The sequence below is a fragment of the Accipiter gentilis genome, chromosome 25 (genome assembly GCF_929443795.1).
Source record: "Accipiter gentilis chromosome 25, bAccGen1.1, whole genome shotgun sequence".
NCBI classification, from domain to species: domain Eukaryota; kingdom Metazoa; phylum Chordata; class Aves; order Accipitriformes; family Accipitridae; genus Astur; species Astur gentilis.
In genome coordinates, this window is record NC_064904.1 from 9,857,013 (window position 1) to 10,970,150 (window position 1,113,138).

Genomic DNA, 1,113,138 nt, shown 5'->3' on the forward strand with positions numbered 1-1,113,138 from the left:
GGGAACTATAGAAAGGTCACCCACCATAGAGGAGAAGGACAATAGTCAGATTGAGGAAGGCAGCATAATCTTTATTATGGTTTTGATATTAACTTGCTAAGTTGGCCAGGAGAGTTGAGGAACAGCTTGCTAAGGACACGGGAAGTTGAGTATGAGATTGTGGAGTGCCAGCAGCACTGAAGTAAATTATCAAAAAAATGAAGCTCGCTGACATGAGCACTGATAGAAGGAAGTTAATGGAGTTTCCCACACCAAAGCTCTTCCTTTGGGAGACCTTAAGTATGTTCTTCACTGAAGAACCAGCGAAGTCTGAAATGTCAGAATAATTCTCATTCCTCTTCTTTTCCAGAAGCACAACCCACATACCGAAATAGTATCTGTGAATAAACTGGTATTCAGCCCCTGCATCACAAAGGATCTCGCATTGCTGAGCAAACCTGGGTATTTACACAACTGCCAAAATCAGATGAGAAAAATGGAGGAAGGGGAAATGGAGGAGGAGGAACCCAAGTTGCAGCAGGCTAGCTCAGCTACCTGGTGTGCCAGGCTAGCAAATGGACAGACTGACTGACTGGTTCCAGTGCTGTAGGAAGAAGGAATGAAACTGTGTTTGTTGAGGAAATCAGGCTTCCAAGGTCTAATAACACATTGGAGGGACCAGTGAAAATGTGCAATAATCCTTTTCTTTGTTACAGACATGGATTTCCAGAAGAAAACAAAAAAGTTGAACTGTCAGAGGGTTAGAGTATAACAGGACCTTTATAGATCTCTCTATTAACCACTTAGTAAGGACAGATGTAAGTTGTCAGCTTTCCAGGGTGCAGGGAAGTTATTAGATGGCATCTGAACTCCTGACTCCCAAAATACCGTTCTGCTTGGAGAAAGGCATGGTGATGAAGTTTTTTGATGATACAGAATTATTGAGGATAGCCAGAAGTTTATAGGTGGAGAGGACAGGCAGGAAGATTTAACTGTTCCAGCGGGTAGAAATGACAGATGAAAGTTAATGTCAATAGCACAAAGTAAGACACATAGGGAGTGAAGCAACCCCAGATCCATGTTCCAGGTATATCCCCTTAATGCCATCAGTGGCAACTTCTATATAGCTGGAGTATCATGTGCTTCCCAAATGTCAAGTTGGTGCCCCTTGAATGACAGAGGAAAAAAGTTACAATTTTTCTGAAAGTGGTTAGGAACAAATATCACTATAAGGTCTCCATGTCTTCACTGACGCATACTCCCAACTCCTATTCACAGAAAGGGGTATAATATAGAGAAGACCAAGAAAAGTGATCAGGAATATTAACAACCTTGGCAAGCAGCAATTAAAATTCTGTAATTTTAATGTAATTCCCTGAAGAACTTACAGTGAGGAAAAGGATGAGAAACATGAATACTGTTGAAAAGGTGAGTGAGAAAGGACCTCCCAGTTCCTCCAGGAGCACATCCACGCTGCCGATCAGGCAGCGAGCAGAAGACTAAAGGAAGGGTTTCTCCATGCCACAGTTCAGCTCTGCCAGTTAGCTACACTGAGTATTAGATCCTAAGAATAGAAATGCATTCAGAAAAGGTTTAGACGAAGCCCTTGAATAAAGGTCAAACAGCAGCTGCTAAAACAATGATACAAATGTACAAAAATATACACATATTCTGTTGCATATATAAAACCTCTGCTACCGGCAATTATCAGAAGGTATTAGATAAGACATTGAGCTAAAGGCACCCTTGTTGTGTTCTCCAGAAAGTATCATTTACTACTGCGTGCCAGTCCTCCCTGCTTCTACAGTCCTGTGCACGCGGAGCATCTACACCTAATCTGGCATGAAGAGAAACCAGTCCTGAACTACACACATGCATGCTCACACATACACGCACCAAGCATTCTCCGTTGCAGACGTAGGCACACGTGGCCCAGGAAGTTAATTCTAAGCCTAGACCAAAGGTTCATATAATCATAGCTCGCTCTAATCTAGTTTCTCAGGGTTACATACACAAATATCCTTTATTAAAAAGTATCAATAGTCTAAAATAGTGCATCCAATTGCTTCATTTTCACATTCATCCTCTTGGTCTAAGGAGCATGCACCAACGCTAATTCAGCACACACAAACATCCTTCTACTTCTGCAGAAAACTCCAGTCGTTCAAATGAACAAACAAAACATCAATGCAGCAGGCGGAGCTAGTCCGTTAGCTTTCTTTTGCCAGCTTGCATAGTCTCTTAACCCTTGAATAAGGACCAATAGCGTCATCAAACACAAAGTCCCACAGAACTCGAATCCAGGACTGGTGATGTGGGAGGTTATCGTAATATTCTGCTGCAATCTTTTTCACCTGGAAGAAGAAGAGAGAGAACGAGCTGTTTAGCTGCACAGAGTCAGGTGTGTTTCAGTCTTCACATTCAGATCTGATAGCACAGCCATAACCTGAAGTTACTTGTTATTGCTTGTGAGCTTCTGAAGTTCAGCCAAATGAGATGTACTTAAATACGTTTAGATACTTCTTAGCAGATTTCTGATGTAAGTTTTGCCTCACAATGTCAGAATTTGAAAAACGATGGATCGCTGCCTTCAGTCAGAACTATTTTCTCTCATTTCAGAGGTGGGGGGATCTCCACAATGAGATGACTAATCCACCTTATACATTGCCAAGACTCCAACACGCTGTATTTAAAGCCCTGTTTGCTACTCGTAATACTCATCTGCTGAGGGTTCCGTGTAGGAGAGAAATACCAATTGAGAAAATGCCAGACACAGCCTTGCCTACACTTCGTTTTCTTTCCTCCATTCTGCTACTGTGATACAAATCTGCGAGACGGCTTCCTCCAGCAGGCAGAGGAAATTGCAGGGGTGGCCCGTTCTCCTCAGTCTGCTGTTAAAAATGCTGCAAGATTCATTATTAGATCACAAGTCTAATAAAATTTCATCCCTGTTACAGATCCCCAAGTCTTAAGACTGTTGCCATCAGAGAAGCATTGTGCATCATTGCGGGTAGTGCTTGTAGTGGGAGTAAGGCCAGAACCAGAGGACAAAGAGGTTTCAGATCTGGCAGGTTCAGGGGACTATGGGGATTCCCAGGATTCCCAGGTTATCAGTAGTCCCTGCTCCAGCTAGATGCTCTGCTTTTTGAACACACCTATGAAGCAGCAGAGTCTGTTAACTATTGTTCCGTTGCACATAAACTGCTTGGGCATGGTTTTATTACAGCCCCACCTCCTAGACAAACAAAGCTCTATTCTAGAGTAGGTTGTCTTGCTGGACAGCGTGACTTCTCTCTTTAAAATCCCTGCAGAATTTTAAAGCCAGCCATGCTGAGCACAGCACGGACTTCCAGTGAAGAGCAAAAGGGTTACACAGAAATTGCCATCTGGGAGGAGGATCTCATCAGCATCCAAGGTGTAATGGTGGAAACTTAACACAGCATTTTGACTGTGAAAAGGTAAGAATCCCAGCAAAAGTTACATTATAAACCAGTACAGCTCCCTGCTAGTTTCCTTGTGAATTCAGCTTCCTTACAGATACTTCCCTGTGAGGTAAGTTGGGTAATGTACAAGTTTCATTAAGATCTTTTACCTCTGTACCTCAGCCCCTACGCGTTCTTTGTGCTCATGGCATGGTAGTGCTGCGTTGGAGGTGGAAGATTCAGTTCAGGTCTGATTGTATTCTGCCTTTCACTGAATACCTCTGACTTCCTAATAATTCCCTATATCCTGCTTTGAAGTGTTGGTCTGTACTTCAAATGTTGTTCATTTTCAATGGGATTCAGACAATATCAGCATTTCCCCTTAGAGGTATTTGTTAACGACTGGAAGAAGAGTGATTTCCAGGCACGGGGTAAGATCTCTGGAGAAGCAAATTTAGTTCACTGTGCTCCTTCTGTAACCACCACAGTCAGAAATAATCTAATCTGGGTTTTGTATCCTCCCTTTTCCCAGCTGGGTGAACTGAAATAGCCAGAGGATGAGAGGGAGGACTATTTAGATAGTAAGCTCCTTTGACTCCCTTGAATGAAAGCCACTAATGAGGCCTTATGCAAACACAAAGAAGGTCTCAGATAGCCAGCCCCAAAAGCTTCACTCCAGCTCCGATTTGGTCATTCCCTAGCACAGTGCTGCTTACAGACCTTCCTTCCTACCTCCGTTTTAGAAGTTCTGCCTGAATTTTGACTTGGAACAGTAATTCAGTCCTCATCTATACTAGCAAAGTTCATACAGCAAGCCTACCATTCCCCTCTTCTCCAGAACCCCCATATATTTCTTGCCCATAGAAACAATGGACTGAACCAGACATGTTTTCTCAGCTAGTCACATTATTCTGCAGAGCTCTTGATCATGTTAGATTCTGACCACTGAGGGCTTCAGAAAGTCTTTCTGTATTGCCCCTTGCACATGGAAGTAGAGGGCTGGAGATGCACAGAAACCAATTCAGCTCCTAGGAACGTCTCAGGCAGCGGCTGTGCCCTCTGGCACCAAAGGCTAACTAAAAAGGACCCCAGTGATGAAGTAGGAAAAAATGGTCTAGAGAAGAGGCCAATAAACAGTCTGTCTACGTTCAACCCGATAGTTTCCGCACTTTCAGCAAACAAGAGCAGCAATGTAACCTGGGCATAGTGCTGAAGAGCTCAGGTGGACAGAACATACAGGTCTGGAAACTTGCACTTAAATATATTCCATACGCATATTCTGTGGTTGTATTACAGATCTAAAATAGGCACCCAGAATACAAGTATTATTTGATAATTAAGATGATTTCTCAAAATAGCCAGCAGTGAATTCTGAAGAAGATCATACACACCATATTCTGGAAGCAGGCAGCCCAGTCATGGCTGGCAAGCTGCTGGCCAGCATCAGGTGGTGGAGGAGTTGCTTGTTCACCAAGCGTATCCATCTAGCACGTTCCTGCAGATTACGGTGGCAGCTCACTCTGAATGAGAAGGTCGGTATGGAAACCACAAGAGATGACAAGGGGCTCGCACTGGAGTGTGTTACCCTAGATCAGCTGCAGGACAGTGACTCACACCTACACAGAGCAGGTCTTTGCTCTGCTTGGCTTTGAGCCCAGCAGCACCTCGCGCAGGAAGGCAGGCAGCACTTGTCCCACTGGCAAGTTCCCCGTGCTCGGGGCAGGACAACTGTATGAGATGTAGAGAAACAACGGGGAGGAGAAGGTGAACTGCAATAAAATATTTGTGACAAAGGAATGGGGAAAAGGGAAAATTCAATGAATGCAGTTAGAGGGAGGGCTTCCGAACAGTTTTCTTATGGAAAAGACAAGGAGGTTTCTTAGGTGCATGTTCCCATTTTGCTATCACATGGCAGGCAAGAATATGAAAAGTGTCTTCTCTTTTACAATGGATCTACGCAAAAGATTCCCCAACAAAACCAGCTCATCTATTGTAATTTCTTTCAGCCTGTCCATATGTAAAACAAAATTATCTCCTCCTACCAGAAAATCGGGGCGGGGAAGGGAGGGCAGAAAGTAATGGGGGTTTAATGCAGATTCCCTTTTAAATGCAACATTAAACTACATGTTAAGTATGTTTGAGGCTGGAAGAGTCATCCTCCATGTTGCATGCTGGGTGCAGTACAAAACCTGCGGATGGCAGTTCCCAGGTAGCAAGTTTTGCAGCCAGATCATAGATCGTCTCAAAGAGGATGGCGCTGTGATGAAGTATTCCTAAATCCTGTGCCCGATTTCCCCCTCAAGCTCTCCATATTGCATTGGAGATTGTCCATTTGCTTCAATTTCTCCCTCCCTTCCTCCTTACAGACCTCAAGTGTCTTATCTCATTGCTAGTTTGTGAATAGAAGTTATCATGGAAAGATAACAAGAGATTGCAAAGTCTGCAAGAAGCTTATTAGGCACTTGGCACCTGGTATATTGAGGCTTTTCTTCAAGTACCTCAAGGTGGTAGGTAAGAAATCACATCTTTTAGACTGAAACTTTGCTTCTGGTTTTGTGCTTGTAGAGCACAGCAACAGGACCCCAATCCTACTCCACTGTATTTGATAGGCACAAGAGTAAAATGCAACCTAATATTTCACCATGGCTGTTTTAGACCCTTTGTCCTAGGGCTATACAGAAGCTAGAGATCCTTATGATAAGAAGCTGGAAAATTATGTTTAGAATGCTGGAAGGCATATTATGGAAGTTCCCTCCATAGTCCTTGACTGGGGGGAGCACTCAAGCTAGTCCTCCTAGCCATCACAGGGTTAATGAAATCTGCAATTCAACACCAGCACATCTACCATGTTTTCCAGTCTTGTCTGTCTAATAAATCTGGTTTCATACCATGTCTTTTCCTTTTCCCACAAGCTTAATGAGTAACTAGTTTGCCTCTGGTAATGCTGCAGTTCTTATTGCAGTTTGTAGGAAGAGTACTGGGTTCCTCCTCCCGTCCCCTCTCTCCATAAGTATATTCAATCCTTCAGATAATGAAGGATGGATCTTTTTACTCATTTGGGAAACAATTTTATAGTTCTAAGGCTTCATGCAAAGACAAATCTAGTCCTAAGTCTATAGGGGTTTTTTTTAGAGCAGGTCCTTCATTATGATGTTAAATTTCATGGTCTCTTGTGTAATCTCTCATTATACTAGTGGGACAAATTCTTACTGCACACTCATGTCACTCATCTGTAGTACCTATAAGCTTACAGCACAGCCTGATTCTTCCTCTTTCAAATCTGTCACACTTCTAGGGTAAAGGTCTTTCCAGTGGCAAACACATTACTCGGAACATTCTGAATGACACACCTGTAACAAAGGACAAAGCTGAATTCACTTTTCTGATAAGCAAGTGGAAGAGCCAGCTACTTTTCAAGATTAAGATCCAGTTATTCTCTGATCCTATTTCTCCCCTGCTCTCCCCTGCTCTCAATCATGCAGAAACCAAAAAAGATCTATATTCCACTTTCTACTTGCCAATAATTAAAAATAAAAATAGCTATACCGAGAGGGCATCCATATTACACAATTCAACTATTAAAAGTTCAAGTGCCCGAGAGACTAGATCTGAAAAACCTAGACCTTTGCCAAGTGAAGAATTTGCTGGGAGGTTAAGCAGAGGAGAGTGAGGGGAGGTTTCTATCGCTACCTGTCATGAAGTTCAATCTTTAAAGCCATCCAGAGAGGATCTGTCCCTTTATCTCCTTCCGCCAAAGAGGCAGAGAATTTTTCTTCTCAATTTGCAGAAAAGAATAACCAACTTGTTTTAATGGACAAGGGATTTTCTACAGTAATGGTTTTGCCAAAGGATTTTCACTTCCTAATAGATTTTCACTTGTAATTGATCACTCGTCAAAGACTCAAAGTTTTCCATAGAGTTCTGTCAGGCAACAACAATTGACAAGCCTCGTATCTCCTCCACCAGCAGTGCAAGTCTCAGTTACCCAAGAGCTAGAAACACATGAACACAAGCCCATGAAATTCAACTAATAACTCTATCCTCTTTACACAGGAGGGCAGACACTTCCAGCTGCTGCGCTGCCTCGAGGAATTAGGCTGAACTATTTGTGGTGTGGGTGGGGAAGAGCTTTTCAGGTCTCAATCAGGTCTGGAGCAACAGTCCCAGCAAGTTCAATTAGTCACTCACCTCCCTTGTGTAAGATACAGAGCTAACCTCCTTCTCTTCTTCTATTTACATTTCAGTAATCTAAGTATCTAAGCCTATCTAACAAGTTTGAACATTTGAAACTAAAACTAAACTCATGCACTTCCCAGCTGAGCTATCGGGTGTATCGGCAATGGGAGTGCCTGACAGGAGAACTTCACCTGCGAACGTGGGCTGCTCTACCAGCGGCTCTGAGCCCACCAGGAGCGGCCAGCTTCTCCAGGACAGAACTTCAGCAGTAAAGGAGGTGCGTTAAAACACAGCTGCAGGCTAGGTAGAGGCTCTCCACGCTCTTCTACACCGCAAGAAACTCTCCTCTCGTTTTGAGCCTCCTCTCAGACAGCGTTTCTGTGATGAACATTAACTCATAAAGCAGGCTTTGCCTGGATGTACCACTGTAAGAGTTGTGCGTGTTATGCAGTAGTGGGGAGGTCACAGCTCCTGAACCTCAGATTCCTCAGCTCTACCTCCGCCTCATGAGGATGTTGCAGTAGTAGCCACCAACTTTGCATCAGACCAGAGACAGAAGATGTTTCCTTCCTACTACGCCAGAGGATTTGTATGTAAGAGTAAGTACTCCGAAGTCACGTACCCCTAACGCTGTGAGCACCTGCTGAGGAACCCTTGTATTAAAACCCAGGAGAGCAGCTACATACCTGGAGGGAAATTGAAAACCATTCCTAGACACCTGGGCTTTGCAAATTTGATTCCCACAACTGATAAAACGTAAACAAAAAGGAGCTTGACTTTCAAAAGAGGAAAGCCACAGCACTTTCCCAATGACAGATCAGGTATCCTCAGTTTCTGTGGGTGGGGCAGCAGAGCTAAAACAAGTCATGTAGAGTGGGGCTTTATTTTCCAGTGCTATTTGTGTCAGGCTGGAACATGCCCCAATACTTAAGTCACCTCAAAAATAGAAAGACTTTTGTTTGATGTTAATCAAGCAATATAGTTAGCAGATTGATCATTAAACAAATTCCAAGTAGTAACTGCCACCTGCCTCACTTTAGATGGGCCTTTAAACTTTCAAAGAGACAAAACCTGGTGGCTGAGGGAAGGAAACGGAGAAATTTAGAGCATTGTTGGAGGATTTTATCATGCAAAAAAGTATTCCTCAAGGCCTCTGAGGATCAGATGTTCTTGTTTCCATCAAATAAACTAAATATTACAGCAGCTTGGCAGCCATTTCTCTCAATCTTCTGCTTAAAATGAAAGAATTCAAAACAAATCCAAAAAGCTTTCTTTTTTTTTTTTTTTTCTTTTTAAAATTGATCCATTGCTATGATTTGGAGTGATTTCTTTGAGACAGTTTAGCAGCTTTTATAAAAATGCAATTCACTCATGCTCATGCCATACTTACCATTGGCAATCTGCATCCAGGAATGCTGGGGAAGTCGTGATGCTCCATGTGGTAGCCTACATTAAAGGTGAGCCAGTTCAGAGGTCCATAATAAGAGTATGTCTCATACCCTTTTAAGAACATGTAGTGTTCTGCTATGAAGTGCCCAGAAATGGGATGTACACCCATGCAAAGAATCGTACCTGCTATTAAGTAAATAATAGGTTTGAGCCCCCAAAGGTAGTAAATTATAAGGTCTATAGAAAACTGGACGAGAGCATTAAAAATTTCCATCCGTGTAATTGCTTTGGGGTTCACATACAGTGGTCTCAGACTATAGAACAGCGGTTGGAGGAAAAGCCAAAGCAGTTTCCGAAGTGGTGTACAGAAAAACCAACCCTCAAAGTCTGTGGGAATGTCCACATCCAGGCTATCCCCACCAAGGTACCGATGATGGTCAATGTGGTATTTCTTGAAGGAGGCAGAATAAGGGATGCCAATCGGCAAGTTGGCAAAGACTGCAAACCATCGGTTCCACTTGGCCTGCTTATTCCCAAAGGCGACGTTGTGTGAAATATCATGGATGGCTAGGGTCAGTGAATGGTTGATGCAACCCCCAAAACCATAAGCCCAGAAGAAAATCCATTTCCAAGATAAGTCTTTCACCAGGTAGCATGCTAGAAACTGCATGAAAACCATTCCAGATACAATCCACTTTAAATGTGGATCTGGTCCCATCAGAGTCTTGATCTCTGGATATTTTGCTAAAGAGAAAAATGCAGAGAAAAATCTCATTAGATCACAGTTAAGTAAACATAATCACCACTGGGACTCTATTTTTATCACCCTATGTTTGAGGCCCTACTTTTAGAAAATGGCAATTCCAAAGTATAGTTGCCACTACAGTAAGAGCTTTACTAATGTACAGGTTCCATTCTCACTTCCAGCAACATGTCCAATTGTGATTGACATAGAGAGAGATATATAGACATATAAAAAAAAAAATTACCCTGATGGTCAATATGTGGCATCATGTGCCTTCACAACGATGAGTACTGCTTCACAATGATGAGCATTAGTATGCCAAAACCCACCAGATGTAAGCTCTAAGAAGCACCTTCTCTTGAGTTTTTAATTTCCGTTTTTATTTTGCTGAGTCCAGATGCTATTTTCCACGAAAGGGATGCAGCTGCCTTCTTTGTAGCCCTTTTCACACTATTGCTTCAGACATACTAGCAGAGGAAAGAGGGCTGAGCAACAGGCTTGCCAGGTTTTGCTCTGTGGTTAGATGACAAATGTAGCATTAAAAAAAATTCCTAAGTATTTCAGTGTTCACCAGTGCTTACAACATGTACAACTCTTTGCACATGGTAACATTACAAGAAAGTCAGCAATATTATCAGGAATTTGTAAGTCACAGAAACTTTTTCTCTATTCCCATTAATTAGCCTGTTTCCAAGTCACATACCAAAACCAGGCATGAAAGTCACATAGATAATCACACAACAGCTTCATGCAGCCTCACAAATACCGCAATACAGCATCAGAGAAACATGGGCTAAGCTTGCCAAGTCTGACTTTTGTTAGGCCAGGACCAGCTTGCTGATCTTTGGTTCTACTGGCCATTCATTTGTCCTTTTAAGAAAAAGAAAATACACAGAAGTACAGCTTATCTTCTAGGTGCTGTTCATTGCTTCAGGTCTCTTCTTTACAAACTCACACTCGTCACTTCCAGTATTAACTTGCACATGAATTTTTTCACTGTTTTATGGCTTTTACCCACCTACTGGCCTCCCTCCTTTAACTCATACTCTGCATTTCTCAATAATTACAGCTTACACAGATAAGACTGTAGGACAAGTCACTCATACTGAACCCTGAGGTTACACAGCATGTCCCTGTAAGTTTAATAGGCCCATTTTATGAATATAAAAGTAAATATCATCTGACTGTCACAGTATAATACCAATGCAATAAAATCAGATTATAATGGTTTGCAATCGTGCAGCTGTATATACTATAAACAAATGCTGGAGACAATACACGTAACTTCATGTGACCTTGCAAGCAGTGGCAGGTACTGAGTGCAGGACGCAGAGAAGGTTTTTATAGAAGTGAACCCTGAGAAGTTTGCAGAAGCTTAGAGAGATGAAGCACTACTTAAAGAAGCAGGTTGATGTGGTCATGCCCTGCAACCCTTCCAACAATTTTTGAGCCTGTTGGCCGACTTCAGCCCAGCTTGAGAGAGGTTAGACAATAAAGATTAGACAAGTGCTGTGAAAGATGACGAGAAAAGAGATATTCTCAATTCTTCCTCTTGTGAGGACGAAGGGGCAAAAATCACCACGAGGAGATGTTGTGGTTTAACCCCAGCTGGCAACTAAGCACCACACAGCTGCTCACTCACTCCCCCCCACCCAGTAGGATGGGGGAGAGAAGGGGGGGGGGGGGGGGGAGGTAGTAAAATTCATGGGTTGACATAAAGACAGTTTGATAGGACAGAAAAAGAAGGGAAAATACTACTACTACTAGAATATACAAAACAAGTGACGCACAATACAATTGCTCACCACTTGCTGATGGATGCCCAGCCAATCCCTGAGCTGCAGTGCTCCCCCAGCCAACTCCCCCCAGTTTATATACTGGGCATGACATCCCATGGTATGGAATACCCCTTTGGCCAGTTTGGGTCAGCTGTCCTTGCTGCATTCCCTCCCAGTTTCTTGTGCACTCCCAGCCTCTGCTGGCAGGGCAGTTTGAAACACTGAAAAGTCCTTGACTTAGTATAAACAGTGCTTAGCAACAACTAAAACACCACTGTGTTATCAACATTATTCGCATCCTAAATCCAAAACACAGCACTATATCAGCTACTAAGAAGAAAATTAGCTTTATTCCAGCTGAAACCAGGACAGGAGTATTCAGACAACTGAGAGATTTTCGAAGTGGTGGGGAAGTTCTAGTAAAAGCTTGCGTCTTTCTGAAGTCAGCCAAACTTTTTGATAAAGAACTCTGGAAAGCCTAGGGGGGGCTGTTCTGCTGTTTTGGTTTTGTCCTTGTTTTCACAGGTTTTGAAATTATGGTTTTCACACTAGAAATGCTAACGTGCTCGAAATCGTTCTCTGGTACCTAGACAGGTACCAAAATTTTTTTACACAAAGCGCTGGGATATCCACTCTAAAGAATAACTTGATATAATGACCTGGTCAGAAAATCTGTTACAGAAATACAATTTTATGTAGCTTAATGTCCTGCTTAGGGGCATCTGTCCAAAACCCAGAAAACCCTTTAATAAATCAAGCCACTTCACTTCAAATTTTCAGTCATGCAGTTGGTAGAGATAAGTTACTGCAGTCAACAGAAGAGATGAAGAAATGTAAAACAACCAAATCTGTTCCTCAGTCTGGTCAAATTGAGGCCACTTTGACAAAAAAAAAAAAAAGTTTTAATGGGATGGGAAAATGACTAAGAGATGCTTTATATTGCAGTTTGAGAACAATGAAAGTTTTCAACCTATTTCTTTTTGTGGCAGCTAACAAGGATTGCAGATTACATTTGAGAGGTTTCAGAGTAGTAACTGCCAACTGGCAGCAACAGTGTCTGCAAGCAGCAATGCAGGTAGATGGCATTTGTTGCAGGTGACGGCCATTAAGTAACTTGCTAGGGTTTAATATTAAATGCAACACATGATTAACTCCTCTCCACCAGGAAATCTTTGCATACTAGTTAAACCGCAATACTGTGTCTGTTTATCATTAATACTGATAAACCCTTCCCATTTCCATGGCATGTAGAAACCTCGGGGAGGCTGGCAGGTGGGACTGCTAGGCTCACTGGACGCCAAAAGCCTCGCTGGCACAGTAGCCTGTCAGAGACCATTTGGTTCAGGAGCGCTTCCCATGCAAAAGGTTGAATGCTGACCCTTTCAAAACTTGAGGCCAAGCACTTTTCAGTGAGACACACTTAATCTCAGATTAAGCGATCCTGATGACAGAAGTTTATATATAACGTGCTGATGCAAAGATGGAACAACATAAACATGTATCTCATTTTTCCCTCGTGTTCATGCCTTGCAGTTAGCTGAAGGAATACTAGTAAGGCAAGATAGAGCACTTACAGCTGAAAAACCTGGACAACCCTGTAAGGCTGCTGTGACAAGTGTCCGTAGGCGCTGCGCAAACCAGACATCAGCCATCTGCACGTCCCAAAGGCAACAGAGAATCAGAGACAGGGCTACTGTGCAGTGCTGAACCAGGAGCCATAAAGGACTATCAGACCTGTGGCAACCACACAATAAAGACACCTACTCTCTACTCTTGAGACTGCTAGAGTTTCACACTATGAGGCATCTGAGAGGAGATTTTCATCATGCTGGTCTTTCTTGATTTGCTTCCATTTTGGTCTTCCTGAGCACTTTTCCATTATAAAAATGATGAGCTTCTATATGGCCAGAGTCCACTGCTTCCCAACAAGCACTGGGTCAGGGCTAATACATGGCAATGGGCATAAAATGTAATCTATACTGAGCTCTTTGTTATGCACAATCATGGCATGGAGGGGGCACAGGAACAGAAGAAAAAAAACCCAAACCATCATTCAGCCCTTCTAGATAATGTCTTGTCCACCCCTCCCTTATGTGACCACATGGGACCAGGATTTGCCCTTTAGAGTACAACGGGACCAGGATGGTTCCAGCTACTCTGATGTCTCCACAGCACATTCTCCAGCCTCCAGGTTATTGAGAAAGTCTGTTAGCTCAGCCCAGCAGACAGCTTATCCACATGCACTGCTTCTAGTTGTCCAGACTGAGCCAATGTACTGGCGTTTGGAGTGTGGGGATACTGGTGTAGATGTACAGCAGTCCAGAGGCATGACTTTTCTGTCTCCAAGGTCAGCACACTGCAAAAGCAGTGCAGGCACTTTAGTACAGTTGGTAGATGTAGTTAATAATTCTGCCCAGCCAGCTCCATGGTCTCTATACCACTACCTCAGAGCAGCTGAAATCTGTACCACGACGATGAAAGACAGCATTTCCCACTTGTACAACAGTGTGGATGAAAGAACAGCAGTCAAGAGAGAACAAATGCTGCAAAGTATATTTTCTGAAGCGTTCACGATTCTGAAACAACTCATTTACGGAATTAATGTTTCACGGAGATCACTCCACTGGTGTGTGCAAGCATCAGTCACCTTTCTAGAGGCATGCCTCACTCTGAAACGCTACTGGCAAAGTACTCTGACTACACTTTTTTTGCCCTGATGTTCTTCTCTGGAGATCCAGGAGCACTCTCCATAGCCCTACAGTGATCCTCAGTTAGGGTTGGAGTAATTGTCCCTGGAGAAGCCGTCAGGCGCTAGGTCCTGGTATTCCTCCTCCTCAGGAGACAGCAAATATCTTGTTCTAAACCCTCATTCATCCTCTATTCCCACTGACAATGTTCCTGAGATGACTCAGGAGAGACCCAGTTAGACCTCAGTGATGGCACCAGACGCAATTTCTCATTGATGTGACACCACATACTTAGCACTTGGACATTTTGACAGACATGGGATTTGGATGCGGGCAAGAGCAGGAGCTGTCCACAAACACAGAGGTGATAGAGGTTTGAAGGAGCAGCAGCCCTGCCCACATCCATGAGAAGCTAGTAGTAACAAAAGAAGAAATTTAATTTCTTCATCTTCTTTTATTTTGACCACAAGTGCAGCATACAGGTATAGTCAAGGTGGAGATAATATCAGTATAAGACTTTCAGAAGGCCTGTTAAAGAGAAAGGGGGGGGGGGGGGGGGGGGGCGGGAAATCTCTGGGATGCTGCTGTCCTGGACTATGTTCTATCAACTATGAGTCCCTGCCAGAACAAATAAGAGACACCAGGCACAGGATGTTAGCTTCAGTACCCCGTGCCCTATGCTGGAGCTGTATTTGTACTAAAAAAAATTAAAAAAAAAAAAACACAAAAGAAGTCTGTTTGCTGACATGATAGTGTTTTGCCTTTTAGCAGCTCAGCTCATGAACATGCTCATAAACAGCACAGCGCACTTGAGCCCTCAGCACAGGAAAGACACGGACCTGCTGCAGCAGGTCCAGAGGAGGGACTCAAAAATGATCAGAGGGATGGAACACCTCTCCTATGAGGAAAGGCTGAGAGAGTTGGGGTTGTTCAGCCTGGAGAAGAGAAGGCTCCAGGGACACCATATTGTGGCCTTTCAGTACTTAAAGGGAGCTTATAAGAAAGATGGGAACAGACTTTTTAGTAGGGTCTGTTGCGATAGGACAAGGGGTAATGCTTTTAAACTAAAAGAGGGTAGGTTCAGGCTAGATATAAGGAATAAATATAAGGGTGGTGAAACACTGGCACAGGTCACCTGGAGAGGTGGTAGATGCCCCATCCCTGGAAACATTCAAGGTCAGGTTGGACGGGGTCTGAGCAACCTGATCTAGTTGAAGATGTCCCTGCTCATTGCAGGGGGGTTGGACTAGATGACCTTTAAAGGTCCCTTCCAACCCAAACCATTCTGTGATTAATTCAAACCATACATGAGCCAGGACACAAGTAGGACACACACAGAGGGCAACATACATGACAAAAGCTTCTGGCTTTGCACAGCCTCCTGCCCCCTCCAGTATGCAAACTAATAAGAAGCCTTTATGGCCCAACTAACTACACTGAAGTTTTATGTATCCATTGTGCAAAGACAAGGGTCTTAATGTTGTGTTTGCCACCCACAAGCTCCTAAATTGGTTTGTGCTAGCTGGTCCAAGGGAGCCGGGTCACCCAGAAGCGGCCACCAGAGGCAAAGCACCACAGTAGTGGCACATTGCCGGTGTGGACAGACATGGATGATGTCAGCACATCACTACGACAGCAGCTATGACCTGTTTATTTATGCTTGTTTATTAGCTGGTTCAGAGGAAAGGGATGTAGGAATGCTAGAAAGAGGGCTGCCGACTCCCTCTGAAAAAAACCTGCAACATGGAGTAAACTGAAGCCTTCAGCTGCACTTAATACATTTTCAGCACAAGTTCCTAAACCAGTGACTTTCTGCTCATGTGATTTATTTTATAGGTGATCCCCACAGGGAATTGGCGTGAGCACTGAGATCGCAGCTATTCTGAATGCGCTCATCAGAGAACATGCACATCAGTGGCAGCACTGTGCCCACGTACCGCAGCATAAAGGGGAAACAAACTCATAGCTTCTTTGCCAGAAGCATGTGTAATTCAGAGCTTTGATTTAAGCTAAGGAGATACACATCTTGCACATTTCAGCAAGTACAATTTATCAGAATTTTCATAAATGTGAGGTTTAAATAGGCAACAGAAGAGTCAGCTGGAAGAAATAGCAGACTAATCTCTAAATAAGCGAGCAGAGCTGGAAGCTATTATACTCAAATAGGCTAAATGCTAAAATAAAATGGATTTTGGCTTTTTTATTTTGTTCTACCTTCACCCTGCCCCCGCCCCCTCCCTCCCCCCCAGGCTAACGTCTCAGTCTTTCTATAGGATAAACACTTGCACCATCTCCACTCCAAAATAACTTGCCAAAGAACCAACTATATTATTATTAATTATTCTTGGATGTTAGATCATATTCAGACACTCCTAGCCTACCCTGAGCAACACTGATTCAGCCCTCATCTTCAGCAGCAAACAAGTGCTTCCCTAAGGATCCTGTGAGCCAAGATGTTTTCTCACAAACCTACTGTAATTTTACAAAGTTAGATCCGACCCACAGCACAAATAAGATCTCATTCTTTCCATCCCACAACAAATTTCTCATTACTTGCGTTTGGAAAACTGTTTGCAGGTGAAATGACCATTCGTTGTGTGCTTACGGTGTTACCAGCAATTGAGCAATGATTTTTTCATTTTCTCTCAAGAATGAAAAAACCACCAACACTTCCCACTGTGCAAGACCATAGCTCTCCAAGGGTTTCAATCCAATAGACCCTTACTGCCACTGAAGTAGAAATCTTATTTCTACTAGAAGTAGATATCCCCTTTACATTACACCCTACATTATTTCTCCCTCTAATAGCATTTGTATAACTATACAGCAAGGCTAAGCAGATCCAGATGAAAAAACTGTCCCATCAGGCTAGTTTTTAGCCAGGTCTTTCCCTAACACAGCTCACTGCAGCATTACACAAATCTCAGTCCTGACATGAGGCAGTAACAAGCTTTTCATAAACAAGAGGGTGAGAGAACAGCAATGAAACAATTCAATTTCATAAACCGAAGGGCGTGAATAACGTGTTCAGGAACACAAATAATGTGATCAGGGTCGAAGTGCCAGCTTGGCTTAGAAGCAGTTGGCACCTAGGCAGTACCAAGCACAAGCTACATTTTAATACCTGGAGTCTGAGAGCAAGATACTACAAAGAAGTAAGAGAGAAAGTATCATCCCTCCCTTGCACAAAATGTCGATCTATTTGCTGGTATAATTATAGCCATTAGGAATCACATCCCTAGTAGGTTCATCTAGTGCAACAGTGTCCTGCCATAAGCCAGCTTCCAGTCAGCCCAGTTGATACACGCAGCTCATAGCTCTGCTGCTCAACTGGAACGGGTTGCCCAGAGAAGTTGTGGGTGCCCCATCCCTGGAAGTGTTCAAGGTCAGGTTAGACAGGGCTTTGAGCAACCTGAGCTAGTGAAATAGGTCCCTGCTCATGGTAGGGGGATTGGACTCACAGAGTTATCATTCAGACATATTGTCACTGACTACAAAAGTCTTATAGACACCTGGGCTACTAACCCTCAAGTCAGGACATACAACTTTGTGACAGTTGCTCTATAGGAACATATTGGGGCAACAGCCCAGGAAACACCATTTACGTAGAAAGAAACTGCTTATGTGCTTGACAGTTTGCCCATTTTTTTTTTTTCCTAATGGATAATTTCAATTTGCACTTAAATCCAAGTAGTCGTGCCTGAGAGAGACCAACATTTCAAAAAGCTGCAGCCTAAGCAGAAAACAATCAAGTTCCAGTGCTTAGCAACTAAATCATTAACCTATTGGGAGGAAAACGCTCCCTTTACCAGTATGGAATGCTGTCCCCAAGGCGTTGCTATATACAAAAATGTAAAATACATGGATATTTACAGATATTTCTTCAAACCTATGTGAGATTCTTACAGTGCACTCCAGCTCAATAGACACTAGACACTTTGGTAAGTACATACTCTAGATACCAGGGGTTTGCTGACCCTCAGGCTTTGAATAATACAGTGGTGATCATTATAATAATATCATCTGGGATACCATGATAGTTTCAATAACTCCTGGTAATATTTTGGTATTCATGACACTAGTTTCGTGATCCGTTCTGCCTTGTCAGACACGGACACAGATTGTTGTGCCCACATCTTCCATGTCTCCCTTTCCATGTTGTATTTCTCTATGCCCTTCCTTCTGCTCCCACAGCTGGGGCAGGGCGAGCTGCGAGGAAGGAGATGGACCTTGATTCCAATTGCTTGTTCTGAACCCAAAGAGAGTGGGGGCAAAACCTCTGCAAGTATGAAGCTGAAAGGTCCTAAAAAGAGTTCGCTGCAGCAAGGGTAAGGCAGTCCAGCCACTCCAGTACCTCCTTAGAATACAACTTCCATCATGGTTTGCAGTCCCCACTCTACAGCAAGGTCAGGAAAGCAAGAGATTAGCAAGAGGAGAGACCCACCATACACACTCCCACCCGTAGCTCACCAAAACATAGTCCCCTTGACTGAAAGGGTGAGTAGTAGCATGACACTAAGAAGCATCATTTTATATAATGACATCATTTGACTCTCTATCATGATTACATAGCAAAATAATTATTATTTTCCTGGATATAATTCAGACCCGGACCAGGATATTCCACCACCACAGCTATACCAGAAATGTTTTTGTAATTTAGATTCATCCTGGATTAATCTGTTAGTTTGTGGAGGAGTTAAGAAACTACGCCCCAATATCAGAGACCCCGTGCAGCACCTCAGCCACAAGCTCCAGCGCCTTCCTTCATAAAAGACCTTTAACAACTTTATCCTACTCATTAGAGGGAAGAAAAAAACGCAACCGAACAACCCAAAGAAAAACAGAAAAAAGAAAAAAAAGAAATCTTCTTTATTAATAAACTGTTGAAAATATACTCTCAGGAGATACGCAACAATATTCCGCAACGACTCTGAATTTTTAAGTTCTTCTCGGAAACTGCCTTCAGAAAAACCCAACCCCCCAAACCAAAAGCAAAAACCTCCCAACCCAAGACACTCGTGCACGCAGGTAAACGCCGGCTGTACAGTACGAGACCGTACCCGGTCCCTGACAAGCAGCGGGGACTTTCTGTGGTTCTCTCGCAAACCCTCACCCGCATCCGCATTTATTTTACTGCACTACCGAGACGCTGGGAAAACGTGCCTGCAGGCGGACTCCCAGCCACCCCCCGCGCCGTGCAGACCCGGGAGCGCGGCCGCCCCCCGCCCGTCCCGCCCGGTCGCCCCCCGCCGCTGCCGCCAGCCCGGGGCGCGGGGCGGGGCGGACGTTGGACGCTGCCCCGGCCGCCGGTGCGGTGGATCGGCCCGCAATGTCACCTCGCCTGGGACCCAGCTGGGTTGCAGCAGGGCTCCGTTCGGCGGCCGGCGGCCCCGCCGAGCCTCTCCGCTGCCTCCGAGAAGGCTGAGCCTGCGCCGGGAGGCTCGGGGGGGGGGGGGGGGAGCGGCAACCCCCCGGGGAAGACACCCCGCCGAGCCCGCCGGGCCGCAGCCCCCGCTCTCCGCGGCCCGGCCGGTGCCCCGAGCCGCTCTCGGCACCGACATCGGCGGACCCGGCGCGGAAGCCCCGCTCCGCCCGCCCCTCCCCGTGCAGGCGAGCGCTCCAAGCCCGGCCGCCCGCCCGCCCCGACGGCGGCCGCTTCTTTCCGAGCGCCTCGACGTACCCAGGATCTCCTTCCTGCGCTGCGTGTGGGGCTGCTCCGTGTAGACCCACTCGAAGTCCTCGCGGGTGACACGGTTCCCCATGGCTCCCGCCGCGCTCCGCGCCCCGCGCTCCGCGCTGCCCTTATAGCTCCGCGCCCGGCGGAGGGGCGGCCCCGCCCGCCTCCTGCCTCCGCCCGCCTCTCGCCGCCGGCGGGCACCGGCGCTGCGCCCCGGCGGGGCGGCCGCGGGGGGAGCCTCGGGTGTGCGTGGGACGGGGGCAGCTGCGCGGCTGCGCTCGGGCGTGCGGGGAGCTGGGGGAGCTGCGCGGCCCCTCTGGGGTGCGCCAGGAGGGGCCGGGGGAGAGGGGGGGCCCGGGGGCAGGAGACCGAGGGCCGCCTTGCTGTAGGGGTCCCGAAGGCAGCCTGGCGAGGGGCGCGGGGCGGGCCGCGGTTCGCAGGGCAGCAGGACCGCCGTCGAGCTGCTGCCAGCACCCTGGGGCCCGCTGGGGCTCAGCGCAGCCACTACCGCCATCCATCCCCCTCCTGGGACGGCCTCAGAGCGCAGGGGGGTCACCGGCGCTGCTGGCTGGTTCCCGGGCGCTTCCAGACAGGGCTTTTGGAAAGCAAGGGTAGTCCGAACGCCGTAAGTCCAGCGCCACAGCCCTAAGCAGAATGTGACTTAGGGCAAAGCCCAGTGACGTGAGCTCTTCCCAGGGGTGGAAGACCTGGGACGGCAGTGAAGGTGACCAACGCCTGACGCACGTTTCCTTGGCGCTCCGACAAACCTGTGTGAGCTGGCCCGGTAGCATCCCGCCCCTGGCTGGGTCACGCTTCACTCCTGAGATTCGGCGGAACCATTTCCCAGGTCCGGTACCGTCTCCGCTGAAGTAGCAGGAAATCACGCTGCTCCCTCGGTAACAAAGCCAGGCCAAGGACTTGCTAACCTTAAAACTAAGGTAACCTTGCTAACCTCTCTGATTCACAGGGAGAGGAGTTACACATGCTACACAGTGATGTTTCTCCACACACACAACCCAAAATTAAAGTGCTGCTCTTGTTCCCACTGTGCTCTTTTGCAAGCCCGTACCTGACCCACTGTCTGTCCTCAGTGTTCACTATCCCTATCATTAGTCCTTCCGCTGACAATATCCCATTTGGGTCAGCTCCACAGTTGGAAGACAATTTTGTTTCATTCTGTTTCAATAGGAATCTCTCTAGCTCCCTCCACACTCTCTTACCCTTAAAAACGCCTAGCACAGTTGGAAGTTAAAAGGGGCAAAAAAGCAGCCTTGGAAATGTGAATTGTAAATATTTTTCAGCACTAATTTTTGCCTCCAAACCGTGGCAATACTATCACCTCTTACTTCAGTCTAGTTTAACTATTTAAGATTTCTTGGTAGCACAAGAGTGAATGATTTGATGTGAAATGATACAAATGATATGAATTATATGAAATGATACAAGTTAAAAACCACCAACCCTCAAAACCCAAACCCTGCCATTTGCCTGCTAGAAAGCTCTAGGAGGCTTCTTTGATTTTTTTTTTTTTTTTTTTTTCCCCCTGAAGTGGTCGAAAAGTAAACCCTTGAATGCTTAAAGGTCCAAAGCAGGTTGAGTGGGAAGAATATGGTATAAAGGTAAGCAGCTTTCCCCAGAGCAGGAGTTTAACGACTTTTTGCTTTTATAGGTCAGCTCTCTGCGAGTACAAGGGTTTCTTCACCATTGCTCCAGCACGAGGTTGGTGTTGTCCCATAAAGTTGCAGGGCCCAACCCAGTTAATGGACTGTTAATCCAAGTTAAGGTTATTACATATTTGTAAAAGGAATGAATTGTTCAGAGAGCAGATGCATCAGTATCTCAGCCTAAACCTTTAATTGGCTCAAACGTTTTGGCTTGTTGACAGTATCGGTGGAGAAGCCGAAGACGACATGAACATGGTGACACCCTTCTGTCACTTCCTGCTCAGGTGTGCTCAAGGTGACTAAAAAAGCAAATTAGTCGGGCAGTCCATGCAGTTGCAAAGAAAACAAATATGACTTCATCCCCAAAAGTTTATCCAATAGGCTAGTACTATTGCATGTGGTAAATTAGGCATGGAAAGTTAAGTATCTCCTTTGCAGGCAATGGCATTGTCTTCACGTAGCCTAATACTGTAAGTTCAACCCGACCACATGAGAAGAACAAAACGCTTTTCTGTCTCCAGTGAGTTGGCACCTCTTTTTGAGGATAGAATTTCATGCTTTATATTTCTGTAATAAGCCAAACAAATTATACTAATTTAAGAGTAATTGTGGATGCCAGACAAACAAGAAACACCAGCTTTAGACCATTTTACAGAATTGGCAGAAGTATTATCCAGTTCTGACCATTTGACACCCTTGGTTTTACAGCACCCCAGTAAAGCGCAAGCAGGCTTACAATCATTCACAAAGGAAAAGGAGGGAGGGGTTTAACGTCACCTGGCAATAATAGCCCTTTTAATGAATACTATAATGACTGTGAACTCTACAGATTCACATACTCACTACACTTTATGGCAAGTCAGACATGCTTCATACGGTCAGGTTCTCTCAGCTGTAGCCTTCCTTTCTTCAGCAATTTCCTATACTTGTTCAGGATTTCTAACTATTGAGAAGCCTAGTTGAGAGAAATTCCTAACACGCTCAACAGGAAGAGCACAATTGCTGACTCTGTGCAGGGCGCTGTCAAATATCTCATTTACATAGTTTTAAGTACACACCACACTCACCTCCAGCATCCCAGCTGGCAATTTCCAGGGTAAAAAAAGACAAAAATCCTTTGCTCCGCTGAGGACACGACCTACAATATGCAGCTTTAAAACAAGATATACTGCTCCTCTCTTCCACATGACCAGGCAGACTCACATTTCCCCACCCAGAGATACCTTTCCACCAGCTGGCTTCCTAGCACGGACGTATTTCTGCTACACAACCTGGCTACTTCCTCCTTCCACTTATTAAAACAAGAGGTGACACAGTAAATGCGGCAGGAACACCCGCACAAGTTTCCCAGTGGCTATTGCCAGCCTGAAGAGCACCCTTGGTGTTTGAGGTATCTTAATTCTGCCCTGGTGTGCAGGCCTTAACTCCTCTTCTTCTGGTTTCCAGAGACTAATCCTTGTTAAAGTTGATGTTCTGGAAGTAAAATAAAGTTGTCTGGCGATTTTATCGCTAAATAAGGTGATTTCTCCCCTGAATAAAGAGTTCCCCGTCCCATGACAGATTTGTATTTTCTACTTTCTTCTCTGTCTGTATAAATTGGGCTTTCCTTCACAGTTATTTTGATTACCTGAAGGAAACAAAGCTCTATATTCACTTGTTTAGAAAATATTTTGCAGCCGTTTTGAACGGGGTGTCATGCTCTGACTTGGCGTAACTAGTGACAAGGTTTGCACTGTGACGTACTCTATTGAACAAGGTCAAATTTTCATAGGTAGCATAGATCGTAGACGAGCCATGTCATGAACACCCCCCCCACCCCCACCCCCCCCGGAGTTAGCTCAGGGGAAACAGTTTGCCAACAAGCCCCAATTTCTGTTTTCCCCTCTTGTCTGTGCTGACCCTTCCCTGGTTCGTTCTGGCTTTCTCCTTCCACTGGGTTAACTCTACGCCAGGGCTGCGAGTTGAATTGACCGAGAAAGGGTGCTGAGGAGCTGGTGCGACACGATCTGCCGGGGAGCTCCCGAACCGAAAAGTGAGGTTCAGAGAAACGAAGAGCTCCCTAGGGGGTCAGCTCACTTCAGCCCAAGCTGGTCGCTCCTCACCTGCCGTCAGCTTTCCCACTAGCCCGGCTCCGCGCCGGGGGGGCGCATGGGTGCCCGCCTTCCGCAGCCCGCCCTGCCGGGGACCGCTCAGCGCGGTGCCCCTCACGGCCGGGCGAATAACCCCTTCTCGGGCCAGGAGCGGGGGAGAAGCAGCACAATCCGGCACCGGCATCTCACGCGGTTTGGGCACCCGCGCTCGCCGCCCGTGCGGACGCCGGGGACGCGGCTGAAGGGCTCCACGGCAGAACGCCGTCGTAGCCAGCTCTCGGATAACCCTCCTCCTCCTCCGGCAGCGCACCTCCCGGGGGAGCGGGGCCAGACCCGACCCCCCCCCCACCCCCCACCCCCCGCAGCCGCCGGCGGTGCCCAACGCGGCGGCTCCAGCGGCCCCGCGCCCCGCTCCCGCCGCCGCCGCGAGCGCAGGCCGCCCCCTGCCGGCGCCGCGCCCACACCGCAGCGCCCCCGCGGGAACCCGCCGCCGCGGGGGGAACCCCGAGGAGCGGCCCGCCCCCCCCCCCCCCCCCCCGCTCCCCTCTCCCGCAGCTGGCCGAAGAGCGTTTTTCACGCTTCCCGTGAGCGTAGCAGCGCCCCGCGATCGCTCCGCGGCGCTGCGCGGGCGGAGCTCTTGGGGTAAAACGTTGCGAGAGCCGCGGCGACTGCCCGTGGGCTCTGCCTTTCCCAGAAACGGCTTTAGGGCCGCGACCGGTAACTCTGCGCTGCTTTCGCCTCATCCAGGTGCGCGTTTTCTGTTCCTGCAGCAAGTCTAGCTGTCCCACGGGTCTAACGGAACTCGACAAGTGGAAGACTCTGACTTAGGAAGGGGTAACTTCACGGGAGAGACAGACTTGATTTGGCAGCACCCAAATGTTCTCGCCTCCTTTAGAAATACGCGCTTGAGGATCTGTAAAATGCTTCGATCTGCTCATTAGCTAGAAGCTTAACAAACGCAGGCCTACTGTAATTAATGACACTGCTCTGGGATCAAGTACAGAATGTATTCAGAAAGACTGCTTCTGCAGAATTCCAACGAAAACAATTTCCTCTTCTACATAAATATTTCTTTTCATGTTACATTTTCACCCTTCTGCTTCTTAGTTTTTTCAAAGAATCACAATTTGCCGGGAAAGTAATTTATTCCACACGGTGGTTTATATTGTTCAGAGGATTTGCAATCGCTTTCTGTCATGAGACGTATTTGCTGTTACACACCGTAAGTACATATCCCATGAACAGCTTGTGCTACCCTCCCGGCAATCTTGGCATTTCAGGAACGGTTTTACTAGCATCCTGGTACAAATACCTGAAAGGAGCGTATTAACTAGCCTTCCCTTGCACAGCAAAAATGTTATATAGGCAAAAAGTAGCAACATTTGTAATCGCTTATCCAAATGTGAGAACCTAAGGGGTTCCCTTTTGACAAAGAGCGTCAGGATTACGAGAGAATGTGGGTCCTGTGAAGAAAGGCATGGGATTAAACTGGGATTTCTCTCCTCCCCCTCTAAGCATGGATGTATCTTTTCTCTAAAGCCCTACCCTACTGCACATCACTGGTATGGCAATGCTTTCTAGACCACAGCTAACCCCAGCAGATCTGCTCTTTCAAACCTATTTCCCGATACTCAGGTTTCAACCCGATATACTTAAAACCCGCTTTGTTTCAGTGCCGCTGCGCTCACTTCCGACAACAGGAGTGACACAGGCTTACGAGGGGTACTTTGTTCAGCCCCTTGAAGTCAGAGACTGAGCTTTGAGTAGAGGGAGAAAAAAAAGCCACTTGAAAATGGCTAACTGTGTATATGTGTATGTATGTGTGGAGTGCCTGCAGGAAGAATTAACGCTGCAGGGAACAGTTGGAGAACAACTTTGAGAACAAACTATGCTAAATTCCGAAGATTATGTCATACAGTCTCTGGTTTTGCTTTGCAGAAATAGTTTTAGTCAGTATACATACTGTAGCAACATACACAGTCCCTCCAAAATGGCCTAGGATTTGACAATAAAACCACAAAGTAAAATTACAGTCTTTCCTCCAGTGAGTTTGAGTTACAAATCCTTCTAATATAAGCACACCAGAAAAAGTATTGATCAGCTTTACTTATGCCTAAGGAGTATGAGTATTCACACTCATATTTTAGCAAACTGTCAGAGAAAATCAACTCACAATACCTATTGCCCTGTAGAAACCCAGCTAAGTAGGTTTAAGAAGAAAATAGCTGCCCTTGGGCTTTCATTGAGACCGCAGCAATTTATACATCTTATTTATTTTTAATTAATTAGCCTCATTAATTTCAATCTGAGATTTTATTTTTTTTTTCTCTTTTAAAATGTAATATTAATTCTAGGGGTACTTCTTTCTTAGTGCTACTGGGATCTATCAATACCTGGTGACTGTAATGGAAGCGGAGAGCTCAGCACTTTCCAGCATCGGGTCTGGCGTCTGTAACCCAAGCAAACGCATATGCAGGCGGAGGCCTAACAAGTCCTGCTATTTGTAAGACAATAGGCATGAGCAGGAGCTGCAGGTTTGCTTCCCGGTCCCAGGGTGCAGTATGAGCAGTTAAGACACATTCACATATACTGCCTGTGCTGGCGGGTGTGAAATCATTGCATGCTGGCTCAACTAATACGTTATTATTTCCCAGAAGTTTCTGTTCCTTGTGTTGTCTATAATTTGCAAGATACGGCCTATTCAGATGTCTACACACATCCTATGTTGATAGGTTTAATATGACTGCTTTGTAAAGGCTGAGGATTTTTGGAAGGATAGTTTCATACCCTCAGCCATGAAATCAAGGATAGAGGAGAAAACCTTTATTTTTGATCATCAGCTTTACAACTCAATAATAATTATTTCTATTTTCCATGCACAATTAAAGGGTTAAATGTTTCTCAAGCAAGGATTAGGCCCCCTGATTCACATATCCTTTCATACAGTAAGAAAAAACAAATTATATGATCTTGTCCTTACAACAAAGCCTGTTTAATGAGACTGGGATGATTAGTGACCATAACATAGAAATTAGCTTGGAATGGTGGCGGTGCAAACTCTGTCTCCCTCCCTCTGCAAGATAATAGCTGAGAGAAAATCCTTCCTTGCTGTGGTCAGTCTCAAAGACATAAGCAGATGACAAATGGAGGAGAGCACTATAAATCTCAGCAAATTAATTGGTGTAGCTTTGTTAGCTGCTTGGTTTGTTTTTAAGAGGGGAATCCGAAGTAGGATGCAGTATAGCAAAGAAAACAATAATTATTTTAAAAGTACCAGAAAAAGAAACAGAGAAAAGAGGTGCACACAGAGTTCATTGCTTGTTCCCAGTCACAGTCAGCAAGCAGAACCTTATGCTCATAATGAACCTTTAAATGTGTTTTGTAGGAGTCCATACACAAATGGGGATCAGGGATTTCCCTCATGTTTAATTAGCAATAGGAGGAGAGAGGACAACATTTGTAGCAGAAGCTACTGGGCCATAAAACCCAGACATAGCGGTAGCCGTATTAGATCAGCTGGAGGTAAGGAGGCTAAATTATGAAGGACTATAAAGGTAAAGTTAAAACCACATTTCCAGCAGAGCTGCAAAGAGCTAGGACAAGGATTCTGGGAAAGGATGGCACAGCTAATTAGCATTTTTCTTAGTGAATTACTTTAATGGCATTGTAAATCCCAGTTTAGATTTCTTCCTGAGGTTTTTTTTTTTTCCTTCAAGACGTCTTCTGTTTTAATTGATTAATAAGCCATTCTAGATGAATATAGCAAGGAAAACCTGATATCTTGAATTGGCCTTATTCATTAGTGTTAAATAAGTCTTTAACAGGTATTAACAAAAGAACCTTGTATTATCAACTACTGATTTTCTTCTCCTCCAGTAAATGACTCTATATCTGGTCTTGTTTATACAAGAGCAATAATATCTTAAAAGGTGTTCATGTCACATATTGAACTAGATATGTAAGTATTACCAGTTTAGTGATGGGTGTTGATTTACAATGGGAGAGTTAATCTTCTCAAACATTAGATAAATAGTTTGTGTGAGAATGAGTTAAAAATAGGATATCAGAAGTTTCCAAATCAGTGAATTTGAAAGGCTGGGTGAAACAAACTGGGGAAAGGGTGTGTTGACCCCACTAGAGGCAAGAGAGAAGGCTGTAGATGATGGCTGTGAAAAGCTCATGTTTCACAAGTTTGACACTTCAAATTTCTTCCTCTTTATCTCACTTAAATGTAAGCTGAAGGGGGCAGGAATAGGGTTAAAAGGAAAAAAACAAGATTTAGAAAACAAGTGTTGATCTTTTTGTTCATTCTTTCTTTGTGAAAGATTAATTTATTTTGTGTGACCTTCCTTTTCTTAAAATATAACAGACTTTTGTATTGACCACGTAATTCTTGTTTAAAAGAACAGTTACCTAGTTTTCGCTTGATGCAGCTGAGATAAGGGCCAGAACAATTAGTTGTATAGTATGAAATGAGAAACAGCTCTTTATATAAATATCATGCAACTGGATATTATACACAAAGTTGGATTGGTACAGCAATGACAACTATGGTTTCTGGAAGCTGTGAACTACTAGTTCACCACAAGAAAACAAAAAACACGTGAGAGGAAAAAGCATAATATTGATTGAGTGGCTAATGATGTTGAGTGCTGACCATCATCTGCTGATGGTATACTGAGCACACCTGAGAGACGGACTGCAAGAGTTCTCCCAAACCAGGGTCCTGCAATGCCTCAAGCATCCCATATCTTCTTGTACTATAAGCAGCACTGCTGATTTCACTGCAGGTAGTCTGCATTTAACAAAGGCTTTAAGTCTAATCAGAACACTGAGCATCCCAGGAATAGAAAAAAAAAAAAAAAAAAAAAAATGGAGCCATACTCTTCTAGTAGCACCCAGTGAAAGAACACAAGGCAATAGGCACAAATTGCAATCCAGGAAATTTTACTTAAACACAAGGAAAGAAATTCTTTACTCTGAGGGTGGTCAAACATGGGAACAGGTTGCCAAGAGAGGCTGTGGAGTCGCCATCCTTGGAGATATTCAAAGCCCAACTGAACACGGCCCTGAGCAACCTGCTCTATTTGACCCCACTTTTGAGCAGGGATTTGGACTAGACAATCTCTAGAGATCCCTTATAGCCTCAGGTCTTCCATGATCCTCTGAAATGGAAAAGATCAATTACTCTTGTTAGTTAAAGCCTAAGCTTAAGTATCCTTTGGGGTAAATTGAAACAAAATGTGATTTTTCAAATTACTCATGTTATGTCATCTATGCATACTAAATGGCGGCAGTAACCTGTCTTCAGAATACTTAATGCTGATGAAACTCTTTGCCCTAAAACAAGAACCCAGCATATACAAACGACATATACAAAATCTAAAAGCTGAAGGAGGTTCAGAGGAGTAAGAAATATCTTTCAGAGCATGCATCTTGTCTTTTCCTTTCCCTCCCTCCCTCTCTCTTTCCTTTCTTTTCCTTGTTTCTATCTGTCTGTCTTTGTCTTTCTTGTGCATGTTACCGGTAGCTCAGGTATATGTGGATGGCACTATTTGTTTATGAGACTCTATACCAAAATTAAAAGAGGTCAGCTCTCCGTAACCCATAGCTTTCTAACTTCTCCAAAGAACCACTGTACAGAGCAACTAATACTGTTTTGTGCTGGCTTTGTAGCTGTCATTTCTTTGAATCTTGAGGTTTTCCCCTGCCCACCCAGCTGCTAAAGAAAGGCAAACACGTGAGCCAGTTAAGCCCAAAAGAAAGAAAGGCTACGAGGATGGTAGAAGCTGGGTTTCTCAAGAGAAAACACATGCAGTTTTGCTCTTTCAGTTAGATATGCTCAGGACTTGAAACGACTACCAGGATTTTTGCAGTGCCAAGAAAGGAGAGTGAAGAAAAAACAATGCTGAGGGGTGTGTGTGTGTGTGTGTGTGTGTGTGTGAAAAGTTAAAAACTGGTTTCTGCAGACTGAAGGTGGACTACAATTTACTACAGAAGATTTTAAGGAAGGAAAAAAACACCCCACAAACCCAAACCAGCTAAATCTGAGGCATCTAGAGCTAGTAAGGCTTGTAAAGAATATATATTCTTAAAAACTTATTTGTTATGGAAGCTCAAAAATAACTTTTCTTTCCAATGAAAGGTTTTACATTTTTTAAAATTAAGGTTTTCTTCCCCCCTCACTGTTTAAATGAGGCTAAGAAACAAGCTGGAATTCTGAGGATGGGGAGCAAAATGGGGTGCGTAGGGCAGGAAGGTAAGAGATTATCAAGCGAGCAACTTCTGCTGCTATTTGGACAGAGGACAAAGTTTTCTTTTAAACACCTTTTCACTGGGCAGCTTTCACATCTTTATTTTTGCTTGTTGCTGTATTTTTTTCTCATCAAGCATTTGGAAAAATTATGTATGTCTAATCCTTGCAGTTAATAACAAATAATCATATGCTAGTTAAGCAAATCATTTTGTTCAGGATGAAGAGAACTGTATAATGGATAAAACACAGAGCTGGTGAAGAATATTTGTATCATGTAACGTTTTCTCACTGAAAAATAATGAAATGTGAATGTTGCAGTGAAACAACATTTGCTTTAAGCCAAAGTATGGGAAAAAGTAGAAAACACTTGCAATATTCAAAATAAGGTGGTTCTGATGCTTACAAACTTAGAAGTGCCTTTTCTGTCCAAACTTATATACTTGTTCAGAGTAAAAACACAAAAATGATGTTGTACAGAATTGTTAAACTATTATCATTGACCTGGACCAAAAAATTTATCCTGATAAAAAAGAGAGACTTGTGACTTTGTTCCTATATTTGACAAAGCTCATTTACACAAACACAAAAAACCCCTTGACCCAAAATAATCAGTTCAGGGCCCAATCCCACTTTCTCTGAAGTTAATGTCAGCTCTGGTGGGAATTCAAGAGCAGGACTAAGTGCATGCCTAACATGTAGGTGACATTAATATTTTGTCTACGCAAGCTTAGAGTAAAAAGTATACGTGCGTTGTGCATCTTTCCTAAAAAAAGAAATGAATGAACTCCACAATGACTCACCATTTTTTATTACATTTAACTTTTACTGTGGGACAAGGAAGAGTTCATCCTACTTTTGAAATAGTCTTATTTTTCAAAGTTACAGGCACTATTTTTCCCATACTGTTACATTTGCCCTTCCAACTATAGACAGAGGGGCAGAATTTATATGTAACAGTCTGGAAATCTCTCTCCAGGATCTAAAAATAGCCTTTCAGTTTATGAGAATTTTGCAATGATGAACTACATCTTGTAGTTTGTTAAAATGGGAGTGCTGAGTGTGACTGGAGGGAAGGAATTCCCAGATCTCCACACATTAAGTAAATTTGTTGCTATTTCTGATACTTAATAGGAAATTATTTCCTAATCTCATCATTAGCCCAAAGCTCAGCATTGCTGTCTTGAGACCTGGACTAGACTAACTTCAAGAACACTTCAGCTGAGGCAGAAGAAGAAAGTATTTCTTAGCAGGAATCTTTTATCAGTTTTTATATCACAGCAATTTGAGATATGAGCAACCAAAGCAGTGGTGTAGTGAGAAATGAAGGTGAAAATAGAATGTATACTTGCAGCAGCCTCGGAAATACTTAAGAGACACATCTGTACTTGTAGTTAATAGCAGCTTAACATATAAAGGAAAGGAAAGGTGCTGTTAACTGCATTAAAAAGAAGGAATGAGGAACAGTAGATGATCTTGTCACGAATACAGAAGGCATACAAGGTTTTAACTTGTTTTAAAACCCTCACATTCAGTAGCATTTAATTTATTTCATATAAACCAAACACCTTTTTTTTTTTTTTTTTAGATTTAAATACTCGCAGAGCTACCAGTACATTAATCTTAGACTGAAGATAACATACAGTCCTTTTGAAGGACTGTTCATCACTACCTTTCGAGAACATTTTACAATAAGATCTTAGGAAACCCAGTCCACGGCCCTCTATCTCCTTCTTGTAAACACTTTCACATCTGCGTCTTCATATCAAGATAGACAGCTGTTTCTTTGCAAATACTGGTCCTGATTTAAATGCACACAGGCCTAACCCCTGACAAAGTTAATAATCAAACCAGTGCAAAATACAAACGAGTGGTATTTCCCCCCCAGCACGGGGCAGTTCCTTGGCGGGGTGAGGAAGGGATGTCCTGTGGCAGAAGGGGAAGTAAGCAGAGTGTGACTGGAGCACAAAGCAAAGCACATGTAGTGTTTTGCTGTTGTTTGAGGGGTTTTGGTGAGTTCAGGGATGGATACATGTGTTAATAATTAAGGCAAATGAGTACACTTGATAATTATAGTTTAAGTGAGGGGATCACTTCAGGTACTGGAATTTTGTGCAGTGATTGAATTACAATGTATCGCTTATTTTAAACTCTGCTTCTGGGTAACCGAGTTCATGAACTTGGCTACTGATCTCCGCCACCGGCTGTGAATTCAGACCGCGTTCCCGCTGTCAGCCATGTGGGAACGGCAGCCAGCGCTCCTACAAGCCAACAACTTGCCTGCGCGCAATTTTGAGCTAAAGTCTGCGGGAAAGCGCTGTGCTATACACAATGCTGACGCCCCCGCCCCCAAAGAACCCCCAAACAAACCAAAGCCAAAAATAAAACCCTAAAAACACCGAGGGAGGAGAGAGAAAAGATCCCGGTTCTGCTGTAGTACGCAAACAAGCCGTTCCTGCCGGACGGCCTCCCGAGGCTTCTCCGGCGACCTCGCTGGCCGAGACCGACGCTCCGCCGGGGCCCGGCGCCCGCCCGTCCCGCAGCGGGTACCCGCCGACCGCCCTCCGCCGCAGGGCAGGGCAGGGCTGGGCCCCGGGCCGGCTGCTCAGCCAGCCGCCGCGGGGCGAGCTCACCCGGCCGCCCGGGAAACGCCCGGGACGCGGCCGGAGCTCCCGGTCGATGTTTTAGGCGCGGAGCCCCCTCCGCCTCCGGCCCAGCCGCTCCGTGCGGGGGACCCGCCACGGGCAGGGTCCAGCGCGGCGCCCCTCTCCCCCCCCCACCCCCCGCCCCCTCACCGGGAGACGGCCCGCGCCCCGCTCGAGCTGGCGGCCGGTCCGCCCGCGCCGACCGTTAACGGCCGGGCCGCTCGCGCGCCACCTGCCGGCGCCTCGTGGAGCGAACCCGTCCGCCCGCCGGCGGCAGCGGCGCGCGGCGAGGGCAGGGCCTGCCCCCGGCGGAGGGGAGGACGGGGCAGCGGGGCCGGGGCGGTGCTTGAGCGCGGGGAAGGACGAAGAGGGAGGGGAAGGGCGGGCGGCGGCGGGGGGGGGGGGGGGGGGGTGACACCGCGGCGGAGCGATTGGCTGCTCCGCGCCGGGAGGAGCTGCTCCGCGTTCGCAGCGCTCTTTGATAGGCCGGCGGTGGTAAATGGAGGCGGTCCGCTGCGGCACGGCGCGCCCCCGTAGGCTACTCCGCTCGCCTGGGTGAGCTGTGGGCGCGGCGGGCGGTGCGATTGGCCGCCTGGCGGCGGGGGGGCGGGTCCCGGCGGCAGCGGCCTCCCGGGGCTGGGGTCCGTCTCGGCGGCAGCAGCGGAAGTCTCGCGAGGGAGCGTAGCCGGGATTTGGCGGCTGGCTGCCTCCCTCTCGCTGGCTGCGAGGAGCTGGTGTTTGTGTGGAAGGGGGAGGAGGAGGAGGAGAAGAAGGAGGGGAAGCGAGAGGAGCCCGAGCCCCACCATCCGCCGAGGGGAGCGGACCGGAGCCCCCTCGCCGCCCGCGGAGCTCTCTTTCCCCCCCCCCCCCTCGCCCCGCCATGGCCTCGGGAGACACCCTGTACATCGCCACGGATGGCTCGGAGATGCCGGCCGAGATCGTGGAGCTGCACGAGATCGAGGTGGAGACCATCCCGGTGGAGACCATCGAGACCACCGTGGTGGGCGGCGAGGAGGACGAGGAGGAGGAGGAGGAGGACGAGTGCTGCGAGGAGTGCGGCCCGCACCACCCGCCCCATCACTACCACCACCACCAGCCCATGATCGCGCTGCAGCCGCTGGTCTCGGACGGGGACCCCAGCGGGGCGGGCGGCGGCGCGGCCGGCGGCGGCGGGGGACAGCTCCACCTGCACCACCACCACCAGGAGGTGATCCTGGTGCAGACTCGCGAGGAGGTGGTAGGGGGAGACGACTCGGACGGACTGCGGGCCGACGACGGCTTCGAGGACCAGATCCTCATCCCGGTGCCGGCCCCCGCCGGGGAGGACGAGTACATCGAGCAGACCCTGGTCACCGTGGCCGCCGCCGGCAGCAAGAGCGGAGGCGGCGGCTCCTCCTCGGCCGGCGGAGGGGGCCGCGTTAAGAAGGGCGGCAGCGGCAAGAAGAGCAGCAAGAAGAGTTACCTGAGCGGGGGAGGCGGCGGCGGGGCCGAGGGCGGCGGCGGCAGGAAATGGGAGCAGAAGCAGGTGCAGATCAAGACCCTGGAGGGGGAGTTCTCGGTCACCATGTGGGCCTCGGGTAAGTGCGCGCCGGACCCCTCCCTCCCCGGGCCCCGGGCCCCGCCGGCGGCTGCCCGGTTCGCCTCGGACAGTTTTGTTTTGAAGGGAGGCCATGTTTTGATGTGTGTGATGGGCGCCGCCATGTTCATCGCCAGGGCAAGTATGGCGGCTCCCCCGAAAAGATGGCGGGGTCTGCGCTGCTGCCGCCGCTGCTCCTGCCCGGCTCCGGCGGGGGGAAGGAAAGATGGCGGCGGCCGTCCAAGATGGCGGCGGCTGAGGGGGGGTGCGAGAGGGAGGGAGGCAGCGCGCCGCTGGCTCCAGGACTAGGCCGCAATGGCGTAGTTTCTGCAGCAGGGGGAGGCGGGGTGTGCGGGCGGGCACAGGGTGCGGGGCGAACCCAGCCTCCTCGCTTCTCCCCCCCCGTCCCCGCCCCGCCGCTGCCGCCGCCGCCGCCGCTCCCCGCGGCGCCCCGCCGCTCGCTCCACGCCTGCCCCTCGCCCTTCCCTCCCGCGGCCGCCGCCCCCCGCGCCTCCCGGCGCCCTCTGTCCTCCTTCTCCCCCCGTTTCCCGGCCCGCCGCCGGCCCGCCTCGCCTCCCCTCCCCTCCCCGGCCGCCGCTGCCGCCTTGCCGGCTCCCCGCCTGCCGCTCCTCTCCCTCCCGCCCTGCGCTGCCGCCGCCGCGCACCCGCGGCCCCATTGGGCCGCATTTTAATGCCGAGCGCGGGCGGCGGCCCCGGATGAGGCGTCTGCTGCGGGCCGTGACCGTTATGTGGGGAGGGGAGGAGAACCGCCCGCCCCAGCGCCGCCCGCCCCGCCGGCTCTCCCCGGCCCGGGGACGGCGATCTGCCCGAAATACCGTTTTACTGCTCGCCCGGCGGGGGTGGGCCTGGGGGCCGCCCGGTACCGGCCCGCTGCGGTAGCCGGGCGGGGTGTGGGTGGGGCCTCCCCGGCCGAAGGCAGCGGTGCCGGCGAGGGGGAAGCACCTCTTGGCCCCCGCGGGGGCCGCCCGCGCCGCTCGCCGGCTTCGGAGGGGGCGGCCACGAACAACCGGCCCTTCAGAAATCCCCTTGTCAGGAGCCAGGGGCTGACAGCCGGGAGGGGTGGCTCCGCGCTCCGGAGGCAGACCCCCGTCCCTGGGAGCCGCGGGGAGGAAAGCACCAATTTCTGGTTGAGGCTCGGAGACCGCTCAGTTTTTTCCTCGGCGAGGTCTAAAGCTTTAAATAGGCTTTTTACATAGGCGCAGGGAGTCCGTCTTGTGTGAGGTTGCCTATGTTTTTTGGAGGACTTGTTTTTTTTTTTTGTGGGAGTGTCTCTTAAAGGGAATAAAATCTTGTGAAGGTGTTCAGTATCTGTGGGGCTTGGAATAAGCCTGACACGCGCCTGCCCTGCTCGCTTCTTTTACCTGCCACGATTTTCTGATCCCTTCCTTTAAAATATGGGTGGGGGGAGGGGGAGAGTCCTTTTAGTCAGCAGAAAAGTGTTACTAGTGGCTAATTGGGTTTGGGTTTTTTTGTTTGTTTGTTTGTTTTACAGAAAATGTATTGCTGGCAGCTAGGCTCTGTAGTGAAAGGTCTGTGCTAAAGTTATGTAAATGTGAAAAAAGCGGTCAAATAGTATCAGTTCATGTAATGTATTTTAAATGAATTTGAATAGTAGGTTGGTAATTATTTTGCATGTCATATTTTTTTGTCCTCTTTTGAATTTTTCAAGAGTCTAGTAAGATAGAGATAACTCTTTATGCTTCTGATGTAGCCCAAAATGTTTGCTCTGTGATGCTTGTGAATGACCAGTAGTTGTTAGAGGGCAATGTTGAAGGAAAAGTGTATTATTGGATGGCTGAATTGTCTAAAGAGATGAAAAGCATGGTGATTCTGATTTTTACTCCCTTTTTAAATGTAGGGGATTACTTAGCAAGTATATTCTGGTATATAGTTAGTTGACAGCCCAGTGTTCCCTGCTTCTTGATGAAAAGAAAAGAACTTTCATTTAAGAGTTCCCCAAATACTGTTTAGTAGAATGGGTTCTGTATGCTTCTGTCTATCATTGTATGAAACCTGAATAACTCCATTTGCTGGGGTTTATTTCTTAGAATTGACCGCCCAATAAAGAAAAAAGATAATAGAAACTAATACAGTCTTCTGGTTTGTGGAAGCTACCTAAGATAGCTGAATGCGAGTGGATGTATGACTCATGAGCTGGCAGGATACAGGACCTCACTGAGATCAATTGACAATTTCTAGCATGCATTTGCACTCTGAAATTCGTAGTGCCTGATAGGATGCTTCCTTAGAGCTTCTGCATGCTGATTATTACTTGACTGAAGTGAACCGTGTGTATGATCAATACACTTGATTCTCCTCCCGCGTACACAACTATTACATCAGGGTAGCCCTATTGATTTCTGTGGTTTTGTTCTTTATGAGCATGACCATGCAAGCTCAGTGGGAATGATACCCGCTTGTAATTTAGTGGAGATTGAATTGCATTGCTACATTCAACTCAGTTATATCCATGATGCAGAAGGATGCAGAATACCTATTCTCGCTTGACTTCTAATGCCAAAAAAGCCCCCCAAAGGCAAAATCACAAAATACATAGGGGAAATAAAAGTATTAAGTTTGACCTCCCCTCCTTGTGTGCATACACCCCCAGCTTCAAACAACCTTTGGCAATAACCTGCTCAGTTAAGAGTGTTGTGGAGTTTTACTGAGCCTATTGGATAGGCTTTTATGCCTCCTACACAGCTTACTGAATGTTATAGAAGTGGTCAAATGCTGAGGTTTGTCTGTTCTCTGAAATTTTAGAGGGGAATGAATGGTTGCCAGAAAAATTCCAAAAGAAGCAAAACTGGGGGGGGGAAGACCCAGAACAAACTACTGGCTTGCAAAAGGGTAGCTATACTGAAGTTTCCCTGCAGAATCAGGCATACTTTATTTTGAACAAGGTTAGTAGTTTTGCCTCTGTATTTTGACATAATTAAAGACTTGCTTGCACACTGATGTAATTGACTGGTTTAAATGCTTAGAAAAAATTTATCAAAAGATGAATAGTAAATAAGCCCATGCATCAAGATAAAACAATGAGCCCTATATTGCTGTTCTTGGGTATTTGAATTGGGGACAAGGGCACTTTGCTCACCAGAGTGTGGGAAGACAATGTGAATTAATAACTTGTTACTGTTTTCTAGTGCTGCTATATTAGCTTGTACATGTACCAAATTTAGCCAATCATAAATCTTTGTCCATAAATGAGCATAACGTGTCTGGTGGCATCTCTTGAAATGTATAGAAATAAGCTGTGAAATATACAGGAGTGTGATTAAAGGGGACTACTCAATCCTTGTCTTGTTACATGGTTACCTGGAAGTTGCAGTACTGTTGTTGGCAACGGTTTATACTTAACCATAACTTCTCTTATCACCTTGGTATCTATGGTGATATCAAACTTGTGACCCATGATTACTTTAATTAAAGTGTTGAGCTTGAAACAGGAATGCTTTGTTCTAGTTCAGATTAGCTTTCCAGATCTTCAGAAGGGAATTATTTGTCTTTTTTTCACATGTGAAAATAGGAACTGAACAAAGGCGTTCTATTTTCTGAAAGGGTTGAAGAGGTGTGTATGGTAGATACATTAATGTTCCTTTAATGTGTTTTCTCTATACTGTCTAATACCCACCCTCATTACTTTCTTTGGGGTATGTTGTAATGGATTTAGAAAATTGTACATAGTTAATGGGACTCTCTAAGTGAGACACCCCAATTTGTACTAGGAAAATTTGTTTTTATGAAGTGGAATTTATTTGTGCCTTTGCTAGATTCAACTTGAATCATCCTCTTTAGTGACTGTCTCCAGGTTGGGTACACAATAGTGGTGGGGGAGGGGAAAGATCATTAGAAATTGTTTTGTCAGATTGTGCTTGCAAAAATCATTCTTAGATGCAGGAGCATTTGGGAAGGGGATGCTGAAATGTAGGCTCCACCAAATGCTGGCATTTCAAGCAGCTGGAGCTTAATTTTGAGGGGGGGGAATCTATTGCTGTAACTACATCTGCTTGTAGGTATTGACTTTTGACTCTGTCAAGCTTTCAAACCTGAAATAGGTGTTGGCTTAAATTATTATTGTTAGCATAGCTAGCCTGCAAGCTTAGGGCTGAAATACCACAACCAAACTTAACATTGCCCGCAGATGTTAAACTGCTCAAGTACCCTATTCCTTGATGGGAAAGACAAAGACGCAGAAGTTATGTGTATGGTTTGGAAATGATTCTTGATAATCCAGGAAGCCTATGCTGTGCACCCATATTTGGAAACTTGAGGGGTTCATGTTGGGTTTCTAGAAGGTTCTTCAAAACCTTTTAAATTATAATGCCTTAAAAAAAAAAAAGGAAGCATTTTCATTTGACTTTATCAGATTGCAGGGGTGAGAAAAATAATCACCTGCTTTCTCACCAGTTGTCTTGCATAGTATAAATGATAGACAAGTCATTAGGTTTGGTTGTGGGCCTGTATCAAGGATGGCCAAAATTCTTTGTGATGACAGGTAAAGAGCTTATTACATGAAAATTTTTCATAGTGGAGGCAGAAAGTGATTGTCTGGTTCCTTTAAAATATTAAGATGATAATCTATTTTTGACTCTGATTAAGACAACAGTATTGGGTTTTGGTATCCATAAGCATTGAGTCTGCCCTGATGTTTTTACGAGTGAACCTTAGAGGATAAGGTAGATATTTTCCTGCAGCTGTTTTAAATATCTTTTCGGCTTTGAAAGTCAAATACATGAATGTGGTTCATCACTTAGAATGTCTAAGTTAAGTTGCCTCTTAGCCCACCTTCAAACTAGAATCCTCTAACTTGCTATTGGATCCTTCCCTGAAAGGTCAACGTCACTTGTATGCTGGTGATTCAGAAGGTCATAGTGCTTTGGCACAGTGTCTCACAAATGTTGAAGTCAGATGATGACTATTGATATATGCAGTGTTCTTGTCAGTCCGTGTCTCAGTGTGAAATAAAGAGATGGGTGGCATGGGGAAAGAAGAACCTGTTCTCCATCTGTGTGCAAGGCACATCAGAGGGAAAGTAACCTAGCAGCTGATTAGTTTAAAAAATTACATACTGTGCAAAATGGAATTTAACATTCAGAAGTGTCTGCTTAATAACTGTATTATTTAACAAGCTAATTATGGTTCTTTGCTTCCAAACATGACCAATGAACTAACTCGCCTGAGGAGATTGCAATGTGGTAGCAATAACGAAGCTGTTATTACAGTGCCTCGGTGTGCTGCACAGTTGTGGATACATCCTTTATCATGTAATTGCATTTCAACTGTTCCTAAAGACAAATATGTTTAACCGATCATAAAAAGAAAATTAAGCTTAAATGTTGTTCATCCTTTTAGTTGGTAAGCAGAATGTGTTTTAACTTGGTACCTTGGGGAGGAGACTGTAGGATTAGGTCTCATTGCTTTGCTACCAAGTGTACCTTCTGAGTTCCCTTTTGCACTCCTTGTTTTACACAGGGGAATACTGTTTGAATAACAATGTGTTCTCCCTGCTCTGTAATAGAGGATGAGGGTGGCTTAGAGAATTAGGCATCTAGAATTGGAGTACAATGGCTAAAATCAAGAATAACTGAGGCAGAAATACTGTCAACACTTCTTGGGTTGAGAGTTAAGGGGGTCATCTTATAAAGCTTGGGAGTTCCAAAGATGTCAGCTGGAGCTAGCTACTGTTCTAGAAATGCATGCAATAATGTGGTTCAGAGGTGGATGGATTTTTCTGTGCAACAGAAGGGCTGCAGAGATGGAGAGACTGTGGTAATAAGAGCAAAAGGTAATCAATAAAGTCTTGGGAAACAGATTCTTCCATGATTTGTCATTGATCTGTTACTTGGAGTCTGCGGTTACTAGTTTTATCCCAGTAATCTGGCTTCTTCCTACATCAGTTGGTACTTGGGCTTGGTACTCTTAAAACTTCTGGTTTATTTCACCAGTACAAATGTGTTTTAAGTGGTAGTCAAAAGATATGGGTGGCTAAAATGCTGAACTTTCACTGATCTTAGTAAAAGAAAAAGGTTGTTTGACATACTTGCTTTGAAGTGCATGAGTGAATCCAGTTCAAGATGTGTATTGCCCCTATATAGGGTGTGAGAGAAGTGCAGATGGAAGGACACTGAACGTCGAGATTTGTTTGGGCATGTCCTAAACAGGTACATAGAACAACCCAATTTAGACTAAGTATCTATCCTAATGTAATTGGGCATAGTAGGATGTTGGGAGGTATCTGTGGTATCTCTAACAAATCAGTACTTTACAGCTTTATAAGATAGATTAATACTGGACATAGCTATTGCAGTGACTGGTAGTGCATGTTTTTGTGAAGATGAAGCGATTAATAGATTGACCTGCATTCAGATCTTCAATACCTTTCAGAAGACAGGACTAAAATCCTATTCCAAGTTCCTTACAGAAAGCTGCATTAGATCTGTAAGAATAGTGCTAAATACACACGTAAGCAAAATGCCTTATATTTGAGTCTGCTGTACTCTCAGGTGGTTTTAAAGGACAAACCAAAGCAGATTAGATAGCATATAGCAGTTAATTTCCTGACTGGCTCCATGGTTCTGCCTGTGTTTAGCTTGTACGGGTGGCATCACATGAGTTTGACGTGGGCATAAACTGCATGGAGTTACTATGCCTTATTTGTACTGTACTTCTCCAGAGGTGTCACTACAATTTCAGGGTTGCGTCTCTGTGTTTTGCTTTGCTTTGGATATAGTATATTTGATCCTCTGATGCTTCATGAGAGGAAAAGGGGGAAGTAATTTGGATGTAGTGGGCATCAGGACTTGCTTGAAGGCAGAAAACATCAAGCAGTCAACTTGCCCTGTTTGCAATGAGGATACTGGTTAACTTATCAGCCTTAGTTAAAAGTTTGCTTGGACTTTAGCCTCCAAACTTTGAGCTGTCTAGTCGAGGTTGGTAGGGGATACCAAATAAACTTGTGATAAATTTGGGCATAGAGAACACCAGTAAAGTTCTTCCAAACATCTTCTGAAGAAGTGTGTGGGAGTTTTGTGTGGTGTTTTTGTTTTGTTTTTCCAATGAGTTAATAATGTCATAGGAAGGTCTGTAACTAGGATGATCTGGATACTAAAGAGTTACTGAAGTCTGCTGCTACTTTTGAAAAAGTATGTGACTTTTGGTGTGAACCAGGTATTCTGTCTTGAAGGACGTTAGCCTGACATAACACTTTAAGGTAACTGTTTTGTATGTTGTTCTGGTTTAAATTAGCTTTTTAAACTGCAGGTTTGTGCTGCTGTAGAGATACTTTTTTTTTTTTTTTTTTTGGTATAGGAAGATTTGATTGCTTTTTATTTTCACATAATTGCCAATATATTAAGTGATACTTTCTCTTTTTTTGTACTGTATCAAAGCAACATGTTCATAGTTTTTCATGTTTTACTCCAATAGCCTGTGGAATTGAATAGCTGTGGAATCGATTTCTGTTGGTGGGCTTTTGGGAAGTAAAGGCACTGAAGGCTGACTTTCTTTCAGTTTGGCCCTCAAATGGCAAGAAAGCATTGTATAATAGCAAGCCTTTATGCTAGGGAAGGAAAGATGATCTTAAGGAATGTATACAAAATTTCCCTGTTGACTCATGCATCTGATCTGAGGCAGGAAATGAAAACTTACTTCTGTTATGAATGTCATCAAACAGTCAAAGTGGAAGTTCTGGGTAGCTGTTGAAATTGCTACATTGAAGGCAGCTGATCTCATTCTAGTCTACAGCATGGAGAAGGTGTCACTTTTAGCTTCCCAGAAGTTTTGTGCTCTTCTGAGCTTCATAATGTCTTTTCTGCCTGTGTAGGCATTGCGAAATACCTTTTCTCAAGCTTCTGTTTTTAAGAACAAATTGTTGCCACATTGGAGATTTATTGACTGGAATTTGTAACTCCTGCAGGTGCTGTGAAACTTAACATATAATCCTTGCTTAAGGAAGATCTAGTTGCTTTCTTTAAAGCACTGGTAAAGACTGAAAGGTACTGTGGTGAGTGGAAAACTAGATTAGAATACAAAAAAATTGTCACAATAGTCAATTTTGTAGTTTATTTCCAATTTAATGCTGCAGATAGTATTTTCTTATTAACACTTTTGTCTTTGCGGCTTTGGAGTCTATTTTCCTCTTTCACCATGGAACATATACATGAACTGCTATTTGATCTGGTAGATCAGATTAAACCCCAAACTAGCAGTAACATTTCTAGAAATAGCTCAGTGGCAAACATTAAAAGCAGGCATTACAAATTGAATAGAAATTTGTCCTTAGTATATTTCTTTTATTTGCAGATGTCTTGTCCTCTCCTTCCTAACCAAAGTTACTGAGTAATGAATAATGTTATTTCCTATGTTTCTATTTAGGAAAAAAAGAAAAAAACGTTGCTTCATTTGTTTTGTGCCTTATGTTTTCCTTTTTTTTTTTTTTTTTTTTTAAATTGTGGGAATACTATTTCTGTCCTACCATCTTATATTTCCATTCCTTAAACACTACCTGTAAAATAAAACTTCCTGTTGTTTTTGTAAAGCCTCTTGTGTATAAAGTGATCTGCAGAATCTGCTCCCCATACACAGAGTAGGAGAAGTAGTGCGGTGGCAAGTTTATTAACGTTTAGCTGAGTAGTTAACAACCATATACACATCTGTTGTTCTAGGTGTATTTGAGGGTGGAAAACAGGAGAGGTGCTGTGTCTTTCTTCCTGCTGGCGTGAGCACTGCATTGAGGAACATAGGTGGATGTTAACATTCTCTGTCTTTGTGCATCTCTGGTTTCTGTTGTAAAATAGCAAGAGGAGAGAAAACGTTATGTCTTGGCATGTTCCAAGGTCTGGATGTGAGTAGACAGCAACAGGAGGTCTTCCACCTGATTTCAGTGCAGTCCTTGAGCCCAAATGCATAGGAGGAGCTCTAGAGCAGATAAAATAGCAGTATCTTAACTGGTGTGCAGATCAAAGCTCTGAATGATCCCTATCTGCTGTTCTAGAGTGGGAAAGAGCTTATGCTGGCCTCTGACACGGAAGGAAGAAGGCCCCTTGGGAGGCAGACATGCTATTTAGGTTTTTGCTTTCTTTCAGTCCTGTCTGCAAGTGTTGAAAACCATTAATTTTATGGGCAAGTGCTGAAGCCCACTAGCAGTTATTTTTAAATTTCTTGTCCCTCCGTGACACTTCTGTTGGAGGTCAAGGGAGTCTGAAGACTGAAGTAAAGATCAGTAGTCTTAACGTCTTAGGGTAAGTATCTGCCCCTCCTCTGATGGCCTGGCTTTTTTACTGACTGCTGTTGAGATCCAAAGTGGGTATGGTGAAGGTTAGTCTTGGAGAGGTTAAGGGAATTAAATTTAGGCATTGTTTCAGGAAGAGAGCATTATCTTTCAAATGCAGCCAACATTCATAGGATTGTTCTACTTGTTTCCTTATTTGTTTGTGTTTAAGTAGATATGTGACTTCTGTGCTTTTTTTGTCACCCCTTGTGTTCTTTCTGTGTTCTTCATGATGTAACTGTATGGGTGTCTTTTTGCTCTATACAATTAGGGTGGAAAACTGGAAGTATTCTTCTAAGTATGCAGCAATAGCGAATTTGTATTGAGATGCAGCCTAATAACTTACATGTTGTTTTGATCTTTAGTATGTATTGAATTCAGTATTTTGTGTATTTCAGATGATAAAAAAGATATTGACCATGAAACAGTGGTGGAAGAGCAGATCATTGGAGAGAATTCTCCTCCAGATTACTCAGAGTACATGACAGGGAAGAAACTTCCTCCTGGTGGAATACCTGGCATTGACCTCTCAGACCCCAAACAACTGGCTGAATTTGCTAGGTAAGTAGGAAGAAATTATTTTAAAACTAAAATGGTTTTATTTTCACTGGTTTAATTATGAAACTGTTAGGCAAAATAAATAGTAGTTTTAGTTTGGCTTATTACTGCATTTAATCATCTTCTAAAACAAGGGACTTAGAGCAGAGTAGCTGATGCTGTGTTAAAATAACTCGGTTTTATATTCAGCAGTGACTTCTTAAATGATTTCTGGTCTTTGTTCTGTTGGGTAAGACAGTACCTAAATACATTGATAGACTGCATCTTTAACATGACAGAATGTGTCTTTCATGTGAGTAGCCTTTGATTCTTCAGCACCAAAAGGATCTGATAAGTGGAATGCTGCATTTGGGTTGTTCAATAAAAGAAGGCTAGACTACAGCATTTAGTTTGCCACTACTGTTCTTTTTCACCTGCTTCTGAAGCTCTAGGTTTTAAACTTCTTTTTACTGAGTCACATGTGTCTTGCACTTTCAAGTGCCACTGGTAATTCCAGTTTCACAATTGGTAACTACTGCTTGGATTTCCTCTAGTGAATCAGAATTGTCCTCGTTTACGTGTCAATAGATTGACCTGAGTTACAAGGTGACTTTTACTTTCAAATAGAGGTGAAGTGAGGGAAGCTCTGTTCTACGGCGGAGTACCGAAAGTGTCATGTGTCTCTTCCCCGCCCCCCTCCAATCCCCGAGCCCCTGGCTCTGGTACCTAGTGCTTAGGGCAGCCGGTGGCCACCAGAGGGCAACCGTGAGGTCACCGGAGAAGTCTGCTTTGGCACAGGGAAGCTGCGACGTTAGGGTCGCCTTTGCAGCGTTGACTTGGTCCCCTGCTTTGTCTGCTTGTAATGACCAAAGGCGTACTCCTCCAGCCAGTGCATGGGCAGCGTTCATGCTGCTGTGTCCAAATAATGAGCACAACTGTTAGCTTCCTGCAGCTGCTGTTAGGAGTTTTTGCATTTTGAAAGCAAAACGTATGCATGAAGCTACGCTCGTGTTCATTTTGTTACCAGCTGGCTATTCTTCAGAGCTCTGTTGCACAATTCTGAAACTTAGAGCAGGTGGATGGTCAGATGCTGTTACTCTTACTTCCTGGGTCAACTAGTAGAGGAAGAAGTGTGCGTGCTTTTTTTTTTTTTTTTTTTTTTTTACCACTGGGTTTTTCAGCTAGTTGCTAGAGAGCAGGGACTGTTGAGAGAAGTTCTGGTCTGGTTTCTTGGTTAAGTGGATCTTGGTGTCCAGTGGGTGCATCTGCTCTTGTTCCACCTCTTGGATCCTGCTGCTTTTTACAAGCTTGTTCTGTTACTCTTCAGTGTGTTTGTGCCAGAGTATTGCCAGCACAGCCTTTTCCCACAATTAGTTTCAGCAGAGCCATAGAACTATGGATTTTGAAGGCTCCTAGTAAGATAGTTTTGCAGGGCTTGCTCCCTGCTTCAGGCTATCTGATCTGAAAATGTATAAAAACACATCACAAACAACTGAACACAGGGGTTTATCTAAAGTGGTGGGTGGTTCTAGCTATTGATACTGTGATTACTTGTTTTACTATTGTTGATCAAAGTGGTTATGTGTTCCTCTGAGACCTGCTGAAACATTAATACAATTTTTTGTGAAAGAAATGTTTAAGTGATACTCTGAGTGTACATAGTGTTCTAATTCTAAAATGTTACTTACGCATTTCTGCTCATCATGTGCTTAGAATGGTATTCCCAGTTATTTCAAAATATACTGAAACCTTTGGTTCTATTAAACATTTAGGTATTGAATAGCTATCTTCTGTTAGGAAGATTAAATAGTTTCTCATAGGGTATTCTCCATGCAAATACTGATTATTTTTCTCCAGATTGGTTTGAATACTTGAAATGGTTGCCAGGATTTGGGCTTTTTGAAATAACCAGATTGTTTCTATTGGATCTGTTTTATATTTCTTAATACTGTAAAATGTACTGCATCTTTGGGTTTTAGTTAAGTTTTCTGTTGAGAAATTAGTGGCAGCTGGCACTAATTTAAAATTGCCACTTTTTTTAATTCATGGTAGAATGTTCTAGGGAGTTCTAGAGCTAGAATTTGTAGCAGATGATGGAAAGATTGAGTTCTATGTCTACAGTCACTTTTCTGTTAATATATTTCTGTACAGCAGATAAAATGTAATCTATGTCAGTCATAAGACAAATGTATGTTGGTAGAGTAAGCAGCTTGGGGGGACATGACCTTTAGCAATATCCCCAAGTTGCTCAAAACCTATGAAGAATTGTTCTGATAGCTTAATTGTAGATACGTGAAAACTTCAAGCATCTTTTAAGAAAGGTTTTTTGATTTCTTGGTCAGAATTGATGACTGTCAAACTTTTGCTCTTGCCTTAAAAAAAAAAAAGGAAAATGAAAAAGAAAACTGTGTTAGTTTTATGTTAGATCTTAAATGATTGTGTATAGCTGAGGCTGAAGAAGATGGGTGTATTGGAATTTGAGTATTGCTTGTTAAGGTTTTGGTCCTCTTGCAGTGAAGCGTATTGAAGGGACTCCTTTTAGCTAATAACATGAATTCAAGCACTGATATCTATAAGCCTATTTTTATACTGATCATTTGCCTTGTTGATCTAGATTGCTGTGTTTGCAATATTGTTAGAAACCTTGCCTGGCAAACTGGAAGAAAAAACTGGGTTTACATGTACTGGAATTGGGTTTAGAGGTCCTAGGAATGCAGTTGTTCGTGCTAAAAGAATGTGTTTATTTAGTGTAAAGTTCTCTCTGAAAGTTTCAAGCATTGCTGGTTGCTTTACAATCCAGAATTTTGAAATTCTCAGTAGCTGTATTCTGAAAACTTTGAGCAGCATGTGAAGTTGAAATTGTTACTTTTAAGCTTAGTAAGTAGCTTCATGTGCTGTAAGTAAGGTTTAGAGTAACAAATTCGTATTTTGATGACTTTGAAAAAGAATTGTGCACAGTCCACATTTAAGGAGACGTGAACTGGCTAGTAAAATTGTATGCTGAGTGTATTTTGTGCATTTGAGAGCAAATTATTTTGGGTTGCTTTCCTGTTTTCATTAAGGCAGTTGGAAGAATCTCACTACACATCTGTAGGAATCAGCTACTCAAAACCAGGCTAGATTCACTGTTTATAACCATGCAGCTTACTTTGATCAAGGGTAAATTGACTGAGGAGTTTGCATCGATTCTTAGGAACAAAGTTCTGAGGTTAAGTTTAAGCGGGCAAAGCGTGAATTTGAGTGGTAACAGATTTCAGGCAAGGTTTTGGAGTTGTGATCACGGTCTGGTTAGTGAGAGGTAAGGCAGGAGTGGACTTGATGCTTGCAAGTCCTCTGTAGCTCTGCAGCCCTCTAATTGTTTGTGGTTTTGTTTTGTTTTTTTTTTAAACTGCAGTATCTGCAAGGGATACCACTGCTGCTCAGCAGCTAGGTGGCACTAGCAGCGTGAGCAGTTACAGTCTCTTGTGATACAATTGTCTTTCGCTGCTTTTTTTAGTGCATTTGTCATTGAGTCATGTAGCAGGAATCCGGATCCTTTAACGGGAACTCTTATATTTTTTCCTGGAAAGGCTTTTGTACATTCTAAAACTACTGAAAACACTGTGAACAAACAAGCTGTGTCAGAACATTAAGATGTGTTCAGTTACACATGAGAAATGACCATAAAATATACCTGGTTAGGCAATTTATCACCTTTTACAAATTATTTGGTTCTATTGTAGGACTCATGCATTTTCTCTAGTATGCTTTAAAAGTGAAATTAAAAAAAATTGTGGATTTCTTTTAGGCAGTCATATCAGAATGTGAAATACTAGGTGTGAATGATCTGCTCAGAAAGAAATAAAACCTAGTAAATTACCATTTTACGATTTTTATACCTTTGACGGGCACACTGGAAGTCCCTTGAAGTGAAAGAAATGTTTCATCCAAGTCTAAATTGATTACAAGTAATTCTGTAGTTAGCTGTGAAGAAGTCATAACTGCTTGGCAATAAAAGCTTGGGGAAGTAGCAGACATTCTAGTTGGTGCATATGGCAACCTCCCTCAAACAAAGCCGCTAAAAAGGATATCCCTGATAATTTCTCCCTCCCTCTTACCCTCCAGACAGATACATGACTGAACTGGCTAAAGCAAGCAGAATAGAGGCATCAGTAAAACTAAGAAATAAGAGGGGGGTATGCTATAGCTAGGAAATTGGCACAGTAATGGGTCCTAGTGGTAAAAACTTTACTCTCCATGGCTTTATCTTCTGTTCTTAGTACCTTTTCTGAAGGAGAGCCACTGTGAGGACTGCCCTTCCTTTCTATCCACTTTCCAAAATGGACAGAAAACAAAGAAGAGGAAGCTGCATGAGAGTTTGAAATTTGACACCTTTCTTAAAAGTGACAAAGCGTTATAGTCACCTAGATTTATGATTTAGGCCTCTTTATAAGATGTATGCTTTTCTACTAGTTTTGCTCTTGTTACAGAGAAGCTTAAAGTGCAGTAAATTGACAATTGCTTTACACAAAGTGTTCTTCTAGGGGAGGGGAAGTCTCTTGCTCTGTACCACACTGCAAAGGTCACTCTCTCTGTTTACACATGTAATATTCTTCATAACTGGGACAACACTAGTAATTATTTTTGCCAGAATCTTGGACTGGAAGAGAACTTTTTCCTTTTAAGACATTTTCCTACCTAACTGTGACCAAAGCATGGTAAGACACTGGCTGTGGGCTCTTTGGTTGCAGATAGTTCCTAGGACGCCTTGTGCCACTCCCCTTTTGTCCATTTATCCAAAAGCCAGTCTAGCCAGTTTCAGGAGTTCTTCAGCACAAATGAATTCTTGCAGCAGCATAGGGCCATGACGCTCATGTTGTTTGCCTCAGCAGGGCAGTATTAGGGAAATGGCAGAGTGAGGGAGCAGATCAGAAGTGGCAGTGATGCTGATGATACAGACTAATTTTCTCCTAACTGTTCTTAACGATGCACTCATCGGCACAGGTGAATACCACTGCTGGTCATCAGAGACCTCTAGAATATGTCGAAGGAGTTGTCTGAGAGAGGGTAATGAATGCTTTTTAGGTCAGATTTATGTATAGAGGGAGAAGAAAGGATGTGAGAGCACAAAAATTTAAGAGGCAAAAAAAGTGAGATGATGGAACAAAGGGGAAGTTCTATGCTGTTATTTGTTTTTTGACTTATGGATTTTCTTTATTCCTAGCCCTAACACTGTTTCTGTGGCTAACTTTTAAAACTGGATCTATCTACAAGACAACAGGTTGTGGAGATTGACAGAAGTTTGGGGTGGGGATTGGTTCTCTCAAGGTACCATTCTTTCAGTTCAGCTGGGCAGATGAAAGGAGGTAGTTAGCTGTTACTTCCTGATATTGCACAGTTACAGAGTTGGTTGCTTTATTTTGAGGTACTGAGTGGTTTAATACCTGGTATTTCACTCAATCTTTATGCATGGATAAGAGTGTGCTTTTATGGAGCTCATTCTGTGAAGCTATTGGGTTGCACACCTTCCTGCTGCAGTCCCCTATTCCGTCCCTTCATGCCCCCACCCCCCAATACAAGTTAAAAGACTTGGACTTTAATCACAGTGTCTCACTGCCTTGATCCAAAAGGTACACTTGCTGGTTTTTCACAGTTAGCTAGTCTGCAGTTGCTACTACTGGGCATGGCCCATATGAACTCACTGCAGAAATGAAAATTCTGGTCTTGTCATGTAAATTGACTTTCTGCAAAGGCAGCTGTTGCAAAAGTTCCACCCAGGTATTAATGTATGTGTCTATAGTTGTTTTAAATAGTGGTATGTGTTAGAGTTCTGTTTTTGGTTAATGTTTCAGGCTAAGAAAACTTGGACGGAGCTGTAGAGATGCTCTACTGGGTGGGAGCCAAAAGTCTATAACCACCAGCAAGAGCTACCTTCAACAGTGTAATTTAAGATCAACAGCCCAGGTTCTAGTCTGGTCTCCTTTTGCAGAAAGTTAATTTTAAAGTAAGACCAAAATCTTTTTTCTAATACATTTGAATATGTAAGTCTTTAAATTCTTCTTTGAGTGATTGTTTATATGGATTCCACAGCCTTGTGAGCAACATGACATTTTTGACAAAATGATCTGTTATAGCTGTGCCTGTGGTGTACGTGCCCTCATGCCTTCAATCCAAGTGTATGAAAGGCCCAGCAGCTTCTTGCTGCCTGTGGCACTGAGATACAACCTGGACACTGTTTGCCACCTCTTCCTGTTGAAGTGTCTGCTTCTGTTTTGTTCAATAGCCTGGTTGCCTGTGAACCCTGTGCTTCTACACAGTCTTCTTCCTCATTTTAAGCTTAAGTTGCCCACTTTCCATACTTCCAGGAGAAATGAAAAGATTTAAGATCTGCCCCTTTATCAGCTAAACTTTATTGTCATTTTGTAGTCAATAGGGACTAAATGTTTGTACGTTGAAGTACACTGCTGGGCTGATAACTCCTCCCTTTAGAAACAAAGCTTGAAAATGAAAAAGTCAGCTTATTCCAGAATGGACACTCATAATGTTACATGCCTGCTCAGACACTGAACTGAAAAACGTACGGCTTATGTCCAAGCTCCAGTCTGTCCCATGTCTAACCATCCAGTTCAGCTGTGATTAGTTCCTCAAACTTCCCGACTACACTGATGTAGAAGTTTTCTGACTACACTGGCCCGGATGTTTACCTTCTCACTCTACTTCAGCAGCCTGTCACAGATGACACTGTTGTAGCATTTCTTTCTTAAAGATTGACTTAATACCAGAGGCAAGACACAAGAGTTACAAATAGGATTTAACACAGTGATCAGTGGGATCTTATGCCAAGTGTAAAAAATGCAGGCGCTGCCCACTAAAGCTATTTACCACATCTCTTGTGTCTAGTCTCTCCCTTTACAGGTGGTCAGTTAAGACTTCAGAGCAATAGTGATTTTACTCATTCTGATGATGTCACTGACACAGATCTTGAGCCTAGGAGTTTTTTGCTCTGTGTATTTTTTTTGCTGGGGGAATGACTCAGCCAACATTTAACAAGTTGATAGAGTTAGAAGTAAAGGAGGTGTTTTTTGGCACCAGCTTTGTCCCCTAAGGGTGTTGATCTCTAATGGCATTAAACCGTGGCACTATGTTCTCTCATGTCCCGTCTTGTCAGAGCATTCTTCTCTGTGTGTCCATTTTGGCATAACAGTCACTCATCTCTGTGCCTTTTCCTTTTGTAAAAATTGTAGAGACTAGTAAGGAGAATCCCATGCAAAGGCTAGTTGAATGCTTTCTGTAGGGGTACTGTGAGAAAGTTTTTGTGTGTGTGTTTTCCTATAGCCTCAGTACCTGTAGGACTATCAGTCCAGAACCCCACTGAGAGTGTAGTTGGTTAATCCCAAACACTTGTTTGGATTTAGGTATTTAATACTTTACTCAAAGAGGCTGTGTAAACTAAACAGCACAACCATTCTGTATTCCAATTGGATTATATAAATTAAATCTAATCAATAAGGTCATCTAAATTGGTCTGTAATCGTGAAAAAAGAAAAGTTATCAGGAAGATTAAGATAATAAAGAGGCTGGTCTACAGGAACAGATAGAGTTCAGGATGTTTCTGCCTTTAAATTGATGAAATGTTTAGGTATGCTGCTGGTGATGGTGCAAGAGGAGCTTTGTCTACACAAATACCTCACACCTGTCCTCTAGGAGCTGTTAGTATCTGTAAATGAGGAGATTGTTGGATATGATACTTTCCAGCTTCCATATTTTTTGTCACATCTGTATTTTTAACCCTGCAGGAGACTGCAGTGTTCTTCAGTTAGCACTGTACATATTCAGTGTAGTCTGGAGATGCTGAGCCAGAAGGAGTTTCCTAAGTGTCCATTTAGAGAAAAGAGCAAACGCAGCCTCTAAATCCTTGGGGTTTAATGTTGTGTCTGTGAAGTGGCTAACTGTCAAGTGCTTTAGTCCGTATGTGATCACTTGAACTGTGCTATGTCTGCAATACTGAGAGGAGTCAGATTGTTCAAGGGACAAATGATAGCCCACAGAGCCAAAGGAGACTTCTCCATCACATAAGATTCCACTGGCAGTTATAAGGAGATTTTCCTGGATCCAGTCCTCAGGACCTCTCTGAGAGGTTTTTTACTGCTCTTGCCTTAATTCAGCCTCACAAGGCCTTCTGTTGCTGTCCTCTCTCACCTGTCCACATGAAGGAGGCAGGTGAAACAGCAGATTTCAGCCATATGCATAGGAATGTGACAGTACTAAAGAAGACTGGACCCTGCCTGCAAAGACACAAACGCTTATGCAGTCAAATTGGAAGAATTTTAGCTTATTTTCCCTACAGTTCTTGGGAATTGTTTTGAATGTTTCGAAGTTGCTGTTTAGCCAGTCTCAGATCAATTATTAAAAATGCATGTAAAAAACCCCAAAACATGTGTGCACTACTTGGAAATCTCTTGCCCCGGCCCTGTTCTTCCATATCTGTTTCCAGGAACTGAACTCACGGGGATTAAAACTGTCTTGGATAGCAACAGATTCCTCTGCTTCTTAATGTTAAGAATAATGATCCTGAAATTCTAATTCTTTTGTTAAATTCAAGCCACTCATCTCTGTTTAATTAAGATAGAGAGTACATCAGAAAACCTTCCATTTTTAACTTGCAGATATGATACATAGCTATCTTGTCATACAGACCTATCTTGTACTGTATTACCAGGAAAGTTGTTGAGGAAGTCACATAAACAGACTAGCTCCCCTTCTACAGCAAGGTTTTGGCATGCGCAAAATCTCATCACTTATTTAAGTGAATTCTCAGTGGTATGAGGTGCATTTATTTACAGGTACCTACCTCCACCATGAGGTGGAGATAAGCTTTTTTTTTAATTTTATTTTTTAGAAGACAGCACTACAGGTTTGAGAAATAAATGTAGGTGGAAGTGCAGTGCACTTCGCTGGAATAGTGTCCACACAGCTGACTCTTCTCTGACATTCAGACAGGTGGTTGTTACAGCAGGACTGTTCTAACATTATTTTCTACAGGGAGTCTCACTGTATTTGAAACACCTAACGCATGCAAGTAATAGTTTGCTGGGCTCCTTATGTAGTCAATGGAGACTAATGGCGCCTATAATGTAGTGATGAAGATCCCTGTCAGTGACCAAGAGTAAATAGATGATTGCTTGTCAGTTGCCAAGAGTGGAATCCATGTGTACAGTAGCTTAAAGTAAGAATAATTGCAGTTTCTGTTGTTCTAACAGATGTCTACATTGTCTACTTAGATTCTACAACTTGCCTGCCTTCCCTGCATCTGTAGGGTTTTCTTCTGAAGTCTTGTGTGGTGAAAATGATTGAGGCTACTCTGTCATTCATGTCCTGGTGCAGGGATAGAGAGGAAGTGAAGATAAATAGGCCACATGGGTACTGGCACAACAAAAATTGAGTTTTCAGACAAAACCTCCTAATTATAATTAGTGTAAGTCAGGAAAAAACCTTCTATTTCCACATACTCAAAGGACTAGGAAGGTAGTATTAAATGTCTTATTCTGTATTTGAGAGGTCCTTCTGGAAAAGCTGAAATTTCCAAATGCCAAATTACACTGTTAATGTTATGAAGGTTTTGAAAATATTAAACTGAGTGCTATTGATGCACGTAATACTATTGAATAAATGTGTGCATTATGTAGGCAGTTACAGGAAGAGAGCTATCCACCAATGTTTTTCTACTAATTTTTTTTGTTTTTTATCTTTAAGAATGAAACCAAGAAAAATTAAAGAAGATGATGCTCCACGAACGATAGCTTGTCCTCACAAAGTAAGTGAAGTGCTCAGCTTCTGAGTAGGTAGTAATTTGTAGACCAGAATTTTGTATTGATGTTTTCTCTTGAGAATGAATAACTAAAGTATCTTACTGTTAATAGACTACGCTCAGTTAACTGTATTTTAGTTATTATTCTTTAGAGGCTTCCTTAAAAACCTTTCACTGAATAATATATTATTCCCATTCCTTGTCTTAAGGTTAGTGCATCCCTAATCTTCTGGTAACCATGATGCACAGTCCCTAACATGCTGGTTTTACTGTTGTGATTTCCTGCCACCCAAGAATACATACTTGAAAGAATGTTCTGAAAGCTGTTCAAAGTACGTTCCTAAGATCTATATATCCTTGCTTGGAAACTATGACAGATTTGGAGTCTAGATCAGGAATCAGCAATTTATGGTGCAGATGCCAAAGTCAGCATTGTTGGAAGACTTTGAATTACATTCCACAGAGCTGGAAGGTGCATTGTCTTGGAAAAAGAGAGAGAGGCATCTTGGAGATGTGATTCTGACCCACTGGGAGTGGGGAGGCCTCTGTCTTGAATAAATGTTGCCAGTCACCTAGATTGGTAGCATCTAGCTTTACTGCATTATCCAGCTTTTGTAGAGCTTCTGTTAGCTGACTTAGTCTGTAACAAAAAAAGACAAATACAATCTTGCTGACTTCTGGTCTAGATAAGTGTGAGCCTAGCAAATAATCAGGGCAGATAGCTAATAGTACACATTAGAGAGCATGAATAGAAGCCTTCTTTCTGACAGGCATAGTCTAAGGAATTTGCTGGATTCCTCTTTGTGCTTATATTGATTTCCAATTCTTCACATTCTACAAGTGTCATGTTTTTATTGTAGTGTAGTATAGTATGTGGAGATACAGGAACAGTTACTTCTTATAATACTGAGGAATGCTGCCTTCATTTCTTTGATTTACTTTCTCATAGCTTCAACTTCATCTGAACAAGGGAAAAAAAAAGAATATTCTGTCCTTCCATTTTCTCTCTTCTAGTGTTTCTAGGCTTTGTTCATTTATTACTTCAGTTTAAAGAAGAAAAAATATTGTAGAATATGTAACTGCTCCTCTCAGAGGCAAGCAGGGACTTTGAAATAAATGCAAAAAAAATTGATAGTATGTTTATTTTGGTGCTGCTTTGCCCCACCCAGTTCTGTTATGTGCAATGAATGATGGCACAACAGTTATTAAATTAGCCAAAGAAATTCTAGTGCCTGGAGAGAACTCTTCCTGAAAGTGGCATTTCCCCCCTTTTTTAAGAAATAAGGCATATTTAAATATGGTTATTAGTTTTGAAAAAAATAATTTCCAAAGAGGAAGCCTGCAGAACTTAAGATTAGCAGTTTAATGTTCTGTTGTTGAATTTTATAGCTCATAACATAGTGATGTTGGTAGACTAGTTTAATGTAAGTTTAAACAGCATCATTTGGGAGTACAGATAGAATTTATGGTTGTTAACAGGATTTTATGAGGGATTTTGAGCCTTGAGGAAGACATTTATAAAACATACGATAGATGTCTATTGATTGTCACTAAAAGGTGAAAAAAAGGTATAGAAAGATAAGGGAAAGAGAGCCCCGGGTCACTTCTGGCTTAAGTGTACTCTGGAATCAAAAGTAGTAATTCTGTGTCGATGCAGCATGAACCCCAGATTAAGACTTCCAATGGCTGTACCTGAGTTAATGTGAGTATCTTTTGCTTTTAGGTTGAGTTGGCACTAACTCAGAGATTCTCTTATCTTGTTCAGTTGCCCACTATCACTTTGTAGGTTTAAACTGTAGAAGCAGTGGCAACCTCCTTATATCTCAAGGTAGTAGTGATCAATCTGCTGCTGCCAGTTTGGACAAGGTAGTTTCTGTAAGCTGTTATGTGCTGGAAACCCTCTTGCTCCATTTCTTCTCAGGAATGAGAAGGGCAGAGAAGGAAGAGGACAGAATGTTGGGAGATGGAGTGGTGCACATACAAATTGGTACTAGAGAATAATCTGTGGTATATTAGAGACTATATTGCATATTGTAGTACTCAGAATATAGCACATTCAAGTGTATATACCATAGGTATCCATGAACTATCATTCTGTCTTTTGTTTGTTTTGTCTCTTTTTTTCCCTGAAACTGTAAGTGCTTTTGTTTGGTTTATTCATTTGCTTCTTTCAGAGCTGCATCTTCTCCATGAGACTGTCCTATTATTCATTTGACTGTACATGGTTAATAATACTAAGTGAAGAGAGGGGTTTGGGGTTTTTTTTGTTTGGGATTGTGGGTTTTTTTGGTCAGCTTTTCAAATGATTAGTTTTCTTGGTATTGCTTTTTTAAAATAAATGTAAGGGGTCTCCTTTTCAGGGCCAACTTTTAAGAAAGTATTCAGGATATAAAAGCATTTTCAAAAGCCTGTACTTTAGCAGATAAAACCTTTTTTTATCAGAACTAGCTTATCTACTAATTGAGTTTCACTGTTCTTTTTAAGGGCTGCACAAAGATGTTCAGGGACAACTCTGCCATGAGGAAGCATCTGCACACTCATGGCCCTCGAGTACACGTATGTGCAGAATGTGGCAAGGCCTTTGTGGAGAGCTCAAAACTAAAGCGACATCAGCTAGTTCATACCGGAGAGAAACCCTTTCAGGTACTGTTAACCTCCAGTCTTAAGTACCACAATTTATTTGGTGAAAATGTGTAAACTGTAACTGTAACCTAGCTTCCATATGATTTTGGGAATACTATGTTTTTTCTAAAATCAGACGAGGCACTGAACCATCACCTTAAAAATGGGAAGTGCCCTTAAGCTAATTAGGCTATCGTTTAACTATTTCCCTGGGCTTTTGTTAGAAATTACCAAATTGTATGTACATGGGACATACCTTCCAAAATATGATGTAAAGTTACCCACTTTAAAAATGAAGTCTGCAGTTACTACTGATTAAGGAAAATGTCTCTTTCTCCTCATCATCTTTTCAACTTAGCACTTGTGGGTAACTGAGACTTGCAGCTGTTTGCTCAGTTGACTCATGACGCTAATTTTCAGTAGCGGGTATTAATCAATTTTAAGCAAAATGATGGTAGTCACTGAATCTCTTTCCATTCATATCAAGTCACATGAGCTTCTGCCACCAGAGGTCCCCTGCCTACTTCATATGATACTGGCTTATAAATCTTCTTTACAGGTATTCATAGTTAAGATACGTTAGTTTTTGTTGATTTTATTTACTTATTTATGGTTAAGTAAGTTATTTCAGAAACTTGATTTGCAGTCCTTAGGCGTTCACTTAGATGTGTGTGCTGGGTCTGCCGTGTGGTAAATATTACCGCTAAACATGTATTCCAAGCCCATCTTAAAAGTAAAGCTGGTAAAATGAGCAAATCGTTGCAGTTGTCACTGAAAGGGGGAAATTCTGATGTGAAACACTGTTTCTGTTTTCTACTAGGGTATAGCAAAATACTGTTTCAGATGCAGAGAAGGTGGTTTTAGTGAAAGCATTCGAAAATAGATAGACTGCTGTGGTAAAACACTGTGAAGTATTAATTTTAATTTTTAATGCAGTTTACAAGTGATGCCCACAGCTTCACCTATAATAATCTTCAGCATCTAGCTTCATGTTTGTGCAGTCTAGTGATTTAAAGAGGAATATGGTTCTAGTCAATGACTGAAATGAGTACTGTTTTGTTAACTAATGAAGTATGTCTTTTCCTTTCAACAGTGTACGTTTGAAGGATGTGGAAAGCGTTTTTCACTGGACTTCAATTTACGCACACATGTGCGAATTCATACTGGCGACAGGCCCTATGTTTGCCCATTTGATGGCTGCAATAAGAAGTTTGCGCAATCAACTAACCTGAAATCTCACATCTTAACACATGCTAAGGCCAAAAACAACCAGTGAAAGTTGGAGGAGAAAGTTCTTGAACTCAAAGCATCTTACAGGAGTATGAATTGGAAATAAATATGCCTCCCCTTTGTATATTGTTTCTAGGAAAGAATTTTAAAAAAAGAACCCTACAAACCTAAAGGACGTGTTTTGATAAGTAGTAAATAAAAAGCAAAAAAAAACCCCACAAAAAAAAAACTTTAAGGTGACATTGCTAAGATGCTCTACCTTGCTCTGTAATCCCGTTTCAAGAACACGGTGTTTTGTAAAGTGGCCTCAACCGGAGGGGTCAGTTCATGGACTTGCATCAAAAAAGACAATTCTTTATACAACAGTGCTAAAATTGGACTTCTTTTCACGTTCTTATAAATATGAAGCTCACCTGTTGCTTACAATTTTTTTAATTTTGTATTTTCCAAGTGTGCATATTGTACACTTTTTGGGGATATGCGTAGTAATGCTATGTGTGATTTTTCTGGAGGTTGATAACTTTGCTTGCGGTAGATTTTCTTTAAAAGAATGGGCAGTTACATGCATACTTCAAAAGTATTTTCCTGTAAAGAAAAAAAGTTATATAGGTTTTGTTTGCTATCTTAATTTTGGTTGTATTCTTTGATGTTAACACATTTTGTATAATTGTATCGTATAGCTGTAATGAAATCATGTAGTATCAAATATTAGATGTGATTTAATAGTGTTAATCAATTTAAACCCATTTTAGTCACTTTTTTTGGAGAAATACTGCCAGATGCTGATGTTCAGTGTAATTTCTTTGCCTGTTCAGTTACGGAAAGTGGTGCTCAGTTGTAGAATGTATTGTACAGGCACTGACCTTTTATTAACACCTGATAATATGTACATCCCATGTAATAGAAAGGGCAACAATAAAACAGTGGTCCTAAAGAAAGAATATGGCAGAAAATGATCTGTAAGCACAGTCTATTTTCTTTTGTTGTCCAGAGCAGTCCTAGTTCCTCTTGACCTCCCAGAAATTGGAAGCTAAATAAACTCAAGTTTCCTTTACTTTGCATTCAGTTACAACGATTTGTGATGAAATTACATAATGCCACATCAGGTGGTATACCTAAACAGAATTGCTGATTGTAATTCTGTTTTTTTCAGTGACCTAGACTTCCAATAACTGGAGTGGTGGATTTGGAGACCTGGCAGTGTAGTGCGGAGTTTTCAGTGTGCCTGGACAGCAACTAGGTAAAACAGTACAGTAAATAACTAAATGGGCACCTTTGTTTAGTCAAGGTAAGGAATCTTGGAGGTTTAAATGCAATAACAATAGAAAGTGGGGGAACAGTAGGGTTTGAGTGATCGTACCAGAAAAAAAGAAAATTGTCTTTTTCTTTTGGCTAACTTGTTTGACCGAGTATAATGATGACAATTCTTGGAACCTCGTTGGACACTTTTTACTTCAAAACAGGAACTCGGAGTTCTCAGAGAACTTCATGGAATTTTGATGGTCTAACTAAAAGTGGTTACTACTCATTTGTTCAAGTGTTCAAATTAAGAAATTTGCAGATACTATAGTAAAATGTGACAGATTAATAAACATAAGAATATGCACAGAAATGCATAAGTATTATTTTTTAGAACGATGTGACATTTTAATATAGTAAAAACTGTTGTTAATCTTTTTCTGAATTCTGTTCTTGCAAGGTTCGTCAAATTTTTCATTGCTAATACCATGAAACTTACTTTTGAGTCCAGTTTTGGTGGTAGTGGAAAAAACATGGGTAATAATGAAACTACACTTAAGACCAAGGGAATTTTCATCCGTACATAAGTTAATCTGAACACTGTAGCTCTAGTCTGAGGTTATTAGGCGTAGAAAGAAAGATGGAACATTTAATTGTAAAGTATGCATTAGAATTTTGGCAGTATTTTTTTTTTTTTTAATATAGGCAGTTCTTGAACAGGACAATATAATGAAACTTGTATAGTTATAGTTAAATTAAATTCTGTATACAGTTGAATTAGTGTCTATTCTTTTTGGAAGGAAATAAAATCAGTTCAGTCTAGTTCTAATTGACCTTACATTTTTTCTTAAACAGTATATATGATGGTGTTAGGCTTGCGCAGAAGTTTGCTTTCCTGTGTCATAAAGTGGTACCTATCTTATTGAATTGCAAGGTAAAGAGATTCCTTGATGGTGTCAGTACTTCATCTTTGAACAACATTTGAGACTAAACTATTTTTATTAAATATTGATTAGAGGATTAACTGGTAACTGAAACTTGTATTGCCCCTAGTTATATTGCATCTGATTACAGAGAGATATCTGAAAAATTTTCATCTAGGCCTCAAATCAGTAGCATTCAATACACACCTGAGTGTAAGTAGCAACGCTTAGCAGCGTGAAAGATCTTGCTTTGTAACTAGTTAATTCCATATTGCATGTGAATAAATAATTGCATTGAGCAGCTTCTGTAAGTTATTTAAGCTTTGGAAGTATAATTGGTACATCTTGTTCTTAAAACATCATGCTTAGTTGATTCCACAGTTCTCCTTATGGATTTTCAGTGAAGAAATTACAGGCTTTGAGAATAGCAACAGATTTGACTTTGAAAACCACCATTGCCAGCCTACTATCGACAAGTTCCTGCGTTATACCACCAGTTTGTGAGCAAGTTCAGGTAAGGGGAGGAGAGTGGCGGGGGTAAATGTAGCCAGTGGTTTTAAAGCTGGCAAAAGATTTAAGTGCTTACTTGTCATGCCTGTTCTACTGCTCATTTGATCTTACATTTCATATTACCATATCTGGTTCTCCTGCTGTCGAAATGGAAGGGGACAAATTCTGTAGCTGTGTATCTGTTGGACTCAGACCATTTTTTAAAAGGTAGCACTGACTATAGACTTTTCTAGCTGTGTCTATTTGTGGTCTGCTGGTAGCAGTAGGTCCTGCTTTAAATACAAGACAAACTGAACTTAAATACCTTTTACTTCTGGAGGTTGTTTTTCTTGAAAAGTTTGGAAGAGGAGCCCAGGTACAGATTTGACATGTGGAGTGAATAAATTCTTAGTGAAATGGAATGCCAGGACTTCAGCTGAACTTGTACTTGATTTTAGTTACCTTCTTTTTGAAGAGGTTCACTGTTTAATTGAGGTAGTGCAATTTGACATTCCAACCCCCAGTGGCCACAAATTGTCAATCAGCAAAGCCAAATGCTAAACACATCCTAACAACATAGCTTGTCAGCAGTAATGTCATTTTAATGGCAGACGGAGATCCTTTCCCTCTGCTAATTCCACAGTAAGAAAAAAGCAAAAGAAGCAATAGTTAACAGAAATGGCAAAATTATTGAGGCTTTAAAATGTTTAAAGAAAGCTAATCCTTTCAAAGTGCTTGATGAAGAGGAACAGCAGTGGTGGCAAAAGGTGTTTCTACTTGGCCATCACCTGCCTTAAGGTGCTCACAGGGTATTTTATTAGTGCACGCCTTGGAAGAACTGGGACTGATTAGTCTTTGTACTCAGATAAGATGGACAAACTTGAGGACAGTGTGTGCTGAATCGCGTTCTTCAAAACACGGTTCCTTAATGCCTTGAAGAAATGGAGAAAAGTCAGAATTTTTGTCAAGGCTGCTAGATAAATTGGTCTAGGAAGTCTAATCAGTCAAGTGGTAGCTGTTACTGGCATTGATTGATCCAGTTGTTCTATAATGATGGCACTTTGGAATAGTAAGTTTTGCATCTGTATGGCACCTTTAAGTCTGTGTTATGCTGGCTTGAGAAAAGCTGACACAAACACTGTTTAGTCGTCTCCATTAAGCTTTGACTTCTTAGTAACTGCACTAATGTTCCTGTATTGCTTAAAGCTGTGGAGAAATCAAAGGTCCTTCAAAAGCTTAAGAACTTGGGGTGGATTTCAAAACTGAATGTCAGGTGTTAATTTTACAGGCAGGAATAAAAATCAAAGTTGCACTTCGGACCAGTGCGCTAATTCATAGCTGTGTAAATGGAATAGTTCAAAAGTAGCCCTTCTCTTGGGAAGAGTGAAAAGGTTTCTTACATCAGCCTGATTTGGCAGTCCCAGGGCAAAAGAATGGGAGAGTGACATGAGGAAGAGGGTTTGAGACCGCACCGTAGAACAGAACAAGCAGAAACATCTACATAGTGATCCATAAAGGTACAAACAAATTAGAGAAGGAATGTATGTGCTTGTATTATCATGAGACTCAGTATTCATTTTGATCATATGAATTGATCCAGTACCAAGTTGCAAAAGGCAAACAGTATGAAGATGGCTTTACAGCAATGCTTAAATGCCACCTGGATGGTTACCAGCTTCATTTTGTAAGGTAATTTAATCAGAGGTCCTTTACTCAATTTCATCCTCTCTGCCTAAAATAAACCAGCTTAGGCAAGTTTATGTGTACTCACAATCATCCTATATTATTAAGGCAGTTTTGCTTAGAATTTTTTTCAGTCACTTTGTTTTTGTTTCTCTGGAAGTAATCTGGAGAATATTGAATTTCCTTTTGGAGAAAGCACATCAGACTCAGTATAAGAGTTCATGTGAATTTTTCAGGTGCTGGCTTCCCCTAAGTAGCAGAAAAACAGTGTTTTGCTGCAGGCAAATGAGTAAGATGTCTAAAAAAAGTTGCTATAAGCTAACTGTGGTTTCAGGGTTTTCTTAAGTCTTCTGTTATTTTTTTCTAACAGAAAAGCTTTAAGATTGGATGCTAATTGGATATTATTCCTCCTATTTTGTGTTACGGTGTGGACATAATAGCCCTCTCATGAACTGCTGTTCTCATGAGATTTCTGTGTAAACTGGAAGCTCGCTTCAGGCGCAAGCCTGAAGTTCTCTAGAAATGTTGGTTAATTTTGGGAGGCAAGGAAAGGGATGGAGAGTCTGTGGGTTCCTTGCAGGACTTTTGGATGCTGCTTTTGCCACCACTTTTATATTAAGTGCTCTTGTAGTTTTAAATGTGATTTCTCTCTAATCAGGCTGATTTTAGGTCCCATCTGTGTCAATGCTTTATTTCAGTCTGTACGGATACTCTTGAATAGTAGTTTGCCAGGAGATGGCAGTGAATTACCAGTTTGTACAGTGTGACCAGCAGACAGAATAGCTAAGTGTCAGGGTGCCCCTATGAGGTCAAGTGTCTGTAGGGTGTCCTGTGGTGTTTAGTAGACCTTGACAGACTTGGAACGTGCCAGTGTCAAAGAGCAAGTTTCCCACACACTAGTGCAGAAGAATAAGCAGCACAACTCTGTGCCGATTTCTGAGAGTCCCAAGTGTACTTACGCATTCGCAAAAAGCACCAGCAAGGCAATGAAAATAAAGACTTTAAAAAAAAAAAAACACAACAAAACAACTGTTGAGTGTGACATGGATCATATAGTTTTAGTCACCCATCCAATTTTAATAGAAAATATCTTTAAAGGGAAATATGAAAATCTAATGACATGTAGTGTTAATGAATGTGCTTTCAACATGGCTATTTTGGTTAGCTGATAGATGTGTAAAGCACCAATGCTTCATTCTAACAGTGGCTTCCTAAAAAGTCTAAGCTCACCTGAGGCAGTTAGGGCCTCGCCATTTGACTTTACTTCAGTGTGTTGCTGCTTGTAATGTTTGCAAGGCCACTGCAGAGACTGCAGGACAGATGTTGCATCGGAGAGTCCTTCAATGCTGCTTTTTAGGGAATCAAAGATCTCAAATAAACTGGTTCTCTCTCTGGAGCAGGCCCACAGTAAAGGTGTATTTCAGAAGAATGTTGTTTCTGGATAACAGGTATATTTTTGAGGTAAATTATAGAGCAGATAAAGACTGACGCATAAGATGGACTCCTTGTTAAATAGAGGAAAATCCATCCACAAAAAAGATTGGTGACTGGGTATGTCTTAATGTACTTAAGCTGAAGCTCATCATCAATCAGCTGCAAGACAAATCTGTAGAAAACTCTTACTAGTTACTGTTTTGATTTAAGGGCTCATAAAGTCAGGTGTCCTTCAGAGCTGCAGGATGTTTGCCAAGGACCTCAATAATGTTGCCAGTTGTGAATTTGGCTTGCAAACTTTTTGACTGCCTCACATGTGGGGCATCATGCAGCATAGGTTTTGACTTATTTTTCAATGCATTTCTTTTCTCTCAGCAAAACAGAAGATCTGGCCTTTGGAGACAGAATCCTTCAGTCTTCAGTCTTAACTGGTGCTTTGACTGAACCGCCAATGGATTTGTATGAATCCAATGACTCCCATAGCTTGAAAGGGCATACAAATGTTCATGGTTTGGAAATGGATTGTAAGGAATAGTACTGTGGCTGGTGTTCAGGTTTTCCTCTTACGTGGGTGTTTGTTTTTATTCTTTCCTCTTGCATAGGTTAGAGATAGGGGATTTCATCTCAATTTTTCCCAGAGTGTAAAATGAAAGTGTACAGTCTCTCAGTTATGAACTGAGAGGGAAGCAGGTATCTGCCTGGGGGAAGTTAAGGGCAAGAGAGTTATTTTTACTTTTACCTCCTTTAATTGTAGTTAAAAAGCTTGAACTTTTTTACTAGCCTGTTTGAAAATTACCTGTTGTAGATTCTTCCTTAAGTGAAAATACATCAGTGCACAAGGAAGAACATCTGTGGCCTGGTTGGTTGCAACACTTGAGTATATCTGATTGAGGATAAATCTCTGCTGAAGACAACTAGATTAGGTCCTAGAAAACGAATACTAATTTTCTTTCATACTAACTTTAGTCTAGTGAAGTCAAATTACTCTAGCAACAATTCTTCCTATTTTGATATATTTAGAAAACAGTGCAGACCATGAGGTCAAATTTCATTATGATTTTAGTATTTTATTGATAGACACATGGATGTGGTTGAAGTGGTAGAACTCTATTTTACTGTTAATAAAAAACATGGAGGGTTTCTTTCAGTAAGAAAAAGCAGTCATAATAAAGTATAACAGTGAATGATACCAAGAAGCAATTTAACTGTGTTAGATGTAAAGTTTTATAGACCTGAAGAATGTTTTGTGAACGTTAAGAACTTGCCTTTCTTCCATATATATCAATGTATAGGGTATTATTTTTCACTGCAGAGCTTGCCTTGCTTGCTTTCAATTTATTTATTGACGAAACTGTATAGCTTGAAATCGCATTCTAGGTCAAATCAGTTAAAGCTGATAATAAACTATAAGTAGACACGGTTTTACTGTATATCATATGTATTATTGTGCATATTATGTCACTTTTTTTCTGTTAGTGATAACCATTTTTGTAATTAGTGAGGACAACACTACTACAAAAATTGCAAAACAGTTGCATTGGGAGGATGAAAATGGCTTATTTTCCTCTGCTTTCCTCCCCCACTGCCCATAAATTCCTGCACATTGAAAGAAGCAGTTTTCTTCCTCATGACTTGAAAGCCTATCTCCAACTAGGTTTGGCCCAGCAAGTTCTCTGCTTCCCTACTCTGTTGCTGTGCCTACTGGAGTCATACAGTCCCTTAGATCCTTCATCTGTCTCCATGGCTGTGGTGTTTGATATGGCATGCTGCCCTGGGCAAGCTGCTATTTTCTCTGGCTGTTTTTCTGGCAGAAGAGGGGTTTAATAGCACCTTCTGCTAATCTAATGGTGTTTGACATACTTCTAGGCTTTAAGTTGTTCTTTAACTATTCACAGATCAAAAGTCTGGCTAATAACAGGTGTTAACATGTGTTTTCCAGCATAATAGTGAATATATTTAACTTCAAAGAACACACACATCTCTTCTCTGCAAGGTCGACTTTTTATACTTGCATCTTCGTAACTTTCCCGGTAGGCTACCTGTCCTGCACCTGCCATGTACTGGTTTTCATTCCTTGAATGTATTGCTGCTTTTTCATGTGAACTGTAAAAAAGCTATATGCAGAGGAAGGCAAGGAAGAGAGAACAAAGAAAAAAAAATTTGAATACTGTCATGTTATGGTTGCAGACATGATACATGAACTGAATTTCTCCCCAGTAGTTTTACTATAATAACTTCTTTAAAACCTGGAAGGGTTGTACCTGGGTGCTTTTTTTCCTAATCGAGCATATTTGTGGCTGTGACTTGTAACACTGGTATGACCCATCCACTAGCAGCGTGGGTCAGAAGAAAGTAGAGCACGGGCACTTGGTAGTAGGTGACAGTCAGTTTTACCCCAACAACTGAAGGGAATAAGAAGGTATTAAGAGTATCTCCTACCCAGGATCATGATGCTTGTGGGAAGGAGAGTCTGCAGAGGCACAGTACAGTTCTGTTTGACTTGGCTAAATTGGCTGACATTTGAAAAAATCTAGCAGGAAGGAACTGAATCGTGTTTGAAAAGGCTGAGGCTATTGTCTAGCTTGATTTATTAGTTAGGAGTCACACAGATTTCAAGCAACTGACATCGGACTAGGTTGAAAGCTGACTTTTACCCTCCTCTTAGGCTTGTTGAGTAACCTCCAGTGTCTGCTACTGATTATTTAAGTTCAGATGGATGACTTTCTGGAGAGAATGTTTTAGGTAAATACAAGTAAAACATTGTGTAGCCCTTTCTGTTTTAATGATGTTCCTGTCTTTTAGGGAGACACTATTTGTTTATTCCAAGTATTTGTTTCTGTGCCGTAGTTCAACATCGTTGCTCCTGCTGAGAGAACACAAGGTACTTGAGTGCAACTGCTCCTGGTCACAGTTAGTTGGCCTTTCCCTTTTCTGATCTAGCAAGCTTGACAGGGTCTCTTTAGGTCATGTATATCTACCCTTTAAGAACACAAATTAGCAGAGCCAGTACCTGAAATAACCTCTCATCAGCAATGAGAGGTCTTTTTCATAGGTCATAACACACATCATCCCGCTTTTCCTGCATGGCTTTATATTTGGAATACTGGTGTTCTTTGTGGGCTAGTTGTACTGTCTAAAAACAAAACTACAACCTACAAAGCTTTTTGCTAAGCTTGTGCATCTTAGAGCCAAGCATTCTTCTGATTCAGGTATGAACAGTGTTGCTGGCAGACCTGGTACTTGATTCTGATGTGACTCTGCAAGGACTCTAGACTTGTCTTCTGCAGTTGTGCAGCCTTGGTGCAGATCAGCATTGCTTAAACCAAATAAATGCAGAATATGAAGGGTCCAACCATGCTGCCAGCTCTTTGCCTCTAAAAGCAGGATTGTTCTCTTAGTAGCTATAATATCTTCAAGTCAGTTTGAAGAAGCAAGCTCAGGCAGCTTCCTTTCTTTGCTTTAATGAGCTGATACACTCTAAGCCAGAGCAAGGCACTGCCCTTCCTGGTGGCACATGGAAGGCAGATGGGGAACAAGTTTCTTCAGGCAAAAGCCAGAAACCCCACCCTCTTGCAAGGTAGGTTTAACACAAGCATCTAAGTAAAACATAAGAAACTTTAAAGAACCAAAGACAAAATTTTTAAAAAATTTATTCCCTCCATTTTTATATACAATAATTAGACTACTGTACAAAGGTGTAAATGGTCTCTGCTGTGAGTTGTGCATATGCAGCTTAGTAGATTTAACATTCAATTTGAATCTCAGTGCGAGTAGGCACTAAAACATCCAACATACCTCCAAGGTATAAAAAGACATACCAGTTTTACAGGTTTCTCCAGCATATTTTGTTACAGTGCAAAATGCTATGAAATAAGGTTTCTTTAGCAAATTCATATAAATTAAACACATATTGCACTTGTCCCAACCAAAAGTGTAACAAGTTGTACTTAGTGAACTAGTCTGATACATTTTAGAACATTCTTCATACACATGTACTCCTTCCTCCTAGCTATTGGTGCCAAATATGTGTAGTTCTTACTCCAAATCTTAAATAACTGTTTATAGCTCTTTGACTAATGCAGTCCCTCTTGAACAGACTGCTAAAAAAAAAAAAAAAAAAAAATCACAGTGGATTAACGTAACAAGAAAATTCTCCAAAACCCTTTTCAGTCTTCTTTCCAGTAGCACTGTAACTAAATACATAAAAATCAGTATTGTTTAAATTCATAATGCAAGTGTATTGAACACCAACTGTTTCAGACACACCCCTATTTTCTGGAAAGGTATGAAACCTCCAGTTCTAAACATGTACGTATTTCTACAGTACTTTAAGCTGCTAAGCTAACATTGCACCCACAAACATTTTGTGCAATACCACAAGTAGGACTTTGACTTCTGTACATCACTGGCTGCTATGGGGCACACTGGGAGAAGTGGCGCAAAGTTGCAGTAATTTCAGAGAACAAAAGTCTGTTTGGTCTGAATGTAGTCAATACAATCTGTGCACCCACCAAATGAGAAGTAGAGTTGAAGGCAAATAACATCAATCTTACTAAATTTGAGTTTCCCTAAATCCTTACAAGCGTTGAGATTTAAAGGAACAAGTGCGTTTGAGTGCAGATGGTAACTTTGTGCTTAAGATATTTATTCAAAGCTGAAAGGTGAGGGAGTAGTTTAGGAACAAATCTTTCTTCCTTTTTTTTTTTTTTTGCAAACCAGTATGAACAAAGTTGCTACTAAAACCACAGATGTATAAAAGCAGAGGAAAAGTAAAACGCATGGCTAGCTGAATGCTAGTCCATGTCTTAAAACAGTTCAGGGTTACCTGCAGAATGCTTCCAACATTTAATTTCATCCCCCTACTTCACCTCAGAGGACTATACTTACTGCTGTTACATACAAAAAGAGCATTTCTTTTCTGAAGACGCTTCTGCATTCAACTCGGCTCAGTCTTTCAGAAAATGAGTGGAAGAAAACCTGATTTCTGGTACTATGACATTCTCCAGGTCCTCTTCTGGAGCTGCAGCAGTAACTGTACAGTACTTTCTAAAGGCAGGTCCCCATCTTACTTGGATACTACTAGATATGAAGTCCTTAATAAGGCAATATGCTGTTTATACAAGTAATGAGATGAAATCCTAATTTGACACATTAAAGAATTCTTTACACAGATAGCATATGTTTACACCACTTGTGCGGGTCAAGTGTTTACATTTTTTAAAAAAAAAAAACAAAAACAAAAAACAAACAAACCCAACCAGCCGGGCTTTGGATTAGGAGAACAAACAGGTAAGGTTCACAAACTGGAAGGCTGCTGGATTACTGGACCTGGTTCACATTCACGAAGGTTGTCTTCTGACCTCATATACATTAGGAACACAGTGACAGTAGCAAAGGTTGCTGCGTTGACAGGAAAAGCACGGAGAAGCGTGGAAGTAAGACCTCTTGTGAACACCCTCCAGCCTTCTTCGTGGTAACTCTTTCTGACGCAGTCTAAAATGCCATTGTATTGTGTAATGCCTCCGACTCCATCAGCCTGAAGCCGGGATTTGATCACATCCACGGGATAGGTTGAGAGCCAGGACACGATTCCTGACATCCCACCAGAAAACAGCAGCTTGGGAATAACGTAACTGTCTTCAGCTTCACAGCCTAAATACCTGGTCATGCAGTCATAGGTCAGGAAGTAAAAGCCAAAGCTTGGGGTCTCTCTTATGAATGTAGAGACCATGCCCCTGTTGATACCCCTCAGCCCTTCCTTTCGATAGATTTTGATCAAACAATCCAGAGAATTTTTGTAGTTCTTCATTTTTAGTTTGTATTCACCTGTTCCTTGAAGCTGCATTCTTGTCTTTGCCAGCTCCATGGGACAGCAGATGATGCACTGGATAGCCCCTGCCGCTGACCCTGCAAGGAACTGGTTTAGAGGAGTGTCTTTTCCAAGAGCACGAAGTGTGTTTCCTTGTACACCGAACACGAGTGCGTTAATGAAGGTAAGTCCCATCATTGGTGACCCAATACCTTTATAGAGTCCAAAAGCCTAGTGGAAGAAGGAGGGAAAAACCCTTTTTAAACAGTGGTGTTGATAACCTCCTGAAACTATGCAGAACCTGGCCTTTCTGGCTCTCCCATGTGCCCCTAACTTTCTAACAGTGGCCAGAAGATTGGTATCATCTTGCTTTGTAGTAATAATTTCATCACTGCCTAGGACATAAACATCTAAACATTTTTAGCAGTACAAATACATAGTTGAACACATCCAGAAAATAATCTTAGTCCATCCAGAGAAAAGTTTTCTGCTAAATTTTATGCTTTATTTTTTATGTAGCTAATATGCTTTATTTTTTTATGTAGCTAAAAGCCTAAAGCCACCCTTTTAGTTATGGTCGCCACCCTTTTAGTTATGGTCTTGAAGCTTCAGCAGAAAAAAAAGCTCACCAATTTCTTCATTCATTGCTTGAATTCTCAGAAAATTAGCTATTCAAATACTCATTATCTTACTTAAAAAGTTAACTTTAAAATATCAACTTCCAACTTAGTGATCATGAAGTTTCTGGCAAACTTCTGACTACGCTATCTGCCCTATGGTCAGGTGATGTTCAGAGTATGCTTTTCTCTTGATCTTCAATATTTGCAGTGTTTTTGTACAGCTTTCCCACCCTTCTGATACAAAATAGGCAAAGCATTAATTTTGTACTTACAGATTCTTGCTTTATGATGGTCTGAAAGCAATGGAAGGTCCCACGGTAGAGAGGTTTCTCTACATTTTGAACTTGTAGACGAACCTATAAAAAGTTGTGAGATACTGATCTGTATGTCAAGAGCAGCCTAATTGGTAAACTACTGTCTTGTACATATATGGAGATTTGCTATAGCAATGTTTATACACTGAAATGCCATATGTGGCAAAATAATTTAAAAATATTCTGTGTTTTGAATTAATTTGGGGGGTGAAAACATGAAAGCAGGAGGATTATTAACTGCTTGTAAATATTAGAAAAACAGTATGTGAAAATACAACAGGGTACACTTATCTAGAATTTCAGATTGGTGTTTTCTAGTACATGCTACAATAAGTACTTTCTTTAACTGCCAAGAATACGTCTGTTCACATTAAGGACTATCTGTACAAACCTGATAGAATTTCATAAAAATGTATTTACAAGTCAAGCATAAAATAAGGATAATTGTAAAAGCGCGGAAACTCTCAACACCCCCCTCCCCCAGTGTTTTTGGCTACCAGACCTGGGACCCTTCACTGACATCTGATTTTTTTCAGAGGGTACCTAGGAAGAGACTCTTAAGATGTCTTTCTTTGCATAAGGAGAGAATAAAAAGCCACTTGTCCTTTTAAATTTCAGTCTGTTTTTTTTTTTTTTCTTTTAAGCTTGCTAAATGCAAACAGTTTGTGAGGGTGTGGCTGTTTCAAACCTTTAATGTTGGTAATCAGTTGCCATTTCAGTTTTGGAAAAGTTATGTTCTGCTGGACAGATAGAAGCTACTGCAACTGGTGACATTAGGAGACAGGCCAATTACCCAGATTTTTTTAACATTTAATGGAAAAGTCCAATTCAGTTTTTCCTGCTAATTTGTCCTCAACACATTTCAAACAAAACAAAAAAGCCTCAAAGCTACCTTGTTTGTGCAAGACCCTACACTGCAATAAACTCAATAAATTGGTTTCACTGGATTGGGGAAGTTAGAAATCTGTCTTTGTTCTCTAGCATGGAAGGCTGCAATGTTCCTCAGAAAAGATTTTTTTCAACCATTTAATGCTGCTGCAACTCTATCTAGGGCAGAAAATTTCAAGACTCTTACTCTGAACAAAAGAAAAGATTATCAGGTCTACATGAAAGATTCCCAACTGTAAAATCTTTTTATCCCTGTTTGCCTAAAGTAGTAGTAAACACCCCCACAACAATGAAAGACCCGTAAGATGATGTGGGTCTAGAAAAGGGTTTGGGGACATGGTTTGTCAAAATTCTGTGTTCAGATTAGCTTTCTCTGAGGCAAAAAATAATTATTTACAATTTCAGTATTTTTTTTTATATTCTTACAACATGTCACTGTTTTGTAAATCAAAGCTTTAGTTTTCAGTGTCCTTTTAGTATACATGTTAGTGTGTGCTAGCCAGACTGGGAGGCTGAGATCACCTCAGGTCTTCCAAGATAGAACAGGGTTTTAAAACTTCTTAGAGCTAAAAGTAGGCTTATAGCAGGATTCATTGAAAATAAATCCTTCGTCACTCAAAGTGACATTTGGGGAGGCAGGCAGATTGTTAAAACTGCTCAAGAAGCAGACCCACAAGCAAAGTCATAAGTCTTAACAAGCTGTCAGAATTGCACAAAACAAAGGTTTTACTCCATTAATAACTTACTGCTATTGTTTCAAACCCTGTCTGTGAAGTCAGGGGACTTCCACATGTATGGGCTTTGGGAGAATTGCATGCAGCTTAGGAACCTTCTTACTTTAACTTTTCTATACACTTGTCTTTAGTAGTTCAGAATTAGTCATATTCTGTATATAGGTTGAATTTCCTAGTGGCATACAGCTCCCACTATTTTTGTCTAAATAATTTGTGAAATATTGACCTATTAAGCATTGTTGTAGGATAAAATATTTAGAGAGCACTGATGCTCCACATCTAAGAATGAAAACCAGCTCTTCCATTTGAGCACGGCGATGACAACACAGGGATACCCGCATTAGCAAACTGCCAGGTAAGGCAATGAATGCATATGAAACTTTATTTCATCAGTATTAATGCCATATTCAACAAGGTCTTTAGTGTGCACAACTATAGGAAGGATGAATCATGTGCAAATTTTAACCCTCTGTTCTCTTCATTGTCCAATATTCTTGCTTTCTTGTTATTTGAAACCACTGTTAGTAAGGTTTTAGGTCTAATACTAACATGCTAATTTCACATCACTAAAGACTTGCATAAAGGTACTCAAAACTAAGAAAAAAACCCAAACAACCCAAACCCCACCACACCCCAAAACAGTCCAAACATTTAATAATGTGCCAAATAAGTGATTTAGAAGTGTTTGAGCAATGAAAATGTCTTCTAAGGATATGTAGTGGATAAGACCTCAACAACAGTGTGCCTGAGATTCAATTTTAGAACCATTGTGTGTGCAAGTATATATAGCCAGAAATGCATACCAGAAAGAAGGTTCAGAATAAGACTTTACATAAAAAAAAAAAGGGATATTTAAACCCCACTCCCTCCATGCCATAGCTGTAGAAGAGGGACACATCAGTTTAAAACTAAAAAGGGAAAAAGCTTCATAAGTCTTTTAGATCTTTATTTGAACTAATACATTTGGGAATAAATTAAGACTGAGAGAAACAGAAGTGTTCACCTGGGCTATACTTACTAGGTAACTCTCCCGTGATGAGGCTTATCTGTCATCTACAACAAAGTAACACTTTTGCTGTTAATGAAGACAGCCCCTAGCTCAGAAAGTAAAGGCAGTTAAAAGCAAAAAAGCAATTTTATACATTACATCAACAAACCAGGGATAAGGAGTTTGCCAGTTCTGAGATCAGCTCAGTTGTGGGTTTTGCAGGGTGACTTCACCGGCTTAATCTCTCCCTGTGTGTCCCACCATCCCCCTCCCCGCTTTGGGAAACATGATCACCGGTCAAAAAAGGAGTTTAAAAGCCAAGACAGAAGTAAAATTCTGGCTTATCTAAGCAGCTTTCCCATTGTTCAGTTATATTAAAAACTTACAGTCTAAGGTGACTACCAGCTAGCCCTTTAAACACTGCAGAACTATAAAAAGGGTTAATTCTTAACACATATACATACACAACAAGTTATGCAATGTCTTGTTTTTTTAGAGACTGGTTATAGTGTTAGTTTTCCCACATACAGTGGTGACTATGCCAGCTAATAACACAAACATTAGTATTTTCTCTGAAAAATAAAGGAAATGCTTATAATACCTTCTAATGGGCATGAAAATACAGTGTGCCATACTGGATTTCATAGAACAGTTGAAGTCATCCAGAAACAAACTATTTGCTCTATTGTAAAGCAAGATGCTTTTTCTAAAGCCAACACATCTATTTTGCAATAATACATCTGCTGGAACTAGCATGGGAGCCCCAGTTTTGCAGACACTTAAATGTTTAGTTTCATGCACTAGAAGCTGTTCCACTTTAAAAAACAAAAAACCCCATACATGCTTAACCTTAGCCTGAGCATAGAATTTTAGCAGTTTTGCTGGCTTCAGTGAAATGACCCATCACCTTAAGTTAAGCATGTAAAACTTGGCAGGGTGGGAGGGAGAGAAAAAGACAGCCGGCCCTGTACCACTGTAAAAAAAAAAAAGTGCAAGTCTGGATAACACCATTCCTGAAAATATATACTAGAATTCAACCCAATTACTTAACAGTCAAATTTACCCTACTCTGAGAAACACACATACAGTTTTTACTATTTGAGCAGCTTGCACTTGACTGGCAAGGACTAATATCCAATAGCTAGGAAAATCTGTGTTGAATTAACCATGTGCTAGAATACAGAATATGGTGATGACCTCGTTAACTGTCAGCCTTTTGCATATCTAAATACAGCAAGGTAGAGGTATTCCAAATATAGATCTAGCGGGTGGCATGCTCTCTGCTGCAGTCAAGTGATCTGGTATATTAATTTAGCAGGGAATATATTTGCACCCCTTCTTCTATTCTTCCAGTGCAATACTTTGGACAAGGCTGCTGAAGAGTGACTTAAGTTGTCATCCCATTCTGAAAAATGGGCTTGGACCCTGGGAGTCCTGGCTGAAGGGCCCTCCAGGAGATTTAAAATCTTATCTTTGAACAGGTCTTAGCTACCCTGAGTATGCATAATACATACAGCTAACAGACCATCAGAAAAATCAATCTTAACTTGGAAAGTTATAAAAATATATAGTCATACTTAAAGGGAGGAAAAAGCCCCCAGGCAAGCTTCATGCTGTGGATTTTTATCCACTTACACCCTGTGGCTAGTGTAACAAATTCATGCTTGAGGAGAAAGTAGCAGAGCTTGAAGGGGAAACAACAGAGATTTCAACCTAGTAACGAAGTAGGTTTGAGTTACAAACGCAGGGAGAGGCAGTTTGAGCAGTTAGTGATGAACAGCTGCAGAGAAGCAAGCTTAGAACAAAATTAAGTTAAAGGTAAGATTGTATTTTCAAATACAATATTGTTACTGCACTGATGAACTTGTAGTTCAGGCCAATGTTTGTGGTGTTACTGGGTTGAATGACACATACAAAGAATTTTTTCACTTCTGAAGAGCTGGAGACTGCAAATCTATAACGAGTGGTTGAGGAGGCTCGCTCCAAGCTTTCCAGCACAGATTTACGCTCCTACAGTGCCTGGGGATTTTTTTCCTCCCCCACTTCTTGGAAAAACTTTCAAGTTCTCTACGTAGAGACAAAGGTATTTCATAATCAACCCACCTTAACAGTGTCAAATGGGTGTCCTACCAGCACTCCGGCAGCACCTGAAAGAAAACAACCACCACGGTTACGCCTCCAGTTTTCTTCCTGGGTCTGGGGCTCCAGTAGCCCAAGCATGACCACCAGCCTGAGGTGTAAGTGCACAGTGTTATCGGCAGGCCAGGTAAAGAGCATCCTATCAAGTCAGAAGATGAGAGATCTACAGTTCAGTCCTTCAGGCCTGTACTAGATGCCTATACGCTCCCATCAAGCTTCTGAGCCGCAGTCCGGGTTTAAGTGTGTGACTACAGAGCCTGCCACACATGGGGTGCTCAGTGGTGACTCCTGGCCGCAGCCTAAGGCGAGTCCAGTGGGCAGAAATGGCAGATTTCCTCCAAAGCACAATATTTCATGCATGTGCCACTGTGTGGAAGCCTAGAAAACCATGAAGCTTCTCTAGAAGAAGCAGAAAACTCCTGCTCTCTGCCCACAGCCTTTCCAGATGTGATGGTACCACCTGCAGAAGGACCATGCATTACCAAAAAGCTTTGCTTTATTCTAGCATCAAAGGACTTTTTAGAAGTTACATGCAGGCCTATGAGTTAATACTGCCTAATCCGAATACATGCATTTTGCACTGAAAAACTGGGCTGAAGGAAGGGATCCTCTAGCTCCCTAATTCTGTGAACCAAAACTGGAAGTTCAATTCACTTATGACCTTCTCACATTTGCAGAAAGATAACATCCCTCCCTCTTCCTGAGAGGATGCGGCAGAAATACAAAGCCTGCTGTAGGATGGAGTAATCCAGGTTGGTCAAGGCCAGCACAGTGCCAACATAGTCCAAGTCACAAAAAAAGCAGTGTGTGCTGTGTTTGCCATGAAAAGACCACACAGGATCCCTGGCAAGGCAAGGATCACTAGGATGAAGTCAGAGGGAAGCTGTAAAAAAAAAAAATATTTTTAAAAAAAATCTCTTTGCCAGATTGGCAAGGAGAACAGCAAACGCAAATAACTGAAAAGCCAGACTAAATCTCCTGAACACGGTGTAACAACCGCTAAAAATGGAAGAAGGAAGGCCATAAGCAGATGCAGAGGGAAGAGCAAGATGAGCATACGCCTTCTCTCCTCCTCTTCGTGTTCAAGCTCCCCGCTATAAATATTTTCAGGTCAGAGGGGTCCCCGAGCCTGCTGCTGCTGCCCGTTCGCTAACCCCGGGAGAGCTCCCTCCCCACCACCACCCTTTCCAACCCCTTTCGGGCAAACCCCGGCGCTGCGGCACCGCCACGGGGAGGGACAGCCCGCTCCCCCCCCGCCGCCACTTCAGGAAATCCCCGAGACCTCCCTCCCTCCCTCCCTCCCGCCGCACCGGCGCTGCCCGCTGCATCTCCCGCCGCCCTCGGCCCCCACCTGCAGCGGGGCGGCCCGGTGCCCGACGCAATTCTCCGCTGACAAAATAAAAGCGCCGCGCCCAGCCCTCCCCTCCACACCCCCCCCTTCTCGAAAAAAAAAAAAAATCTTCTGTTTTTCCTCCCTTGTCCCCTCCGCTCCCCCCCCCCCCCCCCCGCCTTCCCTTCTTCGCCCCCCCCCCCGGCCCTCACCGCCGACGCATCCCGCGAGGAAATCCAGAGCCATGCTGGCACCCTCGGTCCCCGGCGGGGCCCGGCCCTTGCGCGATACCGCTCCGCGCACTGCCGCCGCCCGCCCCGCCGCCCGCCTTTCTACCGCCCGCCCCCGCCGGAGCGGGGCCGAGCCGCGCCCCCTCAGGGGCGGGCAGCGGGACAACTCCCCCCCGTCCCCCGCAGCCACTGGCGGCTGCGCCGGGGCGGCTCCGGGCAAAGGGCGGGACAGGGATGGGACTACCGGGGGGGGAGGCGGGCTGGGCCGGGCCGGAGCCTTCCCCCTTCTTCTTTACAGCTGCAGCTGGAGAATTAACCAGAAAGGCAGAAAGAAACCTCGGAGGCTGGGGGGGGGGGGGGGGGGGGGGGGGGGGGGGGGGGGGCAGAGCAACCCTCCCGCGGAGCATCGGCCGCCGCAGAGCTGTTTTGGGTGGTGCGGGGAGGCTGCCCGGGGGGTGCCGGCTTTCCGGGTGAGGCGTTCCGAGGCGCTGGTGGTCGGAAAGGCTGCGGAGCTGGTCCGTGAGGACTTTGGAGGGGTTGCCTCCTTCTCACAGGGGTGAAAGGCCTGTAACGCCTCTTCTGTGAAGAAAGGCAGAGAGAGTTGGGGTTGTTCAGCCTGGAGAAGAGAAGGCTCCGGGGAGACCTTGTTGTGGCCTTCCAGTACTTAAAGGGGGCTTATAAAGATGGAGAGAGACTTGTTACCAGGGCCTGTAGCGACAGAACAGGGGCTGACCATTTAAACTAGAAGGTGGTAGGTTTAGATTTCCATAATAATAAGGAAGAAACTCTTCACAATCTGCAGCGGCGAGATGCTGGAACAGGTTGGCCAGAGAAGTTGTGGATGCCCCATCCCTGGAAGTGTTCAAAGCTGGGTTGGACAAGAGCTTTGGGTGACCTGGTCTAGTGGAAGGTGTCCCTGCCCAGGGCAGGGGGGTTGGACTAGACGATCTTTGAAGGTCCCTTCCAACCCAAACCATTCTGTGATTCTATAACCAGATTCCCCCACCCAATGTTGTTCCGGAGAGGGGAGAAAGGGTTGCACCAGCAGACGTGGGCTCTGTGCTAACTGCTGCCCCCATGGCACAACTGAAAGTGCGGGGATGAGACCCTACCTCTGATGGCCAAGGACACAAATCGGTAGCCTGCTGTCTGTGGGACTGAGCAGAGCCCTGGATCTCAGTCCTCCATATTGCTGCAGTGCCTCGCCCTGCAGAAGAGGCTTCTCCCTTCCCTGCAGGCTCTTGTTTTGTATTGAACTCTGCTTTCCTACTAACATTACCTGGCCTCAAGGTGCTCTGATGCCAGAACCTTTAAATGGGAAACTCAAGCTGTTGACAGCTTCAAAAGGGAGCCCTGTTTAAGCTGCTTATTTCTGTGGGCAGTGTCTGAGCAAGGGGAATACCAGTGGCATAGAACAGTAAGTACCCTATTCAAGCTTTGCTTAGAGTAACACAATCTTCTTCTGGGCCTGCAAAGTCAGCTTTTAGAGAGTAAGTTCCAGAAGCAGAATGGAAAAGCAGCTGGATTTTTTCTCTTTTTTTTTTCTTTTTGGTTTTCTTTTCCTTTCTTTCCCTCTTTTTTTTTTTTTTTTTTTAATTGCTTTCCATGGCATGGCAGTCCTTTTCTAGGTGTAGCAGCTCAATACAAAGCCGATTAAATCTTGCAGTGGTATAGCATACTAAAAATCAAGCCAGCTTTTACCTTCTGTGCAAAGAAAACACACAAACAAATGAATAAAGACAGAGATGCTTCCAAGGGGGTCTGAAGCTACTACTACAGAACAAAACCTGAGAACCTGTTCCAGATTTAGCAGCACTTGGACCATCAATAAGCAGATAAGATGGAAATGCAAAGCACCCAATGAATCCCTGACCTTCCACCTATCTTCTTCCAACCCAACACTCATTTGGGTTCCTTCTCATCTCTGAACACTCAAATCAAATCAAGAAGTCGGGCATCTCCAGGATGCTTTTGATTCCCTGATGCACATACCTGTCCTACCTGGGGACAACCAGTTGGTATCAGAGAGCAGGTTAGGTGGGCTGGCCCTGCCCTTTGCTGCAGCACCGATAGCTTTGGGAGCTGCCCGCTCCTGCTGTACCACACACCGTCCTACCTCCTAACGGGGACCTTGCCAAACCCATACACCTGCAGCCAGTACTTGAAATCAGAGAGAAAGCCCCGATCAGTCCTTTTTCCCTAAACACTTTCTCCAAGTAGAGGTCGAATTGACTTTCTGGGAATCTTGCATCCACGAGAGGAATTGCAATCATGCGCACAGCTCTGCAGGTGAAAGTCCGGATGTTATATGCATCTGCCTTGTACCACAAGCCCTGGAAAGATCATCTTGGCCTAAAACATTCCTGGCCAGAGAGTTTTAATCTGTTATTCAAATCCTCTGATCTCCCAAGCGGTCTGCCTCAGAGAAATTACCTTCTCCACCAGAGGTGTTTTGTAATTTTAATGTTGGCCCACAATGGATGGGGAAAATACTTCCTCTCTCTTTGCAGGCACTTCTTAGGTTATCTGAAGACAATTTCAATCTTAGTCTTTTCTTCTCTGAATTATATTGATTTTTATCTTTGACCTTTGATTCTTCTTACCCCCTGCTTCCTTTGGTTGATCTGGAGTTCCTTGAACTGACCCCTGAGGCCTTGCTGAGTGAGTAATGGGAGATTACCTTGGGTATTTGCAGACAACACTCTTGTTCATATATCTGAATATGAGAGCAGCTATTTGCAAGAGTTTTCTCATAACATAACAACATAGCCTAACATAACATAACATAACATAGCATAACATAACATAACATTGTTCATTCATGGGCAGCCTGTGACACATGATGTGCCCCAGACGCTTTTTAGTACATCAGTGTCATGCCAGCATGTTCCCTACCTTGTACTTGCCGTTTCTTTCTACATAGTCATTCCTAGCTGTCCGTACTAAATTGCTTTTTCCAGATTGTTTTTCCAGTTTGTCAAGAACACTTGAATTCTAATCATGCTGTCGATGTTTGTGCAGCCCCTCCCAGGTTGCTGCAATCTCTGAAGGCCTGTCTTGTTCCTGCATGCTTGAGCTGTTCCTAATAAGCTTTATTCCATGCTACTGAATGTTTTATTCAATGCTACTGAACCCCACTGGAGCAGGCATGTACTTCAAAGGGGGCGTGGGGGGTGCTTTATAAATTAGTACAGAGAACATCAAGGGCTCATTGGTGTAAAGTTTGGCATGTCAAGGGTTGGTTCACTAAGAATGAGCATGGCTTTAGTCCCACTGGGGAGTTTCCCTTTTGTTCATTTTTTCTTGGTTGGGGTTTTGTTTTGTTTTCGGTTCGAGTTACACTTGTGAGGCAATGTTGTATGAATGTAGAGGAGTTTATTAAGCTTGTATGGGGTGGGGGACAGTGAGTCAGTATAGGTGCTTATATTTGTGTGTGGCTTCCATACGAGCTTTGCCGTAAAGGGAAGGAAGTCGTATAGCTCTTGCAATTTGTTAGTATGACTTAGGCCAGATGTTTTGCCTATTGATCCAGGGCCTTACGTGTGCAGGACAGATACAGCTTTGTAGAGGAGAGCTAACCTAACACTCAAGGAAACCCAGATTTATATGGTTCTCCTCAGTCAGGCTGTTATTCTAGATAGTTCCAAAGCTATGTCTGATCTTGTGTCGGCTTTGTTGATGTGTGATGCCTCCAGCTCAGAGCGTGACTCAGACATCCATTGGGAGCTCTTGTGCCCTTCAGGCTCCATAGATTCGGCTCAGCTGTGACTGCCTTTTCTTTTTATTCTGCTAAGGCAGATTCAAACATAACTTACAACTCGCTGGGATGCATCCCCTAGAGAGCTGGAGTGAGGGGTTGTGCTTTCCCTGCTTTCTTCTTCTTTGGGAGCATTTGGCTTCCCTGCTGGATGGTGAAATGTGGGCTCATCAAATAGAGAAAGCAGAAAAGAAAGATCTAATGGTGGCTTGGGAAACATATAGAGTCTACTAGCACGTACAGCAGCTGTGCTGCCACATGTCTGAGAGAAAAGGTTAAAGCTGTAATTTAATGTTATCCTTTAAAGATCTTCTTCCCTTTGTCTCATTGCCTTTTAGGTCGGAATGGTGGCAATTCAGGTGGAAGAGGCTTTGCAGGTGGTGCTGGAGGGGTGAGATAGCAGAGAAGGTTTCCCTTCATTCTTGTGCCAAGAAGTGACCCTGTCAACTGCCTGCTGCCTTTGATGGCATCCAGGGGAGATCTGGGAGAAGGTGAGCCTGGACAGAAACCTGGGAAAACGAATTGGGAGAGTAGGGAGGGGAACAGAATAAGGTGGAGAGTAGAGTTAGCAGAGCAGAATTAACACTGCAGGTAAATGAAACACGAAGAGAAAGGGCAAAAGCAGAGTGAAGTAGGATAGGAACAGAATTGTCGAGTTGTGATAAACTTGTACAAATTCTGGTGGCAATGGCATGCAATAAAATACATATTGTTGACTCAGGTGTTTCAAAATCTTTCTGTTTGCTTGTGAATTTGGCATCAACAATTGGCCCTGTCCCAGTAGACATGTCCCACAGGAATGTAGAGGGTGATGGACAGGGGGGTCTCCCCTTTGCTCCTCAGAGCTTCACTGGGGCTTGGCCAGCTCTGGCACTACCTGGCAGGAGAATTTCCTTTCATATAGCCTTCTGCCTCAGCCTTTGCCTTATCTTCTAAGGTAATGCACTGCTGCATCTTCGCGATTTAAGTACTTATCACGTTACCCAGAAAAATACATCAGTTTCTCTTTTTATTTTGAGCTGGGACTGGATTTCGAGCTGCTTCTTCCTAGCGCCTACTTGGGCTTCCTGAATCACTCTTCAAAGACTCTTCGGGGCAGCAGCTCTCTCTCTGTGCCCTGATTATGATGTGAACCTAAGTGGCATTTAGACCGTTTGTGAATGTTGCATTTACACTAGCAAACCGCTTGCAAGGAAAACCTTGCGTTTTCCAGAGACTGCAGTCCAGCACAACTGGGCTTGAAGATCAGCTAATGCTTCACCAAACAGCTGACCATCTAATGCAGCAACAAATAAATGCAAATGGTGAAATGAGAGAAATATTGGGACACAATGTTAAGTATATAAGAAAAACTTAGAAGCTGGGCTGCTCTGTGGAAACACTCAGTGTCTGAAAAAGAATCTTCTCCAGGTGAATTCACCGAGTACCTTTATGTGGTTTCGAGTCCATTTTCTTTGTTTTCCTAAACACTGTTGTATTCATTGCCTCACTTGTACTCATTGCCCCACTCAATGTTATGTTGTGGGTCAGGTCATTAGGATACTCCAGATCCTCAGGATCCAGCTGTCTTTGAAGACAGAGCAGCTAAGGCATTATTCGTAGGGTACTAGATGCCTCTATTATCCATTAACTTTATGACCTTGGGTGGCTTTAGGGTATTCTCTGTTGTTATTATCCCAGTGGCTTCAAAGGTACTGTATATCAAATGTTGAAACTTCCCAGCCTGATAAAATCCTTTGATAAGACTGGTGTTTCAAAGCATGAGATGTAACTGATGCATTTGTACAAGAGTCAAGTGCCACTGAAACAGAGCTGCCTTGCTTAGAGATCTGCTGATGGGTAGGAGCTTTGTGATCCCCCAAAGTGTCCTGGTCAGGATCGCAGCATGTGAGACCCCTTCTGTTCCAAAGGAAATCACGGCAGGTGAACAACTGTCTAAGCTAATATCTGAGGTCTGAGCTTGCAAGAGGCAGAGACTGAGAAGTGCTGCAGGAATGGAGTGGCTTAGTATGCTCTAAATTGTAAAGCACCCTGAAAAGTTTGGTGTAGCTCTAATTTTCCATGCTTTATCCCTGTGAAATGGAAACATTTTTATTACTGGGCACAGATATCTTCTGGAAATCCCGACTGTTGCCATTTTAAGCAGAAGTGGCCAAGTTCTGACATGCACCTTCTGTTTGCCTCAGCCTCTGCTCCATGTGATACTGTGTATGTGGAGGAGCATTTTAGTTTGGGTTACTGGCTTTAAATATACTGGTCTGTGGGAGAAGGCAAGAGGAAGAAGCATAACATGCCCTTAAAACAGTCAACAACATTTATGATCACTCTGAGGAAGAATCCATCCCTGTTCATAGTCAGTTGTCTTGTGCTTTGTTTGAAATAAAAATCGGTAGCCAACTCCTGGGTGCTTCCCTGGAAGCAGATGAGAAATGAACAGACCAAAAAATCAGAAAAAGCTGCTTACAGGCATCAGACCGAAGTCCTTTCCTTGGCATTATCTTTGATTTCAAAGATACTTTGAGTTCTGGTAACTAAACTGCTGAGCCTTTTCCTCTTCTGGTATGTTTCTTTCAAGCAGCTAGCAAGTAGGCTAGAGAGGGCAGACCTATGCAATCACACCCCCGTGCTGGGTCTTTTCTTCTCTCTTCATGGGTCCCATCTTTATTCTCTGGCTTGTGCTGGCACTATGATGGCTAAGACACGGTGATTATTGTTTTCATGTATATTTGGGGAAGAACCTGAGTCCAAAGTACCTGAAATATTATGAGGACTATATCCTTTTATGTTTGCTGCAGGTGGAGCGAGTTTCTTCGCTGCTGGCCTTCCCTGGAGAAGACCAGAAGACTTTGCATGCACATGCAGTCCTCGATACGGAGAGGAGGTCTCCAGCAGAACCATATGCTAAACTATTTAGCAGCACAATTTTAAGATGGCAGAGACCACAAAGAGGCATGCTGAGATAAGAAGGTGGGCAGTGACTCCAGTTACCTGAATTAGTAACTATCTATCGGCCTAGCAGCTTTACCCATCTCTCCCTCTGCACATTACTCAGTCACTCAACAAATATACTTGTGACTGGTGACAGTGAGCAAAAACTTCTTGGAAATCGTTCAGAAAAGGAAGATAAAAACTCAGTAGCTGGCATCTTTATAGCATTTTTCCAGTCTGGATTTGCAGACAATATAACGTAAGCCTCAGGCTGTTTTTGTGAAGTAAAAATGTGCACTTATGCCCATTTTCTAGATAAGGAAGCTGGTAAAACTGATTTGTCCTAAGGGAACAGGAGACAGAGCTAGGTGGACGGCCTCCTCTGCCTGCCCCCTGTCTTTTTTTTTAAGCCACCCTGTTCTTACAGGAACATTTCTGTGAGGCAAATGGTTTTTCATTGCCAACAGCTATACAAACATACTTTCAACACCCCGTACTTGAAATCCTCTGGCACAGTTTGTATCCACATGCAAAGTCAATGACTGGGAGACCAGGTCTCCAGCTGAATCTAAATGCTAAGTTATTCAACATTCTAGACACACAGTAACAACACCAGTCAGTAATGAATGAGGAGAGATAGCCAAAAAAAGTGGGAATATGGTGTAAGGCAGTGCCACTAAGCTTTATATACAGACATATTTTTAATATCTTGGCCTGTCTTCAAGGCAGCTTCCTGCTGAGTTGTGTGTGGGCTTCCAGCTGTCATGTGGAATATGTTTGTTGCATTAGTCATGCAGAGGAGGCACCTATTTCTTAGAAACTGAACGAACAGGCTTAGCAGAATGACTAATCTGCCTTTGCAGAAACTTCCCAAATACTCTGTGAGATGGGCACCCATGCGGCTCTTGAACTAACGCCAGGGAAAGGACAAGAGTGATAAGTGAGGCTGTGAACTTCATATGATATTCAGAGACCGGTACTGTTAGTACCGGTGTCTGGGTATTCTTTGCTAATGCTGGGGGTGCTCCTGAAAAACCTACAGAAACTTCGGGCTTAGACCTCAATTTTTCTCCAGCTTGAGGCAATGGAAAATGTCAGGTTAGTGTTGGAGGCACAGAGTTGAACACCTGCTGATGAAATGGGTCTATATTTCCACTAGGACAGTGCACACTGCTTACAAAGTTTTATGCCAGAGATCCCTGAATTAGTATTCATCAAGGTAGCATGGGTATCAGTAGCTCTTTGCCCCCCAGCAATATGGGGGTCTTCTCTGGCATTAAACTTGCTTTGTAGCAGAATTTTTAAGGTAGATGCTTTGGTTTTGCTTGAATGCATTAATTAATTCAGTGTAATTTCACTTGTTTTCCACTTCTGCAAAACAAAAAGTCTTAAAATCTTTTGTATATATCCCCTCTTAACATAAGCTCATAGTAATGCTGGTATTTAGAAAAAGTTCTCTTTTCTGAATTCATTGGTGCCAGGTTTGCCAGTTAAGTATATTCATAACAATCTTTCCCACATGATTTAAGCAGCTGATAGCAAAGTCCTAAATAACAATAATAATGCTTTATAGTGCTAGAGCTGGGTTTTCCTCCAGATTTGCAAGTAGCTCTGAGGTTGTTAAATCACTTCAAATCAGATAGTTCCAAAGGGAAGAAAGACTGTCAGCTAGTCAAAGTAATGTAGCATCTCATATTTTTCACTGGTATACAGCAGAGATCTGAGGGATGCATCGTTTGAGAATATTGGAGAAAAAGAGAGAGAGAGACATAGACTCTGGAGTCATCACTGATACTGCAACAGCATCATCAATGGATTTGGGGCTTGTCACTGTTCCTACCATGACAGCTGTGTTTTACTGCCTAATGCCTGAACTATCCTGCTGAAAAGGTTGAGCGTTGCACATGAATATCATCATGACAAATGAAGAGTACATTATCTCTTGGTGGGGAAGAGGAGGCTGGGAAGGTGAGTGCCTTCCTCCGCTCCTGGCTCTCCAAGCCTGCTGCCAAGTCACTGACTACATCTTCTGTTCATTAAAGTGCAGAAAATATGCAAGAGGCTGCAAAGAGGCTCAAAGTGCAATTGGAAAGTCAATAACAGTCCTGACATCCTCTCCCTCCATCAGTCAGGAGTCCTTCCAAAGTGCTAGCAATGTCGGCTGGCATAAAATCTTTTCCCAGAGCTGACTGCGGTGGTGCACCGTTACATTTCCTCTTTCTTTTGTAAAGATCAGTATTTGGGTGCAAGATTCACATAACACTTTAAAAGAACGGTGAGAGCAATGCCATTTTTAATATAGACATATTTTCACATGGGTGTTTTTGTAGGATAGGTGCTAATGTTGTTATTTCCACCTTTTCCCATGATTTACTTCTGAACACAGACTTGTGGCTTTCTGAGAAGAGCCTGAATCCTTGCAGTGACTTCTTGGCAGTGGACATACAGCACACCGATTGTGCTGAAGAGAAGATTATGTATAGGGAGATTGAGTGACTTCCCCAAAGCCAGAAAATCTGTGTCACTTCTTAAATTACTGCAATCATCTTCAGTCCTCTTGGAAATGTGTTATTTTCCCTTCCCTTGGAAATTCGTGTAGAAGCAGTACAACCTTATATCAGCTTTCCAGAGGTGAAATCACCGATCACTTATATCAGGCTAAAAGTGATGCACTTGCCAATGGTCAGAGTGGTTTCCTTACCAGTTTTGTTTGTTTTGCTGTGAAATTCCTGCTGCGAATGTTTGTGTCCTTGGAATTATTGGTTTTTCTTTACTACCTGAGATAAAGGACAATGAGACACTTTGATTTGAAAATCCATAACACAGCTGGAGCCAGGAGGTTCCACCCCCCTTTCCACCCACCGCCACGCAAGCCAAGCACCAGGCTCTGCCAGCTCAGCAGAGCTGGTGTCACTCTTTCCAGTTCCGCAATGTGCAAACAGCCTGGTGACGTAGCGGGGTAACGCTGTTTGAACAGTCTCTTCAGTCAAGGATTTTTCCAAAATAAATTGGACAGGAATTAATGGATATGCATGTGAGTGTGATATCACATAGCATGAGGGGAATAGAAAATGCAGCATGTTTTGGCAGGAAATGAGGCAGGAACATTTTCTCCACAAATCTGGCTTGACGAGCTAGCAGGTGGTTGCAGAGGCAAAAGAGGACAGGCTTCTCTTTCACTTTGCAGGATGGATGGAGCTGGTCCTGTCCTGGGAGTGAGCTGTGGAAGGAGAGGGGTAAAGGGATGCCCCTGCTTTTTTGCCTCACCTAAAAGATGTTATTTAACATTTATTACCTACTTAAAGTCTCCCTCTCCACCTTTCCTTTTGCTCCATACACTTGTACGAGTCCTCTAACCCTGCTGCTGCCTTAGCCGTGAAGCAGTTCTCTCTGCCTGGGTGGGCAGACAGCTGCCTCCTCCTGTGAAGCAAATGGAGTGTTTCATCCATCCGGCACTGTGCAAAATTAAGGCCTTCCTCGCTTTTCTGCCACTTAGTTTCATAATTTCCTGCAGATTGCTTCATGTCGTCAGATCTGTCTCTTCATCTGACAGCACCTTCCGTGCCCTGCTTTTTCAAAATCCCCTGTGAAATTCACCCATTTTAAACAAATCGCTCTTAAACAGTTTGATACCGGAGGAAAGGACGTGTGAGTTATTTCTAGTAGAGTACTATCCCTTGTGGAGGCTCAAAGTGTGCGTTTCGTGTGTCATTTCCTAGGGCAGGCTTTGAGAAGACCACCTGGGTTGTGGCCAGGCCCTTTCACTCATCCCTGCATAGATGTGGACCATGGTGTTTCTTTGCAAGCTGGACTAGCAGTGATCTCTGACAGTCCTTGGACATTGTGTCAAAGGGTGACAGGAATGACTCGTAGGTGATCTTGAAGATCTTCCTATTAATTCAAGGTTTCTTTGGGCTGTCTCTGTTGACCTGGGCCATTGGGGGGCTGGATTCTGGTAAGTCTTTCTAATGAGGCTGGTATATGAGAGCTAGTGTATCTCTGAAACCTGGGGAAGAAGGGATGAAGGAGGAAGCTTCTTCAGCAAGGTGTGAAAGACTGTGAGATCTCAAGGACTCTACATCTCTAGGAGGATTCCTGGTAAGGGAGGCTGAATCGCTGCCTTGACGATAACTCTCTTTAGCAGGGAGTTGGTCTGTACTGTTTGGGGTGTGCCAGCAAGTAACAGCAAACACAGTAAGACAGGTTTCATTTCTCCGATGGGGTTTCCTTCACACTGAATTACACCTTCCTACATACTTGCTCGTGTGTGAATACTTCAACACTCGTGTAGGGCTTCTCTTCCAGAGGGCTCTGCCCTCGCTGCCTTCGCGTGGTGGCTGGGCTGAGCGGGTCACACAGAGCTGACGAGCATGGCAGTGGATGCTATTTGCCTTTAAGTCCTGGCCGGACACTGGGAGCAAAGGACTGGAGACTACAGTAGCAGTGACTGTGTTTGCCTGGGGCTCATGCTAAGCCCCTGTCGAGGCAAACGTCCCCAAAGTAGCTGTGTGCATGCATTCCTCTGGAGCCGGCTGCCCCCAGTGACATCTTCACGGGACAAGGTGAAATGTCTCAAGTCCCAAACTACTCTTCTTTCTGATGGCCACCTTCTGAATGGTCTCTGTTTGCAGAGCCATTCCAGTCAAATGGAAAATGTGACTTCTCCCAGTATACCTCACCAAAGTGACTGAAACCCTTATCAGAAGGTTATCAAAATGCTTGAATCTGGAGTCAGCTTTGTGCTATATAAAGCAAACTAACATTTTGATAGAAGTGTTGGTGGGAATGAGGGTTAAGATAATTTTAAAAGAGTTAATTTTCTGTTGCAAAGGGAAGGTTTGGGGGTTGGTTGGGTTATTTTTTACAATCTCAGAAAGTTTCAGGAGGAAGATTCTCTTTGAGCTGTTCAGCTCAGGTAGAAAAAGTAGAAATTTTGCTTGGTCTTGTGACATTTCATGGGAAATACTTATTAGCTCTGACAATTTTGTCAGTGTGACATGCCAGCCAGTCTCTATTTTCTTGCCAATACTGCACCAATCACTGCAATACGTAGAAAAATGCCCCCCCCCCCCCCCCATGACACCCCTAACCATGTGATGGGAGGGAACGCATGGCAACACTGTCATATAGGGAATATAATGAATTTCTTCACTTTGCCTGGAAGCAGCTCCCAGAAAAGCAATATTAAACAGTGATGTCTAAGGAGTGACCCCAAAGGTGGCGGTGACTGCTGCGGCGCAGGCTGGAGCGGCTCGGCAGGTTGCCTGATCTCCGCAGGAACCAGGAGGCTCCCGGGCTGCCCCACAACAGGGGACCGTGTCCTTGTACCCGTGTGTCACCGACACAGCAGGTCCCACACCGGGTCCCGCTGCTGGAGGGGGCCCACAATGACAGCAACTGGGAATGGCTGGTAGGAGAAGTGGAAACAGCACCTTTCCCCCCACTTGGCACGTACAGATTGTTGATGAACCGTTAATAACTCCTGTATGGTCACCAGGTGTAAAAGGAAGGGCTACTGAATAACCCAGTGTGTTTTAGCGGCTACACTGATATCTCTCTAGATAATATTTTACTTCTTGTTTTAAGCTTTTGCTGTCCTTGCATGATGTTTTACTGGAATAAACTGTTCTCTCCAGCGCAGAAAGTGTTCAGGGAAGGACACATAAGAAATTATGGGAAGCGAGTTACTAAAAATTCTTTAATTTTCACTTCCCAGAAACCCTGAGCCCTCACACTGACCTGTGCTATATGTCACTGATGCGTCAGCCCATCCAAAATATGCACTTCAGACAGAAGTAGGTTCTTGTGAAATGTGTGTGAGACATCACTGAGGACTGAAGTCCTCAGCTCCTCTGTGAAGCCAACCCAGGGGGGGCAGCAGCCGTGAAATTTTCTTTTCCCTTTGCTGCCAATGTGCCTTGGCTCTGACCCAGAGAAACCTCTTCAAAAGGAGTACAATTCAGGTCATGACTTGGCAAGCCCTTCACTGCATCAGGACTTTGGTTTCCAGTTTTACTCTGGGCAAAACTTAACCTTTCTGTGTAGATGTGCAGCCCCCCTGTACAGGGTTGTTGGGCAAAAATAGGCAATATGGCATTTTCTTGAAATCTTGGTTCCCCTTGATGAGCAGATCTCTCTCTCTGGTTTTCTCTTTCCCCTGCTGAGATCATCACCCTGTGCTGGTTGTAAATTAGGAAGAAAAAATTAGGTGCTGGACCAGTCTCCTGGCAAAATCCATCTCCCATCTCCCCTGCAGGACAAAATGCTGGAGTTTGGGCAGCAGCAATAGTGATTCCTGCTCCGCCACTGAACTCAGCAAGAAGCTGACATTGGAAAGGGGTTTGGGAGACTGAGCAAGGCGTGAAGGAACAGAGCTCCTCCAGGGGCTGGGGAAACTACCCTGCGGTCTGAAAGAGTAGCAAACGCTTTGCATGTGGTTGGAGTAATTTCTGGCCTTCACCACAGGTATACACTATGAGCAGGTAATAATCTATGGGGATCTGGGTAGAGGTTTAGGGTGAGCTGTGTCGGCTGGGAAAGCCAAGGAAAATTCCTTGGGAAGGGCACAAGGAATTTTCCTTGATGGGAAAGGGGTCTGCTTCACCAGATGGAGGAAGGGTACGCTGGGCTGGGGGGAGGAGGCAGCTCATACACAGCCACCTCTGCCCCTTCTCCATGGCGCAGGGCAAGAGCGTCCTCTGGCAAACAAGCGTGCAAGGCTGTCTTCTGGGGTTAATAAGTACAACGGGGAATGGCCCCTTCACAGCCAGCGTTACCCTGCAAGGCACCACCCCTTCTGGTTCTCCAAGCACAAAGGCACTGGGAACAGCGGCTCTGGCGCAGCGTTGCAGGGCTTCGCGGGATTACTTATTCACTGTGTTCCTGGAACAGCTCCAGGCTTCCCGTCTCTGCCTCCAGTGTACAAATTCATCAAGTATTCACAAGGCTCACAATCCCCAGAGGCAAGAGGAGACAGTAGGAAGGTGATTCGTATTGCAAATCACACTGTCTTCGAAGGACCTGCGGGGCTCTGGAAAGACCAAAACGATATCCTCCCTTCTTCTACCTCCCTAACGTTTAATCAGGGTAATTGAGGCAGCAGACCAGTCTGGATGGATTTCGTTGCCGGGGCCATTGGAGGTAAATACACAAACTAGTGCTTGTTGATGAAAGCAGATTGCTGTGTTTCCTTCTTGTTCAGCTAACGGGCAGGTCTCAATGGTAAAGCTGAGAGTCTTTCAATGGGGGCTGCTTGTTAAAAGTGCATTCATCTTTATTAAGTGGAAAATGTCATCAGAGCAGGCTCACAGAGTTACTGGAGAGGCAGCACTGCAATTTGGTCAGCTGAGGTCATTGCCCTGCAATCTCCTCCAGTCTAATTGCAGTGCGACAGGGCAAAACTCTGATAGGAAGAGACAAAGTGGAATACGTTGTGTGCAGATACAAACCGGCGAGTAATGCCCGGAGAGCAAAACCTCACAGGTCTGGTGCCTGGGAGTCCCGGCAGGCTATCGGGGTCGTGGCTCTTGGGGGGTTGAGGATGCGGTTTGTGAGACGGGAGGCTGGAGGCATGGCTCTTCACAGTGAAGAAGCTCTGAATGAATGACCTTTGCATTATCTTAGGTTAATATGTACTTGCAGTTGTGACGGTAATTTCAGTGCAGGCGTGCTACGTAGCGGATTTTGATCTGGGAGAAAGTAGGTTAGCCATATATAAAAAAAGTAAAAGGAGAAAAGTGTGATTCCATTCTAGGTAATTTTAGAGCATGTACTGCTCAAATCCAGCTTTGTTTTAAACAACAAAATGTAGCCACCGGTCTTGTTTCTTTTCTGAAATCTTGCCAGGTTTAGTGGAATGTCAAATACCAAGAGAGAGCCTTGGGGTCACAGCTGCCAGAAAAGCCAGGTAAATCTGTCAGATGGCTGAGACGCCCCTCCCAAGCCTGCATGTCAGATCTCACTTTGAGATCTGCCGAAATTTGGCAGTTTCCCTCACCAGGAGCAGCCTGTGGTCCCAGTGCAGGTGTGCATTTCTTGGGAAGGACCATGATGAGTTTTACCCTGCAGCCCTTTATTGCTCATCATCCAAAATGTGCAAATGGGGCAAGGTTTGGCATCTCAACAGCACCCAGCCCCGGAGGTGCCTGTTGCTTGGGTTGTTGGCCTTCCCCAGGGTGCTGGAGGACCCTGCTCAGGAAGGACCCTTCATGGGAGAGGGGGATATAACCAACCCCTCCATGACAGCTTGCCTTTATCCTCTTCTTTCCTTGCCAAAGTTAAAGTACTCAGCTACTTCGGTGGCTGTGCTGAGGCTGGCAACAGGATGCTCATCCCAGAAGGATTCACCAAGCCCCCCGAGACGTCCCATAAATGACTGGGCTCAGCTCAGCAGGGCAGCGATGGTTGCATTCACTGCTTGGACTCCTTTGCTTTTGTTGGCACAGTTGTGGTTGAGCCACTTAAGGATAAACTTCTTTTGCAAGGGAATGTGGATAGCTGAAAACACTAGTTTCAAAGTGGCCATTCACCTCGGCATTCTGCCACCGCTCCTGTGTGAGGCCGTGATTTGTGTGAAGCCTCCCTGTCCGGGCACCAGCATCACGTGCTGCCCGGCCATGCAGCCAGCACCTCCCATGGGTGCCCTGGAAATGGGCTCAGCCTGGGGGGATGCAGGCCGGGGAGCTCCAGCTGGCATCAGAAATGTCTTTGCTTGTTTTAACGCACTTCACTGACCCCAGGATGTCAGAGAGCAAGATTTTCCGTTTTGTCACCTGTGTCCAGCTTGGGGCTTTTCTAAGAGGGATAATACACTGTTTACTGGCGGACAGGAGTGTCTTCTGGCATGCTGTTCCCTGCTGCGAGCTTGCACAGACATGGGCGAGGTACCTGGGCTGGGCTTCAGGGCCACGCTCCCTACCCCGACATGGAACAGCTTCCGGGGATGGGACAGCATTCCTGCAAGAACTGGGATGGTTTTGGTGCTGAACTTATTTCATGGCTTGTGTTTGTTAGGGCTGAAGCAGTTTTCCTATTCGCATGGAGGCTACAAACCCAGCTGAAGTGTATCAAACAACTCAAAAGACAACACAGATAATAACAGAGTTTTTGTTTAGGGAATTACATTCTTGTGACCTTGATCTGTTTTCAGAGTGTTTTGGAGAAAGAATGGCTTAAGCACCTTTGGAAAACAGCAGAGGTGCTGCCCTTTTGAATCCCATGTAACGATCCAGCCTGGCTCAGGCACCTGCACAAATATTGTGCATCTCCTCTGAGCTATTGCTTCTGCGGCCATGGGACAGGCTCAGCATCTTCAGCCCAGAAAACAGTGACCTGCTGTGACTCCAGACAGAAAGAATGTGAGAGAAACATGCTTAGTGACTGTGGAGACTTTCAATAACCACCAAATGGGGCTGAGAGTTGGAGAAAGCTGCTCATCTGTAAGGATGTCCTTCCTGGCCAATAAAGCTGAGCAGGAGGTTGGACTAGAGAGCTCCCAGGGTCCCCTCCAACTTGAATTTTCCTGTGATCCCATATGTGTTTTCTAGCCCTGCTACAGCAGCAGCCTGGGCCATGGCAGGGGATGGGTGTTGATGATCAGGGCTATCGATGACTAGGAGATGACTTGATTCTTATGCCAGGCATAAAGATTTGGGAAGGGGGAGTTGAGGTTCACCCAACAGTGGTAGAGCAGCAGGGTCTGTAGCATGCCCGGGCTTCTCCACATCTTGCTACAAGGTCACACACCAGTCACATGCGGTCCAAGGGTAGATAAAATAGTCCTCCTACGGAGGGAACATGCTGTCTCCTCGTCCTTACAGCTAAAGCAGCTCTTGCTGGTCACTGCCAGGGTCGTGTTACTGGATGGAGTTCAGCTTGTTTAGGGTACGGGGCACTTCTTATGTTCCCAACTCTTCACAAAACAAAGGTCTTTCTTTGGAAGCTGCTGTCTACCCATGCAGCGTAAGGACCATGATGCCTGCTTCTCCCTGGGTTTCTTAGCCAGGGGGTTGCCAACAGCTCAGAGCTGTTGCAGCCTGGTGGGCTCCGTAGGGCTGCTGCTTGCTCTCTGCTGATAGCTGTTGTGGTGGCCACCCTGCCAGGATCCCTCCTCATTTGAATTGCCTGGTCGAAGTGGCCTGACTCATGAAGAGACTGTGCGTAACCCAGTTTTGTCCCTGCGCGATATGTGTGTGGGATGCTGCAACCTCTGAACAATACCTGAGAACATCGCAGATAAAGTAGGCATAAAAAAATGGCTCACTAAACCCAGCAAAGACTATTCACCTGATTTTGCTATTTGTTTTTGTCACAGCTGCTACAGTGTTACTGGGAGGGAGTCCCACATGAACCAACTCCCGTATGCATGCTATGCATTGCTGGCCTTGTTCAATTCTGCTGTGCAAACAGGGCATGTGTGGGTCATGCTATCTTTGTCCCAGGCTATTTATATCGCATGACATTCTGCAAAGCCCTTCTTCCTCAGCCTTCGATAGACTTGGCTGAGCTCTTCAGCTCTGACAACTTAACTGCTCGGAGTGATTTGGCTTTTAAGGAGCGCAGTTCATGGCAGGCTGTGATTGTTTGGAGATTTGGGGGGCTCACATCTCCACTTTGGTGGGAGCAGTGAAAAATTTTCCTTTATGGTCTCCTCCCAAATGGAGATGTTCGGTCCTTGCTGGAACCAGGCTGAGTGGGGAGCCCTTGGGACTGAGAAGCAATGAGAAACAGGCTGGTTTGGGGAAAACCTGCTTTATTTTGTTTATGTTGCTGCTGTCTCTGCATCTTAATGTGTGAACAGGACAATTTCTCCAGAAGGGAGGACACTTCTTGTCAAGCACTGACCCAAATCAGCCTTGGTCCCTGATGTGCATGAGCCAAGGCTCCTACCTTCCTGAGCTGGTGGAGCAAGCCAGGGCTTAGCTGTGCAAGGCACACGGTGCCCCTGCATCGCTGGCGTCTGGCCAGCCCATGGCTGCTTAATCTAAGGTTCAGGAAGTCTGAACCCATGCGATGCCAAATCCTCCCGCCTGGAGCAGGGGTGCTTGGGCCAGGGGACTGCACCTCTGAGGTCAGCAGTGTCGTGCCGACACCGAGTTATGTGCTGCTCTTCCCTGGCTGGCGGGGTTCGTGTTTGCAGTCTGCCTCTGGCCAGCGGTCGGGAATCTGCCACAGCGTAGGTGGCCCCGGGTGACTCTGTGCGTTGTCACTCTGCTCGGACCAGAGGCGTTGCTCCTTCAAGCCATATTACTCTGGTTGTGTTTTCCCCCTCGCTGTCTCACTTCCAGCCTGATCTCATTTTGGTTTCGAAATACAGAAGGTGGTTTCTTGGCCCATTTTTCGTTTTCATTGCTAGTTATCTGGTGGCAGATTTGATAGAGATTTTTGAAGAACAAACCTCATTTTTCTGCAAGCAAGATGCTGTTGGTTGTTTTCTTCAGAGTAAGGCACTTCGGGATTGTCTCCTGGTGACTCACGCCAGCAGCTGCTGCTTTTTTCCAAAACGCCGTAGAGCTTTCCAGAGCTCCCAAGCAGATGTGTAATCACAGGTGAACATGCCTAGTGAAATACCTGCAGCAACTAATACATTTTTAAGTATCTTGGGTTTTATTTTTTTTAAAGAAGGACTCAATGAGAGGCCGTTTCCAACCTGTGAGCCACCAGACATGCACTGTATCTATGACTGCCTGACCCCCTGAAGGGCTCATACAGCACTTTTCTGAACTTGATTTCTATCTAAATAACTCACATGGCTACAGCTCCATCGTCCCCCAGCCTGGTTTCCTCTCAGATGACTTGGCAGTTGATGTACTGGGAGGGAGTTAGCTGGTCAGCGTTGTATCTGCCAACAGATGCATTTAGATCAGAGCTGAGAAATGCAGCGAGGTAAAAGGGCAGGGATGGTGGGTGATCTGTTTGTTACTGCCACCGGGAGAAGTCCATGTTGGAGCTCTTTTGCTCTCCTTATCTGCCACTAAGGCAGTAACTTTGTGTCGTGGCCAAAACATAGCACCGTACCAGCTACTAGGAAGACAGTTAACGCTATCCCAGCTGAAACCAGGACACTTTGTCTCGCAGGATTACGGCATTTCTAACTCCAGTGGCTATTTGAAGGTCTCAAAATGAGCCCGGGTGTCGATAGAGGATTGACAAGCTCCCCAGCAGGCTGGGCGTGCCGTCACTCCCGCAGGCAGGGAGTCGCGGTGAGCCGGTGCGTGGGGTCTGCGGCTGAGCACGCCGCCTTGGCGCACGCCCGGCACTGATCCCTCGCTGCCCCTGAATCCTGCCGAGCCCCGAGCGGCGGAGGGCGGGTGGTCCCACCGCAGAGCAGCGTGCCGGTTGTGCTGCGCCCCGGCGTCGCACCGGCCTGCCGGGGCTCCAGGCAACCTTTGGTTTTGCTTCTGGCTCTGCTTTTGCAGCAGTGTTCGGTGCATGTAGGAGATGCGCTTCAGAGGCTGAGTCCAGCATGGTGCCACGGACCCTAATGCGCAACAAATTCCTCACCCAGGGCGTTAGATGTGCTCTGTAAGGTGCAGCACGTGTCCAGTCCCTGGTGTGCAGGAGGCGGCAGCAGGACCTCTCCTGCCTTCAAGAAGGAAGACAGACTGCTGAGGACCACCCCTCTTTTATAGACATCTTCATGACTGCTGCTTTTTTTCCTTAATATCTCCAAGAGTGGAGAACCAAAATTGCTCCAGAGACCCCCTCGTGTGAGTGGGGATGCTTTGCACTTCATGCGAGGGTGCTTGGTCATAGTCCAAAGACGCTTTACCGTCTAAGGTGAGAGGGGGAACAGAAACAGTCCAATATCATACAAGTCATCTCTCCAACCTTCCTGCAGCAGTGCTTTCTGTGTTTCCCCCAGTCTCGGTTTGCACTGTGGTGTTATTCCTCCTGATGAGCTTCCTGTGATGCTCAGATTCCTCTTCTGAGCGTGCCTTGGTCACACAGAGAAGTCTGTGCGTTTTGCTCTGTTATTCTTGGCTCAAACTTTCTCTCTGGAGCTCAAGAGAGGTCTGGTGCCAAGCACAGCAGTGCTCTGAAGCTGCATTTTTCTGCCTTCCTGCCATGGGGGAAAATGGTCTGTTGTGACGTGCATTGTTAACCATCTCCAATACACTCTCTGTTTCAGGTGGTCTAAGCACAGCAGTGGGTTATCCGCTGGAGACAGTGAAGGTACCTACCTGTTGGACCTTTATTTCTTGACTACAGGCTGAAAACAAACAGGCCCTTTTGCTTTCCTCCTCCCTTTTAGAAAACTAGTCCCATGGCAATGCTTTCAGCTTTGTTACATCAACATATTTCACTTTATTTGGCTGTGTTGTTTTTCTCTATTTTTTTTAAAAAAAGTAAATTGTTTGGTGATGCTATTTAATGGCTAATTATCTGGTTTGCTGCTATGGCATTTGTTGATTTTTAAAATTTTTTTAAAAATCTGATATCTGCATTTCAAAGTTGCCCCTGTATTCCTAGGTGAGAATTCAGACTGAGAGGCATTACAGTGGGATTTGGCACTGCATTCAGGAAACATACAGGACAGAAAAAGTAAGTACCTCTCATCAGAATTGCTGATACCAGGTACGGATGACTTGTTTCAGAGAAGCAGAGCTTCCTCTGCCAGTTTGGGGAGGACAGGCAGCAGTTACGTACAACCATTTGTTGGGAGAAGGGTCAGGATGAAATTTAGCTTTGCCGATGAGCTGTAAGATGGGAGTAAGTTTTGGCTCAGCAATGTATGGCCAGGGTTTTTGGGCAGATGCTTTCGCATGCCATTCTCTCTTAAAAGTGTTCTTTTTCCTGTTTCCGACTAGGTTTGGGGATTTTACAAAGGTGTGTCTGCATCGGCTCTCACAGTATCGGTGATTTCTTCTGTTTCATTTGGCACGTACAAAAACTTCCTTTGTACGATCTGCAAGCTGCGATATGGGGCTGCAGATGCGAAGCCGTCCAAGCTGGATGTTTCTCTTGCCGGAGGTGCTGCCGGTGCTGTCCGGGTAGGTAAACAGCCGAAAGGGAAAGCAAAACAAGAGATCTTGTTCACAAACTTAGGAGGCTGGAAAAGCAGTGAATGTTTTCTGTCCGGGAGGCCACAGGGGAGCCTGCAACGAGCCCGGTGGGTTTGTTTTTCGCAGGGGGTCACGCTCTGCCCACGCTGGCCCCTCGCTGGCTGGCCCCGTGCTGTGGCCGAGTCCTGCTGGGCAGCTCATGCCGGATTTGGTTTAGAGTGCCAAAACACTTAAGAACACGCTATTAAGAATGACATGGACCTTGGCAGCAAACGCAGAAAAAGGAAGAAAAACACCCTGGGCAGCAAACTTTCCAAGTGACTCTGATGGTATGTTTATGTAAGAAAGATGTAACTCAGCATGTTAAAGCACAGGCCGGTGTTTTGACAGTGGCTGCACAAGCCCGGCACAGTATCGCTGTAAAAACGGGCAGGAGACTGCTGCATTGCCTTGTCAGGATGCAAAACTCAATGGGGCATCAATGAGAAGTGATGCTGCCTGGCAAACATGCATGATCCCAGGGCAGGGAGGCGAGGCTGAATCCAGGAGCAGCTTCCCACAAACAGATGGATTTCTGCGAGCGTCTGCAGGAGCTGTGAACACGGCGGAGCTCACCCCGGCACCCCGATGGCGTGCTGGGCAGAAATGCATGCCGGGTCACAGGAAATCCTCTTACAGAGCAGTCCAGATGGTCGGGTTTCTAGGTGTTCCCTCGCAGGCAACGACTCTACTTAACACAGGCTAATTTTTTTAAAGTGTTTATGGCCTTGGTTCCAAATACAGATACACACAAGAGCCCTGATGTATGCTACCCTATAGCTGAGGACATCCCCCTTTCATGCCCGTCTGGTTTATCAGGTTGTTACAGCTGTTTCATATCCTCTGATTTCTGCCTCAACTTCCACTCTGCACAGCGCAGCCTGCACGCGTGTCCTGCTGCTGCTGGGCGGGATTTAGCACAGACAGAGGGGAGGAGGCTGGAACTTGCTGGTTTCAGATAATATTGTTGCCTGAAGAGGTGGGAGACAAGGAATTTGCGGGAGAGGGATCAAAACACTGTTTAAATATGAAGGGTTAAAATACCATCCTCTGATGTTACAGGTCGTGTTGATGACCCCTAGCGAAGTGGCTAAGGTTCGCATGCAGACTCAGAGGAACCCACATCCTTCCGTCGCATCTCCCCAGCCTGTTTCCAAGCCAAAGTACCGAGGGTCTCTGCACTGTCTGAAGGTGATCGCCAAGGCAGAAGGTTTTGGGGGTCTCTACAAGGGCTGCTCTGCATTACTTTGCAGAGATTGCTCTTCTTCTGCAATTTATTTCCTTACCTATTCTGCTCTGTGTGACTGGCTCACACCAGCCGGGCAAAATAAACCAGGTAGGTATCGGAAAGCATCTGACATTACCTGCAAAACCAGCTTATTTAGTGACACGCTAAGAGGGGAATCAGGCTCTCAGCAAACATCGCCCAGTACCTATAAAACCTCACCCAGATTCAGTCCTCGCGTGGGGTTGCTGTTCGTTTCCTTCCTGGCACCACGGGGCCATTTGTGCCTTCCCGGCGCGGGTGCCAACAGCCTGTGTGCGAGGGCTTCGGCAGCACGACCTTGTCTTGTCCCTCAGCAGCTACTCCTCTCCCTGTGCGAGGGGCATTTACGGCACGCTCCGGTGCCTACTGTGTGGGTATGAACTCCTCTTCATGCAGAAGTAGGTTGTGTAGCTAGAAATGGAACATGGACAAACCTCCCAGGAGCCATCATGGAGCACAGATCAGGGTCAGTCCGGAGCTTTGAAAATGAAGTCCAGGTGCAGAATGTAAAGACCCCGAAGTTTCCTGGTTATGATTTGGCTCCCAAAACCGAGTATTCACTTCGAGAAAAGATCAAAGAGATGACATTCAGCAAAGAGCATCTTCCTGAGAATTGCAAAGATAAGTAGGGTATGAGTGCTCTCAGGATGCATCACATCTAGTTTGTGCGGTGTTAAAATAGAGGCTGTCCCTCCACGAGCCAGTCTCATGTATTCAAAAATTGAGTATGCTGTGAAACTGAGAGGCCACACAGTTTGTGCGAGATCACTGGAAACATACAACTGCAAGAGCTGGACAAAATAACTGCTGAAAAAACACGGAAGATAACAACGTTAGCTGAGAAATCGGAGATGCTTGTGGCTGTATGAGTGCAAGGCTCAGGTTAACTGCTCCTCCCTTCACTCTCTCCGGCAGGTTTCCTCGTTGTGCTGCTTTCTGGTGGTTTCGCTGGAGTCCTGGCCTGGGGATTAGCTACTCCCATGGATGTCATCAAATCACGGATGCAAACAGATGAATCAGACCAGCGCAAGTACAAAGGCCTTGTCCACTGTGCTAGGGAAAGTGTGAGAAAGGAGGGTGCAAAAGTGCTTTTCAAAGGACTGGGTTTAAACTGCATTCGTGCCTTTCCTGTGAACATGGTTGTGTTTGTAACGTATGAAGCTGTACTGAGATTTACAGATCATTATACAAACAAAAAATAGCTTGTGCCATTCTATTCAGAGGCATATTTTGTTTCATTTGGTTTTTTTTGTAACACCACATCCACAAACAACTGCTGAACACTCCTTTGCTGGACAGAGTAAGAAGCATGGACATTTCAGCACAAAGCTGGATGACTGACAGCTTTGTTTTATTCTTATAGGATTACAAACTCATCAGGGAGTCTTGGACTTACATACAACTCCCTTTTATCTTGTTAATGTATTTAGACTGTAGCCACTGCTTAGGCCCTTGAAACATTTGCAAATAATTATGTTCTAAAAAGCTGGTAGTCTGATCGGAGATTTTGGTAAAGGATTCATTTTGTTTTCTACTGGCATAGAAAGCGATCTTCACAATGAAGGCAAGAGCTTGGGGGGGAGTTTGTGTAAGATCTAACACTATCCAGTGCGTGCTCTTTACATGTAACGCTCGTATTGCATTCACTGAGTAACTTACATATTTGTGCTTCAGGCTGCAACTTTTCCTTCCCTGCTGTCATTTTCCCCAAGTAGTCTACAATTACATCCCTTTGGTAGCAGCTTTTCCTGTCCTTACTTAATAAGTGGCAGACATGGTCTGTTTATATAATCGTGCTAATGGCCCCATTGAAAGTGAAACCAGGCAGAGGTTCCTGTAAACCATGTGATTTTCTCCCTGTGCAGCTCTGAGCATTACAGCATCAGTCCCTTGCTGGAGGCTGACAGCACCGCGGCTCTCCGGAGCTTGGCACAGCTTTGCAGGCAATCTGTTCTCATCCTGGAATGAGGGTAGAAATAGATGCAAACCCTCTTTGCTTCTCAAATGAAAGGCTGCCATAAAATCTGTGCACTGGCAGGGGGGGGGTGGGGGTGGGGGACGCGGATCCGGCAAGTTAAAGGAGCATTGCAGACTTGTAGAGTATAATAAAGAATTACAGCTTTTTAAAAGCGTATACTCTTCTCCCTTTAAACTACGCTGTTAGGAGCAGCTAAATGTTTTATTGTCAAAGGTACCTTCTGAAAGAATTTCTGACTTTCCTAACAATTATTTCTTTTTCACAATGGTAAAGTTTCATCAACACGTCGGTTGAAAAAAACCAACACCCACACTATTGCTTCTGAAGGAAAACCCCTAAGCCCAGAAATACTTTAATTTGCTCATCCCACTTCAGGAGCGGTGTTATTTGTCTTCTGTCTCTGTTTTAACCCCTGGATGATGACATCTGGAGCAGACTGCATCCAACACGTCAGATTCTGCTGAAAGTGCATTTTTGGAGGGAAAGAGGAAGACTCCATTTTTTCAAGTAGGGTTATGCCCTTCTGGTCCACAGCCAATTTTAGCAGTTGATAGCATGGCTTTGACTACACTGACAGTAATTTTGCAGCAGACAGGACTTGTCAGCTACCCTGGACATAGAAAAAAGGATCTTGTACTAGAATGACAAGTTAAAAAATTTCAGGTGCTACTAGAAAAGAATAAAGGGGACTTCTTCCACTCCAGACAGAGACCAGTAAAAAGCTCCAGAACTGTCCTCTGGAAATCTAAGCCTTCAACTGTTTTTTTTTTTTAAACATGTTCACAGCCATGCTATCAAACAAAAATCATAATTCTTCTCTCAAGAGTCTAAGCAGCTCTTGCAGCTGATGCAAGGGCTGGGTTAAAAGACCAGGCAGGTGCAGAGTATGTCACCTTAGAGGGGAGCGAAATGAAAGACCCAACACTGAACCGGATTCTCACCCAAAGCGCTTATGGCCTCAGCAACCTACCACCCCCAGTTACATCTTGGGCCATCAGCACCAAACTTCCTTTAGTCAGAAAGTCCTTACAACAGAAGATTTAATTAATTTAATTCCAAGATTTGGAATTCCTCTTAAGATGGCTCTTAAGAGTCTACTACCCTCACCTCTTTCTACAAGGGATGCATTTAACTGAGTGCTGTCCCAGCCCAGTAGTGATTTATCCCAGCTCTGCCTGCATGTTTTCTGGAATCAAACTCCTTCATGCTGTATTGTTCTCAGCTGACCTTGTTCTTGGGCATTACCTCCTCTGAACAGAGACAGTAAGAAACTGCCCGCAAATCAGACTAAACAACCAACCGTTTATTGTTAGGCAGTGTTGATACCATCCATGGTCAGCCCAAGGTTTGAAAATAAAGTAGCTCAGCTTTCCTAATAGGCCTATGCGTTCAGATGACTACAACTGTCTCCTCCTGTGGATGTAACTGAAATACAGCTGGTTTCAAGAAACAGGAATTACAGATGAATTGTAAAAATGAGTGGGACAACTGTGGAAGCCAGTGTGAGGGGCTGAAAACTGTAAGCCTCAGGGTGTTAAGCATCATATAAAAGCAGGTTCTCATGTGACCTGAACAAATGCTACACAAGAGACCAAGTTGCATCTTCAGGCAGCTTATTTCAGGAAGGTAACTGCTTTGCAATCCATCCTGTTCACAGGCCTTTACTGGAAAAAAATATAGACAGCGTATGACAACCTGCCTTAGAGCAAGAACTCGCAGCTAATTTGCACTGATGCAAACTACCAACAGGAACAGGAATTGACTGTGTTAAACACAGGCACATAAATATGAACCAGTTTTTGTTTAATGACATGATACATCGTACATATCATGTACTTCACTACATATACACCAAACTGAGTGTTTGGCTTCAGGATTTTAGAACTTGACTGCTTTATTTTCTGATTTCTTTATATTACCTTGACCTTCAGCTACTCGCAGAACTACTTAATCTGATAAATCAGCTAGCAGAAGGCCAACTATTTAATTTGATAAATTAGCTAACAGAATGAAGACACCACATTTGCTGTACTGATATTGGGTTTATGCTGCTACAGGGACTGCAGCTTGTTGTACAGATGACTTCTTTCAGTAACAAAGTTGGTGGCCTTGAAAAAAAGAAAATTTTCTTTGGAAGGCACATTCTGCTTCATGTTTTCACGTTGCTGATAATACTGTTTTTCTCTGACAATGTTTATGAATATCCAATTAGGTTTCAGCATGCCATTTCATGGTGACTTGACAAGAGTCACTTGGTGACTGTGGAAGAGCTATGCGAAGCTATTCAGAATCTGTGCTTTTCAGACAGCAGCAATTGTGGAGTATCATGTTTCCACTTAAGTACCAGTCTTTACGACAAACCTACTGAAGCGTTATTGTAAATGGGTCACATCGACCTTTCCCTCTTTCTGAGCTGGCTGCTGTACATAGGGAAATGCAATATCCAGTCTTGCTTGTGACCAGTTAATCTTTGGACAACTGACCCTTATTAGCTTTCTCTGGGAGCAATCTGAAGTCCACGTGGTAGGACTGGATAGAGGGGGTTATAAGGCAGCCTATTTCACTAGTTGAAAGGCACTGGACATCAAAACAAGGACCAGATCCATCAGATGACTAAATCAACACCTAAAAGGGTAGGAAGAGACGTCAAAAACAGAGTAAGTATAAATTAAGCCTTTTAAAAATTAAAAAAAAAAAAAAAAAAAAGGAAAGAGTAAAAGCAAAGAAGTTTGATACGGACTTTTATCTACATTTTTATTACAGTGAGATGAACAAAAATACGAGCAAATTGAGGAAAATGTAATGAACATTGCCTGATAACATTCTTAGACAATTCATGCATGCTTTTGAAGACTGCCTTGTCTTGACTTTTAAATACCTCTGGGACATGAATTGTAATTACAACAGTTTTAGGAATTTGCCAAGACTCCTCTGAGAAACTGTGTCATTTGAGAAACATGTTTGTAAGAATTCATCAGAGTACTTGAACAAGGTGCTTGCTCAGTAAACAAATACTAAATAATTTTGCTATCACTTTCCTTTCTAGAACTTTCAAAACAGATTTTAATTATTGTGTTATAAAATTAATCCATATGCTTAGTTAGAATAGAACACACTACTATTTCTCCTACAGCATATTTCCCTTTCCTGAATAATAAATTAATCCTTAATGAAACAAATCTTGCAGGACAAATCTGCATATAATATTTTAAAGAAGAAATGTGCATTATGAGTTTGTAAAAGCTCTTTAAAAGTCAATTTAAGTCTTATATTTTATGTATAGCTTAAAGATGACAAAGAGTAGACTGCAAAAATAGGAAGGTCATCATTAAAATCTAAAGTAACCAAGAATTAGTATCTTTAGTACTGGATATAAGAAGCTATTTTTTTTCCTAAGAATTGCTCCACCACTTAAAAAAAAAAAAAAAAGCTTTTCTACTGATTGTTAAACGCTTGTTAGCACTGAGATACTACGTCTGTGGGTTATAAAGAGACAGTTGCTGGTAAACATTTACTTTAATACATTAAAGTCAATGGCATTAGATAAGTGATGCCAGCTCACATAAACTGTAAAGAAAAAGACAAAAGCTTAGCATTGCTATTTTCAGCACAAGTTTGAAACGCATGCAATAGGACTAAACTTGCCTTGCATTCCAGTCTTTCCTTGGTACCTTGCACAAACACAAACGAACAGGGGCCCTTCATATACAACTTGGCACACTGGCATTTCCATCTCAGAAATGCAAGGTCATTGCTGGAGAGGACATGTATGCTGTCACAGAACCACTACTGGTGGGAAGACAGCGGCACCAGCTTCAGGCAGCACAAATAGCCCAGAACATTCTCATCTACTAACAGGCTAATCCAAGGTTGACTGAAGTCAGTGAGGAGTCTCACCCTTGAAACTTCTCCCTCAACCCAAGTGTAATCAGCTGACTTCAAAGGTTTACAGTCAAATTAAAAGTATGCTTTTTTGGTTTTTTATTCTAGTTTTTTTTTCTTTTTTAAAAAAGAATGCTACAGTTGATATATGTCCACTAGGCCCCACAGTACAGAAACTGTTAAAGTTTAAATCTTTCACACCTCATTCAAGTGCCTGCCTTATAATTTTAAATGATTTGCAAATACCACACTTCAATACCCACCTGTGTTATCAAAGGTATTTTTATTTGATTTAGATAAGACTATGTCTGGGCTAGTAACTTTCTATTCTATATAAATACAAGGCAGATCTAACAGTTTGGATTCAGCACTGTACATATTAAAACAAATTAGCTAATAATTTGAATTTTTCTTCCATAAATCATAGCAAAGACATTGAAGTTCTTTTTAAAAAAGGAGATAATTAAATATTACATGAGGTATTTTAACAAAGTATATTTTCTCACTGGAATACATCTTAAAATAAGTACCCCTAGTTCGAATGACTTGGCGCAGTAAAACAGAACAGACAGTACTACAAATATCCCTGTGACCAGCAGCAACTTCATTTTCACAGCATGATTTAACACTTGGTATTTTTTTATAACTAGAAACTAAAATTTGCATTCCATACTATCTTCCACCTGAGCATATGAAGGAACTTTATAACCTTGTGATAACCTCCTCCCTCCAGACACAGTCAGACCAGTTAAATAGCTGCAGAAACAAAAGTACAGCGAGTTTTCTGTGATTTGCCCCAGGTCAAGGAGGAAGACAGTAGCAAAACCAGCCTGATATTCTTTTTCCTGTGTTCGTCACAGATCTTCATTTTTTCTGTACTGATCCCAGGCCTAAGTTACTGTGTAATCTACTTTGTAACATTCACTATCTTTTTGTGTGCAGCGTGTTCCCAGTAGCCCAAAAGGGCATGCAGTCTAGTAAACCAAGATATACAGGACAAAAGAAAATGGAGCTACTAGTTATTAGTTTGAGATATGACCTCTTATCAACATATCTAAAACAATTTACAAGTTAGGCTTTATCATCAAAATGGAAGTTTTATTTATATTTTCAACATGAAATACAACCAAATAGTGTTGTGCTGACAGACATGCTTTTCTGCAAGATTGGGCAATTCTGTCTTGCATATTCTCATTTTAAATAGATGCGAGTCCTGTTTTAAACTTTTCCTGTACTCTGATGTTCATTGGAATTAACTCATTAAAAGCTGTATTTATAAAGCACTGATTCTGATTGCAGGCTGTATATAACCAGGGAGTGATGACATATGACAGAAGACAACTATTACTCAGTTTTGGTTTATCCAGTAATAAGTTACATAGGCATTTCTTCAAAATTCAAAAGCTAGCTTCCGTGGAGTCATGAACTGCTTCACCATTTCATCTGTGACCTGCTTCCGTCTCTCTTGATGAGCTGCTATCAAGGGCTGCAATGTTTCAATAAGAACCTTCTTCAGCTCCCCCGTGAGCAATTCCCCGCTTGTGTATGCCTGTCAAGAAAATGTTGATTGCTAAAAACAGTGCTATATGGAAAAAGACTCAGTGACATATATTTCTTTAAAAGCCTGGCCCTAGCAAATACAGATTTGGATGTCTTAAAAATAAGCACATGACTTAGAAGATCATGTGGTACCACTCTGAAAATGTAACTTGCAAAATTGCTTGTTGCCTTTTAAAAGATTAAGGCAGCTGGGCAATTTCATATGTGACAAGTTATATGGACTGAATAAGATACATTCTCAAGAATTTAACTAAGAAATCCTGTAATTATTTGCAGGAAACTTCATATTTTTCTCCCCAGAATCCCAGTTCAAATAAACAGTCACCCTAAGCTGTTTTTTTGCAGTAAGAAGTACAAATTCTCATATCTTTCTCTCATTGCATTTGTGTAAGAGATTAGATGTGATTAAAGTATCGTTTTTATAGCAAGGACAGTCAGAATCTATGTTCACACTAGTAGTCATATTCACAGTTGGTAATTTGTTCGATTGCTCCGATACTGAAAATGCTTTAGCTAGAAGCACAGGCTAACAGCTGACTTGTTCAACCCTGGTTAGAAACCATAGGTGGGGCCATTCAACTATGATTTGAAATAGCAATAAACATGATAATCTTACCTCCCCTTGTCATCAAGTCATTCATAACACCAATTCAAGGTGCAACTGTTACTGATTGAAATAGCAATAAATGTGATAATCTTACCTCCCCTTGTCATCAAGTCATTCATAACACCAATTCATGGTGCAACTGTTACTGATGCTCACTCAGCAACAGCAAAACATGCTAACAAGAATAAACTGAATTGTTGTAATTTCAGTGGTGTTTTTTGGGGGATAATTTTGTTTGTTTGTTTATTATAAAAACAATGATAATGCTTTCTCTTGAGTATCAACTTCTAAAAGTTTCTCCTTCTGGCACCATAACTGAAACAGCTCCACTAATGCCGCTATAAGCAGCGACTTCATGTTCTCTAATCTGGTTCTGAGGCAGCACTGCACCAAGCTGCTGGCTGTGGTCTACGATTTGAGCTCTGTAGCAGAGTTATGCTGGTGTTGTTGGAGTGGTTGGAGACTAATGGAAAACTGCTCAATACGTCAAATGTGCTCCAGATTTCTGTAAAGAATTTACAACAGTTTGCATGGGAATTAGTAGCTATTGAACTCTGCTCTTGTGTGGGAAAGAGTAGAGGGTTGGAGAAAAAACTGCAGCCCTTGATGTTCTCGCAGCTGTTCCCAGCAGGAGAAAGCTGATAAATCGATGTGACATCGGTACTATCAACCGCAGATACTGCCTTCCAGAGAACGCTTACTGCTTAGTATTGATAATGATCATAGAGCTGAAGGAAGCAAAATGTCTTGGTACTGCCCCAGGGACAGAAGTCAGCCAGACAGGTTTAAGGAAAATGCAACTTGCATGAAGCAGTTTTTGCTTGTCATCAGTGAATCAATTCCTCATAGCTATGACATTTCTTGTAAGAAACCACAAAAAACCAGCAAGCTTTAGACATGAGTCTTTGTAATTTTGCAGAGTATTTAGGTACCTTACACATTATGAACAGGCAGAGTGTACTACACAGTTAAAACAACATTAACACTAAGGTGGCCTCATTTGAAGGGTAGGGGAGATACTGTCCTACTTGGTGTCGGAGATCCTTATGAAAATACTAAGGATTTTTTTTTTTTTTTTTTAAAAGAAGAGCTAGATTGACCTGGGAGAAAGAAGAATATTGCAAACAAATAGAGAGATCTTAATATTGAAACTTGCAAGGGATGGAGAGTGCACACAATTAGCTTCCTGGAGAAGGTTCATTGGAGGACTTAGTTACAGCTTTGTCTTCACAATAAGGAATTAATAGTATTATCTTCAACTTGGCTACTTACCTGCTTCAGTTGTTCAAGTCTGTCATCATCTTCTAGGAAGAAAGTCAGGTACATAAAAGATACATCAACATCACAGTTACCCCCGTACTTCCTGTGTTCTTCAATAGTATCTCTGCCTCCCGAGAAGGCATGCTTGTTGATCTGAAACAGCATAATGATTTTATGATATAATTTCTACTAAATTCTGGATTACTATATTGTAAACAGAGGTGTATCATGATCCTCCAAATTCTATACTAAGGACTAGCTGACGGGTGAGTGGGGCAAGTTAATGTAGAGCCTCAGGACTGAAGCTGGGAGGCAAAAGGAGTTCATCAGAAGCTAGCAGGGAAAAATGGCTATAAACATACAACCCAGACAGAATAATCGGACCAAAAATAAAGCAAAAATGAAAAGTAATACACCCAAGATTCAGTCAAATAGGTTTTACGTCCCTTTTGCTGAAGCAGTTGCCTGTTGGCTAGAATTTGTGCTTACAGGAAATGTACTTTATGTAAGAAAAAATAAGATATTCACTTCAACAAGAAATTAATTTTGAAGGAGATGAATCATAGAATCATTTAGGTTGGAAAAGACCTTCAAGATCCTCGAGTCCAACCATCAACCATGCCCACTAAACCATGTTCTGAAGTGCCTTGTCTATATGCTTTTTGAATACCTCCAGGGATGGTGACTCAACGACTTCCCTGGGCAGCCTGTTCCAATGTCTGACAACCCTTTCAGGAAAGAAATTTTTCCTAATATCCAACCTAAACCTCTCTTGCCGCAACTTGAGGCCATTTCCTCTCGTCCTATCTCCAGCCACCCGACAGGAGAGACCAACACCCACCTCACTACAACCCCCTTTCAAGCAGTTGTAGAGAGCGATAAGATCTCCCCCCAGCCTCCTTTTCTGCAGACTAAACAGCCCCAGCTCAGTCAGCTGCTCCTCACAAGACTTGTGCTCCAGGCCCTTCACCAGCTTCATTGCCCTTCTCTGGACACGCTCCAGCACCTCAACGTCTTTCTTGTAGTGAGGGGCCCAACACCGAACACAGGACTCAAGGTGCGGCCTCACCAGTGCCCAGTATAGGGGGACGATCACCTCCCTGCTCCTGCTGGCCACACTATTTCTGATACAGACCAGGGTGCCGTTGGCCTTCTTGGCCACCTGGGCACACTGCTGGCTCATATTCAGCCGGCTGTCAACCAGCACCCCCAGGTCCTTTTCTGTCAGGCAGCTTTCCAGCCACTCTTCCCCAAGCCTGTAGCGCTGCGTGGGGCTGTTGGGACCCAAGTGCAGGACCTGGCACTTGGCCTTGTTGAACCTCATACCATTGTCCTCAGCCCATCGATCCAGCCTGTCCTTTGTAGAACCTTCCTACCCTCGAGCAGATCAATGCTCCCACCCAACTTGTTGTTGTCTGAAAACTTGGTGAGGGTGCACTCCATACACTCATCCAGATCATTGATGAAGGTATTAAACAGAACCAGCCCCAATACTGAGCCCTGGGGAACACCACTTGTGACCCGCTGCCAACTGGATTTAACTCCATTCACTACAACCCTTTGGGCTCACCCATGCAGCCAGTTTTTCACCCAGCATGAAGAAAGCATGGAGAATTTTTGAAGAAATCCTAGAGAGAACCTAGTCTCCTCATTTTCTCAGGGAAAAGGAAAACAAGAGAAAGCAAAGATAAAGATTACAAATGCCTGGCTAGAATGGCTAAAATTAGACAAATGCCCTGTTGTTCAGTCTAAAAATGGAATACTTGCTGACTGTCCCCCTCTCTTCTTAAGCGTAGCTTCCTATGGGGAGATGAACTCCACTGTTGAATAGATCTATCTGCTAATCCCATTCCCTGTAAATTCAGAAACCACTGGCCAATTTGAAAAAATTTATACATGTGTAGAACTCTCAGAGGATGCTAATCTTCCTACAAATTAAAAGAAAATAAATTGCCAGGAAGAAAAAAGCATTTCTCAACCATAAGCTGAGCTTTCATTTGGCTCTTGTATCTTTTCAGATATCATCATCAACCAGCCAAGAGACACACATGCATATGAAGTAGATATTTTTTTATTTTAGTTCTGGTACCTAGGAACTGATATACATTTACAATTTTGGAACATTTTTATCACCTGTATGACTGTCTACTGCTTTTTTGAATCTTTCTAACCACCACATTACAGATGATGTCTTGTGACAACGAATTACATACAAAAATGATGCACTGATAAATATCTAAAGAAAATAAACTGCCATCTGTCACATTACATCTATTCTTATATTGTAGGACAGCCTGAATAGTTTTACAGATACTGAGGCAGCTACGTTTTTACATATTGTTTTGCACTTCTCCTAACCTGTCTCCTTACTAGATTTTGAAAGTCTTTGTACGAAATTTTTTCTATGTCCCTCCTCTCTACAGTCTGCCTTCTTACTAAGAGAGGGATTAAATACAATATGCCAGGTGAAAACACATTACTGTTTTACACAAAATGTTGCCTATATTAATCTCAAGTTCACTTTTTACATATTCTGGCACCTGTTCATTGACTGAGGGTTTCAATGATTTATCTATAGTGATGCACTGATCTTTTCCCTGAATTAGAATCTCAATAACAGTTTCTAGGAAAACAAGCAAATAATTGAGCTGTAATTTGGTGCTGATAGGTGAAATAAGACTAGTTTATTGTAATGCTGCCATTTACCTCCTTAGATTTCCGAGATGCTTCTCAGCCTTTCCCAATATCTAGTATTTTTTCATCTTCTATTACCTGTAAGTTTTGAACCTCATTACTTAGCAACATACTAGCAATCTGAAAAATGCTGTAAGCAGTAATTTTTTTTTTGTGCAGCAGTGGCACTCTCTTTTTAACATCCATCCATCACCAGAAGACGCCTTTACTACTCTAATTTTTTATTTATTGGCCATAACAATATTTGGTCTTTCACTCAAGTTCTAGTTCCATAAAGACTTCTTTCTGATGGGCTTCAGAAGCTGAAATAAACCTCAGTTTGCCCTCCATTACTTAGTACTTTATATTATGTTCAGAATTTTCTCTTTATAGCTTTTATATTCCAAGTAGCTATAATTATTTTGTTATTTTTCCAACTAGTTTAAGGATAGCAGAAACAGGACTTACTAACTGCACATAAGGCATCTTGGATTTCTTTGCAGGTTACTAACTACTTGCCAGGAAAAAATGGAAGAATATTACCAGCATTACCACTAAACATATATCCTCTATTCTGAAATTATAGGCGTTTTTAAAAAACAACTGTGTAACTGTGCATATAAACTGGAATTATTATAATCCAAACACATGAAGAATTCCAATTCTTCAAAACAGTACTGTTTAATCAGTTTCTACAGAAGATAATGAATCATTATGAGGTTACTGCAGAAAAACCTGACCTGTACATGGGTTTGTTAACCATTAGAGAATTAATGAAGCCCACCCAGCAGAAATAACATATACATCTTTTTTTCTTGTTTTGATGGATAGTTATTTCATGTCTGGTTATCATACCTATAAATCTTTTTCCAAAGACTGATTTTTATTTATTTTTTTAAAATACCACAACACAAGTCAACTTTTGCTAAACTAAAATAATCTCAAACTGGATAAGAGGGATTCTCCTCTGAGCTAGAAGGGGCACTAGGAATATAGTCAGATAGGAGAAAAAGACCCTTCTAAAACTTAGGTGAAATTCAACATAATGTTTAATTGTGATTTGGAGGGAGGAGTGTATGGCAGCAGCAGATCCCCAAGCAGCAGGAAAAGTCTGACCTGTGTTGTAACTGTCATTGTGCAATACTTGGTGCTCCCAGCAAGGAGAGGCAGGCAAGAGAAAGAGCTATTTGGTTTACATCATGAACTGTCAGATTTCAAAACTATGGCAACATAATATTTATTTTTTAGAGTATGAGCCTCCACAGCTCTTATTCTTACACCGCTGCTCTGCAGATATCAGATAAACAAACATGACATTTTGTACATTATTCTAACTAGTATTTGTACTGTTAGACTTGTTGGCAAGGCAAAAGATTATATTTGACAGTCTAGGTAAATTTGCATAACTTGGTCAATTCCTGAAGATGCTTTGCAATGAAGCGTATGGGAAAAGAGATGCAGATATGTTCAAAGAAAACACTAAAAAATTGCCATTGTAAATGTGAGGGCCACCACTTCTCTTTGTTAAAAAGTTCTGCGCTCTCAAGTTTTGCAGGTCCTTACCTTTGTCTTTATTTGTTTGGGTGTATCAGTGAGGAAGATGGAGGAGTTTGGGTCACTAGCGCTCATTTTTGTCTGTGCTCCTTGCAAAGCTGGGAAGAAGACTGAGTGCATTAAGGCTGGTTTAGGCTGTCCAATTCTAGGTGCTACATCTCGGGTCATTCTAAAATAAGGATCCTAGAACAACCATCAATAAAAGCAAAGAATAAGTTGAAAAATGTGATTTAAAAGCTGATTAATGCTGACTCGTTCATCCCTTAACAGGTGGTCTCAAAAAAACCCCAAACCCCACAAAACATTCTAGAACCTACTTCCAATCCAGTTCATCCAGAAGAACAAACAAAATTCCTTTTTTTCATTTCCATAGTTTTGCTGTACACTCCAATTCCCTCAATTAATAGGCATATTTACAAAGATGTACATTAATTCAAATAACTGTGAAAACTATGCTTAGTACACCTGGAGGTGGATGTAGACTAAGATGCAAGCTTCCTCTCAAAGCATTTAACCACCAGCACAGAATTTGAATTAAAACTGTGATCAAGCTGGCAGTGCTGTGCTGATGATATGACTTAAATCAACTGCAATAATATTACTACATAATATTGTGGCTGATGAATGTAAGTACATCATCCTCCGGTGACTGTCCCTGTGACTAAAATAGCTAAAGATTCAGACAGTACAGGATTTGATTCCTAGAAACAATACTTAGTCAAAGTAATGACGCTACCACTGTCATTTGTAGCTGATGCCCTTCCATCCTCCCTATAGATCTGAATTGTTAAGGTTCTGCAACATTTCTGGCAAACTATTTCAATGCTTCTTTATTCTTACCGATAGAAGGTTTTTTCCCTATGGTTCAACATAAATCTCTTGTGCTGCAAGTTAAGGTCATTACATCTTGACCTAGTTACCATGGAGATGGCCAAAAGTTTCTTCCTACCCCCATGTCAGTATAATTTTGCGTAGATTTTACTGTCTTTGCTTTCATAGATGTCAGCTCACTGTGAACTGGGTTGAGATCAAGACAGATCCAAAACTGGCAAGAATGAGTAATGCATGAATACATGATTGTTGGGTTAAGCCTTCATCTTTGTCAGGACACAGCACAAAATCCCTTTCTCTCTTCGAGCTTATGCCCCAGAGAGGTGCTTGCAGGAATGTTTTACAGATGTTTCGATATACCGCCACGAAGCTTGAATGGTACATTACAAAACCATATCCATGAAAACCAAATTAAGTAATATGATTTTCTTACCTGATCGATAGCACATGGGATAAGACACTGAATGTTCTCCTTGCCATTGAAGATCTGTGGAAATGATGAACTGAAGGATGGAGCAGCTTGAATTGCAGGAAAGCTGATCTTTCCTAGAAAACAACATGTTTGGAAAAGCTGAGAAGCCAATATAAGCAATGATAAATAGAACTTTTTGAAATATGTAAAATGCACAAGTGAATCATTCAGATACTCATTTGAAGACCAACATCTATCTTTAACAAGCAGTGTTGCCTTATCTGAGGAAACTTTTTCATCTTTACCTTCTATGATGTCAACAAACCTCCAACTAACATAGAAACTAATGAAAAAAGGCAGGCTGTGATCACAAAGGTTCCAGAAAAGGTTCATCAGTGCATACTCCCTTCATCATTGAACTATCTACCCTTCTCAGAAATGCAATTGTTTATATCCTCACTCTGAGCTGCTCATTTTTTTCTCTTTGTGAGGGAATGAGTATAGAGCTACTAATCAGGCAAGTTCCCCTCTAAGACCTTAGAATCATTGCCATATGCATGCTGTACTCGTGAAGCATCTCAGATGTGCCTAGCTTTCTTTTTTATAAAGTGCTTAATCACAGAGCGACCAACCTGCTTCCCTGACAAAATCCTCTCAGAACAGAAAGCAAATAGCAGATTTTTCCAAACAGTAATGACGTAATTATCATAATACCAACTTTTATTAGAGCACTGTTCAGACAGAAGTAGGAATCTGTTCCTTGGCTACACTGAAGGCTGAAAAGCTGTCACTGGCCCAATTACTGGTCAAATAATTATGTTAGTGCTCAGGAACACCAAGGTTTTAATGCCATTTTTGACACAGAATCTTTTTTTGGCCAATGTGACAGAAACCTGCAATCACACTGAAGCAAATGGAAGGTAGAGTTAACCAACACCTTGATAATTAGGCTTTTGAGCGCTCCTTAACTTTTTTCATATATGTTTATGTGTGTGTGTTTGTATTAATGTAACCTTTTCTGAAGCGAAAAGCTTCTATATAAATTTGGTATAGAAATTTCTAGGAGGCGTAATTGGCTATAGCTTAAAAAAAAAAAAAAAAAAAAAGAAAAAGAAAAAAAAAGGAATAGTTCTCTATCCTGGGCACTTCAACGTTGGTGTTTTGTACTTTGATGTTACTAAGGCCAAATAGGTAGATATCATGCTAGAAATTTCACTGTACAGTGTTTTCTGTACTGAAGGAACCACAATAACACCCTTTTAGAATCAGCCTAGAAACATGCATCTTCTTGCTTTTTCTATCGTTTCCTGAGTGGCAGATACTAATCTCTTTAAATTATTACTTAAACAGTGCCATAGAGTGAAAGCAAGCATCACTTCTAGTAACTCATATTACTTCCTACCAATGCAATCACTGTCTGTAAAGCCAAAGATTCCTTTCACTTGGTTAAATGTAACATGCTTCTGAACTTTGACGATGTTTTTGTAGAATCCGGTACTTGTCCTGTGAGAAAGAAAGCGGAAAAATAAAACAAGAAGTAAGAGCAGAAAACTGTAGGTAGAAACTTTCACTCCAAAAGCTGAGAATGTCAAAAAACCTGCAGGATTAAATCTCACTGTTTTGGACTTTTTGTGGCCCACTGAGATGATAATTAGAGAATTATTTACAAACAATAATTTTATGCCTTGAAAGTTTAATTTATTCTTCCCTCCTCCCAACATTTACTGTAAATTTTTTTTGGTCACAATTAACTGTCTAAACCCAGAAATATTTTGATTTGGAAATGGTGTCAAAATGTCTCATGGAGCCTGAAGTTTACTTATCCTTATGCCTCCCTGTGAACTCAGGCAACCTGAATAGATCATGTCTTCTCTGCTGCTTGGTATCCCCAGTGTATCCCATACAGGACACAGCAGTTCACCAAAGGAATAGTAGCTCAAATCCTCCAAAGTGTGATCTTCTACAGCTAAGTTCCCCGGTTGGACTTTCTTTGTCACCAAATACAGCAGCAACATTTCCAAATAAAAAATAGGTTAGCAATTTCTTCCTTTTTTATTTCTGGTGGGGAGCTGAAGCAAAAGAAAGTGCAGTTCTGACCTGCCCTCATTCAGCCAGAGGGCAGATCTGTGTTAACACAACTTTTCTAAGGCAAGAAAGTCAGGAGAGTGAAAGGAAAAACTGCTTTGCAGGCTCTACGTTCTGGGGGCTGTACGTTATACAGTTTGTCTCTAAAACATATATTCTTTCATCCAAATCTTTAAGGAATCTCATCACCCCACATGGAAGAAAAAAGCCAACAGCTTCAGTCCTGAACTCTGCCATAAAATTTCTTCCTTCTGAGAAGGCAGTTCCAGCAGCAGTTTCTTTTTCTTTAATCTTCTTTAAACTTTATTCGAAGTTCAAATAATAATCTTTCATGTTGCATTATTAAATTAACTGACCACAACAAGTTGCTGAAATGCCTTTTGTTAGCACAGATGAAGTGCAAACACATCTCAAAGATTTTGATACCATCTTAAACAAATACATCTGGAGGTTTCTTGGTGGTTTAGGTATTTTTAAAATTTAGCTGGTTTAATATATTTTTCATAATATAACTTTAAGTATTATTTCATATGTTATACAGGACAATGACAATAATATATATAAAATGTTAGAGAGCAGAAAAATTAATATGTTTCTATTTTAAGTGATGTAAATTGAAGCTTTCAAATTTAGATACATTTATTAAAACATTGCTGGCTGTCAAAGTTGGACAGAAAATACAGACACATTTTTTCATTACAATGCCCTAAAGAAATTTTTACTTACCCCAAGTAGTCTAAATCAGAAAATATAAAGGTTTTATTGATGTCAAAACCACATGCAATGATGTCTTTTGCATTTTCTCTAGCATACTCATATGCCTTCTCAGTTGTCAGGTCCTTCCAAAGGTATTTCTCATCATCGGTTAACTGTATAACTAAGGGAACATCAAATACTTCTTGCAGCCACCTAATAAAAGCAGAAAGATTTTATTGCTAAGTTAAAATGAAGATGTAAGTCATGCAGTTAAAGTATTTTTATACATTTAAACAAAAGTATAAAAAGAGGTCTGCTTCTCTTTTCTTTGTATGCATATGCAGTTATGTTTATGTGTGTGAACATAATAAGCATTTTATACAGATTATAATGACAATTTAAATGGAAAAAACCTCACACTTATTGTTTCCTGTACATATGATAGTCACCATTTGCAATAGAAACAGAATTCAAAGAGACTTCTAACAATTTGAGTCCAATGTTTCTCTGTCCTGTTGCCACAGGCACTGCATTATGGAGTAATGTTACTGAGTCTCATCACAAACTCATTTTTAAGAACAACAAAAATTTTAAGGAGTGCCACAGGGCTAAGGGTGCAAGGAAGAGGGGTTTATGGTGATGCAGGGATTATGATAATTTTAGTGAAAAGGTAAGATTGCATTGTTTAGGTTCATTAATATTCACTTCACTTAAACACAACTCCTTGCAATGTATCATTTTGGCACTTCCATAAACCACCTTCAACACTTCCTTAGAAAAAAATGTTTTGATTAATACAAATGGTAGAAATAACTTACTTTGTGAATATGAATGGGATAAGATGACCAACATGCATTGCCTGAGAGGACGGCCCTCTGCCTGTATAAAGGTAAAAGGACTTCTTATTTTCATAAGCATCGAGGATTTGGTCCATATCTCTAAAAAAAAAACCAACAGAGAAAACATGATGCAACTCTTTAGGAAGAAGCATCCACAGCAAAAAGCTTCTATTCAAAATCATAGTGCTTTTAAAGCCAAATGTATTGATAAATAAAATATAGTATGTTAAGTGTCCTAGAAATGAAAATGTTTTGTTTGTTCATTTTTTTAATTTAAGAAAAGTATTGTCTCCTTCAGCCTCCATGAAAACAAAAACCTCAAAGAAAAATAATTAAAATTTTTTAAAAGTGCAACTTTTAAAATTACTTAATTGGATAATAATTTCTAAGACCTAGTGAAACAGAGCTGGGAATCATTTCCTAAATAGGTTCAAACAACCAGTTTGGAATGCTCTCTGGTGGAGGTTATGCCCTGAATCATGCTCAGACACTTATGTGAAACGTGCTAGCTGCCATAGGCCAAACGCCCATGCATGCTAACAGTTAAACAATGTAGACTGGCAGGCTTGTGCTTAAGATTATTCCCTGAGCCTTTTTTTATGTAATACGGATGCATAGGTCCACAGGCCATGTGAACCCTTGTTGTAATCAGCAGTGACACCATATAAGCCCTGGAGTTCTTTGCTAGGCCAATACCTTTGTCTGGCTGCTAACAGAGAGTCAAAATGGAATCTGTACAAAGCAAAGATTCTGTGCACATTTCTTCAATTTGGGATTAGTGGGGACATACCAGAAACTGATGCAACCAAGGGTTTCAAATCTTGCCAGGGGAAATCTGCAGTAGCTGCTAATTTCAAATGACACGGTTGGTTTACCTTGTTATAGAAGAACATGGTCGTTTGCTAGTCATAGGTTTCTCCCAATAATGTTCACAGAAAGTCTACTTAATTTAATAGGATCTTTTTGAATTTTAAACCAAGAAAAACTCACCTGTGAGAAAAAAAGATTCCTCTACGTAGAAAGCGGTGAGGTTTTTGCCCAGTAGCTCTTTCTATTCGATTGATCAGATCTGTGTCAATTTTACTGCTGCCAAACCGAACTATAATAATAAAATGTAAAAAAAAAAAGAAAAAAGCATAGCATAGCTAGAACCAGATTTTGGATTACCAAGAACATACCAATGTGGCCTAGATCAAAAAGGACATCTCCTCCTTCAAGTCTCAGGTAAAATGGCTAGATTTTCCTGATTCTTGCCTGAAGTCCTAGCAGTCATCTCCAGTACTAACTCTACACTAGGAGGCCAAGACTAACATGTAGTATTGGTCCATCCAAGACTGATTATAATTGCAGTCTCCTTATAGCAGAAATATTGATATTCAGAACAAAAAACATTCCAAAGAAACATATTTAGGTCAATAAATTGGCCTCTGTAAGACTAGGATAAAAAAAGGCCCTGAGGCTCTTAATGTTCCTCTCTTGATGTCTAAATTTCTGCCCCCATATCACATGGTTTTTTACTTTCCAATCCCAATACTCTTATGCAAACTGAATTCCTCCTTTATATGGATATGATTACAGACACTGCTCCCCTCAAGAGGCTTGAAAAGGTAATGCATAATAGTCTTCATGGCAATCAAGTAGGACTTACTACTTGGCGGTTTAGGAAATCAGCTTATTAATAAACAACATTTTCAGATGTAGTCATTTCATTCAAAAAAAGGTTTTGACAGAGTGAAATAGCAGTGTTTTTCCCTATTCCCCCCAAAACTGGACTGGGGAAGTTTTATTTCTTCAATAAAGCTTCCTATACTCCAGCCCCAATTCTTGGACCCTAATGAGCAGGTCAATGCTCTGTGATTTGGACTTGATTGAAAAAATCCAGACAAGAATCTATTCTTTGCTACTATTCTGCTCTGTTCAACATTAGAACAACTTGCACTATTAATTATTGGAAATGCCAAAGTATTCAAGAGAACAAAACAGAGATTCTGGATGTAAAGATACATTTTATATGTACAAAATATCTAGATCCATCTATTCCAACTGTCTTATTAAAGAGAGACTACACTGGCAAATTCCACGGTTATAAGACACATGTCCACATGGGAGAAGCACTTTGGCTCTTCCTAGCTGTTACGAGAAATAATTATTCCACAGGAACATATCACCGACACTTGATAAATTTCAGATGTCTTGACAGTTTCCTAAAGAAACTAGAAACAAAGAAATTAATTCTAAACCATTCATTATGCAGCTAGTAAACTATGACTTACATGACTACTATACTTCTGCCCTGTGGAAAACACAACAATCACTTTGAATGCCCCACATAAAATCAGGTTTACTTTGAATTCCCTCCTTAAGCATGTTCCTGCTTCCAAATTTTCTTTTTTAAGACAAAAGCAAGTAATATTAAAAGTCTTCCTGCAGGAATATTGTAATTAACCAAAATGTCCTTCCAAAGACTACAACTTTCCACCAGAGCAGGTAGGCTTCTAAAGTTACATCCTAGCACATGGTAACCATCCTTATCTGGACAGCGTTAACAGTTTACACCACTGGACAACAGAGAGACTGATTCCAGCTGGAGGCAGAGCTCTCTATCTGTGCTGGTTACCCACTGTACTACCTTGGGTATGCAACTCATTTACAAAGAAAATTAATATTCTTTGCTGCCTCTGCAGATTAAGCACACAATATTTGACAAGTCAAATATTCAGACACTCTGGGCTTATTATACTAGACTAGACTAATGTCTTCCCCAGAAAAGGGAAAGAGGTCTTCCATCCCTTTACAGCACAGGTTCTCAAAGCACAGCATGGAGGCTATTTTTAGTCCATCAAGGCTTTGCATACATCTCAAAAAAGACTATTTAAAACCATGGCCATCCTAATCATTGAGACTGCAGTGCTCTCAAGGGATTTACAAGGGGTGGGACAGAAGAGTCAGACCAACGTGTACCCTGGAGCACCAGAATGCTGAGAAGTTCTGACTGAGTACAAGGAATTCCTCTCCTACACACTGACTGAAAATGGGGATGTGTGTTTAAGTTTGTTATGTGAACTGATTTTTCACTTTGTTATATGAACGATTCACTGAACAGCCTCTCACAAACAAAAATCAGGAACCCCCACTGAAAGAAAGACTCAATCTTGACAGGAACAAAGAGTGGTAACGTACCCAATTTGAGCATCAACTTGGAGGTAAGCATTTCTGCTGTTCCAGACCCTGTATGCCCATTTCATTTTGTTCTAGAATTACTAGTATGCACAGCATTACTACAAGGCTTTGTATATAGTCATTAAACTTGAAGTTAGTAGGAATTAATTACTAAATGGGAGGGAAAACTAGGCATATTATCATAGAATGGTTTGGGTTGTAAGGGACCTTTAAAGGTCATCTAGTCCAGCCCCCCTGCAATAAGCAGGGACATCTTCAACTAGATCAGGTTGCTCAGAGCCCCGTCCAACCTGACCTTGAATGTTTCCAGGGATGGGGCATCTACCACCTCTCTGGGCAACCTGTGCCAGTGTTTCACCATCCTCATCATAAAAAAATTCTTCCTTGTATCTAGTCTAAATCTACCCTCGTTTAGTTTAAAACCATTACCCCTTGTCCTATCGCAACAGACCCTGCTAAAAAGTCTGTCCGCATCTTTCTTATAAGCTCCCTTTAAGTACTGGGAGGCTGCAATAAGGTCTCCCTGGAGCCTTCTCTTCTCCAGGCTGAACAACCCCAACTCTCTCAGCCTTTCCTCATAGGAAAGGTGTTCCATCCCTCTGATCATTTTCGTGTCCCTCCTCTGGACCTGCTGCAGCAGGTCCATGTCTTTCCTGTGCTGAGGACTCCAGAGGTGAACGCAGAACTCCAGGTGGGGTCTCACCAGAGCGGAGTAGAGGGGCAGAATCGCATCCCTCGACCTGCTGGCCATGCTTCTTTTTGATGCAGCCCAGGATACCGTTGGCCTTCTGGGCTGTGAGTGCACATTGCTGGCTCACGTCCAGCTTTTCATGCACCAGCACCCCCAAGTCCTCCGCAAGGTTGCTCTCAATCCCTTCATCCCACAGCCAGTATTGATTCCAGGGGTTGCCCTGACCCAGGTGCAGAACCTTGCACTTGGCCTTGTTGAACCTCATGAGGTTCACATGAGCCCATTTCTTGAGCTTGTCCAGGTCCATCTGAATGGTATCCCATGCCTCAGGCATGTCAACTGCAGCACTCAGCTTGGTGTCTACACCATTATCCAATGGGAAACAAGTTCCTGCTTACAATTGTTCATTTACTCCAGGTGAATCAAGCAATACATCATACAAGGGAAGCACTGGGCCCATCCACTGACCTATTAAAATAAATGTCACTGAAAAAGACAAATGCTGGTACATGATTCAGCAACCACCACTTTAATCCATATGTTTTCCGAGTGTTCTCTCATCTGCTTGTCCCAAGCTAACCTTAATTACTGAATGAATTTCCTCCTAGCAAATAAAATGCCTTACAAAATGGCAAAGTAATTATAATCTGGATGAATGCTAAAAAGAGACCAAATGAACATGAAAATGTTTGATTCAGCAGAACAACAGCAACTGGTAAGAGGTTAATCTTACAGAAACAGAAAACATGAGAATGCCCCAGATTAATTGGGGCTAGCCACCCTAGAAATATTTTTATACTGTCACAGCAAGTGATTAAAAGCTCTCTGATACATAGAACACTTCACTGGAAATGCCTAAATATCTTTATTAAACATTCACAGACTGCACAGCTCCCTTTTCTTTGCCCATCTTCGTCTTTCCTGTTAAAAAAATTGGATAAATTTTTCCATACCTATTTCCTCTTATTCTTCTTATGAGGACATTCAAAACATTTTAGAATCTGTCCACAAAGAATCTGTCTTCCTAAACAGCTTCTGACAAGGACACAGTCTCCACTCTTTAACAAGCTTTTAAAAAATTCGTACCGTGCTTTTGATGTCTAGCGTTCTAGCTTTTACCAAGACAGCTTTCAACTCGCTGTACATAAGAAGTCCTGAGAGCTGCCATTTGCAAAAGCATATCTGCACTTGCTGAAAATTTGTTGTGTACTTTTCCTCTTTGCCATTGCCATGTTGTATTGCATACCGAAAATGTAGGGATTGGCGCTCGGAAGATCTCGCGATGTACGGAAAGAGAAGGGTTAAGGGAGGCGGGATGACCGACAGGCAGTATATAAGGGCGTGACGCAGTTGAATAAACGCCATTTGCAGCATCCTCATATTGGTGTCAGTGCTCTGTGGCCCAGGGTATGGTGGACCCTGTGCCGAGTCCCACGGGGTGATCAGACGAATGTCTACAGAAAACTAATAACCTACTATTAGTTATACAGTAACTTGACTGACCAGGCCAGTTTCAATGATCCGTGAACAGTCATGGCAACTGGGAGAAGTTCCTTGGGGCTGGAAGAAAGCCAATGACACTCCTACCTTGAAGAAAGGCAAGAAGGAGGAACTGTGGAACTACAGGCTGGCCAGCCTCACCTCAATCTCTGGACATCTCTGGATGGAGCAAATAATCCTGGAAACCATTCCCAAACATTACTAAAGACATGAAGGTGACTGGGAGTAGTCAGGATGGATCTATGAATAGGAAATCATGCCAGACCAACTCAATAGCCTTCTATGATGATACGACTAGCCTAGTAGATGAGGCAAGAACAGTGGATGTTCTTTTTCTCAGCTTTAGTAAGGCTTTTGACACCATCTCCCATCTCATTCTCATAGATAACTGATGAAGTCTGGACTAGATAAGTGGACAGTAAGGTGAACTGAAGGACAGTAAGGTGAACTGAAAACTGGCTGAACTGCCAAGCTCAAAGGGTTGTGAGCAGCAGCACAAAGTCCAGCTAAACATTATTTGTGTAACCCCAGGAGGTTGATACTAGGGCCAATACTGTTTAACATCTTCATTAATGATGTGGATGATGGGACAGAGGACGCTGTCAGCAAGTTCGCAGATGAAACAATACTGGGAGGGGTAGCTGATAAAACAAGTGGTTGTGTTGCCATTCAGAGGCAGAGGGACTTCAGCAGGCTGGAGAAATGGGCTGAGAAGACTCTCATGAAGTTCAACAGAAGGGAATGCAAAGTCCTGAATCTGGGGAGGAATAACTCCGTACACTGGTACAGGCAGGGGCTGACTGGCTGGACAGCTGCTTGGCAGAGAAGGACCTTGGGGTCCTAGGGTCCTGGTAGACAAGGAATTGAACATAAGCCAGCAATGTGCTTCCGTGGCATTGGGAGGTCAAAGGCCTCATGGGGTGCGTTAGGAACAGTGCTGCCAGAATGTCAAGGGAGGTGATCCTTCCCCTCTACTCAGCACTGATGAGACACATCTGGAGCATTGGGTCCAGTTCTGGGCTCCAGCACAGGAAGGACACAGACATACTAAAGTGAATCCAACAAAGGGCCATGAAGATGAAGGGCTTAGGGCATCTGTCATATGATAAGAGTTGAGAGCTGGGATTGCTGAGCCTGGGGAAGAGAAGGCTCAGGAGGGATCTTATCAATGTGCATAAATATGTGCTTAGGGGAGGTGGGGGGGGGGGAGTAAAGAAGACAGCATCAGCCTTTTCTCAGTGATGCCCAGTGAAAGGACAAGAAGCAACAGGCACAATCTGAAATAAAGGAAATTCCACTTACACATATGAAAAACTTTCATATTGTGCATATGGTCAAATATTGGAACAGGTTGCCCAGGAAAGTCATGGGGTCTCCATCCTTGGAGATAAAAAAAATCCTACTGGACAAGGTCCTGAGCAACCTGGTCTAGTTGACTCTGCTTTGAGGACAGGAGTTGACTAGATGACCTGCAAAAATTCCCACCAACTTCAACCATTTTGTATCATTTGCAATATTCAGCTCACTGAATTATCAGCACGGTTAGCATAAAAAGCTCTTACTCATCCCTCTGCTCTTTGCTCATGCTCAAACAAACAAACAAAAATTTTCTAGGAATGTTCATGTCTAGTACATGGCTAACAGAACCTTTCTTCCCAGAATATCTTTAGGCTGTTTTGTTGTGCAACCATACACTTAACGTGCATGTCTAGAACAACCATTTGAGAAGAACATCCCTTTAGATTACATAGTGCTTTTAGCACTTTCATTTCTTCTGAGTAAACACAAACACAGTGGCAACTTTCTCTGGTACCACTAGTAAATAAAGAGATTACAAGTGGCACAAAAAATTTCCTTTATAGTAAGAGATATCAGATGGCAAGTTCTTGGACAATACTTTTTGTTATTATTTTTAAGAGGGAGGAAGAGGAGGAAGTTTATCAATAACAAGCAGTAACTGTTTCACTTCCTGAAGTGGCTAGGCTAGCATTTGTCTCTGAAAAATTTCCAACACATTACTTAGAACAAGCAAAATGACTCATCCGCCAAATTCCCCAATCTGCTAGTAGTGTAAGTAAGTAAAAATCCTTTAGGCTAACCCACCACTCTAGGGTAGATCAAAAGGTCATACATACACAAGCAGTAGCTGGAAAAAAGGGCATTGCTGTCAGGCTTTAACACGGCTTTAGAGAATTGATTTACAGTGAAGTCACGCAAGTCATTCTCAGAAAGACCTTGAGATTGTGCCAACACAAGTATTCTACTCTTACCACTCTTCTGCAAGAGTTAGAACCCCTCCCAAGAAAATATAAGAACCTACCTTCTCCATACCTCCTACACAAGTAACAAGATGAGAGATCTTGTCCACTTTTAGATTCTAACAATTATCTTTTTTCCTTCTCCCCCACCAAGATATATTTTTCTTGGCACACTTCTCCCTTTCCAACTGTTTCTTTCTCCTATTACCTTCTGCAGACTAAGCCAATATGTACATACATTTGACATGATCTTACAATAACATCACACAGAGTTAAAAGAATGCTGACACTAGCAACTGAGGTCCCCAAAGCAAATATATGGTTACTGCCACACAAGGGTATATGCTCTATTGTGAGAAAAAAGCTACTGAGCAGACACCAGCAATGTACAACTGACGTACTAAATAGGAATTGAAGATAGACAATAATGAGAAAAACCCCAAACCCAAAGATAGCAAAAATTAATGAATAGTTCTCTCACTGGTTTCTATGCTAGACTCAGACAAGATATTAAAATAGTGGACTGTAAAACAAATAAAGAAATTAACTAAACCCCTGTTTCCTAAATTAAAAAACTTTGCGGGTGTTGTAACACCCCTGTCTAAAATGTTTTCCATTACATACATGTTTTTTGAGTGAGCTGCATCTTCTTCATCCCAGCCAGCACTTGGCTGCTTGATAATGTGTCTTCTGAAGAAGTCATTACACTTACAGATTTTTGCATTAGTTTTGGATCATCCCTGCCCTACCTGATTTGGAAGTCCAGGCAGATATGGAAAGATGGTAGGAAGTATCCTATAGCCTGGCCAGAATGCTCTAGGCTCTAGCTGTTCTGCATCACAGTCGCTAAAGATGCAGATATTCAGTCACAGTACCCTCATTAACACAACTTCTAATAACAGTCCTTGTGCTGAAAAACAAACTGCGAGTAAAAGTTTTATTTTTAACTGAAAAGTTCTTTGAAAATATTTAAGTCTTCCATAGCAAATCTCTGCCTGGGACATTTTCAGCACCTACAGCAGGTTCTTTAGACATGTAAATGCTAAGATTAGATGTAAATTAAGCGTTACCTATGACGGTTTTGATCAGGATTTGTTATGATTTCTTGCTGGTTTTGTAGTCATTAGGATCATTTTACATAAATTCCTTAGTAGCAGTGAAGAAAGAGTTATACCTATGAGTTTGTCATAATCCACGCCTTTAGCATTTGATGTCTGCACAGTCCAGGGGTCCACAAAATCCTCATCCTCTTCTTTAGTTGTACCATTGTTTATTGACATAAGATCTCTTGGAGGCAAGCCTGCCTGATAATCTTGTCCTGTTGTTGTTTTATATGACAGTTTTAATGATAATAGCATTCTCACTGCTGCATCAATTTCATCCTGAATAAAGGAAAAAAACCTGTTTGACTTAACATACTTAAGATAGACAATTACATTAATGTCCTAACCTTTCAAAATTCTGCATCCATGCTTTGACTTGAGTTGCATTATTCATAAACTCTGAGCCTTTATTTATATGTTTGCAGCATCACTGCCAAAGGTAAAAGAAAAGCAAATAGCAGGTAACCATCTCCTAACTGGCAGAATTTAGAGCATCACCATTGCCAAGGTATTTGAAGCATCTGTCTTACTTTTCAATTTCTGTCTGAGGGAAAAAAAAATGCTTGCTTGCTTTTCAGAGGTAAACAAACTTAACATTTTAAGCACAAATTTCTATATATATATAAAATATAAATTATCTAATTTACTTTACAATGCTTTTAGTGGCTCACCTTAATTTATTCATTACAATTCATTGACAGACTTGAAGACAAACTAGAACAAAAAGTTCTTTACAATTTTCATGGTTGTGACCTTTTTAATACAAAGCTATTGTAACATCTCATGCAAGGAACAAATAGATTATCACTTTATTCAACTCCCAGTTTTCAAGGCTTACTCCTACAGGCAATACACTAAGAGAGCCCATATTAAAACCGAGCTCTCTTTGCTGACATAGTGATGCCAGAATAGGGAACCTGAAACTAATGGCAAATTACTGAATTAAGGGACATTAAGCAGGGACTGTCAGTACAGTTACAGGAAGACATATTTGCTAATGTGTACAACAATGCATGGAGAAAAAGAGAAACCAGGGAAGAACGCAAGTGATATAAATTTTACTTGAAACCCAAATACCTTGGATCCTGTCACATAGCATGGCAAGTGGCTGAAGCAGACTTCTAAGCCTATGACTCTCTGTTCTTACTTCAGGTGTAAAATCTTTGCTCTTGCTAGTGACTATCTTGTTCCAGGTACATTCACAGTTCACAAAATGGACATAAATATTTTTTAACAAGATTTTTTTCTTATTGCAATACAAAATAGATCTCAGAACAATCATATTCTCTAGCACTTAAAGACAGACCTAACTTGAAAAAGCATGGGTTCAAAACATGAAATTGAAATACCTTTGGTGCTTTTCCTGCTTTCAGTGCTCTGACTTTCTCTCCTTGTTCAGTTACTCTTTCAAACAGCTGAAGCGGACTCAGAGATTCCAAATCACAGTTCGGACTATCAGCCATTTTGCCAGACTGCAAAAGATCTGTTTATTTACAATTCAACTAAATTTAACGTCTCTAATTTTTTGGCTTGTAGATTCAAAACAGCAGCAACAATAAGAAGAACTGTAGGGCAAAAAATAGTGGTTTATTCTTTCATTTACATCTTGAAGGTTAGATGAACAGAATAAGAATATAAAAACTACTGACCCCATACCTAATTCTATTCATATCAGATTGATAAATGTGGATACATTAACACAATGAGCTTCAGTTTCATACAGAAATGGACTGAGACTGACAAGAGTACCAAATAAACTTAGAGATCACTTTTAATGTTGTTTGTCTACATATTTAACACCAGAACACCTTTTCAAAGTCAAACTCCTGACAAAAGTAAAAATAATGAAATATACGTATGATTCAGAGCATCTCGGAAGAGTTGGTAGAGGTTATCCAATTCCTGATTAGTTAATGTTTTTGCACTACTTGATACCCTGTCAAATTCTGAATGATAATGAGATTTTTATAACGATGATATGGAACTTTGTCTTAATATATGTGATATAGTACTTCAGCCCAAAGAAAGATATAAAAAAGAAAAGGTTAGTCATCTTCTTTACTGCTTTCCTCCAGAGGTTATAAAATACACTGATGATTAGTGAGAAATGCTGCTTTCTAAAGAACAATCAATCTTTGAGTAAGCAATAGGCTGTGAATTAAAATGTACTGTTTCTCAGCAGTACATACAAAAAATAACCCGATGAGATGGCTGAGAATAACATTGCAGTCTTCCTATGTCCAACATGTACCTTGATCACTGGAACTTCCTAGCACAGAGTATGCTCATGCTTCCACAAATGGGCTTCTCTCTCAGGCTAACATCTATTATGTTGTATACACTAACAATAACATCATCTGAAACTTTCTTAGCAGTATATTAATTAACAGCAACTGAGACTTTGGAAAACTACAACTGCATAGTTTACAGTACATTAACACAGAAAGTACAGAAAGTTAAATAATGCTGTTAAAATGTTAAGTAAGCATATAGTTTATGTTATCAAATGCATTAAAATAATTTTCACTCCACATCAGAAATATCTTGATCTTTGTCCCATCAGTTATAGTCTAAAATGTTATAAATAAGCTCTGCTGTACTTAATTTTAATGAATACACCAAACACCTTTTAGTAATTTCCAAGACAGGAGACCCTTATAACATGGATTGCATTGAATTAACTCATACTTTACTACATATGCCTCCCATAAAGGAGGCACAGCAATTCATGGTATTCCAGCAATTTCTCCCTCTAATTTTTCTAAAATTACCTGATAAATTGTCTTAAGATAATCTCTAACTGAAAAATGGAGTTTTATTTATGTCTAAGAAATCTGGTGAATCTGTTACCAATCTGCCATGAGTGAAAACTCATTTTAACTGCAAAGGCAGAATTTCTTATTTTAAGAAATTCTTATTTTAAAAAATTATTCATGCTCAGCAGCTCTCTGTACAAAATGATGAGATCTTTAGAAGTACATATGCTCTGAATAATTTTTTTGGTAAAAATTCAAGCATCATGCTGTTTAAATATTCAGAACAGAGGATAAACAAGCATTAACTTGATATGGGAAGAGAGTTTTAAAAGCATTATGGTTCTGATTATAGTGAGCTTGCCATATTTACATAGAATAAGTGCTAAAAATGGGAAAGGAGGACACCATCTGTCAGAAAAACAATATTGTAAGTGAAACTGCAACTACCTCAAATGAATGCATTTGGGATGAACATACCATAATAACAAGGTACACAGCATACAGAGAATTATTTATAAAAGAATTTCAGAAAATCCAAGGCTGTTAAAATGAGATAACAGAGCAGATCCTAATGACAAAAGTGAACTGAAGGAAAAGTAAATTTTCCATGAAAACTACCATTGCAACTTGGCCAGGGTTGTGAATTGCTGCCTCACAATCCAATGTGGTCAATTTATGCAATCACCCAAGCTATTGTATAGCTTTTTTACTTGAGGAAAGTGATGTCATCTTAATTCATAAGCTGATGCTTATTTTACATGCACTGTATTCAGATGTGACAGTGACAAATGCAATGCAAATTCATTTACAAATGAATGTAAATTAACTTCATGCTGAGGTGCAAATGGTGGTCTGTTGGAAACAGAGCATTTGCCCTAAGGATCCTCTGTCATGCCGTGCCCATGCCCATGAAGGAAGAACTCTGTGCCCATGTCAAGTCCTACTGACTTGTAAAGGATTATGCCTCTTTGGAGAGATTTCCTAGCATATTATTGATCCATTGCTATGCATGAGGCATGAATACATATAGTTTACAAGATACATGTGTAACTGAAGTGAATCATAAAAGCTGTTAATAAAAATACATGTTCATTTGGCTTCCTCTTCCCAGAATTAAAAAAGAAGAAACAAAAGCATATAATATTTGCATTAGCTGTTCAGCAGTATTTCAAAGCCTTCCTTCTACAAAATAATCAGCCTAATCACAACCTTGGTTATATTTACACCGTATATATTTAAACTGCCACTGTAAAAAGCCTTCACCTGCCTAGAAAACCTAAGAATGTTGATTTGGTAACTTGCTGGTTACCAAAACATATCTATCATTAAGGCTTTGTTTGTCAGACAGCTGCCATATTCCCAGATTTCAGCTTCAGCTGAATACCTTGAGAAAGCTGAGACGTATATACATCCACCTGCTAATTTAATTTGCTTAGTCTATTAACAGATACCATACTTAGATTATATAATTGACTAAAATATGACTGACTAATGTGTTATCAGTAATACTTAAGTTTTTAACCTAATCTCGAACCCTGCAAGCTTGATTATTTGCAGTTTGACAGTGTTTTTTAAAGAGGTAATTTAAAGCATATCAAAGAATTCTCTGATGTATTCCTATAATTTAATTACATTATTTTATTTGGATACTCGTGTTTTCCTCTTTTTCATGGTGGCATGGTTTCAGCTGGAATAGAGTTAATTTTCTTTCTGGTAGCTGGTATAGTGTTATGTCTTGGATGCAGCATGAGAACAACGTTGATAACACACTGAAGTTTTCAGCCATTGCTAAGTAGTGTTTATACCAAGTCAAGGATTTTTCAGCTTCTCATGCCCAGCCAGCAAGAAGGCTGGAGGGGCACAAGAGTTGGGAGCCAGGACAGCTGACCCAAACTGGCCAAAGGGGTACTCCATACCATGTGATGTCATGTCCAGTATATAAACTGGGGGGGGCTGACCAGGGGGGATGGCTGCTGGGGAAGTAACTGGGCATCAGTTGGCAACTGATGAGCAACTGCATTGTGCATCACTTGTTTTGTATATTCCAATCCTTTTAATTATTATTTTTATATTACTATTAATATTTTATTTTTATTATTGTTATTATTATCATTATTAATTTCTTCCTTTCTGTTCTATTAAACTGTTCTTATCTCAACCCATGAGTTTTACTTGTTTTTTTTCCAATTCTCTCCCCCTCGGTGGGTGGGAAGTAAGCAGTTGTGTGGTGCTTAGTTACCAGCTGGGGTTAAACCAAGACACAGGGGCACAAGATATTTCACTGGAAAAGAAAGTATGCAGAGTAAATTCACATTAGAAAATGTTTATGAAGGTTAACACACACTCTTTCTGTAGGAATATACCAGTTATATTTACTGGCTTCAAATTCTACAAAATAGAAAAAGGTAAACAATAATTATTCCTTGGTGTAGAAAAACTTTTGACTTGGTGTTTTCACTTGATTCCTGAATGTACATTATTACTGATAGATTGCCTCGATTCATAAAGGCTGAAATGTCACAGCTGGGGCTGAGCACACATTCTGGAGAGCAGTGAAAGACTCTTTAAAAAGTTTGTAATATTATGGATTTAAGCCAAGCATAGAATCCCAAATGAAGGTGCACTTTCATTAAGAAGTAGCAACAGTAGCCTAGTCACTGCAACAAGAGATGAGAATATTACAATTATAGAACACAAAAGATATTGACTGCTACCTAAAACTTATCTCTATTTACCTCAGTACTGTCCTAATTTGCTGGTGGAATTCAAGCTAGGAATTCAGCAATATGGAACATAGGTCTTTATCTTTCGAAATTCATAAATGCAATTATGAACTGTTTGAAAGAAACATCTAGATATTCTACATTTTATCATGACTTTTTTTTTCTTGCTTTCTTATTGATATTATGAAAACTAACAGTCCCACGCACATTAGATACTGTACGCAAACAGATTTGGAGGAAAAAAATGATACGTGGGAACTTGAGAATGGACTACCAGGATATTTAGGACCAGAGTCTAAGATGAACTTAAAAGCCTGTTTCACAGTGTGAACCTGAAAGCCAAGAACTGTGTATGTTTTCTATCTATGCAATGCATGGTAACTTTTAATGGGTACTGTGCTTGTCACTGTTTCAGAATATTGAATCGTCATGAGACAAGGCTCAAAAATAATCCTTGGCATTGGTATCAGAAAACTATTGTATTCTCCTCTCTATCCAACTGGATGACAGTCACAGATCTATGATCACTTTCCCTGGTTTGCTATCTGATTTGGTAAGTTAGAGACCTGAGGATCAAAGAACGGGGTTTCACATTACGTTAAGAAGAGACCTTTCATGACAAACATTGCATGAAGGTATATCAAGACTTTCAAAGACAACGGCAATACAAAATTCCTGAAAAAATTTTCATGAACGAATGAAAGAATGCGAGTGTAAGTTTGACAGCACTGATGTTCCTGAAAACTGTTTTGCCTCCTGGAAATAAACCAAAAAATGACCAGTGAAATTAAAGCAGGCAATACGCACTCAGATGCTGTGTTAAACATGCCTTGAGAGGTGCTCCAACATAGGCTCCAACATAGTTGACCTACCTTCCCAGTCACAGTAATCATCAATTTTTGTATGAAAATACAATAGAAGTATGCAAGATGATTCCCGGAGATAATATATGACCACCCAACCACTCTCATCTGAAGAAAGTCCAATATGACTCTTCACTATACTACAGCCGTTAAGAGCTAAACTCTTGTGCGGGAACGGCCACGCATAAAATTAACCAGCAAACTAATGTTTCTAGCCCTGCAACGCTTCCCCACCGCACGCCTGCCCGGGCAAGGCAAAGGCACTCACCACCTTTGCCCTCCCGGGGCTGGGCCGCATCTTCCAGCGACCAGGACGGCCCCCCCCTTCCCAGGGAAAAGGACTTTTTCTGTTGACGCGTTGGCGACGGAGCCACGGGGGCTGCGGCCCCGCAGGGAGTGGAGGAAAAAGCCCTCAAGCGCCCCGTCTCACAGAGGGAGAGGGAGGGAACGCGCCCAGCAGAGACCCCCACCCCACCTCCCAGCGCCGGCCACGAGGGCCACAACAATCGCCCAGCAAGCCCCTCTCCCACCCGCCGGGGTCTCTTCACCGAGGCCGGATCCCCGGCCCGGCCGTGACCGACCTACCCGGCCCGGCTCGGCTCTCCCTACCGCTCCTCAGTCACTGCCATTGCATCACCTTCCAACCGGCACGTCACTCACGACTCCCGGCTGGGAAACGCAAACCCCCGGAACCACTGCTTCCCACTGTCCTCCCGCCCCATACAGTCACCAGCCCAACCAACCGCCCTCCGCATCGCCCGCAGCGGCGGGAGAAGGGCTCGTACGCGTCCAGCGAGCCGCGGCCTGACCCCTGCCCTTCCCAACACGCCGCCCCTGCTGAAGGGCGGTGATACGCGGAACGGCTTGAGCGGGTCACCTTGTTTCCACCCGGCGCGCTTTTAAAACCGGAGCTGCCGCGGGTCGGCGAGTGAGTTCCGGGCCGCGCTGCAGTCGGCGGCTGTGGGGCGCAGGTACCGGCGGTGCGGGGCGGGCTCCGGGGCCGGGGGGGAGGAGATGGACACGGCGACGGCCTGGGTGCTCCGGCGGCGGGTTGGGGGTCGTTCTTCCCCCCCCCCTCCCCGGGGCTGCTGGGCGTTAGGAGCGAGGAAGCGGCCCTGGGGAGGCGGCTGCGCCTCTCGTCCGACGGCGGCCGGGTCCGGGCCCCCAGCGGCCGGCAGCGCTGGTCTCGGCTTCCACGTCGTACCTCGGTGGGCGTTTGCGGTCCCTTAGCGGGCCTGGGGCCTTGTGCGTGCCGACCCGAAGGCTCTTCGGTTTAGTGCGTTCGGATAAATCGGTCGTGTGAAAATGAAAAGAAACCCCAAAACTCTATGAGCTTCCCTCTTAGCTCAGTACGTTGTAAGTCATGCTGTTAATAAATTCACAGTCTAGTTGCAGTATGCTTCCGATGAGGGACGTTGTGGTTTTTCCCCCGCGTTTTTCTTTAGTTAGGTCAGCATAAGAAACTTCGGGGTGCTGTTTCTTTAAAAACAGCAGTGGAATGGAAAGTCTTAAGGCGAGTGAGATGCTTTGCTTTTACAAAAATACTAACACTTACGGGTGGTGTGTGTGATGGGTTGGATTTATGGTGACCAAATGTAATGGGACAGTTTCTTTCCAACATCCCACAGGAAGCTTTTTTAACCTGGTGTGTGCAAGCTACCATGTTGCACTTACCTCTGAATCTCAGCCTAAATTTTTTTGTGTTAAAATAGAGTAACTTTGAAGGTCTGTCCCAATCCACTTGTGTATCTTCTTTTATAGCTTTCAGCTAGAGGTCAGCTTCGTACTGTATTTGTTCTTTGAACATGATGCATTTTGGGTGGGTCCTGTTTTCAGCCCTGCAAATACAAACACTAACCACTTGTTGCAATTATTGAAGTGCAGTTCTTCAAAGTTACTATTTGTTTGATAAGAGGTTTCAATTTACAGCTAAAACCTTCAATTTACTGTTTTTGAATTGAATTGTTAGTTAAGTTTTCCTGAAACACTACTTGATTTTTTTCCTTGACACCGTTTATGCTGTTTTAATAAATGAGGCTGTATTATTAAGAAGAACTTTTTCTTGCTCTCGGTTGCTGTCACTTACAGCTGTCATAAACTTCAGATAAAGACAAAATGTCCTCTAGAGGGAGATCTTGATGCTTTTATGTGCCAAAATGTTGGTCACCTTGTTCCAGTTGGACATCTTGATCACTTTTCTTGGAAAGGATCTATGATGATGAATGTATATGTCTTAATAGGAACCTGTCTTCTGGATCTGTGTTTGGAAATTTCGTTACAGACTACAGACTGTAGCCTGTAATGTAACACTTCTGTAGGTTAAAGGAAACATGCTTGTTTTAATTCAAATAGATCTACTTCTGAAGTTAAATGAGTAATCTTTACAAGTTCCAGAGTACTGCTCCTGCAGTACTATTTGTAGGACCTACATTTCTGGCATCAATTCTGCAAAGGTTTGGGTAGATACTGAGTTCTGTACAGCTTTCTCATTTTAATCAAGATGCTTTTGAGAGCGGTTTACTCACTGACCTAAACCAAGAATTTCAGCAGCTGATCTGAAAGTGTTGTGGGTTAAATCACTTTAGCATAATGAGTGCTAACAGCTGGACAAGGAAACAAAAAAAAAAAGTCCCATTTAATCAATCTTAGCAATTGAAGGGTAGCAGTACTTTTCTACTATAAACAGCAGAGGTTGAAAGATTATTTTTGCAGACACATCAGTTGTTTGAATGTAAACCCTATACTCCACATGCTCCATCCAAATTGTTGGAAGAAGCTTGGTGGGATTGTTATGGTGATGAGTTATTCAGCATGTTACATATGCAGTCTCAGTGTGAGATTTCTTTCTCACAGACACTTTGAAAAAGTTTATTCCACAGCAAACAAGGCATCTGTGCTTTTATTTTTCTGTAAGTAAGTGCAAATAATGAATTCAGTATAGCTTCTGGCCTAAGTCTGTTCTGCAGAACTAAAGGCTGCACGGAACTTGCTCTGTGGATATAGTTGGAAGATTTCCTCATACTGCAAGACTGCTGAATGGGTCAAAAATGCATTTACTTTTTTAGTTGCCAGTTGAACCCCTTCATACTTCTTTCAAGTCATCTGTACTGTTAAGAAATAGATACTGTTAGACTGACTCCAAAATAGTTGGTTTTGTATTCTTATAAATGTACGTACCAAACCGCTACATAATTAATTACCCTCGGGGGGGGGGGGGGGGGGGGGGAAGTGCTACTGCAAGTAAGGTTAAAGTAATTTGCAGTACTTATGTTGCAAGTTTGTTTTCCTTTTCATACTCATTTTCATTGTTTTCTGGTATGCAAATGCATCTCTGCAGTACATTAAAAATGTATGCGAAGTGCTTGGAGGCAAATGGTGTTGCGTAATTGAATGTACAGATGTGTTATAATAGAGGAATAAGTTCCATTAATAAACAGGAATAAAAGTTACGGGTTTTTTGTTAAGAATAGCTTATTTATATCCTTAAGTTACTCAAATTGTAGATTCTGTAATAAATTGTGCTCTGAATAATCAATTCTTTATTCTAGATCATAATTTTGGAGGATTCCAGCACTGAGATTTCTGGAGTCTGCTGTGTCTAGCCTTAATGAGTTCGTCACTGGTTGCTTATGATGATTCAGACTCTGAGACAGAAACTGAAAAGGCTGAAGTTCCCAATACTTCTAGCAGACAAACAAACCGTCCAAGTTCATCTGTGAATCATGTTCAGTACTCTGCACCTGGTAGTTTGGGTACAAAATCTACATATGAAATGCAGCCCACTGAGAACACTGACAGTTCTGGCACAAGCACTGTTTGTGAAGATCCCCCTAAGCACTATGCACAGAATAATAACCCTGATTCGATATCTCCTCATTGTAGGAGAGCATACTCTGGCCATACTGCATTATGTATGTCCTACAAAAACTATGAACAGACATCAAGCTCTTCAACAAACTCTGGAAATGGCATTTCCCAGAAGAGAATACATAAAGACAGTACTACTGCCATAAAAGGAATTAGACCATATATCCCTAAAAGATTGCGTCAAGAAAATTCCAGTATGCCTGAAAAAAAAGAATCTGATCAGAGAGATAGCTCAGATTGTGATGTTAAGCTGGGCACATCAGGAGAGCAGACTTCGAGAAAGGTCTCTGAATTAATTAAGCCATATTTGGGATCCAAATATAAATTAACTGAAGTCCCCAAAAGCTTAGTATTTTACATGTTTAAACACAGTGGCCCTGTTAATGAAATCCAGTGGTGTCCTGTACGAGAACAAAGTCACATGCTTCTCTCGGCTTCTATGGATAAAACAGTAAAGGTAATGTAAAACAAGATGTTTTGCAGACCAGTCATCAAACTTAAAAATACTGTATTAAATAATGATCTTCTGGGAATAACATCCTTGCTTGTGTGTGTTTAATGGTTCCAGTGTATTCAGAATTCGAGGAGATGCTTTGCAGTACAAGACCCTATTATGGACTTGCAGCCTAAGCCTTCACTAGACCTATAGTCAGTTCTGTTATTTTGGAATGTTGTTTTGGTGGTTTTGTTTTTTTTTTTTTTTTTTTTTTTTATATTGGACATTGCAGTGTTTTAGATCTTAAGAAGTTAGATTTCTAGTAGGTAATTTCTTGTAATCTGTATTAATGTTAGGTTTTCTTTATGGCCATTGTGACATTAAAAAGTAGGAAATAAGCACTATGGTCTGGGTACAGATTCTGCCTTAAGTCATTAAGCAACTGACTGCCAACTGGAATAATATTTTCATGAACTTTACCTTTCTGATAGGCCTAAGTGACTACTGGTGGAGGAGGTATGTCAGGTCAGATTGATTTTTCATCTGAACTAATGTGGCAGGTCTTGTATCCCTGAAAGGTGTCCTGTCGTGATCTAAGGAGTCTTTCCACTTCAATTTGGTTTCAAGGGTTATTTGCTCAATATTTAAAGTGTATTTTCCTTCTAGCTTTAGTGAATTTGGCTTCAGTTCTTTGTTTGTTATTTTAGTCAGTCCGATGAGTCATGCTTTTATTTTATCAATGGTTAATAAAAATATTTTATGTGTATGCTTTTCCAGATGTAGGGCTAATGCTCCCTGTGGGTTCAAATAATAGTCTTCCAAAGTGGATTTACACAGGAACATAGTTTTGATAAGAGAGCATAGAAAGTGTCCTTTTTGGTGGAAAGCATGCTTTATTGTATCTAACATGTATTTAACATAGTAGGTACAATTATTTTAAAACTTGTTCTAAAATTTAGGGTTTTTAAGTAAATCGTAGCAAGTAGAGAGGCATCCGCATCTGTATCAGCATACTTCTAAAACCAAAGGAGAGGAGGGAACTTTAAAAATGAATTTGTGTTTTGATTTCATGTAGGAAAAAATAATCTTAAATGCTCTTATTAAAATTAGTTGGTTTTGTTTTTTTTCTCTTGCTGTTTTAATTTGTAGTGGAGAACTGAGTTTCATTTAGTTTGGCTTTTGTATGATTTTTCTTATCTTAGAATTTCTTTTTTTCTTTTCTTTCCTCTTTCCCCATTTTTGCCATAGGGTCCTGTGAAATATGTGCTGTCTTTGTGTCTTTGAAGCAGTGATGTTCTTGAATCTTGGACAGAGTTTCTGCTTTTTTCTCTTTTATGTCTGTTAAAGCACTGGTGCTCACAGAAGAGAAAACCTCAGATCTATAGCATAAATAAAATTTACTCCTCTCAATTGCTTATCTTTTATTCTCTTAAGTTATAATAACTTCACTGGTTCTGTAGTCAACATAACCTATCACACCATCAAAATCTGAATACTTTGAACTGTGAGTGATTCCTCCTTTATTTTCTTTCCCATGCTTTTTTTACATCTTTGTCTTAAAGATTAAATGGAGGAAAAAAGTACCTTGGTTTTTCTTTGCAAGTGTCCTTTAATATATTTAATAAGTTAAATCTTGGCTGCTACTTGAAGAACAGACTTAGAAGGAAAAGACTAAAATAGCCAAAAAATGCTGGTGGATCTCTGTGGTAAGCAGCAATTTAAATTTGGATTGTACAAAACTATATGCACCTCTGACTTCAGTGTGTCTGAATTTGACTTTTTGTCTTAAGCTGTCATACCATATGCTTAATGTTTGTTTACTATCCCAGAGCCTCATTTTACTGATAAGTGAAATTATGTATGTGTTAAATTTGGTAAAACAATCTAAAATCAAAGTTGTCATTGCAATGTAAAATTATTAAAAAGTGGAAATAATACCCTGTCTGTTTTGTCTTCTAAGCAGAAAGGAAGATTACTGTATTTTTCTAAGGTAGTGTTACCACTCCTGATTGGAAGCAGTCTTTAACAGTAAAGCTGGTTTTTTAATACATCTAATTGCTTTAGGTGCCCCAAACCATGGAAATTCATATAGAGTATGTTAAAGTTGGCAACACTTCAGAGCATGCAAGTCTATAACACTAATAAAGTAATAATGTGACTGTTACAAAGTGTATTAAAACACACTTCTGTATTTTGGAAGGTAGCCTGTAGAGAAAAACCTATGAATGCTTCTTGCTGTTATTTCTTAATGGATTTGAAGACTAACGGTATGAACAGCAGCATCTTTAAAGTTTGCACCTTTACAGAAGTACCCTTCAGGCCAGTAGAGGGCACAGTTAGATTAAGTATTGACTTGATGTTATAAACTAATTTCACTAACTTTCTAGGGTCATGAGCCCATAAATCTCTAATGACTATCACAGCAGTAGTTTATCTTCTGGGGATTTTTTGGCTGTCTACCATTGCTTGAAGTTCTCCATTTTCTGGTAGAAATATAAAACAACTGATTGAAAATGCAGATGCAGTTGTAGATGTACTATTTTTTTCCTATCCTGTACCTTCGCACAGCTTACCTTTTTTGTTGTTTTCTTTCAAAAACAGCTGCTTGGAATTGCTAGTTTAAATCCGAGCAGTGGAAGTGTGTCCTCTCTCCCTTTAATGGGAATATGCAGACACTCAGGATATTTGCAGTATTTATTTTCAACATCCGATTCAGATAAAACTCAAAGCACAGTTAGAAGCCTAAAATCCTTGTATGATCAGAGAGAGTAGGCAATCCAGAGCTTCAAAACTCTGTAATTTCAGTTAGTCATTTGAATAACTGTGACTGAATATTTTTATGTGTAAATATCTTGGATTCAGTCCTTGCATTCAGCCTGTGCATTAAGACATTTATCTTTTGAAGAGTCCAATATTAGGGGAGATAGAGTAAGAGTTCTGTATACGCAGATTTAACTGATTGTGGTAGTTTGTTGTGCTTAAATCAAAAGATCTATAGTTGTATGCAATTTTTGTACCATTTAGCCAAACAGTTTTGCATCTTTTATCTGTTCTTATGTGCTTAAATATTTTTCTCTTAAATTTTTCATGAGAAACTAAGAATTTTCCTTTCTGGGAAACTTTTTGCATGGAGAAGGAAGAAATACTTGGTTTAGTTATCTTAATTTAGTGATCTTAATTTCTTTATTGCCATCTAAATTACTATGACCAAATCATCCATATCACACAGGGATATATCTAAAATATATATATATATATATAAAACTGATTATGTAGTTTCTTACTCTTTAAGTGTGCATATGTATCCTGTTTAAATCAGGGGAAAAGAACAGTCTTCCATAAGTTCTCCCAGATTAACCAATGTGCACTTTACCATTTCCTTTATGAATCAGTGTAAGTCATACTAAAGTGTTTGCAATCAATGAGTTGATGTTTTCAGTTTGTGTTGACTGAAGAATAGCCTAGTGTCAGGAAAGATCATCTGAAGCAGTTTGTATAAATATCTTGCGTATTAAGGAAGGAATGCACTGTTTTAGAGGATATTATGTTTTTCATTAAAAGTATTTGCTATTAATTTTTTGTGTATGGCTGCATTTGAAAAAACCAAACAAACCCCAAACAGTTGTCAAGTGGTACAGTTGAAAAAAATCAGATATCGGCTCAGGGGTGTAATTCTCTAGAGTAACACTTCTACCAGCAGATGGGGCTCCTCAGCATCTTCGAAAGGAATGGTAACTAAACTGTGGCTGCGAAGACTGGAAGACTGTAATGTTTGCCTCCATGTTGTACGTTGAAAGACCAAAATTAAAAGTTTATGCATATGTTGCAAAATGTATAAGAAAACTTCAGAGAGACCTGGAAGTAAGATAGAACTTCATATGGGAAGTGATACGTTTTGCAGATTAATTACCCGCAGTTCTTCAAATCTGGAGCATTACTCGAAGAATATTTCATGCTAAATTTTAAATTGTGAGGACTGGGGGGCAGGGGGGAAGCTTAGATTTAGGCTTTGGCAAGTCTTTTGCCCTCTATTTTCTTAGAATTTTGAGCTTCCCCTTCGGAAGGGGAAACTGATAGTACTTCCAGCCTAGGTAGCTGGAAAAAGGGGCAGGAAACCTGATTCAAGTTAGGGAAAGTACTGGTGGGAGCTCTTACTGTGGCAGTGCTCTTCTTCACTACACATTCTACCTGTATTATCAGTGGCTTGTGTTTCTAGTTTAAGTATGTATTTTAAGGATTGTGAAACATGATTGAATTGATTAAATTTGTTTTCTTTGGATACACTTCTTCTCTACCTTCTCTTTGAATAGCTGCTGTAAATGAAATTTAGGCTACTACTGCCATTTTGGTTTTGCCTACTTAAACACTGAAATAGTGTTTGTGATTTTTAATATCTTGTCTAGTGGTTTTTGCAACATTTTGCGACTCAACACTGTTATTAAAGGTGCCTAGTTTCCATAGTATGGATATTCACCACTTTCTGAACATCAGACCTTGTTTAGGTATTTCTGGTTTAGAACCTCAAATACAGAATCCAAAATCACAGGTTACCACTGCATACAGCTGTTTGCCTTGGGTAGCAGGGTAGAAAAAATGTCTCTTGAAAGACATGTTTACCAACTGCAGAAACCACTATACTGCATTCGCTTTGTTAGTCTCTTTTGTTTGGAGGACCTTGTAATTACATAGATCAGAGATGTAAACATTTTCACTAGTTACTGATGCTGGACTTAGCTTTGTAACAATTGTTCATAACTTCAGGCCTCCCATACCATTATTCTGTATTTCCTGTTTTGTCTTAAAATTAACTCAAGGTAACATCTTTATATAATCATCTGTAAACTTTTAATTCTCTGTTCCTGGTTTTCTATTTAGAGCATCACAGCAGGTATTCCATTTGTTGCAAAGTATTTCTTCATTTTCAGCACTTTCACCCTCCATTGATGGAACAGGATCAAGGAAAGAAAGTGCTGTGATTCTTCGGTATGCAAGAAATATATTTATAGCACTTTGATGGGATGACTTGTAACACGTTGTTGGAAGTTTTTCTTACGCATTTTGTTCTCTACTTGCCTAGTTGAACTGTATATCCATGTAGTCGCAGCTGAATCTACACGAGGAAAGTAAAAGTTTTTAAAATTAGTTTAATAATGTCAGCCCATTGAACAGAGACGTTGCCTACTTCTCATGATTAAGAACACAAAAACAGCCTTACTTGTTCAGACCAAGGCTCTGTCTAGCCCAGTGGTCAGTCTCTAGTAGGGTTCGTAAGTAAATGCCTAGAGAAAAAGAACAAGTCAGAAGTTTATGGTGCCTTTTATGACCTCTTCTGGTCTCTGCTTGTTTTCAAGTCGGGATTTCTGAGCTCCAAAGTAGTTCATCTTTGTAACTTGCTACCTCAAGAGATCTCCTCCAGATACTTCTCTAGTCTTAGGAGATTGTCTTGTGATCATTAGATCTAGAGTGGTATATTACTCATACTGGTCAAATTTAATGTAAGGATTTTGCTTCCTGGAGTGTTTCAAGTACTACAAGAAATACCATTTTTGTTCATATTTTCAAAACCTTTAATTCTTTTGTAGTTGTGTGTTAGGAGAAAGATAGCATAGTAGTATATTCCAGAAATTTGTTATTCTTGATCCTGTTGTATTGGACTGAAAGTGCTGGAACATTATAGCCTCCATTCATCCATATAATGTGTGTAGCACTGATGGTAGCAATACAGATGTCCTAGATACTGCCGTTACCCTGCCTCAGAGTAACAAACTCTAACGTTTCTGTTTTCAACCATTCTGCACAAAATTCACTTGAGCTAGGCAGTGTTTCTTGTTCTGTCACATGCATGCCTGTTTATGAAGGAATGAATTTAAGCTGCCAGCATATTTCCTATAAACTCACATGTAGCTGTCAGATGGCTATAGCCCTGTCACTGCTGAGCTAGATTCAAATTGTTCACTAAGCGGTATTGGGTATCGTGCTGCTAGGACCCCAAGTACTGCAATTCTTAGATTCATTTTAAAAATCTAATTGTGGCAATGCTCCTTTAACTGTAGCTGATGCGCAAGATGAAAATTTGGGGAATCGTCCTATTTCAAACATATATTCCAGTTTAACTGAAATGTTTTAAAAAAGATATCTCTGATGTTTGTACACTTTTAATACTGTGTTTTAAAAATAAGAAGTTCTCCCCATTACCTTGGAAGTGGCAAGGAAATGCTCATATTCTGGAGATTGTGTGCTGCTTACCTAGCTGTGTGAAAACATTGTCATTTTCTTGTTGGAGAGGCTACTAAATAGGCTATTCTGAAATGCTGAAGCTGACTTTTCTTTATGATGCCTTGTTCTGACCTTCTTCCTTTATCTGTTTAGAACTATGTATATTTTTTCCAAGGACTTTAAGCTTGCTGATTATTAAGATGGAAGTACACTTATTTGACAGATATATGCATAGTAATGCCACTTTCCTGAGTGCTGAAAGGGCTTCTTTATAAACCTTGATCTTTTTCTAACAAAATTATTTCATACACTTCAATGAGAAGTATTCTCCATAATGCTTATTTTGTAAGAAAAGGAACATCATGCAGGAAGGAATGTGTTTGACCATCAATGAAAGCTTCTGACTGTGCTTATGCCTAGATGATAATACAGGTCAGGATCTAATAGCTCTCTCTCACACAATTGTTCTGCAAAAGCTGTTAACACAAGTCAGCAAAGAAGAGTTCATGAATGCAGTCGATTTTGGTCTCTTCATCCCAAAGGTATGTGTGGGTAAGGGTTGTTCCACATTTGGTATGTTAATACCTAGCACTGTTACATAGAGATGTATTTTTTTAATTATTTTCTTGTTTCCAGCAATGCTGTTGTCAAGGAAACAGAAATCCTTGTAATGCCTTTGTTCACATTCTCAAATCCGCAGCTGGAGATGGCTTGTATAGTTTTTATTATGTTCTTAGTAGTTGACACACTCTTGTGCCTCAAAGGGTTTTTTCAAAGAAGTATGTTTCTTTGAGTATAAATAGCACCATCCTGATGTCTACGCTGTTTGATAGGCCATTGTTTTCTTTGCTTCCTCACTAACAAGAACTAAATTCAGTGCTGCTTTGGATTAGAATTTATCTTAACACTTGTGTGAAAACTGACATTTTAAAAAAAGGGGGCAAAAATGCAGTGAACCTCTTGGCTTCTGGGTTCGGTTTTCAGCTCTGTAGGGGCATTAGTTTTTCTTTACACTTGGAAATGTCTCCTGAATTAGGATCTCCTTAAATAATACTAGAGTAGTACCCCACGTGGTCTTGCAAAGCATTTTTGACTGCGTTATGGCCATGTTAGAGGATGTGGCAATGGGGGAGAAGAGCAGGAGAAGATGGGTATTTTGTGCATGGCACAGCTAATATGCCTGTGTTTCCCCCCAGAATGGGCAATTAGTTAAAGAAAAATACAGAAAATAAAGTTCTTCCAAGAGCAGTAGCGTTAATGCAGCCTGGCTGTGTCTTGAGACTAGCTGGCTGTAGATCCTTTTCAACTTCTCTTTCCTTTGGGGCTTCTGCAGTGTCTTTCCCTTTTATTCAGCTGCTTAGATTGATTGAGTCTTGAGGGGAAAATACTGAGACCTCTGTGAAATTTGGTTGATGTTGACCAGTAGGTGCAAAGTGGCCACGGGCGAGATGCACGGGGGACATGGCTGTTGTGGCAGTGTTATTTCACAAACCTTTCTGCAGAAATCCAAAAGGATGGATGGTGACTTTTGGATGTCCTTAACAATGATGTGGAAGAAAGGATTCTGTTTTTTCATGTTACCTAAAAAAAGTTTTGGTTACTTGTGTCATTACTTAGAGAAATATCAAGAATATTAAGTGTTTATCTGACTTTTTTCATAAAAACCCATCTGTCCTAAATGGCTCAGTTCTGCACTTCCTTTATACTGAGAACTCTTCAGCTGTTTGCTAAGTGCCTCTGAAGTAGCCTGTAGTAGAGAAATAAGCAACCTTGTCCTCCTGCAAGCACAGCCAGCCTACTAGGGAAGAAAAAGTCAGGGCTAGGGATGTCAATGAAGTAGTGTCTCTAATGAAGCTTAACTGATAATATCATAAATTAAGCCCTCCAATTATGAGTAGGATCTGTGTGGGCAGCTGCTGTGCAGTCTAATGTCAGAATATCACCTGAGGTGGGAGAAATGTATGGTGGTGTCATCCCCCTTCTGGATGCTTCAGTAAGATTGCTGGTGAAAAAGTCAAGATTTTGGTGCTTGAAAAAAATTGAGCTAGAGTAGTTTTAAGTTCTTAAATGACTGTAATATGTTATGGGAGTATCTCATTTTTTTTTAACAGTTGAGAAATTCTGAATATTTTTGCTGTTTAAACATATAAATAACACCAGTCTAACTTTGCTTCTTCTCTAGAAATCTAGCTTTATAGATGCATCTCGCATACTGCTATATATTTTTTTAAAAAAGAAATCTGCTAACAAAGCTACAAGGCATCGATTGTGACTTCGATTCTTTACCTCTCTTGGTCTGTTGATGTTGTCAAGGAAACAAATTTTTGAGAAACTTTGCTCTACTTTTTCAGGTTCTATAGAGAGGTTACTTGTGTAGGACTTATCCAGCATCAGGAGTAGAAACAATTTGCCTGAAGTTTCTATTCTTTTCAGTATGTTCATGTCCTTGCTTTTTTAAAGCAGATTTTATTTTTAACATGGGTGAAATAGCTGCGTCTTTAAGGTCATAATATCAGTGAATGTGTTGACACTTGATCTTTAGATAAGTCTGATAGAAAGAACATCAATGACATTTTGCTATATATTTATGCTATAAAGACAACTGTTAGTTATAGATTCCTTTTAAATTAAAGGGCAAGGAAACATGAAAAAAACCCTTGTTCTTTAGAGAAGTTGCTTCACTGCTATGGAACTAATGACTTACTCTCCTGTATCATACATATCATGTTTCATTGCAGTAAACATCCCTCTTCAAATAAAAAAGTATTTTGTGGCTAGTCTGGAATGGTTTGATTTGTCTTCCAGTATGTACCTGCTGGCTGACTGGCTGGTGAGGATATTAAGACTGAGCTTTACCTTCAATGTGCTTGTGGAGGCTTTTTATTTATTTATTTAATTTAAATTAAACCTGCTGATTTTCTTCTAGGGCACATCTAAAAATGTAGTTACAGAAACTTCAACCTTTCTCAAATGTTTCAGTTGGTTAATGGATTAAAGATATTGTGCATGACAGATAGTAAAGACTGCATGTGCTTGTATGTTGTGCATGTGCCAGCTGTGTAACACCTTGCTTTCTGAAGTCAGATTTTGGAATTTGTCCTGTTCTCTAGTCTTCTTGTCTTTTTCCAGATTATACTTTACTCATTAAAAGAATTTTTCTCATTCTGAACATTGTGACTAGTGGCTGGAATTGTATATTGTTATATAATGAGGAAGAGACACAGCTGGTTCTCTATGGAAAGGATGGCTGTTAGGGATGCAGGTGGTTAGGGATGACATAGTCATTACAAACATGTTAAAGCTTGGCAAATATGTTAAAGCTAGCACTATGTTAATGCAGAAGAAATGAAAATTAATTAGATAGTTCAATCTTACTCTGCTTGCTAGTATTGAAAAAGCAGTAGTTATGAATGTCCTCATTACCAGCAAAACACATAGCTGCTTGACATAATAGTTTATTTTCATAATTAAATACTTAGTTCTGCTCATCTTTAAGACTGGGTTATATCACTGACATCAGTGGGTTTAAGATTGCATCTATATTTTCCATAGCCTAGGGTTTTTCATCTTTTGGGGTTATTTTGCAGTTATGAACATTCTCAATAGCCTTGGGAATAATAAACAATTTATTTTTTAGTTGAAAGAATGAAGGATTGTGAAGAAAATGTTACTCAGCCAGGCTTACTGATAAATGAATGCAAGATTCATTAAAGCTCAGCTTTTCAGATAGCTGTTCTGAATCACTAACTGTATACTGCCCCTTAAGTTAGATATTATTTCAAATCAGTGTGGGCAATAAGGCTGCAATAACTACTTCTTAAAATAAGAAAGCCACCTGGTCATTGTTGGGAATGGGACAGAATTTGCTCATAAATTTGGATTAGGTTATTTCTTACAGATAGAAATTTGTCCTGAAGTCCAACTGTTTACCATTATTTTTAGAACTGTGGTAGCAATGTGTTACTCTGTGCTAATGCACAAATACTGCACAAATACTGCCAATCCTGCACCTGCTTACAGTGTATCTGGCTGTGTTGTGTTGTAGAACAGCTGCTGCTCATCTGATGGTGGGGTTGGCAGAGGTTGTCCATAGCTGTTGTCCCTCCTGTGTCAAGTTCTCCCAGTGGATAATGTGCAAGAATGGGACAGCTTAAATTGCTCCTCTTAATTTCTTGTGTTTGTACTTATTTGTTTTATTGACCGTATTAATAGAAGAGATGGTTATCTGATTTTATATATGTACATATATCAACATAAAGCTGTAGAGCATGAATGGCCTTAGCTGATTAACGATTTTATGTTAAAAAAGTATTGTAATATTGAAGTACAGTATGAATAGATATGTTCTGAATTTTGATAGCCACTGTTTAACTGAAGCTTAAGGGAAAAAAACCCAAACATGTTAAAAGATTTGGTCGGTGTTTGTTTTCTCCCTCCTGCTTTCAGAAATAAGTCATAGGTCAACAGCAAATAGATATACAGTGTTTCAGAAGCTGGGGAGTACAGTTGCTAAGACTGTACTTATGTTCTGAATAGAACAGTGTTTCTTACTGTAGTAGTGGATGTTCAAAATCTGTAGGATGCAAATATCTGTGGGATACGTTTTCGTGAACATATCTATCCAGTCCTCAGTTACCTGTAGGAATTGAGGACAATTAAGACAATTTGCCTTCGAAGTGCTATAAGTCTGAAATTGAGGTGTTTAACACTTATGAGGAATCCCCACTTTTAATACAGCATAAATATACGTGACTTGGAGAAATTATTGTTGCAAATGAGTATGATACATGTAGGTGAAGGGAAAATCAGATTATTCAATAAATGGCTGTAGAAATTTAGCTAATTATCTACTGGGGATTTGTAATACATTTGAAGTTCTTCTCCTTTGCCTGCTGGTAAAATATTGATTGCTTAACTGTTTTTTGGGCACAAATAGTAACTACTAGTAACCACTAATGTGATTGTGCTTTTAGGTGTTCTGAACACATTTATATCATTCTTAACACACTACTGTTACACTGCGAATTTGATGAGAAACTGCCAAATTTATGTCATGTTATTCTACTCCCATATAGGTTCAGCAATAGAAAATTTAGTGGTTTTAAAGTAATTCCATCATTATATGTTGGTTTCTCTGGAATTACTTGAATACGTGCATCAGACTTCTCTGTTTTAACCATGTCATCCCAAATATGCCTAATACAGTGTATGAAGTAGATAATCTATCTGAAGTAAATTTTTGTGTATTCTTAAGCCAAAATTTTAGTATATGTAGTATACAACTGGGGTGGGGATTTAAGTATCTTTGCCATATTTGGCTTCACCTTCTGCTAAAGTAATTCTGGTTTTTCATATTGCATAACAAACCATAGCTTAAATCACTAACTGATTTATAATTATATCATAACTTCTTTTCATTTCTTCATTTTCCAGGAGCTTACCATTTGAGGTACATCCACAGCCATATTAGCTGTATTACAATGATTAGTCACAAAACACTTAAAGGTTAACTGCAAAATAGCTGGGAATTCTTCCCTTTATTTTGGTGTGTGTGGGAAGTTACTTCTCCTGCACTATCTGCCCAGCATGAATGTACAATTGTTATTTTGTAGGTTCAGAAAAACTAGTCATGCTCCTAACTTTTAGCTGGCTGAAAATGTGATCTGTGTGAGCATCTTCCTTAGAGTCAGTGGTTTATGGAGAATTTGTGATTTGCTTCAGGTGTGATTATCTCAGAATCCTTTTGTAAAGTAAAGAACATACTACATTGAAAGATGGCAATTGATGACAGAAACACTTTGCTATTGAGAAGAATAGAGTTACTGGTTCGCAATGATTTTAAGTATCCTTTACTATATATATATACACACACACTTACAAATTGCCTTTTTTGTGAACTTTACTTGTAATGTAAGGGTTGCCTGTCTTCAGAGTGAAAAATAATTTTTTTTTATTTATAGGTGGTTCTCTTATTTTTTTTCTTTCTTTCCCCCCCCCTTTTTTAATTCCTTTGGCAGCTTGCCTTATTATTCAGTGTTTGGAAAGCATACCTCTTTTGCAAATAGTGGGAATTGGCTAAAAAAAAGATTGATTGGTACAGATGACTAAAATATCAGATGAAGTCTCTGATAGTATGAATCTTACTGTTTGGTCTGCTTTGCCTCAACTATTCTTGTAAGTCTGATATTTTGGCTGAGAGTTTCTGATGTTTCATTTGGATTGCCTAATACATAGGGTGTTAAATTGTAGGTTCCTTTAGTACAAATCTCTGCAGTAATTCAGAGAATACTTTGGATTTTAAAATGGTTCGAGAAAGTAGCATGCATAATCTACATGTTGGGTTATGATGTATATGGTCTAATACCATCTATCTCTGTAGAGCAGATGAATTCAGTTGAAAAACATGTTTTAAATTGTTGCTTCCCTCTTAATTTGCTGTAAATTCAGTGATGAGCATCAGAAACATACACATTTATTCCCCTGAAGTATCAAAAGGCATTATTTTGTCATACTTCCACAGAAATAGGAGAACAATCCTAACAACATAGTTTTGCTTCTTATTAATTCCTTCTATTCCCTGGTTGTACTGTTCTAAAAGGGGTGTGTGTGTGTGTGGTAAAATCTGTAGTAGCTTTGAGGGCACATGGACCATAGCAGTTGGTCTTCAATTAATGCCTGTTTGGCAACGTGGCTTGCTTTAGGGTTAACCTTTTAAATTCGATAATGTTAGTGTAATGTAACTGCCGGTTTTATTCTGCTGACCATTTAATATGGGAACAGAAGTAGTTCTCATGAAACTTTCCAAAAGTGACCATTATTGAATTTTGACTGTAAGAAAGCATTTCAACAGTATTTTTGGTGTTCTTACACAGAATAGAGGGACAAGAAAGATCTATATACTAAGTTTTACTCCTACACTGTATTTCTTTTTTTGGATAAGCCTGAGTAGGTTGTGTTTTTCTGAAACGTGCCTTGAGCACTTGTTGGAGAACTACAGTTGTGATTTTATTGACTAGTTTGGTTGAAGATCACTTTTATATGAACTTATGTCTTTCATAGGAGTGCAGGAACATGGTCTTAATTCTCACTGTTGTTCATCTCCAGAGTTTTTAAACATTTTTTTTCTTGCTTTCTCAGTCCATTTAGAGCTTAAGAAAACAGATATTGGGGAAGGTGGGTAACATGTAGATCTCTCGAGGAAGTTCTTCCCAAATCTGGAATTGGGAGTCTTAGATGTATGCGCTGTTTGGGGTCAGGTATTGTCCTTTCAGTGATGAGAAAAGGATCAATGCTTTCTTGGAGGATGACATCCTCCTGAGCAAAGTCCAGCTAGGTGCTGTTATAAGCAGGGTACAGACTCGGGGGTTAATGACCTGCAGCGTGGAGTGTCTCATACCCTTCTCTGGGCGGCCGGTGTTGCCAGTGCTTGCAACGCACCTTTGAAGCAGAACACTAAATGTGCACTTAGGCAGCTAGGCAGCAGCAGGAACTGTCTTTTAGACAAGGTCAGGAGTTTCTTGGCACTATGCAATTTCAGAACATTTGATTTTCCTTTTTTTAGAAATATTTCACCTTGTTTTTCTCTCCAACCATAATTCTTGACAAAACTTTTCATCAGGAGAGACTTTTCAGGTATAGAATAAAACTGCTAGTCAAACCGGGTAGAGAGATACACACCAGTAGGACATCCTTATAGCATATAATTATTCACATTGTTATTTTGACTGATTAAAAATCCTCTGTGTCAAATAATTGGAAAGCAATGGAGTAAACTTAATCTGTTGTACTTTAGAATGCTGCCTAAATGTTCTTCTCCATCTTGGAGCACATTATTCATTAATCTCTTTTCTAGTGGAAAGAAGCTTTCTTTACTCTTAAAAGAATAAAGCATAAAATACCAAGGCATGACTGTTTTGACACCCTGTTCTTGGGATCAGTTTTCTCCTATTTCAGGGTTTATTTCTGCAAGTCTTGATCAAGACCAGGATCAGTGTTGATGATCAAAACCTTTTTCCTTCTCTGAAGTCAGTAGTGGTTATAACTTCCCCCAACAGAATCATGTCAACACATTTTCTGATTTTTCACATTTTTACATGATACATTGTATTTCAGCCCTGTAATTTGGTTGAATTTTTCTTTTTGTAATGAACTTGACTCAGCTGTAAACAAGATGGAAGAAAGTATACAACCTAATGTGGATAGTATCCTTAGTATGCACAGTAGTGGTACCCATGGCTTGGTGATGAATACTTTCAAACAAATATCCCTCATGTTGGTCTTGTGATCTTGAGTTCAGTTAAGGAAGTTCAGTCATTTTTGTTTTTTGTTTACATCTGATGGTGTGAGGAATTTATTTTTAACTGTCTCTTCTGAGAAAACAATCAGAATTAGTGGGGGTTTTTTTCTCAGCTTTTGCCTGAAGGAGAGTTTCTTAACAAAAGCCGTGTACTTGGATTTGAACTCATATCCCTATATTAGCAGGTAAGCAAAGGTACCCAATTTTCCTGAGCAACAAAATACTTGATTACAGGTCTAATGATAGTTTAAGAGGTGTTTTCAGATGTGCTGAAATCAAGGACTTGAAGCAGATGAACTTAATTATCTTTGTGAATATTCACAATCACATTATGTGCTTTAAATGTCACATTTGGAAGTAGTGCCTCATTGCTAGTTAATTAACAATAATTACTCAAGGTAGTACTTATGTTTCTGGAATTTCTTACCCACTGTGAAAAATGTACTTTGCTTCTAAAGGTTTAGCAGTATAAAAACCAGATTTTACTTAACTCATTCTTAAAGTGTAACTGTTGCTTAGACCCTCTGTACATTTTATCTCTACCTGTGCTGCATGGAGAATCAGTTACTCCATTCCATTTGCTCTGCTATATCTGGGCAGTGTTTTTAACATCTGAACCATGCTGTGTATGATATTTTTTTTTTCTTTTTAAAGAAAGCAAGCAGTTGATTTTTATTTTTTTTTAAGCAGAATACGAAGAGACAAGCAGTAGCAAATTAGGCTGGCAGTCTAGATCTATCATGAGGTGTTACGAAGGTGTGTTGACATCTTCAGCTAAAGAAATATGGCTTATGATAATACCAGAAGGGTTTTTTCTGTCATAGCACCTATGCTCAGTATGTTTTTCTTTCTGTAAGGATGGGTTTTCTTGGCAAAGAGCATTATACAACCTAAGATAGCTTACAGTGCAACCAAAAAAACCCTCATATATCCTAGAAGATCCTCCCTGTGTTCTAGTTTCCAGCTTCCGTCTTCCATCTTTCTTCTCTGCCTTTCATGTAGAAACTTAATTGAAATTTCAAAGGATTCTTTTCAAGTTTTTTCCCTTAACAAATAAATCTTTCTTCAACAATGATAGTCTCCTTGTTTGCAGCAGCACACTTTACATGTGCTTGTGTGTGTATGTATATTAAAATACATATATTTATATAGAGAGAGCTTTTATATATAAAGAGCTTTAAATTAACAGAAAACCTCTATTGTCAATTACTCATACTTAAAAAATGGATACTCTCTTTGCCTGCACACTTCATTCACCTGTGTGAATGAGGTGTCCACTGAAATCCTGGTAATAGTATATAACTTATATTTCGTAATAATCTTTTTCTGTGAAGTATAAATGCTTTACAACAAAGTTTTTGTGACAGCGCTTACAACATGCTAAACAAGTTTGAATTCTCAGACATCAATTTAAAGCTAATTCAGAGAACAGCAAGAAAAGCTACTGAATTTTAGAAATAGTCATGAAGATTAATTAAACTAATGATCTGTGCTTTGTGCAGTGAGAGTGGAGATAACTGCAGGTACATGAAGGCATAACCAAGCAAGTGATGAATACCGTTTGGAGTGGTAAAAGTATTTTACTGATGGCAACATAAATGGGGAAGAAGCTGAATGATAGGAAGCTGAAATAACATGAATCTGACTGTGGAAGGGTCTTCAAAGTGTTATGTGAAAATCACATTGGATGTGGTAAGCACTTCATTGAGGAAACTTCCCAATAATAATTTTTCAGTTGTAGAATGACTTGGAGAAAACAAGCTTTTCACAACTAACAGGTTTTGATTTTAATTATTTGGAGAAGATCATAGACCCATTCTAACTGAATGGTAATGTTCTGAATGTCAAAAAACTTTCACCCATATGTCTGCTATGTCAAATGGGTTGCAAAAAAAATAACACTTACTGCTTTATTTTTTTTCTGCCATTACACATGAAGGACTCTCTTCTTTGTAAGGACTGATGAGAAATCTGCTTTTGGGTGTCTTGGTATAGAGCCTGGTTTATCAAAAAACTTGATATACAACTGTTGACATTATGATTGTTTATTTTAGAAATTGTTCAGTTTTATGTGCTTTTATAGGAATTAAATACTCCTGAAAAATATGTTCAAAACTGGTCACTAATCTCCTTAAATTTTTTCTAATATACAGAAGCCTGTAGCGCTACTAGAATTTTCAAGTAACCCAAACCCAAAATATTTACATTAACTTTTAATTTTTAAATTATTCATTCTGTAGTTCTATAGTGATAGTGAAGTAAATGCAATGAAGTACTTCTAGTAGTGAAGTAACACTTTCTCTAGGCATGTCATACTGCAGTGAGAAATGCTGAACCATTCTACCTGACCTGTGGTTGTATTGCTTAAATGTTTATGTTGTGGGAGTGACAAGGAGTCGAGCAGTCTGGGACCTATGGTGGAAGTTACTTTGGGTTTATGTGCATGTTTCAGTGCTGCACTGCATAGAGCAGTGAAGCCAGCTTGGGTGCTAGAAGCTGCAGGGGGGGGGGTTGGTGTGATGCCCTCCCAAGCTAGGTAGGTGTTCCTCTGGGATGAGTTAACAGTGGGATGTCTCATGGTACCACTGCACTGATGTGATGATGGAGTAGGTTTGCACTATGTGAATGGAACCAGAGGCATCCCCTAATGATAGAACAGAATAATTATGCATTAATGCTTGCTAAAATGAAATGTTTTTATCAAACTTTAGGAAAAAAAGTGTGTGGGAGGGGCAGTGCTGTGTAATTTTACAAATATCTAAACATTACATTTGCTTATACAGTTAAAAATAATTAATTGGGTCCTATGTAAGTGCCAGGCAATGTTTGTAAGGGTCAGTATGTTCATATCTGCTCCTTGATAATTCTACGTTGTCATTGATTCATGGTTTCATGTCAACATCCAAATAGGAGAAAGCTAGTTTTTAACCTGGTTCTAGATTTTTAGCATGGAGTATTGTTATTTTCATTTCCAGCTTCAAAGCTATGCTTTTATAACAGCTGTAACATGAAAGTTAGTAATACTGTCTCCCTAATATGACAAACCCACAATAATTATGCAAGCTTTTTACTTAATTTCTAAACTATTACTATAGAGTAAAATAGTAGATACTTTTTAACTTGTGCAATTCTGAATATTTATAGATGCTTTCAGCCACACTTCTCACTTGAGCTGTACTACTAGTTTAAATTAAAAAAATTAGTTACTGCTGGCAAATAGCTTTGAAACATTTGAACTTCAGTAATAATAATCCCTCTTTAAGGCACAACTTATTGTATCTTAAATTGCTGTCATTTTTCTCACCATGTGATAGCCAGATAAAGTAAATACACAGTTTTTAGATGCTTATCAGCTTTAAGAAAAAAAAAAATGTTTCTTAAAAATGAATATTGAAGCTCTGTTTAATGTTGTTGAATCTATTATTAAAGTAAACAGCCCCCTGATATATTAATAAAGAAAAGGCTATTTACCAAAGGAGTATGTTAAAGAAATAGCTAGCTGTTCTTTCAAGGTTATTTTTCAAATCTTATAATTTGATGCGAACTGTTCTGCTTTGTATTGATGAAATATATAATCAAAGATCTGTTGTTCAACTTCAGCTGTATGATTGTACTACATTATAGGAATGTAAACAAACATAGAAAACCCTCTCTGTTGACTAGATGTACATTAGGTTTGCAAATTACCTACCAACGCCCTTTGGGATAAAGGCCTTCATGAAATCATTGTCAATAACTTACTGTTGGGTTGACTTATGTTATAGGTTGTTCTTCAAGATTTCGCAAGAGAGAGATTAAATGTTATAAAGCACAAAGTACAGAAGCTCCATAGGGCAATCTAAATGATGTTATAGGAACTGAACTATATTACAAAGAGGAATATTAAACATATTTGTAATGTTCTGTTGTCATATGAGTGCCAGGCCCCTTTCTGTCTAATGGATTGCATAGATATGCAAAGGAGTAATAATAAAAGCTAATCAGTTTTGTTTTATGTAAAGCTGTTAATATGTAGATACTTGAGTTCCCTCAAAAAAAAAAAAAAAAATCTGAGTATTCTAATGAGGCATGTTGACGTTGTGTAAATTGCTTGGAGAAGAGGAGCTGCTGTAATCACTTCACTTGAAAAGTGAATATACTTAAAAAGAAAATAGGATGACACAGCCGATGTTGTACATCTGTGCTAAAATTACTGTGAATTAGACCAGTCTCAGTTAACCTGAGACACTTGATGTAATGCTGGTGGGGGCTTTACCAACTGGGGAAACAAACCAAAACTGTACCCCTCTCTTTAGTGTAGAGGCACATGGATGTGAAGAGTGGGAATCAGTGCGATGGCCCCAGCGTGCTGGAGATAAATGTGGAAGTGAAATATTTTTGTCTGTAACATGGGGGAAGCTGGAAGGGAAGGTGACACTTCTGTTGGTCACAGTAATTTCCTGGCATGCTTACCAGCCCTGCAGCTGTGCAGTGGCCCACCAGCGGGCCAAGGAATAGTTATGGTGACGGCTGCACCGAGTGAAGAAAACTGAGTTGTGGTGTGTGTTTGGAGGGAAACTGCAAAAAAAATCTAAAAAGTGGGCAAGTTGTAAAGCAACTGGCTTCTTTCCTAGATAGCTACTGCAGAGCAGGATTGTCTCCACTACACTTAAACGTCAGGAATATGCTGAGGGAATACCTTTTGTGTGCACTGCTGCACACATTAAAGAAAACCTGGGCTCTGTGGAAGACAGCCCTCCCCATCTGCGGTGCAGACTATTTTCTTTGAGTCAGCAGGTCTTATAGGAAGCACTGAATATCCTGGGAGCCAAATGTGAACAGCTGAAAAATCCCAAGGTCTTTGGGTCATCTGCCTCCTACGCTTCCAAATACTGGAGACACTCCCCGTTAGTGGCCAGGAAATGCAAACATCCATAATGTAATAATCACTTTTACCTCACCATGTTATTCATTCTGTGATGCTCTTCAGCTTCCAGGATTTAACCTGGAAGTATTTTTCCAGTATTTTCCAGTATTTTTCACAGACTTCATTCTGGATAAAATCTGCCTTCAGCCATCCAGTGGAGACCCACCTGAGCATGAGTTCCTGTGTCAGAGAGATTTGGACCTTGTGCTGATCTCCCTAAGAGGAATCGTAAGTGAGGATTATGGAAGGCAGCTTTGTGCTTGGAGTTGTTGTCTGGAGGCTCTTTAATTTACGTAGGAATTACACACTTCCAGTTCACATGCAGCAATTCAATATGTGTGTTAGAAGGCATAATATTCACAACATACGTAGCAGCTTGTTCTAGGGGAAGAAGGAGACTAAACCTTGTTCCCAGAGACCCTTGTCACTTGGACCATAAACTTCCTGTATGTTTTTCCCCATTACTTTCCCCAGTTCTTAGAGACATGTAAAAATCATAATAGCTTAGTAATGGTACAAACGGTTGTTATAAAGCACGATGTTTTCCACAAGAAAAACAGGAAAGATTCTCAGTCTGGGTGACCTTGGTAGAACTTGAGCAAGTGGAGGCTCCTATATTGTACATCCATCCTGCTGAATAACATCTTATGGGGAAAAATCTTGAAAAGACCTTAACCAAAGTTTATCCCTGTAGCCTTCAGGCTAGGTGAATTCCTCAGAGCACTTAAAAAATATCCAGTATAATTTTAAATAAACTATAAAAATAAATTACCTTCTTCAGTGCTCTCTTGTTGTCCTGGCTAAACTGATTGTAGTTCAAAGTTATCTCTGCTACAACTAAAGTTTAGTCTTATCCTCAGTGTCACTTAAATAATCAAACTGCTCATTGTATTTCTCAAACTGTATTCCACTCTGGGAAATGCAAAAAAATCTGCTCTTGCTTCAAGACCTTTACTGCAAGAACTTAATCAAACAGTGGGCTTGCATCCATCTTTTCACCCCTGTTTCTGAACTCCTGCAGGATGAGGCTATTTGTGTGGAAATGAATCAAGCTGTTAAAGTTGCTCAGCTGCCAGAGGTGACTCTGATACTTCTTCCTCTGAAGGTAAAGATCACTCCAGCTTGTTTCTAATTGTGTAATACAGCTTCAGTAAAATGCTACTATAAGCTGTGGTAGACAGTCCTGAATTAATTATTCATCTGGATATTAAAAAACGTAGGCAAAATCAAATATCTTCAAATCCATGATAACATGGATCCTACACCTTAATATACGTTTAATTTTTTGCAGTTCCCAGCATGTCTAGATTAGTATAGTTTTCAGAGATTGCAGCTTCACTGCCTTTTGGAGAGACGAGCAAGTGCTGTGTGTAACGTGACTGATACTTGCCTTCGCTTGACGTCTTGGTACTGCAGAGTTTATGCTGAAACCAGCAGTGGAGGGAGCTACGTAGTACAGAGGATGCTGAACTGGTCTGAGGAGCTGGCATCTCTGTCCAAGGGTATTTGCTGCCAGCTGTTGCACTGCTGTCCCACAAGTGCCTTGCTGGCCTTTAAAGGGCTCTTAGCCAACAGGGCTGTGTTTGGAGTGGTCTGATATCAATGAAAAGCAAAGTATTTTCCCAAATCTTGGGAAAGGGGAAAGAATGCTGCTCTTACCTCTGTTGCATCTCCATTCTTTTGGAATATCTCCTTTTTAAGAACAAAGAACTGGGGAAACTCTAGCTGTCTGCCAAAATAAAAGTCAAAAGAAGAATCACTGTATTTGGAGATCTTGATCTCATTACCTGAAGAATTTATGCTGCAAATGGCTGCCGTCTTCTAGTGTCTTTTAAAATGATACATGCGATAGAAAACATTTTAACAACAAATACGTGCTTCTGCAGAAGGAATCAATGTGTTTTGAAAGTCTATCAGTGTAATTTCCCTGAAGTTTTTAAATGAGCAGGCAAGATAAAATGGTTTCAGGAGAATTTTGTTAATAGCGATGTTTTGGTTTCAAGGAAAGAAACTAGAACTGTGAAGATTTCACTTGCCAATGTAGAAAAAATACATAAAAGTAACAAAAATAAACATGTCAGTTTTCTCTCAATTTTAATGCTGTAAAGAAATATAACCAATAAAAAATGGCAGCAACTGTACAATGATTGTGTTTTGAACAGATTTATACCACAGGTTCTAACCAACGTATGAGTTAAAGCTCTAATACATATTACAAGAAACTAAGCTGCTTTTTCACGCCACACTGTGCACCTGCCCGCCTTGATTATAGTTTAAATAGATTATAAGATTTGATAGTTCTCTGGCTGTTCAACATGTATCCTCAATTTTTAGTTTATTTCCCCACCCTGCCTTGGATAGCAGTCATTCCTGTAGAGAAATTCAGATGATGTCTAAGGAACACTGAATTGTGTTAGTGCTTCTCTTCATTGCCCACTTCCCTGGAAGTATTTTTAAACAGCAAGATCATCTTACTGACCTTGGTTTAATATTTTTTTATTTTAGTGGGGGTGGAACATGTGCTGCTAGTACTGTTCAATAAACAAGTAAGATATATAGCTCCTACTGTATTTAATTTGTTGAAACTGATTTTGTCACTTTTTAAATGTGCCTTGTATTCCACTGTGATACTAAAAATAAATGCGTATTTGAAACCTGTAGCCCTCAGCCCTGTTTAAAAAACAAACTTCTCTGCCACACACACTGTACATGAAACTTTGTGCCCCTAAAACTCAAAGCTTGGTGCCATATCTTAACTAGATGTTCACTGAAAATGCTACAAAACAATGAACTGAGGTCAGATGGTCTATGATTGTGTTATGAAACCCATTTTAAAAAAACAAAACACCCCAAACCCCCTCAAACAAGGAATTGTAGATTGGTTTTAATTTCAAGTGAATATAAGAGTACTCCAGCATTTAAAAATGCTCTGAAGTTTCATTTTAGAAACATGGCTTCAAAAAGACTACTTCAAATTTAAAAGCCTTTTGTTTAAATAATGATCAAAGATGTTAAAATTAAAGCAGATATTGATTCTTAAAAGTATTATGACACTTAAAAAATAAAATGCTGCTTTATCTTGCCCTTTAATGTGGTATTTAACATGAGACATGTGCAACACTTTATGGGATACTCCTTTATTTGTAGAATCTAGATCTGTCTATGCTATTTTAGAATACTGTTGTCACTATTCAAACTCATAATTGATTTTAAGTGCCTAAGTGGTTCTAGTTATTCCAGGTATTGTTTAAACAGTGTGTATATATAGATGTTTAGTACTTTGACTCTGAAACATGTATTTTGGGTTGGCTGGGGAAAAAAATTTTACTTCTAAATGGTGTGGAATAATTTATTTATTCCTCAAGGAAGATGCACTGGTTCTAAGTCGTCCACCCCCCCCCCACTCCCCACCCCCCCCCCCCCCCGCCTTCAGCCTGTAATTATCAGAGTTGAAAAATCAACTACTGTTGAACTTAATAAATTTTCATTTATTTTGGGTGAAAAGTTCAAAGCTGAAGTGCCTTTATAACAAATGATAGACCAAAGCTTGCACAGTAGCGATCGTACTTCGATAATGTAATGATACTCTAAAAATATCGTTTAATAGGTAGTAGTAATGTCTTGGGTCTGTGATTACTGGATCCTTGGGAACACAGATTACTTCTAAGGGATCCATAAAAAATGATTAAGAAAAGTGTGTTACTTGACAGTCGGTTTAAGGGAGCTGCATAGCCTGTGTTCCCACTGGGGGTTTCTTTCAGTTCTGGAAGCTGAAGCAGATTGAATATTCTGAATTCTTCAGTATTGCTTTTTTTTGGCGATGCTGTTGATTATCACCACTTAATAGCACGTTCTCTAACAGTACCCTTTTAAGACTGTATCTGGTAACAGCGTGTCTGGTTATTGTTCCCCTGAACCCCTCTCCGGAGCGGTGCCTGTGTCTGATCCTGCCCTGCTCAGCCGCAGCAGGACGTGCCCGGCCGCATTCAGCAGCAAGTCGCCTGTGCTGTGATGTGGCCGTGCTGGTGCACGGAGGGAGGATGCCGCGCGGTAAGCGCTGCGTGTGTTGCGGTGTCACAACACGCTGAGGCCCAGACAGCTCACCGACGTGTCTCCTGTCTTTGAAACTATTAATCAGTCACTTCACTGTGGCAGAGCCACGTCAGAATGACTGCTAGATTAGCCTTGTAAGTGCGTCTGAAATAACCCAAACTTTCTGCAGGGATGAGTTATTCTGATTTTGAGGGAAGTGATCTTTCTGGTGGAAAGTGAAGCAAAGATTAGAGAATCTCTAGACTGAAGAAGGAAGCTAGCTTCACTGCCTAAAAGTGAAGAATCACTATGTATTTAATGAATGTAAAAGTAATTTTGCAATATTTTTTCAGACCCAGATGCTTATCAGGTGGTCATAAATATATTGTCTAATTGTTCTTAACTGCATAGTTATGCAGTGTATGTATGAAACTGCTAATTTCTTAACCAGAAATTAATAGCCGTGTTAATGTTCTCTCAGCTAGGAGGGTAAATTATAGTAGATGATACAACATTGAGAGATTAAAATCCAAATTTTCAAACTCAATCTAAAGCTTAAAGTTTATTAAGCCCCCACCCTCAACTTCCATTGGCATTAACGACTCTTGTAAGTACCAACACATATGGAGATTGGACTACTTGGATCTTAATTCTTACATAAGCAAGCAGAAGGTTAACAAACTTTAAAATTGCAAATGAAAGAGCCAAAATGAGGATGAAGTAGTTATTGTGAATTAGAATACCTCTTTCTGGTGAGAACTGCCTTCCTCTCTAAAATGATGGCATGACTTGTAATGAAGTAGCTTTACTGTTGAAGTTAAACATTATAATGGTTTTTTAATGGCACCTTAATGGCCTCTCTGAGGACTTGCACTGAAATAATTTTACCTTCTCATAATTGCACTTCATAATGGACTATAGCAGCACAATTTAAGGTCTCAGTAATTTTTTCATTGGTTTGTTAAGTATAAAAAACCCTCTAAGTTACCCTCTATTTGTCAAATACAAAAAGTATTAGATTTTTTTTTTTTTTTGATTGTTGTATTGGGTATGTCTTCCACACCTAAATGTTTTGTCTGTCTCAGCAATAAGGTAGTAATTGATTTTAATAAAATTTTATCTGCATTGTGTAATAACAATAATGTGTATATTGAATTGATTTGCCATCCAAGAGGAGAATTTCTTATGATACACTATTTCACGTGTATGTGTGACTCAAGCTAGATGTCATGAAGTAGATTTTTACATATCCAATGCTTACATTATTCTGTGCAAATAGCCTGAAAGAAAGTGCCTGTTCAGCTTTGTTATTTTTGTGAAGCCCAGGTGTTGAATGGAAATAGTTCACTATAAATCTGGCATGACTTCAGCTCAACAGGCACAGCTACAGATATGCCATAATAAAAAGAAACTTTTACAATGAGTTGCTGTGTCATGAAAGCACTTACATGTAACTGCTACTGAATAACTTTGAAACTTTTAACTGTGTTTTTATGTAAATGACCTGGCAGGCCAAGATTTCACCCTGAGCTTGTTCATACTTTCACAGTTTATTTCAGTTCTCATCACAGAGATGTTAATTGTAGGTAAACATCCTTTATAAACAAACTAATTCTAATCTTCAGTTTATAAAGGCAGTAGGGCCTATTTCTGAATAATTACGTAATACTGTAGCATTTATATACTTTAATCGAGCATTTAAATATGTTATTAGTATTCTGATATTTCATGTTGCAACATTCATGCATGTATTACTTGTCAATGTTTAGCAACATTTCATCTGGGGTAAAACTTTAGCTTTTGATACAATGGCAATATATAATTTACAAATTCTCTAATAGAAATGTCTATGAAATGTTTATATCAGTCTTGCTCAGTCTCTTATCATTACCTTTTTTTAAATAATTTACATCTTTCTTAAGAGTTCTGTTTGCCAGTTTTGACTTGACAGGCTCTCATGGAGGCTACACTATTTATTTATACTAGCAAAAACCCAGCCAATATGTATATTTCAAAATTATTTATGTTTTCAGTTTTGATTGGCTGATTAGATTTTCCTTGTGCTACAAGTTAGCTTTTGAAATATGGAATCGTTAGGTGGATGTCCAAGAGTAGATGGCCATCAAGCAAGCTTACATTGAATGTAGTAGCTCTCATTATTAATGCTTTACCAAGAACATTCCCTTATTGTATATAGTTGGATAGATAGCTCTTGACATAGTGGTGTGGGGGTTTTGTTTTCTTTTACAGAATTCTGTTTTACTTCTCTTGTCTTTCCCTTTGCCAGCTGAAAATGTCAATGTTTTATCTTAGTCTACTAGCGTTTCCTTAAAATAATTTTGTAGGATGCTGTCAGCAAAAAGTACACTTTTGATTAGGTTGTTATTTTCCTGTTAATGGCAAAACCACCCGATTGAAGCTTCACAATTAACAGTTATGGAGCCTTCCTTGGGGAAAGGGCTGCTGAGTTCCTGTGGGAGGGAAGATTAAAATAAAACACACCAAGTAATTGGAAATGTATTTCATAGGCATGCTTAGTATGTTAGTGCTGCCTCCTGAAGCTAAATGTAGTGCTTGTACTTAACACAGCCTTTGCTGGATTCACCATGTTTAAAGCTTGTTGGCATGTTTGCAAATCCGTTTTCATACCACCAACTAGTTTCTAGTAGTACTGATAACTTGGTTAGCAGTGCACTACTAGAATAACTTAAAATGCCTCTGCCTGGATAAAGCCTCCTACAAAATAAGAGCTACCTTAAGATCTAATGCACTGTTGGGTTTTTTTTGGGTTTTTTTTTTGTAAAAGAGAAGATTTTCCACCTCATTTGTTTGATAAATGTACTTGAAACATTTTAATATTAACATTTTTTTGGGGAAAAAAAAATAATGAAGTGATACCTTATGCTGTCTGTCTCAGCTAATTGAATTTATTGTATTTTGCTACTTTCCTTTTTTGTTGTTTCTCCAGTAGTGAGAGTAGTCTAGTAATAAACTATCCAAATACAAACTCTTATTCAGATATTAAAGCAATAATAAAGTTGGCTCTTTTTTACCATTCATAGTCCTGTGCTTTGGACTAGTAAGATAATCATGTTTTGAGTTATGTCTGCTTGCAAGAAGAAAGCTAGTGGAAATCTGTGTTTGCTCAAATGACAGCATTGATATATACTTCTTACACCGCATCTAGATTAGGAAGATGGATGTCGTTTAAAATATGTTCCCTAGCACACTTCAAAACATTTCTGGAGCAAGTGATCAACACATCTGAAAATGTGTTAGCTTTATCTAGCTTTACAGAATCCTGCTGAAAAACTCGTTTTTGGGGCACTTGGTTTACAAATTAAGTTGGTATGCCCAAAATGTCATCAATCGTAGTCTATATGGCAATCTGAACATCTATTTATGTCCTTCATAATTGTATGAAAATAAGTTTATTAACACTTAAACAGGTTGTACACTGAGCTAGACCTTAGCTCAGTTTTTCCTGGACCTTAGCTCTTAGTTTTTACATAGTTTAAGTATATATTTAGGCAAAAGAGTGCAAAGACAGTGATCCGTTTTGTAATTTTCCTTTCAACAAATTTTACCTTCTCCTAAAATGATAATATTTAGCTCATTATTTTAAGAAGACAGGAATTGAAACAGCAATGAAACATTCTAAATCTTCCTGTAGTTACTCTAGGAATTTATACATATTACATTACATGCTGATTCAAGATCATATTTTTTTCAATCACGCAGAGGCTGGAAAGGCTTAGGCATACCTGCCAATTGTAATGCTTGGCTATTTATTGCTTTTCAGCTATTTGTTGCTTTTTCCCGGCTTTCTCTTGCCTCAGTTCTATGAACAGCAGAATGTACCTGTTTATGTGAATGACTTCTTATCTTTACTGCTGTTGGTTAGAAATACCCAAGGAGCACTTTTAACTCTTGCAATCCTGCCCAAAGCTGCACTTCATCCAAGTGAGGAATCTGAAGAGGCAACAGCAGCAGCAAATACTTTTTTGTAATTTTTCCATGGGACTACTCTTGCGCTCTGGTCCATTGACTTTCGAAGAACCTTTTAAACTACAGTTCTGAGCCTGCTTTGCAAACTAGATAAGACATGATTTTCTGTAGATAGTGTGGGACTTTCTTCTTTACAGTATTTACAGAAATTACAGTATTTAGATATTGATGAGATCAGAAAAGCAGTATAGTTCAGGGAGTACCATTCTCTAGAATCTATGCCTGTTAGCAGATACGATGTTCAAGTTTCAGTCACTAATTCAGCTTTCCAGTCAAAAAGAAAGAAAAAAAATAATCAGTTTTTTCTCCTTGAGACACACCAGGGAGCAATGTTATTCCAAAAAGGGAATGGAGAGGGTCACGGGCCTTCAGCTTCACAAGTCTGTAGAGCAACCTGAGCATGCATTGGAAGGGAGCAGCATATGTTCTAGTCAAAGCATAGTAATTCTTCATGCTTCCTGTAACTCAGTACTATCCCACATCATCCTTGAACATGGCTGTTTCTCAAATGCCTTCTTTGTGTTTAGATTAATTGAGAAATTGGAAACAACTTCTTGCTGTCATTTATGTAGTAGGAGACATTGACAGAGGAAGTTGGTAGTTACAGAAGAATGGCACAGCTTGGTTAAATTAAGGGGGAAGAGTTCTGTTATTTTAGTATGGATGTTACGTTGAAATTAACCTGAATTGATCAGTTAAAAAAGTTTTTAATTTTGTTATGTATGCTCCAGAAATAAATTTCTTGTTTAGTATTCTTGATTGGCTTTGCTGTAGTTCCTTTATGCATGGAAATTCAAAATGCGTACAACTTAATTCCCAATACTTGCTTCCAACCTCTAATTTATCACAATTGAGTCATTGTTCTTGGGTTCACTGTGCAATTAGTGACTGCCAGTTTGAATAGATGCACCTTTCTCTTTCTAAAAGTAAGGCTGCTGTGTTTTCTTTTCTGCAATCTAATTGGCTTGGAGGCAAGCGCGTTGTAGGTAATCATAGAATGACAATGGAAGAGACATGCTCAGTTCCTAATTTATCAGTCTTCATCTGCTTGATGAGTTCTCACATTACTTTGGTTACTCTGCTTATGTTGCTGTGACTTTTTTTTTCTAGCAATGAATGCCTAGTTTGGATGGTCAGTAAGAGAAAAGCCTTTATTTTGTGTCCTATGAGCTGGTTGATAGTATAGCAGACCCCTGAACATTCTTCTGGGGCTGCTACTTACTTGAATATCAAGTGCTGGCCCTCTCCTGCTTTCTTTTGTGACTTACCAAGAGAATTTTTATTATCTGCAACCCAAAGTACTTTATTTTCAGGGGCTGTTTTCCTGAAACCTTTCAGTCAGAAAATAGGATCTGGAAACGTATAATCTGTAATAAATGTCATCCGTTATATTGTTTAGTTGCTTACGTGATTTTTAAACTTTTGATCTTGAGGCTAAGGAGGTCTGGTTGTGTTACCTAAAATGCTGGCTGCAGTATTTTCACAATGTTCCTAAGCTCTACAGGAAAGCAAGCAACTTCTAAAGCCTTTATTTCCAAATATTACGAAGAATGTGAAAGAGCAATTGAATTACAACATGCCTCAGAGAAAGTGAAAAGAAAATTGCTTTTGTAAAGAAATCTCTACTATAATTTTGTCACTTGGCTGTTTGTACCTGCCATTTTGGCTCCATATATTAATCCTAGCAGATAACTATGTAATCACCATACTTGCTGTAATATGAGAGGAAATGAAATGAAAGTGGTTGATGGAAAAGAAATGGAAAGGCAATGTTATAAATAATGAAGTACAGAAGAGTAAGAACTAGTAGTGAAATATGAACTAGCTTGATACATTAAAGCCAATTTTAATAAAATTGGAAAAAATGCAATTAAAGTGTTCATGGTATCTTAATGCCAGAAAGGCACTGGAGAAAATCTTTGAAAATAACTAGCTAATTTCAAAGCTTCAAGTCTTGGCTGTTTATTTCTTTCAAATATTGGAGAATGCATTAGTTTATAATTGTAGATTTAGGGGAGGTAATACAGTAATATGTGCCTTTTTCGTAATAACATTTGCATATTTCATTGTTTTGGGGATTCTTTGTAAGGGGAAAAGATGGACTGGTTATTGTTTATAATATAAAACTGCTTGAATGTGTGGCAATAAGCAGTATTTTCAGAGTAGCAGGCTGAAATGTATGCTTTTAACTTTTTAGCTCAGCAATTAAAATCACATCTGACATCATAAGATAAAAGAACAATGTCAGGTTTAATAAGAATTTAGTATTTAATCTAGAAATAATACTGAGTTTCTGTAAGAGCTGAGTTTTGAAGTCAAGCAACAACACTTGAAACAGTTGATCTCTTGGTAAAAATAATTGAATATAAATCTTTCTTCCTTTGACAGATGCATGATAGCATTTAGTCCTATACTACTTGATACACATGTTTAAATGCCGATGAAGGAAGATATATATTTCAGCCTGTGTATTTTTTAATGAACTGTTCCCTCTGCCTGAGTAATTTGTTATGTACTAAATATGTAAGCCTTTATTCCATGTAAATCTATGAGTTTATTTTATAAACTTTTATTTTAAAGGTATTCATTACCAGGTATGACTAAAGTTCAGCAGCCTTTGGTATTTAAAATACGACTTTCTAAATAGTTCTAAGACACTTAATTTCCTAAAAACACTTTGAAATTAAAGCTGTAGTTGTTACAACCATGACTTTTTAAATTACAGTGTTGCGGCCTTTGCCTTCAGCCTTAGACTGTTCTTGGATACCTATCCTTTTTCTGACCTCATATGTAGATGCCACTCAGAAGAATGAGTTTGGGATCCTTTTCTGGTAAAGAGTCTGTAATTCGTGTTCCTTTCTGGCAGAGAAGGCATGATCAACAACTTCACTCATTTGAAATTGGAAGTTTTTTATGGCCCTAATTCCTAGGGGACTTTCTTATCCCCTGTTTTGTACCAGGCCCTGAAAAAACTTTCTTTTGATACTGAAGTCCAGTGGCTATATTGTAACCTGGTTCTATATTTCTTGCAGAATTGCCTGTTCTAAACCAGTTGATTAGTGTCTGTTTGTTTATTACTTCCCTTGGTAGTTTAGAGAACACGTTTCTGGGTTCAGGCATCATGTTGGATGCTCTTTGGGGATGTGGGTCATTTCAACCTTGCTGGTTACGCCCATGCAGTCTTTCAGGCTTATTGTTCCATCCTGGTTTCAGCCAGCGTATCCAGCATATGGAAAAAGTGAAGAAAGACGGACTAGAAAAAAGTGGCTTCCACACAAGTTATTGTTGAAGCACTTGACTATCTCAGTTGAAAGAAAAACCCTGAAATGCCTTTCATCCTGTAGAATCTGTTAATCTGACATCTGAGTGTTTGGCAGAGAGGCAAACTCACATGCAAAGGACTCAGCCCTTTGCAGCTTCTCTCCTTTTTTTAATGGCTGGCTGCCTGTAGAGAGTAAGCACCAGCTACTGAGTAGACATTCATCTCAAGCTTTGGATAGAGTATGTTGGAACTCTCCCTCTAGCTACTTTTCCCTTATTATGATTAAGCAGTAGAAATACACAGGAATAGGGAACTACTTAAGAGACTCTCTAAGAAAATGCAGACTTGATGGTGGCTTTGCGATGATCCTCTGATGGGATTTGAAGCATCTTTCCCTGATATCAATTTATAGTAGATTCTCCATTTGTGGGCATAACACGGTTAACATCTCTGTCAATTCTAGGTATACAGAATGGTGTTTGTAATCTGGGGTCGACACATTGTTACAGGTGAGCATTCACAGCTCCCACCTTTTTGTAATTTCATATTTGTATAGAAGGTGCATAGCTTGTCCTTTAATTGCCTTGTTTTCAGTTCTGCACACCCATTTTTGTTTCTTGATATGCAATGGCTCACCTTTATATGACTTTCTGTGGGCATGCGCGCATCTTTTAAGTGATTGCTGATAACTGTAAATATCAAATACCACTTCCTGCAACTAGCAAGTAGAGCTTCCCTTTTCCTCTGGAAGATGAATATTGAAAGTTAAAACTCTGAAATTGTTCTTCTGGGGATGCACTGCACAGTATCCTCCTTGCCGTAGGGCACACACAAATGTATCAAAGTTACACTGAGCTAAATTCACCAGATATGAGGCTTGAAGGAAAATCCCAGGCAGGTCATACAGAACCATACCTAGGATCGAATGCACCCAGACGAAGCTTGCAGAGCATTGCCACTGCACAGCAGGACAGGGTCTGCCATCCTCTTCTGCCTTCTCTTTCCATTAAGCTGTGAAGCCACAGCAGATGTGGCACCTCTCAGCATTATTTGAAAGCACACTTGCGGGCTCCGGTGAATTTGCATCAGACCGTATCTTGAAGGAAGTCTGTCCTAACTCTTCTGTCTGAACTGACGGCTCGTATTGGGCATTAACTGTGTGGGGGGTTTGGTAGCAGGGGCTGCAGGGCTGGCCTGTGTGGGAGGAGGTCATGAACTGCCCTGTGCTGCTACAGCTGGTTCCAGCTTGCTCTGAAATGGATGAAAACAGCTCGCTGTGGGCCAGAACTTCAGAGGAGCATGTGGTGCCTCCGTTCACACGTACTGAAGAAAAGGGGCAGCCACAAGGACACATGTGAGGAAACCTGAGGACGCACATGAGGACACACAGAAGGTGGTGGGAGGAGACGAGGAAGAGATGTGCGTTTGGAGAGAGGGAGCAGAGGAGCAGCAAGAAGCAAAGAGCAGGGAGTGAAAAGAGTAAGGTGCAAGGAGAGGCAGCAAGAAACCTCTAGGCCCTGACTCCAGCCTCCTGCGATGGCCGCTGTCTCACTGAAGGGAGTGGAAGGGACTGAGTGAAAACGGGTGGAGCTGGGCGAGGAGTAGGGGGGAGAAGCGCCGGACTGAAATGGGGCCTGGGAAGGGAAGGTGCTCCACTCAGTGCTCGTTTAACTCTTGGTCTTTTTTCCTCAATACCTCAATCTGCAATTAAAAGTTTACGTTACTTGTCAAGAAATGAAGTGAATTTCCTCAGTCGAGGCTGCCTTGTCCGAGCGGCTCTAATTCCAGAAGGCATTGCAACACTGCCATTACCTGAGCAGAAAGAGCTGATGGAAAGCGTAACAGTGAAGAGAAATGTGGTATTCAGTAACTTGTCCCTTGTGTGTGGTCGGTGGTCTCATCCACGAGAGTGGATCGTTTGTTCGGCTTCACGTAATGGAGAGAAATGCGCAGCTTTAGGGGTGCACTTTTTCCATTTATACAGCTTTTTTTTTTAATCAAGCGGGAACTCAGAAGTGCTGTTGAACTTGCTTTACTTCATCCTTCTTGTGAAAATTGAATTTTCATACTTAATCACTAAAACAGGACAGAAAAATATCTGAAGCATGTACCACCTGTTTTTCCTTTCATCTTGATTCATTCGTTAGCTTCCTCATATTAAAAGCCCTCCAAGATACAATTAACCCTTTTTTAATACTGTGACGCTTGAAATGATCATTAAAGCTCATTAAAGCAGAGAAACTTACTTTCAAAAGCAGTTTAATATGAAAATTATCCTGATTTCTTTTCTTGTGGGTAGGGTGGAATACTTAGAGTATGGCCATCACGGTTTCTGTCTTAACTGACTATTCAAGTAATTAATGATAATTGGTTGCTTTGCATTGCAGAACTGCACTCCGTGGTAGAAGATACTTTGATGAAATAATTTTCTATAATGGAATGTTGTCTTCTGAGTATGGACTATATAATAATGATATTGTCAGCGAGTTCTTTTTGTCCAGTAAGAAGAAAACATAATTGAAGATAAAAATACATTACCAAAAGTCTTGGTTTTTTCTTCCCCTTTACATTCTTCTGTGTTGTGAATTGTGATGTTGCCACAAGAAAGCAAACCTCTACTTACGTTTGCTGATTTACCAAATTGTTTTTGTTTTTAACGTCCTTTAAAATGCACAAACATGCAGCCGATTTTATTTTGGTACTAACTTCAGTGCTCCTACATCGACGTACATGAAGGTTGAATTTCATCTCACTTTAAAAAAAGTCATTTTTTTTGTATTCTGTTAATTGCCAAGTCTGTTCCCTGCATTACGTAAACAATCTTAGAATTGAGAAATTGATTAGAATAGACAAAATTCAGAATAACCTTCTAAACTCGTAGGCAGTATTGTTTTCATCCTGCAAGTTTTTTAAGGATGAAGATGACTAATTGCAAAGAGAAGTACCATGAAGTAAAATGGTGACTTTAAAGCAATAAGCTGCCTTGGGTTTACTGAAACTGCAATAAAACTATCATGAAGCGTTCTCAAAGTGTTGATTTATTGGTACTACTAATATTAGAATTAATAAAATGTAGGATTTAGTGGTATGGTTATAGCATTTGTTATCCATTTTATTAGACAACTCAACAGGTATTGTACTGTACAATCATAAGATATTTTATAATCTAGCTTTTACTGAAGCAGAATATTCATAGGGAAAATAGTTTTGATATTTAGCCTTCTTTCACAGAAGTGAGGATACTGCATCTTTATATGGGTCATTTGTTGCTAAACTTTTAATTTTATCTTAAAACTATGACAAAAAGAGCACCATGAAAAGGTTGTGGTTTTGATTATTGTGAACTAGATTTGGTAACTGAAATTGTAATTCAGACTAATTCTATTTTCTAAAATATTTGGAAACAATTGTCTTTCTCTTTAAAAATTATTTTAAAAATATGAGCAGGATTGTTTATGTTCTGAAAATATTGGTTGTTATATACTTAGAAAAAATTGGATAACTAGTGGAATAGGATTTCAGAAGTGCTCAGCATCAACCTAATTCTGTCCAGAAGAGACTGAAAAATACAAGGACTTAGACCAGTCCTTAGAAATCTCCATGTAGCACATGATGATACTCTTATCTGCCCTCTCAGTGAAGTTAAGGTAAAATTCTACTTAAAATTACAAACTGATAATAGCCTATCTATAGGCAGATGTGAAATCTGTAATCTGCTAGGATTCTTCTTACTTGATGGAAAGCAAGATATGATAGAGACAAAAATTCGGAAGAAAAATTATTTAAAGGGAAAATGTATTTGGATACATGCCTGCATAGAGGTAGGGCAGCGTTAGGAATGGGAAAGTATAACATGAATTGCCATTGAGAGCATAGTAGACATTTCAAGAAATAATACAAGTCATAAAAATGTATTACTGATTTGTGTCTTGTTAATAAAATGCTCTAATTCTAATCAACTGTGCAATTATTTCAAACAGACTTTTACAGCTTAGCAGATATGACTTCAGAATGCAAAGCCTTCTCAGCCATGACGATTTGCTGTAGCTACTTATCAGTAACGTTGAAAAAAATACTGTGATTCTTTATAAAGTTGTCCTTATCCTTCTTTTTAAGGTATGGGATGCTGTAGATACAGGCTGGTGTTTAAAAACATACTCCTGTCATTCCTGTGCTGTTCGAGCTGCTCGGTGGTCATCTTGTGGAAGAAGGATCCTCAGTGGGGGCTTTGATTCCATGCTGCATTTAACAGATGTAGAAACAGGTAAAAGTCACATAAGGGTGCATTATAGCCCTATCTTTATTGAGTACAGATAACTTTGGATCTTCTTAGCCTTATTCGTTCTTCTAAAAAAATAGATAAAATCTATAGATCAAAGTTAGAATTTTTGAAACGTGTCCCACAAAAAAAATAATCTCTCAGCAATTAAGGGTAGTTGGAGATATTTAAACACTGAAACGTCATGATCTTAACGTCTATCTTTAACGTCATGATCACATGTAATTTCAGTTGTCAGATACTGCACAGATGAATAGAATGAAACGTGTGGTTTTTTTAATGCTCTGTCATGAACATTAGTTAAAGTGTTTGAAGAGCCTCTTAAGGCTGACTTCAGTAACATTTATACATATAGTTAATTTAAACATAGGCTTGTACCTCATTCTCAATTGGGCTGGTTTTAAGTTTGTGCTTAAAGTTAATTAGGTGATTTTTTTTTTTTTCTTCCCCTGAATTGGACCTTAATTAGGAGCATAGAAACTTAAATTCTGGCAGGAAACTTTGAGACTGAATGTCACAGAAGCACTAGGCTGACAGCGATATGTTTCAAAAGTCGATTTTCTTTAATGATATCAAAATGCAACAGTCAAATTGAACAGGAATGTTATGTGGTATTGAGATATAAATACCAGATTGAACAGGAATATTAGGTTGTAAACACTGCGACAAACACAGTTTATGTACAGGTTCCGGATGTCAGCTGGGAACTATCGCTACATGAACCGTAACCAAGTCTAAGCTTAGAATGATGAGGTCAAATGCGCATATTGCTCACCGATAAGGCGAGGCACTCCATCCCAGGAAGTTTCCTTAGATGGCGTCCCAACCTAAGAGGAGAGTCCCTGCCTGCAGACCCGCTGCTCTGAGGAAGACTGGCTCAAAGGGGTCGTGGTCGTATCTGGTCGGAGGTCCAAAAACTTCTCTTAACGGTGGTGTTCTGTTGGATGGGGCGTTTCTGGTGGGCTCAGGTAGCTGAGGTATGTGACTTGGAGCACTCTGTGTACGTGACTCCCATCACCACACGGGCCAGGTAGCTCAACCCCCAAACCATTGGCTTCTAGTTTTAACTCTTCTCTCAGCAGTCAAGAAGTTTTGGTCTTTATTGGGGTGGGTGCACCTGCCACGCAGAACCTGGATTGCTTTGATGCAGTTGTGAATTTGATCTGGGATTTGATTGTTGTGACCTTAACAACTAATTTCCTGGATGCTGCCTCTCGTCATGTCTCCTTCACAAACTAAAGCACTTCTATCAGCTATATTTCTTCTCTCCTTTATGTATGTTATCAGTATTCATACAGCATCATTCATTGGAGCTGTACATAATGGGACACCTCTGTGTATGTGTAAATGAAAGATTAGGCCTAAAATAGTACCTGAAGAGATGCAATTTTATTTTTTCCACTTAATTTATTTTAAATGTTTAACTCCTGCAAAGGTGCAGTATTTTTTTGTAAGACTGCAAAAGAAATCCCTACAAAAATTAGAAGCAGTTCTTGTCTAGGAGGGTTTTCTCTTATGTAAAAGTAAGAAGCCCATTATATGTGTATATCTGAAGAGCAGAAGTCCTATTCAGATGAACTGGGAAAGTGGCCAAGGAAATTTGCGAATATTGTTCACATGAAAAGAAGATTCTTTTCCATGCTCTAATAATTTATTTTTCTCAACATTTGTCATACCAAAACTATTTAAATTCAATGATGGCAGGAAAGGAGCTGTTGTAGTTTGGGAATGTAAAACATGTGACACAATTACGGAATATTGATGTTTTGAGAATATTCAGGTTTTGTAATGAGGAAAAGCTCTTAATATATCTGATGTAGTAGTAGTAGTACATGAGGTTAATAAACTAAGCCATTAATTTGCCAGACTTGTCTTTTTTTTATTTTCAGTTTCATTGCAGCAACCTCATTTCTAGTCTCATATATAACTGAATTTACTAATCCAAGTGGATTTAATTTTGACTTTTGTGCTTACAAATTCTAAACAGAATGGCTACCTTCTTAATAGGGTTTAAAGCAGTAGAATAGATTTTATTTGTCTGAGTCATTTGAAGGGACTACTGTGGGAAAAATATAATTTTGTAAAATCATAGAACAAATTCCAAAGACACATGATTTTAATCATATACTTTAATTTCTAATGTCTCTTTGAGTTAACTATCCAGTAATGGGATAGTAGTCTGGATTAAGTTGATTGTATTTGGTACCTTTGAAAGAAGGTATTTCTAGTGTTTTAGGCAATGACAACAATAATGAATTATATTTACCAAGTTTCAAAACAGATAAGCTTATAAATGGTTCTTTCCTTACTGACTTGTAAGTTATGTAGTATTTCAAACTACTTTAATAAACTGTATGTGTAAAGGCAAAATGAATGCTTATAGTCCTTGAAAATACCAGATATTCATTATTGCCTTATTTCGAAGACACGGGATTCCTTGTAGCTCCTTTGAACTGCAGTTGTAATGTTGATGTCTGGACCTGACTTTCAGTGATACACACCTCATTTGGAAAAGTATGATATGAGTGATTGGAATTTTATTCTGATTTCATACATGTGCAGGCCAGTTTCTGATTTCCTTCCCTGTTGCAAAGTTACTCTTTTTTTTTCATACATTTCAGTCAATTATTTTCAGAGAAACAGGGCAAGCAGTTTGCCTCTGGAATCCAAATCAATTTGATATAAAAAGCCTCATTTCCATTTGAAAAACACTAAGGCAGCTATAAGATTTTGATTTACATTAGTTCACTGAATCATTCATTCCTCCTCGCTCTTCATCAGTGCTGAGATGATTTCTTCTTTGATTAACTTCAGATAGATGTTAGAACTGTTCCTTCACAGAGGACTTCTAGATACTTTTTTGGACTGGGGTCTTAATTGTTTTCCATTGCTAGGCTGAACTAACTACCACTGTGTTTAAATGCAGTAAATGCATGCCAGTGGGATTTTATAAATAATAATGCTGTCTTTAAGGCTTTATGCTCTTGTCTCTTGTGTATGTTGTTCTCGTTCAGCATTTTTCTAGTCATGTTTGCTAATGTCTAATCTTTCTTGTCTTTGTTTTCAGTATAGATTTTATATATTACATCTGTGTTATAAAAACTTCTATGTCCTTCACCAAAAGAAACCTAACAGTCTGAAGACAATTACTTCTAAAAGTTTAGGAAAGGTTGCTTTGTACATGCGTGGCATTGAGCTGCTCAGTTGGTTTTTTTTTTTTGTCATTTTGTGTTGTTTTTCTGATAGGAACATAGTTTCTGCCCTGTTAAATCAAAATTGTAGTCTAGCTAATTGTTTGTTCTGGGTCTGATGACTGCTAGTTAAAAGATTCTTCAAAGGAATGTGCCAGCATTGTTGTAACAAACAGTGCTAGGATAAATTCTCCAGGAAACTTTGTTTCTAAGCTTGGACTTAAGTTTGCATATCCCTTGACCTAAGATATTGCATTTTCTGGAGTTATTTCCTTTTTTTTAAATCTTTGTGATATAAATAACATCAGAATAGAAGCAAACACTGGAATCTCATTAATCACAAAGCAGAATTTTTGTTGTTGGCATAGAAATCCTGATGCAAGGATAGAAGACACATCCATGAAATCTTATCCTGCAGTTTTACGCCATCAAACATCTTCCCCTTGTCAAGTGTATTTAATGGAAGTTCTTATATATAAGAAGATCTAAAATGCTGCAAGCAGGAAAAATGGACTGATAGGAACCTCATGAAGTTCAGCAAGGACAAATGCAAAGTCCTGCATCTAGAATGGAGTAATCCTGTGCAACAGAACAGGCTGGTGCTAAATTGGGTAGAAAGCAGCTTTGCAGAAAAATACCTGGGGGTTCTGGTGCTGAGTATTAATCAGCAGCGTTCTCTTGCAGCAAAGAAGGTCAACTTCATCCTGGGCCAGATTAGCAAGTGTTTACCTAGTACATAGAGAAGATGATGCCAGGCTCTTCTCGGCTCTTCTCGGAGATGTGCAGTGAAAGGATGGGAGGCAAAGGACAAATGTAGGAACACAGGAAACTTTTTGGCTCAACTCAGGGGTCATGACACACTAAACCAGAATGTCCAGATAGCCTGTAGAGTCTCTATACTTAGAGATACTCAGAACTTCAGTGGGCAGACCCCAAAGTAACCTGCTGCAGGTGGACCTGCTTTGAGCCGGGGTTTGGACTAGCTGAGCCCTGGAGGTCCAACCTACATGCTTTGTTGATGCTATGATGAAAAACAGGGAAGGAGAAGAATTCAAATCATTGAGGTACAAGGAGTTCACTTGTCCTGGTTTGGTGAAAATAAATGCTGTTGTCCAAGTCTTCTTTTTCTAAATTCTTTTTTATAGATCATCATTTATTATCTTAAATGGTCATCCATTGTCCTAACACCAGGATGTCAAGCTAAGACTCTCCACAAGTTTTCTTGAAAACTGTTGTATGTATTCAGAGTATGGATCTGATCCAAAATAGGCATAAAACGTTTAAGGAACTCAAGGTTATACATGCATCATTTGCGTGAGCAGTTCTGTGGCTACAGTTTGCGTGAGGCAAATTCAGTACTGCAATATGGGGTTTCATCAATGTTAGTAGATCCAAAGCCTGTAGCTGAGCTGCCTGTAAAGATTACTGGTTAATTTTTTTTAATTGTCCTATTTTATTTACATTATTTCTTTATAAAAATAAAGCTTTTTGAAAGGTTTCACAAATGTGATAATAATGCAGCACTCTGAACCAGTGAGACTCCCTGGTTTTGTTCATCTCTGCTAACACCACACTCGTGGTCATTTTCTACTAGTGATAGTTCAGACACTTTGTTATTTACAGAGTAGTAAGTAGTGCTATATTCAGAGAGCACTGAAAAAAAATTGCTTTGAAAACAATTCTGGGTCAAGTACATTTGGCATTTAACTTCTGTTATGTCCAGATGTAATGGAGATGCTCTACCAACTTTAGAAAGGTAATAGTGTTTTTAAAAATTTATTTATAACTATTTTATTTTTGGAATATATGTTTTATTCATCAGTAGATTTTTCATTAGTCACAAATGAATTGGTACAATAGCATAGGCAGAACATTGGCTCGGTTGATACTATTTGCATATTGTAGATACTTTTCATTTCTTTAATATTATGACAGAGGAAATGTTCCAAGAAATTTTGGCACAATTCCTATGTTGCCAAATGCTGCAGTTGTATTTTAGTTCATGGACTGAGCTTAATTTCAAATATAACTTCCTCAGAGTTATAGTGGGTAATTTAAACTCCCCATTATTTTGAAAGTTTTCACATTACCGTGGCCAGGATACTGAAATTAACCTGTTGGTTTTGAAAGAAAGTTCAAATTATAGATAAAGTGGTCACTTAAATCTGGTTTGTGGGTTTTTTTAACTTGTTTTATTTTACATTATTTTGAGAGTTTCTTAATGGAACATTTTGTACCTCCAAGAGGATAGTCCAAATTTGCTTTTCTATATTTTCTTTTATATTCTAATTTGGTAGTCCTATAGATGTAACATTATTATTGTTAATGCAATTGTCTTTGTTCACATAGGAGTTTTAGTGCTCATACATAAATGTCACCTCAGGAGAGCTGTGACTTTCTTCTCCTATTCCTCCCTTTCTCTCCCAGTACTATGTAGATAGTATGTTGTTTTAACATGCATGAAGGTTTTATATGACACCTCAGAAAAAAGCTCAGTTGATTTATTTTTCTTTTTTTTTCTCTTTTTTTTTTTTTTCTTTTGAATGCATACAGACATTTATGATGTGAGGTCAAAAGTTCCCCCTCAAATTCAGCAGTTTTAAGTTGTACGTTGAACACAGTTTAGTGGTCACTCTCCAGCTAGGAGGTAACAGCACTTTACTTTTATACTCAATAATGTAACGTCTTTGCAATAAGAAGAAAGAAAAATGTTGATTTGGGGGACACTTTCAAAGGTAAAAGATAAAATTATTTAATATTTCAAGCACCTTTGCATGCCAGAAACTTGTGACTGTAGGGGAAAAAATCAGGAGAAACATATAGTCAGTATAACTAGCTCTTGGAAAAATAATAAGGCCATCTGTAAGCATGCCTAGGTACAATGGATTTGTTAAGAACAAATTATGTCTGATCAATCTATCGTTCTGCTCACAATTGTGCATGAGAGAGATTGTGACTGTAATGAGATTTTTTTTTAATATATTGTCTCATGTCTTTTTGTAAACACAGTAGGGAAATCCGTTCTGTATAGCAAGATTACTCTCATGTCCTTGTAAGTCTTGGGTTTCACTTTTCTTTACAGATTAGTGTAAGGAGGTGAATGTTTTTGGATTATGCAGGTAGGGGTGTGAACCTGAGGACCCCTAAACACAGTTACAGAAGCATCCTGTGCTCAATAACTGTGTTGATGTTCTGTGAAAAATTCACAATGTTAAATAGCCTTTAAAATATCTGATTTCATAGTTGAGCAGGTTCACAGTAGGCTGCGGCATAAGGGAGCAGAAACATATGTTCAAGATCTTTTTAAAGTTTTTTTTCATACTGTGTATGTTACTGGTGAGCCTTTAATGAATGAAGAATTGAATTAAAGCACTTCAAGAATATAAATCACACTGCAAAGATGTAGTAGATATTGTTACCAAAATTGTGAAAATTAAAGATTGAGAGAAACATTTGCTTTCTGCTTTGGAATAACAGCCTCTCATATGGGGAAATGATATGTGGTATGGATTTTCCCTCAATTAGCCAAATAGATTTTCAGAAGATGTAATTTTCTACAGTCTATAAGTTGCTTGAATCTTTGTTATGCTGCCTTTAGGGACTAAAATGCAATAAATATATACACAATACAGGTTTATACAAGCTTGCTGAATTACACCTGTTGTGTTCTATTATGGATAAAGGAGTCTTCTGCTCAAAGGACATCTTTTGCAATATATAAAATAAGGCCCTAAAAAGTTGAATGTTTAATGTTTAATTCAGTTTATTAACTGAATATTGTAGTGAAAAACATGCATAACTGCAAATACCAACTTCCACAAAAGGTGGAGCAAGGTTTCCAGCAAACACTGAAGCTGGATTTCCCAAGCTATGGGGCTAGGTTCCATCATAGCATGGTTACAGCCTGCAAAGCAGCAAATTCTGCTTGTAGTAGTAAAAAACACTAAATAAAGTTTGTACAGAAATGGGCTAAGAGTTGAAGTCATTGTTTTAAAATACTGAATTGCATGAGCTATTCTGCCACATATCATCTTCCGCAGTGATCTGTTTCATCTCTCAGATGGATATTTTCCCTAAATTTCTGAGGTTCTGAAAGATTTATAGTGATAGAGGTTTCATAACTGTTTAGAGAATGTGCCTCAGCAAAGGGTTTAAGGGATGTATTAATATAAATGTTAGGAAAGTTCATTTTGCTGGGGTCGGGCATATTTGTATGACAAGCAGTCCAACTTAGATTCTGTCTGTTGTGCATAAATTTCAGTTCTAGCAATAGGAGAGTTTCCTTTCTGTAATGTTGTAGTCCTGTTATCTGCTACTGCTGCTTTGGTCTTCTGCGCTCCAGCTTTTTTCTCATGTTATGTGACATGGCAGTAGAATGAAATTCATGTATACGTCTAACTATGCCAAACTCTTCAGAACACTGTTTACTGAATTTCCAGAAAGAGATGTTTGATTGAATTTTACTTTGTGGGGGTGAGAGAATGAGAAAGAGTTGTATTTCAAAGTATTAATTGGAGAGCCTGAGCTTTTAAGATTCATGTATTGTGACTGCTCCTCAGACCAGTCAAAAAGCTAGTATGGTTAATATCTACATCAAACAGTAAGGTAACAGTTTAAAATAGGAAAAAGAAGGATGTTAAAGAGTATGGAGGTGAATAAGATGCTTGGTTTGTTTGTGTTTATTTATTATGCTGTAATGTAGAATTCATAGCACTGAGATCATTACAGTGTAATGTCTGTCACTGAGAGCTTTTGAATAAATAACAGCCTCTAGAAGACAAGAAAAGAGCAAAACCAGTGCCTGCTTCTCCTTAGAACAGGGGGAGATGGAGTAGGGTAATAGACAATTCTAGTTTCTGGAGAAAATATTGAGCAAATGGTTGAATTATTTGGAAGTAGTTAGGGATGAGATTGAAAAATGGACTAATTAATAACAAATCACGTTAAATCAGTCTTTCTGTGGAAAAGGTAACAGATCTTGTAGTTAGTAGATGAAATGCATCTTGAATTTAGTGCACATCTTTTTTGGTTGTGTTTTACCTGACTTTCTCATGTCTTAGGCTAAAGAGCACAATGGCAAGAAAAACGTATGCATTATAGAAGAAGCAGTTTTCAGAAGTCTTGTGGTGGTAAAAACCTAAAAAACCCCTACCTTTAGTAAAACCAGTTAAACAATTAATGTTTGTCAGAAGTTTAGGTGATGAGTTCCACTTGATCAATTATGTATATGTCTAATGCCATTTGGACAACACACTTTATGAATAATGGTGACCTCTTGATGCATCCTTTATAAATCTGTTTGACAGGATTAGTACAGGTAGGCTGCACTTTTGCTAATTTCTGGCTGCAGTACCATTGAAAACTTGTTGATCATACTCCCAGAGTGTTTATTAAAATAGGTGCTAGTAGGAACCAAATTCCTTTGGGAGCGAAGTGCTTTTAAACTGACAAGTGAGCCTCCATGGGGAAATACAGTATCTTCTCAAGTGCTGTAGATAAGAGTAAGGTGCATGTGTATGTGGCTTTTCTAAAGCCCGCAGATGATGATGGTCATGGCATACATGAAAGCAATATCTTGTTGCTCCTATAACTGATGATTTTAATAATTTTTTTCCTTCCCTGTGGAGTCTTTTTTTTTCCTTCTGTAGCTGCTGGATTACTGAAAGCTCCCATGGTGAGAGATGGTCAGTGTTGCATATGACAGTAGAGGGAACCTCTGCTGCCCTTATGACTTTTTTCTCTTTTGGGGGAAGGAACTTAGGGACTAAATTAAGTCCTTCACTCAGTAGTGACAGAGAGACCCTTTAGATCTTGTGTGGGTAATCAGTGGAGAATCTTTTTAAAAAGAACACCCCCCCCCCCGCCCAAAACCCAGTGTTCACATAGAATAACACTCACTCCTCCCTTAATGGTCCCTGCAATCTATTTTCCCTGCCCCTGCTAGCTTGAAGAGCACGTGTGATGAAGTAATATCTCTCTCTTCTCTTCTTTAAAACGAATAAATAAATAATTTGACAAGTCTAAGCCTCTTGACTGTGTAAGTTGACTTCAGCAGATGGGGAAAATGGAACTGATGACAAAATCAAAGAAATTGGCTCCAAATCATGAAATAAGCATTAAAAAAAAATATATATATCTATATGAATGATTTTCAGTATTGTTCACCTAACACCTTCCCTAATATTTTTAGCTTGAAGTGTTTTCAGTTATTTAAGAAAGCCTGTCTTAAGGCAACTCTCACTTGCTGAAAATGTAGATTAATGAATATTTTAAGAAGCTTTTGTCATAGTATTTAAGGGTTGTGTTGTTTTTTTTTACTTCTGCAGTACCTCCTTCACTGGGACTTAAAGCAGTAACTTTATTTAATGTGGATATGTAGAATATAAAGCACAGTTGAAATTGTGAAACTGAGCAAATGTATTTATCTTGGTCCATGCTGCTGTTCCAAAAATTATATTTCAGTGAATATACATTAATATAATGAATTTGTTAGGATGAAAGGAAGCAGTGGACTGTGGAAAACTGCTATAAATTAACCTAGCAGAATTCTGTTGCCTTTAAAAGCGTCAACAATCCAATTGATAGTAACCACAGGATCCTGCAGAGATTAGTGTACGCAATTAAATGTTGGGAACAGTGTATCCATGGGAACAGCTATTGCCTTCATATGATGGTATGCAAATTATTTCCTACTTTCAAGATGAAGTTTCACTCCTACCTTCATAGAAATATAAGTAAACAACTAGAGAGTTGTAGTATAGTTTGGGATGTGGTATTTCTGTACAGTCAGTATTTGGTTCTAGTTATTTTATACCACTGAAAGAAATACTGTGGCTTCTCTGTAGGAAACATTTAACTATTAGATTTGTAGATTTAGTCCTGCATCTCGACTGAACCGGGACCTCGATGGAGCTCCTCTCCTTAGTGTGGGAAAGAACTTGTTCTCCCCTTTCAGTAGGAAGCAGTCAGTGGTTCAGAGGCCCACGAGCAGGAGAAATTTCATGTGGATAGAAATTAGTGAGTTCAGTCTCATAGTTTCAGTAAATCAGAGTAGCCTCAGATACTTGAAATGTGTTAATATAAACATGCTCACCTTTGACAACCTTGATATTTTTGAAACTAGGTTGGAATGAATAATATATTTCATTTTCTGCTCAAATTTTAGTCTCCACTTCTCACTTTATTTTAGGGAAACAGATATTTAGCAGCAAAAATGAATTTAGGATCAGCGCACTGAAGTTCCACCCTACAGAGTCAAATATTTTCATTTGTGGAGGGTTCAGCCCAGAAGTTAAAGCTTGGGATATAAGGACTTCTAAGGTAATGGAAATCTTTCTTCTCTTTCTCTTTTAAAATGTTTCCGAGGTTGGATGTGCTGTGCATTACTAAGCTGATAGATGTACTAGTCTTTTAATGAAGCGTTACTCTGAAGTATTTTGCGTTTGTCATTAATTGTGTTGCCATTTGTTGATATGAACCTCTGTAATGTTTTTGAAACATGAAGAGGAACATTGTACACAAAAAATAGGATTATTTTTTTTTTACTTATGTAAATAGGAGTAACATATAGTTGAATTAAATAAAGCCAGTAGCTCACTTCAGGATTCTGAAAAGCAGTTGTGTAGTAGGAGGCAGTACAGCTAAATTGCTCTTCAAGCTGTTACATGTGGGTCAGGATGTGTGTGCCTGTACCTTTTGTGTAGAAGCCTGGAGTAATTTTTACATTCGTGAAAGGCCACAGAAAGGCATGTACAGCCTCTGCCTTTACCTCATCATGAACCATGAAGAACAGCGTGCTCCCAGCTGGCATTCAGAGCTCAGGTAAGACTAGAGCTGTACTTGGCCAGTGGAAGCATAAGGCAAGCTGACATCCTCATGCACAGAACAGCTCAAAGAGCAGCAGTGACTGTCAAGTGAGTAGTTCTTTGTTTTCCTTTGAATTTCTATGTGGGTAGATCCTACTCATCATAGTTAGCCATCTGTTTGCTCCTGAGGGTGGCAGAAGGGACCTGAAAAAGGTAAGATAGCTTATCCAAACTTTGTCTCTGACTTTGTACTAAGAATAATGGGTGAGAGAGGTGGGGAGATGCATTAGGTGTGAGGGCTCTAACAGTAGAGCTCTGAAATAGTTACAAGAGTTGCTCTATTGAGGAAACACAGTATTCTTGTGCAATTAACAATCTAGTTCCTGTGCTGCAGTTGTTCCTTTGGATTTCTCACTGATGTTTGAGAAAATAATTTAATTGTGTAGGATCTATACCATAGGCTTCCCTCACATGAATAAGTTCTTAAAAGAAAAACATTAGTAAGTATATATTGAGACTGCCAAGTCTGAGGCTACTCTGAAAATGAATTTACTGTTGTTTTCAGAGTTACAGTGTCAGCATGAAAACCTTTGTAAAAAGTGTGATGGAATTTATTCCATCCATCAAGCTTGTATGATGGTTAGTTTTCCTTGATAAGGAAAACAAGACATACTCAAAGCACAGTTCTATGAAGGAAGGTGATTCTAGTTTTAGATTGCAAAAATTGTAAATACTTATGATAAAGGATACCTATGTAACTTTTTTAAAAGTTGTGAGATTTTCCATAGTAACTCTTCCCTCCCTCCCCCTGCATTGCACTGGTATACAGTATTCTCGTGTTGTCAATGAGGGATTTTGGTATACTGTCTTTAGTGTAGCCAACTCACATAACATGAAAATATGTATCACAGAAATGGGAAACCAGTACCAGTTCAAAGGGCACAGGTCCCCCTGTAAATTTACTGTAGAACAAAACCATTATTTTTTGGAAGGGTACTGAAGAAGAAAGACTAATAGAAGTCTTCTCTCCTGAACTGCAGGGTCAGTGGTTTCACAGCATGCAAATGGAGTAGGGAATACAATTGTTCTTTCTTGAGATTCTCATAAAAGTAGACCTTAATTGTGGGGAGGAGGTGCAGTCTGTAATTGTATACTAAGCTGTCCTTTTTAACATAGAGAAGCCATTGTGTGTCATGGTAGGCTGAACTTCCTTTAAAAAGTACTTCAGGAACTAAATGGGCAACATCTTTTTAAGGCTTAAAGACTGCTGACCACAGTGACAAATTTGAGATATTTGATCCTAGTCAAGGAGAAGGTGGCACGTGTACGTGACAAAACATTCTTTCTGAGATTTTCTAACTTGGTGCAGTAATCTTTCCTATAAATGGTATTGTAGTTATACACAAAGTCAAATGATAGTCTAGCTATGTACAAAGGCAGAGACATTCTTTCACCCGCTGTAGTTTATTTATGATGGATTTTACACCTGTGTATATCTTTGAGTGACTATCTCCAAGAATCCTGTAAAGATGACTTTTCTCTAGATTTGAAATCAACTGTGATTAATGAGCATGTTCATGCCAAAAATGGCAATACTTCCAGCTTGCATGTGTCTATAAGGTGCCCAGTGTCTACAGATGGAAGATGATAACTGATTCTGTTCTATGGTAACAAATGACCAAAATGGCATGTTGCAAAAATATGCCTGTCTGGATGGTAGCTCATGTTGAATATGGTTATGGAAGAATACGGTTAGAAATCTTTCACAGATAGTAGGAGACAATCTCAAATTTTGATAATGGAGAAGGCACTTCCATTTCAAGGAAGTAGAAGATTAATTTACAATGAATATTTGCAGTTCAAGGGTTATGCTTGAGTAAGATTCCTTTTTGAGCCATTCTGATACCAGAGAATGTGATGACAAGACCTGAGGACAATGCAAAATTGGCATCGACTCAGGTAGAGCTAAGAGGCTAAATAACAGATGTTAATGCTTGTGCTAGATAAGTTAGTTCTGAGTCATCTCCTGAGTCTGATGCTCTCCTCCTGTCAGTATCTCTGCCACATCTTGAGATGATGTTCTGATATAGTAACTTTTGTGTAAACTAGTCAGGCAAAATTGCAGAGGAAAACTGCAGTTTTCAGTACTTTACCACTGCACAGTTATAAGAAACAATAGTTATGCTTGGCATCACCTTTATGTAGGTTTCAGGGGATGACATACAAGCTGTGTGTGTTTGGATGCTGAGCCAGTGGTGAATGCTTTAGGTGACAACATCTGTGATTCATTTCCAGAGGACTAATAGACACTGTAAAAACCATTTATATCTATGTAGAAGAGGAACATGAATACTTAACATTTTATTAATTTGACTATACATTCAGTCTAAACCAGCACTCATGTTTTCTACTAATTAGGGAGTATATTTATGAGATTCAAACAGTATTTTATTGTATCTTTATGCTTTACTGCCCAACTGTGTTTTTTTGCCTCCTTGCTTACTGATCTGGGTATGGTGCCTTTTTCAAATGGGTACAATGGGGTATTTGTCTTTCCATGGGCCATCCCCTCTCCACTTTCAATACCGTTGCCGAAGCAGACGGTACTCATGATTATTATGTTATGAATTTTTTCTTTTTGATTGAGAGTATTGCTGCTCTGTGCCATATGTCACAACTTTGCATGCTGTGACATCCTTTTACTCCATCTTATGACATGATTTCTCAAAAGGCAGTGTGTTCTGTGGCCAGGATGCTATATACAGCAAAAATGAGACTAGCAGAAAAATGCATTTTTATCTCAATGACTAACCATACGCTCATTTTTGCAGTGCTGAAGCTCCAGCCTCAGAACATGCCTTAAAGAGCTGTTGATCACTGAGTAATGCACACAGTAGCTGTCTCTGTACGTGCAAGACACTCCAATGCTTAGAAAGATTGTGTGTAACTCTATTTCTGTAAGCTGATGCTAATGAAGAGTTAAGGGAAACATCCCACTGTATTACAAGGAAATAATTTACTTTCCAAGAAAATAAATAAGTGAATGAATGTGTATTCTGTCAGGTAAAATAGGAAAGGTTTTAGGCTTTGTAAAACAAAAAAACCAGCCTGTTTCTTTTGTACAGATCCTGTACTGGGTTCTCTCTGAAAGTTTCTAGGAGCTGTTACCTGCTTTGTTCATTAGGAAACAATTATATTCATGTAGAACTTCACTAGCTGGAAAACTAGCCAATTAAGTAGTGCATGAGGAATATTAATTTTAATAATGAGCAGTGTTGGAAAGTGGAAGGCTTGTGTTTACCCTGGTAACAGATATTGATTCTTTTCATTGTTTGTATGTTTCATGTATTTGCTCGTTTGAATACCATAATTTTGTAGGTACTGTGATTGTCTAAAGCAGCAGTGTGGTTTACTCTTTTACTCTGAAACGTTTCTAAAAGGGGGAGAGTGCTTCTATTATCCTTTGATCCCCCCCCAGGTAGCTATAGACACCTACATTTGTATTGATTTTAAAATTTGAAGAACTAAGTGTGTGTACTGAGCGAATGTGGAAGGCGATAGCTGAGTGGAGAAAAGGGGAAAAATATCAAACTCTGATTTGATTGCTTATGGCTTCATCTTGCAGAATGTTGAGTATCACCTATGCATTGTTACTGCAAAATAACGTACTTACATTTCAAACTCTCAGACATAGAACAACATACTGTTGGTTAGGCATGAATCATCAATATCAGTATCTCATGTCTGCTTCTTCCTAGTTTGGGGGATTTCAATGGATTCTTCAGGTATTCCTGCTTTCAGCTTATATTGTTGTCTTTATTCACAAGATAAAAACAGCATGCTTTCTACCTTTTCCATCTTACACATTTTTGATCACATTCAAGACTGGATAAAGTATCCTGGCCAATATTTTGAAATTTATCCTGTTTTAACAAGTGCCATTTGCTCTTAACTGAAATAGATGTCTGAGACCTCTTGCTACTTCATTTCAGTTTTGATGCAAACAACCTTAATATCTTTCAAATGCTTTCATCCTAATTCATTACAAGATTTTCCTGTTTTGCCTGTTCAAGTGTGTTAACCTGTCATTCAGCTTGGAACGATGTGTGGGTGAACTAATGATTCTTTTTGTTCCCATCATCATACTCCTGATAGCCTTTTCAGGCTTTGCAGCATATTTTGTCAATAGAGTGAGCACCCTAAATCAAGAGCTTGAATCTTGTTACTTACTGCACATTGAAAACTCAATTTCAACATTTGCTGGTAATTCAGTTTCTGAGGTCATTCTTTAGGATGTACTCCTGTGTTTTACAGGCTATTCACTTGCACATCTTGAATTTAACCATGTGAGGCAAAATGATAATTGTATATCAGGAAATGAGGGAATTTTTGGTGGAAATTCAGAGCAAAGTATTAAGCATCACAGAGAGAGAGAGAATGACTAATAACAAAAATATTGTCCAATTACACATATATGCCGTGGTTGAAATGGTCTGCTTCATGCCAGTGTGCCACATTGGTGCTTTCTGCTGATGGAAAATGACATAGAATAGCTAATAGTGGTATTTTCCAAATTAGTACTTCTGAAATCTCACTTTGATTTTGATGGGCAACTAATTTTTAACAGGAGTGTAAATTTATGAGCATAAATTACTAATATTTATTCATGTATTGAATGTGGTATAAAAATTGGATTTCTAAGTTCCAGAGAAAATGTATGAAGATAGGTTTGAGGCAGCCTTTCAGCTCCTAAAACATTGAGAAATGTACAGTAGGCTATAAATCAGAAAGGCAGATACCAAAAAAAAAAATAAAGAGGAATATTGAAAGACATTTATTGCTATCCCTGTTCTATTGAGCAAATAGGCAAAATTATTTCAAATGTAGCATTGGGTATTGAGTGAGATAAAGAATGAAAGAACAATAAGGAAGTTAAAATCGTCAAGATAAAGCTAGGCAATATACTTCAGAGAAATGAATGGATGGAACAGCTTGTTAACTGCTCAGTGAAATGTAAAGTATAGGGGTATCTCAAAATCACAGAGACAAGTAATCAAAGCCTGAAAAAAAAAAAAAAAAAGAATAAAAGAGGCAGTTGAATAGCATGGAGAGATTTATTATAGTGGTATTTCTTTCTGTTTGTGTTAAACCAGTTTTGTCTCTCTGGTGAAAATATTCTGGAGATCTTATATTGCTGTATAACAGATTGATTAAATTTATTAAACATTTGGAGAATGTTTATAGACACTTTATGAAAAGACCAGAAAACTTGGAAGTGAGCTGCTATGTTTAAAAAAAAAAAAAAAAAATCTGCAGTGTTGATCAAAGAGGAAAGCATCATATTAAACAGCCCCCATGGGATCTTTGGACCTTAGTGCTGAACCTAGAAAAACCATGTAAAGTGCCCTGTAAAAAGAATTGTGCAATAACATGGAGACTTTAAAGTAGTTATGTATTTTAGAAGTATTTCCTTTCTCTGAGCTGTGGAAGAATTTCTTAAGATGTTCAGCACAAGCCAGCTGAATTACACAGTCACTCTCTGTTTTGGCTGTTCTACATTAGCTTTTCAGACAGGAAACAATATATATTCCAACCACTTATTCTACCTGAAATTTTAATATTCCTTGAAATACCAAAGAGAACAAAGGGTTGACACTTGTATCCTTTAGCTCAACCATAAGGATTTTATTGTGTTCACAGAAGAAAATGTGACTACAGATAATTTTTTTCTTTTTAATTTGGGTTTTTAAGCTTACACAGATGTAATATCAGAACAAAAGTACAAGTGTAACTGTCTTGTACTGATAATACTTTCAAAGGAGCTAAAGTTCTTTGTATCATGAGTGAATCATCAAAATCAATTGAAAAGATATATTTACACATGTCAGCCAGCTTTGCATAGTGTAAAGTAGGGATGCTAGTAGCTCTGTTGAAAGGACATACAGCACTCAAGAACTTGCATCTGAATGTCTGAATTTAGATTTTCTAAATGTATCCATGTAATTATATTTTAGTTTTGCATATTTTACCTTTTATTTACATTCTGCTTTGATTGATGAAACTCTTAATGTTTTGTAAGCATTCAGGAACTCATTCTTTATCATGTGCATACAGAAATGCAAAGAGCTCTAAAGATACGGAGATCACTAACATTTTTTTTTACTCTGTTAAAAATAGAGGAATAATTTATTCAGCTGTTGAATGTACTCTGTTTTTGATCTTGTCCGTTGATGTTCGTGTGTTCCGTCTCATAAATCACTGAGGCCTGTTGGAGCTTTGGCAAGAGCTATCTGCTATAGCTGTCAGAACAGCAAGTCCTGATGAAGCACCATGCAGTAATCTGGAGAGAGAATAAGTGGAAGGCGACAGGGCTGTGGCTCTCATCTTTAAGCAATAATTGAAGCTCTTAGACCTCCAAAAATGCAAATCCACTGCTTATGTTAAACAAGAAGGGAAAGGGAGGAAGGGCACCAGGAGGTATAGATACAGTAGTATGGCCTGACACAGCCACAGAACAGACTTTGAAGGAAAGATTAGTTACAGATATAGGAATAAATGAAATTATAAAAAAGTAAATTATAGGAGTTAAGCAAAGGTTGATTTTGTGAGGCTTACTTGATGTCGCTCTACAATTTTGGACTTTGATAGAGCAAGTAGAGAAGCTGGAGAAGGCAGGGACTAACCTAACTACTGTAAAATGAGAAAACTAGCTAAAGGGGAGATCTCAAGAAAGGAAACTGACTGGGAGGAATTTAGTAAAGTGCTTCAGGCAGGGCTCCAAATGGAGACGACATTTATTATTTTATTTCTGAAAACTGTTTGTTACAGAAAGTGTCATGCTAGCACAACCAGTAAAAAAAAAGGAATAAAATATCATGCAGGAAAAATAGCAATGACTTATTAGAAATGGGAAGAGTACAAATGAATACAAATGTCCAGCCTTTTGGGATTAATAACAAAATTTTGTCAGGACATAAGGAAGGTTTCAAAAAAAGATGAATACAAAGTCAATCTGTTGGAGTGATAGGCAAATTTAAGGAAAACTTAGATTTGAAGATTTAGACAAAATTTCCATTTTTGAAATTGAGGTCTTATAAGCTACAGAAAAAATAAACTAGAAAAATGGTGGAAGCAGTTATTTTGAGGTTTTAAAATTAGTCTAGAAATGCGCTGCAGAATTGTTATTATTAACAGAGGCCAAGGCAGAATAACAACAGGGTTTTTTTCCCCCATCTTGGTTTATTACTCCGGATTGAACATTGTTTAGCTACAAAATTACAACTATCTTCTACAGCTTTACGCTTAAGAGGAAAAAAATGAAAGGGATGCACTTTATGTTGTTAAGCTATTTTTCCATACTTGAGTTTATAAAGAAATAAGCCTAAGTCATTAAAGCACAGTTTAAAAAAATTAATAAATTTAGAGTGCAAGTGCAGTGCATTTGTTTCCTTGGAAACATTCTATTGCAATTTCTTTCGGATGAAATGCAGTCATTTTAAGTAGCTTGTATTTAGGAGACCTAATGAATTTGTCTCTGGATAGCATATAAATATGAAAAAAGGCTGTAGAAATTGGTGGAGCTACTTGCACTTCTGGTTTCTATGGAAACAGCCAATACATTGTCATGTGCTGGTAGTGTTAGGAAGAACAATGTAATTAAAATAAGATGACTTATTCAGTGCTGTAGAAAACTAAAGTTATTCTTCTCACAGTCAGAGAAATCTTTACTGAATCTATGGATAAAAGGTTCAAAGAAATATGGTGGGGGTACATTTGTACTTGTGTAGTGGCATTTGTTTTTAAATGTTAACATTCCCGGGTCCTTTCTGAGTGTGAAGGCACATTTTACATGGCTGTATCACATACATGAGAAGTCCTGCTGGGTTTCTTTGGAAACCTCATACGACGGTATCACAGATGAGAATCGTAGACCTGTCTGTGCATACAATCTCTCCTGGAGCAACTGCTCCTGGAGGGACTGAAATGGGCCAGGAACAAAACATGCCTTCCTCTGGAGCATGGGTGTTTGAGTGAGAAGCTGTTGGGCAATAGCCGTTACAGTTTCAGCCCATTTCTAGACAAATTTTACACCCCAGCAGTGACCAGTGTGCTTTTAAAAAACAAGAATATGAAAGCACAGCAAACTTCTTTATCACAATTCTCAGCAATGGTTACCCAGGCCTTCCTAACTTACGGTTTGGGGACTTCCAGCACCACAGGTAGTGTCTTTGTCTTTCATGGCTCTCTTCGAGTTTTCACACTGTGGAATTGGTTGTTCTTGATTTTTTTTAATGTCTGCAACATCCTGTAGCAAGGAATTAAACTTAAACACGTATTGTGTGAAGAAGCATCTCATTCTGTGTGTTTTGAAGCTGACTTCTGCTAGTTTGGAGTCTAAATTCTTTTAATGGAAGAAACCATTCACCTTCTCCATGCCACTCAGACTTTATTTCCGATTCTTTCAAATTCCTCTCAATCATCTCATTTCTGTACTGAAAAGTCCTTGATTATTGCTCCTCATAGAAAAGCCATTCTATATCTCACTTGTTCCTTGTCTGTTTCCTATATACAGATTTCACCTCTTATCCTATTTGAGATGGGGACATAATTTAAAAAAAAAAAATCTGATGGGAAAATATGTTTTTTTTCTGATAAATGGTTGACACTTTGCATCACAAGGTTTTTGTGCCTTCTGAAGCAATCCGAAAGTGACTCTTAAAAAAAGTGTACATTGTTCATACCTAAAGTCTTATAGATCAATACAAGATTAAGCTCAACCACTTTTTCATTTTAATCAGTCTCCCTTTCCTTTTAATTATTCTCAAGACCCCTTGATAATCTTGAGCTGAAAAGAGAGAAGTTACAAACAGGAAAAAACTTAAATAGAAAAGCAAAATAATTTTTTTTTTCAATTACATAAACAGAAATACAGCAGTCTTATGTTAAAAGACTTTAAAAGAACATAAGACTGTAGCATGCTTTATTGTCTTGTCTGATAGTCATGTGTTTTGATTAAAATTGCCATTATAGTTTTCACATGGAGATCAGAGACATAAAATGGATTTGTCTTGTGCTTCTGGTTTTGTTGTGAACATGTAGCTAAAATGCAAATAGTAGTCATCTGCCTCAACACCTTACTCTCTAGAATAGATCAACACAAATCACTCGCACTGCAGTAGATAAAAAAGCTTCTATTTTGTGGAAAATAAGATTTCTTTTAACTTAAAAATGCACTTTTTATTACTAGTAATGGTGTAGTACTGTTTCACAGAGGAAACTTGAATCAGTCACCCATTGCATTAATTACCCAACATGCCTGTAGGAAGAGGCAGTTCCATGCCAAAGCAGTCAATCTAAAAAGGTAGAACAAGAAGTGGAAGAAAAAGTATGGCCACTTTTACAGGTTGGAAGCCATGGCTGTGAATAATTAAGGGTTTTTTCCATGACTGTCCAGATTGCCTGTAGTCCTATTAGATTTGTTTTGAGACCTTGTCTCCTGATGCTCAGGGCAATGACTATAAAACCACATTTCTTTCTCATCGCTTGAATAAAGCTTGAGGGGATTTTAGGAAAGTGCAGTGCACATAGGTTACAGGTGACCAGCACAGTGCTGGGGCGAGCAGCAGCTTCTGAATCGCTTGTGTGGAGACTTTGAGCTTTCTTGACAAACAAAAAACCAGGCATTGCATGTGCTTTATGAAGAGAAGTATTATAGAACACCCACTGGAATTACATACCTTGAATTCAGCATCATGGCATGCTTTTCAAATCATCAGAACCATAAGAATCTGTTTGATTTAATTTGTTTAAATTACCTTTCTTGTTGAATGCCTGCAGCCATGAACTCTTGCTGTAGTGAAGAAGCTTTATTATTATATTGGATTGTGTCGACACCAGAAACTATTAGGCCTTCCTTTGAAATTATTTCTTTTATGTCCAGAAAATGTAGATTGAAGAAGTTGACTGTGGTTTTCCAGTGCTTATGGCTGATAAATCTGCAAATAGAAAAAGAGCAAAAGCTGTTATTAACAAACTAAAGCCAGCAGGATAGGGAAACTGGTGCTTTCCCCAAGCAAGTTCCTCAGGCATGTCATGAATTAATTGTCTAAGGTAGAACAAAGCAGGTTTAATTATGAGTACTTTTCTGAGCAGTGGTGTTGCAATTAGTTATTTTTTGAAGCTATCTTTATGGGGGAATTTAAATACTAGGTATATCAAGTTTCCAGCTGCTATTCAAAGTGTTAATTTATTCTTCTCTGAGTCAGTTCTTACTATGTGGTTCGAAGATTAAAGAGCATAGTTTTTCTGAGGTATGTATCAAACATATAGAGGAAGATGGTCTCTTGTACTAATTTTTATAAAGACAGTTTCCTGTTGCAGAGCTAAGATACACGGGTAGTTTGGTTAGATATCCTATCAAATAATAGACAAGCAAATATATTTAATGATTAGCAGTGAAAATATTTAAATTGATAGTGGCAGTTTATGTAAGAGCCCAGCAGGATTTCAGCCAAAATTAAAAGTATGTGCACATTACCAACTTCACAATCCTCTACTTTTTCCTTACTGAGAGATGTCTGTTGCTCAAAAAACTGTTAAAAACAAGTTCCAAACCTAAACCTTAACCTCTTAACAGTGCTGGACACAATATATGTATGAATACGTACCTACATATATTTCACAAGGGGTTTTTTTAGAAGACAAAACCCCAAACAGTATGTTTGAGTTTTTCATCTTTAAAATAAGAAAATATTAAAGAATCACTATTGTGAATCACCGTTTGGGACTTTATTTATTGCTCTATATTGTTCTTCTCCATTTCCCAGCACCATTTGGCCTTTGTTTCTGCCTCTGTCCCTGTTGCTACACATTTGTGCTGCTCCATCCTCTGATCTTGCTGCTCTCTGGCACTTTTCTCTCTTGTCACTTCTGTGAAGGTACCTGCTGCTAAGTAGCTGCCTCCTTCAGTCTGTCAGGGTAGTACAGCCTTTTGTGTCCCCTCCTCTCAGTTTAACTTTATTTCAGTTCTCCTGCAGTTCCTACAGCTGTCAGGTTTCTGTATGGTTTTCCATTTCTCATCCCAGGCAGCAATTATATTTTGTGGTAGTTTTTTCAGGGTTTTTTTCTTACTATTATTTTTGCTCCTACAAAATAGCTTAATTTTCTACTTTACTAATGAACTATGGACTTCCTTTTATAAGTCTGAAGAAATAGCTATGCATGGTGATTTCTCCATACAGAAAGTGGAGGTTATAAATATGCAAATATCACTTTTGGCTTTACAAAGTTTAATTGCTTTGTATATTATGCAGAATCCTAGGCTGAAAAATCTGACAAGAGCAAGTAACACATTTGTATATTCACTATCTTAAAAATGCAGGCAGATTATTGAAAAGTGTGCCGTTTTCTTGAGGCTGCAGGTTTACATCTTGTTGATGTTATTACAGGGTGTGTAGGGTGGTTGCATGACTGAGGTTCTTCACTGAATGCAAACATCGCGTTTCTAAACTGTACATTTTGCAGAGCCTGTGAAAAGCAATTGGAGCAGCTGCTGCTGCCATCCCTCTACATGCCAAGATCACAGGAAGCAGAGCTCAAGGGACCTCTGGAGACCATCTAGTATGTTGCTACCCTAAAGCAGGATCAGCTAGTTCTGAACATTTCCAAACAGTCATAGATTTTTGAGCTTGAGGCAAGAAATCAAGAAGTTCTCATGTTGTGTTTGATATCTGAAATGTTTTTTCTTTTATTGGCTAAAGTATAAAACAGAGGTATAATCCAGGATATTTCACTGTGACACCTGAAAATTATTTTTTAAAAAAATGTATGCTCTTAAAGTATCTGCAAAAGGTCCAGGCCCTGAAGTCAGTAGTCACATATTACGTTAGGGGTATAAGGTAGGCACTGAAATGGTCACAAAGTTGGGAACTGTTTCAGTATAATACTTCAAGCACTCTCTCTGCTCTGTTGGTTTTTTTCTAGTGATGTTAGAAGGACTAACCTCTGAACACCCTGTTGGAAGTGCAGGCTGCTATGTTTTAACTATCTTGGAGAGAGAGAGAGATTTAGATATTAATAACTAGGAGTCTTCCAGTGTCCTAGTTTTATCCCCATATTCAGAGAGATGGATTGCTTTGATCTGGCCACTTGCCTTGAAGTTTCTCTTCACTGGAGGCAAATCAGAGAAAAAGAAAGCCAAAGTATTGATTTGCAAAATTCAAAGTAGACAACACAGATGCAGAAGAAAGGTGGAAAGAGAGGAAATTAAATTTGTTCATATATTCCTTAGAATAGTTCAAAATCTCTCTTACTTTTTAAGATCCAACTCACAGGCTGTTAAAATATTCAGAATCTTGTGGCTGAGGACCCATTTCTGCATGGATCCAAGACACTTTGGTGTAAGCCCTGAAAGAAGATCTAGATTTGGGAGCTCTGTTTTTTTTTATTTGGGAAGAAGTTTTGGTAACTTCAGTATTTTCTTTTACGTCACAAACTTCTTTACAGATTGTTCATAAGCATTAATTACGTGACAGGAACTAGTGGACGAGCCACATCATTTGCTCTTGAGCCAAGACGTGGTTTGAAGTATTGATGACTCCCTGCTGCCCTGCAGTTTTAGCAGAGTGACAGAAAAAGCCTTTGCTTCAGCAGAAGCAGCAGAGACTGCCTCTTGCCAGGACAGTTGATAGGCAGATGAGGTGGGAGGTGTGCGATTGAATCCCTGTAGACCAAGGCAGGATCTCGGCTGAGTCCTTAAAGCACAGAACTGTTTGACAGCAGTGCTCCCATCACCTCCATCCCTCCCTCTCTGGCAGCACTTTAAAAGAGCAAACTCTGCTTGGGTTTCTTTCTTCAGGAGAGGGTGTCAGACCGAGTCCTTAATAGGATTGATGTACCTTCTGCAGGATGAATGGTGTACCCTTCTGCTAAGCATGTCCACATTAGCCTCATAGGCAGTTTCTGACTGAACATGCAAGCTTTGCTCCCTTGCCGTACGGTCCTGACACTGGGGTCTCACCACCTGAAAGTTAAGCAATGACACACAGCAGTATGGGACTGGGAGAACCTTGAATCATCAAGTTTACTCATCCCCAGTCATAAACAGTGATTTATAATTAACTCTGGAATGATCAACAAGAATATTTACTTCCTGCAGTGTTCTTTGTATTGAGTTTGTGTGGCCGGGTTTTAGTAGCAGGGGATGGGGCTACAGGGGTGGCTCCTGTAAGAAGCTGCTAGAAGCTTCCCCAGCTCCAAGGTGGACCCGCCTCTGGCCAAGGCCGAGCACATCAGCGACAGTGGTAGCACCTCTGGGAGAACATAGTTAAGAAGGGAAACCTGCAGCAGAGAGTGGAATGTGAGAGAAACAGCTATGCAGACACCCAGGTCAGTAGAGAAGGTGGGGGGGGAGGGGTGCTCCGGAGGAGGTGTTTCCCCTGCAGCCTGTGGTGAGACAGCAGGCTGTCCCCCTGCAGCCCATGGAGGACCCCACGCTGGAGCAGGTGGGTGCCCCAGAAAATGGCCATGACTCTGTGGGAAGGCCCACGCTGGAGCAGCCTGTGCCTGAAGGACTGCAGCCCGTGGAAGGGATCCACGCTCGCGCAGTTCGTGAAGAACTGCAGCCTGTGGGAAAGATTTGCATTGGAGAAGTTTGTGGAGGACTGTCTGCCATGGGAGGGACCCCAGGCTGGAGCAGGGGAAGAGTGTGAGGAGTCGTCCCCCTGAGGAGGAAGGATCGGCAGAGACAACGTGTGACAAACTGACCCCAACCCCCATTCCCTGTCCCCCTGAGCTGCTGGAGGGGAGAAGGTAGAGAAAACCAGGAGTGGAGTTGAGCCCGGGAAGGAGGGAGGGGTGGGGGGAAGGTGTTCTAAGATTTGGTTTTACTTCTCATTATCCTGTTTTGATTTCATTGGTAACAAATTAAATTGATTTTGTGTTTTTTCCCAATTCGAGTCTGTTTTTTTCTTTTCGCTAGCTCCTTTATCCTCGATGGGAGCTTCCCACAGAATCCTTCCCAAATGAGCTCTGAGCGAGCTGAAGTTTGCTCTTCTGAAATCTAAAATATTTGGCTTAGTACTAACCTTCAGTGTGCTCAGCAGGATCCCAAACTCCACAATATTGTGATCACTACAGCCAAGGCTATCGCTAACTGAGATATTACAACACAGGTTTTCTTGATTTGTGAGTAGCAAGTCCAGCAATGCCTCAGCCCTAGTTGGCACGTCTAACATTTGTGTGAAGAAGCAGTTCTTTACGCATTCCAGGAACTTGAGGGATGACATGTGAGCTGCTGTATTGTTCTTCCAACAGATGCGTGGGTAGTTGAAGTCACCTGTAAGAACCAAGCTCTGTTGACCCGAGCCTTATTTAAGTGACCTAAATATTGCTTTGTTTGCCTTATCTGGTCTTGGTTTGGAGGCCGGTAGCAGATGCCTACTGTAAGATCCCCCTGGGAGATGACTGCTCTGATATTGACCCAGAGGCATTCAATAGGGCTTCCGTAATCGCTGTAGTTGTCTTCTATACGTTCAAGGTTCTCCTTAACATAGAGCGCGACTCCTCCTCCTCTTCTTCTCTGCGTGTCTCTGTGAAACAGCCTGTAGCCATCCATTGCGATCTTCCAGACATGTGAGTTGTCCCACCATGTTTCAGTTATTCCTATGTTATAACTTTCTGACTGGGCGCAGAGCTCCAGTTCCTCCTGTTTGTTCCTCAGGCTGTGTGCGTTGGTATACATACGCTTGAGGTGGTTGGTCTTCTGGTTCTCATCTTGGGAAGCAGCTAATGCATTTATCACTGCTTTGGTCGGCGTGGCTTATCCCCCAGTTGGTTGCAATGGCGTAGTGTTGCCACTTTGGACCCTACCCCCTGAGTCCTTCAGTTTAAAGCCGGCCTCACTAAGTTGGCCAGCCTGCTGCCAAAGATTCCCTTGCCTCTTCTAGAGAAAATAGAAGAGTTCATAAAATAGAAGGGAGTTTGTGTAGACCCAGCTCCGCAACACTGTTGTCTAAAGCTCTTTCTGGGTCTAACTCTAACTCCTTGGGAATTTATAACAGGATCTATGTATATATATAAATACAATATATAAATTGTACAAATTGGTGCTTTCTTTTATCTCATTTAATTTTCCTGTGTGTGGACTCTTTACATACATTAACAAGCTATCTAATACACTAGTACTTCAACATTTAAAAATCAGTTACTTTTTCCCATTTTATAATAATATATAGTTTGTTGGAGATAGTTATTAATACAAAGAGAGAAAACATAGGTTATCATGTTCTTCTAATCTGTCAAAATATAATAAACTTTTTTATCCACTAGGTGTTAAGAGTGTACAAAGCTGCAGTACAACAGACATTGGATATACTCTTTCTCCCTGAAGGAAGAGAATTTCTTACAAGCACAGACGCAGTAAGCCGGGACTCAGCTGATCGCACCATTATTGCATGGGACTTCCAAAGTTCTGCAAAAATCTCCAATCAGATTTTTCATGTAAGTTTAACAACTAGTATTTTTTGGGTCATGATTTAGCGTTTCACGTCTGTCAGTGTTGTAAAAACAAGGCTTTTGATTTTCTGTAAGATCATTGTGTGATGTATAAAATGCTCTTAATGTAAGTTGAGGGCTTGCTTTATATTTTAAAAACACTTACTTATTCTTAAAAAATGACCTTGAAGACTGATAGGTCTCCTTGTGTTAAAAATATTTGCATTTCAGTGCTTATTCACTGACATCTAAGCTATATTTAGGCAAGGCCACTGCAGTGTCATTCTAGCTTGCCAATGGTGCATGGCAGCAGTTGCTATAGTGCCACATTTCTGTTCCTACACTTTTTCATACATTTTTCATCAGCTGCAATGAGGGCTATTGACAAATTGAGTTTAATATTTGCATAGAAATAGCAACAGCAACCTGATACCTGCATATAGATAGCTAGTACGGCATAATCACAGAGGCAAAATTTACTTTTATCAGTGCAGGTGCAGTATTTCTCTCAGTAATCTATCCAGGCAATATGTTTAATGGACTAAATGGTCTAGAAAGGCTGACAGCTTCAATGGAGATTCCCAAGGAAGTTAATAGATACTTCCAACTCCCTGGGTCTTTTTTGAAAACCTAAGTCTAATATCTTATGTAATATAATATGATTGTTGGGTCTTTTTTGAAAACCTAAGTCTAATATCTTATGTAATATAATATGATTGGATTGTATGTAGATGCTTTTTGGCTGAAATGAAAAGTTCTCTACTAACAAGGACATGTAGTTGATACTCTAGTGAGTATCATGTTTAGTTTCCACAGTTATGTCTTTGTCCAATATTGGATCTACGAGCATCTTGGATAGGCAATAGGGAAAAAAAAGAAGCTGTGAATATATAAAGTCAGGTTCAGTTTCAAGAAGTAAAAACCAAACAACTTTTTTCTCCTTATCCCCTGCCAAACAAACAAACAAACCCCCACAGCTTACCTTCTCTTGACTGCAGCATCTCTGAAATGGACTGTTTTCCCCCTTTTCTGCACTGTGAATACACAAAACTTGGTGGTAATTTTGGAAACTCTGCTTCACTTTTCTGAATTTCACCTTTGAACCCTTCAAGGTGGGAGGTAACCTCTGAGCTCTCCAAATAGATTAGATCCCAACAGGGCTTGATCTATTGCTTGTCTGCATTAACAAATGAATAGTTCAGAGCTCTAAAATAACCCATTACTACAGTATACCTAGCATAACAGCACAGTGCTCCTGCAGATTGCATTACACTTTCTGATGCCTTTCTGTTAGACCCAGTTTCTCCCCAGAAGCATGCAGTGCTCTGCCACGGAGCACACTGCTAAACAGGCACGCTGCCTAACCCTGTTTTGGTTTCTGTGCGCAGTACCTTACAAAACTCAGAACTTCTGTTTCAGTTCATCACTTCTAAACCAAACAACAAAACCAGTCTGATGTTCTTCCCACTCTGCCACATAGCCCAGGGTGTCCAGTGGTAACTGTCAGCCTGGTGTCCTTCACATGCAGATGCATCCTACAACCAGCGCTCTCTTAATTGGTATTCATGGCATCAAAATTCAGCACTGTGTCTTTAGGTTAGGCTGAAACTAGAAAAGGTTTGGACCTGGTGGAAACCTTGCAAAAGCAGCTGATTTCTGATGTAGTCACCATGCGGAGTTTTGAAAGTAATCTTAATTAAGTCTTAAATAGGAATACTAGGGTAAAGCCACGTGTTATTCATTTTTGCAGATATTTATGAATTTACAGCCAGCAGCAGTCTACATCGCAAATCACTGTCATAAGGAACTTCTGACTTTAGTAGGCTAATAATGATCCCTATTTTTTTTTTTTTTCTGTTTTCTTTTTTAGAAGAGTGGGGTGGGGTAAGGTGTCTCTTTAAATGGGCTGATTTCTGTTCCTGTCAGTGTAGCGAGAGCAGAGAGGATGGAGGATTTGAGAACCATACGAAGTAGCATGTAAGGCACAGTATGGCTATGGAGGAAGGGGTATGGGAGAAAAGGATTCAAACTTTCACATTCAAACTTCAGTTTTCCTTGGGCAGGAAGAGGATGATTGTGTACTGTCAGGTTGGAGTTACCTTTCTGCAGCTGTTCTGCAGTGTAATTATGGTGGAGAGATGGGGTTTTGCTCAGTATCTAGGGAATTGGGATAGAGATTTGATTTAATATTTGTCTTGGTGTAAGACTTTCAGTGGATTCTAATAAGTATCTTTATATAATGTATACTACAGAGGTGACATATGTATGCCTTACCTTTTATGGTCTTTCAAATATGTCAAAAGATAACCTGAATCATTTGAACAAATCTTTTGTTTCATACAACAAAACTTTCTTTAAAATTATTTTCAGGAGCGTTATACTTGCCCAAGTCTAACTCTGCACCCAAAGGAGTCTATGTTTGTTGCTCAGACGAATGGGAACTACATGGCTTTGTTTTCTGCCCAGCGACCTTACCGAATCAACAAAAAGAAAAGATATGAAGGACATAAGGTATCCTTCTTCATCGGGAACTTAGTATCCAAGTCTGGAAGGAAGATAGATAGCAAAGTACCTGTGCTTTTTAATGTGTCTGCTAATCGTGTTTGATTATAAATCAGTGATAGAAATTAATTGGCTTCATTTGCTTTCCTGTGTGCCAGTCTATTTTGAATCATATGCACTCTGAAGAAAATAGTTGTTAGAAGACTTTATGAATACTTAATGGCTTGCTTAAATAAGTTTGTGTTATAGCTGTGTCTTAAACACCTGGAGAAGTCCTTAGTGTATATCTATTTAAAGATACATATTTTTTTTGTACTATATTCTTTTTCAGTATATCACAATGAACTTTTCTAATCAGCATCAGGAGTTACACTGTTATTGATTTTCACAGGTGGAAGGATTTGCAGTGGGCTGTGAATTTTCTCCAGATGGAACGCTTTTGGTGACAGGAAGTTCAGATGGCAAAGTGTTTTTCTACAACTATCATACTGCTAGGATTATTCGCACTTTGTCTGCACATAAAGAAGCTTGTGTGAGTGCAATATTTCACCCAGTCTTGCCATCGCTACTTGCAACATGTGATTGGACTGGAGAAATCAAGATCTGGCAATAACAAGCAGAGTTACTTTTCAGGATGTCTCCTGTTAGTCTGTCAAAGGTGTAGGAAATAAACCATGGTATGCAATGTGAAATTTTGTTGTGATGTGTTGTAGGCAGGAGAGACTGTTGTCTGTTCTTCTATGACCTCTAAGTGTATGCTTTCATAATGCAGTTAAGACGGTCTTATCACTAGCTGCTGAGCAAAGAAGTTGTCTTACTCTCTCCCTTGGACCTGGTGACAAATTTCAGCCCCTTTTGTGTCAATCTTCTGGTGCTCATCTAGCCCTACCCTGATTTGAGTAGCTAAACTTGAGAAAATTACTGCTCTTTTAATGTAGTTTTTCAATGCAGCTTTCCTAAACCAGGTTTTGTCATAGAATCATTTAGATTGGAAAAGACCTTTAAGATCATCAAGTCCGACCATTAACCTAGCACTGCCAAGTCCACCACTAAACCATGTCCCTAAGTACCACATCTACACGTCTTTTAAATACCTCCAGGGATGGTGACTCAACCACTTCCCTGAGCAGCCAGGCCCAGTGCGTGACAACTCTTTTGGTGAAGAAATTTTTCCTAATATTCAATCTAAACCTCCCCTGGTGCAACTTAAGGCCATTTCCTCTTGGCCTCACCAAAAGTTGGTGAGGACATATTATTTAATAGAAGATAGTGTTCAGATCAATTAATGCCTATTTGATTGTCCTGGGATTTTTTTTTTTTTCCAATAGTTTAGCTCTGTGACCTGGTCACTGAAGAGTTAGACAAGCAATAGTGTAGTTCAAGGCTAAACAGCGTCAGCACAAGAAGGGGCCAGATCGTAGGGTATATGGGACTGCTTCTTTTGGTAATGGATAGCTGTTACCAGCTCAACCTATTGTAAAATGCCTTCTGAGAGTTCCAGGGAAAGGAGTGCCAGATAAGGTGAAATTAATTTTGAAGTCAATAAATTTGGGTTCTTGAAATCCCAATGTTTAAACTTGAGTTTTAAACTTACATTTATGAGTCTACATAAATAAAGCAAAACTATGTGTAAATATTTTTAATGAAAAAATAAACTTTTTTTATTGATGGTGTCTGTATTTCACTATTTTACTCCTTTTACTCTTGGCAAGTTAGTACTCGAGATTATCATGGAATTGATACTTGGGAGGGGAAACAATTAATATGCTACCCTGATTTATTGCGAACACACATGCATTTCTCCATACTCTGATGTCACTTAGAAACAGAAAATTGTCATGATGCTATTCAGTGCAGGGGTTGTTCTCTGACATTCAGACAGGAGCTGGGCTATTCTGCAGCGAATAGAAAATTCATTAGGCCATAACTGTATTTACATACATATAGATTTCTTGTAAATGTACTTTAAATTTGCATTCCCTGCACTTGTATTGCTTGGTTCTAGAATTATTATCCATTTTATACATATGTGTGTGTGTGTGTATATATATATGTATCACTGAAAAAATATGTCTATGCATCACATAAACAATATGTATTCCCAACCTTCACTGTATATAAATACGTGCTACCTTGCAGTGAGTGCTATAAGCTTGGCTTTTGTTTGGTCTGATTAGTCTATTGAGGTATTTTAACATACACTGGATAATTGTATTGAGTAAATTGTCTCTGTCATGGAATCCAGAAGTCATGTCTAATAGCAACTTTTCCTCTCTAGCATCTTTTTATTCTTCTGATTTTTTTTTTTTTCTTATTGGCACAAATACAAGGGTTTTTTATCCATTTTTCACATACTCATTTAAAACAGCTTTTTCAGAGAAAAATTTTTAGAACACTCTTGCAAATGGCAGATTTTAATTAAGTAATGGGCAAAATGTACTCCATTGGTTTGTAGTTTGTGTTCCTTATAGCTTGTAGCAAGAAATAAGCCTGTACCAAAACTGTGGTTCCACAGTTATATTATTTGAAATCTGGACCAAGATATTGTGGCTGTGTGGTTTTAATCATTTTATCAACAGTTACAACAGGTTTTAACACAGGGAATTAAATTTTAGTGAACCAGGCAACATAGCGCAAGTTCTTAATTTCTTATTTCCTTGTTAGGCAATTAGCTGTTCGACAGGAGCCTGAATTTTGCACTTCTCTTGACTGTGCCTCTAGCATACAAGCCAGCTGGACCCTTTAAATGACAAGTGATTGAGTGATTTGATGAGTTACTCCTAATTCAAGCTGTGAGATCTTCGTAAGTGTCAGAAAGAGTTTAGTTGAAAGTGAAGTAGTAGTTGGTTGCTTATCACTGGGCAGGCTGAATCACAACTGCATGGCATTTTCTAAGAGGGTGGCTCTGGGTCCTTCCCTGCAGGTATTTTAGTTCAAAATGTGCTATTGCCGCTTTAAAACTTCTTGCAACCAGTTGTGTCTGTATAAAGGACGGGCAGCACTGTAGTTTTGCAGTGCATCCTGTTATCTCCACAAGAGATTATCTGTCTGTTATTTTATCAAATACAGTGTTGAGAAAGGCCTCTGAAATAAGTGTGAGCTCCTGGTAGAAGTGCCTTACTGGATGGAGGCCCCAGCTTACGTGATGACTGCTCTATATTTGAATGAGCTCTCAGCACATTCAGCCTCAGCTAAGAGCACCTCTGGATAGAGTGAAAGAGAAAGCAGTCTTTGGGAATCATTGCACGTACTGCGTAGAAAAGTAACTGCATTTCGTAATATTACTCACGTTGTTGCTTCAGTTTAACTGATGTCCTGAGGCATGATTCTGCTGTCTGGCATTTATCCCTCCTGAAATTATCTTGCAAGTATAAATTGTAGACTATTTATGGGGGTGGGAAGCTTAGATTTGATTAATGGTAGTAGAGAAAAATAAAAGAAGCTTGAAGCTGTATAATCTTAAAGAATATTAAAATCAGAATTGCATTTGTGTCAGATTTCCAAGATGGCTGGAGTTTTAATTACTTATGAGATCCAGCCAAAGGTTTTATAATGCAATGAAGTTATGTTCGTAGCATTATCTTGTTTAAATCTCTTTCTAATATAAAACTGATTAAGAGACAGACTGAAATTTAATCATTGGAAATATTTTAGAATAGTGGTGTCAATTAAGTTTTCATTATGATTCAAAGACAAATTCTTCCTTGTAATCTTATGCAATAAACTGTAATCAAAAAATATCCACATTGCTCCATCATTCTGCAATTACCAAATACTGTTTGGGCTGCAAACAAGGATTATTATGGTCAGATGAAGCTTTTAGAATGTAATGAATTGTTGGTTAATTAATTTTATTCATAAAACGGTAATCTAGCAATTTTTGAATCTTGCTTTAGGAGCAGTTCTTCTAGCTTTATGCAGAGCTCTCTAGGGCATCATATATTAGAGCCAAGGCAGAGATCTTTAGCATTTTGAAATGGTCTAGGCTCTGTAGATAAACAAGCCAGATTCATTTTAATCTATTTTGTACTGTACCAAAAAGTAATAATGCCAGTCTCTACCACTTTATTATTTGCTACTGGAGCGTTATTAATTTGGGGTGTTAAAGGATGCAAGCTATTCAACTGTCTTTATCTCAAAAACCTGCTAATTAGCAGACAGTTATTAGAATCATTGTGTTCACTCAGCTGAAATACTGTTGGTGAGTCACTCTATATTTCAACTATAGCAATAATCATGAAAATAAGGTATGGCATTACAATGGTATGACTTTCTCCACAGGGGACAGGCAAATGTAAAGTTACAAGACTATGGCAGAACAGAACAAAACGGGAAGATCAAAAAATCATGGGATCTCAAATTTCCCATTTTCCTGATACATGGGTTTGGACTGCATTCAACTGAAAATATTTGGTCTGCTCAATCCCAGCTCCTCCTAGCTACTGCTCGCATCCTCACCATTTAATTTTCAGTTTTTCTGTCCTTGTTTCAGCAGCTTGTCTTCTGCATTTAAGTGTATAGTAGTCTATATGCTTCCACTACATTCATCTTCTCTTCAGTAAATTTCATTTTGCTGTGCTCTGACTAGTGGCTTTCAGGCTTTCATTCCAGCTGTCATTAGAAAGGTAGCCAGAAATCCCAGGGCACTTTGCACTCCATTCTTGCCTTTCTGTTTTCCAGTTTTAATGAGGCTTATTACTTTTGGAGATTCTACCCTCTTTCTTACTTGTCTTTCTACCTTTGATTACTGCTTTACTGTCTTGCAGATCCTTTCTATTATAGCTGCTCCTAAAAGGTGTACCTACATCAATGTTGTAGTTTGTCAGGAGTGCACTTTTTGGGAAAAAATTATAATAACAACAAAAAAATCTCCCAATTATTGCCACTTACAATGCTTAGGTTCACAGAGTGTACAAACTGCACTTCTTTCAAATGAGCCTAAATGAGGAGATTTGCTCCAAGACCATATTTAACATGTCCCAGCTAGTGAGACTAGACTGGAGATAGTTCAGAGCATCCCCTACCCACCCAAATGCATGGAGGTTAGATGCTGCATTTTCAGAAGTGAGACAAACTCTACTAATTTACTCTTGTTGGGCCATACTACTTGGTAATGTAAACAGATCCTCAGGAGTTTCAAAGAGCCTTTGGCACTTTCCCCTTTCTTGATAAATCACTCATCTATCTCTTCATGACTTACCACTGTGCTGAGAGGTCTGATGTTTCCACACTTAAAAGAGTGGAAATGCAGGAAACTAAATTAATTTATGAAGGGAAAAGAAAGCGATTTTGGAAGTACTTGATCTCCAGTGGTAGTAAGACAAGGTGGCCCCTGCCCAGAGCTTGATGAATTCTGCCACGTGTGTGGAACAACTCAGTTGGGACAGAGCAGCCTAGTCTATAATGGGAACGGTGGGTCTCTAGGTGAGAGTAGGGCTCCCTTTGCTGACTTTAGGTGGAGGTGTAAAGGAATTAAGCTTATTCACCTCCCTCTCCCAGTCCCTGGAGATCCTTCTACACAATCTTATTTAGAAGCCTACCAGAAAGTACCTAGGTACTGCACAGAAGTGATAAAGCCTCATCCAAATGTAATTCTCACTACGTTTTCACCAGTTTGGGTAAGTGCCTCTTAAAATCAATCTAAAAACTTGCAGGAACTCTTTGGAGAGGGTTGAAGTTCACCAAGGTTGAAAATGCCTGAAGTTACAGTCTAGACAGCTTCAGCTAGATCCATTTGTCTCCAGTTTCCATCCGCAGGGCCGCAAAACTCGGGTATCATTCCTAGTTCTAAGTGAGTTTTATACTAACAAATTGTTTGAAGTGTGTCCTTAGAAGAGCGATTTATATAACAACTTATGCATAAGTGTACCATCCTTGGTACAGACCTGGTTACCTTGAGAAAGCAATTTTCTTGTGTTCAGATTGTTACCACTCTCTTATAAGCAAGTAGCAAAGAACTGCCTCAGAATATCATTTAGATATATCTTCACCCATGAACTATGTTATTTTTCATGTTTTACCGCATAACCACTTCCTTTGTTACCCTCCCATTAAGTGATCAAGTAAATTCCAGAGCCTCCAGATCAAGTAAATTCCACCTCACAGTGCATAGGAAATAATTTCAGCTGAATATTAGGTAAAGAATGTCATACCTTATAAAGCAAATGAGTTTTTTTGATTCCTTCCCTTTCCTTGCTTTGTTTATCTTTGCTAAGCCAAGCTCTTTTTTCCAAAGAGAATTTCTTAGAAGCAGAGGTAAAAGATCCATTAACCCCAGCCAGTCTGGATGGTTAATTTGCACATCTTTGCTATTTGTTTTAATAATTACAATTACTTGAAATGCAGAAACCATTTCAAATCAAGTACTGCTTTTAGTAAAAAACCGAAAATGCTTAGTATGCCATTAATATGAAACATGCAATCTGTGAACTGTAAACATGACATGGACTAATTTTTATTTGTTAAAGCCTCAAACAGAGAGTATTTTGACCAGATAGGTGTCTTCTGAATCTGGGCAAAAGCAGTGAAGTGAAATCTTGAGCCTATCCAAAAACTCATCTACAGATCTTTACTTTTCTCAAACATCAAACATGAGAGATTTAAAAAAAAAAATAAAAAAATTCCTAGGAGATTGTAATACTCCTGAGGGAAAAAGACATGGGGTTCCTTCTACAAATACAAAGGAAGTAACATGTCTCTTCAGTTCACTGGTAGTAATCTCAAACTCTCTTCAGTTTAGGTTCTCTCCTAATTTTTAACACCTATGAAACTAAACGGCTGTTGGTGAGTACTCAGGTGAATCACACCCTAATGTTAAAAGATATCTGAGTCATTGCATACTCTCCATAGGGTATCTGGTGTGCACAGACCTGAACATATACAGAAATTCCTCTTTTTTTTTTTAATCAGGCACCATTTGTTTAAGACGGTATTTTAAATGGTATTAATGGTATTTACACTGTATTACAAAAATTTACGGATAAATATAAATGTTCTGGAGGACTTACGCCCTCAGTAGAAGAATGGTGCTCGCTATGATTCTCACCTGTTCCTAAAGGTAAGATGGCAACTGAGGGCTCTGAGCACACCAGCTTGTGCCTCACCTCCTCCAGTGCACCAAGGACCCAGCCGACGGTGCTGTCCCTTCCGCACACCAGCACTCAGCAGGAGGGGATTTTAGAGAACGTGTGAAACCTCCATTGAGAAACAAAGCAAAGGGGAAAAGAAATGTTACAATGTAGTACAGGAAAAGCGAAGCCTCTTAATATGCTATTTAAGATAACACATTATTATTGGATTCCGCTGCCCGCCCCCCCCCCCCCCCCCCCCAATCAGTTTCAGGATCAACTTCAACAGTGAATGGCAAAATAGGAACTTCTAGATAAAGATGTTTAAAACGAGTGAAAACCACATTCTTCATAAACCACAGATCATAAAACACAGACTAATACCAAGCCCCCAAAATCCCGCGGTCCAAGACTCGATTCTGCAATCCTTTTTTGTAGCACTTCTGCACCTGCTCAAGGTGAGACGCACACCTGGAATGGGAGGCAAGGGTGGCAGCGCCCCGTAAGAAGTGCAATCTGGGAAAGCTTCCTAGAATAGTTGAAGGAAAAGGGCGAATGTGCTCGGACGATAAGCAGCAATGTCGGCTGAAAAACAGCAGAAGAGAAGATGAGAGAAAGGCGAGATGAGAGCAGAGGAGAATGGATGTGGCTAACCACAGGCCATGAGAAGGCGATGGGGAGAGCTCAGCGCTATTCACAGACGTGTACACAGCACAGCTGGATCAGGGAAAGGAACGGGCCCCGGCGGGAAAGCGCGGGCAAATACGAGACATGAATAAGAGAAGCGGGAGGATCTAGTTCTGGGAAGGCCTTTAGATTTCAGAAGCAGCGCCTGCTAGTGAACGGCCTGTCATGCCCTTGGCCAAGAGGGTGGCTGTTGGGAAAGCTCGGGCCGGCTGGAGCTGTGCCGGCTGAAGTCCGCTCGGAGCGCGGAGCAGCCTGAGCAGAGCCTCCAGTCTTGTCCGAATCTCAAGCTACTACAGCTAGGGGCAACTCCACGGTCCTCGTCAGATGGACAAACCTTGCTGCGCTCGTCCTGGGACCCTGCTAGGGCTGCGGGGCTGCAGTAGACTGGTGACGGCCTCGTGCTAATGAATCTGCCTCTGGGCTTGTGTTGCTTGCCCAGGCTGCATTGCCATGCTAGCCAGAGCCGAGAGCTTTTCTTTGGCCCATACTGCACCTCTCTATAAAAGACAACATACGTTTGCCCTGAGTTTGTGGCTGGGCTTGCAGGACAGCTCTGCAGCACTTTAATTTTCTGTTAGCAAACTCTGGCACTGCTACAGCAGTCTGGTCACGGCTACTTCAATGTCAGGTGAATTTTGCAATTCACCTGAGAAGCTGTGTACTTCCTTGGGTAATTGGCATTTTGAGAGCTTTACAGAGAAGGCAGTGGAGGCACTGTATCATTATTAAAATAAAGACAATGCTTTTGGGATTCCAGCATCTGGTATAATTTACATTTGGACCTCTGGTCTTTACTTCAGAAGTGCAATTTTTAATAATCTTTTTTATTAATCATGTATAGAATGTTTTCCTTGTTTTTCAACATACTAGCTGAACTACCACATTAATTATGCACCGTTAGGGATTTTTGCTGTTTGGTGCATTTTGAATGCCCTTCAGAGAGAGGGAAGTTTGCAAGTGCGAAGTCTGACAAGGTTTCTTTGAAGGAATCAGCAAATCCCCCTCTTACTTTTACAATTGCTTATATTAAGTTGAATGCTCTCTTTGGTGCAAATGAACTAAATGCCACTGGAATAACAGAAAATTAGTCCTTTTTTACAAAATAAAAATGTTACTAGGACCTGGGCAAAACACAATCCTTGCCTTAAATGTTTGCATTTTAGCCAATACTAATGGGTCTTTAATACAAATATGCCACGTTCAAAATTGGATGTGCTTATACAAACACTCGACATGCAAAGTGGCCTTAGGAACTGGTGTTCCACCAAATGAAAACTCCTACCTTCCTGTTGCAGTATGACCATTTGGTGGGTCTGGGCCTTGGCACTGGAGAGATTGCTCTTCTGGTCACATTATGTTGGTGCAGGAACAAATAAAAGGTAGCCCTGAGCTTACTCCCCCCCCCCCCCCCCAACCCCTTTTCTCTCCCCCCTCATTTTCCATGCATTTTAAAGGCTGCTGAAACATTCATTCCCTTGGGGACTGCAGTCCTAAAAAAAAAAAAAAAAAGAGGATATTGACCTTTTCAGTGTGTTTTAAACTGCCATTTACTTAGGTGTCTGTCAAGGGAGACCTTTGAGAGAAATCATATTCTTCACAATCTGCACCAAGATCTGATGGTAGCATTTTTATTCAAGTTAGGAAGCCTATCTCTACTTAACTTTCACCAAACTCCTCTAGTTTAATAAATTCCCATTAGTTTTGCATTAATTATTCCTGAACCTGAGATCTTCTTGGGAGGTGGCAATGGTATGAGGGAATACAAAATAGTTTTGTAAGAGAACTTGTCAGAGGAAAAATTTGGCAGTAATTTGAGTAAATTATGGCAAAAATATCAATGGACTCTTCAAATATTTTCCAGAGGGATGTTATTTTTCTTCATAACATAAGGGCTCATCATTTGCTCCTGGAATTAATAGCTCTGTTTTTATTTTTAGCGTTCATAATTAGGGATTAATTTGCTCTCTTAATGCTTACATTTCAAATTCTGCAATCATTCTCTTTTGAGCAAGTACTACTCTAAATCTCTGTGAGAAAAAATCATGACAATTAAGTACATTTGAAGTGTTACTACATTATCTGGGTGATTTATTTTTATGTTCACGCTGGGCACAGTCCCATCCATGCTGAAGTCGCTGTCAGACATAGATGACACAACAGGAATTCCAATAAAGGCTTCCATGCAACGTCACTGTGGAGGTCTAACCCTCACAAGCTCCTACACAAAACTCTTCTTTCTGTTTTCAAATATAACTTCTGCCACATATCTCAAGAATTGTTCTAAATTGCCCCGTGATTTCTTATTATTGTTTCTCTCTGCTTCTATTATTTCTCTGCTTGTTGGTCCTTAAGGGCTCCTCAGGACAAGGACTACTGCATCGTTAAATGCCTGTAACGCACCCTTCCCATCATGGGCACAACCACGAAGAAACCTCATGCTGGAAGACTTTCAGCCATCAGTATTATCTAGCCTGTAAAGAACATGCTAAAGCGTAGTGGTAGTAGCTGTAGCTGGGAAGTTAGTGCATATCAACACAACAGCGGCATCGTTGATCTCTATTTTGAATGCCATCTTTCATCAACCAAATAATATGATGATTTGTGAAAAAGGCATACATGAAACAAATTCTTTTCTGTTCATCTAGGTGTGGTGCCTAGTTTTCCGGAAACTAGCCTTCAGAACAGCTTGTCATCCAGTCAGCTGTCTAGGAACATTTTCTAGTGTTACGGTGTGTCCAACCAGTGACGTGATAAAGCTTGGTTTCTCTTTAATACCTCTTTGACCTATTGATGCATCTAGGACATAGATTATGGTCTTGAGCCACTTCTGCTTTCTCCCTGTAAAGGTAAAAATCATATGTTCTTTTTATGAGATTGGTTATAGAACAGGAGGTCCTGAAGACTTGCTTGCAGAGGACCAATTCACAGGAGAAGACATCAGGGCGAGAAATGCATAATGCACTTGCCACTTCTGTCTGTGATTTCCTAGGAAAGCCCCAGCTCTCTCAGGTCCCTTGTGCTGGAAGGCTGGGTACCGGAGCGGTGTCCTCTTAACAGCAGAGACCCAGCTCTGCCTGAGCAATGTGTCATCCCTGGAACAGGCAGGTCTTGCACGTCTCCTCGCCATCGAGCAGAGCCCTGCGGGGGGAAGGGGGAACCAGGGGAGGCTGGGAGGTGCAGTGGACATGATTTTTGCTCCAGAAAGGCTGACACCTTTGAGTGCTCAGCACTCCCCTGCATCCTCAGGCAGCTGAAACACGCTTGTGGCTGCTACAGGGGAGACAGCCTGCACTGGGGCTGGTTGAAGGTGTTCAATAACTGAAAGTCTCTGCCGTATTTATACAGGATTTCTCAAGCTGTACTTTGGAAATTGCTCTTACAGGTTTTTGGAGGATTTGGTAGCAGACATTTTCAAAGGATGTGCAGGCCCTGGACTAAACATTCCGCACATATTCATGTGCAATTTCGGAGAGAAGTCTTGCTGGCATTGGTAATCCCCACTAGACGTGTGGTCTACAGGGTCCCAAAGCATAGGCCTGCAGAGAGGTATTTACTTACACCACCTTTAACCGAGAGGCTGATCTTTGGCCCGTCTAAGCCTGTGATAAAACTGTCCCTTTGCAGAAATGCTGGGAAACAGAAGAAACCTAGTGTTTGGGGAAGGAAAGCAAACTGCTATGCGCTTTTTGTATTGTAGTACCGTTTTCAGGAAGTGTTTTGAACACTCTAGTGCAATAAATTAAAGAAGTAGAACTAATAGGTTGCCTTGCACCTTTATTATGAAGAGGGAAATAATCAGTAGATCCCATACTCCAGGAAGCTGAACACACCAGATATCCGCCTGACATAATGAAATCTCTGCTGTGGACTGCACAAGAACCACTCCGTGACTGCCAGCCGTCTCAGGTAGGAGTGCCTTCTGCAAGGAGAGCGTTTCCGGGGAACGAGTTCCTCATCTTTCAAGGAATTACACTGTGTAACCGATGCATTTGTTCCTCACCATAATATTATTGTACAGTTTTCCATACTGGTTATTTTCTGTCTTTAAATTAGGCTTTTATTTGTATGTTAGTGGCCTGCATTTAATGTCTTTTCTGTGGCTGGGTAAGAAATGTACTTCTACCTTTCCTAATGCAGCCAATTTGCTTCTCGGGTTTCAGATCAAATGCTCTCGCTGTAGGGCTGAAACTCATCTAAATTATTAATAGAAAGTTTTTACAGTAAGGAAATTGTCATAATTTAAGTATCGGGAATAATACGTGTAAATTTGCAAGCTTTATGGTAGAAAATATCTTCCTCATAATCAGGATGTGGGTATACATGCAAAGATAAGTGAGTGGCCCAGCAAAAATCTGTGCTATTTTTCTAGGCAAACAATACAATACAGCAGTCAAACGGAAATTCATTTGTTAAATAGAATTCAGAGCAGGTTGCTTTAGCTGCTAGGGGGGTTATGCTGACAAGGATCAAGATGGGTAGTTTATCTGCAGTTTGTACTCTAATTTGTCTAAATTCCTGAATAATTCTAATGTGATTCAGACGTGTAAGGCAATTAAATGTGAAGTTCCACAGCCAGATAGCACAGTCTGTGTATCATCAATAGGTTTAAAATGAGCCCTAAAGCCTTTGTAAGATTTGGGTTTTGGAATGTCCCTAGGATGGCTAGAGGCAGGAATTGAATTTACTGTAAATAAACTGTGGCATGAAAACTTCCACTAGTGCCCAGAGAGGACAGAAAATGCTGATGAATGTCGACGTGATAACATTTGAATGCAGTGGGTAACTCCTGCCTGACATGCATAGGGATGGAGCAGAGAAAAATTGATTAATTCAGCCAGCACAGTGAGGGAGAAGCCTGACTGACACCACCATTAATTAGGAAAAATTTTGAGAGGTAAGTCAAGTTATGCTATATGTTTTTTTCATCTTTGTTCTACGTTTCCAAGGAGCTGCTGCCCTGGTGCCTGCTCTGCAAATGTGGGGCTGTGACATGAGGAGACATGATGATTTTCTCAGGTCTGCCCTGTGAGCCTGTGGGAAAACTCAGAACTGATCCTCTCCTGATTTCCAGGCTCTATTGCCTGGACAACAGGCACCAGGCTCAGCAATAATAATGGTAAACCTAACCGTAGCCTGGATCCTGAGGGTCTGGAAGGTCCCCAGGTTTGGTTGCTGTTTTCTCCCTCGTTCTCTGCTATGTCTCACTTCATTCTGTTGTTTGTCGCTGTACAATTCTAGGCTAGGATTGTATACCCCAAGACACGAAATGTAAACATGCCTCTTTCTCTCTTTGCTCTTGCCTTCCCCCCCCCACCCCCCAAGTATTCACAGCTGTGCAGTCCCTTGCAGGATGCATACCACAAATCTCAAAACCTGCCCGCACAGCCCATGGTACCCTTATCACTGATGTAATGAGGAAATGTTGCTGTGTGGAGTACAACAAACGCTACAGCATCTGTATGGCAACCGAGACCCTTAAAGGAATCATCCTACGTTTGTGCTGGTGTAAATGTGATCAAAATCTGACTGTCACCAGCCTCTGAAAGAGCTACTGAAAAAGAGACTTTGCTTGTTGCCATCTGTCAGCAATATTACACTAATGAGGCTTCTTCTAGGCTCTTGCTAGTTAGCCACCTGCTGAAGAGAGTAAGCGTGCTCTGCAGTGAAGTGGGTGCCTCTGGAAAGTCTTTCTCAGATGGTCGGTACTTCCTTGTTGCCTCCTGTCGTGGTTTAACTCCAACCAGCAATCAAGCGCCACGCAGCTGCTCGCTCACTTCTCCCACACCCAGTTAGCTCCAGAGCAGCGATCCCCCTAGGCCAGCTCCCCCCAGTTTATATCCCGGACATGACGTCCCATGGTATGGAATAGCCTTTTGGCCAGTTTGGGTCAGCTGTCCTGGCTGTGTCCTGTGCCAACTTCTTGTGCCCCTCCAGCCTTCTTGCTGGCTGGGCATGAGAGGCTGAAAAATCCTTGACTTAGTCTAAACGCTACTTAGCAACAGCTAAAAACATCAATGTGTTATCAACTTTATTCTCATACTAAATCCGGAACACAACATTATACCAGCTACCAGAAAGAAAATTAACTCTATCCCAGCCAAAACCAGGGCATCTGGTTAATAGCTGTACCAGTCCAAAGAACTCTGAGCAGTACTGCCTCTTTGAAGCCTTCCCTTTTTTTCCCCCCAGGAAGAGCTATTTCTTTCAACAGTTGTGTGAAGCATTATCCACTCAGCAGGAGATTAGGAAAAGATTCAAAGCAATCCCTAAGTATCAAAGTCTAGCTAGTGTGGATGGCACAAACGGAAGATGGTGCAGATATGTCAAGGTATTTTGTGGCAAGGGTGGTGCCTTTTTTTAAATGTTTTGCGTGGATTGGTAAATAGCTTTGGCTTGCAAGCAAGTATAAATATAAACTGAAGAGTGTTAAGAAACGTGATACATGCGATGTCAGTGCCTGTAGAAACATGAGGTGGAGCCCAACTGCTCAGTAGTAGTTTCTGAGTACTGTACGCTGAGACATTTGCTCTGTTTCAGTTTAAGAGAGCTTTGTAAGGAGAAAGGACTGGCAAGAGAAAGGGAGGGCCCGCACCAATGGACTTTCTGCTAATACTGGGGGACAGTCTAAAGTGAATGCCAGATCCCCTGGCTCTGAGGAGCTCTGGCTTTCATCTTCAGCTAAGCCTGGAGGACTGGAAGGATGACGGTTGGGATCACAGGGGCTGGAGAGGTTTCCACAAAGGCTCTCTAGAGGCAGGGAAGTTTCCTGGGGACACTGGAGTGAAGTATAGGCAGCCACATGCATGTCAAAAGAAATCATTCTAACTGAGGTGGGGCACCAAGAGAGGTGAACACACATGTAGCTGAATAACTGCCGTTTTCAGACTTAAACAACGTACTTGGCCTCGGAAAGCTGAAAGCCCACCGTAGTCATTCTTCATTGTAGAGAAATGAAGGGGGCTATTTGAACTTCATCCAACGTGTAAGGTATGCGTAGCTGTGCCATGAGGTATTGTAGCCCAGGGACTGGCCTATGAATAGGAAATTTTAGATTTCACATCCAAAGGGAAAAAAAGCTAAGGATAGGAAAACATGATATTTGGTAAAGCTGGGCAGGTAATGCAATATGCATGGCCTATGCAATTATAATCAAGAGACTATTATATCAAGTACTGTATAATCAAGTAATAAGAGACAATCTATCCTTCATAAGCTTATAGGATAAAAAAGTAGAAGAATCATCCTAACTTTTCATAAGGATAAAATACAAATGTTGGACAAATGAACTGTTTGGCAGGGCTTGGGATCTGTGTGTGTATTTTCATGAATTGCAAGTTAGGTTGTTTGAGTGGAAGCAACGCTTTCTCTCTAAACAAAACACAAATTTAAAACTCAAAAGAGAATAGTCTCAGAAGTGAGAGACAAGTGAAGTTACGAGGAGCTCAAACAAGAAATCAAGTTTAATTGGTGCTGTCTAGAGTGCCAAAAAGTGCATTTCATCTTCATCATCAACAGAGAATGAAAGAAAAGTAAAAGGCAGCCTAAACCTATTTTAAATAAAATACTTGTTCGGGGTCTTTGCGAAGCGTGACTTCACTGGATTTGTTGTGTTTCCACACCTTGGCTTTCTGGGCTCTGAGATCTCAGTAATGAGCTGTTTACTGACATTCTTTTCAATTAGACCATTTCTTCTTGAGTAACAAACGTTCTTCTGTTAAACTGATGTAGTCTCAGGATTGTTTTTCCCTACTGACACAAGTCAGGTCATTGTAGGCAGGACTGACAGCTATAGCAAAAAAACCCATTTCACTGTAGCTTGCAAAACATGATTTTTTTTCTCTTTAAAATGGCGGGGGGGGGGGGGGGGGGGGGGGAGCCAACATGAGAATAAAAGAAAATAGTCTGTGTTGCTAAAAGCCTTTCCCTGGGATTTTTTCATAATGTGCCCTAAAGATCAGGGGAGCACAGTAAATGTTGTGACTACAATGTTTTACTGCATTTTGTGCTGACACAGCCATCATCCTTGCTCTGTCTCCATTCCCTTATCTATCCTGCAGCTGGTCAGGAAAATTCAAGCTGGTCCAAAATAGCAAGATGCAAGTTCTCAGCTCAGTTACATATTTTCTCTGGGCAGCTCTGCTGTGTATATTCTTTGGGCAAAATATGAAAAAAAAAATCTGTTTTATTGTACATGAACAGTAAAGTCTTAGAAATGATTTGGCATTTTAATAGTTTTGATGTACAGATTAATTTTTGAATTTTCTTTCTTCCAGTTTCAAGTCTTCACTTCCTCACCTTCAGGCCATTGTGGATTCTGAAAGAACAGGTAAGTGGGGATGAATCAGAAAATGATGATGATTCAGTTCCTGTGCAAAGACTGGGCTTGAGAACTCAAGCTTTCATTCTTTATCTATTTCTCAAGTTATACATAAACACGAGGCTAAAATCCTTAAAATCTGCTAAAACTAAAATATCTAACTCCTCACTACCTCGCTGGGATTAGGCATCTTATCTTAGTGTAACTCTCTGGGCTTTGGGGATAAGAGCATTTCCCTCACCTGTGGAGGATAAAGACTGTGAGGTGCTGAAGGCCATTGAAATAAATTGTCAAATTACAGTCAAGTGAATCATAAACCTTGATTTATCTCCCTGCCAAAAAATAATCGCACAGAGTCAACACATAATTTCTCAGTTAGAAGTGCTGCTACTGTTGGCCCTACCTCCTCCGGTCGGTGGCAGAGTAGCTTCCTTGAGGTGAGAGGTTGCACGCTGTCTGGAGATTCCTCCTCATACCACCCTAGACAAATGGTGTCCAGACTAAGAGGCTTTCTACTGTAAGAAAAAAGCTAAATGAGGGCTTGACTGGGAGCCCGCTGAAATTCATAACCTTTATGTGCTGACAATACTTTTTACTCCTTGTGATCTGTTTTACGATGTCACGTGAAGAACTGGAATTGGAAAGTATGCTGACTGACATTGACATTACAAATTTAATTAATCTGGGACTTGCTGTTTCTCTTCTTCTAAATCATAGAGCTGTCACTGCGCAGCTAGGTATAGTAAATATTGCTGTGGCTCTGCAGCTCATACGTGTGCCTGCTCCGATTCATAAATTACAAAGAAAAAGTCTAGATGGGTGGATAAATTTAAATATGAATTCATTAGAGCTGACTTCAAAAATAAGAACCTTTGTCTGAATAATCATAGTTAGAGTATTAATGTATACATGTCAGTGATGGGCATGCTGCTGAGAAGGCATTTAACTCTCATCAGGGATCTTTTCCGATGGTTGCATCTTGTATCAATCACAGTTTTGGCCCTGCAGATAAAGACATTCTCTCTACTCTGGGATGTAGTAACTGTCGGCGGGGATGATCCTTGCCCCAGCAAAGGAGGAGAGGGGGTGGGAGGGACCCGGTCACTTGCCGTAGGTGTAAGATGTGGGGCCATCGGCAGCCCTGAGGAGCTGCCACCTGGCAGAAAGCAGAGTGCACTTCTCTGCGGCATGGGTGCTGCAGAAGCCTGGAGAAGAGAAAGCTCAGGGGGCTCTGAACAGCAGCCTTCCGAAACCTGCCAGGGGGTTATCAGGAGGACAGGGCTAAGGTCTTCATGAGTGGTGCCTTAAACAGCAAGCTGGTGTCTAAGCAGATCTGGTGGGGTAAAAAGCTGTCTGGGGACCACTGATGGATGGTCACCAGCTAAGACTTCTGCCCACCTCTGTTGCAGATGGACACTTCTGGATCTCTCTGGGACTCTGACCTGTACAGCTAGCTGCAATTTATGTCACACTTTTCAAGACTTTAGGAAACTTTGACCTAGTGTTATAGGGCAGTAAAGATGACATTAGGATTCTGTTTCCCTTGCGATTCCTAGAAAGGGTGGAATTCTTATCTGCTCTGTCCTACTAATCAGAAGTTTGTGGGGATTTGCCTTTGTGATTATTTGGAGATGTTTCGTAAGATGAGTTACTTTAGAAGGTAAGACTTTATAAGGTAAAATTTTAATAAATTTGTTTGCACTTGGAAATCTAAATCGAAGACCTGTTTGTTAAAATTGCTTTAGTGTGGGGAAATGTCATTTAACTCTTTTGAGGCAGTTAAGAGGTTATGGGCTTTTGTAGTTAAAGCTCAACATCAGCGTAGCTTGGCATGAAAATGGTCAGTAGCTAATAATTAGACAGAATATATATACATTTAACTACTGTTGTAAAGGATTAGAGTATATTGCTCATACTTAGGCAAATTCTCATGGCACAGAGTCTATCCATAGATAATGGTAGATCCTCTCCAGTCACATCGAATAGGACTTCGTTCAGCAGAGCACTTAAGTACACACTCCTGAGGTCAAGTTTCTCCTCAAGCACTTATTACTTCATTTAGAAAGCACGTATGGAGGAATTAAGATAGACTGAGAAGTGATAATTGTGGTTTTGTAAGGAAGACAGCCCTTGGATCCGAGTGTTGTAAAAGATCCTGCACTGGAAGTGGCAAAGAATTGCAATAGAAGCTTTAGGCACGATTTGCTTTAGGCACGATTTGCCCTTAGTGAAGCCATGTTGGCTGTCACCAATCCCCTCCTTATTTTCCATGTGCCCTAGCATAGTTTCCAGTAGGATCTGCTCCATGATCTTGCCAGGCACACAGGTGAGACTGACTGGCCTGCAGTTTCCCAGGTGTCCTGGTTTCAACTTGGATAGAGTTAATTGTCTTCCTGGTAGCTGGTATAGTGCTGCATTTTGGATTTGTTATGAGAAGAATGTTGATAACACACTGATGTTTTCAGCCATTGCTAAGTAGCGTTTATACCAAGTCAAGGATTTTTCAGCTTCCCATGCCCAGCCAGCAAGAAGGCTGGAGGGGCACAAGAAGTTGGGAGGGGACACAGCCAGGGCAGCTGACCCAAACGGGCCAAAGGGGTATTCCATACCATGGGATGTCATGTCCAGTGTATAAACTGGGGGTGTTGGCCTGGGGGGAATCACCGCTCAGGAACAAACTGGGCATCGGTCGGCGGGTAGTGAGTAATTGCATTGTGCATCACTTGTATGTTCCAGTCCTTTTATTATTATTATTGTAATTTTATTATTGTTGTTATTATCATTATTAGTTTCTTCCTTTCTGTTCTATTAAACTGTTTCTATCTCAACCCACGAGTTTTACTTTTTTTCCCGATTCTCTCCCCCATGCCACTGGGTGTGGGGGGTGAGTGAGCACTTTCACGGTGCTTAGCTGCTGGCTGGGATTAACCACGACACCAGGCCTTCCTTTTTTCCCTTTTTAAAAGTGGGGGTTATGTTTCCCCTTTTCCACTCAGTGGGAACTGACTCCCCTTTCCCTGAGTCCCCTCTTTCCTTCTACTGCTTTTTTGCACAGTGGGTTTGAACAACTTAGTGTTCATATTAAAATATTCTGGTGTTCAGCAGTAGAAAGTTGAGGAAGGCGTTCCTTGAAAAGAATTAGAAACTGCTAGAGTCCTGAAGGGAGTGTCTTCCAAGGAAAAACTGAGACGAGTACATCTGTACAATTTAAGCAATATTTAAAGAGAGATATCATAATAGTCTGTAAGGATTACAAGGTTGTAAACATGAATGGGGGATAAGAATTTTATAGGAAAGTCCAAAGGATGTCAATTAGTATTTTAAAGTTAAACAAGGGGAAATTAATCTAAGTGGCTGTATAATCATGGTTTGTGATGGATGTCGGAGTGGAAATTCTTTTTAATTAAAAGCGCTGGAAGGGGAAAGGATTAGTCTGATAAATTTTCTAGGTTGGGAGAAGAAACTAGAAACTGTTGAATTGAAAACTACCTATTTTGTGGCTTGCCATGATTTAAACTTAGAAATTTTATCTATTTCTAGACTTTATAAAAAGCTTAAAAGAAAGTGATATGTGTTATTCAAAATTATTGAGACTTTGCACTTTTTTTTAGGCTTAATTTGGAATGAGAAAACTATTTTCACATGTCAAAAAATGCATTTGCTTTTCATGATTTCATAATACTTAAGCACTGTTGTTCCTAGTGAATTGTGTCCTGTTTCCCTGGTACCTTTTTTCTATTCTTAACTGTTTTAATATGTGATTTGATATGCCTCACTCTGATCTCTTTTAGCCCCCTTTGTTTTTCCCTGATCAGTGTTCTGTGTCATGTACATTTTACTTTCAGTTTTCATTCATTAAAATGACATTTCTCATCTTCTGCTTCACTGCACTGTTGAGGACTTGTCACTTCTTTTTCTCACTCTTTCTGTTCTTACTCATGGCAAATGAAATCACTAATCAAAGCAAAAATCCTGCTATAGGTACCTACAAACTCTGCATACAGAATTTGACTACTGCAGATGTCACTTGGAAAAGTGAGGGTTTCTGGCAACATGGAGACACCTTGGCATTTTTATCATGCTTAAGAGAAAATTGGTTGTTTATGTCCTTGGGAAAAGCTATTTCGAGGCAAATTCTCAGCCACTGGAGTGGAGGGGTCTGCGGCTCTTCTCTTTGGCTGAAGATCTGTTGTTTTGCATTTCTGGAGTCACTTGTCATTAAATGAACTTAAAGAGTACAGTCAAGTTCATCAAACCGCACCTGCTTGAATGAAAAATGGAAGCTAGCTGTTATGAGGACAATGTTTTAGATGCTGCTTTCCAACACAAATGTCCTACAGAAGGTAAGTGCTCTGAGGAGCACTGCAGTAGACAGGTCTACCACAACTTTCACCTGGATCAAAGCCTATCTTCTCCTTCTGAACAAGATATTATTAGTTTGCTCTCGTACCCTCTACTACTTTGTTTATTTTTAACCAGGTTCAATCTCCTAAAAACTCAGTGACTATTAAATCTGTACTTGGGCCAAACAGGTTGTCTGGTGGCACAACAGAGCCCTCCTAAAGTCACAGCACACCACAGTGAGCCTGGAGAGACCAAGTGAAGAAAAGTGGGTAGCTGGTTTTAAATATCTCTGACGACGTACTCCAAAAATCTTCTCCATGATTTTCTCCCAGTGTGAAAACTGAAGGTAAGCAAAAAATTAAGACACCACCACAAAGAAAATTTAAATCTGCTGTGAAAATAGCTAGTATCTTTCTAGTCTGATGCCTCGGGTCCCTGTCTGCGGTTGTCTCAAGAAATCTAACTGAATGCAGCACACACAACCCCCACCCCCCCACACACCCCCCCAAAAAAAAAGGGAGGAAAGCCATTATTGTAATCTTTAACAGTTCTTTTTGTTTGGAAAAAGTAAACCAAACCCATAAATCTAAGAAAATTTAGGTGAATTATTTAAACTTTTTTTCTCATGTTCACAGAATATTTGCAAACTTACTGTTGTTTTTCTGATTAAGGAGAAATTAAAAGCAACACATTAAAGCTGAAGAACTTTTCTAGCCATTTTGATTGATTCAGTTGAAATGTGTTAGAGTTACATATTGTTCCGTAACAGAATTTGTTAGAGAAAAATGTTACAAGTTTATAGGCTATTTTACCAGGAAAAGCCAGTACTAATTGGCTGAAAAGACTGGTTTCAATCTACATATTAGTGCACATAAACTGGGAAAAAGAATCAAGTGAAGCACAGAAGCAGACTTTGAAACTGCAGTAGTATGAAAGAATATAATAGAACAGGATATTAAATAATCAGATATATAATATCTAGCAGAAACTTAATTTTGTGTAATTGCCAAAATAGCAGTTTAGTGTCAAATAATGAACAATATTATAAAAAGATTAGTCTGATACTGTGTTCCAGTTCATAAATGTCACGATTTGTTGTTTCATAGCTTACATATTTTCTTAGGTGACATAGATAACAGTTAATTTTCACCTCTTGCATACAAATCCTTGTATCCATTGACCAGAGAAATGAATGTCTTGCCTTAGAGGCTAAGTTTTATATGCCTGAATGAGTTAACAGTGTGGTTTTTTCACATTTGTTTTCTATCTTAGTATTTCAAAGGGCAAATAACAGCTTTTCTTGATCTTCAAGTCTATTTACTGCAGGTCAGATTCTGCCATGAGAAGCAGTTGGCCTTTGGAAACTTATTCTATGCGGTTTTTATAGACTTCGTGGAATTATCTGTGGCATGACCTGCCACTCACACTCACTGTGAGCAAGTATGGGAGTGTAAAAGCACAAGGTGTGTTACAGCTTTTTTACTGAAATAAGCCTCACTTTAAAGTTATGTTGTGCCTTAACTGTGTGATATTATTAGCTACCATTGTTCTCCACAGTGCTGTTACAGATCTCAGAGGAACTGTAGGGACTTGATGCCAGATCTTCCAAACAGCACAGCAAGTACTTGCACACATCAATAATGGTCAAATTTTTATATTATCCATGAAGAATATGGAGAGCAGTGGGAATTGTCGATGCCAAATCCATTGAATCTGTGGCTTCATGACTTAAGATACTTATGTAGGAAATGAGCAGTTCTGTAGTCCTGGTTCATGGTTACCTGCCAGGTGTCTGCTTTCAGAGAATCAGCAGAAAATATGTATTTTCGTAATAGGTATCAAATCGTAGGTCATTATTTTAGCTTTATAAGAAACTAGTTTAGATTTCCACAGTGATCTCACTGATTACTACTGCATATGGCACTAAGTAAGGTCTTTTCCCATACGTGAGCTGGTAAGAGTCAGTATTTCAAGTATAGGATATGTGTTCCATGAATAGGACTTAAAAGAATTCTCAAATATTTATTGTTGTATTCTGCCTCTTACCAAGCAGCAATACTGAAGCCAGGAAGGAAATCTACAGGATTTCCCTTTCTCCCTTTTTTTTTTTTTCTCCTCTTCTCCTTTTGCTTTTTCCCTTCTGCTGCTGTCCAAGTTGCACACTCATTAACGGTGAAATGGTGAGAAACAGAAAACTTGATGGAGGAAATGCAAAAAGTACAGGTAAAACTAGGCTTTCTCACAGCCAGGGGTGAAATTCCCATAGGCTACAGAAGGCTAGACTTTTAGAAAAATCTCTTTGTTAGAAATATCAAGCTAGACACGAAAAAAGGCAACTGTGGAAGGTAACAGTCCTGAAGACCTAAAAGATTGTGGCAAGTATGTGTATAATGAAGGAGGAGCTCAAGTCACAAGTTTTCAAGTGGTTTTCAATTTTCTTTTCAGTGTGCAGAGCCTCACCTCGTGAAATCAAGCCTGTTGATACACAGTTTGTTTTCCTTGTTTACTTTTCACAGACTGATGGGAAGCTGTCCTTCCACACCCAGGGGTCGGAGACCGAGAACCAGTGCTCTGGAGCTTACAGAGAGACTCCTTTAGAAAGCAATCTAAACCAGGAGCTTTACTCATTAACTGCTGGACTGATGTCACCCAGAGCAATCCCATGTTCTATTGTCTGGGGTATGTTTTAATGAAGGAAAAACCCACCACCCCAAAATATCTCCACTGGTGTCTTTTATTAAGTAATGCAAAATACAGTATTAATTATGACACTGCATGCATTTTAGACAATATAAATGCAAGCCTACAGAAAATGTGACAAAGAAACCCTCAATTACTTTTGAGGTAGTATACAAGGAAAAATAGGAAAGCAGAAACACAGTGGATTAAAAGAACAAAATATTAGTATCACTTTGTGCATACATTAGTCACTCATAAATACATTTGTATGAAACAACTTAAGATACAATTCCATTCTTGTTAAAAAATATACTTCTTCAAATTCACCATTCTTGTTTGCTTTGTTTTCACATGACATTTTATGGTATTTTATCAGGTGGATTTATTTTTTATCACTGCCATCATGATTTTACCCTTTTCCTCCAAGAGTTTAGGCACAGATGGCCTCATGCACAAAAATAAATAAGAAACCTGCTTGAAGGGAAAAGAATTCTGCTCAAATAGCTTAGGATAGTCTAATAAATACCATTTTGTTTATAAAAATATTTCAGGTTTATAAAAGAGGGGAGGGGACGGTCTCCCACGTGGAAAGGATGTTAAGTGAAAAGTGCTGTATAACATTTTTGAAGAGATTTTGTTTTAAACATATAGTACCATTATGAATATATATTTTATAATAATCCTGTTTCTTAGAACCTTACTGTTCACTAGAAGTATCAAATGCTGTTTGCTTCCTTTCGTTTGTTGTCTTATTGCCGTTTTGGAAGATGCCTAGTTCAGAAGGGTTCCGTATAATTGTGCTTTTGTAAGGCTGTCCTTCCGACTCAAACCAGTGCTCCCAGTCCGTTGAAACTGCTGCTGTTTGCTGTGAATACCCGAATGGCTTCCTTGCTCCATGGAAGACTGGTGGATTTCTGAAGCCTCCATTGAACTCTGATTGAGGGACTCCGCTGAGCTGTTGGGGCTCACGTCCACGTATTCTCTTTTCAATACTGGGCTGTTTTCGATGTTTTTGCTACTGCATAACTGGACGGTGATCCTTTCATTTTTTTGGTCTCTTGATTCTTTTGTTTTGTAAGAAGCGGGCAATTTGTCCTGTTTACAGCTAGTGCTGATGTCAATATTCAGGCCACTGTCTGTTCTCAGGAAGCAAGAATCCACGAGCCTGCTTTGGCAGATATCGTCTCCCTCTGAGCAGCTGTCTGCTTTGTAACTAGCATAGATGGGGCTTGTTCGACTGTCTCCCTTCTTAATAGGGCTGCTGTAGTACTGCTCTGAAAAACTACAGGGCGACAGCCTGCCAGCGTTCCTGTAAGAGTACGCACCAATGTCCTCCACGCTCAATTGCCTCCATCGCCCAGGCAAGTCTTCTTCTGAAAGGTGGGTGCTCCTGCACTCGTTCCTCATTTTCTGATTCGCTAAAGCCTGCTGTGGTGTTATGGCTGAGAAATGAAAAGGTTCGTTTGCATACGGAGGCAGAGTCCTAGTAAAACTGGGGGAGTTCTCGTTGTCATCGGCAAGCTCCATGTGCTGCGCAGGTTTGGACTTGGCAAACCTAGGACTTCCCTGATGCTCGTAACCTGCAGGTGACTTTCTTTCAAACAGTTCGTCTCGGTTGCTCATGTAGATCGCTTGCTGAGAGGCTGTCAGAGTGTTGGCTTGGGCGTTCTCCTTCTCCTCGGATGTGACGCTGAAGCTGGAGTAGGAGCTGGAGGTCGGCAGGGAGGTAATGTACTCTGGGAAGGCTTCGTGAGAGAAGCTGGAATGGAAACCGTCTTCTTCGACGGTGCTGTCTGTGGAGTTCTGGGAGCGCAGGAACCCCACGTCTTTCACTTGCGTGTCCACACTCTGCCGCCTCTCCCTCTGCCTCTCCTCAGGGCAGTAAAGGGCAGTGTCGCTGCAGTAGATGTCCGACTTGTACTGGGGCCTTTGCCCAAGTTTTCCGGCAGAGTCCTGGAAATTGAGATCCCTTGTAGACGGGCTTGACAAGTGTGAAGACAAGCTGTTGGGATCTGGTTTTTCCAGTACTTTGGCAATGACACAAGTGGGTATGGTATCAGCATAAGATGTGTGGCACAAGGGGACAGAAAGGCTGCACCCGTGCTTTTCCAGGTGGATGCTGACTCTTTCCTGAAAGTCAGATGGCAACTGTAACATAAAGAGATGGCAAAGGGGAAAGGAGAAAAGGGTACACGTCAGTACTGGTGTCTGCTTGGGCTTATACAGCATGGATAGATGAGTGCTGTTTATGACATTACATAGCTCACTATATGCGGTTCTTTGACCAATGTGATGGCCACGATCTTTGTGCATTTCTGAAAACAAACATAATCAAATGACTTTCATTTATTTACTTAACGTCTGGAAATCTTCATCTGCTTCCCCTCATGGAAAACACTGTGAAACCGAGAGGCTTCCTTCTAAGTTAATCCAGCTTGGAGAGGAATGATGTAAAGAATGTAGTGAACAACAATCTTAAAAAGGCAGGTAGGGAATTACAGCCTACAGCAACACTTCCAGACTGCGTGCATGGGTGCCATTTGCAGTTGGAGTGTGGGGGTGCGGAGGTCTCTGCTGGGGTGAGGAAAGAGGAGGAAGAGATCAGATCTATTCTGTTCTTTTGCCTTTCTTTGAGCTCCCCTTGCCTCCAAGCCGGTGCCAAATTGCCTACGCAGGTACCTCCAAGCATGCTCGCCAGCCAAATTTTCTCTGCCTTGCTCATTTCAGACCTCTATCAATGATCACACAGCAATATGAGAGAGAGCTGCATGATGGCTGTCTCTTAGTATTTCTTGCTGGACATCACAAGAACTCATGTTCGGACTAAGTTTTGAGTTTGATATCCATGTTGATTTATGCCACTTAGGAATTTAGCCCTTAAATGCTTGGCTGAACTCTTATTTACTCAGCACTCTCTTTTTATAACTAGAAATCAAGTTCCTCTTTACCAAATAATCAGTGGTTACCCTTATAGCCCTAAAAATCTCACTCTCTCCTTAACTTTGTCTCTCTAGAGGAGAAAACCCTACAAATGCTGAAGTGGTGTCCCCCTCCTCTATTTTAGGCAAGAGAAATTTCAAGTGCCTGTTCCTTCTTATGATCTCACATCACATAAGATATAAAGCTCCTCTTTTAGCTTCACTGGGAAGGTTTTAAAGTTGGCTTAATCCCCCAAACTCAATGTATTCAAAATATGGCATGTTGTGAAATGACATTCTTGTTAATGTGGAGTAGGATGAGTGTTTTTTCAACCAACAGACCTTCCAGGATATTTTGGATTAATCATTATGTTGTTAATTAGCTCATATGTCTTCCATTGGAAATAAAGAGTACGATATTGCCAATCTGCTGGCAGACAGCAGTATTAGTCATAGCAAGTACGGATACAACAAAGATTGAATAAAAAGGTTGTAAAACAGGGCTGCTGTAAATTGCCACAGAAATGAGGAAAAGAAATACAGTTCATTTAATGTGAAACTGCTGTATGGGGTAGCTATAATTTTAGTATCCTGTTACACCACTGTTTGATCTATTTTATATACATTATTTAGATTATGAAATGCATTAAGTAAAAGAACATTATTTTCTGGGCATTGCCCTGGAAACTGGAATTACTAAAATGATATTGCTATATTGTACCATAGTTCAGGATTCTGGATAACATACAATACCTTGTCAGGCAATATTTGCATTTGTAAGGAAACTATTGGCTGTGACAGCACATTCACACTTGCTAAATTAATAAATACTTGGATTTATGAGTGGAGACTTTGCCTATTTAATTGAGTGTATGACAGTCTGGGAAATGGTGGGGAGATCCCACATTTGTGATAGTTTTCTGCAGGTGAACCACTAACTACGTTTAAGGCCTAATTCTTGCTAACAGGTAGGGTGCTTTCAAGTGCGAGCAGTGTCATGACAATTCCTGGATATGAATTGCTCAGGGAAGTCAGTTACTAGGAAAAAATAACACGACCAAGATAATGGTTAATTTGGAATTTCTATCTCCATTCCAGAAAACCATCACCCATTTGACAGAAAAGTCTTGCTCTGTCTTTATTTACCAGGGTTGTTTAGTGCTCTGAAGCTGTCTACTGGCTTAGAAGCGGTGTATACATTCCACATTCAATTTTGCATTATTCTGTTGCAGAATTGCACAAGAGAGACCATCCGGGGGGACATTAACCTGATGGGACTGATGGAGGGAAGGCTTTTCTCCGTGACCTTCACCTAAGCAATATACATGAGGAAGGTGCTGTTGCTTTGTGTGGGGCCTGCATCACTAAAGACAGTCCTGTTCACTAAGATAATATTTACCTCCCCTTTAAGGCGTCTGTTTCTCAAGCCTAGTTTCCCTGGAGGCGAGGATTATTAATTAAAGTTTACACCTTGGAAATCAATCATTCAGTGCTCTGGTTGCTTTAGAAAAAGATATTTGTTCTGTCAGTCCATTTTAAAATTCAAGTTTAGAAATTAGCTGGACTGGAAAATAGCTTCAGGAGGAGAATTGATTATATCAGAATCTCTGATGCCTGCAGCTTGTCATTTCCCTGCTCTCACCCTCCCCTCTTCCCCGTCCCTGCCCCCTCTCCCCCCCCAGCATTTTGCAGTCTCGGGTTCTCAGCACTTTGGTTTTGCTAAAACCTTTATTTTTCATGGGATCAGTGCAGGCCCATTCTACTGGATAGCAGAGGTTTTGGGGAAGAGAGTACCTCCAAGTTCCATCACCGGCTGTGATTTTGTCAGCAACTCCCTCAGCTGCACAGAATACCAGCAGGTGCACAAGCCCTTGTGTTGCTTAAAGGGGAGGGGGGGGGAACCAAAGCCTTAAGGGCAGACAAGTTCTGGAATTGATACATGTAAAATAACCTGTTTTCCATAAAATATTTATTTCTTTGAATATTCACCAAGTTTGGTCACATTACCTCCGAAAGCTTATGTGCCCTGTCGTAATTCTTGCTGCACTGGAGCAACTGAGCAGCTAAATTGCAGTCCTTCCTATAGAGCTCCTAGAAAAACAAAAAATAGCTTGTTTTTTAAAGTTTGTAAATAGCTTGTGGCTTTCAGCCTTTCTCCCATGCCTGAGCAATCTTTTAAAAATTGACTTTGGGGAAATTTGGAGCATACTTTAACTTTCCAATACATTAAGATTCCGTGTTTCTTGCACGGTCGTGAGATGTTTGCCCCTTTGCTCTGTGAGGGCTGACGAAACTACTAAAAAGAAAATTTTGACAACTGTTACTACAGAAGAGTACTCTGCATTTTAAAAGATGAATACTTACCATTAGGAACTGGACTTTATACTGTTAACATGCATGGCTCTATGAAGGCTAAAATAGACGTGATCTTTTAAGCAAAAAGAAAATTTAAGAACAGACATTTTTACGGACTATTATCCAGATCAGTACTAAGATACTACTTTAGAAAATGCTTACATAATCTTATGAGGCTGTGGGAGAAATTCATTGCAGAAATATACATTGTATTGTTTTTTAAAAGAAGGCCTTTGTCTCCTTATGAAACTTTCTTGCTGCTTCCTGGCTCCTTTCATATCCTGCAGAATGCAGCTATACAAATATATTAAATCTCACTGCAAATATTTGGTGCTGCGGAACAGGGTATTTTTACTGGGTAAGAAGTTACCATGAGATTTCCACACAGGGAAAAAGAGAATTTAAACAAGCCACTTATACTATTTTTGTATTGAATGGCTCCCACAGCCTATTTAATGGGAAAATTCAGTACATAGATTTGCCCTTTGTCTAAATTTAATTTAGCACACATGACCGTAACTGTATCCTTCAGCCAGTATCTCTGGGTCCCTGGAGGTAAGTGTTGTATGTTGCTTTAACTCATCTAGGTGCCATTAAAAACAAAGTTGGCTTCAGAAGTTGACTTTATAGGTGGGCATAGATGAGATAGACAAAGCATATAGGTACTATGGACACTAGGCTGTGTTACTCTGTAAAAATCAGAAAATGTTTATAGAGAAAAGGTGTTGAATATTGAAATGTTTTTACTTTTCTCTAGTGTTAATGTTATAATTTTATTGCATGCAGATTTTTACTGTTCCACTTGTTCTTTTAAAGCTGATAATGAAATTTTCTATGAAAAGGAAAGGTGGAAATTCCCTCTGTTTTGAAAAAACATTTAAAAATTATTCTATAATAAGTACAACAAGATGTTCCTGGGAGTCTGTGAGGCACGGGGGTAGTAAATGTAGTTTTCCTATGATCATTAGCTCATTATATCTTCATATTCAAGGGCCTTTAGATACTCTTGGTTTGTGGGGTTTTTGTGTGTCTGTATGAGGTTTTGGAGATGCCACTTCTGCTTTAAATGTACTGGGGAGATACGGTCATTTATGTACATCTTAAATTTTATATCAGTACACACTATTTTTATTCCTGAAAACAGATGCAAACAGTAGGAATGCAAGAATTCAATTTAGAAGCAAAATCTGTTGCATGTGCATGTGATTCTGACATGTTACATGCACATTAAACACATAATATATTGCTGCACAAAGTATAGAACAGACAAGTACTCCAAGTCCCATATGGCATCACTAAGCACACAAAAATGAAATCACTCCAAAATCCCATCCTTTTTTCAAAAGCTCCGTGCCTCTGTTTCTGTGAAGCGGTTGTCATGGAGAGCACAAAAAGTGTTTCTGACACTTTATTTTTAGCAGCTTTAAAAATTACTACAGAAAAATTACATGTGAGTTAAATGTGCCACGTGTACTTTGTTCTCAACATGCTGAGATATGGCATGTGACCGGAGTGACTTTCTGTCCTTTAATGTTTCTCTGAATGGAAACTAGCCACATCTGTAGCAACTAGAACAATAATTGGCAATCAATACCAAAAGTGTTTCCCATTCTGTAAAACATGTTTTTGCATCAAAAGCATCATTTTACATATCTGTCAGAAGAATAAGGGGAAATATAATTGAAGGACGAAATGCTGGCAAGGGAAAAGTATGTTCTCCCTGTGTCGGATTCTTCAGTTTAACACTGTCTCTACTTATTAGGCATAACATTAATGGTTTGTTTCATATTTCTCTATTTAAAATTTGGAATTTAACCTTTACTTTCATTAGTGATGCTACATAAATAAGGGCAGAATTTTGTCTGTGAATTGACCTCAAGTATGAAGAAGTGGTACTGTTATTTGAGGCTTCTGGACCATACTCTAATGTTCAGAGTAGTTCAGAATAATTCTTGGAAGAAGAGTACTCTGAACTCCAGTCCAGTCTAAGCTGCCTTTTAGAAACTATGAATATTGAAAACAGTTCTTCAAACCTGGGCTCAAACCTGACTCCATGAAGTAGTGTAAATGCATGCATACTTGCTAGGAGAGTTTTATAATTTTTCCCCCTCTATTTTAAATCTGAAATAACTCCACTGATTTCAGCTGAATTAGTCTGGATGTATACCTGTGCTTCTAAAACCTAAATGTAGCCCATTGCATTTACCACACTCAGTTAGTTACAGCTATTAGAGTTATGAAGTAACTGTTGTTTCAACACAATTTCTATAAAAGTAAAGGGGCAGATTGTGAACTCTTTGTTTCCGTTGGAAAGCTGTTAATAGCATAGGTACAATTCACATTAACAGGCATATTAATGGGATCAAATGCTCCCTCCTATGATTAAGAGTTCATATGAAGTATGGGAAGATTGAATGTAAGATGCTGAAAAATAAGTGCTAACAGAAACATGTCTTCTGTAGATGAATTTTTTATTAAGTGTTTAAGGAATGGCACAATAATGAACTAAATGCCTGCAATCTTCCTTTTTTTGCTGTCTTTTTAGGTTTGTCCCTGGAAGGATTTCATGAGCTGATTGCCAGCTGCAGTGAACATGCCAGTTTTCAGCAGTGTTTAATGAGATGCAGGGTGACAATCACCAGAGATGTTCCCTGTTCCCTTCCACACAGAGATAGGTAAATTGTTCCACATGAACCACAGCTGGGGAAAATGTGACTCCCACTCCCTGCAATAATCTGAGCGACCAGGTTGGGTCAATACTAACTTCTGCTGGTAGACCTCACTTGTGCTGGGCATCCCATTTCAGTGAGCAAAGACTGAAAGATCAGAGGAACTGCAGGAAATGTAGGGCTCTGCACTGCCTAAAATCCTTATGATGAATCCTCACTCCATACGTGTGTCCACGCAATAGCTCTGAGCGTGTGCTTCCACCAGTGCACTGTACTAGACCGAAACTGATGGCAAAATCAGTGTGGGAATACTGCCATTTCTTAGAATATTTTTTCAGCAGTTTTAGGTTAGACATAAGGAAAAAAATGTCAATGAAAAGTCTCACCCCAACCCCACAGCATAAGGAGAGCTGAATTCACAAAATGATGGGAACAATCAAACATGAATTTTAACTGTCTTGGTGACAAGTTACATTTTACGTAAATAATAAGAAATTATTCTATAATTTCATGGCAAGTGCATGGCCTAACTTATTTTTGAATATAATCTCAACATGTATCCATAATTAAATACTTACATTGTCTTCTGACAACTTATCTATTGTCACCTTGGCCTCTATTAAGTGATTATTGAGTGCAATTATTTCATGGCTCAAAGCCCGTTTTTCCTCTTCATAATGTTGACCCTGTGTAGAAAATGGAGTAGTCAGTATTTTTTCTACTGTCAGAATAGATCAGAAAAAGGCCCAAAGGTTGATGTCATTCTCAAATCCAGGGAAAAGCACAACAGACCAGGGTTGGTTTTTTTTTTTTCTTTTTCTATTTTTTGCTATTTTCACTCAGCAGATGAAGCAAAGTACTTTGAAAATATGGAAGTCAAACTGAGCTCACATCAGGAACCTTCACAAAAGGCTCTAGCTAGCCTGTGCAAAAGCATTCGATTGAGCATCAGCTGTTCCTTCTTCATCACAAGACAGTGTTTCTAACCTGGAAGGGACTTGGGCAGCTTTTGGCTTTTGCTACGAGAATGTTTCCCTTATGCCATTAGCTCCCATTCTCATCAGGGAGGAAGAACAATATTTAAAAAGGAAAGTAGCTGTGTTTGAGCCAATTTCTTTTTAGCCGTTGACTGTGCTGGCTGCTTTAAAAGCCCTGAATGAGGTTGTTCATTTCTCAAGATGAATGTTTGTCTGATTGTGGGGTTAACACCCATTAGCAGAATGTGATCCACTGTGGGATAACAGGAAAATAGTCTGATTCAAACTTCTTGCTGCCCACTAATTTAAGCTTGTTACCAGTAGCCTGTAACTCTATTATAAATGCAAAGAAATCAGTGGGAAAAATAAAGTGCCACTGGCCCTTCCGATACAGTGTCCCATTTTCATATTGCAGTGTTTATTGCACTGCCTTATATATAAAAAATAATTTTGTAACAATCATTTATAACCCTGCCTCTGGCCTTACGTTAGTATTTAAAAATATGGTAGCTTCTGAATGCTCTAGCTGAGATCAAGGCATCTTCCTTGTGCTCAGAGCTGTACAAGACCAGATAACAAGAGGGTTTGCCAAATATCTGGATGGATCTTTTAGAAAGCAGTGTTGCAGTAAGAACAGAAAGTAGGGTAAACTTTAATGTACATCTGTGTTGTTTAGCGAACTCAATCCAGCGACAAATTTGCAATCTCACTTCCCATTCTAAAATTGTTGGAGTGATTTGTGAAGGACTTTCTCCCGCTGGATGATTGTATTAGCTACTGAAATTTCCTGAATGCCATATTGCCAGGGTCACACAAAAACCTTCCATCAACACACACTCGACATTGTCAGCTAATTGACAGCAACGGGAGTTGTGTGTTTTGAAGTCTGACTGAATATCAAGGTTAATTATCCGGCTGCAAAGCACCAGGCTATATCAAAGAAGGGTGATTAAATTGGAAGTGGCAACTCTCATCCTAAGCTGCTATTTAAAGAATAACACGTTCTCAAACGGTCTAAGCAAACCCACGGCTTGCTTTAAACAGTGTAGATATGATTGAAGTGTCTTTGTGAAGGTCTGGCCTGGCCTGTTTTAGTGTCAGCTTTTCTATGGGCTGTCTGTTCCCTGCTGTTGCAAGACCTCTGTCCTTACAGCCCAGCCGTGCCTGGAGGCTGGTTCAGGCTTGACACCTCTCCCATCCTCGTTCCCATTGATCAGGTGCTCCTGCTGGGTGCCTGAGGACTGTATCATGGAAAGCCAAAGTGTAGCTTTGAGAGCTTGCAAGAGCTTCAACCTTACTGATTTCAACATGACACATGATCTTAGGGGCTATGTTCTTTAATTAGGCAGATCGACATGGTTTTACGTGGGGCCCTTAACTCTCATTGATTTTATTGTGAACCAAACAACTAGGCACTTCGCAAACCTCTTGGACATCTGTGCACCTCTAGAAATCTGTCTCCTTTTAGAGTATGATTGAAGATTACATTTCCAAAGGTATTTAGCTGTGTAATGAGGTAGACAAGTGACTAAAGTACCTGGGGAAAATGTGTCCCCTCAATTTTCCAAGTAATTTCATGCTTCTGAAGGATTCAGGTCCACTGAGTACAGACTTAATCTTCCAGATAACCATTTGTATTGAAGATTTTATCAGTCCTTGTATGACAAGTTTTCACTGCCAGGGCAGCTGATTTGTAGGACCCCCTTTTGCTCTAAGTCTCTCTGATTTCAGTAAGTGTTGCCCTTGCCTAACCAAATTGAACTTGACTCAATATATTTTACAGTTCAGGAAGGATCATCTGATCAAGGATTTATAGTCTTCAGCAGAGAGAAAGTCATATAAGGGCAGCACATTCAGGCTTTGGAAGCAGTACTTTTCGTTGCCTTGAGTAATGCTGAATCTGACTGAATAAAAGTTTCATTTTATTTCAGTTATGATAACTTTTGGGCTGATGTTTTCCAGACTTTGTGTCTGACTATGTGTGACTTCTTTAAAAAATATTTTATATTTGTTGAACTGTAAAATTTGCCTCAGTCCAAATTTATAGTATACAGGTCAGCACATAGACACCAAAGTAATAAACATCTCAACAGTCCTGTGGAGGAGGGGGACTGAGAAAGAAAGATCAGTCCCAGCCTTCTCCACCAGTGTACATTCATATCTTTCTCTTGAACCCAGTGTTGTTGATGTGAGCAAAGATCCTGTCTCACTGTGGCAAAATGAGCCACCCCAAGGGTGACAGGACCCTGAAAGGCTTTGGCATATTGACTACATACAGTGTGTCCATCTTTGAAAGTTCAGGGTTTCAGCCAGATGTTATTGTGGTCCAGTGGTGGCAACAAGAGGACAGGGGCTTAATCCTGACACTACCTTGGGGAAAATGGTGCAGCTGGAAGAGATGGTATGGTAGTGATGGGTCACTGTATTACAAGGATTGCTGGTTACTGGGGACTACAACTTTGAGCTCTCCAGCTGCAGTTGGACAATCATATTTTCAGCATCAGGTATAGATGTCAGAGCGGAATGAAAGGAGGATGGGAATCGTAATATCAATGTTATGGTTGTGAGTTACAAATAGAAATGCTTATTTTACTTATAACCACTTTCGGCAGATCCCTCTATTTCTGGTAGCTTTTACGTGCTTTGTCCTCCTGCTCTTCCATAAGGCTGGTGACCTCTCCTCTTTCCTTTTGGCACCACTTTCTGCTTGGCAGATGCTAACAACCTACCTCTCAAAACTCAGTAACAGATTAAGTTAATGGTGTTATTGATATGCCAATAGCCTGTAGCTGGGCTGAGGGTTCCTGAAGTCCACTCTAAAATCCCATAGCTATAGGCTGCAATGGGCTGCGCTTCTGGTGTACCTTTGTTCAGAAATATTTGTGGAGTCAGCTCAGTGCATCTTGCCCCTGCCTCCTTCCCCGGCACTGAGCCAGCATAAAAGAATACAGCTCCATAGTGTCTGACTAACACAAGAGAACAGCAATCATGTGCCCGTGTCTGAGTCAGATCAAATTCCTACTGCTGGGTGACTCCAGCGGTGCGCAGGCTGATATTGATGCTGGGGGAACCAAGTGCTCGGAGCCCTTGCTCCTAGCCTGGATTTAGCATGAGCCTCACTGCTTCCTTCTCAGATCTGATGAAGGAATTGGGTATCTGCTTTTCACAAAGGGATCAAATGATATAATAAAAGATATCATCTCTGTCTGGAACCTTGTTTTTCTCATAATTTGTATCTATCACCGTGACAACACCCCTCAGATATTTGCAGATCCGTAAAAATATAAGGTGTCACTTTCAAAAGTGTTTGATATCATCTAGCTCCTGCACCTGTTATCTGTGGTATAAGTGGGGTGAAAAGAGTTTCGGTAGGTTGATACAGCATGAAATAATTAATAGGTAAGTGTATTTTGGAAAGTAACAAAAGCTGGATGAAAAGATCTGCTTTTCTTGCGTATTAGTGGATCCACAAAGGTTCCTAGTCTAGTCCTTCAGCAGAAATGGAGCAGCCTAAAAGTTGGCTGTCTCTCTGGTAATGTTTCAGTCTCCCTTCAATGCTTTCCAGGAGCTGGAGAGTGTCTTGCCATAAAGCAGTGTCAGCCTATTAGTCAAGACTAGGCTGCTTACTGTCGTCTCTGCTGTCCTGTGGGAGCTTTGAGATGTGTATAGACCTTTTGAAATCAGTCTCAATTTCGCAAATGAGCAGTGCTGGTCTGTGGAAATGTCAGCCTTTTCAAACATGGCAAAGTAAATCTGTTCTTGATGTTCCTGTACAGAACATTTAAATGGATAGCATTTCAATACTACCGTGAGAATAATATAAAGGTAGTAGTGACCATCAGGGTATTAGTGGCCAGTAGCATTCCATTGGAAATACCTCTTAGTAAGTATGAAGAATGACTGACAGAATGAGAGAGACAGACAGAAAGAGAGAGAGACTTGTTCTGTTACAAATACCACAAAAGTGGCACCGGTATCCCATCCTGAATGCCTGAGCAGAGGTTTACTGCAATGTTTTTGGGTGTGGAATACAGGCAGAACTTTGTTCCCTTTTTTCTTTACTACTGTGCTTGCCCAGGAGGAAGATAGCACTTCACAGGAGAAACTCCCCACCTTTTTGGATCAGTGTAACACTGTTAACTCAGTACTTTTCTCACAGAGCACCAGTTATGATCTTTGCATTGCAGATATTAATAGGTGCTGTAAGGTGTCTGCAATGTATTTATTGTTGCCCTGTGGATCATAGCTGGCGAACAAGTGCTTGTGGGGCTATGCTTTCAAAACAAGGTCTGCGTATTTTAAGGCAAGATTTTATAATCTCATTGAAATCATCTTATGAAGGATAAAACAGAGCAGTTGCAGATGACATAAATCTGGGAGGAGTGGCTGGGTTGTGCTGCAATCCAGAGGGACCTCAGCAGGCTGGAAAAATGGGCTGATAGGAGCCTTATGAAGTTCAACTAGGGGAAATGCAAAGCCTGGCACCTGGGGAGGAAAAACCGCATGCACCAATGTATGCTGGGGGCCACCCAGCTGGAAAGCAGCTTTGCAGAAAAGAACCTGGAGGTCCTGGTGGTCATCAAGTTGAACATGAGCCAGCAACATGTGCCCTTGCTGTGAAAATGGCCAAAGGTAACCAGGGCTCCATTAGGAGAAGTGTTGCCAGCAAGTGGAGGGAGGTGCCCCTTCCCCTCTACTCAGCACTGGTGTGGCCACACCTGGAGCACTGTGTCCAGTTCAGGCTCCTTGGTACAAGATGGATATGGGCATACTGGAGAGAAAGTCCAAGAAATGGCCAGGAATATGATTAAGGGACTGGAGCACCTCTCTTATGAGGAAAGGCTGAGAGAGCTGGGACTGTTTAGCCTGGAGAAGACAAAGCTCAGGTGGGCTCTCACCAATGTGGATAAAAGGGAGGGTGCAAAGAAGACAGAGCTAGGCTCTTTTCAGTGGTGCCCAGTGACAGGACAACAGGCAATGGGCACAAACTGAAACACAAGTGGTGTCGTCTGAAGATCAGGAAACACTTTTACTGTAAAAGTGACCGAGCACTGGAAAAGGTTGCCCAGACATGTTGGGCAGTTTCCATCCTTGGAGCTATTCAAAAGCCATCTGGACACGGTCCTGGGAAACCTGCTTTAGGTGCTCGAGCAGGGGGGTTGGACCTGATGACCTCCAGAGGTCCCTTCAAAAGTCAACCATTCTGTGATTCTGTGAGTTCTGTAGCAAATTATGGCTACCATACCTCACCTGACTGCTGTGGTAACAGGTATGCAGCATCTGGGGTTGCTATGATATACCATATTTTAAAATCCTGTTATTGGCAAATATTGACATCTGCCATAGAAGTAAATGCTTCTATTGTCTCTAGGTCGTAATAAAATAGGGAACAAGTATGCATTGAATGTGGTGTAAGTTCACTTATGTTCCTCCCTGGTCTTCCATCAAGACTTCAAACAGAACTCAGGTTAGACTTGGTGCATGTGAATGCATGTCTTCTGGAGCCAGTGAAGCAGTATCTAATTATTACTGGTAATTACACTAATTATGGAGGATGAGAGTGTGTTATCTATCACAAAGAAAGGGCACCCAGATGCTCCATGCATTCTCAGTGATCGTTCAGTGACAGTACTTCAATGATGAATGAGGATGAATTTGGTTTATAGCACCTGCCAGTGCATATCTCATATCCTGGTGAGAAATAAGTAAAAATTGTCATCCCTTGTGGAACTGAAGGTTGGGAGAGTTTGCAATAGTCTCTCCCATCAGGTGTGGAAACTTTTCACTGTTGAAGAGGATAATAATGTTGCTTAGTTCAAGCTTATGTGCACTATTACTCCCATCCAGGTGTGTTATGGTCTCTGCTGAGGAAGGCACAGTTTTGAAACCATGGTGGTGTGGGGGATGACTAGGCCAGGGGCATATCTGACTATGTAAAGAAAACAAGAATAAGAAAACTCGTGGTGGAAATAAAACCTTTTTTCTATTGTAACAAACTTAACAGCTGTTCTATTTACAGTACTTCCTCATAGACCATATGCATAACATATGTTTTATCAGTTGGCTCATAAAAAAGCAAAATATGGTTTATATTTGCAGATATTACTGGGTATTCTCTGCAGTAATTCATGATTTTAAGTATTACTGCATGTTAGTTTCTGCTCTGCAGATCTTTACGTTATTATGACAGAATATGTGTTTGTGTGCGTGCATGTTTATGGATGCTTTGGAGCTATGTGAGGAGTTTATCTGCCAGTTAAGAGCCTAGCTATGGATATCCCCTACTCACACTGACTTTTACACATGGGCAGAAACTGTAATAAAAACAGTGAACTGGCAAGATGAAAACAGCAAGTAAGAATAATGAAAGACATTTCAATAAATAATGAAACTGTATCAACAGATACCAGTTCATGTAATTATCCCCAGGGTACAGAATTTGGTGCTGATCATTGCTTGAAAGCACCATTTAATACGTATTGCATTTTTCATTTTACTTCTTTGTATAACAATCTTATTTTGGTTTAACAGTAAAATGAGTATCCAAAGGAGTTATTCATTTATAGACTCGCTGAATCCACGAGTCTAGGAATGTGCATCTTTACAAACACCTAGAGTAAAAGAGCCAAACATTCAGCTAATTTATAAGGTAATTCTTTGTCAAGTTACAAACAAAACTGCAGGTATGTGTAGGGATGTATGCAGAGGCTGTGGCAGCATCCTGATTGCACTTCATGACGTACCACTGTCTCACCTTTGCTTCCCACAGCAGTAATCCCCAGGACAACCATCCTTGTCTCAACACCTCTCCATAATGCTAGTAGCGCCTGGCTTTCAGGAATGCCATTACTTTACGGTAAGGAGTAATGACTAATTCATCGTATTTTTTCAATGGCATGTTAGAGATTTATTTAAAGTGATTTTCTGTTTCCAAGCTGCCAAGAGTGCAAGCAAGGCTGCATTCTTTAGAGACAAATGTATGGCATTAAGGATTTTAAAATGCTCATTTTTCTGGGAGGGTCAGAGAAGATACGTTGTTGATGTGTCTTGTGCCTGAGGCCTTACCTAGTACAAAAATGTATGTCATGTTGGAGTGCTTCCATGTCAAGAAGATAGTGGCAAGAACATTATTCCAATGCGACAGGCCTGTCTTATGATGAACACATGGGATAAAAGGAAGTGACAGCTGTATGACCCTTGGGCTGGCTCAGGAAGAGGCTAGATTGCCTGCTCTTGCCATAGCTTAGGGGGGGTTTTTATTTTGTAATTTTACCTAGGAGTGCATCAGAATAACTAAAAAGAATTATATGGTCACAGTGAAATGAAAGGAATAGAGGCTTCAGTTGAGCTACTGGTAAGGACTGAAATATTTTGCAAGAAGAAGAAAGAAGTTATGTGAATGGGGAGAAAAGGAGAAGTACCATTACTGCAGGCCACACAAGGTAGGCTCGCCAAGCTTGCAGCTTGAAGCTGTCACTCTAATGACTGATTGTTTGATGCTCAAGCTTTCTAGCCACACAGGTTCATCTGTGGAAGTGGAGAAATTACTGGAGACAGGATATTGCTTAGACTCTACTTAAATGGACTGGGAAGAAAAAGTTGCATTAATTTCTCTGAGTAAAGAAGTAAAATGGCCTAGGGAGGAAAATGTGGAATTCTGAACTTTGGAACCTTGTATTAATTCATATTAATTGCAGATCATTTTAATATGCAAGTGAATTCTAATTAGAGTTGACTACCTAAGCAAGGGCAATTTCCCAACCAAATAACAAAACTAAGGCTAGACTATTTACAGTACTTTGCTGTTTAATATTTTGTTCTGCTCTGGGAATTTTTAAATTCACATTTCCTGTCACCTTTTGACATTTTTTCTTAATAATTAGTTGGGTAGAAGAAAAATTAAGCTCCCCTCCCCTTCCCCTTGTAATAGCTGTCTTAAAATAACTGTTTAGCTAAATGCTCTCCCTTGGGAATTAAGATACTTTTCTCTCAGAAAAGTTTGGTCTGATTTATCACACTCCTGTGGCAAGGCTGACTTTTCCTCTCTAGGTTTATACTTGCACTCGAGTACATAAGATCCATTCTTGCAGTGAAGAATTGTGCTGAGCCAGATTTGTGTCCAAGCCCTGCTTGGTGGTGCCTGGCCAGCTCAGAGCCAGTCCCAGCAGGTCTTCTCTCCCTACAGCGCTTGTCACGATAGTAATCCTGGTATTATAGTAATCCTGGTATTACTGTTATCCTGTAGGCTTCTGTCTCCTGACTACCCCAGTTCACGACTAGGTCTATTCCTCTTATTGAATTTGATCCTTATATACATGTCCACATCCAATGCATGTATGCCTTTATGTTCTGCTCTTCTCAGCCCTTAAATCTATTTAATATACATTGAAACATCAGCTGGGATATTGATTGGAAAGATTTGGTAAGCTAGCTGGAAAATTGCAAGTGTAGTAGAGGCAATAAGCATAATGCACTTGTGTCTTTTCTGTGTGAACTAGTCTCTCCTTTTTTATTAAAAAATATCTCTTCTATTTACTTTGTAAAATCTCATGTTAGGTAAAGCTATTTAAGGTTTGGTGGGGTTTTTTTTCCCCCTAATCAACCCCAGCTCCTTGAGAACATTGTAAGAAAATCCCTATAAGCTCTTTTCAAGGCAGAGCAGGGGAAATTCAATAAGTGAAATGCTCTGTTCAAATATCTAGCCCCTCAGACCCTGCTAAATAGTATCTTTTTGGCAGCATCCCAATTCAAAGTGCCATAACCGTGTATAATGACTATATTAAATAACTGGTGTGAAAAAAGGCTAAAAAAGAGGAGACATTATGTAAATTGCTTGAACAAAGACAAGTTTGCTTCCAGTCCTGCTAATATGTTACTCAAGTCTCGTCTGCCTCCTAATGCAGTTTTCTGCAGAGCTGTTTTGGTGGTGGTTGTTGTAGTGCTTTTTTATACAGGTTTAACCGTGGCTCTTTGGAATTGCTGAGAAACTCTGGGTGGAGGGACAGGCACAGTGTGCTAGAGAGCTGGAATGATGTTTGCTGCGTGGTTGCGGTTACATAAGGCTTTGCTAGATACAGTCACATTTGATCCTCATATCAGGGCCGCTACTTCTGCTGACTAGTGTTTGAGGAGTAAACTCTCCTGGTATAAGGAAAGGCTGCAGAATGGATCTCTCGATGTACTGATTAAGCTTTACTATAAAGGAAGTGCAACACTTCCTCCCCATCTGACTGCTGGGATCAAATCCAAAGAAAATAAAACACAGATATATTTTTAAGAAAGGATTTGCTCCTACAGGCAGATAGGAAACTCACTGTTGTATGTTCCTTATGTTTCTCTTCAGGGTGGTCACTTGAACCATTGCTTTCAGAGTTTGTGTAAATGAGAGAGACTCTACCTTTTGGTCAAGAGAAATGTCATAACATTCTTCCATGTTGTAAGATCGACTGTCTTACCTGAATCAGTTCTCCTCTCCCCTGTGCCATTTCAGAGCTATGCTGGAATTTCGTTTGCCTCCTTAACTATTCTGCATTATAGTGTAACTCCACAGTCCTTTTTTTCAGTCATGAATCTGGTTTAAAAGGCCTTTGCTGCCTGCCACAAAGCAGTTCATGGCCCCATCAGCTGTGCTGGCACAACTTTGTTGCCATCCTGAAAGCCAGGCTGGTAAAAAATAACCCTTTAAAATAGAAAAACCCCTTTTTAGGGGAAAGAGGTCTTTTAAGCTATCTTTGCCATGAAGGAAAGTGTACATGGATTCAAAACCCTCAGTATTTCTTCATGGCATTCAGAGATCTGGCTCACAGGCTGAATACTGACCTGTACTCTCAAGATTCAGTTTTCTTTCATGCTAGAGCTTTGCAAAAATTTGTACACTGTGATTTCCTGACACCGTTTATCGCAGCTATTCATATATTTCCTAATAATATTAAGTCTCTAAGGTATTATTTTCACAGCAGCTTATAAATATTAATATCCTGAATATCCTCTGCTGAAGCAGAGACTATGGCAGACCTTCCCTTATTTATATGTCTAGAGTGTCGTTGTCCAAGCCTAAGCCAGTCACCTTCCTGCCTTCCTTCAATCAGCATAGAGATTTCTTCAAAGCATGAAATTCCTCATTTTACAGGGGCTTTTTAAAGAATTGTCAGAGGAACAGCTCTCCAATGGTGCCTGCTTCTCTTCACTGGCTGACAGAGGTGCTGAGCATAAAAAAGCTTCAGACATTTACATGCTAAATAGACATTTAGCTTTTAGATATCTAAAACTAGGTAAAATAAAGCTTACTTTAAGTAACTAGCTCAGTGGCATACAAATCATGTTTGGCAGAGGCAAGGACTGAATCCATATCTCCCAAGACATAAATCTTGTAATTCATGGGAAGCTTGCTTTTCTGGGTCTGTAACTGTCCCCAGGGAAGAGCAGCATCAAGGGATTTTGCAACTAATGTGAATCTAGCTGAGGCAGGCTTTCAGTAAGTTGATTGGAAATGACCTGTTGCCAGTTTTGATGGGAAAACATCAAGAAATGGAGAATATGCTACTTCCCTGGGTAACAGGAGCTCTATGCCTCTGCATTTGCACTTTCCCTCATTTGAACAGGTCTGGATCCTGAGTGTAGTCGTTGTTCTTGGTTTGTCTGATTAAAAAGGTGTCTGATATTTAGCATTTTCTCCCTGTGAAGACTTTTATACTAGTCAGTTGTCTTTCTTCGCTACCCTAAACAAGTGAGCTCCTTGAGTCTTTTGCTGAGGCAACTTCTTTACTTCTCAGTCTTATTTTTCAGTTGTCAGGAAGCTTGAGTGATTTTCCACACCCTTTTAAAAAAAATTAAATATCAGAACTTCAGCCACTGTCTTCAAACTGGATTTTTGCTTGTCTGAAACTGTGGCACAATCATCATTCTACTCTATTCACTTTTTCCGTGGTTATACAAATACTACTTTTGTCTTGGCATGCTGCTGGGAGCTTATGCTGAATTGTTCAGCCAGCTTGACTTTCAGAGTCACTGACCTTTCCTGAGTTTCTGCTTTCCAGAGTATGACTCCCTCCCTCCACTACCCCCCTCCCATTTTTTTCAATACGGTCTGCAAAGCACCTTCATAGGTTTTATGCTTCTAGGTGTCCATGGGAAAGCATATTTTGACTGAATGGGCACAGCTTATGAAAGCCACTGGTCATTCTGAATGATTTACTTATCAACATTTAACAATGTTGCTAATCTTTTTTATCTCATTTTATCAGCAATAATTTTATATTTATTTTTAGGACACTGTTGGAAACATTGATTAGTGCTGAGAACTGTATGAATCACTGGGCTTTCCTGATCCAGTCCTCTGAAAAGACTCTTTTATAATGGAAATACCCCAGTACCTGCCACTTTTTGAGGTGGCTTTTAGTAATTTTGCAACCCATCTACTAACTGCTTTTGATACTGTAATTTTGTAATCACAATCCTATGAAGTGGTACTCATCATGTCTTACTATCCAAATATATCTACTCTGTTACCTTTGCTAAAGGAATAGTGGTTTATTTAACAATTTTTCATGAAAATATATCGACTTCCATTATTTATACTCCTGTGATTTAGTTTTCCAGTAGCTGAATATCATAAACAATCACTTTGTGTTTTGTACAACCTCTATTTACCCCATTCTATGCTTGACCTCTTGGATGTTGGTACAGACAAGCATTTTTTTCAGCCTCTCAGAATTGTACCAACATTCAGACACATTTAAAGTAAACATCAGCTTAACACATTAATATGTATTTTTAATTTAGCTTGGAGTAGGAAGCTGGAATCTGCTCAGACACTTCTTTAGGACTCTTAGGTGGAAGCTTGTGTGGGCTGCTGTTTTAAAGAAAAATAGTTTTGCGAGTGTTCCCTAAGACATATTGCTCAACATTCTCTATAGTTTCCATTGAATTTGGGAATTGGATTGAAATCAGTAGCAAAAAAAACATTTTGGCTTAAAGCAGAGTGGGGCCCAAGAGCTCTGCCTCCTGCTAAGAGGGGCTAAGTGAAGAGGGAATGATGCTTATCTGGTTTCTGGCCCATATGGCAAGGCAAGGACTTGAAGTGGCATGAAATGCCCCAGTTAGGTCAGAGGGAGACATTTTCCAGCCCAGGCAGCCTGCCATAGTGGCTTTGCAAAGCTGGTGTAAGAAGCACATGACGGTTACAGTATAGTCAGGAAGGAGCTGCTTCACACTTGGACAACACAGGGCCACAGAGACAAGATGGGGAGACTTTGCCCAGTATTATTGTCCCTGAGTTTTGAGGTACACCAGCAGCAGAAGCATTTACCATACCTCTGGGTGCTACACCTAGTGATTTTGAAAAATTCTTCTGCAAAGCATGAGATGGAAACTCTCTCTGTAATGAGCTTTTCAGCCTAACCTCAACACACTCGATTTCTTTTTTTAACTGTGGTGCTTGTGGAGTGACATTGCTCTGAAAGTTAATTACTGCTTATAACTAATTAATTTACTTGCAGACATAACTCTCTGGGAAAAAAAACCCCAACACCAAAACAAACCACAAAACTTCCTAGCACACAATGTTAAAATTATTTATTTTGATTTGCTCTTTTGGTAATTTGTTTTTTTTCCCTTCTCTAAGGGATGGTCCTTCAGTCACGGGTGCTGAAATCACTTGACAGCTACTTCCTTCCTGCCAAGGGAATATGAAAAGCCCTGGGAGCCTGGTAGGTAAACTATTCTCTGGCATTTAGAAAATGAGGTTTAGATGCCACAACCAAATCATCTCTGACTGTGATGAGTAAGACTTTCTTGGCTTATGGGAAATGTAAGTATTGGGCAGGATGTTAGGCCCCCAAACCTGTCAAAAAAGGAAGGAAAAAGAATAGACGTGTGCTTGAGAACAGTGCTGGTTGAGGCTTATGGCTTTGATCTTAGGAAGGAACTTTAGGGGGACTCTTTTTAATCATAAAGTTTAGGAAGAAAGGGGCAATATTTGTCAGAGAATACCCCCACAAAATTAAAGGTTGGAGGCCAGAACCAAAGTCTCTGCTCTAGAAAAGTCTGTATCCTTCTCCTCCTGTTGCTTGCCTTCTGATTCCTTCCACCCTCCATCTCACTGTTGTTCAATAGTATTTATAGAAACATAGTCTTAAATTCAGAGAAACTTTTCATCTAATTAGCGTGACTTTGTCCTCAACTTTTGGTTTATGACTCCTGTTTATGTTTTGGTTTATCTGCTTTTGTTTTCTTTGTATTTCCACATTGTTCTGTTTGAATGTATCCTCAACACAATGTAGTACATTGCATGTACTAGTTGTCTTCAGAATTGACATCTAATTTGCCGGTCCTTTTCTAAGTCTTCCTGTCATAACATTTTATACTTTAAGAGTAGAGATTTAATTCAATTTTCAGCTACCGAGGTCTGTTTATTGAGAGAAACGTGCTAATGTGGAAGGACACTGAAGAGCTGTGTTGACTCTCATTAGCAGTAAGAAATTTGTGTCAAGGCTTAGGCAAAAGCTCTGATTGTTAAAAGGGTTCTTTTATCCTAATTTTTAGCTCTAGCTTTGAATCCTTACAAACATTCTTTCTGTTCTGCCACTCCAAAATAAGAGAATGAATACTGTCCCCTTGCCTGAATATATTTGAGGCGAGTAAGGGGCTAAACTTCAGGCAACCTGACAGCTAGAAAGTAATGTTGGATGCCTCTGCACTAGTCTCAAGTTTCAGCAGAAGTCATAGGAGTTGTTCTTAGAGGCAAGGAGGTCAAGTAGATTCTGAATCAAAACATTTTAAAATCCCCTTCTGCAGCCTGCTGTGGTAGAAAAAAGTCTTGGTATGCTCCAGAATCTAGCTCCAATAAATGGCTTAAAGTCATCAGCAAAACTACAACTTGGTTCCCTCTCAATTTACCTGTTACAGCTGTAGGAAAAAATAACCTAATATAGATAATTTTAAATATGTTAAAGTGTAATTTAATACAGGTAAGTAGGAGGAAAAAAATACTTTCATTGCAGACAATGGGAGATCTATACTATTTAAACCTCATCACAGCCTGTGCTAACTGCTTGTGGAGATAAAAATAGGCATTATTGGAAGGTACAGAAACACTTCCTACCACTCTGGCATGATTTCAAAGTCCATATTTACCAGCAGATTAGATACAGGAGGCTGATTCTAAGCAATGTCCTAACTGCTATTTGATAGCTAATAAAAATGCAACTTAAGAGCTGGCATGAGGTACCATGTCAGGTTTTAGGTTCTCTGTGTGTCTTGTGTGAAAATCCAGGCATTCATAAGTAATTTAGACAACGCAGTCCAAACAACATGTTTTTTTTAATAGGTTTTCTATGCCAGCAAGAAGACCACTGTGATCAACTCATCCGATCCGTCTAGCGCATGCCATACACATTTCAATCACCAACTCCTGTGTTTGAAGAATCCGTATATTTTTCTATTGGTGAGTAACTGCCTGCAGATCCTGCAGAAAGCTGGCTAGCATTTCATGAGATGCTCGTTGCCTAGTTGAAGAAGGCTGAGTCCGTACATGTCCCCTGCCTGTTCTGGTTCAGTGAGAACCACCCTAGAGGTATCTCACTGCTCCACGTAGCTGAAGGTCATTACCACAGCAGCCTGTCTGCTCCTTGGGTTTGGCATTTTGTGAAAGCTTTATGCTGTGGTGGGCTGCTCTGAATGGCCATATGAGTCTGTCCAGTCTTCACTGGGAAAGCCGTGGTGGGAGTCACCCCACGTCAGCCTCAGTGAGAAGAAAGGCTGCCATTGAATGGGGCCTAGAGTCAGGTCATTGACATGAGGGTGAATGGGAGTGTGAGGACTGTAGGAGAAATGGAAATGAAAAATGAAAGTCAAACAGTGAGATCTTTAAACTGCACAACATGTTAATTGTCACTATTTATCACTGTCAAGTGACCATGGATCTGTTAGAAGTTTAGAATTGAAAACCTTAATGTATTCTTTATGGGAACAAAAGCTCCTGAATTATGCAGCAGCCCAAAATGTTTCTACTACAGGTGACTCAGCTTCTCTATGCATTATTTAGAGTCCTACGATATCAGTCTGCTGCTATGTAACTGCAATCTATACTACCCTTTTTCACTGGTGTGTTTTGGTAAATCCCTAATTCTAATTGCAATCATTGGAAACAGTCCTACTAATGGACTTCTGCAGTATGCATTAATCTTCATCTAGCTTTGTGGCTGTCTCCAGCAGTATTTTAAATATATAGTAGAACCGATGGTGACTCCTTTCTAATTTTGGAGAATGAAAGCTGGAATCATATTTAAATTTCTAGTCTAAGAAAAGACATTTCAAGAACTTCTTAGCTCCACGCTGGGGGATTGTCTGGAAGATGTGGAGCAGCATCAGAACAGCAGGTTAAGATGCTCAAGAGCTCTGTGAATAGGAAGGAAGAGGTGGAAGCAGTACTTTGCAAGTGTTTAAACTATCTGCCAAGACAGAGGCCTATACCCTGATTCAGGCTGGTGTTTTAGCGTTAATGTGATACAGAAAAAAAGCTTGAGTTATGGCTTGTCTTCAAGCTTCAATCAGAAAATCACTGACCAGAAACCACACATCTCGTACCACTTCAACGACTTCTACACGTCTGAAAGATGTGTATTTCTTTTGTTGTTGTTGTAGCATTGCTTGAATTAAGTGGCCTGAACATTTAAAAATATGAAGGGATTCCCTCTAAAATTAATTTTCCATTTTTCATGTGTTGCTAAAAAATTTTCTTCGAATTATCACTGTACAAACTCTCTTCTGTATTTCAAAACACAACAGACAAAACAGAGCTTTAAAATACAATTTGCTTTCCAGGCTTAAAACTGAAAAGCATTATTCTGTGCTTGTAACATGAATGAGATGCACAACATTTCTTTTAGAAGAGGATTAAAATCCAATAATCTCATTGGGAAATGTTATGGTGTCAAAACAGTTGATAAGAGAACCATTTTATTATCATACCACTTGTTGTGAGGATGAACAGGAATTTCCAAATTAAAAAGCCAAGTGTGTATGTGTGTGTGTGTGAGTAAAATCTGTCCAGCCTGACATTTTCATAACACTGATGTTAATTTCTCTCCTTTCCCAAATCTCATTTTTAAAGGCACTTTTCAATTCTCCTGTAAGTGGGGGAAAAAATATGATTGGCTGTTTCTATTGCCATTGCAGAGGCTGCCACCTCCTGACTACTGGGAAGAACTGCTGGTTAAGACTCAACTGAAAATTGAGCCAGAATAGAAAGTGTTCATTTTTCAGGTTCTCAACTACGTGCAACAGTACTTCTCCATGGCATTTACTATCAGGACCCATTCTCAAAGTTACTCTGAGTTACTCTGTATATTAACCTGTGCAGGACTCTGAAAGCCCTGCTGTTCTGGCGTTTCCAACTATGAAAAAACCAAGGGATAACAAGTACTGAATATGCTCCTGCTCCCTCAGGTTGGGCACAAAGGAACTTTAGTGATTAATATGGAAAATGAATGTCCTGAGAGTGCTGAGGAGCTACTTAATGCTCCTACCTTCTCAAATGTCTGCTGAGATCAGGACAAGTAAAATGTATTTTGCCCTTTAGGAAAAAATTAAAAATAATGCCAATTATGACACTAATACTGGAACTAAAAATGCAGGTGCCATATGGTGTTATGGCATATACAAGCACTGCAAGGATGATCGCACTCTGAAATGAATAGAAATTTACTGCTGAGATGTTATTGCATTCCCTAGTATTGCAGTAGTGCCTGGGAGCCTTATTCAGGGACCAGGACCCCATCAAGAAGAAAATGCCATGCAGAGAAGAAAAATGAAGAGATCCCAGCATCAGCGGGGATCATTGTAGGCCTCAGCCACCTAAACATGCTTGAGCCAAATCCTGTGTTCTTGTACAAAGGATCCTGGTTTTGTTTGTTAAGAGAACCCTTTAGGACTCATGCTGTTATATCTGTATCATCCATTTGGATACATCCTTAAAAGGTGACTCTTGCCAAAGACACACAAATCTCAGATCTTTCCAGCTGGTGGAAAATCTGGTGGATTTCTATTATGTCACCTAAGATATACACATTTTCTATAATCAATGCTCAAAGAGCGATGGGTGGGGACTGCTGCCTTGCACAGGAGACGCTGTCACGGAGATGGTGATGCTTACCTAAAAATGTGGTTACATGGTGGTATTCAGAAGAGGAGAAACCATCCTTTATGCTCTATTTTAGGCACTGTTTCTATGTCTTTGTTTAGGTATAATAATTCTGTATCAGAACTGAGTATGTTGGTAACTCACGGTATGTCCTCTTAGCCTTTTGCTTTCTCTCCCCCACACTACCTCCTTTTTGCAAACAACCAGCCTGTGTCGGTTTTGCCTTAGCCAGACTCAGCCTGCAGCCAGCTGGCTTTCAGCTGGCTCCCTGACTTCAGTGAAATATCAAGGAAACAAGGACCTCTTTCCTCTCGCTTAGATTATTTTCATTGTAAGCCCTCTGTATGCCTTTATTTTCATTTCTGGCACAGAACACAGTCCCTGAAAAAGTGTATGATAAGAAAGAAAAGTCATCATCTGCTGAAGAGTCAACACCCTCAGGTAGGTGTATCCAAGGAGAGTACCCTATGACTGCAGACCACTTCTAAAAATTTGGCCTTTGTCTCTGTGAGGCACGAAGGTGTTTGAAAATCTGGCACTACACGTATAAATGCATTGAATACCGACCAATGCTGAGAAAATGCTCAGTTCACAAAGAGAAATGCTTGAGGCCAAAGGTGCATTGGACTAGAAAGGGCCCTGTGAGTTAATGAGTCCCACTCCTTGCTATTGCAGGCAGCTGTGCTGTAAATCCTAACCATAAACTGATCACACTTCAGCATCAATGTAACTAAGCGGTGGAGCTGCCCCTAATAAAAGTTGTTCTAGTCCTCTGGGGGTTTGCAACCTTTGTCTAATGTTCAGGCTAAATTTATTAACGGCTAGTGTCTATCCATTTGTTATTGTAGCAGCAGTGTCTTTTAGTTTAAATAGCTCTTAGCCTCTGCTAAGTTTATAGAAACTTAGACTGATGAGTTTATAGAAAGCAGTCAGAATCCCCACAGCCTTTATTCTCCTAGGCTAAACAAGCCAGCATCTTTTAATCTCATTTCAGAAGATAAATTCTTCATTTCCTTGATTATTATAGTCCTGTTACAGACTGAATTAATCTTCCTTGCATCTGGGTGCTCGGGACTGCATATTGTATTCCAGATGGCCTCATCATGGCCTTGTTCTCCAAAAATGCCTCACAGGGGACATCTGAAACCAAATGACTTTTCCAGCTATGATTGACTAATCAAGCCAGAATTTTCTTCACTTCTGGCACCTCCAGTGGGTGATCCCTAATTTAGAACAGATTTTTTTCATTAGTTCGAGGGCATAGCTTTGTCCTGCCTATGGGTAGGTACATATCCAAGAGAAATGTTGAAGCACGGGGCCCTTGCTGCTCATGCAGCCAGTCAAGTAACACATTGAGTTGCTCCACAAGACTGATTCATGTTCCAACTGATGTTGGAAGTGCCCATCGTTCCTTGTTGACTATAGAAGGAACATGGGAATTTCATGTCCCTAAATTGGGTTACTTGGTTAGGTGTGCCAAAGCCTGGCCAAAGATGTGCAGCACGCACCTTGTAGTGTGTGCTGCAAAATTTCATCTTGTTCCTATGACTTGGGCATCTTGCATGCTTCCAGTTCCCACCGTGGCAGCACAACTGCTGGAATTGATGTAGGACAAGTGATCACTGATTGTCGAAAGGCCTTATATGGGTTTTCTCTGCCCATAAAACGGCATCCTTGGTTCCCCAGAATGTTGATGGTTCAGCTGCCTTTTCTTTTAGCATGATTGTGTCCTGCTTCCACATGGTAATTTTCTATTTTGTATCTTCATTTGTACAAGCGATTCTTTTTGCTTTGTTCCACATGAGTGTCTGCTTCACTTCTTTTTGGGCTATCCTGAACACCAAGTTCTCCACTCTCCTTTTAGATGGCTTCTTTTTTTCTTGTCCTACTATTTACACAAACAAAGTTCCTTTTGCTACGTTTTACTTTCCCTTATGAAGTCTAGCTCACCTTGAGTTTTGGCAATTTTAACTTTATTTCTATGCTTTATGACATACAGCTTTCTCCTTCCAAGCCTTTCAGATGCTCTGTTTATTCAAAACATTACCCACGAGGCCGTTCCTCATTCAGTTAATCCCAGAACTGCTCTATAAAATTTCCCACCCTAATTTGCAGTGCATAATCCTGTATCTTTGATTTCAAGAGCTTTCAGGCCTTTTCCACATTCCAAGTTCTTGAATTCTTTAGTCCAGTTAAAGTCCTCTTAATTCCTCTGAATTCTGTCAGTCCAGATAAATGTTCCTCCTAATTTCTCTGAATTGTGCTGTAAAATCCAAAGTCAGAGCTGCACATATAACTGTGACGTTACATTGACTCTAATACATCTCTAAACAGAGTGGTTTTTGAAACATTAATTTCATTCTTTAATGACAACCATTTGAGGGTTTCTGCAAATTGAGCTTCTACTAGTTGTACTAGTTGAGCTTCTCAAACTACTTTTCCTTAGCGTGGATCGTATCACATTTACAAGTGCGTGAACTTTTCCATGCACTGATCTCATGGTGCTGTTGTAGTGATAAAGCAATTTCCTTTAATTGCACTCCATGCTCTGTGCGGAAAGCATCTTCAATAGATATTCTGATAAAAATCGTAACAAATAAGGAAGAAAAGAAATAAACTTGTGGTCTGTTACACTTCTAACTGCAGCTGTAGCTGTTCCCGTGGCAATCAGTGAACTTGTTCCAACCTTACCAGCACCCTGGTTTAGTAACACCTATTTACTGGACTTTTTTTTTTTTTTTTTTAATTTTATTGGGAGAATTATGGAAGACAACACTTATATCATGGGAATTGTTCTTCCAGGCAATTCACATCACTATGGGATGAACAATTTCTCAGCTCTTCCTCTAAGTTTACAAATACAGTTCAGACAAAGTTATACCTTTTGGCTTGTTGGGCAGGGAATGAAATAAAAAATAAGTACCGTTTACCCAGATCTGTTATCTGACTAGGCAACTTTCAACTAGATTAAACTAATTGCATTGAAATTATGAGGTGTGTAACAGCAAAAGAACTTAGAAAGTTTATGGATTTTCTTATTAGGTTTACAGTGCTATCCACAGCAAACGACTATCCCAGCTCTACTTTTTCTTACCATTTCTTACCTAGTTAGGCCCATTCCTTAGGCACACATGTCTGTCCTAATACACCAGAGACTGAGCAGAGGATCTTTAAAACTTGAGACTTGACCTAAAAATCCTCCTGTACAAGTAAGGCCTGGAGCAGACTGGTGACATACAGCACATAATGACCACTGGGTATTAAGTGCTCATTTAAAATAAAACACGGGTTACGAACTTTGGTTGACAGCTTATTTGGTTGACAGTTTAATTGCTCTGGTGTGCTCACTTGCGTGTTCTTTGTCTCTCTCCTTCTCTTCTCCCTCCTTCCCCTCCTCCTTTCCACCAGCATTAAAGCTAGCACCTTGGAGATCCATATTTGATCACCCAGCCAAATTTCAGTGAGATGTGCTTGATTTTTTTCACAGTTTTTATCTTGGGATGTTTGGCTGAAGGTAATTTTAGCTCCTTGAACTGTGTTAAAGCAGGGCTGGGATTTCAGCTATCCTTGTAGGAGCTAATTAATAGGTCATAAACATGTCACTGGAAGCAAATGTTTACCCTTAATTTTGAAAAGATGGTAAATTTCGAGATTCCATCCTCATAGGAGCAAAAAAAATCTGCTACAGCACCAGTTCTATGTACCTTTTAATTAGGTTATTTAATCAAGATGCTTTTGATCTGAACATTATTGTTCTGTATTGCAGTCCAGAGGGACTGATCAGTCTGAGATTCAACTTCCCGTGGATAACCAGCAGCACTTGGCAGCAAAGCAGGATGTTCTCTTAAACTACATGGGAAATTCTCTTAAGAGCTGCCTCAGAACATGAGGGTTAATCTTGACTGTGTATTTGAGCTCCATTTAAATTCTTTAACTGTTTGCTCACTGGAAAAGAAAATAAAACTTTACTGCCATTCTGAAGGGCTTTGATGCAGGCATCTGTGCATTTCAAGCACATCATAGAAACTTATGTAGAGTACAAGCTGGTGATTTAAATTGGGTTGTGGGAATAGCACTGGGAAAGGCTGAACAAATAAAATGGAACTAGTTCATTCATCATTTTAATAGCGTTTAGCTTGCCTCATAAAGAAAGTGGCAGCTTTTATTGCTCATACAAGGACTTATGCCACTATTAAGGAACAATGCTTCAGCTACTTTTGCTCTAATCTGCAGAGTGTGACAAACCCCAGTGGACTGAATTCTGTTTACTACTTAGCAGATTCAAATCTGTTGACTTTTATGACTTCATGTCGCATTAAAACAGCAAGGTGTAATAGGATTAAAGCCTGATCGAAACACGGCTTCTGCTCTAAAAACCTTAGGTGATGCAACTCTCCGTCACTGTGGAGAAATCTTGCTAGATACACTCCTAACTCTTCCTAGGCCTGCCACTGATTTTCACCCAATCTCTGCATCCAAAGTTTTAAAGAAAAGCCTATCAACACTGACAAATCATTTAGGCTCCCAGAGACTCAGGACTTAAGCTGCAAAAATGAAGGATGAGGGAGAGAGCTGAACTCCCTGGTTTTGGCCAAAAGTGTCATGTCAGAAGTGCTACCTCCAGAGAACTGCAGTGTAGATAGCTCCTGCATGCTTCTGCTTTGTGAAATGGGAATCCTGGGCTGCTGCTGTATTCTGTAGTCTGTTTTTGCTCTGAATCACTGCTGTACCTCATGGGAACTGTTGTTCGTTCAGGGCAGATGGTGCAGAGAAGTCAGCAAGACAAGGACCCAAATGACAAATCCCTGAGACGCTTTGGTGCCATTTCTGACACAGAGTGTTCAGTTGAGTTTGCAGTTACAAACCGAATACCTTTCAATTACTTTCTAAATGAAAAGCTGAAGTTTGCTCTTAAAAATCTGACACTGTCTGAGAAAAAAATCCAGCATCATCATTTTGGAGATCAAGCATCAGACTGGGTAATTTTCCACTGAAAAGGAGTTAAAACAAAACTTTTCTACCAGTCTTATAGAAGGCCTTCTAGGCGTTTATTCTCTGTTTCTGCTAAGTTAAGGTTATCTACTCCTGCAGAAAGCAATGTGGCTGTCTGTCTGTCTTGGATGTTTCTAAATCATATCCGAACTCTGATTAATCTTTACTGATACTTTTACTCACATTTCCCCCTCGCAAATACGTTGGGATAGCTCCTAACTGACTGCTGAGCTCCTCAGTATAAATGGAATAGCAATTTGCTAATGGGCTATGCAGAAAAGGATGGAGCAGGAAAAGCTGTGGGAGGTGGATATAAAAATATCCTGGTAAGGTATCTAACCACGAAGGAATGAAATACAAGTTGTTCCTCTCTCAGATTTATTTTCTTTTCATGGTTTATCCTTCTGGCCTATAGGTTGCATCAGCTTACATTTTCCAAACTAAATATTTTACTGAAACCAATAGAAGGTCTAAAGAACAGAAGAACTCTACTAGTCCGGCCAGAGGTGCATCTAGCTTACTACCTATTTGAGTGCAGAAGTGCCCCGAGTGCTGCACAAGAACAGAGAAAGCACAGTCATAATTTCCCAGAATATCCTCCCAGCCTCTGGTAATTTGCAATTTAAGGACTTCCTTACTTATAGGTGATATTATACCAAAATAGTATCTTCTTATCACTTTCTTAATCCAGATGTGATTTTAGCATCCATAATATCCTGTGGCAGGAAGATCTTTAACTAGGTGCTGTGTGGGTAAGTGCCTCCCCTGTTTTGTTTTGAGTCTGTCACTTGCTCCTGTCATTTGATGCCCTCTGGTTCTTTTATTGGCTGGAACAAGAAATCATTCCTGTTTACTTCTTCCTTGCTTTCCCATGGCTTTTCAGATGTCTTTCCTGGGATCCTCTTCTCTCCGCCATTTCTTTTACAAGCTGAAGAGTCTTGTTTGTGTATTTGCACTTTGCATGGACCATGCTCCATAGTTTTCTCATCCTGTAGCTCTTTGCTGTATTTTTTCTATGTCTCCTATATCTTGTTTGAGATAGAGAAGCCTAAGCTGCATACAAGAGTCAGTTTATGGATGCACCATTGACTTTTACTATGGCATAATGATGTTCCTATTCTGTTCTTCTTGGGAGTACTGGTGGATGAAGAGCTGGACATGAGCCAGCAATGTGCACTCGCAGCCCAGAAGGCCAACCGTATCCTGGGCTGCATCAAAAGAAGCATGGCCAGCAGGTCGAGGGAGGCGATTCTGCCCCTCTACTCCGCTCTGGTGAGACCCCACCTGGAGTTCTGCGTTCACCTCTGGAGTCCTCAGCACAGGAAAGACATGGACCTGCTGCAGCAGGTCCAGAGGAGGGACACGAAAATGATCAGAGGGATGGAACACCTCCCCTATGAGGAAAGGCTGAGAGAGTTGGGGTTGTTCAGCCTGGAGAAGAGAAGGCTCCGGGGAGACCTTATTTCAGTGCTTAAAGGGGGCTTATAAGAAAGATGGGGACAAACATTTTAGTAGGGCCTGTTGCAACAGGACAAGGGGTAGTGGTTTTAAACTAAAAGAGGGTAGATTTAGACTAGATATAAGGAAGAATTTTTTTATGATGAGGATGGTGAAACACTGGCACAGGTTGCCCAGAGAGGTGGTAGATGCCCCATCCCTGGAAACATTCAAGGTCAGGTTGGACGGGGCTCTGAGCAACCTGATCTAGTTGAAGATGTTCCTGCTCATTGCAAGGAGGGTTGGACTAGATGACCTTTAAAGGTCCCTTACAACCCAAACCAGTCTATGATTCTAATACAGAATAGTTGTAAGTTGGTGCTTTATTAGAAGTATCTGTTTTAACTCAAAACCCTGAGTGGTAATAGCTAGTTCCGAATCTCTCAGGGCATGTGTGAGGTTGCAGCTGGGTTTTTGACATGCTGTCAGTCACTGCTCAGAAATCCTTTTGCAGATTGTTGCAATCTCCTTTTACCCCCATGGCCCTGCGTAGCTCACTGCTGTCAGGAAATGCTCTTATTGCACTGGTCATCTGCCTTTTACAGGTCATCTCCAAACACGCACAGGCCTGAGGTCAGATCTGCCCTTCATTTTTCTTCACTGGCAAAATGGACCACTTACATTTCATTTCCTGCCTTTTAACATCTCTTAACAAGAGTAAAATACTAATTTATAACAAGCATTATCAGTTATACCATAATTTAAATTTAACCACTGTCTTCTATACCTTTTCTATGTGGAACATATATTTAAGGTACAGCAAGTTTATAACAATGACAACTTCAATACCTTTGTTCTGCTGCTAGAAAGCACTACAAGAGACATACCGTGACTTCCACATCATGTGTTTCTGGTGCAGACAATTAGAAATAATGAGTATGAAGATATTAATCTGGAGTTAGCCAGTTTGTTTAGACATATAATTGTGTCGTGTCTGTCCACGTGTCATGTCTGTGTCACCCTACCCTACCCCCACCTCCCGTTTTTGGTTTGTTTTTTTTTTTATTTTGGGGGAATTTTTGTCTTTAGCTGGTGAAGACAACTTGCAAAGCAAAGGCTATGACATTGCTCCTGGATCCACCAGTCATCTGCTTGGTATCCCATTTTGATTAAGTACGTGCACTGCCAACTTGGACGCTTTAATTTTCATGTTTTGCTCAGTGTTTGGTGGGAGAAGAAGTAGGAATAATTGGCTATAATAATGGACTGTTCATGCCTACAAAGTAAAATGAACACATTCACGGGCTCACTTCCTTCTGCTGTTGGTGCAGACTGCTTTATTCAAGCTGATTTGCAGTGGAAGCTTATCTCTAGGTTCTGGCTGTGAGACGAAAAGTAAATAAGCCTAAGCAATTAGAGGAATGTTCATGCAGGTGCAAAGCGCCTGCACAAAGCTCTGTTTACTCTTGCCTTCAAGCCCCTTTAATCATCATTGCAGAGCTTAAGTTGTACATGAGGCATTTGTGTGCTGTATATCCCACACAGAGTATTTGAGTGCTTCTATTTCACTATAGAAATCCTCAGCCCTAGAGACATATCTGGTACCAAAATAGCTCTGAGCATCTTCTCGTCCTTGATGGAATGAGCCACTTCAGTAATGAGTGGACAAGCTGCAAAGTCTCCAAGGTCATCAAAGGTTTATAGTACTGCTTAGTAGCACTGTAAAAAATAATAATAATTCTGATCTGTGTAATTCTACAAACAACAGATGAAGGTGGCAAATGTAAAATGATGGGAATCAAAGGCTTCTGAAAGACATCCGCACTACCTTGGTTATTATCTATACATCTAATGAAATGTAACCCCCTATGGAAATCTGTATACCACTGGGATTGTCTTTTCTGTAATTTAATATTTTTTTTAATTCTTTTTTTTTTCTCTGGAATTGCCTTTTGTTTGCTTGCCCTGCTGCTACTTCAAAATTGAGCAGTTAAAACTGTGTTGCAAGGATTTCCCAAAAAAGCTTTATTCATGTTACGGAAATTCACAATAACTGCTTATTTCTTTCTCTCATGGTGCATCCTAAAAAGTAAGCGATTTATCTATTATGTTTACATTAGTGGTGGCCTGAGGGGATAATTTCAGGCAGAAATTGTGTAATATTTTCTGCAGCAAAGCTCTTCCTTTAAGAGCAGAAAAATCACAAGGCTGTTGAACTGATGCTTCTGTTCTCTGGTAAACTACAACAAAAGAACAATTTTAGCCCATTTATTAAGAAAAGCTTTAAGTATAAGCAAATATTTGAAAAATGTGTACTTTATTTTTGGATGAAGGATATGTAAAATTGACTCAGTCATAGATTTTGGGGTTTAAAGATAATGTTAAATCAGCTAATATAATCTCATCTATAAATTGGTTCATTGAATTCCAGTATTGCACTAAGAGAGATAATATGTGTTGGCTGAGGAACATCTATAATGTATGCAAATTTTGTTGTACCTCCTGTGAAAATAATCCTTGAGTTCTTGTTTGTGTTTTGTCTGGGTTTTTGGTTGGTTGGTTGGTTGTTTTTTGTTGTTGTTGTTGTTGTTTGAGTCCCCCCGTCCCCCCCCGTCCCCGTCCCCGTCACCCCCCATGCATGGTTGATCTCAGACAGAACTTAAAGGTAGCTGAAATTTTGGGACATTTGTCTTCATCCCTGGTCAGTTATCAAACTTTGCCCCCATCTGCTATCACAACTCTCATCTGTTTTATTTTCCTGAGAAAGTCTCTGCATATCAGTTTTTCTGTTGGTGTCTTCTCCTCCCAGGCTGACAGGATAACACATTTTTTTCTCCCAGCCAGGATATTACAGGGAGAAGAGAGGAATATACTGTTAAAAAGGAAGCTGGAGAAATAAGAAAGAAAAGCCATCATCACCAGTCTTTTTATTCACCCTTTCCCTTTGGGAATGGGAGGCCAGCCTCCTATCTGAGTGGCAAAACTGGCCCAAGCATCTCACTGAGGTAGGTTGTATTGGGATTTTGGAAGAACTGTAGATGATGGATTAGAAACAGGCAAGGAGGTTTTCAGGGGGGATCCACACAAGAGTCGCAGGCTGCTACCCTCTTTCCCCCATTCCTCGAGTACCTGACAATCCCTACCATTTCCCACAAGAACCACCTCCCTCTCCTCCCTTCCTTTCCCAACTCCTGGGAGAGGATAAGGAAGATGGAGGAGGTGAAGGCCAGGGCGTACCGTCAGTGGAAAGAGATAAAGGCCAGGAAGGGGAGGAGGAAGGAAGCTGTGGAGAGCGCTGGTGAGTGAGGCTTTCTCATCCTGGTACTACAAGGAGTAGCAGGGACATATGGCTACTTGAGAGGTGCATTGACTACTGTCCCATGTCCTCCTGAGGCCATACTATAAATGTATGCCCTACACGTCGTCTTCTGTTTCCTGTGCTTGTGCCCCCCTCCTAAGCCAGCAAACGTCAAACCTTTTCTAGACAGAAAGAATTCAGGTTTGCTAATTTTGCAGTCAGTGATACTAATTTCCAGGAATGATGACCGAACCCTATGCAAATAGTCATTTTGATGATTCATTTTTACTATGTCCATTTTCCTTTTCCTTCTTATTTCAGTAGTACGTATATGTAACTTCCTTCTGTTCCCTGTGCAGAACATATTTGGCACCTTCTCTTTAAGTCAGTTTTAACTTAAATTCTTTGTCTGTCATGCAATCATTTTTTTTTCCAATGACTTTTGTGTCTACCCTTCCAAGTCTATCCAATTCCAAACCTGCCCAAATCTATCCTATTCTGAATCTGAATTCCCCACAAACCCATTCTGTCCACCTTTCCATGGGGAAATGGTGTGCCTGAAATCATATGCCTGAAAGCCATGTGTATCTCAGACACATTTCCGTTGTAATTCTTGCTGTTCTTCACTGAATTAATTGTTATACTTTTCTGCAAATTCACTAATTCTGCTTCTATGGGTAGAGATACTCAGCATTGTCTGGGTTGCTATACGTACATGATAGCAGAATAAAATATATACTTGTGTGTATAGCTGACTGTAACAGGACCAAGGTATAAGGAACACTGGTAGCTGTTTCTACATTCAGGCCATGAGTAATAACTGAAACATTCGATACTTGCTTGAAGAGATACAGAAGGCAACTGCTACCAGAAGTGAAAGATATTAACTACTGGCCTAAGTCAGAAGCCTTTTTGGTAGAGCACTAGTTGGTCTGTACTCAATGTGTTCATGTATTTTCCCAGTTACGTGTTCATATTAACCTGACAACTGAAATATAAGATTTGCCTGCCCTTTATTTTGGCTTTTGTACAAATACGTTTAAATTATCCTCTTTTTCGTAGTGCAAATGTAAGGTGTTTTTTCAATTTTCATGAAGTAATTAATCTTGTAGACACCTGGCTGCTTACTCTTTTGAATTATTTGACTTCTACACTCGTTTGTTAAAAAATCAAAAATTATGTATTAAATCCATCAGCTGTATTTTGAGGGGAGATGTAGTTAAAAAACAAATTTAAGAGTTGGGGGGTTTGCAAATGCAAGAAACTGTCCTTTTCCACCTTGGGCATTTTTCATTCTTCATTATGGCAAAGCAGGTGTCTGAGTTTCAGCCCTAAACCTAGATGATTGCTGCAGACATACAGCCAGTCACTTATGACCAACCACTATTATGCTTAAGGAAAAGGTGCAGGTTTTGTATATAACATATTTAAGAGAGGCTTAAGTACAGCCCTGTGTAGTTGAAAAGTACTGAGTAAATTGTAATTTTTCTTTGTGAGCATACAGCAGCTGGAGAGGTCTGCTCTGGGAAGGAAATCTGATGGACACGGGGGAAGGTGGAAGATGCCTGAGAGAAAAAAGCCTGGCGTCCATGGAGGCAACAGGACAACCACTCATGGGAGCTGGTGAGTGAGGCTGTGGTTCTTCCAATCTAGTTAAGCACTTTGCCATTCAACACCCACACTTTCAAATATCAGGAAGTGCTTTGAAAATTAGCATCCCTATAAGACATATCCCTTCTCTGGAATGCATTCTTTAGCCTTTATTGATAGGAAAAGTGCTGCTGAAGTCACACACAGGATAGCAGACTGGATTTAAGTGAAATAACGCTAAAACCCCCATGAAGAGCAAATTAATTGGAAAGAGTTTAATTGGGATCACCAGTTTATTGGGATATCTCCCAGGGAACTGATTTAGTCTAATGAGAACGGATGGCGGTATCTGCTGATTAATTGGAAGAGTGTTAGTGTATGTTGAGCTGAATGGGGAGGGCTCTGGCAAGTTTAAAAGTGTGTTCAGGGTTTTTCCTAGCTCAGAAGGGTAAGGTCTACTTTTGTGTTACTATTGTCAGAAGAGTTTTTATTTGGGAATGAATCTCATCCAGACTGTTTTGCATACAAAGTCTTCCTTCCACCAACAGATTCCCCAACTGTGATATAATAAGGGAAGTACATATTTTTTGAAAAGTCAGACCATCTGTCTTTGTGCAACAAATATAATTAGAGATGGCTATAAGGTACCTTAGCAGAGAGAGGAAAAGCATTCTGCTGTTGATGGACACAGCAGACAAGACAGGATTGACAGATGCTTGTGGTATTTTAACAGCTATGTTCCTAGGCTTTCTACTCTGTCTGCCTCAGCTGGGTGCTAAAAAATTATTCCTACTCTGATCACTTTGGGGACTTATTATTATATGCTTAGCTTTATAGGATTGTTGAAAACCCAGCTAGATCATGTATAAAAGTTTGCCTTCAACGTTCCTTTAAGTGCCATGTCCAAGCTTGTACTGACATTTCTTACCCTTTCCCTGTGAAACAATCTGTGTTGCTCTAAAATTCTTGGCATCCTAATTTAATATAATTCAGAATCTTTTATGCAGTGTATGCTGTAATAAGCTATGCCTTAATATTTATTGATGTTGCCCTTTGGTTATCCTTAATTGCTTGTATAAAGTCACTTAGGTTAAGAGCTTTTACTTTGAGTTTAAAAACTCTCTCCTGGTACAACAATGTCCTGCTGAGGAGGTTTTGTTTCAAGACCTCCCTCTGTTTAACTTGGCTCATGCTTAAATATTTGTACTGCTGAATTTTAATTCTTTGTACTGTACCCAGGGACTCAGGGCAGAAAAGTTTGAGTGCCACAGTAATACAAATGATTGATACAGTCTCTATCAAAGTTGCCAAACTTGCTAATCTCTATATCTGGAATGTTAATGTTTTCTATAAAATTGTCAGTTAACTTGTCTATTATGGTATTTAATAACCCTGGCTGCCAGACCCAAGCTGTGCAGAACTCAGCTACACAGTTATTAAACACATCAAAATAGAAGATATCAACAAAGAGCATTTTCCCTTCCTCCTGGCACCTTTCATTTGGTGCAGGTGTTTGATTGTATTTCAGGAGTTCTAGTAGAAAATTCATGAAAACAGGTTATTCTCCAGGGTTCCGTTTTACTATAAAGACAGCAGTTTATATCACCATTCTGTTCCTTCTTCATTTCTGCTGTCAATTCCTGTTACTTCTTTCCACTTCACAATCTATTGCGCTCTTCCAGTGTGAGACCAGACCTCCCACTGACAAACTGTGGTCATGAAGAAACGCTTCCTCTTTTCTGTCTAGCCATCATTTTCCAACCACCAGCCTGCTCCCATTAAGGCTGTCAATCATCTGAAGACTTCTTGGATTCAACCCCCCGTGCCTGGACTTAAAGCTTTCTTCCCCATCAGTGATATCCTACTCTCTCCTCAGCCCACTGGAAGCGTGGTTTCTTTATGTTTGTACTCATACCGTCCTCTCTAGGACAGTAGCTTGTCCTGTTCTGTAACAGGGCACCTACAGAGGCCACTTTTCTTGTGCACCTCATGCTCTAGCTTCAGCTTTCTTCTACACAGGTGACTCTTTATGTGTTACCAGGACAAGTATACAGCATACATTTCTAATTTAGGGGGAATGTGAAAATACAGTGTTTCATACTCCATAAGAAGTGATGTAACTTTATAAGGATTTACAGAATTTTTGAGCCTATGGAAACAAACTGTGTTGTGTGTCCCCCCCCCCCCCGGCAAAAAGCAACAACCCCCTGCCAAGAGCCCTCCAACCTACTATTTCCTGCAGCACCTATATGCCAATAAACTCGTTTCGTACTCCAGAATGAGAGGTGTGGGGTGGAGCTTTGTGTTTTGAGTAGAAAATCATGGATCTCATTAAAAGGAAGTATTCATCCAATTACTGAGTCATTTTCAACATGAAAAAGTTGCAGCTAAGAGTTGACTTTGGTACCTATATCTGTCCCCCAGAGTTTTGCTATTGAAATCTATGGATGCAAGGTTATGCTTAAAAATAACTGTTGCATTTATACTATGAAACCTACATTGACACTATTAAACCTGATCTTGTCACTCTTCCTCTCCAGGCGAATACTTGCTTGAAACTCACTTGATAGTGTAATGGCACAAATAGAAAGTTCTGAGACAGTCAGTCATTTAGAAGACAGTCAGGAATCTCGGTCTCTCCTAATTGTGTTAGCAGATTTTGACATCATGAGCATGAACTTCCGATGCGGCAGTATTGGAAATCTCTGCAGAATTACTCTAGGGCATCTGTTGTTGATGCAGGAGGAGGGAACACAGTCTGAGTAGGATGGGGAAAGATGTGTGGACACACTGCGATCTCATCACACAGCATAGGACTACAGCAACTCTCTTCAAAACCCAGTACGCTGCTACAAAGCCGAGCTGGCTTCTGTGTGTTTGGCAGAAGGAAGATTGCAAGCAAAGATGATAGCAGGTGGAGAGGCTCAGAAAATTTGTAGGAGGATCTTTGTAGAAATGGCCTTCCTCCGAGGCTTACTCCAAAAATTGAGACCTTAGAAGAGGATGATCTAAGCCCTAAGAGCTCATCAGATTTTGATTTAAAACCCCACAGACTTTAAGCTACAGACACACCCTTCAGGTTGTGCAAAGCCTTTGTTCACTTCAGGTTAAATCTGCTCTCCTCTTTTTAATGAATCAAAGCTTTTATAACCCTCAGGCCTTGGTAGAGGAACTGTTTTGTTTAAAAAAAGTACTGTTGGAACAACAGTAACAGCTAAGCCAGGAAAGAGCAAAATACGGAATTTTGTACCCTGCTAAACATAGAATGGTATTTAGGGATCCTACTTGTACAGTCATTTATACAAGACCATATCCTCTCACCCCTGCATACTACCAAACAGTTATGGACGTTGAACTTAGAGAATCATACCTGGAATATGAGCATAATGTTTAGATAATGTATGTAAAAAGAAAAGCACCTGAAAGTCTCATCATTAATGCCTAGCACTGGGTAGCTATCTGCTAATTCTGCAGTGCGCTCGGCTTAACAGAGCACTGTAAATATGAAAACCATATTTAGAAAAGGAAGTATGCTTCAGGCCCTTGAGGAAAGCTCTGCATACTTAAGTAATGATTCTTGACTTGGTTTTAATAGTTGTTTTGCTGTTCTTGCCAGTTTGATACATTGTTTTCAAGAAAATCAAATTTCATGGCACAACTTTTTAATAAACAGGACTATCATTTTTCCTGCTCTACTTAAATTTTTGAAGTCTTCAGTCTTTTTTTTCTCCTTAAGAAGGATCATTTTAAGTGTATTTCTCTTTTAGGACACAAAAGAAGAAACACGGATACCCAGGGTGAACATAGGAAGGGATTAATAGCTTTGAATGACAGAGTATTATTGCAGTCACAGGAGCCTGGTATTCATCTCTCATAACTTCACCTCACCTCACCATCTACAAGTAAAGCACTGGATAAAGCTGCTTGTCTAGTCTCTAGTCAGTGGAAGAGATGTGCCCAAAGGGGTTTTATGCCCATGTGCTTGGACACCTGTTTCAAGATGACAGTCACATTGTGGAGATGTTTCTTCCTCTTATTCGACTAGAGAGAAGCCCGGGGACTAGCTGAGCCCTTAGACTTAATTAATAAGCTAGAAGTAGGTGACATGCAGCACACGTTTTGCCTTAAGCTCTGATTAGTGCTTCCCTGTATTAACTTTGTTGAAAATCTAGTAGGTGGCTGAGAGTGAAGCTCTTAGGAAAAAAATTCATAAGACCTCTAGTTCACTGCTCATTGTATTTCCATTTTTTGTATAACGGCATATTAGTTTTCTTTCAATCTTCTAGAAATTCTCCATGGTTCTCAGTTTTCTTACTAATACATGTTAAAACCTCAAATTTATGTTTGATACGGTCATTTCAAAACCTGAAACTGTGTTTATAAAGAGTTGCAAAGTTAAAACCATCCATTTTTAGTTATCTGTGTTTCAGATCTGTGTCAAAATACAAAATATTTTGCCATCTCATGATATAAAAAATCTTATTTTCCTGCACACAAAAAGCTCATTGACCCCTCCATTACAGGACTAAAGCCAATGCACACTCCACCATGCCTAATAGGTAAAATACCAAAGTCATTGTTTACATTTCTTCTAGTTAGATGACCTTCAGCTGCCTTATGATACCTAGTATCTTACAAGTTCTTTTCCTGTATCTTTTTGCTTCCTTTATCTATTGTTTATATTTCAGAGCTTGTAATTGGTATTGACTGCTAACAGTTCTTCTTTCTTGCTACTTGTACAGTTTCCATTTTATATAGCAATTTTTACTGCTTTTCTTAAAGTTTTTTAATCATAGCTTTCTTCTCTTTTATTCCTAAATGTGAGTTCTGTTTTTAGCAAAACAATGTGAATGGTGATTGGTAAGTGTGTAAAATCTTTTCTCCCGGATGGTTTGGCTCAAAATAATTATCAGTTTTGCAAGATTCACTCTTTTTTGCATCAAATACATATATCACTGGTTTGGATTTTATTCTGTGTACAGATATCAAATGTAATAAATTCATGATCTCTTACCCTTAAGCTACAACTCATTTTAGTTCAAAGATGAGTCCCTGTATTTATCATAATGAAGGCTAAGAGAGAATTCTTTCATGTTAATGCAGCATTTTCATAATCAGGAAATTGTTACTATAATTTTTTTTACCCACTACTAAAGAACTCTGTACTGGTTATAAATGACCATCAGCATAGGTCATTAAAGGTAAAGATGACAGAATCCTTTTCACCTGTGTGCTAAAAATAGCTGTTTATAGAGATATTCCACAACTCGTTGCTGTGCTATGGTCTGTAGCAGGCACAGACTAGCATGTGATCTGCCTCTGCCTTCTATTAATAATTGAGGAATATTCAAGACTACTATTTTAGAGTCACCAGGCACAGTTCAGAGTGCCATGCCCAAGCTCTGCAATCCACTTGATCTATCCCAAACAAGCTAATTTTAACATTCTAGTCACACAAGTCTTTTCCATGAGCTTCAGTCATAGTTCAGCACCAATGCACACACATTGCTTCTAATTCTTCTAGTTTATTACTAGATTCTTAGTGCTGGCATATAGGCAGCTAGAGAGTCTCTTTTCATACCCCTTGATGACTGGATTGGTTTTATCCTTGACACCTTGATTTTACAGCAAATGAAAACACTTTTTTTTTCCTTTCAATCCCCTTTTTTTTGTTATTTAGGTTGATAGCCTGACTTGTATACCTCACCAGTTCCACAGCCTGTACTTTCCTATTTGCTTTACCAGAGTACAGCTAAACCAAACAGCTTCTTTTCCTCATAGCAAATGGATCAGGATTCCACAGAGCCCAGATTTGCCACCTAAAGCCACATGCCTAGTTAGCAGCTCTTTTCCTGGGCATCCTGATTTCTATCCTATTTTCCTTGTAGGACAGGGAGGCTCTCTGACCAGGAATTATATTGATGGCTCCTGACTTTCAGCTGTCTGCTGGGAACTCTTCCTTGGAGACAATGAAGCTAGCTGGCATTAGCCCTTGTGCAGAAATTGCCATTAAAATCCCTCATTCTAATCTCTGAGCCTTTAGAATTGTGATAATCAGCTTAAGGAAGAGTATATGTAGTTAAAATACTGGAAGAAGCAGGCAGATCCATGCTCCTTTAGCATTCTCTTCCAAAAGGGCTTCTGGCCTGTATTTCTTCTTCCTCATGGAATGTATTCCCACTCTCACTCTATTTTTCACCTCTGGCTATTTACCCAGAAGAAAAATTCTTGGAAGTTGAGCAATGGAAAGTTGGGCAAGACCATGTAGCGCGGGTTTATCAAAATCTCATTGCAGCAGATAAAGCCAATTACATGTGTCACTGTGGAGTAAAATAAGCCTTGTTCAAATGAATTTTCTCCCCATGATGTTATATTTACTGAGCTCCTGCGTCACTGTAACTGGGAACCCTGAGATGTGGAGACATTAATATAACAGTATGAAAATTCACAGAGGAGCAGAGCAGGTACTGGGGAGGCATCTAACAGGGAGATAATTCTCCAGTCACCCTGGGAAGGGAAGAGGAGACAGCTGCTTTCCTTGGCGCAGAGCTTCGCGCAGGGCTGTTGGCATGTCTCCTGCCTACAGACTATTTCTCTCCCCAGTGCACTCTAGGAAGAAATATATAACTGGAAAAAAAAGAAAAAGAAAAAAAAAAAAAAAAAAAAAAGGAGTGATTAAGCAGGAACATTCAGCCTGAGGCAAAAAAGTTCTATTTTCTGCAACCTGCTGGCAGTACCCAGTGCAGGACTCTCTCCTGTTCTTGGGGTGGGCTTGTCCCAGGACTCCAGCCAAGGGCAGAGGGGTACTGCCACTCCTGGGGTGGCTCCAGGGGAGGGGTTTGCTCACTCAGCTTCCTCCTCATGTCAACCCCATAAAGTCGGATGGCTTGAGCTTTACACGTGGGAAATCATAGCGCAGCAGGTTGACACGGCCATGTTTTGCACTCCTTATGTTTTCTTACTAGGCTGTTTTTGGAGATCTAACAAAACTGAATTCCTCATTGAGACACCTCTCATTAGCATCTTGAGTTGGGTATTGAAAGGCTGCACCCTATTAGAAGGAATTAAATCTATCTTGATAAGATTGATTTAATAATTGCTAACTTAGACAACTCTGCCTTTAATCTGCCTTCCTGGCATCTTGTATAGAAATTAAAGTTTTACTGTATTTGATGTCCTTTGTCTATGTATGCACTGCATTCTTTGATATCTCTCTGTATCCACACTAGAAACCTGAAGGAAAAATTGCTAAAATATTTAAACAGGAAAGTTTAGAAGTTTTGATAGAAACCTGAAAGTATCAGGCAATTTGAGACAAAAACATCCCAATGTATTGTACTGTGCTGTCTTCAATTAGTCCCGCAACACAGAAAACTACATTTTGTGACAAAACAGAATCCATTACTACTTAAACATCACCCAACATTGAAACAAACTTCATTGAGCGTACTACAGCTGATGCATAAAGATTCAGTCAGTAAACTATGCTTTAAAAAAATGCATTGAGAGACTTGGGCTAATTTTATTAGAGGTTTTAATTCTGATTCTCTGTCTAGTAGTTGGCTAACTGCAGAAGAACTATTTATTAATTTAAAGCTCATACAGCTGATTGATGTATGCTAATGTATTTTAGATTTAATAATCACATCTTCCTGAATTGTATTTGCTCAGACAGAGCATATAATTAAATCAAGTCTTTTCTAATCCTTCTCATGCCAGATTATTCTATGGTACATTGGGGAAGAATAGTCAAAAGTATGACTTTACTTAAATTAAGCTCATTGAAAAATTCCATAGTCAGATTGTGAATGTTTGGGATATTCATAATTTTCCAAAATACAGAGATGTATTTTTCCATACATATCTTCTGCAATAATTAAGAAGTGTATAGAGGCAGCAGGACTGAAAATATGTCTAGGAAGGAAACAGTTTTAAGAAAATCCAGCAAATTGATACAGCAGATAGTGAAATCCACATACCACATGACCAGCAAGATACTTCAGGCAATTGCTCTCAAATGCCTTTAGAGATATCAGTGAGAAGAGACAGAAAACAATGCCAAGACATAGCTAAGAAATCACAGAAGAGTGGGAAAAATACTTTACTGAGACATTCTGATGTGCTTGTGTATACCTGGTCAGTTGTTTCCAAGATCCAAGTCCAGGACCAAGGCTATTCCGAGACATAAAGGATTAAAAAAAACTGGCTTGAATGAGGGGGAAAAGTCATCTAGAGTTGGGGATGGATTTCAGGAAGACATACCAAGGGAAAGACTAAGCAAGAAAGGTTTTTGTCAGGAAAGATATTTATTTGTCAGCTGAAATTGTTATAATCTACTTTGCCCCTCTACTAAAAGAGTTGCAAGAGGAGGAGGATAGAGTTTAGGCATAGAGAAATTTACTTTTTTAACCCTTTCTCTGATTCCTGTGGACCTTTTGATAGAAGAAAAATAGAGGCATATGATTCATAGTGGGATGTTCAAGCTTGGCATTTTCTTCTTTTTATGGTAGATCAGAGGAACTTGGTATATAGATGTGCTACCAATGCATCTTCTGTGTCCATAACGCTTTAAAAGATTTATTCTGCAAAACAGAGCTATGAAAATAAGCAGCATTTTTTTCTTTGAGAAATGATGTGTAGCCTCAGGTCTAAATTACTGACCTGATCTAATTTGTCCATCAGAGTTAAATTATAGAATTTATCCTTTATAATAAACAACACTGGTTCCTGATCAAGAAATGACCTGCAGCAGAATCTGATTTCTCTTCCTGATTTCCAAACAGTATAATGTTATTAAAGATAACATTGTGGGGTGGTAGCATTTTGTCTGAGGATTTTGATCTCATGCTCTATGGCATTTCACTTGAAGAATGATTTGCTCTTAAACTCATATTCAACCTTGTACTAGCAAAGGTCTTTTAAAGATTTGTTTCCTTGACTACCCCATGTCACAGGCTTGAAATGTAATTCCATACCAGTAAAAGAAAAAAAAAAAAGTGACACTGGTGTATAATTAATAACGTATCACAGAAAGAAATCTGGGTAGTGAAGTGCTGTCAAGGTGCTGCTTGTGAAGTAAAGGCATGCTTTTCTTTGCAAGTGATTTGTAAAACATATGCAGGATGGTTATTTTTCTTCCCAGTACAAAAGTGTACTAGTGCTGGTCTTTAATGTTTCTTCATGGGGGCAAGCATGCATTGATTGAGGTCAGTAGGAATATTGCCTTTCTGAGTAGGGTATGTCAGTTCATACAACTTAACACTGACGGCTGTAGAGGTTTGCTCCTTATTTGAAATAAGGCCAATCTACACAGCATACACTGAGTTAAAGGACATTGTAATAAAGACTGCTTACATCTGCACCTCCTGCTAAAGGTCTTCTTGTTGCAGTGTCATCTGGAAATATTCTGGAGGTTTTCAGTTCAACAAATACCCTGTGTCTAACATGAGCTGAGGGTAAAGGCACATGTTGCCTTTTATCTAGCTCTTTTGGAATGGAAATCTGAGCAGCAAATTTAAGTTATAAACAGGGATACTTTATCTAAATTCAATTAGTGCAAACAAACCTGGCCTTAGGCTGGGGAAGGGTCCTGTCATTCCTAGTCTGGGTTCTGCTTAGATACACTCTTTGATATAAAATATGGATGAGCAGAGTATCATTGCACATGCTGGTTGCTCCTCTAAGCACGAATTAGCTGGCTGCTCATCTTTTTCAAGTGCTCAGGACTTTACTCCAGGCACTAGATATCTTCTGTGACAAAAAGTTTCTTCCCAGTTTATAACTGTTTTATCCTGCTGACTTGGGACCAGTTCTTTAAGAAACCAGCAGCACTGAGGATCTGCTGTTTATAAATGAGCATAATCAGTTCTTTCCTAACCCCACTGACAGCAGGACCAACTTGTCGGAAGCCAGAGGCATGGTTTTACTTACTTGCCATCACATTCCTTGGTCTCCTCCAGCACTGCAATTATGCTTGAAAAAAATATCTTACCTATCAGCTTATTAAAAGCTTTTCTAAGCCAGCTAGTTAGCTTCACAGCCTATGCTCTTTCTACTAGCAGTTGAGATAAAGTTGACAAAATGTGCTTATAGTCTTTCTGTGTACCTATTGTCTCCTACATTTCACATCAGTGGTATGCCTTGCCAGGGTAGATAATTTTATTATCCTGCTGGATAATAAAAATGCTAAATAAATTATAGCTGGAGGGAATAGAGATGGTGTTGATTGATACTAATTCCCTGAAGTCAATGTAACAGTATCTTCTGAGGCTGTGTTAGTGACAGTGGATTGAAAGAAGAAATGTTTGTTTCTGGAGGAAAAAAGAAAGAGGAAAAGAAAAAAGTACAAGATTACATATTACACTTCTAGTGAGCAAAAAGTACTCTGCTGGAGGTACAGGCCACTTGTGATAATAAAATTGACCCAAGATCTTATGATGTTGATGATCCTACCCAACTGTAGTACTGTTGTGTGAGCATAAGGGATGCAATTAGAACAAAGCAATATACAAATCAGTCTTTCTCCATCCCTCTTTTCATTTTCTCTCCACAAAAGTAATTGTTTTGTTATGTCAATTAATTCCACATTCCCTCCTGTACAGACAGAATGACATGGGTTTGAGTTCTGTAGCTGCTATACTATTTCCAAGAAGTAATTTTCTTTATTTAGAAATAAAAAAGATTATAGAAACAGATGACGGAAACCCCCTATAAGGACCTAGACTAAATGGACAAATACTCTTCTTCTATATGCTTTTTTTTCCCCTTTCTTCTATGATAAACCCTGTCTTTGTCATTTCCTATTTATTTTGTAAACATGAGATAAGTAATTGGCATTGTAAATTTGTTCTAAGAGAAACTAGAAAGTCTTTTGATCTTTTTTGTAGGCAGTGGATTTGGATAGAGAAGGCCTAGAAGTTACATGGAAATTTGCTCCTTGCCTCTTGATGACCTTGGCTAAGACGCTTCCCTCTTCTGTGCCTTGTTTTCGACATTCATAGATGACACGAGTTTTGTGAAGGACTTTGAGATGTGAAGTGCCTGCTACAGACCACCTTTTCAGGCTTATTCTTACTTCTTCTTGCTTTCCCTTTCTTTGTGGTGAATTGGCAGATAATCACAAAGGACCAAGGCACTTACAAGAAATGCAAAGGTCAGAGATACCCATGTCCCAGAAATATTTCTATTATTTTCAGCTACTTTGAAAACAACAGATTTTTTCTGTTTCCAGATGGTCAAGATGGTAGCCCTTGGAGAGACAGAGACCAGCCCATGGAGATCAGGATGAAGAAAATGATCGAAAACCTCAGGTATCAGAAATGCATACTGGGGGCCAAGAGATAAGACACATGTTGAGAAGGAAAGAGTTCTGTCATCATGCAGCAGAGACGATGTTGGAAGTGAGAAGTGTCCATTGTTTTTGGATGGAAGCTGCTGTTACAGTTTCCTTAGGCTTCTCGTACTTGTGGAAGATTTCCTACAAAGAGGGAGAGACACAGCAGAATAGTCTCATGGCTTTGGAAAAAACGGAAAGTAGTTTCCAGAACAGTCTCTCATGATGTTGTATTCATCTACAGCAATTAGGAAGAGGCTGGACTGCCTTACGAGTCCCTTGGGAAGAAGGATCACCCTGCCAGCTGCATAACAATGGGATAACAATGGGAACTGAATCTCTATTGAGAGAGAGAGAAAGGACCGAAGATGTCTGAAAGCCTGCTGCTCTTGCAAGGCAGAGTCATGTTCCCAATTTACCCAGGAGGATTCATTTATTTGACTGCAAAACTAATGGATCTACTTAGTCTGAGCCTGTGTAGTTGCTACAGGTGTTAATGTGTGTAGGTTTAAAAGGGTGGTCCTAGCACCTATTTAGCAATATTTTTTTTACCTGGAAAATGAGTTTGGAAAGAGTTAGTGAGAGATGGAGATCTTTAGCACAAAATGCCTGTAAGCATAAAAAGATGAAACCTGAAGACCTCTTAGAAATGCATTTTTTCAACTGCTATTTTTATAAATGACTAGTTTCTGTGGCATTTACGGTCATTTCCTTCCTTAGAAATGTTATTTTCCAGTTGTTTTAGTCCACAAAGCACGGACTTTCTCTGGCTTCTGCCTTAACTAACCAACCAGTATAAATTTCTCTTGAAACTCACAGCTGTCTTCACTGAATGTGAGCAAATGAGCCTGTCAGGTTGAGCTGACTCTAAACTTTTCTTGTCTTTGGGATGCAAATCCTTTTAAGTATATTTAGGTCATCTCTATTTGATTTTCATGGGACATACAGTGGGGGGTGGGGGGGAGGAGAAACTTAATCTTCATAAAGGAAAGAAAATGAAAAAGATGTGCTTTAAATCACTCCATTCAAAGTCACTGTCAAAGTCGTCATGTTCCATGCAAGAACATAAACACGTTGGGCTCCTGCTTTCCTTAGGTTTGTGTCAGAAATAGGCTTTTTCTCCGTTGCCTTCATCTTTCACTTATGATTTAAACCATATTATGGGGTGATTGGTAGCTGTTATGGGAGACTCAGGTGCAATCTAGTGACTGGTTTAAATTCCAAAGCCAAAGCACTGGGCTGGCCTCGGTAGTTAGACGCTTTTAATGCCTGACTGAAATTGTTCATCAAATTCCTCACTACTTTCCATATTCTTTACCTTCCTGGCCTGGGCACCCAGCAAGCTGCTTCCTTTAAAATAACGTTCCCCTGACACAAAGTCTCAGAGCACCACTTAAAATTGCCCAGCTCATATTTAATTCATCTTTGGATTTCCCCAGCTGGAGATGCTTAGGTGTATATTGTGGCCAGCGACTGGAAAGCCCCAGATATTTGAGTTGGATAAACAACTCTTAATTAAATACTCTTAAAGTATTTGCTGTCCCTGTTAGTCCTCCTCCAGCCCATAGGCAGAGGAAGAAGCAGGATAAAAATCAGTGCAGTGCTCAGACAGTGCAGCATTTCAGACCTGATCTTCCTTAACACAAATCCCTCTTTAGTGCTGGTTTATATAATAATTTCTTCCAAATTTATGGCTGAGCCACACCCCCCAGCCTGCCTTAATGTAAGTGAAAAGTCAGGCATTATTGTGATGTAACAGTTTTTACCTTGATAGACGATAAAAGGTACGATGCACTGTGTGCAGAGGGAGGATGCTGGCTTTGCGGAGGTGAGAACCGAAGCCCCAGTGGCTGGGGCTGCGCCGGGGAGCCTGGCAGGGCTGGCGGAGCTGGTGCCCAGCGCCTCCTCCACCGCGGAGTGTTGGAGTCCAGACACCTCTGGACTGACAGCAGTCTGAACTGATGTCTGACAGCATTCGGTATTGTCTATGCTACTGAAAGGTCCTGAACTGGCACTGAGGCAGAAGCAAGAAATTTCCTTCCTTATCAACAGGAACCAAACCCAACAGGACTGGGGATGACACTGTGAAGAACTGGAGCTTTTGGTTTGGCAGCAGGCCCTCAAGGAGATGGGCTGGCAGACCAAGGGGTATGTGTGAGTAAGGTTTTACAAAGCGGGTGCATTGATTCATCTGCTGGTTCCCCTCAGGAAACTCAGAATTCTAAGTGTAAGGGAAAGTGAAGACTACTGGTGACAACTGGAACTAGATATTATAAAATGTTCTTTAACTGAACACTCCTGTGGTGGAATCACCGTGCAAAATTTGAGGACTATGCTTAGTCTTTTCCCACATCTTAATGGAATAAAAGAGTTATAAATCTTAATTATTTAAGAAGACAGCCTGTATATTCCCCTGCTTAACCAGTGGTTGCAAGACCAAACAAATCTCCAGTTAAAGACCCCGACTGTGGTAAGAACAGGAGTTTTATGAGTAGTGACAGCAGAATTTTCGTTCTGTGCTACATCTGCCTCTACTGTGCCATGTGTTTAGTCTCCTCCAGTTTAATACAGCAAAGTCTCCCCTGATTTCAGGATTGCATTTTTTAGCGCTTAGCCAACATAGACACTGTGGTTTATATTTTACATTTTTATTTCCAGTTCTGATGTGACAGAGGTTTCAGTTGGATACCATTTGCTGTGATCAGAAGTGTGCTTTCAAATATTTTTAAATATTTTATAGATTAGCACTCAAAAGGAAGCAGAGCCTAGAAGAAAAATAACTGCTACTTCAGCTTCTTTTCTGTGACTGCTGATGAATTAATGATTATTTTTTACATCCCTTATACCAATAGAAGGCATGAAAGTCTTTAAAATTCAGTATACCAAAAAACATTAGAAAAGGGAGGCCAAGGTGGAGTCCTAGATGAATTATGAGCTGGGGCCAGCCACTGGAGAGGGGGAGTTGTGGGTCACCTGTAAGGGCAGGGAGAAAGTGGTCTCCTGGGAGCATCCCAGGTCACCTGCAGGCAGGGGGAGTGAGGGACCACTGCGCCGGGAGTCTTCTTTTCCCTACTTGTTGCATTTGGACACATTATATGGTCAAAACTTGCGCAAGAATCTGAGTGTATATATATATAGGTGTGTGTATACATAAATACGTGTGTATATAGAGGGATGGGGTAGGAGACAGAGGGAGAAAGTAAACCGATGGTTTATATATTTGGATTTGTATAAAGGTAGAGAAATCAAAGGCTTTTGATTTTGGAATGGCAAACTGACTAAATTAGACAAAAAAATAAACACAGCTGTTCCTCCTAAGCAGGAAAGGGAGAGAAAGGTATCCAAGAGCCCAGTCTACCATAAGCTGTTGATTAACCAGACCAGCTGTTATTTAATCCAACTTTCTCTGAAGTATTGAAGGTTTTTGGAGTGCCCTGAAAATCAAATGGTTTGGCTGATCTAAATCAAATATGGTACTATTTTCCTCATCTTTTTGCTTTTAATAGAGTTTTCATTTGACATTTGTTTTGGTTTATGTCTTCAGTTTCAATGTTTCAGAAGGCAAAGCAGTCTGGAGTTAGGTGGTGTACAGAGCCTGGCTGATCTTCTTCAAGGCTCTAAAGCTACCTTCAATGACTTTCATATTAGTGGGAGAAAGAAAGGTACGGTGCTCCATAGAACCAGTCCTCCTTCTTTATGTGCTGTTCTCTGAAATAATTTCTCAGGGTTTTAAGTGGATGCCGAAATGCAGTTTTAAAATTCTTTGCTTTGATCTGCAATACCTGATAAAAAAGCATGGATTTTCTGGAGTCCTTCCTTCTATGTTTCTAATCTTTTTATTTCATTTACCAGTCAGAACGCCTCTACTTTATTTATCTTTTGTAGTGCATATGTAATAACTGCTAGGCCACAGATGAAGACAAAATCCCTAAGTGATTTGGGTAAAAGGAAAAAGAATATAACAGGGGAAGAGTGGAGAAAAAAACCAATAACATGAGATCAAATGTTATTTATGCTTGTTCAGTGTTTATACATATACTTATGAACAAATATCAGCTATAACCCAGCTGTAACTCTGCCCTGTTGTTAGCCAGTTACAAAGCATCAGTACTCTATTCATTGTCAGCTATTTAAACAGACGCCTGAGATAAGAACGATGACATTTTCAAAGATTTGTTTCCTCTTTCTGAGTAAAGGCTGGTGTCTCTCCAGTATGTTGCCGTAGTCCCTATTTACTCTCAAAGCACAGTAATCTGTTCCCCTCATTTCAAGCTGCCCACCCATGCAAATGTTACATAGGAGACTTGTGTAAAAGGTGGGCTTATCCTAGCGTCCTTATAGCTGTACGTCAGGACCTATAAACCATGTATTTGTGTGTGTGCACTGTGCTTGCTGGGGCGATGCCGGGTACGGGGCTGGGCAGAAGGGGAGGAGGGAACAACTGATCGTACTGACCCCGGGGAGGAGGAAGCAGCTCAGGCTGTGCTCACCACCTAAAGATCTTTGGAAGCGCAAAACTGTCATTCCTTTCTTCTTTAAACATTACCCTCACATTTCTCTGTAAATTTTCTCCTAACAGTGAGTATGATGTCCCAGCAGCATTAGCAATGAGCCAGGGTGCTAAAGGCATTGCCATTTTTTTTAACATCTTCAAACTATTTTGAATGAGTGGTGCTGTGTCTTGCAATATTAGTCTTAGATGTGGAGCCCATAAATGGTGCAGTGATTTCCTTGCTCAGTTATTAATTGGCCTATGACAGAGACACTGACATTGTAGTTGCAGACACATGCAGATCGGAAATTAATACACTGAGATTGATAGTTATGACAGCATATAAAATTCAGACCATCCAAGCTCTATTAAATCACTTAATAAAAGCTGAGTGAAAGTATCTAAGAAGCATGAGAAAACCTTAGATTACCTTATTTAAATCTGTTACTTAATGAAAACATAAATATTTAAAACCCATGAAGTTATTAACTAAATTAACCAGAATTATTTTAAAGGTACAATTTACTCAGCCAGATCATCAGCCAATGCAATCTCCATTTAAATTGATGGAGCTATGCCATCGTACACAGCTTGAGCTCTAGATCACGATACTGGTAAAGTCATATACCTTTTTTAAGCATACTGCATTTGGAGCGTGAAGGGATTTTTTGTGACAGCTACATATATGTTTGTCCTATGTCTTAAGAACCATAAAACCACATTTAATATAAAAAAAAAAAAAAGTTCACTTATGATAACTTACCATTCTGTAAAGTTTATCCTCCAGATCCTGATTAATTCTTTGTAAGGCTAGGTAATTGTTTTGTATCCTAAAACAAAGATGATATCATGTAATTGAATGCATTGGTTTTCGTGTAGTTTCTTTACCTGTAATTTTCACATCAGTACAAAACATTGGCTTGCGCTACTTGAAATCTATTTTCTTATCACTCCTGTTCCCAGTCAGTGGTTGTCTTTGAAATGCATTTACCACCTACTTCCTAAGCAAACTTCTTTGTCATGTTTGCTTACTATATTTAGCAGCAAATTCCACCAGGAAGTGAAAATATGTTTGCCATTCTGCACTTGTGTGCAGACATGCATTGCAGCATGGGAACTTGCACAAAGAGATTGTAGCTTTACATCAGGCTCAGGAATAACATGCTAGACAGGAAGCTTGAGCTGAATGCTTAGACAGTACAGGAAAAGATTTATGGAGCTCTTAATAAGGAGAATTGCAGCAGAAATCTAATGACTGTAGCAAAAGCGACATGCGGGCATCGCCACATGACTTAGAAGAGACTATTCCTCCTTTTGACAGAAGCTCAAGGAATTGCCTGTTCTCAGGAGCTAAATACATCCTCTTTCCTCAGGAAATACATTTAGATAGCTTAACCTGGAAAAAGGTGGGTATTTATTTTTATCAGCACTGAGGGATTGAATGGACTCACAAAATGAGACTTCCCTGCTTATTCCAGAGCGATACACCAAAGAAAAGTTTAGGTCTGTACATCTTTAGTTTGCTTAGATGGTAACCTCGGTATTGTAATGAACAAGCCGTGCAGCCTGTAGGAAAATATTGCTGTTTTGGTAGTAGCTGTGCCTTTCTCTTCACAGAAGGCAAGGAGGGTAGCTCCTTGTTCTTGTTTGTACATATCACCTCAGCAGGATCTGAGGTGAAAAATCTAAAGCAAATGTTAGAAGTTCTGCTGCGAAGAGTTTGTCTGAATATATCTATATGTCTGTACTGGGAATCAACCTAACTTAGGTCAATAGGTCGAAGTACTTTCAGCAGTGAGTTGATTTTAGGTAATGGGCAAGTGCGTTCACTGTAAGAGTGAACTCAGATGTAATACACAGTCATTCAGCAGAAAGCCACTTTCTCTGAGAAGCCTGGATCTGGACGTAATTTCCATGATGATCAGGAAGGGACTGGGATTAAAGAAGTTGCTTTAGTTTATTGTATGGTTAGGACTGACTGCTGAAATCAGAACAAAGACCTGCATTTGAACCATGCCATGGCTGCGAATCAAGGGGTCCAGCCCAGCCCCTCCTGACAGTGAAGTGTCTCTCCCTGCTTTTGTTGCCATGGAGATTTTCTTTCCAGTTAAATGATTAAACTTCTCCATTCGGGAGCAGGCCAGCATCTTGCGGTGCCCCTCATGAGGCATGCAGAGCTCCTGCTGGGGCTCCCAGTAATACCGTAACATCTGCTGCACAGACCTGGGAGGAGAGGTCTGTGCTGAGGACAGCTGCTCTGTGGGCAGAAATAATGACATCCCCACGGGCGAAACTCCCTGGGGTACCGAGGGTCAGCCCAGACTCAGGGCAGCTGTTTCAAACATGCATTGCGAGTCTGAGGGAAGCTGCAGTGTCGTGTACATTTTACAGAGCCGCTGAGAAGAGATTTCCTCCCTGTAAGGCAGATCTGTGGTAAAGAGTGTTTGCTAAGTTGGTGACTCAAATGGGCTGAAAATCTGCGAGACTTGTACTAACCTGCGGCTTGGTCATTTCTCACCAGTTCTCACAGTGCCATTGTGTAAATGCCCAGGTGACTTAAAGGATTGTCTGAAGCTTACAGATCTCTGCATTGTCCATGCTCCTATTAGATGCAGCATTTGCTCCTAAGCCTCTGTATAGACGATTATTTGTGCAGCTCTAGGTATACTTGGGACTTTCACAGTTATCTAACCAGAGTCCACACAACAGAAAGAAGTCTTAGGGTACCCTGTACCCAGCTTTTCATGGCAAAGGAGAAGGCAGAGATGATCTTGGTAAACCAGTGGAAGCAAGGAGGCTTAAACTGGCTTTGCCTGCAAACACCTACTCAGCACTAACATAGTTATGTTTTGCTGGTAAGGCTGCATGCCGTGGTGCAGGGAACAAGGATTTAGAAAAATAAGATAGGGCCTGCTGGCTGAGACCAGAGGTGCCCCAGTACCTTGTCTGTCATGGTCTGTTGTTTTTCTCTAGTAAGACAAAATAGAATAGGTTAAACATGCTTTGCACCTAGGCAGCTTGCAGCTCAACTAGACATGGTGTAAAACCAATACAAACTTTTAGCACCTGCAACCTCCTAAAAGTTTGCATGGGTTCAAAAGCATCTGCATAAATTCCTGGAAAAAAAAAGCGGAAAAAAATTATTAGTTCAGGACTTTTCTAGCTAAGGCCTCTCTGTACCTTAGCCTCTTCTGCAGTATAGACCTATGTGGAGAGCTCAAGGGAGACATTGAAGGTTCCCTTTCCCTATCTTTAAGATCATGAATTACCAACAGTACCTGTTATTTGGATATCTGGCTTATGACTGTGGCAACACATCACTGGGTTTGCTCCTCAGCTTCTGTTGACACTGTTTTTCTCTTGATATGGATGACTGAAAGACTGGTTACCATTAATGTAATTATTCTTGGCTGGCAACACTTCCATCCATAGATGATAGAGGGGTTTTGCACTAGCTTATTACAATCTGCTTCTCTGCTTGTAACTTTTTTTGTCTTCGCCCAGCAAATTTTCCTCTGTTGTATGTTTAGGTGAAAGTAACCCACAAACCCTAGTTCTCTAACACATTCATTTTGCACTGAAAAAACTGACTTTTTCCCAGTAAAAGAAAATCCAATCTAAACAAAAAAATCTATAGTAAGTAGGAAGCTGAGCTTCAAAAAGTGTTTCTATTGAGAACATTATGAAAAGATAGTCAAAATAAGCACAAACACGTGCACACATACACAAGCACATACACATGCACATATATGCATAAAACCCAAATTGGAAATCCACTGTGCCAAAAGAAGTGTCAGCAAATGTGGGTGGCAAGGAGAGAAACGGACCCAGAAATATAGGGAAGAAAGTGTTAAAGGGATAAAAGAGGAACAGGGTAATCAAATCAATCTTTGGGCAACACTAAATAAAGGAGGAGTAGGGAAAATTATTCCAATTTGAAAATGATCAGATGAGCAAATGGTAACCCTCAAAGAGGGTTACTCTTTGAGGAAAAAATACACCTGAACCTTGTGAAGTATGAAACTTTTTAATGTTGTAAATCTGACTTCTTTGTAAATAAAGTGAAGAATAGGTCAGCTTCACTACCCTGTGAAACTGTTTTAAGAATAAACTCCTGTGAATCAATAACTTATCATTTTTGAAAGCTTTTTGTGTTGTTCATATTATTAGGTGATGCCCATGTGCCTCCAGTGTACATATGTGCATGCATTAAGTGCGTGTTTAGGTTCTCACCTAAATTAGGGCCTGATGGAAAGTATTCTGATCAAACTGAATATTGCATATCGGTGCTTTTAACCCAGCAAGCAACACACTCCTCTCTAAGACTGCAGATCACCACTGAAGAGGAAGTTCGCAAAAGCCTCTGTTTCTTTGCTTCCACTCAGTCTCAAGACCTCTTAAGGCCATGAAATATATCTGAAGTAAAACACAAGCTTGGGCTGACTTTCTCTAAAGAAGAGACTTTCACCCAGAGTGCAGTTTAGCTTTGAAGGGTGACTGTTAAAACAGTAACTTCTTGTTCAAAAGACCTTTTCCCTCTCTGTTATCACAAGTTACACTGACTTCCTTATGAAAACAAGAGAGTTTCCCCCCATTTATTCCAAAGCTAATACAGCTACAGGATTCCTGATCAGAACACCCCTTCAGTCCATGAAATGTCTTGCTTTTGGTGAAACAACTATGTGTGTGGGCTAATCTCAGTGCTATATATATGCTTGTATGGGTTTATTTCTTGTCTCTTAACATAACTCTACTCTCTGGTAAAAGCTGAGATGGGGACCTCTCCATGTTGTTACCTGGGGTAGGGTCTAAAGCAGGAAATGCAGCATGACCTTTGGAGATCAGTTTTGGTTCCAAGACTGGTATTTGAAGATTTTTAAAATTTTACTTAAAAGACCTATGCTGATCATGTCAGATAGGGGATCACTGTGAGGTATAATCTCTTTTCAGTCACTTTTCAAAGCTGAACCTAAGCTTTACAGTTAATATTTTCAAACTCACTCAGTACTGCCCTGATCTTGCTCCCACTGGGCCAAAAGAAAAAGACCACCTCTAACTGTTTGGAGAGAGGTCAAAAACTTGACCATCAAGTCACGTAAATGACCTCCCTGCTTGGGTAAGAGAGGGAAGGCGTAGCAGCAACACAGGTAAGTCTGGATAAATTGACGATAAAGGCTTTCAGAAAGGAGTAGAAAAGGATGGCCATTCAGCCTCTTGGAAAAATTCTGCACTTTAACAGTAATGGAAGTTTAATGACAGAAATAGTCTCTAGTACACAAGTGGGATCTTGTTACACAGAGCTTATTTATTAGGGGGGCTGAATTTCTCTCCCTGTGCAGTGAATAAAGCAAAAGACACATTATTGAAACTAATTCTAGTTCCTTGTTTTTCTCACACCGATGTTCCTCTGTGACATGTTGCTGACATGCTTTTGGATGACAGTTTTGTTTCAGATGTTTTCCTTCTCCAGGTTGAGAAACCTGGTTGTTCAACTTGCAGTATGCCTTGCTATTCTCAATAGAAACATTTTTAAAGCTCACCTCATAAAATATTTTGGGCTTCCAATATGATATGTCTTCAGGGGGAGTAATCACTTGTCTGAAACATAATTTTGAATATAAGTTTTCTTCATAATATGTTACAACATTCCATTAGAATATTGGAAAGTCAGTTTTACTAATCTGATATTTGGTATGAGTGCTAGGCTTTGCCATGAGCAAAAAAAAGACTTTCTGGCCTGAGTTTTGAAAGGTGCTTAACTTATTAGTGCCCAGTGAAGTTGATAAGAGGCTTCCCACTGACTAGGAAGACCCTTTAACAGAAGTGGGATGGTCAGCCCCTCTGCTAAATATAATGCAGGATTTATGGCAGCTGTGCCTGAAATAATGTTTCAGGAGAAAAGAGTACACCAATGTTTGCTGTCCTTATAGCTGAAATATATTGGAACAAAATTATGTCAAGACTGAAGCTAGTTTCAATAGCTCTGCTCCAAGTGAAGTGATAGGAAAAATACTGTTAGCAAGAAAAAAATATGGAGAACCTTCAGACTGCTCTTGATAGATGTGGCTTAGTTTTGGTATGGTTTTTGCCTTCTGCAAAGAACTAAAAATATTTCTTTGGGTATAGCCCTGGAATGATTCATTCTGAATTTTGTTTTGACTCATCTAACAAACTAAATCAAACAGTTCAATTATCTACATCAGTTTAGGAAAGTCCTCACAAGAAACGCAAATACATTCCTGCCTAAAGAGATGTATCGGGTTTGCATGGCAAGGTTTTGGTAGCAGGGAGCCTACAGGGGTGGCTTCTGTGAGAAGGTGCTAGAAGCTTCCCCTGTGTCCGACAGAGCCAAGGCCAGCCGGCTCCGAGATGGACCTGCCACTGGCCAAAGCTGAACCCATCAGTGATGGTGGTAGAGCGTCTGGAATAACAGATTTAAGAAGGGAAAAAAAAGTTGCTGTGGCACAGAAACGGCAGCCGGAGAGAGGAGTGAGAACATGTGAGAGCAACAACCCTGCAGACCCCCAGGTCAATGAAGAAGGAGGGGGAGGAGGTGCTCCAGGCGCCGGAGCAGAGATTCCCCTGCAGCCCACGGGGAAGACCCTGGTGAGGCAGGCTGTCCCCCTGCAGCCCAGGGAGGTCCACGGGGGAGCAGACATCCACCTGCAGCCCCTGGAGGATCCTACGCTGGAGCAGGGAGATGTCCAAAGAAGACTGTGACCCTGTGGGAAACCCGCACTGGAGCAAGCTCCTGGCAGGACCTGTGGCCCCATGGAGAGAGGAGCCCACGCTGGAGCAGGTTTTCTGGCAGGACTTGCGACCCCGCGGGGGACCCACACTGGAGCAGTTTGTGCCTGAAGGACTGCAGCCCGCGGAAAGGACCCACGCTGGAGAAACTCATGGAGACCTGTCTCCCATGGGAGGGACCCCACACTGGAGCAGGAGAAGAGTGTGAGGAGTCCTGCCCCTGAGGAGGAAGGAGCAGCAGAGACAACGTCTGATGAACTGACTGTAACGCCCATTCCCCGTCCCCCTGCACTACTCAGGGGGAGTAATTAGAGAAAATCAGGAGTAAAGTTGTGCCTGAGAAGGAGGGAGGGGTGGGAGGAAAGTGTTTTAAGTTTTGGTTTTATTTCTCATTATCCTACTCTGATTTGATTGGTAATAAATTAAATAATTTCCCCAAGTTGAGTCTGTTTTGCTCGTGACGGTAATTGATTGAGTGATCTCTCCCTGTCCTGATGTCAACCCACGAGCTTTTTGTTATATTTTCTCTCCGCTGCCCAGCTGAGGAGGAGGAGTGATAGAGGGTCTTTGGTGGGCACCTGGTGTCCAGCCAGGGTCAACCCACCACAATGGGTCATTGTAGGTTCAGAAGTTTTGCAAACAAATGAAAAAATGGAGAATAAGAATCACTGATAAATTTAAAGCTAGCTTACAGACCAGTTTAATCAGTGCCATGAATGTCTGGAGTGCATGCTTATTCTAATTTGTCATTAACATTAACTAGGCCCCTGATTTGCAATTGCACCATACCACAGATTCAACATTTTTATATCATAGGTTTTCAGTATCATTCCATTCTGCCTGGGACTTAAAAGTGAATGATTTCCTATACTATAATGTGAAATGTCATAATATTATTTGAATTGAACATAGTCTCTGTTTTGAGTGATGGAGGGCCAAATTCTATTCTCTTCTGTCAGTGCAATGGAGACTAACAACAGAAAATATGCAGCCAAAGTCATTCTAAAACATTTATCTGTCCATATACAGTATAAGTATATATATATGTAGCGTGTTTATAACCTTTGTATGTGTTACACAATGTGGCACTAACCCACATGTATGTTTACACATAAACAATGTAATATATGCACCTGTATAGTTATATTTCTATTTACATATTTACTTTCAGTACAGAGACATCTTACATGTCACATGTAAATAACTTCATGTGGTATGTAATATATATTCAGATAAGTGAAACATATATTCAATGTGAAAACACACTGTGTAATCAATAAATAATAAATGAAGTATGTTTGAGACTATATGTTCATATTTTTACTTACATATGTTTTTAACACAGTCACTTGTAAATTCCTAATACCTCTGTTTATTTCAAAAAGTTAGTTACTAACCTTCTCAGTTTTTCAGTTACTTTTTCAAGTTCCTCCTGAGCACGTCTCAATTCTATTTCAAGATACTGACGTGTAGAATCAAATTCCGTTTCAAGCATTTCCAGCTTATGGGTAGTGTACGATAGACGCTTTCGTAATTCCCCCTTCTGTTCTTGCAAAGTACTAGAAAAACAAAGACCACAGCTGTAGAATTTAGCTGCTCCCAAAAAGCTTTTCATGATCCACTCTTTGACCAATTCCCTAGAGTATAGGTTGGCATTAAGCCAGAGAAGTGTGCTTAATAATTTGTTTACTGCACTTTGAAAATCTTCTGATTTAGATAGTTGACTATCTTCCCATCTGTCCTTTCCAGCACATTCGTTGCTAATATCTCATTAGCCATAATGGAATATTTTGTGAAAGAATCCTGATTAAAATACAAAATACAGTCTAGAGTTTGGTTTCACACAGTACCTCTCATTTAGAGTTATCTTAACATACTATGACTGAAATAGCAGATATCTATAGAGCAGCAACTCTAAATAAACTGTGCAAAAATATTTCCTTGCCAATAATTCAAGTTATAATACATCTATCTTGTGGAGAATGAAAATTTTGTCTTATTTGATTCAATTTCCACCTCATTTCCTGGCCATAGAGCTGCTAGAGATGTTATTGTTCATCATTTTGTCTGGAGAACGGTAATCAATTAATATTACAGTTACTTTAAAGTTATGTCTCTTTCCCCATTTTCCCACTTGTTTGGGAGCAAAGACTTCCCAGACTCAGGTGTGATCCCTAATTTTTCACAGTTCTTTCCCTAACAAAGAACTTATGCCCTGCTTGTAAGCTGGCTTCTGTTACACTCTGACAGAAGAGTGCTGGGCACAGAATTTGGAGAGAGGAGGTTTTTCACTTTTTTGTTTTCTCTTTATTTTAGAGATGACATAAGATAGCATAAAGCCAGGAGATCCAAGCAAAATTTTTATCATGAAGGCCAAAGTGCCATCTGCACCCAAATAGTCCCTCTGGATTTGCAGCGATGAACTGGGCATCCTTCCCTTGCTTTACTGGAGCTCAACTGCGCGACTTCAGGTGAGCCAGTCTGCACTTGTCTCAGTTCTTATCTGCACAATGGAGATCTTTTATCCTCGTCTATTTAGCCTGTTAAGCTCCTCAGTCTTCTAGCACGTTTGCCAGTTGCACAGCAGGATGGGGTCCCAGTCAGAGCTGCTGTCTCTGGAGGTCACTGTAGCTTGATTCAGATACTGCAACCTCAGTATTGAGCTGATGTCTTGGCTTCAGGTGGGACCTCTGAGGCACGCCAGAACTGGAGTCTGCCATCACCTGGAGACAAAAGTGCTACCACGTGATGCACTGTGAATTGCCTTGCTTGTTTTTAATCATACAATAAAAATAATTCTTCATAGAAGAATGGCAAATCTTGATACCCTTTGATGTCAGGTGAGTACTGCCATCAGCTTCAGTAGGATAATGTTTTGGGTCTTTAATTAGACAAGACAGTTGGGAACAACATGCCATTCTTCAAGAAACACTTATTTAAGCAGGCTTCAGTGTGACTGTCTTCTCCTCTACAGTCTGCGACAGGAGTTTCAGTAAGTTAATGCAAAAGCTTTACAATCTCTTCTTACTGGATCCATGCAGCTTAGATCTAGGAAACAGTCTAATGTTTTGCCAACACAGTGCTCTATTTCAATTACACACATTGCGTGGTTACAGTTATACTTAGATTACCACTTGTAGTTATAGTCTCTTAAAATAATATATTCTAATTCAGACATTTAATGCAGTTCCAGTTAATGCAACCATTTAGTTTTTATATTTCAATTGGTGAATAAAAGCCCCGAATTATCTAGGGAAATGACAATCTGCGCCCATGCTACTCATTTCTGCATGTCCTCATTCATAATGTTACCACATCATACCGCCTTTCACTGGCTTTGCTGGTGGCCTGTTGTTCTTGCTACTCATCTGCTCATCCTGGGAAAGAAGAGTGGTCAGTTTTCCTTCCTGTAGCCTGGCAACTTGGATTTTCTTCTGTGAAGTGGGAGTTACAGTGTCAAAACTGTTTAGAGTGAAAAGAGATTTGATCTCAAGTCTTCTGCTGCTTTAAAAAAACCTAACCACTAGGATTTCTACAAAAAGTAGACAGTAGCTCCTCCAGCTATGCTTTTTGATAAAAATGCCCAAGCTGCTGCTCTATGCTGGGCAAGTGCAGTTAATGCAAGTTGTGCCAGATCAAGAGAGCTTGTGACATCCTGCTGCACTCCAGAGTTTTGGCCACTGGCAGAGTTTGACCCCTGGGAGGAAGGGGGGCTGTAAGGGTACAAATATAATGGGAATGCCAGGGGTGTTTAAGTCCATAGTAGCTGGAGACTGCTTAACAAAAGAGGAAAAAGAGGAAAGTTAATGGCCTCCAATAACTTTGTCTTCTGCTTCCTCATGTAGGTATGTTGCTTTGGGTCTCAGTTGTGTGAAGATTAGGTAGGAGCAAAGCACCTGACTCCTCAAATGAAGTTGCTTCTGCATATACCTGTGTGCCTAGACCTCTCTATGTGGGGAAATTTGGGATTCAAAATGCGAGTTCTGGGTAAATCTTGATCCTCAGGTGGAAGGCAGTGCTGGTCTGACCTGCCAAAGTGTGCTTTGGGATTCAGGTCTGGACAGCTTGGCAGGTTTTGGCAGCCTGAATCTTGTGCTAGGGCCCCAGCTGAGCAAAATTTTGAAGGATAAACTTAACTTCAAGCTCAGCCTTTTTTCCCCTTGAAGTTCACTTTGAATTGTTTGTATTCTTGAATTCTTTGCTTTCAGAATAGGATTATTCATGTCATTAAAATCAAGCCTATTCTAATGAGCTTTACTGAAACAGTCTACATACATGCAGTCTTTCGCAAACTCTTTGGGTAGTAAAGCATGGCTGTAACTTTGTAAAAAAAAATAAGAAAAAAAAAAGATGATTAAGGCATAAGTTAGGCAACTTCAAAGATCAAAGTTATTCTCATTCAGCAAACCATGATTCTGAAAAAGCTCTACTCATTTCCATCCAAGCTGAAAGATCCTGAAACTCTCCCAAATGTAATAGAACTCCTGCCCAGTGTGTACTTTGATTCATCTGATACACACAAAACCAGCTGGTCATTTTTAAGAAGACTTATTGTTTTTTGACAGGAACATAACACCTGGTTTATGATGGAATTATTTAAGATGTAGTTTTAGGTACGTAATAGTGAATCATTATTAAAATACAAGATATTAGGCAGAAAAGTAAAGATTTTAGAAACATAGAAATCATGTTCCAACAAGAATATGCTGAATGGCAGAAAACTTATAGCCACTTTTATGGGAGAAAAAAAAAAAGACAAGACTCCAACTGGGAAAGTGTTTAACTGTCTATCTGCTTTAATGTCCTTATTGAGCCAAGGAAGTTCTGAAAAGATAGCTAACTTTAAGCAATGACACAATGAAAATTATGCTTATCATTGGCACAAACAGGGAAATTTTCCTGAATCTGGGACTGAAACCATTGAATGGGTACTAATAGCTGTAACCCTGAGAGCAGTTTTCCCAGGATTCCCAGGATGGTTTCAGTTTCTGCATGATTTGAGCCTTATCTAGATATATTAGTGGTTTACGGTAAAGCCTGTTGTTTTCTCTTTCTTAGTTTTATATGAGCAAACACCTGAAAAGCAAAGGCAAGGCAAGTGAGAAAAACTGTAGAAAGAAGAACACACAATGTGTCAAATCCAGTATCTCTAATAGCAGGGTCAGAAGCTCAATTTTTTTTTAAATACAAATCTAAGGTATTTCATGAGTTGGTTTTTTTTTGCATTTCTCATGAAACAGATATTCTTCCTCTGAAAATCTTCCCCTTACTGTTAGCTTCTAGTGGTATCACATAATGCCATGCCTGAATTCTCTTTCCGTATGCTGTGTTGTGTACTTTCTTGTTCAAGAAGTCTGGGCTTTTCATAAGGATTGCTTAATTTTGTTGTCTATCCCTGTAAACTTGGTAATGGTAATTTAGACAGGGTTGAAAAGAGGGAAAAAATAAGAAGTCAAATTATGGAGACATGAAGTCAAGCATTTAGCATTTTCCCTTTTCTCTAAAATAAGCGACTCCACAAACTAGCAGCATTTTTTTTCTGCTTGTCACATGCCAGTTAATTAAAAAATTTCAGTGCAGAATCTTTTTAATGTTGGTAAATCAATGTATTTAATTTCATAATTTATTTTCTATTGCTAGTTGGCTCTCATGGTTCTTTATTATTTATATAATAAAGAATATACATATTCAGCAAATACATTTTTATATATATATTTATATAGGTTGTTTAGTTAAAAACTAAGAAAATAATTCAATGGAAAAAAGTCCAGCCAGGAGAAAGGAGATGACTTATTTGCGAATAAAAAGTAGTCTTGGGAAGTCTGGTAGTATTATGTCTTAGCAAACTAATCCTATACTCCATGGATTTCCTGAATCTCTGACAGCTGGGGAGAATTACAGGACAGGATCCAAAATCCTGTAGAGTAGGACTTTTTGGGTAAGTGGTTCTCTATTTCTTCTAATGATCTCCAAAGTCCTGCTCCTGTGACAACCAGTGGTTTGCAAGTCATTACCCATTTTGCTTCATTAAAGCATTTCTCTAAAAACAAGGACAGTAAGTACAATATTAAATATTTAGACTGGTGAAAAAAAACCCTCTCAAGGGAAGCCACTTTAAAGGTTATTAAAAACAGGTCTTCAGACTTTCCAAAGTATTATATTCACCAATTAGCTCTGTTTATACTCACTGAAAATATAAAATAGATATGAAAACATATATTGGCACAGAATTTTTTGCCCAGAAACATTGTCATGCTGCCAGTAATTGCCAGGTTTGAATTCTGGAGTTGCTCCTTACTGGGGAACTTGAAGCCCTCTTCCCTCCGGCAGTGCTTCTACAGAGAGATGCCAAGCCTCACTATTGAATCCTGGTGCTGGAATTGATCCTCAGGAACAATTCAGAGGCTGTTCAGGGGAGATATTACCAGGTGGGAGTTAGCACTACCCAGGCTCTACATTTAGTGAAGGGGTCTGTTTTACAGGAGAAAGATGAGAAGGCTATGCAGGCAAATTCAAGTACCACCAAATACTCCTGGTACTTTCTTGGCGTTAAAATTTTGCTATCCCAGCTTGCACAAGAGGTAAAGCAAAGAGATGTTTGCATTTCTAGTGTCACCTCTCTCTCTCCAATAGACTTCTGTCCACAAAGGGTGGCGAGTGGTCAAAATGGGTATTTTTTTTTGCCTCGGCGTTCTTGACAGCCTGTACATTAAGCTGAACATCGGTGGTACTCTGCACACCTTCAGCCCCAGGGAAGGGTGCGCAGGTCGATGAGCAGAATGGAGACAGGCAACGCGTGCCCATCTCAGCCTGCAGCCGTCAGTCAGGATTCATCTGTAGCACTGGCTGCAGAAGCTCCAGGTGAACATATTTCCACTGGAGCATTTCAGGCAAAACTGAGATGCCATGTGGCAATGGCCTATTCTGAGGAAGGTGTGCTGGAAAACCAGCAGGTTTTCATTGTACCTGTCTGACCTTCTGCCAGCTCATCTGCCTGGCAGATGGCAGGATGACAGAGGAGAGCTGGTGTGGAAAGTTGGGGCTGTTCGGCTGCCTGGAGGCCAGAGGATTTCTAGAGCTTGTTACCCTCAGAGAGCCCACAACGAGGGTACTCTGAGAATCAACATCTGTGGGGCTGCCCCATCGGTGGAACATCCTGGAAACCCCACGTCTCCACCTCACTGGTCAATCTGCTTTGGCAGCACTTCTACATCTGCCTGCCACCCCAGGGCTTTGCTTTGTAGATGGTTCTGCCGTGTCATTTAAAACCAGAGCAATCCTGGTTTTTTAACTGTTGAAATTCTCCCTGAACAGGCTGATTACTCTCCTTCACACAGCTCTAGGAATGAGTAAAACAAAATATGATTAATGGTATTAGGAGGGAAATTAGCAGCGAAAGGAATGCAAAACGAGGGCAAGATAGATGCCCATGTCAAATATACTGAAAAAACATATCAAAGGTTCTCATTTCTGGGTAGTGAAAGAAGTTTTAATGCAGCTGTGAAATCCTAAGTCAAACTAATTGTAGTTTGTGGGTAAACATCGTGCTTTGGGAGAAGGAATGTGTAAGTAGGAACTAACCTGGACTAGGGTTTAGGGCTCTGAGTCTTGTACCTGGCTTTGCCAAACGTGCCTAGTGTTATACCAGTCAAATGAGTTAAGGCGAGACTGACCCGACCAGAAGCAAATGTCAATACTGCTGGTCAGCTCTGGCTCCTATTCTTAGCTGGTCCTGACGAGCAGGCACTATCAGGATGAGATTAATCTGACCTGTTTTAGAAGCCTACTTTAAGATGAGGTGACGCAAACCTGAAAGTACCCATTTCCACTAATTACAAAGAGAATCTAGTCAAGTGGCTTAGACATAGACAGCCACATCTCGTCAGGTAACTCCCCCTCTCCCTGACTCAGTACGGTGTGTATCAGATGAGGTAATAGTATTCCCTTTCTTCTTTGCTTAGATTGCATGGAGGCCCACAAAAAAGAACCACTAAATGCTTTTAAAGTGTTTATCACATAGTGTCTGCGATGGGTCACGTTCAGAAAAGGGCTTCACAGGATCAGGAATTTGGGAGCGCTGAGGGAAATTTAAAAAATATATTCTGGAACAGAATTTCAAAAAGCATCTTTGATTCTTCTGCCCTGTGGGTTTTTATTTAGGGAAAAGTTAAAACAGTCAGCCCTGCACAGGTGCTTACTGTGAAGAGTCTAAAGAGTAGGAGAGGGTCTCTGGGAAGGGCCAAGGGACCGTCTGTGAGCCCAGCCATCGCTGATGACAGCCAGGAGCAGCGATGTGGTGGGCAGCCAGAGAGCCTGGGGCCAGGTTTGTGCATTTTGTTTTCTGGAAGCACTTTCCTAACAGTCTGAGGCTGCTGTGGACCTCTGCAAAGAGATGGCCTGTTTGGCTGAAGGAGAGCAAATAGCCACATCCCTGGTTTTGTTCCTGATCTTTGAATGGAGCCTATCCTCATAGAGATGAGGGCAGTCAGCCAGGCAGATGGCGAGGCCCTGGGGGACCTCTTCCTGATACGTACCTCACATCCCAGGGAGCAGCAAGCTGGGGACAGAGAGCTCTGTGGAAGTTTGCAGCTAGCAGAGATGCCGACAGGTCCTCAGTGCCACTGCGTTGCTATTCAATGGAGCTGGACGGCATTGTCACCTTAACCTTGGGATCACCAGGGAATTTTGGCTTCAGCAGGTCCTGCTGATCCGTGGCTGGTGGTCTGGATTACCCAGGACCTTTTATTCCAGCACAGCTCTGCTGCTGGTCACAGGGCATGGCTCTGGCATGGGTCACGCCAGATCCGCATGCTGCCCAGGGTGGGCACGCTGCAAGAAAGGCACCCCAACCTTGGCTTAGGAGGAATAGCTTTGAGACAATAGTTGTGTCATTGAATCTGACCCCTCGACAATGTTTTTTAGATTTGTAGTTGTTGGGAAATGAAGTCCAAGCATTTTGCAAGTGTTTTCTAGATTAATGAAAGATCTATAATGAAGCAGTAATTGGATTTCTATGTTAATCAAGTTTTGATTATGTGTTACATGCTCAGGGTCACTGTTTCAAAAGGGTAATACCAAAACTATCTTCCTTGTCTGCAGTTTTTGTAGCTAACCTTGTGCTTGCTCCATCTCGTTAGAAGGGGGATGGGATCAAATTACAAAGTCTAGATCCAGATTCTGAGAATCCAACTACAGACTTGAAATTAGTTTTGTTGGGGAAATAGATTACATTGTTGCAGCTCAGACCCAGAGCCCAGTCCACAAATCCCAGTGCTCTTGTGGCTCTTTATTCAGCAGCTTCATTTGTACCCAAACAAATGCCTCAGCAACCGTGTATCCAAGTTCTACAATAGGCAGTTTCCTATAAATTCAGGCTCACACATATTTTATTCAGCTCACCTGTTTTTTTGCAAATTTTCACCGAGGTCTGTCAGGTTTTTTTTTCACTACAGAACATCCACCAAATTTCTCCATTATTTTCAAAGAAGTTTGTTACATATTTGAAACTTTGGAGTATAAACAGTTTGCCTGTCAAATTGCATGCAGACCTTTCCTTCCTATAGATATATATACACACAGATACACACACATACATAGGTAGATAGCTTTGGGAGGTGGGTTTTTTTTGCAAGTATTAAACTGTTTCAATTTTCTTTCCAGTACTCATTTTCAAAATAAACAACCTGAAGCTGAGTATGGATTGTTAGAGGGAAGGCCTGTACATATGTTTCAGAGCAAATGTGTGGGTGATCCAAATCTGGAGCTCAGATAGATAGTTTCCAGATGACTGATGGACACATAAGACAAGTAACAGAGTCCTTTTCTTAGGTTCCAGTCTTTCTGGAAGAATTTAAACCAGAGAAGAGGAATGCTTTATCAGAAATATTAGAGAGTGTCATTTGGAAGGGACATGGGGGAAAAAAAAGAGATGTTAACCAGTTGAAGTCCAAAGTTCTGTGGGACAGATCCTTAACATGAGAGCCTATTTCATTGTATGAGGTTCAACAAGGCCAAGTGCCGGGTCCTGCACTTGGGTCCCAACAGCCCCACGCGGCGCTACAGGCTTGGGGAAGAGTGGCTGGAAAGCTGCCCGGCAGAAAAGGACCTGGGGGTGCTGGTTGACAGCCGGCTGAATATGAGCCAGCAGTGTGCCCAGGTGGCCAAGAAGGCCAACGGCATCCTGGCCTGTATCAGAAATAGTGTGGCCAGCAGGAGCAGGGAGGTGATCGTCCCCCTATACTGGGCACTGGTGAGGCCGCACCTTGAGTCCTGTGTTCGGTGTTGGGCCCCTCACTACAAGAAAGACATTGAGGTGCTGGAGCGTGTCCAGAGAAGGGCAATGAAGCTGGTGAAGGGCCTGGAGCACAAGTCTTGTGAGGAGCAGCTGACTGAGCTGGGGCTGTTTAGTCTGCAGAAAAGGAGGCTGGGGGGAGATCTTATCGCTCTCTACAACTGCTTGAAAGGGGGTTGTAGTGAGGTGGGTGTTGGTCTCTCCTGTCGGGTGGCTGGAGATAGGACGAGAGGAAATGGCCTCAAGTTGCAGCAAGAGAGGTTTAGGTTGGATATTAGGACAAATTTCTTTCCTGAAAGGGTGGTCAGGCTGCCCAGGGAAGTGGCGGTGTCATCACCCCTGGAGGTATTAAAAAAGCGCGTAGACATGACTCATCAGGACATGGTTTAGTGGGCATGGTGGTGGTGGGTCGATGGTTGGACTTGATGATCTCAAAGGTCTTTTCCAACCTAAACGATTCTATGATTCTATGATTCTACAGCACCTGGAGAGCTGATATATGTACCTTAAAACAGGAGTATTGCTGGACTTTGCAAGGTAGATTTTCTTCACTTACGATGTGAGTACCCGACTCTTGCATAAGTTGCACAATTAAAAATGCAGACCTGGCAAGAGATATTATATGGTAAATGTGTCTAAACTGTGTTGGGTTTATTCATAAGAGGTAGAAAAGAGAGATCTCTCTCAAAAATAAAACTAAATTATGTTTTGGTTATATTGACCTGAGAGTCTTTCATTGCAGAAGGGGTGACTTCTAGAACAAGTATCAGAAGCCCACAGACACAACTATCCAACAAGAGCATTCATTATTAACCGTAATATGAGGTGATTAAGATATGAAAATTCATTTACATGTTGACATGCAAAAAACCCTTAGAGGACCAGCTGTCAGCACTGAGTTGTCTTAAGTGAATGCCATTATTGTCAGTGGAACGTGGTAAGATTTTTGAAATGTGCCTATAATAAAGACATACAAATTGTCCTTTATTTAAAGGTACTATCCATAACCTAAGGCTCTGAATGGATTGAATAGAAATACCATGAATAAAATTACAGCTTTCAGAAATAGACACTAAAGGTGTTTTGATTATTTTAAATGAAGTTTCTTCAGCAGGCAGTTGTGAATCCCCCAGTGTGCTGAAAACTGCAAAGGGAAAATGAAAATGAACAATGAGAATCCAGACCTGCATCTAGGGAGCATGTTATTGTGCAGAGCACTAAGAAATCAAGGATGCAGAGCAGCTCATGGAGAGGGAAGAATGTGGACTTACAAACCGGGATGTACACTGTCTACCACGAGCCCGTGAGCTGGGTAGCCCAGCACTATGCTTGGTACAGGGCTGCACGGAGACTGAAAAGCTGAGCCAGCTCCCTGAGGACTGATTTAATACTTCTTCTCACTTGATTTGGATCTGGAGTCTTCAAAATATGTTTCTGTTTCCTATTAACGAGATGACCACTTTTGCTTACAAGACACTTTTGACGTTAAATACCTGAGTGTAGTCAGGTTGGCTGTATGTGAGAAATGAATGCAGTGCACAGTGAAAAAGCAGGAGCCTTGTGCCCAAATTCGAAAGTGGCTAAAGCAGAGTGAAACAGTGGAAGCAGCAGAAGCTGTTACAATCTCTGATTTCTTCCAAGCTGCCTCCTAGCCTTTGTTAGGCTCTCCCTAAAGTCTGTGGGGACTGACTAATTTCAGCTCTGGCAAGTAGGCTCTTAAGCGTCAGTGGCTTAAATGCCAACCCTTAGGTTCAATAAATGATCTTACAGAAGTTTGAATAAAGACTGTCCCTCTTCAAGATTTTCCTCTGTGTTGCTAGAAAAGGAAGAGATGAACAGGTGGAAAATAAAGTTGCAAGAGAAGAAAAAAAGCATGCAATTCAAAGAGGAATACAGGTTTTCTGACTCGTCCTCTAGAGGTAGGAAGAGTATGTTTATTTTCTCATTATAACGGAGGACTCTGCTCATGTTCATGCCCTACTCCAAACTGTCTGCTTCGTCCAAATGTTGCTTAGTGCTCTGGACCACATCTGAAATGAGTGAGCTGGAGAAGCTGGGAGAGAAGGCAGTTAAATTCTGGCATGGCAAACTTCAGCCAGCGTTTGTCCAAGAAAGCAGAGACATAATGACCCTGACCATTCCCAAGGATGAAGGGATCTTCACACTGCTTGCTGCCCAGACTCTGCTCTTGACATGACACTGGAAGAAGGTTCATCTCTGTAAGACCTGCTATTTTCTGGCTTTCCAGAGGCTGATATGTTTGCATAAAACACTGGGCTAGAAGAAATGGTGAGTTGCAATGTAAAGTTGCAGGGTATGAATAGATAAGGAAAACAGCAGAAAAGGCTGACTGCAACAAATACTTGCTGTAACAAAGGCTGTTGGGGGGGCTGCCTCACACAGAAAGTGATTTGAAGTTGTTGAACAGATGTTGCCTGCTTTTTAATGTCTGGCAGAGTCCTAGCAGTCTTTACTGCATCTCACTAGGGAATCTAGAATACTAAGCAGTGATGAGAAAGAATAGAAAAAAACACCCCAAAACCAGTGAGGTATTGAGAAATTGAGGTAGCAAAATTAGAGGTAGACTTCAATTTATGATTTGGAAGCCAAAGAGAGGTCTCCAGGCAATTGAGCAAGCTGCCTTCGGTTCCAGCAGCTCTCCTTACAGCTTCAAGTAGCCAGCTTCTAGATTGCTTTGGTTTGTAGTCACGGATAAGCACTCCCTATGGAAATTACTGAAAGCAGCCTGCCACATCAGCTCACAAGCTTATAAAGTTATATTTTAATTGTGTTATTAAACCTTTCTCACTTCTGCTTTTGTCTGTTTACCTTCCTGATTCATCTGGATCAAGCTGTGCTGGAACAGGAATGTGGTTCTTCCTGAATGGTGCTGTTTATTTGTAATAGGACATGTAATGAGAATGGGTGAAACCCACTGCCCAGAAGTAAGCTGAAATTTAACTTACTCTTTCTATTAAAGGACTGAGGTTGGAGGTGCGGTAGGGGAGTACTATAGAAATGTGCTTTAATAGTAGGGAAAGAAATTTGTTCCTGTTTCATTTGGTATAAAGCATCCAGACATAAGTTAATGGACAGATGTTATCATCTCTGGTCTCACCTTAGCTATTTCCCTCCTTTCCCTATCCTTTTCTCTTTCCTCTGATTTGAAATTCATCTTTGTCTGACTCAAGGGACTCATTTTGGTGGGCTGGCTTAGCACTTCCCATCACAAACATTATGCTAAGTGCTTGAAAAAATTAAATATACTCTTATGGCTCCAGGACCAGTCAGACAGAATTACTACTGGGACCGGGACTGGGGGGAGAAGGAACTGCAAATGCCACTGTTTTTTACTTTTATAAGCAGTGTTTATTACCTTTCTTGAGTAAATTACTGAATTTTATTTTTAATTTTATCTGGTCACAGTTGCATTCTGATCCTCTTTTGTGACAGAAGTCCTACAAGACAGAAGCTCCTGTTGTATCTCTAGCTTGAATCTATAGGTGCTTGCCTTTAAAAAAAGCCAATGCTTGCCAGATATGATTATTAAAGACTATAGGAGATAATACTGCTGTTGCTTAGAGTGAGACACAGGACTGACCCCTCAGTCACTTTCAGTAGCCATCAGTGCAGTCAGTTCTACTGCAGTCTCTGTTCTTTATCATTTAGTTCCCCCATCACACACAGCTGTATGACATTACTAAAGCAACATGCCATAGAGGTGAGCTCTAGGGATTTTTTGGAAGGTTTTCTGGCAGGAGAATAGATCACTGGTTTGTTAACACAAGCAAACAATTAAATTAAATAAATTAATAAATTGATTAAATAATACTCCTTAGCCTGGAAACACCCAAATTCTCAGCTGTGTGCATGCAATTCAGATTCTGAGAAAAACTATCACTACACACAGGCTTATGTATAAGGTATTGAACAGGAACAATGAGAGCTACTGGCTGTTATCTGAATGAACTTATTTTGCCTGAATATTTCAAGATATTTTTAGTTTTTCTACAATAACAAATGATCCTCAGCTCTTTGATCAACTTGGTATTACAGCAAAAGAAGAGAAGGAAAAAAAGAGAAAGGAATTGCCATCTGTCATCTTTGGCTAATTATTTCAAGCCCTACCTTGTTTTATACACTGCAGCACACTATTTGGGGACTTGTTAACTGAGAAGTCTTCTACTCTGCAAGAGTATAAATGAGTTCACCTCTAGCAAGTTCCCACCACTCAGCATGTTGTGCTGTCATTTCATACAACCTTCCTCCCAACCTAATGCCATGATTTATTAGTTCAGTCGAGTCTATTTTATCCTGCTCCCTCAGCTGAACTGGCTTTTTAGTGTAAGACTGTTTTGTCGCCTTTTTTGTGGGTGTATGGAGAAGGAGAGGGAACAGGACTGCATTCCTCCAGCACCTTGGCATTAGGTCTTCTGTCATTTTTGGAGTGAGCCAGTAAATGAAGGAGCTCTCTGCAAGTGTGGAGGGACTAAATCAGGCAGCAGGTATTCATCTGTAAAGATGCTCGCACTATTCATGTAAAAAGCAATACACAATGTGCTTCTTCAGAGGGGACCCAGGAGCCCTCTGCTCCCACCTACCCTGCAGACGTAGCACCCCAAAGAACCATGCAGAGTGAGGAAGCAGCTTCTTTACTACAGACTTGCCCCAAAATTCCTCTTGTGCCCTGAGATGTGGATTATCTAAACACAGGTCACTTTTATTTTTTTTGCCTTATAACTGAACTAATTCAGTATTCTGGGTGAATTCAGACTTGGTTTTTTAAACTCTCTTCCTGAAATTTTTTGTTGCTTTCTCATTAGTTTTTTAAAAGTGAAGGTGCATCGGGCTGGATAAAATAGAATCTATCCTCATTTTGTAAGTGCTGACAGTTGTCGCATTCACTATCTTTCATTTTCACAAACAAATGTTGAGATTTTTTTAGTTCCTTCAGCAAGCTGATGTTTTTCAATATAATTGGAAAGCAAGTTTCCAGATAAACTTTTAAAGTCTAGATATGTTGAAACAGTGTGATTAAGATTTGAGTTAATCAACAGGAAAGAAACAAGCAAGCTTTCAGGAAATACTAAAATCTATCTAAAAGTTTAGATCCCTGTGAACTTTTTAAAAACCAGGGAAGGAAATGAAAATTATCTTTCAATGGCTGTTTATTTTTTTTTATGAAATGGCTAAATAGCCTGAGGTCAAATCCCAGATTTGTGCATTTTAAGCTTTGGTATACTTGGAGATAAACTGTGGTATTGTCCTCCATAATGTAAGCTTATTTTATTTTGAAACTAAGAACTACAAGTGGTCAGTGATGGTAAGAAAAGAGATTTGTGGGGTTTTTTTTAGCGACCCCTACAGAAATGCTACTAAATGTCATCCCAAGACTGAACTTCCCCACGGGCATCCATTTAAAAACACCACATAAGATCAAACTCAGTGATGACACTGTGGCTGTGTGAATTTGTTCCGATTTTAAAAGACTTCCAAATATTCAAACAAATTGGAATCAGGGTCAAACATTTTGAAAAACAGTTTTATATGCCCTGATTGTATTTCACTTCACTCATCATCTCCTGATTTTAACAAGGACAAGTAGCAGAGCAAAGCTCTTTTTGCATCAAGCTCATCTAAACCCAGGTACACCACCCATGTGCAGAGCCCCATGGGACTGAAAAGTAGGAATTCAAACCACTTACTTTTCCAAGACTGTTGGTTTTTTCACTCCACAGAGTGTAGACTGTGCCAAAAAAATACCAAAAAATCTCACTTATGTCTTTGCTACACTAACAGCACTCTTAAGATGAAAATTCACACACATCATTCAAAGAAAATCAATAGACTACAAGAAGGCAATCTAAAGCTTAGCCTGTCTTTATTTTTTTATCTAATTAATTTCTTACTTTGATATATATTTCAATATTTCATATGTCATTGAAAACTATAGGATCAGTGTATGACATTTCTTCTACATACCTGCCACTTGAAATAAAGTTAAGCAACAAAGTACAAAGAATATATTCAGGAGAAAAGTAGAAGAGAATCTAAGCAAAATATGGAAAAACGAGTCATTACATAAACTTATAGCATGTGCTGCATAGGAATGTAAACTAGAATCAGTCATAACTCCTCCATCCTTTCAACATCTCTGTACCTATAGCATTGGAAAATTCCTTATTTCAGGAGACCGAAGATTAAAGTAAACCTGATAAAGGAGAGAGAATATATACATACCAGCAATTAAGAAAGGTGGGTGAACTGCCCAGATAACTGTGGCATCAACAATGACATGCAGTGCATCTGTATTATAAGAACTACTCCATCATAAAAAAATATTAACTGGTAGTAGGCAGCTGTGGATTTTGCAGCTTCTTAAACAACTTTCAGTTTTTATACATGTTACTAACAATTATTACAGGCTTGGCTGAGGCAAGCATCTAGACTACTATAATAAACAGATCCGCTGTTATTCCCCTCGTTCAGAAAACATAGCGCAACTGAACAATGAGAGACTACAGACTGATGTGAAGAAATGAAACATTTTTATGGACATCAGAAAATTAGAAAGAAAGCATAACTTCACAAAACAGCACTTATTAGTTACCTGTCCCAGAGAGTAGGTGAAGATTTTGCGAGCCTGCCCTGGAGAATTCTAGGTTGCCATAGGCAGGTTGGCACCCAGGAATTTCGTACCCTGCAGCATGAATAGAGGATAAACCATGGCTAGGTATGGCTCATAAGACATACGAGTGATAACCTAGCTAGATTTGCTGCATATTAGAAGGCTCTGGCATAATTTGGTGCTAATTATTATTCAGGATATCTTACTTTAAAGCAGTATTAAAACTATAAAACAAGGTAATGTTACAGCACACACATTTAGTGATTTTCTTGTATGACTATTGTAGGTCAGAATAAGCATTTATAATTGACCTTATGATGGCTGTAAATGGGTGCTACTCCATCTATTTTACTGGAGAAGCATTTGGTCTTCAGATTTGTGAATCAAGCCCTTGTATTTTTGCATTGTAAAAACATCAGATTAAACAAATTTATGCTTCATTGAAAGAGGGTCAGCAAAATTCCTTCTGAGCACCATAGTGAGAACATGTTTAACAGTGTTAATTAAATCTGGGCTGAGGTTCAAGTTCCACATACCAGGTTCCATGCACATCTACCAGCAGCAGAACAATAGCTGCAAAATATTTACTGGAAATGAAAAGCACAAAGAGAACCAATGTGAGCTAGCAATATAAGCTATGAATAACACACAGCAAAAGCAGATCCAGAGCCCAGGAGAAGACCAACGAGGCAGGCAAATTAGCAATGAGAACTGTTGCCCAACATTAGCATCAAGCAATGCTGGTAAGATTCAAAACACTCTGTTCAGTCCTTAGTCAAGCAAATTCTCACTCAAGTCAAAGGTGGTTTTTCCTGAGTAAAATCTGAGTAAGGACTACAGTATTTGGCCACGCAGAATACCTCATACAGTATTGCTGTGTTCCTTTGCAATATCAGAAATGCAACATAACATGCCTTGAAGGATAAACTCAATAAAAGATCAGGTTTTCCTCACTCAAGCTTATTCATATTTATGAACCAGAATTTTTGCATAAGCTTTCCCTGTGGTCAGTGATTACTACACATACAGAAAATCCTACCTTCCAGTATGCACCATCAATTACTAGTGGGTACTGCAAAGTAGGGACCTTCTGGACTGTGAACACATCCTTATATACAGGACACATTTCAGGAGAAATAACTGTGCTACAGGCAGCAGCAGAGAATCTCAGTGTTTACAGGAAAGGAGAACTCTGCTGAGTCTCCTGTTACTGCTGTAAGTCCACCCTGGGATTGGCTTCATGTCAAGAACTACTGGCAGCAAGATGATGCTCTTTAAGGCACTCTGAGGAAAAGCACTAAGTGAATTCCAGCACGTTACTCTAGTTGTACCACTGAGTTGTTAATTGAATAAGGAAGGAATATTTAAGTATCATCTTTTAACTTTTTCTGTACCAGACTTGGATTAAGTATGTGAAAACACTCAGGGATGACAGAAAAAATGAGATGGCCTGAGGTTTAGGTGTTGTCATCACATGGATTTACAGCATTATTCACTTTAAAATCAAAGTGGGGGTGAGAATAAATCTCTGCAATCTGTAATACCTTGGTATTGTCGGTTCTTCAGTGAACTGTCAGTATTACTTTGGATTATGCATCTCTCTCAGCTTTTCTGACGTTCTCAAGCTGAAAATCTCATAATCAATAGGTGTGTGCTTATTTAATACATACCAATTCTGCAGTACTTCACTATGTATTTTCATTCTTAACTATGGGTGTCAGCAAAGCAGTCCATTGTAGGAATACAGATTTGAAAATGGTCTTTACCTGGCTCTCTGTTTTGTATCTGCATATTTTTAGGCACAAAATTGTAAACTGCTCCTAAAAATCATGTTCTTGAAATCTTAATTTTGAAAAAAATCAGTGAATTCAGCCACAGGTTTTTCCAGAACCAGTGGAGATTTTTCAAACCAGCGCATTTTGCATACTTCTCCGCACTTCACTGAGAAACCCTCCATAGCAGTTTTCTAATGAGATAACAAAACTTGCAAATTCTGTGATGGATGAAATGAAAATATTGGGCTTTTCAAGGCCACAAATTAATTAAATTAGGGCTTTGGGGGCACAGAAGCCATTTGAGCAAGGAGAAATCTCTGCTGTCTTCAGATCCATTACCAGCTCTCTTCCATGTAGTCTTAATCTAACCTATCTCATACCTTTTACTGATATGTAGCAAATAGCTTTGCTATAGATAATTTTAGGGCTGTGAGGTTGTGAGATGTTTTGACAGAGAGGGGAGGGGTATGAATTCTACTTTAGCTGTTTGCTCAGTGTTTTTCCTGACATATTTCAGTAGTAAGTCCCATGTAATTGCTCCATAAATGAGCTAATGCAGAGAACAGCTCTCTGCTCTAAATGTGGTGGGTCTTTCAAAAGCTTCCCAAAAGGATTTAATAACATCCTGTCTCAGATAATCAGTGTCAGTTGTAGTCAGTCTAATCACATTCTCATGTGCAAGGTTGAAAAATAATTAGTAACTGCAAGTTTTATTTATTTGCCTGATATACAAACACAAAAATTAATTTGTTAGCTTCTGCAATTTACATGGGATATTGTTTTATCATTGGCAAATCAGAAATCAGCAAAACACACATACATTTTTGTCTAAAGCAACTGTAAATTTTAAAGGAAATAAATGGAAAAAGCTCCCAGTCCTGTTACTGTTCCTTTCTGAAACAACGGTTGTAAGAAACTTGTAAGTATTGAAAATAATAAACAAGCCTATTTAAAAAGAATCTTGTATAGTCACCATATACAAATAGTAGTTTACTACAGGAAAAATGTCAGTCCCAAAAACCTGATGATAAAGTATTTCAGATTATCAGATTTTAAAATGACTTTTTATTATGCTGTAGCATGATAAAGTAACTCATTTTCCTCTTCTTTCTACAGAGCTTCCTTATCCCTCACTGATGTGATTGAGAGCGACTCCAGTGTCAAATGAGGTTCAAATTTGGGCATACTGTTGTAATAGTCTGTGTTTCCTTGTTTTATCCTGGAATATGCAGTATCTTACTTCATATATTGTCTGTGGCTCATCTGACAATAATCACAGAGGATATTTACAGACCTATAGCCAATTGGAAAAAAAAAAAAAAAAGGTGAATTTCTCAGTGAAACACGATCAACACTTTATTTCACTGTCTAGAGAAGAACAACTAACAATTACTCAGTTTTGGTGGCAGATGGTGATTAATTGGCTGTTGCTGGAGCAGAGTCACACAGACCGCTTTGTCTGTTTAAGAAATACTCTTATGAAAAAATAAACACAATGCCCCTTATGGTCCCCTCTCCATATATCATAGGTGAGTAAAATTTATAGCGTCTGATATGTATAAAGATCCCTGGTTCATGTACTACTCAGAAACACTGCTCTTTATATGGTAGGTGTATTGGGTTTGCATGGCAAGGTTTTGGTAGTGGGGGGGGCTACAGGGGTGGCTTCTGTGAGAAGCTGCTAGAAGCTTCCCCTGTGTCTGACAGAGCCAAGGCCAGACGGCTCCGAGATGGACCCACCGCTGGCCAAGGCCGAGCCCATCAGTGACGGTGGTAGTACCTCTGGATTTAAGAAGGGAAAAACCCCTTGTGCAACAGAAACGGCAGCCAGAGAGAGGAGTGAGAACATGTGAGAGCAACAACCCTGCAGACCCCCAGGTCAGTGAAGAAGGAGGGGGAGGAGGTGCTCCAGGCGCCGGAGCAGAGATTCCCCTGCAGCCCATAGGGAAGACCCTGGTGAGGCAGGCTGTCCCCCTGCAGCCCAGGGAGGTCCACGGGGGAGCAGATCTCCACCTGCAGCCCCTGGAGGACCCCACACCAGAGCAGGTGGGTGCCCGAAGGAGGCTGTGACCCTGTGGGAAGCTCGTGTTGGAGCAGGCTCCTGGCAGGACCTGTGGCCCCATGGAGAGAGGAGCCCACGCTGGAGCAGGTTTTCTGGCAGGACTTGTGATCCCGTGGGGGACCCACGCTGGAGCAGTCTGTGCCTGAAGGACTGCAGCCCGTGGAAGGGATCCGCACTGGAGCAGTTCATGAGGAACTGCAGCCTGTGGGAAGGACCCATATTGGAGAAGCTTATGGAGGACTGTCTCCCATGGGAGGGACCCCACGCTGGAGCAGGGGAAGAGTGAGGAGTCCTACCCCGAGGAGGAAGGAGCAGCAGAGACAACGTGTGATGAACTGACCACAACCCCCATTCCCTGTCCCCCTGCACTGCTGTGGGGGAGGAGGCAGAGAAAATCAGGATTGAAATTGTGCCTGAGAAGAAGGAAGGGGTGGGGGGAAGGTGTTTTAAGTTTTGGGTTTATTTCTCATTATCCTACTCTGATTTGATTGGTAACAAATTAAATAATTTCCCCAAGTTGAGTCTGTTTTGCCCGTGATGGTAATTGATGATTGATCTCCCTGCACTTATCTCAACACAAGAGCATTTCATTGTATTTTCTCTCCCCTGCCCAGCTGAGGAGGGGGAGTGATAGATATGGCTTTGGTGGGCACCTGGCATCCAGCCAGGGTCAACCCACCACAGTAGGACACACATGGTTATTTTACAAATGCCAATGCAAATCTGAATGATTTTTGTGAAATAATGTCTTTTTCAGAAGTTGGGAAATTTAATGGTTCCTCCACTTGCGAGTGGAGGACTTAGTGAATAGACTTTAACAGTCTCTAAGCACAAGCCACCCCAAATCTTGCACCTGTTAAAGAGAGAAGGATTTTCTGTAGAGCAGGAAAGAATGTGTCCTGGTTTGATTTTACCTTAAACTCAGTGCTCTTTAAGACCTGAAGGGGATCTGAAACTCACCCTTAAACTGGGTTGTGCTATTATGGTTTCTATACTTCCCCGATTTAGCCCTATTTTACCCCAGTATGAAGAAGTTAAGCACAAGAACTGCTATTTTTGCCTCTATTAACACCATGCAGCTATTTTAAGGGCATGCTTTTATAAACACTAATAACCCCTCATGAAACATTGACAGAGCAAGCTGCAAGAACCGCAGGGATGCCTTGGAACATACTGTCACGACTCTACCTCCACATCCCGTCCTCACTGAAGAGGCACGTGGCAGTGATGCTGATTTAACATCACAGACTTGCAAGATGCTGTCAGCTGTGCTTGCTACCTACTTTCCTACCAGTCATGCCGATGTAGGTAACTGGCTGTCATCTCCACGGAACAAAGGCTGGAGCTAATAAAAATGTCAAACAATCCATTTTCTGTGAGGGGGTGGCGGTTCTATTCCTGGAGTTACCCAGAACTATCTATGACCACAGGATTAAATAATGTAAAACTGCTGCAAGGACTGCAACAATATATCTTAATAAATATTTTATATATATAATTCCCTAATTGAAAAACAGGGTCCTATGGAACCATGCATCCCCCCCAGATTAGAGTAATCTGTGGGGACTGGACCAGTAGCTTCACAGTGCGGACACAAATGCTAACAGAGTACCTGGGAATATAAGAAGGCTGGGAATGTCCATTGAGCAGAAAAGGGGGGAAGATGAGGACACCCATTATCAGTGAAGTTAATACCCATTTTCTGATAGTATAGAAATACAGAGATGTTGCTCTGTGAACTCAGTTTAACACATTTTAGGAGAGTGTGTTGCACTGGCAAAAGGCCTGCTGGCTTGGGCACCTCTTAGTATCTTTGTGATGATGCACAAAAATCCATCCTTCTTCCTCATCCTATTTCTTGTCTTTTTTTGCCCTACTCTTCTAACGAGGTCCTGCCATGGCTTCTCTTCATCTCCAGCTTTGCCCATCTGTACAATTCCCATCTAATATGTTTCTGATTTGGCCACTGGCTCCTCTTGGTGCATCAGCTTGCTGCAATGTTGAAGGTGAAAGACCACTTCCATGTCACCCCTTGGTGACACTTCCAGGCACTACAGCAAGCTTCATCTGCCTGGAAGAATTAGGAAGGAAGTGTTACTCAGTCCTGAAACTCTGGGATCAAGAACATTAACTGATATTGAACCTATGTGAGATTTAGTTGCCAAACTAATATGTCTCTGTTAAACAGCTACGGTCCTTTCTTTTTTCAGATGCTTTTGAAGTGTGCAACTTTGAATGTTTATAAGAATCATAGAATCATAGAGTGGTTTGGGTTGGAACACCCCTTTAAAGGTCATCTAGTTCCAACCCCCCTGCCAAGGGCAGGGACACCTTCCACTAGATCAGGTTGCTCTAAGCCCCATCCAACCTGGCCTTGGACACTTCCAGGGATGGGGTATCCACAACTTCTCTGGGAAACCTGTTCCAGTGACTCACCACCCTCACAGTGAAGAACTTCTTCCTTACTTCTAATCTAAATCTATCCTCTTTCAGTTTAAAGCCATTACCCCTTGTCCTATCACTACACGTCCTTGTAAAAAGTCCCTCTCCAGCTTTCTTGTAAGCCCCCTTCAGGTACTGGAAGGCTGCTGTAAGGTCTCCCTGCAGCCTTCTCTTCTCCAGGCTGAACAACCCCAACTCTGTCAGCCTTTCTTCACAGGAGAGGTGCTCCAGCCATCTGATGGTCTTTGTGGCCCTCCTCTGGACTGGCTCCAACAGATCCATGTCCTTTAGATGTTGGGGGTCCCAGAGCTACACACAGTACTCCAGGTGGGGTTTTACCAGAGCACAGTAGAGGGGGAGAATCACCTCCCTTGACCTTCTGGTCATGATTCTTTTGATGCAGCCCAGGATACAGTTGGCTTTCTGGGCTACAAGTGCGCATTGCTGGGTCACGTTGAGCTTCTCATCAACCAACGCCCCCAAGTCATTCACCGCAGGGCTGCTCTCAATCCATTCATCACCCAGCCTGTATTTGTACTTGGGACTGCCCCGACCCTTGTGCAGAACCTTGCACTTGGCCTTGTTCAATTCATGAGGTTCGCACAGACCCACCTCTCAAGCCTGTCAAGGTCCCTCTGGATGGCATCCCTTCCCTCCAGTGTGTCAACTGCACCACACAGCTTGGGGTTGTTGGCAAACTTGCCGAGGGTTTGCTCGATCCCACTGTTCATGACGCTGACAAAGATGTTAAACAGCGCTGGTCCCAGTACTGACCCCTGAGGAATGCCACTTGCCACTGCTCTCCACTGGGACATCAAGCCATTGACTGCATCTTTTTTGGGTGTGACCATCCAGCCAATTCCTTATCCACAAAGTGGTCCATCCATCAAATCCATGTCTCTCCAATTTAGAGAAAAGGCTGTGGTGCGGGACAGTGTCAAATGATGTCCATTGCAATTCTCTTATCCACCAGTGCTGTAACCCCATCGTAGAAGGCCACCAGATTTGTCAGGCATGATTTGCCCTTAGTGAAGCCACATTGGCTGTCACTAATCACCTCTTTATTTTCCATGTGCCTTAGCATATTTCCGCGAGGATCTGTTCCATGGTCTTGCTGGGCACACAGGTGAGACTGACTGGCCTGCAGTTCCCATGGCCTTCCTTTTCCCCCCTTTTTAAAAATGGGGGTTATGTTTCCCCTTTTCCAGTTAGTGGGAACTTTACTGGACTGCCATGACTTCTCAAATATGATGGATAGTGGCTTAGCCACTTTAATTGCTAGTTCCCTCAGGACCCACAGATGCATCTCATCAGGTGCCACGGACTTGTGCACCTTCAGGTTCCTTAGATGGTCTCTAACCTGATTTCCTATGGTGGGCAGTTCTTCATTCTCCCAGTCCCTGCCTTTGCCATCTGTGACTCGGGCAGTATGGCTGGAGCACATGTTGGTGAAGACTGAGGCAAAAAAGTCATTGAGTACCTCAGCCTTCTCCATATCCTGGGTAACCAGGTCTCCCATTTCCTTCCAGAGAGGGCCCATATTTTCCCTAGTCTTCCTTTTATCACTGACTTACCTATAGTAGCTTTTCTTGTTGTCCTTGACATCCCTGGCCAGATGTAATTCTATCACAGCTTTAGCTTTCCTAAGTGATCCCTGGCTGCTTGGACGATTTCTCTTTATATTCCTCCCAGGATACCTGTCCTTGCTTCCACCCTCTGTAGGCTTCCTTTTTGTGTCTGAGTTTGTTGGGATGCATTGCTCCTGAGCTTGGAGGAGGTGATCCTTGAATATTAACTGGCTTTTCTGGTTCTCTCTTCCCTCCAGGGCTGTATCCCATGGTACTCTACCAAGTAAATCCCTGAAGAGGCCAAAGTCTGCTCTCCTGAAGTCCAGGTTAGTGAGCTTGCTGTGTGCCCTCCTCACTGCCCTAAGGATCTTGAACTCCACCATTTCATGGTCACTGTAGCCAAGGCTGCCCTTGAGCTTCGCATTCCCCACCAGCCCCTCCTTGCTGGTGAGAACAAGGTCCAGCATAGCGCCTCTCCTCCTTGGCTCCTCCATCACTTGGAGAAGGAAGTTATCGTCAATGGATTCCAGGAACCTCCTGGATTGCTTATACCCTGCTGTGTTGTCCCTCCAACAGATACCAGGGTGGTTGTTAAGTGCCCCCTGAGGATGACCAGGGCTTGTGAAGGTGAGGCTGCTCCTATCTGTCTATAGAGGGCCTCATCAGACCCCTCTTGCTGGTCAGGTGACCTGTAGCAGACCCCCACTATAGTGTCACCTGTCCTTGCCCTCCCTTTAATCCTGACCCATAGGCTCTTGGTCAGCTCCTCATCCATCCCCAGGCAGAGCTCCATGCACTCCAGCTGGTCCCTGACACAGAGGTCGCCAGCCCCTCCTCGTCCCCCCTGCCTGTCCTTCCTAAAGAGCCTGGGTCCTTCCACTCCAACACTCCAGTCGTAGCAGCCATCCCACCATGCCAATACGATTATAGCCCTACAGGCATGTGCATGTCTCTAATTCCTCTTGTTTATTCCCCATGCTACGTGCATCTGCATAGAGGCATTTAAGTTGGGCTCCCGATGAAGCTGACTTACTGGCTGGAGTGGCTAGAATTCCTTTGTGCTGCTCTTCAGGTGCTCTCCTGCTGACCTGTGATCCCTCTCCAGGCTCTGGGCATCTATTGCTGCACTGGCATCGAACTGGTAGGATTGGGATGGATTGGGGTTCCCCTCCACCAGCAACTTTAATTCAAAACCCTCTTTACCAGCTTGGCATTAGAGCACAGATTCTTGACACTCTGGAAGGCTCCTTGGAGTATGTTAGGTCCCAGCTCCAAAGCAGGCAGGTTGAGGGCTTCTTAACAACAACAAAAAATCATTGGCTATGTTTTTGCTATGAGTAACCCCACATTTTTTTCCTTAGTTCTATTTTCAGAAATGTCTAAGGCATTTTAACATAAAAATATGGCATGCAATATTCCAGTTGATATAGTTAAAATTTTGCAAAACATTAAGCAGTCTGACAGTGATTTTGGGTGATCTCAGCAACCAGTAGTGCTACTGGGTTATCATATCTACCTTACCTAGCTGTTTATCTGTCTATATTTATCAAACCATGTGGGCAGCCTTTTGTGGAGTAAACGTGTATGTATATGCACACACACATATATATGTATGTATATACTTTAAATTCACTATTTTCAGAAAATGTATGTGGTAAATAGTATATAAACTCTTCAGAGTTAAACTTCCATGCTCAGAATATAAATATGTGAATGAATAATTATCCCTGTATTAGGCATGTTGACAGAGCAGTTGTGGTAGGATGGAGCTACTTGCAATGTTTGATTTTATTTGTTGATGCCTTCAAATACTTGTGTAGCCAAAACACAAATTACATTTCATTCAGACACAAGGCAGTTGGTTCAATACAGGTGTATCAACAAAACATAAGGATTTATGACTAAATGAATTGACGAACTTTCTGTTCTCAAGATCCTAAGACGCCATAGCCTTTGTGAATAATGGCACAGGAGACAACATGAGTTAATCAGTTTTACATAAATTTCTAATAATTAACAACTGGTTTAAGCTCTCAAAAGGTTTTGTGGAAACAGACCACATTTTTCCAAACTTTTGCTAGCTTTATTGCATTAAGTGGGTGCTCTAGTTTGCATATGAATATCCACCATTGGCTTCAATCTAGTTAGGTATTACAACAAAATCCAAGACTGTGAGAAGCTTTGCAATCTCCTCTCGGTATCACTGTGGCATTTTATTGTGGGTATATGACTTCATATTTTGTCAGTCTTAAATGCATGAAATATACTAACTGATCTGAAATTTAACAGCTGGCTGAGTACAATTTTACTGATTATTAGATTTGGGGGAAGAGAAACAGGTGCAGAAACACTCCCTCCTGCAACTACAGAAAAATATGATAGGAATTAGTCATTCAGTATCTGCATGGAAATAATCACAAATTGTTAATAATATTTCATTTTGAGTCTCCTACTTGGGAAGCTGATCATCTGCATATTGTGAAAAGCATTAGCTAGCTTTACTGTCTTGTAGCTTATAAACTGTTTCTATAGAATAAAACCAGTCACTGTTTTCAGGGTTATAAATCATCTTTGCAATATAATTCAATGACAGCTAATAGTGTGTATACTGCTTAAATGCATTTTGTTATTTCCTGTGGGAAGCAATAGCCATAAATGCCAAAATATACCTGTTGTCTGTAGGCATTTCCCATTGGAACTATACTTGCTTATATGTTTTATATGTCTCATGAACTTTCAGTACTAGTAATGGGTCTCCAATGCTGTCAGTGATAACATCCAACAGCTTATCTTAGGCATTTATTTTGATGATGAGTTTTTGTATAATGGCAAGGCTCAGTTTTCATGCGAATGGTTTTCCACACGCAAGAAAACAAATATCAGACTGACCTAAGGGCTGTCCTTTCCTCCATTTCCCTTGGGTTCTTTTCTTCAACTAGCTGAATAAGTGTTGTTTCTAATGTAATTAGGCCATCGTGAATCATTTCTCCCTACTTTGTCGCTATCATAAATGCTTTGCTCCAGTGTCCCAGCAGCAGATCCATTTTTTGCCCTTTTTTATGGTTTGACTTCAGGCAATCTTTACAAAGCTCCACCTGCCCCCTCTGAGTGCACATAACAAAGCTTTGTTTCAGCATGAACATTATATGGTAGCTGTATCCGGCCAAGAAGACTTCTGTGTCTAGAAGTGAATTTTTATCAATCTTAATGAGACAAATTTGGAAAGATGTTTTGTTTTCCTAATATGGAATATTAGGATGCTTAAGGTATCAGGTGCATAATTTAGTAATACTACGAAAGCTACCTTCTAAATCCTTTATTGCCAGTGTAATTCTCCATTTTTCCCACAGTCTTCCTTGGACTGTCTAAGTTTGGGAGCTTTGGATAATCACTGACTCAGTTTGTCGTTTAGGAATGGACTACGTAAAAGGACTTTTTTAAATATATGGACATATTTACTGCAGACATCAACTGTGCTTGTATTTATATTTCATACCTTTTCCAAAATCTGCTATGACATTTTTAAATAGGCATGTGAATGTGTGAATAAAATCGTACTGAATATAGAGTAGGATTAACTTTACAGAGAATAGCAGCTCTTTTGTGCAAAGACTGGTCTGTGCTTGCACGGTTCCAGCAATCCATGCCTGGTGCCTCCGGAGAATCTGAAAGAACTAATCATTACAAGACATCCCTTTAAAATGGCACGTTTTACATGGTAAGTATAATAAAGCTAACACTTAAGACTGAAATGTACTCCTTTCACACCAAAGAGATATCCTATATTATATCTGATAGCTCGATAACTTTCATTTACTCACTGAATACATAGGCTAAAGATCTGTTTTCTAAGCAGCTCCAGTAAACTACTGTGTGAGGTGTTTCAGCAAGAGAGGGAAGTGCTGGTGTGCCGCGGAAAGGGCAGTGATGTCTTTCTGGGAACGCTATGCAGAATCCCAGTCACCCATTTTCAAGAGAGGGATTCAGTCCTGAAGAGATGCACAGAAAAGGCTTTTTCTGAGACTTAAGAGGCATCTTAGAAAACAAACTCAAAAGCAAAGCTGTTAGAAGATGGAGTATCTGGTTGCCTGTAACTGCAGAGAACTGTTCCAAAATGTCCAGGTTCCTAAATGTCTTTTTTTCCTAAACTGCTTTTTCACAAAAAGGCTATTGTCCATTGATTTGTTCTAACAATGGATTTCAGTGCTTCCAAATCCTACTCCCTTCAGTGTTCAGTGACATTCAAGTAAATTGGTACATGTGGGAGAACAGAACCAGGCACCAGCTCAGTACTGCCAATGATGGGAGTGAGAAATTGAAGAAGTCTCATTGAGAAAGCCAGTTTTACCTTTCAGAAATTGATGCAGCTAATGAATTTGATCTCTGCTAGCAATGCATTTATCAGTCCAACTCTTTCACATGTTTATAATACAAATGCACTGCAACAGAGCAGTTGTATTTTCAATTAAGAATACTATGATTACAGAGGTGATATCTAGAGCAACATTCCCAGGAGATGCTTCCAGGCGGCTTAAAATCAATAGAAATTATGAGTATTTTACATCTCTTCAGATTTGCTTTTGGTTTGTTTATATAACCCTTATCTTGTACCCCTGAAGAGCATGGGTGCTTTCACTGTGGATAGATTTCTACGTTCCTTTTGCTGAGAAAATTAAGCATTGATCTGCTTCAGAAATCTGCTCAGTGGAGAATTGGTAAATATGTGTGTAAATAACTGCCCTAGAGTATAAACTGAGCTATTTTCATGTTGTAGTTTTGTAGGTTAGAAGAAGAAATTAATTAAAAAAAAAGAGAGACTAGATTTCAGGTCAGAAATTGTTTTTCTGTCTGCTCAGAAACCCAGTTGAGTCCTCCTCTCCTGCCTGTCACTCTAGATTTAGATTATTTTTGCTAAATTCTGCTCTTAGTGAAGAAGTTATTCATCACTGACTGTACCTCTGATGAAATAATTCAGTGGAATTGCCTGGGCTGGTTGGCATGGAGTTTATCTCTTGTATATCCATACAGGTTCTCTCAGTCCATCTTGCACTCTGTAGGGCTATTTGAAATTGATTCTTTCTGGTTTTATGTGTCTTCCATTATAAAGAACAGATTTTCTGTTGTCTTAGGGTATACTACATTCATTTTGAAGACACTTATCTATGCCAGGCACTGTTACATTGGACTCTTGGGTATGTCAGATAAACAATATGGCTCCCAATGTACAGAAAATCAGCTCACTTCTCTGTCACTTGACTTGCTCTCCTACCCTTTTCCCTCCTCATCCATTTAAAGTATGAGTTCATTGAGGGAGAGGAAATCTCTTAGGATTTTGGGAGAACAGCTTGCAGTATAATGAATCTTTATTGCAGGATGGGACTTCGAGCAATGTAGTAAATAGAAAATGAGAGGCGGATTCTTGTGGGATCACTTGAGTGGAGGGTCTTTTGAGAAATCAAGAAAAAGGCTAGAAAGAACAATATCTGTGGGATGGCATTCCTTGAGATTTATTAAAAACATCCCAATACTCTCAGACTTGTTTGAGGTTAAATTTCAGATTAGCTAATGGGAAGATTTGAAAATTATTTCATTACTCTAAATACCATTTTAAACCAGACAAGTATCAATGAAAAGGTTGAATCCAGAATAATGCAGGAACCAGAGCAGGCTCAGAGGTAAAGAAAACACAGAATTTCACCACCCTGTGGATGAGCGCTGCCAGGGGATAGGGCAGCGCTGGGATGAAGGAGCAGGCATGGTGCTCCTGCTTGTGCAGGAGCAAGGAGCCATGACTGCTGCTTCTTCAAGTGGGATGAGCAAGAGTTTTTAGCTTACTCACACCATCCTTCCCTTTGGCCGTAGCAGTGGCAGGTCTCTGGCAGAGGCAAAGCAGGCAGCTGCCCCAGCAACTGCAGACTTTGTCTATGTCTAGAGCTGGCTCTGCAAATCCCAGTCCATTTGTTTCAGGGCTTGAATCATATACTATACCTGGCGCAAGGCCCATTCTATGCTTTGAAAGTGCTTTGGGGAAAAAAAAAAAAGTGCTGCAAAACAAAATTGCCAGGTGTGAGCAATCAGAGCACAATTAAATCTATTATGAATGGAATGAATTATCTCCTTAAAAAAAATATTAGCTGTTGTGGAACATGTCTCATTTAGCAATTAAAAAATGCATATGTTCAGGTGAGTCTTATTACTGCTTGGCTAACTCCTGTCATGTGCTTCTTCATATTTTCTTTTGCCAGAACTGGCTGTGTTGCAGAAAACAGTCTTCATCCAGATGTACAGGCACGAGACTGCTTTATTCAGTATAGACAATGTCTAACTATGATAACAGCAAACTAATGGATACTTTTAAAACTAGAGAGATATAAATGCAGAATGTATAATGGTGAGAATTCAATGACATGAAATACACCTCTCAAAGGGAGGGCATTGAGGATTAAAGGTGAGACAGGCTCTGAAGTAGTACTTGGCTGAAGTCCAGATCCTGTTTTCAGGACATGAATACAGAAAGGTTATTCTGTCTAACCAGTCTCACAGACACCTACATTTGGGATTCTGGAGTGCCCTGGGAGGTTGGACAGACACTGAGTTGCCTGGGGCTGAGCGGCTGGGCTCCCCAGCACTGCTGTGATTCCTCTGCCAGGCAAGAGGTACAGGACCATGGGGGATCCTGACCCATGCACCTAACCCACAGGGACAGGCAGTACAGAGTTAGCACAGAGCCCAGCAGCTGTGATCTCTTTTTTTAAGAACCCAGTGGTGACAGTATATATCCCACACTTTTGGTGATTTGAGCACCAAATAAAAATAAAAAAAAAATGGCTCTGTATCTCTTGTTTCCTTGACTGTATGGTATTTCTTCAGCTGTTTAAGGACTCAGGGCTCCTTATTGAGGTGGTCTGAAAGTCCCCTCTGGACCCAGGGATCTCTTCTTGAGGCAATGCAGTGCCTGTTGTATTTTATGCCTGGAATATGCTTTGACTGAGATACCAGAAGTGCAAGCGTGACTTTAGGTGCAGTACACTAATGCTAACTAGGCTGTGCAAATAATTGACATTCCTTTGGATTTGACTGCCAAGTGTAACCGCTGGCTAATTGGGCCTGAGGTTTGTAACACTGTTAACTTGTTACAGTACAAACATGGAAGCCAGAAGGTCTGATCTGGTAGCTGATCCCCCAAACAAAATCAAAACATGTGCCGGAAGCCAGGGAGGCAGAATTTCCAGTATGATAGTGGGGCCAAGACACATGGAAATCTGGTTCCTACTTGTGCAAGCTTTATTGGCCATAAACAATTAGAATCAAATTCCCATCTCAGCCAAAGGATAGCACTGTAATACCTCCCTAATGTATACTGAGGCTCTGGGCCAGTCCTGGAGGAGTTGGAAGAGTATCATGTGGCCCATATAGCCAAATCTTTTAGGGATGCAGAGGTCAAGTGAGCCTAATAGCAGACTGTACTCCCTTCACTCTCATGTAATTCTAGATCCTCTAACTTTCCCACGGTTCCTGCTAGAAGGTATCATCTCCTTTGCCAGAATGTGCTACTGCTTAGTAGCAGAGCAATGGGGTTTGTCTCTTTGCAAAATATCAGCTTCAGGCTCCTGCCAGTTCCAGACCAGAGCTGCAGTCTCTTGGCTCCTACAAGCATAGAAGGTACTGTATTAAACCAGGGTAGATTAAAGGGTTGTCTCTAGGTAAAATAACTACTTTGCTTGACTTTTGAACTGGGGAAAGCATCATGCCTGATAAACAGACACCACAACTCAGCTAATGAAAATGACAGGGATTGAGTAGCACTTGATCAGCAGGTAAGCAGTCCTCCCTGACCCGGATCAAGCTGGGTGGTATTTGCAGAAGTTGGCGACTACTTAATAATGTTATAGTCTGCAAGGGACCCCTGGGAATGCGAGATGAGAGAGGAAGTGTTTGTGGGAGAAAGAAGCACTAAATAAGTTGAATGACTCTAGGGCCATGTTTAAGGTAGCTCAAGTGTGAAAACAGTAAGTCCTCAATTATTAGATAGTTGATTCACAACAGTTTCGGTTTTCTTTTTGCTGTGACATGTTCTCTTTGCTTTATAGAAAGAAAATTTGGGGAGCTGAAGGGCTACATCCCCTCAGCTTCATTGGTCTTGCTTGTACATTGCTCATTCCTAACCTCCCCGTGATTTCCTCTGCATAATAATAACTGAGAGTATAAAATTAAGAGAGGTTTAACTTTCTCATGTCCTTGTATTGCATAGGTACAGCAGAAGATCACAGAAAGAACTGAAATTTCTGTTCTGTCTGAACAGTAGCTATTCTGCAGGAAGGGTGACAACCTTGACTATCACCAGAGGCTGCTGCTCTGACCCACCGCTCACCACTGCACCATTGTACTGGTGAACATCCGAGCTGTTGGTATTAGAATTCAGAATTTTTTTACAACATATTTGTCTCTATTTTTCTTTCTCTGAGCATAGCTCAACAGTGCAACTTGTTAGTTATTTCAGCAGCTACTAGTCACTCTATCCATCCTCTTTTGGAAAGAAGCTGCACTCTTCCACTGTTGCTGGAAGGCTTAGTCTTGATCCTGGCAGCTGTTTTACACCTTTAGATGAGCAATCTTCTTGAATACTCACAGGAGTATCCAGATAAGGTCTTTATAGCTTGTTCTGACAGAATTTTTTCTTCCTGACTCCCTCCTTTGCAAAGTGTATTTCAGCATCACCTCTGAACTTCCTACTGGCAACTACTTCTTTGCTGAGAAGTGACATCCTTTCACGGTCTAACGCCCAGTATCATCTTGTTCCTGTCTTGTTTTCATGTAATCTACTTCTAACAGCTCCAGACATCTTGGCAGGAGGGCCGAAGCATACTCACTATCTGTATTTCTTGGCCTTTTTCTGATAAGACTTTGAGTTCCCCTGCTCCCTATGGACCCTTGAATGAACAGTGAAGGGGAATGCAAAATCCTACTCTCTCCCTTGCTGTGTTCAAGTGCAACAGGAATGGCAGTTCCTGCACTCCTGGGAATACAGACATGCTAAACTGCATAGCAAGAGGGTGGAAGGGTATGGGCCCAGCCCTGTCGTCTGTTGGCATCACTGGCCAACATCTGGGCCAGTGTACATTGTACATTGCTCATTCCTAACATCCACGGGAGTCTAGCAATGAAGCTCCACAATTTCTTTTTCTTAGGATGTGTCTTAAAGACACATTTTGATACTTTAGGATGAATTCCTGCCCTGGCACATTTAATGTTGAAAAAACAGTGGGAATTTGGGGTTGAGTTCCTTTGATTTCTTGTGAGTTCTCTGGCCAGACCTGTGGCCAAAGTTAACGCTTGTATCTCATGATATGACAAGAGCTTTATACTCTTAGGTGATTGTCTACTGATAGATTATGTATTTATACCCTGGCAGAGCCATGAACTGCTACTTTCTGACTCCTGAAGACTAATCCAGGTAGATGAACAGCTCTATCACCTCATAGTAATCAGACCTGAGTTAGCAAAAAGCCCCACATATTGGAATGTTCTGATATTTGGCCCCTTTTCATTTCTTTCTTTCTCAACGTATTTCAGAAACATTTCAACCAAATCATTTGTCTTGGACAATTACACTGAGATAAAGCTACACAAATGGGAAACTGAGGGAGAAAAAGGGAAACTTTAACATTAGCTAGTGATGTGTTCAGTTAGCTGTGCACTTTTCTGGTTTATAGCATGATTGAAAAGAATTAATACATTGACTATCGGTAGTAAGTGTGCGAATAGCTCACTAAAACAAGTGTGGATTTTACACACCTTGTAGAAAGTTGTGTGACCATTTCAACCTTTGCTAAATACTTCATTAAGCGTTATGGAAAATAAAAATTGTATTTTCATTTGTAAGGTTTTTATGTCCTGGTGTTAAAAGGCCTTTCATTTCAGACAAGTCTTGCTCTCTGATTAAATCCTATGGGTCAGGTAAAAGTATTAAAAGATTTTTCTGTCGTCACCTCACTGATATTCAATCTCAGGTTCTTTACAACTCTGCACTTTTTTAGAGGACAGTAACTTGCTGAAGGAATTCTTAGCAAGTTGATTTCAATCTGATTACAATTAACAATATGTTCCATTTCAGTTTCCCTCCTTTAAATGAGGTTGAATGATGGCAGTACAAGTCAGAAAAAGGATGTAAAATAAGCTGAGGTCTCTCTAGATTTCTGTAAACACAAGGTTCATTCATTTATGGTAGGCAGCATTTTTTTTATGTATCCCAACACTTTTCTGTTCATTTGGACCTGACAAGGTAAATGAGTAATAAAAATGAAACAGGAAAGGTAGATGCAAATAAAATGCAGTTGTCTAGATTTATTGAGCCCACTTGATAGTGTTGAAATTATTTTTTCTTATTTTTATAGCCATTCATTCTGTTCTGCTAGTATATGCCAAACACCACATAAATGAATAAAGAAACAAACCTTTCTTATGTGTTAATGGAAATGATGCACTCTAAAATCAGTGTATCTACTGCAACACAGAAAAATAGATACTGATCAACTTGTTATCTTCTCTGTAAATTGCATTTAAATATAAATATGAAATATAACAGCTTTTGGTTAAAATGGACAGTCCCACTAATTCAGAAAGTAGAAACACATGGGTAGCCCCACTAAAGACAAAGAAGGAGCAGGCAGGAGAACCACCACAAATGCTGGGGAGGTAGAGCACAGGCCAAGCCTGCTGGGGTATGCTCCCAGCAGCACACATGGCCACCAAATCTTCAGACTCTGGTGGTAGCAATGGGCCATAGGAGTGCTTTTCTGGGAGGCTTTGTCTTGCAGGTTACCTGGTGCAGGTGGGCTGTGGGGACTGACCCCAAGGAAAGAAGGCTGACTCTCAGCACTGGTTCCCTTTAGCATCTGCTGAGGACTGTCTGAAAAGTTCTTGAGAGTTACCACTAGGATTTGAGAAGGCTGCAGAAAGAGGTGCCTGACACACAGCTCATGAGAGGGCTGTTGCCAGCCTACATCTGTGCTGCTCTGGATGAACTGTGATGGGGAAAGGTCTGAGAAATCCCCATTTGGAGAGCCTGGACTGAAGCAGAAAGGTTAAAGGATGGAAGACAAGATACAGAGACATAAAAGAACATACACTCCTTTCTCCAACAATTTGCTAGGTATTTGTGCCTCCTCATGCACCACAGCTGAGGTGTTTCTTGCCTGGAGCAGCTGTAGCCTCACCTGCCCTCTGTAACCTGGGAAAGGAGAAGTGAGTGAGCTCCATCAGTCACTCCATCCCCCTTAAAGCTGAGATTTCTACCCTTGCGGAGCCTGACACAACCAGCAAAATCTAAAGCCAAGGTCTCCTGCAGAGAAACTTTTGGCTGAACCCTCAACTTGCAGGACCGACATTATTGAACCTACAGTAACTTGTACCAGGTAAGCTTTTGGCTAATGATATTTCATGCTGTCTTAAAAGTAAGGATTATGGTGTGGCTTTAGGTTTTGTTCCTCATCCCATTTATTTAGTGTGACTGGGAGTACTGAGAAAAATCCAAGGTAGAGATATTTTAAGTGTTTTAAGTATTGCAGCCTCGGAACAATAACTCTACAGTGAAACATCATTGGTGTGAAATACTCTGATATGTTAATTTAGATGTAAAGTTGTGTTAGAATTTGGGTGCTTAAGGTTAGGATGATGTGCAGAACCTTGGGTAAAATCTATGCTTTTGATACTGAAGTGTTGATGGCAGATTGAAAATATTTCTCTTGTGGTAAATGTCAGTCAGACACAAAGGTTTTAATCATGTAATGTACTTTGGACCTCCCCTGCCCCCCCCCCATTTATGTGCTTTTTTTCACTCTTTATGGAATCTACGTTTGTGTCATAGAGTTGGCAAGGAAACCTCTGTATTTAACAAGATAGACGCAGCGTTGGTGTTTCTGTCCTGTGGCCCTGAAACACTTTGGGTGTGTGCAAATGCTAAATGAGCTACATGAAACACTTTCAGATATTCATTGTAGTGAACAGGCTGCAACCATGGTCTTTGGGCCAAATTAGCACTGGTGTGTTGGCCCGTGAATGAGTACATTGCTGCTATTAAAAATGAATGCAGTATGGTGTGTTTACCTATTTTTCAACCATAAGAGTATTTTATAAGCACTAAGGGGGAAATTATGGTCATTTCTGTATGATAGTATAGCAGAGTATGCCTCGTTCTTGTACTTCACAAACGAGATACAATATCACAGGCAGTATTTGGAGAATGCAAGAGGGGTGCTTTGTTTTTCCAATCCCCACCATCTTGGTGAACAAAAGGCTTTGAAATTCCAGCACTAATGCAAGGAAGGTAAATATTAGGACCCTAAATTATGAGCACCTTCTGACCTGTTATTTTACAGGAATGAGGTACAGCAATAAATGTGTAATGGACACTCAACAGTGAATTACTTGGGTACTGCTGCCAATGCTGAAGGTAAATGGTTTACGGCCCTAATCTTCCTCCCCCTTATTGTTCAGGGGTAAAGAAAGATCATGCTTGAAGGAATATCAGATCTGCCTTTTATCATGTAGTGTGAATAGACTGTGGGCTATACAGTTTATCTCCCTCTATGCTAGATTATCTGCCCTCCAATGCTGTTTGGCCACTGCACTTTATATCCCTTTTTCTCTTCCTTCAGCTTCTCACCTAATCAAATCTCACAGACAATCTAAACAGAAAACAAGGCACAAAGAATCAGTTAAAGAAGGTACCACAAATTTTACGGTAATGCAAGACTGAAATAGGTACTTTAAGCCATAGGGATGTGCTCCCTACTGTCATGGTCTACAATCCATTTAATCAACTGATCAGGATTTCACTTCAGATTCATTTTAGTTTTAGTCTTTACCACCATTTTTATGGTTACAAATAGTCTTTCAATTGCAAGACTTAATGTATACTTGGTCAGTTCACGCTAATCTGTTTTTATACCTGTGCTGCCCTGTAGCTTAAAGCATTTATCTCCCTCTCTGCTTGTTCATATCTTTTGTCTACTTATAAAGAACAAGGTGGGGGCAGGGGGGAGACAGCCAGAAAAGTTACTTGGGAATGTGAGGTTTAACAAGGAATCTCCAGATACTTGAGGTGTTTGGTGAATTTGGAGAGTGACCTTTTTTTCTCCTTTGTCATCTTGCTAGTGTTGCCTTAAGTCAGTTATATCCACTGATTTGTGAGATTTGGCTCTGTGAAAAAGGAATCGTAGAAATCCAACTGAGGGAAATGTAAGGACAACCTGCAAGAGCAGCCGAACACCTCATGTGGTGAGCTCAGAGGGGACCAAGCAGGTCGGGACGGAGTGCTGGGATGAAGGGGCTGACCAAGGGTTGTGTGAGGTGAAGAGCACTTTTGCTCTGTTTCTAGCTTGAAGACTGATCTCTTCTATTTGAACTCTGGATGTTTGCTGTTGTCACTAAAGCAGTTTCATAATTTCAATAAAGATTGGATAGTTATTTTGGTAGTTTTTTAAGGAGGGCTTGCTGACTGCTGCTGTTGGTACACTCCTCCCCATGTTCTCCAGATGAATGGTGTAAAAGTTTGTTTACTGCTCCCGACTTCAGAGTGCCCCTATCACCACAGTAACAATGCAATGAGATTTTTAAATGCATCATCTCTCCCGGTAAAGATGACAGCAGTGAGCCAAAGAAACCCGGGCTGAAAGCCCGGTGTCAGAGCAAGGGTGGGAGCCAAGATCTTCCTGCCCCTGAATTCTGTGTGCAACACCGATGTGCTCCCTTCCCCAGGTGTCTCTGGTTTTGCCGTGCTTTGCAGGCAGGCCTGGGGATGTGGCAGTGAAATGAAAAAGCTTCATCAGAAATCCTTCCTCTTAAACAGTAACATGCTCCCTGTATAACAAGGCTGCCTGCTCCCCCAGAAGAGAAGAATCCATCCCTTGTCTTACGCTAAGGCACTTCCAAAGAAGAAGCCTGGTCTATGGCAGAAATGCATGTCTTGTAAATGTCAAATCACTGGAAGATTTGTATTTTGCTGTGTCGTTTGTAGCACAGGCAACAACTATTTTTCGTTCAAGTAATACATCTCAGCTGGGGAGCTGATAAGGAGATGAGATTAATTTTTTATTTTTTTTCTACCTTGCAGATTCTTTTTGTGTGATTTAATCCCTTCCAGTCCTAAGGAAAAGCTTTGATCTTCTCATGTATTCTCATGAGCTGCACAAAATAATCTCAAATAAATTTTTGGTGTTGCGACCTTCTTTGTTAGTGTTGAGTTCTCTGCCTTTGCTGGTCAAGTCCTCCGGGGCAGGTTCAAAATTCTGGCAGTGAATGGTTGTACTTGTTTGCTCTGAGTGGTCTCATTGACTGCTGGACTCAGGGACACAACCTCCTTTCCATTGGTGCCTGTGATCTTATGGCTGCTCTCTGATCTTCATTATGGCTTATTTTTAATAGCACGCTTGGTCCTCTTGCAGGTGTTTTTATAGTGCTACAATCAAGTAACCTTCTTACCTCTTGTAGGCTGAATCCAGTACTGAGGTGTTAACAGATGAAAATGTTGTTCAACTTCGCATGCTGGGGAAATAGCATTTTTGTGAAATCACAGAGTGAACAGGAATCTTCATTAAACAAAATTCAAACTAAAACTTGCCTCCTCTAGAGCAGCTTGAAATATGCTGGCTGGGGTTATGGGATCTTGATCAGGGATATTTAAGATTTCCTCTCAATACTAAATCAATATGGGTCACTGTAAGGTCTTTTTAGGAAGAGGTTGAAGCCTCTGGCTTTCCAAATAGATGCTTCTTATAAACTGAAATTCATATGAAAAACTTACAGCGAGAAGAGTGTAAAAAGGCACAGTGATGGACAGTGATTACACTATACTGGAAGACCTATTGATTGGGCAGTGCATCCAGTTCAGTATGTTTAATCATTTTCCACTTTGTGCAGGCTGCTTTATAGCCCTGAGTTGGCATGGTTCTTGCCTGCGCATGTGGGTAATGGAATAAAAGCAAAGGGCTCTGAGGGATTCTTGAAGAAAGATTGTGTACCACAAGTAATAATGTGTGCTGGGTAGGTGTGTACAGCTTGGTAGCGGGTCTTTTTTATCGTTATTTTATTTTTGCAGCATCAGGCACTTAAAAACTGTGCCTGGAACCACACAATTCACATCCCTGTTGTAAAACACGACTGTCATCTGTCTATTAGTACTAATGGCAGTGCCTTAGCAGATCTGCCTCCTGGATTAAGGAGGAGGCATATCTGGAGTGTGCAGTAGATGATCCAGTTTTGTTCTTGTGCTTTAGTATCATCACTGGTGTGACTGCAGGAATGGTCAAGACGACTGTATTTCTCCCAGTTGTGTGCTTTTTAGCCAACTCTTCCCAGTGCAGCTGCAGCATTTATTCATTCTCATTCCAACCTTGTCTCCTTCAATATCTTTTTAATTGGATGCACGACACCTTCTCTGCTAGGGCAAAATGCCACAAGCAGACAAGGTGCTTACTTGTGAGGAAAAGCAGCCTGATCTGCAAATCACTTTCTTCAACCCCACATAGATTTTTTTTTTTTTTTTTTTTTTTTTTTTTCCTTCATTCTCTCAGTTGGAAAGATAAGGCTTACTGCTAGCATTACAGAGCGCAAGCAGCTCTGGCTTAGCATTATTTTTAGGAAGAACTTTTAAAAGTGTATTTTAGAAAGACTCCAGTGGCAGTTAGAAATGGATGTGTGTATAAGCACTTGTACATATTTACGATGTACCCAAGCCTGATGCTTGAATAGATGCAGAGCTGGGACGGTTTCCTTCTTGGAAACCACAAGAAGCTAAGGGTGGCTGTCTGGGAGCCACAGATAAGGAAGGAAAGCGAGTGCCTTAGAAAGCAGAGCTGAAAGCCACACCTACAGAAAGGAGATGTGGAGTGTAGTGTTCCCATCGCTGAACCCTGGGGCCAGATGCTCTCATGGGCTGCCCGATGGCTATGAGCTTGGAACTGTCACCCGTAAGCTCTTAGATGCTGGGCTAGGGGAGCTGCAGTTGCTGAGCTTATTCATGTAAGTGCTGAATGTTTTGTTTTAAATTACATGCTTAAAATGTCCATTTGTTCCCATTTGAATATACTCCATTCAAACTTGCCAAGATTTATATTCTAAAACGGGAACTCGTGTCCCATTCTTTACAATCACTGTATTAGCACTCAAATAGTCTTGCTACCCAGCTGGAGAGTCCTTTGAACAATCAGAGCACCTAAATATGGGAGATCCATATCAAGAATGCTGTTTATAATGCGGAACTTAAAGTCTAAACAGTGCTTCTGAGAATGGGAGCAAAAGATACAAAGATAAAAAAATAAAATGCACTGCTTCTCTCTATGTCAAAGCAAGCATGTAATTTCAAATGTGAAGAACTACACAAAGAACTGCAATACTGTGTTTATCTAATGAAGACTGAAGTAACTCATGAGCTTTTAATGGTGTAGCATCAAATAGCAAATATTAACTCATTATGCAATGACTCTTCTGCAGATCTGAATCTTCCTCTGGTGTAGTACTAATCAAGAAACTCCCATGTCCTACCTGCACCTGCTATATTTGAATTAGATAACCACTTTATGGAGGTGCCTCATAGTTTTCTATATGCTTAATTCATGTTGTCCTTTTAGGCTGGGAAAGAGTTCTCCATCATCCCCATTTTACAGATGAAAACTGAGGCCTGAAAAAGTTAAATGTCAGATCCATACAGTCATTCGAATCTTGAATCCCCTCTGAGATGTTTGCAGTATCTATTTGTGTTTTGGTTGTCTCTGAGAGGTAAAGTAAATTTCTTAAACTTGTCTGTTTCAAGAATTTTCCTGTAAAGATGTTTCCAGCTTGGGTACAAAGCTGCCTCCTCTTGGTTTCTTTAATCTTTGCCTTTCGGCCGGGTGAGGAGGAGTCTGTGTGGTGTACCCTATGGCATCAGCAGCTTTCTGCCAGCAGCCACTGCTGTCCTCCTCCTCCTCCTGCCTGGGTGCAGCCTGTGTTACCGTCAGTGACTGGGCAGCAAAAATGGCTCAGGCTTTCCCACGTGGAAGAAGACTCTTTGCTTTGTTACATCCCTCTAAATGCCTCCTCTAGTGGTCCATGCAAGAAGAAAAGGATCTGAAAGTCTCTTTGATTGATATCTCAATCTGTCTTTTGATTTCTCCTGCTGCCTGTTTCACCTAGCTTCTGTCACTGATAATTTGCTTTTAAATGTAACGGATAAGCTTCTGAACCATCCATCTCCTCCTTTAACCACAACTTCTTTCAGTGCATTAATGACTGAAAAGTTACATTTTCATTTAATGTAAATTTGCAAAGAAACCTTTAGATAATAGGCAGCTCTAATATTCTGACATCGCTGAAGCTATTAGAAGAATAAATCAAAAGGAAATTCTCCTGCTGCTGCCTGCACAAAACGGGGAGAAGGATAGAGCAGAGGTCCCAATACTGTGATGCTACGCAACAGCAATTACCACAAGCTGAAAAGGGCATAGAAATGGTAGTTAGAGTTGGGCTTCTCTCTCTGAAGCTGAGAGATGTCAGGAAGAGAGGGGGGAAAACCCACTATTGAAACTGAAGTCATGTTAATTGCCTTCATCTCGCACAATGTTTTTTTTATTCCTTATTGGCTGACCTTTTTTAATACACAGGAAAACATGAGAATAAATCAATGATATTACCTGTAGAAACTGCAGTAACTGTTTTGGTCTGAATGCAGTTGAGTCCACTCACGCTGGTGGTGGATTTAGCTCTTAAAGCTACTGCTACTTTGCTTGCAAGAGCGTATGCAGTGATGCTTGTCCAGTATCCCTAAGTGCTATTAAGAGCCTGTATCTGGGCAATGAGTTGCACTGATTTTGTGGGGATTATTTATACTTGGGGACAAGTTAAGGACAAGTCTGTGTATCTGGATCCTTCTTCATGAGGGGTCTATGCGACCATGCTGTGGAGAGGCAATAGTGATGGGAGAAAAACAGTCACAAATGAGTTTTGAAGTCATTTGTGAAACAGGGAAGAAGCAAGAAGCACCATGAGTATTTTGATTTGGCCAAGTGATGTTCTGCTTTGGAACGTGTCCCTGCTTCTTGGCTGAATTAAACTACTCATTTCAGAAATGTTTTTTCTGCTCCTGGAGCAAGAACTTCATTCTCTTGCTCTATGTTTCTCTGTCCTCTTTATCTTAAGGCAAATAACTTGCATGTACTCTGTTGGCTTTGACAGAAGCCCCTCAAAGAACTTGGAGAAGTCACTTAACCATTCTTGGCCTTGCCTTTAAGAAGGGAGTAATCTTGCAGGAGCCACAGAGGGTTTCTGAGACACGGCTGACATCTAGAAGTGCAAATGTTCCTTTGTTGGCCAAACAAACCTACACAGTGCAGAGGCAGAAAGTAATGATTTCAGATTTTTCTCTCTGCTATGCTTCTGCACTTTGTTCAAGGAAGGGTAGGCAAAAAAAAAGCATGCTTTATATTTCCTTTACGTTACAACTCCAATACAACATTTACAGTTTTAATGCTGATCTAGTGGTTTTTTTATGTGTGTGATATTCAAGTACTTTAATGATTACTCGCATCACTCATTATGCAGGTAAGAAATGTGACTACCTTCACAGCACAGATAATGCTGTACAGCTGACAAGGCTCCAGAATCATTAGTAACATGACCTTCCTGTCTGATTTGTACTTATGAATCTAATAATAAATAATCACATGTGGAACAGTCAATAGAGAAATAATGTAACACACTTCTTTCAGTACCCTAATTCAGCAGAATAAACTATGAGAAGCATTTCAGTAATTTACTATAGTAAGTGCTCTCAGCAGCTTCTGTATTTCAGCTGTTTGGTGCTCCAGCATGAAGATAATTATCTTGGTAATTAGTTATATTGTTATTTAATAGACCCTAGACAATATTCTATTTTTTGAAGGAACAGGCCTTTCCTTCTATATCTTCCTCCCCCATTACAAAAACTGTTTATCTATAAATCTTTCCCCTTGCCAAATCTTTTTTTCTTCTGTCTACTACTTTCTCCAAAAGGATCCCAGTTATTGAAAGACAGCTTCTGCTTAGCAGCTGCATTGATGGAGCTGCAGGAGACTCCCTGTTCTTCTGTCTGCCTGAGAAAGCCACAGGAACCTCTCCTGAACAAGCAGGGCTGGCAAGGGAATGCAGCTGAGGGGAGAGGACTGAGACCACAGAACTGTCCTCTAAAACCTGGGCTTCTCGGGGAAATAGCTAAAGTGAAAAGGTTGGTGAAATGGTCTCGCATTAAGGAGAATAGTGCACCTTGGTCTCTGAAGTTTGATGAAAATTAATCTTTGTTACAGTTGCATGACCTTAGACAGGGATTTTTCAACTTTTCCTGGAGTGGTGAAAAACAACAGTCTGAGGGTAGAACCCAGGATGAGAAAGAATGAACTACTTCCTGGGAGGAGTTGAGCTTTGGTAGTTTAAATAAGCAATTAAACTCCCAAAAGTTGCTGGAGAGGAAACTGTCTGAGGTCTGCAGAATGTCAGCTCAGCTCACCATTTGGGGAGGGGAAGGGGTGAAGCTGTTGATGGAGCATGAGGAGAATCCCTTCAGAAGATGAAGGGGTGGCAAATCCTGAGAAAAAAGACATAAGGCTAGGGAGAAGTGGGGAAAGAGCCTGGGGACTTCTGAATTTGAGTGTAGGTGGCTATGACCTCAATAAAAAGACACTTCCCCCAGCGTCACCCTTGCTCTCAAAGTGATTTTGATTCTTCCTGTTTAAGAGGAACAGACTGTCGTCTCTCTTTTTCTTCTGTCTCGCATCACTCCCTCTGTGGTATTATTTCTTACAGCCTTAGCAGGAACCAGCTTGTTTGCATATACCTCTTGTAACAAACATTAGCTTCTGGTTTATTTAATGCCTCCAGATTTTGTGCTTTCTGGGTACTGGCCTTGTTGTAGTTGTCCTTTCAAACAACGCTGGTTCTAAGATGCCAGGCTTTTCTCTAACTCCTTGACTGTACAGAAGATGGTCTTTTTTTTTTTTTTTTCTTTTTTCTTTTTTTTTTTTTTTTTTTTTTTTTAAATTCACTTAGTGACTCAAACTCCACAAAGTACCATTCCTACTTCTCACCAGCTGGTGGTCCATATGCTGCTGCATCTCTGCTCTTGTAAATACAAGTTTGAAGTCATGCTCACAGATCAGAGTTTTGGTGGTTAATATGGCAATATGTTAAAATGTCAAATGATGCAGAATGAGTGAGTCGGGGCGGGGCGTGGGGGGAAGGCAGTATTCTGCACATTTATAAAACTTTCCTTCTAAGGGGCTCCCAGTGGTTAGCAGACATCAGGGGATTTCTGCAAGACTGATAGGGTCAGCACAGGGCTGGGATTTGGCATCCAGAGCATCTTGAGAGAAGCAGCTGTGAGAGGCAGTGGCTCCCAGTGTTGTCTACCAACATGTTTAAGCTCTAAATTAGGAACAAAAAATACAGTCTGGCACATTGCCCATGAAAGATTGCCAGCTTCTAGCTGAAACCCTTCACTACTCTAGAAAGGGTGGTAAGTGTTCCCCTGAGGAGATGGAAGTTTGTGACTTTGACAGTACTTCAGAGAATCCTAATGGCTGTGGTTGTAACCCATGTCTGGAGAGCAAGACTATCAGATCCTTCAAAGCTTTAGCCCTCAGTCCATGTTTTCAACTCAGTAATGGCAGCACCTTCACCACCTGCATTTCAAGCAGATGTACAATCTCTGACCTGTTATACTTCTGCTTTCCATTGCATAATTGCCCTTAATTTTGGCAATTGGGGAGTGACTCTGTAAGTCAATCACCTAATTTCTAGTGCTGAAGAAAATAGGGTAAGAATAGAAAATACAACTAATAGCTTTCTGCAAAAGAGCTGCCACTAGTAAAGGGATAACAGGTTTTGGTGATTTTACTGATTCTACTGTTAATAAGAATGCCTTCTGCTGTTGTGAAAATTGTAGTTAATGAGTCTCCAGTTCAGTGGCTCAAAGCAAACAAGTTTGAAGTGGATTTGGAAAACCTTAAATAACTCAGTAGCTTTGTCCCATGAATCCATGCTGCAGGTGTATGCCAGCTATGGTTCCAATTAATGCGGATTTGTAGCAGGCAACACTCTAAATATGAGTGACAGGAGTATCATGCGAGTGGTTTGTTTTTCACATGAATGTAAAAAAGTATAAATAACATAGCCTTTTAGATAAAAGAATATGTTGTTTTCTCAAGTCTCTTTCTGATTCCATTAATCTCTCTGCAAAACTGTAGTTAACTGCTTTCAGCTCCTGTGTGGTCTGTGCAAACCAATATGTAATGTAACTAATCTATGTGTAATGAGGTAGATAACACTCAAAAAAGACTTGTAGTTCTGGGAAAAATTGGAGTCCTCTAAGGACGCAGTAATGGATTCATTCAGCTACTTAGAATTCAGCATGCAACCATACCTATGCTTATTGATATCTTAAGATGCCTTCCCAATGTTGTGTATATAAAGGTGATGAATAAGGAGATGGGATGGTCTGCAAATCCAGGCTAGCAATTTAGTAAGAACTGTGTGCTCTGCGTGCCATGACAATTAGTAGTTCAGTGCTATAGGAACCTTAAGATGAAAATCCTGGTAAACTTTGTTTATACTGTACTGTAGGATTTGGACAATTCTTCAGTGGATGGAGATGAGAACGCGAAGTAACTGTAAAGCTGCAGTACAGTCCACATTGTATTACCACCAAAGAATTCATTAGAATTTTACTGCCAAAACTGTAACTGAAACCTTACACGTCCCCTGAAACCAAGTGACATGTAGCTGTTGTCGTTTATTTGCTACATGTTCCTAGGTTATAAGAAAAGTTGTTTTCCACAGTGGGCCATGGGAGGGTTAACACTGCATTAAAAAAAATGCTTTTCAATGAGAATAAATGTTCCTCAAATCAATATTAAGTGAAACTGGCTAGATTGGCATTATTTTTCTCAAATGGATCCAAGTGCACTGTGTGCTGGAATTAATAGGACATCTCTCTCAAATGTTTTTTCTTTTACATTTAGATGATATTCAGTCCTGGTTTGTAAAGAAAACCCTCCAGAAGTTCACAGTATGTGAAACCCATCAGTTCTAGTAACTGAGCCTGCTGAGGCTTTGTCAATTAGAAAGCATAACACAGTTAAAGGAAAGCGAGTCGAAGTCTACAGTTACTGTAAAAATCAGCATTAGCAGCTTTGTCAAGGTGGAGAAAAAAGACCTGTTCCTGTTGTGGGAAGTTACCTGTCATCTAGAACTTTTTGCATCATATGCAATAGACAAGACAGCTTTACTCCTCTAAAGTGACATTTGTTAGCAGACTAGTTGTTTAGTGCTATAATTTCATGTACTTTTTAATTTCTCAGAAGAAAAAAATTCATGACTCTTAGGTTGTGATTTCTCTTGTAGATTGAGAAGGAGGGAAGGGGAAAGGGGGCGGGGGGGGGGGGGGGGGGAAGTTGCTTTGTTACCAAACAGTATAGGTCAGCTAAATTTGGCCCAAAGAAACTCATGTCACTGTTCTCTATCTATGACTCATTTCTTCCTTTTCCTGCCCATATGCTCTGTTGCCAGAGCTACCCTTTGAGTTATACAAAGGGCTAATTAACTTTCTTCATGGAAAAGTCAAGACTCTTGAATTTGGTCTTCCCTTCACATGGGACTGGTGAGGACTGTGTATCTCCTAGAGCCTTCCTGCTCTTTGTTCCTCTAGTAGTGAAAGAGTTTAATAAAGAACATTTGATATGAAGACAAGACACAAACCGGTGGCATCTTGTGAAAAAATAAAACAGAACCAAAGAAACATGAAAGCATGCTTCAGGAGACTCCACAAATGGGAATGTCATTTTAGCAAGTGGTCTCCTGCACCTACCACAGCAGTTCCAGCTGCAGGGCAAGAGTACTGTTTTGCCTTCCACAAGTGGGAAAATGGAAGCAAAGTGAATGATGGGACTTTCTATCAGCCCTCTTCCCCTGCTCCATGCCCCCTGCTCCAGCTTGCCAGATATCTAGGGGCTCCAGAGCAAAGACTGTCATTAACTGGGCTATCCTAGACTACATTTCAAAGTGTGGGCTGGAAATCTACTCAGAAGCCTGCTTCTCATGCCCATTTCACTTGGTACAGTAAGGACAGGGATAAGCCAGGAAGATTTTGCTCTTCCTAAAGGCTTGTGAGGGGTCAGAAATGAAGTGGAACTGCTGAGGCTCAGATTTGGCAGGGTTACGCTGCTGATGTGGGTTGAGAAACCAGACGCCTCCCTGCGTGGCTCTGCCTGGCACTGTGCAAGGCTGCAAGAAGATGGCAGAGAGGGGGTACTAGGGCCAGCTACTGTGCATATTTGGGTAAAAATAAGCCAGGCCAGTAATGCACCCCTTTTAGCAAGAGCCTATCTATGAATTCAGCACTGGAAAGATGTAGGACTGAAGGCCCATTTGGACTTGTGTAAAAACTTCTTGCTCTGTTTTTTTGACTAGGACAATCAAATTTTCCTGTGTATTGAGCTATGCTGCTTTCCAAGTGATTTACTTAAATATCATTCCTGCTCTGTCTTTCACCACTCTACTTGCATTGCTTTGGGCTAGTTTGCTGGGTTTCTCATTTTTATCCAGCCTTCAGAGTATTTGACTCACTTGATCTTTCACTATTTAATTGTTGGTGTCTCATCAATCTAAATCAGAATGCAAATACAAATAAAAGCATCATTGCTATTCACAAGCTGAGAGTCAAAACTAAGCATACAATTTATTTTGAATTCAAATAGAACTGTTTCAGTGCTATAGATTGTTTGTATGCAGTTTAAAAATCTTTATTTCTTTATAGAAAGCAGCACTTTCCCCATCATGAAGGATGTGCCCCTGTCCATGAATGTACTGTTACTAGTTCCCCACTGAGTTGTTAAGAATATTGGGTAGAGCTGCAAAACATTTATTTTTCAGCCGCTCATGGATCTGCATCAAGTCTTGGAACATATTTGGTACATCAGTCTGGACTGTTTCTGATTAACTCCCTGGAAATACTACTACTTTGTTACAGGACAGAGATAGGATTCATACCGTGAGGAAATAATATCTCAAAGGGCAAGTGACCCAGCAGTTACAAATTTAAACATGCCTGTGTAAAGTCATTTGCCTGCATTTAGTGCTACTTAAATGTCATTTCAAGCACCTACACCTGTAGGACTTCTTGGCAGTAAGACCAGTTATACAGATATATAGACAATTTCTTTCTCTGCCCGTAGACTACTCTGTACAGGTGAAGCATTGAGAACGGTGTTAATTTGTGCAGTACCTTGGTTAAGCCAGCATCCCCAAGTTAAATAGCAGCACAAAGATTTAAGGCTTTTTAAACAGAAACACGCAGAAAAGAGGAGTGCTGATTGTTTATCTCTTCAAATTGCCTACTGCAAGAATTAGCTCTTGGGGGGTGGCCAGGGAAAAGATTAAGTTGCCATTCATTGCTGGGAATTCCAGTATAGCTCTTGGAAGGTCTTAAAAATAGAGCAGCTCCTTAAACTGATCCTCTTGTCTAAATGGCAGTTACAGCTAAGAGAAAAATAAAATTAGCTCATTTGTTTGACCTGATTTGTACTGAAACGTCAAAGTTAAAGCCCTTTGCTCTAACATGGATATGAAATTTGGTCTTGTTGAACAGAGGGCAGCAATTTGGGGCTGTTGTCACGAGAGTTTCTTGTGAACATGAGGGTCTTTGTAGCACAGCAGGGAGTCTCTGAAGAGCTCAGTGCCTTCCAGAAAAAGTTTGAAGCACCTCTTTTCTTCTAGGACACCCTCCTCCTCTTCCTCCTCCTCCTTTTAAAGATGGGCAAAATCAAGGTGAGGTGGTCAAAATTTGCATTTTGCTCCGAGTAGCTGAAATGGCATTTGTGTAGTCGTGATGTCCTGGTATGACACGTAAGTCAGTTAACTACTGCTTTACCCACAATATTCCTCTCAAATACCATTTGCCCTCCTAGGCAACTCTGCTGCATGAGGTGTATGTATGTTCTCTTGCACACAGCTTTTCAGTTATGATTTTGCTGACATGGTGGCAGTTGGACAAGTTCAGGATGAAAGCTAGATTTCTCAATGTTTTACAGAGCTTTGCAAATGCATATATGAAGAAAGTCACGCTCTAAGAGGCAATGTTACTGCATGAGATATGGAGGCCCTTTTTACCCTAGGATAAACATTACTACAAACGAAGCAATGAGCAGTGACTCTGTGCACTGTTCAATGAGGTGGATCTTGTTACTCCTGGAAGAGTTGAATAATAAGAGTTGTGCAGTTCATGTGAGCGGTAGAATGGTCACGCACATAAGAGAAATCCAACAAGGAGCTACACGCACTTATAATCTTGCTATCCCGCTCGAGGGCTTTGTAAATTATACAACCCTCATATTCATGAATTCCAAAAAACCTGATTATAGCTCACTATCTAGTGCCTATTTTTCAGCACATTGTACTTCATGCTAAGCTGGCTCTAGGTCATCACTAAATATTAAGACAATTCAGCCCCTTCAATTTTTTTAATGTGAAAAGCTTAATAATTTTGATATATTTCAGATGCTTTTGATTTTTAAAGAACATTGAATCAAATGTGGTGATAGAGAGTTTTTATTTGAATGCATTCTAAAGTCACTTGTGTGTAAATCAAGAATTGATTGGTAAATTAAATTGCCTAAGCCATGCCAGCAGCAGCGGAGCTGGCAATTGCAAATGCCTGTAATAGTGTTGCAGACAAGTTATCTCCTTCCTTTCATCAGTCTGTGTGCTGTAGCAGCAGCAAGCGTTCAAATTGTACTTGATTTTACCACAGAGCACAGCCAAGTGTGGTTCACAAACTATACTGCCCCTGAACCATCTGGGGTTTGCAGCTTGGAACCTCTTATGTTCTTCAGCTTATAAGATTGTTTTGTTACTGCTGCAGTCGTTGCCACTGCCTGCTTTGTGTCGCTGCTTTCACTCTTCTGCACATATCCCTCAACAGCTTTGGTCAAAGCACTTACATAAACTGAAGCCTAGTCACTATTACCAATAAAGGGGATGCACAGAGCATCCAATTTTCCCACCTTTGAATTTTCTTACCATCAAGGGTCACTGCATCTTTTGGCAGGGGGGAACCCAACAATAAAAAAAAGAAACTGTCCTGGAAGCTCTACTCCCTATGCTACAAAGTTTTGAACTAATCGCAAACACTATAAGAAAAGGACCTTGGTTTTTTTCTGAAATATTTGTCAAAAATCCCCCCTCCTTTTTTTTCCTGAGCAGTGTATAGTATTGCTTAGTGATGCACTTTGCCTTGCAAGAAAGGGGTAGGCAGAGCATTATTTGCAAGCTTGGTATCACCTAGGTCCAGCCTCTTCCCTGTGACTCACTGCAGCTCCCGGTTGATGGCATGGCTCATCTCCTCCTACCTACTTCCCTGGTCTCTTCAGATGTTTGCTCAGCTCCCACTTGTCCCTGCAGGCCACTTTACACAGTTATACCTAGTTTCATTCAACTCGAATTGTTTCTGCTCCCTGTTTCTGTCATGTTTCTTGTTTGCTGGACGCTTTTACTCCACTCAGTTTTTATCTAGAACTAAAAAGATACTATAACGCAGCACCTGTTACAGCAGGTGACCGGAGGTGATTCGTTCTATACTGGTATCATTGGCTTTTAGATCATTTTTCCAAGCAGCAGACAGCAGTTCAGGGCATAGGGTTGTAGGACAACATAACAGTAACACTCCTGCCTCAGCTGATGTAGTGCTGACTTGACTGACTAGCACAGGTAACAGTAAGAGTGGAAATGAAGTGTGATGGACTTTAGTATGAGCTACACAAGCATACTGTGCCCCTGACAGCATTAATAAAAATTCTCAGAGGTGGTAGTATAGGTAGATCAGCATGTCTCTGCACCCCAAACGATCCCAGTTCCAGGGTTGAAGTTCCCCTGGGGTCTGTGAATATATCCTTATGTGTCCATTGCTCCCATTGCTATGGTTGACAACGACCAAACTTAAAGTTGAGTGTAGTCTCGGGGGGAGAGACATGTGTGGTTTACCTGTGCTACAGTCATACCTTGGATGGCAGCATGAACTAACCAGATGTGCTGATAACAGCACCGCAGGGCTGTCACTGCTGCTGGGAGATTAAAACAACTTGCGAAGCAGAGAAAAATGAAAACCTGCTTTACCTGTTTGAATCTAAGTTAGGCAGCTCTCTTTTCCTTTTCGTTTTCTTCCTCCCTCTTTCAAAATGGACCCAAAGTTCACCCAGCGAGGTGACTTTTCTACCATAACGTCTATGACCCCAAACTCACGGCCCTTTCATGCCAGCATTTCCCTATGCTCTATTTCTTCCGAGCTTGCCCTGTGCCAGCTCTTTGCCTGTGTCCTCAGCTGAGGTTTCAAGTCCCAGCATCAGCTAGAGCCTGCAGACACTGCTGAGCACATGCTGGAGCTGCTGCTTGCACAGCCCTGCTGCTGTCCTGTGGCACTGCGCCTCTGTACAAGGCAGTGGCTCCCAGCATATCAGCTATGGATGTGAAGACAAGACCGAGGGTAAAGTAAACCATGTTTGTTGGTTAACTTTCTGGACAGAAAAAATCCTCTCCTTGTGTTCAAGTAACTATGGTAAAATTAATGTCGATGCAGGCTGAGAGAAGGAACAAGGACAAGGTGGGGATGGCAGGAAATTGCAGTGTGTTCATTAGCATATGAAGAGGGCTATATTTATAGCAACTGCAAGGAATGCAGCATGGTCTCGTGGGCATTTAGGAAGGTATTCACATTTTCACTAAACTACTGCAGAAGCTTTTCCCTAGGACTGCACGTGCCTCTTATCTTCCTTTTGAAGAAACTGATATTCCTTCCTTACCACAGATGAACTCAAACATGCTTGAGAAAAGTCCAAGTCTGAAAATTCAAGAGACTTGGATCGAGCTGCTGACTTACTACCAGCTGTGTGTGCAAAACAAATCACTTCACTTTCATATGTTCTGAAACAAGGACTACAATGAAACGAAGATGTTGCCTCACAGGTTCCTTGAGACACGGATCACTTTTATCAGAGATCCTTGGGTTGATTAGTAAAGTGCCGAAACTAATGCTACCAAAATAAAGTAATCCTCAGCTGGGGAATACCATGGTTACGTTGCAAAGTAGAAAGCCTCCTTACAGATACTAATTATGTGAGCCTGGCAGTTGATGGTGGTGATGATGTGTCCTGTTCTACGTACTTTTAGGTACACAGTTCAGCCTATTGTGGATCTTGAAAGCTTAGAACTAAGAATATTGATTTATAGAGTTTCTGAATTGTCACTGAAATTTTAGGAGTGTGTTTGAAAAAAGAAAAAGATTTTATTGAACGATATCTTTCACCTTAACTGACATTTTCTGTGGAGTGAGGTACCCTTCAGCATGAGAAATGCTAATAATCTGGTCAATATTTGTGTACAAAAATATAGCTGGGGGTCTTTTATGCCAAACCTTACGACATTATCACTTGAAAGATTAAATGTTATAACCTGTATTTCAAGCAGGATTTAAATGAAAGCAAAGAAAAAACCAAACTCCTGGTAGCATAGGAACTTGTCTTTCATTTGCACATCTACCCATGCTATAGATTCAATCTGACTTAAAGGAGCAGTTTCCAGAGTACTCGCAGTTTTGTGTGCCAGCCACCACAGATCTGCGAGGCCTTAGACTTGGAAGGCACATGCTCCTCTTGAATATATGCACCAAAGATAGCACACTGCTAAGAGTCAAAACAGGATACAATAGGTGTATGTGAAATTTACTTTAACTTAAAGATTTTCAGTCCTTGTTTATAGACATGAAAAAGAATCGGATCAAAAAACCTGTATTTAAAAGGTTGTAGTCAGAAGTAATTAATGTTTAAAGTGACTGTATAACCATACACAGTCAACCTACATAAATGCAGATCCTCAAGAGGTTTGTGATTAGTAGTTAGTCTTACTTGCTGCCTAATGTATTGGTACCTTGAGATGTTATAAACACTGTGTACTGCTAGGAATTGTTCACAGTGTGAAGAATTCATTGCAGTAACTGATTTTTCTAGCCAAAGTTTTAGCACAAAATCGCATGTTTCCCTTTCTAGAGGAAGTCATCCCTCTGTCAGGCTGAATACTGATAACCTCCCACCTCTGATTCCTACTGCTCCTTCCACCTGTGACGCTGTCATGGCAAGCCCCTGCTGAAAAGGACAGGGTGGGACATCCAGGTCACAGCAGCTCCTTGGTCTGCAAGGGGAATTATTACTCCATTACGTGAGATGAATTGCATCTTTCCAGCTAGATTCTGAGTGAAGGAATGTAACGCTAAGAGGTGTATTAGTTCACTGCACCACTGCTTGGGCTGCCCTGGCTCAGCGAATTTGGGGTTGAATAATGCACGGGTCATCAGGGGATCAGTTTTGCAGGCTCCTGCATTTGCCCCTCTGAGCGGGCCTGGACACCCCAGTCCTTGGGGGTGTGCCAGATGCACTGGGCTGGAGAATGCGCAAAGCTCACTCCAAGACTTCCAGAGCTGCCGTCTTAAAACGCTTGGCCCTGTGGGCTCCCAAGGACTGTCAGTGTGGAGCAGCTTCTCTGAAAAGTGCGATTCCCTGCACCTGTTCTTCATATTTAAAAGGCGTTCTTATGTTGAAGCGCACTGTGGAATGCAAACCTGGATTTCTCTAACCCTGAGGGTTTCAGCCTGGATGTGTAGGTTGTCCTGCTCTTCTCTCTCTCCGACAAGGCTTTGGTTTGTTTCCTTTTTGCTAATTCCAGACCCCCTTCTCCTCCCTCTTTTGCAGGACCCTCGTACTCTTTGTGCGCCCTAGCCCCGCAGCTGGTGCGGGCTCACCCTCTAGTCCTTGGGCCGAGACCACCCCGGCTCGTGCGGGATGGCAGACCCTCAGCTGGCCACAAAAAGAGAGCGGGGAAGGAGCTGGGCCCGGGGACAGGGCAGAACAAATTCAAGTATCACAAGGGAATGACTTTTCCTAAGCTGTTACGCTGGTTTCTACATGTAACAAAAAATACCTCTTTCTTTCTGGCCTGCACTTTTCCCTCTTGTTCCTTTCCTCCTTCCCCTGGCTTCAGGCTATCTTTCTTCATGGCCTCTCTGGAGCCACCGTGCTTAAAAAACAAGGTAATTTGTTTTTCACCCGTGTGCCAGACTTGGATAGCTTTAGGAAAAACCTAATTCTCTTAGGTCTGTGGGTTCACCGGCTATTTAAAATAATGACTCCAGATTTGATTGCTCTTTCCTTAAACTACTGAGGGTTCTGTCAGTTTGCATCCAAGACGACTATGGGCAGGGACCCTGGAAAAGTTGGGAAGGAGCAGTGCAGCTTCTTCTCGGGGTCCTGCCTGAGCTCCCCCAGCCCGGCTCGCTGCTCCACTTGGAGCACGGGGAGCCCTTGCACTGCCCTTGTATTGGCTTGGCTGATGGGGACCAATGTCCGTCAGAAGCAACTTCTATGCACGAGAATTGTAAGCAGAAAACTTCATTAACAGACTCCCGACACAGCCTGACCCTTCTCTTGTTGGAGTTAATAACTAAACTCTCATTTCCTTCAGTGGGGCAGTATGGGCTTTTTCATCTATATAGTGCTCAAGGAGTACTGAGGTAAGGACTGCTGCACGCCTGACAGCTGCAAAACTAGGGTGCTAGGAAAATAGAGCTTTATGGTTGTTTACTCTTGTCATAGCAAATTCTTTCTTTTTCAGTACATTCCTGAGCTCATCCTCCTGGGCTCTGCAGCCCGTTATTGCAAATGTGGCAAGAGCCTGCATACTAAAAGCAGAGGCCAAGGCATGCTCAGTAGAGTATTACAAGTATCATATTGCATTTGTGCACACATGCTTATCAAGCAAACATGTAAATGTATATTTGTTTGCATCTTCTAAGAGAGTAATTAATGACATGAGTGTGGATATACCATAGGTGATCTCGTCTGGATTTTTTACTAAAGGCAGGACCACATACTGAGGTCCTTTCTCAGTCATTACTCAGGAAAAACAGCTTTAACATTATAGTGCTTACATATATGCAAAACCATAATACATTGCACAGAGTTTTTCTTTCAGCTCAAAAGTTATAATACTTTCATTGTCATGAGACACTACAAAAAATGTACAACTGAAGCACTTCATAAATAAATTCTATTAGAAACTTTCAGACATGCATCTTCAAGTCCACTGTAAGAGACTTAAGCTCCTCATTCTCAAATGAAAAAGAGGATTTTGTTTCCAGCCCAGAACTCATTAAACACTTTGTCAAATCTCTGTTCTTTCACATTTGCTACTTCTTCTTCCCCAGTTATTTCAAGCATTTTAGAACTTTTCTGCATTTCTAATAACTCAAGATCGCCATTACAAACTCAAGGAATCTACAAAGTTGTGCTTGGACAACAGTTGTCACTAACCAAACTGAGTCACTAGGTTCAGAGAAGGAATTTTGGCTTGTCCAATAAAACCATATAAGACCAGGGCCAGTGTTTTGGGTTGTTAAAATAAGATCCATAAAGTATTTAAAGGATAGTAAAAAGTTCAGCTTTTATCTAACACTTTGATAATACCTGGGGACTTTATTAATAGACAGGATTTGATTTTTTTTTAATTATTGTTATTTTTTTAAAAATGGGCTAGAATGCTTTCTTCTTTCTTTTTCTTTCTTAACAACATACACAAAAGCAATATCCCCCAAAGCAGACTTGCACTCGGACATGAGATGGAAAACTTATGTTTATAAAAGCCATCTCCTTTTGCTTAAAGCAGAGAGATGTGCTGAGAAACTGGTACAGTATGACAACATTTTAAACACAGAGGAGACAAGATTTATCTGGCTGGTATACAATATAAAACAAAAATCGAACACCAATGTTACAGCATTATATTGAAACAAACCACAGTAATTAGATGCTTTGAAGTCAAGCCTATATTTTCTTCAGCTCTTTCATGAATTATTGATCCACTTTCCTCATTAAATGGAATGGCAGGCTCTTGCAGTAAATGGACAAGTGACTACAACATTTATATAATCAAATATCCTCTGCAACTGGCAATAAAACATGTTTGTGTGTAAAACATCTTTTCTGAATTGACATCCCTGCAAAACAGATTTACTAGAATAACCACATTCCTTTTCTTTTGTCTCTAAAACACAGCTTCCCTCACATCATCATGCAATCCAGTATTTTACACTGATCGTATTAAGCAGAATATTTTCCAAGAGCCTGTATCGTCCATTGTGCAACAGAGCATTTCTTCCCTATAACGAGATGTAAATAAACTGTCTCACTTACCTTATTTTCTCCATCTCTGCCGCAGAGGCCTACAAGAAATCAAATAATAGGAGCAAGTGAATGAAAGACAACATTCACTCTGCAGATTTATGCATAGTTAAGGCTTTCCAAATGGTTTTCGACAAGTGTCTACAAAGCGACGGTAAGCGAACCCCACATCTGCATTAGCCAAAAATAACATTGACAGATGAACTGGGGAATAATGCAGCGCGCTGCAGGAGCACTGTATACCCACGAGCCATGGGCAACAGAATGACTCAGTTGTAGCGCTGAGGCAGAAAATGGGGAGGGAAAAAAAAAAGAAAAGCAAGCAGCAGCAAGTAACAGGTTACTGTGCCTCCTGGGTTTCAGAGGAAAAGTTGAAATGCGGTGCTACTCTCCGCTCGGTGGGCATGGCAGCAGTGCTCTGCTGGCTGGGGAATGACAGTGACTTCATCACACGTGAATTTTGAGTTCAATTCGTCATCTTTCACAGAGCCCGGCAGATGGAAGGGACACAAGCTCGTCTCCTTAGTGGGAGTTTCGAGTAATCAAATTACTTTCCTCAAGTAATACACTATCTTGACAATTAGCATCTGAATACATGGAGGCTTTTCGTTAACCCTTTCACTGCTGCTCACCCGGGCTGTAGCTCGCAACTCCGGTAACTCCTCCGGTCCCTCTGCCTGCCGCTGCAGCCAGGCTCCCGTCAACCCTTCGCCTGCGGCTCGGCACCCCTATAGCCCCGAATCCTGACATCCCGGCAGAGCCGTAGGTGGTCGTTTCATTAACCTGCCTGGTTTCTTTTTACCATATAGGTGCTGTAAATCCCTACTTATCTAGAGCACGGAGAGTCATTAATCTCTCTGACATTACTTATATCAAAATCGTAGTCTCGTTAACTCTTTGGTTTCTTTTTCAGCATTATCTCACGCAGATCCTTAATAGCTGCTTCCATTTCATTTTATCACACCGCTGGCACAGAATCTCATCAATCCCCCTGGTCTCGCTTTACTGTAACTAAGGAATGAGCACTCGGAGCAATCCTGCAATCTCTAGAGCCAGATAAATCGCAGCATCACAGAATCTCTTATTTATACTGAAGGCATTGCCCATTAATCATGAACACTTTAAACCTTATTGATTAATGGCTAACAATCATATTTGAGTATGAAATAAATTAAAGATTAAAAATAGGGAAATGTAAATTTAATCAGCTAACCAGAAGGAAATTTGTCAAACTGCCTAATAAAATATTCCAAATGACAAATTGTTGGTTCTTCATTGGGTCACTCATCTTCCCTTCTTCTCATTTACTTTTGATTTGTCCATTAGATAAGTTGTCAGTCAGGCTAGTGTTCCTGTGTTCGTGTGATACTTTCTGATGATTTACATTAAGGATTTGGGGCATTTGCCGTAACTTGGTACACAAGAAGACAGCTGCAGGAAAAGCCCTCCTCAGCTTCCCTGTAACAGATATAATACACGTCTTATGTGGTCCCTGCATGTCTGTTGGAAGCACAGGGATGCCCACGACAAATCCCAGATTTTGAGATTAAAAATCTAACCTAGGGACCCATAATTGCTTTCTCTGATTTGCATCTATCCATTGAATCCATGTGTATTCTGCAGTATGCAGGAAATAGTTTAAACATTGCTGACCAGAAAATGAGCCGCAGGGGCTTTCTCCCTGGGCGTGGGAAGCTACTGGCAGCCCTGTGGTCTTGCCGGTTTGGTTTTGTGGAGAAGAACTCTCAAAAACTGCCCTAATCATCATGTTCCTGTCATTCTGGGGAGACTGGACATGGTTTTCTCCGGGGCCGCTCACTATTGCTTTGCCTTGAACTGTGGGAGTCACCCATGAAGACAGAGTACTTGGAATATGTGACTTCAGTCCTTCAGTTATGGCAGTATCTACAGTCATAAAGGGAGGCTGCCTGGCCTTGCTTTTGCCTAGTACTTTGAATATTTCTGTACTCACGGGGTCGGGGTGGGGGTTGTTTTGTGTGATTAAAGCGCAGGATGGAGAAGCGGAGCTGTAGGCTGGCTTTCTGGCTATACTCATCTGTGAATGCAGGTGAGTCACTGGCTGCCAATCCCGACAGGAAATTAGTGGGGAAAAAAAGCACGGCAAATGCCTGACACCAAAACAAACCAGAAAACTAAACCAAGCTGCAATTACTTCCATATGAGCTATTCACCACCACCTTTTTACGGTAGGGCTTTTTTTTTTTTACCTCCTCACAGTAAAAGCTGCTCGTTTTGTCTAACATGGCCAATTTTCCTTTGGACCATTGGGGATGTTCTCCTCTGCCTTTCCCTGGCAGCCTGTGCAGAGAAGAGAGGGCTCCTCTCTGATGTGGGAGCAATGGGTTCAGCTCAATCCTCCTTGAGGAGGATGCTCTGACCGAGGTCAGAGCCCTTTCTGGGCTGCAACACTGCAACGCTCTGTTACTTCTTTTGATGGGGATCCGCTTCTAGTAAATAAATACGAGCACACGAAAGGACTAGACCCTGCATGTTTTTCAAGGGAATGCCCTAGCTTTCAGGCTAGAGAGTCAAACGAGCATATAGGAACTTGAGATGGTGAAAACAAAGATAGGAGCATCTGTAGAAATGTAGCTTTCATCTCAAGCAGTTTATTTTTTCAGATAATTGTGTTCTTTAGGAAAGTCCTTTTTTCATCCTTTTTCCTCTCTTCTTTTTTATTTTTTCTTCATTTCTTTTTTCCCTTAAAAAAGCCTTAGCAACTCAAAATTATTTTAAAAGTCTGTGGTCTTCTGAAACAGCTCTGTTTTCACAAGGTGACATTTTTACTAAGGCAAAGTTGCTGTTTCCTAGCCCGATCCCTGCCATTGATATAGCCTGTGGAAGTTTAGAGGTTACATCGTCCTCCCACTGCTCTCTATGAAGGCTCCTATCTGAAATATCCTACTGAATTGATTTTGAAATATATTCTAAGCAGCTCTGAATTGGCCATTTTTCGGAGCAATCTTGTCCTGAAAGTCTTCTGGGACCTATTTCAAGCAGAAAGGCTGAAGTAAAGGTTGGTATAAGAATGTCCTTATGGTATGTCATTCATTAGTTGCTGCTTGCTAGTGGGTTGATTCATTCCAAGTGCTTCTTGATGCCTGAACTGAGCAGTGTGATTGAAGCTGTGGGATTTTTTTTTTAAATAAAATATTTTTAATTAAGATTGGTAATTACCTTTAATTACAGAAATATCAGATGTGATTGAAATACCTGGGGTTTTTTTAAACAATATCAATGCAGTGTGACTAAAGAATTTATTTAATCAGCCTAAAAATAACAATTTTTGTTTTTAACAAAAAAGTTGGCCTCAGTAACTTCCATATTACTTCCATATTCCACATCCCACAATTCCATATACAGTCTCCTACTTAAAATACTGAGAGTGATTTGAAGATATTCCTTTTTATAGAAGTACTTGGGGTGGCAACTTTGCCTGGAAGCACTTTCAGGCAATGCCTAAGAGTACTGGTAGAAACTTGACTTGTTTCTGAGTATTTGAAGAAAGCAAGTGTAAAACACAGAACAACTGTCAAGACTCTCTTTTCTGGAAGTGCTGAGCATTTAAAAGTCCATTTTGGAGCAGATATTCAAAAGGCAAATCAGTTGTCTTTTTTTTTTAAATCCCCTCCTGCTTATTCTAGATTGCAACTTGATATTCTTTGATATTCTTTGAGAACAAAGTCATTTGCTGGCTTGAATGAAAGCAGGGATGCTGTTAATGGAAACCCCAGGAAATTTTACTGTGGCTTTTTTTCCCTTTAGAATATGGTTGCTATTTTTCAGACAGCATGACAACCTCTGAGTTGTTTTCAAGTCAGCAGAGTGAATGAAAAATACTGTGATGCCCTAACTTTTTATCTCCCCATGTTTGTTTAATGAGTCAAACAACCTCAAGACAATGGCAGAACATTCTTAGTCATTGACATACATAAAACTTAATATAGTGATCCAATTCTTTGATTTTTTGTTATATGATTGGTGTCTATAGTGTTGATTATTGAACCAAAACCTTTTTAAATAAAATAAAAAGTCATGCTGATAGTCTATCTATCATTCTGTTCAATTCACATGGTGACTGTATTGGTAAAATACTGTGTTTATGTTTTATTTCCTTTATTGTATTATTACTTTCTGAAGGACAAGTAATCATGAGATTTCAGATCTTCCAGCTGTCTAATAAAATTTCCTTCATCTAAGATCTTGAGGTCAATTTTCATCCTTCTGCATCTTCCCAATGTATGTGTGAAAAAGGTGGAATAGCCTGGATGTGACATCTTTTTTTTAATTATTATTATTTGTTTTCTTGGAAAGAGACATTTCATTTTAGAGGGAGGTACAGGACCCAGAGGCTGGCTCAGTGCTTACTAGTCTTCCCATTGAGTTCAGTGGACTTTGGATTGGCATGTTGGCTAGCTGCTATCAAATGTATGAGAAAAGAAAAAATAGTAGGAAGTTACTGCAGCTCATTTAGTCTGCCTGTTATTACTCTGACTTGTTTAGTATTGTGAGACTTGCTTTTACTTCTGTGGTGAGGAAAGCTGTAAATGAGAGTTCACTCACAACTAAATTCATCTAGACTTCTGGTACATTTGTAAACTGTCACATGTTTTCCATCACAGCTATTTCACTTCAGCGTTTCTTTTGTGCTCACAGTTGTACTAAAGTTTTATTGGTAGGAACCACTGTGGCCATCTTCCCTTTTTTCCCCCTATAGAGTACAAAAGTAAAAGATTTGATTTAATAAAATTTACAGACTACATAATTTGATAGGATCAATCTTTAAATAGACTCTTAATCAATTTTTAGAGATTTCTTTGTATAGGCTTTAAAGTACCACTGAAGTGACACCTGAAGAAAGACTAAAATTTAATCTATAGAAACTTTAATAGAGCTGGAGGAAGTGTCTGGCTGCATTTGATTTGGCTTCATGTTTTGAGTGTATCTAATAGATGTTTATGAGAGAAGAAGAATCTTTCTGTAAAACTCTTGCCTGAAATTGTCATGGAGATACAAAGAAAATTGAGTCCAGTTCTCCACGGTTGCCACTGTAATAGACATTTTGTTCAGAAAGCACGTCCTCCAAGCATACCTCCACACCGCAGGCCATAAAACACCTCCACTATTCTCAGACCATCTGAAGACAGTTAGTATATAGAAGGTGAAGAAGCTTAACGCTGAGGGAAGAAGGCAGAAGAGGACAAGACTAACATCCTATATCCCTGAAATACTAAGGAACTTGTTGGGACCATTGGCCATTTTCCCCTGGAAAGAGGAACATCACACATACTAGAAAAAATGGGAGGGTTTCATCAAGCTGTGGGGTTTTTGCATGTCTGGCCTGAGGAAAAGCACCTGTCAACCAGTTTAGACATAAGTAACCATGAGTAAGATATACCAAATCTCTCAACGCCACCAAAAGTAGCATTGCACTTTCCCAGCATTTACTCCTCATCTGGGACCAAATTCTCATGTTTCTTAGGGTGAAAGAAGAAATCCTCCACAGCAAAATTAGTTGGCAAATGGAAGCTCAGATGTTTGGGACTAACTGCATACAAAATGGACCCAACTCAGTAAAGAAATAGATAAATTGTCTTTTTAATTCTTAGAGCAGATGACTAAGTTCAACACCCAAAATTTTCACACCACACCTGAATGTGCATCTCCACAACACCACTAATCTGTCATGTAATGTCTGTAAGGTGGCTGGGCTCCATCTTGAAAGAGTCAGATTATTTTTTTTCCCCCCTGTGTGGTCTTGAACATTACTAAACTGATTGAAATCAGAGGGTGATTCTAACCATGTTAAATTTTGTATGACCAGTTTATCTCTGTTTGATCTTGTACCAATTTTATGTTTAAAGCTTATTACTCCCACCCTGTTTTTAAATTCCCATATGCATTTATGAAGAGATGTCTTATTTGAGAGGGAAAACAGGACATGATTCTTTGACTGCTGTCATAAGATTATACTCCTTTCCCTCAGTAATTTCAGTATCCCTTCTCTGGATCTATTCCAAATTAACTTAAATCTGATTTGAAAGTGGGTGATCAGAGCTGTATACCATGTACAAAACACCTTGGTACTACCTTGTAGAATAATATGAATGCTTCAGTGACTCTAAAGAAAATATATCTGCTGTGCATCTTAGGCTTGTCTCAGATTTCCTGTGGTTCTGTCACACTTGGAGGCTCATAGCTGTTTTACAGTCTAACAGTACACCTAGATATCTGTTTCTCTGCTGCCTCCAAATGACGAGCTCCATACATGAAGCCTTTATGTGGATGGCTTTGTGTTAAGTTTCATCCTGTTTCCATTACTCTTCTTGTAAATAAAACAGTTCATATATGAGCTTCCTAATTGTTGTCAATACCCACAAACACCGTTCTCATTTAGGCAAACCTGTTTATTGACTCAAAGTCACTAATAAATATTTGTAACAAGATGTGTCCAAAAATTTCTTCCAGAGTTCCAATAACCTCTTCCCAACCTGACAGACTTCCTTTTTAACATGTTACCTTTTTTTTTAAGAAATACAATTTTCATTCAGGGTAATAATCTTGAATTACTCTCCATTATATCAGTTTTAGACAGTAATTCTCAGCTGAGCAGTTTATGAACTACTTCATGCAAATCTAGATTGATCAGGACACGTTCCTTGAGTATGAAATCCATTCTCTTAACAAAAAGTTACTTTTGCTAAAATTGTTGCATGTTATGCCACTTCCCTGCATCTTTGATTGCTCAGCTTGTTTGACCATGAAGCCTTCGCTCCACTTCATGTTATATTTTCTTTTTACCAGATAGAATATAACTTTTGAACCAATGTAAACAGTGAAAAGCTTTGCTTCTGAGCTTGCTGCTTCATGTGTCGATCGATCTGGATTTTGGGTTGGGGATTACCACAGGATGCCTGAAATCACCAGGGTGAATAGGCTCAGTTTGAAACTGCCTTAATTGTGGTTGTTTCTGTTAAACCTTCCTCATTCTTAATGAGATATCCTACAGTTATTCCCATGTTCACTATCATTCTTACTGAAAGATGAGGCAAAATATCCCTTTAATGACTAGACCACATCTAAGTTATCCTGAACTTCTGTCTGACCTTCAGAATACACTACGTCTTCTTTCTTTTTTTCTTTTTCTGTCTTTATGGTTGAAGACCTTTTCAGCATTAGTCTTTTAAGAATCCTTAGCAAGGTCCAACCTCACTGAAATTTCGGCTGAAAGAGACTGGGAAATAACAGCAACAGAAATAAGATAAAAAGAAATCTCGGGCATTTTTCTCACAATAGGCCTTTAAGTCATTTGTGGCACATACTGCATGCGTGAACATGTATCAAATAACCACAAATTAAATTGAAACTATGACCTACAGGCTTCTCTTTCACATGCTTGGGAAAACATAGCATTCTCAAGCTGTTTTATTTCCTAATATTTTAGGATATTTGTTTTGCTTCCTTAGTTTCATTTTCACTCTGTAGAGCCTCAGAGCCAGATTCCCAACAGCGGTAAATTAGCAGAGCTCCAGTGAAGTCAAGCCTTGCTGATTTATACCACTAGAGGGTCTGCTCTTAAATGGCTGTTTCGGTGAGTCAAGCTGATTTCTGTCATACCCAATACTCTCAGCTAGCATGAAATGCCATAGTTCCTCTCAAAAGACAGTCCCAAAAGAATGTGCACCTCTTCTCTATGTCGCTTGGCAAACCATCCAGTGAAACCTGAACAAAGACTGTCAAAAACAGGAGGCTTCCTGCCTTAAAATGACAGTTCAGACTCCACGTGAATTGTTCAGTATGCTTTTTCTCAATCAGATAGTTTGAACCTGTGCATGTAATTAATGTGATTAAAGTGCTTATTTGTATTAAAATAGTCCTTCTAGCCATCAGGAGATGTGAAGATCTGTGGGGCTAGGAGTTGTACAAACTTCTCATCTGAAGAGGAAAGCCTTTCCTGGACAATCTGACCAGCTAAAACAGATACATGCAGTATTTTTGTTTCCTTTGTGATGCAGAGACACAGCAGCACTTTCGTCTTCTGAGAATGGATTGAAGAACTACGTTTTCTTTACAGGTGTTCAACATCGTATGATGCCACAGACTTACAAAAGGTTAAAACAGTTGAAGTCACACTGCTTGTCCAGCTGACACTCTGTACACTTCACTATCAGCTAGCTTGACTCCAGTGTGACCCCAACAGGCACAGCATAACTGTAAATATTGTAAGTGAGTGGAGACTGAGAAGCCGGAGGAAAATGCAATCTAATTGACTAACTGGAGCCTGTGTCTCTTAAACTAATACATGGCACACTGACTGCACGTTGCCAGTATACTTATGTGGGTGTCTATATTACAGACATTGGTAACTGTAATTACAGACATTACATTTAAGTATTTAGCCACAGCAGTTGCCATTTAAAAAGCTCCTGTTTGTCAGTAGATAATGTAAGGTGGTATTTGAGACAGTCAGGTGTAACTGCAATATCCTGGTGCACTGACTTCTGACTTGTTAAGGACAGCAGTGGGACCAAAGCTTGGGTCATCATGACCCAGGATGGTATATGAATTCTAACATAGCTGATCCTATGCATTTCTGTTTGCATCTTTATATCTCTACATATGTCTCTACATACTGGAGATGTTTTGTTCGTGAATGTTGGCAACGGGAAGTGGGAGAGAGATGAGAGGGCGAGCAGAACTGCAAAATTCCTACATCCTACACTTGTAGAACTCCGTTTGTTACAAAACATGCATTTTCTGCTCTAACTACATCTACATCTATCTAGTTGATAAGAGTAATCACCTGTGGTCCTGTTAAATAAAGCTTCACCTTTTATTTTTCTTATTGTGGTCACTAGCTTTGTGCCCTGTTTTCAGCACCACCCCTAAAGGAAGGGTTCAGAGGAAGGCAACCAGAATGCTAAGACAGCTAGAAAACCCTTCCTAGCAAAACCAAGACCGAAATGACTAAAGGTAATTGTTTTCAAGCAGGGAAAAGATGGCTGTAAAGAGAAAGGAAATCAACCATTTTCCGTATTCATTGTGGACTGAATAGGAAATAATGGGCTCAAAGTGAAGCCAAAAGGTTTAGAGAAAATGTTAGGGGGACTATTTTAGTCACAGAGGTAGTTATGTACTGAGCAGATTGCCCGTAATAGCTGTGGGATGTCCCATAAAGTTTGGATGGATTTACACATGACTTTCCTGTCTTGGGCGGGAGGACAGACTAGATACCTTTCATGGTCCTTTCTGACTCTTCTGACTGTGATTGCCTCCCCACAAAGAAAGGACAACATAAACCCGTGTAAACATTTCTTCCAACAAGCAGAATTTGCTCTCTGCTTTACTGCCTTCAACATGAGTCAGTTCCTAAGGCATGATTGCTTCCGTGGGACCCATGCACTGGGGAGTTGAGTGAGTCTCCTAAAAATAGCACATTTGCGTTCATGTCTTTTGTCACTTATGAACTTGTCTGTGGACAGGGAAGAGTAAAATAAACAAGGTGCAGCGATATATCCAGACAACATCACGGATATTTCCTTGAAAAGAAAGCCAAAACTTCAAAGCTTTCACTTCTCCTGTCACACACCACTGGTGGAAAACAATATCTGTTTATTGATTCACCTGATTTTTTATCCCATTTCCAACCAACGTGTGTGGTGCTTCAAAGTTATACCAGTGGGGCTGTATCTATTTCTGGAACAACGGTTATTCCAGTGAATAATATCCATGGCCTATGATAGATCATTTGGGTTTGTGCCTGTAATTGTTTAAGAGAACTTTACTTAAGCAATAAAAGAATGAGGCCAGAGAATAATATTAAGGAGATCTTTGATCTTCCTCCTTCAAACCAGTCTCTCTCTTCGCCAAAGGTATAGGATCTTCCTGATAATATTATGGGTGAGATAAATAAAAAATCTCCCCAAACCCACAGCTGACTAGAAGGGAGTTAGGATGATACTTGAATCAAAGGAACTGGTTCTAGTCACCACTTTGGCTTATGGGCCAGGAAAATCTAAGTATGGGGAAGAAAAGAGGAGATCATATTCCTAGAAGCGCTGTTGGTTGATGCTGGTTTTCTTTTTCCCACAAGCCGCCAGTGCAAAACCTACTCTGTACATTTGAGCCCTCAGTGGTGTTAGGGTACATACAAAATATGCATCTGTAAAGCAGGCTTAAAAAGTCGCATGCCTCAGTTCTTCCTTGTTAAAGTTATAAAGTGTCTTCTGCTATCTACCTGGAGGTCAAGAGGTGACAAGGGACCATTATATATTCATAATACATATCTATGTAACATGTAGATGTATTTATATGAATAACTCACTGAGAGCCTCAAGATGTTGAAAATTAATTACCATCAAATTAATCTGTGTGATAAAAGAGGGATTAGAGAGGTACCTATTTTACAGAGAGCTTGAGTTCCTTAAGGGAGTCCCAAGGTCAGACAGTGATGTTAAAAGGTAGAAGAGACTTGAATCTTATTCTCCCAAGTCTTCAGCTAATTGGCTTACTTAATCTATCTCTTTCTTCACCTCTGTTTAGGCAGGGTATGAAAGTAAGAAAAGCTCCTTTTGACTGCTACTCTGCACTCCTGCAGAAGAGCCAGCCAGATTCTCACTCCAATATTGTCTAGTAAATAAGGTAAAATATTTCCTAAGCTGCAGTGATTTTGGTTTCTGCAAAGCCAATGTTACTGGTCTCTGTCAGCACTGCTGAGTCCAGTTGTGTCATTGTAATAATTTTAAGTATAAGGTCATTTCTACGCTGGACTTGGGTGGTGTCTTAATTGCTACAGGGTTATAAGAGGTCTTTTCTTTTTATATTCACCGCACTGTGCATTAGCATTCTTCTCAGGGGCTCTTTTCTGCGAGTTTAAAGAAGTCTGTTCTTACTCCTACACAAAACGTGGAATTGTTAGGCTTTACTGTGGAGACATTAAATCAGACTCTGGAGATTCCTTTGTCGAAAAGGAAGCTGTATTGTTAAAATTACATCTGGCTTTTGCACGTGTCACATTTCACAGGAGCATTGAGCCTGTATTATCTAGTGGCTTTGCTTGCAGTCTTTCTTCACACGGTGCTATTTTTAGATTTTCATCCTGTTGGAATTCAATAGTCTAGTTGTCAAGGCAAGCAAGAGAAGATAGCTAAGGTTGAATTTGTCAATGATTCAGCCATGTTAGTTGTTACTATTACTATATAATCTCACCATAGTGGGGGACAAATACCACATTCAGGATATATAATTGCATGGAACTGTCGGGTTTTAGATTGAAATTATTAAGTGCTTAAATATAATTACAAATCAGGTTTGAATCATTACAGAATAAGTAGAAGGTTATCAGAAGACTCTGGGGGAAGCTGTAGTTTTCCTGAAAGGAATGACAGTCTCCCACATTTACTTCAGCTATGATTTTTGCCCTTTTTCCCTCTCCCCTGCTCTTTGTCTCCCCACAGGCATTTTCTTTCATATACCTTTACTGTTACATGAAGGAGAAAAGAGTTTGGCTGTGTTGTTAGATGAGGGCAGTGAAGGATCAGATCAGAACTTTGTCCTATCCTAGTGCATGATAAGAAATGAGGGCATTTGCAGTTAAACAGAATCAGGGTCAAAATCCATGAAAAAGCTGACTCCAGTGGGCTAACAATTTGGAGTTTAATATTGTGTCATTACACTGAGCAACTGAAAAGCCATGAATGAGAAAATAGACATAATTCTTCATAGGTGAATACCTTTGTGACGTATACCTATTTAAAGAGTACTAAAATCAATGATCCAGCAAAGCACAAAACCCATATGCAGTTCTGATCACAAGTGTTATTTCACTGAAAATAGTGTGTTCTTGTGCTTAGCATAGCTCCTGGGTCATAAAGAATACAGAATTTTAAAGATCACCAAATTAGAGCCCTCAGTGATTTCCAAGATTCTTACTGTGCCCTCTCAGACACTGTAACAAAACCACTCTGATTTAGAAGATATGGGATATTTCCTTCAATTAAGTTAAAATTAGGAAATGCAGTCAATGTGGCACAAACCCCACAATGGCACCCCTGTCACTGAGTGTATGTATCCTGAGATGTTTAGGTACTGGGAAGACAAATGCACTTGCTGTTGCTGTAGCTGTAAGCTGGGAGGCCCCAAAGGTGCAGAGAACTGCAGGTGCTAAAGGTGCTGGTTTGAGGCTGCTCCGGGTGCAGGTCGTGTGCATGTATAGGAATGGAAATGGCAGGCCTGGGGATGGCAAAACTAGGAACTGGCTTAAATGAGCTCAGCACTTTCTAAGCTGGCTGAAACCTCCCAGCGCGCTGAAACCAAGTTTCTAGATATCAGACACCCAAAGTATTATTGATTAAAAAAGGATTTAAAGTTGGCATATTATAGATACAAGATAAAATGCCCACTCGGAGAAATCCAACAACTCTTAAATTTTCGTGTTCTACAAGTTTAAGGTTAAATCACAATTTTTAAACAATAAACCATAAACTTCAGTTGTTTGAATGCTGTCTGGCAGGAAAACCTGATTATTGCCAGTTTGCTCTTTGCAGTGTGGAAGATTTGCAGGACTGAAGTACCAGTCTCCTAGCAACCACAGATCCTCTAAGAATCTTCTCTTTGATAGTCCCTAAAATATGTTAATGCCACTAGATATTGCAAAATAAAACACTGTGACCCACACCTAATGAAATAACGAATTTTGATTTATATCTTCAGTCCAGAATAACAATGCACTAGTCTGAAACTGTAGCACAGTTCCAACAGTGACTCAATCCAGTTTGGGTTGCTAACCATTTTTGTTTTGTTTAATTGGATTCTCATTACTAAATCCCAATAGTGCAAATGCTTATACACATAACTGTGTACATGAGTAGTCCTAGTGAACTTCATGTGACTATTTATGTGTTTAATTACTTGCTGGACTAAAGACTTACTGTCTGAATTTTAGCAGACAATATTTTAAAGGACTGCTCTTCTCTTTTCCTCTCATTATCTACATGCATCTTATTAGGAGATTTTTCTCTGACAATCTGTTATACATATGCTGAGAAATAGAGAATTTAAATCTTGAAAGCAAAGTTCAAAGCTCACATTCTCATGGGAGATTTTGATTCACCAATTATGTTGTCCTTAGAGCATCCATAGAGTGCCTCACCCCTCCAAAGTGCAGTAAATCTTTCAGGGTGCAGCCTTGAGAGCAGGAGGGAAATAAAAAAGAAGCAAGCGTGTTAATCAGTTCAAATGCCTACTATGAGGGACAGCTGCTGGTGTGCCAAGAGACATCAAAAGGGCTACACAGATGTAAGCCAGACCAGGATGCAAGACTCTGCATTTAATGTAGAATCCCAAAGGATATATTCATGCTGCTGCATTGCTATTTTTAATGAATGAAGCAGGAAGGACCATAGTACCAGGCAGAACTTGTTGGAAGGGACTGAAATTCCAGACTTCTGAAAAATAAGGAGGAGAGTTCACAAACGTTTTTTTTAAAGGATATCCCCCCCCCCCCCCCCCACAACGAAGCCTTTCTGAAGAGACAAAAGAATTCAAGGAAGAACAAACTGTATGAAATAGGTTCTCAGGAATCTTGGAATTAGCAAAAATGGATCTTCCCATACGGAGCTGTGCTATAAAGAACACATGTATGCTAAGTCTCTGTAGGGCAGTTGTGATAATTACACAAAGGATAGCATTTCTCATCCATTTCTACTGATTATTGTTTAAGTGCCTTAGAATCTCATTAGATCAGTCTTTATTACATTCATTATAGAGGCTTCACCAAGAAGAAAAAGGCTTCCCTTTCTTGCTTTTATAGGCAAAGGACAACTGACCATTTGCAGTCAGAATATCTGTTGGCTTATTTCAGACTGAAAAAAGAGATGATAGAACAGAAGTGAAGTGTATGAGAGGCAGTGTCGTGTCTGTCTCCTCCAGAGCAGCCCTGCCTGAGCTCTTGAGTGCAAGAAGGAAGGGAACTTTCCTTCTATTTAAAGCACTTCTATTTGTAGCGTATTGAAAAGAGCTGCCACTAATTACTATGCATGTAATCAGTTAGCAAAGCTACAGTAAAGTGGAGGGGGATCTTCCAGGTAATGAAGTCCTCTGTAATTGAGGACTATGGCCTTTTTGGAGTAATTATAAATGGGTACTTCTAGATCGTCTAGATTTCTGAAACTCCTATGAAATATTGCAGACATCTGATTGTATGGTTGTATGGAGCTCTGACGTTCAGTATCTTTTTAGAAGTTACTGCAAAGGCAAGGAAAGTTCTTTCCGTGAGTTCTCTGGTGTGTGCTGTCAGTAGATGCAGCCAGTCAGATGATTGCTGCAATGGTCCAAAAGGAAAGCTTTTTACAAACTTTATTTATTTATAATTGTGATTATAAGTGAAAAACCAAGATCATAAACAGCCCTAAGATGTTTCTCTATTTTTATCCTACCGCTTAACTAGCAAAAATTATGATGGAATGTCATGACTGTAAAGAAAAATCTTTTTTTCTCTATTCAACAAGGTTATTTCTTTCTTAATGCCTGCATCATTATTTAGCACAACAGTAAAACTTGTCCCCTTGTCAGGGAAGTTTTTCAACTTCTTGTTATATGGCAGACACATTACACAGCCTGTCCTCCTTTGTGATCTCAAATGATTTCTGAGCCACAGCCCATATGTGAAGCAGTGCTATTGACCAAGGTCAGTCAGTCTTCTGTTCACATCCCAGGTGGCTGCCACTGAGACAAGAAAAAGGAACTGAAACATTAGGAGAGCCTACCGAAAGGCTATAGAGAGGAGAAGAATGGGGAGGTATCAAATAATGACAGCCTATACCTGCAAACATGTCATGTTGCACTGATGAAACTTGTAAGAGAGGTATTATTGCCTTAATAATGTGTCTTCCAGTGCTTTGTTAGGCTAATGGATTTCTGATGAATACCTGGCAAAGATAGGTGAGGGAACGGAGAGGTTCTGGCCTTTCCTGAGCTGCAGAGACATTACAGAACTGCTCCCTTTCACCAGAGGTCAACAGAAAGTCACTGGACTCTGAGGGCTTGTAGAAGAAATGCTTTTAATGTGGGCCAGGCGAGGTGCTCCCTTGTCAAGTGGCAATGAAAGAGACTGAGCAGGCCACATCAAAGTGAATTCAGCCAGAGTGTCCATATTAATTATACCAAAAGAGCTTCTGGGGAGATACAAATGGAAAGAGAGTGAGAGTCAAGGGGAATTTCCTTCACTGCCACAAGAACTGCTGTTTTGAGGGTGGGGTTTTTTAGTTCTTATTTCTAAGGGGCTGGGCATCTTTTGAACTGTGTTATGTCCATCACTACTAGGAAAACAGCAGGTTTGGGCATCAGGAAGACAAATGCATAGAGGTGAACAAGGACAGTCACCTGCAGAGACTTGAGGATATTGCACAGGTTTGGAGAAACAAGGATCGTCTGAGTGGGACCCTAATAAATTAATGAGCAGTGCTTTATAAATAGTGTCACCACATGCTGGCTTTCCAGTCAAGGTTAAATGAAGACATAGTGACTTTCTTTTAAGAAGCCAGCTAAAAAGGGAGCTAGTGTTTCAAACAGCAAAAGGGATGTTAGCAAGCTTGGTTCAATTACTTCATCTACTTTGCATTTCCTTTTCAGAAAGCCTTTTGAACTACTACTATTGCAAAAACAATTAATTGTACTCACATGTGGAGTTTTAAGGTCTAAACCTCCACCTACCCTATAACTTAGAGTGTACCTGAACTAGAAATGTCACTGTTTCTTCCTGTATATTTATGTAGCAATTCATACAATGACAATTGCAATCCTACTTCTATTTCAGTTAGGAGAGCTATATTATTACTGCACTGATTTGATGAAAAAGGCAAGGAAAATACAACTAATAAAGATTCAACTTGTTAAGCTCTGTAAATGAAGATATATTAAGTATCTGTTAAAGGTTTTGTTTTCCATTTAAATTAAATTTTGGTATCAAAGATGGAAGATGTTGCTGTGGTTCAAGACTTCATTTCATCTAGCTTCCCAAATCCTGCTTTTCAACTCATTCTTTGTGTGACAATGGGACTAGTCTGGAGATGGATTTGGGTCTTAGTGTCTCTGTATTGATACCTGTAAAACAAAATTTGTAAACAGCGTTTCCCAGTATCACAAATATGCAGAGAGAAGAAAAGAACCAGGGACTGTGAAATCTTCAGAGGCAAAAGGAGCTGGGCTCAGTAAAAAAATCACAGGCAGTGTCATATCTGTAAAACACTTATGCCTGAATAGGGCAAGGAAATGGGGCATTAAATTAGGTATATATTAAACTGAAGGCACATTTATATTGTTAGTAGTCTTTGGTGTGACAATACAGTTGTGAATATCAAGCAGTAAAATAATTGCTCTTGTGCAGAAATAAACAAAAGGAGGCTACACATTTGCCAAATGCTTTGAAGCAAAGTAGATGGGATAGTAGTCCTGAAAATCTGCTCAAGAAATTAATCAGCCTGATAAAATGGGGACAGGCAGACCAATAAACAGTAAAGCATATAAGCAGCTACATAGTATGTAAGGGTTTTTTTCTTAAAATAGCTTTCTGGATGTCCAAAAAAGAAAGAGTCACAGTGAGAGTCTGAACCTCAGGGTAGAGTATTATCACCTCATACAGTTGTACATTTCTTCTTTGAACAGTGTAAACATGAGGAACTGAGGGAAGAGTACCAGGGAAAGAAGCATTGTCACCAGTGTGGCAGAATAAAGAATCCATTAAACCAAAAAAATCATACAAACCATAAAATAAAAAGGAGTGAGAAAAATAACTAAAATAGGGAAAGGGTTAAAAAGGACCTATCTAGAAAATCTAGGAGTAAATGGGAAATAAAAGGCTCAGCAGTCAAAATAGAAATTTTTGTATGTACTATTAATATAACTACATAATTAAAAACAACATGCCAGGAGCCTTTTTTCACATACACTGCAGGAAAATGCCAGAGCCAGTCAGAGAAATCCCATCCTCTGATGTCCTTTTCAACTGGGAGAGGTTCTAAATTTATAGACTGAAATTCTGGCTCTATTGATCTCTGCGTGATTTTTGCTATTCGATTCGACTGTTTCTGGAGTTTCATCCAACAGGTATATTCCTCTGGGGTAGAGAATTCACTTTAACTTCCAGTTTGATATTAGTATTTATCAGGGAGAGGATGACATCACCCTTCTCTCTCTTAAACGAAAGAAGATAGCAAGGATTTGCCTGTAAGACTGTACTTCAAACATCACTAGAAAAGGCTATCAGGATCGTCTCCTCTTTAGGCTGCAGTGAGGTCAGTCTAGCAGCCTGGCTATGACTACGGAGCCAAATGAACCCTCAGAAAGAAGTACTTCATGTGGTCAAGTCATTCCTTCAAAAAGCAAAGCTGTTTTTTTTCTTTTTAGAGCAATAACTGGCACATATGAAAAGAGCTAGTCAAGTTTTATAGGGAGAATTAAGACATTTTATTACATCAGTTGGTACATTCTGAGAAGCAAATAGAAAAGCCATGATGTTCCTGAAACTTTATTTGGAAGAAACAAAGGTTTAAACACATAAAGAGGCTTTGTTGTTGTTGTTTTCTTTCCCCAGCTGTATCACTTAGCCCAATAGAAGTTCTCTTGCCCTTCAAACATTGCCTGTTTATATCCTTACATTTTCAAATCTAGAATAGCACTGCGAAAATGTATGGTATGGATGTTGCATGTTCTTCCATATTTGGCTACCACTGTATATGGTTGTCTTCAGCTTGCTGATGACCTAAACACTCCCCTCGTTTCTAATCTTCCATATCAATGGTCTCCAGAGGTGCATTTTGGAGTTTATGGCTCCTTGTATCATAGCATCTAAACTAAAGGTCTTATCCCTAATGTTTCACAAGAAAATGTGTGAAATGACATAGTGAGTGATTATGGAATAACCCATAAGTAAGAACTAACTTGCTAACTCCTGTCAGGTAGAATTGGATTATACCTTGCTGCCTGATTTATATACCTTCAGATAAATGTCTAACTTTACTCTGATTCCCATTGATCTTTCAGACCTTCAGATTGTTTTGTGACAATGAGCTCTATATGAAACTTACTCTGTTTAAAAATCACTTCTTTTGATCAGTTTTGAATTTATTGCCTTTCTGTGTCATTTGAGTTTTTCATTCTTGCATTATGAAGGTAGAAACTAGAGCGCCTGACAATCATTTTTCTACCCATGGTTTTGTATATGTTTCTCTTAAACTTAATCCATTCTTTTTCTGTCTCTTCCTAAAGAAGTCTTTTAACTACTTTTTGTTCCTTTTTCTTTAAAAACTTTCTGTTTCTGCCTGGTGTTGTCAAGATGAAGACCAGAAATTTTTTCAGTACTCTAGACCGGAGTGACATGGTCACAAAAATTAATTTATTTTTTTTCTACCTACTTTTTTGACCATAGCAGTGTTCAGCAAATCTTCCTACTGAGTTTTCCATGAGGATTTTTTGTTCTGTTCCTGTCTTTTCCCTCACAATAAATTTAGACTTCTTGCCATCAAGCACACTTGGATTTGTCAGTATTGAATTTTGCCTTCCCTTGTGCTATATCTTTATCCAGCTCTGCTTGTTCTCCTTGAAATCTATCCTTTCTTCATTTTCCTGAAGAAGATTGTGCCATCTTTAAGGCTTTTTTCCTTCACTCTTCATCTAAATTATGACTCACTAGTCACTGTCTTAACCTATTATTAACCTTTAACTTTTATTAACCTTATGGATGATTTAATCTTACAGTTTCTTTGTCTTAGCTTGTTTTGATTGACAACAAAACTTTACTTCTCTCTCACTCCTTTCTGACTTCTTGCTTCAGCTAATAGGAGTTCATTTTCTCTACAGAGCTCCCTAGGACCTGGGAAATGTAGCATATGCAATCTTCTGGAATGACTTGGAGAACATGAACTTTAAGAAACCTTTGAGAGGGAAGTGTTGAGCAATTACACATCAGTCAACCTTGCCTCTGTGCCTGGAATGACCATGGAGCATACCCTTTTTGAAGCCATTTCCATGCACAGGAACTCCTGGTGCAGCATAATTTTTGGGTCTCTCTTCAATGTCACCCTTGAATTTTTTGTCAGTGTCTGGAACACTGGTCTTGTCTATTCTGTGTGCAGAAATGAAGATACCTCTTTAACATTCCTATCCCTCTAGTTTCAAATCCAAGGTTATGTTAGCTTCTTTTCAGCTACATAGTCAGAAATCCTTGACCCTGAACAGAGCCTATTTTACAGTCTCCTAGTCTAAAATTATGACCTTTCCTTCTTACACCTGGATGTATAATTTTGGCATTGACTATATTAATGTTCTTTCAAAAAATCAAAAGTGAGATCACTTTGCTCTGATGTCATCATTATTTAGCACACTGTGAATGTTTGCGTTATCCATGAATTAATCATAATTGTAAAAGTTTTCCTTGCAATCGCCAATGAAAAGGCTTAATATTGTGTAGGCCTGATTTCTGAAATCCTTGTAAGGTGATTTCTTTTGAAACAACCCCCTAGAGAGCTGTTAGTCAGTTCTGTATTCACTGAAAAATTGTTTTATTGTTATTGTATAGCTCCATACATTTTTTAAAGGAAAGCATCATGTCATGATGTTTTACAGAACTTTGAAAAAACCAGTTTAATTCCTTCCTTCCAACCTGCTGTGATTATGCAAGACTCAGACAGAGAAATTGGTTGTTACAATTATTTAGCAGCATAAATTGAGACTCAGGCTCTGTGAGGACTATGCAACCACTCCTTTTGGGTGTGTCCTTTGGTCCTGGCCCCTCTCTGTTCAGGTACGGGATCTGGCTGAAGCTGGGTAGCCGGGTTTTCCTCCTATAAAGAGCACGACAGGACAGCAGTAGGAGAGAGAGTGCAATCCAGAATCTCACCTGATATAGAATCAGGATTACTGGGGACTTGTATGTGAGCATAGAAGCATGGAAAATTGCCTGAAATTAACATCAGGCAAAAAAAGACATAAATTCTTCTACTTAATATGTGGCTAATTCAGAAGGAAAAGCAGGCTGGGGGAGGAAATGCAAAAATAAAGAATGGAAATGTGTTGTCAGATAAACAGCCTGAAGGCAAAGCACCATTAAGGAAGAACTACTGAATTTCCTATTCAGAAATCTTTAAAAAGTTATGCCAACTTAAAATAAAAAGGTATTTTAAAAGTATAAACAAGGTAAAGCAAAGCCTGTTCATAAAAGAAAGAGAACTTTTTCCAAAGGAACCAAAAGGAATGGAAGCATGACTTGTTTAAAAGAAAGAAAAAAAGAAAAGATACAGCAAGATATTTTTTTTTTTTTGGAACATTTTTTAAACCAGCTATACCAAAAGATTACAAGTCACTTCTAATTAATAGCTTATGTAGATAGAGTTTTAAACAAGCTGTTGCTTTGAAGACATTCTTACCTCTATACTAAGTAGTTTAGTTAAATAAATGATCAAATATAAGGCCGAGAATTTCTGAATATTTATCAAAATGTTTCAGATCAATGCTGGGTAAACTATTAATAACCAAAGTCATAGGAGCAAGCTATTTTTAACCAAAGGGAATTCTTAACATTCTTTATCATCAGAAATTAAAGCATTTAATTATTGGTGAAATTATGCAAATCATGTTGTCTACAAAGGTTGTTAGTAGTGCCAGGTTTTCTCCCATGGCTCCAGAATGGAAAAGCTACATCATCCTTTTTCATTAAGAATTAAAGGCTCAGATAAATGGGGCCTCCACAGCATGTGCCCTGCTCCCTGATTCCTATATAAACTTTCTCCATGTCCACAACAAGAGCTGTAACTGCACAGTTTTCAAGGCATTTCAGGACTGAGAAACTCAAGTGCAGCATCCATGCTGCTGAGATGACCAGGAGGGTGTCTGGCAGCAGGGGTCTGGGGTGATCTGAATCTTTCTCCATGGGAGAGACAAGCTTGTGGGGGATGCTACAAGCTTACCAGGCTGACAAGCTCCTGTGATGAGATCCCATGGAAACCACCACCATTTACCTCCTGGGAATTGGTCCCATAGCTACTCCCCTCTTACCTCCAAGCAATACCTGTCATGTGCATCTCATCCAGTTTTGGTGTACAACCCCAAGAATAAGGAAGAGTGGTGACTCCAAGAACATGCAAAAACTTGTCTGCCTGTATTTTTTTCTTTAACTAACACATCAGAAAGCACAATGCCCCACAGCGAGTGTTTGCAAGATTAGGCTCTCAAAACTTATTACTTTGCCTTTGACTTCACGTCTCAGTAATGAGCAGTTCCACAGTGGCCATAACATATTATACATTGATAACAACAGCACAAGTATCATTAGACTTTCTTACTTACAGCATTGGTCATAATCCTCAAATCATATTTTTCCACAGGTGATAAAATCCAGTGATAGATAATTTCAGGCTTTTATGCCAGAAGTGCCTGAAAAGCTATAACTCTTTTACCACTTGTTTCTTTTTCTCCCTGAGGTCTCTTTTGTTTTCTGCATTTGATATTTTGAGAGGTAAAGTGTTAATATAAAACACTAACATGGCTGTCACTTAAGTTTTAATGTGTTCTGTTAAGTGGAGACAGGTGGAGATGCATCACTGTGTAAAGAGAATTCATGTGAAGTACTGTAGCCCCAAAGTGAACACACAACACCCCATTGCACCAGTTGTAAATAAAAAATACAGGAAGTATAAAGAGAAATAGACCTATGAAAAGGTCTGCTAGATGGGTGTTTTTGCAAATATGGAAGAGAACTGGAAAAATTTTAATGGTGCGCCTATCATCTGTGAAAGTAATGGATGACAGTGGAAAACAAGATAATAAAAAGATAGTTTATTTCTGACAGTAGCAAGTTCTGCTGCACTTTTACTGAAGTTAATAGTTTCCAGATAATCCAGACACAGTAATTTAACTGCAAAACTGCATCACAGGGGTTTGAGTGCTGTACTTGACATAGAAACATAAGATATTTTTAACTTTGAGCTATAAAAGGAAAGTGCAAATATATAAAGTCTGTGACTGAACTAAGTCTGAACTGCATCAGCCTCACAGTTCAGAGGCTGTGAGTCCTGGGCTGTGGCTGGCATAAACGGCACTGACTGCTGGAAGACTCAGGACAAACCTCAGACAAGACAGTTAAATTTGCTACATCATGCAGTCATTCCATTGTAGATCAAAGTTTTCAGGGATTGACAGTGCACTGACATTTTAGATGGACTTTATTTAATTTATTTATTTTTTTTTTTGTTACATACAGCCCAACAGGAATTACATAAGTACAAAGGAATAATTTCTTCAGGGAGGGAAATTTAGATGGCACACATGGGGGTTAATATGTTCATAGATTTAGATGCTCTTAAAGACCAATGAAGACAGCACTAGAGACATATTTGTGCATATACAACACCATTGTTGGAAAATGCTGTTATTTTTGATACCCAAGAAATCTCCCTAGAAATATAACACTCATACCATTACTAAGGCTTACAGAGATGATGGTCTGATCTGGAAGAAAAAGAATGAGTTAATGTGATAATAGGGTATAGGTAACTTTGGAAAGAACCAGACTTCCTGGTCTGGAGCTAAGAACTGTTTACTGCCATACAGAAATTTTCCTTTCAACAAACTGAAGCAATCTAGAAACTAGTCATTCCATAGGTTTTTCTTCCTGTCATCCTGGAGGGACATACCCATGCTTTTGTAAAATTCTGTTATGACTAGGAAGTTCATAAGCTATATTAAGTGTGAAATAAAAAAAAAGGTCTTAGTGTCACAATTTAGTGTCAACCTGTCTGCTCCGGTAAAAAAAGAATGGTGTACAGTGATTTGTGGAAACAGGTAATTCTTTTGGCGAATGTGTGTCTAATTTAGTTGCTGAAAGAAGGACCTGGGAGTGACAATCATGCAAAACTTCCCACTGAAAAAAGGCTGCTCACTTTAAATCACTTTAGAAAACTGAGCAGTGAAACAAACTGTTGCCCATGTCTGGAGGTATTATGACAGTAAGCACAAGCCTCGGTTGTCCATCAGTGCCTCAAGAAAGTTTATCACATGCTCCCACCAAACTAAAATAATACCTTCACCTCTGAGCATCTTCCAGTGCTATACCTTTACCTTGCTGACCAGACTGCACACAGTGTTCTTAAAGTTATTTCCTCTCAGATCTAAAGATTATATGATATTCTAGCACTCATCATAACTTTTCTATTCTGTACTTCAGGAAAAGGTATCATGTGTTCACTAACAGGCTATATCTTAAAGGTTTTTAACAAAAACCAAAGCAAGGCATAAACTCTTAAGAATAACAAGAACAGAAACACTCCTAAGCAGCATAGATCAAGTACTTTGGTTTTATATTTGGTAAGCACTACAGGGGTATCGGAAAAATTTCCGGTATTCATTAGCATAAGGACTCCTCAAATGATGCAAATAAGGGAATTAATTGATCATTCTATGAGTGAATTCCTTCAACTTTGTAAGGTATGTTTTTGCAACACATCCATTTTATGAGAGGATCTTGAAACACTAAGAAAACTGATTAAGAGTTATTCTTATTTTACAGCTGGGGAAACTGAGGCAGTGCCAAGACGGGCCTTTACCCAAAGTTACCAGTGGAGGCAATTGTAAGAAAAGCCAGTATTATGCCCTCCCTTACTTTGACCATCTCAGGAAAGCTTTCATCTGTCTCAGGAGCTTCTATTATTGTCCACATTTAATAGAAGGCTCTCATGTAGTGGTAAACCCTATAAATCTATGTCCAGTTTTACCTACATTTTGCAGCAGTGCTTATCTGGAAAATAGTTGTCAGTACACAAAATAACAACTAGCACTGGAGCAGCTGTGGTGTTAACAATTGTTGTTCAACAGAAAGTAAGGATTTAAAAGACATTTTTTTAGCTAGTTCTTCCTGACATATTACAGCAGTGAACATGCACCTTCATAAAATCCCATTATAGCTTAGAAGACACATGCTAATATTTATTATAGCTATTAGGCTTCATAGTTTTGAGAAATGTAAGAATCAAGCTATCGATCTGTGGTACTAAAATAACTGAATTACTAGAAGAGCTACCTGTTGTTTTCTTCTGATGATAGAAGTCCAGTAAGAGTGGAAAATACTTAATCCCTAGTTGTTATGATGTTTAGCTAATCATCGTGTTATTAAACAGTGACTCAGCCAGAAGTGTTCATTTACTTCTTCCTTCTCAAAGAACTGGAGAGGTTATGCAATGAGAAAGTGAAAGCTGAAACTTTCTTCTGAACACCCTGCTCTTTGTCACTAACATTTTCCAACATGGGGAGAGATGTATTTCCTTCTAGGAAGGGAGGAACGCTTAAGATGAGAATGATTACAAGAAAAGCAGGAAACCAACCATGGCTGTCAATACACAATTTATAGAGCTGTAACACTTGCTGTGGTAGTATCAGACAGAGACACAATAACCTGTAAAAATGATTCCTGCAGACTTGAGCTCAGAAATGAAGCAGTTAGCTGTGTTAGTACCCAGCATTTGTTCTGAAGGCCTGGTGTTTGAAGAACAAAGCCTCTTTCCTTCCCAGGTTTCTTCCTACAATATTAGCTCCTACACTCCAAAATGGTTATGAGCAAGGTACGGAAAAGCTGCCAGTAGCTTGTGAGGGGAACAGTCTCCAACAAAAATAAACAAATAAATAATAATCTGCCAACAGATTCCCGTCTGCTGTAGGGGAATGTTTCATATTTTGTTGGAATAATTAACAGGCTTTTTGTTATTTTCTGCCACCATATGCTTCTTTCCTGCTCTGTATTTGCAACTCCTCAGTCCAGCTCCTAGTTTTGCAGCACTGGGAGTTGAGTGGCAGACTGGTTGCAGAAGGTGGGTAGGTAGAGCAAGGGGAAGGTGGGAAAGGGGGGGCTTATGCACTTGCACCCTCACACTGGAAGGAGAACTTAGAGCTGCGTAAGGTCTGCTGCTGTAGCTATCAATGAAGTAAAAAGCCATTTACTTTCAGCTGGGGGCCGAGTGGCTCAACAAAAGAGCCAAACTAATTTTAATTATTTGTTGTGTTCCAATTCTTATTACTGTTTCTGTTTTAATTGTATTTTTAATTAACTGCATTGATTGTAATGGACTGTACAGTTCCCTCATGTAACTTTGCTGACTGGTTTAGCATCCATTTTGGTTTACTACAACATCAAAAAAAGAAGCAAGAGGAAACCTCAAAACACTGAAAAGTGGAGAAGACGGGGCTATGCAAGGCAAATGAAAGGTCTTTTCTGCATTTTACTGCTTAATCTGGGTGCCCGTGAACACAATTTTAGCAGGTTTTTGTTACCAAGTCATTACTCCATGTAAATGCCTTACGATGAGCGGGTAACTCTGGCTTCGTATGGTTTGCACGATTGCAATTCTGTTTCCTCCTTGCGATAGCCTCTTGCGTACCAGCCAACATTTTATCCGCTACTGCTGTTGGGGGATCGGCTCTGCCGGAGCAGCAGGAGGCGAGCGTCTGGCACAGCACCTCCTCTGTCCACCCCATGTTTGCCTGCCCCACTGTAGGCCCCGGGTCCCAGCAGCCATGGGGCTGCCCTGGGGTCTGGGCAGGGCAGGGGCAGGCAGCCGCAGCCTGTCCCACCACCCCAGGCAGCAGCAGGGCAGCCGGGGGACGCCGGGGGCAGCCCCAGCCCCGGGCCTTGGGTGCCTCCCTGGGGACAGGGCCGGGCTGCACCGTGGGCCTGCAGCTGGGCCTGGCTCCATGGGGCCCATGGCCAGGCAGGGCAGGGCGGTGGGAAGCTGAGACTGGGCCGGCTGCGGCATGGCTGGGGCAGGGACGGCCGGCCCCGGGCTGTGGACGGGGCGGGGGACACCTCAGGTAGTCAGGACCAGTAAGGCCCCTGACTGTTCACCAGTGGCTGTTGCTGTTTTGTTTCATCCTGCTGGCTTACAGGCAGTCCCGGTCTTCTTGTTGCAAGACTGTGATTCAGCTCCGAGTCTCCAGAAATAGGACGTGTCTGGTACTTTCTGTGAGCTTGCAGCACAGTGCAGCATAGCAAGCGGTGAGAAGGTCTGGCTGGCTGCTGTAGAAATAAGTGGTTGTGAACCAGCTTTTGAATCCTCAATAGCTGCTCATTTTGACTGTGTTCACACAGCAGGTTTTTGTTACTACGGTTATCTAGGGAATAGCCGTTCTTTGGGGGAAATGTCTCTTTATTTTCAAGAGAACAAGTGTTGCTGTACGAACAGGCCTAGTTTTTATTCCTCATTCTCTTTTGTTTAAAATGCTCTCGCTATCCAAGCAGGGAGCAGGAGGCAGAGACTGCCGTATCACTGATCATTCTTGCCCAGCTAACATGAAATATTAATGCAAACAGCTCATAAACTCGACAGATACAGATGTGCATTTGAATAATTTTAGTTTATCTTTGCAGGTATTGAATTTACTGTCAGAAATTGAGAGCTATTGGCCAACAGTGTCATAACAGAAGGCTTTGCAAACTACAGACTATGAGCTAGCTGTTCAGGAATAAAGACTCCAATGCTGTTGTATCCAGCTCGCTTGAGTTTTTTCAACATTAAGCTCCGAACAAGTTCTGGAATATCCTTTTGGTAGTGAAAAAGGAAACAAATTTAACTGTAGATACAGTAGTGATTTGAGGTACGGGAGACACAGTAGGATGTTTAAACAACTTATGTATATTCTAGGTACTGAATAAGTTTTCTACAAAACAGAGAAAAAGACTTGAAGGCTTTTCCACCAAGGCTGATTTTCAGAACTGGGAAAGCTTCCTTTAAACTTGGTAAATGCGTGCTTATTCTTGGGAAGTCAGCATTTTGGAAATTTCACAAGCATCCTCTCAAGAGTATTACACAGGGGTATAAATGCGCTCCTGTAGTTTCCAAATCAGACAAAGGAGCAGAATTGCATGTTTTATTTACTCTCTGTAGATAGATAGCAATGGTATCTCAAACTAAGGGCATCTGCTTGCTAATACCAAATAGTATTGGTCCGCCGGAGACCCCAGTCACAACTGAATATTAAGAACTACCTTCTCAATAAGATATTCCATACAGTTTTGCATCTATCTTCTAATATTTTTTCTGCATATTTTCCTAGCTTGCTTATGAGAATATCATGGGAGATTGTTTTAAAGCCAAGATTTATGGCATCTGCTGCTTCTTTCTTATCCACAAGATGTTTTTCCTGTCATCTAAAACTCCTGGCACTAAAGAGTTTCATCTGAGAAGGTCAGATTTAAGCCCCTTTGCAAAAAGGAAGTCATTGAAACAAATGTCTGAGCTAGTCTGTGAAAATGCCATTTTTTAGAGCTTTATGAAAAAATATGTGTTTTATAAATATGAAACAGCTTCCCAAATGGGGTCCTACTTCTCCTTATCAGACCTGAGGTCAAAGCTGGCAGTTCCTGATATTCTGAGACATGACTCATGGTGTTGGGGCAGGTAAGCTTCATTTCTGAGGCCCACATTTAGTATAAAGCCTTCCAATCTATCCTGTAACTCATAAAAGTTTCTGCTCTTGAAATTTGTCAGTCTCAAAGTTTTAATGCTAGTTTCTGATGTGAGAAAATAAAACCCACAGAGCACCAAGCCTATAGAGAAAACAGAGTATTTCAAGTGCAGCTTTGACAGAGTAATGTAATAGTGTTTCCTTCTTCTCTGTCCCCAAAATGCATGCTGTGATAGGTTCATATTAAGAAGTGAACTTTTATTTTACTCAGGTTAGATGTTAGAGCACAGTGGGGAGGGGAGCAAGGTTACATCTATGTTTCTATTAATTGCATGCAGTACGTCAGTGGGCAGAATTTTAATAGAACCAAAAACCTTAGAATGAGTGGCGCAAAAATATCAGTTCACTCTCAAGTGAAAAATAAATCAGAGCAACCTCTGGCTCTGGGCAGTGCCTTGAATTTGCAACTTCTCTTGGTAGAATTCAGAGATTTTCACTATGTTGACCAGACAAAATTGTTCTGTTAATTACTGCATATGTCTGTGGGAGAGAGTCACTGCATGCTGAGGTCTTCTGCTTCTGTGATATACCAAAGCCATGCTATGGCAGGGCAAAAACCCCCATTTCGTAAACATGACGAATACAGGCTGCTGGCTGCAGGAAAAAATGAAAAATGGGTTGAAACACCTTTAAAATCTTTTCTCATAAATTACACAGAAAGGCTTTTAGACCAAACCTAGGCCAGAGAAGAAAGATCTATTGGTCTTTTCTACCTCTTGTTCTTTTGCCTTCCCTTGTCTGGCTCTGCCGTTTTTGGGCATCTCTGCTGATGGTAATTGTTATAAGCCTGTTGTAGCTTCCATTACTCTGAAAGTACCATTTCTTTCTAAAGTCACCCAAAGATAGAGAGTGCAATTGAGAAATGATTTTCAAACTCAAAGGAAGGGGAAAAGTCATGTTAACAAAAATCACTGGAAAAGGAACACTAAGCATTTTTGATTGCCAATGTTGCTTTCCTCTGGCTGGTGCCAAGAGATATCGAAATCAATGTGAAGTGCATGCGCTCAGCATTTTTCTCTGGCTGAGTAGCTGCCCCTCTGAAGGAAAATAGTAGATTTGGCTGGAAGATGGTTTTGTGTTCTGTTTGGAGCCCTAAATCCTGTGCAGAAATTCACCATTATAATGATGTCTGTTCCTTTATGCAAACATCTCCCTCCTGACTCACTTGCTGCTCCCCTTCTTCTCTAAAAATGGGGGGGGGGGGGGGGGGGGGAGGGGGAGGACAACCCGAGTACAAATCCTAACTTCAAAACTTGCAGGCTTTATGGTGAGATACTTAATTTCATTGAAAACACATTCTTTTTACTGACAGGCAGCTCAGGATGTCTTTATTTTATCCTGCCTTGAATAAATAGCTTACTCTTTTGAGTACTGGCTTATAGATGTCTATGTCCTGTAAAGAAGATTTTGATCTAATTTGTATTTGATGAGCTGAGAAGCTGTAAATGACCATATGCGTCATCTTGGGAACATTGTAGTTTTATGCACTGTGTTCGACTAGACGAAGGATCCATTAGTGACCCAACGGAGGTGTTTTAGAGCAGGCAAGGAGAACTCTCTAAACACCATCTGCTCATACTGTTGCTTGTAAAACGATGTCACATCTGCTGCTCTAAAAACATTATGCTGATCTCTCCTACAGTACATGTCTGCTGCACTCCTCTTAGCAGTCGAAGAAGGAGTCAATGCCATATTATTGGGACAAGAGGTGTTAACTATAGGTGAAATTGCACATGGCCTTCTTGAATTCCCATATCTTGTGACTGTACCATAAATGTCACAAACAAAATGAAGGAGAGGATTCAGCACTCTCTATTTAACTGATGAAGCTGGGTAAATGTGGACCATTAGTCTCTGCTGAGCCCCTTCTTGCCCCAGCTTGGCTGCTGCTGGTACTACTAATACTACTACATGCTTCAAATATAACATGGCTAAGTCCTCTCAGAGATTGAGGAGATATTTAAGATAGCTTGATCAGTGGAAAATGAAGTTTGTCCTTGATTTCAGATGGAGTGAGGTCAGAAAGCACTACCATTTCTTTTGGTCATCAGATTTTATAGCTTATAGTATTTGGCTGCCTAACACCTATGAGGTGTTATAAAGCTAATTTACCTATCCTGAAAGCTCCAAGTGTACACATTAGCATACGTTTGCAATACTACTCATTACTACAGCACCCAGAGTGACAATTTTTTGATAGGGGTGTATAGAATTAGGAAAACAGTCAGTGTTGGTATCAGAAGGAGAGAAGTTATAATGATGCAATAGGAATCCTTGGAAGTATAGAAGAACTGCAGCCCCAACTGTCTAAAGATGTGGTACTTGGCTTTCCACACCCAAATTGAATTGTTTTGACTTGTGATTCTTATACAGTATTACCAGACACAGAGACTGTTTTCAGGGATCTAGAGATGAAGAAAAAATAAGAGTGAAGTTGTTATGGTTTAGATTGCTAACAGCTCAGTGGCTATGCTATGATAACGAGTTTAAAGCTAGTAAGTCTGAAATTTGCTGTATTTGTCTGATGTCTCTGAACAAAGAAAAGAAGTAACCGGTATCTTCTCTCAGTCAAGCTTTTGGTAAAGGAACTAAGCCATATATTTTAATGTCTATTTTGACAAAACATTTTTAGACTACCAACAGCCTGATGGTCACCTCCAATTTGCAAGGCAGAGGGGAGCAAATATCTAAGCAGTGTCATGTGGGATAGCATGGCAAGGCAGAGGACAGGATGCCAGGAAAGGTGTCCATGTGGCACTTTTCATTGCCATGAGACTCATATGAGGCCTTAATGATATGAACTGTCATGTGCATGTCATGTGCTAAAGAACTGAAGCACCTGATATAGTTCTCTTTCTTACATTCCTCTGGTAACCTTGAGTTACCGGAGCTGTGGATCAGAACCTGATTGTTTCTGCTATTGTGGGTAGTCCTGCATTGTCCTGCCTGCCTGAAAGAGCAGGAACAGACCATAAAATAGGACACTGGAAGGCTTTTCAGGCCTGTGTTCTGCTTCTGGCTTGATCACTGACCTGAGCAAATCACTTCATCTCTCTGCGCTTCTGGTACCACATCTTGCTCTTTCTTTTTTAATGTATTGCATGCATGAGTCAGTGAAATAATAGATACTTTCCATTATAATGTATTTGAACCCAAATCTTACTTGTAAACATCACTGTACTGTAAATGAAAATGAAAGATTTGGTATTCATCCAAGAACAAAGCAATTGCCTTTTTTTACAGCATGGTAGCAGGCTGGAAGGGTTGAAAGAGGATTGAAAGACTTCTTATATAAAAGAGCTTTGGCCTAGAGCAACAAAAATCACCATCTTGTCTGCTCTTTCAGTGACATTCTGTTAGAACTTGGGTGCCCTAGAAACTGAGTTTCTTTAGAAATGGAAGATTAGTTGCATTTTTTACTGCTATGGCATTCTACAGCCTTTGCAGGATAGTCTTACTCTACCTCAGGTTCCTTCATGCCTGGGAAGTTCAGGTGTGTGAGGCTATAATTTCTAAAGATGCCTCTGCAACTCCAGAGAGCCATCCCTATGCTAAGGCATTCTTCTTGCAAGAGAACCTGTAATGAACAGCAGGAATCCTCATGCATAACAGATAGCAGAAAGAGCAGAAATTAGTATCACTTTGTTTGTGTTCATGTCTATGACACTTTAGTAGGCTACCTATAAGGTTCCTTAAGAATTAAACAGCCTACCTGAATTAGATATATACATCATCAGGATTTGTATCTTCTCGATATCATATACAAATGTCTACACTGGTCATACTTCTTCTTTACAGTAATTATTGTAATATTAATTTCTTGTGAGAGGAGTGAAAAGCAGTGTTATTCTAGCTTGTGCTTCACTCGTCTGCATTTTATACAGATATAAGCCTTTGTAACAGGCATTTGTCCACTTCTCCCTTGAGGGCTATAGAAATTAAATACTTTAGGGCATATGCTGATTGAAATTAGAGCGAGAATGAATACTTTGTTTTCCAAGAGTTTTGCTAAGGCTACAGGAGGGAATTGAATTACTTATATGGAGCCAAAGTTTGGCCCTTTAGACTAAATCACACCAGAGGCAGCGTGACTGCATCTGTGACACTCCAGGTGCCTTGTCCTGTCAGGTGGCTGTAGCATCAACCTGAGTTGGGTAATGAGACTAGTGCAATTAATTTGAAAGATGAAGGCCAGATGGAGATGTGAGACAAGCAGGGATGCAGTTAGCTTGGTAGCTGCAGTATGTCAAATACAGAATAAACCCTAAAGCTGGTACCAAACCAAGCTGAGAAGCCCACCTAATAAGTTGCCATGCAGGCACATAACTCTGTGTTCAGAAAGAGTCTGTGTTCATGCAATGATGCTGTCTAGGTAATAAGCAATTGTTGTTGGCTCTGCTTTCAGATACAGATACAGATTTGCATGGATGCAGCTAAATTATTCTCAGACACAGCTGCATAAGCATGGTTAGTTCCTACAGAGCAAGGCCATGTTTCTGCCCTCACACCACCTGCCCAATTCAGACATAATTTTTAGCATCTGAAGTCTTAGCTTCCAAAATGTTTTGTAGAAGTGGCATTATCCCAACCCAAGCTTGTTTTTCAAGAAATCCTCTGCACCAGGCTGGAACATTGTATTTCTAGCAACTCAGAGGGGATATTGCAGCTTAATCAGTCATTCTTATTGATCAGGCTTGACCTTGCTTATTTTGTGTGATGAGATAATGTCATGGCCTTAGGTGACAAGTGCACAATTCCTTAGGATATGTATGCATATAGTTGCAATGATGACGTCAATAATTAAGTGCTTCTAAGACCTCTTGCACACAGAATGTGTACTACTGATAGTTTCTCATACGATGGAAAGATACAGCTCTTCTAAGAAAGAAACAGGACTGCTTTCCTGTGATTGAGAAATATCAGTGTCTAATTTTGTGTTATATAATCCCTTGTGCAGGCAAAAGTAGGTACATAAAGATGAGATCTAGTTAGAAAGTTGATCCTCATTCATGTATGTCTAAAGTTACCTGAAATGTAGTCTTCAGGTTGATTGAAATCTCAGGAAGCTGCAGACTTGCTCACATCTGAAGTCAGTCTCCTATATGTTTATTCAAGAACTAAATTATTACCAATAGTTTCCTCCTGGAACAATAGCAGTGGTATCCAAGGCTTTCCTGAAGGCATTAGTGACCTGAAGCAAATGTACTTAAGATAAAATGTGTGTAAAAAGACACAGACCAGTGTCCTCTCATGCCTGGCTTTCTTTGAAACATACCCTGAATCTGAGGAAAATACATGTTGTTTGAACCCATCCACATTTCTTTCTGTGTTGATCTGTCCTTTAACAGACTCTGACAAGCATGTCTTCCCAGTTCTGAGAAACTTTCCATTGTGTACAACCCTTTTCATACATTTCCTGCATTTTTCAGCCTACTGAACTGGTCATTTCATTTCAGCCTGGAAGTATGACATAGTCTCAAGTTGTGCACCCTCCTCTACAATGGTGTGTATTCAGAGGCTTCCTTTTGTCTAGTTAAATCATTTTGCTTTCCTGCTTATTTATCCAGTGACTCCAAATTTAGATCAATACATGGAAATGAGAAATAATTTCACCCTGCTGGCCAGGTTACTAAAATATTTAGACCATAGCAATATCATATCCATCATATTTTGTAATTGCATTCTGCCTATCAGAATTGCCTTTAACTTCAGTCACTAAGTGGAGCATCCTTTTTGATCCTGCTAGCTGTCTGGAAATTCCTCTCCATAGATCTACAGTGAAGGTGGTTTATTTGTGAGATTTCATTTCAGTGGTAGCTGTTTGCAAACCGATAAATACTTGCTGCAGAAATGTCCCTGAACATTTTGACCAGTTCTCAAAAGTCTGAAAGTTGAAAATCATTTTAGTGGGTCTGGATCCAATATAGAAACATCAAATGCAGTGCAGACACAGTTGTGGACACCTCAAGGCTCTTCAGAAAGCATAACAGACAGGAGGCAATGTCACAGCATTCCTCTTCTAAGTCACAGTTCTTTTATTAGGTGCAGCTTTCTTAACCTCAAACTTTCAAGCATGTTCTTTCATGCTCTTCAGGATGTGTGTTGTTATATCTCTGCTATCCTGGTTTTATATTTAAGTCAATGTAACTGGATCCATTCCTTTCTCTCAAAGATTATCTTCTGCATATGAATAACAGCTTGGCAACTAAAACATGAAACAGTTTTAGGCAATGTTCTATATGCGTATTCAAATGAACATTACATAACCAAGTACTTTTTAAATATCTTTACAATAATGGCACCCAAGACTGTCTGTACAGTTATCCTTTTGCTTCTTACTGGGAATGCTTAGAGTGAGGACTTGCACTAAATAAATTGCATTGAAGTCAAAGTTTTTGCATGTAGGAGACATTAATCTGTAGATGTGGCTGAACATGTTTTGCTTTTGTTTCTTGCCCTGCCACTCCTTTCTTTTCTCATGTTGAGTTCTGCAGTCTGAGGCATTGTTTGTTGAGGTAAAATGCTTGGTAACTACTGTGTCTAATTTAAATGACTAAATTTAGAGCAGGCTGATGCTTAAATTGGAGTAGACTGATGCCTACATTAACTGAGTGGAATTACAGAACACTCAGGAGTGTTTAGTCAGTTAGTACTCGATCAGTTGGACATTCCAATCTGTACAGTATGAGCAAGCCCACTGGAAAAGATGCTCTGACAGATAGCTAACTGAAAGGTAAAAAAAGTGTATCCTGCCATGGGCTTGGGCTGGAGCCTCCTGACCCCTTCGCAGGACAGCTCCCATTGTGGACAGCAAATTCTCTCTGTGTTTCATTATCTTTCACCTCTTCTCTTTTCCTTCCGGCCATCTTTGATAGGTGATAATTAAAACATCCAAGGACATCCTATAAAATCCTAAGCTTGAGTTGCTGAAGATTGCATGAAATTCTTAAGACTGGGATGTTCTCCCACTTGCTACAGTCTTCTGTGAGAACAGACAACCATTTGTTTCTTTGTTTTGAAATTTAAATGGACTTTTTAAAGAATAATGCGGCTGTAGCAGCTCCTATTTTACAAACATCTGTGTGCATGTGTATAGTCTTAAGCAACAGTTCCTGGACCTTTGTTTTAGCAGAATTAGAACTACTGCTCTGGATACATAATAGCATAATATATCAGTTCAAAGTTTGGCAGCTCAGGATTTCTCACAATGCCATGCAAGCAAAGAACAACAATTTCCCTTTGCCCTCCTCCATAGGTGTAAATACCTCTTCCCCAACCAAAGAAAGAATCTCATAAGAAAAAATTAAAAACATAAATATTTTTGACCAGACCATAGAAGAAATCTTTAGCCTTTTTTAATTTCTTTTTCTTTTCTTAAGGTTTCTTTCAGAAAAATCAGGAAAAAAATTATCTATCTAGGTGTATTAAATCCAGACACACAAACCTTAGCAATGTTTAGAGGATGTCAGAGGCTCTCGCTAGTACTTAAATACACTAACTGAGCATGCCTGTTTAGTGTAGAGATACCTGAGCAAGTTCTAAGCTAGTGAGCTTGACTACGTGAGTCTGTCACAGTACTCTCTTCACCCTTTTCTGAGGGTGCTTTGCCTGCTCATATTGAGCTGGCCTGGTTATATATATGCTTCACTGCAGTGCAGGAATACCTTTCTTCTTTGATCTCATAGTCTTCATTTAAGACACCAAAGTAAAAGGGCTAGGGAGTTGTATCCTGTCTTTCCTTCCTCCTATACCTTCTAGAGCTGGTTTCTGCAGCTACTAAAAATAGACCCTCCATGTTTGTTCCACCCTGCAGAATAGTTTGTACACAGTAAGAGCCCACCCAGGAAGACAAAAACACTTCTCAAATAGTCACATTAATGCACAAGTACTTGTCACATACCACCCAAAGAAGTGATTTGAGAGAGAGCTCACCATGCTTGTGCTTCTAGGCAAAGATGCAGATTTTGTGGCTGGCATTTCTTTGCTTTGAGAAATCATAATTTCTACAGGCAAGCCAGATCTTGTTCTGCATGAGGCACCATTATCAAGTGACCTGAGAGAGGGACTTGTATCCAGGGACAAGGATTTCTCTAATTTGCGTGTTCGTGCTCCAGCCACAATGTCGTCACTTCTCAGACTGTCTAAGTCTACTTCTTCGTGGGTTTTCCCATCTAGAATGTTCTCTTTCCAGCTTTCAGGAGACTTTCTTTTAATATGCAAATCATCTAGGCTTCTTACACTGGATGGAAAGGTATTCTTCAGTTTAGCAGCTCGGTATGCCCTCAGGCTCATGGGATCAAGCACTCTGAAAGTAACTTCATTAATAAATTGAGAGAATTTGAGTTTAGCTTCTATTTTTTCTTCCACAACAGACAATGAACTCGATGATCCTTGACTCACCAAGCTCAAATCAGATGCAGAAGAACTGCTTTTCTTGTGAGTCTTCTTCTGCTTCTGGAGCTTTTGGCTTGCGTTTCCCACTTCTGCTGGATATAGAGAAGAGTGTTCCAGTCCGTGGGTTTTTTCACCCCCTTTCTGACAGTGCTTTGATCGATGGGGTCGATAGCCTTCATCCTTATTTTTGCTTTTAACAAAGCTTTTAGCTTCTGACCTTGCACTACCCTGTAACTCAAAGCTGTCCTCACTGGAGCTGCAACGTTTTGAGTAACTGTTCATTATCAAATCTCCAGAGAGTTTCCTTTCTGCATCAGTTCCTACTTCTGGTACACATGCAGCAGTGGATGCTCTGCATGCTCGCTCTTCAGTCACCCTGCCAACCCCCTCTTGCTTGGCTGGTCTTCCAGGCACAGCACCCTCTGGCTTAGCAGGGGAAATGGAGCCCTTTGACAGTGACTCCATTTATTTTTGTGTCTGTATGTCAGCTGGCATCAGTGAAAGTGGCATTCCCATAAATCCTTCTCTATCTTGTAAGACAACAGGCATGACTTTGAAAGGCATAACAGTGCAGTCACCACATTTTATCCCATATGCATCCCAAATTATGTGTATGTTTCATAATTAGATCAATAGCACATTCTCATCATTTTAATTAGCCATACTAATGAACAGAATCTATAGGACATGCAAATTTTCCAGGGTATTGAGTGCTTAGTGGATAAGCATGGGCTTTCATTGATCCAAAGCAGCATATAATATATTCCTGTCTGTTGAACTGGAAACCGAACTACCATGATGTAGATCAATTCTCACTAAGTAAAGTCTGGGGTGGTTCTGTTTCAGGGCTTTTTAAAATCCGATAGTAGAGAAGGTCATGCTATATTGTCCTAATGCTACTAGTGTTTGCTATTCTATTAGAAAGCTTAGTGACAGATCTGCTAGATCCAGAAAGGCAAAAAGAAAATGTGATTCTCACTTTCTATCTGCTTATTCTTGCCATAATTTTCATACTAAAATAATTTTTAAACATTTGAATCCAAAGCGAGGTGCAATATTTCAGCATTGTAAATAAGTCTGGAGTAGTAATGATGGGTTCTTCCAGTACCTTGCATGTGAAACTCTTCTCATTCTTTAGTGTCTTTATAGACAGGCAAGTCTGAACTGTGAAGTGCAGAATTTCTATTTTTGCTTTGTATATGCGGGAACCTAAAGGCTAGTTTAAGTGAGGTTAAGGGCTATGCTCTGACTTTATAATCAGCGTGAAGTTTTGGAGTGTCCTGATGATGTGCTGCCACAGGAACTGACCAGAGAATGAACTGTCTGATAAACTCAAAAGGGTTTTTTTGCATCTCCTTACTTTAGCATAAGGGTGAAAGCAAGTCATTTAACCCTTTTTGTCTGGTGGGAGTCAGACTCTGTTTACATCACTGTCATTGCCACCACCATGGCTTTCTGACTGATGAAATGCAGCAGGTGGAGAAAGAAAAGAGAAGCAAATAACAAGCAGAAATCCTAGTGACCTCCCTTGAACACTGGGCAGGGTGACATGAGGAGGATCCCTGGAAGGGATTGAGGAGTAGAAGAAGGTGGCAAGAAAGGGGAAAAAGTCAGCGAAGAGAACATTTGAACGTATCATACATAGCTGACAGGTCAGTGGCAGGTTGGGTTCAAATGTAGTTCCATGAGCTTTTGAAAAGGACATTGTATTTAGGTCCCTCATTACAAGTCACTTTGTCCACCTCACAGAATTTATTGTCTCCACGTTGGTAATTCCAGGACTCATTTAAACTGCAGTTCATAAAAGCTGCTGAAGTGTTGCAAATCTCTCAAATTAACATAGTAAGTGCATTAATTTTGCAAATAACAGGAGGACAAGATCCTTTTAATACATCAGAAACCAATTGCTTTTACTGGAATGACTTTCTGAAATGCTTCCATATTTTCTGTGGGACTGTGCCATTCCATTGCATGTTGTAAACATTATCCTGATCACAGAGACAATGTGGCTTAAAATGCATAAATCCTGTCCACACTGTCTTATTTTACATGAATTTATTCCTCTCTCACTTGAATGCGAATGGTGACAGTTTAAAGGGCTGGTGAATGCTTTCTACTGCCAACATAAAGATTTTCCTGACCTTTTCAATGCAGTCAGGGAACAATACAGCACTGCTCTCTTCTTGTAAAGCCAGAATTTAGGGCTTTATCAGTATGACTTAATATGGACTTCTGCAAATTTATGGTTACTCATTGAAGCAAACAGGATTTGCCAAATAGGTAGGGTCTATGCTAATGCATGTCAGATCTTTTGCCTTCCAGGATCCATTAGAACTTGGCAAAGTGTGAGTTCTGCAGTTTTAATGGACTTTATTAATACGTCTGTTTCAGAAACAGAGCAAGCCTCATTGTTGAGCCAGAATCTGTAATGGCTTGTACATATTTGGAGAAGAGCTTTTTTATGCATGAGGGATTGGGCTCATTTGTGCATCAACAAAGCTATGTTAACTATAAGCACAAATTCAGCCATCCATTGCATATGTGCAAATGTTAAGGTGTGAATCTGACAGAAGTCTGTGGTACATTCAACAAAAATGGCTCATATAATTCTCTTCTATTGTCAGGAATGAGCCCATTTGTTCTGAAATATGTCATCTGTATAGCAGTCAAATATAATTTAAAAAAAAATTTGAAAAATATCAGGTTGTAGGGTATAGGTAACCTAGGTAAGGTATATAACACTTGTGGGGTTTGTATCCTGCTTACGCTGCTACTTCTCTTTCTTCAGATGATTTCTGCCTAATGACTTTAGACATATTCTGCCTAATGACTTTAGACATATGACATAGACATATCAAAATATTAAGACAGAAAAATTAAGCCACAGCTGCAAAATGTCAAATAAGTCTTCTAACCTGAATGATATAGATCTTTCCCCATTAATATCTCTAGATCTTGACTGGAATAGATGTTATCAAAGTTTAGAGTAACAATAACTATTGAGTGGTCTGTCTGAATAAATTCACCAAAATATTCTCTAGAGACTGCCTGAATCACAGAAATTATTTCCACTAGTCACAGGTACAAATAGAGAAGCTGAATATTAAACCAAAATATGCTTAAGAATCTGGATGTTTGAGAATTTTAACTCTTTTATAATGATTAGATGTTCATTATTTATTTTCCATATGTTAAGTGACTTTTAGAAGTGTTAAAATTATTTTGCCTTATATATCTAAATCTCTTTGAAGACATTGCTGACAAAGAGAATTTCTCGTTCTAGTGCAAGCAGGAATGTCTGTGAATAGCAATGCATTGCTGCAGTAGTCTGGGCTGTACTCTTGGAACAGATAACTTCAGAGAGCTCAAATTATTCTGTTATTTCTTGCTACAACATGCCTGTGCTAGGTGGATGTATGCCTGATTTCTAAGTTCTTCTAAAACTGTAATACTAACATTAAAATAATCTGAAGAGAAAACCCGATGCATTAATTTTGCCCTACTTTAGAAATGGTGGGCACAATTCTTGGAATAATACAGTATCCCTGTGCAAATCAATTGAAAACTGTGTGACCTAAGTGACAGACTTCACTGTAAATAACATGTCCTTTGTTAGCAGCTCTGCCATTACCTTGTTAGTTGACCTTTGGTGAACACCTGCACTTTCTTCTGTAGCCACCATTAACTGTCCTTAAAAATTAGGAGAGGACTGTCCTTTTCTATGCATTGGTACACAATCTTGCATAATGAGACCATGATCAAGATGATATCTCTAGGTACTATCAAGACCCACATAGCGATAATTCATAAGAGGACCATTTCTAGGGACTCATATGGATCAGGTTTGTAACTCTGTGTAGTGCAATGGCTAAGATGTTCTATTCTATTTTAGTATTAACATAAGAATATAAACAGAGCAATACTGATCCTTTCCTGATAAACTGACTGCTGAATCTGAAGCATTTATAACAGAATGATAGCTAAGATCACAGCTTAAATTGGACTTTCATAATGATTCAGTATTTCGTTTGACAAGACTGAAGCATTCAGGGACTTGTCTAGTAAACTAGTTACTTAGGAAAACACGTGAAGATTTTTCTAAAGGTTAATTTAGGCTTATTTAGATTCTGAGTGTCATTTTACACAGACATTATTAGAAACCTGCATATTTTATATAAAAATGGAGCATAACAGATTTACCTGCAGACATGACTTAATGCAATGAAATGACTACAGACCACTGTCTAAAGATTTAACATTAAAAGCTTAGTTCTGTGAAAAAAAAAATTAATATATTAATTCCTCCATCCTTTTAAATAATATCCCTGGTTTTTTTTAACTTCAGGAGATTTTAATTTTTGCTAATAGTATCAAAAGCAAATACAAGCTATCTTATATTTGCTGCAATAGGTTGTTATGACAACTGGAAGTTTCTTGGTGTAGAACTCTGGAAGATATGATCATTTTTGGGTCAAAGCAGACAACATTCAACAGTTTTAGAACTAAAGAAGTGTGCAAAGTTTTTGTATATCTAAAATTATGCCTTTTGATACATTAACAATAATATATTCAGCAGATTACCTACATTAAAAAATAAGTCTAAATGTTTTCCATGTTTTGAAATTCATAAGAAAATTTTAGGTTATTAGTGAAACAAAGAGTGTAAATCTGATTTTAAACAATATTGGAGTTTATTTTAATTCCAGTTAAGTTGGTTCCAGAGCCTTTTGTAGTCAGTGAGTAGACTCCAAGATTTTGGATCAATAATTACACTGTTCTCTGTGCTGTTCTTGTTGCAGCAAAGGGTGAGTTTTTCCATTATAATGGAGTTTAATTCCTACAAGTAATTTTGTTTCTAGTTCTCAGTCAGCCTTTCGGAAATACTGCCTGAGCACCAGAGCCAAACCCACCACAGCTGGTAGGAATTGCAATTCATTTCAAAGTTCTCAGTTTGCCCTACAGATATGCAAGTCCTTCAGCACATAGTCCACTCACAAAATAGCTATATCCCAACTCTTCCAGTACCCATTCTTGTTCAGATATACTTTTCCCTCCTGCCTTTAACGAAAATTTTATTGCATCTTATCCACTTCTCTTTGCACTTAATGCAGTTCATTTTGGAGTGTTTTATGGGACCTTTCTGTTTTACAATTAAGTTTATCCCTTTAAATAAAACAGATGTTTCTCTCTGGGTTTCATTTAGCAGGTAGTTACTTTTTTTTTTTTTTTTTTCTGTAATGGTTGCTGAATGTTAATTTGCTTTTAATACAAGGTTGTCTCACCCAGTTTCTTCAGCAAGACATTGTTGGCTTAAAGTCTTCTCAGCGTTCTTTTATTAAGTTATTCTCCAGAAAGTGTGTTGCATTTCCAAATTAATGGGAATAATGTCTATTTCTAGGATGCTAGGTGTCACACAGCAAAAATTCCATTTCACTAAATATTACCTTCCCCATCTTTTTTTTTCTTTTTAGAACAAATTATTTCTAATGGACAATAGATGCAGCCAGCATTGCCTGTAGTCATTTTGCCTCACTAGGTTCTGCCTGAAAGTCTTGCAGTTCTAAGGAAAATTCCAGCAGATATTTTCTTTAACTCTGTAAGATCCAGCTGTGTTCAGGACCAGTGGAATGAATGGGAACAAGATAAAAATATTAAAATGAGTTTTTCCTTTCTCTATCAATTGTTGGTAGCTCTGTGTCATGTAATGACAAACAGAAAATTGGACCTGTGATGCCACCATTAAGTCATTCTGGGTTCTTAACAAATGATAGGTTTTATTGGCATGACAGGGATGTGAAAAGGTACTGTGGTGTCTTACAGACTAGAGACATTTAAGAAACTCATGCTTCTATGCAGGAATCTGTATGGTGGACAGTATGTGCATACAACCTTGAATCTAAACCTGAAGTTCTAAAGGATCTAAATTTCTCTTAATTCTCATTAGACTACTTCTCCATCATGATGACGAGAACATTTTTCTGTCTTACAACTACAGAGTGACCAAGCACAATGCAACAAATTGCAGTGCCATCTTTCTTGCCAACAGTCACAAGTCGGATTCATTTAATTTATAGCTGTATACTAGGCAGAGCTGTGGTAAGCCTGTAAGAAGTGTTGAACATTGGAGGAGATGTTTTTTAGCATAAATCCTGCACCACCCTGAAAACAGAGTCACTATTATCTGACGAATGATGCAGCTGCAGTAAAACTAGAACCAGCCACCCATTTAACATGCAAGCTATATTTATAGCTTTAAAAATGAATTAAAAATTAAGGAAGAGAAGAATGTAAGAACAAAATGTTTTAATATACCAATTTAAAAATTATTTTTATCACAGTACAACAAAAGAGTCCTTCCATTTGACACAGGTCCTTACTGCATTCAGTATCATACTGTCAGAGCACCTTCCATTACTGTGCAAGCAGCCAAATTAGTTATTGGTTTTGAGCTGTTGTCTGTTGTGTCGTCTGCTCCCTAGCAATAGAAAATTGCACTGTGGACACATGTTGCTGTGTATATTTTTAAAGCTGCTCAGAGAAATGTACCAGGCACTTGTGGCATTAGACAATTATATTTGGTTACCCTTAATTCCCAAAGGAATTTTTCCCTTTCATTATCTCATGAAGAGAAATTTTACTCTTGCTGAGAAAAGCCAGAGAAATGAAGCTGCAGACTGTGATCTTTTTTCAAGGGTTTTAAGTGATCTTTTTTTAAATCCACAGTTCAGACAATGGACTGCTTTGAAGAGAGGAATACAAAATGATATGGAGGCTGATCTACAGCTAGGGAACAGATTTGAGGTCTAGTTAGGCCGAGCTTCAGAGCATATACACTATAGCATTTTCTCCATGTTGGAACTTCTTTAGCTCTAAAAGCTTGTGATATCACCTGCCTGAGAGATTGTTGCCCTCATCCAAGAGAGACTGAGTTTCCTAGCTAATGGAAGATAATAGCATCTGTGAATAACAGTTACTTTATCAGATTAGTGTTTAGTTACAACTGCAGCTGCATACCTTGACTGTGAATGAGTCCTCAAAATGCTTTCTGTCCTCTGCCAATATCATCTTTTTCTTGCTCAGCTTCTGCTTTAGCCAGCTGCTCCATGAGCTCTTTTTCACACGTTGTACCTTCTTTGTAGCCGTGCTGTAGGATGGGTAGAGTTGTAGGTCATCTGCATTACACTAGCATTTGATTCTGTGTCTCCAGTTCACTTTGTAGTCGCTTGGTGAAAAGAGAGCAAAATAATTGATCCATCTGAGAATACACAGATAATGAGTCTTAGTTTCTTCCACTGCTCCTTGAACATGTATGTTTTTAGGAAAGTGTCAAATCCTTTGAGCCTATTCTTAAATGTGTCCTTGGTTAAGGTAGGATGGCAGTGTCATGTGGCTTTCCAAATCAGGTATACCATTTTCCTCTTTTTACTCTCCCTTTTTTTCTCTTCCTATTTCCCAGCCCCAACATCCTATTATTATTGTTATTATTATTATTGTTATTGTTATTGTTGTTATTTTTATTATTGTTATTTGGCAAAAGAGAAGGAAAAGGTGTAAGAATTTAAGACAGTTGAGAGGAAAAGTGAGTGGAAGAATGGAACTAATTTCTCATGCAAAATCAGACATGGAATAAAAATATACTTCCTTTTTCTTCAGGTGGAATGAAAATATTTCCCACACACTGAATTCTGCTTTATTTTAAAATTCATTTTATTTTAAAATTCATTTTATTTTCTATACCAATTTAATTTCTTTTACTTAAATCAATTCCTAGTTTGATGCTGGGTGCCACAGTCTGCAAGGCTTTGCTGTCTCTGAAGCCATATAATGTCCCTTTTTGATGTGATACCACCTTACTGGTGAATTAAAGCTACCCAAAGTCCATCCCAGTGATCCTTCCAGGAGTATTGAAGAGATCTTTCAGTACAGCAGCATTTTTCTTGTGATCTTTTTTACATTTGCAGGAATATGTAATTCTACTAACTAAACATTAAACAGGAAATTGTAAGACTGGGAGGAAAGTCTCTGTCAAATCTATAAACCACGAAGGAGTAAGATGTTGCTATGATATCCTCTTCTTTCCCCGCCCTGTCTGGTGAGCTTATTCAGATCAGTAAATTCTGTGCTAGACTGAGTTGTTCAAGAGCATATTACAAAAATTCACAGTTTTTTGTAGTGGGTCAAATCCTGGAGGCTTTGACTTTCATAAAAACAATTGACCTGTACTAGGTTTGCGGGATTTCATTAGGATCATTCTTTTGGAGGATTAGGAAATCACAACAGATAAGGAAGGGATGAGCCTTTTCATCTAGGCAATGCCGCCTCCTTGATCATGAAGTCACCATTTCCCTTGGAGGCCTCACAAATTCAGCCCTCTTCCTCCTCCTCACCCTCCTAATCTGTCTCAGAAATAGTTACCAATGATTGCTTCATCTTGTTGCTGAATAGTAGTAATAGCTGTGGAAATTATCAAAGCTTGTTAGTGGTGTTACTAGTCACTGATCTTCTTTGTGGGGATGGTACCATAAGTTTTACTATTTACTGGTCTTGTTATAACTATCCTGTGTTTTCCTGAGATTTTGGGAAGGGCTGCGGGATGTCAGGCTAAACGTCTCCTTTACTGGCTTCTAATTTCTCAGGCTGTTCAGAGCTGGCCCTAGCAAGCTTAGTGTTGCTTGCAAAAGGAAGTATATATTATTGTTCACTATAACTGCAATACAATAATTTTGTTATCTCTGCTTTCATTCTTTATGTCTCCATATCCATAATCTGTCAAGGACTTTCTATTCCTATTACAGAGTAAATAAGGAAATGGTTGTTCTAGTTCTATGCTTCAATATGTCCTGGAAAAGTTTGCTTAAAAAAGGTTGCCTGCATATAAATGAGTTGGCTTGGCAGTATGCCTTTAAATTTGTTGTTATGAATACTTTGAAAATAACTGGGAGAAATAAGTGGTAGTTTCTTGACTTCTGTTGTCATGGGGTGCTGGGGGATGGGTAACTTGAGAAGGAGGAAAGTATTTATGTAGTTTTCTGTGAAAGTTAACAATTTAATTTTTTGCAGCACATTTTTCCCTACATAAAAAATGATGATAAATAATATTATTTGGAGGTATAAGACATGTCTATGTTAAAAGCTTTCAGGTTATTAGTACCAGAGCTGTAATCTCTCAGATGCAGCCACAATTTAGTTTTGCTGAGTGCTGTAAACCTGCATGTTTGCAATCAGAGTTGCATGTCATGAGAATTGGTGCTAAGCAGCTAGGACTAAATGAGAAAAACAATGTTTGTTTGGATGTGGATATGTGTGTGTTTGACACTAAATGTAAAGGTAGCCCTGTGGGTTGCCTGTTCCTAACTCCTTTCTGCTACAACAGTTGCAATTTAAACATCAAGCAAAATATTGCTATTTTTTTTTCCTTCAACTCCCATAGTCCCACCCCATTTCATTATATTAAAGAGACATGTTCATCAGAGATGTTTAAATACTCATGCAGAAAGCATGCTACAGTATGTGCTGTTTGTTTTGGCAAATGGCACATATTTATGTTGTTTTTCATACAAACAGTTATTTCATCTATACTCTGCTGGGTTTAATGATGAATGACTAATGCTTTGTATAATTATACAAAGTCATCCATTACAAATATTTTCCTTCAGCATTTAATACAAACCTGTAGTAGGTTTAATCTGTACATATTAACTTTATTAATAATATTAATGCCACTATCTGACTTTTTCCTTTCTTGAGGATAGAAATGATTTTGTTAATTTCATACTTAATGGCCAGTAGCATATTCAGAATACATATTCCATCTCTGATGAGATCAAATAGACATGTTCCATGATGTGTATTATGCAAATAAAAGATAGTAATTTATTTTTAAAAACCCTATCGTGACAGTCAATTATAAGTCATTCCATTAGCTTTCTAGCACTGTAGCTTTGGGAAGCTTCATCCATATAATTTGCTGTCTTGTACCTTAATGTATTAAATATTTCCTTTTTAAGACAGTAATGTCTGCCAAAAGAAACAACAGAGCATGTTAATTCATGTTTAAAGCAGGCATTCAGTTGTCATATTGCAGCACCACTAATTCAATGCTGAAGACTTCTTTACTACCTGTAATACATTTTAAATGAAAAAAACCAACATGCTGTTAAGAGAAAGCAATACTTACTTGAGAAGGATTCTGCAAGCTCTGTTCTGCTACTCCACAGACTGAAATGATAGAGCCAGATTTAGAAGTAGCTTATTAGGTGCATACTGCTTCAACAGTTACAGCTTTTCTTTTTTTTTTTTTAACTGAAAGACAGGATCGTTTTCTTTTAATGAAGCCAGCATAGAATGATATACTGTCCATGTTGCTGTGAGAGCATAAACTTGCAGAGCAAAGTCAAGCAATTGCAGACCAACTTACCAAGGTTCATTCGCTATCAACTTCCCAGTGCCTTTCTGTGTAGTCACAAACTTTAAGAGCATCAGGGAGGGTTATGGTATGTCACAAATGCAAGAAATTACTAGTTAGTCATGTATACTTGAGATTGAAAGGGACTGAGTCAGTATTTGTGAATACAAGTAGAAAACTGGGTAGAGCCAAAATCTTTCGATTGAAACACCCACTGAATTCCCTTAAGAGGGGACAAGGCTCCGATTACAATCAAAGTGCAGTACCTGTTACTGTCCTTCACTCTGGTGGTTGTATGCTACTTCTAGAGCTCCAGCCCTGAGAAAGGAATGTAGGAAGTGCCCCAGAGGGATCACACAAATGTGAAAAACCAAGTATTTTGTTTTTCCTTTGATATTTTGGGAGAAAATTTTTTAAGCATTACATTTTTGAGTGTACACAAACCATTGCAATTATAAAGACACGTAACTATGGTTATAAAATCATCCACATGTGTCTATATATTTAATATATAAAGCCATACACACTTTTGGAGTTTTAGTGATGTCACCATTTAAACTATTTAAATGTTTTTGTTAGAATTCTGCCTGTGTAAAGCCCAACACAAATATGTACATCATGGTCTAGTAGTCAATCGTGTCTGCAGTACTGCGCTGCAGAGAAGAAATGATTCTTTAAATTTAGCCCTGCATTTTGAAACATTCTACTTTAAATTGTCTTTTGCCCAAGGATGCTTTTGGATAGGGAGAGGTCTCTGATGTATTTATGAATTGGAAATTACTCTGAGTAGTCAGGTTTTGGCTTATCCTGATTTGGCTGGTCCAAAAGACTGGACCTTTCATCTCTAATGTGAAGACAGCTGTGAACTGTGTTATCATCCATGCTCTGCATCGTTAGCATGCCAGCCTGAGCTGGGGACATGGTCAATCGTTAGCCACACCTCCATGCCTTGACTTGAAAAAAAAGTTGTCAGGGGAAAGGGAAGGATAACTGGTTACATTAAGTTATTGCACTGCTGCTGTTGAGATCCTACATGCATCCCAGACAGTGTGGGCATGCTCAGGAGCTTCACATTACAGTTGCTGTTCATCAGCTGTCCAGAGATTTGGGTTTATTGCTCCCACTGAGTTTTGAACATTGACCAATGTGCAAGACCTTGGTGTTCAAGGAAGCAGATCTTCCCAGCATCCTAGAGGCAAACTCCTAACAACAGCATCTTCCTTTCACCAGAAAAAAACACCTTGCCTCTTAAAAAGCCATGATTAATGCCTCTGGACTGACAGTGAATTCAAAACTCATCAGAAGATGCGGAAGTCCAGCACTTGTTGCTTTTAACAGCTGCAAGATACAGCTGTAGAGCAGAGGTTTCTTAGCTCACGACTCCTGGTGGCTTCAGTAGTAGAATGGCTCCTGTAGCCACAGGACCTTGTAACCACATCCCTGCTTGTGTTCCAATTTTCTTTAACCATTGGTGGCATAGTAAATATTTGGCTGCTCTTTATTGTGGGTTTTTTTCAGACCAGGAGGGCCACTGCATAGCTCTGTAACTACTTTTGCCATGTTAAGATCTTTTGACTAACAAATTCTTCCTCTCAGGCTCCATTATATTTTAAAAGCAGACTGGTGAGTTCAAGCCAAATGCAAATGGGCAACCGTTATATGCCAGGACCTCCAAGACATGTATAGGGAAGGGAGGAAGAACAGTGCATTTCTTATGAGAAACATCACTTTTTTCCAGTGAGCTGACATGAGAGGAGAGGAAACATGACTTCATTTGCAGATTTTGCTTTAGCCACTGCCACACTTCCAGCTGAGAGGTTAGAGAGACAAAATGTTGCCCAGCCATGTGTGTATACCCCTTTTTCCTTTGGCTCTTCCAGGTGTAAAAATGTTTTTCCAGGTGTTAGTGGTCAGTTCCAAATTGGCCCAACAAAATGCCAGTTCCAGTTTCCAAATGAAAGTAAGGCAAGGCAGAGAAAACTCCTCATTGAACAAAACTTCTATGGTGAACTACAAATAAACTCTTTTTTCCTACCTCTTTTTCCATTTCTCCATCTTCTTGGCTTGCTTTTCCTTTCGCACACTATGCAGTGCTGTACCAAACAAGTCTCCTTTCACTCGCTGCCCCTCCTTGAGCAGAGCTTTCTCCTGAATCCATAATCCTATTGTGAATTCCTGTACAGGAAACATGAAGCATTTCAGAATGAATGGCTGGCACAGACACTGAGTTTGGGAAAAGATACAGAATTTATGATCACTAGCCTGGCTGAGAAAACAGTAATATGATTGATTCTAAGTATATCTTGCAGAATACTGCTCTCTAACCACTCATTCTTTCTCATTTTTTTTCTCCACCTCCCTCTTCTCTCAGTAAAATAATTGCTAACAATAACCTCAGCAGCAGTAGGAAAAGGAAGTACAGTCAAGGCTCCACTTTGAATTTCAGCAGTAATGTGACTGGAATCTTTGGTCTTGCCCTTTTATGGGATTTGAACTTGATATTTTAAAACTCATTCAATGTGAAAGGAGCAGGTCTTAGAAGGGTGAGGGAATGAGTGCAATGAAGCAGTTATTTCTAAAAGTTGGTGCTCCAAAGGTAAAAGCAAAAGTCTAGGGCAAGACTGATACCATTGTTCAGCTGATCATTGGTTGTATAACTTAATTTGTTGATAACTTTATGAGGACAGCATCCAATTTTTATTGCACCAAAGAGGATAAGGATTAACTCCTCCATTACATTACAGCTCAGCTTGAAAGAGTAACAGCAATTGCCGCAGAAATACTATTGGGTAACTACAAGTATTATCTAAGTGTCTATGAAGACAGAGTACATCTCCAGGTGATCCTGGGTAATACATTGAAAGCAATCACAATACCTGAAAGATAATAGAGGTTTTGGAAAGTTTAGTGCCTATTAGTGTCACCTTCTTTCAGCATCACCTTCTTTCATCGTCATGTTTTAAATCACTGTTGTCATAAATAGTCTCATCACCCCAAATCTATATATAAAATAACCAAAGTTTAGAAGATAGAAATCTATCCAATGCAAAATAAATCATTATTCTTAAACAAAGACTGTAGTTTTCTCTCAAACAAACTGCTATGGATTGTGATAAATTCTTGGGCATTTGGATTTTTTACTAAATTTGTAAGTGTATACACACACACATATATATAAACGTACATACATATGCACATATTTTGATTTGCAAAGTAATTTATGCTTCCACGGGAAAAAATGAAAAACTTCCTTTTTTGATTTACTTTCTTCAAACCAAGTTATTTCTAAGAGCAAGGCTGCAGTAAGAGTACTGATAGTGTGTCTGAATGGTATCTTACAGTTTTAAAAGGAGCCTATTTTGTGGTGTTCAGGCATTTTATTTACTTCCCATTATCACATTCAGAGCTTGGAAATGTGTCTTTTTAAAATCTTTCTTTGCTATACCATGGGAAAAATGTCATTAAAACAATAAATTGGAATGGCCACTTGTGTTTGATTATAGATGTTTTCATTGAAGTGACCAACCATTATAGTGAAATTAATGTCTTTAATTGGTCTCACTCACCCTCCCTTCATGGAGTGATGGAAGCAGGGATTTTGGAGAAGGAAGCTTACTCAAGCCCTTGTGTATAGGGAGTAATTTCTATCACTAAGTCACAACATAACAGGTGGGGCTTGACAATGGCCTTCAAGATCCTTCCCTGACAGTCCAATGGCAGTTTTGCAAAACTTCACAACCCCCAGTCTTTAACAGGGAGGGAGAAAGAAAGGGGGCATTGACATTCCTTTACTAACTCAAAACCTGGAGGTTTTGAGTTACAGAGGAACACTGTAGGCAGGGCCGGGGGCTCCCAAGGGCAAGGTCCTCACCAGCCAGGGCCTCGTGTTTGCCCTGTAGTGCCCGTGTACATCTCTCTTGGACAGCCTTGGGGAAAGTCATAGCTCGTGGTGACTGGAGTGGCTCGTTAGGAGCAGGAGCCTTAGGAAGGATTATCCCTGCAAAAGGTTTACATTGGTGCAGCAGGACTTTTGGACAAACATAAAGTCATCTCTTAAAAACTGAAGATCTGGCTAAAGCTATTTGCTGAATTTGACCTCAGTCTAGAAATAACCTCAGCTGCTCTGAACCTGCGTTTCTAAACAAAAAATAAAAATGTCCAACTTGTATCCTGAAGACCTACGTTGTACCCTGGCTAGGGGATTATTCTGTCTTTCTAAGTCCTCTGGGATTATTCAGCAAAATAAATGTGTCTCATCTGGCTGCAGTACTCATCACTCTGTCAAGTGTAATCAAATATGGGGAGGGGAGATAACCTTGAGAGAGGGGGTGTGCTGAAAATTCAGGCAATATATAGCAAGTTCCCTTTCACGTGTGCTCTAATCTTTTCTCCCACCATGTTTATCATTCTCCACGCATAGCCTGCTATCTGCACATCAGTCACGCTCAACTTTCAGCAGCCTGGCTATTGCACACCTACGCACAGATTCCCACAGTCTTCATTCATTTCACATTTGTATCAGCATCTAAACACCTCTACAGAAACCACAGCGTACACAGAAAATGAATGTTGTTAATGAGTGTGTTTGTGAGGAGACCTCTTTTTTTTTTTCTGGGAGATGGTCATTCTGGACACTTGTAGGTTAGATTTTGTGTTCCGGTAAACCTTGCATATTTTATTTAAAAAAAAAAATATGCAAATGTCATATGCAGTGACTTTTGAGGAACATAAACTTTACTTTTTTCAAAAGAAACACATAGGAATTTGATAGTGTCAAGCTGAGAACATTATTAAAATTAGAGGATATAATACCACCCTGTTGAAGCTATTGACTCTAATATAGCTTGGAGCAAAAAATACTTAACCTTGGGTCAGCACTGCTAAGAACATGACCTGTTAGCAATCTCTACTTTTGAAATCCAAGTGTATTTAGTTAACTCTGGAAATAAAGCTACTAAGCTGGAATGCTTTTAGAATTTATGAACTTATTTTGGATCCCATTCTTTTTTTCTTTTGCTTTGAATCTTTATGGATTTTCAACAAGATAATGTTCTTTATACCATCTGTAACCAGCATTTTTCCAATATGTTGCCAATGCTGTTTCTCTGGTTATTTCTCCTAAAATTGCTTCAAGAAGATGTAGGGAAGACAAAATAGAAAAATCAGACTCCAGATGCCAAATTGATTTGCAGAAATGCATATGCCTGTTAAGCTCTATTTAGCCAGCTTTTTGCTAAGTATATTTGTTGTGCATTGTTAAATTTGACTCACTTGAAAATGAGTCTCTTTTTCAGACCCTTCAAGGTACAAAAGGGACATTTACAGCCTTATATCATGCTAGCTAATGTGAGAAAATAGGCCTTCCAAACCATAAAGAACTGTCTTGTTTCTAAAGGCAGAGAATGTAAGCTACTTCTTAGAACTGCCTTTTTACCATTTTCTAACTGGTCTTTCCTAATCTTTAGCAAAAGTAGGAATAAAAATGAAATAGTATAGAGTATTACAATTCTTTACGGGCAGGGAAGATTAGTTGTGAGTTAGACATAATATTCTCACTTCCTGGTATGCAGAAGTTGATCAGCTACAAGTTCCAAAATAATGTTTACTTGCTTAAATGACTGAGGAAATATTGATTGCTTTAGCATGCACGTTTCAGCCCAGCACATAATATGTCTATTGCTTTAGATCCTTACTTTGAACAACCTGCTTTTCCCTTAGAAGGGAATATGAAAAACAAACATATTTGTAGGGGATGTAACTCACCATGATCCCCATGTAACCCCAACCTTGTCCAGAATGCAAGGATATCCATCAGCTCTGAAAATTGAAAATTCTGTTTCAGAGCAGGTGTCATTAATATAGTGCTAATGAGACATAACATCCCATTCTACCAGGTAGTATGACAGTTGCAGGGTGATGATAATCTGGGCTATTTTCTTTGCTGAAATGTAGTGTCTCTCTTTCGGGAACTGATGGATGGTTTCTCTCAACAAACAACACTATACTTACTCACCGGCTAAATGGCAACAGCATAGGATCAGTAATTCTTATGGGAAAAAGGAATTTTTCACCTGTTTATACCACCTATCATGTAAACTAGCCCATCTTCTTTATTTCTCAGTCTTATAAAAGGTACTATAGTTTAAATACCCCACAATTAATTTAAATTTCAGATCATGGAATCATGTGATACTTGGATTTCATTTATAAAAAGAGGAAGCTGTGCTTTAGCAGGAATACCTGCTAAATGTTGCATCTGCAAAGATACAGAAGTGAGAAAACCCAAAACAAAGATCCGACATTTATTTTAAACTGCAATTAATTTGTGCCATATCTGACTCATAAAACTGCAGTTTTCATTAGCCGGAAATGATGGTCTGTTCACATTGCAATTTGCAGTTTAAAGATGTTTCAGGACACTGTGTAAACAGCATGACCCCTCAAAAAACATGATCCAGCTCCAAATAAGCTTAATGTGTTGGAAAGTGCTGATCTAGACTAAACCAAATCACTCTTGAACCTATTTGATTCTAATGAGGAAAAATAGCAGTATCTGCTGCAGTAACAATTAAACTCCAAAATGCAAGTTCTAGGTGATCCCTTGTAGGTGCATACATACCAGAGATACTTTTAATAAGCTTTTAATAAGTTTGTGGCAACAAGGAGGCTTAAAATTTCATCATCCAAATGGTAATGTTAGGATTAGTTTTGAATTCTTGATCTTCCCAAAAATTCAAGGAGCTTCAGAAATTTAGCCTGAACTTGTGATTGGACTGACAGATATCCTGTTTAGGGTTGTTACATAAGAACACTGCTGGATAGCCCTGAGAACTTATCAGAAGTCTGCCACATAGTGTGGTTTTCAGTCTTCCACATGGATTTTAGCAAAGCTGTGCTTTACACAATACTCTATATTTCATGTCTTAACTCCTGAAGAATTACTCTGTTACTGCTTTCATCCTCGATGAATTTCCCTGAAGAAATATATTGTTTAAAGAGGCTTTCTTCTGCTAAAACATCTTTTATTTCTGGCAGCTAATAAGACCATCTCTTACTTCTGTGCTGTCAAGGGGATTATAATGAGGTAGGCTGCATTAAAAGATGGAGAATAGAAATTCACAATCAGTCTAGCAAAAGTATTCAGATACTGATGAGAGACTGTAGTGATAGATAGTGGACCAACAAAACAGCAACTGTCATTATTGCATTATCTGTATTTTTTGCTGTATGGGATGCTTTCTCTTACCTTCCCTCTTGTGAATCGTAAGGCTTGTATTTGAGTATTCATGTTTATGTTGCTCAATAGAATTGTGAATTAAAGTGTTTCTGAGAGGAGAAAATTTGTTTATGGGGGAGGTTGGATCTGCACTTTGATACAGTATGTTGCTCCAGAATTTTGAGGGCTAATAACTTCTAACTGCATTCCACTAGCAAAAGGAAAATGTATCTTCTATCGTTACTGTTACTAGGTTGGATAAAATAATATTTTACATGGAATTTGTTGGCTGTGCACCTTTGGGCCTTTTATTCCTGCAGAATATTTTGTGATTCTTGAGTTTGAAAAAGAGAGATAGGGAGGAAGCTGAGGAATAGAAGCATGTCTACAAAGTTCAAAGCAGCCATTTCAGGGCTCCCAGGAATGGCTAAGCATGTTATTTGAGATATAGCAGTCCTTGTAGCACACAGTAGCTATGTGGACTAGCACTGTATCAAATCCTAGAATGAACAGAAATGGCTGTCATCTGTTATAAATGAACTATCTTCAAAATTGTAAAACCTGCCTTAAGAAAGATAGTAGACCACAGGCTAAGAGAGCCAATCTAGGAGGTAGAAGGAATTGCTTAGAGACATTAACGTATCTGGAATATAATTTTGTATTAAAGAAGAAGGAAAGCAGGAGGGTGGATTCGTGAAGCTAATGAATTAAGAGAATGGTAAATTCTCATCCTATACAGCATACTTACCATATAGAAATCCTGATGTTTTGTGGGCAATTTGGATGAGGTTGCTTTGCTGATCTGAATGCAGATTTAAGTATTTCAGTCAGTTATATGACATTAGAAGATGATAATTTTCAGAAGTGCGCAATGGCACTGCCATTGAAAATTCAATCAAATCCCTGATATTTAAATGTGGTAGAACCCAAGCATCCAGCACTGGATTTTTTTGAGACCCACTAATACACAGAACAAGATGACTGTTGTCTCCTGGTTGTATTTGCTGCCCTGAGACATCAACAGTTTTCTCAAGGGACAGTAGATCTCCTTGCTTTAGCAATGTCTTTGGGCTTGGCTGCCTCAGCCTTCAAGGAGGGGTTGATTATTAGATAGACCATCCCAAATCCCTTTACCTCACTCCTTCGCTTGCATATCCAATTTGGCCAGTAGTTTTCTGGTAAAATCTATTACCATCTTTTCAAGATGTGAACAATTCTGCTGTTTTGATACATGTTCAGAGAGAAGAAACAAGAGAAAATGTCCTGAATGCCTGAAGTCTGGCAGATCTGAGTTATGCTCCATGAGCCTCTGCATGACAGAGTGAGCTCTAGTGGGTCCGCAAAGAGATATTCAAAGATGCAGCCCCACAGAAAACTTTTGGGAAAATTATATATCCCTCATGAATGGAATTATATACCTCACATGAAAACTTGTGCCAGATCAAATTAGGCTGCTTTGGAGGAAGACGAAGTACTTTCCTTCCTGTAGCATACTTTTTCTAGTTGAAGATACTCAGATCCTATATCCTACTAAGCAATAGTGCTAATAACTTTACAATAAAGTATAAGGGCTACATATGAGACACTTTATCAAGTCAATTGCTGCAAACGAGGAAATAAAATATTTTTCCAAATGCTGCATAATATTTTGCTATGATTAGATTGTGGTAATAATGTATTTACAGTTACCTGTCTAATGCAGGATAAGTAAATGCAGAACCAGCAGAGTCAGAATTTGTCAAGAGTACAGAATATCTAGTTAATGCATTTCTATGTAGGTGAAAAGCCCTCATTAGATTTTGACAGAAATACACTAGTTATAAAGGATAAAGTACTATTTATCAGAGCAATGTATTATGTTTAATACATGAAATAGTTGATGTCAGGAAGACAGGTTCTTGTTTTACTCTGACCAAGAATTGTTTAGACTAGACCTACTGTCAAATTGCAACTGGGGAAATTTAATTTTCTGTTCATAAGGCTTTCTCTTTAATTTCAACTTAAGAGGGAGGTTACTCTTGTCTGCTACTTAGCTAGAACTGCTTATGTAGTACTGTGCTATGTTGCAGTTCCCACGGACTTTCCTGATGTGCCTACAGTCAGTGACGGATGAAATGACCTCTGTGTAGAAGAAGAGATGTGTTTCAGTTTATAAAATGGCATGGATTCTTATTAATTACTTGAATGCCATCACTGTGCTCAGCATGGTGCAAATATGCACCTTGTTTCAAAGTAAGGAGAGCTACAACTTTAACTGTGAAATGCTTACTTGAGTTAGCAGCTGGCCCTGCGTCATGCCTTTTGCCATTTATGCCTATTCCACTGCTGTGCTCAAGATGGGTTACCCAGTAGCTTCTCAGACAAAACATTTGGCTGACAGTTACAGTGCAGTGTAGCCTCCCTCCACTTCTGTGCTCATCACACCTCTTTATGAGGCAAAGCGTTCTGTTCCTTGGGGAGCACTTTTGAGGCCAAACTTTTTCTCTCCCATGTTAAACATGGTTTAATCACCACATTTTTGCTATTAATACCTCTCTTTTGAAATATGCAATTCACTGAAATAATCATAGAGTCTTTTTTTCCAGCACATAGTAAACGTGCCTATATATTAGTTTAGCATAAGATAACTTTCATCTCTTATACATAATCAAAGAAAATTGTTCTTTTGAAATTTTTTCTGGACCACTGCAGCTCAACAATTTTGGGGTCCAAGTCCCACTAAAGTGATGCACAAAACTGCTCCTGGGACTGTGTCTGCAGACTTTATTTTTTTCAAGTCTGACCGGCTTATATACTAGTGTCTGTACACTAGTAAATTAACATCTCTAGCATTGGGGCTAACTGGCACAAAATAACTTTGTCCATACTGCAGATCTCTCTTAGCCTCCAAAATAGGAAAGTTACTCGCAAATTTCCTACTTGGAATGTTCCTTTGTCCATATTAATTCTTCAGCTGTGCCCAGGAATTATTTAGGAAAAGGCTACTTATCTTGAGTCAAAGTTGTGCCAGGTTATAATGTCATTATAATGGCATAGGCAATTGTGTTTCATTGTCTAGGAGTGTTTCTTTATACTGTTCACTAACATAGGTCTGGTCTACCAGGAAGTCATTTCTTGTAACTGTTTATCAAAAAGCCACAGGAGCTCCATTCTGTCACATTTCTATTTCTTCTCCAATTTTCAGCTTTCTAAACTCAGCTAAGATAACAGCCTTGGTATTACTGCTGTTTATTTCACAGAGCTATGCTGTTGCACCTATTTTCATTAAGTCTGGGGTCTTGAATAATCCAATGAGCTCATCTACTCAAGAGTCACAATCAAATTGTGGTTTGGGGCTGGTTTTACTTTATTTTTATCTACCTGGTTTCACTTAACTTCAATGCAATATAATTGTTCAACCTAGTGTTTTCCTGAGTTCCATGCAGAAAGTCCTCCTGGGTAGCTGCTTCTTTTACCTAACTAGCATTCATCTATTCTATGATGCTGATTTCCCAGAAATAGCACTAATTTCATTTTTCATGATTTCTATTCCTCTTTTCCCCACCTCCCCACCTGTATTTTTACACTCATCTGTTCTCTTCACTGCTTAGAACAAGTACAGTCTAAAATCAGCATGCTCTTCTTTTATTCCTTAGTGCATGGATTAGGAATTCTAACTTTAGATACCTAAACTTGAATATTGTGTCACCACATATAAATATAATCCATGCCTAGGAACAGGCTAGCGCTACGATTCATAAGTTTGTCATTGCTAGTGATAAGTAAATCCCCCCAAAACTCAGTCTGAATAATTACTTTTCCAAGGAAAGTTTGCCATAATGTTTATCAAGCTATATTTTATGAAACTTTCAGGAATGCTTTCTTGACTTCTTGACTGGGAAAACGTATTATTTTATACACAATGTAGTTTAAGAGTTAAGGTGCTCTAGAATGTACACTGTGAGCTACCCTGTACTCTGTGATAGTAACCTTGCAAATCCTTACATAACCAAGTGAATAGCCCATAAATAACACCTTTCATTGCACAGAGACTTATGAAGATTAGGGACCAAGTTTGGTGCTCTGTGTGTATTTACAGTAATTGCATTTGTCATTCAAGAATTTTGGATATCTCAAAAACAAGGCATCAACTATACTAATTAAAACTGATTTCAGCTGGAAATCTGCCTTCATTACAATCTTTTGGCAGCAATGAACATCGTATTTCACATTCTTCTCAGTTTCTCATTTTCACTTCAAAAATATTGTTTTGGGGGTTGAAATGGAAAGAATGTTTGTTGGAGCAGCTTCTGCTTTTGAAAGGTGAAGGGGGAAGTGGTATCATAGAATCGATCTCTAAAGACCATCTGGTCCAATCTTTCATGGGAAAGGGAGCCTAGATGAGATTACCTAGCACCCCATCCAATCACATCTTGAAAACTTCCAGTATCGCCATGCCTAGAGTAATTTCACATGAGTAACCTGAAAAGAGTTGGATTTTTTTTATTTTTTAGAATGCAGTGGTCATTGCTCTAAGTTTTCTCTATTCAACCATTTGGGTTTATTTTCACAGATTTTTTTTAAAGTGGAAAATGAACTCTTATTCATCACAGGAAAAGCAAAATTTTGTGGGTCTTGGGATGATATTGTCAGAAAAGACATAATCTGCTTAAAGCTTGCAAACTAAAAAAAAATAATAATTTAATTGCACCAATGAGTATAAGCTAAAAGACAGTCAAGTTAGTAGAAAATACTCTAATTCAGCCGGGTGCATTAGACACAGCAGGATGAAACATTGACATCAATTAATTAGGTATTCTAAGGGGAGGCCTCACATTTCTTTAAAAATCCTGAAATACTTAAAATGGTACAAAGCCTGTGTGGACCTCAGGCCATGTCCTGACATCTTGTCAGGGACAAGTTGTTCTAGTGCTTAGCCACTCTCAGAATAAGATTTTTCCTTATGTTTAAAAGGAATTTCCTTTATTTCAGTCTGTGCCCATTGCCTCTCATGCTGTCACTGTAGCACTGAGAAGAGTCTGGTTCCATCTTCTTTACTCCCCTCCATCAGATTTTTAGCCTGTTCTCCAGGACCCAATACCCCAGGTGTGTCTCACCAGGGCTGAGTAGTGGGGAAGAATCACTTCCCTGGACCTGTTGGCAATGCTTATCCTAAAGCAGCTGAAGATGCTGTTGGCCTTCCTCATCACAGAGGCACATTGCTGGCTCATGTTCAACTTCCTGTCTATCAGGAACCACAGGTCCTTCTCTGAAAATCTGCTTTCCAGCTTGTTGGCACCCGGTCTGTACCAGAGCATGAGTTATTCCTCCACAGGTGCAGGATTTCTTTGCATTTCCTTTTTTTGATCTTCATTTCGCTCTGCCCATTTTTCCAGCCTGTCAAGGTCTCCCTAAATGGCAGCACAACAATTCGGTGTATCAAACACCCCTCCTAGTTTTGTGTCATCTGCAAACCTGCTGAGGATGCACTCAGTACAATCATTCAGGTCATTAATGAAGGTGTTGAACAATATTACCCATGGAATCCATCCCTAAGTTATAGCACTAGTGACTTATCTTTTATTAAAGAAGGAGAGGACCAATGTACTTGTGCATGATAAAATAAGTAGAAAGGGTAAAGGAAGGGGAACAATGGAATTTTGCCTGTTGTGCTTCTAAGGTTGCCCTTGCTGAACTCAGATACCTTGGTATTTCCTGTTTTGTCTTCCTTAAAGATCAAAATCCTTCAAGGGGTATATCCATATGGGTTTCAAGAAGTTAATGGAGAAGGGGAAACTATAGAGTTTACATGTATTTACTATATACTGACATGTGGAAGAGCAGTTTCACTTACTGTGGAAACTCCTAATTGTTTCAATCTCTTTTACTGCTAGTGACCAACAAACCAGCATGCAGAGGAAAGTTGACAAGATTCAGATAAAGAATTAAGTACCTTGAAGTGATTTTTTTCATATCCAGAACCTGACGTCATCAAAGTAAGGGGTTTGATTTTGGACCACTTTTAGAGAACATTTCTAATCAATTAATATAGTTAGTTCATGCATTAAACTGAAATTGAATGAGAGCAACAGAGATGCTGGCAACAAGTCAAAGTTGAAGGTACTTATTTGTCATTTGATAAAACAAACTAATGGTTTTCCAGCACAGCCTCTGAACTTTTAAGAAAGGTCACTCACACACTGCAGGGGAAATTGTCTTTCAATCAAGTCCTCCCCCCGCTTTGTCTTGATTTATGTCTTATCATTGCAAGCACCATCTGAAAATGAAAAATAACATAATGCCATAAAGGTGTTATTGGAAAACAGAAAATAACATCACTTCCATTATTGCTGACATGAAACCAAAGTGATCTGTGAATAAAAGCATTGCAGCTGATCAAAAGCTCCCATTTTGTTGTTGCCACCAAAGACACATCTCAAAATAGCGTTTCTCTTTGTGGTTATTTACTTTATTTTCAGTGTTGTTCTTGCATAAAGTCTGTCCTGATTCTGGGAAAAATTAAGGCTCATTATTGGCCTAATACAAGCTCACAGTTGTGCAGATGTTTCTGGCAATGAGATAAGCACTAAAGGGATTTGGAAGAGGGAAAAGGCATTTCCCATGTGGTCAAATGACTAGCCCTTCCAAGGATTAGAAGGCAGAATGGAGAAGGAAGAGATAAGATAGGGTGAGCTAGAAATAAAGGATGCAACTGTGCAAATTAAAGGTGGCTTGGTAGATAAGGTGGCCTTTAGAATGGGCATGCACCTTCCACTACTTACTGTGTGAGCTTGGGACAGCCAGTCAGTTTTTGGTACCTCGGTTATCCATTTCCAAACATGTAATTAACTCACAAGGACAAAGCCATGACAAATAGTGGAATGGCCAGCAACTACAGAGGAGTTGTAAGACTCCATGGGGCATGAGGTGAAAGAGTTATGACACACTGAGAGCAAACAACCAGGAAGATGCTGAGAGCTGTTGTTCAGTACGAGGAATGAAACCCAAACACATGTATATACTCTGCTGTGGTTTATCCACCACTGCATTGCACAAATTGGCTGGTATGATGCACCCAAACAGATTCTCTTTTACAAATTAGAAAACAGGAATCTCAGGGGCTAAAACTGCTGATCCATCATCTGAAGTGGCCAATTTTCCAAGTTGTCTATTTTTTAATTTTTGTTTTTAAAGAGGGCAGATTGGAAAGAAACACTCCAGAGAATTTGAAGAAAATGCACTGTTTTGAACAGTTGGCTGTTTATTCAGCCTTGTACCTGGGCAGTATGGTATCTGACAATAATATATTCTGTAGAAAGAGTACAAATGCATTCTCAGAACAAACTGCAGCAGAAAAAACTTCACTACCAAGTTACTAAAACACACTTAGGCTTCATTCCCCAAAGCACCTCTGTCAATCAGCTGGTGTCTTCCAGTGACTCTCAAACATGTTGACTGAATATAATGAATAGTTTAATCACTGTTTGAAGAGGTACACTCAGTCACTGATGCATTATTATACACTCATGCATTTTATTGAATGTTATTATTCATAGTGCAAGATACAGGCTTTGGCTGAAGTCTATTACTTCAATCTCAGAGTTTTTTCCTTCTAAAATGTGAGATATTTTTTAATTGTTCATTCATATTAAGCTAAGACAAAAAGCCTTGCCTGTCAGCTTTCTGTCCATGTGATCATTACTAATTCTGTTTTACAGGTGACACAAAATCCCTGGCTCATCTTTACAAAGTGCCTTGTAATATTGCTCCAAAATACTATTCAGCAATAAACATGATTATCAAACTCAGATCTCCAAGCAAGCTGCTGTAAGACAGTTTGAGTATCCTATGAACTGCATGATCCTGTCTTTTTTGCTGAAACACAACACAGAATAAAGGTGCAGAATTAAAGGCCTACATATGGCTTCTTGTATGACAATGAAATACTGGCAGTATAGTAGAACTTCTTTGTTTTGTGGCTTTGGAAGGAAAAAAAGGAACCTACCATGATTAAAACCACTGTCAAATACACAACTTGTCTTTCTCACGGTATTTATTCAGCAGACATTTTCAGTGTGTTTGCAAATATAATTATTCACTGATGAGCAAGACTGGGTATATACCAAAAAACAGATGACTGACACCTAGGTTCAAACATGGATAACTCTTACACCCACTGAGCTGCTTGTACAAATGCTGATAGGGAATCTGACATGGTGCTGATGTCTGCTCAGCGACAGCAGGAGATAAGAGACTGCAGTATAGTGAAGTTGACTTCTGAACTGGAATTCATCAGAATTAGGGCAACATTTAAAAATCTTACCTGCCTGGATTGGAGCTTGACCAATCAAAAAGTAGAGAAAACAGTTCTGCATACATGCTATATGCATGTGTGACAAGACTGCTTGTATTTTTATTGGATGTCTTCCTTCTTAAAATGACTAGCAGGAGTAAAGTATAGGAAATAACTATGGAGATGGAAGGAAAAGATAATTTTCTGTATCTTCTGTCTGTACACTTCATGCAGTTTTCTTCTTTACTAGTACAGAAGGCATTTGAGAGTAAGGTCTTGTTTGCTATGGTCTTAATTTAAACATCAGAGTAACTGAAACTGAAATGTTATTTTTGGATTGTATATATTAAACAATAACAAGGGAAGAAAAAATTTAATAGGTTATTTAGACTGGGTTTGCTAGGTTTTTTACAAGATTTTGCCAAAAGCAGCCCAACATGCTCTCCATTTGCATCTAGAAATTGTGATGCTTTACTTTTACAAAATAAATGGATGAGTGGGAATCTGAGCTTTGACATAACCCCTAAGATCACAAGATACAAGTAGTATCTTACACAGAATAAGGGTGGATCTGGCTGCTCAGACATGTAATTCAATGTTGAAATGAAGATATTTGTGGTTCTGTCTTGTGGGCAACACATTGTTGACTCAGAGACAGAAAGGAAGCTGTGTTCTGTCCTGAGCATAAAACCCGAGTCTGTACACAAGAGGGTGGAACTATTTCTACTTTGCATGGATGGCATTTGCATGGATGGCAGAATGACATTTGTAGTACCTCTTTGCCATGACTACTAGAAGCTGAAAGGTTTAGGAGTGAATTTTTCCATTAGAACCTATCGCGGCACTGGAAAAGCACCCTTACAGAAATAACAACAATGTGCTGAAGATACAGACTCTCTCTGTGTTGGGCTTTGTGTTACTACTGCGACTGGCTTATATTTAATGTTCTCCTTAAGGCATTTCTTTGACTTAACCAGGCCTTAGTTGTACTGGACAAAGGTAGTGTAGGTTTCTGACATTGGTCTCCAGTTCTTTGGTATGCAGTCATCAAAGAGGCTAAAATTACATTGTAGGGGTAAGTTTTGATCCCTCATTCTTACTAATAAAATCTCAAAAATACTGTCTGGGACTGTTTTATGCAGTGATATATCTGAGGCTACAGACAGCTTCAAGCTCTAACTTTCATGGGAAAGGCTAAAGCCAATAACTATAGCCTACACCAAAAGCAGATTCCTCCTCTCCCCACTCCAACCTCCCCAAATCTCTTCCTTCAAAAATTACGGGGAGGGGGAAGGAGATACAAATGAAAATTATCAATGCATAGGCCTGAATTCCACTTTTGTTGTTTTATTAGGTTTGGGAGGCCATCCTGTTTAAAGTGGAAAGAAAACATTTCAAGTGGGCAAAAAATTGTAATTCTGATAACAATGAAAGTCTAGGATAACTCATTAATGCCTTATTGTGCCTGGGCTGAATGGTCAACTTAAAGTTAAGCAAAAGATTAGGACCTATTGAAATGCAAACATTTTGTCCTGCAATAAGGAAAGAGAAGGGTAGGAGACATTTCCAGACCACAGAAGACTTGCAAAGAGACATCTATTCAGATCTCTGCTGGGGGACTGCGTTAGTCTTCCATTTTCTGTGCATGGCTCAGAGCTAAAGCAGTGAGAGACAGCTGTTAGCCAAAGTGAGGAGGATCATCTCCTGTGCGCGGGTAGTGCAGAAGGGAGAGGCACTCGAGAAGGGACTAGGCAGCCAGCAGCTTGAAGGCAACTCACCACAAGATCAGGGGCAGCCTCAGTTAAGCTTTGTTGACAGGCAAGACCTGACAGCCCTCAACTGTAAAGTAGATGTTGCCCAAGATTAAAAGCAACCGGCTGGCCTAGGCAGAGGTAAAGACTGTAAAATAGCATTAGTTACACTGTAGAACTAGGCAGTGCTCCCCTAGTTATCTACTGTGTTGGGGCTTTCTTCTCTTCCTTTAATAAGATGTTTGATGAATTGATTCATGTTTGCAAATGATGAAAAAGAGCTCATTAAACACCAGGTGGAACTTTCTTAGATGGATTGAGAGGCTCGGGATGAAGGTTTATTGCAGCCCTTTAAATCTGAGCCTGGCCCTTGTTGCTGCTAGTTAAGACTTGTCAGAAGAGTTAGAGCTGCCCATGTTTATCCCGATCAGACACAAATGGCTCTGCAGCTTGCTGGTAGGTTAGTATAACTACCACCAATTCAAAACACTAAGGCCTCTTAGGTTGGTTCAAAAGACTTACAAAATGACAAGTAAAATAGTTTTGTTTTTTTTAACGTGTTTTATTGAAATGTTTTGTTTCCAGGCACAGAGGAATGGAAAGGGAGGAATAGATTTATAGGAATGCTAAAAGAGGAAGTGCTCTATCAACCCTTTTCCCTATTAGCTGCCCTAGCAATTAGGTTTTAAGACTTGAAGGAGCTTTCTTCTTACCTGAGGTGTGCAGGCTTCTCTCAGAGAAGTGCCCTGACAACCATACTAGTAGAGTTTTAGAATGTGGTTGCCCTTGATCTCTCTTGTTAATGCTGTTCTCCTCATGTCCCCTAGGTTGAGGATGAATCCCACCTTTTGGGGTACGTAGGTTGGTGGTTAACAGTATCACAGTTCTGAGGTGGATCTACAGCTCTACAGTTGCAAAGTGTAGTGCTCAGGCTTTCTTAAGAAAATAACAGTTAGTCTCTAGCCTAGTGATTTGGACTTTCACCAGGGGAGCAAAAGATTTTGGTTTCTGTTGCTGATTACAAAAGCAAGTAAACATTTTTCAGAAGTGGAAGAAGACCAGAAAGAAGGATTGCAGACATACCCCCAAATAGCTACTGATTTTCACCTTACTTAGAGAGAGCTGGTGGTTAGGAGATGTGGGCTTATCTCCCTCTATCACCAAAGGGAACTGAGCGTCCCAGGCCCCACCTGAGCTGCAAAGGAAGGGGACAGTTGTTCTTACTTCCTCTAGGAATGCTGGCCCTCCTGGTAGAACTGATGTGTCTAATTGAAACTGAATTGGAGTATTTCCAGGGTAACTGCATTGTTAGTTGAGTATGCTGTTTCCCATAAACAAATACATTAAGTGCCTCAGACTGAAAAATGCTATCCCTAGTGCTATCAGCTTGCCCTCAAGAGTACATGTTTGACATGAAGAGTCTTGTTTGTTCATCTAGGCAACAAGGGAGCTGTACCAGTGAATTGGAAGCTGGAAGGAGAAAAATGCTTGCTCTATATCCCGTCCTCAGTAAAGAGGTAAGAGGGCTGACAGAATGGAAGATGAGATGCAGCATGTGGGTCAGGCTGCAAGAAGAAGCTGTCTTGCAGGTAATCAGGATGAGCTGGCTATTCCAGGCAGGGATTCTTGGATGTGCAGCCATTTTAGCTGGCTGAAGAGAAGAGCTGCCAGCCTTCCTTACAGACTGGATGGGCAGTCTGCATTTCGCTGTTAGCAGCTGGAGTGCTCCATGCTGGCTAACCCACTGCTACTTTCCCTTGGCTCAGAACTGGGAGGAGGCAGCTGGTGTTGTAACCTGACTGGATCTGTGGACATTTCTGCAAATATGAATTTATACACAATCAATTATAAAACCTGTATGTGCAATGTATTATTTGCTGGCTAGCAAAGTAAAGAGCCATTGCTCTGAATTCTTATGTTTCCAACATAGCATTTCTTCAACTACTAAATTAAAACAATATCACTGGTATATGAGTGTTGTTCTAATCAGCTATTTAAAGGTTTCAATTATTCATTGCTCCCCAGTAAAGGGGGTCATTAAAACCTTGACACTCTAGTGTTTAATTAACTTATGTTTCCTCCTTCATTTAAGGCCATGTATTTCAACGCTAGCGGCAAGTGATAGGTTTGCCTTTACACAATATCATTAGAGAATAAATTGCACTGTGTACTTTCCTCAGTCCTAATAGTCTGGAATCTTTGGGCTGAATTAACTTGACTGTAATTGCAGTGCTGGGGCAGAGGCATTATGAAAAACAGAAGATGTTTTATATAGGCATTTATTTTGAAGAAACATACTGGTTATTTATATGTAATTTTAAGGTAGAAAAATGGTGGTGACCCAATGTAGCTTTTAAACTGATGTACTGAAGCCTAAACAATATCTGCTTAAAAACTAGAATTCTTTGGCTGGAAATCTTCATGCGCAGAGCTGGTTCACTGGCTCTTCTGAAAGTTAATCAAGCTTTCAGCTGTTTGTAATGAGAAGATAAGATTAAATTTTGGCTAAATGTTAAATGCTAGTTATTAGAGTCAACCTTGGGAAAGAAAACATTCCTAAGAACAAACTTAAATTAAAAAAATAATTTTGGTAAACTTGCAAAATATCAATAGTGCCTCTAAGCTCTTGAACTGTGAATTTAAATTTGGTAGCTGCGCCTTTCGTGTCAGAATGTGTTTTTCAGTACCTGAAATACTGCAGAAATTTAGCCAAGGTACAAGTCTTACAGTAATTGAAGTTTGCACAAGCTCAAGAGAGACTTCAGTTTTATTGTCTAATATGGCCAAATATTCCATAATGATTGAACATAGCCAGGCTCAGGCTACAGAAATAATGTGAACTTGATCTGTAATAGCTGTTCTGGACCAGGATAAGCATGGACATTAAAATGTGGAGCAGGGAAGCTGTCTGTCTTTTTCTCATCTTCTGTGACATCTGTGCGCACATCTGATGAAAGAGGAGGAGGAAGAATACCTGATGCAAAAGCAGAGAGAAGAAAAGCTGCACTGCAAAACGGAAAGATAGAGACAAGGAGTCTGATGAAAGTGGGATGATGAAGAAATTAAGTGAAATGGAAGTTAATTGAAATAGGAAAGAAATTAGCTGAAAATGAAGAAGCAGATAGGGAGCTATTGCATAGAGACAAAGAATTAAGGACATGGACATAGCTAAGGATAGCTAAAGAAGTGTAGTTTACACATGGAGCTGGGAGTGGTATAACTGCTTGCAAAAGAAGGCTGATGTAGGGAAGAGAATCTTGAAGAAAGAATATTGAGTATTTCACAAGGCAAAATAGAAGACAAAAGTAGATTGAAGTAAAACGTGCCTGTTTATTCTACTGTGTCCCATCTGACATATCAGAACTTGAAGAATGCTTAGAATTAGGTAGCCCTCTATGTTTAGCTTTCGTTGATTTCAACCACATCTGCAAGCACTCAAATACACCTGTAAACCCAACCCTATGGTGCCCAGCTGGATACTCAGAAAATGAGGCATGTAGCGTGGCGGAAGTCCTATGAAACAACTGCTTTATAACACAGGCTTTAATGACATGATCACATATATTTATACCAGGGAACATCATTCTGGCAGTACAGGCAATTTCTGATACTTTCTGCTGGACATGATGGTTTTGGTATTCATGTAAGCATGTAAAAATGTGTTTATTTCTTGCATCAGAACCTTTTAACAACCAGTGTGGTTAAGTTAATCTGCCTTTTAATATAGCTGCACTGTGAATATAAATTATTACAATGGTCATTGCTCCTGAGCTGTGCTTGAATTAACCTCACATGTTTACCTGGCTGCCCTATGATCTCCACTAAGCATGAGCTCCACTGTGCTTCCTCCTAAACGTGTAGGAAAGGACTATATCCACAATACATAGCCGAAGAGGTAAACTCTGGGTCTTATGTCACAAGCTGCCTCTTGGGGAAGCCTGCTTCTCCTCTACAGTAATATCCACAGAAGGGGTCAGTCCCTTTAAATACACAATTGCCTCCTGGCATGAGCAGGAGTCACAGGGCAAGAGAGCTCAGCTCCCCAGCAAGAAGGGGCTTATTTTCCCTCTGCCTAAGCAAAGGTGAGGCATACCTGACAGCCTCTCATAGGCACAGAGGAGGAGATAAGAGACTTTCTCTAATCAAGCCTTGATGCTAGTGCTTCTATTTTTGAAACAGGCTTACTCCAGTCTTTGAGCTTAAATCAAAACAAAGCTGGGGTCCTGTGAAGCTAAATGGATTATATTGTCACAACCTCCTGTTCTAGCTGCATAACTCCTTGAATAGTTTTTCATTACTTGATTCAAGATAAGACATCAGCTTATTACTCCTGTGTAGCAGTTCTCTGTGTCTGTAACTTCAATCTTTAACATTTCCAAAGGGCACTTGAACCACTTGGTTTGCAATAACTTTTTTTTATGTAGACTCTTACAGATAAGATTTTTATTTTTCCCTGAGAACAGTACAACATCGTAGTTCCAGAAGCTAATAATCACTAAAGGCTTTAACCACATTTATCCTTTGGAACACTAGTTATTTCTTTCTGAGTATCTCAAATTTCTCATTGACACTTCTGGGTCATATTAAACTGGTTTTTTTTAACCTGCAGCTTTTTTCCAAGCTTTCTCTTATAATTTTTGCAACTCCTATAATTAAAGGAAATCCTGATTCTTTGCCCAATATTTTCTCCAGTATTATCATCTGGATTTGTAAAATCCCAGTGAACAAGTTAAACATTACAATTAGCGCAGCAGAAAAAATGGCTGATTTTATGTCAGTTGTTCTTCCTTATGCTGCCCCCAGAAGCAACCCACATGACTTTCATAAAACTATATTATGGTCCAAATTATCTGCATTCTTGTTTGCTAGCTGTTGGGCAACTTCAGTTGATTAAATGCACTTCTTTGTGGCTGAGCTTTGTTTCTCTATTCTAGGCTCTGCTGATCAATATACCCTATGCTGAACGAGTTCAAAATGGTTCAGGCTTGCTCAATGTGTTTTTGGCAAAGTGTTAGATTGTATTTAAAAAAAGAGAGAGAGAGCAGTTTTTATTTCAATCTCTTCCTTTGCATTTTGGGCTGTATAATTAATTCAAGTCCATGATTTTGATTTTGCTTTATCAGAGTTTATCAACAAACACCCTGGCTCTTTGTTATGGTGTTTGATTCCACTCCTTAAAAAATCAGCCATGTCCCCTCTTTTGGCCTTTGCTATGTAGTCACTGAAGTAGAATGGTTCAGAAATCTTTCCATATCCAAAAATGATATTTTTCCCTTACATATGTTTTTTTCTCAGAAATGATTATGCGTGATATAAGGTAAGAAAGAAACAAGGGTTTGGATTTTTGTTCTTTTGTTTTGTTTTGGGTGGGGTTCTTTGCCAACTGTGTCAGTAAAACTGTAGTACTCATGACTTTCGTTTTGCTTTTTCTACACTAACAACAGGAGCAGTGATTCCCACCAGCAAGATCCATCACTTATTTTTGTTTCAAAGCTGGCTGACATGGGAAGAAACCTATATTCTGCTGTCACTAGGGAAGCATCCATAACTTTGTTTCCCACTCTTCCCAGATCAAGTTTGACATTTTTAGAGGTGTTAAGTGTATAGACCATGTCTTAAGCATCAATCTTTTTTTGTCATATATAACTGTGATGCTCTCGCATCCTGACTAGGACCTTTACTACCTCTGTCTGACCGTTTCCCTGCAACCCTTCCCTGCAGTTTTTCTGAAAAATCTGCTCTGGTGAGTGATAGAAATAATTCCTGATCTCTGGAATTACCTTTGCATTCTTTTGTCCTGTTATGTAGGTCTCTTCAGCAACTATACTGTTAAAGATGGCTGTAAATATAGAGAAACACTTTCTGTCCATTCTTAAAAAATACTTTATCTCTCAGTACGTTTGTGAAGCTGGTAAATATATCATTATACTTGCTGTTGATGTCAGAAAATTGCAACACAAATTAAATGACACATTCTCTAGTTCTATAAGGCTTTTCTGAGGAACTGAGAATTGAACATTGGTTTCCACAATCCTGTGCATTATCTACAAGTAAGCGGGATGACGAAAGGTGAAGTGGGAAAGGTACTGGGGGGTTTACGTTAAGCTTCGGCTGTGCCGTAGGTAGCTGATGGAGAATGCCATAAGCTGAAAGGCTCTGTCTTTATTCAAACAGTATCCATTGCATATATGTGACTCAGACTCCTACTTGCTGTTAAAAAAGACATTTTAAATACAAATTAAGATGCTCCTTCTACTCTTCCTCCCTCCCTCCCTCAAAATAAGTTTCTAAACCTTTACAGTTCCTCGAAGTATTCATTGGAAGTATGCCGCTATGAGCTTAACTGTCTCCAAAATTGCACACCTTTCTCACATAGGAGGGGTGAGTACAAACTGACTCAAACAGCTACCAGTTGGGCTTTATTTTTAAAACTGAGTGTGATATCTACCAGATTTATGGTACAAATGTTCACACACAAATCTGTCTCAGATTAGTAGTGTCTTTAGCCTTTCAAAATCTATATGCTGTCATTACAAAATCTTTTGAAGGAAAAAAGCTCATTACTCCCCAAAATGGACAAACTGTATTTGTCTTGTATTAATATTCATGATGCTTTCCAGAACAGACATGACAATTGTTTTCTTTATGGTATTTAAAGGAGTATGATTATCTCAGGAGTGATTCACAAACATATGAAGTTTTTTCTTTTGCCAAGCAAAGCTAATACGCCTCTGTCAGAATTTTAATCTTCTTGCACTCTCTGTTTTTTATAATAAATGATGCTGCATATTGTACACATTTTACAAAATGACAGAATCACTGAATAGGAAAATTAGCTCCAGTGCCTAGCACAAAATGACATTCAAACGTTTATATCTGTGGGATAGTTAAGGACTTTCAAACTAGTGCTCCAAGGCAAGGTGCGAGGGGCTCTGACTTGGGTTTGGTTGTGGAGGAATAAAAGGTATCTATCTTCATTGCTGTCTTCCCTGAAGCTGCATGTGGAAATTTTCTGTTAGACGTGTTGGCCCTCTGTGTGGAAATCAAGTCAGCAAAATCACCCTAGTAAGGTGCTCCCAGAGCAAGTGCCTTGGTGGTGGGAAAGGATGGCTTGTCTCTCTCAGAGACACGAAGAAAGCTTGTTCCTACCATCGGGTTGACCTGTTACCCAGTGCCACAAGGTGCAGGGAGCAGTGCTTCAGGAGAACTGAAGTGCCTTTGTGTGATGGTGTCCGTGCACAGCCTCTTCCTCAGGTCCTGCTTGACAGGGGCAATCTGTGCCCTTGTTGCACGTTTCATTGCTGACTACTCTGGTAGCACCTGCCCAGAAGACCAACTGCTGTCAGAGGAGCTCTTGTGGCTGCCAGACGCTGGCTGTGGCTGCACCGTGTGCCAGAGCAGCTTCGCCAAGCTGAGGGGGGTGGGGTGCTGGGCATCACAGATCACAGCTCTGCGAGACCAGTTCTGCCACCTTCTCCCGGTGCCGTTGGAGAGGCGCTAGCCTTGGGCGCTGAGGAGCTAGGTACCCTCTCTGACTCATTTGCTGGCTGTTGCTGTCATTTTCATCGTTAGACAAAGAAGGACATTGATTAGGGGCAGGAGAGTCCGACCCCTCACATCAAATTGAATTCTTGTTGCAGTGACACCTGGAAAGCCTCTGGTTTGTAGTACAGCAGGAGGCAAATCTGGGCTATTTTGGACCAAGGAAATGCAGAGCATTGCAAAAAGAGGCAGTGCGTTGAGAACACGTTGGCAGCATCCTCTCCTTCTTATAGCAATCAGGGTAAATTTTCACTTGGTTGGAGCTGTAACAGAATGCCGTGAGCAAGGGACCAACATAAACAGTTTGGATTCAGGTTCCATTTATCCAGAGTACCACACATGAGAGATGCTAAGGATTCATTGGAGGGAGGCCTTTAAAATCTCAGTGGGAATTTTGTCTGAATGAGAGCTGGGGAAAGCTTCAATAGTGGGCCAGGATACAGGAATGTAAATAAGTCCCCAGACTGAGAAGGAAGCCTGTGCCTGTCAGACACTAAAATAACAGTTGCTTAGAGCCAACTGAGCCTCTATTTATGATATAAAGATTAATAATCTGAGCGGCAACCAAAGGTGAAGTGATTCAGAAATCTAGTTTTCAATTTTTAGAAATATGGAACAGGCTGGTTTTTATAGCAGCAGATGTAAGAGGGGAGGAGGAAGGGGCAAGGCTGTGAAGGAAGCTGCAAGATGTTTTTTAGATTGTATGAAAAGCATTTGGCTGTGAACCAAAGGAAGGCATTTAAATTCCCCCCCCCCGAAGATAATCAGGGATGTAAAGAATCAGAACCCATGAAAGGACAGTTCGTATGGCATGAGGTCAAAAGCAGTTATGTGAACATGCTAAATAAGCATCCCTTGTGGCCTATCTGTAAGGAGATACGGGCAATTGCTCTGCAGTTTCTCAGCACTACTGGCAGGTTCTGTGCAATGTGAAAGGAGGGAATGAGGCAACATGAAGATGAAGTGACAGTGGTCAGCTGAAGGTCTCGTTACCTGAGTCCTAACTTAGGACTGTCATAGCCAGTATGATGGAGTCAAATCACTGACAAAGAAGTACATTATTCAGAGGGACAATGAGTCTCTTGTGGTGCTTGTAGATCCTGCTGGATGTCACAGTTGCTCAAGTTATCACTAACCTAAATGTGGTCATGACTAGTCAGGATTTCTTTTTCTACATGAGCCTTCCTTTAACCCCTTTTCTCTCACCTGTAGAAAGGCAATACCTTATCCCACACAACATCTTATTAAGAGAACTGTTTTGGGCTTGATCCTAACTAGGGAGCAATGGCCATGCTGGATGCCTGAGCAGTGCCAAAACAATTTGGTCATGTTGTGTTTGGAAATGCATGCTCTAGCATCAGCATGAAAGACATGTTCCTTGCTAGATCAAAACCAGAGAAACATTTATAAATGTATTTTAAAGAATTTTAACTTTTCAGTCCACATTTTCAGTCACAATCTTCAGGTTTTTCTACTCATGTTTAGATATACACCCCTTTTTTCCAGGGTAAAGGATCCTTTCAACAGACATTCAAAACTTCTCACTTTAAGTCTTATTCTGAAAGAAATTGATAGAATGGTCAAATAGTGCTGGCTCACTCTGGCTAATGGTAGTTTGGCACTGGCATTGGTAAATGGTGTGATTTCCAACTCCAGTGGAAGGTGCACATGCAGAAATTCAGCCTTACATGAGATCTGAATGCAAGCCAACTTCGGAAGACCTAAACTCAGTCTGCCAGATTGAAGCTGCCGCTGACAAATTCTTTCCCCATAGTCTGTCTTTGTGATGGCACTTACTAAATTTAAAGAGACCTTATTTTTAATCCCTGAATTGTTGTTTTCTAAGTAAATGCTTTGTATGAGAACTGTTCCACAATAGAATTTGAGAAATTCAGGGTTTTGGCAACTTCTAGAACCTTGTGGAAATACATCACTGTATGTCAACTTTGTTTCTCAAAAGCAGAGTGGAGTTTCTTGCTTTTTTCAAAAAGCACCAGGGATCTGATCAAACATTCAGTTATCTTTTTTGTAGTGCTCAGTGCTGAAAACTATGGGGTGGAGGCACCACGTGCAGTAAGTTGGTTTCACTAGTCAGCACAAATTATGGGTTGCATCTGGATTTTTTGAAAAGGTGATAGAAAGCCAAAGAGAAGACTGGATGTACAGCATGTAAATGGTTTTTCTCCAATAACTTTAGCTTCCTTTAACATGATAAAATCTGTGTACAGCTGTTAAAGCTGACTGGTCACAAATTCCCTACTTACTCAAAACAATTTTTCCCATATTTCCTCTTTCTACCAGGTGCTTCCAATGTGGATAAAAGGGGAGGAAAGATGAGCTATGAAGGTCATCCAATGTAGACTATTCCCAGACAAGGTTCTAGGCTCCATTCCAGTAAAGCCAGAGCTCCAAAATGGCACAGGTTCAGATTTCTAGTGCTCGGCACTCAAAGCTGTGGCCAGATGTAATACACTCAGCACCCCCTGGCTTCCATTCATGGCTGCATTTCCCAAAAGCTTTTTTATTTATTCTTTTCTTTCTTTCCTTAAAATAGTAACTATATCCTTAAATCCCAGGCTTTTTTACAAAGAGACCTAAAAATGTGTCTGCCAGCCAGATGATCTGAAAATGACCCAAGCGGGCAAATACTGGTTTTCTAAACTGCAAAAAAATGTGGCAAGAAGCTTCTGTTATGCAGGCAAAGTGAGTCTTTTCCAGTTGATTGATTGGCTGATTGATTTCCATTTTGAACATCGTACAATTGTGATTTCTTGGGGGCTTTTTCCCACTCTGGCAATTTTATTGCTTATTCAAACACGCAAATGTAATTTTTTTTTTCTAATATGTCATGTATGAGCATGCTGTTCTTGCCACTCTTGATCACTGTATTCCTATGCTGCTCTGAAGCAGTCAATTAAAATTATTACAAAGAAACCAACTTGGAAGAACTTGTGAGCTTTTTTTTTAAAATAAATGAGAAATGTAAGTGAATTAGTGCTATACATAGTCTCTGGTCCCAAGGGGCATTCAAAGGGAGAGTGAGTGCATAAATTCTACTTAGAAGAAGGTTGCTTAGAATCAGATAACATGCAGATTAGAGATTTTAAATGGAAAGCTCTACCGAGGGTACTGCTCTGTAGTTCTGGCAATAAAAGCCATAATTGGTCCTGGGGAAATTCTTTCTTATTTATGAGTGGAAGTAGCATGGAGAAAGGGTGCATAGAAGCAAGAACACAGGCTTTGTTTAATTCCTCAGCCTTTTTTTCCTGTGTATTTTTTCAGCCTTTATTTTATTTATTTCCTCAAAATAAATGTTTTAGACATAGGCAAAAATCTTGTGGGCAGGGGGCAGAGTCCCACCTTAGTTTTTTCTTTGTCCTAATTTTGCTGAAAGGGCTGGGGGTTTTTTTGGTTGGGGTTGGTTTGGGGTTTTTTTTTGTAAATAAGAAAACAGGTTTCTGTCCTATGGCAATTCAGAAAGCTTCCTAGGTTATTTCTGTAGACACAGGAGAGAGATGTTATTTGAGGGACTAATTCAGAGCAGGAGCTTCATCTACAAGCCTGAAGAGGGTGAATCAAGCACGCTTTTCTGTCTCCCTTGATCAGAGGACAGAGATCAGCCTCAGCACAGTAAAGGACACCTTTCTGAGTAATTACAGACACGGAGCCAGTACTGGCTGCCGGTTGAATTGTACCTGTCATCATTCAGAGGTACCGATTTGTAGTTGCATTATTAAAAGAACCATTTTTTAAAATTTCAGGTTAATTATATCAATACAAGGGCAGGAACAGAAAGAAACACTGGTGGCAATCCATGACTACCTTTGCGATGCAAAGGCTGACTGTGTGAGAATGACAGCCAATATTGGCCAAACCACATGCACCCATGCTACTTCATTAACACAGGTCTTTCTGGAGTACGTTCCCTCCATGGAGAAGTGAAAGCTTTCCTTTTTTTATGGTGCAAGCTATAAGATCTCTGCTATATGTATTGGATAATGAACAGTGCCGTTGCTACTGACAAGAATGGTCTGAGCATCCACTGCTTCCTCACATACCCGAGACAGATGTACCGCTGCTCTGAGGAGTGTTCAGAGCCAGAGCTGCTTCTTGACCACTGCACCTGCAGTAGGGAGAGGAACAGGCTTCAGAGGAGTCCATCTGTCTCCCCAGTCACCATGGCCAGCCCTTTGCAACGGTTGATTTAGGGTTCAGCGCTGCTGTTCTCCTTGTTCTCCTTCTATATTTGGCATCCCTCTATTCTCTAGCACTGACGACCTGCTGTGGTGGGGTTTTTTTTGGGGGGGGGGGAACCCCAGCTATTTGGGCAGAAGGCTTTGCATGTTGCCTCTACAGCTAGCTCAGATTCGTGCTGAGGTAGCAATAGCAAGGCCTTCCCTGCCACATAATGGCCCTTTGCTGGGCTGTTGCCCCCCTGCTCTCTTTTGGAAGTGGCTTTCAGCAACAAGGATCCAGTGGCCAGCAGAAAAAGAAGGTCAGCTGTCTGGTTTTTCTTTCCCCGTTCTCTGTGGATGAGGACACACACTGTTTCCTCTTTTCAGTTCAAGCCTTGCTTCAGTTTTTTCTCTTTGCAACCATGAGAACCAAGTGTGTGATTTTTATTTTTTTTTTAATAGAAGTTAAGATATTCAGGTTTTCGAAAAGAAAAAACTGAAGCTCTAGGACAACAGGGGCACAGATCAATGAAGAAAGCTTGGCAGATCCAATCTTTACTTAATGATATGCTAATAGAAAAACAATATGGTTGGATTGCAGCCAAGGAATAGATTCGGAGGCCTGATCCTTTAAAGTTTGCAGGGACATTCACTAATACCCACCATTATATTTAATATAAGTCTGGATCCTAATTTGTCCCTTCCTGGTGTCTTTTTCCAAACAGTACTTAGTTCACTGCTATAAAAATGTTGGAGAGGAAAGAGATAGAAAGGGTACTTGACAGTAATGGAGAAGCAAGATGTTGTCCTGCTTTTTGACTATGAAGAGAATAAGAACACTTGCTTGGGACACAGGCAGATCATATAAGTTTTTAAAAATCATTTTACACAGCAGCTTAAACCATATCCATACTGGTTCCACAAACCAGCAAAATTAGTCAGAGATAACAGTCTCCCCCTTTTCCGCTTGAAGTTTAGAGATTATGAAGTGATTTTGAAGTTTAAATTGTTTTTATGATCAGAAACGGGTTATTTAAAACCAAAACTATGAATTTTTGATTTTTGCAAAGGCTGTATTTTATTTTATTTTTTTTGTCCTGAGGGAGAAGATGTAATCTGTCAGTGTGTCTAGATTTGACCCATCATCTTAATGATGCATCAAGGGACCTATAAGGTGCATTTCGCCAAAGATTTACATTCTCTGTGCCTGCTGTGAATTCTCTGCTGTCTGCCCTTCGGGCATGAGATAAACAGCATTGGCTTCAGACAGTTCTCTGTATCAGGATGCTCATGTGTCTCCCATAAAGCAACTGGAAAGTTTCACAATCTTTTGCTCTCTCTCTTTTTATTTTAATTGAAAATGGAAATCCATATTTTAAACCTTCTACCTTCTATAGCCCTTAAAGTCTTCATGGAGAAAATGAGAGGAAAATTTGTTAGCACAGAATATGCACAGATCATTGAATAACCAGTTTCTTTGTAGAATTGCCTGAAAATATGTATTCTGGCACCAAAGTTGAAGGAATGACTTTTCAGCTAAGGTGCCTTCTAATTAAATTATTTATTGGGTGGCATTTCAAATATGACAAAGGTTTGCCATATGGTTCCTTAAATTTCTTTAGATTCTGGGCGTCTGAGTCCCATAGACTCTAGCATAAAATCAAAATACTGACCTGCTCTATCCCTAATGGCTATATGACAGAAAAAGAATTGCCCTGAATTATTAGGACTAGAATCATAGAAACAAGAGATGCACAAGTGCAGAATGTGTCCAGGTTTTGATCTGATTAGCCAGTACTACAATAAATATAGTGAAAACCAAGCAAGACCATGGCTGCATTAAGAAAGGTCATGCATGCAACACAGTCGTACTAGACGGATGACTTGTTCGAAGTGTTGAAAACCAGTTTAAAGCAATGCAAATACTTTAGGAAGCCAAAACCAAGGCGGGGGGGTGTGGGGGGGGAGGGGATGGATTTGGCAGGCTATTTGATTTTATTTTGTTTTTTTTAGTGAGTTCTTGAAACCTTCTGAATTCAGACAGGTATATGGGATTTTGCATGATCAAGGGGTTTTACTGATATGTGAGTAAAATGATTAACTAATTCAGTTTTGTATCATTTTTAAGTTAGGAAGTTTAAAGGCATACATGGCCTAGATAGCACTGCAGGCTCTCCTCTGTTACAATATCTCCTTCTCTTGCTCTGTTAAAACTAAAAGAATGTTTAGGTTCAATGGATTTGCTCAGGCAGCTGATCTGACAGGTAACGACTTTCAACCATCCCTTTCATTGTGATTTTCTGCAATGTTATGCAGTTTTTTCCTCTTTACCAGGGAAAATTGTGGGGAGGAGTCTGATGGGACCCAGGAGCTTGTGCTTTTTATTTGTTTCCAAAGGTCAGTCTGTAGCTTGGTGCTAAGGAAGCCCTGAGAGCAGAGCTGGGAGCAATGCCAAGGGCAGGTGGCTTTGCTGAGCTGATTTGTGGACCAGCTCTTCTGCCCTATTCGCTCTCAGGCCAGAGGCTTATAATGCCTGCTGACGTATGGGGAGGTGTTTCTAACTACTCACCGAGGCTAACCCATGAACTCCACTTTGAACTGACATCTTTTCTAGGGCAAGTTATCACTCTGTGCCAGTGCAACAGCACTGTCAACAACCACCATTTGACAAATGAACGCATCTGCTCACGTGCGCACAGAGTGCAGGAGCAGGTCAAAGAATGGACACCATCTATTTTTAGCTCTTTCCTTATACGATGTTCAGACTGTGATTCTGCTCCTGAAGCCAAAAGCTGCTCCTCCTAAAAAGTTTCTTGTATTATTTTCTCTCTAACTCAAAAGAGTAGTAGATCTACAGAAATAATAACTAATATATTTGGTTGCCTATGGTAATATCTGAAAAAAACCCTCAAACAAAATACTTTAAACAAAAATGTATGCTCTTTTTCCTAAATTGCCTGAAATGACTAACATCATCGAAGACCTCTAGCCTTGATGACCAGCTTGAGATTGATGGCTCTAACATAACTGACTTTTTGTGAGCAGATCTTCAGCATTTCTTTGAAACCATTCTGACCTTCAGTTCCAGAGCCTCAAAAGCAAACCACCCACACTTGCATGCATAGTATTCTTAGCCTTTATTTGAAGCTCCCTTCTCTTTGGGATTGTTGCAGCTGGTAGCATACAATCATATGTATTACCAAACTGATTATGTTTGCTGTGGCCATCTCTTTGCAAGGAGAGATTTAGGCTTCTGCATTGGCTGCATTATGTGGGTGATAATTTGTCATAATGACTCAGGAGTCCTGTAACTCTACAGTAGAACAAACTCTTTCAGATACCTGATTGGTACAGCAGAACTCTGTCCTTCGCTTACATGTGCAATGGTAGAAATCTTTCCCTTACGTTTTGCCATGCCAGAATATGTGTATTAGGCACACAAGTTTTTAACTGTTAGGAATCTATAGCCTCTAATGGGCTGGGAAGACAGCTGAAAGAGAAAGTGGGCTATACGATTACTGTCCTTTCATAAACATGGCCTCAACCTCTGCCAAGACTAATTTTCAAAAAATCTAGGGATGACCAAGAGTCCTTGCCTCTTGCCACTTCTAATCTGACTCAGAAAAGACAGATATTCACTTGTGCCTTATTTTCACTCAAAGAGTGTTGTAAAAAAATTTGCTGAAAAAAAATCCCTTTTGCTTCTGTTTCTTGTACAACTTGCAATCTGTGAGTCTCCTGATCAGATCTAAAGAAAACCTCTTTGAAAATATAAATCAGACAGTAAGCTCACTGCAGATCCATTGCAAATTTAAAAATTTTTCACATAACCCACAAAACATGTGGTCAGCTCCAAGATCTTGGTTTGGGGCTAACAGTGCTTTTTAGTCTATAATCAAGGGTAACAGATCACTAACTGGTGGGTACTGGTATTGCTCTAAGGAAACTACAGTGAGGAGAAGAATGTTAAAAGGGAGCTAACATTTGCACTGATGGTAAAAATAGCTAAATAACATTAAGGAAGATCTTAATAATTTCAGTCTTTCAATGGACTGGCAATAGGTTTGGGAGACCATCTGCAAAATACATTTGCGTGTTCATCCTTCGATTTTCTACTATCTTTTGATTTTTCTACTCAGCTTTGGTGAGAGCACACCTGGGGTACTGCATCCAGCTCTGAAGTCCCCAGCACAGGAAAGACATTGACCTGCTAGAGCACGTCCAGATGAGGGCCACGAAAATTATCAGAGGGATGGAACACTTCTCCTATGAAAAAAGGCCATGAGAGTTGAGGTTGTTCAGCCTGGAGAAGAAGAGGCTCTGGGGAGACCTTATTGTGCTCTTTCAATACTTAATGGGGGCTTATAAGAAAGATGGGGACAGACTTTTTAGCAGGGTCTGTTGCGATAGGACAAGGGGTAATGGTTTTAAACTAAACAAGGGTGGATTTAGACTAGATATAAGGAAGAATTTTTTTTATGATGAGGGTGGTGAAACACTGGCACAGGTTGCCCAGAGAGGTGGTAGATGCCCCATCCCTGGAAACATTCAAGGTCAGGCTGGACGGAACTCAGAGAAACCTGATCTAGTTGGAGATGTCCCTGCTTATTGCAGCGGGGTTGAACTAGATCATCTTTGGATGTCCCTTCCAACCCAAACTATCCTATCATTCTATGATTCTATGATTTTGGTAGATGTGCTGATTTACACTAGCAACGCATCTGACACAAGTTTAAAAACTGAACATTATATCAATCACATGTAATATTAACTTTTGTGTCTCACAGAACAACTTTTGCAATTGCCTTTTCTAGATTTATGTGTTTCAGCCTAGATGTATAGCAAAACCCTGATGGTCTTCAAGGAGCAGTGCACAAAGAGTGAGTCTACCTGGTGTTCTCCCCACGTGTATGCTAACTGTGGTGTGAAAGAAACAGCTTATCACACCAGCCTACGTGTTGTATTTGCTTGAGCCATAGGAATCCTAGGCTAGGATTCTTATGCTATTGCTCTGTTATACTCAGACACTAACATGAATTTAAATGAGGTGAGTCTAATTCAGTCTTAGTGTAAGGAGAGGCAAACAATTATTTCAGAAGAGTTATGCCTACATCATAGTTACCCTGCAGAGTATGCAAAGTGCAAAGTACTTCTTGCTTAAATTGAATAAATTCCAGTAAGTGTAGACCTTTCCTGAAAGCCCAAACTTGCTAATTGTATTATTCATAAGTCAACTCCCATAAGTATAAAACAACATGTATTACATCAACTGAATCCTGAATAGAGAAGGGAGTTTTAAAAAATAAGTTGCACCTAACTGTGCGTGAACTGTGAAATATATTTGTAAATTAATTTTTTATTTCCTCTTGTCATTTCTGATCTTGAGTGCAGTTGTAACTGTCTTGTACCCATCACTTCTGATACACATGGCTGGCCAGAGATGCAGACAGCAACCTTGCCAAATTTACTTCACCTCTATTCTCTCTCCTGCTTCCCATCCATATTAGTAAAAACCTTTTATGGGGACAATTGACTTTCAGTGAGAGAAAGCTGGGAGAAAGCTGGCCAGAGTTGTCATAATCATCCTTCTCTGGTGATGGCACTTGTGACTGGTTCTGAGCTTCCCTACCCTTCCATTTTTGCACACTGTGGGAAGAAATTGCATCATCTCATCTACCTTTGTGCATGGCCTTACAGTACAACTAAAACCATCTTATAGCTAGCTGCTACCAAGAAGTGTGATCTTGCCTTTGCCCACTTCTTTCCGATGGGATTATCAATACTGTGCTTTCTGCTGGCATCAGGGATCATCTGATCCCTGAAGAAGTATGTTAAGAAAGCTAAACGAGAAGAAAGGTGATCATTTTTTCCTTTTTAATTTTTTTTCCTTTAGGGTTGGTACTCTGCTAGTTAAACACCATAAACCAAGTTGGCACGCAATTAGACAAGTCCCAGGGAGGAGTCAGAAGCACATGGCCAGGCCTGGAGCTGCAGGAGACTGATGGGATTGTCCCTGTGCACAGCAGCCAGACACTAAGTTGGTTTGGCTAAGTCACAAGCGGCACATTCAAGGGCCTGAATTAGCTTGGTCTACTCTCAGCACTAAAGTGGAATTTTAAAAAAAAAAGCTCGCAACTCCCATTAAACACCTTTAAATATTCAAATGTTTAAATATTTAGGTGACCTGAACTCCTTTTAAGAGGCTCCAGTTGAGGGACAATAGTCTGCTAATTCAGGTACCCATTCCTAATGGCTTGAGCACCCTCCCTGAGTAGAGGGAAATATAATGATTTCTGATAATTTCAGAGTCCATGGTAACATTTTCTGTGGTTGTAAAGCCTGTTTCCCAGCTGTTCTCACTTCCAGTTGTTGGTTCAGTTCAGGATGTCTTTACATCCTATGTTAATGATAATTTTTTCCTTTAAATAGTTCAGGTTTCCTGTCTGACACAGATCTGTTGTAACAGAGTCCATTAATTGCTTGAATGCTATATCATGGATGAGTTTGGTTCAGAGATATGAAATCCATTAGGAAATGTTTAAATGAGGAAATACTGCTCTTATTGGAATAAATCCCACTAAAATACTATGAATACACAGAACAACATGTAGAGGGAAGAATGGCTCAAGTGAGTCAGCATGCAAGTCTTTCTACGTTCTTTGTATTCATCTGCAAATGACACTATTCCACTTTTTAATTTCAGTTATTGCTGTGATAATGACATTCAGATTGTCAGTGCAGTATGACAATTACAGTAAAGAAATTATCTCTAAATCTTCAGTAGGAAATTCATCATTCAGGCTAACGTGTACTATAGCTCCTGCCAGCAGAACAAGAAACCATTGCTTTTATTCAAGTGACCTAGTAAATACCACCTACCACATCAACTAATAAAACATTGTCTGAGCAAATTAGGTCTTTATAACACTGTCAGAAACTTGCTGTTGTTATCACTAGACCGCTACTTTGATTTTAAATCTTTTTTTTGGTGGAAAGAGCTAACTTGACGTCTTAGTTGATGCAAGGAAGTTTTCTAGATTTACAGTGAGCACATCAGATGAAACCCACTCAGATGCAGGTTTACTGGGGAAGAATGGAAAGAATACAAACCCTGCCACTAGTATCTGACTTCTGCTCCTCTGCCATGGGACTAGGAGCTCATAAGGTTCCACTGCCTACTGCAGATTTCCTTTGAGCTCCCTCCATTTCATTCACAGAGTGGGGAAGATGGAGAGAACCTGTAGCACTGTGCAGAATCCTAAGCTTCTCCCTGGCTTCTGCCCCCCATTGCTGCCCAGTCCCATTAGGTATCACCCCAGTGACACGGCCCTGTTTTGTAATAGGGCTTAATTTAAGTGAAGTCTACACTTTGCTTCCTGTAGTGTAGATACAATTTCGGACAATCAATGCTCTACTTAAGGTCCTCCTCGTAATTATAATACAAGATCGTATGTTCTTGTTCCCCCTGATGCTCCTTGCTGTATCTTGTGATGTAACTCATCGTATCCCTGCATCACTTCCAAAAAAACTGGGTAATGAATGGAAATGTTGAATATTGGGTGGAGGGGTTTTATCTCTGACTGGTTGCAGGAAGTTCACAGGTAAATCTGTCTCTATTGTTAAAGCCTTCATCATCAGGGATTCCTTGGGTTTGCTTCTCATCCTTACCATTGCATCTCCAAATGAACTTCCTGGCTGACATTGGATAGATTGTGTAGAATGAAGTGAAGGCAGAACAAAGCATTTAGTATACATCTCTGTATAACCTTCATGTCAAAGTAGCTTCCTGAACAGTTTCCTGGATTTCTGAGGGCTTTGCCAGAGTTGACAACTGTGTGTCAAAAATACTGTTGTTCTACTACGCATTAAAAAAGTATTTATAAAAAGGGTCACCTGTAGAATATCTCTTTGTTTAGACTCTTAATTTTAATTTACTCTGGGACTTGATGTGGTGATATAGTCTCTTAGTCTGATGAAAATCACAGATGGCTATAGTATTTAGTGATTCCTAGTGTTTTAGTGCAATTTATTTTAATGAAACATAGAGTCAAAAGCTGGGGGATCTCAAGAGGCCATTTTGGCCTTGTCCCAGCCCCGGGTCGTCATGATCTATGCTTCTGTCATTCCTGATAGACTTGTCCCTCTTACTTTTGATGACTCATGGTTGTGGAGATTTCGGAGTTTCCCCTGACAGCATATTACATGCCTGCACTGTGCTGACTGCTAAAAAGTTCTAATAGCATACTTGCATATTCCTTGCAGCAATACATGCCCATTGCTTCTTGTTCTTCCCACCATGGACATCTGATATGGCTCTAGACATCTCTGTGTGGGCGTCTGCATAGAAGTTGGTATTCCAGCCAGGGCTTGGACGGGAGGATTGCATCACATGTCTGGTGAGCTATTCCTATTAATAGAGCCTAATGCAGCATTCGCTTTTCATTGAAACAGCATGGCATTGTTGACTCATGTTCGGTTGATGACCCACAGCATCCTTGTGATCCTTTTTTTCTGAGACTCCTTTGCAACCAAATTTTTCCTGGTCTTTATTTGTGCAGTTGACTATTCCTGCCTAAATGTCTTTTACACCGAAAAAAGTCCCGACCTGATTAAGATTCCCCAGGCACACACTGCAGCAGTATGTCAGATCAGCAGTGCAAGTTAAGTGCATTTCTCCCTGGTTCTGCACTCCAGTCGTTGGCTTCACATTCATTGCATGGGCAGGCGATGTCTATATCCTGACACTCACATCTCTGGGAAGGTGGAATGTGTTTTGCCACTTACTGAAGGTAAATTTGCAAACTGCAAATCATGTCAGTTGTATCCATGGAAACATCACTTAAACATATGGGTATGCAGCCTCTCCTCTAGCCCTCTGATTAGGATCTGGCTGTTCTGCAGGCCAAGTCTTTCTAGTTCAAAAAAGAAATAAATAGGAACATTCGTTGTATCCAAAACAGTCTGTGAACATAAAGGACACTTGTAGACTTTCTTAATTGATTCCATCACAGTTTAGGACATCTGTATTAAATAACATTTTGTTAATTCACTATTTAAAGCCTAGTTTAGAATTCCCAAGTGGGCTGATTTTTCATATCCTTTATTGAGCTCAACTGTCACAAGAATTGGGCCAGGAAATAGAAGTGTTTGGACAATTTCAGAGAGTATTTAGTCAATGAGTATAGCACCTTCTTTGCAATAGTGCTTGAAGAGCAACACTGGAATCAGTATTCACCATAGGAACTGATATAGATGCTGCTCTTAGTTTCTATTTTACTAGTTAGGAAGGTGTTATGAAGTCATGAGCAGAGACGTGAGAGAACACCTGACTAGTTGATCTGAATTCTATTCCCAGTTCAGATACTAATCTGTGACCTTGTTCAAGACATTTTGTCTCTGCTACCCAGTTTTACAGTTTGACAACGGTTACTGTCTTCCTGTTCAGAAACATCACTTTGATGGCAATGAGAGTGGAGAATTATTGTAAATCTTCATTGCCATGGTTTTCAGTGAACAAAAAAGATGATGGGTTTTTTTTGTCCCTGGAGAGAGGACAATTACTTTCAAAATTAACTTTCCATTGCAATATTTAAGGTAAGTTTTCTATTAGTTAAATATTCTGCAACAGTCACTGTTTTGCCAAATATTCCCATCACTGAAAATACTTAGGAAAGTGAATTCAGAAGAAAATTGAATGCTGCCAAAGATAATTCACTTTAAAATGTGAATGGAAGTGTATATGTTATATGTGTTGCATACTCAGCTATGAAATTGGCCACAGAACTTCAAGTGTTTTGTACTTTCAAGTAAAAATTTCTGGGAAAGAATTTATCTGCAAACCATTTTCATGATGTCTTTATGCTTTTTCCTCTTTAGGAAGTAACAATTTTTAAATTTATGTCTGCCAAATCTGAATAGAATTCAGGGGACTAAGAAAAGACACTGCTGAGCCAGATGTTAATCCTTCTGCTAAATACCAGACTATGACAGGTAGTAGCAGTATGAGAAACTGTCAAAGGAAAGTTCAGAAAAATCCTTAATATGAGAAAATATTTGGGTTCAAGATTAGCTCTACAAGTACCGAAGACCCTTGATCTTTCTTTCTATGCCATGAAGCTTTTCTAACATTTTTTTTTCCAAGTACAATGTTTAAATGGTCTTACTATAAAAAGGAGAATGAATTTAAATTCTAATAGGAAAAACCCACAGTGTGCACCAGCATAAAATTAAAGGTTTCTTCTGCTGCCTTTTGTCCTCTAGGGTTTTTCAAAAGACTGGTATCATTCTAATATTAATTGCCTTCTGTATTTCCTATGAATGTTATGATTAGGATTTACAGCTACAATCTTTTTACCAGACAAACAGTTTCATATAGCTCAATAATTTGATTATATATAAAGCTTATGGGAGGAAATACATTCTGAAACAAATACAGGCAGGTACTTTGTATTTTAAATGACAAAACCCAACACACCATAGATTATTTTATTACAACATTTGTCTAAATTTGCTACAGTTTTGCTTAACTGAGCAAAGATGCTGTTAGGTATAGCAAGGCATTGTTAACTTATCTTTTATTATTGGACAAAATCAGAAAATTACAATTTCATTAAAATATACAGCTGTAATTAAAGTATGAACTTATTTTTACAATCAGGAAAAGTTTGAGCAGTTACGATTCCCATTAGCACAAGATACAACTTTTGGGGCCTAATTCTGAAATGCAATGAACAGGAAAGAAGGCTGCTTGAATTTATTATTGTTGTTGTCATTATTATTATTATTATTATTATTATTATTATTATTATTTGTAGATTTATGTGTACAGCTGTGTTACCTTATGAAACCCAAAGAAGAAAAGATTCCTTAGAAAACAAATCACTTGATGTGGCAGAAAAGGTAAGATGAGAAGATATTTCTGCTCTTATATAGCTTTTTACAAAAGTTAAACAAAAATTAAATATGCAGCATTGGTTAAGAGGAAAAATCTAAAGCTTGATTTTTAATTGATGCAATAGTAATTCCAGAGGTAGTTTCACTAGAGAGTTCAGGCTTTGGTGTATCTTCTTTTCCCTGCCACAGAAAAGGAATTTGCCCTTCTCAGAATACATGAACCAGACTACACTAAACTCAATGAGCGCTTTACTTCTTAGTGGTTTCTAGCCAAATTTTCAGTCCTGCTTCCCATTGAATTCAGGTGACTTTTGAAAAACTTGCTAAAGACATACCTGTGTGTTTAAGTGCCCAACTACCTTCTGTCTAGCACAGAATATAAAGTTGTATTATATTGTGTGGTTTTTGCCTTTCTTCTGTGTGTGTGTGTGTGTGTGTGTGTGTGTGTGTGTCCGTCCTAGGGTCCTAAGTTAAGTTTAGTTGCCCATTGCAACTGCAATGGGAATTGCATTCAGCTTGGAGAATTACAGAATCATAGAATCATTTAGGTTGGAAAGGACCCTTAAGATCGTTGAGTCCAACTGTAATGAATACCAATAGAAATTATGATTGCAAAAAGCAGAAAATGTGGATTTGTTTTATAACTTAACATTGCTACTCTCTTCTGTTGATAGAATGAAGGTAGTAAAATGAAGTAAATAGATTTTTACAAGATATCTATCTAAGGCTATCTCCTGTCCTCTCATTAAGGGTATTAATTAACCAGTTCTAGCCTTCATTCTTTAAACGTTTCCTTGTGGAGACTTCGCTCCCTCAGAAAAAGTCACATTCCCCTTTAGGCTCCATAAATGCTACCTAAAGTAAAGGAGGTGTAAAATAAAACTCTTTTCTCGTTTACATCTCTGGACCTTCACACAGTTCTCTTCACTTGGAATGAGGTTGGTTGGAGACCCGGGGAGTTAACTTGTCACAAAAACTGTAGTCTGTATAGGTCTCAGCTCTGAGTTGTGACTACATATTTACCAGGCCAAATGTGGTAGTTATAAATTAGTTAGCCTGATGTGTAAGTGAAAGTGCAATTTCTACACTTATTGTGTTATTGCAGTTTAGTCAAGATTTGTTTCATCTTTGTTGCTATGTGACATTGACAGGAATACACTGTTTAGAAGCTCTAAAAGTTAGATTTTATGCATTAATCTTTGGGTTCAAGACTCAGCTTTTCACAATAGTCCTACAGTTTTCTGTAGGAGACTGGGTTTTTTCTTTTATTTTTTAATTTATCATTGTGTTTGTTCTTGGTGGCTTGTCATTCAAACTGGAAAATTCTCCTCAGATTTTGGTAGTAGGTGGCTAAGGAGGAAACTCTGACGTCGGCTTCAGAATCGGTTGGCAATATTTGTAGACCTTTATTAAAAATTTACACTAGAAATATCTATTTCACTACATTTTGATTTACCCTAATTAATTCATAAATCTTATCATAAAAGGAGAGATAGAGAATTCTGAGCTAAAACTAATCTTACTTCTTGAGTGACCTGCTAGGAAAATACATTGCACCAGACTGTCTGTGAAACCAGTGGGCATTAATCGCTTGTTTAATTTCACCTTGCCTCTTGTTAAAAGGCTATCAGCACTCTGATACAACTGAGATCAAGCTTCGGACGCCTGAAAGGTTGACATTCTTCTCTTTCTAAAACTCTTTCATGTCATCTGCATGGTAAGAGGCAATAAACTATAAATTCTCATTAAAAGACTTTGATTGCCTCTTTGTTAGGACTTTATGATTTTCTGAGACCTTAAGGTGTCCAGCTGTCATCAGAAGTCGCAGTGAGTAGGACAGCTCGTTCCCTTAGGAAGCCCTTGCCTTAACACTTTGAAATGACTACGATATCCATGTGATCTACAAAGCATGTACTCACTTCAAATATCTTCTGCAAGCTTCTAAAGAAGTCATACCACCTTTAAACATATTCCTAAGGCTTGTTTGAATTTAAGGAATGTAAATCAATATAACCTCAAGTTGTCTTTATTTGCAGAAGGATCTAAGAGATTTCTTGTGACGGAGAGAAAGCAATAACTTGTCTTTCAACAGACAATGGGCACATTTAATAGCACTTGGCATTTGCATACTTTTACCATGTCTGCAGTATGATGGCAGCTTTTATTGCGCTGGAAAGGTCACTGGACTGGAACGAGTGGGTGATCAGGACAGAAGAGCTGACTGTGAGCATCCCACATGTTTGACAGCAGCGGATTTGGGTGCTCTTGAAAAGGCCGATATTGACTGATGCTTCCAGGATGTGACTTTTACATTAAAGAGCATAGTGGTGCCTGGGAAGCCGTCTCCATCTGTAATGAAAGAATAAGTATAAGAGTAATTTTCTAAAGGGGTGAAAAAGGTTGTGAAGCCAAATGGAAAACACTGATACGTTGAAATGTAGAGTGAGAAAGAGAGGGCCTGGTGTAACTATGCTTATTAGAGCTATGAAAAAAAGAAGTTAATGCACAGTTCATTTTCCAGTTCATCCGATAACTGTACAGAAAGCCCGCCTGTGCCTCACTATTGCTTTTCTTGGGTGCCTGACAGATAGATATCTGCCACATTTCTATCACATTTCAGTTTGCATCAGGAGCAATGGCATTTGCCTGTGGAAATTCCAGCGCTGTACATGATTAAGTCTCTGTTGTGAAATAGGCTCTGCAACTGGGGCAGTGCTGTGGATCCATGACTGTTCCTGTTTGGGATCAGTAAGGTAACTGTTCAGACCTGCCAGCTCAGCTTGCATTTTTAGGCACCTAATATTGGACCTCAAGAGAGTCTAGCTTGGATTCATATTGTTGGAGTTCTTTTTGTCACTCTGCATCTAGACAAGATGCTTGACCTCATACTCCCTATTTTAGTCCTCATTAATTCCAAGGTATGTGTGTTCTCATGAGCTCTTGATCATCATTTACATGTGCAGTATATGTGCACAGGTTCTGTGTTTCTTCTTCAACATGGCACCACATCCTTATTTATCTAAGAAACGATGTTAAAGGGAACAAGGAAGACAGCTTTGCTCTGCAAACACATGGGATCCTGTTGGATGACATATTCACAGCAAAGCATATAGAGATTTGTTTTCATTTGTTTAGACATCAGAAGTCTCACTGGATTTGAGATGCTTGTAAATTATCCGAGCTTAGCTTATGAGCTTGCCAGTGCTATCTGATTTGGGACAAGTTTTTAAATACTGTTTATTCCCTGGCAAGAACTGCAGATATGTAAATATTCTTGTTTAGAAGGAACAATGCCTTGATTTTTTTATAATCAGTATAAAGGCTTGTGTTTAGTTTGGTTTGTAGTTCAAGTGATACCGTGCATTGACTCTTGTTTTATCCAAACATGTTTGCTGGTCTCTAATAAAGATGGCAATTTGTGTGCTCCTGAGAAATCTTGCAAAGAAAGTATATGATTACAGCATTCTGTGGTACACTCAGGCCTATCAAGCCTCTCTTATTTCAAGCAGATGACTAATGATAGTTTGACACTGTGCATAATGGGTTCTTTGACTAGTAATAGGGGTAAACAATCAAGTAGAGAGGAGTTAGATCTGCACTGTACTTCCATCTAGGAGTAAGAGAGGTAAGGCCTGAATAAAGGAGGATTCATTAGGCAGAAATATTTCTGTAACAAAGGCACCAGTGTAAATAATAGCATTGATATTTTGTACTGACGTCTCAGTGTCAAAATAGTAGTGCATAACTGAATTCAAGCTTCAGAAATTAATGTGCCTCCCAAATGTTTGTATGTATTAATGGCTCTATGTTCAGCAGCTCTTGGGCACTTGTTAATACTTGCTCTTCATGTTTATTTCTAGTTTATAGGTATGCCTGTTTCTTAGTGTACTGACAAGAAGGCAAAAACAGCTTAATGAACTTGACTCCCTACTACTTTTGATTTTGAAGTGGCATTCACAGTATAAACCATTTTTCACTGAGAACAAGGGACATATTCCTTGGGAAATTCTTCAAGATTTTGCAAAAAAGCACTAAGAAGAGCAATTGTGAGGGAGAAGCCACATTTTTTTTCCTGAAACACCTCAATCCACCCAGTACCTTTTACCCTGGAATGGCTTGGGAGTTATATGGTCAGTGTGACCTCTAGTACTGAAGAACTTTTGCAGTGCTTCCATGAGTTATGTGATTGTCCACTAAGATACCGAAGGAGTCAAAGGAGTCGCATTTCCCCGCTTTCATAAATTGAAATGAAAAACAACTTCTTCCCCGCCCCCCCCCCCAAATTAATTATATGCTCCATCCTCGCAAAGCTGGTTTTTTCGATGTCTCCAGAAAGAGTATTCAGCTGTGTTATCCACATGTTGTGTACCCTGTTATCCATTCCAGCCACAGCATTCAGCCATGGGGTCCCCTTCTGCAGAAGGGACCTGCCTTTCCCTTCTTTGGCAGAGAAGTTTTCATTTGGAGGAAACATTGTTTAATTTTGTTTTAATGGGTAGAACTTAAATGTAGTTAAAGTCACCCTAGTGCTCTCTACCTGCCATTATTTATATTTTGCAAACGTTTCTCTTATGTAGGTTTGCTAAGCTCAGAAACTAATGGGGGAACCTGTATAGGGATGGATGTCAAATATATTTCAATTTCATTCTTCTTTGGGAGCTACTGTTTGAGGTTTGCCACGTCCATGGTCTTTGTTCACTTTAGGAATACTGTGGAGAGCTGCTTTTTTTGACAAGAGAATGCAGTAATGTAGAAAAGCAGCTTAACAAGTCAGGCGTATTTTGCAGTTGCTTATGTACATCAAACTTTTCTCCTAAAAAATCACATCAGACTTGTTCTACAAATACTATTTTCTGCTAAAAGATATTGATTGGCACTAATTCTATTCCTGACCTTTATCAGCTAAATTAATGTTCCATTATTTTGGCCATGATTGACATTAGACTCACTAGCTTATAGTTGCCTAGGTCATCTTGCTTATCCTTGTGAAGTACTCACAAGTGTTAAAATTCTTCTTGTCTATTGTATTTCCTACTTATTCCACTATTTTTTTCTAAAATGGGAAGTTAGTGCCCAGGGCTTACCATGGAGAATTTGTAGGATTTGGGGCTGCAAATTCTCCAGAACTGCTTGCTTTAAAAAAAAATTTAAGCACTGATGTAGGGTATTTAACAGCCCCTTTATCTACTAGTGCACTACAAAGTGTTGTCTCTGGGTATGTATATCATCTGCTTTTTCCCAAGTATAGATTATAAATGTTTTCAAATAGTGTTGCCTTTTCAGTATTACTTAAAATTTTATCATGTCTATCAAGTAATGGGTGTGTTTTATTGCTACCAAATCATGTATCTTCTACATGTATATAAAAATTTGGAAACTATGTTTCCATAAATATTCATAACATTATTTTTCTTGCCAGATGTTGATTTTTCCCTTGTGTCCTTAGAATTTCTCATCAGTTTCCTATATTTTATAAATTCTAATTTACACTGACATCTATTTCTCCTGTTTCCATTTCTGTCATTTTCCATCAATGGTAATTGCTGTCTTCATTCATCCACTGAGTTGTAGCTTTTTAACAGTCTCTAATAAAATTTGTTCATTAAGAAATCCCAATTTCTTTTAAGATTCCTCCCATTACTTTTTATTAACTGTCTTGAGCTTTGGCAAAACTACCCTTCTTGATGAAATGTGCTTGTGTGTGCAACAAACTATTTTGAGATTATCCTACTTACTTCAATCAACACCAATGAGTTATTAACATTTCTTCCGATGCATCCTTCAACATCAGTCCAGTGATTAATTCATCAGGAGTTATCCTGTGAAGCAAAATTACTCAAGTTAAGAGAAGATAGACTGCCCTACAGACTTGAATAATATTTTGCTGTTTGGCAGCGGAGTGCCTCCTGTGTCTGCTTCCACACTCAAAGTCCTTGCTAATACAATTTCATTTCTTTCCACATATATAAACATGGGCTTAAGGACTAGTTTACTGTCCTGGGTTCAGCTGGGATAGAGTTAATTTTTACAGGAACCTGGGAGGTGGGGGCATAGCCGGGGCAGCTGACCTGAACTAGCCAAGGAGCTATTCCATACCATGTGACATCCTGCCCAGTATATAAATGGGGAGCGGGCCGGGGGGTGGTCTCTGTTTTTTCGGTGGGGGAAGTGGCGGAGCGTCGGGTCCCGGGTGGTGAGCAGTTGCACTGTGCATCACTCTTTTTGTATACCTTTTTTTTCATTAGTGCCGTTGTTGTTGTTGTAATCTCTTTTGTGTTTGTCCCAGTAAACTGCCTTTATCTCAACCCTCGAGGTTCCAGTTTCTTTTCCTTTTCTCTCCTCCGTCTCCTCCCCATCCCACCGGAGGGGGGCGGAGGAGTGAGCGAGCGGCTGCGTGGTCCTTTGTTACCGGCCGGGCTGAAACCACGACAGTCCTTTTTGGCGCCCAACGTGGGGCAGAAGGGTTGAGATAACGACAGATCTGGCCAGAGCGTGTTGAAACAAATTTGCCAAACGCATTTCTTAGATATATAGATGTTAGTCACAATGTTGTTTCATTTGTTTACATGGTGGCGTTTTGTAAGCTCTTATATGCTCTATGTATTGCCTGTAGTTGCGTATCTCATCTCTGGGAGAGTGATTGGGATTATCATTTTGCTGTACTGGGCAATGTCGACTTATGAAATGATTACATCACTGGTCATGAGGTGAAGCTCCAGAGCACCTGCAATATATTGATGACATCATCGTATGGGGCAACACGGCAGAAGAAGTTTTTGAGAAAGGGAAGAAAATAATCCAAATCCTTTTGAAGGCTGGTTTTGCCATAAAAGAAAGTAAGGTCAAGGGACCTGCACAGGAGATCCAGTTCTTAGGAGTAAAATGGCAAGATGGGCGTCGTCAGATCCCTGTGGACGTCATCAACAAAATAGCAGCTATGTCCTCACCGACTAATAAAAAGGAAACACAGGCTTTCTTAGGTGTTGTGGGTTTTTGGAGAATGCATATTCCAAATTACAGTCAAATTGTAAGCCCTCTCTACCAAGTTACTCGGAAGAAGAACGATTTTAAATGGGGGCCTGAGCAACGACAAGCCTTTGAACAGATTAAGCAGGAGATTGTTCACGCAGTAGCTCTTGGGCCAGTCCGGACAGGACAAGATATTAAAAATATGCTCTACACTGCAGCTGGGGAGAATGGCCCTACCTGGAGCCTTTGGCAGAAAGCACCTGGGGAGACCCGTGGCCGACCTCTGGGGTTTTGGAGTCGGGGATATCGAGGATCCGAGGCTCGCTATACTCCAACTGAAAAAGAGATCTTGGCAGCATATGAAGGAGTTCGAGCCGCCTCAGAAGTGGTTGGTACTGAAACACAGCTCTTCTTAGCACCTCGACTGCCAGTGCTGGGCTGGATGTTCAAAGGGAAAGTTTCCTCTACGCATCACGCGACTGACGCCACGTGGAGTAAGTGGATCGCACTGATCACACAGCGAGCTCGCATAGGAAACCCCGGTCGCCCAGGAATGTTAGAAGTGATTACGGACTGGCCAGAAGGCAAAGATTTTGGAATGTCGCCAGAGAAAGAGGTGACACGGGCCGAAGAAGCCCCGCTGTATAATAAACTGCCAGAAAATGAGAGGCAATATGCCCTGTTCACTGATGGGTCCTGTCGCATTGTGGGAAAACATCGAAGGTGGAAGGCTGCTGTATGGAGTCCTACACGACTAGTCGCAGAAACTGCTGAAGGAGAAGGTGAATCGAGTCAGTTTGCAGAGGTGAAAGCCATCCAGCTAGCGTTAGACATTGCTGAAAGAGAAAAGTGGCCAGTGCTCTATCTCTATACTGACTCGTGGATGGTGGCAAATGCCCTATGGGGGTGGCTACAGCAATGGAAGAAGGGCAACTGGCAGCGCAGAGGTAAACCCATCTGGGCTGCCGCACTGTGGCAAGATATCGCTGTTCGGATAGAGAAGCTAGTGGTAAAAGTACGTCACGTAGATGCTCATGTACCCAAGAGTCGAGCCACTGAAGAACATCAAAACAACCACCAGGCAGATCAGGCCGCCAAGATTGAAGTGTCTCAGGTGGACCTGGACTGGCAACGTAGAGGTGAGCTATTTATGGCTCAGTGGGCCCACGATACCTCAGGCCATCAGGGAAGAGATGCAACATATAGATGGGCTCGAGATCGAGGGGTGGACTTGACCATGGACACTATCTCACAGGTCATCCATGAATGTGAAACATGTGCTGCAATTAAGCAAGCCAAGCGGCAAAAACCCCTGTCGCATGGAGGACGATGGCTGAAATATAAACAGTGGGAGGCCTGGCAGATTGACTATATCACACTCCCACGAACACGCCAAGGCAAGTGCCATGTGCTTACAATGGTGGAAGCAACCACTGGGTGGCTGGAAACATACCCTGTGTCCCATGCCACTGCCCAGAACACTATCCTGGGCCTTGAAGAGAAAATTTTATGGCAACACGGCACCCCAGAAAGAATCGAGTCGGACAACGGGACTCACTTCCGAAACAACCTCGTAGACACCTGGGCCAAAGAACATGGCATTGAGTGGGTGTATCACATCCCTTATCACGCACCAGCCTCCGGAAAAATTGAACGGTACAATGGACTGCTGAAAACTACATTGAGAGCGATGGGGGGTGGAACTTTCAAGCATTGGGATACACATTTAACAAAAGCCACCTGGTTAGTTAATACTAGAGGATCCACCAATCGGGCTGGCCCCGCCCAACCAAGAGATCCACATACTGTAGAAGGGGATAAAGTCCCTGTAGTGCGCATGAGGAGTATGTTAGGAAAGACAGTCTGGGTTAGTCCTCCCTCAAGCAGAAGCAAACCCATTCAAGGGGTTGTTTTTGCTCAAGGACCTGGGTACACCTGGTGGGTGATGCAGAAGGATGGGGAGGTTCGATGTGTACCTCAGGGAGATTTGATTTTGGGAGAGAATAGCCAGTGAATTGGGCTGTATGATATTTAACTGCTAAATAACCTGCCAATGCATGTCATTGTATCTATAGTGTCTATATGCCATATCAAGGGTATTATTGTGAGAATTATCCAAATGACTACAGGATGGACTTTTGAAACTGAGCCAAGTACAACAGCGATAGAACTTGAACTGGCACCCACCAATTTCCTCAAGATCAACATCTTCGACCTGCAGACCAGGGGCATGAGTTGCACCAAATGTACTAGCCACAAGTTCCAGAGGCAGCGTACAACAACCCAACATCTCACACCATCTCTCTCTTATCCTGAAGAACTGTTACAACAGATAGAGCCCCAAAATTGATGGACACATTAGAGGGATAGCCCATAGGCTAAAGGAACACCATGTGTGTGTGTGCGAGGTCAGGGGGTGGAGTCCATATACTTATATATAAGACAAGGAAAGTTGTAGTGGTTGATTGGAAAAAAATAAAAAAAGTAAGATCTGGGCATGATGTAGATGGTATAGAATAAGGGGTGGATAATGTCCTGGGTTCAGCTGGGATAGAGTTAATTTTTACAGGAACCTGGGAGGTGGGGGCATAGCCGGGGCAGCTGACCTGAACTAGCCAAGGAGCTATTCCATACCATGTGACATCCTGCCCAGTATATAAATGGGGAGCGGGCCGGGGGGTGGTCTCTGTTTTTTCGGTGGGGGAAGTGGCGGAGCGTCGGGTCCCGGGTGGTGAGCAGTTGCACTGTGCATCACTCTTTTTGTATACCTTTTTTTTCATTAGTGCCGTTGTTGTTGTTGTAATCTCTTTTGTGTTTGTCCCAGTAAACTGCCTTTATCTCAACCCTCGAGGTTCCAGTTTCTTTTCCTTTTCTCTCCTCCGTCTCCTCCCCATCCCACCGGAGGGGGGCGGAGGAGTGAGCGAGCGGCTGCGTGGTCCTTTGTTACCGGCCGGGCTGAAACCACGACATTTACCCTCTTATCAGATTTGATTCAGTAGTCATTTATGTATACCCAAGTTTCTATAGATCAGGGTTATCAGTAACTCAAAACAATTAATGGGATTTTTAATAGAGAATACAGGTATCATCCTCTCCTTTTCCTCCCTCCCCACTTTTATTTTGTATTTGTTCTCTTCTTCATACCTTAGCCATAAATGCACAGGATTGAACAGAAAAGTGCTTAGATATTCATGCTAGCTTCCTACCGCTCGTGCAAGCTCTTACTGAGATTTTATCCATGGTGTGCTGGCACTGAAGTTTGCTACATTCTTGTTCTTAAGAAACTAAAGCCAAAAGGTAGAAACAGGAAGTTGAGTTCACCCACAAATGGCTCAAGGGGATGAACTAAAAATTTAAATTTTGGCATTCCCCCTTCAAAACAGAAGAGCCACAGGTTCATGTCTGTAAACACAGCTAGAGAGGAAGCAATGCAAACCAAAGTCCATTTCCTCAAAATAAATATTTGATTTGGTATGGCACATGGTGTTGAAGAAGAAAACATAGTGAATGTCCCAGGTCTATGAGTTCTCCTGTATACCTGAGTTCCCTTTCCAGTTGTCTTTCCATTGCCACTGGAAATGCTAGTGAGGGGAGGCTGCCAAAGCCTTCCAGAAATTTAACCTCTGCTATCTACTCTGAGCAGGTTGATGGCACAAAGTACACATAATACACCTGGGTTTGTGAAGAGAAATGAAGATCCTTGCATCCTTTTCATATTTTTCTTAAGTGCTTTCCAATAAGCCTATTTCTGTTTATTTTAACAGCAATGAAACCAATAGGCCTCTATAAAATTAATATTTGTAAAAATTAATTAACGATACCTTTGCTTATCTCCAGAGAATATGAATTCCTTCCACATAATTTCAGTAGTTCAGAATAGCCTTTCTACCTGGATTATCTGACTCTTCTCTTGGTTTTGAATAAAGTAGGGACTTTAAAATGTATTTGGATTTTTTTTCCTGGTTTTTGCCTTTTGTTGGTATCTGTGTAACATGTCATATATCATTGGCTGGATGAATTAAAGGGCCTTTGCTCTGAGTTCTATTTTTGTTACATTAGGAAACTTTAATAGCAAAAACAGCTTTCACAGTACCTCTTTATAATGACAAAGGCTATATTTCTGCCAATACTCACTTGAGATTGAATTTTCTTTTGGCAGCTTTCATGACACTTTCTGCATTCATTTTTCTTTCACAGTCTGAGCCCCTGGGTTTGACTCTTGGTGAGCCACACAAAAATCCCAGCAAGTGCTGACTGGAAATTAATTTTGGAATTAAAAACCTGCTAGTATTACTCAGTGGTGAATAGCCTGACTCCAGATACTGATGCTGAGAACTGAAAGAAGCATCTAGCAGACTAGGCAAAGCGATTTGTGATGTACTCAGAGCATAGCAACACTGTAAATCTTTTTAAGGCAACTAATTTTTTGGGCTTGATCAGAACAGCAAGAAATCTATGCTGGAATTGTAATGCATATGTGTGTACAAAGAGGATGCTGCTAGCTTTCATCTTCTTTCTTCAGGATTATCGGTCCAACACACTTCACCTTAGTTCAGTTGCACTGAGAATTCAGTTTAGGTGTAACTTGACTAGAACCATGAGGGTTTTTACTGTTTCCTATACTGAGTGCACAAATACTCATGATCTAAAAACTTCAGCTGAAAAGAGCTCGACGTCCGATATTTTCTCTTGGTTGTTGTACGTCCTTTCAGCTATAACTAGAAAGAATTAAATAATCTATCATTGCTCTACAGGAACAATTTCCACTTAATTAAGTCGGCGTCTTCTGCAAACCTCCGTGTCAGACGCTCACAGCTTTCAGAACTGCGAGAGGAAAGGAGACGAGAGCAGCCGCAGAGTCCCCACGCTGCAGCACCTGCCAGCTCTGCAGGGGCCATCGCAACAACTGTGTGTTGTCCTGGAGGCAGGGATGTAATTTAATTAGATGACAGCTTTGTTTAGTAGGACATCTAGGGACTATCTGAGGTATAACTCATCCAGTACAGGTCAGTGCCTAATGTAACCACCTCCACGTGAAGGACAGCGGCTTCCACCTTCAAGCTTCATAAACATGTCTCTAGCAGAGTTCCTGAGGGAAAACCTTCTCTGGCTTCAGGGAGTGAAGGGGGTCATACCTTTGCAACAGGAGATCTAGTTCTGGTTTGCATCAACTTTACTGAGGACCAGGGCACCTAGTTGCTCATTTACTTTCACAACCATACTGATTTCTACCTAAAATACAACTTATAAATGAGGTTTTCAGGCTGCTCAGAGGATGGTGAAAAGAGCATTGCTGAGAAGAGTCTACCTGTGAAGGCTGGCTAGCCTTCCTAGCCTTGAAACTAGCTTAGTACTTCTATAAAAGTCCAAAAGCACACCCTATTTCTTCTAAAGCCCCTGGGGTTTGAGGAAGAGGTTAACAGTCTTCTGTGGGACTTCACTGGCGTCATTATGCCAATCTGCTCAGGGTTCCCCTTCTCAAGGGTGCAGGACGCAATGTATAGGCTCTCCTTAACAGGACCCTGGGTTTTTTCCTCACCTTTCAAATCCAGATCGCTTTTTTTCTAGCATAACACAAGGAGAGCAGATGCAGAACAGTGGTAACTATGGACCCATGTACACCTGCTTGCCTGCCTAAGAAAATCAGTATGACTGCCAAAGACACTGAGATCTGAGCAGGTTTGAATGTGCCTTTGAACACTGGAGGAGGCTCAGAACAAGGAAGCTGTATAAAAATAGAACAAGGATGTTATTTCTCTTTACTGTGAAGAGGTACCATAAGCCACAAGGCAGGATCACGACGATTGTGTTCAAACTGATACATACCAACAATGGCATAAAAGCCAACAGTCATCTTAAAATTAAAACCCATTGCTAGAGGGATAATAGATTTTAGGAAACCATTGTCTTTTTTGCGTGCATTTAGGCAGGTAGGCAGAGAAAATGGAAGCGGCCACATAATCTTAACCATGGGCATAATATCCAAATAATTTTTGCAAAATGCCCTTTGTGGTGTCACAGATAATTACTTGACTCTGACAAAATAGAGTCCTATATCAGGTATTCCTTAGAAATTACAGCAAAGTAGTTCATATGTGAAGCAACATATTATTTGTATTTAGACCTGCTGTGTAGCTGTTGTGAGGGAACCTTCTGCTTTGCCCGTTGCATGCTGAGCCATTCAGGGCCATGTAAGTAGGGTGTTGTGGTTTAACCCTGCCGGCAGCTAAGCACCACACAGCTGCTCACTCACTGCCTCCCCCACCCAGTGAGATGAGGGAGAGAATTGGGGGAAAAAAAATTAGAACTCATGGGTTGAGATAAAGACAGTTTAATAGGACAGAAAAGGAAGGGAAAATAATACTGCTAATAATAATAGAATATACAAACCAAGTGATGCACACTACAATTGCTTAACACCTGCTGACCAATGCCCAGCCAATCCCCAAACCACAGTGTTCCCCGGCCAGCTCCCCCAAGTTTATATACTGGGCATGACGCCTTTGGCTCGTTTGGGTCAGCTGTCCTTGCTGTGTCCCCTCCCAGTTTCTTGAGTGCTCCCAGCCTCTGCTGGCAGGGCAGTATGAAAAGCTGAAAAGTCCTTGACTTAGTATAAACAGCGCACAGCAACAACTAAAACATCGGTGTGTTATCAACATTATTCTCATCCTAAATCTAAAACACAGCAGCTACTAAGAAGAAAACTAACTTTATTCCAGCCAAAACCAGGACACAGGGCAATTGATCGACACTGAAATTATGGCTTTTCTCAACCATTCTTCAGATGTCCATCTGCAGCAAGGAAGTGTGGAACAGCTTTATAAAGCAGGCACTCAGCAATAATTTCTCCAGATACCCCCTACCAGGTAATTATTTCTCTTAGCCTGATTCTAATGTGAAGAGTGTGGCTACACGTCTGGTCTCAGATACAGCAGAGGCAGTTCATACTGTCTTTCAGGAGTGTAATTTACTCCTTTGGGGGTCCTTTATGTCTTTTCACTGGTTCAGCTAGAACATTGTCCTCCAAATGAAAAGTACTGTGTTTTATTATTTGTTTCTCTAAGCATGACTACTAGGTTTTTTTGAAAAAAGGAGAGGGGAGAAAGGGAAAGAGTGGATGCAATGAAGGAAAATATCTGATAAAGTGGTAGAAATATATATACAGAAAAGCTGCCATCGTTTAGCCAGCTGTTCTGGAAAGCAGGCTAAGGAGTAGTTCAAGGCCTAAAAAAACTTTTGAGAACTTGGGCAAGCAGAGAAAAAAAATGAGGTGTTATAAATCTTTAGAAGACAGTCTCTTGACCTGAGACTACAAACCTGTAATTATGCTGACCTTTTCACTTAACAGCTAATCTAGGTTCTTAATGCTTCGTTGTGGGTGTAACACAGAAAGAATAGATACTGGAAAAGTATCACTGGTGATCTTTAAGCAAGGAAATACCTGAATTTCTGATACTTCTTGAGTTTTCTTTCAGAAAGTAAAAAGTTGCATCTCTCCAGAGCTGATGAGTATTTTACTCCTTTCAACTGTCACTTGCAAAGATATGAAACATTTATTTTCCCAATCTTCCCAGAATCAGTAATAAATTGTCAGAGCCAACCATTCATATCTGGTGGCTTTTTAAATAAAGGATTAGCCCTTCAATATTTCATTTTTCTCCAGAATTGTTCTGTAAGCTTGACGAGAAGGAGGTAATATGTAAAAGACTGTGTGGGGAAAAAGCTATTTGTCCAGTGGCAAAGAGATATGGACAAGCAATTCTAGGAGATGTTTTCTCTTCCTCCTGCTCCGTGTGTATATATAGATGTATACAGGTGTGTGGGAGAACTGAGGGAGACAGATTGGCTGTCAGAACTGCCGGCTTTTGTCAAAGTTGTTATTGAGGACTTTCGCGAGCCAGAATATTCCTGACAGAATCAAACTGTTGATAGAAAACTATACAGGGGAATATATCTTGCTATTACCAATATGGGTGTGTTCTTAGAAAAAACCCCAAGCGCTCAATAATGCACACAGACCTTCCTTGCAGGCTGGTTTGGAGGCAAACAGCAGCCCTGTGGGGATTTAAAAGAGCAGTCTCTGTTGTTTTTTGCAGCTTTACTCTGCTTGGCCACTGTGTTGAATTTAGTCTGGAAGTACTGAAGTGAACAAAATGTGGCTATAAGAACACTTCTGAAAAACAACATGTTGCTTTTGAAAGGTCACTGAAAAGTCTGTCCTTGGGGAGGGTCCACAGTTTCTACTTTCCAGCATGGTGTCTGTCCCCAGGCGTGAACATGCAAAGTGCATGTCACTTCTCTGTGGCTTTGTGTTGAAACAGCTCTTTGGGAGCCGCTCTCCTGTTCTCATTTGAATTTCAACCTTTATGGTCAAAACACAAAGGAAGGAAGTTTACCTGTGTGTTATGTACTCTATTCTCCCATGCTGCTCTCCAGTGATGAGTGAGATGCCATCAGTATACTATACATGGCAGAAGAAAAGTGAAATGACTGAAAACGATTTACGTCTCTGCTAAAGTGCATATCCCGGTTCCTGGGTTTTGGATTGATGACAAAGCTCTCAGGATGCAGAAAATGCCATTTCCAGAAATCCTCTGCTGTGCTTGCAGGTGTGGTCAAAGAGAGGTCCTGCTTTTTAGCACCAAGGCTGGAATTCCTTCTGTCATGAAATGCATTACTGCAGTGAAGCCATAATTTGGAGGTGTTGTGGCCAAGTATGGAGATGAAGTGAGAAAGTGCAGGGATTATATGAACAACTGGTGCATGAGTTGCTCAGATCTTACCGAGAGAAAATGCCAGATGATACTTTCTCCTTCCAGACGCTGAGTAGGACTCCCCTGTACACCTGCTTAACTCCACAAGTAACAAGCATCACACCTGTGTGTACTCAGCAACTAGTCTGATGATGGATGTAATGACTTTTTGTGACTTAACTGTAGAGGCAACTGAAGTGCGAACTTGTGGTAAAAAAGGTATAGTTATGCTCTGGTAAAGATTGCCAAATGCCTTCCAGTCCTGCTTGGAAACGACAGCTCCCACCCCTCTTCACCAAGTCTTTGCATTTCCCTGGCCATTTAATTGAATTTTAGATACCTGAAGACATCTGAAGAAAATCCAGTCAGAGAGGGAGAGAGAAGATTAATGCTGCAGGAGCTCACAGAAAGTGGGGTTCTAACTTGGTTTCTATGGGCATATTAGGTTGTGTTGGGCAAAAAGAGATGCATTTCATTACATTACATGTAGCATTGAAGTTATATTGCAGCTGGCACTGCAAAAACTAGTACCTTTGTCTAGTCAAATGCGGCCTGAAGGTGACCAGGCAGAAAGGGACAGAAAAAGTGGTAGTGAAATATTTACTATGACATGATGAAACCATCAGCAAATCCAGCCTGTTTTTCCAGAATGAGTAACAAGGTGCTGAAAGCTTCTCAGCCGTGTGGCAGGACTTTGGCTCCAGGCAGTGAAATTGCAGAATCTCCCTGAAGCACAGAGTAACATGGAAAAATAGTTTTCTCAACCTGAGGGAAGGGGACTGCATTAACTGGAGTTACTGAGGTTCTGCTCGTGTCCGCTACTCAGAAGACATGATCATAACTAAAGGCTTGGCCATATCATGGAGCTTGTACTAAAGCGAAGTAGCAATAGCAAAGAAGTCATCTTCTTCAGTCTTCCCATTCTACACTTGTGTCTGCAGCAGGATCTGTGCATCTCCTTTTCCTTCTTAGAGAAGAAAAGCAAAGCATTGATTCGTTTCAGACCTCTAACAGCAGCGAGTTAGCTCTTACATCCATTCCCCTCTCTTCCTTCCAAGTCCGTGTAATGAACCTAGCAGCGAAACTGTCCTGACTTACTGCTAACACTTCAGGTGCAAGAAAGGAGAATAGGAGTTGGGCAGTAAGGAATGCCTCTGAGTCACAGTACCTCCTGATGTGCAATTGCAATTGAAATTATAGCAATTGCAATTGTAGCAACTGAGACAGCCTCCACAGGAAAGGATAAGGTTACTTATACCCTCCACTGTTCTATAGAAGATGATCTTTCAAAATGTCTGCTACAATAGCAGTGTTTCTAATGCGTACAAATTATTTCAAAAAGAAGTTCAACAGTGCATATTAGAGACCTCCCAACATCTTATGGAAAAGTCTATAAAGCCTTTCTGTTAAAAACTGTACTGTAAAAACTGAAGTTGCTTCCTTACTCTTTATCACTACGGACACTTGCAAGTTACTAAGAGTTTTATTGCTCGGAAGTGGTTTGTTCACATCGCTTATTCCTCACCTAAGCTGAGTCCTCTTTCTGTAACATCTGGTTGCTGCAAAATTGATTTTAAGTCTGTAGATGGTGTGCTATGTCACAAGGACGAGAGTAAGTACCAATAGCAGGTCACATCTCCCTTAAATTCCTCCCCGAGATTTAACATTTCTGGCAGCTGGAGCTCAGGTTCTGCTGTCCAGAAAAGACCCTTGCCTATTCTTGTAAACACATCTACCTGTTACAACACAGACCATACGGTATTGTCTCATATGGAAGGGGAAGACGGGTGTTTTGGTCAAAGACATTTTACCCCTAGATCAACAAGAGAAAACAAGAAGTCTTTGTGCAAGATAACAAGGTATGTCTACCTGTCTTTGCTATGATCTGCTTGGAAATGAATACAAATGGGTAAGTTCCCTCTGCACTCTTAGAGATGTGGCAAACCGTTTAGATAAAATTTAAACCTGTAACAGCTTTCATAACAATTTAGAGCATGTGGAAATGGGAATACAATAGTTAGGTCTGTGGACCCCATTTTTTTTAAAGCTCAAATATAGCAAAAGTTTCACCAGAATTCCCTTATTCAGTACTAAAATGACGCAAAAGAGAATGCATTCTTTATAAGAAAAATTGTCTCTTAAATGTAAGTATTTTTAGATGTTACTGCTCAATAAGATTTGTAATGTGCAGCTGCCATGCAATGCAGAACTTTGAAAATCAATATGTCTGCGATGTGTCTGTTGTCAAATAAAAGGGAAGTTAAAAAAAGTATCTGATTTATCTGAACAGTTAAAATGCCATCACACAATCCTACTTAAAGGAGCTGGCAATGCAATACACTGAGGGTAATGTTTGCTTACCCTTGATATAGTTGCATCATGCCTGTGGCTCATAGATGTCTTTATGAATACAGTGTCAGTAAGAAAAAGCTATTTCATAGAAATCTGCTTATTATAAGACTTTGAAAAAACAAAACCACACAAACAAGAATCACATATGACTGTATTATGAAATATCCTGAGGAATACAGACACATACACAGGAAGAGGAGATGCCTTTTCAGTTATCCCACTGAGAAGCAAACTGACTTAAAACAATTCCTCTTAACTCCCCCCCCCCCCCATTTAAAAGCAGTTCATATGCCATTTGGTTGGTTCAGCTTTCAAAAGGGATTTATGTAGTTCTTTATTTTCGACTGAAACGCAAAGATGTGAAAGGATTATGTTGTTGACTTGGCTGGGAACTCCCTTTTCTAACTGTTTTGTTGTTTGTTTTATCAACATGAGTAATCACTATTCTGTGGAAGGTGTATTGAATTCTAAACTTACCCTAATAGGTGAAACATAGTTACTTGCAATGATAAATAGTTATTGATTCTATAATAAATTACTAACAGTAACATCCTCTCTATTGCAGGATGAATTTCTCTCATTCTCATGCATACACTGGGCTTGTATCAGATAATTTCCTGTAATTTGAGGACTGAAGGAAATAGTGGAGGGAAATCCTTTGAACATCTGACTGAGTAAATGGGCCTGATACTTTTGTAAAACTTGATTTTGGGTCCAGTAGATTTTTAAAAGAATTCCTACAAGGGAAGTGTAAGAGTGATGACAAAAACTGTCAGTTTTGTTGAGCTATTTCCCACCCAATAAGAATATTTTTAATGCTTTTGAGCATTGCAGCACCTGTGGTACTTGTTTTCTTTCCTGTGCATTCATAGTAGGCATTTTACTAGCAGCACTGGAAGCAGATGTTTTACTATATGGTGCAAGCCCACAATGCCTTTGTCAGCCTGATGCCAGTTTCCTGGTACGCTTTCCTTTTGTGGGTTTGCTGAAGAAACTTGAAGGAAGAAAGAGCTACCATTGACCGCCCGGCACTCTTCCAGGCCATGTCTCCAACAGTTACCAATAGCTGATTTTTAGAAATATGCAGGGTGTATAACTCTTAAATGCTGGGTTTCTTTCAAAATTAATGCCAAATTCATTATGATGAAGTTGAGGACAGGGATATTCATTAGGGACCCATTTTCTTCAGGAGCCCAAGCAATTTCAGGGACTGTAGAGCTGAGGAGATCTCAAGGATCAGCACACACATTTTGCAGCAAGCAGCTGTAGCATTCGTTGATCTCATTCCTCCCCTTCCCCAGGGACCAAGAAGGGCTCACTGCTGTCTCCAGAGAAGCTGCAGCAGCTATCTTTAAATTCCCATGGAGGGACCATGACAAGTGAAATTGTTCTCTCCTTCAGCAGAGGCAAAGGTGAGTTTCTTATCCCTCATTCAGAGCACAGTAAGGTTTTCTGGCCCAGGTGGGTATGCCCTGCACCATCCTCATCTGTTCTGCTGAATTTGGCCCCCTGATTGCAAATAGGAGAAAAGCAAGCCAGTGCCATAGGGAAAAAAAAGACTTGATAACTCGCCCCGCCTCCCCCCGGGTTGAGTTTCTCTGAAATGACACTACTGAGAACTGCATCAAATTTGTGGCTATTGATATGCAGATGTTACAGTCTTTCAGTGCATCGGGACAAAGATGACTGCATTTCCACGTCTCTTTTGCACATAAATATGTATTTTATCCCAGTGCCCCCGCTTCCGCCAAAATGATAGCAATTGATGTTCAAATAGAACAGGCTATGCGAGACAAAAACCACAAATAAATTACACTCGTGAAATATTCTCTTCCCTTTCCTTGTGTCAGATTTTTCTTTTCCTCTGGTATACGCAAAGCTCAGGCCAAGCAGAATCCCTCTGGCTATATGTGTGGGCGGCCAATCTGGTTTTCTCCCAAGGTGACAGCTGCTTGCTTTTCATTAAGGAATATGACTGCCCTCACCTGGTGAGAACAACGCTTGGAAACTTGCCATCCCAGTGATCTCATTGCATGTGAGCATCTCTGTCACTTATGACAACTGAGAGATGCCTGCAAAACAAAGGGTCACCCACTACATAGGAGCACGGTTGCTAAAAGTTCTTTAAAATAGCTCCTGCTGTCTGACTTAAAATACAAATGTGGTAGATTTGATATTATTAGATTAAACGAAAGACTGTTCTGGCATTTATTCTATTGTTACGGATTTGAAGGCATTTAATAACCTTATTTTTAATCCTGTCATATGTTTCTGTGATTATCCACAGAAACAGAGCTAGCTAGTAAGTGTTTCTATCCAAATCTGCTTAGTCTATCATATTTGATGAGAGATTATTTTTGAAAAAGAAATAATCTCAGGGTTTAGTCCACCTAAGTCAGAAAAGGTATTTGAAGAGTGTAAGAAAAAATTGTTAAAATGTTTCTTTTTTGTTTTACTTTGCTCAATATTGTTGCTTTGTAAGTCGTGATTTTACACTGTTAAAAGTAAAATAAAAAAAGCAACTTCATTGAAACATTTCTGATCAACTCAAAATGGGTTCAGTCTTATCTTTTGTGGAGAATTTTGGAATGGTAGACTTTCAGTTCTATCTCAAAACAGATTTCAGGAATCTTCAGGCCCTCCTTGAACAAGAATTTTGCTCTCTGCACAGGGCTAAGTCGTGAATGTGGAACAGGATCAGAGACTGAAAACGTTACCTGGGGTGGCAGTTCAATTTTTCACATCCAGTAAATTAATTCTGCTGCAGTACGAAAAAGAATAAGTATTATAGTGTAAGATCCAATTTTTGAATTGCTCTCTTGGAAATTGTTAACAGATGAGGAGCCCCTTTCTCCATTGCATTCAGAGAAAGCTGAAATACACAGAGCCCCTGGGATCAAGTTGACTCATAGACACAAAAGAGGAGTCAGCCACCTTAGCTAGATTCAGAAAAATACCTAGCACCACATTAAGCCTATCTGCACTTAGTAAAATGTTTAGGGAGCATATTTAATGTTGATCTTGAATATTTCATTCAGCTGAGACCATTTGCTAAGTTGAGTCTTTTCAGGTGTACACCCTGGATGCTGGGAGGCAGTGCCTGTCATTGCAGGACATGCATTCTTGTGAATAATGAGGATATGAAAACAACTTGAGTTTCTCTCTCCATATTTGCTTTTTTTGAGACCTCACCTGTTAATCTAATGGGTAACGTCGAATTGTCCACACCAAGATTGTGATGGTTTTGGTTATTTATACCTAGGGACTGTGTAGTGCAACTAGCATCACATGAATCTATGCTTTGTGTCACTAGCAACTGGGATTATTTATCCATCCTAGAGAAATTAACTTGCTTGCAGTATAGTGAATCCATATGTAGTTTTCTGGTCATCTTCAGTTCAATTCAGTTAGTTTATGTATACCTTTTTCCTAAACAGAGGCAGTTTCAAACAGGAAAGTGTCCCTCACCTGCCCCACCATTATGACAAGGCTTTTCTAAGGACCATGTTCCTTGATGTTCCCTTGACAACTTGCTTTTCATCGCTCTTTGGGTGTTTCTTATTTAATTTCTTGCACATACCCCTTAGTAAAACAAAATTCAGTATAGTCCTTCATCTTGCTTCTGAATGTGTATTTTCTGTGTTAATGGTGACAGCTTGTGATATGAGTGTTCAGCACAACAGTGTTATCATAACAGCATTCAGATTCTGTGGATAATTCAGTTAATTGTTAACTGTTTCATATCTTTGCCAACCTCAAAAGTAGTACCCACCCACCAGTTTCAAGGGGAATTACTCCACTCACTGTACCACTGTACAGATTAATATCCTGATAGAGATTAAAATAACGACACTCTGAACAACACATTCCAAGTAAAATAGCATAACAAATACAACTGGTGAATTTCAGCTAAGCAGCTATACAGATAGCATTTGAGTTAAAGGATTTTTACACATTACCATCCCAAAACAACACTGCTCTCACTCAAGTAACATCAAACAAGTTTCAGAGTTAACCACTGTCCATTTCAAAGTATAAAAATGTAACAATTCCTTTGGGGCAGAGAATTTTTATTGGTTTGGGTTTTTTTTTCTGAAAAACCTAAGCTGTTGCTGTCACAAGCTATCTCCACCCTCCATCCCCTCCAAACCACAAAGCATTAGCCCTGGTTCTTAATGTGAACGGGAAGAAATTCAGAAGCAGTACTTCAGGCTTCTTTTCAGCCCTGAAAGGATTCAGTTATCCTGTACTCTGGGAAGACTGTAAGGATTTTTGCCCTGCTTACCTGACCAGTGACAGTGGTTTGGAAACATCAGTTATTCCACAAGAGAGGTAAGACCTCACCGCTGGTTTGGTGTAGCCAGTTCCTCTGGATCAACTTAATTTGGGAAAAGGGAGGTATTAGCTGTTCTCCCCATCCCAGGTCATGTCCTCAAGGTAAAATTGTCTTTCCTTTAAAAAAAAAAAAATCACATTTCTTTGGGTGAGGATCATGAACTTATCATGAGGGCTGCTTATAAAAATGAATTCTTCTTGAAAGGCTTCACCAGGTATTTGGATCTCCTCTGGAGACAACCAGCCATCTGACTGGCTCACCAGACCCAGCCAGCCTTTGTAGAAACTCGGTAGTGCATTCTATCAACTGGAAAGCAGATCTTCAGCTTGCCAGAGGCCTTCTCCTGCTATGGGAGGAGCTTTTCCCTTGTCCTCTGAGTCATTCTGTTCTGCCAGAGCTCATCAGGAAGATTCAGTGTGGGAAAAGAGACTCTATACCCCACTGCAGCAAAGGTGCTACTTGTGTGTGGAAGTAGAGCTGAGACTCATTTTAGTGGCTAGGTTATAGCCTGTTCTTACCAGTTTTGATGTGGTCAGGATTTCTGTGGTATCTTCTGTTTCTGGAGAACTTGTGTTTATTTTGCCAATCCTTTCTGCCATTCCCAATCCCTATTCTGACCTGAGTAGTGCCACTCAGGAACGTCATGCATTTCCCCAAGCCCTCCATCTTTGTGTACTTCAGGATTGACATGCAATTGCAAGTCTCAGTTTCTTCAGCCACTTCCACAGACATTTGAATGTCTTTGACTTCCATCAGTACATCCATATCTACACGCTCAGGTCAAGAAAAGAATGTATAAAACAACTCATTGGCCACTTTCATCCTGAAGTTCTCAGCGATGTAGCAATCTTCAGACATCCTCTGCCAGCTTACGTAGCCACTTTCCCCCCTTCCCCTTTGGCTCTTAGCTAGCCAAAACGCAATGATGGCAGGCTCCAAACCATGTTGTTTTGGTTCTTATCAAACATCGGTCAGTTCTGTATCATTTCTAATTAAATTACTGAGTTAGATTCTACAGCATTATTGTCTTGACCACCTGAGATAGCAGTGACAAACTTACCTTTGGGGTTGTCTTCCCTGCCAGTCAGTAAAATCGTGCTATTGAATTGAATCATGTAAACCCAATGAAATATTTTCTTTCAGAGATAGTGCGTTATCTGAGACAAACCATTCTCTCTTCCCTGGACCTCTTCAGATTAGAAATGGCACAGAAGATAGAAAACAATCTTGTCAACCTATCTGCAATGATGTTTGCATCATGCTGGTGTGCCAAAAGTTAACAGCGTGAGGACCGCGCCCTGCCCCCCCCCCCCCCCCCTTCAAAGCCATCTCCCCTGTTAGCGGGAGTGGAGAGGGAAGGGCCATGGAGAAAAGCTCCTTAAATCATAGATGAGACTGGAGATGACCTAAGAGTGAGCTATGAAAAATAGCAGCACCAGATTTGGTGTAAACTACAGAAAATGAGAGGAATGAAAAAGGTCAAGGTAGTTGTAAATGTAGCTGGTTTCCAGAGGGGATCTTAAAGGGCACGTTGTCAGAAGGAAGCGGAGCCAAAGAGTAGAGAGAAGATAATTTTGTCTCAGTTAGAAATAATCCTGCAGCAATCTAAAATGATGGATTTCAATTTGCACAATATGACTGTCACATCTAAAAGGTTAATGGAAAGGGTACTTTCTGCAGATCTCTGTTGGCATGTTGATGATACCTAGATGGTACACTGGTGCACATGAAAGCCCTTGAACAGGAACAGATATGTTCACAAATGCCCTGTAACACCTTTAGTATTCCTGCATGGAGAGGAAAAAAATAGAAGCCTTGTTTCAGAAAAAGTAATATTTTTGTCAGTGAAAAGAACTAATTCCACATACAGGTTGTTAACTTTGCAGAAAAAAAAAAAAAAAAAAAATCAGAGATCTCCACACCTATGGAAGTTTTACCTGCTTTTTCTATTGTTGCTGTGTGGGCTGGTAGGACCACCCTCATGCATTTCAGTAGCAAGTAAGGTGGCTGGGAAAAGCTATTGCCTGTGTAAAGTCAGAGAGCAGCTGAACTGAGCAGTGAAAGGGGTCTTGCGAGTACTCCGTGATAGCAAGGAACTTTTAGTGTGCTCCAAAGGAAAAACAAATACTATTTTGAGTCATGTGGAAGGAATATTATGCAAGAGAAACTGCTTCTTTTAGATTTATTCAAAGAAACAGAGCTTTGCAAATAATTGCCATAAATAAAGAGTACTCTTTTTTTTATAAAAAAAAAAAAAGTGCCACCTCATTTTCTGCTCATGGGAGCCACCAGAGAGCTCTGCCTCACTGCTCTCGTGCAGATAGACAACAGAGAATTGCTTCATTTTATACAAAGTATAATAGATGGTGCCGTATGTTTGGGAAGGATAAGCATTTCCCATTTAACTGTGGCTTCTCTCCAGGTGCAGCATGCTGTGGGAAGGTAATAGCAGTTCTGCCAGACCACACTGAGATGTCTGACATGCAATTGCTTTAGCATTTCTGCTGCTTGAGAAAAGAACATTTTCAGCTTTTGCTAAAGGAGAGGTCTTTGCTTTCCCAGAGGACTTTGAAAGACTCAATCCCTTTCAGCACAGAAGGCAAAGGAAATACTCCCCTTGACTTCAATGAGAGTTGGGTCTAAGCCCAAACAACGGCTGATGAATGAGCTGAATCAGCTGCAAGTGTTCTCTGCTGAAGTGATTGCCATCTTTTATGTAAAGCTGAAAAGGAAAGGGGATTGGGTTTTTGTCCTCCTTTCACTACCTTCTGTATGCCTGCTTGAGAAAGCTCAAGAACAGGACATGTTTCACCCCGAATCTTAGCTCTTTGTTTCTTTGCCAATCACTGCAACAGAGCACCAGTAGCCTCTGCCTCCTTTTATTCTGCATTGCAGGCCTCTGTGCTGCAGATCAGTAATTACCTGTCCATAGTGTATTCGCTGTGCACGTGCAATGTAGCCTGCATGTATGTGTTCTGGCCGATTAAACAGATTTCCAGTCACATATCCCATTCCTGTTTTTCAGTAAATCCAACTACCTTATTCGTTTATCCAGCTTTTTTATACTAGCCAATAGAATTCTTTATTATATTGTTCTGAGGGCAAAGGGATTTGTTGTGTAGTCCCTGCTCGTTCTCGTATCTGATATGAAAAAAAAATCAAAGGAAAGATCAAGGTATTTAAAAATACAACAAAATTTTTTTGTTAAATATAAAAGAAGTGTTTAATAATGTATATACACTACAGAGCATATTAGTTTAACTATATATGTTCTGACTAAATGTTGTTGGCCACAAGGAATATGGAAACAGCAACTACTGGCAACTAAGCTTTAGAAATCTGTAAGGTGTATTTTAACCTTATAAAACTGACACTGCTGAGTGCAGCATACCAGTATTGTGTTCAGTGGAAAGAATTGCACTGCTAACCATGCACAGCAAGAAAATACTATATCACTTCTATAGGCATGTCATATTTGAGATTGTCCCAATCCTTGGGAAGAAAAGGGCATTATTTTTTTCAGGAAACTAAAAGGTTCCTCCATAAACTTGCAAAATGAAATTGCATGGTCAGAGGAAACTGTCTGCTGATGTTCTGCTCTTTTATGTTATTGAAAATGAGATTAGCATTTATGAATGGTAGATTTGACAATGCTGGAAACTGGTGGCACAGATGCACATAGAGCAAAGACAATAAGGTTTTCCTACATGACAGTGGTGGTTTGCGTCCACATTATTTTGGAAGGACATTCTTCCATAGAATAACAAAGTCCTGGGCATGAATTATTCTGTCCAAGATAGCCAACCAACAGCTTGTGCATTTCTTGCCATCACAGTTCATTTTGCATTTAATTAATTTTCAAATAAGCCATGAAGAACAGATCAATATAGAATATATTTGGCCACTCTTAGAAAATTGTGTCACAAGGCTTTTTAAATAAAATTCTCAATGTTCTCAAAAATGGCTTTTAAAATAAATCACTACAGTTTTTTGTTCTTTGTCTTTTATTCAACAAAAGGAAGTTGTAGGTGACTTGGAAAAAAAAGAAGTAAAGAAACCAGCATTTTTGCCACACAGTTCTATGTCCCCACATACACTGGGCGCTTTCCATTCTGGTCTCTGGTGGGAAGTGGTTCCATCTCCATTTCCAGAGCATAACCTAATTTTGCTTCCTAAACTGCATATTGTACTAACATCTGAATGGAGATGGAGATCATGGACTAGATTGTCTCTCTGATCCATGGTTGTAAAGCCTGATTGAGGTCCTCCTGCAGCTCAAGTGGTCATTTGGACAATGCATTCAACATGTGTATTTTTCTGAAATTATTCTGCTTTTGAAAAGTGGCTTGGGAGACCAAGTTTGTCTTTAACTGAAAGATAACAAGTGTTAGTGCAAAACCTGCCACAGTCTAAAGCTGGCCAGACTGGGGTGATTACTTTGCTTACGTGGGCCTTTCTGCATGTAGAGAATTATAACTTTTGACAAATGGGATAGCATTTCTGTAAAGTTATGTCCTTTGGGAAATGAAATCAAACAACAGAAGTTTAGTTAACAAATTCTGGGTTGTCTAACAGGCAGCAAAGAGTGAGATTTGAAATCGTCACCAATCTGTTAGATGTATGTGTGTATGTGTGTGCGTGTTCAGATATTTGATTGCCTTTTGAAAATCTGCTGAGTTGCATTTTTTGGTCTTCCAGGGTGCCCATTTTATAAATTACTGGCAATGTTACTTCTGAAAATGTAGCTGATGTTGTCTTATATTTAATTTTCTTGTATGAGATAAATATCCTCTGTTCTTTCTTCTAGATGTGTTCCCAGACACTTGGCTATCTTCTGAGTTTCTAAATTGGAGCTGTCTCATTCTCCATCACTCTGATACTTCATTGGGAATCAATGGAGTCTTTTCCGTGGTATCACTTTGCATCGCCCCATTTAGCGTGCACTTTTATTCTCTGTGTCACAATGTCTTCCATCTGATTTCCAAACCTCACCAGAAATTTCATTGCTGCCTTATGCCAGCGTAACTACAATTTGTCATAGTGACTCAGTTGTCACCTGCATAAACAAAGTGATTCGCTTGTCCTCCCAGCTGCAAGAGTACTCCAAGCTGACACAAGGTAGGCAATAGGAATAATAGGTACTGCCCTTTTTTCATGTCAGGGCACTGTCAAATCACTATTAGCTCACTGTAAAATCAATTTAATTATCTGTGAGGTGTGTTGGAAGCAAGCTCTGTGAGCAGGAATCAAGTACTTAGAGATCTGTTTCAATATTTTTTTTTTTCATTTTGAAATCATAAATCATCAAATTTGCCAGTTCATGCCTTTTCAGCTTTAGGGTATTTTTCCTTCCATTTTTCTTATTCTCCCTTTGGTCCTCAGTTTTCTCAAACATCTGATATTAAGAGTTGGGATTTGGGGAGTGTGCTTTTTCTTCTGCACTCTCACTTCCCAAATCATCAGCAACACTTGAAATATTCAGTAGATTGAGGGATACCTTTAATTTATTTGATTCTGTGCTCTGTACATTGAAAAAAAAATAATGCTGTATAAAGTTCAAAGCTATCAAAATGAGGAAAAAGGGGATGATTTAGGAAAATACTTTGAAAGTCATTTAGCTGATTGTACTCTCTAGCGTAGGTGAAAAAGAAAGGGGAACAGAGAAAATCCCAAAGAAGAACCAAAAAAGGATCCCATTTTAGTGACTGACTTCAGGGGAAAAAAAATATTGCAGTGCCTAAAAAATGAAAAGAAAATTCACCGTTTACACACTGATTCCTCCTCCCTGGCTGTTTTTCACTATTTCAGACACACATGGGCATTTGTGCTGTATTGATAGCACAACAGTGCAATTTCTGTAAGAACAGTCACCTTTATGAGAAAGTGTAAAGCAGATTGGAAAACCTGTTAGCTGTAGTACAAAATGAAAGTCCAAAATTATGAGATGCTCTTGTTCTGCACTGTGTGGGCAAGGATGAATCACTGCCCAAAAAGCCATCCAGTAGATTAAGCTCCTCTTGAAAAATCCCTCCATACTCTGACTCACTGCTTCTTACCAAAAAAGCCTGTGACAGACAAAACATTTATTTTCAAGCAACCAATTATGAAAAAAAAAGTAAAATAAAAGGACTGATGACCAGTTTCTAACGTGAAAAGCATCCCTCTTAATGCCAATTGATTAATTCATCCTGTTGGATTAATTAGCTCTGCTAATTTCCCGTTTGAAAATAAATTGCTTTTCAGATACCTTCTTGCCGTTTTCAAACTTGTAAAAATATTGATCCATCAGCAACATTTGAAGAAGAGTATTTACGGCCAGGGAAAACCACAGAAAAAAGGGTTGTGGGAGTGATGGCCACGGCTGGCAGCCCGGCCACAGGTGTCTTGGAGCTGGACAGGGAGGGGTGCCGCCGCGGCCGTGGAAGTGCCAGAGTCAGCAATGGGATAGGAGAGAGAAAGTGTTCATATCTGTCCGTATGACTACGTGACAATATTTATACGGATAGTCGAAGCTATTGTTGTTCAACTCATGTCCTAAACCAGCCTACATGTTTCCATCCAGCGTGCCAGCTCCTCTCCCAGGAACGTGGCAACATGGCTTGGAAAAGGATGTCTGTATAACTTGAAGATATACCATGTGTAATTTGGGAAGACTTAGAGTAGTGATATTGCTATTTGTCACACATTTGCAGATCCCTTGGAAAGGCTGTAGCTTACACTCAAATATTTGGATGTTGATGACCTGGATCCGTTAAACTTAGAAAAACCTAAGTATTAATTAGCTACTGTATACATCCCGCCATACTAGCTGCTGCCCTGCCTCCTGCTGGGGCGTTGCAGTTTGGAAGTTAATCTATTACTGCAACAGAGTGTATCCAAGGAGACATTTACACTGAAAAGACCTCTGAATTAGAACAATTTACACAAACGTACAACATTACATCATGGTAATGGACCAGATTGGAGTCCTAACTGCTCATTTTGTCATACGAGTCATGCAGTTGGTGACTGATTTCATGGAGCAGCTCACATGAGTAATAGCTCAGCACTGTGAATAAGGGATCTGCAATCTGTCTTTCTATTATTATTTGTCTATTTATAACCTTTGTTAAGTTGAAGTGCAGATTTACAGCAGAACATGAACAGGCTCACCTGAAAGATGCATAGGTACTGCTCAAAGCAATAAAATATGATTTCTGTCCAGGAAAGTTTACAACCTACAAAACAGTTGTGCGATAACAAGAGGAAAAAAAAAAAAAAGAGAGACAGAGAAATAAGATAGGTTTAATCAAAATCAAACAGAGATTAGGTAGGGTTAGGAAGGAGGCATGGAGAGCATCTTTCTGGATCTTATAATTGATAGCTATATAATTACAGAAATAATTTAGAATTACTTATATAACCTATTGAGTGTATTGCATCTTATGATTTCTAACCTTTTATGAAAATGGCACAAGTGCCATTGGCCTGACCGACATTGGGGTTTTTTTTCCTGTAAACTGTCCAAACCCCTGAAATTTATAGGAGTTGGCCCTTTGTGGACGAATGGAAATAAATTTGGCCAAAGCAAATTTCACAAAAATTTACTAAGACAGCTCCAGAAATTTCTACATGGGTAAATACATTCACATAAGTATTCATTTTTGTCTTGGTGTTTTTTTGCATTTGCTGTTAACACAGAAATTGGTGGCAAATTTCAAGAAGCTGTGCTAATTATTCTCTGTAGTAAGAACATTTTTTCACTTGCCTCACACTTTGCTGGCATTCAGCTGTTTGGACTGATAATTCTAAATGATGTTTCAATGATTCTGGATGGTTTAAATGGCTTGGAAAAAATTTAGCTAAAACTAATTGTAAGGCTAAGACAAATATGAAGTTTGGCCCCTGTGGAGAAAAAAAAAGTTACTTCTTCCCTGCAAACTACCTGAAATTTGGTATAATAGTGTTTGGTTGATGCTTGTTCTTCTGAAATTCTAGCCAAATTGGGTTTGCTTATAGGACTTTGAAAAACCACAGTTCAGATGTAATCCGTATATGATTTGAACTGGGGTTTGCCGAGCAAAGATTGGGACTGAGTGGAGAGGAGCATGAAAAGAGGACCATGAGACAGCTGAGATACAAGGCTGTGAAAAAGATGGTTTGGAGAGGAGAGGGGAGAATGGGAAATCGGCAGGGAAAATTGAGGCTTTTAAGAGAGCACGCTTCAATGAAGTGCATGGAAATGAAGTGGGAATCATTATTTCTCTGCTGTCACAAATATCTGTGAAAAAAGCTAGTAAAGTGTCCGTTCCTCTCTAGCACCAATACAGACTGAGAATGACAATGTAAGATTGCTGTCCATTATTCCATTAGCTAAAATGAGTGCACTCTCCTTAGCAGAGCCAGAGGTTCAAACCCTTCTGTTGAATCACGCCAGTGTCAGTACAATCCTAGGTGATGGCATCCGGGGTTCTGGCTTTTAAAAGCCGGGGAGTGACACTGAAAAGACGAACTTGGAATGACTTCGCTGAAGATGGAAAATGCGCACATGCTCTTGTTAGAAACTCCAGCTTGAAAGTTTCTTGAGCATCTTTGTTTCGGCACCTTCTCTGCCTACACAAAACTCCAGAGGCAGTAGTGTCGGCTGGAATTAGCGAGCATTAATGGGGAGTGCTCAGTTCAGGAGCAGCTGCTCAATATTTTATTTATTTCTCTGCTGTTCAGTGCTGTTCAGAGTTTCTCTGAGAGCCAGGTGCCTCTGCCCACTGCCCACCTTATCCCTGCCCCAGGACAGGCAGACCAGTGGGGTGGAGGGGCTGTGCTTGCCCCATTCAGTGAGCAGCTTGTGTTCATTTGCTGCATAGTGTTCAAACTCTCTGGCAACACAATTGCTTCCTTATGGATTTATTTTTCTTTCTTTTTCAAAACATACCCATTACTGTAGTATCTGAGCACATCACAAGCCTTAATTATTTATTTTTATTGACTGTGAAATCAAGAATTGCCATTTATTTGTGAACAACTACAACCTGGATTTCCAGAAAATGAACCTGTTGATGTGCTGGAAGCACAGTTCCCGTTGATTCCCGAAGCAGTGAGGAGTAGCCAGCTTTCCTATAAATATGTGTGTTAAATATCCATAAACAGAGACACACAGCTAGTGAACACTTTTGAGACTATCAGTGTAAATGTCACATATATTCCACCGCATGATGTAGTAGAGGCAGATACTCCAAGGCAGTATTCAAATCCCTTAATCTTGAAATGACCCTTACTCTGCCTGGAATCCCCTGTCTCATGCATCACATAAGTTCCCACATCTGCCATATGGGAAGGAGGGTCCTAGAGACACAGTATTTTTATATTAGATTGGTAGAACTACATTATAGTCATATGGTTATAAGTAATTGTTCTGAAAAAAATAGCATAAGCATGAAATTTAAGAGTGCATCATAATTCCTCAGGGTTGCATAGGTGTTCTTAAATTTCATATACTTGATTCTGCAACAGTGGTAGTACTAATGTACTTTGTGTTACACAGAGAGAGAGATTTTGCAGACACCTATGTAGCACTGGTGAAATCTTGGCAGGTGGATTCAGAAACAGGCACCCCATTTAGTTCAAGCAGGCCAGGATGTCTGTCTTTATATTCTGTCAATTACCTCTTTTTTGCAGAAAAGTTATAAATTTGTATTTTATATGTTAGTTATAAATTAGTATTTTAAGTTTTTATTTAGATATTGACCTTCTTAATGCGTCTGAAACTTGGAATACCTATCAGTCACTCAAATACTTATCTAAGCAAATGCAAGACGTAGGCCAAAACACATTACTGAAGGTCCAAAACACATTATTGAAGTCCTGGGCCTGGAAAAACTCAGTTGTGTATTTAACTGAAAAGTTCTGTGGATGCAAATACAGAATGTGGGATTAAGCAGGTACACACATTTTTGCAAGATCTAAAAATATTAAAATGGAAAATCACAAGTTTTGAACAGTTTTCAAATATGGTGATAAAATCTGATATATCTTTTCTTAGTGAGATGCTGAAAATGCATTAATAGAAGCCTTTACCACATAATTAATACCATTTTGAAAATGTCAAAACCAAAAAAAATCCTCATTGAAAGGGGAAATCCCAATGAGTTACATCTGGCAATTTTACATCAAATTTCTATAATATACAAAATTAATAAGGTGGTTTAGGGATTGCCTTAACTAAGCATATTATTGTGCTTTAACACTGATTACTAATACTGTAATTGCTTCCGGTTCAAATACTGGAGCACTGCAATTGTTTCTAAGTTTAGTGCTATTTCCTTGGCAATGGCCAAGGGTAAAACAGCACATTACATAAAATTGCTGATCACATGATTTCTATATTAATGTTTGATTCTCCTAAAAATGAAACTAATGGGAAGATGCTGGAAAATGCACCGTAAATTAAAATTGCGAAATGCTACAGCTTATTTAATCTCCCATGTAGAAAAGCAGACTATCTAAACAGTTCCACTGAAGTTGTATTTATTTAGAGAAAATCTTTAACCTTGACACATCATTGACGAAATTTCATTAACCCTTTGACATGAATGGGGCAGCTGTCATGCTTAAGGTTACATTGGAAAGACTTGCAGAAGTTGGAAGTATTTTTACACATTTTCTGCAAGTTATACTTAAATAGGCTTTGCTATATTTAGGGAACAACTAGATTTCTTTGACACACTGCCCCAGAACTGTGAAAGATTTACTGCTCAGAATGGTTCACTGGACATAGTTATCTTCATGTACTGCTTTGTGCAGGCACTTTAGAGAATGCTAGAGTTGGCATGTAGCTGTTCAAACAGCTAAGAAACATGGTTCCTGATTACAGTACACACATTTTCAAACTTAAATAGGTTAGCAGTTATGTTTTGAATAATTTATTGGAAGACAGATTTTCTCTGCACAAACAAGGTGTTGGAAGACACATGTCACTGCTTCACTATTCAGCCACATTACTCAGTTCTCCAAAAGAGTTTGAAAAATTATTCCTGTGCTAGGCAGTATGGCTGTTCTTATCAGCTTTTGCAGTCAGACAGCCCAGATACTGATATGCACAGTCAATTGCTTTGAATTCCCATGTGGGACTTCTTAGTACCACACACTTTGGGAAGAGATTGGTTAATTTTTGTGTCTAAGTCTCCTGTCCTCCATTGAGTTTTCCACTAAGCAATCCACAATTTGCTGTTTTTCTCCAGATGAAAGATTGCATCTAAAGAATTTGTGAAACATGTGACTTCATATCAAAATCCGATTGCATTTGTTCTCTCATCCAGCAAAAATAGATTACAGAACTGGTGTTCCAGGAAGTCTACTTTTTGTGTAAATAAAAGCTTCAGTCCTAAAGTCTTAGGGTCTTACTGATTCAGAGCTGGATATTCATCTGGGGTAAAAACTGCACGACATTCATCTTCAGTATATGGAGATCAGGCATGCAGGGTTTTTTTAGACTTAATTAATCATCTGGCTGTGGAGTTTTAATCTATATTTCAAGATGATACAAACCAAAAAGGCTCATGATAAAAATGTAAATGTAGCAGCAGACCCTTAAGCACTGCATAATCGTGAATCAGGCTAACTTGCACAGAATCTATAATTCATATTGTAGGTGATCATCATTCATTATGTATTTTCTTTTTTTTTAAAGAGACTTACTGTATACTTCAGGGTTTGTCAGCACTTATATATTATAAACATCATTTATGAGGGCTTGCTAATTATTTCCAGAGGCATCAGACCAAAAAAGATGGTAGCAGAACTCCTGGTTGTTGTTTACCCAGTCCCCAACTGCTGGTGGAAGGATCACACATTTAAAGTTGAGATGCGTCTATCTATGCATCCTCTGTGTGCAGTTTTCACAGCTGATAAAATCACCTTCTCATTTACAATTGTGTAAGCTGAGAGTAATTTCAGTCAGGGCCCTGTAATGGCACTTTTGTGAAATTATTCTTTGTACAGGCAAGCAAATTGTTCGTTCTTTCTAATATCTTTTCTACTTAAGCAAAATATTTTCCAGTTTGTACGGAAAACTCATGTACAAACACAGCGTTGGGTAAGCAAAAGAAGGTAGAGGAATAATCAATGTTCAGGGTAAGGTCTGGACTTCTGTTTTAACACAAAGCCCAACCAAACCCTGAAGTCTGAATTCTCCACCTGTTTTGGAGGGTATTCCAAATCTGGGTTGAAGTAGTCCATCTCTAGCCTGATTCAAGTGATTTCAGGAACATCATGTTATACTAAAGCTAAGGTCAGTCATCAGTATTAGAAGTCTGTGTATTGGCTTTGCATTTGTTTGTGGGTATGTGCAGCACAAGGGGGTTAGCTCCCTACTTACTCTAATTGCATAGCCATAATCCTCCTGAAGCAATTGCAGAGTTTCACTACCACAAGCACCTACCACAACCCCATTGAAATCAACTATAAGGTAAGATTTTGCAGTTTCGCCCATTCTGTTGAAAGAATCTATATTGGAAGAACACCTGCGATGATTGATTTAATCTTGAATCTGGGGGAAAAGACCTTTGAAAATAGCAAAAAGTTCCCAGGGTGTGGAAATTATAATGCTAATAGACCTAATTGGAACAAAGGATATTAGCTCAAGAGCAATTTGGAAATAGATGTTCTACCTGGCCATGATAATTAAGGTAATAATGACCCATTTGTTCAAAATAAGTTCAAAAATCCACCCAGGAAGAATTAATCACTGCTAGGTTTTTGCAGATGTGCAAGGTCAAAAATAATTATAGGGTCCTGATCCAAAGCTTATATTTCTCTATGGATCTGACCCATAATTATTTTCTGTATTTTTGTTTCTTCCCTATTTATTACATAATAGGGTTATATTTTAGGCTTAGCTAAATACTGGGCATAATGACAGCTAATGGTCTTGAGACTGACAGGGGGTCTGTGAACAGGGAGGAGAAGGAGAGGAAGAAGGCATTAGGATCCTCTGTTAGCTGGTGGCACTGGGGGAAGAGGTCTGCTGGGATGCTTGAGAGAGGGTGGAAAGGGCCCGCTTACCCCCACTCCTACCTATGGGCACTGAAGGAGGCCAATATGGTCAGATGGACAGATAAATGCATAGGTGAAGGGTGGCTTCTTTCCACCTGTCCATACTTGTGTATAGTTCTCTTTTTAAGGAAAGTGTCCAAATCTGTTGTACAAATATAATGCATATTTTTGTGTAGTTTTGATTACAGTAATATGTCTGGGGCAATTCAGCATCCCAGGCAAAAAGTCTACCTACTACCTGAGCATAATTTCAGCCAAATTTTGGCACTACTTCAAATCATAAATTTTTTTTGTATTCCCTGACTTCTTACTTGTTCTCAGTGTGGAGAGAAGAGGAAAGTAATGTAAAGCATATGTTTTTATGTATTTATTTATATGTATATGTGTATATGTTTAAGATAGCAAACTGTGGAAGTAAATTTCATTTTATATGTGAAAAAGCTGATGATACTGCTTCAGGACTGGAGAACCATAATGAAAAAAATTAGTTGACAGTTTGAAAGAAAAATTCTTTCTTAGGGATTACTTCAACTGCAGCAAAATCACACTTTCTGAGAGCAATTTCTTGGGGGGAGGGAGGGAGGAAGACGAATTGTCGATGGGCCTCAGGTGTCACAATTCAGTCAACAGCTGTAACGGAGCCCCAGCAATTCACCTTGAAAAAGTTATCTTAAGCAGTCTCTCAGAAGTCTCCTCCCTTCCTGATGTACTCACTTGCTCGCAAGGAGAGGAATAACTTTGTGTGGTGCTTCTCACAAATATTGGCCGCTTCTAACAGTAAGAGGCAGTTTTCAGTTCCTTATGGCTTTGTTAGATGTTATCCTTTTGGACTAAAATTTTTGCATGTAAGAGAAATCCAGAGGAATGGAGATGGTGTTTAATGGGAAGAGCTGACTGTGGCAGAGGAGTCTAGCTGCCTCCTAAGGTATTTCCAAAGCTTGAGGTATAAAGGTAGAAAGAGGCTAAATCGGCTGCTGGGGTAATGCTAGAGCTGCTGAGGCAGAAAGGTGAGCCCAAGAATGGACTCAGAGAAAAGAGATCAGCAGTGGGTTTGGATTGTCAGCAGAAAAAGAGGTCCAACTTGGCAGAACCTACAGCTCTGCCTATTTTTAGGCCCTCAGCACCAATGCTCGCAAGGGAAGCCAAAACTTACATGGTCTGTCCTGAAGGAAAGTATCTTCTATCAGCAAAGCATGGTCCTCATCTCTACCTGGCAGAGCAGGACAACAGCCATCAGTTGTCATTGTTGGTCAAATGCATGTGCTGAATTAAAGAAGTACTTCAAACTGTTGTCAAGTGTGAAATACTTTCTTATTGTCAAGCACAGTCATATTGGCCTCAATACAGAGGCTTTTAGCAAGGAGTAAACCCTAAAAGCCAGCCTGCACTGACCAACACTGCAAAGAGATCTTCACCCCATGACAGGGAAGTTGCTGCTTGTTGCTGAGTACAAGAAGTAAGGGCACTATCCAGCCTGGGAAGGGCAACCCGGCTGTCACTCGGAGAACGGTGTCCAGCTGCTAAATGAAGATTTTCTGAATCCCAAAGAAGTGGAGGCCAAAAGCTTGCAGGTATTGACCTGTCAGTCGAAAGCCAGGTGAAGGGCCAGCTGGAGTCACAACACTAGTGCAGGGATAAGGTCCACCCTGGCAGAAGGTATCTTCTTGCCACCAGGAAGCAATCCTAGCTTTACTTTCAGCATAATTCTGGCTGCTCTCAAGTCCTGCCCTAGCTTTATAAGTACGCTGGGCTTTTCAATGCTATGGTGCTCTTGTGACATTTCTTCTGCCTGGTAGATTATGAAGTTTCTTTTCCTTTTCTCTTCTGTCGAAAGGTGCTATAGTGCATGACCATGGGAGTCAGTGGGATCACTTGCAGGGGTGAGGGTTTTCTGCAGCTTCAGGAGTGCTTTTCCTTTCAAATAAGAATAGGTACCTTTAGCCTGACTGGGATGTCCTTGAGTTTTTGTTTGGTGTTGGCACAACTCACCAGTATGAGCATAGCCCAGCTGTAAACAGTCTTCACAAAGATGTGGTGATTCTGGATGCCCTTTCTGAAACTGAGTTTTCTCGTGTAGCCTGCCCATACAGAGAGGAGCAAGTAGGCTTCCACCCCACTCCAACTTTGCTCAAAGCTGTAGTCTGCCAGCAGATTTGTCTGGATGCTTTGGCTCCATGTTTTAAGTAAATTAGAGTGTACATGTAAAAGAAAGTGGCTGGGATGGGGAGGCATGTGGGAAGGAGGTGCTGCTTTGTAGAAAAAGTGTTGGCTAACACCAGGTCTTTGAGAAGCAGAGGATGCCCTCCCTACCCCAGCTGGATGTGCAGATTGTCTGTGTCGTAAGGGCTCTGGGGGCTTCCCACGGCAGCTGGGGTGGGGAAAACTCACAAGTCGGAGTGTGCTCTAAGGAGCACCCACACAACCCGTTGTGTATGGTGAGGAAAGGTGGCTTCAGGACTGCCAGGACAGTTGCAGTAATGTGACCGTGGAAGCTTCCCTCTAATGGGGGAGTTCATAAAGTAGGCAGTGCTTAAACACCTGCGAGGGGTGAAATAGCTCTGTCACGAGCAGTTTGAATTGTGTGGCCTTGGGGTTTATTTATGGCACATTTTGTACAACAGAAGTTGTACAAAGTCAAAGCTTGTTAATTAATGCCCCTCTTAGTCACTGAATGGCAGGTGTTTGCAAAGTAATTTTTCTGTAAGATGCCTGAGTAAGGCTATGTCATCAAGCATGTATTTAAACGGCCAAAAATGGATTTTTCAGGTGATCTTCAACAGATCTTAGCCAACTTTTAGGTTTTGAGTGTCTGATGTAAGCTGCTAAATGTTTACATAGAACTGATTTTAGTGCAGTATATTTATGTGTTTTGCCTTTGAATTGAGCTGAGAATTTGGTCATCCTCACTGTAAAACACAGCTTTCTTGGGAATTATTGTCCAAAATGACCATTTTCAATAATCACTTTTACGAGTTTTATCAGGAATCGCTCAGTGCCTTGCTGCAGAGTGACTTAGACTCTCAGGATCTGACCAGAATATTAATTTGGTCTTGAATATCAAAGCACAGAAAAGGACAACACATTCAGATTACTTAGTGCTCTTATTTTGTTCCCATAGCTGTATAGAAATATTGGGGGTTTTTTTGTGTGCCTGTTATGAGAACGGACTCTTGGCTCCTCCATCTGGTTACTAACTACACATAGTGAAGTGGTTTACTAAGGGCTGATCATAAGACAAAATGTACTGTTGTGCAGTTTGTTGTGGTATTTTTAAATTTTTTTTCCACTGACTGATTGTCCTTATACTTGCTGTGGTATTCTAATACATTTTATACAACTTCCATAAGAAACATACTGTGAAACAATATAATTATCTGACTATATATATTCTCTTGCTAGTCTGACCTATCATTCAGGAAATACTCAGGTTTTATTCAAAACCATGTCAACAGGAAATGCACTAACTTTTGAGGACTTAGTAATGAAAGCAGTGGGGAAAGCTGAAACTGTTTGTTATCTTGTGAAGATATTCAAAACCATCTTATATAATCATAAAACAGCCCTCCCAAGAGCTCTCTTGAGAGATTAAGATGGATGTTACGGTGCCTCAGGGTAATAATATGCATATTCAGTAACCATCTTTGGAAGACTTCCTGTTAAAAAGAAACACAAAAATATTTTTTTTTTTTTTTACTTCATGTTTAAATAATATGGGAGGTATGAGTACAGACTGATGTCAATAAAGAATGCTCGTGTTTGGGTTGTTACTGTGCAACTGAATGCCCACATGGTTCTGGACCCCCTCTAAGAAGCCTGTAGTGTCCAACGCTTTTCTGCAGGCTGTTCTCCAATCCACCGTACTCCTTTGTGATTTTTGTGGGTTAATCAAATCTCTTGGGTCTTATTACTCAACATGCAGGTGCAGACATGCAGTAAACATTCCAGCTGCATATATTTAATCATAATTTACTGTGTTAGATGACTGCTTTTCCAAAGAAAAAATAAAAAATGTCTGCTTCTCCTCCCCTCCTCCCCTCCCCCCCCCCCCCCCCCAAAAAAAGCAATGGCTTATAAAATGTTCCAAACTTTGTGGAAACAATTTAATAAGGCCTTGAAGGACAGGTGATCAATATTTTGTGCTTAGCCATTTTATTATATGTGAGGTGTTGATTTAATAAGCTTCAATATATAATTAAAACTTGCACATTCAGAGGTAGTGGTAAAATCTGTTGCCTGCAGAACTTGCTATTTCTATAAAATAATTACAGTTAAGTAGTCTGGAATGACAGCTATGCTCTCCTAGAAGTAAAATTAGTGAAAAACTTTTTTATGCCAAAGGTCCTACAGTTATGGAGTCATACTGGTCTTCCACTGCTATGCAAGTGCTACAGTAGGACACATTAATCTAAGGTAGAGGCTTTATTATAAAGACATTGTCATCGGAGATACTATAACAGCTAGTTGACTCCATGGACCCCCAAGTTTGCTGTCACTGTGCAGTTGGCTCCATCCTCTAAGAAGTGCAGAACGACAAGGATGAGAGAAATCGCTCCTCTTGAATCAAATGGCAGTGCCCCTGCTACTTCGGCTGAAAAGCCAATGTCAGTTAGCTTTAATCGGGATGAGAGCTCTGACGGCGTGGCACAGTGAAAGCCAGTTGGTAGGGGGGAGTGATACGTACACCTGACACTAGCAGATAACTTTGTTCCTTTTTATGGAGCCTGGGCTGGGTACTGAACTCATTTCTCACAAAACTGGAGATTAGTGTGGATTTAAACAGAGGGCATGGTGGAAAGTGTTGTGGGAGAACACATGCTGTAACTTCCTGACCTGACCTGTCACCATCTGACTTTAAACATATCTTAATAAAAGCTGTTATTTAGTTTTATCTGTAAGAATGTAAACCTTCAGTTTTTAAAAAATAATGAATTGTATGGTAGGTTGTACCTCTCATATTTTAGGATCACATACTTTATTAATAATTTGTGAACTATTAGATGACAGGCTGATGTTTCATAGAATAAGTCCTAGTGGATTTAATCACACTTTTTGAATGGGTTTTTTCTCAAATTTGACTTGCTGGGTACGTATAGCTTTAACCCAGACAGTTCAATTTTCACAGTGTTTATTAGGGATGTGGGATGACGTACAAACCAGGCCATAAACCAAGGAAGCTTATGATGAATGTAGTTCATGAAAGAGTCATTGGACTGGAAATAAAGACTTTTTCAATGTTTAAGAACACAAAGCTTTTCCACATGTTTTCCATTTTTCTTTTCTTTTTTTTCTTTTTTTTTCTTTTTTTTTTTTTTTTTTTTTTTTTTTTTAAGGAGAGAACATGACAGAAAGGGCTTGAGCCCAAATACTGCACCTGCTATGTTCGGGGAAATTTTTCTTTGCTCTTGCAGCTGGTTGCTCTCTTTTCACTGGGCCAGGTTGGTGTGCGACAGTGGGATACTCAGTAAAGTTGCACATACTGAGAACTTGATGGACTGGGATGCCTGGTGGGTTTTCCAGACCCAGCAGCCATGTGTTGGACCCACTTCGTGCTCTTTTCTAGCAGGCACAGCTGCTGTGCTTCTTCAAGCAACTGTGCAAGGAAGCTTTTTAGCATATGTAAGTAGCACCCTTATTTTTATTCATGCTCAAAGCAAGCTTCTGCTAAAAGTAATTCCTTGTAACAGTAACTGCTCAAGTCCATCAGGATTGTGGCAGGCTGTGGCCTTAGCTCCTAGTCCCTTGTGCATACTTTTTGCATAGACAGTCATGTAGCACTTCAAAGTAACTTTGGATAACTTTCATAAACCACCCGGTCATCCTCATGTTGTAAATGTTCTTTCTCCCTCATTGGGAAATTATTGGTACAGTACACTGTACTGAAACACTCCGTGCTTTCAGCTAAAATTTTGTGTTTTGGGATGCTGTTTCCACCTAGAAGAGTTGATTGCAGTCAGTTTTTCCTTTTTTCTTTTTTTTTTTTTTTCTTTTTAATGTATATTCATGTTAATTTACAGAAATCATGTAAAAAATCTGCCCCTTGGATGCATGGGGTTTAAACCAGATTTTTTTTTGAGAAAGATAAGAGCAATTTGTCTCAAAACTATCATGTAGGTGTCTGGTCAGAGACACTGTCCAACACTGTGCTTGTTTTTGGGGTCTGCCTGATGTTTCATTCAGCTTGTGACTTTATTAGCTCCAACTCCCACTGACTGGCCCCAGCATTTGAGTTCACTGGCCTCATCTGTGTTGTGTGATGTTCCTTTTGTTTCACTTAACCATACACATAAAGAAGAATATAGGGGTTTTTTTTCTCACCAAGTGTGACATCAAACATCCGAATCATAGAAATAATTTTCTCCCTGAGGGAAATGACATATACGAAGAAAAAAATATCAAGACACCATAAAAGGATTTCTAACTCTGTTACGTTTTATAGCTAAATAACACAAGAAAGATGCCACACGTGAATGAAATAGAAAATCCCTACCTCCTCTCCAGCTTTAAATCTCCTTCTTCACCAGCCTTAAAGTTCTTTGAGATTTCTTTACTGTCTAGCCTGGGAATATATATCATCTTCCTGAGCACTTCTTCCTCCTTTTCTCTGCTCATCTTGCCTTTTCTGGTTCCTTTGAGAGTGGGATTCAGAGAAGTCCTTGTCTTTTTATAAATTGTCCCTCCTGTGGGTGATGTTTTTCCAATTCATTTTAAAGCCCAGCTGGGAGATTTCATTCTTAATAATCATCCTACCCAAGTTAGTATTTGTTAGCACTTTACTGGCGTTGCTGTCCAAGTGAACAGATGATGAACAAGCAGAAAACTTTAATTTTATTGCATTTATTCATCTTTATATTGAGACTACAGAAATAAGATTTAGGCATAAAACATTTTATAGTCAAAATGGAAAACAAAGGGAACCCTTTAGAGTGATCTGAATATATGCAGATGATATACTGGCCTGTCATACTTTATAGACATATGAATTTGATCACTGAATACAGTCAAATTATACTTAAGGTAACTTTGTCTTTGGTTTCTGGTATTTTCCCATGGTTTTGTTTTCTATGATTGAAATATTAAACTACCCAATTTATCTTTAACAATTTACAGCTACAATTTAAAGTTCAAAGCCTTTACATATGTTTTCTCTGTAAAATTAGTAAGTGAACTGTGTTTGGAGATTTTTGCATTGTAATCTGAAAATTACTTTTTGGGTTCTTTATGGAGAAATCATTATTTAGAAATTATATATCCCTGGTGTTTCTATGGAAACACTCTCACCTTATGCTAATGAAACAAATTATGGGAAAATAAAGTCTTTTCTTTTAGCATAGAAGAGTATTAAAAGAGTATTTTTTTGCAGATTGAAAAGGTTAATGCAGATACTCAGTCAACTCCAGTCTCTCAGCACAGCTGTACAGTACAGATGGGTCAGGTTCATCCTGTTCAGTGTTGAATTCCAGAAGCTGGATGGGTTACCATCAGGGTAAAACAAACGTGCTGTTTACTGGCACTGATGTGTCAAAGTCCTTCATTTTAATCTGAGTCTAGGCATCTGGGCTCAGCAAGCACTCTGTCTATGCATGTTTACTGCTTCAAATCACATCTTTTGAGTTTTGCCCTACCTGACACAATGTACTTAGCATTTACCCACTGTGATAATTTTATTCTTCCCAGCACTGGGGAGTAGGAGGTAAAAGCTAGTAGCACTGCTATTGTAATGAAGAGATGGTGGTTTTATTTCCAGTTTTACCACAGAGCTAAAGCTCTGACCCGTTTTCTTGCAATGGGTAGCAAAATTTCTTCTGACTTCTGTGACCATTGCACCAGCGATTCCAGGATCTCTGGGTCCCCTTTGGGCCAGACCCGCTGAGGGAGGAACGTGGGGTAGCTCTGAAGCAGGGTGCCTGGCTGGCAGTCAGGTGGGAAGCAGAACAAGCAATATCCAAATGTTCTTTATTGTAGGGATTGGCGCTCGGAAGATCTCGCGATGTACGGAAAGAGAAGGGTTAAAGGAGGCGGGGTGACCGACACACAGTATGTAAGGGCGTGACGCAGTTGAATAAACGCCATTTGCAGCATCCTCATATTGGTGTCAGTGCTCTGTGGCCCAGGGTATGGTGGACCCTGTGCCGAGTCCCACGGGGTGATCAGACGAATGTCTACACTTTATTCACTGCAGCGAACAAAGCCCATGGTGTCTTCACCTGTGCTTCCAAGCAGAAGCTGCTGCTTGGGCGCTGTGCTGTGGGTCTGATGGCACCCAGTGAGGGCATCCAGGGACGTGATCCATCGCTGCTGGGCACAGGCTGCCCCAGGCAGTTGTGGCCGCAAAGATAGTCCTGTCACAAATATTTGCAGCCAAGTGGTCCCAAGTGTCCTAAAAGACCGTCTTGGACAAATTTCCCAGCATCTTCTTGGTCCTGATAGCAGGTGGGGAGCAGGGGGTTGCTGCTGGTGCTTTTGGGAATTTGTGGTGGATTTTTGTTGGGGGTGGTTGTTGTTCTTAGGGAGTCCTTCTGTGGGAAGGACAGGAAGAAAGGCAAGGTTTGGTTTAAAAAGTGGTTTTATTTTGGCAAGTTCTTCCTCTTATCACAGCAAAAAACAAAAACTGATCAAAAATTATCAAGGAATGTTATTTTTTTTAATCCATTTTTGTAAGGTATGTTCTCTCTGACAGGTTCTTTCAGACCTCTTGGTCAGCAGTTTCACTCGAGTTGCATTACTTCCACAAGAAGAAATTTTATATAGTCTGCTGTGCTTTGCCACCTTATTTTTTCATTGTGGAAAGTCTTTCCAAATTCCCTTTACGTTGCAGGAGATGCATGTTGCTGGATAAAGGCCGTGCACTGGTATTGTGAAAAGTACCAATAGGATCCTATGTGCATTTTCAGTAATATAAAGGGCTAATCAGAACAGACATGATTTTTTCCAGTTATGGGCATAACATACACACAAACCTTTATGAACATTGTTTTTAAAAATGAAACATCTAATTGTTTCTTCCTATGTGGCATTACCTCAGTCGGTGTGTGCAAACATGTAAACAGATATGCAGGGATGTGTCTTTCTCTTTACCTCTTAGGACATTTAATAAAGACTAAATAAACCATTCCAGCAGGAAATTAATTTTTTTTTTAAACTAAATAACAGATCAAACATTTTATTCCATTTTATGTTTCCTCAGGTACAATATTTCATAGTATTTCATAGTAAGAGAAAAGCATACAGGTACAGTAAGCTCTAATATGTAACTACCTATACAAGAATGTGCACAGTGCTGAACACTATTTATGTAGTTCTAAATACTACATATGCTTGGAAAATACCTACATCTTCATGCACTAATTGCCTATAAAATTAGTTTGGGAGAGTTGCATTCTCATTTCAAAGCTGTTTTAGGAAAAATAGTATCACTCAACAACACTTACACACCTTTTTTCTTTAAAAGCAAGCCAGGCAACTGAAATATCTACCCCATTCATGCTAAGAATTGGCTGACTCATCAGGGAGTTTGGGCTTTGATGAACCTTGAAATAGGTCCTGGAAGAGCAACCATGAGATGGTCACATATGAAACTTAAGAATACGTAGCTGCCAGATGCCATGCACAGGTTTTACTGCCAACATAGAATAACTATTAATCTTAAAAACAGCAAGACAGTAGTTGAGAAGATCAATCAATAGTGGGGGGAATAAAGGTTAGAGCTACTACATAAAGAATTTCATATGGAGAAAATATTGCTTCTTGAGTGGTTGTTATTTGGAAACAGCTATAATTAGAGTAGGAATTTACTGAGACTTTATTAGCCTAGATATTGTTCACGTGACTGATGTTAATAGACTCGAGCCCCTTGCGGTCACATAGGTAAGAGGCAAATATAATCTGCAGCTCATTTAACTATTGCTGAATTACACTGTTCTTTTTGGTTCAAAATGGAGAAGGAAATTTGCCCTGAAACAAACAGCCATCAGTAGCCTCAGAAAGTTGCCTTTGCTGATAACTATATTCAGCCAGAAATTTTCTGCCAATTCAGCCTCCTGCTGCCACCCACAGCCAGCTGTGTTTAGGAGTTATTCAGCTGACAATAGTCAGAAAGGAGGTGAAGGGGGTTTTGTGTGTTAAGAAGACAAAGTCTGGAGAAAAATCGAAGTGGTAATGGACTTAGAAATAAACAAATTAAAAAAAAAAAATTAAAAAAATTCACAAAGCATTGGTTTATGCTAGCTGTTTTTCCAGGCTCAGAGTTGCAGAAGCAGCAGCTGTTGTCTTTCTCTTGATCTTCTCTATGTACTGTATTTCTGTTGCAGAGTATTTAGGCTGAAAGTTTCAATCACTGGAAAACAGGGTTCAATGATTGCTTGGGGTCTTGGATAAAGCAGCTGCCAAAAGCAGGCTCCTGGTACTGTACGTTTTTGTTGACCTTTCTTGGGCACCAGTGAGGCTCTTCAGTCCCATTCCAGGCTGGAATGGAGCCGTGCTGAACTGCTGCTCATCCAAGAACAGGCTGCTGTCCCTGAAGTGCCTTTTGTGACGATAGAATATGGCTCTAAATAGATGGATTACACATAAATATATATATGTCCAATAAATAACAATTTACAGCACACGATTGGTGACACACCAGACCCCCAAACAACTTGATGGGTGACAGGGTTGCAACTAACTTGCGCGTGGAGCAGGATCCTTTTTTCTTTGTGGAAAAGGGGAAGCATTGATCTTCACAATTGCAAAAGTTTTTCTCTCCTTCTCGTGTAGCATAACATGAAGCGTTTATTCTGAACCCTTTAGAATTAAAAACTCGCATAGGTCAGTCTGACTTGACCTCATCTCACAGGGAAGGGAGGGCAGAGCTCCCTGCAGGCTGTCTCTTTGTGATAAAACTGTGAAATTTCATGGGCGCTTAATAGATGTCTCCACTGCACTGTAGTCTCTTGACTGAGGAACACAATGAGAAAACCAAAGTGGAAGAAGAGTGCTTCAGCAGCTTGTCCAAGACCACAGAGGTTATTTGTGTCAGAACCAGGTTCAGCAGCTCTCCCAGCTTTCAGCCTGAGGCGCTCTTCAGATTTCCTCCCTGCACCCACTTTGATCCATAAGCTGAAGTCTCAGTCTCTCACCTCTGCTGCTGTAAGTACCACCATTCTTGTCTCTACTTCATGACTGTGTTCATCTGCACGGAACAAGGTCCTGATGGGAATTTGCGTCAAACACTGGACTAGATTTGTTCGTATGTCAAGGGATGGGGGCCAGGGTTGGCAGAGTACCTTGGCTGGGATTGTCAGTATAATTTTAGCAGGAATGTGTCTCACTTTAACATGGACATATTAAACTACTGTGGTTCATAGAATATGATATTCTGCTCTGACCTTTGGCTTTCCCCCCATCAGAATTTTAATCCATTTGTAGGCTAATTACAGACTTTTCAACCTGTGGCCAAGAGGAAGGGTTATAAACATCCCCTCTTGGCCAGAGAATGGTTAGTGTGCTGTGAATGCATGGGCTGTACAATCAGCATATGAGCTGAGCCATACTAATGTGCTTGTACAAAGCTGGTATGACAAAATCTTTGACATGGCTGGTTGTTTGACAAGTAGCTTCCCGTATAGGCACCCTGAAACCATCCACACAAATGTAGTGGGGTTTGGATTGGGTTGGTTTTCTGGTGGTGTGGTTTTCTGTGGGGTGGGGGCGGTCTGGTGTGTTTGGGTTTGGAGGGTTTGTTTTGTTTGTTTTGTTGTTTGGGTTTGGTTTTTTTTTAAGCCAAGTAGGTGACTTGGTCTTTCTGCAGCCAAAGAGTCCAGAAGAGTCCTAAGTCATAATGCTTTATGGAATAAGTTCCTACTTTTAGATCTTTATCTATAAGTTGGTAGCTTCAGAGAAGGGATAAGAGGTAAAAGGGAGACTTCCCATTAATCACATATAGCTTACTTGGTAGGTTTGCTCAATCATTCAGTTTCAACCACTCATACTGCTGCAAGTTGAGGTGTAGCAAGGCTAGGCTTCCAGATTAAAAGTGTTTCACCTCCAAAGGTTGAAAGGAAAAGCTTTTGGATTAATTTCCCTAGATCTGGATCCAGGGGTTATGAAGACGTATATAACCCTGGACCAGAACTGAAGCAGGAACACTTTGTTTCACTGCTTTACATCAGAAGGAGCCCAAATTTCAAAAGATCATGAGGCTGATGTTTGGTACAAATAAATAAAATTTATTGAAATCGTGGAATAATTTAGATTGTAAGGAACCTGTAAAGGTCACCTGATCCAACCTCCTCCCTCAAACCATGAGATCTTGCATACCATTTAAGTCAAAAATGTATTCTGAAAATGTATGTATCATGCATTTGGAGTGTTTGTATATGACTTGGATTTGAATCTGTGATCCTGCCTACTCTTGGTATGAATGTCCTTTTTTTAATGCATCTTCTCTTCAGCATGTCTTATATCAGGATAAGTCCATGTTTCTTGCATAGGGTATGTAGGGATGTGTACTGGCTAGTCACATTGTCAAACCTGATGGATTTATTGTCTTTATCTGCTAACAGTGAGCAGTACCTTGGATGGAGAATAGAGCCCCATCAGCTCATAGGTGGCAACCGTTTCAGTGTCATGTCAAATAGGTCCACTTCAGTTGTCTTCAGAGGTCCAGATTTTTAGGTGAAGATTGTCAAAGGAATGGTGGAAAAGTTCTATATTGGAGGAAACTTGGAATGTGTAACCTGTTGGTCTAGCCCCAGATGAAGTTATAAAATAAATGAAAACTGAAGGGGCAAAGTAACATCTGTTGACCAAAGGTGTTCAGAGGAGGATGGAAGGAACATTTGGAAAAGAGGAAGAGCTACAAATTTCCTAAGAAAGTCAGTCATGTGGGCATGCAGAGGAGGACACAATCGTGATCCAAGGGCTGAGTTAAGCAGCTGTGCTTTTTAGCGATTATGTGCACCAGTCCCTGACGCTGATGCTTAAGAGGTCTGTATTTCATCTGATCTGTGTCTGTGCTTAAATGTTATGGGGAAGTGGCTTGTCACTAGGAGATGGGGCCAGAGGGACATATTAGAAGGGTGTGATTAGTTTTCAGAGACCCACACGGGTATATCATCCCAACCTCCATATCCTGGAAATACTTTGGGCTATAATTTGTTTTCAGGGGATGTGGGAAGTAAATAAACATTCACTTAAACTTTTTCTGCTCATCCGTGTAAACCCTAGTGTACATGACGTTTGGGGTTATGTGTTTCCCCCAGCTCCAGCTACCCACTTGTCCAAATGAAGAATTAATGTGACATGGACACAACAGAGAATTGTGCATGAAAATAAATTTACGTCCCTCAAGCACTAATTTATTTATTGGTGCTACACAGTTTCCAGACATGTACAGAGCCTAAACTAATTTATTCTACCCCATTTTTTTATATCTAAAATTTCATGACAAAGACCACACTTTATTGCCAGCATTGTAATACAAGAATTAATAAATATGCAAAGTTATCTGTTATTGCTCAGTCATGAGTAATGAACATCTTGTATATCACACTGTGATGGCTGTTCTTGTTTATCTGTCTTTGGCTGCTGTACTACTGAGATTAGTTTCTGTTATCCTTGCTTTGTAATTTATATTTTTGCCTTATTTTAGAAGCTCTCTCCTGTAACAACTGCTGTGCATGTCTCTTGATCTTATATACAAGTTACAGTGCATTAAATCTGCTCATTATTTTAAGATGTTTTGCATAGATGCTTGGTAATAAAGTGTATCTCATGCATATTTTTATGCATTTGGATATTGAACAGCATGTTCAAAGCTGGGCAGAAAAAAACCCCTAAAACTGAACAGAGGTGGCTGGAGGTTGACTTGAAAAGCACTGAGATTTACCCAAGACTGTTTTTCTAGCTTATGTCCAGTTGTAATCAGGTGAACAACGTCTGTTACTTTTTAAACTGATCCTTACAAAAACTAATAAGCATAACGAACACCCCTTCCAAGTAGGATTTTGAATGTTCTCCTTGGGATCTTTGATTGGTCCCAAAGCCTGATTTCCAGAGCTGAAGGTCTCTTAATGGTAAAGCTTCTTTCTAAACAGCACAAACTTATTTTCTTAATACGATTTGAATTTCTTCCTTACCCTACTTGAACAATTTTTCCAGAATATATCAGAGGCTGCATAGTTTTCTTGAGTACATTGTCAGTCTGGTTTTTTTCCTTTAACTGACAAAATAATATTTAGAGTGCAGCCTTGAATTCAGGCTGTGAATTCTGTTCAGTCTGTGCAGCCTATGTTATACGGGGACCGACTCCAAACAAGAAATTTTCACTGATTCAATTAAATTCTTACGTATATAGTCTGCCTTAGTTGTTGGTTTTTTTCTGGTCTTTTTATACTTTCTTCCTCCTTTCCTCTATTGCTATGTATTTGAAAGCAGACCTTGGTGTGATGTTTCTTTAAATGCTTAGTAAATTTGGTAAATAATAAATCTGTACTTTTTTTTTTTTTAAATCCTATAAGACATCTAAAAAGAGATGCCTTTGCTTACCAGTAAAATCCTGCAAACTGAAAGATAATACTGGCCTAGCAGTAAATAATAATGCCTAAACCACATATTAGCTCAGGAATATGATGATACCTTTGATACTGAATTGGGTCAGCAAAATATCATCTCTGATAGGATTCTTTTATGGCTCCTGGCTGCTGGAGCCTTTTGGGGTACCCAGAAACGAATGGCCGTGGCCTCCAGCGGGGCAGCCAGGGTGAGGGACTGACTGGCTGTAAAGGGAGGGAGCAACACAAGCAGGTTGGCCTGAGGAGGCGTTCCTGTATTATTTTGGAATATTTTTATTTTATGTAACAGAATCGGATGCCAGGAGCATGAATTTTGCCTGAAGGTCTCAGCAGCTTCTGTACGAACCGGTTGAGGTTTATCCAGTTTGCATCTGTTTGGATAATGTCATCTTTAATAGTCAGGAATTTAAGCCAAACCTCTGGAGGAGGTTTTAAGCCAAAATTCCCGGGCGGTGGGGAAGGGAGGAAGGCAGCGTGAGGTTGTTTAACAGTGAGGAGCGGCCTCAGAAAGTGGGTACCCACCCACAGATGAACTGTTGTTTACCAGTGAGGAGCGGCCCCATTAAGTGGGTACCCACCCACAGATGAACCGAGCCACTAGTGGGAGTGCTGGGTGTGCAGAGGTGCCTTGCTTGGCCAGAGCTGGAGTAATCATGCTTTTCCTCTCAGTCAAACTCTGCGAGTTATCGCTAGCCGCATGGCTGGTGCGAGGGGTGATGGGTGCCTCCATAGCCAGGGAGGTGGCACAGAGAGGCGAACTCGGGCTTGCCCCTTCCCAGCTGCTCCCTGCCCCTTTGCACAGGCATGTCGCCTGCCTCCAGCACAGCAGTGGAAACCTCTGCTGCCTCACTGGAGGCTTTAGGCAAGAAGGGAAATGCTGTTTAGTATTGGGGAAAAGGTGGGGAAATATCAGTGAGGTGGCCCAACTCTGGAAGGGGAGCCCGGAGGCTGTAGAAACTCCATCCTTGGAGAGATTCAAATGCACCTGGATGCAGCCATGGGCAACCTGATTTAACCCTGAAGGTGGCTCTGCTTTGAGCAAGGGCTGGGTCGGATGGCTGCCGGAGACCCCTTCCAACTGATGTTATACTGTGGCTCTCTGAGTTGGTGATCTCTGGCTACCAGTGGCCTGTCTGTCTCCACTTGCTTGCCCCAGGTTTTCCTTCAGCAGAAAAAAGATTTTTAAATCTGCTCCAGTTAGATGTCTAGCTCTTCCTAAGAGAAATGGAGATATTCTGTCACTGCACAGTGCTGCCTCTTCTTTGTGGACAATCCTTAAAACCCCCTTTTCTGGATGTTTTACCTTTTTTTTGTCTTGCATCCATGATCTCTGCAGTTCGGCTCAAAGTGTCTGTTTGCTGACTGCTGGGTTGAGCCCGCTTTGTTCTGCTGATCACTTTGCTGTGATGCTCCATTTGAAGGAGGGGAGGATTGCTGATGTTGCAGAGTCCTACGTCACCTGCCATGCAGTGAATGGGGCTGAATGGACCTCCCACACCTTCCTGTGGTAGTGTCTGGTTTGTGACCTTCTCTAAGGAGAAGACGAGCAAAGTCTGTAGGAATGCAAAAAGTTAAAAGATGGTCCCCAGTTTTTCAAGCAGCTTTAAATTTGAAAATAAAAAAATGTACTGGCTTTTGTAAAAAAGGAATTACCAAAACATAATGTTAGTGGATCTTCATTAGAAAGAAAATAATACATAAAACCTAAGAACTTCGTGAAAGTGTAAATAAAACAGGATCACCAAGACGATGTGGTGTTTGCCATAGAGTACCAGCAGAGTTCAGAGGTGAAGCTGCTGAGCTATCTGAGTGTGCTGGATAACATAGTGCTTTAGACGGTCTCAATGCAAAGGAATAGTAAGGGGCAAAAATGACACCACTTTAAAAAAAAATAATATATATATATTCAGATGACATACAAAACACTATCCACCATTAAATCTGACTTCCATACCAGGCAAATTAGTGTTTGGGGGGAAAAAAAACCCGAAATATAAAACCCAAACAAAACCAAAACACCGCCACCACCCCCTCCCCCAAAACCACAAAAAACCCCACACCAAAACAACAACAAAAAACCCATCAAAACCCCCACAAAACCCCACCCTAGAACAAATGTTAACTCTTTTAGATGCATTGTTAGGCATATAGAGGAACAGCTATTACAGCTGTTGTAAAAGCGGCCTTGTGGTGCAAATCTGTTAGTTTGATGAAATATGTTACTGAAACTCAGTTGATACATATTTATATATTCAATTTCTTTGTCCATATTTAGGCCTTTGAAAAGCTTTTGACCAATGTTTCTCATTGAATGGTCTCTTAAAAACCAATACTTACCATGGGATAAAAGAGAAGGTCCTTTCCTGGCTTAATAACTGGTTAATGAGTAAGAAGCAAAGGGCTAGAACAAATCTGCAGTGGAGGGAAGGTATCGATGATAGCCTACAGGGATCTGTGAGAGGATCCGTGCCGTTCTGCACATCTGTTGGTGTCCTGGAAAAAAGATGAAAAGAGAGGTGGCAAAACTTGCTGATGAGAGAAAATTATTCAGCACAGTCATAAGGCAGTCCAGCTGTGAAAGAGGCTTCTTACACTAGTAAGTGACTGGACCATAAAATAACAGAGAAAATTCAGTGTTGATAAAAGCCAGTTGAGCTTTCAGGAAAAAATAACCCTAAATATACATACATGCCAAATATCTCTAAATTAGCTCTCACTGTTATAGGAAGGAATCTGGGAGTGATTTCAGCTAGTGCTCTGGAAATGTCACCGTTGTACTCAATTGTGGTTAAAAAAGCAAAATAGGGTAGTAGGAAGTACTAGGAAAGGAGTAAGGAAGTAAGCAGGAAACGTGGTTATACCACTATTGAAATTCACAGTGCACCTGTATCTTGAACAATATATGTAACTTTGCAGTTGCTCCCTTTCAGGTTGCAGAGGAAATGAAAAGCAATAAAGAATGACAGCAGGAGTGATGAGAACCTTCTGTGTAAGGAAAGACTAATTGGATTAAGACCCTTTGCCTGAAAAGATATGACAGAAGGCAGACATTTTAGATACAATACAGTGAATGTCATGTAGGAGATGGGTGAGGAATATTATTTGCTGTTTTTCAGAACACGGTAACAAGAGAATAGCAAATAAAATGCTCAAATATCAAGTTGAAAAGAAGGGAAGGAAGTATTTCTTTCCACACAACTCCCACTGCATGTCTGCAGGATGCTGTGGGTACCAGTAGCTTAGTTAGGTTCAAAAAGCTGTTACACGTGCCAATGGAAGGAAAATCCAGGTATGCTGTTGTAAAGAGGAGACATAGCTGCTGGTTTCCATTTTGGAGGATATGGAAGGGTGTTTCACTGCACACTTACCCTGTTGTTACCCTCTGTCCCATGCAAAGATTGGGAAGGATAACCATGCTTACATTGTCTAGTAAAAACTTGTTCCAGGCTTATTCAGTCTGTTGAGGATCACACATTGCTACTACAAGCACAAATCTTGTAGTATTACACGTCTAACCCCAAACACATTAAGTCTATACAGTCTTTTCATGGACTTCAAAGTGCTCTGCACTGGGGCCTCAGATGAAATCTCAGTTCTGTTACAAACTTTGTCAAAACTGACCAGATTTCAACAGGGGCAGGATTTCACATATGTTCCTAGTCTTTCTAAAGCATAAGAGAAATGTCTCCATTAACATAGCCGTGTTTGAACCATGAGGTTTTACGGGTTGGGGAGTAATAGATTACATATTTGAAAGGAAATGGAAATCTGTTTGCCAAAAGATGAGATCACTGCAGATGCATTCTTCAGGCTGGCTTCATGTCTTTCAGTCACCCCAGCATCAAGAACATTGTTTCACACATTCTTAGGTAATTAGTGCTCCCCTAAACAAATTACAGGTCTGACTGAGCAAAGGTAGAACAGCTTTTCTGGACTCAAGTGTCTGCAAATGCATATTTTTCAACTGATTTCAGGTGGGGAACTTTTAAAAGCTGGTGGAGCCGGAGGGGTTAGTCTTCATTTGAGGTATGCTTAATATGCTATAAGTATAGTTTCCTTTGACTTATTTTGACTTTGCTGCTCTCCAGGCCTTATTATGGCCTCTATGTATGCATGCAAATAAGTAGGGTTCCTTGGCTACCGTCTCTTGCACGTTAGCTGGCTGGGATACAGGAGGATATAGGATTATAACCATCTTTCCTAAGGCCGGCAGACAACTTGGAAAGCACAGCTGTGAATGCCGCTCCCTGTTGTGTGGAGCTGCTATTGCTGTGCTCCTGTTGAGCACTGGAAAGATTTCAAAGATAGCTTTGTTTTGTGCTCAGTAGTAGGAAATGTCTTCAAGTCTCAGTCTTGCCTCATACCTAAAGACAGTGAGCCGTATTTGTCTAAGTTGTGAAACCGATCTGTTTGGGAAAATTAATAAATCTTAGTTTGTAATTAAGCCTACTTAAAGCCACTTTTACTATAAATAGTTTGTCTGGGCTATAAGCCATCTTCTATTGTATGCCTGACAGGAACAGTGGAGGATAATAACACAAAAGAAGGATCATTTACCAGGTTTCATTGGCTTAAATAATGTCTTAAAATATTCTCTGTATAGACATAAGGGTACATGTTTAATATAATTCAGAGTTACAACAAGCTAAACTGTTGAGTTATACTGTACAAAAATAGATACTGGAACTTCATGAAACATACCTGTACATTTTCTATAGTGCCAGTAGCTTCTATAGTTCTACATAAACTTGTAATCAAAGTTAGGCAGCTGTAATCAAAGATATAATTGAAGTTAGAATGCCACACTGAACTGAATCATCAACAACTAAACCCTAGTTATCCCTCATCTTATGTGGGAAACACAAAGCCTTTACACTCAGAACTGTTGAAAAGATTTGTAAAAATGGCTTTGGATGCTTTAGTATTGTATTCAAGTCTTTCCTTTTTTCCCCTTTTCTATTCTATAAGAAAACTCAAATTACAATTATTACAAAGCATACTTCTTAATGTTAGGTAACCGATTAAACAAACAACCTGGATCAAAGGAAATTCAATAATTATGCATCTAAGTCTGCAACTAAGTTTTAAAAAACCCATGTTTTAAAATGATGAATTATTCACAACTCAAGATGAAATGGGGAATATTCCAACTTCTGCTTTTGAAGTGTCATCATATTAATCTAGGCCACTTTATGCACATCTATAGTCTTTTTATCTCTGGAGATCTCTGCAAGATGGTGGATCCATGTCGCTAAATTTCTGTTGGCAGAGTCAAGAAACAAGTATTTGAAAACTTACAGTTTATTACTATTGTGATTAAATTAATATTCAGTATTCCTAAAAGAGCTGTGAATAATAGGATCTTTTTTCTTTTTCCATATTTTGTGGCTTCAATGGTTTTATTTTCTCCCCTCCAGTTATTTTATTTATGCATATTTGTTAGGTGATTTTTTTTTAATTAGCTACCCTCATCCTCTAATATTCATTTTAACCTTTTCTTTCCTGCCCCAGTCTCCACCACCCTAGTCAGGCAGCTTCAATGTAATTCTGTTATTTAGAATATGTGTAATTCAACAGCTGGGACCAAACTAAAAACTGAACACTTAAAAAGAGAAACAATTGAAGAAATCAGCTCCAGATGCAAGTTTTTCAGTCAGTCTCTATTTTTGCAAGATTAAAAAAAAAAAAAAAAAAAAAAAGGCTTGATTCTAGTGCTACAGATTTGTGTCTACTTTCAAACTTTGATGGTCCTTTTTTCAAAAATAAGGTGTGTTTTCATTCAAAACATTTAAAAGGATACCCTTCACGGCTTTGTTAGACTAGTCTCTTACCAAGCAAGTGCAAAAGTAACAATACCATAATGTCATTTAAATGGGGGAGTGTCATTGTGCCTTTACCATAACAACATCCATGAATGAGCTGTGGGCTTGCTAAGTTTCAAAATGTGAAAAACATGCAACAGGAGGCTGGGGTTAATGCATGCATGCTGACACTGGGTGACTAGGTTAAGATGGGAGCTAGGCTATATTGTGTATGAGGTATATGACCCATCCCTCAAACTGAGATCTGATCTGCCCCCAGTTCCCAGCTCCTTTGGTCCAAGGAGCCTCTGGCTCATCTCAACCCTTCCACAAGCCCCTTCCTCCATGCAGTCCACAGTCATCTTCTTCCTGCCCTAGAACCAGCTGTACCCCAAAGTTCATCCCAGTTTTTTCCTCCCACTCAGTGCTCCTCTCGTCACAAGGTCAGCCTTCTGCAGATCCCTCTCCTTGGAACTTCTACTCCTACCTCAACATCTTTCCCATGAGCACACTCAATTAGACATATTTAAGCTTTGGATTTTCACATATTGACAATACCAAATACTGGATTTTTTTTTTCTTTAAAGGCAGACATATACTAGATAATGGGGTACAACTGTGCCAGGTTGGAAAAGGAGGCTATAGGAAGAGTGCTGTAAAACATTGACCTTCCCTCTGAACTCCTTACCCCATTATGATTCCTGAGTTCTTCAACACCCACCTCTCCCTCCCTTCTTTTCAGTGCTGTATCAGCGATAAAACCTTCTGAGTTCCTTGATTTTTGCACAAGAACCCAACAGACTTTAATGAATAGTATCTCATCCATAAACACTGCAGTATGATGTTCTAATATGTTTATGACCTGCCTGAACAAATTGCTAGTGTGACCATCCACAGAAAGTAGACTATGCTGAGCCCAGCTGCTCCTTTCAGTATAGGAAGGAAAGGAGCCTGCAGTACCAGTCATCTACACCAACAGTAAAATAACATTAAGAGCCTCAGAGCTGCCCAAAATAAATGAACTGTGTATAAAGAAATACTTTACAATTCAGATGTTTCCTGTGTACTTGTAAAAATGAAATGACCCTTTAATAATTCTCAAAGTACTTATTAATGTCTTTCCCTCAAATTCTTCATAAACATTTCACAAGTATTTCAGTAATAGGTTTTAATTTTCTGGCTAATAGAGATCATCTTATTAATTCTGTACGTGAAGTAGTGTTCTTGAGTGAGACCCCTTGCTTGCTCTGAATATTTCTGTATAACCCAGACAGTTTTATTCTAGCTGAAGCATATATAATTTCTCCTTAAGGACGTAGTGGACTAAATTCTGTTCCAATAATGCAGGTCTTACTACTAGAAACTGTGAGTGGCCTCAGAAGTACATGAGGCTGGTGAAGGTGTTTCTTTCAAATCCTTTCCTCTCATTTCCATGGAAAGAACAAAGAACAGCCCCATGTGGGTGAAATACCTCCTCCTCGCTTGCTGAAGGCATAGCCATATGAAATAACTTTAAGGAGAGAGAATAAGTAGTAGGTGCTAAATCTGTTAAGTACTGAGGCTCCTTGGTATGAAACATACACTTTGCCAGGAGACCCCCAACAGAACCCTAGCAAAAAGCATATACCCCATTGGGTGCCTAAGGTTTGCCAACTGCTGATAAAGTTGGAAAGATGAATACGATGCCCCATTCTTGCTTAAAGGGAGATAGGTGAAAGTTAAGTTACCTGGCCATCAAAGAAAAGCTCACTAGTTCTTTGCTTCCCTGATTAGTTCAATCTTTGTTTCAACTGTATTGTGTTAATTACGTCTACTATAAGCATTACATTTGTCTGAAGAAATATGCCAAATGTCCTGAATGCATTGAAAGGAGACCCCAGCTCCAAAGATGGTCAGAGCAGCTTTGATGAGAGAAGACAGAATTTCTTCTTCTTAAATGTATGATAATTGCAGCACCTGAAGTCCACACTGTTTGCCTGGACAGAAAGAAGGATTCAGCTTTGTGGTTTGTAAACCTGCATGGCATGGGCCTGACCCTGCTGGAACAGTACCGTCTGTGGGAGAAGTGAGCATGTAAGTGGTTACACAGTCATAACAAACTATTTGTTGGAGTTGTTATGCCAGCTTATGTCGGATTGCTTGGACAGTCAAGTTAGGAAATTTTGCCTTGTCAAATAGTCCAGTTCCTGTCTATGCAGGCAGAGTTCAGCATTACGTGGATCTGTAGGTTTTCTACAAATTGGACTCATCTGTATTTCTGTGCTAAATTATCTCATAAGGCTCAGCTACTTCCTTGTGTGGGATGACTCATTTTGTGAATTTAATAGTTTATAACTACATGTGTCTTTTGACTCCAAGCCAGTCAACAAAATAACACAAATCTATGCAAAACAATTGCAGGATAAGAACTCTGTTCATTAGAGATGATCTATGGATTTTTACATACCAAAGAATGAGGATGCAAATCTCTGCTTTACACCTCACAGTCTATTTATCTGAACTTTTGACAGGGGACAGATGCTTTTCTTGCTCTATGAAATTCTTAGAGACAATGAATTTAAAATATAGTGTGTACAGCTGTTAGGGACTTGGATGAATAATGGCTCAAAAGACAGGAGCCTTTGAGAAGACAAAAGACACCATGTCTTTCCCTGACCGCTGTTGGGTTATACACGTTAAGGAATCTCTGCTTTATATGGCTTCTTACAGATATTTACAAATGGAATCAGGAGTTTTCCACGGGGAAAAAAGATAGCTGTTTTCAAGCTATATACCTTCTGTGTTTCTGCCTGACTCTAAATTACATTAAATATCATCCTATTTACCTTTACTTAGGATACTATTGTCATTTGAAATCATCCTGGCAATATAAATACAGGCATGCAAATTGATGTTATACATTTTTACTTTATCTTTTGACTTACTCCTTTTTCTAATAAAATAGTCATTACTATTTTGCCACATGAAGTGCCAAGTGCATTTGCCTGTCATTAATTTCTTGTCTTTTTGCATCTCAAGACATGGTTGAGCAGAACTCAAAAGCCATTTCAGACTTTGAAATAATATTTTGCATCCTTATGGCTGTTACCACCTAAAGAAGACAAAAGTAATTTAAAAACATTAATGGTTTCAAGCTCCAAAGCTGCTTCTAAGTGACATCTGAATCAGTGTGCTCATATGGAAAATACAAAACCAAGAACATTGAAAGACTTCCCTAAGGTACAAGAAAATCTGTAACACAGCTAGGAAGAAATACAGATGACAATTCTTGGCTCACATTATTTGTGCAGTACCTAAAACCCGTCTTTCATTTTCTTCTGGTTTTTTTTTTTTTTGTTTTTTTTTTTTTTTCAGTTACCACATACGAGGTATTTCTAGAACAGAATTTATTTGCATTTTCTGACTCTTTCATTGTACATAATTTGATTACTTCTAGCTGAGTAGTTCTGGGGGATTCTTCTGTACTTTAGCTGAAAACAACACATAAACAAATGAAAGAAAAATGGTCTTTCCAAAAGTGAAAGATAAATTACTTCAGTTGGTGCCTGCTGGCCAGTTTGACCCTTTGATTGTTTTGTTCCCCAGGGATGTACCCATAGCAGTAAAGTAAGTGTGCTATAAGCATTCCCAAGTACTTAAGCCAACTTTCATAGAATGGCTTTCATGTAGGCTAGTAAATTAACGTGTCCCTCCAAAAAGGAGCAGCTGCATGCAAACTGCCCATCGGAAAGATCTGTGGTGTATAGTGGATATTCCTGGGAATGCCTGAATTTTCTGGTATAGACATAACCCATGGAGGAGCGAGGTGAAATACAAATTGGGCAGTCTGAAGGATTGTTCACTCTTCCTCAAAACACAGCCCATTGCTTATTTTTTGAACACATCAGCAAAAAGCACTCAAAGCTTTAGTAGACCTGAAGGAAAAATATGCATGAAGTACTTGACACATATATGCAGCTTTAGTCAAGCTATTGAAGGTTCACAGCATAGAGGTCTTCACAGATTGGGTGGAAATCTCTAAAAATACACTGATGACTTGCTCCAGTTGAACTCCCACGAAACCTATAGTATTCACTAGTGAGATTTCATATGTAAAAGAAATCTTACTGGCAATGAGACAATTGAGGTTTTGCAGATAAAATAACATAGCCATTTGGTGCACAACACTAATCTGAACTGACACCATCATGTCATGACTACAGAGGAAGATGAGTTAGGTCATCTGATAGTCCATTCTACCTTTTACTTAAGATTCTACAAATCATGCAGGTTTTCAAAGGTATAGAGTGCTACATAGCAGACTTTTTAATGCAAAGCAATCTATTTCTGGTAGCCATGAGCTCTGAAATAGGACTGAGAAGAATGAGGCTCTCAGTAAGACTGTGATCTTCATCTGGCTGTTTGCTACACTGAGTCATGAGATATGCAGCCATGAACTCAAGTCTGTTTTATAGACACAAAATCTATTTTAAAAGACCATTAACTAGGAGAGCACTTGGGAAGCTTCCCTTCCTAGGAAATGTTAGATGGCCTCAGAAACTCAGCTTGGTCCCTGTGCATGTACAGTGTTATTTGTGTACTCAGATTTATTTTTTTTTTCCTCACCCCTCACAGGAGGACCACTTCCTCATGCTTTGCACAGTATGAGTGCTGACCTGATTGCCCTCTAGTTTGGGCTCACCTGCCTCCTGAAAGTTAAGAAACTTTGATGCCCCAATGGAGTCTTTGACCAGGTCTTCCCGATTTGGTAGCTGAGGTGGCAGGCAAATTATCAGGAAACCAGCCAGCCATGGGACCTGTTAGATCTTGAACAAAAACGTACTTTTAATGACTAAGGGGGGGGGGGGGGGAGGGGGGGCGGGGGGGAGAGAGTTATCTTTTGCTGGAAGTTGTCTGGCCACGTCTAACTGCAAAATACTGTACAAACAAATCCAAGTACTTGATACACAGCTTTAAGCTTCACCCATTTTGTGAAAGAGAAGAAAGACTTGAACAATATTGCTCACCATCTTGTAGCTTTTATTGTGGATAATGAATATTCAGCATGTTGTGTTTCCAGGAACTTTGCTAAAAACAGCACAGTATCCTTGTTTTAAAAAGTGATGAGCATAACTGTGAAGAATGACTCTGACGCTTTTCCTTCCTCTTCTTCAGTCTGGTTTGTTAACTCCTTATACGATAACACTTCTGCTCACCATCAAACTGCCACCTCCTCAGCAGACAAACCAGGGAAGCATGAAGGCACAGACATATGGAAAAGTGAGGCTGGAGGGGAGTTCCAGGTGTTGTTCCCTCTGGTCTCAGCTTTATGTTGAGATAAAATATATCTGAGACACTCTTAGCATATTTTCATCTAATCTGTTCATCAGGCCTTCAGAAATGTTGCACCTCTGCCAGTGCTTAATATTGCTCGTATTTTTCATCATATATAATCTGCTGCAAACAAATGATGAACAAACACCTAAACCTCTATAACTGCCTTTTAATACTTTTTATCCTTTTCTCAGTGCCCAGGATTTATGAACTCCTCAGACCTTTTGTTTCTTTCCACTGGATTCTCTCCAGTTTGTCAGCTGTTTCAGTAAATCATAGCATGTGATTCAGACTTCCAGGTCAGTGTTTCCCAACAGCAACTACCCTCAGACAATTTATACTTTATCTGAAATGGTCATACTGATACATCTCAGAATGAGTTGTCTCTTTTGCAGTAGGGGGCAGTGGTCCAGCATTAAATTGTGTTCAGTTTGTCACCTAATATAACTCAGTCACCCCAGATCCTTCCTCCTATACTACTCCACCCAGGTTATATTCTCCTGTTTATACTCACTATTACAAGAGCAGAGTCTCCTTTACTAACTATCATTTTATTTAATTTCATCCTGTTGATACATTTCTTCCATTTTCTAATTTGTCAGCAATTGCCAATTCTTCTGATTTCTTTTTTTCCCTTAGATTTTTTTTTCCAGAGACCCTACCAACAGTCACCAGAGTCTCTCGAAGCCTATTTTAGGAGCTCATTACCGTTATTGTGTGAATTTGCTCTTTTTTGGAGTTCAGAACTGTGAAATCTACTATTTTGTGTTCCCTTTCACTGCATTTCCATCTTCAGATTCTTGTCCAATTCCTTTTTATTTTTCAGGCTCAAATCTAAAAACATGTATTTGTAATGTTATAATTTCCTTTGTCATCTAAACCAGAGAGGAGTTCCTAGCATCTTCCAATTCAATGGAGGTGGCCAAAGTGCTTTCTAAGACATTAATGACCCAAGTTCAAGTATTTCTTCTTCCTCATATTGAGCAAAGAATTGAGTCTGAGTAAGAGGCATCAGACTACAGTGTCAACCTCTTGGGCATAGTAGATATTCCACCAAAATAAATTTAGAGGAAAAAAAATCATTGTGATCTACTCTGAGATACAATCCCATGGCAACTGGATTTTCTGAGATGAGATAGTGGGTCTGTGTGGCCTTCAGGATCTGTTTGAGTTTCCTCATGAAAGTTTCACTAAAACAAACTTTCTCATTAAGAGTTTCAGTTTCAAAACAATAGTATTGGCCAATGTGGGAAGGAGGAATGGAGCAGGGAATCTGAGTCAAAACATTCCTAATCAGGATAATTTTTATTTAAACAGTACAGATCTACCTTCCAGCTACATGTGTCAAATATTGGCTTCCACACAAAGAAGAGGAAGCGGAATTGTTGTTATCACTTCAAATGCAATGTTGGAGAGCTCATAAACCAGCTCCAATTACAGAATACAATAGATATCACCAGAGTGTGATGGAATTTTGTTGCATTTTAAAGCTTGAGGTGTCTGATTCTCCTTAAGAATGGTGAGTAAACAGGGTGGATAGACAGGTAGGAAAAAGGGCACTCTGAGCTATACTACTTTTAAATTCACTCTATCACACTTGGACCTAAATGGAAGCTGAGAAAGAAAATAAGGGTGTGCTCTCTTAGCTTTGGGTACCATTTAGTCTGAACCAGAGGTGCATTCTTATGATTCATGCAGAGACGAAATGTGGTAAACAAAGACTGCATAAAATGAACAGTGTTATTTAGGGCTTAGTGAGGCATCTGGCTTTAATTTTAGATGAGTTACTTCTATTGATGTCTCCATTGCCATCAAACAGTTGTTGTCTTTGCTTCTTTAGGCTTTTGTTTTCAATTGCCTTCTTTTGTGCCGCAACAGCCACACTGACACCAGGAGGTTCCTTGCTTGAACCTTAAAACACGCTTAAAGCATGCTAAATGTAAAGATACAAAAGGATGCACATGACTTCAGAAGCCTGCAGTTGAACAGAACTAGCATGTTACAAAACGTTACGAAAATAAGTGCCTTTTACAAGAAATGCATGCCGGGCAAACCCTTTGGGTTACATCTTCACTTGTTCTAAATGCCTAGTTCCCATGAAGCAAACTTTTCAGATCTCAGCACAGAGCTGACCCTCATAGATTGATATGAGTTATGGAATGATAGAAGTTTCTTAGTTCTGTTTGTATTATCAAGTTGAAAACAGTGGGTTTTGTTATGTTAACTTCTCTTCTACTCAGAGAAACTAAATTTCACTAGAGAAACTGCATAATTCAAAAATTTATTATTAATGTATGTGCCACTTTTATTCAGTTCACTTCTATATGAAGGTAAAATTTATTAATAAGCTTTAGTCTCTATTGAATATGAATAAATCAATTACTTTGCACATCATTGTCTTGGGTGTTTATAAATGTTTCTGTTGGCTTGTGTTTTTATGAATGATCATATATGCAGAAGTTTGTGATTGAATATGCAGCCTTAAACTCGGAGGAAAGAGATCCATAACAGTGAGAGAATACTTGATGAGGCTGCACGTTGCAGCTCAGCCCTATACAACTATAGGCATCATGACAGCGACTCAGAAAGGTGCCAACACTGTTACAGGTCAATGAAATTTGGGAGGGGGGAAAAAAGGCCCTAAACAACAACAAAATATTTCTTCCTCTAGAAGGAAGTAATGTTGCAAGAGAAAGTTGAATGACTATCAAGGGTATTGAAAATGAAACTCCCTTACATTTTCCTGTCTGGTTTTATGGATTTTCAAGACTAAGCAATTGCTGTAAATGCACTTTATAGCATTTTAGGTTATAAACAAATGTCCAGAAGCTTCAGGAAAACTATGAAAGATCCAGTTAAGGGGTCGTCACATGAAGGCACTCCCACCACTTCTTAACTAAGGTTTCACAGACCACTAGAGATTAAAAGTGTAGATGCACCCAGTACAGGGTTAAAGCTGATCTAAAGCCTCATTAAATTAAACCTGGGCCCAGTGAAGTCAATAGCACATTCACTAATTTCAGCAAAGAGAATTACCTGCTTAATTTGAACCCTGTATAACTGTGACGACTTGTTTTCCTTAAAATTTCATTATCAGTTTTAGCATGTAACTCAAACTAGACATCACTGAAAGTTACTTTCAAGCATATGTTCGGCATGAAAATATCTCTGCTTCAACAACCAACCTGTTTTTGCAATCATCAAAACCAGTCTGAAATTATCAGTGTGCAGGCTGAATATATCTTAATAGCTGTATATTCAATGAAGATCTTTGATATTTAAGAACCATAGTAATAACTGGCCATTTTCTCTCGACAGATCTCAATTATCTTTAACATATTTTCTTTGATGTTTCCAACCAGTCTGCCTCACAGGAAAGATATAGGAATACAGAAAAATTTGATACATTCTCATCAACATTTAATAGGTCCATAAAGGAGTATATTGTATATTGATGAAATTTTTATTCCTCTGCCCACCCCGAGCTTTCAGGTAGAGACTGCCAATGGTTACATTAGTCTCAGAAAAAAGATTGCCAGCTGATCAGTGAAGTTTTGTCTTTTATTATGTTATCCTGCTCTAATCAAGGATGTTGTAAGGCCTTTATGTAGATAGAAGAGTGACAACAGTGGCTTCCTCGCTGACTGCTGCTAGTTCACGTGTCCTGTGGCACGGTGTATTTTTGTCTTCTATAGGGGTCTAAAGGAATTCCTTACCCTTTTCCAAAGTAATCAAGTGGCATTTTCACAGTGTTTCTGTTCATTAGGATCCCAAACCTCTTTACAACATACTCTTTTTACTATCCTGTGCTACTGGGGAAGAAGCATCCATCCAGGGAAAAGCACACAACATAATTTCTGTGTGGGCTAGTAGAGCACAAAAAAGGCCAGAAACAGCGCCTTTGCAAGGGCTACATTCCCTTTTATCATCCCCCACAACCTCTAACCACACTTCATCTCCAAATTTGTCTCTACGAATCATCTGGAAAATATATTTTTCTTGTCTTACAACAGCCATTAGTATATCCTACTACCTAACCCTTTCTCTGTTAAACAGTCATTAAGAGTATCATTGCTGGTCAAAGTATTGAATTTTCACAGCCAGGTTGTGACTTTTCCATCACTTGTGAGGAATAGAGCTAGTCCTAAGAACCACCCATACACTCTTCTCAGTCAAATAGTGAAGTACCATTTAATTTTTCACTCCTTACTTTGGTCTTTCTGCCAGCCTTTGAATTTCTGACTGATTTTGTAGACATAATCAAATACATGTGGAAAATGAGAGCCTTAGTTTATATTTAGCCTGTAAATTGAGTATGCATTCTCCAGATGTTAAGTCCCTTGTTATGATGTCTTAAACACCTGTTTCACAACTAGAATTCTGTAATGACTTATTGGGCAAAACTATTTTTCATGAAAAGTGTCTTTTGTTAAATAAAGTTATGTTGCTGTGATTTTTTTGCCTCAAACCAAATATATTCAGAAGTTATTTCCGTTCCTACTGTGATGGTTCCCATGAAAATGTAAAATGTTAATAATTAGATTTTTTTAAAAAAGCAAACACTATATATTTTTTCAGTATACTGAACTGGCAGGCTTTTAATGTACACTGGCATCTCACTGTTCAGTCTCAGATGGTTGGTTTTGATGTCAGTCATCTCAGATAAGTGAACAGGTATTATCATCTCTATAGACAGGGAAGCAAAGACAAATATAGGGTCTGAGTTAGCACAGTGCAGAATAATAACAGCTTCAACTGACTTCAGTAGCTGTTACCGCTCATCACTTTTAAAGATCAAGCTACTTGTCTTGACTGGTAGACAAAGATAGACTTGGGTTTTAATGAGTTTTGTCCTTTAAAGAGTCACATGAAAGCTATTAAAGTTATTCTAGGAAATACCACATTTCTCTACATCAGAAACTTCTTGATATAAGTTTAACACTTTCATTAATATCAGGTGAGCATTAATAAAGTAAATTCTTCAGTAGTCATTATATTTGTAATCTCTCTGGCTCAGCAAGGGCAAGATAAATGACAGATTTTAGAGCTCTCATCTTCTGGGATCATCTCTTTCTCTTTTATATTAAACAACTCTATTTCTGTGTCCAAAATCCTGTGCTTATTTTTGGTATGTCAAATACTCTTATTCCATTACAAAAACTAACACAGGCTTCAGCTAGCATCTCAAAGATCTAATTGTTTCTATGTCTCCTTTATTACTCAAAGGTTCAATAATAAACAACAAATACCTTCCAGTGCAGCAAAGCTGTTAACCAGTTACTTAAATCCTGAAGAGTCTTATGTACTTACACTTATACTTAAATGCTTTCCTGAATAGGGATAGAGTGTTGATCTGAAGCCAGAACACATTGCCTGGGGCCACCAAAGTTATAAGTTTCAGCACCAGAATTAGAACTCGAGTTCCCCATTCCCAAGCACGTATGCAGGTCACTAAACTGTGCTTTACTTCGGAGTCAAGTTGGTTCTACTAATAAGAATACTCTTTCCACTGGGGTAACAAATCGGAAAAGAATAATTGGACATAGAGGAAACAGTCTGATAATTAAATTTAATGCATCAGGTCTTTTACTCCATGAGTAATTTACATTTCTTATGAAAGCAGAGAGAGACTATGTTTCCCAGATCTTTTTTTTTTTCTTTTCTCTTGGTTTTATTGCTGGGAATATGGAAAGGGGGTGTGATTGCTTTTAGTTCCATTGTGATAATGATAAGTTTTAATTTAATAAAATAAAAGTAGGAGTTTTTCTTACCAGCAAAAAAATTGCTTCTCCTCACAGAACCTGAAGACAAGTGGGTGGAAATTTGTTCATGTACATCATGATGTACAGATCACACAATGAATTACTTGTTTCTTTAAAGTTATATCCAGTTAATCTCAAGACATTTTGAATAACACCCCCCCTCAAAAAAAAAAAAAAAAGTTTATTTATTTCCAGCTGTTTCTGTCTTAGTGTGTCAGACTCAGTTTGTGTCAATAAAATGCAGAAGAAAATAACATTCTGTGGCATTATAGTCACTGGACTTTAAGGAATGCTTTAGAAATCTTACAAATTCTCCCTCTCAGCATAGCTGCAGAGACTACATTTTAGCCCCATGGCAGGAAAAGCGTGAGCGCGTTCATGCATGATGAAGGCAGAGATCAGTTATTCAAGGCTGATGCATGTGATGAAGGATGCTTAAATATCCATCTTCTCATCACCCAGATGGAATCTGTATGCTTTCACAGTGATGAAGATAGATTAGGTACCGATTCAGTAAAGCACTTGCAGGTGTGGATTTAGCAGGGCAGGGGGTGCAAGAAAGAAGAGAAATGAATAAAAAAAAATCCGCTAAAGATGAAACAAGGTACCACATATCACATTCATAGAGAAATGGCTTGGGGATTTTCTATCCAGACTGCAACATTCTTGTTAATAGCTAGTTGCCAAAACGGATGCCCTGATTAATGAGAACAGATGGATTTCTCCAGAGGGTCTGCAGATTTAGACAGTACTGCCACTAAATGAAATGCTAATGATCTGGCACTATGCTTCTCTGTGTAGATTAAATGCCAGTAATACTATTTTATTTGTATTTGGTGGAGTTAGAACAATCCCTTTTAGACTTTTCAGATATAAAGTTCTAGCATTTGCATCACCTCCATCTCACTAAGAGCTGTACATAAATGACCAAAATGCATGTTCTGGATTTTACTCCTCGCAAACTCTTTCGGTAGACTATACATTTCTTACAGGATCTTCTCAAGATCTAGAGGAATATCTGGTTTCGCATTTTTAAAATGTAGTTTCCCAAGGCAAATGAATCACTTGATTAATTCTGGTACAAAATAAGGTTACATGAAAAATTTTCACTGTTATATGCAGCACAAGCTAGTTTCCTTGAATTTCTTTCACTACAATTGCCAAGTAAAATTAATCTGAAAGTTTTGTAGCACAGACATTGTTTGTGGATCTGGTCAGGTTTGTTCCCCAAATCTGCCATTAATCAATATTTCTGTTATAACAAAAAAAAAAAAAAAAAAAAAAAAAAAAGGATTAACACAGATTTTTTTAAAAAAAAGGTTAATGAATTCTGCTCTAAAGTAGCTGACTCAAACCCCTCACTTTTTCTTTCATCTAAAAATCTTCTTTAATGCGATGTAATTTTTTTGTTTGTTTTATTTTTCTGATTTGCCAATATGGCTATTTCAAGACAAATCCACTATTTGCACAATTCACACCTGCCTAGCTATATCCTTCTGTCATTTTTTTTTTTTTTTTTTTACGGGAAAGACTGTGAGGAAAATAATGCAGAACTCAACTATTCATATGGATATTTTAGGGCTAATCCATCTTCTCAGTAAAAAAATTCTCATTAACCTCAAGAGAAGGATCCCTGGCTGTAACTTGCTTTAAAGAATCTGCATCTGCAGTCTAGCAGATATGTAAGGTGCAAACAGCCGATTTTCACTTGTAAACAGATGGTTTTGCTCAATATATTCCTTCTGGAATCATAAAATAACAGCAAACTCCTTTAGGAACTGTTGCAAATGTAAGCACCAGAGGTGGGTGTGAAAATTAGAGACCAAGACTAGAAAGAAGATAAATTGGTATAACAAAGATAAAGGAGTGTGCAATTTATAATCATCATAGTGACTGAGTGGGAAATTTGCCACTGATGTTTCTCCTGAAAAAAAAATAACAAAATAATATTCCAATGTTCAGGTACTGAATGCTGGCACAAAGAAAGATGAATCAATAATAAAGTGACAGTAATTTGGGGGCAGCAGAGTCTGAAGAGAGATCTACTAATAGCATGCATCAGTGCTATAAACTGTGTCCACAGCTGAAAAGTGCCAGCACAGCAGGGATGCCAGAGAATTTGTTGAGTGGTCTCACAGAATGTCCTGGAAAGTGGCAGGCAGTCTCATTTTGTTCTAATATCACTGCACCATTGGTGATTTGCCAACCTGTTACTTTGCATAACATTTTGTCAGGAGTATAGTATTTGTGGCAGACTGTCTAATCCATAGTACTGCACTGAGGAAGAGAAGACAGCTTAAAATAACTTAAATTTGATGCAGAGTGTCTTCAGTTTCCATGATTTAATTAAAGAAAGGATAGGAGACCACTTGGAGATGTTTTATAATGACTGCCCTTTCGGAATTAATTTTCCATGCCAGCCATCTTGCGCCTTCTAAATCCATTTCATGGGCACTCCAGTTTCTGTTCTTCTCCTTTCTTACTCAGAGCACTGAATGCTATCTTGCCCATACACTCTTACATTGACACCATTGCATTCACAACTATATTTGTACTCTCAAAAAAAGTATCAGATTTGACAGGTTCTGGATGCTATGAATTCATGGTGATTGACATTAATTATATTTCCTACCTTTAGTTACTTATTAATCACATAAGCTTCTTATTCAGTTTTCTCCTTGTATGGGGTTGTGTAGGACTTCAGATCTGATGGGAAAAAAACTCAGAATAAGGCAATGTGGGATGATGCAGTTCTAACTTAGTAAATAGGCAGAAATACCAAATTCCTGGAGCTACATAAATGATTTTGCCAAATAGCCAGTGAAACTCCTCTGTTCCCATCCCTCATAATAAATATACCAAACAGTCAAAATTCATTTTCAACACTTCATTGACAATGGAGTGCATTAATGTACGTCAGGATGAAGGTTGGCTTTGAACTTTCAAATAGAGTCTAGTTGTAGTGCAGCAAGCTTGCCCACTAGAGAAAATGGTGTGGACTGAGTCCTGTTGCACATTATACTCTGCTTAAAGCCATTGAAATTCAAAGCCTTTACTGCAGAAGTGTAACATGAGACCCATTTTGGTACTGGTGCTGCTTACGCCTTGTTACACATGATGCAAAGTGACTACGTTGTCGTAAGTGAGGGCTGTATGTGACAGTGGGAAACGTAAATCACTTCCTTTATCTGTAGTACTCAAAAAGTGTCAGGAAATGGGTTTTGTATTTGAATGGAATGTGGCCATAAATGCAGCCATCTGTGCTGCTTGCTTTGCTGTCTGCCATTAAAAGATGACAATAGATGAGCCCTGACCATATGATATTTATGCTGCATTAACTTCCTGATAGATTCCCCATATGTTTCAGGCCAGCAGGGTGAATACTGCAGATCCTTGCCCTCTCTTGCTCTCCCAAAGCAGTGTGGAAACATCTTCTCTTGGCCTGTGGACCCCAAGCCTGTGTAGTCCTGGAGCCAGACAGCACCATTCCACTGAGACGGCTGACTCCCCTCCACGGGAGAGCAGATTTTCCTGCTCTCCACAATGCTCATGCTGAGTGATGGAGAAGCCTTGAGGGTCTCTCCCACTTCAAATGCTTCAGGAAGGAATTACACCTGCTCTGAATTTATAGAAGTATCTTGTGAGGAACTGGTACTTTATGAAATTTGCTATAAAAGTGCCAGGAGAAAAACATTCATGAAGGTAAATGAGACTCCTAGAAAGGAAGAGGGAGCTTAAAGTTGTCAACCTTCCGTGGGTTTTGGTTTTGTTTTTTCTGGCACTGTTAAGCTTACTCGGTCAAATGGCCACCTTGTAGTAAACAGCTTACTTGGCAAATTACCACAGGAATTAAAGGAAAACCTTTAAATTCCCACATGAAGCTAAAAAGCACTCTACCAGATCTGATTTATTCTAACATAACCTGCATTGGCTTCCTTGTATGTAGAGTTTGCATCAAGTTAAGATAGCTGAAGTACTGAAGAAAATGTTACAGTAGAAATTAAACAGGTCTCACTCTATATCAGATTGAGTACAAGCATCAATTCCTTGGTTTTGGACACACTCCAGCAGCTTCTGACACTGGTGGAAAGAATGCTGTGGGCTTTGCTATATCTACAAACATACCTCAGTCCCTGAAAGAAATATAGTGAGAGAGAACCAATTCTTATAACTAGAAAATAATGAATGCAAAACCCATCTTTAAACTTTTCCATTATCATAGTTACATGACAACCGCAAACCCAATTTGTACAGTTTACATGGAAAAAACATTTTTATTTTCATTTTTCAAACTCAACCTGGGATTAGAGACCAAGGTGGATTTTTTTCCAACTCATGCATCAGCATGGAAAAAAAATTACAAACACAGCAGCTACAGCTTGGCTAACAAGTCTGTGATGCGCAAGGCAGAATTTGAACCTCGCTCTCATTCTCAAAAGTTTAATTGGCTCCCTGGGGCAAACTGTCAAGAAAGGAAACAGATATTACTCTGGATTTGAGGTGGCCTAAAAGCAGTTTCAGATCATAGGAAATGTAACCCTCGGCTCTCAGTTACTTTAATTTTGCATCTTGAAAGCAGGATTTTACACAGCTTGTGAGTGCACAACAAATATTTATTGTTTAACAGACATAGTAAACTGCTGGGACTAACATGCTACTACTAGGTCAAACATTCACAGGCTTACCCCCACCTTGTCCCTACAGGCACTACAGACAAGTCTTCAATGGACACGTAAACTTTAAGGAGTCATTGGGGGAGAACTTTGTTACTTGGAACAGGTTGATCCTTATTTTTGCCGAGCTGCTGCTTTCAAACTCAGCTTTTTTTGCTTTCTTTTCTTTTCTCCATAGGTTCTTACACCTTTTCATGTCAGCATTTCTCTCTTGAGACTTTTAGTTACTGACTATTCCCAAATCAGCCCTCTGACTCTAGGGTTTTTAATCTTACATGGTCTTGCTTTACGGGCTCTTTCATTTAAAGATTGACAATGTTTTTGACAGTAAAACTAAGCCACTGTCATGTAACTGAATGTCATGAGACTGGATCCTTGTTCACAAAGGCACAGGTTTTCAAGGAGAGGCTAAAGAACTTTAGACACCTCAATTAGTCCCTGTTTCCTCTGCCCTTGTGCCATCATCTTCCATAGACTAGCTGGAGTGCCACAGTTACGAAGACCAGCATATATGGAAGGAAGGGAAGAGTGGTTAAAAGTTGAAAGTTATCCTAGAAAAAGATCTGTGAGGATCTAAGTACATTCACAAGTGGTTCTGTCTGATAAAGCAGATCTTTAGAAAGAAACAGTTGGGGACCCGATTTCCACATCTGTACACATTTGAGGGGTTTACCTCAAGCTAATCCTGTTCCACTTCAGCAACCCAAACTCCCACTGATGGCTGAGGTGTACTACACGAGCAGCTGGAGCACATCTTCTGATTTGGTATTGTTCAGAAGGAACACCGCTCACATGCTCCGAGACCCAGAGCACAGTAAGTGGAGTGAAGGAAGCAAGCAATTCACTTCAAACAACCACTGCTGATCCAAATGTTCATGTCTACGTAGATGCACAGAATACTCAAAACCAAAAACAAAACAAGAAAAAGGTTACTCTCACTGATCTCTCTGCATAGAAGCAAATCATGGCCATCCTTACAACATGGGATTGGAAAGCATGCTTTCAGTGGGGGGCTTTCCCCCACCCAAACACACGCAGTCCAAATCTGTGACCCAACAAAAGTCCAAACCTATCCAACTGGATGCCTTTGTAAAGTCTGCAGTGTAAAATACTGCTGTTTGTGTTCTACAGTGCCAACAACAGCTGTGGAAATCACCAACGCTCTAGTTCCCCCCTCCGTCCTCCAGCACCCTGAATCTTTACTACATGTCTCTTCTTTCTATTACAAAATTCAGCTTACAAAATTAGTCACTCTTGACCCTTACAATCCTGCCAACTACAAGGAACAATTCGCTGCAGCTACATAATTGTCCTTTTACATTTACTCCACTAGTGAATTACTGAAAACTGAAAATGTATGGAATTTTGGTTTTTGCCAAGGACTGGTTCAGTGAATAGGACAAACAAAGAATTTAGACTTAATGTATGGTCATAAGGACAGTACAGAAAGCACTCAGGTGTTTAAACTTCTCACTATCTTAAAGCAAATGCTCATGAGCCCTGGTCCTCAGTGTGAACCCACTGTGATAGGTGTCATTACATTGTCAGTTAATTTTTCTCACTGCTTTTAAAACTACAGTGTTTCCTTCACTTTTGTTTTCTTCAGTCACCTGGCATCATACAGCTGATTAAATTGATCTGGATTTAATGTGTTGCCTAAATGTTCTTTCATTAATGGAAATGGTAAATCTTTGGCTACAAAGAGGAACATGGGCTATGTGCTCATTAAAAAATTAAAATGTATTAAAACAACTTCCCATGATACCTAGTTCAGTCTCAAATGGTGGCTACCCGTCATGAGTATTTGGAGCAATCAAATCTCCCAAGGCATAAACTAGGCTAAGCCAGTTCTGTGCAGCACAGCACATTGCTCTCTGGTATAAAGTAGAGCTGCTAACTTCAGCATATACACTGGCTCTTTCAGCTGAAGTCCGGCCTCAGACTTATTTAATAATAATACTGGTAATAATAACAGTAATAACAGAAACAGGAAAGGGGAAGGAGAACAAAAAAGGGAAAGACAGAAGGACTTAAATTCTTCATTCGATGCAGATGTCTAAGAGCCAGAAAAATGCATAAACTTCTCTTGCAGGAGCAGGAATGGGTGCACCATCAGTTTGTATTGCCATAACAATAATAATAAACACATCCAGATATAATTAAGGAAAATTAATGCTGATACTGTGATTCAAAGTATTTTCTCTATCAGGAGGATTCAAAGAGCCTTGACAACACTTACTGATGCTATGACAACAACTGGAGTGAATTGTTTTTCTGTGCTTCCACAGCAGATAATTTGACTTTTTCCTCCAATCCAGGATAAGGATTTTTCAGAAAATATGAAAATAGTTGGGGACTAAACACAATATGATTCTTTTCTTCACCTTTTTGATTTTTAATCTGAGCTGGGAGGAGGGAAGCATATTGTAGTCTAAACCAAACTGAGGTTAGCAGGAGCAGGGGCTGGGGTAGGATTCACTGCTGAGAAAAGTTTGCTGAATATACTTTGCAGTTCTTATTCTTGCTTATCTTCCAGCTTTTGCTTCTATAAAGAAAACATTCATTGCACAGAGATAGGCATGATTTGTTGAGTACAGTTTCAGTTCAGGACACTGGATTTATGGCGAAGCTGGAGAAGAATTTATTCAATTGTTTTCACAATGAGATCAAATTGTTTCTGAAAGTGGGAATCAGTTTCATTATTCCTGGCTGAGAGATGATGCCAAATTACCATTGAAATTGAGATGACTGATGAACCAGGAGCTGATGCAGAGGGACAATGCTGTGTTTTAATCAGAGGAGCCAAATGAAAGCTTACTGCCCTCATGAGCACAGTGCTGCCGCAGGGCAGGCTGGCTGTCACCAGCTTTCCCTTCCAGCCAAGGGCTGGCTCAGTCTTGCCCATGCTTTGTTCCCTTCCCTGACGGATAGCAGACTGCAGACTCTTACAGAGTTGGAGTGGAAGCCTACTTCTCCTTGGCAGTTCTGCCTTGAGCCAGCTGGCATGACGAGAGAGCTGAATATCAATGGTTTGTTACAGCTGAATGACCCTTTTCAGGGCCAGGCACCAAATGTTTGTGTTTTTTCTGAACACAGACACTCTCCCTAGCCTTTTTCACTATCTGGCATCTGTGTTAGTGCCCAGAAGCTTTCCAGCTTTGCTGACCGGCTGGAATTAAACTGCTTCTTCCTGGGTTGCTGATCTCTTCAGCCAGTCCTCATGGGGAAGAACTTGTGTGTGCTGCTCTAGCTGTTATTTATGGAGGTCTAAAGGAGGAAAGGAAAAGTTAATAGAGTCCTTTACCCTTGTCAGTCAAGTAGTGTTTCTTTAGAGCTTTGTATTCTGAAGATTCAGCCAACAGCCCAGAAAGGAAAAATCCCTTTTGCTATATTCTGCAGAGCAGACCTGGTATAGTAAGGGAAACTGGGATCACTGTCACTCAAAGATTATTTGCATTGTAGCCTCTCTTGAGGGTTCCTTGTCTTGAGCTGGCAGCAATAAACAGGTATGGGTTCTCAATAAGCTGTTTTCTCAGTCAAGTTAACACATTCAGAAATCATACTGAGAACTTTTGAAGCTGTAAACTTCCCAAGAGTGCGAGATTTGTGTGCAAATATTGTGGTATTGATAAAAGTTAGCCAACTTAAGATCAGACTTGCGCTCCCTTTTGTGAAGTAAACTTTATGATATTTCTAGCTGTACCTAAATTCCCGTCAAGGTAGATACAACCATATAAGAAGAATGGTACCACACTCCCACTTTTGAGAACAGTAATATGTCTTGCAATGGCTGAAATGTGTTACATTCTTAGTCTGAGTTAGCAAAATGCAATAACAGTAATTGGTCCAATTCTAAATAATAATTGGTAGCATCATAAATAGGGTAGGTAATCAATATAGGGCATTTCCTCTCTTTGGACTGACTCTGATCACACCATGTTTGTGTTTGCATTATTCCTTTCTTCAGGACAGTGTTATGAGTAAGCATGGATGCATATCTGTAAGAGATCTAGATGTCTTCTGAATGGAGTCTCATTGACTTCAACAGGTTAATGCATCTCTGGGACCTTACTCCATGACCACTGAAATTAACAGTAATGTGCCATAATACCTCTTCTGCTGTGTTTCTTACACTAACCCATGATTTTTCCTGTTATAACCTCATAAACTTGCCAAAGCTCCAGTACAAAATCAAATCCTCTGCTTGCTACAATTTAGACTTAAAGTCAATTACCCCTGTTCCCATCTTGTCTGGTTAGTATAGCCCTGTATGGATGGACAATAAAAGAAGAAAAAGTATGGTAATTACAAAGCCTACAGTGCAGTATTTATTGCAGATGACAGGCAGTGGCTTAAAAGTTAGCCAGATTTTTCTTTAAGTGGCTTGTCTTTTTATTTGATGACATCAGAAACAGAGTAGGCTAGATTTTCTTCCAGGGCAATGGGGTGACACTGCACCCATTTACAGCAGCAGAGAATTTTGCCCAGCATTTTTAAATCTCCCACAGCAGCATATAATTTATAGGCTTTTCTGTAACAATGTTCACTGTTACACAGTATGTCTGAAACCAAACAAAGCTTTTTGAGACATATGGTTCTTATTATTGGAACCTAAATTATTTCCTAAAAAAAATCACATTCATAATTTTCCCAGAAAGGGGCAGTGGTGTTATTTTGGGGTTTTTTTTGCCTAAGGAAGAAAAACTGGGCACATGAGGAATGAAGGAAGATTGGGCCAAGTTCTCAAGCTATTCTCTCCATTGTACAGCTTTAAACTGGGACATGTATAAAATCTGTCCTCATATAACCTAAATATTGGCCTATATAAAGGTCAAGCTTGGAGGTTCAAATTCTTTTAGAACATATATTCTTTTAACTGCTTCTTCCTTGCCTTGCTGTGGAGAAAGTAGATACTGATCAACATCCTACAGAGCATAGGAAACTGTGGGTCTACTGTGAGTGCCTCAGGGTTTGCTGGTTTTTTGTGTCTATCTTCCAAACTACTAATGTATTGAGACATTTCAAGACTTGTTTCCTTTGCTGCTAGCATCTCATAATGGTACAGCTAACCTTAAAATTAAAAATCAGTCTCTAGAAGAGATCACACCAATGAAACACTTTGGACAGGGCAGAGGGTAAGTACAGATCAGTGCAGAATGCCACTTGGCAGGAAAATCCACGGCTCCAGTAAGTTTTTGTTTCAATTCAGAAGTGAAATAAAAAAAATTCAGGAAAAAAATTCCCAGAAATGTAACCACAGCAATTTTAAATGGAAAAAAAAAAAAAAAGAAAAAAGAAAAAAAATTAACATTTCATTTCCAGCATGATGTTCTTGAAAATCATAGACATCACTAAGTAATTTAGGACATTAGCAAAATTCCTCTTCCAACAGGAAAAACATTCCGGTGCCCTGAATCCATGCCTCTGAGGGGCACAGAGGTACAGATGGAAGGAGGGGTAGTAGATGCTTCCATGTATCTGTTACTGCCCATGGTATTGTCATAGCAAGTGAAAACTCAAGGTTTGCATTCTTTGGAGAGGTGGAGGACCTAGAGGCTATGTCTGCCCTTTTTTTAGGGAAGTGTTCTATACTTTGGAGGGATTCAGCTGCCCACCTTTACTATGTCCAGAGCCTGGATGATTAATTCCAGAATTGTTAATTCTGTGACGGGAACATGTTTCCTATCTTGTGGCAGCTCAGCAGCCTGACTCCCAAAAGGTAAGCGTGATTTGCTCTATCATGCCTCATTCATTTGGAATGGGTTCCACAGAAAAAGAAGGAGCTGAAAAAAATATCAAGAAATCTAAAGACCTTTTGGCAGTCATCTTAGAGTAAGAAAGGGACTTTCCTCCAGAATGTGCAGCGTATAGGTGATAAGTGATACTGGAAGGTGTACTTTTCCTTCAGATAAGTTGAAGGATAGACACTCCATTCCTCCATACTATGTGGTCTCCATTTGAGAGCTAGTTATGGTTATCACAGGATCCCATAACAATCAAGATGATGAATTCATGCAGTTGCCTGAGCTCTTGGGGTTTGGTGGTAGGTGACCTATGAGGATAACAGTGTCTAATTGCATATTGGCCACAAAACTCACAAAAATGTGGAGTCATAAACTAGCTGATAGAAAATCCACCATCCACCTGTGTGAGCTGGAGTGATACCATACCTGAGGTATTATTAGGCTAGTAGATTTTTGTAAATGCAGTTCTACTGAAATCAATTCTTGCTTCCCACTCTCACAAAGAGGACTTATTTCAGGATGGCATGTGGAGTAGGAATTCTTTTCTTATGCACATGTTGTATTTTTATCTGTTCATTCTTTGCTGGGTGTTAGTGAAAATAATTTATCAGTGGCAGAGAAAAAGGTCTTTTCCTGCATGGCAAAACAGCACAAGCTAGAAAGTAGACTTTTACTCACTTTTAGGTGAAACTGATTATTTTCTTATTTTTGCATATAAAATTGTCTTCTTTGCTGCTTGTATCTCATAATGGTACAGCTAACCTCATAATCAAAACCCAGTCTCTATCCAGAAGCCACAGTGCATATACTGAGGTAAGCCTGAGAGAAGCATAGGTAATGAGGGTTTTTTTGCAAAATATTTATTGCTTTAGGCAAGTTTATAACTTTCAATGCCTCACACTTCTGTGCTCAGGAAGAACTCCGTGACAGAAATATTATCTTTAGAAACTGTTATTACCTGTATTACCATCCATGTGAGAGACGTCATCATTGTTTCTGGTCTGTTTGTTCCTGCATAGAAAATTAAGTTCATTCCAAAACCTATATAGTAAAGACCAATACATTGCAAAAAGCAGGATTCTCTAAGCAAACATAATTTCTGCATTCAAAGTTTATCCAAGCATTTTGCAAACAAAATTCAAGTAGGACAGCAAGCCAAATGCACTGTTAATCATCTGGTTGTACATGCAAATCAGGCAGGTAGGGACATGATGGTTCAGATTGGCACCTTGAGGACTCGGATGTTGTTGATACAAGCCATAGGTGGAAGAAAGTGAGGTAGTGTATCAAACTTATGAAAATGTGCTAGTTAATAATTTAATGTCCATAAATAGACCTTCTCCTCTGAGATATGAGAATCCATTTCTAAATGCTCTTCTTTTATTGAAATTTGCAATCAGGGCAATATCAAAAGCTTAGTTACAACTAGGCAACTGGGTGTGGATCTTTTTCTTTGAACACCTCTGTAGAATGATGATAGATTGTAGCTGCAGGCCATGCTTTCTGTGTCTCCAGAGTCTTGTCTGAAAGGGATCAACTAGAGCTGCCCAGTCAAGTTTCAAGTCACCATTGTACTTGACACATATCTTAAGATGATGAACTTTGTCCCAGAGACATGACAGTCTAATATAAGGAAAAAAGTGGAAATGAAAATTATCATCTCTGATTTCTGTAGGATACCTTACCCAGCAGAAATTAACCGTTTTTTGTTTGTTTCTTTTTTTACTATAGCGCATATACTTTTCTAGTCCTGTTTAAGCCAGTCAAATTACCCCTTGAAAATGGGTAAAAAGTAGTTTTTCTGATGTCTAAGTGATTTAGGAATGCAAGCCCAAATTACTGCTTGAAAATGGGTAAAAAGTAGGTTTTCTGATGTCTAAGTGATTTAGGAATGCAAGCCCAAATAGAGAGTCACTTCATAAAGATATTTCTCATTTCCTTAAGATAATAAACAAATCTTGAATATGAAAGCTAATGCTACTAGAGCCAGAGTATTTAGTAGGACAGATATTCCTAGATGGTGGGACTTAACAGACAAGTAAGTATTTTTGTACAGGAGCCTAGAAGAATATTCTGCAGGTGAGCTGCCTTTGTTTTTGAAGTGTCCAGATGTTTGCTTTATTTTCATCTTTGCAGAAGCAATGGCTAATAGGAGAAAAGAGAATTTTTCAAAAACTATCAAACGTCGAAGTATTGTTGGGAGAGTTAGTCTGACTATCATTAGCTCTGAAAAGGTCACCCTGACAACCTAGTTATATTTAGTTTTACCTTGATAATCTAGTTTTATGGTTTGATTTTCATCTAGGGGAATTTTTTATCATTTTGTCATTTTTAAAAACCTCCTACTTCTAGTCAACAAGATGACTCCTGAAAGCATCTTCAACTTCAAATGCAACTGAAACTGCAGGACTTTCAGAATTTAATTGCCCAGATGTTTGACCAAGAGCAAAAAGGCTTACTTCACTGCTCTTCTGACAACTGATACAGTTTCATGACATGCTCAGGGCTTTACTTTCATGTGTGGTCTATTTGACCTACCCCTGTGATAAAGCATGCAAGAAAGGAGGTACCTTGTGTTTCTCTTTCCTCTCAGTGAATTCGGCAAGTGACAGGAGCCCAGGTTGTGTTTAGCCAATAGTTTATTCTCGTTTGATTCTGTGATTCCTTCCCTCCTCCCACAAAGCCACCTACATCTTAACAGGGGATCCCAGCTTCAGCAGGTAGATCTACATCTTGAAATCCCCAAAGACTGACAGTGTTTTAATTTGGGCATTTGAGTCAGGCCGATTTCTGTTATATATCTTATGGATGGCAGAGCACTTTAATATACGCTGTTGCTTTTGAACAAACAGTATGGTGAAGAATATAAATAGCTTTTCAAGAATATATAATAATCACTCTATCATTACTGAGTTGTTTACTTCAACCAAATACTAATGCCAGGATGTAAGCTGAATTAATTGTATATAACAGTGCATACTATTCACAAAATATCTTAAACATGCAAGCTTAGAAGTTGTTCTTGTTTGACTGAGCTCTACTCCAAGCGAACTGTTTCTAGTTACCACAAGCATTGTCTGAGTCTTTCTTCACATTTCACAGATGTAAAACAGGATGACTAGTAACTGACGACTCAATCAAGCATCTTGATGGAGAGAATGGAGAAATGGTATCCATAAACTCGAAGCTCATCTCGAAGCACCATCCTGACCAACAGACTTTTAAGCACAGCGTATTTGGAGCTGTATTTAGTCCTTTAGGAACTGTTCATAATTCACTTTGGTTCCTCTCTTTGTAATCAAAGCAGCTTTGAAGTAATGAAACACCCAAAAAAAAGAAAGATCTCTGACTAAAAGATATTATTCTGCTCTTGAAAATGCTGATTTCCCATCTTGCCATGACAAGTGTTGTGAGGTTACAGCTAGCCAAGATGTGGTAAAGAACAGGTTAAATTCTGCTTCTGAACAGCTAAGCAGTAAGAGCGCTTTAAATGACAATCTTTTACAGATAAGAGGAATTAGGAATTTGTTTGAGATGGCAGGACAGTAGCCCTAGTGTCAGAAAGGACACAGCTGCTGGTAATCTAAGGATGAAGATGTAATTAGGTTATACTTATGAGTATGATTAATGTGATTACAACACACGTAATCTTAATGTGTGCTTGACTGGAAGACTGAAATATATTTGGTGCATGTCAGGTTCCTTTCTGGTAATGCTTAGTTTCTATTTCTGTTGCTTAAACAAAAGAATAGAAACTTCATAAAAACTTCTCTGGATTTTTATGTTAAAGATTGTTAAATTTCACCTGAAATAAATTTTCATTCAGTCCATCTCTAATATCCACACACATTTAAAACCTGGAAATCATAAGCTGAAGTTGAAAAAATTATATCAGCTTCCAAATAGTTTTTTAAACTCCAGGTTCCTAACAATTTTAACTTGGCCACTAACTTTATGTGATGAATTTATACTCCAGCCTTAGTTCCAGACACACATTGATAAACGCTCCCTTGACTTTAATAAGTTTTGGACAAAACACTTCTATGCCTTCTTATGATTTTCTTAATATGAGTAATAAGTGATGCATGTTATTTGCTCAGCAGTATTAAAATGGATGATTCAGTGAAACATGAGCAATTCTTACTTTTAATTTAATGGTCATTTTTTATTACAATCTGTCGCTTTTAGTGTTATTCATTGCATACCTTACTGTTTAATCATGTATGTTCGATGAGGTGCCCTGTTTTCCACAATAGGGACAGTTTGCTTTTTGGATGTGCTTATGAATTCCTATGAACATTGTTAACATTAACCTCAGTCTAAGTGACTGGTTTTGAAAATGGTTTGACCGTGTGGCTACTATGTTTACACATATACTTTCTATTTACAGTTTATTTACAAGTGTGTGACTAGTGGGTTTAACAAACTAAGTTGTTTCCGTACGACCAGCATTCCCAACACTTTTTGTGCTCTCCTAGGGACAGCAGCCCAAGTCTGAGGAAGGTCTCATTGGGGTAGGCTGTGAATAAACAGAGAACACAAAACAGCTCCTCTTTCAAAGACAAAGAAAGTATTCATCGAAATATCTCAGCATACCAACAGTTTAACCTTTTCATCTTTGTAATTACTGTGGGCGTTACAGAGCCGAACTGTTTCCTTAATGAACACTCCTTTACTGACAAATGTGCCTGTCTCATCCTTCTTGCCTTTGACTCTGCCTTTTCTGGTGTATATAGAGCAGTCCCACGCTCCCACTGCTTTGTGTGAAAAGTCGTGCATTCTCTCCAGAGTAGGCTTAAGCATCACTTTTACTAAATCGTATACAAGATTTTAACCTGGACTGGTAGCCATTTAGCATTTATCTAAATCTGCTATTAGCCTGCTGAGGTATCCAGCCTGTTGGGGTATGACCTTACTTGCAAAGTGCAGTCAAAAGGCTAACAGAGGGTTTGGGCACAGCTTAGCCCAGGGCTGATCATCTGAACTGCAAGGCCATCTTACATTATCACATTTTTTGCTCTCAGTGCATCTCAGTGCACATCAGTGGATGTGTCACTGGAATTTCTTTGGTCATGTTCCACAGCATTTTTACCTGAAGTAAATTCTGTAATGTTCTGTAGCATTACATGCTGACAAATTGTGAGGAAAAAATGGGTCTTTTCTGAGCACTGTGGGAAACTGAGATTAGTTCTTTTCAGGTGATTAAACTTTTTTCTCCTTGTAGTGTGAATGAACTACTAACAAGAGTAATAGTGGTATCCCTTTTCTATTTAAGACAGGTGGGAAATACCACTATATTTGTGTGAGTAGGTTTTGTTGGGATGGGAATGCCTTGGTTCTCAGGCACTGGTCCTTTTGTCAGCTCTCACTACCAGGTAATCACAGGAGCAGAACAATTTAGGAGCTGTGAGCTTCCACGTACATCATCACTTCATGCTGTGGTCTGAACCTGTCTCCAGCGAGTCTCTTCCTTGCCATGACCATAATCCACTATATTTCTTTTGCTGATGTCTGACAGAAAAGAATCTTGCTCCACTGCAAGCCTACAAGTCACCAGTTTTATCCACCAGGGAAGGAGGAGAGGGTGGATGGAGGTGGGCAGTGGCCAGCAGTGGCCATCAGCAGGACAGCCGGCGCAGTTTCAGTGCTTGAACCTGCTAAAGGGTGAAATCTGCAGCTAAACCACTCCCTGCCTCCTGCTTCTCCTTTCTTGGCCAGAGGGCTCAGTGTTCCCTCATGAACCACTTTCAGCCACACCCAAGTACTAATTGTTTAGTAACGAAAGCTTTAATTACCAGTTTATTACGATTTTAATTACTAGGAGACTGGCAGAGACTGAGGTCAGACTACCAAAGATGTATTATTTTTTATAATCGTGGAATCTGATTTCTGTTCATCCAGGAAGAAATCTGTTTATAAGCATGATATTGATAAGGTTTTATTCCTGTTCTAGGCAAGATTTATGTGAAGAATCATGAGGTGCTCCTAACATTTACTATGCAGCCAGCTTGGATTAAACCTCGCATGAAAGATTTTATCTCTTGGCTTCCAAATTTGCAGAAAGTCTTATTCAAACCTGTTTGAAGTGTATAAATGCTCAGGCAAATCATTGCCTGTAACCAAAAGATAGAGAGGCTTAGAAAATACGAACTTACAATGGAAAAAACTTATATGTGGAATAGATTGCTGCAAAGAGAACGAGAATTATCTGTTCCTTGTATCTATAGTGAACAGGACAAGAAGTAATGAGGCTAAATTAGATCAAAGGAGATTTAGGATAGATATTAGGGGAAACTCTCTAACGGTGGTGATAATTAACCTCTGAAATAGCTTACCTTGAGAGAACATGGGCTCCCTATAGTTACAACTTTTTAAGGGCAGATTGAAAAAGCATCTTTGAGGAGTGGATTATGTTTTCCTGTTCCTAGCTTGCTGTGGGGTAGCAGACTAGATGCCTTCCCGCGATCCTGCCTGTATCTTTATCAGCCATTAGTCTGTCAAGTCAGAATAAGACTATAGATTTTATTGATCGTTGTGATTTTATAATGAATTAGATGCAGGATTAGTGATTTACATGCGTTTACGTAGTGCAAATGTTTTGATCACATGGTGTTCAGGCAAAGTAGGTTTTGCAATTCTGAAGTACAAACTAGAATCAGAACTGCTGGCTTCTCTTGTTTTCTCTCCAGAAAACAGTTGCAGAGTGTTTGTTTTATGGATGTTTGTAGATATGTTTGTAAGGTCTTTTGCTGTGAATTGCAGAGTTATTATAAGTTCTTTTCTCTGTAGACTATAAGAAACATTTTGTGTTCTGCTTAGGGCAGACTGCTAGAAAACAAATGTACATACTCTTCCTTCATGAAGATAAGACTTTTATACTTTTGGGGCATTGCACCAATAATCTAAAATAAAGGTAGCATGTATCTGGTCAATGGTGATGAAAGAATATCTAATGTCTTTTACAGAGATGTACCCAAGTGTTTGGACAGAAGTTTTGAGTGTGGTCTAATTGGTTACATTAAGGAATATTCAGATCAGTCAGTAGTTTATACACAAAATGCTTAGTAGATTATTTTAACTGCCAGTGTACTCTGAGTTGGCAAAAGCAGATTAGCTCTTTGATAGGTATTAAGATAATTTTTCCTGTTTATATTTATAGCTCTGGGGGGGGATCCATTGCACGTGCTCCCATTCACAAATAAAGCTTTTCACATTTCACAGGAAAAATTATGTATTGGTCACATGGAAAAAAAAAATTTGTTACGTACATATGTTACCTTCTTCAGAGGACAACAGATTTTTCTGCCAGTAGGGCCTTATGGTTTTGCAAAAGCAAAATTAAGTCAGAAATAGAATCAGCTTCTTTTGGATTCAGCAATTATTTTACGAGATTTGTGCACGTATGTGTGTATCTAAATAATTTATTTGCAGGAAGATTGTTTAAAGGACAATGTGGAGCTATGTTTCAGCAAGGGATCTGTGTGAAGACAAAAAACCCAGCTGGAACTCAGGAAAGAGAATCCTCATGGGTAAGTAAAACATCAAAGGAAAACCAAAGACAAGTGGGCAGGCAGTGAAGGAGGGAATGGTTGGCAGAAGGAAATAAAGGGAAGGGGAGTAGACAGACATGAAAGTAGAAATATAAGTGAAGTGCAGCTTCAAAGAACTTCTCAAAAGAAGACCAGATGCTCAAATTTGGTGCCAAGGGTCAGAAAAAATAAGCAAGGAAGAGTCATGTGATTCAAAGTGACAAAAATTCAAGGCTAAATAGTTTCCAGAGCCAAGGCTGGAGAATGCAGTTACTTCTGGATATTTTCTAAGTACTTCTAGAGACCTTCTCCAGTCAGTGAATATGAGAAAGTCAGAGAAATGTTGAACCACTTGCAGAGAAGCAAGGTAGGAGCTGGAGCAGCTAGCATGAAAGAGAGGTTGTAGTGATCAGGAGCGGTCGCAACATAGTCCATTTATGGACTCCCACTCTTCTTCATAGGACAATAATAAGAAAATCACAACTCCAGGAAACTGCTGAGGACCCAATCAGGCCTGGAGCAAGAATTGCTATTATTAAAAAGAATAATGTTTATAACTATGAGTTGTAAAAAAAAACCACAAAAAAACCAAAACAACCCACCAAACCAAAACCAACAAACAACCAAAAAAACCCCACAACAGGACAAAGTCCTAAATAGCTGCTTCAGCATTTCTCTATAGTCAGACTGTAGACTCTTGAACCCCAAGTATGTTAGCAGTTGCAAGTGCATAAAGACAATTACTTCCAGCCATGCGAATGGCTCTATTACAGTGATCTGAACTCAAGGGAATCCCTGACCATAGCACTTGGGTTTTTTTTCTTTTTTTCTAGCAAGCCTTAAGGAAACTAGTTGATTTCTAGGCAGCTAAAGAGTTCAATCTTGAAATCTAAGAGCTGTTTGTTGACTCTGGATATATTGTTTCTATCCAGAGGCTGCATAAAATGTTAATAAGCATGTCTCTTATTTTCTCAGTAGACTAGGAAGCAGGGATTTAAACAGCTAAGTTATTATCACTTACACCAGCATGCAAATGAATCTGTCATTCTCTAAGCCTGAAGTAAGAAATACCCTTAGAAGAAAAAGGTTAATCAGAAAGAGACATGAAATAAACCACTCCTATTACCTCTGTGATTCTACTCCAGTGAGCCTATATGTTTCCTGCACATAGTTTCAGGCACATTGATGTGTTTCTTTCTGTACCTCTGGCTGGGAGAGGTGTGAGACATAGATGGCAGATGCGACCATCAAGAAGGGTAGTTGGTACTAGGCCTTCCAGACAATGGCTGTCAGGTCAAGTGCCTCTGCAGGGTGGGCAGGACCCTCCCATGGCTGGCTTGGGAGCTACAAGTAGAGATACAACCCACCATCAGTGAGACACTCCAGTACGCAAATGTCCAAGTGCCTTGCCAGAAGCTAAGTAGAAAATGAAATTTTGGTGCAGGTGATAACTGAAAAATGGGGAAACTGCTGTGGGATCTGAGAAGAAGACCTGAAGAGGTTTGGGGAAGGGGGAAATATGAAAGCAAAGGAGATTGGTAATGGAGAAGGGGAAAAGGAAATGGGAAAGAAGAGTTAACCCACCTAAATAGCATTCAGTCCAAAGGGACTGAACAGGACTGATGTAAAGTGCTCACAGCAGCACAGAGTGTAGTAGTATGCCATAAAGTAATAGGATTTGCCAATGTGTAATATAGATCCAGCGTTAATTAAGCTGATGAGCAATGTGCTAGGAAGGAGTTCCACAGGCTGTGATATCTGCCAGAACTATAGTATGTCTACTGAGAAACCTAACCCACAAACGACGTCAAAGAAGGTGACTGCCAAAGACTTAAAAATTATGTCAGGAGTTTGAGACTAAATGAGAGATCTGAAGTGATGTGAGCATGAGGTCTCTTCTAGTTATTTTACTGTTCTTTACTACCATGGCAAACCTGCTGTTAAAAATACAGTTAAGCTAGTGAGCATCAAACCCAATAAACCCCTAGTGCTCTCCTTGCATGCTTCTGCATCACTTCCCACTGCTCCTTTGGCCCACCGCAACCCAGGTCTGGTATCTCCAGGGTCATACTGGACTCTCAAATCCTGTCTCCAACCCAGGGTAACAGGAAAGAGAAGGAAGGAGATACTTGTAGCAGTGGATTTCTGCAGAAGCTGTAACATGGTACTGAACTACAACTAAAACATTATGTTGTCACATCTGTCTTACAGATGCCTGGTCTTTATCTATTCAGGTTGTAGGAGTTGACTCTGGGGAAGCTTTGTGTGAATGTTCAAGGTCAGCCAGGCCTTATTTAAACTACAGCACTGGTTTCTCTTTTTTCATAACCCAGCTGAAAAATTACGGATGTTTTTTCTTTGCTTCACTGTATGCTAGGTCATAGGCTAAAGAAGGAATGAAATGTGTCCATCAGGTACTTCTATTCCCTCCCTTCCTGCCATTAGTTGTCCCCACGAGGACTCTTTTCTTCCTTTAGTCCTTGTATAGCTCAAAGTAGCTCCAGGTCATAGGAGAGGGCAACAGGAAATCCTGAAATAAGTTGCATACATGCAAAATCCTATGCCTGCTTTAAACACAGGACTTTATATAAAGAGATATAATAGGAAGTCTGCTAACTCCCTGGGTGGACCCAATTTCAACACATGTTTTTCTGCAGAGCAAATAAATTGTTAAGCATAAGTAAGTAATTTAGTTTTGCCATCCTCTGCATCCCCCACTAAGGATGTGTGCAATTAATATTTCAGTTGTTAACTACCAAATGTATTTACAAAGTTTTCTAGTTTAGGAACATCAAAAAGATCCAGTACAAAGGTGTGTGACTTTTGTGTCCTGATGTAGTGTTGATTTCTTTATTCTGATTAATTTGACAAATTAATCAATACTTTAAAAAGACATTTGCTAAATTTTATAATGAAAAATACAGTAAACCTTGTTCATAATTCTTACCTTTACATTTACCTTTATTCCTTTATCCTACCTAGGTAGGTCAAAGTTAAATAATTGAAGGATATGTTTTAGAAACAGAATGGTGATGGAGTCAGTTGTTTCCTTGATGCCCCCCCATTACTTTAGCAAGCATGTGAAAAGTAATGTTTCTACACCCAGGAGGACTTAACAGAAATATTTGCCTTTCCTAACTTTATGACACCTCTTTAGGTCAGCACTCAGCCCCCAAAGTGGCATTTTTAGTGTTCTGCACTTGGCCAATCTCAAAGGAATGGCTTAGACTAAAACCTAGGTCTTGTTGCAGCCTTCTCTCTGGCTTGGTTGCTCAGTGCTTCTCTGGTGCTCCTGCATGGATGTCCTCAAGCCAACTGACAGCAAAAATCCTTACAACTCTTCACGACAGACCAACCAGCTTTGGTGCCATAGTGCATTGGCATGGAGCGACTCTTCCTACTGTGGTAGTTAGCTTGTTAAACCTGGCTCAGTGTATCTTTACATGCTACCACATGGTGCACTGTCTGCTGTAATAGGCCTAAATTTATGGTGGAGGAAACTTTTTTTTTGTAGCAGGATCAGAACGTGTTTTTGAATGTACCTCAAGGTCTTGTGGTTATAATAGTCCACCCATTTCAGTGAGATTTAATGAAACCTATAATGTTACTTTATACTGCCTTGAAGGGTTTTTTTACTCTACAATTTGTATAATTGTTTTAGAGAATAGGGTTGAATAAATCATAATAGGAAATGTAACTAAAGCTATTATCCCAGCAGTAGGCCAAGCACATTGCATTTTAAAACACCAGGGAATTCCACGTGGAGCATGTGCACATGGTAAGAAGGATAAGAATGAACATTTATAGTAAGGGGTTATAATTTTGTCATACTCTTCCTAAACTGTTGTTTGTTGCAGATGTGAGATAATGATATCATCTCATACTTGGATGCCACAAATTATTTGTTGTCATGCTGAATCAAAATAATTGATTTCTTTAGAATGACTGAAATTATTTTATCACTTTATAAGAAGTGTTTTAAAATTATTGTAGTGTTAGTTAAAGACGGAAGAGTTACTGCAGACCATTTAGATCTTCTGTAAAAATAAACAAACATGAAAGCTAAAAACAATTTCAAAACTTGGCCAGAATTTTCTGTAGTTTGGGGCCATTCTCAGGTTTATAATGAAAATGGAAAGTTTCTGAGAGCAGACGTTTCTGCTTAGTACAAACCGATTTTTTCCCCACCAAACGCACTTCATTTGAAAATTTCAGCCATCTTTAAAAGATCTGGTTTCAAAGGGTTACTTATTTGTCCCATCTACATGTATAGAAAGAAGGATATTACATTTTGGCCATGTAGTTTTGATTTCTGCCTGGCAATGCACAGGAATTGTTAAAATCATGTTGGATTTCCTCAGGAAAGAGAGCCAATATCCTCAACAGTATTGTGTATTTATTAAAAGACAGGACCAAAAATTGAGCTCTGCATCATCCAAGATTTTAGTGTTGCAGGAGATCCCTCCTTTTCCTTTCTCCCTCTCTCTCTTTTTTCTTTTTTTTTCTTTTTTTTTGAGAAGAATATGCCATTAGCTATTTTCCATGTTTTTATTGACTTCTGGAAAGAACCGTAAAAGATTTGCAGTGAAGGGCTTCCCTTTACAAAAAACCATCCTGACTTCTTCAGAAAAAAAACCAAGTTGACTCTTGCCAGTTAAATCAGATGTACCTGTCCTGGTTTCAGCTGGGATAGAGTTAATTGTCTTCCTAGTAGCTGGTATGGTGCCATGTTTTAAGTTCAGTATGAGAAGAATGTTGATAACGTTGATGTTTTCAGTTGTTGCCAAGTAGTATTTAGTCTAAAGTCAAGGATTTTTCAGCTTCTCAATGCCCAGCCAGCAAGAAGGCTGGAGGAGGCACAAGAAATTGGCACAGGACACAGCGAGGGCAGCTGACCCAAAGTGGCCAACGGGGTATTCCATACCATGTGATGTCCCATCTAGTATAGGAACTGGGGGGGGGGGGGGGGGGGGGCAGGGAATCGCCGCTTGGGGACTAGCTGAATGATGGTCGGCGGGTGGTGAGCAATTGCCCTGCGCATCATTTGTACATTCCAATCCTTTTATTACTACTGTTGTCATTTTATTAGTGTTATCATTATCATTATTAGTTTCTTAATTTCTGTTCTATTAAACTGTTCTTAACTCACGAGTTTTACTTCTTTTCCCGATTTTTCTCCCCCATCCTGCTGGGTGTGGGGGGGAGTGAGTGAGCGGCTGCGTGGTGCTTAGTTGCTGGCTGGGGTTAAACCACAACAGTACCACATATCCATTAATTCCATTCTTTATTATAGTTTCTACTAATTTGCTCTATATAACTATTAGGCTTCATAGGCCTGTTGAATCCCCATAACTGCTGTGGAAACATTTTTTTAAAACAGACATCTTGATGTCACCCCTGAGTCCTCAGGTATAGAGACAATTTAAGTAAGAGGGTATACACCATGATTAGTAATTCAGCTATTTCATCCTTCCCTTCCGTTGGACCTCATAAGTTAATATGCTCTGGTCCTGGTAATATGTGACTGTTGATTTTTTCAGTCAGTTCCAGCATCCCTTCGCATCACTTCTGATGAATCCCCCATAGAGAACGATTTTCCAGTAGGAATATCCCTCATTTCTTCTGCAGCGAATGCTGATGTGGCAAAAGTCTCTACCACCTCTGGAACTGCTGTGTTCTCTGATCATGTCTTCCATATCCTGATCATCAGTAGACCCGACAAATTTTTTGGCAGGCCTTTTGTTTCTGATGAGTATTAATAAATACTTATCAGTAGTTTTGATTACTTTTGCTAGTTGCTCTTCAATGTCCTTGTTGCTGTTTCTTTTGTTTCTAAACATATGAAGGGTCTATATATCTACCTATTTATATTCTTTCCCACCCAGTCTTTTCCAGGTTCCTCTGTTTTGAAGCTACTGTTTTAGTCCATGTTCCATTAAAACCTAGTTTATTTGAGTTTAAACTCATTTCAGTCTTTGAGCAATCACTACTGGAGAAGGTCCAGGCAAAGCCTTCTTGGAACACTGGTCAATTTAAGGTCCCTTCACAATGCTGTTCTTCCTCTTCATCCTATTGAAGGGTCTAATTTGATTTCTCACTTCTCCCATGCAGGACTCATCAGCAGCCCACCATCTGCACAGCTCAGAAGGAAAAAATATGTTTCTAAGGTGCTTCAGGAATGTGTTTAACTTCAGCAGTTCCCAGGTAATAGAGAATGCTTCCAGAATGACTCTGGCAAAACAGTTTATGCTTAGTTAATCATTAGCTTTTGTTTTCAAATTCTCAAGTAAATATTTATTTGATGCTCTTGAGTACCTGTTCTTTTTCAGATACTGTATGCTTCTTGTCATTGATTCTTCCACCCACCAGCGTAAATCTCAAGACAGAACATCTGTTACTAAGTTCTCTGTGTGTGAGCCTGGACTTTCTTTTGAAGAAACCACACGGGAAATTAGACTCTGCTGTCCAGTTTTTTCTTGGTATCCATGCAGCATTTAGAAAGCCTTAAGGTCTCACTGCTTTAAACGAATACACCAAAACTACTTCACATCTGGGAGACTAAAAGCTTACTGCATGAAACAAGCAAATGCTGAAGACCTGGATTAGAGTACATTATTAACAGGGGACAAGTTCCAGACTGCATCCACCTTGAAGCCAGTAGCTCTAATCTTCCAAAGGGGCAAACCTTTTGTGAGATAAAGCCTGAAAATCATGTGGCTCATCTCTATTCTGCAGTGGCCTCTCATGATGGCTGTCCTACAAAACTGTTAAGATGTGCAGACTTGTGAATGTGTGAGCTCAAATGAGATGACATTTTTGAAGCAGTTCTTGGAAACAAAATTAAGCATGAGCCTCAGAATTTTCATGTCCAAATGTAGCATTCATTTTAAATGGTTTAGTTTTCCTTCAGTCATTTATTTATGTATACACAAGCCACCCTCACTCATCCTATACATGCAGACATAAACACATTAGTTAATTGTTTTCTCCAACAGCCTTAAAAAGGAAAGCATAAGAGAGAGACATTTTCTGCTTCTAAATACTTGAAAGCTGCTACTATAGGGATGTGTGGAGAACACCTAGAGGCTAAATTTAGATGGGAGTGCTAGGAAAAAGAAGTGTAGAAAGACAGACCTGGAAGATAGATTCTGGGTCACTGAGTCCCAGCACCTTCACCAATTGCACCACAAGATCTCTTCCTAAACATATCAAGAACCCCATTCACAGCAAGTGTGTTTTATTTGCCCTTGGTACTCCTTCTAAAAGCCTATTCAATACTGTGTTATAAACATTCTTCAAATTTCCAGTCAAATTTAATTAACATCCAGTTTAAACCAGTCTGGTTTTGTGCTAGCTTTGTCCTCTGCACGGACAACTCTTTTCTACCCTCAGTGATATATTTATAGACAGCAGCTGTTCTCAACTGAGGCTGAGCTCAACAGTCTCTTCTGGTCGTATTGGTTACTCCCCAGGTCTTGCCGTTCCTTTCCCTCTGCACCTCTCACGGCTCAATTGCCTCTCTGGGTGACTGTATGCAACTGAGTGGTTGGGGTTGTGGGGACACTGCAAATTAACAAGGTCTTGCATTGCCCGTTCATGGATGGTTTTTCCGAGCAACTGTGCTTCACCAGCAACAGTAATCAGTTACAGATCCACTGTTACACTGTGGTCTGGTCCTTCTCCTCAGTCATATCCCATGGATGAGCTCCTGGCCTTTAAAATCTGAGTCCTCAAAGGAACAAATTTGCATGCCATTTAATTGAACTCCGTCTCATTTCACCTCCTATTAATCTGTTCACTTCCTCGTGTCTTATTTTCTTTTATGGAGATCTTATTTTATGACATCTTGAGCATTTGCAACATGAGGGGCTTCCTCAGCACATTTCTATTTTTTGTGCCAAGATCATTACTGAAAATATTAAACAAGGTCGATCTGGCAAAATACCCAAGAACTCCAGTACCTACTGCAATCTCCCCTCTAACCAACTTCCTACCCAGATTACAGTTCCTGCAGTTTAATTCCCAACTTTTCCACTTAACTAAATTCCCATGTGACACTGCTTTGTTGAAATCCAGATAGATGGTTTCACTCCCCTTTCTGTTGTCTAGAAAATCAATTATCATATTAAAGAAAGTTATCCACTTTTTTTCTGATAGCATCTATGTTTGGTAAAGCCCTTTTACATCTTTCCCATTTACCATGATATTCAAAATAGAAAATTCCTTCAGGAGCGGGGTGCGAAGCTCTGCATTCCTGAAGAGCAAGTCAAAACTGGTGAGCAAAAATGGTGATGTAGACTAGGGAGAAACCTGTATGCAAGTCTTCATTGCTTCATCTCTTACATGAACGCATACACAACACTCTGCTTCGACATTGGTTTTGAGCCAATTTAAGTGGAAATTCCAAAGAGAACCAAACTCGTTAACAGCAAATACACAGAGGGAGGGGACCTCCACTCCAAGAGTGTTACAAGAGAGATTGCCCCTGTTGCTAAGAGCTGCTCTTGTCAAGGGTATAGAGCTTTGCAAAGCACATCCCTTCCTGTGACAGGAACAGATAAACATCCCCACATCTCCTGAAGAATAGAAAGAGATTACATCTGATCTAGGGGGACACATTATATACTCACTGCTCACTGACATGCATTTTGAAAAGAATGAGTATAGAAGTTTAAATAAAATCAGGCAAGTAGATACAGAGTCTGGTATGTTAGAGCAAGACTCCTGATTTGAATTCCTAAGTTCTACAGCAATTCAAATTATTATTCTCATCATTAATAATAATAATAGTAATAATAATAGTATCGTAAACATTTCTATAGCAAAGCACAAAAAGATAAAAGTCATCTTTGTCTTATCATCTTTGTCTTATAGCTAGCTGCAACATTAAGTGGGGAATATGGAAAATGCCTCAAAGACCCAGGAAAGGCCTTCAAGGCATATATCTTGGGTAATCTGTGTTTGAGAAGCCAATATTTCTTTAAAGAAATAAAGCCAAGTTATCTCTGGGGGATAATAAGCTAGTGGTGAAGTATATTTCCTTTCTGCACCACCAGAGGTAGTTGCTCATGGTAGGAAGAGCAAGCGTTGCCTACCCTCATCTGTGTCAGATACAGAATAGTCTTTATCCACTGTTCTAATCAGACCTCAGGCATATTTTTACATGTTTCTTATGCATACCCACTTACAGATGTCAGCAGCTTCCACTCCAGAGAAAATGTTTTTCTTTCTGCTGCAATGTGAATACAGTTCTGCCCCGACACCTATAAGCCACTATTGGTTTCCATATGTATTTTATTTGCAGCATTATGCTAGCATTAGAAACTAAATGACTCCTCTTGGAATGTCAAATAAATAAATTCCCATCTCATTTATCTAATCCCTCTTAGGAAAAAAAAAAAAAAAAACAAAAACAAAAAACCCAAAAAACCCAACCAACCTTATTTTCAAAGAAATGCTGTATTCTCAGCAGCAGACCTCTGTTACTTCAGATGAGCTGCACCTCTCATCTCACAGAGGTCAGTGAGGTGCAGTGCAATGACAATGAATGACTCTTTTATATTATTTTTTTAGAGTATCGTCAGCCCACAGCAGCCAAGCAGCAAGGCTGCTCAGAGCAGCATTCTGCACTGGGTAACACATTGTCATGGCAACCAAACAAATGGGTCATCCCACTCCTGCTCGGTTTCATTCTTGCATAGTGTATAAGAGAAATCACAGCACGAGCGTGAATGTGTCTTTGAGCTTCTGCGAGACTAAGCCAAGTTCCCTTCCTAATCCGCCCTTGGGCACGGTACCTCTTGGGGAGCTCAGGGACACGCAGGTGCTTAGCTCTATGAACTCAGAGGGTGAAGACAAGGGCTTTGGAGTGAAAGCAGCTGCCAGGAACCAGTGCTGAAGATCTCTTCTACAAGAAATCATTGGATAGCAAAGGGAAACCCACTACTAAAGCAAAGGCAATAAAGTGGGAATGGCTGAGCCACGTGCTGGTGGTGGAGTAAGTGGAAAATGAGGTGATGTAGTGAGACAAGTGGATGAGGGAGTCCTCTGAGGAGTGCGAAGCTCCGTGTCTGCTGAGCACTGATTTCTTCTGACTTCTTCTGTCCTGTGCTTTTCTCACTGTTCCAGTCCTGTTCTCCTTTGTCATGTTTTTTTTAATTCCCATCCTTTCCTCCTTCCCATTCTTTTGTGTATTCTGTAATAATCCTCTGCTGACATTTCATCTTTTACTTCTGTGGTCCTATTAGCTCACACCCACCCTGCCACTCTCCATAGTTTCAGGTAGGACTGCTTCAGCATCACCTATCCTTTACATTGCAAGACACTTTCTGTCATGGAGCCTTGTTTTCAGACAGATGAGAACTTAATCACTTTTATAGCTACTCCAGCTGGAATTGTGTGTGCCAGACATCTGCATGAAGAAGGTATTTTCCTTAAGTTTATGTAATTATTGTCAGCCAAAGCTCCTAAAACATTGCCAAGACTCAGGACAGGGTTGACACAGAGCTGGCCCAAAATTATGGTAAGCTTAAAAAAAAAAAAATTTAGACAAATTTCCCACACTTTACCCTATCCCCATGGCACAGAGCAGGGGTATGCAGTTTATCATGACATGCTGCAGTTTCCTTCAGGGCATGCCTCCTGTTTTCCCTATGAATATCTGCTCTTTTCCAAATAAGATATAAGCCCCTGAAAAATTGTCTTTTACACATCTCGGCAGAGAATACTTAGTGTTTACCAGATAAGACCCCAACACATTTTGTTCATGCCGTGCATGCTGCAGGCCAGAGACTGAAATGCAGTGTCCCCCAAGGGGAGGATGAGACAGTAGTCTGAAAAAGGTAAGCAGACTCTTGAGATGGGAGCTGGATCAAGAGGAAGACCAAGGCTACTAGACAAGAAGATGAGTTTAAGATGATCAGCAGAATCATAGAATCATAGAATGGTTTGAGTTGGAAGGGACTTAAAGATCATCTAGTTCCAACCCCCCTGCCGTGGGCAGAGACACCTTCCACTAGACCAGGTTGCTCAAAGCCCCATCCGACCTGGCCTTGGACACTTCCAGGGATGGGGCATCCACAGCTTCCCTGGGCAACTGGTCAGTTGGGGTCAGCTGTCCCGGCTGTGTCCCCTCCCAACTTCTTGTGCTCCCCCAGCCTGCTCGCTGGTGGGGTGGGGTGAGAAGCAGAAAAGGCCTTGACTCTGTGCAAGCACTGCTCAGCAGTAATGAAAACATCTTGGCATTATCAACACTGTTTCCAGCACAAATCCAAAACGTAGCCCCTTACTAGCTAATATGAAGAAAATTAACTCTATCCCAGACAAAACCAGCACACCTCCCCATCTTTCCTGTGGGAAGAAGAAGACTCAAAGCCAGTGATTAGCTGTTTTCAGAGACCAGATCTAATGTGTGGGCAAATGAGAAGAGACAAGAAGGGTTCTGGAGTTTATGATAGACCCAGATAATGGGGAAGAACTGGGACTGGTCAGGCAAGCAGATTGTGGGGACGAAGCCTGTAATGAAAATGTACTGGGTGCAGCTTTGCAGATGAAGAACCACTTCAGTGAGAACAGGGAAGCACGGGAGGCAGCCATGGGGAGTGAGAGGAGATGCAGTAAATTCTCAGCTTCCCAGAGAGCAGTGGTGAAGTGGGAGGAAAAGTAGGAGCGGGACAGATATCATGAGGACTAGGAAAGGAGATAGTGGGACTGATTGCAAAGGAGGACTGGTGTGAGAAATCCAAGAAAGGGTAACAGAGACTGAGACAGGACCAAGAGCTATAAAATACTCCAATGAGGAAATTCTGGAAACATGGGGCAGAAGGGATTGATCGTACAGAGAAACAGCAGGAGCTATGCCTGGAACAGAATTAAAAATTCATAGGTTTCACCATTCATCTTCTGTCAGCAAATATGTGTAAAACTCCTCAGCAAAGGGTCTCATTGCCCCACTAAGAAGGACAACTTGCCATGGCCAGCAGTTACTTCACCAGCTCAAACTGCAGAGCTCTGTGCAGTACCTTTAGATGTTGCCAACACAGGCAAACACAGGAAGACACCAGGATGATGCCGCATTATGGGATATTCTGCTCCTGTTTCTGATTTAAAAACAAACAAACCATCCAAAAAAAAATGTACACTGCTTTTAAAACAACACAAGGCTCGCAAAGCATCGGAAATGCACTTCTCTGTACAATCTTTTCTCAACTTGGCTTGTATGACTTTATTATGGTGGAAAGTTTACTTAAAGGTCACACACTTTTATTGTGACAGGAATCAGGGCTCAGTTTTATGGAACAGCCTGTTGTGAAAATGAGCTATGGCTGTGCTGTGAAAGGTCCGCAGGCCCACAGGTCAGAAGGTGTGTACAGATGGAAGTGGGAGGAGAAAGTCTGATCTCTGCATCAAAGCTTCTGCAGCATTATCTTCTGCCCTGCCTCTCTCCATGATGTTGTCTATGATGTTAGGCAAGTCACTAGAGCCAAACTATTCATGTGTGGCAATTACGTTCTACTCATTATCTGAGTCTCTCACTTGAGCCTGAATTGGTAAGGTATTGCGCTTTCACCATTGCGTTTCATGTCTTTAAGAGCTGTGCTTTGAAAGTCTAATGTGCTAAATGCACTGAAAAAAAAAGTCTTCCATTCGCAACTCAGAACAAACAAGAACTGTTTATTTTAATTTCTGTTGTTCCTCGGTCCTCCAGATATAAAATGGATGTACGAGTTCTGCCTTGTGTTACAGAGATATCCTGAAAATATGTTCATTTCTATTTGTGTAGCTGTTGGATGTTAGTGCAAACAGCATGAAGAGTCTCAGAGAAAGTTCAGTAACTCTGTCTTTGGAACAGGTTTTAAAAAGTGCAGGGGATAAGGCATAAGAGCCGCATGAGTAAAAAAAATACTGAAAAGCTGTTTAAAAGGTGAGTACTCAATCAGGTAGATGTACCATGAAAAAACACAGCATATAATGATGAGATTGCAGATGGAATTAGAAAGCATAATCACAAAAAGCCAAATTAAGTTTGCATAAATAACTTAATTGTTGCATTTCCTATCTGTTGAGGGCTTGACTTTTCAGCCTCAAAAATGATATAATAATGTAACATTGCACAGGTTTTGTACATACTCATACTGTCCCCAACAGACACAAACAAATGTTGAAAAAATAAGAAAACCCCATCCTTCAGAGCCATGGGGATAGTGTACTCTTTTCTAGATCATTGTGGTCATGTTATTTGGGTGTGGTTGTATCCTAGTCTGTTGTTCTGCTTTCATTTTTATGTTCTTTCACATTCTTTCTGAGTAAAACTGTACCTTTCTATCTATTTATACAGTGCCCTGTCCAGTCAGATTACAGTCCTGATAGCAGTTGCGAGACGTTTAATGCAACACAAATACTAAATCATCTTGGTATTGTCAAAATGACTGGGAGCCCATCACAGGGACTGGTATTTTAGAAATGCGATATAAAAAGGCAGTCCTTGACCTAAGGAATTTATAAATTTAAAATAAGAGACAGCCATATAAATAAGACACAGACACAAGCAGATGAAATAATAATAAAATACAGTAGTCATATCAGCAAAAAAATCAGTAGTTTCCTGCATTTATGCAAACATAATTGAGAGCATTGTTGTATCTTTTGTATCAGACCTGGTTGCCATTTCTTACCAGAGCTGCAGTTAAAGGGATAGCTTTTTACTCTGCTTCTTGTCACTAGAGGCTTTTACCTAAGGTAAGCAGAATGCAAGCCAGTGATCATGTAATATATGATAGATTCTTTGTTCTGTTTCCAGTTCCCAAAACCCTGTTGTGTCCACTGTGTAGCACCATCTAAAAAATTAATTTTGTAAGGTATAAAAAAAGGGGGAGAATAGATCAAAATCTATATGATAGTAATGGTGAACATTACTAAATCAGAAAACTGAGTTATTCAATGTTACTGCATTATGCAAGAGAGCACAACTCAAAAGATTTATGACACATTTCTGTTTGAAGACGGGAAGGGAATAGCGGGAAAATCACACTTTTTAACAAAATGCCTAAGGGGTATTGCACTTGGAAGAGAAATATCATATTTGTGCATGTGTTCAACATTGACAAACAGTATGTAGATGAAACGTTTAATTAGTTTATAGAAGACCTGCAAGCGTGAACAATTTATAGCTAGCATAACTCAGGGTAGCAGTGAAAAAGGTGATAAAAGACAAACACCAAAAAAATTACTATTTCAAGAACGTAAGCACATAAACCTTCCAGCAGAAGATCCATAGTTCATACTAGTTTAGCAAACTGAAAGTGTGCTCACTTCTGACACAAAGAACCAGTATTTCCCTTGCCAATAGCCATCAGGTTTGGAAATTCAGAGTGCAAGGGAACTCTGTATTCAGTTCCAGTTTTTAACATGACCTGTACTGAATAGCTCCTTTTCTTTTTTTCCTTTCTAATTTCTTTCTTCCTCTTTCCAAGACTGTGGTTCACTCCAAAGGTGGCAATATAGTAAGAAGAAGAAACAGAGATGCAGCAGACCTGACCATGCGTACCTGACTTTACCATGAGTGTGAGTTTGAACTAGTTATTTTCCTTCTCTATGCCTCAGCTTTTCTCTTTGTGAAACGCAGCCAACAACAAACTAGTGCAAATGCAGGATCTCAGCACACTGCGCAGTGAGTGAAAAAAATAATTCTTGCATGTCAAGTTATTTGTCCTTATTTGGTTTGCAAAGCTTATCAGTTAGATCTGATTTGGGGAAGAACAAGTCACAGCTAATTTGGTCTTGCCTCAGCCACCTACTTAATTTTCACCACTAAGGAATGGAGGTGTTTCAGGCACAACAATACAATGACATACCTGCTTAATTAATTTCTACTTTTAATCTCAGCCTGTGCTTCATAGAATCATTCCTATCACTGAGCATTCTACATTAATATGTATTAAGTACTCAATCAACTTATTGAAGTACTTAATTTGTTTCATTGGAAATCTTTCACTGAAAATTGTCTTTCCAAAGTTATAGAATATTTTAGAACTGGCACAGGAATTACAGGACAAAAAGTTGTGCCTTTTGTTATGTGAGAAGTCAGGCTTCCTGACTGCAAGTATTTACCAGTATTAACAATTTTAAATATATTATCGTGGTACCATTATTGAACATTTGTCCTTCACTTGTAAATTCTTTCATTTCAAGATAAGGCTAGAAAGAAAAAAAGATTTCCTGGGAAATGCAGAACTGAGACATAAACTAAACCAAGAGCTAACAGGTTGTATATCTTTGTGAAAATTCCTTTCTCAATATTACATGTGTATAAAGGGTTGATATTTTGCCAATCTCCTTTTTTCTTGTTCTTGGTGCTAGACTGATGAAAAGAGCTTCTGGCTATGGCAAACAGGACTGCTTCTGGCATGCTCTGCTTTATTATTCCCATCAGAAGTTCCTTCTGGTTTGGGTTCTTTTTATTTCTCAAATAATTATTTTCATGGCACCAATTGTTATAAAATATTATCTTCACATTTACAAGTGGAACAATACTCTTGAGGCAGTTTCTTCATGTGTCTCTTACCCAGGAGGTAAAAATGCATTGAGAGAGAACAGTAGAAAATTCATCAAAACTGATAATTTTCGACTGATGGCTATATGATATCCTGTAACAAAATAAAGATTAAATAGACCTAGACTAAATGCAAAGTAAACATAATAATGCAAATAGAACTTAGTTTAGGTTCCATTTTATAGTTTAACATTATCATTTAAAAAAGCAATGAAAACCATAATGATAAGACACCACATCAAAAAAATAGCGGCAGAGAAACTAATTAGAAACAGTATGGAAAAGGACAGAATTGTACAGCATACCAATATTTATAATGCAAGAGGCGGGAACCAAAAAAGAAACTATGAATTGGGACTACAACAAAGTTAAGCTAACCTGATTTCTAATATTAGTAGAGGTATATAAAAAAACAGGAATTCAAGCAAATAAACATATATATTGGAAAAAATAAACAACAAACAAACAACTAAACAACACAAAGTGAGTAGGGGAAATTTCTGGGGTTTTTTGTCAGAAGACAAAGTAAAAACACCAAAAACTTTTTGCATGCAACAGGAAACAGCGGACAATAAATACCCATATGTCAGTGTGTATAAATAACAATAATGGAACTGTTAGGAGCTGTATACAACAGAAGTAAACGCAGCATCTTTCCTTTAAAATGGCACAAAAGCAGAGAAAGCACTAAGAGTGAAAATAACAGCTTACTTCTGTAGTTAGCAAAAAAATCCAGCTGACATTAAGACAAAATCAAAAATTGAATACCAGCTAAAGTTATGACAGTAGTAATGAGTCTAGAAAGGTGTGTTGATTGGTTTTGACTTATTTTTTGCCAAACACCAACTTCTCCCTGGGCTATTGCAAGCACCTAAAGCCTCCATCATGGCCAGTTCAAAGCTTTAAAACCAGCAGGCACCTCTAAGTGTCAGAGTTCAGGTTGAAACTGTTAGTATCAGAAAATGCTAGAGGTTCCAGAGTGTAAAGTTTTGCAAGTTGTCAGAGTACCTCTATTTTGTACTGATAAATGATATTTTTTTAAAAAATTTCTTCATGCATTTATTTTTTCTGTTATATACTTCCCCTGTATCTGTTTGTTTTCCTGTTCACTATCCATATTTAGATATCATATATAGAGATATATATTATAAAGATTATATATAAATAGATTCTACACACACTCAGAAATACACGACCATGCTTTTTCTTTCTGGATTATCCATAAGTGGACAATTTTCCAAAAAACCTGAACAGTGGTTCAGTGCTGAATTTCCCCTCTCTCAGACACGTAATCTTCAATGGCTCACTATCATTTCAAACTCCATGTGGTTAAAACTAAGCTGTTCATTTTGATCTATGTCTGTCTCACAGCAAACTGCCCATTTTTCTTTATAAATAGCTCTTTCAGCCAGAAGACAGAATAATTTATTCTGTCAATTCAGAAAACCATAAGAACCTAGTGCCTTAAAAGAGAGACTGTTTTTCCCTCTCTTGCTTTCCCTCCTGTGTGCACACAGGCAGCCCCTGCCCTGAAATGAAGTCTCAGATCTAGTTATGTTTTATACAGGAAGTAAAATTACTTTACTAGCCTCAGGAAAGTACTTAAAAATGTATTTTAAAATGTAATATCACTAACACAGTAACAAAAATGTCCTGTTTACTGGCTGGCTATTAAGAATCTAGGTGCATATTCACTGCACCAAATCTTTCACACTGCAGGAAAATAAAACATTACAGGGTGGTGTGAATTACAAACGGAAAATTATCTTCATCTCCAAGTAGGTAAAGCGTGTTGGATATGTTGGACATGTTGGACATATTATGACACAAACTTCCTAGCTAATATTAACATCTGTCAGACTGTCAAGCACCTTTTAAAAATTCCTAGGATACAGGCTTTTTTAACAGCAGTTTGCAAAGGAAAGTTTTCCTGACCAAAAGGTATTGCAGGACCATAAATTATGGCTTTGAAAGGGACATCTTGGATAATCTAATCCAAACACCTGCTTCAAGCAATGATGGTTTTATATTAGTCTTCCCTTAAGTGTACTTAACCTTTCCTTAAAGACATCTAATTATTTTACCTCTACTCTAGTGGCAAACTGTCATACTCTCTGATCAACCTCAGTGTTAAAGAAAATGTCTATATATCCAGGCTAAATTAATCTTTCTTCCAACTAGAGTTCTAGCCATTACTTCTGCCCACTACAAATTTTTGCACTTCTGTCTTTCCTGTCGTCCCACATTATGATGGGTATATCTTTTAGCATTTCTCGCTCTTTAGAATAAAAAAGTCCTTCCACAATCCTCACACTGTCTTTCAATGAACGTGTCTTCATTTTTCTATACTTCAAGTACAGACAGCCCAGCACTATATAAAATGATAGTGATACCTTTCCAGCTCTTTGAAAAATGTCTTTGCTTAGATTTCTTTAAATACATATGTATTCTTTTTGTAACATTTTCAGATAAGATCTCATTTTTGTTTGCATTAGTGACAGAATCGTATTTCCTGAATATATTTTATTTTACTTTATGCTTATACTACATGTATTTCTCCTCCAGTCTCTCATCTTTTGTGCTGTGAATAGCAAGATGGAAAAAAAAAATCTGCTAGAAGAATAAGGGGTTTTGTTGTTGTCTTGATTTGCTTTTTATGTAGTAGTTTCTCGACCCTGTATTTTAATCGCTAGGTGCGTGCATCCATCAGTGGCATAACTTTGAATGTAGAATCTTACTGAATATTTCAGATTTCTACATTTAGGGCTTTTTTTTTTACAAAATCAAAGAAGGACTGGGCTATGATCTCAGAAATGGCAAAATCTCTGACTTTCATAACATTGAGAAAGGTTAAATTTGCATTCATTTTTTAATCAAGACTGCTACAGTCAGTGGAAAGCTGCCCTAGTGATGGAAGTTTTGCCTCAGTCTTCAGAGCAGCCAAGATTCCATGTAATGTATTTTCTAAAACAGCTGGCAGAATTCTCTGTGCTATAGTAATTGGGTGATAGATAGCACTGAGCTAGTGCTTTGTCAATGGTTAGAGAGGGAAGTTATGAGAATTTTCAGTGCTAGGCAAGGGAATGGGTTTGGCTTTAACTCCTGTAAATTACTGCTGTATATTTTAGCTCTACACACTCGGGCTACTGTTCCAATGGGAAAAAACTACTGTGATAAAAAAAATATTTTGGCAATTTCTAGCTAACTGTTGATAGCTGCTATTTCTGTGTGTAGTGAAATCTGTTCTGTGCAGAAGAACTTTCTGGTTTATGTGCCCTGATACAGAAGGTGCCGGATGAGAAGCCTGTCTCCCCACTCACCTGTTGCCTTTTCTGAAGGCAGAAACGTGTTATTGAAGTGGGTACGATGACAGCAGAAATAATTTCATGTTTTTTCTTGTCAGTCATCTGCCAGCACAGTATACTGAATCAGCTCGCTGAAGAGCCAGAGGTAACACGTTACAGCTGGCATGGGGGGAGAAATGCAACTGTGCACCTGGGACACGGTGTGGAGATTAGGAGAAAAGGAGAGCGAGGATGCTCTCCTCAACCCCGACAAGCTTGTAGGCTGGCTCAGCCCGTCTTGTTCAGTCACCCATGAGGATGGGACAGCCTAACATAAAAAGCGTAAAATAGTTCCTTAAGGCTCCAGCTGCATCTGATGAGCTTTTCTCTAATGGACAATGCTACTCAGAGAGTACAGTACGGAGTACAAACTTGTAAACCTAGTTAACAGATCCTAAAACTTTGTGCCTTTGTATATCCATGGCTGATGAGATCCCTTCAAGGGATAAAGGATAAACCTCTCCACTGATAATGTTAGAGTTTCAGATACTCTCATTCACATAGTATTGCTGCTTTGCAAGGGAGATGGCACTGCCCTGTAATTGGTACTTTTTTATTTCTCTTTGTAATATGTCTAAGGATAGCCCAAATTAATCACAGCTATTTCTTCCTCTCGTGCGGGGTTTCACACATGGTTTCTATGTGACTCTGCTGTTAGCCTCAGATTTTTAGCTACTAGCAGTTTGGGGGGACCTGTAGGAGCCGTTATATTGATGACTTGCTTTGCGTTTCTTGTCACTTACGCAGATACTTCATCTCCAGATTCTTGCAACAATGAAATAGAAATTTGATTGAACTTCTCTGCAGTCAAAAGGTGTTATATTAGCAGGCAAACAGGCACTTGAGAGTACGAATACTCCCAGCCAGGACAGAACTTCAACGATTCCTTGCTGCTTCTGGATTTCCAGACTTTGCAAAGTTGCTTGCACGCTGCTGTCCAGAAGGTCGAAGCACTCTGTTTCCACATTCAATGTACCAAAGGAAGTTCTTATCAAGCTTAAATTCTCAATCTCAGTCTGTTTTTTCCAGTAGCTCAGTCTTTGAACATGTTCATTATTCCTGCCTAAGAATGCAAGATTGCTGTGTGCCATTTTCTTGGAACAAATGAAATAACAGTATCTCAGTTTCTGGATGAGGATCCGTGAAGACTTTTTTCTGGATTCAGTTGTTGCAGTCAGCGTCTTTGATGACCTGATGCCCCTGATTCCTGTAACAAGTTCCAAAGTAAATCTCCCAGGGTCCCAAGGTTTCCATGAAACTGTTTCCCAAGAATGGTAGACTGTTGGGAGCTCAGCAGACCAGCACTCCTCAGCCTGTACTTACCACTCAAGTATTTGTAGGTGAAGAAATTGGTACAATCGTTAACACCTTGGATGATCTCCATACACAGACAACCATTACAGGAGGTTTTTTAATTTCCAATTTCTAATGCAAAGACTGGGGGGGGGGGGCACAAACCCAAATTAAAAAAATTAAGACTATTCTCAGTAGAAATCACTGAGATCTGCCAGAACCTATTTACTGTAATTTTCAAGGACTATTGTGAAGACTATGGAGATTTGGATCAGAGTGGGTTTGGCAGCAAACAAGGTAAGTAAAAATGATTTGCAGTTTGGTTTGTTCAGGTGGAAGGAGGCGAGAGAAGAGAATTAGTCTGCATTTACAGAACGCTGGGGTTTCTGTTTTGAAATTATTTTTGGATTAGTATCTGGGCAGATTCAGTTCCAACAGATTCTGGTTATGTTGGATAGACTCCACTCTAACAAAAAGGATTCTGACCTCTTGGAAATAAAATTAGCAGGGTTTGTTTAGATGACTCTTGAATTAAGTACAGGAGATAGGAAAATGGAGATTTGCCCTAATTTCAGCAATCCAAGAGGCACCCCTGAGACACGGAAGATTAAAAAAGTAGAGTTGTTCTAAAAAATAGGTTATTTTTGCCTAACAGTGTATCTATGTAAAAAAAAAAAATAAATAAATATTAAAAAGCCTGAAAAACAAGCAAGAAAAAGAGAGTACGAAAATCGAAGTTTGCAATGGTGATTAGAACATATCATATATAGGATTGTGAGAACAAGATTTTCCCAATGATTTTTTCATAAGATGTCAGTTTTGGATAATGCAGCTGATATTCAGTAGTTAACTCAGAAAATAGAAGAAACGTGCCATCATATGTCAAAGTGTATATTTACAATGCAAATTAGAGCAGATAATTTGACAGCGATGAGTGTACAGTTAAAACCTATGAATTCTACAAACTCTCTACTCTTAAGTTCTGAAGAAAAAAGAATACAAGGAGAAAGGCAGAAAGCTTAAAGCCTTCCTTTGACCAGCTGGTCAAGCTACTATAGGAATATCACTGAAATCACAGAACATTTATAAGCTTTTTAACTACCCAGGTTACCTCTTGGTCAAAAAATGCAAACAAAGGTCTAACATAACAAGGCTTCTACATCACCAAGCAGAAAAAATAGGTCATAAGGGAGGAATAAGCAACCTTGGTCCTATGACAGCCTAAGTGTAAACAAATAACTAAGTCCGAATAAAAGCAAAGTGAACAGACTAACGAAGAGTTTAACCCCAGAAAAGCACAGGATCACAGAAGGGCAGAGTAAAGGATAAAGCAGTCATCATTACCACTTCCGATTTTCACTCCTCTAGAGTGTCATTCACGATACCCCAGCAAGGCTTGGTCTGGTGAGCTACAGCGAAAGCTGTGACGGCAAAGTAACCTTTTCAAAACGGTAAGTAGTGTTTCAGTAGTGAAAGGAAAACAAGAGAAGCAGAACAGGCGTGTAAGCAATCTGTGCCTGTAGGATCAGACAGGCACGGCTTATTTCAGATAGCACAACTTTTGGAGAGCTTTGAAGAAGCAGCGTCTGCCTCTCACACCTTACTTCTAAGTGGTCTCTTTCAATCCAGCCTTCATTCTCTGCTCTTCCCTTTTCTGTCCTTCACTTCCCCCATTCTTGGTTAAAACTAAAAGCCAGCACTAGTAGAAGCAAACTTTTTCAACCTAAGTGACACCGTTGTCTTCAAGTACCAGTAAATGGGCTATGTGAAGCTAATGTGCGCTTTCCGGTGGGTGTATTTTCAGGCAGGTAATGTTGAATTAGCCCATTGTCATTCTAGAGGAAAAACCAGATGGTTGTATAGTTTTCTTACCATGTTATAGGGATCTCTAGTTGCTTCACATAAGTGCAGACAAATTGGTAAATGAGGTCTGGTGGAAGAAAGCACTACACCGGCAAGCAGAAAACAGGTCCCTCGGGAATCCTAAAACCCAGGCACAACTTCTTTAAAAGAGGCAAAGAAAGAACAAGAAAGAATACAAAGAATACGAAATAGCCAGTCTATTTCCATAAGGGACAGCTCAAAGGAAGAATAAAAAGGTAGAAAAGAGGAAGGAAGAGTCACAAAAGAAAACGCAGCATTTAAATTGCCTTGTGGGGGAAGGAATGTTTCTTCTCGATCCGTTCGCGTGTAACAGACCGCTCAAGGTAGCGTTTGGGGTGTTCTGGTGTGGGGCGGGGGCGGGGGGGGGGGGGGGGGGTGTTTAACCCTTCAGCCTCGGAAACATAAACTATTTGACCTTCCTTGCTTTATGCTGGGGTCTTCCCCGGAAAAGTTGTCGCTCTGATGCGAGCGACCAAGGCGAGATCTGAAGACCAGCCCCAACGGAGCTCTTTGCGGACAGCCCGAGGAAGTTTTACCGAGATAAGAGGCGTGCTCAACACACCCCCGCCAGCCCTCCCTCCACCCGCGCCCTTCGAGATTACCTCCCCTCGCCCGCCACCGCCACGGCGCTCGGCCGGGTGCCGGCTTCCCCTCCCCGCCCCCGCGCAGGACAGCGGGCTCGGAGCGGCAGCGCTCGGCGGGGGCTGCCTCCTCGTCGTCCCCCGCCCCGGGCGGGTTCCCCGCCTGCGGGCGGAGGGCGCGGGGGCCGGGAGGAGGCGGGCAGCCCTCCTCCCCTTCCCTCCCTCCCTCCCTCCCTCCTTCTCTCTCCCTCCCTCCTTCTCTCTCCCTCCCTCCCTCCCTCCCTCCCTCCCTCCCTCCTTCTCCCTCCCTCCCGGCCCTCCTTCCCCGCGCCCCGCGGCTCCGGAGCCCGGCGGCTCTGCGGGCGGGGGGGCGCCGCCTTCCCGGCTCTGCGCCCTCCGCCGAGCTCCCCGCGGAGCGGAGCGGAGCGGAGCGGAGCGGGGCGGCCCCGGCCATGGGGCTGCGCGCCGCCGCCGGGCTCCTCGGCTGCTGCTGCCTGCTGCCCCTCGTCCTCCCCGCAGCCCCAGGTAACGGAGGAGGGCGGCGGGAGGGTGGGCGAGCGGCGGCCGGCCCGGCGTCCGCGGCGGGAAGCGGCGCGGTGAAGGGCGGACGCGAGTTGGGAAAGTTTGGGGAGTTTGCCGGGGCTGGGCGGAAAGAGGCGGCGGGAGCCCTCCGGCTGTGGCCCCCGGGGGCTGAGCCTGCCCCAGCGCTCGCTCCGGCCGGAGATGCTGGTGGTCTTCGGGGCGGTTTTCCTCTGCATCCCGCTGAGCGCCGTTCTGTGCCGTCGGGTCGGCTGTCGGGGGCTAACGGTGGTGGTATTCCAGAGGAGTGTTTGCGCTCCTTGATGCAAACACTTGAAGCGAACGCAGAAATGTGGCTGAGACCTCTTCTCCTTAACTTACCTTGTTCGCGCGTGACTGAATGAAAATGGGTGGGGGTTTCATCCGACGTAGAGTTGAAATGAATTCAACGCTTTTACTGTAACTTGTGTTAAATGGGATTTCTTTTCTGACTAAAGGTACGTTTGTGTTTCAAGTAGTTCTGAGACGATGCATTTGGAGCGGCACGGTGTGAAATGACATACGTGGACCTCTTCTGCGATTTCCCTTTTAAAGTAGCGTATAGTGTTATTGCGCACACTTCGCGTATGCTAAAGTGACTTTGTATTCTTTGGCGGTTAATTCTTTGTGTCATTTCACTTATCCTATAGGAACGCTGTAACATGCTCCAGATTAAGTTAACTTAAAATTTCATGTTGCAAAAAAATCTGTTTGAAGAAAAAACCAGAAGATTATGCAGTCTGGGTTCTTTGAAAACGTCAGTAATGTGTATAGGACACGATACGATTTTTTTTCTGAGTGCTGGTTTTTTCTGGTTTGATATCATAAATCTCTTCTTCCAGGCGTGAACTGTAAAAGTGGCTGCCACCCAGAGAATGGATTTTGTGAATTTCCCAGTGAATGCAGGTAAAAAGATCTGTCAGACAGGGCTATTAGCACAGGCATAACAGCTTCAATAATTCATAGCCCTGGTAAAATAGACAGAAGCTGAAATGATTTGCCCTCTGAAAATATGGAACTGTAATGAAACAGCACTCTATTAGGATACAGTAACTGGAATCATAGAGCATAGACATCTAGGTGCCTTTTTAGTCCACTTCTTCCAGTAGGAAAAGTCTTTATATTGATTAGCATTTCTTTATTATTTTTTTTTTTCTCACTAAATGAAATGGTTTTCTTCACATAATCTGCTTCTAGTATCCCAGAAGCATTGACGGTATCTTTTTGTTGAAGTGTGCTGCACAGTCCAATTTTATATCTGAAAGTTTATTTATTGTGCCTCAAAAAGGGGAACATCCGTGCAGCTATGTTTCTTAAAAATAAACTATGCCTCTATCTTGTCTTTTATCTCTTTCAGGTGTCAACCTGGTTGGCAGGGTGCTCTTTGCAATCAGTGTGTTCCTTTCCCCGGGTGTTTGCACGGCAGCTGTGCCAAGCCCTGGCAGTGCGTCTGTGAGGAGGGCTGGGTTGGCAGCCTCTGTGACATCGGTTTGTACAGCCTTTCCCGTCCTTGAGCAAGCGAAACAGCCCCCTCTGGTGCTGCAGACATGCAAAAGTCCTTCTGGATAGCTAATTCCAAAAGATGGAATGTTAGCGCCAGATAATAAGGGGATTCTGGGCAGCAGCCCATAAACCTGGAACGTTTATACTAATTTAGGCAGAAGCATGCAGCATCTTTAACTGTGTATATGTGCGAGCAAAGCATAAACTCATCGTTCTATTTTAAACATTGATTATCGTGGACAAGACCGACAAATATCTGCTCCCTTGTAGTTAGAGAAGAACTTCCGATAAAAATACAAGTGATCTTGTATATAGTAAATAATTTGAAATATTTACCTAACACACATTCTCTCTCTCTCTCTATATGTATATATGCTACTTTCTTAATATTTCTTGAAAAGGAAAACATTGTGCCCATTTCTTCCTTTACTTAACCCAGTGCTGATTCAGCGGAGTAGCATTAGTGTAACTGAGAAAAAAGTCTGCCTGAACAGGCTGCCACTTCCCTCTCAGGTCTGAGGGGTAAGCACAGCTCTTGTGTGCATGCTCTCACCCCCTGCCAGTCAGAATGAGCCAGCTTAGCATAAGCAAGCTGAAGAACTGGCCTTTGCTAAGCTCGTTTATTTTGGCTGACGCAGGCAAATGTTCAGCCAGAGATCTGAGGGGGCCGAAACCACATGAGCATCAGGGAGCATGCGCCTGTTCTGCCTACGGAGCTGCAGCTGGAAGAGGACGGGTGTCCAGAGCCTCATTCTCTTTTCATGTCTTTCAGACTTCTGTTATACAGCTTATAATTTATAGAGCATGTATGTGTTCTGCCAGTGCATACCCAAAACAGTAATTAATGATGACACAGTTTGAACTGGATACAATTTTCAAGACGACTAAAAGACTCAGAAGATTTCAGGTAGTTCACATCCTTGCAGTGACATGGACCTCGGTGCAAGGTACTCAGGTACTTACTTAGCTTCCTCATCAGGTTTTGCAGCCCGTACTCACCAGCTGCACACGTAAGCATAGGCAGGCTTCTTAGTTCAAAGCTAGTCCTGGTACGTTTGCAGGAGCTGCGGGAGCAGTGGTGCAGATGTGACTGTAAGCTCTCAGAGATGTTGTTCGGGACACCTCTCACAGATGTGTTTCCACCTAGATCCTCATTACAATTAGTGAGGAGGAATGGGTCCCGCTGTTGTCTGTGATCTACAATCATAGGTTTCTAAAGCTAGCCAGAACAGCCCCCCACTGCCACCTTGGGAGGCTCAGTTCTATTGCTTGTCAATGACTCCAAAGGACCAGATTTTTAAAGGTACCATCTTCACATCTAAAGATTCCTGTAAATTAATATTAAGTTTTTCAAGCTGGGCATGCTTTTAAAAACTGTAAGTGCCTAGCTGAATTTCTAAGTTCTAATATATCTTTGCAATTCTGAGCCTTGCAATGTTTCCCTCTTGCAACTGGTACTTAAGATGCAAAACAATGCTTTGGAAATTGTACCCATATCTTCATGGAAAAATATTATTTTAATACATATTCATTAAGATAGTTATATAATACCAAAAAGGTATCCCTTGCTCAAGTTTAGAAACTATTACTTCTCTCAACACGCAGAGTCGTCTCAGAGTCTTTTTTGCCAATTTGAATCTCGATCCCCATGAAAAGCTGGAAGAACATTCAGCCAAAAAGAAATAACCATCTTCTCATCTGCAGGGACATGTTATGTTGACAGTCTTTCATGTCAGTGGATTTACCTACTCTAAATGCATTGTTCTGCAACAAGGGATCAAGAGAAGTGTCCTCCTTTTCTTGCTATTGGAAGGTTGCTACAAATCGTTATCCTGAGCCAATAAAGCACTGAAAGCTCAAATGGGTTAATTGCTCAGTCACTGATCTCATCATCCTCTGCCAAAAATTCGTTGTCTGTTTCCTGGCTGTATAAAGTCATTACAGACTGCTATAACTCACTGACAGGTACCACTGGCTGAAACTTGATCAGGTTAGGAAGAAGGAAGGATTTTGAAGGCTCCTGCTCTTTGGGGGATCACTGGTGTATACGCATAACTGTTTTTTAAATATGAAATACAAACCCACCAATTTCTTACCATAAAGTATCAGCCTCCCTGCCTCTCTCTTCTAATACTGAATTTTTCTGTATGATGAGAGCAGGCCACAGTTGTTTTATTTTTCACATGCATATGGCATTAAGTGCCTTTTTTTTTTTTTTTTTTAAGCTACTGGAGACCATTTTTAGCTTCAGTTGTGTAATGAGATAAGGCATGTTAGAAAGCTACATTTGTATTGTTTCTGTGGAGATTGATGAAGTGTCGTGAGTAATGCAGTTCTGGCATTCTCTTGAAATTCTTCCTTTTTGCTGCTGTAGAAAGTTTCATATTTGCCAGGGAATTTCTGGCATAGCCACTGTTTGAATGTTGCCAGCTATGAGCAAATGCCAACTCACAAGGATGGCAAAACCCAGAATGGAAAACTGTGGGAGGGTCTGAAGTTTATTTGGCCACTACTGCAAACACCTGAAATATTTGTAAAATATAGATATAGGCTCAGCAGCTTATTTGCTTGCTAAGCATGGGAGGAAAAAAAGATGGTTTGGACTGGTGGTGATATCTTTTCTTCTGCTTTCTAGAAAAGTTAGTGTACAGTCTCCTTGGCTTGAATCATGGAAGTTCCTTTCTGGAATAGTTTTAGATCATCAAGTGGTTTGCTAAGGCCTCTGACTGTGTAGCTGTTGGTTTTACTATGGGCAGCCTGGTTCTCAGTTCAGGTCAAGAATGACCTTCCCAGTAATTTAGAAGCATGCAGATTATAGGTTGGGCTTGATCCACTGTAAACATGTAGGGCAGGACCAGTGTTGTCATTTATGACTATTATTGCAGTCACGTATTGCATGGCACTTTAAGAAAAAAATCCGTGAGTTGGTATTAGCGTTAACGCTGCTGGTTAACCTTTTTGCAATGGAGTGCACCAGCCTGCCTAACTGAATGCCATGGCATCTTCCCATCCTGTGGAAACACAGCCTTGAACTCAGGGATATGAACACCTGGAACCAGGCTGCACAGCAGTGTCGCTCTGCAGCTGACATACACTACGCAGCACAGGAACCACATCAAACACTGAACATAACAAAGGGAAAGCCAATTTTTGTCAATTTTTTTCCAGGAAAAAATGACAGCCCAGTTGGGGTATATGACCCACCTTGCTAAATCAAATCAGTCATCTCTGTCATCTTGTCATCTCTGGCTGTGCCTGCATAGTCATGTTAGGGGGTCCCTGACCTCCCCGCTTGAATCTTAGCCTCAGTTTGGCTAAAAAGCCAACATGTGGTGTAAGCTCGGAGTATACTGTCCTGCATGTCACTTGAATGCTTTGCCAAGGGCACATGTTGGTAAATTGTCATCAAAGAGAGTATGGGTGGAGCCTCTAATGCCCGTGCTAGGCACGCATGAGACGGGGTCTAGAAATTCTGCTGTGTCGTAAACTACTACCAAGTGTGCTTTCCTCGTAAAAACACTCAGTGATTGTTTCATGTACTGCAGCATGACAACTTAGTCTTACACAAATATTAATTCACTGGTAGTGTGATCGTGGCCATTCATAATACATGTGTAAATGTACTGTCCTGATTTTTGAATTCTCATCTTAGACTCAGTTATCACTTGAAGCAAGTAAATCACTTGGTTGTTGGCCTTTTGAGAGGTAACCTAGAGAAAAATAGAGAAAACGGGCTGTTTGAGGCTATTTATGTATTATGTTTTAAAAGGACATGTTCCAACAAGCTTTTAAGTTATGTTTTAAAATTAAATCCCTGACATAAATTACTGACAGTAATGTATGTATATATATGTGTACATATATACATACCTATCCATATATGTATTTCAGAGAGTTTCCTTGCTCCTGCATCAGAGTTCATGCTTTATTAGCTGCCTTTAAAGCCTGTGAAATTAGGTGGCAAACAACTGTGCTCCAAAAAGCATTCAAAGCTATTTTGGTCCTTGTGAAAACTGGAGCTTACACTCAAAGTGCATGCAAAGTGGTTGTCTTGCAATGAGAACAGGCTAATGCATGAGAAAATAGAGCCTCTTATCCAGGGAAGATTGTATTCAAAAACTAAGGCTGTTGAAATATTTTGCTATGGTTAAAATTCTGCAGTACCTCATGATATCATCTAAATTTCATGTTATGTTGTGGAAAGTAAAATATAAATGCCCTGAAATCCCTTTTCATCTTCTTAGAAAGTGTATGTGTGCCCATGTGTGTGCAAGGCATCTTCTAGTCAGCACTTCTCTGCAGCTGCTCCATTAGCTGGCTAAAATATGCACTTGTTTGTTTATTTATTTTTAATTATTTAAAAAATTCAGTAATCATTTGAGTGGGAAGTGGCTCAGCAGGAAAATTGTAAAGAAAATGAGATGTGTGACTTTGGGTCCAGACGTCATACAGCTCTCTCTTCTGAACTACATTACAGTTATGTAAGAGTTGGATGCAGCCCAAGCAAAAGATGAAATTTTAAGTGATTTTTTTGTAACTTGCTGATCTCTGTTATTATGAAATGTTTGTTCATAAGCACATAATGACAGGCTCTGGGCAGGGAGCAGGGAGAATTCCCAGTTCCTGATTGCTTTATCAGAATTCTGCTCATGGAGAAGCCAAGGTTGTAAAAGAATGACTAGACTATGTAGAAGTTCTTTCCCCCATACTAATATTTTATTGATAATATTACTTATTTATAGACTGGAACAATTCAAACGTATTTTACAAGTGGGAGCTTGGAAGAGAGAAACAAGCTGAAAGTGCTTGAAATAGTTGAACAATCTGACCTCCGTTTTAACAGCGGGAGGAATAAATCAGAATTTATAGACTGCAGGGTGAAGGACTGTTAAAGCTATATTTTATTTGAAGTATTATATACTACTTACTGGCTCTTTCTCAGTAGATTAATTGAGTCCTGTTTTGTTTTTTTTTTTTTAAACAGATATTCATCCATGTTCTGCAAAACCCTGCACCAATAACTCAACGTGCATTGAGACTGGTGATGGAGGATATATTTGTCTGTGTGCCCAGGGATTTACAGGAAAAAACTGCCATCTCAAAAAAGGACCCTGCATTATTAATGGGTAAATATTGATTTCTGACATTAATTTAAGATCCACACTCCTACTGACTATTATTCAGAATTCTTTGCTAAGCGGAAGTATCTCTGTGCTAAAATACGTAATGCTTCTGCTAGTTGCTGATATTTTATCGGACTTTACAAATCTGATCTGTTCATATTGTAAAGATTTACAGATTATCAGCATGAGTTTGTGTGCATGATTTCAGTACTAAAAGTGATAATTTGCACATTTTATTGTGGTGAATTTATGCCTTCCCATGCTTTTTGTAAACAAACTTGAAGTAACCTCACCTCTTCTGAGAGATAACTGTATATACAAACCATATATAGTAATAAGAACAGTAGCCAACGCACCAGCTGTCTGCACGAAAACATCTAGTCCAGCAGCCTGTCATTTTTCTTAACTGACACGTAATGGTATGTCCATAGTTTACTGAAGCAGATAATCTCACTCCCACCAGAACAGGGTGTGGGAGGCCACTGCTCTTCATTCTCTAAGAGAAGTGGGACATTAGGAACAGCACTGCCAGCAGGTTGAAGGAGGTGATCCTTGCCCTCTGCTCAGTCCTGGTAAGATGCATCTGGAGTGCTGGGTCCAGTTCTGGGCTCCCCAGTACCAAAAGGACATGGACATACTGGAGTGAGTCCAATGAAGATGATTCAGGGATGGGAATCTCTCTCCTGTGGAGAGGCTGAGAGCTGGATTATTTAGCCTGGAGAAGAGGAGGCTCTGGGGAAACTTATCCATAGGTATAAATACCTGATGGGGAGAAGCAAAGATGGAGCCAGACTTTTCTTAGAGGTGCCCAGTGAACGGGCAAGAGGCAATGGCTACAGACTGAAAAACTTCCAGCAGTATCACTGGTAGAACTGCCTCAAAAAAGGATGACCTTTCAAAGGTAAAGAAAACGTGAACTGGTGTTTTTGTTGAAATCTAGAAGTCTCTGCTGTCTTCTAGCTCATCAAGGATCTGATCCCATAAGCATATAGAATGCCTTTCTGGTGTATACAAGGTTGGTAAAACTATCACCTTAAAATACAGTCTTCTTTTTGGAGGTTGCCTTCTTTATCTCTAGCTCTATATTGGTACCCTCTGGTTCTCTTTTTGCTCAGCAATAGATAAGTATGAATATTTAGATCTACCTTATGCCTAAATCTTCCTGAGGACTTGTACACTCTTGTTTAAGGAAAATTAACGCCTCTTACTGTCTCTGGCAAGGATTGCCATTCTTACAACTTTACGTCAGTGGAATTTTTTTGCCATTGCTTTTAACTGGGGGATAGTCACACAGTTCTGTCTGGGTTTACTTTCAGCCTCTAAGATAACTGCTCTGATTGCCCTATTTCTTTTCATTGACAATGAGGAAATTTAAGTTCCTCGCAAGTGCCTTGAATCACATCCAAGCTACTTGCCTAACATAGGGGATGTGAATAGCTTGCTTCCTCTACATTTCATCTGTAGAACAAATATTTCAGTAATGCAACATGGACATATATTAATTGTCCCAAAGAACAGGTGAGGTACGGCATCAACAAAATAACACAGATTAGTTCCATGTACTTGATTAAAATGGTTTTAAATTGCTGAAACTACATTTTTGTGACGGTACTCTGTGTTTGAACTGAGTGCTCATGAGCTAGTCTGGAAATCATGGACAATTTATCTTAAGGAAACAACATACTTGAAACAGTAATTCTTTTTCTCTAGGAAGCTGTGTCTTTTTCAGGAAAATGAGCTGCAGGCTCTGCAAATCTGCTTTTCGTTCAAAAAGACAACTGTTCTCAGCATAAGCACTGCATGTCTGCTAATACTTCACAGTCCACCAGAGAGCGCACCTCACATCCTGGAAAGACCTCATCATATGATGTCATCTAATTCATATCTCATTTCCGCTCCACCTGAGTGCTAATGTTAACAATGTTGATATTACTAAGCACTGCTGCTGGCTCCTTAGTTAATATTCACAGATAAAACCAAAACAATTCACAAATCAAAGTGTTTGTTCTAGTCTGTTTACAAAATCAGGCAGATACATCTGCTTTAGTGACATCTCTGTGATGGTTTGAAGTTTGGCTCTGAAGCAGAGCAGCAAGTGGTACTTTCTAAAATGAAAGCAGAGTATTTGGAAAGCAACGAAGTGGTATGTTCCTGTTTCCACAGCTAGCCCTTCATGTACCACACCTTGCTGAACATGCGTTAAATGCCAGTGCAAAGTAACAGATTCTATTCAAGGAGAGTAATATTACTACTTTATTTATTTAAATAGACTAAAATTAGGCAAATGCAACTCAGTAATAAATAAATAAAATTTTCAAAATTCTGCATATTTCCCCTTAACTGTTTTTATTTAAATTGTTTACACTTCTGAAAGGTTCAGAAAAAATTTTACACTTACATTCTCCAGCCTTTTCTTCCTTTTTCCCTAGAAAGTACTGTAATTTAACCCACCCATGAGGGTTCAAATTTCTACACATTTCCATATCCAAAACAGCTTGTCAGATTTCCATGGGACCTGTAAAGCGAGGGTGCTAGACTCTCCAAGATAGGCCATAACCACTCATTTGCTCAAGGACTTTACAACTACAGCTTCCATATTTTGTTTAAAGCAGACATGGTGACTAGTGACTGTGGCAAAATTCCTTGTTTGCATGATCAGCTCAAGTTGTCACCAACAGCTGCTGTGTCAAAGTCCAGGGACAACCACACCTTTTGCTTTCCTAATACAGCTTCCAGACTTGCCGTTTGTTCTTTCAGTAGCCTTTTTTCCAGTCACCGTCTGCAGTGAACGACAATGCAAGAGGACAGAGCAGTTTATGTGGGAGCAGGAAAAAACAGCCAGATGATTTCTCTACCACAGTATTCAGGCTCTCCTGATGGGGGGCCACCAAGTGTTTCAGGCCCCAGTAAAGCCAGAGGTGTTTGGGGTAGTCTCTATCACAGCTACTTCCAGAGCAATGGCTGGGCATTTGAGAAGCTCAACCTTAACCCGACTGCTGGTCAGGGACCATTTGTAGTCAGGAGCTTGTATCTCTTTCACAGTCATCTCACTCGGACAACAACAGATATCTTAAATCTCTGTGTCCCACCATGGAAAACCATAATGCCAATTGCTACTGACCGCTGCATATGTGAAACGTCAGCATTCATGAAGTTATGATGTTCATTACCCCTGGGGCTTTCACCTGGAAATGTAACACTTAAATAATAGCTTGGACTCTTCAACTATGTACTGGTATATGCTGTATGTCTTCAAAGATTTATAAGTATTAGGAAAACTGTTGTTGTCAGAGAGGCTTGTTGTAAGCTTTGAATTTACATCACTTAAAACATAGTACCAGGTTATTAATTATGAAGTTCTTAAAGGGTTTGCAGAAATACTTGGTTTCCTATGGTCCTGTCCTCACATTACAGCTGCCTTTGCCAAGGCTGAAATTATCCCATTTATATTTTTTATTATATTTATCAAAATTTTTGGCCGAACAGCAGTTTGCAGGAAAGTATGGTTTTGCTTCTAAATTTTTTGTGTCATGGAGCACTGGAGATGCAGAATAAAAACAATCAGCTTTAAGCCTAGCTGCTATGGCAGAGTGTTTTGCTTTGCCAGTACAATACATAGATTATCTTGTGAATAATCAGGTGGAAAAGAAAGCTATGCTGCTAGTGTCTTTGTTCAGTCTTGTCTAAATAGTTGCTTAGCTAAATAGCTCTAAGCATATGAAAACACTGGGAAGCTTAATTTGAATAAATGTTTGAAATAATTTAAAATCCCTTCACATCTCTTCAGGTTGAATTTATATACTGTTGTACTAATCCTGCCCGAAGGGTTGGCAGAAGATTTATAATCTGTATTGACAAAGCTGTTGAACAAACTCATTCTTGATTTAACTTCATTGACTTCAGTGGGTTTGCATTTGGAATTTGCTCTTCTAAAGAAAACCAGCTCCTTTTATTATATAAAATGTTTCCTAATAGCTTCTTTCGCTGGACTTTAATTCAATTCTGTGCGTTTGTTCTCTGTTCTAGCTCCCCCTGCCAGAACGGAGGAACATGCATTGATGACAATGGTTTTGCACCCCATGCTTCCTGTCTGTGCCCTTCTGGTTTTGCTGGCAACTTCTGCGAAATAGATAGAGATGACTGTGAATCCAACCCGTGTGAAAATGGAGGAACATGTACAGATATTGGTGGGGGTTTCAGCTGTTTTTGTCCCCATGGCTATACGGGAAAGCTCTGCAGCAGCCGTGTCGTATTCTGTGCAAGTGGCCCATGTGAGAATGGAGGGACGTGCAGTGAACATCCCCAAGGAGGATTCGAATGCATCTGTAAACCAGAATTTGTGGGTGTGACCTGCAAACTTCCCAGCAAAAACACAAGTCTTTCTGGAGTTAATATGGAGGCAAAGCATATACAGAATTACAAGCCACCCTCGAAAGCTCATCACAGATCAGTGCATCAACAACAAGAAATCCTGAAAATAACAATGAAAGAAACAATCCAAAATGCAGATCCCTTGCTCAGTAGAAGCCAGGTGATATGTTTTGTTGTACTGGGCTTGCTTACATGTCTTGTTGTCTTGGGTACGACTGGGATTGTGTTTTTTTCAAAATGTGAAATGTGGCTTGCTAATGCCAAATATAGTCATCTCCTACGCAAGAAAAAGAACTTTTTTTTGAAATCTAACAATGGGGAAAACCTCTCAGTTAATATTATCTTCCCAGAGAAGATCAAATTGACTAATTACACTAAGAACTACACTGCCATCTAGGCCCTTGAAAGTCAAGCAGCAACTTGCAACTTTTCATAGCAATATGTAAAATAGATTGAATTTATTGCCTGTGATTGGCCTCAATATTTGTGGGTACATTTGCTGTAGCTTGTGCTGAGTGATAATGAAGAAATATAGTGTATCTGTATTGTTAAGGATTTTTCATTCCCCCAAATAAAAGGTTAAAAAAACCCCAACATTAAAGTGCAAGGAATGTTAATTTGATTTCTTTTCAAGGCAGCTATTTTTTTGTAAAATAAAAAGGAATTTACCACTGGAACTGTATTGCAGCTTTCATGTCTTATGAATAGTTTATTTGACAAATACAGCACCTGTAAATTACTCAGTAATGTTTTTTTTTTTAAATAAACAGCAGTTAAGGGCTATACTGGTTTATTTATTCATTTGTAAATGTTATGCTACAGCAAAGTCTGCAACAATTGCCCCGGTTCTATTTACCTATCCTAAAGTGTTAAAAAGGTGTTCAATGTCTTTGGTCATACTTTCTGTTTGGAGACCTAGGAGAGATGTAAAAGATCTGATTCTGACTTTTCTATAAATAGTCCTCAGAGAACTCTGCTGAGAGAAGTATCCTTCACACCTATGTCATGGGGAGAAATGAAAAGATAACTTGTCACCTGAAAGAGGACAGCTGCTCTTAGTTCTTCATTTCTGCTTTTTCTCAGTTATATTTCAAGGAGAGGCCAAGATTTCAAGAATCAAAAGCAGCACTGGCAAACGGGCAAAGGCTCCTGAAAGCCACAAAATCATTAGGGGCCTGAGGGCTTAATAGGTCTTAACGTCCTTGGACCCGGTTCATCACTTGCTGTGTCTGGGACTGTTGAGGGACCCCTGTTACCAGCTCCCGTGAGATGGTGTTGCTGGTGCGGGCATGTCCCACCCTGGGGCATGACCCTCCCGGGTCTCCCAACCTTCCCTACAGGGCAGCCTGGTGCCGGCTGCTCCCTTTAACAAACAACAAAACCAAATCACTTTGAACTGCAGCGTCTAAAGGTGTCTTTAGCTGCTGTTAAGTAACAATTTACTTCCCAGGCCACCCCAGATAGGAGCATTTAGCAGTTTCTTCTAAGCAGTCTGATAACGATGCTATTTGCAAATCCATTAACAGCTGCTCAAATTAAAAAAAAAAAAAAAAAAAAAAAAGCAAAAGCCTTAAAGCACATGCAGGTCATTATGCTTGGATTTTTTCTGTTGACATCTCTCTTAATGGCTGTGAGTATATAGCAAGTTTGCTGTATTGCTGATAATATTCACACATATCACAGCATTACAATGTACTGCAAAGGTTAGAGCTAACAGGAAAAGTGATGTTGAGATACTGCTGTGGAAAGTACTGACTTCTAGGTAACAGGATGAAAATTTCAAAGGAAGCAGATGCTCCCTCTCAAAACTCTTGTTGAGAAGACAAATATTCATCAAACCCAGCAAGTTTTCAACCGGTATTAGTGGAGATGACTAACTTGGAAATCCAGATGAAGGTAAAACCAGGTAAGCAGCGTTGAGTTTGAAGCCAGGAAACATGATCCACAGGCTTAAACATGTAATTCAGTACTGTGTATTTTAATGTGATCTATTCTGTGATCAGAATATGTTAGGCTCAATTTAGAGATAATCAGAAACAGTGAATAACTCCATTGGGTAGCTCGCAGCTTTGATTCAAAACCCATTGCAACAGTAGATATTCCCTAGGAATCGGTGATTAGATTCCAGGCTCGGCTGTTCACCTTCCCCCTCCCTTTGAGCAGAGGCTCCCTCAGCCTTCAGAGCTTGCTCTGCTCCTGGCCAGAGCAAGGCTTTGAGTGACAAAGCTTGTGTTTAAAACACAAAATCCAGGTGATGATAATTCATAATTATAAACTGCCACGTGAGTTTTGGCCATGGTGACCTAGTTGGCAGTTCCTCTATCACAGTGTATTTCTTCATATGTAGAGGGGAGAGCGTCTCTGAAGAGGTCATTAGCTCAGCATGGAAAACCCCACAGATTGCAGCTCCTAGTATCCTTCCTATCATTGGTGGTGTCAGAACTGTAGAAGGCTGCTATTGTCCTGCTGTACTCTCCAAGGGGGAAAAGTGTTCTCTTAAACATGAAAGGCTGGAAAAAATAATAGCTTTCTTTAGCTTCTCTGTTCCAGAAAAGAATTAAACATATGTGTGGGAGTTTCTCATATCTGTGCTGTTAGCATAGTCAATAGCTCTGAAGCCTCATCACCATGTGACAGAGAACTGGGATGATAAGAAAGATTTAAGATTAAGAAAGCTACAGTGTTTGAATCAATAGCCTGCAACAGGTCTCCAAAGCAAGAAGTTTAAAACAAGCATTGTGCAGAAACACTGACATGAAGGCAAAGAGGAGACAAAGAGCACTTCAGTTTTATGTTTATTCTATGTATGTTTTTATTAATGGACAGAGAACAACACATCTATATTACCCATTGCCAGAGGTACCAACCTATGTTGCCATTTCTCAGATTTTTGATTTCTGAATGCTCTCCCTTAGTCAAGCAATGATGTCTCTGAGCCTCAAACCCCACCTCTGCCTTACTGCCTGTAAAAAAATAAATAAATAGGGACAACTAGGCTGAGGGATGGCTTGGGACACTGAGACAGTTTGTTAAGGACAGTAGCTCCCCCTTCTCCCCAAGCTATGGGAGAATACATTAAAAGGTATTTTTATTTTAACAGTCTCCCCTTGAGTCATCTTAGCCTCTCTTTCTGCTACATTAACAAAAAAAAGACCCATAGATGTTCCACAAAGATCAGGTTTTTAGAGACACGGTGTGGATGTTTTTCTGGGATTTTTTTTGTTTGGGTTTTTTTCATGGCCATGGTGGGGGAGAGGTCTGGCTGCTGTAAAAGTAGAACATATGAAGTAGTAATCACCAAATTCTGGACAAGGACGTCTGAACAGAGAATACGTGCATGGCTTTTCTTTTTACTGCCATTCTTGATATCTGTCCATAAACCAATAATGTATGCATTGCTTTTGATTAATAAAGATTCTTCTGGGCTGATAACCTGAGTTCTGTTTTCAAAGCAATATTTAGCTCCAGGTGGACCATGGTATTCCTGCTTAAAACAGACCTTCACCTTTTGAGGGTGAAGCAGTGTTAAGGACCTGGCTGCAAGAATATATACAAACCATCACAGAAGACGATGGTCCAGATTGCACTGCTTGAGTACAATACTTTTCATAAGTACATCCTTCCCTCTCCAAGTTCTCAAATTTGCCTGTGCCTTGGCAAAATTGATTTACCTTCACAGCCTTAAGGGCAAAACAATTTTCTACAAATATAGGACTCTCTTTTTTTTTAATCCAGGACTTTCCTGGCAGAACTACGTGCATATGCATCCAGAGCACACTAAATTATTGCACACGTACTATGCATGCACTGTTGATTTTTCCAAAACACATCTCATTTACTATGCATTTCTTGTGAATGAGCCATGGACAAACCTTGCATTCCTGGATGTCACACAGCCTAGGAAAACATCCAGTTCTGCCTGGCTTAGGTGAAAGAAGAGTCTTGAGAGAAGACTTTTGTGGTTGCTCAACCCATATTGGAGCCAGCACTTGAGGCCCACAAAGACAGGCCAGCTTTGCTGCATCTCTGTGGCCATTAAATGAGATCAACCCAGAAAATGTACTGTGTATTAGATTTTGCTCTTATAACATCAAATAATATTTTTAAGTTTCTTCCTAAATTTCTTGAAGGACATGAGGATATGGTTCTTTTAAAACTTTGCAAGAGGAGGAACAAGACTTTATATAAAGGGGAGTATTTCAGTCTCAAATACAAACTGGACTGTTGCTCTGGAATTTGAAGAAAACCATTGAATTAATTAATTTTGGTCATTAGCTCTAAAGAGCAAAAAGAGACTTTTTCTTCCATCTCATTTCCCTGTAAGTCCTCAAGATGGAGGACCTTTACCGAAGCTCATATGTGAGTCAGGGTCTCAGACAAGTTCATGGGAACACGATGCAGAGTCTAGTCCTTATCCTTAGCAATCCGGACAAATTTTGCAGGCACAGAGCAACATCCATATGTTCAAGGTCTCGCAAAGCCAAGTCTGATCAACTTTAAAGGTGCTAAAATATCAATACAAAGAAGAAGAACCAAGCCAGGTTTAACTAGAAGTTTTTATTAGACAAAAAATGTTTTTATAATGTTTTGCCACATGAAACTTGGAAGAAAAATTCTGTTTTATTCTTCTCTCCATCCACTTTCTCGAAACGATAGCCTTGCTATTAATTGCAGCCTTCTACTATGTACATCCACTTGATGGCAGCATTTGAACACAGAACCGTTTGAATCTCTTCAAACTGTCCCCTTCGAATTTTACATCAGGAAGTTTGTAACCCATCCCCAGTGACTGGTTATGGGAAAAGGGAAAAAAGGGAGAACGACAACATGCCCGAGGTTCTTCGCCTGCAGGTAACTACTGCTCATGACCTGGTGAGCTGCAGCAAAATCAAAACAACATCTGCCTCAGCGGTGAAAGCCAGCAGTGCTTCCCCAACAGAATTACTGCTCTCCTTTGGAATTTGATGGGAGAGTAAAGACCTGCCATCTACGGACCCATTGGGCTAATGATACTTCTGAAAGTTTACTGCAATAAGAACACCTGGTTTGGATCTTCTGCTACCATAGATGAACATGTGCATAAACGATGCTGGATTTTTTGTGCGCTACCCGTGGCATGCAAAATTTATCCATTCTTCTGACTTGTACTTGGCTTTTGATACACCAAACATGGACAGTATGCACTTTATAAACAAAACTATATGAATGAAGATACCTTAAATGAACAGTCACTGAGAGGAAATGAAGAACAATGAAAGGATAACCAAGAAAATATTTTAGACAAATTCAGGCGAATGGAAAGGTTTTGGTACACTAGTATACACCTAGCCTCTCCCCTTTTATATGTGTATTTTTTTCAATCCAAAAGGGCATGTACTGCAGCTTTGTCAGTAATCTCATATTCATTCCCATGTTTCCCACACCATATAGTGAAATTTTGATTTGCCTGCCTCTGTCTTACTGACTTTCAAAGGTGTCCAAATTGGAAGAGGGAAAATAAATACATGTTTTAATTTTAAAAAAATCTTTTGTTGTACCAAATTCAAGGACAGAACTGCGCTCGGTTTTCCAGAGCAGTGGAAGGCATCTCACAACTTGCTGGGAGTTGTGCATCTACAACTTTTCCAGTGAGGAATAGTTAATATTTCGACAGGCTAAATAAATGTGGAGTTCATTGGAGTTATTCCATTCTACCTTCCAGTGTTTAAATTACTGGAAGTATTTCAAGAGTCCTGCATCTTATCATGGGGCAAGCGCAAGCTTTTAAGGGATTCAAGCCTCAACTGTCACCTGTGCCTGATTTTCTTCCTAAATAATGGAACTTGGAGAACTAAGGAGATCTGACTGACCAGATGGCTGAGAGCCTGCATTGCTGAGAGATACGAGAGGCAGCCTGTTTTCAGGGAGTGTTGCAGCAGTGCCTGTAGTTTGGAGCCTGAGAAAGAGTTAGTGATGCCTCCTTGCTGAGGGATAACAAAGATTGCCTGGAAGCCAGAGACGAAAGCATAAGAAATCGCGTGTGGGCTTAGTGGTGGGAGAGAGCCATAAAGGGACCAAGTCTGATGTGGAGTTTTTCTTTAGACAACTGCAGGCCTGTTATACTGCTAACAGATGAGCTCGTCACGGGAGATCTTAGTTTGTGCTTTATAGAGCACGTGTGAGGCTGAGGGAGCTAAGAGGGAGAAGCTGCAGCTTTACCAGGTTTGCTCTCCACAGCTGCCTGCAGGCCTGGTCCTGTTCTCCCCTCCAGAAAGCTGAAGTTTCCCAATACTTCCAATGAGACCACTGCCATTACCTAGGGGTGTCGTCTTCCTTCTGCATATCAGTCCTTTTGATACTTTGCTCATTATTAACCAAATTCTGCATTGATCTTGCCTGTAGATTTTCCTTTTTCTATCCTACGGTCATGATCTTCACCAAAAAAAAAAGTACTGATAAGAGAAAAAGGGTGCAAAAAATTCAGGCTGTCCTCCAGCCTCAAGCCTTTCCTCTCCAGAGAAGCTAACAAGAAAGGTTAGAGATGGTTAGGTCTCTTGGCCAAGTTACAAAATTAAATGTGACACGCAAATGGCTTTTGAGTAGCTCCCTCCAGTTCCTAGGTAGGTAGATCCAGGGTCATCATGTCCACTGATACCATTTGCAGAAGTATGGCATTGGGGGTAAAAGGGCTTGTTTTACACTGATACATATTAGTGTCTCAAATCCATCCATCTATCTTTGAAACTAACTACATGCCAATGTGTATTAAGGACGAATAAAAGCACAAAACAGAGTGGTGGTAGAGCACTTAGGAATAGAAGATCATGCCCAAATCAACGTAGCCATAATCCAGTAACAACTTTAGCAAAGGGCTTCAAGTGTCCTACTTTGTGGAGGCACACAAAAAAAAAAAAAAAAAAAAAGAGAGAAGAAAAAGGAGAAATAGCCTAGTTTAAAGAGACAATGGAATGGTGAGTCCAAGTATTTGCTTTGAGGATGTGAAGTAAAACAGTGTGGTGGGATGGTCTCCGCAGAGCCCCAAGACAGAAGAGGAATGAAGGCCACCCAGTTAACCTGGAAACAATGAACCTCAAAGTCCTTGTCAGTCTAGCAGGCGCGACTAGCTTGAGGCAGGCGAGGAAATCTAAGTAGGTGGCATAGCTAGAAGCAGCAGGGAATTTAGGCTTTTTTTCTTTCTTCTGCTCCCCCCAAGATGTGCTGGTTAGATTTGTGATACTCTAACCAATTGTTTACAGGCAGCAGGGTATGTGTGACCACCACAAGATGATGCAGAGTTGGCCATCCTGTTATTGATGAGTATCTATCATTCCTCTCACAATTTAAAGAGAGGTAGGAAGCAAGGAGGCTGAAATGGGATTGATGGTAGCTCATTTTTATTCTAACCTAAATGCTTGAGGTGTTGATGGGCTGTCTGTAGCCTGATGATGCCTATAGCTAGGCAAAAATAGTGTTGTTCCATTGGGTAGGACCATGAAGTAATTCTTTCAGAAAAACAATTGTAGCTTAAAAGGATTTCTTGTTGTTCGTTTTTCCCTCCAGTCTTTGGAAGAACTTGATGTAGAGGAGACAAAATTTTATTAAAGCCTGGGGTACAAATGTTGGAACATTGAACTATCAGCCTAAATAGGTCTTCAGATGTATTAACGTAATAAACACTTACATATGTTCTGTCTCTTGTGGGCAGTGCTGAGTTTGCAAACGAGTTAGTTTCCATTGGAAAAATTCCAGCTAAAGCTGCCCACAAAGCTCTGCCCAACAAATATTCGTGTTTCTCCTACAGAACTACATTTGCCATAAAGCTCCAGTGAATCCAACTGATTATGTATAATACCTGTCTCCTGCTGCCTCCAAATCTCCAAATTTTGTAAAAAAAAAAAGAAAAAAAAAAAAAAAAGGAGTAGTTTGAATATGGACAGCGTGTGCTTGAATGTTTGCAAGGTGCTTTAGCAGGCCATGGCTGTGGCAGTGAGCAATGCTGTGACTAGATGGTGCACTTGTCATGTGGTATATAGAAACTGCAAACAGAGTGGTGATAACTGCTCCTTACACAGGTATTTGTGAAAGCTCTGGTAGTGATTACTGTGTGCATATCTGTCTTCATCTTTGGGGAAGGATAATTTCAGCCATGGGATAAGGGGGAACTCTGTGTTTTGAGCTCTGAAGCCATTAAGAACTTATATTCAGTATAATAAGTGCAACACGGCCCCCACCCCAAAAAAAAACCACAACAAAAAAACCCCTACCCACAACACACCACAGTACTTCTGCCCAATCATCCAGCAAGCCTCATTCACTATTAATTGTAATGCCTGGGTTGCAATTATACTGTAAGTAAGCCTGCCTGTACTGAAACTTGTCTGACAACCCTCTTTCTAGGAGCCTGTGCTGGGGCTGCAGTAGCAATGCCTAATGCAAATCATCCACGTTCAGGTTTCCAATTCTCAATATCTGGCTCAAGCTAATGTTGTTTTAAGTCTCAGAAAAAAACCAGCTTGGTTTCCAAGTATGAGAAGACATTGTCTCTTCTACTTGTTATTTAAAAATAAGAACCTGACAGTCATGTTGAAGCATAACAGAACTATTCTGAGGGCTGCTCATACAAACTTCATGTCCTTTGAACATGAGTTTTATCGTGCTGTCATGAATTTCTACTTATTAATGCAATAGTTAAAACAACAAGTGTGAGGGGACCAAACACCAGGTTTACTGGAAACAACCAATCCAGGTAAATGTCAAGCCTTTTAAAAGTAGAAGTACACCTCCTGCCTGTCAGAGATCAACCCTCCCAAAGTCTTAGAGCTTCTGGCTGAAATATATTCTCTCACAGATAACAAGTTATTGTGACTTAACTGGCCCTGGTTACAGACTGCGTGAAGCTGCCCATCCTGGAGCAAATAAAAAAGTAATATTTGAGTTGTTTTGTCTCTCAGTTTCAGTGAACTCAAGACGCCTTGCATTTGCTGTGAGCTGACAGTTGCACATGATTACAGGACACAGCTGGCTGTGATGGTCTGTTATCCTGTAGGAGCATGTAAGTCTCTGTGCCTTGAGTGTGATGGACCTGCGATCCCTACTCTAAATTCCTTCCAGTGGCAGAGATGGGCATTTTAAGACTGTTAGACTGAAAACCTTCATAATGTTTATTCAAAGCCTGTCTGAGATCCTTGCTCATGCAAAGAGCAAATGGGAAGAAAATACACTTGCAGTTTGATTCAATTTCTCTGTGTGTGTGTGTCTGAATAAAGATTTCAAGATAAAGCTCCTATTCTGAAACTAAAAGTGAAACTGGAGCCACAGAGGACCTTAGGGTTGCATTCTCATTTGACACAACTACATTCTTCTCGAAGTTCAGTGTGAATATCATATGATTGCTGGGATATGTAAGTTTAGTACTTCAACAAAGCAGCGTGCATCACTTGTTTTGCCTCAGCACACAACTGCCAGAACGGCTCGAAAGGTTCGGCTGGAGCAAGGCTCCAGCAATTTTCATTCTATCCAAATGGTCAGGGTTTTTTCAACAAGTGCACTCTGCAGAATCAATTTCTACTTATAAGATAGCATTTTTTCATGAGGGAACAAAAAAGGAGCTGTGAATTACACTCTTTTGTTCATGCTGAAAAGTGTAACTGAACTGATTTAGAAAAAAAAAAAAAAGAACTACCAACTTTGAAACAGCGTTACTGAAAGGTTAGCTTTGCTGTATTTTATCATTTTGGATCCTTTCCAGGACAACTAAGTCGTTGAGACTCGACAGTGGTGGAGGAGGGCTGAAGGTTTTTCTTGGGTGCAAGTATTTTTGAAGGATTTATCACCAAAGTCACTGCAAAGGCTGGATGGTAGGACAGGTTTAGGTTTTGAACTCTTTTTTCCTATGAAAAACACAGGTGTAAGTATTGTTTTATTTGTACCAAATAAAAACACGTCCAGTCTAAGCATGTAATTGACTTACGTAAACCACACATTAGTGTGCACTGGTTTTGACTTTCATTCTGAATTCTGGTCCGAGTTCCTTTTTTAATCAGTAACACTGAAATACTTTTGGAATAAGTGCTTCAATTAACAAAAGTCACCTCATTCTTTTTGCACTCCTGTGACAGGTAAGTATTTTTATTTTCCTCAAAATTAAAGAAGTAATGCCTTGCCAGGGTCCTGAGTTCTGGCTCTAATTTCTGCCATCAGGCCCCTAAACTTCTAGGTCCTCAGCCTTGGGACACTCCTTTTCCATGGGCTTTGTTTGTTCTGTGAATAATATGGTAGTTCTAAGGGAACTACTAATTGTCCTCTGTGGAAAAAAATCAATATCTTGATCACTCCTTGTCTACTACCTTAAAGCTGCTTCTTTACTCGTTGCTTCTTGAACTGTTGAAGGGCATTTGTTTAAGAGCGGAGTTTTGAAAAGAAATTTCAGAAGCGTAATTCCTGTTTTTCCCCTTTGTGTACTAGTTTTGTGCCTGTGGTCAGTGGTAAAATACACTGCGCAACAACCAGTGTTGAGTAAACCCTCTTTAAACTTACTAAACCAAACGAAATGGCGTTATGTTTTCCAGCAGGGATATAGACTCTGTTAGCATAAAATAGTCAAAGGGTAGCTGATGATACGTATTTACCAGTGCAGGAGTGAGTTTGAGCTGGTAAAACATATGTGCTGAGGAGGCTGAAGAAACAGAAGGTTTCGCAGGGGCAGGGAGGTTACTTTAACTGTCATGTTATGACAGCATGTGTTCATTACTTTTCTGGGCATGGCCCTTTGTTCTAGTGCCTTGCTGTATGTGTTAAATCCTACGTAGTGCTGAAGCTCCGTAGACTCAGGGTACAGTAAAAAAATTAAAATCCACCACGCAGTGCCGGGCTGAGTGTTAGCCTGCACGCTCAGGAGAGCGTGGAGCGGGCATTCAGCTGGATGGGGAGAGCAGGGTAGCTGTGTCAGCCCAGCGCTGCCCCTGAGGCTAGGAACTCATTCCCTAGCTAGGTTTTTAGGTCAGGGCAGCAATGCACTGACGGACCTGTGCTAATTCTGCTTCCAGAGCCCATGCAGTCAGCACCAGCATTCCCCCCCTGCACCAGGTACTGTGGGTTTATCCAGACCGTCTGATCTAGGGCTCCTGAGTCACTGGGCTTCCTTGAAAATCCTGTTCTAGAAACGGCCCTACTGAATCTAAGGGAGAACCAGCGAAAGGCCAGCAAAACAACTCAGTTCTTTCTTATGATCACATTCCGTTGCCCTCTTCTCTTTCTTCACAACTTTATCACTTAAAGTAAACTAAGCCAGTAGTAATTAAATCTGAAAATCTGTGAAGAAATCTGTTCACAGGTACTGGTATCATGAAAAATGCAAAGTAAGACATGTCTGTTTTGGCTGCCAGTAGACTGCCTTTACCTACGTGATAAGACTTAAATTGTGCAAGCTGGGAGGAAAGTGTGTTTCTCACTGTGTGGAACCAGCAAATGTTGGTGGAACAGAGCACTCCTGAATAAAAAGGACTCTCTATTGCTTAACAGCTTTGCAGAAGGTCCCTGGGGGAAGAAAAGGGAAGGTGAACTCAGATACAGCATCTGTATGAAAATACGTCATGGTACTGAATAGTAAATGGATGCAAGTACGATAGAAATACTGCTTCATGTCTGGGTGTTCACATGAACACTGCGCAGGCACAACTCGGTTCTGCACCCTTCTTTCGTATACTCATTCATTTTGGTTCCTTATATAGGATCAAGGCCTATGTTAGTGTTTGCTTTCTTCTAGAATAAATCTTTAAAATTACACAGAAAAATAATTTTCTTTTACTAGCAGGTGAAGTTTTTAACAATGTTGAAAAGAGAGGAGAGTCAGTAATGATATCTCTTTCATTCAGATGAGCGCACAATATCAACTACCCTCATTCGTTTCGGACCTAATCTTGCAAGCCTTTGTGCTGGTGTTATAGAAAATGTCATGAGAGACACAAGTTACATTTACCACCTGTAGGGAGAGGATGCCAGTTTGGACATTCAGGAACTGAACTGAACCTCTCCTTTGAACTCAGACTGATTTTGGTTTTCTTGGGTTATTATGTTTTCTTTTGGTGCCAAGTGCAAGACATATTGCAGAAGAAAATTAAAAACACAAGCTGATTTTTTTAGATCTCTATCCTGCTCTTGTGGACCAGAGATTTGGCTGACTATCCAAGCATCTGGAAGCTTCCTAAAAGCATCTTCAGAGGTTTTAAAGTCTGGTCTTTTACAAGATAGTTTCTAATGGATTGCGCACCCTTCTATAAATAGTAGCATCATCTGTGTGTATATCTGCACACATACCAGTTACACTGAGTCTACCTGCAAATAAGGGTCACCGATCCAAAGGAAGTGATTGTTGTGTCCTTTATTTCATTTGCAATAAGTCTCAGATTGGCTGTGTTCCCACAGAATGATTTATTTTGCTTTCTAAAGAGCTGAAAATTTTCTTTTGCTATAACTTTGGGCTTGAGTGCCTGGTGGTTTTTTGAGAAAGGGGCAATAGCATACTGGGAATTGTATTTAGAAAGTGTACATATGCAATGAACAAAAATAATCTATGCTAATGACAACCGCTCTTATAAGAAGAATTTGAAGTACACGTGGCTGTTTCAGCACTCCCCATCTCTCATTCTATTTAAAACTCCCTGGCAATATGTTCGTCCCCTGGACAGAGGGAGAAGACAGACATTATTTAGAGAAGGGGCAGTTATCTGATTTCACTGACATTTACCGAACATCAGAATAACAACAAAGCTCGGGTAAGAACTCTTTTGGCAAATACTGCAGACATAGAAATTCAGTGCCTAATACTGATGACACAGAACAGATTTTCCTGTTTGTGTTGTTGAAACTTCAAAACCAACTCAGAGCTGAGACTCTTTTCCCATTGGTACCTACCTGGTGAACAAGCGGGACAAACTTAGCCAGAGCAAAAATGGGGGTCTTGTACAAGTCTCCAGACTACAGACTTTACTTCAGGAGAGTATTCATATTGATTCTATATATGAGGAAGAGTTTTCTGGTTCCATCTTACTACCAACCAGTATATAGGGTCTATTTACTTCTGTCATATCCCACAGGAAAAAGTCTTGCTTACAGCAATACAATTTCATTCTCTAGCTGGTCAGGTGAGTAGAATTACATGCAGAAAACCCCAGAAAGGAAGATGCATGCAGATAAGCTACCTTTCCCTTTTATGCTAGTGGATCTTCACTCATAGGTGGTCACTGAAGTCTTCAGCCTTGGGTCTTGTCCTTTATTTAAGACTAGCTCAATGTAAGTTGTCAAGGTGCAGGTTTAAATATTCCTGTTTGTCTCTTGAATCTGTCTAAGGATGGAAAGCCCCTAAACGGATAGCAAGATTAAAAAAACCCAACAACCTGTGTCCTTTCCTGTGACCCTACCCAATTCTCTTCCACAGCACACGCAAAACAGCATCCTTCTTGCTGGGCCTGCCCTAGGTGATTTCAGGAATTCATGCCAGTCAGTAAAGGATAGGCGGAGAAACATCAGCCAAGTTAAATCCTAAGCAACACTTTCTGAAGAGGTGCTGTGAGAAGGAATGCAGGAGCTGTGAGAAGGGACTGAAGAGTAATAATGTGGCATTCAGAATTCACTGAAGCAAGGGACTGAAGCTGATGGCCAGAAACCCCAAAGATAAGCAATATTCCAGAGGAAGCCAGGAAACCTTGTTCAGTCACCCCAATTTGTACAATAAGAAATTCTAGGTGTAACTTCTGAAGGCTGAGCTCTTGCAAAACTGCAAATCTTCTGTCATAAACTTAGACTAGGAATGTACTTGGTAATGTGGAGCTATTTGTGCCATCTGGCAGCTGTCAGCTTTCTCTATTCACTCCCCCCCTACTAATGTGAAACACAGAAACTGGACCTTTTACATCTTGCTACGTGAAAGAGGTTGGTGTCTAGAGGCTTTTTAAGGCCAAACCATTGCACTATTCTGGTGCCTGCTATCTGGGCGTCCATTGCAAACATTAATAATGACTTACCCTGGTCGGCAACAACCATATATTCCTCCTTCCTCTAATATTCCTTTATGGCAGTGTGTCTTCCAAGAACATTGCATATATCCTCTTAAATACCTGAAATTCACCTCATACACTGCTTCAGAAGGATTTAAAAAACAGCTGGTGTTTATCTCCTAGCTATCTCCATTTTTAGCTGCAGTTTACTGACCTCCAACATTTTTATCAAAGATTACATTCTTTTTTTTTCTTTTTGCCATAACACTTACAGCTATTCTCAAATCTTTTTTAGTCGGTGCTGACACTTTGCTACAAGCCACCTGTGACACGAAGTGATTAATTTGCTTGTTTTCCATTTGTGTTGCGTCCTGTGAGGAGAGGCACTGGGTCACGCAGGACCTTCACGTGGCTGTGGAGAGGTTGTGCCTTCCCTGGAGGCACAGCAGGGGCAGAGGCTTCGGGAGAAGAGGGCAAGGCAAGGCAGCAGGCAGGGATAGTTGCAGCAAGTAGCCAGGAACTTGCCCTGCAAACAGACTGCCGAGAAGGCAGAATGGGCTGTGCAGATTTTTGAGTTGATGGAAACTAAGCCTGGAAAAAAACGTTGTTCCCATAAAGAGACAGTGAGCAAAGGCAGCTTGGTTTATAAATGCCTTTATTCTGCTGTGGAGTAACTAGATTTCTCTATGTCTAAAGGTGGGATGTTAAAAAACTAGCTTTTTCAGATTAAAGGGCTTTTTTCTTTGTTGTTTGTTTGTTTTGTGGGGGTGCAGACTATAGGGAAAAAGTCTAGATATACCTGTCTTAAAGCTCTGGTTGTTGTGGGCATGGTTCTCCTTTGCAGTGCAAGAATAAGCAAAGGCACGATTTCTCTGGTGGCATTGACTACCGCAGGCTGGATGTCAGCTCCATGGAATGTGCCAGCGTTTTCTTCACTGTGAGGGTGGTGAGGCACTGGAACAGGTTGCCCAGAGAAGCTGTGGATGCCCCATCCCTGGAAGTGTTCAAGGCCAGGTCGGATGGGGCTTTGAGCAACCTGGTCTAGTGGAAGGTGTCCCTGCCCATGGCAGGGGGGTTGGAACTAGATGATCTTTAAGGTCCCCTCCAACCCAAACCATTCTATGATTCTATGATTTCAATATAGCAATAAAAAATAAAGCACTAGGAGCTGTGCAGAACAACATGCTCTGAATTGACATTTCATTGCTGGAATCATCCCTGCCTATCAAAGATGCTCTCGTTCTGCTCTCTGGAGGCAACTGTAAAGTCAAAGGCTTTTGATGTTCAAAATGTGAATTAAAGTCTCATGTATTTCACAAACAGAGTGGCCTCACAGCACCTCTCTTTGCCCTGAGGTGCTCAGCTACCTGGAGGGCCCAGCTCAGTGCACAACTGAGCTCGCTCTAATACCTGGCAGAAAAAGAGAACTCTCACTGTAAATATTCTCTGCAGCTACACATTTCAGATGAGAATAGCGTAAGGCAAGCAGCAGCAAATAAATCCCTGCTGCTTTTCAGCAGAAAGGTAAGATGGTACATGAACCTTAGTTTTTTGGAGTTTTGTGCCTTTAGATTGGAGCTAGTGTTCGTGGAGCACTCCAGAGTGGTGAGATTTTCTGCGTCAGGATGTCACAGTGCTGTGAGCACGCATCGTAGGCAATTGGTTGCCAATCCCCACAACAGTGCCAACTTCAGAAATGAAAAATGTTGGTGGGGGTGCTGCTAACCACACATCTTACGTTCCAAAAAAATAACATATTACCTGGGCGAAGTCCATCTGCTGAAGCTGTAAAAATTCTGAGCTCTCAAAGGCCATAACAAATCTCACTGTGGAAACTTGATTCTCCACTATTCAAAGAAATTTTCCCTGTTCAGCACCTTGCCAAAGGTTCTGGCTTTACAAATTTCTGTAGGTTCTTTCTTGCTTCCATTTGACTTTTATTCTACTCCTCCAAGACACCAGGTCTCCTCTGCTTGTAGCATTTCCCATTTTTCCATGTTCAACTGATTTCTGAATAGCTGTTCTCTGAATATTGCTGCTTAATTGTAACATAGCATTATCCGTACTACTCAACTAAGAACAGGGTCCCATTGTGACACCCTGTATGGAAACAGAGGAGGAGACAAATCACTGTCCCAAAACCATATAAACAAACCGTAACAGAGTGAAGAGTAAGAAAGGGGGATGATCTCTACAAGGTGGATGAGATTTGGTTAACAGACAGTTGTGACTCAGGAAACAAGTCTGAGCTGGATAATAAGAGCTGCTGTCTTACCCCCAGAGTCTGGTGGCATAACCCCAGCCTTATCTTTTAACATGGTGTGGTAGGTTTGTAAGCATTCCCAGGGTTGGCTGCATGCAGCATTATTTGAACCAAGACTGCAAATATGCCAGCTCTGATTCCAGAACTCCTCTACAGCACTATTCTGTGATTGTTTCCTCAAAAGCAGACCTAAAAGAATTCAGCTTGATGATAGAAACTATTTTATTCCGTTTCATATGTTTGCAGCTCCTACCTCCCAAGAATCTGTTCAGCTTGCTAAAAAATGAAATTGCTACAGATGGATATTTCTTTCAATTACTGTAAAAACATGTAACAAAGCCTCTGGCATGCCAAGAACCAGGCATCAAAGCTCAAGAGCTTACATATTCTATTAAGTGGTTTAATATTGTAGAGAAGAACAGAAAAAATACAGTGTTTTGTCCCTCATGGCCTTCTTTAGGAGACCTCAGGGAACCAAAAGGTTGCAGTTTTCCTGGTCTCCCTGCTCTAATATTAAACCACTTAATAGAATATGTAAGCACTTGAGCTTTGATGCCTGGTTCTTGGCATAGCAAGTACAGTTCATACTGGTTTGATGATTTGGGGTGGTCTGTGGGAGATTATTTTCCCCTCCTGTTGAGAAACCACAGGAAATACAAGCCTGGCACACAGACTTTTCCTTTTTGTCTTGGGGTATAGCTTGCTCCTACTTTCCCTTGCACTACTACTTGTTACCTCAAAAAAACTTTTCATTCAAAGGGAATAGCTGCAGCAAAGATAGGTGGATGGGCTCAGAGCTCCTACTCTACAATACAGGCATTCTATTTCATGGACCCATTTGGGGCTGCAGACATAGCACCAGAAATGCAAAGAAAGCTGAGTGTTGCCATAGACCTGAAGTGTCCTGCGGCTCAGTGGAAAGAGACCGTCTTGTGTGTCGGTGTGAGCTGACCAAGAGGCCGTTTCATCATGTTCCCATCTACCGACACACTCCTTTGCTAGCTATGCATGCTCTAGTACTGGAGCAGGGAAAAGGCATCCCCAAAACTGTATTATTTTCATTTATTTTTCCATGGACACATGTATCCAAATTGGAACTGTGCAAAAGTAGGAAGTCGTGCTCCATGGGAAATTGTTTCAGACTTTATTGGAAAAGCTGAGATGAAAAAAATAATTTTGAAATGTTCATTTTTATTTTCCTTAGGGTCTTGCTCATTTAGATTCATTTAAACACCAAACTGTGTTTTGCAAATGACTTGTTGGCTCAAAGGCCTGGGACCCAGTGCCCAGATTCCCCAGGATGGATCTCCAGCCATGCACCAACCACATGTTTCCCATGTTGTGCCTCATGGCTCACAAGTAAATCAGGATATTGCCAACAGAAAAAATCCTTTAGCTTGAAATGAAGAACATAGATAAGGAGAAGCCTGGACAGTAGGCCTCAACTGCACTTCAGCAGAGATAATCTTGTAGCAAAGCACTTGATTAATATGACAGAAAGGGAAACAGAGCTGCAGCCCTTATGGAGCCATTGGCCAAGAGGGAAAAAATATAGCACTTTATTGGAATTAAGTATGGTAGACCAGATTGAAGGAGGGCATGGGAGGAGTGAAAAATAGACTAGTTTGGGTAAATGAAATATTTATTCGTCAATATTTTGAGGCAACATCAACTATTCTCACAGAATCATCTACCTTACTGAAATTTCAGCTCATTTGGACAGAAAATTGTTTTACCTGCCTCTTTTCCAAAACTAAGCTCAAGAGACATGCTCTGAGAAGTTTTGATAATTATTTCAATACTGTGTCTTTGGTCCATCTCTCCTTTTAAGTTTGGATTCTTCTCTCACTCTTACTGCTTTTATATCAGTACAACTTTAGGCACTTGGATACCTAACAAAGACACAAACTGGTCTATGGCCAGAAAATATGCCAATGACTTCTAATTTTAACAGCAGGAATAGCAAGCATTTGCTAAGTCCTGCACTCCCCTTCCACCAGCTCAACACTGGCCTAAATGAATCTCTCTTCAAATGTTTTGTGATTGCTATAATGAGATACTCTGGCTGTGTACTAGATGTGGAAACATGCTCTTAAGCCTTGTTTCTAATTTTAGAATTAGTATTATGAGGGATTTCTATTCCTTTTTCATTTAAAATCTCATTTAATAGCAGTAGAAGAGGCTATTGAAGGAAGACACCAAAATATTCAGCTGAGCTTTGGTAAACCTGTGTGTCCCACATTAACATGGGGGGAATTCATTGTTTGTGAAGTTTCTTTCCTTCCTTCTCCCAGCTGCAGTTTAGGTCAGTTCTTAGCTTGAGTGTGTGTTGATTTGGAAGAGTCCTTAGCTACACTATTGATTATATCCAACAACAACAAATATTTAGAGCTTCAGACACCATCTCTAGAGCTCTTCAAACACTTGTAGGCAAATTCTTGTCTGTGCCAGGAAATCTATGTTAAAATCACATATCACAGAATGGCTGAGGTTGGAAGGAACCTCTGGAGGACACCTGGTTCAACCCACCTGCTCAAGCAGGACCATCTAAACTCAGTTGCCCAGGACCATGTCCAGGCAGATTTTTAATACCTCCAAGGTGGCAGAATCCATAACTTCCCTGGGCAACCTGTATCAGTGCTCAGTGATCCTCACAGTAAAAAATTGTTTCCTGATGTTCAGGAGAAACCTCCTGTGCTTCAGCTTGTGTCCACTGCTTCATATCGTGTCACTGGGCACCACTGAAAAGAGCCTAGTTCTGTCTTCTTTGCGCCCTCTGTATTTATATACAGTGACAGGATCCCCCCCAAGCCTTCTCTTCTCCAGGCTTAACAGTCCCAGCTCTCTCAGTCTTTCCTTGTAACAGAGATGCTCTAAATCTTTAATCATCTTTGTGGCTCTTAGTTAAACTCTCTCCAGTATGTCCATGTCTCTCTGGTACTGGGGAGCCCAGAACTGCACACAGTACTCCAGGTGTGGCCACACCTGTGCTGAAGAGAGGGGAAGGGGCACCCCTCTCAACCCGCTGGCAATGCTTTGCCTAATGCAGCTCGGGATATCGTTAGCCTTCTTTGCAGCAAGGGCACATTGCTGACTCATGTTCAACTTGGTGTTCACCAGGATCCCCAGGTGCTTTTCTGCAAAGCTGCTTTCCAGATGGGTGGCCCCCAGCACGTATTGGTATGTGAGGTTGCTCTTCCCCAGGTGCGAGACTTTGCAGTTCCCCTTGTTGAACTTCATGCTGTTCCCACCAGCCCATTTCTCCAGCCTGTCGACGTCCCTCTGGACAGCAGCACAACGCTCTGGTGTATCAGCCACTCTTCCCAGTTTTGTGTTCTCCCAACTTGCTGAGGGTATACCCTGCCCCATTATCGAAATCATTAACAAAGATGTGAACCAGGATCAGAGCCAGCATTGACCCCTGGGGTACACCGCTAGTTACTGGCCTCCAACTAGACTTTGTGCCATGGATCACCACCCTCCGGGCTCAGCTGTTCAGCTAGTTTTCAATCCTCCTCACCATCTGCTCATCCAGCCCATATATTAACAGCTTGTCTATGAGAATCTTATGGAAGACAGCATCAAAGGCCTTACTGAAGTCCAGACAGACAATATCTACCTCTTTCCCCTTGTCTACCAGGCCAGTCATTTCATCTGAGAAGTTTATCAAGTCGGTCAAGCATGACTTTCCCTTTGCGAATCCATGCTGACTACTCCTGATGATTTTCTTTTCATTCATGTGCCTGGAAATGGTTTCCACAATTAGCTGCTCCATCACCTTCCCAGGGATTGAGGTGAGGCTGACCAACCTGTAGCTTCCTGGGACCTCCTTCTTGCCCTTCTTGAAGATAGGATCAAACATTTTTCTGCATCAATTCTGTTCCCCCCTAAAATTCACAAAATGTCCCTGGCCTTGTCCAGAGATGAGACCTGTAGAAGTAGAGCATGTATACCCAGAACAGGCAAGCCTTTCCTCCTCTTTCACAACCAGAGAGGTAGAAGTAGGTTCACACTTGCTACTGGGTAACTAAGTTAGTAAGATACTGAATCCATGTGAATATATCCTGCCCTCTGGAAGGGCTTATTTTCTCAGGCTTACCAACAACTGACATGGTTACAAGGCATCAGAAACTGGCTTACATGTATATGGCAGGGTAGGCACATGGTGACTTGAACTTCTGAGAAGACAGGGGTACCTCAGATTTATTGGTAGAGTCATACTTGATACAAGTACCTTCACGAGGTAGCTGGCTGTAGACAAAACTTTAAGCTGACAGAAAAAGTCGTAAGTATTCAGAATTTGGAAGGTGAAGCCAGCTGAACACACAGGAATCTATTTTCTTTTTTGCAAACGAAGCAAGTATTCTCTGAAACAATTTTCCTAGTGTTGCAATTTATTTGGTATCCTTTTAATTCTTCACAAAAAGGTTAGATATCCAGTTAAAGGGACCCTATAGTTTTTTTACTTGTCACAATATATGTTTATATTAAGATCAAAGAAGGGAGTTGTGCAAAGCACAGATCAGTTTGGCTTTTCAGCAACCTAGCTAACACACAACTAGTATGCATAGTATACAAAGAATCCTCAATGACAATGACCCATATTGTAAAATAGGAACATGAAATAATAAGCTATTACACTGGTAGTACCTTATTCTGTAAGTTTAAAATTTTATAAAGTAAGTAACATGGATTCTTCACACCAGTTTCCTTTAAGACACTTAGGTTTTTCTGTCTTTCAAGATAATTTAAAGTCTGACAGTGCTAAGTATGATGATACTGTACTAGAAGAATAATGGAAATGGGATATTAAACATCAGAAAAGATATTCAGTGTACACTGTAAAGTGTATTTTAGCATATTTTCTAATGTACGTATTAAAAAACCAGAAAGTTCTATGTTGTTGAGTGTTAGTGCTGGTTATGACTTTCTGAAAGTCTTCTAGCCATCCATGTACTCTAGCTCATTATAATTACTGCTTCAGTGTGCTAATGAGTGAGCATAAACATTCTAAGTCATAACTTAGCAGCTTTTATGTTTGCTTTACCTGCTTCTTAGACACACTAATACTTTTTAATAAAGCTTTGCAATTCAAGATTATAGGCTTTCATGAAGAAGCCCTCAAAGCACTTCACAAATTCCATTCACAAAACCCTGTGGATAAAGATTATCCTCATTGTAGAAGATCAGTAAATTAAGAAACAGGGTTTCAATAATCTGCTTAAGGTAACTGTGGAGTACAACCCTCAGTGCTTAATTTTAGCCCTTGTTCTAATAATTTCGTTTCATATCTTCATTTATTTTTCCTAAAAAATGGTTCAAATGGCAAGTGATGTTAATTCATAAAATCTATAGAGGTAGATTTGAAAGAATATTTGGCGAGGCGGTGTATGCTTTTCAGTATAAAAAGATGAGGTTTCCAGAAAGTCTTTCTGACATGGATGGGCATCTCCTAAGTAAACTGCTCCAGTCCTCTTTTCTTGCATAGTTCTTGTATGAATAACTAATTGGACTTGTCTTTGACATTGAGTTCCACAGCGCCACACCTGAACAGTGCAATACTGAGAAGTGCCACCTCTTCCCCAGCCTGTAGCAAGGTGTCCCTTCAGGTGGAGTTCAGAGCTCTTTGAAGCTGTCTTGCAGACCCTTGCCTGCCTTTTCAATTGGTCATTTTAGCGCATTTTTCTCCATTCATTTAATAAGGAGAGGAAATACAGCCTGTCAGATGTATGTAGTGCTGTTGTATAGTGATGTCTTCATGTTCAGACCTGCTCTACTGCAGACCTGACTTCTTACAACTGTAGTTTAGATTAAGAACCGCTATTACCTTCACCAGTGCAGCTCCTGAGGGTAATTGCTCTCCTCAGCTATGGTGGGAGTCCATCCACATTAGCCAGGCTATACTGATGTCCTCCAATGAGTGAATAAGGGTTATGTTCCAGCCTAAACTTATTGTTTGGTTATATATAAGTCCCTGTCCCTTTTTGTTCTGTACTTGCTCTCCAGGTACAGATCTCCATGCTTTTCACCTGCCAGCTACTATTAATTTCTTCTTCTCCTGTCTCTCCTTTCAGACAGTTATTCTCAATACAATTTTATTCCGTTCACTAGCATGTCTCCCACACTTTTCCATATCTGAGGAGAGAGACTCAAGAAGATCAAAGCCCGGCAATGTTTTACTGTCATTAAAAGGGAATTGGAGGATGGAATATCACCTTGTCTTCCTGCAGTGGATCTCTTTTAAACTCACCATAGCACAATCACCATTCAGTAGTATTAGCAGCATTATTAGTAGTATTAGCAGCATTATTGTATATGATTGGATAAGGCATAATATGTGGATCGTAACATATTCAAAAGTGGTACAGTAGCCATGGCCTGTATTGTTTGCTAAGATTACACAGATATCCCAAGCATAATATCGGAGCTGCGGTCACTGTGTTAATGCCCTAGAGTACTGTAACTTTAAGGTGTCCTTAAATAACTTGCAAAACCAGCCTAGTAAGAATAAAGATCAGATAGTGAAAAAATTTCTATTATGTAAGACATCAGTATTCTTTTAGTCTAGCCTTTTTTGTGGCTTAGCTGAAACAAAAGAATACGTATTTCCAGAGAAAGGAAGTAAAAGAGCCGATTGTAATGTAGAAATCCAGCAAGACTAAATTATGCTTTTTTTTTTTTAATTGCTGAAGCGTTGTACATGACTTTTTGTAGCTAATACCCCATGTCCAGGAGCTATCATGGGCTGAAAGACTTCAACATTGTATATTTAAATACTGATGGATTGTCAAATGTAAGGTGTTACTAAGTACTCTAAATCTTTACAAAAGCCCCTAACAGCCTGATCCTACTATTGTTATTGCTGTTAGTAGACAAAATTCTCCAAGTTCCTAAGGGAACATAGAAAAAATTTTGCATTAGCTTCCAAGACATATCCTCTAAGAGATGGATTCTGTCACCTACACTCCTGTGTAGTACTTCAGTCTCCAAATATTCTTTCTAAAATCAATGGAAAAGTCACATGGCCCTGACTTGACAAAACACTGAAAATCAGTTTAAACTAGCTAACTAGCTAGTTTGGTTTGCCACCTTCCAGCAAGGACTTATGTTTACATGATCAGAAGAAAAATTCTGTGTTACCTCTGTGCCTGACCTTTCATACCATCATAGCACACCCCTCAGAGTGAGGCATATTACAGTACTGTAGTAGACAGTAGTAATAACTCTGGGATCCTCACAATCTGTATCGGTCTCATAACTTCGGGGGGGGGGTTTCTAGTTTCTTGGGACAGGAACATATTTAGTGCTGTGATTTGGAGCAGTAGAAAGTGTCCTGTGGATGATTATAGGTAAAGAACAATGCTTGGTTCTCTATGTACCCTGACTCAAAAACTTGCTATATCTGGTTTCCCTGACCTTGTATGAACATGTGCAAGGCTGTCCTGAGTAAGGATAAGCTCACTCTGATGTGCTGAACTGTACAGCAGGCATTTAAATGGTATAATAAAAAAAACGGATTTTTGTTGGTAGCACTATACACGGCAGAAAGATGACATCAGTATTTGAAGATCTGAAAGAGGGAGATGGCAGCTCTAGCAGGACATGAAATGGTTTGAAAAAAAAGGCAAATAAAGAAAGGAAATATTTTCTTCATTAAAGAAAAACTTGAGGGTTGGCAAGGAGCTGAATATAAAGAACCCCTGAGCTACACTAAACTTTTCTCTTACAATTCCTCCACTATCTAAGATGAACTGTTTGAAAGTCCAATTAGTGCCTTAATAATCATGACTGTTATCTAATGATGAATAAACCATCTGCAGAAAATATTGCAATCACAGACACAGCTGTTACCATATGCTGAAATTTTCTTACATGACCTTGGTTGCTAAAGAACTTACCAGCTGAAATAAGACGTGGAAATACTGCCAGCTTCAATTAGACTAGCAAGCTGTTCCTTTCCCAAGGCTGTTCAGGCACTTCAGCCATTAACATAAAACACAAACCAAGGAGTTATTACAAATTTTGAAGACCTGTTCCTAAGCTGAAGAGGTGAAATTCTGGAAAGAATTTCAGTTCATCATTATTAATGTGGCTAAAAATAGAAAACTCAAGTACTTGATTTCAAAAGATCCCCAATTATCTGTTGCTTCTAGAAATGGAATCTTAAGCCGGGGAGGCGCAGGAAGCAGAGAGGCCCTGGAAATGAGCTGCCTTGTGTTTATTTAGAACAAAGGCACAAAAGGGGATTTTTGGCAAAGAAGTTTGGCATGCTTTTCTTTATTCAACAGGTAGGAAGTATGTGACCTTGTTTACTGTTTGTCTACCATGAGGTCTATTTCTAGCAACTCGAGACATTTTAATAAAAGTAATCCTTTAAAACCTTTCCAAATCTAAACTTTCAAACATGCATTTGTAGTGAGGAGGTGCCAGCTTAATTATGTATGCCTTTGTCAAGTAGTTAATATTTTAATCTTTTGGAGATTTTATGTTAGCCGTTCTAATCCATGTAACCCTTTCTATATTACACTAATATCAAAATGCTGAATTTTTATATAAACCTTAACAAGTCTAATGAAACCAATGTAATTTCTTAGGCCAGGAAAGTTATTTTGCCTTTTACTTGTCATTTTATTTTGCCATTTAATATAATGCAATAAAGGAATGAAAGAGATGGAGCGAATGAAGAGTGTGGGTTGAGTGTGAGTTTGTGCCTGCAAACATTCCCAGACCTGTTTTGTTTTCTAGATTGCTCACTAGCAGTTCAGTATGTGATATCAGTATTTAAAATCCAGTTTCACTAGTAATTCGTGCAGGATGACTAGGTCACATGGCCTTTTTCTATTCTCAGAAAGCTGAAAGTAATTCTGTAAGGGGGTTCTGTGGTCAAGATAATGACTCTTCTGACTCATTTTCCATGGACATTCTCTAATATCTACTTAAAAAGTAATATTTCTGCAAACAATTCAGTTGCTGAAATTATTCATTGCAATAGGGATACTAGAATTGCTCATGGGGTGCCTGGTCATGATTTGTGGTTTTTCATTCCTTCTATCTGTTAATAGTATCACTTTAAGTTAAAAGGACACTAAATGTATAACTACAACTATTTCTATGGCCTACAAATGTTTTACATCACTTCGAAGGAGAGAAGAGATGGTCTATACTGAGAAATGGTCCAGATTCTCAGTAGGTAGGGAAGGAAGGGAAAAATAGAAATAGCCAGTCACAGAAATTGCCTGGCTTCTACCTCCACCACAATCTCCTTTTTCATTCAGCACATTTGTAATTCTCTTCCTCACCTACTCAATAAACTCTGTGCCATTCCCAGACAACGAGCTCATTCACTCAATGTGGTATCTGACCTATACTTTCCAGGTCTGTGCTCCTGGAACACAGTGAAAGCACTGAAGGAGTCTCACCCAAGCACCTTGTTGTGTGTCCTACTGAACAAAACAGTCCCACTCAATAGATAGTAAACAATTAACAGGCTGTTATTAATAATGTATTATAGTAAGGGAAACCCTGACGTAAGGAGGACAATGGGAGTTTTGCTACTGCCTTTGCAAAAGCCAAGACTTTCCTTGCTACAATTAAAATGGAATTATGCTGGCATAGGTTTTAGAATGCCTGTAATTATCACTAGTTCATATGATTAAAAAGCTCAATGCATGAATCAGATTATTTACAGTGCAGTTAGAAGAGTTTGTGTGTTTGCACATATGCCTATGTATGTAACCAAGTGTACTGACTTTGGAATATTAAATGACCCATATATTAACCTTAAAGCTATATGAATTGGTAGTCATCTCTTATTAATACAGCAAACTCAAACTGCAGTTACTTTGTGCAGTTTGAGAACTCTGTATCCTTATTGCAAAGTCCACTTATCCTGTTTGTTAGGCCTTTGCAGAAATCATGCCTTCCTCAATAAAGCCGATAAACTTCTAAATCAATAACCACCTGAGACAGCCTAAAGTGACTATTAATTAGAAGGGAACATGGTTTCATATAACTGATATGTATGTGCTAATGCTTTCAGGGAGGCACAAAGGAGAAAAAAGTCCCAAACTACTTTCTAGATGTAGATAGACTAGCTTTTGGCAGCACTTAAGACATGGCTGTTTGGGCTAGGACAGGAACAGCATCTGAGACTAGGAAGTCCATTTCAGTCTTACGTTTCTAATTGCAATTAGTGAATATGTGTTTACAGTTGACGAAAAATCTTTCTGCAATAGTTTTACAGATGTGTACCTTATCAAATTCCTTTCACCAATCTCATGGGAGATGAAAAAAGCAAGATTGATCAATTTACAATATAATTTAAAGAGTTAGGACCCTTGCCATGCCGGGATGTCACTTATTTCAACAGGCAGATTTGTAACCCTTCAATCAGCCCATATTTTTTCAGGGACCATACATATTTTAGGTTGATAGGTGATTTATGTTCTCTCTGTCCTGCTTATGAGACTATGGTGTGCTCACCACTAGCATCTGTTTAAAAAGTAGCGCATTAGAAACTGGATCCAAGGTCATGCAGATTGAGGAGCTCATTAGAAGGTAGAGCTGGGAGTTGCAAAACTACTTTTTTTATTTGTTTCTTTAAAACTCTTTCATTGTCTCTCTTAATAGTGTGTTTCCATCGTGATGGCATTCAATTGTTTACTGCCTGAACCTGGCATCTACACTGCTGCCTCAGCAATCTCTCTTATTTGGCTGCTTCACAAATTTATTTCTATTTGGGTAAAAAATTATTTCCAAAGTATGTTCAGGATCTATCTTTTCTTTCTGCATGTTCCCTCCAGTTCAACCCTCTGTGCAAATTAGCAATGCTGAAATGCTTCTTAGAGCTTCCCCCCCCCACACCCCACCCTTGATTAACACTTCTCACATTTACTGAAGTCTCTTCTAAATTGTGGATCAAATGTTCAGACCACCTAAATCATCCGGACCCAGGTCTAAGAAGAAACTTAGACATGATGCTGAGGTTTGCGCCACTTCAAATCTGGGGCTCTGAAGCACCCAAAACAGTGAGTGAATGGAAGAGATGCAATGCCAGTGTGTGACCTGGCAGACTGCATAAAAGAGCTTGTCGGGAAAAGGTAAAGCATTCTGCAGCCATGTCTCAAAACCTGCCTGTCTCATGGGCTTAGGTCTCCAACTGTAAGCATAGGTTGGATGACACCATGAAACCTGGATTCACAAATCTGAGGTTTTTAGGAATGTAGGCAGGCATGCAGAGATTTAGGCTGAAGGGAGCTGTGAACTTAAAGGAACCACTTTATGTGGACTCAGCTGTCATCAGAGCTGAGTGTGGAGGTGGACTGGCACTCACAGCTCCTGGGAGCAAGCTACAACATGGACATGTCTATCCTAGAAAAGGAGCACTTGGGGCTCAGAATCAGAGACGGGGGAGCAAGGGCCAGGGCCCAGCACTCTCTTGCAGAACAGCCAGCAATGTGGTTTCTTCGTTCAAGGCTGGGACATCTGTTCAGACATGATACACTTTGAGCAGGAGATTAATTTACTTTCTAAAACCATCTAGTCAAATCAAACATTTAACACTTCAAGTTGTGAAAATTAAAGTTCAAGGAAAATGTGATCAAACCTTGAGTTCTGTTGTGATACTAGATGCTTGAAATAGCCCTGAAACTTTCCTCCCTTCTTCTCCCTTTGGCAATATTGTGGAGACTGAGGGAAGGAATGGAAGGGTTCAGAATACTGCTGTAGGAGAGGTGGTACAGGCAAAATAGCGGGACTGCATTCAGAACTGGTATTATATTTACCTATAAGCTTGGAACAAAATCCCAAGCAATTCTTTGGGAGCCAGTGTAGTCCCTGTCAGACAATGGGAGAGATCTGTTTCAGTTTTTATACAAAAAACTCTTTAGACTCATTTTTCATCTATAAACCTACACCTTAGACAGTCTGACCTAAAAACATATATCTTTTAGTTCCAGGTGTTGTAATTCTTGTTGACAGCCTGATTCTAAAGATCCACCCTGTAGGCCAGTGTTTCTTAATTTAATTTAATTGAATGATTGTAAGGATGTTTTTAGGAAAAAAACCCCACAGACCATCTCTACAGTGTTCCCACAATTGTCTTCATTTACAAGCAACTAAAAATTAGGCTAAAGTTTGAATGTTCATTTATTACAAAATGAAAGAAAGTCTGTTTGCTTGGAAGTATGGGGAGCATGTGTGGTTTCTTTCTAATTTCACAGACCAATATATTAAATGCTACCAGTGATGCACAGAGCACAGTTTGAGAAACACAACCCAAAAGAACTATTGGAGATAGTGTATTGGATGCAGATTGCATGATATCTTGGTTCCTAGGATGGGTGTCTAAGGTATTAATGTGTTGAAAATGTCCATGCTTGATCATTTGACTGCTCTCCCTGATGTATCTACTAAAAAGTGAGCAGAGCTGGTTCTACCAGATAAGAAGCTTTTTGCTGTTGCGTACATTAAATTTGGCTATTAGCTGTCTTGTAGCTCAACAGACGGCTGCAGTCAACACTGGGTAAACTCTGAATTTTGGCAAGGCTGCCATTGCCAGCTTGGAGGAGAGAGGGAGAGAGTTTTACAGGAACCATGCGAGGGAGCGCACAGATTTATTTCTCTCTTGCCACCCTGCCCAATACTCTGAGGAAAAAAAGCTTCTTTTTCTTAATGAAATTAAGAAGTGGTGATACAGTACCAGTATAAAACCAAGAACCCAACACAAACTCTACACCTTTCTGAATCCACAGGTGTTTAAAATTTAAAGTCAGATGACAATATACCAAGAAAAGCATTTGACAGATGAAGAAACTCCTATGTTAAACCTGATGAAGCTATTGTGATGACATAATAACTCCTCCTAAATGTTCTAAGGTTCAAATGCCACCCTCTTGGAAGAAAATACCAATTTAGATATCTTCCATGGCTCTCTTGTATTACTGATTTTTCTTTTACACTGCTCATTCAGAAACTGATTAGCTTTATGATTTCCCTTCCCTTGCTTAGGAAAGAGATATCTGGAATTGTCATCATCAGCTTTACTGTGTCAGTCTTGTCAATGAATCTCAATCAATTTTATTTTCTAGCAATACTGGTAATGCACTAAATGTGCATATTACTAGAACCTATTTAAAATCCTTGGGACAGCTGTTTTAGAATATACTTCCTTGAAAATAATTTTCAGCCTGAAAGGCAGGATTAATTAGCTTTGCAATGACCTACATAGATTGTTCAAAGGGCCTGACTGCTATCAGCCATCCAAGGAAAAAGCTAAGCAAATTGCACTTCATTCTCATACAAGGGGCATGGAAAAAGAGAGCACATTATTTACAAGGGAAAAAAAATAACATGCTAGAGACATCAAACAGTCTATTGACATCATCTGGCAACTCATTTGAATTTATACTCAAGGAAAAATGTATTAGAACCTGAGGGCCAAGGCAATAGCAGAAAATAAGACCGCTGTCATTATTTTGAACAACAGTAATTGTCGACAGTCTCTGTCTGATGATGATTTTACTGCTGCCTGTCTGTCAAAAAGGGTAAACATGAATTTTTAGTTTATCAGCACCTCTCATTCTTTGTCTGGCATTCTCCATGCAGTTTGTAACTTTGTAAGTATTCTGAAATTTAGTCTTTTGGGGTGTATTTTTATGCTGTGTTGTACACTGCATAGATACTTGACTGTGTCTGGGGCTCTACAACAGTATTTGTAAGGGAAGATGAATCAACCCAGTATATGCAACACCTGTCCATTCTCCTACAGTAATGAACGATAATGGTAAAATTTCACAGTGTGGAGACAGCAGGATATATGAGGAGAGGATACATCAAGTCTTTGCGTGGACTGGACTTCGATCTCTTGTGCTGCAGCATCCCATGAAGAAAGCCTAGACAGGGTCACACTTAGAAGATCGACTGTCAGGGTAGCCTTCAGAGCTGCCCAGTAACTGCTATAGGGCCAGGAGAATTTGTCCTTCCATCACCCAGATCAGCAGGGCTGATGTAGCACCAGGAGGGAGCAAGAAAAACCCATGAAGGAAGGAATCAGATTCAGGACAAACTGAATGCAAAGGCTTAAAAATCCTGCGTGTGGCCACAGGCAAGCTCACAGGGTCCCTGGACAGAGACCCCTTCAGAGTTTTGTCTACGTTATAGTTCCCGCCTCAACTTTCTCCTTTCCGCATGGAAGAGTCTCCCTCCATATGGCAGCTTCTTCATCCTCCTAGTCATTTTATTTGCTTTTCTCTGTACCTTCTTAAACTCCACTCTTCCTTCATGAGAACTAGAGTCCAGAACTGTACACCACACTCAACAAGTGATGAAAAATGACACTCTTCCTTGTTCTCAGTTCTCCTTGGTTTTTTCAGACTTCCGCTACACACTGAGCTGGTGGTTGTGGAGGATTTTCAGTGACAACTCCAAGAACCCCCTCCAGAGTTGTAGCTGCCTGTTCAGAGCTCAGCATCACGTAAACATGGTTTAGACTGTTGTTCCTTTGATGCCTAAACTGATGTTTTCAACACTGCTGGGTTGAAAACCGCCACTTCCTGCTGCCCACTCACTCAGTTTGGTGAGGTCTTTGTGGGGTTCTTCACTACCTGTGGGGCATCTGGCGATCTGAAAAAAGCTTAATATCAGCTGCAAACTTGCCACTTTCCCTGGGCATTTCCTTCCCCAGGTCACCGATGAAGATGTATAAGACTAGTACCACTCCTTTAGGGACTCTCTTTTTTCAATAATGATAAATAATAAAAATGAGACCTATGAAGTGGCATGTAAGGTGGGCAATTCTAATGCAGCTATATCAGAATCTGGACATTTTATTTAATTCTTATTGAATCCAGCACGCACACTCCATGTGCAGCAGTGAGAAGTAGTACAGTACAGAATAGAAGATCTTTGTCAGCACTGTTAAGAAGGCAAAGTCTCATTTATCCAGACCACAGAGATTTTGCAGTATACATGTCTTCCTCCCTCATGCAGTTTGCATAACTTCTTAGCATTACCGCTTCCAGGACCTGAAGTTTTTTCAGAAGATTGGAAGGTACTTACAGAGTGCAGAAGATGGGCTTTGTCCAGTGATTAAATCAGCAGAGAGTCCAGGTTAGGATGGACTCTGTCACCAAATTCTTTTCTCTACTTTATCCTTTAACTCCACTGTACATAAAATGTTGTTAATGCTGTACCTCTTGGGGAAGTCGGAAAGCTTTGCTCCTTAACATTTGCAGAGTTCAGAGCCGAATATAAAAATGGTATTATGTTACAAAGTAAAATCATAATAGTAAACGTTTCCCCGAGAAGCAGAGTCTAAATCGGATCCAAAATATGTCATCTCCCTTGAGCTCTGTGTTACATCTGTGATACCAGATACAAAAACCTTGGTAAAGCCTCTCTGAGTAACTAAGAGGCAAGCTGAAAAAGCCAAGGCCCAAGAAGATACAAAAATGATCCAGCCAAATATACAGTCTCCTTGCAATAGCAGAGAGACCAGAAGTACTAAAAGCCTTAAGGCTGTTTTTTGCAACTGTTACAGGCACCCAACTTGGGCAATGACTTGAAAAAGTTAGGTGCTTGGCCTATCAGGGTGTCAGAGCTTCTGTCCCAGCTGTATCTCCCTCCTTTATGACTAAAGTGAGCTTCGCCTTCTAGAAAAAGGAGAGGGGAGCTGCCAAGAGAGAGTCACTCTGGAGCACCAGGCCCAGAGCTGTGTCTGAAAGGCACCAGAATTGGGATTCTGCAGTAAACACCATTAACCGGTCGGGATTCCGAGCAGCAAACTTTTTTCTACAGGTAAGCGAAAGGAGCAGCCAGCTTTTGTACACCAGCTCAGTTGCAGGAGGTTCTGGACTAAAGCCAATTGATCTCGTTTGAAAACTGGTGTGGGTGGGGGAAGTAATAATCATAAGAACAGCTATTTTTTAGGAAGACTGAACTCAGGCAACGAAGCAAATAAGGGCTGGCAGCAATGTACGCAAGCTGTGATCTCCCTATTCTTGCAGACCAGATTTGCAGATAAAGAAAAGCTTTTAATCAATGGTATAAAGCTTCCTCCTATTCAGTTTGTTACAGTCTTGGAAAAACAACAGCTCAGTCAGGTAGAACTCCTCTTGTCTTGGGGCAGAAGAGTGTCCCAGGACGAGCGTTATTCCAGCCCTGTTTTCTGCAGGAATAATTTAGAGGACTTGCAAAATATCTTAAAATTTCACTCAGGAAAGCTAAGTGTTTCTGTAGAATGTGTTAAATTTCGCAATAAGATGAGAGGCAAGAGGAAACTGCAACTCTGTGTGGTAGAACGAAGGCTAACTGAATGTTGTTCATTTGGAAATGTCCTAGAGGGCATGCTATAATATAAATTGGTTTATGGTATTAATAAGGAGAGAATTCAAAGGATGATTGTTGGCAGAGGAGAACTTAACCTGGCTCAAAACTTTGAAATTACCAAAAGTAATAGAAGCAGTACTGAAAAATTACAAGATATGTGAATATAACACAGAGACAATCAAACTGCTTCAGTAAACAAAACATGAAGCCAGTTGGAAAGAACTTGCTCTCCTGAGGGTTGTTTCCATGTGGAGGAGCTCATTTTACATCAGGTTGTCAGCACAAAATGGCCCAATGTCATAAGTGCCTGAAGATACAACTCTAGGCCAGAAAATGCAATGGTGACTGTCAAGCAGCATATCAAACCCGGGGTAGAAACCCCATAAAAACAGAGGACAAGGAGGCAAGCGGAGGAGGGGGAAAAGGTTTAATCCTGAAGGGAAGGTACACGTCCTAATACATAAAAAATAAAAACCAGTGTTTAGACACTATCAGTGGCACTCTTTAAAATAGATAGAGAGACGTCGGCTGCAGCAATGAGTTCATATCTATGACCCTGGCAAATGCCCTACCAGGTGGAGGGGGTCTCTGCTTCCCCCTGCAGATACATAAGTCTCAGTGGTCTGAAGTCCAAGGCAAAGTCTGTTGGGCGGTAAGCACCCCAAAAACCTGAAAGTTAATATCTATTATTTTATGAGTACAAGGGCATGTTTTTCAGATGCAGAACTGGTCCAGCTGCTTGTAGATTGACAGTGGAAAACAGGCCTGTGTGCAAGGCCTGAGCTTTGATGGTACTAAATCTATTAATAATGACCGTAATATATAGGTGATGGCTTTATGTGTCCACTGGAAGAGACTGTTAGAAGCTACCTCAGCTAGATACCAGAGGAAGCTTCTAGACAGGGAAAAAAATTGGCTCAGGCAGGAAACAGAAATTTAAGGCAAAATGCCCATTTAAATCAAGCAGTATAGAAGAAGACAAAGAACAAGTCAAATTCTGGGAGTTACATAGAGCATCATTGGCATTTACTGAATGGAATCCTTGTCTTTATGGCAAAAGACAGAAGAAGACAAGGAGAAAGGAGGGGGTGAAGGACAGGATACACCATCAATATATAACTCACTGTCAAACACTCCACACTTGGCAACATCCAGAACACCAAAAATTCTGTATAGCCATCAAAATTTTTAGTCGTGTGTATGTTGAACAACAAATGTACAGGAGAACAGCTGTGTTGATCTCTGAGAGTCCTGCTGCTGTTAATGATAAAGAAATGGACAATTTGATAAAGGAACATAAAAAGAAGAGGTTTTATAGACTGCTTCAGTTACAAGCATACTTTGGCTACTGTATTTCCCCTCCTATACTTACCCTGCTTCTTTAAGTTCATGGACTTCCTGAACTGATGTTTTGATCCAGTCTGACACATTTTATTAGTGTATGCCCTGTGAATCTGTTTATTTATTTGCTAATTTTGTTTGGTTTTGAACTTATATGGACTTTTTGCCTCTACAACATTATCTGCCAGTGAGTTGTATAATGTAAATATTTAAGCTGTGGAAGGTACTTTTAAAAACTACTTATTTTCATTGCTTCGAAACTTCTGTGTCTCCAGGCTCCTATATAGAGGGAAAGGCTCAGCAGTTTTCCTGCTTATTGCTTCAGTGTTCATGTTTTTATAGATCTTTCCTTTCCAAGCTGAAAAGTCCTTTTTTTGTTCTTTCTTTGTGTGAAAGTTGTTCCAAACATCTGGTTATTCTGTTTTTTCTCTATACCTTTCCTAGGTCTACTTTATTTACATTAGTTCTAGTCCCACTCTATGGAATGACCAGATCTACACACTGTATTCAAGATATGCAGCATTCAAAGCAGCATACTGATATCTTGCCTGGTCTCAGCAATTCTCCAAAGCAGTTCCTCTATCATGGAAGCCAATGCCAAGATTTCAGATTACTTTTCTCCTGTGCCTTCATCCTACTTAAGAGTTCCTGTTGCATCTTGATCATTTGTAAACCAGAGAAATTCTCTGGCAGATTCTCTCTTCACAACTTCCAAATATTCTACAATTTTTTCCAAGTTGCTCCTCAATCTTTTTTTTTGTGGTGACCTTTATTATTCTTTGCTCTTTCTTTGGTATAGTTTATGCCCTTTTCCATTTTCCCCAATTGAATATGACTTCCACCTTTTGGGAAGGTTGTCTTTTTTAGAGCTACTTTACTCTTTCATTTGGCTGCTTCACGAAGCTGGATCCTTTTCGTTTTGTAGTTGGGTTTTCATTGAATGGTTCTGTTTAATTAGCACTGTTCATTAACTGTGATCCTCTGATGTGGTGGTTTTAAGCATTGTCCATGCAAGCTATAAAAAATTTGTTCTTCTAGCTGCTCCTTTTTAGCTTCCTTTTAACTAGTTTTCTCATGGCAATATAGTTATATTTAAAAAAAGAAAATGCTATTGTTCTGCATTTTCCTTTCCTATAATCCAGTTCAACATATTTATATGAGAGTGTATCGGCCATTTTGCAGTGTCTCTTCCATAGAACTTTATTTTTTGAAATGCAGATAAAAACTAATTAGCGATAAAAAGAAGGACTTCAAGAACACTTTTTTTTCAGAAAAAACCCTCCTATCAGGGTAAATACAAAGCCTATCTTTGTATAATAAGGTGTTAGTTTTTTCAGTATGGGACATAAAGATACAGTTGCTGCTCTGTGCTCTCATTCTTTTACATTGGGTTGACCCTAAGAAAAAAAACCTGGCTCCAGCTGTCTTAAAAAAGTATAAAGTTGCATAAAAGATTGAAGGCAGGTGATGATGGCAGAGAACAACTGCTGCCCCTAGACGGTAGCTAGTGAGCAGGAAGAGCCAAGGTGCACCAGTGGCTCTGACATAAGGTAGTCAGGAACCCAGGTGGAATGGTCAATGTAAGTTATCTCCATCAAAGTGATCGAAAGAGCTAACTGCAATTCTTTTGACTTGGAATAGGGGAGCTAGCTATGTCTACCTAAAACAAATCACCTGTACTTACTATTTGATTGCTGTAAAGGAGAAAAACTAGATATCTCACATCCCTGCAATCTTTTCCAGACAATTCTTTCTCTTCCAAAATTCTCTTCAGTTTGCAGTTCAATGGTACTAAAGTAAAATTATGTGGCATACTCCCTATCCTGATTTGAGATTTGTCACATAACATTACATAATGAACTTTTGCCAAGGTCTCCCTATTTTAAAGCCCAAAATAAACCCTCAGTCTGCCATGAGTACATATTTTCTTCTTGAGTCCTGATTTTGCCATATTGGAAAACATGGGCAACAAAGTCCATAAGTGCAAATAATGCCTGAGTGAAAACTGCACAATTTTTTTCACAAGTTATATCATATACTCATTGTACATTGTTTCTCCATATAAAATGTTTCCTGACAATCTATGACATCAGGGCCAAGACTAACTTGTTTTATGGCAGCAACTGAAGCATAAAATTAAAATTAAAATCAGAAGGCTTGCAGTGACTGTCTGTTTGGAAGGAAAAACAGACCAAGAGATATTTGAAGATCTCTGCAAATCCATACAACGCACATCTGTGATGAAGTAAACGCAGCAAGGAGCTTTTGCTAGTGACCTAAATAGGATCAGATATGAAGGATCTGGATCTTAATATTCTTCTTGGAAACTTAAGCAAGGGAAAGACTTAGTCTATAGTTCATACAATCTGAATGCTATTTGAAATATAGAATTGAAGTAAATGATAGAATTCACTGGATATTCAAAGGTTTTTTACAATCCCAATTACTTATATACATTATCCAATAATTACACTGAAAACATTTTTATCTATGATTAGCTAACACCTTTCTGTGATAACTGTCAGGTATTCATTTCATACAGTCAATGAAAGAATGCTATATATACTAAAGTCAGTTATGATAAGCACCCTAGCTAAGCAGGATGTAAAAAGCTTAAAGGTGATATCTCTCAGAACTTGTGTGTCTAAGTAAGGAGCAGAATCAGCAAAACTTACAAGATTACCATTTTAAACATTACGATCAGTGTGAATAACATGGACAATTCTTAACAAACTTAAATTTTTATTACTTGTTCTCTTGTGCAGTGGCTATAGTAGAGGGTCAGAGAAAAAGATAACCACTCTTGGCACTGTACTACAGAATGGTTTGCACAGTCTCATTATATTGTCTTCTCTGCAGGCTCCTTCTCACCTGTTTATAAGATAAGACAAGATGCCATGAACTTGGTTAGCTGGTGATTAAAGAGAACTTAGATGCCCAAGTGCAAACCAAAACCCCTCTTTGCTACTAAAAATCTGATGTTTGCCTAAGGTTTACAATTCACCCAGCACATATGATTGTACCTGCGAACAAGCTGAATGTCTTGGCACTATACTTGAGCTTTCTAGATCTCAGTCAGGCTTTGGTAGAGAAACCGGAGCAAAAGTCCTCCAAAAGGTTCAGTCAAAATGGTATAATCAGAACATGCCTAATGTGCTGACTAGTTCCGTTTCTTCAGAAAATGCAGTTCTGGCTGCTACTCTCTTGTAAGATTGAGAGACATGTCCTTCAAAATTACTCTTCAGAACATTTAATCATGAGGTGGGAGAGCTAGGAGGAAGAGGGAATAGGGAAGAATATGAAGAATGATCGAATGTGCAAATACAGGATGGGTTAATGAGAAGCCAGGTAGCAATTCTGTAGAATAAGAGCTAAGGCTGGTTTTGGATAACATCTGCCAGAGAAAAGAGTGAATGTGATCAAAGTGATTAGTTGTTGCGTGTACTTCCTTGTTTCTCACAAAATTATCTGCTTGGATAGCAGCTGGTGAAATGGGACCCGAAGTCTTATCTCTGAGAACAATTTAATGGGCAGTTTTCCTATTAAACAAATGTGTAGTTCACAAGACTAACCAGCAGAGAGCAACACTATTTAAATTTGAGCTCAACGTGATATCTTGACAAACTAATTATTACATTACTGTGCATAAAACTGTATAATGCAGTATGTTAAATGTAAGCTCTGTTACATTAGTCACAGCCACTCACTGCCAATGCATTCCAATGTAATGTCTAACCCAGAAAAACATGTATGCAAATCATCTGAATACTTGCTTTTAATTTGCATGATGTTGAGGGGTTCTTCTGAGGTTATGATGTATGGCAAACTTGTAAAATTAAATACAGATGTACTTTCATTTCACACACAAAATTTAACTGCAAAGCTTTAACAAGGAATTTGCACAATGAAATGATTCCCTCTAGCCACCTGAAGTGGTCAGCTGGTTCAGAATGAACCCAGCTTGCGCAAGGTATATTGGCCAAATAAAAAGCATCTCTTTTATCTGTAAGTTTTTCTATATCTGTTGGGGGAAAAAGTTTACCCTCTCCTTCACATGGCAGCCCCTGAAATTTCCCAGTCTGGAATTACTCCAGCCACTCTCTTGGTGTGGCCACTGGACAACAGCTATGAAAACTGTCTGCACATTTTAGGCTGAGGGCATTGGTGAGGTGACCTGCTGAGCCCAGTCACCGTGAGAGATGCAGTGGGAATCTGCCCTTCAGTGAAGCTGGCAATCTAGGCAATGACTTTTCTTGTCTTTGTCTCCATTTCTTCCAGCTTCCTAAAGAAGTAGGGACCGGCTTAAAATCAAGTCTTTAAGCTGTACCAAGAAAGGCAGAGTAACAGGCTTCCCTAGACGGTGGGAGACTCTGGCATCATGCCTATCCCAGCCCACAGGGTTATACTGGAAGAAGATGCATCTGCCGAGGAGCATTAACATTTCATAATGCTGCCAGTGAGCCGGGCATCTCTGCCATTCTCTGCCTGGGTGTACATGGCAGACATTATTATATAGGGAGCTGTCTTGGAACAGTTTTCAAATTTGTAGTAAGAGATATTGTAAGATGGCAGTGAATTCCCTGGCAAATGTGAAATAGGTTCTGAAGGGAGGAATCCTGAACTGTTCTATAATATCTCTAATGTACTTTTCCCATCTCCGTTATTTTTCCATTGAGCCTCAAACAAAAGGTTACAAAAAGGGATGGTCTATCCCTTTCAATTTCTTTAGGATGAAATTAGAGATTTGGTCTTTGATCAGGTTCCAGAAAACAACAAAAAAATAGAAAAAAAAAAGTGTTTAACCCACAGTGTAGTGTTTTGTATACTTAGAAAGTTAACTGACTTATTTAACACCTTACATAGTATGCACATTATGGTGAAGTAGAGGTAGGCAACTAAATTTCCATTAAAATCTTTCTGGTTGGCCAAATGAAATTATTCTGTCTGTTTCTACACAGTTTTACCCACAAAATATTCTTGTAGTCTGGCTTGCAAAAAGGGATAGTCACTGTAAATTTTAATTAAATATTGCTAAATATTTCCAGAAAGTGAATTTGAAATTAACACAGAGACTTCACAGCAACAGTCTGATCCAAGAAATTGTGCTCAGCTAGTCAGGGAAAAGGAACTGTAGCGTGCGTCTATGCAAAATATTGGACCAGTTACAAATTATCAGAGTTCAAAACAAATAGTGTACAGAAGATGTAGAGGTCAAGCACAAGTCATCGTGGTTTGTTAGATTAATTTCCCAAATCATCTGAAAGAGTATGGAGATCTTTACAACACGAAAACATGGAAATGTCACTGAGTAAATTACTTACTTCAAAAGATCCTCCAAGCTTGCCTGTACTCCAGAAGTCACAGGGATGCATCACAGTGGTGAGGACGTAATATAAAGATTTAAAGCAAGAATATGGGACTTTCGGTTCTTAGAACTATCAAGAAGTGTAACAGCACTGAGGGAAGGTAAAGAGGTACTAATTCCTCTGTGCGTTTGTGGTTGTTTCCTAGTCTGCTTGTACTGGCATTCTTGAAAACCGAAAGCCTACTGAACTTAAGATAGTTTCCTTTCTGATCAAAAGTATAGGAGACAATGCTTGCAGTGCAAATGATGAGTGATAATGTCCTGAACATTTGCATTTATCAAATGGTTTAAAATGCAGAAACTAACTGAAGTCTCATATAATGCCAGGAGCCATCCTACCTTGTGAATGCATGGTATAGAATACCATTAAACCAGCTTTCTCTTATAGCATCTTAATGCAACATATCTTAAGTCATTCACTTCACTTGGATCATATAGTCAGTACACTTCCCTCATTACTAAATACCACTGGCATTTGTGCCACCAGTGTCAATGGGGCTGGATACTCATGGGGAAGATGACAAAGCTCCAACTGGAAACTGAAGCCAAAAAGCTATATTCCTCAAGGAGAACAGGTGTGAGGGAACCCTCGGAAAGGAAGGTCTTCTTGCAAGAGAAGTTATGGATCCCATCTGAATTGGAAGGATTAGGGAAAAGAGGTAAAAGAAGATGATTTCTTGAATAGAGGGACTCTATAAGAGGCAAAAGACCCCTTTGTCCTCTGGGAAGATCACTCAATCCCATCATATCCCTTTTTCTTGCTGGCACTCTGGCCAGCCAGATTTGTCCTTCCCAGTAACAAGAAGGACTGAGGTTAATGCAAAGTGAAGTGCATCTTTTCCATCTCATGCAGTATGTCCTCCTATGCTTTATCTTCTTATTTTTCATAGGAGCATTATTTAAAGTAAAGAAGCAGGCATAAGACAGGCTGGGGATTCACTTCTGTGCCACATGGTGAAGTGCACTTAGCACTCCCTCCTACTTGTGCCTGAGCACAGCCTTGCCCCGGCTTGCTCGATAGTTCTGTGAAGTGTCTGCTATAAGGCACAAATTGCTACAAGATCCAGTATATCCAGTCTAGAGTGTATTTGTTCCACCAACACCTCTGGGGCTAGAGAAGCACTAGGTTTGCATGACAGCATACAGGATGAAGGCATAGCCTCTCTAGCATTGTAGTCTAAAGATTCCAAATATGTTTTGTGATAACGTGGGCTTCCTACTAACCTGCATCATTGTGGATTTCTCCTGTAACATTCAGCACAGTCAAATAGATACATGTTCTCAATGGGTGCAGATGTGAGCTGGGATGAGCTGTATGTATGAGAGAGTGCATGTAGTACCAGGACATAAGAATGGCCTCCTCTGCTTCCACCATTTCATACTACACTTTATTTCCCCTTCAGTTATTTGCTGTGCCAGGATGACTGCAAAGCCTTAGAACATATGCATGTCTGTATCTTAGCAATGCTATAATATCAGCAGTTTTCACTAGAGATGTATGCCGGCCTTCCTCCTTTTAGTAAATGGCTGGCAATTTACAAGAATTGTGTTACTTCTGTTTCTCCTACATTAATCTGTTACTGACTGGTCCTTTTCATGGTTTTTAACGCCACCAAGATCTCCAGAATCACATTTGAGGAAGATACTCTGGTCCCAGCAGACACATACAAAATCACAGATCATCCCTCCCCGGAGGATCTGGCAAAACCTTGACTCAGACAATCACTGCCTTCTCAGCAGCCCAGGTCAGCTGTGTTTGGAGCGCTGGCCTGGTGGCTGAGGATGACATTTCATCATGGGTCACCTCTTCTTTACATGCTTTAAAATCCAGCCTGCTATATTATCTATCTTTCTGCCACTGATGCCTTTCCTGGCTGCTAGCTGGGATGAACTGGGGTATCCAGGTGCAGAGCTGGTGGGAAGGACTGCTGTAGCATTTTTCTTTCCAGGGGAAGGCATGGACATATTTTCTGTGAATACCTCAAAAAACACTGCGCATTACCTCTCAGTCCTGACCAGCCTGCAGAAGTCCTGGACTTTGTCTGGTTAGGGCTACACCAACTCCTTCTAGGGTCTTGAGCCTCCCTTTGAAAGCCACCCATAGCTTAAATAGAAGAGCCAACAACACCTAAAATTAGATGTGTAAAGAAGACTATAACAGCAGGACAAGCATACAGCAATACTATTGAGAATACTCTCCCAGCCTCCAGCAAGTTGCAGCTCAAGAGCTTCCTGATCCTGATATATCATTGTTGTATAGCAATAAATGGATTATTCTCCCATGAAATTATCTAGAAGGCTTGCAGATGCGTTTTCATGACTTGGGGAAGACTCACTTGTACTTGGCCTTTTCTTAGCACCACTGCTGAGCATGAGAAGACGACATACTTAAGCATAATCATATCTTCCTTGTCAGCACATTTCTAAGTTCTAACATTTCTAAGTTCTAGGTGAGTGAATTCTTTGGGAAATTTTCCCAGTTACACATTAGAGATAACTTTTGAGCTGTGTGCTTTGGTTTGGGAAAGTCAATAGGTAAATATCCATCACGTGAACACAAATCTAGCAAGTTAATGACTCTTGCATGCAGAAGAGATGCTAGGCACCAAATAAATCCATACGGGGGTTAGAGGGCTAGCTTTCTGGAATTATGACTCTTTCAAGCTACAGAATGAAAGCATCCATTTAAAAAGTGTTCTTAATAATTTAACTAACTCCTGTTTTGGAGATTGGCTTTAAGAAACATGAAAGAGTTATGAAAGCTTTCTTTGGAAGGTGACATAATCTTCAAAATCATCCCAGTGAGTACATTTCCAACAAGTTACTTTAACAGAGCTGCTAGTCCATCATGTACATTTTATGGAAAGATCATCCTCTTTTATCAGATCTGTTGGGCTGCAAGCTAGTCATGGTATGTTGTGTCTTCACCTGTATTCTTTGACTGCAAGCCTCAGGATAAAAGATATTATCCCTCTTATGTGCCAAGTTCTTGAATGACAGGGATAAAAATAGAGTTTGGAAGCTGCTTATTGTTACATTATGCAGTCACCTTTGAAATAGTTAAAGCCCCCAAAAACCCCAAGTTAGGTAAGTTGGAATATCATTTGCTGAACATAAATTTCTAGATGTCTGCCCACAAGGGAAAGAGAAGTCACTTTATGTATTTGTTGAACAGAAAATGTGGCATTGCAAAGCCTATGAATTACATAGTGTTCTCACTGAAAAATAGAATTGCATAATATGTTGTTTTACTACTGCACGTAGTAAAAAATCATTCTTAGGTCCCAAAGCCAGAAAAAACAACACATGAAAGGACAAACTGACTACAAGTTCACTGCTTTGGATATAAAAAGGTATCTGGCATGATGAAGTCTTTTTTAGTCCATGTGTTTTTCATTTGAATTGGTTCATGTAAGGTTCTTTCAAGAGGAGGAAAAAAATGTGATAAATCTCCTTAGGAATAGAGCTGTGTAAGCTTGGGAAACTCGCTGGGCAAGCCAGCTTCTTTTGTCCACCAAATTCTAGGGGCACAAGAGCCTAATGAGAGCTTAATTAAAATTGATGTGAAAAAATTAAACACTTTAAAGTATTGTTTTGGGGCTTGCAAAGCTCATGCCAGTTAAAGTCAATCATTTTGTGGCTTTGGAATTTAGTTCAATTAATATTTTTTTCTTTTCATCTGCAGGCCTCTCCTGCTATCTCTTGTATCTCCATCTGAAAAGAAACAAACTAGGAAAAATGCTGTTAGGAAAAGAGCCCATCTGCCTGTTTTCCTCAGTTTCCCTGAGTCCAGGGAAGTGAATATTTAAGTGTTCACATCAGAGTTTAGATGCTTTTCCCCTTTGAGGACATTTTTCTACGTGGTCTCTTGCAGGCAAGCGTGAAATCATTCTGTTTGAGCTCTGAGCATATGTGCATTCGCTCTATGCATCCTTGGATGGAGCACGGTGCTGAGCACAAACTGGTATTTTCTGTCTTTCAGCAGGGGCTTTAGCTGGGCTCTGCACTGTAAATGCAGTAACATGGCTTCCAGTTCAGGGCTGTCATACATCCAACTGGCTCAAGTCTTGGGCAGAGAAACTTGTGTTCTGCCTGCAAAACACTATGTAGACATACTCTGATACTCATTCACACTGGGCTTGATCTGAAGCCTGCTGGAATCAATGATAGTCTTTATACTTCAATAGGTTTTGCAATAATCTTTTCTCAATGCCTTGCATGAAGTATTTATCCCTCAGAACTTCTAGGGACTTCAGTGGGCCTCAGGATGCTCAATATCTAGAAGGGTTAGTTTCTGCCACTTCAGATGAGTCATCCCTTTCACACAAAAATCAACACTCTTGTTCCAAGCAAATTTCCATTTTGGTGACAGATTTAGTGAGCATGAGCATCATTCATCATGTCAGTGATTCTGTTGGCACCTCTGCTTGAAGAACTTTGAACTCTAGTAAGTTCAGGGACACAACTGGATCTCGCTTTGTTTGTAGCATTGCCTGATGAGAGCCTACTGTGCACCAGTGCAAATAAGGGCCGGGAATCAGTGGTGTTACATCAACCTGATGAGCGTGAATAGTAGTCAGGCTTTATAAGGATAATGGTTGCTTGAAAGAGAAATGGCATCAGAAGTTGATGTATTTTTTAGTAGAACAGTGTTCTCTAGCCCCTTAGAAGTAACACTCTCCATAGATGCTCTAGCAAGGTTTCAATGACAGGCAATTCTCTGTTTATTTTTACATCAAACTTATTTACTCAAGCTAGAACAGAAAAGTTTAGTCTATCGGCAATGATTTTTGGGGGTTGTTGATTTTTTTCATTTGGCAAAAGAAACTAAAATAAACATAGGGGTTTTTAAAAAAAGGCTTCTGGGTTTGGGAGGAAAAAACCCACTTCCTGAAGTGGTTAATCTTGAAAACAGAATTTTGGGACCCTTCTGTTATAACTTTGTATTACAAACCAAGTAGAAAAACAAAACAATCTGAGTGCTGGAGCAACATGATCAGCTGTTTTTTTGCTAAATTAAGCCTTTCTATGAGCTAGGCCAATGGATATCAGCTATCTCTGGACATGAACGTATTTGTGTCTCAAGGGAATATTATGGGTATTTTGGTGAATAAGTCAAGCCTCTAGACAGCACAACAGAGACTATTTCTTACATATCGTTCCCAGGGAAACCAAAGTGAAAGCAGAACTTTCCAAAGAGGAAGCAGCCATCGTAAAACACTGACCAGCTGTAGGTGGATGTGCTTCACAGAAGTACCACTACTGGTTTTTTTCTTCTTTTTTTTTTTTCCTTAAACAGTGAATAGATCTTTCAATCCCATTGCTCCTGCAGGTGAATTTGACTGAATAATAAAGAACCTGCTTTTGCAGCCACATCAATTTTACATTTGTATGAAGTCCGTTGCAGTCAGTTCAGTACACCCAAAATTCTGTCCCTGGGACTGAAAGACATGATGACACAGAACAAAAAGCCCAACCAGAAGCATTTGCCCAACTGAATTTTTGCAATGAAGACATTTCTTCAAGTCAATGGCAACAAAGCAATCAAGTTCAAGCACTGTAAATTCATGTATAAATTTGTTTTGTAATAATCATTCCTACCTCTGTGCTAAAGCTAGCTTCTTATATTGTATGCACTCTTATCTGTGATATTTTATTTTAGTAGTCTCATCACTACAAAGAACTTCTAAAGCCAAGTTATGGCACTATTAGAGTCAACCCAGAATCTTTTGATCAAATAATCAAATTAAATATCAAAAGGCAATTAAAAATAAAAAGATTTCAGTCTACTTCCACTTTTCAGTTGAGCATGATGAAAGCCTTATTATTATTTTATTTCCTCCCAATTTCTCGTGTCCTACCATATGGCTTGGGTGATATGGATACACAATTATTGAAGCAGGTTTAACTTAGATCAAAGCATCATGGAATTCAAAATTTTACCACTTTCTCTGAATTTCAGAGATACTGTTCCATGGTTTTTTCTGACCGATTGCCTTAAAGTACAGCAAACTCTCAGTTTACACACTTCTTACATCCCCAAAGACATCCAACACATCACAAAGAATTGCTATTGCACTTATATTTTTCATACCTTATCAATTCTTTTCTTCATTTTCAAGTAAACGTTCTCATCAAGAGGCAAATAGATCTTCTTCCTTTTTTTTAATAACTACGGTGTCTAATATTCTAGTAAATAATGTGAACAGTATGCTGCTGTTGCTATTATGATTATTGATAGTTTTGTTATGTCTTATGTGCAGTGTACCTTACACAACATTCCAAAAAAGCAGGTTCCTGTGCCCAGAGGGTTTATGTTTCAGAGGGACAGGTTGCACCAGTTGCACCTGGAGGAACTGCAATACAGAAGAACAGAAGAGTGGCCTTAAGAGCTCAGACATGTTGTGCGTGGGATGAATATGCCTTCCTCTGTGTGACTAGCCAAGTCTGCTGGCCCCAAAGCAAACAACTGGCCCCATAAGCTCTCAAAAGAAGGCTGCCAAGAAGGTATTTGCATCGGCTGACCTGAAGCCCATAGTGTACAGGCCTGCTTTAGGAGGCTGACCTCCCCAGCCTGCCCTCCACACGTAGGGCGGATAGAAAGCAATTGATTCCTATCGAGGACTTCAAAGCAGGATGTGTGCTGAACCACTGGTTGCAAAGGCATTTTTGTCTCTCTTGTGATTGTAGGAGGAGTCAAGGAAACCTCCTAACTTGGGCACTTAGTGGTAAGTTATTAGGCAATGTGAATACTGCAGTGGGACAGGGACAGGGTAGTTCCATCGATCCCGTGAGGGCGCAGCCCATCTTTTCCATTGCACTTCCACAATCCTTACAGCAAGAGCTGTGGCATCTCCACACCCTTCACATTTCCCAAAACCCAGACAGCCATCTGTAGAGCAGCGGAGAGTTCAGACACCAAGGGAGTATGGGAAAATAATAATAATAAAAAAAATAATTAAAAAAAGCAGCACGGAGAGGCAAGTCGTGACATTGGGGGTGGGGTGGGGTGGGGTGTGTGTGTCTGCCGTGATTATTTAAATGTGGTTTGGTGTTGATATGTCTGTAGGAAGGTGTATGGGGTCTGGCTGAGATGGAGTTAATTCTTCCCATACCAGCCCTTGTAGTGAGTGCTCTGCTCTGCATTGGTAGCTAGAAAGGTGTTGATAACACACCAGTGTTTTGGCTACTGCTGAGCAGTGCTGGCACAGCATCAAGGCTGTCTCTCCAACATTTTCGCCCCCCTCAATGGCAGAAGGAAAGGACAAAATAATTTTGTAAAGGTGATTGTGAGGCAACATAATTAAGGAGATTTCAGGCTGTGAGCACTGATACAACACAGTGGAAAGGGGAAGGAATTCAGAGACATGTGAACATGCTGGCTAATGTAGGATCTTAGAAGCTGAAGCCAAGAATTTCACTACATAAAAAGTACACCAGGAACCCAAGGATGTGCTCTCCTCCCGTAGACAAAAGCCAGATGCAGTGGGGCTTGCTATGCAGCTTTGTGTCACTATTACACGTTGGTTGCATTAGTTCTGACTTCATCAAGTGTTATTAACTCATCATCACCACAGGCTGTCTTTTTGTGATGTCAAGCTTTATAGTCTGAGCAAAAAGTCATGGCTCATAGTTTCCCCCAAGCAGAAGAGCTATACCTTTGTGGCTGGAAGGACAGTCATGATATCTGAACTGCCGGAGCACACAGAAGAAGTGTGGCAGATCCTGCCAGTGAGCTGGTGCCTGTGTGGAGGAAAATGGAGCAACAGCTCCATGCTAATCCTGTTATACCCCTAAGATGCGTAAGTGTATATAGCCAAAAGTTTCTTCCTTGTCAAAAACCGCTGGGGTTTGGGACCCAGATAAAAAGAGAGCCCATCCGAATCTTAATTTGGTTTAAAGTGAAAAGTTTGTTTCATCCTTAAATTTTGATTGACGTTATGACCAGGATTTCTTCAATGGTTTCAGTGGCAGCTACTTCACTATCTAAATATTTGAAATGTGTCACCAAGTTGCAAGGGCTGTCCTTCACAACAGATTCTTCAGCTTTCCCAAGAGCTGTAACTGTCATTTTGGCTGAGTTTATGTTCAGATGCACATTAGGGATGGATTTCATTAGATTAATTAGGTGCCATTCCTCACACAAATATTTACAAATAAGGTATTTGTTACCTGTGATGGGGGAGTCACACAGCTGACACTTTTCTAGACAAATTTCCTTGCTAACTATTTCTGGTGCTTTTGTTTCTTGCCTTCATTATTAAGTAATGCTATTCATTGCTTTGTAAGACCCTAATGAGGAAATCACCCTTTCATACTTCAGATGGCTCTGTGCTTTGGTTTAACTTGCAGCAGATTAATCCTGTCTCTTGTACTAAGTTTAGTTGCCTGTGATTCCCTTGCAAAAGCAGGTATTTTCTCTTTCTGAATAAATTTTGCTTCTCTGAGATATTATTTAGCTTTGTAAAGTCACTGTGCAACTGCCAGCACTCAGAGAGGATGATCTTCAGGTTTCTTTTGTAACCTGCTCTGTACCAAACACAGGCACCTTCTAGCAAGCTCATCTGTGCCCTGAGAAAGATGTGCAATCCCTACCTGCTCAGTTTCTTCTCACTTTCACAGAAAGGCAAGGCAGTCTTCTGCTGGTTGTAGTTTCTCCCTTCTTGCCTTGCTGCCACCTCAGGTTATTGGTAAACTGAGCAGAGTAGAGAAGGTGGCTTGTTTCCCCTGGCTCACAGAAGTGTAGCACCAGTTGACTCTCCGAAGATGTATGGCATGAGTGTGATGTCCCCGTTCCAGCGAGCCAGCCACAAAACATCTGTTCCGCATGTGACCACGTCGACTGTTTTGCTCCGTCATGCACAGAAGGGTCTCTGACACCAGCTGGATGGGTGGCATAGCAGATAACTGCAGCTGCAAGCTGTGGGAAGTACCCAGCTCTACCTGAGGCATGAAGCCGGACAGAGAGCCTGACACATCACCACACACATGGTTAGTCCCCAAATGCTTTGCTCCCATTAAAAATCTCCATCCCTTTCTTGAAACCCATTTTTTTTTTAGGGAACATCTGTTATGCTGGTGCAACTGGAGGGCACATTTTGCTGGTGTAAACAAGCCCAGTGGAAGTTTCATGCCGTGTTCCTACCGTTTGTTCTGCTCCCTTCTCATCTCAGTGACAGCTGTGTCCTGGGCAAAGTTTGCCATTTATGTGGAAAAGTGTGGTATTTTTAGCCTGATTTCCTAATAATATGAGAATCGTGAGATCATGTCCTCCATGTGACCATGTTTGTGGAGAAGAAGGCCATTGTATATATATCTGATAGCCCCTCACCCTTCCCAGTAATTTTTTACCCTGTTATCAGTCTCAACCAAAGGAAGTTGAAGTCAGAAGGTTGAAGAGCTCTGAAATGTCAAATATCTGCTATGTTCTCTGAGATAAAGCTGCCGTTAAAGGAAAGCACTAACCACGGTAATAGCAGCACACCAAACACTAGACATAAGAAAATTTGCGGGGTTTCTCTTCCCTCTCTCCATGAGAGACAAATATATAGGAAACCAAACTTCTTCAGTTCTGCTGCTTGTTGAATTACTTTTGTGTGTAAGGTTCAGTGTAAACAAGTGTTATCTCACTGAACGCTCCTTCCAGTCTCACTTCAGTATATAGACAATACTGACAGACAAGAACTGACTCCTGCAAGCTGTGTAATGACCGAAACACAGGGAAAAGCGTGTCAGAATGGCACCATTTTATATGCCTTTTTCTCTCAGTTTGCCAAAGCTTCAACATTATGAAGGCTCAAGGCTTACACTCTTGCATACATTTTGGTTTTGCTTTTTATAGTGTTTATCTTGCTGTTTCCACACCTGCTGATGTACATGGTAGCAGAGGCATGAACTGAGAGCAGTTTCATCTGTAGATCTCCACATATTGCTATATAGGTCACTTGGCCATACACAGGAAACCTGACCTCCACTGACAGTTACTTTTTGTCTTTGCTATTTAGAAGGCATTAGTAAGAAAGGGCATCTATCAGACCAGACAGTCATCACTGACACATCCTAAATAGATAATATACCAAAGAACCAATACTGTTAATAAAGAGTAATGGGGCAATTCAGAAGTAAATTAGGACACCCACCCCATTCAGTCTGAAGCCTTAACCTGACACTGCTTCTTCTCCAGTCTGTTAAGAAGTTGTGCCCTACTAAATGCCTAAATTTGAGTAAACTAAGAGTGACCTGGAAGTTAAATTAAATATCCCACTGTCATGAAAGAAACGGCCTTGCTGCACACTGTAAATTCTGAGAAATTCCATTAATGCCTCTAGACAATATGCTTAGGTTTCACACTATGAAAAACCCAAAAACCAGACTGAAGGGCAATGGGCAACTTGATCCCTTTGTAAACTGTTGTAATTTTCTAACCCATGCTTGTGTTGCAAAACTAAATTGACCCTGAATGTAAAGTTTAAAAGCATTGTAAAGACATTTCCATTTTTTTCTCCTTGTCCTTACTCTGAAGTTAACTTAGTAGGACTGATCAACTCAGAGGGTTATCTGCTAATAGCTACTGGCAATAGCAATGCAACATTGTCATGAATTTCCATCTTGATCCACTATATTGCACCAAAAGTACTGAAAAGGTAAAAACTTTGTATTATGCTAGGACTCTTCTGACAGGCTGAGTCTGTGAAAGATTCTCAGTAAATACTGTTTTTTGGAAGATAACAGTTACACAACTTCACAGAGCAACAGCATCTGGGCAGCACAAACTAACTTGATCTCCATACCATGTTACTCTGACTTTACAGCATTTGGATGAAAACTCTGGCATATGGATCAGCACTGGTAGTGACTTGAACCACAGAGTAAGCTGATGCTTCTCTGCAAAAGATCGGGGCCCAAAAAAGGTTGGAGCTCTTTGCTTGCCACCACTGGGAGAAAGGGTAAAATCTGGCTATTGAAATGATGTTACCTTATTGCCTTACAGTAAGGTGGACTCTAGGAATTCAGAAAGGTAGGGAAAAATGCATTTTATAGAGCAAAAGCAGATCTGGTTTTGAAGCACCAACTTCAGCTGGGAAGATAATGAGCTGTTGAAAAGCTTCCGATTGCTGTACTGAAGTAGACCTGCTAGGGAAAGCACCGTAATGCCATCTTACTTTCAGACATCTGAATGTTCTTCCTGAAGCCCTTTCTGTTTTCTGCAGACATGTGCAGCTTTACATTATTTGATACAAATAGGGCAGTGTATAGTCCACTTCCCGTTAAGGTCCATGGAGAGACTTAAAAGAACTGGGGCTGGCAAACAGCCCTTGTCCATACTGCATTGTTTGAAATGGTTACTCAACTTCCCATCTTTGACATTGTTTTCAAACATACAAGGATTTTTTAATGAAAGGAGTAGACTGAAATGTCAAATCCTTTAGATTTTCTTTTATCCTGGGTAAGCACAACTGAAACAGGCAATAGCTCTAAAAAGTTGCATAGATCTGTTACAGAGAAAGACTTCTTTATAAGGAAGGTTAGAGAAATTGGAGAATGGTAAAAAAGTGAAGAGTAACAGTATCAAATTTGTAGATGAGATGAGAGCATGAAAAAAGGAATGTTGGTTAAGGAGAAAAGACTAAAAATGTGTGGAGGTTTTATTAGTGTGCAATCTCATTAGAATGAGTCACAGTTGAGCAATTTTGCCTTAGAGGAGTTCCTTTGATTCATGGTAAGAAACTGGGAGGCTCTGGAACTGAAGAAAACCAAGAATTAGTGACGGAAAATACCAGAAGTTTAGAATTTCAAATTTAGGTGATTATTTCAAATGTTCTGAATCTTGTAGCATTGTATTGTTAGATGTTAGATTTCATAACAACATGTAGAGGTGGACGGTCTGTCCCAAGACCACTAACCTCATTTCTCCAGTACTGGAGCAGGATGATTTATACCTGGTTGATTTTGGAGAGATATTTGTCTAACCTGTTCTTAAAAATTTGCAAGGAAGGATGTTCCATGCTATCCCTGGTCTGCCTCTGTATTTTATTACATGCTTTGATATGGATCACTGATAAACTGGGGGGATTCTGTTAACCAGCTGTAACATCCACCTTGGATGAAAAACTGCTGGACTAAATTTTCATGGTTCCTTATGTCTCATTTTCCAACTTTGTGGGTCTCTAAAATCACCCTTGCTGTCCCAAAGGTTGTCTCCCTGTTGTCATTGGGGTTAGATAAAGCTAACAGAGGCTTGATGATAACTATTATTGCTACTTTAATGGCACTGGCACTATTTTACTTTCTTTATTTGAGGCATTGCTGACAGAGGGAAGCCAAAAATGAAACAAAATTTAGATAGACTAGTATGTAAACCTCAGCAAAGTAGGATTCTATCTGAAATGTGGGCAAGCGTGCAGAAGTGGAATGGGAACACCTGTAGCCAAAGCTCCTTCCCTGCTCCTGGGGGAAGTCAGACAGCAAGGTACATCAGGGCTGGCCCATGTGTCAAGGGAATGTTGTGGGACACAGTGAGCAGCTGCCAGTCCAAAACATCTGCCTTCTTCAACCACGCTTCCCACCAATACTCCAGACTTGCCAAAGACAAACCTCCAAGATACCCTGTCAGGTGTAACTAATGATACAGTAGAGAGTTAACACTGTGCCAGCAAGTAGCACAAACACAGGACCATGAGAAAATTACTGCTGAATCTCATGATCTGCGCAAGTGTGGTATGCCCACCAACACCCAGGCCTGCGACATCCATTTGTCATCTTTCCAGAAAAATGTTTCCAACACTTTAAAGTTTCCTGCACTTATTGGAGATTTTGGGTTTTTGTGGCATTTATGTCCATTTACGTAACTTCTGTAAATCTGTTGCTAATTGTTGTATTTGCTTCTTTATTCCATTTGTCCGATGCCCTTTGAGTGGTTTTAATAAAATCACATACTATGACTAACGTTCGCTGTCCCCCACCAGAGAGTCCTTTTATGTCTCAAATAAAGAAGGTCTGCCAACTAGAGCCCAAGCCTTTATTCCTTACACACCCATGTCTCCCATCCCACTCATTGACATATTGGGATTCCTTCAGGATGGGCCAAGGTGATGCTCACACTGTGCAGGCCAGGAAGGCACTGCATCCACATGGTAGTCAAATTTCTCACTCAGCTGGGACAATAATGAAGCACTGAGACCCAGACTTCAAGATTTGCAAAGGAAATGCACTCTGAACACACTCAGCAGCTGGAGTGTACTTGTGCATTCTAAATACATATTCATGTTTACACTGATGTTAGAAACGTATGAGAGAGGAAAACCATGGATGGCTTACAGTAGACACTACTGCAGGGTTTTATGCAGAAACTACCCTTCTGGATAGATTACTGCATAATTCAGCTATGTCCAAAAATCTAATTAACGAAAAATTGTATATAAGCATCTTTAGGGCTAATCGTTACAGAAGCCATTCTACTGAACAGTGCTAGTTTGCTGGGACCAGAAATGGCTCTGTACTGAATAAGGCTGTTCCAGGAAAAGTTAATCCACAAGTAGCTACTCTTTTTCATTTCCTTCATTCTCCTCTGTCTGAAGCCAAATCTGCTTGGCACTGCAGCAGCTGGCTTCAAGATAAAGCTGTAAGATCTCACACAGGCATGCTATGGTCTCTGCGTATTCACAAATGTCAGCAGCTTTTGTGTAATGCAGGGTTCCCTCCATACTGGCCGACAGTGACTTGACAATGCTGTGTACTTACACAGCCTCCCCTTATGCAAACCCAGACTAATCACAGAAAGGTCACGAAGACAAATGTGGAAGTTTGAAAGGCTGATGCCGTCAAATCCCACAATCTCAGTAGTTCCTAGTACAACCCTGAGCAGTACGAATACATGGATCCCAGCAACAAGTTAACAAGTTTGGGATGCTGGTCCAGAATACAGTATTCTTATTCCAAAGAGTATTAGTGCAATACTTATATACTGATTCAAAGACAAATTGGTAACATTAGTCAACAAATTATTCTAAAATGGCTATTGCCAGCAATTTATGTGTGACATAATTCAACATATCCCTCTTCTGTGGACAGTATCTATCTCACTCAAATAATGTTTTAAAAATATCTCTGTTCACATATGTATAAGGCTTTTTTATATAGTTATAAAAGATTAAAATATTGAACAAAACTATACGTTTAATGAAAAAACGGTGGTTGCTTTCCAGAGCAACACACATTATAATGTGGAAACACATATTATGATAATGTGGAAAAAGCAAGGATTTTCATTTTAGTCCCTCAATAAGGTAATTATATCAGCTTGTCCTGGGTTTCTTTTGAAAGGTGATGGTCTAAAAACCCTGATCCTGACATTTTAAAAAAGTAATTTAAAAATAAACCTCTAGGCTTCACCTCTGCAGAGATGCATGTTCTTTCAAAACATGAATAAAATGAGGTTAAAAATCAAAAGGGAAACAAAAAACTTAAGGTGATTTTTAAAAAGAAAAAAAATTTCTTTATAATAACTACTTTATTTTAGTGGCCTGGATCTTTATCTGAATATTTGGCAACTTGGAAGAGGGAGATTTCTTTCAGAAGTAAGTTTGTGCGCAGGTGTGTGTCTTACTCTGACTGGCCTATTCCCAATTTCATTGTATGTTATAGTATGTTTTACTTTAAAACGGTGCTTGGAGGCAATAAGTAGTTCCGAAGCTAGATAAAAGTCTGTGCTTAAGCTATCTCAATTTTAGTATTTACCATTGTATATTCAGAAAAATATAACAGTAAAAAGCAGCCCAAAGTCTGAATGTGCTAACTGTGGTATAAGTAGAAATGTTAGTGAAAAGAACATAATGAGGAAGGTAAAAAGAAATAGCTTAATTCACTGAAAAAACCCTGTGATTTCTCAGCACTCTATCAAATGAAATGTGGTTTGGGTAAATAAGAAAAGAGAGGGCAAAAAAAGTCAGCTTGTGGTCCTGGGGTGTAAAAGAACAGGTCACCAGAGCAGGCATTCTGTATGGCTTTGATAGCTACCTGCACCAGGAGGAAGAGGTTCTCTTGGTCTTGGTCTTGGGTAAGCTGCAGAGGCTCACAAGCTAGCTTAGAAATTGGAACAGCTAAAGAGCATCTGGAGTATGATCTTACTGCTCTCTTTTTTCATAACTTTGTTTCATAACTTTGTTGCAAATTCCACATTTGCATTTTTCAAGTAAATGTATTTAAATTCTGTCTCATATGAAACCAACTTTGCGTCATATGACAGACATGGGTGAGGCAGTCTTTAATATCAAACTGTGCCACTCTCACTCTTGCAATGTCCTGGCCTAGGTCCAGCATGTTAAGAAAACAAGAGAGTGCCTCTGGCTGTGCTGTAAAGGCCAATATAAGACATTAGCAATGTGGGTGTCTTGTGCTGAGGATGTCAGGGCCACCAGTGAGTATGTGGCACCCATGAGTGCTCTTCACATCTGTTACCCACTGGCTGCTCAAGGCCTCTTCATGAAACAGAGGAAAATAGGAAGAATAGAGCAGCTAGCCCCACAAGAAGAAAGGAAGAAACGAGAAAAGGACAGGGCCTGAAGCCAATGGGGAACACAGACAATTTAGAAGAGATTACAAGAGAGCAGAGACAAAGGTGATAGGGGACAGAAGGGAAGGACCAGCCTGCACCCGAGCAGGATTGCATGAAGACAAGCTAGAGGAGATTTAGGGGACACATGGGAGGGTCCTGCAGGACCAAGGTACGACACATGATTATGAGGCTGATAGGCACAAGGAACAATCCCACGAAACCAAGCAAGGAAAATGAAGAAATGAAGCTCAGGCCATCTGCACTGGAATTTTAATTTTCTTGCAGAGAAGGATGGCAGATCTTAGCAACTTCAGAAAGTTCGAGAAGTGGCCAAAAAAGGCGTCAGTAATGAACTTTGGGGTACATTCACAGAGAGAAGACTTACCTTGCAGGGTAAATCAGGAAAATAGTTTTCTGATGTACAGCATGGTTGCTTAGAGGAGCCTGTAACAAAAATGTGAATGGAGATAAATAGGACAAGCTCATGTAATTTCTTCACTTGATTTCAATGTACAGGGAAATCACATAAAGAAGGCAGTGACAATTGGTAAGAAACTGTGAGATGACAGAAGATTTCCAGCAGAAAGAAATCATTCATATTGATAAGAATTACTATGTAAATATGTAGTCTGCCTCAGGTACCACGTAGAAGAATTTTTTAAAAATAAACAACTGAAACTTTCACATAATAAATGCAAGCAGATTGGACAACAAAATAGAAGAGCTTTAGTAATAGCATGGGGTGAGAAACTGGATATTATAACAGAAAAGAGTGGGCTAAGAGTCAAGACTAGCACGCAGGTGGTGCTGGAGAATATGCACTATCCAATGAGCATATGTTCAAATTGGTAAAAACAGTTGTCAGCATTTTAAGTTAATGATGTGGTGTTCTGCACAAGAATGGGGGAAACAGAATCTTTTTGGTTCTAAACAGCACAAGGGAAGGAGGGTGAACAAGATTGTACTGAAGCAGTCCTGAGAATCAGCCATGGGCCAGTAGAGTGAGAGGGGGTACAGAGCTCTTGTTAGCATTCTTAAAGACAGAAATCTGTCAGGGAACAGTCTTATTTGGGAAGACCTTAATTTCCAGATAGAGGTTGGAAAGCAAGTACAACTTTCTGCCAGGTGCAGTAAAAAGTTTTGGAGTCAGTCTGAAGAGGCTCTAAAGAAATATAACAAAAGCAAATACAACACAAGCTTTAAATGACCCCAGCTGAGCTCCCTCTCAGAAATTTGTGAAACTAAATTAGCCATTTGGGCACTCAAGAATGAGCAAGACTTCCTCACTCACAAGCCCTGACTTTTGAAACAAAGGAATTAATGAAACATATTTCTTAACAAAAAAAGTGAAAACCACTAAAATGATAATTTAGCAAACCCCAGTAATTAATGGCAAAGAGAGCTACCAGCCATTCGAGAACAACTGTAGTGGTCATTGCCTTCAGGTGTGGCCAGCTGTTGATGTGAAGAGCCAGAAGTCCCTTCCCTTTCTAATACCCTCACTCAGTTCCTGTAGTACCCGGCTCGCACAGAAGGCACCCTAGTCTGTCACCATCAGTGCACGCATAGCTTGGCAGAGCCCTAATACTCATCCTAAATGAAATAAACTCTGATATTCTCATGGGAGACATCAGTACAGACACCCATGCATGTCAATTTTCTAAAGGGTGCTGAACATCCCTTTCAGAAGAAGGATCCACAAATCTAAAGCAGTCAAAACCACCATGCAAGTATGGTGGATCTATTTGGCAACTGATAAAGCATTTGGACAGAGCAATTAAGCATTTTTAGGAATAGAATGACATTCAGTAAGACAAAACACAAGGTTGTGTTTGTAGAGAAAGGGATACATCCATTCTTGGAGAATTTCAAGACTTGATAAAGCCCTGAGCAATCTTATCTGAAATCAGTGATGACAATTCTTTAAGCAGAGGCTGGACTAGAGGTTCTGAGGTCTCTTCTAACCTGAATTATCCTACTATATTCCAACAAGCCAATTCAGCCTTTGGTACCAGATCACATGCGTTCTTTGGAAACCCTCTGATATATACTAAAGGGCAAGACAGACAGTAATGCTATATATGCCACAGTTTCAGGTTTTGTATATCATGCATCATTCAAGAAAAACAATATAAAGCCCAAAATACTGAAAAGGTGGGAAAAATCAGAGAGACAAGAACTCAGTAAACGTTCCAGGCAGAGAGATTCAAACCATTGTATCAGAACGGCAGTTTCTATCTATATCTGCTTAAAATATTTTAAGGCTTTTTTAAGTGTTTACAGCAAAGGAAAACATTAGACATTAGGAACGTCCAATCAGGAAAATGACTTGCAAGATCACACTGCAGATAAACCAGGATAGAATTCAGCTCATCACTTATTACTGTAAATTTGGACTAATGCAAATGAGAGGAAAACAGTGCCTTTTTCAGATGGCTACCTTAAAACACGTTAATGCTGTTATTCTTTAAAATTTTGCCTTTTTCTTTCATGTAAATTCTTTAAGACATGTTGTTTAGTAGGTACTGTAAGAAAAACGTGAGGTTGTATCACAGACGCTGTGAGCAATGTGATGCTGAAGCTATATCTTGAGCAAGAACATAAACAAGCTGGATGAAACATAGTAGTGCCCCTATTTTGTGGGTTCCACCAGTGGTTTGACTGGCAGATACATACCCTGCTTACATGCAGAAGCAAGAGCTTATGATCCATTCTGAGTACAAAAGCATTTGAATCAGCATGCAATCAACTAAAATTTCATAAACAACACAGACATTCTGAAATGCAAGATGGGCATGTAATTTATATCTCCATGATGATGGCTTGTTATGATGTCTTACCCCACATTTAACATTTAATCATAAAGTATTGTAGAAGTTTTAAATTTCCTGATTATAGTATACTAAGTGAAACTTAATGCACTGATAAAACTCGAGGATTTATTTATATAGGCTGAAAACATTTCAGTAATTATAAGCATATGTCAAACATGCTGATCTTTGCTCAGGAGAAAGAGAAAGAAATAGGGAGAGCAAGAAAGAAAGTTAAAAAGCGAAGCAAAGTGGAGAAGAGAAAAGAGAGGAGAGGAGAGGAGAGGAGAGGAGAGGAGAGGAGAGGAGGAGGGGAGGGGAGAGGAGAGGAGAGGAGAGGAGAGGAGAGGAGAGGAGAGGAGAGGAGAGGAGAGGAGAGGAGAGGAGAGGAGAGGAGAGGAGAGGAGAGGAGAGGAGAGGAGAGGAGAGGAGAGGAGAGGAGAGGAGAGGAGAGGAGAGGAGAGGAGAGGAGAGGAGAGGAGAGGAGAGGAGAGGAGAGGAGAGGAGGAAAAATGGAAAAATGGAAAAAGTTAAAATAAAAGAACTGGACTGGAATCAAACCTGATGTTCACCTATCTAAAAATAAGCAGAAAATTCATAAAGCATGCTCTATTGACAGGAACTATAATGAACAGTAAAAAACCCCTGAAAGTTACATAATGCTTTCATTGTTCTATTGGTTGAAGAAGGAAACTGAAAACTCTGAAGTTCTTTTTTCTTTTTACTGCCTTTTCAAAGTCAAAATTAACTGGAATCTGGATTAGAAAAGATTTGAATAGGAAAAAGGCAAATATAGAGACCAAAATATTTACCCATTGGTCATACTCTGTTCCTTCCTGATCTTTTGGAGGCATATCTGAAAAGAATGTGGGAGCTGTTTGGATCTGACTCATTTCCAGTTTAAGATGGTTGGTCAGTGATATCAGTGACTGGTTATGATGCTCTGTGCCAATTACCCACCACAATGTCAGTGAAACAGGCTGATGTAACATCTGGATTTATCAAAGTAGAAAGCTTTAAAATCACCATGCTTTATTCTGAAAGAAAGAAAGAAAGAAAGAAAGAAAGAAAAAGAAAAAATGTTGGGAGAAAAGTTAGTCCTTGAAGTCAACAGTAGCTTTTGCCATGACCCTCAGTGGAGCCAGGCTTGTACTCTTTCTCTTCCCACAGGTTTTTTTTTTTTCCTTCATTACAGTGCCAGACTCTTCAGGTGAGCCACTGTTCTTTGTATGATCACTCTTAGTGTTATGACGGGTCTGCAACAACATCTGCAGGACACGGTGTTGCTGCAACAATGGAAGCTATGGCCTGTCCTTTAAAGTGATTACAAAGACTTCTCAGGTGTCCTACCGTTAGTTCAGATTGTATCTTAAGTCTTACCTTTCACAACAAATATTCCAAAAAAGCAAAAACATAAAAAAAAAGAAACTGCTATGCTCAGTGGTATACTCAGTTACTTACCATATATATACACACATATAAAAATATACCTAGATGGAGGGAGGGAGCGTGTTACATTTTAAAATTAAACTATTAACTTACCATTGGGAGGGACATCAGCAACTTGTCAGGGAGAGGATGAGGGAAAGCTGGAGATAAGAAAACAAAACAAATATGAAATGAGAAGAACAAGAATTAAACCTAAATCTCTTCTGGAGGTCCATATTTCTTCCTAAACTATTTCTAAAGACAAAGGTAGATATTCCTTAGACTTCTCTAGCTGATATGTAGTTGTGAAGGAGGGTGAGTTCTTCCATGGACCTAACATGTGGGAGTGCTATTGCTCTATGTTGTGCATTGATTCACTCATGTCTTAATAAATTCTTTAATTCATGACTGTGACTGCCCTTAGAAACAATGACTCATGTACAGCCAAGAGGCTCAAATTCATGGGTCTTCTGTATAGCATTTGGTCATCCCCAAATCATTTTCAAATTACATCCGTAGATATTTATCTAGAAAACCTTCCTATAGTCTTTGTGAAAGTGTTTCTTGATCCTTGTAACACAGCAAACATGCACACAAGGAAATGCTCTATGTGCTCACCACACTCAACACACTCTTACTAAGTTGAAAAATAAGTGTATATAAGCCCATTTTAGGTTATGATCAGCCATTCCAGAGCCTTTCGATAACTCTGTAACTGTTTATCTCAGATTTGGCATTGTTTTCATTATTCTAAAAGTCCTTTCTCATCAGAAATTAATTTTGAAGGGAGTCAAAGACTTCTGTGACTGAGGTTTAAGTTGCTATGTGATGAAGTTCAAAAGTTATATTGATGTCGTAGAGACTAAAACTGTTCTAAAACAAAGTTCACTTTAACTGGATATTTTTTCACACCAGAAAGTTTGATCAGTGTGCTAATGTATTTGCTAGTGGTGCAAAATCAGGCCCTACATTCTTATATGTTTGTTGAGGTTCCCTGAAAATTTTATTCTTGGGCATTTGTTTGCCTCGGACTAAGTTTGGACATTCCCTTAAGATTTTTTTTTTGTCTTTCTGCTTACTGCCTGAAATAAAATTGAAATTTTGGACCAGTAAGGGAGGGCAGAAATAGTGGGTTTAATGTTTGTTATATGCCAAAATATATTACCAAAGCACAGAACTAAATGGTACTCAGCTAGGACAATCTGCATATCCCAAAGATTTATTTAATGGAACATAAAGGCTGAGCACATTAACTGTACTTGAGCAAGTACTGTGGGAAATGCTGTTTTCAGTTCCTGAGAAAATTAAGAAAGACTGGAATTTGTTCCTTTGTTTGAGGAAATTACAAGTGAGTTTCCTATATAGATGTTTCCTCCAGGCTTTAAAACAGGCGTAAGACTATGTACCTTGAACACAAACAGTTTGTATGGAACCAGGTCCCTTTTCCACCCAAGTCTAGACATTTCTTAGGGCCAGGGGCTTTATGTCATGCTGTCCCTATATTTAAGGTCTTGAGTTATTTAAGTGTTATTTTTAATAAATTCCACTTGATATTATGTATGATATGGACAAGAAGTGACTGGCGCTTCTGCTGAAATTCAGTTTGTCAGGAAATGCCCAATTAAGACAAAGATGAGCCCTTCAGTAACAATGCCTTCTTTTCAGTAAATAAGATGTCAAGGTCATGATAGCATCCAGTTTTTCTTTCTACTTTTTGACCTGATTCATGTTGACAACAACAAAACAATAATTTGAAAATTGTCATAAAATGGGAAATATGGATGCTTGCCCAATTGTAATGAACAAATTTCTCTGTTGTCATTGCCAAAATTAACAACTTTCTTAATTAGGAAAACTATTGTATCATTTGCTGTTGGGAGTATCTGGCATCGTATCTCTACGGAAAGAGGGAGAAAGAAATTTCCCTCTCCGGTGGGTTTAGTGATATAAGTGAGTTGACGCAACAGTATTGAGCATGACTACTATAACCAAAACGAAAGTCTTGTGCCTTTATCAAAGCTCACATTTCAGAGAGAGATCAAGCTCCACCTTACCACCAATTAAGCTTTTTGTCACAATTACACTGTTGCAGGACTTCATTCCTCTGGTGCTGAGCCACTTCTCTTGTAATTTCAAATCTAAATTTATAATGCATAATTTTTTTTTTTTTCTTGTTCCCAGATAGTTTTAAAATTGTTCCTTTTCCCACCCTCCCACTCCACTGTATTCACAAGAAAGCAACCTCTCCTATAAAACAGTATTTCTGTTCCTTCAGTTACCCCTAATAATCCATTTCTTCATTGTTCCTCTTCATCTTTCTTGAACAAAGTTGTCCAGAATTGAACACAGCACTCAAACTGAGGTTTTCACAGATGTTTTGACAATGACTTTGATACTTCTCTAACTTTTTGCAAATTCCCAATGCACCACTGTACATTTGTCTTTTTAGTAAGTGTTTTGCATTGACAGCACGTAGTCCTCTTGTACTGGACAAATATTGCTAGGTCTTTCTCAACAACATTTCTAACTGCTAAGCTCCTAGTTGCTACCAGATGTTATCATTACTGGTTTTTTAGGTTATTTGGTTTCATCCCATCTCTGCAGGTCCTCGAGGTCCTCTTATTATTTAATGTGATATCATGCTGTATTTGTGATGCCTCTACTTTGGATAATGGGGATTCCTTTTTAGCATAAACCTAGTATTTGTCAAAATGGAGAAATGAAACTGACACCTTTAAACAAGATAAATCCCCAAACAAACAAAATAAAACCCCAAACTGTTGTCAGTAGAACTTCATTTGTAATTCTTGCTAGTTTAATGTTTAACTTTGTTCCTGCAAAGATGCTTAACCCTAAGATGAGACAGAAAAGATACGGATAAAATAAATCTGGTAGACAATGCATTAAAGTATCAGGCTAGTTTAGCATATCTACCTTGGGTAAACTTAAATTGCTTTTTATACCTTTTTCTCTTTGTTTCCGTCTCTTTCAGGTCCAAAGCCAAATCAAAATAGTGAATCTGCTTAGGCTGAGAAGCACATTGATGCAACTATGTTACTTTCAGAAACTAAAGAAATTCCTCCAAACAGTGCTGTACTGTACTTTGCCATGTGGATGCAGTGGTCTTTTCAGAACTTAAGGCTCTTTACGCCTGCAGAGAGTACATAAATGTTTAGGCACTTCAAAGGAGAAAATGGTGGCAGTTAGGCACCTAAGCAAAAAACAGAGAGCCAAAAAGCTTTACTTGGCTGATGGATAACCCTGAAATTATGTAAGTAACTCAAGTTAAACAACAGTTCGATAACATGCCAGAAGAGTTTTTGAAGCTGCACCTATAATTCAGGACACGCCACTCCCGAGGGAGGGCTGTTGGCATTGCAACACAAAGGCTAATGGTGCCTTGTATCCGTCCTCTGGTAGAATGAACCAGAACTTCTTTTCTGTTCACTTTCCCTTCCTTATATTTTTAACAGAAAATTTTCCTGGGTAGCATAATGCCATCATTTGCCTTCATTTCAAAGTATGTCTTACAAGGAGCTTTTGTTTGTTTGGAGGGGTAGGCTATGGCTGATGTGAGTTTTCCTTCACTGTACACGTTACGTTGCTAAGTGACATTTGGCAATGAATATTGCATGTTGCTCCTGTTTCTCTGAGCCAGCAGCATTTTGTTGCTATGTTCCAGATGTCAGTATAGTGAGATGTCATCCCTATAAGGATCAGCACTTGAACTGGAGGAGAATGAATGATTGGCAATATCTTCAACAGCTTTATTGGTATCAAAACTGATAAATTATTAGTTATGAAACTCATTTTATTGGCAGCTTCTATACAGAATTTCTCAAAGCTTTAAGGTTTTTAGATGTTTTGAATAATGGGACCAACATAAATCTACTTTTAAAGACATATTTTTTCTGAAATAAACAAAAAGGGAAACTTCTCTGTCCTTTTTTTTAAACTTCCTCTTTTCTCTATGAAAAAATAGGTTAGAAATTCATAAAAGACATGCACACACTGCAACAGAAAAAAGGTATTGAAGACGGTTTATATTTCATAACCATGCTCTGAAAATAACTATGTGGGTAGATATTTTGGTCTCTCTGAAATTTTATATATGATAACTATCTCATACTGTGAATTTGGCTCCTTATCCAGATGCAAAATATTCAATTTTTCCAACTCTTAAGCAGCTTGGGGCATGTATTATATCTTGTGCAATGAACATCTCTTTAAATATATTCAAAAATGTGCCTAGAGCCCTGGGACCCAATGAGTATGCTGTGATTTTTAAAATGCTCTTGTGCCAATATCATGACATAAGCAGTAAATCAAATAGATGTACTTCTCCAAAATCAATCTTTGTTTGTGTTATAGCTATGGAGCTACCAGAGACCCTGAATAAAGACAAGCACGTAGAAGGGTTACCCAAAAGCAGACCAAGTCATCAAAGCGTTACTCAGAGTCTTAACTGAGTCCTTAGTTCCTATCCTCATACAGGAAGGAAAAAGAATTTCAAAAAGTGCCATCCTACACTTGGGTAGGTCACTTCATCCTCCTGACTACATACTGGTAAACCAGAGTCTCCTTGCTCTTCAAGTCTGCATAAACATTGTCCTTTCACCCCTTCACAGGAGGAGATGAAGCTTCCCTCAGGCTTTCTCATGCCATACTCCCAATGCATTTATTCCAATATTTGCTGTCTGTGTCATCCACAGGTGTGTCATAGGTGGCAAAACTTTTGCTGAACTTTAGGTTCGATGCAAGAGTCAGGACACTCAGACAAGTCTCAGTGAAGTTTTCAGGACTTCGGAGTCTAAAATGTATGCTTAGCTTGGCACCTGGAGAGCAGGCCTTGTGAATTTCATCTTACTGTTTGTGGTCATGAAGTCGAGTCTATGGATATGTCACTTTTGCCAGACCAGGGTCCCTTAGCTGTAAACTAGCTGCGAATACATAACTGGGCGGAAACACTTACATGTGAAATGCCTTGGGGAGCCTTCTTTTCCTTGTATAGCCTCTAGATCTGTAACAGATGACAAACATATCCATATCTCTTTGATCACTACAAAAATAAATGTGTTTGTCTAAAATCTATTACAGGGCAATAAAAGAATATTTTAAATGTACTCAATCCAAAATCTTATCAGGCGGGAAAGTGGAATGAACCATTTACTTCATGCTCTTTTTCTATAAAAAGTCTTGTTTGTGGAGAGAAACTGTGCTTAAGAGAGAAAAAAGGTACATAAATTGCCCAATTTAGCAGCCCTGGTCAGATTAGGGATACAGTAACAAATTCTTATTCTCCTGATTCAGTAAGAGAGATAAAATGTTCTGTTTTCCTGGAAAAGCTACAACATAATTAAGTGAAGAGAATACAAATTAATGGTTTAATAAGAGAAAGGGAAGAAAAGGGATTTCTGAAACTGTGCAACTGTGCTTGCAGACCAAAATACTTCTTTTTGAACAAATGAGGGTAAGGGATTGACATTGCATGGCTCACTGTAGGGAGCACATCGTAATTTGTACAAGCGTTACAATGCAAAGGGCCAGGTTGTGTGGAGTTGTTGCTTGACCTACTATTAAGTGACTGCACAAAGCTTACTGGTCAATGTCTACTTGTTCTTATGCACAGATGTGTGTAGAGCGTCTCATGAAAAGCCTGATTTCTTTTCTCCAATTGCAGAGATTCTCACCTTCTGCTAAGGTCTTAATCTGTTTAGTTACTGGCATCAACCAAAAGATGATTTAATACTGAAAGCTGACCATTCCAAAGAAAATCTGGAATAACTTCCTTCCCCATTACAGGCAAGATTGGTCCCTAACTTCACCCAATGGGAGAATGACCTTTGTTTCCTTTGATTTTTCTGTTTCTGGGGCAATTTTCTTTTGCTATTCTGTCAAAATTTCTACTTTCCAACTCCATAATTACTAGCCACAGTACAAATAAAGAGCAGGTCTTGGACAACCTCTTTAAAAGATCTTGTTCTGCTGTATGGATTACCTTTACACAGCAGTGAAGCAAACAATTAAATATGTGTAAATGCCTGTAGGCAATGAACAAAGTGGAAACATTAGCCTATAATTGCATTGGGTTGCTGATTTCTCTCACGTCGCTATTTTTACAAAGAAAATGTTTTGATCCAAATACTGACCCTGCTGTAGAGTGACTCCTGGGACTGTGGAATTAATACAGTTCTAAGTATACTGCGGGGATTGGATGGGATAAGCAAACTATGGATGTCCTATGGAGAAACAGCGTATCTTGTATATCTCAAGGCTTAGCTCTATTAAGGCCTCAAAGAGGAAATGGTAGTCAATAACTGTCTTTTGAAAATAGCCTCAGGGTAGACTAAAGTGACCTACACATACACAAAACTTAATTTATTCAGGCTTTGCACCTACCTAGAAATCACACAAGTGACTTTGCATCAATGTTTAAGAACCGTGGTAAACTAAACTCTGGCTAACGTGTTTTCTAGGTATGAGAGTTAATATATCATAGTATATTTGAATTTTATTAATGTTATTTAAATAACCACTGGAAGAAAGCAGTTATAGCTTATAACTGCTATAAATATTGTTGCATTGTAAACAAATGCCCTGTTCCTAAATAGAGATGTAAATCAAGCGAGGCCCATATGAGTCAATGCAATAATAATACCTCCACCAAACTTTAGATGGTAATTATTTTTAGAATTCAAGTTTTCCATCCCTTGAGAACCTTATTCCTACATCCTAAATCAAAATCACCAAACACATCCCAGCAGTTTATTCTTTAAATATACCCTTCATTCCTTCAATACTGACAAAAAGAACATTGCTTCAAAGCTGAGCCAAAAACCAAAACAGTACATATTCCAAAAGTGAAGTGAGGGAAATAGATTCTTGTTCAGGAATTTGTCCAAGTAGAATTGAGTGCAGTACAGCTGCAACATAATAAAAAGCAATGCTGGAATCCATGGCTAGCCTTTCCTCTGCGCTGCAGACAATGCCAGAGCTCTTAACTCTTCAGAGACTCCTTGGGAGATGTAGCACAATGGTCAACTGGCCATTAAATCCTAGAATACTATGTATGTGGATATGTAAATCCTGCGTAAAGCAGCTCTACAAGAATTCCAGATGAGATCCATAGACTGAATAAGCTGCAATAACTCAAATAAATTCAAAGATAAGGGAGACGGTGAAAGAGAAATGTAGACATCAATTTTGTTTCAGTTTACAATTCTGAAAGGTAACTGTTTGGCTATAGCACATGTCACCACACAGAAGTAAGATAGGCATTCTCACTGTGGGTCTTCATAATTTATTCCTCATTTGGTGAAAATTTCCTTGAATCATTTTAGTATGTAATAGTGGTTATGTTCCAAGGCTTTTTGGAGGAGTAAAAGAGCAAAGGAGGAAAGCAAAAGGATTTGAGGTAAAACGGCATGTTGGGTTGTTTGTTCTATTCTTTGATTGTGCCTATTTAGTTAAGGCATCAGATGCTTTGGTTTGCTTTTCTGTAGCATGCAATTATTGTGGGAAAGCTACGTCAAATAAGTGAATGTTTTCCTTTGATCAAAAAGGCGATGAAATATGTGGCCATTCTGATGTGTTCTGGGGCTAAGCTCCCCAGCACAGCTGCTGATCAAACTCTCATGAGTCCCACAGATAATTCAGATCCCTGGTACAAGGTTGTCTTAAGGAAAACCCATTGGTTCAATTGGGTGAAATGATCTTAGAATTCACTTTGTCTGAGGGCCTGTCATATCCTTAATTTAATTTAGAATATATTTGCTGGCACTTGTAACAACCTTTAGCTGCAATTTCAAGGTCCTGTTTTTGGCAGGGTTTGGGGTTTTTTGTAAATGTTTACCATGAAGACACTTGAATGAAAGAACTTCATCATCAGGACTATATGATAGAAACTACATATTTAAACAATATGCACTGAAGAAAGGGAAGTGAGAGATGTTTTACTACACGTATTTACTACTCAGGTATTCAACATAGATCTGTCATAGACAAGATAGTGTCGAAACACATAGAACACTTTCAAGTCTAGTATATATATACATAGTCTTCAAATTTCAGTCACTGGTATTCAGCAGTCTTTAACTGGAAATTAGTGGAATTTTTTGGGAATAGCTTTTAGAAATTGGCCACGGAAATGAAGGAATATGGAAAAAATCTAAAAACGGAATGAATATGGAAAAAAGATTGGAGTTTATGTAGCTCTGTTCATTATAAAGACAAGGCAAGAGCAAACTTTGATTTGTCATCTGCTATAGAATAGAAGTGTGAAGGTAGGCCAAAGGGATACAAGGCTTCCTGGGAATTTGAACAGTTTTCTTTTGGAACTGGCATTTGTTTCTTATTCTTCAAGTGGGTTTTGGTGCAGAACTCAAACCATCAGGGATGTAACTCTGGCGTGCAGTGACCTTACAGCTTTGTGATTCAGAAATGTCCTTGAGTGTTGTACCTCCTACTGGTTAGACTGTAGATTGTCTGCTCCACAGTAGCAGCTGGGAGCCATTGCTACATGACTGCAAAGACAAAATAAATAGTTCTTAGGCTAATAATGGAAGAAATACTTAAGGATGAAAATGATTGAAATACATGATGCTCTACTTTAGCACAAAGGGAAGAAGCGTCCCATGTCTGCCCATTGCAATGAATGCATATCAGGTATATCTCTATTGTTGTTGCTATTGTTATTACTATTATTAATTTTACAAATATGCTTCAGAGGGATCAAAGTGACATTATGCTTGATATAGTACAAATTAATAACAAAGAAGGTCATCCTTGTCCAAAAGGATCTATAAACTGGGACACAGGGTTCAGTAACACATGGACAAATAGACTAAGGTGCCTGTCAGGTGCAACAAAGTCATGGATCTAGCTGAAGGCAAAGTTATTCCTGAGTGCCCTGTAATTGCAAGACCAAGAGTTCAGATATGTGAAGATCTCTACATACAGAACTCTGGTTCATGAACTTTGTTCTTCCCTAATCAGGACAGCACTTAGTCCTGAGCTTAAGGTTAACACAATATAGAATATATTCTGAAGTCATGGTATGCCTGTGTGCTGTCTTGAATTGGGAAACTCTTCTAAGGACAGACTGCGGTTCCAACCTGAAGGCAGAACAGGGACAACAGTAACAAGCAATAAATATACTGAAGACATACTGTTTCTCTTTTTGTCAAGTGACTCTAATTGTCAAGTTTTACCTCTGATTTTCCTGTGGCCTTGAGCAATATCAAAGACTTGTTAGTAGCAAACAGGTCAAGATTTCTGTCATACATGATTTGATGATAGATCACAGTTAGATACGAATATAGGTATGGCAGGCAAAGAAAGAAAGAAAGGAAGAAAAAACAGAACCTTCTTTCTATTCAACCATGCTATTGCAAACCCTATCTTGCTGTAGGACTCTGAAAGCTGGTTTAAATTAGCTATAACTATTTATGCAGCTACAGTCTACAAAATTGTTAACTTATTTAACACTTTCTGTAAAAGGTGCTGTATCATTTCTCACTTCTCTTAAGAACACTTGAAACTGATTAAACATTTCCCTTGAGAAGCTACTTTATTTTATTTTGTATTTTAATTTATTTCACTGCATGATTAATGTGTAATCAACTTGGTTTGATTTTTTAAACTGTATTTTAAAACCAAACGTGAAGTAATAACTTGCGGATGGCTTGCAAAATAGTAAAAATGTGTTCCATTAAGAAAAAATAAGTATTGTGCAAATTTTATCCACCACAGAATTAACCACTCTTAGGTAAGCCTTCTGAAAGTAAGTATGATCAAAGCATCCCAAAGGTCAAGTGTTGTGGGATGATGGTAAAGCTTTAGGGCCTACAAAGTCAAGTGAATGTGAATGACTGCATAGGCACAAACAATCATCTTATCTTACATAATTGCCTCCTAAAAATGTTGACTGCAGATTTAATGTAGTTGTGCTCTCCAAATTTTTGAACTTTTGGCAAATTAATCTCCTCCAAGAATGCATGCTTCTTGCTTTGTTTTTATTAAAAATATATGTAAATCTCATTCAATTTAAAATTATGCAACAAAATGTCATCACATTTCTCACGGCCCTTGTCCTCATTGGGGCTGTGCACAGGCAGCGTCTAAAGTTAAAATCTCTTTTGAGTTAAAAATAGTGTTTATTTCTTATGTTGAAAAAAAACCCAACCAACTTTTGACTCTAACTTTCGTACAGAGCTGATCCTCGCCAGAGATCTTGGCAAGTGCATCTCTTCCAAGAATACATGCTCAGTGCCATTGGTCCATTCGGCTTGCTAGAAGTGAGCAAATACCGTACCACTGAGTCAATGGGCCGACAGAACATTTCAAACTGCTCCAGAGAGATAATTGACCAGCTGAAAGTGTAAGGTAACACTAGAACTGAGATCACCGAGTAATATGATCTCATTCTGAATGTGGGTGTTTTATTTGTTTGCTTTTTGGGGGTGGGTTGGTATGTGTATAAGCCAAGATTTGATTACCAAGGACTAGAGTGGGGAGAGGGAGTAGGAAGAGAGGCCCAAAAGAGTACGTTTAAATCAAGATTAGCCGAGATCAGCCATTTTATATGACTTTCCTGTAGAGAAATCAGGAGGTTGGAAGTAGAAGAGGGGGGATAGAAAAAGGTCAGGTCCCCCAGTATTATATTTAAAACATTTTCATTTTCTCCCACAGTATTTGGGAAGCAGAGTGAGGGCAAAGTCTTCACTGCCTTTATTTAGGTTCTCCCTGGCTTCAAAGATTGGCAAATTCTTACTGTATTTTTACAAAGCAGACTGCTTTTCAGGCAGGTTTTCTCAAGTTCTTGCTTTATGAGTTTTGGAGAAAGATTCTGGCCAGAAAGATTCTGTTCAGAAGAAAAAGTGTTTGCAGTCTTTGGAGGTTGTTAATTCCTGGAAAAAACTTCTGGCAAACTCCAGCTCACCAAAATTTCACAGAAAATGTTTGTTAGAATTTGACCAGTTTAAATGAGTTTCTTGTGTTGGTGTCTTTACCTAGTGGAAGTTCGAATCGTGCTTGGTTTTACACACAAAGTCAAGCAATGCTGCCAACATATACAGCCCTCTTCTCTCCGAAATATTTTATTTATTTACTCTGGAGTCTGAAGACAGCTTGGAGACATGTCTCTTGCCAGTGGTATTTGCAGTGGTATTCACAGAGTTGTCCTCTAATTTTTAGAGTCAGTTTGTACTTATTTCCTAGACTCATGTAGAGATGCAATTTTGAGAGTAATAACTCTCCTAACCATGTCTGAGGTTGCCACCATTGTTCTGCATGGTCATTGACCTGGCCATCAGCCTCCAACATTAGAAGGTTTACTAGACTGCCATGTAAAACCGTCTTATACCTAGAAAGCAAAGAGGACATGAATACTCTGAAATCTTTATTTAAAAATATTGATCAAGAATCTACTGTTTCACATGTCATAAGTTATTGTAAGGAAGGATGATAGGAAGGGGTATTTTGGAACAGCAAATCGCCATGACTGCTGCAGAAGCAAGTTGGACATACCATTTTTTCCAGGACTGTAACAGGTTCCATCATGAAACTAAATAGTGCTTGGACATGGGTTGTGATCTTTTGGTTCCTACTACTGACATCTGAAAGCTCTGATCATTAGCACCTTCTTGCAGATCCCAGCTGAAAAGTCATCACAACTGGCTTATACTCATCTTTCCTTGTGTTGAATTAGCCTAAAATATCTTCTTCCCATGATCACTGACAGAGAGGTTTTAGATCCATCCCTCAGCCTCCATCTTACTACGATAAACTTACCAGTCTCATTCTTCCCATAGAGTAGGCTCTCCAGTACTCTAATCAACCTATTAGCCCTTTTCTGTGTTTCTTCCACTTTGAATGGGATTTTCAGAACTGCAGTATTTTCCAGCAGTGACAGATTTAGTTTCTGCTTTTGAAAATTAAACCATTGGTGAATTATATCTTGCAACATGAACCCCATAGTTACTCATTTAGGATGTGAGGAAAGAGCCTTCCAATTTGCCCCAGTCTGCATGCAACATGTAACACAGTGCTCTTGGATGTAATGGCAAGGCAAATGAATCATAAACAGAAACAAGAAATGGCATTCAAATCTGGCAATTTGGCATGACCATTCTGTAGCTAAGGTCCCACTCTCAAGTTCAGACCAGATCTCTGTACTTCGAATATTCATCTGCAAAAGGATGGTACAGATCGTTTTGTGTGCATTTTTGTGCATGCAGTGTAATATAAGTCATATTCTGAAAAGCTTTCTTTAAGATGTAGTTTGATCATAAGTGGAACTGGAACCACATTAATTTCTGGTGGGAATTTGTCAAAATTAGTGGAACTGCAAAAAATTAGTTATTCTCCAAATATTATGTAATAATTTAAATAATAAACTACCATCAGCTTTTAATTTATATGAAATACATAAGTATCATGGCAAACAGCTTCAAATAAGCCTCATATTCAAAATAGCCTTGCCAATTTATAACAGCTGAGGATCTGTCCCTTTCCTGCTCAAACACATAATACTTTTAAAAACTTATAATCCACAAGACAACAGCTCCATACCAGGAAAATGAACTATCCACCAAAACGGAAAATAAGAAAGAAAGAAGGAAAGAAAAACAAATCTGCTTTACAAGAAGAAAACGAGACATTCCTAAAGCATTTCAGGATGACCACACACCAAGTGAAAAAAAAGACAGTTCAAAATGCCTGCCCCACACAAAGGATAACTCCGCTTGGCAGAATACAAGATTATCTCCTTTTACTAAGAACTACTCACCAATCAGTTAAAACCACTTTAACTACTTTAAGTATTTTTCCACCTTTCACAGAGTACATCAAAAGTTCAACACATACTACGAGCCAAGTAGAATATCCAGTAAGCTATATATATCCACACACATATATATACACATGTACAAACACAAACACATATAGCATCAGGTATTCCATTTAGAAAAATAAAATCCAGACATTGACAACAGCTATATGACAATGTCCATCCCATCATTCATTAAATTTCTCACTTTTTAAAAGTTTCAGGTAGAAAGCTATGAAATATTTGCCTTTCCAGTCTCACATTGCCAGCCACATACATATATATGCACAAAAAAAGCTTCAGGTAGTCTCAGAATCATCAAAATTAACTACTGTGCAATGGTGACTGCTTTGTTATTGTTTCCGTTTCTCACGGGGATTCTAGTTATAAACAGAATGGAGTGAATACAGATGGAATAAAAAAGGTGAAAGGATCTGAGAGAATTTACACTCCTTGTCTAGGGTAAGCAAAGGTATACAACAAAGAAGGAGGAGGAAAACCTGAGACTTCAGTATCATCACTTTAAACTGCCTAACAATCCTTCCCAAAGGAAAGGGGGGTTTAGAGAGGGATTTGAAGCAAAGCAATGAGACAGCTTTACAGATATTTTCCAGGAAGTTCCCTCCAAATTTGGCCATCAAAAACACAAGGATCTTTGTCTGGGAAGTTAACAGGGGTAGTGGGAGCTTATACTATGTGGTAAATGGAAGTAGGCGTAAAGAACTTTGACTCTGAAAGCAGTCAGAGCTCTTATTTGATGAAATAAAGAAGGGTGCAGCAGAAGAGTATCAAGGCAGAGATACATGAAGAGATACATGAAATATGCCTAACTATGAAGTAGGGATATTGTTTTCCTGCTGTTTCCTGAAAGGCAAGAATGCCTTTACAGGGGCTGAGAAAAGGATACTGTATAATTTCAGTGACAGGAAAAAAAGAATAGTCTGAGGAAAAGACAGACTTCTTAGTAGGTCTTGTAGCAATAGGACAAGGGGTAATGGTTTTAAACCAAAAGAGGGTAGATTCAGACTAGATATAAGGAAAAAAATTTTATTATGCAGGTAGTGGAACACTGGCACAGGTTGCCCAGAGACATGGTAGATGTTCCATCCTTGGAAACATTCAAGGTCAAGTTGGACGGGGTCTGAGCAACCTGATCTAGTTGAAGATGTCCCTGCTCATTGCAGGGGGGTTGGACTAGATGACCTTTAAAGGTCCCTTCCAACCCAAACAGTTCTGTGATTCTATGATTCTATGATAAGAATTTCAGCAACCTGCATGGCCAGGAAGCACTATATGTTGGAGATGATGTGTTTGTTAAATTTAGACATTGCTTGGATGTGAGAATTTAGGTCATAATCAGATTAGCATCTTCAACCACACTAAAGTCCACAGTTATTGAAAAGAACATAGTGAGAAGTTCTGTGGTTGAAAAAAATGTGATTTGGCTAAACTAAGTTTGAATGGTTAGTAAGTCATTCACAAAGGTGTCAGACTAAAAGTTTACTTAGGACAAAAGGAGACAGGAGAGAAATAACATTCATAGATCTGTGAATCATCATTAAAAAGATGACAAGGGAATTTTTAGTTGTAGGTACAATTACACAAAGTTAGAAGCCTTCAATTTCCTTACCAAGAGCTGGAGGATCCTCCAGAGGATGTGTTAAAGAAATGACTAGAGAAGCAGCTGAAGAAAGCCAGACCTGAGGAATCCCAGAGAGATTTCAAGGAGAGCAGAAGCAGAGAGGCCAAGAGAAGTTACGGTTATAGCAGTGAGTCTGAGATCTGGCAAAGCAGATGCCATTAGATGTTGTGGAAAGAATGGTTTCATTTAAGGGCAGAGGAGGGAAGCCAGATTGGAAGAGCTCTAGGAAGAAAAAGTGTAAACAGCACATTCAGAAAGCTTCGAGATGAAAGAGCAACTGCAGATGGGCCAGTAGCTAGAGATGCAAGGAGTCAAAAGTGTTTTATTTATGATGTGAGAGACTTAACATATGGTATAGCAAGCAGAACAAACTAGAAACAGTGAAAACAACAAATCAGAGGAGACCAAGAGGTTAAGGACAGGAATAAGGGAGGGGTATGGACACACAGGAGATGAAGAGCTAAGAAAAGAAAGGGTAAGAGGAGGCGAGCAGAAAAAAGGAATTGAAAAGAACACATGAAGCATGTCTGTGTCTGTGATCAGGGAGAAGGAGATAACTGTAGAACAGGAAAAAGGGCCTCAAGACAACAGGAAGAAGAAGGTCATGTCACATGTTGAAAAAGAAAGAAAGAGAAAGAAAGAAAGAAAGAAAGAAAGAAAGAAAGGAAGGAAGAAAGGAAAAGAAAGAAACAAGGAAAAAAAAGAAAGAAAGAAGGAAGGAAAGAAAAAGAACGAACTTGCTAAGACCTGTCAAGAGAAAAGGGGGAGAGTTTAAGCAGGGACTTAGAGGTGATGAGGAGATGGGTAGAGCTGTGGGATTAGGGTACAATTAAATTTGAGGCAGTGCAGCTGTGCAACTAGACTGACAGCAGAACTGAAAAAGTAGAGAGTTGAGTGGTAATGAGGTGGGTGTAATATGCTTTTTTAGATGCAGTAAAAATGGTCTTCACACTCCTTAATTTCAAACCTCTCCTCCTAGAGCTAGAAAGGCCCATATTGGAAGGGGCATCCTTCAGGACAGAATGGATGCTTCATGATAGTTTCAGAACAGAATTATAAACCTTGTTGTTAAAAGGCAATGCTATATGAGAGTGAGCAGATTTATAGTAGTCATGAAATCACAGAAAAGCCTGAAATTAGCACATATATTTTTATGACATGCATATTTTAGTCATGGAGTTATTTTGTGTAAGCTTAGTCTGAATGAAGGCAATAGACACATTTCCAGTAAAATATTTCCAGTTGAATACAGTGATATTTCCCCATATGTAAGACCCAGCCCTCTCTTTCCATAGCACAGTGTTCCTTAGGTCTGAGAGTCCTACGGTGCACACGTGCAGCAGCTGCAAGGCTAATGCAAATCACAGAAGGCAGAGACCACGACCGTAAAGCGAGATACAGACACCATTAGCCATGTTGGCTGCATTATGAACCAGATCAGGAAACCAATCCAGGCTAAAACTAACCCAGCAGAAGGTTTATTTTTAAACTGATTCATTTCCCAATCATCTTCACTGACTAGCAGCACAAAGGCTAGCACTTGCAGAGGAAACGGGATAGATGGGATGGTGGCAGAAGGGAAAAAAGGGGATAGTCTTCTTTTAGGGTAGTCTTGGCTTTTATTGCCTTTCCCTGAGGACAAAACTACCTTGCAGAGAGGGGCAGAATAACTAACTGATTCTATTCCAGTCTTAAATGAGTAAAATTTTGTTGTACGTAAGTCTTCCAACTTCTCCAAGCTACACTGGGGTCTCATCGTGTGACATCTTAGACTTATTCCCTGCATCGGAGGAGACAGTTTATGCCTGGCACAAGTTAAAGTGAACCCAAGCTTCTTAAATAGTCAGCTTATACTCATAGTGAGCCAAATACTTTTTTTTTAAATTGTCCTTCATTTCCTTATCTTGCTTACAGTGTTCTTTCTCATGTGCCCTCAAATAATTCCTCTCCTTCCTCAGTGTTCTGTCCACCCCTTCCAAACTTCAGATTGCGGCCATGCCCCCATGCTCTTAGTCTTGTCTAAGTGCCAGCACTGTTTCTCTCCACTGAAATGGTGACCTTATAACACAAAGGGACTCAGGAGCATACACAGTTTTATCTAGCTTGCTGTACATAAGCTCCTCTATATCCCATCTCATCTATCATTTCTTCTTTCCAAGTATCTGCTCCCTGCTGAATTATCTGAATTTATAAGCTATTGGTTAGCCCTTGTTTTATAGGGAAAGTAGGAATCAAAAATGATCATTTAACTCATGCCTTCCAGCAAGCTTGGGGTCAAAAGTTGCTCAAACTCCCTGCCAGTGAGAAAAGGCAGTGGGAACTGTTAGCACGCACACAGTCTGCACCGCTGGAGAACATCAGCTGAAATGTGGTCTGATAGAGACTCCTTTGGAGGAGTGCTGAATCTGCTAATGCAGCAAATTCTGTGCAGTGTGACCTGCAGAAATACTGTTTTGAATTTGAAACCATCCTGGAGCCAGGGTGCGATTTAAAGAGGGGGGAAAGAACAGCCCTGCAGTATCTAGGACGAGTGGTCTGAATGGTTTGAACAAGGGCTCAAATCGGCTCTCACACTTCCTAGACGTATCTAGATTGAATGTCTCTCCTTTTATTTTCCTCCTTCAAGCAACACTGAATTGTTTACATGCGCACAGACGGCTGCAGAGGAGAGACTGTAAGAAAGACTTGTTTTGTAATTCAGTGGACAAAGGTACTTCCCCAGACCTCCTAGGTCCAAGATCTAACCATTTTTCTGATGGGCCTTCTTGGATAGCACCTTTTCTCTAAATCATTTTCTCAGAAAACAAAAATGGGACAACATCATTTTTTTCTCTGAGTTCAGACAAAAATAAATGTTGGAACCACTAATTCTTTCACAAAAAAGGGACTAATTGTGTTTTAGCAAGCCCAGCCTGGAGCCGTCAGTTGGGAACCTTGTTTGAAAAAACTAAGCTGTGAAATTGTGTCTGTTTCATGAATGAGACAAAGTCTGCCCAACAGGTAAGCTCTGTAGACAATGTCAGTTATTGCCAATCTTGTTTTTTTCTAGCTTGTTTAATAAAGCTTTAAAAATGAGATAATTTTGCACTTTCAGTAATTTAAAGTGAATAATCTTAACTGTCACATGAAAAATGGCTTAGATTCTTCATGCTTCTTACAGATCTCGTTTCCCTTTTCAGCTTGCAGCTCCAAAACGCCCAGTGACTTCTCTGTGCGTTTCCATATATGTTGACAAGAGAGGTGTAACACTTTGCAGACTGTGGAAAGCAGACATATAGGTCTGGATGACCCTTTTCTTAAAAAAGACTACAGGGAAATGGCCTTCTGGTTCATGAAATTAATGAAGAGGCAGAATGATTTGTGAAAAACAACTGTTTTATAGGACCACCACCTGCAGCATGGGCTGGATCCCATGATGTGGAAGGAATCCAGAACATCGTTTCAGATTAATTTCTTGACATTTCAACCTCATCCTGCACCCCATCCACCAACGCAGAACATATTCAAGGGTAACAAAGATACTTCTGGCGACACACTGCAGCCATGGGAAATTGGAATGCAAGTCATGCCATATCTACTGACAGCTCATAAAGTACTCCACAGCAGTGCAAAAGATGTATTTTCTATGCCTGAAGATCATGTAGCTTGGTCTGGATTTTACTAAATAGTACTGAACTTTTGGCTGTTTATTCCTAACTCTGTGATGTAAGCTGGCCTCCCTGGAAGCCAGACTCCAAGTGCGGCAACCATTCTGTACACATAGACTGCATGGAAAGAGTTACCTAGTAATAAAAAACATATGATGCTCTGAGATCAGTTCCCCTTTCTCCCTCCCCAGGTGTTCCTTCGTGGTTGTGATTTGTGCATAAGCCTATAGAAAATGCTGTATATATGAGCCAAGATATACAAAGACTTTCAGGTTTCCAATCCCTATTTAAGCATCTAACTTTGGGTTCCTAAAAAAGAATGGAGGACCTAAATACCTTTGTAGGTCTGGCCTGCAGGATCAAATTTGAATGTTGGGAGGGGAAGGGAATTAGGTTTCATATCGCTGCTCACTGGCCAACAAGCACCCTGAACTTTCAGCCCAAATGGTTTCTGGAATCACTTGGCGTTCAGCTAGCTCTGGCTTTATTACACAGACACATTCATTTGTTTCATGTATAATTAACATCTTAACACTCACAAAGCTGACCATTAGTTTTGCATCCACTGTATTTCAGAACTTCTCATATCCCAAGACACTCTTTAAAATATTTCACCCAACAACCCTATCACAGAATTCCTTTTCTTAAACTTTCTCTTACGGTCTACATTTTTTCTTTTGCAAAACAAAACAAACGCAGGCCCAAGATCTTTAACTGGTCGTGGACTTTGGCCTTATTCCATTGACAACAGTGTAGTTACACTGTTATGCACCACTTCAGGATTAAAACCATTCAACACACAATTACACGTTCTTTTCTAAGTGGGTTGTTGCATCAGAAACTGATCTGAGAATTAAGACTATTTGCAATACCTTGAAAATTCTGTCCCGAAGTCCTTACTTAGATCTTCATTTCCATTGGAGCTTTATGAAACTATTTTTCACATTTTTTCTTTTGATACCAACACACCCACTGACACTTGCAATTCCTTCTCCCTTCACATCACAAACAACTTTTGCAAGAGTGCTATTCAATCCTCCAATACATGTAGTATCATTCATCTTAACAAAGATGTCATATAGACCCAGTAGCTCCTATCAGAACTGCCTCCCTATTTTGTTAGCAAGCAACGTATAGTTATTTTTTCAGCTCTGTGTATACATAGTTTATTTCCTTACTTTGCTTATGGAAAAGTCACATGGGCAATATCCAGCACTTCCTAAAATCACAGTATATCATATCATCTACTTTTTCCTGGAACAGTTCTGTCAGCAAAGGGAAGAGGACTGGCTTTCCAACATTCTTTTCTTATCCATCCATGCAAGGCATTTTGGTTTGTTTTTTTCCGCTTATCTTACATGTTTCCTGACAGAACCCGTACGTCAGATGTGGAACTCCTTGCTGCAGGATTGTGTGCATGCTAAAAGCCTACAGGCATCCAAGAGGAAACCAGACACCATAATGAGAGAGAAATCCACTGAAGGCTACTAAACACAAAGGAATACCTGAGCCACAGATTGCTGAAAATTGGAAAAGTATGCTGGAAAAATGTTATTGTATATATATTCTCTATTTTTATTGTCTTCCTGAGGTACCCTTTATCAGCCATGCAGGGGAAAAGATAGAGAGCTCAACAGACCTTTGGTCTAACTCTGAAAAGACCAGTCCTGTCATATGTATTGGTTATTTCATAATATGTCCTAATATTTTCTGGGAGGTAAATTTAAGCTAAGCAGCCAGTAAGATGGACAATGCCTTTGCCCTTTTCCAGTTTCTCAGAATTCTCAGAATAATCCCTGTTCTTTCACAGATTGCTTTTGCCAGAGTTTTGAATACTTTGAGATCAAGTTTATTGGTCTCTGCTGATTTGAACACACATATCACATGTATTTTCCTTAGCCTGATCTTTATTTTGGTCTGTTTTCTTATCCTGTCATCAAAATTTCCTTTATGATCTTCTTTTAATTTACTTATTTATTCTTGATAATTTTTATGTCCTCCATTTTAAAATTCATATTTCACCTTAGTTATTGCTCCTTTTATTTCTACAGATTTATACCCTTTTCTACATTCCTCCTTATTCATATTTTTTATTTCTACTTTACAACCAATTCCTTTCTGACTGTCTGGTCCTCAAAGTGCTCTTAATGCATTCAGTTTTGTCTCTTCATGTATTTCTTAGCTCAGTTTTGGAAATTCTTTCCTATTTTATTTTTCTTTGAAACCACTGAACAATTTTTACTGCCTTTTAGATTAACTGGAGTTTTTCTCATTGATTTCAGAGAGCAGGAGGAGAGATTTGTCCTTTGTCCTTACCCATGTATGTAATATGTGCACACACCCACAGAACCTGAGCTCACTCTGGGGGAAGAGCAGACCTTTGTGTCCAGGGATCATGGCTGGCACACAGCCTTGGCTAACCCAGACTACCACAGCGGCTGCCAGAACCATCTACCTGCCAACATCTCAAAAGATTTTTGTTCACACGCTGCCTTACAGCAGCCTTAGGTTTCAGCAGTGTTGTACTAGGTCACCAGCAAATAGCTGGGTCCTATGTTTACTTTAAAAACTTTCTTCTTTAGACCACCATATTGCAGTACAAAACGTACCTGACAGATACAACAGTTAATCAGAAAGGTGAAAAGAAGTCCCAAATGAATTTAAAATAGAATTTTATAACATAATAGTTTGAGTGTCAGCAGATGTTGACCATAATGTGGCTACATAAAAGTTTATAACACACCATTGTTCGTAAGTACTTTGGAATATAACTGTATTCCTTTTTACCAGTTCAATGGCATATTATGAAAGGATTAGTGTTTGCAAAGGTTACATAAAAGTTGCACTCTTATCAAGTCCATGTACTGTACTCATACGCATGTATAAGAGAAGCAAGATACTTCAAAGAAGTGATTTAGATTCCAATCCTAACAACAATTAAACATGAGAGTACTTGGCACATCAAGGCCATAATGAAAAAAAGATCAAATTCATTCTTGAGACACCTAAAGAACTTAGAAAAAATCTAATACAGAATTTTATTAAGTTGCCATATTTTACTGCCTGCATTTCTTTCTCTTGCAAAGTAACTAGATGCCCAAGAAAGAGCAAAAAAAAGATACACTAAGGAAAGGATATTTTTTTAATTATTAGTTATTTGCACTATGGTAGTGCTTTAGTAGCCCCTCTGTTCAGTGATCCGTATCTCATCGTGTTTGGCACTAGACAAACAGAGAAGCACAAGAGAGCCCCAGCCCCAGAAAATTCCCATCTTGGAAGCATTGTTTCTCTATGACTTCTTGTACGCTAGTGCAATGACATGCATAGAAATACCAGCTGTCTTAGAGATATATCAACTGGTCCAATCTTCAGCAAGGTAAAGTCAGAGGAAAAGATTTATTAAGTTTTGCCTCCCAGAACAGGAGGTCCTGAACTCTGTCACGACAGAAGTGTTTTAGCGATTGCCCTGCAACAACTGCTGAGAGAGACAAAATTCTTGCAATTCTGATTAAAAAGGACAGTAGCTTCCTACTAACTATAGCAGCTTTTTGCCTCACTTGCGGTCATTGACCACACGAGAAACTGGCTAAAGAAAGGATGAGAGCCACTTTCCTCACTTAAAAAGCATCTAAAAGAGCGAGCTCAAGACTAGGCAAATCTTCTAGGCTGCCCTTCTAGATGATGGAGGACGTGGGAAGCTCGGTGTGGTGGATGGACCAAAGCAAGGAGCTTCTCCCTCCTGTGTGTGGGTGAAAGGAGCCTGGGCAAAGGGCTCTCCCGGGCTGCCCCGGGCTGGGGGTTGAGCAGCACTGAGGAGTCCGGGTGCTCCCGATGCCTGCCCGGAACAAATCCAGCATTTAGCCAAGACTTGCTATGCTATTTTCAAGGCAGGAACCCAAGCCAAAGGTTTGAATCAGACATGTTCAATGTTCTGTGTTTCTAATTAAAGCTTGCAGTTTTTACGTTTTGTTTCCAGTGTTTATTTTTAGCCAGATGATGGCCCTTTTTATTATTAGAGAAGATAATGTTGATTAATATTTTTTAAATTCTGAGAACAAACACAAAAGAAGGTTTCCGTGGAGCTTTGTGTTCTCGGTGAGCGTGGGAGACTGTCAGGGCATGCCGCTCTTCTCCACAAATAATTTTCAGTCTCACCAAATGTTGGCCAACATGCAGGGGAGGGAAGAGGGACATTTACAGCAACTAGCATGAGCTGTTCCAGGTTAAATATAAGGGTCTAGCCCTGGTATTTTAAAGCCAAAAAAACTTCTGTCACATACAGACAAGTCCAAAGACACAATCAGGTACACTTAGGATATTTTTATCTCATGATCCATGAAAATCTGTAAAGATTCTGTTTGGTTTAGGCCTGAAGTTGGTCTAACCTGTTGAAATCAATCAGATTTTTTCCATTGACTTCAGTGGGAGATGAGTCAGTGTACTATTCCCCAGAATTAGTTACAGTACCCTCGTGGTTTCACAAAGCATATTTTCAAATACTTTAGCTCATTAAAAGAAATTAACAGAATCTAAAATTCCTTGCTAGAGGCAATGGTGTCAATCAAAGATGATTCATCTCTACTACTACTTGGGAGCTACCTCTATTACTTTTTTATTCTGCAAATCCCTTTGGTCCATTTTCATGTTGTTTGACAGTTCAGAAGTTGTTTCTGAATCAACTTGCTGGGAGACACATTGGTGATAGTTATACAAGCTCATGGTGCTTTGCCTGCTGCCCTGTGAGCTGATTTGATATTTCTAATGTCCGCAGTGGTTTACTACCCATTGTTCTGCATTAAATATCTTTGCTTTCTGAGCTGTTTATCAGTCTCTAAATGCATCTGCAGAGGCTTTAATCACTTCTGTGTATTCTCAATGCTGTTGTTTCACCAACAGTGCCTGTTTCATTTCTTCATTCTTTTGTTACAATTATGAAATAAAAGGCCCCATCCTGGGAAGAATCTGTATGGATGCAAGTCCTTTCTGACTACAGAGTGTCACTGAAACAGTATGGCTGTCTTCCTAGAATGGGAGTACAACCATGTAAGAAATAGAAGGCAGTGCTTTAGAGGATGCACTGGTTTTGTTAGCACCTAACTTCTTTTCTATCATTTGTTTCAAACACCCTCAAGCATGCAATTAAACCCTCAAGCATGAAATTAAATTTAGAAACTTGAATTTACTTCTGAAATTATGCTTATTGGTCTGTATAATTTCCATACATAATTGTTTTAAATCAATTCATTAAACTCTTTGTTGTGCATGGCTTAAATTAATTTTAATCCGTAGCTCAGCCACATCAGAATCAATAAGTTCTGCTTCTATGGAAGGAGAATATTCTTTTGATTACATCGTTGAGGTAAGAAAGGAGATGAAGAACTCCAAAAGGTTTTAGTAATTGAAAGCACTACAACTGGAAGGTAGAACATTTAAATATTTATGGTATAATACTCTAGAAACATCCAAATGTGTTACCAAATGTGCATAGTCCCACATACAGATAAACTGTACTCAAACTTTTGTGACGTTTCAGTCTCTCAGTGATGCTTATGATTTCCAGAAGGGTCTTCTTCTTCGTTTCAGAAACAGTGGTGAGAATCAAAACATGAAGTCAGATACTTGTGAGCTTGGCTACACTACTGGGTGAAATCCCTTTCCAGTTTACCATCATGCTCCTGTACTTTATATTTATGAGCAAAGAATTTGTCATTAACTTAACCTTCAGTTATTGCACTGTCTTCCTCTTTGTCATATCCAAGACCGTTATTCTACCTTTATGCAAAAGCTGGTGCATTGTCAAAGTTTTAACCATTGACGGCAGCACACTTTTTATGTTACTGTATTTCTGTTGCAGTTTCTTTCCCATCTTGAAAATTATTATCCAGACAACTGATTCTTCCTCTTTCAACTGTGTAATAACAAACAATCACTGGCATATTTTTATATTTATGTGGGTTGAGGCATTAGTGAGCACAGAGAAAAACATGCCTTTTTCACTTAGTCATTGTCTTTACGTTTGAAAAAAGTTATTACATTGTTGACTACACACAGCTTTTCTCTTACAAAGATGTATTATTCTTCTGTGAGAGAAATTCAGAAAACAGAACTGTTTTAAGTTGCTGTCATGGAATGATAACGTACAGTTTTTTCTTTTAAAACAGTCATCATATATTTTCCTATAGTCTTACATTTCTTAAAAAAAAAATTCTAACTGTTTATGTCTTAGCAGCTATGCTGGAATTCCTATTGTAATTTCCTCATGAGTGATTAAAAAACTGTTTTGCTTTAGCTACAGTAAATCTTGTGACAATTATTCTCCTCTTTCCTGGTACATAAAAAATAATTTCTTGAGCAAATAAAATACAGAAATTCATATTAATGAGTCAGCTTTTACTCATTCTAAATAATTTATGTACTCCATATGCCACGTGTGTTGGGATTACAATCCAAGATATTTGCCGACACACACATCCAGTTAAAAAAAAAAAAAAAAAAAAAAAAAAGAAGAAGAAGAGAGAAAGTAAACAATCTTTGAACAACTGAAGCCTGGCTATATTGTAGCTGCAGCTCCTTTAGAAAGACTGCAGCTATTTGGCAAATGCATTTCACACTTATACTTTTGCATTTTAACAGTGTTTGAAATCTTTGCCACATAAATTGCTAAAGAGTCTTGGAACCTCTGGTTTTAAAGGTGTTGCATAAATGCAAATTGGTATTGTTTGAGTTCACTTACACATTGTCCTGGTTTTGGCTGGGATAGAGCTAATTTTTTTCTAGTAGTTGGTATAGTGTTAAGTTTTGGATTCAGTATGAGAAGAATGTTGATAACACACTGATGTTTTCAGTTGTTGCTAGGTAGTGTTTATACCAAGTCAAGGATTTTTCAGCTTTTCATACTGCCCTGACAGCAAGAAGGCTGGAGGAGCACAAGAAGTTGGGAGGCGACACAGCCAGGGCAGCTGACCCAAACTGGCCAAAGGGGTATTCCACACCATGGGATGTCATGCCCAGTATATGAACTAGGGGGAGTTGGCCGGGATGGGGGAGCAGATCACTGCTCGGGAACTAACTGGTCATCAGTCAGTGAGTGGTGAGCAGTTGCATTGTGTATCACTTGTTTTGTATATTCCAATTCTTTTTTATTAATATTAATAATAATAAGAAGAATATGATCATCATTATTATTATTTTCTTCCTTTCTGTCCTATTAAACTGTCTTTTTCTCAACCCCTGAGTTTTACTTTTTTTTCTATTCTTTCCCCCATCCCACTGCAGAGGGGGAGTGAGCAAGTGGCTGTGTAGTGCTTAGTTGCTGGCTGGGGTTAAACCATGACCCACATGCCTTTCTTTTCATTCAGCACTTGGAGAAATGAAGACACCTTTAGCAAAGAGTCTTTAGATTCAGTCACTCACCAAATCTCCCGCTGAGAAGCCAATGCTGTCATATTTGCATTAATCACTACCAGTCCTTGGTTCTTTTCCTTGCTTTTACCAAATGCAAAAGAAACATAGTGTTCAAGCAGTGGTCTCCATGTTGGAGGTGATGGGTTCCACTCCACTTTTTTGAGACAGACCTCTCATTTCCTCCTGCTTCAAACCCTCACCCCATCCTGCCTAAAGCCCAAAGAAAGCCTCTTTGCAGTACCTCCCACTCAGCTGGGAACCATCCTCTTCTGCAGCCCCACCAGCAGCTCAAAATGCGCTGGCATGTTGCACATCTCAATCCTGCATGCTACTCATCAGAACTCTGCAATAAACATAGCAGTGTTCACAGGTAGCAAAAACATTTGCTGTTTACGGAGCCATTAATGAAATGTGTCCAGAAATGTTCTTTCATGCTCTTTACCCGAGTCATACATACAAAATTAAAAATCTGAGTTAATAAACTTATTTTTTTTAAACAGGAGAAATCGAAAATGAAGCCAAATGGATGACTTCCTATTTCAGGTTTGCAAGACAGTGAAATCTTCAGACAATGCAAAAGAAGATGCCATTTTTTTGTGGGAAGGAGCTTTGTGGTATAGTTTTACTTAAAAATTAGACTCCTTTTGGTTGAATTCTACAGTGAAAACAAAGCCTAACTAAAAGTTTTGTTATTTAGTGTCTCTGCAAAGCACTGGTTTGTTGACTCAGCCTTTCTTTTATTCTGGCAACTAAAGGATGAATACTGTGATATCCCTTTGAAATAAGGAATGGATGGTCTCCCTGTCTGGATGTACCAATATTTTGACCTTGACACAACAAACAGCAGCCATAACAGAGAAAAAGGTCAAGCAAGATATTGCATTCACTCTCTCCAGCTTATTTCAGACACAGGTGTAAACCCACTAAACACCCCTGCAGCACAATTTTCTGGACTAAAATGCACCTACAAATCCATGATCTACTGACTCAGACTCACTCAGCTTTCTACTACAGAAGCTTTGTACATTTGCTCAGCTGTAGCTCTTTAATCATGACTTTTTTTGAAAGTTAATTTCAAAAGCAATAAAACACAAATTAAATAAAAACTAAATTTTATACTATGCTGTTTGCCTGGCAAATCTTCTAAAAGAAATATTTGAAAGTTTACCAAATAGATCAAGTAATGACATTTTCCAGACTCTGGTTTTATCATCATGTAGTTTAAGCAATGATAGATGGCTTTTGGCCATTATTGGTCAGATAAGTACCAGTCAAAGGACTGGAAGACTGTGGCGGTGGTGTTGATATTGCTGCTGTTTTTTTAGTTCTAGTCTAAGTTGACTTCTGTATCTTGAGATGGTTTTCAGTTGTTGAAAAACTGCTCCACTTGCCTTCCTTCTACTGGTAAAAACGGATGGGTCCAATTCTTCTCCTAAACACAAAGGAATTGAAGATTGTATTTGAGGGCAAAATGAAACCCATGTGACTTTACAAATTAGCTTATAGGTTCCTTGACATTTAAGAATACACATTTTATATATTTTCATAAAAACATTCCCAAAACTGCATTAGATATTTTAAAGTTGCAGATCTGCCTAAAAACAAGGCTAGGACTTTGTGTGTGTCCTTTGCACATACAATGTAAGATTTCCCTTTGAATTTTCCCAGGTCCCACATTAAAAAATAGAATAATCTGCGATGATACTTAACATTTTTAACAGACGTTACTGATATTTGACAGTCCTCCATAGAACACATACATGCAGTGGGTTTTTTTCAGAAATTTTGGTATTCATGCTACAGCTATTCAAGTTAATAATTGTAAGAACAGGACGATACTAGTACATAAGTTCTCATCCTGCTCCAAAAAGAACGAATGCCCTGGATGTGATTCCAAATATACCTCTCTCTTGGGTTTCTCTTGTATTAACTTAAATTACAATGAACCATAATAGTACATATTTTCTCTAGAACTTGGCTGTACCTCAGGTCTCTCCGATGGCTCCTTCTCTCTTCTGCTTCCCTGCCCATTAGTGATACTGAAGTCCCTTTACTCTGGCATTGAAGTCAAGCATCAGTGAAGAGTTAATTTTGCCAACACACTCAGATAGAAGATTTCTTTATCCTCTAAGCAAGACTCCATAAACTAATATATTCTTGAGGTTCTTGCTTCTTCTACAATACATTAAAAACAAGACACAAAAAAAGACCATTGCATTTAAGGAAACAGGTGTTACTTATGCCTTTTCATAGAGAAAGCGTTCTGCTAGTTGGCTGTTTAAATTCTGAAATTATGACATTATGTTACATTTTTGTAGTGCTCAATTCAAATTCAGATTCTAGTCCTGCTTTGGTTTCATACCTACAGCCTAAGTGTATTCCAGAAATAGTGTTTCAACACCCATTTTCTATGGCTATCTATGGTGAATATCAATATTAAAACAAGAAGAAATGATCCTTCCAGGAACCAACAAGGCTATGTACAAGGAGTAATTTGCTGTGTTCTAGCATCTTCAGTTATTGGCAGGACCAAGTCTCCAGATCTATGTTTGCAGTGAACTATTATGATGTATGTCATAGTATTTCCAAGAATCTCATCCACTTAAAGGAGATTGTTTTGAAGGAGCTATTATCTGATGCCTTTGGGAGCCAAACTAATTAACTGCCTTAGTATTCAAACTTCATTTTCAACAATCTGAGCTCATATTTATATGAGAGAGACATTTTAGCTAGTATTGCGATGTCACTCCCTGGAAATATTAACTCATCCCTACAGATTAAATCTTCTAAAATATAAAACTTATTGTAGCAGATGCTCAGCTGCAACGTTATTTTTGATGGGGTGGAAAAAGGCAAAAGCATTATGAGTTTATCTTTGTTAATGAGCAAGTAAACACTAAATTTTAGAAATTTATTTCTTTCTGTTCAGAAAACAATAATTCCTGGGGAAAAAAGGAAAAAAAAAAAAAAAAAGAAAAAAGAAGAAAAAAAGTAAAAGAAGAAAAAAGAAAAAGAAAAAGGAGAAAAGAAAAAGAAAAAGGAGAAAAGAAAAAGGAGAAAAGGAGAAAGAGAAATAGACTTTCCTCCATTAACTAGAATGATGCCTTAGATCTTAAGTGTACGGGCAAAATTCTGGTTATCTTTCAAAAAAAAATATCTACGCACAAATAAGCTCAGGCTCATAAGACTTCAAAAATTATATTCTTGCTGAAATATGTTCTGTCAAATTGACCGTATTATGTCTGTTCTTCATTTGCTGTCACTTAGATGTCTAGGAAAACTGATTTATTGTTACATTCAGGTCCAAGTCATATGCAACATGAGGCAAATGAATGTTTGCATTTTGCAAAAGCAAAAAAAGGGATTGGATTAAGTTTGGGATCCTAATATTTTTAATACCGTAAGACAGAAATGAATGATTTGGATATTCTATGTATCTATTTGAAAGTAGCGTTAAATGCTAGAATCTGCGGAAACTCTCTCTCGATGCTAGCGAAATCACCAACAATAATCACAGAGCGCACAGTTCTATGGCATTTTTAGACCCTGTTACATATCCTCAGGATTACAAAAAGTTATTTTACTGGGGCTCATTTAGCTTATGAAGCACTCAGGAACAGCTCAATGGAGTCAGGGAACCCAGTCCTGGCTTCAGCAGCAGATTTCCCGGAGTAAATCCTGCGGCGCCCGTCCTGCCTTGGATCCCTGCTCGCGCAGACACCCTGACTGGGCTGCCAGCACTCTGCCCTGTACCCAGCCGCAGGATCAAAGCTTTGGTAGATCGCTGCCGCTGGAGTCGGTCTTCACAAGCCTGAGTCTTCTAGCACTGGAGATGAGCACCGCCGCCCTTACGAGTAAGGGAAACCGAGCTGCGGGACGGTGGGTTTATTTGCATACGGCCACACAGCAAGTTGGTGATAGAGCAGCGCAGGAGCCGGGGAGCTGCTGGCCTGCGCGAGGCCGCGAGCACACCGTGTTGCTGTAGTGGTCAGGCCGTGCGCCAGTACAAGCCGAGACATTCTAGGATAAATTGGCAGTACGCGCTCTGCAAAGTTTTCCTCCATTTATTTTATTATGTAGTGAGTGATACAGCAAAATACCCTATCTTAAAAGGATAAAAAATAGCCATACGCATTCACTGGGGCTTTATAGCGTTGAGCGCCAGCCTGAAGAAATGGAAGCCGGAACAAACTATTAAAAAGTAACAAGATAAATTCACATTTTGAAAAATAGGTCTGTTTGTCATAAGAAATCATTATAAGAAACACGTGTAAGTTCATAATTTTCATATTTTAGGTCACTTTTTTTAACGCACATAATCTGTTGACATAAACTGTGCTAAAATGCTCAACAAAACATTTAGCTGATAGGTTGGATAGCAAAGAAAGTGATATTTTTAAAAGTCCCACATGGAGAAGGAAGAGACTGAAGGAATTTTGACATGGTCGTTAGCTTGTAGGATGAAAACGATTCATTGATATCTATTCCACGTGTTAGCCTCTGGCCCTCAGAGAGGTAATAGGACTGTTCAACTTGAAGAAAACAAGATTTCTTTTCTTTTTTTTTTTTTTTTTTTTTTTTTTTTTTTTTTTTAAGAAAGAAGTACTTGAAAAAATTTCCCCGGAAAATCTGCTTAATGCTGGCATTATTAAGTCATGGGCATAGCTCTGTGGCTTGGGACTCTTGGAGCACTGTGCAAAAACTTGAAACTGGGCCTCTGGGTCCCTGGTGACAGAGTCAGTGTAATGTTACAGGAATGCTCATGTTTTTTGAACACAGGGAAGACTTCAGCAGTTGATCCCTGCTCCTTTTCTCTCCCCATTCTTCTTTCCTTTGCAGAAATGTCATTTATTTAATTAGAATAAATGGGCTACGCTAAGTATTTGAACCAAATCTGGGATGTAGCAATATTTGGATGTGCCCTCAACCACAAACTCAGCATGCCCGTGCCTCTACAATGTTGACTTTGGACTCTTAAGAACCCAAGCACAACTGGGGCACTTGGGGCAGGACAACTGGATAAGAAGAAGAAATCTGTGGGCCAAGGAGCTTGACTAAACATTGTGTTCCAAAAGGCAGCTCTGTACACAAAGAAGAAGGGGAGAAATAGTTTATTCAAGTGGCTCAACGCAAAACAGATGGTAAAATTTCAACAGAGCAAAGGACTGATGGGTAGTTAAAGCAAACAGGCACACTCAGCAGGCACCCTCAGAAGGCTGAGACCCCAAAACTGATACGCTTAATATTCTGCTATCCTATGAGACTTAAACTTCTGAAGCCAATTTGAATGTTTCAGTATTTAAATGGACAAGCAGTGTTCCCTCAAAGGAATATGACCTGTTTCTAAAAACACATTTTCTGTGGTTCTAAAAACAGTTTCTCAGGTCAGATGTTGCCTTTTTTTTTTCTTTTTTTTTTTTTTTTTTTTTTAAATTTTCACATAAATATAAAAGAAGCAGCCAGTCAAGCCAGTCAACCTAAAAGCATTCAGTTCCTTCTGTGCGACTTTCCCACCTCCAGGCAGGCTTCTTGCCCTAGGAGGGACCTTTGCTTCTAAAGTTTAGACAATGAATATCTATTGACTTAATGCACTGTCCTTGTTTTCACATTCCTGAGAACCACCTCAAAATGTCCCTTAGGTACAGAGGAGGAAAAAGTAAACTAGTGAGTCATAAAGAAAAAAAATCAGAGGTACAACTTTGGCTTCTGATGACAGGAGTGATGAGATTTTTCATTTTGTCAAATTTAGAACAAACTCTAAAATCATGCTTTTTGGAGACAGAATAGAACTCAAAACTATTGAGCCTAAATTTCCTTTTGCTTCTGGTAAAATGCAAGTTCTAGGCTGTAGCAGGTTTTTCTGTTTTGTTTTGCTATAATTTTATTCCCCTGGTAATCCCAGAAGCAGGACAAGAATTAATTTCAAACAAGGATCTTTATTGTTTTCATAGCTCAGTATTCTGTTTAATTACAAAAACATGTTTGTTGGTTTTTTAATTTAATTTTCTTTGAGAAAATGATGGTTCAAATTAAGGGGAAAAATGTTTTGCAAAACTCAATAGTTTTGTGAAACCTTAAAGTGTTTTTCTTTATGTTGTCTAAAGTTTTGAAAAACCCTAAATGCTACCAGGTTTTTTTTTCATTATTATTTTTTAAAGGATCAAAGACCTAAATCAGTCATTGATTATGGTCAATTAAGCCCAAACAAGTAACAGTGGATGAATTTCCTAATCACACTACCACGCTAATATATATTTTTTTGCATTCACTGTGGGTGAACTTGTTCTGAACATGGAGGTCAACAAATAGATGATTAGTCACTAAAATTTCACTTACAGCTCAGGCTTCCGTATTGCAATGAACAGTGTGTAGATTCTCACTGAAGAAGGCAAACATCTGTTGAGCAGGGAAGGAAGGGTTAGTCAGCTTTCTTTGAGAAATAAGAATGCAAATTAAAGTGGAAATAATCTGCAAATTTAGTTCACAGTCCTGAAAGTGAGGACATGTTCAAAATCACCAAAGATTCAGCCAAAGCTTGGGTGCCACATGAAACTTAGCATTCATTGGAAGAAGGATATCACAAGATGCAAGTTTATTTCTACGTGATCTACATTGCCACTCTTTGCAGATCACTGGAGAGTCTCCCACTGGGTATTAGTGTAAAAGCTGTGGAACCCCAGAATGATCTTGAACTTTAACAGAAATGGTCTAATTTGAAAATTCAGCCAAGAATATTTTCTTTCCCGGTGATCTTTTAAAAAATTGTAGTCTTCCAATAATGAAAAATTAACAGCAATTTGTTACCAGCATTTTAACAGAAGAGCCAATAAGATTTGGCTGCAGTGCCTGTGCTAATTCTGCCTCTTCCAGCTGTCATGCATTGAAGACAAAGGGAGAGATATCCAAAGGCTTAGACTGGCTTTTGCTTTTTGATACAAAAATGTTCTCTTAAGATTCAGGAAGGAAGAAAAACATTTGAAAATCCTGTTATGTGGGCACATAAGATCTCTGGTTTTTTACAAGAATAGAAATGTCCAATAAAACTCAGCTACATACTCACCTAATCTACAGAACTCCATCAAAGTCATTAAAATTCGGAGAAGGCTGAAAATTATGTAGCTCTGAGTGCTGCCCTTGGGAAACCTCTCCCATTTGGTCCCATTGCCTCATTCCAGACTTTGATTTTCATATTGCCTAGCATGTTTACATATCCCAGAAATAAGGTGTATCCAGCTGGTGTACTCTACCAGAATCCAAAGTTTAAAATTGCCCCCCTGGACACAAGAGAAGTACAAAAAACTGCTGTAAGGTATGGTGTGTATAATCCATCCTTCTGTTCATTTCTACTGTGGTTTCACAAATACAGCATTTAATAAATGGAACAGAAATAAACTGAGGCAAATCTTGAAGGATATACAACACAATTAATGCGATGCAGATTTTGATAACGTATGTGCAATTGACCATATCCCAGCCAGTGATTCAGCAAGCATAAATCTTTTGTACTTGAAAGTCAAATATAATAGAGGTGAAATCTCAACTCTGTTGAAAGGAGTGGGAGTTTTCTCTTTGATTTCTAGGGGCCTGGATTTTACCCTAGGCACATTTTCTCTTCTAAAAGCACAATTCACATGGAATTAATTGAATGGACAAATTATATTAAAGTGGGTTTGTTGTCTGGTTTTGTCTTTAGACATGCACCACATACTGTAGACCTGAGATGGTATCAAAGAGAGACTGATTTGAATGAAAGACTTTCTTGACTTCAAAGAGCCAGTGATATAAACTCAAAACTTCTACTTATACATGTTTATGATAGTCAGTCAGGAAACTGATCACTTAGATAATGTCACCGAATAATGTCCTTGCATACATATATTTTATTTCAGAAATGAAATTAACCTAACGTACTCTCTATAAGAGGATTTTATTATAAGGAGTACTTAGGTACTTTATTTGAAAAATATCCTAGAACTAGTTGAATAACTTATTTGTTCAGATCTGGCGAATATTCTCACTGAAATATTTGTGAATTCTGTATTCTAGTTACTTTAACCAGAGAACTAAATGTGAAGGTGGGGGATCTTTAAATAATACACTCATTGTGCATATCTAAAATTTGTTTGAATAAGTGTTTAGCCAAGTAGCATCATTTCTGCAGAGCCAATATTAGGCCCTGGCTCAGCCAGGTGCTTAACTATATGCTTTCCTGCAAAAATGTGATATATGCCTGCCTGCAAAAATAGTATTGCTGTCAGCATCAGTATCAGTTCTTCTGTCTTAAACTAGATGTATCCCCAAACTGTTACTGAATTCTGAGTTTTATGATTAACTATTCAAACCCCAATGTTTGAATGATGAAGTCTCTGGCATGAAGAATATCCCTTCGTTTCTTTTAACTTCTCAGAGTGATCTGTGAGTTCCTCCATGAGCTTCCCTTCCCTTGGTGACCTGAGATGACCTGAATTAACTATGATGCACTGTGTGGAAAACATTCTCTCCAATCCGTCCTCCCTCATTTCTCACTTTTAATTTATTGGCCACCCACCCCTCTTTTTTCTTTTTGTTGTTGTCCAAATTTTCCTATTTCCAGCATATGTTTTAAGATTAAAAAACTCTTATTTGGCAGACGGTATAAACACTGTACCTCAACAGATGTTTTTAGTGTCAGTGCAAGAAACGGCCACACGCTGATGCGGTTCTGCTTGGCACCATTTCTTGTCTGGAGAGACTGACACTGCATGAATATATTCATTTTACTGCTGGGTCTTTTTGTCATTTTTTTTCCCCTCCTTTCCCCTCTCATGACACTGTGGCAAATTCAGTGTTTCTGTGACTTGTTCCCTCTTTGCATATCACATTATTTTATAAGTCGTCTAAGTCTTGGGCTTGAAGATGCCAACCGACCTGAATTTACCTTTGAGCACCTCTCCCTCCCCTTTAACTGTGTTAACTTGTAGCCTTTACCAACTGTTTTCATGTGTCTCAATATAACTATTTCTCTCCAAAATGTATTGCTATGCAGGCACATGTATCAAAATAGTTAGGGCCTCAGTAAGTACTATCCACAAGTTCAACGGTTTTTTCTATTTACTCAGCTGGTCATGTTCTTGTACGAAGGAGGTTTTTTTCAAGCTGTATTTGAAACAGGGGACAGGTTATGTAAGGGCATAACAAAAATATGGCTTTTGTGAAGGCACAGGCATGATCCAAAAGAGACTTTCTTTCTAAATCTCCTTCCATCTCCTAATCTGAATGGATTTTTCTGGCTTTCTGATGACAGGGGAGGTTCTTCTGTGCAAATTTGTGCCAGGTAACAGCTGAAAACGAGGACTGGAACAGTGGACAAGAGTAAAAAAAATTGAAGCTAAAGGCTATGAATTTAGAGTGCATGCTGACCATAAAAATCTCCGCTGGCTAAGTGTTACCAAATGGTGCCACATGAGACACCACAACATTTCCCTAAGCTTGCGAAAGGCCATAATTGTGGTGTTCCAGATAATCTCATGTGGTAACTGCTTAGAAAAATTGACTCTTTAATGGCAATCTCTGTGTCATATCTTTTCCTTTATTGCCCCTCTGCAAAAAAAGGCAACACAGTTAAGTGAAGCAGATGGTGGAAGAAAAAAAAGAAAGCAAGTGATAGGACACTTGATTTTCAAATAATAAGCATATCTGCCGCATCCACAGCCTCACCATGAGGATGCTCACCTGCCTGCTCAACAGCACTCCCTTAGGAGTTTGGAAAAGGATCAGAGAAGGCTTTCCCAGCTGACTGCCTTAGCTAGCAACAGTGCTGTCTCCTTCACTCCCAATCTGTTGCCTTCCCAGCCACTCAGAGAAGGAGTACCTCTTTTGGGCCACTTTTGAGAAAATGGAAAACTGGAATGTAAAGCCAGTCAAATTGTAAGGGGAAGGGGGCTGGAACCAATATTGTCCACTTTCTAGCCAATGCTTCTAACTGTTAAGCTACTACACAAAGCACAGATCTGTAGTACTGCGGTATTTTAAAGAACGAGCCCTGCTCAGCGAAGCATGGATCATTTCAAGGTCAGCATCCAGAAGTGGACACAGTCCCTGTACTCCAGGAATCAATGCAAGTTCACCTTCATTGCCTCCCCTTTCTGCAAGCCATCTCCTAGAGGTGCTTATCTATCTCCTCCACACACACTGGCTGCAAGCTCCTTCCTGGGCTTGGGCACCTGTTTTAGGTACGGATACTTTTATACTGAAGTCATCCCTTTGGAGCTCATTCCAGCAGACAACCAGCAAGTGATGCTGCCCAGAGGCATGTGGTGTGTCCTCCTGCTCTCCACAATGGCTTCAGGGGAAATGATGCTGCTGTTTGGAAGGAGAAGTGCAGGGAGCAGCTCCAAGGGGCAGCCCCACTGTTCGTTTTGCTTTTCACTTGCTACGGATCGCTGCCGGACTCCCTGGGTCTTCCTTCTCTCTCTGCTTTGTGCAAGTAGCTGAAGCCATTACTTCAAAAGTTAGGATGATGGAGCTCAGCCTGACCTTAGATAGCACTCAGTGGACTATCGTCTCTCTACTGCAGCCGGCACAAACACACAAGCCTTTAGTGTCAGGGGTACATGTCTCATTATTCCGGCTGCTTTTCTCGCAAACAAATATTTATTTTGGAGAAAGCAGGGGAAATCCAATTCTCTACTTGTGGTTTCGATTCCTTTTGTCTGCAACATGTTCTGCTAGGGAAGTGATGCACAGTGATTTCTTTTTCAAATTTGCTTCTGGCTCAGTGAGAAGGTGGGTGGCAGGGCAGTTGGAAGTCATCAAGCACAAGCAATAATGTTTAGTAACCTTTTGTATGACTCTGCCCTCCAACCATTGCAATGGCTTCCTTTCTCTGTTCTTACTGGGGGACAGATCCTGGAAGGTCCTGAGTAATTTTGAATTTAGCTGAGAATTTCCAAGTCCTGAACTGAAGCTCCTAAACATAGCACAGAAAAGTACCACAAAATCTTTCTTATCCATGCTGCAAAAAGGGAGGCAGCCATAAAACTGGGGTAAAGTGAAGCAAATCTCCTAAGGGCATTAGAAGAAGGCAGCAGCAGGGCAATTAACATGAGCAGGCCACAATAAACCCCTCATGCTAAGAGTCAAATCCTAATCTCCTGGGCACCAGTTGAGTAGATAGGATCTTTACGGAATATTTATAACCAGGATGGAGCAGGTGTCAGCTTTTTCTCACCCCAATGGCAAGCATAGCTGCCTTATTGCCACCAATTAAGCAAATGTCAGCATGAAAGACGTGTGCAGAAAAAAAATTGCCTCTAGATCCCAGTAGTTACAACTGGTTACTTGCTAATGACAAAGAGTGATGATTGGTGATATTTATTCATGTGGGAGACTTTCAAAGCAAGAAGTGGAGCTTAGCATCCCTGGCTAATGCTTTCCCAAAAGCAATATGATGGCCCATTCAATGTGCTAATACTCAGTTCTATTAGCATTTTTCGTGTGCAGATTTTGGAAAGGAAGAGAGACAACTTACCAGCAAATGGAGCTTTTTTCATATATGTAGTGCACAAATACATTCATGCCAAGGAAGAAGGCAGGGGAAATACCTGCTTCCTGACCATGTAATTCTTCTTTCTACAGCAGTTTCCCTTCCATTCCCTTCTCTAGAGGAAAAAATGATTCTTTGTCTTTCTTGATGTCTACTGCGAGAAGAAAAGGTAAGAAATGTATATGCATATTTTGAAGAAACGTTCCTACTTTTAAATAAACTATTCTTCTATTTTACAGTGATTGCACGCATGCATATTGACACAACGTGAGCACAGAGGAAGGCTGCATATTTACCACAAAGAGGTAATGAAAGTTCTTCATACTAATAAAGATTGTAAGAACGCTGCCAAGCGCAGCATCATTCCCGGATGCTTCCAGGATGGCCCAGGGTCTCATGAAATTGAAAGGAGCTCCATATGAATACTTGGCAGATGACAGGAAAGGTGAAATTTCTCAGCATTACCACCCACTTAGCTGAAGAGCTAGTGATGTTCGCTCCAATCATGGATGCAGCCTTGACTGCAGTCTCAAAACAGGCCATGACAGCCCATTATCTACATGAATAATCTGCACCCAGAGATGACAATATCCCCAGATCACACAGCTGTTGACATAAAGAGCCTCAGAAAACATCTGGAATTTCTGATCCTGTCAGAAATCAGAAATAAGAATAGAAAAAAAGAAATAAGATAGGGATTTACCAGCATTCAGGGTGTAGAGGAAAGACAGAGAAAATTTAAGTTTCTGACTGAGACGGAATTCTGAGCCAGAAGTAAGGATAGCTTTCAAATGAAACATCCCATGAAGAATAGATATGATACAGAGAAAAAGACTCTCTTACCCTCCAGGAGAAGGTAATCTTCAACAATAAACACATCTTCTTTGGCAGATATTTCAGTGAGGAAGTTGCTGCACATTCACAGGAAGGATGTAAGTGAGGGTCATTAGCACCGGTTTCAAGTCTCATGGAGGAGAAAAGTCCTTAACAAAAGGAAACAATTTGATCAACCCTTTCTGAAATTTGAGGACCAGGGTCCAGAAGTCCATCTGAAAGAAAGAGACAGAGAATACCGCTCAATCTGTAACCAGATTCCTCCTTACTATGGCCTAACAGATCCAAAAAAAATATAGTAACTCAATTAATCAGCTTTTAAAAGGCACACTAGTCTTTTCAATAACATCCAGGGTTTGCCTTGTCCCTGGAGAATGATAACAAAACAGCCACAGAAGCAGAACAAGCCAACACTGATGCCTCGAAGAAGTAAGAGTATTCATCCTGAGACTCTCCACACATTTCTAGGAATGAATATTAGGCAGTTATCACTAAAGGCTGAGAACTCCTTTTCTTGTGCTCTAACTCTCTGAAGTCTATCAAAAGACCCAGCAGCAACCCAGAAAAGCATTGTCTCTGCTGAAGAATGAGTTCTCTCCAGCTTCCAACAGACTTTCTGCCCACCCACGGTTATTTGCATTTATTGCCTCTCATAAAATGCACATTTTATTCAAAGAAGAGAAACAAAGAAACTTCTGCTGGTACTGAAATCTTGGTTTGGATCTCAGGGCTAATGAGGGAAATGTGCTCCTAACACCTCAACTTCAGACAGCTGGTGCTGGAGATAGATGCCAGAAGGGCTGAGGTCACTCACAGTGTCAGTGACGAAGGGCCTGGGTTGGTGTCATGACCCAGCAATCGTGACAACCAAGAGATTCCCAGAGGAATGGTCAACAAAATGTTCAACAGACTGCTTCCAACCACTTGGCAGTATCGATAAAGCTCATGTTACAGTGGACTTGGTACTACAACAAGACTGGCATAGCTAACTTCTTTGGACCCCAGAGATCTGCTGGAACAAAGCCGTAGAAGATGGCAAGTACCATTTTTTCTTGGAATTCTTTTCCTGGAAGATTTAATGGGCACCTGGAGTCTGGGGTTAATGGCCTAAAAAACAAGGAAGAGTGTAAGAAAGGTTTTCAGGGCATAGGAACATCCTCTAAAGCACTTGTAAATTTTGGTGCATGAGATCTTCATTATTGTTTAAGTAGAAGAGCACAATCTGACCTAGCACATGTGGTTTCTGAAGACATGAGGTCAAAGCAGGACCACTGGCAGAGATATTTCTGAAGGTTAGGTGCTCCCCTCCTGTGAGCTTGAGGCTTGAAAGGTGGACACTTTAGAATAGTCTGGAATATGCCTTTCTCCTAAACAATAAAGGCGTCTTGCCCAGTAAGTGGAAGCCAGAAGGAATCCAGCCACCTTCTTGGGAAGGCTCAGATAAAAAATGGAGAACTGAGACATGGCAGAAGCATACACAAATCCCCAAAGACAATGAAAGAAACACCTGTTCAGGGTTTACCAAAGAAAGCCTAACCCAGGGTAACACACTGTTGAGAGATGTCAAAAAGCAAAGAACTCCAGCACAATTGTGTCATTGAGAAGGGAAACAATATGAAGCATGTCTCATTGTACATAGCTGCATAAATCACACACTCAGAGTTCACACACTAAACGCACTGAAGGAATAAAATACATGGTCTTAAGTGAGAGGGTTTATATATACCCCTGTGTGAATGCATACACTGATTATCACTTAAAGCCAGGAGACAATCTTATCCATCTATTTTTATATAGACCATACTTTCTGAATATATTTCAAAATAAAAAAATCTTCACTGGTGGAACTTGGAATTCTTCTTTACAATGGTGTAATTAAAAATCAGATCTGGCCTTAATCCTTAAACTGACAAGACAAATTTTAATATTCACACTATGAAAAGAGCAAACAATGGCTTTGTAAATTCTAAGAGTCTTAGTTTATATTACTGCAACTTGGAAACCTAATTTTTTAAATGATATTATGTTGGATGTCATGATCGTCCAAATATTGAAGCACTTGTTTATAGTTTGGTGTTTAATAACCAAGTGCATTAAACACTTTCTGCTCTAAATTTACCAGTTCTTGGATCTTCACCAAACTCTCTGCAGAGTGCTGCTCCAGGAAAACACTATCCCAGCTCTGATGACAGCTCAAATTGCTTTATATTTTTAAAGCATTAATAATTTGCAATATTAGAAATACACTGAAAAGAGGTGCTTAATTACTATCATGAAGCAAAGCCTCAGACAAGCATTAATTACTGTTGTCAAGCTAATCCCAGATTTGTGTTTCATATTTACTTCTCTACTTTATTATCTGCTTTTATTTTAGATCTATGGGATATACCCAACAGAAGTGTTTTTGATGCACGTGTTGTCAAGCCATTCCCAGAGTGATTGATAAATGCCAACCCATATAGATGAAGTTATGATACTGGACTGTGGTTGCCATATTCAACTGCGGGTGTACTAAAATTAGGCACATGTATTCCCATTTAGCCATTGAGTCATTCACATCACTAAAAAAAAGGCCACTTGTTTAGGTGCCTTTAGTTAAGTGACTAAATTGAGACCCCATGTGGCATGCATATTACAAAATAACAAGAGCTTGTTCCTTAATAGGCTCCCATGAAAGCCAACGGGAGTTTAGCCATGGAATTCAAAGGGGTCGGACTGCACCCAACTAGTGGATTGTGTAATAGCTTTTATTTTGATGTTGAGTTTTTGGTACTTTTTCTCAGCAAAAAGATTGAAAACACAAGTTAATAAATCTTCTAATTAAACCACTTACCAATATTACAACATTAGTGTTGGGATAAAAAACAAGCAAAAAGAAAGGCAATTATAAAAGCGGAAAAGAAACAAAGACAAAGGAAGAAAAAGGGACAAGTAGGTGGACTGTCTTTGGCTGTCAGTTTGGCTCCTTCACTCTCTCCAAGGAGTCCTTTGGGGAACCAGGCTAGGCAGCAGATTTCAAAGGTGTTGACAAGCCTGGCAGACCAGCGGTTTCAATTCATCCCTCAGCAACAATGCCAGGCAGCTGTAAATGACTCTAGCATTCTCTGCTTCATGACGGTTCCAGGATTAGGGATACGTTTTTGCTTTAAGTCCAGTATGGACTCCCTGCTAAGTGGCTCAAGCTCGCTTAGACAGTGAACGCTTTCAGTCTACAAGCCACAAGCCTAGTTTCTTTTGTGAAGATAAAAGGGGCAGAAATTTTTTAAAAGATGGAAAGCACTTTGGGAAGTAAATAAGAGAAGCGTGAAAGGGACCCCACTCAACCATTTTTCTTTTAAGGAGACGTATGTTCTGAAATCCCTTCAATAGTTTGGAAGTCTCCCATCATTAATTTGGAGGCATGTTACAAATTTTGTTCTTGTGCAGAGGATAGACAGCACCATTCAATGTTGCACTAAAATAATAATAAATTACTTAGATTTTTAACAAAGGGTGGGCACTTTTCCCAAAATGCCTCCTTCGCAGCTTGGGCAGGCCTCTTCCAATAAAGCAGAAATGGTCTATCCTTTTGCTACCTGAGCTCAGCATCGGGCTATGAACAGAATCAGCAGTAGGACAGTATCTGTGGCAACATCATGGGTGCCAAAGGACAGGGCCTGTCCCTCGAACCCAATAAGAGGCTATAAGGCACTCACATAACCATGCTCCTCTCTAGATCATCTGCGGGGTGACCAGAAACACTAGACACTCCAGACTCCTTTTTCCTTATAACCTGACTGCCCAGGTTTACTAAACTTTGGTTTGCAGTGTGACGAAACAGAAGGGACAGGAAGACTGAAAAACAGACTACCTTTTTTTATACCTTCATACATTAAAAAAAAGGAGGGGGGTTGTTCATCTGCATTTTCAGCATTGCAAACCTGCAGAAGGAAAGATGAGGCTTTGTCTCAAAACAAAAAGCTCTTAATTTGTAGCTGTGATTATTACACACTTCACCCCGAACCGCTGAAATAAATGGAGTTGTGCCATTGGCTTCACTGGAAACTGGCACCAAGCCTTCATTTGGTAATTTCAAGTTTGTTTTACAGCTGTAAGCCAATGCACAAAGCATATGGTTTCTGATGCATCACAAGTTAGAACTGCCTAATGAACATCGTCTTAGAAGATCACTCTCTTTTATGTATAATTTATTATGTCTTCGTCAGTGAAACCAACTCAAAGCACAAATACAAAGCAAGTATATTGGGGTTGAAGTTAGAGCTTCAACAGAATACACAATGGTAAATGTGCAAAACATTTTATCTTTCTTCAGTAGTTCTAATGGAAGCCTTCAAAAATTTGAAGAAGGGTCTATTATAAACAAATACTGCCTTCTTTCAGCAGAGTTTGCAAAGTTAAGATAGCTGGGAAAATAAGCTAGTTTCAACTCTTTTTTTAGTTAAAAAAAACCCCAAACCCTAAAGCATCTTCCCTTCCAGGCTTGTCCTTGAATAAAATCAAAATGGATGTTTACGTCAGTACCTCAGAGAAAAAATAAATTGCCACTCTGGACAATATCGAGAGGATTAAAATTTTTATACTACTCTTTTGCACTGCCACTTTTCTCTCTTCCCAGCAGGTGCCAATAACAAAAAGCACATCCAATGATTCTAAAACACAATGTGTTCTGAAACACATGTGGCTGACTGACATCAAGAAATCCTTTTTCATCTTGTTCTTTCTTTCATGGCCTAAATTATTAACTTGCAGTGTGCCACACATAACTCAGTTTGAGCATAAAATTGTCTCTGGGTATAGCATTTCCAAACTGTTGCCAAACTGATCACTTAAAGTTGTTCATCATCTCACTGTTTAATCTGAGTAGAGATAAAAAGAACAGAGGGGTTTCTGTATACATACAAATGGGGGAGGGAGGGGGAGGAGAATAATATTGATGGAGTATTTCTTAGCCTTCCTAGTTACACTTCTCATTTATGTCTAAGCAGCTTCTTGCCAACCTTAAAATTCATTAATATGGGAAATATTGAGCTCACTGGCTGCAACACCTCCATTGTAGAAATCAGACTACTACTATCCACCACATGTTCTGGCATAAATCCAGGTTTGTTCTCTTCCTCTTCAGTCTTCTTCTCCCTCAACCTCATTAAAGCCCCACAAAATTACCTAGGGAAACAAACACTTTAGAAAAACTCATGTCAAGGACAGTCCCTAATGCTGCCGCTTCATGGACAGAGCCACAGCAGGAGAGCACAGAACCCCATGGAGGCCACAGGGGCTCTGTCTGGGTGTGGGGACGTTCCCACATGGAAGAGATTATAGAATTGGAGAACAAGGCCAAGCAATTTGTTAATCCTTCACATGATCATGTATTTTGCATATGTTGTGCGGCAATGTAACTTTCAGTTGGGACTGGTTATGTTATGCTGAAGTTCATCTTACGTAATGCTGATCAGTTAGACCACAGATGCTGAATTAAGTGGGCCTTCAGGAGTTGGCCTTCTTGCCCCTGTGTGATTACAGAACCAAGAGCAAAGTGTACCAGGAGTAAAATAAATCAAGAACTGAAGAACAACAGTTAAAGCAGGGCTCTATATGGACTTTTTATCCCAAATTTCTCTGGTTTTTCTTTGCCATCTGAGCAGATTTTTGATTACTGCAGCCTGTGTCCAGGTTTTTTAGAGTTCTGCCAGAAACAAGAGCTGGGGCATGTTTATTTCTGAGGGCAGATCCAAGAGAGGGGATAAGTTCAGCCAGCTAGCAGGCGCTAGCATCCAAGGGAGTGAAAGAGGACATGGGGAGGGTTCATAAATCCATAGCTTTAAAAACAGAAATGGACTTGTCAGTAATTGTTCCTACAGACATGCAGACTTGGAGTGGGGAGGGAGACTGATGGGATGAATGCGCAGGTGGAAAGGATTTGAATGTAGACAGAAATGAGGAACTTACACAGATGAGTATCCAGGACGCAGTGGAGAAGAAAGCTTCAAACCTGACAAGTCTGGGGTGGCTTGGTGTCGTGGTTTAAGCCCAGCTGGTAACAAAGCACCACGAAGCCGCTCACTCACTCCTTTCCCCCAGGTCCCGGTGGGATGAGGAAGAGAAAATATAAAGAAAAGCTCGTGGGTCAAGACAAGGACAGGGAGGGATCACTCACCACTTACGGTCGTGGACGAAAGACAGACTCAACGTGGGGAAAAAACAAAATCAATTTAATTTACTACAAATCAAATCAAAACAAGGATAATAAGAAGTAAAATCCAGATCTTAAAACACCTTCCCACCACCCCTCCTTCCTTCCCGGCTCAACTCCACTACCGGTTTTCTCCACCTTCTCCCCCCGCAGCGGTGCAGAGGGACGGGGAATTGAGGTTGGGGTCAGTTTGTCACATGTTGTCTCTGCCGCTCCTTCCTCCTCAGGGGCAGGACTCCTCACTCTTCCCCTGCTCCACCATGGGGTCCCTCCCACGGGAGACAGTTCTCCATGAGCTGCTCCAATGTGAGTCCTTCCCACAGGCTGCAGTTCTTCATGAACTGCTCCAGCGTGGGTCCCTCCCACGGGCTGCAGTCCTTCAGGCACAGGCTGCTCCAGCGCGGGCTTTCCCATGGAGTCACGGCCACCTTTGGGGGCATCCCCCTGCTCCGGCGTGGGCTCCTCCCCAGACAGCAGGTGGGCATCTGCTTCCCCACTCCCCTCCATGGACTGGGGGGGACAGCCTGCCATCTCACTAGGGGCTGCAGGGGCATCCCATCCTCCAGCACATCTCCTCCCCTCCTTCACTGACCTTGCTGTCTGCACAAAGGTTTCTCTCACATTCCTATCTCCTCCCCCCACTGCAGGTTTCCCTTCTTAAATCTGTTATCACAGAGGCACTACCACCATCGCTGATGGGCTCGGCCTTGGCCAGGATGTCTGTAGGTATATTGTCTGGAGCTCCTTTTTCACTGCTGGAAATACAATAGTTCTAAATCACAGTCCTAAGCAGAGCTTAAAACATCCAGAAACATGGAAAAACCACCGCACATTTCCATAGACCTGCACTGTGCCTGAGGAGGGATAGGAACCAGTAAAAGAAAAATGGTCAGCAAAGCAGTCATGCTCTTTACTTTCACAGTGGAGCTGAAGCATTTGATATTCCTGATGCTAAGTACAGCACAGTGTCACAGAAAAATGAAAGACCAGCAAACAGCATGAAACAATGTTGAGATGTACCTTTTAAAAGTAAGAACAGAAATAAAAGCGCAATAAGAGACGAGTTTGAGGGAAGTCTGAGGAATCACACTTGTCATTCAGGGGCTAATCAAATTCCCACTGCAAGACAAGTCCATGTCTGGGATAAAAATTTCAGAATAACATTACTGGGACACTTACAATTTATCTTTGATAACTGTTAAACCAAGAAGCTCCAACATGTCAGAAATCCATAACTACTTGCCAATAGACCCAATTCAGAGGTCTCTCACAATCCAAACTGGAGACTGATGGTGTATGTCATAGGTATGTCTTTCATGAGAGCATTGTCTCATTTAATAAGTGACAGTTTTGGAACCCTTGTTCATGTTAGTGCATATGCACACACATATTGTGCATAATCCGCATAGGCGCTATAGCTAACATATAACAGCAAAGTCTAGTTTTCGGGTTTTGATTAACCATAACTTTAGGAATGGGTATAATTACAGCACAGCAAGCCTCCTGCAGCCGGCCTCCCACCACCCAGACATGTTCAGCAGGGACTGTTTGATCACCAGCGCTACCACCTAAACACCTGAATGCCCACTTCAATGTCCGGTCCCTATTCATCCACTTGAGGAGCAGCCACCCTGAGGTGGTAGGAGGAAAAAGTACCACCTTAGCAAGGAGGTTGTTTCCTCTGTGGAAGGGTTTGGGGCAGCTGCTCAACTTGGGGTAGCTGGTCCCAGGGGGGAAGAGCTGCCACTCGGGCAGGGGAAGGAAGAGGCAGCTTCTCTGGGGGTGGAAGGGCACATATAGCAAATGTTTATGAGAGAGCATCTGCAGCTTGTGCTGAAGAGTGGGTGGTACTGGTTGTCTCAAGGAGCTGAGGGAACGTGCTGCAGGAGGAACTGAGCAGTTGCTCGCACTGGAAGGACAAAAGGGTGCGAGACTGCTCAGTCTGTGGTGCAAAGGTACCAGGGCATAGGTTTCTGTGTGGGACACGACAGGCATGTTGTGCTGATCTGCAGGAACTTGGAGATACATCTGTTTGGTTCACACCAACTTTTAGTTCAGTTTCTGTAGCTGAACCATCACGGCTTTCAATATTAGCTCTAGCCAACGACAGCAACCTTTGAGCTCTGGCTGCTAAACATGACAGTGAGTGCTTGGTGCAATCCAAAAAAATAACAGCGCACACTTGCTATAAGCTTCATGTTCTGTCAAGATCGTGTACACTGGTGTGATTTCAGCATGGTGGGTGGTGGGAACTCAGTGAAACTTTGGGAACTTAGAGATGTTTGAATTCAGAAAGAAATCTGTTTCTCTTCTTTTTGTTCTCTTCATTTTCTAGATATAGATCTGTCTAGACAGAGTGAAGTTATATTAATAACTACATTATTAGTATTACTACTATAGCTAACAAAACATTCCAAGTGCTTTAAAAATAGGTCAGTTGTTATTAGTGGGAGGAAATTTCATGTCCAAGATCTGGCTGAGCTGTCCTCACCCTGGCTAAGTATGGGAAGGCGATGACTATCCTCCCACTACTCTCTGGATGTCTCCTAAGAAAGTCCTTCAGAGTTTCTGATTTACCCCTATACCATTAGGTACAGCAAATACTAATTTCTTCCTCTTACAGCAGCTGGGCTTTTTTTGTCAGTGTTCATTTTCAGGACAATTTTGCGCTGTTTATTTTGTTTTGCTTCAGTTGAAAAAGCAAGTGGCTGTCAGATTCCAGAACAAAGCTAACTTTGGTGAGGGATACTGGAAGCAGTACACAGGAATCAGTTTTTATCAGATGGAGCTAGCAATTCAGCATTTAGGTAGCCTACTTTTAGGAGCTTCTAAAGATGCTCAACTCACACTCAGATGGCTTGGTCATGAGTATTACATGAAGTTTAAATTTTGGTGGTGAGAGATTAGTTGTTGTACATTCCCTTGAAATGCCCTAAATATTCAGGTTGAACATCTGATTTTTGAGAAAACTGTACCACTTTATCGCAGCACAGAAATCAAAGAACAATATTTTTTCCTTTTTAATTGCACAAACTAGTTTTAATCCCAAGTAATTTATCCTTAAAGAGAATAGAAGAAAACTGGAAAGCAATCTGAAGCAAATCAATCTATGCTCAGATGCAATTTCAAAATCTGCTTTTCCCTTCATTCTCCATTCTTTCCCTAGTTCAGCCTCCCGAAGTTTATCTTGCTATGTAAAAAAACCAAATGTACCAATCTCTAAGAAGCTGCAGGTTACAGAAAGGTCAGCCATAGCAACAATTCATGCTGTATGGACTGGAATGTTCAGACAACTGCTATTAGCCTTTTTTTTTTTTTTTTCTAATGGAAAACATAACGTTTACTAATTGACACCAGCTAGAAAACTGAACTAACTTTTCATAGGACTGAAGAAGATTTGGCCAAAGAATCCAGATTTGAAACTCTGAGTAGTGATATCATTTGATCCAAGTGAACTACACAGATTCATAGAAATCTATTCTGTAAAGAGTGCATTATGCAACCAGCACTAGCAGTGTTACATGTTCAAGCATTAAGTCAAAGTCAGAGCTTTCAAAATTACCTTGGTGTAGGTACATCTGGTATTACGCTCTGTGAGATGAACAAAAAAGACACCATTCAGAATGTCTTTGACCAACTGCTCTGGGTATTTTACAAGTATTCCTAAACCAAGTATCTGAGTTAGCTACTTAAATTAGCTACTTGTGTCACCACCTTTAACTGGTTAAGAGAGACAGGTTCCTCCAGCACAAGAGAGACTCAAATGCATCTTGGTTAGATTTTTTGGACTGAACTGCTCCAGGAGGAACCTCTCACTGTTCAGGGAGACTTTGGTACATAACCCCAGGCCTCTTTTGAAGGAAAGGAATTCCTTAAGAGGCTTTGAGTTGAAACAAGTGATCTATCTCATCCAAGCAACTTGAGGTTTTCTGTCTAATGCTGCCACAGTTTCTGTCAGCCAGCTCTGCAGAGGCATGTCTCTAATCACACCAAGTCTGGAGCAAGTCTTGGAACACATAGCACAAGCAGAAGGTGGTTCAGACAATGCCTGTAGAGATGCAGAGGACATTGACTGGGAGAGCAAACTACCTTGTCATGGATTCCTCACCTCTTCATATTCTTAAATCAAGACTGGATGACTTTCTGAAATACAAAATCTAATAAAATCTTATTATTTGGCTCGGTCCATGAGTAAGTGGTTTAAATAATGTAACCTCTATTGTATAGGAGCTTGGGCTAAATGATATGAAGATCATTTCCTGAGAAATGCTGACATTAAAAGTAAATCTTTGAATTTCAGCTCATGTTCAGTGGTTTACTATGGAGGCCAACAGAGATTTGTGAGGTCTATTTGAACAATTAGTTAAATCCGGAGTATGAAAGAGAGACAAAGTTAGTAGACAGAATGTGAATTTAGAAACTCAGCCAGTTATGAAAAGTCATGCTCAGCAATGACATGACTACTTCAAGACCAAAAAAAAAAAAAAAAATCTATGCTTTTGCAACTGTCCTGGATTCTTGCCCCAGGTTGTTGTTTGTTTTGAAGAAGCCGTATGGTTACATAAAGCGCTACTGAGCTGAGAAGCACCAAAACTAGGATCTGTTGAATTCTGAGCTATTGATGACACATAGTTAACAAATCAAATACACCTGTGCAGTTAGAAATGTCATTTGCAAAGACCAATTTTTAAGAGGGTCTTGCTTTGACAATTGTGTTATACTTTTCCTGTTTACTTTTCCCGTCTACTTTCTAAAAATTCTTATGTCACTGAGAACTGATACTGTGATGGAAATAAGGCTCAGATCACCTATGTGTATGATACTAATAACCAATAACATTCTCTACCCTAAGTAAAAGTACATTAAATATTTAATGCGCAGTTAAGGGAATTTCCATACTCATAAAGGCACAGCTTATTTCAAAATTAAAGTTGTGTATATTTTCCAAATTCAAAAGAAAAGAGAAATACAATTCATCAAATAGACACCTTTCATGAATGTCTCAGCTAGTTCAACAATTTTATGTTTATTTTTTCAACAACAGGAAGCTGCTTAATGACCTCTAAATCACCACAAATCATAACCAATGCAGGCTAGACCCTTCCCCAGAAAAGGTTCTGTCCAGATGCATTTTTATTGGGAATGGGTAGTCACTGCAGGAACAATAATGTGCTGCCTTTTTCACTATATAGAAGTAAATTACAAATTAACAACTTGGTTTTCAAAATTAAAGGTAAAAGCACGGGAAAGCTACTCTATAGGACACCTGTCACTTTAGAAAACCTGTAATAAAATCATATTTTTTTGTACCATAGCAACATGCAAGAAAACTACCAGGAGAGTGTTTTCAATCAAAGCATTCATTTCTGTCCACAGCTGTTCTGCATTTAGTTTTTTAGTTCACATTACTCTTATCTGTTTGTCCAGGGCTAATTCAGACTGAGAAGAAGCTATATGTCACTCACTAAACAACAGTATAATTAAAAGTCCTCCTGCTACAGCTGGTTTGAAACATTTGAGAGCTTGGGAATTGCAGGGAACTCATAATAAAAATAAAAAGGATGTAATCACAGCCTCCTGTACAGTTTAATGGGCAAGTGTAATTTCATGATTGCAGTTGGTTTGAATGAAGCACATTGCTCTAATTATGTATATCATGTGTATACACACAAAGACTAGAATCTATCTGTATAATCAGGGTGATTTAAAATATTCCTGACTTTCATGATTATAACTAATCTGGGCAAACTATTTACAAATTGTGAGATCATTTCATACCATAGTGTAAGACAGAACTATCTTCAAGATAGACCCCAGCCACACATTTAAATTATCCATTTTTGCGTAGTGTCCAGCCTCCTGGATGGATGTAGGGATGTACACTCATGGCCATAGCGGTTTCTTTTTTAAACACTGAACAACCAAACCACAGGTTTCATCGTTGGGCATGCCACTGGTGAGGATGCCTACACATATTACTCTTTTCTGCACCATACTATTCTTTCTGGAAAAGTCATTCCAGACTGATGTCAGTTTGGGTATATGAAGGCTGCAGACTTGTTCTAATTGTAGTACTAAAACAAATTGTGCTTTTTCTAATACTTTCCATATTGCATTTCAGTCCACAGTAATTTTTACTTACTTTTAAGCAAAATCAGTTCTGAAAGTTTTTGTGTTATTAGAAGAACTGTACTTTTCCTGTATAATTCTTACAACAAAATGCTTCAGATAAAGCCGAAACTAGAAACATCAAATGCTAGCTATTTTGTAGCTCACAGCAATGATTCAGGAAACAATCCAATGCTGAACCTCACAGCTTTGTATTTCTAAAATGGAACTATCTTATATTAGCATGTTTAGACTACTAGATCTTACAGTGATGCTTTTTATAGAAGGACTTCTGCAGATTAAGGCCAGGGTTTGGTTTTTTTTTATTTGGGGGGTTTGGTTTGTTTGGGTTTTGGGGTTTTTTTTTTTCTTCCAAAAAAGCCTCAATGAAGAATGTTGCTGTTATGCAGATACCCTTTAAAAATGTATTTTTTAAGAAAAATTCAATTTTTCTGTCTCTCTTCATCTGTCCTTTAATTAGAAGAACTCTAGGAATTGAAAAAAACGATTCTACAAAGTTCTGATTGCCTCCTGCAAAAGCAAAACCAATGGAAGGTAACCATGGTCAGCGCCTGTATAAACAGGCGTACCTGCCAAATCAAGAGAAATACTAAGAAATATTGAGAAATCAAAAGCATAAAAGAGCTAGTGGAAAACCTGGTTTATATTCAGTGGAAACACTTTTATTTTAGCACTTTGAGTTAAATTTTGGAACTGAGAGAATAAATCAAAGTATTTCTTTTATGCCAGTGTACAGGGTATACAGTTGAAATTGTTTCTGCTGTCCAGAAGAGGGGACATATAGTTCCTTGTAGAAGCCAGGAGTATTCATTATGCAGCAATTTGAATCACGGAAGTTATTGAAATGATACACTAACACCATGAATGGTACATAGCTCAGAATTTTGGGGTAGTTTGGATAAGAGTACAAACTTCATTGATTCAGGCCTGTCTTTATGATACACTTCATCAGAACTTCTGAATATTTCTCTGATCACAGGGTTTCTAATCTGATTCCTTATCCAGTGTTGCTTCAAATTGTGCAACTTCATTTCCATCAGTTGGGAACTGCTTTGTTCGCCCTCTAGTAATATCTTTAAAATTTGTTTCATTATTCATATTGGAATTACATGATTGATTCATAGAATACGTTTTGCACTCATTTTGCTTTCTATAACTTCAGAAATAAAGTCCTAGATGTTGCCCTATTCTTAAGATTTCATTTCAGTTCACGCTAGCATTTCATATTTCAGTGAAGAAAATTTTTCTTAGCACAAGCGAAAACACATGATATTAATTTTGAGTATTTTTCATCTGCTTTGTCTACATCAGTTCAGGTAACTGCTTAGCCAAATGCTTTATAAAAGTATTGTGTTTAATTTACAAAGAACTCTATTCAATGAAACAGCAGAATACCCTTTTGGCTTGCTCAACTGGATACATAACAGAGACATCTGGAAAAATTGTCTAATTTCATGTTGTAAAATAATGCAGAAAAGAAAGAAGATCTTCCCCTGTTTTCCTCTACTGACTGAGAATTATATCATGTAGGCAACTTTAACCCAAAATAACATCATTCCACACACTGCTGATGTTATTTTAATTATTTTTCTGATTACTATTTAAGAACTTGGTCCTTTTTTCACTTACACCTGACATATCCCTGATGTTATTCTGACATTTCCAGTGAATTCTCTCCTCCAAAACCAAGGAGAGCCTCTCAGGTCAATTTTCAGTTTTTCATTTTGTATTTATTTACAGATACAGAAAATAGATCTGCTGTGGGTTTGTTTCCTCTCAAGCTGTCTTGGGCTAATTCTTTTCCTATCATGGGGCCACTCTGTCTTTATTTAACTTGGTTATATTTAAGTTTTGTCTTGTAACCTTTGCCATTATTTTTTCCTTAATAGAAAAAAGATGATGCACTATTAATGTGGCTAAATTTTCCATTTAAACAATTCTAACTTGGTGTGCTTCAATACTTAATATATTCGAGATTGCCTAAGTTTTTCCCCCCATCAAGACCAAAGAGAAACATATTGGTAAAATGAGCAACTTAAAGATGACAAGCTTACTGTCAGTATTCTGCTCAGCATGTAAAGTTGGCAGCTGCTTAACACTTAATCCACTTTCATAATGATGGACACTGGAAAATGTAATATATTTCTCTCTCAGCCTTTCCTAATTCACTCCATATGTAAGCAGAACTTCCATACACTTACCTCATGCACCCAGATTCCTAGCACCCCCTCCCCATGTAGAGGCAGGGTCTCCAAAGCAAATAAATAAATAAATAAATAAATAAACAAACGAAAATGACCTTGGTGGTTTGTGGTTTTTACACACACTCTCAGTCACACATACTCAGAACCACTAAAAATCACCAGTTCCCCAGAGAACCAAGATTTAATTTGGATCACACATTACAGGCCAGACTGGAGAGTATCTTTACAATAACAATATTTACTTATATTCATCAACAGATGGTAAAACAGCACAGGGAGAAATGCTTGAAGAAAAGTGAGCAGTTTTTCACAGAAATAATGGCCACACCGGATATAGATTATCAATAAAAAGCAAATCAGATATGCATAGAATACTTAATTCTTGCATAAGTATAGTTTCAGTTTTCAAATTATATTATAGATCGGATATTTCTTCCTTACGTGTCTAACTCAAAATTGAAATTCAGGTTTACACTAGTCCTCTTTGACCAATTATTTGGTCAATGCCTGTTTACTATGCAAGTCAGAAATCAGAAATGCAGCACTAGGATGAGAACTGACATATGCAGCCGGAACCAGAACATTTTCTTTTTAGAGATGTTTTACAAAGAGCTGACTTCACTGGCCATAGTTACATGGGGCTGTGTGCAGAAATACCAGAGAAGGACACAAATACCAAAGCAGAACATAACTCCCATAACTATCTAGCTATTTTCTTATAACCATCACCATTCTTTGGAATAGTTGCAAGACTAATATAGGTTTTACTTTGTTTCATTTCTTTCTCCCCAAAAAAGTATCATCCCAGATTAATATATATTTTTCTCCTTTTTTAAGAAGGCTGGTTCATATTGGCTTACCCTCTTCCATTACACTAATGTACCCTATTTCCTTCAAATCCTGGTGTATAATCTGCCTGTTCAAATTGGGCTTTCTCTGGACTTCTGTTTTATACACAATCTGCCGTGAGGTAAGGAAATAAAAGTTACTCTCCTGCCACACATACATACTTTGTAAGATAGTTGATGAAAAAAAGCATTCTTTTGTAATGTAGATTTTCTTGATTTCTATCCGCGTAACACGTCTCCCCCATCCCCAGGAAGATAGCTCTAGCCTTTACTACTCCCCAAAGAAAGCTAAAGGCATAATTCAGAAAGAACAATTACTTATGCAACTTGGACAAAGAAGCCTGCAAGAACTGGTGCTACATGATCCAGTGTTCAGATAAAGGCCAATTTGCTCATTAAATTATATCGGATAACATAAAAGTTAAATCCAGGCTGCAAAAGTCACCTAGAGTAAATATGTATAATACAGAAACTTCTACGATCAATCACCTGCTGGAATATAGTCTGAGTGACACTCTCTGGCACATATACTTCTACCATTTTTCTATTTCATAGCATTCTATCCATTCATAGGATCCCTTCAGACACAGAAGACAGCTGGCTAAAATGATGGCAGATTTACTGAAACCAGAAGATCTTGCTCAATAAATTAATTTTTATGTATTTTACTTGCAGAAATATAATACATAAAATCATTTTTTTCCTGTGATCAACTGTAAGAGTAATCTTTTTCACGACTCATCAACCAACCCTAACCATGCTACTAAAAGACAATCCAGTTCTTTTGAGTCACTGTTCCTTAGGACAATTTACTACAGATGTGGAAGGAAACCTCAGCCCAGCATGAAAACACAGACTTGTTTAATAATTATTTTAAGCATTCATGAGAAATTATAGAGCACATTTCTGTTTGTAAACCATGCAAAACTTTATTTGTGAGATACGTGAATGTTTAAGTACACATTCTGTTTCTGATCGATTGCTCATTCAAATTGTCAAGTGGTCAAAAATACATTTAGAAAAGATATAGCAAATGAAGACTACTGTGGTCATTGTTGCAAGTTAATGTGTGTGTTCATTTGGCAGACCTCAGCAGAGAGGACAGACTGCTGCTTGCTATAAACTGAGTTCAGTTCTGCAGTTTAGCTGCAGCACCATGGAGTTCTGGGTAGGTTAATTAAAATAATTTTTTTTAACCATGTTGTAGACATAACCTATCTAAAAGTGAATTGTAAAAAAAAAATGATGCAGAGGAAAAACCTAGTCTGATGTAATTCCTGAACCACTGGATGTCAAAAATCCAATGTTGCATAAACAAATAGGCAAACTTTTCTGCTCCTGGTCTGTCTTGTCTCCTAAGGCTGTGAGCAAGAAGACTATCTCATTATGTACACTGGGGCTTCTAGGCAGAACAATAGTACTTCTTTTTTTTTTTTCCCCATCACTAGTGACTTTCCTGCCATCAGTATGTTGGTTATCAATCACTGACTGAAGCTCTTCATTATTAAAATATGTATTAAAAAGACATTGGTATCTACATTATCTTAACATTCAGTGGTTTTTTACTGTAATACAAGTGAGTCTTTGGTTATATCTTTTACCTGGAGCTATCCCAAGAAACTGCTGCTTGTCCTACCAAATGGAGTTATCCTTGAAACTAGCCGGTGCCAGCCTCAAAACAAGCAAAATTAGGCAGGTTCACCATAATATGCAATTATGCAGTGGAACACTCTGCCCCAGGCGTAGCTGACATGGGTTCAACAGAAAACTAGACAAGTTTATGGAAGAGGAATCCACTGAGAAAAAACCACCTCATTATTGCATCATTCTCTCTGGTTCAGGAAGTCCCCAACCTGCAAATTGTTGACTGGGAAAATGTTCTCAGCGAGCATCACTGCTTGCTTCCCTGCCCTCACATCCCTCTGCAGACACAGACCTTTATGGCACTGTCAAGAGACAGGACGCAGTGGTAGCAACACAGCCACTCCTCCAGTAAACACTCAAGAGAACACGCAGGTCGGAGGTGGGATTCAGTGCTGCTGATGTTCAACGTTTGCTTCAGCAAAAGCTCCAATGGATTGTTAACAGAAAGCAACCTTTTGAGATTTATTGTGGACAGTCGCTGCTAAAAGAGCTTTCCAGGACAGGAGACAGCTTTTTGTTATGTGTTTGTATGGTGCCCACAAAGAGGTCCTATGGTGAGGTTTACTGGGACTTTAAGTCCCAAACATTTCCAGTCACAGCCTCACTTGAAAGGGCACCATGACCTCTCTTTCTCTAACATTTCTGGGATTGTGTCAAAATTCCTAGTTCCTGTGCCTTTTATATTTCTGTGATTAAAACCCAAAGCAGGAATTACAAGCCCATGTTTGGCAATTAATGTCCATGACTGCTACCATAATACAACAAATACAAAAAAACCAAAAAGAGTAGTTTGTTAGCAAACAGAAATAAACTTCATAGAGACTAAACCATAATTCTCTCCAGCAAAATGTCTGCAATTGTCACTGCAAAGAAACTGAAACAATAGACAGAACAAAGAGAAGAGTTAACCAGAGTTTTTTTCATTCTTTAAAAGAACAAGCAGTGTAGCCATAGATTCTCGCTAGCTTCTGTTGCCATTTAAATAGTATCGAAGACACAAGTGCTTGGAAGAGGAAGGTTGAATATGAACCAGCCAAGCTGCAACAGCACTCTTATCTATAGTGCAATAATATGAACAAAAGGGTATGGTAAAATTAGTTTATAAGGGCAAAAATAGTCACTTGCCATAACGCTTGGGCTTTTTCTCCCTTTAAAAATTTCTAGTAAACAAAATAAAAAGATGTTAAGCGTTATCCTTTCCCTATTTTCTTTTGTACATCTGTTATCTTCCTGCGGCCAATTTTCTCTGAAAAGTTGATGTTTTGTTGAAGCAAATCCAGTAGCTGTACAGCTGTGCTGCTGTGCAGAACAGCAACCCATTACTCACCATCCTGAGAACCGTATAAAACTTGGGAAGAATAATTGTCTCTGAATTTCAAGGCTCTCCATACCTCCCCCCCTCTTACAGTATTCCAGAGAGCAAGGGGTAAAACACAGCAGTGATTATATAGTACATCAGCTACTCCTGCTGTGAAAACAAGGTAGCTTCTTCCACTTCTCATCAAGGAGATGGGTAACTTACTGCTGGGTAACAGCCTACATATGGACAACCATCATGCCATAGCTGACATATTGCAAGTTGACATTCTAGCTTATCTCATTCGTATACACTTACCTTCAGAAAAAGAAAAGGGAAGGTCATCTATTTTCAACAGCAAAATGGTTCCATTTTAGAGGTTTTTTTAACCTTACATACAGCCCAGGAAAACCAGGCGACCACCTCTTTTTAAAGTAATTTTACCACTAATGATTGCCTACATGCCAAGTAAATTTGTTTTATCATTATATGGTAGAATGTTTATATGTATCCTCAATATCTAAATTTGAATTTTAACCAGTTCCTATGCAATTAAATCTAAAACAATATCACTTCCTACCAGCCCTTCACATGGGAGATATATCTTTGAGAATTCGGACCCCAAATTTTGTTATTTCTGCTCAGTAAATATTTCCCTTTCCTGCCTAGTTTTTCTGTGTATATTTCACAGCTGTACTGGCCCAAGCAATGTTCACTGGTGAAAAATTCTGGGTGTCTCAAGTGGACATTGAAAAAGCTTCACTACTGAAAGTGCCTCTACTCCTCTAGAGGAAGTTCTTCGTGCTTAGAAATGCAAATATGGACACTTTATTGCTACTGTTCATGGATTCTAGGATTGCAGTATCAACAGACCTATTCATAATATCTGCTGGAGTGAAGACAATGATTTTTAGTTGGAATGGTTTCTGCTTTCTTGCTTCTAAACAATCTCCAAGCATTGCAAACTTCCCTGACATGAAGTTTCAATGTAATGCTGTGTGAAAGCTCCTTGGGTTATCTCATGCTTCTGTTTACTGAAGAGGCCCACAGATGTCTCTTAATGATTATCCTTCTATTTCATTTATGAAACCAATGTTCTTTTCTAAAGAAAATGAAACTGTGGAGATGAGGTATGTTCCAGTTAGTCCTAAATTAGAACCAAAGTGTTCAAAAACACCAAAGTGTTCCTGCCCTCGGGTGTTGGCAAACTCTGTAGAATACTTCTAGAGCTTGCTCATGTTGAGTGTTCCTTTAGGAGGTGCTGTGTAAACCAGCATTACATCAGTTCTTAAAGGCAGTAGGAAGAAGACCTGGTTAATGACAAATATCAGCACAAAAACCAGGTCCAGGAAATCCCATTGGCAAATTTTTCCTTCATGGAACAAAATATTCTGACTGCCAATCATCAGAAAGTTATCAGTTCTGAAGGGCAATAAGCAGTGAAACACGCTGGAGAAAATGTGTGAATCAGTCTTAAAATCATTTCCCCAGTGACACACCACCCTAATGCAATCCTTCTTTTATCTGCTCTCCCCTGGGCTTTTCCTTCATTTTTCCTTGCATGCTATTCAGTTCCACAGTAATGGAATTACGTTCTAGTTTTCTCAATTCACTCCCTTCATTCTCATATATAATCTCTACAGAAGTATTATTTTCACTTCCGCATCACCACTTCCTCCTCTCAATCCACCTCATTAGCTCTTCTTCATCAGTCTTCCTTTTTGCACTAGTACTGCTCTTCTGTTTTGTATCTTCCTTTACTCTCCATTTAGCCTCTCTTTTTACAATACCAAAGAAAAGATGTTGGACCATTTTCCACAACTAAGAAGAGATACTCCACTCCACATCTACTGTGAGTATATTGTGTTTTGCATTGCTGCAGATATCTTCCCAAGCACTCACACCCCTGATGTGCATTTGGGTAGATGGAACCTGTCCTGCTTGGCTAGTCTTCATCCCCTCCTCATAATCATTTGCCAGGTAACTCTATGCTCACTTTTCCACTCCAAAGCACAGTCTTTGCCAGCAACTTCATCACAATTTACCTGCCTCTCTTGCTAGAGATAAAGGCACAGGTTTCTCGCACAGGCTTCTTTCCTTCATATGGCTGTATTAGTACTGTGCTCTTACTCTGCATGACAAGACATGGCAGCATACTTTGCCTTTAAGCTAACAAGCTAGCATCCCATCAAAAATATCATGAGGAGCCTGGCAAACCATTCTTGGTGTTTTTCCATGTACCACCATGCGTATCTCAACATCTGAATGGAAAGCCAGACTTCTCCTGTGGATGTCTCACCAAGGAACATCAGATATGTAGTATTTTAAAGGCACATATTGTCTGCAAAGCAAGCTCTAGAGGGAGACAATAGCACAAGTACCTAAACAGTTCCTGAGTTTCTGCATCAAAAGGCACAGATATAGCCACACAGACTGTCTGATGCAGGTTCTGCTCCTACTTACCAATGAGTTTAAGGGTTAGAGAACAGAGAATGGAAATTATGAAGAGACTTACTTTTATAGTTATTTTCACAAGTGGATGCTAATTGGATGTGAGTTCAATGTAAATAATAACCAGGTTGATATGTCTCATATCTTAAATTGGAAGTCCAAACTGGAGGCAAACTCTCCCAAGGGCCACCTAAAGTTTTATTCAGACAGCCTTAACAAAATGAAGCAACCAAAGACCGATCAGTTTGGAACTGCCTGAAAACTGATGACAGCTAATGCAATGTAGATGTGTTTGTGAAAATAACTATGTATGTATTTAGGTATGCACAGTATTACACCACATAAACAAATACACATGAATTTACTTACTTCAGGCCAAGATGATCTTATGTTGTTTTTAAAGAAAGTGGTAATGATAGGATTGCACCAGCAAAGAAACTGTTATGAAACTGGTGGCAGAAAAGTTGGAAAAGTCCTAGTTTCCCTTCAAAACATCCATGCTTTGTCTCCAGTATTTTGGACTCAAAAGTCCGATTTAAGAAAAGCAGATTTTAATTAAGTCTGCCTCAAGTCTATGTCTCCCTTCAATATAGACATCTAAATATGTGCATACATATACATATATATATAGGCATGCATACCTACATAAATAGCACAGCAGTGGAGAATGCAAAAGCACAGGAGAAAAAACCTCTAGTTTCTCTCTGCCACTTAACCAGTAAGACATGTCGAAGACCATCCATCTGCCTTATCCCTTAATTCTCCATCTGTAAAATAAGAACAGATGGAAGAACTTGATAAGCATTGCATTAGTAGGAGTGTTTACTAAAGCTGATCTCCACTAGGAAATGGCCACCTATTTCCAGCACAAAGGAAAACTAGCAACAATGCAAAGCTATAGTGAAATATGCTAAGTAGAGGAGTATTACGAATATTTATAGGCTCTGGAGTGACAGACATCCAGGGATGCTGTGCTGGTTTTGATTGGGGTAGAGTTAACTTTCTTCATAGCAGCTAGTACTGGGCTATGTTTTGGATTTATGCTGGAAACAGTGTTGATAGTTCAGGGATGTTTTAGTTATTGCTGAGCAGTACTTACACAGAGTCAAGGCCTTTTCTGCTTCTCATACCGCCCCGCCAGTTGGTAGGCTGGGGGTGCACAAAAAGTTGGGAGGGGGACACAGCCAGGACAGATGACCCCAACTGACCAAAGGGATATCGCAGACCATATGACGTCATGCTCTGCATATAAAACTGGGGGAAGTTGGCTGGGGGGACAGATCACCACTCGGGGACTAGGTGAGCATCAGTCAGCGGGTGGTGAGCAATTGCATTGTGCATCACTCGCCTTTCCTGGGTTATATTTCACTCTCTTTTTGTTATCTTCCTTTTCATTACTATTATTATTACTTTTTTTTTTTAATTCAGTTATTAAACTGTTCTTTTCTCAACCCATGAGTTTTCCTTGGTTTTGATTCTCCTCCCCATCCCACGGAGGTGGGGAGGGGAGGAGTGAGTGAGTGGTTGCGTGGTGCTTAGTTCCTGGCTGCAGTTAAACCATGACAGATGCTTTACAAATAATTTATTTTCAGTCACTTCAAAACTGTTTCCATTCATATATTCATCACAATATATGAAATACATTGTACAAAGAATTAAGATTAAAAGTACTCGCTTAGGTATAGACATGTAGTTCTGCTAGGTTTGACCTTACTATAACGTAAACACATCACTGCTCCAAAAACATAAGGTAAATAAGGCCCCTTCAGACTGTATCTGTCTTCCTGAAGCAATCTCTTGTAGAAAGACTTCCTTTAAGCATTTTTTTAAAGACTTTTTTTTCTACCTCTAACAGAAGTTGCATGCACATATATCCCCTTTCAGTGGATATAATTTACTATTGGTGATGTCACAAGAGTATTTTTACACCATTTAGGTTTAAAGTACTATTAACAGGAGAAAATAAATTGTTTCTCTTTCATGTATGTCTTACCTTACAAAAGTAGAAAGAGGGTATAGTTCCCAACGTGTGATACTCCACGTTTTTGAAATTACAGCCCTTAGAGATTTGTTTGGCATTAAATTAAAACCACTAACAAATTGCTAGTGGTAAAACATTGCATGAACATTGTTTCTTGCAAAATATTGGAAATAACTATTGTAGCATTACTCAACAGTTAAGCAACCTCTGTTTACTGTAAGTATTAGCTCCTCGAACAACGTGTCCTGCATACGTAAATCCTTCCCCTTTGGATCCAAACTCCCAACTCCTAACACTTGGATCATAAAAGTAAAACAAAAATATATGAACAAGTCTTCTTCCTAACTGGTCTAACGTCCATAGCTGGAAGAAACTGCTTGCTTCAAATAAATAAATAATTAAAACATGGCTAAACAGAACCATGCTTATTTTTCAAATCTTTCCCTGCAAACAGTTTTAAGGGATACATTTCATTTAGTGAGAAATATGATTTTGTTTTGCTTGTTGTATACATCTGATGATCACATTGTGTAGCAACTTCTCTTAGGAAAAGTAACCACAACACTGTGCATCATACATCCCAGCATCTCTTTTTGGTTTGCAATTTGAGCAAAAGAGGATTAACATGTTTCTATCTCTCTTCATCCATGCTGGAAACAATATACTGGGAAAAGAACTGAAAAATTTGAAGAATCTCCTCAATCATGAGTGAGTTCAGCACTGTGATGGGAGAACATAAACTCATTAAATTTCTCTCCTTTTCCTCTATATAGGTACTAGATCTAGGAAACTAAACATTGGCTCTTCTTGGAGGGCAGGATCAAAACTAGGATTCATTCCATACTCTCTCTAGCATACTTCTGCAGTGATGTACAGTAAATGGAGACAGGCTTGACTTGTAACCTTAAGTCCAATTTCCTCATTTTCCTGTCTCAGGTTTTTTAGGCTGTTCTCTTTGGGTTTTGTAAAGGTGGGTTGGAAGAAGTCTTCTGGACTGAAATCTTTCGAGTTCAAATCCAGCCTTACAACAGAGCTGATACTGGCTCTCCTCTGAGTTTCAGGTTCATTTCTAATGATTCTTTCCCATTTTGTTCCAAACACCCATTGTGACAAATAAACAAGAAGAAGATGTGACTTTTTATACAGGTCTCTTTTTGCATTTTTTCCTTTTTTTCTCTCTTTTAAACCATCATTACATGTAACTTATCAAATATAAAAGCACAAAGCTTAGAAGAGAGTTTGTTATTTAATTACTTCTACTGTGGTTGACAACTAACATGCAGAAAATTAATTTAGATCCTACATTAATCCCAGAAGCTTAACAAAACTGAAATTTGGGAAGAAGCACAACCATCTTCACTATAAACTGGGAGGAAAGAATGTCACAACACATTTAGCACGTACTACGCCAGCCGTAGTAAAGCAGAGATGGGAGTTAGCACCTGCTTAAGAAGAGAACAAGCATACTAACACTGGGAGTTGGGGGAATTTCCCCACTAAACTACAACAATATAGAAAGTAGGTCACTTTTACTCTTTTGAGAATGAAGAAAAGAAACAAAATTCTGAACCATATATGAACCATTACATTAATTTTCTTTGTCTCCAGCAGCTCCCAGGAGCCTTGCAGACAGAAAAATCTGGATTTTACGACTCTGGCAATTATCTGAGTTAATACTATAGAGTTCTCTGTAACCACTTTCATTATAGTTAAGGGTCTGTCGACCTTTCTATTTTACTCCCCTTTACACTTCTTCCCATACCCCTTGCCCCTGATTTAGTGTTTGCCTGTAAAAGTTTACTCCAGATATAACTTGGCACACAAACACCTTACAAACAGGCTTTAGCTAAAATAAATCTTGAATATATCTGCAATTGAACTTATTTAGCTCTCTTGCCAGGTGTTACTGGCAGGAAAAAGGGTCAAGTTCAAATGTCTGAGGGGTCTTCTTAAAATTAATAAATGTGATTGGTTCAAGTGCCGCACCCAGAAATCTGGGAAAACTAAATATCTTCCCTGTGTGACCTTAACAGCCAATTATTTTCTATTCTGAAACATGGAGTCTATGTACAAAACAAGCAAAACTTTATGTGGGGAAAAGGAGAACTGCAGCTTGATAACATACAACAAAAAACTCTGCCATCTATAAACAGGAATAGCAAAGCTATCTGATAGTAGAGTTGAATTTAGGAGTCACATTTTATTGAGCATAAAGTAGTAGGCTAAATGTAAAAAACTGATTACAACACTTCCATGGAATAGGAGAAACACTGGAGGTCAGCACCCAAAACAGAGGCCTAGAAAAAGAACCAACCGCTGCAATTTTCCTTGGGGACTAAGTGCAAATTCAGGGCAATGATCATTGTTCAGTGGAGCTACGCACAAAGAATGAGAAAGGGCAAAAATACAGGCACACATAAAGCAGGCAGCAGGAAAGTCCCAGAGATAACTAGAGAGCATGTAGGATGAATTTGATAAAGAACTTAAGCAAGAAAGAGGGGGTTCAGGTAGACCATTGTCTGAGGAGAGCATTAAAGCAATGAGCCTATCATGTTTACTTCTTAGTGCATTCAGGGAAATGGGAGTTCATAAATATAGACAGAATTGCAACAACGAATGATTACATTTCATCATCAATTTGCAAAAGCATTCCCCCCGGATGTCAGCTAATCACCCAGGGTTAAAAAGAGTGAAAAACTCTCGAAATTGCTCAGCACCCTTGCAGCTGCGTCCCACCTCTGCCAGCGCAAACACCTTTGTAACAGCAATTCCCCTTCACCTGCTGAGCAGCACATTACTGCCAGCACAGTGCTAGAGTCTAAAGGCCTATTTTGGCAAGCCTATTCCCATGGGAAGTGCTTCTCTGACCTCGTGTTGAGATTCTGCTCCAAACTGAAGCCAGAGCGAAGTCAGAGGCACTGCTGCTGAGAGGGCCACTGGTGTAGCATGGTTACCTTAGGCCTTGAGGCCCTCTCCATCCCTGTCAGCATCAGGGCTCACTCCCACTTTCTCCACTCCCTGCAGCCTTTAAAAGTTAATAGCACCAAAGGCCTTAAAGGTAGTCTTTGCCATCTGGGGACACTGGCTTGCCACAAGGTTTCAGTTATTACAGTTCTCTCAATCTAAAGCCATTTTACTTAGGAAATGGGGTGTTTTCTTATGTTACTACTCAGCATGTGGCATATGGAAGATGACAGCGGAGGTCAATCTTGTGAGATCCACAATAATAAAGAGAACACGATTCACAAAAAGACAAAATATGGGTGAGAAACAAAGGAAATCATCAGCATGGAGTGATGCCAGCTACCAGGCATGGTGGATTTCCAGACAAAATCTGTGTGCAGGCATTAAAACTGTGAAAGCAAGAACTAAGCCTCCATGTAGAATTTATAATGGCAGATGAGAAAAATCATTGTTATAACATTGGGGGGTGGGGGGAAAGATAATCAGGACACTCCTGTTGGAATAATGCCCCAAATGCTGGAACAGATCATCAAAATATTCAATGAGCCCAGAAAGAACAGTAGACACAAAAGTGTTTTGTTTTGCCTTTACCTGAATAAATATTTGTATTGAATAGTGAGAAAAAAATGTTTATACTGCAGAGCTCACATTCTTGGCAGCCACATGTAGTCTCAGAAAGAATAAAAGCGAGATCATTTTTACATTTTTAAGGCAACAGACCTAGCCTTAGAAACATGCCACTCTATTGAAAGAGCAGCTGAAGTGAGCAGCGAAAGGAACATAATGATAATATATTGGTATGGAACAAGTGCACAAACTCCAAACTAAGCAAACAGTATGGATAATGCAGGTGCCATGTATTGTAGATGCCATCTAACATGTGCTACAGACAGCAATTTGACAGAAAAATTAATGGCCAGCCTATAAGCTGCAGTGACAGAAACAGAGGAAGCAGAACCAATGTATCTTCATATACCACTGATATGCCAGGAAAAACACAACTATTCTTGCTGTTTCTGAAACCATTTGGAAAGTCCTCCACTGAAGGGAAAGCAACGTGCAGTGTGAATTAGCAGATGCAGAGAATCTTTATGTATGTTTATTACAGAAAAAGGCAGACAGACACTCAGCTGCCATATTTGCTGTTATATTATTAAATCAGCAATCAATCCAAATCAAACTAGATGGCAGAGCCACCTGCACTTCAGTTTCAGCCACATCATGGTTTAGCAAGACCAGGTGCTGATGAGGTGCAATACAACTGTTTCAAGACCAATAGGCCAAAGTAAGTTGTTGATAAGAAGCCCATGAAACAAGTGATAATAATTCTTGGATTCAGCAGTGGATGACAAGTTTGGATTTTATTTAAAAGGGACTATAATCCCATTGGATTCAGTAGCTGACACCAGGAAATGGATAAATACTTCACAACTGAGAACAGGCATGCCAGACATAATTCAGGAAGCACAGCTCTTGCCAGAAATAAATTCCAGTTCTGAGTGTATATGATGCATCATGAGGTGTGAGAAAATTACAGTGATCTTTGTAACAGAGGGAGACCGCAGCTTTGCTCAATCCCAGTTTCACCTGGGAACAGATCGGAACAGACCTACTCGATTTTATTGATGCAGACTCCATGGTCCAACTTCACCACTCCAATTTCTGGGAGAAAGACTATCTGAGGGACACTCAGACCAGAAGTCTGATTTGGAAACTGAAAGTCTGGCACAACTAGCAGACTGTGCTCAAACTGCTAGTTTGTTAAATCTCTTCATGATGTAGTCCTTAAAATTCACATTTTCAAATCTTATTATGCAACTACTGTAGTCAGAAAGATGACATTAAAAGCGAGGCATGATCCTTATATCATGCATGCCCCTAAAAGACAGGATTTTAAAGGCAACAGCACATATCACACAACTCACAATAAAGATAATGAGTGTGCAGCTCTGTAATCTTAAACTTGTTCTGCCTTCTTCCTGATTTAATGTTTTAATCTTGCACCACTTCCTGTTTATTTAATATATTGTTCATAAAAAGCCCCTCTTCCTGATACAATCACCTTATTCTTGAAGGTACCCTCATGTCTTAAATCACCACTTGGTAAGACAGGACGCAGAAGCAACATATGTTTACTTTCCTAAAGGTGCAAGAATCTAGGAAAGGATCAGGATACAAAGCTGTGCTCTGTTTTCCTCACATAATTATCTGTGGCAGATGACCACCATGTGAAAATAACCCATAATTCACTTATGGCTTAACTGCTTTTCAAATATTACTTAAGTAGCACTCGATTTATGATACTGGCCAAGCCCCCACAAGTGATAAATGTTGCATATTACAAGCAGACCAGATCGGCCAGAACACAAGCTGCTAAAGAAACCCCAGTTTTACCCCAATAGCCTCAGAGGTTTGGCAGATTAGTAATACTTGCATATTATACAGAATATTTTCTTCTAAAGAATTTCAGCAGCTCCTCAGCACAGACTAAACTTTAGAGCATCAAATGTGACATTTGCACCCAGCAGTGATCAATTATTTTGCTTCTCAATGCAACTCTAGCTACTATACCAAAAGGAAGATAGGAGTCACCCTTCCCTCAAGCCAGCAAACACATCACCCATGGCAGGATGGTGTAAAGAGAGGTGAACACTTCTGTCCAAGCACATTCCACTGTCATTTTGCTTGCGAGTTCTTTGGTGAAAATGAGATCCTTTTTGAAGTGATATGCTGTATACTCTGGTGATAGGCTTTCATTAGCTTCATGTATTGAAAAATATCAACGACATGTATTAGCAGTTTAAAGTTAGTAATAACAATTCTGCCCTCTCCCAATCTGTTGCACACTGTATAAAGGTCATGGCACTGCTGACGCCCACATTTTTTGTTGTCTGTTTTACACAGCTGAGTACAGATAGATTGACTCGTGACAGCCAAATTCTGAGATCAGGCTCTAAGCAACTATGACATCAGATGCTGCCAAAAGACATTTGATTCCTCTATTGTGAAATGCCAGGTTGGTTCTGGGACATGGTGAGAAGCCAACTCCAGTTTAGAAAATTCTATAGTGAGCTATTGTTTGATACTAAATACAAGATCATCACTCCTGCTGCTGCTGCAAATCACAGGGCATTCAAGGACACATCTAACACTACCACCACTTTCTACTGTATTTGCAAAATACTGCAACAAAGCTTCAAGTATCCAAACTATAGAAAGTGTCTGTGAGAGAATGGAGACCCCGAACTCGTTGCTGGGAGTATGAATTAAGAAGTTGAATCTCATAAGGAAAAAGAGCCATTAGATATTCTTAAGAAGAGTTTTGTGCTCTGCTGTCTTCCACACCTTGGTTCCCCCAAACCAAGTAATCATCATGTCTCCAAAGTATTTTCTCCTGCAAACTTCTGACATTAGAAAAGCCAAAGTACATTATAATTTGAAGGTCTCATTATCATCAAAGAAATCCTAGAGCACAGGTATTTTTTATTTGTTCAGAAAGTCACATGGCAGAAGATACGACAACTTTGTTCCTCGCCAGTGGTCCCAGACAATAAAAACCCAAACTGACGCATCAAAATCAAATTTATGTGAAGTAATAAGGTGACAGTGAACATAGCTTGGGATTCATTGGAACAAGAAGCTGCTGAGATTCTTCTCTACTTTTGACTTCAGTCTTGTGGCCTGTCCAGATTCAGACTGACGAAGCATGTCTGACTATTGTTGGCCCACAGATAAAACTATTTTCCACAAGTAGGGGCAGAGGTCTGGATCGAGTTAAATTGGCCATGGTATAATGAAGACAGGGGAACACTGAGGCATTGAATAAATTCTCACCTGTACCAAGGGGTGCCCCTACGTTTTTCATGAAATGGGAAGAACAGAGTTAAGAGTCTTATTAGGTATATCACTGGAGGTAGATTCCCAGGAATGGCCAGCAGTTTTGAATATGATACAGAAGGGCAGGATAGATTTTTCTGGTGCTGTCACATTGAATACCCTCCTGTTTTTTCTCCAGATTCACTCTGATGAGAAATACACTTGCAATCCATGTGGACTTTCCAATAAACACAGAATTACTAGCCTATGTCCTGAGTATCTACAAGGTTGTCTGCAACCTGACATTTTGCAACTTTTTGCATTTATTCCTGAGCAATATAGTATTTTCACTAGGTTCTGCATGCAATTTAAAGGACCAAATCTTTCTTCCTGACTCCCTGATATTAATTTAAATGCCTAAACAGAACTATCACTGATTTCAGCCAATAAGGGTCCTGTCCTAAAGTGTGAATGATGACACTGTGGCCAACTCACTATATTCTCAGCAAAAGCAGTAAAAGACAGCTGAGGGCAGCTGCTTAAACCTGAGCAGTCTGTGCTTAGTAGATGTGGGGCTTGCTTGATTAGCTTCTGGTCAATTTATGTTGCAAGACAGCTCATGATGCATAACATATATTATGCTTTTCATTAACTTATTGTCTCTCAGTTTGGACTTTGGGAAAAAGGACAGTTGTGTAAAAGGAAAAAAATACTCAATTTATTTGACACCCATCTTGTCTGATTATAGATACCATGGAAAGCCATCATGAACTCAATAAAGAGATATGGAAAGGTTCTCAGAATGCAAAATACCAAATTACTCTTACTAGAGCACTTGTCTTTTTAATCATATAGTAAGATGACAAGGATAGCAAGTGTTTTGCGCTGAAAAAAGCAGTATTCGGAAAATTCCAGCAATATTTATGCTTATTAAGATATGCCAAATATTTGGTCCTTTTTTCACAAGATGAGTTTATATTTGATCAGATCAAGCACCCAATTATGCCCAGCAGCCGTTCCTGATGGCATCCTAAAGTGGATTCCCAGAGGAAGAGTGTGAGAAGACTGTAATATAGAACCGTAATTCCCCAGAACATTTTTGCAGCCTCCAGGGATTTGTAGCCGAGCAATACCTGAACCAGAAGCAGCATCTCTATCTTTAGTAGCCCTTGATGGTTTCTTCTTTTCATCCAAGGACTTTTGCATCTGAGTGTTTTTATTGTCCACAACACCTTGTGGCAAGGATCTTGACAGCTTAACAATACAATGTGAGGCAAATGTACAATTTCTTGCCTATTTTGAAATTGCCAGTTCCTAATTTCACTTTATATGTCCTACTTCTTTATATAATTCTTCACAGTAAAATCTTACCTTATGTATTCACCTCTGTGCCTGGGAAGATCATGGAATAGATCCTCTTAGAAACTACGCTAAGGCACATGGAGGACAGGGAGGTGATTTGAGACAGCCAGCATGACTTCACCAAGGGCAAGTCTTGCCTGACCAACCTAGTGGCCTTCTGTGATGGAGTGACTACCTCTGTGGATAAGGGAAGAGCTACAGAAGTCATCTATCTGGACTTCTGTAAGACCTTTGACACAGTCCCCCACAACTTTCTCTCTAAATTGGAGAGATACGGATTTGATGGGTGGACTGTTTGGTGAATAAGGAATTGGCTGGATGGTTGCATTCAGAGGGTAGTGGTCAACGGCTCAATGTCCAGATGGAGATCAGTGACAAATGATGTCCCTCAGGGGTCCATATTGAGACGAGTACTCTTTAATATCTTAATCAGTGACATAAACAGTAGGATCAAGTGCACCCTCAGCAAGTTTGCAAATAACACCAAGCTGAGTGGTGTGAATGACACACCTGAGGGATAGGTTGCCATCCAGAGCGACCTGGACAACCTCAAGAAATGGGTTCATGTGAACCTCATGAGGTTCAACAAGGCCAAGTGCAAGGTCCTGCACCTGGGTCAGGGCAACCCCTGGTATCAATACAGGTTGGAAGATTGAGAGCAGCCCTGTGGAGAAGGACTTGGGGGTACTGGTGGATGAAGAGCTGGACATGAGCCAGCAATGTGCACTCGCAGCCCAGAAAGCCAACCATATCCTGGGCTGCATCAAAACAAGTGTGGCTAGCGGGTCAAGGGAGGTGATTCTGTCCCTCTACTCCGCTCTGGTGAGACCCCACCTGGAGTTCTGCGTTCAGCTCTGGAGTCCTCAGCACAGGAAAGACATGGACCTGCTGCAGCAGGTCCAAAGGAGGGACCCGAAAATGATCAGAGGGGTGGAACATCTCTCCTATGAGGAAAGGCTGAGAGAGTTTGGGTTGTTCAGCCTGGAGAAGAGAAGGCTCCAGGGACACCTTATTTCAGTGCTTAAAGGGGGCTTATGAGAAAGATGGGGACAACATTTTAGTAGGGCCTGTTGCAACAGGACAAGGGGTAGTGGTTTTAATGAAAAGAGGGTAGATTTAGACTAGATATAAGGAAGAAATTTTTTATGATGAGGGTGGTGAAACACCGGCACAGGTTGCCCAGAGAGGTGGTAGATGCCCTATTCCTGGAAACATTCAAGGTCAGGTTGGATGGGGCTCTGAGCAACCTGATCTAGTTGAAGATGTCCCTGGTCATTGCAGGGGGGTTGGACTAGATGACCTTTAAAGGTCCCTTCCAACCCAAACTACTCTATGATTCTATTCAGAATAACTTAGTACTACCAGCAAACTAAGATACATCAAGATTTTCCTCCTCTCATTTCCAGACCATTTATTAATATTGGGAACATAGCAGGCCCCAGGACAAATCCCATGGAAATTTCACTGGTAACCTCCTTCTTCTGTGAAAACTGACCACTTATTCCTAACTTTCTTTTATTCTCTGACTTCTTCGATTCTTTAAAAGCTTTTGGTAAGTTATAAACCGAGTAGGTTATATCAGCCATAATTCCTTTATCCACAAGCTTATTGGCTTCTCTAAAGAATGTTACTAGATTTGTGAGGCATGACCCCACTTTACAAATCCATGTTGATTCTCTGACAACATACAATGTTCATTCCTGTGTCCACTGGTTCTTCAGAACAAATTTTTACAGAAAACAGTAACCCAGCTCCCAAGTTTCTCTAGAATTCTTGCGTGAATATCACATATTGCTGTTCATTATTATCAATTTCTTCTGTAATCACTTCTACCAAAACCAGCACCATGGAATCTAATAGCATCTTGGAAACAATGAGCTTTGAGTTCCCAAGTCCTTACACAGTCACAAGGTTATGATTATAGCCAGGTAACCAATAGCTAGGGTGAAACCTAACACAAATTAATGGGATTTGGTAAAACAGGTGCTCTTATCCCTGATGATCATGAAGAATCCAACAGGATATTGACTTCTTCAAGCCTAATTTTCTACACTCAAAAGTTAAATCAATTCTAACCTAACCTGAAATGTAATTGTAGAACTATTCCCTACAGGAATCTGTGAACATGAAACAACAGTTGTTGATATCATCCTTCATCCTAAACTTTCAGGTCAAAACTTTTCCTTCCCCAAACTTGAGATAAACCCCAACCATAACTCTACTTAATATGGGGGCAGTGAACTAATTCTTGCAGCTAAAACGCATTAAAGGCACTAGCTGTATCATCACCAATAGTCTTTCTAAATCTCCACCCTTCCCACTCAGGTGAACAAACTCCCTAAGAAATCTGAATAACAGCATTTGCCTTTCATGATACTAACATGCTTCCTATCCCTGAAGCCATTCCAGACCCAGTGACAAGCTAGGCTCAACGAGCATTTCCTTCTTAACTCTACTCCTGTTTTTAACCACAAACTGAAATCTAATCAATTGACTGTTTCGTGAAGAAGAGTTGATAGAGATCCATTAGCAAACAACATTTTTTCTAATCTCTTTTGGTCCTAAATAATCTAACAGTGAGCTTGGCTCATGAAGCCTCCCTCTTTTACATCATAATGACACCCTAAACCTAAGCCTAAAATTTATTAATTCAAAGTGACCAATTTGTCTAGTAAATCTGAATATAAGGCATTTGTTCCCAATTATGCAAACTCTCATCCCATCTCTGCCAGCCTTGCAGAATGCAAGAATAAAAAGGCTTTCTACCTTCTTTTCTGAAAACTCAATTCTAGCCCTAGCCCTAAAATTAACATGTACTGTAGAGAGAGGATGAATCTGTACTGGAATACCTAATATGAAGCATATGCTCCTGCCTACGCCATACTACTCTCTCTGACATGTTTTTTCCCAGTTTCCTAGCCTTATCCCAAACCTTCCTTAAATGGAAGATGTGTCCAGGAATACTGAAAATAAAATATTTGCTTATGACTACACCAGCCACCTTCTGAACCCTTATAAATCCAGCAATAAATCAGATTTGATACAGCCTTCCTTTCCAAAACCCTAACCCCATCTTTCACCAATTCCTACAGAAAAATTAAAGATATTTATCCCCAGTGACAGCAGCATTCTTATTCCTGCCAGTCATGTGGATCTGATATTAAAGCAGGTTCTCAAGCCTTTTTTTTTTTTTTTTTTCCCCCAAATTTCAAATCTAACCATAAGGTTACCCATATGCAAGAGCCCTTACAGGAAAAGCATTCCTTTTTCCATTCCTGATGGTCAGGCAAGTATCTCACTATAAGATGAGCTTTTCAAACCTTATTTTCAAATTTTAATCCAAACCTACTGTTTGAAAATCAGTACTCCAGAATAAAGTTCAAGAATTGGTGAATTAATAAAGAGAAGTTAGAGAACAGTATTAAGGCACTGGGTAAGGCAAAGCTCTTGTTATTAGCATGTTGGCCAATGTTTATGACTAACCTTTAAACAATGAAATAGTGTTTAGCACTGGACAAGCCATAAATAAAGATAATGCTTGCCCCATGAAACTCACTATCTAAAAGAGAGTCTTGAAGGAGACAGGATACTGTAGAAGGCTTAAAAGAGGACACTAGAGATGTGATTTCATTGCAGGTCTGCCTTACTTACCCACTTGACTAAATAAATGTTGGGAGTAAAGAGAGTACTTGACTGATATTGCTAAGTACTAATGTGCCTTACAAAGATATGGTTTGAATGAGATAGCAGGATCTGGTATATCAAATTCAGAGGTTATTTTGCACTTGGAGCACTTGGTAGGCAATCCAAAGATGGGAAGGAGAGATAGAGTGGGATGTGAGAACCTCCATGTATTATGTGTGCCTTTACTCATTAGATGGAAAAAAGGTACATTATATTCAGCAACAGATCTGTGGTTCTGGCACATATGCAGCCAGATTCAGCTATGTTGCCACATCATTTGCCTTACACATCCCACAGTGACGACAGGAACAACTGACAGGGTGGCTATAAAAGACTGGTCAGTCTTTTAGTTTGACTGGATAATACCAAGTATCTCAGCTGCTAGCATCTGCCACCCCAGAAGTAACTGTTTTTAAAGGGATTTCAAACAGCACTGAAGACTGCACTACACATTATCTGTAGGCAAAATACAAGCGAAATTTTGGAAATTTCTTGTTGAAACTATGGTTACCAGGATGCCATCTAACAATTACTCCAAGCTAACTCAGGTGGCAATTTAACTTTAAAATGTGGATGAATTACAGAGAAATATGTATATAACTAATGCTATCTTTGCATCAGCCTCTTTCTCTGTAGAATTAACATTTTTGCCCAAGATAGGTGTGTGTGTTTTATCACACATACAATAATTTATAATACTAGAAAAAAGTAAAGCCAGATTCAACTGGAAAGACAAAAATCCACCCAAACCACTTGCACTGAAATGCTAAGCATGCCCTGCAAGAATAGCTTCCATGGTCTTGTGTGGAGGGGAAGCAATTTATCACTGAATCCAGCCCTTAGGTATCTGAACATAACTTCACATTTCAGAAGTGAGCTCTGTGACTTTCTTTCACAGGTTAAAAATACTTGTTAAAGCCATCTAAACCGTTGCTAAGAGAAATGACACATTTGGCAAGAATATGTGAGTGATAGCTGGAGATTCTTGAAAATAAAGTAGATTTGGCTTACAGGTTGTTTTTTTTAATTTACTTCAGAATCTTTAGTAATAGTTACCAATAAAATGCAAAGCCTTATGCAACACAAATTCAGTATACACTCACCAAAGGGCTTCTATATCTTCTTCAGAATCTTCCTATGAAGCCCCATCAGCTGAGATAGAAACACAGATTTAGATCTAACTTTTTAAAACCTTTGCAGAAATGTAAAATAAATATCTTCCATTTCATATATGGATTTAAATACAGCTTTCCTCCCGCAATAGGAAACACCAAGCCAGATTCTCAGCTCTTCACAGCTCTCTCCGCCAGTGTGCCTTGCGCATTAGTCATTCAGATTGCTCTTAACATACGCCAGAATAAATGAGCTGGGATTTAGGTCTTATCAGGCTGTTGGTGGAAGAACACGACTAGAAAACAATTCCACAGGTTATGCATTTCTATGAAATCCTTAAGAAAATGAAAAGTCTGGTTTTTCTGCACTGTTTGGAAGAGAAACATGATGTTACTGAAATACTCTGTGTGTTGTTAAATGGTACTATAGAAATATGCAGACAATGACTTGAGAGAAATGAAACTGTTACTTCAAAACTCTAAGCTCTGAAACAGTCAAGTTCTAAACCATTCCTTGACTAGAAGCACGTGACTATTCCCGTCAGCTTCCCCTGGGTTTCCTCGATGGTTTATGAGCTGCCATTTGGACTAGATTATGGTCATATACAGTACCCTGAAGCTCAAGACCAGTCCTGTAACTGGGTTCTTAGCACTAACACCTCAGACAGCCCTTTGCGTTCTTTAAGCACTATGTATTTTTTAAAAAGAAAAAAAATTAAAAAAAAAGCCTTGATGTTGTTCTGTAAACATTGTTGTCAGAGCAAAACAGCTACAAAACTTTTAATAGAAAGAGTGGAGTATTGCTTTGGATTTTCACGCATTCAGATGCCAAACTTCTTTAAGAACCTGTGCATTAGTTGTAGACATGACCTGAGCTAACCCAAAGAAAGCCACAAGCATGTCTCCTTTCCCTATTGGCAGTTACTTTAATTGGCAGGTTCACAATGAGCACTTTTGTTTGCATCCTAAACATGCAGAGCACAATTAAAATATTTAATACTTTCATCCTGAAAGTGTGGCAATTGATGTTTTTTTTTTACAGGCCAAGTCATTACACATTTAAATAGTATCATTCAAACACTTAGGCAACTTGTTTTACAAGGACTCAAAATGCTCCCCATTTAAAATTATATGGATTTAGCTCAGTTTAAAAATAGACATTTTGTTTGTTTTCCATTCAGTTGCTCTACTATTTGGTGCTCTTTCCTTGCACATGTAGTCTCTGAGTATTTTACTACCCCCTACTGTATGGAAAGAAAACTGTGCAATACTTTGCTGTGGACTATATGCTGCTAACAGCTCTTGAGAGCTCCTCATCAGCTGGAACACCAAGGGGATGGATTCAGAGTCATTGGAGCTACAGGATGCTGTTTGGGTTGTCACATGAAGCTCCTAGTGGCTATGGTGTGGATAACAGAGAACGAAGTTTTCTTGACGGCTCTGAGATAGTAGACTGTTCCTGGAGTAGCATGGTTACTGGGTTTGTATAGTGCATATCATCATGTTTCCAAAGCAACTAAAAGTGCTTTGAGAAGCAATGAGTCAGATCCTGGTTGTGCAGTAACCACACACAGGGATTTATGTTTTCAGGAACTATGTGTCCAAAAGCAGCATACTGTTATATAGGTCTCTGGCACTGAACGTGTTGGGTAGCCACTGAATCAGACTGAACACTTCTAAAGCCATGTGAGCAACATTTGGTGTACTACTGTGTACCAGCACAACCCACATAATATTTACTCACTTGGGCTGCTATGTGATGTGAAGAAACTCCCCGCTCTCAACTCAGCTGAACCTCACTACCTCTCTTGGTAAAGAGCATAACACTAAATTACCTACCACACTTGCACAAGAAAATGCACATTCCATATGCAGTTTGTAGGTCAAATAAAGCACACACTCGAATCTCGCTCACCCATCATCAGCAGCCAAAGCTGATCATTTCTCTTCCATTTTCTTCACAAAGTGATTTGCCAGCAAATCTGCTTGTTCTTCTACCATCAGTTCCCTGTGCTGGAAGAAAAGGGATTTAAATTTTTGCTCAGTGGCATTTCCTCTCCCACTTCAGTTCACATTGGGTTAACGTGATGTTCATGCTGGGTAAACCTATCTCAAACTGGGCATTCCCTGCTGTCGAGGCTGGTTGGTGGCTGGTTCACCACAGCCCTGCCCTACCTGCCTTGCTGAGTAGCAAGGTGGTCTGCTCCCTGGACTCCCCAGGTATTTGTCCTAGCCATGCTGCCTGGAAGGTAAACCTGGCTTCTTCAGTGCTTCCAAATTCACTGAGACTCTCCCAGAACAGGTTTGGGGATTTTTAACATGTCTTGTTGAAAATATCACATACCTGTTTTCCCTTCTGATTTGGGGTGCAAAATATAATAATCAGAAATTGCAAAATTGTCTATGAAAGAAGAAGTGCATTTCCCACACAACTATTTGCCATTGACTGCAAGGGCAGTTTGTACAGCTAGGCCGGTAGCCTTGAGAATAATATTTTAGGAATATTTTTACCACATTAAATTACAGCACCCTTAATAAACTGGGTTTTTAAAGGCAGTACAGGTTGGACTATGACCTACTGTCAGGCTGGAATAAGGGTCATTTAATATGTGCATTCTCCAGCAGCAGAACAACTCCTAAATGGGAAGTCCCAAAGTTTCAATCCAATCCCTTGGTCCACTGGGGAAACGACCTGCTCCAAAACTTTGCTGGCACCAGTCATTTCCTGCTCGGTGCCAATGCCGATGCATGGGCCAGCATTTTGCAGTGATGGACAAAAAGTCTGCCAGGTCCTCAGCGCTGTTTGCAGTCTAACATTGCCTGCACAAGAGACCCAGTTCGCCCGTTCTTCCCTTCCACCTCTGTCAACAGACTTAGGCAGAAACAGAATCACTGTTCAATCACTTGTTCCTTTGGGTGAGCATAGACCTCAGTCCATAAATAATTTCTATTGCTTTGGCACAGTGCTCCTGTCTCTGAGTAAGCCACCACTCTACCACTCTCTTTTCAGAACGAGCCATTTCTAAAGGGTACACAGCAGTACTGGCACGTGATTTCAACCATTGAAAGCAAAATGAGCTCAGCAGGTAGAGGCAGACACCAGTCCAAATTCCCTTTCAGTCGCTAAACCAGAAATTACAAACCTTGGATATTGGTCCTTCTGATGACATCCAGCACTCAGCGATGCCAGCGGATGATAAAGGTGCAACAGGCAGAGGCTATGTAACCTATACTATGAGAGAGATGGATTAGCCAGACAGTTTCGTGCATCCAACTCTTTGTAAATCTAGTCATATCCAGCACAATCTACTTCTCTAAATTTCTATTAACAATTCTTATAAGAAATAATGCATTTGCCCATATTTTGATCTGATGTCAAATACATTATTTGACAAATTCTTTTTTAATTTAGTTTTAATTTTTTTCAGACTGTTCAGCTAGCTCTAATAATAAAACTGCCTTATTCTGTCTTCACTTCATTTAATTCACTTCCCATTTCAGGAAAAAAAAAATCAAGACTAAACATCTACCAAATGTTATTCCTCTCCAACTGAATGTGACGGATAGTCTGAGGAGCACATAAAAATTAAACAAAAAGTGCATTGTTCCCTTCCAGATTTTTCAGCTGGTGTAAATCAGCATAGCTTCACTGATGCCAAGTTGCAGAGATGTACATCAATTGAGAATCTTGCCCTTCATCTTCAGAGAGAGATATTTTCCTTACAGTTTAGGTTCTCTGCTTTTCCAGGCTCATGAAAACTCCAGCCCACTTTCCTGCCATGCTCTGCATATCACCATAAATTATCTCCATTTTGCTTAAATTCATTACCGCTCCTAACCTGAGAAGAGGTCCTGTAGAGAAGGCACAGAACAGCTGTGACTGCTCAGGCACTCTGTCCCAGACTCTGTCTGGGAGAGATCCAGGCACTGTAATCTACTCCGCTCTGGTGAGACCCCACCTGGAGTTCTGCGTTCAGCTCTGGAGTCCTCAGCACAGGAAAGACATGGACCTGCTGCAGCAGGTCCAGAGGAGGGACACGAAAATGATCAGAGGGATGGAACACCTCCCCTATGAGGAAAGGCTGAGAGAGTTGGGGTTGTTCAGCCCGGAGAAGAGAAGGCTCCGGGGAGACCTTATTGCAGCCTTCCAGTACCTAAAGGGAGCTTATAAGAAAGATGGGGACAGACTTTTTAGCAGGGTCTGTTGCGATAGGACAAGGGGTAGTGGTTTTAAACTAAAAGAGGGTAGATTTAGACTAGATATAAGGAAGAATTTTTTTATGATGAGGATGGTGAAACACTGGCACAGGTTGCCCAGAGAGGTGGTAGATGCCCCATCCCTGGAAACATTCAAGGTCAGGTTGGACGGGGCTCTGAGCAACCTGATCTAGTTGAAGATGTCCCTGGTCATTGCAGGGGGGTTGGACTAGATGACCTTTAAAGGTCCCTTCCAACGCAAACTACTCTATGATTCTATGATAACTACTCAGTGTTTCAGTTTCTGATTTGTGAAATACATCCTTAGCAAAGAGGAACATGGATAGCCTTTGTTCACCATTGCTTCTCAGTTGATCTGGTCCCATGATGCTACAAAACCTATGAAATACAGTATCAAAATGAATGAATGAATGAATTAATTAATTAATTTGAAATGCAGTCTTGAAGAGATTACCATTTTCCATTCAATTTGATCCTTCTAGCCCCTTTATTTCCTCTCCCTGAAATGCAGAAGAGCCCACCTATGGCAGTGACCTGGTATCCTCTTCCTACCACCTGGGAAACTGCAAGTGTGAGAGGGAAGGAGCCCTTCCCTCATACATTGCCCTTCTCTCTAGTCAGCCTCATACACAGGCAGAAAGGTCCCTACCAGGCTCAGGAACACAGGTCTAGATCACCAGTTCACTTCACTTCTCCAAAGCAGCTGGGAGGAAGCCAGCTCTTAATCATTCATCTCTGAAATGCTGCCTCCAGAATTTTTGCCCACACTTGCTGTAGCACCATTGGTTGTTTGTCTTCCTTCATCCTTCCCTGCCTCACTCCCCATGATCCTTTTCTGTCATTCCTTTCCCCCGTCTTCAACCACAGACCCTCCCAAACTAGACTAATGAAAGCTTTGTTTTCATTATATAATCCCAGTGTATAATCAAATACATTTAAAAAATAACAAAACTGTGGAACTGACAAGACATGTGTCTACCATCACCCCATATCCAAACACTGAGGTTTGAGCTTGGCTCAGGCATCTCTCAAAATGCCAAATGCAGATTTCTACAAACATAGAGTAATGGATCCATGGCTGCTGTAAACAGAATAAAGGTGCATTGTTTAAAGTTGCCTAGCAAACACACACAGTAAATTATAGATGCCTTGAGAATCAAGTTGCAGACTTCAGACTGACAAACACTTATGCACATGTGAGATGGTTTTGGCTGGGGTAGAGTTAATTTTCTTCATAGTAGCTAGTATGGGGCTATGTTTTGGATTTGTGCTGAAAATAGTGTTGATAACTCCGAGATGTTTCCGTTACTGCTGAGCAGTGCTTACACAGTCAGGGCCTTTTCTGCTTCTCACCCCATCCCACCAGCGAGCAGGCTGCGGGTGCACAAAAGGTTGGGAGGGGACACAGCCGGGACAGCTGACCCCAACTGACCAAAGGGATAGTCCAGACCATATAACATCATGCTCAGCAATAAAATTAGGGGGAAGGTTGGCCAGGAGGCTGCTGCTCGAGGATTAGCTGGGCATCGGTCAGTTGGTGGTGAGCAATTGTTTTCATTTGCATCGCTGCTCTTTCTTGGGTTTTATTTCTCTCTCTTTGTTATTTTCCTTTTCATTACAATATTATTATTGTTATTATTATTCAATTATTAATCTGTTCTTATCTCAATCCACAAGCTTTCTCACTTTTACCCTTCCAATTCTCTTCCCCCATCCCTCTGAGGGGGGGAGTGAGTGAGCGCCTGTGTGGTGCTTAGCTGCCAGCTGGGGTTAAACCACAACAACATGTTTAACATTAATTTAAGTCAGAGTCCCACCTTCAAACAGGACACTCACAAGCTTAAAGTTACGTAGCAGCCCAAGCACTTGAAGGACAGAAGTCTCAGTCTTGTAAGCTCTTTCTGTACTGAAAACTAATCCACTTTTAGACCATAGATATCTCTGTAATAATTCAAATCAGACACTTCCAGACAGACTTCTTTTTTTGTTTTAATTGTTTTTTCAGGGTAACATTAAAAACACATTAAGCTCCCCTGTAACTGAGTTCAGCTGATTTGCTTAGGTCTACCGGTGCAAGCGAAAACAGAACAGAACCTAAAGGATCATCCAGTCTAGGTTACAGGAAAAAAACATATGTAAAATTGAGGATTTCTCACAGACAGTTTTGAAACGGAGGGTCAGCTTTATATGGCAAGCACTCAGCCCTGCTCCAGGGTGCCTGGCCATGCACAAAACAAATCTCAAGTCACCTCTTGTCCTGAGGATCTCGCAGAGTTGGACAACAAAGCACACTGGCAGCCCCCAGCAAGCCTTTGGATGTCTTCACACCACAGTGACATAGCATCCCATTTAGGCATTAGCAGAAGCACAGAAGCTGCATTCCCACCTGCAGAGGTGTCCAGCATATACGGAGCTCTGGCTTGGTGCAGCTGCATTGCTCATGGCAAGTGAGTTGGCAAGTTTGCAGCCAGCCAGATCATGTCTTCATCGGAGCAGAAGACTGAACTGTAGACATGTCAGGATGACAAAAGCCAATACAAAAGAAATGAATGGTGGTGATGGTGGTGGTGGGAAAATGAATAGAGAAATAAGGAAGCAAATGAATGGAGAATTGGAGAAGTTTAAAACATCAGATTTCTCCGATTTCTTAATTAGCACAATTCTCTTTGGGTTTGGGGTGTCACTGTTGAGTTTTTGTTCGGGTTTGGGGTTTTTTAAAACGTTGTTACATCTAAGTTTGTTTCCAGTACAATTTTCTATATGGTAATAAAACACTTCTGCATTGTTCATTCCTGAAAATGCTAACTTGATTTTTACAGAAGGAAGGGGACAGCAAGAAGTACAACTCTTATTTCACAATAAGTAAAAGTCTCCCGCTGGGTCTCTGTTCATGATAATATACTATGGGAAAAAAAGGTCTACAAACATATTACTAGCAGTATAATAAATAGCATGTGCAAAATGTACAGTATAGTAAATACACTATAGGGACTACTTACAGAGTCTCATACACTCCATAACCATCATCAACCGTCTTCTGTGGTTTGGCACATCAAATGTATGCTATGTACTTTACCATTTTAAAAGCACTGCAGATCCTTGGCTGGACACCAAACAAATGCTGTACATTACTTTGTCAATTGTTGCCTTGTACATTCAACGTCTGACCTTACCTCCCCCTACAGTTCAATGTGTAGAAACGCCAATAAAATACATGGTGTTTATTTCCAGTGGCTTTTATTATTAAATGGGTCTGTCACACTGACGAACCAAAGGATTTCTCTTTAAGGGGAAGTCTCAGAAGAAATCTACACCATTAGGAGACAAGGACTTTGGAATTACACATGAGAATCACTTCTGTTAAAGAACTGGTTTGAAAGTTGTGTAAGCACATACAGCTCCAATATCTGAAGAATAATATAGTACTTTCTGTACTGCTGTGGAAGGGCAGACATACAAGTGATCCTTATGCACTCCTTAAATATATCACTGAGGAAAACCGTGCTATATACTAATTAGTAAATGTGACACTAATACATATACATACCCCAGATAGAGCCATCTGCACAGGTAAGGGGAGAGAGAGAAGAAATTGTAGGCAGGCAAGATGGGGACACTTATCCTTCCCAGAGGCTTGGCTGGGCCAGAACATCTCAGAAGCTGAATTCTAGAGCAGCTCCCAATACTAAAGGTGGATCAGTCCATCGCCCAGCAGGCTAGACAACCTGCAAGAGCTTTCTCACCCCTGCCTGCGTCTGACTCGTCGAAGGAATCAACACCATTACACATTACAGAATACTATATCTTATCGATGAATGAGTAGAGGAATAATTAAACAAATGAAAGGAGTCCAGATGAATGGAAATACCGACGCAAAAGACTGAGATCCTGCTTGTGCATGGACTTAGAAATGAGACTGCTAACAAGGCTGGAAATTGTGGTATCATGCAGATGCTGGCAGAAGGAAGAGTGATTTCCAGCTTACTGAGTACAACCTAGATGTCAGGAGCAGTCCATCATGAGCAGGAACCAGATACTGAGATGATGTCAAGTGGCCCTGGCTCTGATCAGTAACAGGCAATTAGAAAATGTGCTGCAGGGTGATCATGGTTCCATCCACGTGTCTGACTTCTTATCAGCACAACTGATATTTTCTTACCAGCTCTAAAAGACCTCCTCAGCTGGCCTGGCCTGGGTTCAAGCTGGAATCTGCAACAAGAAGATTCCTCAATGGCACAAACAAATCCCAAACTTTTCCATCCAAATTTCTTTTAAAGTAAATTTTCTGTAAATAATATGAATTCACAGAAGCTTAAGGAGGTGGTACAAAGAGGAATGTTTGAAATGAGAAAATACAGTCCAGGTTTTATTCTGAAAAATAATACCAGGAAATCAAAACACACACAGCATACGTAAGGATGATACGAGAACTATGATTATTGCTATTATATGGCAGTCATAATGTCCCTAAAAAACCTTGTCAGTTCTCATGGATTTGAGTTCCTATGGAAACCACTTTTATTAAGTACTGGTTTTAAAAGAACATTGTTTAGCATATTCCAGTTCCTCCTAGGTCATTGAGGTTTTTTCTGAGATACATTAACATCTAGTAATAACAGCTCCTGTAGTTCAGCACATTTAGGATTTTGCACTCTCTTATGAAAGAGGGCACATCTAATCATTACAGTAGCAAAGCCTTTACCTCACTATCCTGAAATGGTATCAGTGAAGAATACATCCTCTAGGGCATCTAGCTGTCTCTATCTGTACTCAATTCCAATCCTTCATCAGAAAGTTTATCCATAGCTAGTGCACTTCTGGAGCATTCAAATTATCCCTATCCCATGTCACACAACCTCTTTCCTAAAGGTCGGTTGAAATGTAAATTCTCCCCTTGCCTTCCCCTCAGACTGTATTTAGATCTGCACAGAGAACTGTATATTTGTTAAAATAACTCCTTGTAGAAATGTGGCCAACTCTATTTAAAGATTGATACATATGCACCAAAGACTGACCCCAAGTCTTGGTTTCAGTTATTTAACTCAAGGAAAGTAGCCACACTATCACTCCTTTGTTAGCAGATTGATTACAAATGGACTCTTGCCAATGATAAACTGATCCAGTTTGAGGATGGATGTTAAGTCCAGACATTTCTTTCAGGAGACTGTTTTCTTCTGTGCCAGCAGCTAACCTTTCATCTCCAAAAAATATGTGAATGTCCTGAGTTCAGTGTTGCAAGGATAAGTTATAAATTCAGAACCAAATACTACCTGACACTGCAATGCGTGACTGAAACTGCAAAAAAAAAAAAAAAAAAAAAAAAAGCTCAAATAATTGCTTTTGAGAAATAGAACTTGAAAATCACCTGAAACCTTGTTAGTACTGAACCCTAATGATGGTCCATGTCTAATGAACATTGTCTGCTATTTCACCTACGACTAAATATGTCTTAAGCATGTTACAGTGACTTCCACATTCTTTTGAGAATGACTTCTCATTTCAGTGCCTCAGTCTCAATAACTATTCAGCATTACTGTCAGCAGGAAGGTAGCCCTCAAACACTTACTAGCTTCTCTACAGTTCTTCTGCAGGCAATTTTCCAGAAAGGGTTTTGGCTCTCCAAAAGTCTACAGTCTTAGTTAAGAAGCGGCAAATATAACCAACAACATGAGACTGCAAAAAGTAAGACAAAGAAAACTTTGAAGACCACTAGATTTTGAGGTCCAAAAAGTCATCTGACTGTGTAATACAGGCCACAGATTTTCATCCAGGTACTTTTGCACTGAGCCATATCATTTCTGTTTGAATAAAATATATCTTCCATAAAGACATTTAGTCTTATTTAGAAATGTCAAGAGAGAGAGAATTCACTTCTCTCCTGGGTAGTTTGTTCCAGTGGTTTACGCCAATAACATTTCCAGAGCCTACAGAATGAAGAGATGTTTTCTGCACTTATATAATTCCAACCCTCATCTCTGCAGACATAAATTCATTGAAGTCAACAGACCTCAGTCATCACCGACTTAAGCCAAAAACTTTAAGTTCCATTGACTGACTTTACTTTTAATATCACAGAACATTTTTTTCAAGCCAAGAACCCCCAAGATGTTTACTTGTTTGACAGGGAAGAGGAAGATGTGTACCAATTTCTCACACTGCACTGACTCTATTAGACAAGGACTGAAGAGGTTTGGGTGTGCACACAGCATGGTAAATGTGGATCTTCAAAAAATGACCCCAAAAGACACGACCATACCTCACTGGCAAACAAACTCATGATGGGTCAGTTACAACTTGAAAAGAAGGTCAAACATTAGCTTGCTAAAGAACTGGATGATCTAGATGTGGAGGTTAGCACGGAACAAAGAACATGGTGGATGGTTGTTCTCAGTGCAAGATCACCCTCTTCCTCTGCTTTGAAAATCTCTTCCCATCAACCCACTTATCTAGGTGAACTGATTTTGCATTGTCTTTCTTCAATATTTTCTTATTACCACCGTCTTCATTCATTACATTGTAAATATTGATGTCACCGTCTCTTCAGATGTTTGCAATAAAGCTGTTGCAGTAAATGGGTGTATGGGGTGGGTTCATCATAATCACAGTCAGCAGTACGCATTAGGCAACAACTCAGAGCTACTGCTACTGCAAGCACCCCCTGCCACAAAAACTGCTACAGCGGCAGTCAACTTCTGCTTGTCTTTCACAGCTGGCCTTCTGAAAACAAACGGAAATAGCACTGCTTCCCTGTAAAGAAGCCAAGAGTAACAGCCCTTCCTATCAGCCAAAAGCTTCAGTTTAGCTGAGAAGGGGAAGAGTTAAAGACTGTATGGTACTTGCAGGATATAAGAATGGGAGCACAGGGAAGCAGAGTCTGATGAGCAAGAACAGGTGGAATGAAGAAGAGGACTGTGGGGGAAATTAATCTAAAAACTTACGTAACAGGTAATGTCCTCTTCATCTAAGTTTGTCAGATCACCCCGTAAAGTACCCTGTTGCAGGCTACAATGTTTTTCCTGTTAAATTATGTATATAACAGGGCAACAGCCCTTTGGGGTCTTTCTGGAGCACGGTACAACACTGGTAAAAGGTGTACTTTGTCTAGGTTCATGAAGAAAATGAACAGGGAGACCAGTATTGCAAACACAGGCTCCACCCTGTCTCCCATGGAAGTAATATTATTAAGCATTTCTTCTAGCACCTCATAAAACTGTTCTGCTGGGAATAGGCTGGGAAGAGCAACTTTTAACTCCTTAGCTGCCACTCTACTGAGTACTTCTCACCAAAAATTTACAGAATCTCTTGCACAAGCTAAACTACACTTTCCCATTCTTGTCAAGGGCAACCCTTGAAAACTTTCGTATTAGGACTGGTCTTTGTCTCTACACTTTGGTGTCAAGAGGATAAGAGGAATACCCTGATGTTGAATGTAAAAGCAGTACTTGAAACTCTAGAAATTTCCTTGCCATTTTGCCTTTAGACACAAGATGGCAGCAAGAAATTCATTTCAAGCATTTGCTCCCATTAACTCGGTGGTACCTGCCAGTAACTGTTAAGTATGGGGAGTCGGTTATTGCGACTATTTGATGGTAGTGTCCACAAACACTACCACCCACACACTCTTCTCCTATCACCCATGACCCTGAACTCTGCTGTTAGCTCTAGTCATAACGACCAGGTACCTATTGCACTGGGTACGCAGCAATGCAAAAAATACATCTATGGAAAATGCAGGTATCTAAGATGTGCCAAACATGCCCTTCTAGTGGCCATAAATCAGTAAAAAACTCATTCATTAAGTCTTGCTTTATTATGTAGCCTTTTCTTCCTATTCATTTTGGTTTTTCTAGCACCTCTATTCTTTCCTAATGTGGTATTTTTTTCTTCCTCATAGTTTTACTCTGTAGAATCTACAGCCTTTAGTAGTCCCAAAAATTTCTTTCTTTTTTTTTTTTTTAATTTATCCCACCTATGATATTCTAGAATTCATCTGGTCCAAAGCACCAATCTTAGAGCTGTTCAAGGAAGACTTTGCAAGTTCCCAAATGTTCTTTGTCAGAAGGATTTTCTGCCCTTTAAATTCAAGTGAAAAGTGGGGGTTTGTCGTTACAGAGAACTTTATCTAATTTTGCCCTATGGATAAGTGAACAGTGGAAAAGTTCAGATCTTTAGTCTACATCTCCAAACTTCATTAGTGTTTGTGGAACATTCAAAATTTTTGCTGATATGAGAAACAGCTCCAAGGATTCCTAAGACCACAGCAGTGCTCTAAAATTAAAAGTTATAAACCAAGCTTGCCACCTACAAGCTACAACAGACTCAGATACTCTATGAATCAAAGCAGAACACATATAATACACACCGGCCATAGTGCCTTATATGAGTTTGAAGGATAAAGCAAGCTAAGGAGGACCCAGAGCATACCCTCAGAGCTGGCAAGCTTCTGGAGCAATGCTCCTTATGTTGCAAGCAAGCCAGAGCTGCAACGACATCACTCCACCTAATAATGTTGAAGTAACATGACTAAAGCACACTGAGTAAAAAAAAAAAAATGTAAGAAATTATAATAAAAATACCCATATATAAATCTATTTTTATCCCTCCACCTCCTATATGGCTTAAACTTCCTGATAGGGAACACACAGATTTTAATTATATAGCACTTAAAGTGATGTCTGTCTGTCTACTTTATTGCATATTTCCATTGGGTTTTTTAAATCATTTTCTTCAGACTGTTAGCAATTGATTTTTTCAAGTGTCTTGTTAAAACAAGACTGTTTAGGTCGGTCTGAAAATGGACATTTAATGCTTTAACATCTCAGAACAAATATTCTGCTTCATAGTAGCCAGACATTGCACTTGACATTACAAGGACACACAGCTATTATAACATCTTGTTTGGGACACATGCGATATACAAGTATACAGAAAATTTGGCCCTCTATCTAAAGCTTATTAGTGTTTTTTCCCTCAGAAATACATGTCTGTCTTCCAAAAAAAACATCTCACAAGATTAATGAATATTCTCTTTGTTAAAAACTTTCATATTCTCTGTTCAAGAGGAACAATTTCCAGCTAGTAATTAATCTGTACTATGGTTCAAGGACAGAATTATTTACTTACAATCATGGAATGCCGGAGATTGAAAACACATTTTCATCAGGATACTAACAATAATGAGAGGGGTGGTGAGGTTTGAAGAACTCAGGTGAAATTCTTAAAATAGCCACCAAAAAATGTGTTTGACTATTTTCCCTTATTAACATTGAAGTTTCCACTGCACTTCAGTACGTCTGTCTCATCCTAAATAAACCTACAATGACCCCTCCAAATTACCTTTTTTGTTTGTTTGTTTGAAGCAGTCCCAATGTTCCCATTAATACTAAGAAAAGATGCAGCATCACATTATGTGTTTAAATGGAAATCTATTCTTTTCTCAGGAATATTATTTCTAGAATAACATTTTAGAGATCCTGCACTTACTCTTTTCTATTCACTAAGTTCCAAAGAGCTTCTCATTTGACCTGCATCTGAATAGCCGAAGACTGAATTGCACTTATAACTTTTCCAGATAGCAATTCCTATTTTAAGACCATTTGTTTTTATCTGCTATATACAGCTTTCACTTTGGAAAGCAAACACTGCAGGAGCAAAAATCCCTCTCAGCAATCTAATTACAGCAAACAAATTCCTGAGGCCAAGAATTCACACCACTATTGTCTTCCTGGCAGGACAGGCAGATGTTCTCATGACCTTAAACCTTTGCACCTTCTTCTGGTAAACTACAGGCAAAAGATGGAAGCACAGATGTCATTTTTATTTGTCATCATGGGAGACAAATCGTAGCAGTTCCAGTAAATTGCTGCCCAATTACGGGGACACAGATTTTTGATTAACCTCCTTAAGCTGCAGACCATGCAAGGAGAAGCACAGACCTGCTACAGGGATGCCTCACCCGGGATAACTCTCAGACAGTCAGTTTTCCACTGATGCAGCACAAAGGAGTGGGACTGAGGGGAAGAACCAGAGCCAAGAGGTTCAGCCAGTATCGCGTCTGCTCGGAGAGCAGAAAGCTGTGTCAGACGTCTCTTTCCACATTCCCAACCAGTTCTGCACTTGGTACAAAGCCTTCCTCCGCTGAAGTGAGCAGATCTGAATTGGACCAGGATGAAGCTATAAATTAGATGATTTATAAGCTCAGCCCAATAATGTAAACTTGATAGCCTCTCTCCCTTCACACATATTTTTAAACAAATTCACCTTGAATATGCTCTAATATTGTTTATATGTGCTTTCCATGAACACTCAAGCAATCATATGGTACAAATACTAAATATAATTGAGCTTCTGAACTGATGCACAAATATTCATAGGAACCATATTTTAAAACTACGTGATGAATAACAGTGCCAGGCACTCAAAATTTATCCAACTTGGTAGCATAAACTGTGTTTACTGTGCACCAGAAATTAACCAATTAGAGTTAAACTCCAGTTTCAAATTTATCTGAGACAATATTCCCAGGGAAATCATCAATATCAATCAATTTTAGAGTAATTTTCTGATTATAAAAACTGGTTAAATCTGAATAATGAATAATTCAAAGTAACTGCTTTGTTCTTATAACATACTGAAATAAAGTGAGAATCTACATTTATCAGATAAATTATTCATTGCAAAATTACTCATTCTGTTCTGCCAATACACATCACACAAACAGACTCAATTACTAGAATTATGGCTTGAGAAGAAACCTTGCCTGATCTTAACTTCCAGTTTCAGCAAAATCACATAGTCAAACATAGGACCTCAACATAGAGGCTATCATTAGGATAATGTCACATATCAAAGAAAATAAATGTAGTCTGAAGAAACCACTTAACCTAACAATACATCTTAAAATAAAAACAATTAAGGCAGCTTAAAAAAAAACAAGTGATATGACACCATTGAAATAATAGGCTGTTCTGGACAGAAAAGAATATTATAAATTTTTGAAGGAGGAGATATTTATTAAGGAGTATAAATATTGTAGGCACAACATTTTTTAAATCTGATATGAAATGTTGCAAGAAAGTCAGAGTCTCTAATTTGGATTGCAGTCTGAGACTGAGTTACTTTAAAAACTATGACAAAGAATCTTGTAATATTAACGCTTTGAATTCCTTCGTCCTATCCAAATCCAGCTAGTGAATCAGATTCATCAGTACAGATGACCTGCAACAGAGCTGATATAACATTTTTTTGCTGGAAAACAGCAATTTCAACCAACTCAGTGAATATGGAAACAAGCATTATTTTTCAAACCGTAAGACATCATTAAAGATTTATGATATTTTAAACCAGAGTGAGCCCTTACTTATTTGGTGTCTGATATAACTCAAAATCTGGTTGATTTAATTTTGCCTAGACCTTTTTATATTCAAGGGATATAAAGACTGAGTTGCAGGCACAAAAGTAAAACACAAAGACCAAACAGGTATTAATTTCAGAAAGTGCAAGTTTTTCCTGCCAGAAGATTTGACAATGAGATAATAATTGGATAAACTATTATGGCCATGGAATGATTCACAAACATTTCATGTTTTCCTACAATCTCCAGCTCTTAAGAGTCCTGTGGTTACTAAAGAATAGGAAATTTCATTTAAAATAAAATAACTAAATCTCTAGCTTTCACAACTGTGAAACAAACCTCCCAACATGAAAAGAATGTGTTTTAAAGAATTAGAAAACAGAATGTAAGTAAAATTAAAAAATAATATATTGTTAGGAGAAACACCCTCATATTTATATTGAGACTAACCTGATTCATGATTTTTAATGTCTGCTACACAGGTTGTTTCCAACTGACTAAGCAACTTTCATTTCATATACTATATCATTAATATAATACAGTATTTCTTGAAAGCCAATGCTTAACAGAAAGTAGAACACATACTAGACAGTGCCTTTATTTTCACTATAGTTCAAATATTCTTCTCATTAAATTTTATTTGAGGAAGACATGATATAGAACAAAATTACCCAGCAGAGAGCACTGTCTAAAGTCCAAGTGCAACTGCACTGTGTTATTAATGCAACTACTGTGGAAGTATTTTTCAAGGCATCAGAAAAGCTTCATTAAAATAAGGAGCTTAAAAAAATACTACATATTACAGCATCGATCCATGATTATATTTATCTTAACAGCCCTATCCTGTTATTCAAACCCTTGCACAGCAATGCCTTACTCTACAAAATTACCACAAAAATTACTAGATATTTCTACAATACCGGAAAATACTCTTGCACTATTGAAGTCAACAGCTGTTGATCCAGATGCCTAAATGGGACCAGGGAAAGTAAGATTTTTTAAAAATTAGCAATTGATAGATCCCTCTGTATTAAACATATTTTAATATCATGCTTTTCTTGTGGAACTTTACTAAAATCTGAAACTTTGCTACTGCTATGGAAGAAATACAGTATCACCTCCATCTTAAATGATGTGACTAAATTAAATAAATAAGTAGATAGACAAATAAATAAATAAATAAATGCTGAAATATTTCAAGCCAGCTCATACCGAGAAAAGTCCAGAGGCTATTCTGACAAGTATGTTAAGTCTAAGCATTTCGATCTACAGTGGCCATTTTAAAAATACGTAGTTCAATTGCTAGGCTTGAAGGAACAGAAAATAGGCAACCAAAAACATCAGATGAAGAAAATGCAATTAAAAAAATATTGTAAACCTGCCAAAATTATATAGTCCCAATTGAATGAGCACAAGAAAGATATTGCGACAGATACACATGTGCTATTAGAAGCAACACACTTCATTTTGTACAAAGTGTTCCCTTGGCTTGTCAGTGTGTAAAGAACAAACACCAACCAGGAGTCTTATTCACCAGATAAGGAACTGTGTGATAGTTGAACTGGATTAACCGCTAACTGAAGAATTTGATCCAGGAAGCTGAAGATGCCTGGAAACCAGATGACTCAAATGAGAAGAACAATTTTAAAATATTTTGGAATAATTATACTCAAAGAAAAAATAATAAACAAGGGTACAGGTAAGGAAATAAACATAAAAATTACTGATATTCTCTCAAAAAACAATTTCTTCACTAAGAAAGTGGAACATTATCTAGATGCTATTGCTATAAGATAGGTACACAACTGTGTGGAAAAAAGTGACTGCCAATGCCTCATTTTCAAACTAGAAGAATATGCTTGAGAAGGTCTCAGTACAGCTGAAGTTATTAATAACTCGGTGGAACAGGAAATAGTCCTAAAACCTGGGCAAAGCACAGAAGTGAAAGAGACTGCAAGCAATTTGAAAGAGAAGATTCAAAGTAAGTGTGATAAATTAGCGGGGAGGGGGGGGAGGAATGAAATCGTTTAGATGAAATTTTATAAAGTGCCATGTTCTGCATTAGAGGAGGAACTCAAGTATACAGTATCAAAAAGGGAAGGCTGGAAAAGAAAAGACTGGGTAAATTGGATCACAGACTGAATATGAGTCAACTGCAGACGAAGGTTTCAAAACAGAATAATATAATTCTGTGTTTATTAAAAAGAAAGCTCTATATAAAACATGGAAGGAAATTATCCCACTCTACTAATGACTGAGAAAGCCTCAGCTACATCTATTTGTGTCTTTCATTTTTAAGAAAGATGTGGTAAACTGGAAAGAGTCCTGAGGAGAACAAAGAACAAGGGGAAATTTATAAAATGTGACCTATCTGGAAAAAAACAGAAGACTGAAGACAGAATGATAAACATCAGCCAATGTTGACTTTAAAAATTTTAAAGTCATCACTTATCCTGTTTCCATCAAAGGATGGCAAGAAGTAATCAGCTTCATGTGTGACAGAAGACTTAGATTAGATGTTAGCAAAAGCCTTTCTAGCTGTTAAAATAAAGCTCGCATAGGGAGACAGGCCCCTTTAAGGTGGGTGTAAGAAGGCTGGTAGGGGAAGTAACCACAGCATTACTGTGTTACAAAGCAAAAAATTTCAGCTGAAAATGAAGTAAGTAAAATGAATGCACGGGGATAGGAGGAGGGAGATGCTGGCTCTCCAGCAAATAGTCTCTTTCACTCACAGCTTCAGTCTGCCATGTCAAATGCTCGTAGCCAATTCTTTCGCTGGTTAAAATCAGTATAGCTGCAATGGCTTAAAGTTTTTCTTGGTCTGTACCATCAGGTGGCATCAGACCTTGTCCTTTGTCTATGAAATGGAAAGTGGGAAATGCTTTTAACAAGAGACAGCTGTGGACAACTTTGGATGATAGCCTTGCACCGATGGCCAATTCCCTTCCCTCTTAACAGAGTAAGTTCCACAAGAGGCTGTGCTTATACATCAGGGAGGTACCCTACTAGCTTTTAACTGTCTCTGCTACAGCAGTGGTTACATCTAGCAATCTTCCTCTTGTCCTTCTGTTACACAGACCATCCAGGTTTATGGTCGGTCTGTAGCAAGCAAATGCGTCTGACAGGAAGATAACAGTAGCAGCAAAAGACATGCCAAAACTCACCAAATGAGGCATAAGGATGTTAAATCTGTAACCCTGCAGCTGCATGAGAAATATTTATTTGCCTCCATCTTGGTAATCTGGCCAAGCGGATCTGTTTGGATTTGTAAATAGTCTGGTTAAAATGAGCTGTTTTTCTTAGTAGCTGATTTTAAGGTTTCCTCTTGTGAGGAAATTTTCTTGTTGTTTTGCAGATAAAAATCAAATATATTTTGAAAAGATCGTCTACATCCATGGGGGCAGAATAATATTTTGACAGAGGAAATGCCAATGTTTCTCTGCTTCGTTCTCGGCCAAAGTCACTCACCAAGGTATGGGAGGTGGTGGGGGAAGGTCAGGCCTTTGGATTTACGTGCACTTTGGCTAAGTTTCTTCCTGGCTTGAGAAGGTTATTTGGGAACTATTGGCTTCAATGAACGCAGATATTATCTACAATTCTCTTTGGGTAATCAGTTTGCTTAGTGCTCTTACCAATGTGGAAAACCATTTTTTTAAAGGGATAATGGTTGACAATCTGACCGGTGCTCATCTCTCTTTAGTCTCCTGCTCTGGGCTACAGTCACAGCTGAAGCGTGCTAGTGCAGTGCAGGCTGCTTTTTGGGTGACAGCAGCTGACTGGTCTGGTCCAGGATCTCCTCAGAAGTAAAGGCATTACCCAGTCTACGTACAGCAAGTAGTATCATCATGAGGTGATTCACCTTCTACACAAGAGCTATTGATGAGATTGCTTTTCACGTTGCTGCCTGACTCTCAGACTGCAGAGTACGATATTGGTCAGCTGCTCCTCAGCCTCAAACCTGAGGTGCTCCAGGGTGGCACCTGGCTCATTCTCCTTCTGACACATTATAGGATCTGAGTGCCCAAGCTGCTGGACTAGAAAAGCCTTACTCAAAAACTCAGCTGCCTGGTGTGCAGTCCCACCCTGCCCCAACACCAAACCTCTATCTGTCCCCATTTGACTTAGTACATTAGAGAGGATGAGAGGGTTTTTGTCAGATGCCTCACCAGATGCTGCCAGATGTTGTCAGACGCCTTGCCAGAGTTTACCCTGCAGCTGCTGGGCTGTCACAGCTCCTTCTCTAACCTGTTCCTGACAGGATGCAGCTACATCCCAGCCCTCTCTTGGAGCAGCTTCTCCAATTCCAGCCAAAGCAGAAGCTTTGAGTAAAAGACAGTAAAACTTTGGGCATCGAAGAGCAACACAGGCACAACAGCAACAGACAAAACAGACTGACAATTTCTTAAAGCATTCCACCTAAGAGCAGGAAATGACTATAAAAAAGCACTGAAGCACTGCATCAGCAAAAGGTTCAGAGATAAAATAAACACTGTAAACATAATACAGCCTTTCATAGTAGGAGAAAGACTGAGGGAGGAGGAACAGTACAGCCTTTGCTGTTTTGACTGGCATCACTGCTTGTCTCGCTCTGACAGGTTGCCAGGTTAAGATTTTGTTTTGAATCAGTCACTTCCCTTTGAACAGTGGCAACTGTTACCATTGTTACCCTGTTACACTGAATATAAAACAAAATTTCCACCAGCAGCTTTCCTGCCATATGTTTATTCTAGGAGGCAGCAGGCATCTAGGATTTGGTAGCAATCACAGTGAGGAAACATTTGCAGGACCTATCTCAACAAAATAATTACCTCAATCACAGTAATATCATACAGAAGAAGACACTGAATTCACAACTGTTGTCCATGAGATCTAACCTAAGAAATCTAGTAACGTCAGGATTTTTTTTTCTCTTTAATTGAAGGGTTATTATTTCAAGAATCATCCCTCTAAAGCATACACATGAAGTATTAGTCCCAAAAATGTTGAGCATGTTTTAACTACAAAATTATTTAACAGACCTTCTTGAAACATTTTCTGCTTTTTCTCCACAATAAATCTAGCCACATCCTGATGAAAGCAATTTCACATAGAAAAGTGATATGAGGGGCTTAAAACAGGGTTTCATAAGTTTTTCATATTAGCACAGCTTTAATTATGAATATATTTTTTAATGTCTCCAAAACTATCATGATTTCCTAATTACTTACGGAAAACATTTTATAATATGACTCCTATTTACTTACAATGTAGTTTTTTCTTCCTAATGCTTTAGATATGAAGAGGTAGCTATATTAAAATCAATGAAATCTCTCTTTAAGAACACCTTTACTGCTAACTCATATTATCACTACAGTGCTTACTAGTTCAATAAAGTAGTTCAATAAATAATGAGTGCTCCCTCTTTGCCTGAATTCCTAGAATGAATGCCAAATTTCCAGTGAGCTCTCACACCTAAACAAATTTACTTAAATATTTGGTGAGATAGCTAGAAGTTACTAGAAGTGGTTGAGAATACACTACCCATATGGTCTCCTGGACTTAAAAAAGCTGAAGTCTGATGTAATGTTACAGGCATCGGATGATAGTTTATTAATAACAGCTTGTATTTTTGAAAGAACCTAGAAGAGTTAGACTCCCAAATCCAACTGCCCTTTAAAGGGAAATTGTTGCTAAATCCCATAGGTTCTTTTGAAATCCCAGACATCATTAAAAAGTAGGAGAGGAGAAAGATACATAATTTTGACCTTAAAAGGAATCTACTGTCAATAATGCCAGCTGCTTGATATTGAATGAATTAGGTACTTTTTTTCTATGAATGAGAATGAGTGTCTTCTCCAATCCTAGAATTTAGCTAACACTCACATTCACCTCCTTGTAGGCAAAATAAACTTATATCAAAGTACTGTAGTTTGTTTGTTTATTACTCTGTAGGTAGTTAGATAATCACCTTTGACTTGTTTAGCTGCATTTCATTTTTTGAACAGGGACAGTTTACATGTGTGAGATTTGAGTCATGCTGAGACAATTTTTACAAGATTAAGAGACCAGAATGTGAAGAAAGCAGAGCTTTTATAAGGTAAGACAAACAAGGCAAGGACAGGGGAGTTGAGCCTTGCATGAAATATAGATGTAAGGTATCACTGCAAAAATAAATATACAAGAAAAAAACCAGAACTGTAATCAGCCAAAAATCATTGTTACAGCAACAGATCTGCCCCAGTAGGGTTTACCTGTCCTTGTTTTAACAAGTGATTGCTCATTTCGCAGTGCCAAGTAATTTCTCTAGGCATGGAACTTGTTGCCTTCAGTGTTACAGCTGGAGGGAACTAGCTATTAAGAGAAATGACTAGTAACAGATTAAAAAATAAACGAAAAGATTGTATTAGAAAGGGCCCAGTCTCCACTTTTCATGGAAAACAATACAAGACAGGAACTCTTTTTTCCCTATTTACCTCTCCTCCTCTCTACCTATTTGTTTTCAAGCTCTCGGCATACATCAGCAAAAGCAGTACAGAAAAAATTAAGAGGAGGCAAGAGAGGGAGAACACGTAATAGATGTTAAGATATGCACAGAAAAGAAAAACACACAAGTGAAAAACACACAAATTATATTCAAGGTTTTTGAGTTGCTTTGTTTTACTGACTTGTGCTGAAGACTAACAAGCTTTTCATTATATCACATTATGTGTAATTAAAGTGTGTTACATTTGCAGATCCTGAACAACTTATGTGGTGAAGTAAGTTGATGGAAAATACGTATAAAGACATTTGGACTGAAGTATTGTATCTTTCTCTTAATAATGTTCAGTTAAATAAAATCTGACAGCTTCCTTATTAAAACTATGAAGTGATGTAGGACATCCTGCCTCAAGAACTCCTCAAATGTAAAATAAACAGTACGTAAAGAGGAGACACTTCGCTCTCTCGACAAAATGTTCCCATCTTTTGGCTGAAACAAAGAAGCTGTATAAAGTTAGCTACATGTCCCAATAATCAAGGGAAGGAATTGGAAAATAACCCTGCCAATTGAAACTGCAGGAGTTCTTTTGGCCAATGTAGTGTCAACACGGTGTCACTTTGGCCAATGAAGTGGCTATTGGAACAACAACCAAAAAATATGTAGAGTTGTCGAAAGTGCCCATTAATAGATAAAGAATCAGCATCAATTATACACCTGTATTTGCCAAAATGCTACATGAAAATGTCTGAGGGCAAGTGGATGGGAAGAAAAACAAAAAAAACCAAACCAGTGGAAAATGTCCAGTCCCCACTTTTTTCATGGAAAGAAGTACAAGAGGAATTTTATGTCCTCCAGTGCTCTGGAGGTCAAAACTTCCAAATATACATGAAGTAAAAATCTGTGCAAATGTCATCCATGATATGAACTCAGCTTGGATCTGTACTGGCGATTTGCACATAAGAAAATCTAATCTCTGTGTTCAGTGGTAATAGTTGCAGTTGCAAATGTGAGCAGAAGTTTTTGTATGAACTAACCAATCATTAAAGACAGAGGGTCAAAAGTGATCATAACATGCCAGAATCTTCTGTTGCCAAATTCTTCTAAAAGTTGATAACCCACTGCTAACATTGGGAGAGAAGTAACTTCTATTGAAGCCAGCAAGCCTTCTTGCAACTACTTAACTGGAGGGCTGCCATCCAAATATTCCAGATAGTTGGGATGGTAGAAGTCTCTGGAGACTTGCCTGGATTTAGGGGATGAAACTAAACATGATTTTAATATTTTATTTCAAATTTATTCCTGCTTTGGTGGACTCCCTATACCTTCCCAAGCCCCTTAAATGAAATGGAAAATTGTTGACTAAGTCAGAAGACATCTGGCAGACTTAACGGAATGCACCGATGGTGTTCAATGACATCTGCTCCGCAGAGAAGCATTACCTAGGTCTGTTCAGAATAAGCCAGCTGTCCAATCATCTGGAATGAGCAGGCAGAGGTGTCTGAAGAAATCAGAAATAGAACAAAGACATATAGCCCTTTCCTGGCAAAAAGCCAGGCACCCAAAGAAAAAGGATTGCCAGCTGAAGATTGTATGTCTCTCTAAAAGTATTTCCATAGGGGTATTTCTTTGGATCAGGATGATGGGAAGGAGAATATTTGTCAGCATAAACTCTACATCCACAAGCAGTTTTCTGAGAAGTGGCAGCAAAAATGGCTTTGTGGCTTGCATGAGATTTACATTGATTAACTTTGCTGCCAAATCAAGATTCTTGACTTTGTACACTCTCTACAAGGGCTGTTTCTTGAACTGGAGGGAATCAGTTGTTTACATCCTTTTATGGTAAATGATAATATTTCTACAAATAATTTAACCTCTTGCCACAGAAAAAAAAAAAAAAATCATTGTTATGATCCAGGCCTGCCAAATACTCTAAATAAAATAATATAATAAAATAAATATACAAGAAAGCGTTCAGAGAAAATGGCCACTTAAAATGGCCTTAACTGAGTACCTGAGGGACTGATTTTGTAAGATTCAAACTGGCATAATCATTCAGAATAGCTTTAAACTAAGAGGCCTAGGAAAGAAGACTGGAAAAGAGCCATGTTCAACTCTCAAAACCTGATTTTATTACACAGGCAAAAGAAAAGCAGTTTGAAGGGTTCAGTAAAAAGAAAGAAAAAAAAAATCAGCAGAAGCAGCAAAGAGAAAAGTATAAGCAGAGAATGTAGAAGTAGTCATGGAGACAGTTCAGTTACTGAAGGGATTACACATGATCAAGTTGAAGCGGGTGGGGTAACAGAAAGCAAACTTAGCTGTTTGGAAACCAGTGAAAGGTGGCAAGGTTACAAACCAGAGGAAGTGGAACCAATAGAGCAGGGCATGAAATCAGATAGTACAGCCATAACAAGACATGGTGGAGTATCAGTCATGATTGGAACGTGGATATTGAAATACATTATATTCTTCTAAAAGCTAGAAATAAAATCAGGAGTAGAATACTGCCATAGTTTAATAAAGACCACTTCTGCAAGTAAAAATTTGTAATAACATGGATAAAACTGAAGCTTTTAAGGTCAAAATTAATTTGAATGAAGGGCTGCAAAATGAACTAGGGTCAGAAGTTTGCCATTGCCTCACACAGGTCAAATTTGAACCTGGATGAGGATGCCATTAATATTTTGTTGGAGGGAAAATGGCTATCAGAAATTGTATCATTGTGTGGACACATAAATTTCCCAGACACAGATTGGAAAAAACATGCTACCAAATATGGTAGGACCCATTTATTCCTGAATGTGATAGCCAAAATATTTCTTCACCAAATGTACTGTGACTAATAAGTACCATTATAAAAAAGGTTCTGGTCAGCTGGAAATGACAGATCAAGCAAAAGACCTGGGCATAGAACTTAATCACAAGATTACTGAGTCACCAGTACAATGATAAAGTGCAATGTGATAATAGCCTGCAGCTAAGGCAAAATATTTCCAATAGAAATAGGGACATATTCATATCATTACATAAGGTAACAATAAACTGCAGACAGTGCTCTGTGTTATGTTGTGTGCAAAGATGAACTCTGACCAAAACAGGTAGAAAGAAGGACTAGTCATCCTTGTAGGGAACTAAGGGTCCACTTTGGGAAGAGAGACAAAAGTGGGAGCACAGACAAAATGTGGTTGCTCTCTGTGAATTGTGGGAGCACAAGGTAAGAACTGAAGGACTAAATAGAGGATCATGTTAGGAGAGGCATAAAGTGGCCTGAATTAATTTAGGAAAGAAAAAAGAACAAGATTCCTTACAATCAGCTGTGTAAAGTCTTGAAACAGCTTCCTGAAAGAAGTGCAGGAGCAAAAGTTAATTGATTGGCTAATGATGAAGGATAGTGAAGTTAGGAATGGGATTACATGGTGAAGTTCATCCTCAGCGCAGACAAGAGATAATGATCCAGTAAAACCCTTCCCTTCTTCAATGTCCACATATAATCATTAAACATGTCTAAGATGCAGCTTTTCATCAAGAGATACCAAACTACTCACACAGGACAATTAATATAAGTGAAATTTAGCATATACTTAATGCTTAGTTCTCTGCACACTCTACAAAGCTTTACTGATTTGTATCAGTGTAAAACGTTGTTTAATATGTTGGGGTTTTTAATTATTTGCCCTGTATTTCATAAGATTCACAAGACCTACACTACAGAAAATGTGGGAATATGAACCAAATCTATGTAGCACCAAATAGGATTGACTAGCACAGGCTTTTCACAATGCAAATTACATTTTTTCAGTCCATTCTTTCTTTGTTCTTCCCATCCTCTGTTTAAAACATGAACATTAAATAAAACAAAAGGGTCACATTTAGAAAGTAGAGATGAAAATGGGTGTTTGCTTTAACATATATAGTTTAGGCTATATTCAAAAGGTAATAGAAAGCTACCTATGTGCTTCTTTCTCCTCTGTCTCAAAGCCAAGTCCAATGCTGTATGCAACTCTGTGTGTGGGTAAAGTTTTCTTTTAGATCATATTGTGACAAAATGTTACAAAGTTTAAAAACACTAAAGACTTCTTTGTGTTATCTATGGTGGACCTGTGGAATGTACCGCTGCTAGTGGTCACTGAGTCAGTGGACTTTTAAAATGAATGAATCATTTTATGACCACTAATAATTTTTGTAGCTATGAAAGATAGAACGATGAATTCAGCATCAAAATTGCACTTACCAGGAAATAAGTTATCTGTTTGTGGGTATGGGGTCAGAAAGGAATTTATTCTCCATTTCAGCTTCATTTTGGCAGAAAAGCTTGGGGATATTTCAGCTTTCCCTGACTGTAGGGGTAGTAGCTGTTACTGTACCAGGACAAGAGATGAGATATGGATTGAGGCTCCAGCGTGATGTAGTTCTCTTCCCTTCCACATGGAATATAAGTCTTCCTTTATACTCCATATATGAGGAGTAAAATCAGCAAAGAAAATGATGTGAAACTGCCATAACCATAAGAAAACTGAGGCTCAAGTTCATAGAGAAATAGGGAAGATATTCTCTAAAATTCAAGTAGCTATTTGTATAATATTTTCATCAGTAATATACAAAATTATATAAGCTAATGAAATTTCACAACTAGTGTCAGAATTTCAAAGCTGGCCTCTATGTTCTTCTCACCTCAGTTAAACTCAACATTGTTATCTTGATACGAACTTCCTCTCCAGCCTACACAAAAAATAGCTTGAGCAATTCTAGGTAATGAGGGGAGTTACAAAGCTTGTGTAACTCATTCACAAAGAGTTAATATGAAACTGGCACATTACATGTGTATTTCTGCATTTATACTAAGTAGGTGCATGTGAGATACACGGTTGGATAGGAATGAAGGAAGAAGGAAAAAAGATGCATAAATTGATTACACTTTCCACTTCCAGGTATCTACACTTTTAAGGTCCACTCCTGAGACTTTAAGTATCTGTAAACCACACCTCTCAAACCACATACAGAGCTACAACTACCATACTTAACTTCAGACTGCACTTTGAAGTACATAAAATCACAAAGACAACAACTAGAGGGCACTTACAACTTTCCCTGAAAAATCAAGCTTTGGGCATTCAGGCTGCTTCTCAATGTGCTCATGGAAAAGTATAAGAAGTTTAGAAGATAAGTCACAGGAAATGTACTCAACAGCATTCTTCCCCATTTTGCCAGAAGATGAATATATCAGACCCCTGCTGCCAAGGACAGTTTTGGTCTACCTGCCTGTGTTGGGCTCATCAGGAAACATGTTGTACTGTTTTCATCTGGCAGGGCTTCTAAGACAATGTGGAGGACTTTATAAAATCAGACCCACCAAAATCAAAATACATAACCTATCTGACTAGACACTAAGCTTGTTTTCATGATTACAGCAAGTCTGCTGTGATACAAGTCCTAATATTTTGAGACATGTGCTTGTATTGTAACAAGTCATTTAAAGCATTTTCAAACTGGAATCATGGGTAGACTGCTTGCAGTACAGCTGTCCATCTGGAAATTTCAGATTTTGTTTATCTATTTTCACAGGAATTTTGACACATCAAATACTTGGGGTTGCAGAAAATGACAATGTGCATTTTGACTACATACTGTCTAGGTAAACACTTGTCAAATGAGGAATACTGAAATCAAAACAAGCTTTTGTGTGTGTCACTCCACAAGTTACAGTCTTTCTGGCTACTGGACCAGATTTTAGTTACTGCTCCAATACTGTTTGATAAGAAAGGCAGCACTCTGAAGACTGCCAGTCCTATAGCATGAAGAGTTGCATTTTGAATAGCATTATATGTGTATAACAATAATAAACTTTCTACCTTATCCAAAAATAGAAAGAGCAACTGTTGAGGCCTCTTCACTGGTAGTCATCACATTGGACCAGGCTCACTGTGCAATGATTCAAGCAAAGTGTTTGAAAAGAGATATATTTTGGTTGGATACTGGAAAATTTAGTCGAATAGAATTTGTCCTAGCTGGAGGTGTGGGCTAAGAAGAAAGCCTTTAGGCATCTATAGACACTGGGTTTAGCTTAGGAGTCAGGGCTCAAGTTGAGAAAAGAGTGAGTTCTCATGAAATACGCACCCAAACAATTGGATCTCCTTTGGGACCAGCTGTTCCCACCATCTTAGATTTACACAAGACATACTAAAGAACCAAAGAGGAATTTAAAAGCAACCAAAAGCCAGAACAGTAGGAGAAGCTTTGGATCCCAACCTGGCTGAACTTGGAAAGGCTTCACACACTCTACTTTTCAGCTTGAGCCCATCTGCACTTTTAAGTGTGCTTGTCAATTTAAATTAGACCTTTACAAGTAAAAATAAAAAATTATTTTACCACTAACTCTTGAAGTGTTATCTTAACAGCTGCGTAAAACATTTGCACGGAAATTCAGACCCATTCAAGTGGGCCCTGCATTCCAGGCTACAGAGGTTTATGAACCCCAGCCCATTCAAATGAAATTTGCAATGCAGTTAGTTGTCCATAAACACAAGCAGCTCCAAAATCTCTCTCCTCAGCCAACCTCTCTTACTCAATACATGCAAATTCCCCTTCTTCTGCCTTCTCTAATACTCTCAAGCACTTCATGCTTCCCAAGGTCAACTAATGTAAATGGAGACCTGAAATGTAGCAGAGATGGAGGACAAGATAACACAGTGTTGGTCTGATACCCTTCCAAGCCCTGAAGAACAAGCCTAAAGGTTCATTTACCCTGTGGAAACTAAAGATTTTCAAGATTAAAACAACCCTAACCAATAGTCTACACCAACCATGGATAAGGAAGGAAGGGCCTTCAAATGTATTTATTTTCAGGTGCATAAAATGTATGCATCACAATTTTATGAAAACTTTGCAAAACATATGACACCACGATAAGCAGCCACCAGAATATGACCAGGACAATTAAAGGAATTTTATTTGCATGACATTTGAATTTTTCCTTACAGAGGATAAACAAAAAATTTTCACTTTCAGTCAATCTGAAATATTTTTTTAATTTTTAGTTCAGCAAGTAAGCTGAACAATTAATTATTCATAAAGACCTAATGGCAAAATTTTCACTGGAAAGAAGAGGCTGGAACTCTCTACCAAGTACAAATAAAGTCTTATTTGTTTATTTAAATTCACATGAAAATTCAGTAAGTGACTAAGTTCAAGTAGATACATAGAAGAAAAGAACTGAGACTAACTTCTGACTTTCTATGTTTTAGGAAGTGTGATTCTCCCTATATGTGACATTCACACATATATTCCAGCTCACATATATCACGTATCACATTGCACGTGCATATCAGGTTGCCTATATGTCCTATAACCTACGCATCACCTTACAACCCTACCTGAACCCTCTCTGGTCCTATCAGGATCAGGTCACACAGGAATGAAAGTGATAAGAAAGTTATGAATTTTATGTTAAGTTTTACTGCTGAAAGACCTGCCAGAAATTATGCTGTGCATTCTACCCCATACAAATATCTGTCAAAAAGGCTAGAAGTAGCCACTAAAACAGATCCTTCCTATGCATTAAACTTCATCTTCAAGCACACCATGCAACCTGGCTTAGTGGCAAATGCATATCAGCTACTATGCAATGAGGCTGAAATAATAAAACTATAGATCATAAAACATGAAGCAGACATTTGTTTTCTACTTCAAGATATTCAACAGCTGTGTTTATTCAGAGATTTTTTTTTAACAGATAGGAAAAAAAGACATACTGTCTTTTATATAACAGGAGTAAGAATGCTTTTATATTCATTTTCTGAAGCCATTAGTTTCTGTCTTAGCCACTGTCAAGAGGGTACTTAGAACAACTGCTGAAAGACCTTATCTGTGACAGTAATTGGCAAACCCAGATTTCTCAGTTAAACTTATAGAAACATTTCTAAGCACTTTGGCACCCAGCTATTGTAGCATTTGAAATGCCACCTGCAGTGCAGGAGTCCAGCATTTCTGATAGCTTTTTCACAGGCCAGAGTTATCTTATTGCAGATGAAGAGCTGCCCTTCCAAGATGCTCTGGTTGTTCCACACAGCTCTGGATGTCCATGCCAGCCATGGACGCATCCTAACAAATCCTCTGAGGCTTTCCCATATGCAGATAGTACCAGCAAGTCACATAGCTCCTTTTGTGACTAATGCTCCGTCTGACATGATGGCTAAGGGATGGCATTCCTCATGCACTGCAAGAATTTATTGGTGCTCAGCCAAGCATAAATTAGACATTTTTCATCTTGTTTTATATTACCCACTAACACCAACTTTCAGCCTTCTCTTAAGTCTGTGGGCTTCTGCATTTTTTTATTTGTTCACTGTAGCCTGATGGCAGGCAAATTTTACTAAAACATAACAGAATAATCCCTTTCCTGTCTAATGATTGGCACTGAGAGGATCTTTTAAGTACTGGAAACGCTTAAGGTCTTCTTCATAAAGCTGATGAGCTTCTCAGCATTCTACAGACATTTTTGTAAAATTACCTAGGCAAAAGTGATCCTAGCCAAAACCAAGATTTATTAAAAACAGAGAAAATGGAATTCAAAGAAACAGTTTCCTGAATAGCAGTGAACTTAACACTTCAGTGAACCAGGATTTCTGTGATGGCACATGGTAGTGGTGGGGTCAGACATGTAACTTCAGGTAGTTCCCAAAATAAGGGTACCTAATACATATGTCACACTGTTCATATGTTTCATCCTCACCTGAATACACATTCAAGTATATGCCTTCCTACTAAAATACCACAGTCCCAAAATTCTTGCTGTTTATTCCAAGTACTTTTCATGACACATACACTAAAGTAAAACACAGTATCAGATTCCGGAAGAGCATATCCCTCAGGATAGCCTCATATTGCAACATCAACGCAATGCAGATAGTTAAATTACTTTGTGCTCTGTCTTTAAACTTAATGAATCATTAATAGTAACCAAAAAAATAGTGAATTTACATTGCTGCAGACATCTCCAGAGCAACTGACATAGATGTTGGGAAAAAAGTGACAAGCTTTCATCATGTGAGAGTTTCTGTTTCTTTCCAGTTCTATAATTTCTCCTAGAAAGAGGCATTACCTCTCTATACAAAATTTTGCTCTACCTTTGTTTACTTAAATACCTCAGAGACATCGAAAGTTCAAAATATCTGATATATATATATATTTATATATATATATGCTCATTAGCTTTTCCTACTGTTAGTGCCACGTATAGATAAAAAGAAGGAAAGATTAAATTGTCACCAACCTTGCTAACCACACCAAAGACTGTATGCAATGGAAATGTTCAGAGATCCTGACTTTACAGCACAGGAAGATTTTCAAGGCCATGTCTTGTAGGGTCACTGTTGCTGAGCTAAGCCAGCTCTGTGTCATCTCCCTGATATTTCCTCAATTGAATGACGTCTGCCCACAGCAGGAAAGAGAAGGTCAACGTCCACTACTGGCAGACGTGCTGGAGAATGGCTGGATTTTTAAGAAAGACAGGCCATGTTCAGTTTCCAATGGGAAGTTAGAGAATAAGCTGTTTCTGGCCCCAACATTTCTTAGACTGTGGGAAAGAGCAAGGAAATCTATACAATAGTATACATTTTCACGGTAAACGAAATAAAGTTATACAGCTTAAAATATTGTTCTCAAGTATTCCTCAGGTAATCATTGCCTCCATATGTTTAAATACACATATTTATTGAATTCCAGATCATTTGCTGTAAATGCTTTCATCAAAATGACTCAACCATAACTATTTTCAGTGGAGTTAGGCACAGGCTGCATAGTTTCCAATCCAGTCTTATTCTTTGTCATCTTTCTTATTCTTAGCTCTGAAATTAAGGCCTTATGTTTTAATAAGTGAAGAAGATACAAGATACACTACTTCCACAATCCAATAATTATTTTTTTTTTTTTAGGTATAGTCACACTGGGCTGAGTCTTTGTTTACAGAATGGTTAATGTTTCTACTTATTAAAAGAGATCAAATATATACTGAACTCCACTTTATCCATTGCAGAAATCAGCTTCAGAGTTTTGTTATGAAGCTGTAAAACACAGCACCAAGTAGAACCACAGATTCCAAAACTCTGTCAGAGAACCCCTTGGGCACTTCAAGAGAGATTAAATCTACAGATTATTCAGGACAAAATAACTTGGCTTGCTTTTTGGCACCAGAAAAAAAAATACCACCATTTCTAAGACCTCAGTTTCAGTTTGCTCCTGATTTCCCAAACATCTCAAATTCTCACTGCTGGAATTCCTCACAACTGAATTCCTTCCAGTTTTTGTTGAAGAGCTTTCTTTACAGAAATATCACGAAATTATCTGATGGCAAAAATGGGTATTTTCTAAACCCACATCTTAACTATCTAATCCCTGCATTTAAGCCTTCATCTTCATTTCAGTCATAACTGAAGGCTCCAACCCTGATGTAGGGGATTCAATCCCTTGGCTTAAAATAAAGAGTAGGCAGAATAGCAGCAATATTGTACTCTAACCTTCTACAAAGCAGTTTCAGGCTCTGTCAAAGTATTCTCACAATCTATTGAGACAGAAATAGGAAAAAAAGCACCTGAGCACCCTGTCTGTCTGTCTAGGAAGGGGAACATAGACTAGCAAGAAAAAGTCCAGACAGCTTCTATAGGAACTAAAGGATATTAGAAGGCAAAAATCTAGGTGGAAGATACACAACTGTACCCTCAACTTCACAAGCTTTCACTCATACAGGAGTAAGATTCATGATCAAGATTGTCCTTGTATGCCGACCTGCTGAAACGTCCTATACAATAAACCATTCAGCAGGTATAGTCCAAACCATGTTTTCAAACAGAACCGCCCCATGCAACTGAACATCTGTAATTCACTGTGGCACCAAGACTGCATAATCTCAAGCACATAACACCACTGCACTGCAATTTCAAAGCAATATAAATTTATACTTCAACCAAAATGCGTGGTCTCTATTACCTGTTCGTGCCACTCCCTCATGCCCACATTAACTTCCCTTTTTTCTCATGACTAGTTTTCAGTTGGCAAAGTCTCCTCATCTGACATCTTTTGCACCGACATGAACACTCAAGCAATCACAAGGGAGGGGTATGAACAGGACAGCTGACCCCTTTTGGCAATAGTACAGATTGTTTAGGCAACCACTGCCTCTGTTCCTCAGTGACTGGTATCAATGGCAATAAACCATAATGGTATTTGCAGTGATGCAGTGGCAGAAACACTAATCTGCCCTTGCATTTAAGTGAAAGTGTGAGCTTAATATATTGGCACTGACTGGTGCTGCAGCAGGCAAAAACTCGACTGTAAATCTTATTTTTACTTTGAAATGTCATGACACAACAGCTGTACTTCCAGGTACTTTTGTACTCTTGTGCTTGTCAGAAATGTGAAAAAAAAAATAGTGCTAGAAAGAAAATGGGGATTTTTCTTTATGGAAAGTATTGCCTTTCCTTCAGAAAAGCCAACTATTCAACCTTTTTGAAATTTGGTAAAGAGAAAACCAAATATTTTTGGCCAAAGCCACACAAAAATAGTTTGGGGGTTTCCCACAAAAAGCCCTGCAAGTTTCTAAGAAATGTAGATACTATCTGGAAGTACATTCAAAAAAAAAATTTTCCCATTCAAATAAAGATTGAGGCTGAAAGGTTATTTCGGGTAATCTCCTCCTCCTTATTTCATCAATTATGCTATTGAATCTAATTTCATCAGAAGGAAGTCTCTCATCAACTACTGTATTTTAAAAAAAAAACATGGGAAAAATACAAGCCATTTTTATTTGTATCTGTTTTAGTGGGAACCTCTGAAAAACAAATCAACCCAGCACCACTGGCAAGTGGTATTGCACATAAAACCAACTGCTGATTATAAATTCCAACAATGCTGGAATGTTCAATTCAATCTCAGATGAAGTTAAAACCAGGTAAAGGCACTGAAAAGAAAGACCGTGACAAATTTCAACTAAGTATCAAAACATCTTAAACTGACCAAGAGTATTTATGAGCCTGAAAGCATATGACCTCAATTTGAAGAACTTTAGAAAATTTTACTGTTGATTTGTTCAGTAGTATTTGAGGAAACAAGAATAAAATGCATAATCACCTATGATCTATATGGGAGAACATATCTAAACAGCTGAATATATAAATAAGGGATATTCTATAATCCAAGAAAAACAGTAGCATATTTGACCAAAAAAGGGATTTTTTTCACGTAATTGTTCTCCCTATCTCTAACAGGTTTTAAATTCACACAGAGGTATAAAGAAATATGGAGGAGAAAGAGGGAATAAAAAAAAAACAGAGAGAAAAAACAGACTTCACATACACTCTTAAATAAATATACATGTAGATAACAAAAAGTGAACTAAAATTTCAGGAACAGAGCACTTAGAATCTATTATTTCACTTTCCAATAGCACAGATATAGGCAAAATCAGAGCATGTGAATTAGTTCACTTAAGTCTAAGATTCCTGATCTTTTTCCAACGAACATTTCAGACTCATTTTGAAAAACACACCCGAGACAGATTTTCTTCTAGTGTTTGCCTGAATGGCACTCTTGCCTCTGCATAAGAATGCTGCACTGTTTTCAGATCCATTCCAATACTTTTCCCAGTGTTTCACTTTGAACTGAAGAAAATGAGAATTCTGAAGGCGCACCCTTTTAAAAAACTGAGTCACATCAGGTCACAATGACTTGGCTTAGATGGCTACATAAAACAGTGCAGTTGGCACAGATCTATCATAAACAGCTTGGTAGTGATTTTGAATGAAAATGTGTATGCTTGGAAGCCTGCTGAAAGACGAACATGGAGACGTAGATTTCCAGTTCTCAGTCCTATTCTTCACGCTGGCAAAGCACCTGCATGTTGTTACAGGCAAATGCCAAACTCTTTGTTTGGAGGCAAGAGCTTACTCTGTCCCTCATTTATACCCACTTCCATGGCATTCTCATGCAGGCTTTCTTCTCTGTTTATTCTCAGTTTAGCGGTGTGACAGCCTCTGGTGTTCCATCCCAACAGTAAATCCTATTTTCAAAGTGCCTTACTTCTCAAGAACCACAGTGTACAATTCATGTATCTTCATCAGAAACCATTTTTAAGGATTAGCTGGCAAACCTGGGGTTCAGAAAGTTCTGGCAGTACCAGGATTATACCCCAACTCCTCTAAGGAATGCTGAGAGGCTTCCAGCTCGCACCTTGTCACAGCTTGGCCCTGAAGAGGACAGAACTGAAAGTATTGATGTGGCTCTGTGGAAGCAATTCAAGCAGAAAGCAAGAGGGATGAGGCACTGTTCTTCCCCAGTTTTACCCTAGGATAAATTCACTGACTTGAATGGAGTCACCCTGGAGTAGAATTAATATAATACAGTGATAAATCAGGCCTATTGATTCACTGACAGTGCCCCTGTAGGACCTTCTTGAGCAGCCAGCCTACTGAACATTGCTCGCAGCATTGTCTTCCCAAGCACTGTGCCATGCCATTTCCACAGACAAATTGTTTCCTGACACAGCAGAGACTGATCTCCATGCTTCCTGCTTAGTAAATGCATTATAACCACATTGTTTTGCACTGGTTGCCCTCTAATTTGTGTGCAAAAGGATTTTTGAGTCAAACACACAGCCCTCAGCTGTGGCAAATCCTTGTGGAGTTTTGACTCCTGAAGCATCCAAAGATCACAGGAGTTACAGATGCAAAATGTATTTCCCAAACTACTTTTATGATTTGATTATTTGGGAAGCCAGGAGAGAAAAGATGGATCAAACTACTGGAGCCAAGAATGCTTTCTAAGGAGGCAATGACAGCCAAACTCCTGGCCTAGAAGTCCAAGGTAGCAATGGATGCCCTGAGGAAATATTTATACATCTCTTGGCCTTTTTGAACTCCTCAAAAATTTTCTGCCTTTTGTTTTCAGTCAGATATTAAACCCAAGAGGCAGCTTTAGACAGTGAAAAATTATGTCTGGTCATAATTGCCTGGTAATTAGCAGCTCTCAGTGGCAGCAAGCCAAATAATAAACCTTTCTTCCAAGTATATCTAGTCATTGTTTAGATGACACCTTTCCAACTCAAGGCTTTTCATTTCTGGCCAATGTTGAAAATGCCACAAGGGTGGGACATTGTGAAATGAAAATCAGACTCCTCTTCAGAAATCAGATAGGAGGAAAAATACCTTAAGAAAAGAAAGTGCAAAAACCAGGACTGTTCCAGTCTTCTTTCAACAATTCCAAGAGACCTTTGCTGGTGGAAACATTCTGGTTTTCTCCTGAAGTTCCAAAATGTCAGTAGGCTATGTGGTGTCCCAGGCAAAGCTACAGTGAGAAAAATCAAAATTTATATTCAGCAGACTTCTTGTCTGCCCTGAAAAGTCTTGTCAATATTTAGAGGAGAGAAGGAAGGCAACCTTAGAAGGAAGATGAAATATAGACCACCACCTCTGTAAACTGCTTCACCACTGTGAGAAGACAAAGAATCTGGGGGCGTTTATCTCTCCTCAGTCTCCACTCTAGTCAATAGATATAGGCACTGTTATGGACAGAGTCCATCTGACATTTTACACATCTGCTTTAGGATAAGTAGAGCTGTATCTACAGTCCATTGACTATATTGGCTGCCTACCCACAGATCATAAAAGGATGCTCGGGGACTACCATAGCAGCAGACTTTTACATTTCAGATACATTTTCCTTCAGTTAGATAAAGGCCAGCCTGTTTCTCTAATCACAGAGGCCTACTGCTCTTGTAGGCTCAGATGAAGTCTCCTTCATAGAAGAATGACTTTCAGCAAGGGAAAACAACATGGCTGGTTGTCAAGAATCTTCAGGAAACAGTCAGGGATGTCAGAGATAGAGAACTATTGGTCAAAAACTTGCAGATGCTCTATCCCAAGAAACAGAAAAATACAGGCAGCTCTAATATAAAAGTCGTTCCAACGTATCTTACAGCTGTTATCTTCCAGACATCTGTCCCACCTTTTCCAACAGGAGGACTACGTCTCCCTTCCCTCTTCACTCTTGCTGAGGAAAGGACATTTGATCTAATTGTGAATTGGCTGACAAATTACCTGGGCTCAGTCCAGATGTCCCTCCCTCCTCAGGACTAGGAAACTCCATCAAGAGGATGGGGACTACAGTTGAGGAATGGGGGGAGGTAGCTATTCTTTAAGCATTTCCAGACTCCATGAAGCCACTCTTCTAGGGCCCTCTACAAGCTGAACAGGGTGTTTTGAAGGTTCCACTCATCTTCTGATATACACTTCCATTCATTTGTAAAACAAAGCAACTTCCACAAACCAGGAAAGACAAAAGACCAGGGGAAAAAGAAAGCACAGATTAACTAGAGATCCCATGTATTTACTTTAGACTTCAGTGCTAGTCATGGTCTCTATGTGAATAAAACAAACTAGCACATTGACAAATTAGCCAAGCTTGAAGGGATAACAAGAGCTGAAATTATTGCAATTACACAATGTGAACAGGAATGCCAAACTGAAGTTCTCTGAATTGTAAACGAGACCTGAGGGTCAGGTTCTGTCCCAGGAAACACATCAGAAACTTCACCCAAATAAGTGAAGTAGTGCTGACAGTAATCCAGTGCAGGACTGTGTGGGCTGTCTCTTCCCTGGAGAATTTTTCCCACCCTTTGGGCTCTGAGTCTTTGACTTCAGCATTAAAAGCACTGTCTTCTTGTAAGCTCAGTCACTAAACCTTCTCACTCCTCTACTGTTTGCTTCCTTGAAGGAAAAACTGAGCTGCAGCCATGAGAACACAGCATCCTGGACAGCCTGACCTGCACTCTTTGAATTCCCTGACTTCTTCACACAGGGACAGGTGCCTAAAACACCAAAGGATGCTCTGCTTTAAATAACCACAGACCTTCTGAGATAGCTCAAAAGGGATACCCCTCACATTTCAGTCTGCAGCTTTAGGTTCACAGTTTAAGCTCAGTTCTGTTCTAACAGCAGATACAGTGGGGAGGAGTAAAAGTAAAGTAGAATCTCCCTAAATCTAAATAACACTATTTGCTCAGCCTGAAGTCATGACAAACCCCTTTAGACATAATTCCCTGTGGTTGCCACGGCTCCCAATACCTCAGGGAGGCTTTCTTGGATGGCCCCCAGTCCAGGATAACCAGCAGGCACTTCACACACTCCTCTGCTTGCCCTCAGCCTGCTGCTACACTTTGGCCACTGGACCATTCTGACCTTACACACCTTCTGCACAAACCAGCATGATGGAGAAGGATTGTTCCATTTCTATCTGATATGAACTTGGTGCAAATTACAAATACTTTTCATAAGTTATAAGTTGTCAGAGAACTTACCTGGTGATCTTCCAACACAGCTTCTTTTACTCCTCAGCTTCATATTAGGTGATAAATTCTGATTCTTTAACACTTTTCATTTAACTTACCTTCATTAGTTAAATCAATGCTGATGATATCCCATAGATTTGCAGGGGGACTGCACCTACTTATACACGACCCTGGAAGCCTTTTTAATGGGATGTCATGGAGTATACTTTGGCAGGCCACTGAAAACAAGTTTATTTTACTTGCAAGATCACATAGCTAGCTCAGCAGTGCTGAAATGTGGCAATGAATTCCTCTCATCGCGTAGAGATGATGATCAGCAATACTACCAATAGATAGGAAAAACTAACCAAGTCGTCCTAGTCAGTGGATCTTACTTGCGTTTAAGACTGACACATACATAGCAATTTGCCTCTGTTCTACAGCAGCTGCAAACTATTAACTATGACAATGAAGTTGATTTTTAAACCAACAAATATGACGCCTATTATGAAAGTTTTACCATTGTCACATGGTGTGCAGTCTTTAAATTCATCTCTTGCTGTGCGGCTGAACTTTTATTGAATTTTTTTTAAAATTAAAAGAAGGTCATGCGAGGACGGAAAACCTCTTTGTCAATCAGGACTGTGCAGTGCACAAAACTCTTCCAGAACTCTCATAAAATCCAAGACCAGCATACTGTACTTAAAGCACAGTGTTGCAGAGATACTACAACTGTATTTGACAGATAAAAAGATACTCCCCCTCATTCCCCATTGCTTCTTTCCACCTCCAAAATGCCATCATCTTTGCTGGGTTCCCAGAAAATCTAGCACTGAATGATCCATTTGCCAACTGAGAGAGTTTTCAACATAGGAAACCTTCAAAATTATACCCGTGGCCCAAAGCACACACCTTTGCTGTAACACACTGATAGAAACAAATCATATGAAAACCAGCTGCCAACCCAAGAGCTACACAGAGAAGAAAAAGAAGGATTATAGCTTCTTCTGACAACATAGGGATGCATTTGAGGAATATTTACAGTGGGATGTCATACAAAATGTCTCTCATCATGCACAATTAAATTGTGCCAAATCATTCTGTAAAAATCAAGACGTAACCTTTAGATAATGTTCATTTTTCCCCTATAGGCAAAGTGACACAGGACAAAATATGCTAGAAGCCCTTATAACTATTCAGCTGAAGATCTGATTCCTCCTGGTTTCTATTTCCATTCATCTTCTTTCTCACCTCATCATATGAGCTACCCTTCTCCTTCAAAAGAACTGTGCAGAAACCCACAAGAGGGCACAATCAGGCAGAGAGGGGGGTGAGCCTCACTATTTTACATAACAAAATCATATGCATCAAAACACACACACACACACACACACACAACTTCCCAAATGTCTGAGGTTAGTTATCCTTCATGTCCTGACAAGTTACACCCACCTTTCCCAGAGGAACTAACTCACTCCATAACAAGTACCAGACTTCTGTTAAAAAAGCAAATAAAGTAGGACCACCTACCACCCAATCCTGCAAACACTTACTGGTAGACAATCCTGCATGCCTACTGCCATGCACAACCTCAGAGTTTCAGCTGGTCTGCCCATGTTAGCAAATGCCGTATCTCCAGCAAATGTTCCCAGAGTTATGCTCTATTGCTAGGTCAAAATCAGGCCAGTTCTGCAACCCCTGTTTACAGTCGGCCTCAGGCACTGACTTATGATGGAATAACTCATAAGAATGAAACACAAGTTTGGATTTCAGGATAAGGCCCCCAGTCAACATGTGGGAGCATTTATGGCTCTGTGAGACCTACGTTAAAAAATAACTTAAAAACAGACAGTGTTTCCCTATGAGTGGCCTGTTTTCCCATGTTCTAGTTTGCTCTTTCAAAAAGACTGGTAGGCTGAGATATCGGTCACTATGTGAAAATGACAACATTTGATTAAAACAATAGCAATTTTCAAGTGACGCTTTTTTTTTTTTCAATAGATGGATGACATTCCTAGACATTCTATTAATTAGCAGGCCCCAGGCAACACATTTGGTAAAACAGAACAATCTGGCCTTTGATTTGTATCCAGGCCTTACCCAAGATCACACAGAGGTAGCCAGGCTGCTGATAGATCCCCCACACAGAGCACACACCCCCAGCAAGCAGCTGTGTTAAGAACTGCATGTAAACCACTTTGAAGAATTCTCAATCTGAAGACAAAGAGAGAATGATTTATTAATTAATAAAAAACTGCTTGTGTTGGACTGGGCAAGCAGAATCTGTTAAATGGACTTTATTAATCAGTCCCAAATTTGTTTCTGTGTCCTTTTTCCAGTTACCTGTTTTAACTTCACTTTAAAAGCCATCCTGGTTGAAAAACATATCCTGAATGTTTCCTATATTTCAGGACCAGGAATTCAAACAAGCCCATAACTTTCAAAGTAAGGAGGCTATTAATATCCTGATGAGCATCTGAAATTAGCAGCATCTCATGTTCTACACCTACATGATGGTTATCTAGGAAACTGGCATCCTTTTTACGTCTTTTCTGGGCAGCTATAGTTACAATCCATCAGTACACTGGATGAAAAACAGTCTCAACAGAAGATGTTGTAAGATGCCAGCTGAAACACTCAAGCTTTTGATACTCCCACCTGCATTAATAATTTCTGGTTGCATTGGATAAAGATCTGTGAATTCCTTCACGTTTAGGAATTTATTAAGGTAACCAAAACTTTGGAATCTTTCTTACTTGTTGTATTATTCATTTCATCTGTAGACGATAATGGTCCTCTTACATTAAAGATAATTAGGGCCTTAGAGGGGCTTTCAAAGACATTTCCACATTTTTTCAGTGACATAGCTGTAACTAAAACAAAATCCAAAGGGAAAAGGGGAGGACTATTCAATCTTGAAAGCAGCCAGACTGTCTGGAGGAGATATATTTTGAAGGTTTTATTGGTGGCCCTCAGAGAAAGGCAGCTATGACCTAAGCTTGAAGGCTAGCAAGGACTATGTGGGTTTGTGTGGGAGGGGGTTAAATCTAATTTGTAAATGGTGAGTTATTAGCCCTGACATTTGAGAATAGACACTGCATTGTGTCGATGATGAGAGCAACCCTAGTTTTCTTGTTAATGGCAGTGATTCATTCTTTCCCACTCCACTATTGTTCCCGTTTACCTGGCAAAGAGAATTACTTCTTATGTGCTCCCAATTGCTGATTTCTGGAGAGACTGTTCAGATGAGCAAAAGCACAGAAGAAGAAATGCACAAAACAGGCAGAGTTCTGGGAACAGCCCTAGTGGATCTCTGAAAGGGTATGTTATTACCAAGTGGCCTTTTCACCCTCCTCTACTCCCCTTTGCACCCGAGAAAATTCTGGCTCTCTTCTGCTTTACTCGGAGCTTTCAGTCTCCCTTCCTTTCAGTTCAGGATTATTCCATTAAACTCATGCTTTCAAAAATATCTAAAATATCCTAAGATGGGTAAAGGATTTAGAAGCTTTAAATGACTTCAAACCTATGCGTAGCTATACATTTGGTAGCACAGAGCAACCAGCCTTGGATTTTCCACTACAGCCTTACCCTACTGCACACAAGCAACTATGCCCACAACTGGCCTCCAATGCCACATGAGACCATCCAGAAACCACACAAGGGGTCTCGGCCCATTATGCTCACAGAAGTCCATATATTACGTTTTTTAAAAATTGTCTTAAAGCCATGGAATATCAGGACAATGACCAGGAGTAAATCAAGGCTCAAGCCTCCACACAGAGCTGTCTCTCCAACAGCCTGTTTTATAACGTGTCTGGCTACTGCGCTCAGACTCTCTGTTTGTCACTTGGCGAAGTGCAAACCCAACACTTCTCAGGCTGCCTCCCCTCCTCCCCAGCAGACTGTGACACTGGTAGACGGGCCTGATCCCTTGCAAATGTGAAGTGGCAGAGCTGCATTGACGTCAGTGATGATACTTCTCTTTCTTACAACTACCAATCTGGCCCTCCCACTTTTACAAAAGCCCCTGAGGGGACAACATGAAACACAAAGCTTGGAAAAGTACAGAACTAGGACTTGGGAACAGCCCATGGCACAGATTAGGGGACAGTAGCCATGAAGAGTTTGAATCCAGATGTGAAATTCCCCAAGGCCAGGACTATTCAAACTCTATCTCATATGTGAAGCAAACAAGCTAAATTAACTATTGGGTCAACCTTGCCCGTAAGACACAGCTTTCTGTGAGCAGCTCCACCCAAAAAGATCTTTGGGAGCTATTTACTTTGGGGCACGCAAACAGCTATGTATCTGCCAAAAGGTTAAAGCACATTCCACCCTTCGTGCGGCCAGCCAGGGCCACTGCAGCAGGCAGGGCAGGCAAGCCGACCGACACACTGGGGCTTGCTCTGTGCAAATAGTTCTTGTGCCCAGTGAGCACGGAAACCACAGCGGCAACTTTGCCAGTGGTGCAGAAGGTGTCACATCCAGAGACAGCAGAGGGCACTCAACTGACCTCAAACAAACACAGCTTAAGTGGAATGTGGTATCCTCAATTCCATCTTGGGTGGCAAGTGACTAAGTGAAGAGATGCATGAAATTCATATTGAGTCCCCAAGCTATTATGTGCCTACTGCATAGAGCTACATTGCTCTCCGAGCTGCCACAGCTAGCCATGAAGGTAGCTGGGCTTTGGCCACGCAGAATTCCCACAGATTTCAATGGGAATTCCAGTGTTCCAGCCTGGACTCCAAAAATGCAGCGCTGGACCCAGAGCTCTGACGGCTGGAGCCGTATTCAATATCAGTGTCTGGCAACACCCATTTGTAAAACAGTGAGTCATTCACAGGCACAGCTTTAGAGGGACAGACAGGATGACTTTAATCATACATTTCCATTTCATTAACAAAGTTCAGTAAAACCAGATGAGCATCCTGGATGATAATAGTTGGTATTAATCTAATGACTGCAGTGATCCACTGCCACAGTTAGGAATAGTTTTATATCCTACAGAATGCACTGTTTTAATTTGCTTCAAGAACATAGCAACTAATGGACTCCTGAGGCTAAGGACAAAATAATTGTTTAAATGTCCATGAATTTTATTTAGAAACAGGTTTTCTTCTGAAAATCTGAAGCATGGAAATGAATTACAGAAAGTAATTTGAAAGAGAACATCTTCAAAAGTACCTAAGCAACCTAGGAGTCTGGGACGCCAGATAAATAAGCTATCATTAGCACTTTCCATTCATTGTAAACAAGGGAGCAAGTGGTTTGTGTAATGGACTGTATAGGGAGTGACATTTAATTCAGGCAGATATTACTGCAAGGTGCTCATTTGTCACGGCTGCACAGTCCTTCCCACTGACCAGTTGGGTTTCCCTTCAAACATACAGTTTTAGGTCTTTCCCTCTACCATTGGCATACATCAAGCCTCAGACCTGATGGAAAGCATCTGAAAGCAAACTGTTGGTTAAAGCTGGAGTTTGGCACTGCATTTTTACTCAAGGTTTTTTTAAAAAGAATGGACAGCCTTTGGGGCACCATTTTTCCAGATCACCATGTCTGGCTAACCCTTCTAACATATTCAGCGTATGCTTCCATGGCAGATTTGCAAACGGATGCAATTCCCTCTGCAAGTGCTCCAAGATGCCCAGATAGAAGCTACCTCTAATCCTAAAGTCATGTCACTGCAGCCCCGTTATGCTGATCCCAAGCTAATATATTCTGCTTCCCAGCAGGACTTCTTAGTTCAGGCTCAGCCACATGCTAATGATGGCTACACAGCTTCCCATTCAGAGCCAGCTTTCACCCAGCCAGCTTGGAGCATGGACAGAGTGAGTTCATATCTGCCTGCCAAACCCTGAGTAGACATACCTTCAGTGACTCAAGCAGTTAGGAGTAGAAATGCATGATGAATCTCGTGTAATATTCTCACAGTCCAGTAAAGGCTGGCCTTCCTCACTAGTTTGAAGAGCCTGTCACAGATGGTGGTTTCCTTTGTGATAGGATTATTCCTTACTTTGTGTACCAAAACTCTTCCTCACTGACACTTTCCCAACTTCACACTGACTCCTGCTCCACTAAGAAGGCTGAGCACTCTCCTGCTTAGGGGCACATTTTCCTTCAGGATTCACCTCCTCATGAAAATATGAAACCAACATATGCTCTACCAAACTCCTTTCACTAATTTAATTTCCCAGACTCTGTGAGGTGACAGGTCCCCAGGGAAAACCAGCACCTCACAAAGTATTACTGAGTGGATGAGACAGATAGATTTAAATTCAGCATTGCAGTCTGAAAGCCCTCTGGTTAAGGTCACGGCAATCAGCCAACACATGAGATTTCCTACAGCTGCATCAGTCTTAGACATGAGAGAAACATCAAATGCTTTCATAGAATTAAACCTTCTAAAATGCACACGTATTGGGTTTGTGTGGCAAGGTTTTGGTAGCAGGGGGCTACAGCGGTGGCTTCTGTCAGAAGGTGCTAGAAGCTTCCCCTGTGTCCGACAGAGCCAAGGCCAGCCGGCTCCAAGACAGACTCGCCACTGGCCAAAGCCGAGCCCATCAGCGACTGTGGTAGCACCTCTGGGATAACAGATTTAAGAAGGGAAAAAAAGTTGTGGCAGGCACAGAAACTGCAGCCAGAAGAAGGAGTGAGAACATGTGAGAGCAACAACCCTGCAGACCCCCAGGTCAGTGAAGAAGGAGGGGGAGGAGATGCTCCAGGTGCTGGAGCAGAGATTCCCCTGCAGCCCATGGGGAAGACCCTGGTGAGGCAGGCTGTCCCCCTGCAGCCCAGGGAGGTCCACAGGGGAGCAGACATCCACCTGCAGCCCGGGGAGGACCCCACGCTGGAGCAGGAGGAGGCTGTGACCCTGTGGGAAGCCCGTACTGGAGCAGGCTCCTGGCAGGACTTGTGACCCCACGGGGGACCCATGTTGGAGCAGTCTGTGCCTGAAGGACTGCAGCCTGTGGAAGGGACCCACATTGCAGAAGTTTGTGGAGGACTGTCTCCCATGGGAGGGACCCCAGGCTGGAGCAGGGGAAGAGCGTGAGGAGTCCTGCCCCTGAGGAGGAAGAAGCAGCAGAGACAACGTGTGATGAACTGACCCCAACCCCCATTCCCATCTCTCTGCACCACTGGAGAGAACAGGTAGAGAATCTGGGAGTGAAGCTGTGCCCAGGAAGAAGGGAGGGGTGGGGGAAGGTGTTTTAAGATTTGGTGTTATTTCTCATTGTCCTACTCTGGTTTGATTGGCAATAAATTAAATTAATTTTCCCCAAGTTGAGTCTGGTTTGCCAGTGATGATAATTGGTTGAGTGATCTCTCCCTGTCCTTATCTCAACCTACAAGCCCTTTGTTAAATTTTCTCTCCCTTGTCCAGCTGAGGGGGGGGGGCGGGGAGTGATAGAGCAGCTTTGGTGAGTACCTGGCCTCCAGCCAGGGTCAACCCACCACAGCACACAAATCCTATTGCTCTATCTTTCTAGTGTAAAAAGCACAAGAGAACAAAAAACTGGTTTGCTTCAGAATCTTGATCACTTTCACCTCCAGCCCCAGCCTCCTGTAGAGGTCCACCATGTCTCTTAGTTACTTTTCTAGATCTTGGTCTACTTTCCACCCATGCTTTTTATAGCAAAACACCTAATAGGAAGTTCGCCTGCCACCTCCACCCAGTGGATAGCCAGGTTAATGCACTAAATTAAGTGGAAACTACCCGCTTGAAGATCTGCAACACTTCTGATCTCAGCTTGCATCAGGAGTTAAGTGTAAGACAGAGAAAATTCATACAAACCAAGAGTTCCCCCTACCCTTCCAACAGGTTTTCTGCTTTCTTCTCTGTCTTCTCCTCCACTGTCCACATACATCCAGGAATAAAGTTCCCCCTGTCATAACAGAACTTCATCACAGTTACATTCTATGATCTAAACCGAAAACAACCTATTTGACATTTAAACCACAATTCATTTAATTTTGTTGTTTGATGACACCAATAGGCATTCATTTTCCAAATAATCTTAGTAATCAAACATTGATTTTTCAGTAGTATATTTGTCCAGATTCATTATTGTCCACACTAGTATCTGTAGTTCATTTATTATTCATATTTTTAGATCATAGGGATAATATCTCCAGCCTTATACAACACTTCTAGCTGGGCAACACCAACCTGTCAACACCTTCTTCTCTTTTGCACAGAAACTCTTCCATCATGACTGCAGCCTCCACACATATTCCAACTTCTGCATAACCTTGTCCACTAAGTCTTTAATATTCACTTAAATTTGAGTTTGTAATTTTCAATTTGCTTTAGACAGAGCCTGTAGCAGCCCATCCAATTCAGTAAAATCTTTCTAGCCTTTGGGACCAGCAATGGTGTTAACACATTGTGATTTCCATGCCTTCTTTAATGTGTTTTCTTCTGCATCTCTTGATTTCAGTCAGTTTCTGATAATACTTTTCTACCAACCTGGGCAGCAAGGTAGTATCAGGTCTTGCTTCAGCAGCATAAAAATATTACTCATTCAGTCTCAGTTGGTGACAATATCCTAAGAGGTGGGAAAATCTAGGTGTACAAACTCTTCAAATACGTTTTATGTCTACTTATTCTTCCTATTGTCTGAGGAAGCCATCTAGGATCCCTAACCAAAAAATGTTCAAGAAATGTAAAAACAAAGCACCCAAAACCATTAATATCCTACAAATATGTGCTTACTGGTTGGGGAAAATAGCAATGCTGCCTTCTTCCTTTACTGTCCTATTTAGCTCTTTCCTTTCTCCTGCCTCAGTCAATACTAAAAGACCTGTGACGATCAAAGCATGAAGTCTGTGACACTCTCATTTCTGGTCCAGGTGCAACACACACTGATCTCCCGCATCTGCGTGTGAGCATGTCTTCCTGTATTGCACAGTCTGAGAAACCATCTAGCCTATGACTACTTTGCCAAAGGAACTTTCTCTTTACTCAGCTCCTGGCTTAATAACTACAATGTCACTCAGCATCTGTGATCACAGTTTGTTGTCTGTAGCACATTGTTTATGTACAGCACTATAAGGTGGGTAACACACACTGCCTCTCACTTTCACAAGCTGAAACTAATTAATGTTGTTTCATATGCCAGGGATAAGAGGACAGCTGGAAACCATCAAGGGGAAATGGGAGCAGTACATGAGTTGTTTCTTCAGTCAGCTGTTGCACTGCCCAAAGCACACACACACGCACATTTACGGCTTCCTCTCTCAGGTCCAGTCCTACTCTAGCTCTACCACTGTCACTCTGAAGTCTATACAATTATCCCAGTTTTACAATGGTAGAACAGAGAACAGTCTTGGGCCCAAATATTCTACTGGCACTTGAAACATTCCTGTTTTATCAAAACTTGATACTTAAAGCCTTCTGGGTACACACAGAATCAGGATAAAATAGCAATTAATACAACATAATTGCCTTAGACTATGCTCAGAAATCTCTTCCAACTCACAAATAAAAGTCCACACCTCAAGCCACAAGTCTCAGCCTACATACTCCATCAATAGACATATCTTTGTCATTATCTCCTGGAGGCCAAATACAGGGTTTGTCCTAACCATGAGGAATAGAAGCAGAGAATTGAGGTTCACTGCAAATGCCATCTTACTGGTCTTCATTTTCTGTGACAGTACTCAGGCCTGGGAACAGTTATCCAGAATGCTTCTGCTGACCTCAGTTTCTGGGATAGTTCTCCCTCACTTAACCCTGAACCTTTCACATACACATGAAGATAAACACCCAAAGTTCTACATGCTAAGACTTATGCAAACACATTTTGTGCCAGAGGGCATAGGCCAATAACCTGCAAAGATCCACACCCACACAGAATTGCACAACGGACCACACGTATTTTGGAGTATGGCATTTGCCTATCGCTAAGAATTATCAAGCACCAGTCATTTCCAGAAACAGTTTGCTGGTCTCAACGGATCAGTTACACTGCATTTATTTTTGCTCTAAGCAGTACCTTCTATGCCAGTCATTCATACCAATTTGGGAGCTCACCCAGATCCTTCCCTCGCCCTTTTCCAGGTCCTCAAGCTCAATAACATTTAATTCACCAAGTGGAATTCCTCTGGCTCTTCTCTGCAATCCTAATTTCAACTTTATCCTGACGAGCTGCCAGAGGCTTAGAGAGCCTACTCCACAGGGATCCCAAATTCCACAGTCCACTGCAGCCCAACGCTACATGACAGCAAATCTTTCAAAAGAAAGAAAAGACTCCATAAAACATCATCAGAGCTCTAACACTTCAAAATGTGAATTCATACGTCAGTTGTAACATGTTTAAGCCTGGACACTTGGCTAATGCACAGACCTCTTCTGAGCTGGTACCTCGCTGGTGCCTTGGGTCTCAGCTCTGATCGACTGGATGGCAAGTAGATTGAGCCCAGGAAGACCAGCACTCCAGGCAAGAGCGACAGAACTTTCCTTTTAGTTCTACCACTCGCACAGTAAGCAATACACCATTTAACTGATACCCTGAGTGATTCTTTCAAAACAGACCCAAAGAATAGAAGTGAATTTCCAGGAAGTAGCTCCCGAACTCATCCAAAATATTGAATTACAAGATATTGTGTCGATTTTCAACTACTATTGGAAAGGCCCAACTAACAATCCGATTAATCTCAAAACAATAACAGCCCTTAATCTAACATATATCAGCAAATTCCTGTTTCTCCCTTTTCTAACAAAAATAACAACACTGCAGTTGCCAGCGCATTAGTAAGATCCTACTTCTGCTCCAGAGACTGAATCAAACCTTTGTTCTTTACAGCAAAGGATTAAGAAGGTTGCTATTTTGGTAATGAGATGTGGAGAGGTACTTACTTTGCAGCTGAGATCCAGGCTGGATGCCTGAGAAAGGAATAAACTCTGTTACCTCAGATGAACTTTATTCTTATAATCGGTATATCAAACTCTGTTAGTGTGATGCATATCATTAACAATAAGGAGAGACTATTCACGAATAATTACAATTTGATAGAGTGTTTAAGCTCATTTACAAAATATGCCTTATGTTGTAGATAAAGTCATGAATGTAGATTTTAAGATAGCAACACACACACACAAGAAATTAGAAAAAGAAAAATTGCTTACTTTCTAGGTAGCTTATTGGTCAGCTGCTTCTTTTTCTTCACGCTAAGTCTAATTTTTTGCCGGATATCTCGGCTCTGTTAACAGCATATCATGGAGAAAAACTGTCATAAAGTGGCACAAGAAGAAAAAAAACTGTCAGAAAAACAGCACATGGACAGGGACAAATGAGAGAACACTCTGAAAAGAAGATCAAATCATAGGACACAGATCCAAGTGCTGAGGCACCAACTCAGTGCCCAAGATGATTGAGAAAACTGTTTGTGAGGCTGGAAAAGGAAGCAGTGACCTGTGAAAATGAAAGCAACTTCATGAAAACATTAGTCATATAAAAAATATGTTGTTTATAGTTATCATAACAACATTTTTATTAAACAAACATGTCTGGTATATAAAGTTGTTGCAAGTAAAACATTTCCAAGGGACTAGGGTAGGTAAGGTAGTGTGGTTAGAACCTGGCACCACTTTATAATTACATAGGGATCAACTTTTTGCACTTAGAAATGGAAATGTTTGGAGCTCGCATCAGAGGAGGTCCAAATTTCTAAATGAAAAGTATTATTGTAAGAAAATCTAGGAGCATCTTCAGATATAGTAAATACAAACAGAAGTGAAGGCAAAGAGATCCTCAACATTTCGCTTGCATCCTGCCTATTTGCTGTTGACATGACAAAGTACTTTGAAAATATGACAAAAATTAAACTATTTACCGACTCTCATTTCCAGTCTAGCAGGACAGTGTATTTTAAACATATTTTTTAAAGACCCACCATGATGCAAAGCAACCCCAGAAACAGGCAGAATGTCAGAAAGAAATTAGTCCATTGGTCATTGCTGATATCCTCTGGGAATGCTGTTTTACATCTGATGAAACTCTTTTATCTCTCCTCTCTAATGAACAGTAAAAATCCACAGGGGTTCAGATATCTCTGGCAGTATAGGTGCCAGATTTCCTAGGGAAACAAATCTTACATAGTCAAGCTTCGCCTGCATAAGTGGTCACATGCATATTACCCCTTCAGTAATTTTTTGGACACAATCACCAATTCCAGCCATATCTGATAAAAGCAGATACCTCAAACATAGTTAAATCCCTAACACAATGCTGATAAAAGCAGACACCTCAAAAACAATTAAATTCCTAACATAATGCAGGAAAATAGTTGGATGGGTGAACAGGATGGCCTTAATAGCGCTCCCAATAAATGAAAGGCTTCACTGTGAACATAACCTACCAGGATTCAGAGAGTCCACTACTATTGAGCTGTCAGGAATTTCCTAGCCACTGGAAAAGCCCCAGTTGGAGCTTGTGCCTTGTTAGAAAACCAGGGAATCCAGTGCCATAGGAAATGAGACTTTATTCATTCCAAGCTCAGGGAATCACAGTTTTCCAAAATGAACAACAGTAGAAAATTGTGCTTGTAAGTTTACATTTACAGGTAACGCTTTAATCGAATATTGAAGGAATCGGGCTCAATGCGGATGTGACAGAGCAATATTTTTTGGACTGTAACATGCAGGAGGTCAGAATGTACAAATAAACAGTACTCACTCTTCGAGTCTACAGAACATGTTGATTTCCTTTTAAATCCTCCAGCAGGTTAACTAAACAAAATATCTATTTACAGCAGAAAAAATGATGAAGTTATTCAAGGACTGCCATCTGAGTATCAGTGTGAAGTTATGACAGAAGGATCTACCCGCTGAAGCTTTCCACATTTATTCTCTCCACCAGTATTGAGAATCATTGCAGATTATAAAATAACTCCCTCTTTGAGTACTTTGAGAATTTTCAGCATGGTTTCATTTTTGTATCACAGTAGAAATGCTTTGTAACTCAAGTTATAACTTTCACTGAAAAGTCTCAAAGTCCCTGACCCTGGAGCTTGATCCATATTGGTGCAACTCTGACAGATCTCAAAGACAGATATGCTTACAGGAAAAAGGGTCCCATCTGTCCTGGTTTTGGGTGATCGGCTAAGGAGTGATCAGCAGGACTTGCTCACCTTTTAACAGCTCCATATGGCCAGCTCTTATCTCAACCCACAAGTTTTACCTTTTTTTCCGATTCTCCTCTCCATTACTTGCTGGCTGGGGTTAAACCACAACACCACCCATGCAAGACTGGGGATTCAATTTTAATTTGCAGATTTTGCATACGCATCCCTAACGTTTAGGTATTCAGCCACCTAATGGAAATTCTTTGGACTGATCCCTAAGAGGAAAAGGCATTGTGGTTGAACAAGAAATTCTGGATGTGGCAGTTCCATTTAAAAAAAAATAAAAAATTAAAATAAAGAAACAGAAAAGCATATTTGAAAATTAAATGCAGAAATTCTGGCTGCCATTTTAGTGTGGGGAATTCAAATGGAAAAAAGTGTCTTCCATGCTTTAGCTGAGTTCTCTCTGATAGCTGACTGTGCCTGGCCCATGCAGCCTGTAGACAATGAATGGGCTGATTGGACAAGTCCAGGAGGAGGGAGATGGACTTCAGCTGGATGGCAGCTTTAATATCTGGCTTCAGTTTCTAAAAGTACAATCTGAGTTCTGATGGATGGATGGATACACAGACACACATACACACATTTTTCTTTTACAATACACAAATCTTTTTACAATCACCTGAAATGCTCTCTCACTCTGTGCATAATCAGGCATTTCTATGACAATAGCCTCCTATGTTTTAATTATGTATTATCTCAGACTTGAAGACTTCATAGAAGTGTAAAATAATTAAGCCTCTGCATTTCAATGAAGCAGTTTAGTCAACAGCAGTCTCTCTGCAGCATAGTTAGGCAGATCCCTCAAATCCCTCTTTCCCCGATATGTAGGACAATGCCATATTAAGTCAAAAGTTAGAGAACGTGCCTGGTGTGTCATTCTAGGTATCAGGGAAGGGCCTGGGGTTCCAGACACCAGCTAGAGGTTATCCTGCTTTAAGAGCAAACCAAATGCAAGACGGACATACAAGAACCGTGGCCTTCCTCTGGCCTTCTGGCCTTCCACAGCAGCTGCAGAGGCAATGCACTAGTTCTCCTAGGGTCACAGAAAGAGGGACAGAGCAGAGCACTGGGTACTCTGTGCACTTGCGGTAGTTTGGGAGACTGGCAGGAGGCATCCTAGGTCCTTCTTCCCTTGAACAGTCACAGCAAAATCAACAGGTGTTAAGAGTGCCCAGACTTGCTGAAAATGAAGCCACAGTTGTCTCGACTTGGGCAACCAGACTTTTTTTGAAAATTTTTGAAAACAGAGCCTGCAGGGAAATGAGGGTTAGAGCGAAGCTGTCCTAGCTCCCAGGCCTCACACAGAGGCAGCTCTTTGACTGTAGGACTCCCTTCTCCTCACTTCCCCTAGCCCTTTGCAGTGAGGTGGGGCCAGAGGGAGGCATTTTCAGCCTTCAGAGGACCTTTATACTGTATTAAAAATATGGTTTCTTTAATGTTTCCTTTTTCAAAAGTAGTAATATAAACTAACTGAGTGTGCTCTTAGGAGAGCTTTTGGCAAGGGTATGGGACAATCATGTGCCAAACCTCATCTTTGGCATGAAGAAATAAACAGACTGTGGTTCTGCATAAAGACAAAACTTTTGGAAAGCCTTTAGAATATTTCTCATAATGAAACAGTGGGGGGGTAGTTTTCTTGAAATTCAGAATACTCTCCAGAATACGAATCCAACCTTTAAATGTCTTGGTCTCTTCCATTATAAACTGAGTTCCTTCATTAAAAAAAATAAAATTGAAACAATTAAATTATGAATGATGGATTTGCTCTGATTTTGAACAATCCTCATTAAGGCTATTTCCATACCATTTCACCTGTCTATAGCAAATAAAAATATTGAGTCACATAGGAATGAAATTATTCTCATCACTCCATATTACAAAAAGGGAAACTAAGATTGAAAGATCATGTGCTCTGTCTGCCTAAGGCCACAAAGGATCCACTGCCCAGAATAACAGTGCCAGATTAGTTTGCTCTAGACTCTGGCTGTTGAGCCCTGTGCTTCTTGATGATGTTCCCATTCAGGATATCTGAACAAGAACATTGTCAAAGATATGGGAAAGAAAGGACCTATCTTGGATTTTATTTCTCAGTGCTCCCAGTAGTTTTCTACAGTAAACTGAATGGCAACGCAGATTATATAGAGGATTTAGAAGAAAAGCAATCACAAAGTTTTAGAAATATTTCAGTAAAAGGGTCCTGACAATGAGATTTCTCATTAACATCACACTTCAAAGAAAAATGCAACAAGTCAACTAACAGCAAAGCCTGACACCTTTATATCATTTTGGTTTACTACCTGAAACACAAGCGCTGTGTTACAGAGTAGATCAACCTCCCCTACTGAGCAAATGAGGTTTATCACACATAGATCTGAAACACACTTAGATGAAGATTAAGTATCCAAAAGGCTACTATGCTTTGCCAATACACACAGAATCATGTTGGACTGCCCAATGTATCATGAGTGTTATTAAAAGAAACTAAATACTTTAAGAACATTTTAATAGTGTTCCTTTTTGATTTTGGGTGGAAGGGGAGGTTGTTCTCTTCCTTTTTAGGATTATTTTTTCTAAGTACATTTCTAAATCCTACTTAGTTTTGTTTAACTCCAGCCTTGTAAACCCTTTGTGTGTTTCTTTCTCTCCCAAGCCTCTTTAAGCACTTTTATATATCTCCTTCCAACAAGGATTTTGCTGCATTGTTCCTTTTTGTTCTCTCAGAAATCAAGTGTCTTTGCCTACAATCTGGAGAACTTCTCCCGTACACACCCAAGTCCACTGCTGCAGGCAGCACAAAGGTTTCAGAATTAATAACCTATGAAAAATGAATGAGGCAATTCCCAACACAAAGCTTTATAGTTCTCTGCTTAGTGCAGCAGATATCTCTGTAGTGGATTCACTCATGCCAAATCTTCAGCTTTTCTCTGCAATAATGACAATAACAAAAAATGTTTAGACATAGATGCCAAAATACTGACGTCACCACGGGACTGTTCAAGCTGGAACCAGGACCCTGCCTCAATCTAGACCTTGACACCAGTCTGTCACTTTGAGAGAAAGGACATACCTCAACTGCACAGCCCTCCAGTACAGCTACATAGTTGACATTTTTTCAAGCACATCACTGCAAGAAGTAGCGGTTAAGCCCAAAGCTTCAAGAATTTCACTAAAGAATGTACCAGTATCTGGTTATGTAAAGGCCTTTGGTTAAAGAATACATAAACTTCAAATACCACTGGGGCTTGTGGGTTGAATTTTTGGGGGTTTTGAGTTAAGTCGCATCTTACTGTGAGAAAAGAGAAAGCAAAAACAACTGAGAAATGGTACTAGTCCACTAAAAACTCAGAGCCATATGCTGTCATGCCACAATTATAAATAAGAGGCTTGTGTAGGACAGAAAGACAGGCTGTGACCTCCTTTCCACTAATTATCACAAAGCTATTTTGCTGCATTTTTATACTTTCCTATCTTCACACTTAGTACACTTTGTCCCAGTGTAGCTTCCCCTCATTATCTAGGCTTCAGGTTGGTAACCAATCAGTCCAAGTTCTGATGTATGTCCAAGTCCTTCCCACCAGAGTTAAGTACTTTGTGTGCAAGGAGGTGAGAGGCTTTTCTTTAAAAAATTCCTCCTTATTTTCATCACAATTCACTGTCTAAAGACATGATGCTACTATACAGAATAGGGCAAGATAGGATTCTTTAAGTTTACGATGCATATGGCAACGTTTTAGGCTGTAAGTGATTCAGAGGCATTACTGGAGGGGTATTTCCTGTAAGTAGCACTATAAAAAAGTGGTTATTTAAAAGGGATTAACAAAACGACAGACTGAAAGCGGCTGACCTACTGGGAGGTGTAACATGAAGATGGTATGAAGCCAAGAGCACGAGACAGCTGCATAGCACATTAAGAAGCAGGACGCTGAGGATCAAGCTGGATTTATATAATAAAACCAGGGAAGAGGTTCAGTTGTGAAGAACTTCTCCGGCATGGGTGAGAAAGCTCAAGGCAATATTTTCAACTGAGTAAGCACTAGCTGATGGAGAGGAATTCCAAGCCCTGATCCAAGTTAATGAAGAGGCTTTACTGACCAGGCTCCGCATTACATGATGAAAAGCCCAAGCCCTACAGTGAATTCTGACCCCAGCAGAGTCAAGTAAACTCTACTCCTATCAATAGAAGTGCTGCTGGCATTCAATGGAAATGCAAATGTGAAAGAGATGTTTCTTTCACAAATGCTTGTTAGGGAAAGTTTCATGGCCTATCATGCACACGCACTGAAATACACAGGCAAATACAGACATCCATTGGGTAAACATCTTTAAGGTAATGTGCATGCACATTAGCGCTGAGGGGTAGAGCTTGCAGTTCACTTCACTGACCTCATTCTCATCCATCTATATTTAATGTAGCCCACCACAGCAATTGAGTACTTTACTTGCTAAATACACAATGTGGATAAATTTTGGCTTTTTCTAAATTGCTGCAGAAGGTAAATTCACAATTTTTCAAGATGAAAAAAAAAGGTTTCTTTTATGTAAACTTATTTTCTTAGCAGGCGATTGAAAACACATTTTAAATACCTTTGTCTTCTATTTAACAAAAAAAAAAAAAGAGCAGATGTTTTTTGGATGAACTACATTGTTTATTATTTTCCTAAGATGTCCAAAACATGAAACTCATTTAACCCCTAGAGGAGTGACACAGAAATGACATGGTGTGCATCATACATCAAATAATGGTCACTCCTGCTGCTCTTTAGACATCTGGGGCATAATTTGCAATTATTTGCATTTATAGAGCAAAGCTATACAATAGAAATGGGAACACATCTCCTAAGTTGATGCAGAATTAATTTTCAAAGGGTGACATGCACCATAAATCCTATTGCGTGATTACTATAAACATGCAAACAAAAGAATGAGGAACAGCGTTGTCTGCTAATGGATGTTCAGTTATGAATTTCAATTGTTACAACATGTGATTAATTTACATGTTCAAATTAAGTCTCCATTTTTGCATGTTTAATTATGAGGTATTTAAAAGCATGGATGGGTGTGTTTGATCATAAGCAGCATCTAGGAAAAAGCTTGGCACTTGCAATTTGCTTGTCCTGGTTTAAAATGTTCTCATTACATCATGGAATGAAAAAGTTAGAAAAAGGAATGTCTGTTCCCAGCTAATAATGCACACAAGTCAAGAGCTCTCCTCTTTCTAATATTTCCCATAAGGATGTGCATCAGAGGTATCTTTTTGACAAGCAAATGACAAGAGGGAATCTGTGAAAACAACAATGTGTCTTTGGAGAGTCCAGTAGTACACATACTGTGGATGCCATCATTTAATCCCATCTTAGAGCTCCCCCATTTCCAAAAACTTCAGACAACCCTAAATTTTAGTGGGATTTCCATTTCACGACTCTGTGCCATGGATGAAGAGCTCCAGGGACTAAGCTACAATTTTCCTAGTAAAACACAGGGGTCCAACTGCAAAGGAGGGCTTAGGGCTGTGCAAATAACTGGTTTTCAGTTCAGCTGCCAAACCAAACAGTTGAAAAAGAATGTTTGTTCAAACTGAACCGAATTCACAATTTTTCCAGGTTTCCACACCAAAACCACTACCATCCCCACCCAGCCCACTGTACTTCATTTAACATGAAATGTTCCATATGTCTCAAGAGGAAACATTTTTGGAAAATGCAAACATTTGGCAAATGCAGACATAAAAGGCAAGGAAATGCAAGACAACATGTACAAAATTGTTGCAGAAGGATTGTTCTCTCTGAATTTTTATGTACAATTCACTCCTTTGCTATACTGAGAAAGTTTCTTTCCCACTGTGTTGACTATAACAGGGTTTGCCCCAGTTTCCAAAGTGAGTACCATTAATATCAGGTTGGAGAGCCATTCTTACTCTACTGCTCATTGACTCTCAACCATTATTGAAGTAGTTTGTATGAAGTGGCTTATTGGAACGGTTCCATTTTGGAATGATCTAAAGAGTAATTGCTAGGATACTCATATGAGGAGTTAGGGACCCATATTCAAACTCCTATCATGATCAGACAGAGCATGGGTTTGAAATCTGATCTGACTTTGCTTGTGTGACTAGGTATTGGAGGATTGTGCGTTAGGTTCTCACCCCTTGTGTTGGAAGCGGTTCACTTTTCATGCAGTGCTTAAGTGGCCACCATTAAGACTGAGAACATCTTTAAAGCCAGGTGATTAGCACACTGCCCTAGCAGAGAGGGCATCAGCCCCACAGACTGCTCCTCTGAAGCACAAAAGTGTAAAGAGGAACAACTGAGGACACATTGCGGTAGACCTCACTGCTGCTAATTGGTCACGTCCTGTCCTAAGTAGACAGTACTCGCAGGATCTAAACCACCAGAGCAGAGGACAGAATTAAATTGCGGCATCCACCATTGCAGATGAACAGCTTAACCACCAAGAGAGGAGGCAGAAGAGAAACACATCCCTAGTGAGGTCTGCCTTCTTCCCATCACCACCAGTATTCTTCTCAGGTTACATCCTCTGGTAGTTAAGGATCAAATCACCCCAAATAATTTGCTCAATGCCAGAAGTGACCTTTCTTTGACACTAAAAATGTTTCTCTTATTGTCCTAGAAGATGTACACATACTTTTGAGACAGAACAGTTCTTCAAACAGGAATACCCTGCCACCTAGCAAAGCAAAAAGTCTGGTAAACGTAATACCAAGCTCTTCTAGATAAAAATTATTAGATACTATGAGCAGAGTCAATCAAACATATACTATGGTAGTATACATATTTGAAAATGCTTATATACCTGAAGCTTCAAGGCACTGCAGCTCAGAAGATCAGCTGCCCAATTTACAGAAAAGTCCTACAGAAAATCCTGGCATACAGCAGCCTTCACGTCATTCCCATTCATTTCTACAATTTATGCCCTTTTCTGCATCTTGACACTATTTGCGCAAGGGAGCCACTAGACAAGCCAAAATGTAGTTTCAAAGGACTGGATTCATGAAGATTTGTGAAGGAATGGCCCTTCTGTTTGGCAAGCATCATACATCTATAGAGATGCCATAATGGCAGTGAGAGCAGTAGGAAAACATATTGTAAATACATTTATCAGAAGCAATGATTTCTAATATGACATAGAAACAATATTGAACGTTTTCAGGTAATACTAGTCACTCACACTTACTGAATAACTGGATGAATCAGAGCAGTCCCTGCCCCAAAAGACACAGATCCTAACTTAAGAAAAAGTGCACAATGTAGATATATACCTGAGCTCATTGAAATTTCAATTCCAAATATGCTTTACATATTCTGAGTCCTGGAAGAGATAGAGGAAAATTGATCATCTGCAAAACACTTGAGTCTGCCTTTTCCTATCTTTCTTCTTCCTGACTGAGGCAAATAAAATTGAAAAACATTTAGTTGATTGAGATTCTGGTCACAATTCTAAAATATTTGCAAATTTTAGCAAAAGAAGAACCAGTTAAAAGCCAGCACTGACAGCCATTTATTTTGGCATCACTTTCTTTGAATGTAACAAATTACTAGGAGGTGACAGCCTACTTTCAGCATCACAGGTTGGAAGTACAGCAGATTGAAATTTTACAGAGTAGAGAAGTTTTCTTCACAAAATACCTTTTAAAAAATGGGGAACTGGAGTAAACCAAGAAATGACATTTTTTCTCAAGTAGTGAAGATGAAAAAGAAAAATAAGGGAAAAAAGTGAAAGTAGTGTTATTTTCTGTTTGAAATTACTAATACATGGAAACATTGTTTTTTCAAATTGCATGGAATTAAAATTATTTTTTAAATGTTACTGAAGACACTTTAATTTCCTTTGTTCTCTTTTTTGTGCAAGCTTAACTGATAATCTCCTGAAGTTATCATTATAGTTGAAGCCTGCATCTATTGCTCTGGGGCAAGTAGCTTTTTGCAGAAGCTTATTAGGTTTATTACTAAACAGTAACTAAATGAAAAAACCCACGGCTTTGAAAGAAGACCTGGCACGCAGATAACATTTATGACTGAGTAAATTCCACTCATGCTTCTCTAAGGAACTGTTGTTGTTTTCTGCCATGTTTTTGTGACTTTTAATGTGCTTTTCACTTCACTTTCGGCATTCAAGATTTACTGGTTAGCTTCCTGACTGATGATGAATTTTCATTTCCAAACGTTGCACGTGCAGCTGGTATTCTCAGCACTGCTTTACCCACCACAGGAACCCAGCCATGGCTGAGGGCGTAGGTTACAGCAGCCGATACAAGACCAGGGGTGTGCAGAACTTCAGCCATTGCCCAGGAGTCACAAACAGCTTCACTCGTTGAGCTACATTCAGAATATACTGGATAAAGACAGACAAGCTATTAGGGCAACCAGCAATAGCAATAAAGCTAGTTACAATACCACACTGGCACAGCCATAATATTTCTTGTTCTGTGCTACCTTGTCCAGCGCCATCTGAAGACATTGCCTCTCACTGAACTCTGGCACACTGACCTCCCCAAAAACCCAATCAGATCATGACAATGCCTTAAAATGCAGCAGGATCACTCACAGGCAGAGCAATACATTCAGCAAACATTGCAAGATCTCGAGCTTGCACAGCATTACTGTGGGAGGGCTTTAGTTGGAGCTTTTAAATATTAGCTAAGGAAAAGGGCTGTATATATCATTTCAGCACAACTCTTCATTCATTCCATTTGGATTTTTAACAGTTGCATTGCTCTTGTTCAATTAGGGGATCATCAGAAATTTGCAATATTCTGGACATTTTCAAACTTTTCACATATTTTTGTGTCAGAAATGTGGTGGGTCACATGACATGCAGCTGTGTTAACATATTTAGGGTTTGGATACTTATAAGCTCTTGCACTCTGGAGTATTATTTTTCTACTTGTTTACATTTGAGAATTACTGGATTTTGTTGGGTTTTTTTAACCACAAGGTTAGAATTTATTGGAAAAAATTAAGCAATAAATAGGTACAGTGTCCTACCTTCATGTTTCATGTCCTGCCTGCCAGTAGAAGGATTAGAGAGATAAAGCTGGTTTTCTTCTGTGAAACTGCAACTAGTCCAGTCACAAGCTCACAAACACTCCTTTCCGTGTCAGCTATACTTTGACCACACAAGTGTGGTTTACAAATTATGGGAGTTACAAAAACACATGGCAAAGAGCTCTCGGCAGCCTCACTTATGTATCAGCAGGAAGAGCTTCCAAGGGACCTCTCCATCCCTGCAGTGCTGAAAAACTTCCAGGGAAAATCATCCTGGATACCGATGATCTCGTTTAACTCGGGGAAAACTGCACTCTCAGCCAGCTGTTTCATTATGGGAAAGTACCAGTTCGCAGAAAAATTACTTATAAACACAAAGCTTTACCTTTGAAACACAGAGCTTTACCTGCATAAATTCTGATAACAAAAACAAGTCTGTACCAGCAGATCACAGACATGCTTCATCACTTAATCACATAGACAGATGAATAGATGCCATAATTCTTTCTAAAGGTGCATGACAGCAACCATAAATAAACTAAATGTGCAGTATCTTATTTGAGACTATTTTATTCTTTCTTAACTCTGCAGCTTTTTAAAAATGCCGACAGCCTCAACGGTGGAATCTGAGGCATGCCTGATACTGATACTGGATGCTGGTAACATCATTGTTTTACAAATAAATTTGCAATTAGACATATAAAGAAGAAAGTGATTACACAATCTTTGAGGGAAATATCTGAAATTAGATATGACAACACTTCATAAATGGAAAATTTACAATGGAATTTGTTCATAAGGATTGTTGAAATAAAAACAAGATGAGTCAGTCAGTTGGCTGCAGATGGTTTAATGGACAGTTCTTCAAAATCAGCACTGTGAAGTTTGGAGAAACCATGGCAAATTCTATGACTGGAGAACTAGAAAGGGAAGTATGTCACCTGCAGTCTCACAGCAAAAGTGCTTCAGCACAGACTCACTAAAGGAATATATCCCACCTGTCCTTTAGCTGCTGCTACAGGTGTCTTACTGGTGTTAGCTTATACCTGCCAGTACCAACTGCAGACACACTTCAGTATACAAAAAATCACATTCAAATGCCATCCTCAATCCAATTTCAGAGATTAAAAAAAAATAAGATTTTAGAATGCCAAAAGCATTGTTCTTAAGATTGTCTTAACTGACAATAAGAAGAACACTTCTACTATAGAATAAATGACTTGCATTAGTTAATCTATTGCTGAACACTTAGAAGTCAATTAGAGGAGGTCAACACAATACTAGGGCATAATTCTGACTTCACCTGACTGCTTGCAGATATTTCAGCCACCTTGTTTCTGCTTGAGATACCACGGCAAGATAATGATTGTACTCTCATTAACTTGCCTTAGGAAAGGAAAAAAAAAAAACAAACCAAAATTTTAAAAATGCAATTATTTGTCAAAGAAGACTAAGCCTACAACAGAAGCTGTGAGCTGGTCTGCTCGACTAACTTGATGTCTTTCTCTTGCCTTTGAGGTACTGATCTGGCTTAAAGTCTCCATTGCCAGAGAGCGCCACAGTTCTGCAACAGCTGGTAAAAACTTGGACATTCTGTTCTGTGGGGAGGAAATTCCCACATTTCCAAAGAAGTCTTCATTCCAAACAGGAGTCAAAACATGGCACCTCAAAGTTTCTTCCAAGAAGGAAACTTCAACACATTCAGTTTTTAAAAAATAAGTTCATTTCATTGTTCAGTTGGTTGTGGGGTTTTTTTTCCCAAATGAAATTGGACAACAACCTGCTCCAGGGGAATCCTGAGATTGCCCCAAGACCTAGAAGTGGTTGAGGAACACCCCTTGGGGGTAGGCTGTACCCAGTCAGGGCAGATTTTAGACATCCTCAGAAATAGAACTGTTTCTGCTACAAACCCACGTGGTTTCACACACAGCCAGCTTTCATGCACTACACACTCCCGATATTGGTTGGGTTTTGCTCATATATATGAAATAGAATCTGTATTTGGGCTCTATTTTTTCCCAATATACAGCCTTGCTTGCCATTTTGTTTCCCATCTTCTAGACAGCCCTGTCTGCCTACACAAAGAACTGGATGTTAAGCAGATATGATCAATAGAAATGTTTTTTTCTGAGCCAATGCAGGGGTCAGTCTAGTCTTCCCTTCAGCCCCAGTGATAACTGATTACTTCATTGAAAAAAATCCAACCCTGTACATTCACGTGAACCTAGGCTGAACTGGTTCCCTGACAAATACAAAGTCTCCATCAGGATCCAAGCTTTGCCATCTGATACCATCTTGGCACAGAAATGTGTTCATGAGCTCCTGTACTTTTTTCTAACTAGTCTGTCTCCTTCTACTCCTGTCAAACCTCTATTTACATTAAAATGTTTTTTTAAAAAAGAAGCCTATCCAATCCAAGCTATAATGCCTCAAGATCATTTAATAGCAACTTGCAGTGTTAAACACACTGCACTTCTTACCCCAGTCCAAGAGGATGGCAAGCAAGGCAACAACAAGCTAAATACCTTCAATGCATATTTTCTGATCTTCTACCTAGTAGTATATCCTTATTATTACTACAGCTACCACACATCACAGATCAGGTTCTGACAGTTCTGTACTGACAGAATTCCCATTACACACTCAGCTACCCAGTTACTTTGACTTTGCTTCTGCTTTGCACTTCTCCTTCATAGCCTGATAGAGGTCCAGATGCCTCTTCTGATTCTGGACAGACAAGAAAACACCACCTTCCCCTACTACACAACTGAAAAAAGAGCCAGGAGCTGCCACAGGAACTAGAGTCGTCAGCAGGAGCAAGGAACCAAGACATACAGGAAGCAAGGACCAGAGAAGCATGAGCAGGAAGAGCATGATGAACTTAGAAGGTGGCCAAATTAACTCTAGCATTATTCAGAATTACTAGCTTCTGTTCAGAAAGAACAAAGCACTTGTCACATTAAAGACTGATGGACGACACATTAAATATTTGCTTCCCTAGTAGTCTAACCTGCCTTCACCATTGAACAGGGACAGGGAAATGATGTGACTGCAAATGGACAACGGGTCCACAGATGGGAAGCAATGATGGAAGCAGCTGTCAACAGAAGGGATATGTCCAAAAGTAAGCTTTTCTGTTCCAAAAGGGGTCATTCTTAGAAAGTGTCTGAAAACCTTGCAGCACACTGAAATGTCTAATGGTCTGTACAAAACAGTAGACTTCCTGGGGCTATAGCAGGTCACATAATATCAGTCTCATCCACTTTGAATGAGGCAAGTTACAGAAAAAAGCCTGGATGATGCAAATGCCAGAAAGGTACCCTCTGGATGCCAAGTGCTAAAACAAGTGACAGGGTGAATGTCCAAATTCATCCTTTTCTATCCTATATTAAATCCATATTCAACATTCTTTTCTATACTACCCGCTAGCCAACAGAAAGTCAAGTCAGTCATTACAGGTGAAAAGGTTTGGAACGACCATCTATCTAGAGAATGCAAGAATAGCCATGGCTTGCATAGTCAGTGTACAATTTGCTTTGCTTTCAGGAACACAGCCTACTGGAATCAGTCATCAGAAACAAATTAGTCTGGGTTTTGCAAGCCGTTATCTTGACTGAAGATTAAAAGTGTTTACAATGTAGTCAAGTCTGCCAATCAATATTCTCCTCTATGATTCACCTTCACAGAATTGCATAATTCTCACCTAGATTCACCACCTCCTGGAAAGCAAGGATTCCTTTTTCACCTGAAAGGCGTAGCTCTTGTAGCATCCACAATGGGGGAATAAAGGCAAGCCAGAAAGCATAAAGCACTATCTCATATTAACAGACGGTCCACACTGGTTCAGAGGCCAAGTACTGAGCACTTCCATTGCATTAAATGAATCAAATATTCACAAGTCACAACAGCTGCGGAGGAAATCAGCCAACACACTGGTAAATATGCAGTTGGCATTGCATACTGCCTCAACGTATCAGCTATACTGCAGCGTCCTGCCTTCGTACCTATAGTCTGTGCCTCTAGGAGGCACTATCGAACTACAGTCCAGGGCACCTAAGGCATTTCGAAAATCAGCCACAGCCATAAATCCTCTTTTCACATGTTGTTGTTCATTTGCTCTCTATGAGGAGATGATTTATTTCTGTGGTAGGGAGCTACTCAAAGGAAAGCCTCAAAACATCCTAACAAGGATAAGTGTGACATATGTGTTATGTCAGCCACTACCCATTAGAAGGCCTATTTCCTAGAACTGACATAGATGCAAGTATTTTCTGTAAAACAGTCAAAGTGCTGACACCTTCTATGATATTATGGAGGTCACTGTGAACTAGGAAATGCAACTTCCACAGATCTTTTTGTTCAGTCTGATTTTTCATGAAACATGTCATGTCACATCAGGATACATCATGTCGTGTATATAATACACATACCATGTGACGTACATCCTCCATCTCAGTACTCTGGGGCAAGATTTTCTTCATAATCTTGATTCTTCATGACATTCAGCCAATACAGCCATGAAAAGGATTCCCATGGACAGTAATTCTCTCTCCACAGTGAATCAGCAGTGCTCATTCTCTGCAAACGAGGATTTTGGTGAGGGGCAGAATGAGACCTCTTCCCCTCAGATAGTATGGGTGGTAAAGCTCCATCTTTGTTCAGCTGAACCAATCTGGTGCAGAACTGGAGTAACACAGGGGTGAGTCAAGCTCACTATGCTTGCCCATGGAGTATTTAATTGTGTTCTTTTTGTTTGTGGTTCATGCACATAATCTAAAAGGTCATTCTACACTGAAAGCAGTTGTTTTTCCTTTTCTAATGGAAAAACAATTCCCCATCTCACAATCCATAACAATAAAAATAAGAACAACAAAACCCCACCCACATGAAAGAACCAGCCAGCAAGAACATCCCATTGCACAACATCTCCCCATCTCATAGAGGCCAACCCTTCCCAGTTCTCCCTAGATATCTGTTCAAGAAGCTGGGCTATAAAGCATGCCCTGAAGATGAACAGCTCCAAGAGTTCTTGGTCCTTTGCTTGATCCAAGCAATTACTGTGACTCATTGTTCTTATTTCATGAGTGACTTTAGTTTACGGTCAATATGACAATGAGGTTGTCATGCTTGGACAGTAAACGATACATAGAAAACAGATGTTAACAGGTGTCCGCATACTACTCCCAGTTGCCACTGGACTTACATGTTTACTGCACGTTACGGTGCAGAAAAAATTGGACTCTGCACTAATTAATTTGTCTTTAATAGTTCCTCTCCTGAATTGTTCTGTTAGAAGTCTACTTTTATTGCAACTGGTGGCAGTCAATAAAACTTCATGGCTTTTTTGTAAAAAGGTCAAATATGCATAAAACTTATAATTTAATTGAAAAATAGAAATCTCTCCACTGAAAAAACCCCAATGTTTCTCATTAGCTTTTAACAGTCATCTGGTTTTGACAGTTCTCTTGTGATTTTTCTTCTGGTTTGCTTTGATTTTTAATCAAAAGTTAGTCCACAATCTTTCAAAAGGGAAAAGACATTATTATCTGGAGACGAGATGGGAAGTAAAAAAAGTCCAATTTTTTATCAGCTTGGGAGCCAAATTTCAATACGTTTTCACTTCTTCCCCCCAAACCTTCCATTTACGACTCTTAAGACAGCTGACATACAGCACTAGCAGTAAAGCTTAAACCCCTTTGGTGAGACTTTGGGTCTTTATCAAAACACTGTCAAAGTCAGCACTATCTCCTGTGAGGGAGCTCACAGGAGAGAGAGTCCAGGGTGAAGTCCAAACACAGCATGGACATTACTCTGTACCAGAGGTCTGAATTACTGCTTGTTCACACAGAATTCTGCAGCACCTTCATGGCATGTCTCTCTTCCTTTCCTCCATCAGGAAATGCTTTGCCATGACACAAATCAAGCTCCTGAACTCTCCATTGCAAATCAAAAATTAAGACAGCTTAAGGCATATAATTTGGGTTACGATTTGCAGTATTCATTAAGAGAACAGCCAATTCTGGCAAAGAAAAAAATGCCCTGAGCTACGATAATGAATACAGGGTTTGTTACAGCAACAAGACTGATGGTCTCATCCATAATGATCTGACAGTGGTTGCCTTTATACAGTGCCTTGTTTTGATTTTCTATCAATAATTATATTATGTGCCTCAAAACATCTGGCTGGCTGGCTGACTTGATGCATGTTAAAACCATCCTGTCTGTGGATATGCATTGGAATAGTAGCTATTACAAGATCACATAACAGATGTCAGGAGTAGTCATGATTCTTCAAAATTTTGTGCTAAACCAGGGCCAGGGAGCACTCACTGTGGTCCCTTCTGCCCTTAGAAGTTATGACTTGAATACATGAACTGAGCCGCCCAATGCCAAACAAATGCACTAGTGCAAAACCTCCTGTTTGCGCTTTTCTCCAACAGCTTCCCCAAGGCACAGAGTCAACACCTGAGTTAGCACTCACCGCATGGTATCACCTTGTTACCCAATACAAAGTAAGAAAGAATTTCTGCAGCACATTATCCTGGCAATTCCTGGCTAGTATGGCTGTGCTGGGTTCTAACTTTCAAATACATTGCACTTGTCTTTTGGCTGTAAGTGTGCGCATGGCTGCCCATTCACAGGAATGTTGCATTTACTACTCCATGTGGGGCCTCAAGCACGTATCAGCCAGCCCTTAACTAGGTCAGCCAATCTAAAACACTACCATGGGTTTGGGTGCCTTTTTTACCTCTTGGTATTGAATGGATTCAAACAGCTTGGGGGACTAATCGATATTTCTCTAATTTGATTTGAAATTACAATAAACTGTTTCTTCATATGCAGAGCTACAGAATCTCACTGTGAGTTAATGTGCAAGGTAACTTTAAAGCAAACATTATGAAGAAAGTCTGTTCTTCCTTCTCCCCTTTCCTTACTTCTAGGCTCCAACCTATACACTCAGAACAGCTTCTTTCGTTTGGTGTTTCAGTATTTACCATCTGTCTTTTTTGCTAGTTCTAGAACAAAAGCACAGGTTTGTGCAGCACCAGCTTTTAAGTATTTCCTGACCTAAGGGCAAAATGTAAATTTGCAAAACAAGGGCCACAAGTAAATCATTATGTTAATTGCTTTTCTCTTGCAAGAACTGTTTCTTCTTAAAATTGTCAAATTTGCAAGACCAACATTTCTAATTCTCTTCACATTTCGTAGGGAAGCTATAAAGTGAATGGAGAAGGAAAATGATCTCTACCTACTTTACAAGATGACTTTTAAGATATTTTCAGAAATGTCTTCTACATTTACAGCAGAAGTACTCTGACTATGCAGCCACATGCTGCATGTTCTGGCACCTCCATTAAAAGAAATACAAGTAATTACACTGCTCAGCATAGTGTATATGGACATTTGTGTTTGCCCAAGGTTATCAAGAAGACTTGAGGGTGTTCGGCATTCTGCAGCATCTGAGTTACCTTGTACAAGTCACTACCTCAGAGCAGGTAATGGCTGACGCTTCCAACAGCCGCTCCACATGTGTGGGCTGCTCCTTCACAGGGCATGGGCAGGGGGAGCACACTTTAGGCTCACAGAGGTAGCTTGGAGTGGGTTGACCAAAGGCTGGGTTTATGTTGGAATGATGGAACGATGAAGACCTGCAGCACTGAGCTGATACACTGGGAGAAGAGATCATTTGACTGGGATTTACCTCATTCCTCTCTACTGCAAGAGCAGACCAGGGAGGAAAGTACAACTCTCAGGATCACCACTAGATCCCTATTCTGACACCAGTGGCACCAAGTACTTGTGGCACAATATGAAGACACACGTTAGCTTTAACAGGAAGCATTTTACTTTTTGCAGGACTTCTCTGGATACAGCATTCAGCTGGTGGACCAGCGGTAAGGTGTCTTTTAATATAAACTCACTGCTAGTTCCAAAGTTAACTCTTTGTCTGAGTTCTGATTTCCAGAGTTATTTTACAACTTGAGGCTTGAAGAGTTGGTGTTTTCTTAAAGGACAGTTTGTAGGTGACAGATTAAGAAATGGTTTATAGCCATCCGAGTCAAGATTCTTTCCGCTTTTTTTTTTTTTTTTTTAAAAAAAAAAGACACACAGCTTTTTGCAAATTCACAAGCTTCTGCCATAGTCTCTCTGATCCAAATCTCTACTACTTCTCCAGTATATTTTCCACTGCCTATCCCCCACTTCCCCCTGTACCCTAAGGCCAAATTATACAAATGAATGTCTTGGGTTTTATGACATGGACACTGTTGAGAAATGTTAACCCGAAGTCACATGAAGTTTTTCTTGCTTCAAGTTCCCTTACAAACTTGAAACACAGACTAAGTTTTTCAAATGCTTCTTTTTTTCAAAATATACAAGGATCTTCCAAATAAACTCTAATGCCTAATACGGCAAAGCCAAAACAATATATGGTTTTGTTCTGAGAACTGTGGAAGTCATGACTTTACAATGATCTTTTTTTACAGTTTTCATTATCTTTAACTCTGGAAGGGTCTGGTTGAGCATGTAGAGGCAGTAAAACTTTTCATTTAAACTCCTTAACATATGAAAATTGTCAATTGTCATGGATGAAGTCTTGGGAGCCCGATTCACTAGACCTTAATGTTCAAAGGAAAGGAAGGTCCTGAGCCCAGAAAGATTAAAAGCAAAGAAAATCCTAAACCAGCACCCTCCTGTGAACCTACAGAAGACCAAAGGACATATCACCTTGTCAATATTTGCAGGGCTATGTGTACCCACCTGACTTTGTTGTGCAAATCACTGATATAAATTCACAACCCCTAGCAGATACATGCATGAAAATAAGTGTTTACACAGATACCTATACCTACATCGGCTCAGGGCAAGGGGGGGGTAGGGGGATGTGAAAAAAAAAAAATCAGCAGAGCTACCAGGGATTTGGATATGCAGTTAGAAAGAAACTAAACATCATACACGAGTTATAACTGAACCTTGGCTTGTTCAGAGGCACAATGCTGCTGAATCAAGTACTTGTGCTGCCTACTGTAGCCCTCTTATTACCATGGTTTTAAATGTGGTTTTCTTTAAAAGGTAGTTTAACTTCCTAGAAGGACTTTCCATTCCTGCCTTTATTCAGGAGTAGCCCCACTGAAATCAGCACATATAGTTGCAAAACTTAGAGCAAGACCATGTTTCAATGTTGAAATTAAGAAATACCTGCACAGAGAATCTGATCCTGCTTGCCTCCTGCATGCAAACAGCTTAGTTAGGAACTGAACCACTAATACAGCAGAGGCAAGAAGTTCTCACCTGAGAAGGATTAGTAGGAAATCACAGGAAAAAAAGTTTAGAAAATCCATTCCTAATGCCCAAGGTATGAGACTACTGTATAATGTCATCAAGACCACTAAGAGTAGCAATCAAAGACACTTGGTATGCTCTAATTCAATTGCAGATTACTGGTTGCAACTGGCAGTCTGTTATGTAAGTCGGGAAGAAGGCCATAAAAGTTATCTCTGATCTTAAATATAGCTGAAATCTACTGAAGTATTATGGACAGTTGGTTTTCTCACTTTTAGCAATAGGAAATACATTTCAGGTTACCTCTATTTCTCTTGAGTGATTTCTGTCAACTCCTACCTGTCTCCCTCACTGAAACCGCCTCCTCCTTCCACTCTTCAGACTACACAATAAATAGCATATCTGGTGGCTGGCTACAGGCAAGATACCATCCAGGATGCAGAAGGACTGCCATAGAACTGCAGCGGCAGACTTAATATTGAAGTAAATTTTAACAGTTAAGTTGCATGTATCATTCTTAATGGTCATTATTACTTTAATATTGCATTCTGGATTTAATCAGTTAATATTCTGTCTCGCCACTGTCAACTAGGGATGTTTGATTAACAGCACTGCTGTTAAGGTAAAGAGAAAAGATTTATCATTCTTCCAGGATGAAGATCATGAGGTTTTGGGTTGGGGGGTTGGGTTTTGTTTTTTTTAATCTTTTGAGACAAACAAATTTGAGCCATCATATAAACACAATAAGTCAATAATAAGTAATAACAATTCTTTTCCTCATTAGTTCTTCACAGTGATGTTTTCCGGGATACTCCACTTCACTGCATTAGGGCAATTTTGTTGTTTTTCCAATTCCAAAGCAGAACAATAATGACAGTAGCATCCAAAAAAGTTTTTTATAATTGCCTAAACTGTATAACACCTTACCAGGATGTCAGGAAAACAGCCAAAGAATTCACATTATAAAACCGGGCATATCATCTGATATAGCAATTTTGAGCACATTTTCAGACTAGCCAGACTTTACAAGCTTTCCCAACTCCAGTTTAGCCAAAGTCTTTCATGGACCATCTGGTTCTAATGATACAAAACTAGAATATTTGGTGTCCTTTTCACTATGCTACATTAAATTAAAGCTTAAAACATCAGTAAAGCAAAATCCATTCTTTTCATATTATGTTTTTTAAATTAAACATTAAGTATTTTGGCTAAGTAAATGTGTTTATTTTTGTAAAACTGTACAGCATATACTATATGATACAGTCAGCAGAATCCTTAGTTCAGTTACTCTTGCATACTCCTGGTCCACAGCCCACTGAGGCAAAGGGAAGTGTTTCCATTGACATCAATAGGCTCTAAATGAGGCTCCTACTGTGAGCGACACCACATCCTTACTCATCCTAAAACATGTATGAGGTTTCAATACTTCTCCCAAGAGAAAAGGTTCAAATTATGCTTACAGTAGCTCTTCCTAAATTAAGTAATAAAAGGGCCCAACTGTGCATTCCATGCACACTTGGTAAACCAACTGAAATTCAGTGAAATCAAAATATTAAGAATGTGATAAGAGGTTTTATAGTGGAAAGGCATTATGAACTATATAGTCTTTGTAAGCACTGTAGCTAGCTATAAATAGGTTCTGTGGGTGTGACTTTCACAAGTGCCTGCAAGACTTTATCTTCCAGTAGTTGTTGTAAAGCAATGGGGTTTCGAAAATCCCACTTTAATTGTAGCTTATCACTTCTGAACTCAGCCCCAACAGGTTACAATTCCCTGCATTTCACCACCAGTCTTAGAAGCTTGTTCTGCGGGTGGAAACACAGACAAAGATTTCAGAAGATGTGTAGAAAAAAAGTTCATTTTTAATAGTAGAAGTGCCTAGCTTCTGTAGGTCCAAAGAGGCTAAACCAATCTGGAGGTCTGAGCAACCATGAAGGTCAACCAGCCACAGCCTCAAGAAGCTGACACATTCCGTGGATCAGCTAAGGTCAACCAACAGCAAATATGATTTCTTACTTACAAAACCAGTTTATGTTTTACTGTACTGTAGCAAGTGGCCGTCATCCTTTTCTATAAGTTTTGGTTTTTCTTTGTAGTTCCTATCACTATAACCATCATTGCGAAGTTTTACCCCCCTCGTTGCAAACCCAATAGCAAATATCTCACCTATTTCACTGAGGCTAACCGAGATACAGGTATTATCTGAAGGGGACATCACAGCCTGTTCTGTTCTATACACTTCCTTGAATCCAAATATGCTGGTAGGGTAGACTTCATTTTGTTTCTTCTTTCTTTCTGCTTTTTCCTTCTCTCTCCATAGTAGCTTCCATGTTATTATTACAAAATAGTTAGAACATACAGTTCCAAGCCTGAATTCCTTACAAAACCCCCTAAACAGGAGTTTTTCTGCAGTAAGAAAGGACTGAGAGAGGACTGCATGAATTGGCCCATACGGAGTTACATGCTAGCTGTTGTTATTGTTCTCAGAGAGTGCATTTAAGGTTTTGGGAACAAACAATAAAACGAACAGCTGAACAATTTTAATCATGGCCCAGTTCCTAGTTACAATTATTTTTAAGCTGTCTCACCATTAGCTAGACTGATTTTTTTTTCCCAGTGAAAAAATATATTATGTAAAACTTAAAGAAATACTGTTTTTAAATGACAGTAAAAGTAAAAAAAAATTCTTATATGTAACATGCTATGACTTCTGCTCTTAGCCAAGCATTTATGAGTTACACATAATTTTTTAAATGTTCCATTCTCTATATATTTCATGTACAAGCTAGTTCTCTAGGAAAATATGCTTTCCTAGATAAGTTGAAAGAGTGGCCTCTGAACTCTATGACCACAGACATGCCTGAGCAAAACTAGAATGCATGCTCATATGAAACGCATATTTCATGCATTCTGTATTTCAAAATGCTACAGCAGGGACACATCAAAACAGAGTAAAATGACAGCACACGCAAACAAATGAGAACGGGAGAATAAGATGGCACAAGGACATGAAGACATTCAGAGAGACTACTGACCAAGAATATCCTTTTAAGATGCCTTCTTCATTCATTCAAGGCCTGATTCAATTACTTCCACTGGAGTCAACAGGAAGACTTGTGGTCTTCAGTGCCTGTTACTGTGGCTCATTACTTGTGTTACAGTAGCACACTGAAGATTCAATTAAGCTCAAGCACTGTAATACCAGGTCCTACACAAACACTCACAGTGTCATAATACCTTCTTCCCAGAGCTTGCATCAAACAAGACCTTGAATCATGCAGGTCAAAAAAAAAATATGGCAAACAAAACATGGGAAAGAATCCAAAGGCAGCCCAAAGGATTTAAGCTTCATTACAAAAACAGTCAGTGGCAAAGCAAGAAAGACTTTGGTTGCCTGACTGTACACAGTGCCCTGTCTATTAAACCTATTCTGCCTGCTGATGGACTTTGGGTCAAACCCACACTGCACAATATGAATGATAATTGAGCAAATGAAGAAAAAACCCTACCTGCTAAATACAATGAACAGCTGTCACAGTGTTTCTACCTCATGCAGAATAAGTGCACTGCAGTAAAACTACTTTGTGTGCAAAAGGCTCCACTTGAAACTCTTGTTTTTAATAAGAGTTCTGCAGGAAAATGTCATAAACAGAAACAGAGAATCACTCCAGAGGTTACCCATTTCCCCTCCTCCCACACTACGGCAGGCTCAGTTATAACCGTGTCATTCCTAACAGATGTTTGTCTCATCTGTTGATGGATGCTCCAAGCTATCATTAGGCAATCTCTTCCAGCACTTCACCTCCCTTGCCATTAGAACTGTTTTCCTTTCTTCTAATCAGAACCTTTCTTGCTGCAGCTTATGCTATTAGTTCTCCTACCATGTCCTCTCCTCAGTATTCTCTTCCTTAGCCTAATCAACCCAAACACAGTCAAATCTCTCCATTTAAATCATCCTGTTGACTAACATTCAGCTTGAGATCCACTGTAACCTTAGTGCTTTTTCTACAGTATTCTTGCTTGGGTTGTTCATCCTGTGTTTATGCAGTTGATTATTCCTGTCTAAATAAGTGCCATAACTTGCACTTGTCTGTCAAACAGCACTTGAACTTTATTTCTAAATATAATTTTGAATTCTAATTGTCGCGGTAGAGACGGACACGACAAGTAATAGATCACACAAAATGGCTACTTTATTGTTCTAACACACCTTTTTATACCCTTCTTTAGAGTATGTGTTAGTATATGGTTGGTTTGGTTAGTAACTAACAGTTCATGATTGGTGAGTTCGTTAGGACGGTTCTTCTTATCACTATCTTGTTTTTGTACCGGTCTTCTCGGATCTTTCCAGACTCTTCAAGGATATACTACAAGCTGCTCGAGGTCGCGCTGTTCTCGAACTGTCAGGAATTCCATAGATTCGTTACATTCCCCGACATCTAATTATTTTCTTTAGTGTATATAGAGTTAGTGTCAACTGCAAATTTTATAAGCCTGTTCAATACCATCATGAAGGACACTACTGAAAATCTTGAATACTGGGAGGCCTCCACAGATACTCATTCAACACATCAAAGAACTACTGAAAAGTACTATTTAGATACAGTTAGTAAGCCGACTTTGCACCCACTCTACGGTAGTTTAATTGAGAATGTTTGCCTTGATTTCTTATTAGAATGTCATATAATGCAGTATCAAAGATCTTACTAAAATCGGGATAGACTTGCTAATTTTTCTGTATCCAGAGCCTCTTGCTCTGTTGTAGATTGGCTTGACACAGTCTAACAACTGACACAATTTGTTTCTGACTGTTATTCATATGCTGAGTGTTATTCAACTCTTTATCTTCAATGTGTTTAAAATCAGGTGGTTTGTAATTTCTTCCAGAATTTGGGGGGGGAATCGTATTTACATTAACCAGTCTTTTCTTTCTAACTGTTCTTTTTCCTCCTTTCTAAAGGCAGTCACTACCTTTTTCTGTTTCCTCACCCTCCTTCAATGAGTTATCAATTACTAATTATTCTGAGACTGGGTTTTTTTAAAATATCTCTAAAGGTGGTACATAAAATTCCGGACAATCTAAAACAATTAACTTAGTTAAATACAATGTTAAAATCTGTACCTTAATGAAAGTACACAGGGAAGCATGAAGGCTCATTTTGCAATTTCTTGAGTTCTTTCAGCCTTTTACTTTGCAATGTTAATTGCCCCTTCAGTAAAACCTTTTCCCCTTTTTTAAACAACTCGGGGAATTGACTGGTTGTTTTTAGCAACTTGTGTTATTGCCTAAGAACAAAGCTGGATCATTCACATACAAATTTGGTCTTATGGCTACAAGGAATGAATGTCCTGTTTGTATTCTCTGATGACTAAAAAGGGATAAGTTCATATCTTCACTTCCCAAACAGTATAGCACTATGCAGAAATAGCTGTTGAATTCTGGAAGCAGTGTAGATGCATCAGTGAAATTCTGGATCTAAACTAATTAAACCTATTATTCTGCAGAGATAGTTATCCCAGACACAAAACAATGCCGTAAGCATCAATGCTTTCAGGTGGGGACTAAAGTTCTTCAAAGACAGTTCAGGTTTTTTTCTGCACAGTGCTGCATCATTGATTTTTAGCCAGAGCCAGATCAGATTCAAAAATGGCAATTCCTTCCATCTACTGCCTTTCCCCACCAAGATAAGATAATGCAAAGCTAAGGTTTATCTAAGTATATTCTTGAAGACATGAAAATATTGCTTAGACATTTGTATACAGCCTTGACACCAGATTAATACTGAATTCAATAACTGTGCAATTATAGGAGTCCCAAAATTGCTACCTACCTTGTTAACACAACTGGAAAAAGAATCGGTAGAAATAGTCATAGTCATCCTGATCCTCATCTTGCACTCAGTTCCTTTATCACCCTACATTGAGAGTAATTTGACAGGTCACTTCTTATTTCTTACTGACTTTACATTTCCAAGAATTTTAAGAAACAAAAACAGTTTGTTGTGAAAATGTAAATTATTGTCATACTGCATAGTAAGAATACTGAATGGGAATATTTAGGTAGAATTGCCTTATTTGCTTTATTCTTTTTTAACTGTTGATAAACACATGTCTAATGATTCTAAGTTCTATGAATCTTCTGCCCACTAACCATAACCTTTCAATGCAATGCCCAAACTACTTAATAGCATCCTTGTAAGTACAGTTGTTTTCAAAATAAGAGATCATGGAATAAACTCTGGGCAGGAGGACAAACCTATTAACAAATCAGACAATTCTTTATACAAAGATTGGTTGGAATATCAAACAAACTGCCAGAAGTTGTGCAGCCAGCAGTTAAAGCGACTTGTGTACATTAATTCAAAAAGAAGTTGGATTATGCTTTGGAAAAGAAGGACATACTACAGTGCAGCAGCCACTAAATTTTTTTTCTCTTTTTTTATTTTTCTTTGAGTTGGAATTACAGTTAGACTTTCACATAGTTAACAAATATACTACAATTAGCAGACTTTCTTCTTTCATTTTCTGTAATCTGCAAGAAAGTTTTCCGTGGCTATATCAGACTGACCACTGGGTTCCCTTTGCAAGATGACATTTATATCTTTACTTGCTGAAGTAAACATGTCTCTTTTTTTGGCTTAAGAATGCCTAGCAGCACTTTAAAAAGAAATTTAAGCCTCAAAAAACAGATGAGGAAGACAAGATAAAATAAGACATCTTAACGAGTACACAGATGACTAGATAATTCAGTAGATACCTGGAGAACAGAAAATTGAAATGAAAAGCATCTTCACCTGTTACAAGCCTGTTGTGGTCATCAGGACTTATTACACAGCAGGAAAAACAATCAGATACAGGAGAAATAGTTCAGGGAAAAGGAAAACAACATGAAAAGTCAAATGCAAATTCATTTTTCACCAGACTGTTGTGTCATAATAAAACTGATAAAAATGTTTTCATTGGAGGAAAAGTGATTGCTACAGTTTGCCAGAAACTAAACCACCAAGATAATCACCAAGACTGAACACAGGAAAGAAGCAAAAGAAAAAAAAAAAAAGAGGCTTCATGAAGCTTCAAACATTTCATTGGCAAAAATAAGAATGCTCAAATATTGCTGGTATCAGTAAAGTCCCTTCATTCACCCAAGCTGTCATCCTGGTGCCACAACCAGAAGCAGAAGCAATGATGAACATTGCTGTTGCAACAGGAAAGACAAAAAGAAAATGAGTGGGAAAAAAAGATATCATCCAGTCCCTTTCCTTTCCAATGTATGCCTGTTTCCTGTGGCACATCTCTTAATAGTCTGTCCAGTATATTTTTAAAGTTCTCAAAGGATCAAGTTTCTACTGTCTCCCTTCAAAGATGCTTTTGTGACTTAGGAACAACTAGAAATGATATAGCTATGAGCTGACAGGTAAAGTAACAGGGCTGCTCAACATGGGCAATGTCAGTAACTGCTAGTGACCACCTGATCAGGAAGTAGATGAGGCCTTCTTCAGATAACTTGGCCTTTGTCCTCATTGGGAACTTTAACCACCCCAATATCTGCTGGAGGAAAAACGGAGCAGGGCACAAGCAATCCAGGAGGTTTCCGAAGTGCATTGATGATAAATTCCTCACCTAGGTGTTTGAGGAGTCAATGAGGGTCAGTACTCAACTGGATCTCACACTTGTAAACAAGGAAGAACTCGTCAGAAACCTGAAGGTTGGGGGAAGCCTTGAAGCTCCTGACGAAACTCAAACACGAAAAGAAAGTATACAAGAGGTGGAAGGAGGGATAGCTGGACCCAGGAAGAATACAGAGACACTGTCTAAGCATGCAGAGATGGGGTTAGTATAGCCAAAGCCCAGAAGCAGTTGAATCTGGCGAGGGATAGGAAGGGCAACAAGAACAACTCTTGCAAGTACATCAGCAGCAAAAGGAAGACTAGGGAAAATGTGGGCCAGCTGCTGAACAGGATCAGGTTCATGGAAAAGGCCAACATACGCATCTTAATGTAAGAAAAAAAATTTTCCCAGTGAGAACAATCAATCACTGGAACAACCTCCTGAGGGACATGGTGGAGTCCCCATCACTGGAGGTTTTCAATACATGACTTTTGCTTTCCTCAAGATCTAGTAAAAAGGAAGATGAAGATGAAGAAAACAGAACTCTTATTACTACACCCACACCAATTAGTGAATAACCCAGAATCAGAACAGGACAAAGTCTGTCATATAGCTGTAGTGCTACATCATCAGATGATGTTCCACATGCTGGAGGTAAAATCTATGAGGTTTAAATTAAGACACAGAGTAGATTTACTAGAAAGCTTTTGTTTTCTTGATCCAAGCATTTATCATCATTTTAGACTAACAGCTGAAGTTCATCTTTTGTAATGATAAATTATGGCTGGACGAAACTTGTCTGGGCCTGCCCTTTATTTCATTCTTAGTTGCATTCCCTTGGTCTTTGAGGAACAAGTAGTCAAATTAGGAAGTCCTTTTACAAAATGGTTTCCAAGAAAGCAGGTCTATTTCTGTAAACAATGGGAAAGTCCAGTTGTTGAATTATTCATGAAAGAGAAAAAGAAAATGGGGCTATTTGACAAAAAAAAATCCAAAATCATACCAAAGAGTCATCACAGTGATGGATATGCCAACAAGTGAGAGTTGTGATCTACCCTGGCATGACGTAAAAAATTATACGTTGAAGTCCCAGGGAGTAAAAGATTCACAGTTACTCACTCAGGATGCTACTAGAAACAAAGTCTTGAAAAAAAGTAAAGATCAAACACTAAACTGTGGACAAAGGTCATGGAGAAAGACAGCATTTCTGAAAGAGAAAGCCTGAGATAATATCTGTAAGCAGTGCTAGTGACAAGGGAGAAAGGGAGGAGAATTGTGCCTGTACATATTTATTATTGCCAAATAGGCTGAAAAAACCCAACATCACTGCTATGGTATTTTCTTCACTAGATCTAAAGGACAGCAGCAGCGGAATCTGCTGTTTGTGTTAAAGTGTCAGGAGGGGAAAGAACAAAGACATGGAAACATCTGCTTTTAGAAGCCACTTGAAAAATAATTATGCAATAGCCTGTGAAAAACATCTGTTAAAATGCTGCTGTCCACCCATCACATAGAAAGGAGACACTTAAGGAAAATATAAGCAAGACCAGGAGAAGATTGTGGCTCATTTTTCTCTTGGAGCACCCATTACCCCAAATCTAAACTGAAACCCAAGGGTGAGTTTAGGCCAGAGAAATATATGATAGAAGCAAGCAAGATGATATACCACTGCCGAACAGATGGTACAACCTGCTGTTACATAATCAATACAAATTGAACCAGAAACCATGCTTAGCATGTGTACTCTTTCTGAATACAAACAAATCGCTTCCTGGGAATTTTCAGCCCTCCCATTCACAGAATCTAAGGCCTTGCAATTAGTCATGGAACTCTCTGTTCTACACCAATGAGGCTATTCCAGCACAGAGCCTCCCTGCCCATTCCGCAGAGGAACTTGAGTTTTCTGTAAATCTCGTCACACCACATCTCATCTCATTATATGTGATTGGTTTAACATCCAAACCTTTCGGGTGGACTAGTGATTCCAATGCAGTGTTGTGTCAACACCCTGCTACCTGAATCCTAAAGAATGCTCTCTCCTTATCACTTTGATGTGCTGTACACACTGAATAGCTCATTCAGGATGGGTTTGCATGTCCTGAAGTAGGTGACTTAATCTAAAACATTTTAACCAGCAATGGCCAGTGTGCATGTGCTGTTCCCATGGTCCAGCTGATGAGCAGAAACTGGTTGAACTACAATGTTTAACCCTGTTCTACCCTGTGCCTACACCTTTAGCCAAAGTAAAGGAAGAGTTCATGTTTTAGTTCTTAAGAAGGCTTACATGAGCAAAACCACAACACCTGACACTTTCCAACTTCTGCATTGAATACTCAGCATAGCTAACTACATCCGCAGATCAAATGTCATATTATTGATGAGATTCTACATTGCATGCAGCAGAAAGAGGCTGGATATGAGACCCCTGCCTCTCCCGTATCCTTTAGTTCATGCTCAAATTCAGTGGCATAAGAAATTCTGCCCTTCCTACTGAAAGAAATTCCCCTTGGGCCTCAGAACAGACCCCTAAAATTCATTGCCATGTGTTGCTGCATTTGCCTCAGAAGTGGATATTTGTCACTAGGAAGCAAAGCACTTGCTATAAATACAATATGGTTTGTAAAATGCTTCAAGATCCTCAGTGGTAAGGGACAAGCTAGAGTAATGTAAGAGGATATTATTTTTATATCAATAAAACAATGACTCCACAATATAGTCACCTTGCTTCTTAAGCTGTCAGAAGAAAATAGAATAAAGGGGGGTGGGGCGTGGCGGGATTTAAACATGCCCAGAATAACTCTAAACTAGATTTTAAATTCATTGAAATTCCCAGGAATTGTATCCTCAAAACAACGGCTTGTAAGAAGCATCATCACAATGTTTCCTCTGCTTATTTTTGTAAATAAAGAATTTTCTATGAAACATTTTAGCCTCTGTTAGTCTCAGTTCTTTCCTGAACTATCAACAGTGAATAATGCAGATAGTTTAATAAATGTTTTCTTTTCTCTGTAAATTTTTTTAAAGGAACATTAAATGAGCCCAAAAACCCAACCCCAATCTTCAGGGTTTGGTAAAAGTCATCCATGTTTTGCTGCCTAAAAGCATTTACAGATGAGGAGTAAAACTTACTGACTATGACAGATTTAGGTATCTGTCAAGGAGTGGGAGGGCAGGTGGGAGAAATCTATAAGTATGTGCTGCTGTCCTCAAGTGTTTCCTTGAAATCCACAGACTCCCAGTAGTGTTCCAGAACAAGATCAGTGAGCCAATCTTAAACCTTCTCTTGCATATAGAGGATCTCGCATCTAACTCCTGCGTAAGAATACACGTTTTGGAGATCTGGGAAGGGCATTTATGAAAATACAGCTACACAGCAAGAGCTTTGTTATATTCCCCAGGTTAAAATGACATAGAGGAAGAGCTCTCTCACTGCACTTCAAATTCACTGGCAAGGAGAGAAGATACTGAACTATATTGCTCTCTGAGTATTTTGCTCAATTAAAGACTGCAAAATTTGGCTCAAGTAAACTATCTTCAAATTCCTGTCTCCTGCAGCTGGAACGCAGTGAAGCCACCAGAATGAAGACCAAGTTAAATATTTTAACTCAGCAAGATACATTCTGGTTTTGTGCTCCAAACACATGGAAGTCTATATTATGAAATGGGATTATAAGATTAGAGTAGGTTTGCCTTCGGCATCTGGAAAGTGTGGCAATTGGCTTCGGTATAGAATTTCCCCAGCTAACATAGGTCACGTGGGTCAGACCAATTTCCATGTCAGTGCAGGACCAGCATACGCATGTAAATGCTGTATGGTTGCTGCTTGACTGTAAATGATCTAGTAATAGTTTATTACAATGTTGCCACTAACTTCTAGTGCCAGTTAATTTAACATTCAGTGTAATTTAATCAAAATCCTGGGTACCATGTAATCTGTATTAAAAGCAGAAATTGCCCTCTGTAGTGACTATTTCCAATTGCCTTGGATGGGGGCAAGGGAATAACTATGCTTACTAATGCCCTTTTCTTTTTAAAGGGAAGACAAACTAGAAAAGGAAATTCAAGGGTCTTGAAAGATATGAAGGCTCACCTATACAGAGAAGCTAATTTGGATTAAGGTAGAGTATGACTTTAAATGTAAATCTCACTGATTAAACCCTGATGAGATAGCAACTTCTGGTATCATTTGTCTTGCACAGTCTTACCTAAGAATCTGTGCAGGAAATTAATCTAGGACAGTCTATCAGGAGGAGCCACTCTGGAATAATTTCCTATGAGAAAATCCTTGGGACCCATTGTTCAAATGCTGTTAGGCTGTACACTGAAGCCCTTTTCTATACCTGACTGGGCTGTCACCTACATCAGTTGCTCAGTTCCACTGGACTCTGCTGCCCAAGGTCTACTACTGAAGGAGCAAAAGTGTGATGGAGGTTACCCTGAGCAGAGAGTCACACTAACATTTTCATTTAGCAGTGCTGTCTTTACAGTTCATAGCTTAACTTCATCCACATGGGTTAAATGATTCCTAGAAGATATTAAAGTAAAAGAATTAACCACTTTCTCACATGTCAACGAGATGCAATCAACATGTCAGTGAGAGAAATTGTGTAATACCTAACATTCTGAGCAGGGATTGCTCCTGTCCAGCAAGTGGCCTTTGGCCCATGCTATAAATCAGCGCAAGCAGTGAAAATCCTAGAAAACTGTGGCCTCCCTGGAAGAAACAGAAGATTTAATCTGGTCTTCAGACATTTGGGTGATGAAAATACAATCCCTTTCTCTTTTGAAATGTATAAAGCTGTTCAGAGAAGGCAATAAACCACTTGTATTATGTCATGTACAGAAAGTAACACTTGATAGTCTGTTAAAAGTACATAGAACAAATGAAATCAGACAAGTATGATTTCCGTCAGGTTCCTTTCAAATCCTCTAGTCCTGCCACTTGCTCATCTTATGGGTTTCAAAAAATTATTTTAAGTTAATCAGTCTCCAATTAATATTATGCCCATTTCCACTCAGAAACCTTGTAGGATTTTCCAGCTTGTTCAGGTACGCTCCAAACCATCCACATTGCAGCAGAAGAAGTAAATAGCTCATCTGCTAAAGAACAATGACTTTGTCACCAAATCTTCTCATTACATTTTTGCTACCAGCCACCATATAGATTAATTTAGATTTTTTTACTATAAATCCAGCTACGATAAACAAAAGTGCCCTTGTCTGGGGCACTAAAGATGTGAACATAAATATTCCATAACAATTAGAATTTTGTGGAAACTATTACAGGGTAGAATAAAACTGTACGTTTGAATGGATCCCTACCAAGGCACTTTTGTTCCCCAAGTGGACAGGTAAAATTTAAAATAACAGCATTCAGAATTCAAAGACAAAACTGAAACGTCAGTGCAGTTTTTTAAATACTTTTGCTACTGATTCCTAATTCCATGCACCATTTTTAAGCATCTTTCCAGTGGTAGTGCATAAGAACAGCACTTCTCTGGATATTTTAAGTAACCTGATAAGTGAATTTTAGTTTATTTATACATCATGAACTGAGTCTTGCCAATGTGAAGGTACAAACATTACGAATTCACTGTTTTCTTCCCGCAAAAGTCTCCCTCTATCCCTTTTTTCTTTTCATTAAGGTTGAAACAGATCTTCCAACAACAAAAGCACAAGTCTCCACAATTTGAAATAAAGCAGTAACTGTATTCAGTTGTACCTGTACCAGTACCAAAATCTTGTCCTCTGTGGACTACACATGTTATCCAGCATCATATGTCTGTAAGAGCAAAATTATGATGAGCTAGTTGTATCACATCTTGTACATTTCATTAGCTATAGCAGTTCATTTCATAATACCTGTGTTACTGCCATACCTGGACACTGCTGCCATCTGTACTATCGGTTTCTTTCAGAAAGCAACACACTCTTGATTTAAAGATGGAAAATGCACCACAAATCTAGGTAAATTGCTCCTTCACTATTAATTACCATTGACATTAGCACTCTAGGCTGTTTGTCTACTGAACAGAGGAAATAACACCTTTAATAAACACAGGTAAATCCACAAAGCTCAGTTGTCAGAGACCTATGTTTTACAAACTCTAAGATCGCTTTGTGTATGTTAGTTCAACCCTTTCCAACTTCACTGTGAAAATAATGATAATAGGATTGGACACAGTGTTTCATTAGTGGTCTCCCGGATGCCACATCCAAAGGTAATATAATCTTCTTACTTCACTTGATAAACCCCTTTACATTTATCCAAGCATCATTTTTAGCCCTTTCAGTAACACCACTACAGGGGATGCTCATGTTCAATTAGTTATATACTTTTTATTCTGACTATTATTCAAGAATATTTAATACAGAGTTCTATCTTCTAAGCATAGCAACATTTGTTGTATTTAGATATATGACCCTTAGTTTACCTATATTGATCTATATTGTTCAGAGGGGTGCATTTATAAAGCCTTAGGGTTGTGCATATAAGTAAACTATCTCCATTATCCCCACAGCTCCTCATACTAATGGCAGCACAGTGTGACTAGATCCCTGTTCCACAGACCTGCACAATGGTTCAGCCAGCATTTTAAAGACAGAATCTGGAGGAAAATCTAAGACAACTGTAATTATAAACCATATTTCCTGCTCTGCCCTTTTTTATTCCATCTGCAAGTTCTACCAGCTGTAACATTATATTTTATTCCAAAGGGTTGATAAAGAAATTGAAAGCCAGGCTGCACTACAAATGCTCTCCTCAGGGAAAAATTCCATAATTCCTTTTTATGACATATCAGCTAACCAGTTTTTAATTCATACAATATGGACTACACTGATTTTGCATAGTGCTAATCTTTTTTAAATCAGAATGCCATGTGGAACTCAGTCATGTGCCTCACAGAGGCCCGAGTACAGCATGGCAACCGTCAGTAAAATCTGCAATGTTATTCATTCACCCTGTCAATGGAAATCCATTCTGTGGGGCTGAATACTACAGAAATTCAAACTGTATTGCAACTTTCTCTTTCCAGCAAGCAGCAGCATACAGTGTGAAGAGAGGAGCTCTGGACATTCACTTCCACGCCCTGCCCTCTGACCTGAGGGACCAGCCATAACACATTTCTTTGCCATACGGTAGCTCTTCTCACTTCTTCATGGCTACAGACAGTTGTTTTAACCAATCTGATTATTAAGTGTGTGGCTAGGCTGCAGTGGACTCTGTCGGGGGTCGCAGTGGATTAAGTTCATGCTGTTTGCTGTCACGGCCATTTTTAGATCGTTGGGTCTGGTGGACACTGTATACCAGGAGCAGCAGCATCCTGCCTGATGATAGTATACTCTCAGAATACATTGAAGAAAGGTTCCATTATTTTACTACATACAAGCACTGTTGTTACCTTCCTAGGACTACTCAATAAATCTCAGCACTACCAGCACCACCTCAGTACTATCCTGCCTCTGTCCTGATTGCTTTTTTTTGGTTTTGTACTAACTAAAACCTCAGTAAGCACATGGATTGCATAAATAATGCTTGCAAAAAATTATTTCCAATGTACATAAAAATGCATATAGGCTTGAAACTCCTTTTAAGCTTTGTGGTATCTGTCCACTTTCCTGTCTACTATCTGTGAGGGAAAGGCAGGCACGAGAGCAGATATTGTTATGAAGGATTTATTTCCCAGACACACTTGTGCCAGCTTCTCTCCTGAACAACTGATATAGGTTTAATTTCTATAAAATACTAGCATTCACAACAGTGAAAATACAATAAGCTGCAGCTGCCTGTAATACTGCAGAGCAGACTCAGCAAGCACTTCGTCACACCAGACACATTAGTTCTGATTCTAAAAATTGGTTAAAGTCTGATGGCAATCTGTATCTCCCAATTAATTCGAGCAAGACCTGATATACTACAGAACTACTTCACCCATCTCTGCAAAATTATGCATGCTGAGCACTACAGATTGTATTTAATCCCTCTTTGAAGATCAGGAGACAGGAATTGCTATGTCCAAGGATGTGGACATAACAATTGTTTCAAACCACTGCAACTCCAAGAATGGATTGGAAGCATAGAGGATCATTTCATTCCATTCTAAAAGACCAGAAGATGTGGCCAAAGAGAAGGGATTCACTGCCTTTTTTTTTTTCTTCTTTTTAAACCAGTTGAATACTGCAAGGTAAACATAGTCCTTAATGTAAGTGTATTGATAGGAGATCCCCAAGCCTTGACCAGGTAATTATTCTGTTCCTTCATCTGGCTGGTGGAGCAAAATATTTCATCAAAACTACATTTCTCTTCAACCATCTCATGTCTACAGCAGAAAGAAGCCATAAAAAGGAGAGGTCTCTTTGCAGAGGCTTGGAAGTTAAACCAGAATAATAAAAGATGGAAGTAAGAAGTAACAGATTTGTAATTTTTTTGCCAATGTTGAAATCAGCAAATCTGGTGGGATCCTCCATTGAGATAAACCAGTTCCAGTCTCATTTAAGTTAGCATTAATGAGGAGTAATTTGACCACTTCCAATAAAAACACCTGAATATAATCAACAGGATCAAGGCAAATTCAGGGACAGGCAACATGCTAAATAATCTCTTACAACTGCTTTTAATTGGTTAAATTATTCAACTCTGGTATGGATAGACAATGTGGCTGTTATTATTGTTACAAAGATACAGTACATATCTCTAATCAATAATAAATGATGCTGGAAATCCTATTATATTACAGCAACAAACAAGAGGCCTCTATTTTGAATGAAAATTAAGATTGTGTTTTGTGAATTCCATAATACCAGTACATAGGTGACAAGTTGATGTGTAGCAACTAGATTTAAATTCCTGTAGGTAGCAGGACAATTAGTTTACGACTACCATGTTATCTCAGAAAGGGGAAAGATAGCTCAGTGTTCAGCTCCACAAAGACAACAGCACTGCAGAGCACGTGCATTAGCAGAACGTTGGGTTCTCAGCAACCTAAGCAGCCTCAGCAGGGCAGTCTCTGTGTCTCCACATACAGCATTTGAATCACTCCCTTGGATTTAGGTACCTAGATTCTGCCTAAGTTTTTCTTTAGGCATCTAAGTGCTTTTTTGGATCTCACTCTAAATTCTTACTTATCATAGAACCTTTTCCAAAAACTCCATTAATTTCTCCTGCAATTACCAGAAGACCATGACAATATTTTACTAATCAACAAAATAAAGAAAGTATTAAATTGCTTTTCTGGTTTTAAATGAACTACAAAAGAACACACATCTGCAAAGTAAACCTAAAACATTGGGTTGTGTGATTAAACCACTTTATAATAAAATATATATGTAGTGACTTCTGACAGCCTACTGCTGCAGATCATAAAATCTATTGCTTAATTGTTATCAACAAATGTATAAATATACCTCATTAACCAGTTATTATGCACACACCTCACTTGTCCACACCAAGAAACAGAAACACTGCACAAAACTCCAAATCTTTGCCATGTCCTCCACACTACTGGGAGATGACTCAGCATCTGCATGAAAACACACTCCCTCTGCAAGAGAACACAGGATTAAATAAATACTGTACGATCTAGAAACACCAGAACATCTAATCCAGGCAAGTACAATGACTTTGTTGTGTTTTCTTGGGAAAGACAAATACTCTCTTTCCTCCTTTCAGAACTCCAGGATGGAGATAACCAGTATCATTTCACAGGCTGGTGTAATGGTCATAAAATGAAATAAAAATAGTAAGAACTGCATGCTAATTTTAAATAAACCTGCATGTTGGAACGAGAAGGAATCCATACCCGTATGGTTTAATCAGGCCATTCTCACTTTCTCTTTACTATGTAAAATAAGAGAACTCAAAAGGAAATTGCAACTCATCACCCTTACAGGAAGTATCTTTTCTTCATCCTGGCAGACTTTTAGTATTCAAGCTGAAAGATGTGGGTTCTACTTTCATCTTCTTTTGATTTATATAATGATCCTGTTTGTTTGTGTTGAGCCCAGATTCTTTATGAGCTCAGTATACTGTCAACAACAACAGGACTCTCAGCTGAGCTTTGTGGATGCCGATGCTGAGTTGCAATTGAATTTACATGGCGCTGAAGTTTTTCTCAACCACAACCTTCAGATTCATGACCAAACTTAGGATGGAATTAGACCCATGTTCTGTCCCAGAGCCATTCTTCTTCTGCATGGTTGTTTAATTCACTTGAAGCTCCAAAGATAATGTCCCATAGAAGGGATGGAGATTTCACTTCTCTCAACAGCAGAAAAAATGTACAACTGGGAGAGATGTGCCCCTTGGAAAAAGCATAGCTATAAAGACAATATTAGCCCATATTTCTGACCTTTTCAAGAAAGACAAAGAGGCATCTGAGCATGTCAAATCTAACCACAAAATTAAATATCAATCTTGGTATTTTGCACCAGCATTCTAACTAGAAGGATGCATAAAAGGTAAACTCGGAACAGAAAAAATTAAGGTCACATACAACATCTGTAAAAAGTGTCCTCTTAGAGGAAAATATCCATTAACTCTTTATCTGTTGTGGCTCAGACTCACTTTTCAAGATGAAGTCTTGTAAATGCAGAAAACATCTGAAAAAAATACCACAAATCAGGGAATTGCATGAAGCAGTTCTTGAAAACATGCAATATTCAGGTACAGACCTCAGAAACTATGGCCATAACTAACTGCTAACATAGCTAAACTGTCGCTTGTACTAACTATAACAGAAAACTTTCAAAGACCCCTTTACTCTCAGAACACCTACAGTCCCATCAGGAGACTCTACCGGCATTCTAAATAAAATTACCATTGTAATTTAACCAGTGATAAAGTCATGGCAAACTCCACTGTGATGGTATTAATGGCTGTGGCAACATTTGTCAAAGGAGGAATCCAAAATACTTTTAAGAGCTTTTAAGGTGCAATATAGAATAGAATCACAAAATCATATAATGGTTTGGGTTGGAAGGGACCTTAAAGACCACCTAGTTCCAACCCCGCTGCCGTGGGCAGGGACACCTTCCACTAGACCAGGTTGCTCAAAGCCCCATCCGACCTGGCCTTGAACACTTCCAGGGATGGAGCATCCACAACTTCTCTGGGCAACTTGTTCCAGTGCCTCACCACCCTCACAGTAAAGAATGGGTGTGGATTCCTTCTCATTCCAGCATGCAGGAAATCAGCAAACAGAGTTCTATGTTCTTCTAGATTGCAGCACCTGAATATAAAAAAGCTCGTTTTGCTTTTTTGCTGAAGAACGTTTCAAGCACAGGTTCAACCTATATATGTCTTTCTCTAAGTTGGGGGCCACCTCCCACAGAATTCAATAGCACCAAGAGCTTGACCTTCAAAATGAAAAGAAAGGTTTATTTCTTACATTACAAAATGCTTCAATTATCATAGGATGTTCATGTCCATGTGAAACCAAAGGTTTTATCTCCATTCCACATCCAGCTCTGGCATATCTCTAACATGCTGTGTTTACTCTCAGCTTCTAAAATGTATTACTTTTTAAGATGAGGGGTGTGGGGGAAGCAGATAAACAGGGCAGGCCAGGCTAAATTAAGATCACAAAACCATGCCACATTTTCAGCAACCAGCTATCTATTAAACCGGATTTCAAACGTCCTTTGGATTCCTTAATAAATGAAATCCCAAGAGCTTACTGTGTAAGATGATAGCCAACTTCCCTTTTTTTTAATGATTTTTCAGAAAGGGCACAAACTGATTCCTTGGACAGATAGTGCTTTTTATCTACAGGGACTTTGTAAACAAATTGATCCAGATGTTTTGCTTTAGAACTCTCCAGACATAGTAAATTATTCCTTACAACATCAACACTTCATTTCCTCTATTTGCAACTAACATCTCAAAACAGACCATTTTTCAAAAGACAAATAATTGAAATGTTGTATTAGCATTAACAGGATCATTTGGGCACTTTCTTAAATAAAATCTGTCTTCTATATATGGATTCATTCGGTGCCATATAACAGTTTCCAGAAAGGATCAAGATCAAATATATTAAGAATGTGTTTGGATCCTTATCCTAAGCCACTGAAAATTTATCAAAGAAATCTTAAGAATTTAATTTTTCCTTTCTTTTTTCCACATTTATCTTTTAAAAAACCCCAGACATGTGGGATGGTCATGGATTCTAAAGTCTGCATTAAAAACTCAGACAAGAACTAGTCTACCCATTAGGATGAAACTAAAGTGGGAAAAAGTAAGAAAGAGAAGGGATAGGCCTATGGACTAGGTAAAAGGACATTTAACAGTATTTGACAATACAGGCACACATACATTCAAAAATTAATGAAGAAGAAAGAAATCTGTTCCCTGTGTTTCTTAGTGGCAGGCCCAAAAGGCCATTCTTCAGAAATGCATATATAGATTTTTTTAATTTAAATTTTTTAAAACCAGTAGTAAAAAGTGTTAATTTACTTTAAAGATATAAGGGACTTTCAGAAATAAGAACAAGACAAATATATTATCTGTAGAAAGAGCACTGACAAATATATCCCAGATGAATATCCTGTAACAAAACACATTTTAGCCGATTTCCCTAACTTTCTTTAGATGTTTTTCTTCCATTTTACAATGATGTGACCAGTTTCTCCATAGTGTTAAAGTAATCTTTCCTAATTACTGGCTTTCTGAAGGTCACATGCTGACAAATATAGCAAACAGCTTTCCATTCTGTGCTTCCTGAATTAGAATATTTGCTTTAAAATGAAATCATTGGTAGCTTTCCAGTTACTATAAGGACGGTGGGATCAACTGAGTACACAGCAACAGATTACGAAGCAGGTGGCTTGAGGCTAAATCTGAACAGTTTCCTCACATAGCTCTGTAAAGTGGGGTGCAGATAACTCCTAATGAGTGTTAAGGGCTGTCTGGTCACTTAGTTGTATACAAGGTCTAGACAGGTCAAGGTCTAAGGATCAGAGCTTCTAATTACATTCTATTAAATACTCATTAGTTGTAAAAGATGTCACCAGAAGACCCATCAGAGCTATAGTGTCTAATTATTAAACAGTAGTGCCCTTATAAGACCCTCAGGACTTGAAAAATTATAAGATACTGAAAGAGAAAAAGAGACAGCCAAAAAAGAGGTGAATCTGAGGACACAGCTGAAAATCGAGGTCATTGTTCTATATCACATTCCCCATGTAAAAGAGGAATTTGAAACTCATCGTCTATTGAATCAGTCGGTATTTGGCAGCATCAATTCTAATGTTGAGTTAAACCATTTAGGAGGCAGATTTGGAGAGCCTTTCATTGCAAAATGAGCAAATAATGAAATACACTTATTTCATAACCTGTATTTGTTACAAACACAACTCACTGAGCTGTTGCTCATTCCCTAAAAGCTAATAAAAAGGAGAAATTAATATGACTAAAGCCAGCATTTTTTTATTTCCTTTAAATAAAAGCCTCGTATAAAAGCTCTTGTGGTTTGGTGATACTGTGCTGTTGCTGACTGGCAGGGCAGGATTTGGCGATGCAGCCCCCTGAAGACTGTTAGGCTGTTTTTTCCCCCAGTATTCATACCGGGAGAACATACCGCGTCAGGCAGCTAAAAGGGGAGAACACCTGGTAGGCATGAATTCTGCAATGACATGTTTTAAACCAGCAACCCAAGTGGGTAGCAAAGAGATAACAGGCTCAGGCTTTGGCTAACGAAGAGGGCCACCCACATGCATGCAGCCAAGAATGCTAGCACTCAACTGGGTCATAAGAAAAGGTAATGCTTACGTCTTAGGACAAAGAATGCTAGTATGCAGTGCTAAGGACTGATCTTGCCCAGCTGGGAGGATGATCTCAGGAGCCAGAAATATGGTCCCCAGGGTCAGGAGACAAATTCCTGAGGTTCCCTTTAAAGGCAGCACAGCAGTGCTGGAATAACTCCGAAGTACTCTGACATTTCCCTTCTTTTCTTTCTTCCTCTTTGAGCACCTCAAAACATGGCACTGTTCAGACCTCCTGGACCTATGAAACATTTTGGAGAATGAAAGACTCCAGGTTTTATCATGAACTCTCTGGTGCTCCTCAGCCTCCTGACAGCCCTCGAATTACCTGGACTGCAGCCTTCCTTGCAATATCTTGGCTATGCTGCTCCCAGTCTGCCTGGAACCAATTAATGCATTAGCAGAAAAAATGAAAAAGGAATTAATCATCCTTTTCTGAACCTCAAAAGATTCAAGTTTTGGACAGGCCTTTATGGAGATGGGGTAAGATCTGAACTGAGTTACCCCTTCCTAGCTGACAGAAAGCCTTGCTATTTATTTCCCTTCTTACCAGCTGGCACCCACATTAAGTTGTGGGGCTGCATGTATCAGGCTTACTTCCCTCACCTCTGTCCTCTATAGCATCCTGGTAGAAGCTTAAAAAGGGCACCACCTTCTACCCACACTCTCCCCTTTTCCCTCACAGGATGCAAACTGTCCAGTACAAGGTGGCAAGAACCCCCACTTTGTCATCTCAACTTTTGATGGACCTTTTTGGCCCCAAATCTCAATACACTAATGCCAACAGGAACCCACAACCTTTTTTACCTCACTCATAATTTGATTACCTTCCTTCTGCCACCCAGGGGAATCTCAGAACCTCACAAACCTCTTCCGTTCCCTATAATCCTATCTATCCAGAAAAACACCTTTTTGTCCAATTCCCTTCCCCTGCCACAGTTAACCCACTCGCATTCACAACCCTCAGATGCGATGCAGTGCTTCATCCTCCGTGGGACTCACAACCACCCCTCCTGCCCCGCCAACTCTCCACCAACATCTCCCACAGGCTCAGGGCATCCCTAAGCCCATACTAAGGCTGAAAGAGTCCTCAAACTCGGTCCGAGGATACCCTCACTCCTGACAAGCCTCTGCCTCCTCCCTTCTGTTTCTGGCCCTCGATAAGTGGAAAATGAGGCTGCAGGGAAAGCCTTTAAGAGCAACTCACATCAGCAGTGCACCAAACGCTGCCTTTGCTCTACTGAATCAATCTGCAGATGCCCCTCAGGCCCAGCATCGTTTAATAAACTCACTCTGTGCCCATGGCAAGCAGATGGCAACACAGGCATGGCAGGATGGGATTCAGTCACACCTGGTGCCAGGAAGAGGTAGCTCAGCCTCGAGGAGCTCAGCCACTCTGCGGGCCTCCATGCCCTGCAAGCCCAGAGCTACCAGATGGCCCTGATCCCAACTACACCTTCTTCTCATTTTTTGTCCCTTTACCAGATTTCCACTTCTGTCCCCAAACACTCCTGTATTTCTTTTTTTACCCTTAAAAACACAAGGGCTGGCTTTTCAAAATGCCAATTAAGCAAGAACAGAGGGGAAATGACACATCAGGAGTAAAATGGAGCGCTCAATCCTCTGGCTCACTAATTAGGATTTATGTACTGGAAAAATCCAATTCCTGGCACCGGTGAGTTAATAAAGAAATGAAAAAATGTCTGGAAAATTGGAAAAACTGGTATAATTGTCTAAGAAAACTAGCACATCTGGTCATTTCCCCACACATTGTTATTAGCACCACAATTATTTCAGCAGGAGGCAAGCTGGGAAGAAGTAATACAGGACCAATGAAGAAAAGCAGTAGCAGGATAACCTACCATTCAGACACTGACTCCTGAGAGAAAGCAGACCTGCCGCTAAACAGGCAAGTCTACTTTAACATTCACTTCTTTAAACTGTGATTTATAATGTTTAAACTGGAGATAATTATTTCCACTAGGGGTATCAGAACTACAAAATTACCCAGTTCCTTCTGTGCAGCCATTGACATTGGTACATAAATTGCTAGTATTTTGATATTTACATGCTTTTTCTAGTGGTAGGAGGAGAAATACAAGGTGCAAAGCAAGAGAAAACAGATCTCCAGACAGCAATTCATACAGCATGCATGTGTATATAAAGAGGATTCACTTGCATGCTTTTGAGACTCAAATGCTCATCATAAAGATTTCCCAGAGCGTACCAGTGAATCTGGTAAGCTACTTGTCCTTCTTTCATAATTGTTTTTATGAGGAAGGCAAGAAAAAAAATATCCCAGGAAGATTGCCAGTAACAGTTGCGCTTTGTTGATTCTCCTTTGAGTTTTTTGCTTTTATATTTTTGCGTGGTGATATTTCATGATATGAACATTTTGACAGTTTAATGGGGTTCTCTTGCTTCTTCTGCAGCATAATCCTTCAGGAATCTTACACAGAATGAGCCTTTTGCTAAGATATCGATTACTTAGACCTTTTTCTTTTTTAAAATGTGCATAAAAATTATTAGCCATGCTTCACAAGTAAAGTATGTTAATTTGCATTGTAGCTAAATTGGACAAGATCCAGTAAGAGATTTAGATACTTCAGTGCTAGGCAGTATAACACCTATCTTTCAGTACCTCAGATGCCACAGGAAAATTCAAAAGGGGAATGGAGTGCCAGGTGCTCTGTTCAATTCACAGGATAAGTTAGTGCCTCAGAATTTAATCCAAAGCAGCCAACACACCATGCAAGCACCTGATGGCAACACATTCAGGAGGCAACCACCTAGAACTGGCCACAGGCAAATGTTAAGAAGTATATGCCTTAAATCCTGCTCATTCAGGGAGGCGGGTTGATTTACGTGGTGTCTGGAGCCCAGAAGCCTCTACTCATGTTACATATCTGCCTCTACAAAACAAACAAACAAACAAAAAAACATGGTTCACACTTTTCTATTAAAAACAGGTTGGGAAAGCAGATGGATTCTTGTCCTCATATAATCACCCAGTGGTTGCCCAGGCAGTAAAGGATATCATTTCTTCCCTTAGCTCAAGGGAACTCAAAGTGACATCTCCAAAGAAAGTTTCCTGCTTATGAGTATGCTCAATGCCTCAAGCACAGTCAAGAAGCTCTGAGCCCAAAACAGACATCAAAAACAGAAGCACAGCAAGGTCAGTGGGTAGCTTACATGAAAGTAAGGAGACATCCCTTTTGACCCTTCTACCGGGATTTTTTCTGTACTGTATCAAGCAGCAAATTCATGCAAAATGCACAATATATCCTGGGAGCAGAGAGAAGAAACACAGGTCTCTGTGTAATCTGAGTGTCCAAGGAGTCCTTTCTTCTCACTTGCATGCTCTTCCTCTGACAAAGTGAATAGTCAACTACCGCTTACACAGTGGCAAAGCTTCATGGAGTAAGATGAAGAATGCTCTGCCACGCAAACCAAGACTAGTTTCAGCCTAGGGGCTGGGCATAACTTAGTCAGTGGAAGATGAAGGACTTCATCCCATTAGATAGAGAGAACTGAACCTTTCTCACCCTTCCTGCTCAAGTATCTCAACCAGCAGGCTGGATGGAACCCCTTGTGGTGGCTTTTAGAAATAAATCAGCAGCTGCCACTCCATTGTTTTATGAAATGACTGAATCTCTCAGCATGTGAACATCCCTAACAGATAAAGTCCATCCTGAAATTCACAAACCTGCCAGCTTTGCCTTTTCCCACACTGATGTATCATCTACCTCTTTAAATTAAACTTCTTCTTACATGTCTTCTGCCATTACTCAAACACCAATTACTTTATTTCAAAATATGCTGCTTTTCATCTCTTGAATTCAGCAAAGCATCCTTCCTTATCCCAAAGAAGTGGTCAATGAAACCCAACCATATTCATCTCAACCACATCAAAATTTCAAAGTGAAGCATACCAAAGAGACGCAGGGGAAGGGAAGAAAGGAAGGAACTTGGACTAATGAACTTGCTGTGCTTCAACTTGGAATGCAAAAGAGCTTCTCAGCAAGTCCATACAAAACATATTAACTTGCTGTCTACAGTTACAAGATATTATGTTCTCATGCACATACAGAGCTGATCTATTTTTTTTTTATTTTCTATACCAGTATGTGAAGACATAAACACAGGAATGCTCTGTTCCTAGATCCCTTTCAGGTCAGTATGTGATTTAGATACTGAGCTGCTTTGCATTGTCCATATTAAGGTGCATGGACAAAGCACAACACTAAGGCTCCTGGGGAACGTGTAGACAAAACAGTCAGTGACCGTTGATTCCTGGATGGTGGTGACTCAAAGTTGGATGGCAGAAGCCCCCTGTTATTACTGCTCCTTTCTACCCACCTTGTCTTTAAATCAGTGACTGCCCACAGCAGCAGAGATGATCAAATTGTCCATGAAGCAGCTCCTCAACTGTAACTATCTACAGCCTGGCGTGTTCAGGTACCTGGGAATTTCTGAGCACTTGCTTTGCCAATGACCTTTGGCTCCTCACCAGAAGCTACCTATGCACTTAAGCCATTCCTGCCAGATGGACAGCAACTTCCATGACAAAAGTAGAGCACAGGGATCAGCTGGAGGTGTCTATCATTTGAACATCTCAGTTTAAAACATCTGTGTTCATAAATCAATGCCCATGAAATGTAGGAAACCGGTTTCAGCTGGGGGCAGAGGGGAGGAAAGAGTTCGAGGTCTCTTTTGACTTGGACAATTCTTACCTAAATCCTACTTTAGGAACCTCAGCCCTTTTCTTACAGTATATAGTTCATTTTAATTACAATTGATTTGATTTTTTTAATCTTAATAAAGATCATGAAACCATATAGCAGCATTTACCTTAATGTCTGCAGTGCTTATAATTAACCTTTGGTCTCAGACATAATGCAGTGAGTTTTGGAGTCCTGAGGCATTAATTACATCATAGTTATACTCAATTAGTTTGAAATGAGGATCTTTGAGACACATGTACTAAAGACCTATGCCATTAGAGAGTATCCATACAGTTGAATCGCCACATTTTATGAGGGATCATTTTGTTGTTTGGCCTCCAGTGGTGACTGCTGCTCCATTCAGCGTTTACAGATTCTCATCAGCTCATACTGAAAACCCAGCATTGTCAATAGTAAAAAATGCACTCTGCCCTGCATTACCCCTCCTACCGTGTCCACTCTCATCCACAACTGATTATCGACCAAGATTTCCAAAACTAATCCTTGATATATTCTTCCTCAGAGGTGCAACTGAATATACCTTTTTCTATTTTCCATCCCTTTGGTAATGTGCGAAAAGGAGATGCTTTACAGGGACAAGATACTGGTATCTTGTTTATTTGTATCACTAAAATCAAACGAGATTACCTAATGGACACCATTTTAAATCATCAGATTTGCTTTTCCCCATTAATATAATTTGTTTACTCTGCGTACTTCAGGTACCAACAAAGGCTAATAGGGCTGTATCACCCTCACACACTAACAGAATAAAATACCACTTCTCTGACACACAGGAAGAGTAATTTGTGAAGAATTTTACATCTTTGTATCTCAGTGCACTTTCACAAAAAACAGTGTAAGTGTTCTCATCCATACTTTACCTAATGAGGAACTGAAGTACAAAAGGGTCACAGGATGTGTTACATGCAGAGCTGGAAGCACAAAGAACAGCTCCTCTCGAAATATTAGCCCTCCCTGTATGTTTTTATTTCCCCTTACTTTTCTCCCTTTGTATTAGAAAGTCTGCCGTCAATGACTCTCATGATTGACCACATGATATTACAAAAGTCAAGAGAGTGAAAACTAAACAACTGGGGAAAAGAAACTGCAAAGTGAGACTATTCTAAAGTCTTTGTTTCTTTTTTTGTTTTAAATTACTCTCTATTTTCAGCAACTAACACAGGCTTTGATTAAGATTTTCTTTGTTAAAGAATCAACATTTTCACTCCTGCTGTTCTGTTGAGAAAGAAATCAATACCTATCCTCTGAGATATCCAGGAAATCACCGGGAAAATCATAACTGAGCAGACTTGGCATTTCTTAAATTTCTAAGTAAAAGTCAACAGGAAAAAAAATCATTTAACATTCTTTATAGAACATAAAGCAGCAAAAAAGACTTTTGCGAAAGCTTAAAAAAAAATCTTTCAAATCTTCCTAAAAAAGGGGGGGTGGGGGGGTGGGGGGGATCATTAAGCTGGAATCCATGGAAAGAGAGTTGTTGTGCTTTGGGGTTTTTTTGGTTTGGACTATTTTTTTAAAGAGCTAAAAGAAATTTCAAGGCTTACACTTGCCTTGGAGCCTCATTGCCAATTTTTGTGGTTTTACAACCACAGTCTCTTATTGCTCTTTCTCCCCCCCCCCCCCCCCCCTTTTTTTTTTTGAGAGAGAGAGAGAGAGGGAGGAGTTGTTTGTTTGTTTTTCTAAAGTACTTCTCTCTTTCCCATTGTCATGTATGATACCCACACACTAAACAAGGGAAACTAACACCAAAGGGCATGCAGAGAAACTGCCTATTCAAACCAAATGACATTTTCCCTTCTTCATCACCATAGTCTAAAGGTTCTACCCGGCAGGACTGCTGAAGTGAGAGGGAAATTTCACCTCTCTCCCCAACCTGATACCCAAGTCCTGCGGGACCTTTACTCCTCCGCCAATTTCTTTTCTAGCCCATAAGCTAAGACAGCAGCTGTGCCTAGTATGAAGGAGTTAAAGCCAGTAGTCAAACTGAGACTTTTGCTCTGCCCAGTAGCAAAAGACTGAGCATTCATATGTTTCCAGTGCAGTTATGCCTGGGACAAGCCGGCCTCAAGTGTTTAGCCCTGTTTATCCCATGGAGCCCACAAAGAGCAGACAAGACAAACACAAGGGCCTACTTAGGAAGATTCCAACACATTGTGGTGATATGGACTGTGAAATAAGGGTGATATCTATGACCCTGAGGATATTTTGTGGGCTGCCACTGCAAGGCTGGCCAATTGGCCAAGTGATAGACTCTTCTTGGGCACCCATGCCAACACCCAATCTTGACTTAAATATTGACTGTGGTCTTGCCTGCAGAGATTTTTCTCTAATATGTAGATGAAATGACCACACGCCTGTCCAGCCATGTTTTCTGCCATATCCAGTCTTGTTTTCCCCATATTACTGCTCCTGCATCATTGCCAAGAAGTAATTCTACCCAAAATGCATATAAATGCACAAGACAAACAGGCTGAGGGCAAAAGATGGAGTATCGGTTCCTTCCTCCTTTCATTTCACTTGCAGTCAGGCTAGTACCACAGGTATATGATGTCTACTATTAAGGAGAATATGTAAATTATCATTGTCATATTAGAAGTATTTTGTCCACTCTTGGCAGGTACTGAGTAAAACCAACGACTTTTCTGCCTACACAAGTCTTCTCTGGATGCAACTTGAAAAGTTTTACTATGAGGGCAGCCAAGGGAAAGCCAGTTTCTGACACTGACACTGTGAGCTCCTTCATCTACTGTCCTGGGCAGCTTCAATATTTATGAGTTTTATTCTTATAAACCTCTATGAAGAAAGAGCAAAGGTTTGGGTTTTAGTGATTGCTGCAGGCCCCTGCTAAATTGTCATACTGTGGTTCATGCTATGGTGGGGAAAAAGAGCACATCCTTTGCTGATTTTTATGCTTATGATTTTGTAACCTTGTTTGAAGTTTTAAATAAATAACAGCTTCTTAACAGTAGCTTGAAATAAAGATTGAGTTTGTCCCTGGGCTGTGTACAGTATTTCTTGGGTTTGGTGGTGAGTTTTGGCAAGGTGAGGGAGGTGAGAGCAAGATGTTTCCTCTTCCATTTTTCTTCTTGCACGCTGCTAGAAAATCTAGTCTTATATGCCCAACATCGCCAAGGTTGCAGAGACTACTCCCTTCTATTTCCCGATCATCTCAATGGACCCAAAGCAAGTAAGAGGGGAGACAGACCTAGAAAATAAGGCTTTAGAGATATATCTACTTCAGTCATGAGGCCTACCTGGACTCATTGCCTGCAATCTCTTTGGACTAAGGACTTCCAAGACATCTGTCCTTCCCAAAGGCCAGGATAGGGACAATGTGATTCCATACCACATTGTTTGGATTGCCTGTGGTTCAGACTTGCCTGATGCAGTCTGCACTGTTCTTGCAGGCAACATACCACAAGGGAAAATCTGAGTTGTTGCTGGTTTCTAGTGACTAATTTTTGACAACACTAATAAGCATTTTACAGTTTGTTGGGGCTTCTTTCCTAACTGTTCGACTCTTTACAGTTAAAGTAAATTCTAAGTTTCCACCACAGGAGGCATTCAGGCTAATTCAACTGATGTTCACTACAACACAAACTGATAACCAGCAGGGTCATTAGTTTCCCTCTGTGTAAGGACTACTCATGCTTTTCATAGCTAACTCAAGGTGGGGATATCAGAAGAGCAGTTTGCAAAGAATTCGTTGTTTTAAGACTTGTTTACTTCTTAAGCCCATGAAAAAATTCATTGCTCTAATAAAAACAGAGTGAAAATAAATAAAATGAGCTTTAAATTAAAGGAGCTTAAGTTTTACAAGTCTGTTAGAAACCAGAAAAGACACAAAGGCTTTGCAAGTCATAGAATCATAGATTCATAGAATCACAAAATCACAGAATCATAGAACAGTTTGGGTTGGAAGGGACCTCAAAGATCATCTAGTCCCAACATCGCTGCCGTGGGCAGGGACACCTTCCACTACACCAGGTTGCTCAAAGCCCCATCCAACCTGGCCTTGAACACTTCCAGGGACGGGGCATCCACAACTTCCCTGGGAAACCTGTTCCAGTGCCTCACCACCCTCACAGTGAAGAACTTCTTCCTTACAACTAATCTAAATCTACCCTCTTTCAATTTAAAGCCATTACCCCTTGTCCTATCACTACATGCCCTTGTAAAAGGAAGTCCCTCTCTGGCTTTCTTGTAGGCTGCCTTCAGGTACTGGAAAGCTGCTATAAGGTCTCCTCGGAGCCTTCTTTTCTCCAGGCTGAACAACCCCAACTCCCTCAGCCTGTCTTCATAGCAGAGGTGCTCCAGTCCTAAGGAAAGGTTGCTTTTCTTTTGTATTTTACAGTATTTTTAAAGCTCCTTGAATATAAGCAATCTGTTTTACTCTCCAACATTATACTCTCTGTTCCACGGTTTGGAAAAACAAATTCCCCTTTTAGCCATTGCTTTTCCTGACCACAGGAAAATACAAACAGTGAATTTAAGCTTCATATTCCTGAAGAGGAATACATGTTGTTATGATCTCAAGTATGCTACTGCTTGAGAGCTTGACTATGCATTTTATGACTGCATGTGGAAACAGTGACATGCTTATGAATTTTCCCCTAAAAAGGGATTTACTAAAAGTAAAAGGGGTTGACTTGCAGCAGTTTACCCAAAACATAAGTTCATTATCACAGCATTGAAAAGCTATAAATAGACATTTCAGAAGAGAAAAATAAGAACCATGCTCTCCCCATTTCTGCCTTCCGTCATCACCCATTTCTGTCTTTCTGTAACATCTAGCCATCTGTATTCAAGTTTCTGTTTTGCTCACTCTCTTCAGAAAACCAACCTCACAACTTATCAGCCTTTCTAGCTTATGTTTTCTGTCTTTTATTTCTTCATCTCAGCCTCCTTTGGCCATGCCTTCTGTTCTCAGTATCTCACCTCCACATTTCTTGTGGAACTGCCTTTGCATTTCAGGCTCCTGAGTCAGTTTTCTCTTAACACTAGAGAGGTTTTATGCCCAGGTAAGCATTTGGCTGGGTGGTGCAAAACCACTAAACCTGGGCATGGAAGCATCTATTATTTATAAAAACACCAAGTTCATCTGCAGGTAACATTCCTGTTATAAAGTCCTGGAGTTTTGTTCAGCAGCAGGGAATGAGAAAACATGGAGTGAAATTGTCATCTCATATATTTAAGACTGGGACATTTTTCTGGGTTCACTGAAGTGTAGCCTGATCTTGCAGCTTATCTTTGTTCTTTTTATGGCACACATTTTTCATAGCTGAATACTAATGGTCCCCAATCATGCTAAGGATTATCTAACCCTAATTATACTCTGTTTTTCTTATATTTTGAATATTTAGCTACATTTTTTTGCAGGATTTCTCCAGCAGCTCCTGCTGCAGCTGTGAGTAGTCCCAATACATCTCTTTCCCAGATGTTCTATAATTTCAGATAGTTGTGTCTCACAGAACCCACAACTCAATTGTCAGAGATTTTGTCAATGTGCTCCCACAGTCCTTTTATATGTGATCTAAAACCTTAGTGCTGAAGATAGCCCCCATAATACAAGTGTTCAGTGACATACCTATCTATGACCCCTCCAACAGAAGCTGAGGCAGCAGATGATTACTGGTATTTTCTCTAGGTTGATGGCTTCTGCAGGTTACGTGCTCAGAATCAGTGAGGATTGGCACCCTGACATTTCCTAACATGCTGTGGCTATTCTAACCTTGCTTCACACTTAGGAACACTATTTAGGGATGAAGATTCCTGTGTGCTGGGTGCTGTGGCAACATAAGCAAAACATATATCACTCTGCTCCAGTGAAATTACATTATGGGCATAGAAAGGGTGAGAAACAAATACCAAAGGCAACAACACAACACAAGGTGGTCCCACCTGTAGTGATCTACCACTAGGGATCTAGTTTCTGCCAAGGTTTCTTTTAGCTATCATCAAAAAAAGGAGAGGTTTTAGGGTCTAGAGCAAGACTATAGTTTTTTTTAGTGTCTGGTTACAACAAATTCTTTTCAGGCATTAGGAGCAACAAAAAGGAAAACACAAAGGTAATTGCTTGAAATCAAAAACAAGAAATGAAGGTTGTCATTCCAACTGGAAGGCCAGCTTGGAGATAGCACCTGAACAGTGAGACAGAGGCTGAAGATACAAAAGGCCACAAAACCAACGAAAAGGAGTTGGCATGTTTGGTAGGACAGATCTGGATGAATGTGGATAGATGAGAATGGCTTATCTTAGAGAAGTTCTATAAAAAAGGCATCCAGATCTGAAAGTGATGACTTAGAAGAAAATTTCTGCTGAATATGACTTTCCAGATCAAAAGGCCTGAACAGTAGGCAAGATGGTAATCAAGCAAGGAAGATATTGGGAAAGATTTGGGTGAGAAGTTAAACAGCTCAACTTTTGTCATAGTAGACTTGTGCCGGTGGCTAATACCACTCAGGAATGGTTAGATGCAGACTAACATGTTCATTATCAGCTCTGGTAAAGGAAAATAGGTATGTTAATTGTCCGGAAAAAAATCAGAAGTTAAATTCAACAGTGCCTAAGGAATAGGTCCTTCTAATTTCAGTCTGTTAGTTTGTAAGACTCTTTTGTCTGCATTGTAAAGTATATCACTTCTATTATTCTCACCATTGCAACTTTCATTTCATGACAATATCAACAGGAAATCAAAAAGATGACATCTGCTGAAAAGAATTGTCAGTGGACTCAGTAAGGGGGATTTTGCAAATTATAATCATGGCATAAACTGGCAGAGCTCCACTGATTCTAAGGGAAACCTGCCAAGCTGTGTCCAAGCATCAACTTCTTTCTGTTTCTAAATAAATGAAGTGTTTCTGACCCATAGGTTAACTCTCATCTTTGCAGTATTCATAAAGATGATTGATAACCTGGCTTTCTCTATTTCTAGATACGTATGATGAGTCACAGAAAGGTATTAGAGATGATAAGTGGACAGCCAGATAGTATCTGGAGAAACCTGACAGTTCCAGAAGCTTTCAATGGCTTCTGTTCTTTTTCTCTCTTCAAAATACCTGCCAGGATGTATGGTAGAGAACAGAAGCTACTTACAGTAATGGGCAAAGATGGTGAATCATCTGGGAAAAATCTGGGGGATTTTTTTTTCCTCTTTAACATATACAGCTTCAGAGTTCAAAAAGTGCTCCATATAAACAGAAGGGAAGCAATTACAGGATACTTGTTTCTGGTGTTGGTAACTCTCAAAAAAGCTGTGAAGCTAGTTTTGCTTGCAGTGTTGGCATTTTGAAGGTATTACCTTGTGAATGACCAATGGAACACTGGGGAACAAAAAAAGACATTCTTTTTTACCCATTGTATACTGAACAGAGAATCTGTTTCCCTTCAATTTACTTCAATTTACTTAAATAACAGAGTTCTCCTACTCAGATAATCAACTGAACAATGAGTTAACTGAAGAGTAAGTTTCATTCACCTCTCAGAACTAATGGCCTAGTCCAGAGCATATGATGCAGTGGTTTGAGTGGTTTGGAAGTAACACAGCTGAACTATATATTACTAGCCAAACCTGGATAGTCGTCAAAAGCATGTACCAAACAATAAGTATTGTGACAGGGTGCTTTGCAGGAATATATGAACAATGTGAATCAGATACTCCACAACCCTGCATGTTGTACAGTTGTCTACATCTGTACAAAAAGATTGCAAAATGTACAGATAAGGTCACTTTGCACCGATGCCAATTACTATACAGAATGTAAAGCAGCAAAAAGCAAGCCTTCTGTCTCCCAGTCACCCAATGTTGATGACCAGTGGTGTTTACTCATAGACTGTTCTCCCTAAAACTTTAATATATTTGTAAGAGAACTATATGAAAAACACATTCCCTGATGGCATTATACTTTAAAAGGCTCAAAAACAAATAAATTAATTTAGTATGTTATGAAAGAATTAAACAATACCAACATATTTTTACTGTTCCCATGAGGACTACTTTTTTCTTATGGGCCTGCTCTTTGCCTCTTGCCAAAATTCAAGACAGCCCCAGAGACTGGCATGATAAACCTGCTAGTCATTTACATGAATGACAATTGCCATTTCTGAGCTTACATCTGGTAGAGGCCACCTTCCTAAAAAGGAGAATAGAGAGTGACATTTCTTCTGACACCAATAAAGAGTGACATTTCTTCTGACACCAAGTCCTCTGGGAGTTAACTACAAACACATTTCCACCTTGTTTTAATACCGCTTTAACAATCAGAAGCAAAGCTTTAATCTTTTTTAAAATATATTTCCTTAATAATATTAAAATTCTTTTGTGATTATCCTGGCATTTAAAATAATACCAGCAACTAAAAAAGAAGTACTTAGATCATCCTACAAGATTTTAAAGGGGTTTCTTCCACAGAATCATGCAAGATAATAAAATGTGACTGTATTAATTCTAAACCAATGTGGTGACATGTCACTTAGTTAAAAGAATTGGCATATTTAGGGATAAGTTCCTAAATTCTTCATCAGAAATTATAAGATACACCAGATAACATGATGCACCTTCTTATTTGTATTCTCAGAAATGCCTGTCCATTTTTATGGTCCAGAAAGGGAGTTTTCAATGAGCTTCTCTTGGCCCTATGTGAAGCCCCTCATCCCAAAGTCCAGAGGGCTACAGTGCTACTGGAGAAGAGACCCATTTGCACATAATGCTCTGAGAAAGCAGATCTTAGGACATATTGAAACAATTCTTACAAATTCTGAAGCCATTGGAGTCAACAGCAAAACCATCATTAACTTTAACATGGCCAGGTTTTGTCTCTTTAAAGTCTCTTCATTGCGTAGCAACTTTGCTAGCTCACGAGAGGTGACTTCTGTCATATGGCCAGCTTGACTACCATGATCATAATGGCCAACACGCTAGGCACTTCGCTCATAGATAAGTGCAATTCTAACATTTTTAATTGTATGCAGTATTTTAAACAGGAGTAATTAGACTTAAAACGGGCAGAAATGAGTTGGGTTTGGATAGAAGACTCAGTAACGTGTGCTGAAGGGCCCATGAGTCAACAAAGGAAGTATGTTACAACATGATTCCCCCTCTTATCAATTCAGCATGTATACATCAACCAAGTGTCACAGTGGCATTCCGTAAGTACATAGTGAAATGTGAATTATCTTATGGAAATGCTGGCTGCAAACACATTTGTACTTTGTTCTCTAATTCACTTCAGTTTGCCGGTTGTGTTGTTGAGAAGATAGCCTTGACGTTATAGTTAAACTTTTACTCAGTGTAATTCTGGTAAATAAAGGGCCTGATACAATTTTTTTTTTAACTGGAGACAATGCCAGAGCTAAATTTGTAATATACTTTATTACAAACTAATCCCAGAACCACAGGCAATGTACTGTTCATTATTCATGGCATACTAAGACTATGACTACTACATTTACCTGGTTTGATTAGAGGCAACAGTTGCTTTTGTAGCCAAATACAAATCACAATGGTAGAAGGGAGGTAGGAAACGGAAGTGTCCTGGAAAAGTATATTAGTATGATTTGACACATAGTCCTGTAGTTGTTATGAACAGCTCTGGTAACAAGTTTTAATGTGATTAATGTGTTTTTAAAGGGCTTTTGGCCTTCGATTGCACTGAATATACAATAATGATCAGAACTAAGTGCATGAATAGGAAGAATATCATCACACAAAGACGTGGATTTCTACAATTTAAATTGAAGCACCACTGCAAGATAATGTGAGTAATAGCAGTATGTGTATTTCCTATGCAAGAAAAAGATGTATATGATGCACTTAGAAGCAAAACAAATGCAAATATTTCTAATTGTGATTATATAAAATATCACCATAAGAATATTTACATTTAGAACAAAAACTAGGTACTTTGAGCTACACAGTCACTGAAGGTCTTCTCTTTGCAAAAGTAACTCCTACATTCATAAAAAAAACATTTTAAAAGCAGCTTATTTCTGCGCATTAGCAGCTGAGCTCAACTGAGCTTGTAGGTTTTACTTCTTAGATTTTGTCTTTCAAGATTGCATAGATGTAAAGCCTCAGGTATTATTTCCAGCACTAGAGAACTCATGGAAAAAATTCAGTAATCCATATATATATTTATAAATATGAAAGAACATAGAAATGCAGAATATTTACACTAGATGGACACAGGGGAAGAAACTGAATGCATTAAGTACCTGAGAGTGCCAACCCCTCTCCCAAAAATTCCTTCACTACAGGAACACTAACAGAAAAATAAAGTGCTCTGACTGCAGCTGGAGAAAAGGCAGAAAACTGGTTATGTTTCAAAAAGATGAACATTTGTCACTGGACACAACATAAGTAATGTATGCCATGTTCTTGAACACATACTTCTCAGGCACTGCAGGTTATTTCTTGCCCAGAGGAAAGAGGAATTGTAAACGATACAGCAGGATGGTAGGTGTGTTACGGAGCCAGGAGAACCTCTGCATTTGAAAAAAACCATGCAAGACTTGGACTCTGCCCTTTAAAAAAAACTTGTAAAACTTTTTTAAACTGTGTGATACACCAAAGCTCCAAGAATTTCTTAGAAATGGACCTTCTGAGTGTTTTGTATCTGGAAACACTGGCAGGCATAAATGTGGCTATATACATACATGTCTACCTTATGGATAGGTTCTGTATTGTTGCAAAAGATGGTATAAAGCATAGCACAAATGTCTGTGAAATAAATTTTAAGAAATTATACTAATAAGAGTAAGGGTTTATATCTGAAAATTTTGGAAATCAGGATAGCTTTGGCATTTCTGAACCATGAAATGTTACCATCAGACCATCTAATGGAGTTCTACTGATTCCTACCTTACTAGTTTTTAGAGGTTTTGAAATATTTTAGTTGCTAAAAAATTGGTCACTACATTGAACAAAATCACTGTAAATTCAGTAAGTGAATACAAGTTGATGCCAGTACTTACGTCGCTTCCCGAAGAGCTTTGCACTAGTCTAATCAGCCAGCCTTTAAGTAGGCAAAATCTAAACAGATAAAATCATAAATTAAGAAAAATGGGCAATACAGTGTTGAATCTAGTGACCTGAGCAGGTGAATCCCCATTAAGAAAAAGTTTGTCACCAGATTTAACAAGATGGTGGTTACTAAGCCCAGAATTAAATGTTCAGGCATTCACTGGAAGACTGTTCTTTTCAACAGTGGCTACATTTTTGTTACTAATTCAACAATCCAACCACAGAAAAAGTAAACAATTTTAAGCATTCTTTTGAAAAAAAAAGCCATCAGAGAAGAGAGATGTACTAATTATTGCAGATTTCTGCCTCATCCATAGATGTGGCTGCATGATCGAATCCAGCCCAGAATAAGGAAAAATAAAGAGTGCAAACGAAAGACACGCAGGAGAGCTGGCCTTGGCTTCATGCCCACTGTCAACACAGTCAAACTCTGTTTCCAAGATCCACCACAACACTTTCCTCTTAAGCTTCCTCTGGGTCACTATGACCTTTGTTAAATGGTACAACAAGTGATAAAAATGAAGACCAGGAGTACATTTGTTGCACAGTTTAAACTGAAAGGAATCAGGGGATCTGAACCAGATTGCAGTTAAATGTAATATATTGCTCAGCTACATTCCTCTTTGTTCCAGATGCGTGATTTGTTACTAGTTATAACAGAATGCAAGCTGTATTTTGTAGAGGCTAAAACCAACACATTACAGAATGCAGAAGCACCATCTATCAATTTCCTAAAAGGAAATTGCACCTGCCTGCAAACTTGTCCTCATTTGACTGAGCCCTCTGGATAACACAATGGTTTAATGCAACAGCCCTTCACATCTGAAGGATGTGGTTCAGCTCTGGCTTCAGACAAATGAGTTTAACAGTCTAAATTTAGCAGGTAGTGAAAGCTTATCAAGAAAGAAAGAAAGAAAGAAAGAAAGAAAGAAAGAAAAAGAAAAGCCCTCTTCACATATCTGTGTACATCTGTGTCATTCACAGACTGTGGTCTGCCACTTCCTCAAGACTGACCTACATCATTTCTGTTCTTTCAGTCTTGCAGTTCTCTCAGGCAAAGTGGGCAGCATACCCACTGCTTTGCACCAACGCCATCCTTCCCATACTTTCAGAAATGTTGACACCTAAATTGTTAAAAAGGAGCATGGAGTTTAGCCATGTAGCTATAGCCCTGAGTACTGGCCTTGACCACTGCAAAAGTAAACAGTCATTTAAAGTTAAAATGTTCCAGTTTATCTTCAAGCAAAAATGTAAAGCAAAGCTTTGTTTTTATTTGCTCTTTCCAAAAGACAAAGATAAAGGATGCAGTAAAAATAATGGTACTGCAAAAGGAAACAAGGTCTGCCATTCACAACATTGCAACATCAGGAAATGGGAGACAGGTGACTTGGGACAAAAGCTGGTTTCAGTTGTGATTACTGTGGACACTGTTACAATTTTCATTCTTATCTGGTCTCAGCTCCTGAATTTTTTTGATGATTTAACACAGTCCTCACCCAAGCAAAATTTCTGTGGGGTTCAGTGACATTTTTGTGAGAGCAAAAGTAAGTAAAACAAGGAAGAGCTGTACAGGCAGATGATTAGACTCTGGCAGCTGGGTTACACTCAGAGCCATCTGCTGAAATGAATGGGGCTATTTATACAGCAAGGAACTGTTCAGAAACCTGTGTTGGCATATTACTCTGCATCCCCAAGTAAACTTCAAACATACACACGCTGTCTCCAAAACACATCAGGAACTACCCACAACACCATCACAGCTCAGTTCCTACCCATCACAACTGCCCTCCTGTTCTGTGCAGTGCTCACACCGGGACTGGACCTTCTGTTTTGTGTCCCAGCATGTTGCTACTTTGCAGAGAAATGCTGCACGCAAAAAACTCGCAGGAACCCAGCGGGAGTCACTGCCTCATGCAGAGTCAAGAGACTGGCTAACAGTGGGGCTCCCTGAGCAGGGGCTTGCAGAGCGCTCTTGCAGCAGCCTACTTGCCCCTTCCTACAGAGGCGGAGGAGCAGACCGGTTCAGGAGGAAATTCTGAATTCCTGTTTTTCTCTGGGCTGTGTCACTTTCCAGATGCTTTGCTATGGAAAGAAACACACAGCTGATCACATTGTGATAGGTCAAGCATTGTGCAGGAAGACTATTGTAGAGCTACTTATTGGGGAGCCCTGCTGACAGCCCCCAAAGAGGGCTGCCAGAGGAAACGATATGGGATTGCTTACATCCTACATGAGGCAGATGTTGAACAGGAACTAGAGAAAGAGATAGTAACTCTGAGAGAACGTGGAAGTCTTGTCTTAACCATCAGAGATCAGCTGACTTGTGGCATCATGTATTGGTATGAGGCAAGGTCACCCAACTCTCACCAAACAAAAAACTCAGTAGGAACACCCAGGCAGGAACCCCTACATTGAAGAACAAGACGCCATGTCCCATTAAGATCCCACAGGGGCAGAAGTTGCTGCATTATATAATGGTGAGTTTGGCTCCTACCTCTCTGCGTGGCAGGGATTCTCAGCTCCCAAGGAGTTCACAACTTGGAGGAGCTGTAAGATGTTGCCTCTGGCCATGGGTGTGGCTTTAGTACTGCCATAATTTCCTGGCTCTTCTGTTTCTGTTGTCCATGTCAAGCGTTTTGAAGTGGCACTGTTACTTATTTCTAAGTGCAGTTGCCACTGATGCTGAACAGTGATCCATTGTTCCTATTGTTGCTTCCGCACTCAGTGGTTCATAAAAACAATGCTTAAGATGCAACTTCAGCACGGGGAGTCCCAAAACTGCTGACTGTCAGAAGCTGGGAAAGTATACAAGCAGGACGAATCACTCTGTACTTGCCCTGCTTCTTAAGACTTCTCCAGAAACACCTTCTGCTGGCTGCTGTCAGGAACAAGGTGCTAGGACCTTTGGTCCAAGCGTGCATTGCTCCCCTTATGCTCTTCCTCTGACATCTCCCTGATCAACACTGATAGTTAAGGTTCAGTTATTTCAACTGACAATGCCAATGTCCTTTCCACTGTTGTTTAAAAACTGCTTTCAAAGTGTAACACTTTGATTTTCCATGTCAATGTACTTTCCAGATTGTACTGCATTGACTGAAGTAACCACGCCATGGGAGTGAAGCAATCTTTGCTTAACAACAAAGAAAAGGCTGAAATAAATATTGGAACATATTGATATACTCTGGTTTGGACATAACTACCTCAAAAAAAAAAAAAAAAAAAAAGAGAAAAAGATAAAGAAAATCTGCATTCTGTCACCTGGTCCTCATGAGGATTTACAATTTCAACAATAACAAAGGGAATGTTTGAAGATGAGGAGAATCAGGGAAGATGAGGAGATTTAAATTTCACCAGCATTTTCCAGCTTTTGACAAAATGTTAAATGGATGTTTATTTAAGCCATTTTTTTTTCCATTTTGAAATCCTAATTTCACCAGCTGTTTTATTTTTCCCCAAAGGAAAATGAGATAAATATTTCAAAAACCATAAGAAAGTGGCATTGTTTTCTGCCAACAGAATTCCCTGTTTCATTAAGAAATTCTGAATCAAAGGGGTTTAAAAAAAAAAAAAAAAAAAATCAGAAATTGTATATTTAAAAACCAAGTAAACAAGCATTTTTTCAACACCCTTTACTCATAAAAAGTAGAATCATAGAATCATAGAATCATAAAATCATTTAGTTGGAAAAGACCTTTAAGATCATCAAGTTCAACCATCAACTATACCCACTAAACCGTGTCTTGAAGTGCCTTGTCTATACGTTTTTTTGAATACCTTTAGGGATGGTGACACCACCACCTCCCTGGGCAGCCTGTTCCAATTTCCAAGTAAGAGTATGATGTACTGTACGTGGAATAGAATAACTAATGATCAGAACTGCACAACAACTCTGAATTTTAAACATATGGCAGAAGAGTATATAGATTCCAAAGTGAAATAAAGCTTACTAAAATGGCCTGTTAATTTTGAAGGGAGAGACTTAAGATGAGAGAAATCAATGCCCACAGGACACAAACGTGCACACCAGACCAGTGAGGGCTATGGGAAAAAGCCTGCATGCTTTCCAAAGGGAACTGTTCTTTAAGCTATTTGATAAAACAATTGTTCAAGAGATGCTTGTGTTTCTCTTGAGTAAAGAGTTACTCCCAAAGAAAGCAAAGTTCAATAGGATTCAAAATATTCATGGATTTATATGTTTTGGACATACAGAGCTATGAGTTTCCCAATGAATAGGTAACATATCTATAAGGAACAACTCATGGAATCTGCTGTTTGTTATCACAATAAATGATGATATTTGAATATACAGTATATTCAAATGCTTTGTCACAGTAGTTTCAATAATGCAACTTTAAATTGCAAATGACACACCAAATTGACTGATAAAGCAAGCTACCTATATTATTCATAAACTAGAAAAGAATGTTCATTAAAGAAATACATGAAATTAATGACAACCTAAATCTTAAAACTTACATAAAGGAATAGTCCACATCCATTTAAGATTTTTTTAAACAATAAACTTTGTAAAAAGATTCTTGCAAGCAGATATTACATTCAAGATTGTATTACTGAAGTTGTCTCTACATATTTAAACACTTGGAAGGGTTAATTTCTGGCCAACAATTCAAATCATACGTCATACCACAGTTTTGGATGAAGAATGTTCAAAACAGACTAGAAGAGCAATCATGAAAGGGCTAAACAACAGAGAGAAATGATAATGATGAAATGTTGATTTGCCCCTGTGTGGCAGATTAAGGAATCTGTACAGAGCGGATGTCACATTTTTTTAGCAACGCATGTACCCAAATTTGCTTTTGGCAAACATTGCTTAACTGCTGCTGTTTTTCATGAAGTCAATGAAGACTGAGTTAGATAATGAGCTGGCATGCACTTTTGAAATGTTTACTGTGTTCCTTAAAGTAAGGGGAACATGCTGGTTCTTAAACTAATTTGTTTTTTGTTGTTGGCTTCCCCCATCTCTCCCCTACTACTCTGTTCTTCCCGTCTTTGGAATAAACAGAAAATGACTGAATCTTTTGATACACTTTTTTTTTTCTTTTTTTTTTTTTTTTTTTACAATTATACAACTGAAGAATCGGTAGTTTCCAAATGGCAAACAACTGAGCCATGTCAAGAGCCATGTTAATCTCATGTGTTCACTCCGTTGTTAACAATGAAGGAAGGGGGATGGGGAGGACAAAATAAAAACTGTCTATTCTGGCCTAAATGCAGGACATGAACAAGGAGAGATTCCACAAACAATGTAGTCTTTTTCTTCTGGTGGGGGGAGGTGAAGGGGAAGATGATGGTAGCAGCACTTTTGTGGAAGGAGAAGCTGCACCCATCTTGCCAGTCAATACAGCATTCAGAAAGCTTACATGGTGGGAAGAATTTCCCACCCATTGTTAACTACGAACTTGATTTCAAAATGCAGTTTTTAATTAAAATTGGCACTTCCAAGCTTCACGCTGGCATCCACCATCTTGCTAAACACTGAGCTCATTTGTGGTTCCAGCAGTTTGCAAACGCACTCTCAGAGGTGACAAACCAATTCCCATCCCGCCACCCTTAGTCAGTCCCTAGTCCCCATCCTATCATGAGCAAACAGGAAATTTGCTGCAGTAATACAAAGCAAGGACTGTAGGATGTGGCCTCATTTGGCTAGAATCGACAGATCCCATCTTTATTACTTTTAAGGCATTATTAACGGACCAGAATTCTTCAGAAATATTCGGAGGAAAACAGGGTCAGCTATTTTCGAGGCTTCTACATGCTTCACTTCACTCAGATATCCATGGCTAGAGATCCCACTGCTTAGCTTAAATTACATTCTCTTCCAACCTATACTCCCAGTAAATAGTATTCAAAGATAGAAATTCTAAAATATTACCAACAACAGCAAAAATTTCTGGATAGCTAAGATGCAGAATTTGTCTGTTTCATGTGAAAGGACAAAATGGCTTGTCTGTTTTGGCGATTTAATGAATATATTACCATTTGCAATGCATTCCGACTTGAGGGATCTCAAATGAAAAGCCTAGTTACAGCTCTGCTGAAGAAACCAGCAAAACATCTTCACTGAATAAGAGATCACATCTCATTATTTAGGACTTTTTCTAAATAGTTCTATGGAATAAAAAGAAAAATTATCTATTTTTTCTAGCTTTGCATATTCTGAGATCTTGAAGGACAAGCTGGGAGGGCGATTTTTCTGTTTTTTTTTAATTTCTATTGGGATTGATGTCTTTACAATGTCTAACATTGTTAGGTTTGCTACAAAGGATTTCACTTCATCTTACAGTAGAAGCAAAATATTATGCAAATTGAATAAAGGACTTCACAAGACTACCCAGTTCATGTGAATACTAGCTAGCAAAGCAAGCTGTTGTTGGCTTTTGAAAAATCTGTCAACAATTAAGCTCATCAAAAGGAAATTCATAAGCCAATTTAGTAGAAATGTCTTACAAAGCCTGAACACTGTAAGGTACATTCATGCATTCAGCTCAGTTAAAGTTCTATTCATGAATTAAAGTAATTGCCAAAGATTCATATATTTGTACTAAAAGCTTGCTGAATGTACAAATCCAAATATAGAAAGAACCTCAAGATTTCTAAATTACTGCAATTTGGAGTCATTTGCAGAACAATCTTCCAACAGGAATAAATCAGTGTTCCAAGCCTTCTCACATTATTCTGAGAAATACCATCTTTCAAAAACTAGTACAAAAAAATGAAAGATATCTTACACCTACGCTCAGTGTCCACTTACCAACTTACATCTTATGTACTTCTGAAAAAAACCAGATCTTTGTTACTGCATTGAGAACATTCTATAGTCTTTATTTAAGCTAGAGGACAAGGTCTTAAGAGGTTCTAAAGAGCATGAGAGAGCCTCAATCCTGACACCAAGGCAGGGAGGTCAACAAAAGAATATGTCTGCACTGCAGACTGTCTGTCCATCTCCCAAAATCCTGTTATAGGGCACACAGAGCCCTGTGAAAAAAAAGTGATTCTTTTGTCTTGTGATTTGTCCAAACTATGCTTAGCAATCTAGAGAAGTCTCTCCAGGAAACTGCAGGCTTCATTATGGAAATTCTCCCTTCACTGCCTGTTAATTTGATTAGCAGACTCCAGTTTATTCAGAATTTTGCACGTATGCATCACTTGACCAGATCTGACTCATCACACATGCCCCTGTATTGAAGACTTTATTCTGGCTTCTTCCAGTAATGAATCTGTGTTGATTTTGTAAGATCCTGTTCATGACCTTAAAGCTAGTTCATAGGGTCAGACCTTTCATTTTTCTTTGTTCAGCTATTACTTTCTGCTGCTGCTCTTTCATTATTCAACCTACAGTCTTACAGGAATAGGACTTGGCTGATACTTATTTGCGAAATTCTTTGCCTTCTGATCTCTGGAATTTTGAAACTCTGTGCTTCAGTGTGTCTGATTAAATCTGGATTAGGACTCTGTCCTTAATCTACTGTTAGCAAATGTTTCAGCTTTGGTCTGAGACACCTTATAAGAACAGCACCAAATAAATTTACATTGTATTGGAAGAAATCTATTGGGGAACAACTGCTACACTCTCTTTCCACATTTCTAGGTGACACTTATTCAGTGGCTACTGTTTGTTTCCTTTTACATACGAGCAAGTGCAGATATTGCCAGAAAAATTCAATGTTGAAATAAATTTAAGTTTGTGACACCGTACTAGAAGTTGTAAAACACAACAGTGATTGTACCATTACTCCCTAAATAAACAGCCTATACCTAACTCCAGAGTATTTTGGGCCGAGTTTAAAAAGAAATCCAAATATTACAGTGAAAGTCAGGTAGGTGTGAAGCAAGCAATTTCCACCCCATCCTGTAGAGATACTACACATTAGCTATACAGCTATGATTAATCATAATACTGTTCATCGTTCGAAATCAGAGTCAGTGATTTTTATAGACATCTGTTTTCTTTCACATTTACCACATACATAGATGTAGTGTCTCTATTACAGAGATTTGACTCATCCAAAAACATCACAAGTCAACCACTAAATCAGTGAGGAATATGCAGCCCATTAGAAGCCATGGATAATATAAGATCCATACAGCCCTGGGGAAAACTACTGAATTTGCCAGGCCATCGAGCTCCTTGCATACTGCCTTGCTGGAGATGAGGTTGTGCTCGGCAAAGAAGCCTTCTGATCAGCAGGCAGCCACAAAGCTCGTGCAAGCTGGTGGACATAACTATCTTCTACTCAGCCTAAGCGAGGGAGCAAGAAAATACTCCTTTTGTTTAGCAATAAATATAACAATAGGAGCTACAGGCTAAATCGCGAATCAGCATGACAAGGCTGGAGGAGGAGCTGGGCCATGCAGCCTGAGGGATCTTCCCCAGAGTCAAATGCAGAAGTGGGAGTTGGACTTTGCTTGTTACAACAACTACTTGTCACAAGCAAAAAACATGCAGGAGCACGAGAAGACAGTCCAGAGACGGGTCCACAGAGGCTAGTGAAGACAGCACTACGGCCCTCAAAGAAAAGCAGAAAGCTTTCTGGGCAAAGTGCTGGCTGCTGGAGGACTTACAACTGAATGAAGAAACACTTGAGGGTGTTCAGAGAAATTAAGACTAATGGAATATCATTTTAATTAAATAGGACTGTATCAAGGACATATCACGGTTATCAAAATCTCCTCCCTGCCGTAGCAACCTGTGAGTCCCATGTACGGGGTAGTTACTAGGGCTAAGGGGGAATAATCAGGAGACTAAGACCCCAGAGGTCTTTCTTGCAAATTGATAGTGTCAGCGGGGCAGAGGTGCGTCCCTGCCACACTTTCCTCTAAATGACCTCTTAGCGTGCTAGGTAAGGCGCTCTCCAAGGAGTAGAGTTACACGACTGTACCTGCTGTGGCTAGAAACACAGAATGGAGAGGATATTTCAAGCCCATGCAGGAGAGGGGAGAGCACACTCACTGCCAGCCAGGCACTGAAGAAGGCCTCAGCCATTTTGATGGTGGGTAGATGACACAGCTGTACAAGCGTCCAAAAATGCGAGATTTAGACACCAACCTGCACTTCAGGATTTGCACATGAGAGAACAAACCCGTGCCAAGGCTGAGGGAGCAGGGGCCACTCTGATCTGATCTGGCAACCAGACCACCTCTGATTCCAGCTGCAAACAGGGACACGACGGCTACCTTGCCAGCCACGACAGGGCCATGCTGTGTCAGACCCAGCAGTACAGCCAGTGGAGCCGCTGCTCCAGCCTCCATACTGCCATGCTGGTTCTCTTCTGCCGTGCGAGAGGGCCTGGGCTACAAGAACGGGCCACCAAAGACACAAGGATTTCACACCTTACCGCTCCTGTCACCCTTCTCCTCCTATTATACTTCTCCATACCATTCTTCTTGACCCAAAAATGTTCTCACAACCAGGAGGAGGACTTGGCACCAAGCATATGTTCTGATTGGGACTGCTCATCTGGGTTCAAACCTGAATTTGACGAAGTGGGAGCTCCACCCTTGAATTACTCTCCTCTCCAGAGAGAGAACATGGTTATTACTGGCTCTGAAGCAACCTGCTGGCACATAGCAGCATGGGGTACCTGTGTACATCCAGCTTCGTGGCATCATATTCCCCCCATGTGTCTCCATGGGTCTAGCTGTTATTTTGCAGTTTGTGCTTGATGCAATTGAAAGACGCTCACTGACTTCACTAGGCTTAGATCAGGTATCAAATGGAAAATGCATAATGGAGAATGACTGACTAAAGGTTGCAGGATTTATCGAGTAATTTTGTGAGGGAATGTACAACTGCTGCCTGCTGCATACCTAAATGCACACCTGAGGTACTTAAACTAACAAACCAACTTCCAGCTCTAAACCCCTATTTTATCTCTGAATTTAGGTATCTTAACCCAAGTGACAGAAAGCAAGCTTGAATCTATTTTCTTCAGCTTTTCCTACTGACTTCTCTCTGAATTTCTCTACTATGCATCCCATGATATGGTATCTCTCTCTGCTCCCAGTCAGAGTAGAGAGCTGTATACCTAATTTCAGTTGTTACCTTTGTGATGCTTTAGTGCCATAAGTTTCTTTCCAAATGATTTAGGTTAATGTACTTATATTAGTACAACAGTATTCAGTTTTTACAAAACACCTATTTGGCATTTAAGCTGTGTGCAATTGTTGGCAGCCTGCTGACATAGCAGAGAAATCAGATTTGCAGAAAACGGTCTCCTCCTGCAAATTTTCTAAGAAATATCTCATATTGAGCATATTAAAAAAAAATCTCTGAACATCTTCTAAAAGCTTAGCACTTATGAAGAAAAGGCAAAACAGATTGGAGTAACTAAAGAACACAGAGAAGGCAAGTAATTTGTGCTAAGGCAGTCAGGAAATCACAAGCCTAGAAAGAGCATGCAGAAAACTGGCTGTGCTCTGCCAGTGCTACTGAACAATACCCCACTGGACAGCTTTTTAAATAGTTTTTAACATTTAGCCCTTTTTAAACATGTAATTGTGCTGTGGATACTAATTTCCTCAGATCCAAGTATAATTATTCTTCTAAATATTTGGTCCATCTCTATTGTAAGCTCTTCTTAAGACAGCTACAAAATATTGCTAATATTTTTGAGTTAATAGTGTGTTTAGAAGGTCATGTCAGGTTATTGCTGGGAGGATTAAAAGATTTTCTTTCCTCCAGAGCCCTTTGTTATAAGAAACCAAGGAAATTTAAAACAGGATTTATTCCTTCGAACCGGGACAAACCAACAGAGTACCGTGGCAAGAGCATGAAGCAAGAGCACTCAGGGCCAGAAAATCTACAAAGAAAGCTTTCTTCAAACTCAAAAGTTAAGCTGAAATTTTAAAACTCTTAATGGTTCTACATTAAGGGCAGCAAGAGACAACTGGTTTTGCAGTCATTCACACTTACAAGTCCTCTTTCAAAAGTTCACAGTACAATATCTGGTAAGCTGTTGGCTGTCACTGACACAGGTAGACATTTCTGGCACGTACAAGCTTCATTTAGTACTTGTCAAGCCAAGCCCTGCTGGCTGCTCCCACCGTCACCAGCAGGAAGAAAGGATAGTGATGAGCATCAGCAGTGACTGCAGGGTGGCTCAGTGGAGACACAGGAACAACAGGCAGGAAGGAAGAAGAGAAAAAGGAAAACCCAGGAAAGTTTGGTCTCAGGTGTCAAAACAAATCTACTGCCAGATATAATGAATTTTCCCAACAGATGTTACTTAGAAACAAATGAGACTCTCAGGCCTTAGGATCATGCCCGTAGTAAGTTTCAAGTTAGGTCTGCATCTTGATAGAAGTGCTGTCATTATATATTAGTCAACTGTTAATATAGAGTAATGATGAGATCGGGGTGAATGGTAGGTCAGTTGAAGTGGATGTGCTCTCTGACTTAGTTTAAAATTGGAATGCATCAGCCTTATGAAGTGATTGTGGATGTCCCAAAATTCATTGCTCAGAATGTAATTTCTTTGGAATACTTCAAAACCCAGTAAATCCTACCCCTACCAAGGCATTAGGTATCGTGGTGTTTTCTGTCCTTAATCTTTCAGACTGATCTCTCCAATACACACAGATAAGACCTTGCTTTCTACATGCACCTTATCCTGAAAAAAATTCTACTTAGATTTTTTTCTTATCTCTGTCATTAAAGTGACCTTAGCATGGCATTCACTTCTAAGTCTTGCATCAAACTGGCTTTTTGAGCAGCTGAAAGCAAGAGCGTTGATCACATGCCCACATTCTGCTGAACTGGGCTTATAAATATTCTGACCATTTCCAAATGAATGTGTCACACCATAATGGATATCCTGAAAAAAAACCTGATGCAACAGCACCAACAGAAATATTTATATAAATATTTTTTAAAGGCTTCATCAACAGGTGGCTTTCATCTACTACACAATATTGCTAGCTTAGCTACTGCAACATTGTGAACAGATGTTTTTAAGCATCATCAATAGGATTACTCTAGAATGTACTCATCATAAATCAGCATACTGCAATGTCCTTTCTGCTGGGCAGTTAATATATCCTACTTCCATCAGTTCATCTATATAATAGTTCACGTGAGGATGAATGAGCTCACTTCTATTTGAGATGACAGCTTGATGCAGCATTTCAAGGCTTAGCCTAATTTGCCCTTACTTGAGGTCAGGCAGTAACCAGTCCCAGAAAACATGTTTGTTAGATGTGACTGAAAACAGTTTAGCACTTGCATTAAAGTAATAATTAAACATGAACAGTGTGCCTTGATGTTCTTTAAATGAATGACAGATTCCATGCCCAGAGGAGTTTTCAGCCCAGTTCTGTGACAGACAAAACATAGTAATTGATCCAAGAAGAAATTAATGAAAAGAGTGCCAAGAGGTTAAGTAGGCTATCATTCTGACTGAACCATATTTTATGGTGTTACTCGTCTAATATACCTCAACAAAGAACGTGGAGCTCAGTCTAACCCAGCACGCCTCCACTAAAACAGCTGGCACAAAATATCAGATGGGCTTGTTAGCAGCTTCCTCTTGAGAGCTGTTATATAAGCACGGGGACTGTAAACAAGAAAAAGAGAAAGAAATGGAAAATAACTAGATAAAAATTTCAAGGAAAAAAATACTTATATGCATCTACCTTTGTAATTCTAAACTGGACAGAAAAAGGAAACTTCAGTTTCCCCTCAGATATGTAAACTCTCTAATTTAAAATAGCTTTTCACAGCAGATTTTTTTTCACAGTTTATATCAGCTAGACGTTTCCCAGAAACGTAGAGCAATTGATATTGTTGACATCTCTACCCAGAAGTTTCTCTTCTCTAAATCATAATGCTGAGCTGACAACCCTAAGCCAAATGACTCTAGATACACATCACCAAAAAACCCCCACTGGGGAGTAGGTGAGCACTTAGAGAAAACTAACTTTTACTTGGGTGCCTAAGAGGAACTGTCTCCTTTCCTATGTGAGCTGGAGGCAGCTGCAAAGACAGGGCAGCAAAGGCCATGCTAGGATGCCCAGTTAGGAGACCAGGGTGCACTTCGCACTGGGCAGTACTTACAATGTGGAGGGGAAAGGGGGCCTGGGGGGGCAGGGCCCACGTCCTTGGCCAGTGGCCATATCCTAACGCCTCATCGCGTGGCTCCAAGCACAGGCAGGCAGCAGAGGCTCAGGAGATGCAAACACCTGGGACAGATCCCATACCCCTCTCCTGCCGCGGAGCAGGGGGGCTGCCCCCCCCCCGCCCCCCACCTCCGCTGAGACACACCGGGAAGACAAACCCATGCTGCTGCAAGTCATCCCAGCACTCACAAACATTATGCCTTTCTCAAAGGGGCAAGCTGTGAAGGCCTGGATACGCAAAGGAACTGTGCCTGGATAGAAGGGCCTAAACCCAGATTTTGTCTCACTGCATCTCCAGGTTAGCTTCTGCCCAGCTCAGTTCCAGTTCCTACAGGAGAGATTCATCTCACCTCACTTTGGGGGTCTGGTATATAATGTCTGCAGCTGAGGCAGCCCCCTTGGCTCCTGACAGGCAATGGAGAGAAATGGGCCGTTTCAGGGCACACTTCTGACCTATTTGAGACATACATCTGTTTCCAGAGATGCTCTATACCATAAAAGAGTTTCTCCAGTTAGAGTTACAAACAGAGCCTAAAAAAATGGTTCAGAAGCAGAGCCCTATTTAGTTAACTGAACCCCAGCATCTGATGGCTTCATTTCCAAGTGACATTCCCGAGGTGCCCACTTCCAGGTACACTCAGAACGGGCTTCCCCAGTCTTAACAGCGCTTCCCAATTTAGCATCTGTCTAAATGAGGCTCCTCGCTATGCACAGAGTTTAGGCATTCAATTCAGAAGACTGTACCAGAAGGGCTACATTCAGCAGTATAAAAGATGATTCTTGTGCATCTGAGCTAGATTCAAAAGGGCACCTGGCCACAGAAGCTCTGCCTGGTACCTGGCCTGTGCCATGCAAGGGGACACTAGTTCGAAGGGATGAGAAGAGATGGCTCGGCCTCAGACAGCTGAGGAGGTTACTGTGCCCCAGTGTCCCCCTCGCCCTCCCTGCACTGATATTTGAGCTGTTCATAAACCAGCTGCTGAACCACTGGAGTTATTTAGCACTTTAAGGGTGGGGTAAACAGCTAGAGGTGATAACCACATTAGATGTCTCAAGCTGGCAGCAACACATAAATCAATCAGAGGCCTCAGGCACTCTGAAATGGGATACACAGACAGCAAACTAAGCGGGAAGCTGCTTAAGCTAGCCAGTAGGAAACACAAAGACAAGTGCAGTGTAAGATCACATGCGCGCACACACACGCGCGCGCGCACGCACACGCTTACAAACTGGCTTGGAGACTGTACTCTGTAACCCAAGTGCCAGGACATTCATCACTCCGCCTCAGTTTCCTGTTCTTCCTCTGCCGAGAGATTTTAACCTACATCTTCCAGCAGAGTGTCAGCCACGAAGCTGCCGCAGCAGGTTCCCACTGTCCTCCCCACCCCCCGTACACACACACCTTTCTATTTTCTTCCTTTTTAAAAAAACTATTCCACTTTGTACATGCCTACTAGTCTCAACGGATAGCGACCTACCTCTCCTTCCTCTGTAGTAAATATCCTAAAATAGATTTTCTAGAAATCATTCTTTTTCTTTCTCTCTGAATACTGCACAGTGAAAATACAGCAGGAACATCAGTAGGAGGGCGCCGAGTGGAAAAATCCCAACCCTGGCTAGTGTTACAGCATTCTCCTGGGTAAAAGATTTTTTCATCTACCAAAACAGGTGAAATATCTGAATCAAAATCTCCTGTCTGAAAGGTAAGAACCTTAAGGAATCGTTGATTCAACACCACAAAACAGGCCTTTTTCTCATGAAATTGTACATATTCTCTACACACACCTTTTTCTGTAACCACAAGTGAGACAGGAAAGAAAGGGGATAAGAACACCTTTCTCTCAGTGTTAAGCTGTGGCCTACAGACCCAAGGATTGATCTGGTCAGGACTCAGGTAGGTGGCACAAACTCAGAAAGAGATTAATGGGTCCTGTGGGAATTTCACTAGCAGAAACTAACCCAGAAAGAATCGGCATAGGGGGAGAGAAGGTAGGTGGGAAGGCAGAGGAATGCCAGTGACACCTAGAGATATCCTTAAGTGCTAAGGAGGCATTTAAACATAATTCCTCCCATTAATCTAGCCCACTAGCTCTGGTGGTTCAATTGCCTGCACAAAGAACTGTGCTGTGCTGCCAGAGAGCTGCATATCTATGGGAACAGGTGGAGAATTTCAGCCATCACCTTCTCTGCACTGAGCACTTATTTTCTTGGGATGAAAGCAGCAGCTGCAATGGGCAGGAAAGTAAAAATGTCATGCCTGTTCATACATTATTTTCATACAGTTTGGAGAGCACTTTCCCTCTTCGTTATGCTCAGCACTGGCAGATAATGCAACTTCCCTCTAGAACCACGTGCACTCTGTATACGGGTTGAGTCCAACATTAACCTACAGAGCCGTTCTAAGTAAAAACACATTAAAGGGAAGCATACTTAAAAATAGAGTTGTAATCATGTACTGTACTCAGTGTGCTTAAATAGCGCACGTAATATAGTTCAGTTTAATAACCACTCGCTACTCAGGTTTCTAACACGAAGGAAGATATAGAATGGAATTACATTTCGGCCTGGAACTAATTCTGGAGTACAGCCAGTCCCATGCAATCCATAAAAATTCCTGTGTCAAAATGATGTGTCCCGTTGTCTTGATGCCTTGATCAAGGTTTCTGAGTTTCTCATTTCTCTGACATCCTCCACATTAACAAACTCACACTGAACATATGTTAATCTAACTGCACCACCACTGAAGCTCTGCACAGGAATCTACTCCTTTGCAATTTTTTCGTCAGCATATACAGTAGCAAATGCTGTCCCTGTATAGCAAGTTCTCTTCTGTATAAATTAAAGAGTCAATTCAAAAGGTAGTGAAAATGCAAACATTATTGCAGAAATTTCCCTTTTGCCTGCCACCACCTTACAAAGTTACATTCTTTACTTATAAGCCACTGATTAACTGAATACAATAAGTAACTAATACTTAGCCTTCTTGTAAATAATCCTAAATTACAGAGGTCGCAATAATTTTATAGGTCTTCAGAAATTAAATTAGCATCCCCTTGTTATATACTTAAGCTTCCAGGTTTTCATTCAGGTTTCCCGTCTGAACTAAAATGAGATAATCAATTTCTTTTGTTATTCAAGGAATTTTTTTATTATTATTTTTCCATTCCCTCCAGTTATTTGCATGGGACAATCAGAATGACAGTGCGCCAGAGTATGGAATAAAGGTAGAATGCAAAAGTGTCCTGCATTTTCATAAAGTGTTTCCTAATCTTCTGAAAAGCCACTGAAAGAATGAGAAAAACTAATCCACATTATAACATGGTAAACCTTCTTAAGATTATTAAGTAACCTCTGCACTCCTGGTGGGATATGGGTTTCTCCTTCCTTCGGTTGTAAGCTCCAACCAGCAGATGGTAAGTGCTCTCAATCAGAAAAGCACCAAAGTGCACCTGACAAGGGAGGAGTCTTACCCGAGGATGTGCGCAACGACATATCTGCTTTCCCCTGGCTGGTGCACCAGCCAGTGGAGGATTTGATCCAGCAAGATAGGAATGCATGGTTAGAGACCTCCAGTTGTTAGAGACTGAATACATATGAGGGCTAAGATTTGTTAAGCCAAATTCCTATTAAAAACAATAGAAATTTGGGTGTACAAATCCCTCAGTCTCTGTCCAGCCAAAGCAATTCCTCTCCCCCCCCAGCCTCTAGCTGCTACCCATTGGTTAGCACTGCTGGTACAATTTTTTTAGAAGGATTTGTTGCACAAAGAGAGAGACTTATTAAAAACAGAAAAGAATGTGTTGTGCCTCTGTAGCCAGAATCATAGTTTAAAAATCTGTGGGCCGGATTTTCCTGAATGCTCAAAAGATACAAAATAGTTATAAACCCCTATGAACTACCTCAGCTCAAGTATATGGCTGTTTTTCACCTCCAGTGAGTCAAAGGAGGTGTGTGTACTCCTGCAACTGGCACAGCATGCTTCCAGAAGAGACAAAAAAAAAATAAATCATGTTTTCATTAACATTTTTTCATTTTTAAACATTTTTCTCCATTATTTATTGGTTCAGAGACTATGATTCACTTTAGGATAACTTAATATAAAACCAAAATATTTTCGTCTTATTTTACGATCATTCTCTTTTGCTATAAATAGCCACTGAGCTATCAGGCCAACACTCTTGAGATCCCTCTTCTGCCTTCCCACTTCACTCTATAGCTGGACTGACTAGAATACAAGGAGGATAGTTACCTTTTTTTGAGCTAACAAGGTGCAATTCTTGTCTCTGTCCAAGGTGAATTTCACCCCAGGAGGACGAGCAGCTTACTGCATATTTGTGACCAGATCCTTAACTACTTGTACAACCAGCTCTTCTATTAGTTTCTATTTAAGTAATGTGACTTCAGTTAGATATCTGTGCATTTGCCAGCGGGGGGGGGGGTGGGGGGGGTGATAAAGCAGCCCTTTAAAAACTTTCTCAAAGCAGTTGGAGGACAAGTCAGCTGATGAGTGTGTTTATTGCTCTCAGATAATTTGGGAAGCAAAGATGGACCATTTCAGTGTTGGGAAACCTGTTACTGAATAGACCAGACTCTAGGTAAATTGCTGTGTTTTCTTTTTTTTTTTTTTGTCTGCGTCGTTGATGACTATCACAGCAAGATTATTTTTTTTCTGTTACAATTCTTTCTGAGATGAACAGAGACATCCATTGTCAACCCAGAGTCCTAGGGTGTTAGCTGCCTGCCTGCCAGGAGCCCAAATCCATGATATTACAGACATACTGCCAAGCTTCAGCTAGTGATCCAGCCATTGCCCAATGCTGTTCATGAGCACTAATAAAACTGTTAGGTGTGACTCAGACCAGACCGACCAGAAGTGACTACTGGCTCTAGGGAAGAGCTGGGGGAACCAGGGACACAGGTAGTATTCTGGCCAACCTTCCTAATGGAGGTGAAAAACAAATCATGTCAGACCATTCTATTTTGTTCCATGTTTATGGCTCACAGGTTGAGGTGGAAACAGAAAATAGGATCTCAAGTTTAGTAAGATTGTGACACATGCTGCACAACACACCCCCAACACTTTCATCATTAAACCAGTAGAAGAAAGTTCTGCAAAAAACATTACTATATGATTCTTGGATGAAAACTGTATTGTTATTGCTTTGTTTTGAAAAGATTGACTAAAGCCCAGTTAGAAGTAGAATGACGGAATATTAAGGTACACTTCAAATTTGCAGGGCATCTGGCTGTGAAGAATAAAAATACCTTCACAGGACAGGTTCAAAGAGTTGTCAATTAATCACTGGCTGTGAAATCAGTGGGATGAAATAAAAAGACAAGTTCTGCACCTCAGCAGGAAAATCAAACACACAATTCCAAAGCAGAGAAAAGCAAGTTAGCTACAGAACTGCAGAAAGATCTTAGATACAACCATGTGCAAACTGAGTTAGCAGTATGATTCTCTTGCAAATATGGCATTTTATGGGAAGTAATTAGTCCACACCTCTTGGCACTAGTGATGCCTCTGATCAAAAATACAGTCCAGTTTTGAACAATATGTTTCAAGATTTATGCAGACAATCCGAAGAGTCCAGAGAAGAGCAACAAAAAAACCCCACACCAGGTTGGAATATACGATCTAGGAAGAAAAGCTGAAAGATTTGCGTTTGTTTAGTCTAGAAAAGAGACTGAGAGAAGACATAAGTCTTCAAATATGCAAGATGCTGTTACAAATATGACAGTGATCAACTGTTCTTCATGTCCAGCAAGGTTAGAAGAATAGTTCCGCTTACCGTGTGGCAAAAGATTTGTTAGCTATTAGGACAAAATAACTAACAAAAACAGCCATACACTGGAACAGCTCACTGAGGCTGGTCATGGAATCCTCATCACTGGAGTCCATTATGGAAAGGTTAGACAAATCACTGTCAGAAATAGTCCTTGGCTCGGCCACAAAACAGAGAGATGGACTGGTCGCCTGAGCTCTCTGCCATTCCTACACTTCTATGATTTACTAGGGAATATGCAGTTTCTTGCACAAGCCACTCTTTTTAGGGGTTTAACAAATCACACTGACTAATATATTGCATGCAAAAACCTCTATCCAGATGCCAAGTATTCCAAACTCTATTTAAAACTTTACCACTGTAAAAACTGTTATGTTCTAGTAGGAAAATCCAGGAAGTAGTACTCTGCAATATTATCGTACCAAGGGAGAAGCCAAGTCATTTCAAAAGACCTTTCAAAATCTCATGTGTGACCACAGGACAAGGTCAGAAAAGGCCAATGACATTTCTCTGTCAGAAGGTAAGAAAACCCCAACACAGTTGGGGTTGTCACAGTCTGACAAAAGCCAATACACAGCAGTCGCTAAAGGCTACATGGAAATTGATTCAGCACACTGTTACAGCAGGAACTCTCTTGAGCATAAAAACTAACACTTAACAAGCTGATACGTTTCAGAAGCTTTCATCCTGAAGCTACCTGGGGATGCTTATAACTGATGAACTTGGTGAATTTACTGAGCACATCAGACACTTAATAAGTAAGGAATCCCTGAACACTTAGAGCATCGCATTAGAAAAGTGAATACTTATTGTCTGGATTAAACTATAATCAGTTCTTTGCACGAGGGCATAGAAAGAACTTGTGGATTGTGAGCTCCACCAAAGAGCCCATTACAGACCCATTGACAAAGGCATTGCTTCATACCATGTGTGACACATCTACTACAAAGAACCCAGCTCCTGTCTCAGATCTTACGTGCCATTGAGCAAAAACAAGAAAAAAAGAAAGGAAGACTACTCCAAAAGAATTGACAAAAATTAGAAGATATGTTAAAGGCAGCCGTACTACTGGTTATGGCAGGAAATACCCTCAGAAGAAGTACGTGTGGTGACTTCACTGAACTGATGAAAGCATCAAGCTTAGCAATGGCCCGTGTAGACACAATAGCATACCATTAAATTCTAGGACAAAAATCAAGTAAAGCTAAAATCTTTAACACTTGAGAGACATTATCATCTCCACAAAAGATCCACTGGAATAGCTATGCTGATCTGACAAGGCATAATTCAGAAAAGTACTTAAGCTTCTGAAGTCTCACAAATTTCAATGGTTTCCAGGCAATTGATGAATGCTGTCTTGGTCAGAAAGATTCTCCTGAGTTATTTCCCCTCAAAAGCATTTCACAAAAGCCCTTGAAGACAGCCTGGAAGAATGTGAGCTACCTGCAAGGATAATTCATAAAAACAGTAGCAAAGGGACTGGAAGAAGCTCAGTTTTCTTGCTAAAATGTTTAATGCAAGTTTCTGCAAAACATCTTTCTGTCTTAGGACATTTCTACATACAGATTCTGTTTTTCAGAGAACCCATTCCTGCATTCCTTGCAAACCCAAAACACCCGCTGACATCATTAGGCAATGCATTGGCATCAGAAATACGAGACTAAGCCAACAGAGGTTGTGGGTAGCCAAAACTGTGCTGGAGACAGTTCGTCCCAGTTCGGTCAAACTAACTTTTGAAATCACAGCTGGTTCACAAATTGTGAACCTCTTCGGGTCCTAGCAGACCCCACTCCCCATTACTGCTGGCAGCTCCTTGAGAAGCTGATCCACCCATGCTCAGCACAGATGGCCACGCTTCTTCCCTCCTCAACCCTCACAAGCTAGGACCCAGAAATCCCTTCTCCTACGCTTAGGGAAGGAGCTATTCCCGCTTCCGGGCCCAGCCCCACTCCCATGCTCCCTGGCCCCACTCCCGGAACCAATTCATATGCAATGGGCTACACATCCTGCTGGTGGAGAAGGGCTAGGAGGGACTGTCTTGAAAAGATTTAAAATCTTATTAATGAATACAATACGAACTTCAAAGTCCTACTGGGGAGCAGGATTTGTGTAATGGCAAGAAAGAAAAACAAATGTATCTTGAATCCTGACACTACTAAAGGCCGCGGAGGGAAACACCCAGGGAGCCAGGATTTCAATCAACAATTGATTTGAGTACCCATTCTTGAAGTGGATGGAAGGAATCTGCTTGAGTGAAACGTAAGAAAGGAAACTACAGATGCAGGGAAAACAGAGATCACAAAGGCAAAGGGCAAGGGTTGAAAAAAAGCCAGAGCGAATTATAACAAAAGCAGCTAAAACAAACTTGAAACCATGTCAGTCAAAATGGGAGAAAAGCTTTGTTAGTATTAGCTAAATAGGCCTCCTGTAAAGAGTCAATGAGCCCTTAATTTTATGTTATTTGTACTTGCTTAAAGAATCTTTTTCGTCCTTTTACAACCCACACGTATGACCACTATATAACCCAATGTATATAAAGTGCAGGGAAGCTGCAGATTCAGGACTGACTCCGCTCCCAATCTGGCAAAAGAATTTTGACCATTAGCTTGCAGGAGAGGGAGCAAGTCCAGCCCTTGAAGCAAAAGTCTCTTCTTCACATAATCAGGGTCAGTTGTCCCCATGCAGCTGACAAAATCTTGGGAAGGTGAGCCACCTCGCTGGTCCTGAACACGTTATGATCTTCTACATTTCTGACAAACCCCAACTCCTGGATTTAACAGGTCTCATCCAGCTATTTACTGCCGAAGGTTGTAGACGTGTGACCCCTTGGACAAACCCTAAGGAAAATGCAGAACCTCAAACACAAAACTCTGTGTAGAAAATCTCTTTCACATGGGGGGACCACTGTAAAGCAAAAACCCTTTTCCTTTTCTGTATTAGAGCTGGCAGTTCCAGATTAGATTGTAGAGTTGGTTCCTCTGGGCACAGTACTGCACCAGTCTTTTGACTACAGCACACTCCTATCCAGTGAAGCAGGCAGACAGACCCATGATTATTATTTTCTTTACTTTTCAGGCAATGATATTATACAGGGAGAAAGGAGAAGGAGGTAGGACAGCATCAGTATGACTAATATCTTTTAATTAGTCAGTTACAGGTCTGAGTTTTCTTTCTGCAAAACTGCCACTGAAATCCAAGGACCAATTCTTGGTAATACTTTTTGTTTTCCCATACAGCATATCACTGGCACAAACCCATCATCAGACTTCCTGTCAGTCTTCTCACATATTGGATGATGTTCAGAGATTGAACCCTCTGGACTACAGACATCATCCACTGGGAGAAATCCCATTTTGTAGTTTTCCTCCTATCTGACTGCTCTGTAATTCAGCATCTTCTGCTACTCATTCTCTCCTCTACCTCCTTAAGAACATTAGCTTTCCTGCTTCAGTAGAGCCAGTGTACAGATATTTCAAAGAAAGAAGCCAAGAGCTCTAAACACTCTCCAAATTTCTCCATTGTACTGTTTGGCACATAAGGAAAACAACTTTTGACACTATGAGTGTTTCTCATTATGATGGGAGAAAAGATCTGAAACTACATTTCCCATCAGGCATCACAACTTGATTTTGATGGTTCTGAAGACAGTATCATTAGCTAACCACTACATTACTCTACTCATGTCATAATAATCATTATTACAAGTGGATCAAAAATAAATTAATCACCTGAAAACTAACTAAATATAAAATCTCCACACAAAAAACCAATCCAAAATCAGCAGTATTACCATATTTCAGCAGCCTTGTTTTCTATGAATACATTTTATGCTTGATTTCCCATTTCCAGAATACTTTTTTTTTCTCCATTGCTGTATTCACTTGCAACTGACAATGTGAAATAGTTCTTCAAGCCTCCTTGAAGTCTACAATGAATTGTGCAGCCAGACCAGATTGTTTCATGCTTAGCTTTTAACTTTACATTTGGCTTTGGGGAAAAATAAAATAAAATAAAAAAAAAAATAATAAAACAAAACAAAAAAAACCACCCAGTGTTTTCTTCAATCTTTTGATTAATTTCATAGAATTTCCAGGAACATGTAAGCCACTATCAAAACTTTGTAACTTAAAGTCCCAGTTTGGGATCTGGAAGAGTCTGCAGTTAATATTCATTGCAATTACAATACTTTATCATGCAGTGGAATCTGTGTTGAATGGCATCAGAATGTGGGTTTAGTTTAAGACCACTTTTACATAGATTAAGGCAAAATGCTCATGAAGTATTTGATAGTTGGAGGAAAATTTTTTTTTTAATGAAGCAAAAAATATAAAATTTCACAACCTCTTTGACAGCAGATTGAATTCACCTTTTGCATCCTTGACCAAATCTGAAGCAATTCTGTTGATGCCAATGGAATGAAACTGCTGTAGAAACAACTGGGGTAGTTCTACCCCTTTTGCAATCAGTGGCAAAACTCCCACTGACTTCAGATCCCATGCGTGTAGCTCACAGGCACAGCACTGCTCTTGGTTGGCCTACTAACCTTTGTGAGTTACCACATGCTACACTTCCCATTTGCAGTCTCTGAGGTAAGCCCTCTGTGCTGTTGAAGGTTCCTGGCCTAAGGTATCATTTTCTTTGTTTACTGTCTGGCTGCATAAATGTCTGGCACAGATTTCAAAGTACAGTAGCTCAAAAATATGCTCGGTGCATATGTGCATAAACCCTGTAGTGGATTGCATCACACATCCTGCATCCGAAACTAAAATCACGTACCCAGTGCTCTCTGTGTTATTCATGATTTGCATGAAGCAGGTAATAAAATGCAGCCATATCAGTAGCATGGTTAGTAGTTTAGCATCACTGACTAAAATGGATTTATTCCAGAATTACATCAAGTAAATGAGTTCAGGATATTTTTCTTTATGTGTGCATGAAAGAAACATACAAAATACTCCGAGAGATCAGCACGGTTCACCTAATCCAGTTTCCATCAGTGCCAACATCCACAGCACATACGAGAAATTGTATACTGTACTGTTACTGAATTACATTTCCTCCAGTTTTGCAGGACTTGGCACAGTCAAATGCTCCAAGCAAATTCAAAAAAATGTTAAAAAGTACCAACTTAGTCTCAACAAAACAAGTGTCTCAGAGCAATAAGAAAACTGTTCTATAAGCTTCCAGGGAGGTCGCTTACTGTATTGGCTGCACTAGATTGTACTGAACTTGCTGAAGCCAAGCATTTAAGCAATATTTAGTTTACATAACCTAGTGATACATAATCACAGTTAAACTGCCCAAGTGAACCAAGGCAGCGATGGGAAAACACAGTGAGTTAGATTTCAGCCTGCCTTTTATATATCCTTCTCTGTCCAGCTTCAGTGGAACATTATAATTACTCCTTCCACCACATACAGATTTTGTCCCTTTTTTTAATTGCTGATTTTGTACTCCAGGCTACGATTACTTTACTATCGGCCCTTCTAAAAGGGCTGATGCAGACATGGCACAGCAGCAGTACTGGAGTCACAGTGAATCCTGAGTTGTGATAGACCCTTGGGACTGGTGTCCCTTCTCAGGCCTTGAATTTCTCACAGGTCATGGATGTTAGCAATTTAGACACAGTGAAAGACAAGTTCTGGCTTGTTTGTTCCAGGCTAAAGAGGACAAGCAAAGAAACACGAAGGTCTTGGGCGGAATAAGCAATCCCTCCTTTACTCTGGACAGGAGGTGCTGCTCTAACAGGAAAAATCTGACAAACAAGACTGAAACCTTGCTTTTATCCACTCCTAGTGGAATCAAAACCATTATACAGTCTAAATAGCTCAATAAATTTCTTCCAAGTCAATTAATATCAACATCCTTGATCTTAAAGTATTACCTCATCATAGGTTATTATTACTGTCATTCAAGGACAGGCAAAAATCTGGTGTAATTTTCCATAATCTCTACTACACATCTGAAGTTTGACAGAAACACAGTGTGTTTGTGAGTGGACAAGCATGGATTTCTGCAGGTAGGAGGGTTAACCATGTTCAGTTTCCCATATTTTTTGATCAGCCGATCCTAGAGAGGATTTCTAAAGCTTTCAGTCCAATTCTGGCTCCAAAACATAGCCAGCTTGCCCTTGCTGTTTGGCAAGAAACAGCAAAATTGTGTTAACAGTCTCTTTCAAGAATACATGTTAGTAACTGCCAAATGACAGTTGTAATGACCCTGATGCATTTCTCCCCTTAGGGCTTTTTTGTTTAGAACCCTGCTGCCGCCCAAGCAGAAAAGATCATTCTTTTCCATGAACTCTCCCATCACCCTGAGCTTTCTCCACTGCCACCAGCACTATACCTTGTGAGAGTAAAGTAAGAAGCCACCTCCTGCCTAAGGAAGAGCTACTCCCACCTGGGATTATAGACACCAGAGCATGCATTAAGGGCTTGAACCAGAGCCTGCTGAAATCCAAGGAGTCTTTCCATTGACTTCAACAGGCTTTTGGTCAGGTCCTGAGAATCTATTTTTCCGCATCCACTCATTTTTTCCCTTGTTTATTTAAAGAACCATTTCTCTGAAATCCAGGCAGAAAGACTCTAATATTTTTGGTATTGTATCAGGGCAATGGTTTAATCATAAGTTAAATTAAGAAGTGCCACTGTCTGCAGCCAAAAGAAAGAGGCTAACTCAGACATACCACCTGTGCACTGCTTCTCTGGCTCAGCATTGACCTTGGTTGACAGGAACATGTGCCTGAAAATTGCACCCAAGAGGAAACTCATCACAACATGAACAATCACAGTAGAATGATAAACACCCACACTGCACAATAAAGCTGCCAAACCACCACAGCAGCCAGGACTCTAACTGCATCTGGAAGGAAATATGCATGTACCAAAAGAATGTATGTGTGTATACACGAGTATATACATATGTATTTACACACACTCTTTTGCTCCACATTGTGCCTAAAGCACCGTGTTTCATTTTGTAATAAAATGTATGCATAAAAATACCTTTCTGCTTCCTTATGACAGAGACACTAAGATTATCAGGTTCCCTATGTGCAATCACAACAGAAGGTTATGACGTCTTGCAGGGATTTAATCCTACTAATCCATTCGCATACATTTTTCCCCTTAACAAGATAACTGATGTGTTTAGCTTTGAGTAGCTTGGATTTCCTTTTAATAATTTATGATTACATGTTCCCACAAGATCATCAAAGCTGTGAGAAGGCCATAAAAAACATACTCGGTAAGAAACTAGTCTAACTGTGTTTCCTCTTAACTAATGGAAGAAACAATGGGTTTTAAATGTTACATGGATGATTTTCTTGCACATGTGGTCTTACGCAAGATTCCTGCTGTGGAAGTCTAAGGTTGGCAGACATCTTCAAAGACTAACTGAAGAGCCAAAACAGTCTTTATGGACTGAAATCTGTTCAGAGGCACAGGTACTTGCACAAGGAGAACACAATGCATTCATGCAGAAACCACCTAAACTGTGAAAGATCAGATACTTTCAGTGTTCATGCTCCCAGAGTAAGCCTTTCTGCAAAAGTGTTTGAAACAGAGAAACAACCTGGTATGCCAACGAAGACTGAAAACAATTCTCGCTTTCTGCTATCATCTTTCATCTAAAATATTTGCTATCTCCTGCCATCTTTAGACATCCACAGACCAACATCTGTGAAGTGCAAGTCATGGGGGCAACAAAAGGAGTTGAAGGTGCTTGGTTCCTCAGCGTGCGAAGTATACTTGTAGCAACACAAGCAAGATTGCAAGAAATCCATTTTTTCTGCACCTGCATGTCAATCACAGGAGATCCATATCACTCATATATGAAGGAGACAAGGAAAGGAGTTGCATCTCTGATGAAATGTAGGGATATTCAGGGTTTCAGGATAGGTGCACTTGCAATCTGCCTGTAAAAATGTCTGATAAAACTCCTTCAATTTTGAAGGCCAAATCTGACACCTCTTAGGTAGCTTTCACACTGCAAGCGCCAACTCTGCTCAAGATGTGTGAAACCCTTGGTGTGGCTAGAAAAAGCTGTGGATCAGCTCAAGCAGCAGATCCTGCAGGGTGCTGAGCCTCTACAGTTCCTTTACAATCACTGGTGGGGTGCATTCTTCCTGCTCTTACCCACATGTGTGCATTGCAGCATTTAGTCATGTAAATAAGGGAAGAAACAGTGGTGAGGATGCATGGTTTTGTTTTTGTTTCAAAGACTGTCTGTGCCTGCAGACTTGCCAAAGCCAGATGCTGTAACTCTGCATAGTGTTACTCTGTAAGATGGGCCAGAATCTTCCAGACGCTGGGTGTGGTGGGTGCGAGGCCGCTTCATTAGCTGTTTGAAGCTGCGTGGGTAGTTTCCATTGTGGTCTAGCAGCCATGCAGGACGCACCCAAAGAAGCTGGGTAAACTGCATGCAGGAATTAGCCCACGCTACATTCCACGCTTCCACAGCTGGATTGCCACCCATAGCCCAGCGAGCTAGCTGAAAGCAAGGTAGGTACGTCTCCAGTGAGGGGAGACAGATGAAATATTCAGACAGGAGGCCCTTCTTTCTGCATCCTACAGCACAGAACGCCACCCTGATGCTGGAGAGCAAGGTGTGAAATGGCTCCCTTGATGAAAAGGTGAGTTTAGTGAGATATCAGGAGGCAAATCTGCTCAACAGAGTGTCCCAAAGCAGGAAACCACTAAGCTTCCATGGTTCCAACCACTGGGTTGGAAGCTAGAAGTCCTGGAAACCCTGACCTTAAAAGGAGTGACTTCCCACTAAGGGTACAGAAAACATGGAAATCCCAGTACTTTCCAGCATTTCCAGACTTTCCAATCACTTACCAGTAAATGCCAACTGAAAGTTTGCAAGCCCTGCAACAGACTTCCAGACAGCCCACAGAGCGGGGCTGCCAAAGCACCACCCATCCCATATAGCCCCACAACTGCTCTATGGAGCTGATTGATAGTCACGTGTCAAATGGCATTTTCACTGAGAAGCTGCAGGAACCAGGGAGCACATTTATTTCAGAAGTAAAATGTTTGTTGTTTCCAGAATGAAATTATCTCAAAATTTCTGGTTGGCAGAAAAATTTCTTTTTATTTCCCAGATCAATTTGGACCAAAACCCCACACTAAAAAAATTAAAGAAAACAAGATTTCCCATGAACCGGCAATTCTGTTCTTCAGACAGTTTAAATTGGTAAAAAGTGGAAGGGAGAAAAGAAGAGAGGAATACTGCTAATCAGCATAAATCTTCCTGAGACCTTTATATTGCCAGACTTGTTTTCATGTAATCAGTGATGTTGATACCAGATGGAACAACCGCAATTTTATCTAAACCTTTATATGAGCTGAGATCAAATTACCAAAACTTAACGAGTTACCACATACCAGCTGAACCAAGCAGTCTTTGTACATCCTCAGCCCTTAACTAGCACAAGACAATGTGGTTTAACATAATCATTTTTGTTACAGGCTGAACCAAGTTTCATTGCCTTAAATATGCCACAGCCTGAATGTATACACACTTACCACATTTCACCTATAGAATCATAGACTATCTCAAGTTGAAAGGCACCTGACACATAGTACCTCATTAATCTGCAGCAATTTGAATATATATATAAGAAAAGAGGCAATAATTGACTTGCAGCACCATCACTTTGCTGCTCTACCGCAGTGCCATTAGGAGCACCACATGAGACCAAGGGTCACGACTCTCTTACACAACAAGCAGGAGCAACAGCTGTTACTCTACCAGTTACTAATTAACTGAACTAATTAACTAATAATTAATTAACTACTAGTACTATTTACCCAAGTGTTTCAGACCAAGCTTATGCATAAGTCTTAGGAGAAATCTTTCCCAACCACAAAATGTGCCACAGATCACTATCTGAGTGTATCGCTCCTTTTAATGTGAGGATGTGCTGCTATGCCCAGTTTACAGATTCAGAAAAGAACCATATTAAATACCATAAAAGTCTTGTAGGAAATCTGTGGTGTAACAAAGTTTCAAATAGAACAGACCCCTATATCCCTTTTACACACCCATACCTCCTCAATGACCTGTCCTTTCAGACCACAGTGTGTTTCGGTTTCCCAAGTTAGTTGTCAGAAGTATTAGCTTGTGATCATTGAGAATAATGAGATTGCTCCTATTGCTATCAACTGTATTTTTGCAGCTATTTTTAACAGGAACAGGCTCGTTAGCTTCAGAAACTTAAAGATACCACAATGCTTTCCTCATATTGCAAATAGAGCAGTGGGTTAGTTATTAGTTAGAGGGACTATGTATATGTGTATGTACATAATAATAAAAGCATATATTTTTACAATATGTAGGTTGTTGAAACACCAACAGACTTAAGTTTTACTTGTGTAGCCATGGAACAACCCACAGACCCATGAAACATCCTGCATCTAACTTCTGCCTTGTTGACTTTCTCAAGGTCTCCGTTAACTTATCTCTTGGTCCATAACATTGCGAGTCTGGCACAGATTTCAAACTGCTACCATTTAAAAGGAACAAATAGCCTACGTCTATGGAAATTATTCTATTATTTTACCCTAAAATAGAGACTGGTGGGGGGAAGGTACATGTTTCAACACTGAGGTCAATATAAAAGAGCACTAGCTGACCCTCCTACAGGACTGTCAAACTTAAGGATCAAATATCCCATGATTTGCCATGATTAAGGACATGCTCACTTCCCAGCATTTGCTGCAGTTCTGGCACATCGTGAGACAGCAAAATTTAAATCTGTAACATGACTGATAGAAGTGTTGTTTTTAAAGGTTGGAAATGTTTTAGCTCTAAATATTAAGTCACTAAGAGATTGGAATATGTATGGGATCAATTTTTCACCACATTTCATCAGTCTTTTATACTGTGAAAAGCAGTGGGGTTACTCTGGCATAAAACCAGTGCAATGGAATGGAGACTCATGCCTGTGGTCACTAACGTGACCTAGTTGTATATACAAAAGGATATGGGGAAAAAAATATTAAGAAAGGGTGTCAAAGCCCAAACATGTTCTAAAATGACTTTCTAGTGTGACACTAAGTAAAATCAACATTGTTTTTTGATAAAAACTTTGGTAGCATTTGTTGGAGATGGTCTATGAGTCTCACTTGTCATTCACCATTGGGACTACAGAATTTATGTCCAAATCAGTAAGAGAAAGTTGCACCACCTTGCCACCAAACTGTGGCTGTGCCTGCAGCAGGCCGAACAGTTTGTGTGGCACGAAGAGGTCACGTGCCATCCAAAGTTACAGATGGAGGCAGATTCCAGCAAAAAGTCTGACATCATTCTAGCTGTTAGGCCGTGCTGTCTCCATTTCAATTCTCCCTCAGACAGCTTCTTACTGAATCCAAGACTATCTTTTGAGTTTTGCCCTTGGTTTATGTTCTCATAATAATTACACACAGTAAATGTCAGAGAAGATTCATGAAGGCCATGAGAAGATAGGCCAAGCAGTACAGAAGAAATTTCTGTGCTAGACAAAGCTATGAGACGCAACTCATGAAGGATTGTAGTCTGGAGAAAAATGGCTTGGCAAGCAAAAATGAAGGCCATAAAGTCACAGCCTTCACTGAGAAAATTCATTTAAATCAACCAAACATGAGAAGGTCCATACTGCTGTTTGCTCCTTTGGGTTTGTTTTTCTCAGTTTAGAATCAGATTTGCCTTTGAGCTCCTTCTGCCAAACTCTTGACAAGTTTCATTTTGAAAACTGACAACAACGAGGAAGCTTTTAACTGTTTTTATATTAAACTACTTCAAACTCATTTTTATCTAGCTAGAGGCAGGGTTTAATCAATTACAGGTTCTTTCTCTAAAGCAGGCCTCAGCTCAACTTAACCACAGTTTACACTGTGGCCTACATTACTAAATTCCAATGGCATTTAACTTTTCAAGGTCTTTCTTTAGAGTGGTAACACTGAGCTTTACATGATACACAGAAAAGGGTTTAGGAAATGCCAACTGGTTACTCCTGAAAGGATTCACTGGTGGACTCCACCACCACTAATGGAAAACTGAAGAATGCACTTAGCCAGAATGATGTCAGATGTTAGGATTTCTCACTACCCATCACACACAGACACCAAAAAAAAAAAAAACAAACCAAAAAACAACCCACCCAACCTTTTTCACGCTTACTGGGAAGCTCCTGGAAGAGCCCAACCTTACATTCCCTGCAAACCCCCAAATTCCCTTGGATTTCACTGACAATTTTGAGTTGCACAAGCATAATTCCCTCTCCAACTAGTAACTTTTGCCAGAGCCACAAAAGGCAGGACTCTCCTACAACTGCTAGCCAGAAGATTTAGCCTTTTTGAGCTCAAATTGTCAAGCTATCCTCTAGCTCTGGTAGTTCCAGGTTCAATTCCTGGTAATGATTAGGACAACAGTTACTTCATGGAGAACACTGAATCCATCTCCAAGTACTTAAAAAATTATTAATCCAGAAGAACACCTTCAGTTTTATTTTAGTAGGCATAAATATATACCCACATACTATCTCAAGATATGATTGAGGGGAAAAAAGCATTGAAAACTGATTTGTAATAGGAGATGCAGATTAATAATAAATGGTTACATAACACAAAATGGCACATAATGTTAGGAATCATTAACTGCAATAAAAATCAGATGTCACTGTGTCTATAACAACCCTGCAAAATTCTACTTGTCTGTTACCTCTGGGATTTTTTCTTTTAAATACACACTTACATGTTAAAACTTGCACAGCAAAGACCAGTCAAGGAGCTTTTATGTCTGAGCTTATGAGGTTTGATAATAATTTTCTAAAGTTGCCTAGGATAGAACACATGAGAACTGCAAGCAGCTGACTCAAAGAATCACATAATATTATCCGTGTATGTATTTACAGCTTGGATTAGCAGGAAAAACACATTCAGTGAGAGAATGACGTCTTCTCAAGGACTTAAAGAAAAACACAAAAAAATCAGAGCAGAATTAAGGCTTAGAAGCAGGAAGGTATACGGCAATAATTGCATAACAACCTCCCTGCAAGGCTTTCTCTCTGCCACCCTTAAAACGCATGCTGGAAAAAACACAACAGGTCGCTCCTAAACATGATTTGGTTAGTAGGAAACAAATGCTGGTAGAAAAAAATGCAGTGGCTATTTCCCTGTACCACAACAGGATTATTACCTTTTCTCTAAATTTGACGTTTTTCTTGTATTCCGTTACTACAAAAATCTTGACTATACTTCAAGTTATAATATTAACCAAATATATCTGATTTTCTGCATTGACTTGAGGAAGCTCACTGTATGAGCGCATATTCTTTTCTACACTGTAGCCTAACACAAAAACTGCTTAAAATCCCAACTCTGAAAAAAACTTCTGAAAGAGCTTAATCTGAAATTCCCCTGCAGTCAGTGGATATGCTTATCCATATTTACGTTTGACAGCTCAGGACCCAGAAGGGCTACAGCCGGTTCCTCTCTTCCCATGCACACTGAGGTCTTTTCAAATCCCACCAACCATTTAGGTAACTCCAGCTCTCAGCTAAATAAAATGCTTAAAGTAATCTGAAGTGCACAGTCTAGACAGCCCCCATCCTGAGAACATACTTGCTACCAAAGGGCACCAAAAGTCTTCGAAACATTGTAAAGAAGTAGAGAATTTCCTTCCCTTTGAAAACAATGAGGGCCACTCCATGTGTTAACTTGGACTCACACTATCAATTGCTTTTTCCTACCTCCACAAAATGCACTCAAACTTGTATTAAGGGCCTCATGCAAACCCCTCCATTCCTGTAGTGACCAACTTCTACAGACAGATAAATTAACAAATCTCAGCATGTTAACAGGTTACAATCCTTGTTGTCGGGAGCAGTAAAAGTCTACATATTTACTTTTTTAATCAAGTCGAAAATTATAATCTAAAGCAATAGGATCACTTGACTTCTGTCTGCAGAGAGAAGAAAGTGCAAGCTGTTGCAGAAAAAATAACATTTACTGATGATATACAAATTTTGAGAGAGACAAGTGTGAACAAACAAAAGCTGTTTCATCAAATTCTGTAATAGAGGTATGCAAAGGAAATGCAAATATGCGTTACATTAATAAGATGCAGTTACTGGCAGGTGGTTAACCCTTTCAAAATCAGTGATGCTGAAAACCATAAGTCTGGATTTCCTCATTTCCCTGTGCAGTACATTCTGTTTGGTCTCTCATGGGAAAATCCCCTTTGCTTTAGTCAACTTCAAAGTTTATTTTGATGCAAAATTCCCCTCGGATACAGCGAGGTGACCACCTGACCCAAGCCGTTGTGTGGTAACACACATACATACTACTCTTCCCCCTACAGCATCTTTTGCAATGTATGCTGTTCACGTGCCAAAAACTTTTTCCGACAGACTGTTTATTGGGAAAGTAGATAAACCGGCCAACTATGTGTACCAATTAAAGGTAAAACACTGATAAAAGCCGGCTAGAAGAACAGACAAGCAGAGGTTTACTACAAGAGAGAACAAGCTTGATGGATGGAAGAGCAGGAAAAAAGATAAAAATGGTCTCTGTAAATTAGACCAATTCAATTTAATTAGTGTATGTATACATCATGTATTTACATGTCACCATGGTAATCATAGGATCCATCAAGAAACAGTATCTCTGTATGAGCAGTGGCCCAAACAGTCCATCAGTTTTGTACAGGGGTCTTCTGAGAAGACTGGCCAGGAAAGGCCTTACCCGAGACCCCTACCAGAACCTGCAGGCAGTTTGTAACACACTCCCTGGAGGAGCTGAGACACTTAGAAAATGAGACGAGAGCTGGGCATGATTTTGTGGAGCCTTGCAAGGCCCACACAGGGCAGTCATGTGCCTACATCCCTTTGCAGACCTATCTGCTAGAATTTTGCTCAAGTTTACACAGGCCAAGTGACAACGCCGGTGCATCACCGCCCACCACACCAGTGACTGAACAACAACGCCGTCCCGCTCTTTGTGACCACCTTCTGCCACAGCTCTCTCCACTATAAGCCACTGATTTGGAGACAAAAACCCATGCAGGGCCATTTCTCATGGAAAGCCCCATTAAGCATCCTGGGCACCAAGCTGTAAGGGAGTGGGGATCTGAGAGGCAGATGCCCTAGCAGGAACAAATCTGGTACTGGTTAGAGAGCCACTGCCTCAAGTACATTTTAAAAAGCTTACATATTGCACGGTTCCTTAGCTACTCCACACTGTGCTTCTGTGCACGGCACTATATAATCTCCCAGTGCAGTAGGTGGGCTAGCTATTTTTAAAGTGCTTTGGATGAGTTTAGGCTGATTATCATGCTTCTTTGATTTTCCTCCTTTTCGCAAAAGAGACCGAGTTTTGTCTCAGAAATAAATACGTCTGGCAAAAGAAAACAAAGTCAGGCTTTATATAAAATTTACACTGAACATTAAATTAAGTCTAAGTACAAGACAAATCATTTTGATAAGTGGTTAATAAGTTAATAAAGATCCTATTCATCAACCCACTGGAGTTGAACATTATAGTGATTTATAATTCTCTGGAATGTTTTTACTGGTGTATTTATAACTGCTTACACCACATGGTCCTCACATGGCTAACAAGCTCTGCAGGAGCTGTTTGTTATTTAGGAAAAGCAGGTTAATGAAATCTTAATATAAAGTGAGTGACCAGACAATATATTGTAAGATATTATATTTTATAATCCATACATGAACTAAAGTATTTACCAGGCTATTCTTTAAATAACTGTTAACATATTAAGCCAGCAGCAGTGATTCATGCATACTAAACAAGAAAGTAAAGGCTTGCAATGGAAAACTCTTCTATTGCTGTCAGAAGTGGAAACATAGTGAGCTGCAAAGCACTAATAAATACATGCTGCTGAATCCATTCTCAGGTTTCAGAGCCTGAAGCTAAGCCTCAGAAAGTGTTTGGATAATAAAGTGTCTCATTAATTCTTCCTGGCAGAGGTAAGAGGAGGATGTTATATGCACTATCTGTGTCCTTTGTCATGTAGCTGGCAGCAATGCTGCTCTCTCCTAAGGCTCTGCCGGAGTAGCTAAGGCAGACCTCACCACTCCTCCCTAAGGCAGGCACTCAGTATTCAGATGGCACTGACAGCTGCTGCAAGAGAAGGGTTATGAACTCTTGCACTTCCACAACTCAATTTCAAACAGACTTTTAGTGCCAAGAGTCTTGCACAAAAGCTTATTTACAGATTAGGAAAATGAATAGGAAAATAACGCAGTTGCTCCTATGTCAAAATTCAACTGAACTCTACATATATCCCCAAGGTCCTACAATTCACATCCAAATATAGACTTAGACACATAGGAATAAGGCAATTTTAATACAAAGAGAATTTCTAGAAGAGCATTGTTTGAGCTTTATTGACTACTTAGAAAGACAAACCAAATGGCCAATTTATCCTGGAAAGCATCAGACCCTCTTTCACAACTGCATGTGATCTGGTTAGTAGAACACAAGACTGGACTCAGCCTATCTATACTGCATGCGCCCTCAGGATCTGGCCTTGGACCTTGACCCAACAGGCTTGCCATTCCTGTGTACAGATACGGATGCTTACCTTCCTCCTTGTCTCTCCCGCTCTTCGTCTGAGACCAAACACTAGCTGTATTAACACTTTTCTCTCATTCCATCTAGATGGCTTGACTTTGAACTGGAACTGAGCAGAGGAGACTTGCTTGCACAGCAACCCTCAACGTTTACCCATACGGCAACAATTAACAGCAACTTCTGTCACCACCTCTTTGCACTGAGGCGAGATCCCCGAACAAACACACCCTTGTACGCTAGCTCTTCCCAGGCCCCAGGATCACTCAGAATCATCAGTAAGAAAACCCACAGCCCAGAGTCTGACATGAACTGTGCGGACTGGCAGTGAGTTACAGCACAAGCCCAACTGAAGTTTGAACAAAGTGCAGCTACAGACGACCCCTCCGTTCTGTTTCCAGATCGGATAATTAGTTGTTTGTGATTTTGGATACTTGTTTCTTTGTTTTTCATCTCTTTCTGAGACCTTCTTTGTCTGACCTGCATATACTCCCCAAAGTTATATCTGGACCAGGACTACTTCTCACTCGAGCACTACATCAGCAGTTTAGTGCATTGGAGAGCTTCTTTTTAACTTCAAGTTTACCCTTGTACTTGGAGTCCTACGGCATGTACTTGAGAGCATCACTGGTACATGGAAAGCAGTTTTTCTCCTGGTGGACCCAAGGGTGATGTTGCAGGGTACCATCTAAAGTATCCCACTTGCAATGTGAGTAGTCCAGCACTACTTCTCCTCTACACAGCCATGGTGCATCCCTAAGACCTGCAGCCCCTGCAAACCTTGCTCCTGGTAAACGTGCAACGCTAACTCACAGTCCTAGAACAGTGAGGGATCGTGCCCAGTCAAACCCTGGTCTTTCTCTCTTTGCATCACAAATACACTCTGTGTGTTTATATAGTGCTTGGAGCAGTTTGATATAATTCTGTGTCATTTTGCAAAGCTGTAAAGTCCTCCAGGACCGCAGAAAATCTCTGGAGAAATGGAAAAAGAGCAGGAATGGGAGGTAGAAAAATAGAAAAATTACTAGCGGTAGTCTCTGAACTTCATGAACCTATTACAGAAACCCCAGATGCAAAATGCAATATAGAGCTAAATTCCAGCACCCATTACTCACCCTGCTTTTGCAACATGAGTAAGTCATGCATGGAATAAGATACTGCCCTGCGTGAGACATCCAGCATAACCTGGACCACACTGCATGAGGGATTTTCTGTCCCAAAAGCAAAGAAGAAAAACCGAGTAAAAAAGAAAGTAGAAAAAGATGACAATGTGAAAGTTCTAGGTCAACATACTATCAGAAAGACAAAAGTATGAGTGACAGTTACATATATATACCCTGAACTCTGATTTCAGAGTCGATACACATCCCATGTTCTTGTCAGGCATTAGCCTAGGAGTAGATGATTTTGTGAACATTAAGTAGCTTCGCGGGGGGAGGAGGAGGGTCAGACATTTTTTATCGTCTTTAAACTTACTGGAATTTCTTTCCAACTTTGTTCTAGCTCCAGCTTAGTTTTGTCCAAGATTCTCTCTAAGTGTACCCGACCCAATGTGTGGGCTAGGCAGACTTTAGCAACAGGAAAAAAAACAAATGAGGAAACTGCCTCTTGCTTTTTCATTCTCTCCTTACTTTTTCAATCTTTTGCTGTTGCATGGAGATTGCAACTTGCATGCCCACTAAGAAAGGCAGGGCACGTTAAATAAGGGGTAGTTCAATCAAACCACAGTCTCTGAACACTGCTTTCTGCACAGTCAATGGTCTAGTCTCTTCCTGTGCCGTCCCATCACCAGTCACTCTGTTGCGAACCTCTCATTTCCTATCTTCGTCTTCTGCTCTCCAAGCACCCTCTCCTTTCCCCTTTCCTCTTTCACTTGCTTCTTTTGCTCCTGTATACACAAAGACATACCTCTGCACTATCGTACTCGGTATCTCAATAATAAAGCCAGCATTTTGTATCAAAACTAATAAGCTAAGTAACCGTGACTAATGATAAAGAAGGAGGTAGGACTTCAAGAACAATGCACCAAGGAAGCAAGAATGTCTATACTGGGCTAATGTAATCTCTCTGCAGTGGGCAAAAGTGAACACTTAACGAAAAAAATGTGAAAACACATTGTTTGGAGCAATCCCTAACCTGATAAGGTCTTAAAATTTCCATCAATTAGTGGTTTGGGGATTTCCTGTGTGGCCGCCAGCATCTAGACTACCATACTCTGTGTCCATACATTAATTTCCTCAATGAATTTTTCAGTGCCCTCTCATTTTTGTATTTGTGAGAAACAGTGATTAACTGTTGTTTGAGTCTTTTTACAGAACTAATATGTGGTGCTTCCACTAGCATCCTGTATGACTGCTGACATGCTACATCCAGTCCATACAGCCATAAAGTTTTGTTTCTCATCCAATCAGTAATCACAAGCTGGTATTATCTTCCACAATAAAAACAAAACAACTATCATTATATCACATCTGTTTTCTAGCTTCAAGCAAGTGTTTAAGGGCAACTCTGGAACCATCCACATTTCTCAAAATACCTTTTCCAATTCATCACTCTGTAGTGCCAGTGGTCATATAGTGCCAATTAACTTGTATGGTTTTGGATGTAAGCCTGACGGCAAATGCCAGCTCCTGATTCTCCACAGCCCAGAGTACACAGATTCACAAATGGTTGCAATACTTATAATAATGCTTTGTTAAATGGCGAGTCTAAAAAGAGGGTTAATGTTGCCTTAAGAAGATCAGATGAATAAGGTAGTCACTGTAGTAGTTTTAGCCCACTTTTCAAGAGTTACTGGACAGCATGTGATATATTTATAAGCAGCACAGAGCTCGTATATAACTGAGGAAACATGATTTTCAAGAAATTTCAACAAATTTGAATAAAACCCCTTAGGGTGCTTTCAGGTTTTGTTGACAATTTTTCAAGAATTTGTGTAGTTTCTGCAGCTGCATATCATAGGATTTCCAGAACAGGGTTGACTCAGACACGCCCAAGTATTCTTGTAGGGTTCTGTTATTTACAAGGCGCTCTGTTAAAATGGACAGTTGTGATTTGGCTATACTCATTACTTTGTTTTAATTGTCTTCACATACTTCCACGTATCTTGGTCTTGATACTGCTGGGCTATCCAGCAACATGAAGAAACTTAAGGTTTGATGCTTCAAAGAGTTGATGACCCCAACCCAAAGACTCCCATTGATCTCAGTGAATTTTGGATCAGGTTATACATACAGAACACCATCAAGAGCAACAGCAAAATCTAAACCTGAACTAGAGGGTTAATACGGTCTGTTTCTATCCTTCTAATTTTCTGCAACAATACAACCTTCACAGTGGGTGAAATTCTGACCTCACTAACGTCACTGACTAACCCTCTACGGAAGATTCCACTGATAAGGTTTCACTGATACATAAGCCTTACAAGTTAATTCACTTACACTGTTCATTCTAATTTGAGAGCGAGCTGCCTAGAAAATTGTCAGAGTGTTTATTCCTTAAAAAAAATTCTCAAAAGAAAGATGCAAGGGCTGGAGAATACCGAATACATAAACTCAAGACTTAAGTGGTCAGTTCCAATTTTTCATAAATCTGATGCAATTTTCTTAATGGTTGCAGCATAATTCTAAATTACTAACAGGGCATTTGTCTTTTTCATTTCTTTTCTTTCCTTCTTTTTCCTTTAAATTTGCAGCTGCAAATCAATGCGAACTCATTCAGCGATTACCCAGGAGAAAACTTCTATTTTGTAAAGTGAACATTGTGCTTTCGGGACCTCTCTGAAAACTTTTAACAATGTTCCACCCTTGGGCCTTTCCATCCTCCAACCCCTAGCTTGAAAGCTTGCATTCTCACTAGCCATCCCTTTTTAAGTACGCTTTTGTAAAACTGCATTGAAGTGAAAACTTCACGAAGAACTCTGTTGTATTATTTTAAATAGCAAAGGTAGCTCTCCTGCCTTGATCCTGGCATCTTACAGATTTTTTTTTTTTTTTTCATTTTGGCCAAAAATAGCAATAAAATAGACCGATTCCCAGTTTCTATGTTACAGCTAACAAACTGATTACATTATTACTGGATAACATCACCTCTTTGGAATTAGGCTGCTAGCTGAGGTCTTATTATAGTAGTGAATTCACACCGCCACGGTTAGCGATGTCAGCATTTCTATTATAACAGTCTCTTCCTCCTCCTACTCTCTTTTCTCAAAGGACTGAAATTTGGACTTAAAAATTAACTTAAGGTTGAAGCACTGACAACGTAATCCCTGTCCGTAAGTCCACAGCTTATCATTTTAGCACATTTCTGACAAGTAGCTTTGGAGTATTTTTAAGTACAGGCCCAGTCATGCCTTCCTCCTACATTCAAAACTCGAGCGTGTGTCCAGGGAACGTAGCACTCGTTCCCATTCCCTTCGTGGCTTGAGTTTCTTAACAAAAGAGCTTTTAAAGATCTCCTAATTTTAGGGAGCCACTGCTTTTAAAACTGCATCCAACAGAAAAGGGCGGACTGGAAGATGTACGTTGCGGCAGCTTCACTTCAAAAATCTGTTTCGGAACATGGGCGTCGTGCACCAAGCACGTTTCTCAGCAGCACTGCTGGTGCTGAACGACGCCGCGCAAAGGATGTGAAGAGGCTCCACCTGGGGCCTCTGAGCCCGAGCGGGAGACCCGTTGCACGCTCGCCACGAAGACATCTGCCGTACGTTCCAGCTGGGACGTGCCACGAGGACTCCATGGAAACCACATGCAGCTGAAACCCTGCAGCTCGTTTGCTGAACGGGGCGGACCGTCAACGCCGCATCGCACCGGTGCTCCCTGGCACTGACTGCGGGTCCCTGTCCGGCTCTCAGCCCCCCTCTCCCTCGCCCACCCCGCCGTTCAGCCGGCCCTCGGCCCTCTTCGCTTCTGCCCGGACGCAGGCCGGCCACGCTCCCCGGGCACCCCGACGGGGCGGGCACCCCGACGGGGCGGGCGCCCCGCCGGGCCGAGCCCCGTCGGGCCGAGCTCGGGGCCCCCGGCCGGAGGTCGGCCCCGGCCCCGGCCCCGGCCCGCCCGCCCGCCCCAGCCCGCGAGTGTCGCCCGTGGCGCCCCCGGCCACACGCGCCCGGGGCAGGGACACGAGGGACGGCCACCCCCTCCCGCAGCCGACGGTCACTTACGTTGGGGGCGGCTGCCGCCGGGAGCGCTGCCGGCCTCGGGGCCGGACCCCGGCCCGCTGCCGACGGGGGTGCCGGCCCGGCAAGGACGGGGGAAGTGGGGGGCGGGGGGGCGGGGGGCGGCCTCCCTTTCGGTGTCGGAAGGGTGACTATTTGCCGGGAAACCGGGCGTTTATTCCACTTTGCAGAAGCAGAGGGGGCCGGGGCGGGGGGCGGGGGAGGGGGGGGGGGAATGTGTGAGAGGGGCGGCCGTGCCCGGGGAAGGGGGCGAGGAGCGGCCGCGACGTGCCCGCTCCCCGCTCGACTGGCGGATCCGCTAAGCGGCGGTGGCCGCGGGCCGCCGTGAGTCACCCCCGCCCGCCCGCGGCAGCGTCAGCCTCGCCGCGGCGTTGGCAGCCAGACGAGCCGCGGCGCGGAGCCGCCGCTGTCCTCGGATGAACCCGGCGGGGCTGCCAGCGCCAGCCGAGTGCGCGCAAAGGCGAGAGCCGGGGCTCCGCCGGCGGGCGGCCCGCGACACCCCTTCGGTGGGGATGGCGGAGACGGGGCGGGGGGCGGGAGACGGGGGCGGGGGGGGGGGGGGGGGGGGGGGGAGGCGAGCCCCTCGGCGGCCGGGCCGGAAAGGTAAGCGTGGGACAGGGAAGGTGCGGCGGGGGCACGGTCACAAAAAGGGCACGGGGCGGGAGGCGCTGCCCACCCCCCATCCCCCCACGGGCCGCCCGTCCCCGAGAGGGCGGCTGGGGCGCGGGGAGGGGTGGGCGCGGGCGGGCCCGCCGCCCCGAGGAGGTGGGAGGGGGGGGGGCGAGAGCCTCGCCGCGCCGGACCGGGGGAGGGGATCGCTCCCGACGGCGGGGACCGCTCGTGGGTGCGAACGGCCGACACCCCCCACCCCCCCCCCCCCCGGGGCCCTGCCCTGTTAAAAAAAACCAAAACGGCAGCATCCTGCGCCCCGCGGCGCAAAGATCCGGCAGCTCTCGGGCGAAAGGTGTGTCGTTGCCCAGCAGCCTTATCTCTCCCCGCTCCCGGCCGCGGGGAGCGGCAGGAACCCGGGGCGGCTGCTGGCAGCTGCCGGCGATGTCTCGAAAGCCGCGGGCAGGGTCACGGCCGGCCCCGCTCCCCGCCGCGCTCCCACCGGCGTGTCCCCGAGGTGGCGTAACTCGGGTCGGGGGGTCGGGGGGGGGGGGGGGCTCATCGCCAGCATCTTCCTTTGCTCGCACCTGTCGCCTTTAGTTTTTCTTTTTTTTCTTTGCCGTCCGCCCTCCCCATCCCCGACAGCTGGAGCGGGCGAGTCCCTAAGGACGCGAAAGCATGGGAAGCGTGAACCCCGCGAAGACACCTTCTGCCCTCCGCCCCGGGTCCCGGCCGGCCCCAGCGCCGCGCTTCCACCGGGGCTTTCGTCGAGCCCCGGCTAGCGGGCTGCCGCCCGCCGGGGGCGGCGCTGCACGCCCACCCCGCGCCCTGCGGAGCGGGGGCAGTGAGGAGAGGGCGCCGCGGCCCTCCCCCCCCCCCCACCCCCCCCCCACCCCGCGGAGCCGCGCTGGGAGGCGGGATGCCGCCGGGGAAGCGGTCGGCATCGAGGAGAGGCGACCCGGGAAAGGGCTTTTAAGGAAATTCTCCCTCGGGCAGACGGGAGCGACGGAGCCCCCGCTTTGCCGCGGGAGGGAGAGCCCTATCCCCGCACGCAGAGCAGGTCGTCGCGGTGCAGCAGGTGCCTTCGGGTCCCTTCGCGTCTTCCCCGCTCCGTCCCTTGAGAACGGCGCCCGAGGGAGCCCAGAGACAACACCTTAATAGCCGTAATAATTAAAAACAACAACAACAACAAAACCCCCTTCTCCCTGGCCTTAATGATCCTTTACACACATTCCCCGCCAGCTCCCTCCCCCGTCCCCCCAGTGAAGGGCACTGATTATTCGCACTCCTCTGCTTGCCGAGAGCGCAGCCTGATGAAAGGACTTTATCCTCGAGTGACTCCACCGCTTGCTCCTCCTCCTCTCCCCAGCCCGCCGGCCGCCTCGCTTCGCTCTCAGCCCTAATTGGGCTCTTGCTAATATGATTAAAGCCCAGTTAAATGTTTCTTGATAAATCTTGTCAAGAGAGGATCCCCCCCGTGCCCTCCCCTCTCTCTGTTGGTTGTCAGAAGCCCGGTTACAGACAGGACATGCCCGGCTCCTGCTGTTCATACTCTGGTGGGAAGTTGGCATTTCACAATTGTTCCTTTAACAGGGTTGTTTTGGAGCCGCTCCTGGGGATTGTTCCTCTTCAGGCCGGGCTTGCTGATAAGAACCGCCCGTGGCTTTTATGTAACACGTTAGGATTTGGTCCCGGTCCCAAAATCGCGCTGTTTCTTTAGCCTTTTATTTCATTCCTGCCCCCCCCCCGGCTCGCTGCTGAGCTCTTAGTAGCCTGTTCCCGGAAAGGCTCTTGCTCGATGCGAGCCGGCCAGGCGCGATCGCCCCTGTAAAATCCGCGCAGGTCCCGGCGGAGTTGCGCGGGGGCGGAAGGTGCGCACCGGGGGGGGGGGGGGGCGGCGGGCAGCGCTGCGGAGCGGCGTCCCGGCCACGGTCGCCCCCCTCCCCGGGAGAAGCCCCGCTTCCTCGTCTCCTGTCTCTCCGCTCCTCGAAGGAGGCTCTCCCGTTGCTTGCCCGCCGTGGTGCGGGACGCCCCGGCCCCCCGCAAGTTTTGCGGCAGCGCTCAGTGCAGCGAGCGCGCTCTCCTGCCTTAACGCGCATCTGTTCTCTTGTGGTTTCCCTGTAATTGGGCTCGGGGGGTAAACCCCATCCCGCCCCCGTTAGCACTTGGGGAATCAATCGGGTTGAACTCGTAGGAATTAGGAACCGGCAGACGGTGGTGGAGGGCGAGGGTGGTTCCCCGGGAGCCGGGCCCCCTGCGGCCGGCCGCGGGGCGGGGAGCGCTGCGCCCGGGCTGCCGGTGCGGCTGGGCACGGCTCGCCCCGCCGTTTTCGGGGTGCTCGTTGGTGGTGCTGTCGGCTCGCTCGCTTTTTGGTTTTCAGTTTTCTTTGGGGGTGCCGAGCTTCGTCCGGGGCTTTTCGAGGGCGTTTGGTGGTTGTTGCTTCAGCCTTACCGGGCTTGGGGGCTGAGGGAGGGGTAGTTGTCTGGGGGGGATGCCGGAGGGCCGTTTGCTTCCCCGTCCGGCCGAGTGTAGCCACGGACTGGAAGCTCTTCCGTCCGGGGCGGGAGGTGGCATTTCTCGATGGCCCACCGGGCCCCGGGCTCCAGCCCGCGCCCCTCCGCTGCAGCCCCTGCCCGGCGCGGGGGCAGAGAGCCGCTGCCGCACCGCCTTCCCACGGGGGACACGCACCGCCTGCACCCGTGGGAAGCGGGGCCACAGGCCGCCCAGGGACACGGACCGGCCGCCTCCGTCCTCCGTCCCCCGCCCCGGGGAGGGCGAAGTGCCCCCGAATCCCTCCCGCTCGCCACCGTTTCAACCCCGCAGGCTGCTCCTCTTCGTGCCCGGGACTCGCCCTCGGGGCCGGCGGTGCGGGGAGCGGGCGGCCTGCGGGAGACAGCGGAGGAAGGTGGTCAAAACCAACCAAACGAAAAATCGCCCCCAGCCCTGGGGAGCGCAGCTCCGGCCAAGGCGCCTGTTCCCTGGGCAGGGGGAAACCCGAGCCGCGGGGCAAAACGGAGATCTGCCTCCCCGCCGAGCCCTGCTGCAGCCCGGCCGCCCCGCGCTGCCTCCCGGCGGCGGGACCCCGGGGACTCGGGGGGGGGGCGCGGGCAGAGCCCCCCCGGGGCGGGCGGGGGGGGGGGGGGGGCAGAGCCCCGGCGGGGCGGGCAGGGAGCGCGGAGCCGAGCGCGGAGCCGAGCCCGGCGGGGCGGGCAGGGACCGGCGTCCCGGGGGGGGGGGGGGGTGGGTGTCTCGGCGCTGGCTCGCCCCGACGGAGCGTCGGGCCCCCTCGGGCGAGGTCTCAGCCGTGGTTTGAGGACGGTTCCCGCTCCCCTCCCCTTTCTTTCCTTCCTCCCCTGGGTGTTCCCCCCCCCCCCCCCCCCCCGGGGGGCCGGTCTGGGTTTGGGCGAGAGCACAAGAGCTGCGGCCCCTTCGCCCCGGGGCTGTTGATTTACCCGAGGAGAGTCCCAAATAAGAAGCTGTTTGTGCTCTGGTTGGAACGCTGGAGGCTTTCTAAGAATGGCGCTTTTCTTACTTGTGTGGTTTTTTTATTTTATTTTATTTTATTTTTATTGGTACATCGAACCAGCCTACAGCATTGCTGGCAACCTTCCACCAGGTGTCTGGGGCTCAGAGAAAAATTCAAATGAATCTTAAAATTATGAGACAGTTTCCCTCCCCTCCTCCCAAATAAAATAAGAGTAAGAATTGGTACGAACTGGCCAGGAAGGGATTCAGGCTGGAAACAGAAAAGCACTTTTGCCCCACCAGAGCGGTGAGGACCCAGAAAGGCCTTCTGCAAGCAGGAATGAATCAAAGCAGATGGAAGATGGAATTTGACTGGTTTGTGAACCAGCTCCTGAGATGTGGTTGCCACCTACATACAGTAAGGGACTTGACCCCATGATCCAAAACATCCCTTCCAATCCTCTTCCTATAAAATAATAATTTGTCTTTCTATACACTGAAAGTCTCTCCACTCCAAGAACATTGCACGCATTAAACTACTGTGCTTCACAGCACTCCTGTAGGTACGAGTCCATATTCCCAGTCTACAGCAGAGTTAACTGGTTTGCTCCAGTTAGGTCACACTTGGAGTTGGGGGCACTAGCTCCGTCACGACACCCAGAGCTCACATCACCACCCAGCACTGCTCTGCTGCTCACGGAGGTCCCAGATGAGAGCAATACTGTTAGCAACTGTGAGAAGGCTACCTGCAAATACAAGGGGCTGCTTTGCAAGATCCAGGAAATACCAATTCTGGATGTTCTTTTAAAGCTAAGGATGCAGTATGAGGGAACATACCTGCAACTGGAGCTTTTAGTTTTAGACTGTCAGTGTTTGGCTATTATAATTATTTAACTAAGCTCCATTTAGTCTTGGTAAGTAGCCCCTGTTCTTTTTAGAGGAATCTTGCTGAATTTACTGAAAGATTTCCTGCTCACCTGACTTACAAAAGCAATCGTTTTCTTTCTGAATAAATGGAGAGGACTGGCTGATCCTCATGCTTTCGATGTAGACAGAAAAACCTAGACTCAAATCTACTTGCTTTTCTTATGCAAATCTTCTCACAGGATTAGAAGGGAAAGTAAACAGCAGTCCAACCTTAAGATCTTTTTCTTTTTAGAGACAGCCTGTTGTATAAATCTGAAACAGAAACTGTTTTCATTTGAAGATCAAATAGAAGTTATCTAGTGAAGCTGACAAACAGGGGCAGAATAATCTGTTTGCATTTTTGGGAAATGGATAGCTCTGGTTTTGTTTCAAGGCAAGTAACTTTTAAATAATATTTAACGAAATAATTGACCTTGATGTTTAAACTACAACTTCCTTCACGTCATTAAGCCCACTGTTTTTAAAAAAAAATGTTTAGTATCTGAACTCTGGCATTCATTCTGCTAATCTCATAATAACATTTGTTTCTTGTGGAATTTTGTTTGATGAACTCATCGGTGAAAGAGGAGAGAAGGAGTTCAGAACAACACGAGCTTTACAGCTCATTTATATTTTTTCTTCCTGAAAAATAGCAAAAAACCCATATGCAGAATGACTTTTCAGGAATAATTTTTCAGATGGAAGGAACAAGAAGAAGCTTTGTACAGCTGAACCATAAGCCTTGGGACAAACTGTGTTCTTTTAACATATATTCTGACTTTTAAAACACATTGCAGTCTTTGACTACAGAAAATGTTTTTTGTGGAATTTGTCCTCATGATAATTAAGGTCTGAGCCTGCTTTTGAAATGTGAGAGAAATGGAACTAACTCCATAAAGTGTGTCTATCACATAAAGCTTTTAGGACAGCCTGATTCACACTATATCCTGCTCTTTGTTCAACTGACAGATTTCCAACTGCAGAAAGAGACACATATCTGGGACCTGCTGTTATCTAAGCTAAATATGTACATTTTTGCATCAGTTCTATTTCATTTGAATACTCACAACTTTGCTTGGGTATCTTAAGCATGAAAGGATTGCAGACATGTGCATTTTATTAGCTATCCACCAGTCTTTGTACATGGACAAAGGTGCATAAACATACACATTTACTAGTCTCTCTGCTCTGCAAGAGTCTGGAAAATTACATGCAAAATTATTTCAAATAAAAACAAACAAGCAACCAAACAACATACACATTACCATACAAGAAAGCAGGCAAACAAACAAGGTGGGGGGAAATAAAAGCAATAAATGAACATGCAGAGTTTAGCTTAGTTTTTGTTTGGTTGTAAATGAAAAATAGCATGGCAGCAGTGGATTCTTTTTTTTTTTTTTTTTTTTTTTTTTTTTTTTTTTGAAGTTACGTGATCCTTGAATTACAAAACACTGGTATCTACCTAAACACTGTTGTGTACCCTGCACGTCATGTACTCATACACAGATGAAAGCTCTTCCTTTATCCCTGCTGGCACATATTTTTCTCTCCAATGAGTTCCTACTTTAAATATGTGAATGTATGAGGAATCGGGTTGCTTTACTCCCAACAAAGGACACATAGCTAACATTTCCACTGATTAACAATATTTGAATTCCCTCCCCAGTGCACAAACAGTCAGCTCAATAATGATTGCAGGCCCAGGATCTAGAGAGCATGGTGGTGTTACACAACTGGAGATGTGACGTTATCTGGCAATCTGAGCAGGGTCACGCTGATCACGGGACAATACAAATTCTGTGTCAGGCATCATATTGATGCAGGTTGTCTCAACTTCACACAAATGTCAAGCGGTGCAGGCAAGCACAAGTTAAGTGGCGGAGTCATCTCCCATCTCCGCATTATTATCCTCTGTCTCTCCCTCCCCTATGGCAGAATTGGCACCTCAGAGTATCCCAGTGCAGTCCTTCAAGCTCCATCCAGCTCTTCAGCCCCACATACTAGGCACCACAGCTGGCTGACTGGCTAACCAGCTGTGCCTGACACAGGGGCAGCCCCCACATCAGGAGTGTGTTTGCAGGAGGTACATAGCTACTGGGCAGTTTCTGTTACCCCCTTACTACAATCCCATGCTGTGGCTCAACACCAGCAAGCGAAGAGAGGAGGCACCCCCATCCCTGTGGGGTTATTGTGCAGTTCCCCTGCCCACATAGTCTGCCTCTGTGCCCGCAAAGCTGTATTTTTACCACTTAATATATGTGCTTATGCAACTACTGCTCTTCAGTTTTACACGGAACCAGAACATGGCACCTGGGGTTGGCAGTACTTGACCTGAGATGCTACAGGTGCTACAACAGAGTAGCAGTTGTTGTTCATCTGCAGTTGCTTGCAGAAGCTGCTGGCCCTTTTTTTTTTTTTTTTTTTTTTTTTAATTATGAGCTACAAGGAAAACACAGTTCAGTAACTCGTGCCAGTGAATTGGGTGCTGTCCCTGCTATAACTCACATCAGACCTCAGACCTGTGTGTTTTGTGGTATGCACCTGACACCCAGCTGATACATCTTTTCCCAGCAACTGAGCATGGCCTGCGGCATACTGGCAGTGACAGGAGATGGCATTTCAGTCATATTGGGCAGACGTGCTCGTGCCATCTTCTGTTTCTCTGATGGTGATTTGTGAGGAACCCACCTGGCATGTTGCCTCAGCCCAGGGACTAAACTGCATCTCCTCAGCACAGATTTTAAGCAGGGACCTGTGCAAAACCCGGCTTCTCTGTGAGACTGAATACACTGCCCTTCCCTGTTCCCCTGAGGATGATTTGTCCTGAGACTGTACTGGACCTTGGGAAATTCTCTCACCCCTATACGCGTATCAATTCCCCTCACACCAGTTTAGGGAGCCAGTGACGCTGACTGCGTCCTAAATTTCATCAGTCTCCAGTTGTCTTGGTTTAGAATCTTTTGTCCGAAAAATCTCCTCTTATCAGGTACGGGTATTCTTTGTGTCCTCTGCTGAACCGGTATGGAGCATTTCTGCACACTGCAAAACAGCCACTGAGTATTTCCCCCGTGCATCTGTGCCAAATTCAGTGGTTCTTATGGAGATCATGTCCGTCAACTTGTAAACCTCTTCGGGGTCTGTAGGTAACACGTTACACAAACGCCTCTGCCTACTGCTGCTTCCCTGTGCTTAAACAATATCTGTCTGGATACATTTTCTTACCCTTTCCTCCAAACACACCTCTGGCTCAGTCGGAGAGCCCTGGGGAAGCTGAAACCATGGTGAAGGTGCTAGTGGTGTGAATACGTATAGGATTAAGACTGCGAGCCGCTGCGGCACGTCACTACTGCCTGCGACTTACTAAAGCAGAAAAGACTTGTGGGTGACATGTCCTCCACTTCACTGGGTTACATGACACATGCCAGAAAGTGTGTCAACCCACTCCCCATCTCCTTGGCATTATTAGCCCAGGGAAGGAAACACAGCCAAAGAACACACACACAACTTTGACAGGTTCTGCCTAATCCACCCACATAATGACATTTCTTATGCTAAGTGCCAGAGCGGTGTAGGGAGGCCACTGCCTGTACCAGCTGCTGGCAAGTCAAAGTTAGTTTCATGGTTACGTTTAAGAGATAGCCCGACGTTACATTAAGAAGTCTTTGTCTCCTGTGGTGCAGCGCTCAGAGAATGACATCAAAAGCCTTCCTAATTCACCCCCTGGGTCATTTGATTATAGGCATGGCACAGAGCTGCGCTGCCCCAGGAGACCGTGAGTCATGGCGACACCCATGACTGTCCTCTTATTCCACGGAAGGAAGTAATGTGCTTTGAGCATAAAACAACCAGGAGTAGATTACATCCTTCCTCGTGTCAGCTTAGCCCTGCTGGCTGTCAGGGCAGGCACTGGAGAGGGGAGAGCAGCCTCTCGTTTCCCAGCCTTGCTCGTCCCCACCCCTACCTCAGGGACACTGGGACGTGCCGTGTGGGCAAACCACATGAGAGGGTTTTGCTCCGCCAGGCGAGGAAGAGGACGCTCTGGCTGTCTTCTCCAATGTGGTACAGAGTTAACATCACTAGGTGAAACAGCCATCTCTCCTCCAACAGGGAAGGCATATCTGATCATGAGGATGCTGTGTGTTCTCCATCCCTTGGCATTTTTCCTTGTAATTAGTCTATCTGTTTCTGATTTATTTATTTTCAGGCAGTCTTCTGCACCCTTGCTCCCTCGCTTGGGCACATGGGGCAAACCACAGACTTGCCCTTAAACTACACAGAGAAATAAAATCAGAAACAGACTAACCACAAGAATCAATAGCAAGGGGCAGAAAGCACATGACTGGGTACTGCAGTTCCCTTCGGAGATCCATCTGCCTCGAAATGTGATGTAACTAGGCTCATGTACCACATCTGCAAAGGGGGTAACAGATCCTTCTTCATAACCTGACTTACAGGGTAAAACTCTGCTAGCTCAGAGAAGCCAAGGCATGTTTAACAATCATTTCTAAAGAAGAAAAGGAAGTCCGGTTTGTGTTCGCAGAGCTAATGCAATCTCCTTCAACTCTGATGTGACTCCTGTTAGTGTTATTGTTGTTTCCCAGAATTTAGGCTTGAATTTGGCAGAAGTCAAGAAGCAAAGGCATACACAGAACCACTTGGAGAATCAGTGTGTCTGTGTGCATGGGCCAGTTCTTTCCTGAATAAACACCAGTCACTGGGCTGCTGGGTAAAGTGGCAATATAAGATGGCAGTCAGACATGTGTAGGCTCATACCCATGAGGCAAGGCTATTTAAGGATGCAATTTACACAAACACAAACGGATAATGAACCACACCTCCCGGTGCCATTAAAATACATGAATTCTATTCCATAACTGTTCCTTGTTTGTCTCCCAAAAGTAGCATCATTGCCTGGGAGGGAGTATCAAGGTGTTCATAAAAAATGGATGAGCGGTACAAGAAATGAAGGCCAAACAGATGAGTATAAATAGCTCTCTGCATATCCAGAATACAGGAGCTGTCTGAAAACATTGTGATTACAGTCAATACACTCAATCCAGCCACACAGACAATGTGCTCGGCTGTCATTCCTGTACTGAACATCTTAATTGATACCCTGTGGTTCTGCAGCCCTTCATCAGGTGAACAATGTGAAGTCGTTGTTCATGTGATAGACCAGACAATGGAGAAACCCTCCAGACGGAAACCTCTACTTGTTTCTGGCTAGGAAGAATAAATCTTTCCTTCTTTTGGAACCCACAGAAATACAGATGCAAAAGCAGGACGTGGATAAATGAGAGAAGATAAGGTATTGCTCCTGCAAGCAGAACATCCTGTCTTCGAGATGGGTGAGTACTTCCAAACTTTCCAAATGTTTTATTGCCCTCCAGATAGATCATGGATCTGCCTCCCTCTCCTTCCTGGATACTTTCCAGCATTTTAAGCCATAAGAGTAGCAAGCAGAAAGCAGAAGTTAGTCTTGAAAAAAGACATGAGACAAATAAAGGAGAAAAAAAAAAAAAAACAAACAAACCCTGAGGATGCCCTAAATTCCATAGTGAACCTCCCGGACACTGCCACAGAATTTTGCATATCTCCATGAAGACTTGGCCGATTTTGGTTGATCATTAGCAGAACTTGGTGCAGCTGTATAAACAGCAGATTTCTACACCTACAGGCCTTCATTCATTTCCTCCAGTGAGGTTTTTAATTTGACTGGCAGCTAGCCTATCTCAGCAGCTGATAAGAGAAGAAAAAAATCACCCTCCAGTCTTTACATCTCCACTGCCTTTCCTCTGGTTCTCATCATAGAAGGGTCCAAAGAATTAAAGAGCTCTCAATACATTCATAGCCAAATATTTACCCTAAGTGAGGTAGATTATATTTGCTTACTGTATCCATTGCCATGTTGGCATGTGTTCAAGACTGTCTAACTCCTTGGAGTACTATTGAATACTTTGGGAAAAAAAAACCACCTTTGTTTATAATAAACTCTTTGCCAATGAGTGCACATTCGGTGTTGTCCAGGGTATGCTAGCTCTTGAGCTCACATGCCTGGTGTTTGGGATAGCACTTTGTCCAGCTTCACAAACACAGCCTCAGAACAGTCCTGGGATATGGCTGATTTACCTTAGTCTTTTGCAGGATAATTAAGAGTATTTTGAAATTCTCTCAGGCATTTCACTGAGAAAAAAATGTAATTAAACAATGTTCAAAGGAAACATATTCTTTCAGGAAATGCAACTTGGTCTTAATCAGCTTGCTTTTTTGAGAGCATCCTTATTTTGACAACATTTTTAATGGAGACAAATTAAAATAATATTTACATTCAATAATATTGAAGTATTGTTTTCCATAAAGTGAAAACGTTTAAGTGGTTCCTTGTTTCATTTAATTCTGTTTTGAACTTTATAGCATTGATATAGTTAACATTTTTCCTACTAAATTGAATATTTTAATGTCATTATAAATGTTGGGCTTTCTGGTGTGAGAATGATTGGACACTTATGGAACACTTCCATCATGCCAAATGTATTTTCTCTGAATTTTCAATCCCTGAAAACTTCAGCACCTTCACTTTTTTCCCAAGTGTTGGAATTTCCCTTAGAATGGAAATTGTGTCTCCTGACCAGCTCTGCTAAAATTTCTTGCTCTATCAAAAAGAAAGGGGGGGAGGGTGTCACAAATACACAACTGTAAACTTGTCGGGATACATTTCTCATTGTTGGCTCATATGTTGCCCTCTTTTGGTAGCTTTTGTACTGTACTACACATAAAAATTATAACAACTGCTGTAGTAACTCAGCATCCAAAGGGGACTGAGTGCTGAATGTTAGAACTAAGTAACTGTATGAGGAGAGCAATAGGTTGCAGCTTAGGCACTTGAACTAGCTTATAGAGACGTCCTGTCAGGAGAGGAAAAGCACTAGGGAATGAATGAAGCAGTGCAATGTAAAACAGGACTATAAAGGGCAATGAGAAAGAAGAAGAAGGAGAAGGATCCGTAGATACTCACTCATGTGAATAATTTAACCCCATATCCTGACTTCCATCCTGTGATGACAAACATGACTTTCAGGTATTTGTTCAATCAAGATTGGTAAAGGGAAGGTCTACCCCGATCATCATTCCCTTGGTATTTCCCTGCTGTTTTTTTCATAATCTGTGTAGGGGTTTTATTAAATTCTTATAGGTATTGACTAGTCAAGCCCCGAAGAGTGCCTGCTAACTTTCCAAGACTAAATCCCTGCCAAAGTCAATGCTTTTATTTTCCTTATTAAATTTCTGAAAGATAAAATTAAATATTACATGTTCTTTTACATGTGATTTGCTAATACTAATTATAAAATCATGTGATACTTACTGCATTAGAAATCTCAAATCATTATTTAAGTGAAACACTGAGTGTTAATTTTTTCCAGAAGAGAGTTGTTTTCTTCTGTTTCTGAGCAAAATTTTAAAAAAAAAACAAAACACCTCAGTCTGTGGCAATGATTAAAAGAGTCTGAGGAGCTGGGTATTCACCTTGTCTTGACTTTCAAAAAGAATTGAGTACTAACTCCTCCAAAACGCCATTCTTAGAGAACAAACTGCTCTCTACTTCAGATAATTCTCAGTTATAAGCACAATGGTTACACAGAAGAGATATTCCCACCATATCTGTGATCCCAGTTCAGCATTTCACAGCCCTATTCTTTAAAGATTAATTTTCCTTGGTTTGAAAATCAGCATCAGGAATTCAGCCTCACAGGAGCTCTTTTATGAACAGTCGCAGAGATGATTTCAGAGCTCAGAAGGGAACCGTTCCTCCCACCTCGAATTGTGGAGCTTTTGTGGCAACTCCATATGATCAGGAATTCTTGGGATTGGGAAGAACTCCCAGCCTTCCAATGTAAAGACATAAAGCTGTGCTTTATAGGCATTCTCCAGTGCTTTATTCAAACCTATCCTAAAACGCCCAGCAATATGAAATCCCTTTGAAAGACCATCTGACAGCCTTCCAATTTTCACCTTAAAAAAAAATACACCCAAAAGGCCTGATTTTGCTGCTTTCTTTCCTTTCGGTTACATAATGCTGGCCGGTTTAAGCCTTTGCAGACCTTTGTTCTGTGCGTAAGATTGCAGCAGCCCAGCCTTATGGAACTATATGACTGCCTGCTGATTTCGATGCAGCCAATATGCACCTTTCAGTGGCCAAGGGCTTGTAGACTTTTGTCATGTTTCCTTGCAGGTCTAACGAAGCCCCTTCTGCTCCAGCCTAACAAAGTCCTTAAACGCATGCACCGTTTAAGCCGATATGTATTTCCTTTGTCAAAGCCACCTAGCAGGGCTGTAAAGGGAGTTGTAAATCAGCGGTACAGCTCATGCACTTTAAGTTAAGTTTATGCTTAATAAGATGCTGGGTTTGAGCCTCAGTCTTTCCCCCAAAGTGATTTTTCCAGCCTTTGAATCGTTGTGGGATTTCTTCCAACTCCTTCCAGTCAGTCAGTGGCTGGAAATATTGAACACAGAGTTGAAAGTAATAGCACAGAGCTTTACATGTGAGCTGTTACCTCCCTGCTTTGTGACACATGTCTGTACGTGTGCAGCTTTTATCACTATGCAAGTTCATATTTCACTCCAATCTGATCTGCTGTCCACTATACCTTGAAAAACTATCAGCAATATTGATGACCAGGACACGTACAGTCCGATATATCTTCTTTTCTTTTTCTGTTTTCTTTCTTCTTTTTTTTTTTTTTTTTTTTTTTGTGAGTTGTTTGGGGAATTTTGTACCAGCTTTCTAATATCTGCCGGTCCTTTGATATCATTTATCTGCTGTCTCCTGTTTGCATTCCTTCCTGGTTTAGTATCATCAGCACATTTCACTATTGTGCTGTTTACCTCTACTTTGAGATTACCATACAGATATGAAATAGAACGATGTCTGTCAAAAGTCCCTGCCATGACCCACAAGACATTTCTACAAGCTACGATAACACAGCAATCGATCATTGCCCTTTGTTTACATTCTTTCTCCCATTTCAGTCTACACAGCAGTGTTCCCTGCCAAAACAATTAAAGTTCTTTCTCACAATAAGAACACCTGAAACAGTAGCAAATTATATATCCAGTGCTCCCTATATCCACTCTCCTACATTCCCACCCAGTCTGTTTATCTCCCAGTTCACTTGCTGTGCATACTACCTTGCTTGCTGAGTGCCAGCTTGGAGCATGTTGACCATAGCCTATGGCCTTCATCCCCAAATCTGTAATATACAGAATGCATAATGTTGCATGTTAAGATGAAAGGTACGTTTAATATGTGTTATCCTTTCCAAGACCACACCGCTTGCTGCTCCTGATACTATTTGCCTCAGTGTTTCCTTGGGATTAGTGGATGGCTTAGCTATATGAAATAAGAAGAATTTGGCCTAAAATGTTTAAAACATTTTCCTTCATTCATGACTTTTGAGGCCAGAAAGGACCATTAACTCAGCCTGTCACAGCCACAGACTATAACATTGCCCCTTTCCCCATATACTGAGCCCAGTAACTTCTGTTTGGCTGACACGTATTTTCCAGAAAGGGATCCAGTTTTGATACGTACACTATCACTTTCTTGGGCAGTTTGTTTCAGCAGTTCATCACACTTACTGCTACAAATCCAAGCCTCATTGCTTCTTAAATTTGCTTGGCTTACCTTTCCACCCACTGTTTCTTGTAGTACATTCCTCTGATGCAAGACACTTTTTTTCTTGTTGTGAAGGCAATTATACACTGTATTCCAGTCATCTCATTTTGATTTATTCTCCAATTATTCTCCAATCTACAAGCAGTTGTCATGCCTTTTCTCCCACCCTTTTTTAGATTTCTAGCACCCGCAGCTCTGTAACACACCACCACCATATAGTCAGCATTACACTCAACTCGTATGTCCTTGCTACCTCGTTCAAAGGCGACCGTTAATCCTCTTTCGCACCATCAGAGCAAGTCCTGTGTCCGTCGCTTCCCCACAATGATACCAAAGCCTTCTCAAGCACCACTGTTGGGATACAATTTCTAGTGCATCAGTACAGCCACCGTCAGTGCATGACTTAAAATTCATCTCCTCTGCAGAGGTCCTGCTCACCGAATTTGGGCTGCTCCATCTTCATCATTTATTTATCATTCTATCAACTTTCATTTCCTCCCTAGTTTACTAAGCATTGTTTTACTCTGGATGTACTTGTCTCTTGATCATTAAGGACAATTCTGCAGCCTGCCAGGTGTAACTCCCATTTCTGCAAACTGACTCCAGAGCTTTCATTCGGAGCTGACAGCTACTTTTTGACATCTATCAGTCAGTTCTTAATCCACTCAGCAGTCACTCAATAGTTGTTGTACAGCACTCATTTTTCCTAAGTGCCTAAACAGAGAAGGCAAACAAGTGTATTTGCTGAAAAAATAGACTTAGAACCTAAATCCTGCAAAGTGTTAAGGAGCCTAATCCCCACTGGTGCCTAAACGCTTATAAGCATGCAGACTTACGTGACTGGTTTTAGGTCCGCAGTTATGAAACCTCATGCTTTGTGTATTTTTCTGTGGATATTACTTTCTCTTATCTGCGAAAGACAAAACTTAGACATCACGGCTGTTGGATGGACCACACATTTTCTTTTCTAGTCACACACACAGAGCTTTCCTTTTGTTTCTCTGCATCTCCACAGGTAACTATTATTTTTCAATAATAGTTGGCAATGTCAGTGTAAATCTGTTAGATAATACACGCAATATCTTCGGGTGCGCATTATGCAGTTTTAGTGACTTTCATCCATATATTCAAATATCCTAAGTATTCCCTCATCTGTTTCTATCAATAGGATTTATTTATTTGTGTCACAGTGTTTCTTTCTTGTTAATTGCTTCAAGTTATTTTATGTAATTAAAGACAGATGGTAAAGCAAAGTTCAGTATCTCATCCATTTGTTAATCAGTGGCTTATGCAGCTCTATAAATGTAGCAGGGTTGTTATGATTTGGGGTTTTTGTGTGCTGTGCTTTAAATTAAATACTGGGACCGATTCCTAGTTACGCTGAAGCCAATGACAAAAACTGCCATTGACCAGGATCTCGCAGTGGGAGACAGTGGATGAGGAAAGCTGCGAGCCAGCTCAGTGTGGTGTTTATGCTTTACAGAGGCACACAGCTCACCCGCTCTTAGACCCAGGTCTTACCGTGGACCTTTGCATCAACAGCTTCCACGGCGTGTTGGTGGGAAACGAGCGGCCGGGTCAGGGCGTTAATGAAGAGGTTTGTTCTCCTGACTTTGTGGAAACCCATCCCTGGTCTCGGCATTCTTTGGGTTTATTCTATTTTGGAGGAGTTATTTTTTTTTTCCATATGCAAGGGAGCAAAACATCTGTTTTCATTAAGGACATCTTGTTCTTCAGATTAGAGAAAATCACCAAGAAAGGGAGAACAAATAAAAGTCTCCAGAGGAGAAGGAGCCCCACCACGTGCTCCCCCTGGGTAGCCATCTTGAACTGATTCAGAGCGTTGCCTGCAGCCGGCAGCCTGCGAGCAGCCCCGGCCGTCCCGGCTCCCTCCCTCCCGCGCGGTCCATGCACCACTCCCTTCATACCCAACCTATCCATGGGCTTATTTTACCCCGGCTATTTTTTTCCCTCCAGACCTATCTGTAGAGTGCTCTCCTCACTCTGAAGTCCATCGGCAGGCTGTAGCATACTGTATCCTTTTGATGCCCTTATCTTTCCTCATCCATGATGAAAAGATTAATTGCATTCTTGCTGGTGTGCCTGGCTGTCCCCTTTGCTCCCACACTAACCGAGTGTACCGTCCACACAGCCCTCAGCAGCACCAACGGGTTGCTGACCAACTTGCTTCTCATCTGCTTGCTCCCATCTCTCAGTTCAACAAGCAATTTGGCTTTATCTGTTTTGACTCAGTATTAGCCTGCTCCTATTGTTTCTCACATTCTTGCATTTCCACCAGAGTATGTGACGGACAGAAATGCAATTCCTCAATTAGACTACAAGGAGTGTGCTGGGAATCGCAAGTCAGCCTAAGGATTTATGTGCTGCACCAAATTGTTGTTGCTGACACAATACTTCCAGCAAGCAAGTTTAGAAATATCAGAATCTCCCCCATCCCCTCTCCGCGTGCGCGCGCGCGCGCGCACACCCCCACCTCCCCGCCCCCCCCCTCCTTGGAAAGGCCAAATTAGAGAGAATAAGGACTTCTCATCACTACCGTGAGTCATGCTCACACCGAGCACATGGCTGGTGAGGTCAGCGACAAGGGTTACTGGGTTTGAACTACAGAAAAAATGGATTCTGCTAAACAACAGTGCAGTTAGAGAAACATGAAAGAAGAAGGGGAATGCAGAAGCAACCGAGGTCCCTAAACCACAGGCGGAAGGGAAGCGGAGACAGACTCTTGGATCTCGGAAGAATGAGCAGAGACAGGTGCCATGGGACACTTTGCTCTTTTATTCACCTAACCTTTAGCCTTTAACATAAGCTTTTATTTTTTCCCCTCATGAATGTTCACAAAAACAACAAACTCACTTATTGTACTCAGCCTAGGATGGGATTTTTTTAAAAGTGTTAGCACCACCTCTCATTCTCAGGAACGGGCAGTGAGGCATATTTGAAAATAAATGGGTAATTTCTGCCAAGTAGGTGTCAGGCATAAACCCTATTTAAAATGCAGATATTCAACTTTAAGCACATGCTTAAGTCCCAATAAAGACAATGCAATTTAAGCAAAGTGTAATTCAGCATGTGCTTGGTTGAGTGCTTGAATCAGGTCACAACCAATGAAGGATTACCCACACCAGCAGTCCAGCAGTGGATTGTAGGATGGTACTTAGATCGCTGAATCTACTACAGCAGGTGCTTTTTTCCTTCCTTTTTTTTCTTTTTTTTTTTTTTTTTTTTGTTCCTGTAAAACAAGTTTCATCCTTCAGGAAACCAGCCGTATTTGGCACCTATTGTAAAAAATGACAGTTGAAAATTCCAAACTGCTTAAACCACAGAGAAAAAAAATCTTCTAATGTTGATGTTGAAACACAACTTTCAGTTTTAAAGGTTGATTGTTCTTTTTTTTTTTCTTTTTTTTTTTTTTTTTACTGTTAAATGCTAAAGCAGTGAGCAGACACACTTTACAGTCTATTGCATCGGGCTCTTTTGGTAGGTTGGCTCCTGCCAACAGCAGGTTCAGGACTGCCAGTTCTAATTAAAAACTTTATTTTAAAGTTACATTTCACAGTTTATTCATGGCACCCTGAGAAATTTAAATTGCTGGATTGAGCAAAGGGATACAGTTTCTTTTCTATTGATTCCCAAATAATGCCTTTAACTAATTGTTTCAGCAATTCATGATTGATCTACTATGGCTGTTGAAATCAATTTCTTCTTTTAGACAAGTCACCTAGAGTGGACTCCCTGAGTTGTGTTTATTTCTTTGCCCAGGGTTTAACTGCATTTTATTTTCCTTTGTAATTTTGTATTGCATCAGTCTAAAAATGGCCAAAGATTATTCTCGCCTCAAGAATTTCAGTGACAAATCCTTTTAGTAGTCCCAGTTGTAACGGACAGACAATTGCCATCATAAACTCTGTATAAGTAGCATTGTGAAATCTGTGATTTATAAGCATATTCCATAGCAAAAAATATTTTGATAACCCATGCTTATCCCTGCTGTGGCCAGCTCTCTGCCTCAGAAAGAAAACACGAGTGAAACAGTTTTCTGCCTTCCGGATTTAGTGGGAAAATAGCGCCTTCAACAGCAAAGTCTTTTCTGAACACCAGCTCTAGAAATGTCATTCATATGGGTGGCTAAATTTTACTTTGGGTTATTTCTCTGCCACCTAAGGTACACACTGAATGGAGTTTCAGAGGAGCAAAATGTAGCCTAGCCTTTTGACTCATCACGTGTTTACAATTATTAATCAAATGCAGAGTATGTATTATACTACTATAACTAGCATTTGTTATCTTGTAACCTTTATAAGCTTTTCAGATTAAAAAAAAAGAGATTGGGTGTTCTATTAAGTGGTAAAATATAGATCACATCTTTATTTTGCTATTTGGTTATTTAAGGTTAAAGAAATAGATAGTTTTACTTGTCCTCCTCAGTATGTTGATCATTAGCTATTGTAGGGCATGTTACCAGCTACAAGTCCTCTGAATAACTTGTATACTGACAATACCACATCAGAAAAAATCATTACAATTCATTAGAGCCCTATCTGCATCCTGACAATTATATAAATACACCTCAGTTGCTTAGTGAAGTCAGATGATTGCATTTACCAATGGGTTTTAAAGCATGACACAGGCTAGAGATTCCCAAAGGCTTTCAGACTACAGACAGCATCTTCATAAATTTTGTCATTGAGACTCACCCCTGCTTTCTGATCACACAGGCCACCTCCTGGGTTTGGTGGCTGAATAACAGCCCTGAGGCAAGTACAACTGTTAACATTTAAAAGTGCTGGCTGGGAAATATTTAATGCATTTTTAGCTACTTGTAACACCATTGAGCTGATGGGAAAAAAAAAAAAAAACAAGTCTATCCTATCTGACCAGCCAGCTCTTCTACAGACCTCCAGCAGACACTCCCCAGGTCTTTGGTGGTCTGCAGACCACAGTTTGAAATCCACTGCAATATAGAAATGACCTCATGCTTAGAGCAGCTGAAAGTTCTTCACACCTGTATTTTTTTAACAGTAAGAGATGGATCTGGCTTCAATTGCATGATAAAGGCAGACATATAATTTTGACTAAGAGACATTTAACTAAACCACCAATATATTCTCTTAATTCAAAGCAGGAATAAGGGGAACATCTCCAAATCCAAAGAATGTATTATATCATCAACTCCTTGTTTTTAAGTGGTTCCAAATCATCATGAAGATTGTGTAAGAGCAGCTGATTCCCAATATAGATATCCTTTTCTTGGGCACTAAGTCATGCCAAGACCCTGGCTGAAATTTTACAAGGAGCGCCTCAGATTGTACTTTAAATAATAGTTATTAGTCATAAGGATTGGCTACCTTTCTTTTCTTTGAAAAGAAGCTATAAATGTACCATCATTTATTCATTTCTGAAATCATCACATTGTCCTCCAAAAGAGTTGGGTTAAAGTTACAAAATTTAGGAGCAAATGTTGTGGGACACACGTTTAGGATGTCCCTACTCCTAAACTCAAGTGTCCCATCAATTGTAAATTCTATGAAAAGTGTGTTCAGCCAGCAGTAAGCACTTGAATCTTTTCTGCAAATTCCTGAAGGTGGGATTTCCTCATCATTTATTTAAAACAACTTCTATCTTGAATAAAAGTAATCCAATAGTTACTTTTAGTCTTGCCTTAGTGCACCAGTTCCAAGGTCCAGTCATTAACTAGGACTCCAAGTTAATAAGTGCTGTATGGACAGAGAGGAAGAAAATTTTCCCTACCCCAAAGGGTTTGTAATGTAAACTCCTAATTTAAAATTCATTAATTTTACACATCACCTTACATAACAATCACAATGCCATAAAAGAGTGAACACATGCTTGTAATTAAAGCCATGGCAGTCTCATCCTATTGTATGAAAAATAGCTCTATCATAATGGTCCTGAGTTCATGCCAGAATAGCAGCTAATCATGGGAGAAAGATGATCTAACACTTACAGAACATGAAAATAGAAATGAAACATTCTGGTTCCAGCCTATTTTCTCTAGACTTGCTGGGTGATCTTGTGCGTGCTGCTTAAGCTTTCAGTTCCTCAGTTTACCCATCTGCAGAACAGCAATAACAGTATTTATCCGACGCAGAAATGTTTCATAAGACTAAATCCATAAATCATTAAAGTCCCTTAACGTACTCGCAACAAGCTTTCTATGCAGCACCCATCAAAGATATTCTTGAGAAGCAGGCACGGACAGCTGGTTTTAGCCCCATAATACCTCTAAAAATTAGAGTTCAGGGAATATGTGGCAGGAGCAAAAAGGTCCATCATGGTCAAATCATTTCTATTCCTGTGGTATTTGTATTTCATCTCTAATATGCAATAAGAATAAAGTTAATCAAGTGCATTTTGTAATTTCTTGCTTTATAACAGTTTAGCAAATATATATTCAAAAAGTCAGACCAAGATTTTCTACATAAAACTTGTGGAGCAACTCCTTTGATTCTTAATCTGTATATTGTTTTCGTAAGAGACATCAAAATCTTTGTAAATGAACAGGGTCACGATAATATCTTACAAGGAAAGAAATTCTGGTAAATGCTCCTGTGGATGACTTTTCATCTGAAAAGAATGCAGGAATAATGCTCAGTAGTCACAGCATCACTGTGTGCTTGTACCTAGCAGGAAATGCTGATACCAGATCATCAAGGTCAGTAGTCCCATTCATTGACAAAACCATTCATGATATGAGAATGAATGAAGTGTCTTGAAAGTTAGCAGTCTCTGATTCTCTGAGCAAGTTTCACAGTTCAGGACAGAGCCAATCTATCGGTGGCATACTTTCAGCATGTAATCGTCTGTAAAGTCACGTCCCAACGGAGATAATGAGGACCCATTCATTATTTGCCAGAGAAGTGCAGCAGCTTAAGCCTGACTCTCTTCTGCTGGAAAATTAAGTGTTTGAAATTTGGACCTGATCCTACCTTCACTGAAGTCAATGATAAGACACCACCTGATTTCAAGGGAGCAGCAGCAGACTTTCTGTAACGCAGAGATCGCATTAAATTCACTTATCCCTCTCTCACAGAGTGGAAAGCAGGTCATGGGTCTGATGTTTGCAGCAATAATGAGGAGGCTTTAGAAACTAAATGGGATGTAGCTGATTATTTTAGCACAAATTGAACTGAAGTACTAATGACTTACCAAGCATTATTCTTATCTGTTGCACAACCAGCACATGATGATGTCCAGAAATAGTGTAACATCATACTTTGGTAAAAGGCTCAAGGGCTGATACTCCGTTCACTCGCACTGACATAAATCAGGAGGCAACTTCACTAAAGTAATTGAATTACATAAGACTAAAATTAGTGAGGGGAGAATTAGGCCTAAAAAGGACCTCTCCAAGCAGTGAAAGGGAAGAAGGTGTCACCTGGCCCTGGCCCTGTCCATCTGAGACGAGGGCAGCCCCGACCAGCTGCGCTTGCGGAGAGCTCAGCCCCGGGGGGACCGCAGCAGCCCTCCTCTCACATGCCCTGCGGCAGCTTTGCTCGGGGCGAAGAAAGCCGGGGGGGGGCGGATCAGAGACACCCCGAGCAGATGGGGCCACGCCAAAGGAAGCCACAGGGAAGATCAGGTCCTTGAATTTTACTGTGACGCCAACTCACCTCGGTCAGTCCCAGGCCAAGGTACAGGGCTGCCCTGAGCCAGTTTGCCTAGCCAGAGAGCAGGCACCGGGGTTGCGGTGAATATCCTGGAGATATGGTCGCTTTTTGACACTTTGCCTATCTCCCTGACAAACACAGCTGCCCTTAGCGGAGGGGCATCGGCTGCTTCTGGCATCGGCTCCTAATTGCCTGTATTCAGACAAGTTTTCCTCCAGCGTGTTACCGCAGGTTACTCATACACATTATTTCACCTTTGGTGAAAATGCAAATTTCTCCATCCAGTATCAGCTCCGCTCCTTCTTAGGCATGTCGCATTCCCCACTACGACATGAGGAAACGCTCCGCACGTGCACTGCCCTGCCATGTCCCCCTTATGGCCCACCAAACTCTTGCCCCCAGTTGCGGGGCACTGCCGCGAGTCACCAAAGGGGACCGCACGGCCTCTCGTAATGGCATCCCGCTGCGAGCAGCAGCAGGGCGCACAGCGAAGCTACAGGTGAGCGTACAAGGTCCCCTCCAGGACATCATCTGACAGTAAATCAGGGATCATCGTTCTAACACCAGGGACTGAAAACTGATCTTTGAGCCGGACTGAGGCCAACAGAGCCATGTCCTACCCTATTCAATGAGTGCTTCTACCTTCTGAGCTCAGAGAGACTAAAAGTATCGTCACGCAGCCCTTTTATATCTTTTTACACAAACTCAGTATCTTGTTCTATTGAGACAGCCACAGTCTTTCAACACCAGTAGCATGTTCAGCAGAAGACCCTTAACTCATTCTTCCCTTTATACATAGCAAACACTGGTACTTCTATAGCTTTGAGAATCCTCTTTTATGTACAAAAGGCTACAATTAAGATGAACAGTTCCTGTGCAAAAGTTTTGCATTCATTATAATGAACAATTCTGGCTTGTAAAGTTAAGGGGTCTTTTACAGCATGAATAAACTGTTTGCTAGTATTATATCTTTTAAGCGGTATTTTAACTATTTTATAACTACCTACAAATCAGCATCTTACATGGCTCAGAACAATTAACTAAATTGAAGATTTAAACTAAAACAATGTTCAACAGAACTGCAGCCTTATTTTTGAATGCCGAACCACACTATGGAAAGCTTTGTTAGAAAGCAAAGAGAATGCTGGTTTTCAGCTAGAACACGTGTGTACGTATAAAGGCAAAACATTATTCACAGTTAAAGTTGCAGACGAAATACAAGATTGCGATTACTGAAAATCTCATATAGTACTTTAGATTAGGAACAATAAACTTTGCATTTTTGTATAATACCTTACACCTGAGAAGCTCTAAATACATTACAATAATTAAGTCTGATAACATCACTGTGATATATGTCTCCATTTACAGATGGGTAAACTGAGACTGAAAGTGGTTCTTTGTGCCAATTTGTGCCTTACCCAATCAATCAAAGAACAAAACAGCTCAGAGCTTATGATGTCCTGGCTTCCACTTCACTGGTCAAACTTTTACCAGATCACGTCTCATGCCAAGAGGACCTCATGCTAACAACCTCATTGTATTTGAGAGTGGGACCCAGAGTTTTCGACTCCATTATTGCAGTAACACTTCATCGCTTGTATTCCTGCCTATTAGTTTAGCATATACAATTATTTTTACAGCCAAATAAAATAAGTTCAGGAATTCACATATTTTTATTTTAATTATTAATCATATTATTTTCCAAGCACCTCAATTAAAATACCATTGAAAGTCTTTCTCTCATTTGTCAAAAGTCCCAGTAAATTTATTCCCCTTTTATGTGGTACTGGATTATTTACTCTTCATTTTCCACATGGAACAAGCCCTGACTAGTAACTAGATGGCAGACATGACATGTCCAAATCCCAGAAACTGTCTCGTTTGACTTCATTGGTCTGTTGAGGGTTTGGCTTTCTTCCTGATCTTGTACATGTTCGCTCCATCTTTCTGCGAATGCATCAGCCAGCCTGCCTGAGCTAGTCACAGGCAGGATTAGTAAAATTAGGCATCAGCAGATGTTAGGCTCCCAAAAATGAATACCAGTGCTGTGAAAGTATTTCAGGGACTTTCATTCTGTGAGGGACTGTGGGATTTGCCAAGGTGGAGGGCCTTCTGTCCCCGCTCCAGTGCAGAAGCTGCCTTTTAAGACCCTTCTCTTTTCTCAGAGCAGCTGGGGCAGTTTCTGAGCCAGGACCAGGGCTGAAGCTCAGCTGGGAGGTGGCAGGATATCAGCAGAGCCCAGGTGTTGGGTTGCTCCTGCACGATAACTTATCTGCTTGAAAAGAAATCGCAGGGTTGATAGGAGTTAGCAGCAGCATGGCTAATGAGGACAGAGCAGCCTGATCCCTGGAAGTGTTGAGCAACCACAACTCCCATTTACTTCAGCACTTTTGCAGATCAGACCCTCAGGGTTATTTGCATTTTGGAATAAGCCAGTCCTGGTCTACATCAGCCCATCCTCTTGGCAGTAATGGCCCAAGCCATTCCTTGCTGGCTTTGACCAGCCGTGATCAGCACGGCTCCTGATCACAGATCATGTCACACAGTTATTTTTAGCATATCAAATACGCAGAGAGACTAAGGGCCTGGTTTTTGCAAAGTGATTGAAATGCCTGTTTCCTCTCGCTCAAAGCATTTCTGTTTCCAGGCTCAGCAGACTCTTGTTTTTGACAAAATATGACTCCCCATCTTGCCACTGGGCAGGCTGTGCTTGGGAGAAATTATAAAAGCTTTAGAGGATTTGTTTATTTTATCACTTCGTTTATCTTTTCAGTGTTATTGTTCTGTCAAGTAATCGAGAGATGAAGAAGGGCTACATCACAATTACACTTTGCTTTGACTCACAAAACCCAAGAAAGATGGGTCAATGGTGGCTGTCATGCACTGCACCCCTTCCCACTGCTGTCCCTTGGAAGGAGCCTTTGTTCATTTTTCCTCATTTCTGGCTACTCACCAGGAAGGGCCAACGAAGTGGGAATCTTCTTCAAGGTGATCTTCTGCATTGTTTTCCCTTTTGTATCAGTAAGAAAGAAAAGTAACCAAGCAACACAATACGGGGGGGGGGGTTTTCCTCTGACTTACAAAATGCTAAGGGTTTTTTTTCCACAGACTTTCCTACTGCCCTACATCACTGCCATTGATTTATTTGTTTCACTGTGTGAAAAGCTCATCCTCTACTAGCTTGATTTGCTGAGATATCGTGTACCACACCATTCATACACTCTCCCAAAGAGTTTACTTGCAGGGGTTTCATAAGGTGAGAAAATAACCTGGCTAAGGCAACTGTAACTGGATTGACTTTCCAGAAAAATCGAGTTTTCCAAAAAATTTTCCTGGGACTCATTGGGATGAGTTTAAACTTTTCTACAAAAAACGAGACACAGAGGGATCTACCCAACCAAGTCCAATCTCATTGCAACTTGCCTACCTACCTTGGTACAAATCCTTCCTTTGTCCGATTTAAAATATAGATGTAGGCATGGGGCTGCCACACAACTACTTTAGCTGCTGGCTGTTTTGCAGAGCTTCTCTGCCTCTCTCCAGCCCTCTTTCTCCATTTCCTGCTAATCTGTACTCTCTCCCCGCTGTCATCTCCTCCCCTGGTCTAGCTCTAAAAACATAGCTCTTAAAATACCCTGACCAGCTGTATGGACCTGTACAGTGACAAGGAAGACGTGGCTATCAGAGGACTATTTGTCACACACATTGAACTTAGCTCAGAGCCTCATTAGTTCCTCATACAGGGCTTCAAGGGTATTTGTTTGGGATGGGCTGCAAACCTATCTCAACCAAAGGTAACTCCCATTCACTGGAAGATGGAGGAGGTGGTGCCAATAACATTACTGGGTTCAGGAATACAACACAGCGTGTCATAACAAGTTGCTCTGGCAACATCTGTTAACAGCCCACAGAACTATGTAGCACTTAAGCCAGATATAGCCATAATGTAGTTTTTTGCACTGAGCTGTAGCTATTTGTACCTTTCGCAGACAGCACCATATATTATTTGCTCCTGGCCTCAGAAAACCCCACCATTTCTTTCAGGGAACATTTGCATTTCTCTGGCACTAGGCTACAATGCCATGCCAGGCACATCTCAGGAACAGCCTTTTTTGGAGATGTCAAGCTCAGAATTACATCAAATTCCTTCAGACACTCCTGTCGATGCTCAGCCAGCAGCAGAGCCTGGTCCAGACATCATTGCTTCTCAATCAATGGAGCTAACTTCTTACAGGAACTCCTCCCAGTTTCACCATCGCTCCAAATCCTTAACAGCATAGCATCCAGTTTCTTATGCTCTATCCAGCATTGGGGAAGCTGGCCTGGCACCACCAGGCAAGACTATAGAAAAGCAGTTTTGGCTTCTGAGCTCATCCGTATAACCATTTTGGTGTCTTACAGTCACTGATGGATTTGCACAGACCAAGCTAGTCTCCTACAAGCAGTGAGGTCACATCAACATGGCTACCCTACCACAAATGTAGTCTATAAAGGGGGGTAGATGACAGCGAAGGAGACGAGGACTCCTGTTCTCTTGCGCACCATCAGCATCCTGTCACAAGTCACAATTCTTTTATGCTTTTAGCATTTTGCATGAGCAATGCGTGAAAGAGGTGAGTGCAAAAACAATTTCCAGAGTGAAAATTACTTGAGAGTATTTCTTTTGGGATAAGGGAGCCCCTCTGGGTGTCTACAGAGACAAAAGTCAAAAGAGGTTAATGCATGCCACAGCTGTGCCATACCCTTCTTCTGGCTCTAGTAAGCCTGGTGGGTTTTTCCACTGAAGCAGCAAGGGATTTTCCTATCAGAAGGCAGTTGGTATCAGCAGATCTCCCAGCTTATCTAGATGTCGCATCTCTTCCAATTTAAATGCTACATCAGTGGTTATTAAGCCTGCATTGCAAAGAAATAAAACTAAGGAAAACATTCTGGAGGGTGCTCTGGATTCTATTAAAGGATTGAATTTCTCACTATATTACACTTTTTCCATATGGCTGAAACCTGGAGCTGCCTAATACTCTGAATATGCTCGTATACTGCTAGTGGTATAATCCCAGATGGTAACAAATGACCCCATTCCAACAGCAATGTATAGAACTTTACAACACCAACGCTCAGCCGTGCTCTTGGGATATTCCCTCCAAACAATGAATGACTGGCAGATAACATAATGTTTAACTTCTGCCTTCACTTTTGTACACGCTTCATGGCTAACGCTGCAGAGCTACTCGTTTGTTAAGTACTCAGCCTTGTAACAGCACACAGATGACATGAGATATTCCCTTAGCCGCCACTGAAGGATCTCCTTTGGTCCACAAAGGTCAACTGTGGTGCACACAGTGTGTCACTATCTGTGTGTAAGGATATGCTCTGGCACGCTAGAAGTGAGCTGATAACGTCTTACCCCTGCTTGGGCCCTTCAGCTGCCTCTTGGGGAAGTGTGAAAGGCTGCCAAGCTCAAGATGTGCTGCATCCTGCAATTTGGCTTTCCCGAGAAGAACAACCCCTCCCCCCAAACTCACCCACGCAGTTCTTTACCCCAAGAAGAGGTCATCACACAAAAAGTAGATAGGAGGGAAAGAGACTGCACACTTGACTACAACTGCAAAAGAGAGAAGTTCGGAGTCCTCCTGAGATGTTGTGTAAAGAGAAAGCAATCTGGGCTGTCTCCACTTTTACAGAAAGACCTCTGTGCTTTTGTGGACTTCATTGCCTGCCAGATGGAGACGGCTCCAAGTAACACTGAGCTCTTATTGCTGCAGAAAACCAAGGAGAACTATAACCCCAAGTACTGCAGGTGTAGGAGGGAATACTTGCTCAGATGATGATTCATGTCAGCATCTGAATAAATAAGGTCAGACAGCCAGAGATTATTCCCGTGAAGGGGAGTTGATTTGTTTGGGGGGCAGAAAGGAGGGGCTGTTTGTTTGTTTCGTATCATTATACTGAAACCCTGCCCTGCTCTGCGGTTTTTTTTTTCCAAGAACTAGTTTTCATTTATTTTAATTAAGACCTCAGTTCGGCAAAACATGTAACTGGGTGTAGCCTACCTGAACTGGAATACCTATATCAAATGCAGAAATCCTAAGGTTAGCGTAGGCTGTGTAGCTAGTATTATGTAGCCTTTATAAACATATCTGCAACAGTTTTAAGGAAGACATCTCCACTACAGACCATTAAAAATAAAAATCTATTTGTCTCAGAGGGGTGAGAAAGGATTAATTAGTTAGTGCTCATGCAGTACTGTGAAGATACAAATCGTGGGACTGTGTTATTAGTAAGCAGAAGATGCCAACAGGAAGCAGCATTGTTAAAGGCACGAGGACTAACAATGGTTTTGTTCTCACATTTGTAAATGATTCTTCTGCTATTGAAAGGTGTTGGCCTTTCAGCCTAGAAGGCTGAAATCCTCTTTCTTCACCCAAAAGAGCCTTCATGGGCCATGCATACTTTCTCACACTCCCTCACCAGTGTTCCTCACTATTAGCTTATAGATGCTAGACAGTAGTCCGTTCTCCACAGCCCTTTTATTGCTTGGCCTCTGCTTCAGCTGCCAAGAAGGGTGCCATTTAGAGTCAATTGTTACCGTAGCTTTTATGATCTAGACATGGTGTCTAGGATCGGAGACTTCCTAACAATTTTGCATATGCTGCTGCGCTGCCATCAGAAGAGAATGGCTCATGGTTGCCAACAATGTGGGCAGAATTCAAAGGAGTGACCTACAGATGAAAGGCGCCCCATCCCAACACAGGCCAGCTAAGCCATCCAGCCCCCGAATGCCAGCTCTTCACTGAATGAAACTGTATTGTGATGTGGTGCTTAGAAGAGGTGGGGGGGCGGGGGGAGAGCAGTTTTAAAATATCTGTGGACAACGGCTGTCTAGAGCTGGGGCTGCAGACATTCAGACCTTGCTTACATAATATTCTATCATGCACCGTCCTCCCATCCAACTCCCCACCCCATGCCAAGGTGCTGGAGGGAGGTCTTGTTCTTATTTATGCAGCGTGAATACAAAATCAGAGAGGGTGGCAGAAACTTTCCACAGAAAGGTATGGTGCTTTTGGCATGCTGGGGAAAATAGCAGAGGAAGAACAGCTTGTAAGTTAGGGGGAAGAGAAGGATTAAAGCTATTGGAATAACCATATCCAAGCATTTCCTCAGAAAGCAGGATGACTGCAGCCCTTTAAACCCAAGACTCACAGAGGAAAATACGCCACAGCAGAGAAAAGCATCTTTTCTCCCTGTGCTTGCTATATTGCTCACTTTGGCAAGCAAAATCCTTTTTTACCCCGTTGTCCTCAGCTCCTGCCACACATACGACCCCTGCCCTCCCTCCTCGCCAAACAGAGGCCAGCCGAGGAAGGTGATTTTGTCACCTGGAGTTAATCTATGCCGGTCTCCGCTGTGCCGTGCCGCTGTGCCGGGGTGGGACCTTTTCAGATGTCGGGATGATAGGAGAAAGAACAGTGAAGCAGCAGAGTATGTGTGGCGGGTGGCCGAGTCATCCTATCACCACGTATTTGTGCAGTTTCTTTTAGTGCCATCCAATCTTTCCTTCTGTCCCTAAATGGCCTGTGTTGAAAATGTCCCTGCTTACAGTTGCTCAACTGGAATGAGGACAAATTGTTTGCAATGGCCCCCTTCCAAATGCTTGTGCTGTAACTTTTGTCTTGACTAGTCTCTGGAGATATCTCTAGAGTGAGTTTCCTATGACTCCTTTGCACTACCCCAAAGTCATGCTGGATTTTCTTCCTCTACTCTTTCAACTTTGTAGCAGGAATCTTGTTTAAAACACCCTCATCGCAGAAAAAGCCAGAGCGGGCAGAGCCTTAATGCTGTTATGTCACAAGTTAACCAGTGAATTAAAAGCGAGGGGGTTGGGTCTCAAGGGTGCCCGAGGTTACGAAGTGGTGCTAGCAGTCGAGGAGACCCACGAGCAGAAAAAGCACAGCCACACCAAGCAGCTTTGAGTTATTAAGTACTGGTGGTGTTAGGACTGCGTTGCCCTCCATGCTAATACTTCAGCCACTTTTGTAAGTAGGAACGCCCGGCCTCTTGGCCCTCCGGGCTGCTTTCATTTGGCACTGAAAGGGTGGCGAAGGTACTCTTCCCCCTCACATTCACATGTGAATTAGTCCAGGATGAGACGGCAGCAAAAAAAAAATGAGTTAGCAGAGCCTGAAGAACTAAGCCAAGAAAGGAAGGGTTTATAGTTCCAAAAACCATTGGATGAGGTTTTGCACGTAGACTCATTAATAGACATTACAGAAGAAAAGGTTCATTCCCCCCCGCTTAGATGCATGACCTATTAGACATATACGTATCAATAAAATTTGCCAAGGATAACTAAATTTGAAGACCATTGTTTGCTTGTTTTTAATGGATGTTAAAAATTAGTTATTCATCAAAAGTACAATCTGCTTTTAGAAAAGAAATACAGAGTTAATGCTATGAAATGGTCTCTTTTGACTCCACAAGAGCAGAAAAACAGGCCTGCGTAAAACATCTCCCTTTTCTCTTTCCGTGCTTTGCAGAAAATGATCTGAGCATCCTCGGAGTGAGGGAGAGTGAAGCCTGGAGATGAGACAGCCGGGGGTCCTCATGGAGCCCTTGGGCGTACAAGGGCCATGATGGGGAGCAAGGTGGGCACCCATCGCCCTTCCTGCCCGCTGACTGGAAGTAACCAGCCAGCACACAGACCCACTGCAAGTCACCCAGGGGGGACTTTTCCCAGGCCAGCCTTCCCAGGACTTGCAAGTCCCAGGGAGCCCTCCCACACCACCCCCCCCTCAAAGCATCCCAGCACCTTTCGCTTTATGTCAAGAGAAACAGGAGTGAGGAGAAAAGAGTGATGGAGCTTAGGGAAGGCATCTCAGGGTTACGGTCACGGGGTTGTTCTGTTTGCGTGTGGTGTCGCGCATCACATTGCAATGGCATCTCCTGCTCTGTGACCGTTTTCTAGTCTCTTGATTCGGCAAAGAGAGGTAAGCTCCACGGCAGACGTATCCCTGTACCTCTGAGAAAACGTTACTGGTTAGGAGTGGACAGAGCACAGCCAGACAGGGCATTCCAGACAGTAGGGGTTGCTCAGTGTTTTCACTTAGCAAATATAAGGATTTTGTATGACTTTGCCATTATTCTGGGGATTTAAAATCTTTGCCACTAGCCCTCTTTTTTTCTTTATTTCTTTTTTTCTTTTTTTTTTTTAACCCAAGCAGTGTCGTACTGTGCTCTGCCATCCAGCTAGTCAGCGGAATGATTGCTTGCATTGCATTCGGGATTTCACAAAACACTAAGACTACTTTGTTTTTCATTAGCACTAGAGGGGAAAAATAAACAGGCTTGGCTCACGGTTTATAATTGCATATGTAATTACCACTTTAAGACCACTATTAGCAATACAAATTAGCTCACTGCCCTTTACATCATCTCGGCAGTGCCTCTCAGAGCGCACGTAAGCCATCCCATTTTTGTCCATCAGGCAGCCAGATTCTAATCTCGGATGTGCTGAAAACAGCGTGATGTACCTCTAAAAATGATCTGCTCCACTTGCAAACACAGCGACCAGTATCTGGAGCCATCCTGTGACAACCACCATGAAGTTGGAAGCAGAACCTGTCAGGCCAATCTTTGGGCCAAATCGGCTGCTAACCATTGTGTACCAGAGCAACTTTTTGGATTTACCTCTGGTTTGCTTTGTTTTCAGCATCTCAAAGAATCCATGGGAAGAGGTCTGCTGACATCAGGAAGGCAGAGTTTGCACTCGGCGTGACCAGTTTCTTACATATAGGCAGTAGGGAAGATGCGGAGCATATTGTCAATAAAACTCACAGGTTATTTACAATTCAACTTCTAAAAGCTGCCACAAAGTAATGAATAGCAATGAGTAAGTCCGAAGCCATTCCAGTCTGTTTTGGTTACTACTTTATTCTCCCAGAGTTCATATTTTCAAAGAAAGCAGAGATACCAAGAGGAGAGGAAGTCTGATTCTAAGAAGCTGTAAAAAGAAATGCATGGCCACAGATCAGGAGATAATTTTATGTCTCACATGTTTTCCGACCCTACGAAGAGCAACTTTAAATTGTTGCTCTCCTCCTTGATTTTAGTGGACGCTGCAGCAGACTCGATAGTTTACAAAATAGGGGGTGGGTGTAAATCCTGAAAAAAGTAGATCCGTAACAAAATGTTGGTCGCTGAGGCCAGAAGGACCCCTTGCCCACCCCTCTGCCTGCGGCAGGATTGATTTAATTATTCTATAACTGTTCCTGTAGATGGGTGTCTGGCCTTGAATAACTCCAACGACAGTGATTGGCCAACGGCTCTTGGCAGCTTGTCCAACTGCCGAACAGTTCTACAGTTTTGCCTAATATTTAACCTAAAACTTCCCTTCTGCTTCAGCCAATTATTATTTGCCCCATCCTTGTTGACTAATGAGAATAATTGATCCTTGTCCTCTTTATAACATTCCTTTATGTCTCCTGTTATTATGTTCCCCACACTCTTCTTTTGCCTTTAGGCTAAAGGTGCCAAGTTATCTTAACCTTTCCTCTTAGATCTGAATGCCAAACTTCTTACCATCTTTCTTCCACTCCTCTAAATTCTTCAATTTGTCCACGTTTTTTCATACAGAATTGAATGCAATTACTCCAGTTATGCTTTAACCAGTGCCAAGCAGAGCGCAATAATTACTTCAGTAACCTTAGTGACCCCATCTAATAACAAAGGCAAAATGCAGCATGTAATTAAAATCTAAAAAAATAACTATTTTTAAAAGCTAATTGCCTTAACAATCAGAACATTCTACAGCCCAGAGAACACACACTAAAGAATTTAAAGGTTATTGTTCATTCAAAACATCTTTTACAATTATATTCCGTATATTGTATTCTGGGCTATGTGCAGTTTTACTCCTATTAGGAACGGTCTGTACTGCATCTCTCACACTCCCTCCCCCTCTTTTTATTTCCTGCAGATTTAACTCCTAATAGCTCCATGGGGCCCTGTCTACACTAGGGATATCGCTAAGGATTTCCCACTGCTGCAAGCACTTCTCCAGCTCCACTGGTATGGCACAGCAGAGAACTCCCACTCATGCTTTTAATCCTTTAGGCTATTCCTACGTCTTCCAGCCTCACTAATGTCAGTGGAGCAGAGCCAATGGTGAGGCATTTTTAGAAAGTTTCCTTTACAGGGACAAAGTTTTCATCTCCTTTGCCAAGTCCATGGTGCCCTACCTTGAACAATCGCCTTCTCTCTGTTGGCAGGCTGGTCTCTTCAAAGCTCCTCTGTCCTCTTCACATTCATCAACACTGTACATGCCCACCACAGTCTGTGACTGCACGTACTCCTGCCTTTCAACTGCTATCCCTTCAGGAATGGAAATCCTTGTCAAAACCCAGCACAAATGATTCAGCATTACTATCATTCTGCTGACAAGTGCCGTTCTTGGAAAATGGTTACATGAATTTCTGGAATTCCCCAAAATAACCAAATTTGGCTCCATTAACAGGAATGGCAAACTCAGACTGCAAACCCACTTGACTAAGCAGAGGCATTTAATTAAATTGTTTTTCTATTACGCAGATAAGCAGAGATATGACTGTTGTTAGTAGATGTAATAGTTTCTATTCTTGTTGGCCCATAGCACCTTAATTAAATTACAATTGTTCTGTTGAAAAACATGTCTGTGAACACCTCCAGGTCGAAAACACAGGAAAATATTCCTAACAAAATAAAAATCAGATTAGTAGTGCACTATTGCATGGTAGATAGGACAAAAAGGAATTGGATTAAGATTGCAACAGGGAAGATTCAGGTTTGACATAAGGAAAATGTAACTGTGAAGCATTGGAGTATATCATCTGGGGAAGGAATGGAGTTTCCCATGCTGGATTATCTTCTAGTACAATTCAAATGAACAGCTGACAGGAATGATACAGACATAATTGGTCCTACCTTGGTCCACACCAATGATTTAGGATCTGTTGAGGACTCTTTCACCCCTGTTTTTCTATGATTGTACTTTGCTTTAAATTTCTAAAGAATGAAGTAAACTGCTGCTCTCATTTACATTCATCTGAGCCTCTTATATTCTATAAAGGCTGCATATTTACAAATGAGATCAGAATTTGGCTTCCTATAATAACACATTGTAACATGCCAGCAATTGCTCCATAACAACGAAAGAGCAAAGTACCTTGTTATATAGGTCTTGTCCCTTAACCAATACATACAAGGCAAAATAATCACTGCTTTTTATAGCGAGACCTCATCCAAGTGTGTGTGTAAGACCTTCTCATATGGCTAAGTAACACGTCTGCACATCCTCCACCTAGAGAAGAAGTAGATCTGGAGAACTGAATGAAATCAAACAGAATTACCACCTGCAAGTTTATAGAGTGCAACCAGGCATTGACTGGAGTCCAGGCAAACATGAACTTACGAGACCTAGTATGTTTGCATGGTTCTTTGGTAGTTAGGTATTTTCTTCCTTCTTATTTATTACAATGCTCTGGATAGAGATTAAATTGAATAGCTCAGTATTTGTTTTTTTCCACTTACCTTGAAATAAGATTTGCACACATTTTTGTAACTAGATTTAAAAGCTGCCAAGTGGCTTTTTAAACAATTCTCAATGCTTGCAGAAGAGTTGTTCATGGCCTCTCACATACGAGTACTTCCCTAGAACCACATCAGGAACCGATCCCCTATCCCACACAAATACAGCTTTACCCTCTTTGTCCAGAAGCAGAAAGGCACTTCTGCTTAAAACAATGCCAGGACACAAAATCCCCGTTGTATTCCACTAGCAAATTCTGCAATAAGACTCAATTTAAAGCCTATTTAGGTCAGTTAAGGGCTTGCCATCGACTCAGTGCATTTTGGGACAGGCCCTTAAACTATAGGTCTTAAGGACAGGAAAGCCTCCATATACACGATAGTTCTTAGGGAAATCACTGAGGTCAGCAGAGGCTGATTGACTTCAGCAGATCACTGAGGTCAGCAGATGCTCAGCGGGACAAGAATTTTGTGCTGATCCAAAGCTATCAGAGAAATAAGTAAGAAGGTGGGAAGACTGAAGAGGGTGAGTCCTCCCCACATGTCATTCACCTTCAGGCTGTCAGTGCTGCAGCAACTGGAAAAACCAACTAGACATCCCTACTCAGCCACGCTGTGCTTTGTAAGTGACTAAAGAGGTCAGCGCTCCCACATCGTGTAGAAATGGTTGCATGATGTGGTTTCTACTTCTAAAATAAAATTAAGATTCCATCCCGTAATTCACACAAAAGCTAACAAAATATGGTGGGTTTTTAATGATGTACAAATCAATATTATAAAAAAAAATAAAGTAAATATTTCCCTTGGCAAGAAATGTAAAATATTTCATTCTCGTAACATGCAAGTTTTATATTTACACAGCGTAAAGTCCCAAATTACCATAACGTGTTAGTAGCATGAAACATTTTTAGCTGCGATGTCTTAAACAAAGCTGGAGTTACTGTCTGCAGTGCCCTTAAGCTATATATGTCATAGTCTTCACAAGACTGAAACAAAACACATAGAGCAGCAAGCAGTAACCACATTAAGGTTTAATGCTTATAAACACAGAAGGTTTAACACTTGGCAAGCCAAAATTCCCCTATGACCTGAAGACATGCAGATCGTGACCTGAGAATTAAGTGCTGTGTTAAGCAGTCAAGCTGTCTCCCTAAAGAAAAGACAAAAATAGCAAAAGACTAGCTGAGCCATTGGGTTGGCATATGTCAGGTGCATCCAGGCCCAATTCAGAGTCGATCTGTAGCTGTGCGGGGCCAAGCCTGACCTAGCCCAGACTTTCCAGGCAGGGCTTCCTAAGAAGAAGGATTTTCAGAGGCACTCAACACCCGTTGTCCCCACTGACCCCCAGGGAACAGGAATATTTAAGCTCCCATGCAACCAAAAAACACCACAAGAGAAAATTTCATTTGGTCTCCATCCAGAAACAGAAACCTCCTGGTATTAGTTGGAGGGAGCAAGACAAATTTACATTACTTTCCCCTGCGTATTCCTCACCATGAACATGCCCTCTTGCTCTCCCTGCCTCCCTCCAAGGGCTCTTCCCAAAAGCGGGTGCCACAGTCCTGAAAAGCCTGGTGATAGAGTGGAAAGAGAGGGAGGAGGGGAAATTAAAATGTGAAACAAAAGGCTTGAACTAAATATTTAGAGATAGATAGGTACGTCTTTGTTTAAAGAAAGGTCTGCAAGGCAGAGAAGTTGGTTTGGGAAAGACAAAGGTCAGCAGATCAACAGCTCCAAACATCAGAGATGAAGAGGAGGCATGCAGGGAGAAGAGGGGAGTGTTAAACAGCTGCCTGGGGGAGCTTAAAAGGGATGCTCAGCATACTCAAAACACTCTAATTTTGCCATACTAGATCTGCTTGTGCCAAATTCCCACACAGAAGAATCTCAAGGACATGAGACTCACTGGGGTATCATGGTTTTATTTCTCTTGCTTTCTTCACTGCAAGCTGCGTTTAACTTGTAAATGCAGAAGTTTTCCATTCTCAAGTATTTATTGTATTCCTTACAAGATATTTTTTTAAAGTTGATCAATATGAAGCTTATCCATGAAGTTACTATACAATTCCTGCTGGATTAAAATTGGACATTTCTCTGTGTATTGGTAAATTGCCAAATGCTGTTGCAAGGAACACTCAACTGTAATGAACTTTTATTCAGGGTCCCAAGGTGCTCATTACAGAGAGATGTATATATTCATATATATATATATGTATGTTAAATTAGGCAACAAAAGAATCCCATGCTGCCTAAGACCTGCTCAAAAAGCAGAATTTCCAATCTGGAGGGAATCCTGTTATTTCAACTTTCATTTCCGTCCTAAAACAGGCCAAGAAATCAAAATATCAATGAAATAAATTGGTGGAACTCAAAGATCAGAATTATTTAGGTTTGGAAATGTCTATAGACAAAATGCTGATGCTTCCAATTGAAAATACAATGGTCCCAGGCTGAAAAGACCTGGAATATGATCCTTTTCTCACATGGATAGAAATCAAGAATAATTCTGCTAGAAATCCATGAAGTTACACTGGTGGAAGCCTTCACATGGGTAATAAAAAAAAAACAACCAGAATTACAAGCATTTTATAAAGCCAAGTGCTTTGGAAAGCTTTACGCTTTCAAGCTTCAGGGCATAAAGCAACCTAGGAATTAGGAGGAAAATTTCATGGCTCATCCCCACTGCTGCGATGGTGGAGGCCAGGCGGTCACGCAGCCTCACCGGGGCCGGTTGATGGCTGCTCAGGCTAAATGCAGGAATATCTATATTCTCTTTTGTTTAGCAAAAGCTGGGATTATGGCCCACATAGCACATGGGCTAGTGCATACGGCTTGGGAATGGCAGGGTCCAAGCTGTCTGCTGGGCTTTCTAGGTGGCTGATAGACCCAGGGAGGAGGCAGCAGCCTGCCGTGCAGTGGGGAATACTGGCTGTCAGAAGCAGCCAGGCAAGCTCTGGCAACACGCTCCTGAGGAAAGCAGAGACAAACTGTCTGCCCAGCAGGCTGAACGCAGAAGTCTTGGACCCGTGAGCAAAGAAGCTCTCTTCGGACACTTAACTCCTCTCCAGGGTTCAGGAAGCAAGATTATAGATATAGTCATTGCGAGGGACTCAAGGTGTCACCAAAGAAACACACTATTCTGCTATCAACTGCTCCTTTTGCTAAAGACAACTCAAAACAACTCCTCCTGCTTGGTTTTTTTTTCTGTTTGTTTTTTTTTAAACAAGATTCTTTCAAAAGGCCATAGCCTTCAGGCCACAAGCTAATCTTTAACCACCCGTTTAATTTTTCTGAGCAAGCTGGCACTGACCATTGTTGGAAGCAGTCACTTTGTGGAAAAAAACCATGGACATTCCCCCGCAAAGCTGGTTCTGCAGAGGACGCGGGGACGGCTCGAGCTCTGGACAAGGCAGACAGCTCTCTGCATCACCAGAGAGCCAACACCAGCAAAATTGGCAGTTGTCTTCTGGTGAAAAAACAGAAATTGAGGCTGAGTGCTACTGCCGTCTCGTACAGGGGTGGGGGCAGGCGTGTAAAGACATTTCTGCCTGGTTTCCACCACCTGCTCTGGAGCCGGTCCCCATGCCTGCAGCAGCAGAATTACAGCGATGGGAAGCTGTGGTCTGGTCACCATTGGGCTTCAAATCTAGCATGCAATAATAAACACTTGGAACCCTATAAAGTTCAGAGCTGGGTATCCAAATTCATTATGTTAATTTGTCCCAAATCTAGTCAGTTTAACCTCCGAACATGACTACAGCCGGTGTTTGTAGAAGCCGGTTAGGGTGAGAGACAAGAGTCTTTGGAGTTCCTCACCTGCAAGCACTTATTTGGGGTCCAGCACTGGGAGTAACTCATCAATCTTATTTTTTTTTAAAGTTGAGATCACCATCTGATTGTGTGTAATATGCTAATGCTCTAAGGATTAGAACACAAAGCAAAAGAAAAGACTTAAGGAAATTAATGCCCCAACTTTAAATTTGAGAATTTTTAAGAGGGATTTAAAACATAAAAACCCAGTAGCAAAAGAACAAAGATTGTTTTTTTCCAGAGAAACTAAGATCCCAGTCCAAGAAAGAATGCAGAATACACTGAACCAAGAGTTTTCTAGATAATGTCAGAACCAAGCTGAGAAAAGAAGGTTGATTTGCCCCCAACTATTATATTTAGTTGTGGGCAAATCACTTCAAAGCCATATTCAGTCACCACCTGAGTGAGAGAATGCAAAGGAAGGGTTAGTCAAAAAGCTTCCCATGGAGTGACCTGCACTGTTCAACCTGACTCATTCCCTGCCACCACCCCAGAAATCAACTTCCTGAACCACCTCCATCCTACAAACTTCCCTAGCCTCCACAGTGATTTCTGTAAAGTCAAGCACAATGGAACTGCAACAAAACCAAACTTCAAGTCATTGAACTCTCCCATAAAATACTGCCAGCTTCTTCCACACAGTTCTACCAAAACTTTCCAAGTCTCAGTCTAGGGCCTCAACCATCAGATCATTTCTCCTGCCCAGAGTAGGAAATAGCATCTATTTCAGGGATTATTCAGAAAGTTTGAAAATCTAGAATGAATGAAATAACCTGCAATCAGGACAAAAAGAAAAAAAGTCTAACTTCAGAAATCAACTGGATGGAGCCAAAATTCAAGGCAATATATTTACTGAAAAGAAAAAAAAAAAAAAAAAGAAAGCTCCATCTAATCTTTCACCCAAAACCCAACCACAGTGTCTGGACTCAACAGGGTCAGGTTATTTTCCCATAGTATCAACACCACAACTAGAAATAGAAAGAACCACGACTACCAAAAGCAGCCACTAATTTTCATTAAGTTTCCAACACTGCTTTCTGACTGAAGTGACAGTTACACTTCAGGAAAGTCTTTTGATCTTTTTGATGCTCAGCTGAATGGAATCATCACATCTTCAGAGCCGTGCACACTGAGAACATAAATTCTGACTCTTCATTGCTGGAGAGATTGCTTGCTATTTTTATTCTAGTTATTTTCTACTTTAAGAAAAAAGCTGAATTCTCTCTGTCAAAACCAACAGAAAGGTTGTTTAAAGGTATGGCAAGATATATACTCATTTAACGGAGTACATACAATAGTCTTTACAATAACCTGATGAGTTCCAGAAGTGGACTCAATACTATACAGCAAAGTCAATCATGCTGGTAGATATGCCAAAAGTGCAGAACTGTTTCAGACGTAGTTTTCAAGAAATAGAAACATCTGACCAAAAATATAAGGGGACGGAAAATATGAGGTGTACATGGAGAAAATGGAGATAGCGTTAGAGAATGAATGCAACACAAACCAGCTAATGGTTTAGTAAAAAACACAATTAGTCTTGCAGGTTTGCATGCCTCTAAGCCAGCAGTTCCTGAGCTGTGATGTACAAACCACCACTAGCCAACAATCTTTGGTGGCTGCCCGCTGTCAGCTGGCTGAGCATTGTCTTTCTTGTCCCAGCTGTTACATCATACTGAAGATGTAGTTAATGGATGTCAGACTAAACCAAGCCACTGCTGTCATTGCCACAGCGGCATTTACAGAACTGCACGTGGGAAATGAATGGGATCAAAGGGCTGAGAGTAAAAATTTATTTCACTCCTCTATCTGTATGGAGATACAGAATAATCCATGTTAAAAAGAAGAAGGTTTCTTTTGTCTGTTCAAAAATTTGCACCAGGAAGCTTGAGCAGTCAACTGTAGACCAAACCACGGCTGATATATCAGTCAACACAGCATTTAAAAATTGTTCACAAAGGAAAAAAAGTAATTTTGACTCCTGGCTTAGAGAAATTCCTGGCAAAGGAAGAAACTATGCTCAACCCCCAAATAACCAAACACCCATCCACTGCATATGGAAATTATTCTGCCACCATTTTACTGCTCCAGCAGAGGTGGTGCATGGCCCTTTCGAAGCCTTGGCTCTTTTTGAAGGCTATTATTTTAAACATTTTAGTACTGGGAACTGCATGGAGCTGGCAATTATGGAATTAGAGTGCAGTGTGGAGAATGTCACTTTGAAATCATTTAGCTCAGTTCATTTCCTTTTCGAGCGCAATAGAAAGCAGATGGAGCAGGGAGGGCCAACATGCCACAGAAGAACTCCCCAGGCCTTGGCCAACACTTTCCTCCCCAGGACTTACAGAGGGGTCACCAAATCCCTGTAGCGTTATTATCCTTTAGAACCACATGCTAAATTCATCCAGGGTCCTGGTCTTTGGAGCAAGTAGCCTCACTCCTAGGTTTGTGTTACACATTGAATGTTAGACCTAAATTGCCAACAAGGTCAACAGGGACCCAAAGCTCACACCAGAAGAGCAATGCAGGGAAGCCAGAGAGAGGCCAGCAGAGAACAGCAGGAAGATTAAGTGCTTTGGGAAGGAGAAGCCTTGATAGAGAGAGAGGCCTCCAAAGAGTTGTCCAATATGAAAGAAAGGTTCTTACCAAAAGAAAGCTTTGCTATATACAGCAAGAGTTGGACAAGAAATTGTAAGCTTGACTTGCAACAAAGATAGATTGAGGTCAAGAGGAAAAAAATAAATTAAGTGCAAGGGGAGTGAAGCATTGCAGCCTTTGTTTGTAGTTGATGCTGCATCACTGGAGGTGTCGAGGAAGAGTTACAGGAATTTCTCCCAGGGACCATCTAGCTAAGTGTGATCTTGCCTCAGAGCGAAGGGATGACTTCCAGGGATGCTCTCCAGCCCAACATCTTTTGGATTATTTAATAGCGCCTGTGTTTCTTATACAGAGAAGGAAGGATTCCCCAAAGGAAATTAATGTGTAATAAGAGAAACAGATCCAAGTGCTGGAGTTGCAGGAGGGTCTGACAGAGACACTGGGACTGAGGAAGTCCAAATCCTTCCCTGTTAACGTAACAGGAGAGTTATTCTTCGCTCAGTGTCTCCCTCTGCATTGTTACAAATATCTGGGACAAGTAATGCAGAGGGCCCATGTCTCACTGGCCAGGGTTATGTGCACCAAACAGCAACTGGAGTGAGCCCCAGCCCCATACCTATCCACGGGCCTCTGAACTGACCCACGCACTGCTCCAGTTTGACCTACACATCATGCTCAACCCTTGTTTGCTCCACAGCGCTAGCAAGCACATTGAAAGTGGGCCATGCTCTAAGCTTTCTGGTAGCTATTGTCCAACATGCAGGCAGCAGCAGCACCACCGCTGCTCCCACTTGTTTCACCGCTACTGTACAAGTTCCTTGTGCTCGTCCTTATAGCCCTTGCTGCTATTTCACACCTCCCAATAGATCTGTCTTCTTTAAAAAAGTCCATTTGCTCCAGGCATTGTGTCAGATGGACAGACTTGTTCCTCAAGGACCTCCAAGGCATAGACAAGACTGATGCCAAAGAAAAGGGCAGCTATCCCAGGTTGATGGCACTGACATGGGACACAGTGTCATCTGCTCTTCATGCCAGTCTCTTCACGCTCAGAGGAAATGTTGGCGCTAGAGACAATTTTCCCCTGGAAGACTAGTTTGTGCCGTGCATCTAGGATTACCCTCAATGAAGGCAACATTTCTGTACACAGCAGACCAGCTTCAAGGCTCCCTGTGTCAGCAGTTCCCCTTCTAGAAACCCATAGTGAAAGAGAAAACTTTTGCAATCACCTTAGAGAGTTGTACCACTCCCTGTTCTCACCGTTGCTGGCAAACAGTTCAAGGCTGGCTATTACCACCATGGGCATGATTGCGATAGAGGTCTGTGAGATTAGCCAGCTTGTCTGTTCATGCAGTATCTGCACTGAAAAAAATACCAGGAGCTTGGTCCAGGTGCTTGCCCAATGTGCACTCTGCAGATATCCAGGCAAACTAATGAAACTCCTTAATATCCGCCACAAATACCTCAACCAAAGAGACTGCTGCTCTTCCCGTTTCTGAGCCGTAAGCAGAAGGATCAGAGAGAACCACCAGCTACACCAGACACCTGAAAAAGGGCAGCTGTCTGAGACTCCTCTGTGCCATGGGAGCTGGGGTTCTCCTCCTGCCTCAGATATTGGCAACGGAACACTTTTCGGCACCTGAGCAAACTCTACTTACCATCTCCTACAGTGATTCAGGCACCGCCTCAGGACAAGCATGGGTCTGACCGCCTGCAAGCTCTCAGCAGAGCATGCGCTCAGCTAGTTGACCTCAGCGTGACAAACCTGGGGAAGCAGGCTGGACAGGTCATTGCTGCCTCTTGCAGAACCTGTGCCAGGTCACCAGCAAGCCACCAATAAGCCAGGTCCCCAATAAATCTATGCTGGCAGTGTCTGTCTTTCCCTGCCTCTCCCCACATACCCCTCACAGGCAGTGTCCCTTTCTAGCACCACTGCCAGTCACACAGGATGTACAGAGGTTTCTTTCCACTACTCTTCCAGCCACCAGCAGCTTCAGCCCCTCCCCAGATCAGGGAGGTAGCCCCAGGGCTACCAAGTATACTCATATGTCTCCAGATCTCTAAGGCAACACCACGGCTATTGCTCCTGCACCTTCTTCTTTTTTACCTACTCATCTGCATCTTTGAAGTGTGTCCCCACAGCCTCCCCCTCTTTTTTTAACCATTGCTATAAAGCGACCTGCCCACCTACCAATCTGCAGAGAGGTCTGACTCGTGTACAACAGGCCCTGGATGTTGCAACAGCATGGTACAGTTGCACACCATCTATACTACCAAAATCATAGAATCATAGAATCATTTAGGTTGGAAAAGACCTTTAAGACCATCAGGTCCAACCATTAACCTAGCACTGCCAAGTCCACCACTCAACCATGTCCCTAAGCACCACATCTACACGTCTTTTAAATACCTCCAGGGATGGTGACTCAACTACTTCCCTGGGGAGCCTGTTCCAATGCTTCATAACCCTTTCAGTAAAGAAATGTTTCCTAATATCTAATCTAAACCTCCCCTGGTGCAACTTGAGGCCATTTCCTCATGTCCTATCCCTTGTTTCTTGGGAGAAGAGACCAACACCCACCTCGCTGCAACCCCCTTTCAGGTAGTTGTAGAGAGCGATAAGGTCTCCCCTCAGCCTCCTTTTCTCCAGACTGGACAACCCCAGTTCCCTCAGCCGCTCCTCATAAGACTTGGGCTCTAGACCCTTCACCAGCTTCATTGCTCTTCTCTGGACACACTCCAGCACCTCAATGTCTTTCTTGTAGCGAGGGGCCCAAAACTGAATTGAGGTGTGGCATCACAAGTGCCAAGTACAGGGGCACAATCACTCCCCTAGTCCCACTGGCCACACTATTGCTGATACAAACCAGGATGCTGTTGGCATTCTCGGCCACCTGGGCACACTGCTGGCTCATACTCAGCCGGCTGTCGACCAACACCCCCTGCTCCTTTTCCACCAGGCAGCTTTCCAGCCACTCTTCCCCAAGCCTGTAGCGTTGCATGGGGTTGTTATGACCCGAGTGCAGGACCCAACACTTAGCAGCTACAAATACAATATTTGGCATACAAAAGCCTAAGTGGTAGGAAACGTGAAAAAAGTAAAAGCAGACTTGCTCGCCAGCTCCCACACAGCTGCGTCCTGATGAGGTCTGCAGGGTCAGCCTGCAGGGCTAGTGCTTCAGCTGCTGCTCCCCTGCAGCCAAGGCAGGAGCTGGAGCACTGAGGACCTTGGTGACATGGAGGGGGGGAGTCACCATGGTGTCAATGAGAGCTGTCAGTCCTTCTAGGAACTTGCTTTCTGCTTTCAGAGCAGCATCTTCTTTCTCACCTGGGAGTAAAAGGTTGCCACCCAGTTGTCTCCTGGTATCAGGCCAGCACGTTCACTGGCCTCAGGTGTCTTTCCTACATCAGGCAAACACCCTGGTGAGAAGGCTTCTTACTTTTGGGCATACAACTCTATTTTTGGTTTGCCATGGGGGCAGGCCTGAGCGTGGCCAGGGCAGAAACCCTCCTGCAGAGGGAAGGCACAGCCTCGTTGGTCTGGGAACCCAGCAGTGCTGCCTGCAGCCCCGACATCCCAGAGCTGCCCCATGCGATGCCAGAGCACACGGCTCTACAGAAACCCTGGCCGTGGAATAAGAAGGCTGCCAGGGTGTGGCTGGACGGGGATGGCCGGCAGGAGGAGAGAGGGGAAGGCATCTCCCGGTGAGCTGGGGCTGTGAGGGTGTGAGCCGAGAGACCAGGCTGCTGGGCAGGGAGAGGGCACAGGAGTAGATGCGTTGGGATAACACCATCTCAGCCAAATAAACTCCACCTCTGCTCGTCATGCTAGCTGATTCCCACCTTTCCTGCCCCTCCAAGGGCTGGGGCTCAAGGGAGGACATGTACTCTCTCAAACATCACTTTGAGTGGCTACTTGGGATAGTCTGTGTTGGGTGCAAGGAGTCAAACATGGCATTTCCTTCCTCATTGTGCTTCTGGAGAGGTTCCAGGAGCAAGCCCTACTCTTGGATTCTGTTTTTAAGGGAATCAGTTGATTCAAAAGGGAGTCTAAATGCAATCTGGTAAAAGGAAATAGGGCATAAGCAGTCAGTGTAGATTCACCCTCCCTCCACTGCCTCATCTAAAAAATTAAGTTAACATGATCTTCTTGAAGAGGAGGAGTGATTTCAAGGGTTAAAACGAGGCAGGAAGGTATTTGAACTCTAAGAGAAATATTAAAAATCTTTTTTCAAACATACGAATATGTATTAAGAGGCATAGACAATAACTACGTGGCTATTACACTGAGTTATTTAAACATGAACAGAGTGCTAGGCAAATTAACATATAGAACAACACTGCTCTGGTAGGTCAAATGATAATGGGACCTAATAGGATTTCCCTATCCCTAATTCCACTGAATCCAAGTAAGGCTGATTTAAAAGTTGTAAATGTGCAGGAGGTGGCTTCCAAGACAATAAAAAGCATTTCTGTGCTCTGAAAAACAAGCCTTGAGGATGTGACAACACATGAAAAATTCCTTTAGCTGTGCCTCTTCTCAGCACGGTTTGGATGAGCTGAGGCTGCCCCAGCGGCAGCTGTTTCTTGTGCACCCACCTAAACCAGGAATATGTGTTTGTCATATCTTGCTTCATTTCCATATGCGTTCTGCTCCTGTGGCTTTCTTGGCAGCTTCCTCTCATCTGGTCCTGCACCCCACTGCATCCACGCATACAGAGCGAGTTCCCAGGCTGATGCACTTGCAGAGAACAGGCAACGCTGTCAGGATGCACTAGGAGAAGCGTCCCTGCCCCGGGCGGCTCATGGGCTTGATCTCAGCATGCTGCAACCAGTGTTTGAGGCAGGCATGCAGGGAGAACAGAGAGAAATGGGCAACTGAAGTACACTTGTGTGAATAGCAATAACCTCCCGGTTCCATTTTAATGCCGTATCAAAAGTAAAGCAGGTGATGAAATATATGGGTCTGTGTGTGGGAACTGGCATAACAGAATGAAACTGCACAGGCACGGTGCAACTCTTCACGTTTAAAGAAGGTATTAGATTAGATAGAGACAGGTGCAAGTTTAGAAATAACAACAGACAGAAGCACTAAATGGTTTTCAGTGAAATCAACGCTAAAATGCCAACATCCTGGACTAAACACCTTGTTAGAGGTGATCGAATCCCTAACAGCTGTGGTAAAATGCCTTCACTTGCAAGTGTTAGTTGTGGATAAGCAAAATTGTCTTGCTGTTGTTGCTATTTATGGCAGCACCTATAACTGACTACCTGCTTTCCAAACAGATCGTTCTCCAAAGAACCTGCTACAACTGTTACGTGCATGTGAAATTATTTTCTTCTGTAGTACAAGTTACTCACTGTAGGCTTCAAAGTTCAAAAAACGCCATGGTGTGTGAAACTGGAGTTAAACAACCCAAGGACTATAACTGTGTAAGGGACTTAAGAGCAATCCCCTTACTGTGAGCACCATTTATCCTCTGAACAGTAAGATTTTTAACATTGAAAAGCATGTTTGGCTTTAAATTCATACTTGAATTCATAAGAAAACACTGAGGTATTCTATGTTTGCACTAATGATTTTATTTTCTTTTATTACTGTTACAGTTTTTGTGGACAATAAAATCATCAAATACTTATGGGAATAAAAAGTAATAAGTGAAAGCTTAGAGATTTAGAGAATAATACTTCAGGAATTTTGCCTCAAATAACCAGGTCTTCTATTTTTGTTGGTGCACCTAGAGTATGCGTGAGAAAAAACAGTGGTGGTGTGTCAAATAAAAAGAAACATCTCTCTCATTAGAACTGTGTTTATCATGCTTTCAAACATTCTACATATCAATGCCCCTATTTGTCATTGTAATTCAATATAATAAAAGCTGTCAAAATTGCTCACTTTGCTTGCTAGAGACAGATTTGCTGAAGTTTTGCAGCTCGAGCCAAATAACACAGCACCAGATCCTCCAGCTTTTATTTCACTCTGCTCTAGGCAGTATTCCTACTGGTTTCTGAGCAATTTTTGCCCGAGTAAGGGCTGAAAGTTTCAGTTTTGAACATGAGACCTTTTTTGAAATAAACAGTCACAGAAATCCCGTCTACAAAGCACGTTGGGTGACTGGAATGGTACTGCTTGCGAATTTTATCTCTGAAATGCCAAGCTTATTTCCTACAGATTATTGCAAAATACAGACTAACTACATCCTTGATGAAATTCCCTCGAGGTGCATGAGGTCACCCCCAGGATTAAACACTGCCTGACCTTTTGCATACAGAGCTCAGAAGCTCTGTATTTTGACGCCTACTGCGCCTTCGGAGATGTTAGTCTGTTCCACTAAAAACAAAGATTATAGATCTTGTCCCTCATGGGAAGAGCTTCGATGAAGCAACTCTCTGTTATTACCTTGTCCAGAGACTCTCCAGGACCACACTGTGTCCTTCTGGCAATAGACAAAATAGATAAAGCTATCACTCAAGGGCAGCCTTGAGTAATGGCTACATTTTCCATCATTTGAGAAAGATGTTTTGATGCATTAAATAAAGGAAACATGTTAGGAACTTTGTGTTGGGAATAGGTAGAGTGGCAGGTCATATGAAAAGCAGCTGGGACAGTGGTTAGGGCAAAGGATTAGAGTCAGCTGCTCTTAGTCTTCTCCACACTACTGACTTGTCCTGAGATCTGGAGAAGTCTTTTATGGTAAAGCCTATAAACCAGAGTCCCTCCATCTAGCTCCTCTGCAACTGCCTTTCCGCATCTGCGAAGACTGTAGCAGTTTATCATGTCAAAACACTTTTACAGGCTCACATAAAAGCTGCTAAGTATTAGCAGCTGTAGTGGCCAGTCAATGCATTTTTACCCCTTTTTGAACATGTGCCCAAAGACCATTTGATGAGGATGTGTTCTACATTTGTAAATAAACACGTCTGCGTAGACATTGGGACCTGTAAGACCAGAGAAGATGAAAAACAAGATGAAATCCACTGACAAATGTAGCTCTTCTGACTGGAGCCTTTATGGCAGATGCGTGGACAGACTCTTCCCTGAGTTTTTACTCCAGCAATTATTCCTAACTTGGCATCCAGAAGTCAGCCCTGGCTTCCAACCTGAAAAAAAAAGCAGAGAGTTAGGCTAACACACACTAGCCTCCTTCAAGCATTCAGGGCATTGTGCATGTGATAAAGGGTTGGATAAAACAGTGGCAAAAGTCTGCTATCTTCCAAGGCTCAGGAAAATAAACCACAAAGGCAATTCAACAAAGTCCTCTTTGTTCCTGAATAGAACCAACAAAATGAAAGGAATCTGGTGGAAGAGAGAAGGCAAGAAAGAGGTCTGCTGCAGGGAGCAAGGACAGACAGAATCGCTCTTTTCCGGCTCCTCTGACAGAGCAAGTGCGTGATTATCACATGAGCCTCACAAAGACTGGAATTAAAGGGGCTGACTCGGCTGTCACATCGCTTAAGCTGCACTGAGGTCAAAGGAGTTCGGACTAACCGAGGTCAGCCACACGTGGCCTGGGGAAGCAGGGGTCTCTTTTACTAAGCAACAGTTGCTCAGGTTGATAAAAATAGGTACCTGGAGCCCGTGATGGCTCGTAAAGCTGTCCCTTAACACTGGATTCCCATGAAGTGCAGAATATAATCAATAGCACTCTGAAAAGAACAGAACCACAACGAAGGCAGTCAGATGGTCACTAGAAACAAGTGTAAAGGGCAAACACAGAAGAGAAGCCACCATCTGTGCTATCCCCTAAGAGACCAAGGGAAAAAATAATAAGTCTGAAATATTGGCACACAAGTACGACAAAACCCAAATGCAAATAGGTGTCAATAACATGACTGTAGAGAAGCCTGCTATTTGCATTCATCAATCATGTCTCCAACAGAGACTTCTCCTTGAAGATATCCAGTGAAGCCAGGGCTACTGAAGAATGTCCCTGTGCTAAAAATAGTACCTATTCTCTCCAATGCCCTCTGTCCCCTTTCAGCTTCCATTTCACATGATTCAGCTCCAAGAGAGGAGCAATGACCTCATCTCACCAGGAACATCAAACATCTCCACAGCTTTGATGAACCTTTTGGTGAGAGTAGGGAAAGGAGAAGCGTATGCATCAGCTGTGTAGTTATGTGCTGGATACGTCTGGATACATCCCGAGACTCGTGTTTGAAAGCAAAACTGATGTTCATCTCCTTCAGTATGCAAGCACAGAAAAGCAGCTTTTGGGGTTTTGTGGGCTTTTTGATATTTTGTTTGTTTGTTTTCTGGGGACTCCAGTAGCATTTGGACTGGGTCCATAGAAAAATCTATGAATTTTGTCAAAGACACAGAACTATATCATGTTTACCATCATCATCACTTCTGTATATAACCGGGATCAGGTTGTTAGTGGGCTTGCTGTTCCACAGCATGGATTAAGTAATTGTCTCTGCCCGATAAACTCATACTCACCTCTATATCCCGATTTTTGAATCAGGATTTTCCATCTTGACGTTATTTGTGGCAACAATGCCAAGTTTTTAAAATACCTTCTACAAATAAAGTCTGTCCCCCATTCATTCCTCGGGTCATTACACTGGGGCTTCCTGGTAAACAAACTAGATTTACTGTGACACAGACAGAGTGAACAGAATGAGGTTTTCAAGCATCACTCTGTCACACCTCTTTGTGAACGGGGAACTCACTAAAACAAATCCTGAGAGCAAGCCAAAGAGGCAAAACTGCAGGACCCCCAGGGGATCTTCACAGATGTCTTCAAGCCGATAGTGCAGGATGAATCTGAGAAAACAAGTCCTTGGGCAAGCTCAGTTCTCCTTTACAACCTGTTAATGACTATGTGTTTACCTGTCCTTGAGGAAAGAGACTCTACTGTGGCTTATCACACCCAGAGGAATTCCCACTGTCCTCAGGGGGGTCTGGGTCAGAAGTTAAACCGAAAACTCCAAATTCACTATCTGTGCTTCATCATTTGACAGACTTTAGACTGAATTGATGTTCAGTGTCCAGTGCTGTAATAGCAGAGAACTGCCTTTTTCATTCATTTCTGTTCTTTTAAACCAATGCTACCGCATTTTTTTCTGCTCTGTTGCAAAGCTTGAGACAGTGTCCCTTAGGTCAGAGTCACCTTACAGAAGGACACGCCAATGCCTGTTATTAAAGTGTGTGTGTGTATGTGTTTAGGCCAGGTGAAGGACAACTGTCTCCACTGACGTTAGTTTACAGGGTCTTAGAGAAGGCAACACAGAGTGAACCACCAAAGCCAGCACCTTCAATGCTAGTGAAGGGAACGGGTAAATCCTCAGAACATGGAATTGGGGCTTTCTGACGCAGCTGGCATCCGGGTGGAGCAGGCACTGCAATCATGTACAGCCTGGGCAAGGTGAGGGGCTTGTGCTTAGGAACCTGAAGTGTCCACCCCTGGCCTCCTGGTCACTGAGAAGGCTGTGATCCACCAAACAGTAGCGTTGTCCCACAGGCGGGGTTCAGTACCTGGTGTGCAATGACCCGATCTTACAGAGCCGAGATACTTATTTATTTCATGTCTGCGCAGAGGTGGGAGCCAGTTGGTGACTCCACAAAGCTGGCACGCCACACCGAAGAACTGCAACATATTTATTCTGTTACATAATGAGTAAAAACCCACCTAAATTTACATTCATTGCTTAGTAGTCACCCTCTCATCTATTATTGGTCAGTTGTATTTAAATTAACTTTGCTCGTTATGTAAATTAGCACACCTGCTCCTTGCAGGTGGGGGGAGGCAAATTCCTCCAGCCTGGAACTGAGTTGGCTGTCCGGATCTCCTCCCGCCACCTTTGCCTTTCCTTTAGTTTGTGCTTCGTCGGCGGTCATCCGGCCTTTTATCAGTCTTTAGTTCCCTCTACAAGGACATAGTCGTTAGCAAAGCATGCATAGTTTATACAAAGTAATCAGGCTTGCTTAGTGAAGCTATGGAGAGTACTACTGGTCCTCCTTAAAGAACAACGCATCATCTTTAACCCTGAATTGCACCACAGCGAGGCCCTGACTCAAACATACGACTACAGTAGGATGCTCTGTTCAGCATTCTCCACTGATAATGTCCTGGTTTTCTCTATAAGGAAGTTTATTCTTGTATCTCCAAAGTGATGGGGAGTAATGGGGGTTTCTTTTTCTGTGTGTTGTCACCAGCTCCTCATCGCAGCATGTCTTGCTGGTAACTTACCCACCCACTGCAATAAAGCAGCCTTGGTCTTTCACACCATGTTAAGGAACCAACAGAGTACTTAAACCAGGCTTGGCTTGACTGCCGATTTCAACTGAGTTCACTGGTAAAAGGAAACCCTAGTCGTTCTACTTCCCCACAGCTAGCGTTGTTCAATGCCTAGTGTTAAGATAAATTATGTTCTTAAGTGTGTAGGATGAAATAAGACTTGCTATCACAGCAGGATGAGTTTGTCAAACACTACTTACATTAGGCAGCAAACTTTTGTTCCCATAGAAGGAAGGATTTTGAAAGTAGATAACCAAGCTGATCTTGGAGATATATCACCTGGGGCCATGATTCACGATCTATGTAGCCTCATATATAGTATATCACTTTCTCTAACAGCCCTTAACAGGGACTTTGACAGAACTATTTTTTTCTTCTGAATGATATATAATCAAATTCAGTTCTACAACTTCATTTTCAGTCATCTCTGTTCATTGTTCTTTTGTTCCAAGTATTCCTTGGCATGGTTTAAGAACTACTAAAATATTTAATAGGTGTTTAAAAGTAACAGCTATAACTACTTAGACTAGACATAAATAGAAGACGACTAAACGGGTCATTACCTTTACAAGAAAAGTGTTTATGGAGAAGGATTTAAGAGAAACAAGATTATAGATCCAACTGCTCCATTATTTTCTGTGTTTTAAAGGAGAAAGCAGAGTGGGTTTGCAAAGTGAAGTACAGGGTAAGACTATTCTGAGTCTAATAGAAAGACGAAGGTACTGTTAGAGAGAATTTGAGAGGTGCTCAGTCCTTGGAAAAGTCAAGCCACTTCTGGGGCTGCTTAGGTAGGGATTCTTGGCTCTAACATCCCAAGGATGATCAACATTTTGATTGTGATGTTTGGTCACTAAACGATGCTAGTCGTGAACAGGAAAGAATGTATTTTCCATTCAGATGGAGAAAGGAGGGGGGAAGGTATAAGACGGAGTGTCTCTGTCCCCTTGAGATCTATCCAAGATCTTAAGAAATCAATGGAAATCTTTCCATTGAGTTCACTGTGCTCTGGATCACATCCCTACAGAGCCTGCTTTGTTGTCAAGTCCATTCCTTCTTCCCCTCTCTGTTGCTCAATTTGCTTTCTGCTGTTAGGATCTTTTTCCCAAATATTAATAAATCTGTATAATCTTTGGCCTCCAGCTGAGTCTTTCTTCTATGGCACACTGTTGCACTGTATGCGTGACTGCATGGTTGAGGGTTGCTCTGGAAATTACTCATAAAAATGAATTGCCTGGTAATACCACAATTGTCAATATGTGTAGGTTGCAGCATCCCCCCTGTGGGCCATTGTAGCAGATCATAAAACTTCATTTCCAGGAAAGTTTCAAAACTTTTATATTCTAAGGAACATTAATTATCAGAGTCCAGATGACCTGTCCCATTTCTCCATCCACTTCCTCTCTTTTTTTCCTCATCAGATGTGGTAGTTTGAAGGCAACTGGCAACAGATAACACATCGGGCTCCTGGTTTTATGCCCCGGTTTCATATCAATGTCAGCTGAAGTGTTTAAAAACAGCAAGACTCATGAGCCTAATGCCCAAACCAATGTTTGTACGTGACCATTTCCCCATTGTTAAACTTTTGTAACAACAGCTGATTTACACGTCTGACACTTATGCAAATATATGCTTTGGCATTCTACAGGCTTCCCAAGACTCATGCCCTCCAGTGCTGCTTGTTGACCTCTCCTTCAAACACAGGACTTGGAGGGATCATCACAATGGCGAAACCACTCTGGACCTACATGGTTGTGAAAATTCTAGTCATGCCCCCATCAGAGTTTACAGTGATGCATTTTTTCACTGACAAATTATGTTCTGTTGAGACCAGAATGTTTTGCAGGTACTTACCAGTTCTTATGAAGCTCTTACGTGGGAAAGGTTCTCATGCCTAGGATGAGACTTGAAATTCATCAAAGAGCGAGAAAACTGTCACCTCTCCCAGATAATCATCCTATGATCAAGGCAATGACTGGTGGCACAGGAGTCCAGATTTCAAGTTTCTGTTCTGCAAGATGTCTGAATGTATCCTGCACCCCAAGCAAGCTTTCTGGCCACCAAACTATCAGCTACTCTGAAGAACAGCTTCCTCTGCCTCTCTTGTTGGACCTGTTTCACTTTGTATAAATAATTAAACATTAAATGGAACAAGGACTTGAACTTAGACTGCCCATTGGACTATTGCACTGGTCTTTCTCCGGGCTGGTGAATAGGTAACTGTACAAACTTGGTAAGTTGCAAGCAACAGAGGTAGCTGAGGGGATCCCAAAAACTCAAGAAAAAACCCCAACGACTTGTGGCGAAGTCATTTAGTAGACTACAAAACACCTGTTTTTCAGTCCTTGACCTGAACAAGGCAGAACAAGGACTACTAGCTGTTCTAGGGGAGGCTTTGTCAAATCATCTCCACAGGTCATGCTTTCATCAAATTTTGAAAAGAGATAATATTTTTTAAAGTCATACTTTTTTTTTCTGAAGTGAAAAAAAAATTTCTGTAGCTACACTATCCTCTAACAAATTGTTTGCATTAGGATGAAGGTCTTAAGCATTTTTAGCATCATGATAGTTTGATTCTTAAAGTTGCTGAAACCTCTGCCCCAGCCATGAAGAAGGGTCTTAGTGTTCCAGTTCTGAGTGGACTGATTTGTTCCTCTGACACTCTTCCCAGCTTGGCTGGCATTTTTCAAATGAAGGCTTAAGTCTATTACTTACATACCATCTTCATATGACAAATATGACATTTAGTCATATTTAGTCATACAGAAAGATAAATGAAGGCAATCAGAAAAGTTCAGTGATTAGCGTAAGATTACCATGTAGACCATGCAAGGTTCTACTTTTTCATTAATGTCATATAATACTTTATTTTCATATGCACTCACATAAATTCAGTTAAGAGTTAAACAACTAAAATATACAAATATGCGGGAGGTTTTATGAAGAACTACAACTTCAAAAGGGGTTGGTTTAGGAGTCATGACCTTTTTTTTTGCAATAACTTATGCATCATGAACTTACGTAATTGGCAGCAGATAACATATCACACTCTCAGTTTTATGTCCTTGCTTTGACAACAGTGTCAATTGAAGTATTTGCTAACTGCAGAACTAATGGAGCCTCATAGCTGAACATGTTTTCATTTCAAAACTGATGTTTGTACCAAAACATTTCCCCTTCATTGTTCTTTTTTAACATTACTAAATTCAGTATCAGAAATGGATAGGGGTATACAGATAATTTTGAACATCAAAAAAATCTTTCTGAATACTATTTATCCTAGCAAAGTTGAAATATCTGAGAAAGAAAAATACATATTTTTCTAACTAAAATGTCATGAGAAAGCATAGAAGCACACACATGAAATGGTCTTGGAGCTCTAAATCTTTGTTATCTTTTGAGCGGGAGTCAATGTTAAGGTAAATTATTGGGAAATGAATGACCTGGATTTTAAAACACTTTAGTAGAGTAGGTTTGAGTCCATTTCTTCCTTTTCCCAGAGACTGCATGAAGCAGCAGCCAAGAGGCAAAGCTAGACTGGTCCTCTATGTTGAAACTGGACACCTCTACCATCCACTGAAAAGGTCAATACTCTTGAGACACTGGGACCTTCATAAGCTACAGCAGAAAATACATAAAGTAACAAATCATTATACAAAAGGGAGGGGTTTAAAAGGAACCTTAGTGACTTAAGGTCTTAAAATCCATTTAAATTCAATGGCAAAGAAGCCTGAATTTATTGAGGCTCTTTTTGAGTGATCTGAGGCTTAGGAGTGGGACTTGTTTGGGTTTTGGCTCTGAAGTGTGTATTTTGTGGGGAAGAGTTCTGTTTCAAGACACTTAATAATTCAAAATAATGTACAACATAGAGGAAGAGAACAGTTGGAATTTAATTTGAAGTTTTCTGTGTGACCAAATTACAAATGGCAGGAAACAATCATATGCCATCAGTTTAGTAAAGCATTTGCTATTATGTCTCATCTGAACCTGAATTTAAACTGACCTGAAGAGAACCAGTTATGTGTTTTGAAATCTGGCTAACAGTAGATTATCACCAGCAACGTAGATTACTTGGTAGACACCATTTTTGATTCAACTTTATTGAAAACTTTGAGTACCTGGGAGAGTAAATTGCCATCAGTGAAACTCCATGATGTAGCTAAACTAGGAGAAGTTATAAATAGCAGCCAAAGAAGGAAAAAAAAAAAATTATATTGAATAGCAGGAGGAAGGACAGAAAATTAAAACTGGAAAAATTGAAACTGATATGCATAAGAAAAAGGGACACACATTCATCAGGTGGAAGAAATGCAAGGAGGTGCAGTACTGAAAGAAACCACAAGTATAGCATGAGGGGCTGCACTGTCACAAGGTGAGAAAGCAAAGCCCTTTGGAGCTGTCTACGCAGAGGTCGTTACTCCAGAACAGATATGGTGGTGCACTTTGGAGTCATAGGGGAAATTTGGCTTGAAGGGATGTCATAAACTGACCAAATCCATTCCTGTTTCTCTATGCAGGAACAACTATATCTATCTTATTCCCAAATTCTGTTTTGTTTAGCCTTTTCTTAAAAACTTCTCATAGTGGAATTCATTCAACTTCCATAGTGCTTCGCTGCCTTTATCATTACAAACATGTTCCTGAGGTCTGACTCAAATTTCTTTTGCTGCTATATAGCATTGGATTCAGCTCTGGACAACACACTCCCCAAAAGATCTGAATTGTACCTGCACTAGCATTTTAGTTCTCATTACGCTCTGGTTCACACGACAAAGCACTCTCGGACTCACAGACTTTCAGAAAAAACTAAAACAGAAAGTGCATTCCAGGAGTGCATCTAGTGATGTTCAACCAGTACATACATCCAGTTTGAGGGACCAGCCCAGAACTATCCCAAATCTTTAAAGCATGCCTGATTGTGGATGTTAAGCCCCCAGCACCAACCATTTTACTCTACAGGTCCTGTTTTGTGTTCACCCCACACTCCTACTAGGCCATACTACTTGCTAAAGTAGATATAGCTGCTGGCAAACACTCATTGAAGAACAGCAAAAGCTGTGGTGGAATGAAGGAATGGATTTATTACAAAAGCACAGGCCAGATACACAAAGAAGGCAAAAGGAGTTTTATAGCCATTATTTGCCCTGGTCCTGGTGACATAGAATAATTATGGTCATGCAGCTGTGTAGCCCTTTCCCTTGGGGTGACCAACACCCCAGGTTGGTCAGCTCAAGGACACAAAAGTGAATCGTAATAGCCAACAACTATATAGCCTTTACGAATGCCAGATTTTAATTTGGTATCTCAGAACATAACCAAGGATAAGATGTAATTAAGATAAGAAAAAAATAAATAATTTCAGAAGACAATGTACTGGCATGACATCTTTTAAACAATGGAACATCTCCCAGACTCTTCCCAGTAATGGATCCTATTTGCTTGGTGCTTTTATAGCCAGATTGGCAAATGCTAGGAAACAGCCTGCAGGATATAAACTTGCTTTGGCAAGGAATTGGCCTGGATGATCATTTCCATCTAAGCTTCCTCTCAACTGAGGCTGAAGTTTTGGAAGCAGGATCTCTTTCTTACTTTGTATTTGCCATATGAAACCACATATCAGCTGGAGCTCCTAGGTCTTAACACTTACCTGCAACAAATGCCAGTTAGAGCTCTTGGGATCTGATGCAAACCTCCTTAGAGATGACCTGTATACCTCCACTGATTTGAGGACCCTCAGAACAAGCCTTTGATAGTCACAAAAATGGATGCATGTCTGCAAATGTGTAAGAAGTCAGAGCCACTCTTCCTTTAAGTTACCCAGGTTGGCAAGAAGCAACCCAGCATTAGCACAAACATTGTGCAGCGCTGTTAAGAAGTTACTTTGCCTGAGCTAATATTTCCTGCTAAACAGTGGCGTGCTGACACAGTGATACAGCTTCTGGATTCAAGCTGACTTGTGTCTTCTCAGTCTGCTATGTGCTCAGACAAAGTTTTCACGTGCTCTTGTAGAAACGTCCTTCATTAATCTCTATGTTAATAAGCAAAAGAATACCAAAATAACAAAACAACTTCTCCCTTTTGACTCATTCCATGTGCCTCATCTCTTTAATGCCTGTCATCAGACTGTTAGTACACTGAGGCATGAATCACCTTTATTTAATGTCTAATAGAGAATCAAGCACCTTGACCCAACAAATGCAACCGAGACCAAGAGAACTGCATTGCACTCAGTCAGGAGTTGAGAGTTTTCCTGGTTCTTTGATGCCAGCTTGTCCTGTTAACATTTCTGTAATGTTGAACCTTCTTCTCTAAAAACTTGTTTCTTAAAAATGTCCCAGTTTAGCCACCCATAAATGGAGTCATCTAAGCCTTACAAGTCATTCTGAAAAATCACAGCCACATTCTGGAATGGAGATGACAAATATTTATTATTTTTTTTCACAATATGGATGTAAATTAGAATCCCTCCTCCTCTCTTTCTCAAAATCAAAGAACAATGCTCTTTAAAGGGCTACATATTGTACCCCTTCAACACACATACACGCACACTAAGACCAAGACCACCAATAGCAGATGCAGAATTATTTATTGCTATGTGAAAGATAAGTACGCACAACAGGGCAAATAGGAAAAAAATGGAAAACTAGTTTTAAATTTAAGATTACAGAGCAGAAATAACAGGAGAAACACTTACACATATTGCTGCCCCAAGCGGGTGTGAATGTCAATGGAAAATAACTACCAAATGTTTCCAAAGCCAACCACAGAAATCAAATAAGATTCAACTTAAGCTCAATTTATTCTGAAGATTTTGTTATTATAGAGGCACACATGCATGTAGTATTCATGGTTATTTCTCAAAATTAAACTCTTCTGGGCTCAAATTTGTGTAACACCAAAAAAGGGTTTTAAAAAGAGAAATCCCTCTATTCTGTGAAACAGTTTCTGGGAACTTTCCTGGAAATCCCAGCAAGACAAGCCAAAGAAAATTATCTATGGGGAATTGCGATTGTTGCAGCAAATATGTGCTTATACTCTGATTCATTTAATTAAGCCCTTCGAGTGAATAATGGGATACAAAACAAGGGACATACTGAAGAAGAGTAATCAATCTGTAACAAGATCACTCCAGCTATTAACTGTACATTATACAAATGTAAATCCAGATTAGCAAAAAAACCCTACTGCACTTACGTATTATGATTTTTCAATAGAAGCTTTAAAGCAGCATTTGTCAATTATGTTAATTTTAAATTATATGACTGGTGACAACACTGTATACCACCCAAGAATTTAGCATGCTGGGAAAATCTCATTTCTCTTTTGAAGTTATATTTCAAAAAACCCAATCATTTCTGAAGGATATTAATGGGGACAGAGTAAGAGAAAAAACACACACAGTGAAGAAGTTAAAATAAAAAAATAGATGTATAACAGACGTATTAAATATCCAGATTACAAAGCCTGGGTGGCTATTCATTTCTATTTCACTTTAAATGAATAGTAATGTGTGAAAATTGTACTAGGAAAATAGAAACTGTTCTCTCATAAGCAATACTGCTATTTTCAAACAACAACTGCACTGTTAACACATTCATTTGTATTGTACTGTATTAGTAATAGTCAAAATTTGTTATGAACTTGTGGTTATTGAGTGAAATTCATTGATAGCCTCAGTGAATTCCTTTTGGACAAGCACGTAAGACACTCAGCAACTATGGATCTGTGGCTATTAAAGGAATTGTCTTTGAGGAGATCTGCAGTTACATCTGGGTGAAGACTGGTCTCCAGTGGTCCACAAGTAGATGTACATCTACCCATGCTTATTATGGTACAGTTTGGACAAATGCCACTTTAGAGAAATGATATTAAATCATGGGAAGAATGTGTAACAGGAAGAAGTGCAGGACCCAAAGATGGAGGCTGAGATGCCGCTAAGTTAGAAATGATGTTGATAACCTCTTAATGAAGCGCAGCAACACAGCTGAAAAACGAAGCACATGCTTTACATTAGTTTCTTCAGTTTCTGATGCAGAATTCATAACACCGCCACGATTAAGGCATGCCAGCTTGGGCCAGGACTTCCAACAGTCTTTTAAAAAGTATGTTGTCTCTCAGTATGGCCTCGAAAATTTGCCTTAGTCAGACCCTGAGTGCCTCCGATTACCCAGAGTTTCACATGACATTTTGATGTTCGAGTTATGTATAATACCAGGTTGGATGAGATCAAATAGGCCAGCTGAATAAATTTCATGTACTTCATTCTTCCCAGTTAAAAAAACCAACAACAACAACAACAAAACAAAATATATTTTAAAGAGAATAGTTGCATTTTGGCCACCTGTGCACACATTCATAGCACTCTCCAGTTACAAATATGGCAAATTCTAGGACAGTTCTACAAGCTCAATTAGAGAAGAAGAGGAAGCAAAAATTTGCACCCACACTTCAAATGCACACAGGGAGAGAAATGCCGCATTCGAACAACTTGTCTGTCTTCTATGGGAGGGAGTGACTTCAGCCCCAACACAGAACATATCCGAACTGGCAGAAAGCTGCTAGTAACCTCTTTAGCACTGTCATCCTCATGTACTTGAGGACACACATGCCCAGGCTGAACTCCAACATTACCTTGTTCAGCCCTTGAATGGCAAAAATCCATCTACAATTAAAAAAAGGTACATCAAAATAACATACAGTAAGTAATGAATTTTGCAGTCCTTACTGAGCAAAACAATTTCCTCACATCACCTTTACCAGAAAGTGAAGGCTGCAATATAATATACGGTGCTAAATTAAACCTTACACAAACATTACTGACATGTACAGATGTACACTGCTTCAAGTGCTTACTCATCGTATGTAATTCAAGCAAATGGCAAGTTATTGGGGGCAAGGGCAAGCATTACAAGAGGATTTTTCAGCTATTCAAAGCTGTGAATCAAAGGTGATATATTGTTAAATTGAATGTCTATACAAGAGGGCTGTGGTTATGGAATTTGATGGCAATGAGCACTGCACTGAATATAAATGTCACCTTATTTATCATCCGTTATTATTTTTAGAATGTTCATTGCAAGGAAATATACTTAAGCAACTTTAATTCTGTACTAGAAAGCTCTCTATAAGAGAAAAAGTTGATTCCAGAACTTTTCAGAAAGAATATATTCAATTTCTACAGTTCCCACAGCTAGGAAAAGAAGCACCTATGCAGCTACAGTCTATAACAGTACTCATCATATCAGGTCATTTTGGGATATTTCTATGCAGGTGTTTAACAGATTATAGCTTGCTTTCCTAATTGAAAAAATAATGCATCAAATGCCAAATAAAGTAAATAATTTTTACACACAGAATGGAGGACAAATATTTTATAAAGTCCTTCTCTGACTATAGCTTAGAAATGAGAAAAAGTTCCAAACACCTTCAGAAGTGATGCATTAAATGCTGGTGGCTGCATCACTTATTGCCACATGCTCAAATTCAATCATCTGTCAAAGACCAAATGGCCAAAGTGATGGTGGAACCCCCTAGTTAAGCAACATCTGTCCCAATTCCCCAGATGAGATACTGCTCACCAAAACCAGGACTGCTCAGTATGGGACCTGTTCCTGTCTTCTCAGTACACACGCTCTTCCAGCTTGGTTCCCCCCTGAAATGGGGTCATGCCCATGGAGCGTGCTAGGCCTAAGCTTGAGTGGTTTTGACGAGAGGTGACTATTACCACCAAAATATTCCCATTAAACCACACAGATCTAGGATCCCCCCCCCCCCCCTCCTTCTTGCTTCTTAATTGTCACCATGACAATGTCAACACTTAAATCACCAGTACTGAACATATGCGAGATGTGTGGCCCGGTTTGTATCTCTTGGAATTGTTGCCTAGACTTCTTTCAGATGCACTATTGCATTTGGTTTATATTTCTTAGGTTTTCTTTACAGCCATCAAGCTGGAGAGAGGGGATGGGAATAAGACAGCCCTTGTGGCGTAGAGAAGATAGCAACATAATGCCCAGTTCTTCGGGTAACAGAAAAAAAACTGCTTTAAAGGCCAGCTCCAAGGCCACTGTTGAAAGGGACTGATGTCACGCCAAGAAGCAAGTGCTTGTTGCAGTATCTGTCCGGCATCTCACTCAAGAAAGAGGAGCATGCTTTATTGCAATAGCTGGGGTCATCTGTATATAGGAAACACAGCAGAGTTAAACAAGGGGGAATGTTCCTAATAATGGAAATCTAAACCTTGAATATTGTAATACCTTTAATATTATGATACACTCTTAGTCTTAGTTTGGTCTAAGAGTAACTATTTCATAAGCACAGTTGTATTGTTAAGCAAAGCCTTCTGAATTCTTTTAACAGATGTTTACAGTAGTTAAAGAAATATCACATTTTAAAGGTACATTTCTAATGACATTCTGGCAGAACCTTAGCTGGAAACACTACCAGCACTATTTTGATAGCAAAAGTTGTGGCAGTTTGCATCAGCTAAGGTTATCTGCTGTCTTCTGATTATCATGATCAAACATCATTACAGGAATATGGTTAGCAGAAATGACATAGAAGACTGGGGTGCAAAAATTGGGAATGAGCTTACGAAATCTGTGAGTGTACAGAACAGGACTGGGCTATTTCACTGGAAGAACTGAATGACTTCAAGGACTGAAGCAGTACAAACAGGATGGAGTGGAGAATTGTCCAGTTCAAATTCCTGAAGCTGGCAGCAAAAAATACCACTATAAGCTGGGCACTTGCCAGCTGCACGTGGAGGAGAAAACTCTAGATGGTTCAGTCAAATTCAGGGTTAGCATAAGCCCCTGAAGAGAGGCAGCTATGGTAAACAAGTACAATTCAAAAACACACAGGGTATTTCCAGCTGGTCATACATCACTGGAATACTGTGTAAAATTTAGGTCACCCCTTTCAAGGACAGACACAGCTGTGCTCCATATGGGGGAGATCCACAGCCACAGCCCTGTCACACGGCCCCCGAGCATGTGCCTGGGCTCCCATGTTTGTGTCTGGGAAATCCCATGCCATGCACCGCATGAGCAAGAAATCCAGCCCGTGGGAAACCTGAATGACACAGATGGGCAGCGAGCGCACAATCCGCCCGATGCTCTCCGGTTGCACCGGGCTCACCAAGATGGGCTGACTCTACGGAGCATTGACTGATACAACAGAGACGCTCCAGAACTACTGTACATAAACTTTTCATTTGTCCTTTGGGTTTCAGGTAGGTCCAAGCTGTATTGCACAGCACCGATCCAATAACATAGCGCATGTAGGGTACTCCCACCGTGTCCCCGACATGCCACGCTCATTGCCCAGGTGTTCAGCTGTCAAGCTGCATCTGTGTTTGTCCGTGACTTCCAGACGTCAACCAGACTGATGAGAATGATTGTGCTGAACCAGTGACCGTATGCTGTGCCAAGCAGCGCTAATGCAAGGAAGAGGAGAGGGTAGAGCCATCTCTTGTTCTCCAATTAATCTCTTCCTATATGATGCAGGAAAACGGACTTGACATGAAACAGGTGCAGAACGTTGCTTCTAGGAGGATCAGAGCAATGGAAAATCCATCTCGTGAGAAGAGACTGTGAGCACATCTGAACAAACAGGTGCAGACCAATGTGAGCCTCAGTTGGCCTGGTACTGGCCCAGAATCCACATAGACTGAATTAGCACGGTGCTAATGAAGACTCCAGCAGAACTCACCAGCTCAGGCTTAGCACTACACTGCCATAGCCCCACAGGCACCAGGAGAGGGCCAATTTGCATCCCAGCTCACTCAGGTCATTAGCAGAGAGAGCTGGAACCTGCCTGTCCCAGTCGGTGCCGATACGCCCCACAAGAGTTTGGCTTTTAGCCCCAGTGGAGTGGTGCCCAAGGGGACAGGACTGCCCTTGATGGTCTTAAAGGTCTTTTCAAACCTAAATGATTCTATGATTCTTTAACACGCGGAGAAAGGGGAGGCAGGAAAATTGCCTCAGCAAAGAGACAATGTTGGCACACGAACAAACAGTGTAAATCTTCCATAGATATATCTAAGCTGGAAATATGAATAATTCTAGCCGTTATGGCAGCGAGATCCTAGAAGAGCTCTCGCAAGTAATGGGGGCAAAAATGTAACTAATTTTAAGATGATGCCTGATGTTCCTGAACAGATCTCTGTAACACAGAGGTGTCTGAAATACCGCTAGATGCCCTATAAGACCCCACCCCAAAAATCTCCGTTAGCTGTGAACTGCAAACCGAAATCCAATTAAAATCAGAAATTTAATTAAAAGCAGCACTTCTGAGCCGGCTCCTGGCAGGCATTACGCTGGTAAAAAGTGACAGCTGCTTCATTGGCAACGCAATGTCAACGACTGTAAAACAGGCCAAGGAATAGGCACAGGCCACCACTGTGCGAGGACCACCCTACTTTGAAGAACGGTATTTGGAAGAAAGGCTTCAGAGCCTTTTATCTATGCTTTCATCAGCTAAGATACTTTACTCCTACTTTAATTTATATTTTGCTGCTGTCTTCCATTTTTTTTGGCTCAGTGGGAGCATAATGCCAATTAAAATTAGTTAAGAAAGAAAATGTCAGTTTTTCCAAATACAACATAATTGTTCTTAAAAAAATGTTCCCTCAGTACCTAGTAAATCCAGGGTTTGTCTGCAATAAATATGCATTTCAGAACTCTTTCCCCTTTCTACCAGTAGGCTTAGATCACTTTGATCCACTTTATTTGCATACGTATTCCCCGCTTTGTATATGATTCCCATTGAAAAAAGGGGTTATTAATACCTTTTCTAAAAAAGCACCATTTTCTTGTTTTAGGAAATTCAAACTTGGTTTCAGATAAGAACTAGTAGCAAGGGATTAGTACTCTCATAAAATCAATTTTATGAAAATGTCAGAAATAAGAGTACAGTTGGATTCTGGGAAGTGGGTTTGCACATATGTTAATATTCAGAGGCAATTTGTGGCCCTTAAATTAAGTTTCACAGAGGATGGTGGACTGCTCCAGGTATCCACAATAATTCACACACTGAGAAGAGTGAATTGGAACCCAAAATTTAATATCTCAGTTTAAAGTAACCATTTAATCTTTGGTGGCCTTTTTTCTGCCGGAGCTTCAGGTGGCAATGATGGGGCCTATGAAATGATGAGCTGTATCACACAGCTATGCTTGTCACAGTTTTTCCCTGTGAAGAGACTGTATTGCTTAGTCTAAGAATAACTTTAAAATTCACAGAAAGTAAGAACTGTTGAGCAGCTAAAAATAAAAAGTCATAGGAGGACGCGCTGTTAGGCATAAACATTAAGACCCTTTGAATCAACTTGAGCTGTTGAGCTAACCTAAACATTTTGGGTCAGATCCTGATCCCAGTGAATTCAAAACGATTTGTGGTGAGAACTAATGTTTCTCCTTTTACTTCTGTTTTCTGGCTAATGAGTATCAGATATAACATTGCAAGACTATTCTGTAAACAGAGTGCAAAATTAATCATTTTCAGAGGAACATTTTATTCACAGTAGGCTGTGTAGGGAAGGAATTAAGCCTAAGTAAATAAACAATGAAGGTAAATAAGAATACATAGAGAAAGTGAAAAGATTATCAGAAGATGCCAGTTAAAAATTACTGGGTATATGATGAAAGCAAAATATACCACTTATGAGGAAAATTCAACAATTGAGTAAAATGCTGAGTAATTTCATCTGAGCATTAAATTATTTGCAGTTTCCTGCATAAAAGGAAAAAATAGAACAGAAATTCAGGCCCTTGTTACGCCAAAGATCTTTTCTTCATCCAAGATCAGACAAGCTAGCAGGTTTACACAATTTTATGTCAATTAAAATATTCCATATAAACAATGCATACATGTCCAAACTAACTGCCTTCCGCTTCCAATTCTTTCTGGGCAAAGTTTGAGAAAAAAATACTGCATTGCAATATAAAATAAGCAAATTGCATCTATTTTGGAACAAGTGAAGAATTACATGCAGTTCAGATACATCAAAATCTTTCTATCTGGCTGCAGAGGCCTATTATTAGGATGTGTCAAACCTGTCCAGAAACTTCTTTCTACTATTGATAAACAAGCCACGCATTAAATTAGGAGATTAAGACGTGTATTCCTTCCAGTTCTTATGTATGTTTGTCATTAATCCAAAGCAACATTGCCAAACCCCGACCACAAAAATAGTAAAAATAAATACCAAAGGTCTGGGAAGAGAAATCCTGAGGTCACAAAAAGAAGGTAACTTCAAGGGAGTATCCTGGAAATTAAGACTTATAAATCATCATGGGCTGAAAGAAACAAATTTCAGGAATTGCATAATGCCATTTTACATGGCTAAAAATAATAAGAGTTGTGGGGCAAGTGCCAGGAAAAAAAAATCACTGGAAAACTTCACAAACATTTATGTTCAAAGAAAGGGCTTGAAGCAAGCAAGTTATTTGATGAGAGCCTAAGTGCACAGCGATGGTGCCTTCTAGCCTCCTGTTTGGCATGCCACTTGCTTTGAACGGGTCCGTCATGCTTAAAGCTATCATTTACACAAAACCAAACCACGTTATGTATGTAATATACATTTTAGTGATGTTGGGGATAAAAGGTCAGTAGATTAATCATCTCCATTCTATAGTCAAAAGTGGGCTGGTACTGCTGCCTTTCTGGGTAAACTCTTCCATTCTTGCTAAAGTATTTGTTCCTCTGCTCTATGGCTTATTCAAAACTGTTAAACCACTACTGGATAAAACCATTATATTGTAGAAAATGAGAGTCACCCTGAAAAAGATTATCCTAGACATGATCCCTAAAGATTATTCCTGAATAAATGTTTTTTTAAATGCTATTTTTCCTGCCTTCCCCTCTGAGTCTGTTACAGATTGAAAATTCAGTGTGTATCGGTTCAGGCAGGGCATATGCAATTGCCTGAAAACCTGAGAATTCTTAAATGATATTATTTTAAAATTCTTTATATTTTATTGCACTTGCTAAGGAAAATGAGATGACGGAAATCGCACCCTGAGTCTTCAGCCCTCCTTTTGTTTGTCATCACGCTACACGGCTTGGGCAAAATCCTGATCACAAGGAAGGCGCCGGGAGTTTTGCCACTGATCGCTCCCAGCTTTCCCCACACAAACCTCGGGGCTCTGAGGATCAGCCTGCGACAAAGACTGCCAGGCAGCAGTGAGACTCCCCCACGGCAAGGAAGCTCAAAGAAGTGGTGTTTCCTTTCCCTCGACAAGGCCTGGACCCAGTCTGTCAACTCAAAAGTATCCCCTTAATTTTTTGAGAACATACCCTTGCCGTGCTGCCATTTAAAAGATGAAAAACTAACCTTAGTTATCAGCCTGCTGTTCTCACCTTTCTAAACAGTGTGAGTGCATTGAAATTTGATGTCATATGCTGAAACATACTGTGTTATAAAACACTGCATGTGGTGAATTTTGTTACAGTCTTCTTAGAGGAGATTTGGATGCAAGCAAATTGCATCTCCTCATCCTCCTCTGCATCACACCTGAAACCGGTATGAACACAGACAATGGAAGAAGGATTTTCTCTTTCTGCCAAGGACTTCATCTGTATTCAATGTGTATAAAGTTGCCACTTAAGTATAACTCTGTGGGGTTCCACTTCTGGACTAGTCTGTTGTCTTTGCTGCAGAGCAAGCCATTCAGATGACTATAATTATACCGTACTACCAGGGGGTCCAGCCTGAGCTCTTGAGCCACAGCAGCTTTTGAGCTTGATGGGTAGCAGAGATGTGCCTGGCACAGGAGTTTCTGGATAATCTGATTTCCTACTGCTGGAGGAAGTGTGTTAGCAGCTGTTGCTGAAGTTGACATTGCTGGCTCTCCCCAGAAGCCAGCTGTGCACCCCGTTCGGCTACATCGCCCAGCAGGACCTTGTGACAGCCACTGTCATCTCCTGTACGTCTCCTATATTCCTCCACTACACAAAAGGGTAAGACTACGTACATTTTCCTTGCAGTGAAGCTTGCTCAGGAAATTTCTGCTCTTGACGCATTCTCACTACGCAGTCCCACCCAGGGGCAGTTTGATAATATTACTAAGACAATCTGATGGGATGGTCCTGTTAGCCCTGCCTCGGCCACACGCTGTGGCCGTTTCTCTTGTGCCTTCTCTGAATCACACGTGATCATTTCCTTTTGTCATGAGCCAGTGTAGGGAACTAACCTGTCGGGAAATAACTCATTTTAATAAAGCCCAGCTTCTCTGCCCCCTTAGTCCCTGGACCAGGTCATCACGGGTCACCGCAGGATCACACAAGGAAGACACAGTACGAGCAGAAGTGAGGAAGGATTAATGGGGTGGCAAGTTGCACCTTTTGGCATTCATCAAGTTGCACCGTAAGTTGTGCTATTACGCACTGGTTTAGGGATCCCAAAATAAACTCAGTCACCAAAATCATCTGGGTTTAAAAACAGAATTCTTTAATCCAGAACCTTTTGGTAATCTAGTTTCTACCACAGCCTGACAGTCCGCTAGCACAACGGGGGCACTAGCGAGCAGCAGTGTGAAGGCAGGTGCAGAAACCCCTTAACACATCAGGGGAACTGTACGCTTGGCCATGCTGCAAAACTTTGGTAGGTGGCTCACAGGCTCAAGAAAATGTTGGTTTCTGCTTACTCAGAGTGAGACCTGAGTGTTGCACCAACAGACCTGTAGCTGTGGAATCAGTCCGCCCTCCAAATTAAATAATTCCTTCCCAGTTCAACCCGGAGTCTACAAGAAGTGAGGAAAAAAAAAAAAAAATTAAAAAGCTTCAGTGCAGGGAACCTCTTTGTCATATATGACATACTTGTCATGTATTTGAAGGTGAGAATGCCAGGGTGGGGTAGCTGAGTCCAAGTCCATGGCTCTGCTAGTGATTGTATAGACCAATTTGCAGCATGGCACTTTTTTTCTTTCAATTCTCAAAGCTACTCAAAGCATTGGCTAGGCGCTTGACTTTGCATGGGTTTTTTCTCAGTCATATATATATATTTAATTAAAAAAAGACAAACCAGGAGGAAGGAAAAGAAAAACAGTTGTCATCTAAAAGTAGTGAAAGATTAAGAGGGATGTAGCTCCATGTACAGAATCCAGCTTACGGTAACTTCTTTCCAGTGGTGTCACAAGGAGCAAACAACAGCAAATGGAGTTTATCCACCTCCAGTTTCAGCAATATAACATTTAGCCACTTCTTACAGATACCAGACAGGTGAGTAATTTACCACCGCACCACTGCACCTCTCTGTAGTCGCTGGGTAACCACTTACATGAGATGAAATTGTCCAGCTCTTATTTCAGGGACGGATCCAAACTTCAGCAAAGTCTTTTTTGTTTCCTTCACATAAAGTTCCGTTCTAACACATTAACAACATGTAGCTTAGACGACATGAGAGGTGGAACTCTTCCAAAATACATTTAGTTTCCTGTCAGAAAGTATTGCGTGCCTTTGTGCAGGAAATTATAAAATAGAAAATAAACATGTAAATATACCATTTCAACACATCCTCTACATCAAAGCAGACCTGATGTTTTTAATTTCAGCTTTTTGAGGTTTTGTTTTTATAAGTTGCTAAATTTATTTTGTAGCTCCTGTTTATGAAAAGAACTTTAAAAGAGTTATAAATTACATTTATCAAATGAAGAAAAACTACAACTATAAAGTTCTCAAAAAAGGAAATAATGTAAACCCTGTATGTGCACCCGTGCGGACACACACACACAAACTTATATATATTTAAGTTAGTGACTGCTGAACCACAGACCACATGCAGAAGAGTAAAAACCACCCATAACCAGATGTGCCACTGTAAAGCCCATATTTTAGGATATATTCTATGAAGTCCTCAGTGCTCAGGAAGACGTAAGTTCCCACACTATTAGTAGCAGCGATATGGATTCCTAGAAAGACCGACTACCTTCACATACCTAAAAATAATCCAAGATCCGACTGGGAGGTACGGCCCCTGTGAAGTAGAGAGAGGGTTTACCGGAGTGAAAACACATGATTTTGAAAACCATCCAGCAAAACACAGGAGTGAGAACAGCAGCGACACGTCACTTCAAACCTCCCGAGAACCAAAGGGCTGCAGAAGGGATTCCACCCTTTCCCACGGAGTTTTGTATAAATATACGAGTGCTGTACTTCGACTGGACGCATCGGTGCGTGGCTTGTAGAGCCAAGCAGAGTGCTCTGAAACAGCGGCCTCAGGTTATACTTGAATTTTCCTATGGCAGGAAAGTGTAGCAGTGGGCCACTGGAGCAAAATGCTTCGGTTCTCTGCTCTATCCACAGCTGAATAGGAAACCCCAATTCAAAAGTTCCCTTCAAGCTGTTTCCAGGGAATGGAGAAAAAATAATTTCCAAAGTCCCTATCCAGCTACAAATACGCTATATAAGACCAAATACTTTGTTTCACCTCGGAATATCTCTCACTGATCTAGTAGAGCAAAGTTTGTTGATATTCAGGGTTGCAAACCCATCTGTTTACTTAGGCTTTTGTCTGTCAGCATAGTTTGAAGAGGTTGCTTTGAGAGATCAATTTTTTTTCCTGGGGGTTTCTTCAGAGCTACCACAATTTGTTATTGCGTCTGTTTAGAGGCTTTAATTTGTGGTTTTCAAGATTGCATAACTGCACAGAGAGGTGGTGAGAGGCCCACATGAAGAGTTCAAAATAAGTTTGACAATATAGTAAATATCTGCTCAGTGATTTTCCCTGGACTGTGCACCACAGAATGCCAAAAAAGTTATTAATCAGGCTAGTGTATGAACATGACTTTATGAGGACTGGAGCACACATTTCCATTCAGATGCTAAAACGATGAATTCCCTTCACTTGCTGTTGACACCAACTAAAGATGATGCACTGGGGGGCTGCAAAGCAGCCGCCTGGTTAGATGGCTCTAAAACAGCCTATTTCGAACCAGATAAAGAAAAAATAAAATGAGATTTTAATTTTGTCTTTTATTTAGAGTTCTCGTAATAAGTTACATAAAAATGAAGTAAGCTGCCTAGACTCCCATGAGGAGGCTCAGCATTAATTTTTCCGTTTTGCAGATGTTAGACGGGAGGCACAGAGACATGCACAGTTACATTTGGAGAAGCGCCGGCTGTGTCCGGGGGGAGTTGCAGGTCCTCGGGGCCTCTGGGAATCTGCAGCCAAAGACCTGACATCGGCCACAGGCAGAAAAATGGGGCCCTGAGGACCCATACGCACAGTGAGTGCTTGGGTCGTGCGTCCCCAGAGTCGGTGCGGCAGGCACCTGGGTGAGCGGCAGCTGTAGCAGCAGCTCAGGGATGCATGAGCCGCTTTTGTGTAGCAGCGTTTTGGACAACTAGTACCCCTTTCTGAAGAAGCTGGTGAAGAAATGATGTGCATGCTGCAAGCTGGGCACCCCGCATCAATGGAACGGCAAGGTTGCGAGCAGAGCCGGCGTATTTTGTCTAGCTAGGGCTGGGCTGTGTATCTACACCCAACTAGATTTAAGCTCCGTACTGCTGGGACAGGTCTCCATCTAGTCCAGCAAGAAGGAATTTACAGGCCATAAATTCCTCCTGACTGGGTGAAGACTGGAGGTGGCCAGTCTGTGCTCAGCTCCACGAACTGCAAGCACTTTGCTACTGAAGAACAACCCACCCAACCTAAAACCAGCCCTTGCATGTCGCTCGGTGGGCAGTACAGAGGTCTACCTGACCATGTCCCTGAGGTGACACTTGAGCCACCTGTTTAAGGACTTTGCTAGACCTACTCACGTAAGAAGCCTGTGTTTATACTTCACTCGACAACAGAAAAAAAATTATCGCTGGCTCCTTCTCGGTCGCCGTAAAGGAGCATCTGCCCCGACGTACGGCTCACCTGGATGCAGCAGGACCCCCAGCGAACAAGGGGACATCGTGGGGACAGCGCTCTCCCGCCGCCTCCACCGCCCCCGCTGCCCACCCGTCGTGGCAGCCCGCAGCACCGGCCGGGCCCCAGCCCGGCGAGGGAGCGCGGTCGTGGCTGAGCCGGCAGGAGAACCCCGGGTGACGCAGGCCCCGGGTGCGACCCCGGGACGAGACAAGAGGAGACGACATTTCCCGAGGATGCGGGGGCCGTCCCGACCAGGCCGGCGTCGAGCGCGGGCGAAGGCCGCCTCGGCAGCGCCTTCACACCCCGCCGCACAACCGCCGCCCCGCCCCGGGGCCTGCCCGCCCCCCGCAGCCTCCTGCGGCCCCGGGGCTCTCCGCCGTGGCCCTCATTCCCTCGGGGGGAGGCGGGCGGCCCCCCACCTCCGACTCGGGGGGCCGGGGGGGGGGGGGGGGGGACGACGCCCCCTCCGACTCGGGGGCCGGGACAAGCCGGCGGGGGCGCGCACGCCGCCGGGCCGGGGGGGCGGCAGGGCCCCGCGGCTCCCCGCCGCCTCAGCCGCCGCCGCGGCGGCTTCTCGGGCAACAGCTACCCCTAGCGGCCGGAGCGCCGCCCCGCGCCCCTCCTCCGCCGCGGGGCAGCGCCCGCCGGCGCGCACCCACCTGGCACACACCCCCCCCGCCTCCCCCCCCGCCCCGCTCTCCGCCGCCGCCGCCGGGGGGGGCGCGGGCCGCCCGCCGCCGCCAGGAGAGGGGGTGGCCGCGGTCCGGGGCGACGGCGGCGGCCGCCGCCGGCCGTCCCGCCGCCGCGGCGGGAGGATGCGGGCGCGGCGGTTGCGCGGGTTCGAGCCCCGGGGTGCCCCCCGCGGCGCAGGGGCGTGTGGCGGGGCGGAGGGCCGTGCCCGGGGGCGAGCGGGCTGTCGGGGCGGGGAGCGGAGGGAGGCGCGGGGAGGGACGCGGCGCGGGCGGCCCGTCCCCGTCACCTGCGGGCGCTGCCGGGACGGCCCCGGCCCCCGCCGCCGCTGCCGCCGCCGCTCCGGCCCCGCGCTCGCACAGCCCCTGCGGGGCCGGGCCGGGCCGGGCCGGGGGGCGGGCTGCGCCTGTTGCATTGTCCTTGGCGGGGCTGTTTGTGAGCGCCTGCCGCTATCTGCGGCCGGGGACCCCGGCGGTGCCCTATCTCGGACTCTCTGCTGGTGCCTGATAGCGGCTGCTCCCTGCTTCGTTGCACGTCCCTCGCAAGCTCCCGCCGGGGCTCTCTCCCCTTTTGTCTGTGTATTTTTAGGTCATTAGAGTGGAGGGGTAGGTAATCCCCAGGCTCAAGTTCCAGAGGGGCGGGTTCTGGCCGGAGGTGGAGTCACTTTTCATTTAAATCCCTGACTATAAAATGGGCTTAAAGAGAAGCGGGATCTCAGCTGTGCTGCACAGACCCCGGCAAGCAGGGTGCGTGGGGGCCCCCAGGCAGGCAGCGCCCTGCAGCACAAGCCGCTGCGATGCTCCACTCCCTTGGCGTTCACACCTTGCAGCTGCTCACCCAGGCGGCCGCCTGCATCCTCCTCTTCCCCCGCTTCCTGCTCACCGCCGTGATGCTCTGGCTCCTGGATTTTCTGTGCATTAGGAAGAAGATGCTGGTGATGCCCACGGCGGAGGAGGCGGCCGGCGCCAGCGAGGGGCCGCCCCCCGACGACCCCCCGGTCTGCGTGTCCGACTCCAACCGCATGTTCACGCTGGAGTCGCTGAAAGCCGTGTGGCACGGGCAGAAGCTGGACTTCTTCAAGTCGGCGCACGTGGGCTCCTTAGCCCCCAACCCCGAGGTGATCCAGCTGGACGGCCAGAAGAGGCTCCGCATCCTGGACTTCGCCCGCGGCAAGAGACCCCTCATCCTCAACTTCGGCAGCTGCACCTGACCCCCGTTCATGGCCCGCCTGAGGTCCTTCCAGCGCCTGGCCGCGCACTTCGTGGACATTGCTGACTTCCTGCTGGTGTACATCGAAGAAGCACACCCCTCCGACGGCTGGGTCAGCTCGGACGCAGCCTACAACATCCCCAAGCACCAGTGCCTCCAGGACAGGCTGCGGGCAGCTCAGCTGATGAGGGAAGGGGCGCCCGATTGCCCCCTGGCCGTGGACACCATGGACAATGCTTCCAGCGCCGCCTACGGCGCCTACTTCGAGAGGCTCTACATCATCCAGGAGGAGAAGGTGATGTACCAGGGAGGCAGAGGACCGGAGGGCTACAAGATCTCGGAGCTGAGGAGCTGGCTAGACCAGTACAAAACCCGGCTCCAGAGCCCCAGCACGGTGGTCATCCAAGTGTAAAAAGGACCTGGCAAGAAGTGCAGGGGTGGAGAGGCGAGGGGAGGGCAGGAGGAGAGGTGGGGAGGGAGAAGGCGCTGCGACGCGGATGGCAGGAGCTGTCTTCCCCCGGGGACACGCGAAGGAGGCTGCTGTGCGAGCTTTCGAGCAAGATGTGCCATAGTCCTTTCTCTATTCAAATCATGTTGATTTGCCAGCCACGCTCTGTCAATACTGTATTTCCATGTGCGTTTTGTAAATAACTCTTTTTTTTTTTTTTTTTTTTTTTTTTTTTGAGAAGCGTTTACTATTTTTTAAGGAGGCTCTCTTCCTACGGGATCTGTTCCCAGCTGCGTGTGTGCGCGGGTGTGTGTCTGAAAAGTTGTGTACAAGTGCTCCGTGCTGCTTAGCAAGTGCTAACTGGGATTTCTAGTATTTCTTTGTGATGACCGATTTTGAAATGGGTTTCTCTAATGCCAGGAAATCGCGTCTGATGTTGTCAAGTACTAGAACTGCCAGTAGCCAGAGCTGAACGGAATGTCCTATTTATGTGTGTGGGGGGGTGGGTTTGTAAGACGTTCGTTCACCTTTTTTTTTTTAATGAATTTTTTTAAATAATAAAGGTTGAGTAAATACACGTCTAACCTTGACTGTCTCTCTCCATCTTCAGACCGCCTCATTCGCTTTCCCCTTTGCCTACCTCGCAGTACCCTCCCCGCAGCCGAGAAGGGGAAGGCGAAGCGGCAGGCGGCAGAGGATGCGCTGCTGGGGGCTCGGGGGCGGCGAGCCGCTGCCGCGCCCGGCGACGGGCTCTCGCTCGGCTGCGGCAGGAGCGCGCACCGCCCGCCACCCGAAGGAGAAGGCGGTGGTGGGGTGTGTGTGGGGGGGTGGTACTGGGCGTCCCCAAGGGGAAATCCAAACCTCCGGGGCTCTCCCAGAGACCGGCCGGGAGGACTGTCCGCTCCCTCTCTCACCCCGGCGAGCCGCCCCCGGGGCTGAGCCCTGGGAGGGCGAAGGTGCACGGCAGGCCGGCGCCGGGCAAAGCAAGCGAATCCCGGCCAAAAAAACAGGCGGGGGAGAGCCGTCCCGGCCGGGAGAGCCGCCCCGCCGAGGACGCCCCGTCGCGGGCGCGCAGGCGGTGCCGGAGCCCGGCCGGGGCAGCGCGACCCGCACCTGCGGCGAGCGACGGCGGCTGCGGGGCTCGGGCGGGAGGGCAGCGCCCAGCCCGGCGGTGCGAGGCTCACCATACCCTCCCCGGGGGCCGGCAGCTGCGTTTCAATGGGTGCGAGGTGCCGGAGCTGCCCCCCCTCCCGGAGCCCGACAGGTGAAGCCGGGCGTGGAGAGCATCCCGCAAGCCCCGCAGGAGCTGTGCAAAGCCGCCCAGAAACCGCGGGTCTTTAAGCACCTCCCGTGGTGCCTCTGATCGCCTCCTTGGCCTTGACAGCAGCGGCACGAGGCGCCCGGGCTGTTCAGCCCCTGACTAAGTTTTGGAGGGGGGTGCACCGCCCCGAGGGTAAGGCAAGCCGGGGACGCCGCTCTCCGCAGCTGGGGGACCGGGTCGCGCCCGCAGCGCTAAGCTAAACCTGCGGTAAGCTGTGTGCAAGGGCGTTACAGCCGCTGTCTTGTCCATGACAATGTCCCTCTGTCCCCGCAGCGTCCCTGTCCCTCAACGTCCGCGGTTTAGACCAGCCCGCCTAACCGCTCCCGCCGCCACCCCGCGAGGAAAGCGGCACCGGGCGGTCTCTGGCAGCCAAGCCAGCGGCTCCGACCCCGCTCCTCGGTCCCCTGCCCTCGGCGGGAGCGCAGCGCCCCTGGAAATCGGGCCACTTGGGCTGAGGTGTCAAAAGATGGGGCTCAGGTGCCCGCTCCGGGCTTCCCGACCCGTCTGGCCGGTGCAGCCCTGCTCTGCCGGCCCCTAACACCCTTACGGCGCTTCACCTTTCCGCTGCCCCCCACGAGCGGGCGCCCGGCCGGCCTCCGGCGGCACCGGGCTCGGGGCTGCACCGGCTCCGCCCGCCGCGGACGCCTCCGGTGATGCTGGGGCGGCGGGGCGAGAGGCCGAGGTGGTCTTGCTTCCCCCGGTCGCGGGGTCGGGCGCTAAGCACGGGGGCCCTCGACGAAGCCGCGGGGCGGAGGGGGAACCTCCGCGGCAGCCCCAGCAGGGCGGGCAGCGGCAGGGCATCCCTCCCCCACCCCCACCCCCGCTCCTCCCGGCGAGGGCAGCGCCCGCCCGGGCACGGCAGAGGTGTCAGCGCCCGAGCCCCTCCCGGCCGCCGGCCGTGCCTCTCGCCTGGTGCAGGGGCGCGTCAGCTTCGGCTCCCTCCCCGCCGCCCCACGCGGGACGAGCGAGCGCTTTTCCGCGGTCCCAGGCGCCCGAGCATCAGCGAACCCGGCCGCCTCTCGCCCGGAGCCGCCGACGCCCCCCCTTCCCCCCCCCCTCCCCGCTCCCTCCGAACGCCGTTCCCCCACACGGGAGGAACCGTGGTCGTGCTGGCACATCCAGGAGGAGGGGGGAGGAGGTAAGGCAGGCCCCCACACCGGGCTCCAGCGACCAGGTGAAGGGGCCGCTCCCCTGCCGGGCCCGGGCGGGGGGGGGCGGCCGCGGGGGCAGCCCGCCCGCCGCCGCCGCTGCCCTGCTGCCCACCGGCGCCCAGCGCAGCCGGGCCCCCGCCGGCCCCCCACGGCCGTTCCCAGCCCCACCCGGTTCCTGCCGCGAAAACCGAAGGTAGAGGAGCTCTCGCAAACCCGCGCAGCAGCGGGTCTTCCCTCCGCAGGCCGCCGGGAAGGGCTTCCCTCAGGTAGCCTTACGGGAAGGGCGCTGGGTGGCCCCCCCCCCCCCCCCCACCGCCGCCCGCAGCCGCCGGGCGGGCCCGGTACCACCCCGCGCCCCCCACCCCCCTCCTCCGCCCCCCGCTCCCCGAGCGCAGGCGGCGGCGAAGCCCCGTGCGGAGCCGGGGCACTTGGCAGGGCTAAGGTCGGCTCCCAGAGGGGTGCGAAGGCCGGGTGTCAGAGCCCCTGCGGCTCCTCGGAGCCGGCATCGGGTGAGCCGAGGTTGCACGGGCTTGCAGGGGCAGCCGCTATCCACGCGATTACGTGGTTTGGGCTCTTTCCCTCCCTCCCCCCCAACTTGGTTTTCCTTACTTTACAGTAAAGCCCTTCTTTGCTTTCTCACCTCGTTATCTCTTTTTTCTTAGCCACTTTTGGCATGCTTTAGTTGTAATCCGAAGTTACGGGCAACCCCCGGGCACGTCCCCGTCGTCCCCGGCCCGGCCCCGAGGGCATTTTCCGGTCATCCAGGCAGAAATGATCACTGTCCTTACTTGGGTTTTAATAGTTACAGAAACAGCCTCGTCTTTATTTTCTCCTGCTAGCGGATTTTGGTCAAAGGCTATCGGAGGTCAGGATTTTATTTTTTTCCCCCCTCTAAATAAGTCAGCTTTCTAAAGCTACATTCCTCCTTTAAACCGAACACAGAGCCCTTATTTATCACTTTCTCTTTAATCAGCAGCCGAAGAAAAAATTGCTGTGAATGCCCGGAATCCTTGAAAGAGATCACACTTTTCCTTTGCACAAATCAAAGTTATCTGCTCCTATTATATCCTCCACTTAAAAAGAATCGTAAGCCTCCATGCCACTGAGCTTTCTCTGGGATACTTGTTTAGCACAGACGAGAACAATATGCTTTACATCTAAAGCGCCCAGGTGTCAGAAGCCTCTCCGGCTGATACAGAGTATTGAGAAACGTCCTATCTTTAAAACGCATTTTTACTGCCTTTCCACCTCCGTAGTGCATGAGATACAGAAGTCCGAGAGCAGCGAAGAGATTTATCAGAGAGACATCTGAGCGGTGATTACGCGTTCTGTCAATAATTAATTGAAATATGTCCTCAGCATAATTACACACAGCCCTCTAGCCGGGAGGGCAAAAGAAAGAAGGAAGTTGTGGTGTGGTCGGAGGGGGATCTCAGGACATGGTTCCAGTCATTAAAAATGTGATGTAACATTGCAATCTGGTGTATTCTGAGGCACAAATGGGGAAACACAAACGAAACCAACTACTAAAATATTATTTGCTTTACAGCAGGGAGACAGCAAAAGCACTTGCTTTCATTAGTTGTTTTCATTCCTACCTTCTGCTGGGGATTTAAAGGCTTTTTTATGATGAACAGACCAGAGGTCTTACTCCTTTGATCTATAAGCTATGTGTTGTAGGTTTTGTATTGTTCACCACATACTGACTAAATTTGATGTTTCTGATGTTTGAAATAAAAATTAAAATCACCCCAGAAATTAAAATCAGTCCAGCAAAGCATCATACATCCAATACAAATCTAGAAATGACACATTCAAAGAATCTTGCGAGCAAATTCTTACTCTGACACTAATTTTTCTGTACTTCTTCCAGTCATAAGGGAGATCATTATATCATTATTAATTTATTATTTACTAAGAGCTGTTAGAGTGCTCTTTTGGTATACAAATGCAGGAAAACAAAGGGCTTGATTCAGTTCTCGCACAAGTTTTACACTGGTGTAACTTCAATGACACGGGTGTAGTCACTTCAGAACCACCTGGGTGTAATTATGATCAAAATCTGGGCTATTGCACTTCCTTTGCTTTTCTAATGGTTCAAAACCTCTATTTTTCTACAGCATGCTGCGGAAGACAGACAGCTGTTTGAATACAGAGCTCAAAAATCATTCTCAAGTTCCTCCTCACTGACGGTGCCAGTGTCCTAAAGCCTGCCAGAACTTAGTCACGTCAGCACATTTCCTCACCGTTCTGCACCCTCCCTACAGCCCGGGAGTTGTAAAGACCATCGATATGTGTTCCCTTCCACTTGTTAAGGCACATCCTCTCGGTGTCTTGAGCTTTAGATCAGGTAGCTTTTCACTTTTAAGCATCCAGCTGCCAAAAGGAATTTGACACCTGCTTCCTTCTTTGCAAATTTCCCTTTTCAGACAAATTCTTGATGATGCCTCTTGAAAGGGGGTTCATTTATGACCTCCACTTAATTGACTGCTCCATGTATTTCTCCACCTCTTGGCCTTCCACCTGCTTCTTCAGAGATTTTGGAAGTGGTATACGGTAGCAAATGCACTAACAGTCAATGGCCAAAACCGTCTTAACTAGAATGGTAAGCACTATTCAATCCTTCCTGTGTGAAAATACATTACAGTACAAGGTTAAAATCCTTCGGCTAATATGTTTTGTGTAAGAATTCTTCTCAGGGTATAATGCTTGTGCTCACAAAAGTAAGGATCCCTCAGTCTGGTCCATGGAGTTCCTGTGCCCATCAAACTTAGAAGATCAGGCCTATCTGATGTTTCCTCTCTCTTTTCCAAGTTAATAGCTGCTTCCGACTTTTCTCATGGAAGCATTTGCTGCCATTTCCTATCAAGTAATAAGTATCCTCCATCTTGAAATGACCTTTAGGACATGGCCAGATGGGGTAAGGTAGTTCAACCTCCTACACATCGCTCCCCCAGTGCCCAAAATCACCCTGACACAGAGGCGATCCCTGAATGTCGGATAAAGACAACATCTAAGAGCTGCAATTCTTACTGGAGACATTCAAGGATGAATTGGCACATGGACCCTGGCAGAAGGGGATCCCATTATCCATTATAGAGTAATGGTCACTATAATAAATGATAAACAGATTTAAATTTTACCGAAACCCCTACCAATGAGGGTAAGGACCATGGCAAAGCTTTCTATCTCTTCTGTCCATCTTCTTCCTCTCACCTTCTTAGGCTTATAAAGCAACTAGTGCTTGAGCAGTCTGCATTTGACCAGACTTTCACAAGGCACCCTGAGTGGGATTTTTAGGGTCATATTTCTATTTCCTTGGTGGGTCTTGCTTTTCCCGCCTAAAGAGTCAGTCAGGATGTACATTCCTCGCAGTAGCCAAAATTCAGTATACTTATTTAATCATCCCAGGTTATCAGGCACAATTCCTCAAATTATGTGCCAAGCTGTGAAATTTAAACAAGGTGTCACAGCACAGAACCTCACTTTAAATATCATGAACTTGAAAAATTTTGTGTTGAAACATCTTTGAGAGCTTTCTCAGAGCTCATATAACTTCATAAGCATAATTAAGCCAAAGACATAGTTAGTGCCAAAGACCTGATAGTGGAAATAATTTCTAAGAATAAAAATCATTACATAACCTAAGGATAAATTTTTTAACATACATTTATGAAAAATTATATTTTATTAAGTTATAAATAAAATCTAAAGGTATATGTTATGACTTTTAAAAGTTGTTATAAGGGAAGCGACCCTTATGAAAACTATGGGACAAGGCTGAAGAAATTCTGGAAGTTGCACAACTCAATGCAAGAAAGAAAAAAATTTTAGCTATTTGATCACTTACCATTTGTGATGAAGGACAACCAGGAAAGAATGGGGCGCAAGGCTGCTGTCAACCGGATTTGCAGCACATGGACATAGAGAACATACTGTGCTACTAACACACAGACACATGCACACAATTGCAAACAGAGATCAAAATTAGTCCAAAGTGGTTTTGGAACATTGGAAAGGGAGAGGCAGGGAGTTGTGCATTTTATAGAGTGAAGTATTTATTTCAAAAAGTGATAATTATACAAAAATTTAAGCAAATTACCAAGTTCATTTCTATTTCTTCTCACTCGCAAGTGGAACACATCCGTTGCACGTATGTCAGTGAATAACGAACAGTTCTGGGGAAACGGAAAATATTAGATGGAACTCAGTTATCTTGTTTCCTCTATTTCACTTCATCTTTTTTTTTTCTTTTAACTGTACGTTGCCTTCTCTAGAATGCGTACCACTGGAACGATTATGCTGAGCTTTAGTTTTTTTGATGTTGATGCGGACCTATAGTTTTTTTAGTTAGTGTTTAGCTGCCTGATGTATCTCTGATACTAAATAATCTACCACGACATCAAACTAAGTCAATAGTTCTATCTACCTGGTTAGAGCAAAGGTATGGTAAGCAAAAGCAAGAAAAGAATTTGTAATACACGGAACCATTCCCTAGAACTGACCCGCAAGATCTCTCCTTTTCCCATGAGATGTCTTCACTTGATTCACTCAGCTGAAATAATTCCCAGAAATTATCTATTGGGAGGAACAGAATGGAAGAAAAAAGAGCAGATTGAGAAAGAAATGTCATTGATCTTGCTTTTCATTTTTTTACTGACTGAACTTTAAAGCCTTCAGCTGCATCCTCATGAACACAGAGAGGTGCAGAGAAACTCAGTAGTGATTTACCAGTAACACTGAAACATATTGGTATGTACTATAGAAATACATCTGTGTTTCCTAAAGTTGGATAGGAAGCCATCTAGAGAGATGCGTATTAGCACTTTCTGCAGACACTGCTGGAAGCTGGAAAGATCTCCCTTGTCTTTTACCGTATATTCTGTGTTACTATGAACCTGCTTTGGAATCTTTTGTTTAGTTAATAAATCTAATCCTTAGAAAAGGGATTTGACAAAAAGGGAAGTCACACTTTAACTTTCCATTTACTGAACATGCCCACTGACTCACAATTCATTTCCAGATCTGCCAAGCTTCTCTCGCTCAATGCAGTGAGACAGTGGTTCCTGGGCCAGAGGATGGGGAAGAAGCCATCAAGCGTATAAGGTCTCTTGAGAGAGGCGGCAGCACTGCATTACAAATGGATGAGATAAGGCCCAAACGGTGGGACGATGAAAAGAGCAAGCCGGTTGTCTATTTCCCATGCACAGCACTGACAGTTGACAGATATGCCCAGCTAAATATTGTCTCTGAAACCTGGTACTATTTTTAATGCCAGGTGAGCAATCAGGGCATTCATTGTAATTCCCATATCATTTGTTTTTAGACGATGGATGTGTCATCATTGTAAAATGGAATTTGGGGTTTTTTGGAAAAGAAATCAACACTTAAGCCATACTTTTGAGCAAGTCAAAATACACCCGAGGGTATGATTGCCTTGTATGCTGCTCTTTTTAATAAGGCCAAGGAAAAGCATCACTGGATGGGATTATAATCAACTGCTGCTTTAATGCAGACAATCGAAGAAGGCTCCTTACTGATGGTTGTAAATTCATCATTAAGGATACCACTCAGAGTCATTTGGCATGACATTTTTTATGCACAGAACAGAAAAGTGCAGTATTAGCTCCTGAGTGATTGGATGAGTTGTACATCCATTAATGGACATATCAGAAAATGTTTCCCAGCTTCGACTTATCTCCTACACAAACTAAGACGCAGATTGTCTTGCTGTTGTTTACTCAAATTTTTGGTGCATTTTTTCACTCTATCCAAATCCTCTTTATTTGAGAACCTAATATCATCATGCATTGTAGATTTTACTGGTGACTCTGAGATCATAACAGCCTGTCTGTGTTCACGTATTATGAAATCTACAGGATGACAGGCAATATGAGAGCAAATTAGTTGCGCTAATCCTGTAACGGATAAACATTTCTCAGTTCACTGCTTTGGGAAACAAGGGAGTTGGTAGATCATAAGGCCAGGAAAGTTGGACAAATTTTTGATCGAATGTTTTATCCACCCAAATTGCCAGCTCAACCTGGCTAAAATCCATGTGTCATCCACCTAAAAATTGCAAAATTATTCCAACAAGAATTCATTAAAACTTAAAAACATTACAAGTAAAAGCTAAAAAAAAAATATATATAGTCATATTTTCATAAGACCACCTCTTTCATTTAAGATGGTTCATTTCTAAATATAACTAGATTTAATTTTCCAGAAAAAATACATAAAACAAAAACCTGAAAAGTTTCATTTTCCATTTTGGCCAACTCAAAAATCTAGGTTTTCCTGTTATACAAGTGAAACAAAAGATACATTATTCAAATTCCCTGCTCTGTAGTCTTTCTTCCTGTTCATGAATTGTTCATGAACTGGTTATGATCTGTTAATCTATTCTTTATCCACACACTTCATTGATCAAATTACATGAACAAATTTCAGCCAAGAACATACCAACTAATTGTTCACTTACAGTATTCATTTAACTGTGATATATGACCATTACTTATACGAATGGCGTCATATCTGCTCCCCTGCTGGATATATGATTTTAATTTTTTTTCAGAGAGGAAGTACCAAGTCACAACATTTCTCAGATGTGAATTTGCAGATGAATAATCATTAAACGTTTAAAATATACACAAAGTTTCTGTCTAGACAGCAGCGTTATCCACCTTTAAGCCATCAACACATTTTCAGCACTCTGAACCAACATATTTTATTTAACTGTATGCACAAACTATATATATAGTTTATAGGAGAGACTAGATAAGAAGAATGCTCTTTTAAAAAAAAAAAAAAAAAGGCCTGATTTCAGTACTTAGGCGTCCAATATAAAAAATATCTTTTTCCCCTGTAAGTAACAGTGAGAATGCAATCATACCTCAGCTAGTATACAGCTCAGATAGTTAGGACGCTCACTTAAAGGATGAGGTTCTGGTAAAAGCCCAGCTCATGTTCATGGATCTGAACCTGGAATTTCCATATCCCTGCCAATGTCATAGCCTGTGAAATACTCAAACCAACTCCTTGGAACTTTAGGGGAATAGGTATTGATCAGCACTTGGGGGGGATGGTGGGAGAAAGACTGCCCACTTTCCTAGCAAAGGTACTTATTTAGGATATAAGACAGGTATGTCACAGTATCAAGCAAAGTATCAGGTGCATGCCATAACTGTGAGGCTACTATTTAATTCCAGATAACTGTCACTCTTTATTTTATTCTGACCAGAAAGTCTATTCAGACTTGAGAAACCTTCACAATGAAAATTTACTTTTAGCCAGTACATTCCCTTATAAAATAGTGAATTTACCAGAAATTTACTCCCCCTCCCACCAAAAAAAAGTTTCATTCAAAAGTTTCAGGCCCGCTCTAGGATGGACTTTCAGAGTTGCATGTAACTGCTTTCATTGTCTGATTGGTCAACATGTTTATGTATCTTCCCCCGCTGTGCATATGACCAAGCATTGTGTAGGCAGGCATGCTGGCCAATAAAATCTCAAAAAGCAGTAAACATTCCCATCAGTGCAAGCAACAGTTCTCAGTATAAATAATTGTCTTGTCATCTCTCCCCAGGCTCATTCTCTTTCCTTTCTTTCTCTCTCGCCTGCATTTCCTCAGAGATATTCTTTCTCCATCAACATAGCCTCGTGTTACTTCTCTGCAGCTCTGCTGCCCTCCATTCTAAAATCTGGCATTACAGTGAAACTTCCAAGAATTCCATTCTCTGAAGCATTATGAGTCACACTGTAGTCTTCAGCAATATTTTTAAAACACGAATGTTTTTTTAATCACTCTTGAGACCCACAGAAGAAAGTAAGGATATTATCTTGCTAACTTACAGTCGTGGTTGTTTTTTCTATTGCCACCCACACTCTCTCATCTTTCTCCAGATACTCTGTTCCAGTCTTTCAATAGTGCAGGCATATGGTATTCAAGCATGCCAGAGTCTGACTTCAAGTTTTAGTCATTTTTCTTCCTGTAAAAAGGATGGAGGGACATTAAGCCTATGACCATTTGAGAGCTTTCTTTATGTAAGAGTTTTATTAGGGTTTATACTTTTAAAAAAAAAACCTAATAGAGAAACATCAGGTCTGAGCCATAATTCCTCATATCTGAATACCAGCAATGGCATGTGTCTGGTGTGTCAGAGGCAGCACAGAATTCATTGGTGCAACAGTGAACATCGGAAGGAAATAATTCCTGCCTGCTTCTTGCAGGGATTTCTAAAAAAACCTTTTAACAGAAGAGCTAGTTATCTCTAGGAGATGTAGTTCTAGATACTGTCCCTGATAATAAAAGTATAAATCTTTATTCTACTATTTGAAGAGCTTTCCATTTTAAGGAGAAAAAAAGAAACATTACTAAACTATGGTAAAGTTATCAGTTCATTTTCATTCTATGTTTCAATGCTTTCTCCTTTTTCTTGTGCATGAGGGATGAGGCAGCTTGTATTACAAAAGAGTTATTTGCAGCTTAGGACAGAAGTTCCACAAATTGCTGTTATCTGCCCTGCAGATGCTCATGTGACACACTGAATAAATATACCTCAAGGTAAGCACATAACACTGGACAATGGGCATTCAATAAAGAAGATCCCTAAAGACAACAGTTATCTGAGCTCCTGTAGAGATCAGCCTCTTGCATGAAGCATTCGAGAATGACTGGTTGCCCCATGATAGTCTTTAGAAAAAGCTGCTAGGAAATAAGAGGATGAAAAGACCTAGATTTCAAATTACCAGCTGATCATACGAAGGAAGTACATTCTTAGGTCTGAAAAGTTACTGAAAAATGGTCAGTGAGCTTGCCTGTGCAAGAGATGGTTGAGAGAACTGTGAAAATAAACACATCATTGAGAAATGGAGGTAGGATGAGTGAGATTTGCTTAAGAAAAGGCGAGAACAGTGTTAAGCGAAATAGAAAAGAATCCATATTAAATAGTAGCATTAATGCAGTAAGCCAGGAAGCTACGAGTGATCAAGACTCCCCAAGAATTAAAGTTACGTTAGAGATTTTATACACACACGTGCCTATATTTATTTGTCTACACAAAATAAAACACAATCATACTGAAACTGCTCATTTTACATCCAGCTTATATAGGGCTTTTCTGCCTCGCTGCCTCATACCCAGACATGTGGAAAAGCAATAAACTTGCCTTTCATTTTAGTAGGATTTTGCTCCTACTCTATGTATCTTTAAGAAATCTTAGCCTATTTTTTTACTTGATTGTACCAATCCTAAGCTTTTGGAGGATGCTGTAACTACCAGGCCAAGATGTTTAAAAATTGCTTTACTCACTGTGGGTTTTTTAAGATTAAAAAGAAAAAGACAATTTTCTAGGAAGTAGGACCAAAATATTAGCACAGTTGCCTAATGTTAAGCTTTTCAATCCATATTTAGTCTCCCTAGTGTCAGTAAACTCATTATACCTCAGTGACAGATACCCACAAAGCTCAGTGAATGGCTGTGAGATACAACCTGGCTAAACACCAAACTATTTATAACCTCATTGTCATTATAGATTCAGGAGCCAATTTAAATACAGACAACCGGTTTTGAACATTTGTCGTAAGACTGTAGCAGTGATGGGCTAAGATGTTTGGTAACTGCTGATGTCATTGATCAGCTGTAGAGATTTCAATTTTTCACCTAAGCTCTCATTACCAAAAGAGCACCTCTTTAAGTCCCTTCTGTTTCATTATTTTGCACTACTTCTAAGAAAAAGAATATCGCCATGCTCTCTGGACCCCCATCGCTGATTTTGTGCCTTGGACAGAACAGGATGCAAGGGACACTACAAACAACGTCAGGCTTAGCAAAGAGAACATCATCAAAGATCAGTAGCTAAAATTTCTGGGTTACTCTGAATCATTCTCCTGAGTAGCCTTCGCACTACCTTTTACTGGCTTTTCAGGAATAATTAGAAACAGGTGACAGTTGCACCATTTCTGTAAGTTTAAAGCAAGCTGAAAATCAGACTTGAGTTGCTACATTTTCAACAGCAGAAAATGTCAACAGCACAGGCAATTTTCATCTGAATTTACGCACACTTTTTTCAGTGCTTCACGGAAAGAAAAGCCAGTTGACACAATAGGGAAATCTAGCACATACGAAGTATGAAGCTCTGAAAATTAAGACTGTTGTGAAATTTAGAAATGTGATATTGATGTGAATGTGCATGTCTCTAAAACAAACTCTTCTGTTGTAGATCTCAGATTTGTATATGCCAGACATAGCTGAATAAAAGCCAAAGCCTAGATTAATCCTCTTTCTATAAAAGTTGCCTACATATGTATCTGAAAATCAAAACACAGAAAACAGTATCATAGAGCTCATAAAGAACATAATATTTAATTACTTACAGGTTAATACCTAATTAATGCACGTTCAGGAACCGACTCACCTTGAAGGACTTCTTGTTTTGTTTTTTTTCTTGCACAAAATATACTTACAGAATTTTGTTTTCTTTTTAAGCATTCTTTAACAAACTCCCCAATACTAATGATTTAGTCACAGAAGTAAGTGTTATCTTGTTCACTCTTACCTTCTTTTTCTATAACATGTCCCCTCAATATGAAAAAAGGCAAAATAACACTTGGGGTAATCAAAGAATAAGCATGCAAATAATTTAGAAGACAAAGACTGCATATTATAACAAGCTTAACCTAGCACGGCAATATAATGGGAGTTACAGCTGTGAGATTTTAACTGGGGAAGAATCAATGAAGATTTGCAGATGGAAGTCATGTCTCAAAAACGTATTAGGCTTGTCTAAAGGAACATGTGGATAAGATGACCTGGTAACTGTGTTACAGTGTTGCAATTCTATAGGTGGATACTCGGGTGCATACAACTTGGATTTCCATAAAGCTTGGGAAAATTCACAAGCTTTTAAAAGCGTGAAGCTACCATGGCACAAGAGGAACAGTCCTCTTCTGCATTATTAGCCTTTTCCAAGTTAGGAAAGCAAAGAATGAACTAATGGTCAATTTTCAAAAGGGAAGAAGATTACTGGCAAGGTGTTATAAGGTCTCTGCTGGTATCTGTGCTGTTCAGCAGACTCATGAGTAATCTCAAATTCAGAGTAGACAGGAACTTTATACATTCTGCTGATGATACGAAATTACTCAGGATAGTCAAAACTGAAGTTTTTTGAGGCAAAGTATAGAAGCATCTCACAGTGTCAAATGACTAGCTGGTAAAGTAACAGATGAAATTAAATGCCATTTCTAAGTTGGAAAAAAAGGTGTGTACACATTTTTGCACATAATGGCTGCCTGATGTAACTCTGGACAACAAAGTCTACAGAGATTTTAATGATTTAATGAATCTGTTTCTTTTAATTAGTTCATAACAGTGATTCAGAGTATCCCTGATAATGCCTTTTAATTTCATTGAAAGTTGGTGGCATTTAGCCTACCACAGTATTTTTTATAATTCCATTTGGGGATTGAGCTTCTCTGTCTTTACAGTGCTTAATAAATATGAATTAATTATCTTAACACTCTATGAGGTCAATAAACTATATAACTTTTCTCTCACATGGGAAGAAAACGGAGTTATTTCAGTTAAATGATTTGCACAAAGTGCTAAAAATGTTGAGCAACTCTCCACTAGAAAACCGTCATTTCCATTGAATCCCTTCCTAAAAGAAATGGAATTTAATTTAAGCTTTTCTTGACAAAGTGGAAAACACTTCTAAAATGTAGATATATTTCAGTAGATATTTCTGGAAGATAAAGGTTCAAATATTCACATCACAATATTTTATATTTTAAAAATTACAAATGTTTAAACTGAGTATCTGTATTTTAGCCAAAGACTACAATTCAAATGACCCAAAGTAGTATTAATTTGAATCCTTTTTTACTGAAGATGTTCAACAATTTGCCTTTTTGTTCCCACTTGGGATGACTTTCTTTTACAAAGTCTCAATTTTTTTTTCGAAAGGAACAAAAAAGTTAATTCCCTGACCAGATCTGCTTGTCCATTACATGCCATGCGTGACAACACTGCAAGAACTACCTCTGAGGAATTCTTAACATCTTCTGTGTAGAAACAACATACATCTAGTAGTATATCTTCACAGATGAATTTTTCAAGGTAGACTAAGTCCCTGTTGGTTAACGTTCCCTGAAGCATCCCATGAGAGGTTTGTATGTGTGTAGGGGATACCTAAAAAAATGGAAGTGTCCTGCCCCAGACGTACCTAGGCTGAAACTAAAGATTATACTGGAAGATGAGAAAAATACTGCAAAAATTACCTAATTGTAATAGAGGAATTGGTATCAATTTTAAAGTCTGTGGTAGTAACAGCACTGAACCATGATCTGAAATGATGGGCTTCACCTGCTCAGTCAATCTGTAATTCTACATACAGCCCAACTAAGGCTCTATGCGTATGAATAGATTGCATTAGGTAACTACCTGTGCCTTTTTAGACTTACTCAGCTGCTGGTCTTTACCCTTGCGGGCCCTCTGTTAAGTATGAAATCAAAATGTGTTAAAATAACCCCGTGCACCAATAAATGCTGGGACAGGACCAACTGGAGAGCAGCTGTGCAGAAAAGAACCTGGAGGTCCTGGTGGACACCAAGTTGAACATGAGCCAGCAACCTGTGCCCTTGCTGTGAAAAAGGCCAAAGTTATCCTGGGCTACATTAGGAAGAATGTGGTGAACAGGTCAAAGAATGTGATTCTTCCCCTTTACTCAGCACTGGTACAGCCACACCTGGAGCATTGTGTCCACTTCTGGGCTCCCCAGTACAAGTGAGATACAGAGCTACTGGTGTAGCAAAGGGCCACTAAAATGATTAAGGGACTAGAGCACCTCACATGAGGAAAGGCTCAGAGAGCTGGGACTGTTCAGCCTGGAGAAGAGAAGGTTCAGGGCGATATCCTCAGTGTATATAAATACTTGAGGGGAAGGTGTACAGAAGATGGAGCCAGGCTCTTTTCAGTGGTGCCCAGTGACAGGACAAGAGGCAGTGGGCACAAATTAAAACATGGGAGTTTCCATCTGAACATCAGGAAACACTTTTTTACTGTGAGGGTGACAGAGCACTGGCATAGGTTGCCCAGGGAGATTGTGGAGTCTCCGTCCATGGAGGTATTTGAAAGCCATCTGGACATGGTCCTGGGCAACTGGCTGTAGGTGGCCCTGCTTGAGCAGGGGGGGTGGACCAGATGACCTCCAGAGACCCCTTCCAACCCCAACCATTCTGTGATCTGTGGTTCTGTGAAATATTACTCAAATTGATAAAAGATTAAAGAGGGAAAATGAAAGAATAGAGGAGTAATTTTTAAAATGTAGTCTTTAACAAGAAAACTAAGGAAAAGATGCCTGAGCAACTAGAGCAGCAGAATCTTTCTGGTACATTTATTTATAACAAGTACTTAATAAAACAGCTAGAAAAAAATATAAACCAGAAGGAGGACATATGCATCCCCAGATCATAAAGGAATTAGCTAGTTAATTTATGAACCGCTGACAATTAAATTGGTATGCCAAGAGGAGCAGGTACTGAGAAATGGAAATTTTTGAAGGAAGAAATATGGATTAACACTTTTCCTATGGAAGTCCAAGGAATTCTAGCACTTACTTTCCAGTATCTCTCACTTCTCTTTCCAGAAAAATAACTGAATAAATGCTATTAGAAAAAAAAAAAAGTATGAACCGAGAGACAGACCAAGAGCATACTAGAACCATAAGCAACAGAAAACATAAATAGGATCAAAAGATCACAGGATAATTCAGGTTGGAAAGTATCTCTGGAGTTCATCTAGTCCAGCCTTCTGCTCAAAGCAGGGTCAGCTATGAGATCTGACCAACTTACTCACATGCAGTGTGGTTTTGAAAACCTTCAAGGACTGCACAACTTTGAGCAATCTGTTCCAATGCTTCGCTGCCCTCACTGTGAAAAAGTTTTTTCTTATATCCAGTCTGAATTTGTCTTGTTTCAACTTCTGCCCGTTATTTCTTGTCCTCCCATCATGCAGCACTGTGAATAGCTTGGCTCTATCCTCTCGGTGACCTCCTACTATAAGGTCCCCCAAAAGCTGTACCTTATCCAGGTTGAACAAGCCTCAGCTTCTCCTCCTAAGGCAAACCCTTCAACACCCTGACCATCTTGGTGGCCCTCCGCTAAACTCACTCCAGTTTTAAATTTAAATGACAAATCCTGGGTAAGATATATGGCACACTCACTTCAGAGATAACCATACTGTAGTGGTGAATAGTCTTTACAGGTACCAACTTTGTAGAATAGTTTGGAATCCTTCATCTTGGAGAACCGATACATAAAAGACAAAATTTGAAAAGATCTCACTATTGAGGAATGAATATAAAGTTTTGCTTAACTTTTCTTGATACCAAAGTCCCACTTAGACAATTACATTTAAAAACTACTTGCATTTCTTAACAAAGATAGACTTGAGCACATGTTAAAGCGCTTTCCTGAATCTGGGCAAAAGTTATTATATGTAGAATATAACCTGTAACTGGACTTTATATCTGATTACAGTGCCTTTCAAAACTTTACCCACAAACGATTCACATTTTCCCAGACACTGAGAAAACCTTCTGAACTGCAAAGTAATTAAAAGACTGAAACAAAAGGTAATGGAATAACATGTATCAAGTCTGGAAAGAGGTGGTAGTGGACACAACAGAGTTCACTCAGTATTACTTAAGATTTCCATTAGCTATCCATGGTGACAGAAAACAGCGCTTACATTTGTAAACTATATTGTACCATTATGAATGCTAGTGAAAAGAGTGAAATACAAAGCAAAGGAGTCTGAAAATATCAGACTACGGAAGCCAATACTGCTTGCCTTCCTTACACAAAATTCCCATTGAAACAATAAGGTGTGCAGAATTTGGCTCCTGGATATAGGAAATAAAGGAACAAATCCAAAGCCCACTGAAGTCAATAGGAGACATTCTTCTGACCTCAATGGGCTTTGGATATCACCCAAAATGAGATTCATTCTGGAAAAATGCAAGCTGAAGGAAATAATCATTCAAAAAGTATCTGGGAAAGAGATGTTTGGAAAACCTGGAAATCAAAGAATACCTAGGAGACTTTGTGTAATATATGATACGTGACAAGAGCTTATGAACACTGTTACAAGATTGTACCTTTTCTAAAAGCTTATTAGTCTAGAAATGAAGACAGAATGTAAGAGAGAAGAAAACAACCCATTCCGTCCAGTTAGGGAGCAGAACTCACAGGGCTATCAGATCACAGTGCAGGCAGGTTGTTTTGTATGGAATTTACAACATGCCAAGCATCAAATAGAAACACAGCACTAAAGGTAATTGTCCCGTTTGAGAAATCACTAATTTCTCAGCTCTTCTCCCAGATACAAGTCGGCTCGTATCTACAAAGATGAAATGCACAAAAAGTTTGCATATAGAAATTTATGGTCAGACTTCAATATGAGACAAGTGTCACATTTGTGATTTGGTCCCCTTCCATTTTAGTGATGAAGGTCAGCAGAGCCTTTTAAGATTCCATCTTTTGCACTATACAGGAATATCTTGTGCTAAACAAAGGATGTCCTTCTTCCTCTTTGGTGGAAGGACACTCACTTTCATTCTCCTATATACCTTGCTGCTGTCAGGTGGAGAAAATTTCAAAGAATGTACGTACATCTCAGTAAAATGAAGGTCTGACCTTATTCTCAAGATCAAATGGACTCAGCATGTGCACTATAAACTCTCAAGCTACCTATCCTCAGCAATTACTTGCCTACCATCTCATTGCTGAGAACTGGATAAGGACATCTGTATGCACCTGCTATGTAGCAGAAAAATATAAAACAATGATAAAGGTAGTTTCCCCCCACCTAGTCTTCTGCCCACAGAAGCACCTATCCTGTCTCCATTTATTGAGCGAAAGAAGCTAAGAATGGTTTGCATAAAGAATAAACTGATTGTATTGAAAAGCTATGGCAGCCTGACTAACCCACCTACTACAGTTCAGAATGGCTTGGTCCTTCTCTGCTGTCACTACTGTTGCTGCTGAGGAGAGGAAAACTTTATTCCTCACAACCCCATCACCCCTCAAAAAAACCAAAACCCAAACTCCAACACCAATCATGTGTGGCTCAACAAATAAGATTCATTAGGCTCTGCAATTTCCTGCCTCATTGGTCCAGACCATCTCTACCTATTTTTTGCTTGTAAGACACAGATAAGAAAAGGGTGAAGACAACCAGACATCCCTGAGTAAATGTTTTTGAATCAGTAATTGTAAGATGATTACGATAAAGACGATAAAGCTCCAGTTCTTTCTAGAATGTCTTTAGGTTCGTACACTGTAGATTATATGCTATTTAGTACCATCATTTCTGGTTTAAAACCTTCCTATTCTTAGATTTTAAAACAAGAATAACTTTTTTTTTTTTTTTAATTGTATAGCTGGCCCTTCACAGAAAATGTTGGAAAACATTTTATTTTGAAACATTCATGCTTATGCTTCATATATTTTTGGACCACTTCTCATTTAAAGTTCATTGGCTTTTGCTAGAAAATCAGGTCTCAACATGACTGTAATTCTTTCAGTGAGCTCGATTCTGTGAAATCCTGAGCATTAACTTCTACTGACCAATTCTTGGGCTTTCTCTGGATCTGATCTTTTGTGACATCATAAAAATTTAAATGGAATGAAGTCACAAATAAAGGATTAAATCACGTAAGTAGGAAGAAAAAGGAGCACGTGGATTTTAAAACACAAACTTGTAAAGAAAATTCCTCAACAATACAAATGGGAAAAGAGAAATTGTGGAGAACATGATACACAAGAGAACACTTCTGAGTAGACTGATTTGCAAAATCTTTTTATAAAGCTTCAGTAGGTTTTTTAGAAAGTAGACCCCCATGCTCTTACTCTAAATCCTCCTTGACTTTATTACATTGATATTGGAAAAATCAAATCTCTTGCCTGAAAGCTCTAGTTTCAATTAACAAGGATGTTAAGCATTTTTTTTCAGATACATGAAAAGAGTGACAGGATTATAGACCACCATAAATTGTTGGTATTTTAAGAATCTGACAGGCTCAGCACCATGTGCCATTCTAGCCTCTCTGTGTATCCTTTGTGGTTAAAACTCTTAAGCACTTTAAATTCTTTTGGTCAGTATTTTTTTCCTTTTAGGGCAGACAACTAGAAGCACATTCCAAGTAACCATTTATGGTGTACAGAAAATTATAAGATACTAAAATCACCTCTTTGAAGGTGTTTCCAGGCTTTGGATAGTAAAACAAATATTTTATTTATAAAAAAAAAACAAAGTTGTTGTTTTAAATCTAGAATATAATTATCTATGTTCCAATTCAAATGAAAGACAGTAACAACACGAAGACACAGCAAAATAATACATGTCAAATCCTAGAGCCTTTACTTGGACAAATCTCCCATCAAGCTTTGGTGGCAGCTTTGCCTCATGAAATATGGCTGAGCCAGACCTGAAATAAGCCAAAATTTAACAAGCCCCACCAGCGGAATCAGCTATGAAACAACAAATGAAATATTTATTTTTGGCGTCTGAAAAATAATGACAGTCTGGTGAATTATCAATACAAAAGTAGAAGTCCACTAAAACAGAATCATTCTATGATTTGAAAAATTTGTTCGCATGTTTTCTCCAGGCTGTATCAAATATTCCAGAAAGTCCTCTGCTTCTTCAAATATCTTTTCGGTCCTCTATTGTATCTGGATAGACGAGCCGGAGGACTCCTGTTTTAGTGGACTTCTACTTTTGTACTGATAATTCACCAAATTGTCATTATTTTTCAGACACCAAAACTAAATGTTCCATTTGTTGTTTCATAGCTGATTCCACTGGTGGGGCTTGTTAAATTTTTGCTTCTATCAGGTCTGGCTCAGCCTCATTTATCCAGATAGAGAGTCCTCAGACGCATTTAGCCAGAATACAATAGAGGACCAAAAAGATGTTTCAAGAAGCAGATGACTTTCCAGAATATTTGATACAGGCTGGAAGAAATATGCAAACAAATTTTTCAAATCATCGAGCTTTGGCAAACAAAATTGACTGTCGCTTTGCATAACTTCAATTATAAATGGCTCAGTCCTCTCACGTTTCTTCTTTTCCAACGCGTAACAAAAAACTGTGGACTGGTCCTGTGCAGGAGACATGTCTGGGTGCTGGGGCTTAGGGTGGAGAAGAAGCCAGCATTTCTGTGAGGCAGCCAGGAAACACGCCAGCAAGCGGGTTCCTTGGAGCCTGGCACCTCCGTAAGAACTGGTGGACAGGGAGACCATCAGACTGTCCCACTTGACAGACCAGCGCACTGGGAGGCAGGGGACAAGAGGAGCTGCCAACCACCTGCAGCTGGAATATCGGGTCATGGAGGGGGAGAACGATTCTGGCGCTGTGCTAGGAAAGTATGTAAGACATACCCCTATCTGTGGGGGTGCGTTGATGCAGGAGCCAAATCTATGAGTCTCACACTCGGTGCACGAAAACTTAACAGCTCAGATGGATGGGTAAAATCTGTATCTGTGTAGAAACTGCATGGGATGTAAGCTTTGCAGTTCTGCAGAGGAATCTGGTTCTGCTCTGTACCATCTGTGCACCAATTGTGTGGATTGTTTGTTGAGCTTTGTTTGTTTGTTTGTTTCATTGCGGAAAGATATAGAAGCCAGTAAAAAGAATGCACTTCAGGTCAGTTTAACTCTTGAGCTATTCTTTTTTGCCCTCGCCACTGTTAATTATAGGTTCAAATTTCCTACAAGAGTTAAAAAGAAGATTCATACCTAATTGCTATTTTCTGCAATTTATCTAATTTCAAAGACAACGATTTAATTTCAAAGTTTGTTCACATTACTGAGAGAAGTGGAGAAAACCTGGAAATACAAAAAAGGTAAGATTCAAGGTCTGATTTTCAATGTTAGATCCTTGCAGCTGACAGTACATTTGTATGTGCATGTAATAGACGTAGTCTGTCTGAAACCTAATGACCACGTGATAGTACATACATGGCAGATCCAGACCTCGAAGTGGATGCTCACATTACGTTTGTGCTAATACCACTAATACCATATACATACAAATTAGACTGAACAGTTTTTAGCAACAAGTAAATGCAACAAGATAAAGTAATGGAAGTTTATACATACACTAAACATCTATATAAATGTGCACATTCTATGCGCATCTAATAAACACATTTCAGTCTATGCGCATCTAATAAACATATTTCAGAAGAAGATTTAAAATCTTGACGTCCACAGGCCCTCCAAACATGCTGTGGCACTCACAGAGTGAAAATCTGAGACTATTAAAAACAAATGGCAGCCTTGCTTAATCAGGTCTCTGCAAACTGAAGAAGCCCAGAGGGGCACCCAAGAGAATCCTTGATGAAAATCAAGATTATAATTACATCAAGGTGAAAAAAGGCATTGCTCCTATCTGCTTCTCCAGAAGCTTCTCTAGACTTACAGGAAACACAGCACCTTATGCTCTCAATCAACAGAAAGCAGCAGTGGAAGAGATGGACTAAGAATTGCATAAACATTGGTAAATGTCTTACAGGAATGTTTTTTAAAATCTTGATGTTCTTTTTTGGCTTCTGGGGTTTTGGCAGGAACTCCGGTCTCTAGGCCCATTTCTGTGTACACACTTTAATGATGGGCTTGATTAAGAGACAGTAATTCCCCAGAGGTTTAGCTATCTTATTTATTGACACGAACATGGGTACAACGCCAAAATCAAATGGTTATGTCCCAAACCAATGGAAAATCACAGATGCAAAACCATGATGGATTCTTCATTTTTCAGGCTTCAAGTATTTCTACTGTTTTCCACTGTATATAGGCTTTATAGCCTAACCAACACCCAACCTGGCCTTGGAAGAGATTACCTTCCGCCAAACAACAAGCAGTAGCAAAAACATCAGCCTACATCTGCCCCTGAGGGAATTACACTGAGGTCCAGTTATATTTGTCCCAGTGACTCTGCCTGCCAAGTGAGCCAGTTTCCCTCAAATGAGGACTTAAAGGAAGAACACAGATGTTGGCTCTGGGATAAGCTAAGACAAGACTGCTAAAGAAAATTCTAGACAATGAACTGTGTTACAGGGTAGTTCAGGAGTCAATCTCAAAGGAAAACAAGGCAATGAGTTTATAAAAATGAACTTGCTGTCCAACCTTCTCCTACACTGGATTCCAAATTTCCAGTGAGGTCAATAGGATTTGCAGGCACATAATATATCTCAGGACAGGACTTTGTATTCAGAACTCACCTTATCTTGATGAGGTGCAACCATTTCTGGAATGACACTTAGAACTGTTTAATAACGATAGGGCACAAAATGAAGCTAGCCAGCAAAGCAGAATGTGGGCAAGGCGGTGTGCTTAGCACTTATAAAAAGTACTCAGGAATCATCACTGATCACAAATTCTGTATCTCCTTAAGATTACTTAAAGACACAAAAAATTATATTCAGGAATGGAACCAAGGTTCTGATTTACATAACTGAAAGGCAATATGAAGAAAACATCCTTGCCATCCCCTGTACTAAACTAATGGCACTGAACTTCAGACTAATTGATCATTTTCTTCTTCCTCTCCCCAGCAGGCTCAGGGAGAAGAACTCTCTCCTACGGCTCTGCATTCCCAAGAAAGCTCAGTCTCCTGAAGCCTTCTCTCTTGCAGGAGAAAGTAGAGATGCTCCACAGCCTGTAGCTCTACCATATATTCTTTTACTGGAATAAGAAATGTTTCTAGATCAACAACTTAAGAAGCCAATGGAGCATCTGTGTGCCAACATTAAAGTCTCTTTTCATCTGTGAGAATTCCACGCTTTCTAAAAGCCTTGCCTTCTCATAGGAAGGTGGCCAAAATCTCAGAGATATGAGTTTGTGGCAGAAATCTACAAGTTTTGATCGCTAATTACATTATTTCTGCTTTTGAATATATCTCAGTGTACACGTGTACATTATTCTGTATGGTTTTGTTTCTGTTTTATTGTTTTCCTTGGTTTGACTTCCATCTGATTTTCAGTTTAGTATGAAATTGTGAATATTTTATTTTTCATCTTTTTTTAATGTTGTGGTTGTTCTCATTCTGGTATTTAGTGACCTTCCCCTTTACTTGTTCCTTTGTATTTCCTTAAGGCAACAAGTCATTCTTGTGGTGCTGTGTGAAGATGGGGAAAGTTGCCAGCAAAATTTTTGATGCACGTGCAATAGAAGTCCTCTTACCACCCATTCAGGTTTATAAAAGGTAACTCTAGGTGGTATTTCTACAAACAGTGGTACATTTTATCCACAGAGGTAATTGTAAAGCCTTAATTTGTCTCAATTACTTATATATATATTATATGCATAGATATTTCTCACATAACATGATAATGTAACAAGTACGTATGCATATTATACATATGAATATGAGCCCACACGTAACATTTTCCAGTATTCCAAATAGCACAAAGAAATCTTAAACAACCTGGTACTTGCAAACACTATTATATGAACAGAACAAAATGTAGTTGTCAACCAATTAAAAACATTCATGTACGAGGAACGTATTTGTGTTTTATTGGATTGTTTTACTTAATTTTAAAAATATTTTTAGACTATGATATATAATATTTCTCATGTAATAATATTTTCATCAAATCTATCTATATGAAATCTGATCATTTGTTTCCTGTGCTAGAAACCCAACAGTGTAATAATCTTAAAGAACCAAATAGTGAAATGAACTAGATACAGAAAGCCCTCACAGTCCAGTTTCATTATTACGACAAACTGCAAACCCCAAAACCCAAATATTGAATCTGATAAATATAAATTATGTTGTAGTTAGAGTAACTGTGATACAAAACCCACTGATATCTTTTGGAAAACAAATGTCTCACAACTTACACAGAAGGTCATCAAACTGGTAATCTAGTACAGCAGAGAAAAAAGCTGAAAAACCGTATAAACTGTGTAAAAGTTACTGATGGTGCAATGAATCTTTGAACATTGTGTTCAACTCATCTTCAAAAGATGTTTAGCTAAAAGAGAAAGGTGTCAAAGACAGGTAATGAAAATGTGGTTAAAGGCACAATATGACCCTATTATAAGAAGAGACTGAAATGATTAAGTGCTAATGTGACACAGGCATCAGATAATGAAATTTTGGCAGTAAGTGCCAAGAACAGTTATGCCGGCAGTGGTGTTTGACAAGAATTCTCAGCAAAGAAACACATAAAGGAAGCCTCATGTTTCTGATCACTACTGTAAATGCAACAAAGAAAGAAAATGGAGGGGCTCGGTCATAACCTTCAACAGCCTGACAAAGTAAACAAGAAGGCATTTGATTTTCAGCCAATAAAGATGAAGTGAAAAATGAAAGTGGGAAAGTTCTGGGTAGAGCTTTTTCTGGTAGAGACAGACAGACAGATGGGCATGATACTTTATTTATTGCTTTTTAACAATACAAATGATTGGAGAAAATTGAAGTTTTGGGTTTTTTAATTAAAAATTAGAAAATATTAGTCCTTCAGACATGTGCTTAAGATGTTTAAATAAGGTACAGAGAACTTGTACCTTATTTAAAATGGAAATTCAGTTGGAAAAATGCACTTTTCGTTATCAATGCTGTTTCCTGTGGAAGCTGAACTCAACTGTGGGATTACCCTTCCAAATGCATTACTGGACTACCTAGGATAGACTCTTTGCCAAGAGTCTATGGGAGACCACTGATGGATAAAAGTCAGCAAGACAAAGATATGAAATATTTCTGGAAATAACCCCTTGTACCTGCTGTGCCAACAGCAGGATATAAAACAGCAAAGTAATAAATTCTGCAGAATACTTTTTAACATATTTCATGAGACGTTAATTAATATTTGCCACAGATATTGGATAAAAGTAATTGCAGTTTCCACTATGGTCATCACACAACTTCCTCAAATAATTTTCAAAGTTAGCCATCACGCTGCTTCTGTATATGCATAAATGATCAGTGTTTCCTCCGGCTCTGGAACTGGACATGACAGTCACATCACTGCATGCAAATTACACTCATTCTGAAATCTGAAGTTAAGCCAACCAGCAGTAGTTTGATGCTGGAAAGACAGCTTTTCTAAAATAATCCACCATTTCAGAGGCAGAAGTCAACAGTCCCTAACCCAACAAGACCGTACTACATTGTATAGCAGGAGAGACACTGACCTTTCAGATTCAGCCTGCTGCTATCTGTCTGTTTGTGCATCTCTTTCTCTATTTCCTGCCTGCTTATTTCCCCCTAAGTAGGTATTTAATGATTTCTTTGATATCCCTTACTGGTGGAAAGTTGGGAAGATGATTGATTGTTGTTAGAAGTGTTAACGCTAGCAGAAATCATTTTCCATTGTTTTAGAAAAAATATGGTCCATAGGTAATTGTCTTAATAAATTCTCGATACACTGTTTGACACCATGACAGATCATTGACTGCAAATACTCCCAGACTTTTTGTCTCCCAGGCAAGGATGAAGCTTAACACATTACTTCATGTCAAAATTGAAAGGTGGAAAACTAAAAGATGCAGAGTGAATGGAAAACTATCGCAAGACTGTCTTACATTCTTCACAGTATTCAATATCATATCAAGTAACACATGCTTATCAAGATATTTTCTGTATCTTTCCATTAAGGAGATATATCCATATGTCCTATGAAATGACCTAAGAAAGCAGGAGCCACTGAATAATAAGCAAAGCTAAGATGAAGGTGTTATGGAAAGAAAACACTTAAATAAGCAATGTTCACCACTGGAGAATCTAGAGAAAGAACGAGAAATGGTGACCATCAGAAGTCCTACAACTATTCAGGAAGTAGCATTTAAAAATAATTTTTAAAAATATTTTACAGTGACATGTATTTATCTTCCACATACTGATCACAGTGACAAACAAGTGTAATAAAAGAAACAAAGCCAATTTTAAGAAAAAAAAATTCATTCGCTATTCAAGCCATGGATCTGGTAACAGATGGAAACTGAACCTCTTAAACTGTTCTTACCATAATGACTACTTGGAAAACTTACTAACTCCAATTATAGCCACAATTAGCACTTTTTAAGGACATACATGCATAAAGCACTGAGACAGATCCAACACAAAAAAAAACCCCAAAGCCCTGTTTTCTGTTGTGTTGGCTTATCACACTCCACAACTGGAAAAGGATTTGTCTTTTTCACCACTTCCCCAGATTTCCCCAGTGTCCTGGCTTCCAGAGAATGGATTTGTCTTCGTGATTTTTAGTGACACCTGCAGTTCTCTAAGAAAAATGCAGTGAGAAGGTTTTTTCCTGTGGTGCAACCCCAGCACAGTGCCCTCCAACTCATTTATCCACCACTAATGGGGCACTGGGCACAACCAAAAGGCACAAAAGGAGTTTTACCAGTGGCTGTTGAATCATCCCACTGGGGCCACTGGCAGTTAGCATACCTGGGACATAGACCAACTCACAGCACCCTGTTACTGTAGAACTTAAACAAAACTTTCTTCCCTTTCCTTTTGGCAGCCCTATGATATACCCCAGTTGCAGCTCAAGGTCTACCTCTTAATTGACACAGCCGATGTCTCCTAAGCTACAGGCTTTTTTCCAGCCTGCAATACAGGAGACAGAATCCTAGCACTATTCACTACTCGCTTACCAATACTCTGTGCAAATCCTAATGTCACTTCCTATAGCTCCTTGTCAGAGAATTTCATACTATGACATTAATAGACACGTATTTTAGTGACTGTTAAACATTATCTGGAGAAGAGTTATTGATCCACGAAGTAGAGACTGAATGCATCTTGAAAAAAAAGAACGAACTTCTGCCATCAACAGGTTGTAATGGTGTTGCTGCCCATCATACTCAATTACTGTTTATTTAAAGAGCTTCTGAGAAACTGTGAGAAGGCTCATTGCTATTTATCCCAAAGCACGGATGTTAGCCTGCAGTTGGAATGGAAATGGGCTAAGATTTCCAATGGAAAAAAAAACTTCTAGCCAAGTTTTAATTGAAGATAGATAGCAAATAAAACTTTTTTTTTTTTTTTCCTAGGGAAAAGCAGACTCTGAAAACAAAACTGTATCAATGAATTTTGGATTATTTTTATACCAAAAGTTTAAACAATAGAAATTATATACAGAAAAGTATTTAGAAAGCCTTGAGTGAATAAAGAAAAGCCAAAACTTTTTCCAGAAAATACCAAGGTGAATACTGATGTATTTTTTCCCATGTGAAGATACTTATCTGTTAGCAATCTGATGTTCCCAGCTCCATCTGCTCATGGTCATAGACTAATTCTTAAAATTAATCATTATGATTTTCATTCCACAGTTTTAAACTGAGTATCAATATGTTCTGAAAGCTTTATTGCCTCTTAGAATTTCACATTCCCAATTAGTCATTAAACAATCACCTTTCATTATATATACTGTTTCCCTCTTGGAGCAATGTTTATCTGTAATAGACAAGGGTCCGATAAATATTCTGGAATAGATTAATTGTTTATCACTACAACTCATAGACTTGTCTAGTAATGAAGAGATACTGCAATTGGGTAATTCAGTAAAATAAAAATATAATGCACCCAAACATGCAATTATTGTCTTTTTTGTTTACAAGACACACATACTAAAATTTATTTGGCAAAGCAGTCTGGAATTGTTAATTCTTCTGAGGATTATACTTCTAGGAAAGCTTTGTACAGAAGCTTCTTCTGTAATTCATACTGACACCTTACTAAATCCTAGCTAAATACTCTGGATGAAGACATAGTTGCAGTGTTCCATAAACAAGAATAGTCTGGAAAGAATACCCTTACAATGTTTAGATGTCCAGAAAATATCAAAACTAGTTACTGTAAAGTTTGCATAAAGCCTGAGATTATGGTGAAATTAAAATGCAATCAGTGGCTATGCAACAAAGTTGTGGAGTCTTAGATGGGGAACTTATGTGCCTGTCTTAGCACTGCCTAGACCAGAGACATTATAGAGATTCCATTATGTTTAAAAGACAAGAACATCACGTACCCTGAAGAACTAAGTGTTTCCTAAGGGTTGACAGTAATGCTGTCATATAGAATATTATCATTAGGCACTACCATCTATCCCTTTCAGTAATTAATTAACTGATAAAAGACAATTTATTCATTCTGAAATACTGGTTGACTTCCTCTCCCGAGTAGTTGGATTGCCAGACATGTCGAAGCCAGAATGCCTAGCTTGCCAGTTATTTCAACTATCTCTTTCAGTAGCCAGATACTCCACCCAAAAACTCAGTACAGAATGCAGAAAAATAGGGTGATCCTGTATCTATCGTGTGTTCCCTGGCTGGGAGGAAACATAAATCAGGGACCTAAAATGAATAATGCATTGCCAAGGCTTACAATCTTCAAAGACTGTGGAGGCACAGACCATCTAATATTAGTAATTAGTAAAACATTGTTCCCTTTGCAACAGAACTGGCCTAAGAATTCTTAAGACAGTGGAGCAGAGTTTAATTCTGGAAATGAAAATGAAGGAATGATTAGACAGCAAATTCTCAATGAGTATCACATGTCCTAAAGAGGCCAGCACTCTGCAGCTATGAAAATCGCTGCTCTTGAACAGGTAATGCAATAGAATGGGAACTTATGTCTGCCACACCAAGAACAGTCTGGAGTGATGTGATGCGTGAGAGACCATCTGGCCTCCATTAAAAAGAGAAAACAAAGTATTAGGACAGAAGAACACAGAGAAGAAACCTGTCTAGCAGTTTGAAACTGTGTCTAGAAAACAAAGCCAAATAATTCAGCAGCCAGCACTGCAGTGATGTTGAGAAATAAGCAAGCCTGCTTAGACTGATGAGAAAGGAGGTTGATACTTGTAAGCCAGCTCAAGAAGCAGACACCCTTGGAATAAAACACATACATACCGCTGCACACTGCTGTTGATACTTTAGACTCCCAGGCACAAGCTCTTCTTTTAATGATCAGACAAAAACTATTTTCTCACCATTCCTTCTAGCAGAATGGTTTAGATGCCTGAGTAGCAAACAAATGACACTCCTGCTGTCAGGGATAGCTGAAGAGATTTCAAGCATCAAGGAGGAGATTTCAGAAAGTAGAACCACGTGGGCAGAACAATGGAGATTTCAGAAAGTAGAACCACGTGGGCAGAACAATGTGTATAGTGCTGATGGTAGCCAGCGTAGCCTTAACAATCTAAAAGACGCAAGAAGCAGACCCACCAGGTCAGAAACGTTCAGGAAGAGACAGCAAACGAGCCAATGTGGATACAGTCCTGCTGTGCTCTGTGGATGTTGCCAAAGCTGATACAGCTGCATAACAGATTGATGCTGTAGGAGACAAGCACTGTGTGAACATCCAGCATTTTCCCCATAGACTTTACAGAGTAAATCACTAGCGTGTATGACATCCCCGGTGCTACTATGAACACCTCACCAGTTTGATTAGCCTATGCATTTACCCAAATGGCACAAGAAGTTTTGGCTCTGGTGGCATGCTCAGGAGAAGATTAAAAGACAAAAGCCTTCTTAACTCACTTGAGAAAAAAACTTTGGAGTCTAGCTGCCTTTTGCATAGTGTTTGCATCTTGAACAACCAGCAAAGAGAAAACCCCTGAGAAACACAGCCCTAACTGGGAAAACCAAGGTATCCCACATGTAGACTTGATCATGGGACGTAACCTGCGCATGTTCTGCACAACTGAAATGAGGCTTTGGAAAAAATCCTCAATACAGGGGAAGCAAAAGGCAATATATTAATTGCAAAAGATCTTCAAAGCATTCCCTTTCAATAAGAGAACTTTCTTATATGACATATGCTGAGTAGCAAGGAAAGGGGCAAAAGCACATCTCTACTAATATTGCAATGACACAATTTTGGATCTTGAATGTCTGCGCCATAGCAAACCCATTATAATAGCTAACATGGATCCATTTCAAGAACTTGTGGTTCAGGGACAGATACTGGTTAAGACCAGAGGGCATACCTAGGACTTTGCTTTTTTTCCCCAGCAACAATAACCTTTGAGGTAAAGAGTACAGCCTCTGAAAAGGTTCATCAGGCAGTAAATGGAAACAGCCGTGCTAAATATGAAAGGCATTTGGGGGAGGCCTGTTTCTTCAAATAAATATTTAGGGCAGGTGCCAGACTTAGAGGGGAGAACAGAAAATTGGGGACTGTTCCTCATCAAAGAGATTATTGGATGATAGGGAAATACCAGGAGAAAAGCCTAAATTACTGCAGCTGATTCCTCTTCCCACAAGGTAAACTGCATGTCTGTTCTTTCCGTAAGGCACAACCAACATACCATGCCTAAAATATTAAATTGTTCAAAGGAAAAATGACACACATTTATTTATGGTTGCACACAATATCGCCCTTAAAACTCTGCAATGTCAATGCACATTAGGAATTCAGCACTTAAATAGCACTGAAAATGTAAATAGTGCTAGAGTTTTTATCTCTGTACTCGATCACACAAAAACCCACCCCAGATAACTTTATCTTTCAATGTGTCCAGTTGCACATTGGTGTCCAAGGTCCTGCTCCTTATAAACAAGGTCAAAACAGAAACTCTCATGAACTTCAATAATGCTGGACCTAATCCTACATGTAACACCAGACAAGACACTGTCATATTTTCAGACTGATCTTTAGTCATAGACCCTTTGCTTAAGGACAGTATTTTTGCAAAAATCCTGTGTGAACACAATAAAGGGTTAAGCAGAAAGATTTTAAATCAAAACACTTATCAATTCTTCTCACTGTTATCCCTATTCATATCATATCTCCTCAAAAAATAGTGAGTTACTTAAACAGTTACAGCTGGTACAGAATGCATTTGGAATAACCATGAATTTCTACAGCTTCAGCAGCAGCATGCTTTGGTTTAAACAGTCAGAGGATGGCTCAAATTCCATTCATCTCTTCCTTAAATAAGTGCTTTCTACCTTGTGTGAAAAAAAATTAGTAACGTGCCAAAGTAGGAAATTAAACAGTTTGGGATTTAACAAAGGATTGGAAAAAACATAAACTACATTTGATCTGACCAAAAAAGTAGAAGGATCAATTAACTGAGTGTCTACATGAACTTAAAAGTTTGATGAACATTAGTTGGCTTAATTACCTCAATTAAGACAAGCTGCATATGGACAGAACAGGATGAAATATTATTGGTGATAAAAATTAGTCAGGACAGACAAATCTAAAACTTACTGCTAGCATTTGCAGAAGAATTATACCGTACTGAGCAACAGGAAATAAAATTCATTAACTACAAAGACAGTATCTCTGGCTCTGGAATTTCCTGAACTGCAAACTGCTGGAGCTGGGGAGAATATTCTGACAAAGTAACAATGCATGATTGCCCTGTTCTAATGTGGGTTTTTTTCCAGCAGCATTTTATTTTAGCCAGTACTGGAGACAGGAAACTGGCCTAATGTAACCTTTGGTCTAACCTAATACAATCGTTCTAATGTTCTCAAAATGGATAACGGATGCATAAAATCAATAAAGGCAGCATAACACATAAGGTGAAAACATATAAAAAGATGATCTCTCAACTATTCAAAAAGAAAAACATAAACTACTAGGAAAGGACAAACATAAACTACTAGGAAAGAGACAGAAATAATTCTGAGACAATATAAACCTACCATGTTCCCAACATCTACACAGTATGCAGTTCTGACATCCCATCTCAGGAAAAAAAAAAGACCTATAAAACTATAATTTTAGTTTCTAAAAAACTATAGCTTCTATGAAACCATAGAAAGCATATCAAAGATAAATAGAAGTATGGAACAGTTTCACAAAAGAGAAACAAAACACACCAAGATGCTTCAGTTCAAAAAAAACCCAGAAGACTGAAAGCAAAATACAACTAATGTCAATGTTGAGATGACTAATGTCATTAATGCAATTAAGGCAGTTAACAGACAAGAATAAATTGTTAATTGTTACTCTGCAAATAATAAGGCTCAACAAACAAAAATCTTACATAGCAGGTGAGAGGCAATACCAAGCTAGATGGACCTTTGGTCACATTTCATGTGGCTGATTTTATATTCTAAATGACATGAAGTAAATGATGTCAAGAATTTTTATGTAAATATTCATAGGGAAAGAATATAAATACAGTGGATGTTCACAATTATTATAATTATTTATATCAATTTTATGGAAAGACCTAATAAAGTTGAAGCAGATTAGCAATTAGAGTTCAGGAAAAGACCAACCACAGTAATTTCCTGTAAAATTCTTACACCTTCTTTTGAAAGCACAAATATATCAGCAATTTTTAGAGAGAAGATACAGGACCAGATGGAATTCTTATATTCAGATGAACATAAAGTGCAAGACTCTGAAGTTCTGCTTTTTCACAATTTCTGAATAATTTTAGTTTCATAGAGACATATTAATCCAGGCAATACATTTGTGAGGTCTTGTTTATTGTTCTGTATTGTCAATGTTTCTCAAACCTATTTCCCAGGACTATTTCTTTAAAAATGTACTACTTGTCATGTCCCACTGCCCAAGCATACCCATGTTTGTGGGTTGTTTTTTTTAAATTCCAAAAAGACTTAGGCACATTGAGTAAACAGATTTAATAAGCTGAACTGAATCGTGACTTCTCCAGTTACATTTTCTGGCAGAAAATGCCTTTCTGAGTTTCTATTTCAGTAAGATTCACTTAATACAACCAAAGCTGAGTAGGCTTTGATCCACGATTACAAGGTTAAAATATATGGAAGAAGAATAATGCTGGGAAAATGCTCTCTTGGCAAATAAAAGCTGGAGCAAGTTAATCCCACCAATTTCCCACCTTTAATGAGTTCAAATCTTGCCATCGTTAATAATACTGAAATAGTTATTAACATTTATATAAATACAATTAGAGAAAGTCTTTGGACCTGCCAGTAGGATCGGAAGCTATCGGAACTTCTATCACATGAGCAAGATCAAAACCAAATCAGCTATACTCCTTTTTTTGATTTTGCATTAAGTAACTTCATAGCCCAAGCATCTGACTATCGTTTTGACTTTTAAGTACTTGGCTATAACCCAAAGACAGGTTCAAATAAGGTTCTTTGATTCCACATACATGCACATACGCACATTCTTTCAATCCACCTTCCTTGCATGCAGGAGTCAACAGGAGTTAAAGGCAGTCAGCGCCTCAAAACATGTTCAGCACTTTGCAGGATGTGGCCCTTTATCCTTATTTGTCCCCTTGTACTTGCTTAGTTCTCTTTGTGCCAGTTCCACTAATAATGTTCCTCTGCAACAAAAAATACTGTCTGAAAAACACTGATGCCTACTGTCATCTTTCCTTGAAGTGCTATACAGTCTACATCCTCAAGTTACTAAATGTAGTTTCTACATTCTATATCATCCATTTTAGAAACTAAGGTAATTCTGAAAAATAGGACAAAAAAATTTTCAGTAAAATTTGCAAGATTGGAAAATTCTTCAGTAAATACAGTCATCATTTTTCCCTGAGATATTATTCTATTGTAGTCTGTAAGGAGATCTCTATTTATTTTAAAACCTAACAGGACTGAATTCTCATGGCTTGTGATCCTAAAATGTGGAGCAGAGTTTACCCTTGTCATCCAGCTCCCCTGATTTTGTTCAGATTGGAAAACTGTCCAAGCTGAAAACTTTCTGCCTGTATCTTTAGGTTCCCATTCAACACAAATGACAGCATTAGATAGATGGCGCAACAGAAATGATATACACCTAGGTCTTGTTCTGACAGTCCTTTAGGATGCACATCTGTATCCAAGACCCCACAGATACCATAGTAGAATACAATAGTTTACGTACAGCAGTTCTATAAATTTAGTGGTGAGGAGGACTTAGAAAATTCAGGAGTCTTCTGGACTTCATTTACGGATCATCAAATGAACTATTAAAATTTACTGCAAATCAGCCATTAGTGCCTGACAGCAGCATTCCTAAATGCACATTTGGATTCCAAAATAAAAGTGACTTGAACCTTTTGGAAGATAGTCAGCAATTTGACAGTTTGCAAGCCTATAAAATTGTTAAGGAACCACATTTTAGCACCTAAGCTTGAAAATATTAGTTCAAATGTTTTGAACTTTATTCTTAGAGATCATACTGCATTTAACTATGTAAACATTTAGCTTATTAGTTCCTTAAAATTTCTGTTATGAATGTAATTATCAAAAGATTTCCCACAAAGTTTTAGAGGAGTCAGGGTGGAAGATTATCCAATTGGAATCTGAATTGTGGCAACAGCAGTGCAGAAGGATTTTTCATTATTGGCTTGTTAACCAGAAAATTCCTAATTTCAAGGAGACATGTAAAAGGATGAAAAAGTCTTCTTCCATTTGAGAGACATTGGTTGTTTAAAACTTTTGATTTTTTTTCTGTCTACATGAGTATAATCACTTTGTGTTTTGTTTCTAAGTCAGTGAAATACGAATTGAATTTTCACGCTTTTCCACAAGTCCATTAGTAGCTATGGGAAGAAAGCAGTTATCAAGACAGATAAAAGCACACCTACTGTATTATTTGCCACTCAGGTTAACACGTCCCAACTTCTTTAACAGATCTGTGTAGTGTTTGATGGTCACATCTCCTTTCCAGGCCTCTGTTTAGTCACCTATAAAACAGATATAATATTCTTATCAGAATAATCAGATGTTTACTTTACTAATATTTAAGTACTTACACATTCTTAGATTATTGGCACTAAATAAGTAAAAATACTGCATACAACTTGCAGACTCCTTATTTAACAAGTCTTACGAGATAGTTTATTAGCAAATAGATTCTCAGTGAGAAAATGAGAACACTACTCACATATTAACGAATAAATTGAACATTTGAACAACTCCATTCTTAGAATCATCTCTTTTTTGGAAAATTTGGCACTAGAAATTGCTTAGCAGCAGCCCCCACTATTGGTATTTGCACTATAACTTTTATCTACTGCTTCATTAGTATTAATGCATTAATAATTCAGGATGTATTTTTATATTTGTAAGATATAGTAGATGACTCCTGTATGCTCATCAGAAAAAGTTACAGTGTGCACATCAAATTATACATTACAGAAGTGGGATGATATTACAGTGTTCCAGTACATTGTATTAAATACACTCTAGAATAGGAACTAAAATTAAAAGATGAGTTGCAATATCCTGTATAAACACTACTTTCCCAAAGTCTATCTTTTATACTACAACAATGTTTTCTATATTTAAGGACATTTTAGGAACTAGAATTCTATATTAAAAGACTTAAAAGACAGATATTAATGATGCTCATTACGGAGTTTTGGAACCAACAAAGCCTTTGAGGCAAATAGTAAACCTGAATGGTCTAAATGGTCTTTTTAATCAATAAGTTAATGTCGTTATCCTATGTAGAAATGCATTTTAACATACTCCAGAGCTCATTCCTTCCAATGAATCAGTGATAGGAATCCTACAAATGACGAGCACTCTCTTCTCAAACTTAATGTTGTTGCACTATTGCTGATCTTAAAACTTACAACTGAACCACCTTAATACAAATGTACTTTTTAATCTATACCATGTAAAAAAATTATTGATGAGTCACATATTTGTCACTAGTTTTATAGTATTGAAATATAATCAGTTTCCAAACAAAAGGCTATTTTGACACTCAAACACAAAAAAAATTTAGCCCAAAGCAATCACAAGAAAATAAAAATACTTAAATGTGGAACAAAACCCACGGTGTTACATAAGTCATAGGCACACATAAACAGAATACATAAGGTTACTAAGTTGTTAGATTTTAAAAGCAGGTATTCTTTAGTGTTTCCCTCATTCTTAATACCTCTCAGTCTTCAGAATTCTTCTTGTGACATGAAATACATTTTTGTGTTTCACTGAAATCAGTAAGGAATTCAAGCAATGAAGAGGCAAATGAGGGAAAAAAACCCCTTATGCATTTAGGTAATCTTCAAATTATATTAAACTGATTAAAACAAATTAACAAAAATTTTAAGCAGTCAAAGAAATACTACGGGAAGTTGAAATATCAACATTCATAGAAAGAAAAACAGATGTTGTAACAGTGTAAAAAAGCACCTGATTTTTCATTTGCTAACTGGTTGTACATACTCAAAATTCACAAAGATAACAAAACAAGGAATGAAAGGGTAAAGAAAGCATAGTAAGGACCAGGTCTTGGACTCCTTATTCAGGTGTTTTTCTTCCACTGATAAAACTGAATGGAACAGACATTTTGTTAAACATCTCCTTTAATAAGTCAGCTACTCTAAGACACTTTTGGGTCACATTTTGTGGTCCAGTCTGCTCTCACTACATTGCTTGAACAGCAAAAAAGACTGGATACTTCTCTCTAGATAGAATTCCCTGATCACAAAAATCACTGCCAGCTGGCTGGAGTCCAGTATAACCAATTCCTACAGCCTAAGTTAGTAAGCAGATGATCTTTAAGGTCCCTTCCAACGCAAACCATTCTATGATTCTATGATGAGTCCATGAACTGGGAAGCAAGCACAGAACATGGAAAAAACAATTCCAGGGGGTGGACTGCCTCACGTGAATCATAACTAGGGTGAGGAGTTTGAGTGGTCCCCTTTTTGTAATGCTCCAAGGGCTGATGTAAAAGTGAATTTAGAATCTGAAAGCTCTAAGTACTTCCCTGCTGGTCCTTTGCCACAAAAAACAGTCCGTTATCATTATGTGTTGTGAATCATTGTTTAAATGGTTTTATCATACCAGTGTTTACAAATAGATTTGGTTATTTACAGTAGTAAAGCCCAGATGCCTAAAATCCTCCCCTTGGTCCCTACCCAGGCACCCCCTACTATAAAATATTGCTGATTCACGATTCCAATGCTTTTTTTGTGCAACTCTTGCATGCATTAGTAAATAAAAATAAATGATGCTGTTCCTGTAAGTAGCAGGAGCACTGTTCTACAAATCTCAATTATTTTTTTTTATTATTATTTGATAAATCTGTTAATGCTAATGAGAATTCTGCTTGTTCAAGGATGGCCACACCAGGAACTAGTCAGGAATATGGAAAAAGCAGAGTACTGTGACTAATATTGTTAATGCCTCTTTACACAAGATTACAGAGTCACATTCTCAAATCCTGAGGGGAATTTGGCTTAGTAGCTCACCCTCTTTGATACTTTTAAAGAACAGAATGTAAGGTGCTAAAAAACATTTATTTGGCAAGAAAACGGTCGGAGACGCTTCTGAAGGTAAAATTATTTTACAGTAGGTAGGTCCAGGCATAGGAAACACTTTGGAAGGTAATGAAGAAACTGAAGAGCATTGTGATTAACAAACAGAATGACATTATGGAGTCATGTTCTTCATTGCTCAAAAGAAATGTGATCAGTAACAAACTCACTGCATGACACATTTCTCAAAGTATCTACTTAACTTATTTCTTTTGAGTAGCAACTTACTTAGAAAAGTGGTATTATAAACAACAGACATTTAATGAAAGAATGGTTAGATTCTAGAATCCTGTGAGGGGTTTTAAAATCCGGTAAAAAAGTATTAGTAGCAATCAGTTTGGTTTAGAACCTAAATAAGCAAACAAACACACACCATATAAGATTATTACTTAGTTAAATATTTTTGAAAGTACATTTGACTAACGTTGCTAATTCCTCTACAGACAAGTTTGTATTCTCAAACTGTAAAGAAGAATGTAGAATTTAATGATTGCTTTTTAAAGATATGTCAATGAAGAATAGGTATTCTCTCCTGAAGACAACAGGAACTGACACAGTTACTAAGAAAATTTAAGAATTAATATTATTTTAGACTATTATAACACTACAGCACTATTTGGTTTAGGCAAAGTGCTTATTATTTATTCTTAAAGCACTTAGTCTTGTCACACTGTTACCAGTAACTTTTGTAGCACTGTTTCCCAGGAGAGAGCTGCTTAAATACAGAAAAAGGCACTCCCTGGAAAAGCTGTGTGACTCCTCTGTCTGGTAGTACTTTTGTTACACAATATTTTGACCAAAACATTTATAAGTCTTTCTTAATTTAGAAATCTGTTTTTATTTCAAGTTTGATTTGTTAACTTATTAAAATATAAAAACAGGATCTCCCATCCCACACCAATCCACTAATCACTTTAGTACCATGTCGTTCCAGCTGTAGTCAGCAACTTCTATTTCAGAGAAAGTCAGTAAAGAAATATGCACCTAGAAATTGTGTAACTTACAACTTGAAGAAATTACTCCCCCCTCACCTCTAAAGGTTCTCAGTTTAAAACATAAGGCATGAAATTTAATAGCAAGCGGCTCCCAGAGCCAGATTATGAATGATTTTCTTTTTTCACGATGGTGAGTACTTATCCTCTTACATAGTCCCAATTCAGCCAATAGGACTACTAATTTTTTATTTAAGTAGCCATGTTCTAGCCTTCTGTTCTACTTGGTAACAAACTAGTAGTTTTGTCATTTCATACTACTGAGAATATGCAATATTATTAAAAAAATGAGAAGTAGGGACATAGCTTCTTTTTCAGTATGACCAACCAACTTCTCTTTTCCTCATATAAAATTTGAAATCTCTTCATCAGAATATACCAGTCTGTACCCTATGTCTGTGCTGAATCCAAGGAGGAGCTACCCCTTTCACAAGCCAAATTCTGATTTATAGCATATCTAGGGACATTTCTTTAAAATATTGCAAAGTGAAAAAATTATGTGATACTTTTTCCTTGCAAATTACATGAAGGTGTACATTGAAAACTGTGTAATTTTCAAAAATTATAGCAAATGAATTGATATGAAAAATATACCATCATATAAAATACTGTATTTAGTAATAGAATTTCTTCTCTCTAGCTTTTCTTAGTAAACACATTTTTTTCTGGCTTTATATTATGGGAAATCACAAGGCTCTTTTATTCTAGAATGATTAATTAGTTGACAAAGAGTCTAACTCGGCAGAGGATTCTGCTCTCTGTAGTTCTACATTATAAAGAGTACTTTACAGCTACACTTCATTGTACTTTACTTTTTAAATTTTTAAGGCTGTTATGCATCCTATTCAATTCCAATAAATTCTTAGCACATGTGTGTATGATCTGTCTATTCAATTTATATTAAAAAGTAATTCTTAATATTTTTCTAGCTTGGGCAGTACTACACATAAGAGCGAGTTGATGCTGAAAGTTTTGCATCAAATCTAACATGACAGTAACTGAAATCAATGAAGACAGATTTCCAGATTTGTTGTCGCAGCTCTGCCACATACCATTGGTCTGCTTTCTCTAACTTGAGATGTCAGGGCCCTTTTTTAAGACCAATTGCTTCCAGATGTATGGGATAGCGTCAGTGGAGAGAAAGAGAAAGCATACTTCCCTCTGGCATAACTAAAATTGTAGTGAAAAAGCAGCCCCCGCAAATCAAAGTCAATCTCTTCAATATATTTGTTTCTTCTGTCCTCTGTTACATACTGAATTTTTCTTTCTTATGTTTTGAGTCAACCACCAGAAAAACAGACATTTTGCCTGTGCAATTTCTTAGTGCAACAGGACTCTCTTTGCTGCTTTCTTCAGGGCCAGACGATAACCTTATTCACACTGAAGAACACCTGCCCTAATGAATTGAATTCAGTGAAGCCATTTGTAAAGTGACATATTCACCATATGAAAGATCTAATATTTTAATCATTGTATACAGCATGCCATTATACTGTAGTAGGGGCTGGTTCATGCAGTTATTAATGGAAATCGAGTATGACTGTGCTAGACGGCAAGTTCACATTCTCCAGATCATTAGTATGCAACTATTATCTGCACATGATATTATAGCTCTCCAGTGATCTGTGAGAAATACATTTGATTGTTTTATTCCCTGTATTTCTTTACAGATTTCTATTAGAAGAGAACACTCTGCAATTATTATACTCTTTTTGTGCATACCAGCAAGCAGCCCAAATTTTAAATGAGTACATAAAATGAACCGTGCTGTAGGTCAGCAGAGAAGGACATTATCTAAGGAGCTTTGGCTATTCTTCCTGTGTTATTCGTCTAGCTAATTCAGCTCTGCAGAGCGAGCAGTCAAGCCCCATTTAATAATACGATAATAGATAAGAAAGTCTTTGTTTATTAGGGAGCTCTTCTAACGTCTATGCTACACTTCAGTGAAACACTGAGAAAAATACTGTACTGGAATCCTAAACAATAAACCATTAGACTATGATGCTTCATAGCCAAATATGTTTTCAATTGCTTCAGAATAGTTCTTAAATTCCTATATTTGTATTTCAGGCAACATTCTTGCAATTATGAACATGTGAAACTGCAAATTATAATTAAAATTTGTTTTATTGTACTGCTTACTACATAAACATAGTATTTTTCCAAAGAAAATTTAAGAAGGTTCCCTTTTCAAGGCAAAATATGTACAAAGAAAACATAACATACTCCAAAAAACCACCGATAGAGTCATCAAGTGAGTGTACGTTTTTCAGCAACATAATATCAAATTAACTTGTTTTTAGTCAACAGGAACACTAAAACACATAATAATGCATATAACAGTAAACTCCATCTTCTTATGCCCTTAAGTTACTAGTTCTAGATACACAGGTTCTAGAAACGCAGAATTCAAGAGAATCAGGCAAGTGGAAGTAAAAACAAGTCAGATTGACCTGGTGGTACTGACCTATTGAAGAGAATGTGAAGCTAAGATCAAAGTTTTTTCACTCTTTCTGCATCTCAGTCCTATATTAACATAGCTTAAGAGTTAAAGAGCATTATTTTGATCACCTATGATGTAGGGCCTGTCTTCACACAGATTGCAGCCTGTCACTAACATAAGAGTTTCCTTTCACAGATCCTCACAAGCATTTCCCCCAGGACATCTGGGTATTATTTTTCCCTGACATTATTTTTCATTTCTTTATTTATCTGCAGAACACACATAGCAGAGGCAGAAATCCTGAGACTTCTCTGTATTTCCCATTGACAATGCTCAACTTTCAGAGAGGAACTAGAGGAAAAAGGAAAATTCAATCTTCATTGGCTATTCAAACATCAGTAACAAACACTGCCAACAAAATTACTGGCTGGTGTTTTCCACAGTTAGCCAATCTGCGATGTAAGCTTCTAGCAATATTTTGGGTGGACTGGACACATATGGTTAATTCATGAAACTCAGTGCTATGATCTGCCATTATATAATATTTTGTCACTATCAATGTGAACTGGAATTAAACTAATGAATCAGAAGCAAAAGGATCCATACATCACCACAAGCCCCTGAATAACACCTTCTGGGTGTAATAACAGCTGAAGTCTTCACATGACATTTTTAAAATAACACGGTTCATTGCATAGTTACATCTGGTCCTTAGTGGGCCACTACTTATGCTACTAATAGTTTTTATTGACACTTTAAAAATAGTTGTTGTCTCATTCAAGACAATTATTTCTTGACTAATTATTGTTCTGTGGCTACAGTTATGTTGTTGCAAATTTTATGCTTTTACATTGCAGTTTACCACTGCAGTTTATACCATTATAGCAAATACTGCTTGAGGGGATTGTCGAACAAAGACGACACGACAATGACGTCTCTCTGTGCACAAGAACTGTCCAGATCAAGCTCCTTTGGTCCAAGCACAGACCTCAGAGAAGAAAAAAAATAATGCAAATATTTTGCAATATAAATTGATTGCTAGGAAAAAGAATACTGCATTTTTATGTTTTTACATTTGCTTTTGGTTTTTAAGGACAACTCACATGAAAATTAAGACAATATTTTCCTTCAATTCTTTGTAGAGATATCAGAAAAACAACTTGGCACAATAGTAACAAATACACTTGTGAATTAAAGTAAGTTTATAAAGTACAAGTAAGTTTTACGAATTCTATATGTATCAATAGCAGTATAACCTCTTTAGTATCCACTGGTTATATTTTATGGTGCATTAAGTGGTAACATTTAAAAGGTACAATCCCATCTCCTAAAACATGTTTGCTAATTGTCTGGGTACAGACAAGGGAAATGAAAGCATTGTTAAGCTAGCTATGCCGTCCTCTAACTGGACCTGATACACAAGTGAGCTGACTGTATGCCAAATGGTCTTCGAAAGTAGAATCAGAACAATAAAAACATCAACACATTCATTCCCATTCGTCACTTGCAGAAATCACTCCATATGAAAAGCTAGAGATGTGTCTTTAACTGGATCTTCTGTTTCCTGTTTCCACTTTTCCTTGCATTTATGAGGCATCTGTGAATGGGAAGCAGTATAACCTCTATACTCCCAAAATACATTATGAAATGTTTAGATAAAATTTCTCCAAAATGCGTCAGAATATTAAAAAAAAAAACCACAAACACACACACACAAAAAAAACCACCAAAGAAGATGACTCTTACAGGATTTTTTGCATAGATAAATAAATTTCCAAACTTCCAGAGCAGGAATATTTTTAGAGGATGATTGAGAAATCATCTAATTTTTTGTAACATTTATCTTCACAGTAAGCAAATACCCCTTCAGACTAGACTGGCCCTTTTAGTAGGTAAGTTTGAAAAACTGATGCATTGAAATCTCAGAGTTTACTCTCTTACACAAAATGTTGCCTTTCCTTATTTTCCCTTAAGCTATACACTGGATTTTTGAAATTTCAAACTGAAAAAAGAAATTAAGGATATTTGATGTACTTGTGGATACCAGTGCCTAGAGACACTCTCACCATGAGAGTTAGATTTTAATGCCAGAATTCAAGAGTAGACTAAAAAACAACTAGTGATCCTACCATGTTAAACGACATACCTATGAAAAAGCTACCGTAGCAGAATACAACTACAGAAGTTCGATAGCCTGGAAGATCACAAGAAATCATATATATACTCTGTTTTATAGTCACTTAAAAATATACATAGTGTAGCTGATGCTGGTGGTTGAAGCATATATTATCATCACATATACAGCATTTGGTTAACTATTCCTTGTTATGTTATGTAAAACAAAACTTTGAATTTATAAATAATAATGTGGCCAACATACCTTCTTTTCAACACACGTAAACCAATTCACATTGTAGATTGAGACTTGTGTTAACACATACTGCCACTAGAGGATACTGTTGTCATATTACTATGCACCCACAATAAATATATTAAGTAGATGAAATTACTGTAAAGTTCAAGTTGCTTATTTTCTAGAGCCAGAAAAAAAAAGAAAAAAAAGAGAACATTTATATTTAAGTTAAGGATTTTTTTTCTTGACAAACCCTGAAGACTTTTTTTGTAAAAATTAGAGAGAAAAATCACGTGGTATAATTGCTTATTAATTTGTATTTATTAGTTCATATTTAATATGCTATTTGTTTTCAAGTAAATGAAATTCATTTACCTCAGCCTGAGTGGGCTACCTGGGAATCTCTTGGGAGGAGAGAAGAGCTCTTGTGCAGTGGTCTGACATACAGCAGATAACTGAATTTTATTGTAGTCGTACTGGAAATACATGATCTATTTCTGAGATGTCTGTGAAATGTGATGCAGATCATGGCAATCTAAGCTGGTCTAACTACTTCCTGCCACATCTCTACTCTCTTGTCCTGCGATCTCCCTTGCTCTGTACTGATCCTTTCACAGCACATGCTTTAGCAAGTTTTCTGCCATTTTAGCTCTCTAACTCACTATGATCAAGCAGGTAGTGCTCAGCACAGTCGAAGTGCAGGAATACACCGCCCCAGTGATGTGTGGCACCAAAGCTGTTTCAAATTAAACTGCTTTGTAATCAGAGTCTAGAAAAAGTGCTTCTCTGCTTAAAAAATCATACATTTCTGCTGTAGCTATTATAGTAATCAGATGGAAATAATTCATTTTTTATTGAGTTTAAAAATTAATGACATAAATACTGACTCCAAAAGCAGGTATAGCTCCTTTTGACAGGTGTCATATACAATAAAAAAGGGCTCTTGAAGAAGCCTACCTCCACAGAAGGTTCAACATACATCTGGATGAAATGCCTGTAGGATTCTGTGCTATTCAAAGTGTCTCTGTTTTGATTATTTTAGAATGTTCCCAGTTCATTGTAGTATTAAAGTAATTTCCTTCGCTTCATGAAAAGGGAGGCTATTGGTGAGAGTTACAGGTATCAGACTTGAAAACTGACTGACAGTCTACTGAGGACTAGGAACCAGATCAGGCCAAGCTCAGGTATACTCGCTTATGGCAATAACAGGGAATAAGAAACTTACTCCTGTAATACATTGCTTACACCTTCACTTGGGCAAAGCAGAGATAAATCAGCTGCAGACTTCAATTAAGACATGCAGACAGAACTTAGAAAAAAAACTTGCACAAATTTGAGGAGTACGCTGTATCAGATAAAAAGCCATAGTAAATGCTGTCATCAGGAATAAGAAAGGAAAGGAGGAGAACCTGTCCCAGTCACCCTCCACAGGTCTACCTGATGCAGTACAGCTCTAAGTTTCTCCATGTTCAGAATAAGAATTCTAATTTCTAGAAAAAAACCCGAAATTTAAATTTAGTCTGGTGATGATGGGGACATTCTTCTTCAATAGAAGGCCAGAATGTATTTTACACACTTGTTTTCAGCTACTGAAATCTACAGTGGAACACAGTCAACTCATTTAGACTTATGCTTGACACACTGAACATTATACTGTTCAGATTTAGAGAGCATTTTTCCTTTATGTCTATTATGTGTTCACAATACATGTTAATATTACTCACATGACAATACTTAAATGAATGTGTGTATTTACTCAGTTATTTTGTATTGCTTTAATTTTAAAAGTCAATAGGTTTAGCAATTCTTAGTATTTATAGAAGAGCTCCACCCAGAGAAGAAAACTAACAGTAAAAGTGACTTAGAAAATGAGACCTACTAGAGAGGTAAAGAATCTGAAAGAGTGCAGGACTCGATAATTCTCTTGATACGTGAAAAGTAGTTATAAAAAGATGATAATCTACTGTTCAATGTATCCACTAGAAGGAGGACTAGAAGCAGCACAGGAAACATTAAGTAAATCTTATGTTGAGAAGAATTAGAACATACATTATGATAATTCTGCAGTGGATGGGAAGCCAAGGAACAGATCTGCTAAGAAGGCTGTAAAACCTTCTTTACCAAAGGTTTTTCAGTAAATTTAAATGTGTTTCTCATAGATTATTTTGGAAAGAAATCCTGACAAGAGCAATAGGCTATCCTGGACTATTTCTTCATGCATATTCCACCCTTCACCCATATTTATAATTCTTTTATGATCCTAAACTGTCGTCAGACAAAAATCTCTACTCATTTACAATCTTACTAAAAACAATCCAAACTGGGAAAATCATATCGCATCAGACTGGTCCACTCATGTCATTAGCAATAGTAATCTGAACTAGGTATATACAAGGTATATACAAAAGCTATTAATAAGTAAGAAAAAAACTGTCACCTTCCTTGGATTTTTTTTTAGTTATAAACAGGTACACTTGGCACACTTTCTCTATGCTCTTGTGCAAAAATCACCATGTAAATAATTCTCTCATTTCTTCTTAGCTGTCAGTTCATCAATAACATCAGGCAACACTGAATATTGGGAAGTCTCCTAACAATTTCTGAACGTTTGTTCACAGTACTGAAAGGGGTCACTAGAAAAAGTAACTAGTAGTTACTAAAAAAACCCCAAAACCCAAATTCTTCAGCTTTGCCACTCCACAACTGAAGCATTATATGAGTCTTCCAAATAGAGTGATTTAAATTCAGTTAGGATTATAACTTCATTAAATTTCATTAGGTCACCTTAATTTAAAATTGAGTGAATCTGAGTAATTTTGAATCCAGCAAGGTCCAATAACATTGTACAAGCATTTTTCCTTGTGAACTGCTTCTTTATGCCTTACGTCTGTAAAGATAAAATCACCTTACTGTGGTTATTTTTATAAACATATTTTACTCCTGTTTTAGTAGATTTTAGTAGATTTTTGTTGCAACATATGTTAATAATCAAGCATTACAGTTTACTGTTTACAGACGATATTTAAGTAATAAAATTCCGCATGTGATCTCCACATTAAAGAAATCCATAAAATCTGTGAGATCTTCTATACTATGAAGTGCTTTATTCAGGTAAGGCTTTTTTTCCTATGACTGCTGAAACTTGTTTTAAGTTGTAGTTCTGATTTTCTAACAAATTAATTTCATTTTCTCTGAAATGAGACATTTATATGCAATTAAATAGCTGTTGTAATGTCAGAACATGTGTCCTGGATTGCTAAATTAGGTAATTGTTATTATTGTTACATACTATTATTATATCTGCACTAACAAGATACTTAGCTGAAGTGTCTAGGCACATTCAGTTTTGTTTTTAAATGTACATTATTAAGCAACTGTCAATAAATAACAGCTATGTTACAGAAATGTCTAACGGCTTTCATAAAAGAAGTCCAAATAAATTGTCAACAGAGATACTAAACTCTGATCTATGAAATATTTTTAACCAGCATTAAGACTTTTTTTTTGGCTTTTGTTTGGGTAAGGAGACCTGAAACTGAATTTCAGGTTCGAGAGCAAGACCACTCACACATTAACCAGCAGTATGAGTTGAATTTTTCTTAAAATTTAATCAATAAGTTGCAGAGGTATTAAGAAAAGCAAGAACCCAAATTATTTCCTCCTATATTTCACCTTTCAATCTCTTGACTTTAGTGATACTGCTATGAAACATGTACTCCAATTGCTAATGACTACGGAGGACCTGAATTTTTAACGTCAGGGCTGCAACTCACCTTTCTAATTCAGACACTCTTTGCATAACCTAAAGAATAAAAACAAGAACATTTCATATCCCGCTTTATTCCCCACCTCATCTTTAATACAAAGGCTATATCTGAGGTTGAGTTTGACTTCAGGATTTACTTACACCACCAAGTCAGTCGGGGTTTTGAAAAATACCCTTCTGAACGGGCTCTTTGTATTGGTAAAAGTGCTACAGTAGATTTAGAAATACAGATACAGGCAAAAATGAGACACAGTTTGTCTCACTTGAAAGAATTAATATGACTGCAAAAAAAAACCCCTCCTAAACCTGTTTAAGATCCATCTGTACCTGTTTATCTATACAAACTCTTTAAAGTTTCTTACAGAAGGATGAATACTAGAACAGAAAAGGCCTTGATGCTGGTCCTGGTCCTGAAGGTCAAAAAAAAAACAAAAACAAAAACAAAAGAGCAGTCAGACCAGCAGGGAGACCAGTCTGCAGCAAATCCTTAGAGATTCTGTAATTCATGCTGTCAGTTGCCTATCAGGCATTGGTTGCCATAGCTATAGCTCCTTGGTCCTTGTGTACTGAAATAATATGATCTTAAAGCCACAAGTGCATGAAAACTGCAGAGACCTGTATCAGAGATAAACACCCAAGCTTTGGGTGTTTTGGCCAGTGATACTACCTGATATTAAAAAAAAAAAAAAATAAAATAAAAAAAAATCACATATTAAAAAGAACTTTTATTCTGCAAATGTCTTGGATCAAGGACTACACCTGCATGCCATTTTTTCCCAGGCACATAATTACTTTCCCAATGTATACAAACTGCCCATTCTAAGGCAAAAAAAAGATCAATACTTCAAAAGAGCAAGACTTTCAGAGACATTAAGAACTTAACAGCTAATACTGTCTTGTTTTGGCTGCAGGCTTTAATTCTGACAACTTTTCAGATCATACTGTTCAGCAATTTAAAAACAGAACAACTCCACCAAATGATAAGACTATAAATTATGGGTTTGAATAGCTTAAGTTCTAATGCAATAATTTTATTGTGCCTGGTGGAATTGTTAATTAAAAATGGTAAAACACTGTCCAAACCAAACAAAATTCTCTGGATATTATTGGCCATTTTCCTGGCATTGACATTTCCAGTGACTTCGATAGCTGCACCAATTTTTATTGGCATTCGGCTCCCTACGTCCAAAACATTACCTTACTCATTTCATAGTATTAAGTGATTTATATTATCAAGTACTAGATTAGTGTAGCTGTGTTAGTTGTAATAAACTATGACAGAAATTACTCTTTTTTGCTCAGACTCTCTCTTTTGAAGAAGTATTTTGAGGCAGTGATAAAACATATTAATGCAGTATAGATTCTTATGCAAAAAATAAGCAATCTCATACTTGTGGATCAAATTTAATGTCACGTCATATGTTTTAATGCCTTCTATCCCCTAAAATGGAAAATACCAAGCAACTTGCCATGGCTACTAAGGAGATGTTAGAGCTCAGAAGCTAAATAATGCTGAGATAGCTCATGCGGGAAGAACTAATAGCAACATAAAAGCTAGAGCACAATCTGTGAATACATTATTAATGAAGTTTTCTTCTCCAATCAGCAGATGGACACTGAACGGCTCAAGTGACTGGTAATGGGATACACAGCTTTTCAACTCAAAGTAACTGCTTCAGATCTGCCTTATGTTGATTCTAACTGAAAGTTACTATTTGACAGGTATTCAATAGCCAGTATGTAATAACTGGTCTTAGTCCAGCTTTTCCTGTGCAATCTGGTTAACAAAGCTGGCATGCTGTTTTCAAGCTCAGGTTGAGTAGGCCGGAAGACTTGATTATCCTTTTATGTCTAAAGGTTCGGCCCTTCAAAACAAGTCTGAAACCCAGGTGCAAGTGGGACAATGGACTTAGCACATATTACAGTTGTTCAGTGGTGAGTTTCCATTCGTGTCTATCAGGTATTTTTTCAATGACTAAATTAACTTTTAAACAAAAAAAACAGAGAAGAAAATCAACCTGGGATGAATGGAAAAAACTAAGGTAACGAGACAGACTATTGCTTTCACAAAGCTCGGCATGAAGACACAATGTGTTTTTCTTTTGTACACTCACGGCACAAGAATTTTCAGTAGTGATACAAACATACAGTTTGGATGCAAAATATCTGTATTGTCAAAAAAGCATTAATAAATTGATAAATATCAAGTGATTGTAACTACCTTTTGCAGGAAGCCTAGAGAAGGCTGGCAGCTACTGTTCTCGGTAAAACTTACCACGTTCAGCGGTCTCCATGAGCTTTTAATTTATTATAGGGGTTTTTTGTGTTTACTGAACAGAACCACACTTATATTTTCATGGAACCCAACTGAAATTCGTACGGAACCCAACTGAAAGTAGTAGGGTTTCAAATCAAACCTAAAGGCTGCCTATATCACCTGGAATCTGACAGCAAAATTGGTCATAATGTAGAAGCACTTTTCCTTTGAAAAGAAAAATACCATAAGGGTATATTTGGCGTAAGCCTAGAAATAGCCATCTGAGAAATAATTAATCAGTCATTTTCAAACATAAGGTGAGTTTCATATGAAAGTGTTTTTAATGAGAATGTTTTTGAACATGTATCAGGCATGGAAGGGAATTATACGTGTAAAAGAGCTGCAGACATTTAGCTGTAGGTCATAGAGTTGTTGAGTCAGAACTGTTAGAAATACAACTGTATTACCTCCTTGACATCCATGGACATTATCTTCAAGTCTAATTTCTCTCAGCTCAGTACAGAACATGAAGACAGATGCTAAAGACAGCTTTCTGACAGGATTCAATCCTTTAGGTTAAAGTTGGCTGAACATGTAACTTAAATCTGTATCCCTGTATACCTATACAAACCCATTACAATCATACTCCAATAGAATCATTGAAACTTACTTTGTATTTAATATTATTTGTTATTACCGTTATTAGAATCACAGTCAAGATTGCCTCCCTCCTTATTCTAGACACTATAAAGACAAAGTGCAGTAAAGATAGACAAGAGAGATCAAAGATGTGAAAAAGAAACAGAAACACAGAGATTAACTTGCCAAAGTCACACTGCAAATCAATAGTAAAATTAAGAATAGAATCCAGATCTTCCAAACCCCAGTCCTTTGCTGAGCTCACAGAGTATTGCCCCTGGCTTTTTCTAAGACATTTTTGTTAGCCATCAGTGTTTACCAGTAGCAATTAATGTTAGACCATAAAAAGACCTTTTGAACACAAAACAACTGATCACCTCTCAGAAATCCACTTCCTCTGTAGCATTTACAGAATAATCAAAAAGTTGGCTACGAGGATCTTGAATATACCTGCTATACCATACTCGTTCAAGGTTCACCAAGCCTACAAGAGCCTGTCAGGCTAGCTGGATACAGTATCCAGCTTCTGCAGCCAACAGCATGCACAGGAACGCAAAGGTCAACATCATAAATGATCAACTCTGTCTCTTCAAACCAAATGACACAGAACCTACATACAGCGGAGCAGCCTGGAAATGCACAGTCAAAGCTTGAACACATTCATCTGAGTGACTATCAAGCCTTTGCATCTCATAAGTAATGTATACATAGTAAATTTTCTTTCTAATTGTACAGCTTTTGATCATTTTCCTCTCATTCTGGCTTCAAGCCCACAACTTATGCATATAGCTGATTTAGCATTTAATTGAATAATACTATTTATGAAGCATACGATTAAGGAAGTACATAGCAAAACTAGACCTTTCTGTGAAAAGGACATCTACTTACTAGCGTTTCATATACAGTGCCATGATACTTCAGTCTTGAGTGAAAACCTTGGTTCCGTAACACAAGTAAATAAATAAAAATCTTAAAAGGTTAGCTAATAGCTAGTTTCTAACATTTAGATAAAAATTTAGATAAAATGCCTTAACATATTTAGCATAACTAAAATTCAAATCTAATTTATTAAAGTAAGTTGCAAAAATACAATTAACTCGGGGTGAGGAGTAGGATTTCTACATAGATGTATATAAAGAATCCTTTGTTTATACATCTTACATATATCTTACATACCTTATCTCATTTATTTACACACTTTATTTACCTTATTAGCATTATCCTCTTTACATATGTGAAAGAAGCTTTAAATTTAAAGTGCCATGGGAATTATGGACAGGCAGTTACCAATCTGCTTCTTGTAAATGCCTATAACAAGGATTTTACATTTCAGTTTATATTGAGAAGCAGTTAACTTTAGTTCAAATGTCTGCTAATTCTTTCTTTGAAACAAAAACAAAGGAGTCCATGAAGTAATCTGGGCATTTATTCTATAAATTAAAAAACACAAGATAGGCAAACATATACCCATAAAACTATCTTGGCAGCCCCTGTGAAAGGAAGGGAAAAACAGCTCTCGCAATTGATTCTTGAATCAATGTTATATGGATATGGAACACTTCTCTAAGCAGTCAAGAAACATATGAAGGAAGTCTTCTGATAAAGTTGGAAAGGAACATGTAGGATAGCAATAAAAGCAAAAGCAGAGACATACAGCATGCTGGAGACACGAGCTGTTTTGTGGAAATTAAAATCTGTAAGAACAGCTGTGATTAATCAGCTATGCTCACATCAATAAATGCCATTTTCATGGACAGAAAAAAATTGTGGACAGCAAAAAAGAGCATAAAATTTAAAAAAACTTGAATCTCTTTGCAAAGGGAATGCATCAAGTATAAAGATTATGTGTCATGCTTCTGTGGAAGGAATGCAGGCAAAAAATCTGTGTCAAAGGCCTTGGTTTTTGACTTCTTAGTAATTGTCTTCCCATGTTATTGTCTGTCAGTACTTTTAATCACCTGCCTGGTGTTCAAAAGAAATCCTAAGATGCCTAAGAAATGATGATATAAATGTAAATACAACTCATACCTATGCAGAATTTTTAAAATAAATACTGAACACAAGGTGCAGACAAAGTTAACTTTGGGGCGAAGTCTGTACAGGCATACCAGACAGTCAGTACACAGCATGATATAAATACAGACGGAAGAGAAATCTGTAGTTAAGTTTGCCTAACACTTCCTATTATAAGGTTCTAGTTTGAAATCCTTATAACCTTTGCCAATGTTTAATTGCTCAGTCTAAATTCTCTCAGACTATCTGATTTTTTTAAACCTTCAGTAAAAATGAAGCTGACACCTTCTAAAATGTGACTAAGCGAAAATATTCCGGTTTGATGAAGTTGCCAAATTCTTGTAACTCTTATGTTGAAAAACTGAATCTAGAATGATGAACTCGTGAGTTTTGCCATCCAGTAGACTCTATAGCTGAATTACAGACCAAGGCTCCTAACTGAACACATAAAGAGATTTTGAGTGCACTATACTATCAGTCTGAATCATCACCTGTTTTGCTCCAAAGTCCTCTTCATTAGCATTCATTCTGTGCGCATGCTTGATTATTCCTGGAATAGCCTTTGAAGCAAAATAACAAGGCTTCCTCTCAGACAAAACCTAGAAGCTGTTCAGTAGCTAGATAGCTCTAGGAAATGGTTTGAGTATGAAGCCTCCCTCCACTTGGCTCAACACTCCAACATCATCCTTGCAAGCCTTTTGCCTGTCATGCCCCCATAACATGCCTCTCTGGTAAGATGCTATAGTAGCAGAGAAGTGGTATGCTGCAAGCATTTCTCTTTTTATCCTGGACAAACAAAAAAGGGTATTCATTATTAAAGAACCTTTCAAAATTGTTCAGATGTCTCACATGCAAAGACAGACTTCAAGGGCCCGAGAGAAAGTCAGTGTGGCGGAGGACCTAGACTATCGCAGCTCTTGAAGAAAGGGGAACTTTGACTTCAGGAATTACCTTGACTACCAAAAGATATGTGGTAGGGCTGCTTGATGTTGGGGGATTTCAGTGTAGCCCCACACAGCAATACTTAAAAACAAACGTCATCGATCTTAAGGAACACAGTAAGAACTGGCAAGATCACAGGATGTGAACGCAGCAGAGGAGTGATATTTGTGCTGCGTACGTAAAAAGGTTCTGGAAAGGCCTGCAGAAGACGGGATCCCTCCAAACACTGCACAGTGTAGATGCAGGCAGCCTGCCCTAGGGGGAGCAAGCCAAGAGCTGTGCTGATGGGAGCTACTCCTTACATTCTGACCAGGAAGCACGGATTGCTCTTGAAGCAGATCAGAAATCCAGCATATGCATCATCTGAGAAGGTGGACACTTCTGAGCATACTCGGAAGCAGACACGTATCTACAAACTTACGGTACTTGCAGGGTTAAGTGCCGAGTATCCTTTCTGAGTATGTCTTTCAACTCTTCCCACACTGAGACAAAAATACATAGCTATATTAGCTATGACAAATCCTAAAAAAGGCAGAAAAAATTATGAGGTGTTGAAAGAAAAAAACTTGTATGGCATCAACAGGAGGTACAATTAATTGGATCTCTTCATTCATTCTATAAATACCAACTTAAATGTGATAAAAATGAAAATGTAGGAGTCTTAGCTGCAGTCACCTTTCTATGTTACTAGTCTCACTCATCTGATACAAAATTAATCTTCCCTTTGATATCATGTGGGAAGAGGGAATGGTAGTACGTGAATAGGAACATTGCATTAATGCAGCAAAACCCTGGAATCAACAAAGACTGCTAAAAATTGCACCAAAACACACCATAATAATACTCAATTTGGATACAAAAAAGAGGTGAACTATCAAAAATAAACTTGTCCCTTATACCCTCTGAATGCTAGGCACATCAAATAAATTTTAAACAGATCATTGTACTTTAAAGTATCTCTCAACTCATTATAAATACAAAAAATAAACCCACAAAAAATAGTGGAAACATGAAAGAAGATATCCTAATTTCATCTATGTTACCAGCACAGTTGCACCTCTTTGAGTTTATTTTTCTGGAAAGATTCAACTACATGACATGCAGCAAAGCCTTGCTTTTATGATCTTTTTATTTGCTTCACTGAGGCAGAAGTACATCAAGTGATTTGTACAAAGTGTTTTAATGTTACTATTTTTGTAATTCCCATCTCTATGGAATTTGGGTACCAGCACACAAGTGCAGGCACTTTTCATAGGAATTGGCATTCTGGATAAGACAAATAGTTCATCTGGCTTAATAGTCTGTCTTTTACTTTGACCATCACACAAATTCCCACATGTAGGTCATTTTAATACTTAATAACCACTGTGCAAACTGTGGCCACAAACAGATAAAATGTTTTAACTATCATTAGATATTTTTAGATATTTTTGTTATATATTATTTGTCCAGAAAATTACTGAATCTCAGTAATGATGCCTGTCATGGTTTAACCCCAGTAGGCAGCTAAGCACCACACAGCCACTTGCTCACTTACCCCCAGTGGGATGGGGGAGAGAATCGAATGGGTAAAAGTGTGAAATTTTATAGGTTGAGATAAAGACAGTTTAATAATAATTTAAAAAAAAAAAAAAAAAAAAAAAAAAAAGGAAAGACAAGACAACAACAAAGGAGGGGGAAAAAAGAAAAACCAGTGATGCAAAAAACCCCCAGACAATTGCTCACCACCAGCCAACTGATGCCCAGCCAGTTCCCAAGCAATGGCAGCCCTCGCCAACCTCCCTACCCCTCCATCCAGTTTTATTGCTGAGCACGTCATGCAGTCTGGGATATCCCTTTGCTTAGTTGGGGTCAGCTGTCGAAGATGTGCCCCTCCTAACTCCTTGTGCATCCCCAGCCTGCTCGCTGGCAGGGCAGTGTGAGAAGCAGAAAAGGCCCTGAGGTTGTGTAAGTACTGCTCAGCAATAACTAAAACATCCTTATGTTATTAACACTGTTTTCATCACAAATCCAAAACAGCTAGCCCCATACAAGCTACTATGAATAAATGTAACTCTGTCCAGTACTTTGTAACTCAAAACCAGTACAAGGCCTCAGTACCATTCTGCCTGAGTTCTCCATGCTCATTATTTATGCTTTTCATGTTAATTTTAAAATTAAGTTGGTCCAAATAGAAATCCAGAATCAATGTGTTAACGAATATGGACAATAGCTACTAACAACGTCTGATACCAGGCCAGTTACCATCCATATGTAACACTTCCAGCTGGTCCAGGAGCTCCATTTAAGCTCTGGCCTGAGCACCCAAACCTGGCCTGCTTTGTCAGAGTTGTATATATATCCAGCCCTGCCTCCTTCCAGCATCACTTACTGACTAAGCTTCCTAGATGGACCTTAGGCATACATTGTAGGTAGTCTTGCCTCTGGCCCCAGTCTCCTGGATGAACCTTTGACCTATGTTATCAGTAGTCCTCTCTCTGGGCTTGTCTTCTGTAAGCTTGGACTTGCATTATAGGTAGTCTTGGCTCCATTCTTGTCCTTGGCCCTCTCTCCTGTTGCTCCTGAGTGGACTTGTTAGATGGACCCCTGACTTGCTACCTTGCCTTGTCTCAGACTGGTGACTATCGCCATCCTGACCCCACTGGGATGGTACCCTGGTCAGAGAGGCCTTTGCTGTAGCCATGGTCTGATCCCAGCTCTTTCTCTCTCATGGAGCAGTCCCATTCTTGCTGCTCCCCGATAGAAGAGTCATAAGCAAGCTGACTTCTGGTTTTTCCAATAAGCCTCTGGAAGCTTAGTGAAAAGGGGGCTTAACATGAGCTTTCACTCCCCACCTAAAGAAAAGAGAGTCCTGAATTTTTAACATAAGTGAAAAACCTCCTAGCAAGCATTTTCTATAATGCTATAATTACCTAAATAATTGAAAATGTTATTCACTACATTCAAAATGAAATCTTATCTTTTCTTCAAACTTAAGAGGCAAGAAAGAGAATGAAGATTTTTAAGAACAGACAAAACTCAAAGAACTCTATTTCAATGCAATACTTCCACATAGTTACTGAAAATTCTTAAAGCTGAGATTTAGACAGTATAATTAATCATACATGAGCATTTTTTTCATTTTTTACCAGTCCCAATTTTACAAAAATATGGAGTAATATTACAGCTAGAAGTATCCAATACTGACAGTACTACAAATACATATGATTAATTATGGTTCTGAATGTGCACTGCTGGTTCTGTGCTAAGTGATGCCAATAATTGCCATTTGTAACCATGTGGTTACACACAGGGCTGAAATATCATGTTGGTCACATGCATGAAGTTCTAAAATTTGACCTGTCACTCATTACCTCAAAAAAGTCTGACTTTTGTACAGCTTTGAATAAATTATTTTGTAACATTTACAACACAGCAGATCATGACAGCAGGGCATCCAACACTAATGGATATTAAAAGAATTGAGGAGAATTAAATTCTAACTCTTTAGATTGAGAGCAGCCCAAGAATTATTTCATGTAGTTGAGGGTAGGCAGAATAAATCCATGCTAGTGGAGAAGATTTCTGAAAGATGTTTAAGCTTCTTTGTGAAGTTGAATATACTGGCTTTGCACCTTTTGATGCTAGGTTGCATAGAATCAGAGTCTATTGCAGGTGCTGAAGAAGTAGTTTATTCCCTCAGTTAGTGCCTTCAGATTACATCTGAAGGCGGTTTCACTACTCCTGACAGGAAAGTTACCTTAACTAGTAGTTTGGCCAGCACAAGCATGGAAAAATTGTTTAAATTTCAACCCATCTATTCCAGCCTCTTCACTGCCAGTGGTGCTTCAGTTTTCAGTTCTCTCTTTACGTCTGACACAGAGTGCCGGAAAACAGAAGAGATCTGCTTCAGTCAATAAAGAAGTGTTTTGAGAAACAGCCTGCCAATATTTGACAATTGAGTATAATGATGACAGTTCACTGGCTTCTCAGACCCTGTCCACAAGTGCAGTTGCATAGTTTCAGTTGAGCCAAATTAACAGCTTGCTAGCAAAAAGTCTCATTGTCTCCTGTCTTCCCTGCTCAGTTAATTTTCTGCCATTTTAGCAAGCTGAACTGGCATACCACCCAATTAAACTAGAGAGAGTTCATGGAAAGCAGTAAAACCATACAACTGGGGATGGAAGATGTTATCCCTATCACAGTGACAGTGATCTGTTCAATAAACTCAGGCCAGAGCATGACTGCTTAACTGCTGTAAAGGAATTAAAACAAAACAGAAAAAGAATATCCAATACAGTTGTAATCGACTGTGTAAATATTCCCCTTTCATTGGCACATGGGACACTTGGCCCGGTTTTAAGCTATTAAATATTATCCAGGTGTTTTACACAAGACTTGAAATTATTTTGTGATTTAACTTTTGCAAGTTTAGACAATTTCATCAATACAGTAAAAAAATGCAAATTGGTAGCTATGCTACATGCATTAGCTTTTGCTATTTTAATTAAAGAGATAGTCTAATCAGTCTGAATCTGTTCTGGTTTTTGAAAACATCTAGTTTGCATGAAACATGTTCAGAAGTTAATGCAAATATTAATATAGTCATATGCACACTCAGATTACATCACCTTATTTACATATTTAATTCTACTCTGTAGCAGAATAATGACGGGCCACTGTAGTAAAAATAAGATTTCATCTTAGTGCCGCATGAAAATGTAAGTCACTTGTCTTACTCTCATATTTTATGAAGACACTAGAGCATACAGAAGGAACTATTTTTCTTGTAAACCACCTCCACCCACTGATTATTTCATATAATACAGCAGGCCTTGAAAAACACAATTGCTTTCTGTTACTGGTGAATAAGACTCTTTCCCCAGCAAGTGAGGTGAGGGGGAGTCAAGTTTTCACAAGAGTTTCTACATCTGTGGTCACAAAGAAAACCTCCTAAATGTTAACTGAGTCAGTGCCATCTTTTGAACCTGCATTCAGTCTGATGTATTGATTCACAGTTTCCCAACTAACAGCAAAATAAGAACAGACAATTTTTCGCTGCTGCTATTCAGAAGTACTTGGGTAACAACAATACTGACGGAGTTTTTCCATTATTTGGAAAAACTATGAGCACTAGCAAGCACAAAGGAGGCCAAGAGCCAATGAGAAACTCATTAAGCTGCTTAAACTGATCTAAATCTAGGCTGTTGAGGTCACATCCCGCCCCCGCCACATATTTCCACCCCCTTCCTTTGGCCAACGCTAGTGTTTACAGAAGCAGGTGTTGGTGTGCCAGTTCAAGGCAAAAAAAACCCCAAACAACATATCACTTTGGTGGGAGAGTTTTCAACCTGATCAATTCTATGAGCTGGTTTAAGGACCTGCACAATACCAGCATCAGTGCAGAGGAGGGAGATAGGAAAACAACAGCTGGGAATTAAGAGTAGTTTAAGCTTCTATGAAGCTGAAACCTAACAAAGAACTGGAAGCTCTCAAGTTTATCCTCGGCTGTACAAACCCTTTCATACACTGATCAAACTCCAAACTACAGACGGAGGTAGATTTCTTTCCCTTACTGTCTCTTAGTATGTTCAAAATCCATGTTGTTCTTTTGGTCAGCAGTCTCATTTATTAGTAGTAACTCTTTCATGACTGGCTCTTAACAGAAGCACAATAGTGATAACTGGACCTCATTTCTAAATCCTCAAACCAGAGAAGATTAGGGAAAGGATAAGAGGCAGACATGATTTGTTTTCTAGCACTTAAGAAACAGGAAAGGAAGGGGACTGAAGCGAGAGGAAGCAGCTCTCCATAGTCAGTAGAATTTGCAATGCCTGGAAAAAGCAAAGTTTCTTTGTCCTTTCACCACAGCAAAAGCAAAGCGTTCAAATAGTATGGATGCAAGCTGATGGTAGATACCATCACACCAGACACAAGCAGTTATTAGAAATCCCAGTTCCTAAAAATGAAAGCACAGATGCTTGCTCATGCTGGCTTTGATACTCACAGGTTAAGTAAGGACAGAGATCAATTTCATTTTTATGCAGGTATTTATTAGGCTGTAATTTTTCTACCGTTTTGTAGCACAGCACAATTAGAATTTAATAAGCACGTCCAACCTCATTTTTAAACGCTTTATGTCTTGGCATTATTATGAGTCTCGGTATTCCCTGGTATTTTCCTCCGCTAACAGTAATTTGGGGCTTAAGCTGGCCACATGAGAAAGACAGTTTGTAAAGATGAAGTATATGCACCTTTCTTCTTTTGTCTAAGAAGATTGTTCTGATTTTTGCATTCTGGCTTTGAGAGATTAAAAAGCGATTTGTCTGAAAAAAAGTATCTCTGGTACAGGTGGGCATCATGAAAACAAACACATCTGCACCCAGGCTTTTAAAAACAAACAAGGGATAAAGAAACTGTTATAAAATCAGGCTGCGACTATGCAAAGCTCACCTTTTCCTTATCCATATACTGCAAGTATATACTGAAGTCCTCAAACTGATGATGGCCACACTGGATTTGTACGAGAGGGCCACAATGCTTCAGATATGCCCTATATTGTTTTACTTTTTTTTCTTCCTTGAACATTTGCCGCTCTCCAGTGACAGGCTCCCGGACCCCGCACGGCGGTCCCCCCTCTCCCTGCATCCACAGCGGCGGAGCCCATACCCCTCACTCAAGAGCGGGCTCCGGTAGGCAGCTCGGGCTCGGGGGGGGGGGGGCTGCAGGGACCTCTCACTTCCTACGGGGTGCCGTCGCCTGAGGGAGATCCTGCCGGAGGCCCGGGGCGCTGAGGACACCTCAGCCCGCCCCGCTGCTTCCCCTCAGAGCGGCGGCGGGACTGGGGCGCGGGGGAGGAAAGGCTCAGCCTGCGGGGCCCACCCCGAGGCGTGGCTGGAGCCACAGGGGCCGCCCGTGGCGGCCCGGGCCGGGCGGAGCGGGGACAGTCCCAGTCGTCCCAGTCCGAGCCCCAGTCCCGGCCGCCGCCGCCGCCGCCGCCGCCGCCGCTCGGGAGTGTGACAGGAGGGGTGAAGGGCGGGAAGGCGCCGCGAGCCCCGCCCACCAGGTGACGCTTCGGGAGCCGCGGCTCACGTGACGCGGGCCGCCAATGGGGAGACAGCGGCCCTCTCACGGCGGGCGGGGGGCGGAGGAGGAAAGGGGAGGGCTGAGGCCGCCGCCGCCGAGGACGGGGGCAGCGGCTAGCGGCAGCGCGGGGCGGGCGCAGCGCGGAGCGGGGCCGCCGGGGGTTGCGACTCTGCGGCGCGTGGGGCGGCCATGCCGAATAAAAACAAGAAGGAGAAAGTGAGTCGGGGGGAGGGGGGGCCGTGGGGGGGGGGGGGGGGGAGGTCGGGCCCCGCGGGGAAGCAGCGGGGCGCAGGCCCCGCGGGGAGGAGGGGCCTGGGAGAGAGCGCGGCGGGGAGTGGGGGGCGGCAGCGGAGAGCGGAGCCCGGCGCCGAGGGGGCCGGCGGGGCGCTCCCCCGCCGCTGGGGAGAGCCGGGCGAGGTGCAGCCCCCTCCTCTCACCGCTGTGTGCCGGCCGCCTTCCTTCCCCCGGGACCCGGCTACTGGGGAGGGGGCAGCTCCCGGTGAGGCCTAGTCTGGGGGGGTGCCGTGGCGGCGGGGGTTGGGGAGGGGGGAAGGGGTCCTGGTATCGTTTCGCCGGGCCCCCGGGGTCCGCCCCGCCGAAGCGGGGGCGCGGAGCCCGCGGTGGGCAGGCGCGGAGTGGGGGGCAGCCGGAGGGAGGCCGTGGTTTTGGCGTGCGGGGGAGCGCTGGAGGGAGGGGGGTGGGAAACGTGTCCTCAGCCGTGCCCGACGGAATGGTGAGCTGGGAGGGGGTGTCTCTTACTTTGGGGCCGGCCCGGGTGTGTTGGGGGCGGGGGGGGGCAGTTTTTCATGGCGGCAGGGCTGGGGGCTTAGGGGGGGGTTGTATGTCCCCACAGCTGCTTGCTCGGTCCCTGTCCCGCGAAGTTTCACTGCTGCGTGGCTCTGGCTGCAGTTGAAGTTGTGCTTGAGGGACCACCGTAAGCCCTCAAGGAGCACTAATCGCCACTCGAAATCTTTTCGTGTTCTCTTCCTCACGGTGGGAGAGGATCTAGCTTTGGCCCCGCTTTGCCTCAGTTTTCCCCGGAGCTCCCGGGAGTGATTTGTCTGGCAGCCACGAAAGGGGCTCGCACAAGTAATGGTTGCAGAAAACTTATAAATCCAACAGAAAGTTAACTGGATTGCACTTTATTTTATATAACAGGCAATTAGCCATATAAGTGGAAATCAGAAACAGTGAAATATACCGTCTGCCTCATTCAGCTGCTATCCCTCCAGACCTTTTCTGTTTGTTTGACTTCTGCTTGTCTTTTAGTTTTTCAACATCGTTTTAAAATTAGATGTGGGGAGGTTGGGTGTTGTGGTTCACAGGAGTTTGCTTGTTTTAACTTTTCCCCCAATATCTTTGCCCCCTTTGATATTAAAAACATTCAAACTTTACGAGAATAACAAATCTCAAAAATATGCTAAATATGCTATGCGTGAAGGGTGCAAGTTGAGTACGGTGCTGGGAAGGAGAAATTTGAGTTGTGGGCCTAATTCTAATACTAGACTTTCTAGCCCATAGAACAGACAGAATAATGAAGTGTAAAATGTTTACTGCACTGATGCTAATTTCAAAGCTAAACTAAATACAAACCTTCCTCAAGCTAAAAACCAAAGACAGCAAGGGTAAGTTCTTAGACATGGTTCAAATCACTTGCATTCTTTGTCCCTGCCTGCTTACCTGTATGAAAACTCATGGGTGAATTTTGAGGCATAAATAAAATTCTAAAACCTTTCTGCAGATGAAAAATGTTTAAAGCAGCTTTTTAGAGACTGGTAGTTCAGTATTAAGATATTCCAATGAAACAGTATCATTTTTGTCTTGTCAACTTTAGTATTCTTAGTGAATGTCTAAAAAAAACCCCTTATTTCTTGACTTGAAAATCTGTGTAGACCTCCTTTTCAAAGTAACTGAGACTGCAAACTTTTTTTTTTTAAGGAACCTGCAAAATCAGTCAAGAGTGCAAAAAGTGGCAAAGATGGACAAGATAACCAAGAACATGAGGTAAATGTTACTAAAATACGTAGGGTTTTTTAAGGCAAATTTGTCGTGACTTTTGAAGAGTGTTTTAAGTTTTTCTAAATTGTTATAATTTTGACATGACAAGTGGCTTTGAGGGAAGGTGGTTGTGGAACTACTACCCTAATAGTTGACAAAGTCTTCTTAAGATGCTTTTGAGGAAGTTAATTTTATTTAAAGTAAATAAATGCTTGCTTGCTACAGTCTTAACCAAAAAGGAAATAGATGAATATTTATAAGGTCTTATCGTGAGGTTTTGGGCTTGTCTTCTAGTTGTTCATTGCAGTTTTTATCATTCTTTGTAATTCCCAGAGCACTCTTCTCTCAAACTGTTGATGTTGGTGTGTCAGTAGCCTGTTACATTGTCAGGAGACCTTAGGTTCAGTCAAAGGCTGCCAGTTGTTTTGTTGTGTGATTTATTTATTTTTTTCCTTTTTATAGGTATACAATGGAATGTTCCATTTTGACTGATTAATCTATGGTTGATGCTGAATTTGGAGGGGGGGGATGTCCTTCTGTATTACTCTCTGTTTTGCCCACCAGAAAGGTGCAGTGACTTAAAAGGGGTTGATTAAATCATTATTCACTCCCTTTCCCACATTAATCCAGAAACTCAGAATTAACAGATTTGTTTCATTTGGAAATCTACTGCATAGGTGGCTTCTGAAATTTCCTTTAAAATGTTCATAACAGCCTGAATGTAAAATACTACACTGAAAAGTTTACGTATGTCAGCCTCTAAACTACATGTCTTGATACTGAAAGACAATGGTTGAGAACAAAATACTCACCCAGCTTTACCATTTTTCCCCTCCCTGAAATGACTTGGGCATAGGTGGGTGGGAATATTAAGTATATTCTTTCTGATACACTTCAATGAGTTCTCATTTGTTTGTTGTGCAGAAAGATGCATGCTACTGTCAGAAATTAATAAGATCATTAAAACTTGTAAACTACTTGTAGAAGTATTTTGGCAAATTCAGATTAAAAAGTGATTGAGTTTTGGTGGAGGGAACCTAGCTCCTAGGAGGGATCTTGGCTATTAGGAAATCTCATAGAATGAAATAAGGAATGTATCAGTATAGATGTTTATAATGGTGTAAATAGATGTACTTTATTGTAATACGTTCTGTCTTTACAGTATATTGCTGTGATGTTAAAAAGAGTACTACTTCTTGGCTGTAATTTTAGTTCCTGTGCAATTGTAAGGCTCATCATTATCAGTATCTTTGCTGTATATTTGTTGACTGCTTATCTTCTCAAGCTTCTGAATGACAAGCTGCTGAGACCAAAACTGATTTTCTTATTCCTTCTTGGTACATCAGGATAGGATGTAAAGCTCCCATAGTTAATTAGTGGAGAGCTTTAAATGTTGACTGAAAATGTATATGCGGTTTTGTTTGTAATTTCCTTCTGTGTTTGCAAAGCTAGCTTTTTTTTTAACTTAAAATGTGAGAGAGGTGAATCTCAATAGGAGAATATGTTGTAGTGTTCATGCATTTTTCTTTTTCAGTTGTCCTTCCAGGTAGAATTCCCAATGAAAAGTACAGTTAACTTATCTATGATAATTAATCATATGTGAGTAGGGGCAGAATGGGAAAGGGACTGGGAATGTGACTGGCACATATAGTATGATTGTCATTCCCAGTGGGCATTGTTTAGTCTCCATACAATTTTGAACACCTCAGTGCTTGACTCATTAACTTAATAGAGTAATTGCACACAAATAGTAATGTAGACTTTGCTTTCTATTGTGGCTGGCTGTAATCATGATGTATGTTAGTTGGTGCCTATATGAGCAGAAAGTATGTGTTAACATAGTGGAGATGAGTAGACACAGAAATATTCTGGAATGCACTGAATACATTTTTAGGGTTGGTTTTGTGTTTGGTTTTTTTTTCTTTAGAGAAGGTTGTCTTCATATTTCCTTTTACATGTGTTTTAACACGGCTTTTTAAAAATCCTCTTCTGGACTATGAGTAGATTAGGAAATATGCTGGTTCATTTAACTTTTTCCCCTCAAAATGCATTTAATGCATATGCATTTAATGCAAATAGCAGATTGTAAAGGCTAGAAACTGCTATTCAAAGAACAGGGACAACACAAGCAGCAGCATCCCACAAATACTTTATTTATAGACACTTTCATAGCACTTAACTAAATTCATGATGCCTTGGACTTCTATAGATAAAAAAGTACAACAGATCTTAATATTTACAAAATGATCAAGTGTTTTTCCTGCCTTGCAGTCAGGGAAATGAGGTTTCAGTTGAATGAAGCTGTATGGCCAGTTTGAAAAGGGATTGAAATGATTCCCGGTATGCCAGGTCAAGATGCCCATGCTGAAGGGGGGTGAAGATCGCTTAAGTTGGTGCTTGTCTTCAGTTTGAAAATTACGGCAATAGCCCATAAGTGTGTAGAGAAGTACTAAATAGTAGCTGCAGTACACAGGTGACCTACTAAAGTAAATAAGTCTTCATTTAAATCTCAAAGAATCCCATTGTAGTTGTGTTTGAAAGCAAGGTCTATCTTGCCTATTTTCTTGTCTCCAGCATTCCCACCAAGCAGATATTTAGGGGAAAGAACACAAGATAATTCTTATTGCATTAGCTATGCCTTCATTACTTGATGTAATACCGAAAGAGCCATGCTGCATTTGGAGCAACATGGAACTCTCATCTTATTTGCTGTGAGGTCGGTAGTTGATACTCAAGAGAGATTCAGAAACAGAGTAGATGTATGCTCTTCCATCCTGGTGCGCTTTGCTTTAGGCCAGTATGTGGCTTCAAAGGTTGCTTAGCTGAGGTTTTGTTTTCTAAAAAGAAAACAAATTCAGACTAACAAGTCTGTGTATTCGTTTGCTAAAGATTTCAAAGTAATGTACTTAAACTTTTTATGAAGGTACAGTGCTCATTAGTTCACATTGAAAACCTGTCGTGGTTTAACCGTGGCCAGTAACTAAGCACCATGCAGCCTCTCTATTGCTCCCCCTCCTCAACTGGACAAGGGAGAGAAAATATAACAAAAGGCTTGTGAGTTGAGATAAGGACAGGGAGAGATCACTCAGTCAATTACTGTCACAGGCAAAACAGACTTGATTTGAGGAAAATTAATTTATTGCCAATCAAACCAGAGTAGGGTAATGAGAAATAAAACAAAATCTTAAAACATCTTCCCCCCACCTCTCCCTTCTTTCCAGGTGCAGCTTCACTCCTGATTTGCTCTACCTCCTCCCCCTCAGAGGCACAGGGGGACAGGGAATGGAGGTTGTGGTCAGTTCATCACAGTTGTCTCTGCTGCTCCTTCCTCCTCAGGGGGAGGACTCCTCACACTCTTCCTCTGCTTCAGCCTGGGGTCCCTTCCATGGACCTCCCTGGGCTGTAGGGGGACAGCCTGCCTCACCAGGGTCTTCCCCACGGGCTGCAGGGGAATCTCTGCTCCAGTGCCTGAAGCACCTCCTCCCCCTCCTTCTTCACTGACCTTGGTGTCTGCAGGGTTGTTTCTCTCACATGTTCTCATTCCTCTCTCCAGCTGCTGTTTCTGTGCCTACCACAACTTTTTGTTTCCCTTCTTAAATATCTTATCCCAGAGGCGCTACCACTCTCACTGATTAGCTCGGCCTTGTCCAGCGGTGGTTCCAACTTGGAGCTGGCCGGCCTTGGCTCTGTCGGACATAGGGGCAGCTTCTAGCAGCTTCTGACAGAAGCCACCCCTGTAGCCTCCCTGCTACCAAAACCTTGCCACGCAAACCCAATACAACTTGAAAGTCTTAGCACAGATGAGTACTTATTAGGCAACTCATTGTGGACTATGGCAGAGGAGCTTGAGTTCTGGAGGTCAAGGGAGAGGAGAGAACCTTTCCAAAAGTTCTGGGGTTGTTTTCCCCACTTTGTTCACATGTATTAGGACTGGGACTGCTCCTAAATAATTTCTGGAAATATCTACTTGTCACAGAACATTCTTTCAATCAGCTGACATTATCCTGTTTTAATTGTTTAGTATGCTACTTTGTATCTGCATGTGACTCTGTATATACATTTATTGTCACTTGTATAAAGCAGCTGTCATTTAAGCTCTTTTCCATTATTATTGTTAGGTGGGCAATCTCTGTCACTCAGTGGCACAATGTTCTTGGGTGCATTGATTTCGGCATCCTTGAGGCACAGGATTCTTCTGTATTTGTTCTTCATAGAAGCAGATGTCTTTTACAAAGATATATATTTAGCATAGATCGGATTTATCTCTTTTAATTAATGCCTGAAGTTCAGTATTAATTTATTTATAACATAAAACAGTGTTTTAAGGGTTTTGGTAGTATTCCCTGCCATATTGTCAGTTTGATGCCAGTTATATAGCCATCTAGATCAGGAATGGCTGATAGCCTGTAATAAAGCATCCCCAAATCCCCAAGTTTTCAGTGGACCAAATCAATAAGCAATGTTTGACTGCTGAATACAACACATAACAAACCTAGCTGTACTCTAGCTGTTTCTTCAGTATGTATTCAGTAATATGTCCCAGCTGGACTGACAGGCGAAATAGCTAGTGTTTTCATGAGTCAGTCCCATGCAGTAGATAAAATTGATTTGGAAATTGGTCTTCTTTCATTTGGAAGAAGAGAGGTACTCATATTATGAAATGAATTTGAAATTTTGAACAACTAGTCCTCTCAAGCTTGAATTGCAGAATGGCTATAAATGGACAGTGCTAGACCTTCGGTTTTCTGAAGCTTTCTAGGGCTATTGGTTTGGCTAACATTAGCAAAATGACTTAAAACCAAAACTGTAGGTAAAATCAGGATGGATTTTTCTCTTGTACCAGGTATGTAAATAGAGTCTGTGAGCTTTGGGGTTTTTTTTTGTTTGTTTGTCTTTAAACTGGTGTGCCAACTTCTTTTAACAAAAAAAATAATTTGAAAAGTAATTTTTTTCCATGGCTTGCAGTTCTGATTTTCTTTTGCAGTTTTTTTTAATGGGTTGATAGAACCATTGAAAAATACTTAAGTGTAGCAAGTGAATACACCTTTAGTACTAAATGAGATGCTATTTGCTGACTAGAAAGATTCAGTACGTATTACTCTTAAAGCAGCTATGCGTTTTTTTGTTTTTAACTTCTGTAATTTCCTATTTCCAATTTTTAGTGACATCTTGCCTTGTTGTTTTTGGGAATTGGAATTTCCTTCTGCATCCAGAGCAAATGTACCCGAATAGTGAAAGACATTACTTTAGCAGTGCTTGTTATGTAACTTTAATCTTATGCTTTTAAAACTAATGGATTTGATTAAACAAGTGTATCAAACACTGCTGTATACAAGTATTTTTTTACCTAAAAGGAGATGTTTCTGAGAACAGGATCCTGTGCCCTTCTAGTTCTTACACAAGGCTGACAACCACTTGTGTAACATATGGTGTGTGAGGTCTTTGGTTTGTGGTTTGTTTCCGTACTTGCTATCCTTTACTTCCTAATCATGCTTTTAAACTCTCTGAATCCTTCCTGAATGGAAACACAGCAGTGAAGGCAAAGGCTGTTCTAATCAAAGGAGCAAAGTGGTCTTCAAAAATAGGTATCAGCAGTTTGTAAACTGAAAACATCCTTTTCATCCTTTGTTTCAAATTGTTTCTCAGGTTTTTTTGTAGGACTTAAGGCCTACCACTCCTTGAACACCTGAGTCCTCTCCAAGTTTATTAATGCATAGGTGTAATACAGAATTATTAGTATAGTTATCCCATAGAGAATACAAGTAGTAAGAAAAAACAGGTAGCCGTTAAATCCACCCATATGTTCACAGACTGTACAAACATTAAATCTTGTTTGGCTTTTTTCCCCTCTCAATTTCATTTGAAGCCAGAGTAAATTTGTAATTCTACAAGTGGCATGGTAGGTTTTGTTCTTTTTGTTCATATGTTGTTGTCCCCTTCCTCATCAGGCTTTGAGGGGCAATTTAAAAAAAAAATCTAGGTAAAAAATCCTGCTCCATTCCTGAATAATATACTACTTAAAAGATGACTGTCAAATGTTATCATTTGCTACACCTTTATAGTGACTATAATTTGATATGCTGCTTCATCATTGTTCGGTTTAGGAGTCTGAAGTACCGAAAAGTAAACTTTTATAGTGACATGTAAAGTAAAAACATGATGAGAGCCAAAGATGAAATGATTTGGTGTAACAGTTCTTTAGAAGTGGTCAAGGTTATTATTATACTACTAAATGCCCAGGGACCTTGACATGGACTATAACTCTCTTGTATACCATCTAATACAAGTACCAAATTGGTGGGCAGGGGGTGAAGCAAAAAAAACATTTCAATATGCATATGTGAAGTGAGAAACTTGGGAATGGATCAGGGAGCACAAAAACACAGACATCATTGGTAAAGCCACATATACAGTAGCCTTAGCTCATTAGTAGCTTTATATAATTAAAATTTACAGTAAAGTATAGGAGTTGGGCCTTAAAGCAAATGAGATGAGTTAGTGTGTATTTTCCTTTAAATGTGGGAAACTTACATTTATATGTGTCTATATGTGTGTGTGTGTATATATATAAAGAAGCACAAAGGTAGTTTTTGTTGGTTTTTTTTGAAAGTAAAAGGGTGGTTCAGGCTGATCAGAGAGAAATTACAAATTAAAATCAAGAACTAAAGTAATTTAAGCCAGGCCATCATTTTTCAGATTCTTCATCTCTGTATTTATACAAATGTTTTGAAATAATACTTAGGACATTATCTAGTTTTAATCATATTTAATTAGCTAACTGATGGTTGCAGGTAACAAATTTTATTTTTCTTGGGGCATTTGTTTCTTTGAAGATTGATTACAGAAGATCCATTAAGAACCAAATGTGGCTTTGCTGCCTGTTTGTGAAGTACCAGGTGCTCACTGATGGTGGTGGTTCAGCAAATGCAAACCAGCATCTATCCACTTGTAGTCTGAGACTGGGCACCCTATCATCTTTGCCAATACTCTACGAGCTCAGGCTGCAGATCTGATCTCTGACTGAAAGGAATCAAATGTCAGTTTGTTCTTGGAGTAAACTAGTTAAAAAAAAAAAATATTAAGTTTACAAGGAGCAAATGGAAACCAAACCCTCTGGTACTGATATTTAACTACGAATGTAAAATTACAGTGCAAGAATGTGAAGGATGCAGTACACCATGCTGAGACATCTTTGGCAATTGCCGGGATTGGTTTGATGTGTCGCAAGTCAAGTGTGTTGCACAAAGCTGTGATGATACAATTCTTTAGAAGATAAAACTCGGGCCTTGTGTGTAAGCAGCTAACCGGAAATGCAAGCAATGCTTTGTGTCGTGAAAAATAAATGCCAGCAAGAAAGGTGAAAGAGCTTCTGCAAGTGGTAGATGAGTATTCGAAAATGGTCTGTGACTGTAAAACTTGCTGTGGGCGCTCCTCCACAGTGAAGAGGGCCAGATGACCTTCACTGCTTGTAGGGAACTTTGCAGTTACTGATGCAATTCAACAAACTCCATGTTGTCTCTGACAAAACACTAATGAAACTCCACAGTTAGACATCAAGAGTAGCCAAGAGTAGCATTGCTATATATAAATGCAAAATCACAGTTGCTAAACAAGTCCTACAATGTAAATCAGTGAGTGCTGATTACAGTGTGCTAAAATATATAAATTTTGTTGTCACCACCCTGTTGAAAAGTTAGTCTTTTTGTTTATCATTATAATAACATGGATCCTCAAAGCTTTTGGATACAGCTCTTGCTATCTTACCAAACAAAAACATAGTAAGTTATGCTGAGACTAGCACTGGACTATCCAGTGTATCTCAATCACTGAGACAATCTTGAATGATAATAAACATACTTGCTAGAAAGGTAGCTGCAAAGATCATTCTAGCTGGCCAATCCAGGTATCATTCTGGCAAATTATTTTGTTGAGGAAAAACAACAGAAATCAAAATTGTGGTCTGTGTGAAACCAACCAAAGCCTTCAGCACCACAAGCTGCATCTCCAGAGGCTCCTCAATAAGTTGTCTGTCCAAGCAATCTTGTGGTGGTGAAACTAGTGAACAATAATGGTGTAGTAGCAAACAATAATGGCGTAGTAGTAAGACTTCTCAACAAAGTGAAATCCTCAGAACTGTTTACCATCCAGAATGGTAACCAGCAAGCATGTTGTTTTGCTGCTGTTTTTAACTGGGTTGTTTATGGATCAATGCCCCTGTTTGTGTCCAGATGATTAAGGATCCATATCAAACTTTGCATAGTTTGCACCGAGTCTCAGTAGATTGACTGACATTAAGGTTGTAGCTAGTTGCTCCATAACAAACTCCTTACCAGTGATTGCATGAACTAGAATTTCTGTAGGCTGTCTGGATAGCTCTGTCAGGCCATATCTTTCATACCATAACAACAAAAGTTTATTCTGATATTGTCCTGTTGGAAGGCACATTGAACTAGTGGTGTTAACACAGCATTGAAATCAGTTGACAAATACTGCTCTCCTGATAGTGTGCTGTCTTGAACAACTTACCTTGGTCCCAAGTGGTAATCTAACACCACCAGCTCACCTCCTGTAGGTATGCTGCGGATATGTTTACCAGGTTGATGGCTACTGAGCCATATGCCAGATATGATCTGTCCCCGTTTCCCACCCCCAAAACAGTAGATGAAGATCCGCAAAGGGGAGAGCTCCGTGGCAGAGTTCAAGATTCCTGGAGTGTTCAGAGATTTTCACACTACATTGAAGTTACTGCAGAGGGAGAAAAAACTGCATGGAAGGCTCTTAACTGCTCTCCACCCATTTTGACTCCTTGATCTTTGATTTCAGTTCTCATCTCAAGAGATTAAATTAAATTCAACTTCTCAGCCTAATTACATTGATTATATATTAGGCCTCAACCTCTTAGCCGAATTACTTTGATTACATACTGGGCCCTCATACAGTTTTGAAAATGAAGTTATAAATGTCCCTTTCATGTTTTCTTATGTTCTTTGTTTAGTTTCAGTAAATTGTATTTCAGTTTCATTGTAAGTATATTTCCAGTATATAATCCAGAATGATTTTATAGCCCCTTCTGAGGCTGCCTTGGTAAGAAATGAGCTTTTCTGGGTGCTATAGATCAGAACTCTGTTTATCTTCATGAAAAATAAGTCCATGGAGGCTACTTACTATACCAAAAGAAAAAGAAGGAAGGGATTAATTCTGCATTAATAGAAGCATTCTCCCTCTGTTCTCAGATTCAGACTAATGATTCTCATTAAAAGTGTTCTATGCTTTTTGCTCTGTGTACCTGCATTTCACAGGGAGTCTTAATCATATGTTAATTGGTACAAGGTTCACCTATCCACCTTCTGTAGTCCGGAGTTTTTATCAAGGTTTTTGCTGGTATGTGGCTTGCTGCTGCCCTTGAATTCAGTGGTGATACTCATTAGAGGGAAGAAATTTGCAGATTAGTGTTAGACTGATCTGTATCAAGAAACACCATATGGGGTGCTGCCTAGCACCTTGTTTTCTTCAGGCAGAGAGAATCTCTCTTGCCTTGTGCTTAGGCGGTGATCTGATTTTTGTTTCTAGTAAGCCATCCAATTTTTTTAATCTTGAATGACAGATGCATCCAGGTGATTTTATTGTAATTTCAGATCCTCACCTGGCTCTGACCAGTTTATCTTAGAAAGTGGTATGAAAGCTTGCTGCATCATTATAGAGTTGACCCCACTCTAGGCTTGGCTTGGCTAGGCTCTTGATTTTGTGGAGCAGAAGGCTTTGTGTGCTTTGGTCTAGATCAGTTATTAGTGAGTGTGTTTTGAAAGGTAAGATCAGACACAATTCTTCTGGTTGCCTATGTTTGGTCAAGGTAGCTTGAATACCAGTTTTTGGGGGGACTGTCAGAAAGGGAAGAATAGGGTCTACTGAAAGACTTGTTGATATACAGGGGATGCAGGGTAGATCCTCCTTCCAGATCCCAGTACTCTCTCTCTTATGTTGTAGGTGGCTGGCCAAAAGTAAAAGTTGCCATGAAGGCTGTTTGATCAGCTTAATTTAAAAAGGAAAATTGGCTGTAACTGTAGATGTGCTTGGTCTACTCACATCTTTCTTCCCTGGTCACAAACTTAGTATTGTGCTCTGACCTATGCTTCCCTGTGTACAAGTTGGGGTGATGAAGGATCCAACTTTGCTCAAAACAGTGATGTTAAGACAAGGAATGTACTACATCTGGCTTGATGCAGGACGACTTAAGGGAAGAAGGGATGCAAGGACTATCTTGAACTGTCATGAATGGCAAGAAACCTCCTTCTCTCGTCCCTGCCTTTCACTCTCTTGAATTCATTTTAGGCTTATTCAGGGGCACTGAGGACCATAAACTCTATTTTTTTTTCAGTTGTTAAAAGCAGGAGTTAAAAGTTGGAATCACACTGTTCCTGATTGTCTTAACGTTCATAAAAGTATGTAAAGCTCTAGCTTCTGAAAACTAAATTGATTAGAAAACCTGATGTTTGGGTTTTAATTGTGATCTGAAGAAGCACATTCTCAATCTGACGTTTTTTTCAGAGCAATTTTACACATTTTTAGGGGTTTATCAGCACTTTTGGAATTGAATGTGTCTACGAGTATATAAACATTTGGGTAGGAGGGAGCTGTTTGACAGACCGAGGTGAAGAATAGGTATTTCCCTTTCTAGTCACGGGAAGAGAATCAATAAAAATGTATCTGTAGTTTGACTGTTTTGGTGTCAAATAAGTTGAATTGTTCACTGATGTAGCAGAATGTCCATTGGTTATTTTCGGGGTTTCTGCAGTAGTTTGGTTTGTTACTGGGAGGAAGAAGCTGAGCTTGGGTCTTGTTACTGGGTTTGTGTGGCAAAGTTTTGGTAGCAGGGAGGCTACAGGGGTGGCTTCTGTCAGAAGCTGCTAGAAGCTTTCCCTGTGTCCGACAGAGCCAAGGCCAGACAGCTCCAAGTTGGAACCACCGCTGGCCAAGGCCGAGCTAATCAGTGAGAGTGGTAGCGCCTCTGGGATAAGATATTTAAGAAGGGAAACAAAAGTTGTGGTAGGCACAGAAACAGCAGCAGGAGAGAGGAGTGAGACCATGTGAGAGAAACAACCCTGCAGACACCAAGGTCAGTGAAGGAGGGGGAGGAGGTGCGCCAGGCACTGGAGCAGAGATTCCCCTGCAGCCTGTGGTGAAGATCGTGGTGAGGCAGGCTGTCCCCCTGCAGCCCAGGGAGGTCCACAGTGGAGCAGATCTCCACCTACAGCCCAGGGAGGACCCCACGCTGGAGCAGGTGGGTGCCCAAAGGAGGCTGTGACCCTGTGGGAAACCCGCACTGGAGCAGGCTCCTGGCAGGACCTGTGGCCCCATGGAGAGAGGAGCCCACTCTGGAGCAGGTTTTCTGGCAGGACTTGTGACTCCGTGGGGGACCCACGCTGGAGCAGTGTGCTCCTGAAGGACTGCACCCCATGGAGGGGACCCATGCTGGAGCAGTTTGTGAAGAACTGCAGCCTGTGGGAAGGACCCATGTTGGAGAACTTTGTGGAGGACTGTCTCCCATGGGAGGGCCCCCATGCTGGAGCAGGGGAAGAGTGTGAGGAGTCCCCCCTGAGGAGGCAGGAGCAGCAGAGACAACATGTAGTGAACTGACCCCAACCCCTGGTTTTATTTCTCATTACCCTACTCTTGTTTGATTGGCAATAAATTAAGTTAATTTTCCCCAAGTCACGTCTGTTTTGCCTGTGACAGTAATTGGTGAGTGATCTCTCCCTGTCCTTATCCCAACCCATGAGCCTTTTGTTTTATTTTCTCTCCCCTGCCCAGTTGAGGAGGGGGAGTGATAGAGTGGCTGTGTGATGCTTAGTTGCTGGCTCGGGTTAAACCATGACAGGTCTTCAGTGTAAACTAATGAGCACTGTACCTTCATAAAAAGTATGTTACTTTGAAATCTTTAGCAAATGAATACACAGGACTCTTAGTCTGAATTTGTTTTCTTTTTAGAGGAGTGGTTAAAACTGCTGAGCTGTGGGGCTTAAGCTGTCTTAACCCACTTTCTCCAGGTGCCCTTCTATCCAAGGGCTGCTGGTCTGCAAGCTCAGGAAGCCAGTTCTCTTGCTTCTCAGAGGTTGTTTGGTACAGCTGTGTAGTGCAGTATTCAAATAATAATGAACTGGAAAGTGTTTTCACAGCTTTCTGGTACATGCTGGCTGAGTGACTGGAGCATGACTGAAGAGCAGGGATGATCATGGTTGATGGTAGGAAGGAGGAGGAAATCTGTTAGATAAATTGGCCAGCAATTCAGGGCTAGAATTACACTGGAGTCATCACTGCTAGATGGAAAGTTGCCATAGCAACAAAAAATGCTTTCTTTCAACATTTCTAATTAGAAACATTACCCATCCTCTTAAATAACTACTTTTGGCTAATTTTAGAATTTATCTGCTATTTAGAATACTTGGTTTCCTGAGGTGTATGTTACCTTAGGATACCGTAGTGTGCGCATCTGTGCAAGCACATGCAAGCACTTGTTAATTTGAAATTGTGAATTTGTTTGGGAATAGAGGAAACAGGAAAGCAGCTTTTCCTGTTCAAAGTAATGAACAAAAAACAGGTGGCAGTGGAAAATAGCCAGTTCAGAAAAATACCATTAGGCTCAAGCACAATATTGAAATACAGAACCCTGTGCTTAGTAGTTTGTCAAGGTTTTGGGGGGGGGCTACAGGGGTGGCTTCTGTGGGAAGCTGCTAGAAGCTTCCCGTGTGTCCAGCAGATCCAATGCCAACCGGCTCCAAGATGGACCCACCGCTGACCAAGGCCGAGCCCATCAGTGCCAGTGATTGCAGCTCTAGGACAACATTCAAGGAGGGGAAAAGTTGCTGTGGAACAGAAACTGCAGCTGGAGACAGGAGTGAGAACATGTGAGAGAAACAACCCTGAAGACACCAAGGTCAGTGAAGAAGGAGGGGGAGGAGATTCCCCTGCAGCCCATGGGGAAGACCATGGTGAGGCAGGCTGTCCCCCTGCAGCCCAGGGAGGTCCACAGTGGAGCAGATATCCACCTGCAGCCCATGGGGAGGACCCCACGCTGGAGCAGGTGGGTGCCCGAAGGAGGCTGTGACCCCGTGGGAAGCCCACGCTGGAGCAGGCTCCTGGCAGGACCTGTGGCCCCATGGAGAGAGGAGCCCACTCTGGAGCAGGTTTTCTGGCAGCACTTATGACCCCGTGGGAAGCCCGCGCTGGAGCAGTGTGCTCCTGAAGGACTGCACCCCGTGGAAGGGACCCATGCTGGAGCAGTTCGTGATGAACTGCAGCCTGTGGGAAGGACCCATGTTGGAGAATTTTGTGGAGGACTGTTTCCTGTGGGAGGGCCCCCATGCTGGAGCAGGGGAAGAGCGTGAGGAGTCCTCCCCCTCCAGGAGGATGAAGGGGCAGAGATAATGTGTGATGAATGGACTGTAAAACCCCATTCCCTGCCCCCCTGTGCCGCTGGGAGCAGGGGGTAGGTAGAGAATCTGGGAGTGAAGTTATGCCTGGGAAGAAGGGAGGGGTGGAGGAAAGGTGTTCTGAGGTTTGGTTTTATTTCTCATTACCCTACTCTGGTTGATTGGTAATAAATTGAGTTAATTTTCCCCAAGTTGAGTCTGTTTTGTCTGTGCTGGTAATTGGTGAGTGATCTCTCCCTGTCCTTATCTCAACACATGAGCCTTTTGTTTTATTTTCTCTCCCCTGTCCAGCTTAGGAGGGGGAGTGATAGATGTGGCTTTGGTGGGCACCTGGCATTCAGCCAGGATCGACTCTGCCACAGGTGCTTGTTTATAATGCATCTTAACTAGCTTTTACAGTTTAAAACCTGGTAAGTCATTGCTTCCTAATTTTAGTGCTGTTTTTCTTTCTGCTTAGTCTATTCATATTTTTATTTGGAATGCCTTTTTTTAACTTCAATTAATGGATAGAATTTACCTTGCAGATCACTGGTATTTCAGCAACAAGATTTTTAAGCATTTAGTGTTTGGGATTAAAAGTGGAATAGTCTGAAAAATGGAATATAATAGGTATTACTTGTACATAAATGCTTTTAACTTGCTGATGTATGCTACTTTTACTGGAATGAGTTCTAGAGTGGTTTTGGTAACTTAAAACTTCTAGTGTTCAGTGTATTGTCTCCCTCTATTTGTTCAATAAGGCTGTAAGTGTTTTTGCTGATGTTTTAAGTTTGCAAAATGGTTAACTTATATGTGTTTAATGAAAACTAAATGTTTTCAGTCATATCTTCAGTATATTAAGTACAGTGTATATAATATAGCATGACTGTTAATCTATTCTTGAAGCATATACATTTCTCTCCTAGTTACGCTGCTAGAACAAAATTTGAATAAAATTACTGTCTTGGAGGCTCTAAAGGTAGATAAATTCATGTATAGTAACATTTCCATGTGCGCTGAATGGGTACGCTCCTAGACTGTATGGAAGCTGTTGATGAATAAGCTAGTCTGGAAATTCTTTTTAGAACATGAAGAAAAGTGGTTTCTGTTGTTTTAGCCATATCCCTATGAAAATGCCATTTATGTTATTTCATGCAGGAATAAAACACTGCTTTCATATCTACTATACTTAACAACTCTAATTAAATCCATTCAAACTGCCGAAGTAGCAGCATTACAACTTGATTTCCATCCTGAATCCCATTCGCATCTGATTTTTTTCCTATTTCTTACCACATGGGCACTTTATGAAAAGGAGAATATGGTCTTTCCTGCAACAAAAAAGTGCCAAGTTGTATTTTCAGATATGTGTGCTTCAGTGTGTAATGTGTAAAATTGTTTGCAAATTTGAAAGGCTTCTACAGCAAATTGAGGTCCTGTGAAATGAATTACAATACTTGCAGTAAGATTTCCTGCTCAGCTGTTTTTGTATTTTTAGTGTAGGTCACTCCTAGATGTCTTATCATTCTTATAAAGAACATAACGAAATTATTCATATTTAGAAAATTAACTATTGTGTACTTTAAACCTGCTTTTCCTCCTTCAAAAAAGGAATGAGAAAGGCAGCATCACAAGTTCTGACAGGTTTTTGTTAATGATGCATTTTATTCAGCTTGAGGGGGAGAGCACTGTCAAGTATAGTCTGGGAAGTAACAGCAAACTGGAAACACATAGGTGGGAACTATTTTTCTGGTTTTATGTTATAAACTTCATACAGAGGTACAGTGACAATCTGATAAGGATTATTAGAGTAAAAACAACTTGCTCTGAGTAGGCAGTAAACTGCTCCAAATCTTCATGTATGTTTTAGAAGCTGCTGAAGCTACTAGAGTAATAAGACTTGCTCTTTTAGATTTATATCAAAGCCTGAATGCCCTAGCAAAGCTTAGGACTCTAGCAGCAAGGCACAGTACAAATAGGCAGTGAAAGGTTCATCTGCTGTAAATAGACTTGGTCCTGTGATCCCTTTGAAGCCGAAGTTAGCCAAATACCTTGGAGACCTGGACTTCTCAGGGAAAAGGTGAGAGTAGCTAAGGAACTACATTATTTGAAAATTCCTCCTCAGTTGGCTGGTAACTTCAAATAAATGGGCTAGTGCATGTAACAAGGTGATCTACTCCCATCTATGAGGGCTGTGGTACAGAAATGAACACTGAAAAGATGGAACAGAAGAATAGATAGCTATACATTCAGAGGATGATGAATAGAGCAATTTGATTAAAAGTTTATTTTGTTTCATTTATTTCTGTAACAAAAACTTTTTTAGAAGATTTTCTAAGTTCAGCTGTAACTAACTGCTTTCATTTCTTTTTAAACAGGTGTCAAACAAAAAATCAAACAGCACTCCTCCCCCAGCACAACTCTCTAAAATCAAAGTACCAGCACCACAGACAGTACTGAAGAAAGAAAAGCGGCAGAGTTCTTCAAGGTTTAATGTTAGCAATAACAGGGAGCTTCAAAAACTGCCAGCTTTAAAAGGTATGTCTTTCTAAATTAGAATGACTCTTGTGGAGGATCTTGGGCATGAGATAGAGAAACATCTCAACTGTCATACTACTTATATCTGGACAGCATACATTATATATCAAGTATACATATGTGCAATCTTGCACATACTTGAATGCTCAAACACATTTGGTGTTTTTTCTTTTCTTTCAGTCCTTATATGAGGACTTCTATTGCGTTGCCTTCTTTGCAATCAGTATAGGAAATATCTAAGTTTCTTCAACCCAGAAATGTCTGTGTGAAAGTATATTCACTAATCTCACATCAAAGCAGAGTATTTGGGCTCTGGGCTCTATGCAAAATATTAGTCATCTGTTCTCAGTGCAGCATGCTCAAACCCTACTTCATTTGTAGTAAAGTATCCCTTGGCATTGTGAGAAGACTTGTTCTATCGCTGTTTATTGATCTGGTTTTCCTGAGCATGGGTCAAGTGGAGTGATGTCTTTTTCCTGAATATGAATTTTTCCTTTGTCAATTTTAAGGCTTTGTGATCTTTTAGAATTACATTTACTGCCATCTGTGATGAAAAGATGATGATGACTGATGCATCTTCTCTTACTAACACAGTTTTTATCTTTACTTTAGCTACTCTCTGTTGTGTAGATACATGTTTGCATCCTGTGCTTATGGTGGCTCGTAGCAGTGCTAGGGTAGAATTTTCCAAGTGTAGTCAGATGTGCTGATCTACTGCTTATGAACAACTGATTTGCACTGAAGGTTTATTTAAAAAAACAAACAACAACAAACCCAAACCAACTGTTTTGAAGTGCGATGCATACTGCTTTCCAGTGTTCAAAGTTGGCAGTGAAAGCCTAATAGATTGCTCAAATGTTGAGTAGTACTGGTGTAGGCAATGTGAAAATGTCAAGCGACAAGACTTTTTTTCCTCCAGTCATTGTTTTCTTGATATAATAAACGCAACTTTTCAGCCCATGTGAACTATACTGCTTTTCATATAGACCAAATTAGACTGCAGCATTCTTCTCTTCACACAGATACTGTTTTTACAAAAATAATATGAAATATTGTCCATCATGTTAGTCTCTTCTCCCAAGTAACAAGGAATAGGATGAGAAGGAAACAGCCTCAAGTTACACAGGGGAGGTTTAGATTGGATAATAGGAGAAATTTCTTGACCAAAAGGCTTGTCAAGCATTAGAGCAGTCTGCCCAGGGGAGTGGTTGAGTCACCATCCCTGGAGGTAATTAAAAGACTTGTACATGTGGCACATAGGGACATAGTTTAGTGGTGGATTTGGCAGTGCTAGGTTAACAGTTGGACTTGATGATCTTAAAGATCTTTTCCAACTTAAATGATTCTATGATTCTATATTAGTATAGCAGTCTATATACAAGATGCTGCTTAAAATTTTTCAAGACTTAACTGCTGTTTATTTAATTAGTGAATTTCAATCTATTTTATTAAATTCGTACATAAGAATATTTAGCGCCACAGGTTATGAATAATACTTCCGATCTTTTAGTAGTACATAGTAGTAGAACATAGTATGTTCGTGCACAAGCTATAACATCCAGGGTATGACACAAGCAAATGGCACTGAATTAAAGTAGTGACTTTTTATTTAAAAAGTTACGCATACAGCCTCATTGACTGGCATAACCCTTTGTTCAGAGACTCAGCTGCAAAGAAAAACATTTGTTACTTGGTCTAGAACCTCCATTTTGCCCTACTTTAAATAGTATATTTCTGGTGGTGCCTGGGACTGTCAGGTCAGGGAGACTAGAATTGAGTATGCAATTGGAATCAGAGTGGACAGCAAGCTGGAAATGAGAAAAATTAGTGCAGATGGGAGAGGGGGGAAGTAATCTGTCTTACAGTGGGAAAGGTGAAGTTTTATATCTGTTTCCACCTTGGCTTTTGCAGTTTAAACTAGTAGGCCAATGAAGGGCAGAAGAATGCCTGCTTGGACTTGGCAAAAAAAAAAGTCTTAAACTGTGTAAGGTGTGTTCTGAGAGTGGTCTAGTGTTTTTGACACAGTGTACCTAGATGTGAAGAAATTGTGCATTATAGTTGCCTTTCAGACTGCAATCACTCCCACCACTAAAGTGAAATGAAAGAAAAGATCTTGAGCTTATCTGTAGTGGATGTCTGATGCTGTACGTGTCCTCCCAGGCTGTAAAGGGTCAAACTTCTTGTTATGAAACACTGGTGCAATTGCTGATCTAGTGATGGGTAGTAATTACTATCTTTACTAATAAAGCCGTGTCCAGTCTCATGGATCATAGCAGACGTCTGTATAATTGCTGTGCTTACTGCATGTGCTCACTCATGACCTTAATTCCCCTGTTAGGGTTGCTGAGAACACTGTTGGCCAGTCACCCTGTTCTCCTAATGTGTACATAGATATGTGACTTGATGTGTGTTCAGTGGGTCAAGTGAGGCTGGGAAACTTTCTTTTTGGGCAGCTTTAAGTGTGGTGTTTCATGTCTCTGTCTTGACAGGAGTTAAAGTGGACTGGCAGGCTATAATTTAAAGGACTGAGATGATTAAGATGGGTTTGACTTTTATGAAGCACTGGGAAGAATGTAGCATTCCTTCTGGTTAGCTGTTTAACCAGCTTTCAAACTCCAGTTACTCGTAACAAGTAGCTGTATTTCTATGGCTATAGTAGGTAGGAAACCTTTCTTCTATCTGTAGTAGACCAGGAGATGTGTATTTTCTTCATACGTGTTGGGTTGACTACTGTGTGGTATGATGTACTTTACAAGAGATTATTTTAAGCACAGCATATAGAATGGAGTTGTCTTTTTCCGTACTTTAAGGCCTGTATTTGGTCTGTGAAAGCTTGTAACTGGTAAGCTCTAAATGGCCTGCAGCATTGATGAGATAACCACCTTGCTTCTGTGCCATAGGGCTAGAGTTGAGGTCAGCAGATCACTTGAAATAGTGGGAAGGGAAAGGAGGAGCTGCCAAAGTGGGTTTTCATCAAGGTTTCTTATTTAGAAAATACTTTTTGATCTTCAGGCATGCTGTGAACTTTCTCTTGGGCGTTGCACAGAAGTGCTGACGATAGGCTTCTGGAAATACCAGCCTATTTGCCCTGGTGACTGGTATTAGTGTGGTATGGTTTATATTCATTGGAGCAGTTTATGATTAACATTGTACACCCTCAGTTTATTCAGGAAATGGAGGAGCAGGGTAGCTCATATAATGCAAAAAGAAAAGGAAATAAATTATGAGTTAAGAGGCTCTAAGAACAGAGATGAACATAGAAGAGAAGTCAGTGATGCAGTTGGATTGTGGAGCATTTCGATCCATATATTAGCAAAGCTGCAAGCTGGTAAAGCTCCCTGCAGCACCATGCAATACAACCTGATTTAGGTCAGGTAGAAGAGGTAGCTTGTCTGCCCACAGACAAACCAGAAGTATCTCTAGAGAAGTACCTTCAGAACTGTGCCAGATGTCTTAATCTTACCTATTTTCACCAAAAAAGAAAACTTCTGTGTCAACAGACTTGGGTTATGTTTATTTCTGCTTCTCCCATTCTCCTTGTTAGCTAACATTTGTAGTACAGGTACTTCAGTTACAGAAAGTTGATTTTTGTTTTCAGTTGTTTATTGGGAAAAAATTACTTACTGGCCTTAAAGGTGTGTGTTGTTTTATTCTGATTTGAAAACTTGCAGATTAATGCTTTGGGTTTATCAAATATAAATAGTAAAGGGTGTTTCAGCCTTCAAACTTACCAGTTTCTTCATTTTTGCTTTCTTAAGAAAATAGTTTGTAACTTAGGATATATTGAAATTGTTTACAAACTTAAAAAATGTGTTCTGTATGAGATAAACAGCATAAGTGTTCAATATGAGTATTTAATAAATACATAAAAGTAGTACCATTTCTGAGGTTGTATGTACCTGACCACTGACACACTGAAGTAGTTCATGTTCTTCGCAACTGTCCACTTCAACTTTATGCAAGAAGCTTCAATTCATTGTTACATTATGGATAATTTTTTCATGGTTAATTAGCAAATAATTCTACAGTGTCTGTGATTGATTGTTGTGTGCTGGCATTTATTTCTGGTGATGTTGATGGGTCATCTTCACTTTAGTTCTTGATTCTAGATTACCACTATGAACTTCTGACACTCAAATACATTAAATACTGAAAAAAGCTCTAGAGCTTGAATATGTGATGTATGTACTCATCTAGCTGTGTTTGTTCAATTTTGAGAGGAAACTTTTGAGAGTGTCATGATATGTTATGAATTGCATGCTTGTTACTTGTGTACTTGATGGCTGCAATACTACATTTTCACTTCCACTCTCATGGAGTTAGTATCCAAAGACCATCATACAGATCAAGTCTCTAAAATTTTAAAGAAAAAAAAAAATTACCTAGGTTTAATGCTAAGGGAAAGGAAGGGTATCTTTTTTTTCTTGTTCCTTTTTGAGGTAATTGCATTTACTTCCAGATCTAGCTGCTCCCCCCCTTCTCTTACTTTCATATTATAACTTTGACACACAAACATTTGTAAATTCTGTAAGTTCAGTTTACTATCTAAACCATTAGCAGATCAGACTTAATATTTTTTGTAAACTCTTCTTTTTTTTTTTAAGAAATAAAATTCTATTTTTCCTCTGATTTTACTGAGAATATAGTTGTTCCTTACCACGTGAGAGTAGTGGGCGAGCGTTGGCATCTGCAGGACAGAGGTTGCTGCTGTGATGGACTCGCTGAGTAACTGACCAAGATCAAAAAGGAACAAAAAAATACAACAGCCAGCCAGTAGTGTGGCATTTCATAACTGCTTAACTAGCAACCTAAATGTTAATGTGTTTCACTTCTATTCAGCACTATTAATACAGAAAAGTAAAATTTAAGTTTAATGATTCAAAAATGTACATCTTATTAAAAAAGAGTATTTATTTATAATTTTAGTAATACTTCCATTACAGGTTGACAGGTTTTCTCTCCCACAGTACAGTCTTGCTAATTATGTAGTTCTAAGATGCTCCCTTGCCCATTCTGAACATCTAGTTTATATGCTATGAGGGTTTTTAACAGTACAAACAGGTGAATGTACTTGTATTTGTACATGTTATTTTGCAAGGATGATCTGATTTTAGTAAACTGTGTAAATGCGCAGCATTTAGAGAACTGTTATACAAAGTGGTGAGATTTTTAAGGATGTGGTCTGAATCCCTACAATATGTAAGAGAATGTTGCAATGAGAATTCTTAAATACAGTATTAAGATGGCCTGACTGGGATAAAATCTCTTATACAGTGTCAAAAACAATTGTGTGACAAATGTAACTTTAACCTGCAAGTAATATTCATTAAAATATAATGTTCTCTGTCAATCCTAGAATAGCAAATTTGAAAAAATAAAAAAGTCAGTGCTCCTTAATATTCTGAAGTGTTGCAAAATTTCCCAGTGAACACGTTAGTCATGCATATGTAAATTTGGGTGTGATTCAAAAATATGCTTTTTTTGTAGCATTTCTGTGTATGTTTTTTAAAGTTGGATAGAATCCTTTTATAGCATTATAGAGGACTCCTATGATGCCAGTATCATGGTTTTGTTTGTGGGTTTGGGGTTGGGTTTTTTGTTTTCTTTTTTAGATAGAAGTGAACATAGTTTTATGTAATCTTAAAGATGGCAATTGTAATTCAGCTTTTATTTTCAAATACAGTTCCTAATTTATTTACAGAATTACTGTTTACCTCTTGGAGTTGGATTGTGGATACAATAGTCTTATAAAGGTATATACCGAGGTAGGAAGAAATGAGCTATGTTGACAGTTGTGGACATGCATGCTAACTTTTAGTGCTGAGAAGTGTAGAATATGGAATACTGTGCTGTTTTCTTAATGTAGAATAACTGCATGTGATATGATTAAACAGATCCTGATATTTCGTTGTTGAAGATCTTGCCGTGCATGTTGATCAGCCCTGGTTTTGACCTTCTGGTGGAGATGTCTGTTTCTGACTTAACATGATTTCAACATTAAAAGTACTACTATCAGTCATATCCCTTAAAAAAAAAAGGGGGGGGGGAATGAGCATGACGGGTTATAAGGGTGCTATTTTTCTAAGCACATCTTGCGTGGAGTGCATGGTTTCTCTTTTTAATTTAAGCAGAGACTTTAGAGCTATGGCAAATTCTGAGTCTGTTCTGTGCAAGAGGAGAATGTCAGGGCTGTGTCTCAACTTGTCTGCCTGTGATACAGGACTCTGATAGGGAGGCAAGCATTATTAAAGCTTTCCTAATGTTTTAAAGTCACAAATGGCTGTCTTGGAGATAGCTATGTTTTCATCATCTGTTCAATATTGAACTCTGAATCAAGATTGCAGAAGAGGTGATTCCAGTTTAAGATTCTGATACTTAAAAAACAATTGGACCAAATTTTCATTGATAAAACTGTTGTAACCATGAGGAAGGACGAAAAAGTAAGAACTTCTCAAGAGGTTAGAAATGTAATGTTGTTTTGTGTTCCTCTCAACTGTAGAGTACAGATAAGTAAGCAAAACTGATATAAAGGTAAATTAAAAAGCAAATCAAGTACTGTTCTCTGTGCTGCAGAGAAATTCAACCATGTATGTTGATATTTTCCACAAACTCGTATCAGGGTAAGTTTAAACTCCAGTGGAGTGTGTTACTTGTTCACTTAAAACTAGCATCTGTTTTCATGATACAAAAGAGACTGACTGGATATATGCAATATAATTGAATTTATGGGAATCATAGTGATAATGGACTACTTTGGGTTTTGAGGAGCACTTTTCTTATAAGCTGTTTAGACTGGAGATCTCAATGTTTTATGTCACTTTCATCGCAGAAACCTACTCCTGCCATTTGTAAATTAGGTAGAGAACAAAGGTGCAGTACTTCGGCCTTTCCAGTTTAATCATGCTTCTTGTGTGTGTGCATGGCAATTAAGGAATTTTGTCCAGCTGCAAGGTGGCAGCATCACTGTTATGCTAAAAGTATTTTATGCAAAGTAAGATGGTGGATTAAACAAGATAATGCTACTATAAAATATAATTTGCCCTAATGCGTAATGCATTTAAAAGGCAAAATACTGAGGCAAAACAAATTAATTCTCATGCAAAACATCAATGAATACAGTTTTGTAAAACAGATGATGCTCTTCTCCCTTGTACATGAACTACATTGGACTAACTCAGTATGCTTAGTGCTATCCTTCTGGTCCTGGCTGCGCTCATGCTTTTATAGTATTTTTGGCAGCCCAATATTGTATCAAATTTATTGAAACAATAATACAATAAAGTTTGTTCTTTCCTACATCAGTATGGTTAGGTGTCAGTGAGTGTGTGTACTGTATTATGTGAAAGAACTGCGGAGACTTTTTTTGCCACGTTAATTTAGTAACTTTGTCTTTGAACTTTGATGTTAAAAACATCACAGTGTTGCATAAACAGCCTTTCCTGTATTTATTTTTCTTTCAAATGTTTAGAAGAATTATCAAAATATGTGTGTGGTAAGCATATACATTTCTTAAAGCAAATCCTGGCAATTGTTTGGTGTTCATACAGGAAAATATGATCTATCAAATGAGTTAATACTTTAATGATTATCACATGATGAATATTAAAATATTTAGCAACTATCCAGTCTGAATTACTATGTAACATTTTAAAGATTAAGAAACATGATAGTGAATAACTACCCAAAAAAGGTTGTAGAGAAAAATACTTTGCTTGAATGTGTGAATTTTTTTCTTTAGCTAGCTTTACATGAAATCACAGGCTTGGATTAATGAGCCGTTTTTCATTTCAACTGCCCTATCAAACACCTACTCATTAGTCAGCAGCTGAAAGTGTTAGAAGAATACTCTACATCTGTCACCGGCAGCATTGCCTACCAAACTTGTTTCCACTCAAGCTTGGATAGAATCCATAAAAATAGGATTTAAAAATGTGGTATTGTCTTCTTTTCTAGATTCTAACCTGTCTCTGAATTCAGAGTTTGGCGATCTCTTAAAATGTCTTTTATTATGCCCTTATTTACAAAAAGAACACTTTGTTCCACTGCACAGGTCTTCATTGTAATCAGACCTAAACATTTTTGCTGCTCCACTGAACTTCTCCCTTCATAAGACCTCTACTGATCAAACATTGAATGCAATATTTATGTATGTAAATATAAGTCAGTGTTTGCTGGATAACTAGCATGCTCTCAAGTTTTTATTCTTAAATATATTTTTTTTACACTTTGTTTCTTGAAAATGACAAGTGTGACTTGGGTAATAAGGCCACAGACAGGAGTGAGTTTGGTATACATTAGCTTTTTATACTGGGCTTGGTTAAAATAGTGTGCCAATACTTGAAACAAGCTTCTGCAATCTGCCCTGGGAAATATGTTTTTGTACCAGATGCTATTCTTAAAATGTATTGCTCTTGAGGTAACTAATGACTTTTTTGGTGTTGTACAGCTTTCTGAACTGAACAGATATGTATTGATTTCTCCCCCCACTTACAGAACCTTTTCAGTATACAATATCGGCTGAATGAAAACTTGGTACTGTTGAGTCTGTGTGCTACAGTGACCATGCAAATATTAGGAAATCCAGATAGACAAATCCAGTCACAGGCAGATGGTTTGCCAGTTCCACTTTTACTCCTTCTAGTACAGGAAAAAATGATTAAATATTATTTTCTCAAGTGGAAGGTAGAATACGATATTTTGCCATGCTTTCAGTCTTAGGAATTCTTTAAGGAAGCCAAATGATAGTCTGTACCTGTTTCATTCATCCAGGTAAGAATTTTTTTCTTATCTGTGCATATCTTTTGATAGCTAGGTATTAACATGGTATGTTTACCATCTCTGTTTCCTTGAAGAATCTCCTCTTGGCTGTCCTCTGGAATTGTGTCAGAACCTTGTAGGAGAAGCCCAGTATCTTTCCTATTTCTGCGGTTTCTCCTCCAGAATTTGTAGTATCTAGTGCCCTTTCTCCCCTAAAACAAAGTTACTGTCTTTGAGTAACTCACTGTTCAGAGTTGTGAAGAGACCCTTATTTTCTGTAGCCTGACATCATTTGTGAGAATGGTGAAGTTTTGCTTAGGCTATAATTGGAGGAGGGGAAAAATAATGTAGGTCCTACCAATAAAAGCAAGTCATGTTTATTCCCGTCCCTTTTTTGGGTGACTGTCTGGTGAACCAGATAATGGAATCAATGTGGCTCAAACTCACCCTTTTCCTTCTCATTTTAACTCTGCTCAGTTCTAATCTGGTTCAACCATGCAGCTGCACAAGCCCTTGTACAGCGATTTCAGACAGTTGCACACATGTGCCTCAGAAGAGGTGGGATTGCAGCAGTAGCTCATATAGACTTACTTCAGCTTAGGCTGCCATGGAACACAGTCTAAGTTAACAGAGAACCAACCTGACAATGAAGTAAGTGGCTTTCTGTTGGGTTAGTGGACTAAACCAGCTCATCTGTGGGTCTGATGACCACTGAAGCAGATGAGAGCAAAATAAAGCTGAGGGAAATGCAGGAAGGGGACTGAAGTAGTCTGCAACTAGGCTGGCTTAGGTTGCTGAGGAATAGCAAATTCAGCAGTTGTGGAATTATGCCTTTAGTTACCTCAGAGTTCAGACTAAATAGCCCCCTGCTCCCCCAATCCAAAAATGAAAACTCCTCTTATAGTCTGAGAGGTAACCAACTTTATCCAAGGTGTTGCCATGCAAATAGAAGTTCATACAATTTTAATTATATGTTGTTGATTCTGCCACTATCAGTTAGAATAGTAGCTAGTTCAGAATGGAAATAAGGGCAACCTTTGGGCAGGTGAATTGGTTGTTAGGGTGGGGGGTGTGGTGGTTTTTTAAATTGCAACCTAAATGGAGTATTTGTTTTGAAATAAATACTATGTAGCCTCCCAGTGTGAAGAGAATTTACCGGCTGTAGTGCTGGATCCTAAATGTAACCTAAATGTAACACATTTAATTGTATCCTGAGAACTTTATAGGATTTTCCTTCATTGCCATCATCAGGAAGTTAGAAGCTATGAACAAGGTTCAGAGGAAACCTGTAATAGTTTTGCTATACTGTCAATATGTTTTTTTCATTCATTCTAAAAATGGATAGCTGAAGTTAATGCTTTTTTTATTCTCTTGTAACAGAAGTGTCTTCGTAAATTTGTTCAAGTAAGCTCTTCCTCCTCCCATTGATATTCATTAGCTCTATTCCACTTGCACTAATATTCTTTCCCTCCCTATTAATAAGTCAATTCCTAACTCAATTTTCTTTGCAATTTTTTTCCCAAATGAAGTTGCTCAAAATAATTCAACTTAAGTAAATATTTTCTTTTGGTGGCAGATCAAATAATTTAAGGCTGAAACAAAGGGAGGGTATACAAACCCCCTGAGCAGAATGTACCTCCCAATCCGTATGACTGGTGAGAAGATACCAGATTTTGTTAATGAGCAAAAGGTCTTATAAAGATTGAAGTTCTTCAACTCCACTAGTCTCCTATCAGAAGCACACCACAAATAGACTGAATTATGGCTGTTTGAACCAGTTTCATGGTAGTTTACTAAGTACTGGCTTGAGATGTAACAGTCCTGCAAAGAGCAGGAAGTGTGAACAGGGTGTATGTATCTTGGAAGAGAAAACTTACTTGAATGTGACTTACTGTTCTGCCAATACTACTGCTGCAAATGTCACATTTACTCTCTTTAGTGAAGAACAATGTAGGGGGATTGACTCTTAAACCATTACCTAAAATTTGCTAATGAACCTCCAGCTATTTAAGCTGTGTTTATGTATAAAATAGGAAATAGCACTGTAACTGAAGTAACGTTCCCTTTTTGCTGTGTTGTGTACCAGAACAGTAGCCAAGTTGTGTGCCGTTGGACCAGCAGGCTTCATATCCATTTTAATCTTCGCAGGGAGCTTCAGAGAGACAGAAGCAGCAGTTGACCGTTAAAGCAAAGACAGGAATAGAGATGAAAGAGAGAACAGCTGCTTCTTAAAGATGTGGTTACTAGATAAACTGGAATTTTAAACCTAATTTTTGCCACTTCATGCTGTGGCTTATCGCTATAGAGCAGTCTAATTGTACTTTAGATGGAGAAAAGAAACAGAATTTGCTTGCGAAATTCTGCATATGAGAATATTGGAAAAAATTGTCTGAGTTATTCTTCAGTTTTCTCCTTCATGCATCAAGACCTTGTAGAAAATTTTGTATTAAGGTCAGTCTTGGTTTTGTTTTTACATCTCATTCTGTTAAAGGCATATCTCTATGGTAGCTTTTTGTTTTATAAGACTAAAACTCCACATCTAAGGTATACCCAAGGGATACATAGATATATAACCTGACATTTTTGAGAATATACCTCCCCTGTTTTTGCCTAGACTGGAAGGGCAAATTATTTAAGTCTCTGTAGTCTTAGGGAAAAGGTTTAAAAAGGCATCAAGTTCATATAGTCCATTTTGATGTTCTCAAAAACTGGATCAACTACATTTATATCACTCATGTTTGGCCATTTTTTAAAATTACTAGAAAGTTTGCAGTCTCTTATTTTGTTTTATTATGCTTATTGCGAGATGATTTAATATCTAACCTAATGTTCCTTGATGTAGGAGGAATTTACTGTCTGTAGTGAATGTAGAAAACCCAATTCCCTCAATCTCCATAATTACTCTTTAAAATACTTAGATATTATCAGTCTAGTCCTTTCTGTCAAAAATCCCCAAACTAACCAACAAAACAAACAAAAATGAGCCAAAAACCCCCCAAAACAAACAAACAAAAAACCCAAACAACCTCCCCACACCACACTGAACAGAGCAGCTTTATTTTTTTTACTTAAGTAATATTTTCTAGATTGGTCATCTTTGAGCTTTTTCATCAGGTTTACATCTTTCTTCAACTGTGATATCTAGGAGGAACTACTTCAAACCGGGCCTTGTCAGCAATCAGTAAATCCAATTGATTTCTTCATCTGTATATTCCCCTTTTTTATATCCCAGTTAGACTTTTCCCTTCATCCAATTCAGTAATACTCAGTATAGCTCTAACTTACCGTTGACAGTATATTATTGTAGTGTGATATAATTTTTCTAAGCGGGTATGTGTATGCCCTATGACTTGGTTTTGTTCCAAATTTTCGTCAGCAAATTACCTAACTGAAAAGCATCTTCCTCTTTTCCTGATTTATTCCATTTTTGAGCAGGTATAAGGTAGGACAGTGTCATAGATAAGTAATCTAAATATTTAAAGGTGACATACTGGTGCAGATAGTATTTGGGGAGAAGCACAGATTTGGAGATGGTACAAGTATAACATTGCCTGTTTCTCTGAAGATCACTCCCAGAGGTGCAGTACCTGGGAGACAAAATGGTCCTTCAAATAGCTCATTGTAAAAATAAATGTGCAAGTCTCATACGATGAAGAAAAGGTTGCTTACAGTTTTGTTCCAAATAGCTTAAGTAATTTAACTAAAAAGTTTAGAAATTGTTATGTTGCGCTTTCCTTGTATTTCTGGGATTATGCAGCAAAGCCGTTTTCATATGCCTATATATTGGTTCTTAGTGCTGCAATGCTTTGGTTTCTAATAATAAGAGTTACTTACAATTATTGAACTTTCTAGAAAGGAAAACCTGAGTTTTGTCATATCCAAGTTTAACAACGTTAAGTTAAACTTAAGATAGGTCCATTTTTCAATTGAAAGAAACATTCAGATAAGCATGAAACAGGAGGGGTTTTTTTCTCCTGAATGTCGCATGTATGTGTTTTTATTCATAACATGTATATTAGCCACGAGTGATAAAACACTTCCTGGGAATGCGTGTGAGGTCTTACGTTTATAAATCGATGATGATGCTAATTCAAGGGCCTGTATCTTGCTGTGCACTACCTTTTAATAGGGCTCTTGAAAGCTAAAGTTGTAGATGTTGCCCCTAATGCTGTGTTTTTTCCACGGTTAAGTTGAGCACCTGTTTGGTCGTTCTTGGCAGCCTTGCTGAAGGAAAGATTAAGCCTTTGGCTTTTTCAGGAAAGAAAAAAATTTCTAGCAGGTGCGTACCGAATATTATCTGTGGGGGACATAGCAGAGCAGCCGTGAGCTCATCCAGGTTTGGCGGTTTGTTGTTTTGGGTTTTTTTTGTTTGGTTTTTTTTTTTTTTTTTTTTTTTTTTTAAAAAAAAAGGGCAAACGCAAAAGACCCGTCACCTCCTGGGGCGGGGGTTTGCCGAGCTCCGCTTCTGCGGGGGCCGGGCCGGGCCGCGCCGGGCCCGGCGGGAGGCGGGGAGGGCCGGGGGCCGGGCCGGGTGTGTCGGCGGGCCCGCCGTGCCGGCGCGGGAGCGCGGTGACAGCCCCGCACCAGCCTCCGCTCATTTGCGGCCTCCTCGGTGTCATTTGAAGTTGCTGCCGTTGGCCAATGGGGCTCCTCCCGCCCGCTGACATCACTAACTAGCCAGTTCCCTCCAGCTGCAGAGCGCTTCAGTTTCTGTCTTTTTTTAAACTAAAATGGAGGCTGGTTTCTTGCCTTAAGGAATACACCGCCTTGCCTGCTGGAGCCTAGATGTTGACATGTAACAGAGCTGGCAGCAGGATGGTGGTTGACGCAGCCAATTCCAATGGGCCGTTCCAGCCCGTGGCCCTTTTGCATATTAGAGGTGAGTTATTGTGCGTGCGAGGGAGAATCGCGACCCTCTGACGAGCTAATAAATGGCTATTGTGGTGCTGGGTAGGGGAGCAGGAAGTCCTTTGTAGCCCAGTCCCTTTCGGTTCGCTACGGCCGCAGTAAAACCGGCGGAGATCAAAACCCGTTTATCTATTAAATGCGTTGGGGGAGGATTTAAGAATTCGTAGAGGCATTGCACACATAGTTAAAAGCAGGTTTTACAGCTTTCTGCCGTAACTCTCCCATCCCCCTTTCGAGCTGTGCTGATGTCAAAGGATGTGAAGTCACTACCCTAGAAAGGTACCGAGTGGGGGGAGGGAAGAGCCAAGTTATCGCTATACGGTTTCTGTAGAATAAGGGCGAACCTTCGGTGTGCTTCAAAGCCTTTTTTGTGTCAGTCGCCCGGATAGAGCTCCTTTAAAACCCACTGCAGCTTCTAAAAGAATTGGAAGTGTTGTTGGGGAGGAACGGGGGGAAGAGACGTGACATTTATTATGAAAATATCCTTTATGTATTCAGAAAGCATTTCCTAGAAGAGATGCGGTTCGGCTTTAACAAGCAAGCTCTTATGTGCCTGTCGCTTTGTGCAATTTTGAATGTTCCATTTCTTCACAGAATACGTTCTTTTGGGTTTGTAGAATTAGTGCATTGCAAATCTACGTTTTATGCAATTCATTGGGAAAACACATGTTGGTATGACGCCTAATACTGAGTGTGTATCTCTTGTTTCTGTATTCTTGCAGTTAGAAAAATTTTGCATTGCTATGGGGTTTTTTTTTTCGTGTGGTTTTTTTTTTTAGCTGGCTGTTAACTGACCAAAGCTTGCTTTTTTTTTAATGTCTTCCTTAAGGTGGTTTTGGTTTAGAACTTTTTATGAAAGCAGAACATGTATTAGCTGAGATCAGCACACCTTGAACAATGGCATTTATATGCAGGAAACAAGCTGATACCATTCTTAATTACCTTTGCTTCTCAGCTTTCACTGGTGTAGGCTAGATGTTAGTACTGAAAAGAGTATTTTTTTGATTAATATTCCATACACTGAAAAAATCTTGCTTTGAAAGTTTAAAAAACCCCAGCTGTTCCAAAGCCTGCTTGTTTAAGCAGTACCACTGGTCTTCATGTATTAAGAAATCAAGATTTTTCTTTACCTTTTTAAAAGAGCCCTACCCTTCTCTGTCTGAAATGGGACTGGATGTATTCTAGAAGACTCCTAATTTTGGTCGGGGGAAGGGGGGGCCAGGGAAGGATGTGATAAAATTCCCTTGTTAGAATAGGGACTGTGCTTGTTGTCAAGGGAATATAAATGCAGCTGCCTGACCTGTAGATAGGCCTTCACTTTACACTCTGCACAAATCACCTTAATTCCCTGAAAGGTGCTGCCTTTTGGAAGGGGAGAAGCACGGTCTTTTAAAGGTGCGAGTTAGGAAAACAAACCAAGGTTGGAATCAGAATGATGAAATATTATAAGGATAAACTGTAATTGTCTCAATACAATAATAAGGTTCTTGTCAGTGAATTTATTATCCCTGTTGTTGCTCCCATCAAATACATAATTGTGGAAACAATGGATTTTAAGAAACTGTTCTGAAATTTACTTTCCCAAGACCTAAATTTTTAGTGCACTGGATAGTACAGTAGTACAGTAGAGGTTAAAGGGGTTTGTGGTTTGGTTTGTTGTGTTGGGTTTCTTTAATGGGGTGATGAGAGTGGACTTTCTTGTAAGCAATTAAGGAATAACTGGGAGATTGTTTTGCCTTTTTCAAGTGGTAGGAAGTAAGATGGGTCGCTGGTATTATAGCCCACAGGAGTTTCTTGACACTGGGAGAGGAAAAGCATCTCTTCCGTACATACGTGTATACAGAAGTTGCTGTGGGTTTGGGTTTTTTTTGTGTGTTTACCTCATCTCACTAGCTTCTCTGATATTACCAGTACTGGTCTGCCTCCAAAATGAAGCCTGTCAGAACAATACATAGAAAATTAATAGCAGTAAATTTTAAACTGGTAACTCTGAAACCTAATGACACGTTTACTGTTTGTCCCAATCCATGCTGCTTTTACAGTTGTCCTTTTACATCATCTGTTGCAGTATAGGATTAAATATCTAGTAGAAGTACTCCTCTCTGCAGATATAAGAGCTAAAACTTCAATGTCAAAGCGTGGGGAGGGGGCACAAGCCCCTCAGTTGTTTCTAGTAGATCTAGTTTGTAATACAGAAGATACTGCTTTATCACCAATTTCTTATAATCTTTAAACTAAAATTTTGGGATGGTGTATTGTATTTTATTTTACCCTTATATTGTAGTATAGCTACTATACGTGGCTTTAATCTTATCTTTTAAAAAAATCTGTGAAGCCTTGTGGACTACATTATCAGGACTTTTTTGAAAATAAAAATTGCAATCTTGCTTTTAAAGTTAATTCTGAAGCATTTTCTGTAGCTGGATCATATGGAGCATGTAATGTTTGCAGAAGAAAAAGGAAATCCGATCTGGCATGGGATGGGAGCTTGCTCCCCTTGCTCCTGCCCCTCCTAAACTGCAGACAGCTTTCTTGTCTGGGCTACTTAGAGCTTTGCCAAAACAGCACGCTTGGAAAAATAGATTCAGGTACTTTTTTAAAAATGTTACAAGTCATGTGAAGAGGAAATAAGGGTGTCAGAATTTTATTGACTGCTATTGCTGATGCTGATATCTGCACTGTCACCAGTAAGGAGGAGGAGAAGGTATTTGTAGGATAGGAGGTGTCAGGGCCCCAGATAACCCATCCTCTAGCAGTACATTTGGCTGCTAGTGCTGAAGGTTATCTTGGATATGGTGCAGCCATGTAATCTTGAGTCAGACTTCTGTGGAAAGAGTTGTGAGAAGTCTTGTCGGGGTTCCCCTTTCACTCAGGAGTTGTCTTTAAGCTCAGGCCCTCGGCCTTGGTTGTTGCCTCAGCTAGATTGCAGCTATGTGGTTGTCCAGCCACGTACCTCGCTTATCTGGATCCAGATGTGTTGACTACCTGGCTTCATGTGCCTCTTCGCTGCGGACTTGCTCAGCAACCACTGGACTGCTGGCTGACCCTGATCGGTGTCGGTATACCTGCTCTCTTTTCTTCATTCAGGTACTGTGAGACTATGCCCTTTGTCACAACTACAGACTGTTGGCAGTTGTTCAAGACCAATGTGTAGAAATCAGGTCTTCAGAAGATGACTTTGGACCTGTTGTTGGAAAATACCAAGCACCAAAAGAACCTAATCCATGCTGAACGCAAGTGGCGTGGAGCCATTACTGTATGTTATTTGCTTGTGCTGAAAGCATTGGCTCAGTGAGAGTGTTTGGCCTGCTGGGGTAGTGAGCCCTTGGTCATTCCACCTGCAACAGGCTTTCCAGGAGATCTGAGTTACACTACTGCTGCATTGATCTTTCTAGAGTACAAAGATAGCGCAAAATGGTCAGCTGAGCTGCTTGTCGCTGGTTATCATGGTGAACTGAAAACCTACCTTGTATTGGAACAATCCAAAGCTTGCAAGATTACAATTTCAGTTTGAGCAGCTGTTACGGCCATGGAATAACTGCTGTGGTTTCTGATCCTGGATAGAGGCTTGAGCTTTTGTCTGGCTGTGAAACAAATGGTGTAGCCAAAGCAACTGGTCGTGGTATATATGCATGGAGAGCTCCTTTAGGATCTTTGTGCATAGACAGATAACTAGCTATGAAGATGACATTAGGACAGCATAGAGAAGAGTGGTATTGGGTATTATGAATTTAAGATTTTTACAACAAGGAGGGAGAAAGAGCTGGATGGTGTTTTCAAGATGCATCTTTCCCTTTCTGGAGCCCTTCTGGCAGCTAAACCCTTAGGGTGATGGAAGTGCACTCAACAAACACCCTGACAGGAGGATTCCCGTAAATGAGGTGAGGCCTGGGGGAAGAAATTGGGACCTTTTGATTTTCATCTCGGCACTTCAAGCAAAGAAAGCAGCTGTTAAAGCAGCATGGATTAGGACAAACAGTAAACATTTGTCACTAGACTTCAGAGTTACCAGTTCATACTTACTGTTGTGAGTTGTCTTGCTGAAAACTGTAGGTGTAGTACAGAGTGCAATTACAGGTAGAAAATAATCATAATTCGTTCTGTAGGCAGATTATAAATGTTTATTCATTGTGGGGGCAGACTTTTTTTAATAGGAATACAATTCAATGCTGTTAAGAAAAGTCTCTTAATACTGTTTTATCGGTACGTAGAAGTAGCCCAAATGCCAGTGTTTTTATGAACTCAAGACAGAGCTATTTGAACAAAATATAGGTAAAACTCTGCTCTGATCTGCAATCACAGAATTAGCAGAAATAGAAGTTACTTTAGTGGCTTAGTTGCTGACTGGCTGGGACTGGTAGTGTCTGCTCATGCTTTTCAAAAATGATTTTCAAGATGTTTTGCAAGACATAATGAAAGTTGTGTGGGAAGGAGAGTGAGAACACCCTGATACTGTGTTAACTCGAACTGATGTTTCCCGTAGGCCGTAACCTGTTTCAAATACCTCATTGTCCATCTTTCTTCTCTGCCTTCCAGACCAGCAGATTTTTTTTTTGACAGATTTGACTTTGTCATTATTTAAGTTACTTTAGATTTTGTGAAAGATGCTTTGAATTTTTTCAAAGACGATGCAAGTGATGTTAACTTGGTCCATTCTTTGTCTGTGGTCCTTTAATGTATTAATCTTGAGTAAGGGATCATGGGAGGTAGTTCATATTCCATCTTCATATAGTGCTTTTCTACAGGGCTAAAAATGTCAGTGTTTTTGTGATGTAAACACATGAGTAATTAGAAATTTGCATGCTCTTCAAAGTCTGGTGAAAAATCATTGTTCTGTTGGATTAGGTACTAACATAGCATCAAGCACCTGTTCTGGTGGTTTCCCTGAGTTTGGGCCGGCTGCCTTTGATCACCATGAACTACTGTCAGGTTCTTTAAGCAGCCAAGTGCTATCTGGCTATTGCAAGGTGCATTTCTACTTACTTTATACTTTCATACTTGGCTATGAAAGGTCAAGTCCCTTTTGACAATATGTAAACACAGGAAACAACTTTTAAGTGAGCTGCATACCGCATTTAAACCTGAAGTATGCAATTTATTTCTTAAAGGAGAAAAGATTGGCACTTTCATTTTAGAAAGAACCTAGCATATGTTTCTTTTTCTTGCAAAATAATTGACCTGAAGATCCTTTTTCTAACCATACTTGCTAGAAATCATGAAGGCTCTTGCTTTGCAGGAATTGCTTCTGAGCTAAAAAAAAAATAATAAAAAAAAAATTATCCATTTTGTAATTAAATGGGAAGCAGAGGTCAAAGCTCATGTTTCAGAAGTAATACAGACCAAATTCAGCGTGCAGAACAGTAGCCATTAATCTCATTGATGTGCAAAAGGATGCTGAAAGAACTGGGTTTGTTTGGCCTGAGGAAGGGAAGGCTAAGGGGAGGTCTTGTCTTCAGGTAACTGAAGGGAGGGTATAGAGGACAGAGGCAGGCTCCTCTCAGAGGTCCACAGTTGCAACACAGGAGATTGCAATTGTATACAAGAAAAAAATGTTCACATTAAAAGTGGTTAAACGCTGGAGCAAGATTCCAAAAGAGGCTGTGACATCTCTGTGCTTGGAGATACTTAAAAATTGACTGGACAATGCCACGAGCAGCTGGGTTTATCTAGCTCATCCTGCTTTGTGGGGGGGATTAGACCTAGCAGAAATGAGATGGTCCCTTCTGGTGAAAAACCCATCTGCAGGACCTTGCACTTGGTCTATGATTCTGTCATTCTTTGTTGCATGTGGAACCAAAAAATGACTGGCCTTACTGTCACTTAAAAATATCACAGTAATTACAAAATATTGCAGTATCAATTTTAATGTACTTTTTTAAATTCAAAGAGCAATATTCTTATTGTAAACTATGTTTTTGGTTTGGGGTTTTTTCCCCCTTTGGTTACTATGGCAGACTTTTTAATACTGTTGGTGCCAGCATGCCTATTAGTAGTACTTTTACCTCTGTGTTAACCTGGTGTTTTAAACGATTCTTAACACATTCTTGCAAACTGTTAAAGATGGGTGACTGGAACTGCATGCAGTATTAAAAATATTGGCACACTAAAAGGGTGTTCTGTTCATTTCTTAATATCCTGTTACGAGCTCAGCAGTAGTAAAAAAAATTGGGCAGGTACATGTGTTTTACAAAACATCCATAACTCTAAAACTATCTTCTGAGTAACCTAGAACTCACAAATGTACAAAGTCAGCTATTTCACACACATTTCCTTACATTTATCGCTTTTTGAAAGATCTAAAAGATGGAATTCATTTGCTTAGTATCGTGAGACTTTTCTGTAGCTCTTTTTAACAAGCTTTAAACTGACAATGAATACAGCATTAACAAACTGTGTGACCTCACTATTCATCTTCTGTGGTAGAAATTAAAATTATGCTGTTCAACAACATGTTTCTGGTAATCTTCCTGCATTTTAAAACCATTATGTTAAAAGTCTAAAAATCCCAGGATAATTGTCAGTTACCAACTTCTAATACTTTCCAAGAACTTGATAAATTTCAAACATAATTTCCTTTACATGTGCTCAGTTTGCCGTTTTTGGGGTATTAATGTTTTATTATAGTCTGAAACTGGCCTATGCTGATTATGAAAGCATACCCAAAAATCTCAGAAAGTCACCTTTCATGCTACTGTTTTTTTGCTCTTTTGCACTTACTGCAGTGGGAAGTGAATCTGTTTTATTCCTTCTGTATTTTCTGTGTATTCATAATCTTCACCTTCACATGCATCTTGCATTTTCCACCTAAGTAGGTATTTTCAAGTATGATGAATTTAACTGATCTCAGCATGTATGTTTATTTAAATATTTATTTCCTTTAATTCTTCAACACATTTAAACTTCAGTAACCATTTAAGGTACAGTGATTCTTTGTTGTGAGAAGCGAGTAAAATCTTCCTGGGAAGAAAGGTACATAGAGTAGACATCTTAATCGTTTTCTTCAGAGACACTTCTATCACAGTGATGAATTGTGCTAATTCTCCTTCAGTGAATTTAAATTGAAAAATTACAGCTACTTGTAAAATTGCAGCTTTATTTTTACTTCTGTGGAAATATTCCTGTGCAAAAGACCTTCAAAACTTCTTTTCACCCCAGCTAATCCAATAAGTGGTATTTCCCATGGCCAGCACACATCTTCTGTTGTGCTTGTGGGTCATAGTTGTTGGTGGTTTTAGATCAAATGGATAAACCTCAGATGAGATTTAAAGGAGGTGAAAATGCTTGTTCTTCCTTTTCTTCCATATAAGCCAATTATAATTTGATAATCTGAAGGGGTGAGAGCTACCTGCATATTTGGGCTGATAGCTCTGCCTTCCTACCAAGCCACCCAGACTCCATTGATATTCAGCCTGACTCCTGGAGCTCATAGTCATCAGTCTTGCCAAAAGTTTCCTATATCCTTATAGTAAGTTCACAGCCACTGCTGCTCTTTAACATTGCTTAACCACGTGTACATAGCTTTGAAACCCATCCACTCTTCCTTTCTAAAAGTGTTGCCTCAAAAAGGATAAGCAAGACTATCTGCCTCAAAAACAAGGAGCAGTTCTATTCTTAATGAACCTAGGCCTCTTGTATCTGTAGGATTGTGAAATGTTTGCTGAAGAGTTTCATCAAGTAGTATTAGATAATCATCTGAATTGTCAAAAGGACTGATACTGGTGCAAATGACTGTGTTATTGTATTGCCTCTTGTACGGTTTGGCTACATTTTTTTGAAGGACATCCAGATGTAGCCACAGTACATAGCTAGACATAGCCTGACGGGTTTTTTACTGGTATATACTGAAGCACCTCATGGGGAGTGTTTCTGACACTTGGTCAAGAGCAGATTTAAAGGATGTTGCTTAGTTATCATCACTCCTGCTGCATTTAACATGGTGACATGCTTATTAACTCTTCAGTTACTGTGCATCACTTTGTATCAGAGGATATACTTTACCTTGTTACAGCTTTTACTCTGTGTGCTCTGTCATTCTGTCATTCCTTTTATTTCACTTTGGGTTGGTTTTACCTTTGTATAGATCCTTTGCCCAGATGAAGAGTGTATGTGCAAGTTCTGCTGTTGGAAGCAATGAGGGTGTTAAGTGTTCATACTGCACTTAAAATCTCTAAGGGTATATGACTGTAAAACGTCTTTGGAGGGGTCTTCTTACTGAGCTGAAAATTCCATGGAATTATAGGAAGGTAGTCAGCTGGAATTTTTAAGTTACATTTACTGACTCATGGTGTAATTTGCACACCCTTTCAAGGAAGCAAAATTGTATCAGAATAAATGCATATTTTCCCCAATTTTTATTCATGCATCAAAAATCTTCTGGTTTGTGATTGTTGCTATGAAATACATTTTAAGATGAAAATTCAGTGTCATCTCTTTCTGAGGAAAATTTTTATTTTCTTTTCTGTTGAAAGCTTTTAATAATTAATTTAAGTTTCTGTAGAGTCAGCTAATTCTCCCATGTGCTCTCAAATACTATTAGCTACCAAAACTGCATTGTAAACCACACAGAATAAGTGAGCACTAGCAGTATTTAATAGATACAGGAATATTTACATCGTATGCAGGCAAGGTGTTCCTCTGGTGGAGGTGGCTTTTATGTTCTAACCTTTATGCCAGAGGTAAACACCCTATGCCAGTCAAAGTACAGTCTTGTCAGCCTAACAGAGCTGGTGCTTAGCTTCTGCCTGCATGCTTGTGTCTCAAATGACAAAACTGAGTGGGTGATGTTTTAAAGCTACATCCACACCTCTTTTCATCAATTCCACTCAATGCACATAGAAATCATGCAGTACCATTTCTGCTATAACTTGCCAATTAAGATTTCTTTTTCAAATGCAGTAAAACTAGAGGTGGGATCTGACTCTGGATTATCAGTAGTGGAAATGACAGGTTTATGTCAATTTTCATAATTGATCTTGTTGCTGATAAGGATCTGAATTTTATGAAGTGAATATTTTCTAAGTTATCCAAAGGAAAAATGGTACATGAAATGTAAAAGATGTAAAAACAAAGTAAGAAGTTATTCATTTGGGACTTTCTAGTTGTAGCAGTCAACTGCTACACTACTTTTGAAACACTACTTTTTTTGTGGAGTTTTATAGAAGGTTTTTAATTTGCATTTTTGGATTAAAGCTACCAGCTGTGTGGCTTCATGTACCCTCTAGAACCGAATTCTCGTATTGTTTTTGTATTTAAAGTGAAAGCATAACAATATCAGTGGTGGTTCAAAGGTGTCCTGTGTTCGCTCAAGCCATGTTGGAAAGGAAACTTGAAGAAAATTGGTCAGAGTTTGAAATCCCATAAATAGTTTAAGGAAAAAGTGTGTTGTCTGTCCTTTGGGTGTAATAAGTTTTTCTTCAAAAATATTTTCCAAACAAACTGTAATTGGTCTTAACACTAGACTCTTTCTTCTAACCTATTCCCAGAATATATCTTTTGCTCCTGTTACATCTAATCGTCTATATAAAGTATCTTAAAATCCAAAAATTGATGCAGAGGTTTTTTTGAGGACTGTCTGTTAAAGTTATTTTCATGCTATTAAAACTTGTGTTGTTCCTGTCCCAATAGGAAATAAAGATCTTAATGACCTTTGAATCAGAATAAACACATCCTCTCTAAAGTAAAATTTTGAGCATATACTTCACTGTGTAACTTTTCTCCCTCCCTCCTACTGGAAACTCAGTGTTCATTAATGTAGCTTAAGAGATAAAGAATCCTAAAGCTTATTTTTAAATGGAAGAAATTAAAATGAATTGCTTTCATTGCACATCTAAATCTCCTGTTTAAAAAGAGAATTGTAAATAAAATAATTAACATTTTAGGAAATACTGTGGCTTCGCTAAGTGCAAATTGTGCCTGACCAATTTTGTGGCCTTCTAGGATGGTATTAAAGCGGTGGTGCATAAGGGAGGAACAACTGACATCATCTACCTGAACTTGGGCAAAGCCTGTGACGCTGTCCCACGTGACATCCTTGTCTCTAAATTGCAGAGACATGGATTTAATGGATAGATCACTCGGTGGATAAGGAATTGGCTGGATGGTCGCACTCAGAAGAGTTGCGGTCAATGGCTCGATGTCGGTGCGGAGAGCAGTGCTGAGTGGCGTTCCTCAGGGGTCGGTATTGGGACCGGCGCTGTTTAACATCTTTGTCAGTGACATGGACAGTGGGATCGAGTGCACCCTCAGCAAGTTTGCCGACAACACCAAGCTGTGTGGTGCGGTTGATGTGCTGGAGGGAAGGGATGCCATCCAGAGGGACCTTGACAGGCTTGAGAGGTGGGTCTGTGTGAGCCTCATGAAGTTCAACAAGGCCAAGTGCAAGGTCCTGCACATGGGTCAGGGCAATCCCAAGCACAAATACAGGTGGGGCGATGAGTGGATTGAGAGCAGCCCTGTGGAGAAGGACTTAGGGGTATTGGTGGATGAAAAATTGAATATGAGCTGGCAATTTGCGCTCGCAGCCTCGAAAGCCAGTCGCATTCTGGGCTGCATCAAAACAAGCATGACCAGCAGGTCGAGGGAGGTGATTCTCCCCCTCTGCTCTGGTGAAACCCCTCTTGGAGTGCTGCATGCAGCTCTGGCGTCTCCAACAGAAGGAAGACATGGGCCTGCTCAAGTGGGTCCAGAGGAAGGCCCTGAAGATGAACAGGGGCCTGGAGCACCTCCCCTATGAGGAAAGGCTGAGAGAGTTGAGATTCAGTCTGGAGAAGAGAAGGCTCCAGGGAGACCTTATAATGGTCTTCAATCTTCTTAAAATATTTTATTTTATATATATTATTATGTTGAAAGCACATATTTTAGTACATTTTGAAATGGGCATAATTGGCTTTCTACAATATTTGAGTCAAAACTTTCCTTGCTGAAAGGTAATTTTTATTTCCTATGAGGGAACTGCTGGTAATTGCTGTTAGCATTTGAAGTAACTGTTGTTAGCATTTGACATGGCCAGCATTGGCTGCTACGCAAGATACTGATCTAGCTCTAAAATGCTGTCTTTTTTCTTCTTCCCAAAACATTGTTGCTATCATGCTTGACCATTTTTTACACGTGTCGCATCAGACGAGGTGCCTAAATTTCACAAGCATGTGGGACTAAGGAAGTGTTGCTTATGCCAAAAAATGAGGAAAACTATGCACTGAGTTGGAAAGTAGGGGGTTTTTTTCAGGGAATTACTCCCCCCACCACTACTACCCACAAACAAACAAACAAAACCCCAACAAAAAATGCAAACAAAAACCTACACACAGGGGATGTGACTTACTGTCTATTAAAACTTATTAAGAAATTGCTCTCAAGAAAAACCACAAAAAAGCCCTGGTGGTATTTGGTGATACTTTTGCATATCTTGTAATGACTGCTGGAAGTTTTAATGCTGTATGGTGGTTTGGGATTATTTGAATTGTTGATCAGCCATTCAGGACCTTAGTTTGCATCTCGGCTTAGAGTTACCTGCACTGTTAAAGCTCTTCCTGTGAATAGACTCTTCAAAAGACTTACCCTATTCCCCATCGTATTTCTAATTTTGAAGAGAGCAGAGAATTTAGAAAGCTTATTCAGTGTTGTCATCAAAGAAAGGTTATAGAAGTTTAAAAATAAATGTTAGGTTCAGACAAGCTGGAAAGTAAATGCAGTTGTTCTTATAACTTCACCAGAGTTCTTGCACGCTGGCTGGGCACTTGGTTTAGGTTGTATTAGGGTGTCAGATGCTTAAGTTTGACTGTAGAAAACCATGGTGGGGCTTTTCATCATGTTTTCTAATCTATTGTGTCATCTCTTTCTAAGCCAATGCATGACCCAGCATTCTTCAATGAGTTCTTTGGGATATCTGTTAATAATTATTAAATTCACCTGTTGTCATTCAGAAGCATCCAATAGAAAGGAGTAAGCCCCAGGGCTTAGTGTATTTATGGGGAGTGAGGAGAGGAAGAAGTGGGCTGATGTGCTCTGGGGAAGTAACCAAGTTATTTTACATTTTGGCTGTTGATTATTGCTTGAATTATATTTATTGTAGATGCTTGATGGGTAACATTTGATTGGCAACTTACGCAGACTCATGAGTGGTATCTGACTAGAATTACAGGTTGGTGTGGGGAGTTTGGGTGTGTTTCAGGAAATGGCACTTCTGCTTATAGCAGATGGTTAGGCTTGATTAACTGATACTTATTTCAACCAAGCATCCAGAGTGGCAAAGTTTATTCAGTGGTTCATGAGTTTCTTCAATTTACTTAATATAAGTCTTCTACTGAATTACACCATGCAGTTATGTTCTGTAATGTAACTGAAGTGTGGTCTCACTACAGTAGTGCTCCATTTTCTTGGAGAGACTTATTTAAAAATAATTTTAAAGTTTTCAAATGCAATTGAAGATGTTGCATAAGTTTGATTTTATGCCATGAGAAAGGATTCAAGTGCACTGCAATCGGTAGGAAATTGAGGATTTTTCTCTTAGGTTTCTAGTAAGTATGTTGTGTTTAAAAATTAGTTTTGCTGTCATATTAACTTTATGCATGCCAAAAAGCTCTGCTGAGAGTTCTTTATCTGTTTGGTTTCTCTCTTCCTTTAAGACAGTTTTTTCTTCCATTGTCTATTTGATTATCCTCCCTGTCATTTTTCTCTCTTAATTTTCAGGTGGAATTTTTATTTCATTAGCTCAAACCCATTTCGGCTTGTTTCACTTGTCATTTCTTGTATAAGCATTCCTGTTTTCCTCTTTATGGTACATTGCCTTTAAAGTATTTATACAGTTATCACTTTTACTCTTCACTTTCTGTTTTTAAAAATTTTAATATAGCTTTAAAATCCTTATTTCTCTTAAATATTACTACATATATTCTCAAGGTTTTTTTAAAATTTCGTATGGCTTCTAAGAACATAGTTGACTTGTGATAAAACTCTTTGTAAAGCAGGAGCTTAGGTGCAGAGTGGTGTTGGTCCACTTTTGAAAAATCATTAGGTAATTAGGTGCACAGATTATTCACTGTTGATCTACTTTTTTTCATCATTAGACTTATGATGTACACCTGGAAAAGATGTTATTGGAAGTAATTTCAGTGCTTCAGGTTGTTTAGTATGTAAAAATTATGCTAAATAGTATAAAATTACAGAAGGCTTATTTTCTACTTCATTACCAGTCAATCCTTAAAATCTCCTGTCTTAAACCTTTGACAGTTAAATGTCATTACTTAATTTCTCTGTCCTCAAAACCACAATGTAATCTTGTAGTTAGGAGATGGCTGCCACCAGCAATACCCTTCAGCACTGGATTCACCAACCACTGCAGCTTTCAGAGGGGATTAGTGTTTTGAAGCACCTGTTTTGAGCTTTACTCCAGGACAACATGTGCTTCTTGTTCCTTTCAGGTTCTTTTTAGCTGTAGAGTTTTGGGGTAGTGGCTCTGTAAATTTTTATTTTATTTTTTCTGTTGCTGTGTGGTTAATCTGATAATGGCTCATTTGGATCTAACAGCGCCCCCCCCCCCCCCAAAATAGAAGAATATATTGCTCATTTGAATGCTGCTTATCTTTTTTGTCTTAATTGGAGTTATGGCTAGATCCAGACTGCAGATCAGCATAGAAGCAATATCAGTGCTGTTGCTTTATTGAAAAAATAAAGCTTGAATGTTCGCTACTAACCAGGACTGGTTTGCTGGAAAAAAAACCACTGGAGTACCTAATCATTCAAAAATTTGAACTGCTTCAAAAGCAAGCTGCATTTTACTTTATTTTTAATTCTAGGTAGAAAATGTGCCACATATGTATTAATTTAAACATTGTTTTTAAACCTTATTTTCAAACAATATATAGGGAAATAGATATCATATTCTGGGTGCCAGTCTTTTTCAGGTGCATTACCAAATGTGAAACAGCAGCAGTTGGGAGCAGTGGAGTTTCTCCAAATGCAGGGAAATGAAGAGCAGCTTTTATTTCCAATTACAAATTTCTGTTATCTGAAGAACAGCCAAAACGTATTTCTGGCAGCAGCTCAGTTCCTTGAAAGCAAAGGAGTGGATGTAGCCTGTAGTTACAGCTGGTTCTCATTTCGCCCCTCTCCTGAATGCCTGGACTGCTACTGAGTGTCATGGTGCTGCATAAAGGCAGCTGATGCAGACAGAGGTCATGCTTATGGAAGTTTCAGTCTGCTGTGCAAGTACTGCTTGAGATTGGAATCTTCCCTTGTGCATCCACCTACCATTCTCAGCTCACTTTCTAACTGGCCTTGAACAAAACAACTTTACTATGATAATAGCTGGTTGGAATAGTAAGTGTTTTCTTGTAATCCTTATGGAAGCTCTAAGTACCTGTAAAATATCTTAAATTATTCATCAGGAGTTTTTTGGGAATTGTGAGCTTTGTTGTCGTAGATCAGACTTGAAAGTCCATCTAATCTTCAGTGTCCTGTTTCTGACAGGAAATGTGTTTAAGTGTTTCAGGGAAAAAAAAAAAAAAAGGCAAGCTGTTGAGAACTACTCTGTAGGAATAATTACAGGTATAATACATGGTAATTAGAGAAGGACCTTAAACTTACAGCTCAGTTCTTTTGGAGTAAGCCTGAATTCTTTTATGATGCTTCACACTGTGTACATGTGCATCTCTTTGTCTTCAATAGTGAGATAGAGTGGAAATTTGTTCCTCTTTTATGCCACTTAAAATGTTGATATATCATGCTCTCTTGAGTCTCATACAAGCACACTGTTTTTCCATGAGTGTTGCTGTGGTCATTTTTCTTGTTGTAAGTGTTTCTTTTGGCAAAGAAATGCTTCTACAGGATCAATAATGTTCCAAATAAAACAATATAAGCAACAGTATGTTTTATGTATTTTCTAGTCCAACGTATGCATACGACAATATCTTGCCTGCTTTGAGCTATCTGCAGCCAAACTCCCACTCCCAGGGTTGCTAGTTATAGTATAAAACGTATTGCATTTTGTATATAATTATAGTACTTTTTTGTATTCTTCGAGTTTATTTTTAAGTGCTGCTAGAAGTAACAGCTTTAATAAAACTTTTCCATGCATGAATTGGAAGATTTCTTCCCTGTGCTACCCCCTTATTTCCAATATCATGTGTTAGGATAGAATACTGTTAACTGGGAGAGTGTCCTTTCGAAGTAGTGTTAATTATTGTCATCATGACTTCAATAAAATCAATGAAAACTGTAATGAGTTTGTCAAATAATAGAAATGCAATAAAAATTAAGTTTTGTAACCCAGAAAAGTATTCCTTGCTTTGGATTAGGATAGCAATTTAACCATTTCAAAATAAGGTAATTATTTTAAATGGAGTTTTATCAAATGTTAGACAAGCTTTTGTAATCTTCTTTCTAGTTTTCTGTGATTTGTCGTATGTTCTCTTTTTAAGGACTTGATCACTAGTTGTGGAAAGAGTGTTCATTCTGGTAAATTCATGTTTTGACAGATTACGTCCTTTTTCCCATGCTTTGCAGTCCCTCTGCCTTCACGTCTGGCAATTTCCATGTCTCTTACTCAAGATATTGAACTCTGCTTATTCTTTGGAAAAAATGCTGCCTCGGTACTGTCAACTGAAATGTCAAAGAAAACATTGCAAGATAGTGGACTTCCCTTGTTGATGTACAACTACATAGTGCAAATTGCAAAGCTTTACTAAAGCTTTAATGCTGCTTGCTTTTCCAATGGACATCAAATTTGAAATACACTAATGCTTACTTTTGACCAGCAGCAGGGACCGTGTTATCAATATACTTGATGATATGTTCTGGGTAGTACTGTAGCTTACAGTTAAATGTTGTTTTTCCCTATCATTAAAAATGCTAGCCCTTCAGTAGGTTTGCAGACATGTTTCATAAGATGTGTTGTCTACTTGCAAACAGGAGTCACCTTACATGCCCAGACTTTTGCTCTACACCGGTTTCTTAAGGAAGCAGTTACTTTTAGCGTGTGATTTTTGGTTAGTCTTTTTTTTTCAATGACCTTGTTTTCGCACGTGCTACTTCTCCTGTGTGTGGTGGTCTGTGTATTCTTTGACTTAAACCTCTGTGTGTGTTTCTGTATGAAAAAATCTAGCTGCCCATTTAAAATGAGAGAAACTTTTTTTTACTGATGTGTGTGTACATAGTCTGATTGGTAGCTATGGGTATCTGATAGTTTTAAATAAAAAAAGCCATTTTTCTTGTAATGAAATGAGGAGCTGTCAGCCAAGCAAAAGTGGTACCTCTGCTGAGGCTTTATGTATAAGCAAGAAAGTCCTCACACAACTGAGATTAATTTTATCTTCTGTATGTATTTTCTGCAAATTATGAACCATGTCTCTTGTTTTCTACTTTCAAAATGATGTAACATGGTGAGTTTTACTAACCACAAATTGTGTTTTGTGGTAGAAATTGTATCAACTGTTCTTCCTGTTGGGGCACGACCTAAAAACTTTAAGCTTCTAGCTTATTTCAGTTTCGATCTGTATTAGAGAACAGCAGTTTTGTGTGACATCTCTGGGTCACCTACTTATCCTGCCTTGCCTTTTGTCCTACAGTGCAAAAATACTCATGTATCCTACAATATTGTACATATGTTCGGGCACTTAAAAACTGAACTTAAGTGTTTTCTGGTTTATTTTTACTTTTTCTAATTTTCTGAAGCCAGCCAAAAATTATTTTAATATGAAGACAGGAAAAATCTTGATTTGTGAGAATATAACTATGTTTTAGTTCTCTAGCCGTGCTATACCTTAAAAAAAATGGTGGTTTCTCAGGTTGTGATACTCTGTTGGTAGCTCCTGGGTGCAGAATGATGCCACATCCTGGCTGAGAAGCAAGCAAGGACGGGAGGGAGGACAGTTACCAGTATGAAAAGTTCATTTGCACTGAGCTCATTTAATTTTAACTTGCAGTAAGAATGGCTGAAGACATACCTGAAGCTTCCAAGGAATTGGTGTTCATACAAAGTTGACTTTAAATTTTAGCTTTTACAACAAATCATCTGTGTTCTGTTATGGCAGGTGGTAGCTGAGTACTTGATCTTTCCCTGGCTGTTTCAAACGGAGCTATGGACTGAAAGTGCTGCCTTTCACAGAGTGAGATAATGGTATAGTTAGTCTGGTAATAAAAGCACAGCTGGTATCAATTATGCAGTGGAAAGAAACATATTTTATACTCATCAGTAAGTTTATGTGGCAAGGCCACAGTCTAAGATGATGTCGAAGATTTTTAAACTGAAGAGCTATTTCTGTATCAATACTGTTAAAATAGAAGGGGTAGAGCTTGCATCTCTGTAGGTTGTGTAGGTTGATCTAATGGTTATCCTGGGATTGGAAGGAAAGAAACTCTGAGAAACTTGAATAAGACAAAAAGCTGATCCCTCAGGCTCAGAGGCTTACCTTGCTATCATAGTACCTACCTTCTTTTGGTACTTTTTCTAGTATATTTTTCTATCTTACAAAAAGGACAGTAGGATAAATAATGCAGATTTAGGCATAAAATATGCCATTACAATATTTGTGTAAATCTGTCAGGAATTGCTGGACATCCAATCCAAATGTAAGACTGAAATTCTTTGTGATTCTGAAAAATTACGCTCCTGTTCTAGTAGAGGACCAGAAATAGTACTCAGCTGAAAGTGTGATTACTGATAGGGATTGAATAGAGTCTTAAGATTATACTAGTGCTACTGTTTGGAAACAAATTCTTTGAAAATGATGTAAATAGTGGCTAGCAAATGGGGGGGGGGGGCATTGTGTATGGTTTGTTTTGATTTCGGGAGGGGGTGTTTGGTTTGTTTGTTTAAAAAACAAACAAAACAAATAAAAAACCAAACCCAAAACATTGCTCAGTGAAGAGCTCCAAATACCAGTTTTGGAATAACTGTAAGGAGTAGCTTCTGAATAGCCATGGCCTTCCCATACTCATTGGGGAATGGAGCATGAGAATTGCTCAATTATAGAAACTTCCACCTAACAGCAGTCTCTTCAAATGTCAGTTAACTTCAGCAATTGGAAGTCAAGGGTTATGGCTTAATTGAAGTGGAAGGTGATGTAGAAGTCACCATGCAGTTAACTGGAAGAACGTAACAGTCCCTGGCATGTGACTGAGGATAAATGACTTCTTGGGGTGTCTTGGAGTTGCTCTGCAGGTACACATACATTCTCTGCACAAACATTACATTCTACTCAAGTCAGCTTCCTAGAAACCTTCTATTTTATGTCATACTGAAATCATCCTTTCAAACCTTAAAAGTAGGGATGATCTTGATTTGATGGCAAGTATTCCAGACAAGTGCCACAAGAGATTTGAGGTCTGGACCCTTGAAAGCTGTTGATGAACACTCCTAAAAGGAGGGGGAAAAAAAACCCAAATAAAACACAGTTCCTTAGAAATGTGTGAGGTTCTCAGGCTATATAAAGAACATATTTCTCTTCTAGAATAACAAGGATGACTGAGGTACTTAAAATGGTTAGGCCACTTCAGAATAAATGGTAAGGGAGGTGGCTTGCCTTGTTGAGGGTATTTCTTGACCCTCTTAGTTGTCAGTCTTTAACTTCTGATATTAGTAGTAATTGCAGCTTTAATGCTTCCTCTCCTTTCTGATTAGTGTACTGTAAATCATTGTAATTTTGTGTCCATTACTTACATGATTATAATCACTATTTAGGCTTTAGATTTTGTGGAGTATACATTCATAGCACAGTATCCCCAAGTGTTGTTACACTTCAGGTTGAACCACTTCCTGTTTTACAGTTAATTGGGAAAAGGTAACTGCTCCAACCACTTTGTACATCTGAGACTTTTTACATTCAGGTCATAAATTTGGCTGACTTTCACTATGCAAACAACTCAATTAAATACTCTTTTTCCAGGAGAAATTATTCATTGCTATGGTTTTTTAATCCAAATAGGCAAAAGTGTGTGTATTCAGATACAAAATTTATGTGGCTTAAAGTGCCTTCGATTTGTTCACAACAGTATATGGGAATTTTGGTTTATTTGCCAGAAAGTTGTTGTTCTGTTTAGGGACACCTGTTATTTAGCACCTTCTTTTTTGTTCTTGAAGTCTGCACTATCCTCGGAGTCTTGGCGTCACTGAAGTCTGCAACTGGTTATGGTTTCTTTCATGTACACTGCATTTTTATTCTGTATGTTCTTCAGGGCTATTACTCTACAGGGTTTTTTTCCTGGAATTAATTTTCGGAGCAATTTAGTGTACATTAATTAAAAAAAAAAGCCAGCTGTTTTAAACCAAATGTATCTTCCAGGTTTACTGTAACAAAAGTACTTTTGAAAGCAACTTCTCTTGGGGAGGGAGGAGCTACTCTAGCTTTCGTTATCTTAAGAAGTTTGTTAGGCACTTAAAGGAGAGCAACTCACTGTATTTAACTAATCCACTGGGCCGTAGATATCTGTCAGACACTCAGTTTATTAGATTGTACATGCATGTGTTAGGTTGTGTGTCCTTGTATTCAGTAGTACCACTTCAAATACTTTGTTTGATGGTAGCTTTTGCTGCTTGCATTTAAGAAAATTTCAGCATTTTATGATACTTTAAGGAAAAAAAAGTCATCAACTGGAAGAAGTGGGGATAAACTGCAGAACTATTTACAAAGGCAATGTAGTCTTACTCTGTTTTTTAACATGCTATTAATGTCTTAGCAGTTCATATCTAACAACGGAAACAAAATGTGTTCTGGAGTTAATTTACACAGACTTTCTGTGGTGTGTTCACATTTCTCGTCTTAAGCTTAGTGCTTTAGTCATGTGGTCATTTTAATTGGGCATCAATTTTTGCTGCTGTCAAAATATGGTACTGCTTTCTTTACTGCTGGCCAGTTACTTTAGTAATTTCTAAGTATTGAAAGCTAAGGTCCTGATCCTGAAAGTTTTTGCTGTGTATAGTGATCTGTAATTTCACATGCATTAGTCATCTTAACTGCTTATACGATTACTTAAGGAAGAAATAAAGCGCATGCAGAATTTTGTGGCATCAAGGCTAAAGGTCTGTAGAACTTAAAAGGCTAGCTTCTGTTCTGTAACTGTTGAAATGTTAGCCATAGGAGGTATTTTAATTCGTCATCATATGAATGTTTATAAACAGCAGTCTAGTGTTAGTTCTTTCTTAACACTAACCTAAACTTCCACATTTATATTTGGACTTGGTGATTTACACTTACTTTAGTTTCAGATTATAATTGGTGGTTTTCTGTCTAAATTAGTATATCTTTAATTTTTTGAAGGTTCATTTTTTTGGAAAATACTGATGGCAAAAGTAGTGCTGGCTTACTTATCAATTCTGTGTATGAAGTTTGAACTGTGCAGTCTAATTTCGCTTTCCATGGAAGCGCTAATTACAGAGGATCAGCAGGGAGGATTAAGGTGTAAATCACAGGAAGTAAAAAATTGGGAAGTAAAAACTTTAATTTTTTTTTTTTATAATCTAGGTATCCTTGTCAAACAATGAAAATACCACTGCACAAAGACTGTATAAGGCAAGGCAACCTTTGTCTTAAAAGGTTAAGTGTCTGTATAACAGCAATATAGACAATGAATTAGAGTGTTACCAAAGGAGTACAAATATTGTCTGTCTTAATTTTTTTTTTTATTTGTTATTGAAGATGAGGGAGTCTGGTCTCAGGATATTTGAAGCCTGTGAAATATTTTTAATAGGTATCACAAAAGAGAGAAATCAACATAGTTTCTTACCAGCTGCGTCTGAGAGATGATTAAAGAATGAGTAAATATCAAATGACGTATTTACTCAGTTTGTTCTAAAATTTACTGTTAAATTTTTTTCATATCTTACATTCATTTTGGTGATTAAGTATGGTCTTTCCTAGAAGGCCAGTGTTGTTTAATTTTGCAGTGCTGGCCACAGTTAACCAGACAGGTTCCTGCAAGTGCTTAAATAGATGCATAATGCAAGTCTAACTCTTGTACATGTGAAAGATTCAAAATAGTGTTACATATTGATCAAATAGTTGAAGATCCTAAGTGCATTGCTGCAGCTTCTTTAAATATTTCTTGTGTTAATGAAATTTAAAAAAATCTTGAATAGTTGTTTTGTGCCTAGATGTGGTTACAGCCGCCTGTTGTGTTGTAGGAGCCACTTGATATAAAAACAGACTTTGTGAGGTGGCAGCTCCCAGGTTTAAAAAGTGGCTCTGGCTTAAATCTAATGCTGAAACTGAAGTGCCACCCATTTATCTCTACTACGAAAAACAGAGAATTTCTGCAAATGTTCATAATATTCTTTACACAAATGGAGCTGTTTGGGGATTTCCTTGAGGCATTTTTTTTAAAGTATGTATTTTTTTCCATGCAGTATCTATTTCTGGCAAAGGCAAGTATGCATCACTGTTGCAATTTTGTTAAATCATCCTGTCATGTACAGTGTATTTTACTGGGGTTCATACTCTGGGTCATTATGTTCTTGAAAGTTTTTTGAAGATTCCAGATTTTTGCTTGTAGTATTAAACGCTGCTATGCCTGTGTCTCAGGAGGTAAAAATGGGGAGAAGAGTGAAGTCCACAACAATATAACTGATAATTATTTTTCCTTTTCAGATGTTCCTCCTGCTGATCAAGAAAAGCTTTTTATCCAGAAGTTACGACAATGTTGTGTACTTTTTGACTTTGTTTCTGATCCACTAAGTGACCTAAAGTGGAAAGAAGTAAAACGAGCAGCTTTAAGTGAAATGGTAGAATATATCACACACAATCGCAATGTGATTACAGAACCTATTTACCCTGAAGTAGTACATATGGTAAGTGATTTAACAAGGGGAACTATTTTGAGTTTTTTAATTCACAGTTGTTTCTTCAGCTGTATCAATTTATCTTAAGAAATCTTACTGAAATCTTCAAAGAAGATCAACTATGTTTGCACATCTGCAAAATGGTAATATAATGCTGCTTTTAAATCCCATTGCCAATGTTGATTCCTCCTCTTTGTAAGACAGAAACTAGACACATATATGAAGCAGAAGTAAATGGTTTAAGTTGGTAAAAATGAAATTTTGTATTTTAAAAGAAAGGGGGGGTGTGCTTCCCGCCCCCAAATCTCTTTTAGAATAGGTGTTTTTTTAAAATGGGGAGGAAAATTAAGTACATCTAACTGTTTAAAAAAATGTGTAGATTGCAAAACTGAAAATTGGGGGGTGGGGGGGGGAATTAGAAGATTAGAATTAAGATCACCTGTGCAAGCTTGACCCTTAAATTTATGTAATGCCATTCAGTACCAATGTTTGATTTTTATTCTGTATTCAGAAGTGAGAATGAGAGTCAGACTGTATTTAGTACACAGGATGGCAGATCATGGTTCTGCTGGAACAAGCTATGTGAACTGTTCAGACCTGCGTTGTTTCTCCTCTCTCACTATCCAAATCCTAGCCAGCTAGACCTAGTTTATTTTTCTGTCATGCTTAAGTCCACTCCAGAGAAGGAGGTGGCTGTGAAACTACAGGAGATTCTTTCAGCTTTTGTTGCGGTGACTAGACACCAGTTGCCTGGAGTAGCAGTTGGGTTGAGGTCTTTAGCTGTTGCCTGCAATACACTGAGAACAGAAGGCATCTTTTGAAACTCCTGGCTGCTAAGCATACAAGAAGCTCTTGACCATGTGTGACAAGATGTTTTTTCCTGAGACTTTATAGCTTGGGGTGAATTTTCAGGGGGCTGAGAAAACAGTGCATCTTTAACATAAATATGAACTTAGTCAAATTTTGAGGTCCTCCTACAAATCAGAGACTTTGAAGCTTCTTCAAAGATTCTTAAGAATTTATAGTATGAAAGAGGTTGCTTATTCTGAAGATTGCTTGTAATCTAAATTAGCCATAAGTGTTTACTGATACAGAATTTATTTTCATGAGAACTTCTGAGTATATGAGGATTACATGTAACTCTAGATGTCAAACGTACACAGAGCATTAGGAGATGTGGGATCATGGCTTTTCCCATGTCTTGATAGCTTATATATATCTTTGGTTTTTGCTAATTGATTGCTTCTTTTGCAATATTTGACACTGATGAAAGGGGAGTTATAAAAGAGAATAAGCTTGCTGACACTTCATTTAGATAAAATGGAGTTCACAATGAGTTTTTGAACACATGTGCCAGACATTAGTGTTTGCTCTGTGTAAGAAGTCCTAACTGCCCATAATTTCATAACTTTTGCCTTATGTGCCTATATCATCTTCTCCATCAAATAGTTATGGCCAGAATATGTTTGGCTGAGGAGGATATATACTTCACTTTCAGATGCAACTAATGGTAATAAAGTCTGCACTTCGGTCAGTTTAATAAATCTTCATGCAGAATTTGGCTGCTGTCTTAATTGCTAGTGTTTTGCTGGGAGCATGCAGCATCTGACAATTCTTTCAGTGAATTTAAAATGCTTTTTATGTACAAGGTTCTAAAGGGCGTGAAGTTTCCTTGCATGGGACTTACACAGCCCTGCAATAGATGCTGTCAGTGAAGGCACTTGGACTGGTATTTTGAGGTTAAATTCAGATAGAAATTTTTTTAGGCTGCTTTTATGGAACAATTTTCTCTTGGTCATCTGTTCTGAAACAACTGTATTCTTCTTCCAGTAGTAGTAGTAGCTTCTTTCTTTCAGGCACGTATGTGTAGATTGAGGTGTACTTTTGCTAAGTTCTAGCAATGGATTTGAGTTGATTGTGTGGATTTTAAGGAAAAAGAAATCTAATGTCTTTGTGTACTTTAAGACTCTTCCAGGAAATCTAAGTTGTATGCTGTTACTGACACTGGATTATATTAATAAAGAATAGCATTTTTAGTAAAATTATGAGAGTGAGCAAGAAATACTTGGATTTGAGAGTGGTTCTTGGTTTGGAAAGTTTGTGGAGTTGGTAGTTGGCATAGGAATTAGGATGTTCCTGTGCCATTCTGTTCAACTTCACAATTTGGAGGTTACTCATTTATGTATGAGTATATACCGATACACATCTGTATATATGTGTGTGTCTTTTTGTTTGGTTTTGCTAACATGTTATTTAGGCCAGATGCTTAGGGCAATGAATTTCACGAGTTACCTGTTTAATAACAATAAAATAATAGGTTTCTTTTTCAATAGCTTTGAATCTTCTTTCTCCCTGACAAGAGAAGCATCTATTTTATCATCTGGGTCTTCTTTATTCTTTATTATTCTAGAGCTGAAGTCATGCCTGTTCACCCCACCCTCACCCTTCTTATTTTGCTTTAAGTGTCCTGGGCTAATTTATAGTAAGGTCTTTAAGCTATATATTTATCTAATGACTTAGTTCAGTTATTTAATGTTTAGCATAAGTCTCCTTTTCAAAAGACATGAGAGAAATTTATTTCTAAAATGGATCTAATGTTATTCTTCAGAGTGGATGCAGGAGTTTCTTCCCTTTTCTTCCTCCAAGAGCCAGCTGACATGTCCTTCAAATTCTTTTTACACTTCTAAGCAATGATGTGGTGGGAAAGGAAATGTTTCTATTAAACACTTGTATAACAAGTTCCATTTCTCAGGTATAATATAATACGGTTGGATTGATTAACCTCAGAGCAGGAACTTACCTCTTCTCAAAACTGTAAGATGTAATCAAATGTCTGAATAGATCTTGTAAATGTACATAATAAATTTAGCTTTTTTTGATCAAAAGCATCTGTTACAGATTCTTGTTTAGAAAAGAATATATACCTTTTAGCTTGGCTTTTGAAGAAAACGCAGCTTTGACAGTGTTCTGTTGTGTATTTGTCAGAAGCACAGACACTTAGGATACTAGTTTTGTAAAACTTTGTGAGAATTGCTAGCTCTGTAGAATACAGACCCAAATTGATGACACTTTTCACCTCAGGGAAGATGGGCAGTACCTGGATTGTATCTGTTTTAAGAGGGAATATGAAAGCGAACATCAATATGAATATTCCCCAGCTAGCTAGCTAGAAAGTATTGAGGAGAGCTGAGAGGAAACTAGGGCAGTACTAGATGTAGAGGTCCAGGGTTGAAGTGTTCGGAGAAAGAAGTAGATCAAAAGCATGTATAAATGTGGCTTACTTATTTCTGTAGCTCCCAGAATAATCTCCTTGATGATGATGATGATGAGCTTGTGGGTGGTAAATTAATGTTTTTGTGAAGCACATAGGCTAATGCTACTTTTTAAAACTGATAATATATAGGAACAGATCTAATTTTATTCAGCAACTGAAGCAGTTTTCCCTGCAGCTTTTCATGTATTACGAAAATTAAATTACATACTCAGCTATACCCATGCAAGGTTGATTTTGTTTGTTTGTTTTGGGAGTTTTGCAGGTGTGTTTTTTTGTTTTGTTTTTTTTTTTACTCTGATCTTTGGCCTAGAATAAGAGATGTTACTGTTAGCAGAAGTGTACTGCTTGTGGCTCTATTTAGCTATTAGGCTGCCTTTATTCACATAAATATAGAAGGTGCAGACTTTCAGATTATATAGCTTGTCATACAGAGCTCTTCATGTCAGGCTTCACTCAGGCTGCTCAGCAGAAGGGAGGAGAAAATGTGTAATGATATCTCTGATGCTTTGTTGCTTGAAAATATTCTTCATTGTTATACAAAATGGGCCACCAGAAAAACAGTGTACATGACTACCATTACAGCAAACATACCTGTGAAGCGGTAAGAATGCAAGTTGTTTGCTTATCCTTTTTTGTTTGCTCATCCTCTTTAATTATGTCCTTTGGAGTCCAGTATTGTCAGTGCTCACAGCACTGAGAATTTTGACACACTAGCCCCGTTTTCATAAAGACTCAAATTTCATAAATGGGGGGGGGGGGGGGGGGGCGGAGCTTGTGGTGTTTTGTTGGAGAGGGTGGGGAGCTGCAGAGGGGACAAAAGAGTCTGAGGGTTGTGCCTTCACTGAGAGATGCTGCATCTTGATTTGAGCAGTTTTGTTCTGTTGGTCAAGGATGTAAAACACAAAACAGATCAGTCTGTATTGATTCTATTGCCCATGGAACAAATTATTTTGGTTTTGGGTTTTAACTCTTTCCATTTGATATTCTAAAAAATAAAAAATATAAGACATTGTACCTAACACCTTACATGACCAGGCTTTTCTCCTTTGCCTGAGACTTTGTCGTATAGAAAAGGCTGTTTGTTCTTCCATTTGTCTAACAACCTTAGCAAGTTTTAAACTTCAAGTCTAGTCCTCCTGGGTTTGTTTTCTTGGAACACCATTGACTATTGTAAATTTTCATGGTATTTTTTTTTAAACAAAGATTGGAGGTTGTTAGTTGCTTCATGTCCATGCTTTTTAAAAAGGGGAACATAAAGATGTTTCAGCTTTACTTTTAATTCTCTGAAATAGTGATTACTCCAATACGCTAGCCTCGGTCTATATCAGGCCTACACCTCAGTTGCTGAAATAAAGGAATATTCTGAAGAAAAATAGAGCATCAGGATGACCTTTCCTTCATGGGAATATGATGTAAGTCTTGCAGATTTAGCTGATGCAGTTTGATACTGCCTCCCACTGTCTGCTCTGCCATCTGTCAGATAGTCCTTGTACATATAGTTCTTAGCCCTGCCAGTTAATAGGTAATTCACGGCATTATTTTAAACTGTGAATGGAGGTGTTAATTAGTCAGAATGTGAAGAGGGAAACATGGCATTCTGTAGCTTTTCCCAGAGTCCCACTAATGATGGGTGGAATGCATTCTTCTACAAAGTAGTATCTTTAAACTGAGACAGCTTCATCTTTCAGAGCTTTCGAGTAATCTTCAAATGATTAGCAAGACAGCTTTGATGCTATTTAAAAAAAAAAGGGGGTGGGGGAATAATAAAACAAAACAAAAACCTCAGTAAAACCTGAGAAAAGAATAAAAATGTGTGTATGGTACATGTGATTATTATCTGTGATGGAATTTGAACATAATAAAGACTGAAATTGTGGCATAAATAATAGATTTTAAATGTGATATTGGAGTAGACCTTGCATTCTGAATAGCTACATCATAAATAAACTCAAAACTTACAGGGTTTAGGGTTTTGTTTGTTTTTTTTTTTTAAATTGAGCCATATTATACACTTGCTGAAAGTGTAGGAACCTTTCAGCTGATGAAATTAAAAAAATGTTCTTTTGCATCCTCAGATAAGACATTCAGTTTGGTGCAAGTTCCATTTCCCCCCTGCCCCGTAGCTGGTCCTGGAGATGCCCTGTACTGGCATGTTTGCTGAGCCAAGTATTGGTTTTCTTGGAAAGGCTCTATAAAATAGTTTCTGCTGCTCCTGGTGATGTAGCCTTTTGCAAAGAATGTTCCTTTTCCTGGCTTCTCTGCCCTGTTGTCTCTTACTTTGCCAGACTTAGGAAATGTATTCTCAGATTTCCCCTAAATACTTAGAAAAAGACACCTCCAATCTGTTACAGCAATAGAATATCAATAGCAATGTATAGGTAAACTCTTACCAGTACTTGTGGTACATATTTAGGACAGAGTATGTGTGCCTTATGGTGAAGTTCCATGCAACCAGCTGCAGCTGATTTGATAAATCAGTTTTGTGCATGATGTAGCTCTCCATTCAGCATAGTCACCAGTCTCATTGTGAGCAAATGTTTACCAAAATTTAAAGAATCTTTATGTCTTTATAAAGCACAAAATGATCTGTGTATATGAAAGCAGAATTTACTTTAGTGTTGCAAGAAGGAATAGACTTGAAGAGAATTTCTTTATGGAGCCTAATATACTCAATTGTTATGAAGGGTTAGGACAGTACACCACTTTTTATTTTGGCAGTCGTCTTACCGTTTCTGCGATGTGTTCCAGCTGCAGAGGGACTGAGGCATTTGTCTCAAAGGATCATTTTGAAGCACTGGAGGTGGTTTGGGACCATATACTAATTTGAATTGATTTTTTTATTATTATTATTCCATACAAAATAAGTTTAGACTGCTTGGTACTGGTTTGATAATGAGTAAGCAACAAAATAGAAGAAGAAAGTCTCTCTTGAGTGCACTTATGTGGCTAAATAGGTTACATTTTTCTACCTGCTCAGCAATTTGGTCATCTCCTACCAACGTCTGCCCTAACTAATACTCTGGATTACAAGTGGAATTGAGGAATTAGTATCTTTTCAGTACTGACAGCAACAGCTGTCTTGCATGTACAGATAAAGGCTTTCTCAGGTTTTCTTACTGGCATGGACAGAAACATGTTCCCTCCAACTTGCTCACTAAAGTTTTAATCATTAAATCGGGGTGTGAGAACAACCATTTGAATCACTAGCTAGTTGTTACTTTCTTATGCACAAAGAAGCCAGCTGGTTTTGCTAGCTGTCGTTACAGGTGGAGAATTTAGGATTCTGCAGACCTTTTAAATCTTTGCACCATTCTAGCTAAGGTCACTCTTGAGAATGTGTGCTAAATTTATCCCCAAAATCATGTAAGGTTCTGCCCCCCCCCCCCCCCCCCCTTCCCCAAGCCAACACCTGTGTTTTACTTCATGTTTGTGATTACATGCATTGTATAAATTGATATAAATGTGATTATTTCTGATTATATATTTTTTTAAAAATAATAATAATTCAAGCTACATGCATTTAGTGATGAGGTTGTTTTGCCTAGAACAGGACATCATAGAAAAGTTTGCTGTCCGTATGACAGGAAATGGGGTTTTTGTCTTTATTAGGGACTTTGAAACTCTCCTCATGTTAAATGGGTTTGTGAAGAGTACTACTTTGGTTCATACATAGTATGAAAGTGTGTCTAGACAAGCACTTGGAAACACACGAATAATTTATCTGTGTATATATCAACAACTTGAAAAGCAATTAATCTTTCTAGTTTGTTCTACTTCCATGAGGATGGTAAATGGTTTTCAGGGGTTTGAGAATTCAGATGAAGTGAAAGATTAAAGGATTACAGTGTGCCTTTCTTCCCCCCTCAATGCCCCCATGATGTCAGGTAGGTGGACATGGTTTAAGAGAACTGCTACTAAGAGGAGGAGGGAGGAATTTGGTTTTGAAGTGTTTCCATGTGTATATACCCACGGTGTGAAATGAAACATAATATTTTACAGAAAAGAACAGTTGCAGGTAATCTTTGTTTTGCATCTCTGCTTCTGACTTTCACTTTTGCAGGTTGTTGCAACTCCTTGTAAAACGTATATATAAAAAATGTTTGTGTAAACATTTTATATACATTTGCTTGGGCTTTTAATATGTGTGTATGTGTAAAGACATCAGAGCAATATCCTCATAAAACAGGTACCAACAGTAGATTTGTGCTTTAAAGTGTATTGTGTGGAAAAGTGTTATCCAGGTTAGAAATATTTAAAGAATTTATGTACTTTATTGTTTAAACTACTGGGTTATATAGCTTGTATTTTTGCAAATATTAATTCAGGTAGTTCATGTAAAGAATTCTCAGTCAAAACCATCTTTGAAGTCTTTTTTAATCATTCACTTGTTTCAGAGTTCTTAAAGGCATATGTGATTTCAGTTTGCAGTTAATATGTTTCGAACATTACCACCATCTTCCAATCCAACGGGAGCAGAATTTGATCCAGAGGAAGATGAACCAACCTTAGAAGCTGCATGGCCTCATCTACAGGTATGTAATGTTTAGACTAGGATGTCATAGTCTAACAGAATTTTGACATTAAAATCGTTGTTTATTGACTCAAACTTGTTTAGGTTATGTGGTTATTTCAAGTCAATTACATTTCTCTGCAATGTTTAAAATATATTTCTTGAATTTAAAGTGATAATTTTTTTAAAAAAAATCTTAGTATATTATAGGTTAAAGGCTTGTTTCTTGTGGTACAGATGTAACTTGCGATTTTAAATGAGCTTCCATTTGTCAGTATGAATGCTTTGATCTGACTCAGGCAGAGCTCTAGCTTTCAGAGGTACTATGACAAACAGAGGAGAACAGAGAATTTTCGAAACAAGTACTTCTGGGCGTGATGAATATTAGATTACTGTATGTCATTTGAGTAAAATCTAGTGATGGAGCTCAGCAGAATTTCAATGCAGTTTAAAGAACTTTAAGTTCTTGTACTTTGTCAGGAGAGCAAGAGCAAAGCTTTTGCTGTGTGGTATATAAATAAAACCATAGTGCTGTTCTGAGCAACTAATTAGTAATTTTGTTAATGTGCTGTTTATTAAATGGTTCTTTGTTTAAAAGACTAATACTGGTTTTTGTTGGTTTTTTTCAGCTTGTTTATGAATTTTTCTTAAGGTTTTTAGAATCTCCAGATTTTCAACCTAATATAGCTAAGAAATATATTGATCAGAAGTTTGTATTACAGGTGAGGTAAAAAAAGAATTTTTTAACTTCAAGCTCTAAATTATTTTTACAATGCAATATATTCAAGTAAAGTGCATCTCTTCTTTTCCCTCTTTGCAGCTTTTAGAGCTCTTTGACAGTGAAGATCCTCGTGAAAGAGATTTTCTTAAAACAACTCTTCACAGAATATATGGGAAATTCTTAGGCCTAAGAGCTTACATCCGGAAACAAATTAATAATATATTTTATAGGTATGTCAGTATCTTTGCATTGTGATGCATGTGATCAGATATACAACTAAAAATACTCCCAAGACACTGCTAGCAATTTTTTTTAATTCTTAGTAAGTTTATACCAAATATTGCTACATCTAACAATAATTAATACCAGTCTGGGTGATTTAAATTAGGATAGTCTTGCACACAGCATAAATTTGGCAGCTGAAATTTGAGCTAGTATGTGATTCAGTGTGTGGTTTGGTATCTTTATCTGTGAGGCTTCTTTTCTTATTGGGTATTAGTATTTGTATTACAGTACTGCCTTAACAAAACTTAGCTCTTCATAATGCAGAAGCTGGGCTCAAATCGAATGACTGAGAGATCTATAATTTGCTTGAAGGTACATATTTACTGCCTTTTCTTTCCTCAGAACCGAGATGTACCATTTAGGGCTCATGAAATATTTTATTAATTGCAATAGAATGAACTGTAGTATTATCCTCAAATAAAAAAAAAAAAACAGTAAAGATGAAAAATTAATCCACTGTATTACCAAAGGTCTTTAGAAGTGTGTTTTTACTGCCATTATGTAAAGTGTGAATACAAGATTATGGTGCCTTTTTTTAGTCTTTTAGTTTTGGTATACTTCTCTTTTCTACAATGTTGTATAACAGTTTTACATTCCTTCCATCATGCTTCCCTTTTTCTCTACCGCTGTTGTTTTCACCCCAAAATGAATGTATGATGCTACCCCTTTAAGAAAGTAGCAAAAAGCTGCCACATACTTGGTGCCATCTCATGAATGGCACCCAGCAGTACCAGCTGTAGAGGCAGTTTATCCTCCCTGACTATGGTAACAAGTAAGTCTTAGAAGAGATACAGAGGGGCTACTTTAAAATAGTTAGTAAGCCTTCACTGTCTTGCAGATAACTGCTCTTGTCTGGATGTGTCAAGAGCCAGTATGTCCTACCGAAAAATACAGGTGTATTTTTCAAACAAAGATTTAAATTCTTTTTTCTCCACAAATAGATTTTATTAAATTAATTCCAAAATGCATAATTTTGGAAAAATATCTGAAGCAGGTGGTACAATAGCATCACGGCGTATTATAATGCGCTTCTGAATAATGTTTTTATTTGCTACGTCTTGCACTTCACTTTCAGAGATAATGGAAGCAAAGTCTTCAAACACAGATAGTTCTGGTGCAAGGCTTTTGAAAGACTAAGAAATGTTCTGGTCATTAGATCAACTTTGTGTTAGTTTGTATATAAGTATGTTTTCAATCTGAAATGTGTATGGGAGACTATATAATTTGCACTGTAGAGACTACCTTTGTCTACAAAGTTGGGGGGGGGTTAAACAGAAAACCTCACTTAATTGTGTAATAGTTAGGAGCTAGAAGTTTAAAAATTTTGCATCCAAGTATAAACTAGTGTTCCTGCATGTGAGCACAAGGGAGGAAAGTTGTTTCAACTTCTGTTTTGAATTAGTGGATTGTGTACAATAAGCTCTTAAAGTATGTGTAGAATTTCTCAGTATATTTCCTTTCTTACACTTTTTCCTGCAAGTTGTCAGTTTGTTACTGTGCTTACCTAAAAAATGTATGGTCTTTGTTTGTCTTTTAGTCACTGATCAGAATTGCATGAATTCTGTCCTGATAGTGCATTAATTTTATGTTTTTCTACTGTAATTTTTTTTTTAATTGAACCTTTATGTTCCTGTTAATTCACTGGGAAGCTTTTCATATCATTGTCTTTAGTTTTGCTTTGAATTGTTGTGCTGTATTCTATGGAAAGGATCTTTAAGGAGAAAAAGCTGTCACATCAAATATTCTGGATTTTAAGTAGCTGTTAATATGTCAGTCTATGACGAATTTTCAAATAAATATTTTTAATGAGTGGAATTATTTTCTCATAAGTGTAAATTTTTATAACTACTTGCAAAATACCTGAAGTTTTGCATAGAACTTTCTCAATTTACACTCAGGTGATGGGGAAGAAGAGCGGAAAGGTGATTGCCTAGTAAATTACAGTGCTCTTTCACAAGAAAATTCAGGAAAATTTTACTTCCTCTGTTTATTACAGAGCCTTTTGTATGTGCAGTAGTCCGTAATGCCAGAGAGGTTTTTAGATCCATAAGTAGTAACTGTTTGAACAGCTTGTGCTTGCATGCGCTATGGACTGTTGAATCATGGCATTTGATTATGCCAGATGCTCTTGTGTTATTTTAATATTTAAGGTGTTGTTTGCTGTGTTCAGTTTTGCATTATTAAAATGGCATAGAATATGAGTATCGGAAAAAGCTCATGTGCATGCTGCTATGTTAAATGTGGGGGGAAAGAGCAAGCGTGAAGGTTGAAAGCAGCTTGATGTGCTATTGATTCATTTCCACAAAGTTTGTTTCCCACTATACACTTCTGTTTTCTTTTTACTGAGTGACTAAAACCTCAAAGGTCAAGGCTATCTGTAATGTTAGATGGGGATCTTGGTGTTAGATTTGTATCTCTCTTCAGCAGTAACTCAGTAAAACTTTTTATTTATTTAGGTTTATTTATGAAACAGAACATCACAATGGCATAGCAGAATTACTGGAAATACTGGGAAGGTAAGTTGTAGGTTTGTTTAACTAAACTTGCTTGGTCTTCAGAGTAGACTTTAAAAATCAAGTTGGGGGTTGTGGATTGCTTTGAGACAAGATTAAAATAGCTTTATATCATGTCAAACTAACAAAGAGAATACTTTTTGTGTAAGGTTGCAGAAACGCAGCAAAAACTTGAACCTTGTGGCAATGTTTTGAGATGTTGACAGTGTCTTAAATCTTATTTTTTGTCTTATGTTCTAGCTTAGGATCTTTGTAATTAATATTAGTTGTAAAGCAACTATAAATAACATGTAATGAGTTGAAATTTATTCAAAAATTCTAACATCACTAAATGTGTATGGGGTAAACAAAGGAAGCATAGATTATGCAATTTCAGAAACCTTCTTCTGTTAATCCCATTATTTTGCAAACTTAAGTGACGTATCCAAAAGCCCTTGAAACTAAAATTTTACAGCTTAAAGCCGATAGCCTCATCAAAACTAGTGTTTTTATCAACTGATCTCTAATCCATGTGCAAACTTTTGGGGTTTTATATGTTAATACACTTTAAAAGTTTAGTTAGGTTTACTTTCTGGTGTTTCCATATCTTTGCACATAAAAATAACAAGCCAGCCAGAGCAGGTTCTGCAGGGCTGTGTCTGGTTGGGCTTTGGATATCTCCACGGATGGAGACCCCACAACGTCTCGGGGCAACAGGTTCCCATGTTTGACTACGCTCACAATAGAAAGGGGTTTTCTTCTTACATTTGGATGAAATTTCATGTGTTTCAATTTGTGCCCATTGCCTCTTGTCCTTTAACTGGGCACCACTGAGAAGAGTCTGACTGTCGTCTTCACGCCATCCCTTCATGTATTTGTACACATGGGTAAAATCCCCCTGAGCTTTCTCTTTTCCAGGCTAAACAGCTTTCTTAGCCTTTCTTTGTATGGCAGGTGCTCTAGGCCCTTCGTTATCTTTGAGGCACTTTACTGGACTCCCTCCAGTATGTCCACATTCTTCTTGTCCAGGGGAGTCCAGAGCTGGATCGAGCACTCCAGATGTCTCACCAGGGCTGAGCAGAGGTGAAGGATCATCTCCCTCAACCTGCTGGCAATGCAGTTCTTAATGCAGCCAAGAATGCTGTTGAAACTGGAAAGATGTTTTAAAATTTTCTAGGTCTACGTGTCTGCGCAGAATAGTTCTTCAATTATGAAATGTTCAATGGTTAAAGGAGTTACATATCCATCATTACTTCAGCATACTATAATCAAGTAATACTCATAAGGATATACTGAAGACTATGTAAAGCTTAAATACTAGAACATGGAACTGAATCTTCAAAACTGTTACCTAAGTCAGCAGCTTTTTCATTCTTGGTTTTTGTTAGGTGTTAAAGGGAGAAGCTGATGCCTGAGCATTCACGCACCGATCAAGGAGTTGCACACACCCCACCCGAGACTTCAGTTGCTCAGACCGGAGTCCCTTCGCAGTGGGCAACTCCAGTGAGCCCACGGGTGTCCCTTCCAACTCCTTACACACTCACCCTTGGGCACTGCTTCTTTCCTTAGGCTCAGCCCTTGTTTCCCCAAAACAGAATCTCTAGTTAAGGCCTTCAGTGTAAAAAATATAATTTGTTCTACCTGTGGTGCACAAATTTAGATGGCTCGAGCTGGGTACCTCTGGAGAGGGACCCTGAACACTAAAATCCCTGGGCAATTGCACCCTTACAATCCAAGTTCCTGCCCCTCGCACCATAGTCTGGTCCAATAGCAATATTCAGGTCTGGGGTCGTCTTCTTTCTCATTGAGTCCTTTTTCTTGTCTCTAGGCGGGTTCTTTCTCTTTCCTCTTTTTTATGCTACTTGTTACTATGTCTCCTTTTCCTGGCACAGACCTGCCTTCCGGCTTTCCAAACCTTCTTAACTGCTCTGATCAGAGAATGTGTCAACGTTAGGCAAAAGCATTAAGCAAACTATGAGTTCTATTTTATCACAAGCAACTACTTTTAGGCAGCTAAAAGTCCTTAAAGCCCTCCAAAATGTATTAGTAGCCTCTATATTTATATACATTCCTGTGCTATTATAGCCTCACGATCTTATCCCATTATTGCCATGCGCTGGTTTGTCTCATTCAGATGTGGTCCGCATGCTCATGTAGCTCAGCTTTACCACCTTCCACAACATAGGTTAGCTTTAAGTGTTACACATTTAAAAGTTAAGGGTTGTTTTTTTTCTCAGGCTTCCAAATCAAAATGTCTAGTAGCTAAATGAGTCTTCCGAGTTGTAACTGTTCTCTCTTCCAGTCCATTGAGGAGTTTCACACAGCGTGTTGTTGACATAGATCTTACGAGTAATAGTTTTTAGTTAGGTTCCAGGGTTTGACTTTTCAGAAGTAAAGAGCATTTAATTTCCTGCTGAAGTACTGCATTTTATTCTTTTCTTTTGCTAAGTACTATATAATACTAGACAAATTAACACTTCCAGTAGGAACTACTAATGTGGTTATGTTTTTTCCAACAATCATCTCTTGACAGGATTGCAGAATTTCTTCATACTCAATCAAGGCCAAACTTGCCCTACAATTCTGCTCCTCTTTGTGGTTGTTAACCCTTAAAACATCTTGGAGAAGCTTTTTTTTTTTTTTTAAATGAAGTTAATCTATATGTATTGAATATGTGGAAGTTGTGGCAAGAACACCATAGAAGTGTTAATGTAGAAATGGGGTTTTGGTATTAAGCACTGAGAGACTTCAGGAGGAATAATCTTGTATCCTCAAAACAGTTGAGGAGTCATTACTAGTGAAAATTATTTTAAGCATGTATGGCAAGGGTGAGCAAGTGTTACTTAGTAGGTCTTAATTCTGGGACATCATCTGATTTGTGAGATCTGATATACATGTAACTTTGAATATTTTAATGTGTTTTTTTAAGACAAGTTTGGCAGGTTCCTTTTGCTTGGGTGCCTTCTGTCCTTGTTAGTGAAGAGGAACTAATAAAATGGGATTTAAAATAGCAAATGAGCAGTAGGATTCTGGATGTTTTAACTGAAATTAATGCTAGCAAAGGAAGTGAACACAAAACACTGTTCTATTCTAGTACTTTGTTTTTAGGTAAAGGTGCTGTTGACCCAGTATTGAGCCACATCTATACTCACCTCTAACTGGGATGTTATGTGTTGAGATGCTGTTTGGTTATATGCTAGGGTCTTGCAGAAATAGTAATATTTTAGTGGAAGTCATGTTTCGACTTGTCTGCTGTCCTGGATTGGTCTCTTCTACATCCAGTCTCTGGTTCATTCTTTTAATTCCATGAAGAAGCTGGGAGAAAGGTGTATTCAGAGCTTTGATGAAGTGAATGGTTCATAGTGAAAGTTGGAATCTGAAGTGTAGTTATAGGCATATATGTTGCTTGGAAGAAGAATTTGGGACCTGTGAAAGACTTGGGTGAGGGATGGGCAGAGGTTGATTTGACTATTCTATTAATTTGTAATCTTTAGAGAACTGGATCAAAAATTAAATAGTCTCTGGCACATGCTTAATTTGTAAATTTTTCTGTTGCATCATGTTCTCCAGGAGATCACCAAAAAAAAGGGCGCTGAAAACAAGGGGTTTGATATATCCTGTACAGTAGTGCAGATTTTGTATATTTACTGATTTTTATTTTTAAATTTCTTTCCCTGGCAGCATAATTAATGGATTTGCCTTACCATTAAAAGAAGAGCACAAAATATTCTTATTGAAGGTTTTGTTGCCATTGCACAAAGTGAAATCACTCAGTGTCTACCATCCACAGGTAGGTTTTGTTTGGCACTTTTCATACTAGTGTTAAACTAAGTTGTCCTAGAGAGGTCAGGGGACTCTAGTCATTCTGACATGGATTCTATTCTAAGCTCCAATACTTCACCGCTGACTGGACTTGGGGAAATTACTTAATATATGTACCTATAATGCTTCACTTGTTGAGGAAAAGAAAAAAAAGTGTGTGTGTGTGTATAAATAAACACCTTTCTTGAAAGCACTGTGGTGTTTATAGATGAAATGCATTAAGTAGTTGGTTAATGTGAGACTTCTTGATAATTTGTCCACGCCCAGAATTTTTTGTTAGTCTTGTTCTTGTCTGTAACGTTTAGACATCCACAAATTGAAGAAAAGTATGGGTTTAATGAATGTCATCTAGAAACAGTTTTTTCTAAACTACATGGAGAATTTCAGTGGAATTCAGTTTCTTACAACTGTTGATGTTTCGAAAGGAAATGGGCATTACTAGGACATCATTATTTAATTCGATAGATCCTTCTAGAAGGACACAGAAAAAAAGGGGTATCTGAGATTTATTGTGCTTTTAAACCACCTGTATCTTTTTTGTGCTGAGTTTAGTTCCATTCGGAATTCCTAGAGGAATGGGAAATCATACAGTGTTAGAGAAAACACAGTATTATTGTGATGTGCTGAAATTTTCTCCGTGAAAGGCTGTACTCCTAAGTTTTAAGTACCATTTCTTCAAATAAAATTACTGACAACTTGTGTTTTTAAGAACACCATTTGTATAATTACAATTCTCTAGCAATTAGAGATGCTTAGAAGTGCTTGCTTTGGATCTTGCCTACTGGGGCTCCCATTGGTTCCTGTTGAAATAGTAGGCTAGAGTGGCTCCCATTTCAAAAGATATTTTTTTTCCCCTAATGCTATGAACATAACCTGTTGGGGTGTGGCCAATCAGACCTTTCTTATAATCTCAACTAGTGCAGGCAACTGTGATTGCCACCTTTTTTTTCTACTTACCTGAGATGGATTGGTCTTCATCTATTCCCCTTAATTCTCCAGAACCTTCAAGTGATTTGCATTTCTCATTACTGTCAGTAAAAGAAGATAGTGACATAGGGATATGTCACTTACATGTGCTGCTGTGAATGAAATGGGAAAGCATTTCACATGAGTGTGTGAAACACCAGAGTAAAAACACAAAAAATCACATTGAAACAGTGGCAGATATTCAGAAGGATTTGCTGCCAAATCGAAATATACATGAAGAAAGTTAATTTCTATATTCAATTCAAATTTACGTCAGAATAGTGGAGAACACTAGATGTAATAATCTTTGTCCATTCCTCAAATTACCTAGGGACATTCTTGGTAGCAGTCATCAAAAACTGGAAAGGAATTGGGCTCATCAGCTGAACTTCCATAAATGGAGAGACATTAGAAGAATGATTAAACAGTTCGTGAGGTGTGCAGTGATCCTTCCATTTACTTTGCAATTATTGGCCTATCATGTGAAAGGGATGTAATAGTTCACCATTTAGGCACAGATAGACAGTCTCATTCTCAGAATTGAAGTTGGTAAATACTGTAATTGAGCCTCAGCTTGCATCAGCTTTACATTAATATGCATAATTATCATTAGTCCTTATGTAAGAAAATCTTAATTTTTACAACTGTTCAATGCATTTTTAACTAACTTAGGTTGTGAAATAGGAAATACTTATTAAATCAGCATGGGACACCAAAATACTAGTGAGTGGAAAGCACTTTAAAGGACAAGATTGTGATTTTTAAATCCTATGTTTGAAAAGATGATTTGTGCTGAAATGCAAAGTACTAGGTCTAAAAACAAAGCATCAAATTATGTGTTTATATTATAACCCAGAAGGAGGCAAGGGCAGACTTGGGAAGGTTGGGAAAAATTGGTAAAGCATATTTACCCTTCTGTTGTTTATATTGTCTGCCAAATAATTTTTGTAAAATTACAGAAAAACTATTGTGTTTTTTTAATTCAGTAGTGTTCTCCACTTATGCTAGCGATTTCAAAGTGTATTCAGTTTCACAGTGAGCATTAATAAAAATCTTTTTCTTTTACTGTAGCTGGCGTACTGTGTAGTTCAATTTTTAGAAAAGGACAGCACACTTACAGAACCAGTAAGTTCTTGCTATTATTATATATTTTGGGATATTAATATCTCTTTCATCTGTAGACTGTTTAAGGAGGTTTGGGGAACAAAATATTGATATGTAGTTGTTTTTATTAGGAAGAGTCAAATATTTAACCATTTCGTTCTATCAAATTCAGTTTTTCCAACAGTTGTTTGGAATGTCCAAAATGAATTAAAACAACATTAAGAGCATACCTTTTACAAACAGACCAGAGTTTATTCTGCTTATTTTGTTCTCACTGACTGGATATGAGATGGTTGATCCAGAATCATTTTAGTCAGAAATGAGCTTGCCTGAACTGTATTCTGTTGAGAGACTGGTGTTGTGATGGAACACAGATTTCTGGCACATGGAGCTACCTACTGATGCAAGACTTTTGAGTCAGATCCTGTTCATGACTACCAAGTTTGGACCATAGACAAAACCAGACTATGGTCTGGCTGCACATAATTGCAGATGAATACTTCTAATTGTCCTCAACAGTATATAGTGTTTTACCTCATTACACCAAATATTAATTAGGTAAGAACTAATATGTTTATTCTCTAAGCAGCAATCAGTAAAAGGATTGTTACCAAAGAAAGTGCACATTATTAGATTATAACCGTTTCCATTGTAAAATGGGAACTGGGCTTCTTGAAACAAATGAATTATGCAGCTGAGCAAGAGCTCTCTTCTACTTGGAGCTTTTAATATTTGCTAAGATATCAAATCTCAGACGTTCTGTCATTCGTGCTATATGAGATCTTGAAATCTTAGCTTTCTTCCAGACATCAGCTAGAATGTTACATATTTCCTAGTACAAATCTGAACTAATATGCATCCAAGTCTGTTTCCCTTTTTGGTCCCAAATTAGTACATGATTACAACATTCTTTAAAAACTTAACACATGCATCACCAAAGTACTAAGTTCCCCTTCAAAAATTCTGGTCATTACAAAATAAAATGCTTTGTTTCCCCTTATAATTGTCATGAGGGACATTTTGACGTATTAATAAAAAAAATCTGCATAAGTTCCCCAAGGCTTCATTGAGGACACAGTGTCTGCTTTTGTGATTAAATAATACATACATGAAAGATGCACTGATTTCTCAGTGAGTTGTCTTGTCAGTGATGATACTAAATATTGCTTATAGTTTTCAAATATGAAAAGATGGACTTCTATAAAAAAGTCCTCCATTTCAGAAAACAAAGAGACTGGGTTTTTTGCCTAAATGAGAGGGGGGAAAAATGTTATCTGAGAAACGTGAATGGATTGTTGCAACTTTTAAACTATATGAGAAGACAAATATAAACTTTATTTTTAAAGAGTTTTTTTCAAGAGGTCTGTACTGTTTGGGTTGCTTTTTTTTCCTCCAGTTCTACATTTAGGAGTAAACAAACACTGTCATATTTTTGTTCCTTATATGGCTTCTCAATCTTTAACCACAAAACAAAAGCATTTATAAACTTAAACGTTCACGGTTGTATTAAGTTCTCATCAAAAATACCTAAATTTAAGATTGAGTGCTATGCCAGTCATTTTTAAGTATCTGACGTGGTTTAAATATCCTTTGAAGGAAAATGTCTTCCTATTTGAATATTGTTTGGCACCAAATTGCCACAGATGAAAAACAGCTTTTATAGTAAAAATTAAAAAAAAAAAATTTTAAAATATTACACTTTGGTTTGAAAACTGACATCTTTGGGAAAAAATCATCATCCTTTCATAACAAAAACATTTGAGTCTACTCGCATTTTCCTTAAATCAGAAATTGCTAACAGTACGAGAGTCATTATTTCTTCAATATATCTTTGTGTATTTTTGAAGATCCTTGAATAAATTATGATGTAACTGATAACTCCACTAATAAATACAATGTCCGAATATATTTAACTGCTGAACTAGTACCACTTTTCAGACTTAAATTCTTCTACTTACATACTCAATAGATGAGAGAGTTTGGTTTTTCAATTATACTTCAGAAACATTTCCCACAGATGCGTAGACTCTTTCTGAAGAGTTGTGAGCCAACTGGCAGACAACTTCCTTTTGTCACATATTAATGGATCCTTTAGTTGTCTCCCCTCCTCCTTTACTTCCCCCTCCCCATCTTTTGGATGTTCATGGTTTGCTAGGCAAAAAGTGCTTCAGCAAGCTGGGTAAATAATTTAATAATCATGAAGAAAGTTAAGTCTGTGATTATAGTAATATAGTCAATTAAATAACATTCAACATTTAAAAGCAGCATGCCTAGAGTAGTCGGTCACGTGTCGATTTGGGTATTTGTAGTAAATCTTTTCTTAAAATATAATGATAGAACTTAATTTCTTGAGCTTCAGAGTATGCCTCCAAGAAATTAGATATTGAAAGCTGCTATCACTTAAGTGGCAGATAATTTTCCCCATAGCATAGTAGCAAATTTGCACTTTGATTATGTTAAGTTAGATTTCAGGTTACTTTCTGTAGTCTTTCGATTATTATTTTTGAACATGTCTCTTAAGTGTATAACTTTGTTTTCTGAAGAAGTGGTTTTTTAGACCTATTAACAGTTCTTTCTGTAACACTGAACCATATCTGACCACTGCTGCCACATCTGCATTTTGTCTTCTGTTTAAAATATCAGACTACTTAATGAAATATAATTTAGTGCGAGGCAAAGTCAAATTATCATGAAGATTGTGTTCACTTTGTCTCTGCAGGTTGTAATGGCACTGCTGAAATACTGGCCAAAGACTCACAGTCCAAAAGAAGTCATGTTTTTAAATGAACTAGAAGAAATTCTAGATGTGATTGAACCATCTGAATTCGTAAAAGTTATGGAGCCTCTTTTCAGACAGCTAGCCAAATGTGTGTCCAGTCCACACTTTCAGGTCTGTATTTACTGAATGTACAATAATAAAAGGATTCTTATAAAGCAGACTTGTTAATGGTATTACCTACTATTATTCACAGTAGTGAATTCTATTTGTTGCAGAAAGTCTTCAATTCTGTTTCAAATTTTAGGGATCCAAATGTTAGCTTTATCGTTTCTTTTCAAGAGTGCGGTATGTGCATTCATATTGGGGGATTCACTTCAGTGTTATGCTTAACATAAAAGCTTAAAAGCTCACTGTTTTCAGAAGTACTTGAAACCTTTCAGTACATAGTATTTGCATTTCACTGCTTATAGTAGAGTTCTACAGATACTATTTCTTTGGGAAACCATTCTTTGCTTGAATTTCAGAGTTCCTAGGTTATAGTTTGAATCATATCCCTATCAATGAGAAAGCAATTTTTCCATCTCTCCATCAGCTCCATGACTCCCATTTGCACTAGAAAAATCCAAATCTAAGTTGCAACTTTTCTTATCTTTCCCTTATATTTGCCAAATTTTTCAATTATTTGCTCTTTAAGAGATTGTCTGAAGAAGTGTTCCTTTTTTTCATGTCGTCTTAGGTTGCGGAGCGAGCATTATACTACTGGAATAATGAATATATTATGAGTTTAATTAGTGATAATGCAGCAAAGATTTTACCCATCATGTTTCCATCCTTGTACCGGAATTCAAAGACGCATTGGAACAAGTAAGAAGCGCTTGTACAAATAAAAGCCTAGTTTTAGGCTTAAAAGTGGTTCAGATATTTGAGTTGCTAGTTTTAACAGTGTGTTGAGCTGTTCATTCTGTGCCATTAAAGTTGCTGGATAAGGAGGAGACTAGGAAGTCTTAAGAATTTAGAAAGGTAGCTTTTCCTTTAAATATTCCTTCCTCCATTAAACAAGAAACAGTGTTGTAGTGCAACTGATCTATAACACATTTTTATTAATATGAAGCAAATTTAGCATTAATCTGTAGTTCACATACTTCTAAAGACTAACTTTGGTTTCTGATCTCTAGCCTCTCTGCTGATTTGCATTTCTTCCACATTCTAGTGGAATATGTTGTAAATCAGGTCATTTTTTTCCTTTCCTTTTTTTTTCGTTTATTGTTTTCTTTTCTTTCTCCATTGACTATTTTCACTTTTTGCCCCACAATAACATAGTACTTATGCATGAAAACAGCCCTGGTCAGCTCCTTTCTGCAGCTGTTCCGTTGTAAAATGCCTCTTTGAGCTATTGTGCAACTGCTGGGATGGTGAAAGTACCACAGTCTGGCATTGGCCATGCATTGAGGACTGACTGCTGATGGGTTGGCCAAGAATGACTATTCTATCTGCTACTAAACACAGGAAAAGAAATGGAAGATAAGTGATGTTGAAGTGATTGGTTACTGTCACTAGGTGTAAGCAGTAACAAATAATGTACTCTTAAATAAAATTCTGATTCAGTGATGCAATTTGACATAGTAAACGTGAATTGCTGTCAGTTGTTTTTTTCTGGCTTTCAAGGCCATGCATTCATTTTATTCTGAGCAGAAGTCATATTACCCAGTGCAGCTGCACTCTTGCTTGTAACTCACATGTATGATACAAAGTAATCATTTAACTGATTGCTTTTTGGATTTAATGATCAGCAATAGACTACAGACTGGAACTGTAAATTACTCTGTAAAAGTGCTTCATAAAGCAGATTATTTTTGTTCAATTTTTCTGATCTTTTCCACTTCACTTTTCTAACGCTTTTCTGAAGAATCCTGGCATAATTATGCTGTTGCTGTGTGGCAGTTTTCAAAATGAATGTTGTCTCTTCTAGACTCCTTTTAATCACTAACTTTTTTTCCTTGAATTTGTCAGTTGCCAGTAAGTTACTTATATCAAGATCTTTAATGTCATAGTGCATTCTCTCTGATAACCCTAGTTTGATTAGTGTCAGCTACTAAATTTCAAAACTAGACCTGTATTGATACATGTAGTATTAAAAATGAAGTTCAAACATCAAAAGTGTGACGAGTAGTACTATAGAGTAAGAAAACTGCATTCAAAGCTGGTAATTTTAGTACTTGCATTAGCCCTTATGAGGGTAAACTGAAACTTCCACTAACTAGTTTTGTTTCCACTTATTCTGAAATGATGTAATTTTCCAGTTATGTAGGCTATTGGCTACTGTTGACCAGAAAAAATAGATTTCAAAGTTTAAAGTACTCTGAGTTTCAACCAGAAGTTTTACTTATAGGACAATACATGGCTTGATATACAATGCTCTGAAACTCTTCATGGAGATGAACCAAAAACTGTTCGATGACTGCACACAGCAATTTAAAGCAGAAAAACTGAAGTAAGTTTTCATGTCAGTGTGTCTGTCTGTTCTTGAACAATTTGTTCAGAGTGCATTAGCTCTGAAAAACTACTGTGTCTTTAGTGGGAAGTTGCCCATTTGATTACAGTACAGCAGTCTCAAAATCAACTTGGTGAAACTTCCTGTTATATATGAACTGTAAAATCTTCTTAAGAATAGGATGCTTCATGTAATCTTTGACCTAATACTGCTGGGGGTCACCATCTTCCTAAAAATTAATTTTTTGAGAGGGACACAGCTAGTCATGTAGCCCAGTGTAAAAGATCTGTTAAACAGTTTAGTTTACATCCTGTGTTTATTTTAGCATGCTTTATTTACCCAGTGTTATTTTCTTTCATGTTGTCACTCAGTTCTTCCCAAAACACTTTTCCAAGTATTTTTCAGCATTGCATTGTGTGTGAGCATATGTGCATGTTTTTCTAAAAATTACCCAAAATAAAGTTCTTAGTCTACTGTAATACAGGGCATTCGTACGTTATTTGCCAGAAGAATCATGCTGCATTTAGTTTACTCTTGCATAGGCCAGTGAACAGAGCAGGGATTTGGAAGCTAGAATTTTTCTGGTTTATGCCCAAAAATGCAGCTAGCTTTTTATGATCATAAAGTCACTTATCGTCTGTTCCTCTATTTCCAATTTTGTTAAATAGATATATTTTTTTGAATATTCAGTATATTTATTATAAAGCTTACTAAAGTGAGACCAAGAAGTCAAAAGTGTTAATGGTTTGGTGCTCATTTTAGGGGCTGGTGAGCATAGTTAGAAAGTGTGTACTGAAAATACCTGGATTTGAATTTTATTTTTAATTTCAAAGTGAACAGGGATTTCTTCAAGTAGTGGTTCAACTTACCTATTTTAAACCAATATGCTGGACATGGTACAAATTCTTAATGTAGATTGGTTTGTCCAAGTTTTGGAGTTCCTTATTACAATTTAAGTAGAAATGAGCTTGCAGTATAACAAATTTTTAAGATATATGTGTGTTTATAGATAACAAAATGTGAACGTTTGCTTTTTAAAAAGACTTTGTAATTTTCTCTTCCCTCATGGCACATAAGTAGAATCCCTTTTAAATGGGAAAGCAATCTTTTCTTCTCTGTTTTTTGGGGTGGTGTTTTGAGTGTGAGCTAAGACAGGAAGAGTGCTATGTGACATAGTAACAAAACAAAACCAAAAAAAATCCCCCAACACACAAGAACTTTAAAAGGGGATGGTTAGAGTTCTTCCTCCCCTGCCCAAACTTAACTTAATTGAGAGTTGGAGGCAAATTGTGTATGTGTTTGAATATAGCTGCTCATATTTATTTTCTGTTAACGTTTGGTTCATCTGATCTACACATTGAAGCCTGACAGCATTTTTAGCAGTCTTAAGCTCAAAGCCCTTTTAAACTCTACAACCTTTCAAAGACAGGTGTTCATTCTAGTCTCCACAATAAGTTGTTTATCTGTAAGAAAGGAAAAAAACCCTAGATTTTACCATTTTTAATTACATTAGGCATAAGGAAACAAACCTTTCCTACTTTAATTTAAAAAAAATAAAAGCATCCCATGTCATCCCTATAGGCTTGTGACTCCCTTGAATGAGTGTGGTTTTGTCGGGTACTTCTGTGTTAGTGTTCAGTTCAAAATGTCTCTGGGCCTTTTCCTTTAAACTATTACCTGAAGCTGTTGGGCTGATGGTAAGAATCTCTGCCTGTTTCTTATGATTGGATCCTAGTTTCTTATGTTTCAATATAGAATTCAAATATTGTAAAACACAAACACTTTCAACATAGATCAAGACTTCTTTCTGTTTTAATTTTAACTCTTTTAACAATGTACAGTTATTAAAGATAAACTGGTATCAGCAGTTTGGTGCTTTCATAAGAAAATAGAAGTTTTTTCCCTTTTAATGTTGCTTTGTGATTGTGGGGTATTGATATGATGCAAACTATCCTGTCAAAGGTGTATAAGTGATATTTTGGGCAGTAGGCTGAAACAGGCATAGCTAAATAATTTATTCTTTTTGAATTATTATAGAATATTTCTTCATGCTTAAGAAAGTATACAGGTTGTGATGCAAGATTCACCAAACTTCTTTTGCCATTTTTGCTTCTGATTTTTTTTTTTTCCCCCCTCTCCAGAGAGAAGCTAAAACTGAAGGAACGGGAAGAAGCATGGGTTAAAATAGAAAATCTAGCCAAATCAAATCCCCAGGTATTTAGAAAAGATTAACATGTTCATGTTTAAATACTTTAGTTTTGTTAAATCTCAGTGGGAGAAACAGGTCTGACTGATTATGGAAATAAAGCAATTTTACTAATTGTATTATGAAAGACACAATAAAAGTACTTTTAAAATTTGTAACCTTTCTCTTGTGCAAGTAATTATTTTTTTAAAAAGGGTTTCTGAAAAGTATGATATGAAGTACTTTTTTTCCATTTCTTATAATAGCAGGTATATTCAACTGTATTGCAGTTTGAAAAGTTATTGTGCAAAATTATGGAAAATACAGAGATGCCATAATTGGTTTCTCTTGAAAAGCTGTTTTGCAAACAGTATATTACAAAAGAGATCTTTCTGCAAACTGTGAGTTATGACTGGTCAGTTTTCCTCTGTGTCAAATGGATTAAAGTAATATTGTGCATTCTTGTCTGCTGCATTTGTTCTCATACTTGCATTGGGCCGGTCTTCTGGTGAACCTGCACCTCAGGTTCTTAGTAAAATGAAAACATCCTGTCAGGCATTACTTGATGTAACTGAAATTTTGATAAAGAAACAAAGGTCCTTTAGACTTTCATTATATTTTGAAATTATGGGAGAAGGGAATGGTTTGGCTTGGTTTGTTTCTCTCCCCACCCCCCACCCCTATTTAATTTGGCTGGAAAATGCTGCCAGTTTTCCTTTATCTCAATCATACTGATTGCTGCTATGGGCAAAAAAACCCCAAACATTTCAATTACTTCACAGCCAGAATTTTACTATACTGCAGTAAGAAGCTTACTGTACTGTATCTTTCCAACATGGTTAGCTGAGTTTTAAAGTGCTGGAGGATGGAGTAATGGTACTCTGTAAACAGAAGTGGGATACGTTATGGTGTCATCTTTTTTCTAAGAAGGAGGAATTTCATAAATGTTTTCTACCTCTTGTGGCATTTCTCAGGGAATAATTACTAAACCACTCAAAATTTGTTAAAATTAAACAAAATGTCATTTGACAACAGATCAGTTAAATTAAAAAAGAGCCATTCATATGAAAGCAGCAATTGACTTTCAGTGACAAAACGTTCCTCTAATCACATAAGCCATACCAAAGCCTTGCTTGAAAAGTACTTGATATACGTGGTCATTTGCTGTCACGAATGATGAACTATTGCATGTCTTGCTAAATAAAGGAGTTGACTTGTAGTAGTAAAATTTAGAGTTCTACAGTGTAAATGTCCTTTTCTTACCAAGTAATTTTTTGTAACTGTGTACTTTTTCTGAAACTGGTTAACACAACCTGTATACAGTATGTTCTGCATAGTATGCTTGAAGAGAGCCAATAATTGGAAGCAATTTAAAATAAAAATTATTTTGAACACTGAGTGCTCCAGTGAATTGACGTAAGGATATAAATATTTTTAGCACTCTATGTAGTGGATTTTTAAGGTTGGTTTTTTTTCCCTGGGATTTCTATTAACTTTTTAATTTGTCTAATTACTGACAACTCTTGTTGTTCAGAGCTATTCCTGACTCTGCGTGATACAAGAATACGTTTTAAGATTTTAGATCATTATAATTACATTCATTAAATCCTTGCTGTCAATTTTTTTTAACAGTACATTCTCTCTTCCAACACAAAATTGCACCAGAAAGTTAAATCATTGTGTTTGGGTTGCTACACTGTTCACAAATCACTAGACAATGTATTAATAATGTTTCAGATAAATGATTGACAAAGTAGACATTTAATATTGTCAAAATCTGAATATTTTAAAATTCAATCTCAGATAATCAAAACATATTTTTTGTAGTCTGACTGTTTTTCAACAGGACGTTTCTGCCAAGTGAAAGTATTGGAGTTCCATTTTAAAATTTATTACTTGGTGCCTGGAAGCATAAGATATTGAAGCTAATCTCAAATAACTAATCATATCGTTCAAATGCTCAAATACACTCTTAGTATTTAGGTATTACTACTAAGAATTATTATTTTAACACTTTGCATTTTATTAGTACCCAACATATAGTGATACGAGTTTGATGAACAGTCCTGTTGCAATGGAAACAGATGGGCCTTTAATTGAAGATTTGCAGATGCTGAAAAAGACAGTGAAAGAAGAGGCTTGTCAGGTAAAGCCATGCGAAGATAACAAAGTACTCTAAATTATGAATTACTTTTTTTTAAGTGACTGTTAATAATAGACGTAAACATGGGTTGTATTTTTCAGCCCTATAACCATTTATCCTAGAGTAATAAACTTCATTAGAGCTGCTACTTTTAGGTGATGCTGTAGCAACCAGCAATACAGTGTTAAATTTCTAATGCCTAGACATTCCTTCTACAGAAGGTTTCATTTTCTTTTCACTTAGAAATAGCTTTTTGTGTCATGATGGGAACAAAGATTATGCTTTAAGGATAGTTAAAAATATGGATAAAATCTACCACATCATGTTCTATTCTTTTCTCTATATAACAGTTTTGGGTTTTCATAAGGAAAACTTGTATAAAATATAGTCAGATTCTAGTGATTACTTTTTCGTTTGTTTGTTATTCAGAGCCGCCTTAGTGGCTAAAGCTACTATGTTTTGAAAAAATGTGTGAAGTGTGCATTTGTTTTGACCACTCATGGGTCGTCTTCCTCAGTCCACCATCTGTCATGTTCCATGGCATACCACAGGGCAAGGACTCTCAAGGTCATTCCAGTCTTTTTGTCTTTAGCTAATGCTTAGTAATCTTCAGGTGTTTTTAATTTAACTTCAGTAAAGTGGAACTGGAATCCTGACATTCAAACTAGAGATTTAAACTGGGACCTGATAGAAAATGGAAAGGTGCCAGGGAGCATTGCAGAATCACCAAGATGTCTGGCAGAAATATCAGTAATATGAATATCTCTAAATCCAGCAAAGTATAAGACCAGAGAAATGATCTGGAGCTGGAAAAACTGGTTGAGATCAGAGATAAACTCTGTTAATTTGAACTAATGTATCAAACAAAATTTAATGAAAATAAGCACATGGTCAACCTAACCTCCTCTGTTACTTTCTTAAAATTCTAGTGTCATTATCCTGCAAGATTATATTTTATTTATTATTTGTACTCTGGCATTTTGGATGAAGGTCAAAATCAAAAGAAATGCTGGAATGCCTCCAAGACATGCTCAGTGATGGCTGTTTTTTAAGCACTTCTCTGGAGTGGAACCCTATGCATTACACGTAAATCTTGGTGGCCGAGTTACATGCCTATCCAGGGCAATGAATGAGAGTAGCATTCCCCTGAATGGGAATGCTGGTCAGAGCTTGTCAGTGAGAAGCACTAGGCTTATTACAGTTTCTAAACTTCTGCCTTTCTTTAGGCCTTGGATAGCTTAGCCAGGCCCACGTGATGGGAAGAGGGGCCTCCTTTCACTAGCTCCAGAGCCTAGAACCAGTTCTAGTGGAGAAAGATGCATACAAGATTAAGCAGTACTCATTTTTTTCAGTAATCTTAAAGTTGTATTGACAGTAATGTCCATCTTTTACTATGCTATTTCCTAGCACATAACCATTTTCTCAAGATTTATGAGACCTTGGTTCACTTTCCATCCTGGCCAGAGGGAATTAAAACCCGTACCTCCTAACTCTGAGTGTTCTAACATTAGTTCTATAAGAGGAGCCGAAGTATGACTATATACTAGTAGTTGGGACAAGCAGTTAAGAACAAAGTTCCCAGTCCCAGCTGCTGGAAGTGTTTGGGGATTTGGGCCACTATTCCACAATATAAAATGTGCAAATACTAATGGCAGCCCAAACTAAGATTGTAAGCTTGCTTTTCAAAGATAAAGATTCTGTTCTAGCAGAGCTAATAGAATGGTTTGAAACAGAAATTCTTGTTATTAGAAAAACTTAAGAGAAATCTGTGAGAAGTATAAAGCTTGCAAGAGGATTGATAAGTCTGGGTTACTAGGCAGGAAAAGGATTGATTAAGGATTAGGGTATTGCAGAAAGCAAGCTAGGCAGCATTTTTGGATGAGTCTTTGAGTGGAAAGAGTTATGTATCCCTTGCTAAGTACCATCAGAAATTTATGCTAAAAAAAGAGGTATTACCATTATCAGTTTAAAAAAAAACCAAGGCAAGTCAAAAGGACAGCTTAGTTTATTTTTAAATAAACAGAAAAATCCCGAAGTGAGGATCTATGTAAAGATCTGTATGGTCTCACTGAAAGTAAGGTTTATGCCAGAGGTTAGCAATGTAGCAGAATGTCCATACTGAAGAGGTGATGGAATGACAGAGGAAAGCAAACCAGGAATTTTTTTCTGTGCCAGACCGTGAGCATTTTTAGTGAATACTCTTTGCTACAGTAAAATTTGACCACCATGACTGACTGACTGTTTGAACATGCTAGTAAATCAATGGCTAAGTAAAAGCCAGTCAGTTCTTTTAAGGACTTTTTTATAGAAGAACATGAATAAACAACATTAACAGGCAAATTGGGGTAGGTGAGAGACATACAAACTATATGAGGACACTATTATATAGTTTAAAGATACTTTGATAGGAATACTGTCTGGTTTTGAGAGAACATCAGTAAAATAGTACAGCAGAACCTTATCAGATACATGAATAGCATAATTGGAAGCATGGAAAAAACTTAAAATCATTTATCTCACATGTAGAGACATACAAAATGACAAATAACTGAGAAGATTATTTTTTAAAGTTATCAAGTGATAATCACAGTAATGTCATGATTGCTAATAGCTTAGAATTTGTTAGTTGTTTCTCTCTTTTCTTAGAAAAAAAAAAGTCAAGACTTAACTGGGTAGTTGGTGGGGTAAAGAGGAGAACCTATAAACTTCTTCCCATGTGTTTTTATTTCTTTTCCGATAAATGAACATGCTGATGTTCAAGAAATATTTTTAAGTAATTGTTTAGTAATTAATGTTTTTGGCCGACTTTGTTCTATTTTTATTTCAGGCACAGAAAGATCAGAAGAAAGATCGTCCTCTTGTGCGACGCAAGTCAGAACTGCCTCAGGATATCTATACCATGAAAGCCTTGGAATCACATTGCAGAGCTGATGAATTAATATCACATGATGGGCATTAAACTATTACAGTGAAATATTATTTTGGAGGAAAAGTTTTTTTTTTCTGGACTCAGTTCTACTGTAGAACTTACTGTTTTGTGCCATACCAATCAGTTACACACAAAGTCAAAGCTTTCTTCAACCCAGTTCTGTAGGCAATAACTTAATAGAGTATGCAGCTCAAGATTAGTAGTTCAAACAATGGTAAATTACCCAATTCCATATGCAGAATATTGGGTTGACTGTAATGAAGTGGACACAGTTTCCTGGAGGTGTTTATCATAGTACCAGCTAGCTGATAACATGCAGTTTTTATAGTCATATTTGAGAAAAGCATTCTATAAACTCTTTTCTGTCTAAATAAGTGAATGACCAATAGTTGGTACTAATGATAAATGAGTGTTTTCAAAATTAGAATTATTTCAAATTTAAGTATTAAACTTTTTCTAGGATTTCTCAATTTTACAGTTGTTTCCACATTATTGCTGTCTTGTAATATACCAGCAGTTTTGAAAATACACAGTTATTCTTTCATATTACAAAACTTGGCTTACAAACTGGTAACTTTCATGACAATCCTCAATCATCATTCCTTTCTAAGAATTCTGTAAATTTATTTCTCCTTTACTTAGGATAAAGATATCTATCTATATATACACCATGTCCAAATATTTTATGTATATTTAAAGCCATATTTTCCGGTCTTTAGTGTATAATACAGCACCAGTATTCCAGATATGAACTGGTAGAAGAATTTTTCCGAAAATGAAAATTTGTTTACTATAACTGGGAATAGACTGAATATAAAATTCCATTTTAAGTTTTTTCAAGTCAATAAAATACTCCTCCACTGTTTTCTCCCTTATCTGAGCTCTTAATACTCAGCATTTTTCTTGGGCTCTAGGAGTTCAATATTCTGTGGCAGATAACTATGCGTGATTTTAGTTGCATCAGTTTTTACCTGAAAGATGAACATAACCTTTCGGGAAACACAACATCACAAGCTTATTAAAATAAGAAAAAGAACGGACCCTTGAATTTCATTCTGCTTCTTTTTAAATGAGTAAGAGCTGAGGAGATAGTGACCATAATTTTACCGTGAAGATATTTTTTGTTGTTGTTGTAAAGAGCACATGTGCTGCAAATACACCTCACAAGTGAACTGAAAATGCATCTGAGTTGCTGATGATCTTCAAATGCTGCTATATATTCCACAAGATTACTTGCATGTAATGAGCTTTTTGTTGTAGATGGAAAAGCACGGGAGGAAAATCTCTTTAAAAATATAGTGCTTTGTCTTCAATATTTGATTTCTCTCAGGGTGGCCAGTATTTTGACTTACTTATCCTGCTTACAAGCTGTTTGAAATGTGTTCTGCTATTCTAAATGGGTGATTAGTTTCTTTTGTCTCTGGCAGTAACATGATATAACTTAATGTTTAATGTCTTGATGCATAAAGAGATAAAAACGTGGCTTCTTTAAAAATAGTTTTGTTTTACTTTTTAAGGAAGTATAACGTCTCCTGCATCCATTTAAAAAAAAAATTGCGCAAAGCAGACATTCATAGTAACCTTGTGCAGATGTAGTGCCTGCTGTTTGTTGGTTGCATTTAACATTCAATTTCCAGTATTTGTTACGTTGTCTATTGGAAGAAAATTGTGGGTGGTAAATATTGGCTGACAACAACTAAATTTAAAGACTAACCAACCCAACTTTTAAGTGGAATGTCCACCGTGTCTGAAAACATTTCCTGTAAAACTTGAAAAAGGATATGCTTTACCATTAGGATAAACTATATTAAAACAGTTTAAAGATGCCTTCTCCTTTTGAGGGAAAAAGGGTGCTTTTTTAATTGTGTAAAGCAATGTCTATGTATTTTGATATACCATTGTTTGAACTTCCATCTTTAGCTGGTAGATTATCAGATTATCAGTTACCTTTGATTTTGGGTGTTCAGTATGTTTGTGCAAGAGGTTGCTGAAAGGAGTTATGTTACCCAAGGAAAAAAACCTGTATATCAATGTTTGATTGATTGTGTGATGCTCAACGTATAAGAACATCTTTCACTGTCTAGATTTTATTTCTGTTCTTTATTGAAGATAAACACTCACCAAAAAAAGGGAAATACTATGGTATTTTTAAAGGTTTAAAGTTCAGCATAAATTCCTATTAGAAGTTTTGGGCCACTGAACATTTGCTTAGGCAATATTCCAAAATCTATCACCAGTAATGGTTTAGCATGTTTATTATCAATATTGATATACTTCTTATCCTGTACTAAACCATTCAAAAACTAATACATCCAAAGTAAAAAGAAAAATTAAAGTTTTGGTGACTGTTGTTCTTCATAAAGTTCTGTGTCTGACACCTTCCCCCGTTTTCCAAAATTAACACCTGTACATCAGGAATGTCAAAAGTAATATTACAAGTGTCTTTTTAGTGTGGCTTTAGTATGGCTTCATTTTAATATTGTACATACATTGTACCTTGTTTTATGGTAATAAGTAATAAAAATGTAGACTTCATATTTTGTACAGAATTGTCCTATGTACAGAATAAAAAGTTCCTAGAAACAGCAAAAATAGGTAAGTGGCACAATTATTTTTCATTAGACAATATCTGTAACATTATGCATTAGTGGAATGTTAAGTTCAAATGTACCTACATATTTTTTAACATTTTGTAATTCAATTTTTTGTTCTGGCATTGTTTCTGAAGAACTTCATACACCTGCCATTTAATATGCTTTTATCTAATTTTAAAACTTTAAAAAAAAATGGTGTATTATATGGACAAATAAAGAACATGTGAATTTTACTTGCTCATCATGAAACTAAATGTAGCACAGGACATTTGGGGGGGTGTTCAGATTATCATTGTTAGCAGAATTGGCTGTACAAATTAAAATAATTTCATAACTTTTACAAAAGCAAAAAAAAATTATGGAAAGGCCATTAGTAGAAAAACTGGAGTAATGGATAGATGTTCAGTAGAAAAAGCAGACTTTTAGAACAACTTTTGGTACTGAAAGGAATTTCATAAATGTCCAGTCTACAACTATGAAAGATGCACCTTTCATATCATCATGTTTTCCCCTCTGCCATAGTTTATCCCCAGCCAGCAACTAAGCACCATGCAGCCACTCGCTCACTCCCCTCTGCCCTGTGGGAGGGGGAGGAGAATGGAAAACAAGTAAAACTTAATAATTGAAAAAATAAATAAAATAATACTTGTAACAAAAAAGAAGATAAAAGGAGAGAAATACCAGACAAGTGATGCACAACGCAATTGCTCACCACCCCCTGACTGATGCTCAGCCAGTCCCCAAGCAGCCATCTGCCCCTCCTGGCCAGCTCCCTCCAGTTTGGGCATGACATCCCATGGTGTGGAATACCCCTTTGGCCAGTTTGGGTCAGCTGCCCTGGCTGTGTCCCCTCCCAACTTCTTGTGCCCCTCCAGCCTTCTTGCTGGCTGGGCAGGAGAAGCTGAAAAATCCTTGACTTGGTATAAACACTACTTAGCCACAGCTGATAATATCAGTGTGTTACTATTCTCATACTGAATCCAAGATGTAACACTATACCAGCTACTAGAAAGAAAATTAACTCTATCCCAGCTGAAACCAGGACATCCTGTAATGCTTCCTATATTGACAGGCTTCAAGCAAAGTAGCCATAAAATCAGGGATTATAGATACATGGTCAGGTAGTAAAGACATAGGAAAAAAAATCTGCAGTAGGAACTGTCTTCTGTCTGGAATCCATAAAAGTCTTCAAAAGAACTAAGGAAATTACTTGTATAAAGCTGACTTTCAGTAAGTAGTGGGTTGGGGGCGGGGGTAGTTTTAAGCCTGGGATCAATATCTAACTACTGACTTGAGTTATAAATGTGAGATTTGAGTTATAAATGAAGCATTTGCATACTGAAAGAAACAGGTTTTTGCATGAGCTCAGAAGTTAACTCATCACATGTACTCCCAAGCTTAATCATGAATCAAAAACTAGATACTGAAACAAGGGTGGATTCAGTCATTCAGTTTACAAAATTAGGGTCAAATATCTCTCAAAATGTAATGTTTTAAAATACTGACAGTAGTGATGTTTTTTCTATATAAATACCTTCTTGAGTTAGCAAGTGAGCTTTAATCATTTCTAAGGGGATTGAGCTCAGGGGCTTTGACCAACAACACTTCGCATTGCTTGCTTGGTTTGGCTTTTTAGAATTGGAAAGGAAGGTGCTAGTGTAGCACAAGTATGCTTGTGTTTGGAGTTTTGTTGGTTTGTTTTATGGAAACTATTTTAGTACCTTACAGTGTACTTGGAGGAGATAACCTGCAATAATAGCTATCCCAAGTATTGTTCTGGATCCCATTATGGACCACCCACCTAAAAGTGGAGCATTTCTGTCCTTGAATCCTTACAGAGCATAATGGTTGTGGAGACTTTCACTGCATATAGCTAAATTGCCATATCGCTGTCTCCCTGGATTATAGTTTCTTTTATATGATGAGGCTTGGCTTGAGCTATCTTCACCTTATGAAATAAAACTTCGATGTAGTTAAAAATTTTGTATGAAAAATTTCCCAAGGGAGAATTTACTGTGGAGCTAAAGAATATAATACATTATTCCTTCCTCACATAATTGAAGAGCAGCATGACCGCTGGTGGCTTTCTCTGAACCCACTCATATTGGGACTGCATTCACTCCTGCACAAGCGGATGACTTGTACGCACAAAGCGTGAAGTTTCATAAGCATCAACCCTATGGTGTTGAGGGCTTCCGCTGTTTTGCTACAATGGGGAGAAGGGTATTCACGTAATTGCATTAAGCTATTTAGGTGGTTTTGTGATCCAGAAGACCACGCTAAGAGGATTTGTGCTAGCATGAAGGCTAGTAGTTTTTCTAGTATTCTGCCTGTAGAATTAGAGGTGCGAGAGGCTTAGAGATGGGAAGGCAAGTGATTTGCTCTGATTGTTAGTTGTTTGGGGTTTTTGCTTTGGGTTTGGTCTCAAATACTACCAAATTACTATTAAATACAGAAAAAAAAAAAAAAAGTCGTTTGGGGTTTTTTGGGGTTTTTTTGGCCGAAGTTGTTTCTTTTGTAACTTATGCAAAAGCTTTTCTTTCTTCTTATGTTGTATGGCATTTGCCAGGAGCAGATCTTGTCTGTCTTGACAAGTCCTAGTTCTCATTCTCTGAAATACTTATTTGTACTTGAATTATAGGGGCAATGTGTCATACTGGCAATCTTGCCATTTGGATGGCTGATTTCAATGGCTTCTCGCATACCTGAGAGAAGGGCCAGGTCCTTTGTATATCCAAGAAAACATTCATAATTAACTAGACATGGATCAAGACAAACTATTTTTCACCCTGATTGAGCAAGCTAAAGCTTTTTTTCTCCATAGGCTTTAACTGCACATAAGACCTTGTGCAAAAAGTTAGTTTACTTTATCTTTGCTTTGATTTTCTTTAACCTAATTTACAACATCTTCCTCTTGCTCCCTTTGGCACAGGAGGTAAGGCTGAAATGATTAAAGGAATACAGTGTCTTACCTAGACTAGCTTTTAGTTGTAAGTAGCCTAGCATTTAAATACCGGGATCCTAGACTTGGTTCTTTATACCATAAAGGCTTGTTGCACATGGAGTATTTTGGTTTTTAAAACCTACAGTAAGATGAGACTTGCTGGCATTTTTTGACCCTACTTTCTCTGCAATTCAGCAGCAATGAATATAAATAATTACTTGAATTCTTTTTTCCTATCTCTGTGATGCTTTCTTCTTATTATTTCCTTACTTTACTTTCCTTATTCATATTTTTTCCTGGCAGCACTTTTGCAGCAATGAAATACTGTATCTTGCTCTGTAAGCCACAAAAATTTTGTGACATTTTGGTGCAGCAGAAGACGGCTATTTTAGAAGAATGAGGATGCTAGCACTTGGAACCATAGCTTGAGCTAACCTAAGAGATACCAAGTTACACTTGAGTTGGATCTAGGCTGCTCAAGAGTAATATCAACACCCTTTTAATGAACATCCTGAAAGCCAGGATGTTAATTTAACCTGGGTTTTTGGGATGCTTGGCCTGTACTGACACTTACTACATGGATAGAAGTAGTAGATAATTCTCCACTCTTTGGAAGGCAGTGAAGCAGGACCAGATATGGGGTAGCCTTGGTGGAATTCAGACAGCCTAGCTCTTTGTTTTCATATGAAATGTAATCCTAAAACAACCTGCATGTAGAAGAATGATAGGGTGTGAGCAAACCAGACCAGAAAATGGGAATAGGTTGTATTAAACATGATTTCAGTAACTATATTCTGTAAACAGAATATTCAGATGAGTACCACTATTTTTCATTGTCAGAAATAAAATTTACCTTTCTAGTACGAAAGGGGGGGGGGGGGGCAGGGGGGCACTAAATGGGTTTGATCGATTTTCAGTAAATCACTTCTATCAGTTCTGGTGCTTGTGGTTGAAACTTGGTTGCTGAACAGATCATTTTGCTTCCAGACAAGAAGGTTTGAGGTTTCTATTACTTAAGAAATCAGTGGTTTTTTCAAAGTTAAATTGGACTCCTAAAACACTTAGGAGCCTGCTTGAGCAGAGGCATGCTTTTTTGCCAGCAGACATGGAGGAGCTGGGGTATGTAGCTGGGTTTTCTGGATTCCCAGTAACCTAGCTGGACATCCACACTTTAGTGCTGAGTTACACTTGTGTAGTGGCTTCCAGGTCAGGACTTCCTTTGTCAGGCAAGATACCCTACCCCATCTTCCTTGTTTCTTGTGCAGTACATCTGAACAGATCCTGGGCGTGAGGGTTTCCGTGTACTTGGCTGTGTATCCACCTGAGGAAATGCCTGTGGGGTTCAGAGGCAGTTTTGTATGGTTCGTTTGCTTGTTTTTCTTTTTTGGGCAACATCCCCTTCTCCATTTCCATATGAACCAAAACTGAAGTTTTCAGTCTGTGCGTCACCCAATGGCCTCGGACTACTTTTGGGGAGTCAGTGGAGTTGCTCTGCAACTATGCTGCCACCTCCCCTCTCCCAGCCAGGACCGGGGTGGGGGGGGACACGGACTGGTTTGGGTAAAGAGGAACAGGATTGTCCACCTCGGTGGCAGTGAGCAAAACTCATCTAATACCTTAGATCCGTCAAACATATAACTGGGACAGGGCCAGCATGTATGCAGTAAAAGAGCCTTAAGGACTTTTTAAAACAAAATGAGATTCTGAAGGAAAAGTCCCCTTCTCCCTACTGTGCTTTCCGTCCCTCCTGTGTTCTTTATGGCCTGTGATTTGGGAACCAGTCTCGCAAAAGACCGGGATTAATTGTTCTGGTGCTGGATTCATTAAACTGTAAATAGCAGGGCTAGCCGGCTGTGGTAGCACCCCAGGCAGAAGGGGCCGGGGGTTGCCCTGCACTGAAGAGAAGCCCTGTCTGGTGACGGGCTGGCCTGCTGCTTTCTTCACGGGAAAACGTCATGTGTACCACCTCTTCTCACGGCTTCTCGGTTTACTTTTCACGTCAAATAAACACTTTTCTTCTTCGGCCACTTGAGCCTGGGGGCTGCCTTATCCTCCAGGCAGCGAGGCGGCAGCAGCAGACCCCCCTCCTCGGCCGGGCCGCGCTGCCCGGCAGCCGAGGGCAGGGGACGGCGGCTCGCCCCTCTCTCCCTCCGCTCAGCTACCGCTCCCTCCTTCCAGAACACACGGCTCCCCGAAACCCTTTGTTAAATAGGGGGGCGGGGAGGCACCGCCCGCTCCCCCCCGGGGCCTGCCGGGACCCGGAGCCGCCCCCTCGGCCCGGCGGCGGGGGGCGGGACGGACTGCCCTTCCCAGGCTCCCCCGCGGCGGCCAGGCGTCGCTCGCAGCGCAGCGGGGCGGGCCGGTGCCAGTGCCGGCGCGGCGGCGGCTGAGCGCGGCGCGGCTGCCGGAGTCCCTGCCTCGGCATGTCCGACTCCGGCGGCGGCGGGGGCGGCGGCCCCGGCGGCGAGGAAGGCGGCATGGAGGTGTCGGGCTCGGCGGTGCAGAACGTGGCCGACGTGTCGGTGCTGCAGAAGCACCTGCGCAAGCTGGTGCCGCTGCTGCTGGAGGACGGCGGCGAGGCGCCGGCGGTGCTGGAGGCGGCGCTGGAGGAGAAGGGCGCCGTGGAGCATATGCGCAAGTTCCTCTCCGACCCGCAGGTCCACACGGTCCTGGTGGAGCGCTCCACCCTCAAAGGTGAGGCGAGAGCCGGGCGGCCGCCACGCTCTCAAAATGGCGGCGGCGCCCGCCGCCACCTCCCCCGAGCCACCGCCCTGCCGAGGGGTGGGAGGGGCGCGCCGCCGCGCTCCCCCGCCCGCCGCGGGGGCTCTCCGCCTCACGGAGGGCCCCGGTCGGCGACGCGCCGGCCTGCCGCGCTGCGGGCCCGGTCTCGGCCTCCGCGGGGCTCGGTGTTACGCGAGGGCGGCGGCCGCAAGGGCCCGCTGGGGCGGGCGGGACCGGCGGCGGCGGCGGCGGCTGCCTCCGCCTGGCCCGGCCTCCCCCGTTATTCTTTGTTCTGCGCCTCTGGGGCCTGAGCTGACGCTGCTCGGCGGTCTCGGGGCAGATGCTCGGCGGGGCTGTGGGCTGGGCGTGGGCGCGGGTGCTGCGTCTTGCCGCGGCTGTAGCCTGTCCTGCTTGGAAAGGCGGCGAAAGTGCTTCGTCAGTAGGCTGTAGGCACTTCCTACTGCGGCCTCCTTTCTGCCGGGGAAATGACCTCCTTCTTGGCATGGCAGATAATCGCTCTGAAACAGAAAGAAAAAAACCCACCAACCCCAAAACCTTGGAGAAAAGAAAAAAAAGAAAACCCAAACCTGAATCAGCCTGTAAAAAGCATTATTCCATGGTTAATTAGCGAGACTCCGAAATTCGTAAATCAAGATGTAGACCTTGCAGTGTCTTTGTTTAGTTAGCAAAGCCTGGTGGCCATGCTGCTTGTAAACCGTTCTCGGAAATCTCATCAAATGCTGCGTTAAATACTACAGCCGAGTTGACACTCAGACTTCAGAAACATCTTTGTTATTGACACGCTGCGGTTGCTGACTGTTTATTTCTAAAATGACTTCTTACTGCCAACAAATCTGTTGCTAAATAGGTGCTTGTTGTCACAGAATCTAGCCTAATAAACAATAAAATATAACTAGGCTTCCTTAATAACACAGACCTTTACTATTAAACAAGACCTACAGTCCATATATGGCTACATGCCTGCCAATCTGAGCTTGCAAAATGTTAATATTACACTTCTGGATCTCTGCACCTAGTGTGCCATTGGTTCAGTCCCTGTAGGTGTATGTCAAATCTTAATAGTCATACTCCATATTGCATTATTTAACATGTCAACAGCTGCAGTGTAAGATGCTGCATATATGACCTGCAGTTGCTGCACACTGAGGGGAAACGTGAAGAAGGTTCTTCCACTCACTGTCTATTCACTGTGAACTTAAGATGTTGCCCAAAATATCCTGTCTTTCTTTATCTTACACCTATTTCTGGGGATTGTCCTCCTCCTTCCCATTCCAAAGTTCGAGACTTCTTTTTCAGCAGCGATAACACTAGAATTTTCGGGGGGGGGAGGGGGGAGGAGAACAACGATCTTTATGAATTCACAATACGGTATTTAATAAGATTTAAAGAAAATCTATTGGATGCTAATAGGCTATGCAGTTGATTTCTAAATTTCTCTTATGTCTGGCTCAGGAGGTTGGTTAATCTTAGTTCAGATTGGAGGTAATGAAGATAGTGGTGATCAGTTAGCTCCAGGCTTGTCGCGTAGGTATTGTTATATATGTATGGTTAAAAACAAATTGAGTCGCTTATTAGGTGTTTTAGAAGCTAAATAATAATTTACTATGAGCAGAAGGCATTTCCATTGATGTTTTCTGGTTTAATAGCAGTTATTTGGGGAAAGTGGATTCTCTGATTGACAGCCAGTCTTCAAACTTAACAGATTCAGAACCTCCAGGAGCATATGGAGATCTTGTTTTCTCTGATACTATTAAAAGCAAATTATTGAAAATTGTGCATGGATTAGGTAGTATGAAGTAAATTGCTGATTGCAAATACAATAAAACAGAAGCCATATTTCTGAGTAATGAAAAATGCTATGTGGTATGTATTGGGTTTGTGCAGCAAGGTTTTGGTAGCAGGGGGGCTACAGGGGTGGCCTCTGTGAGAAGCTGCTAGAAGCTTCCCCTGTGTCCAACAGAGCCAAGGCCAGCCAGCTCTAAGATGGAGCCCCTGCCAGCCAAGGCCAAGCTAATCAGCGATAGTGGTAGCACCTTTGTGATAACACATTTAAGAAGGGGAAGAAAAAGTTGCTGCAGCACAGAAATTGCAGCTGGAGAGAGGAGTGAGAACATGTGAGAGCAACAACCCTGCAGACCCCCAGGTCAGTGAAGAAGGACGGGGAGGAGGTGCTCCAGGCACTGGAGCAGAGATTCTCCTGCAGCCTGTGGTGAAGATCGTGGTGAGGCAGGCTGTCCCCCTGCAGCCCAGGGAGGTCCACAGTGGAGCAGATACACACCTGCAGCCCAGGGAGGACCCCACACTGGAGCAGGTGGATGCTTGAAGGAGGCTGTGACCCCATGGAGAGAGGAGCCCATGCTGGAGCAGGTTTTCTGGCAGGACTTCTGGCCCCCCAGGGGACCCACGCTGGAGCAGTCTGTGCCTGAAGGACTGCATCCCATGGAAGGGACCCATGCTGGAGCAGTTCATGAAGAACTGCAGCATGTGGGAAGGACCCACATTGGAGAATTTCGTGGAGAACTGTCTCCTGTGGGAGGAACCGCATGCTGGAGCAGGGGAAGAATGTGAGGAGTCCTCCCCCTGAGGAGGAAGGAGTGGCAGAGGTAACATGTAATGAACTGACCCCAACCCCCGTTCCCTGTCCCCCTGCACCGCTGGGGGGGGTGCAGTTAGGTAGAGAATTCAGGAGTGAAGCTGTGACCAGGAAGAAGGGAGGGGTGGGGAGAAGGTATTTTAAGATTTGGTGTTAGTTCTCCTTATCCTACTCTGGTTTGATTGGCAATAATTTATTGGCAATAAAATTATTGGCAATAATTTTCCCTAAGCTGAGTCTGTTTTGCTCGTGACGGTAATTGATTGAGTGATCTGTCCCTGTCCTTACCTCGACCCATGAGCCTTTTGTTTTATTTTCTCTCCCCTCTCTAGTTGAGGAGGGGGAGTGATAGAGGGGCTTTGGTGGACACCTAGGGTCCGGCCAGGGTCAGCCCACCACAGGTATCACTAGCTACACAGCCTGCCAACAGCTTTCATATGGATTCCTGCGGCATCTAGTGCAGTGTTGTTCTGTGAGCAGGCTTCTGGTGCTTGGGATCACAAATGTGACACCCAAAGGCTGTATCTCCTATGAAGGGCCAAATGAAATCAGAGCAGGACAAGAGTCCACTGTAATGTGTCCAGTCAGAGCGTGTCCCCCAACAGGGAGTAACCTGCACCGAAATCACTGCATTGCAGCACAACTGCCTGCATCTCCAGCAATTACATCATCTGTGATACATTGGCTGTGGTAATGCCCGAGTACTTCCATGACTTGGGTTTTTGTTTTGTCAGGAGGTTTTTTGTTCAGAGACTTAATTTCCAAATCGTTTTCAAAGAAAAAGTCTGAAAATACAAAGCAACCTTTAAAAGAAAAAAGCAGCTGTTTAATGTTCTCACTGAAGTGTAGTTATCCTAGCATATGTCTACAAATAAATGCACATTCTCTGTTGCAGAAGATTTCTCTCTGAAAATGTGAGTTATAATTTTCTGCTTTTAATGTTTTATCATTTTTTATAGCAACCTAAAAATGTTAATGGAATTTTGTTAATGAACCCACTCCAAATCTGAGGGATATTGCAAAGCTAAATTTAAATTAATTTAGTTAATTACGTTGGTGTAGAAATTGAAAGTTAGAAATTAGTCTGGTAATAGCAGAAGATTGTTGAGAGTGGCAGATGCCTTCGAAATAGAATATTTCTTACATACATATTTTTTGCAGAGGATGTGGGAGATGAAGGAGAGGAGGAAAAAGAGTTTATTTCCTACAGTATCAGCACTGACATTCATTATGGAATAAAATCAAACAGGTGAGTTAGTAAAATAGATCTTGACATTTCTACCCTATGAATGCAAAACTTACACAAGCAGATGTACCGACTTTACCTACAAATTTACCTCCAGTTTACCTAGTGCTTCATGCAGTGTCTTTATTCAGGTGGGGCAGTAGCTTTTCAGGGTGGAAGCTCTGATAAAAAAAGGGTGTGTCATGAGGCTGAAAGGAATGGATTTAGGACTTCTAGCTCTGAGGTTAAGGAAACAAGGTCTTATTAATTTGGCATAGTTGCAAATGTAACATACACAACTTGGGTTCAATAATTTTCAGTTATGTCTGACTCTTACGTATTTGTCACTTAACCTTAATGCATATTTAACTCTGAAGATTCATTTATGCCTCTTTAGTGTGCCCATACTGCACAGTCTTTATTGATAGCTACATTTGGCTCATTACTGAAGTAGAAAGATGTATTTATTCGAAGACTTGTGTTCAAGTCTCTTAGAAGAAAGATTATAAAGTATGAAGATGCAGGTTAGCATTTGACTCCTGCAACCTAAACTTGCAGTCAGATTAAAGCTATTGTAACTGTCACTTAAGTCTCAAATGTTCAGTTGGTAACTCTCTCCTCTGTTCTGCAGCCTGGCATTCATTAAGCGTACACCAGTGATTGATGCCGACAAACCAGTGTCTTCCCAACTGAGAGTGCTCACTCTCAGTGAAGATTCTCCGTATGAAACATTACACTCTTTCATTAGCAATGCTGTTGCTCCCTTTTTCAAGTCCTATATCAGAGAATCTGGCAAAGCAGACAGGTAATTCAGTATAAACTGCATTTCTCTGCTAGTGAATTAAAGTAGGTGTTTAATGAAAAAAGTAACAGTGACTCTTCAAGGCAAGTCGTGAAATTGTTTAAGCACACAGTTGCATATGATGCTGTTGCTGACTCTGGGGAAGTAATTCAGATGGCTTAAATGTGTTGTGTGGGGGTTTTTTTTGGCTTCTTATATGGAAACACCTGTGCTTTTTCAGGGATGGAGATAAGATGGCTCCTTCAGTTGAGAAAAAGATTGCAGAACTTGAAATGGGCCTCTTGCATCTGCAGCAGAATATTGAAATTCCAGAGATTAGTCTGCCAATTCATGCAACCATTACTAATGTTGCCAAGCAGTGTTATGAACGTGGAGAAAAACCGAAGGTTACAGATTTTGGTGAGAAGGCTGAGGATCCGTTATTCCTCAATCAGCTACAATCTGGAGTCAACCGCTGGATTAGAGAGATACAAAAGGTAAGAAAAAAAGTACTAGACGATGTGATAAGAACTTCCACATAGTACTTTTTATTGTCTTCACGGTTTTAACTGGTAAAATACTGCTCCATGCAGGATACTCTGAAGATCTGAGACCAGTTTTCTGAGTCATCAGAGATGCTTGTCTAAATTAGATTAAGTCTAATGCTAGACTGGACTAAGCCTGGTCTAAATTTAGAGTCTAGTCTAAATTGTCCTGCAAGTAGCTGAGAGCATGACTGTTTTATCTCTGTTGTAATAGACTTAAGTAACTGGCAGTAACCTTGTGAATTTTGTAAGTATTCTTCAAATCTTTGCAGCAGATTGAGAGAAACAGGTCTTGTTGGTTTGTTTTATTTTCCCAGGTGCATCCACAACCACTTCAGAACAGTTGCTGCAGTCCTATCTTGTTATCTCTTGTACTTCTGCCTGTTACTTTTGAAAAGAACTCTGCTGTCACTCAAAAGTAGCATCTCAGATACTACTCTGGCTTTTTTCCTCCATGGGCGCAGTAAATGCCTACTGGTCATGGAACAGTGGTGCCTTTTCCTACTCCAGAGCATAAAATGTTTGTTTTCTTGTCTGGCTTATCTGCCATTAACCAGAATACAGACACTGATCAGGGAAGTGGACAGGTGACCTTTTTAGGCTGTGCTGAAGATACTACACGAAGGTCTTAAAACCAACCTTTAGGACCACTGGAATTAAACTTTGACTCCTGTTGTGCTGCAGTTCCTACACTTCTCACAGAATGAGTGCCAAAACTGTCTGAGGTTTGATTATTAAAACCTACTAGATGTTATGTGTTTCAATTATATTTAGTAACGGAGCAGGTTTTTACAGTTGAAGCATATAAATTTAATGCTCTTCTCCATCCCTTCTCTTTGTCTCTGTTACTTTTAAGGTGACCAAATTAGATCGGGACCCTGCATCGGGCACTGCATTACAGGAGATAAGCTTCTGGTTAAATTTGGAACGGGCTCTGTATCGCATTCAGGAAAAACGTGAAAGTCCAGAAGTTCTTCTGACTCTGGATATTCTAAAACATGGCAAACGTTTTCATGCAACCGTGAGCTTTGATACAGACACAGGTAAAATGTCTGTTCAATAAAATTTTTCACAAATGTCCTACAGAACTTAAGCTGTTAGGAAACTTGAACATTGTGGTACAACGAATGATGCTGTTTAGAGTAACCTTGGTCTAGTTAAAGCTACATATTTGATTAATGAAATGAAAAATTATATTCACAGTCTTTTCTATTACATTTAGGTCTAAAACAGGCTCTGGAAACTGTGAATGACTATAATCCACTGATGAAAGACTTTCCGCTGAATGACTTGCTATCTGCTACTGAGCTGGACAAAATAAGGCAGGCCCTTGTTGCAATATTTACCCATTTGAGAAAAATCAGAAATACAAAATACCCAATCCAAAGGGCACTGCGTTTAGTGGAGGCTATTTCAAGAGATCTGAGCTCTCAGCTACTTAAAGTGTTGGGAACCAGAAAATTGATGCATGTTGCCTATGAAGAATTTGAAAAGGTATGTTCATGGTTTTGTGATACTGGTGGCTGTATTTTTACATTGAATAGTGATTTTCAGGAAGCGTTTCATCTCGGAGCTTAAGTTCCTGTTCTGAAACTCTCTTCAGGTAATGGTTGCCTGCTTTGAAGTGTTCCAAACCTGGGATGATGAATATGAGAAGCTACAAGTTCTGCTCAGAGATATTGTGAAAAGAAAAAGGGAAGAGAACCTGAAGATGGTGTGGCGTATCAATCCTGCTCATAGGAAACTCCAGGGTCGTCTTGATCAAATGAGGAAATTCAGGCGTCAGCATGAGCAGCTGAGGGCAGTTATTGTGAGAGTCTTGCGACCTCAGGTAATATTCTTGGTCATTATCAGACAGAAAATCTGTGTGGCTTCTTCAAGAGTGTTCACTGTTGCTTTAAAAAGTTACCAACACAGAACGAATGTAACAGTCAGTTTCACTGTCTGCTTCCAAAAACAGTCTAGTTTTGAACCCTTGCTAATAGGCTTAGCTTTAATTCTGACCTACATCACATACTACATGACCATGTTCATGTTAATAGACACAGCAAGTCCACACATAACGTAGAAGAGTGTAAATAAGTGTAAATGCTTGTGTGTGTAAATACTTAGCTTAGCTAAACCACAGTGGAAAATGAGATTATGCTGCACAGTAGTGGAAGTTTGTGAAGTAACTGCGTTGTCCCATTCCTTGTGGAACTTAAATCTGAAACATGACTGCAAGTTTGTTAAGGATTTAGTACTAATTTGTAGGGGGTTTGCAGTTCTTATTAAAACAGTCTGTGTTTAGTTATTTGTAGGTAAATTTTGAAGCATCCAACTCACTAAACTGTGATTCTAATGCAGGTAACTGCTGTTGCCCAGCAAAATCAAGGAGAGGTACCTGAACCACAGGATATGAAAGTAGCAGAAGTCCTTTTTGATGCTGCAGATGCTAATGCGATTGAAGAAGTCAATCTTGCTTATGAGAATGTTAAGGAAGTAGATGGGTTAGACGTTTCCAAAGAAGGTACAGAAGCCTGGGAGGCAGCAATGAAACGATATGATGAAAGAATTGATAGAGTTGAAACAAGAATAACTGCCCGTTTGAGAGACCAGCTTGGTACAGCAAAGAATGCTAATGAAATGTTCAGAATCTTCTCCCGGTTTAATGCTTTGTTTGTCAGACCTCACATTCGTGGTGCCATTCGAGAATATCAAACACAATTGATCCAGCGTGTAAAAGATGATATCGAGTCTCTTCATGACAAATTTAAAGTACAATACCCACAGAGTCAGGCTTGTAAAATGAGTCATGTTCGTGACTTGCCTCCTGTGTCTGGGTCTATAATTTGGGCAAAACAGATTGACAGACAGCTCACTGCTTACATGAAGCGTGTTGAGGATGTCCTTGGCAAAGGTTGGGAGAACCATGTAGAAGGTCAGAAGCTAAAGCAGGATGGAGATAGCTTTCGCATGAAGCTCAACACTCAGGAGATCTTTGATGACTGGGCAAGAAAAGTTCAGCAACGCAATCTTGGTGTGTCTGGTCGTATTTTCACTATTGAAAGCACTCGTGTTAGAGGTCGAACTGGAAACGTCCTGAAACTGAAAGTCAACTTTCTCCCAGAAATAATTACGCTTTCAAAAGAAGTCCGAAACCTGAAATGGCTTGGTTTCCGTGTTCCACTAGCAATTGTCAACAAAGCTCACCAAGCAAACCAGCTCTACCCATTTGCTATTTCTCTCATTGAAAGTGTCCGTACATATGAACGAACATGTGAAAAAGTAGAAGAGCGTAATACTATCTCACTTTTGGTGGCTGGCTTGAAGAAAGAGGTGCAGGCTTTGATTGCAGAAGGAATTGCACTCGTGTGGGAATCATACAAACTTGATCCGTATGTACAGCGCTTAGCTGAGACCGTCTTCAGTTTCCAGGAAAAGGTTTGTTTTATCTTTCAAATTCTGCAAAATTTTTACATTTATACTTCAGTAATGTGTGGTTAACCAAAAGTGGAATTGGATAGCTGATGACCTGTTCTGTAGCTCTTTGGTTCAGTAGCTGATCAAGTTGGCACAAATTGGCCAGCTGAATGGATCTTTTAGTACTACTAAAATTGATGGACTTGCTGCATCCAAATAGAGAGAAGTGACTAACCATTACTGCATAATTAGTGTTGCCTTTAACCTGTCAAACTAAATGTCCTATTTTTCCTAAACCATTTCAGGTGGATGATCTGCTCATTATTGAAGAGAAAATAGACCTGGAAGTGAGATCATTGGAAACATGCATGTATGATCACAAGACTTTCTCGGAAATCTTGAACAGGGTTCAGAAAGCTGTGGATGATTTAAATCTTCATTCATATTCCAATTTGCCGATCTGGGTCAATAAGTTGGATATGGAGGTAGGTTTGAGATCAAGGAGTAGTATATATTTAGAGGAAACATTTTAAGCAGCTGCAAAATGTTTTTTGATTATACTCTTCATAGTCACCCAGGGAAGATTCTGTCTCGCCATTCTCTGAAAATTTCAGTGTGTTTTCAGTATACAGAAGATGAAAGACTTGTTTGTTTTTAGCTGTTGACTTTGGGGATCAATTAATTCAAGGGGAGTTTTGTCCTTTGAAGAAAAAAGTTTGATACAGCTTGGATGCCTAGAAGGTGCTGGGGAGCGAGGTAGGTAAAGGATGGTGAAAACTTGCTATGCAGGTAGCAAAGACTCATTGCCTTCATATTGTTTGGTTCTGCCTGTTAAGTTTCAGGTTATCGGACAGTAAGCCAACTTCAAAGCAGTTAAAATTGTTTAATTCCATTAAAGTCCATGAAGACAGGAGAAGCTTTGAATTGATGTTCAGTGAAAATTTACCAAAACTCTTAGATCTCTTTAATGACTTAGTAAAGGAGCACTTGGTTCTTTGAGGCACCATAGTGTGCCTGGTGTCAGAATATATCAACAGTGGGGATCTTTATGCATCAAGTATGCAGCTTTTTCCTTCAATGTGGCTTATTTTCTTTAGATTGAAAGAATCCTGGGTGTTCGTTTGCAAGCTGGACTGAGGGCCTGGACCCAAGTTCTTCTTGGACAAGCAGATGACAAAGCAGAAGTTGACATGGATACAGATGCTCCTCAAGTGAGCCATAAGCCTGGTGGCGAACCCAAGATCAAAGTAAGTTTTGGTGTGGGTTTTTTTGTTGTGTCTCTCCTTATCGTCAATTACTTAATGCAAGAATTCTGTCTGAGACTTATATGGAAGATAAATGTTTCTTCTGCATCTCATTTTGGAGGAGTACTTGCTTCCTCCCATTTAAGTGCAAGTTGATTTTTCAAAAGTGTATGCTACTTCTTGAAGTCCAAAATTCTTGCCTACATGTAGTAGTAGTATCTGCCAGTAAAACTGAGTGTGTTTACTGTTTCTGCAGAACATTGTACATGAACTAAGAATTACCAACCAGGTGATATATTTGAATCCACCAATTGAAGAGTGTAGATACAAACTTTATCAAGAAATGTTTTCTTGGAAGATGGTAATCCTGTCTCTACCAAGAATTCAAAGTCAGAGGTATCAGGTAAGTGTAATGAAGTTGTATCTAAGTCTGAAAAATTATTTTCATTTTGCAATTAATTGTGCTCAGCATCTTAGTGTGTTGCTCTAGGACTGAATCTGAGTGCCCTAGAAATTGATGTATAGCACATGTGTAATTGTGGTTCTTAGGTTGGAGTGCACTATGAGCTGTCTGAGGAAGAAAAATTCTATCGTAATGCATTGACAAGGATGCCTGATGGCCCTGCAGCTCTGGAGGAGTCGTACTCTGCTGTCATGGGAATTGTGACTGAAGTGGAGCAGTATGTTAAGGTAGGAGACTGACACTGCCTAGTGCTACAACTAAAATGAACATGGACTTTTGTCTCAGTTTTCCTGGGGGCTGGGGACACATAACTCTTGGAACATACTGGAGAAGTTCTGAACGTTGTTTGTGAAATACCTCAATTAGGTTTGGCTGCAGTACCAGTGTCTGTGGGATATGCAGGCTGAAAACATATACAACCGTCTTGGAGAAGACCTGAATAAGTGGCAAGCCCTTTTGGTTCAGATAAGAAAGGCAAGAGGAACATTTGACAATGCAGAAACCAGAAAAGAATTTGGACCTGTTGTAATAGACTATGGAAAGGTAAGAAATTGTAATTATTGTTTGTGATAAGTGCATTGAATTCCAGAATGGGTGTATTACAGAAAACAGCAAGGCCAACAAATTACCATTATGTAACTTTATTCAATTTGTAGGTACAATCAAAGGTGAACTTGAAGTATGACTCCTGGCACAAGGAAGTGCTCAGCAAATTTGGCCAAATGCTTGGTCAGAATATGACAGAGTTTCATTCACAAATTTCTAAGGTAAGACAAGTCCAAATTCCAGTTTTTGACTTTCAGATCAACTGTTCTAGACTTCTAAAACACTGATTTGTGCCCCAAACAGTCCCGTCAAGAACTGGAGCAGCATTCAGTGGACACTGCCAGCACATCAGATGCAGTGACATTCATCACATACGTGCAGTCCTTGAAACGTAAAATCAAGCAGTTTGAAAAGCAAGTTGAGGTATGTTGTCTTGCTAATGATTCTCACTTGTGGAAACGTCAGGCTTAGCTCTTAGGATGCAGCTTCACAATATTCAAGTTCTCTTGAGAACAGACTTGAACTTCATATCCTGAGGAATCCTGTGAACTCTATAGTGAGCACTTGTTAAAATACGTTGCGACTTAAGTTTAGTTCTGTCTTTATAGCTTACAACCACTGTCTCTTGTAGCTTTATCGCAATGGTCAGCGCTTGCTTGAGAAACAAAGGTTCCAGTTTCCATCCTCTTGGCTGTACATTGACAACATTGAAGGAGAATGGGGTGCCTTTAATGACATCATGCGTAGAAAGGATTCTGCCATTCAGCAACAAGTAGCAAATTTGCAGATGAAGATAGTTCAAGAGGATCGTGCAGTGGAGAGCCGAACAATTGACTTGCTAACAGACTGGGAGAAAACAAAGCCTGTAACAGTAAGTAGTGATGATTAATACTCTTTCAGCAAATGAGGTAGATTCTCTGCATTCAATAAGAAGTAGGCAGTTTATGGTTTTTTGCATTTTTGAGAGTTCTATAATAACTTGCCAATGTGACGATTTGGGGGGTGGGGTGGTGCAACAGAGGGAGATGTACCCTTAAAATGTAGGCCTTTGTTAGGTGCAAAAAGCAAGATGACTTCAGTTACTAACAAAGCTTTGGCTGAAACAAGGGATATGTCAGAGGCATGCACGTAGGAGGATTCAGAACTGAGCTGCTTTTTTGCCTTTTTTTTTATTTTCCCTAATTTGATATTTACTAAAGCAAAAAAACTGGATGTAAAAGTGGGATGAGACTTATTCTGGATTAGTGTGTACCCTTATTGTAAGCAAACTGGAAATGGAAAAATTTGAGAAACCAACATTTATTATTTAGTCCTTACTTTTAACTTGGCTTCAACTTGGTGATAGGGTTTTTCGATTAATGTATCCCATGCAAACTTCAGGGAAACCTGCGTCCAGAAGAGGCTCTTCAAGCTCTTACCATTTACGAAGGAAAATTTGGTAGGCTGAAGGATGATCGTGAGAAGTGTGCAAAGGCCAAAGAAGCTCTGGAACTAACAGATACAGGACTACTCAGTGGCAGTGAAGAGCGTGTCCAGGTACAACCTGCTCACACAACTTCTTGTCAGTTTCACATGAAAATGTTTCAGATCCATCTCTCTCTCCCTTAAGAGAGTGACTTGGAGCCTGTGTTGTACTAGTGTCAAGACACAATCTCCACACTCATTTAGTTCTAGCCTTAAGAGATTGTCTGTGATCTCTTCCTTGACTGTCTTAAGTCTTGTGAAGGCATTATGTGACGTGAGATGTGAAAATCTCATCTGGGTCACTTGCTATTGCAGTTCTGTTGAATTGGCAAGCTGTCTGAAGGTTTTTGACATGTTAAAAGTATTCTGCTTAACTCCCCCATGCTAATGACTTTGAAGAAATTGGGAATAACTGCTGATGTTTGATACATTCTTTACTATAGGTAGCCCTTGAAGAGTTGCAGGATCTCAAAGGCGTCTGGTCTGAACTCTCTAAGGTCTGGGAACAGATTGATCAAATGAAAGAACAACCCTGGGTTTCAGTACAGCCTCGCAAGGTACTTCACTTCTGTATACATAAACAATGTAACTACTGCAAGAATATGCAAATTAGGAATTAGACCGCTTGAGATAGACATGCTCAATTGTTACATTCCAGATGTTTTCAGTGTTCAGGTACCTTTTTCATTATCATGCGAGTGTGTTTCTTCTCATGCTAAGCTGAAAAAAATTCACAGGGTCTTGTCACAACTTAAGGAATTTTGCACTGGATTTATGCAATTCCAGTAGTTTTGAAGTTGAGATTGGACTGAATCTACAGAAAAGAAACTGCTGTTTTTAAATAGGCTGTTGGGCCTATTAGGGAGACTTCATTACATGGTTGGATGAACAGCAGTGGGTTTAGTTCAATGCTCAGGAGGCAGAGCACGGTAGGAACACTAACCCATAAACTGTCTGTGGCAATACTATGTCATAAATCTTAATCAGACCAATAAAATTACATTCCCAGCTATGGAGTAACCACATCTTACGCAAATACATGTAACACTAAAAGAGCTGTACTGTCAATTAATACCTCATTAGTGACAGGTTTTTGAAAAATACATAGACAACTTTAAACCTTTACAACTATATGCATAACATTTGCAGAGAAAGATTTCATTGTTTTTATGTTACTGACAGCTTCGACAAAACTTAGATGGTCTGCTGAACCAACTGAAAAACTTCCCTGCCCGCTTGCGACAGTACGCCTCCTATGAGTATGTTCAGAGACTTCTGAAGGGCTACATGAAGGTAAGTTATACTCATTTTTAAAATGCATGTATTTTGTAGTTTGAGTTCAAGGATGTAACTTGCTTTCTTGTCTTCTGTAGATAAACATGTTAGTTATTGAACTGAAATCCGAGGCGCTTAAAGATCGTCACTGGAAACAGCTGATGAAAAGGCTTCATGTTAACTGGGTTGTTTCAGAATTGACGCTGGGTCAGATCTGGGATGTCGATTTACAGAGGAATGAAGCAATTGTCAAAGATGTACTGCTCGTGGCTCAGGGAGAGATGGCTTTGGAAGAGTTCTTGAAACAGGCTAGTATCAGCTCTTGTATGTATGCACTTAATAGCAAATCAAAGGCTCGCTGTTGGGTGGCTGACACTTGTGTAGTAAACTTGTCAGTCTAAGCTGTTGATGCAAACGCTGAGACTCATGGAGCACTCTGTTTTGGGGAACAGCTTAAAGCTATGTAAGGTTCCTCTGATGAAACTTGCATTATTTGGGAAAAGCAGTCCTTTGTAATGACTGCAAAGACCTCATCTTCTTTAAGTTTTGCCTAACTGCATCATATCCTCAATATTTTTAACAAAAGCTTGAGCGTAAACCCAGAATCCTTAGGTAAAAAAAGTAAAATCTGATTACTGTAATACATTTCTACTTTGTAACTATGTTGGAGCAGAAATGATTGATGATCTTAAACATTCTTTTCTTCAGATAAGAGAAGTGTGGAACACTTATGAACTGGACTTGGTCAATTACCAGAATAAATGTCGTTTGATTCGTGGATGGGATGACCTTTTCAACAAAGTAAAAGAGCACATCAACAGTGTATCTGCTATGAAGCTATCACCATACTACAAGGTAAAATGGAGAACAAAGCTAAAGAATCTTCATTTAATTCTGCCTTCTGCTCTTCTGTAGTTTATATGTTTGTCAGCAGGGACTATAGTCACTATTTAAGTTGACAGACAATTAACTGCATATGCATGTTTTGTAACTCTCAAACAACTGTTTCCACTAGTAAATATTAGCAATCAAAACTCCTGATATTATTAAAATGAATATTAATGCAATGTTTAAACCTCAGGTGTTTGAGGAAGATGCCCTTAGCTGGGAAGATAAGCTGAACCGTATCATGGCACTCTTTGATGTCTGGATAGATGTCCAAAGGCGATGGGTCTACCTAGAGGGTATCTTTACCGGTAGCGCAGACATCAAGCACTTGCTGCCTGTGGAGACCCAGCGGTTCCAGAGGTAACTTTTTAATTGTTTTGTTCTTTTCTTGCCTCCCTTGGGGCACCATGTGGACAGGCCTGCAACTCCATGACTTCAGTTTAGCACTCTCCAAGTTGAAATACTAACTGTATTCTTACCTGGTCCAGCTGGATTACAGCCCTGCTGTAGACGTAAGTTCATCAAGCAAACAGATATGGCACGAGGTGCATGTAGACAACTATGACAGGAAAAGGTTTATTATAAACAGCCTGATGTACACATAGTTTTAGAAGGTGATTGGGGTCTGGGTGGTTTTTCTTGCTAGTTCCAGTCACCTACCTCAAGGATTTTTCTGGCATTGTTGTGGGTGCAATAAACAGGCTGATTTCAGTTGCTGCAGCCTTTAGTCTCATCCTTCAAGTGTCATTTTCTTCCTCTGCTCTGGTCATCCTTATTCATTCCACACGCTTCCAGTCAGATCGAAGAATCAGATTTACGCATCTGTTCAGGAAATGAAGAAAAGTAGACCTTCAGCAGTGGAATTTATGGATTGAACATTGCAAAGAAGTTAGATTTTGTCATTGTGGACTTGAGGTAGATGAAGAGCTATTTTGGGAATTTAGCCTTTTGTTCCCTAGGGCAGCTGCAACAAATGGAGAGGCAGTGGTCATTAGAGACAAAAAACTTTCGTGTTCTGCAGGCCCATGGTTACTGAATTTGCACTAACGTACAGTGTTATTTTACTTGCAGCATCAGTACTGAATTTTTGGCACTCATGAAAAAGGTGTCCAAATCTCCACTTGTGATGGACGTTCTCAACATTCAAGGTGTCCAGAGGTCATTAGAGAGACTGGCAGACTTGCTTGGGAAGATACAGAAGGCACTGGGAGAATACTTGGAAAGGGAGAGGTCCTCTTTCCCTCGGTAAGAAGTTGATTTTAGTTGACTCTTGAAGTAAGTAATTTGATGTTTCTGTGCAAGAATTGATGGACTGTTCTGTAAAGCCTCTGCCAATTTTCATGTATTGCATATATATTAGATGTTATAACATAAATATTTGTTGGCTAAATACAGAATGCCGTTATAGCTGCTTCTCAGGAAGTGGGACTAAAACTTCCCTTACTTGCTCATATGTGGCTGGTTGTAGGATTCAGATACTGCTTAAGGAACCATTGCAGCTGGTTTCTGTAAACTTACAGGTTCTATTTTGAACTGGTTAATTCTGGCGTTTGATTGAAGGAAGGTTCCTAAATTGTCAGAATCCAGTATTTAAGTCATTGGTTCTGACTTACCTGTAGTCCTCAACTAGTTTGTCACTTAGCATGAGAGAGTAAGGGTGAGGGAGGTACTGAGTGGGACTTCTCCCTGCCTAATAGACTTAATTCAGTCCCAAGCTCTACTGTGGATGTTTCAGGGGTGAGTAGGTAAAGAAAAATATCCACAGGATGGAGCATGTATACACTTTTGTATGGTACAGACACATGAACTGAGACTTAATCTTAAAACTGAAGTACAACTTCTAGCAAATTTATGCTTTGTGTACTCATGCAGTGTTGGGGAAATGAGTGTCAATTACTCCCGTATAGTGGCCATCTATGAAGCATAAATAAATTAAAAGTGATAGTCGGAGTTCTGATATAGATCTAATTTTATGTAATTACTAGGTTTTATTTTGTTGGTGATGAAGACTTGCTTGAAATCATTGGAAACAGCAAAAATGTTGCTAAGCTGCAGAAACACTTCAAGAAGATGTTTGCTGGCGTTTCTAGCATTATTCTCAGTGAAGATAATTCTGTGGTTCTTGGGATATCCTCACGTGAAGGAGAGGAGGTACAGCTGCAGTGTTTCTTTTTAAGTAAAATTCTGAAAGTAAGTGAATACGGGCTGACTTAAACCTAATTCTTGCAGGTGCTGTTCAAAACACCTGTCTCCATCACAGAACATCCCAAGATCAATGAGTGGCTCACTCTTGTTGAAAAAGAAATGAGAGTGACCCTTGCTAAATTGCTTGCAGAATCTGTTACTGAAGTAGAAATCTTTGGAAAAGCAACTTCAATTGATCCAGCAGTCTACATCTCTTGGATTGACAAATACCAGGTATCAATATGGAACATTGCATACTGCAGCTCGGTCACTTCAGTGAGGAAAACTATCTGATGAGGATTTTTGTTACACAGGCTCAGCTTGTTGTCCTGTCAGCCCAGATTGCGTGGTCTGAGAACGTAGAGTCAGCCCTCAACGGTATGGGTGGAGTTGGAGACAACAGTCCTCTCCACTCTGTGCTAGCTAATGTTGAGGTCACACTCAATGTCCTGGCAGACTCTGTGCTGATGGAGCAGCCACCTCTTCGCAGAAGGAAACTGGAGCACTTGGTGAGTAAAAACCTCTTTTCCTCTTCTGGGTTTGCAGGTAAGGATTTTTAAAGTTTAATGAAAAGACTGATTAATCTAAGACTTATTTTTCCTCTAGGAAAAAGTTTCATGCAATTTAAGCAATTACATCAAGTGCTGATCCTGTAGGTGCTGGTAGTTTTGATCAGCTTAATGTGTGATAGTACATTATAGACCAGGTCGCTGAATTGCTCTTCAAATTAGCCCCTCCAAATATGGAAGTTACTGATTTCTTCTTTCAAACATAAAATAACTCATTAAGCTGCTTATTATTGTAATTAGTATATGCTTTTGTTTGTAGATACGGATTGAGGGGGGAGGAAGGAAGTTAAAATTGACCTGGGTTATTTCTATAGATTTTGAGGGGAAAATATCTGCTCTGTTTTAGGAGTGCTTGTCTGTCTGCATAGTTTCTGGCAAGTAAAACACCTAGTTCAGTAGTGTAATGGATTAAAAGACTAACCGGACCAGAGTGCTTTGCTGAAAGCGAGCGAAGTCCTTAACAAGAGCAGTCAACATTGTTAGTTTTGTCTTTGTAACAACAGATGTTAAGGCAGAGACTGTTGGTAGATTGTGATTTCTAAGTGATGGCAATTTACTATGCTCATCTGAGAAGCTGTAGGTTTCCTGGCGTTATTAGCGGAGGCTTGTATTGCTGTAGTCTAAGGAGTTACTTCATTCTCCAGATCACTGAGTTGGTGCACCAGCGAGACGTTACAAGATCACTGATCAAAAGCAAGATCGACAACTCCAAGTCCTTTGAGTGGCTCAGCCAAATGCGGTTCTACTTTGACCCAAAACAGACAGATGTGTTGCAACAGCTCTCCATTCAGATGGCAAATGCCAAATTCAACTATGGTTTTGAGTACCTTGGTGTTCAGGATAAGCTAGTACAGACTCCTCTTACTGACCGCTGCTACCTGACAATGACACAAGCCCTCGAGGCAAGACTTGGAGGATCGCCATTTGGTAAGTTTGTACTGAAGTACAATAAAAACTTGAGACATGTATGTAAACTCCTATCCTCTCTAATAAATAGCTTTAATGTAAACATGCAGAACACTTTTAACCAAGATATTGAAGAACAAAACAGTCTTTTGAGGGAAGCTGTAACAGTTTTAGGTTTCGCTGAACCTTCTTGTTAGGGACCGTCGGGAATCAGCATGCTGGCAGATTACATGGGTAGGCAGTGGTACCTCAAATGATAAACACTAAAATATGTCTGTCCCATTTCAAAAATAGGTCCTGCTGGTACTGGTAAAACAGAATCTGTTAAGGCTCTTGGACATCAGCTTGGCCGCTTTGTGTTGGTTTTCAACTGTGATGAAACATTTGACTTCCAGGTAAGGTGTTTGATTTTAAAAAAATGTAGTCTTTGCTAACAAGCAATAGGAATCTCTTCAGAACTCTGAAACAGCCAGCAGTGTTTATTTTCAAGATGATTATAAGTCTTAACTGAGCCAGTATCTGCATATCGTATAGACGTTCTGTAACAAAAAATGCCTAAAGCAAAAGTGGGGCAGAACATTGCTGGGCGAGTTTTGGGGTTTTTTCAGACCAGTTAGTTGTATAGCAGCAAATGGAGGGAAAGGAAGAGAAAGTATGGGGTGGGGGCTTAAGACTGGCTTTAGGAAAGAAACTTGAACTGTTTAGTTTGCATTGGTAGTACTGGTTTAATGGACCACAGATGGGAGTGTGAGACTGCCGAAGTAGCTGTACTATTACCAAATTATCCTTTGCGACAGAATTGTGAAGTTTGCCTCAGCATGTGAAAGGTTCTTCAAAACTGAGAAAGTTTACCTAAATATTTCAAAATCAATGATATCTTCAAACTGAGGACCAGATGAAATGCCTCTCTAAACTGTAACACAGCAAATGTCTCAAAACAAAAACCTCAGTCAGGTATATATATAAAAAACAATACAAAACATGGACAAGGAATCATGATACTTCATTGACTCTGCCAGGTTGCCCATCTGTTTTGGTTTTTTTTCTGTACAGCTATATTTTGATCAGACCAGGGGTCCATATAGTGAGCATTTGGCCTGTAGTGGTGAGTGTAAGAATATACCTAGGGAGTAGTAAGATCACAGATAGTGCATGATACTCTTTCCTTGCCCCCATTCCCCTTCATACTTCTGACAGTTGCGAGGATCAGAAGGTCCTGAGCTGAAATGGGTTACTTTATTCATGCTCCAGTGAACCTTTCTGTGGATACCTATTTCTTGTCTTAAATCCACATGCATACTTGCTTCTACAGCATTCTCTACTGCATTACTATGCACTTTATGAAGGAGTACCTTCTTTTGTCTTTTTCTAATGATTTCTTAGTTCTTGTAGTGGAAAAGGCAGTGAACAGTTCATTCCTATTCATCCTAAACCAGTGGCTTTTAGACCTCTATCATGTTCCCTCATGCTGCCTTTTGCAGAATCCTACCTTAAAGGTTGTTCTTTAGATGGAAGCCTTATCATATTCTGGCAATCCAATTTGCTCTTCTGAAATGTTTTGTAATTCTAGTATCCTCCTTGTGATAAAGAACTAGAACTGCACCTAGCATTAATGGTATCAGCAAACAAAACATGCAGTGGACTTGACTGTTTTGTGAATACGCTGCAGTACAGTATGTAGTAATAGGAAGCTATGATCATCTTCTGTTATTCTATGAAGCAGTGAACATCTGAAAGTCAGTTAGAACCCCTTTATAACTACAAAGTACTACAAAAGTGGTAACCTACATATAAATGCAGCCCGTTCCTGTCTTGGATGCATTGTATAAAGTGCTCTTCTCTGCTCCGTTTGCCTATGCGTAGGCAAGAATGATCATGCAACTTCAGTGACATTTCCCCTCTACGTGCAGGCAATGGGACGCATCTTTGTGGGACTTTGCCAAGTGGGTGCGTGGGGCTGCTTTGATGAGTTCAACAGACTGGAGGAGCGTATGCTCTCAGCCGTTTCTCAGCAAGTTCAGTGCATCCAGGAAGCTTTGCGAGAGCATTCCAACCCCAACTATGACAAGAGTATGTAATCGTTCGTTCCTAATAATGCTGTACAGCATCTGTAGTGTCCTGTATGCTGTTTTGTTGCTCAGTTATATTTCTCCCAACCAATCCAAGGGTGAAGCCACTTTCTATCAAAAACTTGAAGTAACTTTCAACTGGTAGAAATTTGCATTTGAGTATTTGAGTTGCAGTACTAGAGGACCCACTGTCCATTACTGTAGGAAACTAAAATAGAATAAAGTATGACTTCTGTTATAGGGGTGATTGATCACTGACTCAGGTGTAACTAAATGCACTCTCCTTTCAGCTGCAACACCAATTACTTGTGAGCTGCTGAACAAACAAGTCAAAGTGAGCCCTGACATGGCTATCTTCATCACCATGAATCCTGGCTATGCAGGCAGATCAAATCTGCCTGACAATTTGAAGAAGTTGTTCCGTAGCTTGGCAATGACAAAACCAGACCGTCAGTTGATTGCCCAGGTCATGTTGTACTCCCAAGGCTTCCGTACAGCTGAAGTGCTTGCCAATAAGATAGTACCATTCTTCAAGTGAGTAGCAAGTTTGGCTCCAATCAGTAAAAATAGAGCTTGTTTTTCAAAGCTATAATTTTCTTTGCAACTCAGTAAGCATGTTGTGCAGCAGTCGTTTCAAGCAATCACTTCAAGTAAACAGTGACGTTTACTGAGTGTTGTGTTGGTCCCTGTTGAGAATCAAATTGTATTTTGTCTGGTTTGCTTCTTAGGCTTTGTGATGAACAGCTGTCCTCTCAAAGTCACTATGATTTTGGCTTGAGAGCACTGAAGAGTGTGCTGGTTAGTGCAGGTAATGTGAAGAGGGAGAGGATTCAGAAGATAAAGCGGGAGAAAGAAGAGCGTGGTGAAGTTGTTGATGAGGGAGAAATCGCTGAGAACTTACCAGAACAAGAGGTAATATGTGTGTGTGAACTCTTCACTTCTGTGATAAAGTACAGGATGCACACTGAACAAAGCAAATAACCCTGCAGTGTTTAACATTTAGGGTTAAGCCTTGCAAGCGAAGTAATGTTAGTTACAAAAGGTCGTAATTTGATAGCTTAGAAACACAAAGTTAAACATGTCTTGGGAGTCCCTGAATCACAGTGAAAGACTTGTTTCTTATGAGGTGGTGCATTCATAACGCTTATTGCTGCTCAGTTCCTCAGCAGTTAATACCAGAAGCATAGTGAAGAGGCATAAAAAACTACAGTTGTATAAACTGAAAATAAATAGGAATTAATTGTGTAGTTTCAAAGTCGAAACCCCATCAGTGGTTGTTTTAACCAAGACCACTGTGGTCTGGTGCTTCATCAATAAAGTATTTAGCAAAGCATTCCTTGTCAAGCACATTTGGTAAAGCAAACTTAACAAAAACTCTTAACCAAAACGTGACTGTCTCTGCAGATCCTGATCCAAAGTGTATGTGAAACTATGGTACCAAAACTGGTTGCAGAAGACATTCCTTTGCTGTTCAGTCTCCTTTCTGATGTATTCCCTGGAGTACAGTATCATCGTGGGGAGATGACGGCCTTGCGAGAGGAGCTTAAGAAAGTGTGTCAGGAAATGTACCTTACCTATGGCGATGGAGAAGAAGTTGGTGGCATGTGGGTTGAAAAGGTAAAATATAAAACTGAAAATGTGGAATTGAAGTTCATGTATGAGACTAAACTTCATTTTTATTAGGAAAGGTGGAAAGCTTTTTCCTTTTTCTTGTCTTAAGCAATACATAGAAGCTTAGATTGACTACTGACGTTAAGACTTAGTTGGTACATCATTTCTTCTGTCACAGGTTCTTCAGCTGTATCAGATTACACAGATAAATCATGGATTGATGATGGTCGGTCCCTCTGGAAGTGGAAAGAGCATGGCTTGGAGAGTACTTCTGAAAGCCCTCGAACGGCTGGAGGGTGTGGAAGGTGTTGCTCATATTATAGATCCAAAAGCAATCAGTAAAGATCACCTCTATGGTACTTTAGATCCAAACACCAGAGAATGGACAGATGGCTTGTTTACACATGTCCTAAGAAAGTGAGTTTTTAATAGCACAAATTAAAAATGGCCAGTACATTTGTGCCATGATAATCTGACCTTACTGAGTCTTTGTTCTCTACTGCAATAAATATTTCCTTTAATGTAGAATCATAGACAATGTGAGAGGTGAACTACAAAAACGCCAGTGGATTATCTTTGATGGTGATGTAGACCCTGAATGGGTTGAGAACTTGAACTCTGTTTTGGATGACAACAAACTGCTGACTCTGCCAAATGGAGAACGTCTCAGCCTTCCGCCAAATGTAATGCTGCATTTTTTTTACATGATGCTTATGTGCTGTCCTGTAAACTTGTTGCTTTTATCTTAATCCATAGTAGTGCTGTCCTGCTTTCTCATCACAAGCAGAGTAATACTGATCTCAGGTAGTGGCTTGCTGGAGTTAGGAGCTTTTGTGGAAAGAAACATTTCATGTTATACTTACTCTGACCCTGTAAGACAAACTTTGTGTATTATATAAAAGTCTAGGGTAAAAATCAATAACAATGAACTTAGGATAGTTTAATACTGCTGTTGATTATTCAAAGGCTAAATACAAATCATTTTAAAAGGTCTAGGTTTTGGGGGGAGTTTTTTTTGTTTTGTGTTCATTTGTTTTTACCTCAAACTCTTGTTTTAAATTTCTACTCTTTAGGTGCGTATCATGTTTGAGGTGCAGGATCTGAAATATGCCACCTTGGCTACTGTGTCAAGGTGTGGCATGGTCTGGTTCAGTGAAGATGTTCTCAGTACAGACATGATATTCAATAACTTCCTGGCCAGACTGAGAAGCATTCCTCTGGATGAAGGTGAGGAGGAAGCTCAGCGAAGGCGAAAGGGCAAAGAAGATGAAGGAGAAGAAGCAGCATCCCCAATGTTGCAGGTATAACTTAGATTACATTATGGGATAATGTAGTAAGAATGCTTGTATCACAAGTACTTAGAATTTATGACAGCCTATCATAGAAAAGCTGGCTTCCTCTTTACATATTTTTTCTTTATTTTAAAGAATATTGAACTCTGAAGGATCTAAAACAATATTATTTCCTGCTGCCTGGTAATCAAATGAGAAGCAAGTGCTTTCAGCAGTGTTTGTCTCCCCCAACAGATTCAGAGAGATGCTGCAACAATAATGCAGCCATATTTCACATCTAATGGCCTGGTAACTAAAGCACTTGAACATGCTTTCAAGTTGGAGCATATTATGGATCTCACCCGCTTGCGCTGTCTTGGTTCTCTGTTCTCCATGTTGCATCAAGCTTGCCGCAATGTAGCCCAGTACAATGCCAATCATCCAGACTTTCCAATGCAGATAGATCAACTAGAGCGTTACATCCAGGTAAATACAATATGCTGCTATAAGTGACTGCTGTGTTTGACATGTCAGTATAGCAGCTAGATTTGATTTACTGTTTATTAAGTTTTGTTCCATTACTCTAAAACCAATAGCTGCTTTTGCTGCTTCTTACAGAGGTACCTGGTCTATGCAATACTCTGGTCTCTTTCTGGAGACAGTCGTTTGAAAATGAGAGCAGAGCTGGGAGAATACATCAGGAGAATTACCACTGTGCCACTGCCGACTGCACCCAACATACCTATAATTGACTATGAGGTAAGCCTTTCTTATGCTAGAAGTATTGCTCTTTTGTGTTCTTAGAAGCTTGCTTTAGATTTTGGAGATGAAACTGGAAAATAAAACACTAGACTATTTTAAATTTTACAGTTTCACAGTTCAGCGAACAAGCTGCCTCTTTAAATAAACACATCACATTTGATGCTACAAACTATTGTATGGTTTTAAAAAAAATACTTTAACTAAGGTTGAGCTATATTCCTTTTCTAAATTGTCTGATCATGTTGTGGTTTTTTTTGTGCTCCTAGGTGTCCATTACAGGTGAATGGGTGCCATGGCAATCCAAGGTTCCTCAAATTGAAGTTGAAACACACAAAGTTGCAGCTCCTGATGTTGTAGTACCAACCCTAGATACAGTTCGCCATGAAGCATTGCTGTATACTTGGCTGGCAGAACACAAACCTCTAGTACTGTGTGGCCCACCAGGTTCTGGAAAGACCATGACCCTCTTCAGTGCTCTCAGAGCTCTGCCTGATATGGAGGTACACAAGAGAGTGTGTGTGTATGCATGCCTGCACGTATGTGTGAATTATAGAGTAGTAACAAGTCTTTAATCTTCTTAAAGATTAAAAGAGTCTTGATTTAGCATGGAAATTATTTGCTAGCCAGAATTCGGTGATACCTCCACCTCAGTCAGTCATGTGTATACATAGCAAAAAAAAAAAATTATGTTGAGCAGAATCTAAAATTTATGTCTCAAGATCCTTAACCTAAAAGCTACTTCCTTCCTTTGCCGCTTTAATAATATAGGAGCATTCCTCCATTTAGTATTTTAAAACCTGTGGTAATGTTTAGGCATAGCTCTTGTCCTTCAGTGTATTTAGGTGAAGTAACAGTTACATGAAGCTGTGATGTTCTAAGGACAAGGTTGGGCAGGAGGCACTGCTGCGTGGTAAATGGAGAACCTGCAGTGGGAAGCAAACAGTATACAGGCAGTAACCTGAAATATAGATGGTATATGTACTTCCACTGCAGAAAGCCAACACCTGTTTTCAGGACTCTTGATAAACCCTTTTTCAAACCTTAGTGCATGTTAACTATTTCTTTTCACTGTTTTCTTAAGGTGGTTGGACTCAACTTTTCTAGTGCTACTACTCCAGAACTGCTCTTGAAAACTTTTGATCACTACTGTGAGTACAGACGTACACCTAATGGAGTGGTGCTGGCTCCTGTTCAGTTAGGAAAGTGGCTGGTGCTGTTCTGTGATGAAATCAACTTGCCAGATATGGATAAGTATGGCACACAGAGAGTCATATCCTTCATTAGACAGGTTTGTTTTCCTTTGTAACCAACTATACTGTAGTTATTTTCAGGGAAATACAGTGCTCGCTGATTTTATTTTACTTTTATTTCCAGATGGTGGAACATGGAGGATTCTATCGCACATCAGACCAGACATGGGTGAAACTGGAGAGAATTCAGTTTGTTGGTGCATGTAATCCACCTACTGATCCTGGAAGAAAACCTCTGTCACATAGGTAATGTATCTAGTAAACTGTATAGCAACAGAATAGGGGTCAAAATTGAAGCCTTGACTATGTGATCTGTTCTTAATACGCTTGTTTAACACCAGCTCTGCTGAAATAGTGTTCCTTGCTTTTAAACTAACTCCTAATTGGTTCTTAACCTGACAGCCAACCAGTGGACTCACTGTTACACTTCTCAACCTGTCTGAAATGCTGTGGATACTTCAGAATACTTTTTGGTCCAAGTCACTAAGGAGCAATCGAACCAACTGCAGTTACTGCTGATAATTTTGAAACAAGCAGTTATTTAATTTTGACAAAAGATAATGGAAATAGTACAGGCTGTAATTTTACTCTCTGAACTGTGTAATATGCTAACCTTTCAGATTTTTACGCCATGTTCCTGTGGTTTATGTGGACTATCCTGGACCAGCTTCACTTACTCAGATATATGGAACATTCAATCGTGCAATGCTAAGGTTGATCCCATCACTTCGCACATATGCAGAACCTCTCACTGCTGCTATGGTAGAGTTCTACACAATGTCTCAGGTAACTTGTTAAATACAACCCCAAGCTCTAATCAGAAGTTTTCCTTTTATGCTGAATCATTTAACATGCATTGTTTGCCTTTCATACAGATAATATGTGTACAGCTCAACTAATTACTTGAGTTCTGGTAAAAGCCACTGAATGATGCTAGCAAAGTAATATCTTGCAATGCCAAGGCCTGTAAAAAATATGGTGCAACTTTGGGATGAAGTAACTAATTAATTGTAAATTTTTAGGAGAGATTCACTCAGGATACACAGCCACACTACATCTATTCACCACGTGAAATGACTCGATGGGTGAGAGGTATATTCGAAGCATTAAGACCACTAGAAACCTTACCAGTTGAAGGCCTTATCAGGATTTGGGCCCATGAAGCTTTACGTCTCTTCCAAGACAGGTAAAATCAACATGAGATGGGGAGGAAAAAAAGAAGTTTCAAAATTAATTTTCCCCACTCCTTGCCAATTTTCGTTAGAAGACCAAACCGAAGTGTGCTTCATGTTAAATAGCTGGAATACGAATTATAATATTTCCCTACACTCTAACTTGATGCTCTTGGTAGTAGTATCTGTGCAAAGCAGAAACATACTTTAGTTGTAGCCCTGCTATGTGATGTGATTATATCCTCCCATTACAGAGGATTTGTGGTCACTGACTTGTTTCTTTATCCAGACTTGTGGAAGATGAGGAGAGACGCTGGACTGATGAGAACATTGATATGGTTGCTCTGAAACACTTCCCCAATATTGACAAAGAAAAAGCTATGAGCAGACCTATCTTATACAGCAACTGGCTGTCAAAGGCAAGTAAAAATTTTTTTGGGGAAAAAAAAAAATAGTTTGGGAGCAACTGACTGATGCAGCTCTTATGACTATATTAACATGATAATTGGTGCCCATCGTTTTGTTAAACTGATCTCCAGGAAGTTCTTACTATGATTATCTGAAGTGAACTCTACCACAAAGTTAACAGCTGTTATGCCAAGGATCCTATTGTAAGATCTACTGCAGCACATAAAGGCAGTATTAAGTAATATTTCTCAAGAACAGTATACACTCCCAGAAAGTTGCTGACAGTTATTGCTTAGGGAATCTCTTGGATAAGGCAGTGACCCTTGAACAATACTGATATTATAAATTTTATGGTGGACTGTTTCTTGGAATCTGGAGTGATCCAGCTGGGCAATCTGTAGAAATCCTGCTGGGCCAAGGCAAAAGTCCATCTAGCCTGCTACCCACCTTTGTGACCAATAGCAAGTGGCTAGGAAAGGCTGTTTCAAATAGATTGGGGGAGTGAGGGAGGGGAGTAAGTCTGTCATGCTACTTCCCAGTCTCTTTGGTGACTGGCAGCACAGACTCAACCTATGGTAGGTTCGGTAGGTACAGTGTTTAAAGCCCATGCCGCCATCTGTGGCACTCTAGGCTGTGAACGTGTTCCTGTGCAAGTTAAATGAGTACAGCATTCTTAAGCTTTTGTAGAGGATTGCTACTTTAAGCATTCTAATAGTTCTGCTTTCATCTACTCATAAGTTGATCCCTAAGCAAAATTCCCTTAATCTTTAATTCCATACTCTATTGGCTGATTCTTTTAGGATTATATTCCAGTGGATCAAGAAGAATTAAGAGACTATGTGAAAGCTAGGCTTAAAGTCTTTTATGAAGAAGAACTTGATGTACCACTTGTTTTGTTCAATGAAGTCTTGGATCATGTGTTAAGAATTGACCGGTAAGTTGAGACTTAGTTGCTGCTTGTATAAATAGTATTTAGAGACTTTTTCTAAAACAGAGTCGCCTGAGTACAGAGTAAATAAGAATGGAGCATGATCCTATTTTTGTCCATAGATGATATACTGCTGGCCTCCAGACAGCAGGATCCTGTCTGGAAAGGTGTGTCAGTTTTAGTACTAACTTGAAGTTTAGGTGTTCAAGGAAAAGCTTTAGTAAGTTGATAACACTTATCAAACATACTTGGTTATGTTCTTTTCCAGAATCTTCCGTCAGCCACAGGGTCACTTGCTGCTTATTGGAGTCAGTGGAGCAGGGAAAACAACCCTCTCAAGATTTGTTGCCTGGATGAACGGTTTGAGTGTCTACCAAATTAAGGTTGGTATGCCAGTTTAACTTAAAAAACCCTGTTAGTCAAAACTCTTAATTTCTTAAATATTGACTGCTAAAATATGCCATTAAAAGCTAAACCGAAATGTTAATAACCAATGTTAAATCTTACCAGGTTCACAGAAAATATACAGGTGAAGATTTTGATGAAGACCTTAGGACAGTATTGAGACGTTCTGGCTGTAAAAATGAAAAAATAGCTTTTATAATGGATGAGTCAAATGTGTTGGATTCTGGATTCCTGGAGAGAATGAACACTCTCCTAGCCAATGGAGAGGTAAGAATATACTAAATAAATACTTAAAGCACCTTTTTACAACTATAAGCTACAACAAAGCGATCTTTTGAATTAGGTTCCTGGTCTCTTTGAAGGAGATGAATATGCCACCCTCATGACTCAGTGTAAAGAAGGAGCACAGAAAGAAGGTTTAATGTTAGATTCACATGAGGAACTCTACAAATGGTTCACCAGCCAAGTTATTCGCAATCTCCATGTTGTGTTCACTATGAATCCATCTTCTGAGGGCCTGAAGGACAGGGCAGCTACCTCTCCTGCGCTCTTCAACAGGTAATTGCTGTATATTCCAACACGTATTACAAGTACTGTTAACAAAGGTACTTTTTGGGACATCTTCACAAATGCTTTGTATTTCAGGTGTGTCTTGAACTGGTTTGGAGACTGGTCAACTGAGGCGCTGTACCAAGTTGGCAAAGAGTTCACAAGCAAAATGGATCTTGAGAAACCAAATTATATTGTGCCCGATTACATGCCAGTTGTGTATGATAAGCTACCACAACCACCATCTCACAGGGAAGCTATTGTTAATAGTTGTGTGTTTGTTCATCAGACGCTTCATCAGGTATGTTATTATTACACTGCTTAACTTACACTGATCTCTAGGCCACAGCATCATGCATCGGTTTCCTAAAAAGTATGATCTTTGGCATCCAAATAGATATAAAAACAATGCATAATCTACAACTTTTTCTTCCCTAAAGGCTAATGCTCGTCTGGCAAAACGAGGAGGCAGAACCATGGCAATCACACCACGCCACTATTTAGACTTCATCAACCATTATGCCAACTTGTTCAATGAGAAACGAAGTGAATTGGAGGAACAGCAAATGCATTTGAATGTTGGTCTTAGAAAAATCAAGGAAACAGTTGATCAGGTACTTATCTTTAAAATTTTGCCCTCTATAAGGCCAGAGTGATTAAATATATCTCTGTACTTAATATGAATTCTCTCTCCCATCTTACAATCTATCTTAGGTGGAAGAATTGCGGCGTGACCTAAGAATAAAGAGTCAGGAACTGGAAGTGAAGAATGCAGCAGCCAATGACAAGTTGAAAAAGATGGTGAAAGATCAGCAGGAAGCTGAGAAGAAAAAGGTAAAAATCTTTGTTAAATCTCTGTGCGTAGTAAATATTTTTATTTATGAAACAGCCTGCAGAGCAAACACTGGAAGAAGTTCCAGCTTCTAAAAAGCAGTATTTTGTCTGTAAAATTTCCTTTTAGGTCATGAGCCAGGAGATTCAGGAACAGCTGCACAAGCAGCAGGAGGTCATTGCAGACAAGCAGATGAGTGTGAAAGAAGATCTTGACAAGGTGGAGCCTGCTGTCATTGAAGCTCAGAATGGTATGTTAGCATGTGAAGAGATCACACTATAGTCTTGGATCTAAAACTGGAGTTTATGGGAATGTGTTTTGGTGTGGTCTGAGTTGTTCCTGTTTAACAAAAGTGAAGGCTCTTAGCATGGAGCTAAACAGTGTTGAAGAAATTCCTAGTCTTTGAGCTGTGATTTTGTGCTGTTTGTAGTACTGATCTGATGCTTGATACTCTTTTTATGGCTTGTGGCTTAGTTTCTGGCAGACCAGCTGTAGTTATTTATTCAGTCTATGTATTCATAAAGAAGGCTCATAATCAGAAAGGCTACTGATGCCTTATTGCTGCACAGGCAGTGTACAGTCAAGCTGTTCATTTGTTAAACTGGATAGAGGAATCGCTGCTTTAAGTGAATCATATTTAGGTAGCAGAATAAGTTGCCTGTGGCCAGTTGGCAAGTTGACATTCACAGAAGTTTATCTTGTGATACAGTAGTTTGAATGTTATCCACTAATATCTGCTTCTCTGATAACCTCAAATTCCTTTTGAGAATCTTGAAGCATTTTTACAAATCCAAGGTATTTTAATGGACTTTGCTAACTGTTTGTTTTCTTCTCGATCAACATTCATCATTTTTCTGGCACTGGTTAGCTGTGAAGTCAATAAAGAAACAGCACCTGGTAGAGGTCCGTTCTATGGCTAATCCACCTGCAGCAGTTAAGCTAGCACTGGAGTCCATCTGCCTATTACTAGGTGAAAGTACAACTGACTGGAAACAAATACGTTCCATCATCATGAGAGAGAACTTCATTCCAACCATTGTTAACTTCTCTGCTGAGGAAATCAGGTAAGTGTGACATATTTATATGAATAAACTATTTACAAAGCTATGGAGGGTCTTAACTGGACTTTTCTCTGTGTAATTGCTTTGGTAGCACTTCTTTTGAGACTGATTTATTCCTGCATGTAGTGAATGTGTAGATGGTATAGGAAACAGACTAGTGAAGCAAAGGTACATCATGCAAACTGAGACAAAACAGCTGCTGTTGAGTAACTTCAAGGTGTGGTTACAAAGCAGTGTGTTGCTGTCCAAAGCCACCTTGTTAGTTGAAAGTAGTTTTGCAGCAATAACAGACCAGGTTGCCGAGGGCTTTATCCAGGCTGACCTAGCTGGTTCTGGATCTGAGGGGAAGGTCAGACTAGAGACACCTGAATTCCCTTCCAACTCCAAATTTTTCTGAGCAGAGTTAAGCAATTTGTGAGTGACTAATCTTAAATCTTGTTAAATGCCTTTTATCACCCATAAGCTGTAATTTCTGAAACATCTTGAGCTAATTAAAACATCCCAGCTACCAGTCAGCAAAACTGCTAGGAAATGTTCATGTTGGCTGTGGAAGGCAGGCAAGATAATGGGATACTGAACACCTGTGTGCTGACAGACAGTGTACTCATGCTATCTTTAAAAACTTTTCCCTTGCAGTGATGCCATCCGGGAGAAGATGAAGAAAAACTATCTGTCAAATCCAAGTTACAACTATGAAATTGTAAACAGAGCATCACTGGCCTGTGGACCTATGGTGAAATGGGCCATTGCACAGGTAAAGTCAGTACTTTAAAGTCAGGGGAAACAGACACAAGGTAAAAAGAATGAGCCTGAAGACATATAACCATGTCTAAAGGCTCTGAACTTGCCTCTATTCAACTAAATAGTGCAAAATATTTTGTTTCAAAGAAATCTGTAGATGGTTCAGATGAGTGATCATGGGCTCTGTAGTACTGTGCCAGACTAATGGCTAATTGTTACACAGCTTTTGCACCGAGAAACTTAAGGTTTACCGTAAACAGTAGCAGATCCTTGCTGTATGTAGTGTCATTCTACAGGACAGGAGAGTTCTCAACTGGAAAATGTAATGCAATCCTCTTAATAGAGACTGCATAAGTTTTTGTCTTGCCTCAGAGTGGGGCACACTCACAGGCAGCTCTGTCAAAGACTTTTAGGCAGACTTTTAAATACTTGACTAGTTTTCTAAAGGAATAGGCTTTTGGGAAGATGCCCCCAGACTGACATATCCAAGAATGGTTTTACTTGCTGTTGGTTCAATACAGCAGAATGCTTGGCTTGTTAAAACTGTGCCTGCTTGTGAATGGCATGACGTAGAGAGGCTATTTAGTTTGAATCTTTCTAATAGGCCATATCCTCATTGTTCTGTGGCTTAGCTATGCTCAATTCTTTACTAAGAAAGGCAGATTAGCACAGTACTGGCATAGACACACAGTCAAGTATTTATGCAAAACGGTGCTATACGCTACTTAATGTGTATATTAATAATGTGTATATTAAGCATATTAATTCTCACACAGGTCATAAGTACCTAAGCTTAAAAAGATGCAGTTGATAGTATATACCTGAGTGCTGTGGTTCTTGTTAACACATGTCACTTTAGAAAGTAAAAAGGTCTTATTTACTGTTCACAGCTGAACTATGCTGATATGTTGAAAAGAGTGGAACCGCTACGCAATGAACTGCAGAAGCTGGAGGATGATGCCAAAGACAACCAACAGAAAGCAAATGAAGTGGAGCAGATGATTCGTGATCTTGAGGCCAGTATTGCCCGTTACAAAGAAGAATATGCAGTACTGATTTCGGAGGCTCAAGCTATTAAGGCAGACTTGGCTGCTGTGGAAGCAAAAGTAAGACTTGTATATCAGTAATTTTCCATTCTTTGATTTTTGACAGTTGGGAACTGAACCATTCTTCAAACTTGTGACCAGACTTGGGTGCTTCCTCTGTGTACCACATTTGAGCTGTCTGTTTCATCTCTGGATGTCATGAAGCTTCTTAGGCTACTGAAACCTGGCTGGAGTTAGAAATCTCAACTCATGTAGCTAGTCAATTAACAAGACAGTTCACGTAAAAATAAGCTTAAAATAAGTAGAAAGTGTTTGGAAACAGATGGTTGTAGTGAAATTGTAATGTCTTAACTGGACTGGAGAGTGCGGCATGGGGAGAATTCCTCTATGTACTTGATCTAATCATTACCATGTCACTACTATGCTAGTACTTAGCACCTTTAAGTTCATCAAGATAACAGTTAAAAACAACATAATAAATTAACACTGAAGTGAAGAAATACAACTTTAATTTCATTCCAAGCTTTTAAATTTAACTTGGGCCTTGAGTCAATATTTAAGTGTCCTGAGAGACTTGTAATACTATAAAAATCTGTCATCTAAAGAGTCTACTTCACTTATTTCTAGGTAAACCGTAGCACAGCTCTTCTGAAGAGTCTTTCTGCTGAACGTGAAAGATGGGAGAAGACAAGTGAAACTTTCAAGAACCAGATGTCTACTATTGCAGGAGACTGCTTACTTTCAGGAGCTTTTATTGCCTATGCTGGCTACTTTGATCAGCAGATGCGTCAGAATCTGTTCACTACGTGGTCTCACCATTTGCAGCAAGCAAATATCCAGGTAAAGATACAGTCATGAGTTAACTGCAAATCAATTTACTGCAACAGTTAAAAGAAGCTTTAAGATTGCTAAGTAAAGAATGGAGCTATCGGAAAAGAATACCTTGTAGAGCTGCATTTACTCAAAACATCTTCACCAGCTAGTTGGAGAATCTCTAGTCAAATATTAACTCTATGTACTTCTTGCAGTTCCGTACAGACATTGCAAGGACAGAGTACCTTTCCAATGCAGATGAGCGGCTTCGCTGGCAAGCAAGTTCTCTGCCTGCAGACGACCTGTGCACTGAGAATGCCATCATGCTCAAGCGGTTTAATAGGTATTTCATTCTAAGATGTAGAATTCTAAAGTAACGTTCTTGTGGTCGGCAGGGTTTTGCACCTATCAAAGAATCACAGTAATTCTTTCAACGCGCTATTTCACTGTTGTGAGAGCTTCTAATGTTTGTAAAAGCTTCTCAACTGGTTGTAAACATAAAAACTCTCATTTGTCTTTGCTTGCCTTTTTTGTTATGCTTAGCTGTTAAAACAAGTTGGCTTGAAATGAAGTTGTTTTGTTGCCCAGTACAGACTTACCTTTCAAAACTCTGAACTGAAATAAGTCATTGAACCTGGCCAACTTCTTCAATATACAAGCTTTTAGAGTTGAGACTAATAATGCAACCTAAATTTGTAAAACTGCTTAGAGGCTGTCTGCAGTTAAAACCCAAATAATGAAAGTGTTTTATTACTAACTTAGGTATCCATTGATCATTGATCCCTCTGGGCAAGCTACAGAGTTTATCATGAATGAATATAAAGACCGTAAGATAACTCGTACTAGTTTCTTGGATGACGCTTTCAGGAAGAACTTGGAAAGTGCCTTGAGATTTGGTAACCCACTTCTAGTCCAGGTTAGTTGCATGATCGTGTAAAAACTGTTTAAAATTCTTGAATTTTGCCCTGTGTACTAGAAAAGTTTGCAATTGTTCTGTTAGTAGGATGCAAATGACTCTTATTTTCAAACCATATTTTAATAAGTGAACTAGTACAGAGTGATATGCAAGGTGTTAGACCTGAGAAAAATACAATTAGTGAGATACACAATCAAAAGAACATATTTCCTTTTCCCACCATTTCAAGATCAAATGCTTTTATTTTGAAATTATCTTTCTTTACCTCCACTCTATAAAATGACATGCAACCTGTTTGTCTGTTTCTTTGTTTCCATATGCTATCTCTTGTCATAGATAATAGCACCTAAAACAGCTAGTTATCTAGAATTAAATGTACTCTGAGTAGCAGGAGTAAGTTTCGGTAATACAAAGAAATAGGCAACTGTAGGAATAGTTGACTTTCACTTCAGATGAATATATTTTTCGTTTCTTCGTATGGAAATGGGAAGACAAGGGATTAGCTCATAGACAAAATTAGTAACTGTTGTTTGTGCTGCTTAGGATAGGGCTTATGGATTAGAACTAACACAATTACAACCATTAATAATACTCCCCTTCTGAGATTTTGTATGCTAATAGCCCAAATTCTGTGCTTGTGTAGCTCAACTACAAATCTAAAGCGGAAAAATGTTCTGAACATGATCTGTATTCCAAACCAACTGCAAATTGCTTGCTTACCAGAGCTTTAAGCCCCAGTTGAACCAGGATTTTTAGTTTGAGACAGTTGCAAGCAACAGAATCTCTTAACACATCTCTGCTTATAGGATGTGGAGAGCTATGATCCAGTTCTGAATCCTGTTCTGAATCGTGAAGTCCGGAGAACTGGAGGCAGAGTTCTGATTACTCTGGGAGACCAAGATATTGATTTGTCACCATCCTTCGTTATCTTCCTCTCTACCAGAGATCCAACAGTAAGTAAAACAAAAGGCTGTCCTGTTTGTAGAAATAGGATGTCAGAGAGCTGAGAAAATTTTTTGTGTTTCCTGTGATAGGTTGAATTCCCACCGGATCTCTGCTCTCGTGTTACATTTGTGAACTTTACAGTAACTCGCAGCAGCTTACAGAGCCAGTGTCTAAATGAAGTCCTGAAAGCTGAAAGACCAGATGTTGATGAAAAACGCTCTGACCTGCTCAAGCTTCAGGGTATGCTTACCAAAATTAAAGTAACTTCCTCCTGTTGTAAAAGAATACAATGGCTTTACTGTAGCTGTAGAAATACATAATGAAATATCTTTATAGCTGATACTCTTGCTTTTTCAGGATGTCCAATGGGAAAGCATACACAATTCATATAATTCTTAGAAACAAACACTCCTATAAAATATGTAACCTAATTTTTCTTCTAATTAAGGTGAATTTCAGCTACGCTTGCGTCAGTTAGAAAAATCCCTGCTACAAGCACTTAATGAAGTGAAGGGACGTATCCTGGATGATGACACCATCATTACTACTCTTGAGAACCTGAAAAAGGAAGCAGCAGAGGTCACCAGGAAAGTAGAAGAGACTGATATTGTCATGCAAGAAGTGGAGACTGTTTCTCAGCAGTACTTGCCTCTTTCTACAGCATGCAGCAGTATCTACTTTACTATGGAGTCACTGAAACAGGTAGGATGAGTTGTTCTTCCTACCAGAAGCTTCATATATTTACTGTTCAAAGCTAAATAGGCACTGCCTAATTCCAGCCCTGGCTACCATATTGCAGTTTGGTAGGCATAAGCCATTGACTATCAAACAGCAGGACTCCAGAGAGAAAAGCCAAATTCTTGTGTCTTTCAGATACATTTCCTGTACCAGTACTCTCTCCAGTTTTTCTTGGACATCTATCACAATGTCTTGTATGAGAATCCGAACCTGAAGGGAATTACAGACCATACTCAGCGTCTCTCAATCATCACAAAGGATCTCTTTCAGGTTCAGTTTTTTAATCAGTAAATGTAATTCTTTCATCATTTTGAAGGGTTGGAGTTCAAGGCCTCTTATGCTGCTAACTTCACTGTTTTTTTGGTAGGTGGCTTTCAACAGAGTGGCACGTGGCATGCTGCATCAAGATCATATAACATTTGCTATGTTGTTGGCCCGGATTAAACTGAAAGGCACTATTGGGTAAACATTTGTTTTCTAGCTTCACTTTAGTTGTAAAAGGGAGGGATGTCTGGAAGGCACCTAGCTAAAGACTTCTTTTCCCTTACATTAGGGAGCCTACATATGATGCAGAATTCCAGCACTTCTTGAGAGGGAAGGAGATTGTACTAAACACTGCATCTCTCCCCAAAATCAATGGTTTGACTGTAGAGCAAACAGAAGCGATGATGAGGTTGAGCTGCCTTCCGGCATTTAAGGACCTTGTTTCAAAAGTTCAGGCTGATGAGGTAGGTGTTGGCTAGGGTTTGTTTCTGCACTAAACTATCTGGTTAAGCTTTTTAGGTGTCTTCTTCAAGAGCTTCACGCTTACAAGCAAGCTCTTCTAGTATAAGAAGGGAAGCCTTACAGATTGACTAGTTGTGGAAATGAATGTTCTTACTTCATTTGTAATCCAGCTATGAAACTTGAGTTGTAAATACCAGCATTGTTCATCGCTCAACCTTGGAAGCAGCTTCACCATTCATCTAACTTTGCGATCAGCTTTGGTTCCTGTGGTGGCAGAAAGTGCAATACTGTGTGTCTTTTACTGTATTGCTATTGTGAAATAATTATGCAGTAGTGGGGAGCAGCCCTAGCTATACATAACATCATAATGGTGGGCTCTTGGACATTACTATTTTGAATAAATTTGGATAGTGCTTAGCTGCTGAACACTCTGCTCCTTCTCATGACTGAAGTGTTCCAAGAATACACGTGTCCTCTGACTGTGAAACTGTATGTTCCAAAATATGTCCATATCTCAAATAGTACCTGTTTGGTTGCCCTGCCTAGTTTTTATATTTAAAGTTGAATTCACTTGCTGTGTCGCTAATTTTCCTCAAACTCTTCAACCTGGGGTAAAATGACGTATAGCTTGGACTGGGACTTGGTACAGATATGTAGAATCGGTGGTGGAGGCGATGCAGAATTAGGGCATATCATTGAAATGATTGGACACATCTAAAGAAAGCATAATAGACAAAGCATAGTTTGACTTTTAGATGTGGATTTTTGTTTTTTAAAAAACAGAACTTGGAGAAATTCATTGAAGAAAAATGAGTCGAGAACTTAATAAAAGTGGTGGTCAAGTTACAGTCTTGCTCAGGGAAACATTCAAATCATTTATGTATATGAAACACTTAAACCATACATGTCTATAAGCCTTGGAAAAGACTGAACTATGTTGAGTGTTGGACAATATTTGGGGCTAAGTTTAATGCTTGACTTAATTCTGTTAATATAATAGTGCTTCTGTTTAATAGTGTTAGCCCTGACTTATTTCTCAAGACTTACTCATAGATGGAAGCTCAAATGCTTCATCTGGTACTCAATCTAAATTTTTATTCTAAAGGTAGATGATAAGGTATGAGCATTAAATGGGAAAAATCTTACGAACTTGTGCATATCGTTGTTTAAACATTTAGCTACTCATTAGAATTTTTTAAGATCTGTTTGCAAATCCAAACCAAGGCTAGTAGAGTTTGGACTGTACCAAGTTCAACCCCACCCTAGCAATCTTTGTTTCCTACTGAAAGTTGGTATGTAGCTGAACACTTCTGCAGTACATGAAATTCTAGATTTTAAGGCTGAGATTGAACATCTCTTGTACCATGAACAGGACCTGCACCTTGCAGCAGATTTTTGCTGCCATGAAACTCCATTTCAAGTTTTTTTTGCATTTTCTTTCAATATAGCAATTCTGTATCTGGCTGGATAGCAGTTCACCAGAGCAGACTGTACCATACCTTTGGACTGAAGAAAAACCTGCAAGTAAGTTATTGCACTAGTGTCCAAACCAATCCTACTGTACTAATCTAAGTACAACTACTATGATTTTAAAGCAATTCTAAAGTAGAACTTTAATTTGGACCTTAATGCCTGGGAAGATGATAAAGTTGGGATTGTGAAAGAACCTCAGGTCTGGTGGGTTTGGTTCTGTGGGTTTGTTTGTTTGTTGGCTTGTTTTGGTTTTAAAAGCAAACTTTTATAAGCAGTAGTTACTACACTTGGTTCCTGCACCTTAACCTGTGATCTAGTCTTCCACCAAGGATGAAACGTATTTCTACAATCTCATTAGATTACATAATAGTTTGGATTAACCTTAGTCATTGCAAATCTGGAAACAGCTCAATACTTTAAACAAGACACAGATTTTCTGAGGACAGGGCTGGTCTACTAGAATGTTTCTTCCTGCAGTTGTATCTAAGCATGAAGTATTAATTCTTGCTGCATTAGTTGTTAGTGCTAATTTGTTAAGAGTTAGAACTTAAGGGTAATTGTTGCCTTACAGTTGCTCCCCTGTCCGAAGGGTAATGTTAGGAAGTGTTTGACATCTGTGATCATTCAGGGCTCATTCCTGGAGGTGGCTTTCTAAATTAAGGATTGTAAGCTTGTGTTTACTAGCTACTGTAAAGCTGCTTGACCATTAACTGAAGCAACTCTAGGTCAGCTATCCTATCCATGCTAGACAAGTATACGATACTTCGAAGTCTAGCAGAACAGCAGATTATTGAATGAGTGAGAAGATGTGAAGAGATCTATTGTCCCTGAAAGTTAAAATCACTTCATGGCAATTCTTCTAGAGTGTAGATTTTGTAAACCAGTAGCATTTCAGTAGAATGCAAAAGCATCTTGCCAAGGTAGGCTTTTAAAGGGCTCACAACATGAGCAATTGAGCAGGTAATTAAAATGTCGCAGAAAACAAACCAACTGAAGATGGTACGTTTCTTTGGACTGTCAAAGTGAAGACAGAATATAAGCATTCCATTAAGATGTTGCAACAGATCTTACAAAGCGATAATTGAGTTTCTAAATATCTGGTCTTCAGAACAAGATGGGAAAAATTGAACAGAGAGTTGGAAGAGAGGAAGATGTTGAGGATGGTTTTCTTACCTTTCCATTTAATCCTGTCTCCTCTTCTCAGCTCCTATTGGACAAGCCATCCATCGCTTGCTTCTGATCCAGGCCTTCCGTCCAGATCGTTTGTTGGCAATGGCACATACCTTTGTTTCAACAAATCTTGGAGAGTCTTTCATGTCCATTATGGAGCAGCCTTTAGATCTGACACACATTGTAGATACAGAGGTAACCTGCTTGTTTTTGAAAGGCTAAAATCCTGAGGTAATGCTTAGCGTCACCTTGCATGAGTTTTATAGTGAGTAAAGCTATCCTCTGGAACATTTCTTCCACTCATCCTTCTTCCCATGGTATGAGGAGTGGATTGTTTTCCTATTTGTTAATGTAAAATTAAGAGTAGCGTAATGTCTTTAGCTAGACAGAGTGAAGAAGGACTGAGCTTACTGCATTCTCGTATTCATGTAGTGACTGATTTGTATCCTTCTAAATTTCTCGGACAACAGGTGAAACCTAATACCCCTGTGCTGATGTGTTCAGTGCCTGGTTATGATGCCAGTGGTCATGTTGAAGACCTTGCAGCTGAGCAGAATACACAGATTACCTCTATTGCTATTGGTAAGAACATACCTTATTTCATCATCTAAGCATAAATGAAATTGTTAGCAGTAAGAGGTTTAGCAACCTCTCTGTCTTTTAGGTTCTGCTGAAGGGTTTAACCAGGCAGATAAAGCAATAAACACAGCAGTGAAATCTGGAAGGTAAGTTCTATCTCCTTTGTAGCTAGAATACTGCCTAGTAGAAAGGTAAACAGGGGAAGGGGGAAGTAATCTATTGGTTAATGGGTAAAACTATGAGTAAAAAAACCTGGGACTATCTTCTGAACTGAAATTTGTAATAACTTCAGCATAGCTGTTCACAACTTCTCTTTGATTTAAATATTTTCAAGAGAAATAGGTTGTATCTGCAAAACAGGAAAGTTAGCCCATTTACAGTATACAGTAACTGATTCTGTGTAGAAGACAGGTTTAAAAGGGAGGAAAATCTGTAGCATTGATACCATATTCTGTTACTCTTTATGGTGATTATAGCCAGGATCCCTAAGCTGTACGCTAAAAAGCACTTGTTCTGTTTCAAAACTTCACAGATGGGTAATGCTGAAGAACGTTCACCTGGCTCCTGGCTGGCTCATGCAGCTAGAGAAGAAGCTACATTCCCTACAACCCCATGCTTGCTTCAGACTCTTCCTTACCATGGAGATTAATCCAAAGGTAATGTTGATTTGAAATTTGATTCTCTGATAGAGTAACCAGCTTGCAGAGCCAAGAGTGCTACTACCTGGGGAAGGTTTTCTCATGTCTGCCTTTCTGCAGTAAAGCAAAAGGAGAATACATGCTTGTCAGGGTGGTTACTAGCCTTGGTTTTTGATAACTTAATTGTAGCTGAAAACTTTATACCATTCCTTTTGCTGCTTCCCCTACCCTGCAAAAGAAAGGCAGGACTTTACTGTGTGTGCTTACAATGAGGTTTTGAAGCTAATGCAAACTGTACTGTTAGAGGCATTTAATTTAGCGAATGCTAAAGGAGCTGGACTTCAGTTTATTGATCTTTTTCTAGGTGCCAGTGAATTTGTTACGTGCCGGCCGAATCTTCGTGTTTGAACCTCCTCCTGGTGTAAAGGCAAACATGCTGAGGACTTTCAGTAGCATTCCAGTTTCTAGAATGTGCAAGGTAAGGCTGCAGTTTGTGTAGATGAAAGAAAATGGAAGAATGTTTTCATTAAAATTTTATCTTAGATGATAAAACCTCAGCTTCTAAGATGTACATAGAATGCTTTTTCTCTCATGGAAGTAAACTAGTAGTTGCTTCTTCTGTTGATAGAATGTATTCAGTTTTGGTAGCAATCTAGCATCAAAGCTGATATTTTTCTAGCTTTTTAGCAGCCTTTGATTTTTATCAGTTCACTTGAGTAACAGTTGTGGGTTTTTGTTGTTTTGGTTTTTCCCTCTGCACTTCCTAGTCTCCAAATGAGCGTGCTCGTTTATATTTCCTCCTTGCCTGGTTCCATGCCATTATCCAAGAGCGCTTGCGCTATGCTCCATTGGGTTGGTCCAAGAAATATGAATTTGGAGAATCTGATCTGAGATCTGCCTGTGACACAGTAGACACATGGTTGGATGATACAGCAAAGGCAAGTAGTATTGTGTACTTAGGTATGGGTAATACTTAGATTACTTAAGATCTTCAGTAAAACAGTCTGTTCTTGGAAGCATGTAGTAAGCTAAATGAGTAGGCACAAATAACCTGATGGCAATTTAACTTAGTTCTTCAATTTGATTCCTCGATCAGAGGAGATGTGAAAAGGATTGTTTCCTGCTAATTACATTGCATTTTACTTACAGGGTCGCCAAAACATTTCACCTGATAAAATCCCCTGGTCTGCACTAAAGACACTGATGGCACAGTCTATCTATGGAGGTCGTATTGATAATGAATTTGATCAACGTTTGTTAAACACTTTCTTGGAACGTCTGTTCACTACTTTAAGTTTTGATAGTGAATTCAAACTGGCTTGCAAAGTTGATGGACACAAAGATATTCAGATGCCAGATGGAATCAGGTATTTTTTTTCTTTATCCTGATCTCTATGTACAGCTTCTCTTTTTTTAAATGAAAAAAAAAAAAAAAAAAAAAAAAAAAAAACAAAAAAGAAAAAAAAAAAAAAAACCCCCTATCCTGTATCTCTGTGCTGGAATTTAGCCGTGTAAACATTTGTTTCAGGCAAAGAATTACCTTGCCATTCTAACAGGGGAAGCCTTCTAATGAATATTAAAACTCTGACTTGCAGGCGTGAAGAGTTTGTCCAGTGGGTTGAGATGCTGCCAGATACACAAACACCGTCATGGCTGGGCCTGCCAAATAATGCAGAGAAAGTTCTTCTCACCACACAAGGTAAAACCAGAACTTTTAACAACGTCTTGCATAGATTACTAGGCCACCATTTAAACTAAACAGCAGAAGAGAAATAGAAATCCTGCTGCAGAGTTGATAGCTTTCCCCTCCTCCTTCAACATAGTTGGTTTAACTTCTGCAAGGTAAGACACTCGAGTAGTCCAAAAACTGACCAATAGCTTATGAATTAAAAAAGCAGTTATGTTCAGCCTCTCAGAAGTCAAGCTCCCATCTTGATTCTGGAAAGCTTTGTTGTCAGCTCTGGAGCCACCTTTACAGCTAGGCAGTTCTGAATCTTAGGTCTAGACTAGGAAAAAAGAAAAGTGCTAGTTCTTGCGTGTAATAGGATGTTTTCATCTTGATGCCATTGCTTCTCTGATTAATAGCATGTCTTCTGTTTTAGGCATAGATATGATAAGTAAAATGCTGAAAATGCAGATGCTAGAGGATGAGGATGATCTAGCTTATGCAGAAACTGAGAAGAAGACAAGAACTGATTCTACATCAGATGGTCGCCCAGCCTGGATGAGAACACTGCATACCACAGCCTCTAACTGGCTTCACCTTATCCCACAAACTCTAAACCATCTGAAGCGGACTGTGGAAAACATTAAGGTAAGAACTAAGTTGTATCTAACATGGGCATAGGAAGTACACAAGTTCTGATGCATTGAAACAAGGGCATTGTGATTTGCAAGCGCTGATTAAACTGTTTGGGGGGGGACAATAGAACCTGTACCAATGCTATGTAATGCCCTGCTGGGTTTCTTGAAGTGCTCTTAAAAGTTGGTTTATGTCTTCGGGGGATTATTTGAAGAAATACAATGGCAAACTGTCTGTCAAGGGTACCACTTGTAAGCTTCTCTGTGATCAGGTACCAAGAAACAAGTGCTGCCTGTTGTACTTGTAGCACACTGACTGCTACTTATGATACTGCCTCTATAGCCAGTGCACATTAATTACTGCTAAAATTTAGTGATGGTCAGTAAGGAGAGATAGAGCAGCAGCTTCTGCTAACTGGGAACAGAAATTGCAAGGGCTGGAGGAAACTATTGAGGTCTGGACAGTAGTACCCTAAGCTCTAACTCAGGAATAAGCTCCCCAGTTGCATGTGCCCATGATTGCCCAACTGCTGCTAAAGACTTACTCTGGGACAGTAGGTGAGAACCTTTTGTGCTGATGAAAAGGAATCTCAAGTTGATTAGAAGGAGCTACAGCAGGCAGTCTGCATTAATTATTCAACTAAGACTTCTACTTTCTTGCTTCTCCAAGGGAGAGGAGATTGTCGGTTGTAAAACAAGTCTCTGCAATCACTTTCTGCACCATAGACTGCATCTTCATGTTTAATGTTTGTAGTCACAGTGTCACTGGACAGTGCATCCAGGATTTTGGGATTGCTTTTTGTAGCAGTTCTCCAGCAAGAACTTTGATCTGCAACTTACTTTCAATGTTTTGACAATCAGGATCCTTTGTTCCGATTCTTTGAGAGAGAGGTGAAAATGGGAGCTAAGCTGCTTCAGGATGTTCGTCAGGACCTTGCAGATGTGGTTCAAGTGTGTGAAGGAAAAAAGAAACAAACCAACTATTTGCGTACACTTATAAATGAACTGGTAAAAGGTATGGTAATTTAAATTAGCATCTCTCAGTGCTCTCTTTACCTCTTGTACTCTGTAAGTTAGAGGCTATTATGCTCAGCAGCTTAAAAAAAAAGGCAGGAAAATTGGGACTGACTTTACCATTTGATACAAGCAATACTTTTGAGTCAAGCCTAAAATTCCAGTTTGTTTTGTTTGGGATTTCAAGTTCAGATAGCTAATGGTACAGGCTTTCTGGTACAGTTTAAATCAGCAGCTTAATTTCTAAGCTGAAATCTTACTAAATTCTTTCAGTGTCTGAATTGTGATGGAGCAAAGTTATTATACCACAAAGTGAGTAATATTACTCCTATAAAAATCTCCTAGAAAATATTCAAGTTCTCTAAATTTCTGTTTCGAGATTATACATAAATGTGGAATTTTGACAGACATCCTGCTTCTAGTAATACATGAAGATCTGCTGTCTGCTTTGAACAAAAGCATTTCCTGAAACGCAGATACTTGACCTCTTCAGTTTTTTCTAACAAACTCAAATCTTCGTGAAAACTTGAAGAGCAGTTACTGCAGTATATAGCTGTGTGTAACTGAAGCTGCTGTTGCAGGGTTTCTGTAACTGGATGTCATTTTAAATAAATAGTAGGCCTGGAGGCCATCTGCTTTGTAATCTTTGAAAGTGCATTCATTTACTAAGGAGCCTTTTATGATAGAGGCTGACTGATACCCTGGTCCGAGTCTTAAATGGCTATTGCAAGGAAAATTGTCAAAATAGTGTGTAATTCTAACATGTATTCAAACAAAACTTAATTCTGTTCACATTTTTCACAGGTATTTTGCCTCGTAGCTGGTCTCATTACACAGTGCCAGCTGGTATGACTGTTATTCAGTGGGTGTCTGACTTCAGTGAGCGCATTAAACAGCTGCAGAATATTTCCCAGGCAGCTGCTTCTGGTGGAGCAAAAGAACTAAAGGTATCTTGTGCTGACTTCTTTTAGAGATTATTGGTGGAGCTGTGTAACTACTTCATGGAGCCTCCACATGAAGGCTTCTAAATAGTTTCTCAGGCAAAACAACTTCAGTCAGTGCTTGTACAATGTGCTTGTAAATACTGTTGAGTATCTCTTGATCTCAAAATGGTGAGGCATAGCAGGCTAACTGTTCATACAGATTACAGAAACTTAGTATTTTAGAATGATAGAAGTAGCCTTATGAGCAAGAAGCAGTTTAGCAGTTACACAGTGTTCCAGTAGCAGCAGGAAAATCTTAACGTAAATAGGTTACTGAAGTAATATTTATGATAATCATTAATTAATATTGAAGCTGATATACTTTTTCTCTTTTTTTTTTTTTTTTTTTTTTTTTTTTTTAAATCCCCTGCTCCAAATAGAACATCCACGTGTGCCTTGGTGGCCTGTTTGTACCAGAGGCATATATCACTGCTACAAGACAATATGTTGCCCAGGCAAACAGTTGGTCCCTTGAAGAACTCTGTCTTGAGGTCAACGTTACAACTACACAGAATGCAGTACTGGATGCATGCAGTTTTGGGGTCACAGGTAAACTTAGCAGAAAGAAGGGGTCCTTGCTCTAAAATATTTTCAGAAGCTTCTGGTATTAAATAGGCTATATCAAATGAAAAAGGTCATACCATTGCAAAAGTTAAACAACTTCAGAAAGTGTCTATTAAAGATCAGTTTAATACTAGTTAGTAGGGATGTACTTATAATGCTAACAAATCTCAAGACTCAGGTCAGTGTATATTTGAGCGGTATCGGATAGTATATCTGCTACAACCTCTTTATTTTGCAGTATGAAATACTTACCTCTCATTTAGTGGACTTGGACCTTAAATGATGCATAGGGAGGCAATGTTTGGATGTATGAAAGCTCTTAGAACTGTAAAGCATATTTCAATTTACAGGCCTGAAGCTTCAGGGAGCTACATGCAGTAACAACAAGCTGTCACTTTCAAATGCTATTTCAACTGTACTGCCCATCACACAGCTTCGCTGGATCAAGCAGACAAATGCTGATAAAAAAGCAAATGTTGTAAGTATTGATAAAATAATTTTAAGAAGAACTCTCATAATTAGATATACCGATCAATTTTTTTCCTGAAGCTTTATGGATACTTTTATCAGGCACCACAAATCAAATTGTTCCTTTCTAATATTCTCAGTGTCACTTAGTACCTAAATTCCAGGCTAGCAGCAAACAGACCTAGTGCTGACTAGATCTTTCCTTTATAGTTAGATAAGAAGGAGAGCCATCCAAAAATATTAATGCTGTTCAGGCCAAAACTTGAATTTATACTTAAAAAGGCTGTGCTTCAGGTGAATTTATTGGGCCTGGTTTATTTCTTATATTTTTGAGTAGAGTTATCTGAGACTAAATTCCCATCTCATAAATAGCATGGAGTATTATAGAAACTTCTTATGTTCTTCAGCTACCTTGCATAACTCTTCTTTTATATTCATGCTTTTTCCCAGGTTACTTTACCAGTTTATCTGAACTTCACTCGTGCTGATCTGATTTTCACGGTTGACTTCGAAATAGCTACCAAGGAAGACCCCCGTAGCTTCTATGAACGTGGTGTTGCAGTTCTCTGCACTGAGTGAAAAGATTTGTTTTAACTGGTAATGCTGTAGTAATTGTCAGTCTTCTATGTAGTATTCATCTGTATACTTTTGTAACCTGGATAGGCTGGTTGTTAGATGGATTAAGTTGACTAGAAAGAAAGGGGGCGGTGCATTGGAAAGCTGATAGGCTAGATTTCTTCGAAGGAAAATTGAATGAGATCTTTAGATGGTTATTGGTAGATGTGATATTTGATGGATCACGTTATATGAAATAAAATCTGTAGCAAGACTTTTGACTCTGGTTCTGGAAGTAAAATTCTTACGGTGATTTTTTTGGTCTGGAAAAACTACCTATGATCTTTTCAGAGAGTAACAAGTAATAAGTCAGTATTCAAGCATATTGGTGACCTTCACACAGCTCGCTCAGCAGCTGGTTCAGCTAACCTCCAGTAACAAGAACCTTGGAATGTAAATCTTCAGTGCAGTAAGACACAAAGCCTGACGTTATCTGCTATGGTATCTGATGCCATTGCATGAACTATTTGTAATGAACTGGCTCTTGCTCAAAGTAACCTGTGTTTACACAGCTGCTGAGATGCATTCAGAAGCTAGAGTATCTTAAATGAGACTTTCTTGTCCTATTGACCGCAGGGCTTCCTCTTTCCGAAGTTGCTTTTATAGTGAAATAAGCCTCTAGTTTCGTGTCTTGTTAAGCCCAGGAGGATGGATAGTATTAAAGGCTTAAACAAGGAATTACAGTATTATTTCAGAGATGCAAACGTGACCAACTGTTAGCAAATTAGGCAAGCTGAGAGTTCCTGCTAATTGCTTGTGTTGCTGTAATGGTTTGGGTATTTGCTTGCTTTCTCTGATAAATTCATGGGGTAAGCATTTATACCCTTCTCGCCCTCCTGTCCTCTCTAACAGTGGTTAATACCAAGTGTTCAAAGATGCAGATGAATACAGGTGCATAGCTTTTCAATCTCAAAACAGAAATCTCAGGAGCTCCTTCCTTCCAGCAATTTCTCCTATGAAAGCAGTGACTTTCTGAACTTCCATCAACTGCAATATTTTTTCTGTGGTAAGTGGTTCTACAGCACAGACCTGGACTAGGAGGAAAAATTGTTATCTCAGCCTGCCTCACATAACTTGTTTCAGCTGATGCCTACTAGCTACTAAAATAGAGAATTCTTGCTCTCCATACTGTTTGGTATAGTTAATCTCTGTAGGTTGAACTGTCCTGGCTGGTTTTATTATCTTATAAAAAACGAATCCCAGACCAGTGCATCAGGTAACCTGTCTGCTGCTTGTAGTTCTCGTATGCAGTTGTGAGGAACAGAGATGGGAACCGCATGCATTGTCAAAGATCAGTTTTAGCCATAACATAGTGCCCTTGTGCTGGTTCAGCTTCTCTAAGTTGCTTTCCTTTCTATCACCAGAATACTAGTATCTGGAATTCATACTGTCAGTCCCTACAGGATCATTTCAAATACATTGTACAGTAAGGAAGCAGACCTCCTGCTAGCGCTGTGCTCTGGATACTGGTTTCAGTGTGAAGTAGTAGCTTAAATATGCACGAGTTCTAGCTATTAGCACCTTTCTTTCAGCAACTCCATCTTGTGCTTAGCTCAGCAGCTGGGCTGTGGTACCAGCTTACAGCTGCTATAAAAATCTTCAGTTAAACCAGTTCCACCTATTAGCCAGTACTAATGATGAGAACAAGAGAATCTCAAATATGCTTGAAGTAGCTAGAGCTTCCTAAACTCTTGAGCTCTTTACACATTAGCTTCTGCATTAGGACTGAATTAAAGGTGCATTTTCAGTTCAGAATTTAATCCACAGTTGTATTCTCATACTGAATAAGCAGACTTTGAATGTCTGAATATATACTGTCTCATGTGGCTTACCCTTCAACTTCTTTCTCTACTGATTGTTCCTGTACTATTTTTTTCTAGTGGATTATTTATTTTGGTATGCTGTGTTAAATAACTGGTTTAAGTGAAATGCTCAGTAGCTGAGTTTAGGGTTCTTGGCTGCAGTTTGAAGGTCAGTAGTTCAATTTTATTTAGTCTCAGATGAGGTGGCTGAAGACCATTCAGCAGATAGCTAGGACTTAAAAGGGTGTAACTTGCCTGACACAGGGCTGAAGGGTTTGGCTGCGTCACAATGTCATATATTTGAAGCTTTTCACAAGCCTTAATGCTAGAGATCTGTGGCCTACCTTCAGTACACACACAGCTATAGCTGCAAGGGGTTTTGCTGCAATTAACTTACTTGACTGTGTTCGCTGCAGCATTCTTTGCTGCTGGGGCACATCAGAGGGCAAGCACAGTAGCTTGTGTCTTAGGCAAAGGCCTCTGAAGCTTATTGTTCTAACCAGTTTGTTTCCAAGCTGTCTAAAAAACACCCCCATATCTCCAGACTGGGGATAAGGATGAAAGCAAAGTTACTTTAATAAAATAAATACACAGCTGTTAGTGGAAGGGTACAAGGCTGGGAGTTACACAGTATCTTGAGTGGCTTTCCACTTTAAGAAAGAAACTGCAAATTAAAAATCTCTGCCAGTCATGCAGAATGAATGCTTTCACAAGTAGTTGGTACCAACATATTTCAAGCCATCATTATACTTTTATAGCTAGTAGTTCCCATTCCACATAAATGGACTACCCAGGTTTTAAACGTAGTTTTTGCTGACTAACTGGCCTCCCATCTGTGTGCACCACTTCTGCAGCTTGTGATTGTTCTCACTAAGGAAAGAGAGTGCTTTCAGATGATGTGTTCAACTTCACATTGTAAATTCTAAACTGGCAGGCATACTGAGACTTGTACCTAAAACATCATTCAAAACAGGTAGGAACAGATATGTTAGTAGCACAAGTCAACTTCTCCCTGTTTGAAGAAAAATTAAAAAAAAAAAAAGCTAGAGTGCCTTTAATTGCAGTCAATTCAGCTTAATGCAGTCAGTGTTTGTAGTCAAACCTCTAAGGTCATTCACCCTATAGCTACTTCCCTCAGACATACAAAGAGCCAAACACTGACATGAAGCAGGTGAGGTAAGCTATAGCTATTGAAGACTAACTGCAACCATGCAGTCATTCTTCCTTGCCTCCTCAACAAACCCTTGTAATTAATACCTTTTTGAAATTACACTGAAACTGAGCAGATGCCTCCAGGTGCTAGATACAGGAGTTAAGCTGGTACATCAAGGGACCCCAGGCACCAAAGCAGCACCAAGGCATAAAGCTTAGCTGTGATTCTCTGGACATATCTTAGCTAGTTTTCACTTAAATTGCCACCCAAGCTTATTTAGTTGATGCCATCTTTTCGGGTGGATCTCAGAGCTTACAGTACATAGTGCAGCTGCATTTGTAACAGGCTTGAGCTAGTTTGTTTAAAGCTTGTTCAGTTCGGGTACCGTCTGCAAAAGAAATCTCTACCAGGTTCATTCTTCAGAACAAACAGTTTATCCAACAATTTAGTCATACCTCAGATTAAGTTGCACGCAATTTCTTTCTTCTTAGTTTTTCACTAGCACCCTCTGGAATGGGAATCCCTTGTTTTCTTTTAATTAGGGGCTGTTTGGCCATTGTGCCATCACAGTCAGCTGTGAGTATGGGTTGTGGGGCACTGTCACTTGGGCTTGCAAGGAGATCCGCAGAGGTTGAAGGGTTAATACTCATCAATAAGGAATGGTCAGGTGTCAGCCACAGGGAGCTAAAGGCTTCTGTGGCTCTAGGCTGTTCAGATGAATGCAACAGGCTTCTCAGGAAATCCTTCTCTTGGCTAGGAAGTTCCAGGAGTTCTTTACAGTCATTTACTTTCTGAGTTTCACTGACTTTTGTTTCTGGGCAGAGCCAGTCTGGAGGTTTAGGGAAGGACTCTCCATCTTCTGAAGTATCAGCATCCCCCAAGGCCATTGCTTTTGTAGCGTTGTTCACCCATGGTGCAACTTTTACACTATTTAAAGAATTCAAGCTACAGTCAGAGTGAATGGATGCATCTTCTGAATCACCATCATAAGGATCTGAAAACTGAAATAAAGGTCTCTAAATACAGTGGATGCTTATTTGTCCTTTAAAAAATACAAAAGACAACATACTGTGGGCTTTAAAACCACCTTCAACATAAGTCACAGACTTACTATGGAAGTTTTTCCATTCATCCACATGTTCCCACCTATATTTTAATTTTTGGATGCTACACTGAGAACAAGGCTGCTGCATAATAGCCAAACCTACTTGCAGTCTCCTGGAGTCCCTTGCTTTCTTGAGTCCTCCAGCAAGTGGGCTGGGCGTGACCTATTCAAGAGAAGTTAACAGGCTTGTAAAGCACCTTCCTACAAATTATTGATCAGAGTAAAACCAAAGTAGGTAAAAGTCCTCAAGAAGAGGAAGCCAGATTGTCCTCTTGCTAAAAGATAGTAAAAAGCATATCTCAGTCTAACTTTTAAAGACCTGTTAAAGTTAGCTTAAAATAGAGGGACCAAGGAGAGCTATGGGAAGTCTTACTGCACTTAAAACATTGAGAACAATGAGTAATTGTATACCTTACCACCAGAAAAGTAAACCAAAATCTGCATTTAACTAGTAGACAAGATAGAGTTTAGAGAGCTTCCCTCCCACTGGGGTCCCTTTTTGTTCTTTTACATAGGGATGATCTGAAATTCCTCCTTATTAGTTGGATTATGAATTTGCTTTCCTTTGGGGAGTTCTGTAACACAGTCAAACCAAATCCTTTCAATCAGTCTCAGTATCACTGCTGTAACACTGAGGTTTCAGGCTCCTTTCCCCCATGTGATTAAACATGGGCCTGTCTAGACCTGGACAAAGAACTTCATGAATTTATACTTGAGAACCACATCATTCTGAAATAGTGCTTATAGTCTGGGTCTACTAAAAAATAAAAATAAAAATAAAAAAAAAGCCATGTAGGGAGACTCTCTTTTAAAAGCAAGCCACAGGCACAAAGCAGTCACACCAAGAAGGGCAGGGGGGGAAGTTTGCTGCAAGGGAAGTGCTGCTTTAGAAGGATCCACCACAGCTGCTCAGAGAACAAGCTGCCAGTCACTGGTGTGCCTGCTTCCAGTGGGGAAGGAGGAGAGCCTGAGCACCGTTGATGCAAAGCAGGGCAAATCTGGACTCCCCGCAACACAAACCTGAAGGCTTTGGTGGAAGAGCTGCAGTCCATGCCCATTTGCGACTGCGTTCTTGCGCTATTTCAAGGGCACAGAGACATCCCCACAAAGCCAGTGGCTACTGCTGGGCAGTGAAGAAAAGCAGCTTCTCCAAAGAAAGAGCCCAGAAATCCCCCAGCCCTGGCCTGGCACCTGCCTCAGCACCCCTGGTGAGAGCAACCAGCTCTTTGTCCAGGCTGGGACCCTTGCAAGCTCCTCTTCCACCCAGCCCAGCCATCAGAGTCCAGCCAGACAGCTGGACTTCCAGCCTTGTTTCTCCCAGGAGACAGTTCGCGACTCCAGCTTTCCCCTGTGTTTTCTGGAAGGTAAAGTGGCAGGTTCCTGGCAGACAGTTTCTCTAACCCACGGAGCACAGCAATTTGCACGGACTAACAGCAAGCATCAGTTCTGAAGACTTTTACCCAGAAATTAAGTATTTAGCTCTCTACTCCAGAATCAGGCCTTTTTTCATCAGCATTAAACACACTGGTTTGACAGAACAATGTTCAGGAAGTTACCAATATTTGTAAGCAATTCTCACAGCAACAGAGCTGCTCTCGTAATCTCATCCAAAACGAACAGTCACAAGGTAGAGGTTCTCCACCCAGAGCTGCAGAAATCCTACCAGACCAGAGCTGCTGAAAGTTAACCACCAGAAACAACCCAGTTCAGCTTATGTAGCTGAATGTAGCTTATGTAGCTTATGCTACATTTGTCTACCTAAAACACTGGCACTTTCTTGCCTCATCCCCCCAAAATCAATTTTGCTAAAATTGGTAACAGTTGTAAGGAAAAGCCTGATGGATAGAATAGTGTTGGGTTGGGGGGGGGTCCCTCCTTTCTTTTTATAGTCACAAAACCAACAACCTCAGCAACTGTGCCTTAGACTCTCCCTACTGGGACTGAAGGAAGAGTTGGATACCCATCAGGGAATCTCATAACCATCAAAATGCTTCAGAGTCAGTTCTTACCTCTGTACTGGATTCAGACTCGGACTCCGTACTCGACTCTACTACGCACTTCTGCTGCAGAGGAGGAAGGGAAAGAAACGCTACTCAAAGCAGAAGTTACCACAGCTTCGGGTTGAAGCTGAAGTTCTTGTACAAACTGTAGATGCTGTGTTTCTCCAAAGCTTTCCCATCTGAAGCCAGCTTGTCCTTCCAAATATCCCACATTTGTGGTGCTGGTTGGGTTGTGCAAGTGAGACATAAGGGAAAAATAGAAGTCTTCCCCCTGTCTCCCCCCAAAAATACAATGGGAAGCTATCCATAACATCCCTTGCATTTACCACAAACAGTTACTCCAGGTCTGTAAATAACTTTACAAAATGTTTTTTGATTTGCACTGAGGTTGTGTTTGTTTCTTTGCTTTGGGTGGGGCCCACACCTCAGAAAGGTAACTGCAGATAAACAGCTAAACCTATATGCTCATTTTTTCTAAAGCTCTTGCTACAGAAACCTTATGAACAAATAGCCCCCTTATTCCCCAGGTGGTAGCACAGAAGTGGAATAGCTTCCTCCCTCCCTCTTTGTTTCTTTGCAGGTGACACCATTTTAATTAATTCACTCACACCTGTTCTTCATGCACTCTTTTCCAGCACAGCTAGCTGCACTATCAGGCTAATGGCAAAGCAACTAACACTTTCTAACTTTTATTTTAATAGGGAGATAGAGAAGCAACAATTAGAAAAAATTTACCATGTATTTACATGCCAGTCTTTCTACGTAGTCTGGGCTTTTAACAGAATCCTTCATTTCCTGAGCATCTACTAAAACAGGCAGAGGGTAGAAGAGCATATTAGAGAAAGTCTTCTCATAGATAAATTGCCCAGACACGGTAGCTCCCTCCCTTCATGCTAAAAAGGTTGGTGAATCCTTCACAAAGTCTGTCTTAAGTTCTCAAAGGCAGCTTCTGTTTAAAAACGAACAAGAAGAAGCCACTGTCTTCTACCAAAACAATTACTTGATTCACTGGTCCTTCATGCAGCATAAGAAAAATATAATTTATTTTTTTTTTAAAGAAGCTTATACTCTGTAAAGTGGATTATTATTTTTTTCTCCCAGAAAGCACTAGAAGTTTTCTGAACCCTCTGAGAGGTATCTGTACTCGAGACCTCAAACCAGAATAGAGAGGGACAAACGCCAAGCTGTGCTGAGAGTCAGCCCTCCATCCCAGCACTCCCACACTGGCACTCAGTCGCCGTACAAACACCCGGGCTCTGTTACAGGGTGTTCCTTTCCCCACATACCCTCCATGGGCTGCCCAGTCCCGTGCCTCTTTCTCCGCCGCTGCCTCTTCTCAGTTGAAGCCATCCCGCTCCCAGCACCTTCCACCTCCTCCAGTTTTATCAGCTGGGCCCCCAGCTGCCCCACCTCCACCCCCACCTCTCACACATGCCCTGCTCAGCTCCCTCAGCCTGGAGGCTTCGCTCCTTTGAAAAACAGGGTGGTGAAGCAAGGAAAAAGAGTAAGGTCCTCCTGTGAAAGCACTTTGTGCCACTGCTAGAGGCTCCAGACTGCCCCTCACGGTGTGTTTGCCAGAGCCGACTGTGTGGACGCCTACAGCAGAATTGCACGCAACGTAGCATGCGGTTCGAGTCCTCTAGTCATTACGTTTCTCTAAGTGTGTATACGTATAAAGTACACGCGTACGCCAACGCACACGCACGTCTGCAGTTGAGTTTGCAAGGCCTGGTGGCCAGAGACACAACGCTCCTCCCCTGCTCTCACCGATTTATTTTCTGCAGCCCCGTTTCATTTGCGTGACCTTCAGGCTGAGAGGAGATAGTCACCAGTCAAAGGGAAAAAGACTTCTCCCCTCCAGAGGCAGCCAGGATATTCGAAGATGTTTCCAGACGATCTCCCATCTGTTGGATGGACAGTTGAGGTTGGACACACAAGGTTTTCCAAGCATCCCTCTTAATCACTTTTAGAATCCATCACATGTGATTTGGTGGACTCTGATACTGTCACCCTTACTTGCCATCACTTGCTGAGAAAAGGAACAACAATTTTGCTATTTTTAAATACCAGGAATAGTACTTTTTCAGATTTACCAGAAAACTGTGAATCAGGTCCATTTTTCACAAAGAACCGGATCTGATTTGACCCTTTAAAGGCCACGTGTCCATTCCCCTTCTTCTCCCCCTTTTAATAGGGAAATGAGGAACTAATTATTTTTACTTTTTCAAATCAAATTCCTCTTCTTCCCATTATTTCCTTCCTCTCTGGCTTTCTTGCATCTTCCTGCACAACACAGAAGGTACTACTGTTTTAGATTAATTTTTAAATGAGTATAAAAGCCTCAGGAAAACAAGCATCTCACTCTGGAGCCAGCAGTGGGCTGTCATTCTGCAAAGGCACCAGGAACAAGCCCCTGGGGAGGTGACGGTGAGAGCAGCTGCACTGGGAGCAGCTCACAAACTCCACAAGCCTCCCACTCCGCTTCTGCCTCCAGCTGAAGTACGCCCTATCGCATACACCTTTTTTCTTCCCAGACACCTCCTTTTCCACCTCCTTACCTTCTCTACCCAGGCCAGGACCACCTGCTGGTTATTCCCCCTCTTTGGATTCTCCAGCCCCTTCCAAAACAGACCAGGGCAGCCAAAAGTCTCATACAACATCCCCCAGCACCTCTCACCGCTGAGGTGGGAGCTAAGCAGCCCCTTGTTAGTGCCCGCAGTGCCAGCTGAGTCGAATGAGCGCATCTGATCACCATCCTTAATCCAAACACATGGCTTGGGAGTCATTTCTCCCACAAAAGCCTACCCAAAAATAGCTACTGATGCTTACAGGCAAAAGCTGTTAGCAACAAGGCCCTGGCATCTGGGGCTCAAGAGAATTGTTGGTCTGTGAGGGATTACAGATGAAATCGTGGCTGTGAGGTTGAGATCAGGCCAAGGCTTGCACAATGAACCCGCGGCCGGCACCCAGCTGGGCAGGGGTCGGGCAGCAGAGGTGCAGTCAGACAACAGATTTCCAAGGAAGATTTTGGGGTTCCACTTTCCAAAGCACGCACGCAATGCCATCGCCAAGCCAGGGCAGCTTTCAGCTGTATCCAGTTGGTGCAGTTTGAATGAGGAGGGTGGCCAGAGGGTTGCAGAGACACAGAAATGCTCGCTTGAGCCATTCAGGGCGGTCATTGACTGTACTGCTGCTCGGTGCTTTGGCTCTCCTTTTCACTCTTGGAAAAAGCCCTTGTGCCAGCCCCAGGTAGCTCTAATTTCCCCTGAGTACAGGCTTTCTGGCCAGCTGAGAACATAGGTAATTAGTACACTTCTCTTGTTTTCAAAGGCATCATCGCTCCTTCTCCTCTCACCCATGGGTGCCTGCCATCTCCCTGCTTCATGGGGTGCCTGCAGCAGACCAGCGCTGCGAAAGCCTCTCTCGGCAGATCGGTTCAGCCTCTGCCTTGTAACTTCCCATCTAATAAAGCACACGTGCATCTCTGTTGTTCTTTAAAAAATTACTTCTCTCCCCCCCCCCCCCCCATTTGAAACACAGTTGACTTCTACATATGGAGACAAAACATACTAGATGATTGTCTGCTGTGAAATGTGCTGGAGGAAAAACTGTAGAAAGCTCATTTGTCCAAGGTGAAAAACAACCCTTAAAGCTCTGGGGCTGGGGCCAGCAGAGCTCAGCAGAGCAGACACTAAAGCTGGAGCAGAGGCTGCCCAAGGTTGCAAGTCTGTCAGGGAAGGGCCACATCTCACTTCTTGCCTGCAGAGCAGCCAGGACTGCTGTCTTTGGGAGCAGATTTAGGTGGCAGTTTATGTTAATCTTGAATTATTAATTAATAATCTTGAATACCTCCTATTAGTCAATGGAAATGATCATCATTTAGCTGCAAATTGCATCTGTGAGCCATGAACAGGGAACTGATTCACAGTGAACTGTGTCTGATTCACAGATATCTTGTTCCAGCCAAGCCTCCCACTATAAGAAATGCAAAGGGTACAGAATGAACCGGGGCTTTTGGCTCTCGACATGCAGCTCTGCAGCCACCTGGGTGCTCCAGCTGTGGTTTCATCTGGGGGCTGAAACCAAAGCAATCAAGCAAATAATACTTTTTCTCCACGGGGACAGAAGGTGAACTCTTAGGAAAACAAAAACCTGAATGAGCTCCTGATCTCTGAAGGCCAAGATGAAGCAAGATCAGCCTTTTTCCTTAAAGCCACAGCCCTTCCATAAGGGCAGGTTTCCACCCTGCCTGAAGAGCCCAGGCGACACTTTGTAGTGCTTTTTTCTCCCTTTAACTCTCAGACCAGTGTGACCCTGCCTCCTGAGAGCCACCACGTGTCCTCGGTGCCTCTATGGCTGTAGGCGCTCATCTCCTCCTGCGGCTGATGCCCCCCCAGCTGCCAGTCAAAGACAAGACAGATTGGTCACAGGGTAACTCCAGGCAGGATCAGAATGAGCAGAGATTGTTCTATTAGTTTCGGCAGAGGGCTTGACAGAAGCATGCGCCTGTCTTACTATGAGTCATCTTTGGAAGGCAATGCCGATCTCTGAATTTTAATCCTCAAGTACTGCTGGAATTGCTGTATGGCAATGAAGCCCAACACCAGTATCGCTTGTGCTATTTAGACATTAGGAAGCGTGTCTTTCACACAAGAAACATTTTTTTTAAAATCCAGGATGGGATTGTATTGCGGTGAAAGGGTTTTTACCTCATTTGCAATAGGGAACAATTAAAACAAGATGCTTAATCCAAATTAAGTTCATCAGATGAAGCAAGTGCAGATCAGAGAATGAAGATCTGCAGGTGATTGGCCACTTGGGTCAACCCACTGCCAAACACTGATTGAGAACATTTCAGTCAAGCCCAGGAGTGCTGTGGGAAGCTAAAAACAAGATGCTGCAGAAACTGCAAGTTCTTGTCTCACACCATGTGCTTCTGCCTATGACCAGTGTAGGAAATCTTTTAGAGTCCCTTTCCTATTAAAATCAAGCTGTGAGCAAAGACATTAAAAGTACAGTTTACAGCTGTTTTGCAGAACATAAATTGGCTTTATCCTTTACTTTATATGTACTTGTACATACGGTGCAGTATATGACTGGAAGTACGGCCGAACTACAACTGCTGCTGCAGTCTCCTCATTCCCACATCTTACCTCAAAATGTGCTACTGCACCTATTATTGTTAATATATGGCTGTTAACTCCTGACAAAAAAAAAAAAAACAACAACAAAAAGAGAGAACAAAGGCAGCCTTTAAATTCCTGTACTCACAGCAGTTTCCACATAACAACATTCCCATTCTTATCTTTGTTAAGTCTTCTCCCTATGATGCACGACAGAAGCATGTGGGAGGCAGAGATGTCCTTGGTGTCTCCAGTCTGGGAGTACAGAAGTGCTATATTTGGACGCAGCTGTTTTGAATACTCCCAAGAAACCATATCCAAAACACAGGGTATTGCGTGGTACAGAAACCATAAGGAGTTGTTAAGATCCTTAGTTTTCTCTCACACATAAGTGGCAGCATCATCTGGAGACCTGAACTGGAGGTTGGAAAACACAGCGTCGGTTCTTGACTTTTCTTTGTGTCTTGATGCATGGAATCACTGACCTTGGAAAAATCACTTCAGCACTTTTTAAACCTTGTTTCCCCATTTGAAAAATGTGGGTGTAATGCTGGTTTTCTTTAATCTGCCTTTGGAATGTCACAGTTGGCCAGGGAAGATGAGAGGTACCTAATTTTCTCAAAACAAAAATAAAACCAAACATCTCGCTGTAGCAGAGTATTAATAACCCAGGAAGCCGTGTTGGCATTTGGAGAGGGAATTTAATTTTTAAGGACTGGCTGGACTATTGCTTTTACTTCCAAGTTTGTTCATGAATACTGGAGAGGAAATATTTTGCCTTACTTGAAATACGGGTTTTCGGTCACCCATAGATTTCTTTGACAGGCTGATGCTGTTCTGAAGATGGAAGTATTTTATAGTAATATCCCCTGGAGCATCCCCAACCCCTTCTTTCTTTTGAGGCTGTAAAAGTAAGGAGTTTTGGCTGCCTCTCTTCCCTCAGCCACTTCCTTAGGTACGAGACTGCGGTCTTGGAATTAGGATACTGAGGAGGCAAGGAAAGTGACCAGAGTGTGAATATGCAGACTCCCTTTCCTAAAACCCCAGTTATATGTGACTAACATGCTGGGGTTTGTTTTGAACGGCCTCTGTACATTCCTCCTCTTAGCTCAGTTTCATCAGTAACTGCATCATCTGGAGAAAGCAGGCTGTGAAGTCAAACTGAAGGCTGACACACATCACCCCACCTACCCAGTGAGCTGCAGTCTGGCTGCTGGACCGATTTCTCAGGTGCTCTGCAGGCTGTCACACAGCCAAGCATTTGCATAATGCAGCTCCGGCATTTCCACAAGTACATCCGCACCGAAGGCACCACCGTTTCTGATGTGGGATGTGATCTAATCCTGTCAGGTGAAGGACAACGGTTACTCCGGAGACTTCTCTTACATATGTTCTGCACCACTTTAATTTTACTTTAATGTTTTGCCTAACTTTGGGGGCCTGTTTTATGAAAGCTGCCTGTTTTCTGACATGTGGAGTTCATACTTGCCTGGAGATGTGCATGGCTTCTGGGGATGAATATTGCTTATTTTAGTTGCTACTTCCAGTGGATTTCATGCCAACTGAACATCCAGGGATGCGTTAGCATCACTTGAGGAATACAATACATCAGTCAGCCTCTTGTTTGCAGTTTCAGCCTTTTCTGTTAAATACGTTTAGACAGGCAGAGCAGACAGCACAAAAGCTGAACGGGGGCTTTGAAAACTGGGCGAGGACTAAGCTGAGTTCTTGCAATAAGCTGCTTCTCTGACTGGTTAGCAAGTTTTAACAAGCCTTTCAAAGCCCCTTTATCTCAAGGGCGTACACAGCCCTTTCAGCAGCGACCGTGCAGTAAGCTTGATACGTCTGCTCAGGAGAGACCGAAAAGCTCCAGGTGAAGCATTTGTGCTCAGCCCAGACTCACACTGGAACTGCCTTCTTACCAGCAGCCCAAACGTGAAAGCTTTTCAGTTTAAAATCACAGAGCTCTCTCACTTTGGCTGGGCTCTGTGGGATCCTACAGATATAACAGGACTTCAGGGTGACAGCAGTGTTCAGGGAACAAGACAGTATGGATGCGCCCTGTTTCTGTCTGGAAATATCAATATTCCATGGATTCCAAAATTCACCTCTTCAGCCAGGCAGAAGTGGCATGAGGATGGAGAACAGATCTATTATCTCATTTTTCAGAAAAAGAAAGCCTGGAAGTAATTTTTGGCCAAACCATGCATGGGAATCATGGGTGTTTATAGGGTTTGTCTTGCTTTCTTATTTCTCGCTGGAAAGCAGACTGGAAGAAAAGCACAGGAGACTAACGGAGAACTGAGTAGGAAGACAACTCTTAATTCTCATGACTCCATTCAATGAATGTTACAGCCTGTATCATCTGCTGCTCCAGATCTAATTTCAGACTGAAACGATGCACCTGGTCTCTAGTGCTACAGTACATGCTGACAGTGTGGAGAGTCTAAATCAGCATCTGCAAAGAACATCTTCACTGAGCTAGCATGACCCTCCCGTAGGGATTTGCCTTGTGCAATAGCCTTAACATTTGGCTTAGCTTCCTGGAGTGTTTTCATAACGTCCTGGCCTTGGAGTTGCTGAATTCCTGTTTGGTTGTACTGTCAGGAAACGTTATCTTGTGCTCTCCTCTCAAGCAGAACAGGGCTGACGGGGCTCCAGGGCAGGTGGTCACAAGGAGCAGCCCAGCTGCATTTGAACCTGGTCCCTTTTCACTTTGCACAGCGTTGCTTCAGGAATGGAGCCTGGCATCTTTAGCTGGAGTTTTGTAACTCCAGCTGGAGTAACACCAGTGATCTGGCCACCTCTTACAGTAAGAGAGTGCTGGAAATAACGGTTCATATGTCAGCTAGGAGCTCTGGGGAATGAAGGTGGCGTATACATACATACTTGCACCACTTTTACAGTAGAAAAATAAAAAAAAATGCCTCTCCTCCTCTCAGGGCACTATGAAATGCCAGGTACCTTTTATGACCACATGGACAGAGTACCACAGGACCAAGAGGTGTATTTCCTAATTCCTTAATGTTTCATTTTCAGATCTGCCTCAACCTACATAAGCTCTGACCAAAACTAGTACCTACGCTTTTAGAAAATGACTAAGATCAAGCATATTGTTCCAAACTGGTAAAACATAGCAAATGCATTTAAATTATCAGCTCCAGAAGGGATTAGCATGGCAAACTGTGTAGCTCATCCACTGAAGAACCTGAAGAAAATGAGCAATAGTCAGCACACTATAAAGATGTGCCTCAGTAACATCCTGCAAGAGAAGGCAACAAGAATATCCCAGCCATACAACAACACATCATCCACTCTGTTACACTTAATTAAAAAAAAAGAAAAAAAAAAGGGGAAAAAAAGGCAGTATTTCCGTATCTAGCTGAACGCGAGCTCCTGTTTCCCCAGAAAGAAAACAGGAACTCTGAAGGAGGGGGTGGCTCTTCCCAGAAGCCTTGCCTTTCCAACCCCATCAACCAGCACTTCTTTTAAGATTCTAAGACAGACAGCAATAATTGGGACAGTGAGAAGGACTTTGTCCTTCTTAATCATCTAAACTTTTCAGGTCCCTTAATTATAATTGCTTAGATTCAGCATGGATCTACCATGGGCTTTCATGAAGTAAGCAGGACCCAGCCCTATCTGTAACAGCTTTAATTCTACTACACAACTTCAACCACTGCATAAAGGAACCTTAGCATAACTTCAGAAATTTCACAGTATATTAATGACAGGACCAAGTATTGTGAATATTATCATTATTATTATTATTATTATTGCCATCCTTACTTTAGGGCACATGAAGTTTTTTCCTTAATTTTTCACCAGTGCATTCTAGAATTGGAAACATTTGCTCTTTGTTCAATACACATGTCACTGTCCCACTCTGGTAGCGGAACAGCTGTGGTATAGTTCTCCAGAAATCCCATAGATCTTGAAGGCTCAATCTCCATGGGTGAAGGGCATTCACATACCCAGGGCCATTCGGACTCTGCAGTAGTTCCAGATTTCTGAGGCAGTTCATACAGTTCCACTGATTTTGATGGAAAAGCAGCTGTCTCCTTACCAATTATTTCCACTGGTGTTTGAAAATCATCTTCCAGTTCCATGTAAGTATCACTGTGGGACTCTGTAACTGGCAGGACTGAGATTCCAGGTGTAAGAATAAGTTGTGGATCTTCTAAATGGGAAACATCTCCCAAATCTACTGCCTCTGGCATGCTGTGCATCAGTAGAGGTTTAATCCCTTTCTGATGTTTACCACTAGTGAAATTCATACTGCAGTCTGCATGAAGCGATCCATCTTCTGAGCAACCACAGTAAGTATCTAAAAACTAAAATAAAATTACTCCGAATGAGTGAGGCAAGTTCTGTGCTGCCAGCTCCATCTCCCACCAAAGGAATCACCGAGATACCCGGGTGGGAGGTTTCCCCCAGACTTCCAGCGCACAAAACTCTGGCACAGGGGCCAGAAAAGCAAAGCCAGAATGCTGGAGAGCATTTTAGCAAGTAGAGCACAACCCTCAGTGGCACTTTGCAGGAGAGACTATCACCGTTATCGTTCCATAAATCTCTCCACACATCTTTTTATGTAACTTCTACTTTGCAACAAAAGCCTGTTAACAGCTTTTTAAATACTGCTTCAGGAAAAACTAGTGGAACAGCACTTGAAAAGGCCTCTCCTCGGGGAAAATATGAGGGGGTTTTTTGCTTTAAAAACTATTATGGACTGTGTTTTTTCTAATGGAGAAAGGCATCTCACCATTATAATTTACAACTAGTCATAAATAGGTTAAGAAAAAAATGACATAGTGAAATATACTTGGAAACCATACTCGTGTATTTTACTGCCCTAATAATGAAATGCTTCGCTCATGGTTCAAATCAGGAGAACCCTGTGCGGTGGTAAACCCAAACACCCTCTGCCCCACACCCTCCTCTTCCTCGTCACCCCATCGAAACAGCACCTTGGTACAAAAGAACGCGTGTCTCCGTCTCCTCTTCACACTGCTGCTGCTAAGGGTACTGAATGCTCCTCTGATACAATTA

The 1,113,138-nt window shown here is 40.3% G+C and overlaps 11 protein-coding genes across 36 annotated transcripts; 7 read left to right on the forward strand and 4 right to left on the reverse strand.

Moving 5' to 3' along the window:
• Window positions 1-1,781: 1,781 nt before the first annotated feature.
• On the reverse strand, window positions 1,782-10,087 carry DEGS2 (delta 4-desaturase, sphingolipid 2). Its single transcript, XM_049828953.1, has 3 exons — window positions 9,956-10,087; window positions 8,968-9,710; window positions 1,782-2,333 (listed from the first exon to the last, which is right to left on the reverse strand). The coding sequence occupies exons 1-3, from the start codon at window positions 9,978-9,980 to the stop codon at window positions 2,190-2,192; spliced, it is 912 nt and encodes a 303-aa protein (XP_049684910.1). The 5' UTR covers window positions 9,981-10,087; the 3' UTR covers window positions 1,782-2,189.
• A 22,913-nt stretch (window positions 10,088-33,000) lies between these two features.
• YY1 (YY1 transcription factor) lies at window positions 33,001-59,230 on the forward strand. The gene is made up of 5 exons (XM_049828940.1): window positions 33,001-34,085; window positions 43,775-43,937; window positions 53,646-53,706; window positions 56,185-56,343; window positions 57,416-59,230. The coding sequence occupies exons 1-5, from the start codon at window positions 33,389-33,391 to the stop codon at window positions 57,596-57,598; spliced, it is 1,263 nt and encodes a 420-aa protein (XP_049684897.1). The 5' UTR covers window positions 33,001-33,388; the 3' UTR covers window positions 57,599-59,230.
• A 7,722-nt stretch (window positions 59,231-66,952) lies between these two features.
• SLC25A29 (solute carrier family 25 member 29) lies at window positions 66,953-76,456 on the reverse strand. Of its 4 annotated transcripts, XM_049828957.1 has the most exons (5): window positions 76,355-76,422; window positions 74,777-74,820; window positions 72,704-72,738; window positions 70,022-70,105; window positions 66,953-69,360 (listed from the first exon to the last, which is right to left on the reverse strand). In XM_049828957.1, the coding sequence occupies exon 5, from the start codon at window positions 69,325-69,327 to the stop codon at window positions 68,617-68,619; it is 711 nt and encodes a 236-aa protein (XP_049684914.1). In that variant the 5' UTR covers window positions 69,328-69,360; window positions 70,022-70,105; window positions 72,704-72,738; window positions 74,777-74,820; window positions 76,355-76,422; the 3' UTR covers window positions 66,953-68,616. The 4 variants fall into 4 exon arrangements, with proteins under 4 accessions (XP_049684914.1, XP_049684911.1, XP_049684912.1 ...); XM_049828954.1 differs by lacking the exon at window positions 72,704-72,738 and having other exon boundaries at window positions 76,355-76,456; XM_049828955.1 differs by having other exon boundaries at window positions 70,022-72,738.
• SLC25A47 (solute carrier family 25 member 47) lies at window positions 74,828-103,071 on the forward strand. 11 transcript variants are annotated; one of them, XM_049828948.1, is made up of 9 exons: window positions 74,828-75,922; window positions 80,468-80,620; window positions 82,925-83,096; window positions 89,314-89,522; window positions 89,742-90,197; window positions 96,187-96,230; window positions 96,528-96,599; window positions 96,866-97,048; window positions 98,162-99,373. In XM_049828948.1, the coding sequence occupies exons 5-9, from the start codon at window positions 90,170-90,172 to the stop codon at window positions 98,744-98,746; spliced, it is 912 nt and encodes a 303-aa protein (XP_049684905.1). In that variant the 5' UTR covers window positions 74,828-75,922; window positions 80,468-80,620; window positions 82,925-83,096; window positions 89,314-89,522; window positions 89,742-90,169; the 3' UTR covers window positions 98,747-99,373. The 11 variants fall into 11 exon arrangements, with proteins under 11 accessions (XP_049684905.1, XP_049684900.1, XP_049684902.1 ...); XM_049828952.1 differs by lacking the exons at window positions 74,828-75,922; window positions 80,468-80,620; window positions 82,925-83,096 and adding exons at window positions 83,124-84,155; window positions 84,771-85,025 and having other exon boundaries at window positions 98,162-98,435; window positions 99,282-103,071; XM_049828943.1 differs by lacking the exons at window positions 89,314-89,522; window positions 89,742-90,197 and adding an exon at window positions 84,771-85,025.
• Window positions 103,072-103,103: 32 nt separating this feature from the next.
• On the reverse strand, window positions 103,104-132,462 carry WARS1 (tryptophanyl-tRNA synthetase 1). Of its 2 annotated transcripts, XM_049828938.1 has the most exons (11): window positions 132,403-132,462; window positions 126,825-127,040; window positions 125,547-125,754; window positions 117,734-117,842; window positions 116,723-116,842; window positions 115,935-116,117; window positions 114,526-114,626; window positions 113,145-113,257; window positions 111,890-112,063; window positions 107,666-107,806; window positions 103,104-105,775 (listed from the first exon to the last, which is right to left on the reverse strand). In XM_049828938.1, the coding sequence occupies exons 2-11, from the start codon at window positions 126,936-126,938 to the stop codon at window positions 105,617-105,619; spliced, it is 1,422 nt and encodes a 473-aa protein (XP_049684895.1). In that variant the 5' UTR covers window positions 126,939-127,040; window positions 132,403-132,462; the 3' UTR covers window positions 103,104-105,616. The 2 variants fall into 2 exon arrangements, with proteins under 2 accessions (XP_049684895.1, XP_049684894.1); XM_049828937.1 differs by lacking the exon at window positions 132,403-132,462 and having other exon boundaries at window positions 126,825-132,079.
• A 247-nt stretch (window positions 132,463-132,709) lies between these two features.
• On the forward strand, window positions 132,710-869,205 carry WDR25 (WD repeat domain 25). 6 transcript variants are annotated; one of them, XR_007509641.1, is made up of 8 exons: window positions 132,840-133,173; window positions 135,366-136,141; window positions 170,957-171,104; window positions 181,500-181,630; window positions 197,443-197,613; window positions 199,978-200,118; window positions 200,501-201,123; window positions 869,173-869,205. XR_007509641.1 is itself a non-coding variant. In XM_049829063.1 (7 exons), the coding sequence occupies exons 2-7, from the start codon at window positions 135,425-135,427 to the stop codon at window positions 200,720-200,722; spliced, it is 1,530 nt and encodes a 509-aa protein (XP_049685020.1). In that variant the 5' UTR covers window positions 132,710-132,788; window positions 135,366-135,424; the 3' UTR covers window positions 200,723-201,772. The 6 variants fall into 6 exon arrangements, 5 of the variants coding, with proteins under 5 accessions (XP_049685020.1, XP_049685019.1, XP_049685021.1 ...); XM_049829063.1 differs by lacking the exons at window positions 132,840-133,173; window positions 869,173-869,205 and adding an exon at window positions 132,710-132,788 and having other exon boundaries at window positions 200,501-201,772; XM_049829062.1 differs by lacking the exon at window positions 869,173-869,205 and having other exon boundaries at window positions 200,501-201,772.
• On the reverse strand, window positions 223,328-376,615 carry BEGAIN (brain enriched guanylate kinase associated). 3 transcript variants are annotated; one of them, XM_049829046.1, is made up of 8 exons: window positions 375,650-376,615; window positions 340,208-340,236; window positions 300,052-300,141; window positions 284,548-284,709; window positions 277,167-277,233; window positions 231,724-231,831; window positions 228,129-228,212; window positions 223,328-225,351 (listed from the first exon to the last, which is right to left on the reverse strand). In XM_049829046.1, exons 1-8 carry the CDS (start codon window positions 376,574-376,576, stop codon window positions 223,975-223,977), a joined length of 2,844 nt encoding a protein of 947 aa, XP_049685003.1. In that variant the 5' UTR covers window positions 376,577-376,615; the 3' UTR covers window positions 223,328-223,974. The 3 variants fall into 3 exon arrangements, with proteins under 3 accessions (XP_049685003.1, XP_049685005.1, XP_049685004.1); XM_049829048.1 differs by lacking the exon at window positions 300,052-300,141; XM_049829047.1 differs by lacking the exon at window positions 228,129-228,212.
• On the forward strand, window positions 534,252-546,138 carry DLK1 (delta like non-canonical Notch ligand 1). The gene is made up of 5 exons (XM_049829068.1): window positions 534,252-534,355; window positions 535,231-535,294; window positions 535,746-535,876; window positions 540,876-541,017; window positions 545,041-546,138. The coding sequence occupies exons 1-5, from the start codon at window positions 534,283-534,285 to the stop codon at window positions 545,780-545,782; spliced, it is 1,152 nt and encodes a 383-aa protein (XP_049685025.1). The 5' UTR covers window positions 534,252-534,282; the 3' UTR covers window positions 545,783-546,138.
• A 28,839-nt stretch (window positions 869,206-898,044) lies between the features above and the next one.
• Window positions 898,045-899,872, forward strand: DIO3 (iodothyronine deiodinase 3). Its single transcript, XM_049829070.1, has one exon. The coding sequence runs from the start codon at window positions 898,428-898,430 to the stop codon at window positions 899,250-899,252; it is 825 nt and encodes a 274-aa protein (XP_049685027.1). The 5' UTR covers window positions 898,045-898,427; the 3' UTR covers window positions 899,253-899,872.
• Window positions 899,873-959,555: 59,683 nt separating this feature from the next.
• Window positions 959,556-1,045,320, forward strand: PPP2R5C (protein phosphatase 2 regulatory subunit B'gamma). 5 transcript variants are annotated; one of them, XM_049829056.1, is made up of 16 exons: window positions 959,556-959,692; window positions 961,415-961,480; window positions 977,259-977,418; window positions 1,012,662-1,012,861; window positions 1,020,548-1,020,658; window positions 1,021,266-1,021,358; window positions 1,021,457-1,021,587; window positions 1,024,099-1,024,158; window positions 1,027,816-1,027,924; window positions 1,029,994-1,030,047; window positions 1,032,746-1,032,916; window positions 1,033,482-1,033,609; window positions 1,035,135-1,035,236; window positions 1,037,378-1,037,450; window positions 1,039,451-1,039,567; window positions 1,042,392-1,045,320. In XM_049829056.1, the coding sequence occupies exons 1-16, from the start codon at window positions 959,666-959,668 to the stop codon at window positions 1,042,521-1,042,523; spliced, it is 1,734 nt and encodes a 577-aa protein (XP_049685013.1). In that variant the 5' UTR covers window positions 959,556-959,665; the 3' UTR covers window positions 1,042,524-1,045,320. The 5 variants fall into 5 exon arrangements, with proteins under 5 accessions (XP_049685013.1, XP_049685015.1, XP_049685016.1 ...); XM_049829058.1 differs by lacking the exon at window positions 1,029,994-1,030,047; XM_049829059.1 differs by lacking the exon at window positions 1,021,266-1,021,358.
• Window positions 1,045,321-1,050,357: 5,037 nt separating this feature from the next.
• DYNC1H1 (dynein cytoplasmic 1 heavy chain 1) lies at window positions 1,050,358-1,097,120 on the forward strand. The gene is made up of 78 exons (XM_049829073.1): window positions 1,050,358-1,050,725; window positions 1,054,528-1,054,615; window positions 1,055,223-1,055,396; window positions 1,055,614-1,055,869; window positions 1,056,774-1,056,960; window positions 1,057,140-1,057,411; window positions 1,057,521-1,057,748; window positions 1,058,264-1,059,340; window positions 1,059,625-1,059,804; window positions 1,060,417-1,060,566; window positions 1,060,820-1,060,966; window positions 1,061,113-1,061,253; window positions 1,061,393-1,061,569; window positions 1,061,683-1,061,793; window positions 1,061,876-1,061,995; window positions 1,062,204-1,062,443; window positions 1,062,953-1,063,108; window positions 1,063,480-1,063,593; window positions 1,064,219-1,064,329; window positions 1,064,410-1,064,619; window positions 1,065,020-1,065,166; window positions 1,065,393-1,065,559; window positions 1,066,271-1,066,444; window positions 1,067,185-1,067,350; window positions 1,067,429-1,067,617; window positions 1,067,698-1,067,892; window positions 1,068,597-1,068,879; window positions 1,069,153-1,069,253; window positions 1,070,769-1,070,928; window positions 1,071,218-1,071,461; window positions 1,071,656-1,071,839; window positions 1,072,332-1,072,544; window positions 1,072,717-1,072,955; window positions 1,073,065-1,073,221; window positions 1,073,612-1,073,839; window positions 1,074,065-1,074,295; window positions 1,074,428-1,074,568; window positions 1,074,838-1,075,071; window positions 1,075,653-1,075,859; window positions 1,075,946-1,076,067; window positions 1,076,442-1,076,607; window positions 1,076,844-1,077,007; window positions 1,077,283-1,077,412; window positions 1,078,202-1,078,335; window positions 1,078,598-1,078,712; window positions 1,078,840-1,079,001; window positions 1,079,078-1,079,292; window positions 1,079,380-1,079,584; window positions 1,079,724-1,079,897; window positions 1,079,998-1,080,117; window positions 1,080,245-1,080,365; window positions 1,080,984-1,081,179; window positions 1,081,813-1,081,930; window positions 1,082,808-1,083,023; window positions 1,083,591-1,083,803; window positions 1,083,992-1,084,119; window positions 1,084,539-1,084,692; window positions 1,085,499-1,085,645; window positions 1,085,727-1,085,877; window positions 1,086,086-1,086,339; window positions 1,086,511-1,086,645; window positions 1,086,743-1,086,837; window positions 1,086,929-1,087,103; window positions 1,088,550-1,088,625; window positions 1,089,779-1,089,939; window positions 1,090,215-1,090,326; window positions 1,090,409-1,090,469; window positions 1,090,856-1,090,979; window positions 1,091,326-1,091,439; window positions 1,091,729-1,091,899; window positions 1,092,111-1,092,328; window positions 1,092,557-1,092,660; window positions 1,093,064-1,093,275; window positions 1,094,124-1,094,277; window positions 1,095,081-1,095,223; window positions 1,095,640-1,095,808; window positions 1,096,174-1,096,301; window positions 1,096,742-1,097,120. Exons 1-78 carry the CDS (start codon window positions 1,050,455-1,050,457, stop codon window positions 1,096,868-1,096,870), a joined length of 13,956 nt encoding a protein of 4,651 aa, XP_049685030.1. The 5' UTR covers window positions 1,050,358-1,050,454; the 3' UTR covers window positions 1,096,871-1,097,120.
• Window positions 1,097,121-1,113,138: the final 16,018 nt, after the last annotated feature.

Coding starts and splice junctions, on each gene's coding strand:
- DEGS2 (XM_049828953.1), bottom strand. CDS start 9,980: ATGATGCCACATATTGACCATCAGG. Junction 9,711..9,955: donor GCCACATATTGACCATCAGG/GTAATTTTTTTT, acceptor TTTTCTCTTTAG/CAAAATATCCAGAGATCAAG. Junction 2,334..8,967: donor CTGGATGCAGATTGCCAATG/GTAAGTATGGCA, acceptor TTCTTCTTCCAG/GTGAAAAAGATTGCAGCAGA.
- YY1 (XM_049828940.1), top strand. CDS start 33,389: ATGGCCTCGGGAGACACCCTGTACATCGCCACGGATGGCTCGGAGATG. Junction 34,086..43,774: donor GGTCACCATGTGGGCCTCGG/GTAAGTGCGCGC, acceptor TGTGTATTTCAG/ATGATAAAAAAGATATTGAC. Junction 43,938..53,645: donor CAACTGGCTGAATTTGCTAG/GTAAGTAGGAAG, acceptor TTTATCTTTAAG/AATGAAACCAAGAAAAATTA.
- SLC25A29 (XM_049828954.1), bottom strand. CDS start 76,388: ATGGCTCTGGATTTCCTCGCGGGATGCGTCGGCG. Junction 70,106..74,776: donor ACCCATTTGACACTGTTAAG/GTGGGTTGATTA, acceptor AACTTTTTATAG/GTTCGTCTACAAGTTCAAAA. Junction 69,361..70,021: donor CCATCATAAAGCAAGAATCT/GTAAGTACAAAA, acceptor TTCTTCCACTAG/GCTTTTGGACTCTATAAAGG.
- SLC25A47 (XM_049828943.1), top strand. CDS start 84,962: ATGAATATCATCATGACAAATGAAGAGTACATTATCTCTTGGTGGGGA. Junction 85,026..96,186: donor GGGAAGAGGAGGCTGGGAAG/GTGAGTGCCTTC, acceptor TCTCTGTTTCAG/GTGGTCTAAGCACAGCAGTG. Junction 97,049..98,161: donor GTGCTGCCGGTGCTGTCCGG/GTAGGTAAACAG, acceptor CTGATGTTACAG/GTCGTGTTGATGACCCCTAG.
- WARS1 (XM_049828938.1), bottom strand. CDS start 126,938: ATGGCTGATAGTCCGAACTGTGATTTGGAATCTCTGAGTCCGCTTCAG. Junction 116,843..117,733: donor GGAATCTTTTTTTCTCACAG/GTGAGTTTTTCT, acceptor TTTTTTTTTTAG/AGATATGGACCAAATCCTCG. Junction 112,064..113,144: donor TCCCATGTGCTATCGATCAG/GTAAGAAAATCA, acceptor TGGTTGTTCTAG/GATCCTTATTTTAGAATGAC.
- WDR25 (XM_049829063.1), top strand. CDS start 135,425: ATGAGTTCGTCACTGGTTGCTTATGATGATTCAGACTCTGAGACAGAA. Junction 197,614..199,977: donor TCTCCAATCAGATTTTTCAT/GTAAGTTTAACA, acceptor AATTATTTTCAG/GAGCGTTATACTTGCCCAAG. Junction 200,119..200,500: donor AAAGATATGAAGGACATAAG/GTATCCTTCTTC, acceptor TGATTTTCACAG/GTGGAAGGATTTGCAGTGGG.
- BEGAIN (XM_049829046.1), bottom strand. CDS start 376,576: ATGGAGTCACTGTCAAAGGGCTCCATTTCCCCTGCTAAGCCAGAGGGT. Junction 228,213..231,723: donor ATAAGTTGTCAGAAGACAAT/GTAAGTATTTAA, acceptor TTGTTTTTCTAG/GAGCTCTATAGGAAGGACTG. Junction 225,352..228,128: donor GGGCACATAAGCTTTCGGAG/GTAATGTGACCA, acceptor TTTATGTTACAG/TTGCCATCTGACTTTCAGGA.
- DLK1 (XM_049829068.1), top strand. CDS start 534,283: ATGGGGCTGCGCGCCGCCGCCGGGCTCCTCGGCTGCTGCTGCCTGCTG. Junction 534,356..535,230: donor CGTCCTCCCCGCAGCCCCAG/GTAACGGAGGAG, acceptor CTCTTCTTCCAG/GCGTGAACTGTAAAAGTGGC. Junction 541,018..545,040: donor GGACCCTGCATTATTAATGG/GTAAATATTGAT, acceptor TCTCTGTTCTAG/CTCCCCCTGCCAGAACGGAG.
- PPP2R5C (XM_049829056.1), top strand. CDS start 959,666: ATGCCGAATAAAAACAAGAAGGAGAAA. Junction 1,024,159..1,027,815: donor TTACTGGAAATACTGGGAAG/GTAAGTTGTAGG, acceptor TTTCCCTGGCAG/CATAATTAATGGATTTGCCT. Junction 1,037,451..1,039,450: donor TAGCCAAATCAAATCCCCAG/GTATTTAGAAAA, acceptor GCATTTTATTAG/TACCCAACATATAGTGATAC.
- DYNC1H1 (XM_049829073.1), top strand. CDS start 1,050,455: ATGTCCGACTCCGGCGGCGGCGGGGGCGGCGGCCCCGGCGGCGAGGAA. Junction 1,072,545..1,072,716: donor GTGGCATGTGGGTTGAAAAG/GTAAAATATAAA, acceptor CTTCTGTCACAG/GTTCTTCAGCTGTATCAGAT. Junction 1,072,956..1,073,064: donor TTTACACATGTCCTAAGAAA/GTGAGTTTTTAA, acceptor CCTTTAATGTAG/AATCATAGACAATGTGAGAG.